The 1,153,433-nt window shown below is 42.3% G+C and overlaps 3 protein-coding genes, 1 long non-coding RNA gene and 2 pseudogenes across 9 annotated transcripts; 4 read left to right on the plus strand and 2 right to left on the minus strand.

Moving 5' to 3' along the window:
- Positions 1 to 340,762: 340,762 nt before the first annotated feature.
- Positions 340,763 to 616,274, minus strand: LOC118887538 (heparan sulfate glucosamine 3-O-sulfotransferase 3A1). 2 transcript variants are annotated; one of them, XM_036838419.1, is made up of 4 exons: positions 616,236 to 616,274; positions 463,463 to 463,568; positions 461,615 to 461,736; positions 340,763 to 342,694 (listed from the first exon to the last, which is right to left on the minus strand). In XM_036838419.1, the coding sequence occupies exon 4, from the start codon at positions 342,685 to 342,687 to the stop codon at positions 342,073 to 342,075; it is 615 nt and encodes a 204-aa protein (XP_036694314.1). In that variant the 5' UTR covers positions 342,688 to 342,694; positions 461,615 to 461,736; positions 463,463 to 463,568; positions 616,236 to 616,274; the 3' UTR covers positions 340,763 to 342,072. The 2 variants fall into 2 exon arrangements, with proteins under 2 accessions (XP_036694314.1, XP_036694315.1); XM_036838420.1 differs by lacking the exons at positions 461,615 to 461,736; positions 463,463 to 463,568; positions 616,236 to 616,274 and adding an exon at positions 430,821 to 430,900.
- On the plus strand, positions 438,375 to 447,155 carry LOC118887384 (annotated as a pseudogene).
- Positions 616,275 to 616,276: 2 nt separating the features above from the next.
- On the minus strand, positions 616,277 to 765,789 carry LOC118887540. 3 transcript variants are annotated; one of them, XR_005018023.1, is made up of 5 exons: positions 765,334 to 765,789; positions 750,534 to 750,772; positions 739,425 to 739,503; positions 739,242 to 739,313; positions 729,516 to 729,651 (listed from the first exon to the last, which is right to left on the minus strand). It is a non-coding gene; the product is annotated as an uncharacterized LOC118887540 (long non-coding RNA). The 3 variants fall into 3 exon arrangements; XR_005018024.1 differs by lacking the exons at positions 729,516 to 729,651; positions 739,242 to 739,313; positions 739,425 to 739,503 and adding exons at positions 616,277 to 616,394; positions 711,455 to 711,508 and having other exon boundaries at positions 765,334 to 765,782; XR_005018025.1 differs by lacking the exons at positions 739,242 to 739,313; positions 739,425 to 739,503 and having other exon boundaries at positions 729,527 to 729,651; positions 765,334 to 765,774.
- Positions 663,715 to 663,968, plus strand: LOC118887539 (annotated as a pseudogene).
- A 25-nt stretch (positions 765,790 to 765,814) lies between the features above and the next one.
- On the plus strand, positions 765,815 to 874,241 carry LOC118887536 (protoheme IX farnesyltransferase, mitochondrial). 2 transcript variants are annotated; one of them, XM_036838418.1, is made up of 8 exons: positions 765,871 to 765,951; positions 767,507 to 767,577; positions 768,839 to 768,972; positions 771,025 to 771,346; positions 785,671 to 785,795; positions 837,277 to 837,347; positions 859,849 to 860,081; positions 872,401 to 874,241. In XM_036838418.1, exons 2-8 carry the CDS (start codon positions 767,550 to 767,552, stop codon positions 872,802 to 872,804), a joined length of 1,317 nt encoding a protein of 438 aa, XP_036694313.1. In that variant the 5' UTR covers positions 765,871 to 765,951; positions 767,507 to 767,549; the 3' UTR covers positions 872,805 to 874,241. The 2 variants fall into 2 exon arrangements, with proteins under 2 accessions (XP_036694312.1, XP_036694313.1); XM_036838417.1 differs by lacking the exon at positions 767,507 to 767,577 and having other exon boundaries at positions 765,815 to 765,951.
- Positions 874,242 to 897,802: 23,561 nt separating this feature from the next.
- On the plus strand, positions 897,803 to 942,177 carry LOC118887268 (heparan sulfate glucosamine 3-O-sulfotransferase 3B1). 2 transcript variants are annotated; one of them, XM_036837996.1, is made up of 3 exons: positions 897,803 to 899,535; positions 916,103 to 916,259; positions 938,466 to 942,177. In XM_036837996.1, the coding sequence occupies exons 1-3, from the start codon at positions 898,982 to 898,984 to the stop codon at positions 939,129 to 939,131; spliced, it is 1,377 nt and encodes a 458-aa protein (XP_036693891.1). In that variant the 5' UTR covers positions 897,803 to 898,981; the 3' UTR covers positions 939,132 to 942,177. The 2 variants fall into 2 exon arrangements, with proteins under 2 accessions (XP_036693891.1, XP_036693892.1); XM_036837997.1 differs by lacking the exon at positions 916,103 to 916,259 and having other exon boundaries at positions 898,376 to 899,535.
- Positions 942,178 to 1,153,433: the final 211,256 nt, after the last annotated feature.

Consider the following 1,153,433-nt stretch of genomic DNA (forward strand, 5'->3'; position numbering starts at 1 on the left):
GGGAAGCCCCTGTGATGAGAACTTTTAAGGTCTACTCTCTTAGCAACTCTCAAGTATGCAGTACGGTTTTGTTAACTAGAGCCATCATGCTGTACAACATATTCCCAGGACTTACTTATTTTATAAGTAGACGTTTATATGTTTTGACTCCTGTCACCCATTTCTTCCACCCTCCCTTTTCTCTCTTTTTAATGCTCCTTGTCACTCTGCATAAATTCTCAAATACAACCAAGATTTCTGCCAGGGGAAAAAAAAGCACGCAATAGAAATTTATTTTACCATGAATCATGAAAAAAGCAAGATAAAAAGCAAAGGAAAATTTCATAACAATCCTACAAACTCCCCACTATCCATACATATTTCTTATAATTCAAAGACCTGATTGATATGTCGACTGATAAAAAAAATGCACAACCTAAAAATTGAGAATTATGTTTTATTCAGCACACTTACCGAGGACTTAAGCCCAGGAGGCAACTCAGATCGCTCTGAGGGACCGCTCTGAAGAGGTAAGGGAAGAGCCAGAATATATAGGAGTTTTTGCAACAAACACACACACAAACAAACAAGACAACAAAACAAAACAAAACACCCCAGGTAGTCAAACATCAAAAGATTAATGTTAATTAAAGAAAACCAGATACCTCAAGGTAATGAATTTAGTGCTTTTCTGTGTACGGGAAGATGCAAGAGTCTGGACTCCTTGAAATCATTCCTTTGATATGCACCTTAACTATCTAGGGCCTGTATCCTGCTTTTCTCCATCCTGAATCCCTCAGGGGGCACCGTTGGGGGGCGGCTGCCGTGGCTGATGACAGTGGCCACAACATCCTTTGTTACTGATAGGGCAGGTGACATTGTTCATCCACAAATACTTGCCAAACCAGTAGAATTTCTTTATTAAAGCTATTCATTACATCTTATTAAACTTGATTAGTTGAACTTAACTGACTTTGGCAACGTGGTGACCAGCGTTTCCACGGCTTTCCGTACCCTGAGCACCTCCATCTCTGCCGTCAGTGGCACAGAACTCAGGTAGCCGCGTGATCGCCCTGCTACCTGCCTTGGATTTCCTTGTGTTCGAATTTGGCTTTAGAGCTGATGATGCACTTCCAGACACATTAACCTTATTTGAGCTAACACCAGCCCTGCAAAGTAGTCAGGATACATTGCTCTATTCTACGGTTAAGGAAATGGAGGTTTAGAGATGACAAATAATTTGACCCGAGTCGCAAAACAAGGACGTGTCATCCACAATCCTAGAATCCATACATCCTTCTTCCCAGTGTGGAGTGCTTTCCATAACACTGCAGTCTCCCTGCAAGGAGCAACCTGGGCAAGTCCATTCATTTACTCATGCATCATCAGACGTTCAACAGTTATTTCAGCTCGGGTAACTGAAGCTCGCATTTCCCCACTAAAACAACCTTTCTTCAGCCTGTAGAAGGCTCTATCCCAAATTGCCTTCAAAACACATTTGTTGGGCTTCCCTGGTGGTGCAGTGGTTGAGAATCTGCCTGCCAATGCAGGGGACACGGGTTCGAGCCCTGGTCTGGGAAGATCCCACATGCCGCGGAGCGACTAGGCCCGTGAGCCACAACTACTGAGCCTGTGCTCTAGAGCCCGCGAGTCACAACTACTGAGCCCGCATGCCACAACTACTGAAGCCCGCGTGCCTAGAGCCTGTGCTCTGCAACAAGAGAAGCCACCGCAATGAGAAGCCCGTGCACCACAACGAAGAGTAGCCCCTGCTCACCGCAACTAGAGGAAGCCTGTGTGCAGCAATGAAGACCCAACGCAGCCAAAAATAAATAATAAATAAATAAATTTATTTAAAAAAACAAAACAACAAAAACACATTTGTTTGTTTTGTTTTCTGACTTCTGCTAAATGGCTGACACTTTTTTTTAAGCAAATTCACTCCACGAAGTCCTAGGTCTTTGCATTCCTATCTGCAAATTGGAGAGAAAGAAATCACCTGCCCCAGCTCTCTATGGTCTGCAGCAGAATTGCAGAGATGGTGACCTTGGTGAGGAGCAAGACCCCCTCCCCAGCCTTCTTCCTGCCCCAGCCAGGGGGGCCCCTGGTCTTGTGGGAGCCTTGCTCTCTGGCCCACTCCCCTGAAGAAACAGTCCTTCCTGGAAATCCACTCCTAGTCTCCCCCAGCCTTCCAACAACGAGTGTTTATGGCTGCAGTGTTGCAGCTGGGAACCATAAGGCATGAATGAATGTGTGTCCATACACTGGAGCCGATTTTCGTCAGGAATGTACTAAACACTTCATATATTAAGTCCTGGGCTGTCAAGCCCCTCTGATATTAGATTAGTCATTGCTAGCCATTCCCTGGACAAAACCCAGGGGACGGATATACCGCATGGTGCCAGAGTTTTTATTTTTTTTCTTTTTGTTAATGGAAAGTGTGCACGGAGGAATAAGTTACTCTGTCCCCCGCTACACAGTCACAGATGTGTGTGATGGACATTCCTGCTGGTTTCCCCAGTGCTCCAGCCTTACTGTCCTTCCCCCAGCACAGTACTTGTGCGGAGGGGCTTCTGGTGGAGCATTGTGAGCTGGCCAAGACCCTGAATGCCTAGGATTTCCCTCAGGTTTCGTGTGTGTGCCAGGCACTGATGTCAACATTTTATATGTTTAGAGGAATCAGTCCTCAAGGATGATCTCATGATGGGGGCACTCCTATTTTCTCCCACTTGATTGCTTAGGAAGCTGAAGTACATGAGTGAGTAACTAGTCCAAGGTCACATAACCAGTGCACAGCGGAGATGGGGTTCATGAAGCATGCCCTGCCCTTAACCACCTGCTGCCCCACGGGTGTCAGACCCGTGTCAGAGCTACTCTGCTGGCGGGATGGGGCAGAAGTGTTGAGCTGGGGGCCTGAACCTCAGCCCTCGAAGCCTACACATTCGTTTATTAAGGCAATAAAGATTTGCTCAGGGTCTACTGCCCTAGAGGGTCTTGGGCAATTTTCTTTTATCAGTTGTTCCTTTTAATACATTTTAGTATATTCCAGTATATGAAGTAATTATATATTCCAATATATAAAGTAATGCAAAGAAGAGCTTTCCTGGTTGAACAGGAGGTGGGGACACAGTATCCCAACATACCCTGTCTCTCGAGGTGGCCCCTGAAGTCCTCTCCAAGTAGGGCCGCTTTGAGACATGCGGGCATCTTCAAATCAGTATTTCCTCGTGTCTATTTAGAAGAGGTGCAGGTGTTGCCTAGGAAGAAGGACAAAGCAGGATTATAGTGGCACCAGCAGTTCGGTTTTCTTCCATTTTCTGGAACCACTTAACTCTGGCCACAAATTTGCATGAATCTCAATGCGTGGCATTCTGTTAAATGACAGTAGAGGTTAAAACCAAGTGTGTGGCACAGGACCATGGAATGTGTACATCATTTGAACCACATGTGGAGTGGGAATAGTTGGAAGGAAAAACGAGTTCGTAACTCAGGTACGTTGTGCCCCTCTGAAGGGATTTACCAGTAAATGGATCATTCTAGATATGCACAGTCTATTGACAGCTGTTCTCAAGTGTAATTACATTGAATTCCCCACTATTCTTTTGCCTGCAAGTGACAGGAACATAACTTAAGCTAGCTTAAGCAGAAAAGGGAATTTATTGACTTTCATAAGCAGGAAGCAGTGGTTGATGTGGCCTGGGCACAGTGAGGACCAGAGGCTCCAGTGTTGTGGTGATTTTCCTCTTTCTCTCTTTTTCTCTCTCCTGAGAAATGCTTCCCAGTGTGGGCTGGCCAGTTGCCCTCTTCATGTAGATGAAGGAACCGAGGACCTACATGCATCTGGGAGAGGCGGCTATCTCAGCTTCAACTGCCCATCTTCTCCATGCCAAGATTCCCAAGATAAGAAGTAGACTTTCTTATTAATCACCAACAAAGAAGTCTTGCTAGGGGCTTCCCTGGTGGCGCAGTGGTTAAGAATCCGCCTGCCAATGCAGGAGACACAGGTTCAAGCCCTGGTCTGGGAAGATCCCACAGGCCACAGAGCAACTAAGCCCGTGTGCCACAACTACTGAGCCTGCGCTTTAGAGCCCACGCGCCACAACTACTAAAGCCCGTGCATCGCAATGAAGAGTAGCCCCAGCGCACAGCAACTAGAGAATGCCCATGTGCAGCAACGAAGACCCAACGCAGCAAAAAACTAAATAAATAAATAATAATTAAAGGAACATCAGGGCAGCCTGCCCCAGTTTAAAAAAAAAAAAAAAAGTCTTGTTGGCTTGGATTGAATCACATGCTTAGCGCTGAACTAATCCTTTGAGTCAGTGACTCTTTGACCGACCAGTCTAGGTCACACACCTGCCCTGTGTGAGGGCAGTGGGTACCATGATTTCCAACTGTTGGAAACACAATAAGTAGGAGAGAGATTGTTCCTCAAAGGAAAAGACACATATAGTCACTACAGATTATTTATATACATTCTGTGACTTGAGTCACCAAGAGCCTCAGCTTTCCATTCATGGGTTCACTTATTTATTCATAAAATCTCTGTGGATATCTAGCAGGTGGCAGGCTGTCCTGGCTACTCTTAGATCCTACGTTCAGGCTCTGGTATCTCTATTCGTTTGGTAGGGGTGCTATAACAAAGGACCAGAAACTGGGTGGCGTGTAACAGAAATTTATTGTCTCACATTTCTGGAGGTCAAAAATCCAAGATCAAGGTGTCAGCAGAGTTGGTTCCTTCTGGGAGCCATGAGGGAGAATGTTTTCCATGCCTCTCTCCTAGCTTCTGGTGGTTTTCTAGCAATCTTTGGTGTTTCTTAGCTGTAGAAGTATCACCCCAATCTCTGCCATCACTCCCATGTGCATGTCTGTTTACAAATTTCCCCCTTTTATAAGGACACAAATTGTATTGGATTAGGGCCCATACTGATGACCTCACTGTAACTTGAGTACTTATATAAAGATCCGATTTCCAAATAAGGTCACATTCTGGGGAACTGAGGGATAGGATATCAACAGATGAATCTCCAGCAGATGCAATCCAGTCCCTAACAGTGTCCTAGTGAGAGGGTAGGTCAAAGCAGGTAAGAACAGTGCAGTGGGAAAGCATTTTAGATGAGATGCAGGATCAGATTCCCCAGCTCTGCTTCCCAGAAGATGCCCCTCTCAGTTATGAAAACTCACTAATTTTACTGAGGAAGAATTCTGGTTCACTTATAATTTTAGTCAGTGAGTTTTTGAGCAACAGGAAAGATGGATTTTTAAACCTGGATTTTAGTGGTCTGAACATATTGGCTCTGTACCTCAGGGTCCTTTTGTATCTTGAGATGGATGTTCTGAAATCAACTGTCCTTTTCTAAATATCTCAAGATGGAGAGAAGTTACCATCCCAGCTCACTCTCCATGGATTTTCTCAACCTCTAGAGCATGATCCGGAAGCCTCGCCCTCCTTGAATGCCTGCCAGCTGATGGCATCATTAACTTCTTCCGCTCAGATTGCTATCTCACCAGGACAGGTCAAGTTATCTTGCTTCCTGTTGCCACATCAACAACCAATAGCCCAATAACCTGTTCCAAATATGCTGAAGAAGGCTAGAGCCAGCTCATACCAGCTTTCACTGGCTCACCAGAGTTGATCACACACAACAGTTTGTTCCTCAAGACCTGCTGCAACAATCCCACTCCTGGGCACATGGCCAGAGAAAAATCTAATTTGAAAAGATGCAGGCACCCCAACGTTCATAGCAGCACTATTGACAATAGCCAAGGCATGGAAGCAACCGAAGTGTCCATTGGCAGATGAATTGATAAAGAATATGTGATATATATATATTATATATATTATATATATATATAATGGAATATTTATATATATATATTATATATATATAATGGAATATTTCTCAGCCATAAAGAAGAATGAAATAATGCCATTTGCAGCAACATGGATGGACATAGAGATTATCATACGTGAAGTAAGTCAGAGAAAAACGAATATCATATGATATCACTTATAGGTGGAATCTAAAAAAATGATACAAATGAACATATTTGCAAAACAGAAACAGACTCACAGACTTAGAAAACAAACTTATGGTTACCAAAGGGAAAAATGGGGGGGGAGGAATAAATTAGGAGGTTGGGATTAGCATATACACACTACTATATATAAACTAGATAATCAACAAGGACCTGCTGTATAGCACAGGGAACTCTACTCAATACTCTGTAATAAGCTATATGGGAAAAGAATCTGAAAAAGAATATATATATATATATATATATATATATATATATATATATATATAACTAAATCACTTTGATGTACACCTGAAACCAACACAACATTGTAAATCAACTATACCCCAATATAAAATAAAAATCTAAAAAAATCTCTTTATGGGAAAAATTTGCCACTCCAAAATGTCTCTTTGTCTTGTTAATTATTTCAAGTTGAAAACAAGTAAGGGCCAAAAGACTTAGGAAGAATCTTTGACCTTCCATCTAACCGCCTAAAAGAATATAGAACAAGGACATGGGGACTTCCCTGATGGCACAGTGGTTAAGAATCTGCCTGCCGGGGCTTCCCTGGTGGCGCAGTGGTTGAGAATCAGCCTGCCAATGCAGAGGACACGGGTTCGAGCCCTGGTCTGGGAAGATCCCACATGCCGCGGAGCAACTGGGCCCGTGAGCCACAACTACTGAGCCTGCGCGTCTGGAGCCTGTGCTCCGCAACAAGAGAGGCCGCGATAGTGAGAGGCCCGCCCACCGCGATGAAGAGTGGCCCCCGCTTGCCACAACTCGAGAAAGCCCTCGCACAGAAACGAAGACCCAACACAGCCATAAATAAATAAATAAATAAACAAATACATAAATAAAAACAAAAAAAACCCCACTATCCCGTATTGTATAGTGCTCTCAAAAGAAAAAAATTAAAATAATCATTCTCGTATTCCTTTAAAAAAAAAAAAAAAGAATCTGCCTGCCAATATTTTCACTTTCTATTTTTATATACTTCTATATCCCTTAGGTTTATTTTATTTTTTTAAATTTTTTATTTATTATTTATGTATTATTTTTATTTTTGGCTGTGTTGGGTCTTCGTTTCTGCGTGAGGGCTTTCTCCAGTTGCGGCGAGTGGGGGCCACTCTTCATCGCGGTGCGCGGGCCTCTCACTATCGCGGCCTCTCTTGTTGCGGAGCACAGGCTCCAGACGCGCAGGCTCAGTAGTTGTGGCTCACGGGCCCAGCCGCTCCGTAGCATGTGGGATCTTCCCAGACCAGGGCTCGAACCCGTGTCCCCTGCATCGGCAGGCAGACTCCCAACCACTGCGCCACCAGGGAAGCCCCCTTAGGTTTATTTTTAATTTTTTTTTTTTTACTGCCAATATAAGTATAAATGTCTTTTATACTATTTGCATATGGGCATATGTTTTCAATTCTTTTGTGCAAATACCTGAGAGTAGAATTGGGGGATTATTACATTCCCATCAGCAATATTCAAATGTGATGCTGTTTGATGCTATTGTTAGTGGTACATATTGTTTTTTCACTTCTATTTCCAACTGTGGCTGCTAGTATGTAAAAATACAATTGATTATTGTAAATTGGTCTGGCTAAACTCATTTATTGTAGTGGCTATTTGTATGTTCCTTAGAATTTTCTGCCTACGTGATCATGTTGTCTAGGAATAAATATAGTTTTACTATTTCCCTTCTAAAAAAAAAAAAAAAGAATCTGCCTGCCAATGCAGGGGACACGGGTTCGATCCCTGGTCCAGGAAGATCCCACATGCCACGGAGCAACTAAGCCTGTGCGCCACAACTACTGAAGCCTGCGCACCTAGAGCCTGCTCCACAACGAGAGAAGCCACCACAATGAGAAACCCGCTCGCCGCAACTAGAGAAAGTCCGCTCGCAGCAACGAAGACCCAACACAGCCAAAAATGAATAAATAAAATAAATAAATTTATTAAAAAAAAAAAAGAAACTGATGCTTTTAAGAAAATGGTTCTCTATTAAAAAAAAAAAAGAACAAGGACCTGTTCCAGTAAGTGAGCTATCCCCATAGATATCTACAGTATGAACTAGGTGTGGCAGACAGGGAGGAACATAGTAAAGTCTGTTAAAATTCCCCTCTGCGTCCCATTGTCTCTGCTGGCCCAGCAAACACTTGTTTACCAAACGTTTGCTTTTCCATCTTCATGTGAATTGCCTTCCTCCCCTTTGACATCCCAAACCACTACCCCCAACATCTGCTTTTGTCTTTAGCTGAAGATGGTATTTAAGGTGAGAGTTTTGGCCCTTTTGGTGAGTTACTCAGTTTTCCTGGGTCTCTCCCATGTGTTCATGTTATTAAACTTTTGTTTGATTTTCTCCTTTTAATCTGTCTTGTGTCAATTTAATTCTTAGACCAGCTGGAAGAACCTAGAAGGGCAGAGGAAAGTGTCTTCCTCCCCAGTACTGAGCTTGAGGTTGTGAGTGGGAGAGGTTTAATTTAAAAGGAGGGCTTTGTTGGAGATCCCTCAACTCCACAGTTTTCTATAGGACCTGCTTAGAACAGTGGATCATTTTTGGATGAATGAGGGAGTTTCCACTGAAGCCCTTGGGAACAGGTTTTCTATGCTCTTCTTTTTTACCCATATGGCACAGCTGAGAACTCCATTAAGAATTCTCAAGAGCTTGTCTCCTGAAGGGGAACAGAATATACCATCCCAAAATATGCTTCTTTGGGGTAAGGATTATTTTGAGATTATTTTGATTATTTTTAAGAAACAGCAGGCACAGGAAAAACTCTTAAAACCAAGCAGAAATTACCCCTTGTAAGAAAAATTTACATTTACAAGGGAAATCTCCATTTGTAAGGGTGTCTCCCTCTCTGTGCAGGATAAAGGGGGTGACTAAATCTCTAGAAACTGATCAATGGAGAAGGCAAAGACCTAAATCTGCGTAACAACCTTACCCTTGTTTACTGTGCTTTTCCTGATAACCTCCCTAACTGTCCCACCCTACCCACAACATCCTCCTTTGTCTTTAGCTGGAGCTTGTATTTAAGGTGGTGCCTTGGGCCATTTTGGAGAGTGACTCAGTTTTCCTGGATATCTCCCATGTACGGGAGGAACACAGGTTATCAAACTTGTGTTTTTTTCCTGTTAATCTGTCTTTTTTATTATGGTGGGGGCATGGGGGGGTGGTTAGCCATAGAACCTAGAAGGTTAGAGAGAAGATTATTTTTCATCGTCTACATGCTCATATCCTACATAAATTATCACCTCTTTTTTCTCCAGGAGATTTTGTGATGTCTAAAGGTAAACCATCAGGCCATCTAAGTTAGCTTAGCTCTTTCTGCCACCCTGCCCTGGTCCTTGCTGTACCAGGGTTCTTTTGAGCAGTCTATAGCTTTGGTGATAGTGTATGCAGGTACGAGGTCCCCAGGGAAAGAGAAACAGGCGTGGCTTTCTTGGCCTAAGTCATTTTGTGATCTAAGCCACAAAGCTTGCCCTTGAACAGGTCTCAGTAATTAACGATCTTAAGGAAACAGAAGAATGTAGGAACAAACAACTGTCATCAGGCAAGAGAAGTAACAATAGCACAGATAGCAAATCAGTTGTGAAGACTCCCAGTTCTGTTTCAATGGTGAAGATTAGTCTGAAGAACTTTCTTGAGCTGTCTTGCAGAATTTAAACCCTCCTTGAGCACTCAACCACCAAATCAACTGGAACTTAAGGGATGAGGATATTGACCTTTTCTGATCCTTGTAACTTCAATCAACTAAAGTTTGGACTCTGTCAACCTTTGCCCCAATTCTATGCTAAATTCTCCTCTGCTCAAGCCACTTCATGAATATGCATGTACCCTTAGCTTAAAACCTCTCCAGTTTTGCTGTTTGGGGATCCACGGTGTTCTCCTTACTTGCTGCAAGTAATAAATCCTTCTCCCGATCTTTGGCTTGGTTGTGTCTTTTGGCTTGACACCCACCAAGAGGAGAACCTAGTTTTTGGGTAACAACAGCACTGAGCCCTGCTCAGCGCCCACTATCTCCTTGATCTTGGCACTACTTAACCTCTCCGAGCCTTGGTTTCCTCAAAGTGGAGGCATTGCAATGGTTTTGCCTAGCTTACAGATTAAAAAAAAAAAAAAAAAAATTGCTTGTTTGTTGATTGATTGATTGGTTGGATACCTACTTTCTCCAGCACTTTGCAAACGTTAATTAGAATCTTCATAACAATCCTAGAGACAGGAGTCTATCATTGTCAAGAATGAAAAATATTCAATTTTTGGGGGGGAGACAATGTTTTTCCCTAAAACATTCAGAACTCAGATCTAGACCCCTCTGAAATTTTTAAAAATTGATTTTCATGAGAGCAAAAGTAAGAAGCTCCATCCAGGGAAAATGAACCCAAGCCAAACCAAACTTCTAAAATCACAGGTGTTGATTATCAACTATAGCCCTGTTGGGGCATCTCATCTACTGCCTCGTGTATAAGGGATGATTGTCAAATGCGTGACACATGCCCATGTTCAGAAATTGTTCTGCCATTTATTTACCAATCACACCTCAATAAATCTGGAAAAATAATAAATAAGAACTTGTTCTTCAGCTGAAAAAGACATATCAGAATGCAGATGAGTAGAAGCAATATTTATACTGGGATGACTTGGGATTTGTTCTAATTTTTGAAAAAAGTAAATTAGAAGCTTAATTATTCTGTAACAAATTACAAGGGTTTCATTAACTTCTGGTTGATGGGATTTGGTGCTGGTTTGGTACCTCAGTGTTTTAATCCAGGTAACAGCCTGATTTGTCAGAAGGGATCTTTCTCAGGTTCTGTGAAAGCTGGGAGGAATTACTTTGGTGGGGCAGGTCTTTGGGATGACCCAGACTGGGCTCTGCTTGTATGTAAATCCAGCCTTGTGGGGTTTTGTAACACTCAGAGACCATGTAAATCCCCTGGTCCTCTAGTTTCTGAGATAGCTCACCACAGTTCCATAGATCTGGTGAAGAAGTTTTGTTTGTCTCCTATTTCCTCAGAGAATAACATTTTACACCATGTTGTCAAGGAATTCTTTCAAGACAGTCTTTAAAGTACCTATAGAATAAACAACTCTTGCTTTCTGTTTTACATGTATACTTTGTGTCAAAGAGATTCTCAGTTAAGCATGAAAGGAAACTTGAAGTCCAGGCTCTGGCTCAGAACAGTTCTTAGAAATTTGGATTCCTCAGCTGGAAGATAAAAGGGCCGCAGGGACCCTAATGTACCTGCTAGTTCTGACTTTATATGATGCTAATGATTTTTTAAAAAATTAATTAATTTACTTTTTGGCTGCGCTGGGTCTTCGGTGCTGCGTGTGGGCTCTCTCTCGTTGCAGCGAGCGGGGGCTACTCTTTGTTGCGGTGCGCGGGCTTCTCATTGCGGTGGCTTCTCTTGTTGCGGAGCACGGGCTCTAGGCACGCGGGGCTTCAGTAGCTGTGGTGCGTGGACTCAGTAGTTGTGGCGCACGGGCTTAGTTGCTCTGCGGCATGTGGGATCTTCCCGGACCAGGGCTCGAACCCGTGTCCCCTGCATTGGCAGGGTAACCACTGCGCCACCAGGGAAGCCCCAATGCTAATGATTTTGATAATCTTTATTGACTGCTCATTAAGCACCAGGCTGTTAACTCATTTATGCTTCTTCGCAATCATTTGATAAAGGAAGTATTTTTATATACCTCTGTTTTACAAGGGAGACATGGAAGACAAAAAGAATCAGAACCTCCAAGTTCACTCTGCAGAAATAGGGTTCTCATTTTTGCAACATGGCTCTGGAGACTTGCTTTTTCCCATGACAATTGCCAATTTTAGGAGGATATAAGCGAGATGAGAAATAAGGCAATGAGTGAATGAAGATCATTTATCATTAATGAACAAGTAGCAAATAGTTATTTTGCAAAAGTGAATAAAGTTTCCTTTTACCTGAAACATATTCATCTAGTTTATAGACTTGAATTCTGCAAAATCATTATAACAGAGGAATTAATTTCTTCCATAACAAAGCTCTGTGGAGCTATTAAAATTCTTTTTGCATAAAAATTTGATTACAGATGGTTTTTCTTGAAATAAGCAGATGATCAGATTTGGCTTAGGCAGGCTTTTATATATATATATATATATATATATATATGCATATATATATAAAATATTGATTGTTGTTATTAATCTAATTCATAGCCTCCGTGTGCTGGGTTTGCCCCAGCCCTCGATTCCTGGGGTTTCCAGAGCATGATAATCAGCAAGGATACCCAGGCACAGTGAGGCATCCACTGGCCTTTTCCTTCCTTCTGCTCTCCTGGCACCTTCCAAGCACTGCTTCCTCAGCTGGCTGCTCCATCGTGGGTTCCCCTGGGTCTAGGCGCTACTGCCACACCTGGGCGCCTAAAGGGGCTGAGGCAACTGAAGTGGGGAGACTGCTCCTCTCCCTCTGTGATAACCTCCCTTCCTTACAGGTGTTGACCTAAAGCAAATATGTTGCAGGAAGGGGGACCCCTTCCAGGGCCCAAGAGTGAGCTCTTGTCTAACACTCGGAAATGAATTGTCGGGACTTCCCTGGTGGCTCAGTGGTTAAGAATCTGCCTGCCAATGCAGGGGACACAGGTTCAAGCCCTGGTCTGGGAAGATCCCACATGCCGCGGAGCAACTAAGCCCACGTGCCACAACTACTGAGCCTGCGCTCTAGAGCCCGCGAGCCACAACTACTGAGCCTGCGTGCCACAACTACTGAAGCCCGCACGCCTAGAGCCCGTGCTCCGCAACAAGAGAAGCCACCGCAATGAGAAGCCCGCGCATCGCAACGAAGAGTAGCCCCTGCTCACCACAACTAGAGAAAGCCCACGCGCAGCAATGAAGACCCAACGCAGCCAAAAAGAAATATAAATAAAAATAAAAAATAAAAAAAAGAAATGAATTGTCCAAGGAGACATGTGCTGACAAAGCAAGAGACTTTATTGGGAAGGGGCACCTGGGCAGAGAGCAGCAGGGTAAGGGAACCCAGGAGAACTGCTCTGCCACATGGCTCACAGTCTCGGGTTCTTTGGTGATGGGGTTAGTTTCCAGGTTGTCTCTGGCCAATCATTCTGACTCAGGGTCCTTCCTGGTGGCACATGCATCACTCAGCCAAGATGGATTCCAGTGAGAAGGATTCTGGGAGGTTGGTAGGACATATGGGCTGGCATCTCCTCTCTCCTTTTGACCTTTCCCGAATTCTTCTCGTTGGTGGTAGCTTGTTAGTTCCAGTTCTTTACCAGGACCTCCTGTCGTAAAGGAACTCATGCAAGTGGTTACTATCATGCCTGGCCAGGGCAGGAGGTTTCAGTCAGTGTTTCCCCTAACAAATAAAATGCCAGATATTTCTCCAGCAAAGATGGGTTTATTTGGGATCAGCAGAGAATTGCCATTTGGGGTCTGCAACCATGGTGAACCACATGTAAGTCCCCACAGAGCAAGGGATGGAGAACACTTTTATAGAGGGGAACGGAAGTTGGGAGGTGACAGTAAACAGAGTTGGTGGCTTGTCATTGGCTGAGTCCTGGCCAGGAAGGAAGAGGAGTCTTTCTTCTTCCTATTGGGCTTTGCCATCCTTACAGGGCATGAGAGCTCCCCCTGCTGGTCTCTCAGCTCTATTTAAATGAGGTTTCAGTTTATTAATTTTTTACAGAGGGTGGCAAAACTGTGCTTCCGGCACAGGAGTACTGGGAGCTTTCCATGAAAATAGAGCGTGGAGATTTACTTTGTCTCTGAAAACCAGGTATGAGTCTGAAGGACAGGGCTACCAATAGCACCTTGCCATACAATTTCTCTCCGCTGGTCAGGAAGTCCTGTTGCCAGGTCACACTGTCTCCCTGACACTTTTCCCTTTGATTTATTTCAACCTGGGACCCTCCTTGGGCTTGATGATAATCCACTCTGACCAGCAGCCCCTAGATTGTGTCAGAGGTGCTTGGACTTGCCTGAACTCCAAGTCGAAGAAACAGCTTAGGTACAGGCTGGGGATAAGGGACCAACCTACATAAAGCTCATTTCCTAAAATGTAGGTTGGTTTCTTTTAAAATCAATCCCCCTTTGAGGGAATCTGCAATTCTAGCATCCCCTGCGAGGGGAGTGAGGCAAATTTGGGGGGCTTAAAGAAATTTTAAAGAAATCGGTTTTTCTAAAGACACTTTTACTACATGTAATATTTTTAACAAGTATTTTTGGTTTTTTAGAAAAAGAGATGTTCAGGCTTTTTTTGTTGTTTGTTTGCTTGTTTTTTGTTTGTTTGTATCTGGGGGAATAACATCAGCTGCCTGAGCTCTGCCTACGGGGTGCGGGTACTGGTGCTAACAGCTCCGTCACACACAGATCTTCATGAGCCCCTCTGTTTTGGGCATCACATTTTACACCACCCTTCCCCACTCGGGGGTCTCCCATCTGCTCTGAACCCCTCACTTCGGGCTCCACGCCCCCGCTTTCAGCTGTGCGTTGTTTGTCTGCTTCACCTGTCAACACTCTGGCATCCCTTCTACATCGTCTGGAAATCGGATGACACTGATGGTTCTCCCCTCCTGTTATTTTAATTGCTCCAGTCTCAGTGCTTTCTGAACTTCTCTATTTTTATTTCAGAGGAGTCTCGGGGAGGCTCCGTAGATCTTGAGCTGAAAGACTGCATTCTTGGTTTTGGAGAGAGGAGAGGGCACTCTAAGGAAGACGAACTCACAGAATCCAACCTGACTCGGAGTGGTGAGAGGTCTTTGAGGAGGATGCCCGTGGCCCTCAGGTAGGTATCTCAGGCCCAGATCACGTCTAAGGGCTGTGATGAAGGCCAACCAAACGGGACAGCAAAGGCTCTTCTTCACGCTGACCGTGCCCTGGGAAGGGGGTAGCCTTGGCACTTGAGTCTGGAGAGACTCCAAGGCAGGCCGAGGAGGGGGAAGGATTCACAGGGGGAGGAAGAGAAGGTCTGTGCCCTGATGGAGGCCTTTGGCCTGGGGGGGCTGGGGGCGTCCTGTGTGATTGGTTAAGGGCTCAAAGAGAGCGTGGATATCTTTGAAAGGTCAAAGGTCAAATATCTCAAGAGGGGCAGGGTGAAGATTGAACCCAAGTCTGAGTCTTTCAAAGCTCACCCGTCCCTCCACCAGTGTGACACAACTTCTTAGCAGAGCTTAGCTGCTGCAGGAAACAGGTTGGTCTGGTTAGAAAATCAGGGAGCACAACCCCCTTCCCTGTGGCTCTGCTGTCTGCGTGCTCCCGAGGGCTTTCCCCCGAATCCACAGTGAGGTCTAGTTCTCCCCTTGCCTGCTTTACCTAGGTTTTTTTTTTTTTTAAAGAGATTTTAATTAATTAATTAATTAATTAATTTATTTATTTATGGCTGTGTTGGGTCTTCATTTCTGTGCGAGGGCTTTCTCCAGTTGTGGCGAGCGGGGGCCACTCTTCATCGCTGTGCGCGGGCCTCTCTCTGTCGCAGCCTCTCTTGCTGCAGAGCACAGGCTCCAGACGCGCAGGCTCAGTAATTGTGGCTCATGGGCCTAGTTGCTCCGCGGCATGTGGGATCCTCCCAGACCAGGGCTCGAACCCGTGTCCCCTGCACTGGCAGGCAGATTCTCAACCACTGCGCCACCAGGGAAGCCCCCTTGCCCACTTTAAAAACTATCTTTTGCATTTTAAAACCTGTGATAAAATACACATAATAGTTACCATTTTAACTATATTCAAGCGTGCCATTCACGATGGTGAGCAACTACCACCACTATCTGGTGCCAGACCTTTATCATTGTCCCAAATGGAAACCCTTAACCATTAGTAGTTACTCTATTTTCACCTCCCTTTACCCCCTGGCAGCCCCTAATCTGCTTTCTGCCTCTATGGTTTTGCCTATTCTGGGTCTATACATGGAATTATGTAACAAGAGGCCTTTTGTGTCTGGCTGTCTTCACTTAGCATAACGTTTTCAAGGTTCATCCATATTATAGCATGTATAAGCACTTCATTCCTTTTAAAGGCTGAGAAATATTCCATTGCATGGACAGATCACATTTTGTTTATCCACTCATCCACTGATGGACATTTGGGCTGTTTCCACCTTTTGCTCTTGTGGATACCGCTGCTGTGAACATTCGTGTACAAGGTTTTGTTCGGACTCTGAGACAACTTTGCTCCAGACAGCTGTCTGTGCAATCATCCCCTGGTTCCCGTCCTGAGCCTAGAATCCCACCCTAGTGCAGCTCGTCTTCTGGAACCAGCTGGGCAGGCAGACAGACAAAGGAGAGCTGTGCAAAGCACCTTGTGAGATCTCCACGACCGTACCCCTCCCAGGACCGAAAGTCATACTTTGCAAACCACTCAGGACAGAAACTTCTTTAGACCTCTGTGCACACGAATGTTTTCTTAGGCTGAATGTGCTACTCTTTTTCCTTCCTGTCCAACTGCTATTCCTCTTTCATATCTGGTTTAAATGTCACCTCTCTGACTTATGTTCTAAGCAGTGTTCTTTTGGGTACAAGCTACTGAAAGAAAAGGCAAAGTATATCCTAAATAAGTTCACGTGTCCCTTGGGACAGAGCGGCTGTGATAGCGGGATTCATGGTAACTATGAGCAAGGAGCTGACGGCTACCAGGACGAGATGGCCACTTTCTCCAAATTTCTTCTTCCCTCCCTCTCCCTCCTGAATTCTCTCCCTCTCTCACCGGGTGCATAATTATCTTTGCCTTTCTCTTGACCTCATCTCTGGGGCTCTGCCTGCACACGACCCGTCACAGCCATCACTAGCCTCACTGTGGTCCTTCCCTCCATCACAATCCTTCAGCTTCAGGTTTATACTGCTTTCTCTCCTTCTGTTAACAACCCATAATTTCTGGTTTCAACATGGGTGTGTCCTCTCATGTAATGTGTGCCCCTTCCTGGTCTGTGACCCTTGAAGCCAGGGTCACATGGTCCCTTGCTCCCTGTGGAGAGGGACCATTAGCCATGGGGTGGACCCTCAAGTCCATGGGGTGGACTTGAATCTTCCAAACACATGTAATTTCTCTTGCTTTTTTGTTCTGAGGGCACTTTGTAGTTTAGACAAATAAACAAGTAAATAACATAAAAATGCCTTTTTTCCCCTAAGATGATGAATTACTGCACAGTAGAGACTATTTTGGCTATGGATGGTATTTTCAGCACCCAGAGCAGTAACTGGCATATAGTTGTTTACTTAATTTGGTTTAAAAACGTAGCAGTGGAGGGGATGCCCTGGCAGTCCAGTGGTTAGGACTCCGCGCTTTCACTACCAGGCCCGTGTTCAATCCCTGGTAGAGGAATTAAGATCCCACAAGCCGTGCGGCAAAACAAACAAACAAACAAACAAACCCCACAGCATTGGATGAGATTAAACCACCAAAGTTCCTTCTAAAGATACGTCGGAGGACAGTATCTGAAAATTCCAAACTAGCATCGGACTTCAGACAAATGCTCTAGAGCACAGTGGGTTTACAGAACTTGCCTTCCATACTCTGAATAGGCTGTTCCCTAGCAGGGAGATGGGAGGTGGGAGAGCCCTGGGATACAGGGTGGGGCAAGGCAGCTGTAGCCGATGCAGAGCTCTGCAAGGACTTAACCTACCAAGTTCAAAGTCAGCAGCGGGCAGGATGGTGTCAGGAAGGGTGTGAGTGGGCATCGTCAGGGAGAAGCACTTGCTCACCCGACCAGCTCACTTTCTTCCAGAGCCCTTATACGACAGCTGCCACTGGAGCCTTCATTAGGCCCTTCTTGGATCAAGCAGACCAAGGAAACTGAAACATGGGCCTAGGATAGGGGTCGAAACTTTGCTTAATGTGGTGGAGATTTAATGTGTCAGTTAGGTTGAACGGGGAAGGATGAAAGTAGCCGGATAGGCATTTTATCCTAATGATGATCAAATACCTCTGTTCCCCCTTCTACACTGTTGATGGGAATGTAAGTTGGTATAGCCACTATGGAAAACAGTATGGAGGTTCCTTAAAAAGCTAAAAATAGAACTACCATATTATCCAGCAATCCCACCCCTGGATAATAATCCAGAAAAGACGAAAAATCTAATTCAAAAAGATACATGCACTCCAATGTTCATAGCAGCACTATTTATAATAGCCAAGACACAGAAGCAACACAAGTGCCCATCAACAGATTGGCTTAAGAAGATGTGGTATACACACACACACACACACACACACATTGGAATATTACTCAGCCATAAAAACAATGAAATAATGCCATTTGCAGCAACATGGATGGACCTAGAGAATATTATACTTAGTGAAGTAAGTTAGAGAAAGACAAATATTGTATATCACTTATATGTGGAATCTAAAAAATAATACAAATGAGTCTATATACAAAACAGGAACAGACTCACTGACATAGGAAACAAACTTATGGTTACCAAAGGGGAAAGGGAGTGGGGGAAGGATAAATTACGAGTATGGGATTAACAAACTACATAAAATAGATAAGCAACAAAGACTTAATGTATAGCACAGGGAACTATATTCAATATCTTATAACCACCTATAATGGAAAATAATCTAAAAAGAAATATATATATATATATATATATATATAAAACACTGAATCACTTTGCTGTATACCTGAAACTACCATAATGTTGTAAATCAACTATACGTCAAAAAAAAAAAAATACCCCTGTTCCCACTCCTTTTACTTTCAAATATATTTTTGTCTCTGAGGCCTTCAGGCTGCCTGCAGGGAGGAACACTGTCTACATTTCAGGCATTAAGACTAGGGCAGTGTTGACATGGCAAAGATGCTTCTTGAGGGCTATTGGATTCAAAGACAGATGCCGTATTGGATGCAGTTAGTCTGGGACCAAATGGCAAAGCAAGTCTCAGGCATCCCAAGAAGAAGAATTTGGACCACGTGGTGGGAAGGCCAGATGGGTTCTTTGGGGCAGGACCAGCTGGAGGATTCTCCTCTGGAACTTTGTTTCTAGTATTTGCCTAAAATGTGATCCACAAACCAATGATGATCTAGAATATTCTAGTATGAATTTCTATGCATTAATTTTAATGTGTTTTAGAAAAAGCAATATAGCTTGCACTTGAAGTGCATGATTCCATTGAAGTTTTTAAGCTCAGGTTTAGGTAGACAAAGCCTTGGATATCCACTTTATTCAGAACAGCATCAACATTTTAAACCTTCTGTAACTTAACTTGCTGTCACAGTATATTTGGAAGTAATGATAGGATGAATCGTCATTCTATACTTCCCCACATCCAATAGGTTTTCCCCAGCTTCCCTCTTTGGGCATCGCAGGTATCTGCTGGGGAGGATGGTTTGGGAAAGATTCCCCAAGAGTGACTGCATGAAAATGGGCAGGTGAGCAAAGGTGGGCTGTTTTCAGTGTGCCCTGGCCTCTGGAACAAAGCTGCTGTGAATTGAGGAAAGCCTACGTCTGTTCTGATACTAGTCACCCAGCCAAGCCTTCTGAAAACATAGGACAGGAATCTAACAGGGACTGCTTTTCAGGTTTAAAAAAATATATTGAGGTTTCTCAGTGCTAGTATTATTCTATTGTTATTTTACAATTTTTAAACTTGAGAGCATTATTTTGTTTTTATCCCATGTACTGTTGTGGGCTACTTCTTTACTTTCAGCTAAATGATTCTACTTTTCAAATTGCAGCATCGATATAAAGTTTCCTTTAAAATCTTTTAAATCTTTTGTTTAAAAAGTAATGTGTTTTAAGAAAAATATTGAGAAATAGTAGTAGATTATCCAGGCAGGAATTTGGTACCTGGGGTGTCCAGGTGGCAAAAATCCTCAAGGTGGCACAAAGAACCAAGTTAGGCAAACACTGACATATAAGAATTCTACAAGAATTCACTTTTCCCTTTTCTCCACCTGCCCCCACTCTACTTTTTTTAATTCAGAGTATCCTTAAAGGTCAAGATTGAATTCCCCTCTATCTTAAACCCCAGAGCAGGTGTTCCCTTCTCTGAACTTCTTCAGCAATACAATTAGCCCTCCATGTTCGTGAGTTCTGCATTTGCAGATTCAACCAATCGAAAATCAAAAATATTCAAAAAAAATTCCAGAAAGTTCCCAAAAGCAAAACTTAAATTTGTCACACACAGGCAACTATTTCCATAGCATTTACACTGTATTTACAGCTATGTACATATGTACAAAGTATGCATTACATTGTATGAGGTATTACAAGTAATCTAGAGGTGATTTAAAGTGCAGAGGGCCAACAGGCACATGAAAAGAGGCTCAACATCACTAATCATCATGGAAATGCAAATCAGAACCACAATGAGATATCACTTCACACCTGTCAGAATGGCCATCATCAGAAAGTCTACTAATGACAAATGTTGGTGAGGACATGGAGAAAAGGGAACACTTGTACACTGTTTGTGGGAATGTAAATTGGTGCAGCCACTGTGGAAAACAGCATGGAGGTTTCTCAAAAAACTAGAAATAGAACTATGATATGACCCAGCAATTTCACTCCTGGGTATATATCCAAAAAAAAAAAACAACCCCAAAACACTAATTCGAGAAGATATATGCACTCCAATGTTCATAGCAGCATTATTTACAATAGCCAAGACATGGAAACAACCTAACTGTACATCAACACTTGAATGGATAAAGATGTGGCATACATGCACGCGTACAAACACACTACGGAATACTACTCAGCCATAAAAAAGAATGACATTTTGCCATTTGAAGCAACATGGATGGACTTGGAGGGCATTATGCTAAATGAAATGTCAGAGAAAGATAAATACTGTATGATATCATTTATATGTAGAATCTAAAAAATTCAACAAACTAGTGAATATAACATAAAAGAAGCAGACTCGCAGATATAGAGAACAAACTAGTGGTTACCAGTGGTGGGGGAGGAGCAATATGAGGGTAGGAGAGTAAGAGGTACAAACTATTGGCTGTAAGATATGCTCAAGGATGTATTGTACAACCCGGGGAACATAGCCAATATTTTGTAATAACTGTAAATGGAAAGTAACCTTTACAAATAGTATAAAAATAAAAAATTTAAAAATAAAGTATACAGGAGGATATGCGTAGGCTATATGCAAGTACTACACCATTTTATATGAGACGTGAGCACTTTTGGATTTGGGGGTCTGCAGGGATCCTGGAACTAAGCCCCCATGGGTACCCAGGGGCGGCTGGGCTCTGTGTCCCTTTAGCTGCCATTGGGTTCCTACAGCTGCAGTCTGGCATGGCTGGTTCTGTTTCGATGTGCTCAAGTCCTACCTTTCCAACAAGACCTAAAACTCTTTGAGTGTAAGGACTGGGTCTCGTACATTGGTCCAGCCCCACCCCACCCATCCACAGCCCGTGGTGTGTAATGCTGCTTAGCGACCAAATTCCTCACCCTCTCCAAGCTTCAGTTTTCCCACCTGCAAATGGGGGTGATAAGCCTTTCACTGCCCTGTCACCAGGATCAAGTGAGATAATGCTGTTGAACTCTAATCACAGAGCCTTGCAGAACCTGGCACGTGGGAAGCAGCCAATCGATGCTGGTGGTACAATCGACACTTCCCTGCAGGACCATACACACAGACACAGCTCTGTTCTCTTCGATCGTGAAATTTTAATTTTTTTTTAACTTTTTATTTTATATTGAAGTACAGTTGATTAGCAACGTTGTGTTGGTTTCAGGTGTACAGCAAAGTGATTCAGTTTTACATATACATGTGTCTATTCTTTTTGAAATTCTTTTCCCATTTAGGTTGTTACATAATATTGAGAAGAGATCCCTGTGCTATAAGTAGGTCCTTGTTGGTTATCCATTTTAAATATAGCAGTGTGTACATGTCAATCCCAAACTCCCTAACTATCCCTCCCCGCCAGCCTTCTCCCCTGGTAGCCATAGGTTCATTCTCTAAGTCTGTGAGTCTGTTTCTGTTTTGTAATTAAGTTCATTGGTATCATTTTTTTTAAGTTTCCGCATATAAGTGATATCATACGATATTTCTCTTTCTCTGTTTGACCTACTTTACTCAGTATGACAATCTCTAGGTCCATCCATGTTGCTGCAAATGGCATTATTTCATTCTTTTTTATGGCTGAGTAATATTCCATTGTATATATGTACCGTATCTTCTTTATCCATTCCTCTGTTGATGGACATTTAGGTTGCTTCAATGTCTTGGCTATTGTAAACAGTGCTGCAATGAACATTGGGGTGCATGTATCTTTTTGGATCATGTTTCCTCCGGGTATATGACCGGGAGTGGGATTGCAGGATCATATGGTAGAAATATGAAATTTTAATCTTAAATTAAAGAGCTGGAGAAGAAAAAGCATTTAAGGGGCCAGTTTCAGAAAGAGAGAGTGACGATTTGTTTCTCAAAGGGCACAGCCTCCCCAGAGCACGCGCAGGAATGTCCCGGGTCACATTTAGAACCACCTAGACACATATTAAAACTCCGGGGGTGTCTGAGTTACTCAGAGCACTGAGTGAGCTATTGTGGGCACTTAAGAAACAGTAATAAACGTCTCTGTAGTGGAACAAAATGTGTCCTTTTTCTGGGTTGAAATTCCCAGACTCAAGGTTTAAAGGGATCTGACTTTATCGTTATTTTCTTTAGCAGAAGACCTTGAGGTGGGAATGGAAGCTGCTGTTCTCCCCCGAGTCCAATGCTGGATGTCCCAGCTGCCACCAGCACCCTGAAATGAATCGGCATATTATGCTTTCCATTAAAAGTTGTGGCTCTTAATTAAAAACGTGATCGTGGGTCTTTATGGAGACATTGTTTAGGTTTTCTTTAGCTGTTAACACGTAATAAATCATTTTAAAAGGACCTTTCCCCCGGTTGCTTAATGGTTAGTGTATTTTTAAAAAGCGATTCGAAAATAAAACTGGGATTAAATTTAGTGTTTGACAAGGTGCTAAGGGGCTCACCATCTCGCTGGGCTAAGACAAGAGGGCTTTGCTTCATCTGCTACTGACGTTCTTGTCTCACCAGCTCCAACCAGGCTTTCCTGGTTGAAACAGCAGGGTGACTTGGGTGTCAAAAGTTTAACTTGTGGGTACTGGGAAAAAGTGCAGCCAGCCCATTCACTCATGCAAGGTCCCCTTTACTATTTGTAATTGCAAAACATGCAACTCTGCTGAGAAGTAAAGCCTGCTTCTTTTATGAACTCTCCTGTGATGCCATAAAGCAGGGAAGGTGTGGGTCGCATGTGGGAGCATGTGAATAATCCATAAATCCCGAAGACCTTGGCCTCGTTTCTTCTTCCTAGTGAGACTCCCTGAGGGTGGAGTAAACGGGGTGAACCCTTGGGTTTCAGCCCATTGGGGAGGTTCTGTGTTTACACAGGCAGGAACCGCTGTGAATCTGAGGGGCGGTCACGAACATTTCCTGATTTATTGGGCTGTTCTTAGGGCCTTTGGGTTGGATGGTACAGAGGGGACAAAACTAAAGGTCATGCCTGGAGTTGATGCGGGACCTTAGTTGTGCAATGCTGTTATGCTTTCGGGATGCCTGTGTTTTCTGCAAAGGAGGAAAACAGTACTTCCTAAGGGTATGATGAGATGTCAAAGTGTTTGCAAACTGCCTGTCACCCGGCAAATAAAAGAGGTTACGATGATGATGATTCTAACCAAGTTTTACAATCATTTAAAAAAAAAATCATTTCTCTGCAAAATTTCTAGTTGGCTGTGAAGATGGTTTCAGCTTTTTGTTTCCCCTTTCCTAATGGAATTTCCTGGTAGAGAAAGGCGTTATCTTGTTTGCTACTAGCCGAAAAACTTGCTGTCCACAAGTTTTCCTGGCTTCAGGTGCCCATCTCCAAGCTGGGGGCTCAGCCTCTAAGCCTCCGAGTGGCAGTCCCCCCAGGAAGCCAGTAGAGGGCGTACTGCCCTCTGCTCTCAGCACCTGGGACGCCAGCAGCTGCTGGGCTTCCCTTTTCATGTCCTGGCTGTGACCTTGACTCCTGTGTGCCACGGAGACCACACACATGGCGGGCAGCGGTTTTCATCTTGTTTACTGAAGCGAAAGGGAATTTAACTGGAATTCTTCAGAAATTACAAAATGCTAGACCTCTCATTCCTGGTTACCGTCCATTCCAAAGTTTATCCGTGATTCAACTTGTGGTCCATTCGGCTGTGAGCCTCTCCCCATGAAGGGGCAGCTTTCGCCTGACTTGGTCTGTCCGCCTGCCTCCTGTGCTCTCATTTTCAATCCTGGCTCTGCCCACCCTTGCCCCCCACTCCCAGATTTTGAAGAAGAGTAGCTTTCACCCAAGTAGGAAGGATCCCAGCAAAACTCATGATGTCAGCATATTGTTTACGTTCTCTACTTTAATTTTTAAAAAGCGTTGTATTTTATGGTTGACCTTAATTTCTTCCTTTATTAACAGATATGTCCGTGTGTGTGTGTGTGTGCGTGCATGCATGCGTGTGTGTGTATCTGTTCTTTTGGGTGTTGTCTCTATACAGATAAAGAGTACATTTATGTTACCAATTCTGGAGTCCACTCCAATTGTTGACTGTTGTCTTTCTGCTTGATAGATAAGAATTTTTGTCACTTTTATCATCACCAATCCTATCCCCCAAGTGTAGTGTATTAATATCTTCACCCAGCTCCTTCTTTAGTCACATCTGCATATTCAAACATTATCCTCTTATTCCCAGTTCTTTTTCTAGCAACCATAAGACATCTCCATTCTGCACTGGTAATTTGCCTTCCCCATACTTTACCAGTGCTCCTGTCTACCTCCTAAACTTTATGCACAAAAGCTTTATGTTTCCATTATCAAGGTTTATAATGTTTGCATTTTGTTATGTAAGCAAGGTTGCCTCCCATGATTTGGCTAGAATTGATTCCAGAAGTTGAAAACTCATCCACAGCGTTTATCTTCTTCTGGATAATATAATTACTATTCTTTGCAGAACCAAGCAATGTGCTATGATTACATTTCCATTAATATGTGTAGAATATGATAACCTCAATACTCAAAGGAGAATCTTTCTGTAAGTTCAAGTTCAAATGGGGTCTCCTTTTTTTCTATCCCATTAATTGCCTTTATTATATTACCAAAATTTCTCCAGTTCTCAATCATAAGAATTATTCCATCAATTTCTCCTACTCTGCCCCCCTCCTCAGACTCACTCTCCCCCTGAACTGGTTGTGATTTCAGCTTAATGCTCTCATCTCGAGAATTCTCTTTACTCTTCTTCTGGATTGGATTCATTATAGATTCCACATCTTTTTCTCTCTTGGTTTATTCTCTTGCTTTGCGAGTAATTTTCTAAGAATAGGTTTGTTGGAGGTAAACTTTCTGACACCTTAGGATTCTGAAAAATCTTTTTTTACCCCTACATTTGATTGATGCATGAGCCAAAAGCACAAGGCAACATTAGTCAACTTTTTCATAAAGTCACTTACTTAGCAAGCATTTAATGACTCTCTACTATGTACCATGCACTAGAAATAGAAAGATGAATAAAACAAAATTTCGCCCTGGAGTTATTCATCGTGTGAAGGGAAAGAACAAATACACACACGTAATTATAATAAAATGAGGTAACTGCTCTCACAGCAATACGCAATAAAATACTGAAATACGTGCTACAGATAATAAGTGCAATAATGTCCAAGAATAAATAAATCATTTTGTGGGGGGGAATAGCTATGTTCTAAATATTTGACATTTCTCATTTAATTATCATATCCTATGAGATAGAGTCTATTGTTCTCCCAGTTTTTAAAGATGAGGAAACAGAGGCTCAGAGAGGTTAAGTTGTCCACCTTCCAGAGGGTATTGTTAGAAACAAGACAACAGGTCACAAATGGAGTCACTTATGCTAAGCCCCACATCACTAAACCGTGACTTAATTACAGTTTTGGTTCTCCCGGAAATGGAATCTTAAACCAGGGAGTCAGGAATCCCCTGATAAGCACTAGTGAGGCCATCTGCCTGGTGGACCCCTGCATCCCCTAAAGGAAAGTGACCTTGCGATAACCAACCCACTTTTTGCTGAGTACAACTTCCTTGTCCTGCTCCCTTCTGCCCATAAAAGTGTTTCATTTTGTACAGCTCCTCAGAGCTTCTTTCTATCTGCTCGGTAGGATGCTGTCTGATTCATGAATTATTGAATAAAGCCAACACGATGTTTAAAATTTACTCACTTGAATTTTGTTTTTTAACAGTACATGGAAGAAGAAGAATTGTAATACAGACCTGGGTAACTCTGGAGTTCCCCTTCTTAACCATCCTATTATTCTATACTTGATGAATGTTCAGCAAAAGAAGTTAGAACTGGGCTTCCCTGGTGGCGCAGTGGTTGAGAATCTGCCTGCCAATGCAGGAGACGGGTTCGAGCCCTGGTCTGGGAAGATCCCACATGCCGTGGAGCAACTGGGCCCGTTGGCCACAATTACTGAGCCTGCGCGTCTGGAGCCTGTGCTCCGCAACAAGAGAGGCCGTGATAGTGAGAGGCCCGCGCACCGCGATGAAGAGTGGCCCCCACTTGCCGCAACTAGAGAAAGCACTCGCACAGAAACGAAGACCCAACACAGCCATAAATAAATAAATAAATGATTTAAAAAAAAAAAAAAAAAAAAGTTAGAACTGTAGCCGGCATCCTTAAAGATGGCTTTCTGGGGAAGGTGAGGAAGGAACACAGCCTTGAAGGATTTTTTAACATTTGTATAAACAAAAGACACAGGGGAGAAGATTCCTAGTTAAATTCCCTTGCAGTGGGTGAAATTCGGGTGTGCAAATATGAGTTCTCTCTTTACCTTGAAAATAATTTTCCAAGGACATTTTAAAACTGGGCATTCTTCCTTCTCTCCTCCTCCAGGTTGTATAATAATCCTGGACGGTCAACTGTCCAGATCATCGGGGCTGGCGGGTGGCGTGTGGCCCTCTCTTCCTATCCCCTCCCCGGTGATGGCTGGGATGTTCAGCCTTATGTCCACAGGGTTTCTGAAGTCCGGCACCTCTGCCAGTGCTGTGCTTTCTGGAGGGTGGGAACCTTCTCGGGCAGCCTCCCAGCCACCCCTCTGTGGTCCTGCCCCCGAGGACTGAGAGGGTGCCCCCCACTCAAGGAGTGACCCACCACAGTCTGAGCAAAATCTCTCCTCTTCTCTTCTGGTGGACTTCAAAGCTCCCCCTGCCCGCACCAGCCCCCTACACACACCCCTCTTCTCTCTGAACCCCAAGCATTTGCAATCTTTTCAATGAATTCCAGCTCCTAAAACACATGAGGGTCTGTTGACCCAAGCAACATCTATTTGCAGCTCTGCAAACATCTCCAAGGCAAGAAACTATGAAGGGAAAACATACGGAAGCCGGACAGCGGGGAAGGCTAAGTGTGCACCGCTTTGGGGAGCTGTTTGGCCATCGGGGGCGATGCTGACGGTGCTCTCGCTGGGGACAGAGGTGGCAGTTTCCTTGGAGCACGAGGGCACTCACTCGCTTTGTCCACGGCTCCTTCGTGCCACAGGGGCCGAGCTGAGTAACTGTGACAGAGAGCTCAAAACCTAAAATATTTCCTATCTGGTGTGCTGACCTCCTCTCTGGATGAGCAATTCCACTTCTAGGTCTAGAGGTTTCACTCCCCCAGACGCCTCACTCCCCCAGACGGGTCCTGGAAGACGCACCCCTAACGGCACTGTTTGTAATCCGAAAGCCTGGAAACAGCACAAATGCCTGTCAATAGGGGGTGGTTGGATATACTGTGGTAACTCATGCTCCGGGTTCCACAAAGGAAGAGCAGTGAGTGAACCAGGGCGGGACGTATCCACGTTATCTACACATCCCGGAAACACAATGCTGAGAGAAAAAGAAGGTACGTGTTCCATAGGATACATTTATTCACGTTCCAGTAAAACCAGAAAGCATTACATGTATTGTTTACCTGTGTATGCATGCATGTATGTGTCTCCCTCCGTCTGCCCATCCATCCATCTCCCTATCTATCTATGTATCTATGTATCTATCTATAGTTTATCCATATATGTACATATATACACACACATATGTACACATACATATATATATATATGAGAGAAAGTGAGGGAGAGAGACAGGAATGTGTTATATGGTACATTTATATAGATTTAAAAAACCCACAAAGCATAATATTGTTCATACATACATATCTGTGCATGTATATATATGCTTATATGTATCTGTGTAATTTTCTCTGGAAAGGGTAAGGAAAAGCATTGGAAATGGGAACAAAGGATGCTCTCTCTATAATGTCTTATTCCTACTGTTTTAAAAAAGTTCTGAAGCAAACGTGGCAAAAAGTTAACATTTACTAATTCTGGATAGTGGGTACACAGATGTGTCACTTTATCTTTTTTTTCCCTTTACCTTAAAAAAACTTTTTAAAAGAGACCCCACTAAGGGCTTAGCAACTTGTTTGGAAGCAGGCAGGGGGAAGGAAGGAGGCAAGGGAAAAAAAAATCAAACTCATGATGCCGGTACCCACTTGTCATTTATTTTCTTTTAATATTTATTTATTTATTTTTAAATTATTTATTTGGTTGTGTGGGGTCTTAGTTGCGGCAGGCAGGCTCCTTAGTTGCAGCTCGTGGGCCCCTTAGTTGCAACATGCATGTGGGATCTAGTTCCCTGACCAGGGATCGAACCCAGGCCCCCTGCACTGGGAGGGCGGAGTCTTAACCACTGCGCCACCAGGGAAGTCCCCCACTTGTCATTTAGCTCAGAGGCTGCTGCAGCGGGAGAGTCACCCTCTTGGGCTCAGGGGTCTGGATGTCCTGCTCTCATTACTTTGGCAGCCGTCCTGCTGTTTTCCTGCAGCTTCTCTCCAGCAAGGATGGGATGCAATTTCACAACTTAGGCCTTTGACCTCCCGGGCTCTCTGTGACCCCAGAGACTGGTTGGTGCTTCGTCCGTTGTCTTCGTGTTTAAGACTTGTCACGGGGGTCTCCCATCCTCCACGATGACCCTGCTGCTCACTGGAGCCCCGGGTTTGGGGGGAGGAACTGTGTGCTCATGTGTCTCCCCATCACACATGTCTATGAGGCACTGAAACTGGCACATGGCAAACAGCCTTTTGAGCTTCGTTAGTTTTGTACGAGATCTTCCTGAGGACTAGTGAGTTCTCTAACTTAGAGTTGTCTTGTTTAACACTCTTAGTACTAGTGTAAGAGGAATGGATTCCAGCTGAGGCCTGCTTCATACACGAAAAATATGAAGTGGGAAGACTTTCTTTAAAAAAATCGAGATTTGGGAAACCCCTCTTCTTGAAAAGTTATAGTGAAAACTGCTATTTTTGATCAACTTGGGTGGAATTCTTGGTTAAGCAGAATTGAAAGCTTTGGAAGAAAGAAAGTATGTCATCTCACAGGCACCAAAGGGAAGCCTAGACCCAGTAAAACACGCATCCTAGCCCCATGGTCTTCATATTTCAAAAACTTTACAGAAAAAAGAGCCATTATTCCAAAACCTGAAATCATTATAAGGGACTCTACTGCCCCTTTAATCCACAAAGGATGAAATACTCTCAAAAATTAAATTCTGACGATATAATTATGAATGATTTTTTGATGAAGAAGAAAAGGGGAGACATCAATAAAAATCAATGTGGCTAGACTTTGGTTAAACCACATTTAAAAAAAAATCTCTTGACTTACATTTTTTTTTTTTAATATCCATGCCAAGGCACAGCATCATGAAATTTTTTTTTTTTAGAAATTTATTTATTTTTTATTTATTTATTTTTGGCTGCACTGGATCTTCGTTGCTGTGCGCGGGCTTTCTCTAGTTGCAGTGAGCAGGGACTACTCTTCATTGCGGTGCACAGGTTTCTCACTGCGGTGGCTTCTCTTGTTGCAGAGCACGGGCTCTAGGCGCGCGGGCTCAGTAGTTGTGGCATGCGGTCTCAGTAGTTGTGGCTCGCAGGCTCAGTAGTTGTGGCGCACGGGCTTAGTTGCTCCGCGGCATGTGGGATCTTCCTGGACCAGGGATCGAACCCATGTCCCCTGCATTGGCAGGTGGATTCTTAACCACTGCACCACCAGAGAAGTCCCTAATTCACATTTTTAAAAGAACACGTACAAGAGCTGTAAGGAGAGGCATAATACAAAGGACAGATGGAAAAGTGAGGCTGGCATGAATGTGTAAAAGTAGAAAAATACTGAGACAGAAAGAAACACCAAGAAGACTGGGGCTTCCTAAGATGCATCCAGAACAAGAATTATAAGGAATGTATAAGGCCTCTCCCCAGGACAAATGGTGTAATAGTTAAGACAGAATGTGGTAAAAACAGAATGACTCAAATACTTTTAAAATTTATTTTTATTCTGTTTTCTATATTTCTCAATCTCTAAATTTGAAAGGAATTGAACAAAATTCTACAAGAGGGAATCGAAACTCTCTGCGATAGTAATTATATATGTAAAATGAACATTTTATTTTTATACTTTACCAGGTTTATGTCATCAGACTCATTCTCATTTTAGAAAATGAGTTGATAAGTTTTCTATGTTTTTCTATGCTCTTAAACAGTTTAATTGACACGAGTTCACTATTTTTTGACCATTTGAAAGAACTCATTCATAAAATTAATGATTAATGCTTTTGTGCATATTTACTATTCATATATCTTCTTTGGTGAATGTCTTGTCAAACCCTTTGAGCTTCCATTTATTTATATATTTATTTTCCATTTCTTCTTATACTAATCTTTTGTAATGGAAAAATTATTATGAATCTTTAGATTGGGTACTTTCCTTTGCCCTATTAAATATTTTCATATATCTAGGTACTTTTTTTTTCTTCATCCTTGAAGGTTTAGTGGTAGCAGCAGCAATGGTGACATTGGTGGTCTTCATTTCTTTCAATATGGTTGAAGAAATTGACAATATTTTTTTCTGGAGAACTGAGGACTTGGGGTAATGATGCCTGACTTCCACTCAGTCATGCATTTTATATACAGAGAAATGCTGGACTTTTTCTATACAGCTCTGGAGTTTGAAAAATGGGGAGTAGAAATTAAAAGGAAGACTTATGTTAGCTTGATTCATGGAAGAATTTTCTAACAATTATAAATGGCCGGTAATGGAATGAGCTGTCTGTGAGGAAACAGGTTCAGTTTCAGATATAGGCAGGTAAGGAGGGTCACTTGGTATTGGTGTCATAGACGACAACTCATATGGGCTAGGGCAGTGGTCCCCAACCTTTTTGACACCAGGGGCCGGTTTCGTGGAAGACAATTTTTCTACAGACTGGGGGGGTGGTGGGCGGGGGGGGAAAGGTTCAGGCGGTAAGGTAATGTAAGCAATTGGGAGCGATGGGGAGCAGCAGATGAAACTTCACTCACTCTCCTGCCACTCACCTCCTGCTGTGTGGCCCAGTTCCTAACAGGCTGTGAACCGGTACCAGTCCGTGGCCTGGGGGTTTGGGACCCCTGGGCTAGGGGATCAGAGCAAGAGTGACCACAGTGCTCCTGTTGGACATGAAGATCCTGTGATTCTCATGGTCTTGAATAGATAGTTGTGACAAAGCTAAAAACATTTCTGGGCATCCGCTTTCTGAATCGTGTGCTCTCTCTAAGTTGCGTTAGAGTGACATCATGCTTCAGAGAGTAAGTTCTACAATCATGTTGTGGATCGTGTCCTGGCTTTGCCACCTGCTAGCGCCGCTGAACATGGAACAGGTTATTTACTCATAGCCTTGTTGTGTGAGTGACATGAGATCATGGACACAGAGTGGAGTGTCTGCTGGGTGCATAGTGAGTGCATGATGTATACGTTGTAGCTATTATGACCACTTCCTCTCCCAATTGCCTCAAGCTTTCCTCCTTCAGTTTAGCATTTTCTACAGCTTACTTCTTATTACCTGACTGTCTCTACTGCATTCAGGAATGGGTGACGTCTTGGGCTTTTGTTCAGAGGCTGACTGTGTACATTCTGACTCACTCTAAATAGTCTTGCTTTTCCAGGTTTGCCAGATGAAATATTATGCTCTCCAAAACTGTGCAGGGAGGAGAGCCTACATTCTTCTGTTCACCTTTCTAGGTAAATGAAGAACCAAAATTTACCCACCCTCATGACCAACCCCCGAGAGTTTTCCTATCAGGATTTACTTCGCATTGCTGTCTGATCTGGGCACCAGATAATCAAGGTTATCGCATTTCATCCTACATTGTCTAAGACATGCTGTTCTTCATCCTCTCCTGGGCCTAGCTTTGGTATTAGTGCTCTCTTAATAGGTAAAGAAGATATTCTATTTAAATTCCCACTCTCACAGGGTTTTAGAGCCACTGGAATTCTCTTTCTTCAAAGCAGATTTTCATGATCCGTCATCTCCTGCTCTTCGAAGCTCCGTCCAGCCTGCAACCGCTTCTTGCATTTACCATCAGTAAGAGCCTGGTCTCAGGGTGGGCCACAGAGTCTGTTTCCACTTTCAGCACTCTGCCTATCACCTAAAGGGGAAAGGTCCCTAAAACTACAAATCAGTGAGATATCCTAACAGCCTCTTCCAAGGGAGTGTTTCATAATATTTCCCAATCACCCAAGGTCTAGTCTAAGACAGGCAATATTGGGGATCTCTAAGTGTCTCCAAGTTTTTTCTCAGAGCCAATAACTCCATGAAATGGGAAAGAAAAGGTCAGTTTCTGCAAGTCCTTGCTTTCAAGTTTTACTGCAAGTCATTGCAGAGAAACTAAAAACACCTGTATTTGAATGGTTTGATCATTTTCTGAAAAATTCTGTCTTTTCATTAATCAAACTTACTATATTTTTCTCTATTTGGCAGGACTACAGTAATTTGGAAAACTGGACTTGTAGGATCTTAGAGTTAGATGGAATCTTAGGAATCATCCATTCCCATCCTTACTCAGTGTAGGAATTTCTTTAAGAGCATTTCAAGTGGCTCTAAATTCTTTCCTAGGTGGAGGGCTCAGTGCTTCGTAAGACAGACCATCTACTTGAAGGCTTATTTCTATTGTTAGAAAACTTTTTCTTCTTTGTTGTGGCAAAATGTCACCAATGATCTCCTAGTTTTTCTACCTAACCATCTGTAGGCAGAATTTTGGCCCCCATGACTTTCACCCCCTGGTGTTATTCTGATAAATATGCTGCACATGGCAAAACAGACTTTGCAGATGTGATTAAGGTTTCTAATCAGATGACTTTAAGATTGGGAGATTATCCTGGATTGTTGAACAGGCCTAATCTAATCACACAAGACCTTAAAAGCAGAAATCCTACTCCAGCTGGTAATGTAAGGGAAAATAAGGAATTTGAGGCAGGAAAAGGTAGAATGTAGCGTTTTTGCTTGAAGATAAAGAAAGCCATGTGCCAAGAAAATTGGAACCTCAGTCCTACAACCACAAGGAACATAATTCTGCCAACAACTTGAAAAAGTATGGACCCTTTGATTTCAGCCTTGTGAGACCCTCAGCAGAAGACTCAGCTGAGCCACTGTGTGCCCAGACTTCTGACTCACAGAACTGTGAGATAATAAGTGGGCATTCTTGTTACTTGAGACAGGACCCCCCAGAGTCACCAGTGACCCCTTGCTTTCCTTCTTGCTTCACATCTAAATGTTAATCATGACCCGTCCATTCTACTCAGAATAGCTCATGCAATAGCCCCTCTTTCCCCTCTCAAATGCCACCTGCAGTACCTGAGGTCCTTTCTGATGCTATAGGCATATCCCTACCACCTGTTCCTCTCCACCAACACCCTACAGGCATCCACCATGACAGATGGGTGACACCATCCAGTTTTCCCAGGACTGAGGGGTTTCCCAGGATGTGGAGCTTCCAGTTTTAAAACCAGGAAAGTTCTGACAAACCTGGAGGAATTGGCCACCCTCCTGTTGGTTGCCTGCTCATGATGGAGGTTCCCCTTAACATAAAAGCTGGTCATACCAGACATTTGTTTCTACAGTCTTATTTGCAACTTGGGTTTGGGCATATGATCTAATGTAGGTCAGTGGGATCAAAGGGAAATATGCAGGGAAGTTTCTGGGAAGCCAATTAACAGAGACGAACAAAGAGGAACAGGCTTTCTTATTGTCTTTGAATATCTTTGGGTGAAGATATGATGTCTGGAGCTGTAGCAGCCATCTTGGATCATGAGCAGGTAAGCCTAAGGACCAGGTCCATATGCTGATGGAGGAGAAAGATGGAAGGAGCCTGGGTCCTTAAAGACATGGTTGGCCCACTGCACTAACCCTGCAGCCACCTTCTTCTGGGCATCTTATTATGGGAGATAATATTATTGGAGCCACTTTTAGTCAAGTATTTTGTTTCTGGCAGTTCAAAACATCCTTATGGATAAGATACCATGTCTACTGCTCATTCTGCTTCCTGAACACCTGTTCGTAGAGCTATGGACACCATAAAACAGTCTCTAAAGCACTTTTATCACATTGCATTGTCACTATGAGTCCCAATGTCTGCTAATTTGAAATTCTAGCATATAAAGATTAGTTTTCCCTCACACACTAGTGCAGGAGGTAAAGTAGACAGCAGAGTGACACAGAGATTTTGGCAAGGAAGCTTAGGAGAGATAAAAGCAGTTGAGGGAAAGCAAGCCAGGAATTGAGAATTATTTTCTCACTTCTTTGAGACACAAAGCACTGGAAGATGCATGATGTCTGATGAGTTCACAGTGCATGACATTATCCAGGGCAGTGCCTGGGTGATATAACCCTGCACACTGGGAAAGGAGGGGTGGAGAAAGAGTATCTGACATTGAGTAACATATGTTTATATATCTGGATTTCTAACTTCTCTACTCTGGGTCCTAGAGACAGGTAGAGTCAAAGAAGGAGGGACCCTACCACTCCGAGCCATAAATTTGAAGTTATTGAACGTTTAGATGCAGAACTGGTGCTGAAGGGAAGGTGCAGCTCAGTGTATCAGAACGAAGCAAAGTGGATTTACACGCATCTCAACTGACGTGTTAGGAAGCACAAAATATGAATGAAAACTAAACGTTACCAATTTCAGAGAAATATCACCAGTACCCTTCGTATTGAGTGGGAAACCTTTATAATTGTGCACAAGAACATTTTTAGGAGCGATTTCACGAGCTAGTGTCTGTGATCCCCCTGCTCTATTTGCAGGTTTTAAGCTTCCATACCTCAAATTTTTCTAACCTGAGGATTTCAGGGAAAACCCTTCACGGTTGGGAGTGGGGTTGCAGAGCAGAAACTGTGTCTGCCTCTGCCTCTGAAGGCCCAGTATCTTCCTCACGTTTGTATCCTCAATGCTTATCAGGGGCGAGTGATAGGTGATAGATAATTTCTAAAACACAGATTTAATCTTTGCTCCATTGTCTAAAAACTTCCAGTAGCTTCCACTGCCCATAGAAGGAATGCTTAGCGTGATGTACAAAGCCTTTCACACGTGACCTCAGCTTATCTGGCAAGTCGTCCTCCAGCCATTGCCGAGCACCCCCTCCTCCGTGTTGCACCAAGGGCAGTCACTGTTCTCCACACGCAGCTCTCACTTTCTCACCCACGCACTTTCACCCACACCGTTCCCCTCTGTGGCACACTCCGTACCCTGTGTATTCCTGGGGAAGTCCTACACATCATTTACATCGAACTCAAAGCCAGCTCTCCTCACCACAATTTCCCTTCCTACATGGTCCTGGGAAGCAGGTGAGTACCTGGCAGGATGCCTGGCACACACGATGTTCTCAATAGGTGTCTATGGAATTGAGTTGTGATGAACTGAGTCCAAATCCACCTCCCTATAATTTGAATATTGTGTAGTTCTTCCCTGAGCACACACAAGACAAAGCTATTGTCTCTTCTACATAACCGATTACATTTTGAAGGTAGTAGCCATCAGGCATCTAGTTAACCTTTGCTTTTCTAGACTCTTCCGATAACTACAATGATTGTGTGAGTTACTGATGACCAGTTTTTATTAGTGTGCAGAGCTCTGTATGCGTTATCCCATTTGACCCACAGACAACTCCATAAGGAAGGCAAAGCAGACACAAATCTGTCATTGTCCCCATGTTAAAGATAAAGAAACTCAGTTGTGGAGAGAACAAGGGACTTGTGTCAGGTCACATCGGGGGATCTGAGTTCATCTGACTCACATTCTCATTTTTAAAATATGCTTTACCAAGGCCTGATCACCCTGGTCCCGCTACTCAAAAACACCTCTTTGAATAAACAATTGTACTTTTGGTCCTCGAGTTGGGAGAGAGTTTTTTTTTCCTGCTGTGGCTGACTTATCTTGTCCCTGGAAGGAGGCTGAGTGGAGCTATAGAGCTTGGTTTGGGTTGAGCATGACATACTCTAATGCAAAATGGTGACTGAAGGATCCGTGGATATCAGGGAATTTGCCGCGTGTTACTGCACATACCTTAATAATATAAAGTTTTGCATTTTCTCCCATTTTAATCCCTTGGCGTCCCCATCTGAAAGCTGCCAGGCTGTGGTTTAAGCTTGCCTCTGACAGAGTGTATAGGTATAAGCACCCTCATTGTTCACAGGTCCTGCAACAAAAGTGCATCATTTTAGCCAGGGGATCTCAATGGCCTCCTAAACTTTCAGAATTGCTCTGTTGGATCCAAGGAAATGCTTGTTTTGATGAAACAAGCAGCAGGATTAAATTCCTCTTTCTTCTCCTAAATTGTGTATGTGTGCAGCATCTGTATTTTGTGTGTTGTATAGTGTGTTGTACCTCGGTGTTGTGCTGTGTGTGTCAGGTGTTTGCATTGCTCTGGTTGGCGTGTGTGTACTGTTGGCAAAGAGAGAAAGAGTGCAGGAGGAAGGGATCTGCCTTCTCACTAGGGATGGCAGGGATGTTGAAAAATCTTCTCTAAATCCCTAATCTCTTCACCCCAGATTAAGCAAATAAAATCGTTGGCTCAAAAAAGTCAGATTCTTGATGACTCCGAAGAGACAGCAGCAAAGTGAGTCAAGAAGCTTAGCTTCATATCAGCAAAGAGATAAAGGGGTTTCGGTTCTGAATGACAGTTTGAGCAATATACCCTAATCCGATTACCAGGGAATTCAGTGTCACTCTATATTAATGGTGGATTTTAAAAAATGGCTGCTAAAGAGTTAGTGTTCATTAGCTGCAGGCTTCAGTTATTCCTGAGGATGAAACAACCCTGACCTGAAACTCAGGGCTACAGGACAGGAGACTGGGGTGAGGCTGGGGTGAGGGGCAGCTGAGACTCTTCTCTCATAAGGGTCCTTTGTTCACCCAGGGGCTTTGTGGAGGCGGTCACTTCTCCTCTGACCAGAAGAGAGAAGGGGGATGAAGCCGAGGGGCCTGGGGCAAAGTCTGGGGCCTGAATCCAACACCAAGTCACTTCTGCTTTGAGTTTTCTAGGTGGAGAACTTTCACATTGGGTACATTTCTCCTCTCCTTTAACCTCCAGGCTGAAACAACTCTTCATTTAAAACCTTCCTATAGGACTTAACATCTTTTAATTACTTATTTGGGGGAGAGGGAAGGCAATGTGGTGTGAAAGAATAGAAAAGGTAGATTTCCATTACAGATTAATTAATCTCTAGGGACTTTGGTGGAAATCCTGGAGCGAGACTGGGCGTAAGAATACAATTTATGTGGAATCTAAAATACGACACAAGTGAACCTATCTACAAAACAGAAGCAGACTCACAGACAGAACAGACTTGTGGTTGCCAAGGGGGAGGGGGATGGGGGAGGGATGAATTGGGAGTTTGGGATTAGCAGAGGCAAACTAGTATATGTAGGATGGACAAACAAGGTCCTACTGTAGAGCACAGGGAACTATATTCCATATCCTGTGATAAACCATAGAGGAAAAGAACATGAAAAAGAACGTATATATATGTATAACTGAATCACTTTGGTGTACAGCAGAAATTAACACAACATTGTAAATCAACTATACTTCAATACAATTTTTTAAAAATGGAAAATAATACAATTTACAAGTCACAAATACATTCTTGGGTGCTGTATTCTAATCTTTGGGCTCCTGTGTTTCAAATCCAAACAAGGTCCTTTAAGACTAATGCTCATCACTTCGCTGGAATGCTGATGTGTTATGTGTTTCTTCAATGAAAAGCTTATTTCTAGAGCAGATACCCCAAACTTGTTTGGGCTGGATTATGTTTTGAATCTAACTTCACCTGGAAAGTGTCTGGCAAATAATTTAGCCACATCTACCCTGTGCCTGGGTGGGAATGGAATACCTGGTGAATCCTTGGATAGCAAGCCTGGATGTGGTCTTTAAGGTAAGGGACACCCAACGTTCCTCTAAGAATTCAGAACGCCATCAGGCCTGGACTGAGAATTCAGCCAACCCACCTGAGTGACAGTGGTTCACTTTTAGCTCTGGTTAGAAGTCAAATTTCAGAGGACAAGGAGGGAGCCCTATACAGTTCTATGGCACTGTTGATCTCAGAGAACCCATAAATGGAGCCTGTTTTTCCTGACATATACACAAAAATGTGTGACAGTCGTGGAGGGTTTTCTTGTTTTAGCAGCTTGGGGGTTAAGGGAAAGATCTCGGGTAAATGCATTAATCACTCCCTGATCTTGAAGCGATCCCCAGATTGTCCTATAGGGAGGTCAGTAATTCCCACACCTAGTTGATCATCAACATCACCTTAGGGGTACTCATTGAAAATGTAGATTCCTGTCCCAATTCTAGCCCCAATCAGAATAATAAGGGGGTAGGGCTCAGGGACATATAATTATGAGTTCTCCTTTTAATGCTGGTCATCAGTCAGATTTGGGAACCACTGATGTAGAATATCAGTGGGGCAGAAGAGGACCCGTCAGGGACTGCAGTAGGGGGTCCCAAGATGGTTGGGCCTTTCTTATTATCAAATGGTTATTAGCCTTCTTTTCTTTTATGAAAACCTCCTTTTATGATATATTTATGATGGCTAGTAGACCTATAAAGGGTGTAGCTTAGGTAAGAAATGTAAATACTTGGATGGTTCAAATCCTTTGCCTTTATATTTTGCAGCTGATGAATGTAAGGCTCAGTTAAAATAAGTGACTTGATTAGGCTCATTCATATACTTAGTAGCAGAACCAGGTTTCAAACTCAGCTTTATCAGATCTTTGGGGTATATCGGACTTTGGGTCCATGATCTTTCTACTACATCATGCTTACAAGTAAGGAGGAAATGATGTGTTCCATGGTTCCTCTTGTTTAGGTGGACTTCAAACCAAGAGTGTGTCTTTTTACAACCTTCCAGTGTTTGTGATTTGTGATTTCGGATTGCCCCAGGATGGAAAGGTGTCTTCCCATTTGGTGTACACGTCCTTGACCATCACTAAGCACTGAATTAGAGGTCGTGGGCCACCGGAGTTCTTGGCTAAAGCCTAGCCCACTGGAACATGCTACTGTTCATATTTTTATTTGTGATTTGCTAATTTTCTCTTCACCTTGAACGAAAGATTTGGGACTACCCTCAGTGAAGAAGCAAAGCTGCTTGATTGAGAAAGAAAATCTCCTTCCTCATTGTGGAGTTAAATGTTGCCATGTGGTAAACCGCTCTAAAAAGGGATGGAGTGTTCTGCCTTCCCAGATAAATGTTGGAATCTCAAGTCAGAGAAGGGTGTGTCCGGACGGTGCAGCTGTCTATTCTAAAATAAGACCAGTGTGATTCTATAGACTGGAGTGGAAATGGAGGTTGGGACAGAGAATGACTGGATGGCCTGAGTTGATGACTGGAGTTGGTGGGGTTGATTGGGGACCTTGTTACAGATGCAGCAGGAGTTGGAGAGGAAGGGAACAAAGACGGTGGACATGGGATGGAAAGAGTGGAGAGAATAGGACCGCCATGTGTTTCAAAATGGAAAATTGAGAGAATTAGCCCTCACTGAAGTTTGGAAAGGCTCTCTAGATTTTACTTCAAGGGCTGTGCCAGGTCCCAAAAGAGAACCTGTCGGTTCTTGCAATAATGTTGATGATACAGTATTAGTCAACCTTGGATAGTAAGTAGATGAAGGACACTGATGATGATGTATTCCCAAACAACATGCTCTCTGTATGCCAAGAATTCTTTGTACATATAAACTCACCCTCTCTATAAGTGACTGAAGCAAAGCAGGATGGAGAAGGAGATACTCATGGAAAGGCCAATGCTGGGTACAGCTTTTGATATGAGAATTCTTTCCTCCTCACCTGTCTCTGGGGGACAGAAAGGCAGGGGCACCACGTTTGAACATACAGTAGGTTTACTCCATTGTCTTAAAAAAACTACATATAAAGAACCTTAAAAAAAAAATAGGAGCACTGTCACGATGGGTCTGTAAAGAAAAGGAAAGAGCATAGCTAAGTCACAGCCCATAGATGTCAGTAGACTCCAAAGGATCTGGTCTACAGGAAGCCGAATTCCAAGCTGCTGCCACAAACAAGAATAGGACTTTATTGATTCTGTGTCTGTCCTTTGTCTGTGCAGAGGCTGCAGGAGCCCATTCAACGGGAACCTCACCCTCTCTATTTCCATATCAAAGACAGTCTGGGGTTCTCTGCTGGCCTGGGTGGCAGTTTGACAGCCAATATCCTACCTCAGATCAATGCTCCCTGCCACTCATTACCACAACAGGGACTTCCTAACTTGTCTGCCCCAGAGAGATTTATTCTTTTCAAATTCTTTGTGAGGGAAATCTCAGGGGGAAAACCCCACAGCCTTTTGGCTCTGGAGGTGAGATGAGACCCTATTATCAGCAGAGCTCACCTCTCTCCACATTTTCTCTTGCCTCAGAATTAAGTGGGATCTAGAATGAAAAACACTGAAATAAGATATGTAGATATTTTCAGCTTCAATGATTGTTTCCAGCTTTTCAAGGGATTTTATGAAACTGACAAAGGCTTGAATGGGGATAAATTATTCTTTGGATGCAGGCCATAGTTAGAAAAAAATCTAGTCTCCCTCCATCTCTCCCTCCCTCCCTTCCTTCCTTCCTTCTTTCCTTTCTTCCTTCCTTCCTTCCTTCCTCCCTCCTTCCCTCCCTTCCTCCTTCCTTCTTTCCTTCCTTTCTCCCTCCCCAACTTTCCCTATCTTCTTCCTTTCATCTTTCTTCTTCCCTGCATGAGAAAAGGGCTTAGGAACACTAAAACATCACATAAACGCTACTACTATATTCCAGTAGATGCTACATGTCTTAGTCACAATGGGCAACAGCCACAATAGGAAGCAAAATGGAGAACTTCAGTTATTACATTGTGATCAGTGTGCCTCAAATACACCCTCAGGTAATATTTTAAAGGCTCAGATTCTCACTGTAGACATAACTCTTAGACACTGTAGTAAGAGAAGATCCTAGTCTTTCAAAGAACTCTGGCTGTGTTTGGACAGTAATGAGACTTCTAAATCATTGAGTAATTAAGCCATGCACTTCTATGTGCAATTATATGATGACCATTCACATCCTCTTAAAATTCTTTCGTCCTTTGTTTGCCATACATTTACACCAGTGTTTCCCAAACTGTATCTTAGGACATTCATTCCATGAGAAATAAATAGGTTTCACTCTCAATAAGGGTTCTCTGTCCTCTAAGTTTGGGAAACACTGCAACATACTCTAGAGCCCCAGAAAAATCTATGTGTCGAAGGCTCTATAAGGTTTTGGCGTCAATAAATTTTCTTGACTAGGTTTACCCCAGTGTTTCCCTCACATATTTGACCAGAGAACATTCTTTTGCATATCATTCATTAATCATTGTGGATCTAGAGCAATACTCCAGTCCGCTCTTGTCCTGTGTCTTTTCTCTGATCAGGCTTCATTTGGTGTCCCTGAATCTCCTTTCTCCTTTTGCTACCCAGTTATAGACTTTCCTCAGTGTTCAACTTCTGCTTCTGGGTCTTTGTTCCTAAGCATTGTTTTGAGGTTTTCATCCACTTTTATGGATTTATACAGCAAGTAAACTCAACTCTATGGAAGGTCTTGTTCTTTTTCCTTTGTTCCATTTTTATTCCCGTTTGTCTTTTTTTTTAAGTCCATTTGAAAGTACCCCCTACCTTACTCTCCTCAACTGAACTGATTCCATCTTTTTCTGCAATCCAGTTTTCACTTTCAATTTGTTTACATGTTAATGACACTGCCATTCTTCCTTGAGAGGGAAATCTTGAAGTCTTGTTTAACTCTTTTCCCCCCCACCCTTGGAAAAATGATTACTGACCTTTTTCATAAATAGCTTGAGGACTCTTGCTTCTATAGAGAAACATTTAACATGAAAAGGATGGTAAGAACCTACATACAAATATGAAGACTTCACTTTGTGGATTTAAATGGCTAGAATAAATGGTTGGTGTCATCAAATATAAGTCTTATTGGAATGGAATTCTTAGAGAACTCTGCTGGGTCTCTCCCCACCTCCTCAACTTAAAGACCAAATAAACAAATGGAAAAAAAAAAAATGAACAAGAGGGTGAAATTAAAGAGCAAGAAATACTCTTCCCAAACTGGAGGAAGATGGTAGGGTGGTGAGGGATACATGCTGAGCCATTCTGGGAACATGTGGAGATGAGAATGTGTCCAGTTGGTGTGTCTGATGCCTGCACATGAGATGCTCTGCCACCCTGTGGGGAGTCCTGGTGTCTGTGACTGTATATTTTATTGTGGAAACAATGCTTATTAATTAGGATTCATAATATTTGAACTCTCCTTGTGGTCTGGTGAATGGGGGAGGTCCCCACATTCCCCCCAGCTTGCTCTTTAAGATATCCCCAGACCACACTGATTATGCTGGTTATAGAAATTATTTCTTTGAATTCTGTTTCTTAGCTGCTAGCTTTTTTATTTCTTATTTTTTTGGCCTTATTGCAAAAGCAGTGCATATTCATAAAAAAAAAATACAAGTAGTGTAAGAGAATAAACAATACCTATCATTCCATGCAACCAGATGACTTGGTATATATGCTGCCAGTCACATTTTTGCTTTTGCGTAAATATGTGCATTTCTTTTTTTTTAATCCCCGCCCCAAGCACCTTTTTTTTTTTTAATTATTATTATTTTCTTTCTTTATTTATTTATGTATGTATTTATGTATTTATTTATTTATTTATTTATTCTTATTTTTGACTGTGTTGGGTCTTCGTTTCTGTGCGAGGGCTTTCGCTAGTTGCGGCAAGCGGGGGCCACTCTTCATCGCGGCGCGCGGGCCTCTCACTGTCGTGGCCTCTCTTGTTGCGGAGCACAGCCCAAGCACCTTTTTAATTTTATTTTATTTACTTATTTTTAAAGATTTTATCTTTTTTAAAATTTATTTATGTATTTATTTTTGGCTGCATTGGGTCTTCATTGCTGTGCACGGGCTTTCTCTAGTGGCGGCGAGCGGGGGCTACTCTTTGTTGAGGTGTGCAGGCTTCTCACTGCTGTGGCTTTTCCTGTTGCAGAGCATGGGCTCTAGGTGCATGGGCTTCAGTAGTTGTGGCACACAGGCTCAGTAGTTGTGGCTCATGGGCTCTAGAGCACAGGCTCAGTAGTTGTGGTGCACGGGCTTAGTTGCTCCGTGGCATGTGTGATCCTCCTGGACCAGGTCTCAAACCCGTGTCCCCTGCATTGGCAGGTGGATTCTTAACCACTGTGCCACCAGGGAAGTCTCCATACATTTCTTTACAAAGGTCATTCTGTGATACTTTCCTAATCTGGATTTTTAAATGTATAATCTGTCTTGAAAGTATTTTCACACAGTAAATGTACTTCCACAGCCTTATTTGTGAAGGTAGCATAGTATTTCATTTCTGGGTTTCCTTCAATGCTTTTTGAACAGTTAGATTAATAGCATTTCTTCTGTTATAAACAGTGCCGTTATAAACTCTTAGAGATAAAACTTTGTGCAGAATCTCAATTTTTTTCTTTTTTCTTTTTTTTGGCTGCGTTGGGTCTTCATTGCTGTGAGTGGGCTTTCTCTAGTTGCAGCAAGCGAGGGCTACTCTTTGTTGTGGTGTGCGGCTGCTCATTGCGGTGTCTCCTCTTGTGAAGCATGGGCTCTAGGCTTGTGGGCTTCAGTAGTTGCAGCACTTGGGCTCACTAGTTGTGGCACGTGGGCCCTAGAGCGCGCGGGCTTCAGTAGTTGTGTTGCATGGGCTCTAGAGCGCAGGCTCAGTAGTTGTGGCGCATGGACTTAGTTGCTCCACGGTATGTGGGATCTTCCTGGACCAGGGCTCGAACCCCCGTCCCCTGCATTGGCAGGCAGATTCTTAACCGCTGCACCACCATGGAAGTCCTCAATAGAATGTTTTGTTTTCTTTTTTTTTTTCTATTACTTCAGGACATCTGTTATTTGGGCTCAATAAGAATTAAATTCCTAAACCTTCTCCGTTCTCTTTTCTCCATTGTATTACCTTTGCTCTTTTATCAAAGATCAGCAGACCATATTTATGTGGGTCCTTTTCTAGGCTCTCTATTCTGCTCATTGATTTATTTATCTATTCTTTCACAGTACCACACTGTCTTGAGTACTGTAGCTTAATAGGAAGTCTTAAAGTCGAGTAGTGTCAATTACCCAATTTTGTTCTTCTCTTATAATACTGTGGTTTCTGTTCTGTTTGTTTTTTTTTTCTCCTCTCTGCATAAACTTTAGAATTAATCTGTTGATATCCATGAAATAACTTGCTGGAATTTTTACTGAAAATGCATTGAATCTGTAGATCAAGATGGGAAGAACTGTCATCTTGACAATATTTAGTCTTCCTACCCATGAACATAGAATATCTTTATGTTTACTTAGTCCTTTGATTTATTGTATTGGAGTTTTATAGCTTTCTTCCTATAGATCTTATACATATTTTGTTAGATTTATACCTAGGTATTTCATTTTATAGGATGTTAATGTAAATGGTAATGTGTATTTAATTTGAAATTCCACTTATTCATTTCTGTTATGTTAGGAAAGCCACTGACTTCTGAATATTAACCTTAAATCCTACAACCTTGCTATAATTGCTTATTAGTTCAGGAGATTTTTTTGTGTTTGTCAATTCTTTCATATCTTCTACATAGATGATTTTGTCATTTGTGAACAAAGATAGTTTTATTTTTTCTTCTCAATGAGTATGCATTTAATTTGGTTTTCTTGTTTTTTTGCATTAGTCAGAACTTCTAGTACAATATGACAAGGAGTGGTGAGAGAGGGCATATTTGCCTTGTTCCTGATCTTAGTGGGAAATCTTTGTTTCTCACCATCAAGTATGACATTAGCTGTAGGTTTTTTTTGTAGTTGTTCTTTATCCAGTTGAGGAAGTCTCCCTTTATTCTTACTGTGCTGAGAGTTTTTATCATGAATGTGTGTTGGATTTTGTAAACTGCTTTTCTGCATTGATTGATATGATCATGTGATTTTTAATTTTTAGCCTGTGGATGTGATGGATTACATTAATTGATTTTTGAATGTTGAACCAGCCTTGCATACCTAGGATAAATCCCACTTAGTTATGGTACATAATTGTTTTTATACATTGGTGGATTTGATTTACTAATATTTTGTGGAGGATTTTTGTATCTATTTTCATAACAGATATGGGTCTGTAGTTTTCTTGCAATGCCTTTGTCTGGTTTTGATATTAAGGTGATGCTGTATTCATATAATGAGTTAGAAAGTGTTTCCCGTGTTTCTATCTGCTGGAAGAGATTACAGAGAATTGGTGTAATCTCTTTCTTAAATATTTAGTTGAATTCACCAGGAACCCATCTCAGCTTTGTGCTTGATGGTTTGGAAGGTTGTTAACTGCTGATTAAATTTCTGTAATAGATATTGGTCTGCTAAGATGGTCTATTTCTTCTTCTGTGAGTTCTGGTAGATTGTGTTTTTCTAATAATTGGTCCATTTCATTTAGGCTAGCAAATTTGTAGGAATAGAGTTGTTTATAGTATTCCTTATTATCCTCTTAATGTGCAGGTGATCTGTTGTGCTGTCTCTTAATTTTGATATTAGTAATGTGTGTCTTCTCTATTTTCTTAGCTTGACTAGAAGCATATCAATTTTACTGATTTTTCTCAAAGAACCAGCTTTTGATTTTGTTGATTTTCTCTATTGATTTTCTGTTTCCAGTTGTATTGATTTCTGTTTTTTTTTTTTTTTTTTTTTACAATTTCTTTTCTTCTGCTTGCTTTGAAATTAATTTGCTCTTCTTTTATTGGTTTTCTAAGGTGTAAATTTAGATGATTGATTTTGGAGCTTTCTTCTTCTCTAATATATGCATTCAATGCTATAAATTTCCCTCTGGGCACTGCTTTCACTGTATCCCACAAATTTTGATAAGATGTACTCTCATTTTTATTTTGTTCAAAATATTTTTAAATTTCTCTTGAGATTTCTTCTTTGACCCATGTGTTATTTAGAAGTATGTTGTTTATCTCCAAGTATTTTGGGATTTTCTAGCTATCTTTCTGCTATTGATTTCTAGTTTAATTCCATTGTGGTCTGAGTGTATACAGTGAATGACTTCTATGCTTTTAAATTTGTGGAGGGGTGTTTTATGGCCCAGAATGGGGTCTATCTTGGTAAATGTTCCAGGTAAGCTTGAGAAGAATGTGTATTCTATTGTTGTTGGATGAAGTAGTTGATAGATATCCATTATATCCGGTTGATTGATGATACTGTTGAGTTCAACTATGTCTTTATTGATTTTCTGGCTACTGGACCTGTCTGCTCCTGATAGAGTCATGTTGAAGTTTTCAACTGTAAGAGTGGATACATCTATTTCTTCTTACAACAATATCAGTTTTTGCCTCATGTGTTTTGATGCTCTGTCAAATGAACAATTAAGGATTGTTATGTCTTCTTGGATAATTGGCCCTTTTATCATTATGAAATGCCCCTCTTTAATCCCGATAATTTTCCTTGCTCTGAAGTCTGCTCTATTTGAAATTAATATAGTTACTTCAACTTCCTTCTGGTTCGTGTTAGCATGGCATATCTTTCTCCATCCTTTTACTTTTAATCTTTATGTATCTTTATATTTAAAATGGGGTTCTTGTAGACAACATACAGTTGGGTCTTGTTTTTTCATCCACTGACTTTTAATTTGTCTTTTAATTGGTATATTGAAACAATTTACTTTTAAAGTGATTTTTGATATTACTGGATTAATATCTACCATGTTTATTACTGTTTTCTATCCATTGCCCTTGTCCTTTTCCCCTATTTTTGTCTTCCCCTCTTTTTCTGCCTTTTGTGGTTTTAATTGAACATGATTCAATTTTCTCTTCCTTCTTAGCATATCAATTATACTTTTTTTTTTTACTTTGTGTTCGCCCTAGAGTTTGCAATATACATTTACAACTAATCCAAGCCCATTTTCAAATAACACCATACCACTTCATGAATAGTTCAAGTGCCATATAATAATGGAATATTCCTAATTTCTTCATCTTGTCCCTTGTATCATTCTGTTGTTATTTCTACTTTTATGTAAGTTATAATAATTACTACATTGTTGCTATTATTTTGAACAAACAGCAAATTGTTACCTGTTAGATCAATAAGAATAAGAAAAATAAGTTTCCATTTTGCCTTCACTTATCCTTTCTCTCATGTTCTTTCTTTCTTTATGTAGATCCAAGTTTCTGACCTATATCATTTTCCTTCTCTCTAAAAAATTTCTTTTAACGTTTCTTGAAAGGCAGGTCTAGTGGCAACCTAATCGCTCAGTTTCTGTTTGTCCAAAAAAGTCTATGTCTCCTTCACTTTAGAAGGATAATTTCTCAGGATATAGAATCCTGGTTAGTTCGTTTTTCTTTTTTCTCTCAAAACTTTAAATATTTCACTCTGCTTCCTTCTTGCTTACATGGTTTCTGAGAATAAGTCAGAGGTTAATTCTTATCTTTCCTACTCTGTAGGTGAGGTTTTAAATTTTCCCCCTCTGACTTCTTTCAGGATTCTTTCTTTATTTTTGATTTTTCACAGTTTGAATAGGATATGCCTAGGTGTAGTTTTTTTTTTTTTCTCTCCTTGTATTTATCTTGCTTAATGTTCTCTGAGTTTCCTGTATCTGTGGTTTGGTGTCTGACATTAATTTGGGGAAAATGCTCAGTCATTACTGCTTCAAATGTTTCTTCTTTTTTTTTTTTTTCCCCCTGGTATTCCCATTATGCATATGTCATATCTTGCATACCTGTCCCACAGTTCTTTGATATTCTGGTTTTTTTTTTTCAGTCTTTTTCTCTTTGCATTTTAATTTTGGAAGTTTCTATTGACATATTCTCAAGCTCAGAAATCTTTCCTCAGCCATGCCCAAGTCTACTAATAAGCCCATGAAAGGCATTCTTGTTTCTGTTAGTGTTTTTGATCTTTAGTATTTCTTTTTGATTCCTCCTTAACATGTCCATCTCCCTGCTTACATTGTCCACCCTCCTCCTTTGTTCTTCCATGTTGTCTACTTTATCCATTAGAGCTCTTAGCATATTAATCACAGTTGTTTTAAATTCCTGGTCTGATAATTTCATCATCCTTGTCATATGAATCTGGCTCTGTCTCTTTAAACTGTTGTTTTTTTTTTTTTATCTTTTAGTGTACCCAATATTTTCCTGATAGCTGGACGCGATGTATTATAACAGCTAAAAGGAACTGTGGTAAGCAGCCTTCAGTAATGCGGTAGCAATGTGTGCAGGGGAGGGAAGCAGTCTTTAGTTCTGTAGTACTCATTGAAGCATTGTTTAGTGAGCCTATGCCTCAGGACTGTGAATTTCACATGTGCTTTTCAGATATTTTCTCCTCTTAGGTGGGACAAGATGGCTAGCATGGGCTGGAGTTGGGATTTTCTCTTTTCCCACAAGGAGGTTAGAGGGAGTTCTTTCCCTAAGCCAATAAGGCTCTGAAAAAGCCCCAATAGTTGAGGCTCTGGTAAAATAGTTTCTCTTGAAGGCAGGCCTTGTTAAGAAGCATAGAATACTTTGCAGTATTTCATACTCATGCGTGAGTCTCCCCCATCCCCCCATGACTGGATCACTTGGGAGGTTTTGCTCTAGACTTGCCCACACTAAGCCCTCCAGCTATTCACCACTTACAGGTTAGGTTTTCCTAGCCCAGCACTGGTTCTCATGCTTTCTGCTCTGGTTAGTTGTGACTCTGTATTTGCTTGTCTGTCTCTCCAATTTTGGGGCCAGTGGTTTGCCCCAAATGAAAATGATATAGGTCAGAAACTTGGATCTACATAAAGAAAGAAAGAACATGAGAGAAAGGATAAGTGAGTGACCTCACTTCTGTGACAAATTTAAGAAGAGGTCATGATTTTTTTCAGTTTGTTCAGCTTTTAAATTGTTGTGAAGACAGAGTGATGACTTCTAAGCTCCTTACATGTTGGACCTGAAACCAGAAATTCAGGCCAGTATGATATATTTTTATGTATGAAAGTTTTATCAATCACTCCAACATATCTCTTTGCAAAAAAATTTGTGAATATATATATATACACATATACACATTATACACATATGTAAATTGAATTATTTTTTCCTTCTTCTGACTGTAAGGCTTACATGTTAAATGTTTATTCTGGATTAAGTAATCATCACAGTTATTACAAGGTAATGGATCAAATAACATAAACATATTGCACATTTTGATAAATAATTATTAATCATATAAAGTAAAATTTTCTGACTTAAAATTTGTTAACCCAGTCATTTATCATTAATCTTCTTAGTTTCCAGGAGGTACACCAGAAAGTCTTTACTGAGTCTTATCAAATGGTATTAATTTTACTAGGTACTCTTGTACTGACAGTCACCTTTTATTAAAGCTAAAATTAAAGCTGAACTAAAACGTGAAATTTGAAATCTCACATTTTTGTATTTTCTTATAGTAGGCTGTGAACAATGAGTGGTCTATTCATCTCAAAGTTTAATTTTTCATGTTATCTCAAAATATCTTTTTAAATGACAGTCAGACACTTGAGAATTTATACACATAACACATACATATTATCAAGTTCATTTCATGGTTGAAAATGATTTGACAGAATTAGAGTAATATATAAAATTTGAGGAGGAGGAAGTAATTCAGATTAAACAAAGGTGTTTTCTAAACTGTAGGGCCCCAATGGATGCAACATTTAGATTGCATGTTGGAACGTTTTGCCTACACATCCATTCATTAGTAGTTGTTCTCACTTTGAAGGAGGAGTTTAATGTACTTGTGGAAATAAACTGCAAATAAAGAAGAGAAGATCTGAGGCCACTAGTTAGCTAGCAAGTGAGGAGCTTATAACAGGCACATTAATGGTTGTTGTGAAGCGTTATGTTATATTCCAATTATGCTAATACAGACCTGAGAAGTGTGTAGTCAAAAGGAAGAAATGAGCAGGTGTTGGAAAACACAGTTAGCAAAAGACACGTTGCCAAGTAAAAAATAAATATAGATTTACAGCAGCCAATTGGTAAAAGTTAATGAAATTATTTCTTCCGTGGGCTGAGTAAATAATCAAGAAGATATAAAATTCTATCTTACTTCTGATCTATTCTCAGTTTACTCAAAGCTACAACATGATCTGTTGGAAGAAACTGAAAGTTTTTCCTTCCTCCTACTTGAAATGGTACAAAATATGCACCTGACACTCACTCAGCTTTTGTGTTTCCTGAGAATGGTGAAAATGCAGAGAAGATGTGCCTGCAGCAGACGGTTTTTCCCCTGATGTACGTGTGTGTGTATGCACGTGTATAAATCCGACTGTCCTAATAGTATGATGGAGAGATAAAGAGATAAGGCATGGATCCTTGCCCTCAGTTTGTGGCCTTGTGAAGGTAAAATTTCCACTGCTACAGTATTTCACACTGACAGCTTCTTTGCTTTGCTCTCACCAAACTCTCCCTAAGGAGTGATAACTATAGGACTACAGTCAGGGAGTAGAAGACGGGTAACGTCATTAAGTACCATATCCATCCCTCCTGCTGCCTCAATCTACAATATGTCTGGATTTAGAATGTCTCAACATAGGCCAAAGCACCATGCTTTGACCTTAATAGAAGTGTTACAAATGTGGGAAACGACTCATCCCTCTGAGTGAGTTTATGGTGGCTTGATTAAAAGAAGTGTCTCAGACACTGACATTTAGAATGGTCTGTCCCCTGGGTATTTCACACTCTGGGGCACTGTAGTACAGTAAGATTCAGGATGGAGGAGAGGTACATCTTTCTTTTAAAAAGTGGGTGAAGGTGACACTGAAAGGGAAAGAGATAAAAGAGATCCACTTGACAGCTCTACCAGAGGACGTTTTTAGGCGGACCAATTTCAGGGAAGAGTCCTAGTGTAAAAGAGCTACTTTACTGTACCTATATTAGTTTCCTGTGGCTGCTTTAAACAAATTTCCCACACTTGGTGGCTTAAAATAACAGAATTATAGTCTTCCACGGTTTTGGAGGCCAGAAGTCGGAAATCTGTTTCACTTGTCTTCCATGGTTTTGGAGGCCAGAAGTCGGAAATCTGTTTCACTTGGCCAAAATCAAGGCGTCAACAGGGCTGTATTCCCTCCAGATGCTCTAGGAGAGAATCCATTTCTAGCCTCTTCCAGCTTCTGGAGGTTACTGGCATTCCATGGCATGGGGCAGTATCACTCCTGTCTGTCTCTGTGGTCACACTGCTTTTGCCTCTTCTGCTGTGTCAAATCTCCCTCTGCCTCTGTCTTATAAGGACACTTGTCACTGCATTTAGGGTCCATCCAGATAATCCAGGATAACCTCGCTAACTCATGATCCTTTACTTAATCACACCTGCAAAGACCCTTTTTTCGTATCAGGTAACATTTACAGGTTCCAGGGACTAGGACCTGGTATCTTTGAGAGGCATTATTCAGCCTACTCCGGTACTTAGTAAATATTTTCCATCTACTTTAAGGAATTTTCTGCTGTACGTTTAGCACATAAATGGTTAGCTTCTTAAATTCCAACAGTGGTGAATTCTCTTGTGTTCTATAAAAATGTTGCTTGTTGGTCTTCATTTTCACAGTAGTTACGAATTTTAGTGTATGTGTGTGTGCACAACATATTCTTAGGGTACACTGGCCAATGCAACATTAGGATATCAGGTGCTCTGTAAAATTTTGGAGAACAAAATTAAGTGGGACATTCCAGTAAGAGAGACAAAACCCATCAAATTGATCTCCCAGTTTCCAATTTCCACAGAAACTTGAACACTAAATTATATCTCCTGGTGCCCCGGCTCCTTTCATAGACTCTCTGACTCACTCCCTCCATAATCTAGCAAATCCCAATAAATATCAATGACCCCAGATGCCTTGGGATCAATGTCTAGTTTTTCCTTGGGTTATTGTAAACATAGACACTTGGCACCATCTGGCCCTAAATTTGGGGGGGTTCAGAGTCATTTACCACATAAAGATCACGTATTCCAAAGAAACCAAACTCTCTTATACATAGCAATGATAAAAACAAAATGAAAGCATTATTTGGGCAGGAGAGGCCTCTTATTAGCTAAGGAGGCCCATTGCATGGCAGATAAAGCACAGTAATGGTTATCTCCAGCCCACAGGCCCAAGACCAACTATAAATGATCCATTCAAGTCCCTCTGAGTGCATGTGTTAAAGGACTTCCAGATGTCCTCAAAGGCAGGCCCTCTGTTCTATGATCTGGGTCTCATCCACCATATGGTGCTAATTTGGTTGTCCTGATACAGCAATGTGGGATGAAACACTGGCTGCTCCACAAGCTACAAAAGAGTTGGTAAATTGTTTAAGGCCTCATCATTCATCAGGTTGGAGCTCCCTATGGCAAACACTTCCTGATTTCCGTGGGATAAGGAGGTGTGTAGGCATACTCTAAGGACAGACTGTTTGTGAAACATATAAATGATTATGTCAGTGCCCTGGAATGACCCCACATATTTTGGGATCTTATCAAAATGCTCAGTCCATGGTCAGAAGTTTGGGGCTAAACTGGAGTTGTGAAATGCAAAGCAGGGATCAGAATCTTCTTTTTTTTTTAAATAAATTTATTTGTTTTATTTATTTATTTTTGGCTGCGTTGGGTCTTCGTTGCTGCTAGTGGGCTCTCTCTAGTTGCGGCGAGCAGGGGCCACTCTCTGTTGTGGTGGCAGGCTTCTCATTGCGGTGGCCTCTCCTGCTGTGGAGCATGGGCTCTAGGCACACAGGCTCAGGAGTTGTGGCTCACAGGCTCCAGAGCGCAGGCTCAGCAGTTGTGGTGCACAGGCTCAGTTGCTCTGCGGCATGTGGGATCCTCCCAGACCAGGGCTCGAACCCGTGTCCCCTGCATTGGCAGGCAGATTCTTAACCACTGTGCCACCAGGGAAGCCCGGGGATCAGAATCTTCTGCATGCACTCATCCTTAGGGCTTTATTTCATTACTGAAAGTGCCTACTCCTCTTGGTTACAGCCGATGGCCACTCCCATGGCAGCCTTTCAGTGACACTTGGAGAACCAGAGAGAATTAGGATCAAACGAGGGTGTTTAGAGAACATCTATTTCGACACTCCTTTTTTTCCAAATAAGAAAAAGGCATAGAAGAGGGTATGCAGTTCATCCCCAATTCACATATTAGGGTCTCTGCCTCCCAATTTCTGATCCAGTGCCCTTTTTACTCCCATGGACGGCCTCTCTGTCATGGGCGTCATCTTAAACAAGGTCATCTTGACTTGAAAGCCAAAGGGAAGTCCACTGCGTTGAAATGCTCGGATCAGGAGCTGCAGGCAGGTTGAGTCGGATGTGAGTATTGGGAGGGAAAACCAGAGCCACCTGTAACCAAAATCTTGTCTGCTTTGCTAACTTTCCTGTAATAGTCGTTCTCATCAAATTTCACTGTCAGTTTCTCAGAGAAGAGTCAGAACAAAATTTCAAAAGGGATCAAAGATAGTAAACAAAAGCCTGAATAGAAGTTTAAAAGGGACAAAAAATACCCAGTAAGAGGCGGAATAAGAGTTCCTTGAATTCTTTTTTATAGGAGAATTGAGACTATTTGGAATTAAAATATGACACATGTGAAACTTATATCCATGCAGACAGATGCAAAACACAATCAAGCTTCATATGCATACTCAGAGATAAGACATACTCAGAGATGAGATACACAAAGATAAATTGGCACCCAGCATCATGAAATAGAGATGTTTTGGCAAATATGAGGATGCACTGTGGCTTACCCTTTACTTCACTTCCTCCTTTCCTGGTTACCAGCCATCGAAGACAGTCAATAATGTTCTGACCCATCTGCCTGCCTCCAGTCACTGACTCTTCCAGCCTTTTTTCCACATTTCTACCCAAAGGGATGTCCTCTGTACATCAGTCTTGCCCCTCAAAAGCCATCAGTGGTTTCCTGGTGCCTGCTGAGTAATGACCAAGCTTTGTCTTACGGCATTCTAAGTCCAGCACCAAAACTGGCGAGTAGGTTTCAATTAGGGCACCCACCCTGATGGATTTTGTCCTCCCTGCCTGGAGCCTTGTGTTGAAAGGGATCTAAAGCTACATCTGAATTCAATGAGAAGCCTGCGTCTTGATTGATAGGGGATGCCTGCCATGATGTGGTATCCGGGAGTGAAAGTCCAAGGCTACATATTTCCCAGCCCTGCCAGACAGCATCCGATCTCATCTGTCACTCCATCTCCATCCCAATTCTTTGCTTCAGCAACTCCAGATTGTCTTATGTTCAGTTAAGGGAGGATTTTAAAAAGTGCAGCAATATCTTCCTCATTAGATTGGCAGATGTTTAGAAATATCCAGTCTATTCCACCTCTTAAAACCTTTTGTATCCAACCCCTCTGTGCCATCCTCACTGCCTCTGCCTTAGTTCAGACCCCCCTCCCCAGCTCTCCCCTGGCCTATTTCATTACTCTCCTATCTGATCATTTTATTGTACATTAAACCCTTCAGTGGCTCCCATTTCAATCTCTTTAGCTCAGCTTAGAAGGCCCCCCAACCCATCCCCACCCCCACACACACAATGTTTTAGCTAATGCTAACCCTTCCAACAGTATCTCTGCCATACCTGTAAATGTGACCTGTGATTACGGTCAATTTTACCTGTAAGCTCCTTGAGGCCACGTCTTATTCATCTTTGTAACCCACATCACCTATTATATTGCTTACAATACCGTTGACATTAAATCAACATTTGTTTGAATGAACTGATTAATGAGTGAATAAAGACTTGAGGATTTGGATTCTAGTTGACGTGTTGTGAGTGTGAAAAAAGTGCTGAAAATATCCTAGAACCTCAGAGGCTTGGGAGTGGAGGGGATTTTGAGAACTGTGACCCACAGAGACCCGCTCATCAGGGTGGAGTGAAGTTCTTGGAAAACTACCTGGCTACGGAATCCAGCCCTAGACCTGGCAGCCTGAGGAGCTCTAACCCCTGGGAGGAAGGCTCAGCTTTCAGACTTTTGCAAGGCCAGCTTCTTCCCTTCATCCATCTCTTGGGTCAAATGTCACCTCCCTTCACCCACTGCATCACCTTATTTATTTTCTTCAAGGAACTTTTTATTTATCTTTCTTGTATTTTTTACTATTGATGCATTTTCCATCTTTCTCAATAGCATATGAGCTACATGAGAGCACAGTTGTTTTGTTTATTGGGGTGTCCTTGGCTCCTAAAACAGGGTCTGCTACTGTTCAATTTGTTGAATAATCAAATCGATGAATTCTCAGTACTGGTATCCACTCAGATAAGAGAGAGGGGCAAAAGAGGTGATGTAGGTGGAGGCCCAAAACTTGGGGTGGGTAGCAAGAAAATGATAGTCAAGGGAATGAGTCAATGTGCACTTGACTCTATCCTCAGAGAAGAGGGTTGGCAGTAATTAGGGCAACTACCTATCAACTTTAGAGTTTGGGGAAGGGCAAGGATTGGAATGCTATGAAGAGAAAGCAGTAACAACTCCAATGGGTAAGCAACCATGTTGGGCTAGGGAATGCTCCTGGGTCAAGTTGATGGTCTAGAAGAATTCCAGGGATGGATCCTGGCTCTGGTAGGGTGAGTTCATTCCAAAACAATGAGGCTGATGGGGGACTTTAAAGTGGGTGAGGCTATGATATATATCTATATCTATCCTGATGTTGATGGTCTTAAATCAGGAATTGAGGGAAGCCTTAGCCCACAAATGGAGCCATGTGTATTCAAGCTTAAAAACTTGGGGAAGGCTTGGAAGGAGAAAAAGAGAGAGGGGATGAGGTTTGGGGAAGAAAACAGGTTGTTTTTAAAGGGCTATTAATGTGCCAGTCACTGTACCTGGTTGCTTGCATGAACCATCCCATTAAATCCAATCCAACCCTACAAGGTGATTATGATCAACATCATTTTATAGATGAAGAAACTAGGTCCCAGTGAAAGTAAGGAACCTCCCAAAGTTTACACAAGCGATGGAGAAGCCAGGGTTAAAACCCAGACTAGATGACCCCCTAATTCTTGCATTTTCCCATTCTGCCACAGTAGTTTCCTATAAAGCACTGGTTCCCTCTTTCTTCCGGGATATGTAAGACAGATGATCACACAGTGACACACTTCTATATAAACACTGACAATTTTGAGGTGTCATGTATAACTCTCTCTCTTTTTTCCCACTTAGCATACCAGAATGTGAGTGTATTGCTATCATGGGGATAACATGAATTTTGGGTTAAAAAGCAAATGATTATTAGATTTCTAAACTTCAGTAAAAAATGGTTGTGAGACCCAGGGCAGGGATGGAACCAAGGCTGGAAGTGGGATATTTAATTTGTTCATATCTTCTTGGGTTCCCCTACATGGTATGGAGTTAAATTTTCAGAAGGAGGTCGGAAACTGTGCTTTACTATCATTAAACTCTGTTTAAAAAGGCTCAGTGAAAAGGAAAATTAATCTGAATTTGGAACTCAGCCTGATAAAGCTGTTGTCCTGGATCAATAATTGGGAAATTAGCTGGACTGAATCCACAGTTTGGAAGATTAGTGGAATATATTATGGACTTAGAAGAAAAGTCAGGATTCGTTTTGATGTAAAAATGTAAAGAGAGACTCATATTGACTCTCTCAGTCTAACTTAGAACAGCTCTAGCTGATAGGAATTGAACTTAGTTCTGAGTGCAAAAGTCTAGAGATTAGTTGATTTTGTAGACGGCAACAGCAGAAATGTCATTTAATCAGTTTCCTAGGACTGCCATAACAAATTCTCACAAACTTGGTGATTTCAAAGAACAGAAATTTATTCCCTCATAGTCCTGGAGGCCAAAAGTCCAAAGTCAAGCTGTCGGCAGGGCCATGTTCCCTCTGAAGGCTCAAGAGGGAGAATCTTTCCTTGTGTCTTCTAGATTCTGGTGGCCCCAGACATTCCTTGGCTTGTGGCTGCCTAACCCCAATCTTTGCCTACATCTTCATATGGCATTCACTTCTGTGTTTGTGTCTTCTCATTTTCTGTCTGTCTCTTATAAGGACCCATGTCATTGGACTTAGGGCTCACTTGGATAATCTAGGATGATTCCCATCTCAAGACCATTGACTTCATTACATCTGCAAAGTTGCTTTTTTAAAAAAAGGTCACATTCACAGATTCTGGGGCTCAGGAGGTGGACATATCTTTTGTTGTGGCCACCGTTCAACTCCTTGTGGCCATATTTCACCATGTAGAACAGGGGTCCCCAACACCCGGGCCGCGGACCCATACCAGTCTGCAGCCTGTTAGGAACCAGGCCGCACAGCAGGAGGTGAGCGGCGGGCGAGCCAGCGAAGCTTCCTCTGCCGTGCCCCATCGCTCGCATTAGTGCCTGAGCCATCCATCACCACCCCACCCCCCCCCATCCGTGGGAAAACTGTCTTCCGCGAAACCGGTCCCTGGTGCCAAAAAGGTTGGGGACCGCTGATGTAGAGGACATTAGAATGCAAGTAAAAGTGGGAAAGGACTTATAAGATAGAATTACAAGGCAAAATTGTACAGGAAGCATAGCTTTTCTTTTCCTTTTTTTGGGTAATGCTGAGTGTACTAAAGCAGAGAGTAAGTGCCACAGGTGGGCACCAAGACAAATCAGGTGGCTGTAGACACCTGCAAGTAGAGTTCTATGTTGAATGAGAGGATGAACTGCCATTTGTCTTTCAAAGCAACTGGACCACTTTACATTCCCACCAGACATGTATGAGGGCTCCAGTTTCTCTACATCTTATCTGACTTTTTGATTTGACTCACCCTAGTAGGTGTGAAATGGTATCTCACTGGGGTGTTGATTTACATTTCCCTGATCACTAATTACATTGAGCATCTTTTCATGTGCTTCTTGGCCATTTTTATATCTTCTCTGGAGAAATGTCTATCCACATCTTTTGCAAATTTTTACACATCCAAGAAATTTAAACCTAAGAATGCTCTCAAAAACAGGAGAGATTGTGGTGAAGGAAATTGGGAAGAGATTCATGAATCTAATGAAGGTATATCCTAGATTATGGGACAGCTAGTGTGCAGGAGAGAACCAAAAAATAAGACACCTGGGAGGAGCCCCCTAAGATCAGGACAACTATAGATTCTTTGAAAATTAAAATGAACATAAACAGAATAAGCATTTTGAAACATATTTATATGATCAGTTTTTTAGCCATCTCTTGCTTTAATATCTTGTCACTGGTATTTCCCTGGAGAATGTATTTTTCAATGTGACTTATTTTTAAAATTATCTTAAACATTGGTGAATTTTGACAAGCACAGCTTCTATTTCAATTAGTATAATGTCAATTTTGAATTCAATTTTGAAATTATGTGTATACCAAAGCTATTTTCAACTACATTTCTGTTCCTAGATTTCTTAATTTAGTAAAAACATCCTTTTTACCATGGTCCTGTGCTCCACCATAATTTGTTTTCCATATAATCACTGTAAGCTAAATTTTTTTACATTATATATTTAACTTTTAAATTTAAAATAGAATTTATAATAATGTCAGATAATTTCATTTTGACAGAAGGAACTTCTAAAAGCTTCACTTTTATGTTATTTTTATGTAAATCAATACATTACTTATAAGTAATTGGATTTGTACCCTTTCTTTTTCTTTCTTGTTTTTTTTTTTTTTTTGCATTGTCAGGGAATTTCTGAGCAGTAACACAGGACAGCTTTGCCTTGTTTCTGACTTCAGCGGGGATGCTTCTGATAATTCACTATTAAAACTGTACTTACTTTTGATTTCAAGCAAATCTCTTTTTTTAAGTAAAAGAAAGGCCCATTTATTCTGATTTAAGATTTATTTTAAGTCGGGAATGAATATGGAGTTTTACCAAATGTCAAACCTGTATTATAACATTGTGGACAATCTTTAAGTGAATCCCCTACAGCGATACATAAATACTCAGTTTTTATAAAAACATGGAGCAGAAAGCTAGAAAATCTTTGGTATATTGTTGCTAAAGTAGGAGCGGAAGGAACACCTATGATCTTGGATCTATTCTCAAGGCTCTAAGGAAACAAAAACTCTCATGCCTTCTGGTGGGAGTGTCATCTTGAACAATTTTAATAGATGGCAATCAGGAGATATCTGTCAAAATTATGAATACAAGCACCCATTGACTAAGCAAATTCTGTTCTATGAATTTATCCTGTCAACATATTCTCAGATGTCTAATGTGACACATATATGAGATTATTCATTTCGGCACACTGAGTGATAGCAAAAGGTCAGAAAACAATCTAAATATCCATCCGTATAAGACTGGTTCAATAAATTATAGTAACATTCATACAGTGGAATAAAGTACAATCCTAAGAAGAATGAGAAAACTCTTCATTTACTCAAGGGGAAAAATTTGCCAAGATACATTATGAAACCCAAAAGGCTGTTTTAGAACAATATACCTAGTATGCTACATAGGCGGATTAGAAAGGGACGGGGGAATAAGTACATAGCTGCTCTACATTCAAAATATATCTGGGATTCGACTTACTGTTACCAACCTCATTGCCACCACCTGGGTCCACATCACCCTCATCTCTTGTGGGGTGACCGAGATAGCTCTCCAGACGGGTCATTGCTTCTGTACTTGCTTCTGGGTTGTCTGTTGTCAACACAGTCAGGGTTGTTCTTCTTAAAAGGGGCCTCTTCTGCCCTTCAAAGATTTCCCATCCTCTTCAGAGTCCTTAGGGTGACCTGCAGGACCATGGCTCCCCTACTCTTACTCTCATCCACTCTGCTTCAGCCGTACTAGTCTTCATGGGCATCTTCTCTCTTCCAGGCTTTTCTGCCATTAGTCCCTTCCTGGATGGCTCCCCCCATTTCTTCAAGTCTTGACTCAAAAGCTTTTTTCTCAGTGAGGTCTATCCTTACCTCCATTTCTAATATTTCAAACCATCCCGTATCATTATTTCATATCCATTTCTTTGCTTTACTTTTTTTCTTTGTAACACTTATTATTATTTACATTTTTTACATCTTATTCCCCGTCTCCCCAACTAGAATGAAAATTCTATGATGGCAAAATTATTTTGAGGAAACCTCTCTCTGCTACTAAATCCTCAGTACCTTGCTCATAGTAGGTGCTCAACAAATGTTTTTTAAATGAGTAACAGAATGAATAAATGACTGAATGACTATAATTAAAATATTTCTGGACGATTACTTGGAAACTGATAACATAGTTATCTTTGGGGAAGGGAACTGAGTGGTCATGGTTAGGCGGAAGACTTTTCATGGTACGTCCTTTTATAATATATTAAAATTTTTGAATATTTTGCCTAATAAAAATATATAAATTAATTCAGGATTTAAAAAAATATATATATCCCTTTAATTGGTAATCACCATTACTCATGCAGCCAGCCTAACTGGCTTTTGTGTTGCCAGTCTAGTTATGAATAATGTTCTTTGATTCTAGTTCTAATTTACATTTCTATTGTGAGTGAGGTTAAGGGTATATGAAAACTTTTCAGAGTCATATGTATTTTGTGAAGTGTGTGCACATACTTTGCTCAGTTTTGTTAGGTTATTGTCTTTTCTTATTGACTTGGAGAAAATTTTAAACATTAGTGATAGGAGTTGGAAATGTGTCTTCCCATTTATTGTTTGTCTTTTGACTTTGCCTACAGTAGTTTTTTTAATTCATAAATTTATGATTGTATGTAGTTCAATGTATCTTTTTTATTTTTCTAAAAATGGTTCATATTTTTTCCTGGGAATAGTTTAAATAAAACAGCAGTTATCTGTCCTTCAAAGATTTGGAAGGTTTCCTCCTTGAAGCTAACCATGTTTAGGTGTTTTGTGGGCTATAGCTCGAGACAACTGTCTCTGACTCTTCTGCCATAATTGATGTGTTTAGACTTTTCATATCATCTGGTGTCAATTTGAATAAAGATTATTTTCCTAGGAAAGTATTTTATTCAAGTTTTCAAGTTTATTTTCACAAAGTAGAGGAAAGTGGTTACTTGTAATTCTTCTAATTTTTCTCTGCATTTGTGATTATTTCCTTTTATTTCTTGTTTTTTGAGCTTACTTTTAAATTATAAGTTAGATGAAAGTTAATTTATTTTTATTTTATTTTTCAAAGAACCAGGTCTTGAAATTATTTTTTAATTCTTTCATTTTCTGTTTTCTAATTTATTTTTTTATCTTAATTCATTCTTTTTTATTGTATTTGCTTTTTTGTGATTATTCTGATTTCTTGAGTTGAATGCTTAACTCATTATCATTCTTTCATTTAAAATGTTTATTGAAGACAAAATTTTTCTCTGAGTAATGCTTTAGCTCTATTTCGTAGGGTCTAATATATAATATTTTCATTGTTGTTAATTTTCAGAAGTTTTACAGATTGTTAGATTTCCTCTTTGATTTAAGAATTGATTAGGAAGGGTTTTTAAATTTCTGAATGGTAGGGCCTTTTGTTTTATGGTTTGATATTAATTTATACTTTTTGAAATGTATTGATATTTCTTATGGCTTGACAAATGGCAAAATTTTGAAAATATTACTTTTACATGAAAAGAAGATCTACTATATTCTTATTTACTACTTGTCTATTTTTTCTCTTTTTTAAAAAATTGAAGTATAGTTGATTTACAATGTTGTGTTAGTTTCTGGTGTACAGCAAAGTGATTCGAATATATCTATATACATATATGTATATATAGATATATTCTTTTTCAGATTCTTTTTCATTATAGGTTGTTACAAGGTGTTGAATACAGTTCCCTGTGCTATACAGTAGGACCTTGTTGTTCATCTATTTTTTCTCTTATGAACTGAAATACATGGATTAAAACCACTTTTCCTAATGTATTTCTATTTCTCATAATATCTCCCATACTTTTTACTTTATGAATATAAATATTATGTTGGTAAGAGTTATTGGTAAGTGTTTTGTTTCATTAGTAACTTCAAAATGCTACTTTTTTCTTCCTCTATTGCTTTTTGTACAAATTCAACTTTTTTTTAAGGTCATAACTCCTCCTTTTCTTTCACTGACATTCGTCACTCCATCATAGCCAATCTTTCCAAATTACATCTTAGTTGTGTCTCATGTATTCGGATATATATCCAGATGTCTTTTATCTATTTATGGATGAATTTAATCCATTTTTATTTAATGATATGTTACAGGTTGAGTCTTAATTATGCTCTATACTTTATGCTATATTTCCTGGTTTTGTAGCTTAAAAAAGTCTACCATTATGTGGTCTGTTTCTTTTGTTTTGTGGGTGTATGTTATCTGGCATTAGAAAAATGTGAATATTTGCTTTAGTGGTTATTTTAAAAAGTATAATTTTTGTAATCTCCTTATGCCTTCATTTTGAAAGACAATTTCTCTTAATTTCATACTATAAGGAATAAGGAACTTTCTCCCCATTCTTATACTACTTGATTTTAATTAATTATACTATTTTTCAAAGTATTTATTAATATGCCTTTAATATACCTACACATCTATGACTAGATTTGTAGATCTTAAATTCTATCTTTAACTCCTAGTTATTAAAGATTATGAGCTCATGCACCTGTACTGTACAGAAATAATCCTGAATTCTCATTCAGGGCTAAATAACTGAGGCAGAGTGTGTAGCTGTTACATCATCCACTGTCATAACCTGGGGACATAGATGAGAACCTCTGTCTGTTCTTGTACACTTACTGGCCTGACTGGGGGTATAAAAATCATACAGTTGTGCTGTAATTTGGGGCATGGTGGGTAAGCAGGGTGTCTTATAGCTTTTATGGAAGACCTGCTTTTTCAAGTCATGGGAACTTCAGCAGGATAGACCTTACATTCTAGCTATATGTTGCATTAATATAACAGATCACAAGGAGCAGGGAGAGGGTACAGGAAACCCCAAATTCATTTTCTGCTGCTGATGGAGGTCTGGCTATTCCCCCAGCATCACTCTAAAAGGTACACAGAGCTTATGTGCTGTGGAGGGGGCCCATTAAGGACCCCTCCCTAAGGACACCAAGCAACAGACTGTGTAGGACTCCATGTCTGTTTTTTCATTCTGAATCTCCATCCACTGTATGAAGAGCATTTTTACTGCTGACACTTCTCTTCTTGGCAACATCACTGCCAACAGCGACTTGCTGCGAATACATCCTTTTCTCTCACGTTTAAGTATAACAAGTGAATCTGAAGCCTTATTCTTTGACGACGCTCACAGCTACAGCAGCAATGACAACACCAATAACAACAATGGCTGAGCACTTACTAGGCATCCTGATTCCTTTTAACATATTTATTTTAGTGAAATATTATTTGTGATATATTTAATATCTAATCTAACCTTTCTATCTAACAGCAGAGTATTGGGATCCTATACCCAAGAATTGTTGTCCTGGAAGATAGCTGTGTTCAGGGGCATGGAAACAGAAGTGGTATCAGGCACAATACATAAACTCATTTAATCTTCAAAAATAGTGTTAGGCCCATTTTGTAGATGAGAATACAAAATTAAGGAATAGTAGAGTGATACACACACACATATTTAGCAAAGAACTCATTGCCAGAATAATAAATAAATCCTGTAAATCAAAACCAAAAGCAAACAACCTAGTTAAAAGTATGCAAAAAACTCAATCTAACCCTACACAAAGAAGGTACCCAAATTGTCAAACAGCATTTGAAAGGTTGGTGCCCAGCATCACTATTCATCAGTGAAATTAAAACCCAAATGAGATATCGCTGTACCTGCCCACCACACCTGAATGGCTTAAATTAAAAGATCTGACAAGGCCAAGTATCTTTAAGGATGTTAACCAACTGAAATTCTCACACATTGCTATCTGGAGTGTAAAGTGGTTCAGCCTCTTCAGAAAACTGTTCATTTTTCTTTTTTTTTTTTTAGGTTAAGCATTTTCCTACTGAATCTGACCTAGCAATTCTACCCAAGAGAAATCAGTGCATATGTTTCGAAAGATATTCGCACAAAAACAAGTTTAAAGCAACTCTATCATAGTAGCCTAAACTCAACAACCCAAATGTTCATCAACAGGAGACTAGATAAACTGTTTCATATTTGTACAAAATAATATTACTCGTTAATAAAAAAGAATGAACTACTGTTACACTCGACAACATGGATGAATCTTAGTCAGTTACACTGAGTAAAAGAAGCCCAAGCATGAAAGAATGTATGTTGTGTGATGTCAGCAGAGGCATAACTAACCCATGGTGATCAACCTCCGAATAGCGGTTGGTTTTGGGGGTGGATCGATGAAAAAGGACTCAAGGAACTTTCTGGGGAGATGGAAATGTTTTCTATCTTGCTCTGTGTTGTGGTAACATGTGCATGTTACTGTTTGTTAATTATCCCAATTAAAAACAGAAAGACCAAAGGAGAAAAGAAAAGCAAGTTATCAAGTTATGTGCCAAGCCTATAAGGCACCTGGTAGACCTTGCCTTCCCATCACAGCTTATAGAGATCACTGCAGACTCTGGGGCTTGTTTCCTGGCACTGCTGGTAGGTGTCACAGCACCATAAATCTACCCAGTATAGGTGCACATCACTGCTTCTTGGTCTGCGAGAGGCTGAGGCTCGTGATGGTTGCCATCCAACCGTGTCACTGCCTGAGGAGCTGACCTGCTTCCCCGGCAGGGGGACAGAGTGGTGCACCAAAACATCACTGCGATGCACTTTACCCAAAATTAAGTGCTAAGGGATGATAATGCGGCTTTTATGCTACGTGTATGTTTTCCTTTCCATTAAATCTCAGATATGCTGTTTGCTTTAGTGTCCTTAGTTCAGGCTGCTTTGAAATGCATAGGGGGAAAGAAACCCTTCATTAAGTTCAGCAGCCCAGCCCAGCAATGCAGCAGTGCTCCTGTTTGGTTTTCCTTCTGTAAATATTTGTGCTCTCTCAGGCTAAGGAGTGGCCTGTGCCAGAGACTAAAATATCCCCATTTATAAATCCTCCAGGTGCAGCAGGGAAAGCCGGACCCCTCACCCCGCCCCTGCAATGACCCCGACCTCACTCATGTGGACCACCCTCTAGGTTGCCCCCAATGCAGACCCATGATCACCTCTCCAGGTTGAATGTAGAAGAGCAGGAGAGGATGAACCTGAAATTGAATGGTTATTGCAACCCAGGTGAAGGTTACTTTGCTTTTTGTTGCTGCTGTTAAGCTTGTTAATGAAAAGATGGAAAAACAATTTTGATAACAGTGAAGTCCAATTTATCCAGAAATGAAGGCTGATTTATTATAGAAATGAAACAGAAGACAAATAGAAAAGTGAGATATGTAATAAGACCAGTAATAGAAAGAAAACTGTAGAAGTCTTAGAGAAATATTTCTTTTTCTACTGGGCCTATTCATCTGGGTTTTCAAATTTCTGCTTTTCACAAGAGGCTCATGATATGAATGCTAATCCCATATAAGAGGTCAGGCTGAGGCTTAATTATCTTCCACGGCTAACTCCACCCGACTTGCAGCTAAGGGAATTTTGTTCATCCATTCAATAAACATTTATTGAATAGCATAACATTCCAGATGTTGAGCTTATTCATTTACTTTTTAAAGTGTCAATTTTACATCTCTATAAATTCACTTCCTTTTTCATTTTCCTAAATTCTTATCATGCTAATTCATGTCAAAGCTGTGATATTCCATGTATTTCTAAGTTTTATCTTATATAAATTGCCCTGTCTGGCTTATAAGTCCATGATAAGGAGCAAATGAAGTAATCTTGATAAAAGCATATGAAAATATTTTCCATCTTAAATACATTTCAAAGTATAATCTAAGTCTTAGACTTTTGTTGGAAAAGAAAAACATCAAAGAAGTTAATTCATCTTTGTAATTTTAACAACCTTATAAAAAATGGAAACAGAACAAAACACAGGGAATGGAAACTGACATGAGATCAGAAATTTTTCTAGTAAAAACTATGATTGAATTTAAAAATGCAGTAGAGAAAAAATATTTATGGAAAAAAACCCAATGTCTACCCTCTTTAAAAAAGGGCTAACCACAAACTGTCTTACAGGTCAGTTCTTCATTTTTGTGAAACATTTATGTTATGAAATATGCCAAATCTTTAGAAAGAAATGAAAAAATTTCGTATCTCTGATCCTAGAGCCCAACATATATACTGTAGGATAAAAAATGGAACATAGGGACTGATTCATATGTAAAATAAAATATCCTGAATAAAATGCCAACAAATCAAATATACCAGTATATATACCTGCATATATACATATATATATGAAATAAACTTCATATTTTATGGCAAGACAAGAAAAATCTAAACATAAGACATTTTTCTCTTCCCTTTGGCCTCCTTTCTCCCCTTCACTGTGCACTGTGTATCTGCATTAGGCATCGACCAAACCTCCCCCATGGGCAGAAATACCTGCTCAACCACAGAGAACAATATTCTCATCGGACCAATAAGACAATTTAAAAGATAACACTGGGCTTCCCTGGTGGCGCAGTGGTTGAGAGTCTGCCTGCCGGTGCAGGGGACGCAGGTTCGAGCCCTGGTCTGGGAGGATCCCACATGCCGCGGAGCAACTGGGCCCATGAGCCACAGCTACTGAGCCTGCGCGTCTGGAGCCTGTGCTCCGCAACAAGAGAGGCCGCGATAGTGAGAGGCCTGCTCACCGCGATGAAGAGTGGCCCCCACTTGCTGCAACTAGAGAAAGCCCTCGCACAGAGACGAAGACCCAACACAGCCAAAAATAAAATAAATAAATAAATAAATAAAAAAGATAACACTCCTTCTTGACCTTGTAAGGGGTCACGATGACCAACCACTTTATACTTGCAGATCTGAATCATGTAAACTGTCAATAATACGTCATTTAACGTACAACCATCTATCTCAAAAACTTATATAACTGTGCCTAGACGTCTAATGGGCAGAACAGTTCTTGGAGCTTTCTGAGATGCTCTTCCCAGGTTACAGTACTCAATTTGGCTTGAATAAAATTTTCCACTTCTTCCTTAGACTGACTGATTAATTTTTCATCAACATATATATACCAGTATATACGTGTTTCTGTTGGTAGCAGGGTGGCAGGATTTAGCATGTGACAGGTTTTTATGGTGGCCACTGGGTTGTCTAAAAGCATAGCCTGAAGTTGAATCAACCTTCTGGGGGGACAGCCATTCTGTTCCCTTAGAACTTACTAAAGCCTGGACCTGGTGTGGAGCCCATACAGTGATCAGTGATTGGCTGAGCAAATGTTCACTTTCCAGCCTCCTAAGCAGGGCTGAAGTAGCTGTTACTGCCAATAGGTAAGGAGGCCATCCCTAAGCAGTTTGATCTGACTGTCAAGATAAATAAGCAACCACACGAGTTAGGGTCTCCAGTTTCTGAGCTAATACCCCAAGGGCTGTGCCCCTTCTCTCATGAATGTAAAGGTCAGAGGGTTTAGCTCAATCTGGGAGGGTCAGGGCAGGGCCTGACATAATTGCTTTTTCAATTCTCGAAAGGCCCCTTTGCATTCTGAGTTCCCTTCAAAAGGATCATCATCCTTTCCTTTCAACTTTTCATATAGAGGCCCAGCTATTAGACCATAGTTAGGGATCCAGATGCTCAAGACCTGGCCACTCCCAGGAAACCCCTAAGCTGTCTTCCAGTTTTAAGAGGGGTGAGGCTGCAAATGAATTTGTTCTTTTCCTGGGGTGGGCTTCCCTGACTTTCCGTGAGAATGAAGCCTAGGCGGGTCACCCTAGTTTGTGACCCATTGCCGGGCCCACCTTCCCTGTCTCCTAGCTGGTCTGGGGCCCAGGCTGTACCACACAGGATGATGAGATGCTTCTGCAGGACGCACCCTAACGGGCTACCCTTCAGCTCAGTGGACATTTGGTTCTCAATCCCTTAGACCAGGGGTCCCCAACCCCCGGGCTGTGGACTGGTACCGGTCTGAGGCCTGTTAGGAATCTGGCCGCCCAGCAGGAGGTGAGGGGCGGGCGAGCAAGCAAAGCTTCATCTGCCGCTCCCCATCGCCCCCTGTCGCTCGCATTACCACCTGAAGCTTCACCCCCCCACCACCCCAACCATCACCCCCCCACTGCCCTATCTGTGAAAAAATTGTCTTCCACAAAACCGGTCCCTGGTGCCAAAAAGGCTGGGGACCGCTGGCTTAGATGCTCTGTTTTGGATTTGTTTCCAACTACTTAGGGGGTGGTTGGAGTGATTTGTTGGCACACAAATGTCATAAGATTTGACCCAAAGAAGATTTCTGGTTTGGGAAATTCGGACCCAGCACCAAACTCTTAATAGATTCCTCAAAAGACCCAAATAGGAGGCGTCCAAATGGTGTTGACTCTGATATAACTGGGGTCCCCCTTGAATTTGTAATGGTCCAAGCTTGAGATAGTCAGTCCCTTCTTAGCCAGAACATCCTGGCCGGAGCAGGTTGGTCCCTCTAGTTCCTGACCACCTTGGTCCCTTGGGGGATGGCGCCTCTGTCTGAGGGAGCGGGGGAGGGGGTCTTCTCTTTCCTCCTTTAGGCCGAAAAGGAGGAGTTTTTCAGACTTCCCGCTGGGTGAGTTACAGGCATGAGGGGTTCCCCAGGGTACTCACCCGTTCACTGGGACAGCGAGGATCCTGTGCAGGTCCTGGGAGGAGAGCCTGGGAACTTTGGTCGATGGGTGTTTCCTGTTCTCTGATCTCACCAGCAGCTCACAGGGCTTCGCTCCCGAGAATGGGGTTCCTGGTCTTGCGAGGGGCTCCCAGAGCTCCCCAGCTCACCTCCGAGAAACCAGTGCTGCCCAGATGAGGCCACATCACAGGTCGTGTGGCAACCTTGGGACCCTTTTGCCCCTGGGCATCCCTGGAGTCCTTTCCTGAACTTGGATCGAGAGAGTCCTCGTTCTATTTTCTTAGGCATCCTCATTACCTGGGTCTTTCCCGAGTCTCACCCTTTGGCTCACGGGGCTGCCCCCTGACCGTCACCAAACCAGAAGTGACCGTGGAGGATGCTACGGTTGACCCCTGGAGGTGGACGAGGAGGGCCAGACGCCCTGGTGCGGCTGCTATGCCTTGTACTGGGGTCGAGGGGACCGCACGACCGGCGACATGCCGTGGCTCCCTCTCATCCACAGGTCCCCGCCACCCCCGGGGTCGGCAGCGCGGGAAGGCCAGCCGGAGGCAGCGGCAAACACGCGTCACTTTCAGTCTCCGACCCCTAACGATGCCACAGTGTGGTCCCCTCGAGGGGGCGTGGTCCCGATGACTCTGGGGGCTAAGCTGGGTGCGCTCCACACCCAGGTGTCGGGTTGCTGGGCAGAGTTGCTCTGAATTCGGCCCCAGGCTGCCGCGTTCTACTCGGTCAGAGAGTCCTAAGAGCTCAGAGCTCCTCACGCTCACGAACCTCCCAAAGCCTCTGCCGTCCTCCCGTTGCAGCCGGGGCGAGCCCGGAGCCTAGTGGAGGGTGCAGGTGAGAAAGGCCACAGTCTGTCCCATCCGGGGTGCCAAAATTTTGTTACCGAGCCTCCTGAGTTGGTCTCCAGCAAGGGTCCTCCTGCCGGTGTCATTGGAGCCAATAGAACGAGACCGAGTTCGGTTCAGAAGCAAAGGAAAATTTTGTTCTTGTATCTGAGAACGGAGAGGCCAAGCTCCTGCTCTAGAGGACACACTTCCCGACAGGCCGGGGCAGGGCTGCTTTATAGGGTCTCGTCAGAGGGGAGGGCGGTGAGGTTCTCGCGGGATCGCAGCGTGGGTCGCAGCGTCTCTGCGCACGGCCCGCCGCCGCCATCTTGGACCGTCGTGCACTGCGCGCCTACGCACAGCCGCGAGCTGAGGTGCAGGTGCCGCCGTTTTGCACCAGGAACTCCGGGCTGAAGGGTCCGTGTGAGGCGTCTGCGCGCAGCCCCCTGTGAGCAAGAGAGACTGGACTCAGCACAGAGGAAAAGAAAGGTTAGACTTTATTTTATTACCCAGGTTCTATGTTTATTTCCCGGGAATTGTTCATGGGCTTTGCCGGTGACAAGGTCGAAGGAAGAGCACCCCTGTGAGATCATGGAAGCCAAGAGATGGAACGTTTTCGAGGAGCGAGGGGTCGACTGCTGGGAGGCCCGAGAAGCTTCTGGCTTTCACAGCAGGGAGGTTTTTGATGTCCTTCCAGGAATCGTTGTGGAGGACCATCATGAGAAGGTTCTCGGAGTTTTTTTGTTTTTACTTTTTTTAAATTGAAGTATAGTTGATTTACAATGTTGTATTAGTTTCTGGTGTAAACAGAGTGATTCAGTTGAGAAGAATCTCCTTTTAAGTAGGTTAAATAGTGATGAAAGGTGAGTTAGTGTAATTAGTAATTGCAGACGGTTCTTCCCAAAGGTTTTCATGTGCAGGGAAAGAGAAATATGAGGATGTGGGGTTTGGGATAATTTTTGTTCCCCCGAGGAAGATACAAAGTAGATCATATTTATTTGCTGATTAAAATAATCCAGGAAGGAATCAACTACTTATGCTGGAGAGAGATCATTGTTGGAGGAAAATATTTGCTGATGGAGAAGAGATCCTTCATAAATGGTTAGAAAACTTATTCTTAGATAACAAGATCTGTAAATATGTGTATTGTCATCTCCAAATGAACCTCTGCAGTTAAAAAGTAGCTTTTGATTAAAATCTTAACATTTAAAATATTGAATTTGACCAAATTAAATGCCTGAGAAGAACTGGGATGGTTTTGAAAAATAACAGTCACGAGGAGAGAGTTGCTCGATCATATAAAGTTTCCGTAATTTTTTATGATGAGGAATAAGCACACTGGCCAGTGGAATAGAATATGATATCTGGGAGTAAGCCTAAAAAAATAAATCGGAAGTTAGTATATGTCAAACCAGTGGAGAAGACATCCTTCATCTCACAACTACTGAGCCATTTGAAAAAAAAAATAGCTCATATTGCCAAATCATATATTAAAATAAATTCCAGGTAGATTAATGCTCTAACAGACACCATAAAATACTAAAAGAAAACGTAATGCATTTCTAAGCATACTTTCAAAGGTAAATAGATATGTAAATGGACTGATAGATGGATTATCTAAAAATTAAAATCCTCATTGTAAGAGCCAAAGATGAAAAACTCTATGTGGTCATGAAAACATGCTTTAGATGAGTATTTAATGAGAAGGGAAAATAATCACAAAAATGTCACATTATTGAGCCCCAAATGAAAAGATTATAAAAGATCTTGTATCGTGCAATCCCTACTTTGCAATAAAAATATTTATATATGCACAGAGCAAAGAGTGGAGGAAAAAATTAACGTTGTATATTTCATGACAAGAAATCACCAACAGTTTCAATTTTTTTGGAGCTTTTCTGCAGTTCTCAGTACATCTTTTGTGATAGAAAAAAAAAATTGTACTTTTTTCATAATGTTTGAGCCAGTGGTGGCTATTTTAGATAATTTATATTAAAGTTACAATCTTAACTAGCAAATTGCCTTATAAGATTATGTTTGCTGTCTATTTGCAAAAATTGGGGGAAAAACCCCTTAATAATGTAAATTAAGTACCAGGTATTTAAATGTGTATTTCTTTTCATGGCTGGAATTGAATAACCCTACCCTTGGACAACACACAGGTACTGGATAATTTTGTATTTGTTCTGCTGGATGCATGGGTGGGGAGGGGATTTCTCTTGAAGGGGGTCCGTGTTATTTGTGTCAGTCACTGTATTAGCTTTCTGAGGCTGCTGTAACAAATCACCACAAGCTTACTGTCTGAAAACAACAGAAATTTATTGTCTCACTGATTTGGAAGCCAGAAGTCTGAAGTCAGTATCTCTGAGCTGAAATCAAGGTGTCAGCAGGGCCACCCTCCCTCCAGAGGCTCCAAGGAAGAATCTATTTCTTGCCTCTTCCAGCTTCTGGTGTTGGTGCTTGTTCCTTGGCTTGCGGGTGCATCTCTCCTATCTCTGCCTCTGTGGTCACATGGCCTCCTCTCTGCTGTGGTGTAATCTCTTTCTGGCCCCCTCTTTTTTTTTTTTTTTTTAATTAATTAATTAATTTATTTTTGGCTGTGTTGGGTCTTCGTTTCTGTGCGAGGGCTTTCTCTAGTTGCAGCAAGTGGGGGCCACTCTTCATCGCGGTGCGCGGGCCTCTCACTGTCGTGGCCTCTCTTGTTGCGGAGCACAGGCTCCAGACGTGCAGGCTCAGTAGCTGTGGCTCACGGGCCCAGCCGCTCCACGGCATGTGTGGCCCCCTCTTTTAAGGGTATATGTATTGTTTTTAGGGCCCACTCTCATAATCCAGGATAATCTCCCCATGTCAAGAGCTTTCATAACATTTGCAAATCTTTTTTCTTTTTGCCATATGAAGTAACATTCCCAGGTTCCAGGGATTAGGATGTGGTTATCTTTTGGGGGTAGAGGGCATTATTCAGTCAATCCACAGTCACCCTGAAATGTGCTCAGTCCTGGGGCAAGACCTTTCATCTGGGGTGAGGAGTGGTTTCATAGTCTAGGCGAGACCCTGTCTTTCACTCTCTGCTAGAAGCCGAGGGAGGTGTGTGTGTCAGTCAATAACATCTACTCCCAGAAGCAGTTTCTGGGCAGCTCTCTCCAGGAGCATGAACTCTGAGTTGCAGCTCCACTGGTGGGTGGCCTAGGCAACCAGAACTCAAGTTTGGACTGAAGGAAGCAGTTCTGTCCGTGAGGACAGAATGGGGCATCCTCCGTGGTCTCTGGCAGAAGGTGACCGGATCATCAGAGGGTCATTCTCCCATGGTGGTCATCAACATGGAGTAGGCAGTGAAGTTAGTGAGAAGAAAGCAAAAGTGAAGAAATCCAAAAGCTTTGTTTTGAAGTCCCTGACAGCAAAAGATCAGAAAATAGCTAGGGTTCAATTTGAATGAGGTTAATTTTACCTAATTGGCTGGCAGGAGCCCATGCCTTCTAATATAATCCTATTTTTATATCGAGGAAGTTGAGGGTATAGATTTACTGTTTATCTCTCTTTTCTGATGACTTTATGTTTTGTTGCTTTTCATATAAAATGTTTTATTACTTTTACTATAAAATTTTCGTGTCTTAGGCTTGGATCCTGGAAGACAAACACTGGATTTAAGTATCTTAGAAATGATCATCTGAAACACTTTCTGTGTCTACTCATCAGCTTCAGTAAGAATAAAAAATGACATGAAACCAGCATAGAGAAAGGAGATGTCTCAGGGAGCAGGAGTCTTCAGTTGCCTCCTTCTGTGCTTCCTGAGAATGTATGCACCCAGGGTAGTGGTGACAGTTGGCTGACCACTCAGAGCTGATAGATCTGGAGAAAGTTGAACAAAGGGACTCCCAGATTTTTATTATCTACCCTGTTGGAATAGCCACACCAGCACCCAGAAATAGTTTGTTACCATGGTGATTTTGCCGCTCAGAACATGATGTCACCCAAGCCTCATTTCTGCGTTCTGAGTTGTTAAATACTTGGTGATTCATATTAGTGGAACTACACTTCTCTGTGCCTGTACCACAAGTTATGATATTTCCCTTTTGTCTCTGCCTGTTTCAGGACCTAGAAATTTCTCATCTGTATCACTTGGGGGGTCTTTCCATGTGCAGGCATGGCCATGGGTTACCAGAGTCTGATCTCTAGCCTCAAGCTACCATTTAACTCCATTCGCGTAGTTCCTAACTGCTTCTTTGACATTTATGGATGGCTGTTTTACCACTACTCCAATCTTGACATGTTATTCCCCAACATGATTATTTACACATCTCGATATTTCTGTTTTCATCAGAGCTTTCTATTGTTCCTTTTGCAACAAGGCTCAATATCTTGGCATCACATTTGATTCTTTATTCTATTTGTTGTCCCTTATTTCCAAGCAGTTGCCGTTTGCAGTTGTTTATTTAAAGTATCTCTCCCCTTTGCCTCCCACTGCTCCCTGGAGTTTAGTCTAGAATCTCACTAAGCACCGGTAAATAATATTAAAATACTTTGTACTTCTATTTTCCTTATTCCCCTAACCAGGGTTGTGTGTACTCAGGTAGACACATTTTTAAGGGCACAGAGGAAGACTCCAGAATCTCTAGCTCAGTTGGCTAGAAAGGTTATCATTGAGGGTCCATTCCCTTGGCTGTAAAATCACCTGTGTGATCACCATTAACTAAAAAAGATACAAGGTGACTATGTACTCTGGAGAGCTCAGCATGAAGAAATACTCAAATAGAAAAATAGGATGAATTGAGGAACTGAGAACTTCACCTTACATGGTTTGGGAATATCATGGTCAGAAAATCACTGATTTCATGCTTTATTCCAACTTAAGCCTTAATACATTTAACTTTATCAGTCATTTACATTTTAGAGTAAATGGTTGCCTTAGCTTCTTTGAAGGAGCTAGTTATGATAAGGTGGAGGATAAAGGTAATTATAATTTACTGTTGGAGAGGAGGAGTCGCAGACAAAAAAAAAGAGTTTGAAGAAAGAGGAAGCATGAAAAAACAGGCTTTTCCTTCTTAAGAATTTTGAATGCCTTCAGTAAATCCTGAATGCCATTACGGTTAATTCAACAAGTATCTGATGAGGACACACAGATGTTATGTGTCCATCTCTGTGTTTGAAACTGGACACAGAGAAGTAAGCAAAATGGACCACATTTTACTTGCTTGACATTTATATCCTAGTAAGAGAGAAAGACAATAGACAGGTAAACAAACAAACAAAAAATACACAAACTAAGTCAAGAGAGTGATATTTGATATGAAGGAAATAAAACAGGCTGCTCTTATAGTGATTGAAAGTGGCTGCCACTCAGATTGGATGGTCAAGGAAGACCTCTTGGTGGAGCTTATTCTTGACCTGAGACCCAAATGATAAGAAGATACCCGCCAATGGAAGATCTGAGAGAAAAGTGTTCCAAAGAGAGAGAAAATAGCCTGCAGAGACCCAAAGATGAAAAGGAGCTCATTGTGTTCAAGGAACAGCCAGTGTGGCTGGAGAATACGAAAGAACCATGCAAGATGAAATCTGAGGTGGTCAAGCCATTCAGAGTTTTGAGGGTGATGATGGGGTTTGTATATTATTTTAAAGGAGCTGGGAAGCTCCATTGAAGGGCTTTAAGTACAGGTGTAACACAATATGGTTTATACTCTATAGAGTACTTGAGCTGCTGTGGGAGAATAAACGGATTGTGGAGGGAAAGAAGACACCTCCTGGGTAGACTATCAGTGAATTTAAATGAGAGATGATGGCTTGGACTAGGATTGTGGCAGTGGGGTTGACTGGATATGGTCAAATTTAAGACAGAATTTGGATTTGGGGTATTACTGCTGCTGGATAAGATAGATGTTGATTGAGAGAGGAAGATGGATAAAGATGGCTTGATGTTTTTGCCCGAGCAACTGGGTCACTCATGGTGCTATATTGAGATGAGAGGTGGATGGGACAAGGCTTTGGATACACCAAAGCCTTTAGTGTGTGCTGAGCTTTCTTTTTGATGCTGACAGGGCAGGGTGGGGACTGGGATGGTGAGTGAGTTCCCTATATCAAACCTTTTGGTGGGCACGAGACTGAGTGTTTGAGTTTAGGTTTATATTTTTATGAATGTCCAGATCTGTTTCCCCCTGCCCTCCTAGACCTGTGTGGCCAGTTGGAAATGTCTGGTTTGTGTTCCTCTCTCCCTCATTTCTGGAGCAGGGGCTGAGACCCCGCCACATCTGTGCTCTGCATCCACGCGTTCGGGCATCTTGAGATGCCCATTTGGCATCCCAGTGGAAGTTTCAGATCAGCTGTAGGTCATATGAGTCTAGAGCTCCAGATAGAATTCGAGGCTAGACATGTAAATTAGAGCACTGCCGACTTATCTGCCAACAAGAGACTGAGAGACTGGATCTGATTTCCTAGGAAGAGAGTGGGAAGAGATAGAGGGAAAAGCAGAGTTCATAATCACTTTAATCTTCTAAAAATACTCTTTTAATGTGCATTTTCCTGCTTTCTTACTCCATGATTCTAAAGCTTTTCCATGTCTCATTAGAATGTAATTCACTTTAATGTTTAAAGTGCTGAATGAAAATCCCATATCCTTTCTAATTACTCCAGCCCACCCTGATCTTTCCATATTCTGCGTTTCTGTACCCTTCTGGCTAATGAAGAATTAACCTTATCCAAAGGGCTGCCTGGCCTTTGTCTTCAGCTATTGGAAGGTGATCTCTGGGCATCTGGGATATCCTGCCTCATAGAAGTGTCTATGTTTGCCTGGGGGCTTTGGCCACTGGACGGTCTAACAGTGTGATTCATGTTGGGGCCTTTGGTCCATGTGGTGTCAGTTCTGGTCCTTGGAGGGACTGGAGACCAAAGGAAGTGACCCCACCTCAGGGAGAAGCTGGACAATAAAGGTCAGTCATGCAGGCGGTATGGGATTGAGTCCCGGTAAAAACTCTGGGCACCGAAGGCTGAGGTGAACTTCGGTGGTTGGTAATACACCCTGCATATTGTCACACATAGCAACTGGGAGGAGTTAACTCCTTCCACGAATCCACAGGGAGAGGATAACTGAAAGCTCTGCATTTGGAAATTTCCTGGACTCTGCCCTCTGTGTGTCCCTTTCCTTGGCTGATTTTAATCTGTGTTTTTTCCCTGTAATTAACCGTAACTGTGAGTATAACAGCTTTCAATGAGTCCAGTGAGTCCTTTCAGTGAATTATCAAACCTAAGAGAGATTTTAGAAACCCCCTGTTATGGACTGAATGTTTTTATCCACCCCCCCACCCCCTGCCAATCCATATGTTAAGATCCTAACCCCTGATGTGATGGCATTTGGAGGTAGGGCATTTGGAGATTAAGTCATGAAGGTGGAGTCGTCATGAATGGGATTAGTGCCCTTAAAAAAGAGACCCCAGGGACCTCCCTCACCCCTTCTACCATGTGAGGCCACAGAGAGAAGACAGCTGTCTGTGAACCAGGAACTGGGCTCTCACCAGACACTGAATCTGCTGGTGCCTTGATCTTGGACTTTTCAGCCTCCAGAACTGTGAGAAATAGATGTTTGTTGTTTAAGTCACCCAGTCTATGACATTCTTATTACAGCAGTCTGAACCGACTAAGACATCCCCGGAATTTGCAGTTGGTATCCTGTGTTGTCTGTTCCCTCTAACTTGGTCGTTGGCCCTCCTCTTCCCACCTTCATTTTGGTGGTTAATCACATTCGTATTTCCTTGTTATTCAGCTATTTCATGTGTTTCTGTGTCTTTTTTCTCCAAGAGTGGATCTCCTAGACAGCTTTCATTTCTTTTGTATCCTCCTTAACACTTAGCAGAATTTGAGGGCTCTTAATAGGTTCTAAATATATGTGTTAAATTTAATTGTCATGTTAAGTCATTTTCTTTTTTTTTTTTTTAATTTTATTTACTTATTTATTTATTTTATGGCTGTGTTGGGTCTTCGTTTCTGTGCGAGGGCTTTCTCTAGTTGCGGCAAGTGGGGGCCACTCTTCATCGTGGTGCGCGGGCCTCCCATTATCGCGGCCTCTGTTGGTGCGGAGCACAGGCTCCAGGCGCGCAGGCTCAGTAGTTGTGGTGCACGGGCCTAGTTGCTCCGTGGCATGTGGGATCTTCTCGGACCAGGGCTTGAACCCGTGTCCCCTGCATTGGCAGGTGGATTCTTAACCACTGTGCCACCAGGGAAGCCCGAAAAGGACTTTTCATTGCAAAGTTACCAGCTCTGAGAATTTACTTGTCATAAAGAATCTCCATAACCTTTCATGAAACATCAGGAAGGTGATAGTTTAGTAATGACCCTACATGTGTTCTAGGGCAGGGGTCCCGAACTCCAGGGATCTAACGCCTGATGATCTGAGGTGGAGCTAATGTAATAATCATAGAAATAATGTGCATAATAACTGTAATGCGCTTGAATCATCCTGAAACCATCCCCCACCCCCACCCTGGTCCTTGGAAAAATTGTCTTCCACGAACACGGTCCCTGGTGCCAAAACGGTTGGGGACTGCTGTTCTAGGGCACAACTAATGAGAATCTCTGTAACAGAGGAAAGAAAACAATTGAGAATTTACAGTTAAATCTCCTGGGATTAATGTATGAATTGTATTAATGACTTCTTCAAAGCAGAATCTAGCTCCTTGTTTTATCAGAAACTCTTTAAATGGTTGTCAGTTTTATAAAGGGAAGTAGCTATTCTGTTTTTCTGAAAGTATTAGAAAATGTAGACATAGTGCCATCTTTTTTTCATAACTGCAATGGCTATCTTTGTGCAATAAGTCTAAAATTCATTACCAGATAACCAGAAGATGGTATACTACACACAGGTAGCCTTGGATGCTCTGCACAGATCTCTCATGCTGTGCAAATCATTACTTCTTTTTGGGTGGTTATCAAGGGTGAGAGGTCCTGACCCTATCAAACACAGCTAGTTTAATTATATCCCCTTCGAAAAGCAGTTTAGTCATTCAAAATACATTTTTAAAGGCTTCCAGTGAAAGGCATAAAAAGAAAAAAATATCTTTTAACCATAATTTAGTGATTCTCCAACCTTGACTTTTGGCTTTCCTTGCTGCCGAAGTGGTCATATATTTTATAAGCCTTGCTAATTTGTTGTTGAATTTGCTATTTATATGATCCTAGATGATTTGTTGGACTTCACTGAACGGAAAAGATTTTTATTAGCAGCCAGTACTTTAAAAGAGGTGGTTTTTTTCACACCATCAAGGCCACTTTCTCAGGTTATTGACAGGTTTATGAGTGTAGCTGGATAAAGAACAGTTTCCTGTGTCCAAAGCCATTTTGCATTCCATGGGGCAAAAGCTCAGACTTTTAATTAGTATATAAGAGCCTTCCTTTCTCTCCCGGCATTCCCTGGGGGCACAGGGCCTGTTACACTTGCATTTAGATAGTTAATCACTTTTCCAGACTTCAGTCCACTAAAATTAGGGAGGTTTTAGGGCCCATGTTTACCTGGATCTGGGCCAGCCCAAGATGGTATTTATTTCTGCACATCTGCATTTTGTATATGTATACCCATGGTTTTGCCTTTCTAATTAATTGAAGGTATTTTGCCTACTGCAAAAACTGTCAAATGAGTTCTGTTTAGAATCTTGTTTGAGTCCCTATTGGATATTTTTCACAAGAGAATGAAATATGCCCTAGACTTTTCCCAGATGAGTTTGCTCTCTGCATCAAGTACCAGGCAGATTCTCATTCCTTTCTCTCTTGTCCTGTCCTCACTATCCAGCAGATTTATAGGAGTTTTCAGGTTTCGTGTTTCTGTTAAAATTTTCCTGATTGTTATAATCCTACCCAGCGAATTCTTTCTCTTTTCACGATGGTGTTAAGGCTTTGATTATGAAAATGAGATGCCGAAGAGTGAATGAATATTTGGGGGCTCAAAGCGGTAGCCTGGTTGATGCTAGTGTTTGGTGTCTTTTGACCCTTTAGGGGAAGCGTGTGCTTTCAGAATATTCCGGTTGGCTGGCTCTGGTCCCTTGCTCCATCTTCGCAGACACACACACACACACACACACACACACACACTCAGCAGTCAGAGTAAATGGGCTTCTGCCAAAGGGCGGAATTATTATTATCCAATAAGAGTGATACGAGGACCGCCTGAAGCCTATTCACTTATTTAAGTAAAGAGCAGGCTTTTGATATGAAGATGCTCCTTAGGAAATTTTTCTGCTTTGCCCATTTTTGTTTATTTTGTAACCATGTCAAGAAGACCTATTTCTTGACTCAAAAATGAACATACAACAAAACAAAACAAAAAACCCATGGATTTTTATCCATGACTCAGAAATCTGGCAGCTTAGAGATGCTGCTGGTAAACTTCAACCAAATCTCATTGTTTGGGACTGCAAAATAGAAGGCTGTCGTAGTGATCTCAGGTTCAAGATCTGCCTGCATCTGAGCATCGGCAAGTTTCCCCATTCTTTTTAATCTCCATCTTGTCCTCAAGGAACTCATACACATACAAGCGTTTGCAAACACCTACACAATTTACAATTAGCAGCCTAACCCAAACTAATTCTGAATGTGCTGCCCTGTGAGCCATTTGCTTAGAATGTGCTGACCACTCCCTTGAAGTAATGAACAAAGTCACAGAATGCATTAAGCACCCAGGACACATTCCAATTTGGGGCTTTGCTGTATCAGTCATTTGCAGGTTTCCAGAATATCAATATTGGTAGCCAATGGAAACTAGTGCTGAAATTTAATCTGTTTGTTTCTTTGACAGATTGCAGTGAAAATCAGTTCTCTTCTAATTTGTGCAAAATGAATATTTACTTTATGGGCTATTTTATACTAGTAACTACATAGCCTGAACTCCAGCATCTTTGGGGAAACCTATCTTGCTGCTATATTCTTGCTTGAATCCATAGGATAGCAAAATTGAGTTTAGTATCTTCTATTTCCACCCTCATGATTCTGGCAATTGTATTTCTTTTCTCTTCCTAGTCTAGACAGTCACTCTGCTTGCCCATTTTTAGGAAGTAGTCTCCTGATGTTCCCTTTGCTGCTCAAGATTTCTTTCCTCACAAATCAGTGATCCTGATCTAGTGATTCTGTGAAAATTAAGTCAGCCTGGGAGCTAGGGAGCCTCTACTCTAGCTCGTCCCCTCATTAGCCGTGAGAACTTGGGCATAGCGCTTCACCTCTCAAAATCTTTGCTCATCCAATGAGTAAGATGAGACGTTTCCCCAAGGCACTTCCCAGTTGCCTGATTTTGCTGTCCTCAAGAGGCAGCTTTATCCACTAGCATTCTTGGTGTAGAAATATGCCTCAAGGAACAAAACATTTAGTCTAGTTTCAATGCTTCCCTTTCCACCTTTTTGCTGACAGTGCCCTGGGAGATTGTGGTACCAACTGAATGCATGTGATGTATGGGATATTCTAGAAAATGTCTTGAAGTTCCATCTATGCATTTTACCTCAGCTCTTGAGTGTCCTGGTCTTCATCATCAAACAGGGTACAGTTTTCTTTCTTCCTTCCCTCCCTCCCTTTTTTCTCCCTCCCTTCTCCTGTGGCAGGACAAGCAATGCTCCTTCTCTGTTTATTCCACAGAAAGATGTTCCTGAGCTCACTGTCCATTGCCCACGCTCCTATACTCAGCCATGTTCTCCAGCTGACCTGCATGCCCTATGGATTATATGGACAGGCATGACCCTTGGATTTTCCTTAGACACCAGAGTGAATGATAGAATCAAAACTGTATTCAGTAGACAAGAGTATGCTTCTTATATGGGTCCATTTGCCCCATATTTTCTCCTCTTTGTGGTTTTATATCAATCACACCCATTTTTAGTTAAGAAATAAGTAATTTTCTTAACTAGAAGCTACGTAGGTTTTCTTAGTGTTGTTTTTTATGTTTATTTATTTATTTTTTTCTTATTAGTCATCCATTTTATACACATCAGTGTATACATGTCAATCCCAATCTCCCACTTCATCCCACCACCACCACCACCACCACGCCTTGCCGCTTTCCCCCCTTGGTGTCCATACGTTTGTTCCCTACATCTGTGTCTCAGTTTCTGCTCTGCAAACCGGTTCATCTGTACCATTTTCTAGGTTCCACATATATGCGTTAATATACGATATTTGTTTTTCTCTTTCTGACTTACTTCACTCTGTATGACAGTCTCTAGATGCATCCACGTCTCTACAAATGACCCAAGTTCGTTCCTTTTTATGGCTGAGTAATATTCCATTGTATATATGTACCACATCTTCTTTATCCATTCGTCTGTCAATGGGCATTTAGGTTGCTTCCATGACCTGGCTATTGTAAATAGTGCTGCAATGATCATTGGGGTGCATGTGTCTTTTTGAATTATGGTTTTCTCAGGGTATATGCCCAGTAGTGGGATTGCTGGGTCATATGGTAATCCTATTTTTAGTTCTTTAAGGAACCTCCATACTGTTCTCCATAGTGGCTGTATCAATTTACATTCCCCCCAACAGTGCAAGAGGGTTCCCTTTTCTCCACACCCTGTCCAGCAATTGTTGTTTGTAGATTTTCTGGTGATGCCCATTCTAACTGGTGTGAGGTGATACCTCATTGTAGTTTTGATTTGCATTTCTCTAATAATTAGTGATGTTGAGCAGCTTTTCATGTGCTTCTTGGCCATCTGTATGTCTTCTTTGGAGAAATGTCTATTTAGATCTTCTGCCCATTTTTGGATTGGGTTGTTTGTTTTTTTAATATTGGGCTGCATGAGCTGTTTACATATTTTGGAGATTAATCCTTTGTCCGATGATTCATTTGCAAATATTTTCTCCCATTCTGAGGGTTGTCTTTTCGTCTTGTTTACGGTTTCCTTTGCTGTGCAAAAGATTTTAAGTTTCATTAGGTCCCATTTGTTTATTTTTGTTTTTATTTCCATTACTCTAGGAGGTGGATCAAAGAATATCTTGCTGTGATTTATGTCAAAGAGTGTTCTTCCTATGTTTTCCTCTAAGAGTTTTAGAGTGCCCGGTTTATATTTAGGTCTCTAATCGATTTTGAGTTTCTTTTTCTGTATGGTGTTAGGGAGTGTTCTAATTTCATTCTTTTACGTGTAGCTGTCCAGTTTTCCTAGCACCACTTATTGAAGAGACTGTCTTTTCTCCATTGTATATCCTTGCCTCCTTTGTCATAGATTAGTTGACCATAGGTGCGTGGGTTTATCTCTGGACTTTCTATCCTGTTCCATTGATCTGTGTTTCTGTTTTTGTGTCAGTACCATATTGTCTGGATTACTGTAGCTTTGTAGTGTAGTCTGAAGTCAGGGAGTCTGATTCCTCGAGCTCCGTTTTTTTCCCTCAGGACTGCTTTGGCTATTCGGGGTCTTTTGTGTCTCCATACAAATTTTAAGATTTTTTGTTCTAGTTCTGTAAAAAATGCCATTGGTAATTTCATAGGGATTGCATTGAATCTGTAGATTGCTTTGGGTAGTATAGTCGTTTTCACAATATTGATTCTTCCAATCCAAGAACATGGTATATCTCTCCATCTGTTGGTATCATCTTTAATTTCTTTCATCAGTGTCTTATAGTTTTCTGCATACAGGTCTTTTGTCTCCCTAGGTAGGTTTATTCCTAGGTATTTTATTCTTTTTGTTGCAGTGGTAAGTGGGAGTGTTTCCTTAATTTCTCCTTCAGATTTTTAATCATTAGTGTATAGGAATGCAAGAGATTTCTGTGCATTAATTTTGTATCCTGCAACTTTATCAAATTCATTGATTAGCTCTAGTAGTTTTCTGGTGACATCTTTAGGATTCTCTATGTATAGTATCATGTCATCTGCAAACAGTAACAGTTTTACTTCTTCTTTTCTGATTTGTATTTCTTTTTCTTCTCTGATTGCCATGGCTAGGACTTCCAAAACTATGTTCCATAATAGTGGTGAGAGTGGACATCCTTGTCTTGTTCCTGATCTTAGAGGAAATGCTTTCAGTTTTTCACCATTGAGAATGATGTTTGCTGTGGGTTTGTCATATATGGCCTTTATTATGTTGAAGTAGGTTCCCTCTATGCCCACTTTCTGGAGAGTTCTCATCATCATAAATGGGTGTTGAATTTTGTTGAAAGCTTTTTCTGCATCTATTGAGATGATAATATGGTTTTTATTCTTCAATTTGTCAATATGGTGTATCACATTGATTGATTTGCGTATATTGAAGAATTCTTGCATCTCTGGGATAAATCTCACTTGGTCATGGTGTATGATCCTTTTAATGTGTTGTTGGATTCTGTTTGCTAGTATTTTGTTGAGGATTTTTGCATCTCTCTTCATCAGGGATATTGGTCTGTAATTTTCTTTTTTTGTAGTATCTTTGTCTGGTTTTGATATCAGGGTGATGGTGGCCTCATAGAATGAGTTTGGGAGTTTTCCTTCCTCTGCAATTTTTTGGAAGAGTTTGAGAAGGATGGGTGTTAGCTCTTCTCTAAATGTTTGATAGAATTCACGTGTGAAACCATCTGGTCCTGGACTTTTGTTTGATGGAAGATTTTTAATCACAGTTTCAATTTCATTACTTGTGATTGGTCTGTTCATATTTTCTCTTTCTTCCTGGTTCAGTCTTGGAAGGTTATACCTTTCTAAGAATTTGTCCATTTCTTCCAGGTTGTCCATTTTATTGGCATAGAGTTGCTTGTAGTAGTCTCTTAGGATGTTTTGTATTTCCACAGTGTCTGTTTTAACTTCTCCTTTTTCATTTCTAATTTTGATTTGAGTCCTCTCCCTCTTTTTCTTGATGAGTCTGGCTAATGGTTTATCAATTTTGTTTATCTTCTCAAAGAACCAGCTTTTACTTTTATTGATCTTTGTTTTTGTTTTCTTTGTTTCCATTTCATTTATTTCTGCTCTGATCTTTATGATTTCTTTCCTGCTGCTAACTTTGGGTTTTGTTTGTTCTTCTTTCTCTAGTTCCTTTAGGTGTAAGGTTAGATTGTTTATTTGAGATTTTTCTTGTTTCTTGAGGTAGCCTTGTATAGGTATAAACTTCCCACTTAGAATTGCTTTTGCTGCATCCCATAGGTTTTGGATCGTCGTGTTTTCATTGTCATTTGTCTCTAGGTATTTTTTGATTTCCTCTTTGATTTCTTCAGTGATCTCTTGGTTATTTAGTAACGTATTGTTTAACCTCCATGTGTTTGTGTTTTTTACATTTTTTTCCCTATAATTCATTTCTAATCTCATAGCATTGTGGTCAGAAAAGATGCTTGATATGATCTCAATTTTCTTAAATTTACTGAGGCTTGATTTGTGACCCAAGATGTGATCTATCCTGGAGAATGTTCCGTACACACTTGAGAAGAAAGTGTAATCTGCTGTTTTTGGATGGAATGTCCTATAAATATCAATTAAATCTATCTGGTCTGTTGTGTCATTTAAAGCTTGTGTTTCCTTATTAATTTTCATTTTGGATGATCTGTCCATTGGTGTAAGTGAGGTGTTAAAGTCCCCACTATTATTGTGTTACTGGCAATTTCCTCTTTTAGAGCTGTTAGCAGTTGCCTTATGTATTGAGGTGCTCCTATGTTGGGTGCATATATTTTTATAATTATTATATCTTCTTCTTGGATTGATCCGTTGATCATTACGTAGTGTCCTCCCTTGTCTCTTATAACATTCTTTATTTTAAAGTCTATTTTATCTGATATGAGTATTGCTACTCCAGCTTTATTTTGATTTCCATTTGCATGGAATATCTTTTTCCGTCCTCTCACTTTCAGTCTGTATGTGTCTGTAGGTCTGAAGTGAGTCTCTGGTAGACAGCATATATATGGGTCTTGTTTTTGTATCCATTCAGCAAGCCTGTGTCTTTTGGTTGGAGCATTTAATCCATTCACGTTTAAGGTAATTATCGATATGTATGTTCCTATTGCCATTTTCTTAATTTTGGGGGGTTTGTTTTTGTAGGTCCTTTTCTTCTCTTGTGTTTCCCACTTAGAGAAGTTCCTTTAGCATTTGTTGTAGAGCTGGTTTGGTGGTGCTGAATTCTCTTAGCTTTTGCTTGTCTGTAAAGCTTTTGATTTCTCCATCGAATCTGAATGAGATCCTTGCTGGGTAGAGTAATCTTGGTTGTAGGTTCTTCCCTTTCATCGCTTTAAGTATATCATGCCACTCCCTTCTGGCTTGTAGAGTTTCTGCTGAGAAATCAGCTGTTAATCTTATGGGAGTTCCTTTGTATGTTATTTGTTGTTTTTCTCTTGCTGCTTTCATTAATTTTTCTTTGTCTTTAATTTTTGCCAATTTGATTACTATGTGTCTTGGCGTGTTTCTCCTTGGGTTTATCCTGTATGGGACTCTCTGCGCTTCTGGGACTTGGGTGGCTCTTTCCTTTCTCATGTTAGGAAAGTTTTCAACTATGATCTCTTCAAATATTTTCTCAGGTCCTTTCTCTCTCTCTTCTCCTTCTGGGACCCCTATAATGCAAATGTTGTTGTGTTTGTTGTTGTCCCAGAGGTCTCTTAGGCTGTCTTCATTTCTTTTCATTCTTTTTTCTTTATTCTGTTCCATGGCAGTGAGTTCCACCATTCTGTCTTCCAAGTCACTTATCCATTCTTCTGTCTCAGTTATTCTGCTGTTGATTCTTTCTAGTGTATTTTTCATTCCAGTTGTTGTGTTGTTCATCTCTGTTTGTTTGTTCTTTAATTCTTCTAGATCTTTGTTAAACATTTCTTGCATCTTCTCAGTCTTTGCCTCCATTCTTTTTCCGAGGTCCTGTATTATCTTCACTATCATTATTCTGAATTCTTTTTCTGGGAGATTGCCTATCTCCATTTCTTTTAGTTGTTTTTCTGGGGTTTTATCTTGTTCCTTCATCTGGTACATAGCCCTCTGCCTTTTTATCTTGTCTGTCTTTCTGTGAATGTGGTTTTTGTTCCACAGGCTGCAGGGTTGTAGTTCTTCTTGCTTCTGCTGTCTGCCCTCTGTTGGATGAGGATCTTTCTTAGTGTTTATAATGATGTTTATTCCTCCCACCCTTCCTTCTTTTCTGTTTCTTTTTCTCTCTTTCCTTCTTTCTCTTTTCCTTTGTTCCTCCTTCCCTCCCTCTCTTTTTCTTTCTTTCTTTTCTTCTTTCTCCCTTCCTTTCTTCCTTCCTCCATCCCTCCTTTCCTTCCCTTTTTTCTTCCTTCCTTCCCTCCCTCCCTCCCCCCTCCCTTCCTTCCTTCCTTCCTTCCTTTCTCTCTCTCTGTCTCTGCCTAAGCTCTTTTCTCCTTCAGTATATCCCTTTAAGCATATGTATTTCTATTCAATAGTGTAAGTGTTATTTCCCCGGGCATTTCTTTAAGAATAGAATGTCATGGGGGTGGTATTGGGTGTAGTAAAATCACAATTACTTGGCCCACTAGTTATTCAGGCCCTTTATCTTCAAGTACTGCTCAGAAACTCCTCCTGAAATGCACCTGGTTTAGTTCTGTTTCGTTTTACACTGCCTTTCTCACAACCACAGCCTCGCTCTTCATTCATTCTACAAGTATTTATGGAGCACCTACTGTACGTAGGTACCGACACTAAGAGAGTTCTGAGCTCTGCTCTCAGGGAGTTTGGAGTCTACTGAGGAAAACATGAAAATAAAACTGAAAACAAATATAACATTGATGAATGTGATAAATGTTTGACACCTGAGGGAAACGCATTGTGGGGAAGAACACTGAGGAATATGCTGCTTATAGATGGGTTCATTGGGGAATGTCTGAATGAGGGCACGAGTGTGAGGGAAGGAAAGCCAAGCCGAGGGTGTCACGTGCACAACCAGATGCCGCGTCGGAAGAGGTGCTGCATTTGCTAACTCTAAGCAGGTTGGTGTCTGGAATATAGAAGCAAGCGGGGGGAGCAGTGAGAGTTAAAAGTCGAATGGATGACAGAGTATGATCATGAGGTCATTAGATATTATGCTGAGGAAACTGGATATTTGTCCTGGAGGTAAGAGGGATGACTTAACCAAATTTATATTTGGTTTTGCGGGGCCTGATGCATATACAGTTTGGCAGGGGTCTCTCTTTTTTTTTTTTTTTTAATTTTGGTATATTATTGTAGCATTGTATTCCAGAAGGTATGTGGAATCTGTTTAAGATGAAGACATCTGACTTAAGAAAACAGAAATATTGAACTCATATTTTTTTTTCTCTAACTTTTTATTTTAGGTTGGAGTATAGCAGATTAACAATGTTGTGTTTCAGGTGTGCAGCAAAGTGATTCAGTTATACATATACATGTGTCTATTCTTTTTCAAATTCTTTTCCCATTTAGGTAGTTATGTAATATTGGGCAGAGTTCCTGCTATACAGTAGGCCCTTGTTGGTTATCCCTTTTAAGTATAGCAGTGTGTACATGTCAATCCCAAACTCCCTAACTATCCCTCCCCCCCATCCCTTCCCCCCTGGTAACCATAAGTTTGTTCTCTAATGGGGGGGGGGTCTCTCTTTAAGAAATAAGTAATATGAATTTAAAAATCCGAAATTAGATACAAAAGTGAATATTTGTTTAGAATGAGAAAAGAAAGCACAACAAATTACAAATTTAAAAGTGCTGAGAAAAATCATGAAATCCGGAAAAATAACGTATTTTATTAATTTATTGCCAACATAGTTCTGTAAAAGATTTCCCCCTATGTTTGCAGAATTCAACCTTTGGTTCACCTCTTTACATGAATTTTGTTGTATCACTTTCTGTTGACAGAGTAGGAATATAGTTTAGTTTATCCTCTAGCATGGTTAATGGAAATTTTATTATTAAGAGTTTAAATGTTTCTTTCATCTTTACAGTTTATTGGTGGTTTATGTAAGTTTTTAGGTTTGTTTACCAAATTTGAGAAAACCTCTCAAGGTTATTTCATGTATTATGAGCCATACGATTTTGACACAGTATATCAAATTTTCTTGTATGGTTACTAATATAAATACTCTTTGAATGGATGACTAATTATTCAGCTTTTCTTTGATGGCCTTATGTCATGATGCTAAGACAGTGGGCACAGAGATAATTAGTAGTATTTCTGAAAGTCATTCTTATATGGGAACAATAAACAATAACTTACCTCTATGTGGAAATGACTATAAACCATGTATGTATAGCCTCCTAAACTCCAACTGTAATCCCAGCCTAATTTCTCCTTGGCTTAATGCCCCCAAAGTACCTGACACAAGAGGAAGAGGGGAAGCATCTTACCTTTGCAAATTTTACAAAACACATGGCCATATGGACATCCTACCAGGGCTCTTTCCAAGTCTTGGCAGGGGCCTGTGCAAGTGAGGGACCATGAAACAAACTTTATCAGCCTCAGAGAACATCTGCTACAAGGTAGCCAAGGTGAAGATGGGCCGAAGGGATCCTGCCTGGAAGCACAGAAACCTCAGTGGGGCTATGACCCAGGGTGGGTCCCTGAGAATGAAAACAAAGGCATATTTGATTTTTTATATCTCTTAGTTTTTTAATTAAAAAAATTTTTATTGAAGTATAGTTGATTTACAATGTTGTGTTAGTTTCAGGTGTACAGCAAAGTGATTCAGATATATATATATATGTATGTGTATATATATATATGTAAAATTCTTTTCAGATTCTTTTCCATTATAGGTTATTACAAGATATTGAGCATAGTTCCCTGTGCTATACAGTAGGTCCATTTTGGTTATCTATTTTATATATAGTAGTTAAGAGTTTGGGATTAACATGTCCATAGTACTTTATATCTCTTCTTTAAGGGGGAATATAATTGATAGGTTTTGGGTGATTTGTTTTTTGGGGAAGGGGGAAAGGCAAGAAACAAGGATGATTCAACTTTCTGGCTTGAGTAACTGGGGGAGGTTATGTCATTGAGACAGGAAGCATGATTAGGAGATAAGACTTGTGAACATGACTGAGTTGAGGGGTCTAATGATAACTGAGTTGGCAACATTGGTCTGAAGAGTGAGCTGGGAGGTGATGGTGGGAGCGATGGGGTTGGGAGGTTGGTGGTGCTGTCAATCAGTGCAGGGCTGGAGCTGGAACCAGGGAGTTGCCACTGCCTCAGCCAGAGCAGCCCTAGAACAGGGTGGTAAACCAGGTCGATGGCCCTAGCAGTTTGCTACAAGTTTGGCTTGAACCAAACCCTTCTCTTCCACATGTACTGGCTAAGGTGTCTCACTCACTGTTTCCACCAAGCCTCTCATTCAACTTAATTTGGCATGTTTCATGGCAAAAATTCCTGGGCCCAAACTTTATAGGTCTTTAGTTGAATAGCTCTCTCAGTTAACAATCAAGTAATGAATCAGGACTTTTTTTTTTTTTTTTCACTTATATAAGTTCTAGCTGATTCTTTTTATTATCCTTCGTCAGGTCATTATTGTTAATCTTTTGCTCCTTAACTCATACTTTTTAAAATTCTGTTTTATTTCTACAGTCATTTAAAATATTCTTATTTATAGCTTAATAAAAACAACCTCAGGAGTCTTTTCTTAAAAAAAAAAAAGTTTTATTTTGCATTTAAATAAAATTTATTTTAACCACACCTTGAATTTGAAAATATATTTTAATGCAATCATAATTTTAATTAATTTATTTATTTTCTTCCAGTTTTATTGAGGTATAATCAGCATATGACACTGTATAAGTTTAAGGTGTAGAGCTTGATAACTTGACATATATACGTATTGCAAAATGATCACCACAGTAAGTTTAGTTAATATCCATCATCTCATACAGTTACCGTTGTTTTTCTTGTGATGAGAACTTTTAGGATTTGCTCTCTTAGCAGCTTTCAAATACACCATGTAACAGTGTTAACCACCGTCGTCATGCTGTACATTACGTCCCCAGTACTTACTTATCTTACAAGTGGAAGTTTGTGCTTTTTGGCCACCTTCACCCAATTCCCCCATCTGAAGTCTTTTCAGTTCTGATTCTATTCTTTGTTATATTGGCTTATTCTCACTCATAATGTCTTTTTCCTTATATGCTCTGTCTTTATGTTTTAGTTTATTTTGTTTTTATCGTGAACTTGTATTCACTGAAAATTTATCAGCCGGATGGTAGGAATTCTTTGAGGTCTACATTAAGGGCAGTTTCTTTGAAAAAGATTGTGCTTGATCCTGCCTGGAGGCATTGTAAATTCCTGGAATCAATTTAAACCAACTTCTTAGTTTATTATTTAGTTTGCTGGTTTTTAGAATATTCCCACAACATGAATTCGGACCTCTAATCCATGTAAAAGCCAGCTCATAGTTGCAAATTATGAAGAAAGATTTTTGTTTTCTCTTCACCCAAAGACAAGGTAATGATAGGAAATTTTCTTTGGTGTCTGCTTTTGTGAGGCGTATTTCAGTATTTTCCCGCCCGCCAATTCTCTCTTTCACTGAAGATGTCCTATATTCACAGGAATTTTTGTATCTAATTCTTTACTTTGTCAGGCAAGGGGTGTTTTGTGGGAAGGAGACACTTTCCTAGACTTTGTCTCCTTTCCCTGGGCAATTGTTAAAAGCGAATATTTTAGTAACAGTAGTGCAGTTGCCCTTTGGGTAGTCAGGAGTGTCAAAGCTCAGGTTGCTGGATTCATGCGTTTGGTCTGTAATTGGCCTTTAAGGATTTTCCCTATTTTCTTACCAGTTCAGGCACACATGTTAAATGACCATTTTTAGATATTTTGTTGCTAGATGGTTATTCAGTTTATTGCTGGAGCTAGAAGCCAACCATGACTTTCTTATACAGTTCCCAGCCCTGCTACAGAGTTTCTACTTTGCCTTTCTTTCCTCTTGTTGACAAGAGAATGGTGTGTACTTACCATATTCTCAAATTTTCGAGCCTATCCATCATATCTATATGGACTCTACATCCTTCACAGCAATTCCCTGGAGATTCCTTGAACCTTCTGCTCCACCACAGACCACTGACTCATCAGCTGTCATCCTGAGATCTCCCACCTCTGCTTGCTAGGGTAAACCTACTATTTCCTAGATCCAATGACTTCCAGTATTTTGTTTATTTCTGTACTTTTGCTATCATCTCATTAAAGAACTCTTCAATTATTGGACATTTCTCAGTTGACTCATGTTGATTGATGGTTTGCTTAGGTATTGAATATAGCTTCAAAATAAATGACCTGGACTTCTGGTTTCAGTTCCAAAATTTAAAGAGCTCAGAAGTCATCACTCTTGTCCTTGCAACAGGAAAAGAGCTGAACACATTGAAAATCATGACTTTGCTTGGGCGCATTAGAGAATTGAGGTCTCAGGGCAAATTGCTACTCCCAGATCTGGAGAGAATGGTGAATCCAGAGAGCTAAAATCTGTTTCCATAGAACAGGAGCCACTAGAACCTTAAACTGGTAGAAACTATTACATGGTAATTTTGATGAGTTGCTGGAGACTGAATGTAGAATAGCATGGAAGTGGAAATCACCTAGAGGCTGCAGTTTTAGCATGTTCTCCACAATCATGGATTTTACTTCCAGCAACCGCACCAGGTGCTCATTGTGAAGACCTAAGAAAGATCCCTTGGTGACTGGCAGGGGGAGGGAAAAGTAATCTTTTGAAAATGCCCAAAGCACTCTCTATCACAAAGACTTACTATCCAAGGGGAAAGATGTCACCAGGAGCCTTATAAAGCCTAGGGGAAAGGCATTTACCCACTCCTGCCCCCACTAGTCTTCCGGTCTCATGTAAGGGGGTGGGGGGAAATACTAAGAAACATTTGTGAAAGTCACAACCCAGGGACATAGACCACTGGAAGACAGATTTAATCATAAGATTATAAAATTCTTCTGCTACCCCACACCTGACCACCGCCTCAGTAGGGCTCTAGTATAATACCAGTATATTAGAGCTGAAAGACCTGCAAGGTACAGAAGGTACCTTTATTTAAGGAGGAGTGCTTAGGGAAGCCCCAGGACAACAGGGGAGATGAAAACAAGGACACCAGATGAATTCAGAGCCTCTGGTGCCTACAGCTAAGGTAAGCAGTAAGCAGTCCAACTCCAAGTTAGAGTAACATAAAACCTCATACTAACAGATTTTATCTCAGTTCTGATCCATCATGCCTTGCTTTCATCAAAAAATTACAAGGCCTGCTAAAAAGCAAAAAAACGACACAGTCTGAATATAGAAAGTGCTATGGTCTGAATGCTGATGTCCTCCCAAATTTATATGTTGAAATCTTAACCCCCAAAGGTAATGGTATTAGTTGATGTGATGAGAATGGCACTTTACTTCTGTGATCTTCCTCCCCTGAACCCCTAACCCCAGTCTAGCAGAATAACAGAAAACAAGTTCCAATAAAGGAACATTCTACAAAATACTAATCAGTACTCATCAAAACTCTTCCTATCGGCAAAAACAAGAGAAGTCTGAGAAACTGTCAGAGTCAAAAGTTGCCTCAAGAGACAGGACAGCTATATGTAATGTCGTACCCTGGGTGGGATCCTGGAACAGAAGAGGGACATTAGGTAGAAACTAAGCAGATCTGAATAAGTATGTATCAAGCCTGGTTCATTAATTATAACAAATGTACCATATTAATGTAAAATGATTTATGGGAACTGCCTATACTACTTTCTCAGTTCTGTAAATCTACAAGAATTCTGAAATATACCATGTATTTTTAAAAAATTAAAAAAAAAATTAGCCCCAGAAGCTGGAAGGCAGTATCTTATAGCCAGCCAGTGGTCTTCATGACAAATCAGATTGTTGTTCCTTTGTGGGAGATAAGATTTTTTTTTCCGCTCCTCTGGAAGCTTTCAGACTTTATTTATTTTGTTAAATCCAGAATGTTCTTAAGTTTCATGGCAATCTTTTAGATGTGGTTTTCTGTCATTTATCTTGATCATCACACTATTGCCTTTTTATTCTGAAGAATGTTGTGTTTTTTCATGTCTGAGTTTCTTTCATTCTATATTTGTTAACTTTTCTCTGCATTCTCTGATCTCCTTTTTAGTGACTTCCATCAGTAAGATGCTGAACCACATGGAAACTGCTTGTATCTGTTTTCTTCATTCTGTCTACCTGTATCATTCTGATCTATGTTTAGGAGAGGTATCTTACTCTTTCTTCCAGTCCTTCTATTGACATTTTTTATTCTGGTAATCTTATTCTTAATTTCTAAGAACTCTTATATTTTCTGATTAACTTACTTTTCAACATCCTACTTCTTATTTATTTATTTATTTATTTAATTTTTGGCTGTGTTGGGTCTTCGTCTCTGCGTGAGGGCTTTCTCCAGTTGCGGCGAGTGGGGGCCACTCTTCATCACGGTGTGCGGGCCTCTCACTGTTGCGGCCTCTCCTGATGTGGAGCACAAGCTCCAGATGCACAGTCTCAGCAGCTGTGACTCACGGGCCTAGTTGCTCCACGGCATGTGGGATCCTCCCAGACCACGGCTCAAACCCGTGTCCCCTGCATTAGCAGGCAGATTCCCAACCACTGTGCCATCAGGGAAGCCCCAACATCCTACTTCTTAATGGATAAATTTCCTCTCAAATTTTGAGGTTAAAAAATATGTCTATCTTATTTCTTACTGTTTTACTCACCTGATTCATTGGTTGCTATTTCTTTTTTCCATGCTTCTGGTTTTTTATCATATCTCTTGTAATTCTTTTTTTTTTAAATAAATTTGTTTATTTTATTTATTTATTTTTGGCTGCATTGGGTCTTTGTTGCTGCGCACGGGCTTTCTCCAGTTGCGGCGAGCGGGGGCTACTCTGTTGCGATGTGCGGGCTTCTCATTGCGGTGGCTTCTCTTGTTGCAGAGCACGGGCTCTAGGTGTGTGGGCTTCAGTAGTTGTGACACACAGGCTCAGTAGTTGTGGCTCGTGGGCTCTAGAGCGCGGGCTCAGTAGTTGTGGCGCGTGGGCTTAGGTGCTCCGCGGCATGTGGGATCTTGCTGGGCCAGGGCTTGAACCCGTGTCCCCTGCATTGGCAGGCAGATTCTTAACCGCTGTGCCACCAGGGAAGTCCTGTCTCTTATAATTCTTGGTTGCCTATTTATATTTAAGAATGAAGGTCATGTTGATCATTGTATGGAGCTGATGTGAGATTCCTGTGTACTTTTGCAGGCTCTGAGAAGCAGTAGCCTGGTTTCCCTTCAAGGTGTCTTAGAAGAGGACTGATTACCTGTGAGATTAAGATCATCCAAATACAGAATCAGAAGGGCTTTATTCTGTACTAGGAGCACCCAGTAATGCAAACTCTTCCTAGGCAATTTGCTTTATTTATTTGGAGGAGAGCCTTTTATGCTTTTTACTATGGGAGGAAACTGGGCTTCCCAGGCTCAGGGCAAGGGTGGGGCAAGTGGCACTGCCCATCTTGCTTAAACCTCCCAGTCGTCCCCATCTGTCTCTTCTGTGTCTGACTCTAGCCTTCCAGACCTGCCTCCCCCACACTGGGAGCCTGTCATGCATCTATCTGTCGGATGGACTCTCACTTACCTTGAAGCTTTTTCCCTAGCACGCTCCCATCTGTTTCTGACATCTGAAACTATCCTGGATGTCCCTCGATGACTTCCATTCCCTTTTTCTATGTGGTTATGAATTTATTTCCTCGTAGTATAATTCTACCCACATTGTCCCAAGCTTTGAGAGAGAAGCGGGGGAAGAGGCACATGACAGATATGCTACTTTGAAATGAAAGCCTCAAGTTACTTTTTAAATAAGAAGACTTTATAAATTACAAACATATATTTTCTGATTCAGAAATAGTTGGAAAATCACTTGAGGATTGCATTTTATAATTCTTAGTCTCCTCATATTTTGTAGAAAGCATTTTGTGTAATTGTTCTTCTTCATACATGAGGGGACCAGGGCTCTGAGCAGAGAGCCCCTAAATGACTCAAGTATTTAGGTTTGGGAATGAGATGGGTCCAGTTTGGATTTCAGCTTTCCCACTGGCTAGGAGGTTCTTAGCAGGTACTGAATTTCTCTAAGACCCAATTCTCTCATCTATAAAATTAGAACAACAGGACATGCTTCGTGGAGTTGATGTGAGGATAGAATGAGATTTTATACGTAAAGTGCTCAGCGCAGTGCTATCAATGGCCTAACCTAATAAATATCGCTATTATCATTAATTATTAGCATCACCCAGGTTGACACTACTTGTACGCCCAGTAAACATTTGTTTTTGTGGTTAGTAATGATCATCTAATTTGATATCCTTTCACTTTGTGACATTTTAAGTGATGTTAAGGTATAAAAGGAAAGGGAGAAAGGAGTTTAACTTTGTTAGGAAGAAAGATTAAGAGGGAAAATTACTGCTGCAACGAGACAAATATAGAAAAAGAAGATATGAGAAGTAGAGGCCACGGGAGCAGCCCTCACGATCCATATACGTTTTATTTGTTTTGCCTCAGAAGTTGGTTTGTAAATGAGTTTTGTCAATGACAGTTACGAAGAATAACATTCAAATGTTTGACGACAGCAGAATCTGGAACTGGACTTAGAAGGGACCAGACCGAAGCAGATACGCTGGCCTTTGGAGCAGTTGGTTGGGAGGAAGAGAAATATTAGGAGGCATTTTACTTCTCATTTTGGGTTTCGATAATAGTGTAATTACACAAACAGCCTTCTGAGCACAGAAAACAAAACACACAAAACTTCTGCGTGGGAAACAAAAGAAGCTTTAGGGCAAACATAAATGAAGTAATCCAGTGAGATGGGAGAAGAAGCCATCAGAGCCAGGATGGAAAGTGGGGTCTTGGGAAAGGACACATTTAACCCCAGTATCCAAACCTAAAGGTTCATTCTGTGGTTATGATTCAGGGCTTGTGGGAGTGGTGTGGGAAGAAGACACCGGATTCCCTCTTCTCAGTGCTGTATTAATTTTAGAAGCTCTTTCTGCTGAGGGTGCGCTTTTCTCATTTGTTTGACCAACACAGGCAGGGAGTGAGGAAGCTCCTCCTGGCATATATTTCCCCACTTACCGGGGTCCGTGTTTACATTAATCACACCCGGCCCTATACGAGCTGCTCTGTGTGTTAACCCCACACGGCTGCTAATTAGCAGGTCACTTGCAGGTTAGAGGTGTGCCTGTGTTGTGCTTCTTGGCTGGCTGTTGTGTTATTATAAGAACTGTAAATGCCATATGCAGCTGCCATTCGGGTTGTGCTCAGAAGGCTGTTTGTATAATTACAGGCATTAGCCAGAGACGGAGCCTGCCAGCTGACATTCAAGAGGCAATAATGACTTAATTTCCCTCGCAACAAATTGGCTCTCTGATAGGGAATTTAGTTACACTTGGAACTCAGGGATGGCTTGAGAATTCCAGCAAGCACACTTCTGTCCAGTTATTATCATCAGGCGTGGGGTAAGCACGCCTAGACCCAAGTCCATCTCCTCGGCTGCCTAAGGAGATAAACCAAGGGGTGCTGTTACTCCATACCTTTTCATTTCCAAAGGAGAGATGTCTCGTCAGAGGAGCCAACTGGCCTCAGTGAAGGATTTGTCACAATATGTAGTCTTAAGTGCGTCGTGAAAGGTTTTTGCCCGCCTGCTGCCTCTTACTGAGCACAGTTCGGGAACCTCTTTGCTTTGTCATGGTGTTTGGAACTAAATCAACTAAAGATGTCATCTGGGAGCTAGTTCCCTGGGACTCTAACTTCACCGTGTCTTTGCTCATGCTCTCCTTCAGCCCAAATATTTTTCCTCTCATTCTCTACCCACCAAACATTTGTGCAAAGCCGTTTCCTCTGTGATAACTTTCTTGATCCTTCTCTCTACCTCCAGAGGATATGGTCGCTTTCTTCTTGTGGTTTTTCTAGCATTTGGTTTAATAATTATAACATTTTATCTCTCAGAAGTCTTTGTGCCCACACCTGTCTCAGAGTTGACTAGGAGACCCTAGCAGCATCTGTTTCTGATCCATCTTGGTAACACCTATAATGTCTTTTACCCAGCAGGTGCCAAAAGCAGTTGTTAAATGGATTTAAAATATATTCTAGAAGCCATAATCATTCTGTATTTTAAAATATGCATAGAACTTTGATCACAATGGCAAACAGACATTATAAAAGATTAATGGTTTGATTATTTAAAAATAAAGTCTATTTTTACACAGTATATATAAGAGATTTGTCTATATATGCATATGTTAGATAATATTTATATTTTGTACCTATATATTTATACGTATATGTCTTCATATACACATACACGATGATCTCTGCACCCATACCTCAATCTATTATTTTGGTATTCTGTGCCGTTTAAATGAGATTGCAAACTTTTAATGACCTGGAAAGACTTGATACCCTCTGAAATGATAAAAGAAAGTTACAGAATGTTATATACGTTAGGAATGTAGATTTGTATAAGATAATCTAATGATAAATATTTATTCACCTGAGGTCCAGAAAGATATGCATATACAATAATATTGAGTGTTTGTACATGACAGGATTTGGATTACTTTTGCTTTCTTTATTTTGCTAATCTGTATTTCCTAAAATGTTTACAATGTATATGGAAAGCTTTTGTATTCAGGAAGAAATGGTTATTAATAGATAATTTTATTAGTGTATTTTCAAAGTTTTTTAAGAGGAAGGATTTTAGCATCTCCAAATTCTCATTAAGTAATATGCATAAGTGATGTCTGGAAGTGCTGTTTTTTTATGCTTAGTGAGTAGGCATAATTTATTTTGTATGAATTAAATGTTTCAGGGTTAAGGTGGATAATGTGCTTCTGGGTTCACATGTGCAATGGGGGTGGGAAAGGAAATTAAGACATTTTGAAGTGAGAAACACCAGTGCTGGGGCTGAGACAATATTAAATTCAGCACACAATTTATTTAGTTATTTGTTTATCTTGTGTTTATTTTATAAGAAGTTTTAACTTAGTTGGATTAGGCAGCAGCAAAGGAACAATTAGCTAAATCTTGCTGAGCTTCTACCAAATTCAGCTAATATGCTGTTTATATTGATACACAGTCTCTTTTAATCCTTACAGCTATCCTATAAGCTAGGATTTTAAAAAATAATTATATCCGTTTTATAGAAGAGATAATTTAGCCTTAGGTTAGATCATTTTCCCACATCAGCGTGGCTGAGCTGGAATTCAAAACCAGTCTATTTGACTCGATAGCCCAGACTCTGACTGCCTTCCAAATAGCAAACATGTGTGACTAAAGTGCCTAAGTGTGTCTTAGATTTATAGTTCTTTAATTTTTGCTCTAAGGCTTTATTTTCTATATAATGTGATGAGCAAAGGCTGTACTTAGTGCAGTGGAAGCACGTGGTGCCCCATCCAGAACCCTTCTCAAGGGCAGCGGTACCCTGTCTTTATCCCCTGTGGGTGGAGGCTCCTAATGGCTCACATCAGTCGTTTCTCCAGGGACATCCTTCAGTGACGAGGAGCTCCCTTGATCAGGAGATTGCATCCTCCTTCCCTGGGGGGGTGGGGAGCAGAGAGGAGAGGCAGCCAGAAGTAAAAAACTGACACAGGGACATGAAGAAGGGGGACCACCTCCTTGCCTTGGGGTGGGATCAAACCATTGTGTGACTTGTGCTCCAGGGTTCTCAGATCAGGCAGAAGCCAGTCTAGGGCTGAGACCACATCCTTGCTCAGTTTGCTTTCTCTGCCCCATTCTCCTCCCCACACTCCTTCTCCTGAGAGCACTTCCTGTCCAAATCACTATCATGAGAATCTCCCCGTCTCAGGCTCTGCTTCTAGATGCCCTGCACGAAACATTTAGATATGTAAATAATTGAATGGAAATTGTTTATGATGTTTTAAATTCCACTTCTGTGAATAAGGTTGAACATCTTTTCATGTGTCCAAGAGTCATTTGTATTTCCTATTCTGTAAGCAGTCTGTTCATAAACTTTGCTAATATAAAATACTGAAGCTTATAATATGTGTTTGTGTCTAGTACGGCCACATCTCCCTTCCCTGCTGCCTACTGCCTGTCTGCTGCATCACTCTTCTTTTTCAGAATTTTGTCCTTACTATCTTTGCTTGTTTATTTGCATATATTAACTTTAGAATCAGATTGTCTCTTTCTCTCATAAAATCCTGTTGCTGTTTGTGTTGGGATTGTAGAAAATATATAGATAAACTAGGATGAATTAACAGTCATTCTGTTGGGTCTTCCTAGCTAAAACATGGAATGACTTCATTTGTTCAAGACTTCCTTTGCATTCCTCAGGATTGTATTAAGGTTTTTCTTCATAGAGAGATTGCATTTTCTTTTTTAAAAAATTTTTATTGGAGTATAGTTGATTTACAATGTTATGTTAGTTTCAGGTATACAGCAAAGTGAATCGGTTATACATATACGTATATCCACTCTTTTTTAGCTTCTTTTCCCATATAGGTCATTACAGAGTATTGAGTAGAGTTCCCTGTGCTATACTGTGGATCCTTATTAGTTATCTATTTTATATATATTAGTGTATAATGTTAATCCCAATCTCCCAATTTATCCCTCCCCCTGGAACCATGAGTTTGTTTTCTACATCTGTGACTCTATTTCTGTTTTGTAAATAAGTTCATTTGTACCATTTTTTTTAGATTCCACATATAAGCGATATCATATGAAATTTGTCTTTGAGAGACTGCATTTTCTTAAGTTTATTCCTATGTACTTTATTTATTTTTGTTTTTGTAAATGGAGTATTTTATTCCAGAGGGACGACTGTCATATCTGCCTCTGGGTGACAGGAAGGTGGAACATAGAAGGAATGCAGCCAAACTCCAGGCTCCAGCGTACCTGTGTCCTACCCTGTGCATTAAGCCAAACTATACTTTTTAGGGAAATCAAATTTTATGACTTAAATGACTTTTGAAAACTGATTTATGAAAGATGCAATATTAATATGGCCTCACCACTGGTCCCCATGCTTCTGGGGCACTGGAGCTCACACCGAGTAAGGTTTCTCTGGCACTGATCTGTCCACTGGAGACTGAGAATCTGGCTCTGCCTTAGGATCACTCAGGAGAATCAGTGGAAAACCCAGCTTCCTGGGCCTCACTCCAGAACCACCGGATGAGAAGATTTGGGAGCAAGGCCCACAAATGCATATTTTCAAAAAAAATCTCTCCAAGGGGTTCTTCTATAACCAGCCCACAAACTGGCGTTTTGGAGCACTAATTTACTTTATAGAAACACAGTTCTGGGGTAGAGAGCAAGGCAGTAGGGAGGAAGGACTGGAGTGAATAAGGATGGATAGTAGGAGCAGCTCCTTCCCAGTGACCAGAAACAAACCTCAGAAATGTTGCAAAGTGATTCAGCATCTTTTCAAGCATCCTCGGTACCTTTCCCAGGCTCAGCTCTGAGCGGCACCATCCAAGCTTCATGTTGGGTTCTTCTAACTGCGTACATTCTAACGTAAGAACGATATTTCCAAGATTGCTTTGTTGCACTCCTGGGTGCTGGCATTTTAACTGGGAATAAGAATGTTAAAGCAAAGACTTTATTTTTTCAATTATGGATCTTCAGATGTAGCATGTAGGTGGGGACGGGGGGAGCAGACAACTCAGGGACCTTCTCTGAGATGTTAAAATCATACTTTATAAATTGTCTTCTGTGAATAAAATGAGCCTTTCCTAATACTAAGGGAAATTAGGTAAAGACGGTGAATAACATAGTGAAGATGCTTTTTTCCTCTTATTTCCAGGAGACCAGAGTTTCCCCTCATTCTTATTTCATTGAATGAGATACAGTGTGTTGAATATCCAGGCCTGTTCCTTGCACTCAGGACAGGAGAATTCCCTTCCCATTCCCTGTGAATCCAGTGAAAACTCAGACAACATAAACAGTTTGCAGTAGCTTAAAGAACAAAATTAATCTGGGGATGTAAGCATGCAACCTAATTCACAGTTGAACAGTGTTTCCAATCCAGAGGTGGACTGTACAGTTGAGTTCCTAACTTTAAAAACAATGGAGGATCTCACTGAAGTACTCAGAGTAAGTGGGGGGGGGGGGTCTTTCCACATTTGGCTTCACTTTTAATATTCCTGGAAAATAATGTAGAGAATTGTGGTTAAGAGCACAAATTTCAGAATCAGAGAGCGCTGGGTTTGAGTCTTGAGGCATTGTGGTCTTAGTCAAGTTACTTAACCTCTCTGAGCCTTAGTTTCCTTGCTTTATAAGATTGGTGTGTGTGTGCGCACAGGCATGTGGGTGCATGTGTGCATGCGTGTGTATGCCTACATATATTGGCATATAGATGCATGTATATTGGTGTGTGTGTATATATATGTGTGTGTGTATATGACTTCACAGAGCTATTGTAAGCAATACGTAATCTAATTCAAGAAGAGTTCTTAGTACTGTTCGTCAATAAAATGAATTGCTGCTTAATGTTTTATTGCTTTCTGAGTATACACTTAGTAAACCTCTACCATCCATAGATTAGCAAGAAGACAGATAGATCCTTATGAACTTATTTTGAGCTCCAGATGACTGAAGGCTGTTAACCAAAAACTGATGGTTTTTTTCTTTCTCCGCGGTGTTATATTATTCGTTAGAAAATTATGTCCTCATATTATTTAATTGATGATTATATGCATGTGAGTGCATGTGTGTGTGTGTGTGTGTGTGTGTGTGTGTGTGTGTGCATGAGTGCACGTATGTATCACCTGAAAAACTCAGAGGCTTGAATTTCCTGTGTCTCTTCTCTGTAAGGGGAAACACTGCAGAGAAACTGTAATTTTAGCAGGCCTCCTTGGAGATATTTTACACGATGTTTCAGAATCACTCTGAACCCAATTCCTTTATGTATTCATTCATTTGACCACTATTTATTGAGTGCCGACTCTGTCCCAAAAGTCAAAAGGGTTAAATATTACAGAGAGGGTCCAAGTTCGTGGAGACTGTTCTCTAACCCTCACGCATCTTGCGTTTATTGCTCTGGAGGTAAATCCTAGGTCCACCACAGCATTCTCTGCGGCAGGCCTGTCTGCCAGGAACAGTGACCATCTCAGTGTACATAGTAAGGTGTGCTGGGCTGGGCCTTAGGGGAGGGACAGAGTCTTGAGAAAGGAGCCTGGAGAAGTTGGGTCGGGCAGGCTGTAAATAATGGTCTGATTTAGACAGTGCCCACTGTGTGTGTCTGGCACTTTGCTTTACAAATGTTATTTTATTTAATCAGCATAACAGATAGGTATTATTCTAACCTGACATTAGCACATCAAGCATCTACTTTTAATTCCAGCTGGGGCAGAGAAGCTTGGAAAACAGAAGCGTTCCCAGCAGGCAGCCACACCGGGCAGCAGAAAACTGTACAAAAGCAAAATGCAGATTCCAAGTCTGAAGTGTCAATTATATTTCTAACAATTGCATATGGACTTCATTAGCCAGCTAAATGGTACCTATTTTAGCATCCCGCCAGCTGGAGGGGTTTCCAGTAGGAAATGTGAGAAGGGAAAATGTCTAGGAATCTCAGATTCCCCAGGGCCTTCTGGAATTCGTACAGATTAAGCAAGATAAGGTCAGCTCTAACCCCTTTCTCTTCTTCCTGCACCCCTCTGCGCACTCACCTCACGGGTGAATAAGACCAGAGCACCTGTATCTGTCCAGAGGGGGCCGGGGCTGTTTTATTTGCATCCCTTCGGGCCTCTGAAGCTGCGTGCCCCTCAGGGATGGTAGGCAGAGCAGAAAGAATTCATTCAGCACCAGCTCTCTGTGGGAAATCTGTATCTCTTTGACACGAGGCCTCTTCATTATATGCTTTCTATTACATCTTTAGCACAGCTTTGTGTTGGCTTTTCCCATAGGTTAAATATAATGGCGGGTAACCTAATCCTGAAGGTAACAGAATAATCTTCGAAGACACAAGGCTCTATTTAATTCTTGCCAAATGACAGAATATACCCAGACTTTGAACAGACCTCTGCAGAACTCCAATAAGTTTTTGTGTCTTGCTGAGCTTGGAGCCAGATCGTCCCTTTCTATTCTTTTTCCTGCTCCCAGGCTGGATCTGATTTCACACCAATCGATCCATAAGAGGATAATGGTATCACAGTTCAAGACAGGCAACCATGGAGAATTGTTTTATATGCTTCTGATACTCAAGAAGTTTCGGTGGCCTGGGATACGTCTCAGTTTTCAAGGAGAGTCAATTCCAGGGCAGAAGACTGTGGCAAAGAAAAAAAAAGAAAAAACAAAAAAATACCAACATGGACTTTGGAATCAGGTTGACATGGGTGGAAAGCACAGCTCTGTTTCTTATTAACGATGATCTTAGTCAATGCCTGGGCCTCAGTTTCCTAATTAGTAAAATGATGATAAACCCATACCCATCTTGGAGAAATTTTGCAGGAGCAGAATTAAAGAAATAAGCGGAATGCCATTGAGAGGGATGTATGTGTGTGGCGGGAGGATATTTTCTCACTTGGCCTCATTTTGAAGGTCATTTGAAAACACTGTAGAGTGTTGTCCAATTAATTCTCCCCCTACCCAGGAGTGTGTGCCATGCTGTCCTCTGCACAGCCCACAATTATAGTGCTTGATGTTGGGTTGTAGCTGGCATTAATGTTGGTGGACATCTAGATTCTCTACCTGCACTCTGTTTATATATGTAAAAAGCACTACTAAGGGCCTCTTATATACTGAAATAGGTATTGTTTTAGGTGCTGAGGATTAAGTAAAGAAACACATGCTCCCTGTCTCCATGGGACTCTTGGACCAGTAGGAGAAGTAGGTACCACCGCAGGGCCTGACAGATGCTTGAGTGGCAGGGAGTTCACAAAGAAGGTTAAAGTCAATTCTGTCAGGGATAAGGAAGAATCAGGAGAGGCGTCTAAGAGGAAGTGACCTTTGAGCTTAGATTTGAGGCTGAGTAGGTGTTTTCTAAAGGAAAAATGGACTTGGGCATTATGCTCAGTGAAATAAGTGAGACAGAGACAAATACTGTATGATCTCACTTACGTGTAGAATCTAAAAGATACAACAGACTAGTGAATATTACAAAAAAGAAGCAGACTCACAGATATAGAGAACAAACGAGTGGTTACCAGTGGGGAGAAGGTGGGGGAGGGGGAATACAGGGGTAGGGGAGTAAGAGGTACAAACTGTTAGGTATAAAATAAGCTACGAGGATGTGTTGTACAACATGGGGAATATAGTTAATATTTTATAATAACTATTAATGGAGTATAACCTTTAAAAATTATGAATCACTATGTTGTACAGCTGTCACTTATGTAATATAGTATAGCAACTATACTTCAATTAAAAAAAAAAAAAAGAAAACCAGTGGCAGCAAATTCCAGACAGAGGGAGCTATTTGGGCAAATCAATGAAACTACCTGGGGCGGATTAAGAAATGATTAAAAGTTCAGTGGCTGGAGCGCAGAGCCGGGGAGAGTGGACAGAGGGGTATGGAGAGATGATTGGGTCCAGGTTCTGAAGGACAATATAAGGCACGTTAAGGAGTTTGGCTAAGCTTCTGAGTATTTTTATGGAACCAGTGAAGGCTTCTCCATAAGGGTTGCCATAATTAGATTTGCACTTTAGAAAATTACTCTGCTACAGTGAGGAGGATGGCTTAAGGTGAGTTGTCTTATTTGTATCTCCTGCTTGGGGTTTGTAGTATCTCTTTGAGTCTTTGGCTTGAAGTTTTCCGTCCATTTTGGAAAATTCTTAGCCATTACTCTTCAAATATTGCTTCTGCTTCATTCTCGCTCTGCTCTTTTTCTGTCACTTTTTATCATGGGCCGTAGGTCTCTTAGAATCCTTCTTAAAATTTCCATTCTTGTTTCTTTCTGTTCTTAGGTAATCTGTTTTATAAATAAAGCTTTATTAGAACATGGCTACGCCAACTCATTTGTGTATTGCCTATGGCAGCTTTTGTACTCCAGTGGTGGACCTGGGTAGTTTTAACAAGCCTATTGGCCTGCAAAGCCTAAAATATTTACTATCTGGACCTTTACAGAGAAAATTTGCTGATCCCTGGGCTAATTTATTGTTAAACATATCTACTGAGTTCTTTACCATTATTTCAGTTACACAATTTCTCACTGATTCTTTTTAATATAAGGCTTCAGATCTCTGCTTAAATTCTCCATAAATGGATTTTTGAATGTACCAGTCACAGTTATTTAAACTCCATGTCTGAGTAACAGCAGTATCTGGGTCTCTTGGTTTTTATTGTCTTTCTCCCCGCCACCCGCCTTAGTCTTTGGCCTTTTGTGTCTGGTCTTCTGGTACAATAATGTTTACTGAATGGTGGCTGGTTTATGATATATTGTAGAGACATTTAGAAGCTTTTGTCTGGATGGGGTTTCTTTACTCCAGATAGAATTAACTATTGTTTCCAGCAAGCAACTAGCTCAGGGGCAGATCAGCTTAAACCAGTCAGGGGTTGAGCAGATAGGAAGCTGTTTTTCAGTCTTTGTGAAGGTTGGTATATTTCTTATTTACCCATAATTTGGGGGAAGGTCTCTGTGTGAGTTGCAGTGAAATCCAGAGCGTTCCCCAGACCTCCTTTTCCTTGGTGGGCTCTGAAATCTATTTCCCGTTACCCATCCACAGTAGATGCAGTTCTGCTCAGCTTCTGAACCATTGCTTCCCACTTCTCAGCTCCACCTTTGAATCAGCAAGTACTCTGAAAGGAAAACTGATGCTTCATATTAGGCCCGTATATTTGCTTTTCCCTTCTTTCCAAGGTCAAGGTTCTTCAGGACCTCTTGACAGAGTAACTCTCTCAGGACTTCCAACAGGTTTCTTTGTGTTTTTGGGGGGAGCTTTTATGACTATTATTGGAAGGGGGATTTATCTACAACTAGCTATTTTGCCATTACTGGAAGTAGATTTATGGATTTTAGGTAATCTGGAACAAGACACAGAAAAGTGAGACTGGTTCAGGAGAAATTGTATCCAGTTAGGAAATAATGGTGATTTGAACTAAAGGCTGCAGGATACGCAGATGGCAAATGAATATGTGAAATATGTTCATAAGCCATCAGGGAAATGCACACTAAAGCCATATGGCTAAAATAGAATAGTGACAACACCAAATACTCGTTAGTGTGTAGAGAAACTATCATTCATACATCACTGGTGAGCACGTAAAATGGTATCGCCACTCTGGCAAACAGTTGGGCAGTTTCTTATAAAACTAAACATAGAATTATCATCCAACCCAGCAATTACACTCTTGAGCATTTATCCCAGAAAAATGAAAACTGATGTTTATGTACAAAACCATGTACATTGAATGATCGTAGCAGCTTTATTTGTAATATTCCCAAACTGGAAACAACCCAGATGTCCTTCAGCAGGTGAATGATTAAGTAAATTGTGGTCCACCTATACCATGAAATACTACTCAGCAGTAAAAAGGAGAGACTGTTGATTTGTGCAGATCAATGAGAATCTGGGGCATTAGGCTTAGTGAAAAAAGTCAATACCAAAGGTTACATGCTGTATGATTGTTAGTATCCTGGTTGTGGTATTGTACTGCAGTTTTGCAGATGCTATCTTTAGGGGAAATTGGGTGAAGAGTAGAAGAGATCTGTCTGTATTATTTCTTACAGCTCTATGTGAACCTATAATTATCCAAATAAAATTTTAATGAAAACCAACAAAACAAGAACAAAATCATATCACTCAGAATTCTACAAGCTTTTAAAAAATTTCATTTTTCATGTATTTTGTTGCACACACATTTTTTTTTTAATTAATTAATTAATTTTTGGCTGTGTTGGGTCTTCGTTTCTGTGTGAGGGCTTTCTCTAGTTGCGGCAAGCGGAGGCCACTCTTCATCGCGGTGCGCGGGCCTCTCACTATCGAGGCCTCTCTTGTTGCGGGGCACAGGCTCCAGACGCGCAGGCTCAGTAGTTGTGGCTCACGGGCCTAGTTGCTCCGCGGCATGTGGGATCTTCCCAGACCAGGGCTCAAACCGGTGTCCCCTGCATTAGCAGGCAGATTCTCAACCACTGCGCCCCCAGGGAAGCCCCCACATTTTTTAAAAAATAAAAAATCACAGTGTTAAGCAACTATTGTACATTCTGCTCATATAGTGCGTAACCAAGTATAATATATACAATTCAGGTGTTCTATTTGTAGATGAAATAATCCTCTATGTTTCGTTTAAGCAGACGTATATATTAAAGGATTTTAAGTAGCTTTTAGAATCTCCAGGAGAGCCAGAGTCCCTCTTAAGTGAAAATACATAACTCCAGGCTGAATGCCAGGAGCTCTGAGACTGCTGCCCTGAGGAACTAGACACCTCTGCCATCATGCCTGCTAGGAGAGGGCTGCATGGGCATGAGTTTTGACTTTTCTTGATATTTGCTTTGGGGTCCAAATGTCTTCTGGATGATTCTAATTGGTAAACCTAGACGCCCCCATCTCTGTCCTTGATACAAGAGAATGTGAAGATGCAAGTTGTCTGGGTTCTACCTTAGGAAGGTGCATCACTTAATGTGAAAAATGAGCAAAAGCTAGGATGCATGTTCAAAGATGCAGGATGGACATAAGTTACATATGCCCGCTACAGTCAACCCCTTGGCTTACATTTCCAAATAAGATGAACAATGCTCTTTTCTAAAATAATCCAACTGTTATTCTTCATATCAATAAAAATAGAATCAACTGTCTTTCCCAAAGGGGGAAAGGTCATAGACTTTCTGGGTGATGGTCATTCTTCCTCCGGCTCCATCACTATTTTCTTTATTAATCGTTTGTAACCAATGTACTAAGTTGTGAAATTCACCACCACCAGGATATGCTACAGAAAATGGCGAAGATTAGGGACAATGATCACGAAACCACAGTTTGTAGTTTTTGCTTCCTTCGTTATCCGTTTCATGCTTCTTTTCCCTTCTTCTGTTCACTGTAATTCAGCAAACCTCAGAATCAGACTCTGTATTTGTATTTTGGCTACATTCATCCTGTATTACCAGGGTTGAAATTCCTTTTGACTAGTTTATGAAAATCCCTGCTAAGGTTCTCATGGATGCATTTGTATGCTTATACCTTACATTTAGGTTGTCTGAGGTTGTAAATTCTTGCTTCTACTTTGGGAAATGTTCAAAGCAGAGGAAAAGAGGAATGTGCGTCTGATTTATTTTGACTCTATGTAGCACTTAGCCCATAGTGCTACAGCTTAACAAGCTAGAACTTCTGATGCATTTTGTACTTCAGTGCAAAGGGAAGGAAAACGAGGCATAAGAGGTGAATAGGGAATAAAGAAAGATTGGAGTCCAGGAGATTATTTTTAATAAAGAAGTTTCCCTTGGGTGGTACCTTCATAAAAACAATCTGAGGCTTCATAAACAGCGAAAATGGCATTTGCTTAGCAAGAATTCACTTAGTTTCATTGTAGGGGACTGTCCAAGACTTTGGTAGGGAGTTAATGCCTTTCACCCTAGCAGCAATACCCACTTGTTTTCTTATCAGTTATCTTCCAGACCCTGAGAGTTTCAAGGTTTTTTTGAGGCTTGTAGGGCTGGTTTTCTTCTAGTAATTAGACATCTGTGTTATTATCAAATTTTCAAAACTCAGATTTAGTGACTGAAAAAATTTGATGTGACTGAAAAAGTCTCCCCACTGCCTACAGAATAACATCACTCTCCATAATATGACGTCCACAACCTATGTTATCTCTCCTCCATCCTTCTACAGACTTATACTGCAGACAAATCAGATTTTCCTCCCTGAACAGTTTACTTTTAAAAATCTACATGTTTTCATCAATGCACTTTCCTTCTCCACCCCGCCATTATCCACTTTCTCCTCATTAACATTCTTTAAATCTATAAGATCTCAGAAAATAATGCCCTTTAGTAAATGTGTTAATGCCTATGAAAATATGTAGCATAGATTCTTGCACATACTCAGTAAAATTTAGTTACTTCAGCTCTTCCATTCCTTAGTTATTGCATGAAGCTTTTCTTGATTCTTCCAGTTGAAATTAATTAGTCTTTCTTCTCTTATACCATAGTAACAGCTATTGTGAATCTGAATGTGTCCAGTCCATTTTACTGGATATATCTGTACACTTAAGTGATATATTATTTTTTAATATTTTGCAAATGTACCTAAATCCTTTCCTCTAGTCATTTATTTCCAAATTCACTCAAATATATGTTTTTGAAATCTGATTTGATTTCTAGTTTTCTATGCTAGGTATATTTATTTTTTCTCTCTTCTAGGACATTTCTTCCTTTTTCTTCTCTTCTCTTCCTCCCTCCCTCCTTTCCTCCCTCCCACCCCCTCTTTCTTTTTCCTTTCTTTCTTCTTTCCTTCTTTCTTTCTTTCATTCTTTTTCTTTCTTTCTTTCTTTCATTCCTTCTTTAACTAGGCTGAAGTTAAAACTTATGTGTTGTATCTGTCAGGATTAAACCAGAAAAACAAAACCAATAGGGGATTTGTTGTAAAACATTGGCTTACATGATTGTGTGGCTGGTTAGGCAGGTCACCATGAAAGGCAGGCTAGAACTCTCAGCTATAGGGTGACACTGCCGCCCACGGGCGAGGGTGACGCTGCCGCCCACGGGCGAGGGTGACGCTGCCGCCCACGGGCGAGGGTGACGCTGCCGCCCACGGGCGAGGGTGACGCTGCCGCCCACGGGCGAGGGTGACGCTGCCGCCCACGGGCAAGTTTTCTTGCTTTTGAGGGAAGCCTCAACTTTGCAACTGATTGAGTCAATCCCACCCATATTACCTAGGATAATCTTTACTTAAAATCAACTGATTATGGATTTTAATCATATCTACAAAATATTGTCATAGCAACACTAGATTGCTCTCAAGAGCCTTCTTAGTGTCTCAAGACATTTAGAGCCACCTTCTCTGGTTATGCAGGGGCCAAGGAATCCAATACATCTCTCACATTTTCTGCATGGCATGCCCACTATCTACTCTAAAAACACACTTCTGTAGTAGGAGGAGTGCTCTTCAAATACAATGAGTAAAAGTCATTGCCAGATAAGGTAGGAGGAGGGGACAAACCAGCCCCCAAATAATTTCTCCATTAGTTCTTAGCCACCTGTCGAACTTCTAAGGATGATGAAAAAAGGCTGAAGCTTGCAAGAGGCAGCAGACAGAGGTCCTCCCCTCACACTCACTACCTGTAGCTCCATCACAAATGCGTCTAGGCTATCTCCCAAATTGGGGTGGAGGCCATCCATAGCCAGGTCCCATTTGCAGATAAGAGACCCAGAAGGACTGGCTCTTTTAGGAGCCCAATTACAAAGACAGTGGTCCCCGACGTGGTAGAGAGGTGGACATTGTTCCTAAAGCCATGGAGGGAAGTGACAAGAGGCCATCATGGAAACAGCAGAGGGTGATGAGCAGCTGGAGATGACCAGTGCCATATCTGAGCCCAAAGAGACAGTCACCTTTGAAGCCTATTAAATAGGAACCAGAACAGGAAGTTGCTATGGGGACATGGCTCAGGGAAATACCCCTTGAGAGCCATCATGACTAACGCAGTATAAAGAAAACCATACAGTCTCAGAATGAAATGCTATCTTCTTCTTGAATTTCCATGTCACAGGACCTAGTAGTAATCTCACTGTGTCTTCTGTGATGTCAGCTGCTGCAGCCTGAGACCCCTTCTCACATCGAGCTCAACACGAGTGCTCCTACTTGCCTGAATCCCTTGTTGCTTTGGTTCTCCAAGGCTATGGCTGAAAGTCATAAATTGCCATCTGTATTTCTGCTGGAAAGCACCAACACCATTATCTTCCTCTCTTCTTCCTCCTCTTTTCCTGAAGATCCCTGAACATAGTGAATGTTCAGTCCTGCCCACAGGGAAAGCAAGGACAGGACCTGTGTCCCATGGGAGTATTCAGGGGGGAAAGAAGAGGTGCAGTTGCTTTTGCATTGGAATAGGAAAGTCTGTATCATATTATACATTTAATGTATAGTTTATTTCCCCCCACATATTTGGATTCTCCTCCTTAAGAATTCTTAAGTGTATTTGTGTGTGTGTGTGTGTGTGTGTGTGTGTGTGTGTGTGTGTATGTTGTGTACACGGTAGGTTGGGGTGGGGAAAGGACAAGTGATTTCATCACCACCTAATGAGCCAGAAGGGGCGTGGTTGTCACATTCTTTCTCACCAACACATAAGTCCAGAGAGCCATCACTTACTACTATCAAGGGCTACTTGAACATCCAGCTTGAGCATGATAAAATTTTCCAAATAATGATTTAAGAAAATAATTGTTCACTTGGTAACTATAAAATTACATTAAGTTTTCCTGTGTTAAAGAAAAACATATAGCTCTCAGGAAACACAAAACTCAGAAGCCAAATAAAGATCCAACTGGAGGTCCAGAACTGATTTCCACTGGGGATGATTAAACTGTAAAATATCAAGAGTACCTATATATATAGGTATTCTTGACATATATATATTACCAACATTTGGTATGATCAGTCTATTTAATTTTAGTAATTCTAATAGGTTTGTAGTGGTTTTTCATTGTGTTTTTACTTTTTTATATCTCTTTAATTAATGATGTTGAGCATTTTTTCATTTGCTTATTTTCTACCTGTATTTCTTCTTTGGTGAAATCTTTAAATCTTTTGCTCAAATTTACTGGACTGTTTATTTTCTTATTACTGAGCTTTGAGAGTTCTTTATATAATCCAGATACAAATCTTTGATCAGATATGTGATATGTAAATGATTTCTCCCAGTCTGTGGCTTGACTTTTCATTCGTTTAACAACACCTTTCAAGGAGCAGAAGTTTTCAATTTTGATGAAGTCCAGTTAATCAGTTTGTTCTATTATGGATTGTGCTTTTGATGTCTTATCTAAGAAATCTTTGTCTAACTAAAAGTCTCAAATATTTTCTTCTAGAAGTTTTGTAGTTTTAGATCTATGACCTATTTGGAGTTAATTTTTGATTATAGTGTGACACATTTTCATAGAAGCATATATATTATGTATTTGTGTATATTTAAACGATTTTTCATTATATACATTACCAATGTCTAATTGTTTTGAAAAATGTATTTTTGTAGCTCCCACTTGATTACTCTACTTTCAGTTTTGAAGCTAAATATTTTATCAGAGTTACCAGGATGACACCTGGTATGTTTACCTCAGTCCCACCCAAAAAAGAATTCCCCAGTTGCCCCAGAGATCTCATCAAACTGTTGTGCTTTCTACAACAGAAATTATTCCCCTTATCTTCATGGCTCCTGAAGGCAATCATGGATTTTCTTTAAGCTGGAAAGCAAGCTAGTGTAATATTACAACTCAGTGTTCTTTTGATTTTGTCTAAGTTTTTTTTTTTTTTTAAATGATGTCCCCAACTTTTGGTCAGAATCAGCTTCTATAACCCTAACATGGCCCTTGTAGGTAGTTGCACAAAGTCCATTTTTCATTACAGCAATATCCAAGCGCAGAATTTAAAGTATTCGGTAACAGCGCCAAATTCTTGATGTATCTTCCATTTCCACAAAGGTACATTTGCAAATGGCATTTCAGAGATTGCCATAGGGAACTACTCACTGGTCTCCAATGTAAATGTAAAGATGTAGCTCTCCAAACAATGATTTGTGGCATGTGTTTGGAAAACGAAGCATTTAGGCACTCGCCCAAATATTAAGTGGGAATCAGTGCTGCGAGGCAGATGTTTACCATCTCTAAACAAATGGACCACAGGACTCCATGGGTCTCCCAGCTGTTAATTTGCTCTAGTTTCAGCAAGAAGAGAGTCATTTAGAATGAAATCCCTTTGCCTTTGTAAAAACACAGTTGTGGGTGAAAATGACATTTTACTTTAGAAACATAATCTGCTGATGACTTGTTTAGAAATACATGGAGTTCATACAGGATGGATGCAGGCAGTGGGACAGGATAAACATGGTGACCAATAGTGCAAAAATCTCAAAAAGTAAAACCCACTTGATAGAGGGATGGCCACCTGGTCTTGTGATTGGTATGGCCCTGGATTTACTGTCTGTTTGCAGGAGGTCTGCGCTTCATGTGGAAAAGCCAGGATTTGTCTTTCTCGACCCAGTTCTTCATAGTGAGGGAATAATCCTTCAAGTTCCAGGCATCGTGTTGCCTAGAGCTTTCAGGCGTCCTGTTGACTATCATTTCTGGTGTGGTTGCAAGTTTTTTTTACTTCTGAATTTTCAGTTATTTTGGGGGGCTGCCTTAGGGATATTATTTCAAATTGGAAATCTCCTCAAGAAATATTTATTGAATACTGATTCTAAAAGTGACACATTACTAACCTCTTTTCATTAAAAATGTAAATCAGGGGAGTTCTCTGGTGGTCCAGTAGTCAGGACTTGGCACTCTCACCGCCGCGGCCTCGGTTTAATCCTTGGTTGGGGAACCGAGATCAAGCAAGCTGCTCAGTGCAGCCAAAAAAAAAGAGTAAATCAGAAAAGAGGGGGAAAAAAAGAGAGGTACAAAGCTGATTTTATATTAGAATATTATTTTGAATAATATGGTAACTTTTTTCTTTGTCTTGGAGTTGTTACCAAAGGCGTGGGGGGAGGGGGGTGAATTAATTTCCTCTAAAATATCTCTTAACTTTGATTTTTCAAGTACCAGTGAACCGGCCTACAAATTCATTCCACCAGCATTCAGAGCTTTTTGCTCTCACAACTGTCCTGCTGGAATCAATAAGCTGTTGATTAAAAACCTTGTTACTTAATACATTTGGTAAGCTTAATCTGTTTTTTAGAAACCTAATCACTTTCATGTCACTAGCTGCAGGGGTAGAGACAAAAGCTGTGGCTAATTATTAACAACTTTACAAAGCTGATATTGAATTTCTAATGTATCCCAAATGCCCCTTTTTTCTGATTAGTTCCTGTGTCCCACTAGCTAGCACATTGTTAGCTTGGCGAATGGCTTTCAGTTTAAGATCCTAAGGTTTCAGAAAAACTTGAAACAGGAACAGATTCTCTGGTCATTTTGAAACAGTCCTGTGCTGCAGCAACATCTGGATACAAAGGGGAATAATTGCTGGCTGGGAGAGCACCAATAGCGTCCTTCCATTCCACCTGCTTCAGGATGGCTGACTCCCAGCTGCTGAGTGAAGAGAAGGAAGGTGGTCAGAATTGCCTTGTAAAACAGGCCAACCTGGTTTAGATGTGTTTTGACTCTCAGATCTCTGTCCCTTTCCCTGCAATCTCTCCTGAGCTTCAGAATTATATTTCCACCTGCCAAATATACAAATATTTCCTAAATTGCAGAAGACAATAACTATCTGTCTGAAAGACTGTACTGAAAGTTGGGGACCAGAGACGGAGATTTTGAACCAAAAACTAGTCCTCGATCTGTCCCTGGGGGTATGTCCTGGGAGGGAAGGTGACATAATTAAGGCATCCAATTAAGCTGGCATTTATCGGTGAAAGCTCTGACTTCTGAGTAGCTCACCCCATAGGCCATATAATGTTATACTCAGAAGGAACATGCTGGAATCATTATGCTTCAGACACGAGTCTCACTGGTAGAACAAGGTCTAAGGCCAGGACAAAAAGATCATTTTCCCCTGAAATCTGCCTATCTCATTAGCCTTTTCATGGGTGATATAACTTCTCCTTCCCTCCAAACTTGCAGGGGTCCCCTGGCTATCACTGCTAAGCATGCCATTTCCATTATTGTTATAAATTATGTGCCAAGCCCCCAGAGGCCCTTGTCCCAAATTACAGATACTTATTGAAGATGAACTATTATATGACAGCACAAGGAAAAATGAACTTTAGGAAGTAAAACTAACAGATTTTTTATAAACCATTAATCCATCCAGCATGTGTGATATAGGTAATTCCCATAAAGTGGAGTATATAGTTCACATGGATTGTTCCTGAACTTAGAACACACACACACACACACACACATACACTTTTCAAATAAACAAGACCATCAGTTTAATATTCTAATTTTTATTAATGATTTAATTCAATTTTTCTTACCTTTTCTAATTTTTCCAATTGAATTTCTGAGTTACATTTACTTTTATTATTATTAGGTTTTGGTTTTCTCTTGTTTAGGATCTGAAATGCAAACAGAGCTAAGAGGGGACCCTGTTGGTTATATAACGAAGATATTGTGAAATTATGTTCTTATATTATCTGTACATATTTCTAAATGTAGAATGTCTCTGAGGTACCTGGTTGAAATTTGATTAAGTTGCCACCAGATGAGATTGGTGCCTGAAAGTTTCTGAAAAATCACATGTTTTGGTCAAATAACTAAGTCAGCTTTGCGATTTTACACAAAATATTCATTTCAAAATACTTATGTAAATAACTAATCTCTATCACCATTTACTGTATTGGAAGTGTTTTGTATAAATATTGGTATAAATTAAACTAATACATAGATAAAGTTAATTTCTTTCCTAACTAAAAATTAGCCATTACAGAGACTAGTTTTCTTTCCTTCTATGTAATTTTAAAAAGAGAAGCAATATTCCTTGACAAACAATGAATGAAGGAATTTGTTGCTAGCAGACCTGCCTTAGAAGCAATACTAATCCTTCCAGCTGAAAGAAAACAATATCAGATGATAATTGAGATCTGTATGAAAAAAGGAATAGGACTAAAGGAGTAGGTTAACATAAAAGACTGTATAAATATACATTTTACTCTTTTTTTCTCTTAACTTCTTTAAAATTTATATTAACTTGTATAAAACAGTAATTATGACATTGTACCTTTGAGTTTATAACAAACATAGATGTAATATATATGATAACAATAACACAAAAGAGGGGGCAAGCTATATTGGGGCAAAATTTCTGTATTTTACCTGAAATAAAATATATTAATCTTAAGTAGATTATGATAAACTACGATGCATGTATAATTCCTAAAGAAACTACTGAGAAAATAATTAAAACTGTATATAGTTAAAAAAAGACAAAAGAATAAAATGATACACCAAAATATAGCTATTTAACAAAAAAAAAAAGGAAGGTAATTCTATTAAAATGTAAATTAACTAAACAATCCAACCAAAAGGCAGGGATTATCATACTTGAACAGGAAAAAATCCGAGATCCAAATATATGCTCTCTGTAAGAGACACATTTTAGATTTAAGTAAGATGAAAGTAAAATGATGGGAAAAAGATATACCATGCAAATACTAACAATAAGGGATCTGAAATGGCTTTAATAATAGCATACAAAATAGACTTAAAGATTAGAAATATGACTAGAGACAATCAGGGACATATTTGATGGATAAAAGGATCAGTTCATCAGAAAGATAAAGCAGTTTTAAGTTCATGCACACCTAAAACAGAGCCCCAAAATAATTTAAACAAAAATTAACAGAATTGAAAAGAACAATAGACAATTCAACAATAATAGACTTTAACATCCCAATCTCAATAGTTAATAGAACAGCTAAACAGAAAATTAGCAAGGGTATAGGAGATTTGAACAATGCTATCTATTACCTTGACCTCACAGACATCTATAGAAAATTCCACCCAAGGAAAGAAGAATACACATTCTTCTCAAGTGCAAATGGAACATTCTCTAGGATAGATCATATGCTAGGTCATAAAATCATTAATAAATCTGAAAGAATTCAAATAATAAAAAGTATGTTCTCTGACCACAATGTATTAACTAGCAATGGAAAACAATAATGGAAAGAAAACCGGGAAATTCTCAAACACTTTAAAGTAACACATGCATAAAGAAGAAATCACAATGAAAATTAGAAAATGTTTTGAACTGAATGGAAACTAAAGCACAGTATATCAAAACTTATAGTTTTGATTTGCACTGTCCTGGTGATTGAAAACATGTTGAGCATGTTTTTATGTGTCTGTTGGCCCTCTGTATGTCTCCTTTGGAAAAATGTCTATTTAGATCTTCTGCCCATTTTCTAATCAGATTGTTTATTGTTGTTTGTTTTGTTATTGTGGTTTTTTGTTTTTTTGTTTTTGTTTTGCTGAGTTGTATGAGTTCTTTATATATTTTGGATATTAACCCCTTATCAGGTATGCAATTTGCAGATATTTTCTCTTATTCATTAGGTTGTCTTTTTAGTTTGTTGGTTTACTTTGCTGCGCAGAAGCTTTTTAATTTGATGTAGTCTCACTTGTTTATTTTTGTCTTTGTTGCTTTTTCTTTTGGTGTCAGATTCAAAAAATCATCTCCAAGACCTATGTCAAGGAACTTACTGCCTTTTTTTCTTCTAGGAGTTTTATGGTTTCAGGTCTTATGTTCAAGTCTTTAATCCATTTTGTGTTAATTTTTGTGTATGGTATAAGGTAGGGGTCCAGTTTCATTCTTTTGCATGTGGCTGTTCAGTTTTCCCAACACAATTTACTGAAGAGATTGTTCTTTCCCAATTATATATTCTTGACACCTTTGTGGTAAATTAGTGGACCATATACGTGTTGGTTTATTTCTGGGCTCTTAATTTTGTTCCATTGATCTATGTGTCTGTTTTTATGCCAGTAACATAGTGTTTTAATTAATATAGCTTTGTAATAAAGTTTGAAATCAGGAAGCATGATGCTTCCAGCTTTGTTTTTCTTTCTCAAGATTGTTTTGACTATACAGGGTCTTTTGTGTTTCCATACAAATTTTAGGGTTGTTTTATTTCTGTGAAAAATGCCATTGGAATATTGATAGGGCTTGCATTGAATCTGTAAATTGCTTTGGGTAGTATGGACATTTTAATAATATTAATTCTTTCAGTCCATGAGCATGGAATATCTTTCCATTTATTTGTGTCTTCTTCAGTGTCTTTCTTTAATATCTTGTTATTTTCAGTATGCACGTCTTTCACTTTCTTGGTTAAATTTACTTGTAGATATTTTATTACTTTTGATGCAATTGTAAATAGGATTGTATTCTTAATTTCTCCTTCTCGGTTGCTGCTGGCAGCCATCTTTCCTCAACAGCAAAACTGAAGCCAGTTTGTCTGAGAGCAAACCTGATATATAGAGAGACATTCAGAGAAACAGCACCAGGGGTCCTGATCAACCTATACCTGAAGCCAAACCTATCTTTGGACATTTCCTTACCATGAGTAAATATATACCCTTTGTCATTTAAGAGCATTTTCTATTACTTGCAGTCATAAGTACTCTACCTGGTAAAATGGCTATGCCTTAATATCTAAGCCCTGGGTTATTAGAATCTTAGATCAAAAAGGGTGAGGAGGGGAACTTGTTTTTCCAAACCGTGTTATTGGGTTTGGCTCTCTTAAGTGTGACTGCAAAATGGTGGGCTGGGTGAACTTACTCAAAGCTAAAACCAAATATTTTGGACATATTTTTAGATGACAGACTCCAGAAGATGGTAGGGATTTTACACATATTTATTACCTTACAGATGATGAATAGTTTTTAAACCCTATTTGGTACCTGACTGGCTGGCACCTGGTTCACTGGAATATTAATAAATATTTGTTGAATCAATGAATGAATGGATGAAAGGAGACAGTGCAAGAGAATGGGGGAATGGAGGAGAGAGTATTTCAGTATGGTAGCCGTATCGATGTGGCAATTTTGTAATGTAAAAGTACGCTACACTAACCTGGACATTCTCCAGAAATCCACTGCCGCCTCCAGCATTTGTAAATCTGAGACTTCCATCTCCAAAAACAAGCTATAAACATTATGAAGAAGTGCTACCAGTGGAACAACCTGATTACAAAAATTAGGAGAGGGAAAATTTGGACTAGTTAGTCTTTCATCATGTATTATTCAGGTAATTCTGCAGTGAGCCCTCCACCCCGGCACACATTGCATTCCCGCGAGATTGTATCACACGACGGAGCGCCTTCATGCAGATGTCCACCTCGGTTTCCACTGCAACTCTTAGCATGATTCATTCAAGAGCTGGAGGTCTGTTTGCTGACTCTGATCCTCTCCTCTTATAAACAAAAGGCCCATTTGCTTCAGAAATTTCCCATTTGGTTCTCTAGCAATATGTACGCTGTGAGCTCACAAACGCGAAACGAAACTTTTAAACCGTATTTTAAAAAGAAGACCACATGGGTGCCACTGGATATGAAGATAACGTTACAGTTTTAAAGGACATGACAACGATTTGCCAAAACACCAGGCCCTCAATTTAAAATCTCAGGAGGAGGAGAGGGATATAAATGAATTATACACATTAACGGAAACTTTGGTATTGCTGAAATAAAAACTGAAGAACATTTTAGAGCATTTGATCCTATTTTTTCTTCACAGAAGCTATGTCCTGAGATATCTGGGACCTATAATTTTCATTTTGTCATTCAGGAAGAGAAACACAATGCTCCAGTATCCATTCTTGCCAAGGGTTCAAATGAAGTGTTTTTTGAAATGTTAAAAAAAAATGAGTCCAATATAAACTTGGTATTAATACAAATAATTTCTTTCCTTGGAATGACCCTTTAACCTACATGATCTCATCTTACTTTATAGCTTTGAATGATAGGATATCGTGTAATAAGGCTATAAAGCTCAGAAGAATCACATTTCAGCTAAAAATGGAAGTTGGTAATAAACAAAGCTGGCTGCTTTCACTGGGAATGGAGCAATATACTAAAATGTAAACACTATGTAAACTGAGCCTGGGGAGAAGGGTTGGAAATTTTCTGAACAGGAAGACAGTGAATCTCCCACCCTTCCACTGGAAAGAGAGTGCAGCCTCCGATTTGCTGATGATACTTGATATCCCAGAATTAGTATCACTATCACCATCATTGCCACTCACCTTGGAATGACAAGACTTGGCCAACTGGCTTCTATAGAATGAGCCAAACACCATTTTGGAGTTTTATTTTGCAGCTGCTATAAACCCAGGGGAAGATGCCAATCCCAACTGAAATCCAAGAAGAAGGAAGAGAAGAAACGAGATCTCGGCTATAAACGATTCATCATCCATTCCGGAGGGGAGATGCTGGCAGAGGTCACTTGGGTCAGCAGAGCGCGAATCCTTCATCCCTTAGGAGAAATCTGCTGGCTGGCATTGCGTTAACTCGCTGCAAATGCAAAGCTTTAAGCCTTCCATCAGTAGCACCTGGTCTGCTCCTGATGGATGAGCAGAAAAAATTAAAGGTGTCAGAAGTTTCTGGAAGAAATCCAGGTGACAAAATTCTCTGGGGTGAATACAAAGTGAAAAGAGCTTAGGAACTTGCTTTCACTTTACGTCTCTCTCCGCATCTCCCCAGGAATATGCAGTCCTTCGCAAATCACTTGCCATGGCAGGAATGGGACTGAGCTGAAAGCCTAGGGAACAGAACTGCGTGGATATGGCCTCCTACCCACAGCCCACGCTCTTTCCACATCTGAACGGCATGCATCCCCTCAAATAAGACAGTATATACAAGCTGTGAGAGGGGATGGGCGGGGCCAGGTAGGTCATCGCTAAACCAAGCCTACTTTGTGCCTGAAATTGAAAGCAACCAGCATTACCAGGGTTGATTTAGAGCTACCAGTTCTTAAACTCTACAAATATCTGGAGATGAGGAGAGATTGTACTCTTTTGACCCTTTAAGGAGACTACCCTCTGTGGACAGAGGGAATACTTAATAAGTGGTGAGGGGGCACATGCCTGAGGGCACGCTCTGTGAACTGCAGAATTGACTGAATCTACTAAGCAGCAGCAGGAGATGTTTCTCAGCAGGTAGATCCTACCAGCCCTTCCCCCACGCAGTGCCCAGCCTCTTCTCTATATAAGTGTTGAACAAATAGTAAATGCTATTGGCTTGAAGTGGTGCCACATTGGTGGTCCTGAGTACCCATCTCTCTCTCTCTGATTATACTTGATATCATCCTCAACCCAGAAGGAAGGGTGTGTGTCTCTTAGCACAGAAGGACACAGCATGAGAACAAACAAGCAAGCAAACAAACACATTTAACAACCAAAAATGGTGTGGGGCTTTAAAAAGGCCTTGAGAACATTCTGGCCCCGGAGAGTCTCTCTTCACAGGAAAGGACCAGAAGGTAGAGAAAGTCCTACTTCAGACAAACTTGAAAATCTAGACTCATCCAACAGTAGAGCAGGAAGAGACCAGAACGTCTTCAATCTGGTGTTTTGGAAACATTTTCTTAATAGAGCCCCTTTTGTTTTATTTTGTTTTTCAAACTAATCGTGGAGCAGAGGACTTGAAATGCCTCTAGTGGGAGTTAGCCAGGAGTCTGGGGTCTTGCCTGCAGAGCCCTCCTGGGTGACCCTCAATAGTGGAATTCTTTTGTAACCCATTGTTAATAACTTTAAGCTGTTAATTATTTTCACCTATGTTCTTAGAGTTCTCAAAGTCATCTAGAAAGTTTTTTTCTTTTTAACAAGAAACTGTATTTAGTAAAATTTTAAAGAGAAAATATTTTCAAATTTTATGAAAATGTTTTGTATATTGCAGATATCAAAGTAGCAAAACATAAAAAAAGCAAAAAAAATTTAAAAACCAATAAGGTAGAATTCCACAAGACTGGAGCTTTGGAGAAGCACAATTTGAGCACATTATTAGATGAGGAAAAAGTGCCTCAGGACATTATTCATAAAAAGTCATCAGTTTATTAAATAAAAATAAACAGAAAAAAACAAATCCTATTTAGTGTGTTGAGATTTTTCAAGAGACATCATATGTGGATCCTGGCCTCAAGAAGCTTTTCAGGGAGGGAAAGATGCATATGGAAACATAATACGAGCTACGTGGTGATATCAACCATGAGAGAAGCAGATAAAATGTTCTGGGGGCTTATACTAAAGACGTTTTTCATTCCACCATGGAGATTCTCAAGGTGACCCTTAAACAAGTTCTGATATCTTGGGACTGTTGGGGGTGTAGGGAAGTTTGGAAGCCAGATGGAGAAGGATCTAGCAGAAGAATCAAGAAACAAGTTCAAAGTGTGTACAGCCTCCAGGAAGCAGTTGGAACTTACATTTTGTATACAGGAATTCTCAGGAGGTGAGAAAGTTGGTTCTAGATAATACTAAATCTTAAGAGTCAGTTTAAAGATTTAGACTTTTTTAAAATTAATTTTTATTGGAGTATAGTTGCTTTACAGTGTTAGTTTCTGCTGTACAGCAAAGTGAATCAGTTGTACGTATACATATATCCCCTCTTTTTTCGATTTCCTTCCCACTTGGGTCACCACAGAGCACTGAGTAGAGTTCCCTGAGCTATACAGTAGGTTCTCATTTGTTATCTATTTTGTACTTAGTGGTGTATATATGTCATTAACTATTTTATACATAGTGGTGTATATATGTCAATCCCAATCTCCCAATTCATCCCACCCCCTCTTACCCCCTTGGCAACCATAAGTTTGTTCTCTACGTCAGTGTCTCTGTTTCTGCTTTGCAAATAAGTTCATCTGTATCATCTTTCTAGATTCCACATATAAGCAATATTATGCGATATTTGTTTTTCTCTTTCTAACTTAATTCACTCTGTATGACAGTCTCTAGGTCTATCCATGATAGCAAATGGTACTATTTTGTTCCTTTTTATGGCTGAGTAATATTTCATTGTATATATGTACCACATCTTCTTTATCCATTCCTCTGTTGATGGACATTTAGGTTGCTTCCTTGTCTTGGCTATTGTAAATAGTGCTGCAGTGAACATTGGGGTGCATGTATCTTTTTGAATTATGGTTTTCTCCGGGTAAGATTTAGACTTTTACTCTATAAGTGAATTATTGTTTCGAGGTGGGAAGGGACAAAAATCCGAGATGAGCATAAGGAAAATTAGTTTGGTAGATGTTTTCAGAACAGCTGATGGTAGGGACAGAACATTAAGTAGTGACAGAATGAAAAGGAAGGGGCACATGTGAGATCAATGACCATTGAGTACAGTCCATACAATGTGACCGTGATCCAGTGAGATGCCACATGAGAAAAAGCTCCATCAACTCTTAGTGTTAATCAAAGTGCAGGTTGCCATTAAGGGAAAGGGCACAATTTCAACTTTGAGGCCCTAAGTGGGTACAAGCAACAGTTTCCTCATATGGTTAAGAGGTAAGACAGTATCTATCCCTCAGGGTGCTTGGGAAGAATTCAGATAATAACACAGTATAACCTGAGTTTCCCAGAAACTTAGACTGGATACAAATGAAGTCTGAGTTGTACTGACACCAAAATAAAAACCTCTTCAAGGCCTCAAGGCTGAGTCCCCAAGTGCAAGACTATTGGGCCTCCACTCCTTCTGAAGTCTACTGCAATTATCCCTGGCACTTTTCAGGTAGAATTGCCAGATTTAGCACACACACTCAAAAAAAATTACAAGATGCCCAGGTAAATTTGAATTTCAGAGAGACAATGCACTATCTTTTTAGAATAAGTGTATTCCCAGTGGGACATCTGTTTTTTATTTATTTATTTATTTATTTATTTATTTATTTATTTATTTATTTATTTATTTTTGTCTGCATTGGGTCTTTGTTGTGGTGTGCAGGCTTCTCATTGCAGTGGCTTCTCTTGTTGCGGACCACAGTCTCTAGGCGTCCAGGATTCAGTGGTTGTGGTGCGGGCTTCAGTAGTTGTGGCTCGCGGGCTCTAGAGCGCAGGCTCAGTAGTTGCGGCGCACAGGCTTCGTTGCTCTGCGGCAAGTGGGATCTTCCCGGACCACGGCTCAGATCCATGTCCCCTGCATTGGCAGGTGGATTCTTAACCACTGCGCCACCAGGGAAGTCCTAGGACATCTGTTTTGATTGTCTCTTCTCCACTGTGTTGGGGAGGGAGAGATGCCCATTCTAGGGGTATGAGCATGGCCAGACACTTGGCATCTAACACTGAACAGTTGAGATTGGCAGTAGTTTATTAGTCATATATACTCATAGCCTGGGGCAGGAGGACATCACACACCATGCAGGGCCACATGGGGGTTGAACTCGGGAACAGAGTGGACAGAACAGGGGCTATAGGAGACAGGCTTTGTAGTATTAAGAGGAGGTGGTGGCCCCTGGTTCCTGAGGGAAGATGGATTGGCTTGTTGAAGCCCCTGAATGGTCAGCCCCATATGTGGTCAAGGAGCTGAAGCCCATTACTGGTCCCCATGATAAGTAGTGTTGTTTGACTAGAGAATGTTACCTGCAGGAGCATAATGGGGAGGGGGATTTTCAGGTAGGTCATTTGAGACCCTCTGAGTTTTAAATGTCCAGGCGGCACATAGTATTGATTTTGGGCCTTTGTACCACAATATCATTCATTGTTTATCTGAAATTGAAATTTAAGTGGGTGTCCTATATTTTATTTGGCAACCTTATTTCCAGAGGTTGCTTCACCTGAATATCCATCAGCCTCAGTCTCTTTGGGGACAGTTGGCCACTTGTAAGTCTCTGCTCCTTGTGCTGCCCGTGCAAATCTGCTCCGGCCCTGCTCTTCCCCACCATCAACCACAGCTTCTCTGCACGTGTGAGCCTTCTGCTGGCGTGAGTTTGTTGAAGAGGCGCACGGACTTTTCTGTACTGTTCCAGATGGTAGAACTAGGAACTGTGAGTAGCAATTACATAGTAGAAGCTTTCAGCTTAATGTAAAGAGCTTTTCAGTGAAAATTCCTCAGGGCTTCAGTGTGTTACATCACAAAGTAATTAGTTCCTTGTTATTCACAAATATCTAAGCAGAGACTGGGCCATCATTTGGTAAAGATATGGAAGAAGGGTTTCCTCAGATCCAGCAAAATCATTTTTCAGGGCCCAGTGAAAAGTGAAAATGTGGGGCTCCTGCCAGGTCAGGGAAGTCCATCTCCCACAGCCCTGACCCACTGCACTTGAGTGACCCCCAGGGGGTTGCAACCTCCAGGCCAGGACATGCCCCATGTCTGGACAGGGGGTGAATGAGAGGCTCCTAAGTGTCACCAGGGTTGGGACCCGCTGTCACCTTCCCCCTTCTCCAGGAACAGCAGGGCACAAGCATGACCCCGACTCTTTCCTGGGGGCAGAGGGTCATGGCAGATGCGGGCCTCCCTCTGCTGATGTGACCCAGCTGCCATTTGGGTGGCAGTGATCCATGGGTGGAGGGGTAGGCAAGGGGGCAGGGCAGGAACCCATCCTGGGGAGACTGGGAGGTGGGAAGAGGTGAGACCGGGTATGAATTGAAGCTCAAAGTCCCTGGAGCATGTCCCGAGGTCCCATCAGACTTCATTTACAAAATATCAATTTTACGATAGACTTATTAAGAATGTCAGTACGGCCACCACAGAGCTCGGAATGGCAGGCGAGCCTTCTGAGCATGGCAGGCTGCCTAATGAGCCCAATGGCTGTTGGCATGAAGTCCTTTCAGGAAAAGCAAAGGGGGTGGCTTCTTCTTGGGTCATTGGCCAGTCTGGCTTGGAACCGAACACAGAGCTAGGAGGATGAAGATGACAATGAGAGGACAGTGTCAGCTGCAGCAGAGAAAAGACTTCCTGCTCAGACAGGTGACCAGGCACTCCAGGGAAAGGGATGGAGGCCCTGCTGTGTGAATGATGAGAGCATGAGAGCAGCCCAGCCCAGCCCAGACACACGAGGCCGGGAAGAGGGGAACCATCTTCCACTGAGCTGCGAACCAGCAGGTGAGGTGTCACCTGATCCTGGACCTCGACGTCATCTCCAGTGCCATGGACTCCCGCTCACACTTGTGAGATCGGCTTCATCCCTAACAGCACCTGAGCACCCAGGATACTTTCCTTTGTGCCCAAATCAAGTCTCCTGTGCTCCTGCTCTGTCTTTTCCTCTGCCTTCTCCGTGGTCTCTCCAGTGTTTGCCCTTTGATTATTGAAGAATTACTTTATGTTCATTCTCCTGGGAACACGAAAAAAACAATCACACGGGAGTCTATTGTCTGAACTTAAGTTACAATCATTGAAAACGTAAATGTCTTAAAAGGCAACCAGCATCACCTCTATTTGGTCATTGTGATATAGAGCAAATAGCTCTCTCCAAACTTTGGCTCTGACATGCTTATACACTGTTATTTGTGTCTATTTATTATTAAAATATTTTTCTGCTATCTCATATGGAACAGCTTTTGAAGATTCCTGTGAGCCGCAGCTGGGAAGTTCCTTCTTTGAAGTGCGCCATGTATTCATCTTCTGTCAGTGGCAGGCTCTTCATGCTCAGACATTTTATACTTTTCACAGTTATTTCAAAATCTATTTCATTTGACGTAGAGTCAATTTATCATTCTGCACACAGTCCCATTTCTTTTTTCGCTCATTTCTCTCACTTTGGCATTCTGCTAAGTTCATCAGAGCACTTTTTTCCCCTTCTTCTTTCCCTTTCAAGCTGAATTGTGGAGCCTAGAAAGACACTGAAAGCCCACTGCCTTAGAAGGTTCATACCTCCAATTTTTCCCTGGACCCCCAGCTAGGCCCAGAGTTTACAAAAGTTGGAGACTGTAACTTATGAATCCGCCTAATAATAAGACCAACGGCTCTCAGACATAAATCTGAAAGTGGGTGGTTCATTGGAGAATATTGGCTTGACTCCATTTAGAATCAAAAAGAGCTTCCGTGGTTGGTCCATATGGTTGCTAAATGTTGTTCTCCCAAGGTTTTCTCAGGGGACCAGTTCTGCACATGGGCATGATTTGTATCAAGTTGTTTAGGTGTAGAAGAAAACAAGGTGATGATCCCATGGTTCTGAGACCATTTCCATTTCAGCAGAGTATTCCCTTGAAGCAGCTACACAAAAGGGCGTTTTCCCCCGCTAAACTCATTTTAGCTGAGTATTACCACTTTTATTTGACTTAATCAGGAAAAAAGGTAACTTGGCATGATGGAAATCCAGATAGTTGATATCTTGGGATCCTTCTCTTGGTACGATAGCAGACATAATGTAACTAGCAAAAATTGCTTACCTACTCACTGACTTATGGCTACTAGCAATGCAAATGACACCAAAGTTGCATGAATATTAGGAGGTAATCTCTTCATTGTGATTTGTGCACATCAGAACTCCTTTGGGCTTTTTCTTTTCATTTTGGAAATCTTGTAAGAGACTCATTGGCCAAAAAGAAAGAGAAAGAAAGAAAGAGAGAGAGAGAGAGGGAGAGAGAGAGAGAGAGAGAGAAAGAGGAAGGAAGGAAGGAAGGGGAAGGGGAAAGGGAAGGAAGGAAAGAAGGAAAGAGGGAAGAAAGAAAGCAAAGAAGGAAGAAAAGACCATTTTAATAAATTAGATAGCAAAATAATATCACATAGATTTTAATTTATTTCTAATGAGTCCTTTTCCCATTTTCTCCATTAAATTTTCTGGAGAATCTTAGGCTAATCAACCTTCTATGCCTTTTATCTTCTAATTTACAAGATTCAGTGTTTATCTTTAATTTTCTTTCTCTGTTAAGTTTAGAATTTTTTTCTGGTGTTTGAGTACTCAATCTGTCCATGCTGATTTTTCTTGTTTAACTGTGAAACCATCTAATATTTTGATCTGGCCTTTGAATACCTTTTTGACACCATGCTGTACATTTTGCTAAGTACTATTTCCATTCTCTGTAGGTTCTATATTAGTGTTTTCTTTTAATTTTTTTCTCTTATTCAATAATTATTTAGGATTTTAATTTTTCATTGGTTGCAGCAAATGTAATTAAACCTTTGTTATGAATTTATACTCTATTGTATTTAAAGGAATCTATTTACTTTTCACTTTTTGGAATTCATTAAGCTCCTATTACTGTTCTCATAGATTATCAATCTTTATAAATGTTCTACAGATGTCTAAGAACAAGTTATAATCTTTATGTGTAGTGCAGAAAATTAAATATATTAAAAAAAGTGATAACCCTTAAATTATTAAAAATCCTTTATTGTGTTCATTTTTTTGTCTTATTCATCTGTCAAGTCTAAAAAAATACAAAAAGCCTCGTTAGAATTGTGTTTCTGTTAATTTCTCAGTGTTTGCTTTATATTTATAGTGATTGTAACTTGCCATCTAAATACTCATAACTCATATCTTCATTGTGGGTTATGTTTTGATCGACTTTGTAAAATCAGCCTCTTTCTTTCACTTAATATTAACATTTTCTACTTTGTTGGGTCACATCAAAATGTAGCTCCTATGCTTGAGGTAAAAGAGTAGTTAACATTGATTCCTGGTTGTAGTCGATGTTGGGAAAAACAGTGGTGTAAGGTGTCACTACTAGCCTCTCTCGTGTCACCTCTGATTTATTATGAAGACACTTGGTGGCCCTTGAAATGAATCTTAGTATCTTTTGCTCAAGCCAGCTCCATTGATTTTTTTTTTTGAGCTTTACTTTTTCTAAAAATTGAAGTATGGTTGATTCACAATGTTGTGTTAGTTTCAGGTGTACAGCAAAGTGATTCAGTTTTATATATAATATATTATCTATATGTACTTTTTCAGATTCTTTTCCATTATAGGTTATTACAAGATATTGAATATGGTTCCCTGTGCTATACAATAGGTCCTTGTTATTTAACTATTTTATATATAGTAGTGTGTATCCGTTAATCCCAAACTCCTAATTTATCCCTCCCCCCATCCTTTTCCCCTTTGGTAACCATAATTTTGTTTTCTGTGTCTGTGAGTCTATTTCTGTTTTCTAAATAAGTTCATTTGTGCATTTTTTTAGATTCCACATATAAGTCATATCATGTGATATTTGTCTTTCTCTGTCTGACTCACTTAGTATGATAATCTCCAGGTCCCTCCATGGTGCTGCAAATGGCATTGTTTCATTCTTTTTTTTTTTGGCTGAGTAATATTCTATTGTATATATGTACCACATCTTTATCCATTTATCTGTCAATGGACATTAATTTGCTTCCATGTCTTGGCTATTGTAAATAGTGCTGCTATGAACCCTGGGGTGCATGTATCTTTTCAAATAAGAGTCTTTGTCTTTTCTGGTTATATGCCCAGGAGTGGAATTGCTGGATCATATGGTAGCTCTATTTTTAGGTTTTTAAGGAACCTCCATGTGTTCTCTATAATGGCTGCACCAATTTACATTCCCACCAACAGTGTGGGAGGGCTCCCTGTTCTCTACACCCTCTCCAACATGTGTTATTTGTAGACTTTTTGATGATGGCCATTCTGACCTGTGTGAGGTGGTACGTCATTGCAGTTTTGATTTGCATTGCTCCATTGATCTTAAACTTGGTAGAAACTTCTCTAGAAGCGCTTTTCAGACACTGTTTCCGGTGTTGTGATTTTTCTTGGTTCGCTATAAAAGAAAATAAATATATGTTCGATAGGATGAAGTATGCCTGCAGGATCCAGGAATGAGAATAATCGTATCAGGTGGCAGGATTTTATGGAAGCAGCAACTAGACCTAAATGTAGGAATTAAAATCCTCTTAGTGGGACTTCCCTGGCAGTCCAGTGGTTAAGACTCCACGCTTCCACTGCAGGGGGCACCGGTTCGATTCCTGGTGGGGGAACTAAGATCCCGCATGCCATGGGGTGCGGCCAAAAAAAACAAAACCGAAAGCAAACCCCTCTTAGAGTTCCATGGAAAATTACCTTTTTATCTTAAGAATGGGGAAAGTAATTCATTTAGTCTGTACATGGAACAAGTTGGAATTTAAAAGCTAGGTAGGCTGGCTAAGCTTCCCTCAGCAGTACTCTGTAATTATGAAAGTCCAAATTTCTAATTGGTATGAAGGTGAAACCCTGATGCCCCACAATAACTAAAAAGAGTTTTGCTTTTAAGATATGGGTCACAGTATTTGGGAAGAAAATAAAGTGGTCAGGCAGTGTCCCCGGGAGTGAGCATCAGAGTGGTAGATGGCACTTGAGTTACATGAGTGGCATTTTAATCACCTACAGCAACAAATGCATAATTCTGACTTCCACAAATTGCTTTTCCGTGGACAGAAACACCTTAAAAATTCCCTATCAATACCATAAGCCTCCTGCCATTACTCTCTAGAAATACACTAATTTCTTTTTTCTAACCCAGAACTTTTCCAAAGTAACAGATCTATCAAAAGAACACCTGAGAGTAGAAAGGCAATCATCTATCAAAGGAGAATCAATCAAAATTGAGAAGAAATGAAACATGAGTCCACCTCATTTCAGATGCAGTCAGATCTGGAGACCATCTTAACGTTGGTATTTGAGATATTTGGGCAATTCCTCATCCTTATCTTCATCCTTTGTACAGTCAGATTAGAGGTCTGCTTGGTGCATGCAGCATCTACCATCCACACTGAAGGAAACCCAGTTCTTTGCAGTCCTATGAGGAGAAAGCCATCATCTTGACACGCTATTTGTTACAATGAAAAGCCTTCATACAACCATCTGTTTCTTATAAATGTGTTTATTTGTTCACCCTGGAGGAGCAGGGTCTTGGCTAAGCGGTCCCCAGTCACATAAGGAGAGTTGTGATTAACATCAGTATCCTCAAGAGCTGATAATGAAAGTCATGCTGTTTAGTTTCTTCACTGTATAAATCAAGACAAGTACATCTCGCTAAATGTTTGTTCAGTGACTCATGTGCGTGTATTCAATGTCTTCGATTTTTTGTTCAGTCTCATAAAGGTCCAAAGATGAAAACACGAATATTTTTTAGTGTAGTATATATCTATGCATTATCAAAATAACTGATTTAAAAGTGAAAATTATAAACATCTACTAAAGGCCAGGGCACAAGAGAATGATATTTTCAAACATTGTCTTGGGGACAGTGAATTGTTTTGGCAGTGGAGGAAAGTAATCTATTAATATCAACAGCAGAAAAATACACATCCATTGACACAGCTTTCTACCTATGCACATTTATTCCACAGGAATAAGAGACTTAAGATTTAAAAATATTTAGCAGAGTGGTATGGGGGGCTGAATAATTTTTTCTAAAGATTAAAACTGAGTTGAGATAAAAGGGGCTAAGTACTCCCACTTTCTCAGTTCAATGTTGGCATTTCACTAGAGACACCAATACTCTCAGTATTGGGGCCTGGGGGTGGGGAGGGGAGGAAGCAGAGCTTCGACATTAACATAAAATTCAAATTTTGAAACAAATGAGATTGAATCTTCTGAACTCAAATGAGGCTATTTTTTCAAATAAAAGCTACCAAATTGTGATGGGGTTTTTATGGAAAGGGGGATTTGACAGAGCATCGTTGGAATCAGTTATTGGAAAAATAAAGTTCTTTCATGTTTATTTATTTATTTTTAAAAATTATTTATGTATTTATTTGTATTTATTTGGCAGCATCTGGTCTTAGTTGCAGCACTCGGGATCTTCCTCGTGGTGCGTGGGCTTCTCTCTAGTTGTGGCGCGTGGGCTCAGTAGTTGTGGCACGTGAGCTTAGTTGCCCCGCGGCATGTGGAATCTTAGTTCCCCAAGCAGGAATGGAACCCACGTCCCCTGCATTGGAAGGCAGATTCTTAACCACTAGACCACCAGGGAAGTCCCTTCTTTCATGTTTATATCTCAACAAGTTGATATACCACATTTATGATTATTATACCAAAATGCACATGCATATTTTTTGGGAAGAAAGTATTTTTCTTTATGTATTTTAATCATTTCCGTGGTTGCAGTACATTGGTAATTTTTTTTTTTTTTACTTTTGGAATAAAAATTAAGCAAAAAAAGATATACTAAATTTGGCAAAAAAAGATATACAAAATTAGTCAAAAGTACGGAGAACATAAATATAAAAATCAAAAGGAGAGCTGGAAAGAGGCTCAAAATACTGCTTCATTAATTTGGGGTGTTTATTTATAAAAGGTTTAAGTAAATGTTTATGGAACGTTTGTTATGTGCCACAAACATGAGTTGGCTACTTTCACATTTATCTCATTTAATATATCTGGTGCAGTCAGAGACGCGTTACTTGATTTCATGGCTCTTTGTAGACAGAGTTTTCAGTGATTGCAAACAAGAGAATTTGGAATATGTGATATCCTGAAATTTTAAAACTGGTTTCTGTGAATTTCACAGAACAGAGCTCAGAAAAATATGGACAGGAAGGAGGAAAAATAAGTCAAAGAAAATTGGGAGCTGAGAAACCAGAGTCGGTTCTGCCTAAAGACACATTTAAAAAAATTTTAACATATTTTTAATAAAATCTCTGAACAGGGCTGTTCGCGACATATTGCCAATAGTCAGTTATATCACTTGAAGATTATCCAAATTCTTTACCGCCTTTTCCTCTCCCTGTCCTTGCGTGCTCACCTCAAAGTGAGGTTCTTTCCCTTAAAAAAAAACTAAAAAATAGCTAATTAGTCACGATCATACAGTTTGGATTCACATGGGCCCATTAATAAATTATCTACTTTCGAACATAAATGTCCTTGTTTGTCCACAGTATTGAGTCTCTACAGAGGCCAAGTCTGGTTGTATTGCCAACTAGCTTTGTTTATTGAGGGGTCCAGTTTTAACATCCCTGGCAAGGATGGACCATGATCACAGGTCATGGAGTTCCCGAATCTAATGAGATGGACCCAGACTGGGGGCTGAGAATGCCACGTCTCTCATCTCACCCTGGCCGGGGACTCCCTGCAGTGTGAATCCTTTTTCTGCACCGTGATCATCAAGTCCACCCTTTGCCCGATAGCCTTGGGTAACCCAAATATTTGTTGTCTGGATATTCTCAAGCTTCAGCTTTCTCTTGTCATCCTTTAAATGCTGAAGCATTTGAATATAGATGGCTTGGTATATGTCAGCGTTTCCCCCAAATCTCTAGAGTTAGGCAGATGGGGGTGGAGGTTGTCATATTTTCAAATCTACTTCCTTAGTCCCCATCCCTCTGAATTCCCAATTGCCCTGCCTCAATCACAGCCCCTACACTGAGGCCCCACGTCTGCACTGCTCCGCCCCCCGCTCTCCTGCAGAGCCCCACTCACATGGGGCTACCGTGTGAGTGGACGTGGGAGAGTTTTAATGACGTTTAGAGTGTGAGACTTGAAATTCAATTGTATTACAGAGAAGAAAACAATTTCCAATCAAATGCCAGACATGCTAGTTCTATAAGTGCATTGGCTACTTCCTAAAACAGGGGCACTCTTATTGGCTGTGTGCCTCTGTAGAGCCTTCTGTTACCGTCTTTCTATACCAGTGGTTCTCAATCTTGACTATACATTAGAATCGCCTAAAGATCTTTTAAGAATCCCAATGCCCAGGCTTTACCCCAGACCAAATTAAATAAGCCTTTCTTGGGGTGAGATCACGTTTAAGGCTCCCCAGTTGATTCTAGCATTCAGCAAATTTTGAGAACCACTGCTCTAGATATTTTTTGTAATTCCCTCTTACATTTTGTCCGACTTCTAAAGTCTTCTCTCTCAGGGTCCCAAAGAAACCACAAATTTCTCTCATTTCATTAGGAGCAATTCAGATATTTTATGCATGTATGTATGCATGTATGTGAGCATGTATATATGTATGTATGTGTGTATGTATGTATGTGTGTATGTAAGTATGTATGTGAGTATGTATGTGTGTATGGACATCTATACTTTTTGTCTCCTACTAACTTATCTATGCTGTACCTATGGGTCTTCATTTTTTCCTCCATAGGGTGCCCCAAAATAGGCTGAAACAAAAGAACCATTTCCCCCAAAGACAAATTATGTCACTGGCTGAGAAAGTGGACACATCTGCAGTCAGTTTTTGTTTAAATGGCATTTTTTTTCCTTAACGGTATACATGGGAAATTTTCTTTGAGCCCCTTGAAAATAAAGGGCTTTGCACATCTAAAAACTCTTCCTCTTTGTACAGTGCCCACCTTTCCTTCCTTGGGAGATCAGAATTTCCTTCTGCCCAAGCAATGCAATCTCAGAGAAAGCTGTTCTCACCCCAAACTCACAAAACCAGACCCTCCAAAGTGAGACCCAGGGCATGCCTGCCTTGGTGTCTGGGGCTGGATCCAATGAGCTGTGAGGTCTTTTTGATCTTTAACTCCTAAGAGTCTGATTTCCCTGCACATGGAAGGAGAACCTGGAGTGAGCTGACCCACAGGTGTGAACTTGACTAACCTCTGCTCTCCACATCTGTTCTCTTTGCATTGGTGTTATTTGGTGTTTTAATAGAGACTTTTATTGAGGATTGGATGAGAAGAGATGCCAATGAGAAAGTATGCTTTTCTACAGCTTCATCTATCCAAACTTGTTCCATCACCCAAGATTTGGCCTTTCCAGAACAAGGAATATCTTCAGCTTCTACACCCAGGTGCTTTGGAGGTCTCGTAAAGATGCCAGAGAGCAGCTGCGGTCGTGGTTTTGGGAGGCTAATTACTAAAACAGCTAGGAGCTATCCAAGACGCAGGATTCCTCAGTCAGTGGGACAGCCTGTGCCTTCCATGTTGGCAGTATAGGTGGTCTTCTAAAATCTCAGAAGGAAAGCTAGTTTTCTTTTTTGTAAACCACCAGTTCTCAGCTCTGGAGTTGCAAAACACTGTTGCCTTCATCACCTGTTAAATGTGTCGCTAATAATAGCGTTTTAATGTTAATATGTGGGATTATTTACTTTTTAAAATATACTGGGTTGGCCAAAAAGTTCATTCAGTTTTCGCCATAAGATCTTACGGAAAAACCCAACGAAGTTTTGGCCAACCCAGTATTTGAGTAGATTGGAGGTTCTCTCTATATTAAAACAAAATCCATCTCTCACTTGGATTCCAATATGCTTCCCTGAGCCTGACAAAGTCATGGAGTTACAGCGCGTGCTTGGGGGTCCTGCATGACTCAGAGCCCTCCCGCGGTAATGGGTCACACATGACATCCATCATGTGTGTGGGGGAGAAAGGTTGGGAGCTGTTGAGATAATTAATGGGGTAATAGGCGGTTAAGTTCAAGAAGACTTCAGTGGAAATTACATGAGTGATCACCTTCTTTCCACCACAAGCTGTTTCCTTGCTTGGGTTAGAATTTCTGTACCTAGGAAATTGTACGCTTTATCTTCTCCATTTAATAGTCATTTACCCACCATCCTTTCAGATGTTTATTTACTTTGGGGCACAGTAAGTTTATTTACTTATTGTGGGGCTTGGACATGGCTCTAAAGCAAAACCACCGATGAGAATTTCACAGAGGTTAGTTGATGACCTGATGACAGGTTTCCCAGTCAGAACCGTACAGCCAATAGGAAAGGGTTTTGCACAATTTGGACTTAAATATTTGTTGATGGAATAGCTAAGTGAAATCACCTGTGACATATAACATAAAATGTGACATGAGTAGGTTACCATTTTCTGAAAGCAGTGTATTCTTTTTTCCTTTTCATCGTCCCACCTCCCACCTCAACCCCTTGGGTCAGTTTTCTTACATTTCTCCTACTCTCAGAGAAGAAAGAGAGATGCTTTGATAAACTGCTGGGCTCCATGGTAAGGGCAAGTCTCTGCAATCAACCTGAGGAAAGCCGCCTTGCCGTTGCAGGCGTGGAGTGAGAGCCCCCAGCCCAGCGCTGCATGGGCGCGGGTCAGTCAGGCTGCCTGTGTGTGCCAGTTCCTGCGTGCCAGGGCATCCCTGGCCTGCACAGTGGCTGCTCCTGCAAAGTCCAGTGTTGGTCCTTTCCCGTGCACTGCAGATTCTGTTCCTTGACCTCTCTGAGTCTTTGAGGCTACCAAGCCTTTCCTCCTTAATCTCACCTCCGCTGCTTTCGCGACACTTGCTCCCCTAGGCGGGCATCCCATCTCTGACTTGTCCTGTGTCCCACACTGATGTCTATCTTCCTGCTTCTTGCTATGGAAAGTCCCCAGGGTTGTGTTCTCAGCCTTCTGCTGTTCTGCCTTTTCTCTCAGAAGACCCACGGCTCTTTGCTCATCCTTATTCTTTATGTCAGTGCCTAAGAAGCCTAAATCAGTACCAAGAGCTCTTACATCCTGGAGTCTCAGCCTGCCATGTCCAAATGGACACCTCACCTGGAAGAATCACTGTGATTTTAAAATTAATATACCATGACCAGAGGTTACCACCTGCTACTGCAGCAATCAGTCTGAATGCATTATCCAGGCTCTGTCAGAGGGGCAGAGGCACTAGGCGGGGATAGAAGAAGGGGTTCATTACGGGGATTTGACTTCAACACACGGTGAAAGCTGGGTAAGCAGTCTGCGGACGTCTGTTGCATCTGTCTCTGGTGTTGTAGCTTGAACTCAGTAGAGCAAGCAGTTGGGAAGGAATGATGGACGTGAAGTATGAGAAAGAGGGGGCAACGATTGACATGCTGGAGCCCTGTGCCATGATCTAAACACACAGCTGGTCCAGCAGTTACAGAAGCTGCAGGAGGAGACGTGGCCATGTGCGTTCAGCTGCCACAAGCCCCTGAAGCAGCCAGTCATAAACACGGGTGCTGCATCATTTCTACCTTCCAAATCTCACCCAGGACTCTCTCATGGCATTGCACTGGGAAGAGAATTCTGAGAAACATAGTTCTAGCTTAGTCTTGTTGACACAGTGCAAACACTCCCCCCAGCCCCCCAAGGGCTATTACTGTCCCATCTACATCATGTGTCACCCTTCTACCAAGTTGACTTTTTGGAATGTTGAGTTTTTATTTAACCACCATGCTATTTAAGAACTTCCAATGGCTTGGCACTGCCCAGAGTGGTGGTGTTTTTCCCTTTTGAGGGATTTTAGGTGTTCTGGGGTAGGCGCACTCGGTCTCAGCAGAGTAAGCTCTGGGTTCTCATCCCGGCTTCAACCGGAGCAGTTTTGCCTTTATCTGCTGTAAGTATTGGACTTCGCAGTGAGATTTCATTTATAGAAAACCTACCTGTTGGTGTTAAAGAAAAAGAAAAAACAAAGGAGAGAAAGAGAAGGAAGGAAAGAAAGAAGGAATGAAGGAAAGAATGATCAAGTTTTGACCCTCCAACTGCAATTCTTATTTACCCAACTTTTACTACCGCCAATGGGAACCATCTTCTTTAGTGTGACTGGGTCCCTTAGCCATCTCTCAAAAGACTGTGTTCATTACCAATTTTGTGCATTGACTCATACTTTTTTTTTTTTTTGGCTAGATTGACCCAAATTCCTTGGTTTTTCCTTAAGCAACTGTAGACCAATGTTGTCTCTGAGTCAAGACAGAGATGTGCAGACTTGTCTCCTAGGAAGAAGGAGAGGATGATGGTGGTGGTGCCATTTCACTTAAACACACACATATATGCACTATGCATCAGTATAAATAATATAAATAATTTTATTTTAAGAATTTTGTGTGAATGACTGTATCTACAAATTTATATGTAAATGACTATGTTATCAAAGAAGATAAAGGTAAATATATGTGAAAAACCGTTTAGAAGAAAAGAGTAATGTTAGTAACATCTATTAAGTGCCTCCTATGTAATAGGTCTCATAATTTTTCCCTCATTTAACTTTCAGAGTGACCGTAAGATGTAGGAGTCGTGAGCCTCATATAACCAGTTTATTGAGGACTCTAAACTTTGTGGGACAAGCATGAGACGGTTTTCTTTTTTCTAATAACCTCCCCAACCACATTCTGTATTCTGGGCAGCGAGGATGTTTAATGACATCTCAGTTAGATTCCATGCTTTTCCGTCTCTTTTGGGTTTTTGAAGTGTCTCATTTGAGTTCTGAAGAATCAGTACTGTTTATTTAAAGCCTTCAATCTCATGCCTACTAACCTCTGTCTTTTGCCTCCTGCCTGGGTGGGCTAAACCTGTGGGCTGCAGGGGCTTAGGCAGGAGAAGGGATGGGCTCAGTGGTCTGCTCTCACGCAGCTCCCCTTCCCTCTCTTTCCCCTGCCCTCCTCCTTCCTCTCCAATTGTGGTTGGAAGGAAAGAGAGAGAAAAGACAGAAGTCTTTTTTACTGAATGCTCTTAATGAGGTCAGAGTCCCTGTCTTGGAGAATTATATATGCTGTTTTTTTTTTTATTTTAAATTTTAAATTTATTTATTTTTGGCTGCACTGGATCTTTGTTGCTGTGTGCGGCGAGGGGGGGCTGCTGTTTGTTGTGGTGCGCGGGCTGTAGGTGCGTGGGCTTCAGTAATTGTGGCACATGGACTTAGTAGTTGTGGCTTGCAGGCTGTAGAGTGCAGGCTCAGTAGTTGTGGCGCACGGGCTTAGTTGCTCCGCAGCATGTGGCATCTTCCCAGACCAGGGCTCGAACCCGTGTCCCCTGCGTTGACAGGTGGATTCTTAACCACTGCGCCACCAGGGAAGCCCATTATATATGCTGTTTTAACACTTTTCTTTAGACTCAACATTTATGAGGGATGGCTCCAACATGCCTATTTGACAAGGAACTCATCCCAGGCAATTCTCTTATGTATTTATGGTTGCTTCTAATGAGGAAAAGGGGGATGGGGTGAGGTGTTGGCATTTACTGTCCTCTATAACGGTATACCACTGGGTCAGTGATGAAGTTTGCTGAGTCATTTAACAAATATTTATTAAACATGTATATAGGATGTATATCGTTCTGATATTGGGTGTTAATAATGCCGAAAATAAAAACCTTACCGGTATGCAGAGAGGTAGAAAATTTGAAAACCCCACGACTCAGATTTCAGATATACAAAAAAGGGTAGCTGTTTTTGTTTTCTATAACTGATAGACTTTTCTAATAAGCCCCTACCTGCTATCTTCTGGCTGGAGCCAGAGGGTGGTATCTAAACTTACCAATTAATATTTCAGTATTTGGGGGCTTAACGTCTTTTTATACTTATCAGATCTTTTGGGGGTAAATGCTTAGTCTCTCAGTTTCATCTCCCCTCCCCCACTTCTGCCCATACATATGGGGACACTTATATGACCTCCTGGCAGTGACAGGAGGAGCCTGAGAGCTGTGTGCTGACCTCGCACCAGGCTGGTCTAATCTATTGACGAGGACTGACCGTTTGTGGTACGTCGTGGGGACCCATAGCTGCAGCACATGATCTTGGTTCTTAACCTCTGGTAACTAATTTCCGATATTCTGTGTCTCCATTTCATATCCAGTGGACCTCAGTCCCCTGATGCTTTTGGCATGTTGACATCATCGTTGGGGATGCAGAAACATCCGGATTCCCTGCCCACCATATCTAGAACATGGACTCTTTTTAATAGTGGTAGCTCAGGTCCATTTTTCTAATTGTTTCCATCCATCAATGCTGCACCTTTGATGATGGCTCCCCTAGAAGCTTATGGTCTTCTTCAGAGCACAGTGGGAAAAGCAGGGCCCTAATCTTGACCTTCCAGGGTTCCCCACACTTTTTTTTTTTTTTGGCCACACCACATGGCATGCAGGATCTTAGTTCCCTGACCAGGGATGGAACCCACACCCGCTGCAGTGGAAGCGTGGTGTCTTAACTGCTGGACCGCCAGGGAAGTCCCTCCCCACACTTATATGGACATTTCTACAACCTCCCCTCCTTATGAATCAGCCCCAGGGGAGTGGAGGACTGGCTTTATGTCTCATTTCCTCCCCCTACCTCATTGGTCTTTTACTTCCCATACTCCTACCTCACATCCTTCTTATTCCTGGGGACAGTGGGCTCCGTGGCTCAGCGGGATGACGTGGTACGGGAAAAGAGACCAGCTTACTGATAAAAAGGGACAGGTTAGCTGAGACTTTTTTAAATGTTGCTCTTCTTTCTCTTTATAAAGAACTTTTCATGTATGATCTCATTTGCAGGTCTTTAAGACTTCAAGAAAATATCAGTGGGTTTAATAAAAGGAATTTCGGAAAGGAAGACAGATTTAAGTTTTTGTAAATTCTGTTGTTCTAACGCTTCAGCCAACTCTGGAGAAGACCTAATATCTCAAACCAATGAAGCATTAAGTTAGATGTGTTGCTTCTTCCTGATACCCAAACACAGATGGTTACACACTCTTAGTGCAGAAATCTATCCCGAGATGCGTTTGAACCTTCCTTTTTGAAATTAAAATTTACAGGTGGTTCAATAAGAATTCCAATGAAGAACAAATTCTGGAGGTTGTATAAACAGGAATTCAAAGTATATCCTTAGGTAGTAAATGGTTAAATAAAGGCATAGTTTTCTTTCTGTGTGTGAGATAGAGACAGAAATCCATTATTAACAGTGTATGCTACTCCTGTTTATACAACAGCTAAGATTATGGATTAAAACGGAGGGATGGAAACTTCATATTTAAAGGTTTGCACTATTCACAGAACTAGGATTAAGAGATTGATAATGAGCCAGGTTTAACAAATCCCAGAAAATTGATGTTACAGTGAATTTACATGCTTGAAAGACTAAACTTACTCTTTGTAAATATCCGTTACTTACAAAGGTGTGGTTTGCTTATGGCTGGTAGGAATTTAGTTAAATTCTGAGACCAGCTTCCTTACCGACATTGGAAGTATAAGTACAAATGCTTCTGTGTAGCTTTATTATGTAATAGTATTTGCTATGTGTTGCCATAGTTCCTGTCCTAGAAGAATTTCCGAACTTAAGGAAGAGACAAGTCGTTCAACCAAGAAACTGTTAAATCACATATTTTGACTATTGCATGTCTTATGCTGGTTTCTGAGGGTTCTATGGGGCAGGGTCATCAAGGGCTTCCAAGAGTGTGGCATCTTAGATTCACTAAGAGCAAGGCTTGTTTGGGAGACATTATTCTAGATTGCTATTTTAATAATGGAGATAAAACTACCTGCTAAAAATGGGAAAGGGTGGAACTGAGTGCCAATATTTTGTGTCAGTGAATGAGAGGAGAGGAAGATGTGAAGACCCTGTCCTGTGATTAAGACCCTGGATAGGAATAGGGAGAAAGTTTCAAAGAACACACTGCAGTGCACAGTGTGATGGGCCAGTGTGGAGAAGCTCTGAAGTACAGGTCAGTATCTATTGTAGTGTCTGCTTGACATATCAAAGGCATTCCAAAATAAAAATAAAACTCTGGAAAGATGCCAGCATTTTTCATTTAGGGTTTGCCACAGATTCTACCAATTTTCATGCAAACATTTTTTGACCTAAATTTTATTCTATTCTGTTTACTACTAACTTCAGTAAAAAGCACACTAGTTCAAAGGTATAAAAATCTAACTAGAAATGTCATGCAGTTCTTAGCAGGACACTGGACTGGTATGGGGAGAGTTTGGTTGTAACTGAGGTGAGCAAAGGGGTAAATTGGGAGGCGTTTCAAAGGCAAAGTGTCGGGTCTTAGAGGACAGAGAGCGTACAGGGGATAAAGAAAGCATATTGAGTTTTCGAATAACACAACTCCAAAGCTGTGTGAAAGGCATAAGAGAAAGAAAATCTGGGTTGTGGGACAGATTTTAGGGGGAAGAGAAGATAAGCTGGTCTGGGACTTTTCATACAAAGTGATGTCAGCGTCAACTTGGGATGTATGGTTGATGACATGAACTGGGAAGTGAGGGGTCCAGGACTAAACAAACAGATTTGGGTCCTAAGGCTCTGCGGTAGGCTGAATAATGACCCTTAAGATGTTTACATCCTCATCCTTGGAACCTGAGAATATTACCTTATGTAGCAAAAGGGACTTTGCAGGTGGGATTAACTTATGGGTCTTGAGATGCTTTATCCTATTGCACTCAGTATAATCGTAGGGATCCTACAAGGGGGATAAAGGAGATCAGAGGGAAGTAAGAGATAAATGATGGAAGCAAAAGATTGAGTCACGTGAGGAAGGGGTCAGAAGACAATGAATGCAGGCAGCCTCCAGAAGCTGACAAAAGTGAGGGAGAAGATTCCCCCTTAAAGCCTACGGGGGGAACCAGCCTTGTTAATGTCTTGACTTTAGCTCAGTGAAACTGACTTCAGTCTTCTGACCTCTGGAACCGTAAAATAATAAATGTGTGTTGTTTTAAGCCACCAAGTTAGTGGTCATTTGTTACAGCAGTCACAGGAAACTCATATAAGATCCTAGTTGACCGTAGAGGGAGAAGACCCTAGAGCTGAAAAATGTCCTTTCCAAGACTTGGAGAATATTTTGGTTTCTGTTTCAAGAACCCACAATGGAGTGGGGAACCATGTAATCCCACTAAGGTGACCCAAATGCAAAACTACACACAGGCTTCATAAGGACACAGGAGACCTTCTGTGACCCTCTTTCTCTTTTTGGAGACCAGGACAGTCCTTAAAGAGCTTTGTAGGCCCAGGGCCTATTATGGTATCTGTTACGTAGAGAGCATTTAATACAACAGCAGTTTCTCAAACTAAAGAGACTTTTTAACATTTTGTGTTGTCCGTTTCATTAAAATATTAGAAAATATTTTTACCCATTTAAAAAATGAAAGTTATTTCTATTTTGCATTGATTATTCTGCATTATAAGATATTTTCATAGAATCACATTTTAAGTTCTTAAGTCAGTGTTTCCCAAACTTGTCCATGTATCCCTGGATGTGTCTGTGGACATATTCTTGGGAGTTTTATACACTATTCAGGTTTGAAGGACATTGAAATATGTACACATTAAATGAACAAAGGGATGAGGAATACTTGTTTCGGAAACAACAATCAGGTAGTGAATTCAGTGGGAAAAAATGTACAGCAGGTTGCCTGGTGATGTGGAAATCAAAGACTTAATGGGCACATTTAATTTTCTCCATCTCAAACTGTGGCAATTATGTGGCCATGGCCTTGTAACACTTTTTTTTCTTTTCTCTTCTGAGTCTCTTTGACTATACAAAGTGCAGGGCAGCCGCGAGGACTAATATCCCAGCACCAGACGACATCTTGCACCTATTATCTGTCCTGGCTGACAGCAAGGAGTGAATGGCGGCATCCCCCTTCAGGCCCCTAATAGATAGCACAGTGCTGTTTGAGAACACCTGAAAGAATGCCTGGGTGCCTCTCCCCGCACCTGACAAGGCAGGGGTGGAGGGCCCAAGAATAATTGCCTTGTCACTGGCATGTGATTTATTGAAATTCTTAATTATGTCTACAGGGCATCATCTGGAGACCCAATTTGGGTTCTTTATGAACAAAAATTAAAGTCAAAATGTACCTTCTTCTGAACTCAACTGAGTCCCACTTTGGACTTCTCACACCTGGAGAATATTACCCTATGCTTAGTCCCCAAACCACATCCTGACTGTTCGAGTCTAGAGGGTCCCAGCCACACAGAGCAACTCGCACTGTGGAGACCATGGGTTTCCCTTTCTTAGACCATGCTATCGAAGGGATAAACATGTGGAATGTTCTGTATTATACCAAAAACTCAACAGTAGAGTGAAATCACCTTCAGTGTGTTTCTGAATGGTTATTGGCCATCGGCCAAAAGCAGTATTGCATTTATTGGCATTTGATTGTTTTTTTTCTAATTACCAGTTGGCTGGTAATTGTCCCCAAGATATTTGTTTAAAAAGGATGCTACCGCATTACACAGGGAGATCAGCTCGGTGCTTTGTGACCACCTAGAGGGGTGGGATAGGGAGGGTGGGAGGGAGATGCAAGAGGGAGGAGATATGGGCATATATGTATACGTATAGCTGATTCACTTTGTTATAAAGCAGAAACTATACGTATAGCTGATTCACTTTGTTATAAAGCAGAAACTAACACACCATTGTAAAGCAATTATACTCCAATAAAGATGTTAAAATAAATAAATAAAAAGGATGCTAGCAAATCAGTACTCAGTGATGAAGATTGTTTTTTAATATTACTCAGTTTTCAAATAAATGTTTAATCTACTCTAGGAATATTTTTTTAAAAAAACATATTACTGTGAATAGTTGATTTAAGAAATGCTTATTCCTTTCAATTAAAACCCAGAGCATTAATCAAATGTTTGACACTGTAAATGTTTCCAATTAACATCTAGCTTAAAACCACATGTGTTCCAAGTGAAATTCAAAAGATCTATCTGTACAGGTGACCTCAGAGAAACCATTAACACATGGCTAGAGATAGCAAGAAATATTCTCCATTTGTGAGACTGAGATAAAAAATCAGTTTATGACTGATTATTACTTCAAACATCCCTTTCAGATGTGGGCTTCCTCAACTAGAAGTTGGGTATTTCTCACGGCGTTAAAAAGAAGAAGGAAGTAAAAAAAAAAATGTGTGTGTGTGTGTATACAGAGAGAGACAGAGACAGAGAGAAATGGGATTAGAAACAAACAGTCCCATCTGGATGAATAGCTAGTATCTGAGACAGTGGTTGGTCACAATACGAACCTCGTCGATAATCTTACAGCCAAGAGAAATTTTCCAAGCAGTTCTTTGTCGCTTTCTGCTGCAGAGATAGCAAACTCAGATATTTCCAGGGCCCAAGCAGACAGCAGAAATGGAAGAAATGGGGTGTCAGGTTGTAGTGGCCGTCCCAGTAACCTGGAGGGCATGCCTCCTGTCTACACTTGAGAGCTACCACCCAGCTCCAGCTAAGTACTGTCTGTGCAAATGGAAGCCAGGTTGGACCAAACATACTGATGTTTCAAGAGAAGCCAGAACTGAAGCTTTTAAATATGATTGCGTGAATTTTACATGATGGCTATTAATTCAGTTGAAAACAATAACATAGACCTCTTTGCAGCCAATTCGTGACCTTCGTGTCTGCTGCATACAGCATGGTCAGAGACAGTAAAGGGCACAATTGAGAGGAAAGCGAATCCCTTTCAGAAATATGTCAGCACATCACCAGCCTTGGAGAGTGGGCTCTGGCTTGCTCACTGTTGAATCCACCAGCTCCTGGCAGAAGAAGAGAGAGTGCATACTTTCCCAATAATTTCTCAACTGATCGGTCAAACTTAGTTAAATTATTCCAGGTGTACTATGCAGGGGGTTATTATGACCATAAGGAAAATGGTAACATTAAGACATGCCCATTTGCCCAGGGTCCTGATGAATTGCATTCTCTCTCTCTTGTCTTCCCTGCAGCCTATCAACAGCTGGGGTTGTCAATCGAACCGTGAGGGCTGCCAGCAAACACCTAGGGCTAGTCTGCGGTGGATGGAAAGGTACATATTTCTTTCTCTTTTTTGTTCTTCAAATATGTTTCCAAAAGAAAAAATCAGAAGGCAGAAGATGACCGTAATAAGATAAATGCCTGGCAGGTTACAGAGTGAAATATTTGACATTCAGAAACAATTGCAAGATCCAAAGAGCCGTTACATTCACGCTTGTGCAATGATTTTTTTTTTCCTATAAAACACAACAAGGTTTGTCTGTCTTTGAGGGAAAACTGTTCAATGGCTTTAGAAATAAGAAAAGATGATAATTTTAGCTTATCAAAGAGACAGTTCAGTTCGTAACTAGAGCCAGAAGGCGTGGATTCTAGTTCTTTGTTTTGCTTCCTAACTAGCTATGTGACTGTTGAGTAAATTGCATTGAAAGGATCCAGAATAAGCCACTGTGGCACGATTATTTTGAACTGAAGGCGTTTGAGTTCCTGAAATCCGTTATCTGCCTGAGAGCAGAGACCCCCAGAAGAACTCAGTTGTCATAAATCCCCTTTTTTGGGAGCAAGTCTAATTTTCTCTTCTCTGAGAGAAGTCAGTATCACACCCAAACAGACATTGTTACAAAACTAACATATCTCCCACCTATTCTCCTAAGGGCTCCTTTATTTTCCCAATAAGTCATTTGTTTTCTCAGAAGTGCCCTTCTCACCCTCTTCCTAACCTTTTGCGATGGTATACAAGCCCCCAGTTCTAACTGCCCTTTTGAGTCACATTTTTCTGTGAACTCCTGCGTTTATACGCATGTGAATAAAAGTGTCCTTTCCCTTGCCAATCTGTCTTTTGTCAGTTTAATTTGCAGGACACCAAGGACCAATCTAAGAAACAGCATCCTTTTTCTCATCCTGTTTTTTTTTTGTTTGTTTTTAACATCTTTATTGGAGTATAATTGCTTTACAATGTTGTGTTAGTTTCTGCTATATAACAAAGTGAATCAGCTATATGTATACATATATCCCCATATCCCCTCCCTCTTGCGTCTCCCTCCCACCTCTCCAGGTGGTCACAAAGCACGGAGCTGATCTCCCTGTGCTATGCACAGCTATCTATTTTACTACTTCACTAGCTATCTATTTTACTACTCTCAATGCTACTCTCTCACTTTGTCCCAGCATACCCTTCCCCCTCCCTGTGTCCTCAAGTCCATTCTCTATGTCTGCGTCTTTATTCCTGTCCTGCCCCTAGGTTCATCAGAACCATTTTTTTTTTAGATTGCATGCATATTTGTTAGCATACAGTATTTGTTTTTCTTTCTGACTTACTTCACTCTGTATGACAGACTCTAGGTCCATCCACCTCACTACAAATAACTCAGTTTCGTTTCTTTTTATGGCTGAGTAATACTCCATTCTCATTGTGGTTTTGATATGCATTTTCCTAACGATTAGTAATGTTAAGCACCTTTTCCCTTGGCTCATTGGCCATTGCCTATCTTCTTTGGAGAAATATTTATTTAAATACTTTGCTCATTTTTAATTGGGTTATTTGTCCTTTTATTGTAAGAGTTCTTTATACATTCTGGATATGAGACCCTTATTAGATACATGATTTGCAAATATTTTGTCCTATTATTTGGGTTGTTCTTTCACTTTCTTGATAGTGTCCTCTGAAGCATGAAAGTTTTTATTTTGGATGAGATTGTTGGGAGGAAAACCTTTCCTCTTACAACTTGGGCCCAGTAGTCTGGGGTATGCAAATTAGCTAACAACAGATTAGCAGGAGGAAAATCAAGGTTTTTTTTATGCTCTCAGTGGAGAGTAACTCCCTCAATAGCCAGAGGTAAAAGTGTTGTAGGCAGAAGTTAACAAAGGTTTGTTTGTTTGTTTGTTCTTGTATTTGCTTTTAGGACTTCAGTGGGAAGGTATGAAAGGTTCTATTGGACTTTTAGGTGCTAATGGAATGGGGTAGTCTGTCTGCATCTCAGCTGAACTCACAGGAAATGCCCTAAGAGTGGGGCAAATGGCAGCTGTATTTTCTGGAGGCTCTGCTTCAGTCGGATAAGGTAAGTTCAGATAAAATTTCTTTCTGCATCTTCTTAGCTCAAATGCTTTCACTTACAAATAATTTTTATACTCTGAGTGGGTCCCCATGAGGTTCAATTTATCTTTGTTCATTTTTTATGTTTTGGTTGTTTGTGCTTTTGATGTGATGCTTTTGATGTGATATTGTTACCGAACCAAACTTGGGTCTGCTCTCCCGTGCACAGTAAAGCCAATCTCCTAACACTGGGTTGTGGTGAAGGAAAGTGCAGTGTTTATTGCAGGCGCCAAGGAAGGAGGAGTGTAGGCAGCTAATGCTTGAAAAGCACCCACGGTGCTTTTGACTTCTGTGGTAAAGGAAACAATGCACTTGCATTGGCAAGTTGAGACCTCTCTGGTAAGTAACAGAGTTCATATGTGACACCAGGGTATTCTTTCCTATTGCGTTGGCTTTGCCTATGGCAGAGCATTGGTTGGGGTTCTCCCTTTTGGACTCAAGCTTGGTCATTTGGCTTTGTCTGTGATGGGGCATTGTTTGGAAATTTCCCTTTTGGGGGCTAAGGAACTGTGACCCTGGGAGATGATTTTGCATTGCATTGGTTTGTTTTCTAGGTATTTGACAACATGGGCTGTGAATAATTAAGTATGGGTGATCAGAGGTCTGTTCTATCTGGTAGTCCCCTACGGTATATTTTATAAAATTGGTAAATTTTCAGCTGTGTTCCTATGAAAAGAAAGATGGATTTGAGATGAGTATATGTCTCCCATCTTCCCGGTGGGCACCTCCTTGACTGATAAACCTTTCTCTGCTCCAAACTCTGATGTTTCAGTTTGTCTGGGCTCACTGTGTGTTGGGCACACGAACTTGGGTTTGACAACAATATCTACGAAAACGTTGCTTAATCCAAGACTTTGACCTGTTTTCTTACAAGAGTTTTACGATTTTAGCTCTTCCTGCTAGGTCTTTGGTCTATTTTCAGTTAATTTTTGCATATAGCATGAAGTAGGGGTTCAGCTTCATTCTTTTATTGTAAAGTCTATTCTCTCCTCGTTGAATTACCTTAAGGCCATTGTTAAAACCAAGTGACCATAAATGCATGAGTTTATTTCTGGACTCTCAGTTCTACTCCATTGATCTCTAGGTCAAGCTTTATGCCAGTACCACACAGTATTGATTACTCTCTTTTTCTATTTATGTTTTTCAAATACTGCTACAGTGAACATTTGCAATAAAAATTCTAAAAGTCGTTATAATAATACAGTGAGTCTCTTGAAATATGTTAGTTCAGAAAGAAGTAGCGTAACAGGGCTTTCCTTTCCAAAAGGCTACCAGCTGGGAAAATCATCATGTAAGTTATTTCACACAACATGCTTCAGTCTGAGAAGGAAGCAAATCTTGAGAAGCCCTTTATGTTCACGGACAGTGATGTTCACTCAGGGATCCTCTTCTTAGTCTTTCTTCACCTGAGCCAAGCACATCCACCTTCTGCTTGAGTAGAACGATTTCTCAGCTGGGAGCACACAGGTCTATTTAAAAGATGACAGCAGTACTTAGAATGAGACTTGGACAGATTTTCAGAGAACGTGTAATCATTATTCTATAGCTAGTGGCATTTGAATGGATCATAGCTTAGAAGGGATGAGAGACCCTTCAACGTTCTGACTACACAAATGACAATAATTCTGATGAGAAGGAAAACAGAAGGGTGTCTAAAGAAACCAGTGGTTGTCCAAGCATCGTTTTCAGTTTTGTAAAGATGGTCACCAAATTTGTCTTGCCTATCACTGTATTTACATGGCTAGCAGAGACCCTGGCATAGAAGGCATAGAATTAGTGCTGCTAAGTGTTTGTTAAACAATGAGCCTACATTTTAATATAGTACTATATATATATATAATCAAATGGAAAGAAATGAGTATAAAATAGAAGGGGAAAGAGGAGGCATTGAATAATTGGAAGAAAATAACTCAGAACAAGATACTAGAGAATATTGAATGAAAATTAAATAAATATTTGTTGGAAACAGAAGACTATCACAAGAGAAGTGGCCCCACTCACACTACCCGTTGGTCCTGGGTCGATAGGCGTTTTGCTCCACAGTCACTCAGGCACCCAGGCTGATGGAGGCTCGGCATGGTACACCTGCGTCGTTCGGGCCACGCAGCCTCATCAGTCACTGTGGCTGTAAGAGATGACTTGGGAAGCACATGCAGGCTGCTGAAGGCTTCTGCTCAGCAGTGACCGTGCCCCCACTGCACTGCCAGGAGCCGGGAAATAGGAGCAGCACCCACAGCCTAACCAGTGTTTTAGTTCATCTTCTGTACATTGTAAATTTTTCAGCCGTACATTGCTTTATCTTCAACCTAAAGGATGATATCTAGGAAATCGTGGGTTTGGTCTGCTATTACATTTTCTCTAATACATATTAAAATGAATGACTTTTAGAAATATGGAGGTTCATTCACCTCAAATTATTTCGCATATTACAAACTGTGTCACTTTTAGAGACAGCTGAGCTTGTTGCGTGCAATCGACGGCAGTAAAGGGAGGGAGGGGGCACAGCCTGTACGGGGTGGGGGACAGCGCTCAGAGGCTGTGAGATGCTACAGGGTTCCTGAGTGATCAAGCTGAAGAGCAACTCTAACAGCGGTGCCCCAGACTAGGACTGTTATTCTGACTTGGAAATATTGAACAAGATGGAAATGCGTAAGAATTAAGCCATAGGAGATTAATAATAATAGTAGTAAAGAAATGCAACATAAAAATGAGTTATAAAAATTGAGTTTTGACTTTCCACACTTGTTTTTTTTTTTGGTGACTTGTGTTAGTCATTTAATGACTTATTTGAAGGAAAAGTAAACTGGTTCCCTTAAAAATCACTTTGCTTTGATAATTGCAGTCACTGGTATTGTTACCACCTGCTGTGCTAAATGCTTTCCTCACCTTATCTCACTTAATCTTTTCAACAACTATACAAATTGGATTCTATTAATATTCCCGTTTTATACATAAGACATCTGAGGCTAATTTACATTAAGATACTTGCCCCAGATCACAGAGCTAAAACTGAAACCCAGGTCTTCATCTAAAATCCAAACCTTCGAAATTAATTCTTATTTCCCATCTTGTCTTAGGGTCCTTCTTTTTAATTCTTCTGTTATTTCTTTGTCTCTTACTGTTCTTTTTAGAGGTAGGCAAGGTGTAAAAAACAATAGTTCAAAGAGGACTGTTAGATAGATTTTCTGAGTGGTTATTCTGTCTCGTTTCATTTTCTTACTTTCATATTTCTTTTTTCATCCTTCTTCTTCTTTTTAACAACTTTCCCAGTCCAAAGGCCAGAATCAACAGGATCAAAAATCAAACAAAAATCTTGAGCTTCCCTAAGGACACATATGGGGGATTTGGGAATCTCAGCTGTGCAAATATGACGCCATCTTTAGACAAACTGTCTGGAAGGATAGGGGGGACCAGTCCCTGTGTGTTGCATGCAGATGTCATATAGCCATGCCTCTAGCCAGCTTTATTATCTGACAGATACGGAGCACAAATATTGACTTTTGCTATTTTTACTGTAACTGCGGCCATAAACGTTGATTACTGCAGGAGAGAGCAGACTGGGAAGAAAGCAGCAGTGTCTTCACAGCCCAAGAGAGCTTTTGTCTTTGCCTCAGGACAGAAAAAAGTAGATGAATAAGGTCCTCATGGAACGATTCAATACAGGAATAACAAAATGGTGATGATGTGAAAGATCCCACAGCTTTGACGGACTTGGGGAAAAAAAATCCCTATTGATTCTGCACTGTCATCTGTGTTCGTTTAGCCCAAGCAAATTCTGAAAATAGGAAGGACAGGAACTTAAGAGAACTCAGCCAGCCCCCCTCCCATGCTATACACTCTTCTTCTTCCCATGGCAATACACAATCACTGATAACTACATTTTCCAGTCTCTTCCCATCCATATCCCAATATGGCATGGCAAGGGAAATAACCAACACAAAGCATTTCCTTGGTCTTTTGTAGGAAATGAAGAGATTCCTCTTTTGGTGGCAATCTGTTCATTTGGCAAATGCACAAAAGCAAGGGGATTTTCTGATTTAGGGTTTGTTGTTGTTTTTTTAGATCCATATGTAAAACTTAGCTTGCCAGTGTAGAGTAACTCAGATTTCCTGTTTGATTAGATTTATGTGCTTTGCATGAGCTTCGGGAACCAGTAAGATCAGAGTACTCATTAAAGACATTGACACGATGGAGGCACAGGCTGCCCTAAACCTGGGAGTGGGTACAGATGACTGACTTCCAGTTGCAAGAAAACGGGACTCGGCAGCTCAGCCAGGCACTCAAAGGCTTGGCGTAGTTCAAGGCTGCAGAATCTCCACCTCGAGGTACATCTATCTCATGCCAACCTCTCACCCCAGGCACAGATCAGCCCCGAGCAAACAGATCTGTGCCTTCTTGAGAGTTTCAGGGATGTAGGAATAAAATCCACCGAGTCACCGTCAGGGGTCAAAAATCACTCAAACACATGCAGAGGAACAAAGTTATGAACGTGGTCTGGAGGTGGAGGGGTGCCTGTGTGTTGAAGGTGGGAGTCTATGTTTGTGCATGCTAAGGACAGACCAAATCCTATTTTCCCTTTAGAGTCACCGTCAGGAGACATAACGCATTAGTCCATCGCAGCAGCGCCTTCCATGGTCAAAGGCTGCTGGTATCTCCCTTGAAAAGAGTCATTCATTAATTGATCTAATGAGCTTGACTGAGGGGTTTCTACCCATGAGAGGTGGGGCAGAACATATGAACATGTCACATCAAGGAAAGAACGTGGTTTTCAGAGTCAAACACATACACTTTGTGTGATTTTGTGAAAGTTTCTTGGGTGTTTCTGAGCTTTCTTTTCATTTTCTATTAAACAGAAACATGGCCTGGTTATTGGGAGGCTGAAAATAAATGACATCTGTACAGTGTTTAGCATATAAGCTTACCCCTCTTTATTACCACCCCCCACCCCTGTAAGAAATACCAATCAGGAGACTATAGAGTGGTCTCTATCAAGCAGTTTATAGTATAATGCAGAACTGACCATCAATTCAAGGGAATTCTGTGGGACCAGTATCTTAGAAAACTGGCTGATATGTCCTATCTGGAGAGTAGGCTGCAGAAGTACATTTGTCTAAAATTCACATAAAATATTAATCTCCTGTCCACCTTTGTATGTACCTTATAGAACATCTTTTCTTTCAAGCTTTTGTAAAAAGAGTGAGGAGTGCCATTGATTTAGAGTCCTTCTCCACCACCCAGTTGTTTAACCCATTATAACGGGGAGGTCTTTGCAAATCCCCAGCCTTTAGAGGTCTTCTCTAAGTTCACACTTGGTGACACGAGCTTGTTCTCTGATCGTCAGTTAAGTTTTTTTTTTTTAACGAATTGTAGTCTTTAGGATTTTCAGGTGAGATTGCGTAACACCGTTAATCATCCTAGATCTACATTTTATGTCTCCACTTAGAATCATGAAGTTCTTGAAGACCAAAACACGTAAATCCCCATTCATTATTATAAATACAAAGCAAGCCCATCATTTTTCTTTACCGACATCCACCAAACTCTCTCATTTTAGATAATTATTATCCGATGACAATAAAACCATTTTTGTGTTCACATTGTTTTATTTTTATGTTCATTTTGATGATCAAACAACAAAAATGTTGGCTGTTTTTAGTGAGTTTGTGGAGTAACGTTGACATCAATCATTAGGTCAATCGGTTGTAGTGAAAATACTTTTTTTCTAGTCCTGCTCTTGCCAAAATCAAAGTAACATAACGTGGTATCCTTTGATTAGATGGGCAGATGGAGGGGCCAGGCCAGTGCCAGGATATATAATAAACTTACATAAGCTCAGCCAGTAAGGAACCAGGACAAGGGCTCACCCTAGCAGGGAACATGCTGGCATAGGACAGTCACGTAGGCTGCTTGGACATGCAATTCATAGGATTCTTGGGCCTAAGTTCATGTTCAGCTTTATAGAATAGGAAACGATTTATAGACACTTTCACTTCAGCGGGGAAAGAGGTATTGTTTGTATTATTTCAGGGTCTAACAGGCAAGTATAACCCTATTATGGTGGCTTGACTAGGATAGTTGTGTCCTAACACTAATACAGGGCTATTTAAATAATCAGGGAATAAACACTGCATTTGAAATCACAATATCTGCCTCTATGTCATGTTCAACTATTTGAGCGACCTCAGCCAAGTCATAGCTCACTCAGCTTTGGTTCATTTATCCATAAAGTGGGGAAGGACATTTCCGCTTCACAATGTTGATAGGATTAGGTTAAATTATGTATGGGAATAGACCTAAATTAATAGTACAATGAAACGTCCATTTCTCTGTTCTCACCCTTCTTACCTTAACCCACTTTTACTAAACATTCAAAAGTCTTTGATGACTTTCTGGTAAAGCCAAAGACATGAGCCTACCATTTAGGGTCTCAACCTGCCTGCTCTAATTCCCCACTATTTCCTTATACACATTTTTAGCCCACAACAGCAGATCTATTTTCCCCTACATGATGAGTCCATTGTAGTTGCAAGATCTCACTGGGACATCCAGTTGTCCAATTTAGCAGGACATCACATACGGTAGCATTACTGCCGTGAAAGAGAGGATTATTGGTTTTTAGGCATGGAAACTTCATGGTCAGAATCCTGGCCCAATCCCTGGGCTTGGGGTCGTGCTCAAAAGTTCACAAGAGCCAGAATGCCAGCTTATTAATTACCAGGTATTAATTGCCAACTGTTTATATTATGCTAGAACAACATCTTCATAGAATGTCACATTATAGTCACAGGTTTGCTGGATGACTGTGAAATCAGAGCAGGAGGAATTCATTTGATTAAATTAATAATGAGGGTGTCATTAATGCAAAGAGGTCCAGATCTCAGTGGGAAATAAGGTTGTGGGCACCCCGGAGAGGCTTGGGCTCTCCTGCAGACCTCATGGAGGTGCACGGTTGTAGCTGGGTGATGGGGCATGAATTCGTGGGACCTGGACCTGTTCTCAGAGGCAGGGTCTGGTGGACAAGGGAAACGCCTGAAATTTAGTGAGTGTGTCTGCAGAGGCTCTTACTAACCCATCCGGCGGCTGACTTGTATTGGAGAGAGATCAGCGTTATACTTAGTGGGTAATTATAGAAATGGAAGCTGGGAGAAATCCATGCAAACCTTTCCTCAGTTAGCTCATGAGTCATTTTCCCCCAATAAACAAGAACCACATCTAAAATAAATTAGATCACCTTGCTTTTCTTAGCAGCATGTCATATGTTTTCTTCCCCTCTTGCCCATGTTCTGTCAACGGTGAGAAATGGTCTTGCGAGTCCCTGACAAAGCAGAGCTCACAGTAGAACCAGCCTGACCCAATAAGCTGACCCGGAAACCTCGTGGGAGATTCTTCTTGAAACATCCCAGCCCCGTTTCAGGGCCTCTGTGGTTAATCTTCAGATAACAGTCTCAGCTCCTTACAGCCTGTCCATCACCTCTTCTATAGTGTTTGCCATTCTTAGTTTGTGTCAAACTCTATAAAGAGTTGGGGGAAAAGAAACATTTTCGGGCAAGCAGTTCAAAAGTCAAGGTGATTGGTGACTTCAACTCTTTCCCACATGACACACCAGAGAACTCAACTCAAAATAGCAACGTGTACAAAAAGAAAATGACACCATCCCAGCTCCCTTACTGTGCTGAGTAACCATGGGGAATCTTGTAGGATTTCCCCCTTAATTCTCAGGAATGGCCCACACTAGCCTTCCTGATGAGTTTATCAGTCTGTATTTTATTAGCAGGCCTGTTATGTGTGCTCCAGTACTCTAAAATGCAGCTGTGTGATTATCAGTGTATGTGGAATATAAATGTCTAGTCACCTCTGAGCCAGAGACTAGAATATTCCCCAGGCATGTCTCGCTGCTGGGTAAAAGGGGCGTCCCTACGTGGAGGGAGAGCTGTCTGCTATGTCCAACAAGCAGGGGCCGGGGAAGAGCAGTGTAGGGGGGTGGTGGGGAGTGTAGTCTGAACGGTGTATTTCATGCTGTAATTGCTTATTTGTTTTCATTTGTAGCAATTATTTTGAAATCTCAAATAACACTGAAAACTCAGTGTCTTATATTTCCAAAGGAAGGCAGAAATTAAAATGGCTGGGAAATACAAGTCTAAACTAGTCTCAGAGCAAATATAGAGACAAGTCTTATATAAGTGCTTTACCAATAAACAGCCCTATAACAGAGAGAGTATAATGATAATAAGATACAGAACGTGGAGTTTTAAACAGGAAAAGCTCACTGATATGCTCAAGGTCCTTTTTAATTTTTTTAACTTTATTGAGGAATAATTGACAAATCTAATTGTATATATTTAAAGTCTACAATGTGATGCTTTGATATACATATTCATTGTGGAATGATTACTAAGATTAGGATAATAAACACATTCGAGGTCCTTTTTACTTTGACCATTTTTGTATTAATGCCCCACAAAGGAGTGCTCTAGATTTTTAAATACGCCTATGAAAGAGTCTGAAACTTTCACTGTATTTTTAAAAATTCTTTATTTATTTTTTATTTTATTTTTGGCTGCATTGGGTCTTTGTTGTTGTGCGCAGGCTTTCTCTAGTTGCGGTGGCTTCTCTTGTTGCAGAGCACGGGCTCTAGGTGTGCGGGCTTCATTGTTGTGGCACATGGGCTCGGTAGTTGTGGCACACGGGCTCAGTAGTTCTGGCACCTGGGCTCAGTAGTTGTGGCACGTGGGCTCTAGAGCACAGGCTCAGTAGTTGTGGCACACGGGCTTCGTTGCTCTGCGGCATGTGGGATCTTCCCAGACCAGGGCTCGAACCCGTGTCCCCTGCATTGGCAGGCGGATTCTTCCCCACTGCGCCACACCAGGGAAGCCCCCTTCCACTGTATTAACAGTAGTTTCCTCCGTGGAGGAGGCAGAAGACTAAAGAGGAAGTTTATTTTTAGACTATTGGACTATTTGTTAAATATTATCCTGTTAGAATGTATTCATGTGTTACTTGCAGAAATTGAATATTAATAAAAGTTTTAAAAATTGTACAATAATCAGATGACCTCGCGGTAGTGCTCAGCCTGCCTTAGTTGAATACTTGAGGACATTTCCTCAAGGTTTCTGGAGGCAGTTTCTCATCAGAAGGAGATGGTGCCTGGTCAAGATTAAGGAATTCCTCTCAGGGTCTGTGGTTTCCCCGGGCTGTCAGCCGAGACTCAGTGTCTGGGAATAGAGGGGCAAGGAGGTACAGGAAGCCTAGAGAGAAAACTGAGTGTGTGTGTGTGTGTGTGTGTGTGTGTGTGTGTGTGTGTGTGTGTGTGTGTGTGTGTGTGTGTGTGTGTGTGTGTGTGTGTGTGTGTGTGTGTGTGTGTGTGTGTGTGTGTGTGTGTGTGTGGTGGTCCAAGACCCCAGCCCCGTTCAAATCCTTCCCAAGGGGAATTCCTGGATGTCCTTCTACATTAAGCCAAGTTTGAAAAATGCAGGGCTAAATAATTCTCTACTGATAATTCTAGTTCTGCAAAAAGCCCAAACCAAACCAGAATAGCCAGTAAGAGGATCCACAAGTCGTGTGCTCTGAGCTGGAAGGTGCGTGGAAGCACTCAGCTCGCATCGGGGCCACGTTCTGCCTGTTGAAGCAGGTGGCAGAGAAAGTGAAGGGAACCTCCATGTCCAGCCACCTTCTCCCTGGTTCTTCACACCACCAGGCTGTGGGGCCTGTGCAGGTCTCATCCCGACGTGTTGTGATTCTTTAGTTTTAAAATTCAAACTTAGCACTTTTTTTTATCAGTTGGAACTCTTCCTATGGCAAATGATAGAAAACCCAAGGAACTTTACAAACAATAAAAAGGATGGTATTTTTCCATGTACCTGAGAAGCTGAAGGTTTTAAGCTTAGGTGGGGCTGGCGCCTCAGGTGATATAACTGGTTTCTTCTCATCTCCGTGCTCCCTCTTGTCCTGTTCTCAGGCTCCAGGTGGTGACCAGGTGGTTGCCTCTCAGGTTCAGTGCAGCATAAGACAGATCATCCCTTTCTGGTCTTCTCTCTCTGGTCACACCCGTGGAAGTCCAGGATTTACTGACTGGGCAGCTTTAGTCGTTGGTCCTCTCGATCTCAGTCACTGGGGAGGGGAGATTTGGTGCTCTGACTTAGGGCCCTATTTCCTGACGTGTAGAGAAAACACTAGGTCCGCTAGTAACGTCCCTGCTGGCTCCTCTGACTACTTATACACAAAGTTCTGAAAACAGTAGGAAATACGGTGCCTTGGGTGACCTCTCCTGCAGCCTCAGTCCTTTGTGAGTCTAAAGAAAGAATCAGGGACAAATGTCACCTCTCTGCAGCTTAAGTTTTCTAACATAACTTAATTGTAACCAAGGTTTTTTTTTAAGCAATACATCTTTTTATTTAAATGTCAAATATTTTCAAATCGTGCAGAAATGTATCAATACTGTCTTTAGGAAACCCACATAAGCAAGCCCTGAAGACGGCAGAGGCTGCAGATTGAATCTCAAGTAGAATAAGAAGAGAATCAGAGACTCAGGCAGTTACTGCATGAAAAATCGTAACTATGCCAGTTCACACAAAGGAAACCTCTAAGCATGTTATCCTTAACAAAATGATTTTATTAAGCAAAGTCCATCTCTATTTAGCACAAGGAACGCATTATTTTAGTTCATTAATAATTCCAAAAGTGTCTTTTTAATATTTTGACAATAATTTCAAATGGAAACACTTTCATATGCATACATAGAAATGACTATTTCAAAAGGTATATATATGTATATACACACACACACAGACACACTCACTTGTACACACATAATGATTATTACTAGTTGAATCATAGCCTGAGGTAATGAGGAAAGAAAAGGTCAGTCTTCCAAACACAAAACACATGCATGTTGAGAGCACCATAAGCTGAAAGGAAAAAACAAATTGACTCTCATATTTTTCATCAAGTTTTTTAGAGTCACGAATAGCAGAAACCCTTCTGATTGATTAAATTTCATAATTCTGAATTTGATCAAATCATAAAACACCAGTCAGACTGTAGTTTTTATAACCATTATAGATAATGAGGGAAAGATGGAATTAATAAGAGTTCACTAAGAGTATTAAATTATCCCATCTTTATCTTGTTAAGAAAAATTAGAAATTGTGCATGCATGTGTGTGTTTTCAATCACAAAGAAGCCTTTCTTCTTCTAAACTCGCAGAAGCCGTTTCCCAGCAATCTGAGGCAGCATAGTTACAGGCGAGAAGGAAATACTCTCTTTTCCTTGTGTTATGGACACGTGCCCTCCTGGAGGACAGGGCTGTGTTTCCCTATTGACTCTTTGAAGAGTCCAGACCAAGCCAAGACCGTCATCACATCCTTGGGCTCAGACCTGAAGAGTTTCCCTGAAGTGGTACTCAAATTCCTGCTGGCAGTCTCCTAAGAAATGCTAAAATCTTCTTAGGAATTTAAATTAACCAGCTCTTAGAGAGGTGTCTAGCTCCAGCTGTGAACTTCTCAGCTTTACTCAAAGCCTCATCAGTGCAACAGGGGAGAGATTCAGCCAAGTTCCAGAGGGTCGTGCTCTTTGCAGAACCAGCAGGGGGAGCCAGAGCGTAAAGGTATCTTAGTCATTCAGACTTTTTTAAAGTTGATTGTGTCTTTGGATGGATGATACTCACAGCATAGGTTACATAACTTGCGGCACACCACAAATGAAACCAGTGCCATTAACACGAGATTCTGGGATGAACATTTGGGTAAAGGTGGCTGTCTTCACATTCCCATTTATGTGACTAAGAACGAATAGAGAAAAATCTTCAGCAATCTTAGAAAATGCTGATGGTTGCCATCGATATGTCAGAAATCTTAAGGTACTTTTTACAGCACAGATTGGAGAGGAGAATTTATTGGCTTGTGGACTTCACTGCTTGTAGCCTGGCTGAAGAATATGCTAGGACTCCCTGAAAGGACCCCATGTATCTGGGAGTCATGCGTGCTTATCCACCTGGACAGGTTAGCATCAGGGAAAGATGAGCTTTGTTTCTACCTTTGGTGAGCTCAAAGCACCCAGATTCATATGGGGCAGAGAAACCAGCCGTGACCGTTGTTCTTGACCTACAATAGCAGGGATGGTACTAGTCATGAAGGCAGGCGCCGATCCAGCTGATTTCTGGTTTTACAACAAACCCAGAAGTACAACCTGAGGCCCGAAGGCTGTGTTGCCACTGGCAGTTTCCTACTCCTTACAGAAAAGTGGACCTCAGTTTCAGCAAAGCAAACCTAGATTTTTCATTCTTCCTTTTCCTAAGTCTGAAAGAGTTAAACTATTGTAGTTAAAGTGGTTCAAACTAAACCCCTGTCAGGTAGACTCACTTCTATAAACGTGAGCAAACAGAGGGACACACACACACACACACACACACACACACACACACACACACACACGATTCTGCCAAAGAAGAGAAACAATCTGAAAAATCCAGCCTGTGAAATGAAATTCCTACATGAGATAGAATAAAGTGTATGAAAATCTCTAATTGGTATTCTGACCAATTTCGAGAGGCAGTGGCATATGTGGACCTAGAGGAGGTTAGTCATGAAAAGGTACAGATCTGAAGTCAGGCAGATTGTTTACAGACAAAAAGCCAGCTGGTTAAACGTTAAAACCTCATGAAAGAAGTGAAATGAAGACCGCTGCCATGGAACACTGAAGTGTTCCAGTTGAAGGAGGTTTAAGAAAGTCTCTCAGAATTCAGAGGAAAAGCGTACTGACACTAAATGGATGAAGAAAAGAAAAGAAACATGTTTTGTGCATCATGAGTTCCAAAAGTATACAACAGAACAGATTAGGGAGAAGAAATCACCAAAACAGTGATGGAAGAGAAAGTTGCTAAAATGAGTAAGGGCTACCATCTTATTTAAAAGGTTTAGCAAATCCCAGGAAAGATTTAATAAAAGCCGCTCATTGGATGATAATGATCAAGCACATTTATATATTAGCTCTTAGCAAGGAAAAAAAAAATTAAACAGAATGGGCATGGTCCCTCTTCCAATAGAGCTGAGTCTACTTAGGTAAATCACAATCAGTGGCGTAGAGCAGGGAAAGTGCTGGGACAGAGGTGACACACTTACAAGAGGTGAACTTTAACTGGCTTAAAGGGGTCAGGGTTGACTTTCCAGAAGAAGTGATATTTTAGCAGACTTGAGGAATATGTAGGCATTATCTGATTGAATAAAAAAGGTCTTAGTAGGGGAGCAAGAATGTAATCAGCCTGGGTAAGGTCTTGAAACTGAAAGAGAGCATGGCACATTCGAATAACCAAAAAATTCCTGTAAGCCTGGAAAATCAAAGAAAAGAAGAATTAGTGAGGCTGACGGAAAAACAGAGGCAATGTTACAAATGATCTTGTCTGTATGACTCACTTTAACCCTTTTGCTAGGACTAAGGATGTAACAAAAAGATAAGGACTTTCCGTAAGTAATGATTGCATGTGTATTTTCAGAAGGGTTCTCTAGGGACTTCCCTGGTGGTCCAGTAGTAAAGAATCCGCCTTGCAATGCAGGGGACATGGGCTTGATCCCTGGTCAGGGAACTAAGATCCCATATGCCACGGGGCAACTAAACACGTGTGCCACAACTACTGAGCTTGCACTCCTCAACTAGAGCCCATGTGCTGCAAACCACAGAGCCCACGTGCCCTGGAACCTGCATGCTGCAACTAGAGAGAGAAAACCTGCATGCTGCAACTAGAGAGAGAAAACCTGCATGCCACAACTAGAGAGAAACCCGAGTGCCACAACGAAGAACCCGTGCACCGCAATGAAAGATCCCGCATGCCTCAACTAAGACCCGACACAGCCAAAAATAAATAAAATAAATAAATAATAAATCTTTTTTCCTTTAAAAAAAAGGGTTCTTTAGTGATGAAGTGAAGAATGAGCAGCAGAAGAGCCAGATGGATAGCGGGAGACCAGTTAGGAGGCCGTCACGGAAATTTAAGGAGGGAAAGGGAATCTAAACTAGGGGAGTGGCCAGTGCGAATGGAGAGAAGTAGGTAGATGCAAGAAGTTTTTAAGAGGTAGAATCAACCTTAAAGTAATTGCATGTGGGTATCAGGAGAAAGGAGTCAAGGATGACAGCCAGGTGTCCTGAGATGGGAACTTTCGTAAAAGGTTGTATTATTTGTTCTACTTTGAACTTGCTGAGTTGATGTGTCAATGAGATATTAAAGAGGCAATTAGATCTAGAAATGGGAAGAGGGATCTAGGCTGGAGGTAGGTAGGGCCTTGGGAGCGCTTGGCGTATAAATGGTAAATGGTGCCATGGGAGAGGATGACATTGCTTATGAGAGTGGAGAGTAAAAGAGAATGATATTCAGAATGGAAGAGAAATTCATTCTCAATATCATTCTTTTCTTGCCCCCCCCCCACCCTCTTTACCAATGTCATCCTCTCCCACAGCATCATTTACCATTTATACACCGAGCACTCATAGGCCCTCCACTAAAAGGATGCACATGATCCCTGCAACTGGAGTCTTAGGGAAGGCTCTGCACCTATTTTTCAGCAATGAGGGGGTCACAACCAGGAGACTAGGCAGATGGTAGCTGCCAGGATGTGGTTGAAAAATTGAGGCTTTAAATGGCATGTAGTAAAGTTTGCCTCCCTGCCCCCAACCCAGGTATTTGGAAGAACAGCAGGGAAGGGTGTTCTAAGGGGAGAACTACGTTTCAAACATGGCATGAAGGTGAAGTGACAGAGGATTTAGAAGAGTCCATTTCTCATTGAAGAGGAGCTCCAACTGGCAAAGTAGAAATTCCTTGGAAGAAAGGGGAGAGATTTAAGAGAAAGTATAAAGAAGTATGTGGAAGGGAGGTGATTAATGAATGGCAAAGTGTTACATCTCATGCCTTGAAAAGAGATATAGGAGACATCATGGAGAAAAAGGAGAACCACATTGAGTTATAGATATATATATTAAAACATCATATTTTGTAGAAAGAATACAATAAGTATCTAAAATGAAGGAGATCAACAACTAAAATGGGAGCTAAAAGCAGTTTGTTACCAGATGGTGACTCCAAGTATCAGACAACTGTGGGGAAACACTGTTACAGATTTTGAGATGGAAAGATTGTGAGACCAGAATTTTATACCCAGCTGTTGTTTATGTGAGAGGGTGCTTAAAAATTCTCAGAAATGCAAGAATGCAGAAAATACAGCAACCAACATACACTTCTTGTGAATGTACTCTGAGAACTCTAATAAATTAAGAAATATTAGGAACATAGCTTCTGTACCAAGATGGGAGATTAAGCATGTATATATCTCTCCATTTTCTCTTCAAATCCCAGGAAAAGGACTAAAGAAGGATAAGAATGAGGTTAAATCTTCAGCAGTCCTGGAAAACAGAGACAGTTTTATCTGCAGAAATTTTAAGGAATTTTGGAAAATTATAAAGTAGACTGGTTTGACAGGGAAAATAGAGCCAAGAAAATCACAAACAAATAGAGACATCTGCAATGGATCACTGAAGAAGCGAGCACCAGTCTTCCCCACAGAGCCCTGGAAAAACTCCAAGATCATCAACAAGAGCTGGAAATATTTGTTGAATGATGTTGAATGAATGGGCAGCCTGTGTGGCAATTAGCAGCATAATTAATTGAAGGGTTGCCAGCCCAGCTGGACTGGTCCTCAGTTCTAGTACACAGAAGGCTGGCTGTGGTCTTTTCTCCTAGGAGGTAGCAGATGAGATGAATTCTGTAAATAAAGGGGAGGCTCTGTCTCCCAGAAAGGGAAAAATAATAGGAAAGCAGCTCTGTAGATGAGTGAAATGCCCTAAAGCTTTCTGCTCCCAGAGGAATATCTGCTTGGCTTGCTCTGATTTATTGAGATGAGTCCTTAACCTGCGCATGTGCTCTCTGCTTGCCCAACCTGAAAAGAAGTCCGTTTGTGGGAACATCACCTCCCATCCACCCAAGGAGGACCGAAGCACGCTCCCATTCAGGGCAGAGGCCTGGGATAGGAATGGTCCCTCCACAATTGCTGGGGAAAGTCAGTGGAGTGACCAACAGTGGTCACTCTCATCTTTCAATAATAATTATAGATGGACAAGCAGGCACTGAGGAAAAGCAAACCATTAAAGAGAAGCATTTCTAGGCAGAGTGGAGCAGGTGCAGCAGGTGGTCTCGGAGAGGTTAACAAAGGCACCAGAGGGTCACTTAGCTACTCAGCTGGGATCGTCAGAAATACATGATAGAATGCTGAGTAGATAGATGGATGATAGATGGATAGATAGATGGAAAGAAAAGCTTCTTCTGAAAATGAATCAAATGATGAATAAGAATCTGAGAAATTTTAAAAATTAATTTAAAAAATTGCTTAAATTGTTACAATCATGTGAATGCTACTAAGAGCTGAACCTAGTAAATGTGGATAATTTTCCCTTCCTGCACAACTTTTTACATTACCTGGAATCAATAATTATCTTTTTGTTCATTTGTTTGCTCAGTTTTCCATATATTTATCACCAATTTAATTCATATTCTCCAGCAATTATCTGGATCTCTTCTCAATAAATTAGTTCACACTAGGCATTCTAATACTTTCATCTTTTTGAAGAAGTTTCTCCATGACTTGTTGCAGTGTGGAAAGGTATTCGTCTGCAAGGGGTATCCTAGCTTCTCTGATCTTCTTCACACTTCTGGGGATTTTTATTCACTTCTCTCTTGAGCTGGATACCCTCTTTCTTCGATCTCATATCTTCTTTCTGGGTTTACTCCTTTGTTTTGGTGGAGCATGTCCTCCGGTGACTTTCCTTGGAAGGATGTATAAAAGGTAAATTTTTTGAGACCTTCAATTTCTGAGACTGTTTATATTTTTGCCTGACACTTGATTGACAGTTAAGCTAGGTATCTAGTTTTAAGAATAGAAATAGGAACAGGAAAATATTGTTTGCGTTTCTTCTAGTTTTCAATATTTGCTATTAAGAAATCTGAAGCCACTGGGATTCCTGATGTGTTGTATAAAACTTGTTTTTCATTTTTTTTTTCCTGTCTGGGAGACTGTAGGATTTCCTCTTTGTTCCCAGTCTTTTGAAACCGCACAGTGAAAAGCCTTGATGTGTGTCTCTTTTCATTCTCTTTCCTGGTCACTCAGATGATAGTTCCTTTGAATCTGGAAACTCATGTACTCTGTTTTGCCAATGTTCTTGAATTATTTTGTTGATAATTTCCTCCCCTCTATTTTATCTGTTCTTTCTTTCTAGAATTCTCATCATTTGATTATTGGACCTCTTGGACTGTTTTTCTCAATTCCTTATTATTTTTCAATTCTTATCACTTTGTCTTTTCCATCTTTTTTCTAGGAGACTATCTCAACTTTAGCTTCCTATCTTTCTATTGATTTTTTTAAATTCTATTTTTAATTTCCCAGAGCTTTTTTTTCTGAATATTTATTTTTATAGCCTTTTTAATGATTGCAATATGTTCTCTTATCTATGTGAGGTTATTATGATAGTTTTTGAAGATTTTTTTTTTTCTATGTGGTCTCCGTTTCTCCAATTACTTTTGTCCATCTGTCTGTTTTGGTGTTTAGTGTTCATCCTAGGCTCACATTTGAGTGGGAAACTTACAAGTTGATTGGAAGCTCTGAGCTAGATACCCTGTTTTATTGAAAATCTCCAATATCTTTCCTCTTGAACTAGCCAAGCTCTTTAACAAAGACTCTGCCAAGTTTTGAGGCCCAGGGTGATGGATGAGGAAGAGGCTGTGTCTCTCAGAATTTTCTGTGTAAGTGCTCACTTATCCATCTCTCCATAGTCCAAAAGTTTCATTTATATTCCATTGCCCTGAGACTCTCTGGTTTACTGTCTTCAGAACATAACCCTCTAGTCTTCCACCAGAGAAGAGAACAGCATTTGCCCAGTCACAATGAATAGAAACTAATTTCTAAAATGCTTTCAGGGAATTCCCTGAGGTCCAGTGGTTAAGACTCCGTGATTTCACTGCCGGGGGCCCAGGTTCAATCCCTGGTTGGGGAACTAAGATCCTACAAGCCACGTGGTGCAGCAAAAAAATAAATAAATAAAATAAAATGCTTTCAACCCAGCCTTTTTATTTTAGCCTCCTCCCCTCCCTTTACATCCACTTCCGGAGTAGCAGGTTTGCATGCTCACTTAGACTTTTGAGGATTCTGTGTTATAACCTCAGTTTTCTCTACCGCTGGCTTAGATTCAGCCTTCTTAAGTAATATGTCCCTCAATACTTATCCACCTGCTTTTTAGATTCCAAAATTTTGTTGCTGTTGTCCCCTCTGCTATATCCTTGTGAGTGTATGTCTTATAAAATCTCCCTTTATTTGCCTTTAAAAATTTTTTTGTATGTTTTCTTCTATTCACAGATACAAATGGTTTAAAGAATTATGGGTTTTGTTATTGTTACCAGAATTAGATGCCATCGTTTTAACTAATCAAAGTGTGTGTTTCCCCATTGTATTCTTGATTCTCTTTCTGTTTGGAGCATGTACTCTATTTGCCTTTTAATGGGGTTTCAGGAGGGAAGAAAAGTACATACTTATGTTAAATATGCCATCTTTACCTGGAAGTTGATTTTTTTGTGTATTTGCTAATTGCAATAATTATGCAATATTGTACCTGATTATATCTAACTCTCTAAATAGTTGAAGTCTTGAGCATCTATTTTATTTTTAAAAATTTTTTCATCTTTATTGGAGTATAATTGCTTTACAATGTTGTGTTGGTTTCTGCTGTACAACAAAGTGAATCAGCTATATGTATACATATATCCCCATATCCCCTCTCTCCTGAGCCTCCCTACCACCCTCCGTATCCCACCCCTCTAGGTCGTCACAAAGCATCGAGCTGATCTCCCTGTGCTATGCATCAACTTCTCACTAGCCATCCATTTTACATTTGGTAGTGTATATATGTCAATGCTACTCTCTCACTTCGTCCCAGCTTCCTCTTCCCGCCTGTGCCCTCAAGTCCATTCTCTACGTCTGCGTCTTTATTTCTTCCCTGCCAGTAGGTTCATCAGTACCGGTTTTTTAGATTCCATATATAGGCGTTAGCATACGGTATTTGTTTTTCTCTTTCTGACCTGCTTCACTCTGTAAGACAGACTCTAGGTCCATCCACCTCATTACAAATAACTCAATTTCGTTCCTTTTCATGGCTGAGTAATATTCCATTGTATATATGTGCCACATCTTCTTTATCCATTCATCTGTTGATGGACACTTAGGTTGCTTCCATGTCCTGGCTATTGTAAACAGAGCTGCAGTGAACATTGTGGTACATGACTCTTTTTGAGTTATGGTTTTCTCAGGGTATATGCCCAGTAGTGGGATTGCTGGGTCATATGGTAGTTCTATTTTTAGTTTTTTAAGGAACGTCCATACTGTTCTCCATAGTGGCTGTATCAATTCACATTCCCACCAACAGTGCAAGAGGGTTTGAGCATCTATTTTAATCAATAGAGGCTGATAATGTGCTACAACCATAGCAACCCCAAAACTTGAGTGGCTTAACAGAACAAAAGTTTGATTCTCACTTTGTTGAATGTCCATCATGAGTAGGGAGTGGTTCTGCCCCACAGTCCCTGGGGTTGACAGAGGCTCAACCATCTTGGGGTTGAACGATCTGAAGCATACAGCCTTCTTCATTCTCATAGTAGAGACAGAGAGAGAAGGAGAATCTCACATTTGCAAATGAATATTCCAGCTTAAAAGTGATATGCTCACATTTCGTTGGCCAGAAGGTTTCATGATCTTGATTTACTGAAATATCTAGGGAAATATAAGCCCCACTGGTGTTTGAAAGGAAGAAAGATTAAGGGAGCACAAGAAGTCTCCACCCTGGCACCAACTACGCATTTTAGATAAATGTTGATGTAAGAAGGCGTATTGGTTAGGATAATACCAGACTGTTATAAAAAGTAGCTCCAACCCCCAACCCAATTCAGTGGCTTAAAAGAAAACGTGGTTTGTCTGTCTCTCCTGTAACACATCAAGGTGAGCATCCAGTGTTGGTAGGTGGCTGTGCTCCATACCAGACGCTTTCCTGTGTTAGTACCTTTCTGCTCCTAGGACTCAGAGGCGTAATGTAACACGCCAAGAGTCCCCTCCATGTTGAGTAGGAAGTGTAGCGACAGAATTCTTACACTAATGGCTAAGTGTGAAAAATTCTAGCACTAAGTCCCAAACCTTTCCTCTGACACCTTCCCACCCTTCTTCCACGGGGAGATGTGCCATTATATTTGAAAACACCAGAAAAGGTGTTTATGGAAAAGAAATGAAAGCTGCTAGTGAGGGACAAGACAGAACATTGTAGAAGCCTAGTCATGGAAAAGATGAAAAAGATTTCTTGCAGGGATTTTATCATGAACTGTGATGCTTCTGTGATTACATTGGTGGGAACTTTGGCTCAATGTAGTGAAGGCTTGAGGGCTTTATGCTTAGTGCATGTTGCTTTCAAAGAATGTGATCAGTGGGTCCATTTCTGCAAGCAGAAATTGCTTAACCATGAAATAAACATCACGTGATTTCAAATAATGTACAATAAATGGGAATTTTTCGTATTGGTGTTGCTAAATTCATTTTCTTTCAAAAAGCATCACCTTAGAGGCAATAAGCAAGCTTCTAAATGTATGGAGGCTAAAAGATGAAATCTTAAAATCCTGAAATACAGAAATGTTAGGGAAAATAACAAGAGGCAAGATATTTCCACACTGTCATCTAACTTCCCCTGCTTCCACAGTGCTCCCTAGTATATCCTGATAATCTTTAATATTTACTCAATTCTAATTCCCCATCAATTATAAGAAGCACCATAGGGTGGGGAAACAAACCCTATTAAATATAATCTCAGGTTACAAGATGCTTGAAGTTTAAGGTCAGAAATCTTATAAGAAAATGTTAATTTTAAGATAGAATGAAGCATATTAAATGGATGATTATCACCAATATTGGGAGGTTATTATCAGTTGATTAATGATGAGCCAGCTGGAGATATTTTGGCACAACGTGGAATGGAAAACACTTCTGGGTCAGCAAGAGCTATAGATCAAAAGGGATTTATTGTCCTGGGAAGGCGGAGGATGTTGTAGGAGTGAAAGAAGAATCATTTCTGCAGAAGTTGGGGGTGAACTTGGAGACATAAGGAAATGGGTTCTCAAATGTAGCCCAGACTGAGAAGGAAATAGCGGCTGGATGAGAGTGATTGTTCCTTCAGTCAGGAGAACAGGATTTTGATTAGAGTTTAAAATATCATGATATGAAAAAGAAATCCCAGATTTCTCTGGGAGCTAAAATCTGGGTCCTTCAGAGGGTTCCCATTATGTTCATAATTACTATTTTTTGGTCTTTATAACAAACTGGAAAACACAGTTGCTTTCATTGTTGAAAACAAAAATATCTTCAGAAATAAATTCAGGAAAGCCAATCACTTGTTCAGAGTAATTACTGGGCTTAGGTGTCTGAGTCCACCCTGATCAAAACTGAAAAGATGACAAAATGGTACCCTCACTTCCTCTGCCATCGTCTCCATCCTCTTCTTCACCCAGGCACCCCACCTACCTCAAAGGTTATCACACCTCCCAAGCTAATCCTAGGCAAGGCATGAACTAATGTCCTTATTGATAGGACGGCTTCCAGACTATGAGTAAATTTCAAAAGAAAAGAGACTTCAGAAAAAGAAACGGCAAGACAAGCCTTTGGTCTAAGGTTGAACGGTGTGTTCATCAAAAGTGTGGAATGAATTAAGAAATCAGACGTTGGAGGGAATCATGGGCGAATACTAAGAGTGGCCTGCACCAAATCGTTGAAGGCCGACACCAAATCAAGCATCATTTTATTTCACACTTACAATAAAAACGTGAGGTAGGTGTATTGCATCCTCTATGTCACAGATGATCAAAGTCTATGGTGCAAGGACGCTGATGTTTTATTTAAGGCCATGTAGAAAGTGAAGTGGCCCAGTTCAGATTTGCTGTGAGTGTTGCCTGACAGCTGAGCTCATGTTCTTCCTTCTCCACAAGAGACCTGGGATTATAGCACACAGCAGAGGCCAGCGCCAGGCACCTTGTGACAAGCACCACCCCCTGATGTTCAAGGCTGGCCTGGGCTGATCCTCATTAGACTGAGGAATTCTGTGATATTCTGAAGCATCACATTCCAACCGGAATCCAACAACAACTAATACTTTCTGCTGATTAAACCTATTTATAAAAAAATTAAAAAGAAGTGGAGTTCCCTCCTGACTATAGTTGATATTTTGTAGGCAGGAGGTCAGCCTCATTCTACACATCCTCCCCATCCTCTTCCTGGCCCCACCAGAAACTGCCTGCGTCCATGGCCAAACAGAGATCTCAGAGCTGAGAACGGTCTGTAGAGGCTGGTCACGGAAGCCAAACTCTACAACTGTTCTCTGTGTTTGTACTTGTCTGTGTGATGGACGTTTCCCAACAATGTCCCCTCTCGTCTGGGAAATAATTTCTGTTCTTAGCAAGAACACTGATTCTGGAGTGGATTACAGGTCACTTACCATGAAAAGGGTAGGAGATGAGAGGAAAAGGACGTGCATGCTTCTTGGCTATGTAACCCCATGAAGATGTGCAAGGCTTTGTGCGGTAGTTCCAACAATATCTTAAGAGAACCTCCTTGACCTGTCCAAGTACTTCCTCCACTTGAAATCAACTTAGGGCAGGAAGGTCAGCTTTGGTCCCTCTCGCGTGATACTGAGTAGTGAATGAGAGACTTCCAAGGACTTGCTGATATAAATACATGTGAAAATATTTTTTGTTTTACCATGAAACCAATTAATATCTGTGACAGCATTTTGGATACTTTAAAGCACTGCTCAAGAGTGAGGTGGAGATGTGATTATTTTCTTTATCTCTCTTTCAAAGGCCTGCATCCATTGGTTGGCCTCAATCATATGTCCATCCTAAATTAATGTTCCTTTCTTATTCCAGTTTGGTAAGGTATTGACAAAGCCAGCACTGTAATTTTAGCAAGCCAGGGTAATTGCGTAAGGATCAGCCCTTTGGAAGATCCTGGCTTTGCTAACTGATGGGTAATATCTCAGAAAAGTGACTCTCCAGCTAAGGCTGAAAAATCTTTGGGGTTCATGCAACCTGAGGAGTGGGATGGAGAAATAGCCCCCAACATCGCCACTAACCTAGCTTTCACAGCTGGACCTCAATATTATTTTTTTTTAATACATTTATTTATTTATTTTTGGCCGTGTTGGGTCTTCGTTGCTGCGCGCAGGCTTTCTCTAGTTGCGGTGAGCGGGGGCTACTCTTCGTTGAGGTGTGCCGGCTTCTCATTGCGGTGGCTTCTCTTGTTGCGGAGCACGGACTTTAGGCGCATGGGCTTCAGTAGTTGTGTCACGTGGGCTCAATAGTTGTGGCTCGCGGGCTCTAGAGCACAGGCTCAGTAGTTGTAGTGCACTGGCTTAGTTGCTCCGCGGCATGTGGGATCCTCCCGGATCAGGGCTCGAACCTGTGTAGACCTCAATATTATTATAAGCTTGTCTGATGTTCACAGCAGGCCATTTTGTTTCCCTGCAGCACATAATTTCATGGAACACCAACCTCAGACAAGGTTACCTTAGACCATGGTAAAAAGAAACAAAACAAGGCCACTTCATAATTTTATCTTAGCATAGATAATAAAAAGGTCGCAGTGACACTTGCAAGATACCCAATCATAGAATCAATTGCCCCACTCTCTGACAACATCCAAACTAGAAGGAACCCCTGAATCTTTAGAACATTCCCTGAATCACTCAACCAAAGCTCAGTTCCTATAATGGGGTCTTTCTAACACCCTTCTACTGAGATACCTCCAGTTTTCTGTGGTGCGTGTTCTCCCTTGTGTAATGAGAGATAAACCCAATTCCTTCAACTCCAGGTGTTTTCTTATTGGACGTGGCTCAGGGCACTGACAAACCTTATAGTTAACCCGCAACTCCACCACTGCCGAACCAGAGTAATTAAGTCTCCCTCTCATCATCCTCCTTCATCCCCATCCAGTGCCTGTGCTGTTCACAGGTGGAAGGGTTGAGAGGTGGGACATACAATTTCCCCTGCACTCCTGAGGACAGCAGTTTTCTGCATCCTGTTGGTCATTTTAAACCTTTAAACCTTTCAAGCAGGCAGATGGTCAAGTGCCTTGCTTACCAACGTGGAGTGCAGGATCTCTCCCTTGCCCATCAGGGGGGCTCTCGTGTGGGCCTTGAGAATCATGTTCATTCCAGAAGGCATATATAGCCCCCTCTAGACTCCATGAGGAAGGGTTTGTACACGGCTGGCTAGTGGAATAACGGGGGTACAGGCTATCCAGGTGCTTCACACACGTATAAATGTGTGTAGTTGGGCTCAGGGTTAGAAATTCAGTCATTGCAGGGGCAAAGCTGCAAGTATGTGCGTGAGGGAGACTGGCCAGGTCTAAAGCAGTACAAAGTCATGGAGTGTTTGGCAAACTGGCAAGGGCATGTTCTTTCTAAAGGGGGGGCAATTTAATTGCTGTTCATTGTAGCCATAAGGCAATGGCGTCCCAGTGTGGCCAGACCTTTTGATTTTTCACGTGAAGTGAAAATGCAGATTTAAAATCATGAAGTCTCCTGGTTTTCTGATGCTGGCATTAAATTCAAATGTTTAAAAATACTGTGAAGTGTTTTAAAAACTATATAGCAAAGCAAATTCAGCTTATTTGTTTCTGGTTTGTGACGCTGCAGTATCACTTTCTCCTCTTCTACAGAGTGAGAATAAATCATAATAAGAACACTTGAATGGTTATTTTTACCAAATCTACTTTTTTTTTCTCTTTCTTTCTTTCTTTTTTTTTTTTTGCTACAGAAGTAAGTTACTCTTTGTGGGTTTTCCTAAGAAAATAAAATTTTAAATATTTGGCTTTCCTTATAAATATATGCAATTCTTAATGATAATTATTTCCATCAGGCTAATCTGCATAAGCAATTCTGTGATAACAAACCAGGAGCTCAGGGAACTGAGCAGAATCACTGCTTCTTAGATTGGAGACTGCAGTTTGAACTTATGGTGAATTATTGTAACCAAAGGGATATACTTTGTTTTAAAAATATTAAAAATATCAAAATCATATTCTTTCTTCAGTCAGGCCCTTTAATAAAGTTATTTGTTTCACAAGAATAAATCCTGTGAACTTATTTACAAAACATAAATTTATAAATTAAAGGAAACTATAAAACTATAAGATAATGATTTATGAGCATGTCTTATATAATAAAATGCAACAAAAAGAGTTTTTTTCTATTCCATCATGATGTTTATCTCTTAAGGTTATGGCGCTGTCTGATGATGAGTTGAGATTTTGCTGACTTGCTTGTCAAATCCTATAATCCTCCTCTCATATTTCTTTTAGGAGTTTCTCTTTTTTATTAGGAACTAATTGTTCAGAACTTGACAAAACTTCAATGCCCCAAGGATTCAAGGAAAAACAATCTAGCCATAAATATCAACCCACTGTTTTATATGCTAAAAGTGGGGAAGGGGCTCTAGAATATAAAAATACATTACATAGCACTTGCCCTATAAGGGCTTATAATTAAGACTCAAACAATCATAGAAAGAGAACAGCTGTAATGGCCATTAAGTTCAACTCCAATGTCTGAGCAACTATCACCCAGTCTATTCTTAGATCCTTCCAGTAACATACAAATCCCAACCCCTAGTTTATCTTGAATAACTATAATAGAAAGTCCTCTCTTACATGGACTGACATATCTCATTATTTTGACCTAGTTTTTCACTTCAGCCATAAAAATTAAGTACAATCCTCCTTCCACATGGCCACCCTTTTAAATTGTTGAAGACAGGTTTCATGTTCTCTCCCGGCTACACAAAACACACTGAGTACTACAGCATCTTGGCATTATGCTTCCTTCAAACATATGCTCTGGTATTTGGGAGTCATCACTGTATTGTAGTACTGAGCCATTAGACTGGATGAGTGAGCTTACACAAAGAACAGAGATCTGAGGACTGAACCTTAGGACCCTCTCTTCCTTAAGAGATACAGGAGACTAGAAGGAACCAGAAAGAGAGAGGCAGAAGAACTGTCTTTAAAGTAGTATGAGAACCAGGAGAGTATAGTGTTCTAAAACCCAAGTGAAGCAAGTGTTTCAAAGAAGGGAACATGATGGACTATGTCAGATGGTAGTGCTAAGACAAGTATAAGAGAGGGGAAAGACGATGCCTGAAAATTAGCATTGAATACAGCAACAAGGAGATTATTGATCTTGATGAATAATTCTGGTGGAATAGTGGGGGTGAAATTCTACTGGAGTAAGTTTTAGAGAGAATGAGAAGAGCGAGGTATTGGAGAAAGTCAGTTTAGACAGCTCCCTTGAAGAAATTTGCTGTTAAAGGGGGCCAGAAGATAGGATGGTGGTGATTAGTGTGATTAGAGAGAGTTTTTTTTTAAACGATGGGAGGAATAACAGCAAGTTTGTGTGCTGATTGTCATGCTCTCACAGAGAGAAAATCATCAGTGGAGAAAGAAAAATTACTGAAGCAATGAGTGTGAATAGGAAAAACAGAATAGGTTGCTGTTTGTCTGTTTGTTTATATGCAGCAGAGTTTGCCTTAGAAAAGGAGCTTGGTCAGCTTATCTGTAGTTAGAGTAGTAAAAAACAAACAAACAAAAAAACACATAAGCTCTGTTTTCACCCTTCGGGTCATCCTTCCTTATTTGTGCTCTAGCAATGATGAAACCAGTAAAGAGTGAGACTATGGCCTCAATTTTACTTCTATATATCCAGCATAAGGTTGTATTAACTGTTTTAATACCACTCACCAATAGTCGACTAAAACTCATAAGAATTTTCACTTATGTTATATTCTGTTTCCAAGACTCACCTAAATGATGCTGCATTTGTAAAGTAAGTCCCTTGGATCCAAAGAGAGGATATTAGCTCTAGCCCTGGTGAGTTTCATCTTGTTAGTCTTGAAACACTCAAAAGTGTTGCTTGGAGCTTAGAGCTTAGAGCTTTGTCTTCAGAAGGAATATAATGTCATGCTAGAAATTAATTCATTTATGAAACCCCCTCTTTTGAAACATCTAAATTTTTCATACTCTTGCTATTTTTCTCTTTTTACTCACCTTACACGTGGGAGGTTTTTGTTTGTCTTGCATTCAGAATTAAGGGAAATTCATTTAAAAACTTGCATGAGTCTCTCTTCAAATATTGAAGGTCCAGATAAAGACAGTACCCTTTTGCACTGTTGGTGGGAATGTAAATTGATACAGCCACTATGGAGAACAGTGTGGAGGTTCCTTAAAAAACTAAAAATAGAACTACCATATGACCCAGTAGTCCCACTAATGGGCATATACCCTGAGAAAATCATAATTTGCAAGGACAAATGCACCCCAGTGTTCATTGCAGCACTATTTACAATAGCCAGGACATGGAAACAACCTAAATATCCAATGACAGATGAATGGATAAAGAAGATGTGGTACATATATACAATGGAATATCACTCAGCCATAAAAAGGAACGAAACTGGGTCATTTGTAGAGATGTGAATGGACCTAGAGTCTGTCATACAGAGTGAAGTAAGCCAGAAAGAGAAAAACAAATATTGTATATTAACGCATATATGTGGAATCTAGAAAAATGGTACAGATGAACCTATTTGCAGGGCAAGAATAGAGACACAGACATAGAGAACATACATGTGGACACGGGGGAAGGGGAAGGTGGGATGAATTGGGAGATTAGGATTGACATATATACACTACCGTGCGTAAAATAGATAGCTAATGGGAACATGCTATAAAACACAGGAAGCTCAGCTCTGTGCTCTGTGACAACCTAGTTGGGTGGGATAGGGGGGTGGGAGGGAAGTCCAAGAGGGAGGGGATATAGGTATACATATAGCTGATTCACTTCATTGTACGCCAGAAACTAATACAACATTGTAAAGCAATTATACTCCAATTAAAAAAAAAAAAAAGACAGTAGGAAAGTTCGGATTTCTGCTAGCTTTACTTTGCCAGATGAGGGTATCATCTGTGTGTGAGGAGTCAGGATGGAGCTACAGCTGGAGCCGGCTGTAGGATATCACCGCAGTGACAAATAGCTGATTTCCTTTGTTTGTTGTAGCAACGTGGGCTGAGCTGGGACAGTGCCTGTGGTTGCTAACCGGCAGGACTTCCAGGGATTCTGAAACATCCCGTGGCCTTCGAGAGTGTTCAGGATCCCCAGTGCTACTGAATTGCTCTCTGCATCAGTGGCTACCTTCTCTTATTTCTAGAAAACCTCCCTTTGGTGGTGGTCCCAGTCTGCACCTCTCATCTCAACTTTGGTCTGGGAGAGTTTTCACTTGAGCCTCTGAAGTCTTTATATTCCTTGAGTTCTGAGAATCAGTTTCTATTGGTGTATCAAACTCTCATTAGGAAGCTTTGTTTATTATTACTTATCCTTGTTTATGATTGAGTACCAAATGTGCTATTTGAAAAGAGCAGGACAGGAGAAAATAACAACAGTGTCAAATGTACTGCGATAAGTAGACATAATCTAACCATGTAGAATAGTTAATTATTAAAATGATATGTTGCCAAGAGAGAGTCATTAACTAATCAGTGGGAGATAAACACTCTTTCTGACAACACTGTAGAAGAACAAATTTTGGTCATGGATCAGGACTGTACTAGAAAAACATCCTGCCGTTTCCAGCTCATCTGAGATCTGGTTCAACTCCTGGTTCCTTGGGGAAGACGGTCGGCCTGACACCCCAGCTCAGCAAGGCATGGTCCATGGACAGATTTACACTGTCTTGAGTCCTAGGCACACAGAACCTGTTGTCAAATACCTTTTCTTAGAACTGAAGGGATCTGACACACTGATCAATTGTGCTGGCGGACAGCTGGGCTCCTCTTCAAAGTGCTGTGCAACTATCAGCCTCCATGTGTTAGAGATTTTAAGATATAAGCTCTTCTATTTTTCTGGGGCAGTTAGGCCAGCTATGATATTCTTTTTTTTTTTTTAAACTATCTCATTTATTTATTTATTTATTTATTTATTTATGGCTGTGTTGGGTCTTCGTTTCTGTGCGAGGGCTTTCTCCAGCTGCGGCGAGCGGGGGCCACTCCTCATCGCGGCGCGTGGGCCTCTCACTGTTGCGGCCTCTTTTGTTGCGGAGCACAGGCTCCAGCCGCGCAGGCTCAGCAATCGTGGCTCACGGGCCCAGTCGCTCCGCGGCATGTGGGACCTTCCCGGACCAGGGCTCGAACCCATGTCCCCCGCATTGGCAGGCAGACTCCCAACCACTGCGCCACCAGGGAAGCCCCTGATACTCTTATCAGAAGGGAGACATAATCCATGGTGAGCCGTTCTCACACTCCACCCCGTAATACTCCCGCCTCAGGGACTAAGATGTTTGACTTTGAATCAAACCAGGTGTCCTGGAGCCCAGAGAAGGGCTGTTATCTGAGAATTCAGAAGCCAGAATAATATCTTGTAAATGAGAAGACGATTTTCTTCTGGTCAAACAGTACTAGTTTAACTTTAGGGAAAGTTGGATATTTAGTATTAATATCTTGAAGCCATGGCAAAGGCTTGGGTTTGTGTTTTTTTGGTTTGTTTTTTTTTTTGAAATACAGAAATATCTATTTTGGCTTCCTTCATTGTTTTTTGGAAATTCTGTTTGGGCTTATAAAACATAGAAATAGCCAACACTTAAAGCAAACATTCAGAACCCCAGAGTGACAAATTATTGACTTCTTGTGCAATTAAGAGTACACATATGAAGCTAAATACAAAAGGCTAACATGAAAAATGGAAAGGTGAAATTAGTGCAGTAAAGGGAGGAAAGGAAAAAGAAACACAAAATCTTACTTGAGAAAATAAAAGCAGTGAAATAAACTTCTATGATTGAAGACAAAAGTAGAAAAACAAAAAGATCTGTAAAGAGAAAGGAGCTATAATCACAAATAATAATAGTAATACTCAACACTCAAATAGCATTTTTTTTGTGTACCAAGCTCTGTTCTGGTTTTTTAAATATATTAAGTCTTTCAATCCTCAAAACAATTCTATGATATAAGTATTATTCTTCTTATTTTATAGGTGAAGAAATAAAATAACATATAGGAGAAGTATAAAATACTTCTTATTTTATAGGTAAACTCGCCAGGAGGTTGCATTAATATCTCATGGTTTTAATGCCGATACATTTCTAGTCTTAGATACAAATGCTTGTTTCAGGACTTATCACAATTCTGCTTCTTTGATTTGTATCTTTCCCTCAACAACCATATTTGAGATCTCAATAAGTCCTGCAAGTTCTACCTCCAAAATATATGCTAAATCTGTCCCTTCTTTCCATCTCTCCCACTGCTATCCTAGGCTAAAGCACCATTACTTCATCGAGATGATACAACCGAATCCTAACTGGTCTTCCCCTTGCTGCTCTTTCACTCACAATCTATTCAGCAATTAAAATACACTTGTGAAATAAATCAGATCCTATTTCTGTCTTGTTTCAAACTTTCCAGTGGTTCCTCATTGTACTTAGAGAACATTTTAAACTCTTTAGCATGGTTTATAATTCTTTATATGATTTGGCCTCAGCCTACCTCTCCAACATCATTTCATTCCATTCTCTTTCACTTTCTTAGTGGTAGGGAGTTCAAGTTCCAATAACTTGTCCTTTACCTTAGGAGAAGTATATCCATATGCCCACAGCATTGGATCTGTACAAGGGTTCTGGGTACTTGTTACTTGCTGCTCACCATGACTGATTAGCACGATATCAGCATGGTGGATCAACATGCTGTTCTATAAAATGTCAAGACAGTCAAGGTCCCTGAGATGATAATATGGCAGAGAGCAAGAGAATAAACATAGCTCTGGGCAAGAGAGCAAACATGTACTGCTCTCCTTCTCAGATAAAAGCAAATTGCTTTTTCAGCACTATTCACAATGGCCAAAACATGGAAACCACCTAAATGTCCATCAACAGATGAATGGATAAAGAAGATGTGGTGTGTGTGTGTATACACACACACACACACACACACACACACACACACACACACAATGGAATACTACTCAGCCGTAAAAAAGAACAAAATAATGCCATTTGCAGCAACATGGATGGACCTAGAGATGATCACACTAAGTGAAGAAGTCACAAAGAGAAAGACAAATATTATATGATATCACTTAAATGTGGAATCTAAAATATGACACAAATGAACTTATCTACGAAACAGAAACATACTCACAGACATAGAGAACAGACTTGTGGTTGCCAAGGGGAAGGGGTGGGGGGGAGGGATGGAGTGGGAGGTTGGGATTAGCAGATGCAAACTATTATGTATAGAATGGATACACAACAGGGTCCTACTGTTCAGCACAGAGAACTATATTCAATAACCTGTGATAAACCATAATGGAAAAGAATACTTTAAAATGTATATACATGTATAACTGATGCACTTTGCTGTACAGCAGAAATTAACACTGCATTTTAGATCAACTATACTTCAATTAAAAAAAACTGAAAAAAAGCAAATTGCTTTTTATTTTTTTTACTGAGGGATATTGAAAAGGACCCATTCACCAAGTTAATAACCCACATACCAAATGCTAGAAGCTGTGTGGCTCAGTCCCAGTAAAGCTCTCTCGTCTGGCATGGCAGCTGGAACTGGGGTGTTAGGTTTACAGCAGTCCACTTTCATCCACTATGCTTCATTTGGTGTTTGCTGGGGCCAGACAGGTTAGTTAAAAGGGAAGGGGATGAGACCACCGGCCCTGCCTCTTTCAGTGTCTTTGATGTTGGTAACAAGCGCTACAATTTTTCCTAGAATGCAGTATTCCTCTAATTTACAGTCTTTGCTGGGGTACTAGGGCTTGGGTAATTTCTGGGTCTTTTACTAGTTCTATTATCATAATGACTCTCATTGCATAACTCAGAGAACCAGTGTGAGAGTTTTGCTAGTTGCTAAATATATTTATCCCAGTTAAGCACTTGGGGATTAGAAAACCACTGAGGACTCATTGCAGGATTCCATTTATATCAGGCTTTCAATACGTGCTGGAAAATACTTTAATTGGAGGCCGATATTGGCACTTAAGGTTCCCTGATGTCAGCGTCAGTTAAGACTCCTTATTCAACTGTCCTTTTAAAATCTGGGTATTTTCCTTTCCCCAGCATACAGTTACTCTGTTGAATGGCTGCAGTTTATTTGGGGGAAGTATTAGGGAATGTTTACTGAGTATGCTTTTGGTGATGTTGTAAAATTCTTCCTCAAGGTTGGTATTCACTTTAACAAATGATTCTGGGTTTGTGATCTGACTTAGTCTGGAAGCTGGGTAAGGGATTGCAATTTTCCATTGCAGCTGATGTCGTACTTCTTTTCAACACTTCCTTATTTATTTTCATTTTCGTTTTCCAATTTAAGTAAATTTTCTGGTTGGCAGTCTATGTGTCTTGTCCCTCGAGTCATCATGGTCTGTTAGCAGTTGGCAGAGATGGGCACTCCTGTTGCCACTCTTCCCTTGCTGCCCACTGCAGTAATACCATTCACCTTGTCTCTGACAGCTCAGCGCCGTTATTACCTGGTGCTGCCATTATGGAAGCCTGTCATCCCCATTGACACAGAAGGCCAAACCTGTTGTCAGCTCTCATGACAAAGGACTGACTCCCCTCTCATGGCCTAGAGATGGAAGTGTCCTCTGAACCCCCTGGAGTATATTTTCAGTTGGTGAACTTTCTGACCTCATACAGTGACTTTGTTCTAACATTTCCACTTCCCTGCTCCTTCTGATATCTTCTTTAACAGCATTTTCAGGCAGTTCTAGAATCTCTGCTTCGTATGTTGTAGGTCATTTTTTTGACCAATTTTCATAGAGTCTTCTAGGATGTTAAAACTGACTCACAGGAGAGCACATCCATGTTAATAATTTCCCCTACCTGGTCTTACATTGTACTACCTGTTTCCCCAGGCAACCCTCTGAGGATCTGCTCTCACCAGTTTTCCCCCAGTTCTTGCTGGTGGGTATTAACCAGGTCCTCTAATTGCTTTAGTTACTTCCTACAGGAAGCAGGAACTGCAGCAATCTTCTTGAAGATGCTGAGCACTGACACTTGTTAAATATAAGCCTAGAGGCAATGAGATATTAAGTGCAGATCTTGAACTAGACAAGCATTATCCTGCGAGACACCTGCCTCAGGTGATGTCTTTGCAGAATTGCTGTCGGTGGGGTTCATTTTCTAGGAAGGGAGACTAAGAACTTCTTCTGTCAGCCTGTAGGTTTTAGAGGAATCTAGAAGTTTGATCAGTTTAGGCTCAAGCGTCCCGTGTCTTAGGGTCCTGTTCTTTTCCTATCAGGAAATCCATTCAGAGAGACTTCAGCTTTCTACAGATAGAATAAGAGAGACCAGATTTACCTGTTAGCCTCAAAACAACAACAACAACAAAAAAAAGACGAAGTGTATGAAACAGTGATATTCAAAGCACTGTAAATCAGGCAATAAAGGAGAGTGATTACAGAGAAAAGGGAACAAGGATCCAGCCCTATAATTTCCCGGCTTGCTGCTTTGAGAGGGTTTTCAGGTTATAGCACAGGGAGTAGGACCAAAGAGTAGCCTGGTAGACTCTGTGAGTTGAGAAAGTGAAAATAAGTTCATGAAAACCAAGGCAGCTAGAATTTGCCACACAAAGTACAAGAGCAATGGACAATATGATTTTGCATTTTAAAAATATCATTTTGAATAGCATCAAAAATATGAAATAGTTAGGGATAAATCTGAAAAAACATGTGAAAGACTTGTACACTGAAAATTGTAAAACTGTTGAAAGAAACTAAAGAAGATCTAAATAAATGATAGATACATCATGTTCATTGGCTGGAAAATTCAATATCACTATGATGTCAGTTCTTTTAAAATTAATTATAGATTTAATGCATTCCCAAACAAAATTCCATCAAGCTTTCTTGTAGAAATTGATAAGGTGATTCTAGAAGAGGCAAATCAACTTTAAAAAAGAACAAATTTGAAGGACTACATTGATTTTAAGACCTCTTATAAAGTTAAAGTAACTGATCCATGCAGTATTGGAGGCAAAATTAACAAATGGATCAATAGAACAAAAACAGAAAGTCTAGAATTAGACCCATATAAATATGGACACCTTGTTTTTGCCCCAAGTCAGTTTGGCAAAGAAAGGATCATCTTTTCAACAAACTGGAATAATTGGATAACCATATGCAAAAATTACACTTGGATCTATACCTCACACGATATAAAAAATTAACTCAAAATGGATCATAGATTTAAATGTAAAATGTGAAACTGTAAAACTTCTAGAAAAATATAGAAAAATAATCTTAGAAACCCTGGTATAGGCTGAGATTACTTAGAAATGACATCAAATGTACTATTCATAAAAATATAAATTGGTAAATTGAACTTCATCAAAATTAAGAACTTCTGCTCTCTAAAAGACAACATTAAAAGAATGAAAAGACAAGCCACAGACCAGAAGAAAATATTTGCATATCATATATCTAAAAGAGACGTTTTTCAAAATATATTAAAAACTCTCAAAAACCCAATAATAAGAAAACAATTCTATTAATAAATGAACAAAAGATTTGCATAGACACATCACCAAAGAACATATAAGAGGGAAATTAGTCACATAAAAACATAGTCAACATAATTTACCATCAGGAAAATGCAAATTAAAGCCACATTGGGATACCATTACACATCTGTTACAATAATTAAAACTTAAAAAAAGATTACTCACATCAAGTGTTGATGAGGGTGTGGTGCACCTGGAACTCATACTGTGCTGGTGGGAGTGGAAAATCATACCTTCACCTTGGAAAAGAGTTTGTCAATTTCTTAAAAAGGTAAACATATCCCTACCATAGGATGCAGCCATTCTATCTACATATATTTACCCAAGACAAATTACAGCATATATCCATACAAAAACTTTTAAAAGCTTGTATGCTTTTGCCTTTCACATATAAGTGTATAATCCATGTGATTTAAGTTTTGTACATGGTGTGAATTATGGGTCAAATCTATGTTTTTTTGACAGTGATACCCAGTTGTCCCCGCACGATTTATTGAAAAGGCTGTTGTTTTCTCATTGTTCTGCAGTGCCATTTTTGCCATTAATCAAGTGTTAGATATCCGTGGGCCCCTTTCTAGGCTCTTTGTTATGATTTTTGGGGGTCTATTTTTTCCATCTTTGCACTAATACCACACCATGTATATACCGCATTTCTGTAAACATTTTAGAATCATCTTACCAGGTTTCACAAAACAGAGTTGTAATTTTCATTGGGATTGCACTGAAGCTATAATTAATTAGGAAAGAATTAACTTTTTTGCAATATTGAATTTTCCAGTTAATAATCATGATATATTGTTTATACATTTAGGCACCATTTATTTTTTCTTAATAGGACTTTGTAATTTTCTGCATAGAAGTCTTGCACATCTTTTGTTAGATTTATTCCCAGTTATTTGATTACTTCTGATGATAAGGTAATTTTTTTAAAAATTCCGTTTCTAACTCTTGGTATATAGAAATTTAATCAATATCTTACTATTGACTTTGCATCTAACAACCTTGCTGAAACTATATTATTAATTTTAATGGTTTATTTGTAGGGTTTTTTTTAGATAATTGGTATTGTATTGAAAGGTGGACTCAACTAGATGTACACACTTGAAACCTAATTTCAAGATGTTTTTATCAAACAGAAAAGAATGCATAGAATAGAAATATATCTTTCATAACTCAGGGACACCTATGATATTTAGATCTAGTTTCTGAATTGTAGCCCTAGTGAAGTTCTTCACTAGCAAAATAAAACAAGAATAAACAATAATAAAAGACTAAGCATTCTTAGAGCAGAGATAATTTTCGTATTTTGAATATCTTGTTGCTAGGGAGCAAAGATTATTTCTTAAGTTCGGAGATGATGTTAAAAAGGCCCAAGACATCAAATTAAAAGGTGTTTCCACTGGTCAATTTGTGACAATTTGAGTGTCACTAGAAAATTAAAGCAAAAATTATAGTTAATTAGACAAGCTTAATTTGTAAAACATGAACTAGTCATAGTTCTCAAAAGAAAATTTAGTATTTTTTCAATTAGCTAGTACCATATTCAAGTTAATTTGTTTAGGAAAATATGTTTATGTAAAAAGCTGACTATCAATGGAATACTTCTAAAGGAGTTAATCCTCAAATTTAAAATGTCCTTATCTGAATAGCAATAGGGCACATACTTTATAGGACAAATTGCAATAAAAGTATGTGAAGCTTTACAGAATCAGCAACACTGTGGCTGCTCATGTCACCCAGAATTAGATGAATCATTAAAACCTGCAAGTGGAACTCTTTTTTTTTTTTTTTAAATGAGCATTTCTGAGGCCTTGAGACTTTCTGTTAAAACCAGTCATATTCTTACAAGGACAGTCATCTATTAAATAATATTTAACTAACTCTTTATAAATCCATAATGAGCTATGTTAAGACATTCTATTAAAAAATACTCCAAATGAATGGAGTCATGATCTGCATTGTGCCTTGGAGGATAACTCTATCTCAGATTTCACCCCTGCCCGAGGAAAATGCTTTCAGTCCCCAACTTGTCATCTTCATGAGCTGCTCAACTCTCTACCAGACTTCTACTGGACAAATCTCTCAAGGCGTTTCGTATCCCAGCATCTTCATGTCCATTTCTGACTGACCAGGATGACATTTACCACTTGATCTTAACTCTTAAACTGGAGCTACTGTGCTGATCACCCATTTTCTGCCAGGAGAAAAACAACTGAAATGCTTTTTATCATCTGAGGGATGGAATCTTCCTTAAAACCTACCCAGTAATGCTGTGAAAAAGTGACTGCACTAAGAAGTTTTCTTTTCTTAGTGAAAGGACCTATAAATTATAATCACTCAAAAGCTTAGTGGCCACCACATTGACAACCTCTAAAGACTGTACCCAATGTCCCAGATAGTAGGTAAAGAGTGAATCTAAATTCTAAGGGGGGAAATTTATCACACACACACAAGAAATGGACAAATTCTTAGAAAAGCACAAGCTTCCAAGATGGAACCAGGAAGAAATAGAAAATATAAACGACCAATCACAAGCACTGAAATTGAAACTGTGATTAAAAATCTTCCACCAAACAAAAACCCAGGACCAGATGGCTTCATAGACGAATTCTATCAAACATTTAGAGGAGAGCTAACACCTATCCTTCTCAAACTCTTCCAAAATACAGCAGTGGGAGGAACACTCCCAAACTCATTCTACGAGGCCAGCATCACCCTGATACCAAAACCAGATAAAGATGTCACAAAAAAAGAAAACTACAGACCAATATCACTGATGAACGTAGATGCAAAAATCCTCAACAAAATACTAGCAAACAGAATCCAACAGCACATTAAAAGTATCATATACCATGATCAAGTGGGGCTTATCTGAGGAATGCGAAGGTTCTTCAATATATGCAAATCAATCAATGTGATACACCATATTAACAAACTGAAGGATAGAAACCGTATGATAATCTCAATATATGCAGAAAAAGCTTTCAACAAAATTCAACACCCATTTGTGATAAAAACTCTCCAGAAAGTAGGCACAGAGGGAACCTACCTCAACATAATAGAGGCCATATATGACAAACCCACAGCCACCATCGTTCTCAATGGTGAAAAACTGAAACTATTTCTTCTAAGATCAGGAAGAAGACAAGGTTGCCCACTCTCACCACTGTTATTCAACATAGTTTTGGAAGTTTTAGCCACAGCAATCAGAGAAGAAAAAGAAATAAAAGGAATCCAAATCAGAAAAGAAAAAGTAAAACTGTCACTGTTTGCAGATGACGTGATATTATACGTAGAGAATCCTAAAGATGCTACCAGAAAACTACTAGAGCTAATCAATGAATTTGGTAAAGTAGCAGGATACAAAATTAATGCATAGAAATCTCTTGCATTCCTATACACTAATGATAAAAAATATGAAAGAGAAATTAAGGAAACACTCCCATTTACCACTGCAACAAAAAAGAATAAAATACCTAGGAATATACCTACCTAAGGAGACAAAAGATCTGTATGCAGAAAACTATAAGACACTGATGAAAGAAATTAAAGACGATACAGTCAGATGGAGAGATATACCATGTTCATGGATTGGAAGAATCAACATTGTGAAAATGACTATACTTCCCAAAGCAATCTACAGATTCAATGCAATCCCTATCAAACTACCACTGGCATTGTTCACAGAACTAGAACAAAAAATTTCACAATTTGTATGGAGACACAAAAGACCCTGAATAGCCAAAGCAATCTTGAGAAAGAAAAACGGAGCTGGAGGAATCAGGCTCCCTGACTTCAGACTATACTACAAACCTACAGTAATCAAGGCAATATGGTAGTGGCACAAAAACAGAAATATAGATCAATGGAACAGGATAGAAAGCACGGAGATAAACCCACGCACATGTGGTCCCTTTCTCTTTGACAAAGGAGGCAAGAATATACAATGGAGAAAAGACAGTCTCTTCAATAAGTGGTGCTGGGAAAACTGGACAGCTACATGTAAAAGAATGAAATTAGAACACTCCCTAACACCATACACAAAAATAAACTCAAAATGGATTAAAGACCTAAATGTAAGTCCAGGCACTATAAAGCTCTTAGAAGAAAACAGAGGCAGAACACTCTATGACAGAAATCACAGCAAGATCCTTTTTGACCCACCTCCTAGAGAAATGGAAATAAAAACAAAAATAAACAAATGGGACCTAATGAAACTTAAAATCTTTTGCACAGCAAAGGAAACCATGAACAAGATGAAAAGACAACCCTCAGAATGGGAGAAAATATTTGCAAATGAAGCAACCGACAAAGGATTAATCTCCAAAACTTACAAGCAGCTCATGCAGCTCAATATCAAAAAAACAAACAACCCAATCCAAAAATGGGCGGAAGTCCTAAAAAGACATTTCTCCATAGAAGATATACAGATTGCCAACAAACACATGAAAGGGTACTCAACATAGCTAATCATTAGAGAAATTCAAATCAAAACTACAATGAGGTATCACCTCACACTGGTCAGAATGGCTATCATCAAAAAATCTACAAACAATAAATACTGGAGAGGGTGTGGAGAAAAGGGAACCCTCTTGCACTCTTGGTGGCAGTGTAAATTGATAGAGCCACTATGGAGAACAGTATGGAGGTTCCTTAAAAAACTAAAAATAGAACTACCATACGACCCAGCAATCCCACTACTGGGCATATACCCTGAGAAAACCATAATTCAAAAAGAGACATGTACCACAATGTTCATTGCAGCACTATTTACAATAGCCAGGACATGGAAACAACCTAAGTGTCCATCGACAGATGAATGGATAAAGAAGATGTGGCACATATATACAATGGAATATTACTCAGCCATAAAAAGAAATGAAATTGAGTTACTTGTAGTAAGGTGGATGGACCTAGAGTCTGTCATACAGAGTGAAGTAAGTCAGAAAGAGAAAAACAAATACCGTATGCTAACACATATATATGGAATCTAAAAAAAAATGGTTCTGATGAACCTAGGGGCAGGACAGGAATAAAGACCTAGACGTAGAGAATGGACTTGAGGACATGGGGAAGGGGAAGGGGAAGCTGGGCCGAAGTGAGAGAGTAGCATTGACATATACACACTACCAAATGTAAAATAGATTGCTAGTGGGAAGCAGCTGCATAGCACAGGGAGATCAGCTAGGTGCTCTGTGATTACCTAGAGGGGTGGGACAGGGAGGGTGGGAGGGAGACACAAGAGGGAGGGGATATGAGGATATATGTATACATATAGCTGATTCACTTTGTTATGCAGCAGAAACTAACACAACATTGTAAAGCAATTATACTCCAATAGAGATGTTAAAAAAGTAAAATAAAAAAGCCAAGAGGCTCCACATGCCAATATGTAGAAAAAGTAATCATAACATGAGTAAAAATAGAATTGGAAATAAATTGAGAAGAAAATTATAAAACTTGTACAGATTCAGGTTTTTGAGGAGATGGTACATATGAGGGAAACACCAAAATCAGGAAATGGGAGGTCAAAATATATTTTCCTTTCTTTCAGAAAGAAAACATAGTATCAGAAATATAGGTTTCTACTTTAAGATGCCAGTTTTTAATTAGTAAATTTCTTTTTATTTGTTTGTTTATTTGTTTATTTACTTAATTATCTAATCTGTCTCTGTAGTTTACAGTTTTTTAACTTCCTGGTAACGAAGGAGAAAAAGATGAGAACTTTTTTCATCAAATTTAGGAATTTTTTGATTATTTATTTCTTCAACTATTCCTTATGCCCCTTTCTCTTTTTTTTCCTTCTGGGACTCCCATTATGAGTGTGTCAGTCCATATAATGGTGTCCCACAGTTCTCTGAGATATTGTTCATTTCTCTTCATTCTTTTTCCACAGACTGGATAATCTCAATTGACCTATCTTCAAGTTTTCTGATACATTCTTCTGATTACTCAAACCTGCTTTTGATCCTGTGGTAGGCAGAATAATGGTCCCCCAAAATGTCCATGTTCTACTCCAGAATTTGTGACTATATTGTTACATTGCAAGGAGGGATTAAGATTGCAGATGGAAATAAGAATGCTAATAAGCCGACTTTATGATAAGGGGATTATCCTGGGTTTTCTGGTGGGCCCATTGTAAGTACCAGAGTCCTTAAATGGGAAAGAAGCAGAACAGAACGAGAGATAACATCATGAGAGAGATTTGAACTGCATTGTTGTCTTTGAAGATGAAAAGGGGTGATGAGTGAATGAATGTGGGTAGCCTCTAGAAGCTGGAAAAGGCAAGAAAATAGATTCTTCCTTAGAGCCTCCAGAAAGGAAAACAACCCTGCTGGTACCTTTTATTATGATTTTAAATTAGTGAGAACCATTTCTGACTTCTACCTCAAAAACTATAAGTAACAAACTTTTATTGTTTTAAGCTACTAAGTTTGTGGCAGTTTGTTATAACAGCAACAGGAAACTAATACAAAGCCCTTCTGTTGGGTTTTTCATTTCAGTTACTAAACTTTTCAACTCCAGAATTTCTATTTGATTATTTTCAAAAAAGTAATTTCTGTATCCTTATTAATATGCTATAATTGCTGAGACATCATTCTCATTCTTTCCATTGGTTATTTAGGTATGGCCCTCTTTAGTTCTTTTAATGTATTTAAAATACCTGATTTAGAGTTTTTGTCTAGTAAGTGCAATATCTGTGCTTCCTCAGGACTGTGTTTCTATTGATTTATTTTTTCCTGGGTATGGGTCATACTGTCTTTTTTTTTTTTTATACCCCTATTTTTTGTTAAAAACTGAATATTTTAAGTAATAATAATGTAGTTACATGTAGCTATGTTGGATATTAGATTCTGCTCCCTCTCCTTCTTCAGCTTTGCTGCTGTGGCTGTTTTTGCTGTTGTTATTATTATTGATTATTTGTTTAATGAGTTTTCTAAAGTAATTCTTTATAATCTGCATCCTTTGTCATGTGTGGCCTCTAAAGTCTTGCTTGATAAGCTTAGTGGTTGGCTGATGTTTGAACAGAGATTTCCTGAAATGCCTGTGACCAATAAATCTCCCTGTGTTTGCTATTGTGTCTTGTGTGTGTGTTGCACGCACAGTTTACAGCTGTGTCTTAGTCTTCCCTGCCTGCTTGCACAGATCCTCAAGGTTGTCCAGAGGTGAGATCTTAGGGCCTTCTCAATTCTTTCCTAAGAATGTTCACCGTCTGCCCATGTACACAACCCAACACATGCAAGTGGCCTTTCTGACTCCCAGCAGTATGCAAGAGCTTTTCTAAACCCCCATCTGGACAGTTTATTCCGTAGCTTTTCCTTTTAAGCTTTTTGGTTGGTCTGTTGTGTGCCTCAACTGGTATTGACCTTAGTCAGTCACAATGTTAAACAATTGTTTATGATTGTTTTCAAGAAGTTCCTCTGGGCACAAAAGCCATTAATACTGGAAGAGCTCTGAGTTAGGTCAAATAAAAACAATCTTTCAAGTGGAGTCTTCCAGGGAACCACCAGGCAGGGAATGGGGTTTTGAACAAGTTCCTACCCTGATGAGCCATTTTTTGTGGCTGCCAGGCTGTTGGCTTTCACTGTGATTGTAGTCTGTTGATTTTCGGGGCTACTACAAAACTGGAGAGAAGCGATGGGAACATGAATAGCTGAAATTCTACAAAGCTTGCTGTTCTTAGCAAGAGTCAGCCATTTTTCTTGAATACTCCATTGACTGCTGAAAGCTTTGGTTAATTGTCAGTGTTGTAACAAAGTTAATTCTGACAACTTTGTAAGTGTTCTCATTGCTTTTATGGGGAGAAGTTTTGGAGGTCTTGACTCTGCCATTTTTACTGACATCACTTTAAATTAGTTTTGTGATTTGAAAATCATTAAGTGAAAAATCTCAAAATGATGTCTAACCTAAAAATTAGTCACGGTTCCAAAAGGTACTAGTAAACATAAATAGCACAGCAATAAAAGTTTTCTAAATTAAAGTTTATTTTCAAAGTAATAAATGAAAACTTTTCATGGTTAAGTTGAGCAACTCTAGTTTTTCTCTTCCTGTGACTTCTGCATTTTTTGATGCCTAAATATAACTAAGTGTTTTTGTTTTATTGATTATTGGTATACCTAGCAAATCTACATCTTGGTATTTACCCCAGAGAAGTACTCATCCTTGTCTTTAAGAACTGAATCCAAGGATTTACAAAGTAGAAAATTTTGGTGACAAGTTGAATTTCTATTGATATGAGGACTAGTTAAATAATTCGTGAATAGCTACAATGGAATATTATGCAGCTGTTAAAAGATTTGCTGAAACTTTGTGTGCCAATATGGAAAAATATTCATGACACAGTTTTAAGCAAAGAAAGGTGAATAATTGTACATATATATGTTTGATAATAATTATGTTTAAAAAACAGTAAGATAAAACATAACTATTTCTACATGTGCATATATATATTTGCAATTATTCATAAAAACATCTGGAAGTATACATATAAAGTAAACACCATTGGTTATTTCTAGCAGTAACTGTGAAATCAAGGTGGGGTCTGGGTTAGGGTGGGGTAGGGAGGGTGCAGGGAAGAGATGGATTGTACAAGAATATTAACTTTGGTATCTTTAAAATCTATCATAGGTGTCATTATGTTAATGTAAATTAAATCTAATATAGATACAACTAAAAAAAAACTTTGTGTATGAACATATATCAGACTTTTGAGGCAAAATCTAATAGTAGTTATCTTTGCGGTCCTGGGAGATTAAGTGTAGATTTAATTTTCTTATGTGGACTTTGCTATTTTTCCATATTTTTCTGTAATAAACACATATTACTTTGGAATAAGAAAACTTTTAAAGTTGATACAGGTAAATATAGATAATAAAGAGTAAATAAGGAATTTCTAAATATTCTTTTAATATCTTAATGACATTAATAGTTGGACAAAAATTGTAATTTTGATTCAAAATCAAACAGCAGTGCCTATTACATCTTGTGAAAAATGTATAACACTTGGAGAAGCCTATGTGTATGGTTCTAGAAACTAAAATCTATTATCATCAATTAAATAATAGGCCAAAAGTTTTTCCTCTTCCTTTGTCTTTGAATGGAACTGCTATATGTTGTGACAGAATTTCTTAGAGATTCCCAGAAGGTTCTCCTTGAAAATTATATCTCTAAATAACCCTAGCACATGTTAAAATTCAACCATGGGCCTGGAAAATAATATATACTTTTATTGAATATATGTGGTTAAATCCCATAAGATGAACAGAAGTTTATTCAACTTTCCATCATTAAGTCCCTAAGCCCTTTGAAGTTATAGATTTAAATGCATTTTATATCCACATGACAGATGTGACCCAAGAATGCCATTGAATTTTTATAAATTTCCGAATTCATAGCTCTGCTTCCCCAAAGCAGTCTCTTATAGGTTTGTATTTTGTTCTTGCTTTCGAAATGCTGTTATTCTGTATACAAAAATCACCGTAGTCACAAGAGTGGCTTCAAAGAGTTTCTAAAAATGTCTTGAAATGAAGCAATCTAATTATAGAGTCTGTTCTCTAATGCCTCTTGATGTGTCCTGGTCATTACACGCACCACAGCCCTGCTGAAAGAAGATGACAGCACCACCTCTTCCTGCCCCAGGAGAACCCCAAGTTGATCTAAATGTTTGGGTGTCCCAACTCTATCACCCTCTTCATCCCCTGACGAACTACTGTGAATTAATGACAACTCCCTTCCTGGGGTTGTAGAAAAGAAAATGTGATCCGAATGAATAAAGTATTGCAAATGTCAAAATAAATTTCAGCTAAAAATGATATTTTTCAAGGAGATCTAATGAGAAAACTGTTCAAAAGGCAGAGTTAGAGTTTCCTGGTTCCACATTTAATTAACTCAATCTGACTTTTGTTATGCTTTATATTATGTGTTTCCCTGTTCGGTAAACAAACAGCAGAAAATTAAACTAGGGCAACTGCCAACAAGCAGTAAATTTAATTGAAAAATAATGAATTGCCACAGGGTACCACAGAGTTTTGTGAAGATAAACTTATTTTTCCTGGAAAGTTTCCACTTGCATTTGTCACAACTTGATATATAAAAGGAACAAAAGAAGTGAAATATGGTACTTGATGCTAGATACATAAGAGAGGAATGGCCTTGGAGAATAATTTAAAGGCTGGTTTCTGGGACTTTCAACAGATGAGCCGTGTTTCCTCCTGAAGAACAGAGTGGGCTTCCAGAGGAGTTCTAACTCTGTCCTCTGGATCTGCAGAACCTGCCAAAACTCTACCCTATCAACTTTCAGTCAAAGAAAGCTCATTGTGGAAGAAGCAGAGTGACCCTGAAAATGAGAAGTGTACGTGGTTTAGGGAAAAGGGAGACTTCAGACAAAAAAGGATACTCCCAAATAATTCTATGCCATGTGACCAATAACTGCTTAAGTCGTTCAAGCTTGATATGAATCAAAGGTATTTCTAAACATTTGGCTATTTATTTTCTTTCCTTGATCTCTTTTCCTGATGTATTGGTATTCATCTAATGATTCTCTGAGATAACGTCTAGGCAGGAGAAGGTTTGAATTAAATCAGGAGAAAAATAAGGTCTTTCTGAGTGATATGAAAATGACCACATCTGGTTCTCAATCTCACAGTGTGAAGGGCAGGTGTCTGTTTATCTGCTTGTAGATGCAATCTTCCAGGTTCAAGTGCTGGGAGCTGAACAAAACTCCCACTCCATCCCCCAAACCCCACGAGCAGGAGTGGAATCGCAGGGTTCTCTACGCGTCTACTCTTTCTCTCTTGGTGCTCAAGAAGATATTACTCAGTTATTCTCCCAGATTTGCAGCAACAATTCCCATGATGAACTATGATCCTTTTGGGCTTCTCTCGGAGGTTATTTGGCACAAAATAATCCACTGTTTGATGTCAGATATTCGTTTGGACTCCCTACCCACTCCTTACTGGTTAGGTAGACTTTGAAGAGTCATTCATTTATTTAATAAATATTTTCTGAGCACCAACTATGTGACTGGCACTATTCTAGCTACCAGGGCTTTAAAAACAAAACAGAACAAACCAAAACAAAAAATCGCTAACTTCATAAAGCTTTACATCTTTGGGGGAGAAAGACAGACAAAATAAGTGACTGTGTCATAAAGTGATGCTTCCTAAGGAGAGATACATGGAATTCCAGAAGGCAGCAGCTAGTTACGGCGAACCTCCCAGGGAAGATAGCGGTCGAGAATAGACCTGAAAGAAAGGAGAGTGTGACTTGAGGATATCTGAGGGCAGAATGTTCAGGCAGAAATAAAAAACTAGTTGCACCTCGACAGGGTTCTGGGCAAGAGTGTGCCTAGGGTGTCCTTGGAAAAGCACAGAGGCCAGTGCAGCAGAAATGAAGGTGCCAGTAAACGGGTCAGGGAGGTAACAGGGGCCAAATGGTGCAGGGTCTTTGCAACCACTGTACGGATTCTTAACTCTAAGCAAGGTGACAGGCTGCAAAAGGGCCTTGGGTAGAAGTGACAAGACCTCACTCTGACTTCAGTGTGGGAAGAGACTAGAGGATGCAAGAGAGGACACAGGCAAACCCCTTAGACTCTCTGCAGCCGTGCCGGGGAGCCAGGGTGGCTTGGACCTGGGTGTTCAGCCTGGGAAGTGAAGAGCTTCTGGAACAACCTAACATCTTTAGCCAATTTAGCCAATGAGGAGACAAAACTTGTAGTTGGTTATCTTAAAACTTGAAATAATGGAGGTCAAGGTCTATTGCCATATAATAGGGGATCAATAAATGTTCATTCTTTTCTGTTTCGAAGCTTCTCACCTATAAAGTGGTGCATGAAACCATGAGAACCACAGGTTTTGCAAACTTTGTACTTGTAAATTCAACTCAAAGAAAGAGTTGGAGGCTGTAATTATAATTCATCTACGATTGTTAAAAAACATCTACAAGGAACAATACTGACAGCCATAGAGCATTAGTGGAAATGTTTATGTACATGAAGTTTTAAATAGTGCTGGAGTTTATAAACCAAACTTATGATAATTGTTGCTCTAGCAAGGCAGAGAAAGAAAATGGACTAGAGATAATGCTTAAAAGGAATTGTAACCTTTTCTTTATTTTGAAAGCAATTAAGAGAAAAATATCAATAGTTGCTAAGTCCTGATGGTATTAACAAGGATATTTTTATTAATTTTTGATTTGTTTGTAATATTTAAAACATTTAAAATTTTCATTGTAATTTAAAAATTAAAACAAAAAAATAGAAGAAGGTAAGGAAGAAAGAAGAGAGAAGGGAAAGAGGAAAGGAGAGAGGGACAGAACAGAGAATCAATCAGATTTACCATAGTCTACCTTAAGCAGATTTTATTTCAGTTTGAAATATGGCTTTTAAAACATTCATCAACAGCTAGATGTTAACTGAAAATTATCTGTATAAGTAGTAACAGCTCTGACTGATGCTGGAATAGCACTTTATAGATTGTAATACCCTTTCGTAGAACTTAGTGCATTTAGTTCTCAAAACAATGGTAAACGATAACGTGGTAGTTACGGAGTTTCCATTTTTTCCAGATGAGGAAATTAACATCCTGAGTTGCTAAATGATTTTCCCAAGGTCTCATGGAATAGATGCTGCAGAGCCAGGCCTGGGACCCCAAGTTCGGGGTCTTGGGATTCAAATAACTACTCTCTTCTTACGCCTCCATAAACATGTAATTGTGAATTTTCAATTTCATAGTAATTTTGTTCTTTTGATTTCATGAGAAACATATGGATTCTATTTTTGCTCTAAAAACCCAATCACTAAGGGAAAGCTAAGCACTCCCTTGATTTTCTGGCACCTCTTCCTAAGCTCTATGACCTATCTCAAGAGCATTGACCTCAGAGGCAACCATTGATCCTTGTGAACCCATTCCTGTACAAGTCCATACATATATTTGTACCTTTAGAGATATAATTTTATTTTGTTTTTGACATTAGTAGGATGAAATTACATCTCATTCTATAATAAATATTTCTGAATTTTCTTCCAAAATGACTAAACTAATGGTAACACTATATATGAATTGATTGCTTCAGACCCACCAATACTGGCTATTAATGGCCTCTTTTATTTTACCAATCTAAGAGGGAAAAATTCCATGCTATTTTAAGCTGTATTCCCTGAATACAAGAGAAATTGAGCATCTTTTTATGTGTTCATTGACTGTTTGCATTCCCTCTTCTTTTTCCTTTATTTGTTTGTCTTTTGGATGGTTTACCTTTTTCTTATTGATTGCAGATTTTCTATATTTATCTGGTTATTAATTCTTTATGTCTAAATGTATGTCAAGTATGTTTTCACAGTCTTTCTTTGCCTCTTCACATTCCCTATGGTATCTTTTCTCATATAAATAAATTTTACATGTTAATAGAGTCAGATTTTCCATATATGCATTCTCTTTGGGTCATGTTTTAGAAGACCACACCTATCCAGAAATTAATAAGCACGTTTACATTTGTATGTGATTTTGCTTTTATGTTTAGTTCCTTAACTGCACTTGGAATTTATTTCTGTGAGAACTCAAAGATCAATTTTATAAATAGAAATACAATAATTTGAGAACCATTTAAACAAAAGCCCATACTTTCCTCAGTGATCTAAATTGCTGGCTAGATTGTTCTATACCAAAATCCTTATGTAAACTGAATCTATTATGTGCTCTATCCATTTTAGAATTGATACACATAGACTGATGCATTTTAGAATTTATTTGTTGAGTTACATGAAAAATCATATGCATTTGAAAACTCAAGCAACTCAGACTGTAGAACTAATAAATACTTCAATTCTTCTTTCACCTATATCCTCCTGCCCTAGCTATAGGCTCTTCCTCAGAGAAAACCACTATTTTTGCTGTTTATTTTTCAGACCCTTCTCAGTCTTAAAGTACTAAACAATATATGATAGATTCTCTTTGTAAAAAAAATAAAATGCTAAGAAAGGACTCCAGGTGACTTTCATAATCCTTTCCAACACCAACACCCTACTTTGCAGTAACCACTATGAACAATTTAGGTATTTCCTTCTAGACCATTTTTTAACATGCACTTACATGGATGTAGGCACACAAAAGACACATAAGGCTGATGTTTAGCTGGCATACAATCATGTGGTTCTATCAGTTATTAAAATATTGATAAACTTCCGTGCTGTTTGACAGAGAGCTTCTGCCTCTAGTTCCCCAAGTACCCTCCAGTTGCTGGACCACCCCTCACCATCCTAAGCCCCCACCTCCAAGCCCCTGCAGATCCCTCATAATATAGCAACTTGTTATAAGGAAGGTTAATGCCCCCAAGTAACAGTGGGCCCCCTGTACTACAGGAGCATCTATTTTGGTCCATTGGTCTCCTGCATACTAGTTGTTAAATATCTTAAGTATCATCCCTGACTATATAGTATATATAGTAGATCTCTAAGACTTACAGTTTAGTTTAAAAAGTCAAGTTGGAGAATATGGTAGGCAGAATAACAGTCCCTCTCCCAGAATGTTCATGTCCTAATTCCTAGAGCCTAATCCCATACAACCATATGTTATATTATATGACAAGGTGGGGGAATTAAGACTGTAGATGAAATTAAAGTTGCTAATCAGCTGATTTTGAGATGGGAAAATAATCCTGGATTATCTGGGTGGGCCTGATGTAATCATAAAAGTCTATACACGTGAAAGTGTTAGGAGTGTCAGAATCTGAAAGAAATTAGAAGATGTTGTGCTTCTGGCTTTGAAGACGGAAAGGGCCACCAGCCAAGAAATGCAGGCAGCCTCTAGAAGACAGAAAGGCAAGGAAAGGGATTCTCCCTTAGAGCCTTCAGAAAGAATACAGTGCTGATGAGACCTTGATGTTAGGCCCATGAGACCCATTTCAGACTTCTAACTTCCCAAATTGGTTAAGAAGATAATTCATTTGTGCTATTTTAAGTTACTAAGCTTATGGTAATTTATTAGAGCAATAGGAAACTAATACAGAGAACTGAAAGTACAGTGTACAGTTTATACTACAATACAATTCATTTCAAACCCCTCTAAGCTGTTTCTGATCTCTAAATTCTTAGAAAACTGTCCCTTTAATGGCCTTCTAATTGTGGCACTTAATGGACTATCTTTGGTTCTCATCTTACTAGATCCTGTGGTACTTGCCACTGTAGAGACCTCTTTCCTAGAAAGTCCCTCCTTTCTTAGTTTGTATGGTGCTACCCTTTTTTAAGCTCTCCTCCTGCCTCTTTCACTACTAGCATACCTCATAGCTTATTTATTTATTTGCATTCTGTTGCATCTACAGTATCAGTGTTCTATACATTTTGTTTTCTCTCCTTTCTTTCCTATCTTTCTTTGATAACCTCACCCACACCTGTAGCTCTTCTACTGTCTGCTTATGACTCTCAGATGCTTGTCTCTAGTTCAGTTATGAAGATAATCATATCATTTTGATCTTCCTTCTCCTCTCTGATTTATGATTCTGTAACTTCTACAGGATCAAATAGTACTTACAGTTGGTTCACTGTTATCAAAAGGCTTCATTCTTTCTAAGAAGGTGTGCTGGCTTCACCTCCAGGCTGCTTCCTCAGGTCTCACACTCCACTCACATCTAGAGGAATAAGATACACTGAATCTCACACTTTCCAGCCTGTCATAGAAGCCAACTATGTGTTCATGTCAGGGTTAAGGTGAGACTGTAAGTATGAATAAAGCCTGGGAGAACTAATTTCCAAACAGAAGTATGGAAAAGAAGGAAGCCCATCCCCATTGTCATCATCACCATCACCATCAACATCATCATCATCATCATCATCATCATCATCATCATCATCATTCTCACCATCATCCTCATCATCATCATTCTCACCATCATCCTCATCATCATCACCATTATCATCATCATCATCATCATCTTCAATAGACCAGAAAATCATACTTAAAAGGTGTCACATTCTTTTGCTAGCCAGTGGGTAGAGTTTTTAAGAAAGATTGGATCTATTTGAGAGAACAAAGAAACTCCATTTTCTTTGCCCATTTGAACTGTATTGTAACTTGTGTCATTCTGTGATTCTGCTACATGAAGGGCCTGCCTAAGAGATAACAGAATCAGAGTATAACTTGTAATTGGCATCACACACTGATTACAAACTAAAAAGACTAAAATTAAAGAGACAGGTTTTATTGAGACCAGGGAAGGACCCAGAGAGGGGGAGGGGGGGAGGGAGAGAGAGAGAGGAAGATAATTTATAGAGGCAAATATAGAAAAGGCATCAGATGAAAGGGCAGGAGGAGATAAGGAAAGGTATCATTTAGACCTCTCACGGGCTCTGCAGTTTTGGAAGGACCAAAAGTAAAAAGCCTGGTTCTAACATCAGCTGCTCCAGGTCATAACTGCAGTGGCTAGATGTAACTGGGGAGACTGTGCTTCTGTGCTTTATAGAGAAAGTTTGGGTTTCATAACTAGCCCAGGAAGAGAACACTCGATTAGTAAGACCAGGTCGAAGGCCATCTTGAAAGATCCTGATAAGAGAGAGAGAAGATCCTTGCTGACCTCCCAAGTAGCTCAGCAGCTCCTGCTTCCCCATCAGGTTAGACAGTTGAAGCTGCAGAATAGACAGTGGCAGTGGGAGGAGAAATCATGGAGGGACCCTGGGGCTGGAGTGCACCCATATCTGCTGTAAGCTTTCACTGGAGACAGCTGCTCACTTCTGGTTTATTTCAGTGCAGGGGAAGTGTTGGCTGCACCTAGGGGCTCTGGAAGTTGAGCTTCCAAAGTGGGTTCTGAAGGTCAGTTCTAAGAAGGAGCCACATCTTAGAGGAATGAGAAACAACCCTTATTCTAGGGGGTCTCTGAGATTTCCCACCAATACCCACTTAACTCAAACACGTAGAGAGCCTGGGGGATAAACCAACCACAGATTCTAGTTGGAGACCTCAGTTCTTCCACTGTGCAGTGGAGTGTGCTCTTAGGCAGAAGCATGTGCCTTTGAGGGGTCGTGAAGCCTCACTAGGAAAGGGCGAAGTGTAATAGACAAAGTTGTTCTGAAAAATCATCTTGGATCTCTTCTGCACTTCTGGGTCCAAATCCTTCTCCTTAACCAATTCCAAAAATAACCATCTGCCTTTGAGTTAGGGGTGGGATGTAGGTGATTTTTTCTGTAAGGACACACAAGAGAATGAAAGAGTTCCAGTTTGGGTATCCAAGCTAGGATTTTGGAGTAAAATAATGATTTGGAAAGCCAGGTGATCAAGCCCACCCGAACATTTTTCCTCAGTGCAGGGATTATACCCCTTCAGCTTGGAGAACGGACTGCAGCTCCTACCTGCCTTGTTAAACCCCTTCTTATCAGGGAAAAAGCAGTGAATCAGTGGCCTCTCATATTCTGTCGTCATTGTGCTGCTGCTGCTGCTCAGTGCTTAGGCTGGAAACTGGTGCCTTCAGTGCCCGGTAATCTCTCCCTTCTCCTGGGAGTACACATCCTTCTCTTCTGCAGTGTTGACACCCCGCCCCATTCACCCTGCTCTAACATAGGAGCAGGATGGTGACTGAGCTTCTGCATGGACTTCCCTCTGGAGCCACAGTGATTGGAGGAAAGAGCAGAAAACTCAGCTAAGCCAATAAGAGTCCTTCCTTGAGATCTTCTGAACTGCACCAAGTAACTAAGTAGCATCTTTTCAAGGTGAAGCTCGTCTGAGTAACATCCCTCCCATCTTCCCACCATCACTCAGCCATCCCTGAGGACACCAGGATTCTGCCCTTCCTGCAGCTTAGCTATGTGAATCGATACATTTTCCTGTTTCACAAGCTTATTTAAGTTTGGTCTCATTTGCTTGCAATTAGAGAGTTCTGATCCTGCAGTGCTCTTGTGAGTATCTAAATTAGAACAGTATTGAATGAAACCACTCTCCCTGTCTCTTTCAATCCTACAATACCATATAAAAGTATTCCTAATAGATTCAGATACTTCCTAGAAAAGAGTTTGCCAATGTTTGTCCATGTGTTAAAATTTTTAAATAGCTTTTTCTTTCACATCCCTTTGCAAACAATACTAACTCCCTTTGGAATGAACAGACAAAAGGAAGAACAGTTCTTCAGAGACGTGAGATGCTACGATGTAATTTTTCTGGCCTTTATGTTGGAAATGATTTTGCTGCATTTCTATTAATTTTTCAGTGGTCAGATAAAAAAGAAACATTATTTTCCTTTTTTGTGTGTTATAAATGAATATAATTGCCAAAGATTCAACAAAGACTTCTGATGTAAAAGCGTATCAGTTTCAGCTAAGCCCCTTCAAATGCCATCACATACCTAAGGACCTGGGTATCGGGATCTATTTTCACAGTTCCTTCCAATTCTAATGAGCTCTGAAGAAGTTTATTTCAAAATAATCCTTCTGTATTAAGCTCTGGCTTATTGACAGGTCCCCTTTTGTCATAATTGTGTGAAGTTTATTTTCCAAATGAAGGTTTATTTTCTCATGGAATTCTGAGGTTTTTCACTGTGTATGTGAGACAATTAGTTTGGGATTTTTGGAATTTATTTTAGACCAGACAGATGTCTTCAATTTACACACTCTAGGAGGTGACAAACCCTATTAACATTCAAAAGCTATCAATTTACTTTATCTTGGTTCTTCAGCATTCTCAGCTATGATCCAAGCTAACTCTCTTTTTGTTTGCTTGATTTTATGGTCGTGTGTTTTTATGTAGACAGAAGCAGAAATTTAAGAAAAAGATGGAAGATAGCTTTAGTAATTTTATCACTGTCAAAATCTGGTGGGTTACTTTCAGAACCTTGAATTTTACCTTTATTAGGAATGCATTTTCGCTAACTAAAATTCTTCCCTCTTAGCAGTCATGGTTTATGCATATACACACACATGCTAGTTGCTTATCTTTACTTGTGTTATTCTTTACCTTGTTGGTGGCCCCTGAGTTAAATCTGGTACTATACTGCCTTTGCCTACATTTTCTTTTTTTAGTTATTGGCTGTTTTTACACAGGTAATATAAACATATCTCTAAATCGTACATGCTTAAGCATGAATTCGGTTATTCTTCAATTAATTGGTCAAATCCCTTGTAGATCAAAAGTAATGGCACTTCTGTTGTGTGCAAAGTTAAGTCCTGGACTGCTGATTTAGGACAGTCTGGGGATGGGGGAGTGGTCAGTGACGTTGTCCCATTCATTTTTATTCTGAAATTGAAGACCACACCACTGTTACATCTTTTTCGGGTGCACTCTGCAGCCACTAGATGGCTCAGTGGATATGCTCAGGTCTTTTCCAGAGTGATTATTTCAGAATGTAACAACCTAAATTGCTATTCATTTCTCACATTGAAGTCCAAAACTGCACCCGGATTGCGATGATTACAGGATTAAAAAAATGAGGGCACGACAGTCCCAGGACTCAATCTGAACAAACCCAGCCCACTGTTGGACAATCTTGTTTACATGTTTGCCTTTTATTATGGCCGCCATATTTTATTTTAGGTGAATGTGTATTCTCACTGGCAAGGAGAAGATTATGGACTAACAGATGTCATTGGTAGTGTCAGATCTAGATCAAATGTAGAATGATGATACATCCTGACACAGTTGTTTTTGAAATCAAAAATAATCCATGATGTACAGGATGTCTGACTGGTTTTGGTGACATTGTACTTGACTTTGAACTCATGCTGTTTCCTTTATCTTGGATTAAGTTATTTACCTATGAGTCCAGTAGAACTAAAACCACTTAGAACTAAGATTAAAAGGATACTTCCTTAACATAACTACTTCAAACCACTTCAAATATGTATACTGAAATATACTTAATGCTGATATATCATAGGTATTCTTATTAAAATAAAGATCAGTGTGCTTCCCATCATAATTTAAAAGTTCTTTTCCTGGACATTCTAGGTAATGCAGCAAGTCAAGAAAAATAGAAAAGATATTACTATTGGAAAAGGAGAGACAAAATCTTTGTTGTGTGTAAATCATATTATTTTCACCTAAAAATAGATGGTTTTGGTTGAGGAAGTTTTGATGTCGGTCAGTTACTGAAAAATTGTACAAAAATCATTAAATTAAAAAATTAATTGTACAAAAAAATCAATTTCCCTATATGCAGCAATTACCAATTAAAATAAAACAAAAATGTATTCCATTTACAACAATATGCAGGAATGCTTAAACAAAATGCATATGACCATATGGCAAATACTACAAAAATTTCTTTTTTTTAAATTAATTAATTAATTAATTTTATTTTTGGCTGTGTTGGGTCTTCATTGCTGCTTGCGGGCTTTCTCTAGTTGTGGTGAGCGGGGGCTACTCTTTGTTGTGGTGCACGGGCTTCTCTTTGCAGTGGCTTCTCTTGTTGCGGAGCATGGGCTCTAGGTATGCGGGCTTCAGTAGTTGTGGCACACGTGCTCAGTAGTTGTGGCTCTCAGGCTCCAGAGCGCAGGCTCAGTAGTTGTGGAGTACAGGCTTAGCTGCTCCGTGGCATGTGGAATCTTCCTGGACCAGGGCTCGAACCTGTGTCCCCTGCATTGGCAGGCTGGTTCTTAACCACTGCGCCACCAAGGAATTCCTAAAGAGCTTTCTTGAATGACATAAAAATACATTAAAGAAAGGAAAAGATTACTCTGTTTCTGGGTGGAGACAGAAATATAAATGTCCTTCCCCCTAATTAATTTAAAATTTTAATGATAGTTCAACAAATGTCACCCCAGGATTATTTTCTTTTCAAATTTGATGTGAAGACTCAATGGAAGAAAAGAGGCAATAAAATAAGAATGAGAGACTCTTTCATTGTTAAGTACTTTGCTTATAATTTATCATGAACCTACAGGAATCACAAAAGTTTAGCACTAACTACTCAAGGAGAGTAATAAGAATTCATATATAATATGATATATTATTAACTAAAGACTAATGCATATATTATATTATTTATATATTTATATACAATACTATACTATAAGATACTATTATAGGTATAAATTAGTATTTAATAAAGTAGCTCTTCAAGTTATTAGATGAAGAATGGATTTACTCAAAAAATTATGATTATTTCATATTTCTAAAATAATTAACATAGTTTCCTACCATGAACTCTACTGCAAAATATAATCCAGGTGGATTATAGAGAGAAGTGATGAAATATATATGAAAACCAAAAGTATTAACTTGAACATTTACATAATAAGGTAAAGAAAGCTTTTAAGCAATTAAAGGGGAAAGTATTCATATATATGATTACCTAAAAATAAATGTTTTTCCCCCAAACTATAAAAATGATAAATTATTAATAAGGAAAGATTTTGTTTGGTAGAGATTAATGAAAAAATGCTATTATTCTCAATATATTGAGTTCTTACAAATCAATAAGAAAAATAAAAACACAGTACAGTAGTTTTAAGGGCAAAGACATGAACTGGCAGGTCTCCAATGAAGAAATATAAATGACAAGTGAACAAGCTGAAAAAATTCTCAACTACACTAGTAGCCAAAGAAATGAAAATTACAACAACAGTGAAATACTGTTTTTGTCTCAAATTGGCAATGAGTAAAAGGAATAATTACGGTGCTGGGCAGGGTACAGAGAAATGGACACTCATATTTCAATGGTGGGTATGTAAATTGGAACAACATTTCTGGAGGGCAGTTTGGCAGTGCATTTCAAACACATTAAAATGTGCATATCTTTTCACCAAGGAATGCCACATTTAGGAATTGATTAGATGTATATAAAATAAAAATATCTGTGCAAGGATGATCACTACCCTGTGTCTCATTACCTTGAAGATTTGGGCCAAATTTAAATGTTCAGAAATACCAGAGATTAAATAAACTATAGTATGTACATAGAATTCTTTTATCTATTCATTCGGCAAATATTTATTTACAATAAGATGATACGTACTCGTTAGAAATCTAAAAGACAAAGGACTAGGAAATGTTCACAGGATACTGCTGGGTGATAAAAGCAAGCCATGAAGCAATACACATGGGAGATCCCATTTTTATGAAACCTGGATGCCCCGACCCTCAGGAGAGTGAGAACACAAAGGAGCGTATAGCAATGCTGACACCCATATCATGCACCCCATGAACATAACTGTGGGATTTTAGATCCCTTCTCAAAATTTCCCCCAGTTATTATTCTTCAATTCACATAACACTGACTCAAGCCTATTCTGTCATATCTGGTGTGTAATAGTGTTCTCCAGAGAAAGAGACAAATAAGAGATTATATATTTATATTTACATGTAATCTATATGTAATTTCTTTATTATAAGGAATTGGTTTGTGCGATATGTAGGCTGAGAAGTCCCAGTATTTGCCCTCTGGAAGATGAAGATGCAGGAAAGCCAGTGGTGTAGACCCATCTGAGTCTGAAGGCCTGAGAACCAAGGGGGCTAATAATGTGAGTCCCACTCCAGTCTGATGGCAGGAGGAGACTGATTTCCATGTCAAGCAGTCAAAGAAAGCACATTCTCCCCTCTCTGTGGTTTGGTTCTGTTCAGGCACTTAAAGGACTGGATGATACCTACCTACACTGAGGAGGGCTATCTGCTCCACTGAGTCCACTGATTCAGATGCTAATCTCTTCCAGAAATGCCCTCACAGACACACTCAGAGATAACGTCTAACCAGATCCCATGGCCAGGTCAAATAGACACATAAAATGAACCATCACACAATGGGAGGTTGCAAACCACCCTGCATTCCTGAGAATTTTAGAGATTTAACTTTTCATGCTATTCTCCCTACCCAAAGCCAGCCTAGATATAGAATTTTCCACTCTCCAATTCTTAAGTAAACATCTCATCTAAAATTACCTAAGGCCTCATCCACCAGAAGGCAGACAGCAGAAGCAAGAAGAACTACAATCCAGCAGCCTGTGGAACAAAAACCACATTCACAGAAAGATAGACAAAATGAAAAGGCAGAGGACTATGTACCAGATGAAGGAACAAGATAAAACCCCAGAAAAACAACTAAATGAAGTGGAGATAGGCAACCTTCCAGAAAAAGAATTCAGAATAATGATAGTGAAGATGATCCAGGACCTCGGAAAAAGAATGGAGGCAAAGATCAAGAAGATGCAAGAAATATTTAACAAAGACTAGAAGAATTAAAGAACAAACACCTAGAAGAATTAAAGAACAAGCAAACAGAGATGAACAAATACAATAACTGAAATGAAATATACACTAAAAGGAATCAGTAGCAGAATAACTGAGGCAGAAGAACGGATAAGTGACCTGGAAGACAGAATGGTGGAATTCACTGCCGCAGAACAGAATAAAGAAAAAAGAATGAAAAGAAATGAAGACAGCCTAAGAGACCTCTGGGAAAACATTAAATGCACCAACATTCACATTATAGGGGTCCTAGAAGGAGAAGAGAGAGAGAAAGGACCCAAGAAAATATTTGAAGAGATTACAGTCAAAAACTTCCCTAACATGGGAAAGGAAATAGCCACCTAAGTCCAGGATGTGCAGAGAGTCCCAGGCAGGATAAACCCAAGGAGAAACATGCCGAGACACATAGTAATCAAACTGACTAAAATTAAAGACAAAGAAAAATTATTAAAAGCAACAAGGGAAAAATGACACATAACATACAAGGGAACTCCCATAAGGTTAACAGCTGATTTCTCAGCAGAAACTCTGCAAGCCAGAAGGGAGTGGCATGACATATTTAAAGGGATGAAAGGGAAGAACCTACAATGAAGATTACCTGGTAAGGATCTCATGCAGATTCGATGGAGAAATCAAAAGCTTTACAGACAAGCAAAAGCTAAGAGAATTCACCACGAAACCAGCTCTACAACAAATGCTAAAGGAACTTCTCTAAGTGGGAAACACAAGAGAAGAAAAGGACCTACAAAAACAAACCCAAAACAATTAAGAAAATGGTAATAGGAACATACATATCAATAATTACCTTAAATGTGAATGGATTAAATGCTCCAACTAAAAAAACACAGGCTCTCTGAATGGATACAAAAACAACACCCATATATATGCTGTATAAGAGACCCACTTCAGACCTAGGGACACATACACACTGAAAGTGAGAGGATGGAAAAAGATATTCCATGAAAATGGAAATCAGAAGAAAGCTGGAGTAGCAATACTCATATCAGATAAAATAGACTTTAAAATAAAGACTGTTACAAGAGATAAGGAAGGACACTACATAATGATCAAGGGATCAATCCAAGAAGAAGATATAACAATTATAAATATATATGCACCTAACATAGGAGCACCTCAATACATAAGGCAAATGCTAACAGCTATAAAAGAGTAAATCGAGAGTAACACAATAATAATGGGGGACTTTAACACCTCACTTACACCAATGGACAGATCATCTAGACAGAAAATTAATAAGGAAAAACAGGCTTTAAATGACACAATAGACCAGATAGATTTAATTGATATTTATAGGACATTCCATCTGAAAACAGCAGATTACACTTTCTTCTCAAGTGCACACGGAACATTCTCCAGGATAGATCACATCTTGGGTCACAAATCAAGCCTCGGTAAATTTAAGAAAATTGAAATCATATCAAGCATCTTTTCTGACCACAATGCTATGAGATTAGAAATCAATTACAGGGAAAAAAACAAAAACACCAACACATGGATGTTAAACAATACATTATTAAATAACCAAGAGATCACTGAAGAAATCAAAGAGGAAATCAAAAAATACCTAGAGACAAATGACAATGAAAACACGATGATCCAAAACCTATGGGATACGGCAAAAGCAGTTCTAAGAGGGAAGTTTATAGCAATACAATCTCACCTCAAGAAACAAGAAAAATCTCAAATAAACAATCTATCCTTACACCTAAAGGAATTAGAGAAAGAAGAACAAACAAAACCCAAAGTTAGTAGATGGAAAGAAATCATAAAGATCAGAGCAGAAATAAATGAAAGAGAAACAAAGAAATCAATAGCAAAGATCAACAAAACTAAAAGATGGTTCTTTGAGAAGATAAACAAAATTGATAAACCTTTAGCCAGACTCATCAAGAAAAAGAGGGAGAGGACTCAAATCAATAAAATTAGAAATGAAAAAGGAAAAGTTACAACGGACAGCGCAGAAATACAAAGTATACTAAGAGACTACTACAAGCAACTCTATGCCAATAAAATGGACAACCTGGAAGAAATGGACAAATCCTTAGAAAGGTATAACCTTCCAAATCTGAACCAGGAAGAAATAGAAAATATGAACAGACCAATCACAAGTAATGAAATTGAAACTGTGATTAAAAATCTTCGAACAAACAAAAGTCCAGGACCAGATGGCTTCACAGGTGAATTCTATCAAACATTTAGAGAAGAGCTGACACCCATCCTTCTCAAACTCTTCCAAAAAAATTGCAGAGGAAGGAACACTCCCAAATTCATTCTACAAGGTCACCATCACCTGATACCAAAAGCAGACAAAGATACTACAAGAAAAGAAAATTACAGAACAATATCACTGATGAATGTAGATGCAAAAATCCTCAACAAAATACTAGCAAACAGAATCCAACAACACATTAAAAGGATCATACACCATGATCAAGTGGGAGTTATCCCAGGGATGCAAGGATTCTTCAGTATATGCAAATCAAACAATGTGATACACCATATTAACAAATTGAAGAAAAAAAACCCATATGATCATCTCAGTAGATGCAGAAAAAGCTTTCAACAAAAGTCAACACCCATTTATGATAAAAACTCTCCAGAAAGTGGGCATAGAGGGAACCTACCTCAACATTAATAAAGGCCATATGTGACAAACCCACAGCAAACATCATTCTCAATGGTGAAAAACTGAAAGCATTTCCTCTAAGATCAGGAACAAGACAAGGTTGCCCACTCTTGCCGCTGTTATTCAACATAGTTTTGGAAGTTTTAGCCACAGCAGTCAGAGAAGAAAAAGAAATAAAAGGAATCCAGATCGGAAAAGAAGAAGTAAAACTGTCACTGTTTGCAGATGACATGATACTATACATAAAGAATCCTAAAGATGCCACCAGAAAACTATTAGAGCTAATCAGTGAATTTGGTAAAGTTGCAGAATACAAAATTAATGCACAGAAATCTCTTGCATTCCTATACACTAACAATGAAAGATCAGAAAGAGAAATTAAGGAAACAATCCTATTCACCATTGCAACAAAAAGAATAAAATACCTAGGAATAAACCTACCTAAGGAGGTAAAAGACCTGTACTCAGAAAACTATAAGACACTGATGAAACAAAGATGATACCAACAGATGGAGAGATGGTATACCATGTTCTTGGATTGGAAGAATCAATATTGTGAAAACGACTATACTGCCCAAAGCAATCTTTCAATGCAATTCCTGTCAAATTACCAATGGCATTTTTTACAGAACTAGAACAAAAAATCTTAAAATTTGTATGGAGACACAAAAGACCCTGAATAGCCAAAGCAATCTTGAGGGAAAAAAATAGAGCTGGAGGAATCAGACTCCCTGACTTCAGACAATACTATAAAGCTACATTAATCAAGACAATATGGTACTGGCACAAAAACAGCAACATTGATCAATGGAACAGGATAGAAAGCCCAGAGACCAACCCACGCACCTATGGTCAACTAATCTATGACAAAGAGGCAAGGATATATAATGGAGAAAAGACAGTCTCTTCTGTAAGTGGTGCTGGGAAAACTGGACAGGTACATTTAAAAGAATGAAATTAGAACACTCCCTAACACCATACACAAAAATAAACTCAAAATGGATTAGAGACCCAAATGTAAGACCAGACACTATAAAACTCTTAGAGGAAAATATAGGAAGAACACTCTTTGACATAAACCACAGCAAGATCTTTTTTGACCCACCTCCTAGAGTAAGGGAAATAAAAACAAAAATAAACAAATGCGACCTAATGAAACTTAAAAGCTTTTGCACAGCAAAGGAAACTATAAACAAGATGAAAAGGCAGTCCTCAGAATGGGAGGAAATATTTGCAAATGAATCAACGGACCAAGGATTAATCTCCAAAATATATAAACAGCTCATGCAGCTCAATATTTAAAAAACAAACAACCCAATCCAAAAATGGGCAGAAGATCTAAATAGACATTTCTCCAAAGAAGACATACAGATGGCCAAGAGGCACATGAAAAGCTGCTCAGCATCACCAATTATTAGAGAAATGCAAATCAAGACTACAATGAGGTGTCACCTCACACTGGTTAGAATGGGCATCATCAGAAAATCTACAAACAACAAATTCAGGAGATGGTGTGGAGAAAAGGGAATCCTCTTGCACTGTTGGTGGGAATGTAAATTGATACAGCCACTATGGAGAACAGTATGGAGGTTCCTTAAAAAACTAAAAATAGAATTACCATATGACCCAGCAATCCCACTAATGGGCATATACCTTGAGAAAACCATAATTCAAAAAGACACATGCACCCCAATGTTCATTGCAGCACTATTTACAATAGCCAGGTCATGGAAGCAACCTAAATGCCCATCGACAGACTAATGGATAAAGAAGATGTGGTACATGTATACAATGGAATATTACTCAGCCATAAAAAGGAATGAAATTGGGTCATTTGTGGAGATGTGGATGGACCTAGAGACTGCGTACAGAGTGAAGTAAGTCAGAAAGAGAAAAACAAATATTGTATATTAACGCACATGTGGAGTCTAGAAAAATGGTACAGATGAACCAGTTTGCAAGGCAGAAATAGAGACACAGATGTAGAGAACAAACATATGGGCACCAAGGGGGAAAGTGGCGGGGGGCAGGTGGTGGTGCTGTGATGAATTGGGAGATTGAGATTGACATGTATACACTAATATGTATAAACTAGATAACTAATAAGAACCTGCTGTATACAAAAAAATAAGTAAAATAAAACTCAAAAAAAAAAAAAAAAACTTTTACAGCAACATCCAGACTGGTGTACGACCGAACAGCTGGGCACTGCAGCCTAGCTAAATTGACGCACAAATTAAATCATCATGCCTCTCTACCTCCCTCCTCTCTCTGTGCTTTCCATTCCATATTCCTGTTACATTCTTATGTAGAGTGGTTTAATTTTGTCAAACTGAATCTTTTCAAATAGGCCATAACCTGGAGCTCTTCATTTTTTATTGTCTTCAAAATCTCCTATGTACTAAATTCTAGAGTGATTTCTATAGGTGGAGAAGCACCTATATTCTCTTGTAGCCTCAAATAGTAAATAACAACAACAAATCTCCCAGTTTATATACATGTATATATATTATTCTGTATGAAGAATGACAGATGGCAGATTTTGTTTTTTGTTTTGTTCTTTACTTTCTTAGCACTATTGTATGTTTTCACTGCTTCCAGCAGTATATACTTTTGTAATGGGGAGAAGTTACAGAAATGTATTCAGTTAGCAGGTATCTATCTGTTGGTCCTTTATTTATTGCTTACTTAAAAAATGGACCTGCAGGGGACTTAGAATAACTTACATTTAAATAACATATTGCATCTTACATCTGTTGTTTTCTTTTGCATTATTTATTTTATTTCATTTCCTACAGCCCTATGAAGTAAGCAGGGAAATTATTATAGTTGTCCTTGTACGTATGTGAGCATAAGGCAATAAGAAATGTCCACGCTGAGAACAATTATAGGTCTTCTGACTCTGGGGTCGTGATTTTACCATTTACAACCATCCCTGCATTAATATGGGCAGAGCTGGTCCATATGACACTCACCTCTTTGCTGCCACACATACCATGCCGGGGAGACCACAGAGATGTGTTCTGTTTCACCGTGCCTTTTTCTTAGGGGTACTCCCAGTTTTCACTCGTGTATCGTATGCTATAGACCCTACTGATAAACCTGTTTGTTCTTCCCTTTCTTAGCTAGCTCTTTAGTGCTTTGCTATGTGCTTACCATACAAGCGCATTCAGCAGCATCCTCTGGTCTTACTAGACTTTCTCTTCACTAGCCACACTCCCGGCCTTAGTTTCTCATAGATGGACCCGTCGGGAGGGCCTAGGGAAAGTTTTCCTGTTCCTTCCAATCAAACGTGTGGCGAATTATAAAACTGTCTTCACTGCATTGACTTTTTCCTGGGCCAAAAATTTAATCAATAGGAAAATAGGCCCCAGAAAGCCATTTGTTTTCGCATTGGGTCTTAACGAGAAATGGCATCCCCAGTGGAAGAGAGCATCTAAAAGACTTCAATTGCAAGATGATCATTAAGCTAAAAACTTAAACTTTGAAATGTAAGCTAATTGAACCATTATTTAACTATAATAAAACTTTTAGCTATTTGTGATATATGTAGTATAGATACACGGTTTTAGAACTTGTATATAATGCCTATTTAATAATTTCTATGTGGAAGTCTCTGTTTTCAATACTTTAACAAAAAAAGTTTGTTTAATTTTCATAATAATCATCACATAGGATGATTCCCATTTTTCTAGATAGAGACACTGTAGCATGGAGAAGCTAAGGTACATGGCCAAGGTCACACAGCTGGTAGATGGCAGAGATGGGAGTCCAATACCGAGCTCATTTTCTTACCCTACACTGTGGGTTTCATACACATCACGGGGGTCATTGCTCTACATAGATTTATTGAACACCTACTGTGCGCCACGTACTGTTCTAGACATCTCGTGTTACTCGTTGCTTCCAAAAAACACATTTTTATACTGATGAAGAAAATAAGACCCAGGGAGGCAGGTGTTCAGTTACTTCCTTACTGGCAAAACTTGGATTCAAAGCTATATCCATTGGCTCTGGATTCTCATATCTGTCTGATTCCAAAACGTGTGCTGAATTGAGTATTCAATATTACCCTTTGATTACTGAGTGTGAAATTTTAAGTTAAGTTATGAAACCCCTGATTTTTTTTCTTTGCGAAGATGTTTAACAGTGTTCCATGGGAGTACCAATGGCAGAATTATCAAAGTGGCTAAAATAAAGGAACTGGGGAGAGACAGTACTGATTCTATCCTACCCATAATTGTCCCCCTACCTTTCTAGGTTCTTGACTGAGATCCCTCCTGTAATAAAAGATTAACAGGAGAAAAACAAACAGAAGTTGAATAACATGTATACCTCCTTATTCCTGACTGTGACTTCTCCAAACCTTTAGAATTTCCTAATTCATAAGAGCAATGGGATCATCTTTTGTTATAATATTTGGTCTTTTGTCTTCAGTTCCTGAAATGGCCATGACCTGGAGCCATTTAACAGGGAGTGAAGCCACAATAGTAATTTGGTCTAACCCTCCCTAACTACAGTGTCAGTTATTCTGATTTATTATTACCTAGAAAGTACCAATAGATACAAATTTAAAGTCATAATCCATATCCTGCCCCGAAGAGAGTTCACTATGGAGAGAAAGAGCTCAGGTTCTGGAGTCATAATGCTTTGGCTCAAATCTTGCCAAATCTCCGCCACTTCCTAGCTTTTTGGTTCAGGGCCAATTAATTCACTTCTCTGTTCTTCTATCTGCAAAATAATAGCTCCAGCTCCTTCAAACTGCCTTGAAGATTTAACTGAGTTGATTAGATGAGTTAATTCACATCAGGAACATTGAAGAGGACTTGTCGCATAGCAAGGACTCAATAGCTATTATTATTATTATAGGAAGAATAGATTGCTGTGGAAGTGTCATAGTTAGTATTAGTACATTAGTATTAGTACATAGTTAGTACATTCTATTAACTATGTTTATGTAACCTATATCAGAGACCATCTCTCACAATTCTTGGGACTGTAGTCTTTAGGAAAGTGTATTGTCACATTCAAAATATGTAATAACATGTAACATTCAGGCACTTATCAGTCATAGAGGACAGACACTGCTCTAAAGGGGCATCTAGTGTTAACTTTCTAGGTGCCAGATTGTGAAAGGCTTGGGAAGGGGCCCCTGACTGCTGGCATGGTGGGGCAGCGGAGGCTGGGGCTCGGGCGCTCTGGGAAGCATCTCTTTACCAGCCTGTAAAAAGGTCTTTCATTATTTTCCCCACTGGCAAACTGGATGTTAGCCTGGCTTCACAGCTACCATATGAATCATGTTCTTTCTTACTATCCTAATCCGTAATGAAGCAGGAAATAAATATAATTATAAAACAGCGAATATCTTTTACCCTCCACCCAGTTCCAGAGGAATTAAAGACTTTTTCCCTTTAGTGAAAAAAAATGTAATGCAGAACTGTGTTTAGATTTTGTGTATCTATTACATTCTCCCAAAAGGATAAATGGACCAGAACCTGGGTAAATGGCCCTGAACTAACCAGTCGCCTCGGCTTGCTCAGCTGTATAGCATGAGTATGTTAGACTAGGTGATAGTTTACATCCTTTCATGTCTTTAAACCCTGTTCCTTTTTCTTCTTTAATTACACAACTCCAGCCTGAGGTCTAGCCCAGGGCTCCTGAGTGTAGCCCGAATCCAAAAAAGTCAGGAATGCTACAATAAATCCACTGGGTAGAAAAATGCACCCAACCCACAGAGTGATTCATTGGCCCCTGAAAAGGGTTTTGCTGCTACAAATTTTTGTCCAAAACATTTGATCCAGCAGTAGTTCAGTCTAGACACAAAGTGGCCAACATGCTTTGAACAAATCTGCTTTTAATGTGCAGAGTGCTCTTGTTTCCAGTTATTATTCTGAGTGATTAAACAAACTGCCAAACTTTTCCTGCTGCAGTCACCATTTATTACTGAGATACTTATTGGGGATTTAATAGTACTCCATTTGAGACAATATCTTGAGCCTGACGAACTCAAAAGAAAAGAGATGTGTTTTTGGCACAAATTGATAGAGTTTCAAGATTTCTGTAATAGATACATACACAATCATATTGTTGAGTCGAAAGAAATGTGTTTCCAATAAGCAGTATTTACTGGGGTTTAACAACGATATAATAGTTACCTGTCTGTTACGTGGTAGTCAAAGCTAAAGAAATGTGTTTCTAATAATCAGTTGGCATTTCAAATAATATAACTGCCATGTGATATCAGAACCTAGATACGACCTGCATTTTAGACTTGTTCTTGGGAGCCTCATTCGCGAAATCAAGGTATCAGTGATTGGCCATTATAAAAAAGCATATTATCATCTAAGGGCTAGAATTTTTACTTTTTTCTCTTACATTTTCTCAGCTTTTCTTTTTTCATTATTCCTTTTCCTTTTCCTTCTACTTAGCATGCATTTCCTTACACCTCGTATTATAGCTAGTTGAGATTGAATTTTGCCTATATAAAGGGGAGGGATCCTTCCTTCCAAGTGGGAAAAAAAGAAAGTAACTGAAAAAGTGCTCATTTAATCCACGCCTGGAGAAGCAGACGGGACAAATCTGAAAGCGGCAGTGATGTCTATGTGGTGACAGACTCCCTTGGGAATAACTCTGCCTGTCACTTTGCAATCATAATTTCACGAGTTATTATGCTGTACACCTTAAGCTTATTCCGTGTTGCAGGTCGATTACATCTCAATAAAACGGGGGGGAAAAAATTTCAGCTACTCTCTCTCCCTGGGCCACTCTGAAAGCAGCCCGTTCTCCCACACGTACACAGACTTTGACTCGTTCATTCATTCATTTGGCAAATATTCGTAAGGCACCTATCTTATGCTAAATTGCTCTACTCGGTATGAGTGCCACCAAAACAAAAGGCAGAGCATCCGCTTTCAAAGAACTCTCTGTCAGAAGGAGAAGAGGGGAAAGACAACCCCTAGTGACACACTGCAAGGTAAACAAAGGACACCATCCATATGAGCACAGGGCTGGGGGTGGTGATCACCCATCATAGGCCCAGCCGGCTTTCTTGTCCGAAGGGTGCAGGATAAGGACCGCCCAAAAGATAATGGTGCTGATAAGACATTACTCTCCGATGCCTTATGGTTTATAAAACACCTCCCGACACAGTCCTTCCCTTACAGAAGCTTCTCCCTGGCACTGTGTACATCTCACCTCTCTGTCTGGAATGCTCCTTTTTAAACTCTCTCCATGGCTGCACCCTGCTCACCCAGCACATCTCAACTCACCTCTACAGGGTCTTCCTGACTACCTGCTCATAAGTGCTGTTCCTAACGCCCAGACCCCCTGTGTTTTCATATCACCTCTGTTTTCTTCAGATACTAAGCACACTCCATAAAGATGCTGTTGATGTAGTGGCTTGTTATCTGTCTCCTCCTGGTAGAATGCAGTCTCTGCAAGGTGCCAACCGCAGCCCTGTTGACACTGCAGCCCATACAGGTACAATAGACAGAAGAGTCTCTGACAATCATGGGCCCTTATCCTCATGGCTTGAATGGATGAAGTTACAAACTGATCGTGCCCTTAAACTTCAGAACTATAGCCACCCAGGCAGCCACTGGTTGAGACTTTTGGGATGAGGGAATGCTCCCTCCTTGAGGAAACAACACGATGTTCAGGGTGTGACACAGAAGGCTGGCTCTCACGTGTGACCTGGTGCCCATCAGAGGCTGGCTCTGTTGCCGCCCAGCCAGCACTTCCTCTGCAGAAGACACTTAGAGTGCCCAGTCCAGGAAGGGTCCCTGGACTTTGTTCTGAGCATGGTCTGTTCTCTGCCCCAACCAAGCCCTGGCAACGAGACGCCCAGGGTCTCCAGCCAGACATGGCATCTCTGCCTGTAGCTAACTGCAGCCTCCAGTGCCTGGAGAGCAGGGCAGATAGCAGGAGGAAGCACGTGGCGGGACAAAGGTTCCTGCGATGACACAGCCTCTTAGGAATGAGAGCTCGTTAAGAGCCTGTGCCTCTGCTCCCCACGTGTGCCAAGTGTGGACCTTCATTATAGGGCTCCGGGCGGAGGTCAGCCGCGGAACGAGGTGAGTCCGGGCGGAGGTGGGACTTCCCCGGGAAGCTGCAGAGGGCTGGGTTGCGCAACTGCGGGCGGACTTGTTAGACCAGGAGCTTTCGAGGGATTCGTCCACCCCAACACGTGCACGTTTTGAAAAGCAGGGATCTGCTGAGAGCTGATTCATTCCTCCGTGGGGTCTCCTAATCCCACCTCCCGCCATTCCTAGACTGCCCTCCCCCCTTTTCTTTGCTGCCCTTTTGGAATGCTGAGACCCCCATGTTAGGAAGTGTCCTTTGCTGCTTGAGGTTAGTGTGTTTTGGAAGAAATCTATTCCAATAATACTACTAATATAATGAATTTGTACTATCCTTTGACAAAGGAAGATTATTGTTTCTAAAGGTACGTTGAAAAATGTTGCTATACAAATATCTCACTTTCAGTTTTCAGCCTATTAAAAATTGTGAGAGTAACGTTCCGATTTTGCGTGAAAGTAACTTGAGACTCAGAGAGGTTGAACAGTTTACCCAAGGTCACACAGCTGAGGATGGACAGAGAGGGGAACAAAGCTTCTATTTTCTCTACCATTCCATCTCAATGCAGATCTCTTGGTAATTTCCCTCCAAAACATGGTTTAGAGGGACAGAAATTGAAAAATTGCTTCCTAGCTTGGGAGGTTTCCTTTTTGATCTAAAACAAAATAATAGCGTATTTACAGATAAACTGTGAGATTAAGTATATCAGCAAACATCCACGTATAAGCATGCGTAATGCGGCTTACACCATGAGTTGTATGTAGTTTTCAGAAACATTTTATAGCTACTTTATTTATTTATTTTTGGCTGAGTTGGGTCTTCGGTTCGTGCGAGGGCTTTCTCTAGTTGCGGCAAGCGGGGGCCACTCTTCATCGCGGTGCAGGGACCGCTCTTCATCGCGGTGCGCGGGCCTTTCACTATCGCGGCCCCTCCCGTTGCGGGGCACAGGCTCCAGACGCGCAGGCTCAGCAGTTGTGGCTCACGGGCCCAGCTGCTCCGTGGCATGTGGGATCCTCCCAGACCAGGGCTCGAACCCGTGCCCCCTGCATTAGCAGGCAGATTCTCAACTACTGCGCCACCAGGGAAGCCCCAGAAACATTTTAAATATTTTTAATATTTCAGAATATGTCCCTAAGGATGAACTTTTTGCAAATACACACTCAAACTTCTCTCTCTTTAAAAAGGGCCACAATTTTGTAATTTGATACTTGAAAGGAAGTGACATATAATTTTTACACAATTTACACTGTTTTACTTGGCATTAAAATTATTGCTTGATATTTTAAGCTTTTATGAATAGTGATCCCATTTCATTAGTTTTATGAATACACATAAAAACAATTTTTTATGAACCCTACTAATTTGAAATTCATGACCATTCAAACATAGACCTTTACCTTTGTTTGGCTAATGGGGAAAACGTGTAGGCAACCAGAAAATGTAAACTCTAAGTGTTTTATATACTTAAGAAAATATATTTTTCAATCTCTTTAGAACCAGATGCTTGTGTTGTATGCACATCTTACTCATTTATTCATTAAGACCAATCCCCAAGGGCTTCTATGAGCCAACAGTTATTGGTTTAAGTATTATGTCTGGTATAGTCTTGAAAGTAATAGTTATAATTCATTTTTCTTAAACCTTATTTGCAGAGCTTTACTGATTCAGCCTACTAGTCCATATTAGTAATATTTAATAGCAGTGGAAAGAACACAGAATTTGGAGCCAGACAGACCTGGTTTGAATTCCAGTGCTGCCACTTTTTAGCTGATTAACCTTGAACAAATGAATTAATCCTTCTGCGTTTCGTCGTCATCCAAACCAGGGCACTTTTGAGAATAAAAGAGAGTGTTGTTAGTAATTACTCTGGAAAAATAAACAGAATCAGGGACTCGCCTCAGCAAACCAGACAGTATGGTTACTCTATCAAAATGTGATTCGTCTTCCAAATTTCTGGTCTGTGGCTTATCTAAGTTGGTGTCTTGTTTCAATTTGTCTATCATTGCTTCAACTCTATGGACTCAACTCTCCTATCTAAGCCTCATGATGTCATCTTGAATCTGACACATTCACTTGTAAGAATAGTCTTGTTAAGGGTATTAAGTCACATGTTCATGTGTAGAAAAGTCCTAAAATCAAGTTTAAAACTTCTTATGTAATTCAAAACTTTTCCACTCCCTAATAATCAGGTCTGACTCTGGCCCTCGGGAACAGAAGAGGGAAGGGGTATATTCTACTCCATTTCTCTTTATTCTTTTAATCCTTCTTCCTCTCCTCAATCCAGTGCTCTGGCTCCCCAGGGTCAGGGCAGGGGAAAGCGGGATTATAGGAAAAGAGCCCGTTCCACCCGCGCTAGGCTTCCTTGGGCAGCATGCCCACTGTGCACCGTGCGCTTTATCAAAAATCTGTGCCACTTGTGGCTTGAATTTGCAGGCCTTTGTCTGACAGTGATGTTGAATATATTTTTACTTGTACTTCTCTTCTGTAGATTACCTATTCATATCCTTGGCCAATGTCTCTTTCTTGACTTTTTGTAATAATATTTTCTTTCACTTTCTTAAAATAAAAAGAATAAGAAAAACCATCTCCATGCCTAAAAATGATGATGATTAACATTTTATAGTATTTTCTCTATCTGCTTTTAATAGAAAAAATAAAACACTGCAGATAAAACTGAAGTACACTTTATAACTACAGTACCCATGAACTCTAAGTAGTATATTATTCATGTGTGTGTGTTTTAAGTTTATATAAGTGATAAAATACCATACCCATATTCTGTAATTTGCTTCTTTACTGAACAATATGCTTTTTAGTTCTTTCCATTATATATGTTAAATATATATATTTAAAATTTCTTTTAACTGCTGTATAACATTCCACATGTGTACTTGATTATTGAAAACCCCATAATTGCCAAATAATGTTCGATCGTGTTTCTAAGGTTTGACTATTACAAGCAATGCTTGTAAACATCCTTGTACCTGTCTCTCCATGTTTGTGTGCAAATATTTCTGGAAGATGTTTACTGAAAGTGGAATTTCTGAGTGGTAAGATATGTGCATTTTAATTTTTCAAGCTACTGACAAAATGCCATTTGGTTAGTCATACCACTTCATACTCCTGCCAGCAAGGTCTGGTACAACCCATTTCTCCACTTTCTTACCAGCAAGTGATATTGCAGAACATTAAAATTTTTATCAGTCTGATGAATGAGATATAAAGTTATGTTTTAATTTGTAATCATCTGATTTCCTTTCTGCGTCACGTCTTTCAGTTAATATGGAGTGTGAACATTTTTTATGCATAACAGCCAGTTCTGTTTCTTCATCTGTAAATTCCCCATTTGTATTCTCTGCCCATTTTTCTTTTGGGATAATAGTTTTTACTTGTGTCTTAATAGAAGTATATTTACTAACGATATTAGCCTTGATTTTGTTCCTGCTTATATTTTACTTTTAAGTTTCCTTGTGGGGTTTTGGACACTTAGAAACATTAACTTTCCGTGCAGTTATAAATTAGCCTTTTCCTTAATAATTTTCCTATTGATTGGATACTTAACTTTATTTGGATGTGTGGATATAGGTTAATATGACTACAAAGCTGTTTTCAGGTGAAGAGGGACTTTTATAAAGGAACACATAGTGAATAACTTTAATATTCTTAAATGGAATAGGAGGCAAAAATGTATGTGAAAGGTAATACTTAATGTGGGAAAAAATATTGCCTGAATTTTTAAGAACATACGTAATTTTGTTTTGATAGGGTGAGATAGTATTTTATAAGCACAGCTTTTTAACCTTCTACGGCTTTCTCAGGCACCAGGACAGTCCCTGTCGAATGAACTCCAAAACCATGCTTCTCGTGGTGATTATTTATTTCTGGACGTCATGTCAAAACCAATAAAATATTTCTTTGAGAACTGTTTGTGACATTGTGGAGTTGAGTAGCATAATCCTTTTAGTGTCTAGATAATCAGCAAAATAAGATTTCTCCAGGAGTAATCTGACCTGAACACAACATAAAGAGAAGGGAAATTATCACGTAGACAAACAACAAACATAAACATAATCAGCCTCTTCTAACAAGTGACACTTGAAGTTCCTGGGTCAGCAAAGTGAACCTTCCTGATCTTACACAGAGACATTCTCTGATGGACATTTCCTGTGTGTAAATTCTGTTCCGTCTGTAATTGTCAGAATTGATTATTTAAGAGTTGGCCGGATGCTGTGCTTTTCTGGACCTGGCATGTGTCCGAGTCACTGCCTCCCAGGATATTACCCTTCAGGCAGCATGTGCTGATATTCTATGTCCTTCCAGGACTGGATACCTGAAAAGAAACCTAAGATTCATGGCACAGATTTGTATGGGGTGGTACCTGGTATGGAGAAAACACCAATCGACTACTGGACCCTCTGTGGATAAAAGTTAGAAGTAAATTATATACTCTCCAGCAACTGGCCTGGAAAAATAGGGAGACAGAAATTCTAATCCACAGTTACAAATATTAAAGTGGCTCCAAACTCAAGTCATTAAAACTCCTCACATTAGGGGCACTCCGCCTCAGATGGAAACAAGCTCCAAACTCAACGGGAATCTTCATGGCCACGCTAGCTTACCTGCCACTAATCATCTTTAGAGCTTCACGTTCAAATACCTTCTGCTATATTGGGGGCAGCCTCATTATCTTATTTCCACTGGTCCCTGGAATAAAGATTATTTTCCCAGTTTTCCCTGTAGCTGTTGGAATAATGTAATCCCTTTTGCTTCATAGAGAATTCCCTTCTTTCTTTTTTAAAATATTTTATTTATTTATTTTTTATCTTTGGCTGGGTCAGGTCTTAGGTGCAGCATGCAGGATCTTTGATGTGGCATGTGGGATCTTTTGTTGCAGCTCGCGGGTTCTTCGTCGCGGTGCACGGGCTTCTCTCTAGCTGTGGCCTGGGGGCTCCAGGGTGTGTGGGCTCTGTAGTTTGCGGCTCGTGGGCTCTCTGGTTGCGGCGCGTGGGCTTAATCACCCCCGGGCATGTGAGATCTTAGTTCCCTGACCAGGGATCAAACCGGCGTCCCCGGCCTTGCAAGGCGGATTCTTGACCACTGGACCACTGGACCACCGGGGAAGTCGCGAGAATTCCCTTCTGTAGCTGTTGGCAGAGGCTTTCCTATCCCTGGATGTAGCTGGGCTGGAGCACTCCTGAAGCACAGATGGTGTCACGTGCTCAGCCGTGAGCTGAGTGTTTTTAATGCAATCTGTTATTTCATCCTCATCAAAGCCCTACAAGCTTGATGTGATGGCCCACAGGTTTTACAGAGCAGCCTACTGAGACGGAAAGAGGCCAGTTACCCAGTTTGTATGTGGGAGTCCAAGATTCAAACCCATGCTTTTTTGTTCGTTTGTTTTGTTTTTTTGTTTGTTTGTTTTTGACCGCGCTGCGCAGCCTGTGGGATCTTATCTCCCCGACCAGGGATTGAACCCACACCCTCAGCAGTAAAAACGCAGAGTCCTAACCGTTGGACTGCCAGGGAATTCCCTCAAACCCATGTTTATTGGACAGTAAAACACTTCTCTTTTTACTGTTCCACTCATTGTACCTGTTTGATGCCATCATTTAAAAAAAAAAATAACTGGGTGATCTTGGCCAAGCCATATCATCTTTCTTACTTCATGGGGCATAAAATGAGAGGGAAGAACTAAATAATCATAAACATTCTTTTTATCTCATAAGTCTTCCAATTTCATAAAAGAGGAATAGAAATGGCAGTGTCATTTTTTATAACAGTAATCGTTATAAAGAGGTGAACGACTACCAAAATGAGACAAAGCATTCAGAAAATACACTTGGGTATGATTTCCCTCCATATTAAATAAAACTTCCCTATTTTTTTTTATTTTGTAGTAGACAGAGTTACTGGAACATTTATGGTGGGATTTTCACCTCAGGTTTTTAAAAATTTGTAAGTTTATTATCCAGTCAATTTTGTTTTTCCTTCAAAGGTTTGTTTAGTTTTATGATGTATTAGGATCAAAATATCCAACAATAAATTGGCATTTCAAAAGCAACATAATCTATAAAAATATCCAGTAAGTAACTTAATGAGAAATATGTGGGCTTTATGACTGGACAGAAAAGAAAACTTGAATAAGTACATGGAAATATTTCCTTGGAAGGAAAGGTTTACTGTAGAAAAGTGATCAATTCTCTTGCAGTTAACATAAATTTAATGAAATGTCAATTAAAAATTCAACATGGTTTTTGGGGAAACTTAATATAAGGATTTTAATGTTTACTTGGTGGAATAAAGTCCTAAGAAAAGGTAATTTTAAAAAATTAAAGAAAATGGGGTTATGGAAGGACTCTTGCCAGATTTCCAGTTGCATTATGAATTTTGGTCATTAAAACTATAAAACTATAAAACATTAAAACTATAAGCAAATTTTTGATGAAAAAGGTAGAGAATCGATATTCTAGCTTAGCCAGCGTATCAACTTAGCCTTCTAAAAATTTAAATGCTTCATAGAGAATTCCCTTCTTTCTTTTTTTAAATATTTTATTTATTTATTTTTTATCTTTGGCTGGGTCGGGTTAAATGAGGTATCAAGGATTCTGGTCATGGCTTGTTTAGAGCGTAAAGGATGATGTTAGACCTCTTAAGACAAAGGGTGAAGGCAGGGTTGTGATTTATTGGCTGCCTTATCCTGACACAAACATTAGATGTAGTTATAATTAGGTAGGAGGTTACATTATTTAAGGTAGAATTCAGCTTTAAGCATACAGCTCAGAGAGGTAGGAAGAGCCCTCTGCTGCAAACTATTCTATCTTATCCCAGGTCACATCTTGTCATCCCGAGAATATGGTCCTCATCCTTTTGATCCAAGATGGTGGCCTCTACGTTCTAGGCAGTAAGATGTAAAAAGAGACTAAGAAGAAGAAGAGGGCAAAGCTCATAGGCCAACAGCCCTAAAGGAAGGTTCTGGAAATTTGCCTTCTGCTTACATCACATGGACCACAACTGTGTCGCGTATTAGTCGCATGGGTACACGAGTACCAGAAATTTTGTCTTCTTCTGAGGAGCCTGGTACCCAGCTAAAATTCTACTATCCTGGATGGAATGGATTCTAGGAGACAAGCAGCAGACTCCACCACAAAGGGATGGAGAATTAGAGGGAGGAGATCTGGGCGGGTATTATAATGTGGGATTTGGAAATATCTTTGTGAAGTCTTCTCTGACATAAACATAGAAGGGGATATTCCTTGGCTCCTTTGGTGTGAGTGTGATCATGATACAAACTAAAATCTCCTAACATCCTGCCAACCGGAGTCACAGCCCCCTATAGTGTTCATTTATGTTATGCCAGAACCTAAACAACACAACTTTAGGAAAAAGAGGTTCTTGTTTTAGAAAATGAAAAGAAAAAATAATAATTTATGGACCTAGGAAATCATGCTGTACAAAATATTTTAATCTGTATTAAGGCTTAAAAATTTGATAATAATGTTTGAAACAGTAACCAGTGTAAAGTGAGAAACTCTCAATCTTTCTAAATCATTATGTTTTTAATGCCTGATAGCATTTCACCATAGTTCATTTTACCAATTCAATTGGATTACCACGTACACATAGCTTTGTCATTGTAGGTAAAGCGTATCCTAGCTTACCCTGATTTAAGGACCACGAGAATGCCCCATAGCATCAAAATCAAACAACTGCTCAGCTTCTCCAGAGCCTGTTTAGTTTAAGCCTCTTGTCCGTCTTCCCAGTATCAACTGTCCTGGTAAACCGTTAATCCCAGTTGCTCACTTGGCTTTGAAGGATTTTTTTTTTTCCTTTTCCCTTTAATCAGTGCCACCAAAGGAAACCACAAGTAACTTTGACTCTCAGGTATCAAAAGCTGTCTCCCAGGTTTATGACAGGTTGAATTGAATGTGTACAACAGGGGATGCAGGTCTGCTGCCCAGATGGCTGACCTACTCTTGTTTTGTTTTTTGATTGAGCCAGTATACAACAATCAGGATATTTCACATAAACATCTAGTGTTCTGGCTTTTCTTTTTTTTTTTTTTTCCTAAAGATTTTTTGATGTGGACCATTTTTTTAAAAAGTCTTTATTGAATTTGTTACAATATTGCTTCTGTTTTATGTTTTGTTTTTTGGCCGTGAGGCATGTGGGATCTTAGCTCCCTGACCAGGGATCGAACCCGCACTCCCTTCATTGGAAGGTGAAATCTTAACCACTGGACCGCCAGGGAAGTCCCTGGCTTTTCTTAAAATATCGGGAGATGTGACAGTTCCTGACCACCCCCATCCCCCAACCCATGACAACAGTGAGTAGGAACTGAGCAGTAACTGTCCCCTTTACAGCATGCACCCTAGTTCCCCTCAGACTTCACCACTTTGTATTATCTCCTCCATCCTGAGAACAAGTGCAAGTTGCATTGTAAGCACCCATAGAGTGTTGGTTTTCTTACCCTTCTCTTTGACCCTGTCTATCAAAATGGAGAAAGTGAGACATAAACTAAGAGGGTCACCTACTTCAAGAAAAATGTGAGAGAGCACATTGCTTTGTGGAAATTCAAGATTCTTAAATAATAGCATGTCATGTTAGGTCTCTTCTGCTATTACCTTCCTGGCCCTGTTAGGTCTTCGGGTCTGAGATCTCTGGAATACATCTTACTCCTGAAATATTCACGCAATGAAAAATCTGATGTAAAGTTTCGTCTCCTAAGAGAAACCATCTCTGTAACTTTATCCATCCCATTCTCCATCTTAACACAGCCCTGCCTCTAGGTGACTGTCTTAACGCCTCTCACCGTGCTCACGCTCTTGTCCACGCTCCACACCTGGGAGCTTCACTTCCAACGCTAAGCCCGTCTGTTTTTCACACCTCTCCGCCATTTCTGCTCAGATCTCATTAGCTATAAAGAAAATTGTTACTTCCCTTAGCTACTGCTGTTTCTTCCTTTTATTGCCCAGATTCTGAAGCAGGTAGTGTGTGGTCCCTGACTCAGTCTTTGTATCACCCGAGCCGTCTGCTACACTTACCTCAAGCCAACCTTGACTCACGCATCGTGGGGTCCTTTCCAACAGCTTCCCCCATAATTCTCTCATCAAGATGACCAATGGTCTCCTTCTAACCACTTCCAGTTACTTTACTTTATATTTTTAAATTAAAAAAAATTTTTGGCCGTGCCGCACAGCATGTGGGATCTCGTGTTTCCCGACCAGGGATTGAACCTGGGCCCCCGGCACTGGAAGGCGAAGTCTTAACTACTGGACCACCAGGGAAGTCCCCAGCTATTTTACTTTAATTAAACTTTCTGGGCCTTTTGGCAACATTGATTCTTCCATGCTTTCTTGGGATTTGGCTGTCCTTGGATTCTATGACAATATAGGCTGCAGATTTTCCCATCCCCTAACTGCAACTGAATTTCTTGCTTCTTTATTTTTTCTCTATACTACACACACTAAATTTTCTCCTATGAAGAGTTCAGATATTTATGGCTTTGTTATTCCATATATTTCTCTCTTTTTTAAGGATTTGTTTATCTTATACCTGGAAGTTTGTACCCTTTGACCACCTTCACCCATTTTGTTCAACCCTCACCCCACCGCTGGCAGCCACCAGTCAGCTTTCTGTATCTGTGAGTTCATTTGTTTGTTTGTTGTTTACTTGTAGATTCCACATATCAGTAAGATAGCACAGTATTTGTCTTTCTCTGTCTGACTTATTTCACTTAGCATAATGCCCTCAAGGTCCATCCATGTTGTTGCACACAGCAGGATCTCCTTTTTATGGCTAAATAATATCCATTGCATATCCATTTGTTTCTTATGCCCCCAAGACACACATCTTCACAAAATCTTTTATCCAATTATGTGTATAGCCTTTTAGATTTTGAAAAGTACTCTTCACTTACAATTAACCCAGTGACTCATGCATCATCTTCTCAACAATGCTAATGTTGATATTGTTATTATTATTCCCACGTTTAGAATAAACGCCAGAGAAGTTAATAGGCACCTGCTCATGATTGATTGGGAATTAGTACAAGTTCTAGTTTACTGGCTGGAGAACCTTGGTGCTGGGGTAGGTGGCAGCTGGCAAAGGTGACTGGGCACGATGAATTAATAGTAGGAAGTCCATCTGGCGATGGAGACAGAGAATCTTAGCCTAAGTACCAGCTCTGTCACTTAACTAAGTTACATGACTTTATTAGCTATGTTAACTAATTGCTCTGACCTGTTTTCTTATCTTTAAAATGAAAAATACAGTAATACCTAAATTACTTGAAGCTGGTATCTGGAACACAATTCTTGCTTTAGGCATGAAGGCATGTTTGTTGTGCCCACACCACTGGGATTCTCTCCCTTCCTTTCTGTACCCCCAGCTCCCCCCACGCAGCCTTGTCCTGAGTGTGGTAGAGCCCTAGCACACTGCCTGACGCTTACAACTCCTGCCGGGAGCGTAGACTCTCCTCGCCTCCCCGGAAGGTGAGTGCTTCACTGCTCAGCTGGAACCATGATGAAGTTCCCTGCCTCCACCAGTGTCTCTCACTCTACACACTCCTGTAGCTACAGCCCATCATCACAGAGAGCTCCTCTGGGGACTGAAACTAGTTCCTCGTTATACCTGAGTTCACTGGCTGTGGTGGTCACTTCAGAATTTCTACACACCAGGGCCCTGAGGTCAGCTTTTCCTTGGAGGGAGCTTGTATATATAGGGGCCTTTCCTTAAAACTGCATGTGGGGACTTCCCTGGTGGTGCAGTGGTTAAGAGTCCACCTGCCAATGCAGGGGACGTGGGTTCAAGCCCTGGTCTGGGAAGATCCCACATGCCGCGGAGCAACTAAGCCTGTGTGCCACAACTACTGAGCCTGTGCTCTAGAGCCCACGAGCCACAACAACTGAGCCCATGTGCCACAACTACTGAAGCCCGCTCTCCTAGAGCCCACACTACATAACAAGAGAAGCCACCGCAATGAGAAGCCCGCGCACCGCAACCAAGAGTAGCCCCCGCTTGCCGCAACCAGAGAAAGCCCACGTGCAGCAACAAAGACCCAACACAGCCAAAAAAAACCCAAACAAACAAAAAACTGCATATAGATAGCAAGTATATTGTTTCTACATAAATTGCTTGTGTTTGCTTCTTCTTTGGAAGAAGACCTGCCCCCAAGCAACTGTGAAATATTAGCCACTTTCCTCTTTGTGGGGGGGTGACACAACCCTGCAGTTAGGCTGTTACCGCCAATCCTGGCCCTGGTTTACCCACCTTCTTCCCTTCCCATACATCCCCTTATTGATGGTTCCTGAGTACCTACTCACTCTCCTGAGATGTGAAATGTTCTCCTAGGAACAATCCTCCTCCCATCCAGAATCATTCATCTGTCAGCTACACAGGCTCTTTTCTCTTCTTCACTTAATAGGTCAAGCCATTCACGAAATCCAGTAGAGTCGTCCCTTGTAATTCTTTTTGTCCATGGGATCAGTAACGATGACACTTCTTTCTTTTCTGATATTTGTAACCTGTGTCTTTGATCTTTTATTTTATTTTATTTTTAAAACTTGTCTTAAAAAAATTTTTTTTTGATGTGGACCATTTTAAAAGTCTTTATTGAATTTGTTACAGTATTGCTTCTGTTTTATGTTTTGTTTTTTTTGGCCAGGAGGCATGTGGGATCTTAGCTCCCTGATCAGGGATCAAACCCACACCGCCTGCATTGGAAGGCAAAGTCTTAACCACTGGACCACCAGGGAAGTCCCTTGATCTTTTATCCTTAGTTGGCATGGCTAGAGATTTATCAATTTTATGGATTTTTTTTTTCAAAAATCAGTTTTTGGTTTCATTGATTTTCTTGATTGTTTTCTTGTTTTCAACTTTATTGATTATTGATCTAATTTTTAATACCTCTTTTCTTCTGCTTGTTTTAGGTCTAATTGATTTTCTGTATCTAATTTCCTGAGCTGGAAGCTTAAATGATTGATTTCTGATATAAGCATTTGATGTTATAAGTTGCCCTCTAAGCTCTACTTTTGCTGCATCACATAAGTTTTGATAAGTTGTATTTTCATTTGGTTCAAAATATTGTTAAAAATTTATATTGAGACTTTTTCTTTGATCCATATGTTATTTAGAAGTGTGTAGTTTAATCTCAAAAAATTTGAGGATTTTCCTAATATTTTTCTGTTAGCGATTTCTGATTTAATTTTCATCATGGTCTAAGAGCATTCTTTGCAGGATTTCTATTCTTTTAAATTTGTTAAGGTGTGTTTTATGGCCCAGAATTTGGTTTATTTTGGTGAATGTTCCATGCAAGCTAGAGAAGAATGTGTATTCTGCTTTTGCTGGGTAGGGTAGTATATAAATGTCACTCAGAATGATTTGATTGATAGTGCTTTCAGGTCAGCTGTATCCTTACTGATTTTCTGCCAGCTTCATTTATCAATTAATGATAGGAAGGTGTTGAAGTCTCCAACCATAGTAGTGCTTATCTGTTTTTCCTTGTAGTTTTTGCCTCACATATTTTGATGCTTTGTGTTAGGTGCATGTGGATTTAGGATTAATTGATCTGGAGAATTGACCCTTTCATCACTGTATAATGTCTCTCTTTATCCCTCATAATTCTCCTTGATCTGAAATTTGCTTGTCTGAAATTAATGTAGCTACTCCAGCTTTCTTTTGATTGGTGTTAACATAGTATATCTTTCTCCATCTTCTTACTTTTAATCTATATATGTGTCTTCATATTTAAAGTGGGTTTCTTGTAAATAACATCTGACTGGGCCTTGTTTTTTATCTACTCTGACAATCTCTGTCTTTTTAATAGTGAATTTAGATCATTCACATTTATGGTGATTATCGATATAGTTGGATTGATAATTAGCACATTTGTAAATGTTTTCTCTTCATTGTATTTGCTCTTCTTTTTTTTTCTATTTTACCCCTCTTTTTCTGCCTAGAGAAGGCATTTTATATGCTTCCATTTTTATCTCCTCTCCTGGCATATAAATTATACTTCTTTAAACTTTTTTTTTTTAGTGGTTGCCCTAGAATTTCCAAGATATATTTTAAATTAATCTAAATCTACCTTCAAATAACACCATACTGCTTCACATGTATTACAGATAACTTGTAACAGAGTACAGTTGACCGTTGAACAATATGGGGGTTAGGGATACCAGCCCACCATGCAGTCAAAAATCCATGTATAACTTTACAGTTGGCCCTCCTTTTCAACAGTTCCACAACCGTGATTCAATCAACCACAGATCGTGTATTACTATAGTATGTATTTAGTGAAAAAAATCCACATATAAGTGGATCCATGCAGTTCAGATTAGTCTTGTTCAAGGGTCAACTGTATTCCCAATTCCTCCCTCTGTTCCTCATGACTTCTTGTTATTCATTTCACTTATCCACATGCTATAATAACTGAATATATTATTTCATTAATACATTACTTAAACAGATAGATTTAAATTCAATTAAGAATAAGAAAAATATTTTCTTTTATTTCATACAGTCCTTCTCTGTTGCTCTTCCTTTCTTTCTTTTTTTTTTTTTTAAATAAATTATTTATTTATTTATTTATTTTTTCTGCGTTGGGTCTTTGTTGCTCCACATGGGCTTTCTTTAGTTGTGGCAAATGGGAGCTATTCTTTGTTTCAGTGCACAGGCTTCTCATTGCGGTGGCTTCTCTCGTTGCGGAGCACAGGCTCTAGGTGTGCAGGCTTCAGTAGTTGTGGCACGTGGGCTTCAGTAGTTGTCGCTTACAGGCTCTAGAGCTCAGGCTCAGTAGTTGCGGCACACGGGCCTAGTTGCTCCGTGGCACGTGGGATCTTCCTGGACCAGAGCTCAAACCTGTGTCCCCTGCACTGGCAGGAGGATTCTTAACCACCAGAGAAACCCCTCTTCCTTTCTTTCTGTATATCTTAGTTTCTGACCTGTGTCCTTCTGCCTTTACATACCATTCTTATATGCTTCTTATACCATTTCTTGCAAGACAGACCTTGTGGTGATGAATTTCCTCAGTTTTTGTTCATCAGAGAAGGACTTGATTTCCCCTTCACCTCTGAAAAATAATTTTGCTGGATTTAGAATTTTTAGGCTGTTGTTTTTGTTTATGTTTACTTTTAACACTTTAAATATTTCACTCCAGTCTCTTCTTGCTTACATGGTTTTTTATAAGCTCACCATAATTCTTATCCTTGTGCCGCTATAGAAAAAGTACCCACCCCCAAGTTGCTTCAAGGTTTTTAATTTGTCTTTGGTTTTCTGCAGTTTGAACACGATATGCCTGGGTGTTGATTTTTTGGTGTTTATCTTCCTTGGTATTTTCTGAACTTCCTGAATCTATGATTGTCAATATCTTTGGACAATATTTTGCCATTATTATTTAAAATATTTTTTTGCTTTGTTCTTTTCCTCCTTCGGTATTATAATTATGCATATTTACATGTTTTGAAATTGTCCCATAATTCTTGGATGTTCTGTTCTGTTTTTTCATTTTTTAAAACCTGCATTTCAGTGTAGGATGTTCGATTGACATGTCTTCATACTCACTGATTCTTTCCTATGCTGTGTCCAGTCTATTGAGGAGCCCATCAAAGACATTCTTCATTCTGGTACAGTGTTTTTGATTTTTAGCATTTCCTTTTGATTCTTAATGTTTCCATCTATGTATTAATCACAACTATCTTAAATTCTCAGTCTGATAATTCCAAATTCTGTTTCTATACCTTAGTCTGGTTCTGATGCTTGTGTAGTGTCTTCATGCTGTGTTTTTTCTTGATTTTCAGCATGTCAAGTAATTTTTATGTTGAAAGCCAGACTGATAATATGAATGGAGATAATAGGAACAGAAACAAGTAGGTTTGTAGTGTAAAGTGTTAAGTTAATCTGGCTACATACTGAGTTGTTAATGTTTGCTGTACCCTCAGATGCTAGAGGTTTCAATCTCCTCCTCTAGGTTCTTGTTTTTGTCTCCCCTGTTGACTTTGGGCTTTCCTAAGAACTCTTACTTAGATAGACTATGTGTCTTGCAGCTCTTTTAGCTGTGACCCACTGTTATTATACCAGAGCCCAATCGGCATGGTGTCACAATGTGGGTGAAGGAAAGTGTTCTATGATCCTATGATTAAATTCCATCCTTCTGGTGTGCTTCCATTCTTAGGCTGTGACCTTTAGTGTCATGGTTTCTTCTAGCTTCTTCCCTCCTCCCTGAGGCTAGAGTGGCAGAAATGCCCACGCCCAGGTGGGATTAGGCCTGGTAAAGTCTTTCCCTTTGAGATTGAGCCTTTGTTACAGAGACTGCTCGGGTTTATTGGACAATAGTTACTCTTTCCGTGTCCCTGCCTGGGACCCCAAAGGGGCTCTTTTATGACTCTTCATTCTGGACTGTGACTCTTAGAATGTGTCTCTCCAGATTTGGGGGTTTTCTCTGTGACCTCAGCTCTCTCAAAGAGTCCATAGAAGTCCATGAAAAGGCATCAATTTTCAGCTTATCCAGCTTTTTCTTGTAAGGATGGGAGTGACAGCATTCAAGTTCTTTCTGTCAGTGCTCAAATTGGAAGCTTTTAACGCTTTGAATCACTTCTGATTCTCATGTGTTCCATATTACTCCCATTTATGCCCTGATTATTCTTTATCCAGAGATTCCTAGGACTCTCCTAACTTCCCATTCTGCCACAAACCTCTTATTTTTCCTGACATCCCAAACATCACTTCCATTATGTCATTGTCCTGCTCATCAGCTGTCAGTGACGACGGATTACTTACTTACACAAATCAAAAGTTTTTATCTTGACATTCAAGGCTGTTTGCAGTATTTGTCCGTAACTTTCCTTTGGCTACTTTCCAACAAGAAAGCGATGGTTCAGGTTAGGAATACCATCTCATTATCCTTCTAACCTATGTACATTAATGTCTGGAATATTCGATAAACTTTGTCAAGTAAGTTCTCCGTTTAAAAAACAATTCAGATGCTTTATTAAGTTCCATATTCTCTGTGAAACATTTTCCTACTACTCTTTGTGCCATACATTTTTACATGGATGGAAAAAATAATGTGCCTAGAAGAGACTGCAGAAGACTTCTGATTCATTGGATAGATGAAGAAACTAATGGGCTGAGTTGAAGGGGCTTTTTCAAGGACACACAGCTAGTTAAGGTCCGAACTGAACTTAAAACCCACCTCCCATTTTCTTTCCTCAATTTCAGGTCTCCTGGAGTAGTGATTATCAAACGTCAGGGGGCATATAGTCTCCAGGGTATTAGTTTTTGGGGTTTTTTTTTTTTGTTTTTTTTTTAATGTTTCTGGGACACACCCCCTGAGATTCTGACTCAGTAGGCTAGAGCTGGGGCTCAGGAAACTGCATTTAGAGCAAAGGATTCTGAAGCTGGTGGTTCAATAATTCACTCTGAAAAACACCATCATAGAGGACATTTACAGAATATAGAACAGTGGTCAGCATTCAGAGAGTGCCTGGGTAACCAAACTGGTAAAAGCAGAGAGCTAGAGGAAGCAGTGTCCGCCTGGCTCTGTTAGGTTGTCCCAGAAATTAAAAAGTCCTGCTGTTGAACTTCTGGACCTCCAACTACAAAGAAAAATCTTGATAGCTTTCTTAAACATGCACAGCATTAGTCATCAGGGAAATGGGAAAGTGGCTCAGTGTAATTCAATATTGCCTCAAAATGTATTTATTCATTATTATAGATAAACAAACTTCTACTCTCACCCTCCACTTATGTAGAGGTGAAATATATACTTACTGAGAAATTCTGGGAAATACTGAAAAATATAACAATACCCAAGATACTGTTTATTGAACTTGCTCTGTGGCAGTGCACTGTGGCTCTTTATTATGAATTATCTCATTTGATTCTTATAATTACTCCTGACATAGATTTTTACATTTTAATTATGTTTTAAAATTTTCATTTTATAGCTGAAAAAGTGAAACTTAGAGAGGTTGAGTGACTTGCCCAAGGATACACAGCAAGTAAACAGCAAAGTCAGGATTTAAATACTGCAGGTGATATTCTGAAGCCTATGTAGGCTTTTAAACACTAGACTCTATTCTGTGAAAATCCCATCAGTCAATTGTGTTGACCACAGGCAAACCCTGTTAGTTCTCTGTGCAGTTCCTTTCAGCGTTTAGGAGGCATATGAGTAAAATATTGAAAACTCTGCTCTTTGGAGACAAAATGAGCTTGGTTCAATTTCTGGTTTTGACACTAACCTTATGAATTTGAGTAAGTTTTTTAAAAAATATTTCTCTAGTCTCAGTTCTCCCAGCTGTAAAATGGTGAGAATAGGGCTTCCCTGGTGGCGCAATGGTTGAGAATCTGCCTGCCAATGCAGGGGACACGGGTTCGAGCCCTGGTCTGGGAAGATCCCACATACCGCGGAGCAACTGGGCCCGTGAGCCACAACTACTGAGCCTGCGCGTCTGGAGCCTGTGCTCCGCAACAAGAGAGGCCGCGACAGTGAGAGGCCCGCGCACCGTGATGAAGAGTGGCCCCCGCTTGCCACAACTAGAGAAAGCCCTAGCACAGAAACGAAGACCCAACGCAGCCAAAAATAAATAAATAAATTAATTAATTTTAAAAAAAAATGGTGAGAATAATATTTAATACGACTGAGGACAGTTTAATAAGATAATGGTTGCGAAGCACTTAGCACTGTGCCTAGCTGATTCTAAGCACTCAGTAAATGTTATTATAAATATACATATGATTTAAATTGTATATATTTAAAATTTGCAGTCATACTGAAAATTATTATGTGCTATGTATTCTGCTTACATTTATGATCTAGTCCTGACAAGTGCCCAAATGTCTGTATTGCCCCCACCCGTCTTGAGAAAATCCATCCTACCTGTCGACCCTAATATTTAGATCACTCCTCCACCCCTCACCCCCGCTGATTAGAACTGGGGAAGGCATCTGATACAAAGAGAGACAATATGGACAAATAGAAAAGACAACTGAGAAATGCTAAAAAACCTGACCAGGATCTGCAATGAGAGAACAAAAATGTTGTGAGACCAGGACAGCTGTGGGAAGTAACTCCTAAAGCCAGAAGGGAAGAGGGGAGGCCAAAGAGGATGAAGAGAGAGAGATAGAGATAGAGAGAGAGAGATAGAGAGAGAGAGAGAGAGAAGGGAGGGAGGGAGGGAGGAAGGAAGGGAGGAAGGGAGGAAGGAAGGAAGGGAGAAAGAACATGAGCCTCAATACTTCCAGCTCAGATTCCATTCATTTCCAGAAAGATCTCAAGGGGATTTTACTTGGAATTTCCAACATAATTCTTAAGTTGGAACAATAAACACTCAGAAATAACTAAAAATGAGTAATGAAGAAGGTCTTTCCCTGTCAGTTAGAAGGTATGCATTAAAAGAGTGAGATAGCATATCTGCAGACAGACTGATGGATGGGGCAGCACGTGAAGTCCCGAAACAGATTATGAGCACAGGAAAATTATTACGTAATAAAGGTGGCATTTAATTCAATGGGGAAGGGATGGATTTGCCAATACCTGATACTGAAGTAAATTGGCTCACCAATTTGAAAAATACAAAGCCAGCTCTTTCTTCACTTCTTTGACCAGCATAAATTCCAGAGGGGTTAATGGTTTAGACTTAGAAAAGAAAACCATACAAGCTTAATATGAAAAGACGGGGGATTATTTACATAATCTAGGGTGGCTGAAGAGTTTTCTATGGACAATATTAATGGTATCGATCATAAAGGAAAATACAGTAGATATAACTACATACATATAAAACATTTGCATGTAAAAAAGGTTTAACCAATAAAAACTAATTAAAAATTGGAAAAGTGTTGCAACATACATAACTAACAAAGGATTCAACCTCTTAATATGTAAAGGACTCATAAATAGCTAAGAAAATATATTGGAAAAATGAGAAATGGATACCATATATGCAGTGTGGTCTACTTTTTGTTATCTACACATGTATATGTGTGTATTTATATGTATAAACATACTTTTTGTAAAAATATGTATTTCTGTTAAAAAAGAAAATTAACATATTAGACAGTTAAATAAAAATAACTGAAGAGATCTACCCCAAATCGTAAAAGAATCATGGGATCATGGGTGATTTTTATTTGTTTCTTTTTTATCTTTATCTGTATCTTCTGAATTTTTCAGCAATGCATGGATTTTGCTTCTGGAATGAGAAGAAAAATGTGTAGAAATTAGGAGGATTATGAACAGTGGGGTGAATCGCTACCTAGTTCTGTTCGCTTTCTCTGGCTTTCTCAAGACGCTTTAATTTGAGGGGGAGCAGAGCTTTCAGTACTCTGACTGAAGGCCCTCGGAGTGGTTCCTTGGCCTCCAGGTTTGGATGCTTCACACGGGGGATGCTATTGTGGGAACCGGGCTTGCTGGCCCAGGCTGCCTCCACAGGGTGTGTTCCTGGGCCCAAACAGAGCACAATGAAGAAAGATGAGAAAACAGCCATAGGCTTGTGTCCCAGTGAAGAGAGAGCATGACTCCAAGAACTTTCCAGGGCGTTCCCAATTTGACGTTTCCTTCTTGACCTTTTAGCTTCTCACTTTGCTTCACATACACTGGCCCAGAGCTACATTTAGCATTATCATTAGAAAAAGGCTGTTTCCCCAAGAACTCAAACTACAGATCTCTGAACCCAAGAAGGAAGATTCAGAGATAGCCTTGCATGGGGCTTGTCTAACACAGAGTGACATAACCGTGGAATAGTTTCTGTCTGGCTGAGGAGAGCGAGCAGGTGGCTTTCCACACTTGAACGAGGCTTGGGTATTCAGTGGTCTTTCACCTGTACGGATGTTATGATATAGCAGACTGTTCATGCAGCCTCATAAGCACATCATTTTGCAGTTTCACTTCATTGGTTTCCCTTGACCTGCCTCCAAACATAGAGAAAAAGATGCTGCTTTGGCTTCTGACACAGATGACAACCTTGACACTCGGGGTGATGTGGGTTGTTGTAGGGGTCAGCAAGGAGGGTCAGATCTTTATGGCTTTGAACCTGCCTATTGGTCCAGCATCGAGCCCCACCACTCCCTGCCCCTGTGTTTCCATCACACGCAGTTGCTTGGGTCCTCTGAGTGACTCATGTGCTTTGAAACTCTCCGGTCTCTGTCTTGGGACATTGGCCCCACCTCACCTTCTCCCCCTGGTTCATTCCCTAAGCAAACCATGGCTGACCCTTAGCCCTGTTCAGAGACTCTGCGAGCATCCCTTGAGCCAAGACTTCATGTTCCTCTGGCCTGCTTACTCCTCTGGCTCCCTTATTCCTCACCTGCCACATAAAACCCAGGTGGCAACACACAGACCAAGCATCTGCACTCGGGCATCAAAACTCCTGGGTTCAGACCTCCGTTCCCGACCTATGTGATTAACTCTGTGTTAGGCAGTCGACTCTACTCTCTCTTCTCTCTTTTGTTAAATGTGGGTGATGATAATGATGCCTAGCTTATAAGCTTGGAGTGAGGTAGTGCCTGTGGATGACTCAGCCTAGTGTGTGGTTACCTAGTAAACAGTCAGTATAACAGTTGGTCAATATAGTTAGCCAGTATTCTTGTCAGCATACAGCACAGTAAGAACCATTCATATACAAAGAGCTATTCATATTTCTGTCTTGCCAGTCTTCCCCCCCACTAGCTTTATTTGGCCATGTTAGCCTATGTATTCCCCAAATATGAACTCTTCCCTGCCTCAGGGCCTTTGCACTAGCTGTTCCCCATGCCTGGAGCATATTTCCCTGATTCTTTCCCTGTATGTCTGGTTTCTGCTCTTTCTTCCTATTTTCAGCTCAATTACCATCTCCTCCTGAAGGTTTTTGGCCTCATCCTAGGTGAGGTAGGTAACCTTAGCTCCTGTGCAATCTCCTGTCACAGTGCTAGTTTACCTCTCCCTAAGTTACTTTATTTACTTCCGGATTGCCTGTTCCTCTCACCAGCCTATAAACCCTCTGAGAGTAGAGGCTCATTTTCTTTTCTCTTGGTGCCTTCAGCGTCTATGCAGTATCTGACACAGTCCTCAGTAAGTATTTGTTGAATGAATAAGTGAATAGATCAGTAAATGGGCTGAAGGAACGTGCTTCTTTTACAAAATTTCTCAAATGGAACAGAGAACACGGAAAGGCTTATTAGCAGGAAATCCAAGTGCTCCTTGACAGTCAGTTGCTAGAAGAGAAGTCTGTCTCCATTTTCCCTTATCAAGACCCACAAAACTATGCCGAGTCCTTTGAGCTTCTTAGAGGGGAAAAGCAATGCATCAATACAAAAGATAATCTTGTTTCTTTCTATGAATTCAAAATAATTTTTGAAAAGGAACAGGCCCTCTCAAAGCATTATGCCCACACAATCTTTCCTTTAAGTAGCAAAAAACCCCAAATAGTTTTATGATCTCTAATGTAATGCAGATGTAGAGGGTAAGAATTTGATGGTCAATTAATTTAGAAAATATCCAGGGCCTTGCAGAGGTTCAACTTATGGACTTTGAAATTTAACTCACGATTACAACGCCCTTCCCCCTACTCCTCTCCCCAGCCCTAGATATAAAAAGAAAGGAATGCTTGTAATATTGCTTATGGAATGTTCTAGAGGGTTAGTTAAGCTGCTCTTCATAAAAACTCTTGGATCAAGTTTTCCTGGCCTTTTCCAGTTGGGACTGTTCCTGAGCATTGAAGTGAAGCAATATTAAACTGGCAGGCTGCTGAGAGCCGATTATTGTGGGGAGTTGAAAGGAAAGAGCTGGCATCTTTGTGCTTCATTAATCTTCGAAGGAAAGAAAGCTCTGGCCACTGGACCAAAGGCCCACATGTCAGAGCTTGATTTCCTGTTCTTCTGGGTTTCGGTTTGAATGTAAAGCAAATGTTTCAGGGAACTCCAGGCGGCTAGAAGGCATGCTCTTCTCTCATGTGACCAGGACTTGATTTCATGAATTAATATCCAGCTCCAAGAAAGCCAAGAGCTATTGAGGCTAGAGGCAGTATGGTGCTGAGAGCGAGATGTAGGCGCAGTGAGCCATCAGTCCATCCATCAATCAGTTAGCAAATGGTTATTGAGCTTCCCTGAAACTCTTTTTTTTCCCCGTAGCTTCAAGCTTTAGGGTTAGTTGTTTTTTTTTTTAATTAGTTTTTATTGGAGTATAGTTGATTTACAATGTTGTGTTAGTTTCAGGTGTACAGCAATGTGAATCAGTTACATATATATATCCACTCTTTTTTTTTTAATGTACATCTTTATTGGAGTATAATTGCTTCACAATGCTGTGTTAGTTTCTGTTGTACAACAAAGTGAATCAGCCGTATGCAGACATATATCCCCATATCTCTTCCCTCTTGCGTCTCCCTCCCACCCTCCCTGTCCCACCTCTCCAGGTGGTCACAAAGCACCGAGCTGATCTCCCTGTGCTATGCTGCTGCTTCCCACTAGCTATCTGTTTTACATTTGGTAGTGTATATATGTCAATGCTACTCTCACTTCACCCCAGCTTCCCCTTTTCCCCACCCCCGTGTCCTCAAGTCCATTCTCTATGTCTGCGTCTTTATTCCTGCCTTGCCACTAGGTTCATCAGTACCATTTTTTTTAGATTCTATATATATGCATTAGCATACAGTATTTGTTTTTCTCTTTCTGACTTACTTCACTCTGTATGACAGACTCTAGGTCCATCCACCTCACCACAAATAACTGAGTTTCGTTTCTTTTTATGGCTGAGTAATATTCCATTGTATATATGTGCCACATCTTCTTTATCCATTCACCCATCATTGGACATTTAGGTTGCTTCCATGTCCTGTCTATTGTAAATAGTGCTGCAATGACTCTTTTTCAGATTCTTTTCCCATATAGGTCATTACAGGGTATTGAGTAGATTTCCCTGTGCTACACAGTAGGTCCTTATTAGTTATCTATTTTATATATAGTAGTGTGTATATGTTAATCCCAATCTCCCAATTTATCACTTCCCCCCACGTTTCCCCTTTGGTAACTGTAAGTTTGATTTTGAGATCTGTGAGTCTGTTTCTGTTTTGTAAATAAGTTCTTTTGTATCATATCATTTTTTAAAATAGATTCCACGTATAAGTGATATTGTATGATTTCATCTTTCTCTGTCTGACCTACTTCACTCAGTATGACAATCTCTAGGTCCATCCACGTTGCTGCAAATGGCACTCTTGAGCAAAATAACATCCTCTCTTTCTTTGTATCCAAAGTTCTTCAAACACACCCCCAACATTACACTTTCCACCCTTTATTGCATCTGAATACAATATTTTCCTCAAGAGAGAATAAACTACATAACAGCATTTTTTGGTAACTGTTGTATTGAGACATAATTGATGAATCAAACAATTCATCCATTAAAGTATACAATTTGATGGTTTTGTATTATCCACAGAGTCATGCAACCATCAACATAATTTTTAAACATTTTTATCACCCCGAAAAGGACCCTCCCATATCCTTTATCTCTTCTCCAAACCCTAGGCAATCACTGGCCTACTCTCTGTCTCTAGATTTGCCAAGTCTGGATATTTCATATAAATAGAATTACACAATATGTGGTCTTTCGTGACTGGCTGTAATAGCATTTTATGTATGACATTTATCCTTGTGTCAAAGCACAAAAAAATGTTCTCAGTAAATAAAGGTATTTGAATGAATGATTGTCCTTCTACTATCAATTCACTGCTCTACAGTCACTGTGTGGAAGGAATAAGACGTGAATACTGACCACAAGTTATATTCAGTCCAGATGACAAGAGAGGATTGATCTAAAATAAGAAAACTAGCTAAAACACTCAATTAAGTGTTACATAGACTGGAAGAATAAGATGACATATCACAAGGTACTGTTTTAGAGTCAGTTTTAGGACAAAATTTCTTAAATAATACAGATGTAGTTTGGGATTGATCAAAAAGGGTTATTTATACCTTGTATTCTAGTTTAAATTATCAAAACATTTATCCTGGCCCCTCCACCTATATCTAAATGTCTGTGTATCTATATCATCTATTTCTGCTTCTACATCTCAGTTTCTTTCAGTATTATCTGTATCATGTTTTTGGAGAAGCATCATGAAACTTTAGATTCTTTCATGCGTTGCCATGGTTTCTTCTCCTGAAAAATGAATACGGAAACCTACAGTTTGATTGATGAGTACTAGGTAACCTCAAATGAAATAACCCTTCCACGCTCCCCATTACTCTTTCCTCCTCTTGTTCCCTGACCGGGCATTGTCCAAATCTCGTCTCCAGTTTGCTTGTTGACAGTGCAGCCCTGTAACTTTCTCTGAAGCAGGAGCTCCATTCTCTAGAAGCCTTTCCCACTTGGTTAGTCCATCCTACTTTAAACTCCATGATTTTTTTTATACCAGCCTTCTCTATTTCAGTGAAGCCACACATGATTGAAACCCGAGAGTCACAGTTCCTTCTTCCCAGTTCTTCATGCTCTCGGTCCAATTAATCATCAAAGTCTGTTAATGTTTGCCATGGACGGTGTTTCACGAGTTATTTATTTTTGCTTGTGCCAAGCTCCCTAGTTGCAAAATGGAGATAAAGATTTCCAACCCCACAGGAAAACTATGAGGAATAAAAAGCACAAGCATTCAGTTCTTCCCTTTAAAGTAGAGAATGCACATTCTTTTTTTTTTTAAGTTTATTTTATTTATTTATTTATTTTTTGGCTGTGTTGGGTCGTCGTTTCTGTGCGAGGGCTTTCCCTAGCTGTGGCAAGTGGGGGCCACTCTTCATCGCGGTGCGTGGGCCTCTCACTATCGCGGCCTCTCTTGTTGCGGAGCACAGGCTCCAGATGCGCAGGCTCAGTAGTTGTGGCACACGGGCCTAGTTGCTCCGCGGCATGTGGGATCTTCCCAGACCAGGGCTCGAACCTGTGTCCCCTGCATTGGCAGGCAGATTCTCAACCACTGCACCACCAGGGAAGCCCGAGAATGCATATTCTTAATCAAGATCCCGGACTCTGGGGTCTGCCTGAGTGTGTCTCTGTGGCCTTAGAGAAGTAACTTAGCTTCTCTGTGTCTTGTAAAATAGGAACATCTTATATGAGTAATAGCATGGGAGGTGGTCAAGATTAAATGAGGTGATCTATGTAAAGTGCTTAGAAAGATGCCTGGAGCAGAGTAATAACTCAGAAAAGGCTGCCTCTTGGTAGATATACATGTTGTGTTTGTTGTGCTTTGGCAGAAGTAGAGGACCCCAAAGTTCCTGTCATGGGCTGTCCTATACCCAGGTAGACTGGCATATAGTCCCACCTGCACTCACCTCATCATGAATTTACCCAAATGTGTGTCTGTGCCTTCGTTTTTGCTCTGGCCGGTAAGAGACAGGTGGGGCTTGGTGCTTAGAACTTTTCCAAGACTATCAGAGCTGTATGCTAATGAAAAGATAAATATTTATAAGGATTTAATGCTTTCCATGCTTTAGATTTTTTTTAAGGATACAATTTGAAGCTTGCTATGACATAGTGAGTCCTGACTGATGCTGAATGAGCTTCAACTGGCTACTTTAAACCAACAAACCTACTTCGCCTTGAGCCAATTTCTAACTAAAGGACCAACGTCAGACTTCCGCAGCCAAGTTAAGACACTACCATGCACTAAATCATCTCATGGCACTGTAGTTACATCTCACACGGCTCTCTCATTCTTTTTCCATTTTCCTTTTCATTCTTCAGTCTGTAAGAGAAGTATGCCTTTTAGTTCCCCACCCTATTCACCATTGTAGTTCTGAGCGATGTTTGATTCTTTTCGAAAGAAGGTGTCACAGACTCAGGAGCCATGCCCACAGAGGGCTCCAGAAGGGACATGAGCATGGTTCTTCTAAGTGCTCAACTTCCCAAGGACCCTACACTCAAGATTCGTGAACTCGGGCTTCCCTGGTGGCACAGTGGTTGAGAATCCGCCTGCCAATGCAGGGGACACGGGTTCAATCCCTGGTCCGGGAAGATCCCACATGCCGCGGAGCAACTAAGCTCGTGTGCCACAACTACTGAGCCTGTGCTCTAGAGCCCGTGAGCCACAACTACTGAGCCCTTGTGCCGCAACTACTGAAACCTGCGCGCCTAGAGCCCATGCTCCACAATGAGAGAAGCCACTGCAATGAGAAGCCCACGCACCGCAACGAAGAGTAGCCCCCGCTCGCCTCAACTAGAGAAAGTCCACGCGCAGCAACGAAGACCCAACACAGCCAAAAAATAAATAAATAAATAAATAAATAAAATAAATTAAAAAAAAAAAGATTCGTGAACTCACTTGGTATGTTTGATAAAAGAAATCAGAATCATTACCTACCTAAATTGGGGGGAAAAAAAACACCCAATCTCATTATCTTTGAATAAAATCAACCTGTATTTATGCTGGTGCACAGCCATCTCCAAAATGTATTTTCTTTGGCTGTTGATTTTATGCATGTTCACAAGGAAAATCTAAAAAGCCCATTCAGCAGGAATGCAAATGTGGCTTGGGAAGGAGTGAGAGTTCTTATAAAGTTCTCCAAAAAGGGCCAATTCGCTATTGGATTCTCAAATCCTTTCTCCACTGTGAATATCAGTTACAAATGCAGCGAGGAGCCTCATGGTTTTACCATCTTCTCCGAGCACAAACAGCCAACATCATCACACAGAGATTTGCACAGGCACATTGCAATTGACCAGCCTTTGGCTCTCTCGTGACAAAGAGGCGCCATTCTCTGAAGCAAGAGCACATTTTCTCCCCAGAGGTCTGGGCAGCAAAGAACGCATGCTAAGACCACGAGGCTGTAGATATCAGACTTGCCCATTCTGCGTTCCAAATGGCAAGGAGGTGGCCATCATTAAAAAGAGATCATCCCTAATAGCATATTTAGAAAATTCAGCCAACAGCCTGCTTTCCTTTTTTAGCCCTCATGAAAGAGTAACGTAAACCAGCCCAACGGCTTTGGAACTACTTTAAAATAATGCCACGTACTCCCCAACAACAGCCCAAGAAATAGGATAGGTGTTGATTTAAGACAACTATCCCCTTTGACACTTTTCTCTTTCTTTTAATATTTTGATAAGTATTTAGTGGTTGTCTGCTATGTATCAGAAACCGGTGAGCAAGATGGCCATCATCCCCACCCTCAAAGAGCTTACAGTCTGGTGGGGGAAACAGAAGGAAAGTGCTACCAAAGATGCATAAGGGCAAGGGCTGTAGGAGCACACAGAGAAGCATTTGATCCAACTGTGAGGGGGTCGAGGACAGCTGGCTAGAGTAAGTGCAGCCTAAATGGTGACTTGAAAGATGGAGAGGAGAGAGCCCAGTAAGAAAGAACAGCCCAGGTACAGGAAAGCTTGTGCATGAATATGAATGTGAGACAGGACATGGCACATTGGAAACACTGGACCATGGGAAAGGGAAAAGAGGGAGCAGGCTCATTAGGTTATATGAAGGCATGTTAAGGAATCAGGGGTCTGTGTGTGTGTGTTGTCAGGGGCTACATGGAAGAGTGAACTTACTAGATTTGTATTTCAGGCAGAGCACTATGACTGCAGCATGCAGAGTGGATGGGAGAGTACAGGACTGCAGGTGGGGACGTTTGGGAGGCTGGCACCCAAACCTAGACAGGAAGATGTTGTCTGAACGAAATTAGCAGCAGTTTGATGAACAGACATAGCAGGGTCCACGGTGTCCACCATCACTGCCAGATGTTAACAGCATCCTAGTTGCAAGAAGATTCCTCTGCAGAGGCTGGATCTATACTATTGACGGGGCTGCTGAAATCTAGAACACGTGTTACTAGAGACGTGTCACTGTGGATGGTAATGCCCAATTATCAGTTGAACAGGTCTGCCTTGTGATCCTCTAATGGAAAAAAGTGACAGGTTAGGGTGGCTGAGATTTAGGAGATACCACAGGCATTGAGCTACTTGTTTTTATGCCAATATCACACTTTCCTGAATACTGTAGCTTTAAGACAAATGTCGAAGTTGAGTAGCACTAGGTCTTTTATTTTTTCAGAATTGTTTTGGTTGCTTTTTGTGTTTCCTATGGGTTTTAGAGTGATCCTGTTAAGTAAAAAATAGTGCTAGGAGTTTCATTGTGATTGCATGGTGGCAAATAATAAGGATTCTAGGTATGCAGAGATTAAGAAAATTTGCCTTTCATGTACCATTTTGAGGAAATTATTTGAGGATTTACACCAGCAAAAATAGGGAGAGATCAAAGAGAGGATATTGTGGAATGCAGGAAACGCTGATAGACCCCAGTGGTATCCACAAAGCCTAGAAAGCATCTGGTCTGGATGGTGGCAAGAGGTCAGGGGGTGGTGAATGTCCTCAGGAAGAAAGTGGATTCCATGCAGTATTCGACCACATAATGGAAAGGCTGAAATGTTTTGAAGATATAATGGGGGCAGATTACATTTTTGAGAAAAAGAAAAGAAGAAAGGAAGGCATTTAGAGACTCTGGCAAGGTGAGGAGAAAACTATACAGGAAATCTGTGGTCAGAATGTGAAACGAAATTTGAAAATGGCATTTTAATAAAAGCTATTGTTAGAGCATAAGAAAAGGAAATTTATTTAACTTTGATGCAAGAAGAATTCTACTTTATATGGTCCTGAGATCATCGTACTGATGCAGTAAAGAAAGAAATGTAATACTTGCGCATGCCTGGGGTTAGCAGTGAAGAATAACTAACATATGAGTTTTTAACATGTACCATGGGTTAGTTACATAACCCTCACAACAACCTCAAAAGATGGATATCATTTTCCTCTTTTCCTCTTCTTAGAGGTAAACAACTAAGATGAGAAGAAGTTAAGTGACTTGTCCAAGATCACAAAGTTAGTAAGTGGCGAAGCAAGATTCTTAAACATTATTATATGCTGTCTGTGTTAAAATATATATATATGTAATATTATACATATATTTAAATACATACACATATATAGTATTTCTGGTTTATGATATTTAGAATCAATTTATGGATAAATCACCGAATAACGTTCTAGAACAGAATGCTAATGCTATCAGTCCCACATGTACAAACACATATATGACTAATGGAACTTGATAGGTGGGATGGGGAAGATGAATGACGAGGTAAGGAGGGTAATATTCTTATCTTGCATAGTGGGTAATAATGAGATAATGTGTAAATTTGATGAACCAGACATAGAGGTATAAGCTTTTGTTTTAAATTAGAAATGCAATCAATGGAAAAAAAACCATTAATAGTTATATCACTACCCAAAGTGGGGAGCATAGGGAAAGGAGAAGATCGGAGTTGTACAAGTATACTAAATCTTCATTTCTCATAATGAACCATCTAAAATGGGTAAGTCAAGCAATTACTGGGTAAATATATAACTCAGTGATTCTTAACTCTCAAGATGCATCAAAATTACCTATTGGGCATTAAACATAATACCACTGCCTGAGTTCCAACTCAGGGATCCAGATCAGTTAACACTGGAGAAAGACTAGTATATGGGGAACTTCAGAAAACTCCAGGCTAATTTTTAATGTGAAGTCAGAAATGAGAACCTCTGATTTAAAATAGGGAGATCCACCAGAAGTATCTAAAACAGAAACTGTTAAAAGTGGAGGATGTGGGTTGGGAAAGATTGGAGTGGGAGATTTTGTGCTTTTTAGCATAAACCATTTGTATAATTAGATTTTTTATTATATGCATAACTAAATTTCATTAAATACCAAAGAAATACATACCAGTAATTTTGTAAAATAATATTTAGATGTAGGTAATAGATTACGAAGGAACCAGTACAAACAATTATCATCCCAGACTTGTGAGAAATATATCCGTTTCACACAAACACATATGAAAATGTTAACAGTGGTCGTCTCAGAGTTTGTCTTCTCATTTATATTTTCTGAATTTCTCTTGAAAGCGTTCTTGCACAGCCTGTGGTAGAATACTATCTTCTTATACTTTCAAAGAAGAAACAAAACATTTATAACATATCTCAGAGAATATGCCAGTGGACCTGTAAGGGTACACATTTCTCAACTTGGGAAATAATTACTTAATGATACTAAAGTTTCATTCTCTGAAAATATCTTCCTGCTATAAATTATCAGTGTAAAACATTTGTTCACAGTAATTATATAATAGAATATCAACATGAGACACCTGACCTTGGATCCCAAAAGCTAATAAAAATATAATAAATCCCAAGTATCCTGACTCCTGAATCAAGACCCAGGGATCACCAAAAGTTTGCAAATTAAGTTCTGGCAGCATTAGCCCATCACTCAACCTGAGGGTGTAGAAGAGTTGACATGGAGGAAAACGGGCAAGAAAATTGCTTCGGAGACAATTGTGAAAATGGTGGCAATTATCCTTTTTCCCCAAGTTGGCGAGGAGGAGGGGGTGTCTCCCTTGCACCTTAAGGCAAGTAAAAATACTTAAAGACTTGGCTATGTGTTCTCAGACATTGGAGACACAGAGTCCAGTGTTGTCACAAGCCTGAGAAGATGCAGCTGACAGAAAAGAAGAGAGATGAATGCACTGGGCGGGGCACGCATTTCTACTGGTGGCAGAGGCAACAACACAGGTTTTCCTTGGGATTAGGTATGGATAAAATGGAAGGGAGACAGCCCTAGTGTTGTCTTTTAAAGGATTCGTATCCAAGAGGATGTCTGGGGTGGAGAATTCCAATAAAGAGTTGGGCTACATGAAGCCCAGGCTACCTAAATCTATGGGTAACCACAGCTGGAAGACCCCAGAGGAGGCTCTGTGGAAGACTCACAAATAATGCCACGCTGGGGAACCAGGCTGTGGAATCTGCCCCAGCTAGAGGGCACCAAGACACACCCTACCTGTGCCATCCAGGTCCTGGGAAAGAACCTCCCCCTTCTTCCCTCCTCCTGGGTCCAACACTGCAGGGGCCAAGAGCTGCTGCTCAGAAATGGGAGGAGGGGTGGAGCTGGACCCAGTGAAGAAACCCACTACCCATCCCCACCTCCCCACCCCACCCTCTGTTCTGGGCTCCAGGCCTGAAGCAACCCAAGCTGAGGGAGGAGAAAAGTTTTAAACATGAATGGAATTCGGGGTTTTAAAATTACTCTGAATGGGAATTATGTGTTTATTAAAAGAGATTGGGTTCTTTATTTTTATGAGAGTGACAGAAAAGAGCCATGTGAGATGAGAGCAAGGGGTAGATTAAGAACTTTTCCACAGAATAAGTTTAATGGGAAGTGGTGAAAAAGAATACGGTGGGTTTCAGCCTACACTCCGTTGAGCCCAGTCCGTTCAATTGACAGGATAATTTTCTTGAGTTATTGTTGTTCATTTAAGTTTTTTTTTAAATTAACTTGAGGGTAGTTTTTGTGCACAGAAGAGACCATACAGAAGTTTATTTAGTTTCTAAAATTAATATTAGATACATTACAGTTACAAAGTTAAAACCCTAGTTCTTCCCTATGCTTTTAAATTCTGCTTATAAATGGTATTATTCTCTTAGCAAATTTTAACAGTTGCTTTTAAAGTTCTTTTCATTAATGCTTGGTCTCGATTATAAACTTAACTAATTTAATTCCTTCAAATATTTTAGACCGCATATTTAAATTTGACATGTTTGATTTCCTTCCTAAGTGCTTTAATTGTCTAACCTAACAAACCATTCCTTATAAATCTAATAAGCAAACATAAATATAATGAACTTTGAATCCTCTTAAATGTCCCAATAGAGGATATATACTTGGAAAGATCTAAAACTAAACTCACAAGACTACATTACATATCTAATTCACATTTTAATTTTCAGTTACTGGGCTGTCACTCTAATTGGTCAAATTTTCCTAAACATGAAAAAAGTTCTAAAATACCAAATATTAAAACCCTGGTATTCCTTTTCTTGCACATTTAAAGGCTGAATTCTAACTCTCCTAGGGGTTATGAGATGCTTACCACTAAGGAAGATATTTACCACTTCAAGTACCTGATGTGAATTTTGACAGGTGATTTCTGATGAGTGTGAGATGCATTCAGGACAACTGTTTCTGCCAATTAAGGACACTATTATATTATGCCACATATAGCATGGGTTGCTTTCTCAGCATGTCTGGGGTTGCAAAAAGAAAAACTTAAGCCAGGATGCGGACTGCATTTTGTCAGCAGCTTTGATGTGATGCATTATCTTGTATTGGTAATTGTTTATGTCAATGACTCTATAACTCAAAGGAGGTTTTCACATGGCACAGGACCTCTCGATTCATATCTCACACATTACCTAATTCTTTTTTCTACTCACAGACATCTGCAACTTGAACCTAGGTTGATTACCTCATTCGATTTTCTATTTCCTTGGATCTTAAGTTATGTAGGTGTATTTTCTGTCTACCGCTAAACAACTTTGAACTTGATGGAAGCCTGCATTCTTTCATCATCCTGGACCACCCAACTCTTGGAGGTATTAAAATGATAACCAATTGCATTTTGAATACCTCGCATAGCTACAAGGTTATTCTACTGACAATTTGTACAATGAAACCTCAAAAAAAAAAAAAAAAGAAAAAAACATGAATGCAGACCTCCATTTGGGACTCTGCTGAAACCAGTTCTGTGTTTTTTCCACTTAACAGTCATAGGAAGTAGGCTGCACAAATATTTCTATTTTAATAGATGAATACATTCGAATATAAAGAGGCTAGACAACTTACCCCAAAACATGTAGATAATAAGGGGCAGAATTAAGACCCAAACCCAGTTCTGATTGCAAGTATGCTATGCATTCTACTGTAACTCCCTGCCTCTCCTTAAAAGTTCAGCAAAGGCAGACTAAAAGAATAAACATTGAGAGAAAGTTTTCCAATATTTTTTGAACTTCATTAAAAAAAATAGAAAAACCGCTTTTTAAAAAGGGTGTGTATTATCCTTGTGAAGTCTTTCGGACCAGTTTCCATTCTTCAGGATCATGTAATGATGATAAATGCTGTAGGAGAAAAATGCCTCTCTTACAAGTCTCATTGATTGTCTCTTTCAAGGGGACTCAGTTGGTAATATGTATAATCGGGAGCACTGGCATTTTTCTTTGCTATATTTCGAACCTTGTAGAAACTTCTCAAAGCAGAGTCACAGAGGCTTCTGCTAGAAATCCATCCCATGCCACAAGTTGGTGTTGAATGCCACTGCCCCCACTAGGATGGAACAAAAACCTGTAAGGCAAAGTGTCCTATCATAGATCTGATTTTCAGATCTCCCTCACCTTTTTTTTTTTTTTTTTAAAGCAGGGGGAACTGTTTCTTCATACTAGATCTTATGTAGGAAGCTGATATTTAAAGAGATAAAACCAGGGAGGCTCTAGTTTAAATACAAATTAGAGATCTGAATTCTTTGCCCCTCTACCCTTCCACAAGGGCCCTTAAACACCTCAGCACCCATAATGGTTCATGGAGAACAGTTTCAATACCATTCTCATGGAAAGCGCATGACAGTCTAAGCGTTAACATTCCTCTAAAAAAAAAGTCTACAGAGGACACTTCTTAGAAGATTTCTCTCTTGGCCCCAAGGAGGAAGGAACTTGAACACAGTATCTATAGAGGCAGATGTCATTCTGACCCCCTCATTACCAGCTAATATTAGAAACAATGACATTACTGTTCCAGCCATACAGAAACCTCAAGTGATGTTTGCCAGATGCATGCCATCTCCATCATTTTGTCTAAGGCAAATAGATACATATACATTTGTCAGAGAGTAATTAGTAAGTAAGGCTGCTAGAGCCAGTTCTCTGTGGGAGACTCCCCGCCCCCGCCCCCCCGTTTAGTCTCATCCCAAATATGGTCTTTGCAAGTTAGGGGAGTTTATCAAAATCAAGCTTTTCCAGGAAAGTGGGTGAGTCCAGTGATGCCCTACTTCTGCTTTTCCCACCAAATCTTCTTAATGGGCTCCTGGGCATCAGACAGAGAAATAATGAAACAGGAGGAAAATGTGTTCAGGCCAAACTAGTCAGCTCACATTGGCCTTCTGGATACCCAGACTCTGCAATGCTCGAATGCTCCATCCGCGTGTAATTTATATTACAGTTATTGATTGCTTCTGCTACCTCAGAATTATGGAAACAGACTTGGAAGTCATCAAGAAAAAAGGTAGAGGCTATTATTATAGTGCTTATACTCTCCAATAGTTTGTGGTTTTCCTTTCACATAAACTTGGGAGTTGAAATGCAAGGCCAAGTGGGAATCATAGCCATAAAAAACACGGGCATCTATTTTATTCCCTCAAACAATTTTGAAGAGTTTTGACTATATTATCCACCCCCAAACCCCTCCCTCCGCAAATTTCAACCCCAAATCCCCTTAAAGATTAACAAGCTGACAAACTTTACTAATGTCAGGGAGAGGAAAACAGCTCCCTGCTAGCTGCCGGAAATGGACTCCAGACTTCCTCTTTCTTCAGCTGAGGACACTATGTAACTGTTCAAAAATGCGAAGGTTTCTTAAAGCATGATGACTATTACAGGACTGAGAGGCAGGCTTCTCCTGGAGCCAGGTAGCAGCATTCAGCCAATGAATCAGACCCCAGTCTGGCCTGATGCTCAACAAGGAGATGATTTATAATGGGATACAGGGGCAGCCGGCAGATACAGCTCAGAGGTTGGATAATCCGGACCAGCTGGGCATAGACAGTGACACTTCTCCCTACCCCACCACCCCAATGTCATATGCTCCCTGCAGAACATGGGAGAGCAGGTCTTTGAGACGGCAGCTTGCAGATATTCAGTGCACAAAGATGCAGGCTTATCAAGAACTGGTTTCACTATGTCTTTCTGAAGCCAATGTCAGTCCAGAGGAAATATCCCAGCAGGGTTTAGGTTCAATGGAAATCTGGAAATTGTAAGAAAGTCATAGTAAATAGAAAGATTATTACCTCCTCTGTGTGTGTCTGTGTGTGTGTGTGTGTGTGTGTGTCTGTGTGTGTGTGTGTGTTAGGGAGAGAAGTGGCTGAGTTCACAGAAAGAGCATCATTTATATTTATCTCAAAAGGTTATTATTTCTATAGCATACAATATACTTTGGACCACAACAATTGTATTATTTTGGGTTCTGCAGATATACAATAATGTCTTATATTTACCTATCATAAATATACATGGTCTTCACTAGCATAGCAATATAACAAATGGTATGTAATATTATTACTCTAATAAACAAATACATTTAAATAATACGCAAAGGTTATTCTAAAACAGATGAGGCCTCTAGACATAAATTAGAATATGAAGGACAACGTTCACGAAATGGTAAAATACACATATTTTCAGAAATGTTTCTAGACTGATTTCCATAGGAAATAAATATTATGAAATTTTATTGGGATCTTCCTTTCAGCACTTCAACTGGAACTAAACTCATAAACTGATTAAAAATGGGTCCAGTAATTGTAGCCTGCCATCTCCACCATGTTTCCTTGTTCTCTACTCTCTGCTACCCTCCCCCTCTCTCCTTTCCTGTTTACTACAAGTTTATGGCAGAAAACTTCCTTTCCTAAACTATACTACAATTTCTATCACAATCCTACTCTATCCTTTGGGAAAATCTCTCTAAACTGGTTTTTCTTGATTTTTATGATATCAGTTAAAATCTAAATTAAACTCTTACAATTAAAATTATATCATAAAGTTCATAAGGAGGGTGGGCAGCTAATTATATAAAGGGACTTATCTAGTAAATTCTTTTGCAGAGAAAATGAGGACTAGGCAGGGCTGAGATCTCTCTTTTATTACATTAAATGCTTGAAGACATTGGAGAAATCTGTAAAGAATTTTGAGAAGAAAGTTTAGTAACCTCCAAATTCCTGGACAAAATGTTACTCATGTATGAAGATAATGGAAAGAGTTTCCAGATATGCAAAAACTCAAAGTATGCAACCCACATTATCTATTCAGAAAAATGTTACCCAAAGCCGAACCCAAATGTAATCAGAAACTGTAACAATTTTTAAAAACTCAGACTCCATAATGAGGAAGTAGAATAAAAGACTAAAGGTAAAATTTGAAATTGTTTAAATACATAATTAAGTCAATAAATTTAAAAGAAAGTTGCAAAGCACTATGAAAATTTCATAAGTAATTTTGAAAGACTAAAAGTCTTAAAAATGAGTAAAACAATAATAATCACCTTCTAAAATCTCATAAACAAAATAGAAAGTGGAAAAAGAGAAGGAATTTTCTTCTCTGAACTGAAGGGAATCAGTAGATATTATTTCTTACTTAAGGTTGATAATTAAAGAGCTAAAGGATGCAGTTTTTTTTTAAATCAAAATTAAACTGTAATTGAATTAAAAACAGAATTTATATCTTATATTTCCCTAGAGAAAATAAAGAAATTCACATAACCCATATAACAAAAGATAGGGAAAGAAAACCAATGTACAAGCATATAGAAGAAAGAATAAAGCAAGATGGCATGTGGACAATAAATGTAAATTGGAAACTAGTTAAACATAAAAAGACAAAACCCAGCAGCTTGTAGTATAAAATAGAAGTTAACTGTGTTCTGTTTACAAGAACTCACTGAAAGCAAAGGAAACTAGAAAAGTTCACATTCAAAGGATATAAAAACCTATCAGACAAATGCAAGCTAAAAGAAACCAGGTACCACAATATTAATATCACAAAACATAGTATTCAGAATATTAATAGTTAAAAGATAATAATTGGAAAGAATTCCAAACCAAAAAATATTATTTCAGTTGCGACTCTATACTGGGCTCAGTTCCCAATGAAAATGACCAAATCAGTGTATTAGAGAAAATTCTATATCATGGCCAGAGCTTATAGAAGGATGTCAGGCACCTAACATTTAGAGAAGCCCAGCAATAAATGGTGAGAGCAAGGGCAAACAGAGGGAGGTGTGGTGAGGACTCCCCAACAAGGGCGAATGATCAGACAAGGAGGTGTGGAATTCCTGCTACAACTGTGTGTAAATGGTCTATTAAAAATAACACACTGGGAAAAATGAAACCAATGGAGAATAACTGCTAATCAAAAAGAATTATTTTACACATTACTAAGGTCAGAAGGCAGCAGAACATCTTTAAAGTTCTGGAAAAAAAAAACCCCTCAGAATTCTATATTTTTAAAATATCCTTTAAAAATGAGGGTGAAATAAAGACAAATGAAAACTAAGGGAATTTGTTACAAGAGACCTGAACTACAAGATAGACTAAATTATGCTCTTTGGGTTGAAGGGAAATGATACCAGATGCTAAACTGCATGTACAGGAAGGTAAAAAGAGCACCAGTAATAGTAAGTATGTGGAAAAATAAAAGATGACTGACTATAATTATGTAGAGGTAAAATATATGTCAGTAGCACAGAAGAAAGGGGAAAAATGGAATTATACTGTTATAAGTTTCTTACACAGTTTATGGTGGTACAATATTAATTTTAAATAGGCTGTGATGAATTAAGGAAGGACTTTGTAATCCTTGGAGCAAGTACAAAATAACACTAACAACAACAATACAAAAGTATAGCTAAAGAATAAACAAAATGAAATATTAAAAATATTCAATTGACCCCAAATGACAGGATAAAATTAACATAGAAGAATAAAAAAATGACAGATGGAACAAACAGGAAAAAAAAAACATTTAATAAGATTCAGATTAAACCCAATCATACCAATACCTACATTAAACGTAAATGGACAAAGAAGTCCAATTAATAGGTAGAAATTATCAGTTTAGATAAAAAGCAAGACTCAATTCTGTACTGCCTGCAAGAGATGCATTTTAAGTGTTAAAGAACAGATAGGTTAAACCAAAGGATGGGGAAAAAAAAAGATTATAATATGCAAACTTTAAGCATATGAGAGCTGGAGTGACTATATTAATGTCAAAGTGGATTTCAGATAGGGAATATTACCAGAGATGTGTAGGGACAGTTCAAGATATGTAGGGACAGTTCATCATGATAAATAACATAAATCATCAGGTTGACTTTCTAATCCCAGATGCATATAAATCTAGTAACAGTTTTAATGTGGATTGTGTCTCAATAAAGATGCTAAAAATACATGAAAAAAAACTATATAATAAAATTTAAAGGAAGATACACAAATATACAATTACAGTTAGAAATTTTAATATCCTCTCCACAGGTATTAAATTTCTCAGCAATGGATAAGCTAACTAGACAAAAAATCAGCAAGGATGAAGAAAATTGGAAAAGCTTGTTCTAATTGACAATTTAAAAGTACTATATGCAACAACTGTTGATTGTACTCTTTTCAAATGCATATAAGATGCTTATGAAGATAAGCCATATGCTAGGACATGAAATAAATCTCAATAAATTTTAAAAGATTATAATCTTACAAATAACATTTTATGATCCAAGTGGAATTAAATTAGAATTGGTAACAATTAGGTACCCAAGGAAAGTTTCAAAATATTTAGAAATTAAACACACACACTTTTAAGTAATTCATGGGTCACAGAAGAAATCACAAGAGAAATTAGAAAGCATTTCAAAGTAAATTACATTACAAACATGACATATCAGTTTGTGGGATGCAGTTAAAGCAGTGTTTAAAGAGAAATTTATAGATTTAAATTTTTATATTAGAAGAGAATCAAGATCTAAAACCATGAATCTAGTTCTATCATAGAAAACTATGAAAAGGAGAACAAATTACACCCTAAATTAGTTGTAAGAATAAAATAATTAAGACAAAAATCAATAAAATAGAAAAAATACAGAAAATCAACAAATACTTGGTTCTTCGAAAAGATTAAGTAATGTTAATATAGCCTCTGAGAAAACTAATCAAGAAAAAGTAGAGAAGACACAAATAATATCAGAAATGACAGAGGTGATATTATTACGGAACCTATGGATATTAAAAAGGATATTATGCGGGAAATTATGAACAACTTTATGCCAATATAAATGATGACTTAAATGAAATAGACCCATTCTTTTAAAAACACAATTTACCAAAACTGACTCAGGAAGAAATAGAAAATCTGAATAGTTTTAACTCTATTAAAGATATTTAATTAATAATCAAAGACCTTCCCCCCAAAAGAAACTCCATTTGTATCAAACATTTAAGGAAAAAGTAATACCAATCTTACATGAACTCTTAAAAAATAGAGGAGGGAAGAATGCTTCCTAATTCATTTTATGAGGCCAGCATAATGCAAATACTAAAGCCAGACAAAAGTATTATTAGAAAATAAAAATGCTGAACAATATCACTTATGAACATGAAAGAAAAATCTTCAATTTAATTAGCTAATAAAATCAGCAATATATGAAAAGGATAATACCATATGGGTTCACTGTAGGAATGCATAGCCAGTTTAACACTTGAAAATCAACCAATGCAATTAATCACATTAACAGAATAAAGGGAAAAAGCTATCAGGTCATCTCAGTAGACATAAAATAAATTTGTCAAAACACCCATATGTGATCCTTTTTAAGTGCAGCAAACTAGAAATAGATGGAAACTTCTTCAATAAGATAAAGAATATTTTTGAAAAACCTACAGCTAATATCATACTCAATGGTGACACTTTGAACGCTTTCTGCCAGAGATCAGGGATAAGGCAAGGATATCCACACTCGTCACTTCTACTCAACATCATATTGGAGGTTTTAGCCAGTGCCGTAAGGCAAGAAAAATAAAAGGCGTACATATTGGATACAAAGAAGTAAAGTTGTCTTTATTCACAAATGAATTTATTGTCTACATAGAAAATCCTAAAAAGAAAAGCAACTGCTACAATTGATAAGTAGCAAGGTCACAGAAAACAAAGTCAATATACTAAAATAAATTATATTTCTACTTACCAGCAACAAAAAATTTGGAAAATGAAATTAAAACATACCATTTATAATTGCCCTAAAATAGCAAGTATTTAGAGGTATCTTTAACAAAATACATGCAAAACTTGTACACTTAAAATGAGAAACAATGTTAAAAAATTGAGAGACATTAAAGAAGACCTAAATAATGGACAGATATGACTTATTCATTGGTTTGGAAATATCAGTATTGTTAAGATGTTCATTTCCCTCAAAATTATCCATAGATTCATTACAGTGACAATCAGAATCACAACAGGCTTTTGTGTGTGTGTGTAGAAGTTGACAGGTGATTCTAAAATTTAATGGAATGGAAAAGGCCTTTAATAACCCAAACAAGTCTGAAACAGAAAAAGAGTTGACTTAAAGTACCTGATTTTGAAATGTATTATAAAGTCGTAATATTAAAACAGTGTGGTGTTGCTGTAAAAAAGGATAACTAGATCCATGGAACAGAATAGGGTCCAGAATAGACACTCACACAGTCAATTGTTTATGACAAGGTACCAAATCATTTCAGTGCGGATAAAAGATCTTTTTAGCAAAGAATGCTGGAATAACTGGCTATTCCTATGGGGAAAAAATGAACTTTCACATTTCCTTCATACTATACATACAAGTTAGTTTAAAATGGATCATAGACTTAAAACATTAAAGGCAAAACTCTAAAGGTTCTAGCAGAAAATGTAGACTGTCTTTATGACTTTTTGGGGTAAGCAAAGATTTCTTTAAGAAGATGTAGAAAACATTAGCCATAAATAATTTATAATATGAATTCATCGAAATTAAATCTGCTCATAAAAAGACACCATCAAGGAAAGCCAGAGACTAGGAGAAAATATTCACAATACTTTCATATCACAAAGACATATATAGAATTATTAATTGTTAATAATAAGACACTCAAATTTAAAAATGGGCAAAAGCCATGAAGAAAACTTCACAAAAGAAGACATATAAGATCATCAGGAAAATACAAATTAAACCTGCAGTGGGATACCACTTTATATCCGCTAGAATAGTTAATATTAAAATGAATGTCAACCACATATGTTGGTGAAGAGGTGAAGCAACTGAAACTCTGATGCTTACTGGTGGGGGTGTAAAATGGTAAAACTAATTCAGAAAATGTGTTTTAAGTCATACATCTAACCTGTGACCCAGCAATCTGACTCTGAGGTATTTACCCAAGAGATGTCAAAACATAACGTCCACAAGAAGACTCTACCAGGTCAAGGAACTCTTCCTGCATCTGCTGTTAGTGTTGGTGGCTGATGGCTCACAGCTGCTCCCTCTCAAGAGAACTGTCCTCAGCTGACAGGTGCCGCCTCATTCAAGAAGTTATAACCTCACCTTCAGAAGGGGTCAGCAGGACAGATGACTGATACAGCGTACAGGAGGCAGCCCCCCTCGCCTCAAGGGCAATCCAAGACTTGACCTAGGACCTCATCCTTACTCTGCCTCTTCCCTCCCTATAGGTTTCTCCTGAGAGCACTCCTGAAATAAATTATCTCCCCCAGGATCCAGGTATCAGGCTCTGCTTCCAGGACCTAAGCTGGAGTAAGGGGTCACAACTCTGAGAATTTCTTGTACAAGAATGTTTATAGAAGTTCTATTTGTATAAACCCAAAACTGGGAGGGGAAAAACCCACAAACGTCCATTTACTGCAGACTGGATAAACAAAACTGTGGTATATCTTAGAATTGAATTGAGTGCTACAGAGTAGAATAGGGTAGAATTGAATTGGATTGGATTGAATTGAATTCCACTTACAGAAATGAATACCACTCAGCCATCAAAATGAATAAACTACTGATAAACGCAACAGCATGGATGATTCTCAGAGACAAAAACACTGCAACAAATCAGTGTTTCATAGGACGTAAGGTTAGTCCACAGCTGGGAAATGTATCAATTTAATGCCCCCAGAAGAAAAGCTCTTGTGATCATCTCAATAGTTTCCATGTATATTCGTGATTAAAAATGCACTGGTAAAATAAGAATAGGTGATACTGAATTCTTCTCTCTTCTTCCTTCCTGATGAATATATATACATGTATATAATGTATATGTTCCATAATTGTATTTGTGGTCTGGCTAAGTTTTCAACTTTTTCTTTTTTTCTTTTTTATTGAAGTATAGTTGATTTACAATGTTGTGTTAGTTTCAGGTGTACAGCACAGTGATTCATTTATATATATGTATTCTTTTTCAGATTCTTTTCCCTTATAGGTTATTACAAAATATTTATAGTTCCCTGTGCTATGCAGTAGGTCCTTGTTGGTTATCTATTTTATATATAGTAGTGTATATATGTTAATCCCAACCTCCTAATTTATCCCTCTCCCATCCCTTTCCCCTTTGGTAACCATAAGTTTGTTATCTATGTTTCAACTTTTTCTTGAGTAAATTTTCATAATGTATGTTTTTTTTTCACACATCTGTTTCACTGAGCTTTAATTTTTTCTTCAGTATGAGTGTTCCACTCATACTCTTTCAGTATATTATCCATTTTATTGGATTTTAATATTTAAACTCTTTTCTATATTTATTCCTATGGTTACTTCCTCTTTCTTACTAGTAATTCTATTTCTCTTTTTTTGTTTTTTGATTAGAATAAGCAGAGCTTTACCAATTTTATTTTTTTTAAAGAACCAGCCTTAAATTACTGATTTTATTTCCTTTTTAAAAAAATTATTTTTCTGATTTTATATTTATTAATATCTTTCTCCTGCATTTTGTAGTTTCATTGCCCAATTTCCATCTTATTGACTTGATCATTTAATTGAGTTTTCCTTATTCTTTTCTGAAATGAAAGCATTTAATCTATAATTTGCCTCTGACTATGGTTTTGACTAAATTCTGAGGTTTTATGTGTAATGTTTTTGCTTAAATGTTTTGTCATTGAATTCTTATTATCCTCTTTGCACAATATTTGTAGGACAATGTTAGGTTCTTTTTCCCCCCATTTCTAAGTGTTTAAGATTTTGTTTCTGTTGTTGTTTTAAGTTTTGTCAATTTCTAGTTTTAGTGCATTGTAACCACATAAGATAGCCTGTACATTCTTTCCTTTTAGAAATCTTTGAAGGTTTTTTGTATCGTAGATTATGATCAATTTTTAAATTCCCCCTGGGGCTTTGTAAAGAATATGTATTCTCTGTTGGATAAAAAGTTTGACATATCTAGTAAATCAACCTTATTTCTTTTATTATCCAATTATGCATGTTATGTCTACTTGACCAAATGTGGTGTGTTAAAATCATCAACATTCATATTTCTGTTAATGCTGTCTACACTTACAAGAATTTTTACTTCGTATATTGTGAAGACAGTTCATTTGATGGATAAAGTTTCGTGCAATTATATCTTTATTGAGGTTAGTAATTATTATCAAACTGAAATGAATTATTTCCCCTTTAACACATTTTACCCGGTATTTAATGCTAATGGTAATGTTGTCACTTTGTTTTCTTTTTTGCTTAAACTTACCTAATATGTAATATATATAAACATATATATTATATTACCATTAGCATTAAATATTTTTATATATACACATATACATATACATATATGTGTGTGTGTGCATGTGTGTGTATAATTTTTTGTGTGACACTTTGTTTTGGGTATGTGTTTCTTACATTCATCCCATAGCTGAAATTCTTTAAAGTATGCTTGTGATTTAAAAAATGTTTTGAAATAATTTTAGATTAACAGAAGATTTCAAAGAGGTTACAGAGAGTTCCTGCGCATTCTTCACCCAGCTTCCCCTAATCTTACCATCTTATGTAACCATGGTTGATACAACACTATTAACTAAATTAATACTTCATCAGGGTTTCACCAGTTCTTCCACTAATGTTCTCTTCCTGTTTCTGGATCTTATCCAGGATACTTCATTACACTTAGTTGTCATGTTTCCTTGGTCTCCCCAAATCTGTGACCGTTTCTTCATCTTTCCTTGTTTTTCATGTCAGCACTTTTGAAGAGTACTCTTCAGGTATTTTGTAGAATATCCCTCAATTTAGGTTTGTCTCATGTTTTCTGATGATTCCACTGGGGTTACACATTTTGGGGAGATGGTATTACAGAGAAAGTGTCTACTCATTACATGCTATCAGGAAGTACATGGCATCAACCTGCCATAGTTGGTGATATTATACTTGGTAACTTGCTGAAGATGGTGTCTGCCAAGTTCTGCCCTATAAATCATTATTTTCCCTTTCTATTTGCTATTTATCAGAAGAAGTCACTAAATCCAGCTTAAATTCAAGGCAGAAGGAGATGAAGTTTCATTTCCTGGAGGGAGGAGTCCTAGATCATTTGCAGGCGTATGTTAAAGCCACCACAGTAATTAATAAATACAATGGGAAAACTTGGAAGTTATGCAAATATCTTGTTTAAAAAAATGTCCTTAAAGTTTCACCCACTAATTTCAGCATTCATCAGTGGATCTTGCCTCCAGCAATTATTACTGTGGTATTCTAATGGTAATATTTTAATTTCCTCATTCCTTCTACATTTATTAATTGGAATTCTTCTATAAGGAATATTTGTTCCTTCTCCTCTAATTGTTCATTTATTCAATTGGCCCTTTATATGAGTATGGACTTGTGGATATTTATTTTATTCTTGGGGTTGTAATCCAACACTTAATGCTATCATTTATTTTGTTGTTCCTCTTGTTCCACCTTGGCCATTGGGATCTCTTTTGGGTTAATTCTTACGTCTTTTTGACCTGCCTTTATCTATCTACCTATCTATTATCTATCTATCTATCCATTCATTTATCTATCTTCTATCTACCTATCTACCTATCTATCCGTTCATTTATCTTTCTATCTATCTATCTATCTATCTATCTATCTATCTATCTATCTATCTATCTATCTATCTATCTATCCATCCATCCATCCCTTTGTCTGTTTGCACGTCACTGCTTTCTGGCACTACATCACCCTTCAGGCTCATGTTGTATTTCCTCTGGTTCAGCCTTAGAATCAGCCCCCCACCCCCGACCTCTGTAATCTTAAGAAGATGCAAATCAAGACTGAAATCAGCTATTGTTCCAGCAGTTTTCAAGTGGTCCCTTAGGTACAGCCGTTCCTTCTGAAAACCCCAATAAATACCAGGGAGCTAAATCTGCCACTGTTGACATCATCCAGCTGAATTTACACAAACTGGAGGTGATAACCATGGCTAAAATTAGGGTAGCTGTAACCAACATTGCTGATGTCAGACGGAGGCAGTAAGTGCCCCTTAATCTGAGGACTTGGTGGAAAGCTGGCTGGTATTTTGGTCTCATTACAACAGCTGAGTCAACATCAGTGCAAAACACTGGTTGGAAAGTGGTGGTGAGGCAGGCACTACTATCCCCAGGTAGACACAGTGGAGACAGGGCACTTCTGAGAGTCGGCCAGGATGGCCGTGTTCGTACTGTGAGCCTGTGTGTCCCCCCCCCCCCCCCAGCACTGCCAAGCTCCACCAGCAGCTGAGCCACCCTTACACTCTCCTGTAGGTCATCTTTGCCCATCCGCCGGCTCCCAGCATGCTGGTCCTGACCCCAAAACTCAGGATGCACTATGAATTCCGGGTTTGAAAGGGAGAGTGATGCTGGTAGGAGATTTTGACGGAGGCTGCGGGTTATATGCCACAGGGTCTTTCTAGAGTGGGAGTGAGTGGGTAAATTTCATTGTGCACACAATGGAACTTTTGATCCACAGCCTCAAGACGGGCAGGTCCTGCTCAGCTCCTCCAGTTTGGGGAGCTCAGGGTACCCAAATCTCAGCTTCCTCAAAGCACACCTGGAAGCTTTTATTGCATTTGTTTACGACCCTGGTATGTGCCCCCGCAGGAGACTGCTTTGTTATCAGAAAGTCTGGATTTGGGTCCTGGAGCTTCCTCTATGAGGTGTGGGCACATTCTTCCATTTCTTCAACTATATAGCAGAGAGCATTACCCTGGTCCTGCCTCCATAAATTTTTCTATCTAAATTTAGATAGAGGCTCGGAGGCTCGCGTGGTAAACAGAACGTGCCCACGTGTGGAAAGTGGCATTGCCATCCACCCGTCCACCACTGTGTGACAGGGTGATGCACGAGTTTAGGAAACAGCTTCTGGACTCAGGTGACTAGGATGAGAATCCCAGCGTTGACCCTCAGCAGGTGTGAACTTGGAAGGCTGCTTAATCACTGTGCCTCAGTTCCCTGGGAAAGGGATGTCGCCAGTCCTTGCCCTAAAGCTGTGTTGCAAAGTTAATGCATGTAAAGCATATTTCTATGTGCCTGGCATAGAGCAAGCATAAACAGGCCCTATTGGGGCTGTTATCCAGCCCTATAGGGTTCCCGCATCTGTTGAACCACTTGAACTTTCAGAACGGTCTTATTCCTGGATCTTTCCAGACTAATTGGAAGAAAGCCACAAAACCGCCCTCTGACCCCCTATGAAATGTGTATCTTCATGGATTCCACCTTATTTTGTGTTCCATGCAGGCACCCCACAGCTTGTTTGTAATCACAGATAGTGTTTTAAAACTGAAAGGGGTATTTAAGCTCCTTCAGTCCAAATCCATCCTTTTGTAGAGAAGGAAATTGAGTTAGAAAGTTCAGACAACTTGACATAGAACAAAATTAATGCTGGAGCCAGGCCTTCTCACCCCGAGGCCAGTGCTCCTTCCTCTAAACCTTGACATGTCCTGTAAACTCACAGGATTGTAATGCCCCTTACTTTAGAAAAGACTGGCCTGAAGATTCTTCTCACAACTTGTGGGAAGTCCCTAAGAGGAGCTTTCCTGAGAATTCCCCGAGAGCTTGGCTTCTTATTTCCTCATGAGTTGGTTTCATCCACGAGTGGCCTTCCTATCTTGCAACACACTGACCTTCTTTCAGGCTGCGCTGACCGCTTCGGGTTCATTTCACTTTCAAATTCAGTTTTCTTTCTGACTCCAATTCAGTTTCCAAGTTCAAAAGTGAGGTCCCAGTTCCTGCATTTTCTCTTGCTGATTCCTTTCTTTTGTCTTTTAAAGGAGACATTAAGAAACACAAAAACAGATTCTTCCCATTTTCTCATGCAGAGCAATTCAGCTCTCAAACTCAGCTCTGGGCCACCTCCCTTTGCCACTAAATCTTAGAAATTACAAGTGGTAACTTGTAAGGACTTGGATTAAGCTTGTCGACCAGGAAATTTTCCTCACTGTGTTGTGCAAAGTGGCTGCTGTGGACCCCTCAATCACAAATATCTCCTTAGCAGTTCCAGCTGGAAGAGTTTCTTTTTTTAAAAAATTCTTATTGGAGTATAGTTGATTCAAAATGTTGTGTTCGTTTCTGCTGTACAACAAACTGAACCAGTTATACATATACATATATCCACTCTTTCAAATATTCTTTTCCCATATAGGTCATTACAGAGTATTGAGTAGAGTTCCCTGTGCTATACAGTAGGTCCTTATTAGTTATCTATTTTATATACAGTAGTGTGTATATGTCAATCCCAATCTCCCAATTTATCCCTTCCCCCCCTTCCCCCTTGCCCTTGTTAACCGTAAGTTTGTTTTCTACATCTGTGACTCTATTTCTGTTTTGTAAATAGGTTCATTTGTACCATATTTTTACATTCCACATATGATATTTGTCTTTCTCTGTCTGACTTACTTGACTCAGTATGACAATCTCTAGGTCCGTCCATGTCCCTGCAAATGGCACTATTTCATTCTTTTTGTGGCTGAGTAGTACTCCGTTGTATATATGCACCACATCTTCTTTATCCATTCATCTGTCGATGGACATTCAGGTTGCTTCCATGTGCTGACTGTTGTGAATAGTGCTGCAGTGAACATTGGGGTACACGTGTCTTTTCGAATTGTGGTTTTCTCCAGATATATGCCCAGGAGTGGGATTGCTGGGTTGTATGGTAGATCTATTTTTAGTTTTTTAAGGAACCTCCATACTGTTCTCCATAGTGGCTGCACCAATTTACATTCCCGCCAACAGTGTAGGAGGGTTCCCTTTTCTCCACACCCTTTCTAACATTTATTGTTTGTAGATTTTTTGATGATGGAAGAGTTTCTTAATAGTTCTGGCAGAAAAGCACCAGGGAAGACTCTTAATTGTCCTGACTTGAGACAAATGTTTACTCCTAGATGAGAATTTATGGCCAGAGGTGGGGTTAACGCTACCTAGATCTGTGATGGTGGTACTGTGGTGGAAGATAATTCATCCTAGCCATGAGAAAAGTGTTCCTGGTGGGGCAGAGGACTTCTGATACTGGAAGAGGTGGGGCTGGTGTGCTAAACAAACACTAACAATGTCCACCTCAGGCAACGTTAAGGCACGAAGTCCCTTGGCCTGAACCATTCTCCACACTGATGCTCAGTTAATCTTCCAGGCTCACTGCTATTCTGAATTTCTCCCATATTTAACATCTTTCAAAGACGTCCCATTGCTTGGTGAATAAAGCTGTATTAGAGATAGTTCAGGGAAAGCACTCAAGGTCATCTATGACCTATTATCCCTAGTGTACCTTTAATTTTGAATTCCATGCTGACGCCGTCCCTCTTTATAAAGACACCCTTTGGGACAGACAGTCTAGTTACTGTCCCACAAACACTCTTTTTATGGCCCTGCACCTGGGGTATTATGCACCCTTGAAGTGCCTGCCCCCTTCATCTATAAAATCCCGACCATCTGCAAGGCACTTTCTAACCCCCTCTCTTGTGAGACCTCTCGTGACCACCTACTTCCCACCCTCCAGGATAATAACAGACAGGAAATGGGCAGTGGGAGACCGTGGCTGTGGACAGAGCCTCCTCCTGTCGGCAGGGAAGATGCCTGCTTGGGGGTGCATCACTGTTACATTTAAAAACCATGAGTCACTTTCACTGTCTGCACCCCAGTTACTCTTTAGCAAAATAAGTGTTGGACTGGATGTAAGGTCCCACCTAACTCCAAAATTCGATAGAAGAGCCTATAAAATTATTTGAACCTGGCAGTTGTATGGCACCTGTGATTGTTATGATATATAATAAGGAATATATATTGGTCTTTGTCCTCATTCTTGGCATAGACTTTTGGAATTTCCTAAGTGATAAAAGAGTGATAAAGGTGAGAGGAGTGACTCTTGTTATTCATAGAATAAGCCCCTTTCAACCACACCTGAGTTTATATTAATGAGGTGACCTTTGGAAAGCCAGTAAGGATGGGGGCTGGTTGCCAGGGAAACCAACCACATGATTAGAGGGTTGGAACCTTCAGCCTCCACCCATCCCCCCACCCCCACATTTCAGGGAGCGAGCAGGGCTGGAGGTTGAGCTAATCACTGATGGCCAATGATTCCATCGGTCATACCTACCTAATGAAACCTCCATAAAACGCTAATGTAAGGGATTTGGGGAGCTTCCGGGTTTGGGAACAGGTGGAGGTGCTGGGCGGGTAGTGCACCTGGAGGGGGCGTGGAAGCTCCCGCCCCTCCCCACACACCTCTCCCTGTGCATCTCTCCCATCAGGCTGTTCCTGAGCTGTATTCTTTGATAAGAAACTGGTCATCTAGGACATGAAACTGCTTTCCTGAGTTCTATGAGCCATCCTCGCAAATGATCAAACCTGAGGAGGGGGTGGTGGGAACCCTTGGTTTATAGCTGGTTGGTCAGAAGTACAGGAGGCCCGGGACTTGTGACTGGTGTCTGAAGTGGAGCCGGTCTGGTGGGACTGAGCTGTAGGGGAGGAAAAATAACTTTCCTTCTACCCTTTGGGTTCTTGGCTGAGAAACCCCCTGTAATGGAAGACAGACTAAGAGGAGAAAAACAAGCAGAAGTTTAATAACATGTATGCCTCCTGTATATAGAGGAGATACCCAGGAAAACAAACTCCCCAAAATGGCCCAAGCCATCACCTTAAAGACAAGAGAAGATGTTGGGAGTGGGAAGTCAGTTATGGGAAGTGACCAGATAAAACACAGTAAACAAGGGTAAGGTTACAAATGGAGATTTCCCTTATACATGTAAATTTTCCTTATACATGCAAATTTCCCTTATACATGTAAATTTCCCTCACGAAAGGGCAACTTTTACTCTGTTTTCAGAGATTCTCCTGTGTTTGCAGCCTCTCAAAAATAATCATCTCAAAAGAATCCTTACCAAGAGGCATATTTTGGGTTGGCATATTCTGTTCCCCTTACCCTGTGGGGTCTGGTGCTATCTCCACACAGATAGTATCAGATCGAATTGAATTCTAGGACACCAGCAGAATTAGTGTGGGAAAAGCCCACAGGTTTGGTGACCGGTGTGGGGCTCCAAGGACAGTGGTGCTTCAAGGACAAAGGGCAACCCTGCCTGAAAAATTTCAGCGTTCCACCCCCTACCGGACTCTTACTCGCCCTCCGAGCCATGTTGCCATGGTTACGAAATTCCTGAGCACACCTGGGTGACGCCCACCTGGGCAATGGGACCTGTCCCAAATGAGGAAAGGCATCTGCCCTGTCCCACTCCCACCCTACAGAAGGAAGGTATATGTGCCTCGACCAATCAGTTAACGAAGTTTTCACCTCCGACCATTCCTTTTGTTTTCTGGCTATAAAAACTGATCAATAGCACATGTTTGGGCTCGACTCTCCCAGACTACTAGGAAGTCTGCCGGCCTGCTGTTCTGGCAGCGACCCGTCCCTCTAATAAATTCTGTCTTCTTTACATTCTGCCTTGTGTCTGGAAATTCTTTTCCAACCCGCGTTTGGACCACGACAACCGGAAGTGGTGTGGATAGTAAGAGGGAAAAAAAAGTTTTCCTGTAGTTGGTGTATAGAAGTTTTCCCTTTCAACGCCAATATATAAAATTACTTTGGAAATCACACCCACTCTGAGAAAGACATGGTGTGCCCCAGATGACAGCCATTCCTCTTTCAGGTGTGGTTTTGCACTTTGTTTTCAAGATATAAATATAAACCTACCTCTCTCAATGTTCACTGCCCCCTTAAAAAATGAATGGAAGAGGCAGATTGAATGCCAGCCTCTTTTTGAAGAAGGGAAATAAAATTCCTTTTGATACATGTCTGTTCTCTCCAGTGGAATCAGTCAACCTTTAGAACTACATGTGTTCATCCATTTACTTTCCTAGGGGTTGGGCTGGTGACACATTCTGCCTAGAAAACAAGAAACAAAGTATATTGGATAATAGTACCAGTTTAGAAATTTGCATACAAGGTGATTTTTAAGTTACGGTTTATTAAGTATTACATACAAATACATTTCCAAGAAATGAACATAATCATCTTCGCTTCCAACACTTCATTTTGCAGCCCCATTTACTTGGAATGATCTGAATGAATATACACAAGGAAGGAAGATGGGATCGTCTCAGTCTGATCATGGGGAAAAAAGTGAGGGAACACGCAGGGTAGATTTCGAGCTGAAGTCTGTGTTTTGTGTTTTGTTCTGTACTCAGATGAATGTCATATTATCTAGTCCCAAGGTATTCCTCCAACTGAAGATGTCATTATACTGTCATCTGCTCTGACAATCATATTAGTAAACATTGGCGCTACATGGGTTGCGCATCTCTCCGGCAAATGCTGATGAGTTTATGAATAGCTACAGTATCACCTCGCCAAGGCTGCTTGTTAATCTACATTTACATACAGATGCCCAGTGGTTGATGGAACTGAAATGCTGCCCTGGGTAGAGCACACAATGGCCCCCAATCAAACTATGTAGCAGAGACAGCAAGCCATCTCGAGGTTAGAGGTGGAAGGCATCTCCTTTATTTTACGAATTCACATCTCTGCAGGCTGCTGATAAGGTCTGTGCACTCATATTTTTCTAACAAATGATTCTCCTGAAAAAAGCTTAAGAACACCAAACAGATACAATTTTTCTTTCATTACGCCGTAGAACATGCTGTGATCTACAAATCAGTCCACCCAACGCATACTGCCTGTGGGGTCTTTGACTAGCAAGGTTATTTAAATTCTCAATCTCAGTTTCTGTTTCTGTAAAATGGGGATTCGTCTATCTACCCATCTATTCATTCCCGCCTCCCTAGACTGGAAGGTTCTAGAAAAGTAAGAAATCTATCATCTGTGTTCTTTCTCCATCCCCAGTTCATTCTCCCTGAAAACTTGACCACATTCCTGCAGATGTGCCACGTTCTCCTGTGCTGCAGAGTACCATTAAGGTAACCATCTCTGATTTTCTCATGGGTGTCACTAGTACCAGTCCGTTTGCATCCCTGCCACAAAGGGTCACAGTCAGCAGCATTAAGCTTTCTATTATCTTAAGAGTCTGTCCTCCTCAGCCTTGTGATTTGTCCAGGGTCACTAACTGGTGTCCCCTTGTTCATACAGAGTACCTCCTGCCTTCCTCATGCCAACCGTCATTAGAACCCACACGGAAACACACACAAGCCCTGTGTAAGGGGCCACAAGCATCAGCCACGGGGGGAGAGGTGCGGCCGTGGGGTTAGGAGCATCCAATCTGGGGCCGGACACGCTACTTAAGAAGCAAGACAGGGCCTCTTGTCACAGGCAATGGCTGTTGTAAGATATGTCAGGCCAGAGGGATAAGCAGAAATGGATGCCAGGACGTGGGGGTGACAGAGATGCTGATGACTGGAAATGAGTCAAAGCACTTAGGGCTGATGAAAATGATAATAACACTGGATTTACTGAAATCTCGCCATGTATCAGGCGCTGTGCTAAGTGCTTGTCATGCGTCATCTCGTGTAATCCTCAAAACAGCTCCAAAGGGTATTATTATCACCATTTTAGAGATGAGAAAACTATGGTTCCTAGCTAAGTAACTTGATCACAGATACACACACACAGGCAGTAAGTGGTAGAAGTGAGAGTCACACTCGAGCTCTTCGATGCCAGACCTCAGGCCCTTAAACACATCAGTACAGGCTCTCCCAACCGAGATCAAGAGGAGTGGCTGGAAGAAAGGAACAGAATGATGCTTCAACCCTACTTACCTTGGAAACTTTCACTCTGTGTTTTGCAGCTTAACCTTGTCTACCTGAAAAAATTCATTTCTGCTTAAACCTTTTTTCTTTCTAAGGAGTAAAGGAGGAGATATCAGGCTGCTTTGGACTATGAGTTATCAACACCAAACAAAAGTACCATAAGCAATAAGGGCTCTATTCTCTCGTATAACATGTCTAGAGACAGGGCGGTCTGGGGAATTTTAATTCCCTAGCACAGCTGTGTCCTGTTTCCACAATGCCAACTCAGCATATGGGGCAGTCGCCCCTCAGCTCACAAGATGGCTGCAGCACCTCCAGGCATCACACACAAACTAAAGATGTCCACTAAAGAAGTGGAGTATTTCTCCCATGCCTCTCTATCTAGCAGAGAGGAAAACTTTTACCAAAAGCTTCTTTGAAGACTTTTTCTTGGACTTTATGCCCATGGCCATGCCTAAACCAATTACTGTCAAGGAGGATGGAATTGCCATGGGTAGCTTAGACTGATGGTGATTCACTCTTGGATCTGGACTTACCTTGTCTACCTACACGGGAAAGCAAAGCCCGAAACAAAACTGGGAAGGAAGAGATGTGGTGCTTGGGAGGCTGCATAGGGAAGAGGGTGCCTGAGGAAGCAAAAAATAGTGAAGGCCATGCTGGGATGGGAGGAAATTGTTGGATTACCTTGATTCCTTCCTACTTTCCCCAGTAAGGTTAATTATGCAAATAGAGGATAGACATACACCAGCAATAAAAGAACCTCAAAGAATCACAATGGGAATTATACCCACGACACAAATGGTCTCCACTCTATTTGTTCAGTGGATTTATATGGTTGAGAATCCCTGTGGACCTTATAAAAACAGGTGGTGGTTTTAACCGCCCCCCAACCAAGGTGACTTTCTTACTCCCAAAGAAGAGGAGTTATGGAGTGTCTTCACTAAACTGCTGCTGGAGAATATAAAAATAATAATAAAATAATAATGCCACCACCCGGTCACATGCCGATCAAAATCACCCACACCTCTGACCACATTTTCATCTTGATGAGAATAGTAAGCAACTGGAGCCTGTGGTATTTCTCATTTGCAACACACCACAGGTTAGCTGTTACATGTCATGATGATTCCTTCTCAAACAGCACCTCTTTATGTAAGAGATGCTAGGAAAATTCGGATGAGGATGACTTTTAAACATCTCAGATGTACTCTGTCTCCCAGAATGGTTCCAAGGAGAGCTTTTCCATTTGCATGCGAACTGCATGAGACTATGTATGTGTCCCCCATTTACTGTCAGGCTAAAAACCAAAGCTAAATGACTCCATGGCCATTTGTTTTAGAAATAGAGGCATTTCTACCCCTGAGAGGAATCCTTCAAGTCAGCAGACTATGAAGCTGATGCTAATAAAAACAGAGATGTGAACTCCCTTACTGTCTTTCCCTGCACTTAGTTCTAACCACAGACTTCTCACTCAGGAAGACTGACCTCTGACATGAATCTCTCAACACCACACCCAACCTCCCACGCTCAAGTCCTTATTGACTCCTGCCCCCTAAAGGAGTCATGTAAGATTCCAGGGAGGCAAGGGCGGCCTCACCTGCAGGATACCTCATTCTTAGTGTTTCGCATCCCCCCCACCTCCACCCCGCCGTGAGATGGAAGGTTAGTACGGACATCCAACACGGCAGCATGGCATGGGGGGGAATAGAGCAGCTGGAAAACTGGCCCTTGGTAATATAGCCTGTAACCTGATTTGGACATAAATCCTTCTGCCTCTAAATTCTTAACTCTTCCTACTATATCAACCTCCTTCCCATATTTCAGGACAAAAAGTTTTGATGAGGGAAAGAGGCCAAAAGCAAAAGGATCTGCCAATGAATAAAAGTCTAAAATGCATCCCTCTTTCCTAGCTTCCTCTGACTCTTGCAGAAATACCGTAAAGGTCAGTGGAAACCAAGCTATTAACAACATGAATTGGTAAACTGTTTATAAAATGTCTAAGTTTATTATGTTCATTGCCATTTTGAGCCTCGCTTTCCCATAGTGCAGTGGTGTAGTGGTTACTTAACTTACAGAATCCCAGATTCCTCACCACTCTGGAAACACAGAGTCTTCTTTCTTGACCAGCCTTCGTCCTGGGACCCCAGCAGTTAATGGTAATAGTGAGTTATAAGCTGTTCTTCTTTGGCCAGACACTCAAATAGGCCTTTCCCTGGAAGCAGGATACACTGAAATTAGCAAAATCCTCTATACAGATTCTGTTCCTTTCCACTAATTGTGGAAAGACTAAGGTGAATGAACAATCACTCACTGTTGAGTATCTGTGATGTGTCAGGCATGTTTCGGGGGCAATTTTACCTGCCATGTTCTTTAATCTCATAATAAGCAATGTTCATCGATGCCCATGAGCCCAGAGAAATTAAATGATTTGGTCAAGTTCATTCAGAAAGTGGCAAAGCTGTGTGATGCAAAGCCAGGCTTCTTCCCTTCTTCCCTTAGGAAGAAGCTTCTTCCCTTCTTCCCTAAGGCTTCTTCCCTTCCTTTCCCGTTCACACTACATTTTTTTCATCTGCAGTGACATATAATAGGGGTTGATCCAATGAAATAAAAATGCATATGTGGAACTACTATGTGTGTGACGCCGTATGGTAGACCAGGAGGCAGGCCTTTTGAGCTGGGATTCAGACAAGAAGGAAAGCAGAGAGGTCATCAAGGCTGCAAGAGGAGCAGGAGGTTGGTCCCTGACACCAGAGAGGGTTAGAGACCAGCAAGAACATCGACCCAGACAAAGCTTCCATTCAGAAACTCTGCCTCTGTGAGCTTGAATCTGTGGATTCCAAGAGAATCCCTTGGGCTTTTGCTCCCTTTTTGCAGAGCTCTGAAGAGCACAGCCCAGGATTCCACCAATATCTGGATATTCCACCAATATCTGTATTCAACAGATATTGATTGACCGGCTTCCACAGGCCAGACCCTGGGTTCCGGCAGAGAGTAAGACACGCATGGTTCTTGCCCTACGCAAATTACATTCTAGAGAGACAGACAGCAAACACATAAGCAATGATTAAACAAGATCACTGACTGTACTGTGAAAGCAGGAAGTAGGAAATGAGTTAGAAACGGGGAGAGGGAAGGAGGCCTCTCTGACTTGATGACAGATGAATCCTGACGGACTAAAGGCCACCAGTCCCGCAAACAGAGAAGACGTTCAGCACAAGGAACAGCCCACAAGACCTTAACAGGTGGAGGCATGTGGAAGGGACAGGAAGAAACTGATGTCCTAGAGCCAGTGGGCAGGCGAGATGTGGTTTGAAACAAGAGGAAGGCTGGGACCAGAGCTGGAGTGCATTTTAGGTCACGTGAAGGAGTCTGGATTTTGTTCTAAGTCTAATTAGAAGCAGGAAAATGACATGATCTGATTCACACCTTTAGAAAGACCCCTCTGGCTGTTGGGAATCAAACTGGGAGGCAGAGTAAGACATAAAAATCATATTCAGGAGCAAATGTGATCACTTATAGAAAAAGGAAATCCCTTAGAATAACCTGAGAAGTGTAGCAATCACAATTCCAATCTCACACTATTTTGCCTTTTCGAGATAACCACTGGTTCTTAAATATCTTTCCTGTCTTGTAATAGTAATATAATTATTTTTACAAAATATAAATATTCTGCTTTTTAAAAACTTAATACAATCATGTCTTATTAAATATTTTACCACATAATTTTTGATGGTTGTATAATATTTTAACCTATTGGGTTTTTTTGCAATATAAACTTTCACTATTATAAATAGTCCTTCCAATATATAGTTTTTCCAACACCACCAGCCAACTCTCAAGTTCTCAGCAGACACTGACCAGGTGTGCCCCAAATTTAACTCAGTTCTGACACTGCCTACCTGGAGAGAGTGTCAGATCCCACAGGTTAAGGGCTCAGTCCCACAAGATCACCCCCCTCCACTTCAGATGACAATTACAAGTCCAGGTTGTCACCTGTGCTTCTGACTGACTGGCTCTAGATCAGAGGTTCCCACGACCCCCTCCTTAGGTTTGATGAATTTGCTATAGTGGCTCACAGAACTCAGAGAAACATTTTACTCACTAGATTACTGGTTTATTACAATAGGATATAACTCAGGAACGGCCAGATGGGAGACATGCACAGGGCAAGGTATGTGGGAAAGAGCATGGAGCTTCCATGCTTTCTGGGTCCATCCCTCTCCCAGCACTTCCAAGTGTTCACCAACCTGGAAGTTCTCTGAACCCTGTCCTTTTGGGGTTTTATGGAGGGTTCATTACACAGGCATGATTGATTAAGTCCTTGGCCATCTGTGACTGAATTCAACCTCCAGCCCCTTCTCCTCCCCGAGGTCAGGGGTTGGGACTGAAAGTTCCAACCCTCTAATCACCTGGTTGGTTCCCCTGGCAACCAGCCTTCATCCTTAGCTTACCCAGGCACTTCCCAAAAGTCACCGCAGTAACATAACAAAAGACACCTTGACCACTCTCCTCTCTTAGGAAATTCCAAGGGTTTTAGGACCAAATATGCATTTCTTACCATAAATTTCAATATCACAGTACTGCAGTGAGCAGTCTTAAAGACAAAACTTGGTGAATATATTTAATATTTTCCAAGGAAAAATTCTCAGAGATGGAATTTCTGGTTTACAGATAAAATTTTTAAAATGTTTGCTCTGCTTTGCTAAATTATACTCTGCGAGTTCTTATTTACTCACACTTTTGCTAACTCTTGCCGACACAGAAAATTATCAAATTTTAAAAAATAAAATCTTTCCCAACTTTCATAGGTATAATATCCTAATTTTTTCTGAAAACATAAATTTTAAAAGTCTATTAATTAAAAAAAATCCTTGTACTGCTTAATTTGTATTTTTTTAATTGAGGTTTTTTCTTTTGCCTTATTTTTTCAGGCATATTTTGCATTAAAAAAATAATGAGGTACAAAACTAAATTCAGGTCAAATCAGAACCTCTTTGAGTACCAGAACTTGCTGAAACTGGCACCAAGACCTGACCTTAACCTTAAACTGGATATGGTCCTTGAGACAGCATCCTTGTGAATGGATCTGTTTATGCTATAAAGCTTCCACAGGAATGTGTTTATTTTAGGGGAAAAATTTAGGGAAAAAAAAGGAAATAAAGAGCCAAAACCCCCCAAAACCCAGTTGTCCCAGATTTTACTTAATCTTCTCATTTTTTTCTGTCAAACTTGTGTTTCTATTCTCCTTACAAAGAAAGCCAGTCCAATGCAACATTGCCTGACCACTTAAAATATCCCAGGCCCATTGCTGTGCCTGGGGAATTCAAAGATAATTCAAAATCATCCACGCCCTCAAGAATTTCCGAATTTCACACAGGAGACAAATAAGTGAGCAAAGTTGCAATTTTTGTGGTAGAGCAAAATTAGAAAGTTGCACATAGTACAGAAGAGTCACAAAAAGATGATGGAAAGCAGCCCTCCCCACAGAGAACATGATGGGGAGGCAAGTGTTACAGAGTGAATACAGCTCTGAGCTGACATTAGGAGGAGGGGCATGAAACAGCCTGGAGTGAGGACAACTGGAGAGAAGAGCCAGAGATGAGGCCACAATGATGGGAGGAGCAGGACCACAAAGAGCCAGGGTCGCACATGGTGCCCAGGGCCAGTACCGGCCTCTGCCTCTTCTGGTCCAGCCTGCCAGCTGGGAAGGGTTTCCACATTTTTTTTTTCCACATCTTTATTGGAGTATAAATGCTTTACAATGTTGTGTTAGTTTCTGCTGTACAACAAAGTGAATCAGCTATATGCATACCTATATCCACATATCCCCTCCCTCTTGAGCCTCCCTCCCACCCTCCCTATCGCATCCCTCTAGGTGGTCACAAAGCACCGAGCTGATCTCCTTATGCTATGCGGCTGCTTCCCACTAGCTATCTATTTTACATTTGGTAGTGTATATATGTCCATGCCACTCTCTCACTTCGTCCCAGCTTCCCCTTCCTCCCCACGTCCTCAAGTCTGTTCTCTACGTCTGCGTCTTTATTCCTGCCCTGCCACTAGGTTCATCAGTACTGCTTTTTAAAATTCCATATATATGTGTTACCATACGGTATTTGTTTTTCTCTTTCTGACTTACTTCACGCTGTATGACAGACTCTGGGTCCATCCACCTCACTACAAATAACTCAATTCCGTTCCTTTTTATGGCTGAATAATATTCCATGGTATATATGTGCCACATCTTCTTTATCCATTCATCTGTTGATGGACATTTAGGTTGCTTCCCTGTCCTGGCTATTGTAAATAGTGCTGCAATGAACATTGTAGTACGTGTCTCTTTTTGAATTATGGTTTTCTCAGGGTATATGCCCAGTAGTGGGATTGCTGGGTCATATGGTAGTTCTATTTTTAGTTTTTTAAGGAATCTCCATACTGTTCTCCATAGTGGCTGTTATCAATTTACATTCCCACCAACAGTGCAGGAGGGTTCCCTTTTCTCCGCACCCTCTCCAGCATTTATTGTTTGTAGATTTTTTGATGATGGCCATTCTGACTGGTGTGAGGTGATACCTCATTGTGGTTTTGATTTGCATTTCTCTAATGATTAGTGATGGTGAGCATCTTTTCATGTATTTTTTGGCCATTTGTATGTCTTCTTTGGAGAAATGTCTGTTTAGATCTTCTACCCATTTTTGGATCGGGTTGTTTGTTTTTGTGATTGAGCTGTGTGAGCTGCTTGTATATTTTGGAGATTAATCCTTTGTCAGTTGCTTCATGTGCAAATATTTTCTCCCATTCTGATGGTTATTTTTTCATCTTGTTTATGGTTTCCTTTGCTGTGCAAAAGCTTTTAAGTTTCATTTGTTTTTATTTCCCTTACTCTAGGAGGTGGGTCAAAAAGGATCTTGCTGTGATTTATGTCATAGAGTGCTCTACCTATGTTTTCCTCTAAGAGTTTTATAGTGTCTGGCCTTACATTTATGTCTTTAATCCATTTTGAGTTTATTTTTGTGTATGGTGTTAGGGAGTGTTCTAATATCATTCTTTTACATGTAGCTGTCCAGTTTTCCCAGCACCACTTATTGAAGAGGCTGTGTTATCTCCATTGTATATTCTTGCCTCCTTTGTCAAAGATAAGGTGACCATATGTGCATGGGTTTATCTCTGTGCTTTCTATCCTGTTCCATTGATCTATATTTCTGTTTTTGTGCCAGTACCATACTGTCTGGATTACTGTAGCTTTGCAGTATAGTCTGAAGTCAGGGAGCCTGATTCCTCCAGCTCCGTTTTTCTTTCTCAAGATTGCTTTGGCTATTCGGGGTCTTTTGTGTCTCCGTACAAATTGCAAAATTTCTTGCTCTAGTTCTGTGAAAAATGCCATTGGTAATTTGATAGGGATTGCATTGAACCTGTAGATTGCTTTGGGTAGTATAGTCATTTTCACAATATTGATTCTTCCAATCTAGGAGTATGGTATATCTCTCTATCTGTTTCTGTTATCTTTGATTTCTTTCATCAGTGTTGAAAATCCTAAAGATGCCACCAGAAAACTACTAGAACTAATCAGTGAATTTGGTAAGATTGCAGGGTACAAAATTAATGCACAGAAATCTCTTGCATTCCTATACACTAACAACGAAAGATCAGAAAGAGAAATTAAGGAAACAATCCCATTTACCATCACAACAAAAAGAATAAAAAACCTAGGAATAAACCTACCTAAGGAGGCAAAAGACCTGCCCGAAGGGAGAAATTGGGGGATCATTGGGAGGGCAGAGGACCAAAAGGGAGCGTGGCCAGGTTTCCACATTTTTAAGTGTAAAATGCAAAGATGACTATTAGCCTTTCCATGAGAACAGTTACTCGATTTTGCTTCCTGATCCACAAAGCCTAAAATATTTATTGTCTGGCCCTTTTATGGACACATTTTGCTAACTCCTGGTGAATTTTGTGTCCTAAGCTCAGAATATTTAATTCTACCCTGTGGGTGACAAATGCCATTAAGCAAAGGATGAACATGTTTTACATTAAATATGTATATATGTATATATTTATATATATGGAAAAAGCACAGAGGTAAACTCAAGGAAAGAGGAGGGCTAAAAAAAAGAAAGAACAGTTAAAAGCCTACTTCTCTAGTCTAGAAAAGGGGCAGTATTCAAAGAGGATAATTATTTGCATTAGGTGTTTGAAAACACATGCATCATTTTCCCCATAAACAAATGAAATTTAGATTTGAAGATTAACTCTCCATAATCCACATGACCCTTGGGGAGAAGGTTCTGAATCACGGCTCTTGACTATATCCACGCATCTTAAGTGCCGTTGCCCCACACTCTGCAGTGACCGGGTATGATCACTCCAGAAAATGTGGGTGTCCAGAGCTGAGAACTCTAGATAGTTGTGTAAATGTCTACACAGATCTGACTGGGAAAACTCTAAAAGGAGATAATTAATGGAAAGGGAACACATGTTTGAGTTCCTATTTAGGCAATAATTGGACATGACCACCTCCTCATTGGATTCTCAGGGAGGAGATAAAACAGCACAGATAGAATAATCTATACCTCTAGTGTCTGGACTTGATTCTGTCCCTGATTTCCTGGTCAGTTCCAACTGAGAGGGTGAGGATGGTGGTTCTTACAAACCGAATGATAGGGCTGTGGAAATGAGGTTCAACCACAAGGACAACAGCTGCTTTCTCTCCAGCTTCACTGGAAAGCAAGGGAAGACTGTGATCTGAATCCTTCTGTAATGGCCCAGGCTCTCCCAAGCCCCTTCCCTGCCCTTGCATTAACTGCCTTGCTGTGAGATGGAAAGACTCCAACCCAGAGGGATGCAGGCTTCTAGATGCTTCTTTTCTCTCCTTTTGAGTCTTTCTGATCTGATCGGCAAAACTGATACTCCATCTCCAGAGCAGTAAAAGACCAGTATTGGTGATGATGCTGTCTTTGCACACAGCTTGTGAGGAGTCCAAGACCATGTTCAGGGTCATTGACACCAACTGGTTCAAGCCTTGCTTCATGGAGCTTCTGGAATTTGAACAGAACCAGCCAATGGCAAGAGGTGGTCCCCGTTGTTTATCTGTACAGGTGGACCAGCAGGGGCTAGATGCCACCTTGCCCTTAGGAAGGCTCACAGGAGGAGGAAGATTGAGGCCACGTTAATACAACCTCACATCCTCGGGGGCTACCCTGCTCTGGTCCTCATCTAGGCCATGAGTGGCTGCTGGCAGGTGTTAGCCAGCCTTCTGGTCACTGTTCCTTTGAATAACTCTCTTCCTGTGTCCCACTGTTGCCCGGTCACCGTCATTATCTCTAGCCACCATCCCGATTTCTCTCCGAACTTCACAGGGAAGTTTCTCACTGAGCCCTCTCTCACTGCACCATCTGTTTGCGTCTCTCTTCACAGGTCTTAGAGTGGCCTGATAAAGACAATATGGAGAAAAATGCAGGGGCAACTAGCAGCTCTGAGTTTCCTGTGGTATATGTGGTGGTCTTGTCCCTTCTGTGGCTTGGATTGTGTTCTCACAATCCCCAAGTCTGCTCTTCTACAAAAGAAGAGGTGGGCATCCCCAACCTGGCATATAACCTCCAGTCCTTCCTCTTGTGTTTCCTAATATGTAGGACAGAATTGCAAGTACTGCTTCACAGTACTCCTGGTGAAAGATGCTGTTGTCTTGAACTCAGGTATCTACATGAAGGATTAGAGAGGTAGACGAAACTGAGATGTGTTTGGAAGCTGGACCAAAAGTTCTTGGAGATTACAAGGAGAAAGAATCAAGAGTCAAAGATGTGGTTTAAGAATCAGGCTTGGGCAACTGTAAGGTTGGTGATACGATTCATTGAGACTGGTGACATGAGGGCAGGGGTCTGTTGGGTTCAGCTCAGACATGCTGATTTGGAAAAGTCTTCCAAATGGAGATGCCCATTGGGTATATGGATTCGAAGCTCTGCAAAGAGGTGAGCACGAGGAAAGCATCTTGAATCTCTCCATATTTCAGGGGCTAATTAAAGTCATGTGAGTCATTGAGGAAAACTAGAGGGAGTGTTTAGAAGGAGAAGAAAAGAGGACTTCCGACTTTTGGGGATGATCCCATAAAGTATGGACCATAAAGAAAACTGAGAAGGGGCAAGCAGAGAGAAGGCAGGATGGAATTGATCCAGGGTATATGGGTAGAGAGAGGACCACTCGTCAGGTACCACTGCCTGTGACAGCAGTGATGAAGGTTGGGCTTAAATGCAGCCCATCCCAGCAGAGGAAGGTTATTCTTTCAGATAACTTTAATGTCTCTGGGAAACAAGAGGAGATTTAGACGGCTAAGGGCAAGAGCAGAGGTGACACGGCGGGAGGAGAGTGAGAGTTTGAAATGTCTGTTACAGGAAATGAGAGCAAAAATCGAACCAGGCCTAGAGTTATAGATGTGACAGTCTTCATCATGGAGATGGTAGATAGAAATAGAATGATGACCACACCCAGGGAAAGTGTGCAGAATTTAGTAAAAACTGAGACTGACAACAAGATCCTCAAATAAATAAAGTGAAATACATGTATCTCAGGGTGGGATAAGCATCCTTGGCATCCTGTCTAAGCAAAAGCCATCTTAAATAAATGCGTCTTTCATTTCCTGAATTGACATTATGAGCTCATCGAATAAGTTTTCCCAAATGAGGTGTGCCTGGCAGAGGAGCACTCAGACTTTCATGAGTGGTGGATGTCGCAGGGGGTGTTGGAAGGAGGGAGCCAGACCCATTCGTCACCAAGAGAATAAAAGAGCTATGTATAGAATGAACAGAAAGTTCCGACACTCAGCTGATTTCGAAAGTCAGTGGGTCATATTCACAAATATTAACTGAGCACCTACCTAGTACAAAGGGTACACTTGAGATTCCTTCCCTTCCTCCATTCAAACCCAAGCAGCCCAAACCCAGGATCCTTGAGTAAGGATCTCATTCCATCTGATACAAGCAGAGCTGAGGTCACTTTTGGCTCCTTGCAGAAGCCCTGCAAAATACACAGGAGTCTATGAAGAAGGACAGTTGGTTGTAAACCTCCTCACTTGCCAAAAAACGTGGGTGGCAGGCCAGACTCCGTTACTCAGATCACACTCAGAAAATACAGAAATCCAAGCTGTTGCCTGACATTTGACTAAAGAGTGTTTAGATTGTGTTCTTGCGATGAGGTCTCTCCCTTTCTGAGCAGCCCTCCGTTCAGGAAGTCAACACGACATCACGCCCTACAGGAACCACAAGCAAATACATGCTCAAACCCCCCATATTCCTTTTGGAGGAGGCGAGTAGTACTTTTGTAAAAATTTTTATTGGAGTATAGTTGCTTTACAATATTGTGTTAGTTTATGCTGTACAGCAAAGTGAATCAGCTATACGTATACATATATCCCCTCTTTTTTGGATTTCCTTCATTTAGGTCACCACAGAGCATTGAGTAGAGTTCCCTGTGCTACTGCATTTGACAGATAAAATGTCTAAAGCACAAAGAAGTGAATCGAATGCCGAGTTCTTCTAAGTTAACCTCTGAAGGGAGAAGTCTCCACTGATTCTTCATAATGTTGTGAGTTTAGGAAAAACAAACCAAAACAAAACAGAAATTCTGTTTTTAAGAAACAATAAGGTAAAGACCAGTTAGACTTGGATCAGGTTTGCCTGACAAACAAGCAGGTGGTTAATGCTACTAAAAAATTAATCATTGTATGATTAAAAAAACAACAGATAGATGGATGGAGTGGATAGATGGATGGGTGAGTGGATGGACAGATGGAAGGATGGATGGATGGATGATGAGTGGATAGATGATAGATAATAGGTACATAGTTGGATGGATGCATAGATAGATGAATGAATGGATAATTGATAGATAGATGACAGATACATGGATTGGTGGATAGGTAGATAGGGAGATAGAGAGAGAGAGAGAGACAGACAGATAGATCATGGCCAGCATTACCTGGCCCTGAATACTGAAATGTGAGTCAATCATGACACAGTGAAAAGAGCTCTGAGTTTGGTTTCTTGGGATCAGTGCTTCATTGTGTGACCTAGAACCAGCCCCTTAACTTCCTGAGCCTACTTTGCCTTATCTATAAACTAGAGATCAGCATGTAACCCTTGTGGAGTTTTTAGTAATAGTACAATGATTATGAATAACTAACATTCTACTGAATATCAGTCATTGGGTTAAGAATTTTATGTAGAGTATCTCACTTGGCCTAAGACAATCCTATGAGGGAGATTATTTTACTAATACCTCTTTCAGACAAGGAAAATGAGGCATAAAGATTTCCTCAGTGGTCTGAGGTCACAGAGCTATCAAGTTGAGAAGCCAGACCCCAACTCAAGTCTATCTCTGCTAAAGACATTTTTACTACTGTGCCTAAGACACTGGGCGTGAAAGTGTTTGGGAAATTGCCAAGTGAAATACAAAGCAAACACATATTAGTAAAATACATATAAAATGTAATTCCCTAAAGCAAACAGAACACCTCAAAAGCACACCTTGCCTGTGACTTGGCTTAATTCCGGGAAATGCCAAATCCTGGCACACGTTTCCACGTAGCCATTTGTGCTGGAGCCCAGGAGGTGCTAGGAAAGGGGTGAGGTCTAGGTGGTGTCTTATCCTGAGGAGCCACAGTAAATTACCAGACATGGCCTCAATGCAGAAACGGGACTCCCCAGCCTGCATAATGTACAGAGCTCCCGTCTTTATCACAGGGACCCTCCTTACTCGACTCCCGCCCCGCTCTCTGTAGGAGGGCAGGCTCTTGGAGATGGTTCTCCCACCAGAGTGACCTGGGCTGCTCCCGGGAATCTGGGGCTCCTCCTCCAGCTCCCGTCTGCCCAGGTGCCATGGCCCATATGATTGGACGGAACCTAAAACAACCACACAGCAGCTCTTTCCTTTGGTGGGACCACACGTGCTCCGTGAGAAATGCCAGTGCAGCTTTTGCCATGACCAACTCCAGGAGTGCAAGCTGAGCCCGAGGCAGACATCTCTCCTCTGACCAGCCCATCAGCAGTTAGCCCTGTGGGTTTCTCAGAAGGAAGTGAGAACCGAGCACATTCCAGCCCTCCTACCACAGACTCTCAAAGCTTCACTGAAGCCACCCTCCTCTTGTTCATGGGGAGGGGGCTGGGGAGGCCTTCAAGCAACATTTTCTCCAGAGAAAGCTCTTTAACAACCATCTCGCCTTCTAGCCGACAACCGATCCTTTCATTTTATTCCCTCCATGTCGGTAAAGGGTTTAAAACCCCTAAACTGAGTCTAACTTGTAAGTGTTTGTGTCTGTCTGAGATGTTACACGCCCTCAGACTCCTCACTTTGGAATCTGGTATCTGTTGTCTAAAGGTCTTGACCTCTTAGCATTTAGCACGTGACATTATTCTCAGATCCTGGTTCTGCCACCCTAGGACGTTGGCATTGTGATGATTCCCCACTCACAGAGGGCAGAAAGGTAAACTGTCCTAGGTCACACAGGAAGGGACGAAGCTGGACTTTAAACTGTGTTCCTTGGACTTGAAGCCTAGGCTTTGATGATGCTGTTCTCTGTTGCTTCTCGAATGTGCTGACTCTCCAGGGCTCTTCTTCAATTACTGAAATTTTTGGTACAGACAGGGCTTGCTGACTTCTCCCCACCCCCAAGGCTGCCTGAGCAGCTTCAGCTTTCATGGAAAATCTACCCAATGGCCATGTCTCCTCACTTCTCACGACCCAACCTCAGCTCTTCAGGACCACTCATACCTGTGGCTACCGCGTCCTCTCCTTACTACTCCCTCCCTCAGCTGTCACAGATACTTCTCGGGGAATAGTATCCAGACCACCAGTCGCTTGATGCATCTAGTGACTTTGTATCTATCCGTTCCCTCCTAGGCTTTCTTTCTCCCACCTTATTTCTTTCCCATCCTGCGTGGCCAGTCTTCTGGCGAGAGTTAGCTAATGTGCTCTCTCTACTTCATTATCACTCAGTCTATAGAAACGTGACTCAGTTTTCTTTGTCTCTTTGCTCCCAGTAGGCACTACCATGGGATACCATGTGTAGCAATTGCTGTTTTTTCTTTTTTATCTCAGCTAGTATATCATCTCCTTAGGGAAGCCTTGCCTAAATCAATATAACCGAGTGGAGTTCCTCTCTACTAAATGCATCTGTAACACCTGTACTCACCCACCACAAACCTTAGTCCTTACCAGAATGTAAATTCCTTGAGGGCAGGAATGGTATTTTGTGTACCAAGTTTCCTTCACTTAGAGAATTTGACAAACCATAGGGGCTCCTCAAATACTTGGTTGGTTTCTTTTTTTTTTTTTTTTTCTTGAGTTACTTTTGACATAAAATATTGTGAGTTTAAGTTGTACAATGGATTAATTTGAGATATATAAATATATCTCAAATACATATATACGTATTTCTTTGTTCATTCATCTGTTGATGGACTCAAGTTGTTTCCATATCATATTGTGAATATTGTTGATATTGTGAATAATGCTGCAATGAAGAACAGTATGGAGGTTCCTCAAAAAATTAAACATAGAACTAGCTTACGATCCAGCAATCCCACTTCTGGGTAGATATCCAAAGGACATGAAAACAGGTCACCCAAGATACGTATGCACGCACATGTTTATTGCAGCATTATTTACAACAGTCAAATACAAATACTCATTGAGTGGATGAAAAAATTGGCAGTAAGAGGATCCAACTAGCTTGGTAGAAAAACTGATCGATAGACAGGTAGAGGTAAAGTTTTTGAGAAGGCAGCTTTGTAGAATAATCCAGATGGAAAGAAATAGGTGGAACTTGGCCCCAAGACAAGACTAGGAGCCTTGTAGGAAGGAATTGATGGTGAAACGTCAGTGAGCAGTTGTCAGGGCAATTTCTACTTTCCAGAGGGAGAAGGAAAACCAAAGAAATGCCTCATGTTATTATTCCTGAAAAGAGCTTAATGGCCAAGTGGGAACATTTGTTAGGGGAAAAATTGAAAGGAAGAGTCTAAAAGCTAAGACAGCCTGGTGACTATTTTCGAATAGCTTGCTAGAAGTCCAGGATAAAGGCATGCCAAGGAAGCAAAAGACCTGGCACTTTAAAGAAAACAACAAAAGCACACACACAACTCTTCATGGTCAACTGGCAAAATAAAATAGGTTTTTCTCCTGCCATTTTTCAAAACTGGAAAGGCAGACTAACTGAGGAAAACAGGAAGGCATACACTAGAAATTAGACATGCTTAAAAAAAAAGAATTTAAGAGAGTATTGGTAAGGGACTCCACGGATAAATATAATAGACTCTTTATATTCACAAAAAGGGCGAGGTCAGCTAGAATCTCTGGGAGCTGGTTAAATGGGTGTTGTGCAAAGTTAGAACTCATAGAAACAATATAAACAGTAACACAAGAAAACCATTTCAGTAACTGCTAGTCATATGCCAGGCACCGTTACAAGTATTTTATATACATGGCTTCATTTAATCCCCACGACTTCCCGCTATTCATCTCATTTTACAAATGAGGAAACTGAGGCACAGAGAGGTTGAGTATTTGCCCAAAATCACACAGGTGGTAAGTAACAGATTTGAGATATGAATGCAGGTTTGAGTCTAGAGTGTGCGTATTCTGTGCCTTAGAAGTTGCTAGGAAATTACCAAAGAGATCAGTTATTGGGTCAATTCCTGGAAAATACACAGGGTAAACTGTCAAGCCAGATATAAATACAGTAGGTAAAGACTAGATGACAACTATCTGAGGGGGTCATTGAAAAATTGTGGTGGTTTTGACACACAGCCTCCAAGCTAGAGTGATGGGTAATGTGATCTATGCCTCAGCCCCAACCCATCCCCCACCTCCAAAATATTGAATACGTAAACCCAGAGGAAACTACAGAGCAGTGAGTTTAGATTTCATACTAGATAGATAAGTTAGGGCCACCTATAACCAAAGTTAGTTACTGGGTACTTAACAAAATGTCATCCAGCCTAGAAAAAGCCACCCCATGGTTAGTAAAAAAGCAATACCTGCCTGTCTCATCAGCCAGCGCGCGAGCTGCATGTTTTTTTGGGTTTTTTTTTTTGGCTGTGCTGGGTCCTTGCTGCTGCCTGCGGGCTTTCTCTAGTTGTGGCGAGCGGGGGCCACTCCTCGCTGCAGTGCGCCAGCCTCCCATTGTGGTGGCTTCTCTTGCTGTGGAGCACGGGCTCTAGGCGCGCGGGCCTCAGCAGTTGTGGCATGCGGGCTTCAGTAGTTGTGGCACGTGGGCTCTGGACTGCAGGCTCAGTAGCTATGGCGCTCAGGCTTAGTTGCTCTGTGACGTGTGGGATCTTCCCAGACGAGGGCTCGAACCCGTGTCCCCTGCATTGGCAGGTGGACTCTCAACCACTGAGCCACCAAGGAGGTCCCGAGCTGCACGTTTTAATTCACCCCAAAGGGTTAAAAAAAAGCTGATGGCTCTGATAGGTTTTGACATTATTTATTTTGATGTTATTTGAGATCTTGCCTTGTTCCAAAAAGGCTTAGGAGAGATGAATAAAACACAAGTTAAATTAAAAGAGAAAGCAATAAAAAGGCAAAGATAGGAACAAAAACTATGGCCAGATATCGGTCTAAACCCTCATCACCTTGGTCTAGCACACACACACACACACACACACACACACACACACACACACACACAGACATATGAACAAAAACAACATTGTCAATTACACTGTTTACAGTTTCAAAGAGATTAAAGCAAATCAATTGCTCAGGAGAATTGATTTGTTTTTGATACTAGCAGGAAAGAATTTATTCTGGGAGTTCTTGTAAAGAGGACCTGTGTAATGTAACTAGCAAATTCTCATCATCTATTCTGGTGAACACAGGACCGAGTTTCAAAAACCTATTTCTTACATTTACTCTCAATATAGATGGAAAGCATCAGAACAAAGCACCGTATAAAAAAATCCCAGAGGGGGTAGACTCTGATATCTTTGAAACAGTTTTGTGCCAAAGATTTATTTATTCAGGTTATTAAAGGATTGTTAAGTGGTTTAATTGTCACTTGGCAGGCAAGATTAGGGATAAACTGTTAGTTCTTCAAATGAAAAACTATCTTTCCCAGGAATGAAAACCCTTATAAATGATCTGGAGGGAAATGTGTAGAGTGAACTCTTTGGGATTGGTGATGGTGCTAAATTATCTGAGGTTGTGTACGTATTCATTTATTCATCCACCAAAGTTTTATTAGATACTATTATTTTCCAGGTAAACGTGGTATTAGCTTCTGGGACTACATTAATCTTCATCCTCATGGAAATTCCTTTCTTGCTGATAAACCACAGGACTCTTTCATAAAACTGGACAAGATGGCAAAATACTGTCAGATGCTTTTAATGAAAAATGTGGGGTGGTTGCACTTTGTGTAAGAGCTGCATTCCTGAAAACCTAGCAGAATTCAAGACTAATTTTCCCTTAGGAACACATGTACCAGTGGACTGGGGGAGCAAAGTAAATTTGGGGGCCATATACTCTTTCAACCGTTATTGCAGATTTTTGCTTTAAGACTGCTTTTTATTTCCTCAGCAATCTCTAGTGCTTCTCTTCACACTCTCTCAAAACTAACAGCAGAGCACATGTTAATAGTCTGACCGACTTCATAGTGTTTCATCACAACTTACATGTTTCTAGAAGTTAGTGATTCCCAGGTACAATTTTCAGCAGCAGCTCTAGCACCACAGCATAGTAAATGTTTGGATAATATTGCTAAAGGAGATCTTTTTGGGGGGATTCCATTAATAATAATAATGCATATTAAATGATAAATTGTGATAGTAGTAATACATATTAAGAGCAATAGAATGGTTACCAAAATTGCTGAGGAATACTGTTGCATGTTAATTGTAACATACTTCATAAAATACTGACAAAAATGATTTTTTTTTAATCAGGCAAAGTTTTGTTGTCTTGTGGCAATGACAGAAAAAGTTATAATTGAGTCTGTCAGTCAGTTTTAAAATTTTGCAATTCTTAGCAGTTTTTTAAAAATTGAGATCTGTACATTTTGGGGGTATAAACCATGAATGTTAAATAATATTTTGTACTGTACTGTTTCAAATTTGCCTAATTCAAATTCACATAAAATGTGAATTTCATGTGAGCTTTTTGGAGCCAGGCAGCCTTGACTCCTAGCTTCACCACATAAACCTTTGGCCAAAGTTCATACATCTTTAAACTTTAGAATCAGGAATTGTGAGTTAGGAATCTAGAAAATAAATAAAGCAAAGGAGACAGATCCCAGGAATGAACTGCTGAACAGTTGCCCTTCATCCCAGTAATAGTCTGTCTTTTGTGTACTTGGCCTTAGTTTTACAGGGACTGCAATCAGTCAATGTATAATCAATCAATGTGATATCCCATATTAACAGAACAAAGGATAAAAATCACACAGTCATCTCGATAGTTGCAGAGAAAACACTTGACAAAATTCAAGACCATTTAATGATAAAAACACTCAACAAACTAGGACTAAAAGGAAATTATTTCATTATAATAAAGGTCATATTTGAAACGTCCACAGATAACATCACACTCAGTGGTGAAAAACTGAAAGCTTTTCCTCTAAGGTCAGGAACAAGACAAAAAATGCCCACTCTCACCACTTCTATTCAACATAGTACTAGGAGTTCTTGCTTGAGCAATTAGGTAAAAAAAGAAATAAACGGCTTTCAAACTGGAAAGGAAACTGTAAAATTATCTCCATTTGCAGATGACATAACCTTATAAGTATTGTAGAAAACCCTAAAAGATTTCACACACTGTTAGGACTAATAAATAAATTCAGTGAAGTTTCAGGATATGAAATCAATACACAAAAATCAGTTGCATTTCTATATATTAGCAACAAATAGTCCAAAAAGGAAGTTAAGAAAACAATCCTATTTACAGTGGCATAGAAAAGAATATAATACTTGGGAATAAACATTACCAAGGAGTCAAAAGACTTGTACACTAAAACTACAAAATATTGCTAAAAGAAATTTAAAATGACACAAGTAAATGGAAACATAACCTGTGTTTATGGATTAGAATAGTTAATACTGATTAAATGTCTGTAGTATGCAAAGCAATATACAGATTCAATGCAATCCCTATCAAAATTCCAATGGCATTTTTTATAGGAATAAAAAATTCCTAAAATTTATACAGAATCACAGAAGACAGAATAGCCAACACTATCTTGAAAAAGAACAACAAAGCTAGAGACCTCACATGTCCTGATTTCAAAACACATTACAAAGCTACAGGAATCAAAACAGTATGGTACTGGCATAAAGACAGGCATATAGATCAATGAAACAGAATAGAGAGCTCAGAAGTAAACGCATGATTATACAGTCAACTAGTCATTGACAAATATGCCAAGAATACAAAATGGGGAAAAAGTTTCTTAATAAATGATGTTGGGAAAACTGGATATCCACATGCAAAAGAATGAAGTTGGACCCTTATCTTACACCATATACAAAAATCAACTCAAAATGGATTAAAGGCTTAAATTTAAGACCTGAAACTGTAAAACTCCTAGAAGAAAACACAGAGGAAAGTCTTTATGGCATTGGTCTTGGCAATGATTTCCTGTATGACACCAAAAGCACAAGCAGCAGAAGAAAAAAAAGGGTGAGGGGGAGTACAGCAAACTAAAAAGATTCTGCACAGCAGTGGAACCATTAACAGAGTGAAAAGGAAACCTATGAAATGGAAGAAAATATATGAAATCATTTATCTGAAAAGGAATTAATATCTAAAATAGGAATTCCTATAATGCAGCAACAACAACCCAAATTCTTTGATTAAAAGAAATAGGCAAAGGACTTCTATAGGAATTTCTCCAAAGAAGACATACAGATGGTCAACAGGTATATGCCAAGACGTTAAACATCATTAATCATTAGGAAAATACAAATCAAAACCACAGTGACATTTTACCTCACATCTGTAAGAATGGTTATTATCAAAAAAATCAGCAAACAACAAGCATCGGTGGGGGTGGGGAGAAATTGAAGCTTATGTACTTTTGGTGGAAAACGTAAAATGGTGTATCTGATTAAAAAAATTAAAAACAAAACTACCACATGATCCAGCAATTCCACTTTTGTGTATTTATCCAAAAGCATTAAAATCAGGATCTTTAAGAGATATCTACACTCCCATGTTAATTGCAATATTATTCACAACGACCAAGAGCTGGAAACAGCCTAAAATGTATATTATCAAATGATTGGATAAAGAAAATGTGGTATATACATGCAATGGAATATTATGCAGCCATAAAAAAGGAAGGAAGTTCTGTCATGTTACAGCCTGGATGAACCTAGAGGACATATTGCTAAGTGAAATAACCCAGTCACAGAAGGACAAATACTGCATGATTTCAGTTATAAGAGGTATCTATAGCAGTCAAACTCATTGAAGAAAGTAGAACGGTGGTGGCCAGAGACTAGGGGAAGAGTGAAATGGGGAGTTACCCTTCAATAGGTATAAAGTTTCAGTTATGCAAGATGAAAAACATTCTAGAGATCCTCTGTACAACATTGTGGTAGAGCTAAAATACTGCACTGTACACTGAAGCGTTTATTAAGAGGCTAGGTCTCATGTTATGTATTTTTTACCATACACACGCATGCATACACAAAGCATGAGCAAAGGAAAAACTAAAATAGAACTAAGAGCCTTAAGCTCTCAGGTACATTTTCCTTCAGGAAGAGGGATTTGATATCTCTGACCACAGATTTCATAGATCTCCCCCAATTGAAGGACAACTTGGTCCGTGTTCTGCATTCCCCTCCTAACCATTGCCTGTTGGGCAGCATCTGGACACCACACTCACCCTGGGAGGGCCCTCAAGCCTGAACGGAGCATGGCTCTGACCACTTGTCCTACGGGCACTCAGCCAGTCCTGTCACTGTGTTTCTAGTTGGCAGAGGGCTGTGCGTTGTTTGCCCAGGAAAACATGGCAGATTGCAACTTCAGGCCTCTTTCCTGGTCAGCTCTTTGTAAAACGGCCACTCAGGTTTTCATTTTTAAATTGGGAAGACTTGGACCCAGTTATCCTTTCCTTGTGAAGGAACTGAAATCCACAAGGAACTTTCTTGAACCCTGAGGACTTTTGGATTAAATTGAAGCATACGTGTGAAAATGCTGCAGTAGGTAATTTCCTGATATAATATATTGAACTGTGACTATGCAGTTACTCTTAGGGAGAACTTTACAAATCATTGTGATCCCAATTTAGCTTTTGCATAGGAAAAAAACCCACATAACCATTAAGCTCTTGTCAATCTTGTCAATGCAAGAGGCCAGAGCATGGTTTTCCTGTCTTTTCACAGGATATGATGATGACCTACAGAGAATTACTGTGATGGCTTTGTCCCAGGGCAGTCAGTGACCAGTTGATTTTCCCATTGAAGTTAGACTTTCCTCAACTTAAGAGATTAATATGAGACACATTTCCAATATGCTTTCACTTTACTAAATTGAGGTGTGACTAAAAATACTTTTAAGGTAATAAATTCTGATTTTTAATGTAGCCTAAATCTCTATAATCTTATTTTCTAACAAAAATAGAAATTTTCAATAGGGTTTCATTAGTAATATTTAACTGGCACTAAAAAAGATGTCATATGCAGAATCTATACTATGGCTAAATGCCCATTAAATTCATGTTTGCCATTTGGTCATACACCTTTTTTTTTTTTTTTTGCAGAAAATATGCAGGGTTTTTTGCTAGGTATGGAGAAGATAAACACAGTTTCCTGGTTTCTTCCTTTCTGGTATTTAAAAGCAACTTACAAATGCAGAGCCCTATAGGTGGAGATGCCAGATTTAGCAACAACAGCAAAAAATACAGGATACCCAATTAAATTTAAATTTCAGATAAACAATGAATAACTAGTTTTGGTGTAAGTATGTCCCATGCAATACTTGAGACATACACTAAAAAAAATTATTTGTTGTTTTTCTGAAATTCAGGTTTAACTGGGTGTCCTACAATTTATCTGGCAAACTTAACCTGGCTGACAAAGATTTAAAATAGAAAAAAATTCCCTAATGGTCCTGAACGTTGTGAATTCAAATTAAGAGCAAGATGTGGCTCAATTAAACCATCTTCCGTGTGGAGTCTCATGAAGTAAGTCATGACCATAGCCTCATCTGGGCTATTAGCATTCGGCTCACCTTGTGTGAGGAATGGACAGGAAAGTAGGAGGCCTGGTCAGCAATGCATGAAAGAGTTCAGTGCAGGAATTATTTTAACAGACTTATGCTGCATGATAAAGCCAATGGGGAAAGGTTGTTTCCTGAATGTTCTCTTGAAGCCAGAATATTCCAAGCCTATAGAAGCGCTTTATTTGCTCCATACTCTCTGCCATCCTCACGCTGCAAACACACACACAAACACCCCAAGCCCATCTAGTACCCGCAAAAACATTTTTCCGTATTTTCAATTAGGGTAAGAAAATTCATGTTGTCTTGCTAGACACTGTGGATTTTTGCCTTTTCCATACTTCTGTCTCATGATTCACTCAATACCGTCAAAAGATAAATTGCACTATGTTTTTGCCTAGATCGTTCCAGCACCAAAGGATCTATTACAAACCCATACTTCCAAATGAAATCAGTGTGCTATTGCTAAAACAGCATTCTGAATTTCCAGTTCAAAATGGCAACTGGCTGTCACACCCATAACTTCTTGTTTAAAGACCCATGAAGACAGAGAAAAAGAATAAAACATTCACCACTACCAACAGCCTAAGACCAAGAGACAAACGAACTAACATCTGGGGAATGAGGCAAAAGAGCTGATTTTAAAAAACTTACTCAACTTTTCTATCATTTTGTCCCTCCGACATCTTCTTGCAAGAAAATCAGTCTGTGCTTCCCACTCTGTTTGCCACATTGACTAGGGTCTATATTAACAGGGACCAGGGGATTAGACAGCCATTCTTCTCCATCTCTTCTGTGCTATGCTGTGGAAAAGGTAGGACACTACTTTTTAAAATCTCAGTGTCCCATGGACATCTTTCTACATCCAGAGATCTAATTCTAGAAGGCAACTGGGAAGCGGGTACCACCAGTGCTTTCTGGGATTTGACCTTGACTGGGCTGTGCTTGGCGTGGCACAATAGGGATGGTTTTAAATAGATCTTAGAAAACAACCCAATCCAAAAATGGGTGGAAGGTCTAAATAGACATTTCTCCAAGGAAGACATACAGATGGCCAAGAGGCACATGAAGAGATGCTCAAATCACTAATTATTAGAGAAATGCAAATCAAAACTACAATGAGGTATCACCTCACACCGGTCAGAGTGGCCATCATCAAAAAATCTTCAAACAACAAATCCTGGAGAGGGTGTGGAGAAAAGGGAACCCTCCTACACTGTTGGTGGGGATGTAAGTTGGTGCAGCCACTATGGAGAACAGTATAGAGCAGGGGTCCCCACCCCCCGGGCTGCAGACCGGTACCGGTCTGAGGCCTGTTAGGACCTGGGCCGCACAGCAGGAGGTGAGCAACGGGCGAGAGAGCGAGCAAAGCTTCATCTGCCGCTCCCCATCGCTCGCATTACCACCTGAACCATCGACCCCGTCCGTGGAAAACTTGTCTTCCACAAAACTGGTCCCTGGTGCCAAAAAGGTAAAGAAGTTCCTTTAAAAACTAAAAATAGAGCTACCGTATGATCCAGCAATCCCACTCCTGGGCATGTATCCAGAGAAAACCACAATTCGGAAAGATACATGTACCCCAATGTTCATTGCAGCACTATTTACAATAGCCAGGGCATGGAGGCAACCTAAATGTCCATCGACAGAGGAATGGATAAAGAAGATGTGGTGCATATATACAACGGAGTACTACTCAGCCACAAAAAAGAACGAAATAGTGCCATTTGCAGCAACATGGATGCACCTAGAGATTGTCATACTGAGTGAAGTAAGTCAGACAGAGAAAGGCAAATATCATATGTGGAATGTAAAAATATGGTACAAATGAACCTATTTAAAAAACAGAAATAGAGTCACAGATGTAGAAAATAAACATATGGTTACCAAGGGGGAAGGGGGGAGGGATAAATTGGGAGATTGGGATTGATATATACACACTACTATATGTAAAATAGATAACTGTTAAGAACCTACCGCATAGCACAGGGAACTCAATACTCTGTAATGGCTTATATGAGAAAAGAATCTAAAAAAAGAGTGAATATATGTATATGTATAACTGACTCACTTTGCTGTACAGCAGAAACTAACACAACATTGTAAATCAACTATACTCCAATAAAAATTAATTTTAAAAAAAGAACTTAGAAAGATTTCCTAACAAATATACAAAAATACATAACATAAAAATCTGCAGCGCTGTCAAAATCTCAATTGTTGATCAAATTAACTCCAGATGCCCCTTTGCATCTTCTGAGTATGATTCTTAGGAAACTCTGTCCTTATCTTGGCTATTTCCTATTGATATTTTCATCTACAACCCTTTCTAGAATTGCTCGTGGATCCAAAGGTGATTCTTACTAATTTAGGGTTGATATTTCATTTCATTCATTTGGCCCCTAAGAGCTTCCATGGGACATGAGATTTTTCTCCTTCTAACAAAATGATGTATGTCAAAGCGGAATCACACTTTTGACCCCAGAGTCGGAACGTGAGGGCAGATGGTAACCAGCTCAGTCCCCGGTAGCTTATGAAAACCTGCTTCTTCTTAGGATTATTTTGGGGAGGTAAAGCATCAAAGAGGAAGTTAACTGGACTCCCGGACAAATGAGTGTGGTAGGGAGGAGACCTCTAGAGGCATTTGGTGTTCATTAGTGGGCATTCAGTAGCTGCTTTGTCATTTTTCTTGTTTGTCATTAAAAATAAATAGAGTTTAATAGATGATGTAACCTGGCAGGTTTTGGCAACAAAGTAGACCGTGTCCCATTATGAGCTTGATGTGTATAATTTAAAGTAAGATGGAACATAAAACCATTTCCAGCGCACATAGGGGAGTGAGTGACATAGATTTAGGCCCTGATTGTGCAGAAATGAAAACCAGTGCTGTCTTGGATGGGGTACTAAATCATGTATTCTCTTTTATGGAGTTTGTGCTGTAAACAGCATATTTCAGAATAATTAACCCTGTCATTTTTTACTTAAAAGTTTGTTTTTAAAAATTGGAGTGCTTTATGTGGAAGGCAGAAGCTTAAGTGCCTTAATAGATTGCATGAAGGCCAGAAGAAATTCGAAGGGCCGGTCCTGTTAACTCACAGGTCAGAATTACCATCAGTTAGCAGGAATTAAGACAGCCCAGCCAACCCAGGGGGAATTCTGCACTTGGTGGGAAAGATCTGGGATCCCAACCAGGGCCTCTCGCCTGGCCGGGGTGGTGAGGTGAGCATCCGGGTCTGCAGGAGTCATGCCTTTGGCAGGGCATGTTGGATAATCATCTCCTTTTCCATGGAATAGCATCAGGAATGGATTAACCTGTGCGGCGACTTGAGGGACTCTTATCAGTGAATTGCTCAGATTTTCCGCCTGGTGGGTGAAGCGACCCTATCATAGTCACCCCCAGGGGATTTCCCTTGAGATATATTTCTTGATTTGTTCTCAGATTTGTAGCCTACACTTGGTTTTCTTTGTTCTCAAAATACGAAAATTCTCTCCCGGCAAATTAAAGAAAGCGGTGCTTTGCTGCGTTCCGAAGGCCCCTGTGTTTTGGAAGAAATTCTCCCCAAGCTCAGGACTCAGAAGAGCCTTCTTCTGCTTCTCCTCTACCCCTTTTCCTCCCGTATCCCATGGAAAGCGTCCTTCTCCTCCTCTGGCTTAAGAAAACATCCAGGCGATAAACGCCTAGTGAAGAATACATCCTGATGATGTTTATAAATGCACTGTGTTACTGTGGATACAAATACCCCCAGTATCTTGCAAGAAGAGGTGTATCTAGCTAGTCCCATTCGTGCATCAGACCAGAAGATTGGGTGACATGCTGAATGGTCCCCAGGGAAAAGGCAGCCTTGAAAAATGGGTCGCCAACATCCCTCTCCTGGGGACTTTGTTGGGAAACTTCTAATGGCATCTCCCTTTCAGTTTCCGTGATCCTCTTCTGATTTCCTTTCCACGTCGTAACACCAGTTGTTCCATCACTCAAGCCCAAGCATGCATAAAATTTATTTCATCGGGTATTTATAAATATGACTACTATTTACTCTCTTACAAATGGTCTCCTATGACATGGAGAGTTTTTCTTGGGAGTTCAGTGATCCAGCAAGAAAAATCAATATTTGCCCAGAAAAAAAAAATGCATACACACAAACACTGACCAAACAGCTACATTCAACTCTTCCAAAAGACAACTCAGAGAACAAAAAATAGGACAGTTCGACCAGGGCCATCCTCCCAAGACACTACACTCAGGCAACCAGGAACATCTCTTATCTGACCCGTTGATTGAGTAAAAATAGGTTTCATCCTTTCTGTGCAATCTTCACACGCTCCTGTGACAGAGATTACTGCTCCCACTTTACAGGTGAGGCACCTGTGGTTTGGGAGGTATTGTCCAAGGTCTCATGGCCTTTGAGGGCAGGGCTGGGACTTGTGCTCAGACCAAAGGCCATCACCCTCTTCCCACTACAGCAGGGAAGTAGCCAAACAGTCATAACATCCCTAAAGAGACCATGTTACGGCTGTAGCCTCGAAATAATGATACATCAATCAAGTTTGGGAACCATTCTGCATATTATCCAGATATTTTCTTTTTATAATCTTAAATATCAAGAATGACAATTTTTAATTCAACTACCTGAAGTTTGGTATGAATTAACCTTAAGATTCAAGTATTCATTTTTCTAATTTTGTTATTAAATTATTATTACTATTATAGTAGTAATAGAACTTGGTTTAAAAAAATTGAAAAAAACTTGAAACTATACATAGAATTACAGAGTTAACCCTTGATCCAAAGTTAATCACTTTAAACTGCTTTTTTGTTGTTATTGTTCTTCTGTCATCCTTTGTGAAGATTCTTATGCACAGGGTCATACCGTGTATGTGTCTGTGAAAACTTTGTAATTTTTCACAAACTGAGTCATTTAGATAGATATACAATGTTCCACACCTCACTCGTTTCAATAATATACATCCCACACCTTGTCTCAGCCAGCATATTTACATTAGCATCTTTCTTTTGAAAACTATGTAGTGCTGTGTAACCTATACCGCCTTCTCGTTGCTGACAAACACACAGGCTGTTTTTATATTTGATGGTTGATGGTTTTCACATCTCAAATATCATTATACTCAACATGTATTTGCCAGTATACGCATAGAGAAAATTCCCACAAAATATTTGGGTTTACACTTGATGCACTTTTAATTTTAATACGTAAGGTCTTAATTGTCCTTCAAATAATGTTTTATCAATAGATTTCTTCTGACAGTGCATGAGAGGATGTTTTATCCCAGACCATGGGATATATCAAAATTTCAAACTTTTACCAGATTAGTAGGTAAACTGTGATATTTTATCTACTGTCCAATTTGCATTTCTTTAACTCTAAGTGAAGATAAGCATCTTTTCATCAGCTATTATTTTTGATGATTATTTAAAAACTGCCTGTTTATTTTTTTCAGACAATCTTTAAGTTTCTTAGAAATATGTTACCAGTGTGATTCCTATGACCTTTGTAAATGACAAAAAAATAGCCCATAGTCTATCACATATATTGCAGAATTTTTCTCTGGTTATATCTTTTGTATATGGCTCTGTTTACAATATTTTTAACAGCTTTAATTGACATGCAATAAACAGCAAATGCCTGAAGTATACAATGTGATAGCTTTTGACATCTGTTTATACTGTTAACCATCTCACAGTCAAGATAATGGACACGCCCACATTCTTTGTGCCCCTTGGTAATTGTCCCTCCCTCACCTCAGCACCTATCTACTATGATGGTTTCTATCATATATTACCATGCATTGTCTTGAATTTTATAAATATGAAAGTATAGAATGTAGTGTTTATTGTCTAGCTTCTTCACTCATCATACTTATGATACTTGTTTATCTATTCCTCTATTGCTGGACAGTTAGGTTGTTTCCATTTTTATGAACATTTGTGACAGACTGTTGTCTGGCCACATGCTTCCCTTTCTCTTAGGTGTAGGATCAACTTTCTAAGAAATTTCAAATTGATTCAAATTGATTTCCAAGGTGGTTATCCCATGTGACATTACCAGCAGCTGAGTATGAGAGCTCCAGTTTCCTCACATCCTTGTCAGCACTTAGTATGGTCAGTCTTTTTAATTCTAGTCATTTTAATAGGTATTTATCTCATTATGGTTTTTAGTTGCATTTAACTAATGACTAGTCACTTTGAGTATCTTTTCTTGTGTTTCTTTGCTATTCACACATCTTCATTGGTAGTGTTTACTAAGATCTTTTGCTCATTTACTTGTGGGATTGTTTGATTTCTGTTCTTTTCTCTTTCTTTTGGTTTGATTTCTTATTATTAAGTTTTGAGAGTCATTTATACATTCTGAATACAAGACTATATTAGATTTATACATTCTGAATACAAGACTATATTATAATATTGTATATTCTTTATATTTAGATGTATTAGACGTGTGCTTTGTAAATATTTTCTCCACATCTGTGGCTTGTCTTTTTATTCTTTTAACGATATCTTTCAAAAAGGAGTTTTTGATTTTGATGAAGTCTGATATAGTCTTTTTTCTTTCATGGATTATGATTTTGTTGTATCTAAGAAATCTTTGCATAATCCAAGGACACAAAGATTTTCTCATATGTTTTCCTCTTGACATTTTAAAATTTAGGTTTTCCACCTAGGAATATAATACATTTTTAGTTAACTTTCTATATGGTGCATGGTACAGATTAGAGTTCATGTTCATTTGTTTTTCATTTGGATATCCAATTGATCTACCACCAATTGATCTATCATTTTTGCAAGGACTATTCTTTCTCTGGTGAATTGCCTTTGTACTTTTGTCAAAAATCAGTTGTCCCTCTATGTGTGGAATTATTTCTAGATTCTCTGTTCCATTACAATAATCTGCCCATCTTTTTTTTTATTTTATTTATTTTTTTAATATTTATGTATTTATTTATTTATTTATGGCTGTGTTGGGTCTTCGTTTCTGTGCGAGGGCTCTCTCCATTTGCGGCAAGCGGGGGCCACTCTTCATCGCGGTGCGCGGGCCTCTTCACTATTGTGGCCTCTCTTGTTGTGGAGCACGGGCTCCAGACGCGCAGGCTCAGTAATTGTGGCTCACGGGCCTAGTTGCTCCGCGGCATGTGGGATCCTCCCAGGCCAGGGCTCGAACCCGTGTGCCCTGCATTGGCAGGCAGATTCTCAACCACTGCGCCACCAGGGAAGCCCTAATCTGCCCATCTTGATGACAATCCTCCACTGTATTGATTACTTAGCTTTTAATAAGTCTTGAAATCAGGTTGTGTTATTCTTCCAATTTTGTTCTTTTTACAAGGAGTTTTGATTATTCTGTGTCCTTTGCCTTTCTATATATATTTTAAAACAAATTTATCAATTCCTAAGGAAAATGTCTGTTGAGATTTTGCTTTAATTGCATTGAATCTATTTACATATCACTATATAGAAAATTGTGATATCTTAACAGTATTGTGTCTTCTGAACCATGAACAATGTACGTATTTCCATTTATTTAGGTCTTTAATTTCTCTCAGATTCATTTTGTAGCTTTCAGGATGCAGTTCTTTCATATCTTTTCTCAGATTTATCACTATGTATTTCATATTTTTATGTTATTATAAATACGTAGTACTTATTTTAATGTTCTGTTGTTTATTACTGGTATACGAAAATGCAATTGATTTTATGTATTGATCTTACATTCTGCAACCTTGCCAACCTCACTTACTAGATCTAGTAGACTTTTTGTAGATTTCACTGGATTTTCTACATAGATAATTATGTTTTCTGTAAATATAGTTTTACTTCTTCCTTTACAATCTTGATATCTTTTACTTCTTTTTCTTGCCTTACTGCATTGGTTAGAACCTTCAGTACAATGTGAAATAGAAATGATAAGAGCAGAAATCTTTCTTTCTCATCTTAGGGGAAAACATTCAGTTTTCACTTCTGTGTATGATGTTAGTTGTTGGTTTTTCATAGATGCCATGTTATTCCTAGTTTCTAGAAAATTTTTGCCAGAAATGGATGTTGAATTTTGTCAAATGCTTTTTCTGTGTCTATTGACATCTCATATATTTTTTCTTTTTTAGAGTGTTGATATGGTGAATTACATTAATTGATTTTTGAAAGTTAAACCAACTTTGCATTCTGGGGATAAACCCACTGATCACAACGTATTATACATTTTAAATATTGTTAAAGTAATGTTTAGGATTTTTGCATGGACTTTTGTGGGTGATGTTGATCTGTCCTTTTCTAGTGCTTTCTCCAAGAAGGTTTAGATCTCAGCTTAGTATGATTGTGTGTGTGTAAGGTGGAGACAGCAGTGATACTTCTTTCTTGGGCAATCTACTTGAGCTCTAGGGGTAGTGGGCGTTCCTTATATCTGCTATGCTTATATTCTTTACATTTATCTTTACTTCTTACTAGCCAATCCCTTGTTACACCACTGCCCAGTAATAGTTATTAATTCTTTTTTTTTTTCCTCCAAAGGTTTTTTCCTTGTCCTTTTATTTCTTTTAAGCTCCACCAGGCAACTGTAAAACATAAAAAATTCCTGAGCAACAAAGCACAACAGTATACAGCTGAGAAATAAATGAACCACTGAATCATCAGTCTGGTGTATGACTTTAAAGAATGGACTATCTTTTTATTAGTAAGGGTTTCAGACCAAGCAAGAATTTCAAAGATAGAGGCAAAAGGAAAACAAGCTCTTTAAATAACTGCAGACATGATTCTGAAGAAATGCCTTTGTATGTACACAGTGTGCAAAGGACTATTGGTCTGACATATAACAAACTTTTTCCATTCAAATAACTGGTTTCTCTTTCCTGATTGGACATTGCCTGATACAATTATAGCTGTGTAATATGTTTTATTATTTGGTGGAGGTAATTATCCTTCATTACTTTTTTTTTTTTTTAATTTTATTTATTTATTTTTATTTATTTATGGCTGCATTGGGTCCCCATTTCTATACAAGGGCTCTCTCCAGCTGCGGCAAGTGGGGGCCACTCTTCATCGCGGTGCGCAGGCCTCTCACCATCGCGGCCTCTCTCGTTGCAGAGCACAGGCTCTAGACGCGCAGGCTCAGCAACTGTGGCTCACGGGCCCAGCCGCTCCGCAGCACGTGGGATCCCCCCCGACCAGGGCCCGAACCCGTGTCCCCTGCATTGGCAGGCAGATTCTCAACCACTGCTCCACCAAGGAAGCCCCTTCATTACGTTTTATTTTCAAATTTTCTTGAATAGTCTTAGGTTTGTTTACAGTTGAAATTTTGTATAATTGTATCAAAATTAAAGAAATTCTTTAAATTTCAAAATTTATTTATGTGAAATAGACTTCTTTACAATCATATTGAGTCTCCTTATTGAAGAACAAAGAAGTGCTTCCATTTTTTCAAGCATTTTTTAGATCCTTCATAAGAATTTTGTCTGCATGTTTGTTACGTTTATTCCAAAATATTTTATCTTTAGCTTATCTTGGTCTACCGTTCCTTGGTAGCTTATCTTTATCTTACCTTCATTTATTTTATTTTATTATTTTATTTTTGGCTGCATTGGGTCTTCCTTGCTTCCCCCGGGCTTTCTCTAGTTGCGGTGAGTGGGCTTCTCATTGTGGTGGCTTTTCTTGTTGCAGAACACGGGCTCTAGGCACACGGGCTTCAGTAGTTGTGGCTCACAGGCTCTAGAGCACAGGCTCAGTAGTTGTGGCCTGCCTGCAGTTAGCTGCTCTGCCGCATGTGGGATATTCTCGGACAAGGGACTGAATCTGTGTCCCCTGCATTGGCAGGCAGATTCTTAACCACTGCGCCACCAGGGAAGTCCCTCTTCATTTATTTCAATGGGACATTTTCTTTCATCTGGTTACCATTTGTCTCAGGAAACTCTTGTTCACATAGTTTTATTTCTTCTTTGACTCAAGAGTGTTTAAAAGAAAAAGTAGTGATAGATTTATAGGTAGTTGGATGTGTGTTTGATGGATTTGGAGGGGGTTTTTTTGCTTTCATTTTAAATATTAATTTTCAGTTGTATTGGACAATGATGAGAGAATGTATCTGTAGTATATCAGCCTTTAAAAGTGTATTGACTTTTTTTTTTTTGGTAATCCAAGGGTACTTGTATTTTTTTAGAAATGGAAACCACCAGAGTCTCTGCATTAGAGGTGGAAAGACTCATCATTATGTTTAGATCTGTTTATGTAAAGGGAAAGATAGTGAATATTTTTCTGTAAAGGGAAAGTGGGTGTTACAGTCTGTGTTACAAATACTCAACTCTGCCATAGTAGCGTGAAAGCAACCACATGCAGTAGCACAAACATGGTTGTGTCTGTGTTCCAATAAAACTTTATTTACAAAAAAGAAGTCTGCGGATGCCTGGTTTAAAAGACAACTGGTGAATATGTTTTAGGACCTAAAGGAGGAAGAGCAACTGTCCTCTTTCCTTTTTCTATCAGGCTTGTTTAGCGTATAAGTTTTCTGTCTATGTTGAAAGAACAGAGAATCTGATGGGGGATAGAGAAAAAGCCAACAGCCCAGCCCTGGGTGGCCAGGACCCCTCCCATACAAACAGAGGCGCCCAAGCACAGAGGCAGGCTCCATTCTGCTCCTCTGTTCTCCCTTCCCTTGAGTGACTCTCAGGTGCCACTTGAGGGACTGAATTACGGGCCTTTGGACAATGCCTTTGATGTTGAGTTGGTACAGGAACATGAGCTCAATCCTAGCTTTGAATCCTGGCTCTTAAATACATGAGCTGTTACCTAACCTCTCTGAGCCTAAGTTTCCTATGTGTAAGCTGAGTATAATAAAGCCAGCTTTGCATGGTTATTCTGAGGATAAAATGAATGAATGAGGTAAAATCCTCTGCACATAATAGGAACTTGAACAAATATTGCTTCATCTACCTTTTAAACACACACACACATATACATAGAGATTGTCCTTCCCTTTGTTTTTGCCTGGCTTTTTTTGACATGATCTCATTCCTTTTTTTTTTTACCAGTTATTTTTGACTGGTTCACAATCTCCTACTATATAGCAAATCAGAACTGGTCCTAAGACTGCTTCCTGAGCTTCACTGCCTGAAACAGGTATCTAAAAATCCCATTACAATTTTATTTTTAAGGTGTTTACTACTGGCCCAAGAGTAGGATAATATGATTAAAAGCAACATGGAGAAAAATTTAAATTCTATAAATCTCACAAATAAGAGAATTGTCTTTTGTGTAGATTTGAACATAAGTGGAGTTGATTTTTTTCCTTTAATTTTAACAATACTAACTTCACTCACATGAGCCTTCCCCCAACATTTCATATATATTTTAATTCTGGAATGGAAGCTCTTGAGTTCTCCTGGGTTAGTTCTCGCTCTACATATGTATGACTGTATGTGTGTGTGTATTTATATCATATTATATTATATTACCTTATATTATATTTACATATGTAGGAATTTTTTTGCACTTAAATTGAGAGTAAGTTATAAACAACTTAAAACTTTACTCTAAGCACTTCAGTATGTACCTACTAAAAATGCTCATAATCTCCTACATAGTCACAATAGAAACCATTCTTAAGAAATTTTACATTGTTTTAATCCATGCAGTCAATATTCACATTTTCCCAATGGTCCCCCAAATGTCTTCTTGCACATTTTTTTTTTTTTTTTCAGCTTGTGAAGGGATGATGTCTGATGTCTAGCTTTCATTCTTTGAGGTGTCCGGCCCAGTGGCACCTGTTTATTTTGCCCGGGTAGGAACCGCTCTGCTCCTTGCCTGAACCTGGCTGGCTGTAACAGTGCGACCTGGCTCCTTAGAGAGACGCGAACTCCGTGTGGCGGGATGTAGGTCTGCCTCTGGCCCCACTGACTTCCCTTCGCCAGGCAGACTTTGTATTTTTTTTTTAATTAAGATTTATCTTTTTGCAAGTACTCAGCCCTTCCCTGGGCTTGTAGTTTATTAATGAGCCATCAGATTGTCTTGGTTAAAAAAAAAAGAAAAATCAAGGTTTGCATTTTAAAAGGTAGTAGACACGAAAGGGCATTGTTTGGGCAGGGGGTCAGCCCCGACCAGCTGAAGTGAAGCCTTGATTTGTTCCTTGTCTCCAACTATGAGAACACTTCTCAGAAAAACGTTGATGACAAAAATTTCTCTTCGTTTCTGTTTCATCTGTGATTTGTGGCATGTGAACAGGAGTAATCACTTAAATGGGGGAGGCTCAAAAAAGCAATTGAGCTGACCCGGGAGTCTGATTTCCTCTGGGATGTCTTCTGGAGCGCAGAGGTCAACGGCAGAAACAATAACTAAGGGCTCTCTCGGCCTCTCGGCCTGTGGCTGTTTTCCATCCTAGAGGGTAATTTGCCAAAGTAAACTCTTGTAGACGGATGGGGCTGCTCTCCAGTCACTCTCCCTGCAGCTTTAGCTGGTAATGTAATTGCTGTAGAGATCACGGAGGTCCAGCCCCGCAAAGGAAGAAGTACTTCATAATCTAAGTCCAGGAATTAGCCAGTATTGTAGAATCTTACAGGTAAATACAAGCCATCGTGGAGCTGTCTTCTCATTCCTATAACTCCACACGGCTTCCAGTTCCCATGAAGCATAGACTGTTTTCAGTCTTACTAAGGTTTGGGGGGTTGCAAAGGGATATTACAGAAAGGGGTCTCCACCTTTGCTGGCATCTCTCTGTTCTTCTCCATCTCTGAATTTCTCACCATCTCTCTTCCCAAAAGAGAAAACTGTAGTGTGTTAATATCCAAAACAACTCAGCTCAACTGGCTTCTGCATTTAAATTTGCACATGTCTCCCTGGCATGGTGCTTAGCAAACAAAACCCTTTAACTTCTACTGGAGAGTGCACTCTATGAGGGAAACAAAGACTACCCGCTTTCTGCCCTCCAGAAGCTTACACTCTAGTAAGGGAGAGTGATTTCCATTGATTAAGGATAACATGAAGGAGAAAGAAGTACAGGGACTTCCCTGGCGGTACAGTGGTTAAGGCTTCACGCTTCCACTACAAGGGGCACGAGTTCAATCCCTGGTCGGGGAACTAAGATCCTACATGCCACGTGGTGTGGCAAAAAAAAAAAAAAAAAGTACATACTATAATTTCTCTGTGTGTTTGTTTACGTTAACATTTCTATTAGTGACAAATTGAGAAAGACAACCCCACATCTTCCTTGACAGAGTTACAGCCCTTAGATTATGAGGGATGGAGACCCCACCCCAACCTAACTTTGCTTTAAGCTGGGAGGGGCCTGGCCTCCTCTGAGGCTGGGGAATTTGGGAGGTCGAGTGAGCTTTAGGTGTCGTTTATTTCAGGGTTGTTGTCACATGGCCAGAATCACAGTGCTTATCTTTGGGGCTGTATCCTGGGCTCAGCTGTAGGTGGCGGTCCCCACAGCTTCAGTCTCAGATGAAGTGGAGAAGAGTTGATTCTCCGATAGATCCAACGAAAGCCTCACAATTGGGAATCACCAGGTCTGTTTAACCTGACTTGTGTTATCCCCATCCTGGAACTGACCAACATGTGGGGAGAGAGGGAATTTTTGTGTATTAGGAAATATATTAGGCAAAGATGTGCTGACTGACCTAGCCTAGGGCATGGTCTTCCCCTGAGGGTAGAGTCAGCGCTACATGAGTAGAGAGTAGGACGAAGTGGTCTTCCAAAAGGAAATTGAAATGGAGTGGTGAACAAACGCCGATATCTACTACAGCAAGTAGTGTAAAGTAAACCATGGACAGAGGAATTATATCCTACCTGTGAAACACTGAGGTGACCCCAGGTCCCCCAAGGCAATGTGAACCCTTACCTGTCTTCCTCGGCTGCCAACACTGGTCCATCCTCCTGACTCTGGGACGTTATCAGCACAGGCTGGACAGCTGGTCATCAGGGTCCCAAGGTGTGCACCCTGTGTTCAGAGCAGGTCACCTGCCCTACAACCCAGTGCCCCCAGCCACGGGGCAGCACTCACAGGCTTGCTCCCTTGACGTGGGACAGATACGGTGCTCGTCCTTCAGTATTTAAAAGACCCGTCCCATTTCTCTACCCCAGAACCTCAGCCCCGCAAGCTGAGACACTGTGTGGGATCGGGTTCACTGAAGGACAGTGAAACTTGCCCGCTTCACCATCTTTGGTCCCTTGGTTTTTATTTTTACTTTTGTTAATGGTAGTCATATGTTGTATTGTTCAAGAGCCACAGTTGTTGCTGCTGTCTGCTACTACGGGTACCACTATTATTATTACTGTTACTGATCCTGCTATTCTTGTTAAAAATGACAATCTACCAGAAGTCCAGAAGTAGGAAATAGAGAATAAGAATTTGGCCATGATCTCCAATATTATCTAAGACAAAGACCTCTGGCAAACCAAGTCAGGAATCAGTTGTATGTTTGTGATGGGTCTGTGAATGGGAGGGGCTTGGAGCATGTCTCACGTGAGTATTCTGGTCAACTAAAGGCTTTTGCCCAATCAGTTGGTGTGATGCTCCCTAGAACTTTCTCTTCTAAATCTCTCTGGAGCAAATTGTTCCCCCAGATTCTGATGACACCCGGAAAACTGCCTGATTAGACCCAAATAGAAATAGCCTCCTGAGTGTTTGCCATTTGATTTTGCTTCCGAAAACCAATGATTTTACGCTTTGCAACTCCTGCCTCTGTTGTTATTATGGCTTCCAAGAAGTTCTTCAGTGTTGGATTATGAGTTCCTTGATGTTGTTTGTAATAACCTGCTGCTTGAATGTTTTGTCAACAAAACATTGTCTGGGTTTTGAATCTAGAGAATGGGGGTTTTATCAGGCTGAAATCTCCCCAGACCATCTAATGAAAAACCTTTCCCTCCAAATCAAATTTGCTAGATGATTGACTCTATTATTTAAATTTTGTGTGGCTTTTGATACATTAGGAAGGATGCTTGGAGAAATGTAAACTTATGATTATTGTATCAAATTTGAAAATCCTTGTGCTGAGCAGACACTGGCTGTTTTCCATCTATTTCCATAACTGCATTTAAAAGGCATTAAGTGTTGTGATTGTGGGTGATTTTTGTTTGGGTCTGGTCATCAATTTGACATATAATGGCGTAAATTTCAAAGATACATTTTTATGGTGCTGCATTTGGGAATGAGAACATTATTGTTCAGCATGAGACTCATGGAAAGGATGATGCCGTGTTAATGATAATGACCTTACGAAATGTTCCGCCTTCAAGAACATTCCCATCCATTCATCACTCTCTCAGCTTGCACTCTCGTTCTCGGAAAGCAGCGCATTAATCTCCATGACTGTTACGATCACTGGTCTCATTTTCTCTGAGACTGTTTCACACTCATTCAGAGCCAACGCAGCCCAGAAGGTGGAAAGACATGGAATGTTCGGCCTCATTTTCTTAGCCAGCTTACAGGGACTTCCATTCCCCGCTAGGCGAAAACTCCTTTAGTCTCCAGCTCTGAATGGAAATTCCTGGGTCAGGCTATGAGACCCTGTGGTGTCATCATACAGAAGCACCAAACAGAGCTTGAAGTCTTCAAGCCTTTCCATTGTGGTGCCAGTCAGTTTTGCGGAAGGGAAAAGGGACCTAGAACAGTTGTTTTCACTAAGGAAACAACAGACACAAGTGCAAGAAGCCCCGCCTCCCCTTCCGCCCAAACCTCAAAAGACCCACGGAATATTACTCAGCCATAAAAAGGAACGAAATAGTGCCATGGTGTGGTTGGACCTAGAGATTGTCACACAGAGTGAAGTAAGTGAGAAAAAGAAAAACAAATGTTGTATGATATCACTTATATGTGGAATCTAGAAAAATGGTACAGATGAACTTATTTGCAAAGAAGAAATAGAGTCACAGCTGTAGAGAACAAACTTATGGTTACCAAGAGGGAAGGGGGGGAGGTGGGACGAATTGGGAGATTGGGATTGACATATATACACTACTATATATAAAATAGATAACTAATGAGAACCTACTGTATAGCACAGGGAACTCTACTCAATGCTCTGTGGTGACCTAAATGGGAAGGAAATCTAGAAAAGAGTGGATACATGTATATGTATAACTGATTCACTTTGCTGTACAGCAGAGACTAACACAACAGTGTAAATCAACTATACTCCAATAAAAATTAATTTAAAAAAAAGATCCATAGAAATGGAAAGGTGACAACAGGATCCAAGAGGCGCATAGGTTAAGACAACCTGTGTGTAACTTACATTGGGAAGAAAGGAAGAAGAGGAAAACCTCCAATTAGTCATCCCAAATTAAATAATGCAGGGATACGGTTGGTGATGTAGCTGAGAGAGGCAGGCCCAGTGGAGAGGTGGGCCCAGTTAGGGGCTGGGGAGGGCACCCCAGTAAAAGGTAGGTGGCCTCTGTCTGCAACAGCAATGATGGGATCCTTCCCCGACTGATGCTGCAGCCTAAGAAAGCAGGTGAAAGGGTCGTTGTACTTTGAGTGGGTGAGTCCTCAGATTCATGACTCATGAATTGTTGGTAACCATATTGTAAGAGGAATAGTAACACATGGTAGGGTCTCCAGAGAAGAGAAACCAAGAAACTCAAAACTGAGTCTTCTGAGGACTGTCAAGGACTTTTCATCTGAGAGTCAGAAGGTTCAATAGCAAAGAGAAGAAAGGAGTAGCTTTCTTCACGTACTTAGAGTGGAATTCAACATCCACGTGATCGTAGAGTATGTATGAATGGTAGTTATAGAGAAACCTTTTATGTTTTTTGTTTTGTTTTTATTTGTCTTTTAATGAAGTATGAACTTCCTTCATGTATGAGCAGTGAGTTCCACATCTAAAATATGTTCAAATGAGTTAACTACTTTTCAGAGACATTTTAGAGCAATTTCTCAAAATGTGGTGGTCCCTGGACCAGCATCACCATCATCATCATCACCCTGGACCTTGTTAGAAATGCAGATTCTCAGGCCCCACCCCAGACCTACTGAGTCAGAAAGTCTGGGGATGGGGCCCCACTGGCTGCATTTTAACAAGCCCTCTCATTTACATCGATAGGTGCTAAATTTTGAGACCCATAATTGCAGTGGAATACTTGCACGTCTGTCCTGCCCTCCAGACACTAAACTTCTCACTTCATCCTCATGTCATCAATGTCTGTCACAGTGCTTGGAGCATGATAGGTACACCCTCCTTAACTGATGGATGAACAAACGCCTCACCCCTGAAGGAGAAAACTCCTGGGGATAGGATTCTCAAGTGTGGTCCTTAAAGTCTATGCAGCATACGAACATGGAATTCTTGTTACAAATGCAAATTTGTAAGCCCCTACCCTATCCCACTAATACATATACACCTATGGCAACCAAATCTCTATGGTAGGACCCAGACCCTATCCCACTAATACATACACACCTATGGCAACCAAACCTCTGTGGTAGGACCCAGACCCTATCCCACTAATACATACACACCTATGCCAACCAAATCTCTGTGGTAGGACCCAGGGATGTGTATTTTAATTACTTAAATAATTATATGTATTTATTCTTTTCTTTTCAAAAATTTACATATTTATAGAACAGGTAATAAATACATCCACATGGTTCAACATTCGAATCATACAAATGAGGATTAAAAAAGAGTAAATCTTCCTGCACCCTAAACTCCCCCACCTGCCCAGATCTCCTCCTACAGTGCAATCACATGAAGCAGGGCTTGATTCGTTTGTTTGTTTTTCATATATCCTTTCAGACCTTTTATACTTACACAAGCAATTACACACACACATACACACATACAACAAAAGGATCATATGGCAGAGTTTTGTCTGTCCTCTCAACTATATATCACACCAAGTGTGATTCTTTTAACTGTTGGTGGGAATGTGAAATGGTGCAGCCACTCTGGAAAACAATATGCAGGTTCCTAAAAAAATTAAAAATAGAATGACCAGATGATCTAGCAATCCCCCACCTCTGGGTATTTATCCGATGGAAACAAAAAACACTAACTCAAAAAGATACATGCTCACCCATGTTTATTGCAGCATTATTTACAATAGCCAAGAGATAGAAGCAATCTAAGTGCAAACAAACTTTTAAGAATTACTGTTTTGGATTTTGGGGACAGAATTCGAAACATGAGTTCCCATTAGTAAGTTATATATTCTTCAGATAGTCCTCAGTTAAATGTTAGTTTATCCTACATCTAGAACCTCAGAGTTTTGAATCAATAGAGTCTGAATTCATATTTAATTGATGCTTAATTTTAGACTCTTATTTTTCATATCTGTCGTGTGTCTCCCTTGAATGTGGTAAAACCACTTAGGACATGAGACCAGGTCTTTTCTTTCGGTTCCTACGTCCCCAGTACTCGGGGTATTGGTACCTGGCATGTGATTGACACGTGGTGAGTAACTGTTGAGTGAGTGAAGAAGCGTGTGGTTCCGTGGCTGGCTGTCAGCGGCTTAGCACAATCGTAAGTCCCGAAGTTCAGGGGCTTGTGAGGGAGACAGAAATTTCAAGCCTCGGTTCCTCGATTCACACCGGCTCTTTCTAGGCGTGTAGAGCCCAACGATTGGCAGCAGCATGGCCAGCAGTTGAGGTCAGGGAGTCAGCAAATGCACACTGGAAGGTCTGCTTTGTACAAAGGCAGCTGCTTGTAATAAAAGAGCTGCCAGCAACCAAACAGAGCAAATGAACAAAATCCATAAACCCAACAAACAAAACCGAGCTCCAGCCAGCCATCCCCTCAGGGCACATTCCGGCTTCAACTCTGGTAAGACTCCTTATATTCACACTTTGAATTCACAGCTCCCTGATCTCTCAAACTGATGATGAAAATTAGAAACATGTCTAATATTTCTTAATGTATGCAGGTTCTCTTGCTTGTTAATCGGATAAAGTGAAGCAAATGGAAGTTATGAATTTTTTTTCCCTGCTAATGTATCCTCCCTAAAATGCAGAGGTTGAACTGAAAAGACTCTCTGTGAAACCTGAGTCTATCAAGTAGGTTCTCCCAGGGCCTTTGAAAGACAAATAACAAGCTGGGGTTATTAAAGGGTAAAGCCTCAAGCTGTAGTCTAAAGACAGGGCGTGTTGGAAATAGGACTAAAAGCCCTGGAACGGTTGGAGTCTAGCAGATGAGGCGGTATAAATAGCTGAATCAAAGGATGCCTATTCTAAATTGTCCTTTTCGCTGGGCATTCTTGCGGGGAGCAGTGCCTGGGGCGGGTCTGCTTCATCCTGGGGAGGAAACCAGTATGGACCAAGCTGGACCACATACGCCCCATGCCCTCCCCAGCACTGTATGGTCCTCTGGCTTGCAGGCATCCCACATCTATCCAGTGCCTCAGCCTGAAGGACTGGCCGAGAGATAAAGTGCAGACAGAGCTTCTCCAGGAGGCCTCATGACAATGTGGATACAGAAGGACTCCGCATGAAACCAACTGAAACGTGGCAGAAGTCAAATTTGTGAGAGTAAGAGTTGAAATCATATTGTACTAAAACACTTTCTTTAAAAAACATCTCCAAAAACATTCAGTGGAGGACTTCTATGCCTCCACAATGTCTCTCTTACAGATGGAGTGGAAAAGTTTCTGCTGTCATCTGATGGATTCCCAGAATTCTGCTTCTGTGCCTCAAATTAACTCTCTGACTTTAGTTCAATTCAACAGATACTCAATCATCACCTAATACAGCCAAGACACTATGTTTAAGCACCTTGAGGATGTATACATGAACAAGATGAGAGACATAAATACTTGTGATGGAAAGGGCCTTAGAGATCATTCATTAATTCATTCACATAAATACTGGGTCACCACTATGTGCCGAGCTTTGCTTCCCTCTAGAGAACTAAAGAGATGGCAGTAAGCCAAGACAGGCAAGATCTCTGGTTCCTGGGATCCAGGGGCATGTTCTAAAATCACCTGAAAAGCTTATAAGATGCCCATGCCAGGACTTCACTCCACCTTGAAGATTCTGATTCGGTTGGTTTTCATAGAATCATGGCAACACAGGTAATTCTGATATACCTCCTGCCTTGGAACCAGTAATGTAGCACCATTTTACCAGCATTAAGTTGAGGGAACTAGGGCTCAGAGAGAAGTTGTGTTGTTCCCAGGGATATATACTGCTTAATGCTAAGTCATGCTAGGACCTTGAATTTCATACTAAACTACACCCTGGCCTGATAGATAAAAAGACATGTACACAAGTGATCATAAAAGTACGTAAAACTTGACAGAGGCTCTAGGAAAGGTTCAGAGTACCTGAGGATATATATAGGTGGGGAGACCACTTCTAGGATGGTAATCAAAGATGCCAGATGAAAAGCACCTTAGAGGCCTTGAAGAATGATGGGGATTGTGTAAAATTTTTTTTGTTTTTATAAATCTTTTTAGTTATAAATAGTTGAACTTTTTTATTTATCTATTTATTTATTTATTTATGGCTGTGTTGGGTCTTCGTTTCTGTGCAAGGGCTTTCTCTAATTGCGGCAAGTGGGGGCCACTCTTCATCGCGGTGCGCGGGCCTCTCACTATCACGGCCTCTCTTGTTGCGGAGCACAGGCTCCAGACGCGCAGGCTCAGTAATTGTGGCTCACGGGCCTAGTTGCTCCGCGGCATGTGGGATCTTCCCAGACCAGGGCTCGAACCCATGTCCCCTGCATTGGCAGGCAGACTCTCAACCACTGCGCCACCAGGGAAGCCCAGGATTGTGTAAATTTTTAAATAAGGAAGTGTGAGTCCTCCAATTTTATTATTTTTCAAGACTATTTTGGATATTTATGATCCCTTACAACTCCATATGAGTTTTAGGATTGGTTTTAAATTTCTGCAAAAAAAAAAAAAAAAGACCATGGGGATTTTGATAGGAATTGCATTGAATCTATAGACTGCCTTGGATCATATTACCATCTTAATAATATTAAGTCTTGCAATCCATAAACAGGGATGTTTTTCCAATTATTTAGGTTTTCTTTAACTTCTTTCAGCGTGTCCTGTCAATTTCAGTATATATGTCTTCCGTAAATTCATTTCCAAGTATTATTCTTTTGATGCTATTGTAAGTGAAATCATTTTCTTAACTTCTTTCTGGATTGTTCATTGCTAGGATATAGAAATCCAACTGATTTTTGCATGTTAATCTTATATCCTATGACTCTGCTCAATTAGTTTATTAGCTGTAATGGGTTTTTAAAAATAGGTTCTCTAGGATTTTCTGTCTGTAACATCATGGCATCTGTGAATAGCTGTACTTCTGCCTTCCAGTTTGGATGCTTTTATTTCTTTTGCTTGCCTGATTGTTCTGACTAGAACTCCTAGTACTATGTTGAAAAGAAGTGGACACAATGGACTTGCTTGTCTTACTCCTGATCTCGGAGGAAAAGCTTTCAGTCTTTCACCATTGAGTACGACGTTAAATGTGTTATTTTCATAAGTGCTCTTTACCAGGTGGAGGAATGTTTCTTCTATTCCTAATTCTTTGAGTGTTTTTATCATGAAAAAAATGTTGGATTTTGTCAAAGGTTTTTCTGCATCAATTGAGAAGATCGTTTGTTTTTTTCCCCTCCTTTCTATTAATATGCTTATTACTTTGGTTGATTTTCCTTTACTGAACTACTGTTGCTTTCCTGGGATAAGTCCCACTTGGTCATGGTGTATAACCCTTTTAATATAATGCTGGATGGATATGGGGGGATTCTTTCTTAAGTAATTAAATTAATCTAATACATAATATAGTTACCAGTTAGAATACTGGTGAAGGAGGGCACGTGATTGAAGGGGAAAGATTGCAATATCTACATCTTACATGGATACAGGAATAGCAGGCAGGGAAATTAGAAAGGAAAATGCAGACTTTCTTCTTATGGGCTTGAAGAAATCTCTGAAAAGACTCTGTGAAGGCCTTATGCTGCAAAGAAAAAAAAAAAAAAAAAAAAAGACTGCGGTAAGCCCCAACACATGGTGAAGCTTCAAAATCCCAGGCGATACATGGGAAAAGAATCTAAAAAAGAGTGGATAGATGTATATGTATAGCTGATGCACTTTGCTGTACACCTGAAACTAACACAACATATACAATGGTATATCAACTATACTCCAATAAAAAAATTTTTTTTTAAAAAAGGTACAAACTTCCAGTTATAAGATAAATAAGTACTAGGGATATAACGTACAACATGATAAATATAATTAACACTTCTATGCATTATATGTGAAATTTGTTAAGGGAGAGTAAATCCTAAGAGTTTATATCACAAGAAAAAAATTTTTTTCTACTTCTTTAATTTTGCACCTGTATGAGATGATGGATGATCACTAAATTTACTGTGATAGTCACTTCATGGTGTATGTAAAGCAAATTGTTATGCTGGACACCTTAAACTTATACAGTGCTCTCTGTCAATTATATGTCAATAAAACCGGAAGAAAACAAAACAAAACAAAATCCCAGCTGAGTGCTGTCATTCATGCACCATGGTGTGGATAATCGTGAACAAAGTCTGTGCAGTAGATGATAATTAAGTTAAAATAAGTTGATGAGTAATTTCTTTTTTTTTTTTTTTTAAAGGAATTCCTTTATTTTATTTATTTATTTATTTATTTATTTATTTATGGCTGTGTTGGATCTTAGTTTCTGTGCGAGGGCTTTCTCCAGTTGTGGGGAGCGGGGGCCACTCTTCATCGCGGTGCGCGGGCCTCTCACTATCGCGGCCTCTCTTGTTGCGGAGCACAGGCTCCAGATGCGCAGGCTCAGCAATTGTGGCTCACGGGCCCAGTTGCTCCGTGGCATGTGGAATCTTCCCAGACCAGGGCTCGAACCCGTGTCCCCTGCACTGGCAGGCAGACTCTCAACCACTGCGCCACCAGGGAAGCCCCGATGAGTAATTTCTATGTCTGTAATTCTCTATGCATTTATGATTCATTTGTATTCCTGTCCTCTATTGCTGCCTAACAAGCCACTCCAAAACTTAGTGGCTTAAAGTAAGAGTAAACATTTTATTATCTCTGGCAGTGTCTGTGGGTTAGGAATTTGGAGAAGGTTCAAATAGGCAGTCTTGGCTTGAGGTCTCTCATTTCAGTCAAACAGGAACTGGCCAGGCATCTCTCTCTTGGTTTAGTCTAAAGAGCTTCTCCATGTGTTTTTCCCACATGGGCTGCCTTGAGCTTCCTCATGACATGGTGTCCTCCCAGGGGAAGGACTTTGTGTCCGGCTGTTTAGAACTCCAGCTTGAGTGCCCCAGGGTACCAGGTGAAGCTGTACCTCTCATATGACAGCCTCCAGAGTCACGTGGCATCACTTCCACCATAGCCTGTGGACTGATCCATCTCGAAGGTTGGCCAGATTCAACAGAGGGGATGTGGACCCCATCTCTCCAGGACAAGAGAATCAAAAACTCACAGGAGTGTTTTCAAACTGCCACAATTTGCTTGACTGAATCCTTGAATGCTATTTTATTTAATTGATTGGAAAATTTAATTCCCCGATACTGAAGCATGAGCTTGGTTGTGTGGCCCATAGAGCTGCAGCAAAGCAAAACTATGCACCCAGTGGTGGCAAGCAGAATGCCCAGGAGGAAACGATGCACTTCTTGAGTCCTGCATTTGCAGCCCACACACAAAGTGAGAACTTCACAAAATATTGCTACTCCCAATACAGATACACAAAACCCATCTTCCAGGAAGCAACGTTCCATGTTTCTTTGTGCGAAGTTTAAGAAAATGCCATAAAACATCATCAGATCAAGGCCCTCGCAGTACCTGTGGCTGACACTTCTTTGCTATTTTCATTTGTAGGAACCATTTCCCCTGTCCCACAGAGCACAAACAGCTGGTTAGCCCTTAACTGAACACGATGATACAAGAATGATGTGCCGCATGCACTCAAGGAGGTCTCGCTGGATAAATAAAAGGTTGCTCATTTATTTATGATGCAAAAAAATCCGCTGTGCATTCTGTGGAAAGAATCATCAATTATTTATTCAGAACTCTCTGTCTCCAAGTATAGCTTTTTGTGTGCACAAGGCATGACTGCTGTTATTACTCTAAAACATGTAATTTTCTTTTTGATGGTGGTGGATGTACTCTCACAAAGCACGTGGCACTGTGGTAACCTGTGCATTTGATAAAGGATTTCTAGTTGACCATACCCTTTTCATCCGATCCCCATGTTGCCCTGTACTCAGAAACCCAGGAGTTGTGACAGATGCGTATCAGGAGTGCATTCATTCACCAGCAATCTCATTCCCTCTCTCTACCCCCAGGACAGAACTACTGCATCACTGCCTCATTAATTAAACCCTGGGAGCAAACATCTCAGGCATCACTACTTACCCTAACCCTAGTGAGGGCATGATTCTCAAAGGTATTTAAAGGTATTTTAAACTGACTTTCCTTCAGCTTAACTCTACATCCATCACATCCCATTGTCAGATCAGAGAACCTGGTTTCCAAGGTCTATGTGGAAAGCGTAAAGAGCTGAAATCGGGTTGTCCACAGCCTGCTGTGTGAGCTCTCCCAGGAGTTCATTCATCCCCCAGTGCATATACAGCGGCCGCCCCGCTGCTGTGCTCACTTAGTAGGAGACTAGGGGAAGGTACATCACATGGGCCAGGAATGACTCCTCTTCCAGCCACCTGTCAAGGGCTTTCTTTATTTTTATCTTTTATTTTTAAAAAAATTTTATTGGAATATAGTTGATTTGCAATGTTGCGTTCCTTTCTGCTGTATAGCAAAGTGAATCAGTTATATATACATATATATATATACATCTACATATATATATTATATATGTATATATACACGTATATATACATCTCCACTCTTTTTTAGATTCGTCCAGGGCTTTCTTGATGCAGAGGGTGGGAAGTTCCCCTCATGTGAGGTTTGGGTGGCTGCTTAGCAAAGCCTCTGATCCAACACAGCTTTGAAGCACTTGAGCAGTGCCCACAAGAAAGAGCAGCCCTTGAATTCCTCATCCAGGCACTCCGGGGGATAGTCTATGCTTGGGCCCCTCTCCTGGCTTGAGGACCAGCAGGTGTGGTCTCCATGGAGGTGCATGGCTCAGGTGATTTGGGGGAGCCTGCTAAGTGGAGAGGGGGGACTGACGGCCTTCAACTGCCACACCTTGGATCCACTGTGGCATGTGTGCCCAGGCCATCCTCTTCCCAGGCTGCTCCGGCCGAGGAAGGACTATAGTGGCCAGGGGCGGGAGGGGGGCTCAAAGAAAGCCATTTCTTACCAACGTGGAGCCCCTGTAATGAGCAGCCTCTGCTCTAGGACTCCCCATCAGAGGACCTTCTCAGGGCTGCACTGCAGTTTGAGGCTCTTCCTTCCCTTCCTAATTCCTTTCATAAATGTCACACTTGCATTCGGATCTGAAGGCTATTTTCCTCAATAAATTTTGCTTCACCTCCCCTTTGTAGAAAGAGAAGCAGCATTTGCCCCAGCAACTCTCTCCTACTTAAAATTCCATTGTAGGGTCTGCTCATAGAGACCTAACCCTAACACTAACACTCACCCTAACCCTCGCCCTCACCCTGGGTTTCTTCCTCACTTTCTCCCACTTTCCCCTCTCCTCTGGGTTCCTGCCCACACATCTGCATCTGCCCACACAATAGCCTTCTTTTCTTTTCTTTTTTTGGTGGCATATCAGAAATAGATAAATATTCCATCTATCTTATCCTACCTAAACCATTAACACACACACATAACACTGGTTTGCTTTCCAAGTCTCCACTCTCTGCAGGGCAGGACCTGATCCTCCTCCTTAACCCCCCTTCCCCCAATAAGACAGACGGAACCTTCTAGTAAAGCAAAGAGAACAGTACAAATCAAGTTGAACTTTGTAAAAGATGGGTGAAACATGCATATGCTGCTACATCTGAACTTCACTTGGGCTTTATTCATCTTTATATTCCCATCACAAATGCCTAGAGTATAACTAACATAGTTGAAATAATTGTTGAATAAAAAACCCACAAAAATTTCTCTCTGCTATTTCCCCACCCACACTCCTCTTTACATAACCCCTCTGGCACCTCCTGGTAGCCAGTGTCTTCAAGCTTCCTTCTGGCATTTTCTACAACCTTAACCTTTGCACCCAAATTAGAACTCTCACCACTGAAATTCATTCTTGGCTCTCATGTAAAAGGCATATTAAAATCCTTATTCTATTAGCGCCCATTATTCCGGCTACCAGAAATCTGATTAAACTCATAAAGTGGGAAAAGAATTTCCATGGAAGTCAGTCTGCTGCCTTTAACTAGCGGAAGATTTTGGATAAGTAATTCCGTTCCCTTGGCTTCAGCCTTCTCATCCATGCTACCTAGTGTATAATGTCTATTGTACATTAAGGGAATTTTCTGAAAAATGAATTCATACAATACAAATGGTTGAAATTTTACTTTATACTTTCTGATATATGTATGTATATATATATATATTTATTTATTGCATATTCTTGTTAGAGCAGGTAAATCAGTTGCATTCAGCCTTTCTGTTGATGAAGTGAAAAATGTCAAGTAGTGTTGAGGACATTCTGGGAGGATTGGAAAGAGTGATTTTCCTGCCATCAAGGTATAATCACCACATACACTCACACTCATTCACACCCACCCACCTACATGTGTCTTGAGAGCCATATCCCACCTGCTCTGGAATATCAGGGCAAAAAAGTCTCGTTGACACACTTGGGCAACTCCTTGGTGAGACTCTTTTTTTTTTTTTTTAATTTTTATTTATTTATTTATTTATTTTTGGCTGTGTTGGGTCTTCGTTTCTGTGCGAGGGCTTTCTCCAGTTGCGGCAAGTGGGGGCCACTCTTCATCGCGGCGCGCGGGCCTCTCACTATCGCGGCCTCTCTTGTTGCGGAGCACAGGCTCCAGACGCGCAGGCTCAGTAATTGTGGCTCATGGGCCTAGCTGCTCCGCGGCATGTGGGATATACCAGGGCTCGAACCCGTGTCCCCTGCATTGGCAGGCAGATTCTCAACCGCTGCGCCACCAGGGAAGCCCCTTGGTGAGACTCTTAAGTCCTTTGATTGGCCATCAGGGCACAGGATGGATGTCCTGACAGTGCAAGACAGCAACAGTAATAAATGACATGTAAGGGGTTTGAAATACAGGGCGAAACCTTGGTTATTTATGCTGAACCACTCCGAAGCTCTAAGAGAAAGGAAATCTGGCATAAACCTCTGCATTTCCTTTCCCCATCTCTGGGACAAGACCCTGAAATCCACACACCTTGGAAAAATGCAAAATATCTCTTGGATCTAGGCCCCCTCCCTATTGGTTTTAAGTACCATAATATACAAAGATGACGGACAGCCGGGAGACCCTGCTAATGTTCCTCAGTAAAATGTGCTGTTGTAAGACACTCGCATCAGAGAGACAGGAAATAAAGAGCCTATTTCCTTTTTGTCCAATCTTTTTGGCAGGATCCTAATTTTTCAGTCTCGTTTATTCTCACAATACAGCTAATATATGTCACTTACCCTAAATGTACCTGAGGGACCCTTGGGGTCACAGGAGTAGCAGCTTCAGGACAGACGATTAACTTTAGGAAGCTTGTTGCTTCCATCTGATCAAAAGCAGCAGATAATGCAGGATGAGATTTTGAAATATTAGACAAAGGTTTTCCTCTTTTACTGTGTGACTTCCTCTCACCAGGACAGATAGAACATTCCACTTCGGTGTATCAGGACAGGGATATGTCAGCAGCTGTGCCAAACGGAAGAAGAACTGAGCCAGCTTTGGATCCAAATTGATTCTGGAAACTCCTAACAGGAACAATGGTCTACCAGAAAAAGAATTTTAAGTCACAAGGACCTCAAAATTAGGAGTTTCAAGAGCATACGTGGTCCAGCAGGTGTTTTCATACATCTCTCTGAAATGAGAGCAGGTAGTTATCCTGCCTGTGTATTGGGCAGATTTCAAAGGCTGGGAGGAGAGAGGATCATTAGAAGCGAGAAAGGAGGTCAGAGGCTGGTTAGGAGTGGCGCTGCTCCACTCTCCACCCACCTGGTCCTCAGGCAGGTCAGCAGGATCATAGTTCCAGGCAGGCTGGAGAAGTAAGGCCGTGACATCTGCGTCTGTTCCCTGTGGAGCCTGGGGAGATAAAACCCCTGTTCTCTGATGCTCAGCAGAACACCAGAGCTGTAGAGTAGCAATGGCCGTGAGGTGTGTCTCAGGGACTCAGAGTCTTTAGTCTCCAGAGTGGCACCAGAGAATGGCTGAATGTCTGCCTTGCACCCCTCGCCCCTCTGCCAGAGAAACACAGAAAAGGCTGACTGGGAGCTAAACAGATGTGTATGAAGAAGCCTTTTGTCTGGGGCAAGAAGGATGAAGCAACAGGCTGAATGGTCAGGTAACTGGAGAAATGATGGGACCAAGGAAAGATAAGCCAATGAATGCCAGCTCTGACCAACAGCAACAGAGGAACAGACACTCCATCCTCCGAAACACACACACACACACACACACACACACCCCTGCCTTGGCACTTGGCAAGAAACTGAAATGCAAGACGCTGCAGGAATTGGGAGAATTCTAAAATTCACACATTCAATGACTTGTTTCTTGAGTTTCTATACATCGTTTTAGGTTCCTGGGGATAGAAAGGAATAGAAAAAATTGTCCCACCCAGTGGCATAGGATCTTAAAAGAGAAAATAGGATTAGCTAGAGATAATAAGGTAATGTCTTGAAAAGGCGAGTTTGTGGCCTGAGATTGGTATTCGTTCCCCAGGGATCTCGGGGTTGGGGCAGGAGTCAGGAAACACAAAGAGAGAAACATTGATGTTTTGCTCTGGTTTACTTAGCTTGAGGGCCTGATTTTGCCAGCATGATGCACGATATGCTTCATCTCTCTTTGCTGGGCCCCTGCAGCCAACTTTCTGGTAGTCGAACCTCAGAGCAAGAAAGAAGGAGAACCATCTTGATAGGTGACTCAGGATAGAGGCAGAAGTTATGGGACTAAATAAGATTTCTCTCAACCCTAGACTCTTGATCTTGATCTTGTCACTCTGCCCAGTGCTCACCCTCGTGGAGTTTGTGTATTTGCTCTTCCAGAAGGACTTACCTCCTGGCCCAGATGCCCAGATGCCTTCCAAGTGCCCAGCTTCTTGCTCCTAAGCTACTAGCTGCCGTAGTTTCTAAGTCCTGGCTCCCTGAGGCTGATGGAATATTGCCGACTCTGTTTTGATGGAAACCATATGTTTGTAACTTCATGTCAGTGTCAGATGGCAAGACATGGAGTAGAAGCTATGGCTTCTTGTTCCAAGGGGTCTTTGCTTGCCTTAGGCTTGTAAAGATCAGTCCTACAGTTTGCTGGGATAACCCAGCATCCCTGAACTCCATACAAAAAGCCCTTTTGCTAGACGTGCGTTTGCTCTTGGTTCTTCCAGACAAGAAGTCAGAATAGCCATCTCAGAATTGAAGCATCATGTTGCCCACCCCAGCATTGCTCCCTGCAGGGACACAGCTCACCTGGAAGGCAGTGAGGATAAATCCGGGCTTTGTTCCATATGGTGGTGAAAATACTAGTCACCAAACTTAAAGTCACCCCGAGTGCCTGCTGCTGATGATAAACAAAGAGGAGGGCCTGAGATGGGCAGAGTCTAGGGCCAGGGCCACTCTCTCGGGCCTGAGCATAGGGGGGCACAAAGACCCCTATTGTTTACACTGGGCCTGTCTGATGCCCAGTCAGGAAGCCCCCTTCACAAACAGAGTGGCCTCTGCCAGCCCTCGGGGACCTGGGGAATACATGCGCCCTGCCTTCGGTCTGCGTGTTTAGACTCACGCCACACCGAATTTCATCTGGGAGGAAAAGCTGTTTCAGATGACCATGAATAGCAGCTTTCATCAGCTGTCACTCCCCATTAGGGCCAGCGTGATGTGGAAATGTACTAGAGGCTGGAGTGGAAGCAGCTCTTTCTATTCTAAACATTTATTGACTTCATTTATCCTTTCAAAAAAGTTAATCAGTATATTTGACTTTCACCCACCCCCCATCTGGCTTAGGTTCATCTGACTCTTTGGGGCAGAAAAACTTGGTACCTTAAGGCCAGACCTGGGTGGAACTAAGGATGCCAATCTAGATGATTCTGGGGCTCCATTTAGTGCTCTTTCCCTTGGGGCAGTCAGCTGTGTGCCTCAGCTTCCTCATATGGACTTGGCCTCAAAGAGACAGGATATGTTTTCTGTGTTAGGAGAAATGGGAGCATGTCCCTGTGGGCAGGTATTCTGTCTTACATTTGTCATTAGGAGTAGTGATGGGCTTGCTTCAGTGGCATTTGGTAAACCAGCTCCCTTAGGAAAAAAAAAAAAGGAAGGAAAGAAAAGAAAGGAAGGAAGGAAGAAAGACCATATTTGTAGTGTTTGCCAATTTCCACAGTATAAATACTCTCACTATGGTTGAGTTCAAGGTACCAGCATGACATCACTGAATGTGGTGTCATTGCAGCTGGGAAGAGATGCAAGCTGTTGGCTCTAGTGAGCCAGTAGGGGTCAGTTCCAGCACACCACTGGTGCGTGGGCCTGTTGGTTGGTTATACAAATCTGCGTGATGGGTACAGGCCCAGGAACTTCTGATCGACCTGTATTCTTCAAGCAGCCCAGACGATAAAAGAGCTCTTGATCCAAGCTATGGAGGGGGCAGGAATGACTGGCTGTAGCCAAGGCTAGCAGACATAATGTACTTTAAGCTCCAGCCTAAGACTAAACAGGTCAGAAGAGTCGTTCATTAGCCATTGAAGATGTTGAACAGGCAGCGGGGACAGGCCAGACCCTCGCGTTTTGGTCCTCAACATCCCGCTTATGTTTGGCCACAATATAGAGAAATGCACAACTGGGAACCAGGACTTGTTCATGCAGCCTTGGTGGAAAGCAGATTCTGTGGTGCTGGGCACGAGAAGGAATCTAACACCTTGGAAGAAAAATGACCCTCGCTAGGAATTTTCTCTGTAAGCTGCTACGGCTAAAGTAAACTTTCACAGAGCCAACTGGACTTCCCTGATCACCACTGATTCATTTAAGGATTAGTGCTTGATTCAAAGCAACTGTGTGTGGGGTGTCTAGGGTGATCTCGGATGAACACCTCCTGTAGGGGCACTTGTACAGCATGGTGGCAAAATGGTCCGATCGGGTCCTCTTTGGAAAAACATAAATGTAAACACAGACGAGGTGAGTCCTTCGCCCTCAGTCTTTCTCTGTGGAGGGGGAGAAGCTGCTCTTCCGGTGAAATGAGGGGCCTATCTGGTGCCATAACAGCTGGACCCTGGCTCGCCTTCCCTTGTGTCCTCATCACAGTGCCCGGGTCTGCCTCGATTTCTATCCTGGAGTGAAACCAGTCCTGCGCTTAAGGAAACTGCAATCTAGGAATATAAGTTTTGTATATAAATAGCTAGTATACAAAGAACAACAAAGAAATTTTCAGGTGTCACGAAGGGCTTGGAGAAGGGTGGGGTAGCTTAGGTCGTAGAGTGATTGGAGAAGGGATTATTAAAGACACAGCGCTGCAACTGGGCCTTGAAAGGGTCACAATATGAAGACCTGCAGAGAAATTAGGAGGGAAGGACAACAAGAGAACATTCCAGAAAGCATGAGCCAATGTATCAGAGTCAGGCAGGCACGGACTGTAAACTGGGGAGCAGGAAATGAAGGAAGGAATCACAGAAGATAACATCAGGAAAAAAAAATCCAGACAGACTATGGCAAGACAAATAGTGAATTAATGAAATTTTTTGACCAGGAGGGAGTTTCTGGAAGATGACTGTGGTGATAGGGTGAAGCCAGGAACGTAAGAGAAATGGGATCCTTTTCGCTGATCCATCCAGAAACAATCTGACATTGAAACTTCTCCTGATCAGGATGCCATACTCATTAAAAGATGACAACGAATGTAACATCTGGCATCGATGAAAAGGATACGGGAGCCGTATGACACTAGCTCTGGAGGTAAGTTAGCTCTGCCCGGACAGCCTGCCAGAGCCTGGGTATCTGCCACGGGGAAAGATGGTCCCTACGACCATGTGAAGCCGGGATGAATCCCCAAAGAAGGAGGAGATAATAGGATTCGCTCATTAAATTTTTCTTGCTGTTTTTCCTTATGAAAATTTTTCTTATGAAAGAAATGGAATAGATTCATCACGGGGTGGCTGCCAAAAGTGATGTAAAACCATCCAGCACCGCGTCTACAGGAACGGCTTAGAAATGCTTTCCCAACATGACTCATTTCACTTTGAAACGCTCAAGTACAAAGTCCTCTGCGATGATGGACCTGTCAGAAGGCAGAGGTGGCGGAGCAGTGGGGTCAGAGGCTCTGGAGCCAGACTGTCTAGTGTGTCGTGCCCTCCATCGCTTGCCTCCTTCGAAAACTCCAACTAGCCCTTAGCTACCCCAGGCCTCGGTTTCCTCTTCCGTAAACGAACGTGGACGTTACTGACAACACTAAGGGAACCCGCACACGAACTTAGAATAATACCTAACCCGTGATAAGCAAGCAATGAATACTAGCCGGGGATCCCTGTCAGCTTCTCTTGACTGTTGACCTTCATCGCGATCAGATGGAAGTTTGCTCACCCCTCGAACATCCAGAACGGAGCCGGACATGTTTGTGCCTCTGGAATCGAGCTGTAGCGGTGCCTTCCCTGCTGCTTAGAAGAGAAATTGTCTTAATGCAGCCCCTCTTAGGCTGTGGACAATAAGGGTTTTTAGATGTTTTCTATCAAAGTCACCCCTGGAGGGCTTTCTGGAGCCTTTATGCTCCCACGAGGTCTCCTGAATTGCTCTAGACCTCCCTGCTCGCCCTTCCTTCCCTCCCCACGCCAGGCCGAGCCCCCGGGGGTCAGGGGGAGATAGAAGGGGAGCGCATCCGCCAGGTGTCCTATAACGGGAGCATAAAGAATTCCCCGTCTTTACCTCTTTCCTGGGAGAACACATTTCCTTTTAAAGCAGCCAGATCTTTTTTTTTTTTAACATTTCTAGGTCACCACCAACATCTATAACAGGTTTTGCAACAAAACTTTAAAGAATGCTTCATTTTGTGCTGGTGTCGAGTTAGGAGAGTGAGATCTGGGCCCCAGACTCCACTGCTGCTCACCAGCCCAACACATGTTCTCTTCTGAGGCTGATTTTATTCCAAGATAATCTATCTACCCTCCCCCACCCCTTTGTTAAACCAATGCACATACACAACTCATGAGAGGACTTCACTTGATCTACATTTTCCTTCTTCCTCATTCAAAATTTGCTCTCTCTCCTATAGACCTACCATCTCAGTCCAGCTTTCTTCAAAAATACCTGCCGTTCTCCCAGTTTTAACATAAATAAGTCCTGGGGATGTAATGTATGGCATGGTGACTCTGGCTAACAAAACTGTGTCGTCTATTTGAAAGTTGCTAAGAGTAGATCTTAAAAGTTCTCATCACAAGAAAAAAATGTGTAACAATTCGAGGTGATGCATGTTAACTAGACTTATTGTGGCGATCATTTCGCATTATATACATTTATCAAATCATTGTGTTATATACCTTAAACTAATAGAGTTATATGTCAGTTACATATCGATAAAACGGGAAAAATGTTTTGTTTCGTTTTTTTAAAAACATCGTTCTCCAGTAATAGGGAGAATGAGAATAGGAGTATCTTCTTCTTGAATTTCCCCTTGGTTCAAAGTTAGTATTTTGAAGGAAACAGTAACTAATCCCTATTCTTCACATAATCTCCTAAATATTTTTTTAAAAACCAAATCCATAGATGTGCATAGTTAATTTACAAGAGGGCAGGAGGCAGGTGTGCGTGTGTATGGATACCAAATGGGAAGGGAGCAATAACAATGAGCTTAGGGGTCCTCTTCTCGCTCCCACCCCTGCCCCACAGATAGAATTTCTGAAGAATTTACAATTGTGTAGACAGATTGAGAAAAAATGCAATTTCCTAATTGACTCATTTGGGCAGGATGTGCTCAGTTCTGCCCATGGATTGTGGATTAGTCATTCCACCCACCAGGAACTTCGGGGATTGTTTGAGCGATGTCCGGCTGGGGAGAACCTCCTTCTGAAATGAACCAGGAGTTAAGGAGTAGAGCCTTACTGACCAAATCAGCTCATGTCTCACAACCTTGATGCCCTCGTCTCTTCCCAAGCCCCTTTGGGTGATGCTCTTTTCACGGGGTCTTATCTCCTTTGGTTCTTTGCTTTCTCTCACCTGACCCTCGTCATTCCCCCATCACAGTGAGTTTGGCATGCATTAAATCCCTGCACACTTTCACCCTTCCACTTGCCATAGCTAGGGCTTTCTTTGTTCTACATTCTGGCTCTATGAGTTGGATTAAACCCGTCTGCCCTCACATCACAGGTGGTTTGCAGTAACATCGGGAGGAGTGTCTCATTCCAACCCTTGAGCTGAGCCCGGTTATGCTACACACACAATGGTATTCATTCCTCCCCCCACATCTGAAGCCCCAGTTCTTGAATGTGAATGCCTCGTGCTCTCTGTACTGGGTTCCCAGGTAAGTCACAAGGAACGAGAGCAGAACAGGCAGCTTCAGTAGCCGGTGGGCTGAAGAGATTGTGGCTGGGGGCATAGTGTGCTAGGAAACGGGGAAGGTGGGGAAGGTGAGATGAGTTTGAAAGTCATTCCAGTGGCGTTAGGCAAATTACAGAGTCCCCAAAGCCAGGTCTGAATTGACATCTGGAAGTCAAAGCCAGGACTGAATCAAGTATGGAATTGTTACTGGCATCCAACAACTTCTAGAAGTACTAGGCTCTCTTCTTTCCACTCCTTACAAAGAAAATAAAATTTCATTAATGTGCCAATGGATAGAGTTTGAAGTCACAAGAATGAAGTCAAGAACTCTTGTTTTCTCCTGGAGAGTCCATCTAGGATTTCTCTTTACCTCCAAAAAGTTAATAGAATAAGAGGGGTCGAAGGGGTCTTCTCCTCTGTTCCCTTAGAAGGTCAAGGAAATCAGGATGTGACCACTAGAGAGAAGGACGAGGTTGACCACTTGGTGGCTTTGTCTAGGTCTTCAGGAAGCTAGCATGGTTAACTCCAAAGGTCTTGTTGAATTCCACGATTAAATGAAATTGAAAATTAACTGAGATTTTCTGCATGGCATTTAACATTTAATTGAGAGTCCTGTGCATTTGTTTATGCCTCTGGCCAATCATATTGAATTCCTGGATTTGGGTCCAGGGGGTTGGGAAAGGATCAAATTGCATGGCTGTCTTTCAAATCCTAAGTTGTTAGAAAGCTTTAAAATTTAATGTATCTTCTATTTTTCATGAAAAAGGTCGTGTGGGTTGTGGATATAATTAGGATTGAAGCAGAACATTTTTTCAGTGGCAATCATTGGAATCACTGATTTCATTGAGGTATTTCTTTTTTCATTCCTTTCAAATATTTTTTGCTTGGAGCACAGGCAAAAAAAGACCCTGTGATTTGCCGAATTCTTTAATGTCATCCCACCTTCCCTATTACAGCCCTTCAGAATGCTACAATGCATCACCCAGAGGCACAGGGAGAAGGAATTTATGTACCCACCAGGCCTGGCATGGAAGTTGAAATCTCAGAACACTTCATAAATCTGGGAGGGCTCTCATGCCTGTTGGCAAACTCCTGGCCCCTGAGCCATACGTCAGGTTGAAGAGCAACTTTCCTTTAAGAATCTCAACTATAAAGCATGATCCATTGTGCAAGAAGAAGGTCCCTGAGGGCCAGCTGGGTCCGACTTCCATTGCTCTATTGAAAGGAGGTCAGTGTGTCCATCCATTCTTTTTTATTTTTAGACAGTAAAAGAGAGACACAGATAGGCAAAAAAGCCTGTGACACTGACCTTCATTAGCTTCATCCTGAAAATGTGATAGTACGTCTGACCCTTTTTTTGCTTCAAGGCTACAGCTTCACCCACTGACACGGCGCTTACTGCCAAGCGTGTGATGACAACATAGCTTTTCTTAATTGCTCCTGAATGTAATGAAGCAGGAAAGAGAAGACAGGTCTTTGGATTCCTAGCCCCATCAGTGGCTAATGAATCAAGCATTCCATCCCAGGATGCCGCTGGTTTTAACTAGCAGTAGGTGTGGGATTTATTGGGGCAGATGGCAGTTATGCGGGATGCGGGTGTGCGGAGTTCCCCGGAGTTGGAGAGGCGCGTACCCACCGGGGCAGCCCGGTGCTGTGGAACAGATGTACTTCCTGCCCTGGTTACTTCACCTGAGTTCTGTAACTAAAGAGCTCCCTGCTGACAAATTCCTCCAACACTTTAAAACCACATTTCCTGTGAAGGTCTTTCGGAGGTGAAGTAAAAGTTAACGGGAAGCACCGTGAGGCGCCGGGATCGGGTTGCCTTGGGGAAGTTTATTACGATTCACACAATGCTGTAGACCCTGCAGACGTATCCACTCTGACGTGACATGGTGAACTTAGAGGGACGCAAGTTTGCCACTTCCTTCGCGTGGCTTGTCCCTAGAGCAGGGGTGGAGCTCCCCCCAGCCCACACAAGAGAGGCCGTGTTGGTGGTCAGAGGCGCCTCCCAGACCTCACCAGGAGGGGACCTGCTTGGTCCTGAGTGATGTTAATATCGGTGACAGCTCACATTTATCAAGTACCTGTCACTGGCCAAGCCCTGCTCTCAGAACCTGATGCACGCAACTTTATTGAATCTTTAAAACAGTTCTACAGATCTGATGTCATCAATACCCCTATTAACAAAGGAAAGTGAAGCAAATTGAAAACACTATCATCTGACTCTGAGATCTCTGGGAACCCAGATATCTTCTGGGCACCTGTATTTCAGCTGTAGGTCTGGGAAGCTGAAATGTGATTAAGTTGAACATACTATAAAAGAGTAAGTTATCATTTGAGACCCTGGGGATCTTGTCCATCTTCCCTTCCAAGCCTCACTTTTCCATTTTATTCCTAGAGTTCATGCCCTGAACTCTAGAGCAGGGATGGCAAATAGGGTTATCACATGCAGGGGCTTCAGTCACTTGGTAGGAGGTTCACAAAGCATGTGGCTGGGGAGGATTCTCAAGGGAATCGGGGTTCAATATGTCAGAGCACTAAGATGAAAGAATGGCGTCTTCCGTGGGTACAGGCGGGAGTGGATGAGGCAGGGGAGGCGGATTAAGACCGTCCCCACAGTGGTGCCATTGTATCTCCGTTGACCCTTCCATAGGGACCTGAAACAGTAAATCAATTCATTAACTTATGTATCCTGAGATGCTTCTCTGTGGTGGCACCGTGTTTTCTCATGCCTTCACACCACCAGCAACAATCCCATCCATCCTGGGAGGTTTGGGTCAAATACCATTATAGCCTGAGGGACGGTCCACGGTGGCGAGGCTGGAGATTCAAAGGAGAGTTTCACCAGCTACTGGCCCCCAATCAGAATTACTTTACTTGAATCTCCGTGTAAAATAATAAGGAATGTCCTATAAAGAAGCACCAGTGAATGACAGCAACAGACCCTGTATCGTATGAAATGGGTGCCATTTATTACATACAATATAAAACACAAACAAAAAAAATTTTTTTAAAACAGAAATAACACAGAACAGAAAGTGTCCAACAAAATATGTGAAGACAGATGTTTGAAACTCTTTAAACCTTTATCACAGAAAACATACATATTTTATGTTACATAGAAAGAGATAGAAAACCTGGTGCAGTGATGCAATTTAATAAATACATTTAAAATGGGATTTTCCAATTTTAAGCTTAAAATTTTTTTTTTTTGGCCTCACCCCATGGCCTGCGGGATCTTAGTTCCCTGACCAGGGATCGAACCCGTGCCCCCTGCAGTGGAAGCAGGGGACCACCAGGGAATTCCCTTAAGCTTAAATTTTACATTTGTTACTATTGCCTCTAACTTTCCTTTTTGTAATTTTGTCACAGTGAGTCTTGATACATTAAATGTAATTAGTACATTAAACAGTGTCTAGTTTAAATTACTAGAGTAGAAAAGTTAAAGAATTAAGAAAATTCTCAGAGAACCATTTTGAATAAAAGACTGTAGCAGCTTTTGTAAGAACTGATCAAGAATGATGGACTGAAAACAGAAGAAGAAATTATATTTCCTCAGAGACAGAAAATGGTCAGTTGTCTCAGATGGGGTAGAATTTGCAGTACTAAAAAAGAAATTTCAAAGACTTAAAGCACATAAAAGCTACCTTTTTGATAATTGTCAGAGAAAAATACTTTAAAGGAGCTTTGAAAGGCTTTTTTTTGAAAGTTAATTGTCATCAAATACGACCAAACAACTTGGAACTTCAAATAGAGTGCCCCCTTAATACAGCATATATGTAAATATAATTTCTACTTCAACAAACATGAGAAAATAAATTGCATCAAATCAACATCCACGACCACCAATGGTCTCCTTTCAGCTGCCTTTGCTCTCCAGGGGGAAGAAAATAAACAAACATGTACAATTGGCTTAACGGAACCAAACCATGAAGGGAAACTATGAATTTGCTCGTTTTTTATGAACCTTAATATGTTTGCAGAAATCTGTAGGAAGCCCAGATGTACCCTTGAAAAATTCCAACTTTTAATTTCAGAAAGTCAGGGAAGCTAAAACTGTTTAACCAATTTGATAGATATATAAAAGGCTATTTATTAGTCCTGGTCTGTAAGGCCGGGAGACTTGTAAAGTTTTATTTCATAGCATATAAGTCCTATTTCATGGTAAATATCTTCATTTTATAGAAGTGCTGCTAAAGAGCATTTCTGTCATATTGAGGTTTTGCAACTGTAATCGTGAATTAATTCCGTGACCTCAAAAGTCTGGTAAACACAGCATCCCAGTTTCATTAACCTAGTTTATAGTCGAAGAGGTTGAACAACACCCTTGCCAGTATATGAGTCATCTCTCATTAGGCTTTTTTCCCTAAAGTTATCACTTGAAAAATCAATATATTTTAAACTTCTGAACCATCATCTTTCTTCCTCTTCTAATAAAAACAGATAATGTGAATTTACGTTGTCTCCATACCAGATGATTGCAGAAGTGGGGTGTGGCGTAGACTAGTTACAAAATCTGCTGGCTCACTGGGCCGGTGATAATAATTCTTAAAATAAAGAAAATACTCTGCCATGTAGTTGCAAAGGTATTACTGAAGAAGAACCATTGAACTTAGGGGCTATGAGGGATACTCGGTGATGAACATGAAAATATCCACCTTCAGGGGCTCTGACTCCCCCCAAAAAAAGTTAGCCTTTGGTGTCAAAAGTCTTGGGCAAACTTTAAAGTGACCACAATTAAAATGTGTCATCATCAGGGTTAGCCAAGCGATCATGTTTTCAAGTTTGACAAAACGTGCATTTTTCCTTGTTTAGAGCTGGTGGGAACCTTCAAAACCATCTATTCTGCTTCCCAAGGAGCAAAGTGAGACTCCAAGAGCCCTAAGGATTTCTGTAAAGTCACAAGAGAGTGGGACACGAGGCTGTGGGGGCTGTGCCAGCCCTGCCCTGGGGAGACCCACAGGTCACTCCACCAGGTAACCCCACGGGTTTGCTCTCTGTAGGATGACTTAAAGTGGGCAAGCCTATGAGGTCTCCCTCCTGCCCATGACTTGTTTCTGAAAAATAGAGGCGGGGGAGGTGACTGAGGAGTCAGAAACACAGACTCCATCAGTGGGTTTACGCTACTCGCCTCTCCTTCCATCTCTGGGATTCGGAAACTTCCAGTGTGTTTGAGCAGTCTTCTAATTTCAGGGTAAAATAACCTTAAAATGGAGTGCAATTATCCCAAATTGCATAATCTCTGTGCAAAGAGACCTGGAAATGCATAGGAAGATAGGGATGCACCTGTATGTAAACGTATTCATGCAAACAGTCATTTCCTAAAAGCAAGAGAGGGGGTCTGTAATGCTCCTAAACAGTAGCAAAGAGAAAGGCTGAAACTTGCATCCTGTTTGCTGAGCACCAGGCATTGATACAAGCGCTTCACGTAACAACTCAACCCTCACGCCAACCCAGTGCTTTAAGTGCTATTATTATCATCCTTTCTTTACAGGTTAGAAAACTGGGGTGCAGAGAGCTTAAGTATGTGTCCCAGGGTCTTCATAAATTAATACATTTAGAAAGTAATATATCTAGAATTCAAATCAAATATCCATGCTCTTAACTAATAATTTACACAGACTCTCAGGATTAAAGACTTCGTTAGAAAATAAGGTCAGACGGGCTTAAGAAGGATGTGAGGTGGTTTGTGAGTTATATGAACATATCTAGTGCTCCTGGTCACCATGGGATCAGTTTGATCTGGCACTACCAGTTAAAATTAAAATACAGCGTCATCATTCCTTTCAAATGGAGCTGAGAGGATGGTCTCCATTGCACTGGGTTGTCCTTGTCTCTTACACGGCTCCATCAGCCTCTCCTGTAAGCTACAGCTACCAGGCGGGAGCAAATGACAAGAATGAGGAAGAGGAACTGGGGAATAAATCAAGAGCCTTGCAACACTTCAAATCAAGGTGAATTTGGAAGTGGTTTTGGGGAAGGCCGTGTGCACGTGGCTGAGTGTGTGCCCTGGCCACATGCTACTGTGATGAGAAGAAGTAGGTACAGGCTGGTCGCCTTCCAGAGCCCAGAATGGAAAAGCCAGACAAGCTGGGGGCATCAGGATCCATCCAGATGAAGCCGCCATGTGCTTTCAGGATAGATGATCAGGAGGGTCTCTGGGATGTGGAATGTTGGGAAGAAGGCAGAGGAAGCCGTGGAAGAAAACAGAGGATGAGTTGGTCCTTGTTGTGGAAAGAAAAGGGGGAAAAGCTGATTTCATCTGAGGGACGGAGAGGGGGGAAAAGGTCAGGGAAGGGCAAGGAAAACGAGAAACAAGTCTATGTACTTAAAAAATAAAAAAATTGAAAAGCCCCAAGAAGAATGACAAGAAGAAGGAAAGGACCAGAAACAAAGATTTTGAGCCAAGGAATAAGAATAGAAAAAAAGCATCCTTTTCCCCCCACATCTATTAGGATCGCTATTATCAAAAAATTCAAATAAAATAAAAATCAAACAAAATAACACGTGTTGGAGAGGATGTGGACAAATTCGAAATTTCATGCTTTGCTGGTGGGAATGTAAGATGGTGCAGCGGCTATGGAGATGTCTGGCAGGTCCTCAAAGAGTTAAGCGCAGAACTACCCTATGATTCAGGAATCCACTCTGAGGTATATGCTCAACAGAATTGAAAGCAGAGACTTTAGCAGATATTTGTACACCCATGTTCATAGCAGCATCATTCACAAAAGGTGGAAACAGCCCAAGGGTCCATCAAAAGATGGATGAATAAATGAAATTATATATATATATATATATATATATATATATATATATATATATGCAATGGAATATTATTTATCCTTAAAAATAAAGGATCATCACAATGTAGGTGATCCTTAGAGACATTATAAGTGAAACAGCCCAGACACAAAAGGACAAATATTATATGATTCTACCATGAGGTACATATAGGGGAGTCAAATTCACGGAGACAGAAAATAGGATAGAGACTACCTGGGCTGGGGGAAGGGGATGGGGAGTTACTGTTTAATGGGTACAGAGTTTCTGTGTGGGAGGATGAAGTTTTGGAGATGGTTGGTGGTGATTGTTACAGGACAACATTGTGAATGTATTTAATGCCACTGGATTATACACTTCATGGTTAAGACGGTAGATTTTATGTGTATTTTACCAAAAAAAAATTTTTTAAGGACCCTTTTTAAAAAAGAGAGTTCAAAAGATCCCTTGGAAACTAAGTAAATTCCCACAAATCCATGCCAACTAGATTTAATTATGAGGACCTTAGACACAAAGCAATGGATAGTGCCTTTTCTGGTCCCTTGAGGATAATCTTTGGGCAAACCCTAGACTCAGAAGGCATTTGTAATGGTTGATCAAGAGGCAAGAAGTATGGTCCTCATTTCCAAATGGTTATCAGTGGTGCATTTTCTCAGTAGTAAAGGATTCACAGAGTGAGGTTCTGTCTTCTTCCTTTGCAAGCAGGGAATGAATGGTGCAGGAGGTGGGAAAAGCCAGAATATTAAAAATCCATGGAAAATAGCATATGTCAAAGGAAAAACATGGTCTGTCTGGACCAGATCAAAGTGATGGTGAAGGATATGGTTAACACAAGCATGAATGAGTTTCTTTATAGCTATATTTTACTGTTCAAGGTGGGAGGTAGTCTGTAAATTAAAGACCCAAAATGGATGGATGAAGATAGTCCCAAAGTAGAAACTGTTATTAAGGACCTTTTTTTTTTTTTAAATTTTTAAATTTAATTTAATTTATTATTTTTTTTACAGCAGATTCTTATTAGTCATCAATTTTATACACATCAGTGTATACATGTCAATCCCAATCGCCCAATTCATCACACCACCATCCCCACCCCCCCACCGCTTTCCCCCCTTGGTGTCCATACATTTGATCTCTACACCTGTGTCTCAATTTCTGCCCTGCAAACCGGTTCATCTGCACCATTTTTCTCGGTTCCACATACATGTGTTAATACACGATATTTGTTTTTCTCTTTCTGACTTACTTCACTCTGTATGACAGTCTCTAGATGCATCCATGTCTCTACAAATGACCCAAGTTTGTTCCTTTTTATGGCTGAGTAATATTCCATTGTATATATGTACCACATCTTCTTTATCATTAGTCTATTGTTGGGCACTTAGGTTGCTTCCATGACCTGGCTATTGTAAATAGTGCAGCAATGAACATTGGGGTGCATGTGTCTTTTTGAATTTTGGTTTTCTCTAGGTATATGCCCAGTAGTGGGATTGCTGGATCATATGGTAATTTTATTTTTAGTTTTTTAAGGAACCTCCATACTGTTCTCCACAGTGGCTGTATCAATTTACATTCCCCCCAACAGTGCAAGAGGGTTCCCTTTTCTCCACACCCTCTCCAGCAATTGTTGCTTGTAGATTTTCTGATGATGCCCATTCTAACTGGTGTGAGGTGATACCTCATTGTAGTTTTGATTTGCATTTCTCTAATAATTAGTGATGTTGAGCAGCTTTTCATGTGCTTCTTGGCCATCTGTATGTCTTCTTTGGAGAAATGTCCATTTAGGTCATCTGCCCATTTTTGGATTGGGTTGTTTGTTTTTTTAATATTGAGCTGCATGAGCTGTTTATATATTTTGGAGATTAATCCTTTGTCCGTTGATTTGTTTGCAAATATTTTCTCCCGTTCTGAGGGTTGTCTTTTCGTCTTGTTTATGGTTGCCCTTGTGGTGCAAAAGCTTTTAAGTTTCATTAGGTCCCATTTGTTCATTTTTGTTTTTATTTCCATTACTCTAGGAGGTGGATCAAAAAAGATCTTGCTGTGATTTATGTCAAAGAGTGTTCTTCCTATGTTTTCCTCTAAGAGTTTTATAGTGTCCGGTCTTACATTTAGGTCTCTAATCCATTTTGAGTTTATTTTTGTGTATGGTGTTAGGGAGTGTTCTAATTTCATTTACATGTAGCTGTCCAGTTTTCCCAGCACCACTTATTGAAGAGACTGTCTTTTCTCCATTGTATATCCTTGCCTCCTTTGTCATAGATTAGCTGACCATAGGTGCGTGGGTTTATCTCTGGGCTTTCTATCTTGTTCCACTGATCTATGTTTCTGTTTTTGTGACAGTACCATATTGTCTTGATTACTGTAGCTTTGTAGTATAGACTGAAGTCAGGGAGTCTGATTCCTCCAGCTCTGTTTTTTTCCCTCAAGACTGCTTTGGCTATTCAGGGTCTTTTGTGTCTTCGTACAAATTTTAAGATTTTTTGTTCTAGTTCCGTAAAAAATGCCATTGGTAATTTAGGACCTTTTTTTTAAACAGAGTTTTTTTTGTCAGAATCCAGAAAAGATAACGGCCTTATAGTCAAGGAGTGAGAATGCCAGGATTGCAGAGAAAATAGGAAGAAACACACAATTCAAGGGCAGTCATCACTCCTCTGACATTGACAAATGTGGCTAAGTGATAAAGGAAGGAAAGGTTTGGTGGCCAGCTAGCACTGATTCTTATTAATAAAAGCAAATTTTGGTTACAGTTTTTAGTGGCCTATGGAAATAGGTAAAGTGATTGATTTAATGATAAGCATTTTAAGAGACAGAAGAAAAATAATTGTGACAGCTCCAGCCATAAAATGTTTCCAGACATTTCAGTTGGACTGAGCTTGACGGTACAGTTTATCCTGTGCATTTTTTAAAATAAATGAGAAAATTGAGGTTTAGTGGTACTGAATGATTCATGCAAGACTTCATCATTTCTGGTCAAATCAGGACTGTTCACAAAATAATCCACAGGACATGGGGTTTCATCATTAAGGCACAGAAAAAGCTGATGAAATGAAACATCTTTTTTTTTTTTTTTTTTTGCTTTTTTAAAGGAAGCTAGGGTTAAGAAAATGGATGGATTGGACAGGTCATGGATTCTTTTCAAGGCATATTTAACTTTGAAGTGTGAGATAAATCTAGTGACTATATAATCATATTATTTATCAGTACGGCTCTATCCCTGGCCTCAAACAGTGAGTGGAGAAAAAAATTTTAAGTAATGTAGGAAATGAGAAGGGCTGCTTAGGAAGGGTCAGGCAAAGGCAGGCTCAGCAGAGTTCTAGACACATAGCAGACATCACAGTGGCCAGAGTAGAAATAAAGGAGAGGACAGTAAAAAGGATGACAATCAGGCTAGAGAAACTGGAGCTAGAGTCAATTAAATAATGAAAGTGCCGTAGGAATAAATGGGCCTGAACAAGCAGGGAACAGACTGGCGAGAGAGCTAGAGACACACATCGAAGGACTGATGAGGGAAACAGACTCCGGGCATTGTTATCACACGGGAGATTTGCAGCTTAACTTAGGACATGCTGGTGAAAAGAGATCTGCTTCCCATTTTTCCGTGTATTCATTATATATGGCTCAGGCTAGCGGAGTCTATCACTCCGTTCATACAGAACTTTTTACTCATGGCCTCATCAAATAGCAGAGGCCAAAAAGTCTGAACAAGAGCTCATTATTTACAGCTAGATGGGAGAAGAGCTAAACGTGTTCAGTACAGAATCATTTCACAGTTGGGAGCCAATGCCGTTTGGTGCTTTTGCATCTTAGTGGGTAAGAAGGGATCAGAAAGCTACATCCCCAAGAAAGTTTTCAATTCCAGATGCTCAGACGCTAGTGGGAAGGGGATTTTTCTCTAAAGAGAACTTTTCCTAAAGTGAAAAGGCACACTCTAAGAAAAGGTAAAGAAGATCAAAGAAGGTAGAATCAAGGCCAAGTTTGGAAATAAAAATAAGGTATCCTTCTGGGGCCAGATGGTTACAAAAAGGGAAAAGTAACAATTAAGAGTCTCATTGAAAAGAAAGGCAGGAATCCAAAAAAATAAAGATGCAAGATGACTTTTGGCATAAGGATTTTGATACAAAAAAGTATTGCAGGGTAAAATGTCACCTAGAAGAAAGATGATATGGAAGTAAGAAGGGTGGGGAAAAAAGGGGTGAAAAGATATTTGTAAGTTATTCAGTTGAGGGGAAATGTGGAGTTCGCTGGAAATGCCGAAGAGCTATAATAGCCTAAACTTTTTTTTTTTTAATTTAGAAAGAAAGAAAGGGAAAAAAAAAAACTATTCAGGCCTAAATATGGTATAAAAGTGCTTTATGACTCATTCTATATATAGGTAAGTTATTATTATTCTAGAATATTTATTTGGACTTTTCATGACAAAGAACAACTGATCTGGGGTTTAAGGGGTAAGATCAAGTGGTCTGAAACAAGAACTATGTTTTGCTCTAAAGGTATCAGTTGATAGTAACTCATCAGGAACTCTTGTTCCCTCTGAAAAACTGCAGTGAAATGACTGCAAAGTTTTCTTGCTTCCTACTGTTCCCTAGTTGACCAGCTGTTGCAGGCTTGAAATAAAGAAATCTGAGCTTAGATAAGGCTTTGTGGGAAAACAGGTGGGAGAAAAATGCCATTGCCCAGACCAGAGGCAGACAACCTTTCAGGAGTGGAATGCCAAGTTGCTGACCCTGGTTCTTCAGGTCAGGGATGAAGGGCAGGGCCCTGGGAACCTGGGAAGTGTCCTTCTAAGAACACCTCCAGCTCCAGTCAAAAACGTGCCCACAACTTTCACCTCTGTTTCATCCATCTTCCTTTGGGCCCTGTTTTCCTAATGTAAATATTCTCGGGGAAAATGAAACTCATCTGACCTGCATCTGTCTGGGTGTCTACATCAGATAAACAGACTACTTTCTGTAGAGCTAAAGCTCAGAGCAGTTGCCCCAGGTGGACCACAAGGTTTTCCCCAGGAATCTGAAGTGTGAAGTGGACACCATCGAGTACGGTGCTTCTGATGAGAGGGTAGAACTTAGACCAGCAGGGTTAGGCCCACAGGGACACAAGGGAGCAGCGGACACAGGCAGGATGAGGGGGGAGAAGTTACTTGAAAAGTGAAGCAAGCAGGGATCTAGGAGGTAGGAGGGGAAAAGGCACATCACTTCCCTTTGTGATGAAAACAAGCCCCCAAGGATGGTAAACACTTTATGATTACTATAAAGTGACTTTGGGTACGTGGACCACAGTTGGACAATGTCTAGACCAGACAGTGGCCTGAATGCCCCTGAGGAACTACTACCAGTTAGCGCCAAGCTAGGGATCTGCCCTCATCACACACCAGCCAGGCAGAGCTAACAAAGGACGCCGTTTCTCATCATATGTGATCCTCCGAATACACCTAAAACATCAGACCCGGGGATTTGGGGATGAAGAGGACTCAAAACAGTATGTATGATCCCTCTTTATTGTTACTTTTTATTTTGACAGTAAAATTAGAGGAGAATTAAGATGTTGAGCTTATAGCTATTAAAAGAACACAACCAACTGTTGGAAATTTACCTAGATAATTAGGGTTATAGCCTGAAACATACTAAGTATCCTAAATGTCCCACAATGGATTCATATATTAGAAGCAATTTCTATTTTCAGTTTTATTTCCTCCTGACTTAACAAAAATCCATTATTTTATTACTCTGTATTTGAGGTTGCACTGCCTTGTAATTTTCCAAAATTCATTTTTTTAAGCTTTAAACGAAAGACCTGCCATTCCAAAATTTCATGATGTGACAAACAGGTCTATACTTTCCCTATCCATGTTTTTCACCCATATAATTGAGACTCTGAATGCAGATCTGTTTTCACATTGATGAAGATATTTCAGAGACCATAAATTCTACAGTAGCACTGATGTTTCTTGATGTTTGGGTTTTTAAAGTCCCGTTCTTCCTCAGTGGTTACAGGATGGAATAGGAGAATAGGTGGGTATTTTATTTCTACACTAAGACTTTCAATGGCTCTGAGCCATATTTTCTTAATTTGGGGAACCATACGATTCTCTCTTCCCTGGTTCTATGGTGGGCCCATACAAAGACCTGGGGTTTCTAGAAAATGTGGCAGTAAGAGTTCATCTTCCTTTGCTATTATTCAGCCACTCAGGGCCAATTGTAAACCATAGCACATCCATCTGGATTTAGCTGGTTTACAGAAGCCCAGCCATTTACTTCTATTTCTCGACCCTTGGTTGTGTCAGGTGACAAGAAATAACTGTCATGGCACTCTCATGGAGGCAAACTGAAGCTGCAAAACTTGAACTTGAAAAAGACTTCAGAAATGTTTTATCGGAATGATATTATTTTTCCACCTGAAGCTGACTGATTCCACTTCCCAGAAATGCAGTGATCCGTTTGTTACAAGCTGCTCCTGTATCTCAGTTGTAAAAATCCCAGCTCAGCTATGCTTCTCTTTAGTACTTCTCTTGACAAAGCACACCCTTAAACACTGATCTAGTAACTCTAGTGGAGTCACTTACAGAGTTAGAGAAGGAAAGGTTTTCAAGAGAAAACCTAGAGTGGTGAGTGAAAGAATTACTAGTCAAACCTTAATTAGAGTCTGGTTTTTAGACCTGGTTTGGACACAGACTAGCTGTAACTGGTGTACTTCTTCTTTAACTGGAAACCTCAGCACCACTGAGGTGCTGATATCTATGTGTGATAACAAAGAATTATCACACATTTTGGGTGTGATAATACTTTGTTATGAAGGCTCTCATGTACATTATTAGATGGCATCTATAATCCACCATACCCCAAAATATCTCCAGACATCACTTGGAGTGAAAAATTGTTTTTCGTTGAGAGCCACTGTCTTAAGTGTTAGTTTTTTCATCTGTACGGTGGAATGTAAGTGGAGAGTAGGTGTTGGTTTAAGGGGAAAAGATGTACTTAGGGTAATCTGCTACATTAATATAAGCTATTATCGCTGTATAGACATATTTATTTATTCACATATTAAATGCTGGTTATCTTCATGGGTAACAGATTTGGCAGGTCTCTGCTGACAGAACAGGATGAAGGTGTTCAGAAGAAACGTATCCTCTTTACAACTGTAAAATCAAGAGTTAATTTAGAGACACATCAATGTTTTGAACCCCTGCATAACCAGCTAAAGAAAGGATTCAAGTGCCAAATGGGGATTTAATCCACGTCACCATTCAGGTTTATTCTAACTTTGAGGATCTTTGAAAATAAGAAAATTAGAGTGGGATTAATACTTCTGGAATAATAAATATCCGTTCTCTAGAAGCTTATTAATCTATAGTTAATAGGACAAAATTAATTTCCCTTAAAATTTCTTAGTTACCAGAAGAATTTATACACTATAAGCGTGGCCACAAAAGCAAACGATTCAGAATGAAGCTGTAGACCTCTGGTTGTTCTCTAAGAGGGGTGAGCTTGGAGGAAGGATGATTACAATGTTCAAATCAACAGCAGAGCCTATTATCTGATGTAGCTAAATGGATGAAAGAAATCCGAGGCCAAGTCCATGTACAACAAGAGGAAGTACCACATAAAGGCAGAAATGGAAAATTCATGTTCTGGGGTACACTGATCCAAGATCTTTATACACTTGGCTGGGATCTAAAACCTCTACCACTCTTATGAAATCTTAGAAGTTAGACGGTTTTCCTGGAATGCTTTGTAGTCATTCATTTTAAAAATCATATGACCAAACAAAAAATCTACATGCAAGAAGAGGTTCTTTGCACTCAATTCTGTTCTTTTATTATTTCTTAACACAAAAAGATGAAGGTTGCTGAATACAGTTGTTAGATGCACTTGTGTCCTTGTGCAAGCCACCTTCGCAGAAGGTCCAGCACATGCTTATTAGAGAATCAGAAGCACAAACATGAGTTAAGAGAAAAAACGAAAAGAGTTTAAAATGCGTTTCTTGTTGCTGGTAGTGATGATTCAAGTAAGTAGAACAAAAAAACAGGCTGTAGCATCGGGAAATTGAGGGCGTAGAAGGGAAGGATATCGGCTGGGAAAGGGGACCTGGATTGGGGGTTTACTTAACCCCCGTAAAAGAGAATTAATAAATCAATCCAGAGATTCAGAGCAACGATAGAATGAATATCTAGAAACTTAAATTTTTTTCCTTCATTTTAATCCCGTGTTAGACTTCTCAAGAAATATTTACTTCACCCGATGCAGCATCTATGTCAAATGCACAATGAAACTGCATATTTTAAAACAACCTTAGTTTCTTTTGATTGACAACACTGGAGAAGAATATTGTTTTAGAATACTGGAGTGTCTGGTCCTTTACATTTTAGCAGATATGGAAAATTTCCATGAGATTGGAGACATTTTCCTCTTGGGGTTAAACCTGTAATAAAAATGTTGCTGACAGACCAATTATGAATGTTTTATATAGTTTGTGCATATGTGCTCTTCTCTAAACCAATTTAATTCCCATTAATGCTAATCTCGTTAATGCCCACTCAGAGAGGAAAGGAATACTCTTAATAAGCTATTGATTTATTTGAGCTATTTAAATGGGGAACAGGCAGAAACAGATGGGAGAAGAGGAAAAAGCACCACTTTACCCATATCTGCATTTCTTAGAGTATTTTCCAAATATTAACGAATATTAGGTTATAACTGGTACAAAGAGGAAATGGGGAAAAATAAAGTGACAAAGTGACAGCCCTCCCTCCACCCATGAAAAATTGGGGCCTTATAAATGAGACGTTGATTGACCTTTTTTTAGTACTAGCTGCAAGTTTAGAAATAAGATATTGCAAAGAGAGGCAGATTTCCTTTGTTAAAAAAGAGGTTTATAAAATGAGATTCATATTTGTAAGCTCTTACTGAAGTGGGTTTTTCTTTAAGAAAAAAAGGAAAACACAGTCAAAACAAGAATAGGTAAATTCTTCTCCTGCCACACCTTGTCCTGCTCCTAGTGTGACTGGCCATCTTGTTCTCCATACAAGAATCCAATAACTTCTCTCAACTTCAGTTGAGTCGAGATTTCCATGTCTCAGGGTGCTTTAACAACCCAAGATTGGCTCTTGAAAGATGTTGTGTCCAAGACAGAGTGGTTTCCTTGAGTACAACTGTGTAAGGTGTCTGAGTGCCATAGAGGCTAGCCTAGAACTTAGAAAGCAACAGGAAACCCTCTCTGTTGGTCCCCAGACTAGCTAACCATTTCTAAATGATGTCTGTGCCTTTCCCATTCTCACTGGAAAAAGTGGCACAAAATAGGGAACAAGTGGAAGATGAGGTTTTGTCCAGAGTCCACCATCTGGCCTTAGGACACATCACTTAACCTCCCTGAGACTCAGTTTCCTTGTCTGTAAAACGGGGGTAATAATCTCCATGCCTTATGTTATTACATCACATCTGAGTGAGTATCAGGATCAAGAAAGATACTGTATTTGAAAGCACTGTGGTAACTGGGAAGTGATGTGCAAACACACAGCATCACTAACTGGGAAAGGCGTTAAGAAAAAGTGGCACAGGAGAAAAACTAAAGGGAGAAAAACATAAGGGTAGACATCAGTCTTATCCGGGCTTTGTTAAAAAGAGAGAGAGAGCACGAGCTGTACCCTCAGGATTTTCTTTAAGTTTTAATGGCAACCGATGCTCATACTTCATAACTGTGCATATAAAACGTGAACTGAAAATGGAAAATGGAGAGAATTTAGATGCGTGCAGGTTTCCTTTTTTGTTTATCCAAATGTTTGCACGTGCAGTTGTACATGACGGTGAGGGCGGAGGCGAGAACAATCTCTTTAACATTCATGGAAAAAAAATACTGAAACATATCAGCAGCGCAAATATTAAACTGCCTCTTCTCTACCGATTGGTAAAAAAATATATTATCTTCTGATATTTTTTTTTTCTTTTTAAATTATAAGGTTATCCGTCCCAGCCGAAGTCGTGGCCCGTCATCTGGTAGAACTTGCGGTTGAAGGGCCGGTAGAAGTCGCGCAGCCGCCGCAGGACCTGGCCGTCGATCTCGGGGTGGGGTCTGCCCTTGGTCTTGCCCAGGCAGTGAGGGCGGCCGCTGCCCTCGGCCTTCTTGAGGCAGGGGAAGCCCTTGGTCTGGTTGAAGTAGAAGTGCTTGTCGGAGATGATGCGCTTGAGGCCCAGGAAGTCCTGCACGCGGCCCAGCTCGCCGGCCGGGTCGCGCACCAGCCGCTCGCCGCTCACGAAGAGCAGCTGCCGGGCGGGGAAGTGGCGCAGCCAGCGCTCCAGGTGCTCGGCGTACAGGCCGATCTGGATGGCGCTCCACGCCCGGTCCACGAGGCCCGCCGTCCGGTTCCTGAAGGCCAGGCTCTCGAAGCTGGGGATGTCGGGCCGCTTGGACAGCGTCTGCGTGTAGTCCGAGACAGCCCTGGTCACCGGGTCCCGCACCACCACCAGGAGCTTGGTGTCCTTGGACATGGCCGAGATGCGCGCGGGCGCCTCGCGCGTCACGAAGTAGCTGGGCGTCTTCTCCATGGTGATCTGCCCCTCCAGGGTCCTCGGCATCAGGTCCCTGGGCGGAGCAGAAAGGCACGTTAGAGCCTGAAGACTGAGCGCCTTCCCCTGATTGCCACCGCGAGCTCCTTCCCGGGAGAGGGGGGGGTCTTACAGACCCGGAGCCTGAGTTGAGGTACCGACCGCTCCACTTAATAGACGTGTGACCGTGATCGCGGAGAAGTTGCACAGACGCAAGGCTGTGCACCCTTGGTTCCTCGTGGATGCACTTAATGGGAAATAATAATACTACCGATCTCCTACGGCTGTTGTGATGATTAAACGTATTAATATACCTCAACAGCTTAGAAAAGTGCCTGGTATAGAATAAGCGCTGTGTAATTTTTATTTTTTATAATTATCAACCCACAAGGCTGTAAGAAAATAACCTTGATCAAATTCTTTAGGTGAATTAGGATAGTGTAATAAACACAATTATATGACTATGGGATGGTGTTAAAATACCCTGAGCCCTTTCTGTAGTTTTCTAACAAACAAAGCAATTACAGTCAACATAATACCATTGCACAGTACACAAAATACTTCTCTTTGTAATTCCTGAATTTTCCTGTAACAAACAAGACATGAAATAATCCATCTTTTATCTAATAATTTGAAATGCCATCCTTCCAGTAATCTAAATATCTTGGTTCTGCTTTCCATTGGCCCAATTATCACATTATGGTATATTTTCATGTACATCAAAGTAAATTCTGACTCTGTTGTTCAAAACGTTTCTAATGATTCTTGTCTGTTTATTCTTCCAGATGAATGTTAGAATCACTTTGTCGTGTGGAAAAAAAAATCCTGTTGGAGTCTTGATGGAGCAGAGATTGCTACCTAGTTCAAGCATGCGTTCCTGCTGCGAAGTGATGGGTCTCGAAGCCAGTCCAAAAGTGTAAGCAGGAGAGATAAAATCTATTTATTCTTCCAAAAGTGTACTGCCATTAAAGCCACTATTTATTATATATGTGAAATACATATATATATATATATATATATGTATATATATTCTAATTTTAAGGCACCGTCTTTCTAATTCCAAGTTTTATAAGAAATAGACATTGTTCAAATCAATATTAGATAAATGTATTTGGGAGATTTATTGCAATGACAAAATGTATTTTGTCCTTTGATCCACTGATCCAAACTGATAAATAACCTAATATTAGATCCACTTTTATTCCTGGAATAAACCCTATTTGATCATGGTATATTATTCTTTCAATATAGTCCTAGACTTGATTCATCATTATTTTGCTTTGGATTTCTCATCCATATTCATTAATGAGATGTTCCTTAGTTTTTCTTTTGATCAACAGCTTAATCAATTGTGAGAACATGAATTATTCCACAGATAAAATGAGTTGAGAAATGTTTCATATTTTTCTATATCCTAGAGAAGTTTCAATAGCAAAATAATTTTCTATCCCTTCAAAATTTGATGGGTCACCTACAAAGCCACCTACTACTGGTACTTTTGGGATAGAGGTTAAGAAAGGGATTAGAATCTTCAAGTATCTTTTCAGTTTCTTCTGTGGTTATTGTGTTTTGTAATACTCTGCCTCATCTTGTGTCAATTTTGGCAATTAATATTTTCTAAATGAATTACTTTGAAGTTTATCTCAGACATCATATCAACTGGTTCATAAACAATCTGGTGCCCATCTGCATTAACCCGGCACAGATTCCTCAACAGTTGTGGCCATAAGCCACTGATGCTGTGTTAGTTGAATGACACAGGTTTTCTCACACTTTTGCCTTCTTTGATATTTCAGTCAGGTTATCTTTACTTTTTTTTTGGAGGGGGAAATGTTAATTAGACATCTCATTTCTGTTGCTTTTTTCTTTGTTGTTTTAAAAATCTGCAATTCCTTTTTCAAAAGAACTTTTAATGTGTGCCCATTCCCCATTTCTTAAAAATACCTGAAGGTCTGGGTAGGATAAAGCGAAGACCAGGGAGGTCAGTGTTGACACAAGGGAGACACAGACTGTCTTTACTGCCGACGCAATGCTGGAGCCACTGCGTGACATGAATTCACAGATTTCACCACTGTATATACATATACATACACACTATATATATATATATATTCCCTTCATGGAACTGAGAAATGGGCTAGACCAACCTACTTTGGAAGCTTAGTTACACTTTTATAAGATGAGCCCGGAGATCTATCCAGAAACTGTTGGACTATCTCCGTGAAGAAAATTGGCTGAAAGGTGTGACAAAGTTTTGGACTGTAAAAGCAAATGTCAAGCATCACTGAAACTATAAGAAGGAGTATTTGGTGATTTTTTTAAAAAGTCAGCATTCTTGCCTCTTTCCCTATCATCTCTGACTTTTAACCACTCGACCTCATATTTCGGCCAGTACGACAGAGATAACATGCTTCACGTGGGAGCTACTGGCTGGTAATCTCAGCTTTCCTGCCCTCCGGCCCTGGGGCAAAGCACAGACTCCGCAGTAGCCTTTCAGCAGAGATTAAAGCTGCAGAATGTGCCGTCCCAGAGGAAATGTTACCAATATCTCTGAAAAAAAGAAACCATATTTTAAATTATCTCAATAGGGTAGGAAAAAGAGCTCTCCAAAATAGGAGGAGTTTGAAGAGGAAACAGCTAAAATAGGATTTCAGAGGAAAAACACATTAATTACTGTCATCTACAGGATGAGGAAAGCTGACGGGTTTAGCATCCCCATTGGGATGGGGAGTCGGGGTTAACTATGAACTCTCTGCAATCTACTTTCTTCAAAAACAAAGACGTGCAAGTGTAAATAAATCCTCAATGAGGCTTACATTGTAGAGCACAGACAGTTGTTTGGTAAAAGGATTCACAACAGAATTCTTTAAATAGCAATCTCCCTTTTAAATTCTACATTCATTTTCTTATTGCAGTTTGAATTTTAATGTTCAGAAAAGAGCTCCTCTATCACATAAAACGAAATGCACATGTACTTTGGAATATCGTATTTCGAGGTGTTTAGGCAAACTTAGAAATCTTCCTTCCTTACCAGATTGAGGCATGTACTGTGACTCTACTCTGTGCAGGGCTCGGCCTGGGATGGGCAATCAAAGAGCCGTCCCAGTACGATGAGAGCTTTGCAGAAACACCAGGCACGCGAGGGGAGCGGAGAGGTGTACGCAATGAGAAGACATTTGAGGTTTGTCTAAAGACAGGACAAGCTGGGGCGGAGGGTGAGAAATTCCACTGAACGATGGGAAGGGGAGGTCCTAGGATGCCTTAATTTCCAGGCAGACAGTATTGGCTATTCCATTCACTTCTCCATAGTGAAAAGAATTTGGAGACATTTATAGTAAGTATGGGGGAGGAGAAATGGGTAGAAACTAGAATAATAAAGAAAAATTAGAGACGCTTATTTGTTTTCTCCTGAAGATGACAAGGAGAAGAAGGGGTTTTACAAGCAAATGAACGATTATTACCAGGTGTGTCCCACACATTTGTTCTTTGTCCCCAAAGAACAAAAGGAGAATTCACCATAGCCAAAAAGTAGAAGCAACACAAATATCCATAGAGGGCTGAATGGGCAGGCAAAATGTGATCTATCCATGCAGTGGAATATTATTCAGCCTTAAAAGAGGAACAGAATTCTGACACTTGCTGCAACGTGGATGAACCTTGAGGACTTCATGCTGAGTGCAATAAGCCAGTCACAGAAGGACACAGACTGTGTGATTCCACTCGTATGAGGTCCCTAGAGGAGTCGAATCCACAGAGACAGAAGGTAAGATAGTGATCGCCAGGGCCTGGGGGTGGGGGGATGAGGAGTTCGTATTTGATGGGGACAGAGTTTTAGTTTTTCGAGATGAAAAGAGTTCTGGAGAGTGATTACTCAGCACCGTAAATGTACTTACCGCTGTTGACCTGGACACATAAGAATGGTTAAGATGGTAAATATTATGTTATGTCTGTTTTACCCTGATTTATTAAAAAGAGAACTCACCCAGAGGGCAAAGATTTCAAATTGCATCGATAGACTTGAATTAGATAAATGAGTCTTTTTGGCTTTGCAGGTAATTAAACACTAGCATGAGGTACCTGAAGAAGATGGTGGCCTTGCTTTCCTCTTGCAGGACCAAAGGGGAATATAATCATGATGAGATTTTATGGAGCTGAGATCAGAAATGTTCGTGGCCTGTGTCATTTCTCATTTCCTTTTTGTTTACCTTTTTGTTTATAGTGCTTCCGATTTTTTAACTGCCAGAGGGGTGACCACACGCTACTCATAACCTTTCCAATCTCGCCAGAAAAATCAAGCCAAGAGCTTGGGAAATCTGGACTGTAACAAAGTGTCAGCACGACAATTTCTACAAGGAACACCCCCAAGCACTGCTCTTAAGAAAGTGACGCCTGGTGTACAGAATTCCCAGCAGTCGGGAGAACCCCATTCTGTCCGGATGACTCGGGTCCAGAGGAGATCAGAGACCCCCGGGCGTGTTCCTGGGCCGTCCACACACCTGCTCGCTTGAGGCCTCCTGCTGAGGGCGTTCAGATGGTGAGGAGGCTGACGTGCGAGTTGTGAGCTGGCGAGGTGAATTCTCTGCAAGGACAGCGGCAGGCTGCTTCTGGTGGGAGAGGTGAGCTTGGCGTCTCAGGGGCACCCGTCTCCTCGTATGTGTGTGTGTGTGTGTGTGTGAGTGTGAGTGTGTATGTGTGTGTATATGTGTGTGTGTGTGCGCGCGCATGTGTGTCTGTGGGGGTGTGTGTGTGGTGCACTTGTGCCAAGAGGGACGCTGTTTGGTACCACTGCCATCTGATTCATGACACTGTGTCACCTCAGTGTCCCGGGGAATTCATTTGGGGTCTGATCAGTCCCACGGGGCTGGGTCTCCGTGGGCCTCGAGTTATTTGAGCAGTTGTCTGTCCACTGCTGGGGAAAGGTTAAGGCCGAGTAGGAACATGATAGACCAGCCAAATAGCTTCTTTTCTACTCAAACCCTAAATCAAGTGAGTAGTTGATGGTGGGGTAGCAAGATGACCCACAGGATCCCCCCACCGCAGTGCTGATAGGCCACTGACAGTCCCAGAGGCAAGGCCTCCCTTGGGACAAAATGCCACTGCCCTTGAAACGGAGCAGGAACCTGTGGTCCTTCCCCCCCATGTCCTCAGCCTGCCTTTTGCCCATGGAAAAACTTTAGCCAAAGAATAAGTTTAATCAGGAAAGTGAGAAAATGCAGAAGCAGAGAAAAGTGGTCAAACAGAACAAAATAGTAACAGTTTAGTCAGTAAGCAAAGTCAAGGACCTTCCCAAGGCCTATAGGTAATATTCTGAGCCGTATCCTGGGAGCTGTGGACACTGAAACCCCAGCAGGTAGAAGACGTTAACTACATTACGACCAGGCTGTAGCCATGACATGAGCTGCCACGATTCTGAGAACCGGCCTCAAGGCAATGGGGACAAGCCGACCCTGGAACTGCAGATTAACTGTACCTGCAGCAATCAAGAAGACGCTGGTCAGACCACCGTCCCTCCGCCTATAAAAGCTCTTGCCCCCAGTTGTGGGTTGGGGGAATCAGCCTCTGCCCTGCCCGCCGGTTGCCGGCCTCCGAAGTAACGCAACCTTTCCTTCCCACGACTTGCTCCTGGACTGGGTTTTGAGCAGCCAGCAGCCGGGCCCCATTTCGGGAACACCCCGGCCCCGCGCGCACCTGCCCCACCTCCGCGGCCAGGGGCGCCACCCAGAGGCAGCCCCCGATGGCACGCCACAGCCCAGTCTCCGTGCATACAGCACACTGGAGAACGTATAAACAAGGAAGCCACCGCATACGTCTCGCCCTTCGTATCCACTGGGGCCGTTTCCCCTGCCCTCCTGTTGTCATCCTATCCCACCCTCCCACCGGAACTGCCACTGGCCCCCTCTCTATAGGTGCATCCACCTAAAAAATTACCCTTCCCCCTTGTATTTTTAATAAATGGTGTTTGGTCAATTAGGTGTTCATATAGAAAAATAAATCTGGACGTCTCCTCTTACCATATACAAAAATCAACTCCAGATGGCTTGCAGATATACAGGTGAATATGGTCAAATAGTAAAACTTTTGGAAGGAAACCTAGAAGAGCATCTTCTCATCAACACAATGTTCACATACACAGCCAGTCACAAAAATGTATATACCAGATGGTTTCTCCTATAAAAAGTTCAAAAACGGGCAAAACCCACCTGTAGCGTTAGATGTCAGGACAGCCGTTGCCTTTGTGGAGGGGGGTGCTTAGTGACCAAAAGGGGCCACAGGGGGCTTCTGGAAAGTCAGGAATATCCCAGTGCAGGACCTGGGTGCTGGTTTCACAAGTGTATCCACCTTGTGAAAAGTCACTGAGTTGTATGCCAGGATCTGTGTCCTTTTCTGAGTGGTGCTATACTTCAATAAAAAGTTTATGGCACTTATAAAAAAATAAATGGACCAATTTTCCATAATTCTCCAAGGAACACATGGATTTCAAACAAGGGCATTTGCTGAAGCAGCTACATCTCCAGTTTGTGGAGGTTTAGGTCATAAAGGGAAAGGAATTGAGCTCCCATTTCTAGGAACCAGTGGTCCTCTTAGTGACCTCTTGCCCCGCACCCCAGGTAAGTGTCAGAACAGGAGCTGCCTGGCCTCTGCCCCAAATGAGACTCTCCCGGCGCTGAAAGCTCTGCCGGCTTCACGGTATCACGGAAGATGCGTCTCTGAGGTGTGGACACAAGCAGAGGTACCTGAAGAGTATGTTACGCTTGCAAAACATTTCATCAGTGGTTTTCTCCCTTAAGATAGGCATTATGCTCCCCAATTTTTCTGATGAAGAAGCTGAAATTCAGGGAGGGAAAGCTGCAGGTGCAAGTTCCCCCAGTCAGTATATGGAAGGTGACGGAGGTCCTCCCAGTGCCTACGGCCAGGTTATTTCTGTTGCATCGGATGAGAGGAAGTCAGCAGACAAGAGGGATGGGAAAAGGGTATGCCAGAGGTGACTTGGATGGAGCCAGTTGGACGGATGGAGAACCCAAGGACGTGTGAAACTCACCCAGAGGGTAGCTGTGAAGAGCCTAAAAGGCCCAGACTCTGAATTGAACACAGATGAAGAAATTTGTTTGAAACAGTGGAACTGTATGAAATTAGACTGAACAGGTGAGTGTGTGACTAGTGTCAGTGATAGATTAAATCTGACTCGGAGCACAAGTCAGGACAGATCAGGAAACTCGTGCAGGTAGTTAGATATTCTGCAAGGCTCCTCCGGTGTAATCCAGGCTTGAGGAGCTGAAGACCTGGGTTAGGGGCTGATAGTGAGAGAGGAAAAGGTGGTGAGAACGAGAGGAACGTTGATGGGAGAACGGAGGAGGCTGCACAGCTGACTTATGGACGGAACACATTTTCAAAGAAGATCCCAAAGTTTTACAGGTTGAAAATTATAGAAATTTTACTTTAAGAAACCCCCAAAACAGTTCTTTTCAAGAAAGAAGTAGGGCCCCCTTCCTCTTAAAAAAGGGGGAAAAAGTGTAAGTTTCTCCTTCAGTAGAGTTGAGGCTAATTTTTTTAATACATTTATTTATTTATTTTAATTTTTGGCTGCGTTGGGTCTTCGTTGCTGCGCGCAGGCTTTCTCTAGTTGTGGCAAGCGGGGGCTACTCTTCATTGCGGTGTGCAGACTTCTCATTGAGGTGGCTTCTCTTGTTGTGGAGCACAGGCTCTAGGCACGTGGACTTCAGTAGTTGTGGCACGCAGGCTCAGTAGTTGTGGCTCGCGGGCTCTAGAGCACAGGCTCAGTAGTTGTGGCTCGCGGGCTCTAGAGTGCAGGCTCGGGCTCTAGAGCACAAGCTCAGTAGTTGTGGTTCGCGGGCTCTAGAGCGCAGGCTCAGTAGTTGTGGCTCACGGGCTTAGTTGCTCCACGGCATGTGGCATCTTCCTGGACCAGGGCTCGAACCTGTGTCCCCTGCACTGGCAGGTAGATTCTTAACCACTGTGCCACCAGGGAAGCCCAAGGCTAATTTTTTAAGTTAAGATTTCTGCCTAAGAATTCTAATGGAGACAAAAGACAACACATGATTGGCTTTATCCCAAAATATGGCTCAGATGGATCACATATTTCCATGAAGAAACCACAGTTTTATGGGAAACTCAAAACTGGGAAGAGAAATGTGGATTCAGTCTTGATTCTGATGTTAAAAGCTGTGTGATCTTGAGCAGGTCACTTAACTTCTCTGGGCCTTGGTTTCTTCATAAGCAAAATAAGACCACCGTCCTCCACGTCTCGAAGGCCGTCCCACCTCTCAGGTCCCATGCAGATTCAGGGCTTTCACTCCTTAGTAACTTGTCAAATTCAAAGTTCTGCACAGCCTCACACTTGCTGTTCTGTTCTGAAGTGTGACTCCACCAATCAAATAAAAAAGATGTGTGTAAATCATTAAGCAGGGCAGTTCTGCATCAACAGAATTGATTTCAAAATCAATGAGGTCGGAAAGAATGCGGCTCCCGTAACAGATGCCTAGGGAAAGTGCTCAGGCTGGTTCAGACAAAGGCTGTAGTGGCATGTGCCTCATGCCTGGAGCTACCTGAAAGACCAGGAAGTCCACCAGCTGAGTGCTCTCACTGCCTTTAAGAGGGCAGGGATGAAGGAGACCCATCTCTGTCCCATGCATCCTCTGTGCCCAAAACATCAAAACAAGATGTCACTGCTAGAAGGTGAGGTTCCCAGATACGGCACTGTTACCAATAACACATACAGGCCAGACAAGATTTCAATCCAAGTGTCTTAGGAAGAACACGATGAAGACAGAAGCAAATGAGCACTTACTAAGCGTTTACCATAGGCCAAGATCTGATGTATTCCTTCCTGTGTCTCACAACAGCAAAAAGCTAGAATTTTTGGCATACTTTCTCAGATGAGATAATAGACTCAGAGAGGTAACGTGAGTTGCCCAAAGACACACAGCAATGAGTGAAAGGGACAGAATGAAAAGCCAGGTCTATTCTGCTCTAAAGCGCACGCTCCTTCCACCGTCCCAGACACCCAGGCAACATCAGCAAGAGCCTCTGGGTGGATGGTGTGGCCATCTTTGACGTTCTGTCGAAACGTAGGAGTGTTAAATGCACTACTTCCCTGTTCATCCCAGAGTGTAAGTCACTGGAATCTTGCAAACAGCTAATAGACACAACATGTTTTTCAAAGGCCTTCTTCTGTAAGAGAAGGACCCGAGTGGTAAGGCAAAGGTAATTTACCTGGAGAAATAAATAAATCTGGCCGTGTACACATACAGTTTTTGTTGTTTTTTTTTAAGTCTCTGCAACCAAAGAGAACCATGTGTCTGCTTTTGGAAGCCTCCAGCAAAAGCAGAAAATTCGAGGGGAAACATGCTCTTTTCACGGCCACGGCATGAAGGTGGTTCCCGGGGACCCTGGTGGCGTGAGCCTGGAGCAGAGGAAGCAAAGCAAACTCCGGCGCTGTCGGGCCTGCGTCCCTGGGGCCAAGGCCCAGCCACATCGATATTTCTTTTCCTGCTGTTGTTATGTGGGACTCCCCCCACCCCCCCCAGCCGCCAAACGTGCCTTGTGAGGCTGGAAAGAAAACTCTCTTTCATTGTTTTTTGAGTTGGCTTCTGTGGGAGAGGAAGACGTATTGTTTTTGAACCAGCTCCCACACTGACCGAATCTGGATGCGCAGATCTAACAAGCAAACTGTCGTCAAGATAGTCAAGCATCAGACTTAAAGGTGGTACGTTTCCCAGTGCCCTTAATGGCAGGTTCCTTCTAAACCTCTGAACAGTCAAGTAAAGAGACAGAAAGGCATGGTTCTCACCCTTCCCAGGCTTAATTACAAAGGAAACAAGCTTATTTCAAGAAAGCGACACAATGTTCCTTGGCACTGAGAGGAGAAGAGAAAAGTCAAGAATTCTTGGTTGATAATTTGGGGTAACCCATGAACGGGCAGGAAACACATCTCTCAGGTCAGAAAGAAGGGCAGCCCTGAAAGGGAAGGGGCAAGGGTTATCTGGGATCATAAATTCAAGCAAGAATCCTTGATGTTTGTGTGGGACCTCAGAGTTTCCCAAGCAATTTCACAATTTTTCTCATTTGTGGGCTCTTAGGAAGTATAAAAATAGACCAGTAACTTACAAGACTCATCGCTTCACCCTCTGATTTTCTCCTTCTAAGTTTACTTCATTGGGAAACTCATGTATTCGTAAGATTTAAAATATCATTTCTAACCTTGTTTACAGCGTCCCAAACTCTGTTTTAAAATAGTGTCTGGCTCTTGGGAACAGATGAGCTTCTCCCAAAGTCCTAACAAAATATCAAAGAATATCCAGAAGGAAAGCCCTAACACCCTTAAAAACTAAAATTCACAGACCCGCTAATAATAATGGCAGAATCTATAAGAAAATCAGAGCCTAAGAAAGCACCTAGAAAAAGATAGGAACTTGCCACTTGTCCACAGTGGGTCTGCCTCTGGATGTCAGATGTTCTTTATGCATCAAGCTAGAAAGGGACAATTATTATTCTACCCAGATGCGAAGAATTCAACACTGCACTACCCAGAGAGGAAGCATCTACCTCCTCAACTTCTGCACCCTGTGTGCTACCGATGCCTCACGCTAGCTCTGGCCCTGGTAGAGACCTACACTCTGAAATGTATTAGCAAGATGTTTTAGAATTTGAGGATAAAGAAAGTATCTCATAGGCGTTCACACAGAAAGGCAAACCAAAGAGCAAAATAACTAGGCTGTGACGAATGAAGGTGAGGGAGGGGGAGCTTGGCCCTGACTTCAGTAATAAGGGCCCAGAGCTTATAAAGATGAAAGAGAACGAGACCTTTCGACTGAGCTCAGTTTTACTTCATTGAAAGTAGTATCCAAATACCATCTTCAGATATGCAGTGATTCCAAACACTTGGCATCTAGGCAAGCTTGAGAAAAGTGCAACCTTGAGATTTCATTTCAACTGAACAACAGATAGAGCAAAATGAAAAGCTTGCGTGTTCAAGGAACGGAGGGGACATCTAAATTCAGTTTGAATAGAAATGTCTTGGGCTTCCCTGGTGGCGCAGTGGTTGAGAGTCTGCCTGCCAATGCAGGGGACACGGGTTCGAGCCCTGGTCTGGGAGGATCCCACATGCCGCGGAGCAGCTAGGCCCGTGAGCCACAATTACTGAGCCTGCGCGTCTGGAGCCTGTGCTCCGCAACAAGAGAGGCCGCGATAATGAGAGGCCCGCGCAGCGCGATGAAGAGTGGCCCCCACTTGCCACAACTAGAGAAAAGCCCTCGCACAGAAACGAAGACCCAAAACAGCCATAAATAAATAAATAAATAAATAAATAAAAATTAAAAAAAAAAATGACCATAGAAAACAGAGATAAACTGAGATTAAATTGGTCAGGATCTAGAGCCTGAAAAATATTTAGAAACCCTTAGAAGTGTGTGTGTGTGTGTGTGTGTGTATGAGAGACAGAAGAGATCAAGAATGAATGAGCTGGAGAAAGTAAGTCAGACAGACAAAGACAAATACCATATGATATCACTTACATGTGGAATCTAAAAAAATAATGATACAAATGAACTTATTCCCAAAGCAGAAACAGACTCACAGACACAGAAAACAAACGTATGGTTACCAAAGGGGAAACATGGTGGGTGGATAAATTAGGAATTTGGGAGGAACATATATGCACTACTATATATAAAATAGATAATCGACGAGGACCTACTGTAGAGCACAGGGAACTCAATACTCTGTAATAACCTATGTGGGGAAGGAATTTGAAAAAAGAATAGATACATGAATCACTTTGCTGTACACCTGAAACTAACCCAACATTGTAAATCAGCTCTACTCCAATAGAAAATAAAAGCTAAAAAAAAAAAGAATGAGCTGGAGAAAAGGAAGCCGGTGTACTGGGCTGTCATGTGGGGCAGCATCGCTGAGAACTGGGAGGGTCTCAGAAGCCCCCGACCCAACCCCGTGGTTTCACAGAGGCAGGAAGTTCTGAAAAGACATGCAGCCAGATGGACCCGAGGCTTGGCTTAACTCTGGTCTCCTGAGCCCTGGTTCACTGTTCTTTCCACGATACAGAATCCTTCTCCAGTTCTAGAAATACGGCATGCTCAGGGTTTGACCACCTTGAAGTTTCAACTCCCTAAAAAATAAAGTTCATCCCTGCAGGGGAAATTCCCTCATGGTACTTTTGAGGCAGGAAAGGTGCATTAAATAAGAGCCCTAATTAAAGGGAGGATTGACTGTCCTTCATCCTAGCTGGTACTTTTTTTTTTTTTTTAAACATCTTTATTGGAGTATAATTGCTTTACAATGGTGTGTTAGTTTCTGCTTTATAATAAAGTGAATCAGTTATACATATACATATGTTCCCATATCTCTTCCCTCTTGCATCTCCCTCCCTCCCTCCCTCCCTATCCCACCCCTCTAGGTGGTCACAGAGCACCGAGCTGATCTCCCCGTGCTATGCGGCTGCTACCACCCTGAACGCGCCCGATCTCGTCTAGCTGGCACTTTGAACCGCGTTCTAAGACCGACAGTCCAGAGGGGATGTGGAATTCCTCATGAGCGTGGGCGGGGCCCGGGGCGGGGCCGGCGGGCAGCTCTCCCGGCTCTGCAGCCACGACGCGCACACGCCCGGCTCGGCGCTCTTGCCTCCTGACGGGTTTTTACAAACGACTGGTTTGAGAGCTGCGCTATCAGCTTCTGTGCCACTGTGGGTGGGGCCCTCTCATCAGCCTGGAATCATCAGGTTTTTGAATACACGGCACTGCAGATAAAGGAAGAACCGTGCTTTCCTGGCCTGAGATCGACAATCTAAGGACGGTGAGGCAGCTGAGAGACAGGCCGAGGGCGTGATGAGGAGAACCCTGCCATTTTAGAAGGTTCTTTGTTACGTTTTGACAATGGTGCATTTTTTGTTTTGGTTTCCTTTTTTTTGTTTGTTTTTTGGTTGATTTTTTTGTTTGTTGGTTGGTTGTTAGGTTCTGGACACAGAGTGGGTGCTTATCAATATGTCTTTAAAGTTTAAAACAGGAAAAGTGACGTGAAGCTATTATTTTGCAGGGTCTGGGGCCCCGGCCTGCCAGGATGTTCTTTCTAAAGTTCGCCATCAGGACTCTGCCATCAGCATCCCTGGGTTTGAACAACAGAAAACGACCCACATCCTGCCTCACTAACAGAACTTCCAAAATTATCTCACTCTGGTGACACAAAACAAACCTCCAAATTTATGGCGTCATCGTGAAGTGAGGCAAACGGACAAAACAAACTTCAGGAGAGCAACTGGTGAGGGTCCATTAGACCCACACCATCGGCGTAGCTGCCAGATGTGCCACCAAGAAGGGGAAAACCCTCCAACAGGGACACAGGTGGCCCATGGGTCAAATCCAACTATTTTTATCAGTAACGTTTTATGGGCACACAGCCATGCCTGTTTGCTTACTTATTGTCTATGGCTGTTTCTGAACTTGGACAGCAGGTCAAGCAGTTGTGACAGAGACCAGATGGCCTGCAAACTCTAAAATATTTATGACCTTGACCTTTTCAGAAAATGTTTGCCAACCCCTGCTTTAGATCATTATTGCCACCAGAACAAAACTATTATAAAAATCTTGATGGTAACATACTTAGTATTTTGCTGAAATTAAGCAGGAGAAATGAATTGTACTGCAGAAGATATAATTGCTCATGATGTGTGTGTGTTTCCATTTTATTACTCACCCACACGTCACTGGTCCATCCACAGAACACCGAGCAGAGCAATAACAATCAAATCGAGTTCCCTCTGGTATTTTGCCAAAACTTTCAGACAAAAACAATAGATTTAAGCACATTTTTTCTGTTTTGTTGTTACGAAGGAATATTTGTCAAAATAGGAGAATAGAATATATCATGTTTAACAGTTTATTAGCTTGATTTATCACTTTTGAAATGTTTAGATGCATGGGATGTGGGGTTTCCATGAGTAGTTTTGTCCAGGGACCTGTTAAGGGCGGATCAGAAGAGGACGTACCAGGGCTTGGAGAAGAAATCACAGAGAAGTGGAAGGCAGACAGACAAGGCTTTGGCTCCAAACACGCCTGAGGGCCTCCGGGAACTGGGCTTTCAAAAGGAAGCAATTCACAGGGACCAGGTGGTTCTCCTATGGCAGAGATGTCACAGACGTGCTGTCACTACATCTCTGTGATGGAACAGGAAGGAATCTCTCTCCTATCGGCTCAAGGAAACAAAACACCATAGGCTGCAGGGTGAGATCATGGAGAAAAATAGCTGCTTTCCAAAAGGACTTTTTTTTTTTTTGATTAAAATTTTTAAAAATTTACCAATTGCACAAGTTAAAAAGAATTGCACAAAATTGCACAAATTGCACATTGTAGAAAAATGAGAAAATTCAGAGAAGCCCAAAATTCTTCTACACACGGATGTAGTATCTTGAAGTATATCCATCCAGACTATTCTATGCAATTTATAACATTTGTGAAATGAGATCGTTTTGTATGTAAACCATTCTGAACTGCTTTTCTGCACTGAGGAACAGGAAATTCCTGACCTTAAATGCTCATCGACTTCATTTTAAACGACTGTGCAGTAATGCATTATATGAATTGCCATAAAGTGTTTAGTGAATCCCTTATTATTGGATACTTAGGCTGTTTCCAAAGTTAAACATTTTCATTCATGTTTAATTATTCCCTTGACATATAAAGGAAGGTGTGTATATTTTAAAGGTTTTTGAATCATATTGCAAACTGGTCTTCTGTAAAGATTTTTAAACTTTATCTTTGAATTTGAATATGTTATTTTAGATATCTCAGTTCTATTTCAGTATATTAAAATATATGTCTTCTAATGCATTCATTTATACTGTGTATTATGATATTGCATAATTAATTCCAACAAACATATGGAAATGATTTTTAAATATTTTAATACTTATGTTTTAAGCTAGTGAGCATTTTCTCATTTATTAGAAATGCTATTTTTAAAGACATTACCTGGTTATGCATTTTTGTTTATTATTTTCTACTGAGATGCCTCTTTTCTTAGGTTTTAAGTATTTCCTTTATATTAATTTATTTATACCTTTTCTTTTATGTAGCAAATATTCTGGTTTATCCTTTCTCATTTCCTTTTTGTTTATAGTGTTTTTGATTTTTTAGGTGTTTTTAAATCTCAATCTTTTACTTTGTGACTTTTCCTTTATGATGTTTTCTAAGTAAGGTCGTCCTTACTTTAATAAATATTAAATAAATAAGTATCCATCTTTGATTTTATTCATTTTGGAATTCATTTTAAATTACTGTTGAGGTTGACTTCTAAATATTCTTCTTTTTAAAAAATTACAGATTTTTATCCATTACTGATATGCCACCTACTTCATATACCAAATTCCTGTGTAACTTTCATTTTGTGTATTAAGTTTTTATATTCTTTTCTACGTTTATTTTGGCACTAGTAAAGCAGTCTTTTAATTATTGTAATGTTATGATACGTCTTAAATCTAACACGAAATTGCCTGTCCTATTCTTGAATATTTTTTATTAAATGTGTTTTCTTCCAAATGGACTAAAGGATTATCAAATATTTTCATCAAGTCCTCTTCTTCTCCTCACTTCCATTGGAATTGGGATTTCACAAAATGTAAGGACTAATTTAGGAAGAAATGACATTTTTCTATTTTGAGTCTGTCAATCTAAGAAGATGATATGGATTTCATTAATACAGATTTTTTATACTCCTCAGTAAAGCTTTTATTTTATATTTAAATTAACATATAGTAAAATTGACATTTTCGAAGTATGATTCAATGAAATTCAGTTATATCTAGATTTGTGTAACCATGGTGACAATCAGAATGTAAAACAGTTCGATCACTTCAATACTGTGCTGTCACTTTGTAGGGTAAGGTATCCTTTCTTCACCCCTAACTCCTGGCAAACACTGAATGGTTTTCTTTCATGACAATTTTGTCTTTTTGAGAATATCTTATCCACGGAATCCTACAGCACATCACGTTCCGAGACTGGCTTCTTTCACGCAGCATAAGGCCTTTGAGAGCCACTCAAGTGTTGCATGTAGCAACAGTTTGCACCTTCTCACTGAGTAGTTTTCCATTGCATGGATGGACCACAGCTTCTTTATCCAACCACGTGTTGGAAGACAAGTTGGGTTGGTTCCACTTTTCAACAATTATGAACAGAACTGCTGTGGATCTTTGGCACAGGTTTTTGTGTGAATATGTTTTTCTCTTGGTTAAATGACAAGGCGTGGGATTGCTAGGTCATCTGATAAGTAGACATTTCACTTTATAAGAAACTACCAAACTGTTTTAAAGATTAGCTATACCAATTTGCGTTCCCAAAGCAACGTATGAGGGTTCCATTTGCTCCAATGTATTTCAGCACTTAGTATTGTCAGTTTTTTAATTTTTTGGTTTAGTCTTTCTGACAGTTACGTAGTGGTATCTCAAAGTGGTTTTAATTTACATCTCCCTAAAGGCTAATGATATTGACCATCTTTTTGAACATCTCTTCATTTGCTTAATTGCCTCTTTCTTGAAATGTGTGTTAAAGCCTTTTGCCCATTTTTAAATTCGGTTGTTTATTTTCTTACCATTAAATTTTATAAGTCCTTTATATATTCTAACTAGAAGTCCTTTGTTGGATATAGTATTTGGAAATATTTTCCAAGTCTGTAGTTTGTCTTTTTTTTTTTTCATGATTACTGCACTAAATAGTAATGATTAAATTTGAATACTTATTTTTTTCCAATTTTTTTCTTTTTCTTTTTTCTTGGTGAACACATTTAAGTTCTGCTCTCTTAGCAAATTTCAATTATACAATACGCTGTTATCAACTATAGTCACACCATATGACTATAGTCATACGTTAGATCCTCAGACTTTATTCATCTTAAAAATGAGAGTTTGTGGGGTCTGGGCAAGATGGTGGAAGAGTAAGACGCGGAGATCACCTTCCTTCCCACAGATACAGCAGAAATACATCTACACGTGGAACTGCTCCTACAGAACACCCACTGAATGGTGGCAGAAGACGTCAGACCTCCCAAAAGGCTAGAAACTCCCCACGTACCTGGGTAGGGCAAAAGAAAAAAGAAATAACAGAGACAAAAGAATAGGGACGGGACCTGCACCAGTGGGAGGGAGCCGTGAAGGAGGAAGGGTGTCCACACACTAGGAAGCCCCTTCGCGGGCGGAGACTGTGGGTGGCGGAGGGGGGAAGCTTCGGAGCCACGGAGGAGAGCGCAGCCACAGGGGTGCGGAGGGCAAAGCGGAGAGGTTCCCGCACAGAGGAGCGGTGCCGAGCAGCACTCACCAGCCCGAGAGGCTTGTCTGCTCACCCGCCGGGGCGGGCGGGGCTGGGAGCGGAGGCTCGGGCTTCGGTCGGAGCGCAGGGAGAGGACTGGGGTTGGCGGCGTGAACACAGCCTGAAGGGGGCTAGTGCGCCACAGCTGGCCGGGAGGGGGTCCGGGAAAAGGTCTGGAGCTGCCGAACAGGCAAGAGACTTTTTCTTGCCTCTTTGTTTCACGGTGCGCGAGGAGAGGGGATTCAGAGCGTGGCCTAAACGAGCTCCAGAGACGGGCGCGAGCCGCGGCGATCAGCGCGGACCCCAGAGACGGGCATGAGACGCCAAGGCTGCTGCTGCCGCCACGAAGAAGCCTGTGTGCGAGCCCAGGTCACTCTCCACACCGCCCCTCCCGGGAGCCTGTGCAGCCCGCCACGGCCAGGCTCCCGTGATCCGGGGACAACGTCCCCGGGAGAACGCACGGCGCGCCTCAGGCTGCTGCAACGTCACGACGCCTCTGCCGCCGCAGGCTCGCCCCGCCTCCTCCGTACTGCTCCCTCCCCCCGCCTGAGTGAGCCAGAGCCCCCGAAGCAGCTGCTCCTTTAACCCCGTCCTGTCTGGGCGGGGAACAGACGCCCTCAGGCGACCTACACGCAGAGGCGGGTCCAAATCCAAAGCTGAACCCGGGAGCTGTGCGAACAAAGAAGAGAAAGGGAAGTCTCTCCCAGCAGCCTCAGAAGCAGCGGATTAAATCTCCACAAACAACTTGATGTGCCTGCATCTGTGGAATACCTGAATAGACAACGAATCCTCCCAAATTCAGGAGGTGGACTTTGGGAGCAGGATATATTAATTTTTCCCCTTTTCCTCTTTTTGTGAGTGTGTATGTGTATGCTTCTGGGTGAGATTTTGTCTGTATAGCTTTGCTTTCACCATTTGTCCTAGGGTTCAGTCCATCCATTTTTTTTTACTTAAAAATTTTTTTTTCTTAATAAATTTTCTCTTAATAATTTTATCCTTATTTTTATTTAAAAAATTAAAAAAATTTTTTTCTTAATAATTTATTTTTTATTTTAAAAAATTAAAAAAAATTTTTTTAATAAATTTTTTCTTATTTTTTATTTTAAAAAATTAAAAAATTTATTTTAAAAAATTTAAAAAAATTTTTTTCTTAATTTTTTCTTACTTTTTATTATAATAGCTTTATTTCATTTTATTTTATTTTATCCTCTTTCTTTCTTTTTTTTCTATTTTTTCTCCCTTTTATTCTGAGCCGTGTGGATGAAAGCCTCTTGGTGCTCCAGCCAGGCATCACGGCTGTGCCTCTGAGGTGGGAGAGCCAACTTCAGGACACTGGTCCACAAGAGACCTCCCAGCTCCACGTAATACCAAATGGCGAAAATCTCTCAGAGATCTCCATCTCAACATCAAGACCCAGCGTCACTCAACGACCAGCAAGCTACAGTGCTAGACACCCTATGCCAAACAACTAACAAGACAGGGACACAGCCCCATCCATTAGCAGACAGGCTGCCTAAAATCATAATAAGGCCACAGACACCCCAAAACACACCACCAGACGTGGACGTGCCCACCAGAAAGACAAGATCCAGCCTCATCCACCAGAACACAGGCACTAGTCCCCTCCACCAGGAAGCCTACACAACCCACTGAACCAACCTTAGCCGCTGGGGACAGATACCAAAAACAACGGGAACTACGAACCTGCAGCCTGTGAAAAGGAGACCCCAAACACAGTAAGATAAGCAAAATGAGAAGACAGAGAAACACACAGCAGATGAAGAAGCAGGGTCAAAACACACCAGACCTAACAAATGAAGAGGAAATAGGCAGTCTACCTGAAAAAGAATTCAGAATAATGATAGTAAAGATGATCCAAAATCTTGGAAATAGAATAGACAAAATGCAAGAAACATTTAACAAGGACGTAGAAGAACTAAAGAGGAACCAAGCAATGATGAAAAACACAATAAATGAAATTAAAAATACCCTAGAAGGGATCAATAGCAGAATAACTGAGGCAGAAGAACGGATAAGTGACCTGGAAGATAAAATGGTGGAAATAACTACTGCAGAGCAGAATAAAGAAAAAAGAATGAAAAGAACTGAGGACAGTCTCAGAGACCTCTGGGACAACATTAAACGCACCAACATTCGAATTATAGGGGGTCCCAGACGAAGAAGAGAAAAAGAAAGGGACTGAGAAAATATTTGAAGAGATTATAGTTGAAAACTTCCCTAATATGGGAAAGGAAATAGTCAATCAAGTCCAGGAAGCGCAGAGAGTCCCATACAGGATAAATCCAAGGAGAAACATGCCAAGACACATATTAATCAAACTATCAAAAATTAAATATAAAGAAAACATATTAAAAGCAGCAAGGGAAAAACAAAAAATAACACACAAGGGAATCCCCATAAGGTTAACATCTGATCTTTCAGCAGAAATTCTGCAAGCCAGAAGGGAGTGGCAGGATATACTTAAAGTGATGAAGGAGAAAAACCTACAACCAAGATTACTCTATCCAGCAAGGAACTCATTCAGATTTGATGGAGAAATTAAAATCTTTACAGACAAGCAAAAGCTGAGAGAGTTCAGCACCACCAAACCAGCTTTACAACAAATGCTAAAGGAACTTCTCTAGGCAAGAAACACAAGAGAAGGAAAACACCTGCAATAACAAACCCAAAACATTTAAGAAAATGGGAATAGGAACATACATATCGATAATTACCTTAAATGTAAATGGATTAAATGCTCCCACCGAAAGACACAGGCTGGCTGAATGGATACAAAAACAAGACCTGTATATATGCTGTCTACAAGAGACCCACTTCACACCTAGGGACACATACAGACTGAAAGTGAGGGGCTGGAAAAAGATATTCCCTGCAAATGGAAATCAAAAGAAAGCTGGAGTAGCAATTCTCATATCAGACAAAATAGACTTTAAAATAAAGACTATTACAAGAGACAAAGAAGGACACTATATAATGATCAAGGGATCGATCCAGGAAGAAGGTATAACAATTGTAAATATTTATGCATCCAACATAGGAGCACCTCAATACATAAGGCAAATACTAACAGCCATAAAAGGGGAAATCGACAGTAACACAATCATAGTAGGGGACTTTAACACCCCACTTTCACCAATGGACAGATCATCCAAAATGAAAATAAATAAGGAAACACAAGCTTTAAATGATACATTAAACAAGATGGACTTAATTGATATTTATAGGACATTCCACCCAAAAACAACAGAATACACATTTTTCTCAAGTGCTCATGGAACATTCTCCAGGATAGACTATATCTTGGGTCACAAATCAAGCCTTGGTAAATTTAAGAAAATTGAAATCATATCAAGTATCTTTTCCGACCACAACGCTATGAGACTAGATATCAATTACAGGAAAAGATCTGTAAAAAATACAAACACATGGAGGCTACACAATACACTACTTAATAACGAAGTGATCACTGAAGAAATCAAAGGGGAAATCAAAAAATACCTAGAAACAAATGACAATGGAGACACGACGACCCAAAACCTATGGAATGCAGCAAAAGCAGTTCTAAGAGGGAAGTTAATAGCAATACAAGCCTACCTCAAGAAACAGGAAACATCTCGAATAAATAACCTAACCTTGCACCTAAAGCAATTAGAGAAAGAAGAACAAAAAAACCCCAAAGATAGCAGAAGGAAAGAAATCATAAAGATCAGATCAGAAATAAATGAAAAAGAAATGAAGCAGACAATAGCAAAAATCAACAAAACTAAAAGCTGGTTCTTTGAGAAGATAAACAAAATTGATAAACCATTAGGCAGACTCATCAAGAGAAAAAGGGAGAAGACTCAAATCAATAGAATTAGAAATGAAAAAGGAGAAGTAACAACTGACACTGCAGAAATAGAAACGATCATGAGAGATTACTACAAGCAACTCTATGCCAATAAAATGGACAACCTGGAAGAAATGGACAAATTCTTAGAAATGCACAACCTGCCGAGACTGAACCAGGAAGAAATAGAAAATATGAACAGACCAATCACAAGCACTGAAATTGAAACTGTGATTAAAAATCTTCCAACAAACAAAAGCCCAGGACCAGATGGCTTCACAGGCGAATTCTATCAAACATTTAGAGAAGAGCTAACACCTATCCTTCTCAAACTCTTCCAAAATATTGCAGAGGAAGGAACACTCCCCAACTCATTCTACGAGGCCACCATCACCCTGATACCAAAACCAGACAAAGATGTCACAAAGAAAGAAAACTACAGGCCAATATCACTGATGAACATAGATGCAAAAATCCTCAACAAAATACTAGCAAACAGAATCCAACAGCACATTAAAAGGATCATACACCCTGATCAAGTGGGGTTTATTCCAGGAATGCAAGGATTCTTCAATATACACAAATCAATCCATGTGATACACCATATTAACAAATTGAAGGAGAAAAACCATATGATCATCTCAATAGATGCAGAGAAAGCTTTCGACAAAATTCAACACCCATTTATGATAAAAGCCCTGCAGAAAGTAGGCATAGAGGGAACTTTCCTCAACATAATAAAGGCCATATATGACAAACCCACAGCCAACATTGTCCTCAATGGTGAAAAACTGAAACCATTTCCACTAAGATCAGGAACAAGACAAGGTTGCCCACTCTCACCACTATTATTCAACATAGTTTTGGAAGTGTTAGCCACAGCAATCAGAGAAGAAAAAGAAATAAAAGGAATCCAAATCGGAAAAGAAGAAGTAAAGCTGTCACTGTTTGCAGATGACATGATACTATACATAGAGAATCCTAAAGATGCTACCAGAAAACTACTAGAGCTAATCAATGAATTTGGTAAAGTAGCAGGATACAAAATTAATGCACAGAAATCTCTTGCATTCCTATACACTAATGATGAAAAATCTGAAAGTGAAATTAAGAAAACACTCCCATTTACCACTGCAACAAAAAAATAAAATATCTAGGAATAAACCTACCTAAGGAGACAAAAGACCTGTATGCAGAAAATTATAAGACACTGATGAAAGAAATTAAAGATGATACAAATAGATGGAGAGATATACCATGTTCCTAGATTGGAAGAATCAACATTGTGAAAATGACTCTACTACCCAAAGCAATCTACAGATTCAATGCAATCCCTATCAAACTACCACTGGCATTTTTCACAGAACTAGAACAAAAAATTTCACAATTTGTATGGAAACACAAAAGACCCCGAATAGCCAAAGCAATCTTGAGAACGAAAAATGGAGCTGGAGGAATCAGGCTCCCTGACTTCAGACAATATTACAAAGCTACAGTAATCAAGACAGTTTGGTACTGGCACAAAAACAGAAACGTAGATCAATGGAACAGGATAGAAAGCCCAGAGATAAACCCACGCACATATCGTCACCTTATCTTTGATAAAGGAGGCAAGCATATACAGTGGAGAAAAGACAGCCTCTTCAATAAGTGGTGCTGGGAAAACTGGACAGGTACATGTAAAACTATGAAATTAGAACACTCCCTAACACCATACACAAAAATAAACTCAAAATGGATTAAAGACCTAAATGTAAGGCCAGACACTATCAAACTCTTAGAGGAAAACATAGGCAGAACACTCTATGACGTAAATCACAGCAAGATCCTTTTGGACCCAGCTCCTAGAGAAATGGAAATAAAAACAAAAATAAACAAATGGGACCTAATGAAACTTAAAAGCTTCTGCACAGTAAAGGAAACCATAAACAAGACCAAAAGACAACCCTCAGAATGGGAGAAAATATTTGCAAATGAAGCAACCGACAAAGGATTAATCTCCACGATTTACAAGCAGCTCATGAAGCTCAATAACAAAAAAACAAACAACCCAATCCAAAAATGGGCAGAAGACCTAAATAGACATTTCTCCAAAGAAGATATACAGATGGCCAACAGACACATGAAAGAATGCTCAACATCATTAATCATTAGAGAAATGCAAATCAAAACTACAATGAGATATCATCTCACACCGGTCAGAATGGCCATCATCAAAAAATCTAGAAACAATAAATGCTGGAGAGGGTGTGGAGAAAAGGGAACACTCTTGCACTGTTGGTGAGAATGTAAATTGATACAGCCACTATGGAGAACAGTATGGAGGTTCCTTAAAAAACTAAAAATAGAACTACCATACAACCCAGCAATCCCACTACTGGGCATATACCCTGAGAAAACCATAATTCAAAAAGAGTCATGTACCACAATGTTCATTGCAGCTCTATTTACAATAGCCAGGACATGGAAGCAACCTAAGTGTCCATCATCAGGTGAATGGATAAAGAAGATGTGGCACATATATACAATGGAATATTACTCAGCCATAAAAAGAAACGAAATGGAGTTATTTGTAGTGAGGTGGATGGAGTTAGAGTCTGTCATACAGAGTGAAGTAAGTCAGAAAGAGAAAAACAAATACAGTATGCTAACACATATATATGGAATCTAAGAAAAAAAAAAAAAGGTCATGAAGAACCTAGTGGCAAGATGGGAATAAAGACAAAGACCTACTAGAGAATGGACTTGAGGATATGGGGAGGGGGAGGGGTGAGATGTGACAGGGTGAGAGAGTGGCATGGACATATATACACTACCAAATGTAAAATAGATAGCTAGTGGGAAGCAGCCGCATAGCACAGGGAGATCAGCTCGGTGCTTTGTGACCACCTAGAGGGGTGGGGTAGGGAGGGTGGGAGGGAGGGAGACGCAAGAGGGAAGAGATATGGGAACATATGTATATGTATAACTGATTCACTTTGTTATAAAGCAGAAACTAACACACCATTGTAAAGCAATTATACTCCAATAAAGACGTTAAAAAAAAAAAATGAGAGTTTGTACCAACCTCTCCCTATTTTCCCACCCCCCAGCCCCTGGTAACCACTTTTCTACTCTCTGTTTTATGATTTTGGCTTTTTTTTTTTAGATTGCACATATAAGTGATACCATGAAGTATTTGCCTTTCTTTTAGCAGTGTCTTTGGCTAAGTAAGTCAAAGTTTTTAATTTTGATGGAGTTCAATTTATCCATTTATTTCATGAATTATGCTTTTAGCATCATGTCTAAGAACTCTGCCTTGCCACAGATCATGAATCCTCAGTAAAGTTTTTTACTGGCAAGTTGTGCACACTTCTTATTGATATTATTCCTGAAAGTTTGTATTTTGGCTACTATTTTGAATGGGATATTGCTGTTTCAATTAATCTAAAAATACTACTTTTAAGTGTTTTTTAAGATGCAGAAGTCATATTTCTTATCCAGTGAATTTGTGAAAACTCTTTCTTCCGAGAAATAGAACATACCTATGTATTTACACAGAATTACGGTTAAGTAATGTCAAATGAGTCTTGAGACCTATTTGTGGTAGATGTTTCCCTTTTATCTATCCATGAATCTCCAAAAATATTTTAGGGGTAGGTAAGATCTCTAAAATATAGAGATAGTGATATGAAAAATTCATATTCTGGCCACTTGCACACTTGTCATGAAGTGAGAATTAAGGCCTATGACGGGGGAAGGGTCATGACGGATGGTCTAACCCCAAGTCCCCCACATCTGTCCTTCATGGAGCTAAGTCTGACATGGGGTCATGTTCCTATTAACTGGAGGTAGAGGTTCTCAACCGAGGTCCCAAGACTGAATACAGGAAGTAGAGAGCTCACTGCAAGTGTATGTAAAAATGGGAACAAGAACATATACCTATTTTTCTGAGGGAAAAGTCTGAAATTTCATCAGACTCTCTGAGAACACCGTCTGACGTCAAGAAGCCACACTGACATTCTTGCCATCTTCCCATTTCAAGTATATCCAACTCACTGCACATATTCAATAAATATTTACTGAATCACTGAACAAATAAGTATCTCTTAAATTATTTTGATAAGGCTACCATTAGTTTTGACCCCCAGGTGTAAGGTTTTTACTTAGCAAAGCTTTGTCAAGCGCCTACTGTGGTCAAGCGCCCCATTAGGAAGTGCCACTATGCGGATCAGAAGACAACATTCCCATCACAGCGAGCTTAGCCTCCCGACAGAAAGACGCAGCAGCAAATGTGTTTGGGAGAATGACTGTAACGGGGGTGTTCAGATGTTCAGAGGAGCAGTACCAGTGTGCCCAGGGAACTCAGAGAAGCCTTCACAAACACAGCGGCGCCTGAGTGAAGCCTGGAATGACATTCAACTGCAAACGCTGGGAATCTGAGACACTGGAGGGTGAGTCCGATGCGGAGGCTGGCAGCCAATCACCGGCGATGCTATCCGCAGGCGCACTTTCTCCCGGGTTTCACTGTAGCTTATCGGTCAAATGGAAGAGAGAGGAGGATTTTAGAAGAAACAGTGTTTGAAAACATGGGGGCGCAGAAGACGGTGGCACATTCAGGGAATTACGAGTTGCTCAGTCTCACTGGAAGATAAAGTAAGAAGGATCCCACAGGTTCAGTTTACTGAAATATCAGTGTCAGTACACAAACCGTTATGCCAACATGTGTCCACTGCAGCACTATCCCAAAGTTCCCCAAACGGAAAACAACTTACATGCTCAATATTAGGGAACTGGATAAAAACTTCTGGTCTATTCATATAAAGGAACATTTTGCAAGGTTAACAAGATTGAATTATATCTGTTTCAAATTAAGAAAGGTCTTCAATATTGTATACGCCATAAAATGATAGGATAGGATACTATCTCATATTTGTAAAAACAGGCAATTAAAAAACTGCTCGTGTGTTAATTACGTTTCAGTGATTGTTAGGCTGGGTGTGTTGATGGCCCCAATTCTTCATTCCTCTCTCTCTCCTGGCCCTTTGCCATGAACTTAGCAGCTTTTTCATCATGAAAGTGGAATCTATTTTCCCATGCCTGGATACTGAGTTGCCATGTGGCTTGCTTAGGTCAATGAGCATTAGCAAGTGTATAGTTATTTCAAGAAGAGGCTTGAAAAACCTCCTGTATATTCCACTCATGTGCCTGGCCACCTCTGTGAGGACATGTCTGGATGAGCCTTCTGGAGGATGCAAGACAAATGGAATAACACTGAGTCACCAAGTTATCTCAGCAAAGACCACCTGAGATCAGCCTTCGGCCAGCTGATTCCCCAGACGTGTGAGCAGACCCAGGAGAGATCGGGACAGCCATCTGGTTGACTCACAGCTGACCACACACACATGAGTAAGGCCAGCTGCGACCTCAGGCCAGCCCGGATCAGAGGAACCCCGCAGCCTTGTCAAATAAACAACTGCATGTCTCTGAGGTTTCATGGTAATGTTATGAAACACGATTTTAGCCATAATAACTAATGTGATGTATCTGTGTATAATATTGGCTTACCAAAAATCTGGACGGATGCACACCAAACTATTAACAGTGGTGACCTCTAGGGGATGGAATTGTTGGTCAACTTATACTTCCCAACGCCGGAAGTATTGCTGTACCTTCTAAGAAACAGAGTCGCACCTTCTGATTTGATTCATTTTCCTTTCTTTAACTTACTCTTAAAATGCCAAAAGCAGAGTAGATAAGAAAATAGGCCCTAATCCTGGCAGCCTTAAGATGAAGTCTAAATGGTTACAGCACTGGCTTTGTTTGCAAAAGGTTTCGAATGGTCGTCTTTGGTTCTTGCCTGCAACATTGATGGTCCGAACATCAGTGAAGGAGCCACTTAACCTCTATTTTAGCCCATTTTTCTTTTGTAAACATGCAAGTAGCTCCTGTTTGGGGTGAGGTCATCGAGATAATGATTGTGTCTCCTAGGAATGGGAAAAGCCGGGATGAGAAACTGTTAGAGCTACCCAAGATGCTCTACACACAGGCAAATTAGCTGAAGGTGCTTGGTATGGTGAAGTTGATGATGTGATGAGTTTACTTTTAGCCACAGGAATGGCCACCTGCTACATGATCTCTTAAACTCCTTGAGGTTGATCTAGTTTGGACTTTCAGATGATGAAAATAAACGAGATATTTTTAAATACCGGACACTGATGTGTACAGTTATTTCATTCCTTCATGCCACGTGTCTGGGAGAAGATACGGTTATTGTCTAAACTTGACCAAGTCTAGAAAAAGACAAAGTCATTACAAACTCTTATGATGTGGCTGGATTTTTCTTCCCCACATTAAGCTTCAACAAATACTGTTAACTGCCTGTAAGGCATTTACAATAACTGTAAAATCCAAAATATCAGAGGACCATCCCCTGGTGTGAAGTACAGAATGCAGAGGTAGTAAGATGGGGAAATGGTGTAAAAACAGGTCAAGTTTGGGGACGAGAAGCATCTGGTTCCATTTCCCGATAATTATGTGACCCGTAAGTGTCTTACTTTCTGCCTCAGTCTCCTCCTCCACTTAATGGAAGTAGAGTACCCCACCTTAAAAGTCAAGCTCAGCCATCTGCCACCATCTCCCCACTTCTGCCTTCCAAACAGTAAGCAGCCTGCAAAGGATCAGTGAAGGAAGAGCTGATTTACATACCACTGCTATTCACACTCTCCGTAATTCTTACAATCGGAAAGTTTTAATTCGTTACTAACTCCCCTTTCCCCAGTATGCTTTTATTTTCTAATTCTGCTTGGGTGGAGATATGTAGAATCTGCTGTAATAGGCCAGTTCTATTATTATCCAATTCTCTTAAATCCATAGTAAGTTCAAGGGGAAACAAAGCTTTATAGATGACACCAGTCCAACCACACATTTAAATATTACAAAAGCCTGGCTCGGAGATGCAAAATAATTTGCCCGACATTCTACTAACCAAATAGGAACAAAAATCTAAGACTGCAGGCCAGAGCAACCTCTAGAATATTTCCTAACCAGTGCATGTCTGTGGAACCAATCCCTAGTGATCACAGCTAAGAATGCTGAAGAATAGGCAACATATTTCCATTTAGATAAATAAAAGGCATCGCTTATTCATAGAAAAACTAGAACCACATCCCTATATGCTGAGTTTGATGAGGGCTTGGTGAGACCACCCTAAACCTTCCACCCAAAGCAACTTCATCAGCTTCCTTCCAAATTCTCCATCTTTCACACGCATTCTGCTGAACTTTTCTGGCCCCACTGGCATCTTTTCTTCCCACTCAGGAGCAGCTGTCTGCAGAGGCACCCTTCCCAAATCCAGGCTTCCGAGTTTCAGTCACAACCTGCTTCTTGGCCGGGTTGGTCTACAGACTACATTCCAAGTCTCTCCACTTTGTGTTCTGCTTTCAGATTCTTTACTAAGCGCCCGTTCCTTTTGAGGGGCACAAAAAGGGCCTTTGCTTCCTTGCCCCAGTGGGCAGGATGTCCTCTGCTTTCAGATGTCTTAGCCCTTCCAAATATACTCTTGATCTTGGGAAAAGAAGTAATTAGCCTGATGGGGAAGAAACTGCCATTTCAGCAGTTTTCTCCCTCTTGGGTTTTGAAGTAATAGAGGCCCAAGCAGGTCAGAAAGAAGTTGAGGGCTGTTGGGTCTTAATGCCCCACTAAGCTCAAATACCAACTACGGGCACCCGAAGCTCATTAGTTCTAACCTGACCCTGCTAATCACCCTGAGTGCTGAATCAGCTTCCATGGACACTTAGAGAAGCATTCATTAGTGTTTTAACCTCAAAGTGCCCTGTGTGGCCTTGAAGACCTAAGTCTCACTAGTTGACCTACACTTGAAGAAAGAGTACGCCACGCACTAAAGTAAGGAAAAATGGGTCTTAACTCTGTGGGGTCCCCTTAAAGACAAAAATTGTACTTATTATTCCCCTTGGAAGAACCTTGGCATATTATTAGGGGCAGTGTTCCCCCTTCTTGGTAACCCTAGCAGAGACGTGTTTTTAGATCTGTGGGCACAAAGCTTCAGATCAGCATTTCTGAGCCTCAACACTACTGACGTTTCAGGGTGGATAATTCTTTGTGGTGGGCTAGCCGTGTTTTGTAGGACGTGAGCGGCATCCCTGACCTCTACCCACCAGACGCCAGTAGCACCCTCCCCCCAGCCCCGGCGGCATGACAACAAACAAAAATGTCTCCAGCCATTGCCAAATGTCCCCTGGGGGAGCAAAATCACCCCCTGCTGAGAACCATTGCTTTAGAAGATTGCCACCTGCATTAAAAAGAATACACCTCAATAAAATAGGACAGGATAGAAATTATCAGACAGCATCACATAAGATAAGAGAAAGTATTCTTTCTTTTTTTTTTTTTTGAAAAGCACTTGTTTTTGTTTTTTTTTTTAATTATTTATTTTTTATTTTTTGGCTGTGCCGCGCGGCATGTGGGATCTTAGTTCCCTCACCAGGCATTGAACCTGCACCCCCTGCATTGGAAGTGCAGAGTCTTAATCACTGGACCGCCAGGGAAGTCCAAAAGTATTCTTTCTTGAACATGTATTTCACATTTTGTTTGTATGTATATGTGCGTAAATAATGTGGATCATGGTAAAAAAAAAAAAAAAGTGAAAAATACTAATAGAGTATCTTGACCCTCACAAAAAAATTACTTATCTGTGCTTCTGCTAGGAGATGGGTATTAGTCTCCCACTTAAAAATCTCTAATTTTTCTTCAAAAATTTATTGCATGCTTTTTACTGGGTTCTTTTTAATTTAACATGGCTTTATTTCAACAACAAATGGGCACTTTGTCTTCTACCTTATTAAGACAATTGTGGTGATTTGTCTCTACTCTAGATTTACAAAATTATCAAAACAAAACATTGTGGGTCATCCAGCAGATTAGTGAGTCTTGACTATGGGCTGAAAGAAAATATGTGAATCCAAACACTGCCATTTCAGGGTTTATCATCTATTTTAGGAGACCATGTATTAAACGGTGTTTCTTTAAGTCTAACTTTGCAGGCAGATCACACAGAGTTAGTTGGTGAATATCAAGTCATACAAGAAATGATATCTGCTCTTTAGGGATGTCTGACATAAACACATTAAAAACTGAAACAAGTATACAATGGTAAAATAATCTTTCACAAACCAAAGCTGTTATGAGTCAAGCTTCATAGATCACCAAAAAAAAAAAGTGAGCACAGAAGAACATATTGCTCTTAGTTTTGGCCACATCACCATAGAACACACAAGTGAAGTTTTGTAGGCGGTGGTAGAGCACTTTCTCAAGCTGAAATAGACATCTGGAATGAGGTAGAAATGCTGAGTGTTTGGAAATGAATCAGAAGTGGGTCAAGATAGGAACCAGAGGCAAGAGGTAAGGTCAAAGTGAGGCATTATACAAGCCAACAGGTTCATAAAGGAGAGAGGAGAAACTGGATCTCAAGGGTTCAGCATCGAAGACTGTAGAATCATCTGAGACTCTAGAATCAAGCAGAAGATCAAGAGAAGTTTTGTCCACTTTCCTCTGACATTAGTTCCTTTCTAGAAAAAACTGATGTCAAGATCTGGCCGTGTAGTTGTGCAGAAAGTGGGTAAAAGAAGGAAAAGACATAGAATCTGGTTAGTTTCTTGAGAAGGAAACAGGATCTGGTGATTGAAACAAAGAATATAACGATTGATGGGACAAAGCAGGGGAGGAAGAGGGTGGTGTCGATGAAAAACTAAACAAGGGATGGAGGAAAACCTTTTAAAAAGCGGTCCTGACCAACAATGTCAAAAATCAAATGCTGCAAAGATGTGGGTAAGGACGGTGAGGGCTGGTGGATTTGACAACATGGTGTACCTTTGTTGCCCAAGGAAAGTACGCCCTCCACAACTCCCCATGGTGAGGCTGTTTTTTTCCATGCCTCGGATAATGATAACAGAGGAGCGTACTTTTCCATGGAGAAATCTCTTAACAGTTTTCTCTCAGTAAGATTTTGTCTGCTTTTCTTTGGTTGTTTTTAATTTACTTTGGATTGCCTTTCAATAACTGATGTCCTTTGTGTTTCCTGCTGACAGTTTTGGTGACTTGTGTCTTTCAGTAGATTATATATTTCAGGGATATAGATGGTCTGTGATTTATGATGCTTCAGCCTATGATTTTTCAACTTTAGATCCTGCAAAGGCAATATACATTCAGTGGAAACTGTACTTGGAATTTTTTTTTTTTTTTGGCCACGCCATGTGGCATGCAGGATCTTAGTTCCCCGACCAGGGATCAAACTCGTGCTCCCCTGCAGTGGAAGTGCAGAGTCCTAACCACTGGACTGCCGGGTAAGTCCCCGTACTTGGAATTTTGAATTTGGATCTTTCCCCAGGGGAGTGGAGTGACAGGAGGTATGATGCCCTCTCGTGATGTTGGGCAGGGCAGCCATAGTTCCCAGCCAGCCCCGAGATCACAAGGGTGAACAACCCATACACTTAGCAGCCACCGTGGGCCCAGACAACCATTCTGCTTTTCACCTCAATCCGTTGTATGAGATGTTCAGCACTTTGTTATCTTTAAATAGGCTTTGTGTTAGATGGTTTTGCCCAACTGCAGGCTAATGTAAGTGTCCTGAGCACATTTAAGGTAGGCTAGGCTAAGCCATGATGTTCCGTGGGTTAGATGTATTCAATGCATTTTCAACTTATGATATTTTCAACTTATGATGGGTTTATCGGGATGTAACCTCATCTAAGTTCAGGAAGGTCTGTATTTTAAATTCACTAGAATAGTTACATAGGATAGGTTTTCCAGTTTCTTTGATATTTTTGGCCATCAATTCTCATTGTTTTATTTACATTTTGCTACTTTTCTAGTTTTTGAATTTGAATGTTGACTTTGATTTCATTCTTTTCTAATTTGATATTAAAATATATAAGGACTTGAATTCACTCTTCCTACATCATTGACTGTAGTACAAGTACGACAGGTATTTAGTTTATCATTTGGCCCTTATCTAAATGATCTTTTACTGCAGATTTGATTTCCTCTTTTTTCAAGGATTTTAAAGAAAATGGTTTTTAATCTTGTAGTGGTTTTATTAATTTTATTTTTCCTTTTAATATTACTTTTTACTTGTGGTCAAAATGTGAATTTAACATTAAATTTTCAGGAAATTTATTATCCTTTTTATGGTCAAGCATATAAACATTTTTATAAATGTTCCACAGACTTTTGAAAAGACTGTCTATTTTTTGTTTGTAGGATAGGTAGCCTTCTAATACCTATTATTAAATCAAAATTAATTATGTTTTTGAGAATTCCATACACTTACTCATATTGTTCCAATTGCTCTGGCAAAGATTCAAATGAATGTATTAGAAAATTCTACTGGTATTGTGATATTTTAAACAATTTATGGTTGTTCTGTGAATTATATAAATGTCATTTTCCTGGTTTTGATATTGTACTATCATTACACAAGTTGTCATCATTGAGGGAAGCTGGGTGAAGGGTACACAGCAGCTTTCTGTCCATTTACTTGCAATCCTGTAAACCTGTAATGATTTCAAAATAGAAAGTAAAGAAGAAAAAAATAAGAACATCAAAAAAATCTGTGTGCATTTCTAACAGCTTACATTTTATATATTTTGATGTTAAATGATTACATCATCCAGCACATAAAGGTTCATGAAAATTAAGCTACGGGTTGTACTCTTGATTATTAAAAACAGATCTTTTTGTTTCACTTAAAATCTATTATCTTGAATTTTACATTGTCTGGTGTGGATCTGGTTTTCCCAGTGTGCTCACTTTTATTTCCTTTCTTTTTTCTCTTTGAGTGTGTTTTGTCTGTGCATGCCCACACACCTGATAAGTCAGCTTTGACTATTCTTATATTTGTAAACATTATTTCATATTGTTTTAGTGTGCCTCTTATAAATAATGAATAATCAGTATATTTTTACGATATAATTTCAGTTCATTCATTTTTTTTTCTTGGTATTTCTCTTTTTATTGCATTCGTTGTCTAACAACAATAATACTCATTGGCAAGAAATTTATTTACACGAATAAATTAAATGTAATCAAGGAATTTTTAGATTGGTTAGAAAACAAAGGACCACTGTGATATTTTGTTTGAATGCCTCTGAGAGTTCATTCATTTTTATTGTGATGCCTTAACTTTCTTTATCTTAACTATCTGAGATCGTTTGGTTGGTTAAGAATTATTAAGTCACGAACTTTTTAAAAAACTCCCTCAAAATTCTGTAATATTAGGCTGGTGCTTTCTGAAATGTATTTTGGGGATGACATCTAATGCTAACTTCATTTTTCTTCTTTTGAGGGAACCTGTTTTTGTCATCTAGATGATGGTAGGATTTTGTTCTGTTTTTCCCACTTCATCCTTTGATTAAACTTTTCTCTTTGGAATCACGATTCATTGGGGCCATTTTCATTACTTTTGCATAGTATTCAGTTAACCTTTTCCATTGAAGACTAAAATCTTGTTGAGAAAACAAATGAGAGACTTTTCTCAAGTTTTCTCCTGTTTCACACTGAAACTCGACACCATGGAGGGACAGGAAGGGAGGATATTTGCTCTGATTCCTCCACTTGGTTCTGTTCTCTTTAAGGACGGAGGCTTCTGTTTGAGCACCTTTCTGCGTGCTGACCTTCAGGGCGCCAGAAGTCAATCTATATTTGTCCATGTTTAAGCCTGAAACGGATTCTGCTTTTCCGATTTCCTGTTGAAATCTGTCCAGGCCAGAGGAAGGGAGAAGAGAAATGTTATTTGTTTTCTGGGATTCAGTTTGTCAAATGAAAAGTCAAATGAATAGTCCAGCAGGAGGAGGTGGAGAATGAACGCAGGAGTGGCTGAGACCTGAGATAGCGGTGTGAGCCCCCATCTGCCGCTGGAGGGCCGGGGTCAGCGCTCCAGGCCCCAACCTTGACCTTGCCATGTGCAGGTGCGAAGGCTGCTTGTCCGGTCCTGGCCCCTGGTGTCTCCAGGTGTGGACTCGGGATGTGCCCTTGGTCACTGCACTGCACACACCCTCCCCCTCAGGTCCTGGCATCTTAGCTGAGGGGTTTCCAGATGCTTCCTCTGCATCTTTCCCAGGCCACACTTTCCTCCACTGGCTCCATGTAGATTTCCCTGCATTATATCTTAGAGAAGTTGTGAATTTTTTTGGTACGTGGAAGGTGACTTGCTCTTGTTCCGATACTGATATTGCTTTTTCCCTGTTGCTATTGTTTCTTTGATCTTTTTACTGGGGATTTGGGAGAAAGGGAGCCTTGTATTCATATGACCATGTTGAAGCAAGACTCATCTTTAATTTTCATGTTTTTCATAGTATCTGGTTGGCCTAGGATTGGTTTTCATTTCCTTCACCAGAGGACACGTGATGGACAAGAGGGGAGTGGAGTAAAGGTCACGGCCAGAGGCGGTTTCCTACGGGGGCCCCTTTGGGAACGTCCACCACACTGTGCTTCTGGCTGGATGCTTCACTGTTCTGGGGACCAGGGCCCCATCCCCAGGGACTTCCTGCCCCTCCGCGTGTGCACACCCCAAACAGCCTGCCCGTTTCCACTCCTCAAGCCCCAGGAGCTGTAAAGAGAGAGCTGAGACCGGCAGTCTGGGTCTGCCCTCACCTACCACTGCTCACGTCCATCCTTTCTAACTGCTTGGTTTTTTTCCCTTTTCTGCCTGGGCTTTAAAAAAAATACGAAACAAAGGCTTTCTATGTCCACAAAGTGACACTTTAGGGGAAAGGGAGGGAGGGAATGGGGCACCAAAAAGAGATAGGATGCTCGAGAGACACAGAGTGGATTCTGCCTAATTATACTTTTTAAACTCCCCTAATTGCTCTGTTTAATTATTGATGTGGAAAGTGTTTCCTTTGAGGAAGTTCAGTCATCAAGAGCCCTCAGGACCAAGGAGACAGACATCACCTGCTTTGGGCTTGGTAATTAAGGCGCAATTGTCACCCGAGAGTGGGGCAGACCCCTTGGGAGGGGAAGGTGGGGCCGCGCCCACGGCCAGTGCACAGACCCCAACCCCCAAGCACAAGTGCATCTAAGGCCTCAGAACCCAGCAGCTTCTAGGAAGAGCAACTGATAAAGAGGAAGGCACTCTGCTACCACCGACTCCCATTCTGTCACTCATCTTCCTCCTTCTACAAACACAAACTTGCCCACAGACTCCCAGCTCTTGCTGCGGCTGATGTGTCTTTGTGGGTTCAGCTCCCCTTATAACCTCTAATTGTTTGGGGACTTCAAGTCACAAAAGTCTAATATTTGAAGTGTCAATACAGTTTTTTTTTTGTGTGTGTAATTGAATCACTGGGCCTAGTGCCGATATCACAAATAATCTCATTTTCTTCCCTGACATCCATCAGCATTCATTTCCTTGGCCCCCAGGAAAAGGCGGTGCCTGCCGGGGCGGCCGGATAAATGGATACTTGAATGTCATTGGAATGAAGGAAGATGAATGGGAATGGTTGGATTGATCTAGAAGATTCTGATTTGAGATTCAATTCAGAATGGATCCTAGAATGAAGGAAATCATAAGACAGTGTCTCCACTTCCTCGTCTGTAAAATGTAGAGGCTCCAGTGCATGACCGTTAAAGGTCCTTTCCGGTTCTAATATTCTGGGTATGTAGGTCAAAGAGTGAAAACTCTGATTAGCAGCAAAAACGATGGAAGACACAGAGATGAGCTCTACTCCGACCCCCTTTCGTGAAAGGACTTGCAGCCTGGCTGTGCTCCCAGCTGACAGGCCCCAGCAGTTGGAGCCCTTAGGGTCCATCTCACTGCGAAGCACAGGCTTTGCTCCCGGGGTCTCTCCATCAAAGACGGGACAAGGAGGTGGCCCGGGGGCTCAGCCCCGTCTGCCCAAGTTGGGACGTCTCTGATGACTGATCTTTGCTCCGGGTCTCCCGCTGCGGCTGGAAGAGACTGGCAGGTCTACACTGGGTCTGCCCAACCCAGATTCCTTCCCTTTTCCTCCGCAGGTGGCCTCTGTCCAAGACATCTTTTATACACCTAACTCCTTCTCCGGATCTGCTTCCTGGAGAAGGAGAACCCAAAGGGTGATGGGGAATGAGCTGTAAACAAAATGGCACAAAACTCAGGAAAGGATGCCGTGAATCCAACCATGGGGGGAAAGCACAGTCACGAAGGAAGTGGCATTCAAGATCGCCTGTGAAGAATGAGTGGGTAGAAAAAGAAGAAAATCGGCATTCCAAGCAGAGGGATGGATGCATGCACAAAGGCACAATGATATAAAGATACAGGATGTGGGACCACGGGCAGTGCCTGGACATGGAGTATTCCGTGTGTGCAGCGGTGGCGGCAGGAGGGTGGGCCGGAAAGGTAAAGCTGGAAACACGGGATCCAAGATGTACAGCTGTCACAAAAGCCCTGTATATATAGTCCTATTGGTTTGTAGACTCTAATATAGGGAAACGGGAACGCTGAGAGAAGAATGAGCTACCCAAAGCAATAAAATATGGGAAATTCCATAGCATAGTACTTTTGACAGCCCTAAGAAAATGATATTTTACTTCTATGTAGGTGGTTTCCTTGAACGAAGACCACCAGCTATTTGTCAGGGAGAAAATGAATTGCTTGCCCCACGTTATGGCAAAATCAATCATATCATAACACCAATCTATCAGGGAAAATTCAGTCTCTAGGCCCACGTTTTCAGGAAAGAAATTGGCAGTTAATACTCCTATCCCTTTTTACTTATTCAGGAGAAAAAAGGACCTGCCCACTGGGTCCCAAAATAACTTCCTTACGACCGTTATCAAATTCTGACACTGAAGTTCATCCATCCTAACAAAGTTTTCATTTTATAAATCACAATTTGCTGTAATAAAAACAAAAACAAAAACCAAACAGCATTTCCCAAACTTTGTTCCAAGGAACACATAGTCCTTTGGGTTTTCATTGTCACGAGGGAAACACCGTGCATGACAAATCCCATTTACTTGTCACATTGAACCTTAGAAACACAACTCTTAGAAGTCCACCATGAGAAAACTCTTAAAAGACCACCATTTAAGTTTGCTGAATCCATTTCCCATTCATAGTTGACCACAAAATCTTCCTGCCCTCATAGCACCCACAAACACTACAGAAGTAACATTATAGGGAATACATTTTGCAGGCTGACTTTGAGGATTTCAAAAGCATTTCCTATCGAAATGTGATAGTAGTAAACAAAATCATTGCTTTCACAAAATTCCATCTTTTATTCTTGAACTTGGTGCCTCAGGACTCAAAGGTAAAGTTAAAGGGGTTTCATTCCCAACCAGGTATGTGGATGGTCCTTCCAACTGGTCATGGTGTGGAAGGTCCAGTGAAAAGTGGGATGGGGAATATTAAATTTACTGTTTCTGTGGTCGAAAGAAAAGCTCTAAGCTGGAAGCACACATAGAAGGTATAAATGAGAAGTTCCAGGCCTATGGTTTGCTGAGCTGCCAAACAATCATCTATTGAACGAACTTCCTATTCTGCAAAATTAAGGAACGTTTGTATAGAGTTGACTTAGTGTTTGTGACCTCAGAGCAATATTCCTGTGTTCACCTGAAGTTTCAGTGATGTGATCAAAATTGCACATTATTAAAAAATGATGCAAATCTGTCGCACACAGCTAGAGAAAATGCCAGCCAATGAACTGTGCATTCAAACTAGGCTGAACACAAACCTCCAGGCTTCTTGGAAATGTGTTAGGGACACCCTACTAGGTGAGAGGGTGGGTCAAGCAGGTGGGTTCTGGACACCCACCCTCCCTCATTCAGTCAGCACAGATTCTTTTATAGAGTAAGAGGTGGCAGGAGGTTTGTACAAACATTTGAAACCAGAACTGTAATCTATCTATCAACACGCACACACTGGAAGGTAAATCTGTCATTAGGAAAAGGGACATGACCAGGGGCTTGATCGCAGGGAAAGAAATGCCCTCCTCTTCATTGCTCTGAATAAATGCAACATGAAGTTCCCAAGGGATTCTCCTGGTTAGATATCCACAATCCCACCTAAAATACAGTTTTTATTTTCAGCTTTGAAAATAAGAGGAAATTGCCAGGTCCAATGTCTCCAGTCACTTTAAGTGCAAAGGATGTTTACAAATGATGGGTCCAGAAATGATGGCTTCATGAGGTCATGGGTCAAATGACAAAAATCACAACAATAATAACAAGATAGTTCACATACACTATCTCTATGGTCTCCACCTTTCCGGATGGCAAAACTGAAGTGTGCAGAGATTCAACAACTTGTCCCAGGTTACCTGGGTGTAAGAAGGAGTGTTGTGACTTGAACCCAAGATCGGCAGTGCTGTTACAAAGGCAGTGGGTCACATTAAGCAACTTTAAAAAACCCTAAGTAACACATCTGTTCAGATATAGGACAAAACAGATTATTCTCAATGATCCTCAAGGTGAGCTTGCTTTGTGGAACTTGGAGGAAATTGCTACCAACCAAAATTTAAATGGTGCTCAAAAAGCTTATAACCCTGAATCATGGCTTCCTCTGCTTAAACGTCCCAGTGGCTACACTCGGTACAATGTGCAGTCATTGCACGTGGACACATATTTAAAGTTTTGTAAATGTGACTTTTCATTTTGTTAGTGTCACGTGCAAGGATGAGGCGGGCATTTCCTCTCTTCCACCCGGTGGTTTTACAGCATTGAGTCAAGGCCTTCTCTCCCCCTGCCCAGACCTCTTCGAGGAGGGCCAGTGAGGGTGTGCTCACTCTAGCCTGCCCAGGAACGAACCCACTGGCTACCTATTCTGATAAACAGAATCAAGACCCATTTCCACTTGAGCCAGTCAGGCAGCTATCCCCGAGGTCACCTTAGTGTCATCCAGAATTCGAGAGAATCCATCTACTGCCCAAGCCTGGATGTCTTGACTCATTCAATCAAACACTTAGGGAAGAAAGCACAAAAAGACGGCTGTGTAATTTTATCATGGCTTCTCTCCCAAGTGCATTCAAAACAAAGCATGGATTGAGTTTGTTCAAAGAAGGGCCAACTCCTTAGACACGCTCACTAGTAAACAGCTCGCCTTCAAAGTCTAGAACCCACGGTTGCATTTTCAGTTTTCAACCAGTTTTAGTCATCAGTGCAATTCCTGGGTGATCACCTACCCCCATGCGTGACATCCCCTCTCATCAGAACAGGAGTTTGCAAGTGGCAGCTCTTGTGAGGGTGGCATGAGGGTGTTGGTCCTACCCACATCCCAATATCGGAGCGAAAAAATAAATAGGTTTTGTTCCCTTAAAATGTTTCAGGCAGGAGAGACCGCCTTGAATGTTATAAACTTCAAGAGAGAAAATGAAATGTCCATTCTTTTTCCCCACACCCCACTCTGTTCGAGTCTCAAAAAACATGTAAATCTTGGCCCAGACTAAGCAAATCACCTTAAAAAGGAAGGTTGGAGAACTGTTTATTATTTGAAATGTCTCTCCCTAGGCCTTGTTTTTGATAAATTGGCTTCAGCTCCATTACTTCATGATATATCTCCCTTGACATTTAATTATACTTACTTCAAACACATTAAGCGAATCAGTCTGAACAGCTTCTTATTAATATGCAAATTTCTCCTTTGAAAACCCATGAATCTGTGAAAAATCTCTTTAGGCTTCCATTAGACCCACTCAGGAAGTTGTATACCTCACACAGACACTCGCTTCATTCACTGACTCAGTGATTCAGCATTTACTAATTGTCTGAGTTAACTATTCTGACCACATCAAGGGGAGTTGGGAGGAAAGCGGGGAGTGGGGGGGGGAGAAGGGGGGTGACAGGGAACCAAATGGGATTCAGAAGCTGAACACTTAAAAGATGAATGATCAGAAGGCCAGGCCTGAATTAGCGGCTGTAATCAGCGTTGAAAATCAAGCCTCTCTGCAAACACAGTCAGCCAGATGAGTTGACACAGCCCACTCTGTGGCAGAGAAGCCCCAGCTCACCAGTGAGTGACTTCTCCGGCCATTGCTCTCCAGGACAGAGTAGGGGCAGCCGAAGGTGGGCTCCTGTGTGCGACAGATCTCCTTGCAAGCTCAAGTGTTCCCTGCCCATGGGTTCACTTACAATCATATTTGCAAAAGACCTGGTTGTCCTGTAACAGGGGGGACCAACATGGACTCTTGTAGTTCTCAGAGGAACAAGACAAAGACCAACGGGACCACTCAGAAGTTCAGACTTCAAATTGGCAAATGCATGGTCCTGAGGCTGTCAGGGGTCAGAAGCAAGTTCCAGAAGAAGAAGCCATAGTTCCCAAAATCAGGACAAGAAGGCTACACTTCAGGAGCAAGCAGAAGTCCTGGCACCGAGGAGACAGAGGCAAGACGGTGGGAAAGTGAGATTTCTAGGAGAATCCAAAGCCTGAGGGGTCAGAACAGAAGTGGAACAAAGTAGAGATCAAGGGAGAAAAGGAATCTGGAGATCCAGACTTTATGAGAGAATTAAGGAATTCTTGGCTCTCTGTTGATGGGATACTCAAGATGGGGAAAGACCACCATTCTCCATGGTCCTCGGACAAAAGTGTGGGATTTGGGACATCTGGGCAGCAGAGGATAAGAACATCGAAAAGCAGCATATGCCGGAGGCAGATTCAGTGGCTTTATAATCGTGATGGCTTTGAATATTCCCGAGAAATACTTGCAACTAGTAAGCAATACGGTGGCATATTTGCTTTGACTCATGAGGAAAATGGAGGAAACGTAACAGGTTATTTTCAGTGACATCTGTGAGTGCCACTTCATAGCTGTGCCAACCTGAGTCTTTGTTCCTATAAATGGTTTAGTGCCCTATCTGCAGTGTTGCTGAGAGAATCTAAAGATGATGTATTTAAGGTACTTGGAATGAGGAGGAGTCACGAATGATCAGTACTGTCATTAAACACTCCTTGAGGATGGGATGTGTTCTACTGCCCTTCGCATCCTTCACCTGAACAGGTGGGCTCTCAGCCACACAGTCAGTCTATTCTCGTTATTCCAGGCACTTTACAACGTCCCGCAAACACTGAATGAGAGAATACTGAATCATGCTCCTAGGGGAAAAGCAGGGTTAAGCTTCCATGAGCCTCTGGGTCACAACATTTTCGTCAATCAATCAGTACATCACCTTGTCTTACGTGTGTTTCTGTTTAAAGACACCTCATTTAATATATCCTGTTGATTCATTAATGTTGCACTTGCAGCCAACCATGCTCTAACTCAGACCTGAACAAAGCTCATCTAACACACGGATTTTCTCCATAGAGCACCTCGCAGCCTTAGGAACACTAGACAGCACTTCAGTTCTACACTTCGGGGCCACTTTAAAAAGTGAAATCACCAACAAAAAGCATGAAAATGAGAAAAGTGTGGCACTAAGTAGATCCCCAGAAGGACATCTGTTCACAGTCTGAGCTGAAACAGGAGGGCAAGGCGTTGCTTTTTGTGATCTCAGGTGGGAACACACACACAGGGTGACTTAAGTTTTCTGTGCTCTGCCCGTGTCCAAAAATGACCCTGAAAGCGCTGCAAGTGAAAATTGGGGGATTGCAAATAAATTTTAGCAAGTAGGCGAATTCACAAACACAAATCTGTGAATAACAAAGGTCCACTGTATTTATTAAGTGGATGAATAGAAAGTGAAATGAAAAACCTGTAAAAAGCAGGCCAAGTGCATTGCAGGGCTTCTTCCAAATTAGGTTTTCTGCTCTTACAAAAAAAAAAAAAAAGCAAAACATCTTTAGGTCAGAAACACACTCATTCATACGAAATGGCACGTTGATGTCAAATTAGGTTTTCTGCTCTTACAAAAAAAAAAAAGCAAAACATCTTTAGGTCAGAAACACACTCATTCATACGAAATGGCACGTTGATGTCAAATTGCCTTCCTTATGCTAAAAAATGAATGTACTGACCCACTGTCTATTCTCTGGGGCATGAAAAGGGAGAAAAGAACAGATCTACAGAATTATTTTAGATTCTCTCATCAAGACCAGAAATGGAAATATCAGCATGTTTTTCTGACGACTCCAGAACCTTCTCTAAAGAACCCAGAGGACCACAGAGTCGCTCATTGTGCGGCTGCTGCGTGCAGAGTGCGCTCTCTCAGAACTCACACACCAAACCTGTACACTCAGGTTCAGCGACCCGTTCACGGTTCAAGCAAGAAAAGTTATCCTTCATCCCATTCGCATTTGTCAATAACCCAGAAGTTCAACTGCAGAGCGCAAGCTTTAAAGAAGGCACTTGGGTTTCAAGGTCTCTTTTCAAATACATAAACCTGCCAAAGTCGGTTGCAAAGTCTATTCCAAGATAAATCAGCTTATGCTAGTTTTTAAAACTTCTGCTTGGGGACCAAAAAAGAGGTTTAAGTTGTTTCTTAAAAAAAAGGCAAAGGCTAATTTTTAATGCAACTGAATGGACTTGGTTTCATTTTGTAGATATGAGAAAATACATTCTTCTTTAACTTAAGTTCTCCTTTGCTCTACAAGACAATGGCCACAAGCTTTCTGCTCCCCACCTTCTGGGTACCCACGAGGGTCCACAGACCTCTCTGCACAGATGCATGGTTTGCAGAACAGAATAGGGAGAGGTCCTTCGGACTTAAGGTTTGAATTTCATAATAGAGAGAAGATCCTACTTAATAATGTTGCTAATTGATCCCACCAGTGCTCCCCCCGGCTAAGGTGAAAGCTGACGATCACGTCCAATCCATTTAAGGCATGAAAACCGAAACCTCAAGATGAGAAAAAGCTTCTCGTCTCAGACTCCTCACGGAGTCGGGGTGGGCTCTGTGGGCATCAGACCCACCATCCCACAGGGCGCATGCTCAGAAGGGCTCCACTCTGTGTTCAGTGCTCTGCTGCTGCACCTAAAAATTCGCCATAATTTTTTAACAAGGACCCCTCCATTTTCAGTCTGCATTGCGCCCCATAAGGTACGCACCTGGTCCTGCATGGAGCTAATTACTGACTGAGGGAGGACTCCCCAGATCCCTGGACCAGTGCTTCTCCCATCTGGACGCAGTCACCCCACCTGAGGTCCACGGCACAGCTCACCTACACAGACATGTGGCATCAACTTTGTGCCCCAAGAACCCATCCACCCATCCGTTCATTCATCTGTCCATCCATCCATCTGCCCATCCATCTGTCCATCCATCCATCCATCCAACCGTCCATCTGCCCAGGGCGGGCTGTGAACCAATCTCTCTGCGCTGCCCGACTCGAATGCACTGGAATCACAGCCTCCACTCTGCTCGGCACGGACCCAGTTTAACTTTATTAAAAGAATGAGCTAACAGACAGGCAGGTTAGGGATACAATTGTTTCCTGGATAAACAGCACGGCCTTTGCTCATATGGCTGCATCGGTGGCATATTTTATGCGTATGTATTTTTATAAAGCAGCTAGAGAAATAAAGCAACCGTATATCATCTAAGAACAACAATATGACTTTCTGTTTGGCCGGCTGCCCTGCAATCCTTCCCTCCACAGCTCCTGGAGTGGTCCCCCGCCTGTCCCCATTACTTTGCACAAGGGTGAATAAATCAACGTGAAACTCTTACTATCTTATTTTCTCTCTGCTCCCCCGCCCCCGCTTCTGTCCTCCGCATCTTGAACGGTTTGAGAAAAATTAATGCCCGTGTCTCTGGCAAACGTATTGCACCTATAATTCAGCTTTAAAACAAGCACACCAGCAGTGGCCAAACCTTGGGTAGAAGGTTCATTTTTCACATGAGTAATTGAATCCTTCCCTTCAATTCCCTTTCAAGTATTAGAGATGACTTATGCCTCGCTGAAAAATCTTATAAAACTTCCACCAGACACTTGTCAACTGAGGGTAGAGATGCCTCTTGTACCAGACAGGGATGGGGGGAGGGGAGAGGAGACAGCGGGAAAGCATTCTCCTGTGGTTCACAGGTAGAAGGTTATCCCGAGGTACTGAAAGTAATAAGAATCCTTTATTTCTTCAGCCTCCACTTTATGCCATCAATATTTCAGTAACATGAAAATCTGGACTTTAGTGTTTTCTTAGGTGACATCGCCAAATCTAACTGAGTTTTCAACAAATGCAATAAACATTCTTTAGCAGATTGCTTTGCCCTGCCAAGGTTTTAAAGAGTGTTTTCTATCAAGAAATATCTGTTTGGCCTGTAAGTGCTACATTTGTGTATTTTAAGTGACACATAAATTTTATAGTGTTTTTCTATCCAACAGAAGTGACAGGTCTGACCACTTAATCGTCAGACATCCAGCAACAGTTTCATGCAATGAAGCTCACTGTGGTACTGCATAGCTAAGTCACCCTTTGTGTTTACAGATGGTGATTCCACCTGTTTGTTGTTTTTCAAATTTTTTTTAGCGTTCCCTGAAATGGCTCAGTGATTCACCTCCAACCGTCTGGATCGGCCATTGAGTTGTCCAGGAGAGGCGGGATCACCATTTTCCAAGTCCACTGAAGTTGTCTCTTGATATTTTGATGGTAGCACTTTCTTTTCCTTGAAATTCATCCCCCCCCCCCACCTTACCTTATAAGTGTCTAATTTCCCATTTCTGGTCCTTATCACTACCCGCTTCTCCCTGAGGGTTTGTATTCTTAAGAAAGTGTGTGTCACCTGTCACTGTCTTCCTTTGCCGTGAGAATTGAACACCAAGCACCAGTAAAATAACATGGAATGTGAAATTCATAAAACCATGACCTGCACTGGTGACCCCTCCTATAAAGCTGAGAGTCACATCAGGACACTGGGGCCAGGTCCTCCAGCCCCATCATCCAGCCCCATTTGGGTGGAAGGGAAGTTCTGCAGGGTCTAACACTGAGAAGTCCCTGATGTTTTGTTTTTGTTTTGCTTTTCTTCACCTAGAGTCTGAGCAGCCTCAGAAGACACAAAAGCAGCAGAGTCTATCAGGAGGAAGGAAAAGTATCAGGGAAAAGTCTATCAAACAAAATCCATCAGAAATCTCCTGGCCAACTGTCTCAGTTGGCTACTGCTGTTTAACAAAGCACTCGACGCTTAGAGTGATACAAAGCATTTTGTGTTTTAGGAAGAGCTTGGCTAAGTGGTTCTTCTGTGCCACATGATGTCATTTGGACTCATTTAGCTTTATTCATCTTGGAACTCAGCTGGGGATAGAATGACCAACATAGCTTCCATCACACATCTGGGTCCTCTGCTGCAGGGACTGAAGAGCTGGGGACTGGCTAGCCTCTTTCTCCAGCAGGGTTGGACTCCTTGTACGGTGGCTCAGGGCGCCAACACAGCAAAAGCAGAAGCTGTCAGCGCCTCACATGGCTAAGCCTGGAACTGGCATGGCATCACTTCTGCTTCCCTCTACTGGCCCCTGCAAGTCACATGGCCAGCTCAGATGCAAGGGGAGAAGAAATCATTAGATTCCACCTCTTGATGGGAGAAATGGATGAACAAATATGGATGGGAGGAACTGCCTGTGGCCATTGTTGGAAACAACTCCAGACCAAAGCCCAGTGTTCTTCTAATCCGAGGTCCTAGCTTAGGGGAGGGTACTAAAGGTCAGTTGGGGGAATCTGTGGTCATTCTCTATGATTTCACTTCACAGGCTAGACGCACTGCCAAAGAACACCTTTTCCCTTAAACAACACCGCATATTTGCTATTATATCCTCATTTCAAGTTTATTTGATGTGAGTTACACATCAGTCCTATCACTAGAAGTCAATTTGTGGATAAAGTAGGAAACTTGTACAGTGGAATCAGATCCCATGCAATTCCTCAACGTACTCAACTAATCACTCTCAAAGAGAATGAAACACCCTAAAAAAGAATGGAAAATTGGGAGATTGGGATTGACATATATACAAGAATATGTATAAAATGGATAACTAGTAAGAACCTGCTGTATAAAAAACTAAATAAAATAAAATTCAAAAAAGCATAAATAAAACGACAAGTTTGTAAGAGTGCTATGAATAAACACACTGATGAGCTTTAAAAAAAAAAAAAAAAAAAAAAAGAATGGATACGTGTGTATGTATAACTGAGTCACTGCGCTGTACACCTGAAGCTAACACAACACTGTACATCAACTACACTCCAATAAAGTTTAAAAAAGAAAGAGAACGAAACGTATAATATATTTATGCTGCCCTGCTTAGTTCAAAAGAGACCTTGGCTTCCAACAACACAGGAAAAAGAATATCTCAGCCAAATTTCCAGGAAGAAAAATAATATATGATTTGTCTTTGGGCTTCTATGGGTCTAAAGGATTCTCAGAGACCATTTTGATTTTGTAGCTCACTGATATCAAAAGCTCAACACGAATCATATAAGATGAGATTCCACTCTACATGTTCCAAACGTACCACAGAAGAGCTATAAAGAAAGGGTACCCCCCTGCTCCCGAGTTTGGGCTCAGGTAAATAAACCCAAATTCCCTCCACGAAAACATCCGAGCCTTGCAGGTGAGACTGATAGACTGATCTTTAGAGTTCCAGCAGAAATTAGTTCCTTGCAATACATCTCCGGTACAGATGAACTGCATTTTTGTACAAAGAAAGTAAATGGTTTCTTTTTAATTTCTGATTGACTGATTACCGAGCTTTTCTGATAGATCAAAACGTCCTCAAGCAACACTCCATAATGTTCTAGTGTTATCTGTGTCACTGACTAGCTTCTCAACATTGGGCAAGATACTTTTCCATTCTCTGAGCTCCAGTTAAGGGGTTCAGTGGCTGGTCATCAAAGGAATGTTAAAGAAAAGAAGTAAACATCATTCTCAACACTTATTCTTGCAAAGTGTTTTACAGGTTACAAAGCACTTTTATGTCATTATCTCATTTGATTTCAATTTCTGGGGTCCCTGCCATCTTCAACACTGTAGATTTGATGGATTAAAAAATGCACGGTCAATTGATAAAATATACCTTGTTTCAGCAGTTTGCTTTAAACAGTCAAAGAGTTTTAAAAGCTCCTGCTGTGGGGAAAATCTGATTCTTTTAATCTCTACATTTATGTTGGAAGACCACATATCATTTTCAAAATAGTTTTCAAAACTTAAGGAGAGGTGTGATTTACTACTTAATGATCAGCTTCCACTCACACATTCTCTGCGGTTCGGGAGAAATTCACTGTAGAATAAGAACCTCCTAGAGAAAATGCATTCAATCTATCTTCTTGGAAGATCTTGGCGTTCGTTTCCGTTGGGGCGACCCAAAAGAGGGAAATCGAAAGGCGGGGGTCTCTGAGACTTCACATCCTTTCTTCAAGCACAGCAACTTTCTCTTACCAGTATTGTTCTATTTTACTTCAGTGTAAAATTTCATTTGAACCAAGAGTTCTAAGGTCACCAAGTATTTGAAAACTACTGCTTAAAGAAACACATGTGGATTTGTAAATCTTGCTAAATCTACTTAAATATTGTGATATAATTCTCCCTACCGATGCTGTAAAAGAACTTTTTTCTACTGAAATCTATGATATGAACTATTCAGACTGATCCTGCCTATCCCCAAAGGCCTCCTTTATAGTCCTACCCTGTAGTTTGAATGAGTGTTGAACGGATGCCAAACATTTCCTATCTCCGGGCTAAAGAGCCTAAGACTACAAAAGAAGTCAAGCCAGGAAAAAAAAAAAATTAAAAAAAGATCCAGCCATAAAGTTTTAAAGAATTCTCAGATGTTAATTCTGACCCAAGTGCCAGAGTGATTCATTGTTGGGGGATGCTGAGTGATCTTTACTTTGGACTTCTTAATCCATGTTCTATTAATGGATTTTAGCCACAGCTCAAAAGGTTAGGAATTAAAGACCACATTTCCACCTCTTTTTATTAAATTATTCTAACCTCATCCTGGGTAATTCATCACTGTCTCACTCACTCTTGGTATACATGTTGGGAATGGAAGGGCCAGTTTGTATAATTACCCTCTCCACCTTCCCAAACATATGATAAGAAATCAAGGCCTGAGTCCGGTTTCTTTGAGATGTGAGAGGCTGATTCTTCCGATTTGACATCCTGTGCTACGATACAACAGCCAGTTCCAAGAGACTCCTGCTCCATGAGAACTCTCCTCTCTCAGTGGAATCATAAGCTTGATTATTTTCAATGTTGATTTAGGTTGAGTCTTCGAGCATCGTGGCCAGATGGCTATCTGTTGGCTGTTGACACAACACTCCTTCGGTGGACACAAATTCCGAAGGCTATTCAAATAAGGGAGATGCAGGTCAGCTCTTTTCCCATCTGTGAATGGTGCTGGTTTTCTCTGTTTTCTGTACATGTAATAAAGTATGCTGAAGAAATGAAAACCTTGAACTAACTGTACCTGTTATGCGCTCAATGTATCTCCTTAAAATTTGTGTGTTGAAGCTTTAACCCCTAAGTGACTATATTCAGAAACAGGGCCTTTAAGGAGGTAATTAAGGTTAAATGTAGTCATAAGGGTGAGCCTTAATCTAAAAGGACTGGTGTCCTTATAAGGCGAGACAGAGACAACAGGGATGCACATGCAGAGGAGAGGCCCCTTGAGGACACAGAGAAAAGGTGGCCATCTGCAGCCAGGAAAGAGGTCTTACAAGAAACCAGCCCTGCTGATAACCTTGATCTTGGCCTTGCAGCCTCCCAAACTGTGAGAAAATAAATTCCTGTTGTTTAAGCCACCTAGCCTGTGGTATTTTATTACGGTAGTCCTAGCAGACTAATACAGTACCATATAACCTCAAGACTTGGAATCAGCATAAAGATTAGTTTCCAGGAGACATTAGGACTGTCTTTATGTGAGGGGCTGCTACACAGAGAATCTAGTTTTTTTTCTCTGTGTACCTAGGAGGAAATCCAGAATCTGCTAGAATTATAAAGCTAAAGATTTGGGCTCAATTATAAAAAAGAAGTTTTAATGGCTAAAGCTATTCAAAAGAAGAATGAGCTATATACAAAGGGAAATGAGATCCCTTCACAAAATAACCATTTGTCAGGATTTTGAAGCATCATGTAGAATGTCAGACTACTATGAGTCTATGATGACTTTCAGTGGTATAAGTAGGATTAAGGAGACCTCTCATCAAAGTTGACCACTAACCAGATCATGATCTTGGCAGGTTGCATAACATCTCCATCTCAGTTTCCAAAATCTTTTTTTAAAGCAAGTACAATTGTTGTGAAAATCAAAAAAGACTATTAGTGAAGCATGATATGAATGGGAAAAAATAATCATCATCACCATCATCATCATGTTTTTTGTGCCATCAAATGAAATGCCTATATATATATACATATATATATATACATATAGGCATACCGCATTTTATTATATCTACGAAGCTTTATTGTGCTTCACAGATTTGCATTTTTTACAAATTGAAGGTTTGTGGCAACTCTTCCTCAAGCAAGCCTAATGGCGCCATTTTTCCAAGAGCATTTGCTCACTTCATGTCTCTGTGTTACATTTTTGTAATCCCCACAATATTTCAAACTTTTTCATTATTATTACATTTTTAGGGTGTTCTGTGATCAGTGATCTTTGATGTTACTATTGCAAAAAGATTATCATTTGCTGAAGGCTCAGATGCTGGTTAGCATTTTTAGCAATAAAGTATTTTTTAAGTAAGGTATGTACATTGTTTTTTAGACATAAGGCTACTGCACACTTAATAGACCACAGTACAATGTAAACATAACTTTTATGTGCCAAAAAATCCACGGGACTTGCTTTATTGCAATACTCGCTTTATTGTAGTGGGCTGGAACCAAAGCCACAATATTTCCAAGGTCTGCTCATGTCGGCATCACCCAGAGCATCCAGCACAAAAACTTTAAAAAAATCAGGTCAATCTTTATCTCCAGCCTCTTGCCTGCGTCTATATACAGTTGGCCCTTGAACAACACAGGTTTGAACTGTGGGGTTCTTGAAGATTTTTTTCAATAAATATTACATGATCCTCGGCTGGTTGAATCCATGGACATGGAAACGAGGATAAGCAGGGCTGGGTATGGGACTTCAGCATCTGTGGATTTCGTATCCATGGCGATTTTTTTGTTTGTTTGTTTGCTCTGGGCTTGCTTTAAAAATATAAACATGTGTTTATTGAAAAGGCAATCATCTAGACTCCTTTGCAAACCAAACCCTGAACTTTTGTATTACATCAGAAGAAGAAGAAAAATCAGAGGTGAACTTGGACAGAGGGTTCTGTTTTCCAAAATAGGTGTAATGGGATCTGTATAAGCTGTAGATGGAGAGAAAGAAATGTCAGTCCTTCATGATAAGGTCTGGGGCGACCTTTGTAACTCGGACAAAACTGCCTTTCCTGTGAGTCACCCTTTGGAGGAAAGGGCCGTCTGCCCGGGAGCAGATCTGCTGTCTCCCATGCTTTCATCCATCACTCCTCGGGCCCTGGACGTCTGGCACAGCCCCAGCCTCTTTCCTGGCTCCCTTTGGCTCACGTTGCCGTGGAGAAGAGATGTCAGGAGACTCTGACTCAGGTGAGCGATAAGGAGCAGACGGTGCCTCCGCTACCCCGGCCCCTCCGTGCACCCGGCTCCTCGGAACGCGGGTAATTATTATAAATGGGCGGGTGATGGGAGGAGCAAAGACGGGGGTTTTCCAAGGGGACCTGAAAGCCTCATCCTCTAACGAAGAAATGCAGCCTCGGAGTTGGGCAACACAAAGGGACCCCTGATTGGACACTGTTTTCTAACACGATGCTCCCTCCGCGGGTTGTCCTAATCTGATTAATGAAATGACGGTGTTACCGGGGTGGGGGGTGGTGGGGGCGGCTTGCTGCATCTCGTGGCGGACCAAGTTGGGCAATTCCCTCTAGAACATCAATTCTCGGCGCCCTTGTCAGATAACTGTTCACGACGAGATGAATGCATGTGGCCATCTCGGGTAAACGAGGCTGATGGATGGGTTCGTAACGATGGAAATAATCAGCTGGGTAACAGCCGGCTCGCGTTCGTCAAGAGCCCGCTGGGAGGGTGAGCGGCCCTCAGGGCCCGCGTCTTTACCTCCAGGCTGGAGTCTGACAACTGCCCAAGATCACCCATGAATAAACACTGCGTCTTCCCCAGACATCATCAACCTGCCAATGCTGACATGCCTAAGTAACGTTGATATCGTAATGACACCAGAGAGTGCCCAGGCAATGAGAGCGGCGTGAGGGGGGCGGGGACGAGGCATGGAGACATCGACCCTCTGCTCGCTCCAGGGGGCACTTCCCCCAGTAACCCATCCCAGGGTTTGCTTATCATCAGGCTTTCATTTCTGGATTTTTCTCTCCCCTTGGTTTGCCATCATCACCCCAGAAAGTTTTTCTTTCCTCTCTAGACTTGGGGGGCTAAGCATCTCTCCTCACGAAAGAAGTTTTCATGTTTTCTGTCCCACTCCAATGGGCCCTATTTCCGTGGTCACGTGGCCTCCAAAATAAGCCAACTGTGCTCAGGACACGGATGAATGTGGATCCTGGACCTGGAGCTGCATCACCTTGTCCGTGAGGCCATGGAAGAGACCCCGGTCCTGGACGTGACCGTCTCCTGGTCGGTCTGCATCACCCAGAGCATCCAGCCCACTAACTTAAAAAGTACCAGATGAATCATTATCCAACCATCTTACGGCCTCAGGGGATCCCCCTAACACTGATTCCTCGCAGTGAACCACATCCATTGGTCCTTTTCTGACGGTAGCTGGTCCTTACTCTCAACTTTTGTTTACGGAGAAGCTCAGATCGGGGGATTTATTCAAAGACAGGACTAGGGTGACATGAGTGAGAGATTTTCCTCTGGTGTGCAATTTAAGGGGGCACAAAAAATTCAGTCATCAAGATAAATAAGATGTTAATGCAATATTTTAAGAAATCAGAATTGATGCAAAAAATATCGATCACAAGCAAATGAGCAACCTTTTAAATAAAGGCAGGATCACCGTTTATTTGCTCCAGCAGCGTCCTCCCCTAATTTGATAGGTTTCCACCCTCTACCATGCACACAGCACCAACGAACTGTCCTAAAGAACAGCTTGGATCTCACCCTGCCCTGTTCAGAGGACCACAGATAACTCTAAACTCCTGAGCCAGCGCCCTTCACTCTCAGGCTCCAACTATTTTCCATGCTTTGATGAATTTCTGTCTCTGAAAAAAAAAAAGCAATTTAAAAAAACTTTCTTTTGAATAAACTGTATTCGCTTCTATCTTGATGCTGTGCTTAAACTGTCTCCCATTCTTAAATTTTCACTCTTTACCAAACCCTCTCCGTTAAGATCCAACCATCTCCTTCATGCAACTTTCTCATAATGACCTATTTGCCTCCTGCATTTCCTTTCTGTTTTTCATATATGATTTAACCCAAGAATTACTATTCAACTTTGTAGGTCTGAATCTACTTTATTCAACTAAGCTGTGCGCTTTGTGAAAGTGAAGAAAGTTCTGTCTTATCCGACTGACAGGCACTTAACTGATTTGATTTAGGCCTGAGTTTATGGCTGTCTGACTGGCAATTGCTGTTTTTGGTTTTGAACACTTTAATTTTCCCTTGGCTGGCCACGGTACTTACAATCCAAGTGCCGAGGTATGTCAGGGCAAAATACGATCGCGATCCTGATCGATAACAGCCTCCCCGTGAAAGCATCCTCAAGGGTGTATGGAAAGTGGATGTGGGGACGGTGGGAGGGGGGTTCTTTCTGCCTCTTCTTAGGTGGATGGCTTTGGCTCTGTCACCTCATTTGTAATTTTATTTGTACAAAAGAGTTCCCATCTGTACTGAAATGTGTTTGTCTCCAAAACTCTGCCTACTGGCTGGAGAGGCAGTGTCCCAATCTACCTTCAGGATCGTGATCATTCAGTACTGCATTTGTTATTAACTTTTCTGGCAGGTCTGGGGGACTTTTTCAAGTGCAAATTAAGGCAAAGAAAGGTGCAGCTAAAACGTTCCCTCTTCCAGCCTCTTCTGCAGCCCTTGAACTTGAGAAGGGGGAATGGAGGCTGCAGAGTAGGGTAAAGAGCTTCCCACACCTAATCTTTCTGCAGCAAAGGCAAATAATCAGAACCTTCAGTAACCCAGTCAAGGTTCAGATTATTTGGTTACTGACTAATACTGCTTCCCCTTTAGCAGGGAGGGGATTGCAATCAATTGCTTAGAGAAGTGGCCTTTTGGTGTCATTTGGACATTTGGTTCCCCTGGGACTAAGGCTTCCTGGCTTTTTCCATCATCAAGTAGCTTTTTTTTTTTTTTAAATGCTTTACTCTTTCTTAAATTATTATTTATTTATTTATTCATTCTTGGCTGTGTTGGGTCTTCGTTTCTATGCGAGGGCTTTCTCCAGTTGTGGCAAGTGGGGGCCAGTCTTCATCGCGGTGTGCGGCCCTCTCACTATCGTGGCCTCTCTTGTTGCGGAGCACAGGCTCCAGACGCGCAGGCTCAGTAGCTGTGGCTCACGGGCCTAGTTGCTCCGTGGCATGTGGGATCCTCCCAGACCAGGGCTCGAACCCGCATCCCCTGCATCGGCAGGCAGATTCTCAACCACTGCGCCACCAGGGAAGCCCTAGTAGCTTTTTTTTTTAAACTTTGTATTTTATATGGGAGTATTGTTGATTAACAATGTTGTGATAGCTTCAGGTGTACAGCAAAGTGATTCATTTATACATATACGTGTATCTGTTCTTTTTCAAATTCTTTTCCCATTTAGGTTGTTACATAATATTGAGCAGAGTTCTCTGTGCTATACAGTAGGTCCTTGTTGGTTATCCTTTTTTTTTTTTTTAATAAATTTATTTATTTATTTATATTTGGCTGCATTGGTTCTTCATTGCTGCGCGCTGACCTTCTCTAGTTGCACCGAGCAGGGGCTACTCTTTGTTGCGGTGCGCGGGCTTCTCATTGAGGTGGTTTCTCTTGTTGCAGAGCAGGGGCTCTGGGCACGCGGGCTTCAGCAGTTGTGGCATGAGGGCTCTAGAGCACAGGCTCAGTAGTTGCGGCGCACGGGCTTAGCTGCTCCACGGCATGTGGGATCTTCCCAGACCAGGGCTTGAACCCATGACCCCTGCATTGGCAGGCGGATTCTTAACCACTGCGTCACCAGGGAAGTCCCCTGGTTATCCATTTTAAATATAGCAGTGTGTACATGTCAATCTCAATCTCCCTATCTATGATCAAGTAAATTTAAATTCCTTTTTTCTCCTTCCCATGGGGCAGAGTCAACTCAATAAGTATCACTGTGGCCCAAAGGCACACACAAAATCCAGAGCCCTATGAACAAGAGATTGGCTTGTGTCTTCAAGGCTGAGTAGAGACTGGAGCCAGTGCCCCCCTTCAGCTCCTCGTGGCCACTGAGCATGCAGGGGCGGGGAGACAGGAGAGAGTTGGGGTGCTGTGAGTTCACAGGACAGCAAACTTGATGCTGCCTGAGCAGGTGTAGCGGGTGGGTGGAAACGCAGGAGAGCACCTCCTGGACCCCGTGCAAGAGAAGCTGCCTGTGGGAAGGAGCAGCTCTCACGGCTGCCCTGCTAATGCAGGAGCCGTCCTAAGGCATCACTGCAGGTTCTCAGTGCGTTGATTCGGATTTCTCTGCTGATGATACTATGCTTTCTCTCTTCATTGAAAAAAACAAAGATCTTTTCTACCTGTGGTTCCTTCAGGGTCCTCAAGACTTGTCCAGATCAGATGACGTTCTAAAGAGACTATCCAGGTACTGAAATTCTAAACAGCAGTTCAGATCTCCCTAAACATCTCTGAGATGATGCCTCACCAATCAAGTTGCCATCCACAGCGCTCCTTGCTTTAAAAAAGGGGTACTTGGCGTGAAGTGCCCCTGGCCGGCTGATATACTACTTTCTGAATGCTCTGGCATTTTTCCCAGGCACATGAAATAGTGCTGATTTCCCAAAATATATATATTTTTTAAGTTCATCATCCCTAATCTCCTTCCCTTACCCTTTCAGGTACTTCCTTTTAAAACTGTAACCATCTTGGCCTAACCCCTCACATCTTTATCAAATTTCCCTTAAAATGATATCCAGGAGGAATCTTACTTTTTTGGAAGCCCTTACAGATAGAGACTTCAGAGCAAGGGATGATCTAATAATTTTCCTAAGAAAACTCCAGGCAGGAATCTACAACGGAAAGTAGACACTGAGATAAGGAAACGGAGCCTCTGATATGATCGCCAGCAAGTAAGGGGGCTGGGGACCCCAAGGAAAATCAGAGATTCAAACAAAAAGGAACCTTCTCGGTAAATTAACCAGAGTTGGGGACTTCCTGCCACATAAACAAGACATCTTATCCATTCGACAGATCGTAGGTTTATTCCTTGGGGTTTTCTTGCTTGTTTGTTTTCTTTTGCTTTATTTCTGAGAGTTTCCATCGAGTTGCCAGCCTGTGCTCCAGGCAGGACTGAGGCTCAGAGCTTCGCAGGTCCAGCTGCAAAGCCCACAGCCCAAGTCCAGCAGTTCAAGCGGCTTGGAGCCCTCCACTGACTGCAGCAAAGTAGCAGGGAAATTCGAAGCGCTCAAAGCGGTAATTGCCAGTTATTGCTCTACTGGTTCCAATTTTAATAGTAAATTAGCAGTGTATCAGACTTATTAAAAAATAAAAATGAGAAATAAAAGTGCTCCAAGGGGAATGGCAAATCCACGAAGTTTTTCCAGACACAGCCGTGACCAGAGCCTCCATCTGACTGCTCAAGGCCCCACGTGGCACTCTGATGTCCCTGGGATGCGGTCACCCGCCAGGCGCTCAGGGGTCACTGCACAGCCCTGACCGGGGCATAGCCTTCCTCGCTGAGCGCCAGTGATTCAGGAACTGTCATGTCCCAGCCCTATGAGGGTAGCAGCACACTCAGCCTTCTTCCAAAAGAGAGATAAGGCAAAGGTTTTGTTTTTCAAGCAGGAAGAGGAAAAGTTCATCGAGGTCTTCCAGACCTGCTGAGGTGGGGAAAGACGCTGTCCCCGCAACAGATGTCACCTCCCTCCAGCATCTGTCCGCCCTCTGTGCCTTCTTATCTGTAAACTAAACTATGTGATGTCCTCATAAGTGATCTCCTTGTAGGCAAACCGTGTGAGCGTGCTTCTGTTGAAAACAAACAAAAACAGCCAACTCCCAAGAAGCCAAAGCCCACGTCAAAAGCAGCCACGTAGCCCAGCAGGTTCACAAAATGAACAGGGGGCGGGGGACAGGCTGGAACTGTTTCCCTGGTAGGTCCTCTGAGATGCCACCTCTTCCCTCCGGCTCACAGTTGCTGAATCACTTAATTAGACTGGATTTTTCATTAACTGAACCTCCTGTTTATCTGGGGTGATTCACACACCCTATTTTTCGTGCAAATTAAAGGCCTGAATAAAACCTTGAACATTCAAGTATGAGTCAATAGATAACAACAGACACCAGTTCTAGAAAGAGAAGCCACGAAGTTAAAGGAACAAAGCCCTAAATAGAAAGGGACTACAAAGGTACATTTTGGAGAGAAAAAAAAATTTACAACAAATAAACAAAACCCAAAGTAAGTTTTAAGTGGTATCTGCCCAATATGCCCACAAAACTTAAATATGGACTTTACGGAAACAGAGATAAATTGTGAAATAGTAAGGATAAAGACAGGCTAAGAAAGAGCGAGTTGATGAAAAAGAGTTGCCATACAATCTAGCAATCCCACTCCCGGGCATAGATCTGGACAAAACTCTAATTCAAAAAGATGCATGCGCCCCTATGTTCACAGCAGCACCATTCACAACAGCCAAGCAACCTAAAAGTCCATCGACAGAGGAATGGATAAAGAAGATGTGGTACATATATACAATGGAATACTATTCAGCCATAAAAAAGAATGAAATAATGCCACTTGCAGCAACATGGATGGACCTAGAGATTGTCATACTGAGTGAAGTAAGTCAGAGAGAAAGACAAATACCACATGGTATCACTTATATGTGGAATCTAAAATATGACACAGATGAACTTATCTACAAAACAGAAACAGACTCCCATACATAGAGAACAGACTTGTGGTTGCCAAGGGAAGTGGGGGGGTGATGGACCAGGAGGTTGGGATTAGCAGAGGCAAACTATTATGTATAGAATGGATAAACAACAAGGTCCTACTGTAGAGCACAGGGAACTAGATCCAATATCCTATAATAAACCATAATGGAACTTTGCTGTACAGCAGAAACTAACACAACATTGTAAATCAACAATATTTCGATAAAAAAAAAAAAACTTTACAAAAAGGAGTGGGTTGAGAGGTAACAGAAATGGGAAGGGAAACAGGACAATCATTAAAAGACACGAAAAATACAAAGGTAGAAAAGTTCATCATCATTGTGGAGGCCAAAGGTGACGTTGTCTCCTCTTAGGCTGCAGAGATAAGTTGTAGAGAGAAAAGGACAGAAAAGGGGGAAGGGCAAACAGAGACCAGGGCTACACAATGTGGGGATGGACTGCTCCAGATAAAGCTCTCATGATCTTAAATCTTGAGACAGAAAGGGTTTACCACGGACAAGGACGACTACTGAAAAGGGACAAACATGTGATGTATCCTGGTAAATATTTTGAATTTTAAGAATAAAGACAAAATCATACAAGTTACCTAAAAGCAAGACAACAGTTGTCTAAGGCATCTCTTTCACAGCATGAAATACCATAAAACCAGAAATCAGCTTCTGCGGAATTTGCGGGGGGAAATATCTATGACTCAGGAAAGCTAACATTTACCAAGATTTCATTTAAGAGAAGTTTTTTTTTTTTATATTGGACATGCAAAGAATTATTATGAAATGCTGAAATATTAAAGTACTACAATGAATACATGGATAAATGGAAATAAAATGTTCAAATATCTTACATAAATTTTAAAAACAAAAGAGAGCAGTTATTTATGGTATGGGTCAGTAATAAAAATAAAAATATACAACTGAATGATTTTTTAAAAAGATTACCACAAGGGACGGAGTATAGGGGCTGGAATCAAACAGGGACACAAGGAAACTGACATGAAACGACACCAGTTTATGTCTTTGAAAAACATCTATATCCATCTCTACCTATGTCTGAAGCAAATATGGAAAAAGGTCCGGTCTGGTACATGAGAGATCATCTGTATTATTTCTATGCTTGACATATTGTATATGTCCTTTAAAAAATAACTGAATAAAGGAGAGATCAGAGAATAAAAGGCCTCATCATCAAATAAGCTAAATACAGAAGTCTAAATAATTGTCAAAAAAGTTTACAAAATGCCAAGGTCAAAAATATCTCTTGAAAAAATGACAAAGTTAATGAAAAGTAATCATAAGATGCCAGGGGATATAATATTAGTAGTTTAAGGTCTGAGTTCGGGGTTAATGCTGATCTGTGTTCCGAGCCTGACTCCAGCACCTAATGGCTGTGTGACTTTAGGAAAATTGCAGCGCCTCTCTGAATCAGTTTCTCCCTTTGTCTTACAAGGTTCACAATGATACCTGCCTCCAAGGATAACCGTAACAATTATGTGAAACAACAATTACAAATCTCTCATCCTAGAGCCTAGAACACATGGATTCTGAATTAATATTAGTTATTACCAGTATTATTAAAACAAAAAATGGGACAGGGTGGAAAAAGTGCTGCAGGAAATAAAAGCAAGAATATCAGTTCATCTTTCAGAAAGTAAATCGGTACTTTTTCTCTCCATATCCTCATTATAAGAGAAATATAGTTTCAATTTTTAAAAAATTAATGATAAAATTAGCAGAATTAAGAATACGATAAACATCAGCCAAATTAGTTTTAGAGAGTTAATAAAAAACATAGTCTGTGTAGAAAAATAAAAGAAAAGAAGTTTAAAAATAAGTAACAATGACAACAAAACCCATGAAATGGGATGATCATTTGTCCAAACATACGATAATGCTTATATGAACAAATGCATGAATGAATGTTCATTCATGCATTTGTTCATCAATGAACAAAAGTGGGGTCAGCCTATCAGACTGTTACACGTATTGTAAAAAATCCAGCAACGATTTGCTCTGAAGAGATATACCTAAAACAAGGTGGCATCAAATGGTTTTAAAAAGTAAAATTAAGGCAAAGAACTTGAACAAGCAACAATGAATAAACAAATTAAGTAGGAGAGCAACACCAAATAAATCAGAGTCTAAGGGCAAATGCACTGAATAATGGTAACAGTCAAAACCTCTTTGTTGCCCATATGGCACCTTGATGCAGGTGTGAAAAAGCACCCCATCCTTGGGTGCTGCAGCCCCGGGGCAGGATGCTCAGTGTGGCATCATCAGCCGTGGGCATCTTTGTTTCAGCACCCCAGGCCCTCAGCTGGGTACCAGCACCGGGCAAAGCTGGGGAAGGTCATTTCATATGAATGGACGGTCCCTCCCCCAAATATCTAGGAACTCAAACACCTGTATATCCAAACTTTAGTTCTAGACTACACTTACAGCTAAAGAGAGATTAACATATATATTATCCATGTCTCTATATAGCTATAGTATATGCAAAAAGGTTTTAAGCAATTTATTATGTTTATGGCATCCTTCCCCTTATAAAATTCTGGAAATGAACACACTGTTATAGCAGATAGCTTCAGCGAATAGCTGACAGGGACCAGCATTTTCTTAGTCACATTCTAGGCACAGAATGTCAGCACACACTAGCCTTAAAATAACTGAGGAAACTGATGAACAACAGGCAAATGTAGATTTTGATTTTTTTTTGTTTAGGTTGTGCAATTAACAATATTCATTTTTCAAAGAGTTCATTTATAGTTGGACCACCGACTTTTTTTTTTAGTCAATTCTTTGATTCCATAAGCTTTTATTTTGGAAAATGTCAAAGTTCTAGGAGAGTTACAACAATAGTAGGAGTGAATTGCCCATTAAATTCTTCACCTAGAATCACCAATTGTTTTTGCTTTTTGCCACATGTGCTCCTGTGTGTGCAAATGTATACATTCTTTTGATGAACTATAGCAGAGTTAGGTGCAGGCATAGTGATACCTCATCCCTAGATGCTTCCGCATACATCTCCTAAGAACGAAAGTCATTCTCCTAAATAATCAGAATACAATTGCCACGCTCAGGACGTTTAACATTAAGGCTTTTTTTTTTTTTTCTTTTTTGGTAATAACATGTGTCTGGATTTTTGGTTTAGAACATAAGGTCTCCATTAGTCTGGATACCTTTGCTGATTATGCTTATGCTAAAGTGAGCTGACCTCTTCCAGGGCAAAACAATATAGCTCCATTACTTACAGGATAAATCTCTCTAAATGATTCAATTTTTTCAATGTTTTCTTCTTTTAAATGATAAATAAACCAAAGTTTCGGAAATTAAAGTGGCGTTCCTCAAGTTTACGGGCTGAGAAAAGGTTGGTGAAATTCAAATTCCAGCAGTGTCACCCAGCAAAGCATGAAACCTTAAATGCTTAGCCTGTGGGGGATGTGGCTGTAAAAGAGTCACAAAAGACCAGAAACAAACGTTTCCATCTCCCTCATTTCTGTAACTAACACATCCAAACAGAAGCCCCACCCATCATGCACATTAGAATCATCCTGGGACCATTTACAGGACGCCCAGATGCTTTGGCGTCCAGCTCAGACCAATTAGATAGGAGACCCGGGGCACCAGTATTACCAGCTCCCCAGGGGGCTCTAGAAAGTGGCCAGCCCCAGGACCCGGTGCCCTGGAGGAACGGCAGCCCAGACATCAGCTGCAGCCAAGTACTTTTGTCCACTTCCCACAAGTGGGAAGTTTCTTGTCCTAGGAGGCAATGCTAGTCTGCGTTTTTTCTCTCCCCGGTGCTGACTCTCTCCCAAGCATTCCCCCTGAGATGCTGCCAGGCCAGAAGCATCCCTAAACGCACTGGCCACAGACCTCCCAGCGAGCTAGAGGCACTGAGGAATTCCGCCAGTAGGTGGGCCCAGCAGCAAGCAGCAGCCCTTTCGCTCACAGAAGCACCCAAAATGCTGTGCATTTTGCAAGAGCGAAGGTCCCCATCACAGGGGTGACAAGAGGAGGCTCCCAAAGCAAAGCGACAACGTTGTGTGCTGGTCTGTGCTGAAGGCAGCTTCCTCGGATAAGCTCTTGGCCGTGATGGGGTTCTCACTGCGCTGGGGAGCTGGGCGGCAGGAGAACCCCACACTTGCCAAAGCAGGCCGCAAGTTCCGCCCTTACGGACAGCTGGCTCCTCAAGCCGAGACCGACCAGTCTGTTCAACCTGTCTCCAAAAACCTAAAACTGGGAACCAATGATGGATCGGACTCCGCCCCCTTTCCCTCCACCCAAGGCCTTCCAGCCCTGCGCTGCGTGGCTGAGACCAGCAGTATCTTTGGCTGTGTCTCCAGCTCTGCTCTCCGCACGACAGGCCAATGAATCGGAGGTGAGGTGACTTTGGCCGGCAGACCGAGAAAATGGCAGACTAGTGTCTCCGAAAAACCACCTTCTGGGGGTTTGGATGCCAGTTTCTTTTATAGCACAGAGAGGGGGAGGAGATGAGGAAGTAAAGTAAAAAGGCGTACGTTTTGCAAATATCCCCTGGAATGGCCAGCCTCCGGGAGGGGATACATTAATTTCTTCTTCCTTGCAGCCATCCACAGGTGGGCAGGGTCCAGATGTTTCCCTGAACAAAGGCACTTTAGTTTAACATTCAGGCAGAAGGACAGGGTGCCCCGAGGCAGGCCGTTATGTATATATAGACAGTATCCTTTCAGTGAACAAAAGCAACGGGAAGCAAATGTTAAAGTGAAAGAAAGATCCAACGTGTAGTCAGGTTTGGCTCTCCGCTGTTACGGGGGCGCCCAGCAGCCTGCAGGCGTACTGCGTGCCAGGAGATGAGTCAGACACAGACCTGGCCCGGAGGAGTCCAGGGTAACCCCCTCTGCAGAAGGCAGGGACGGACCCGGCTGCCTCTGACAGACACCCCAGGCCCCTCGGTGAGCACTGCACATCCTGTCACCAGTGTGGTGGCCGGGGACTCGCGGACAGGAACCCTATCCGACTCCTGACATTGCCGCCCCCTGCCACCCCCTCTGATCTCTCTTACATCCTGGGATCAAATGGCCCTATAAAAATGTCCAGTGTGAAAGACAGATTCAAAAACTGGAGAAACATTACCCCGAAGGAAGTCCTTTACCATCCTCCCCCCAGGCCCCTCCATACCCACCCCCACCCCCAACCCCAGCCCCGGCCAGGCAGAGAATTTATGGGCTGTAAGTCCTGTTTTTCTACAGTGATGGAAACTGCTGGCAAACATTTCCACTGGGCCAAACTCCATCCAGAGAGTCAAATATCAAGGCACCCAGCTGAGCTCCAGGACTCAGGGTTTATGAAGCCAGCCGATGTGCCCTGCGACCGTAAACCATCTTATATTTACTATGACAGGACCGTATTTGAGCTCATAGAAAAGATGATTTTTGCCTAACTTCGGTTGCCTGGAAGGCCCGAGCTTCTCTTACAAGGGGATGGTGTACGCAGAGCGGGTACACAGCCTGCAGAGCTCAGCGGGCCCACTGTCGCTGCTCACTTTGTAGGGGAAAAGGAGTCAAATCAACCCCACGCGGTCTGCGACAAGACCCCCAAGATTCGCAGGGCTGCACTGGAAGTGGGAAAGAGACAACCTGTGATGTACAGTGCAGACAGAAGGCAGGAGAAGGGGAACCCATTTTCCCCAAACGAGTACCAGACCCTCCTCCCTCCAGGGATGCATGGATCCCATTCGGAAAGTAAGTGACGAACCTTTCGGACGGGCCACCAGAACCCTGGGGAAAGTTAGATCACAGGTCATCTGTTCAGGGAGGCAAAGGTACTGAAAGACACTAAAGGTGGAGCCCAGGGAAGTGGAGGGGTTAGAAGGGCACCCACGCTACTGAAACAGGATGGCGAATTCTCTGCTCTTTGAGGCACCTGAAGGGTCTGTGTGCTGGTACCAGTGTCACGTTCGGATCGCGATGCAGGAGGACGTTACGTCAGCTGGAACCAGGGCAACCGGAGGAGGATCTGTGTAGGTAATCTAGAAGTCAGAATCTGGGCAAACTGTAAATGTCACAGATGTCCAGCCAGCCTGCTGACCCCAGTGCAGGGTGGCATGGGGGGTGGGGTGCAGGGGGCATTTAGCTTGTTCATGTCTATAGCTGCTTGGCCGGTTGGAAATTCAGAAGGTTCTTTCAAGCTCTACCTCTAGGAATCACTAATACAAAGGCGTTTAGCTCAGCAAAGCATCACAAAATGACCTTCCTCCAAGACACGGGTTCCCCATGCCGGACTCGAGGCTCTGTCCTCTCTCTTTCTGGCTATGGAAACATGTCCCCAAAGAACATGGCTGGAGCTCCTTCCTGTCTTGAGTAGATGTTTCTGAACTCTTAAAATGCTTTTCATCAACTGAGAGAGGGCAAGTGAAAAATCACAAAATTTCAACTATTAGCACTGGTGCTGGGCGTAGAGTTTTTCTTAATTACTGTTGAAGGCATGGCCCAATGTACTAGTACACAATGAAACATGTGGGCGGGTCCCCGTGACCAAAAAGCTGCATTACCACTGCTCTGTAGGAAACTATAGAGTTTAGGTTTGATTTTAGGAAACTTTTAATGTTAATCCAAGAAAAGCCATTCTTCCATCAGCAGCACCTCAGGACATGTGTTAATGATATTTTTTCTACACATTGATCTTTATTCAGCCTGTGCACAGCAACATGTATTTTAATGCCTTGGTGTAGAAGATACTAGAAGTGCAGTGTATTGCAGAAGTTTGAAAGGAGTAGAAATTTTCTCCAAAGATCCAGGTTCTTTTTTGATGGAGACTTATGCTTCTGAGAAAATTATCCAATCCAAGAATCTTTCAATGTCTGAGTTTAATCCATTTACATTTATTTTGATTACTTATAAATTTGGACTTCTTTTCTACCATCTTATTTGATGCTTTCTAGATTCTATGTCTATTCCTATGTTTTTTGTTCCTATTCTATGTTGCTTTTTCTTTTTTGCTACTTTGTTGACTTCTATTGGGTTGATTGAGTTTATATATATTGTTTTACCATCTCTCCAGTTTGAAGTTATTTTTATTCTTTTAGTGGTTACATGCAAATGGTTTGCATGATGATTAACTTAAGAAAATCTAAAGTGAATATCACTCTCCTTCTCACTATCAACACTACCCTTCACCTCATTGTCATTAATAATCCAACCAATTTATTACTTTTATTAATTTTATAGTCCTTGCTCATTTAGATGTACTAGCATGTTTACCCAATTCTTGGCTCTACACGGCTTTTATTACATCATGCTTTCCTTACGGGTTCAGTCTTTCTTGCTAAAGTATATCATTTAGTAGTTGTTTCCATGAAAGTCTGTGTGTAGTTTACTCTTTATTTATCTGAAAGTTCTCCACGTTCTGGTCTCTGGACGTCTTACTGAATGTACCTTGGACCTACTTAGTCTATTCTCTGTGCCTATAAACCACCCTCTTCTACTCCTCCGTCTCTTTATCTCTTTGGTAATTTCATCAAACCTTTTAGTTATTAATATTTTCCAGCTGCTTGGTTCTGCTGTTTGGTAAACCTATCAGATTGATCTCTTAGTTATTACTAAGTTTGTTTCTGCTACTTTAATCTGCAGCTTAGCCTATCCACTCAGTTTTTAATTTCAACTCTACTGTTCCTTTCACATTCTCTTTGGTTCTTTTCCAAATCTTTTTTATGATGTCGTAATTTTTCATTGTGATTTTTATATACTTTACAATTTCTCTAATAACTCAAAACGAGTTGTAAACACCTTTCAGAGTGCTGTATCTTTGAGGCCTTTCTGGGGTTTGCTGAGTCCCCCGTTTCTCACTCATGGTTGATTTCTTTTCTCACGTGATTGAAATTGCTAATGGTGCCCTCATCCTCCATCCTGGTTGTTCATTCTGGGGAATTCTCCTGGGAACCAAGTTATAAAAAATCCAAAGCAGTTTTTTTTTTTTTTGTCTGCCAAAGATACCACGGGTTTCAATGGCCCTGAGACCAGTTTTTATGTTGATTTCTCAGTGTGTGAAATCACAGCTTATACTTCTCAGTTTATACTTTACAGGAAGTATAAACTCAGACCACAAGCCAACATACAGAACTGCAGTTTTAATTTTTTGTGGGTGATTTTTTCTTTTGTCCAAAAACCTATAGAGAAGGCAAGCCTCCTGGCCACATTTTTCTGAGCTTGATAGGTGAGCCACGAGGACAGAGAGCAGGGGGTTCGTCATGGCATTTGGCAGATGTAGGGGCCACCATTTTGTCTCTCCTGGCAAACACAGGCCGCATCCCGGGACCCCGGCCTTCCGCCTGCGGGCCCTCCCTCCTGGGCATCCTCTACGGGTACCACAGCCTCGGCCTCCGCTGCTCTGGCAGGCAGAATTCCCTGCCTTTGGACTCTGGCTGGGGGCACTTGTTTTTGTTGTGGTGGTTGTTATATTTTCTGCAACATTCCTGTGTGTTTATTGTTAGTGGCCGAGGGAGGTGGGAAGGGGATCACGTCTTTCCCCAGCTCAGTCCTTCTCATCACTGGAAGTGTTTCTGAGATAAATAAAGGTTTTCATTGTGAGGCTATATTGGTCCCACATCTCATGAGCGGAGAGGCTAAGCGTACAGTGTCTCCGTGCATTGCAGGAACACACGGCAGATGCATACAGCACAGGAGCCCTCCGAAAGAGACGACCCTGAAATGCATCACGTGCCCAAAGCCTGAGGCTCACAGAGGACCCGAGAATGAATCCGACGAGTCATCACTCCTGTTCCCAGGCCGCGTCCTGCCAGCTCTTCCCGTTCCTCTTTCTCTGTACAACGAGCCATGATTTTTAAGATGTCCGTTTCTCACAACTAGCAACTTCTGAAATTTTGATGCAGGAAACTAGACTGGAAGTAAAATTCTGATGTAAATCCCTTTCCCTTGGGAAAGACAGTGGGAGGAAGAAAAGGGCAAAAGAGAACTTGTGAAGCGCACACCCAAGAACTTCAAGGACGCCTGCCCTTGCCACCTCGCTGGTTTTCGCAGTCTCTGCTTCAAAGCCTAAAATGGGTCTTGAGCCATCCCTCACTCCTCCCACCTTCCTGCTCACGGAAGCTGGGCCCTGGGAATTCTATTCTGGGTGCCGCTAATCCCGCTTGGAAAGTGGCACAGTGCGGAAGACAGAAGTTAGCAGGTTATCCAACGGTTAATCTAACCTCTCAAAGTCTTCTCACAGCTCCAAGTGATAAAATCTTCTAGAATTATTGACAGTCAAATACTCTCCACACATTTGTGAGACTCCAGCTGTTACCCAGGGATGCAAAGTAAACAAATGTTCTTAGGCTACAGAAGGTATAAATCAGCAGTCAGTACTACTAGTAGGCAAAGAAGGTTCATTTCTGTGATATTTCAGTTTCTCCCCCAAATGACTGATGGCTTCCTTCTTCCACTACCTACTACAAAAATCATTTCTTGCTTTTTGTCCTAATATGATGAGAACAACAGATGCTTAGTGCTAACACACTTTTCCACGACAAAGGGAGTATCACCGTATAAACAATTTTGGAAACAGGAAGAGGAAATCATCACTGGTCCCTAATTCTAGCATGCTAGCATTTTACTGTATCTCCTTTCAGTCTTTTTTTTTTCCTTATGACTTTTATTTCAGTATCATAAAATGATATTTAAAATCATTTTACCCCATGTATTTTTCATGTATTTACAGGAGTTTGGGGTTCCTAAGTATCTCATTTTTTTTTTTTTTTTTTTCATCACAACAACCCTCTAACTTGAGCCCGGTAAAAATTCTTAGCCATATTTTACAGAGAAAGAAACAAGCACAGGCATTTATTTGGTGGCTGAGTTGCTCAGCATCACAGAGAGACAAGAGAAGCTTGTCGTCATGAAAGCTCTCTCCTTAGATGTCTGCAAACACAGGGAACTCAGGTTTGCGACTTCAGCCTGCACAAGCTCATGGGTGCTGAGAACAGCAGCCACAGCTGGGATTAAAGGGAGAAAGTGGGGTGAAGGGTGGCTTGGAGGAGTAGCGTCACTAGTCTAACCAGCGTGTGTCTGTTCCGAGCAAGAAAGCCAGTTTTCTTATGAGCTGTATAGTCCTGAGGGGAATTCCAAAAGAAAAAATCCCCCCAAATACTCTGGGTGATGGCAACACTGGAGGAGGTATATAGCCTCCACTGGAGACTGCTTTGATGAACTTTGCTCATTTGGATTTACAGATCCTGTGCTTTTTTCATATTCAGTCTCCTTATTCTTATATTTTATATTGTGCAGTTGATGCATCATTTTAGCAAAAGCTCTTCTCTGTGAAACTACAGGAAGAAACTCTCCCTCAGAGGACATCCAGGATGGCTCTGGGTATGAATCTGCCAACTCCAGTGGTCTCAGTGACTAACTGGCAACTTACCCCAACTTTCCCAGGGCCCTGCGGTGTCTGAGGAGAGTCACCATGCCCTAAGGGACCATGCAAACAAAAGAGAATCCACAGTGCACAGAGGACACATCGATGGGAAAATATGTGATAAAACAAGCACAATAAAATTCTAAGAGTAGACTCTAGGTAGTGAGTAGATGGATGGGTGTTTCCTGCAGAAGTCTTTTAACTTTACTATATACTGAGATATTTCATAACAAAAGGCTGTGTTGAAAATTAGTGTTCTCCTAAGTAACAGAATGCTGCTGGATAGGTTTTTTTTCACCTGCCTTCATCTCTCTTCACCTCACCCCCTCACCGTGTCTTCCTTACCTCTACGATTCCTTGAGAACACATCTCTAAAGATGACCAAATATGTTCAGAACACACTGAGTCAAACCCAGTTTTTAAGAAAACAAAACTGAGGTCCTACCAAGGGGAACAGACTTGTCCCAAATCAAGTCATCACCTGGAGGGTTCAGGAGTAGGTCTCCAGTTTCCAGATCACACTGTGACACTTTCCTTCCTAGGAGATGGACAGTTGGACCTTTGTATTGTGGACATTCCTTGAAACGATTAGAAAACCAACACATTTGGACATTTTAGAAGGAGGTTTAGAAGAAGCCAGGATGCTAAGGACAAGGCAAGAGCCAGCAGAGGTGACACGTGAGCAGCTGAGCATCTGATTCTGCGGATACAGGGCTCGTGTTTTCCCATTCAAATGAAATTCTCTGTTGTTTTAGAATCCCAGAAACAGAGAAACTTGGTCACATTTCTACCTGTACAATACTGCTGGGAGTATAAATTCACACAACCCTTTTGGAAATCAATTCAGCAAGAGGTATCAAATATTCACAGCCTTTGACCCTACGAGTCTATTTCTGGCAGATCATTCTAAACAACTTGTATTCAGTATAACAAAAAGCGTTACAAAGATATCCATCAAAGTACTGTGTATAAGAGCCCCAAATTAAAAAGTGCCTAAAGGCCAAATGATAAGTAAATTATGATACATTCTTAAAAGGGGATTTAGAAGTCATTACAATATTTATAAAAGGTCTAACAATATGGTTAGAAAATGTTTATATGACACTCCTAAATGATAAAATTTCTAACAAATTGTACATATGCCCTGAACCTAATTAGATTAACAAATTTAAAAAATATGTGACACATAGTAAAATGCCTGAGAGGAAATACATCACACTGGTTACAAGGCTTGTCTGTACTGCATTTGCTACATTTTCTGTAATGGTATCCAGTCAGCTGTGCTGTAACTCCAACATATGCATTCCTAAAATCCCTCCACTACATAAAATCACAAAATAAAAACCATAGAGCTTATGGGGAAAATGGAGTTAAGGTACAATACTCTCAAAATTTATCAGTGGCAAATTTTTTGAAAGGTAGGAACCTAATAATAACGGTACCCCAGTTTTCACACTTTAACTGGTTAAGTGATTCATAAACAGTACAATAAATATGACACTTGACCTTGAAAAAGCCCTAAAGTTTTCTAGTGGAATTGCGCATTGGGAGGGTTGCAGCTTGGGAGTTATTGAGAAGTGGTGGAAAGCAGGTTATCAAAAATGGGACGGAAAGCTGTTCTCCAGATGTAGATGAATGTAACTCAGAACTGGCTCTGAGCTGAGGTGGCTGGTGGACAGTTGAGGCACATGTGTGCAAATGTGTGCACGTGTGTGTGTTCTTACACGACTCACTTCAGCTGAGTGCAGTTTTCTGCATTCATCTAGTGTTTCTTGCTGATGAAAATGTACACGAGCTACAAATGTACAAATCTAAAATTGGCAGTATACGCAAACGGTTTCCTAAACTATGAATTCCACTGGAACAAACTCAACATGTTCGAAACAATCACTCTAGCAGAACTGCTGTATTATCTTTCTAATAAATAAATAAACGTGAATATGAGCTACAAAAATCCTCTTTCTAAAGTGGTCTACACCCTCTGCACTCCCTCAAAACAACTAGTCACATGAATAAAGAATAAATAGATGAGATTCTGCTTGGCAACCAGTAGGCAAAAGAAGCCAAGAACTGACTAAATAGTTTATCCTTCAAATAAGTCAGGTTATATCAGTGTTTGAAGACATATCAGAAGATTATCTGTTGACTAGAGCAGCTATGGAACTCATTTAGTATACTTTGGTCTATCAGATAAGTATTGGGCTAGATGACCTGGAGGTCATTTCTAATGCTAATAATGAGATTTTATGATAGTGTACTTATTTCTTAATAATTAGATAATTTATTTGGGTGTGAGAACAAACAATTTCAGTTCCGAGAGAATTGAGATTTAGTACAAAGTCCGTGAAACTCAAACAGGAATTGAAAATCATAAAAGTAAATTCGGTCACACTGTTCTGAGCCTAAATATTTCAAGTTTTCAAAAACTGTTTATGATTCATTTCATATTTTGTTGTGGCGTGTCTAAAAAAAACTGCAAATCTGTCTTATTTCCATCATTTTTATATGAACATATGCTATTAAACAGTCTACATTACTTTCCTCTGATTACGGATTCCTCTTTCCTTTAACTACCGTCTTAGCATTTCTGTGCCGACAGAATACAACCCACAGACTCAAACTTGTAAATATCACCTGAGAACAATATGAAATTTTCCTCTGATTTTAAACTTACCTTGACTTAAGCAAACAAACACACGCACAAAAAAGGCCTTTCCTGGGACACAGTTTGTCCAACAGAACACTTCCTTTTTCTGATGGATGTGAAAAAAGGGGAAACAACTCATTTGGCAAAGTATAGTATATCATTACTCAAAGCTGGGTTCAACAGTTCAGATTTTTAAGGCCTTGGGAGTAAGGAAAAGAATTTTCTTTATTTAAGGAAAATTATTTTGCCCACGCTTTCAAAACGGAGCCAGCATTCTACAAAATTCTGGTAGGAGGCGCTCAGAAGTCAGACGCCCAAATCAATACATGGAAATTGTTTATATATTTAGTTATTATGCAATTTCAAGAACTTACTGTTTTGAAGGGCAACGATTTCACCCAAACCTTTAAAACTGTGCTGCAGATTATGACAATAGGTACATACACGTCCCATGTTCAAGCCAATGTACTAATGGAGCTGTTTAAATAAACTATTATTTATTTGTTTTCTTTTATGAAGGAAGGGGAAACAATACCTGAAAGAAGAGAGTCAAAATATAATCTATCTGAACGGATACACAACGAGGTCCTGCTGTAGAGCACAGGGAACTAGAGTCAATGTCCTGGGATAAACCATAACGGAAAAGAATACAAAAAAGAGCGTATACATATGTATAACTGAGTCACTGTGCTGTGCAGCAGAAACTAACACAACACTGTAAATCAACTATATGTCAATAAAAAAATCAAAAACATATACATATATATATAATCTATCCCTTGACGTAGTTCGACGAACAATCAGGGGATTGGCCATGGAATGAGACATTTCATGTCCAACAGATTTCCAAGTATTTCATAATAATCACCTTTTACATCTGCATACCCCTGTTCACACATTGTATCATGTGACTCATGATTTTCCTGTTTCCTCTCCCCCAAGAAATCGATAATCTATTAAAAAAACCATATTTGAAATATTGCCATATTTTTCTGAAACCCTCTGTTTGTCGTAGATAGTAACCCCCAGCAGACACACTGATGATATGTAGGCAGACTGCACAGTTCACGAGGTTCAGACATGTGTTGATTTTGTAGACGCAGATGATGTGAATTCCTGCGAAGGCACACAGCCGTTCAGTCTCCATGAATGTGGGGAGATGCTTCTTTTCGAGAAAGATCAAGTGGACAGAATAATGAGGACCTTTACTGGAAATGATGGCCACAGGAAGGCTTGCGGACGGGGAGACACACAACGAGGGGCAGGTGCGAACATTTCCACATCTGAGAATTTCAGGACTCACGAAAGTCCCCAGAGGTATCTACCAAAAACATCAAGGGTGCCAGATTCGAGCCAGATCTGAACCCGCTTTCCCACTCCACGCCCCTCCACGTGGGTCTCTGGCCCCCTTTATTGGTGGCCTCGGAAGCATTAGCTCAGCAGTGTTTCTCTTTCTTCTCCCCTTCTAGTTTTCTACTTTCTCCACTGCTGCAATTGTGCAGCCCTCTGGCCATGCAATGAAAAGTTCTCCAGTTCTGTCACACAAATGCAAAGGGCGACACGGTGGCCTGCTTCATTTTAATCAGGATATTAGATGAGTGAAGATTTCATGCAGTCATTTGTTTACACTTAAGCCCTCGAGCTTTTGAGTTCCTTGGTTCTCCGGACGTCTCACCCCCCTTCCCTCCTCCCTCATCCTTTCCAAATCTCACTACCACGCTGACCTCTCACCACACTGTTTAAAGGTCCACCCTCAATTTCTGCGTGGACTAGAAAGGACCGTCATGGTGAAATAGATGAATTATTTGCAATACTCTAAGACTAAACCTAGAGAGATGCCATGAAAATAGTTTCTGAACTTTAGATACGCGAGTCCCCTTATTTTAAGCAATTTTCAACTTGAAATGTCCTTCACGTCCTTTCCCTAAGAGCCTCTATGAATCAGAGAGAAATGACTGCCATTGACTTAAATGAGAAACAAACACTACAAAAACAATTTTTTTTCCCATAAGCAATAGATCTGTGAGTCAGACAGTAGGAATAAGTTGGTTTGGTTTTCTCAGGTTTTTCTTTTTTCCTTTTTTTTTTTTTTTAATGCTTTCTCATCAGCAGCAAAATTTCCGGGGAAAAGAAAGGAAAATATTAAAAGCGTTACAAAGAATGTCTTCTATTTGGTATTCCTAGAGAAGAAATAAGATGTCACCAATGGAGACTTCCCTGGTGGTCCAGTGGGTAGGACTCCGTACTCCCAATGCAGGGGCCCAGGTTTGATACCTGGTCGGGGAACTAACTAGATCCCGCACACATGCCGCAACTAAGAGCTCTCGTGCCGCAAATAAGACCTGGTGCAGCCTCAATAAATAAACAAATAGATAAAAATAAATCTTTAAAAAAAAAAAGGACGTCACCAGTGAAAGAATATCCGTGGTTGAAACTTTAAACTTCAGTGTTGGTGAGAGAAAACACAAAGCATTCAGAAGTCTTCATTCTTTCAGGGAATTTTCAAGTGAGTCTTCAAAAAGACGGAGATTCTTTTTTTTTTTTTTTTTTTTTAACATCTTTATTGAAGTATAATTGCCTTACAATGGTGTGTTAGCTTCTGCTTTATAACAAAGTTAATCAGTTATACAATATGTTCCCATATCTCTTCCCTCTTGCATCTCCCTCCCTCCCACCCTCCCCATCCCACCCCTCTAGGTGGTCACAAAGCACGGAGCTGATCTCCCTGTGCTATGCGGCTGCTTCCCACTAGCTATCTATTTTACATTTGGTAGTGTATATATGTCCATGACACTCTCTCACCCTGTCACATCTCACCCCACCCCCTCCCCATATCCTCAAGTCCATTCTCTAGTAGGTCTGTGTCTCAAAAAGACGGAGATTCTTAAAGCAAGTTTCTTTTGCTCCCCAGCCTTGCAATGGAGTTTAGAATAGGCTGGTACAGCATCGCCTTGAAAATTAGCCACTACACTTTTACCAGAATGTTCAAGAAACTTAAACAGGCCTATCAGATGCTACTTGTGTTCAGTAACTAACGCAGGAAGTCTTAAGCATCCATCCAAAGAGCACAGTCTGCAATTTAAAATAAAAGACTTCCTAAAACCCTGTGATACAGAAACTGCTGATCAAGCCACCAGGCCTAAGTAACAACATGCATGCAGAAAACAGGACACACAAATGCAGTAGCCAGGACAGAAACATACTAAACACATTGTAGAAACCTCCTTTCATATAGGGAAGTTTTATTTACATGGAAGACCAGCCATAATGGTCATAAAGCGAGTAGGAGGACCCCACTGGCCAACTCAATCCAGGAAAAAGGGGGAGACAGCAAAGGCCAGGCAGACACGTGGGTGAAGTTCATCACACTCTCTGCCTCTTCTGAGTAATTTTCTTTTACCCATCAACACACTGCCCGCTGGCTTTTGTCACACGCAATAGCCCACCTGGTCGCAGGGTCACCAATAGCTTCGTAGTTGACGAGACAAACATTCTTTGGTCCCAGACCTCTGTTCACACCTTCTGTAGCATTTCATGCCACTGACCTTGAAACTCTCTCCTCCCTGCTACGGCCAACATTTTCTTAGGAAAATTTTAAACGTAGCAAAAATTGGTAAGAATTGTACAACCAAACACCCATCTACCCACCAACTAGATTCTAAATAGGGGTTTTTCTGCACTTTTATTATCACATATCTACATATCCCTCTACCCATCCATCAATTCATTTCATCCTTTTGAATGTGTTTCAAAGCAAATTCTAGACATCAGTACACTTCCCTCTAAACACTTGCGTGTGCACGGCATAAATGGTAGAAACGGTCCTTCTCTGGGGCAAGAACATAACCACGTTCCCCTGTTCCTGCTCTTCCCTCCCTGCCCTTGTGTCCTTGCTCCACACTTTCATATCTCGGCTACAGTGACGGCTGGCACGGCCTCAGCCATCAGGCCTACGCTGGCCCCAAGCCTGACCTGATTTGTGGGCTCCAGCCCACCTCGAGGCTCCATCCACTTGATGGGCCTAAAACAAAGCTGTCTGCTCCCCTTGGTACCTGTAAACTCCTTCTGTGTCCCTCCCTATGACAGTCGCACTTAATCATAAATATCCCCGAGCTAGAAATCGTCCAGTGTTCTCCAGTTTCTCCCCCTTTCCTCCTTGTCAGCATCCCACACAAAGCATCCCACACAAAGATTCCTTCCACCAAAACGTCCAGCAAATCTCCTTGCCACCACTTCCCATGGCCACGGCCCTGTTCTACTTCAAGCCTCCACCTCTGTCCTTGAGACTCAACAGCCAGGGCCTTGGTGTGCATCTTCCGCCCTTCCCACGCCACCTCGGATTGGGCTTCCTGGGCAGAACCAGGACGTCTGCGGAATCAGCTCTCTATGGAAAGCCTTCAAAACCCCTCCCCTGGCCCTGCCTCAAGAGCCGCAACTACCCAATATGGTAGCCACTGGCCTCAGGGAGCTACTGAATACTCGAAATGTGGGTAGACGGAATTGAGAAATGCCACAAGTATAAAATGCATATGAGGGACTTCCCTGGCGGTCCAGTGATTAAGACTCCATGCTTCCAAGGCAGGGGACACAGGTTCGAACCCTGGTCAGGGAACTAAGATCCCACATGCTGTGTGGCACGGCCAAAAAATAAAAATAAAATAAAATAAAGTGTTAAAAAATAAAATAAAATAAAATGCATATGAGATTTGGAAGATTTTGTACGAAAAATGCAAAATGTCTCGTTGATAATGTTTTATTGTTGATTACATGTTGAAATTATAATATTTCAGACAACTTGGCTTCAATCAAAATATTATTAGAATGAACATTGCCTCTTCATTCCTACTTTTTTAAAGAAGCTACCAGAACATTTAAAAGGACATAAGCGGTTCCCGTTACATTTCTGTTGGACAACGCTGATCTAGAATAAAGTCCAAACTCCCTAAACATGTTATTGAATGGTCTCAAAAATCTTTTCTGACACTTTGATCCCAACGTGATGCCTCACTCTTCACCTGCAAACTCGGACTGTTGACTGAAACTGCTGGGTGGGATTGCTTCTCAGGACAGAGGTCAGGTGACCCCATCACAGGATGCCCAGGCACCCAAAAGGCAGACGGAAGAATGGAGAAGCAGGGGAAGATCTATGTAAATTAAACAGGTACTCAAGTACAAAGTCAAGGAAACAGCAAAACGCATTATTAAGCTTTTGTAAAAAAATGACCAAAGACTGTCGATTTGTCTCTTCCAAAGTAGAACATTTGTCATTGAGCACATGAATCACCGTTACATGCAATGCCACCATGCTGAACAAGTCTGCATATTTCAAAAAGTTCCCACTGGTCACTGCCTGGGATGGACACTTCTAGCCTCATCCAGCCTCGAGGAGCTATTTCTGAGCGGCACCTCGCACAGGAGGTCCCTCAGCTACACCCTCAGCACCTCCCATGAATGTTCGTGGTGGATACTCACATGAGCATCACATGCTAAGTAAAGTAAGGGAAGGTCCAGGGACATATCTGAAGCTTTTAGCCTATCCTAGAAGTCTGCAAACCAGGCCAGTGAGCCAAAGGCCTGTTTTGGTCAATAAAGTTTTACTGGAACATAGCCACACCCATTCATTTACATATTGTCTAAGGCTGCTTTCCTGCTAAAAAGCAGAGTTGAATAGCTGTGACAGAGACCATATGACCCACGAAACCTAAAACATTTACTATTGGCCCTTTCCAGGAAAACATCACTGAGCCATGGCCTAAGGCATCATTGTTTTTATTAAACAAAGAGTGAATTCCTTCTGTGACAGGTACAGTTCCAGGGCCCAGAGATATAAAGTTGAAAAAGACCAAGGTTAGTTTCTTGAGGGACCCTGAAGCACGTTCACTTTAGTCTCTTCACACAGGACTTCTGCTCACACTGGCCAGTGTTTTTCAAACTTTTTTGTATTGAAATCCACTAATAACAAGTACATTTACATCCAATCTTTCAGCACACACTGATCTGTTTATGTATGTACACACCTGAACCAAGCCTGTCAAGATAATATTTGCCCGGCTTACTACCTGGGATTCACTCTCTTATTTTATCCTGTTATAGCCCCTTCCATTAAAAAAATAATAATTGGTTTTATTATACACTAATGTCTTGGGATTCACAGTTTGAAAAACTCTTAATACACACCAGCTTTTTGTTGCTAACTCTGATCTTCACTATAAGCCAAAGCTTATAAACTAGCAGCCCCTCTCCTCCAGATGAAATTGATTTACTCCCTCTATGCAGAATTTTGGTTTGTGTTAGGTTTGGCTTTTAATATGTTAATTATTTCTCAATATGTTTTTAAAAAAATCAGTATCCCAAGATTCTTTAGAAAATTCAGAGGGCAGGGCAATCATGAGTCTACTTTCTTTCTTGGCAACTGTCAGCTGGAGCTGAGAAGTGGTTTCTCCAATGTCTGCTTCCAACTTGCCACCCTCTGCCACAGGGCAAATGCACCTGAAAATCCCAAGAATTTTCATCACAAGCATTAGCTCCCCATGAACTCCCCCCCATATAAATATAAAACAGATCCAGTGTGTTTTCCTTCCATCATTAAACCCTAGCAGGGCATTCCAGTAGACCCTCTGGCTTTGGGGAAAGCCTTTTTAACAGATACTGTTGTAATCTCAAGTCCTCCTACACCAAGAAGAAAGAGAAAGGCCTCATTAGAAAGAAAAACAAGCGGCCTTTATTTCTTTAAGAAAAACCCACAACATTTGATGAAAGAAACTACAATAATTAAAGTCCACCAGAAAATTAAGAAAAAACCCAGATGCCAGTTTTTGTTTACTCTAAAGCTTTGTCTGTAAAATGAAATCACTTCATCACTGCAGCCTTTTCTTACCGCCAGAACTTTTCAAAACATCGATTGCAAGCAAACATGGCTTCAGTTAAGAAAGGTGACCAGGGGCGCAGTTAGCTCTGGGAATGTAACTTTCGTTGCAGCTTAATCCAGTTCCCTTTTTAAATACCTGAGTTTAAGGAGAATCTGCAAAGATTTACGACCGTAACAAACACACCACTTTTGAATTTGTCATTCAAACCAGCCTGGCAACTCTGATACTTCCTATTGAAAGGAGAGCTCTAATCCAAGTAAGAACTCTGAAAAAGGGAAAAGGAATTTTATTCCCATAATTTGATTGATTACTTCCTACTCTGAACACTCGAGAGAGAAAACGCAAACTTTTTTTCTGTCTGTAGTTGGATTTCTCCCACTAATCTTTTACAAGCAGGTAACAACCATAAAACACAAATTACTTACAAGGATCCACAGGCCAGTCGTGCTAGCTGGGTTCCAAAATCTATAAGCATCAAAATACTGGGGAAAACATCTGAGATGAAAACCACAAATGTAAAGATGAATTGATCACTGACTATATTCAATTCAATACTTTAATTCACCAGTTCTGGGAGGAGAAAGAATAATGCTATCAATTGTTCCATTCTCTGGAATAATTTTGCCATCGATACAAATCCTCCAAAATGATATTTATGTAATTCAGAGCATGCAATGGTTTCCCAATTGTAGTCTCCAGAATTTTACCCTGAAAAATGATAGCTCTAAGCTCTTGTCTTTTAGCTTAACCTTGGGCAAGGCACCCTGTTTTCTCATAGGCAGAAGACAATCTCTGAGATACTTTCTAATTCCAACTTCCTTTATGGTTTATGATTCTGTCTGGTTAGAGCCAGAAAAGTTCAAATCAACAGCCATGCCTTATTTGGCAATGAGCCGACCACTACAGTAAAGAGCTTGGCACTATTAATGACCAGCTGGCAGGATAATTAGATAAAAATTATTAATAACAATAATAATGAAGATAGAAGAGTACTTGGGGGTAAAAATTGGGCTATGGCCTGATTGGGAATATTAACATTTCTAAAGAATAAAAAGTGTCAATCAAAAAGTGCAAATACATGTATATGGAAGGCTGAGTCACTTGGCTGTGCACCTGAAACTATCACAACATTGTTAATTGGCTATACTCCAATATAAAATAAAAAGCTAAAAAATAAAGTGCAAATACAGAAAAGAGTGAGAAAGATGGACTTTGGCATGACTCGGCCATAGCTGGTTGGGGGTTTCCTACAAAGTTGAAGACACCAGGGAATGGGTACAACCACCGACTCACCTTGCCCCACTTCCAGGAGCGGCCAGCCACCTTCTCATATGTCTCTGACAATATTTCGGCTTCCCCATGCAGCCATTCAGAAGGAGGAAACTTGATCATTTGGACCACTAAACAAAGAGGTTTTTTTCACAGTGATTATTTTTCAGCGGGTGGGTGAAAAATCAATTGAATGGCTCAGGATTTCTGATATGATCAATAAGATGAGCTCTGTGAGCAGATTATATTATTTCTTAAAAAAAAAAAAGAATTACACAAGAAGTAGAGGTGGTTTTAGTTATTCCAGATAGGGCAATAGACTCACAAGGATATTTAAAGACTTAAAAATTCGCTTTGTCAACTCTGTGTTGATATGTTGCCTAGTTTTTAACTAAAGGTCTAAGGCCCAGGATCAAACATGTCCAAGTCCTTCTATCACATGGGACAGGCTTTCAGTCCCTACCATCTTTGAGCCCCTGATGGCTGGATATCTAGGCAGGAACCACACTTGGGCAATTCCATCTGAGAACATGATGCTTCCCAGCAGTGAAGCATTGGCATAAGGTAGGTAGACTTGGGTTCAGCACTAGTTCTACTATTTCCTTGACTGTATGACCCTGGGCAAGTTACTTCATCTTTTTGAGCCTCAGTTTCTTGAGCTATAAAAGGTAGTAAATAGTAGGACCTACCTAATGATATTAGTCATATTAATAAAATATCCAGACTACATGCAGCAGGTCATGCAGTAAAATCTAGCAACATCCAGTGTGGGCTCAACAAACGCAGCTATTATTACCTTACATCTAAAATGATAGATAGGGCTTCCCTGGTGGCACAGTGGTTGAGAATCTGCCTGCCAATGCAGGGGACATGGGTTCAAGCCCTGGTCTGGGAAGATCCCATATGCCGCGGAGCAACTAGGCCCGTGAGCCACAACTGCTGAGCCTGCACGTCTGGAGCCTGTGCTCCGCAACAAGAGAGGCCGTGATAGTGAGAGGCCCGCGCACCGCGATGAAGAGTGGCCCCTGCTCGCCGCAACTGGAGAAAGCCCTCGCACAGAAACGAAGACCCAACACAGCCAAAAATTAATTAATTAATTAATTAATTAATTTTTAAAAATAAAATAAAATCATAGATAGATCATTCAGACAGAAAATCAGTAAGGAAACATTGGATTTGAACTATATGTTAGACCGGATAGATCTAACAGACATATACAGAACATTCCATACAACAGCAGCAGGATGCACACAGAACGTTCTCCAGGGTGGATCGTATGCTTGGCCACAAATCTAGTCTTAACACATTTAAGAAGATTGAGATCATATCAAGTATCTTTTCTGAACACAATGGTATGAAGCTAGAAATCAGTAACAAGCAGGAAACTGGAAAATGCACAAATATGTGGATGTTGAACAACATCCTACTTAAAACCAATGAGCCAAAGAAGAAATCAAAAAGTAAATCAAAAAATATCTTGAGACAAATGAAAATGGAATCTGAACACACCAAAACTTATGGGATGCAGCAAAAGCAGTTCTAAGAGGGAGGTTCATAGTGACAAATGTCTACATTAAGGAAAAAGAAAATCTCAAATAAGCAACCTAACTTTCCCCTTAAGGAACCAGAAAAAGAAGAGCAATCTAAGCCCACAGTTAGAAGAAGGAAAGCAATAACAAAAATCAGAGTGAAAATAAATGAAATAGAAACTAAAATGACAGATTTCGTCAAATGTACTTTGCAGGGTTCAAATAGTTTGCTATTTTTAAAAAGTTTCAACATGCATGAAGAAAAGCATTATACCAACTAAGATGGAAAAATGTCAAACAACAAGCCCAGAATGGCATTAAATCACAGAAATTATTTTTATCTACATAAGCATTTAGTAGCCTGTCCTTTGCACGATATAGGTTCATAAGACAGATGCAACCAAGGTAAGTGAGCCAACGATTAAGAGGAAATACTGTTATCTTCTCTGAGTCTCAAGATGTACCAGGTATTGTTTTGTTTTGCTTAAGTAAAAATGTGATTTTAATTTTGACAGTTGTTAAAAATATCAAAGGAAATGTTTTGAGGCAGATTGTCATTACTCTATTAAACCTGAGCCTCTGAGGCACAACAGAAGCAAAAAATGCCAGCGTGCTACCTGTACAGGAACTTAGAGTCTGATAACACTGGCATCCCAGGCTTAGCTGTTCCAGCAGGAAGGACCACCAGGATGCCCAGGTCCTGTCCTCCAGGGCTCTGGAGGTTGGATTCTCTCCCTTCCACCCTCTCCTTCAACCCCGTGATTGCTCCAGGTCTGCTTTGCTCCCGTGGCAGATCCCATAAGCCAGGGTCTAAACCAAAGGTTAAAGCACAAGGGCAAGGAAGCAGACAGAACATTTAAGCTGACCCAGAAAATCCAGACTGTGTTGTCATCTGAGCTGTAAGGAGTGTCCCCAGGCACGGCCCCATCTCGTCACCGCATCACCAGCTTCCCCACCCCTGACAACTGCCCCTCCTACACCGGAGGCAAAAAAGCCAGATGCCCACATCGGATTTTCCTCTGACCCCTACTTCAGTTCTTCGTGTTCTCAAAAACTTGCCACCGACATCAGAGTTTTTGCTCTCCAGGCAGAGAGGGATTCAGTCAGGGCTGCGTGACTTTTTATACCTTCTTGACTTGACACTTGCCAACCATAAAGAAGAGACAGAAAGACAAAACAGTCTCTGTCCGTGTTTCAGAGACAAGAGAGTAGGAGGGGAGCCCTGAGCCAATTTTCTTATGAAATAAGCTGAGGGAAAGATCAGCATGTCTGGAGCAACAGGTGCTGGCGTGGAGGGAGCTGGCAGGCTGTGCTGGGGGCCCTGGGGAGGAGAGGACTAAAGGGCTGCTTGGTGGAGTGTTTCGGGATGACCCCTCACACCCTCTGCCTTCTTTGTTAATGGTGTTCTTTTCCCTTTGGTTTTGGAATCATTCTAGACAACAAAACTGTAAAAAAAAAAAAAAAAAAAAAAAAAGCAGTACAGAAAAATCTCAGAGACCCCTTCAGCCAGACAGTTTCCCCTGAGGTTGTCATCTTCCATAACCCTGGTAAAGGATCAAAACCAAGAAATCAACCTTGGTATGACACCGTGAACTAAACCACACACATCAGTCACATTTCCTCAGTATTCCACCAATGCCCTTTTCCTACTCCAGGATCCAGTCAACGGTACCAGACTGTATTTATGCATTAGCAATTAGTCTCTTTTTTCCCCTCCCAGGGTGACAGTTTATCGTTCTTATTTTGTTATTCATGATCTCGCCATTTGTGAGGAATGCTGGTCAGGTATTCTGTGGCTGTACCATCCATTCATGTTGGTCTAACGTTTTCTCATGATTAGATGGGGGTCAAGGATTTAGGGGAAGAAAACCCCACAGGTGAAGCCCTCCTCCCTGTCTTACACCAGGGGATACAAGATCTCAACACGACAACTAGGGAATGTCACCCTCAGCACTTGGTTCAGTGGGGTCCACCGGGTTCCTCCACCATAGCGTTCCCATGTTCCCCTTTCCCCCTTCCTTTTTTTTTTTAAATTGAATTATAGTTGATTTACATGTTATATTAGTTTCAGGTGTACAGCAAAGTGATTCAGATGTACATACATATCTATCTAATCTTTTCAGATTCTTCTCCCTTATAGGTTATTACAAAATATTGAGTATAGTTCCCTGTGCTCTACAGTAGGTCCTTGTTGGTTACCTACTCTATATATAGTAGTGCATACCTGCTCACCTCCCTCGCCAGGCCCTGGACCAAAGTCACAGGAAACAGTCTCCCGCTGGAACTCTGAAAACACCTTCCTATAAAACTGTCCCACATGGTGGATCTTCCCAAAGTGTATCTCAGGTGTGTTAAGGGTTAAACAGGGTGCTGCCTGTTAAGAACCCTGGGACCCTCCTCCAGAGCCTGTACAACACGGGGATAGAAATAAGACTGCATTACTGATGTTGAAACAAAATCATCTGGGAGTATTTTCATGTGAAGCTGGCTTTCAGAAACAGGCAAAACACACTAACAAAACTGATCTGGGCATATGGCATTCCTTTCAGGTACACACATTTCTAATATAAATCTCCTAATCACTTCTCTCTTCTTTTTCAGGTTTATTGTCAAGGCAGGTCTTTTTTATTTCTCTCCAAAGGGTAACCTCCCTGTCTGAAAGAGCCAGCTCAGGCACAGTGGCTGTTAAGTGCTACCCAGGATGACTTTCCCTCCTTTTTTAAAAAAAGTGAGACCAAACATACTCTGATCATGATGAGGTTTTCCAAGTCCACCCTTCGAGTTCCTTGCTGACTCTCCCTCCCACTAGGTGGCGCTAAAGGTCACATTCTAAGTGGGCTGCTCTCAAAAGAGTCCAGGAAGAGGATTTTTTTTAACCTTTGTGAGAATATCACAAGTACGAAACTAACGGCAAGTACTAAACTTCCTTCTTACTAAGCAGTTCCCCTTTCCTTTTTCACATTTACTGCCACCTGACAGCTTCTGAAACTGAGCAAATCTGAACTTCTGGAATCCAGCTTTCAAGGAATCACGGAATAAATGTAAATGTTAGAGGCATAACGGTCATGACATGAGTGATATATAAAATCAGCAGTTGCATCATTGGAGGCAAGCAGCTGGGAAGATGTTTCAATTCTCTGAACTCAGCATTTCCTTGGTTTCTACGTTCTGTTTTCACATAAGTTTAGTTCACGTAAGTTTACTATATTAATATTCCCCCTCCAAAGAGATTTTTTAAACTGTATCAAAAGAGCAAAGATTTTAAAGTGCTTCTGAACATTTTTAAGACATTCTTGAAAATGCAAAGACTAGGGAGCTAAAATATTACTTAGGTGCAATTTCCTCTGGTTACACATCAAAGGCATATGTTTTAATAGGAAACCTCATTTCCACAATTACGATTCATCACTTAAGGAAAAACAAACTTTCTACAAGCTTCGAGTCTAATATCATTGGGAAGCACAGGGAGAAAGGACGCTCTTTATCAGCCCAGTTCCTGTTCCTTGGGGGAGGAAGACGAGCCCCTAAGGGAAATTGCTACGTCTGTCAAGTTCCCAACCCAGCCCAGCAATGTGACTGATGGTAATCGTGATGTGCAATCATTCAAATGCATCCCGTAGAGATAGCAGGCCTTTGTTGTTTATACCAAGTCAGTTTGTTTGCTCTGTGACACTCTCCTACTATGATGTGAGCATCTGGTCTGTGTAAGGTCAGCCCCTGTTGCCATTAATTGCACAGGCTTATTTTGTTCTCATGACCCCTCCAGAATACAGATTTGGCACGTACTCTTTCTGGGCCAATCAACAGACATTTCTATGAGACAAATATTTTGGCCAGAGCGTTTCTGGATTTTTTTTTAAGAGGAAAGCAGAAGATTACAATATTGTGGAGGATTTTCACTCCTATTTGGCTACGCATTTCACATACACTACATCAGCGCATGATAAATCTCATCACTACAAGGGAATAATCACTCACATAAGGTATTCCAATTCCAGGCTATACCAAACATGGTTTTGCTATTGTTGTTTTTAATGCCTGGACTCAATAATCCTAGACCTTGTTCCACCTGGGTGTCTGATGCTGCTCAGAAGTTCCCCAACCACTAAATAACTTTTCTGTTATCAATTCTACCACATTCCCCACCTACTGGGTACCTGCTCTTGCATACATGTGTGTATGGGTTCATGTGTGAACCTCGTGCGCCACACACACACACACACACACACAGAAATGAGACTGTTGGACTTGTCTTGCTGGGCTGGTCTACTGGGGAGATGAACGCAGGGCAAACAAAATGGCAGCATGTAGCTTCTCAAAGGGGCTCTTTGCAACCTCTCAGTTGATGGAGAGTGTCCAGTCAGTGAGGGCTCCAGGGAGCAAATGCATGAAAGAAATTGGGCTCTCCCCTCCCCCCCCACAGACATGTACCCTAGACTCAGGGCCCAAAGCTGCTTCTCCCCAATTTCCCCCCTACCTCTTATTCCTTCCAAGGTCCTTCGCTTCCCTCTGAGGACACAGAGCCCCTTTGGATGTCAGTCCCCAGGACCTTGCATGGGTGGCCAGACTCCCTTGGCTCGAATTTCACTTCCAACCCTTCATGTAGAAGGGCTGGTGGCTCAGGAGGGTGGGAAAGTACACACGGAGGTACTCTGCAGCTGCTCCCAGCTGCTCCGAGATGCCGATCGCCCCCGATAGGAACCGAAAGTGCCTCTGCTCAGCCTGCCTCTCCCGTGGACGTGATAAACAAGGCAGTGATCAGGAAGGGCCAGAAAACTTCACGTTCTGATGAAGCCATGGAAAGAACCAACTCTTAAACTCCAAGCTGAGTCATCTTTGATCTTTCTAGATGCTACAGAGTAAAATAAGTTTAGCGACATTCTTCTCTGCAGAAATCATCCAGTCTCACTAAAGAAAATGAGTCAAAATATAGGAAAGAGACATGCTAGCACAAGAGATTAGATGATGAACACTTACTATCTTGTCCCCAAATAAAAGACTGAAGTGTTACAGAATCCAAACATTTGTATTCATATACCTATATAAATATATATATATATGTACATAGTATATATAAGCACACACATATCTTTAAATACTTTATAAACAGGTATCTTTTGTCTTAGGAGAAAAATAACCATACCCTCTAGTTGGTGCAGATATACAGGCAGAGAAGGGGAGGGGCTTCTTTTAGAATGCCAAGTTCACCTGCTCTTGAACCACAGCAGAGGCGTTTGGTCTTAACTTCCAGAAAAGATCTCAAAGTTCTGAAGGTAATGAAACAATTCCCCCCTTTTCTTGAGGAACCCACCACACATCCGATGGAAATGGAGACCGCTCACGGTGAAGGACTGCTTTCCTGTGACACACAAGCCACAGACATTTGTTGTCCTGATATCATGTCAGCTAAATTAAGTAATGTGGAATGTTTTTTAAACCCCACCAGAGTGGAGTTTCATATCCAGAAAAGTCCACTGAAGCGACCTAAATTATCATCAACAAATTTCCTGGCATATTAAAATGTTCCTTTATTTCATTTATTTTAGAGTAATATTAGGACATTTTTAAATCAATAAGAATAATTTCCTTTTTAGAGATTTTAAATAAATTCGTTTTCTTGGCCTTTACTACACGTTTGTCCAAACGAAGAAACCACTGATTACACTATTCTTGGGATGTAGTTTATAAAGTACTTTTAATTTTTTTCCCAGAGAGAGAAATTTATTGACACATCCTAACAACAGGCGTTTTTAACTCTCAAACTCAATTTCCAAGAGACTTTCTTCCAACTTCGCAGCAACAACAGATTTGTCCCGTTGTCAGGACGGTAGGGGGCGCTGCCACAACAAACTATTACGGCAAATTGAGAGAATTTTCACTGGGCGAAAAAACAAGGCTAGACATTATGATTCTCCCATGTCAATGAGCATGTAAAAAATACTGTACAAATTTTTTTCTCTTCCATAATTCACTTCAGCGTTCAAATACTAGGGTTTTCTTTCTGTTCGTTTGCGTGTGTGTGTGTGTGTCTGTGTGTGTGTCTGGTCATAAATGTGTGTTAGAAACCCTATATTACAATTTTTGGGCTGACTGAAGAAGGTCTTACCGAATACCTTTACCTAAAATACTGGCTAAACACAAGCAGCTAAAACGTGCCTAATAGTTAAATGGCATTCTGTGTGATTTTTTGTCATAGGTAAGTCTTCAGTCTATTTCACAAACATCTAACTCCAAGTTCAGAGCCGAGATGAAAGAGAACTGTAGCAAAGTTTCATTAAATAATCGCATAATCCAGGCCCCATAGGTTGGACTTTTTAAATAGTTTTCCATGTAATTGAGTTAAACTTAAATTTATGCGTTCAATAAAAGACCATTGCAAATGGTAAAACAAGACAACTGCTCCAACACTTAGAAAATTAAATTCACCAAACCATGAAGTCTACTGTGCAGTTATTTTTGTAACCACCATAAATTGCTTTATAAAACTCCTCTACCGAAGTAAACAATCCAAGGCGATATTTACTTTATAGCATGCCTCCAGTTTCCAAACGAGACAGCAGCCTAAAAGTTCATGACTTTTTCTTCTTCTTTTCCTTTCCTTTTTTTTTTTTTTAAATACTTGTGTTTCTAGTTACTTTGAAACCTTCCTTCTCTTACACAAGCTCAGAAAGGTCAACGGAAAATAAGATCCAGCTCTGTGGATATACTGTGCCCCCAAATACTCATTTCTGGAATAGGAAGAAACAGTCCTACTTTGTGGAAATAAAGGCTATATAGCAAAATGAAAATAAAGGGTTTTAGTACTAAATATTTCCCCATATTTAATAGCACCTCACAGTCCAACACTGTCTTAGATGTTTTTGGGCAGTCGGCTTGAAATGTGTTCACTTATAGCCCTGTACCAGGCCACATTCAATGCAAACTGCTATAGATAAGAGTTTTAGGGGTCTTTAATCACTTCTTTCTTGTGTCCTTGATGGAAAAAACAGAGCTGCCTTTGTGCTAAGAAGAAGGACCTGTTGTTTCCAGATTCAACAGGTCATTTTTATAAGAACTTCCCAGAGGATACAACATAAATGACAGAGACACAAGGGGATTTTTTAAGTGGCTGATGATTTTAAATGATATATATTCTATAGTAAGGGAAGGTTGTTTGTTTTCCTCTCCAACAAATGGAAAGTTACTGTTTTAAACATGTTTAATGTTCTAGTTCGACTTTTAGGACCAAACGTTTTCTCATGAGTTGGGTTACTGTAAATTTGCTTCCTGTGCTTGACCCTCAAGTAAATAAACTTGTCAAATCACATCCATTTCTCTTTTGGGGATGAATGGTTAATTGAGAGGACTTTTGAAATATATTTAATTTAAGTGGTATTGTAACTTCTGTCCTATCATTTCAGTTAAGATAACAAGGAGACTGCAAATTTAATGAACAAGATAAAACTTTATAAAATGGAAAATTCTGGCCTATTTTTCCATATACTCAGAGGAAAGAAAAAAAGGCCAATATTTTATGGCAAACAAAATCCAGGTGACACTAAGATTTATTAGAGTTTGGCTTATTCTATTATTAAAGGTGGCCTGAATTTGAGAAGACTGGCAAGTTTAAGATTAAGACCTAAATCAGACTTGTTTCCTACACTGTATTCGGAGGGTTTTTCACAATGTAACCAGGATCCCTATTTTTCCCCACTTTTCTTCCTTTCAAAAAATTTTGTCTACCTCATTTTTAAAGGGAATTGTTTGGAGATCTTTAGAAAAGTTTCTGCCAGTCCAGAGACAAAAGGTACTCTTCCCTACAAATACAGAAAGCATTTTATACAAAGTCATTCCTAGCCCCAAACAAAAGTTATCGCCAACGAAGCCTTCTTTAAAACACGCTGCTCTCACATATATCTCCCCAAAACCTAGAGTCTAGTTCTTGACACTTTAACTGTGTCTATATTACTTACTATCTAGTACCTAGGACAATTAGACAAAGAGTTAAGGTAAATAAATAAACAGGCGATTGCAAAGACTGCGTTAACGCAGGGAATCGCCCAGAAGATAAAGAAGAAATAAAAACAGGCTTCCTTGGGAAAGGGATCCACTAGGTCACATATCTAGTAATTGGTGAACAGGTTTCTAACTTGGAAGAGACATGTTTCTTTTTTTTTTTTCTCTTTAGCTACGCACAGGGAAACTTTCACAAAGCAGGAGAAAATGATGAGATTGGCTATTTGGGGAAAAGGGAATTCCAAGAACTAAAGAAAAATCTGCAAGGGCCAAAATTTCCTTCCCACCCGCTCCCTCTTCCCCGGAAGAAGGCAGGGTGGGGAAGGAGACCCCTCACCTTAAGGACAACTACCGATGACCCTCTGCCCTCTGCATGAAACCGGGGAGGGCAATGAACTGGGTGGGCGTCACCACGGGCTCCTCGAGCCCCTTCCCCGGGCTCTGCCCGCCCCGCCTGCCCGCCTTGTCCGGCCCCCAGCTCACCGTACCAGGCGAGGCCCTTGTCGTAGCTGCGGTCGAAGAAGTGGGGGCTCGGCGCCCACGGCGCGCACGTCGGGGTGCACACGCAGGAACTCGAGCAGCGCCCGTCGGCCGCCCTTCTTCACGCCGATGATGATGGCCTGCGGCAGCTGCTTGCTGCCTTCGTCCAGCAGCAGGGCCAAGGTCCCCGGCGGCGTCTCGGCCACGCTGCTCCCGGCCCCGGAGCCGCCGGGACTCCCCGCCAGGCCAGGGGGCTCCTCTTCCCAGGCCGCCACCTCGCCGTCTTCCCGCGGCGCGAGCGGTCGGCGCCTCGGCCACGGCTGCACTTGCAGGAGGCGCTTCCCTCGCGCGGCCGCGGGCCACGCCGCCGGCTCCCCCGGGCCTCCCGCCGGGACACCGCGACCCGAGGCCCCCGCCTCCTTGCCACCGCCCAACCGCCCCACGACGGGGCCCGACAGGGTCTGGCAGCGCTCGGCCAGGCAGTAGAAGACGTAGAGGGACGTGAGCAGGGAGCAGAGCATCAGCAAGAACTTCCGGAAGATGCTGCGGGACAGCGGCTCGGCCGAGGTGGGGTGGGCGCCGGCCGGGGCCGGAGGGGCCATCCTAGCCGGAGGCGACGTCGGGCAGCGCGCGGGCCATGCTAGGCCGGGACTCCGCCAGGTGCCGTGGCATTCTCCGGGGGGGCCTGCGCGCTGGACGGAGGCCACATCGCCTTGCGCCCCTGCGGCCGTGCGAGCTGCCCGGGCGGCGGCAGCCGAGGCTCCTCGGGGAGACGGAGCCCCCGGAGCCCCGCGCGGAATCCCAACCTCCGGTCGAGGGGGTGGGAAGGGGGACGTGGTGCCGTGCTTAAGAAACCATCGTCTGAGACTCGCCCAAGTCCTGAGCCCGGGGCCGCGCTCGGCGCCCCCGGTCCCCGAGAGTCGCCGGAATGGGGGTGTCGGCGGCGGTGGCGAAGGCGTGCGTCTCAGCCCCGGGCCGGAACGGCCTCTCGGCGCGAGTCCCAGCTCAGCGATCGTGCATCCCTCGCTCGGTCCCGGTGAGGGGACGTGCGGCTCCGGGGCCGCTGAGCTCCGTGCGCTGCAGACCGCGGCGGACACAGTGCCTCCCAGCCGCCGCTTCCTCGGTCCCCGGCCCGCCTGGGCGCGCGCTCTCGGCCCCGGGGCGAGGTCCCCCGAGTCCCTCTACCCGAGCGGGAGCCAGAGGGTCCGCGCCGAGCCGTCCGACCCTCTTGGTGCGCTCCCGGCCGCTCCGGCGGCTCTCGGGCCCCACCTGGGAGCGGCGTGGCCGAGCCGGACTGCGCGGGACCTGTCAGCAGCCGTGGCCACTGCGTTCGCCGCCTCCCGGGCCGTCGCTGCCGCCACACGTGGGGCTCCGAGGGCAGCAAACTTGGCGGTGACGTCAACGGCCAAGGCCGGACCAGCCCCCGGACGAGCGCAGCGAGGCGGGAGGGGTGCGACGGAGAAAAGGTGGCGCGGACCCCGAGGCGGCCGCCCAATGACATCGGAGAGGGCGGGGGCGACATGGGCGACGCCCCTTCCCCACTCCGCCCACCCCAGCCGGCGGCCTCGCCCCCCTCGGAGCGCTGCCGGGTCTGCGGCGACTCCCGGGGCGTCTGACTGACAGCCAGGGCGGCCGGATCCCCAGGGGCCTGACTTCCACCCAGCCAGCCGCTCGCTGGATCAGGGGTTCCCAAACCTCTGCGACGCCGCTCAGCCCTTCGTAGCCCTGACCCCTCCGAGGGCCCTGGTTCCCTCCCTCCGGAGTCGCGACATCCTTCCCCCGCTCCGCCCCGCCCCCCGCCACCTCCGCGAACCTTTAGAAGTTTTGTTGGCGGAGGTTCCCGGGACCGAGCCGCGCGCCACGCCCCCATTTGTCCTGGGCGAACTGAATTCCTCCGCTGCGGCTTCACCTTCCACCTACCCTGCTGTCCACTGCCGGCTCCGGAGCAAAGCCTTTTCTCCCCGCAGCAGTTTTTGGTGTTTTTTGTTTTTTCATTTGATTTTTTCCTTTGTATTCGTTTAGGATGATCAGAGTTCCCCAGGAACTGGAAAGGAGCAACCTCTTAGGAAATGAGCCAATAAATAAGGGGAGAAATTAAGATTTAAAAAATTATATCAGCTACAATTCCAAATCCATATGCCCAGTTTTTAAGGGATTTTTTTAGTGTTGCTTGCACTAGTGTGTGTGTGTGTGTGCGCGCGCGCTCGCCTCGCTAAAGGAGTTATATGTCCTTTCCTAAGCGGTTTCCTCTTTCTCTTGCCTCCCCTGACCCTATATCCTCTCCCTGCGCTCCTCGGAGAGCAGGTCAGGAAGGGATACAAATCGCCTTGCTGTTTAATGGAGGGAGGTGGCCCGTGGAACCTGCATGGGGTGGTTTTTAATTCCAGTCCGATTTGTTCCTGATTTCTTGGCTTCCTCGTCTCGGCAGGACGCCCCGCAATGTGGGCGGTAGCCTGACCTCCTCATACCCACCCTTGCAAGCTGTGCAGGCTGCTTTCGGGGCGCGCTGCGGGTGCTGACCCGGGCTGGCAGCGGCAGCAGAGCTAGGGTTGCAGGAAACTCACAGGGGAAACTTCTGCTTCCTGTGCTCTATCTGACGTGGAATTTAAGTCCTTTTTAACCTTCCAAAGGGGACCTGATGGTTCCGACTCGGTGCCTGGGTGGAATCGCTGTGTTTGTGCCGGTTGGATAAATACTCAGGACTGGACGTGGTTTTCTGTTTATGAAGTGCCAGTCCCAACCTATTCTGTAAACTAGTGACGAGCTTGTTAGGTTCCACTGCCGTAAAGCAATGGGCTTTTTTACAAGGATGAACAGTAAGTCCTGCCAAGCTTTAATGCCTCTTTGTGTCCTAAAATTGGACATCAACAATCTAGCTGAGGTTTAATACTAACTTGAGCTTTAATATGTTCTAGTTTGTCTCTTGGGATTTCAGTCTGACTTGCAAAAGTAAGACCAAAAAAAAAGAAAGGCAGTTTTAAAGTTATTCTGAAAGTATATGCAATCCCATAAATGTTTACAAACAAAACATGCTTGGGTTTTCCCATCTGGAAAATGGTGGTCGCCAAGTTCCCTTCTAGCTCTAACATGGTAGGATACCATGCGTTTTGCTTTTACATTCCCAGCACAGGTACTTCCTTTATGTGGGTATTAAACACCCACACTATGTAGGAGACAGGGTTCTAAGGACCACTCACACCACATCTAGCTCTAGGGCAGCTCTGTACATTAGAAATAAAATATAAGCCATGAACACAAGCCTCATAGGTCATTTAAAATGTCTAGCAGCCACCTTAAAAATGGTAAAAAGAAGCAGGTGAAATTAATTTTACTAAGGTAGCCAACATACCTAAAAATGTGATTTTACCATGTAGTCAATGTAAAAATTACCGAGGTCATTTATGTTCTTTCTTTTCATACCAAGTCTTCAAAATCCAGTATGTGTTTTACACTTTCAGCACTGCTTTATAGGGACGAGCCACATGCCAAATGTTCAGTCACCACGAGAGCTAGTGGCTCCCATGCTGGACGGCACAAATGAGGATGTTGTTCTTGGTGAGAGGAGTGTCTGGTGTCGATGTGCATGGATTCATGAATGGTTCTCCTCAAAGAATTTTGGGTGCTTCACGGGACCTTTCATACCGCCACCCTTCCCCCAGAACACTGACCCATCTCGGGAACAACGCTATGGCGCTCCACTGCCCCACTCCTTGTTTTAGGAGCTTATGATCTTAATGAGACAAAACGTACACACACTCTTTAGAATGCAAAATCGCGTCGTGTTCAGCTGAACACAGGTGTGCTGCCCACTCACCAGATTCACATCCAGCTCCTGGATGTGCCCTGTCGCTTTCTGTCCCAAAGCACATGGTGTTTCGACCTAGAATGTACACCCTCTTCATCCCTCAGATGTCAGCTGTACACATCTTTAAGGATGCCTTCCCTCTGCATCCCCTGTCCCTGGTTTGATCATGTCTCCTGGTACAGATTCTCAAAGTTCCCGGCAGTTTCCTTACAGACTTCATGAGGGTTTGCAACGTTACGGGTGTGTGGTGATGTCTGTGTTTCCCCGTTAGAGTCTGAGTACTCCAAGGAGCTGGGAACCACGCCTCAGTGGCACACCTGGAACATCTAGCATATTACTTGGTGCAAGGAGATGCCTGGTGAAGATCTGTCGATGAACTAATGAACCTAGAGGACTGGGGGCTGGGCATCCCAGTCTGAGAGAGCACCACATAGAAGCCAAGAGACGGGAGGGAGCATAGTGCAGTGTAAACCGCTTGTGTTTCAGTGTGAACCAAGTGTGGGCTGGCCTGGGGAAGGCACCGGGGGAACTAGAATTAGCACAAAAACAAGACTAGAGAAGAACGCAGGAGTCTTGATAATTAGCTAGAAATAAGGAGGGAGATTTGGTGGAGGTGCTGGATTTCAACATGTGTCTTAAGGAATTGACTGGGGTGGGGGACATGATATTTTAGGTCACAAGGAATAAGCACTAAGGTGTCTGCTGCAAGACACAGACAATAAATGTTGAGTAATGCCCTGTGACCGAATCTTCATTTATACTTATTTCAGCCCTAAGGAAGTGTTTCAGTGCTCTCTCTTTTAACTTAAGAGACAAAAATGTTAGGGTCTGCGATCTTCAGACTTCAAATTCAAGTGGCTGATTTCTTGTGCTCAGTCCAGGAATAGTGAAGGTAACATTTTAGAAAATTACTCTGCGAGCTGAATGCTGGATTGGTTAGAAAAGCTTGGATGCAGACAACCCAGTGGAGAGTCCAGAGTTAGATGTAAGCCATGAAATCATAAAATCCCAAACTGTAACGTTAGCAGAGGGTACAAGTAGAGAAAATCTAAAATATCTTACAAAGGAACATAAAATCTGTGATAGGGCAGATGTCGCAGTGAAAGAAAGCTCAGAAGCCATTCCAAGTATCGCCACTGAATGGGTCCTTCTCCAGTTGGCCTGATGTGTGTTTGCTAGTCGGTTTTTTCATCTGTCTCTGCAGTTGGGCATGCTGGTGAATGCTCTAAATTGACTTGGGGACCTGCGAGTAGGATTGGAGAAATGGAGCTGAGTAGGTAGCAGTCAAATGGCCAAGTGGGAGTTGAAGGTAGATCAAGTCACTATCAGAACTGAAGACACAGCGTTGGACACAAGACCGTTCTCACCAAAGGATGAAGCAGACGTGACAAGAGGTCCCAGTGACTATTTTGATCACTATGATCCTTACTCATCTCATGTGGGGGGCAAAATGGTTTTCCCAATCTCAGGTGACATGTTGATTAATATGTATTAATGGCTATGCTGTGAGTCATAAGAGTTCCATTAAAATAGAAAGATCACCAAGAATTCCCAAAGTAAGTGGAATTTAAGAAGGACCTTGTAGAAGAAGGAGTAAGAGTTTTGCAGATGGAGATGAGCATGGTGGTAGTTCGACCGAGAAACAAAATAAACAAAATTATTACAAGACAATATTAAGAAGTGTTCTTACCACCGTTAGTGACCAATATTAGTCTTTGTAGTTTGGACAAGAAAGGATGATGAGGGAGAGAGACTAGTGATATCCCCTGAAGGCCAGACATTGTGCTGGGTGCTGGAGCTGCTCCTACTAGGTCTTACTCTGAGTGGATGCTCAAGGCTTTTCTTGCCATTTCTAATGTTGGAAGAGGCCAGAGTTTCCCCAGATATAGCCCTCATCCTGGGAAATGTTCCATAGCAAAGTATTCTGTGATCGATTTGAAAGACTACCCTCTCTTGAGCATTCCTGATAAACATTAGCATGTTACAGTCTCTGAAGTGACTTTTCAGTAAAGATACCAGTTAAATTTTGCTTAATCCAATGTTTTCCAAGGCTTTTGGACCATGGACTCCCATTACCCATGCCCTATCCAATAATATTCCTTGTTCTCAGGAACACGTATCAAGAAATGTAATCCTAAACTTTACAAAGGCTTGCTGTTGTCAGGAACTTCGAAGGACAAATGTTTTCTGAACGTACAGGAGCCTCAGCTACAAATAGTGAGGGTTTGGTTTACTTTGAGACCAGGTGGGGGACATTTCACCAAGTATCTGGATTTTTCTTTGTTCTATTATTTCTCCAGGGACCCACCTCCCCCGAGGGATAGGGCTTTAACTAAGGTCTTGACAAAAGGTAATTTTCATGAATTATTGATTTAGCCAAAAATAATTGGAAAGCTTGATAATTACACAGAGATTTTCTCATGCATCTTGCTTCTGTCCTGAGTCAATTCTTTCCGATTCTGTGACATATGAAAGAAATGGGTGCAGGTTTTGAAATACACCTTATTAAGAAGTGAATTAGCATGCAAAAGGATCAAGGGACATTTTCAGTAGACTGACCACTCAGGTTCTCAAAATCTCCAGGCTACAATATAAGTTAAGCAAGAAGAAATAAGAACTGTTAGTTGAAAAGCAGGACCTATTTAAATAAATAATAGAGAGCTAAAAGTTGATTCAAGGAGGGCTATATGGTTATTTTTTATTTATTCTCAGTTTCTCTTCTGAGAGTAGAGGATGCTGAGTCCATAATTTTTTCTTTGGTTTATTATAATATTGGTATTTCTTTTATTTAAAAGATATCACATACTTTTTATGGTAGTAGATCAAAATTGAGTTAATCTTTTAGGTGAACTTTAGAAGGATGTGGGGCATAAATAATAGACCTGAAGGATAAGGGCCATCAGAGTGAGTTTCCTTGGTCCTCCACCTCTAGAGGAGATCTTTAAACTCTCCTTATGCTATAGGAGAAGCAGGTATGAGTCAGAGGGAAAGGAGGAGAGCGACAGCCTGGTGCTTCCTATCTGCCCCCCTCCCAAGGCAGGAGCTGGAGGAGAGACATCGACCCCCTGGATGAGCCGAGGGAATCTGAGAGCAAAGGGGCTTTGTGCCTCGGTCCCCAGGCAGGACCCAGGGAAGCGGCGAGCCTCAAAGAGTTACCCCACCTCAGAGCGGCTTGACAGCAGAAGAGGAGAAGGGCTGTGGATTCCTCAGAAAGCACCAGCAACAACTCCCGAGGGGCCCCTCACAACTCCAGAGGCACGGAAGAAGAATCAATCAGCTGAGAGGGAGCAGGGTCTGGGGAAGGATGCAGGGTCTGGAGAAGCCTGGGGGTCTGGAACAAGGCATGACGCGACTGTGATAGGCGTGGGCTGGTGACCAAGGACAGGAAGGACAAAGTACAGCCCATCAGACGCCCAGTGGATGGGTGACAATGGCCAAAACCCAGCTTCCCTATGATATCTTGGCATCTCTAAGACCAAGCAAGAGATATGGAGTGGGAGCAGAGACTGGGGGCAGGGGGAGGGAAGGGGAGGGAGGGGGAGACCTGAGGGTCCCCAGAAGGGACTGAGATTACATTTCTGTCATTGTGAAAAACAGGCGCTAAAAATGGAAATCCAGCTCCGTTTTCAGAAGCATGAGAAAGTTACTCTGTGCACACCTGATTTCCAGCTTGAGACGTTCGTGCTCATTACACTCTCTGAAGTAGGTGTAGACCCCTAGGCTTAGTTAACTCATCAGAACATATAAGGCATGCCTTGACACACCCATGCATAGCACCTCTTTCAACAAATGTTTTTATTTTCCTTTTTAGTTCTGATTATTGTCTCTACACAATCATATAGCTTTTCCAGACATATTATTAAGCAACTGAGTGCAAGACTGCAAGATTCATTACTGCTGATATTTTTCTGCACATTGACTTGGTCATTTTATCCATCTGATCGCCCCTTCTCTTTAGCATTCTGCCCTTCAACTGCTGGCATAATATGAGCTGGGGCTGCAAAGATAATGCTTATCTTTACTAATTAAACACTAAAAGCCCAAGCTCACCTCTGAGCTTTTTACAGCTTAGCCTCTGACACGGCTCTCACTCTTTTAAAGGATTTGGAATAATTCAAATCCCAGACTATATAGGAATGTGATTTTTATAGACCATTTGCCCAGGAAAAAAATAACATTTTTAGACATGGATATATATTGATTTTAAAAAATAGTTCCTTCTTTGTATATGATTAGGTCTCTTTTTTCCTTTATAAACAGGGGAATTCAATCCAGTGTACTAAATATCTCAAGAGATTATGAATGAGACCAGGGAAAGTTACCAAGAAAGGGATATTCTGAGTATGTTTCTTACCTAAAGAATTTCTCTGTGTTGTAAGGTAACCATTCAATGTTTTCCCCTCACAAATGATGAACTAGTTTTCCTAATACCTATTCTTTCCTTGCTGACTTGAAATGACATGTTTCTCTTATATTTAGCTTGATACGTACTTGAATCTGTCCTGGGACATTTTATTTTGTTCTGTTCATCTGTTACTATCTATCATTATAGTACTATCATTATAGTACTTACCACACTATCATTATAGTACTTACTATGTACTATCACTGTGAGACTCCAAACCCTAAACTACCATTCCAAAATGTCTTGACTATTCTCACACCTTTATTTTCCTAGAAATTTAAGTTTATTAGATCAATTATCCCCCAAAATATGCTGTTTATATTTTTGCTGGACTTTAATTTCATTTACTGATTTCTTGAGGGGAAATTCAGGTATATATAATATAATATAATATAATACAATATAGTCCCTTCCAAGAACATGGTATGCCTTATTCTATATCATCACCATTATTCTGTTCTATTGAATTATATTGCATGACCACAGGAAGAATTTTTCATTGTCTTCATAAAATTCCTGCGTCTTTTGTTATGGTTATTCCTGTATGAGTTAAATGTATGATTGTTTTGTAAGTGAATCTTTCCGCAAGATATTTTTCATGATTTTTCCTTGATATATAAGCAAGTTATTACCTTTTCCACATATATTCAATAACTGGCACCCATAATGGATACTCTTACTAGTTTCAATGTTTTTCAGTTAGACAATTATTTAATCTCTAGTTGACAAAAATTTTAAATCCTCTTTCCAAAAAGTCTAACTCATTCATTTTTCTTGCCACATTGCATTGGCTAGAACTATAAAAATAATGCAAAAATGATGATAAAGGGCTTCCCTGGTGGCGCAGTGGTTGAGAATCTGCCTGCCAATGCAGGGGACACGGGTTCGAGCCCTGGTCTGGGAGGATCCCACATGCCGCGGAGCAACTGGGCCCGTGAGCCACAGTTGCTGAGCCTGCGCATCTGGAGCCTGTGCTCCGCAACAAGAGAGGCCACGATAGTGAGAGGCCCACGCACCACGATGAAGAGCGGCCCCCGCTCGCCGCAACTAGAGAAAGCCCTCGCACAGAAACGAAGACCCAGCACAGCCAAAAATAAATAAATAAATTTTTTTAAAAAATGATGATAAAATATGATGTCTTTCTTCTGTTTATGCTATTTATGGAATAATTCTGTATTTGACCTTTAAGTATGATGTTTGTTCTTTTTTCCACTAAGGAGTCTTCATCTTATTAAAGAATTAGCTAACTTCATTTCTAATATAAAAATACACTTTAATTATAAATGAGATTTTGTTTAAGGCCTTTTACAGATACTGAGATACCTGTTCTTTTTGGTTTGTTTTCTGTGATGTAATATTTTATGTTACATCAATTTGTGTTAATGTTGAAGTGTACTCATATTCACCTCCTTGGTAATGCTATATTATTATTATTATTATTTTATTTTGCCATTGTATGTGTTTTGCTAAGATTTTATTTGGGATGCTTGTATCTATATTCATTCAAAAGGCTAAACTTTTATTGTATTCAATTTTGGTCAGGTGTTTTTATTATGATTAAGCTGGCTTTCTAAAAGGACACGAGAAATTCTACATTTTTTCCGTGCTCTGCAAGAGTATAATTATTTATATGAGAGTAATATAAAAATTATCCATAAAGCAATTCAGATCTGGAGCCCTAATGGGGAAGGATATTCATCAACAATTTTAAAAAATCATGGTTGTTATATTCAGATTTTCTAACATTTCTTGAGTCAGTAATTATACCTTAAAATCATTCATGAGGGCTTCCCTGGTGGCGCAGTGGTTGGGAGTCTGCCTGCCAGTGCAGGGGACATGGGTTCGAGCCCTGGCCTGGGAGGATCCCACATGCCGCGGAGCGACTGGGCCCGTGAGCCACAACTACTGAGCCTGTGCGTCTGGAGCGTGTGCTCCGCAGCAGGAGAGGCCGCGATAGTGGGAGGCCCGCGCACCGCGATGAAGAGCGGTCCCCGCTCGCAGCAACTGGAGAAAGCCCTCGCACAGGGGCGAAGACCCAACACAGCCAAAAATAAATAAATAAATAAAATTTAAAAAAAAAAAAAGTTAAATAATTCCTGATCTTTATAAAAAAAAAATCATTCATGAGAATTTAGATCAATATAGTCAAGTGAGCATGCTCATTACCTTATGGGGAGGAAAATAAAGGAAAAAGTGTAACAAGTGTAACAAGTAGACCAGAAATGTTGCAGAATGCATGAAAGCAAGACAGAAGAATAGAGTAGATACAGGGAACCAAGTGCTATCCAACATGCTGTAGGGCAGCGGTCCCCAACCTTTTTGGCACCAGGCACCGGGGGGGAGGGGAGCGGCTGGCGGGGGGCGGTGGTTGGGAGGAGATGGTCAGGCGGCAATGTGAGCGATGGGGAGCGGCAGATGAAGCTTCACTTGCACGGCCCAGGGGTTGGGGACCCCTGCTGTCGGAGACGCTGTCACAGAGATGAGCGTGGTCCCGTGTAGTCTCAATGCCATAGTCAACAGGTGGGTATGAAAAGTGGAGGAGTAATTCCTCAGGGTGATGAAATGGGAAGCAGTGCTCAACCTCCTCCCTCTGCCCCTCCCGCCCACACTGCTTGCAGTGTGGCCCCGCAGTGGGAAGCCCTCAGAGGTTCTGGTTCACAAGGGGCCAGCCCACCCAACCCAGTAACCCTATCGGTGACCAAACTACATAGAAAAGCATAGGCAGAGAAACAGAGGGTCTTACGAGACTTGCAGAATATGAATTCACTGTTTTTGTAGGCTACAAAATAGTCAAACATCAGTAATAACATTTGGTTAACCTGCTTTGAACCACCAGGAAAGATTGATACTTAATTGCATTAAAAGAAGGAACAATATCCACAGGTAAAATTGCAAAAAGAAGAAGCAAAAGCACTTTTCAATAAGTAAAATTAATATTGTCAGTGATGATCAAGAGACCATTGCATTCATAGAAAAGAATCAACTCGACTTCTGCCTTAAGATTGAAATTTCTTCACAGAAAATCTCTTTGCCAATACCTAAAGAAATGAGTAAAAATTAAGAAACAAGCTACCTCTCTCCCATTACAAAATGTATCAGGAAAGAAGGAAGGAAGGGAGGGAGGGAGGGAGGGAGGGAGGAAAGAAAAAGAGAGGAGACCTAATTCAATTTGAGCAGAGCTGGGGATAAACTTGATTCTGCTCCTATGTCTGTTTCAATACCTAGAAACCATTCTGGTGAAGAGACATAAACCTGAGAAATTTTACTAATATTCCCAAGTCTGGAGAGATGAAACTGAGGAGGGAGCTTTATCTTTTGACTCTTCTGATCAATAAGTAATAGAAATTACTGCTGGGGAGCAGTGAAAGCATGAGATATATTGCCGGGTGGCCTCATCCAATTGCCAGAGTAAAAACACTGATGATAGAAAAGATTTTCAAGAATGAGCAAAAAAAAAAAAAAAAAAAAAAAAAATCTAAAAGAGTAATGTGAAAAGTATATTGGTGTTGACTTTTAGGAAGGTGAGTTGCCACCCTCTATCAAACTAGAAATGATAAATCCTTCCAGGAATTTATGCTAAAGAAATACTTGCACTTGTGCCCAAAGAGGCAGAGATGCTCAATTTCCATGTTGTTGATAACAGCAAAGTTGCTAACATCCTAAATGTCCATCAACAGAGACGTGGTTAAGTAATTTAAAAGGCTACCTTCCCAAGGAACACGCTGAAGCTGTAAAATTGGATAAGGTAGATCCACATGTCAACACTAGATTTACCATCAACTCATTTGCTTAAGTGAAAAAGGAAGTTCCAGAGCAGCATGGATAATATTATCTCACATGTGGATTTTCCCATATGACACCGAAGACATAAATACACACATATGTAAATGCCTCAGTGGGGGAAAACAATGAACATTCAACTCTTGACGGTGGTTATCTTTAAGAAGAGGAGTTCAAGAGATATGGAAAAGGGGATTTCTTGGTTTTGCTGTACTTAATTGTTTGATTTCTTTCTATGACAATATGCTTGTGTTTCACTTGTATAATATTTGCTTAATAGACATAAAACATGCTAAAATCATTCTATTCAGCAGTGTTCAAATTGTATATAGTATTCAATTATAATTTTTAAAACACTGTATCTGTTTATCTCATGATTCTAATTCTTATTTAGTACACTTGTGTTTTAGCCTCCCCTCTATTTTTTTAATTAAGCTTCCCAGAGTTATGTACGCTTATTTATTTTGTTCAAAAACAAAAAACTGAGAAGTAAAACTACCATTTTCTATTTTCTGATTCATTGATTTTTGCTTGTAAGTTTATTATTTCCTTTCTTCTTCTTTCCTTAGATGCATTTTGTTGTTCTGTTCTAGAATCTTGAGCAAGAATAGAGATCATATTTTATTTATTTTCATTTTTTGGTTGTTCAGTGATGGAAGTTTTTAGGGTTATAGATTTTATCTAAGTAGAACTTTGTCTACATCCCAAAGCTATTCTATGTGCTGTTTGTATCGAGCTAATGCTTGCTTGCTATGGGCTGGGCACTGTGTTATGAACCTCATATACAAGGTAGGAACGAACACTCTGTCTCATTTTACATGGGGGGGAGCCAAAACATCTCTTTGGGGAGTGAGCACTCCCTCATTCTTAGCCCACGTGGCCTGGGAAGCATGGGTCCAGCCTGCTTTACGGGGGTGGGCACAAAAGCCAGAACTTGGCCATAGTGATTTGTTCACAACCAGGCCAATGACCCAAACCCAGTTAATTAAAACCTTTCATGAGACTTCTACTAAGTCTTAGGAAAAAAATACACTCTTTATCACGGAATCTTTAGTTACATAACAAAATGGAAACAGGTGTCTTTGCCTCCTTGTGGATAGAGTTTGCCTGAGATTGAAAACAAACACAAGGGTGTGAAACTGTACTGTCTAAGAGCAGGGGAGTGAATTTATCCAGAAATGTAGCACAGTAGCCCACTTGGCACTTGCGGCCACGAACTTAAAGTACAACAAATCAGCACAGTTGTATTTTCTTGAGTCATGTGCAGTTTGTTGCCTGGGTCCAGGCTGAAATACATCAAGATTAGGGACAAACCAAGGTGGAGTTTGTCAAACAAATACTCTGAAGTCAAAGAAGAAAAAGGAAGTTAAGGGAGAGATTGTATGAAAACCACAGAACCTAAGCTGAGTGGGAGAAAAGGGAAGGTGTGAGTGTGTATCAAACAGTGAGAAATAGTAACACCAGTGGATCTGAGGTGAGTGACTAGAGAAATAAGATGTGATGTTACAAGGCTTTTGGAGATAGTGCAATTATTGGTCATGACAAGACCTAAGGCAGTACTTTTAAAACTGTTTTTGACCTTGACCTAGAGTAAAAAATACATTTTTCATCACAACCCAATACACATATACATACATGCATCTCTACATGCATCTCTCTCCATATATTTTATTTATTTATTTATTTATTGGAATTGGCTCATATGATCATAGAGGCTGGCAAGTCCAAAATACTAGCTTTATGCTAGATGCTTTATCTGTATCAAGTCTAAACCTTACAGCTCTCCTACAGGATCTTAGATGCTGGGCCAGGCTCAGAAAGCGGAACAGGTGTCAGCAGGGATGCGTGGCAGATCTGCCTGGCTGTGATCTTTCCACTCTACTGCACTTGCAGTGATCTGAGGGCCAACGGTGTGCCCCAGAAGGCTTCTTAGCAAATGTTCCCTATCAATTTGGCCAACACACATGACTTCACAGGATAGCAAGCATTTGCCACCAGCCCTGCTGGTCCTTTTGTAGAACTAACCTTGCCAGGTGTACCTCTAGCATCCTTGGATCAAGTACCAATTATAACTGAAGTGCAATGTCATTAGTCACACAATTTTGAGCAGCTGCAGTTTAACTTCATTAAATTTACATCACCAAACTGACATAATGAAGGACTGCTGACAGAAGGAAAATAGGTATAAATCATACCTTCATGTACATTTGAATCATGGTGGAGTCATATCTAATACTCAACCACTAAGTGTAGACACTCTTAATTCAGTAAAATTTATCATTAAAAAATCCTTGGAATTTATACACAGATGAATTTCTGATCATATACCCGTTATAGAAATAAACTGGGATACATCAGATCAAACCTAACATCCCCATTTTACAGACGAGGGACTGAGGGGTTATATGAAAGAGTAACTAACATTTATATTGTGCTGAGTTCTGGAGTTGAAATATCTGGGTTTAACCCTGACTCCACCATCTGTCAGCTGCCTGATCTTGGACAAGTTACCTAATCTCTCCTGGCTTCAGTTTCCTTTTCTGTGCCATGAAGATAACAGTAATGTGATTGTCTATCATAATTGAGTTGATGTGAGCAATAAATGAGTTAATACATATAAAAGGCTTTATAGAGTGCCTGACTCATAGAAAGTGTTCAAAAATGGTAAGTATGTAATTGCTATTATTCCCTTTTACTTACTTTTAGACATGACAATGGGAACATCTTGCAGCCAAACTTGTGGGATGGGTGCTTTATATCTTGTTTTCGAGGGTATCTCCACAGCAGGAATAAAGGACTTTAAAACATGTAATTCTCTTTGAGGAAACAGTGGTTTCTTACTGGAGAAAACTGGAAGATTGTGAGCTCCATGACAGTGAAAATAAATCTGCCTTCAACACATTTCCCCAGCACATGGTGGGTGTTCAGTACGTCTTTTCCAACGGATACACTAACTGACCATCTAGTTAGAACAGAAGGCAGGCACTCGAAAAGCTCATTAACAGTAAAAGGAAGAAAATAAGTGCCCATCAAAGAAATAGAATTCGGCCAAAGGAATGCCAAAATGGAATTTATAATGTTCATGGATCTAATGAAAATGTATAATTGAAATGATATTTAATGATACAAACGATAAGCAGTCAAATGCAAATTGTGCAATAAAGATCACGCAGGATTAGGGTATCTGTTGCCAAGGTGCCAGCCTGGTGGGCCTAAAGGGGCGACGTTATTGGCATCCTCTCCCCCCCTTTTCTGGGGGTCGAGAAGTCGGGGCTCAGCTACCCAGAGGTGGAGGGCTGTCGTAACGTGCTCGGCCTACTGGGCAACGACGAGATCGTGGCGCTGTGCGACACCATCACCAACCTCCTGGTGCAGCCTGAGGGCCACCACGATGCCATTCGCGCAATGTCAGTGTACTAAGTGCAGAAGAACTTCGGAGGCGTAAGAAAGTCCACCGAGAAATCATATTTAAGTACTTGGCAGCACAGGGGGTTATTATACCTCCAGCTACTGAAAAACACAATCTTATTCAGCATGTGAAGGATTACTGGAAAAAGCAGTCACAACTGAAACTGAAGGAAATGCTAGAGCCAGTTAAGACAGAGGACATTAGACTCTTTGAACAGCAGGAGAAAGAAGATAAAAAAGCTGAAAAGTTTGATTTTCGTCAATTAGGTGAAGAATTCTGTCACTGGTTCTTTGAACTTCTTAATTCTCAGAATGCTATTCTGGGACCACCTCAAGAAGAATGGGGGCCACAGCACTTCTGGCATGATGTCAAGCTTAGGTTCTATTACAACACATCTGAAACAAAATGTGATAGACTACCATGGAGCAGAAATTGTGAGCCTTCGTCTGCTGTCACTAGTGAATGAAGAATATCTTTTTCTCAGTCCCACACTAAATTCCCCTGGACTGAAACGCGCTTCTTCTCCCCATGGTCTCATTATGGTTGGAGTTTGCTGGGACCGTCCACCGAGGGAACACCTGTTTGGGCATTTTTGAACAGATTTTTGGACTCATCCACTGCCCTTTTGGGGAGAATACTTGGAAAATCAAATTTATCAACCTGAGAATTATTGGAGAGTTCCCTTGCTCCTGGGACATTAATGAAACCAGCTATTACACTTGAACCAAGTGATCTAGAAGCCTTTTATAATGTAAACACTTTATGTGGTCCAGTGAAGTACGACTCAATGTAAGGCAAGCACTGGATAGTGGGACTGGAGACCAAACTTTATCTAGTGGAAAGGAGGCATTGTTGAACAAAAGAGAATTAATTTTACCTAGCCCTTGAAGCATTGAGTACTATATGTCGGTCTGAAAAATCTTGTATACAGAAATTCTTCCAAATACTACATCAGTAATGTTTAAATGATTTCAGATTCGGGGATTGACGTATTTTAGCTGAAATGTCTTTCTTGACTACAGGCTAACATATTATGTGAACACTTGCCTCCTTCTACTTGAGTTGCAGCAAATGTTCTGAAAGCTTCATGCAATTCATCAAATAAATCCCACTTTAAATGTTGTAAAAAAAAAAAAAAAAAAAAAAGACCACGCAGGATTAGAAATTCAGAAAAGAAGTTGCTCACTGAAGGCTGGAAGAATCAGAAGCCTGAGGAGAAGATTCCTTTTTTTAGCGCTTAGAGTTTGGGTAGGTGGAAGGAAAGGAGAGGACTTCCAGGCAAGGGGAACGGCATGAATAACAGCATCGAGGTGGCGATAAACGTGGGCAGAGACGATGAAATGAACCGGGAAGAAATGACGACTCTTTTTAAAGATTCGGCGCGTGGTATCTTGGCCGAGCTGCCCACAGTGGCCGGTGCAGTTTGCGACACCGTTTTTTGAGCGCTTCCTTGCGTTCAGGAAAGAGGAGGCCTCGTTATCTATATATGGATGCTTGGGGTCACCTCAGGTGCCTCATCACAGCCTCTAATTTGGAAGAGCCCAGTAGCCCTCCGAGAAATGACTGGACCTCACCCATAGGTAGGGCTATTTACAAATATGTTTGAGAATTTTGGAAAGGGTGTGCGTGTGCATGTGTGTGTGTTATCTAGTTTACAGGTATGGAAAAGAGGGCAGTTAGTGACAGAAGGAACGACAAATCGGGGACAGGGCAGTCACGAGGTGGTGGCCCTGACATCAGTGGCACGTTGTGATCAAATTAGCCCCTTCTCAGGGTCTCTCTGGGTGGCAAAACTAAAAAGAGCTGTTTCACCAGGACCCCAAGCTGCTCTCCTGGAGCTGAGCAGAATCTGAAGGGACTTAATCACCCAGTGTCCCTGTGTCCGTCCTCCTACACAGGGAGCCACCGACAGGAGAGAGAACCGAGTACCAGCTACCAGGAGACAAGTAGCCAAGGACTCCAGGTAATGGCAGTAAAGTGAAACAAGCATGCCAAGGTGTTAAAGGTCAAAGGTGGTCTCCGAAACACCTGAACAGCAAAGGTGGAGCGCAGCACCAGAGAAGGGGCAGAAGGCATGCAGCTCAGGTTATACGTTGAGACCCCTGCTCTCACCAAAACTGTCACAAACACACTCTTTTGGGCGATGTGACCCAGAGTTTTCTGCTGGCCAGACTCACCTGGGACCCTGGTTAGGTGTGCTAGAACCCCTGCCTGCCCTCACTACTGAATAAGGATCTCTAGTGGAGGGCCCAGAAAGTTCTTTGAATAACAAGCATTTACCCCGAGGGAAGGGTTATTCTCACCACTGAGGAAGTCTGGACAACCCTAACTTCAGAGACTTCTTGAAAGGTGCAAACGTGGAAGGCGGCAGTCTGGTCACTTAGCACATAGAGGCTATTGACACGGCAGAACTGTTAAAGTGAGTGATGCTAGCTGGTGGCACGGAGAGGACATTTCGGTGACAGTTGTAAACAATTTCGAGTTGGCATGCTTCGCCGATGTCAGCCTGTGTCTGTGGCATGCATTAAATAGGCCACAAATCCTGGGCAAGAGGGACAGTCCGCCATCAGCAAATGTATCATAAGTCTTCCTCCGTAAGAATTTTCCTGATGACAGTGTAGGAAACAAATCTAGATATTCCCCTGAATTAATGCTGTCATTAACAGATTTACAATGTAATCAATAATATAGGCACTTTAGTCAAATGAACCACATAGGAATAACAGTATTAAATGCCTGACAGCTTTAGAAGTTATTTATCTGTCCCTCGCTCTAAAAATCCATATGTATTTTTCTATCAATAGAGAAAAAAGGAAATGCATATAGAAATACAGATATATTCCTTTGAACAACTACCAGCTTCCCCTTAAACTTATCTCAATTTTCAAACGGCATGCTAACTATAAAATAAAGTGTGCCATTAAGTTTGTCAAGTACATCTTTAGGAGCCGGAATAAAGTTTCCATGTCCCAGAAGATAAAGCTTTTGCACAAGACAGAGAGAAAAAGACTCATGGGAGCTTAGTGGGGAGAGCCTTCTATGCCTTTCTGCCTTTGCATCCTATAAATATTGTCTACTTTGCAAGTTGGAGGTATCCCACCACTTTAATATTAATTTGCATTTCCTGTCTTATATTGATTTGGCTGGAGTTTGCATAAGCTGTGGCGCTTTGCCCACCAAGACAGAAAGTCATTCAAGTAAACTTTCCTTTCTTTCTGGAATTCACCCCAGTCCCCTCCTTTCCTCTCTCCCCCTTCACCTTCACCCCTCTCTCAGCCCAGCTCTGCCCTTCCCTTTTAAAAAAGTTGCATTAGTTCTTTACAAGTGAGCAAGAACAGAACCAAATGTTTCACATCTGCTCTCCGAGTTCACGGATTAGCATGAGAATGAGTGGCCAGTGTTTCAATGATGCACAGTCCAGTGGATGAGAATGGGGGCTCAAGCCCGCTATCAGAGGGCTCTCTGGCTCCTGCCAGATGTCCTAGGCCCAGGACACAAAAGCAGTGAACCCAGGGCTTTAACAAATCACCTTTCTCTGGGGCTAATCACTCAAGAAAAGGTTTTGTTGTGGGTTTGGAGAGGGTCAGGTTGGGCTTTCTCCAGTGATCTGTAGCTTCGCCCAGCCCCTCCAAGCCTTCACCCGGGGGCTTTCTAAAGAGACCTCTTATTTCTCTCCCCCAAATGCAGGGCTCTGAGGGCAAAAGCTGCATGCCAGGGTCTCCCGAAGGCTCAAGGGCTGCAGGGGGCTCATTAATCAACGGTGGCAACGTCGCTGGTCTGGCACTCACTCTCTCTGTCTGCACAATAAAGACTTTAGCAAGAATAAAATGGCTCAATGGGCACGTACAAGGTCAGGCCTAGTGGCAAGATGGTTCCGGTGTGATCACAGTCGGAGAAATCCTGCACTTCCTGGAGGGAAGCCCATAAACTGGAAAGCGGTGGTTCTCAAAGTGTGGTCCCTGGGATAGCATCATCAACATCACCCGGGAACTTGCCGGGAGTGCAGATTCTCCGCTCTACCCTGACGTCCTGAGCAGGAACTCTGGGGTGGGCTCAGTAATGTGTTTCTAACACACATGCCAGGGGACTGTCATCTCTAGAAAGTCTCCTTAGTTCCAAAGAAAAGAAACTCTAGGAAAATTTTTAGTTTTTTACAGTAGTTTTACACCCGTACCCCTTTTTATTCTCATCTTAGAAAGACAGGGTGACCAACCATCCTGATTTGTCTGGGTTTCCCAGGAAGCGGGACTTTCCATTCTAAAACTGAGAAAGTCCCCAGGAAAACTGGGACAAGTTGGTCACCCTATCTGAAGAGCAGGGCCAGTCTGGTTATTCCTAGACTGACCTGCATTCCTTTCCACCTGTCTGTTGCTGCCCTGCTGTTCCATCGCCTTCTGGGTTGCAGGGGACAAAGAAAAAGAGATTAGCGAGAGAGCCATCAGCCAAAGGAGAGAGTTCTCACAACGCAAGAACAACAGAGGGCTCAAAAAACAACGAAAGGAAAGCAGCAACTATGCAGAGGCCATGGATTTTGTATGAAAAATGTCTCCTTTGACAAATATGTGCTGCCTTTAAGAGAAAAGGCTCGGAAGCTTCTTCCTGCACTCAGGATGACAGGGTATATATTCTTGGTCACCTTTCCATAATCTTAGCAGAAAAATCATTAAACCAGTTAATTCTTTATACTCCCCATTATACATTCTATATATTTCAGTGAGGATGCTGTCCTATTTCATCCTGATTTATCTCCTCTGCTGCCCTTTAGGAAGTCATGTATCTGGGCCCCGAGATTAAAGGTGAGATTTAAACCAGAGATGGAGTTCGAGGGAGTTCCCTGCACTTGAGAGCGTATATGGAAAGGGAAGAGCTGCCTTTGAAAGTCAGGGATCTGTTAACTGATGGGATGCCAGACACAGGTGGAAGGAAGGATTACAGGTGGTCACTCTGGATTGGAGGGGGTACTTATGGGATAGGTATGCAAAGGTCACAGCACCGCCATGCTACTTGACCTAGAAGTCTTACACCACAGGAAGTGATGTGATCCGGCAGCTGTGCAGGGCCAGAGAGGTAGTATTTGGTCCCTAAGATAAGAAGAAAAGGTCTGGTAGTGACGGTGATGAATATGCTCATTGGCAAAGATGGCAACGCATTATCAAACTCCTGATCAAATTTGGGACTGTTTCGTTTAAAAATTATAGAAAAAATGAGAAAGGGAAAAATTAAAGTGCAGTAAAAGGGGCATAGGTTTTGGAGCTCAACAACGTCGAGTTCAAATCTTGCCCTTTTACTTACTTATTATGGGACCTTGGGCATGTTACTTAAGCCTCCTTTTACTAGAAATCTGGACAAATAACATCTGTCTCCAAAGGGTTCTTTGAGGATTAAATAAGGTAATAACGTCCTTTGCAGTGTACCTGGTACACAGCAGGTGCTCCATAAATGCCGAGGAGCAATGTGCTATAGTAGCAAGGGTTTGGATTTTTGCTTCAATAGAGACGTAGGTTCCAACTTCTAACTCTGACCCTTTTGAGTATGTGTCTTTAGTCATTTAAGCTCCAGCTGTGAAATTAACTGTGTTTATCTCTGAGAATGCTTCAAGGATGAAATGCGCTTTCATACACAAAGCGCTCAGCACTTCGCTGGGTGTCACCCCCTCTTCCCCAAACCGTGTTAACCAAACCCTTCTCGGAATTCCCACATAGCTGTCTTAAACTCCTCCCACCCCCCATGCATGGTCATTGGGTACTTTCCAGGCTTCTCCTCTCTAAGTTCTCCGTGTGCATCTGTGTGTCTCTAGCACCTGGCAATGAACAGAGATGAACTGAGCCTTAGAAAACGGACATCTGGCAAATATGAGGATCAGTTTAACCTGACCCCTGGATCTGGGAAAAGCAGGCCTCCTACAGGCAGGCCCTCTTTTTTTTTTTAATTGAAGTACAGTTGATTTACTATGTTGTGTTAATTTCTGCTGTACAGCAAAGTGATTCAGTTATACACATATATACATTCTTTTTCATATTCTTTTCCATTATGGTTTATCACAGGGTATTGAATATAGTTCAGTACTGTATATTGAATACAGTAGGACCTTGTTGTTTATCCATTCTATATATAACAGTTTGCATCTCCTAACCCCAAACTCCCAATCCATCCCTCCCCCCGCCCCCTCCCCCTCCCCCTTGGCAACCACAAGTCTGTTCTCTCTGCCTGTGAGTCCACTTCTGTTTCATAGATCAGTTTATTTGTGTCATATTTTAGATTCCACATATAAGTGGAATATCATATGGTATTTGTCTTTCTCTTTCTGACTTACTTTTTTTTTTAAATTTATTTATTTACTTTATTTATTTTTGGCTGCGTTGGGTCTTCATTGCTGCACGCTGCCTTCCTCTAGTTGCGGCGAGCGGGGGCTACTCTTCATTGCAGTGCGCGGGCTTCTCATTGCGGTGGCTTCCCTTGTTGCAGAGCACAGTCTCCAGGCGCGCAGGCTTCAGTAGTTGTGGCACACGGGCTCAGTAGTTGTGGCTCTGGGGCTCTAGAGCACAGGCTCAGCAGTTGTGGCGCACGGGCTTAGTTGCTCCACGGCATGTGGGATCTTCCCGGACCAGGACTCGAACCCGTGTCCCTTGCACTGGCAGGTGGATTCTTAACCACTGCGCCACCAGGGAAGCCCCTGACTTACTTCACTTAGTATGATCATCTCTAGTTCCATCCACATTGCTGCAAATGGCATGATTTCATTCTTCTATGGCTGAGTAATACTCCATTGTGCCTATGCACCACATCTTCTTCACCCTTTCACCTGTGGATGGACATCTGGGTTGTTTCCATGTCTGGGCTGCTGTGAATAGTGCTGCTCTGGACACAGGGGCGCATATGGATCTTTCTGAATTACAGTTTTGTCTGGATCCATGCCCAGGGGTGGGATTGCTGGATCACATGGTCGCTCTATGTTTAGCTTCTTGAGGCACCTCCATGCCATTTCCCACAGTGGCTGCACCGACCTACGTAGGCAGGCCTGCTTCTTGCTGCCCCGACTGCTGTGACCCTCCCGGGCTCTGAGGGTCTGGGAACCACGTCAGGTGGAGTCAAGGTTGGACCTCACCAGACCTCTGGCTGGGTTTTGTTTCTGCTCTCCAGGCAGTGAGCAGCAGGCAAGAGAATCCTGGAGTTGGAGTCGGCCTTTGGGTCAGGCCTCCAGGCTCCACCGCTTCAGGCTGCATAAACCTGGGCAAGAACTGCGGCCCCATCACCATCCAGGGGGCACTCACCAGGCCCAGTCCTCCCGGGTGGTCTTCCCTGCACCTTGTGAGGCAGGCAGGAGGCAAGACCCAGGTGTGGGATCATACCCAGATGTGACTTGGAGGTCACTGAGCTGCCTGATGTCACGGGCTGGTCTGCAGCACAGTTAGGACTCTGGGCAGCCTCTCTGATTCAGACTGCCCTGCTACACGGCCTCCTCCAAAACCATCTCTTCACCCCAGCTCCCTCCTCTGCAAAATGAAGGAGTTCGATGCAAGGAGCTCTAGAGGGGTGAGCCCAGGACAGCCCATCTAGTCCTAGGACTCTCCATCTCCTGCGCTCTGACTGGTGGAGGCTGGTGTGGGTAAGACGACACGCTGCGAGCTAGTTGGGCAGCCTTAGGATCCCATGTGGCCTTGGGCAGGCACGTCCACAGACCTCAGCCTCCTCAGAGAAATGGAGATAATGATACAAACAGTTACAACGTCCTAGGTTTGTGGTGACATCTGCAAGGAGTCAATATATGTGAGCCGCGTGGAGCCACACCAAGCACTGAGGGCCACCACGTGTTAGCCGAGGTCCCCTTGTCATGGAGTGGATCCACCTCGCAGTGATTTCGGTGGGGGCCTGGAAAACAAGGACTGGCTTTAAGCCCAACTCTGGGGCTCTGTCCCCTGTATCTGCTTGATCCCCTGCTTCCAGCCTGACTCACCCATTGTGGTCAGAGTGGACCCCCCGATGATAGCTAATGACAATAACTAACGTTTCCTGCTTTTGCTATGTGCGCACCCTTTAATGCATCCTTCATAGTGCACACAACAGATGCAGGGCGAGGACGAGGAAGCAGAGGCACAAGGATGCTGAGCAAGTTGCCGGTGGTGGTGAGTAAGCGGCCAAGTCTGAGGTGAGACCCTGGAGGGAGGGCAAGCAGGGGTTCTGCCGAGCAAACTTTCTAGAAGGCATTGATGGAAGGGGAGGCCACTTGACCTTGAGCTGGTTTCCTAGCAGAGTCCCTGCTCCCCAGGGCTGCTTGCAGCGCCTTTGTCCTGGAAGAAGAGAAAGGCACAGGGTGGGCTGAAGGCTGACCTCTCAGCAGCTGTTGTTTCATAACAATTTCCACTTGTTTATAAATCATAGGCGGAAGTTGATGTGTTTGTAATCCCAGCAGGGTTATCTGCGGGCTGGTCCCTGGCTCTGCCTCAGGTTTGGGATGACGCTGGCGAGCTCATGTGAAGCCTCTTTGGCTCGCTGGGCCCATTTCCAGTGCAGAGTGGACCACGCAGCATCGCTGAGGGAGACAAAACCAGACTCCTTGTTGTGTTTTTGTTGCAGTGTTGCAAGCAGATGGCAGCATGAGTCCTGCTGTGGCCCAGTTCAGTGGAGCAAGTACCACCACCAGATCACCAGGGGCTCCCTCTGCACCGGAAATCAGGGCAAAAAGCAGCCCAGGGTCCCAGTCAGTTGAACAAGGGAGGCCCCATCACCCATCTAACTGCCCCCAAGCACAGGACCAAGAGGAGGTGGAACAAAAGGCAGGCTCCTTGCAGAATGAGCCCCGACGAAGAGCAGCCCAGGCTGACTTCCACTGGCCTCTAAATCTTGAACCGGGATTCAAGTGCTATTTAGCATGGGTGAATTGGGACTTGAAGCAGAATTAATTGCCTCCAAATTGTATCTTTCCTCCCAGCCATCCATTAGTTGTTCTGGCAGAATGATAATGACACTTCAGGAAATACAGCCACAGAATCGAGCCTTGTTCATCGCATCCCTGGAACGAGTTCAAAAAAGTAAAAACTTTCCAATAATATATTTTCCCCCAGGGTGAGAGTGAATAGGTCACCATTCCTTTCTCTTAAAAGAAAAACATATTTGTTTGTTTTCAAATAATGAAATTTTGGAACCTTTCGGATTTTACGGTAGAGGACTGTTTTTGTTTTAAATTGTAGTAAAAGTGCCTGATCTTTATTTCTGTGGTGGTTTGTTTTACCCAAGGTGCATCTCCTTCCTGGTGAATCTCACTGCCCAGAGAGAGGGAACTGGACATGACTGAGGTCAAGATGGTGCTGCTACATGGTTCCCCTTCAAGAGTCTTTTCAGTCATTTTGGGAAATTGGTGTTGATGTCAAAGCTGAAAGCCAGATCCAGGAGAGACGTAGAGTTACACTCATGCAGCCACTGGCTCCGTTACAGAAAGGGTGATGCCCACATAATTTTAAATCCTTTTGAAGGCATTCAGTGTTCAGAAGGAGTAGCAGGAAGATGTCAATGAGGAATTTAATGCCTATATTCCAACTAGCAACCGACCAGAGGCTGAAATACCCCAGGATCAGTGATGCCCCAACTGCAGATCAGGAGGGGCTGAAAGGATCTGACCAGCAGTGCGTGTGTGTGTGTGTGTGTGTGTGTGTGTTACATATGTATGAGTTCCGCTGTGGCCAGGTCCAGTGGAACAAGTACCAGCATCAGCTGATAGTGAAGAAATATAATTTAAAAGTTGTTTTTTATTTCAGGGCATGTTGTATTTGTAAACAGAAAATAATACTATCTAATTCATGTCATTGTTTAAATCAGGGCCCCCAAATCAACTGTCCACGGAGGAGACAAGTGATGTGAACAAGTGAAGCAGTGGAGGAGAGGAAGCAAGTTAATCCAACTCAAGCCTGTCCTTGCCAAGTCACAATGCACACCCAGTATTGCCATATATATTCATTTTTCAGGAGACCCTGGAAGCTCTGGTTTTTTCAATGTGAAACTGTTTTTTAAAAATTGGCTTAATTGTTAAACACATGTATCTATGATCCCATCTATGGGCCTCATCCAACCCACAGGCTTCCAGTTTGAAACCTCTGGTCTAAATCAATGCTTTTGCCTGAAGAAAAGATGAAGCAAGTGCTTCGCTGATATTCACAGTCTCATTACTGGTGCCTGGAGCCAGTGGAAACAGGGGGAGGGAGCAAGGGGGAGCTAACACGGGCTGCTTGGAAGGAATTAAATCCCTTTTCAAAATTGGTCCTAAACCCGCAAGCCCTGAAGTGTCGCCTAATGTCAATATTTTTTCTCTTCCCCTCTGTTCTCCACACCTGCCCTGCCCCTCCTGCCACCAAGCTTATGTTGTTTTAATGTCTGGCTGGTTGGCTGTTCATAATTCAATAGAGGAAACGAATAAGAAACACATAAGTCTTCTGCTTACTTGTCGAGTCAACAGTAAAGCAGTCTCATGGCTGAAACCCCTGTGGGTTCTTTAGATTAGGATTGACATATATACACTACCATGTGTAAAACAGATAGCTAGTGGGAACCTGCTGTATAGCACAGGGAGCTCAGCTTGGCGCTCCGTGATGACCTAGATGGGTGGGATTGGAGGTTGAGGTGGGAGGGAGGTCCAAGAGGGAGGGGATATAGGTATACACATGGCTGATTCACTTCATTGTACAGCAGAAACTAACACACCATTGTAAAGCAACTATACTCCAATAAAACAAGAAAACAAAGAAAAAAAAATAGCCCTTGGGTTTTCCAGGAAGCTGTGAGATGTGGGAAAGGTCTGTGAACAGGAGGGCAGGAGTCCTGGGATCAAATCCTGGCCCTGCCACTAACTAGGTGTATGACCCAGGTGAGTCTCATCTGCTTCCTCAGCAGTGATGGGGAGACTTTGGTTGGGCTATGATGTCCAAGGCTTCGCCCAGTTCTGACCGATCATCTGTGATATTTGCTCTTCTTGTCTTTTCTTTCTTTGGATGGAGGGCAGAGGCTGAACTTGAGCACAAATTGAATTCAGCTGAGCTTGGTATCGGACTGGGTGCAAAGAGGAGAACACGCAGTTGCGTAAAAGCCTAAAATCCCATAACTAAAATTACAGTGAGATACTATCTTGAGGTATTATTCCATGTTTGCACACTTTCTCCTTTATTTTCTTTTTTCCCCTTCCTCCAAGTTAAGTAAGTAGCTGGTTCTGCCTTTATTGCTACTAGCAAAGGATTCAGTAGAACATTCTAGAAGAAAAAAATGATAATATCTTCATATTCTTGGAGAAGGCAGAGGTTTCTTAAACAGGATATAAAAAATAATGGTAAAAGAAGATTTTCTAAAAATAAATTAAAATTATTTATAAATGGATAAATTGGACTTCATTAAATTTAAGTACTTTCATTCATTAAAATATTCTGTTAAGAGAGTAAAAGACAAGCCACAGACTGGGACAAAATATTTGCAATGCACATAACCAGTTAAGGACCTGTATCCAAAGCATGTGAGCAACTCCTACAAATAGATAGTTTTAAAAAGAAAGAAAATCCAGTTGAAAAGTGAGCGGGATACTTAAATGTGCACTGCACAAAAGGGACGACCCAAATGGCAACAAATATATTAATATGTGCTCTACATCACGTTCATCAGGGGAATGCAAACTGAAACCACAGTGGGATCTTACTATATGCCCACCTGAATGAATAAAATTGAGAAGACTGAAAATACCAAGTGCTGATGAGGATGCATAACAATGAGAACTCTAACGCATTGTGGGTGGGTGTGTAAATCGGTACTACCACCGTGGAAAGACGTTTGGCAAGATCTTCTCAGGCTGAGCACACACCTAAACTATGTTCCAGAAATTCTACTCCTGCAACGGTGGTCCAAAAGCAGTTCTACTCCATTACAGACGGGTACCTGTGTCCCCAAAGACATACACAGAACTTATCATAGTGACTTTACTGTTAGCCCCAAATTGGAAACAGTCTGATGGATAAATAAAGTATAGCTGATTCAAACAATGGGCTAGTACATAGCATTAAGAAAGAACTGCTGATGCCAGCAGCAACATGGATGAATCTCACAGACTTTTGAGTGTAAAAAAAGAGAAAACACACAAAAGAGTTCATACAATATCATTCCATTTAACTAACAGCAAAGGAAACCATTGACAAAACGAAAAGACAACCTACTGAATGGGAGAAGATTTTTGCATATGATATGGTTAATAAGGGCTTAATATCCAACATATATAAACAGCTCACACAACTGAATGTCAAACAAACAAACAACCTGATTAAAAAATGGACAAGAGAACTGAATAGCCATTTTTCCAACGAAGAAATACAGATGGCCAACAGGCACATGAAAAGATGCTTATCATCACTAATCACCAGGGAAATGCAAATCAAAACCACAATGAGATATCACCTCACACCTGTGAGGTAGCTATCATCAAAAAGAACACAAATAACAAATGTTGGAGAGGGTGTGGAGAAAAGGGCATCCTAGTGCACTGTTGGTGGGGATATAAATTGGTGCAGCTACTGTGGAAAACAGTATGGAGGTTCCTCAAAAAACTAAAAATAGAACTACCTACCATATGACCCAGCAGTTCCACTCCTGGGTATATATCCGAAAAAAAACCACACAAAACACTAATTCGAAAAGTTACATGCATCCCAATGTCCATAGCAACCTAAGTGTCCATTAAACAGATGAATGGATAAAGAAGATGTGGTGTATATATACAATGTAATACCACTCAGTCATAAAAAAAGAAGGAAATTTTGCCATTTGCAGCAACATGGATGGACTTGGAGGACATTATGCTAAGTGAAATAAGTCAGACAGAGGAAGACACATACTGTACGATATCACATATATGTGGAATCTAAAGAATACAATAAACTAGTGAATATAGCGAAAAAGAAGCAGACTCACAGATATAGAAAACAAACTAGTGGTTACCAGTGGGGAGAGGGAAAGGGGAAGGGGAAACATAGAGGTAGGGAAAAAATAGTACATGTCAATTATATCTCAATAAAACTGGAAAAAAAGAACAAGCAAAACTGACCTCTGGTGATAGAAGTCAGAGTAGGGACCGCCTTAGAGAGGGGTCATTGACTGGGAGGGGCACGCAGGAGCCTTCTGTGTTGTAAATGCACTGCTCTGATCTGGACAGTGAATACACAGGTGTAGAAGTTTATTGAGCTATACAGTTAAGATTTATGCACTGTACCTAGAAGTCTCTCTGGCTTTTGTGTTTGAAAAACATAAGAAGTGGCTTTAAAGCCCCACATTCAAGGACACTTTGAAAAATTACTGTTGGCTGGATCTTCTCCAGATCAAATCAGAGCCTATGGGAAGGGGATGGGGGCGGAGCGTCAATTCTGATGGAGTAGGAATGGCTGTTGGACTATTACACACACGCACGCGCACACACACTCCTCAGGAAATTATAATTCACAGCCAGCATCGAAAACCAGTGCCTAAGGGGGATTTCGGGTAATTGTGAGTAAGTAAGAGAAAGAATTCTGGCACAATAGACAATCTTGTTGGTTAGAAGCAGCAGGAAACGTGAGCCTTTCCTGCAAGTCCTGCAGTAGCCTGAAAAGAGATGCGTCTGGTCAGGAGGAGGAGAGAATAGCAGGGCAGCTCGTGCAGGACCCCAGAAAGGAAGTGGCGTGCGGTTGTGCCCTGAGCAGGAGCCAGGCTCCAAGGTGGCCCCTAATGACACGTGCTTCCGGGCATCCTTACTGTTGTGTGATTCAGAGATGCCTCACGTGACCAACAGAACAGGTGGCGGTGACAGGGAGTGATTTCCGACACTAGTCATCACAGACATTACAACTTCCGCCTTCGCTCTTTTGTAACTAGTCGCCATGCCGTGAAGATGCTCAAGCCGCCCTGCGGAGGGGCCCACGTGGATAGGAGCTGAGGCTCTTTCATCCATAGCACCCCATCCACCTACTTCTCTGTCCTGTGCTTCTGAAACCAAGCAAGACCCTGTGGGGCTCCTGGGCACAGAAGCCTTTCTGTGTCCCCGCTTTCTTGTTTATAGGAAATAGGCTTCATTCAGCCTCCATAACCCTCCTTGAGTTCCAAAGGGCAGGTTCAAACAGTTGCTAATCAGGGAAGGGAGGGGATGCAGAGACAAGGGAGGAGCGGTCAGGACACAGTGATGCAGCCTCAGGGCAGCGTCCTGGTTCCCCCTCAAGGGATACACATGACGGTATATTTGAGCTGTTTTGCAGATACTGAAATCCCCACCAGGTGGGAGAAGTTAACTGCGTGCTGCCCACAAGCAGTAGACCCCAGACTGGTTGGAACCAGAAGGTAGATGACGCTCACTCCCACTTACCTCCCCACCAACCAATCAGAAGACTGTCCACGAGCTGACCACGCCCTCCTCTTTGAACAATTACTATAAAACTCCTCACTACCCCCTCCAGGTAGGGATACACAGTTTTGAGGGCATTAGCGCACCGTGACCCCCCTTGCCTGGCAAAGCAATAAAGCTATTCTTTTCTACTTCACTCAAAACTCTGTCTCCAAGATTCAGTTCGGTACCCGTGTACAGAGGCCGAATTTCAGCTGCAGTTCTGCTGCTTTGTGGGTCTTGATGTGCCCATGAGCACATCCAGAGGTATATGCAGAGAGCTTTGATGAGCAGACCAGAGCTCTGTGACTTATAACCATCACAGAGCAGGTTATCACAGTGAACTGTCAGAAAGAAGAATGGTTCAAATCAGCCTATTACCTTCTACCATTTTTTACTACCCATTTGGCGTGATTTATGTTATGGAGAGCTCTTAAGATGACACTCAAGAGATCTTGTCTAGACAAGTGACGCAGAAATCACAAAATGAAAGAATTTTCCCCCAAAGAACCATGATTCCAAAATCAACCAACGGAACTCGATCACTTAGTTACACAAATGATTACTTCTTTTTTAAAAATGTTTCATGTATTCTGCATGTGAAAAGGCTATTTTCTTATGCTCAGTTCATTTAAAAATGTAAACAGAAATATATATTAGTTTTATGTGTTAAAAATAAATATGTTAGCAGTACTGCATGGTATATTTGAACTCATAGCCCTTATGAAGCAGGCATAGGTTTTTGAATCACTATTATCAGTTATTGACTATCCTTAAACTGGAAATTCTTATTTATTGAAATGCTTTCTGTCTTAGCTTGTGCTACCATAAAAAAAATACCTTCGACCGAGTGGCTTAAGTAACAGAAGTTAATTTCTTACAGTTCTGGAGGCTGGAAGTCCGGGATCAAGGTGCCACCATGATTCAGTTTCTGATGAAACTTCTCTTCTTGGCTTGAAGACGGTTGCCTTCGTGCTGTGTCCTCAGATGGCCTTCCCTTCACCTGTGCAAGTGTGTGGAGAAAGAAAGAGAGCTCCAATCTTGCTTCCTCTTCTTATAAAGACAATAACCCTAACAGATCAGGGTCCTACACTTATGATCTTCTTTAACCTTAATTAATTTCAAAAAGGCCCTAGCTCGAAACACCATAACCCTGGGGGGTTAAGACTTTAACATATGAATTTGGTGGGAGGACACAATTCAGTCCATAGCACCTTCTACTAACAAATGATCTGGGTAGGAAAAGCTTTTAAAATACGAACATGCAGGCTTTCTATGGAAACCTCTTCTCCATGGTGGTTGTTTGCATGATTCTCTTGTCAAAAATATAAACAATGAGGTTTTTTTTTCCTTAAACCTATATCGCATGAATGAAGTAATTCCCACACTACTCCCATCAAATTAATGATGTCATTTTAAGGCCAAACTGAACATGATGTAAAAATAATACACTGAGATATATGGAAAGGAATGCATTTCGAGTTATTTAAAATGTGTTTTCATGTGTAAACTCTCACATATTGAGGAACTGACTATTCAGGGTGTTGTTCCAAGCTGATGGTGAATAAACTTTTAAGAATTCGTAAGCTATACTTTGTTCAAAACACAGCACAAGATAGAAATTTGTGTAATCAATGCTTCTGCTGGTCCATAGAGAAATATAATAAAACTGAAATTTTTTTTAAACAAAGGGAATTTCTAAAAGCCTCAGAAAAGAGAAGACAAAGTTTCCTTCAGTCAATTGGAAGAGAAAGCAGAGAAGTGAGGACAGATAACAGGGCCTGCGTTGTAGGCTTTGGAGGCTTTCTGTGCAATGAGGATCACTCTGTCTCTTTAGTACATTCGGATTTTACCTTATGACCGGAGGAAGGCAAAGGGATGAAATGTCTAGGAACCACGTGCTGAATTCAAGCAATTAATTTTTGTGTGTATGCATTAAAATACATACAACATAAAATTTACCATTTTAACCATTTTTAAGTGTATAATTAATTCAGTGGCATGAATTGTTTTACCATCACCACCCTCCATCTCCGGAACTTTTTCATCATCCCAAACAGAAACAGCCCAAACAATAGCCGTGAAACCATAATCCCCACTCTCCCATCCCCCAGCCCCTGGTGATCTCTATTCTGCTATTTCTATTAATTTGGCTATTTTGGTATCTCATATAAATGCAATTATACAGTATTTACCTTTTTGTGACTAGCTGATTTCACTTAGCATAATGTTTTTGAGGTTCATCCATGCCGTAGCATGTATCAGAATTTTCTTCCTTTTGAAGGCTGAATTATATTCCATGGTATGTGTGGACCACATTTTGTTTATCCATCCATTGCTGATGGACACTTGGGTTGCTTCCACCCTTTGGCTGTTGTGAACAGTGCTGCTGTGAACATGGGTGCACCTGTGTCTCTGCCTTCACTACTTTTGAGTACACCCTCAAGTGGAATTGCTGCATCACATGGTCGTTTAAAGTTTAATTTTTTGAGGAATCACTGTACTGTTTTCCACAGCAGCTGCACCATTTTGCATTCCTCCTAATGATGCATAAGAGTAAAACCTTATAATACACTTTTATTATTCTTATTATTTTTTCTTTAAACGGTCATTGGTCCTTTAAACACATATATCTCTTTATATATAACTTTAAGTAAAGTATATACATATACTATTTATATGGACTATATGACTATTAAATGCCGTTTCATATTTGCACACATACTTACCCTCTCTGGTCCTTTTCAAGTCTCTTTTCCAGCAACTCAGGCTTCCATCTCGTGGTGTTTTCTTTCTCCCTTTCTTTCTTCCTTTAGCATTTCTTGTGGTACAGATCTGCTGGGGATAAATTTTCTCAGGTTCAGATTTTCTGCAAGAGTATTTCATCTCCATGTTTGATGAATATTTCTTCTGGGCAAAAAATTCTAAGATACTTCCTTTTTTTTCTGACCTCCATTGCTTCTTCAGATGAAATGTTAGCTATTACATTTTATTGTTTTCCCCTGTTTCTAATGTGTCATTTTTCTCTGGATGCTTTTAAGATTCCCCCACCTTCTCTCTCTCTCTCTCTCTCTCTCTCTCTCTGTGTGTGTGTGTGTGTGTGTGTGTGTGTGTGTGTGTGTGAGCCTGTCTGTCTCTGTTTCTTAGCAGTTTGGCCATGATGTGCCTACATGTGTATTTATCCTGCACATGGTTTGCTGGACTTTTTGAATCTGCAGGTTAATGTGTTTGGGGAAGGCTTTCATTTATGTTCAGATGCTTAAAAAGCTCTTAGCATTCACTGCTTACAGAGGACCAACCCAATTTGCCATCCCAAATGAACCATCAGAAATAGTGGGGATAAAAGGGTTTGCTCTGCAGAGCATCTGAGCTGTAGAGCCTCACTGTGACTCCATCCGACCCTTCCCTCTCTTGAGCCCTCCTGGCCCACTACTGGAATATTCCAATCTTAATTAGCAGTGGGGTGTCCTGGAAAGGAGCTACATTTGTATTTGAGGTCTGAAAGCTGCTAATTATGTGACCCTTTGCAAGTGACTTAAATTTTCTGAGCCTCAGGTCTATCACATGGGCCCCTATCTTGCGATACTGTAGCCAAAATTGAGATCGTATATAGAAAAGACCAGCACGGTGTTTGAGGCATGGTTAGACCGTGCAGTCTCCTTCTGTTCAAAGCAAATATACTCAGGGTTTCTTCACCCCGTGACCAAAACTGGTCTCCGCTGATTCTCACTGACTTCTCTGCTCAAAATTTTCTTACCACTAGCTCATTCCCACCTAGAATCTCACTTGATTCCCAAGGCCATCCCACACTGCTTCCTTGACCCTGCAGTTCCCAAGGGGCACGTCTCTGAATCTGGCCTTCACATGCACGGCCTCTTTCCCGTCTGGGTCCACTGAGCCATGTCTTCTTATATCCTAGGATGGTTTCCCTTGATCCAGGTACTCAGCAAACCTTCATTTGACAGGTTTCACAAGACCTTCCAAGATTGTGAAAGCCTTTTTATTTACAACTAAAATTTTAGACTCCTCAGCAAATATGTCAGCATGCCTAATGGGTGAATGAGTTGCACTTTGGAATTCCACATGTTTTTTGATGAGGAATCACTTTATTTTTTCTAAAGCTCTGTGGCCTGCCTCAACTGCTCTTGTAGACTCTCCTGAGTGTCATTATGGGGCGATTCCAGATTATCTGATCCCATGTTGCATTTTCAAGTCCTTGCACACATGCTATGAGCTCAACACATATTTGTTGAATAAACAAATGAGAGGGGATGGGAAGAAAAGGCACCACCTAGCCTCCCCTCCACACTCAGTAACCTCAAAATCCTTGGCAACTTAAAGCAGCAATAAAATCTGCCAAGTCGGGAATTTCTTCCCAGCACCAGATCTCATACCAAAGTTAGATGTCAATCAGAGGATAACACGGATGGCTGTTATAGTCGTAAAAATGCCTGAGGATGCCACACACATGCCTCCCCAGGTCATATAATTTTTTAGAGCCTGGATTCTCTTATAAAAGTGACATTCTTCCATGTATTAATGCAGTGATATAGCCATTTTTGCATTTTCATGCTTGCTTATTTGTATTCTCATGTCCTTTTTACATCGATTTTATATTCATTTGTACTATAAGATATACCAGATACACACCAAATAATTATGCATTATATTTTGATTACTGAGATCTAGAGTGTGGGTAAAACTGAGCGCTATACCAGTAGATCAATAATCTGCCCTCAAGTCCTGTGTCCGCTAGTAGCTTACTTTATGTCCCCGGGGAGGGGTTCTTAGCTCCTACTCCTCTGTAAGCTGAGGGGACGTGAGCTAAAAACAGAGGCCCCACTGCAGCTCCAGGACTCTCTGTCCACAGCTCTGCTGGTTAGCTCATGAATATACACACATCTCAGGACACACTATGCTCTATAATGTGTCACTTTCACTTTGCACTGAGGCTGTTGTTAATACTGCCAATGCCTGTGGCATTTCAGGCACCATGAGAATGAGCAGTTACTTCCTTCTGAAGGTCAGAGACCATGTGGGTCACCGTCACCCCGTCTCTGGACCATCTGGCTGCCGACGACACAATACTAATATCCACACTCAATTCCCCCCCTGGGGAAAAAAAGGATCCAAAAGAGGCAATGTCAAAATAACTCATATAATCCAAATTTGATCCTGCAGAGAGCAGCTGGCTGGGGGAGGCTGAGGGAGGAGAAGACCTTCGGCCTATACGCATGATGGGATTGTCCCTTTGATAGTGGAGCGAGCAGTTTCTTGAAGTGTGATTTAAGAAGATAAAGGGACACAGGCAAAGTGTGGGGGGATTTCTCTGAATTCTGGACAATCCTGGGTGTGAAGGAGGCAGTGGCCACCTAAGAAGGAAGCAAGCACAGCCTTTCCTTAGTCTCACAGCGATAATGACATGGCAGGGAGAAAACCCTGGAGACTTTTGTCTGGATAACACATAAGGATGTAGGGCCCAGGCACAATGCAGTTACCGATCTCCGGAAAAGTGGTACAGTTCTCAGAGGGCCTTACTCTTTCTGCCTCACAAATCAGAACAGGTCATGGTGAGCCCTCCTATAGGAATTGCAGGACATGTAAACTTCTTTTCTTTTCTTTTTTTTTTTTTGGCTGCACCATGAGGCATGTGGGCTCTTAGTTCCCTGACTGGGGATCGAACCCATACCCCCTGCACTGGCAGTGTGGAGTCTTAACCACTGGACCGCCAGGTAAATCCCAGGACATGTAAACTTCTGAATTAGGGCTTTGACTTTGAAAGCAATTTGAGCTGTATTTTAAATTTTTTACGTATTCTGAAGTTGTTTAGAGTTAAATTATTCTCTGTTAGGTAAAAAAAAAAAAATTCTCTCCAGTTCTTCTTTTCTCTAGTCCTCACTTGCCATCTCGACCTGAACACTCATGCCATTTCAGACTTAGTTTCTGTTGTTAGCTCCTTCACCTACTGCTGGAATTTGGGCTGTTCATATCCTGAAGATAAAACCTTTGGCATCCAAGGGGGGAGGGGAGCGGGAGAGGGAAGGATCAGGAGTTTGGGATTAGCAGATGCACACTAGTGAATAGAGGATGGATAGACAACAAGGTCCTACTGTAGAGCAAGGGGAGCTGTATTCAATGTCCTGTGATAAGAATAGTGGAAAACAGTGGAAAAGAATATGAAAAAGAATATATGTATCTGAATCACTTTTCTGTACAGCAGAAATTAACACAACCTTGTAAATCAACTAGACTTCAATAAAATTAAAAAAAAAAAAAAGGCCAGGCATTCCAAGCGTTGACCCCACATTCATGTTGTAGAAGGAAAGTTTCCTTAAAAAACGAAACAAAACAAAGCAAAACCACCACCACCAACAACAAAAAACCTTTGGCATGAATTGGTAGTTTCCAGGCAGCACTTAAAGCAAGGATCCCTGTCAAGGGGCCCGGACCTGGCAAGACAGTCGATAGAAAGAAAACCCAGGAGATCATGGGAGACAAGGCTTGCATACGGAGGCTCTAGGGGAGGCTGCATGAGCTCAGACCTACACCATTTCTAAGGGTACTGTGTAGATCAGGATAATTAGCTCTAGGAGGTGGACTAGTTTGGGTCACTCCTTCCTTAGGAGGTTGACCACGATTTGGAATAATGAGAGAACATGTTAAACCAGCTCTGCTGCTATACAAAGAGTTGACTTAGTGAACCAGACCTAAAGGCAAATATCCCGATGGACCACAGACATAACAACTACCTTGGGCATCACACATCTTCATGAACTTGGAATTGACAACGATGATATAACATCTTGATCTTCCAGGAAGGTATAGGAATAAAAAATTATTAGATTCTAGTCCTGGTTCTGAAACTTGAGGTCAATCACTTCCCCACAGTGACGGCATTTCTTTATTTGTAAAGTTGTTTCCCAGGATGAACGTTTACTGACAAAAGATAGTCCCAGCTGAAAGGTTCCAACTGGAGACAGAGGATTTTGACGAACACACAAGTCCAGCTTCTCTGCATGGAGCTGATCTCAGGGACTGCTGTGCTGGAGCTCCCTCCTTATCCCACGGCCACAAGCCTCATGACACTGGCTTCTGTCCTTTTTCCTTGCTCCTACTTCCAAAGGGCTCCACCTCTGCAGGGTGGAGAAGGTTTAGAGACCCTTGTTACCATCTCAGTAAGATTTCCTGAGTGTATGAACATGGAAAACAGAAAACCAGGTTTTCAGGACACCCACAAAACTGGGCATCCTTTACAGTATTTTCTGGGGAAGAATTTTCGTTCCCTGAAGAATTAATGTCTATCGCTGAAACCCTAACACACTTTCCTTCCCACTGAATGGTTCCACTTTTCTGGGAAGATGTCTGCCAGTAATTTCCCCACTAAGCTAAATCTCGTATAGCCAATATTTGGAATTTTCTTGAATTTATTTATGGATATTAGATTTGGAGGATTTCTTGGAAAATGTTTTTTTAAAAAGCCCAGTCAATTGGAAGTCAGTGTGTCCAGCTCTGTTGCTACAGATGTGGGGGGATTTTGAGCCAGTGACTTGACTTCTTTGGGGACTCAGTTTATACATTTGTAAAATGAGAGTGTTGACCTAAAATAACGCTTGAGGTTTCCCAGCTCTAGTGTTCAATGCTTCTATGTTTTCAGTATTTATTGATGTTTTAAATAATGTTACTTCATTCCCAGAGGCCCCTGGATCTGCCATACCTCTGTCCAGATTCCTCCACAGATAAATAGTTCCAGGTGGAATTCGTTTAGATTTATTATTATTATTTTAATAGCTACCATATATCCAGTGCTTACTATGTGCAGAATATATATTATCTGACATAATCCATGTGTAACCCAAATACTAGGCTTACCTTCCTCCATATTTTGGGAAAGGGGAATTTGCCTTAAAACTGTTTCTTGCTCCTACTGGCAGCTGCTTCTCGGGCTGCATACTCCCTGCCACTGCTCTAGGTTACCTCTTGGACAACACTCCCTGTGCTGCGGGCCGCTACCTGAAACCCTGACACTGTGATCCTCCTTCAGGTGGTCCTGCTGCTGCTGTGCTGGCATCAGGGGATTGGGAAACGTGGAGTGGTACTTCCCTTCCCTCTTGTAACTCTTAATTCCTCCATCCCAACCATGCATGTCTTTGTGGGGTTTGTGTTTTTGTTTTGTTTTGTTTTTTGGCCACGAGGCTTGCAGGATCTTAGTTCCCTGACCAGGGATTGAACCCAGGCCCCGGTAGTGAAAGCACCGAGTCCTAACCACTGGACCACCAGGGAATTCCCGATTCTTTGTGTTTATAACAGATGTTATTATATTATAGAGTTGAAGATAACTATCCCTATCCAACAGAGGAAACAATAACGCAGAGCGGGATGTGAAATATGATTGTGTCCAGAGCCCCAGGTAAGACAATGAATGAAGACAGATGGATGGATGGATGGATGGATGGATGGATGGATGGATGGATGGATGGACGGATGGACGGATGGATGGGTGGCTGATGACAGGAAGCTCTTCGCCATATCCTTTAGGAAGTAGCTCTCAGTTCATATTCTTGTTCTCTGTCTCCAGAGCCTGCCTTCCTTCCCTCTGAGAGAGGTACATTCTTTTATTCTTATTTCAAACCTCTACTTGTCTTTCAGAGCCCACACCTGCAGTCCACAAGGGTTGATCTTAGCTTAGATTTCATCACCTTCCTCCTCCAGGGCAAACCATAGGTCATACCAACCACAGCAATGTACTTCCCAAAAGTCTGAGTTACTAAGCAGAGAATCACATCACAGGTTGTTTCATCCGAGCAGTTCAGTTATGAGTTTCCAAAACACATTAGACAAGTTCAGGGTGAGTTTTGACCCTTTAAGTCCCTTCTTATTCAAACCTCTCCTCTCATGTGAGGTCTAGGTAAGCTTCCCCATTGTTTTTTTTTTGTTTTAGCCGTGCCGTGCAGCATGCGGGATCTTAGTTCCCCGACCAGGGATTGAGCCCATATCCCCTGCAGTGGAGGCGTGGAGTCTTAACCACTGGACCTCCAGGGAAGCCCCAAGCCTTCCCCGTTCTTCCTACAGTTTTCTTAACTGTAAGACCGAAGATTTACACACAGCTTCCAACATAAACAAACACTAATTTTTTTTATAGAACATATAGTGTATAGAAAATATGAAACCCTTTTTTTCCTAAATGCAGCATAATCTGCACAGATTCCTTGGCCCACCATAGAGGTGGTGCTGGACATTATTCCAATAGCAATTCTTCATTGTCTTTCTGGCAATCATGCCAAGAGATGGATGTGAACAAAATAGTGCTTATTTTCTGTTTCTTCAAACCACAAAACCATCTATATCAAGTAGTTGCTTGCAAGTACACAAATAACTCTAAATAATGAAAATACAGGGAGTAGCAGCCTGTAGATATCATTGAGCCCATGTTGGTTAATTGTACTGTTCAACTCTTCTATATCCTTTACTGCTACTCTTCTATTACTGAGAGAAAAATGTTCAGCTAAGCATGAGTTAAAACTGATGTCCCGGGCTTCCCTGGTGGCGCAGTGGTTGAGAATCTGCCTGCCAATGCAGGGGACACGGGTTCGAGCCCTGGTCTGGGAAGATCCCACATGCCGCGGAGCAGCTGGGCCCGTGAGCCACAACTACTGAGCCTGCACATCTGGAGCCTGTGCTCCACAGCAAGAGAGGCCGCGACAGTGAGAGGCCCGCGCACCACGATGAGGAGTGGCCCCCGCTCGCCGCAACTAGAGAGAGCCCTCGCACAGAAATGAAGACCCAACACAGCCATAAATAAATAAGTAAAAGACTTTCAAAAAAAAAAAAAAAAAAAAACTGATGTCCCCAACTCTAATCCATTACCGTATTAATCATCCCAATCTCCTCTCCTTGTTAACATGTAACCTCCCACTTCGACAGTGAGAACTTGGCTCCCACCGTCAGCCATCAATCTACTTAACTGTCCAATTCCAGGATTCACGCACGAGTTCTTTCAGAATCATTAACTCATACTGCTGTACTGTAGGAATAACTTTATCAACTAGAGTACAGTTCTAACATACAATTCATTTTGCCTTTAGTCTTACAGATTTCACTCATATCAAAAGTCATTAATCTTGGGATACGATCCTTATTTCTTTTTTTTTTTGAATTTTTGAATTTTATTCATTTTTTTATACAGCAAGTTCTTATTAGTTATCCATTTTATACATATTAGCGTATACACGTCAATCCCAATCTCCCAATTCATGATCCTTATTTCTAACGTGTGGCCCTTTTCAAGTTTCACTAAAAAGCTCATGGTATTTACCAGTTCCTTCTACTTGGCAGGAGTTCAACTCCAAACTCTCCTTCCAACACCAGACAGTTGCTAAAATCTCTATCAGGTTATTTATTTAGCTTTCTAACTGCTACTCTCTGATGGGTTCCTTGGGGCTATTGCCCTCAATAGGAATAGTTTAGAAGTTGGTGAGGGGAATTTTTTTTTTTTAATTGGGGTATAGTTGCTTTACAGTGTTGTGTTAGTTTCTACTGTACAGTGAAGTGGAGCTCCCTGTGCTATACAGCAGGTTCTCATTAGTTATCTATTTTATACATACTAGTGTGTATATGTCAATCCCAGTCTCCCAGTTCATCCCACCACCTCCCCTCCCTTTGGTGTCCATACGTTTGTTCTCTACATCTGTGTCTCTATTTCTGCCTTGCAAGCTGGTTCATCTGTACCATTTTTCTAGATTCCACACATATGCGTTAATATATGATATTTGTTTTTCTCTTTCTGACTTACTTCACTCTGTATGACAATCTCTAGGTCCATCCACATCTCTACAAATGACCCCACTTCATTGCTTTTTATGGCTGAGTAATATTCCATTGCATATATGTTCGGTGAGGGGAATTTTTATGCAAATGTTAGGGCTCCTGGCTCTGTATCTCTCATCTTTAGAGACTTTCCTTTCCATTTACAAGAGCTGTGTCAGCCCTGAACTCTGGATTCTGTTTTTTGTTGTTGATGTTTGTTTGTTTTCCAGTTCAGTTACATTACCATTTTCTCCTTGTATTCTATTTCTGTGTGCAGATGAAAAGTGGGAAGTGCCCTCAGGAGAAAGAGCATTTTGATATAAGCTCACTTAGTTTTCTTCTCCACTTTCACATTTCATGTCCCTTCCAGTTTCTGCCATCTTTGGAACCCTTTCACACAGTTTATGCTTATATTTTGTACAACATTTATCATTGTTATTGGCAGGAGATCAGTCTCATAAAATAGTTCTTAAACAGAGCAGGTAGGGTATTTATTCCAGTGAGATCATATAAGTTGGCATGAACTACCTGATAAATACACTCCCATCTAAGTTGTGGGTCTCTTCTTGGTAGATTCAGAAACCTGATTATGTCAGGAGGATCTGTTTATATTAACCAATCACAAGACTAACATATAAAACCAGAAAGCCATTTTATTAATTTCCGAAGATAAATAAGACTTGGACCAGAATCCTCATAGCTGCTTGACCAGCAACTTCCTTTTCCTGTAGGCAAACCCACATGGAAGTCAAATTACAACTAGGGGTTTGTTTGTTGAGCATGAAATCAGAAAAAGAGAAGCAGGTTGGGTGTTTGATGGAATCAAGCTAATATAGCCTCAGGTGTACATCCCCACAAAATGGAAAACCTGGCGATGGACCAAGCCTCCTCCAAATTCATTGACTGAGCTTCTTCTTTTTCTCTGACAGCTCTTGTTTATCTCTGTGTCACTCTTTTTTCTGGATTTCCATGGCTGATCTGTACCTTTATCCAAGGACATTGTTCTTTAGTAAGAACGTCAATAACATTAACATGACCCATATTGTACTGGTCTAAACACTAGTCTACCTTTTTCTTGTGACTTTTCATAATTCTACTTGAGTCCTGTATTTATTCATTAAAAGTTTAATTCTAAGAGAAAATCTTATTTCGTCAAAGTTAAAATCGTAGAGAAGATGTCCCAAACAGGGGCTACAGTATCTACCTCTTTGAGTTTAAAGATACAATGGGATAACATAGGTAATGCTTCTGCACTTACTTGATAAGCATTAAAGAATTCTTTCGTTTCCTTCCCCTTATTTAATGAAAACAGGCGTTGAAGAAAACACATCGATTTTTTTCTTGTATGTTCCCCACATGAAAATCATTTTCTTAAATTTTTGCTGGCCAGAAAAACAAGGGTCCTGAAAGCATTTTTCAATCACAAGCCTGGATGGAGATTAAAAGGCAAAACAAAACAAAAACATTAAGGCTTTCAATGACCAATTCTCCTTCACAAGACACTGGTAAATCAGAACCTGACTCTCCCAAATAAATATCAGCATTGGAACATTGTGTGTCCTGACTTCCATCAGTCACGAAGAGATCTAAGCCAAGGGTCTCGGGCTTTATCTTGGTGGTGAATTCAGAGACAGCGTTGCCATCCCCATCAGCAGCAGAGTTAAACTGTATGTATGATAATTAGATACACTGTAACACATCTCTGTTTACATCCCTTGATATTTATCATTAGAGTTAACTGTCTGCTATGTGGAAAACACTAAGGTGGTATCTCTAAATGTTATTTCATGTAATCCTCACAGCTCCAACAGCTAGGGTTTGTTCTCATTTCCAAATAAGGAAACTGGTACAGAGTGGACTCTACATAAGTGTTTGAATGAACGTGGGTGAGCGGGCTTACTGACTTGCTCAAAATCATGCGTCCAGCAGGCATCAAGGTTGGAATGTAAACCACCCACGTCTAGTTCTAAGGCCTGCGTTCTTTCTAACACCTCACGATTCCTGTTAATAACATAGTTCATCCTAGCCAAGGCTTGTGGAGATCACAATTAAAGAAACGATTCTGATAGTGAAGGTGTGGAGACCCGGAACAGAGTCAGAAAGATGTATTTGGAAAGACAGAAGTTTCGGGGGCTGCCCATCGAAGACAAAAGCCAAATCTCATTGATCCTATTCCTGTACCAGCAGAGATACATTGCCATGAACCTGTGTCATTTCCAAATGAATGCAATTACTATTTATACCAAGAAAAGTTCTCCTTTTTTTAGAAAAGCATTTTGTTAAATGGAAAGAGCATGGCAGAGGGAGTCGGGAATCCTTGAGAGAGTCAGAGAGCCCTCTTGGCCTCGGTTTCCTCATCAATCAAAGAAGGGCATCAGCCCAGATGATCTTTAGAGTCTAAGAGTTCAAGGTGCCTTGCCTCAGTCACATCCATTCTTTTCTCCTGACCCACTTTCCCAGCTGCATGCTCGTGGAACAGATTGACAACAGCAATCACAGAGTCAAATTCCCATTTAAAATACAAGTCTTGTTATTTTGGTACCAATTACAAGGTTATGGATCATACTTAAAGGTGTTTAATATGCTGTAATGTTTAGACACACTTGGCTCCAACATTTATGGGCGCTGTTTGTAGCAACAAGAAGCATGCTCTCACTCTCTAAGTATGCAAGACTGCTGTAAAAACAGTACAGATGGGCCGGAAAGAAAGAGTCTCCAACCAGCTACAAAGAAGGGCAGCAAGTGTTTTTGGCTGCACTGTGGGTTTACCTACTGACTAATCTCTCATCACCCACAGCCTGCTTTTATAGGTGTGTATTTTGTTGTTGTTTCTTACTTTGATTCAATGCTTGATGTAGAGTATTTGTAAAAATGGTATGAGGGATTTTTACGGCCTTGTATGGCCATATTGTGCTAGGAGTCATACATTGTTTTAATGAGACCACAGTTCTGTGACTGTGTTCCTCTTTATCCCTTCTCACCACATCAAGGTGACAGGTGGCTACTTCTCAGGTGATGTGAAAGTGTCCAAAAATGTGAGGTGATGCAATGATAATAGGAGATAGCATAGTTGTCTTTAAGCCCAAAAACTGTAGTTGTGTTTGAGTCCTAGAGGGATTGTATGTCTGAGGTAAATCCAGTATATCTCCACTTTAAAAACTCTATTCAAATATGCTCTTAAACCTGAGAAGGAAGTGAAATGTACAATCCATTTAAGAACCAGATTCCTGGCTGAAACCAAGTTTTACAACTTGGGGTTGGGGGAGCCTTCACAAAGAAATCCCTCTCAGCACTCATTAGCTCACGAGCACGGGCCATGCCAAAATAACCTTTTCCATGTTGAAAACAGGCAGCCATGTGCATGCTTCTATAATCTTTATTGAAAAAAAAAAAAAGAAAAGAGAAAAACCTCACTGACTTTGCTGCAGAGCCTTGAACTGAAGGTACCATGTTGACGGAGGAGTAGCTGAACTTGAAGGAATTAGTTTAACAAAGTGAAACATATAAAGTGGCAAAAAGTTATAGGAGGTGAGAAAGATTCAAGGAAGCAGAATAATTTAGGAAAAGTCAGCCTTAACAAACAGCATTCTACATTTTGAGCATCCTTGCAGGGAAGGTGCCTATACTGGGATGCAAAGCAAAACAAGATATGACCTCCATCCTTAAGAAGTTTCCCTCTAGAACAAGTGTCAGCAGACTACAGCCAGCAGGGCCAAATGGCCTGTTTTTGTACTGCCAGTGAACTAAAAATGGGTTTTCCTATTTTAAAAGGTTAAAAACAACTAAGAAAAATAAAATACAAGAGTTAAAATGAAAAAGAGCATGCCAAACCACCAGTGGCCCACAAACTCTACAATATTTACTATCTGGTCTTTTACAGAGAAAGTTTCCATGGGGAAAGTCAGGTCATTGAATTACAATCAACATGACAAGGGCTAGGGTGGGGTAAATGTGTGGTTTGCCAGGTCCAACAGAGAGGTGTGCAACACAGGTTTGAGAAATCAGTGGAGACTTCTCGGAGAAAGTGGCAACTCCCCTGGGATCTACAGAATGGGTAGAAATTAGATAAACAAAGATACTGGAGTGATGATTGAACATTCAAAGCAGAAGAACACCATGGTGTAGGAATGGAAAGAAGTTGTGTTGCAGAAACTTAGATGGAAAGTGAGTCGGAAGAGATAAGGCTGGTTACCCAGGTGTAAACGGGGGTTGTCCCCCTTCCCAGGTCCAGGTTGTTTCTATCGGTAAGTCCAGCCTGTTCTTTGAGGGCTTAACCCCTACTCACAGACTGGTAGCAATCAATGAGGGAGCACCAAAGGCAGCAGAACAGCTGACCTCGAGGAGGGGTCTGTGCATTTGGGCGGAGGGTGCCCTCCAGGCCGGGACAGCCCTCCTGCAGCAGGTGCTCTCCGTGTGCTAGTCCCCCACCCCGGCTGCAAGCCTGCCAAAGTCCTGCGTCATCGTGGGCTTCATTTCCCACCACCTCCCAAACTCAAAACCTCAACTGTCCTCCTGGGGACCCAAGAACCTCTCCTTTTAACCTCCCAAAACACAGGTTTCTGATAAAACCCTGCTTTGTGGACAAAGGAGCTCCCCACTGCATTGTTTATCATCAGCCAGATGAGACTTGGACTTCTGAGATGCCGTTGGAAATACTTAAAAGGTGAACACACTTAGAAGATTTATAGCAAATTCACGTTCCATCGTGGCTGACTTCAGTGTTCAAGAAAATGTGGCTTGTTTTCTATAATTCGACTGGACATGTGATTCCCGGCCCAGTCTGCCAATTTATGGTAGCCATTTACAAGGAAACTAAGGCATTTCTGGAACTACATGAGGTCACTTTTTTTTTTTTTTTGGCTTTGTTGGGTCTTTGTTGCTGCACGTGGGCTTTCTCTGGTTGCGGCGAGTGGGGGCTACTCTTAGTTGCGATGCGCGGGCTTCTCATTGCGGTGGCTTCTCTTGTTGTGGAGCACGGGCTCTAGGAGTGCGGGCTTCAGTAGTTGTGGCTCGTGGGCTCAGTAGTTGTGGCTCGCGGGCTACAGAGCGCAGGTTCAGTAGTTGCGGCACACGGGCTCAGTTGCTCTGCAGCATGTGGGATCTTCCCGGACCAGGGCTCGAATCCGTGTGACCTGCATTGGCAGGTGGATTCTTAACCACTGCGCCACCAGGGAAGCCCCACATGAGGTCACTCTATGAATTAACCGTGGTCCATTCTGTATTTAACATGCTTGATTGAGATCCCTTCTGCCTCCACTCTTCCCGGGGGCGATGATCTAAGTTCTGAGGGTTTCCAGAGCGTGAGAAAGGAGACAAGCTCGCGGTCATCAGCATTCATCAGCCGGCCTCTGCTGAGATGTACAACCCTCGTTCCTCTTTTTTTTTTTTTTTAAAAAGGCTCTTCACTTTTTTTTTTTAATTATTTATTTATTTATTTATTTATTTATCCACGGCTGTGCTGGGTCCTCGCCTCTGTGCGAGGGCCCCCCCCCAGCCGCGGCAAGTGGGGGCCACCCCCCACCACGGTGCACGGGCCCCCCACCATCGCGGCCCCTCCTGCCGCGGAGCACAGGCTCCAGACGCGCAGGCTCAGCAACCGTGGGTCACGGGCCCAGCTGGTCCACAGCATGCGGGATCCTCCCAGACCAGGGCTCGAACCCACGTCCCCCGCACCGGCAGGCAGACTCCCAACCACTGCACCACCAGGGAAGCCCTCGTTCCTCTTTGATTATTGCTACTTATTCCTGCACACCCATGGCTGAACTAGCACATTCCCCGCTTCGTCCTGAAATCCAGTCCAGGAAGGTCTCTCTCTTCCTGACCACAAAGGCCTGCCCGCAGCCAGCTCTGAGCCACATTTAGGACACAAAAATGTTTACTGTCCTCCTTGGGCTCACAGGAATGTCTCAGGCCCACTCTGCCTATAGACGTCTGACTACCATTTTTTGTTTCTTTTTATAACTGAGGTACAATTTCCATAACATAAATTTAACCACTGACCATTTTAAAGAGTACAGATGCAGTGGCATTTAATACATGTTTGAGGTTGTGCAACCATCACCTCTGTCTAGTTCCAAGACATTTTTCTCTCCCCAAAAGGAAACCCGACACCTCAGAGGCAGTCACTTCCCATTCCCCCTCCCCTAGTCCCTTGCAAGCCCCAATCTTCATTCTGTCTCTACAAATTAACCTTCTCCTGATGTTTCCTATAAATGGAATCACACTTGTGATACTTTGTGTCTGGCTTTGTTCACTCAGCACAGGGTGTTATAGAGGTTCATCTACATTGTAGCAGGTTATCAATAATTTATTCCTTTTTGATGGATGAATACTGCGTAATTGTATGGATATACTCTATTTCGTTTGACTGACATTTGTGTTGTTTCCATCTTTGGGCTATTGTGAATTGTGTTGCTATGAACACTCATGCACATGCATTTGTTTGAGCACCAGTTTTCAATTCTTTGGGGTGTACACCGAGGAGGGGAATTGCTGGGTCGTATGTTAACCCTATGTTTAACTTTTTGAAGAACTGCTCAACTGTTTTCCACTTCAGCATTCAAGAAAATGTGACTTGTTTTCTATAATTCAACTGGACATGTGACTCCCAGCCCAGTCTGCCAATTTAGGGTAGCCATTTCCAAGGCAACTAAGGCATTTCTGGTAATGACTAGAAATCAGAAAAAAAAAAAAAAAAAAAAGGACTGGTTGGTGGAAAGACTTGGAGTTCAGTTTTATATATTTGGTTTAATGTTCAAGCGAGACAAGAATTTGAAGATATTTGTAGAGAGTGTTTGAAGTGATATATTGTAGAACCTAAAATGAAAGAAAGTGAAAATGCAAAGGGTAAATATTTAGGGAAAAACTAGAAAATTCAAAGAACTAAATGAGACTGAAAAACGTTGTAGAGTTTTACTGCCAGGATTAGATTGGAACCAGTCCTCTTCTGCGGACAACCAGAAAAGCTGGATAAAATTAAAGAAAAAATTCTGCTTGAAATCAATGGAGAGATGACAAGAGAGTGAATTGTCAGGCCAGGGTTACAGTAGGATGAACTCAGATGTTGGAGCCACTTTTCACCTGAGGATGTTTGTTGACTCCCAAGAAGGCAGCTCAGAGGCTCAGTCGCTAGGCAATGGTTTTGACAGCCTTGTGGGACTAAGGAGACAGAAACTGGCATTCCAGGCCTGCCAAGATGGTCTTACTACTGAAGCCCTTCATTTTGGTTTAGATCCAAATTGGTTTTATCCACAGAGGAGGCATGAGCCAGAAATAGACAAGCCCTCTCAAGAACTTCTCTACAACTTCATGTCAGTCCTTGAAACTAGACCAGGGTAATCCAGGATTGATAGCACTCCCCGTCAGCTGGCAAACACAATTCTTCAGAAGAAGATAACGTCATCCAAGGCCTCATATTACTTCTACAAACTATTTTGCAAATGCAACATCCAGTGCACACACATGTATACATGCACAAACAAGCACAAAAGGAAACAAGACTACTTGTTAAAGGTATTTTATTTTCCATTGATTAAGAAAATATCGTAGAGCTGGTTCAAGACGGCGAAGTAGAAGGACGTGTGCTCACTCCCTCTTGCGAGAGCACCAGAATCACAACTAACTGCTGAACAATCACCGACAGGAAGACACTGGAACTCACCAAAAAAGATACCCCACATCCAAAGACAAAGGAGAAGCTGCAGTGAGACGGTAGGAGGGGCACAATCACGATAAAATCAAATCCCATAACTGCTGGGTGGGTGACTCACAAACTGGAGAACACTTATACCACAGAAGTCCACCCACTGGAGTGAAGGTTCTGAGCCACACGTCAGGCTTCCCAACCTGGGGGTCCGGCAACGGGAGGAGGAATTCCTAGAGAATCGGACTTTGAAGGCTAGCGGGATTTGATTGCAGGACTTCAACAGGACTGGGGGAAACAGAGACTCCACTCTTGGAGGGCACACACGAAGTAGTGTGTGCATCAGGACCCAGGGGAAGGAGCAGTGACCCCGGGGGAGACTGAGCCAGACCTACCTGCTAGTGTTGGAGGGTTTCCTGCAGAGGCGGGGGGTGGCTGTGGCTCACCGTGGGGACAAGGACACTGGCAGCAGAAGTTCTGGGAAGTACTCCTTGGCGTGAGCCCTCCCAGAGTCCACCATTAGCCCCACCAAAGAGCCTATAGGCTCCAGTGCTGGGTCGCCTCAGGCCAAACAACCAAAAGGGAGGGAACCCAGCTCCACCCATCAGCAGACAAACGGATTAAAGTTTTACTGAGCTCTGCCCACCAGAGCAACACCCAACTCTACCCACCACCAGTCCCTCCCATCAGGAAATTTGCACAAGCCACTTAGATAGCCTCATCCACCAGAGGGCAGACAGCAGAAGTAAGAAGAACTACAATCCTGCAGCCTGTGGAACAAAAACCACATTCACAGAAAGACAGACAAGATGAAAAGGCAGAGGGCTATGTACCAGATGAAGCAACAAGATAAAACCCCAGAAAAACAACTAAATGAAGTGGAGATAGGAACCCTCCAGAAAAAGAATTCAGAATAATGATAGTGAAGATGGTCCAGGACCTCGGAAAAAGAATGGAGTCAAAGATCAAGAAAATGCAAGAAATGTTTAACAAAGACCTAGAAGAATTAAAGAACAAACACCTAGAAGAATTAAAGAACAAACGAACAGAGATGAACAATACAATAACTGAAATGAAAAATACACTAGAAGGAATCAATAGCAGAATAACTGAGGCAGAAGAACGGATAAGTGACCTGGAAGACAGAATGGTGGAATTCACTGCTGCAGAACAGAATAAAGAAAAAAGAATGAAAAGAAATGAAGACAGCTTAAGAGACCTCTGGGACAATATTAAACACAACAACATTCACATTAGAGGGGTCCCAGAAGGAGAAGAGAGAGAGAAAGTTCCCGAGAAAATATTTGAAGAGATTATAGTCAAAAACTTCCCTAACATGGGAAAGGAAATAGCCACCCATGTCCAGGAAGTGCAGAGAGTCCCAGGCAGGATAAACCCAAGGAGAAACATGCCGAGACACATAGTAATCAAACTGACAAAAATTAAAGACAAAGAAAAATTACTGAAAGCAACGAGGGAAAAATAACAATTAACACACAAGGGAACTCCCATAAGGTTAACAGCTGATTTCTCAGCAGAAACTCTACAAGCCAGAAGGGAGTGGCATGATATATTAAAGGTGATGAAAGGGAAGACCCTACAACTAATATTACTCTACCCGGCAAGAATCTCATTCAGATTCAAGGGAGAAATCAAAAGCTTTACAGACAAGCAAAAGCTAAGAGAATTCAGCACCACCAAACCAGCTCTACAACAAATGCTAAAGGAACTTCTCTAAGTGGGAAACACAAGAGAAGAAAAGGACCTACAAAAACAAACCCATAACAATTAAGAAAATGGTAATAGGAACATATATATCGATAATTACCTTAAACGTGAATGGATTAAATGCTCCAACCAGAAGACACAGGCTCACTGAATGGATACAAAAACAACACCCATATGTATGCTGTCTACAAGAGACCCACTTCAGACTGAAAGTGAGGAGATGGAAAAAGATATTCCATGCAAATGGAAAACAAAAGAAAGCTGGAGTAGCAATACTCATATCAGATAAAATAGACTTTAAAATAAAGAATGTTGCAAGAGACAAGGAAGGACACTACATAATGATCAAGAGATCAATCCAAGAAGATATAACAATTCTAAATATATGCACCCAACATAGGAGCACCTCAATACATAAGGCATCTGCTAACAGCTGTAAAAGAGGAAATCGACAGTAACACAATAATAGTGGGGGACCTTAACACCTCACTTACACCAATGGACAGATCATCCAAACAGAAAATTAATAAGGAAACACAAGCTTTAAATGACACAATAGACCAGATAGATTTAATTTATATTTATAGGACATTCCATCCAAAAACAGCAGATTACACTTTCTTCTCAAGTGCACAAGGAACATTCTCCAGGACAGATCACATCCTGGGTCACAAATCAAGCCTCGGTAAATTTAAGAAAATTGAAATCATATCAAGCATCTTTTCTGACCACAGCACTATGAGATTAGAAATCAATTACAGGGGGAAATGTAAAAAACACAAACACATGGAGGCTAAACAACACATTACTAAATAACCAAGAGATCACTGAAGAAACCAAGAGGAAATCAAAAAATACCTAGAGACAAATGACAATGAAAACACGATGATCCAAAACCTATGGGATGCAGCAAAAGCAGTTCTAAGAGGGAAGTTTATAGCAATACAAGCCTACCTCAAGAAACAAGAAAAATCTCAAATAAACAATCTAACCTTACACCTAAAGGAACTACAGAAAGAAGAACAAACAAAACCCAAAGTTAGTAGAAGGAAAGAAATCATAAAGATCAGAGCAGAAATAAATGAAATAGCAACAAAGAAAACAATAGCAAAGATCAATAAAACTAAAAGCTGGTTCTTTGAGAAGATAAACAAAATTGATAAATCATTAGCCAGACTCATCAGGAAAAAGAGGGAGAGGACTCAAATCAGTAAAATTAGAAATGAAAAACGAGAAGTTACAATGGACACTGCAGAAATACAAAGCATCCTAAGAGTCTACTACAAGCAACTCTATGCCAATAAAATGGACAACCTGGAAGAAATGGACAAATTCTTAGAAAGGTATAACCTTCCAAAACTTAACCAGGAAGAAAGAGAAAATATGAACAGACCAATCAGAAGTAATGAAATTGAAACTGTGATTAAAAATCTTCCATCAAACAAAAGTCCAGGACCAGATGGCTTCACAGGTGAATTCTATCAAACATTTAGAGAAGAGCTAACACCCATCCTTCTCAAACTCTTCCAAAAACTGCAGAGGAAAAGAACACTCGAAACTCATTCTATGAGGCCACCATCACTCTAATACCAAAACCAGACAAAGATACTACAAAAAAAAGAAAATTACAGACCAATATCCCGGATGAATATAGATGCAAAATTCCTCAACAAAATAATAGCCAACAGAATCCAACAACACATTAAAAGGATCATACATCATGATCAAGTGGGATTTATCCCAGGGATGCAAGGATTCTTCAATATACGCAAATCAATCAATGTGATACACCATATTAACAAATTGAAGAAGAAAAACCATATGATGATCTCAGTAGATGCAGAAAAAGCTTTTGACGAAATTCAACACCATTTATGATAAAAACTCTACAGAAAGTGGGCATAGAGGGAACCTACCTCAACATAATAAAGGCCATATACGACAAACCCACAGCAAATATCATTCTCAATGGTGAAAAATTGAAATCATTTCCTCTAAGATAAAAAACAAGACAAGGATGTCCACTCTCGCCACTTTTATTAAATATAGTTTCCTAAGTCCTAGCCATTGCAATCAGAGAAGAAAAAGAAGGAATCCAAATTGGAAAAGAAGTAAAACTGTCACTGTTTGCAGATGACATGATAATACTATACATAGAAAACCCTAAAGATGCTACCAGAAAACTACTAGAGCTCATCAATGAATTTGGTAGAGTTGCATGATACAAAATTAATACACAGAAATCACTTGCATTCCTATATACTAACAACGAAAGTTCAGAAAGAGAAATTAAGGAAACAATCTCGTTCACCATTGCAATAAAAAGAATAAAATACCTAGGAATAAACCTACCTAGGGAGACAAAAGACCTGTATGCAGAAAACTATAAGACACTGATGAAAGAAATTAAAGATAATACAAACAGATGGAGAGATATACCATGTTCTTGGACTGGAAGATATCAATATTGTGAAAATGACTATACTACCCAAAGCAATCTACAGATGCAATGCAGTCCCTATCAAATTACCAATGGCATTTTTACAGAGCTAGAACAAAAATCTTTAAAATTTGTATGGAGACACAAAAGACCCCGAATAGCCAAAGCAGTCTTGAGGGGAAAAAATGGAGCTGGAGGAATCAGACTCCCTGACCTCAGACTATACTACAAAGCTACAGTAATCCAGACAGTATGGTACTGGCACAAAAACAGAAATATAGATCAATGGAACGGGATAGAAACCCCCGAGATAAACCCACACACCTATGGTCAACTAATCTATGACAAAGGAGGTAAGGATATTCAATGGAGAAAAGACAGTCTCTTCAATAAGTGGTGCTGGGAAAACTGGACAGCTACATGTAAAAGAATGAAATTAGAACACTCCCTAACACCATACACAAAAATAAACTCAAAATCGATTAGAGACCTAAATGTAAGACTGGACACTATAAAAGTCTTAGAGGAAAACATAGGAAGAACACTCTTTGACATAAATCACAGCAAGATCTTTTTTGATCCACCTCCTAGAGTAATGGAAATAAAAACAAAAATAAACAAATGGGACCTAGTGAAACTTCAAAGCTTTTGCAAAGCAAAGGAAACCATAAACAAGACGAAAAGACAACCCTCAGAATGGGAGAAAATATTTGCAAATGAATCAACGGACAAAGGATTAATCTCCAAAATATATAAACAGCTCATGAAACTCAATATTGAAAAAACAAACAACCCAGTCAAAATATGGGCAGAAGACCTAAAAAGACATTTCTCCAAAGAAGACCTGCAGATGGCCAAGAAGCACATGAAAAGCTGCTCAACATCACTAATTATTAGAGAAATGCAAATCAAAACTACAATGAGGTATCACCTCACACCAGTTAGAATGGGCATCATCAGAAAATCTACAAACAACAAATGCTGGAGAGGGTGTGGAGAAAAGGGAACCCTCTTCAATACTGGTGGGAATGTAAATTGATACAGCCACTATGGAGAACAGTATGGACGTTCCTTAAAAAACTAAAAATAGAATTACCATATGACCCAGCAATCCCACTCCTGGGCATATACCCAGAGAAAACCATAATTCAAAAAGACACATGCACCCCAATGTTCATTGCAGCACTCTTTACAATAGCCAGGTCATGGAAGCAACCTAAATGCCCATCGACAGACGAATGGATAAAGAAGTTGTGGTACATATATACAATGGAATATTACGCAGCCATAAAAAAGGAACGAAATTGGGTCATTTGTAGAGATGTGGATGGATCTAGAGACTGTCAAACAGAGTGAAGTAAGTCAGAAAGAGAAAAACACATATTGTATATTAACGCATATATGTGGAACCTGGAAAAATGGTACAGATGAACCGGTTTGCAGAGTAAAAATAAAGACACAGATGTAGAGAACAAACGTATGGACACCAAGAGGGGGAAAGTGGCGGGGGGGCTGGTGGTGGTGTGATGAATTGGGAGATCGGGATTGACATATATACACTAATATGTATGAAATGGACATCTAATAAGAACCTGCTGTATTAAAAAAATAAATAAAATTCAAAGATTCAAAAAAAGAAAATATTGTAAATATTGTGTGTGTTTTTGTGTGTATACACACACAATGCTAGGATACTATTCTGGGATACTTGTAATGTATATACTATGCTAAGATACTATTCTGGAAGAGTGGTAATTTCTGTTTCTTGATCAGCATTGTGGTTACATATGTGTGTTCACTTAGTGAAAATTCAAGAAAAAATAACATTACTTGTTGACAATAAAAATTCAAAGAGTGCATAACGGGCATATGGTAAAAAGTATATCTCTTCAGTCCTTTTTTCCACAAGAGGCAAATACCGTTACCAGTTTTTAGATATTTTTACAGATATTATTTATATAGACATTATATATGCATGTATAAATGCAGATGTATGAATGTAGTTGTATAATGAAAGGGTCAAATGCTATGTACATTTTTATTGTAATATAAAATACATACAGAAAAGTTTAAAAATCATAAGTGTATAATAAGTGTATAATTCTGATGAACACATCCATGAGAATATAAACAAGATCCTTTCATGTTTAAACCTCCCAATATACACCCAAAAAAACAACAACAAAATCCTGGGATTCTAATTGGGATTGCACCTAATTCTTAAATCAATTTGGGGAGAATTGATGAATTTGATATATTCACAATAGTGTGCCTTCTAAACCATGAACGTAGTACACCCTCCCTTTAGTTTCAACTTAATTTACTTCAGCAATGTTATATATAGCATTGTCCAGTAGAAACACAATGCAAACCACAAATGCAACTGACTGAACTAGCCACATTTCAAGGGTTCAATAGATATATGTGACAAGTGACTACTGTATTGGACAGTGTGGTTCTATAGTTCTCAGCATAGAGAAAATTACACATATATGGTGGATTGACTCCAAGATGGTTTATGTCTTTTTGACACTCTTGTAAATTATATCAGAATTTTTCTTCTGTTTTTTACTTGTTTGTTGATGACATATAGAAATATACTAGATTTTTGTATATTGCCCTTGTATCTAGTAATTTGATAAATCTGCTTATTAACGTCAATAGTTTATAGATTACTTCTTTTATTATAAGCACTTTATCATGGCAGTTCATCTCTCTTTTTATTTAAACATGTTTCCAATTTATGATGCTAGACTAACCATACCCTTTTTCAGTGGGATGAGGAGTTATGTTCTCAGGGATTCTGGTGCAAAATGGCCCCCAAATTGTTTCTTAACAAGAATGACATTTCTCTGGATTGGGTTGTGCCCTTAAAAATGTGGAATATGTTAACTCAGCATTTTCCAATTGTATGATCATGGATTTTGTTTTCTCCTCTATATGAAATATTTTTTCCTATAATCTTGCCCTTATTTTATAATTTAAAAGCAAATTTCCAATAAACATTTTTGGGAAAGCTGTGGGAAATACAATAGTATTACCCATGAGAAATTAAGACCATGAGCTCACAGTCATATATCAAGGCACATGCTTTTTTGTTTTTGTTTTTGTTTTTGGACACGCCACATGGCTCGCAGGGATCTTAGTTCCCTGACCACGGATGGATCCCTGGGCCTGGCAGTGAAAGCGCCAAAATCTAACCACTGGACCACCAGGGAATTCCCAAGGCACATGCTTTTGAACAGCTTTTTCCACCAACGTGTTGAAGTGAAATAAGCAAGTCCAAGTCTTATGTTCATAAGTCATATCCTTTGTAATTAATGGTAAAAATTGTTGTCTTATTTATTCGATATCATTGGGCAGGAAGGCACTATGCATAAGTCAGCTTTCCAGACAATTAAAGTGTACTGCTTTGTACAAAAGATTTTTTTTTTAATTACACTCTTATAAAATATTTTTAATGCATTACATAATTTTAGAATGCCCTTGACAGACCATATTAAACTTCATTTGACCTTTTATTGATGATTCATGTCACTCTTATGAATTACAATAATTGTTCTGTGCTGTAAATCAGGTTTGCTCTCAGGGGAAATTGGAATGTATAAACCTGTTTATTCTTTTGTTAAATTAATGCAGGCTGCTGTTATTTTTTAATTCTTGTTTCCAGATTGTTTTTTAAAATCATAATGTCTTCCTTGTTTTAAACTGGTCAAAACCACATCTTCTTACTTCTATCCCATGTCCATCCCAGTACCTTCAAAAATACTCTATGAGTCAAGAAAGAACAGGAAGGTGGAAAGTTAATGGTGGGGATAATCTAGAGATCTAGGAATGGTGCTTTTCTAATTTCTAGCTTCCATTTCAGGCCTGGAAATTGATATGGTTAAAGTAAAAAGGTGACTCAGTGATATGCAAAGGGGCATAAAAGGGGTCTAAGATCAGGCTTCATAAGTGCTCTAAGAAAAGACCAAGAGCTTTCCCTCCAGAGTGCTGTGACGGCTATTTTGGATACACTGAAGCTTTGCTAACCCATCATATGCCAGCTAGTTGAGGCTGCTGGACATTTGTCATCTAAATAGTGAGTCGTCACTCTATTTCCAAGATGAATGGACACATTACGGAATAAAAACTATAGCTAAAATGCAATTTATTAATTGGCCCATGTCAAACTGGATTTCCTTAGCACAAGACCTATAAGCAGAATCTATAATTGCAATTTCAGTTCCACCAATTACTTTGGACACGTCATTTCACTTCTGTCATACAGACTATACACTTTAACAGGGTAACATTTTGAAAGGTTTGCAGATATTTGCGCTATTATTTCCATCCTTTACTCTCTCCCATTTCAAGTAAATCTGCCATTATGTATTTATTCTCAGAGAAGGAATATAAGAGAAGCAAGCGAACAAGTAAGAATTTCCTGCAGTAATAGTGTTTCAAAACACACATGTTCTTAAAGGAATAGAAAGGATTTGTGATAAGGACACGATATTTAGGAGAAAATCTCATAGTCTTTCCTATTTTTTCCCCCCCTTTCAAATTAGAAAATGATGCCCTGGATTGTGAGGTGAGGCGTGAGGGAAGGACACTGGGAGCTCCCAACCACAGGGACATACGGAAGTCCCAGTTAAAGTTGACCAAACTCAAGGAAGGAGGCGAAATATCAAATAGGTGTGTGGGGTACAAGGGCAGAGCAGGGGAGCCACAGCAGGGCATCAGGTCACAGGGGAGAGTGAAGGTAGACTGTGCCTAAGGAGCCTCACAGTGACCTTCTGCCCCAGCAGGGGGCCTGGGATCAGAGTGAATCTTGCTCACCCCCCGACTTGCATGGAGATGCCAGAGAGGAGATGAAGGACCAGGGACAATCTCCAGCCATCTGGTGATGGACACCAGACAGGGAGCTGGTCATCTGAGAGGAAGCCATAGTGCCAAGCCTGCAAACTTTAACTCATTTAATCCTCATTTAAAAAACCCAGAAAATAGATGTTGTTATTGTTATCTCTATTTTATAGAGAAGGAAACTGCAGCTTAGAGAAATTAAATAATTTATCAAAAGCCATGCAGTGATGGAGGACAGGGTTGAGTCCAAATCTGCCTGCATTCAGAAACAATACTCTTGAAGCAAGCTGCAATGCCTTAGACACTTGACTTTTGATCCTGAACCCTTGTATAGCATGGATTATTGCACACTTTAGCTTCTTCATTATATATAGCAAAAATACTAATCATCTGTACAATCTAAGAAACCTGTATTAAGTAACCTTCTTGAAAGAGAATAAAATTCATCTAATGCCTTTAGAGTACTATTATGTAAACCATGTGATAGACTTGGTTTTATGGTTTCTTAATTATTACTGTCTCTGCTAATAAATGCCTACTTTATAAAATCGTAAGTGGAATCTGCTAGCCCATACAGCTGTAAACATTTCACTAAAGCCTTTCACATACATCACACCATACCCCAGACCATCTCCTCACCAACAGCAGAATCACACACGAGTTAATTAGGATGAGAGATGACTGTAACGTATAAACTTAATACAACAGTGGCTTAAACAAGATAAAAATTTTGTTCTTTTTCACATAAAAGCCCAGAGGTATGTAATTCAGGGATGGGAGGGCAGCCCTGTTTCACAAAGTCCTCAGGGACCCAGGCTGCTTTCCAGGCAACAGATGGATGGAGGAAAAAAGACAAAGGTACCAACTGATTGTTTCCTAAAGAGGCTCTCAGAAACTGAGAGTGTCACATGACACTTCAAGTTTTGTACTGTTAGCTAGAATTTGGCCACATGAACACAACTAGCTTCAAGCTAAGCTGGGAAATATACTCTATTCTGGGGAGTCATTGGCTTAGCTAGAAATTTTATTGTTATGGAAAAAAAGAGGAAAACAAATATTGGAGGAAAGCTCACAGTCTTTGGTATCACACACTACTGTGTGTGCACCCATCCCACCTCAAACCCTGGTCCCCATCCCCATGAGTCTGCTTCCCTAAGGAATTAGCGATCTGTGGCCTGAATCTTTAAAACTGATTCTATAAGAACTGCTCAGTCCTCAGCTGATCTCAGTGTCTGTCTCTGTCTTAGATATTGCTTAATTAATCATGTATTAGGAAACAAGATGTAAGGATTAGACTGTGCAGCTAAAGAATGAACATTATGTGTGTATATATACACACACACATATATACACACACATAATGTTTATGTCCATCTATATCATATGTTCATGTAATATCTATATATTATATGACCTTGTATATAATATATAGATAAATGCCTATACGTTATATATCTATATAGATATCTATATATGATTTAAATTTTTGAGATTGTTAAGTATATAACATAATACATGGAATTATTCCAGGTAGGTATGTATGTAGTTTAATGAATTATCATAAAATGAACCCCCAAGTACCCATCACCCAGATCAAGAAATAGAGCAGTGCCAGCCCCTAGGAGCTCCCACTTGCCCCCTTACCCATAAGACCCCTGTCCTCCATAGAGATAACCCTAAAGGTAACCACAAATCTGACTTTTATGATAACCACTAAAATGTGATATTTTGCGATAGAAGACTTGGATCCTAATCCCATTTTTGTGTGATCTTGAGCAAACTACTTCCAGGGAATCTTCCAGGTATGTACGTATGTAGTTGGAATTTTTCATTTTACATAGTATATACTGAATATGTTTGTGTGTGTGATGCAAATCTCCAACTTGGTGGTATTTAAGATCATTTTTAGCTTTTAAAATCTGCCTTCTGCATGTGGATAGACAATTGCATGGTTTTTTGTTTGTTTTTGTTTGTTTTTTAATCCTTAAGTGCTCTTCCCGGTAACTTTTAGCATCTTAAAAAAATCATCTAAATAGTTAAAATGATAACTAAAATTGCTTCATTCCCATCAGAAATAAGGTTTAGTCCATTTATAAATAAAGTAATACACCTCATTAAATAATGTTACTCTTACGTGATGAATTTTTTCTTTTTTTTAATGCTCAATGCTCCAGAAAGAGATCATCTGACTTCTAAGGGTCTTTTGGGACCTGCTAACTTAACTAAATTCCTGGTGTCAAAGCTCCATTAAAGTGGTCAGGCAGAAAAGATACCTGCTTTGTTGCACTAGGTAATTAAATTGTGTCAAGAGCATACTTGGCTCAATGAAGTAGTGTCAATGCTTTTTATCTCTTACCCTGAAGAAACTACTTTAATTGCTGTCTTCTCAGAATAATTTGGAATTTTCAACGAAGAACTTTCTGCAGAGAAGGCTTTATGATTTTAAGAACCAGAGTCAGAATGCTACCAATAATAATGAATATGGGCTGATATTTTGTGTGAGCACAGTAAAGGGGGAGAGACAGGGAGAAAAGAAGGTTTCAGGAAGAGGTAAGTATGGAAATCAGTAGAAAGGGAGGCACAGAAAAGGAGACGGAGGATGAAAGAAGTAACTTGATGGGAAATAGAGAGATGGAAAGGGGGTTTCCTACACCTAGAAACGAATTCGTTAATGGTAACAATGCTAGTACACAGGGCTCACCTCTGGACAACGGCAGGCGGAGTAAACAGCCTCTGTCATGATTGTCCCATTCACCGTCATCAGCAGTTGTTCCCTGAGAAGGCTCTTAACACCTCCTTATTTACGATGGAACCATCGCACAGTTGACTTTACCCGGTACAAATCCAATTCTCTCTGCCCACTGACACATACACACTACTATATATAAAACAGATAACTAATAAGGACCTACCATATAGCACAGGGAACTCTACTCAATACTCTGTAATGGCCTCTATGGGAAAAGAATCTAAAAAAGAATGGATATATGTATATGTATATCTGATTCACTTTGCTGTACCCCTGAAACTAACACAACATTGTAAATCAACTATACTCCAATAAAAATTTTAAAAAGAGGAAGAGAAGAAGAAACTATGGTTTCGAGAGGGGGGTTGCTGATTGCACCCACATTCCACCCAGAAAGCGATGTCCGGAGGCCAGGGTGAGGCGGGAACTGTCCTCTCTGGGTGAGCGTCTCACCACCAGGAGTGGGAACCCGGTGCTTAAAGGTGCAGATTTGTATGCATCAAAAGCTTCTTTTGCAGAGGGTGCTCTCCTGAAGAACTAACAGTCCATTCCAGAACAGGTGGAGGAAACTGGCTGTGCTGGGCTTACCATATCGCCACGTGGGTCTCCATCATGCACCTTCCTATAGAATTTTCAAGGACAATTTGCATACGTACTTACTTTAGACTTAACTTTTGTTTAAGGTAGGACATCACTGTTTTATTGAAATGAACACCTATTGTGTCTGGAATTTTGAAACTTTCTGCAAAATAAAACAACCTAGAGTTATAGAATTTAACGTTTGGAATGGCTTTTTGGGGTCCATAAATGCTATCTATGTCATCTGCCTTACCCAAGGGTAGCCAAACCTTTGCTCTAAGCTTGAATATGAAAGACATTAGGAAGTGTTTACATTTCTTTTTGTCTCTGAGCCTTTGGTTTTTAAAACAAAAATTTCTTTTTGTCTCTGAGCCTTTGGTTTTTAAAACAAAAATTTCAGTAAATATTTATATGTTAAATTACGATTTGAGGCACATTTTCATGTTTTTCACTTCATTGTACCCTTGAATAGAAGTAGAACTGACAGTGGTCAAGGCTAAGGGTCCTATGGGACCATGGTGCTGGAGAATGTGGCTTTTAATTTGATGAGCAGAGATCCTAAAGGAGCTGTCATCCTACTGGGGGTATCTTTTTTTAACTTTGTTACTGAAGTTTTGTCTTTGTTATTCTTTACCCACACTGTCTGTCACTGCTTAGTTACTTGTTTGGGATGCTTCTATATTGGGATCTTGCTCTTTGGAAACTCTGTTATACTGTTGTTGTAAGATGAAACTAGGGTATCTCCCCCTGGGTAGGTGTTCTTTCCCTTAGAATAATAAAAATAGCAATAATAATAACAACAAAACAACAATGAATATAATTATTACAGTGTTTGTCATGTATCAGGCCTCATGCTAAATGCCTTATATACATTTATTTAATACTCACAATAATCCCTTAAAGCAAGTCTTTTCTCCACATTTTACAGAAAGACAAACTGAGAATTAGAGAAAGGAAGTAGTTAACATTGCCAAAGCCACAGGCCTCTAGAGTGGCAGAATTAGAATCCATGCCTACATCTTTCTGATAGCAATCTATAGTTGGTCAGTCGGAAGCACAGGTGATAAGCTGGGTTTGAGGCTGGCATCTGAAGTGGGAGGTGGGAGCAATCTTGTAGGACTGAGCCCTTAACCTGTGGGATCTGGCGCTACCTCCGGTTAGATAGGGTCAGAATTGAGTTGAAGTGTAGGACACACAGCTGGTGTCCAGAGAATTGCTTGTTGGGGTGGGAGCCCCACCATCACACACACACACACACACACACACACACACACACACACACACACACACACACACACACACACTGGAACTGGGTCCAGGATCCCCAAAGAGAAGCCTTCCCTGACTCACAGGAAGAGTTAGTCACTGCCTCCTGTGAGTTCTCGTGGCATCTTGTACAACATGTTGCTCTGTAATAACTTTGCATGTCATTGGACTTATAGATTATGAACTCCAAAAATCAGAAGCCAAGAGTTTTCATCATTATTACCTCATGACTTATTGCAGCCTCTGGCATACAGTAAGTACTCAATAAATACGCATCCAATGTTTACGTGAATGATTCAAGGAGCACTTCACTAAGAGTACGGAATTGACTGTGTAGGAAAGGTGCTTTCTGACCCCCATCCTTTTTTCTTTTATTTCCTCCCATTTGCTCAGCTCTGTTAGGACAGCTGAACCTGCCCAGACTCATCCTTTCTAGAAACAATCTACTTGGCACGGTCGTGAATACTCTCTCTGTGGTATTTTGCAACAGCAGACATGGAACTGAAGCTGGTGTAAGCAAGGACTCTGCGAAGCTGACACAATGCCACCTGACTCCTTCTTGAGAGAGACACCCGGTATCAGGGGCAGAAGCCACACTGCATCTACTTCAGGGTCTTCGAGACTAGACACCGTAAGACAGCTGGGGTCCATGGCTTCTTCACAGAATCCCTGGACTGGCAATAACCCAAAACAACCCAAATCCCAGGGGCTTCGGCTGAAACAATCTGCAAGGGGAAGGTAATACTCCAAATAGTTTTCAGTTAGTTCTGGTTTCCATTTATCTTTCTTTCTTGGCAGGTAGGGCAAGGGTGAGAGGAACACGGGGCAGGTGGAGAGTGGAGTTTGATTGAATTACCTGCCAGGACTTCAGAAACCCACACAAAAGAAACTCACAACTCAACTTGGCATCTCTTTAGGAACCGTTCCTGAAAGGCTGCTGATGGAGATGCTGCTTCTCCGGAAAGCGTTCGGCTGCTCTCAGATAACTCACATCAGGAGAAGAACGGTTTTTTCCTGCTGAAGGTGTAAAGAGGCTGCAGGATCGAGAGGCAGAAGGAGACTTTCCCCAGCCTACCCGCAGCCTGCTGGCATTAGTTACACCCTTGCTTCCCATGTCACTGAACAACTATGCCACGGTGCACTGTCCTCGGAAGGTCTGGATTCACAGTTCCCATGCAATATTTATTCCTCTCCTTTCTTTAACATTGAACTTTCTTATCTCTGCCACTGATGATTTGTTACCATTCCCCCGTTCCATTTGATATTTATGAGCACACTTTCTACACCATTTAGTGGCGGAGGCCATTCTCTACTGCATAAAATATACAGATATCACTTACAAAAGAATTTCACAGTTATTTCAATAAGGTTAGAGCTTCAAAACAGGTCAGTTTATTTCTTCCATCTTCTGGAATCTTGGAGCATTTATTACTTCTAACACACACCTGACATTTATTCATTCAATTGTCCATCCACCACCCGTTAATTTGCAGATCTTTATGGAGCAACTGCACCAGGATTGGCAGAGAAAGCAAAGTCCAGGTCTCAATCATAACATTGTCATTTGTGGTACCAGCCAGCACCTGCACATCTCTGACATCCTGCTACAATGGAATTTTTTGAGTCAAGGACTGGGCCTCTTTGTATCACTATATGTATCTCAGTACTGGCAACACAGTAGACACACAACAAATTTTTCTAAAAAATCGATCCTGACTTCCCCCAATCTTTTCACATCCTGGATAAAGATGGGTCGTAGTATCAGTGACTAATCCAAATAACTGCACTGTTTCTTGGACCCAGCTTCAGAATCAAGACCTCCAGCCTTCTATCCTCCATGTTTTTCTGAGAGTCTCCAGGAAATGTCTCACGGGATCTCAAAAAAAAAGAAGTTCTGTTTCCACTGCTCTGCTGGACCCTGTAGCTCCCACCAGAATACTGCTCATAGTCTACCGTCCGTCACCTGATGTCTCCTTGCTCTCTTCCTATGTTCTTACCAGGCTCCAGAGACCCTCCCTGCCTCCCCCGTGCCCACCAAGTGACAATGCTACCCTACAGCCCTCACGATCCCAACGCTGTGTGTGGGCTCTGCGGGCCGTTTGAGGGATCACAGAGTCTTGTCTCCTTCCTACTGCATCTAGTAAAGCAGCTCTTTTTCAGTTAAACACAGGTGGCGTGAGTGGAGTCCAGAACAAGTTCGAGATAACATCCACTACATTGTTCTCACAACTATCATTTCTCTCTGACGATTATAGTTTGATATTTTTTTCCATCGGTTTTCTTAAACGTTCCTAGATATGTCAGAATCCCTGAATGAGCACAAGTTGTGGCTCAAACTTTAATCCATGTTATATTTTGCAATTTCTTATTATAAAAGTAATACATATTCACTGTAGAAGAAAATAAAAGAAGAACATAAAAATCACTTGTAATCTCACCACCCAGACAACATTTTGGCCTATGTTCTTTTAGTCTTTCTTCCTGTTCATTTCATATCAACTAGAGGAAAATGATATTGATCAAAATTCCTCTTATGTTTGTTTAGAGATATACTTTGAGGATAAGACCCCATTAGGAGGCTTAGTAGGAAAAGGTCTCTGTTACTGCTCAGAGAAAAATAATAAGGTATACAGTTAGAGCTTCCCTGGGGAAAAACTAGGAAGAAGAATAAAACATGGTGTGGCTGGGAACCATTCTGGAATGGCAGAATAGTAGCAGGAGCAAACCGAGAGTTTAGATGGAGGCTGTTGACTCATGGCCTATGTGCAGGAGACCGTGATCTTCATTAGCATGAATGATCTTAGACAAAAACAAAAGAGAGGCAGAATCCAATAGAATGCCATTGAAATATATATAAGAATTTTAACCAAGCCAGACAGAAAGGCTATGAAACAAAACTCAAAATAAACATCAAGCAGGAGACAAATGACTTGAATCATCCCATCAGGTGCTAAAGCAACCTAGGTTTGTGAAGGATGGTGGAGAAGAAGGTGGTAGCAAGGGCAGGAGACACTCTAAAATCAAACAGAAGAATTAGATAACACTGTATCTTGAACCCAAGGACATGGGTTGTGAGATCCCCCAGCACTTGGAGGGAATGAACTTGCAAAAAGGCTAACTAGTGATGAGTGTTTTGGAAACCCCTGGATTTCACATCCTGGCTTGAACTCTCTGACCTGCATGCAGTCTCAGGCCATTGATATGGCAACCCTGACTACTGTTGTACAGTTTCCTTAGTGGGTGTGTCTTAATAGTCTGGAAAGTTAGAGAGAAGGGATAAATCAGTTCCGTGATATGCACTGGATTAATTTAGGAATAATCTGTATGTATGTGATACTTCAAGTATTTCTAAGAGAGACTGGCATATTTATTAATCTGACAAAAATCTTGTGATCCCAATTTAAATCCCACAACTGAGTAATTTATTTTAGACATGTAATATTTGGTTGAAAGATATAAAAGGATTTCACTACATTTGTGTACAAAATTGGAAGATTTCAGAAAAGATTTTCTGTAGTTATGTTTAATTCATTGGATTTGCTGTATTGGGGAAGTTTTGCTTGTTAGAGGCATTGATTAAATTAGAAAGTTGATGTTGAATGATCATTTATTGTGAGTGATAATGAATATGAGCCACACCCACCCTAATGTGTGTTATTTTCTCTAGCAATGTTCAGCTGCTCAACTGAAGACGTGTAATTGGTTAGATTTTCTAAGGTTATGGTTTTGCCAAGGAATTAAAATGAGAAGAAGAAAAGAGCTAGAGAATTGAGGATATTCGTGAGGTAATAATTGTAATAATGTCTCTTAGCTTGATAAGGTGTATAAGCAATGGCCAGATCAATAGAAGAAAGGTGCTGTTAAAGGGAAAAAACTGTTACAAGGGGGACTGAACAAGTTGCAAGGTATTTCTATAATTAAGGGTTTAACATTTACATTTCATTATAAATATTTCAGATATTTTTACAAGTTTGAAAAAAACTAGAAAGTTGAATATATTTAATTTATAAGTGCAGTTTAAAATACTTAATGGAATTTAACAAACTACTTCATTGCGTGTTAATCAAAGGCATATTTCAAGATGCTTGTTAAAATTTACTAGGTTTTTATGAAAAGGATAATAAGATTTGTAAGTTGCATTTAAATGTTCAAGGAAAAAAACTGATATTTAAATCTGTCATTATAATTTATTTGTTTATTCAAAAATTTTATTGGGTGTCCTCAATAAATATTCTAAGTGCTGGGGAGAGGGCAGTGACTTGAACTTAAAGAACTTACATCCTATTAGGGTGACAAACATGAACAAACAAATGGTGAAATACATAGCATGGCCGAATATGAAAAGTTCAGTGGAGAAAAAGAAACCAGGGCAGTGGGATAGGACCTGCTGGGTGGTTAACTTGGGGTGAGGGTGGGCTTGCTCTTTTTCTGTACAGGGTTTTGAGATGACCTCATTGATTGGATGACATTTGAGGAGAGAACTCTAGGAACTGAGGAAAGGAATTGTGCCCATATCCAAGAGAAGAGCTTTTCCAGGCAAAACACCCCTTGGGACTGCAGGCGCTGCAGGCTGGGAGTCCCTCAGAAGGGGCCTGTTCGTCGGACAGCCACGCTGATTACAATTAGTCCTCCATATCCGCGAATTCCACATCCGCGGATTCAAGGAACCGCATCTGAATACTGTTTAGAATCCGCGGTTGGGTGAATCTGCGAATTCAGAACCCGCGGATACAAATGAGGCACTTGAGCATTGGTGGACTTTGGTATCCAAGGAGGTCCTGCAACCAGTACCGCGCGGATACCAAGGGACGACTATACATCCTTAGGTCATGTGCTCATTCAGCACCACCAGAAGGGGACAGAACCAGACTAGGACCCCTATCTACTGCCTTCCAGTTACTCGTCTTGTTCTGGGCCCCCATACACGCAATTCTCCAGATACCTAAGACCTTGGCTCCTTCCAACCTCTTCCAGTAGCTTTTCCTGAAAAACCTGACTCCTATTTCTATCCTTTGCCCTTCTAAAGCAGGTTCTACATTATCCTTACTTTATTATTCTTACATGTGTAAACTCAGCCTCCCAAATGGGTCATAAGCAACCTGCAAAAGGATTAGCTCTTAAGTCGCTAAACATAGAGGACTGGCTAGAACCAGCCACTCAGTAACACTTGCAAGAGGAGGGGCTGGTACCACTGAAGGTGAGGCTGGGCCTGACACTCGCTCTTTGCTGTACTCTAAGACAACCAGGAAAATCCATTCATCGTTTATTCAGCGAATACTAATACTGATACTGGCTATGCATCACTCCAGGCTTTAAAACTGGTTTATCAACAGCTGCGTTAAAGGCCAGGTCACTTTGTTACGTAAATTAACTCCACACAGAGGCTTCCTTCAAGAATGTTACGGCAAAGCATTCCCGAAAACCTGCGCAGTCTCAACTCTCGCTGTTGCTTCTTTCTGACCACTGCCAACAGCGCCTGCACTGCCCGGAGGGTTCCATAAGCTCACCTCGCTCTTGCACTCAGCCACGTGAGGGCACGTCTAAATACTATTTGTTGCTAGAGAATACTGTTTCCTGGGCCCGACAGCAACAATTTTTTCGTTTACTGCCCATGATAATTTAATGACCTGAACAATACCTTAGAACTTGTGATCTTGGCAGGCTCAGCGCCCACCTTCGTATCTCAGACTCCCCCAAATCCTCATCAGTTATGGAGCTTGCTCAAATAGCCCTGACTCCATTTCTTTTCCCCCTTTAGTTAGAGCTTTTGCACAATGAAACAAATTGCTTTCTAAAGAGGATACTCGGAGATACAGGAAAGTAAGCAAGATGTGTCACCACATTAGAAATTGAAACGAACGTCAGAGCCCTGGCTGGCATCTCAGTGTGCTGCAGGGACATAAAATCCCTTAACAGCAGTGGGGAGTTAGTTCAGAATGACTGACCTTTGCCATGTATCACTAATGAGGAAGGTCACAGCTGATTCCATCCCCATTAAGTTATATCATAGCGCCATTCCATGATCATTAACTATATATGTTAAAGGTTGTTTCCCTGTAACTGAGTTTGAAGTTACAGGAGAAAAGGTGGCTTCTCTGGGGGGTAATTAAGTGGAATCTAATGATATAAAGTTGCCTGGTACTTGCTCAGTGGATGTTTGTTGAGTAAACTGAAATCAGGAAATGTCCTCTAGATGGAAAAGATGGCAAAAAGGAGCCACTTTCTAATACCCCTTGTTTTGGTTTTGTCCAGCTTTTTCTGGGTGTATACTTGAATTACAATAGCAAGTATTGCCCATTAAGTTACCTGTATACCTTTTTTTTTTTAATTGAAGTATAGCTGATTGACAACGTTGTGTTATTTCAGGTGTACAGCAAAGTGATTCAGTTATATATATTCTTTTTCAGACTCTTTTCCCTTATAGGTTATTACAAAATATTGAGTATAGTTCCCTGTGCTCTACAGTAGTAGGTCCTTTGTTTCTCTATTTAACATACAGTAGTGTGTATATGTTGATCCCAAACTCCTAATTTATCCCCACCCCTGTCCTCTTTGGTAACCATGAGTTTGTTTTCTATGTCTGTGGGTCTATTTCTGTTTTATAAATAAGTTCATTTGTGTCTTTTTTTTTTTTTAAGATTTCACATATAAGTGATATCAAATGGTATTTGTCTTTCTTTGCTTGGCTTACTTCACTTAGTATGATAATCTCTAAGTCCATCCCTGTTGCTGCAAATGGCATTATTTCATTCTTTTTTATGACTGAGTAGTATTCCATTGTATATATAATCTGTACACCTTTTTGGTTGAACAGGTCAGAGTAACAAATAATTAGTAACTCAATATATCTAAACATGTATTTTATGCTAGAATGTTTTGGGGGAATTAGTGTCCCTTTCTATAGACTAAGCATTTTAAAGTGATTCTTTATAACATTAACTTAATACCACTTTTTTTTAATGGGAAAAGTTGAGATCCCAGGGAGTAGGATATCTGATTAATGATTACATGTCTTTTCTGCCCTTTCCCAATGTCAATCCAACTATAAGTGACATTCCCGAGTTTGCAGTTGTTGGACCAGAGGCAGGGTGCTCCTGGAGGGTGTGTGCAGAGTGGGGGCCTCTGCCCCACTGCCCATGTAGGGACAGGGTTTGCTGTATGTGGATATAGGGAGTTGGCACAAGACAGCACTCCCTGGACTTGATAAGTATTGGGGGATTGACAGGGGGAAAAGATTTAAATATCAAGGTGTTTGCTAGAAAGAGCATCACCTGAGAAGACCCATATATCCTGTAGTGGGTTGAATGGTGGTCCCCCCAAAATGTCCACATCCGGTTCCTGGAATCTGTGAATGTTGTCTCATTTGAAAAAAGGGTCTTTGTAGATGTGATCAAATTAAGGATCTTGAGATAAGATCATGCTGGATGACTCAGGTGGCCCTTAAATCCAAAGACAAGAAGAGACAGAAGAAGAGAGTCACAGACACCCCGAGGAGATGGGGCTGTGAAGACAGAGCAGAAACTGGAGTGATGCAGCCACAAGCCAAGAAAACCAAGGAGTGCCCACAGCCACCAAAAGCTGGGAGGATTCTCCCCTAGAACCTCCAGTGGATATGAGACCTGGTCAACTCCTTGACTTTGGACTTCTGGCCTCCAGAACTATGAAGAATAAATTTCAGATTTATTAAGCCACCCAGTTTGTGGGAATTTGTGATGGTGGCCCTAGGAAGCTAATATATATACTCAAGGAGGGCAACCCAAGAGACCTGTGGCCACAGAGGAACTGCAAAGAACTGGCAGCTCTAGCAGGTAAGTCCCTCCCTAAATCCAGACCTCTGCAGCGGAGGAGACTAGGGAATACAGAGGGTTCTCCTCGGGCCCCAGAGGGAACCAGCAGCTTACCAGCTGGTTCACCAGCTGTCCAATGGGGGAGAAACTGATGTTCCTTCTACCGCTGTCCGGTCCCCCCAACTCCACTTTAAGTTCCTTGATGAACTGTGTCCCAAGGGAAATACAGTGATGAATAAGTGTCTTCAGTTGAATCCTCTGGAAACAGATGAAGATGGGGAGTTGCATGCAGAAGGTTTATTGGGAAGAGCTCTTGGGAAACACACCTAGGAGGAAGGAAGGAGGACCTCAAATGGCAGAGAGAAAATCTGATCCTCAGTGTGCTTTCAGCAAATCCTACAGAAGCCTGAAGCTGAAATGGCCCCTCAGAGTGGTCCCAGATGAAGGCAAGGGGCCTGGACCTTCCTTACAACCGTGAGCTATCAGCCATGATTCCCCCTGGTAAGAGGCTGTGATTTTGGTGAAAGCAGTTCCTTGCTGTTGCATGTAACTCCATGAAGGATGTAACTGGGAGCTGAAAGAGACATGCCACAAAGGGAAGCCTAAATGTAGTCTGGTCCTGGAAATACTGAGCTGTCTTCTAAACCTGGAAGTTGGTGAGGAGAGGTGGGGTGTGGCATGGAGAAAGAAGTAAAACTAGTCTAAAGTTTCCTGTTTGGGACTAAATAGATACAGACACCACAGGGGAAGTGAGAACCCAGAAGGAGTAAATAGTTGGCAGTTTGTTTTCATATAGTGGTAAGTGTGTTAGCTATGGGAAGGTAATAATCAATGGGAAGGAAATGTATAACAGATTTCCAATTGAACAAGGAGAAAAAATTGGAGTGAATATTAATTTGATCAAACAGAGAAAAATGAGAAAAAAGAAAAAAAAAAAAGCCCACAATGGATGAAAATAACCAGACGATGTATCAATAAAATAAGATGGAAAGAATAATATTAAGTAAATCAGTTGTTAAACTAAAGGTGAAAGGCTAACTTCTGCTATAAAAAAGGCAGAGATTGTTGAAAGGAGTTAAACACATACACAAGGCAGTTACATGAAGTTTATGAGAAACACACCAGGTGGGGTATCTTTTATTTGCCCTCACAGATTCACCCTACCCCTTTCTTCACCTTGCAGTCTTCTCTGAGGGGCTGACCTATAGAGACTACATCCCTTATCTCCTTGTTTCCAGTTATTTTTCAGCCAATGGGGAGCACTGAAGGAGAGATCAGAGTGAGATGAGGAGGGCCTGGACCAGCTGTGCCCCTTGAGGAAAATCTCTGCTTCTTCCAAGATAACTAACTACTCAATTTTCTCTCCTTCCAAATTCCAGTAACCTCTCTCCCCCTCATCCCTTTAGGCCTCGGGGTGTAATAGCTCAGCTTCTACTAGTTCCAGGTAACCACACTATCCTTGTGATACCCTTATACTCACATCTAATAAAGAGTGTGCTATCTGTTTTCCTATTTGGAATTGTCCAATTTTAAGTGTGCCATCTGTTTTCTGTTGGGGCTTGGCAAATAACTGGTTCCAAAAATGGCCCTAAGAAAGAGGCTCTCAAAATGAGATACTGGAATTGGGTTGGTCATATATGCAAGAAGTGCAGGAATAACTTCCTTGCTGAATGAAAACAGAAGATGAGTACCTTATGGTCTTCAATAATTCAAATTATCACTGGTGGATAGAACAGGGTAAAATGCAAAAAGGAGAGGGAGAGGCATTGGGGGAACTCGAGGCTCTGGCAATGGTTTCCCGAGGCAAATAAGAGTAATAAAGGTTATGGAGACCCCAAGCTTCTTCTTAGGCCTTAGAGAGTGTACACAGAGAAAAGGAGGAATTGAAAACCATGGATGCACAATTGTGGACAAGCATGGAAAACTAGAAGGTCTCCAGCAGTCTGAAAGAATTGCTTTGTGTCCTGTGGTCCTAGGAGAGAAGTGGCTGAGTGCAGGGGGTTAGAGGTGCAGCACTTACTAAATGCTCAAGCTCACCAAGCTTCTTTGGTTCTGGAAACGACACTAATGGGGGAAACGTAGACCCTGAGACCTAGGATGAGAACATTTGGGCAAACATGGACAAAACTGAAAACAGAACATCCGAATTCCTTTGAACCTCCATGGGGAGAGGCAGCTTCACTCCCGCCCCAGGCTAAGGTAACTAGCCCTTGCCTGCATAAAAGCCTCTCAGTGACTGCACCTGGGGCAGGTACCGCCCAAGATGATGCCTACTCACTCAGGACCCACACCAGGGTGACCAACTTGTCCCAGTTTGCCTGGGACTTTCTGGATTTTAGCACTGGAAGTCCCATGTGTGAGGAACTCCCTCGATTCCAGGAAAACTGGGACAACTGGTCACCTTACCATATCCAACACCTGTCATTGCTTCAAGGTCCATAAGGTGAGTTAGGGCTCAACACAGCCCACATGCAGAGGCACAAGCTTTGCTCCAGGAGAAGACAGTTTATATTCGAAGTCAGTAACTATACCTTGCTAAGGTGTTATCAGCTGAAGCCTAGGGAATGTGCTGGGGGTGGATTCCAAGGGTGTTAGGACAATGGGGAAGAAAACTGGATTGGGATCTGATGGAATTCCCCAATATAGATGCTCTCATGCAGATTTTGGGACTTAGTGTGTTAGCTCAAACACCTTGCAAATGCATTAATAGTCTGTTAGGTTGCCTAATCAATCCCTGAACTTAACGAAGATTTTAAAACATCATTGCATTCCTGACATACAGTAGGAAGGTGTCTGGAGGCTTAGCAAAGTGGGTTTGTACATACAACTTGCTCAGCCACCCACCCACAGCCATACCCCTAGGAGGGCCTATAGAAATGTTAGCTATCTCGGGACTTCCCTGGTGGTCCAGTGGTTAAGACTCCACGCTGCCAATGCAGGGGGGCGTGGGTTCCATCCCTGGTCAGGGAACTAAGATCCTGCATGCTGAGTGGTGCAGCCAAAAGATAAAACAACAACAACACACACACACACACACACACACACATACACACACATATGGAACAAACTGGGAAGAAATATTTTTAACATATATAATAAAAAAATTTTTTTAAAGTTATTTATTTCAAGTTTCCTTGAAGCCTAATTTGTACTGTTTGACTATTTATAGAGAGCATGCATTTTATAACCAGAACAAAATGTGTCGCTAAGTTAATTTTTTAAACAGAATAGATACATGAGTGCAGAAGATCCGAAGAGCCATGTAAAGTATCTCCAACATTGTTGGTGAGTTTTAAGATGACGGGGTTTTTATAAGTGGGGATTCAAGGATTCCCTGTGAAGAAATGTGGGAGGAATTCATGGAGGTACTGGAAGAGGTAGAGGAAAGGTAGAAGGAGGACAAGATGGCAATGGATGGGATCCAGGTCTGGGGAGATGCTGGGCTGATAGAAGGACACCCCCATGGGAATTACGCAGTCCTAGGAGAAGGGGGATGGTTTGCACAGTGGATAGTTTTGACAACCTAAGAATTCACTGACACCATATCTTTCAATATTTAGTGGAAGGGTGGGAAGAAAAACACATGAAAGAAAAATCTAGAATCCTGTGTTAGAAACACAAAAATCTGGACCAAAGAGAAAGGAGAAAAGCAAGAAAAGGAGGTCCTCAGAGTGAGTCAACTGTTTAGCCCTGTGTGTGGTCCAGAAGGAAAGGGACAAATTTAGAAGCAGGTAAAACCGTCAAAAACTTGGTTGAAGCCCTGAAAATGAAACGCCTATCATATCTCTCGGTTGAAGAATTTTCCTGGTGTTTCTCAGCCTGGAGGATTTAGAGGCTGAGGGAGGACAAGTTCGGTGGAACGTGTAGCAGAAACCACGTTGGTCCACACTGAGGCACCGACAACACAGATGTTTAAAACATCAACAGTTTCCGTTCAAAATTTATTGAGAGGGATGGTCCTGTCAGAAACAAACCTAAGGTTCAGGGCAAAGCGCTCCTAGGAAATTGTTTTCACAAGGCTTGAAAAATTCCAAAGCAAAGACTAACACTGGGAGACACAGAGTGCAGAGCTCATGGCCTTGCGACCTGGCTGGGGAGACAGAGAGAAAGAAGAGATCGGAATAGTAAAGAAGCAACTCTAGGAAGGCTTCCATGTGCCCACCACAAGCTGTGAGCAATGCTCTTCTCAAGAAGGAGTGAGAGTGTTGTCACCATCTAGAGCTAAATTCAGTTGAAGATTGAGGCACTGGGAAAAATACTCAAAGGGAAATAGAAATCACAAGGTTTGCATTGTACATGATGGAGCTTTTGGGGGAAAAGGACAGCCCAAGTAAGATACTGTGACTTGAGACTTAGAGAACAAACTTATGGTTACCAGGGAGAAAGGTCTGGTGGGGAGGGATAGTTAGGCAGTTTGGGATTGACATGTACACACTGCTATATTTAAAATAGATAACCAACAAGGACCTACTGTATAGCACAGGGAACTCTGCTCAATATTATGTAACAACCTAAATGGGAAAAGAATTTGAAAAAGAATAGATACATGTATCTGTATAACTGAAAATACACCGGAAACTAACACAACACTGTTAATCAATGATACTCCAATGTGAAATAAAAAGTTAAAAAAAAAAAAGATACTGTCACTCGAACACTGACACCATTGCAAATTTTGGAAGAAAGAAATATCTCTAATATTACCCCCTCAAAAATATAGTATAATACAAACGGCTCAAGGATTACTTGATGGGAGATTTCTCAGAAACTACTCTAAGTTCCCAGGTTTTTTGGACCATGACCATTGGCCCAAGAATCTGCCTGGCATCCTGGAGCCCGAGGTCTTAACAATTTTTTTCTTTTCTCTCACATGTTCTCTGTCTATACTCTTTTACCAATTTATCATTAAGTCTCTGCTGGAACCATGCACTGAGTTTTGGAAACATATTTTTATTATGAGTAGTTGCTGGAGGGCAAGGGGAATTCTTGTTTATTTCCCAGCATATTACAGGTGGGCCAGATTCTGGGATACCTTACAAATCCTATCAACCCTCAAACACTATAAAAGTGTAGAACACATCAAAGTGTTTGGGTTATTTTCCTTTAGATTACTTACTTTTTAACTCAAGTAGGTGGAAGACAGGCAGTGCTACAACTTGAAAAGTAATCTTGACTTAAACCAGACATTTTTAAAAGGCAGCAGCATGAGAATGGGCAGAATACTAAATTTCAGAGGACAAACACCTCCATTTATTTCTGCGATATTTAATTTGAAATTTCAATTTCTCTTCAGAGAATGAATAATTGGAAGGTGGTCATATTCAAAGTGGGTTTTTTTTCCTGCCATTAAATTGTTTGGATATATTTGGTGTCCTTCGGTACCCATTTCATAAACTTCTCAGGCGATGCAGGTACACTATATTGACAACGTGCCTAAAAGAATGGGTTCCTGAGCATGAATAATCAGCTTTGTGGTCTGTACTGCTTGTTCTCATTTGGTATCATTCAGTTCCACCTTCGGGGTTCACTCACTTTTTATCTGTACGCTGTGTTTTCCCTACTATACTCTTTAGGGCAGGAACGTAGTTTTTCTGTAACGCTAACAATGAACACAGTGCCGTCCACTAAACAGCAAACGAGCTCACCCAGCAGGGTGAGAGGGAGCTGCTGGAAGCTCAGCGCGAGGCTTCGCACAGAGGGACCCTCCCCACGGCGGGTCGGACGTGTGTGCTGTTGATGACCAAGCGGACGGGCAAGCAGTGACAGTGGTGACAGACACAGCTGGAAAACAGCCAAGGGACCAGTCAGCTAGAGACACAGACACACTGTTGCTTGTTGTGGTGGAACGGTATTCGCAGCCCCTGATGGGGAAAGTTACCTCACTCTTTACACGGCTTCTCTTTTCCATCATTTATTACACAGGAGTCATGGACTTTGGATTTCCCTGCCCTTCCCTGCCATGCTTCACTCACTTGAATGCCAGGGTGAGGCCCTAGCGTTGTGTTCTATCCCTAGACAAATAGAGACCTGGGGGAGGAGGGAGGGGATTTTGGCAGAATTTTACTTAAATATGTGCAGAGTGCTTTATAATATTTTTCTTGGCCCTGCCACTCAGTAGTTACTTTTAAATTTACTTTGTGTGAAACCAGAGAAAGCTCACCCTGAATAACCATTTCAGGTGGAGTTTAGGCTCACAAACTTTGGATTACCTGGCCGGCCTGCCCACTGACCCTCGCCAAAACTACTGGTCACCCTGCCACCTGTACTTCTGACCCCTTGAATTCTCTCTTATTTCCTCCCTGCTAAGCATATGCCTAATAAATACGCTACACACACACACACACACACACACACACAGAGTGTATATCTCTGAATACAAGGTGATTCTTCATTTTCCCAATGAAATCATGGAAGAAAATAAAATGTTGGTCAATTAAAATGTTAGTGATGTAGATGAAGAAATAAAGCCTCTATGCCCGATAATTTAATTAATGAGGGACATATGATATTGAAAGGTACGTGCTATATAAAATAATCTTTAACTTAGAAATAGTGCTTTCACATTCACATATAATGAATGCTACTCAAACTTTTCCCATGCAGCTTTGAAATCAGGATCTTTCTCGTCATTAAACCACTTTCCTTGAGTCATCAAACACAGTTTCCTCCAAACCAGCATCCCTGCTTCCTTTCTGAGATAAAATACTCTTTGAACCTCCGTATAATTATGACCCTGAAATTTCTGTCCCAGGCCACAAGTTCCATTTTCATAACCTAAGCAGAGTTTTTTTGTTTTTTTGTTTGTTTTCCCGTTCATCTTTGAGGGGTTTATGTGTGATTTCTGCCACATATACACTTACTCTCTGACTTTTTAAGATAATATTTAAATAGGTTGATTTTTTAAAAATCTGATAGCCCCACAAAATCTGGATCTCCTTACATTTCTTTGCCTTCTTTTTTTTTTTTTTAAATAGATCATGTCAGGTGCCCACTATAAAGATCCAAAATCAGCATTGACTGAAGCTGTTTCAGGCGAATGCGTCTTTCCCAAATACTATGTGGCTGTTCAAATTAAAGTAATTGAGAAAGCAGACACAATGTTAGAGAATTTATAAGCATTCAAAAATATCACGACACTATCTTTTCTAACTGATCATTGTTGGGGGGGAAGGAAGAATATGTGCTTTATATACATATATACGTATGTAGATTTTGTTTCTTACCTAAAGCCTGAGTTTTAGCTACCACAAGGGAATTAGCTCCTATTTAGTCAGGTCTCCTGGCTTCAAAGACAGAAACTTAACTCAGACCAACAAAACAGAGAGAGAGACCTAGTGGGTCATAATACGAGGGGACAGAGATAAAATGAGTTTGGGACTGACGGAATCTGAGAGCTAGAAGAATGTGGTATTCGCTCCGCGTCTTCCTCACTCTCAGGCAATCTTTTCGTCAACCCGTCTTTCTCATCTCTACTTGTCTATGTGTTGGGATCACTCTCCTCTTCCTCCGTGAAGTTCTTCTCACGTGGAAAACACAGGGACCAGGCCGCTGCAGCCTGACACCATCCTGAGTGAGCAACTGCAGGCAAAGGAGAAACAAAACTGCTTCTCCTCGTTCCGCACATAAAAAGTCCAAAAGAGAAGGATCGGAGGTTCCTTGTGCATTTGTTTGATTCTTGACAATGTCTGAGCCAGTGAGTTGTTTTAATTTACCTGCCCTAGACCATGCATCTGCCCTGAGACCACTGCTGCCGTGTGCCCACCAACTCCTCTCGAAGGAGGGGGTAGGGGGCCCCTAAAGGAAGAGGTAGGATGCTTGCTCAAAAAGAGTGCAAAGGGGATGCAGGGCATACCAAAACCACAGAAGTTCACTGCAGACCTTTTAGAATTAGTTAACTAATTCTAAGAAAATTTCCTTAAAGTCACTTAATAGTTACTTAATAGTTAACTAATTCTAAGAAAATTTCCTTAAAATAGAGTATTCAGAAATTGCTTTATTTTTAACATAATCGATAAACCACTTGATGCATATTTCTTGCTGTGAGTCTGCATTATAATTGTGTTGACTGAATGTCCAAACTATCGCCGGGAACCAATCTAGAAATATGATTAAATTAATCATATTGTACGTCTGTGTCTAAGCTTGCATAGTAGGAAAGATCAAGCAATAAATTCATTCACTTTGCTCCTGTTTAACTATTTTTAACTATTTTTGCTATCACTATGTGGGATTTCTATTTAATTTTTCTACCGTCCTATTATTCTTTAGCGCCTGTAAGAGAAGTAAAACCTACATGGTCTTAGAATTCAGAGCAGGAACTAAGTCCTCATCAATGTTTTATCAAACCTGTAATCAAAGCTTTGGGTCTTCCTTAAGCTACGAACAGCTATGCTTCACAGTGAAATATAATTCTGTCCCCCCTGCCCTTTGAGAAAGGCTTCTAATGGTCTCCTCCATCCACCTTAAACTGCTTTTCCCAGCTGCAGGGGATTAAATAAGTTATGAGATTTTCCTAGCAGTAAACTTTCTGAACAAATAGAACAGCTTTTCATTGTGGTGTTTGGGAATTTTTCAGTGCTTTCATTTTTTTAGTTCTTTTCCATTAGGTTTTAATTTGCAAAATTTTATAAGCAGAATTAATCAGGAGAGTCAGATTTTGATTTACAAAAAGTTTCCAATTAGGAAGACTTAATTAAACAACACGGCTTTGGCCTTCCCACCTTTTCTTTCCATGGTTTGCAAGTGGGGATTGGGAAGGGCTCAAAAATCGGAATGAGATTTCACACTTCAACATACGTGACAGTGCTAATGGTGTGAAATGGGTGTAGTGTGAACTTTTATGAGTTCCAAATTCCATTATGATCTGGTCGAATGGGACTTAGGTGAGTGACACTGGTGTATTTGAAAGTTACAAAAGAAAACAATCTTTGCTACAAGTAGGAAGATCTGAAGGAAAACACTGTCTACTGCGAAGCCTTCAGAGAAAAGAGCTTTAGGAGCTTGGAGCTACTTCGAAAATCTTGGGGCGGGGGAAGGGATAAACTAGGAGTTTTGGATTAACATATACACACTACTGTATATAAAAGAGATAAACAACAAGGACCTACTGTATAGCACAGGGAACTATATTCAATATCTTGTAATAGCATTCAGTGAAAAAGAATCTGAAAAAGAATAGGTTTATATATATATATATATATATAACCGAATCACTTTGCTGTACACCTGAAACTAACACAACATTGCAAATCAACTATACTTCAATTAAGAAAAAAATAAATAAATATAGTCAAAAATATATAGATAGTTCCTGGAGAAAAAAAATTGCCCAACTGCTGACTCTCTCAGGAAGAGTAAAAGTCCACGTCTCACAATGACTCCAAGATCACATAGGACCTGTTCCCACCTAGAATTGCCAGATTTGTCAAATAACTGTGCAGGGCACCCAGTTAAATGTGAATTTCAGATAAACAGCGGATAACATGTTAGTGTAATAAACTGCACAAGTGCATCCTGGGTTTTCTCTGGCCACCCCGCTTTCATCTCACCTCCTCCCATTCTCTCCTTCGCTCACTTCAGTTCAGGTGTATCTCTGCTTTCCCCAAACACACCGGGCACTACTGTTCCTCACTCTGCCTAGAGTCCTACTCTCCAGGTACCCACATGGCCAGGCCTGCCAGCAAAGAAAAATAGCAGAGAAAAATATGAGATGCCCAGTTACATTTGAATTTCAGATAAACAACAAATGCATGCATAGTAAAAACTTATTTGTTGTATACCTGATATTCAAATGTAATTGGACATCTGTATTAGTTTCCTGGGGTTACCATAACAGAAGCGCCACAGTGGGATCTAGAGAGGGCAGGTTGGCCCTCCCCTGTGGGGTGAGCTACCGGGGGCCAGTGCCTGCAGTAGGGGCCACAAGAGGTCATCCGATGGGGAGCGTCCCTGACGGCAGACCCTGACCACAGGCTGCTAGGGGCCTCTGCCCGAGCGCGCTTGGGGCTTGAAGGCCAGGCAGGGAGCTGTGGACAGACAGGAGGGAGTTGTGTGGGATGCAGACGTTTCCCAGACGTCGATGCTCTGGTCTGCCTCACTCCGCACCAGGAGGTCCACACCTTGGGCTTCAGTTTATTCTCATGAAACAGTGTCTTGCCTGCTGAGTGGCCAGATGCCGTGTTATCCCATCTCACCTGGAGTAAGACCTGAGCCCTCCTCCTCACGCACACCAACATGGCTTTGCTAATTTCTCTGGGTTTCACATAACGTCTCTGCTTCACCCCATCCGTTAGCTTTTCTTCCTGTCTCGGGTCTGTCTGCCCCCCATACATCTGGCATCTTGACGTGGACTATCTTCTGGAGAGTTCTTTTGTTTCCAATCAGATGACTGAGCTCAGGAGTGACAAAGAGAGATTCAGTTCTGACTGAGACTAACCTGGTGGGAACAGATTTCATAAAACTGCAGGCGAGAGTTGTATTTCCCCAGCAAATGCAAACACTGTCCATTGCCTCCTGCCCACGTTCAAGCCTGGACCATCTGTTTCTTTTAAAGTTTCAAATCATGCTTTTATTTTAATAGATGTTTTGCCGCTTATCAAAAATAATTTATACCAGCTCTGTAATCACTTCTGCGGTACCTGTCATTTTTCGTAAAAAAAAATTATTTTTAAAGTCAGAAAATACTAGTGTCTCTTTAATCTCATTCTAGATTTTTCTGCTGTCAGCTGGATCCACTGTAAACAGTGAGGGGTGCATTTCTGAAACCCATTCCAGATATTTGAAAGTAGAAGACATGATTCCATATGTAATAATAAAAGCACAATCTAAAGGGTATTGTATCACCCTGAACACACAGCTGTTTCCTCCTGACCGAGGGCAAATATTAGGAGAAGGTCAACATATTTACAAACAAGATTTAATAATGCTCCCAAGAAAAGAGTTTGCCCCCAAACAGGAAAACTACACATTGTTTTGTTTCAAAAGGTTACAAATTCAGTGCCTGAAAAATCCAGCAGGTCTAATACGGTCTGGCTGTGGAAATACTATATTTTTCTCTCATGATGTATTCTACATAGCTAAAATCAGCACTCATATTTTAAACTTAATGTTTAAAATTGTTTCCTGTGATATTTATTGTCACTTTGTTAGGCTGGTACTAGATTAAGCATATAACTTCCTGAAACAAGTTTTCCTTTTAAATTAGCAATTCAGATTTCATATATGTTATACAGTGACCAATTAAAAGAAAATTCCAGAAAAATATTCCAAATTATGTGAACAGACAGTCCCACTTTATACATGGTACACAGTAGATGATCAAGAAATATCTGTTAAACTAATACAATGGAGGAAATTAAAGCATGGGGTAGTTAGCCACCCAGCCGGCAGAATGCTTTACGATTCGGAGTTCGTCATCTGACTTCTTTGAACGTGGGTTATTTCTCTCACAACTGTAAAAATCAAGTGTTGTAAATAAGCAGAAAACGCTGTGAAAACATTATACTGCAAATACAATTAGTGGTTTGTTTTGTTTGCTTGTTTGTTTTGCCGAAACAGATAATTCTTCACCTGGGCTAAGGCTGGCCTTGACAACTGCACCCTCATCCCGGGCCCTACCGCTCAGTGGGAAATGACCATTTGAGACAGAGATGCAATTCTGTCCACCAAAGTATCCCTCCTCTGATGCCAAAACTCCCATTTCAAAAAAACAACAACAACCAACAAAAACAACTCCCATTTCTGTTACCCTCCTCGTGATGCTTATTCATCCGGATTCAAGGCGGGAGACATGCCCTAACTGCAATCTGTGTGCACCAGAAAAGACAGGCAGCTTTCCTCCTCTTTTCTGCCTCTGAACAGCAAGCTGGAAAGTCCCCGACCTGAGGTCTCTGCGATCACATGAGGCTGCACACACCGTTCCTGTGTTTCCTATTATGAGCATGCTGTGATGGAATGCTGAAACACTTCTCCAGGGCATGGTCAGCCATTCAACCATGCACACACAATTAGCCCCTGCATGACATGCTTCTCACTTTTTCTAAAAAAAATATGCCTTTTCATATGTATTCAGATTCCATTTTCAATTCTCAGTGGTGATCTATAAATCCGCATGTAATGTGACTGCAGGCTTTAAAGGATGAATAATAGAAAGAGAAAGGCTGTTGGAAGGTTGGCTGGGAAGAGAGGCACCAAAGGGAACAGCAGGGGAGAAAAAGCAGAGATGAGGAATCACTTTCCCTTGCTGTATCAGTTAGCTACTGCTGAGTAACAAACCACCCCAAGACCCAGTGACTTAAAACAGTAAGCATTTAATACTGCTCACTACTCAGTCATCTGGGTGGACCTGCTGATTTGTGATTGCACCAGGCTGATCAGCTGATCATCAAGGGGCAGATTTAGGTCATCAAGGGGCCGATTTAGGTCATCAAGGGGCAGGTTTAGGATGGCCTCACTCAATTGCTGTGGTTGGTTTTTGGTTCCTAGGACATGGGTTTGACGAGCTATGTATCTCCCATGCAGGGTAGCCTGGCTTTATACATATGATGCTGCAGATCTCTAAGTAAAGTAGAAGCACACGAGGCCTATAGAGGCTTAGGCTGGGGCCTGGCCACACCACCACTTCTGCTGTATGCTACTGGCCAAGTCACAAGGCCAAGCCAAATTCAAGGGGTGAGCAATAAATTCCACCTCTTCATTGGAGGAGCTCTGAAGTCAAGTTGTATTGGATATGGATTCAGGATGGGTGAAGGATGTTTTCATATCTGCAGTCAAGTGCTGTTCTTGCCTTTCATAAACTTGCAAAGCTTCCACATAGGGATAGACATGATTTTTTGTAAAATGCATGAAGCTGGAGGTATGGGTTCCCCTTGTCACTCTTGGATTCCCAAAAGGCACGTGAAGCCGATGGTGGCAGATGACTCTGGGTGATCCTCAAAATATTTTTTTAATAACCAATCTGGTAAACCTTCTCTCCTTCATGATTAGGCTTAGTGTCCAAATGTCAGGCAGCAGGTATGTTTTGAGTATTCACCTATGTGTCTGACCCTGGGGGTACAGCAGTGAACCACACAGACAGAGTTCCTGACTTCGGGCTGACAGGGAGGACAGAACGGAAATGATTACATGTGCTAAGTAAGGCAAAGGGGCCTGCTTTTTCTCCAGTGCCAACCCTTGGCATTTCCCTCGCAAATCATAGATGTACTTTGTTAAAGAATAAAAAATTCAGCAACACTTGCTGAAGATGCTAATGCAGGACCATCACAGTAGGCATAGGGACCGCTGCAAAGCGATTCACGGTGGGGGCGAGGTTAGGCTCAACTCCAGAAAGAGCCCAGGCAAGTGGGGGTTTATCGCCAAGGAGCAGGGTGGGGGTCAGGGGATGGAAAATTACTAAGAGGACACACCGGGGGTCAGGGGCACTCTGGCTAAATTAACAACAGGACTCTCGCTGAAGGTGGCCAGGGTGATCGGACGTCACCTCGGGGATGTGGAGGATGAGGGACCCGGTCAGTTAGCCACGCTGGGGGTGCTGGTCAAACTGACTTTGCAGGGGTTCTTGCAAAACTGGATTTTACAAAGAAGGCACAGATAGGCCTAGGAGAAGGTTCAGGAGCCTGACTACAGTTTGGTCAAGCAAAGAATCTCTGTCAACTTGCATTTCCCCAAGTTCTCCCTGTCTTGCATGTCCCCCCTCTGCACTCTAGTACCACCAGGCTCTCTCCCATCACAGCATGGCTCGCACTATCTTGTTAATCCCTGCCACCCTCACCACTCTCTCTCCAGGAAGTTCTTGAAGGGGCTCTGAATAGGTTACAGTGGCATAAGGATTATTTTGAGCTGAAGACATTTGAGAATCAACAGCTGAAGAAGAGAATTTTTCTGAACTGCCTTTATCTGCCTGACAGGAAACCATCCCCAAAGAATTCAACTGCCATTGATGGGGTTCAGGTCATACTACCCCAAATATAGCACCTTGGCATATTGAATAGTTTAAGCTGAAGAAGTATGAGATGGGAAAAACAAGACAATAGGCCCCAAATGGAGTCACTTATGCTAAACCCCACGTCATCAAACTGAGGCTTGCCTCTCCCAGAAATGGAACCTTAAACCAGGGAATCAGGAATCCCCTGATCAGCACCAGTGAGGTCACCTGCCTGGTGGACCCCTGCATCCCCCAAAGGTGTGACCTCGCAGTAACCAACCTGCTTTTCTGCCGAGTACAACTTCCTGTTCCCGCTCCTTCTGCCTGTAAAAGTCTCTCATTTTGTACAGCTCCACAGAGCTCCTTCCTATTCGCTAGGTGGGATGGACTGCTGAATAAAGCCAATAAGATCTTTAATCTTACTCAGTTGAATTTTGTTTTTTAACCGAGAAAACTACAGAAGGAAGACCACTTTGACCGTCTCTCCCATCCCCACCCTTCTCCCCTGAAACAGGTCATACAAAACCCTCATGTGAGAGGTGCCCTCCCTACACCCGCAGAAAAGGAACATCCTTATCTCTGAAGACAAATGGGTGATGAGAAGAGCTTCTCAAACAAGCCTTTCTGAGTTTCCCCCAGTCTACTACACGTAACTCATATTTCCATACAAATGCCCACTTTTCATCAAACCTGGCATAAAAATACTCAGGCTTAACTGTTTCTTTGGGTCTTCATTGTCTTATGAAGGCTTCTGTGTCATGTAAAACTTATATTAAATAAATGTGTATGCCTTTCTCCTGTTAAGCTGTCTTTGTTGGTTTAATTTTCAGACCAAACCAGGGTCCCTACCATGGCTGAGGAAAATGTTTTCCTCCCTTACAAGTTCTTGAGGCAGGGTTAAAAACTCCAGTGTCTGTTTACAACAGCCAAGACATGGAGGCAACCCAAATGTCCATCGGCAGAGGAATGGATAAAGAGGATGTGGTACATATATACAATGGAATATTACTCAGCCATAAAAAGAATGACATAAAGCCTTTTGCAGCAACAGGATGGACCTAGAGGTTATCATACTAAATGAAGGAAGTCAGAAAGAGAAAGACAAATACAGTGTGATATCACTTACATGTGGAATCTAAAATAATGACACAAATGAACCCACTTACAAAACAGAAACAGACTCACAGACAGAGATAACAAACCTATTGTTACCAAAGGGGTAATGAGGGGGTAAGGGATAAATTAGATGTTTAGGATTAGCAGATAAAAGCTAATATACATAAAACACATAAACAACAAGGTCCTACTGTATAGCACAGGGAACTATATTCAATATCCTATAATAAACTATAATGGAAAAGAATATGAAAAAGAATATATACATGTATAAGTGAATCATCTTGCTGTACACCAGAAACTAGCACGACATTGTCAATCAACTATACTTTGATAGAAAAATAAATAAATAAGAACTTCCAGTGCCTACGGGAGGGTTGGGTTGGGGTGGGGTGGGCGGGCTGGGAACTTGAATGAACAAGGCAGGTAGGGTGTAGGAAAAGTCAGCTGTTCCCCTTAGTTGTCTTGATGTGCCCCTCTTTCTATGGAGACAGGGATCCAGGAAAATATTTCTCTACTAGAAGAAAAAAAAAGCAGTTCAAGGGCAATGATAGTGGTGAGTCACACCGAGGCAGGAGACAGATGGGCCCCCAGGGCAAACGGTTTGAGTTTGTTCCTTGTGGACCGATACTCCGAGACAGAAATAACAGGACAGTTGAGAGAGGAGGCTGGGCCCTGCCCAGATAGAAGATAAGAGACCATATATTCCTCATTCTTGAAGTCAGGAGACCTCCCCGACTAAACATGCTCAGAAAGGCTCCTTGGAGGTCAAGAGGGGAGTGATGCTAAGTGGCTAAGTCTACCCATAGGCCTCTTTGGTAGAATCCATCTTGGCTAAGAGATGCACGCGCATGCACGGGAAAATTCTGATATACCAAATACAGACTTTGAACCAGGCAAATCAAAATGACTGGTCAAAGGAAACATGGAAGAAATGCCCCATATAAGTGATTTAAACTGCCACGAAGGCGCGACTCCCTCTCTGAGCCTGCCCGTGTGTCTATCCACACGTACTATACTCTTTTTTTCTCTTAATAAATACTTTACTTGTTTCACTACTTTCCGTCTTTGTGAGAATTCTTCTTCTGCAAAGCCGTAGGGCCAGGGCCTTGCCACTGGCCACGGGTCTAGCAGCTGGGATTCGGTGGTCTCACCGCCACGACCTGCCCTCAATCACTGGCCGGGAACTGAAACCCGGCTTCAAGCCGCTGCAGGCTGAGGCCACCCGAGATGAACACAGCCTCAGGGGTGGGAGGCGCTGAGAGCCTGGGAGGAATGGGGAACACTGCCCTTTCCAAAGACAGTGACTGCTCCTAGGACCCCCATCACTACCATGTGGGAAAGTAGGGCCAGTCTTATCACATCTTCCCAGTTTCCAAGATAAGCTGGAAATGCGTACCTTTCTGTGAAATATCTTTTTTTATTTTAAACGTTGGTTTGAGCTTTTTAAGAATCATAATGTTGGGTAAAGAGACCACAACTGTGGCCACATGGAGGCCACGAGCACCAGTTTAAGAAATTCGTTGTTGAGGCTCCATCAGAAAGGAGATTATTATCTGCAAAGCAGTGTAGTTAGAACATTATTTACAATGATTTCAACAACACAAAAGTTTCTATCAGAAATACTAGCCACTTGGGCTTGGCGATCTCTGGCATGTATGCCCATGGGGAAAGGGGTCAGCTCTGAAGTGACTTCACTGGCTGGCTCCATCTGATGCTGTAGACACTGAAAAAGTTGTGCTTGATGTCTTTACTCTGCAAAATCTTCTCCTGGCTGGGCCTTCATTTCGACAGAAGCCTGGCCTGAATCTTCTTTTTGGTCCCAGCTGGATGTCTGCTAATCATGTCCAAAGACATTAGCAGATAGTGGCTTCACGTCTTACATGTCCAAGAGGTATTTCAATTTTAAATGATGATGCAAAGATGTAAATTTCACCTTCTTTCTTTACCATCCTCAGCATTATTAAATGACAGAGCATGCAAGGGAATGAAGGCCCTCGATAGATCATGGGTGACACCATACGGTCTTTGATTTCAAGCAGATCGATTAATTTAATAATAATCTAGCTTTGTTCTAGTTTGTGAGGTTATCAGGAAACCCTCCTAGTACTCTTTATGACATCCTAGCATTCTTAAGGAAATAAAGCTAATTAATGGGGGTAAAATGTAAAATTTCAAAAGAAAGAGAAGGATTTCTTTTTTTCTTTCTTTCTTTCCTTTTTTTTTTTTTTTACTAGGAGCACTGAATCCATTTACTGGAAAGATTCTATTTTAATGTTGGCCACTCACACAGATGAAGTTGATTAGGAAAAGAAGAAATTGTTTGCTTCATTAGGCTTTAATTATAGAGATGAATTATTATGGTTGAAAGGAGGGAGCCACAAAATTATGGAGATTGAATTCCACTTCAATAAACAACTTCAAATATCTTTCCTGGAGACATAAGCTAGTCATATTCTTTTTTTTCCCAATTTAATTTGATGTCCGTTGACAAATGATGTTAGAATGTCCCTGGAAAAATCTTAATATCTACTGTGTGTTGCTGGCTATCATTTAAATGATACTTTTTTCCCCTAATTATATTTTCTGATGGTGGTGTGGAGACAGATAGGGCTTACTTCCGCTTCAATTTATTTTATGTAATAATGACAAAATGTTACATTCCTGTTTTGCTGTTATCCATGAAGCTAAATTGCATTTATAATAGCTCAAAGGCCTTCAAGGGCTCCCCAGTGCATGCAAAGCGGTAAACCCTGAGTTTGATATTGAAGCACTTGCTGAATCAGATCCAACCTAAATATCTAATATTATTATTCAGTATTTTGTTGTAAAGGTATAAAACTTCTGCTGTGGCAAAGTTTCTCTTCACCATCGCGTCAACAGGCCTGGTATATTTTGCTTCTGAGATTTTAGTCACATTCCAACTCCGTATTTGCCCTTTTAAATTTTACCTGTCTGAATCCTAACTGTCAAGGCCCTGTTCAAATTATACCCCCTTCCTCTTCTTTTCTGGGCATAGTATTCTGTGTTGATCCTGCTGTCTGATGTATTACATATATGTGATGTATTACATATATGTAATGTATGTAAAACAGTATCTATAACATTCTTCTTTACACCCCTTACGTTATTGGTACCTTTCATTCTGGTCCTTCAACTAGATTTTAAATCCCAGACATACTATATCTCACATTTCTTAATACTTTAAAATAATGGTTCTATCAAAATATTGTGAACAATAATAACACGTATGTGACAACTGAAAATTTGAAAATTGCGTGTGTCGACTACAAATTGGCACTTGCCACTGGCACTTGCCATCTACCTCTACAAGGGTTAAATCATATGCTCTGCAGCTGCTGACTTTCAACACCCCCTGCAAGGAGCTCAGGGTGGAGATCAGGAACGAGGCGCTCTGCGCTCTGGGGAAAACTGGCAGAAGAGATCTTTCAGATAGTTAGATATTTTCAGGAGCCGACTTTATGAGCCCAATTCTTGTATCTCCTCGTATCTAGAAAAGCACTAAAATCCTTCATGGTGACGTCTGCTCCTCGTGACTAGCAGTAACCTTCAAGAGACTAGCAGAAACCTTTTTGGAGCAGTTTCTCAGAGCTATCTAAGAGCCTGTCTCCTGGGCTATAGTCCTCATTTTGCCCCAAATAAAACTTAACTCACAACTCTCACATTGTGCATTTTTTTAAGTCGACACGTATTTGAGACTATCAGAGAAGTATTGTGTGTTTTTTATGTGTTACACTATTATGGTGGTTATGGGGTTATGGTTTTTAAAAAGAGTATTTTATTTTTTACAGGAACTTTATAAATGGTTATGCATGAAATAATGTAATGTCTAGGATTTGCGTCAGATTAATATGGGAGAGAGAAAAGTGAGTTAGGGTATAGATGAAATGTTTGAAGATAATGTCAAAATTGACCAACCATCACTGATAGTTGTTAAATTTGGGTACCTGGGATTCACATACTAATCTATCTATTTTTATCTGTGCTTAAAATTTTCCACTGCGAAAAAGCTTTGCATTTTTAACAAATAAAATTAAACAATAAAAGTAAAGACCTTAGGGGCAGCATCAGAACACTCGAAGTGGGTGCTGTTCTCACCATGGAATAGCCCCTGGGCCTCTGGTAAGTCACCTGGCCTGGCTGACACTTCTATCCATTCTCTCAAGACAGAGAGAACGGTATACGCCCCGGCCTCAACCTCTTCCTGCTCTGCAGCTTGGTGAATGTAGGTGCTTAGGAATCAAAGATGGATTTTTGGAAAGTGGAAGATGATATACACTCTCTAGAGCGATCACTTTAACACCAATGAAGTAGAACCCGTCTTGGGAGTGAAAGGAAACACACACAAACTCTACAGGCAGAAGCAGAAGGAGGTTCAGCCGCCAGGAGAGCATCACAGCTGGGGGTGGACGGAGAGTCCTCAGGCAAAGGGCTTCCAGCCCAGAGTCTGTTTTGAGAGCAGTGATTTGGCGAGAAAATGTTCTCTCTCCCACAAGGAGGAAGCTTTAAAGACCCAGAGGGACTTGGAGTTTCAGCCTAAGTTCAGCCCAGCTTACGTGGGACAAAATCACTCTGGACACAGGGTCCTTTGGAATTGGGGAATCAAGAGAAATATTAAATCAGAGTCGGAAGAGACCAAGCGAAGTAAGTCAGGCAGGTAAAGGCCACTCCAGCCTTGGCGTGCACCCAGCACACTGAAGACTGAACACTTTCCTTTCCATGCCAGGCCACGTCTCTTTGGTGAGCCCTCTGTGGATCCGGAGAATGAAAAAATGTGTCAGCTTCACAACTGTCAAAAGCCCTTCATATCACAGAAGGCAGAGAACACGTTATCTTAAGCTTTGCCGTGCTTAACTAGCCTCTTTAAGAAAGGCCAATTCACACAGATAAACTTTAGGGGGAAAAAAAAAAAAACCACCACCAAACCAAAAAAGCACGTAAGCTTCTCTGTGTGGTCAGAGTGGAGGTACTTGGGTTTAACTAAGCACAAATGTAAGACATCTGCAGGGCAATGATGTTCACTCTCCTTGTTAATGTGGTTGAATTTTATAGATCACCACAGGCTGTGCCTTTAATAAGTTAGTTTTACTCCAGAGTGCTACTGAAGCTCAGAATGCTGGATATCATATACTAAGGTTATTGGAAAACGAAGTAAAATAAAATCTATTATTCTAACTTGGGATATGTCAACAGCTAATAGTAGGAAGAATAACTGTAATTTGTAGAACGCCTGCAATGTGGCAGAAGCCTTCGAAAGATTATCTGTACTATAATCACCTAAATGAAAAGATATTCCCTGGAGAACAGGTGAGGAGATGCCAATGGCAGAGCTGAGATTTCAAAGCACATGACAGATGACACCCCAGGCCCCTTCCGCTATCAGGAGTTTCTCAATCTTGTCTGCGCATTAGAATCATCTGGAGAGCTTCAAAGCACGCCCAGGCCCTATTCCTTTGAGATCTGCATTTAATTTGTCTCGGGTGGGGCATCAGTATTTTTATTTTATTTTATGGGTTGCCCAGTACAAGCTGAGAGACATATCTGTCAGCAGGAAGCTGCTTCCTCCCCCTTCTCCTTGATCTGTAAAATGAGGGGATTGGCCTGGAATCTCTCCAAGGTGAAGAGGCATTTCTGCTGTGGAAAAGCACACAGGCTCCAGAAGCTGCCTGCCAGGATTCAAATCCCCACCCTACCCCGTACTAGCCCTCCGGGTCTCAGTAACCCGCCTACACGAAGGGATACAATCAGTGCCTCGTGTACAGTTGCGCTGGGGGTAGAAGTGAGTGAGGGGTTCAGAAGAGTGGTCAGTGCTCTTCCCATGTCCGTGCTATTATCAGGGCCTGACCCCCACCGGAACGTGAGTCAGGCCGAGGCCAAGGGCAGAGCACAACCTCACAAACGTTCTCCCCGTCCTCGACAAGGAGGGCATTCAGGCCCTGGCACTCGCTGTCCTCCCGTTCTCCTCAGTTTACTCTCTCACCTCCTGATTCTCCAGCCCTCACTGATTTGCACGGTTCCTGACGACAGTCTTTGTCCTAAACATTGGTTCAGTATTCTATTGTATTTACTTTTCATCTGTTTTACATTTTCCATAAAAAGACCTAAAAAAATTTTTTTAAATAAAACAAAGTAATAAAATGAGCCTGAAGCTATCTGTCCTATCGAATGCATATACCATCTGGTTTCCAAAATCTTTTCCAGTGGTTTGAGTCTCATGTTTATTATTACGTGTTATTACTGAACAAATCTATTATGAACCCTCATTATAATACTTATTCACTGGACTTAACCGTTTAATCGTTCAATAGTGAGTTGAGGATAATCCATGAGGGGAACTTGTCACCTTTAGCAGCGTTAATACGCTATTTGGAGTGTGTGCCTCAAGAATGCAGATGGATAAGCTTGGATGTGTATTTGTTGTGATGCATCACTTTCCCTGTCCTCAGACAGTGATGTCACAGGCATTTTGGGCTAAGGGTCTTGTTATCTACAAGGCTTCCATGGTTCATTGTGCTGCTATCTTCAGGACTATTATCAGACCCCCTTATCCTTTGAATGCCTCAAAATAACATGCCTCATGAGAGCAGTGGTCCATATTTAGGGTTTAGAGTAACAGCACTGACAGTTCATAGTCCTGTAATATTAGCTCTAAAGGGATGCTGGCGATCTCCTAGGTCAACATCTCATTTCGCAGATACAGAAACGGAGGCACAGAAAGTGGCTGTGTTTGCCCAAAGTCCCACAGCTATTAAGCAGTGCAAAGCATCTCTTTCCTACTTGCAGGGGCCTTTCATGGCTTCAACCGTGATCAAGAAGGGTGTGACCAGGGCAGGAGGAACGAGGTGGGGATAATGGGACCGTCGAAGAACTGCTTTCACGAAGTGTGAGTATTGACTAGCTGAGCTTCCGGAGATTTCCTAGACCAGTGGTTCTCAAACTTGAGCGTGAGTCAGAATTACCAGGAGGGCTTGTTAATACTTGGACCCCTGGGCCCTGTCCCCAAAGTTTCTGATTCTGATACCGATGGAGGCTGAGGATTTGCATTTCTAACAACGGGGCCACACACGAGAACCAGAGTCTTAGGTGAGCACACTGAACTCATTTCCCTGACTCCCAACTATTACTGATGTCAATAAGAATAATTTGGGTGGTTTTTTGTTTTTATTTATTTATTTTTTAATGACGTGTAGTTGATTTACAATGTTGTGTTAGTTTCAGGTGTACAGCAAAGTGATTCAGTCATACATATATGACTGAATATATATATATATATTTTTTTTTTCTTTCAGATTCTTTTCCATATAGGTTATTACAAAATACTGAGTATCATTCCATGTGCTGTACAGTAGGTCTTTGTTGGTTACCTATTTTATATATTGTAATATATATCTGTTAATCCCAAACTCCTAATTTATCCCTCTCCCCCACCTTTCCCCTTTGGTAACTGTAAGTTTTCATGTCTGTAAGTCTGTTTCTGTTTTATAAATAAGTTCCTTTGTATCATATTTTAGATTCCACATATGTGATAACATACAGTATTTGTCTTTCTCTGTCTGAGTTATTTCACTTAGCATAATGCCCTCCAAGTCCACCCATGTTGCTGCAAATGGCATTATTTCATTCTTTTTTATGGCTGAGTAGTACTCCATTGTATATATGTACCACATCTTCTTTATCCATTTCTGTCGATGGACATTTAGGTTGCTTCCATGTCTTGGCTATTGTAAATAGTGCTGCAATGAAAGTTGGGGTGCATGGATCTTTTCTAATTATGGTTTTCTCCAGATATATGCCCAGGAGTGGGATTGCAGGATCATTATTAATTATGATTAATAGATTCTCAAGTTCAGTGCTCTTCCCAACACACCGCTGGGTTGCCATGCAAGGTGGTTTTAGGGCATTCTCTAACCAGGTTTTCTCCCTCCCTCTTCATTCTGTTTTTCACTACTATCCTTTTCTCCGCATCACCATGGAGGCGTCTATCACGTGTCTAGTTATAAATGGTGCTCTGCTCGGGACTCACCACGTCAGTGTGGTCACCCTACATCATGCACGAGGGGTGGCAGTAATCTCAACGGGGCCATTTCAGCTCTGCGATGTCGTGGGAGAGGTTAGCTATTGTTTGTGCTTACAATCCCTGAGCAAGAGGGGCCATAAGAATGGTTTCACACTCTTTTGATAAGTTATGTATTCTGTTTAACTCATAAATCCTCAGTTGTGGCTCAAGATTAAAAGCTAGCCGAGGCGAAATGTTACCTAGAAGCATGGCTTACCCACAGTTGTTAGGACATTAAGAAGACTGTTTTCCCTTGGGGACAGCATCCTGACCTCTTTCTCCTATAGGGCAATGACCCAGCTGGAGATGTCACCCTACCTGATATGCCTGTTGATTTTATGTAGCGTAAGAAAATCCAGGTTGAAAATCAGAGGCACCTTGCCTTCAACATTATATATGGTAATGCACGTGTGATTGTGTTTCCATTAACAGTGAATCATGTATTTTAACCCTAGCAAGTATTTTATGATGTGTGTCCATAGGAAATATGATGGACACATTCCAGAAGTCGTGAAAAGACCTTTTCTTATTTTTTTCCCCAGTGCTACAGAAATCATTGCAAAAACACATTCAGAGTAGATGAGAAAGGCACAAATTCAATCTCCTGGGGAAAAAACATGCTGTATTGATAAGAAAAGTGTCAGCTGCTAAGTCATAAATACTTAAGCATCATAATCCTGGATAATCTGATTTTTCTATAGCACCTTGACTTCTAAATTTTCCTTATTGATGAATTTTTTTTTCATTGATTCTCTTGTTCTTCAACAAAATTGCACTTTACCAAGACTTTGCACTTGTGTCATCACACTTGAACAAACACATGAGAGACCACAGGTAAAATATACTCAGCTGTGGGGTCTGAAATGACAGGCTCCCCGTGACAGCAAGAGGGTTCATTCTCAGAACAGAGGTGCCTCCCAAGCCAGCACTTTCAGTATGTGTCACATCGTACCGTTCTGTCATTTTTCAGTCAAATTTTTTCCAGCTGTGAGCCAATCAGATCACTGACACCCCATCCATGTGTACTGTGGTGTTATCTGGGGATTCATTATTTAAGAAGCCATTTTACCCCTGTGTGCACGTGTGTGTGTGCGCATGCACCCAGAGAATAAGTTTCCTCTTGTGCTGTGAGTATGATGTCAGGGGCAGTCTCACTCTCGTCTACAAAGATTTCCTTCTTCTGATGCAGCAATTAGTCAACTATTAATAAAAAGACATTAGGTTATGCTTATTTATTTTTAAGGAATGACATCATTCCCTGCCTTAATGTCTAGCAATGGAGCAATTCACAGGTCTTTCCATTTACGACATCATGGAAGTCGACTGAACTTGGCAATCACCTTGCTGTTTTCACAACAGTGTTGAAAGGGGTGCTGAAAAGAGGGGTTGGTTGCAAGGGTCAGAATAAATACCTATAGGACTGTGTGTCCTCTTATTTCGTTAAGTGAATTTGTACTTGCAGAGCCCAGTTCAAAGTGCAGACATCCCTACTTTACTCCAGAGCAAAGCAGCAACTCTCAGTCTGAGAGGTCAGAGTAGACTTGGTAATATCCACAATTAGTTGGCCAGCCATCAGGGACCAACCAATAATGAAGGTCCGCTAACCGAAAGCCACAAACCTCTAGTTTGTAAGTTACGCCATTATAGGAGCACATTTGCTAAAACACACTCTCAGCTTCACAGAATTTTGGAAACGGAAAGGACTCAATTTTAGACATGGGGGAATTGAACCCTAAATTACTGGAAAGATTGGTTTTATTTCCACTCTGTGATAATACCTTGGTCTTAAACATGCCACCTCTCTAGACTAAAAGAGATTCTCTTCCCAGTGGTGGAACTTATGACGTTACTTGAATTTATCTGTCTCTTTGTACTGATTGAAAAAACAAACAAACAAACAGTTTCTCGTTGCTGAAGTACTCAAGTCATGAGGGCGCTTCTCACACTGAATAACTTTGTACCTGTTATTCAAACTCCAGTAACAGGACTGTTCAAGGCTTTGGTGTCAGTGGACTATTGAAATGGAATCATGTCACCTCCCAGCTTCCCCAAAGACTCCATATTTTACAGGCACAGATTAGTCTCCACCAAAAGGATCAATCTTTTTTTTTCTTCTACTCTTAGTATGGTCGAGCACAAAGCAGTGACTTTATCAGTAAAAGGTCTGATTATGTCAGTCATTAAGAAGATAGTCAGATCTATTGCTCGGTGATGAAACTGCCAAAGGTCTAACTAACTGACTATAAAGTCATGGCCTTTGACCAGAGCCAGTCAAGGGAAACTTCTTTTTCACAATCACAGCTTCTGGTTATAACCCAGACACTGACCATCAACTTTACCAAAGTGTACATGTCTCTAGAATCAAGCCTCAGATTTAAAACTTAGATGGAACTATTTACACAAGATTGCAAATGGATGGGGAGGAAAAAGTTTTTCTCGACACTCTAGGGTCCCTGGTTGGGTCTGAAAATTAAACTGACAAAGACAGATAAACAGAAGAAAAGCATAAACAGTTTACTGAATTTTCACATGTCCATGGTAGCCTCCACAAGAGAATGAAGACCCAAAGAAGTGTCCAGAGCACTTTTATACCTTTTAGACAAAGAAACAATGCATCTGTGAAGAATGGACAAGACAAAGGGGGTGGACTAGGGGTAGTAAATGGTGAAGAAGTAACTAGAAGGATACGGCTGAGTTTAACAAGGTTTGTTTACACAGCCTTCTCAGCCCCACATTCCTCATCTCTGGTTATAAGAATGTCTTCTTTCCTCCCAGTACAGGGAAGGGACCTTCCACATGGGAGTTTTATGACCTGTTTCAGGGCAGAAGGGTTGGGGAGAAGGTCACAGTGAGCTTCCTGCTTTTCTCAAACTCCTTCGGCTTAAGATTTTCAATGTACCAAGGTGCAGTGTGTCCTGAACTCCTTCACAAACAATGATGTACCAAGAATATTCCTAGAAGATTGTCCTCTAGCTCAGAAACCTATCCATTTAAAAGGTTTGAACAGTTTTGAGTACTTTGGTTTGTTTTAGGAGATAGAGGAGATGACAATCTACACCAAAATACACTTTTTTTCACACAATAATTCTATTCTTGCTTTAGAGTGATTTTCCAATCCACAGAAGAGTAAACATCACCTCACACGAAGTAGACCCTTCTGTATTTGTGAATGAACATGTCAAGAAAATTCAACTGGATTGTATTACTCAGCCCCAAACCCCAGGCAGAAATTGTGTCTATAACAACATATAATTAGTTGGAACAAGATAGTGGAGACAAGGACACAAACTCTTGACAACCCACCAGCACCACCATATACCTCATTATCGAATCCTAAAGGTTTCTACACTGTATACACGGCCAATGACACACTGTGCTATGGACTGAATGTTTCCGTCCCTCCATAATTTATATGTTGAAACCCAACCCCCAAGGTGATGGTATTAGGAGATGGAGCCTTTGGGAGGTGATGAGGTCATGAGGGCAGAGCCCCCCATGAATGGGATTTGTGCTCTTATAAAAGAGACCCCACAGAGCTCCCTAGCTCCTTCTGCCAAGCGAAGATACAATAAGTCTGTGACCTGGAAAAGGGCTCCCACCTGACCATGCTGGCAGTCTGATCTTGGACTTCCAGGTTCCAGAACTGTGAGAAATAAGTTTCTGATGTTCATAAGCTACCCAGTTGCATTGTGTTATTGCAGCCCGAATGGACCGAGAAACCGGGCATGGTACCATCTGTGGATCCACTAGAACTTTGTTGCTCAAAGAGAGGTCCGAGGAGACCCTGCACCAACATCGCTGAGAGCTTATTAAAGAAACAGAATCTTGAGCTCCAACCAAGATCAACAGAATCAGCATCTGCATTTTAACAACCTCTTCAGGTGATTCATAGGCAAGTTGAAGTTTGAGAAGTAGTGTTTTAGAGGAGTGATTCTGCAACTTGGACAGCTGTTGGAATCATGGAGAGTTTTAGAAAAGACTGGTGCCTGATTCCCATCCCCAAATATTTCAATTTAATTGTTATGCGGGTGCAGCCTGGGCTTTGGAATTCTAACCTGTAGCTGTGTCTTCATTCTCTGCTCTAGGGCAGTGTTTCTCAAGCATCCTTGATAAAAAAAGCATATGCAGGTACTTGTTAAAAATTAAAATTCTCAAACTTCATCCTGGATTCACTATTTCATTATCTCCGATAACCAAGTCTTGTAGGCTGTATGTTTACAGGTGGCCCAGGAGATTCTGATCCTCAGAAACCTTTGGCAAACGCTTTAGAGCAGCTTGGGTACGTACAGCACAAGAAGGAAGTAATCTCTCTCAAAACAATGTGCTTCTGGGCTCTTCTCAGCCAAAGCATTAGTTTATTTGTCCTCATTAGACAGCCACTTGTGAGGCACAATTATGAATTTATTGTGTTTGGTTCACTAATGGATAGTTTTGACTATTAGCTTCTATATTTTAGAGCAGGATCTTTAAATCCATCATTTATTCATTCAATGAATATTTACGAAAGGCTATATTTACCAGATAATGTTATAAACACTGAGGATATAATTGCAGAACAAAACAAAGTCCCTACTCCCATGACATTTTTGTTCTAAGGCGGAAACAGATCATGAAAAACTAGTAAACAGAAAATCTTTAGTGATAAGGGCTGTGAAGAAATAAAATGCGTGAATGTAATAGAAAGTGGCTGAGGATGAAGAGCATCTGCTCTAGATAGGTTAGCGGTGAGGGTGAGGTGAGATTCAAACTGAGATTTGAAAGATGAGAACCTCAAAAAATAGCCAAGAAAGCCAAGCCATTCACTATGGTACAGGCACATTGACCTGTTCTTGGAACACGCTGGGCCTGGTCCTGAGCTGGACCAGGCCCAGCGTGTTCCAAGAACAGGTCAATGTGCCTGTACCATAGTGAATAAACCGATGGTTCAAGGTGAGATTGCAGAAACAGTCATGGAACCAGATCCAAAAGGGGTTAGGTTTTACTCTGAGAACAACGGAAAGTCATTAGAAGATTTTCACAGGGAGGTGATATGATTTGGAGGCTCTCTGGAAAAAGGATTGTGGTGGCAAAAGTGGGAACTGGAAGTCTAATGCGGCAGCTGCTGTAGTTGTCGAGGTAAGAGATGATGGTGGCTTGAACTGCAGGAGCAGCTATGGAAGAAAGTGCACCGGCCCCCCTGTGTATGCTCCCCTGACAGAGTTCTATGATTTGATGTACTTCCCATTTTTTTAAAAAAAACCTGATTTGTTCCTGCAGTGTTTACGTTTTATTCGTTTTGTAGAAGCCTGTTTTTGTCTTTGCATATCCAGCCCAAAGAAATGAATTCAAGTGTGAGACCAAGGAAGGACTGTCCACTCATTCCTGATAAGCCTTTCACTCTGGTTTAGTTAAAGATTTTCATTCATAAATCTCTGGAGTATTTGCTTTTCCCAGTATTTTTTTTTTCTAGCTTTGGTTCTGAAGCCCTTCTAACTCTCTTTGTCAATTGTGCAATGCTTTCCATGTGAGTGGAAGGAGAACTCATACCATTTTGAGAGGTTAAGTGCCTTTAAATGATTTAAAATGCTGGGAAGATATTTAACTCTTTGGCAAGGGGATTTGGAGAGCATGTTATTTCCAGCTGTGGGTTAGATCCATATTTGGAAGGAGGAATTCTTAGCATCAAGAATATCATAGAATACATCCAGGTGTTTTTAAAAACTGCAAAAATATTGCCACTAAGAAGAACCTTTCATTGTTCCTTCCAGATGCCATGCTTCTTCCTTAGTGAAAATGGGTACCATGCACCGTACTTCTGAAAGGACTCTTGGAATCGGTCCAGTCAGCTAGGATGGAAAGCGGGCTTTTGAGAACATTAAAAGCAGGAAACTGGAGTGAGAGAATGTGGGCATTTGCGAAGGTGCTAAAGATGAACAGGACTTAACTTTGTAAAGAAAGAAGTCTGGGGTAGGTGGTAGAAAATTCCATTCTGGAAGATGGAGAGTTATAAAGAATGGGTATTGGGAGGAGGGCTCAAGAAGAAACAAACCATTACATTGATGGTGCTGGGTTAAGAAGAGGGAAAAAAAAAAGCAAGACTATGTCATTATGACTCAAGCAAAATAGTTGCTCTGGGGACCTGCACAAGTTATCGACTCACAAGTGGTTATACTCAGCATTCCTCTAACTGGGTCATTAAAGCACACGCCTGGATTTTAAGGTTAGCCTCCAGGAGGACGATCCAACAACGCATGCCTTTGTGTAGCTTTCAGAGAAAGGACATAGGGGTGATGGGCTCATGCACCATTTCAGACCAAAGAACGAATTACGTCTGCTGGGCTGTGATCCAATTAATAGCAAAGCAATTCAACATAATTGACCCCAAAAGAGTTGATTCGGTGACATGTGGATAGAGCTTTGACAGCGTAGCAGTGAGATCAGGGAAGGAAATTAATATGTGATTTAAGTAAATTCAGGCACCTGGTAGTTTAATAGATTTAGACACTTTCATCTTTTGTTATTGGATTGACTCCGGCCCAGCTGGCAGTTACTGAGAAACTGATCGCAATAAACTGGGCTCTGCGACATGCCACTTTGGGGCTCAAAGTTCCTTCCTGGATCACCTAGGGGAAATGATGCCACAAGGGCACTGGCATACACTTGAGTATTTAACTTGCACAGACCAACCTTGTGTTTCTTCCTAGGAGGGTGGCTGAAAAGCATGATAAATGGCAGAAAGTTTTGGAACCAAAGGTAAGACTTAAAACTGCCAGAAAGAGCTGGGCTGGAAACAGTGCAAGCAATACACTTTTAATTAAACCAAGAAGTTGGTCACAAGCTGGTTCCTTCTAGATTCTGGTCTTACATTTGATGCAGTATTTTCATGGCTGCTTTATGGACTTGGGCTACTGGCTTAGTTCTACCTTAAAATACCTATTCATCCTTTGGTTTTAGAGCCTGTGCTGTTTTTTGTGCTTCGCCTTCCATTGCTCTGTAGGCATGTAGGTGGTGTATGCGTCCTGATGCGATATGTGTGAAAAGAGAGGGTCTAAATTTTTCATTAGCTTTTTAAAATGTAGAAGTAATCCGCGAGTATGAAATTTCAAGCCCTATGGAAGTAAATGAAGTAAAAAGGAAAAGAATATTTCAAGTTTAAACAGGCATTACCCAATTGCCTTCCAAAAATTCTGTACCAATTTATACTCACACAAATGGTCTATGAGAGGAGTCCTTTCTTTTTCTTATCTTTGCCAAGAATTGGTATAACTGTTTATTGTGTCTGACGCTAAACTTCGGGGTACTGACTATGGATTTGGGGGTTTTTTTGTTTGTTTCTTTTACAAAAGGGTATCACTCGCTGTTCTCCAGACCCACTTGTCTCCTTTCTGTTCCTTCCAAACAGCAAGTTCTCAGGTGGTGCTCAGACTTTCTTGGCCTGGAACACTTCTCCACTGTTTTTTGTTTTTTGTTTTTGTTTTTTTGGCTGTGTTGGGTCTTCGTTTCTGTGCGAGGGCTTTCTCCAGTTGTGGCAAGCGGGGGCCACTCTTCATCGCGGTGCGCGGGCCTCTCACTATCACGACCTCTCTTGTTGCGGAGCACAGGCTCCAGACGCGCAGGCTCAGTAGTTGTGGCTCACGGGCCCAGTCACTCCGCGGCATGTGGGATCTTCCCAGACCAGGGCTCGAACCCATGTCCCCTGCATTAGCAGGCAGACTCTCAACGACTGCGCCACCACGGAAGCCCACCTCTCCACTGTTTTAAAGGAGAAACCAAATTCACTCTGGCACAACTGTCTATCGTATCTCTCTACTTATTTCCCTCAAAGAATGTATCCTAACCTACAATATCCTTTTTCATGCATTTGTTTGTTTTCTATCTTTCTCCGTCAGCGCCTTGATAGCACAGACTGACCTGTGTGTCTTTCACTGCCCTCTTTCTCCAGCCTGGCCCAGTGATCGGCAAATAATAATGATGCCTTTGTTGAATTTATGGATGAATAGTTTCTCCATCTTTTTCTTGGAGGCCACGGATGGAGGGGAGGGAGGGAGGTAGATGCGGTATCTAGGATGACTCCTGCTTCATACCCACTGGTCCTCTTGAAATGAACATAACATCCCCCATAAAATCAGTGCACTTCAAAGAAATGAGAGAGAGCTTCTCTCTTCATGGTCTCCTTTTATGATGAAATTGGGAAAACTCTATCACATTTTGAAACTCTTATTTTTCCTATTTGGTTCAATGCATCTTCCAAATTATAATTTGCACCATAGACACAAAGATAATTTACTTGTGTTTAGTGGGAAAGAAGTATATTAATTTATCTGACTTGTGCATTTTTTCTAACGCCTAGGAAAAACATGGGAAGTTCATGGCAACTTGATATGAGAGGGATTTTTCATGTTGGTGGTGGTTGTTTTATTTTGTTTTTCCTGATCTCATGCTCACCGTACATTTAGACAATTCTAAAGAGTATAAAGAAGGAAACGTAATCCGTACATCACCTTTTATTACTAAAATATACGTTTTGTCTTAAGCCGAATTCCTCTAAAGGCAGATGCTGAGGTAGGATTAGAATGTAAATCCTTTATATTGGAAGTAACCTAAGGAAGCAGCTATAGGAGACAGGAGAAGTAAGGGGGGGGGAGGGAAGGAAGCCCATACAAGCTGTGATGCAGAGCAGGTCACCACCATGAGCAGCTGGGGCTCCGTCCTGCTGGAGACACCTGTCAGACCAGGTAACAACCCTTTCAGTTGTCCCACCTGAGGGACATTTCCAGTCCGTGATTAGACGAGCGCTGCTTCTAGAGGTGTTGGCTCCCCGGCCCCCCACTCCCATCCGCTGAGTCCTGCTCCAAGCACAGGCTGGGCAAGTGACCATGGCCAGAGAAAGCCCTCAGGCAGACGCTTACAACATGAAGCCAGCATGTGCCAGACAGTGTGTGCCAAGGAGACATGGGCAGGGTACTGACAGCATCTGCTATACAATCATTAGAGACAAGCTCAGGTGGAGCCATTCTGGCACCAAGTCCTACCCTCCTCCCAAACAGCCAGTGCTGAACCAACAGACCACTCCTGGAAACACGAGTTAGAAAAATCAAATTCAAGGCTGAGCATACCAACAAAAATCTCTGTTAGTAGATGTGGCAGGGAGTCAAGGCTTCAAACATGCTTGCCCTGATTGGCTTGGTCTCTTGTCTTCCCACAAGCTACCATGAGGAGAACACGCACCCAGGTAGCAGTTGGTCCAAGAGGACTGTGAAGTGGGTCAGACCTGAATCCAAACTGAATTCAGGAGCCCAGCCCAGCTCAAAGTCATTTAAAGTAGAGCCACCCTAGTCTGAAGACCTCTGAACAAGAAAAATAAATGCTCATTATTGTAACCACTGCTTTTCAGAGTTACATGTTACACAGCATTATCACAACTGTAGCTGACAGATGCAGTACTTAAGGGGATAGATTTAATGAAGCAATGAGGACAATAGTTTAAAGAACATTATTACAATCCTCAAGGATGTGGAGTGGATATTACAGACCATTTAAAAAGGGAGAGAGAATCAACTAGAGAGCTTGTGAATTATAAATGTTATTGCTAAAATTAAAAGCTTTCTTATACGGACTAAACAGCAGCAGGGAAAGAGATAAAGAACAAATTCATTAGTTAATAAATTGTGCCAAAAACTTGATCTGATATTCAACACAAAGAAAAAAAAATTATGAAATAAAAATCAAAACATGATGGATAGATCCAGGAATGGAAGGAAGGGCATATGGAAAGTAGTGATAGAAAAACAAATCCCATAACAAAGAACCCATCAAATGTTGAGCAGGACTGAATGAAAAATGGTCATCATCTAGATACACATGGCAAAATTTCATTAGAATAAGAATTTTAGAGAGAAAGGGGGTGGGGGGAGACAGAGAGAGAGAGAGAGAGAGAGAGAGAGAGGGAGATCTACAAGGAACAAAAAATGGATTAATACAAATGCTGTCATCAGCAACATTGGATTTAAAAATTAAACTAAAAAAAGAAAAAGCTTTGATAAACTAGGAATAGAGGACAATGTTGTTAACTCACTAAAAGTTATTCCTAGAAACCTTTAGCAACCCGCCTACTGAATGGTGACACACTTCAGTTATTCCTCCTGCAGTTTTTGTCAACCTTAATTTTCAATTTCAAATATATGTTTTCGTACTAAACTGATATATATCTATATGAACATTTTGAATGGTTGCATAGTATTTCACTGTATGATGAACATCTTCTAACTTATTTAATCAGCCTCTCTTTAATGGGGATTGTTTGTTTCTATTTTATAATCTATAAAGTGCACTTCAATGAACATTCTACTTGAAATTTCCCACATCTTCTGGAACGCCGATTGGATATTATCAACATTTTTAATGTTGACTAAATTAATGATTGAAAAGTAAATCTTGTGGGTTTTAAAAAAATTTTCTTTTAAAAACACTGGTGAAGCAAAAGACCATCCTGTGTTCATTCATTCAACAGAGAGCGCCTACAATCCACCAGAGCTGTTCTATGCGCTCAGCACATACACATCACTGAACCAAACAGACACAATGCACTGCCCTCATATGTTCCAGGTATTTCTTCTTTTGTGAGCTACTCATTAATCTACTGAGCTGCTCATCTTTTCCCCATTGCATTTTAGAAACTATCTGTGCATTCAGATTTTTAATTATTTAGATAAATTATTATTTAATTATTGCCATAATTACAAAACCTTATTATTTCTGTTTATATTTTAGCTTTCATGGTTCTTTTCTGGCAGCTCAGGCAAGTTTTGATTTTATGGAGGCACATCTTTCAATGTTACCCTATATTTTTCTACCTACTTATCCTAAGATTATAGAAATAGTTATCCACATTTTCCTCTAATATTTTTCATAGTGATTAAGCTTTTAACTTAAAAACGTACCAAATCATATACAAAACAGATCTATTCACTGGCTGGGCCTGACCTGAGAATCACCACGTGTACCATGAATAATGTTGGGTAAACTGTTTGGTTATGAAAGAGTGCTTTTCCCTATTAAGGTGTATATTTTACTCCTGTGTCACACTCTCCCTGTGTTAAAACATGGAGATGTCAACAGAACGACATCAAACCACCTAAGTCAAAATGCTCTTGGAAGCAGAGTTACTGCCTTTAAAAGAAGGTCTAAAGTCCCTAGCAGACTCACTGGCCCTGCCCCACTTGAGCTGCAGCTCCCTGAAAATGACACATCCTCCCCTGTCGCCGGTGATGTCACGCCACCCGCGGGAGCTGGGTCTCCACCCCACACTCAATTGGTTGACTTCTACTCATCCGCCAGACCTCAGCTTCAGTGTCGACTCCTCCAGGGGAAGCAGGCAGTCAGGTCATGAATATTTACTGGACCACCCTTCTTTGTCCACACTGTTCTCCCCACTTCCCAGCCAAAGCTGGTGAGGCGTCACTCCTACGTGTGGCCATATCACCCATCGCACAAAATCACAACAGCCTCGTTCCTTGACTGTAACAACTATAGGTAGTAAGCCCCTTGTCTCCTTCACTAGGGTATCCCCAGCCACTGACATATAAATCAATGTGATTACAGACAAAACAGTAAACCAGAAGGAACCAGGAGGAAAGTGTGTGACATTTCATTTCCTGGAAAGTGAACAGGGCAGGAGAAATGGTGCCCATCTTTCAGAGACCTGTGCTGTAGGTGCATTTGAAAGAACTCTGACTTTGACGTCAGAGGAACTTGTTTCAGCTCGTGGCCCTGTCGGGTTCTACCTCTGTGACCTTGGACGAATAAACTTCCTCAAATCTGGTTTCCCGTCTATACTCAGCATAAGGCCTATACTCCCCAAATCTCAGGGTAACATTTCTTGAGCTCTTATTCTACGTGCCATACATTGAGATGATTTCATTAATGATATTACCTAGTTTAATCTTCACGCCCTATGGTGGAGATACTATTAATATTATCTTCATCAATAAATTGGAGAATCTAAGGACTTCAAGCCCAGATGAGGAAATTGGAGGGGATCACTTAGGGTAGTAGGAGTACTGGGGGTTATGTACTCAGTCTAAAACGTAGAGAGGTTATATAATTTGCCTACATTCACACAGAGTGAAAATAGCAGAGCCGTGATTCTGACCCAGGACCATCACTTAGTAGTCATTGAGAACATCACCTAATCAGTGTTCCAAGGCTTATTCAAGTTGGGACAAGGGAGTTATAAGTGGATGGGCTTTGTAAACTGTCAAGCCGGGGCAAAAACTGGAGATGGGGGGCAAGCCACACGCAGGACAAAGAAAGCAGCTGCAGTATCCGGATGCTTGTTTGCCTTCAGGGAGGAATGTATGCCTGGGATTTCAGATCTGATCCAAGTTCAATGTGTCTGGCCCAAGGTTATTTTCGATTCAAGGCCTCTGTGCCCTGGTTTCTGTGAACGCTGAAATGAACACCACTCTGCAAGCTGCACCTTTTATTAGCGGTGTGACTCGCTGAACGAGGGCTCCGCTGCCTCGCGTCAGTCCCCCTCTGAGAAGAGGCCCATCGAGGAGCCGCCAGCCTGGGTCCTCTGTGCGTCAGCAGCTGGCAGGTCCGCCACCCCGCAAGCCCCTGTCCCGCCAGAGGAGGGGAAAGCAAAACCTCAAGCCTCAAGGGCAGCCCAGCAACAGACACAAGATTTAAAGGCTGCTTTATTGGCCTTCTCTGGACATTGTTCTTTATTTCTTTATCTTATTTTCGTTTCAGGCAAACAGCCATGGATGGATTCCTCTTCAAACCTAATCATAAAATATTCTCCAAATGGGCAAAGGCACTAATCAAAACCGTGAGAAGAAAGGCTGGAATAAGGAAAGAATTAAATGAGACGTGGGGGATTTTTCATTGCAAAGTTTCTCTAATTCAGCATCCCAGGCTGACTCATAAAGCGAGAAAATACTCTGCCATGATGACAACGCGTGATTTAGCGTCGTCTGCGTTACAAAAGGGTGGCGGTGTGACGGGGATGGCTTGGCGCCCCCAGAGTCTGGAATGGAATCTGCAGTTCTGTCTACATACAGTCACACACTGTTCGTTTCTAATTCCTTCTCCATCCACTGGTTCTGAGGTCTAGTTATTGCCACCGTCCGCACTGAGCTCTTGGAAAGCAGCTGAGGCCAAACCCAAGTTAGCTGTGGATTCCTTTTAGAATAACCCAGGCTCCTTGTTTTACACAGAAGAGGGCCCACCATGTGGTTCCCTCCCTGCCTTCCCTAGAGTAACAGGTTTAGAGTGGGAGCATCCAGATAAGGATGTACCGTCTTGAGGACCGGCTTCCTTCCCCTTTTCACCACTGCAGTCCTGACTGTTTTAAGGAAGCCTAAAAACAGGGACGAAGTCTTTCGAAGCAACACCATCCCGGGACGGTGCTGTCTCTTGTGAGAATCTAAACTAGATACGACGTGAAGGCAGAGGTAAAGACAGCCTGGGTGGCATCGCAGCACATCTTCCTCAGCAGGCAGTTTGGTCCTCCTGAGAAACATGTAGGGGAAAGCCTTGTTGCCCGCTTATCATTTCTGTTGTTTCTGGGTTGGGGGAGTCTGGAAGTGGAGGAAGGCTGAGAGGCTCAAAGGGGATGCTTCCTTTAGAGGATTCTCCTTGGCTACTCTCAGTGGGTGAAATGGCAGGGCTTCCGTGCAGTTCAGAGTGGAGGGGGTGTCCACAAAGCAGCCGTGTCCAACCCCCGCGTGATGGGTGGCGGAATCTGGGAACAGGTCATGTGGAATTCCCCACTAAATTGCAGTGATTAGCTCTGTGTGTATGGTGAAATTATGGGCAGTTGGCTTTCCTTTATGCTTTTCTGTATATTTTAATTGTTCTGTGCTTATTATTTTCATAATAGGAATATATGTTGCTTTAAGTATTAAACTAATAAGGATTTAAAATGTTCTTTAAGATTTTATCCAGCTCTTGAAATCAAGATAAAGGTTTTCTACATGTTCCAAAATGAATTATCTTAATCACCTAAACCTGTCCCTTCTTCAATATTTCTTATCTTGGCACCAACAAGCCAAAAAGCTTGGAATTGCCCTAAACCGCACTCTTGCCCTTGTACCTCCAAATCTCCTCAAGCACACATTTAGTCTGTTTACCTTCTCTTAAATCTGATATCCTTCTCTCCATCCCTCATTATATAATGAACTGATTTTGGGTTGGAAGTAACTCTTATATAATGCTTTCTCTTCCTATCACTCCTTAGAAGATGCCTTCTGACTTACATGCTGAAGTTGCTACTGCTGGATATTTTATATCTGGCCTCTCACTCCAGTTGTGTCACAGTAGTTGGTCAAATCACAGAGCCACAGAATTTTAGAACTGAAAGGAACGCGAAAATTATCTTGCCCTGTCCTTAAATTTTACCAAAAGAAGAAACTGAAGGTCAGAGCTGTAAAGGGACTGCCCAGTATCACAGAGCTACATCATGGGGAAGCGGTGACCTGACCCTGGGTCTCCCAGGTCCTGAGCCCGTGTGTCTCCGCACAGTTCTCTCCACCTCCAGCTTCAAAACATCCATTCAAAATGGTTATTCTTAGTCCATGCTGGGCCTCCTCTTCTGCCCTTCTGCAGCTCTAACGATAAAGGGGTCTGCAGAATAAAAACCCTGGCAGGGGTTTGGGGTACAAACGCTGGCTTTTAGCTGAACTTGCTACAGGGCTGCAGCTGAGCCATAAATAGCTGCCCCTTCTTTTAATTCAAATTTGCGAAGTTAAAGTAATAAAGCATAACAGAAGCTTCCTTTGATTTAAGGCTGCTGGGGGAGAGCCTTGAGTTAGATCTGAGCTGTTTATTAAAATCAATGAATGGAACTTCAGCAGAACAGCTAATAAACAACCCTCCACAAAGTCAGGCCAGGCTCCCTGGGACCCGAGGTGTTGGGTCTGAAATCCAGCCAGAGAGACCAAGGCTCACATTGGCCTCATAGAAGTCTCCAGTGGTCTAGGGTCCCCCCTGGGGCCTCAGGTTTGGAATGCCTTCTGAGAAGGCAGGGCAGGGACCGTGGCAGGAAGACAAGCTTTATTTTATCTACCTTAGAAGGAGGGATGGCCAAGGGACACTGCCCCTGGGGAAGCCAGCACCCTCCCCCACCCCAGCACCGAGGCACCCGAGCCGCTTTGCTGAGACCACAGATCTCTCCTCCATGGAATCCAACTGAAAAATAAGAAGACTTCAGACACAGTCCAGCTGACATTTACATCTGAGTTTTTGAAGCCTTTACACTTGATTTGTAATTACGTTCACATATTGATGTACTAGTAGCAAGCTGCCCTTAGAATGACTCCCAGCCCCATCAGAGAGTTTCCTCCCTGCGGCCTCTGTTTCTGCTGCGCCTTCTAGGCAGAACCGCCTTCCTTCTCCTCTCTTCCCCTCCCCTCCCCCTCCCGTATTTCCAGATTCAGTCCTGAAGCTGTAGCTTTCATGTTTTCTTCTCTTAACAACTCGGGCGAGAGTGAACTTCCTCTCTTCTGCACTCCCGGGGAACTTGGGTGGACCATTGCAATGTGTCTTCTAATCTTAGGCAGCTCTGGGTACCATTTTCCTTTCCCTGCACACTCTGCCCATAACAAATGTCCAACAGAAGGATATGAGATGCGGAGAATGAGAGCGGGTCTCGTGCCCGAGAACACGAGGGAGGGCCAGGGCGGGCTCACTGCGGTGCCATCAGCGTCCATCACCACTCACAGAGCAGCTGAGGATGTTATTTTGCTTCGTGTTTGGCAGGACAGGTGCACCTGAGGGCTTCATTCCGCTGTCCTTGCCTTTTAAAACGAGGTGGGAAGCCCTGGCTGAGGTGACAATTGCTCATGACTTTCCCTCGAGGTCTTTTCACTGAAGCAGTTTTACTAATAGGCTGTTTACACTCATTTCCTTTTCACAGCTGGCCACAGAGTGAAGTGAAAACAAAAAATGATACCCAGGGGTTTATCCATTTTTCTCCCTTATAAACTGTTAGCGCCTCTCAGCAGGAAGGGTTCACAATCCCCAATTTATAACCCCTTTCAGCAGGATTCGTCTGCCCAGATTGACTCACCACATGGAAAGAACTCAGATCCCTCCGGCAGAGGCGGGTGCCCTGTGCTGAGCCTGGCAACATCACAGCCGGGTCGGTGACATGGTTGGGGGCGGCAGCTCAGGGACCACTGGAGCCATGTAGGGAGGAACCAGGACACCGTCCCAAAGCAGCTTTAGGGGGATTCCAAAGAGCCGGGGATTGTTCACCTTGCACGTATTTCTCAAGTTTCTTTTTTTTTATTTTTCCAAGCAAAGACCTCTAGCATGATATTTAGTATATAGGAAGTAGAAAACAGACTGTCAGTTGCACCTAAAATTCCAAGCCGGAGGAAAGACAGTGAAAGGGCAGAGGCACAAACAGGAAAGGAAAACATGAGGCAGAAAGCAAAGATAGCAAGTCAGATTTGACCCTGATCAAAACGGGAAGGTCAGAGCCAAACCTCGTCAGGGGGGCATGTGGAATGAACTACCCAGATAAGCCATGACCTCAGCTATGATGAGCGACAGGAGGGAGTTTGTGCAAAGGGGGTTTTTCAGCCTTCACAGGTGTGCTTTGCTAAATAATACAACACTACACTTGTGATTTACTTTAATGATACATTTTTTCATTCATTTAATATTTCATTCACTTATTCATTCATTCAAAATAAGCATCAACTACAAGCTGGGAAAACAAGAAAACAACCCCAGAGCTTTCTGCCTAGTGATAGACATGTGTTTAAATGAATTACTCCACTAGTTAGCTATTACGGGAATCAAATCTAGACTCGGTTTACACAGCACTGGTAAGAAGGACAGCCAGAAAAAGAGGTAAGTGAAAAAACAACTGCTAAGTGGAAAAAGGAATAAAAGCAGCTTACTGAGTCTGAGACACAGAAAAAAGGCCGATACAATTAAGCAAACATATAAGAACATATATAAGAACATATAAGCAAAGGGGAAAGTGGCTTAGGATGAGTCTGCAGGACCTGACAGGGGATGGACCATTCAGTGTCCCGCAGCTTGTGCTGAGATAATGACTGCCATCCTCAGGGTGGGGGGAAGCTGTTGGAAAGTTTCAAGGGATGGCAAGACATGACCAGACAAGTATATTCTGAATACTGCTCCATCTGATGGAAAATGGACCAAAAGGAGAAAAGGCCAGTAGGAGGTTAGCATGCTGGTCTAAGTGAGGATACTGGTGGTTTATTCTAGGATGCTGGTTTGGGCTAAGGTGATAGTGGGAGAGTTGGAGAGAGTGGACCTTCAAGATCTATTTTGGGAGTAGAGTGGACAAGACTTGCCAATGGATGGGACACGCAACAGGCTTCTGGCAGGAGCAACTGCGTAGATGAGGCTTTTGCTTCTCCGACTGAGCACTTCCTACTTCCCCCCAGTCAGAGAGAACTGAAGGAAGACATCAGCCTTGTCTCTCTCCCGTTTCACCTTCAACTGCCATCCATCTCTCTACCCCTGATTTTCAATCCCTGCCTCTCCACCTGCCAGCTGTGGGTCTTTGTCAAGATATTTAGCTCCCTTAAGCTTCAGAGCCCTTAGCTAAAACGGGAGAGTTGAGAGAAGTAAATGAAATCCTACTTAAAGAGCTCCTGGACCACAGAAGGAACTCAATAAATGGATGTTTATCTCCTCCCTCCTTTTCCTTCTTAGCTCCGCCCTCTGAGATCGTGAATCCGGGGCTTCCTTTTCTCAGACGTACTCTTCCGCTCCTGCTCTCGCTCTCATCCCGCCTCCCATACAAATGTGCTCCTCTGCTCCACCCAGATACACGTTCACCTCTTGCCTCCAGCATTCCAGCGAAGGCTACTATGCTTCCAAGTCCGTGCTCCCCAGCTCTCAATGCCCATTTTTGACCTTGTGATTATTTATGACCTGCATTTACAAGGACCTCTTGTTCCCTGGTGGGAGAAGCAGTAAAGTGGCTGAACTTGAGGACAGAGGTGCAGTGCTTGAGAAATAAAGAGATGTTGCAGGTCAAAGGCAGGGCAGACAGGGGCACCGTCTGGGGTTGGAGCCGATTCAGAAGCGAAAAGCCGGAGCCAAGCAAGCTGTGAGGTGGCAGAGCGGGCAGACCCACCCTGTCAGAGATAAGGGCTTTTGAAACAAAAGCAAAACCTGCCTCGGACAGGAAACCTCTCATCCCCTCCTCTGTCACTACTGTGACTGGAACCAGGGGTTACCTTCCCCCCCAGATCTGCAAACCCGCCGCCCGCAGCCGCTGCCACGTTCACAGACCAGACAGCAGATTTTATGCAGCCTCGCAGTCTGCCTTCTCATAGAGATATCAGACCTGCACTTGGGTGCCTCTCAACATTTAAAATACCTTTAAATTAAGGAGGAAGTTTAAACCAGTTCATCTCTGAGATGCCTTCCAGCTCTAGGAGATTTTGTGTTCAATGGAATGACCCTAATTTTACTTTGTTTTAAACTTGCTTATTAGGTGGATAATAAACGCATACACTAAAATGAAATTAAACAACATAAAGGGGTACATGCCAAATGCCTTTACTTGCCTTTCTCAGAGGCAATCACTATACCAAGTTTTGTGGGTGTGTGTATATAAAATTTTCCATAAACTTTCCACTGTGAATAACTATGAGTATGAATAGCTGGGCACCTTTTCCCACTACTCACTTACCTTTCAGTCACGAAGCTCCATCTTTACCCTACCCTCACGTATAGAATCAGTCCCTTTATTTTGTGTCCTCATCGTGCTAAGTACAGACTCCCACCCCTGCGTCTGTAAGGTTTTCTTGCATGTCTCACTCCCCACAGTAAAAAATGATGAACAGAATAATAAAATAAACCCAAAGAAAGTAAAGGAAGAGAGGGTAGCAGCAGGAATTAATAATATAGAAAACAGTCACCAAAAAATAAGCTATAGCTGATTTGTAAAACCAAAGTCCATTCTTTGTAAAGACTAATGAACTAGAGAAATCTTTGGCAAGTCTGGGAAAAGGGGGAAAAAATGAAGACAAAGGTAAGCAATATTGAAAGCAAGAAAAGTGACAGGATGATAGCTGTAGAGGAGGCTTTTAAGTTATGAGAATATTTTGTAACAATGTCAACAAATTTGAAAATCCCGATGAAATGGATGATTTCTTAGAAAAATGGAAATTACTCAAGAATGAGTACAAAATCTAAATGTATTAATAACCATACAAGAAACTGAAAAAGTAGTCAGAGATTACTGTTAAAACTCTTGGGCCAAGGGTTTTATAGGCAAATTCTACCAAGCCTTCAAGAAGCAGATAATCTTTGTGTCATTAGACTTATTCAATAGCATAATAAAAGATAAGAAATCTATTAACTCAATCTGCAAAAATAGCGCATGAAGAAAAATGTCTGCCAGTCTCATATACATAGATGTAGAAGTTCTAAGTAATAAATTAACCTATCAAATCCAACAGTTTAATAATTAAATGCCAAAGTTTTTTATCTCACTTAACATTGGAAAAGCCACTAATTCAATTCACCATAGAGACTGATTTAAAAAAGAAAACAATTTATGATCATCTCAAAAGATGCCAGAGAGAATATTTTATAATATTTAACATCTTTCCTCATTTAAAAAATACTTTAATAATATTCTTTAATTAGAATGAAATGTCCTCACTCTCTAAAAGGTTCTTCACCAAATCCCATATAATTGTGAAATATGAGAGGTAGTCTTACTAATCAGGAACAAAACAAGGATCTCTGTTATCATTGTCACTGGAAACATTAGCAAATGCAACAAGACAAGAAAAAGAGAGCTTTAACTATTGCAAAGGAAGGCACCCAAATGATTACTTTTCACAATTATCAATGAAGAATATCTAAGAGAAGCCATTTAAAATTATTATAAATAATAAGTTAATTCAATAAAGTGTCCAAATAGAAAACAACCTAGCAAAACCATTTGTTTTCTTACATGCAAGAAAATAAAATATGATAATAGTATAATAAGGCAAATATTATATATCCTTACAACATGCAAGTACTGATCTAAGTGTTTTACACAGACTAACTCATTTCATCCTCATAACAACTCTATGGGTTGGGTATCACTATTGTTACATTTCACAGGGAGTGGAAATAAAACACAGAAAGATGAAGCAACTTGCCCAAGATCGTGCTACCAATAAGTGGCAGATCCACGGTATAAACTCAGGGAGTCTGGCTGCATATTCCATGCTCTAGAAATTAAACTCAGAGTGAATATTCTCCTTGAAAGTTTTCTGAAGAATACAAAAATAATTTCTGTCAGATTGGCAAACATTTTTAATTTGATAAAATCAAATAAGGGTGATCATTGAAGGATTCAGATCCTCCCCTACCTTGTTACTTGAACTACGAATTGATGAAGCTCTTTTGAAGGCAATTTGTTAGTCCATCAAAACTAAAAATAAGCTAGGAGTTTATACTAAATAAACCTTGAGTACAAGAATACTTATTGCAGAATTGTTGGAAATAGCATGAAACAGTCAACAACTAAATGTCCATCAATAGGGGAGTCTAGAAATAGAGTATGCTATATCTTTACTATAAAGTATTACGCAGCTGTCAAAAAAGAAGCTATTGATGTGGAAAAATCACAAAGACAAATTTTCAGATAAACAAAGCACACTAGGGAAAAATGTGCATAGTATGATCCCAATCGTGTTTTTCCAAGGCATAATACACATACACATATGGATATGGAAACACAGAAAAGAGAATGAAAAAACATGGTCTAACCTCTTGGCAGAAATGAATTCTAAGAAGAGGACTGGAGGAAGGACAGGATTTTCAAGGTTTTCTTTATATAATTCTTTATTGTTTGAATCTCTTTTATAAAGAGTATATTTATAACTTTAAATGTGTTCTTTAAAAGGAGAAAATTTTTGAAGTAGAATATGAAATATTACTTTAAAAATCAGAGTAGAGGAAAGGGAAAAGTCTTTAGGCTAAAGAATGCATTTAAGCACGATGAAATAGTTATATCTGTTTGTAAAAGGAATGAGTATCTCGGGGAGAAAAGAGTTTGGAAATGTCCACTCCTCTGACCACTTCCATTCGTACTTAATAAGATGAGGGAGAAACAAATTCTGCCCTATTTCACCCTCACACAGAAGAATGTGAGGTACCCTGAAAAGGCAAAGAATTTGCCGTGTCATAAAAAAAGCTGGATAGTGTATGTTTCATCCTGGGAAACAAGATTAATAAGAACTGTTTAATAAGAGTTGCTTTTGAGAATGGTATTAGATTTGTTAATAGCCCTCCTCTAGAGAAGTGATTCAATGTGCTTTCTCAGAAGGCAATGGGAAGTATAAGTCTCTGTGTTGTGTTGAGGGGAGAGCCTGCTGTGCTGGAAGACTCATCAGTTTAAACACCATCCCACCCATGGCTGGTAAAAAGAGCTGGGAGGATGATCCTTCCACCCCCCCACCCCCCCCACTTCAGTAATAGCAGCTGCAGGGCAGGGCAGGAGGCAGAGTTAGTGCTCAGGAGGGGGCAATGACAGCAGTAAAAGAAAAAAAAAACAAAAAAAGGCAGTCCAAGAAACAAGCAATATTGCTTATTTTTAATTAATCAGACTCTGGAAACATCTGCCTGAGAAGGGATGCTGCCTCCACCACTCAAAAGCTCTGTGACATCAGGCAAACTGTGCGATTCCTCTCATCCTCAGTTTACTGACCTTTAAAATGGCGAGACAACAGTTTTCTCACAGGTTGGTTGTGAGAAATCAATGAAATAATCTTGCAAAGCTCTTAGCACAGTGTCCAGAATATACTAAGTATTCAACATAGATTAGGCATTATTAATAATAATGTTATGGCCACTTTAGGGACATGGGAAACAGAAACCACAGCCCTTTAGGAATTTGATGTCTACCTGTGGTTGTTCTTGCTCTTTGGCAGAGCACATTCCAGGGCTCACGGAGAAGTAAGTGGTTATTGGTGGGGGTGGGGGGCTGCTGGAGACGCTGTCAGCCAGGACACAGGCTAGAGCCGTGCTGGCCACTGTGACAGCCTGGTTTGCTCAAAGTAAGGTGCACCATAATCACAAAATAATACTCTGGATTTGAAGATATGATATGGGAAAAAAGTAAAATATCTCATTAATAATTTTATATTGACTACATGTTAGATATATTGGGTTAAATAAAATAATTTATTAAAATTACTTTCATCTGTTTCATTTTACTTTCTTTAGGTGGCTACAAAAAAATGAACTTATTTACAAAACAGAAACAGACTCACAGACTTAGAAAACAAACTCATGGTTACCAGGGGGGAAGGGTGGGGAAAGGAATAGATTGGGAGTTTGGGATTGACACGTACACACTGCTATATTTAAAAGAGATAACCAACAAGGACCTACTGTATAGCACAGGGAACTCTGCTCAATATTCTGTACTAGCCTAAATGGGAAAAGAATTTGAAAAAGAATAGATACATGTATATGTATAACTGAATCACTTTGCTGTACACCTGACACTAACACAACATTGTTAATCAATGACACTCCAATATAAAATAAAATTAAAAAAAAAAGAAAGTTTTAAATTACATTTCTATTGGACAGTCCTGGGCTACAATCTACTTGTCCTATTAAGTGTATCTTTCGCATTTACACATACATTTCTTTAAGTTTCTGGGAAGGTAGGTGAGAAGGAATTCTTTTCTCCATTACTTAGAGAAACTGAGAATTGAAGTGATTTGCCCAAGGACTTTCTCAACGTAACATGTACCCATGTAGAAGGAAAGAAATTCAAATAGAACAGAAGACCTCATAACAAAAGACAGCAGTCTTCTACCTCCTTACAGTTCTCAGAGGCAAACACCACGTTTCCTGGGGCATCACCCTGCCTTCACCAGAACGATGCACAGTCCATAAAAGAGGTAGCAATCCTCAGACTCACTCAATTACCTAAGCACAATCTGTGGCTCGTAACAAGAACTTAGGGTTTTTCCAAAGAGAGGGAAGAATAAGTCTTGAGGAAGCAAGGGGTGTTTGACTTCAATCATCTTTTTCCATAATTGGATCTGGGCACAGTGGCTGCCCTGGTTTGGGCACAGTGGCTGCCCTGGTTTGCAGCACAGGATAATGGAAATATGAGTATCGCTCCGTGTATCAGGATTCTCTCAACTTTTTGAACCAGGGATTCTTCTCAGAAGAGAACATGGTCTTCCCATAGTCTGGCATCAATTTATCAAAAATAAGGAGATCTGGGCTTCCCTGGCGGCGCAGTGGTTGAGAGTCTGCCTGCCAATGCAGGGGACATGGGTTCGAACCCTGGTCTGGGAAGATCCCACATGCCGCGGAGCAACTGGGCCCGTGAGCCACAATTACTGAGACTGCGCGTCTGGAGCCTGTGCTCCGCAGCAAGAGAGGCCGCGACAGTGAGAGGCCCGCGCACCGCGATGAAGAGTGGCCCCCACTTGCCACAACTAGAGAAAGCCCTCGCACAGAAATGAAGACCCAACACAGCCATAAATAAATAAATTAATTAATAAATAAATAATTTTTAAAAAATAAATTAAATAAGGAGATCTGAAGATCAAACTGAGCCTAGAATATCATGAGAAAGATTAACTCCTACCTTGGCAAGCTTTTTTCTGTAAAGGACCAGATACTAAATATTTTAGGCTTTGGGGACTATGTGGTCTCTGTTGCGACTAATCACCTCTGCCTGTGGTTGCACAAAGGCAGTGGTAAACAATATCTAAATGAATGGGGATGGCTGTGTTCCAATAAAACTTTATTTACAAAAACAGGCAGAGGGCAGCCAGTTTTGCCAAATGGCTGCAGTTTGCCAACCCTTGGATTAAGGTTTCTAGTTGAAACCACATCCAAGTCACAGAGAGCCAACAAAATTTGCACAAGAAGAGGAAACAGAGATTAACGCTGAGTGGCATTCTCCATAAACAACAGCAATTTGAGGACTATCTGAGGAAAAGGACTGCAGGCTAAACCAAGATGGTGAGAAGACGCCTAGATTTTTATGAAGCAATGTTGAGAGTGGGATGGCAGCCCTGGCAAGGGGTATCCTGAGGGCTCACCTTGAGATGCTGGGTGGAGAAAGGAAAGGAAAAGTAGCCAGAGGAGGCTGTTAAGGCTGGCGGAGGTTGCCTCCACAGTGGGAAAGATGTGCACATCTTTGTGAAAAGAGGCTAGTCAAGAGGAATGATTAAGTCATTTGGGAAAACAGGAGGACTTGGTATCATGAAGGGCTGAAAGGTTTGCCTGGAGGAGATGGAGCAGCACTTCTTATTTTACTAAAGGAAAGAGAACTGAGCCGGCCTCGGTCTCCTGATGACAATCTGTTTCTCTGTTTTCCGTGCTTTCATGACCCACTGATCTGCACCCCTTCCTCCCACATCACCTCCCTTTCATCAACACAGCTTAGTGCAATATTGGCCTTTCTTCCTAGAGAAAGAGGAATCCACGTCAATCATCTTCCCATCTTCGTATTTACTCACTTGATGCACTCCTAAGAGAAAGTGACCAATACTCATCTCACTAGAACACGAGACCAGAGACAAGGAAGCATATGTGTCCCAGAATATATAACAGGGCCACAGGGCTGCTTTATCCCCAAGCCTCGGTTTTAGATTGAATTAAAAACCATCCCAGTTGAAGAGATCACCTGGCCAAAGGCTGGTCTCCCACGTGAGTGGATGAGCATGAAACATGGCTGGTGGCAGTTATCCTCTCTGAGCGTCTGCAGTCACAGGATAAATGGAGATGATTGATTTCCCTGGATAAAGCTGGGTTTGCATTCAAGATAAATGGCCAGGCAAGGTGAGGTTGGATGATGAATGAATTGGGATTAGCATTGCAAGCGTGATGGAGAAAGGCTTTCTATTCCTGACACTTAAAATCATTACTCTTGGTAAACATCTGCCACAATTAATCACTCCACCCCTATGTTTGCTCTTAGTACTTTGTTTGGATCTCAATTTGAGTGCTGATTTTAGACTACCTTCTATTATCCATAGTGTATAAAAGCCTGTCTTTCCACTGGACCGTGATTCCTTTGAGAGCAGGGACTATTTTAACTAAGTTTCTGTCACAGTGGAATTTCTGTATAATGGTGGTTTGGGGGACAGCAATCTAAGACAGCATAAGGAAAGACTCTGTGGGCTGGGTTTGCATTGCAGACTCATTTTCTTTTAGATTTTACAGTTCCCTAGGTAGCTTTCGGTGGTGGGTGATGGAGGAATAGTAAGTCTCTGGTAAGCCAGAGATCCTTGGCACCCAAAGTGTCCCCAGAATGTCTTGTACATACGTGGTTGAATTGAATATGTTGACATTTTACCTGAATTTCTTTAAATGTTAAGGGAATGAAGGAAATGTTTTCCACCCAACACATCCTTCTCGTGTGAAGAGTTGCTTCATATGATAGGAAGATGTATTTTGATGAGGTCTGATAACCACGTCCTTCTAACGCCAATGGATTCTGTCTGCAGGGGCTGGCCTTTAGAGTTGCCGAGTGTAGGTATGTGATTTAGGGCTGGGAACTCAGACAAGGCTGAGTCACTCAGTACAGTAGAGATAAGGGGCATGAAGGGATAGGAGTGACAACTTGAGGAAAGCCAAGCTGAACCAGCCAGCATGGGCAATACATCGAAAAGCAGAGAAAGAGTTCCCACACCCCTCTAAACACACACGCGCACACACACACACACACACACACCCTCCTCTAATGACACAATTGAAAATGGATTTTGAAGAGTAGAAATATCTGAAGAGCATTTGTATCTACTTCCTGAGATGTCTACAAGGTAATCCCTCTGCTGCAGACACAGTGACCTAAACTACAAAGATTTGTGCTCCCCAGTGTGAAAGGACCGAGCTGATGCAGAAAAGTAGCGACCCGGACAGGGGCTCCATATGGCTAGTTCTTGCCAAGAGGACGTGACCTTCCGGGATGAGATGGTTAAATCTTGGGTGCTCAGTCCTCTAGGTCAGAAGTTGGCAAATTTTTGGTAAAGGGCAGTAGTTTTTTCAGTCTACACAGTCTCTACTACAACTACTCAACTCTGCCATCTTAGCAAAAAAGCAGCTGTAGAAACATATGGGCACAGCTGTGTGCCAACAAAACTTATGGACATTGAAATCTGAATTTCATATAATTTTCACATCATGAACTATCATGCTTCTTTTAATATTTTTTTTCAACCACTGAGGAAATGTGAAAACCATCCTTAGTTTGCAGGCCATACAAAAACTGGTGGTGGGCTGGATTTGGCCTGTGAGCCTTAGGTTGCCACCCTGCTCTAGGTGTTCTCTCTCAGCCCACATGACTCACGTTCCTGGGATACAGGACTCTGAGGTCCCAGGAACAGCGGAATGACAGGATAGAGGTGGATCACCCAGCTAGCTGCTCAAGACACCTCCCCAAGTAGGAATGCCTTCGGGTGAGCAAGAAGCAAACCTTTATTTTGACAAGCCATTGAGATTTGGGGGCTGTTTGTTACAGGCGCTAGCGTTGCTTCTTTTAACAACCTCCCTCACCCATCTCTTGCCTCAATGAAAGGCAATAATTTCTACATTGTTCAAAGCATTGTTTATAAAGGCTTTCTCTTCTATTTTATTATTTGTTTTTTCTTTTTTTCTCTTCTATTTTAAATAATCTCCAAGGAATATACACTAACACCACATTTATCTGCACAGTTGCCCCATCTCCCTGACTACCTGCTGCATTTCTTAACAGTAGTTGTTTGGAACTTACTCCACGTTCTCTCAAACCATCAGAGCCAACTTTCTCTCTCTCCCTCTATTTTCTACAAATCCAGGTCCATCTTCCCTAATAAATTCCTCTCTTCATCTGTCACCAGTGTCCTCATTTCCTTAAAATGCCCTTGAATCCGTATTAATTCTTCCTCTTTCAAAGAAGGAGGCCCCTTACCCTTGGACAAGGGGGTCTCTCTCTCTTCCTCTCCCCCTCTCTCAACAGCATCTTTATCCTCTCTGCTTCTAGTCGATTCTTTCCTTCTGCCTTCAGATGCTATAATCTTTCTTATCCTTTAAAGTAAAAACAGAGAAAAACTGTTTCTTCGAACCCTACTAACTTCTCAAGCTTATGACTTCTCTCTCTCTTTTAAAAACAGGCTACGTTTTGGAGTAGTTTTAGGTGCACAGCAAAATTAAGCAGAAGGCACAGACGCCTGTATGCCTCCTGTGCCAACATGTGTGCAGCTTCCCCCATTATCAATACCCCCCCCAAGAGTGATGCATTTGTTACAACTGATGAACCTGCGCTGACACATCATAACCACCCAGAGTCCATGGTTTACATTCAGGTTCACTCTTGGTCTTGTACATTCTATGGGTTTGGACAAATGGATACTGACATGTATGTACCATTAGAGTATCATACTGAATAACTTCACTGCCCTAAAATCCTGTGTGCTCCACCTATTCATCCCTCCCTTCCCTCTGATTCTTGGAAACTACTGATATTTTCACTGTCTCCATAGTTCTACCTTTTCCAGAATGTCCTATATTTGGAGTCATACCATATGTAGTCTTGTCAGACTGGCTTCTTTCACTTAGGGATTTGCATTTAAGTTCCTCCATATATTTTCATGGTTTGATAGCTCATGTCTTTTTGGAGCTGAATAATATTCCATTATCAGGGTTCGGGTTAGGGTTAAGGTACCACAGTTTATTTATCCATTCACTGAAGAACATCTTGTGGCTATGACTTCTCTTGACAAACAGTAAGATTTCTGAGCCAATGCTTGTTACACACCCTCTTGTTCTCTTTTGCACTCAAGAAGGGGCGATTGGGATTGACATATATACACTATTGATACTATGTATAAAATAGATAACTAATAAGAACATACTGTATAGCACAGGGAACTCTACTCAGTGCTCTGTGGTGACCTAAAGGGGAAGGAAATCCAAAAAAGAGGGGATATATGTATATGTATAGCTGATTCACTTTGCTGCACAGCAGAAACTAACACAACATTGTAAAGCAACTATACTCCAATAAAAATTAGAAAAAAAGAAGAATCAGTCTTGTTCCACTGTAACAGCTCTTGAAGTCACTGATGATTTCTAGGCTGACGTATCAGTGGTCTTTCCTGTCTTTATCCATCACAATTTCTGCAGCCCTCAATGCCTTAGAACACTAAGTAGCCTAGGTCAGGGGTGGCCCAGCTTGTTATACATCATCTTGAGCCTGTACGAAGTTGTTATTTGTTAGCCATTGGTTCTGTGTATTTACAGGTTCAGTAGAGGAAAGCTAGATTAGACATGAACTTGAGTGTTGATTCAGGCGGAGAGAAGTCTATGCCAATTGCTAGAGATGTCATCCATGCACAAGTGTGCTCTTGTGAATTAAAGTGACTGTGATATTTAATCAACTCTGACAAAGCCAACTGCTTCAGGAAACAGAGGAAAAAAATGGATGAAAGCAGAAGAAATGCCAGAAGTATAAGGAAAAAGAAAAAAGTACTTATCAATATACCTCTATCATAGTACTAATATATCATTAGATTGAATCAAATGAAATCACCAATATTCAACATTTTGACCTACAAAAACAACAATGTCATATGGTTTGATCTATTGTGAAGTATCTGTTTTTTCCAACAGCCTGCATTTAAAGGTCTGAAACTTATTTATATTATATCTCTAAAGCTTGTTATGTCGTGGGGTCTATGTGTGTTGAACTGAATCAGAATTCAGTTGAAGGCAGTGACTGTATGTCAGGAAATCTGTAGTCACGTCTTAGCTCTGCCACAACTATCCACGTCAACTTAGATAAGATGTCCTTGGTCTGAGTCAGTGTTCTTTTTCGGTAAAATGGGATGGTTCCTGTAATATCTCCCTCAAACTGTTCTTGTGAGGATCAAATAACATTGCAATACAGCAGCATTTTGTCAACTATAAAAAAGTTGGTACATTGGTACAACCACTATGGAGAACAGTATGGAGGTTCCTTAAAAAACTAAAAGTAGAACTACCATATGATCCACCAATCCCACTCCTAGGCATATATCTAGAGAAAACCATAATTTGAAAAGATACATGCACACCAATGTTCATAGCAGCACTATTCACAATAGCCAAGACATGGAAGCAACCTAAATGTCCATCGGCAGAGGAACAGATAAAGAAGATGTGGAATATATATACAATGGAATATTACTCAGCCATAAAAAAGAATGAAATAATGCCATTTGCAGCAACATGTATGGACCTAGAGATCATCATACTAAGTGAAATAAGACAGAGAAAGACAAATATAATATGGTATTCCTTATATGTGGAATCTAAAAAAAAATGATACAAATGAACTTATTTACAAAACAGAAACAGACTCACAGACATAGAGAACAAACTTATGGTTACCAATGGGGAAAGGTCGGGGGGGAGGGATAAATTAGGAGTTTGGGTTCAACATATACACACTACTATATAAAAAATAGATAAACAACAAGAACCTATTCTATAGCACAGGGAACTCTATTCAATATTCTGTAATAACCTATATGGGAAAAGAATCTGAAAAAGAATGAAGATATAGATAGATAGATAAAACTGTGTCACTTTGCTGTACACCTGAAACTAACAAAATATTGTAAATCAACTATACTCATATAATATAAACATTAAATTAAAAAAATAAAATGATAATCTTGGAGCTTCTGGGCTGGTGAACTCTTTTTTTTTTTTTTGAATTTGTGAATTTTATTTTATTTATTTTTTTATGCAGCAGGATCTTATTAGTTATCCATTTTATACATATTAGTGTATATATGTCAATCCCAACCTCCCAATTCATCAAAATGAATCATCCAAAATGAAAATAAATAAGGAAACACAGCTTTAAATGACACATTAAACAAGATGGACTTAATTGATATTTATAGGACATTCCATCCAAAAACAACAGAATACACTTTCTTCTCAGGTGCTCATGGAACATTCTCCAGGATGAATCATATCTTGGGTCACAAATCAAGTCTTGGTAAATTTAAGAAAATTGAAATTGTATAAAGTATCTTTTCCGACCCCAACACTATAAGACTAGATATCAATTACAGGAAAAAACTGTAAAAAATACAAACACACGGAGGCTAAACAATACACTACTAAATAACCAAGAGATCACTGAAGAAATCAAAGAGGAAATCAAAAAATACCTAGAAACAAATGACAATGAAAACACGATGACCCAAAACCTATGGGATGCAGCAAAAGCAGTTCTAAGAGGGAAGTTTATAGCAATATAATCCTACTTCAAGAAACAAGAAAAATCTCAAATAAACAGCCTAACCTTACACCTAAAGCAATTAGAGAAAGAAGAACAAAAAACCCAAAGTTAGCAGAAGGAAAGAAATCATAAAGATCAGATCAGAAATAAATGAAAAAGAAATGATGGAAATGATAGCAAAGATCAATAAAACTAAAAGCTGGTTCTTTGAGAAGATAAACAAAATTGATAAACCATCAGCCAGACTCATCAAGAGAAAAAGGGAGAAGACTCAAATCAACAGAATTAGAAATGAAAAAGAAGAAGTAACAACTGACTCTGCAGAAGTACAAAGGATCATGAGAGATTACTACAAACAACTATATGCCAATATAATGAAGAACCTGGAAGAAATGGACAAATTCTAAGAAAAGCACAACCTTCCCAGATGGAACCAGGAAGAAACAGAAAATATAAACAGACCAATCACAGGCACTGAAATTGAAACTGTGATTAAAAATCTTCCAACAAACAAAAGCCCAGGACCAGATGGCTTCACAGGTGAATTCGATCAAACATTTAGAGAAGAGCTAACACCTATCCTTCTCAAACTCTTCCAAAATATAGCAGAGGGAGGAACACTCCCAAACCCATTCTATGAGGCCACCATCACCCTGATACCAAAACCAGACAAAGATGTCACAAAAAAAGAAAACTACAGGCCAGTATCACTGATGAACACAGATGCAAAAATCCTCAACAAAATACTAGCAAACAGAATCCAACAGCACATTAAAAGGATCATACACCATGATAAAGTGGGGTTTATCCCAGGAATGCAAGGATTCTTCAATACGCATATATCAATCAATGTGATACACCATATTAACAAACTGAAAAAGAAAAACCATCTGATAATCTCAATAGATGCAGAAAAAGCTTTCGACAAAATTCACCACCCATTTATGATAAAAACCCTCCAGAAAGTAGGCATAGAGGGAACCTACCTTAACATAATAAAGGCCATATATGACAAACCCACAGCCAACATCGTTCTCAATGGTGAAAAACTGAAACCATTGCCACTAAGATCAGGAACAAGACAAGGTTGCCCACTCTCACCATTATTATTCAACATAGTTTTGGAAGTTTTAGCCACAGCAATCAGAGAAGAAAAAGAAATAAAAGGAATCCAAATCAGAAAAGAAGAAGTTAAACTGTCACTGTTTGCAGATGACAGGATACTATACACAGAGAATCCTAAAGATGCTACCAGAAAACTATTAGAGCTAATCAATGAATTTGGTAAAGTAGAAGGATACAAAATTGATGCACAGAAATCTCTTGCATTTCTGTACACTAATGATGAAAAATCTGAAAGAGAAATTAAGGAAACACTCCCATTTACCACTGCAACAAAAAGAATAAAATACCTAGGAATAAACCTACCTAAGGAGACAAAAGACCTGTATGCAGAAAACTATAAGACACTGATGAAAGAAATTAAAGATGATACAAACAGATGGAGAGATATATACCATGTTCTTGGATTGGAAGAATCAGCATTGTGAAAATGACTATACTACCCAAAGCAATCTACAGTTTCAATGCAATCCCTATCAAACTACCAATGGCATTTTTCACAGAACTAGAACAAAAAATTTCACAACTTGTATGGAAACACAAAAGACCCCGAATAGCCAAAGCAATCTTGAGAAAGAAAAATGCAGCTTGAGGAATCAGTCTCCCTGACTTCAGACTATACTACAAAGCTACAGTAATCAAGACAGTATGGTACTGGCACAAAAACAGAAATATAGATCAATGGAACAGGATAGAAAGCCCAGAGATAAACCCACACACATATGGTCACTTTCTCTTTGACAAAGGAAGCAAGAATATACAGTGGGGAAGAGACAGCCTCTTCAATAAGTGGTGCTGGGAAAACTGGACAGCTACATGTAAAAGAATGAAATTAGAACACTCCCTAACACCATACACAAAAATAAACTCAAAATGGATTAAAGACCTAAATGTAAGGCCAGACACTATAAAGCTCTTAGAGGAAAACATAGGCAGAACAGTCTATGACATAAATCACAGCAAGATCCTTTTTGACCCACCTCCTAGAGTAATGGAAATAAAAACAAAAATAAACAAATGGGACCTAATGAAACTTAAAAGCTTTTGCACAGCAAAAGAAACCACAAACAAGATGAAAAGACAATCCTCAGAATGGGAGAAAATATTTGCAAACGAAGCAACTGACAAAGGATTAATCTCCAAAACTTACAAGCAGCTCACACAGCTCAATATCCAAAAGACAAACAACCCTATCCAAAAATGCGCAGAAGACCTAAAAAGACATTTCTCCAGAGAAGATATACAGATTGCCAACAAACACAGGAAAGGATACTCAACATCACTAATCATTAGGGAAATGCAAATCAAAACTACAATGAGGTATCACCTCACACTGGTCAAAATGGCCATCATCAAAAAATCTACAAACAATAAATGCTGGAGAGGGTGTGGAGAAAAGGGAACCCTCTTGCACTGTTGGTTAGAATGTAAAGTGATACAGCCACTATGGAGAACAATATGGAGGTTCCTTAAAAAACTAAAATTAGAACTACCATACGACCCAGCAATCTCACTACTGGGTATATACCCTGAGAAAACCATAAATCAAAAAGAGTCATGCACCACAAAGTTCATTGCAGCATTATTTACAACAGCCGGGACATGGAAGCAACCCAAGTGTCCACTGACAGATGAATGGACAAAGAAGATGTGGCACATATATACAATGGAATATTACTCAGCCATAAAAAGAAATGAAACTGAGTTATTTGTAGTGAGGTGGATGGACCCAGAGTCTGTCATACAGAGTGAAGTAAATCAGAAAGAGAAAAATAAATACCATATGCTAACACATATATATGGAATTTTTAAAAAACTGGTTCTGTAGAACCTAGGGGCATGAGAGGAATAAAGATGCAGATGTAGAGAATGGACTTGAGGTCATGGGGCGGGGGAAGGGTAAGCTGGGACAATGTGAGAGAGTGGCATTGACATATATACATTACCAAATGTAAAATAGATAGCTACTGGGAAGCAGCTGCATAGCACAGGGAGATTAGCTTGGTGCTTTGTGACCATCTAGAGGGGTGGGATAGGGAGGGTAGGAGGGAGATGCAAGAGGGAGGGGATATGGGGATATATGTGTATGTACAGCTGATTCATTTTGTTATACAGCAGAAACTAATGCAACATTGTAAAGCAATTATACTCCAATAAAGTTGTTAAAAAAGAAATAAAAAATGATAATCTTAAAAAAGCTATCGATCTTTATGGATTTTTATATAATTTATAGCCAGGATTCATTCATTATAGATACTGATGAACTAACATGGAAATGAGAAAATACTCCCATTGTGACCAAGCCACATTTTCCTATTTCACAGATAAGTAAAATGAGACTGAGAAGGGGCATAATGCAGGTCACATACTTGGATCTAAAACCTGGATCTTCTTCTTATACACTTTCCCTTCCTGAATCACCTAGACCCACCGAGCTACAAATTCCACCCTACTTTTTTAGGTAGGGCTTTTTAACACAACTACACTATTTCTATACCTAACTGAAAACTGTTTGACCCTGAGAAGCTTACAAGTAAGATTTTCAACACAGAAATATCCCATCATCAGCTCCTTTAGGCTAAGGATTCTTCCAGATGTCACTTGGAGATTTGCTCACACCTTCCAGCCAAGCCCATCCAAGCACAGATTGACCCCAGCCTCCAGTTTGCAAAAGATCTCCTGGATCCTCTCTGCTACCTAATTGAAAGCTTCTTGGCTCATTTCCAAGGAATCCTTTTCACCTCCATTTTATTAAAATCATTTTATCATATTACAACCTTTCAAGAAGACGTGGACTGCAACAGAGAAATAGAGCCAATCTATTTTGTATCATCAAAGTCCTTAAATGATGAAGATGTGAAATACCAATTTCTCTTTTTTCCCCGTTCATCATTGTGCAGGATTATTGAGGCTAATTGAAGCCTGTTACATTTTTCTGCTATTGATGTGGGTTCTAGCTGAAGTGGAATGAAACATATCATGTATGAAGGGAGATTACTTTTACAAATTAAACCAATGTATCTTACTGAGTTCTATTTCCAGAAATGTGACCTTATTACATTTCATAATTAAAAATGAGAGCAATAAAGGCATGCTAGCCAACATGACTTCTAATAACGCCTGCTGGATTTGAATTAAGTTTGGTCTTGACCATTAAAACATCACAAGGTACCCTGTGGGGACCATGATGAAAAGCTCCCATTGTATCCATCATTCCTGGCTGTTCCAGACAAGACAGCAGCCTGCCTGGTCCTTAGTAAATAAAATGCTCTCGAGTATTTTATAAAATTTTTATTTTATAGTTATGAAAGGAGGAAAATGGGGTTCTCAGTATGGTTGCCTCTCAGATGAGAGAGAAGGAAAGGAAGAGATAAGGGGAGAAGGAGAGAAAGGCAGGCAGGCTTGGAATCCAGTTCATTTTGAAGAGAGGGAACCACTGGGAAAGCAGGAAAAGAGAACCTGAAGGCAAGAATGTAGGAGGGCAGGAGCTGGGAGAGGCTGCCTGACAGAAGGTGGAGGGTTGAGAGGATCACGGATGATCGAGGTTGAGGAACGAGGGGCTGTGCGTGAAGTTCTAGGAAGATAAATCGGAAATGTTTAGAGCATCATGAAAGAGGCTGCATCTAGGAAGGGAAGGACTTGGGGGGATAAGCCAAATGACTCACTAAAAAAAAAGGTATAAAGTTGTTCACACCCCTGTGTTCATAGCAGCACTATCCACAGTTGCCAAGACATGGAAACAACGTAAATGTCCATCGACAGATGAATGGATAAAGAAGATGTGGTACATATACATACAATGGAATGTTACTCAGCCATAAAAAAGAATGAAATAATGCCATTTGCAGCAACATGGATGGAACTAGAGATTATCATACTAAGTGAAGTAAGTCAGAAAGAGAAAGACAAATACCATACGACATCACTTATATGTGGGATCTAAAATAGGACACAAATTAACTTGTCTATGAAACAGAAACAGACTCATGGACATAGAGAACAGACTGGTGGTTGCCAAGGGGGGTGGGGGTGAGGGAGGGATGGATTGGGAGTTTGGGGTTAGCAGATAGCACAGGGAACTATACTTAGAACTATATATCCTATGATAAACCATAATGGAAAAGAATATTTTAAAAACAATGTGTATATATACATATGTAAAACTGAACCACTTTGCTGTACAGCAGAAATTAACATAATATTGTAAATCAACTATACTTCAATTTTAAAAAAAAGTATAAGGTTGTTCACATTTGCCAGGTAAGCAGAATAATGCAAAACTCTTAAGCCCGTGGTTTCTCCTGGAATGGCTTCCCCTTCCTACTGTAATATTTAATAGCTGGTGCATTCAGGACAGCAGGTCTCAGACTGTTGTTAACAGACTTAAAGCTACGGAAGGCCATAGGTAGGGGAACTAAAGGAGAAAACAGTGAGATTGCAAATCAAGTCTCCATGCAGAGACCCACTGGAGCACTCTCTCCAGTCCGCAGTTGCTCTCCATTTATGGTTCCCCACGGTACGGGTAGTTAAAATGCTTTTAATGCTCCGTGTCCAGCTGAACTCAATCTTAGACAAAGTAAATTTCAAACACTTCTAGAGCCTCAGAAACAAACCTGCACTTGAGAATCCCACATCTCCACACCTTCCTTGTATTGCTCTGCAGTGCAGGATGCACAGGCCATATCTTTAAACAGCAAATGGCTGCAGACGACCTGTGATCTGGGAGATGGATGAGATTTCAAGTTTCACCTTGTCCAGTCTCAAACAACCCGACTCACTAAGGTGTGTTGCCCTCAACAGCAGACAAGTTGTCAAGTTAGAACACAGCAGAGGCTAAGCCTCAGGTTGCCGACATTCTTATCCTGCTTACAGGCTTTGTCAGCTCAAGAAGTTTCTTTAAACAGTTCCTCATCTGTAAGATATGAATATTGACAGTATCTACTTTATAGAGGTGTGGTGAGAATTAGATGAAATAATCCATGGAAAATATGCTGAGCTCTAGGTCTGACAAATAGTAAATATTTAATGATTGGTAGATGTTACCACCGTTGTTGTACTTGTTATTACTACTGCTACAACTTCTTCTTCTTTTTTTTTTTTTACAACTTCTATTCTCATCATTAGACTGCTTTCCCAGCATCTCTTCCCTGGGCATGGCCCCTTTCTTGACCATTTATCTGATTGTGATTGGAGTAACCGTGTTTATACAATGGTACTTGCCTTCTATAACCACCTACACCCTCCACTATAGTTTATGTCCCAGGAGTTGTGTGTTCATCCAAGCTCCATCAGTGGGTCCCTTCTGAGTAAATTTTAATTTCAAAACAGTCAATTCAGACTTCTCTTTGTGGCATGTAAGAGACGGGCAATGTCACTGGCTATTTTCTATCATGCAGGAAACAGAGAAATGTGGTCCACGGCAGGGTTCTCAACCTTTATCCAACACCAGAATCACCAGGAGGGCTTGTTAAAACACATGTTGCTGGCCCCTACCCTTGTTTCTGATTCTGGGACAGAGTCTGAGAATATGCATTTGTAACAAGTTTCCTGACAATGTGGACACTTTGGAAACCACTGACCCATAGCAAGAGAGAAGAATAAAACCAATATGTTGAACAAATCAAAGATAGATAGATAGATAGATAGATAGATAGATAGATAGATAGATAGATAGATAGATAGATAGATAGATAGATAGAGATAGACAATAGATGGATAGATAGATGATAGATGGAAAGAAAGAAGAAAGGAAGGAAGGAAGGGAGGGAGGGAGGAAGGGAGGGAGGGGGGGAGGGATGGAGGGAGGGAGACAGGGAGGGAGGAAGGGAGGGAGGGAGAGAGGGAAAGAAGAAAGAAAATATTCTGGTTTATTCAGAGAGATTCAATCTGTTCCTGAGGCTCAGATGCTTCTGTCTTTTGACTTCATGAAATACCCCAGGAGCATTCCAATAAATTTCTGGCCTAAGTTAGCTTGGTGTTTTTGCAACCTGAAACATCGTGAAAGAGGTTTTGGTGGGCAATGCAGTCTCCTGTACTTGAAAAGCAATTCCTCATGTTTCACTTCAAACTTCCAGATCGTATCTACATCCACACCCTGGGCGGACCAGAAGGAGCCTAACCTTCAGAACAAGATGAAAGCTTCAGAATGAAGCTAAGGAGGTCTCCCTTTAGGAAGACGTCATCACCAAGCTATGTGATGCCCGTGTGATTCCCTATGAATCCAGGGTAAGGACCGTTGCGCTGGCCCATCAGGAAGTGAGGCTCCTAAGGTGATTCCCATCCAAGGCCCAGGTCTGCGGGGCCTCATGGCAGCCTGGCACATGGGATGGGGCCTGGGCATTGGCCCTGAGACAGACTTAGACTTGACCTCCAGCTTTGCCATTACTAGCTGTGTGACCTTGGGGAAGTTACTCAACATTTCTGAGCTTCAGTTACTTCAATTGTTACGTGAATTAAATAACAGTGGCACTTCACAGATTTGTAATCCTGCTGATTGCTAAGCTATGGAAAGCACCCCTGTTACTTCTGGAGCATTTGTGGAAGGTACAGAAGCATCCTGATCATCATTATTAGGGAGGATGGAGGAAGAGGGCAGCAAGAGTACAAGAAGTTACACAGAAAACAGAACGGGGGGCCTCCCTGGCGGTCCAGTGGTAAAGACTCTGCGCTTCCACTCCAGGGGGCACGGGTCAGACCCCTGGTCGGGGAACTAAGATCCCACAGGCCGCACGGCATGGCCAAAAGAAAAAAAACAAATAAACAAAAAAAATAACAAACAAACAAAAAACCCCAGAATGTTTACAGTTGTGTTGGGTCATCAATGAGGCCAGAGGGTTCATCTGGGCTTTTTCTATGCCCCCTCCCCTCCCCCAACCACATCAAACTCTACTGCTTGGAGAGGCAACTGCAGGACCCCAGCTCTTACTTATAATTATTATTATATTTCCGAACCCGGCCTTTGTTTATTTCATTGCACTCAGTGACTCTAATTCTTGGTCAGAGCACAGGGTAACCAAAGCCTTCTCTGCCTGGGCACAAACAGATCACCTCCAGAGAAGCCCTGGATGCTTCGGTTTCCTCGTCAGGTCCCTGACACAGACACCCCTGGAACGTGGCTGATTCACCAGCTCTGCCCTTCAGCATGGTGAGCAGACAGCAGAGGGTCCCCAGTCAGGAGTATCCCCTGCTGCCGTCCCTGTTTTCTCACCCTCGTGGGAAGTTTCCTGAGCCTCATCGGCTGTGTCACACCAGCTGAGACCTACCAGGTATAACGCAAAAGTAATCAGGCTGGTTTTTAAAGAATAAACATTCCAGAACCTTGACATCCTGATGTGTGCTGCCCTCAAAGTGTTGTCCTGGATAGAATCCCTTCACGCCCCCAAAGCCACAGCATGTCCCCTACAATATTGTTATTGGTGGCAAATCCTCATTTGCTCAGAGTGGATTTTATTTTGGAAACTAGGTGAAAGGAGGGTGATCAAGCAGGATGATCGCACTTTGGGTAATAAACAAGCGTGACTTTGAGACTGATTTTTCTGGGCACGTATCATAAACCGATTCTGAGAGAAATCAGAAACACAGGCATATGAGCTTTCCCAAATATGCTTCCTTCCTGAGTGAATGAGGAGTGACTAATAATAAGATGCATATAATCTTTCAGTACATATGCTCACAACTAGACTGTATGGCCAACATCTGGGGAAGAGAAAACAGACTCCCAAAGCACAAAGCTATCCAGCCTCGTAGAGCTCGTGTATGGCAGAGTCAGGGTCAGACTTCCCTGGCCGCAGATGCTCCAGCGCTGGGATGAACCCAGCAGGCCTTGCGCTCGGCCAGGATGCGTGATGACCCCTTTCTCAGCTGCCCTTCCCTCTCCTCATCCCCTGCATCTCTCTCTTCTCTGAAGCTCAGCTTCCTACCTATCACCTTCCACCTCCTAAAAACACGGAGTCAGGGTAACTTTGCCTAACAAAATAAAACCTTCAGACAAACCCTCATGAAAAGAGAGTTTTCACAGTGTTAAATGCAAGACGCAGAAATCGCCCCAGTTTTTCTCAGAAATCACCCAAAGCAACAAGCAAACAACTGAAAATCAAGCAAGCCTGTCTGAAGCTCCGTCTTTGACGTCAGCGTGAGACATCAGTAACTTAAAATTACAATACAGTCGGTTCTTGTTATTTACGGATGTCATGTTCTATAAGGTCACTGAGAACACTGGATTAGCAAATACTGAACCACTGCTCCTAAGAGAAGCACAGGGTGAGGGTCCTGCAAGCTTCTGGGCACAACATTTTCATCCACTGGTCAATACGTAACCTTGTTTATGCATATGTCTCTGTTGAAAATCTCCTTATTTCATCAATATCGCTGATCCACCGACACTAAACTCACAGCCAACTGCCATGTGACTCCTGCCAGGCTGAGGCTCACCTCACACACACGGCTCCTCCGTGAGGGCCCGTCACAGCCTTCCTGCCCTCAGAGACACTCAGCGACACTTCAGCTCTGGGCTTCGGGGCCGTTCCATTTGATTTGATTTGATTATGTTTGGCCACACTGCGTGGCTTGCAGGATCTTAGTTCCCCAACCAGAGATTGAACCCGGGCCCTCGGGGGTGAAAGCGCAACGTCCTAACCACTGGACCGCCAGGGAAGTTCCCCCTTTTTAAAAAAAAATTTTTTTTCGGGGCATTTTAAACAGCAAAGTCACCAAAAAGAAGCTCAAAAATGCAAAAAACACGGTACTCAAGAGACCATTTAAACAGACACTTTACAGTATGAGCTGAAACAGGAGGGCTGAATGTTCTTCAACCTCAGCTGGGAGCGCGTGTGTCGGGTGATTTAAAATTTTTACCAGTCTGAGCATGTCCGTGGCTGACCACGAAAGTGCCACAAGTATTGATTTGGGGGTTATAAATAAATTTTAGTGAGAAGGCAAATTCACAACTATAGAGTCTGTGAATAGTGAGGGTCAACTGGACGTAAGGAAGTGAGATGAAGGTGAGACTTGGGAGAAGGGTCAGAGGGGATCCAAAGCAACACGCCTCGGATAAAGCTGCGAGCGCACAACTCTCCAGCAGAAGCAGGGCGGTGGGGACGAAACCAAGAGCGCTTTGTTTGGAAGAAAGGGGATAAGTGAGCAGGCTGGTCAGGGAAGCTTCTCTCAACTTGGTCAGGCAGTAGGTGGAACCAGTTAGATGGGGCGGGATGACGAATGGCATGGACAAGTCGTGTGCAGGCAGTGGCCGGCGGTGGCGCAGGGAAGAGGAGCTAGACCTGCGCGTGGGCAGCAGCCTTTCGCTGCCAGCCCTGGCTGGTTGGAGAGAAGCACGTGCTCACCCTGAAAACCCATCATCGTGAGGAAAACTCCTGAAGCCTGGGGGGGTTACCCCTCCTCCCCCACCTAACCCCGGGAACTCTTGCAGGGAGTTCTGCCCAGGGGCTGAAGACGTAAACTTAGTAGTTATTTGGTCTCTTGATAATATGTAAAACCATGGAGCTGAGCGCACAGAAAGGGCACCTGCAGAGTCTAATTCCCCTTGTCTGGGGCCCCAGCATCACGGCATGTAGAAACCTTCCCGGACGGTGCTGATGGGCAGGCAGAGTTGAGAACAACCAGTCCAGGGAAGAAAAAAGGAATCTCAACCAAACTCGGAGGTAGTCCACACTAGACATCGGTTTGAGAAGTAGAGGCCACTGAAGAAAAGGCAAGGCAGGGATGAAAGGGTCTCGAGAGGAGGTGAGGTTGATGGGACCGCCTGCCGCCGAGCGGATAGGGTGAGGCTAGAGCAGCACCAAAGTCTTTGGCAATAGAGGCAGCTTGCAACCTTGACGAGAGCGACAGGGAAAGAAGCCAGACTGGAGTGAGCTGAAGTGGAAACAGCACCACAGTGACAGTTTTGAGTTCTGCTCTGAATAGATGAGCGTAAACGATGTAGCAGCTGCTGAAGGAGGTGGAGGGAAGGGAGAGCTTTTGACTACACTGATGCGAATGGCTTGATAGAAAAGAAAAATTCCACGATGAAGGATAAAAGTGCGATAGCTGTAGCAGTGATGTCCCTGAGAAAGCAAGAGGAGATGCAGCCCAGATGTGGAGTGACCGTCCTTTGATGGGGGCCTTGGAACCATCATGGAAGATGCAGGGTAGCCCAACTAATCAAGGCAGGTCTGTAAATCTGGTGATGGGAACGTGAGGGAGTCCCCATCTGATGTCTTCTATAAATATTTACTTATATCAATAAGATTGTACAGTAAGGAGATAATATTTTGAAGTCTGTTTTGGTCACCCCACTGGCTACACCATGGACATATTTTCATGTCAATAAGTGGGCATCTCAGACTATCCTTTTAAAATTACTGCACAGTATTCCTTTGTGTAATTGACCATAATTTATTTAATCAATACTCTTGCAGGAGTGAGTTGATTTTTTTCTCCACCTTCTGATAAATATTCTTTTTGGTTTTTGTTGTTTGTTTGTTTTTAACCTTCTGTCTCTCTGATAATAAACTTTTTACACATTTTTAAAAATTATTTTCCTCAGGATAAATTTCTAAGGATGGGATTTCTATAAAAATCATCCTTTGTTATTAATCAACTTTCCTGTCTCCAATATTTTCATTGCTACTTTGGGCAACAAGGATTCTACTTTATACAACACAAAGGATATAATCACCACTTTCTTTAAACTTTCTATGCTAGGTAAAAATGTATGCAGTTGACGGGACTTTACAGGCCTCTTTTAATATATTGTGGTCTCACAGATTGGTTGGACTTCACGTGAAATTTCTTACTAATTGTTGACTTGAAAAAGCAGCTTCTCATTCTTCTGCTAACACAACTGTCAACAAGGAGCTGATTGGCCCACCTTGAAAAATACTAGTTCTGGAAGTTGAAAGGCATTACGGATTAAATTTGCAAGGACAATTTCTCCTCTCCTTTGCGTGTGCCCCAACACACACACACTTCTTGTTGTCTTCATTCCTCTGTTCCTTTGTGTTAAGTCTCACATGTGAAATTCTTGACTCTCCAAAACTGACCCTAAGTCCTCTGAATATAAGACTTGTGCCAAACTTGACTCAAATGCTCCTGACCCCCTCCACCCAAAAGCATTTTTCAGTTCTTGAAGTAACACTGAATCCGTGAATTCTCCCCTCACCCTCATTACGCTTGAAAGCTACTCTGCAGAAGGACTCTGCACTATTTTTTTTTAACATCTTTATTGGAGTATAATTGCTTTACAATGGTGTTAGTTTCTGCTTTATAACAAAGTGAATCAGTTATACATATACATATGTTCCCGTATCTCTTCCCTCTTGCATCTTCCTCCCTCCCACCCTCTCTATCATATACACTATTTCTTTTGAATCCTTTACACTGTCTGCGGTAGAAGCACAAGCTGATTGCCTCTTGGTCTAAAACTCTTAGCAGCCAAGGATGCTACATGAGCCAGTATCTGTTCCTAAAGCCAAAGATGAACGAGCTTTGCAAAATGCACATCTGATCAGCTCCCAATATTGCCTAAAGCCCTGCAGAGATTGTCCATTGCTCCTGGAATAAAGACAATCCTCCCTACGAGGACCTACAATGACCCTCCTGCTCTCTGGTCCTGGATCTCTCCACATCATCCCTTGCCCTCTGAAAACCATTTGCATAGGTCTTATCAGTTTCTTGAGCAAGTCTTGTACTCTTCTCCTCAAAGGTGGTTCCCTTTGCAGTGAATTCTGTTGACGTCTGTCTTGCCTGGTTAGCTATGCCTCATTCTTCAGATCTCCGCATAAGTGTCACTTCTACAAGGAAGCCTCTGCTATCCCAGATAAGGCTGAATCTCCCTATTATAGGTCCCCATAATACCATGTGATTCCCTTGTAGTCCTTACTGACGACTGAAATTTTATATATATTTCTGTGCTTGTTTGATCAATGTCTGTGCCCCTTACCAGAGTGTAATGTTCATGAAAACCCGGAGGGCATCTGTTTTCTTCACCATTACATATCTATTATCAAGTACAGCATCCAAGAGATGTTTGTTGAATGAACAAATGAATGAATGGCTAAAACGGAGAGTCACAGCCTATGAGAGCTAGAGATGGGTAGTTGAAGAACTGACCTTGCAGTGGTGGTGTAGGGAAAACAGGGACCAAAGATCATCTAGTCAAAACCTTCTTAACAAGCGTGCATCAAAAGGCTGCAGAGAATCAATGTGCTTTCACTGTATAAAATTTTGTTCATACACTTTTTTTGTGGCAACAGAGTCCAATGCATTCACTAAATATTCAAGTGGGTCCTGACTCTCCAAAAAGATGAAAGACCATTAGTCTAATCCAGTTTTTTTTTTAAATATATGTATTTATTTATTTATTTATGGCTGTGCTGTGTTTTTGTTGCTGCGCGCAGGCTTTCTCTAGTTGAGGCAAGCGGGGGCTACTCTTCATTGTGGTGCACGGGCTTCTCATTGCGGTGGCTTCTCTTGTTGCAGAGCACAGGCTCTAGGCACGCGGGCTTCAGTAGTTGTGGTGCGTGGGCTCAGTAGTTGTGGTTCACGGGCTCTAGAGCACAGGCTCAGTAGTTGTGGCGCATGGGCTTAGTTGCTCCACGGCATGTGGGATCTTCCTGGACCAGGGCTCGAACCCGTGTCCCCTGCACTGGCAGGTGGATTCTTAACCACTGCGTCACCAGGAAAGTCCCTCTAATCCAGTTTTTAAACAAGAACTAGATATACGTCCGGAACTGGAATTGGGTCCCCTGAAGTCCCAGCTAGTGCCCTATCTCATTGCCTTCTGACCAAACAGTAGTCAACATCATCATCATCTAAAACATCTGTTTCTGTGGGCTCCTGATGCTTTGAAGATCCACTGAGCAAAGTTAACTCTTTGAAGCTCTGGGCTGCCCTAGCGTCTGGTAAGGTGAGAGCTGGCTGGCTGTCCTCGGCTGTCCAGCCTCTCTCCTCTCCGTGAATCCTCACCAGCAGAGAGTGTGCAGCCCGGGGCTTTTCACCCTCCATTGGCCTCTTGTTCCTAACTAATGAAGCCTCGTGCCCTTGTTGGTCCTTGTTTCTACAAGGCTGGACACCTTCTTTTAACAGAACGTACTTGAAAAACAAGATATTTTTCTTTGTACCAGAAACAAATGGTGATTAATGTGCTCGCTGTAATTAATCTGCTGTGACAGATTAGTGGTGTCGCAGCAGTTTCTTTGCTGCTGTGGGAGCCTCCCTGGATAGGACAGCTGGTGAGAGGGGACAGCAAATTCAATTTGTTCCTCATTTGCATACATATGACAACCATCTGTGCTAATAGCCCTGCAATGTCTCCATTAGGCCCTATGGTAGCATCAGCCTCTCCGGCGCGCTCCCGTTAGACCTGGAAGAGGGGGAGCTCAGAGTGTAAATATTTGCAGAGGAAAAGGGTGGGCTTGATGGAGCACAGTCAACCGTGCCCCGTTTCATCAGAGGTTCAGCATTAAACACGGGCTGAGATTCCTCTCACCCATAGCAGGGGATCTTCTGAGAACTTCTGTTTTCATCCAAAGCTTCTGGACTCTATCCTCAAAGATCCCATTGAATTGCTGACAGTCTATTCCCTAACATCCAGTCACTCGAACCAGCTTCATTTTGGTAGAGACCTTTTTTTTTTTTTTTTTAAACTGGTCCATTTACTCAAAAACTATTCATGGTAGTGTGTATATACACATTACTATATATAAAATAGATAGCTAATAAGGATCTACTGTAGAGTACAGGGAACTCTACTCAATACTCTGTAATGGCCTATATGGGAAAAGGATCTAAAAAAGAGTAGATATATGTATAACTGATTCACTTTGCTGTACAGCAGAAACTAACGTAACATTGTAAATCAACTATACTCCGATAAAAATTAATTTAAAAAAACACAAAACCAAAACATATTCATGGAGTATCTACAAAGTTTGGGCACTCTTCTAGGTGGAAGAGAAACAGAGCTCACAGGAGAGAAAAGGTTTTTGGTTTATGGCGTTTACATGCAGGAGTGAACCCTGACAACAGACAGACAAACAAGAAAAGTCACATGCAGTGTTTTGTTCTAAGCAGAGAATCGAAACAGGGTGCAAGGTGGCGTGGAAAAGATAGTAGGTGTTGACAGTGTTAGATTTGGTGGTCCAAGGAGTTCTGGCAAGGAGGTGAGATACAAGCTGCTGTCGGCATGGCGAGAAGGAGTCAGCCTGTGACATCAACGGAAAACACGCTTCTCCAAAGCCAGGGAACTGTGAGCTTGGCACGTCAAGGAAGAGAAAGATGACCAGCGTGGCTGAGGCAAGTCAGAGAGGAGGTGAGAACGGTGAGTCTTAGTTTCCTAGAGCTGGAGTAACAAAGTGGCGCAGACAGGGGGTGGGGGGGCGCTTTAAACGACAGGAATTTATTGTCTACAACTCTGGAGGCTAGCAGTCAAGACATCAAGGTTCCACGGTGGCCCTGAAAACTGTAGGGGAGAATGTTTCCTTCCCTCTTCCAGCTTCTGGTGTTGCATGAATCCTTGGCTTTTCCTTGCTTGTCAGTTGCATCATTCCAATCTCTGCCTCTGTCTTCACATGGCCATGTTCTCCCTGTCTGTTTTTGTGCCTCTTCTCTTCTTATAAGGATACCAGTTATATTAGATTAACCAGCTGGAGCACATGGGAATTTGAAAGCCAGATAAGGTGCACTGGTCATAGTGTAAGAGCAATGGATGACTTTCAAAGGCTTATTACAATGAGATGATGTGATCCAGCTTCCATATGGGTGTCATAGGTAGACTGGAGGCAAGAGAGAAGGATGAACTTGGGAAGTTGTCCCATTCATCTTTGGAACCTACATGTCATGATGGCCTGAACTAGGAAAGTGACAGAGGAAATGGAGTATGGAAGGAGGTTCTGAGATATATTTAGAAGCTAGAATCCATACACCTTATACCAGACTGGATATAGGTATTTGGAAAAGGAAAGGAAACACATTTTTGTCCTGAACAGTTGGCAGGATGGTATAATATTTGCTGGAAGAGGGGCTATTTGGGGGACAGGGAACAAGTTTGGGAGAGAAGAATCAAGTGTTCCATTTTGGACATGTTGCATTGCAGACATTTATGAGACATCTATGTGGAAATATAAAATCACCCATTTGGGTGTGTACATCAGAATGTCAGAGAAGACTGATTTTGAGGTAGAAATTTGGGAGTCATCTACTTCAAGAGATTATTTAAAGTCTGTGGTGCTGGATAAGCTCTCTCTCTACAGAGAGAGGAATATAGGGGGAAAAAGTTGAAAGAGAAAGGAAGGAAGGAAGGAAGGAAGGAAGGAAGGAAGGAAGGAAGGAAGGAAGGAAGGAAGGAAGGGGCGGAGGGAGGGAAGGACCCAGCCCCAAACCCAGAGAAACCCCATGGCTGTCCTTTCCTCTTCTGTCTGTGCCTTTGCTAGGGGTCCTCATGTGCCATGGGTAAGTGCCCTTCCCTATGATGGATGACTTCATGAAACACGGTGTGTGGTGATGCACCAAGGCTTGGCTGATGCCCCTCTGCTTCAGCCTCATTCTATCCGTATTTCATTCCTATTCCCCTTTGTCCTTGTTCCCCTCCATGAAGATATGGTCCATGTTCAGCATGTCTTTATATCCACACCCCAGGGTTTCTCAACCTCAGAACTCCTGACGCTTGGGGCTGGATAGCTCTTCACTATGGAACACTGTCTTATGTGTTGTAAAATGTTTAGCAGCATCCCTGGCCTCCAGCCACTAGGTGCCAGCAGCACCCCCCCCCCCCAATTTGTGACAATTAAAAATGTCTCCAGATATCGTCAAATGTTGTCTGGGAAGGGGTGGAAGCAAAATGACCTCCAGTTAAGAACCACTGCCACAGACATATCACACGGCTCTCTATACAGGGGGCCACTCATTAAATATTTGCCATTGATGGTGACAGCACTTATATCTTGACACATAGCTTCTATCTGCCTTCCTCTACCCACTAAAGGAAAGAGATTACTTAAAAACCTTGCACGAAGCATCAGAATCTCTCACTCGTTTCTGGCCAGGCCTCCAGACTCCAGACTCCTTCTTCAGCGTTGAAGGCAAATGTGTGAGAAATCAGAATGAGGTGTGAGAGGGAGTTATTCATTCAGCCAGTCAACAAATGGCAAAGTTAAACAACAATTGAATTAACAGCGCCTTTCTGTGACCAAAGCCTGGTTTGATAAGATAGGGGAGGTTATTACCTAAGAAAAATTGCTGCCACACATTCCAATGACTCTGCATCCTAAGTAAAAAGTCATCTTTAGCACAACAGACGTCCTTTTAAATTTTATCAACCAGAAAAATAGATGGGGGGGAGCATGTAAACCAGACCATGAAAATGTAATGTAGAGTCTACAAATTAATAAGCTGGCGGCATGATCAGATCGAAATGGGATGAAATCAAATGATAGGTAGCTGTCCTTATGCTGCATCGTTGCTTCTGGAGTCTTAGAGATTGAGTACGAATGTGGGGCATGCTTACAGCACGGGGAACATAGCAATCTGTCTTGGTGGCTCCCAATTCAGCCTCAGAAGCTTTGCTAACACTGCATCCTGGAAGCCAGTAACAGTCACTCTGCCGAGTGTTATAGATAAAATGGATTTGCTCAAGCAGCCCCCTTGGAGGCTTTCCGACGGGTTCACACCTAATCATGATCCCCAAACTAAACCACTTTTGTTGTCAAATAGAACACAGAAAATTGAAACCAAGGTAAAAGAAAGCCCTTGTCTCTAGAAAAGAAAACCTGGGCCATTGGCTCCCTACCCCCTTTCCCCTTAACTCCATCTGGGTCCCGACGGATCCTCCAAGGTGGAGGTGAAAAGGGTGGTGGTCTGCTTCCCCTTCAGGAAGGAGCCTTGGATTAGCCCTGATACTTCTGTGACATGAATTCAAAGGAGAGAAGTATCAGCAAGGAAAAGAAAGACATTCTCAACAAAGAAAGGCCTTGCAGAAAATAACCTTGTATGAGGAAACAGAAGGGTTCTGGTTATCAGTGACAACATAACGAACCACCCCCAAAACGTAATGCCTTTTAAAAAACCATGTATTATTCTCCATTCTGTGGGTTAGATGGGTGGTTCTACTTCTTTGGTGTTGGCAGGTGTATTTCAATAACTGGAAAGTCCAAAATGGCCACACCGTGTAGCTCGCAATTGATGTTCTCTGTCACTTGGGTGCTCAGCAGGGGCTGTTGGTGGAGGTTCTTGCTTCTCCTCTACTGGGTCCTTTCCACACAGCTGCTTGGTCTTCCTCATAACACGGCAGCTTCTTTCCAAGAAGGAAGCTACGGAAGCTGTCAATCTTCAAGGTCTTGGTTTGAAAGCACTAGAATGTTACTGTTAACTATATTCTCTTGGCCAAAAACAGTTATAGGGGCAGCCTAGATTCAAAGGGAAGGAAAATAAGCTCTACCTCTTGATTTGAGGATCCCCACACCCATTCAATCTACTTGTGACACACACATGGAAATTGGATCTTGTCATTTCATTTTCATAAGCCTTTAAAGGTCATCCATTGCTCTGTCACTGTGATTCGCATGCCTTACCTGGCTTTCAAATTCCATAATCCAATATGACTGGTATCATGTGAAGAAGAGAAGAGACACAGAGACACACAGGGAGAAGATGGCCATGTGCTGACAGAGGATCCTGGAAGAGACCATCTTTGAACACTAGTAGCCATAATGAACTTGTTATTTGACTCCACACCTCGCCATGCTGGTGTATTCCTACGCTCCAGTCCATACTTATGCCCTTCTTCCTCTACAGTATTGTCATATGGTGAAGGCAATACATGAGAAAGAGAGGGCTTGCCCTCCTGCAATTACATATAGTGATGTGCTGACTATGTACACCTACATGAATTTAAGGAGTGATCAGAAGGTCAGAAAGAATGACTCTCTCTATACCAGCTTTTGGTTCTGAACACGAATTATTCCCCATGCTGCAGTGACAAGGGCATATATACTGTAGAAAACCATCAAGAGCCATTTTCATCTAATCAAGTTTTTAATAAACCCAATTTCCACTCCATCTTCTGACATTTACTTAAAGCGTGAGTAAATAGTTGACTTTATTTTTTAAAATACCTGCTTCGTACAGCTAGTACAAAAATTAAAGGACAGAATAAAATTACCTTTCCAATAGTCAATGCTCAAAAATGTTAGAAAACGATGATGAAGATTAAAATAGCCAAACACAATCAGTGATGTATTAGGTGCTTAATAAATGACAGCTAATATCATTGATAAAAGAAGCTCTTTTAGAGGAAGGAATGTAAAGGGGTAGGATGCAATCCATTTGAATGGGGAGAGGAATGTAAGGGCTGGGGGGGTTGGGGTCAGGGGAAGAGTGATGTTCTCTGTGCCTCAAGAAGCAACGGACAGAGCTCTCTTTAATACCAAATTATCAGAGACAGTTTTGGGATTTTCACTGGCAAAGATGTGTTTCTCCCCTGAGCCCCAGAATAAATACTTAGAAGGTTAAAGTTTAGTTCATTAATCTCCTCATTTGTCTGTTTGTTTGGACACACAGATGCTCCATTGCGAAGGCAATTCGAGGAAGGGTGAACGACACTGAGACCAGGAAAGAAAAATACGGACACTTCAATACAATCACATGGTGGGAAGGGGGGTGTGCAAGAGAAAAAATACGTTTTACATTTAATTCTCTGCTTTAAAAAACTGTAATCAAAATTGGAAGCTCATGATTTGGTTCTTTCCAGGGTTTGTTTATGCAGCTGGCCTTCTAGGTGACATCTGATCAACTTATCTTTTCCAAGTAAATTTTTAGTTGGCTCAATTAGGCAAAACCTGACAAGCAAGAGCCATGTAAGTTCTTACCCGCTTTCTTTGTACCAACGCTACCCTCCTGCTTGGCACTAATTCAACACATCTTCAAGTTTCTGTGAGGGGCCTTGGAAAAGCCTCATTCTGAGATGTTGAGACAAAAGCAAAGAAAAGATTTACACCTTCGGGCTTCCCTGGTGGCGCAGCGGTTGAGAATCTGCCTGCCGATGCAGGCGACACGGGTTCAAGCCCTGGTCTGGGAAGATCCTACATGCTGCGGAGCAACTAGGCCCGTGAGCCACAACTACTGAGCCTGCGCGTCTGGAGCTTGTGCTCCGCAACAAGAGAGGCCACGGCAGTGAGAGGCCCATGCACCGCGATGAAGAGTGGTCCCCGCTCGTCACAACTAGAGAAAGCCCTTGCACAGAAACGAAGACCCAACACAGCCAAAAAGAAAGAAAGAAGGAAAGAAAGAAGCTTTCATTTAAAAAAATAATAAAAAAAAAGATTTACACCTTCTAATGAAGCGGAATGAGGGAAATTTTGACTAAAGTTATCCTCATTAAACTCAGTATCATTTTTAGTAATAGCCAAGTTATCTCTCCATTTGGCTCCAAATAACCTGAAAGCAGTCAGCTGTCCTAGAGCCTTTCCAGAGAAAAGCTTTAAGGAAGAGAAACGCCTTGCTAAATGTCACTCCTATACACAGTAAGGGTGCAAAGGAGGCAGATCCTGTGTGTTTGTCCTCTGTCTCTTTGGATGCTATGGCAGGCAGACTTCAAGGCAACCGCCCCAATGATCCCTGACTCTTGGTATTCACATTTTTGTATAATCCCTTCTCCTTGACTTAGAAGTAGGTCCTATGACCTGCTTCTAATCAATAGAACATAGCAGAAGTCATGGGATGTCCCTCCCATGATTATGAAATATTATATAACATCCATCTTACTAGCAGGTTTACTCTGGAGGCTATCCTTGCTGGCTTGATGAAGGAAGTGGCCATGCTGTGAGACAGAGCGTAGAACGGTGGGTGGTCCCTGAGAGCCCCAGCAGGCCTCTAGGAACTACAGGTAGCACTAGGAGCTGAGGGCAGTCTCCAGCCAAGCAAGAAGCTAGAGCCCTCAGTCCTCCAACCACAAGGCAATGAATTCCACCAACAGTATGAGAGAGCTCAGAAATGGACTCTTCCACAGTCGAGCCTTCAGGTGAGATTACAGGTTGACCGACACCTTCATTACACCTTTGTGAGACACTAGGCAGAGGAACCAGCTAAGCTGTGCCTGGACTCCTCCCCACAGCGACTGTGAGATAATAAATGTGTGTTAAGTCACCTAGTGTGTAGTAACATGTTACACAGAAATAGAAAATGAACACAGAGGTCCTCTGCTAGGTAACAACAAATCTCAAGCATCCTACTTTGGTTTTCCATGAAGGCATCCCTGATTATGTAGAGGAAAACTCTACGTACCCTCTACATAAGGGTTTTTCCTGGTACTTTCTCATCTAACCTTAAAATTCCTGAATATTGGGGCTATTTTTTTATGTTTATAAGGCTTAAAAGAAACACTGCCCATCCCCCAGGAGAAGACTGGATAAGGAATGTAGGACAGTGGTTCTGTGTCCACGACATGGTACACACTGATTCAATCGTGAACCAGCTTGTCGTTTGTGTTGACTCTCTATTACTGTATAACCAACCAGCCCAGAATGTATGGCTTAAAACAATCACCATTTATATAGCTCGTGATTTCATGGGTCAGCTGAGTGGTTCTCACGGTCTGGTCCAGCTCAGCTACCTCCTGCTGGCCTCACTCAGCATCCGTGGTAAACTGGCAGGTGGGCTGGAGACTGCATGATCTAGGATGGTGTGGTGGGCAGAACAGGGGCTCCAAAGACATCCACACCCTAATCCTCAGAACCTATGAAGATGTTACCTTACATGGTAAAAGCAACTTTGCAGGTGTGATTAAGGGTACAGACACTGAAAGAAAAGATTATTCTGAATTATCCCAGTGGGCCCAATTTAATCACATGAGTCCTTAAATGCAGACAACCTTTCCCAGCTGGCTGTGAGAGATCAGAAAGAAGAAGAAGGAGGAGAGATTTGAAGCATGAGAGGGATCTGACCCACTAGTGCTGGCTTTGAAGATGGAAGAAAGTGGCCTCATGTCAAGGAATGTGAGTGGATTCTTAAAGCTGGGAATGGCCCTCAGCTGACAGCCAGCAACAAAACAAGGATCTCAGTCCTACAACCCCAAGGAACTAATTTCTCCCCAAAATCCAATAAGCGAGGAATACCCGTCCTCACCTAGACTGGGGACAGATGTATTGGGATGAGTTCTTTCCAAGATTGAGTCCTTACTCAGATCTTTCTCCCTCAGATGTAGGGAAAAGGGGATTTCAATAACGCAGGGGTTTACAACATGGGCTTTGTGGTAGGCGGAATGATGGCCCCTCCAAAATGTTCAAGTCCTAATCCCTGGAACCTGTAACTTAAATGCCATTTAAGTTAAATGGCAAAGGAGAAGTAAGGTTGGAGATGGAATTTAGGTTTCTAATCAGCTGACCTTAACACAGAGAGATTATCCTGGGTTGTCCAATATAATCAGCAGTGTCTTTAAGTGTGGAAGTGAGAGGCAGAAGCTTCAGTGTCAGAGTGATGCAGCATGAGAAAGATGTGACCAGCCACTGATGGCTTTGAGGATGGAGGAAGGGGCTATGGACCATCCCCATGGGCCAGCTACCAGCCCCTCAATCCCTCACGGTGTCCATGGAGACCACGCAGGGACCTGGAAATTCTACCCCACCCAGCAGTAAAGAGGAGTCCACCCCATCCTTCACCTGGACCTGATCGAGACCGGGGGGAACTTGGGCTTTCAGCTCCATCTGGGAGAAACAAGGTGATGACCCCCTTCCCCTGCAGGAACAGTGCCAGAATAACCCGGTTAAAACAGGTTTAAATAAGATCCAGAGTCTCATAGTGTAGTACCAAAATGTCCTGGTTTCAGTACAAAATCATTCACTGGACCAAGAACCAGAAAGATCTCACACTGAGTGAAAAAGACAACACTGAGGTAAGAGAGATGTTAGAATAATTGAAGATTTTAAAGCAGCCATGACAAAAACGCTTCCGTGAACAGTTACAAGCATGCCTAAAACGGGTGCGAAAACAGAAATCCTTGGCAAAGACACAGACCAAATGGATGTTTTAAAACTGGAAAATACAATTAATATAAAAAGTAAAGAGAGAAACTACAGAAAAATAAAGAAATAAAAACCTCAGTGGATGGGCTCAACAGCAGAATAGAAGGGAGAGAGGAATGACTCAGTGAACTGGAAGATAGAATGATAGACATTAATCTGAGCAACTGAGAGAGAACAGACATTAATCTGAGCAACTGAGAGAGAACAGAATGAAAAAAAAAAATGATCAGAGCCTCAGGGACCTGTGGGACTATAACAAAATATCCCCCATCCATTGGCATTCCAGGAGGAGAGTAGACAATGTACTTGAAAAAACAATGATGCGAAGCTTCCCAAACTTGACAAGAGATGTAAACATACAATTCAAGATGCTGAACAAACTCCTTCCTAAAGATGGGCAGGTGACCTTTCCAGACGGATAAGAGCCTAGAGATTACTGATGGATCTTACAATTGCATTTAATAAGCATCTGTAGTTGAACTCACTCAGGAATCAAGCTGAGAGCTGTTGGAAGGGGGCACCTCTAATCTCCCTCAGTCACCCCCAAGACATTCCTCATAAACACACAGTCTATGTTACGGTTGGTGTCCGCATGCAAACCCAACTCTACAACAGGTCCTGTAACTCAGTCCTCAAAGTGAGATTGGAGGATCTGCATATCAGCATCACCTGGGAGCTTCCTAGAGCCCCATCACAGACTTGATATCCCTGCACCCACAAGAGCCTCAGATCCATATTCAAGTTTGAGAAGCACACCTCTGGTGCTTACTCCTTTCCTGCACTCCTCTTACATGAAAGTTCTAGAATTCCTTATGAACCGCAGGCTAGAAGCCAACCAAAAGAGCATCAAAGTTACAAACTAGGAAAAGTACTGGGCAAAGACACTGGAGTTTTGTCCTCCATCTTAAACCTTTGTATCTGCAAATCACCTAAACTGCCGGCAGTCTGTGTCTGCAAGATTGTTGTTTTTTATGTTTATTTGTTTTCCTTATGAATTTAGTGTTGAAGACAAACTAGAAAATCAGAGGCTTCTTCCTATTCGAATATCCTATGATTCCATTACATGAGAATCAGATTACCCATTACCACGTAGGCAAAGCCTGTGTATAAAGTAGTTAATTATAAGATCCTAAACCACGCCTGGTATATAATTATAGCAGGAATATTTTTTAATCTAACTGTAATTCTATTTAGAAATTTTGATGACTTGAGCTTTGCGCCTGTAGCTTATAATATCACCAGAAACCCTTCACAGAATCGTAACCTCCTAAGTCAGTTACCTGTTGATGCTCAAATATATGCGTATGTAATTTTAACAGTGCCCATTACACACAGACTTCCATTATAACACTGTTTCCACTCGGTCATGATTTATGAAAAATTCCCCTATTGGCTAAAATTTTCCAGGCTTAATCACACTCTCAAGGTGAATTTTTTCAACTAAACTCCACTTAAGCCAATTTTGAGCTCTCTGAATGAAGGAAAAACATAGATGCCAGATTCTTTAAAATAACTGTCAAGCAGGTTCCTTTTTTAAATGTTTATTTAACACACTAACATTCACACTTCACAAGAGGACTGAACTTGCGTGGCTCACAATTTCCAGATAATGGAGGGAGAGGTGCTTTTTTGCTTAGCAATCCCCAGTAAATCTCTCAGTTGTCTCCTCTGCCGTGGAGAATTATAGAGATTCTGTAAAGCAGGTACTTTGTTTTAAACTTGTGAGGCTCCTTAGCATCTACGAAGCGGAATTCAGTTCATACACATCAACTCTCCTCCTCATGAGTCTGGCAAAGTTTTCCATGTCGGGACCGAGGAGTAGAAAGTCATTTGGATTACTGATCCAGTGTGAGTCACGCAGAACGGGGGAAGGATGCGCCGTTACCACTATTTTGAATCGCCTCCATTTACTGTTTCTAAACTTTACTCTGGGACTTGCAGCCTTTGACTGTATTATTTCTATGGGGAAAACAACCTCTGATTTCTCTCTCAGAACAAGTGGCAGGCAATGTCTCCTGGGTTTGGGTCATGTCTCTGATCCATTGGTTTTCTTCCCTTGGCAAATGTTTTGGATCCACTCTGTACATCTTCATTTGGTTGACTGGGAGCGGGAAGCCTGCCAGGACACACACAGCCATCCTCTGTGGCACGACCAGCCAAGGGCAGGACACGAAAGAATTCCTTGCTGGATTCCTCATGTCCAGGCCTTGGTGCCAACTGACAACTGATGGAGACAGTCTTCACAATTCCAAAGAGGTCTCTTGGCACAGCTATATAGACAGAATTTTTTTTAACAAAAACCCTAATGGATGTAGTTGCCCCATCTCCAAGCTAAAGCTTTCACATGTTGCTTAAGGAGGAACCATGTCGAGGAGCTCCTCCTGGGTGGGAACAGTCTTCTGCAATCGGCTGAGGTGCTTTGGCCCGCCGACTTCTTTTATGCAACTGATCTCAGCGGCACCTCCCTCACTTTTCAGAGAAGTCATCCCTGCCTTCTTCGAGTAGGTCCCTATGCTCTCTGTACAACACTGCTCTTTGAGTTCTGGAATATGCAATCCTATCTCCTACCACAGGACCTTTGCACATGCCATTCTCTGCCTAGAACACTCTCACACTCCTCTTCTCCTAGTGAACTTCTGTTCATCATTTAGATCCTAGCTTGTGACTTCTTCAGGGAAGCACCCACTAACTTTGCTAATGAGGTCAACCCCACACCTATGTCTGTCCTCACACCACCAGTACTTCCCCTTGGTGGTACCTGTCACTGCTACCTTCTTAGATTCACTTCTGTGATTTTTCTCTTATTAGTAACTTGACCCCACCAGCTCCATGAGAGTCCAGACCATGTGTACCCTCAACTCCTGGCCTAGGCCTTCACACAAAGTAGGTGCTCAGTAATTATTTGTGAGATAGATGGATGAATGAATGAATTCACTTTAGAAATTTCCAGGAGGGAGTCACAGAGCCTAAGCCAGCACTGCTAAATGCCTTGGCATCAGAAGAATTTGTCTGGTTTGTTTTATGGTATTGTTCTAACCTTGATGTGTAAGACCTATGAAATGAGAGGTGGACAGAGAGGAAGTAGCACAGAAGAGGACCTGGGAAAAGACCCTCAACTGAGGCCTACATAAAACAGTTCCTGAGCCGTAATATTATAAACCTACAGATGGACCTTGGAGATCGTTTCTGGGATTTTACAGATGAAGAAAAACTTCCACTGTAGTTACTGGCAGCCCCCACCCCTTCTAACTCTTCATCTGTTCCTGGTCCTCTGCTCCCACAAGGAGACAGCCCTTAACAGATATTTAAAAAAAAAAAATCAATGGAGGACAGAACTTAACAGGAGCTGAAGCCCTGAGCTGGGAAAACCACAGCAGAGGAACAAAGTGATGAAATCATATGTAAACCATAGGGTCCCCGAGGACTATGGTTAGAACAAGAATTGAATTTCTTTCCTCTCCTCTTAGACCCAACATAGGGAGTTTCACTAGGAAGTCCCCAAAGGAACAATTCCCTCTTTTCTGTAATCCCTAATTAATTCTTATTCTCTAATCTGTAAAGACAAAGGGGGCCAGGCAGAAGAAGCTACCCAAATATCATCACTCATCTAAGTGGCTTAGGATGTGGGTTCTGCACCAGATTCCTGAGTATAAGCCCCACGAATTGTGTGACTTCGGTCGAGATGCTTAACTACTCTGTCTCAGTTTTCTCCTCCATGGGAACAACTGAACCCAACTTTTAGGGTTGTTGTGAGGATGAAGTATATTATGATTTGTATAGTACCTGTGCATGACACACAGGAAACTCTTGGTACAACCTAGTATCATTTCAACATTCAACAGATGGGTGTTGAGTGCTTACCATGTGCCCACATGGAACAAGGTCGTGGCAGGGGGTGGAAGGGACTTATAATGGGGGAAGAAAGACACATTTAAGAAAGAGGAAATTTACAGATTAGGCTCAGCTCTGAGAATTTTTTAAAAGAAGAACTAGAACAGGAACGGGGAGTTGGCTGCCTTTAGACAGACTCCATCAGCAGGACGTCTGTGAGGACATGACATTCGAGCTGTGGGAAGAGCTGAGCAGAGAGGGTTCTGGCCCAGGAAGCATCAGGAACAGAAAGCGCAAGGCCTTGAGCGGGGAACGTCCCTACTCCCAGTGCAGTGAGAAGCCTGCGGAAGTTTCTCAGCAAAGTGAGACAGGATCTGAGTTGTGTTTTCAAAAATTCCCCAAGTCCAAACCCGTAGGATGTACAACACAGAGAGTGAACCAAGAAATGTAAACTGTGGGCTCTGGGTGGTAATGATGTGTCCATGTAGGTTCATCAGTTGTAACAAATGTACCAGCTGGTGGGGGATATGCTGATAACCTGGGAGGCAGTGCACGGTCTTTGGGAAATCGCTGTACCTTCCGCTCAGTTTTGCTGTGAACCTAAAACGGCTCTAAAAACGTAAAACCTTCACTAAAAAATTAAACTACTGAATTGAAGAAAAAAAAGTTCCCTCTGGTTCCCGTATAGAGAATGGGTTTCAGTGGGACAAGAGTGAAGGCAGCGAGACCAGTTAGGGAGCTAGTGGAGAAGTGAAGGTGAGCGATGGAGGGATGGTGGCTTGGAGCGGAAATGGATGGGAGAGGAGCCGACACAGCCGAGATGAATTTTACAGACGGAAGCAACAGGTGAGTGACGGGGAAGGGGAGGAATCGGGGATGAGTCCTAGGGTTTTTGTCTTGAACAACTGGGTATTGCGATGCCTTTTATCGAGATGGAGAGAAAAACAAAAGAGGAGACCATGGAGCTTATGGCGTTTGCTTTGGTTTTACAATGAGACAGGCAGATCTGGGATTCTAGGCAAATCACAGATTCTCTGTGTTGTTGAATATCCGCCCCCCCGCCCCCCCCCCACCCGCCGCAAAGAGTTGTAAGAACAAAGAAAGTACTAGTTTACTCGGAATGGTGACAAGTAAAGCTCTTTGGGAGAAAGGAAATGGATTAGTTCCCTTCTAGCAACGCTGTCCACTCTTCAGGAAGTAGGGTTACTTCCTTCTGGTGACAGAGTCTTCTTAAATGGTACGATACCTTTTTCTCCCATTTTTCTTAAGGTAGAGAAATAAACAATGAGTGACATAGTTCTCTGTTTCCCAGGAATGCCATTTAACTATTACATTTTCTTTTCCTTTCTTTTTTTGTATTTTTTGATGTTTAAAGGCAGAAAAAAATTCTCAAAACCTGCACAGAGCACCCTAGTACACGCCTTCTTTCAGATAATTTAGCAATTTAAGGGTCACCCTCTGTTCAGGAAAAATCTGAGAGTTTAAAGGAGTAATTTCCAAGGTTTTTAAGAGTATTATTTTCTTGCAACAGGTGATAAAATCTGAACAAGTTGATGCCACTTTTATGTAAGCTTTTTCTTTTAATACAAACACAATGAAAAGGTCACTAGACCAGGAGTCTTAAAAAAGATGTCACCCCCACTCAGTCACTGGAAGTCACCTGCCCTGTCCGGGCTGTCGCTGGTTTACCTGGAAAGAAGGAGGTGCTGGGTATCACATCCTTTCCAGATTCCATGGTCCATCAAATATTGGCCAGAGTGAGATAAACTTTTTCACACTAATCAAGGCGATGAACATCATTCATTTGCATTTTTTGGTTTGTTATTTCCCAGATGCTCTGAATGCAGCTCGTCTCTTTGATAGTCTGTCAGCTTGACCGCTCTTTTTGTAAACTCATCAAAATCAACAATGAATTTTGGATAAAAGAAACATTCTTCGTGTTTCAGAATCAACCCTCAGCATAAACATCGTCTGGGGGCCACATGTCCTGCAGTGAAGTTGTTTTTGACCGAGTCCCTCAAGTGACAAGTCTTTCCAGCTTTGATTCACTTTGGGTTGCTCCCTGGAGCGTCTGACTCCATGGAACCCCACTACAAGAGATTGTACTAAGTGTAACACGATGTAATCAGCCTTGTAAACTTACTTCATACCAAATGCGTGGCTTTGATTTGAAACAAATGCAAAAACCACAGCTACAAAGTGATGCCCAAAGGATGGCGACGTGCAAGAACAGCTGACGAGAAGCCGAGTCTTTGCTCTCTTCCCACCTCTGTCACCATCTAGCGTGTGTCCTTGGGCAACTCATCCTGTGGGACTCAGTCTCCTCATCTGGATGACGCTGGCTGGACCATTATGGTTGCACCACAATCTCTCAGGTCTCAGCTTGGAGATTCCATGAGTAGTTGTGGAACCTCACTGACGACTGTGGGCACCGGACAAGAGAGCAGTATCATTTGGCCCAATTACTGGACTTGATATAATACCCCTCTCATTCATGCTGATAAAGAAATCTCAGGAAAGCAGTAAAGGAGCAGGGATTCAGGCTCACAGAGGTACTAATGAAGGATTTCACCTTCCCTAAAGGTTCACTAGTGTCTTTGAGTGGGAGCCAGGGCAGGTGGCAGCTGGAGGGGAGTGGTGATTAGTAAGGTGTGATCAGGTGGCACCTGCAGGGGAAGGTGTTCACTTCGTCCTTCTCTGTAGCAGGAGAATGAACAGATGGAGCCCTACACCTCCACAAACACTATTAACTTAACCTTGAATGTGCAGGGAGGCAGAAGCCTAACCCCTGTAACCAAAAACATCATTTATTATTGACTCTCTGAATTTAAAAAAGGTAAATTCCACATTATTTCCCTGCATTGATAATCCCCATAGTCTCTTAAAACATACAACTAGAGCTGGAGAATGGGATTCAGAGAGGGAGCTTTTCCTCTTGGGCTTTTTAAAACGGAGATTAATGACCAGGATTTGCTCAATGAAACATTTCTCACCATGAAGTTCATAATTATTTGATCATTATGATTTTAATTATTCTTAACAGTGTCAGCAACTACCAGTGTCCTGAAAGTGTTTCAGGTAGAAGATGGTAGTTTTATTGGGAGTTTTACGTCCTAAACCAGGGCATGGACTAGCTGTTCCCTCTTGAATTCTCCTATTTTTTTCCATTCATTTATTCAACAAATATCTACTGAGTATAAATTCTGTGCCATGCATTCAGCCATGCACTGGATTAAGACAGATAAGTCTCATCTCTCTTCTGCCTTTACGTAAATTTGGATTTTTTCCCTATTTTTTAAGTTCCCCTATATAATTTTTTTAACATCTTTATTGGGGTATAATTGCTTTACAATGGTGTGTTAATTTCTGCTTTATAACAACATGAATCAGCTATACATATACATATATCCCCATATCTCCTCCCTCTTGTGTCTCCCTCCCACCCTCCCTATCCCACCCCTCTAGGTGGTCACAAAGCACCAAGCTGATCTCCCTGTGCTATGCGGCTGCTTCCCATGAGCTATCTATTTTACATTTGGTAGTGTATATATGTACATGCCACTCTCTCACTTCGTCCCAGCTTACCCTTCCCCCTCCCCGTGTCCTCAAGTCCATTCTCTACGTCTGCCTCTTTATTCCTGTCCTGGCCCTAGGTTCTTCAGAACCTTTTTTTTTTTTTTTTAGATTCCACATACGTGTGTTAGCATAGGGTATTGATTTTCCTCTTTCCGACTTACTTCACTCTGTTCAGTTCCCCTACATTGTGGCTCTAGTGTATCAACCCGAACTCTTTCCCGCTGTTCATCAATGTGAATGTTCCATCCTGCTCTGCTGTTTGTCCACATGCACATACATACACCCCCACCAGCATGTAGACAAATACAACGTTCACCTCCCCGTCTCTTCATTTTCTCATGTCTGTCTACGCTAGCAATAACTCTACCCTCCTCCCATTCACTTCTCTAAATCCTACCCAGCTTTCAAGGTTCAGCACAAATCCCCCTTCTCTGGGAGGTGCTGGGCTAACACAGGCGTCCAACCCAACACCTCTGTCCTTCAGTGTTCTAGACCACATACGAAATCAGTCTTTTTCTGGCACCCAAGTTTTTCCTTCTCTTTTTGTGTGCACTGATTTGATCATCATGTGTAAATTATAAAATCCCTAGAAAGGTGAACCATATTTTATATCTTCAGTAGCCCCCCCCCAATATTTGAACAGTATGAGTCTCAAAGTAAGTTTTCAAGCATTTGCTTGGCTGGACTTATACATTTTGTCTGCAATCAAGATAAGCTCTCCTAGAGATAGTAGAACCTCAACCTTACAACAGGTATTTAGAAAAACATGCTTTAATCAACTACATTTATTTGAACCTTGAAATCTCAGACCTTTCCCTTGACTGTATCACTATTAAAATCACAAAGCATCAAAGGATATCATACTTTAAAATGACACATATCTAAATATCTAAGGACAACTTACTACCTTTCTAATTTCAATTACTACACTTAAACAAAATTAAGGTATTTTTAAGGACTGTCCCTTCTCTACTGCTCTGCAATTCACACTCATAAATTGTATGACCGTGTATATGTGTGTATTTCTGAACTTTCTTTCATTCCACTGGTCTATTTGTCTGTCCTTGTGTCTATACTGCCTGGTCTTCATTACCGTACCTTTATAATGAATCTTGGCATCCAGTAGAATACATCTTCCTAGATTATTTTTCTTTAAGGATGACTTGATGATTTTTGGTCTTATGCATTTCCAAATAAATCTAGAGATCAGGTTGCCTATTTCCACAAAGAAACCTGCTGGCGTTTTGATTGGGATTGCACTAAATATATAGATTAATTTGGAGATAGTCAATATTTTTACAATATTGAGTCATCTTGCATGAACACAATACATCATGCTATTTAGAAATATAATAGTCATATGGAAAAAAATAAAATATGATTCCCTACCTCACACCATACACACAAATCAGTTCCAGATATACTGAAGTTCTAAATCTGAAAGATAATATAGTTTCTAGAAAATAATATAAAAGAATACTTTCATGCTCAGGGAGTAGTGAAGGAAAGAAAAAGTTAAGCATCAGAGAAATAAACAATAAACTGGACAGCACTGAAATTAAAAACAATAAAAAGACACCATGAAGGACTGAAAATGCAAGCTACAGACTGGAAGAAATATTTGTGAAAATCCAAAAAGAGACTGTACCTGGACTATATAATATACTCTTACAACTCAGTAAGAAAAGACAGAAAACCCAAAAGAAAACAGGGCAGAACCTTGAAGAGGAATTTGACAAAAGGGCATTCAAATGGCCAATAAACATAAATAAAGAATGGCTCAATGACATTCTTCATCAGGAAAATTAAAATTAAAACTAAAATGAGACACAATGTCACACCCACCATAAAGACTAGTATTCCAAAGTTTGGGTAGTAATGTGAAAAAATAGAAACTTTCACACACAGCTGGTGGAAAAGTTAAATTAGTACAAATACTTTAGGGTATAATTTGATATTAACTACAAAAGTTGAATATCTGTACGATCCATGACTTAAAATTCTACTCCTAGTTATATGCCCAACATATACCAAAGACTTGTGCACAAAAATATATGCACCAAGAAGAGCAGCGTTATTTTTAATAGTAGATAAGTAGAAATAACCTTAATCCATCAAACTCCATCAACAATAATCTAGATAAATAAATTAGTTTGTTCATTCCTTAGAAAACAATGACACCATGAAAATAAGTGATCTACTTCTTCATAGAACAACATAGATGAATCTCACAAAAAATGCTGAGCAACCAAAATAACTGATGTTCTCAAAAACGGCCTGGATATTCTTTCCTTATTGGGATTTTGGTTGGGATTGTATTAAATCTGAAGATTCATTTTGGAAGAATTGACATCTTTACAATATTGAATCTTTGTACCCAAGAATGTGATAAGACTCTTCACTTACTCATGTCTTTATTATTCTGAATAAAGTTTATGGATTTCATGAAAAAATATAAACTAAGAGGTGTGTGTTGCTATTTCCTAATTATTTATATTTGTTATTATAATGTAAGGATTTTTAATTATAACTGGCCACCCTGGTAAATTTTCATAATAGTTCAAGTAGCTTTGAATTGAGCCTTTAATTTTCCCATGTAGAAATTTTTTTTTTTAATTGGGGTATAGCTGTTTTACAATGTTGTGTTAGTTTCTACTGTACAGCGAAGTGAAGTAGCATTCCCTGTGCTATACAGCAGGTTCTCATTACTTACACATTTTATACATATTAGTGTATATATGTCAATCCCAATCTCCCGATTCATCCCACCCTGCCCCCTGCTTTCCCGCCTTGGTGTCCATACGTTTGTTTGTCTCATGTAGAAAATTAATAGTGCCAAATATGGTAATTTCCTCTATTTCTTCCTACTAATCAAATCTCTTATTTACATTTCATATCTTATTGTGTTGGATGGAAATTCCAGAATAAGGTTGATAATATCTATGAATGTGGATTTTCTTTTCTCTTGTTATTTGTCAGAGGTCAGCAAGCTTTTTCTCTAAAGAGTCAGATATTAAATATTTTTAGTTTTGGGAGCCATACCATCTCTGTCAGAACTATTCAACTCTAACACTGTGGCGTGAAAACAGCCATGGACAATAAACAAAAAATGAGCATAGATGGATTTGGCCCATACACCATGGTTTACTGAACTCTGTTCTACTTTAATGACAAGGCTTTTAATGTTTTGCCATTACTATGATTTTGGTTTTTGGTTTCTTTGTCACTTTAGGGAATAAATCCTTCAATTATAGATTGCCAAAGTTTGGGGGGTTTGTTGTTCTTTTAGTTTTGCGGAGTTTTTTGCAATTCCTTTCCTTTTTGACATCTACCAAGATCATCACATTTTAAAAATCTTTTACATATGAATTCCATCTAAAATGTTCTACATATTCTCTGATGTTGAACCATTCTTATATCCCTATAATAAGCTTAGTCATAATAAATTATTTTTATTTACTCCTGGATTTTATTAATTACGTATTAATTGGATACCCATAATGTATCAGGCACTCTTCCTGAACTAGTGGGTAGTGGATGCTTCAGTCAACAAAATAGACGAAGGCCCAGCTTTCACGGAGCTTACATTCTAGTGGAAGGACACAGATAATAATAAAGACACACAACTACGTCAGGCAAAGGTTAATAAAGCAGAGCTGGAGAGTGAGAGTGTAGGATGCTCTTTCAGAAATGGATTGACATGTAACACTACTATATATAAAACAGATAACCAACAGCACAGGGAACTCTACTCAATACTCTGTAATGGCCTATACAGGAAACAAATCTAAAAAAGGTGGATACATGTACATGTGTAACTGATTCACTTTGCTGTACACCTGAAACTAACACAACAGAGTAAATCAACTCTACTCCAATAAAAATTTTTTTTAAAATGGTGTTCAGGGAAAGCTTCTCTGATCAGGTGTCATTTAAGCAGAGCCTTTAAGGAAGCGAGGGCACAGCCTAGACAACTAACTAAGCAAACGGAAGTAGTGGACCGAAGCGCGAGGACAGGGAGTGGCCAGGAGCTGTGGGAGCACACGGCAGGAGCCCCTAACACAATCTCGGGATGCGGCCCGCAAGGCCTCCTGGGAGGAAGCGACATGCCATCTGAGACCGTGCAGAAAAGCTGCAGGACTGCGATGCTGAATTTTTGTTGTCACCTTGCTTGGGCCACAGGGTGCCAAGACACTTGGTCTAACACTGTTCTGGAGGTGTCTGTGCGGGTGTTTCTGTGTGAGATAAACCTCTGATTGAGTCAGGAGACTGAGTAAAGCAGATGGCCCTCCCCAGTGAGGGTGGGCCTCATCCAATCAGTTGGAAGACCTGAATGGAACAAAAAGACTGAGTGAGAGGGAACTCCTCTTGCTCCTCCTGCCTGCCTTGAACTGGGACACCGGCCTTTTCCTGCCTTTGGACTCGAAATGAAACATGGGTTTTCTTGGGTCTCGAGCCTGCTGGCCGTCTAACTGGACTTTATGCCATCAGCTGTCCTGGTTCTCAGGCCTTCAAACTCACACTGGAACGACATGTTGGTTTTCCTGGGTCCCCATCTTGCCGATTACAGATCCTGGGACATCTCAGGCTCTGTAATCCCATGAGCCTAATCTTTATCATTAACTCTCTGTATATATACACACATGCACACATGTTCTGTTGGTTCTATTCTTCTGAAGGACGCTACTGAGTAGAATGAATACAAAAGAGTCTTCCATAACAATATGACTTATAGTCCCAAAATTAGAAGAAAAGGGCAGTTTCAAGCAAATTAATGACGTTCAGTAGGGCTGAAGCACGTAAAAATACATGAACCGGAGCCAGTGAAGTTGGGCAATGCAGAGTCACTGAACTGGATTTCATCAGTACTGGACCACAAAAAAAAAAAACTTACACAGATTTTAAGAAGGAGAAATTGTTTGGGCTACATTATCTAGCTTAAAGCAAAAAGAAATTAAAACATAATAAAAGGGTGGTCCAAAAAATATATAACCACATAGGGAAATTTTAAAATGCTTTTTTAAAATTAGTGTTGGGCCACAAGGTACGTGAAAACTGCAATTTAAAACTATTTAGAGGGCTTCCCTGGTGGCACAGTGGTTGAGAATCTGCAGGCCAATGCAGGGGACACAGGTTTGATCCCTGGTCCGGGAAGATCCCACATGCCGCGGAGCAACGAAGCCCGTGCGCCACAACTACTGAAGCCCACGTGCCTAAAGCCCGTGCTCCGCAACAGGAGAAGCCACCGCAATGAGAAGCCCACTCACCGCAAGGAAGAGTAGCCCCGCTCACCGCAACTAGAGAAAGCCCACACGCAGCAACGAAGACCCAACGTGGCCAAAAAATAAATAAATAAAATAAATAAATTTATTTTAAAAAAACTATTTAGAAATCAAAATCATATAAAGGACAAGATCAAGACAATACACAGACCAAAAAACATGGCCTTAAGTTCATTAAAAAACAAGAAATACTGACAATAAACTATTAATTCAAGAAATTTAAGAGAAGATGAGGAAAAAATGGACACAAATAGGGAGCCTCTATTCTGTCTATATTCTCTGCCTAGAGCTCTTTTTCTCTCCTATCTTCACGCCTCAGGCCCTCACTTCCTTCAGGGGACTTCTGCTCAAATGTCACCTGATCAGAGAGGTTTCCCCTGAAGCTCATTTCTTTTTTTTTTTTTTTTAATTGAAGTATAGTTGATTTACAATGTTGTGTTAGTTTCTGGTGTACAGCAAAGTGATTCAGATAGATAGACAGATAACTTTTTCAGATTATTTTCCATTATAGGTTATTATAAGATATTGAATATAGTTCCCTGTGCTACACAGTAGGTCCTTGTTGGTTATCTATTTTATATATAGTAGTGTGTATATTTTTATCCCAAACTCCTAATTTATCCCTCCCCACCCCTTTTCCCCTTTGGTAACCATAAGCTTGTTTTCTCTGTGAGTCTGTTTCTGTTTTGTAAATAAATTCATTTGTATCATTTTTTAGATTCCACATATAAGTGATATCATATGGTATTTGTCTTTCTCTGCCTGACTTACTGAAGCTCATTTCTAAAATGGCATCCTATCCTGTCTCCAACTCTGCTTATTACCCTTCCCCTGATAGATTCCGTGTGTCTTTGCTGATATCTGTGTTCTCTCACCGGAATATAAGCTCCCTGAGAGCAGGGACCCTTGCCTATTTTGTTCCTTGTTGCATCCCCTACTTCAGGAAGAGTACCGAGCACCTGGGCTGAGACTGGCCTGTTTCCGCTTCATCCTCTACTCAGCGTAAGGTCTGGCATTTGGCAGACACGTAATAAATATTTATTGAATTAATGTGACAATGTTTCACTGGACATTTGAAAAAAATCAATATTCTTTTTGGAGTACAAACATCTACATACACAGTTATTAAATAAAATGCAATAAATAAACTATTCTGCTCACCTATATCATATTTTTCTGTCTGACCATCAAATTCTGAAAGTCACATTTTGTTAAAGTACGAAGCCCAGATTTTATCAACGGCCCCTCATCTTTCAGTTACACTCTTCATATCTCAGTATTATATATTTTTTTGGTACATAAAGCTTCATGACTCTTAATTTTCTTGTTTTGAAAATTTTACTAATACCAAATAACCCTTTTATCTCACTTAATGCTCTTAGTATTAAATTCCATTTGTGTGATATTAATATTAAGCTCTGAGTTTATTTTTGTTTCATTTTCCCGAGATACTGTTTCCCATCCCATTATTTTTAACTTTTCTGTGTAATTTTGTCTCTCCTATAGAAAGGATACAGATGAAATCTGCCTTGTCACCAATCTGAGAATTCTATCTTTTGCTCCCAAGTTCAACCCATTTGCATTCTTAATGTGACAACCACAACCACAGGACAACTGGTCCTATCTTCATGATTGCATTTACCTGGTTTATCTACGTTCCCCCTTTCCGGAAGCCAAGGTGTCTGCTTTGCAAAGAGAGAGCAGCTGAGAGTCTGTGACAGAGAGAAAACCAGGTCTGTCCTGGCTTTTCCTCTGGCTGACTTGCTCCTGCATCCCCACCACAGATGCTCCCGGGAGCTGTGGATCCCGGCAGTGAAAGGGGCCTGAGGAGCGACGTCCACCTCCTCACAGCGCTCTGTTCACGCTGCACGCCCGCACAGCCTCACAGCCTCACGCCTCCAGATCCAGCTAGAGGCTGTTTCTAGCCGCACTTACACCCATTTCCCACAGGACTCAGTGGGGTGATGCAGCTGACTTGGGCAGGCTTGGCAAGAGCCAAATCTGCGCACTGCTCCCCGTCTCTGCTTTGGCTGGCTGAACTTGGCCACAGCCGGAGTAGCTACACCGCACTGCAAAGCAGGGCTTGATATTTCCGGAGGGCTGGTAAACCACTCTCCACTCACCACTGCCAACCCTCACGTTTTCTAAACGAGGGGAATTGTGACTTCATATCCTTTGTCACTTTCTCTGTACTGTCTCAGAAATACTTTACACTTGGAATGTTGATGGAACTCTTTCTTCATTTCTGGTGCTGATGAGGTATTTTCCTGATTTTTATGTCCCTTCGGTAGTTTCACTTGGTCCCCGAGTGTAGGGTGGGGATGTGTGACTGAGCTCAAGTTACTGTCTATTGCACAAGTCCTTGTGACATGTCTTCATCCCATTATCCATGCAGAACATGGACCGAGTTACGCAGGTCTCTGTTTGCTGCTTTAATTATCACTGCCCAGCCAAATACCACTCGCTCTGCTGCTAATGATTCTAATCTAAACTGGGAATTGATGTTGACAAAACACAAGCTGTTTAGTTTTTGCAAAGGCTGATCAAATCTGCTATGGAAAAAGAAAAAAGAGGTTTTGGTAGATATCCAGAATCAAAGCTCCATTGACTGGGGAAAATTCCAGCTAATAGGCAGGGAGGCAGATAATCAAAATCCCCGAGAACGTAGGAGGGGGTTTTCAAGATCATGAAAATATAGTTGTGGTGATGCCACTGAAGGAGAATCTAGGCAAGTTATCAGGTTGCTCCTTGTGAAAATATGACAAAATGATAGCCAACTGTCCATGCCCTGGGGATGGCTCGTTGTTAAAATAACACCACATTTAGGGCAGCTTGTCAAGTGAACTGAGTGTGTTTTAGAGCTTAGAAAGGAACACAGTTGGCATGTGAGGTAAAACCAACGAGATTATGGCAATTTTGTAAATCAACAAGACTTTATAGTAGGAAATAGGGAGCCACTGAAGGTTTTTATGCAGGAAAACAATGCAATAAAAGTTGTAATTAAGGAAGATTAGTCTGGCAGTGTTAGGGCAAGATCTATCTTAAGACACTAATATGGAAACAGAGATAGAATCAGTAATGTGTTAAAATTTTAAAAAAAGAGAAAAAAAAATCATTAAATCTCTTCTACTTTTAGTAGGCAGTTAAGGGAACTCCCAGGCTGGGAAGAGCTCAAGGAGTCTTGCAAGGCGTTCTCAGTTCATTAAGATAAATTACTCAGTGTTCATGGATGCCCAAACTGGTCCTGCGGCACAGGGCAGCTCCGAGCAGCCCAGGGGCCTCTGGAAGACTCCTTTTCTCACCGCTTCCTTGTTTTGGGAAATGAGCACTGCTAGTCGATAGCCTCCATACAGCGTGAGCCTCCACTGTCCTCTTGCCTGCAACCACTGAAACCTCATCCATTCTTACGGGAATAAAGGAATAGGAACCCAAGCCCCTTAACTCTCACTCGAGTGATTAGATTAAAATCTAGTGATTAGCGGTAAGAATTCAGCCAAGGATCCCAAGATGACGCGGGGCTCTTGCAGGCTCGCCACGTGAAAGAGATGGACTGTGCCACGTGTAATGGTCAGCGCTCATCCTTGGGTCAGACAGGACCTACAACGCTCCAGCCAAACTGATGACTGTCTAAAGCCGATGCTCCTGCCTGGCACTTAGGTCCCACTTTCCCGCATTATACGATTCCTCGTCAAGATCCCACGGAAGGCTGCCCTCCTTGATGAACCCTTCTCAGCTCCTCTAGCTCACAGCAGTCCTTGACTTGAATTGTAATAGATTCTGCCCGGACCACAGAATGGCATTTAGCTTGCTTCCTGGGTGGCTATTTATCCTTTCACGTCCGAATTTTCTCTCCAAGTAGATTATAAACTCCTTGAAGATGAGAACCACAATTTATAACTCACCCGCACTGGGCGCATAGGAAGAAGACGAAGATGCTGAGGTTAAGCTCACCCACAACAATCCTTGATTCCACATCGGGCTCACTTTGCTGAGCTGTCTTTCTTGTCTCCCAAGCCCCAGACCCAACCATGCATCCGTCCCTCTCAACAGCTGTCCATGACTCCTCTTCTAAAAAGACAGAGGTCACGTAAATTAAGTTCCCACGACTTCCTTCCCCTCCACTCCATGAGTTTTATTGATACTTTCTTCCCCTGCATTTTCAGAAGAAGGACTGTCCTCATTGGCAAAGCTGATAACTTCCTTTTGGAATTTGCTCTAAGAGTTAGCCTGTCTCTTACCCCAACATTTTTAATCCACCCTCCTTTTGCTACAAACATCACAAATCTCCCCTGGCTTTATGATTTCTTAGTGTTAATGTTCTCACTATTTCTCCTAAAAATACTTTTTCCCCAAACCACTTCTAAAAAAATAGTATGTACCTACTGCTTCCTCTGTCCAATCATTTATGATTCCTTGACTTTTTTCCAATCTTGGTTTCTCTTATTGACAGTTAATTGAAGTTGTTCTCTGAGGACTTCCAGCTCAAGCTCAGGACTGGAGTTCTGTGGACACAGAAATGTCCAAGGACGAGCAATACCCAGACCCTCGTCAAGGAGGGTTTCCTCCAGATACGAGATGTGTGATCTGCAGGTTCCTTCAGGGCTGGCTTAACTGAGCCGCCTCCCCTAAGACCACACGTTCCTCAGGCGCCCACATCTAGGGCTGCAGATAAAATACATGACACCCAGTTAAATTTGACTTCCAGGTAATCAATGGATAGCTTTTTTTTAAATGTAAGTACGTCCCAAGCAATACTGGGGAAATACTCGTATTTTTAAAGTATTCATTTTTTATCTGCAATTTAATTGGGCATCTTGGATTTTTATTTGCTAAACCTGGAGACAACACCCACCTTATGAGGTGAGAGTACGAGGGCCAGGACTTTCTGGCCCAGGGCGACAGGCCAATCAATGAGGCAGCATTCCCTCCAGAGCTCCGTGAAGGGTTGCCAGGCGTGTGTCGGACCCGACTCTCAGTTTGCCTTTTCCCCGAGCAACGCTGCTGCCTGCTCCTTCTCCCTCTGCAGGGGCTGAGCCACTGAAGCGTCCTTCACACCATTCGCTCTCTCAGCACCTTTCAGAGAACCCTCCCTGAAACATCTCTCCACTCCAAGTTTCTTTTTAAATGTGCTAAGAAATAGAAAACGAGGGCGAACATAATTTCAACCCTGGAAAACAGGGAAGGTAGACTGAAATGAGGAAATGACCAAGAGCTTCTCTGCTCCGCATGCATGAAGGACAGTGTCCTGGGCAACAAGTGGACAGTATCCCTCAAAGACCAAGCCACACTAAGTAGGAGGACTGCAGATGAAACGAAATAAGTGTACAAAGAGGAAATACAATGTCCTATATACATACGAAAAAACTTAGCGTAATTAGGAATCAAAGAAAAGCAAATACAAGCACCACTGGACTACCATTTTTTTCCCTGACAAATTGATAAAGATACCGAAGGAATATTTCCAGTATTGTTGAGCATGTGAAGAAGTAACCAATTGTATATTTTGCTAGTAAAAATTCTATGCCTAGAAATTTAACCTAAGGAAATAAACACATGCTTGTACAAGCACGTATGAACAAAAATGTTTAAAATGTCAAAAAATTAGAAGCTGCTAATGAGGAAGTGATTAAATAAATTATAGTAGCTCTATTACAACCAGAATATCTTGCAGCCATTTAAAATTAGTATTTGTGTATATTCACTGACAGGGAAAGATATTCATGCCATATTGTTTTATGAAAAAAAACAGATTTCATACTACTAGGTAAATAATGTCCTATTTTTGTTTACCAAAAAATACATATACTTGGGAAAAAATGATAAATATTAAGTGTTTATCTTTGAGCTGTGCGATTGTGGGTGATTGGATTTCGTTTTGATCTTTATCATTTAAAATTTTGTCTACAATGAACAATACTCTTTGTGTCATTTTAGAAACAATACTTTTCTCTACCCCATATGCACGAATGCCTTTAGGTTTTCTTCTCCTTAGACCTCATCTATTTTTTTAAAACCTTTCTGCAAAATTTCATATAGTTGACTCCATGGACTTCTTTTCTATCTTGTTGTCTTTGCATTATTTTGTTCTTCTCCAACTGTAACGCTCTTCCCTAGTTCTTTTTCCTTTTCTTTTTCCCTCCTTATTGACATCCCCCAGTATTGTATCATCTGCCCTTTTTCCTCTTCTCTCTACCTAAATGACTTACATTATTGCCTATATACAGATAACATCTGAATCTTAAAAATACCGACCTACCTCAGAAGCATGTAAAACCCTAGTTCCAAATGCCTGGTGGATGGACCTCCAGATTCCAATGTTTATTCTGCACCTGTTAGTTTCAGAAAGCAGTAGCTGGAGATGACACCACATGACAAAGAGAGCTCACCTTCAAGAAGCATCCAATCTCCACTTGGATTTGCTAATTTCCATATATTTAGTGACAAACATGTCTCCTCACCTTTTCCCACATCAGCTCTTCTTCCTGACCTTTCATTTTGTTACGAGCACAGCTATCATTACCCAGCCCTGCCGGCTGCAGTAGTTAATTGATACGTTTGCTTAACACATGAGGGACCTGCTAAGGTAGTAACATTCAGCCTCAACTACATGTTGCACTCATCTAGGAAGCTTTAAAAAATACTGATGCTTAAGACCAGAATTCAAGATAAGTCAATTATGAGTGTATGGAGGAAGAGAAGTTTTGGAAAGACGGAATACATCAGGAAGCAGCTAGAAGTGCAAGAAAAACCATTTCATAAATGAAGTCTAGACTTTGAGGAAAGTAAGACTGAGAAAACATGATAGACAAGGCCGTAACAGAAAGAGCAGACCCAAAAAGAGGGAAAAAACTAGAGAAAAAGACAAAAATAATTCTGGAGAATACATTTTCTAGAATTGTATTTTTGGTCACAAATTTTGTAATCAGGCAAATACTAATGCATGCTATGAGAAGCCATAAGTATTGTTTTTGCTGGCGAAGAGGGAGTGACTAATAAGGTGTTTGTAATGTAGTATTTTTGACCCATTCATGTTCACTTTGTGATAATTTATTGATATGTCAATCATGATTTGTACACTCTTCTGTCAGTGTGTTTTGTTTCCATAGAAAAGTGAACTGTTTTCTCATGGATGTGAAAAAAATACGGATGCTTGTTTTCCACCCCCAGAGATTTTGCCACCAAAATTTAGGAATTTAATATCTCTCCAGCTGATTCTGATATCCAGCTGGGGTTGAAAGTCCCTGTACCAGAGAAAGAGCAGGACTTCATTACTGACTTCATGATGAAGGAAGAAAGGTCAAACCTATTACTATTATCACTACTATTATTTACTAACAATGTCCTCTGAGTTGGATCTCTTTCCCCTGGATGGCAGAAGCTGAACTGGCTTTCCCAGTCCAGCCACCTCTTTATCCAACTCAACTCCAGTTTTTACACCATTTCCAGGATGTATGGGGAGAAGTCATCCCACCATTCAGATACCTCCACGCTCTGACCCACACGGTCTTCTCAGTGCTATTACAAACACACATCAGTTAAACAGGACTGCCCACTGCTCCCCAGACATGGCCTCTGTCCTGACCTTGCTTTTGCCCCTACTAGCCCTTCCACCGTGAGCACCCTTCACGCCCAGCTGTCCCTCACAATTCCACCTGTCCCTTAGCTCCGAGGACTGATAATACACCAGTCTCGACAGCATGCCCCTCCACACCCCAGGAGCAATTCCTCATTTTCCTAAACTCCCAAGCACCTCTTATTGTACTTAATAAACCCTGTCTTGTGGAAAAGTTACATGTGCACGTATCATATACTTCTAATCAGATTTAAAGCTCCCCAAGGGCAGAGGCTTAAAATCCTTTCATCTCTTTGTAGAGAAAAGAAGAGGTTAAATATGAGGACCGCAGTCACCCTGCCTGGGTTTATGTCCAAACTCCGCCACCTACTCACGGTGGGTGCTACATTTAGGGAAGCAACTTACCTTTCTGAATGTCAGTTTCCTTCTCCACTGAATGAAAACAACAATGTGACCTCTCAAGACTGTTACAAAGGTAAGATGGGGAAATGTATATAAACACTGAGCACAATAATTGCTCCAAATGGCGTCAATGATGATGGTGATCGGCATTTGGGAGACTAAAGCACATCAAGAAAGATATTTAGTTGTGAGGTCAACAGCATCTCTGTGCAGCAAATAGATGGAAAAGAGAAGCTCTTGGATTTGGAAAATGTTTATTACATTCCTAACATTACTCCCTGGGACCACTCATGTTATTACCACGGTTTTCAATTATTCCAGACAGCTAGTCCTGCTTCCTGATAGTATGTAAATTTCTCAGCTTGGTGCCATCGCTAAGATTCTAAATTTCATTTTGCGATGACAGCTTTTCTGAAAACTCTGCCACTCAGAGACCCTTGTGTCCTAAATGCTGTTTCTTTGTGGAATACAATTTTAATCGAGTAAAAAACAGTGATGGAGAGCATGTCAGATACCCATGCAGGATATAATCATTTGTGAAACATGAAATCCTGCTGTTAAGACGCCAGTGAACCAAGAGAGCAACAAGCTATTTCTATCTAGCAGGCTGAGAGCATTACGGCCTCTGGATCTAAAATGAGATCTATTTCAAACGTAATTCATTTTCTGAAGGATAAATAACAAAAGCCTCTTTCGTATGCAGCTGAGTCAGAACACCAAATGCCGAGCAGACAGTCGGGTAGGCAAGGGCGGAGACTCGGACTGCAGCTTTCTTAGGGTCTCTGGCTGCTGTCTCTCCAGGCAAGACGGCCGCGCCGCCCACTTGAAGAAGCAGAGGCTTAATCAAGAGTGATTCACCGTGAGCGCAGGATGTCGTGTGATTTCTTTTCTCTCCTTCATCACCAGCCTTTCTTTCCTGGCGGGAACCTTCCACCAGCATTTACACCTGTTCAAGCCCCTCTTACCCTTAAAAGTAAAAATACCTCCCTTGGTCCCACTTCCTCCTCCAGCTACTAGTCTATTTCCTCCTTCCCTTCAACAGCCTTGAACTTCCCGTCCACACATCTCAGGCCTCATGCATTCCTCATACCATCCCAAGAAGGCTTCCCAATCCTGCCCCTCCAACTTCATGGAAATGAACTTGAGGTCACTATTGACTTCCAGGGACCTAAATCCGTTCCTCAGCTTGTGCGACACAATTCACCAAAACCTCCCTCTAAGGCCACTCTTCTCTTAGCTTTTCCGAGTCCTCCTTCTCTAAGCCTTCCTCCACCTCCTCGACCTCTCCTTCTCCACATCCTTTCCAGCAGGCCTGCCCTCCCCGACCCGGCCACTAAAAGGGGCTGTGCCCCGAGGCTGGGCCTCAGGCCGTTTGCTCTCCCTCAGCCCGCTTCCCAGGAGACCTCCAGCACATCCGTGAGCTCAGTCACCGAGGGCTGCCAGCTGTGGTCTTCAGCCCACCCTGACCTCCCCTCTGCGTGTCCAAACGTTTACTGATATCCTCTATGTGGATTTTCAAAAGCTCTGCAAAAACAACATATTCCAAACCTGCTGTCACCTCCGCCACCTAAGTGATCCCATCAGAAACCCAAGAGACATCCCCTTGCCCTGGTCCACCCTAATATTTGCAAGGCCCTTGTCGAGACTCAGCTAAGCTACTATGGAATCATGGTATCGCTGCCTTGGCATCCACTATGTCTCCAAGCAGCCTGCAGGGACCTTAAACTGACACAAGCCGCTCAGGCAAGTGCACGCCCTAGACAGCAGCCCACAGAGTCACAGGTAAAGGTGAGCTCCTGATATGAATCCCCAACAGCCCTTGTGATCAACAGGCCTCCCAGTTATGTGGCCCTTAGATAAGACTCCGTGAGGCTTACCAGAACTCCACTCTTTGTGGTTTGCATCGACCCATCCAGCTTTATCCGGGGAACCCCAAAACATGCTACCCACAGACCCTAATAAAGGCATGTGCCCAGGTCCTGCCTCTGTCTTCCTGCACCCTGCCTTGATTTCCTTGTGCAGCCCCTCAAGGCACATGTGCACTTCCTCCAGGACCTGTGAGTAATCAACTTCTCTAGTTCAATTTCTCTTTGGTCTTGTTGGACCCCAGCTCACCATCTGGCACCCTGTGCACTACTTAACAAATGTTAACTTAACAAAGTCACAACAGCCCAGAATAAGGGTAAAAATGGAGCTCATGTGCATATGTATAATTTTTATGTTTATGTAAAGAATCAGTACTGTACCTAGTCCATGTTTGGTCCATACCAGAATAATAAGAGTTGTTTATTATAGCCAAAAACTCCTCAGACACCATGTGCAACTACCACAAAGACCACACAAATTTATGAATCTTCCAGAACAAAGCAAAAGAAGATGGATGCTGAGTATTATTGAGAAATGTATTTATTATGATGAACTCACTTCATTCATGCTATAGATTAGACAAAGATGTTGACAAGTTAATTATCTTGTCTTTTACTTCAGCATTCCCTTTGCTCAAATCCTCCCTGCACTGGGAAGCAGTGTTGGCAACAGCAAAAGCCAAGAGCCTCCACAGCATTTAGACACTTCCATTTACAGGTCTCAAAGGGATGGAGAGAAGCATCTCCCTAGGGCCTGAAATTAGATGCTTAGAGGTATGGTCAAAAGATTTGCCTGGGTTGAGGGGGACCCACCCTTAGGCTTGGGCAAAGGGTCACCTACCCTGGACCTTACACTTTAGACCAAGGGTTGGCAAACTCCAGCCCATGGGCCAGGACCAGACCCTGTCCTGTTTTTTTGTGTTTTTTTTTTAATAAAGTTTTATTGAAACACTGCTACACTCATTCATTTATGTATCATCTGTGCCTACTTTGGTGCTACAATGGCAGAGTTGAGCAGATGTGACAGAGGCTGTCTGGACCAGAAACCCTAAAATATTTACTACCTAGCCTCTCACAGAAAGAGAAGAGCCAACCCATGCTTTCGAAGACCCCACATACCACAAACGTCTGCTCCAGGGCTCCCTGCTCACAGGGGCCAGTGCCCCAGCAGGAGCTCGAATCCACCTGATGCCAGAGTCCATGCTCTTGGGTCTGGGTCACACCATCTCCTAAACTAAATGCCTAGTTAGGTCCTGACCTAGGCTCTCAACATAAAAAGATGAATAAGATGGTGTTCATGTTAAGAACTCATTCTAGTGAGTTTAGGGAGCTGGTTTCTATCTCTGTTTCCAGATGAGGGACTGCTTGCCCAGTGACAGCCCCATTCCTCCTCCTGGCACCCCACACCACCCCTAATTCCTGTAACTCCTTCTCATGACTTGGGGTGCTCTTGGCAATGACTGAGATCAGCATCGTCTGTCTCTGTAGAGCTTGCATTTTTACCAAGTCATGATGCAACCACTTACTTAACTCAACTGCTATAAAGGGCTAAGAAGAAAGCAGTTGGGCAGACTCAGTGAGAGCAGGGACGCAGCCACGGAGTGAAAGCCCAGGCAGTTCCCTCTTCAGCAGAGCCCCGAGCAAGGGGGAAGCATTTACTGGCTGAAGAGGAGCACCCTGCAGGAAGAGGAGCAAGAACCCTGAAGGGAGAAGCGGGGGCATTTGAGGATGGGACGGAGAGCCACCGAGGTGTGATATGAGGTCTTTGCTGAGGCTGGTTAGGGGTCTCCAGTTCCTCTTGAAAACTGCAGCTTTTATCTGAAGGGAAATGGGAAGTTCTATGATCAGGTTCGCACGTTAGAAGGATCACCTTAGCTGCAGAGGCAGGTGGGAGATTGTGAGTAAGAGTGAAGTGAGAGGTCTGTTAAGAGACGTCCAAAATGCAGCCCAGGTGGAAAATAAAAGCAACTCTGAGCAGGGTGGTGATGGTGACATGTTCGGAAGTGGATGGATTTGGACTCATTCCAATTACAGGGCCTCGAAAGAGTCCTGTGTAGAGCTACCATATGATCCAGCAATCCCACTCCTGGGCATATGCCTGGAGAAGAACTTGGTCCGAAAGGATACATGCACCCCAGTGTTCACTGCAGCACTGTTTACAACAGCCAAGACATGGAAGCAACCTAAGTGTCCATCGACAGACGAATGGATAAAGAAGATGGGCTATATATATACATAATGGAATATTACTCAGCCATAAAATAATGAAATCATGTCATTTGCAGCAACATGGATGGACCTAGAGATTATCATACTGAGTGAAGTGAGTCAGACGGAGAAAGACAAACCTCATATGATATCCCTTATACGCGGGATCTAAAAAAAATGATGCACATGAACTCATCTACAAAACAGAAACAGACTCACAGACTTAGAGAATGAACTTATGGTTACCTGGGGGAAGGATGAGGGGAGGGACAGACTGGGGATTTGGGATTGACAGGTGCACACTGCTATACTTAGCTTGTTGAACAGATATTCAACAAGGACCTACTGTATAGCACAGGGAACTCTGCTCCATATTATGTAACAACCTAAATAGGAAAAGAATTTGAAAAAGAACAGAAAAAATAAAATAAAAATTAAAAAGTTAAAAAAAGAAGTGAATGGATTTGAAATGTATTGTAGGGTGTAAAACAGAACATGCTAATTTATTAGAAATAGAGGGCGACGGCAGACAGCACCCTACCCTCCGGGCGCCTCGCCCCTCCTCACACGTAAACCCGGCCACCAAGCACGCAAGGCTGGTGAGGAGTGCTGCTCGCGCCTCAAAGGCCCTTCCTGAGGAGCCCTAATAGGGAGGAGCTCTCATCCCTGACGCTGGGCCATATTTCTCAAAGTGGGCTCTTCTAAGCACCCCCTCAGATTCACCAGTTTTTGGTATTTTAAGTTTAAAATGCAGGTGCAGAGCTCCACGCAAACCCACGGAATCAAATCATCTGCAGATGAGCCTCTCCGGTCTGCATTTTTAGCAAGCTTCCCAGGGATGTGGGCAGACGCTGAAGTTTGAGTACAGGGTCTGATTTAGGGTCTATGTGAAGGGTGACTGTGCGCCCACTCAACCACCCCACCCGGCTTTTGCTGAAGAGGGAAGTTGGGGTGAGAAGCTTCTGCTCAGAAGAGCCGACAGTGGCTTGAAACTCAGTAAACACCGTTAGAAAGACAGGCACCCGTGCCCGCGAAGCCCTCTGGAGACCTGCCAGAGCCCCTGTTGGCTGGGGAGGAGCTCTGCCCGCCCCGTGGACCGCAGACAGACTGTGAGCTTCTCTCGAACGAGGCCGTGCAGGCTACACGCACTGGTAACGGTCTTGTTGTTTCCGTAAAGCTCACGCAGCCAAGGTTACTGTGCAAAACACAGAGACACCCCTGCCTTTCTGGATCTTCATGGGGCCGTGGTTTTTACGGAGAGGCAGTGATGCAAAAGAGCAATGCCAGGAAGGGCTCAAAAGCATAAAAACAACATTTTTAGCAGAGGTTTCCTGAAATGATACAATTCCTTTGCCATTTTTTTAAATTCACGATAGACTTGGTAATGGGAAAATCTACCTTTATCGGGAGGCTGAGCTTTTAAAGCTGCCCTTGTGAAAAATGTCCACTTTCAAAGGTGAGACTGCACAGCAGCGAGGTTAATACCATTGTTATTTCTCCTCCGTCTTGGAATAGATAACTGACAGCCTCTTAAGCTTCCAAGAAGGCTGTTGGAGGAGAAGAAATGAATGCTGTTGAATTTTCCAACTCCGCTGAACAAAAGGCGAGCTAGTCTCGAAGCAAGTAGAAGGTCGGGCTATAAATCTCTCGAGATGTGGACACACCTAAGCGTTAGTATCTACGCAGGGTCAGTTGATTCACTCAGAGCTCAGAGGAAATGGGTCATCCTCCTAGCGGCCCCTAAATCTGGTTTTTCAAAGCCCGGGCGTTTTCCTATTCATCGGGAAGAGTTGGGCACAGAGGCATTTGACGGTTTAATGGTTTGGGGGGTGTTTGCTGATGGCAGTGAGAAGCAGAGTAGGCAACAAGGTGGGTCTCTTAAAGAGGTTCATTTTCAACAACTTTGAGGTGACAAGTCGACATGACAGTTGTAAGAGTATGGCAATAAAACATCACGGAGCAGCAATGTGAGAGGGAGGTTTGCATGTTTGAATCATATGGGTCAGACAAGGAGACAGAGAGAGAGGTGAGTATAGCTGAGGCTTTGAGAATGACTCATTCCCAGCCAACCCCCGCACAAGCCCAGGGGTCATCCCCACCCTCAGGAGCTAAGAGTGACACCTTTCTACAAGGTCTTGCAACTCCTGGTATAAAAGCCTCCTTCAACTGCTGGCTGGGGATGTGCGTAAAGACAAGTAAGAGGAAGGAGAGGTCAAATATTCTCCAGATAATTAAGCTCCCTGTCATAAAATTTAAGCAGAAGATGAAAAAATATTTTAGATGGCTGCAATAGAAAAGAACTCCTGCCCGCAGTGGAAAATTCAAAGGTGTTTACGCTGGACACTTCACCAGCTCCCTTCATATTTAGAACTCTGTCTACACTGGTAAGTGCCCCTAGACCCATGCCTCCTTCTTGTACACTCCACTCTGATTGCATGCTGGTCTCCATCCTTCCCCACATGACATGGCATAATGCCTGAATGGACTGTCACACAAGCACGGCAACCTTATTCCCTTTTCCAACAGGGTTAGCTTAGAAAGGGGCGTGTGATTCAGTTCTGGCCAGTGAGAGAGAAAAGCAAGTCTTCTGGGGTCTTCTGGGAATGATTCCCTCCAGCTGAAATACAAAAATGCAGGGAAGGGGTCTCTTCCTCTTCTAGACATTGTGGATGTGACATTTGGAACTGCTGAAGAGATCATGAGATCATGAAGGAGCTATAACACCAACACAAGGAAAATGGAAAGTAGGAGAGATGGAAAACCTGTCCAGCCACTGAATTAACCAACTTTAGAGAGACCTTATCTCAAGCCTTCATGTTAAGTGACATAATAAGTTTTCCCTGTTGCTTAAAACAAATTGAATTGGGGGCAGGTAGGGTGGCTATTCCCTGCAGCTTAAGGTATAGTAACTGCTGCAAACACTAACATTCTCAAGTTGATGGTCTGACTTTCCACTCTGTATGTGCCCATTTCAATATGCAGTTCCATTATTCAGAGAACACACACACAGTACACCAAGTGGGAGCTATGTAAGAAGGATGGAGTGACAATTCTTAAGACTCACTTGGAAAGCACAGCTTTATCCTCACCCAGTCTTACCAAATAGAACAAAAATAACACAAGCTAACATTTACTACTATGTGAGTTCCAGGCACAGTAATAGGCATTTTATGTTAATTCTCTTTTTTTCAGTCCTAACTTTCTAGCTACTTACTTATGCTGCTGTTTTGAAGACAATAAATTACCTGGGAAATGCTGATAGTCCTTCTTAGTCACAGAGAATGGTACCTTTCATCTGGATGCACCGTATGTGCAATCCATTCTGACATTTGATTTTCCCAACTTTCCAGTACGTGAAAGTGAAATCTGAGAGCACACCCCGGATGAACAGCAGAAACACTAACAGACCTCACCCTAGCCCACTATCTTTTCACTCTCTCTTATGTTCCCACACACTGCCATTAACAGTCTATCATTATTATTATTATTTTTTAAGTTGGAGTAAAACTTCTCTCATTGTGGTCTAAAGCCTTGCTATTTAAAGTGGGGTCTGTAGACCAAAATCACCCGAGAGCTTGTGAGAAACGCAAGATCTCAGGTCCCACCCTAGACCTGGTGAATCAGAAACTGCATTTGAACAAGATTTCCAGGTGATTCAAAGGAACATTAAAGCGTGGGATGCCCTGGACGAGAAGATGCACCCCTCAGAGGAGAGGAGGGCAATGGTGATTACTTAACGGCAGTCAGAGAACGTGGAAAAGACCACGGAAGTGACAGCAAGGGGCTGATGGAGGTCTACAAAGGATGTCTGGGCAGTGTTTACGTGAGTTTAGTGGTGAGGCTGCAGCACAGGTAAACTGGATGCTTTGGGTTCCAAATAACAGAAGACTCGTGCTGGCTTAAATGTTAGTCATTACACTGAAAAGCTGAGAGGCACACTTCTGAATATAAACACAAAGTAAACCAGGAGTAAATAAAATTCAGCGCCTGGATTCAACCTGCAGCCTGGAGCCATGCCAGGCCAGCCCGGCTTAGGGCAACCCGCCCCTGGCTCGTCTGCAAAGCAGCTTGGAGTATGAGCCTTGCTGGGTGATGGTGAGTTTGGGATGACAAGCTGACTAATGGACCAACTTAACATTGTTCTCAAAGAGCTGACCAATGCAACCAGAAGAAAAAACAGAGTAAGAATTGTACATATTGGAAAGGAAGAGAAAGAACTATTAGAAACAATAAGATTATCACTCTGGAAAACTCAAAAGAGAAGCATATGAATAATTATTAGAAAAATGAGAGAGAATATTAATTTAAAATATATACTAATGTTTCTATATAACAGCAATAAAACAATTAGAACAGAATAGAAGAAAGGTTAATATATAAATATAAAATACTTAGGAATTTCAAGATAACTGAATAATATAGATGAGGTTAACTGAATAAATGAAGAGGTATACTGTGGCCTTGATTGGAATACTCAGCATGGAAAATATGTTGATTCTCAAATTATGCTCTGAGCTAATGCAATTCCAATAAAAATGGCAGAGGATTTTTTACAAATTAATAATTCAAGAATTTATTCTAAAAATATAAAAACAGACCAAAAAAAATCTCACACGGGAAGGCGAAGATTGCCATAGTGTGTATTAATTTGTATATTTACCACACATTAGTGTATATTACATAATGTTATATATAATCTTACAATGCATTGAATGTTACATTGCATTTTATATAAAATATATCAACATATTTACATAAGCTACAACATTTTAAATAGTGGTGTAGGTTATGGATCAATGGACAAGAGTTGAGTAAATCTCATTTGAACTTCAGCTTCCTTATTTTAAAAATGGGATGGTAATAGTACCTCCTTGAATGTGCTGTCATGAGGATTTAATGAAAAAAGAAAGTAAAGTGCTGTCCCAGTGCCTGGGATACTGTAAATTTATATGTAACAAACCTCACTGGAAACAAGAAGGGCCACTAGAGCCTGTCATCTTCCAAGACACTGCCTGAGATGCAATGGAAAGTCTAGACCCAGGAGGTGGAGAGTGCCCTGTACAGATCATTTAATAAGATCTCAGGAAGCAGAGTTAGGTCCAAGTACCCTACTAAGGTTGAAATTCTCCCCATCTGAGTCTTTCCTTTCTCTCACACCCAAAAAAAGCAGGCCACAGAAAGATGGATGAAAACAAATACAGCCTTCAAAATGTAGTTCAAAGGAGGAAGAAGGGGTAAAATTTGAAAATCCCAGATCAGACATGAACAAGATAAATGGAAATGTCATGCTCATTCTGTATATAATTTAAAGAGGAGATGAAACAGATGGAATGAACAAATGATCAACAACAACAACAACAAAAATACCACAAAAAAGCAGGCAAAGGAACTCGTCTGGAGAAAAACACAACCCAAGGAACCCAAGTGCATTGACTTATAGAATACAAATTCAATAAAACTGTAATTGAGTGACAAGATGATAAAAGAGATGGTTGTGATGAAAAGAAAGAAAAAAGAAAACAAGCTTTGGACCATAACAACATTTAGAAAGAGCAAGAAATATGATAGATAAGGTTAAATATTATACTAATGGCACAGAGGAAGAACTTGGGCTATGTTCAATGAATAAAAATGACAAAGGAGTTAAAGCAGTTATAGAGGGATGATTAGAATAAGAGACAAAGAAGATCCAACTTAACTCCAAGTGGTGTCCCAACAATTAAGAACCCAGAAAGGGGAAAGAAAAAATATTCAGAAATATCATACAGGAAGATTTCTTTCCAGAACCAAAACTGAATGTACAGATTGAATGCATACAACATATATGGAGAAAAACTGAGAAAATTATTGATATCAAGACATAGCCTCATTGGTGCAGCCACTATGGAGAACAGTATGGAGGTTCCTTAAAAAACTAAAAATAGAGTTACCATATGATCCAGGAATCCCACTCCTGGGCATATATCTGGAGATAACTCTAATTTGAAAAGATGCATGCACCCCAATGTTCATTGCAGCTCTATTTACAATAGCCAAGACACAGAAGCAACCTAAATGTCCATCAACAAATGAATAGATAAAGAAGATGGGGTATATACATGCAATGGAATATTACTCAGCCATAAAAAAGAATGAAATAATGTCCTTTGCAGCAACATGGATGGGCCCAGAGATTATTATACTAAGTGAAGTAAGTCAGAAAGAGAAAGACAAATACCATATGATATCACTTATATGTGGAGTCTAAAAAAAAATGATACAAATAAACTTATTTACAAAACAGAAATAGACTCACAGACATAGAGGACAAACTTATGGGTACCAAAGGAGAAAGGGAGGGGAGGGATAAATTAGGGGTTTGGCATTAGCAGATACAAACTACTGTATATAAAATAGATAAACAACAAAGTACTACTGTATAGAAGGGAACTATATTTAATATCTTGTAATAAACCATAATGAAAGAGAATCTGAAAAAGAATATATATATATTATATATATAAAACTGAATCACTTTGCAGTACACCAGAAACTAACACCACATTGTAAATCAACTATACTTCAGTTAAAAAAAAAAAATTTTTTTTTAAAGACATAGCCTCATTAAATTATTTAATTTCAAGGATAACAACAGAATCTTCAGCCCTACTGACAAGAAATAATCATTTACCGTTAGATAAAAAGTCAGGCTGGCCTCAGATTTAACCACAATAAAATCCAATGCCAGAAGACCATGGAACAGTATCTAAAAAGTTCTGAGGGGAATAAAGCATGACTATATCTAGCCAAGTTAATTTTCAAGGACAAAAGCAACTGAAGAACTCCTGTAACATATGCCACTCTTGAGCCACTGGGTGGGGGTGGGAGGGAGCTACTCTATTCTTCTGACAGACTCTAAAATCTTTTTTTTTTTAACCTTGAAAGAATGTATTAAAATTTAAAGTTTTGTGTGGTGAAAATTTCTACAGACTTGTTGCATATTCTCTTTCTTCAGTTAAATGAAAGTTAATACCTGTTATTACAAAATAAAAACAGTAAGAGAATTTTATGCCACCTAAAAGTTGGCAGGACTACCACTAGACAGGACCTTCTACTCAGCAAATGCAAAGCAAATCCAGCACGTCTGCTACATACACACATACGCATTGTCGTATATGATGTCGCGGACCAGAGTCCACGAACCCCCCAGACAGCACATGCTTCAGCCTATGATCAGGTATCCTGTTTGGTAAGGTGAGCAGAGTCTGGCTTGCAGCAGGTCTGTGTCTTTGCTACACGTTTCCTTGGGACAGCGGACTGCAACAGGACTGCATGTTAGAATCACCTGAAAAGATTTAGATTTTTCATAATATAGATGCCTTGGCTGGTGCTCTCTGTAGCAGTGTTCTTGTTCCTGGATTTAGAGAAGAGTTCCTTTCTTACCTAGGAATTTACACTCCCCTCTCCGCCCACGCGCCTGCTGGCTCCTGCCGAGTGGAGTGTGTTCTCGTCTGCTTAGAGGTTGAAAGGCAGCCAGGGGAAGGCCGCGGAGCAAGGTGAGCCCAGAGCCCTTTTTCCCTTTGAAAAAGCAGGAAGGAAATGGAAGTGGCTGAGATGGTCCTGACTGAATATCCCAGGTCTTGGGAAACGCACTTACACTCTCCCACCACATCCCTGGGGAGTGATATATTTGGGAGGATGGAAGGGCAAGGCCACCCTCTGTATGCAGAAGTGGAGTTTCTTCCAAAGGATATGCGCTGTCAGTCATCTTTTAAAGGAGATCAATCCTGGCTTAACAGGGAACTTCCTTGTCCACTTGGCGGCCTTTCAGCAGTTACCTGAACTGAAAGCATTGCATTGCCTGCAGCTTCTCAGGGAGGAGGAAAGAGTACAGGGTACGTGACTCAGGGGCTCTGGAGTCTGGAAGCTTCGATTCAGACTCTACTCTGTATTTGCTGTGTGCCCTTGGGCAGGTTACTGAATCCCTCTGTGTCTCAGTTTCCTCATCTGTAAAATGGGGATAATAGCACACATCTCATAGAGTTGTTGTGGAGATTAATGGGGTAATACACACAAAGTGCTTAGAACAGCACCTGGCACCTAAGAAGCACCAAATAACTGTTGGCTGTTGCTTTTATAGCATGGGGCAAACTGGGAGCCAACCAGAAGAGAATTTTGTAAAGAAAGACCACTCTGAATTGGCATGGATGAATCATGAATCAATCTAAGTCCCATCTTTGTATAATTAGGAGGAAAGACCTTTCTCCATCACCGGACACCCATCCCTCAACCCCACCCCAAGGCCAGGTGGTGGCAGCGTGGTTACCAGCAGCAGGTAGCTATGACCTTGAGGTTGCCCAGCAGCAGACCTGTCGATGCCGCAGCACGATGCAGTACCTGGCATCTTGTCAAAACGTCTAGGGCGGGCTTCCCTGGTGGCGCAGTGGTTGAGAATCTGCCTGCCAATGCAGGGGACACGGGTTCAAGCCCTGGTCTGGGAGGATCCCACATGCCGCGGAGCAACTGGGCCCGTGAGCCACAACTACTGAGCCTGCGCGTCTGGAGCCTGTGCTCCGCAACAAGAGAGGCCGCGATAATGAGAGGCCCGCGCACCGCGATGAGGAGTGGCCCCCGCTCGCCGCAACTGGAGAAAGTCCTCGCACAGAAACGAAGACCCAATGCAGCCAAAAATAAATTAATTAATTAATTAATTAATTAAAAATGCAACTGCGGAAAAAAAAAATGTCTAGGGCACACTTTCAAGGGCCTGATTTCCTATAATCAAAGTGGGGAGACTTCACCATTTGGATCATTGTAGTGCAGTTATCCCGACAGCACAGGTACTCCAGACAGGGTAGCAGTGGCTAACAGCAGGGATCTAACACCTGGGCATCCCGGTTCTGCGGTCCTGTGGCTGCAGGGATGCAGGGATCGGCTCTGCCCACCCTCCTGCTTGCCTCCCATCTGTGGAGGTGTGAAACACCTACAGACCAGATGCCAGCAGCAGTTAGATGCCTTCGATTGGTCTCTGAGGACAATCACGGTCTCAGGACAAATGATGATGTGAGCGGAAAGGGTGATCATTCATCACTGAAACTTTGGAATACTCTCCAGCCAGTGCTAAAATGATGAAACAACAGCAGAAAGAATCTCCTTTCTGTTGGACAAGCCCCCGGTAACCTTTGCCACTGAACTAAAAGCTTTCAAAGGGTGAACAGAAGTGCCATAAATCTCAGAGGCGACATTAAATATTTGTCACTGAAACACTTACGACTTGTTTCAAACCCATTCCTTTCCGAAAGTTTATAACAAATAACTGAGTGGCTTAACCTCTACGAGAGCATCTCCTTTTTCACTACAAATGGAAACAAATGGGCCACAAAGAGCAGGGCCCTCGTGATGGGCAATTCGCAGCCACTGTGTGGTCGCCCAGCCCTGCCCAAGTGGGTGAGCCGCCCTTTTTGTTTAGACTAAACGGGCTCTTGCTTCCATGACATTAGGGCGGCAGAGGTTTTAACTGGACTTTCTTTTAATCTGCCCATTAATCTTCCCTCCCCTCTCCCTGCTCAATGAATGAGTAAATTATTTACATTCTGATGTTGCAAGAACTCTCCCTACATTAAGCCTTGACTTGAGCCTCAAATATATCTTTAGATGGTGTTTACCTTACACACCTTTATCAGCACAGCCTAGCTTCTCCAGAGAGATCACCTGTTGGACTAAAACATGACACAGATACAGATCTCTTCCCACTACCTGTGTGAGCCCGAAGCCACACATCAGAAACTCAACTGCTTTCAAACCAAGTTCCAATTTTACCAAACTCCAAATGCATACAAGCATCTTGGTGCCCAGCATTCTAGTGTTAGTTTGCTCTTCAGTATTCTAAATTCAATGTTCCGCTTTCCTGGAGGAAAATGAAAGCAGGTCAGGCACTTTTCAAAAGCTATCCATTATGCTTCTTGTCAGAGTGAGAGGTAAAGGCCTTTGTTGGAAGGAATGATGTTATTCTCTGTATCAGCTCTCCCTCGGCCCAGACGGACAGGCGGCCACCTACAGGGTGGGCTTTCAAGCACAGGGCTGGGAGACGGCTGGGTACAAGGGCAAACACCTGCACTGATCCAACCCTGAAATCTCACTTCTTTTGTGTGAGGGAGAGAAATAGTGAAATACATTTTTCAAGGTATCAGAGGAGAAGGACCCAGGAAAGGCTACAGAAGAAGAACCAATATAGCACAATGAAAGCAAGAGAAAAGATTCAGAAGAACAACACTAGGGTCAGGAAAACCCTAATGCCTGCCGTCTGAATAAAGATTTCCTATTAAGTTAAAATTAATAAAGTAACTTTTAATTGGGGAAGATAAATCAAGCAATATCTATTAGGACAAACATGAGTTTACGAAGCATCTGTTCTTTCCCTCTTTAGTATGCTGCCTCATTAATTTCTCCAGGCTTTTATTTCTTTCTGACTTCTTTACAAGTTCTTAGCTTTACCCAACAAGCAAATGGCATTTAAACTCAACACCTATATGAGTCATATTTGCTGATACTTGCCCAAACTTTGCCACTAATGGAAGGCATTCATTCCCTGAAAATCACCCCCAACCATCAATTATTTCAGGATGCTCCAGGAGAATAATGTTAATTCTGGCCTTGCAACTGAATGGTGACTGCCATTTTCCTCCCCTGATACTTAGGCTCCAATGATGTTCTAAGGCATCATGGCCCCCTCTGAGGATTGACATTGACCTCCCTTGGGAATTTCCATCTCCTATCCTGTACCACAAATAATGCACAATGCCTGTTCTCCTTATAAAATTCTCCCCTCTTTTGTATTTCACACTGTCATGTGAACAACAAAGAGAGCTGCTTGTGTTTCAATGTCTCATGGTTATTAGCCGAATCTTTCAGTTTTTGCTCAAAGACCCCTTCCTTGCTGGTTCCCAGACTAGCAGACAGGGTGAGAATACATGTCTGAGAGCAAAACACTGTCTGGAATTCAGTCCCACCCCTGCCGTCTGCTGCACATGGATTTGGTACTGGACCAAGCTTGTCCACATGGCCCTTTATGCCAATCACCTTCTGGTGGCCTGTCCTACCAGTTAAATTCCAGCAGTAGACACAGCTGAGAATCAAGATGGGGACCCTCACACACTCATATTACTTAGCTCATACTAAAAGCTATCACACTTCAGCTAGATCTTTGGTACCCCCCATACTTCTCTAATCCTGGAGAAAGTCCGATACGCTGGCTATAGACCCGTAGCACCCCGAGTACCCACGTCACTGGCTGAAAGCACAGATTCTGGCCCTCATTCAGCACCTCTAAGTCAAAAGCTCTTTGTTAAGAGCCAAGGTTGGTTTTTTTTTTTGTTTTTTTTTTTTTTTTTTTGGTTATTTCAGGCAAGTAGGTTTGGGAAGAGTTGTTTCAGAGCCCCAGTCTAATCTCAGCCCTGTCTGACTATACCTTCCTCTCACTGAATTTCATTTCTAGAATATCGTTCTCTCTGACTCTCTCTTCCTCAGACTCTCATAATCCAGGCATGTCACGGCCCTTCCCCACATCTGCTGTTTCTAATCGACTCTCTGAAGCTGTGTCTGAGCGAATGCCTCAGCTGCTCATTCAAACACTTTTGGAGCTAAGGAGGAGGGGGTGTGGGTAATTCAGATACTAGACTCACCCCAGATCCAGAGGTGGGGTCCAGGAGTCCTGAGTTTGTTTGTTTCTTTGGAGAACTCCCCAGGTTCGGGAAACTTAGCAGGATTTAGCAGGATGTTTTGTTTTGTTTTGTTTTGTTTTTGATGGATGAATATGTGTTAGAAATCAGTATGTGTTAGTAATCTCATCATACAACCAGAAGTTTTCTCTGTGATAAATACTCAAATTTTAAAAATCCTCTAGCTTTAAAAATGCACGAGAAAATAAGGTGGATTGGTAGATGGTAGCAGGATGGATATATGAATAAATATATAATAAAAGAAATCTAGTAAAATGTTAATTATAGAATCTATGCAGTAGGTATAGGGATCTTTGCTGTAAAATTCTTGCAACTTTTTTGTACATTTAAAACTTTTCATAATAAAATGGAGAAAAAGATGCTAGAATTGAATTTTTCTCAAAACATACTTTATATCCCAACTTAATAAAATGATTAATTTAATTGACCTATCATTATAACTCCAGTGCCCCCTAAATATTTTGTGTGCTATTTCTTAAGTAATGTACTATCTACGTCTATCAATAACATATCTTGTTCAAGTGGAATTTTTAAAAAACAAGTTAAGTGCTGATGTTTTCCCTTTATAAAGTGTAAAATCTCTTCCCTTTCGCATTCTCTTCCCCTCTTTATTTGCTTATGCATTTCTAGTCCTCAAGTTATTTAAATCACAGAAATAAAAAAATACATGAAGATCACTCGTAACAAAAGGTACTCATGTTACTATGAAAGTGAAAAAACAGAACAAGACAAAACTATAACTTCCGAGGAAAGTTATTAATGCAGAACGTTATTGCATTCTGAGCTGGTAACTTTGAAAAGCTTACATTCAAAGTTGAACATTTTCTGCTGAGGAAGTTGAGTCTGGAGAAATTAATGACATTTGAGATCACAGAACTAGTAGCCAAATGAGAAAGAGAATATAAATGCCCTGATGTTGTTACTGTAATAAATTTTCTGTCAAAATTTACTCAGTAACACAGAGATAAAATGACATTAAATTTCTGGGGGTAAAAATTACCATTCTTAAAATGTTTTTTTATTAGTCAATAAATGGTTTGGGGATATTAATAAAGTTACACTTCTAACTCAGTCTTCTAAACAACTTGGCTCCCTCTAAAAGGGAAGATTTTAAAATGAAACATAAGACAAGACACAGACTGGGAGAAAATATTTGCAAGTAACATCTGATAAAGGATTTGTATCCATAATACATAAAGAACACTCAAAACTCAAGAATATGAAAACAGAAACCCAATTTTTCTAAAATGGGTGAAAGTTCTGAACAGACATTTCACCAAAAAAGACATACAGATGATAAGTAAGCATACAGAAAGATGTTCAACATCATTAGCCATTAGGAAAGTGCTAATTAAAACCACAATGAGATACCACCATCCATGCATTAGAATGACTAAAAATAAATCCATAACCAAATAACTTACAATACCAAGTGCTGGCAAGAATGTAGAACAATTGGAACCCTCACAGATTTCTGGTGGGAACGTCAAATGGTACAACCACTCTGAGAAATAATTCGGCAGTTTCTTATAAAATTAAATATACCCTTACCAAATGACCAAGTAATATCACTTCTTGGTATTTATCCAAGTGAATTGAGAATTCTTGTTCCCACAAAAAGCCATGCATCAATGCCTATAGAAGCTTTGTTTGTAATTGCCCAAAACTGGAAACAACTTAGACTGTCAATACATAAATGGATAAACAAACTATAGTACAGCCGTACAATGGAATACTGTCAGCAATAAAAAGGAATAAACTGATTTCTGCTTCTGACCAAGGTGTAGTAACAGAAATGGAATTTGCCCTCCCACCTGAAACAAACTAAAAGACCAATAAAATATATGAAACAACAGTTTGCAAGACACAATCTTAAGCGATGAAGAACCATGGTCCCTGAAAGGCAGGATATGAAGGAGGTGAGCCCTAAGGTTTTCTTAACGTGACGCTTGAGTTTCCAGGACACAGCACAGGGAACCTGGGGGAGCCCAGTGGACTCCCTGAGTTGAACAGACAGAGCTGAGGATTCAGGGACGCCAACACGGCTAGTGTTCCCAAGACAGAGTGGAGTGGGAAAGAGGGCTACAGAGAGACAGACCTGCAGAGACCTGCAGAGGAGTCTCACCTAGGATTCAGGTGAGCACTGAGCAGAGAACAGCTGTGAAGAAACTACCTGCAAGAACGACCTGAGGAAAGAACCACCAGAAGGGATTACAAGGAGCAGTGCTGTGCTCATACAGGACCGTTCACACTTAATGTGTCTTTGATAACTTTAGGTTTGAATCTGTCATCCTGCTATTAGTTTTCTCTTTGTCCATATTTTCTTTTCCTCTTTTTCCTCATTTTCTACCTTGTTTTAGATGAGTTGACTATATTTATCAATATCAATATGGATATCCATATCAATAAATGTTGATATTAATCAATAGCAATATTGATATCCATATCAATATTTTAACAACTTTGGTGGCTTATTAGGTATAACTCTTTGTGGTTTTATTTTAGTGGTTGCCTTAAGGTTTACGTTACATTTTTTTAACCTATCGCAGTCTAGCTTCAAGTGGTATTGCACTACTTTAGGTACAGATAAGAACTTTCCATTTCTTCCCTCCAACTTTCTGCTATTAGCTGTATTCATTTTATGTTCATATTATGTTATAAACCTCAACCACACAGGTTTTTTTGGTTACTTAAATAATTACCTTTTAAAAGGATTTAAACAGTAAGAAATTACCTTATATATTTAGCGTAGTTATCATTTCCTGTGTTCTTCATTCCTTTGTGTCGATCCATATTTCCATCTGGTAGCATTTTTCTTCTGCCTGAAGGACTTCCTTTAATTTTTCTTACGGCGTGGGTTGGCTGGCAATGAATTATTCCAGCTTTTGAATGCCTGAAAACATTTTTATTTCATCATTATTTTTCAAACGCATTTTTGCTGGGTGTAGAATTCTGAATGGACAGTTTTCTGTTCCATTGTCTTTTTGCTTGCATACTAATAAACTAAAAAACAATCTCAATAGACACAGAAAAAGCATTTGACAAAATTCACTCATGATTTAAAAAAAAGAAAAAAGAAAAACTCTCAGCAAACTAGGAATAGAAGGGAAATTTCTCTAACTAATAAACGATATTAACAAAAGAACCCTACAGCTAACATATTTAAGGGTGAAAAACTAAAAGGTTACTTCCTTTGAAATGAGGAGCAATACAAGGATATCTATTCTCACCATTTCTATTCAACATCGTACCGGAGATTCTAACCAGTACAATATGGCAAGTACAAGAAATTAAAGGCACCCAGTTTTGAAAAGAATGCATAAAGCTGTCTTTATTTATATATAACATGATCTTCTATGTAGATAATTTAATATAATCACAAAAAAATCTACCAGGAATAAGTGAGTTTAGCAAGATTACAGGATATAAGACCAATGTAAAAATCAATTGTATTTCTATATACTAGCAACAATCAGAAATAGAAATTTAACCAAAATTTTAATTTATAATAACATCAAAAATATGAAATAGGTATAAATCTGATAAAGATGTGAAAAACTTGTGAAAACCACAAATTTTTTTCAGAGAACATAAAGAACACATAATAAATGGAGATACTTAATGTTTATTGGTTGAAGAATCAATGTTGTTAAGATGCAAATTCTCCCACAAAGGATCTAAAGATTCATGAAATCCCAATAAAAAACTCTATGTTTTTATAAAAACTGACAAACTGACTCTAAAATTCATATGGAAATATGAAAGACTCAGAACAGGCAAAACAATTTTGCAAAAGAAAAACAAAGTTGGAGGACTAACACTATCTGATTTCAGTAGTTATTATAAAATTACAATAAGAGAGCACGGTGTTTGGTGTAAGGATAATAAGTGGGCCAATTAAACAAATAGAGAATCCAGAATAGACCCACCCATATACTGACAACTGATTTTTGACAAAAGTACAAAAGCAGTTCAGTGAAGAAAGATAGTGCTTTTCAACAAATGATGCTGAAACAATTGAATATAAGCAAAAATAATATTTGTGTCTTGTATCATAAAGAAAAATTGACTTTAAATTAATTGAAAAGTGTTCTCATAAACCTAAATATAAAACCTAAAACTATAAAACATCCAGAAGAAAACATAGGAAAACCTTTGTGATCTTGAGTTAGGCAAAGAGTTCTTCCATACCATATCAAAAACATTATTCAAAAAAGAAGAAATTGATAAATTGGAATTCAACAGAATTTTAAAAGTTCTGCTTTTCAAAAGATCTGTTAAGAAAATGAAAAGACAAGAGCCACAGACTAGGAGAAAATATCTGCAAGTCATATATCTGATAACAGACTTTAACACATAACAGACAGTTAAATATATTCAATACACACTTTAAAATCTCAAAATTCAACAGACAAAAACAAATTTTTAAGAAATAAACATAAAATTCAAAAAGACATTTTACTAGAGAAGATGGCAAATAAACTCATGAAAAGATACTCAACATCATTAGTCATTAGGGAAATGCAAATTGCATGCAATAAATACCACTGCACACACGTTCGAATGGCTAGAATTGAAAAAAATTGACATACCAAGTGTTGGCCACAATATGAAGAAACCAGAACCCTCATGCATTGCTGATAGGAATGTAAAATGGGGCAAACACTTTGCAAGAGTTTGGCTGTTTCTTTTAAAGGCCATCATACACCTGCTATCTGATCCAGCCATTCAAATTCTAGGTGTCTGTCCAAGAGAAATGAAAGCAGATATCCACGCAAAAAGACTAGTGCATGAATAATCATAGTCACTTTATTTGTAATAGCCCAAAACTGGAAATAATCCAAATGTCCATCAAGTGCATGGATAAATAAACTGAGTTATATCCATACAACAGAATACTTCTCTGCAACAAAAAGGAATGAACTAGCGAAATATACTACTACACCATGGTTGAATCTCAAAATAATTTTGCTGAGTGAAAGATGAAAAGGAGTAGATATTGTATAATTCCATTCATGTAAAATTTTAGAAAATGCAAACTTATTTATAGTGACAGAAAGCAGACCAGTGGCTGCTTACAGATGGAAGACGTGTAGGTGGACGTGACAGGTGATTACAAAGGGGGACAAGGAAACTTTTGGTAGCGATGGATCCATTTATTATCTTGATTTTAGTGAAGATTTTATGGGGACGTACCTATGTCAAGACCTCTCCAATTGAACATTTTAAATGTGTGCAGATTATTGCATGTCAATTATAATTCCATAAATGTTATTTTTAAAAAGAATGCTCTATTACTCCACTCCACACATGGATTAATCTTAAATGTGTTTTGCTAAGTGAAAGAAGCCAGAATCAAAAAGCTATATACTGATTGATTCCATCTGTATGACATTCTTGAAAAGACAAAACTATAGGGATGAAAAACCAAGCAGTGATTGTCCGAGTCTGGGACTGGGTGAGGAGTTAACTACAAAGGGGTCAGCACAAGGAAATGTTGGGTTTTCTATAGTTCTCTATAGTCCTATAGTGATCACACACAACTCTATGTATTTGTGAAAACCCTTAAGACCGCACACCACAAAGGATGAATTTTATTATAGGCAAATTTTTAAAAACCAAGGTTGCTAGGGCAACCCAAGATGCATCACAGATTGTGACAAATGCATATAACTGTATTAAAACTGAATAACACAATCACACTGAAAGGAGTGGGTAAAAAAGGAGCTGATACGCATGAACAAGAGTGTTTTGACTGAGTCCAGAATAACGACAACGTGAGCTGCACAGAGATGCTGAACTCCAGTCGGTATATTTGTTTCTCGTAGGGTTATGGTTAGCAATTCTGAAAGTACATGAATATTAGGGTTGAACACAGGAGTAAATATTTACAGATAATCACAAGTTTCTCACTGTTGGAGAAAGAAGTTACAAATAAGCAAAGGGGAAATTCTAGAATTTGGTGCTGGATTGAAGTCTGAGTTATCTGTACAAACTTATGTGTTTCTTTCATATATATATATATATATATATATATATATATATATTTGAATATGTATATTGAAGTACATAAATAGAAACAGTGTACATGCATACTAATACATACACATATTTCTTCAAAGTATTTCTCTCCAAATAGTTATTAATAATACAGGGGAAAATAGTAACTCTACAGTGGAGAAACCTGGCAGACACCACTTTAACCAAGTGATCAAATTTAACATTACCAGTTATAAGGCATATCAATATATGTATCCCTGATATAATGTGCTGAGAAGGGCACACCAGCTTTGTGATATTCTTCTCAAAAATTCACAACCTTAATAAGGAAACATCAGACAAAGCTAAATAGATGGACATTCTACCAAATATTTGACCAGTATGCTTCAAAAATGTCAAGGTCACAAAAGACAAAAATGAAGGAACTGTCAAGAGTGGAGAATATTAAGGACACATGGCAACTAAACAAAATGTGGAATCCTGGACTGGTACCTGAACAGAAAAAGGACATTAGTGGGAACACTGTGGAAATCCTATTAAAGCCTGCAGTTTCATTAACAGTATCGTACCAATGTTAATACTAGAGTTTTGCTAATGGTACCACGGTTCTATAGAATGTTAACACTGGGCAAAGCTGGATGAAGCCTACATGGAAAGTCTCTTTACTATGTTTACAATTCTTCTGTAAGTCTAAAATGATTTCAAAATAAACATTTTTTAAATGACACTAACAGTACTAAAATAGATTATGGAAACTTTTTAAATCATCTCACAGTTGGAAAATCGTAAATATGATCCAAGACTGAAAAGGATCAAAGAAGTTCTACTACATCACAAGTTTAAAATTTGTTATTTCAAAAATAAATAAATAAACTCTAAACTCAAACAAATTGGGGAAAGTGCGTATTATGCACAAAGGGATACTTTTTTTTTTTTAACATCTTTATTGGAGTATAATTGCTCTACAATGTTGTGTTAGTTTCTGCTGTATAACAAACTGATATATGTATACATATATCCCCATATCCCCTCCCTCTTGCATCTCCCTCCCACCCTCCTATCTCACCCCTCTAGGTGGTCACACAGCACTTTCCTTAATACGCAATGAGCTCTTACAAATCATAAGAAAAAGATAAATAATAAAGATAAATAATGGTCAACATACATGATCAGAGAGTTCAACTTTTTAAAAGAATTACAAATGACTTAAAACCATGTGAAGATGCTCAGCCTCACTGATAATAAAATAAATGAAAAGTAAAATTCCAATTAACATTTTCAGTATAAAATTGACAAAGGTCAAATTTTTCACTAGGAGTGAAAATTGGAACAACTACAGCGGAGGATAATTTAAAACATCTCAAAATTATAAATATTCATTCCTGGAGGCCCAGCAGTTCTAGTTCTAGGAATTTATCCTAGAAATATGTCTAAATGAGAAATAAGCATATTCATTGAAGCATTGTTTCTAATAGCGAGCAGTGAGGAACTATTTAGATGTCTATTAATAGTAGCGTGACTAAATTTTAAAAAAGCATATTCACAGTAGAATACCATGCAGCCTTAAAAAAGCAGAGGCGTGATAGAGAACTATATCCAAGATATATATAAGGTGGAGAACAAGGTGTATTATGTGCTAACATTTATGATATTTTAAAAAAGAAAAGAAAAACTGGCATATGTTTGTAATTGCATAGAACGTCTTTGAAATGATGCATGAGGAATTGGTTAATAGTGTTTGCCACTGGCAAGAGAAACTGGGTGTTTGGGGTCAGGGGTGAGAGAGAAATTTATTTCTCACCACTACCCTTGCTGTACCTTTTAAAATGCTGTACCAACAGCATCTATTAAGTATTCAAAAAATTGACTGAATGCTTAAACATTCCTTTCCCAGATTAAAAGCACAGATAAAGAATATTTTGTAGGAAGAAACTCAAACAATAGGAAGAGTATGTGATACATGTATCTGAGTTACCCCAACAGGAGCCATAGCAGAAATGATGGAGAAGCAAAGTTAGAAGACGAGGATTTGAGGGTATCTTTGAAGTCTGCAGCCGAGCCCCAGACTGAAGCAGCGAGTTGCATCTGTTAACAGAATTCCTGTCTCAAAGGTGCCGTGCTGCCATCCAACTGGCACTTGGAGTCTGGCTTTATTGATAGATGAATAAGACTGAACGTGACACCTGTGTCTAGTGAATCCCCTGGCACCATTTAACTAACACTTAGAGCAGCTGCTTTTGAAAAATTACCTTCAGACTGGGCCCACCCTAGCAGAACAAAATCATCACCTTAAGTACTTTTCCAGTTCCCAATAAATGAGGACTCTTGCCCTGCAAGAGGAGAACGGAGCTGTATTTTATCTGAAGTCACATCTGTCGCTTTCTTTTTGTGTCCTCCGCTGTCTACCTTAGATCACAACGCCTGTGTTGTCACAATACCCTTCCGGGGGTCCAAGGGAACCCCCTCTTTGGAGGCCTTCAAAGGCTGCTCCTTGCCCATGGTACAAAGTCCGTGCTCAGCTGTGTTGATATTCCCAAGGCCCTTCACAGTCTGCTTGCAAAATACCATTTCTGTCTGCTCTCACCTATTCCCAAGCATCTACACAAAACTACTGGACTTTCTCCAACCCCATCAGCATAGTCTTCTGAATCTCCAAACCTTCACTCATGCTTCTCTCTTCATTACCTTCTTAATGACCCACCACTAATTTATCAAGACTGGGATCCAATGTCACCTCCTAGTGAAGGATTCCCCAGCCCTACCAGACCAAACTGACAGATACCTTCTTCTTGCTTCCAGAGCAAAGACGCAGCTTGTACAAGACTCTACTGTAGCATTTATCACAATGCCTTATGATATAACTTACTCACCTCTCCTCAATATCTGTGGTCTCTGGAGGAGGAGGAACGATGACTACTCACTGTGCCCAGGTAACACGGTTTCCAGCACATACTGAAAGCTCAATAATTATATTTTTAATGAACACACAGTTCCTAAATGTCTAATTCAACCCTCACATTCTTCCTAACTCTCCGACGTTTAGCCTCTTGCTCCCAACGTTGCCTGTACCCTGCCCACACCTGGAGGATAAGGTGTGTGGCTTGTCGCAGGCTAACCCCTCCCGAAATGCGCAGGTCCGTTTCTCACCTACAGAGACTTTCACCCCCGGTAAGCTGCCCTAAATACGGCTGCTTCTTCCCCACCTCCAGACTCAAGTTCGCTCTATTTTCCTAGACAACATTTTTCCACCCGGACACGTTAAAATCATGATGCAATACCGCTACACACTCACCAGAATGGTTAAAATGAAAAAGAGAGCTTGATTCTGTATGTTGACAAGGACATGGAGCTGGTTCTCATGTAAACTGGCATAACCACTTTGGACATCTGTTGGGCTAAATACAAATGTTCATGACCTACAGATTCTATCCTAGGTATAAACCCGACAGTACGTACAGGACACGTGCAGTATAAGAATGCTCACAATAGTGCCCGAATTGGAAACCACCCTATGTGCATCCCAAGGAGGCTGGGTAACGTGTGGCTTATTCACACAATGAAATACTACACAGCGATGAGAACAAACCGCTGCTCTACCACACAAAGCAGATGGATCTCACAACGTGGGATGAAAGAAATCAGACACAAAAGACATGAGAAGAGTGCACGCTCTATGATGTATTTTATGTAAAGTTCGAAACCAGGCAAAACTAACCTGTGGTGAAAGAAAGTGGGATTGTTGGGGGCTCAGTAACTGGGAGGGGGGATTAAGGAGCCATCTGTGTCACTGGTAAATGTTTTATTTCTTGATCTGAGTTGTGGTTACATGCCTCACTTTTTAGAGATCCGTCAAACTATATACTCATGGTTTGTGTTATGCTCGAACAAAATTAAATGTAAACTCTCCATAGTACTTTGTCTGTTGCTCTACATAGGGGCAGTTCTCTTAGATGGTAGACGATCAATTAACTGGTGGAAGCCTACTGTCCTTTAGGTGCCCAAATGCCTTTGGGGGGGCGGGCTCAACGGTTCTGGAATACACTGAGGCCATCGACACGGTTCCTTTGTCCTTAAATTCGCTAAGAGCTGAAACTACGATCCGAGGAGACCAGACTATTCAACCTGGACTCTGCGGGCAGCCGGAGGGCCCGCTTCACTCTGCTGTCCTCCGTTCTGATGGGGGCTGTCCGCGAGCAGACCTCTGCTCAACGTGTTTTCTGGAACGCTATCCTCCACTCCTGGCCTTCTTAAGAGAATAACTACTGAAGGATGACCCACACACCTGCAGCAACTAGTGCCACCTGTGAGCTGATTAGAGATGCAAATAAGTGAGGCTCACCCCAGACTAAAGGGGTCAGAATCTCAGTGGCGGGTCCAGGAGTCTGCAGTTCAATAAGATCCCCAGGTGTATCAACCGTGTCTTTTATTTTCTGTATTCTGATGCTTTGACATCTGGGGCCTTGCTGGCGCTGGAGGTACTGCCCCTCCCAGGGTTAGTCAATCCCCAGTGACAGTAAGCAACTCATCCCCAAGCCTGCTTTTCAGTGACATACCAACCAATCCAGAGCCACATCCCAAGCCCCTTCTTTACAGGCTCTCATACTCCAGATTACTAGCCACCTGCCCTAATAACCCTATGGGGTTGGGGGTAGGCAGCAGACAACTAGGACAGCCCCTATGCCCCGGAGTCCACTGAAATTACTCAGACTAGCCGGTCCTACGCCTTTGTACCCCGCCTTGTCCATTCCTTTCTCTGGAAACCACAATGAAGGCCCTTGGCCACAGCTTCCCCTTCTCCGCCAGCTCTGGGATTGACCCTTGTGCTTCCCTGTATGGCCCCCAATAGCATGGCGTGCCCCCTCCTCTTGGAAACTGTGAATAATAAACTATCTTTTCAATGGCACTCATTTCCTGATCTACTGGCCTTACTATACCTCAAATTTTCTACTAATGCCCGGTATTTTAAATACCAGGAGATATGTATGCACACTGATTTTGAGGGGCAGTGCTTTAGAAATGCTCTCCTACCTTTTGCAAAAGAGCTACCCAGAACACAGCTGAGTCCTGAATTCGCGTTCCTTCCAGAACAGGAGATGAATCCTACCAGAGAAGGAATTATCTTTGACTCAAGACCAGGCTCTGAACTTCAACGAGGTGACACCACCACCACGCCTCTGCCACCCCACCCACCGTCCCACCTCTGGCCCCGCCAGTGACGGGTCAGGGCTGAGCAGCTTTCTGGATTCACAGAGAGATGAGCACAGATGAGGTGTCCTCTCCAAGAAATCCCAAAGTGGAAATGGCCCCTGAGGCTGCTCCATCTTGGAACGGCTTGCTCCAGGTCTTCCCCACTCAATGGGTTAGTGATGATGTAGGAAATTATCGCTAGACACCTGAATTCTCTTTCCTGACTACTGGACTTCTTGATCAATTTGGGGACTCCATTCTCCCCATCTTTCCATGGAGCCTCCTTACCCATTTTTTCTCTTTTCGGAAGTTCTACCTCAGTGGTTCTAAAATAGTTTTATAGAACAGTTTTTCCTCTGGCCACTCTCCTAGGTCCAATTTATGTCTCACCTGTTTATCTCATATTCTCTGCCAAAGGAGAACTCATGAGATTATATATAATATGTCACATACAATTTACACAAACTGACCAGTTAATGAGAATTCTCATTTCATTACCTTTCTCCACAACCATCTACATTCATCAACAAGATTGCCCCTTCCCTCCTGAGCGTGAAGTACAGTCATCTGTCATTTTAAAATGTTACAGGTAGAGAAGCAGAGATGAAGGGGGACTCTTAAAAGGAGGGACTTTCCCCAAACTCCTGTCTCACTGTTGGCAGAGCCCATGTGACCATACTCATGATCCCAATCCCAGCACCACAAAAATAATCAAGAGTTACCATTTGTTGAATGCATTCTAAGTGCCAGGTAATGAGCTAAGTGATTTATAGAAATGTATTATCCAATTAACCCCATGATATAACCCTAAGGAGGTAGGTATCTCCATTTCCAGAGGAGGTACCTGAAACTCAAAACTATTGAGTAACTTTTGTTTATATACCTTGGAAGAAGTACAGTCATTATTCAAACTAGGTCATCCTGATTCAAAACACACAGCTCTTAATGACTACAAGATGGATGTAAAATCTGAAGGTGCTTTCAGCAGAATAGCTTGGAAATTAGATTATGGGATTCTAATATACCATTGCAGATTCTGAAATATGATAGCCTTGAATTTTCCCACAATACTTGAAGTGAAAACATGTAGTTATTTCTTAATTTTCATAAATCATATTAAATCTGGCTTATGGCCCTGACACACCAAAGTCAACGTGGAGTTCAACGTCAGTAATAATTGAGGCTTTCTCCTCTCTTCCACGGGACTTACCCGGGTCTGTAAAAATGTGGGAGGAGTCTGGTCTCTAGAGTATTCTGGTATCTGATACCCCTGAGGGTCGATGTTCCTTCTCTATCTGTGGTCTTTGTGTCTCCTAGCCGGCTTCCCTGACTTTTACCTTCACCCAAGCATCCACTGCACCACCAAACCATCTTCACGTGAGGTCTTGCTATCTCCGGGTTGTTGAATCCAAGTGGATCCCAGTTTCTGCTGTAGGCATGGGTCCGCCATCATGTTTTCCAGGCTAGATAACTCTTCCTCTTCAACTGCACCAGCCTCTAGCCTCTCCTCCCATCAGGCTTAATTATGTCAATCCCCATCAGCATTTGTAAACAAAGTCTCCTTAGAGGTGACACTTGGGCTTTACACTCTTCCCCAACATTATAAACAAAAACAAAAGAAAATACCTGTTACTGCCCTTGGCCAAGGAAGCTCAAAACTAAGAAAAAAATGAGAGAACTACTTTCTCATTTTCTTTCCTAATGAGAACATGGGGGGATGGGGTCAGGAGGAGAGACAAACCAGCAATCCATTTCTCAGCATCTCAAATATTAGAGCTGAAAGCACGAAACCCCCTTTTCAAACTCTCTGCGGTTCTCCCACTATGTGTCCCCCGAGCGAAACCCTCTGGAGGCCAGCAAGCTAATCAGCAACACACTCTTCTTCTCTTCACCTGTCGAGGCCTATCTCAGATGTCAAGTCGTCCGTGAAGACTTCCTCGGTTATCATTCTGATCAGAATCGCTCTTTCCTTTCTATGTTCTCCGTTTGCTGGCGTCTCCCTTATATTAGCTGCATTCTGCTATGTGTCCTAGATTTTTGTTAAGTGTATTGAACATAGATTTTTTTTAAAAAATAGCTGTCCCATCACTTAACTGGATATCTTTAAAGTCCAAGGGTATGAAACAGCTTTATCTAGTCCCAGCAGGGACTGAGGGAAAATTTCTTGGCTTAACAGACTTAAGCATGAATTGAGACAAAATTGTAAATATGCCTAGAGTCTGGCAAACACCTTCCCCAAAACTTTATCAAGCAGAGTAACTTTCTCTGGTTTCAGCCTACGGACAGTTATTCAGGATAATTTTATGGCAAGTTCTCTTACTTAAAAACTTAACTTGGACACCAACCAAGTCTAGATAGCTGCATTCTTAGACTGCCGGGGTACCTCAACTGCTCTGGGAGGGGAGTCCGTCCCTAGGAATGGTACAGAACAACCCAAAGAGGAGGATGATTACCCCTCCTGGGTGTCAGAGTCTGCAAATCCAGCCCCGGGGCTGCAAAGTGCATCCTGCGATGCCAGCCAACTTCGAGATGCAATCTGCGCAGCGCAGACAGCACTCGGCTGGGGGTCAGAAGCCTGGGACATAACGAGGAGTAACTAAGGAGGTTTAGCCACCTGCTTTTCGACCTGTCTCACGGATGGGTGAGCTTTCCATTCTATAATGCCTGCCTTGGTTCCTGGCCCCTGCACCTCTTTTTCTCACAGTCATGGCCCCTTTGCTCTCACCTGTAGGCTCAGCTCAGGTGCTGTGGCCATGAAGTCTAAGTCATAAAGGACCTCAGGAGTCACGCTGGGCCTTCTTCGCTGCACAGCAGAGCGAGACGGTTGCTTTGCTCCTTGACACCGTGCCGCTGGTGCCTTCTACCGCACTTCTCACAACCTGGTTTGGTCGATTTTGCCTTTCTGAATTCCTGAATAGTATTCCAGGCCCCCGGAGATGAACGCGTGGCTTGCTTTCATGGTTCCATCCCTGAACCCCAAGCTCAAAGCCGAGGTCCTCTTACCAGCTACCCTGTGGGACTCTCACTCCATCCTCGAGCCTCAGCATGAGGCCTCCTGCCACATTTCCCAGGTGCTGAGCTCTGCAGGGTGTTTGGAAACTCACGGGCTACCTCTCGCCACCCCTTGATGCTGTCTGCTGTGTGCTGCTGCCTGCCTGGGCCTCCACCTACTCACCGCCAGGATGTCCTAGACACTCAGGACTGAATATCCCCCTGGCCCCCCGCTGGTGGGCTGGCTTCCAATTGGCTGCCCCAACCGTGTGGAACTTTCCATCCTCCGGGTGTCAGCTCCCACTGATCTGACCAACCCCACCAGCAGCCAATGCCTGGTTCAGACAGATTTCGTTATACTGGTGTTTTCCCAAATATGTTCCTCAGAACCTTTGTCCTACAGAGTGTTAATAGACATAATGTACACCACCAGTTCTACAGTTAAATAGGTTTTGAGGAGAATATGTGAGACAGTAAAACAGGACTCTTCATGGGAGGATTTCACAGAACCTCTAATACAGGAACATGCACTGACAATCTCTAAGTAGAGATGCAGTGCTTAGTGTTCCCCAAACCTGACCATGTTTTCCTTGGAGTGTGTTATTGGACTAGTGTTCCATGGAACAGACTTTGGGAAATGTTAAATGAAATTCTTCAGTTTCCAGCCCCATGTGAACCTTGACCTCTTGCAATAATGCCATCAGCACAAGCCCCAGATGCAGCCCCCTTCTTAGTGCGCTGAGACCACATGAGCTGGTTTTAAGTCCAGGACCTTCTCCCCTGCCCCCAATCACTCACTGTTTGATTCTTGAATGACTGCTCATTTACCTGTGTCTTCATTTCTACTTCTGCTTCACAAGGTGATTGGTATGTGATTATATACAGTATTATTACTCAATAACATCAACCACTAATATTTACATACAGAGCATGTGCTCTCCACTGATCATTGTTCTAAACACTTTGCCTGTATCACTTCTTTTAAAACTCACTTATATGTGAAATCTAAAAAGAAAAATGATAGAAACGAACTTATATACAAAACAGAAATAGACCAGAAGACAAACTTATGGTTACCAAAGGGGAAGGGGTGGGGGAAGTAGGATAAATTAGAAGTTTGGGATTAACAGATACACACTACTATCTATAAAATAGATAACCAACAAGGTCCTACTGTATAGCACTGTGAACTATACTCAATATGTTGTAATAACCTATATGGGAAAAGAATCTGAAAAAGAATATATATATACCTATTCAGTTATATATGTATATATATAACTGAATCACTTTGCTGTACACCTGAAACTAACACAACTTTGTAAATCAACTATACTTCAATTACAAAAATAAAAACTAAAAATAAAACCCACAACCATCATGTAATGTAGGCACAGCTGCGGACCCGATTTTACAGAGGGGGCTATTAAGACACAAAACAGCGAAGTAACATACCAAAGTGCACCACTAATAATGCTACACTGCGGTTCAAGCCAAGGTAGCTGGGCTGCAGAGACATTATGCTCATTCCCAACACTGTAATTATTCATTCATTCAACAAATATTGAGCACCTACTGTACGCCAGCTCATGTTCTAAGCCCTAGAGATGCGGCAATAAACATTCTTGCCCTGGTGGAGCTTATATTTTAGTGGGAGAAGACAGGCAATAAGTAAATAAGCATATACCTTGTGCCAATAAGTGACAGGGAGAAAAATAAAGCAGCATTAGGATATGGGAGTCTGGGGGGGAGGGGGAGCTATTTTTTACATGGGTGGTCAGGGATGGCCTCTCTGATTTAAGGTGACAGTTGACCAGACGGAAGTGATAAATAGAAGGAAGAGTATTTCGGGCAGAGAGAACAGCAAAGGCAAAGGTCCCAAGGTGGGAGCACTTCTGAACTGTTCAGAAGCTAGCAAGGGGGCCAGAGTGGATGGAGCAGAGCCAGCAGGGGAAGAGGTGTCGATAAGATTCCGCAGAGCAGGTCCCGGGCTGTGGGTGGAGGTGTTACCTCTATTACGTAATCTGATTTTACTCTGAGACGGGAAGCTGTTGGAGAGTTTGGGGCAGAGGAGAAATGTCCTGACTTACACGGTAAAGGCCCCCCCGGCTGCTCCTATGGAGGTAAAAAGAAGCCCGAAGACCAGCTGCCGAGATCCAGGTGAGAAATGACATCAGCTAGGCGTTAGCAGTCGGGGCGAGGCGATGAGGAAAAGAAACCCAGCAGGGTTTCCTAATGCACTGGACATGGGACGCGAGGGAGACAAGGAGTCAAGGATAACTCCAAGATTTTCACCTGAGCGACTGGGAGGATGGAGTCACCTTTAACTAAAATGGGGCAGAGCAGCAGGAGAGAGGATCCTGGAGGAGAATCTCCTGTTCAAGACCCTGCATTGTAGTCACTCCTGGTATAATTTCAGACTCGTGCTTGTCTCTGTACGTAAACCTCTAAATCACCTCTTGTCGGGAAATAAGAAGACAATCCAGTATTATCCCCCTTTTTCTGAGCTGCCACAGAACTTCGAACCCAATTCAGGACACTGTTGAACAATTTTGATATTTCAGGGGAACAAAAAGAATCGAAGACACATGTTTTCAATCTTGTGGGGAGAAGATGTTAGATACTAAATATACCTTTGTCATGTGCTTTAGTTCTTGAGAAATATGGGCCCAAATGTGATGCTGCTATCAAAGGTGGGGAGAAAGGAGAGGTACCGGAGGGCTACTGGAAAGCAAGATGCTTTAACTGCTAAAAAGTGGCTGGTTTAGAAATCCCATGACGTCACAGGGCCCTCGCTTAGGAAATGAACGATGAGCAGCTGCCAGGGCTCTTGATGATGGGCTGGGCATTTGTGGGGAGGGAGGAGTTTCAGGGGCAACACTCTCTCTGCACAGTTGGGCTGGTCCAGCTCCCGCCTGTGACTCAGGGTGTCCATAGGCTAGAACTGCTTTACATGTTGCCTGGGGACTCTCTACTCCAGACTGCCCCAGGCAACTCACCCTCGTGCTTCTGTGAGGAAGACAGTTATACCTGCAACAATAGAACTTTAACAGTAGTAACTAGCTACACACTTTCATAAATGTGTTGTAGTTATCATTATCATTTTTAAAAGTTTACTTTGATTCCAGTGGTGATTTTTCCCCCAAAGTTTTCTTTGGAACTAAATTTCTTTGCTCTTAGATTTAACCAAAAAAAATACAAACAGCAAAAGAAAAAATATATAAATTGGACTACATCAAAATTAGAAACTTTTGTGCTGCAAAGGATACCATTTTAAGAAAAGAAAAAGACAGCCCACAGAATAAGAAATAATATCTGCTAACATTTGCAAATCATACATCTGATAAGGGACTTGTACCCAGAATATATAAAGAATGCTTACAACTCAACTATGAGAAGACAACCCAATTAAAAATGGGCAAAGAATTTGAATAGACATTTCTCAATGATATTCAAATATTCAGATGGCCAATAAGCATGTGAAAAGATGCTCAAAATCTTTGGTCACTAGGGAAATGCACATCAAAGCCACAATGAGATACCTCTTCACACCCACCAGGATGGATAAAATAAAAGACAGACAATAACAAGTGTTAACGAGGATATAGGTATATTGGAACCCTCATACACTGCTGGTAAAGTTGTAAAATGGTGTCAGTGCTTTGGAAAATAATTCGGCAGCTCCTCAAAAAGTTAAATATAGAATTATTATATGTCCCAGCAATTCCACTCCACCCAAGAAAAACGAAAACATACCCACACAAAAACTTGTAAACAAATATCTATAGCAACATTATTCATCATAGCCAATAAGTAGAAACAATCCAAATGTCCGTCCCCTAACAAATGTGGTATATCTGGACAATGGAATATTTTTATTTGTCAATAAAAAGGAATAAAGTACCAATACTCAGTACAACATGGAGGAAGCTTAAAGCATGCTAAGTGAAAGAAGCCAGTCACCAAAAATTTCATATTACATGATTTTACTTACATGAAATACCCAGAACAGGAAAATCTATAAGGACAGAAAATAGATTAGTGGTTGCCTAGGGCCAGGGGGATTGGTGGACAATGGGTAGTGACTGCTAATGGGTACCAGAGTGATGGACATGTTCAAAAGTTAACTGTGGAAATTAGAACACTCCCTGACACCATGCACAAAAATAAACTCAAAATGGATTAAAGACCTAAGTGTAAGGCCAGACACTATCAGAGTCTTAGAGGAAAACATAGGCAGAACACTCTATGACATACATCACAGCAAGATTCTTTTTGACCCAGCTCCTAGAGAAATGGAAATAAGAACACAAATAAACAAATGGGACCTAATGAAACTTAAAAGCTTTTGCACAGCAAAGGAAACCATAAACAAGACCAAAAGACAACCATCAGAATGGGAGAAAGTATTTGCAAATGAAGCAACTGACAAAGGATTAATCTCCAAGATTTACAAGCAGCTCATGCAGCTCAATAACAAAAAAACGAACAACCCAATCCAAAAATGGGCAGAAGACCTAAATAGACATTTCTCCAAAGAAGATATACAGATTGCCAACAGACACATGAAAGAATGCTCAACATCATTAATCATTAGAGAAATGCAAATCAAAACTACAATGAGATATCATCTCACACCAATCAGAATGGCCATCATCAAAAAATCTAGAAACAATAAATGCTGGAGAGGGTGTGGAGGAAAGGGAACACTCTTGCACTGTTGGTGGGAATGTAAATTGATACAGCCACTATGGAGAACAGTATGGAGGTTCCTTAAAAAACTACAAATAGAACTACCATACGACCCAGCAATCCCACTACTGGGCATATACCCTGAGAAAACCATAATTCAAAAAGAGTCATGTACCACAATGTTCATTGCAGCTCTATTTACAATAGCCAGGACATGGAAGCAACCTAAGCGTCCATCGACAGATGAATGGATAAAGAAGATGTGGCACATATATACAATGGAATATTACTCAGCCATAAAAAGAAATGAAAGGGAGGTATTTGTAATGAGGTGGATGGAGTTAGAGTCTGTCATACAGAGTGAAGTAAGTCAGAAAGAGAAAAACAAATACAGTATGCTAACACATATATATGGAATCTAAGGGAAAAAAAAAAAAAGGCCATGAAGAACCTAGTGGCAAGACGGGAATAAAGACGCAGACCTACTAGAGAATGGACTTGAGGATATGGGGAGGGGGAGGGGTGAGATGTGACAGGGTGAGAGAGTGTCATGGACATATATACACTACCAGATGTAAAATAGATAGCTAGTGGGAAGCAGCCGCATAGCACAGGGAGATCAGCTCGGTGCTTTGTGACCACCTAGAGGGGTGGGATGGGGAGGGTGGGAGGGAGGGAGACGCAAGAGGGAAGAGATATGGGAACATATGTATATGTATAACTGATTCACTTTGTTATAAAGCAGAAACTAACACCATTGTAAAGCAATTATACTTCAATAAAGATGTTTAAAAAAAAAAAAGAACATTATTGTAACGAACATCTAGTATGTTCTTACTGTAAGTGTAAAATAATAGAAAGCTAGAGCTGAAAGAGTCCTTAGAGACTAGCTAGTTCAATGCCATCATTTTGCGGAAGAAAAACAAAGGCATAGAGAGGATAAAGGGGAGTAGAAGCCAGGTCTTTTGACTTTACATCTATTAATCTTTTCAGTCTGCCCTACTACCATCTTTCTAAAATATTGCTTGGCTATTAAAATGTCACTAAGTGGCACTGCCTTTTGTTTACTCCAGTAGCCAAAAGCCTGTGCCTTAAAACTTAACTCTTCCCAGGGTTATTTGCATTTTAATATTGGTTGTTATATATATATATATATATATATATATATATATATATATATATATATGCATATATATATATAATATATAAAATCTTTAGAATGAGGTCAGGGAATACCTCAAGTACTTGAAATCGTATGTGGCAAGCTCCTACTTCAATTTCTGGCCATATTTGGTAGAGGTGAGGAGTGGGAGTTGAGAAATAGGTTTAGGCAGTAGTTGGGGTCTGTAACAGAATACTGATGCTCACTCACAGCTTTGAAACACTTCCAAAAGAAGGGTCTAAAGCTTTGGCTTATTTCAGTTTCTGCTATGGAAGGTCCAGAGCTAGATGCTTAATTAAGTGTATTTTGATGATTAAGATGATGATGGAGTAGAACTAGCAGCACTGAGTTGTTACTTGTACACACTCAGCGTAATTGGGGGCTTAATTCTTGATCTAATTATTGACTTAAAAAATTAGTCTATAATGTAGATCATCTACATTAAATATCATGGGATCTGTTAATTTAAAAACCCATGAGAGGGACTTCCCTGGTAGCATAGTGGTTAAGAATCCGCCTGCCAATGCAGAGGACACGGGTTCGAGCCCTGGTCTGGGAAGATCCCACATGCCATGTAGCAACTAAGCCCTCCTGCCCCAACAACAGAGCCTGCGCTCTAGAGCCCGCGAGCCACAACTACTGAGCCTGCGCACCACAACTACTGAAGCCCGTGCCCCTAGAGCCCGTGTACGGCAACAAAGACAAGCCACCGCAATGAGAAGCCCACGCACCACAATGAAGAGTAGCCCCCGTTGCCGCAACTAGAGAAAGCCCGCACGCAGCAATGAAGACCCAACGCAGCCAAAAATAAATAAATAAATTAAAAAAAAAAAAAAACCCACGAGATACTGCTTCCTAGATAAATAACTCTTTCATAAGGAAGGGATTTGGAGTTCTATGTGATTTTTGGACAATTTCTTGAACTCTGAGTTTCTTGGTTTCTTTATCTGGCAATAAGGATAATGATAGCAATTTACTTCATGAAACTGAATAAAAATGATTATATGGCATTTGGCAAAAAGAAAATGATAAATCTTTTAAAAATAAAATTTGCCATACACAAAGGAAAAAAAAAAAAAGTTAACTGTGATGATGGCTGCACAACTCCAAATACACTAAAAACCACTGAATAGTGTGCTTTGAATGGGCGAATTATATGGTATATGAATTATATCTTAACAAAGCTATTAAAGTTTCTGTAATTAAAAAAGTAGATCTACTTAAAAATACTGAGTAGATAATATTACAGGGAATCTGCAGACATTGCAGAAAAATTATGAAGTTGTTACCCAAATGACTGAAATGGGAATAAAACCCAATCTTTAACCTGGCCTTCAAAGTCCTGCACATCTTAGTTCTACCTTCTTAGTCTTGTCTCTCCTCCCGCACTGTTCCCAGATCATGCAAATTACTTGCCTTTATTTTACTGCAAGAGTGATAACTGGAATTTATGGAAAGTAAATTCTACTCTTAATATGGGGAACCATTCAGGACCTTGACATCTATTATCTTATGTGATCTTTACAATAACCCTATATAATAGGTGCTTTTATCCACATGACCCTAGAGAAAATAGAATACTGAGAAAAAGTTCCATAGTTAATCTCAAGATTGCAAGGCTCTGGCTTTTGAATCCTATGAAGAAAGAAAGCTTGGGTTTTAGGGTGGGTTCTCTGTACTCCCTCTCAACACTGAATGCATCAAACTTTAGAAGAAGCTATTTTGCTTGGTCTCTTTTCAGTGATAAGCACAGTTTGACTGATGTTTGGCAGGTCATACAAAATGTCTCCACAGCCTGCTAATGTCCCAAATTAGTTCCCAATGAATTTCTTTAATAAGATAGAGGAGACCATTAAGTACAAGGCACTGTGTTCCTGCTTTGTTGTTTAATCCGTCTAACAATTTTATGAAGCAGATATGATTATTGTCTTTCCTAGAGAAAGAAACTGTCAGGAGAATGAAAAGACAAGCTATAGTCTGGGAGAAAAAAGATAGCAAAGGACATATCTGATATAGGATTGTTCACCAAAATAAACAAAGAATTCTTAAAACTCAATGATAAAAAAAAAACCCAATCAAAAAATGGGCCAAAGACTTTAACCTCATCAAAGAAGATATACAGATGGCAAATAAGCATTTTAAAAGATGCTCAACATCATATGTAATTAGGGAAATGCAAATATTAAAACAACAATGAGACACCACTACACACCTATTAGAATGGCTAAAACACTGATGACATCAAATGCTGGTGAGGATGCGGAGTGACAGGAACTCTCACACGTTGCTGGTGGAAGTGCAAAATGGTACAATCACTTTGGAAGACAGTTTGGTGGTTTCTTACAAAGCTAAAAATACTCTTACTATATGATCCAGCAACTGTGTGCCTTGGTATGTACCCAACGGAGTTGAAAACTTAAGTCCACATAAAAACGTGAACACAGATATTTATGGCAGCTTTATTTATAATTACCAGAACTTGAAAGCAACCAAGATATCCTTCAGCAGATGAAAGGATAAGCTGTGGTCCATCCAGACGATGGAATATTATTCAGCACTGAAAAGAAATGAGCTTTCAACCCATGAAAAGACACAGGGGAATTTTAAATGCATATCACTAAGTGAAAGTAGCCAATCTGAATAGATTACATACTGTATAATTCCAACTATATGACATTCTTGAAAAGGCAAAATTATAGAGAAAATAAAAAGATCAGTGGTTGCCAGGGGTTGGTGGGGGGAGGGAGGGATGGATAGATGGAGCACAGAGGATTTTTGGGGCAGTGAAATTACTCATAAAGGTGGATACATGTCATTATACATTCATCCAAACCCCAGAATGCACAGCACCAAGAGTGAACCATAATGCAAATGATGAACTCTAGGGGGTAACGATGTGTCAGTGTAGGTCATCAGCTGTAACAAACGGACCATCTGGTGTCAGATCCTGATAAAGGGGGAAGGCTGTGCACGTGTGGGCGCAGGGTGTACATGGGATATCTCCACGCTTCCTGCTCAATTTTGCTGTGAACCTAAAACTTCTCTAAAAACTAAAGTCTATTTTAAAAAGAAAGAATAAAAGGAGGAAGGGGTGGGGGAGGGAGGGAAGGAGGAAAAAAGAAACAGAGGATCCCAGAAATTAAACAGCGACTAGGATGGCAGTGGAGTGTTATAACTGGCTTGCACCAGCTGGTGAGAGTTAAGTGTGCACATTTCTTCCCAAATCCACATTTAGTGATATCCAGTTACTGGCTCAGAATCAGCCATCATGAGAATATTTACACTATGGAAATTAGCCAGTGTTACAAACTAGGGCATGTGTTTGTTTGTTCTGGTTTGGTTTTTTTGAGAGCCAGCTGTTGAACTTTTTATACCACTGAGAATAGTATTAAAAACTAGTCTTTCAGACATAGAATTAAGTGCCTCCTTTGAGGCTGACCCAGAGCCTCTAACAGACTGAGACTCTACCTCACCGTTTTGTCATCCAGCTGGTATTTTACCATCCTTCCAAAACGACTTCTCTGAATACTTATTTTATATTATGGCTCTGTTCCCAAGTTTGTTCAGCTTCATTCCCTTCACAAATGATGCCAAGACACATACCACCTGTACTACTAGGTATTTAATAGTTTTCTTTAAATCGCCTATTTTTTTTTTACATACGTAAAGATGTTTTCAAAAGGAAACTAATGGATAAGGCAAGGAAAAAGTGCAAAAAGCAGGAAGGGTTATGACCCCAGAGAGAATACATTCACTCTGAGTTAGAGGACGAAGCCTAGAATGGCAAGGATATGGGGAGAGAGGTGGTCTGATGTTCATCATCTTAAGGGTTTTAGAAGATCAGTTAAGGGAGGAGAGTGGGGTGTCCTGAAGGACAACCAGCCTGGAAAGAAAGGAGGAAAATACTGATCTTGGGATAAGAAATATGAGAATATTATGCAGATCAGTGAAGCTACTTTGAGGATGAAGCAGTAGGGACCGAGAGAAGGATGAAGCCTGGGGGATGGAGGGTTGTTGAGCAATTGTAGGGACTAAAGGAGAAACTGATGTAGGAGCTGAGGTCGTGAGGGGCGGTCATTTAAGAGAGATGGGGCTGAAGATAAGGACATGGCAGGGAAAAGGCTCAGGAGGGGGTACTTGGAAAGTTAAGAGTAGGAAGGCAAAGGGCAGAGATGAGCTGACAGATGGAAGAGAGGCTGCACAGGAGCCCCGGTTCTAGTTCTCAACACACACACACACACACACACACACACACACACACACACACACACACACACACACACACACACACACACACACACACACACACACACACACACACACACACACACACACACACACACACACACACACACACCCCTGAGAAAGGAATACACAAGAAGGAATTAATCCCAAGATGGGACTTCAAAACATTAAAGAAGAGAGAGGCAAAGTAAAGAGAAAGGGACTGGAGAAAAAGAATCACCAACAAAGATCAGATCATAGTTCAATTGATTCAGTTACTATAACAAATGGTGACAGTTATGATGGATCAACCCCTGCTTTACGCCAGCTCCTCTGCACCCACTTTTTCCAGTCCTGACAACAGTGAAGACTACGTATTATCCTCATTTTGAAGATCAGACAACTGAAGCTCCAGAAGGTGAATGATGAAGGGTTCACATTCAGTAAATGGCAGATTTGGGTTTCAAATCCAGGCACACCACACTGCCTCCTTGTTCCCACTGTCCTATGAGCTCTGCTAAATCTTACGCTGGAAAAGCCTCATGTCTCAGAAAAATACGATTCCTTTTCCAATGACGTTCTGTAATAGTTTTCTGAACCATCTACTCTCAGAACAGCTTGGAAAGTGTAGTGGATACCGCTGGTTGCTACCTAGCACCCATTCTCTTTTCTTTCTTCTCAAGAAAACGTCACTTCCATTTAGGTCTACGTGACGCATACCATGGGGCTCCGGAGAATCCGGTGCCACCTTCAGCTCCAGGTGGTGTGACTTGACTGGAGCCGTCCTCCTTGCCGGTGACAGGTTCAGGAATGAGCATGTGACCTAATTCTGGACAAGGAGACTCCTGCCAGAGACTTCTGGAAAACTTCTTTTTGTTCTGAAGAGAACTCCAGGAGGTCACTTTCTCTCCCAAAGGATGTGAGCAAGCAACTTGTAAGCCTGATTGCTGCTGGCAGCCATCCTAAAGCCACAAAGGGAGCCAGTCGTAGGATGAAGCCCAAACTGTGGCTGGCAGAGCAGAGACACAGAAGTGAAGCAGCACGTGAGTCCTTGAAAACATCATCAGGCCACTGGTCAAGCAAAACTGAAGGCCACCCAACACCTGAACCTCACCTTTGTGGGCAAGGAAACTGTGTTTATTAAATACAAATCTATTGAAGAACTTCTTTAGCCAATCCGAGTTTGCTTTTCTGTTGTTTACAGCCCCAAACACCCTAATTGGATACTGACAATAACAGAGCCAATATGGTAGGTCCACGGTGGGAAAAGGAGGCACAAGTTGGGCCAGAAATAAAGCTGGGAGTCCACCTGCGGGGAGGCGGGGACAGGAGGCCCTCCAGATGAAGGATGGAATCTCCCTGGGGCAGAAAACAATCAGCAGACCTTCAGCACCACCTGTGCTCATTAACCGCAATCAGTGGCCCTGGAGCTGTTGTTCTGGGACCAGCAGCATCGGCAACACCTGGGAACTTATTAGAAATGCAAATTCCTGGGCCTCATCCCAGCCCTAGCGAATCAGAAACTCTGGGGATGGCAGCCCAGCCATGTGTGTTTTAATAAGCCCTCCAGGGGATTCTGATGCTCAAGTGTGAGAACCACATCCCTACACGTATTCAATACCTCAAGGTGAATTTGCTGGAGCACTTCTCAGTATCCATGATTAGCAACTGATCTGAAGTGGAGCGTGGAACCGGCCATCTTCAGCTCAGAATCTACATGTGCGTGGGGCAGGGGGCAGTCACAGATCCTCATGTGTTCAGGGTCTTGAGTCACTGAGTCGCACTTCTGGCAAACCGAATCCTGTATATGTTGACCTGAAGCCAATTTGGGGTTGATGAGGACTCCCTTTGCTACTGTGAAGAAACCAAACTTTAAAAAGCGCTGGTCCACCCTGCAGAGTAAATATAAACAGTTCTATTTGGTACGAAAGGCATCTAGAGAAGTGTGGTAGTTTTGAACTCTTTAAGTTGCCACTTGTGGAGCATTTCAAGTGTAGTTCTGGGCCGGCTAAGAACAGATTTTTTTTTTTTGCATTATTTTTTAAAATTTATTTATTTATTTATGGCTGTGTTGGGTCTTTGTTTCTGTGCGAGGGCTTTCTCTAGTTGTGGCAAGCGGGGGCCACTCTTCATCGCGGTGCGCGGGCCTCTATCGCGGCCTCTCTTGTTGCAAAGCACAGGCTCCAGATGCGCAGGCTCAGCAGTTGTGGCTCACGGGCCCAGCTGCTCCGCGGCATGTGGGATCCTCCCAGACCAGGGCTCGAACCCGTGTCTCCCGCATTGGCAGGCAGAGTCTCAACCACTGCGCCACCAGGGAAGCCCAGAATAGATTTTTAATTATTGTATTTTTTTCTTGCTAAGTAATTTTACAGTTTGGAAAAAAAAAAATGCCTTACTATGCAACTGGGGGGTTTTAATGCTCTGTGCTCCATGAATATATCTGTAGAGCAGCCTGCTCGGAGACAGTTATCTTAGCACTGCTGTGGGAGTGATGAGTGTCATTAACACAGTGTGATTGTGTTAAAGGGGAAGTGTCTTTCACCCAGGGAATCTAGCATGCGGTTATTTAGTGTCTCGATAATTAACCCACTGCCCTTGAAAAAGAAGGAAATTAGAAGCAAAGGCAATTAACTCCTTCCAGGTGATTTCCCTTGAATCCCACTTCCAGCCTAGAAAGGAGACTCCAGAAGGATCTGAAGGAAACAAGAAGAAGAAGCAGACAGACTGTATCAAGAGTGCTAAGGGGCTGCAGTGCCAGAGAGGTTAGATGGCTCAGCACAGCGCGGGGAGGCGCCCTCTCCCATGACTGCGTCCTGTCCCTTTGACACCTCAGAAACATCAAGAGCCACAGCTCTCAGGTCAGGGTCTACGGCTAGACAGGAAACTCTATCAGGCATTTATCCTGAGGGACTCCCCATTTCATCATCTGTAGAATGGTGATAATCGTGCCCTCCTCAGAGGCTGCTGTCAGGATTGAATTCAGTAACCGTAAGAGGGAAAGATTTATAAACTTATATTACGAGACTCACATAAGGGATTCTGATTCTTCTTGGTCATCACCCCTCTGATGGTTTCTTTTGGTTGTTTCTCTTTCTTCCACCCAGAGCATCAAAAACATGTATGGCATGTCTCTCTGTACAGAAATGATAACTATAAAGATAGATAACAATAAAGGTAATGAAAGAGACTGAAAGCTTGTTACATAGTTTCAGGTCTCAATGGAGTCACATTAAGTTCCTAAAAATTGCAATTCCAATTGATACAATTGATACAATTCCAAGTGAAGAGAGAAGTATGGTCTGAGTGCATGGAGACAGTCTCAGGAAAACAAGTGTAAAGGTGTCAGGGAATGATTTCCAGAGGGTATGAAATGAGCAAAGAACTGGGCAATGTTGACAGTTAGCCAAGTAAAGGAGGAGAGGGGGAACATTCATTCTCTCAGAGCCAACAGCATATGCAAAGAACTGGAAAGCATAGCCCACTTGGGGAAATTCAAATAGTGTGGATTAGCTGGAGTACAGAATGCATTGGTTGAGGAGATGAAGTAGAGAATATCAAAAAGGAAAACTTAGAGGGACTTCCCTGGTGGTGCAGTGGTTAAGAGTCCGCCTGCCAATGCAGGGGACATGGGTTCGAGCCCTGGTCCGGGAAGATCCCACATGCCGCGGAGCAGCTAAGCCCGTGTGCCACTACTGAGCCTGCGCTCTAGAGCCCACGAGCCACAACTACTGAGCCCGCGTGCCACAACTACTGAAGCCCGTGCACCTAGAGCCTGTGCTCCGCAACAAGAGAAGCCACCGCAATGAGAATCCCGCACACCACCACGAAGAGTAGCCCCAGCTCGCAGCAACTGGAGAAAGCCCGCATGCAGCAGTGAAGACCCAACACAGCCAAAAATAAATAAATAAATAAAAAAATTTAAAAAAAAAAAAAAGGAAAACTTAGAGATGGAGACGGAGCCTGCTTTGACTAGCCTTGTTTGCACCTAATTTTAAGGGTCTACGATACACTCACACAATCACGCACACACACTCACATACACATACAGACATATACACACGAAACCATATGGACTGAATATAAACCAGAGGCAATGCCAGAAATAGCTAGATTAGATTCTTGCTTCATTATCTATTTTGACTTGGCTCTTCATTAAATTAAATCTCTCTTGGATGGAAATCCTTGGCTCTCGGGTTCATTGAGTCTGTTCTGCACCAGTCTTTGCCAAGTATGATACCCACTTCACCACCTCCTATCCTACCCGTCCCCACTTTCAATCTGCAAGGTCAGAATGAACTTGAGATTATATCTTGGTGGAAATAAGGAGACACCGAACAATTTTGCCTCAGATTTGCATGTCTTATTCCTCTGGAAGTTTTATGTAAAAAGACTGAAGGAGTCTGAGACAAGAGGCAATTATACAGATTAGGAGGTGATTTCAATCCTGCAGAGAAAAACTCCCATCTTTTCCACTTAGGTAATTGGGTAGGTGGTCGTACTAGTTACTGAAACAGGTAATACTGCAGGGGAACAGGGCATGGGGAGGGAGGTACCTGGTAAAAATTAATTGTTTTAAAGGTATTATATCTGAAAAGCCTAGAAAATATACAAGTGGAGAGGTCGATTAAAAGATTGAGATGGAGACAGAGATTTGGATGTCATCAGTATACTGGTGATATTCAATAACGTCAGGGTGAATGAGGTTTTTCACAAGTCCACATACCAAAGGAATGAAAGAAACTGGAAGAGAATTTGGCTGATGGGGAACACCAATACTGAAGGGTTTAGTGGAGGAAGAGGGTTATGGAAACACTGAAAAGGAATCGCCAAAAAGTAGAAATAAATCCAAGATTCTGTACTATCTCAAAAGTCCAGGGAAGAGAGAATTTTCAAGAAGTGAACAATAGTGTTAAATACCAAAAAGAGGTCAGTTAAAATAAAAACTAGGAAATGTCTGTGGGATGTGGTCAGAACGGATCACGAGTGGCCCTGACCAGAAGGATTTCAGCAGAGTAAGAAGGGCAGGCAAGATTGAGGGACAAACAACAATGGAGACACAGAAGTGTCTAGAAACTTCTTTCGATACATCTCAAGAGGAAGTGATCCCTACATCTTCACCTCTGCACAATAACCATTCCCGTGTTTGGAGGGCCCGTCTTCGGTTAATTTTTTCTCATACTGCATGCGCTTACCAACATTTTCAGCATCTGCCCCTTCTCCTCTCCAGTTAATATGATAAAATAATGAGACAGAAGCTGTCTTTGTGAATAATTTTCTGTGAGAACCCGGTACACCTTTGGCCTTTATTTTCCTGTCCGTAAAATAAGGAAGGGGATGAATGCACTGGTATGTGAAAAAGTGATATTGGAAAACAGAGAAGGAAAGCATAGGTACAATTAGAACAAGGGTGGGAATTCCCCTGGTGGTCCAGTAGTTAGGACTCGGCATTTTCACTGCAGGTGAAATCCCTGGTCAGGGAACTTAAGATACTGCCAGCTGCGCAGCACAGCCAAAAAAATAAAAACAAACAAACAAACAAATATTTTTAAAAAAACAAAAAACAAACCAAAAAACAACAACAAAAAACAACGGTTATGCCTCAAAGGACTGAGTCTTGAATGGAGTTAGAATGCAGTCCTCCCCAGCCTCTCCCAGTGAAGGTATCAAACACCTAACAATTTTATGCAGATAAATAATGGTTAAAATGAATATTAAAACTGTTCTCAACCATGCACCTTGACTACAAACATCAGAGGAAAATGAGTTAATCCCTAAAGAAGTTATTTTATATGTGGGGAATAATTGCTTCCTGCAGAGGGAAGATAAAAGGAATCCTTTTGAAATATGCCAGAGCATTTTGTTCTTTTTAACAAGGCCTGACCGACCTCAGGAGAAACTATTTTACCAGAGCCTAACCTGCTAGGGTTTATTAGAGCCTAACTGACTTAGGGGAAGGGAAGCACACAACTGCAGCCCCTCCAGCCATTCTTTCCCACCTAAAGGGGGCAAAAACCTGAGAAGCACGAGTGAAGTTCACAGTTCAGGGGCACTCGTTCACCAAAACACTGACAGCTCATGCATCCGCTTCTCACACACCTTAGCACTATATCACTAAAGAACTATTCACCACAGTTCCTTTTACCCAGTATATCATGTCTGCCTTTCAGGAGAAAATTACAAGGCACACTAAAAGGCAAAATATAGTTTGAACAGACTAAACAAGCACCAGAACCAGAGTCAGATATGGCAGGAATGTTGGACCAGGAATTTAAAAACACTATGATTAATATGCTAAGAACTTTAATGGAAAAAGTAGACAAGTGGATACATAAACAAAAATATGAAAATTCTAAGAAGGAAATGAAAAGAAATGCTAGAGATCAAAAACAATGTAACCAAAATAAAGAATGCTTTTGATGGGCTCATTATCAGACTGGACACTGCTGAGGAAAGACTCTCTTAGCTTGAGGATATGACAATGGAAACTTCCAAAACTGAACAGACTGAATAAAAAAAAAAAAACAGAACAGAATATCCAAGAAATTTGGGACAACTTCAAAAGGTGTAACGTAAGCATAATGGGAATAATAGGAGGAGAAGAAAGAAAGGAACAGAGCAATATCGGAGGCAATAATGACTGAGAATGTCCCCAAATTAATGTCCGACTCCTTCCTGATCCAGGAATCTCAGAGAACACCAAGCAGATAAATGCTAACAAACAAAAACACAAACAAGAAAACTACACCCAGGCATATCATAGAAAATCAAAGGTTAAACAAACAAACAAACAAACAAACTCCTGAAAGAAGCAAGAGGAAATAATGCCTTACCAACAGAGCAGGAAAGACAAGAATTATATCTGACAGCTCCTGGTAAAGCATTTAAACAAGAAGAGAGTGGTGTAAAATATTTAGCATTGATAGAAAGAAACCCACCAACCTAGAATTCTATACTCTGAATTTATCCTTCAAAAATGAAGGAGAAATAAAGATGTTCTCAGCCAAATAAATATTGAGAGAATCTGTTGCCAGTAGCCTTGGACAAATAAATATTGAGAGACTCTGTTGCCAGTAGCCTTGGAAGAAATGTTAAAAGAAGTTCTTCAGAGAGAAGGAAAACGATACAGGTCAGAACCGTGGATCTACATAAAGAAAAGAAGAGGATCAGAGAATGAATAAGTGAAGGTAAAATAAAATATTTTATTTTCTTATTCTTAACTGATCTAACAGATAACAGTTTGTTTAAAGTAATAACAATTTATTGATTATCTATATATCTATATCTGTATCTATAGATCTATGCTTATGGATAATTGAAATAATGACAGTAATAGTACAAGGGGCAGGAGGAAGGAGTCAGGGATATTTTGTTATTACAAGGTAATTGTACTACCTGTGAAGTGGTATGGTGTTATTTGAAAAAAAAGTAAAGGGAGAGCAACAGAAATGGTAAACATTTGCATAAACATAACAGACTATCCTTCCCTTAAATCTTTATACTTGGCTGAAAGAGAAAACCATACCATCATCTGATGTATGTAGACATAATACATAAGACGAGACAAAGGGAAGAGAGTGAAGAGACCTGCACAGTGATAAGGTGGCTACATTCCATGTGAAACAGTAAAATACGTATTCTAAGTAGACCGTGAAAATATACATATGAATGTTATAATCACTATAGCTTCAACTAAAAAAAAATATATACCAAGAGACACAGTGAAAAAAACAATAAATGAATTAAAATAGAATACAAAAAAGCAATTCAAATAACCCAAAATAAAGCAGGAAAGGGGAACAAAGGAATGAAAAAGTGGGCACAAACAGAAAATGTAATTAAATGGCAGACTAAAATTCAAGCATACCAGTATTTTCTTTAAATATAAATCCATTAAACACACCAGTTAAAAGGCAGAGATTATCAGAATAGACACATGATCTAGCTTTATGTTGTCCCAAAACACCCAATATAAATATAAAGATATAGTTAAAAGCAAACATCTAGAAAAAGGTATACCATGTAAACAGTAAATGGAAGAAATCAGTAGTGGATATATCAGGCTATGTAAACTTCAAAACAAAGAAAATGACCAAGGATAAAGAATGAGATTACATAATGACAAAAGGGTCAATTCATCAAAAGACATAACAATCCTAAATATATATGCACCTAACTACCGAGATTAAAAATACGCAAAGCAAAAACTGACAGAACTAAAAAAAAAAAAACAAAGATAAATCCACAATGTAGCTGGAGACACTTCTAAGTAACTGACAGACCTGATAGATTAAAAGATCAGCAAGGACATAGAAGGAATGAGTAACAGCATCAGTTAACTGTGTCTAATTGACATTCAGCTCCACCCAACAGCTGAATATACATTCTTTTCAAGTGCACATGAAACATGTCTCCAGGATAGACCATATCTGTATTCATAAAACAAACCTGAACAAATTTAAAGGAATTAAAATCACACAAAGTATGTTCTCTGCTAATAATAGAATTAACCTAGAAATCAATAACAGAAATATAAAAGGGAAATCTCTAAATACTTGGAAAAAAGCAATACACCTCTAAATAATCAATGTGTCAAAGAGGAAGTTTCAAAGGAAATTAGAAAATATTTTGAAACAATATCAACACACGAAAGTAGACAGTTACAGGTTGTAGCTCAACAGTGCTTAGAGAAAACTTTCATAGAGTTAAATGTGCATGCTGAAAAAGAAGAAAAGTCTCAAATCTATCAGCAAATCTTCCTCCTCAAGAAACTAGAAAAAAAAAAAAAAGCAAAATTGGTATAAGAAACTGAAGGAAGGAATTGAAAACAGAAAAAACAATAGAGAAAATGAATAGAATCAAATGCTGGTTCTTTGAAGAGATTGATAAAAATCAATATAGTAAGACTGACAAGGAAGAAAAGAGAGAACATATACACTACCATAACGTCAGGAATGAAAGAAGGGATCTTCCAATGGCCACAGAGTTCACAAGTTTGGTAACTTTGGACAAAGCATTTAAACTCCCAGCTGCAGCACAGGGTCAAAACAATCCGAACTGACACGTTTTCAGAGTACAAACTATATGAAGTAAAGTTAATCCAGCTGTGAGAAATATTAAAAACTCAGTGGAGCATTGTTTGAGAAAGGGGGCTGCCCACAGTGGGTGATGCTCTGTTGTGTTAGTCACTGGCTCCTTACTTTTTGCTGCTCTACCGTTCACAGAGTCCGTTCTTGAGACCACCTCACGGTTCAAGACGACTGCTGGAGTGAATCACTAAACATCCATTCCAGCCCACAGGAAGAAAGACACTAGAACGAGCGGCAGGAATCGTACCTTGAAGGGTCCTCCCCAGAAGCTGGGCCCTCTCCATCCCATTGGCCAAAGCTCAGTCACACAGTCACACCTATTTGCAAAGGACCCTGGAAACATGACCTTCATCCCAGATGCCCATGATTCCAGGTAAAATAATCAAGGAAGAAGCAGATGAGGAATAATGGTACAATTAGCAGTATTTGCCACATGTGCTATAAAAGTTCCTCCAGATGTTATCAGAACAGTTTGTACCTCTTTCAAAAACTGCAGTTCCAAAAAAAAAAGGGGGGGGGACTTCCCTGGTGGTCCAGTGATTAAGACTCTGTGTTTCCACTGCAGGGGGCATGAGTTCGATCCCTGGTCAGGGAACTAAGATCCTGCATGCCATGCTGTGTGGCCAAACCCCCACCCAAAAACAACTGCAGTTCCTCTGCTCCCCCCAAAAAAACTGTTGCCCTGTGGGACCAAATGGTAACCTCTACTTTCAAATCAAAATCCCATCCTGGACTAAGCTGCTGTGGACAGCTGATGTCTGTTAAACTACTAATCTAAAGTCTTGCATTTTTTTCCCCATAAAATGAGGTCTCCACATTTACTCAGAAACATGCCCACCCACGGACTGTAATCTCTCCTTCTCAGGGTCACATCAGCTCTGATGTAATTCTAATTTAAAAGCAAGACACTATCCACCTGGATGAAGCTCAAAATGGGCAATTCAGGGGCTCAAGATTCCAAGAGGCTGAGGGGTCCTGCCCTGCTCCAAGGCCCCTCCCTTACTTCTCCTGCCTCTTTTCCCTCATAACCTTCACTTAATCCACCAACAATCCTTCCGAGTAAACCTTCAAGATAAACCCTGAATTCTACCACTTCTCGCTGCCTTGACTCTAGACCTTGGTCCACACTATCCTCTTTTGACACATCTTTATTTTTTATCTCTAAAACAGGACGTAACCCTCTCTAGACCAAAGGTTGGCAGTGTTTTCTCTAAAGAGCCAGACAGTAAAAATTTTAGACTTTGCGAACCATACAGGCTCTATTGCAATTACTCAGCTCTGCTGTAGCACAAAAGTAGTCACAGACAATACATAAACAAATGGTCATGGCTGTGTGCCAATAAAACTTTATTTACAAAAACCTGCTGTGGGCCAGATTTGTCCCCCAGGCTGTAGTTTGCCAACCCCAGCCTAGAATCCTACTGTGGGGAGTCCCTGCAGCATGTTTCATGTTCCCTAAAAAATAATTTTCAATCTTCATCTTTACTCATTATAAGCCAAGCCACTTTTTTAGGTCATTATTTTACATTATATACCATTTTATTCTTTTTCTGTCTTGTATTTTATTTATACCATTTAAAAAATATGGTCATGTATGTTCTTTCACTTGGCCATAGACCTGGAAACATGCATCACTGAGGCTTTTTCTACCCAGGGCTGAAGTGGAATTATCCTAAACACCTGAAATCAGTATTTCTTCATGTCTGACCTTTCTAGATAATGATCTATGTGACAGAATTGCTCCACAGACACTCATTTTATCCCTGTAGGAAAACAACACTCTAATGAATGAATCCACTAATTAAACGTTTTCCTTCACCCTGAACTTTAGCTAAAAATACAAAGATACAGAAGTTGAAGATGAATCAAGCTTGCATTTTTCTTTCTGCTGGAGCGCATGTAAGGACTCACAATGCAGTTTCTTCCCAGAAGTTCTCCAGGATAGCAAGGAGCCATCCACACTTTCACATAGCAGGTGTGGGATACACACTCATGGGAAAAAGAAGGAATGAACTGGAGATAAGACAGATGGTACAACCCAATGGTCCATAGGCTAAATCCAGCCCAGAGACATGTTGCTTGGAATTCATGGTGGTTTTAAACAATTTGAGCCACCACTAAAACGATCAGAACATTTTACATTAAAAAATTCAGATTTCCACCTGTCTTGTAAATAAATAGTTATTTCTGGCAAGGTGGTGACCAAACTATTCCAGGGCAGTAACAAACTAGAGCTGAATAGAGGTCAATTACTTTTATATAGAGAGTATTCCCTAGTTTTCCACAATCTCCACAACTCCCTCTTGTATGCCTAATATTGAAGCAAAATGTCAGTTGCCAATTGTTATTGTCTTCACATTATTATTGTATAGTAAAGAAATATTTCTCTGTGACCCATTTCCAATCAACCCAGGGAAATAAAGGATTGGGAAGGCCACGTAATTTAAGAAAAATGGGATCAAGAACTCATTTGTGCTGCCTGTCCGTTTACTGTAGGCATTTGAGCAGGAGAAAGAGCTTAGTCAGAAAGCTGGATTCAGGTGCTAGTCTTAATTCTAATTTAGTGCCAGGGGACTTCTAAATGAGGTATAGACAGACCTGGTCTTGGCCTCATTTTTTTTTCTCTATCAAATAAAAGTTTTTGTATAAGTGAGGGTATTTTGATTATTTTTTTAAAAAGTAATCAATTAGGACATCAGATGTCATGGAATTGATTTGAAAGCTGGAGATCCAAGTTCAAGAAACGATAAGGAATCAAAGCACTGCAAGGGGCTTGGCAGCAGCAACCGAAGAAGCAGACATATCACAGAGCAAACTAGGGCGATGCTGCCGGCGTAGATGCAGCCCAGCCGTTGCACTGGCCTTGGCATTCCTGTTCATTATGCACAGTTCTAGCAGGTGATTGGCCACACTTAGGGTAGGTGGCCTTTTCACTGGTGGCACAGGCCAGAAAGCAGGCAGATCTGGGAGAAGGAGACCCTGAGACCCCTTTTATCTCCCACTGCAGAATAGACATCTGGATGTATAGTCCCACCAAGACTAGAAATAGTGTGGGAGAGGTAATTCCTCAAAAGGAAACTGGCTGCTATTGGGAAAGGATAATATATGCTATCCAAGCCAAGAAACCAAAATAAATATTCCCTATTGGATTGCACAAAACTTTACACAGAACCTAAATAGAAAAGACAGGAAAGGGCAGCAGTTCTGTTTGAAGCATAGCAAGAAGCCAGGAGTCCTCCCTCCTCTCTGACCCCTCACTTTGCATTGAAGGACTTCTGCCGACCCAAGATCTCCCTGAAGCCCAGAGTAAGAACCACAGGGCAAGATAATCTGTAAGATCCCTTGAAGCTGCAGGTTTGTGATGTGAATGACAGAAAAATTAGTTGAGTTTCCACTGACTCACTCAGCTCAGAGACTAACTAGACGACGTCTGCAAGATAAATCTTGACAGCCCACCAAGCCAAGAGAACAGCCCCCCTGGGAAGTGCAAGGGCACCAGTAAATCATTCTCACTGCCCGCTGATGAGAGGGACTGGCTTCCGGGTTACCACCATCCGAGGCGGAATCGGAAAGAGCGGCCTCAGTGTTAAGAGCTCAAGGGCTGATGATGGACCCCTGCACCACTGCATCCTCAACACGTATGGCTGCCTCTGCTACTGAGTTCCCGAGAACGTCTCTGTGACCCACCTCTCTCCTGCGCATTCACATGTCTTCACCCCTTATTTAGCTCGAGAATGTGAGAGTAGAGGAGAGCAGGCCCTCATGGCCTCTTAGCATGAGCAATCAGCAGGAAGAAACGGGGAATGTGAGAAAAAAATATATTTACCAAAGATTTGTTTTAAATAACCAGCCGCTTGGGGTAGCAAGCAGCTGGAAGCACATTATAAAACTATTACAGTATTGAAACAGAGCTGTGCTAATAGCATACACAACAGTGCAGAAAGCCCCAGCTGCAAAAATCATGAACTCTTTGGAGATTTCAGCATAATTTTTTTTTCCACTCTGGAAATATCCCAACCTCACACCATTCTGTTTACTAAGCCTCTCGAGGCTTAATGGGTGTTTATACGGAAGGACATGGGAAGCTCAGTTGACAGATCAAAGTTTTCTCCTTGCAAAAGGGTCTCGTTTATTGTCTCATCTTAACTTGTTCTTCATATGTGACTGTGCCTCACTCTTCTGATGAATTATCAGTAAGGTACTTCATCATTTCAGAGGGAACTGAGCCAGTGCCAGAGCTCAGAGGTGATGTTACAAGAAGTGCTGTCTCAAATTACAAGTAGAAATATTTATGTATCTGGAAGCTTTTACATACCTCCATTGGTTCTTCATAGATCAAAAAGGAAAAAAAATTCTACAGATATAGCAAACTTTGACCACGAAGTCAACAAGCTTGAACCAAAGGACAAATATGGAATCCTGCACAGAAGTTAATTAGCTATTGTAACACTCTAAACAATCTGAAATTGTTCCTTGGAATCATACATCAGGTGGAGAGTCTGGTCAAATGACCTCTAAGATCCTAACTAAGTGGGGGATTGTTTAGTCTAGTTTCAATAAATATTTTGCTCAAAGGTTTAAAAAAAAAAAGGAGCACTGTCTTTTACCCAAAGAGGCGAAGTCCCTAGGGAGACACACTCCAATCCTCTCAATCTCCTCATATGTCAGGGACCCCCGGCCTCACAGTCAGTAAGGAGTACTGAAGAACCACCTCTAGAGGACAGGTCATTGGGATTGGTTCTAGGAATCATAGCAAGACATCAAACCTTTCTTCACATGGCTTCCAGTCTGCTCTGCCCAGTAAGATGTGTGATCAAATAGGAGAGCCTAAGAGCAAAAGTAGCTGGACAGCCCATCCAGGAATAGAGCCTTCAGACACCTGACTTGCTGCCGTCAGGCCCTACATGCCAGCCCCATAGCCATAAGGACACTAAAATGCCAAGCATGATGGCCCAGGCACTGGAGACACATCAAGATCTGGATGCAAACCCCAGCTCTGCCATGCACAAGGTGATCCTGACATTTACTCCATTTTTCCGTTTGTAAAGTGGGAATAAAAACTCGTTGGGCACACGGAGGACGAAAGGAGATGATGTATGCTGTTGGGGTCCTCTCACAGTGCTTCAGGCATCGTACACACTCAATAAATGGTCACTTTCATTATCATCGACCTCACCCCATGTAGGTTGAGGACATTAAAAATTAGCCTAGTCGTTCTCAAAGCTGAATGTGCAGTAGAATCACTTGGGGCAATATTTTCGATCACCTATAGAAAATGTTCTGTACTCTACCCTAAACCAACTGTGTCAAGTGACTGGGGATGGGATGAAAGGGTGTGTGTGTGTGTGTGTGTGTGTGTGTTCATTAAGCTTTCCAAGTGACTCTGATACAATTCATCTCTAAACTACAATTTGGGATGCACCGTGTATAACTGGAGAAATATATATACATATGTACGTATGAATGTAGTTAAGGCCAATGCCACAGTCACATAACCCAACATGCTACAAGAGATGTAGGGAGCAGAGAAGCAGAAAGGGGGATACACAGAGTGAACACAGGGTAACCACCCCAAAACTGTCCATCCTTTAATGTCTACCCTTAGTGTCCAGTGAAGATTGCTTCTATTGTAAAGGCCCAACTTGCGAATCTCCCATGACTAAAAAGGCTTAGCAGAAAGTGTTGAAACTGCATAGCCAACACTTGCAGAAAATAAAAGATTCCTTTACTAAGTGTCAGCTAAATGACCATGTCACCATCTTTCCCACATTCTTTGTCCTTTCAGGAAGGAGTCTCCATCAGCACTCATTTGTAAAAATTACACTCTCGCTGCATTTGCCACCTGACGTTGGAGAAATCATTCCGAGGGTGACTTTTTATCAAATTTGTCAGTGTGCTCTGTGAACCAGAAATCATCTTGTAGTAGGCAGAGTGGATGATTGCCTACGAGTGTAGAAAAACTGGGAACAGCACCCAGACCCCTTTTTCTCTGTTTTCTAATGCAGAAATTATCTTCAAAGAATTAATGCTGAGACTGACATATACACACTACTATACGTAAAATAGGTAACTAGCAAGGACCTACTGTATAGCACAGGGAACTCTACTCAATACTCTGTTAATGACCCATATGCGGAAAGAATCTAAAAAAAGAGTTGATATATGTATAACTGATTCCCTTTGCTGTACAGCAGAAACTAACACAACATTGTAAATCAACTATAGTCCCAATACAAATTTAAAAATAAATTAATAAATTAAAAAAAAAAAAAAAGAATTAACGCTTTTGCTCCATGCTTTTCAATCCTGGCCATACACGGAAGTCTCCTAGGGAGGCTTGAAACATTCTAAGCCCCCAGCTCAGATATTCTGATTCAGTACATATAAGGTGGGACCCAGTATTTTTTGTTTTAAGTATTTTTAAAACTCCTTGGAAGATTCCGGTGTGCAGGCAAAGTTGATAACCACTGAACCAAGGCCAGTTCAAATCCTGTCTAACAAAAACAACAGCAACAAAAACTCACGTTAAGTAGTATTTTAAGCTATTAAGAACTTCTTATACTTCAGTGTTTCAATGGTTTTTTCTAAGAAGTGCTAAGGCATGATTCCAGATGAAATATAAGATGCCCACCCAGTTATATTTAAGTTTCAGATAAACAACCACCTTGGGACATATACCGAAAAATTATTTGTTACTTATTAGAAATTCAAATTTACCTAGATGGCCTGTATTTTGCTAAATATGTCAATCCTATCCTGAGGTCCTCAGGGAAAGTGGAGGGAAACTTCGAGTAGAATCAGGACTGAAAAGGAACCGTGGGCATCTGCTGGGTCTGCCTGCCATCCATCCACCATCTTCTTGCAAGCACACTTTAGTTTGCCTTAAGGAACACCCCTCCCCACTCTCTGCCCATGTGGTTTGGGTGGACTCGGGAGCAAGACCGTCAGAGGTGTCCGTCTCCCTGGCCACAGTGATTAGCACAGGTGCGGTGGGCATTTAAACCAAGCCAACCAAACACCATTCCAGAACTTCCGTGTGACTGTGGGGGAAGAGGTACCCTTTCACTAAGGTTCCTGAGAAGGTAGACCATAGCCCTGAGTCACCGGTGCGGTGGTCCCCTCATCACCATATGTGAAGGATCTCCGTGAAAAAGCCAGCAGGAAGAGGGACCAAGCCCTAACGAGACCTCAGACCCAGTCACGCTTGAAATCTGCATCTTGCACTTTTTGTGATGCCAATGCATGGATTCCTTTTTTTAGCTTACACGAAACTGAGTTCGTTTTCTGCCATTAGCCCCCAAAAGAGTCCTGAATGTAAGGGTACAGATTGAAAAGCTGGAGTCCAAAGATAAGCTTTCACCTGCCTCACCGTATTTTTTTAGTCCTAAGAAACAGTTCTTCCAAATGCACCCGTGTTTAATCTCTCAACAGCTGTTAGTGATTCTCACTGTTCCTAATTCAACACCCCCTTCTCTATACCCTGATAGCTTGTACTTTCTATCACAGCACTTCCTTGTACATAAAGGTTATCTATATATGTAGCTCTCCTAGAAGTTTTATTTGTCTTTGTATTCCTAGGCAGAGTCCAGCACAGAATAGGTGCTGAAGTACTGTTTGTCAAATTATCCTTTTTTTTGGCCGCAATGTGTGGCATACGGGATCTTAGTTCCCTGACCAGGGATCGAACCCAGTCCGTGGTAGTGAAAGCACCAAATCTTAACCACTGGGCCTCTAGGGAATTCCCTGTTTGTCAAAGTAAATCAACATGGAGACAGGCTGTGGTGATGATGATGATGATATATTCAAAAGCTACGTCGGCCTTTGCCAGAAGGAAGGGGAGGCTGTGGAGGAGAGAGCTGACCTGACTGCAGGGACCACTGCTTCCACCCACCATCCCTGCACGTGAAGAGTAGGGATTAAGCTTCAGGCTTTGTGTTTAAACCCAAAGCATCAGATTTTGTTGGAACAAATTAATGTGTGCCACATACACTATTCAATTTATACTTACATTCTAGAGTTGAGAAACAACTAGCCATTTCCAGGTTATTTCCTTGCTTTGGTGTGATTCTCAGAAATGGAAGAAAGCATGTAATTGGTGCTTTTCTTCCCCCATACAGATGATCCTCAATTACTGAGCTCCACCACAGGAAGAAACAAAGAGATTTATATACAGATGCCACGGGATAGGGTGGAATCTGGTATTGAATGGGTTGAAAACCATGGCAACCCTAAAGGGACCCAGTGTTGTTCAGAGTATGAAGAATCAAGCAGCCCTGGATCGCCCATCCCCTAACTGAAGGGTCCTGAGTCTGTTTTACGGCTGTGTCTGCAATGGCAAGGATAAAAGGCAAAAATCAGTCATGCAGAAGAGTTCTGAACACTATGATTCTTATCTTCCCATTCAGATTCGATGCCATGAGGACACTGTCTCCTGAAAGCGTGACATCCGACTCTGTCTCAGTGAGCATCTTTGTAGACTGGCACAGAAATTTCCTTTGAACTCCCCCGTGCTTCATTTAACTATGATGAAAACTGCCCCCCCTCTCAAATTAAGCAGACTACGAGCACCGCACACTCTGCAGGGTGTCTCACCCCTGGCCGTCAAGGACGCCGCACTGTCCGCTCCTGTGAAAGTGGCTTCCAATAATCAACCTGGCTGTTGATCCAGCAAAACAGGCTGGTGGCTCTCAGAGTCATCAATTAACAATGATGGAAACCTTAATCTGGCAGGGACCTCTGCCCATCACACAAACCAGCGCTTTGAAGTGGCACAGGGGTGCCTAGGAGCTCACGTTCAGAGGTTTCCCTTTGAGCTGGTAACCTCTCATCTTGGTAAGACGTTACAGGCGGCGTCAGGGCTGTCGGAGGATCATGACTAGAGCTGCCGTCACTGCAGCTCCGAGATAAAGAGCCTCCTCAGTCCTCTTTAGAAATGCCCATCATGCATTTTCCCTGCAAGCTTTGCTCGCCAGTTAGTAAAACCGTCCCGAGCAGCAGTGACAGGGGGTAATTACAGCGGGAGAGCGCTCCTGACACAATGTTTTTAAATAAAGAAGGGGGAAAACTGGGAGAAGAAAGATTGCTTCAAAGGTTTGACTTCAAATAGCATTCAAGGAGGATGCCTTTAATTCCTTGTGTGAGTTTATTTAGTGTCCATCTCCTGGTCTAAAGGAGTTATCAGGATTAGATAAATCCCTGGGAGACAGCCACGTCTGATTGCTGCAATTCCATGAACCCTGGACAGATTCCAGGGAATCCGAAGGCCTAGTGGAGGAGGAGAGCATGGGCTTTGGGCCTCCCTTTTCTTTCTTAAGTGCCAGGAACTCATTCAAGGCCAATGAGTGCGATCTTCTCCCAAGCCCGATACCCCTTGTCACTTGCTCTTGCTTTAACTCTAATATTTTCAGTGATGGGGAGCTCTGTGTGCTCTACGCGAGCATGATCTTTTTTGAACAGCTCAATCTGCTGAAAAGCTGGTCCTGGAATAATGTAAAGTCATCCTTCAACTAGAGACGGCTGCTGTGTTATCGGTTCCCTAGGAAGAACAGCCTCAATACCTCCAATTTTTCCTTACATTGGTTGCTTTCCAAACTGTTCTTCATCATGATGACTCTCCCCTGAACAGACTACAGCAAGCATCTGCGGCAAGTCCCTTTCTTAACCTCAAGAGGAGAGCTATTTGGAGTCCTGCGCCCCCATGGGCTTTGTGGACACTGTACAAGTATTATTCATTGTGCACAGGTACTGTTATTATAAAGGACGGTGACCAACTTGGTTCCTTATCCAATAAACTTCAAGAAATAAGGCAGGGGCAAAAGAGTTAAAAGAGAGAGCAAGAAACATCTCCTAGAATATTTGGTCATTCCTTTATTCGCGCCAACAGAAATTACTCATTTAGTTAGAAAGTTCACATTGGTTGGAGAAATTAGAAGCTATCTGGCACCATGCTGGGTGTTGCTGGCTGTTCTTGGGAATTCTACCATTTCCCTCGAATGATGCAAAAGCATCCTAGGGAGTCCCAAGGCACAGGGACTTCCAAGCAGGATGGCTCATCTGCAGCTTTCTCGTTTCATATTGTGTAGCAGCACAAATGATGCTCTCCCACAGGGCTCTGGGTGGGCCTTAAAGGTCCACCTGTGTTTCCACGCCCAAGACCTGCCTCAAGAGGCACCCACTGCCTACATCTCCAGGCCCACTGGGTTCAACTCTCTGAAACTGAGTTGACTTGTCCAGGAGGTTAAAAATCAGTCAAATCGGTGTTGACGTGGTCCTTGAGTCTCTTCCCTCCAAAGACTAATTTGACCAGCTAGATTTCTATTATCCATCCCCCTACCTTTGCCAATATTGACACTGGGGGACAAACAGTGTCTTGGGAATAGATCTGCCCGTTTGTCTGGAGCCTGGAGCCCCAGGTCAGTCATGTTAAAGCCAGAGACACCAGCAGAGGTTAAAAGATAAGCCCCCGATGTATCAAGCTGTGTTTGTTGTTCTGACAAAGTAGAGAGTACAGGATGCCGAGGATAGTTCATTTCTCCTGCCCGTGTCCCTGCGGAAGACATGTTTTCAGGAACAAGAGCCAGAGAAACAAGAACCTTGACACAAGGCCAAACCTTCTTGCCCACCTCAGCAAGTAAGAGACTCGACCCCCAGCACTCATGCTGCTGAGGCTGACAGATGAGGGGCTGCCATCGGAAATGCAGAGCATCAGGACTGCTGGCCCCCAGCCTGGTCTCCACGAAGCACCAAAGTCAGCCATCCTGTGATTCATCCAAACGCAAGGCTGGGCAGTCAGCAAGTCTGTGACCCAGCAGAACGCGTGGCTTGGGGGTTACAGTGGGAGAATTAACCAGGACCGTCTCACTGGTGTTTTGATCTCACTTGATCACAGGAGGACTGTTTCACAGCATCCTTTTGAGAAATGGGCCCGGACATAGTACTGCCCTGTGGATTCAGCCTAGGTGAGTTATGCCAACTGTTTCTTGAGGACATCACCGATTTCCTTGCATTGTGTCTCTTTTCTGTGCCGTGCACTAGCTTGGAACAATTTCAGTTTCCAGAGAAGGAGGAAAACAAGTGTCAAGTTCCCATGTGGATATTTAACACTTTAAAATTTATATATATGCGCATATATATATTTAAAATCATATACATACGTGTCTTATTTTTATAGTATATAGATAACATATTTTATATATTTATATTAGTATGTACCAGAGTTTGTTTTGTATTAAAATGATTCATGAATGTCATTCTCTTCCCAATTTATCATCAGCATCTCAGGGGCAGGGACTGTGTCTTGCCCACCTTGGGATCCCCTGAGCATTCCAGGATGCCTTCTCACACACTGTAGATGTTCCATCAGTGTTAGCTGAGTTGTCACTTCAGTTCAATGGGTCCATCTGCACCACTGCTCTGTGCAGTGTCCTTACAGCACCGTTTACTACAGCTAATTTCCTGCCTGTTGTCTGGGTTAGCCTGTTTGTCTTCCTTACCCCATCTCTTTCATCCCCTTATCCCAGGAGAGAAGGGCAATTCTCTTCTTCCCCACAGCATGCCCTTCCCACAAAGAGGGACCTGCAGCTACCTCTACGTCAGCACTGGCTCCACAGCACTCCAGGAAATTACTTTAAACGTCATCTGCCAAATACTCCCCTTTTGGGGGTTGAAAGTGGTCATTCGGTTTTATGAACAAGGGATGCAATTTGCTTCCTTCCCTCCCTAAAACTTTAAACAGTAGAGATTAACTGATAGCAAACTGCAGATTTCCTATGAGCTTGGCAGGCTCAGAATTTCATATCCAAATGCAAATCTTCTTCTCTGAACTATTCATCCCTGCACTGAGTCTGTACTTTTTGCCAATTCGGTTTATTTCTCTCATTTGTCATGACTAATAGAGAAGAAATGTCTCTGCTACCTCTGCCCACTCCTTCTCTAGTTACTGCTGATGCCCAGCTGGAGGAGTGCTGTGATACGTAGCCAGTAAATATTTTCTTTAGAGTAATTCACCAAAGACGCATTCCTCCATGAAATGGATGCTCTTATAAATACTGACATCTAGATCCTTCTGCCTATTAAAATTTTAAAATGCTTAACTGACATGCACAGTGTCCTGCACTAGTAGATACTAAATATTTGTTGGTTTAATAAATGAAAAACCTATTTTAAGTGTCCTTCATCATGCAATCCAGCCCCTGACGCCCACCAGTTTGTCAATGTTTCTTCTTGCTACCAGAGTACAGTGTCCCTGGGGGTGTCTTTAAAACAACTGTAATCAGGTTTTTGCTTGTTTATTAATTTGGCAAATATTTAATTCCTATTCTGTACGACTCTTAGTAGATACTCGATAAACAAATGGTTTGCTGAATGAATAAATGGCAGACTGTGGAGACAGCTAAACACCATGTCCTATAAGAGACACTTGAAGGGACAGCAAGATTTTAATCCAGAAATAGAGGCTCTCAGCAGGTAAGGACACCTGTCTAAAAGCAACTGAAGGATTGTCATGGATCCTGTCTGAATTCAAAAATTTGATATTGTGTTTGTCATAGTTTTTTTCTGCACTATTTTGATTTTTTAAACACTGCATTAAAATATTATCTTGATAATTGAGTGTTTCGGCACCCTCTTGGATTCTGCACGAGGCAAATGCCCCAGGTTCTTCCCCTTAGTCTCAGCCGTGAAGGTAACATTGACTCCGCGGGCTCAGCTGCTTTCCACCATCTCCATGTACTAGAATCATAGCACCTTTCAAAGGCGACATCAGTGTCTGGGGAGGGGGGAGGTGCAAAGACAGGTGGTACTTGGACAGTGGAACCAGCTACACATAAGTCACTTGTGCATCACAGAGGGCCCCACAGAGAGATGCACAAAGGGACCATGACACGTAGGAGCTCAAAGTACCACTTTGTTCTGAGCTTCTGGGAAACCAGACTGGGACACCAGCTTAGATTCAAGCCCCTGAAAACTTCATGTGCTGAAGTCCTAACTCATCAGAATGTGACTGTATTTGGAGACAGAGTCTTCAAAGAGGTAATGGAGTTAAAATAAGGTTGCCAGAGTGGGCCCTAACCCAATATAAGTGCTATCCTTATTTAAGAAGAGGAAATTTGGCCACAGACATGGACAGAGGGAAGATGATATGAAGACACAAGGAGAAGACAACCATCTACAAGCCAAAGATGAAACCAACCCTTCAGGCACCTTGAGCTCAGACTTCCAGCCTCCAGGACTGTAAGAAAGCAGGTTTCTGTTGTTTAAGCCACCCAGTCTGCAGTACTTCGTTATGGTGGCCCTAGAGAACTGATACAGACTTTTACTTTGCTTTAGGACCACGGTTGGATCTTACCATAGGTCAGTCAATCTGAAATGAAGATGTGGTGAGCAGGAAGCAGAGATTCTTGAGAGGAAGAGACTATCAAGAAATATGGCAGCCTGGTGGAGGAATAAATTGAGAGTTTGGGATTAGAATAAGCACACTACTATATATGGAGTGGATAGTCAACAGGGACCTGCTGTGCAGCACAGGGAACCTTACTCACTATCTTGTAATAACCTATAATGGAAGAGAAGGTAAAAAAATAATATATATATTTATTTATTTATATATGTATGTATAACTGATTCAATTTGCTGTGCACCTGAAACTAACACAACATGGTAAATCAACTACATTTCAATAAAAATTTTAAAAATACATGGCATCCTCTGAGGAACATTATCCATTCAGCCTATGCATCTTTTGGAGGCAGGATAAGATAGAGGTGAAGGAGAATAAGATGTCCAGATCCACAGAATCTCAGATAGATGAAAGCAGGAAAGGATGGAGAATACCGCTTCATGCACTTGACCTACTTTAGTGTTCTGGGACCAGACCCACCAGGAAATGTGAGACAATCCATGACCCATGGTCAGCGTCTGATCGAATCTGCATCCCTTCCCCTCAGAAGAAAGAAAAAGATCGTGGAAAAAGTGAGCACAGACTTCCTCTTCCCTAGACCTCGGTTCAAATGTTGCTTCTTGAAAAAAAATCTTCAGATTTACACTTGCACTCTCTCCCAAAGCTGGAAGTGAGTGCTTCATTCTCTAAGCTCCCACACAAATTACTGTTTCTTTTCCTATGAAACAGCACTTTTTTACAACTACCATTTATTTTTTGTTTCAGTAGTTTATCGATTAAATGTAATAAACTGAGGATTGAGGAACAGACACTCTGATGTACACACCAGTAGAATTACTACTTAGTAGTAAAAGAACAAATGAACAAACAAAAAACTAAAAAATAATTGCAACACAGGTAGCTTAAAAATTGAGCAATTGCGCTTCCCTGGTGGCTCAGTGGTTAAGAATCCGCCTGCCAATGCAGGGGACACGGGTTCGATCCCTGGTCCGGGAAGATCCCACATGCCGCGGAGTAACTAAGCCCGTGCGCCACAACTGCTGAGCCTGCGCTCTAGAGCCCACAAGCCACAACTACTGAGCCCGTGTGCCACAACTACTGAACCCACGTGCCACAATTACTGAAGCCCGTGCGCCTAGAGCCCGTGCTCCGCAACAAGAGAAGCCACTGCAATGAGAAGCCCGCGCACCGCAACGAAGAGTAGCCCCTGCTCACCACAACTAAAAGAAAGCCGGCGCACAGCAACGAAGACCCAAGGCAGCCAAAAATAAATAAATAAATAAATTTATTTTTAAAAATCAAGCAATTGCTTACTAGACCGTGCTAGTGATTTTTTTCCCTGTTATATTATTTACAACTACCATTTATTGAGCCAGATGATGGCAGTTTATACATAGTGTGCCACTGAATCTTAAAAACAACCCTATGGGTTAGTATCCCCAATACCATTTTAATAGGCATTAAAGCAATTTATTTCAACAAACATGTACGGAGAACCTAATACGCTGTCTAGCTATATCAAGAATGCAAAGGTTGCTGTCTTCAAGAAGGTCTTTGTTTAGTGAGGGAAACATATACAAATAAAGTATTAGATTCCGATTAAGTCAAATTATTTACATTATTTACAATATCCAAGATATGAAGCAACCTAAGTGTCCATCAACAGATGAATGGATAAAGAAGGTGTGGTATATGTAGAGGTATTATAATATACATATAATGGAATATTGTTCAGCCATAAAAAAAGAATGAAATTCTGCCATTTATAACAATGTGGATGGACCTAGAGAGTATTATGCTTAGTGAAGTCAGTCAGACAAAGACAAATACTCTATACTACCACTTATATGTAGAATCTAAAAAATAAAACAAATGAATGAATATAACAAAACAGAAACAGACTCACAGATACAGAGAACAAACTAGCAGTTACCAGTGGGGAGAGGGAAGGGTGAAGGGGCAAGATAGGGGTAGGGGATTAAGAGGTACAAAACAGTACGTACAAAATAAATAAGCAACAAGGATATATTATACAGCACAGGGAAATATAGCCTATGTTGTAATAACTTTAAATGGGGTATAATCTATAAATATACTGGGTCACTATTTTTTACACCTGAAACTAATATAATATTGTAAATCAACTATACTTCAATAAAAAATTTTTTAATTGAAATAAATAAATGGAAAAAAAGAAGGTCTTAGTATAATGAGGGAAACATACAAATAAGGAATTAGAGTCTAAGTCAGTTTCTTCATTTAACAAATATTTATTGCTTATCTACTCTGTGCTGGCACTGTTCTAGGTACTTGAAATGTATCAGAGAACAAAACAGACATAATGTAATAGAACAGAATAGAGTGAAAGTGATCAATGCACTGAAGAAGAGTACAAGGCAACAACACTGAGGTGCTGGGGAAATGGGAGCCGGGTGGCAGTTTTGAAGTGGGTTATCAGCATGGGTCTCATTAAGGAGGTGATATTTAACCCAAGACTTCAGGTAAGTTCACCAAATGAATATCCAGGGGAACAGAATTCCAGGGGGAGGGAATAGATGTTAAAATGATCAAGGCAAGAAGGAGCCTGGTGTGTTTAAGAAATAGCAACACAACCAGTGCAGTTAGAACAAAGTGAACAGGTGTGGAGTTGCAGGAGCTGAGATCAGCAAGAAAGGCATCAGCAGGTCACGGGGCCTTGTGACCTGCCACAAGGACTGTGGGATTCGTTCTGAGTGAGGAAGAAAGCCATTAGAAAGTCCTGAGCGGGGGAGTTTTTGGATTGTCTGAGAAGCAGAGGCCAGGATGGAATTAGACATTCAGGGAGGTTTATTAGAGAAAACACCTGGGGAGGATAAAGGGGGAGAAGTCTTGCTAGGGAGACAGAGCAGGTTAGGACAGACCTAGAAACACGATGTAAGTCTGGCACCTGTGAAAGGAGGAAGGGGAGGAAGGAAGACTGGTCAAACTGGAATACAGCTCTGAGAAATTGCAAAGCATCACACGTGTGAGTCGGCGACAGCCCAGCTCTGATGCCCTGGCCGTGCTCCATCATCAGCCCGGAGCAGCCTGGGAACAGTGTAGCTGAGAAGAGCTTGGACGCAGGCAGATCCCAGGGTGTGGCAGCCAATGCTGTCCCCCAGACACCCTTCTCTCATCCTGCTCCCTGAGGGCACATCACCATGGCCGCCAACAAGAGTGAAATAATCTGAATGGTTTTTTTAAAAGATCATTCTTGGGACTTCCCTGGCGGTCCAGTGGTTAAGACTTTGCCTTCCAGTGCGGGGGGGTGTGGGTTTGATCCCTGGTCCGGGAGCTAAGATCCCACATGGCTTGCAGCCAAAAAACCAAAACATAAAACAGAAGCAATATTGTAACAAATTCAATAAAGACTTTAAAAATGGTCCACATCAAAAAAAAATTGTATAAAAAAAAAGATGATTCTCCTTTTCGGGGGTGACGACCTCCCCATGAGAACATGCCTCTCACAAAGGATCTCCTTCATCCCTCTCCAGAAGAGAAGAGGAAACACCAGAAGAAGCGTCTGGTGTAGAGCCCCAATTTCTATTTCGTGGATGTGAAATGCCCAGGATGCTATAAAATCACCACTGTCTTTAGCCATGCACAAACAGTAGTTTTACGTGTTGGCTGTTCTATTGTCCTCTGCCAGCCTCTACAGGAGGAAAAGCAAGGCTTACAGAAGGATGCTCCTTCAGACACAAGCAGCACTAAAAGCCCCTGAATCAAGATGAATGGGAAGCCATCCCAATAAACACATTTTGGATTAATAAAAAAAAAAAAAATCACTCTGGCTACTGGGTAGAATATATGAGACCAAGAGAGACAGTAAGGAAGCCAGCTGTAAGGCCACTGTGATCACCCAGGTGAAAGGTGGGGTTGCTGGGGCTGGAGCAGCGGCTCTCGCCTGGAAGTGATTCTGCCCTAGGGGACCTGTTGGCAGTGTCTGGAGGTACTCTTGATCGTCACAACTGGAGGGGAAGGAATGTGTCATCCAGTGGGCGGAGGCCAGAGACGCTGCTGAACGTCCTACAGTGCACAGAACCGGCCTCCGCGACAAAGAATTATCCAACCCCAAATGGCAGCGATGCCGAGGCGGAGAAAACCTAGAATAGGGTAAAAGCGTGTAAGCAAATGTCTTCCCCCTGATGTTTTTTGAAGGTAGAACGGACAGAATTCGGTGATGGGTTAAACACGAGCTGTGTCAGAAAGGGAAGGGTGTGCCAAATTCCTTGATGGCCAGCACCTAGGAAGATGGTTGCAGGCTTGTTTGTGTTACTTTGTTTTTGTTTTCTCTTTAAATGGAGATGATGAAGGCTCAGAAAGAAGTGGTTTTAGGGATGAGTACAAAAAAAAAAGAATTTTATTTCAGATATGCTCAGTTTGTATGACTATGAGATATTCACTGATGTCAGATAGGCAATATGGAGATTTTCGAGTTTAGGAGAGACTGGAAATATAAACTAGGGAGTCATGGATAGAGTTGGTATTTAAAGCCATGGGACAGAGTGAGGTCACCTAATGTATGAGACCATAAGAGATCTAAGTGTGAGTTCTGAAGCAGTTCCGCACGTGCGGTGGAAAGATGATAGGGATCTAGTCAGCGGAGAAAGAAACATCCAGGGGGTCTGGAGGAAAATGAAGAGAGGGTGGTGTTTGTTTGCAAAGCAAGAGGGGGAATGCTGCTGATGGTTCAGGTAAGATGAGGGATGAGAAAGGGCTGGTGAACTCGTAAGTGTGGAGGACACTGATGGCCCTGACGAAGAGGATGACAAGGGACGGTGGAGCTGTGCCTTACTGCCATCTTGGGCTCACAGAAGTGGCACGGGGAAGGCAGCAGGCTGAGGCTGGGAGGGCTCACGGAGGAGACAGCCCAGAAGAGGCTGGGTCCTCACGTTTGGGTCCAGCCCTTATTCATCAAGCCCTTTACAGATGCTGTCAGGAAGGGCTTTCACAGGATCAGAGTCTGACAATAAGAATGCCTTCAACAAGAGTCAAGTACCATTTACAGAGGATGCTGGGAAGGCCACGTTTACCATGAAAGTGGCTGGATCTTTGACTTTTACAAAATTATAACAAAATATTGGACTCTGTGGTCAGTGCCCAGAGGGTGAAGCCCCTTCTACACATTTTGTATTTCCAGGAAGAGACAGACCAGAGGCTGCTGTCATTTTGATTGAAAAGTCCTACTGACTTGATGAAGGCTTTCTGTTGGCTGCACTTGGGAAACTCTTTCATTTCTTCAGTTAAAAAAAATGCTGCAGCAAACTATTATATATAGGATGGATAAACAACAAGGTCTTATTGTAGAGCACTGGGAACTACATTCAATATCCTGTGATAAACCATCATGGAAAAGAACATGAAAAAGAATATATGTATATATGTATAACTGAATCACTTTGCTGTACAGCAGAAATGAACACAACACTGTAAATCAATTATCCTTCAATACAGTTTTTTTATAATGCTGTATAATACTGATGCACCTGGCTGTCCCAAATGAAGACTTAGGGAAATCAACAGAGCAGGCTCTGCCCACCGGCCCTTCTCATCCCCCAAACCCCCAGCACACAAACATACACTAACCAGCCACCAGCCATCCTATTTTCTCTTTTAAAACTGTTTGTTTGATTTTTTTCTTTTCATTTATTGAAAGTTTTGCTTGGAAGTCTGAGATATAAATCTATACTTCTACCTAGAAGGGTTCTTCTGGACTGTCAAAATACTATTTCCAGTGCTAAATCTCCTACAGATGAAACATCACAGCACTTTTCACATAACTCAAAAACACTCAGAAAATAGTAAAGGAAGTACATTGAAAACTCTTTCTCTGTTTTGGCCACTTACAGAATACACCAAGAGCAGACAATGTTTTTAAAACCCCAATTGGCTGGATTGAGGCTTTACTAATGTAATTCCGGGGCTAAATTGGCTAAAAATACTTTCTTTAAAATATAATATGCTTGATGATGAACAATAGCCAGAACTTTCAGCTAGTTGTTTTTTTTAATTCCTCAGCATTTACAATTAAAATTTTTAAAATCTTCTAGGAAGAAACTCAGTTTTAAGATATGTATCAGTCATGGAAGTAAAACTAAATAGGTTTCCCATCTCCTCTCTGGGCCAGTTGCCAGAATTAGTCACTTGATTAAGGAACTGTTTTCACAGTGCTTCCAGGTTGACTTCTTTTTTCAGGGTATAGGAATGTGATGTTGTTATGACAGGGGTTAAGGACCAAGGCTCTGGATTCAGACTGCCCAAGTTCAAATCCTGGCTTTGCCTCTGACTAGCTGTGTGATTTTAAGCAAGTTGTTTAACTTCTCTGTGCTTCAGCACTTCTCCTGTTTAAAAAGAACTAATTACAGCAACAACCTCACAGAAGTCTAGAAAGAATTACACGAGATCATGCTATATACAAGAAATCTCTCCCTCCCTCTCTATCTCCCCCTAGCCCTTTTTGATTTTCCATGTGTGTGCATGAGTGTTTGTCACCTTCTACATGTCTGTTATTTCTAGGGAAATAACCCCAGAGCCCGAGAAGTGAAAAAGTAAGAAACAGAAAATGTGGGTTCTGGCAGCCTCTTTCTCTCAGTAATCAGGACCTTGTGAGTCTTTCTGTTGCCCATTTGGAAAATAGAGAATGTCTGCTAAGTCAGATGAGATCCTCCCTATGGTTTCTTCTCTTACAGAAATATCACATCAAGTTGTTGCTGAAGTTCATATCTATAAGGGGGGTTAAAATACAACTTTAAGTAGTGTGGCTGAGCCTGGATATTAAATGCAACTATCAGAATAATCCTAGAGCCAGGGAAAACAATCCGATTCCAGGTTTGAAAGGCTCTTCTAAAACCCTTTTATTAATTTAGTAAAAAATCAACCTTCCCAATATGTATATATTTATCAAAACCCATTCTAACAACCAATTCTTTACAATGTATCAACTGAAAATTGTATATTCTATTAAAAGCAAAAAAAAAAAAAAAAAAAAAGCCAAGGCAATTAAAATAAGGCTTTGTCAGCCCGTGCAGTATTGTTAAGGGTAAACGCGTAATTTTCCTGCCACTTTTATGTACAGAAAGTATAGTTCAGAGAGCTTACCACCATTGTGCACCTCTTGAGGTTAGGGAACCCCAAGTTGAGAACCATTTACCTATAAAAACCCTGAGTCAGTGCTGATAAAGCAATACTAAGCTGGCCCACAAATGTATAAGCAATAATGATGTTACTAATCGTTTATAGCAGCCCACGAGGGACTTGGGAAAAAACCTCCAAGCCATTAACTAATGACCTGCCTGTGATAACATCTCCCGCTCTGAAAGCTGCAGGTTAGCGTTCATACGGCAAACTGATGCTGGGACAGTGGCACGGCTCGGCGGCCAGCTCTCTTCCTGAACAGGGCACAGCGCTCCTACCTGCTCACCTCCCTGCCTCCCTCTGAGTGCACTGCAGAAGATGGTAATCTTTATAGCCTCTTAACATGTTTGTAACATCTTTTCGTCTTTTTAATTAAAATTACTGCTCAAAGCAGAACACTTGGAAACTACACAGAAAGGCACCAAGACAAGATGTTATCCACAATCCCATCATCCATTACTTTTTAACATTTCTCTGTTTGTCTCTTCCATTTTTCTACATATCAATGTATAATATTTGACTTGAAAATCAGCAAAACTTTAACACCATTGTTTCACCTGTCTTCTTTAATCACAACCTGCCATAAGCGTGTTTCTATAACAACAGATATTTTTATATGGTTGTATGTTCTTTATTTAACTAATTCCTTTCTGTTGGATGTTTAGGCAGTTCTAAATGTTTCATTACTATACATAAAACTGGGATTCTGTTACTTCATTCATTTAGTAACATCTTTTGATAGGCATCCTTTCACAGACAAAAAGTCTCTTCCCTCTTACATGCTTAACATTGACAGGATGAAATTTTAGAAGGGAAATCAACATCAATGCCATAAGACATGTTTTGAAGCATATTACAGATATTTCCCTCCAAACTTTGTTTTAATTTTTATTCTCTCTGGAAGTATACTTGAGAATGCCATCCTCAATCCAAGGTTTACCAGTTTTAATAATACTTCAAACCCGGACATGTGACAAAAACATCTCATAGGATTTTCACTTACATTTCTTTGACTACTGATCAAGTTGCACATTTTTCACATGGTAATTGGTGATTTGTACTTATCTTTTATTGAATTGCTATATATGTCCTTTGAACAATTTTCTACCAAGATATTAACTCTTTCCTTATTGATTTCCTGATCGATTTCCTTATTGACTTATTTTATTGTCATTTTATCATGGTCATTTCTACAAGGTAGTACTTACAAAGCTAACTCATCTTTTGTAAAGATTGTGTTAAAAAATGTTTTATGTGTATACACCAAACGGACACTTTTACATAAACTGAACCTTCCCATGCATGATGGGATTTATAATACAGTCTTTGCTTTCTCTGGCCTCCCCTCTGACTCTTGCCTGCATCTCCACATCTTCACCAGCACCTCCTACAATAACCCATATTAACAACCTAGTTTATGTATTTTTAAATTTTTCTCCATTTTTTCATAAGTATATTTCAACATATATACAGATGTAAAAACACATACAGCATTTTTTCCATTGATGGTTTCATTAAAATGAGATCATATTAAACATTTTCTGCATCTTATTTTTCTCACTCAAGGATATCTCACAAAAATCCTGCCAAGGTAATTGGTATAATTCTCATTCATCCTTCTTAATAGCTACATAAGATTCCCAGGGGTGGATGGGCTATAATTTCTTCAACCATTCCTCTATTACTGATATGCCCTTTGTTTCTAGGTTTTTGCCGCTACAAATGAGGCTGCAATAAACATCTTTGAACAGATATGCTTACTTATACAGGTGCTTTTATTTTGATGGGATAGGTTTCCCAGGAAGAATACTGCTGAGTCAAGAATTACGTTCAATTTATTTTTATTTTTATGGGTGCTGGCAAGTTTGTTTCCTGAAAAGGTGGTAACAATTCACAGTTCCACTAGCAATGTGTAAGAATTTCCCCATACCTGCATTAGCAATAGGCATTATGGCTCTTTCCAATTTTTATAAGTCTGAAGACTAAAACATAGCCCTGACCACTCACGAATTCAAATGACATATGATTTTACATCTGGATTTCACTTCTCTGAATTACAGCTAATCCCTTGGTCCACTCTTTCATCTTTTCATGTCAATTGTGTAATTCATATATACTACAGATTTTAATATTTTGTCAGCTGCATTGCAAATAACTTTTTTCCAGAGCTCATACACGTATATGCACTTTGTTTATGGCAGTGCATCTCAAAGTCTCTGTGGCAAAGCACCAGTATTTTACAATTTCGAATCCGTAGCAGATCAATGTTTCATACAATACAAAATCACACATTTGGATGTCATGGCAGTGCTAAACTGCTGCATAAGTTTATAAATGCTTATTCTCAGCCTGTGCACTTACCAAGATGTTGGTTGGTAGCACACTATAGATTGGCTCTGGTCCGCCCCCCACACTAGGAATAACAATGGCTTGTGCCATCTTTTTTTGCAATCAACATTTCACTTTTATGTAGTCAGAATATTTCCTTCTACAGTTTCTGGACTTTCTCTCTTGCTTAAGGAGGTAGTTTAAGATGTACTTATAAGAATTCCATTGCTAAGTTTATTCCATTTAAGTCTCTGGTCCTCGTGGATTTTTTTCAAATTTTATTATATCCTCCTTTTTTTGTCTGGATCTTTTAGTGTCGTGGGATAGGGGTCCAAGGCTATTTTCTCTCTGATGTGCTGTCACACTGCCTTTGTCACTGTGGAAGGTCACTGTGGTGTGGCTTTACCTTCTCATAGTCATAGAGTCTGGAAGGCTAAAATCCTACATTCTCAGATCAGGTGCCCTAAGGCTCCATAAGTGATGTGCATTCCACCGGGCAGACACACCCAAGCCAGTCTTGGAGCTGACAGGGTAGCACGATATTGAGCTGCACACAGGGGACCTCATTTCCCTGGTAAGCAAAGAAGAGCAGGTCTTTTGTTATCCTGGAGTGACTGTGAAAGGCTTCTCAAGTTCTTATATTGTAAACACCAAGCAGTAAGAGTAGCAGCAATGACACTTCTGCTTGAAAAGTCTGGGGTATGCTTGGACCTTCTTCCTGGCTGCATAGCATCCAACCATTGTTCTTTCATCTTCCCAGATAGTTTCTAGAAGCTTCCTTTCACTTAAACTACCTAGAGTGAATTCTGTTGTCTGCAACAAAAAGCCCTGACAAAACACTCATGCATTAAATTATCTTACATACTGAGATCCTTTACTATATTCACTCTTTGGATTCACTGATCCATTTTAAATGCATCACTATCAATACACTCATGCCAATTTCATGCTGCTCTTATCACAGTGGATTTATAGTGAGTTCTGAGATCTGTTTGTTTGTTTTTGCTCTTATCAGAAATTTATACTTCTATTTGAACTTTAAGATACTTCTATCACCTTAAGTCAACAAATAGAATAAGAAACATAAACACATTTAAGTAAAACTATGAGACGTCCCTGAACCCTAAACCGAAATATATGAAGACAGAGACTGAATGAAGACATGGAAAATGACTTTTAAAAGATGAGACACTCAAACTAAGAGGCTCCCAGAGTATTTGCCAATCATTACCCTGAAGAACCTTTTAGGAAATAATAAAGTGGTGGTACCAGAGCCTGTAAGAGATTGTGGGGGAGTGCTGAAACCATGAGGCTTGCATAAAAGCGCAGACAAGAAGAAATCAAACTCCTAGATATCCATTCTCACTCCTTTCTCACAGTTAAGCAACCATCTTTTCTCTTCCCCTTTAGGCAGTAGGAGGTATAGTCTCCAGAGAATATGAATTACAGAAGCTTTGGACATGGGGCCACCAGACATAGAGAGATGGAGAATGAAGGTTGAAGACAGGAGTCAGCAAATTTTTTCCTGTAAATATCCAGATAGTAAATATTTTAGGCTTCACAAGCCATATGGTCTTTGTTACAACTACTCAACTCTGACATCGTAGCACAAAAGCAGCCATAGATAATATTTACACCAATGGGTGGGGCTGTGTGCCAATAAAACTTTATTTATAAAAACAGGCGGTGGGCTGGATTTGACCAATTGTTTATAATTTAAAGCCCTTCTTGTCTAGGGTGATACCATGGGGATTAAGTAAAAAGTCTACATACTGAACAGGGAGCCTCCTCTCCCTCTTCCTCTGACCAACAGTTATTCACCACCCCATACTTTCTCCAAGTAGGTTAGTAAATGAAGATATTGTCCTTTCAAGAAACTCAAACCCCTAATAGCAAATATCTACAGCTACTAGTATTTAGTGTCACTGATTAAAAAATCCACTGGTCCAGCAGTGAAGCTCACCACTTGTCAAGCCCTGTGAGCCGGACCCAGTGAAGCTGGGTGGGGAGGAAACCCCAGTAGTCCTCATTCTAGGGTCAAGGAACCAACCGCACTTTCAAATACAAACAGACAGGCAAAAGATCCTCTGACATCTGAAGAAAACTTCCAGCATAAGAGAGACTAAAACAATCAAACACAAAATAGACAGTAACTGGGAGCAAAAGACAACTTCAGAGGACTCTAGTTAATATCTGCAGGGAGGCCAATTTATGTATTAAACACATGTTTTTTGAGTGTGAATAGTGTGTCAAACGTTTTTCTACATGCAGGCAATATAGTAGCGACCAAAATTAATAAAAATCACCGACTTCACAAAGCTTTCTTCTAAGGAGAAGACAAAAGAAAATAAAACAAGAACACTATTTTTTAAAACAATAATTGTAAAACAATAAAGATTTATTGATGATTAAAAATTTAGCAGGTACATTTTTTTATAGTTAGTAAAAGGGTTGGAAGATAAAATGGAAATCTCCCTGAGAAATGGGAGAAAGAAAGTAGAAGGAAAATAGGATAGAACAGAAAATTAGACGGTAGACGCAATAGGTCCAACAACCAACAGATAGAAATTCTAAGAAGAGAAAACAGAGAATAGGAAAAGGACAAAATTATCACATCAATAATACACAAAATTCCCCAGAGCTGAAAGTCACGAGTCACCAAATGAAGAAGGCCCCCAAAGTACCAACATGATAAGTGCAAATTATCCACATCAAAGCAAATTTCTATGGAATTTCAGCATTCCAGAGAAGATCCTGTTCCCAAAGAGGGAGAAAAGGTCTCAATTGAAGATTAGGGGATAAAAATCACATCAGATACCTCAAAAGCAATAATGAAACAATATTTTCAATTTTTTTTAATTGAAAATTATTTTCAACTTAGAATTCCATACTCGGCTAACGTATCAGCCAAGTATAAGGGTAGAACACAGGCATTTTCAGACACTCAAAATCTAAAAAAATACACATTTTCTCTTGTGCCATGTCTAAGGAAACTCCTGGAAGATATGCCACACCAAAAGTGAAGAAGGTGGGAAAGAGAGGGTCCAATACTCAAAAGAGAGATGAAGGCAAATCCCAAGACATTGATGGAAAAAAGCTGCAGATCAGTATGTGGGCAAATTAGTAAGCAATCTCCATCCATGATGGAGCATGGATGACTCCAGGAGAAATGTCCTCAGGAAATGTCCTCAGGAAAATGATATACTATTGGACAGATTTTTCATGTGAAAATTTATGTTAAGAAACATTTTGCAGAACTTCAGAAAATGGTGGAAGACATTCATTATGCTGAGGGAAAACGTCACAAATTTAAAAAAGCAATTATTAACTACATGCAGAACAAAAATGTATATAAAAAAGGAAATACGGTAATAGCAAAATACCCAGCTTAAAAGTAAACAATATTAACATAGTTATAACTAATAACTAATTTAGTTTGTAATAACTAAAACACTGAATATGTGTTTTATCATCTTTACTGAGGTAGAATTTATGTGCAATAAATTGTACCCATTTAAATTGTATGATTTGATGAATTTTTAACAGATAATTGCACCCATGAAACTATTTCCACAATAAAAATACAGAATTTTACCACTACCACCAAAAGTCTCCTTATAACCCTTTGTAATCCACCCCTCTATCTGCTCCCAAACCTAGGCAATTGCTTATCTGTGTCGATATACTTTAGTTTGCATTTTCTAGAATTTTACACAAATGGAATTATACAGTATGTACTCTCTCAACTCAGCCATTCCACTCCTAGATACATAAGAAAAATGAAAACATATGTCCACACAAAGACTTGTATACAATATTCATAGCAGCTTTATTCACAATAACAACAAAAATAAAATGGAAACAATCTAAGTATCCACCAACAGAAGCATGAATGAATAAAATTTGTTGTGTCCATATAATGAAATACTGTTCATCAATAATAGCAACAACGAAATATGATGGCTCAACTTTAACCACTTTTCCAATCTCATTTATTGGTCTTATTTATTTCTTGCAAAAGTCTCTTGTGGTTTCTACGTGTGTAATCATTTTATCAGCAAAAGTATGTATTTATGTATTCTCTTTTCTAATTTTATACCATTTATTTTATTCCTTCTTTTACTGAATTCACCTGAACATTCTGAACAATGTTGAATAATAATGCGGATAACAAGCATCCCTGCCTAGTTCCTGATTTTAACTGAAATACTATTATTTCTCTATTTAATTAAAATGGTTTAATATTTGCTGTTGGCTTGGGGAATGTGGTCTGTATTATATTTATTATATTCAAGTCCCTTTCTTCTACCTATATTTTAGAGTTTTATTATAAATGGATCCTAAATGTCTTTTCAGAATCTACTATGCCCAATGCTACTTTCTCTTTAATTTGTTCATTTAGTATAGTATATTGATGAATTTCCAAATATGTCCTAGAATAAACTTTACTTGATCATTCTTTTGATTGCAAGGTCCTATTTCTCATACATATTTTAACATTTTTGCATCTATATTCACTAGTGAGGTAAAGCTTAAGCTTCTTTCCAGTGCTATTTTTTCAGGTCTTTATACTACATTTATTCTGGCTGCATGCAATGAGTTGGGGTGGTTTCTACCACTTTCAAGGATCTGGAATTGTTTAACTACTGGTGTAACTTACCTCTTCTTCAGAGGTGAGGCAGAATTCAACTATGTTACATTCTCTTCTCAATGCCTTTTCCAATGGTGCCTCTTTAACCACTTTTCCAATCTCATTTATTGGAAGTTTTCTCCTATTCAAATTTTCTACTTCTTGAGTCAAATGTGATGAATTATATTATTATTGGGTTGGCCAACAGATGTGCCAGAAAAACCCAAACGAACTTTTTGGCCAACCCAGTATAACAGGAAATCATCCCTCATCCTAGGGTTTTAAATGTATTACCACAGGAGTTGGATGTAGAAATTTTTATGAACCTTTTCATTTCTTCTGTATCCATGATATCACCTTTCTTATTTCTAATCTTAGGTGTCTTTATTCTTTCTCTTTTTTTTATATTCAGGCTCAAAAGGAGTTGATTATTTTGTTGGTCTTTTCAAAGATCCAGCTTTTGAATGGGTTTATCTTTCATGCTATTTGTTTCTAATTCAATATTTATTTGTTGAACACATGAATGGCAGTTATCAGCACATAGGTGGGTTGAAGACCATTGGGGAGAAAATGTGTTGAGTGAGAAAGGTGAAGGCCTCTTAAGAACACCAACATCTTAAGGGCTGAACAGAAAAAAAAACCACAAAGATTTCAAAGACGCAATCTGATAAGTAGGAGAAAAACCAGGGAAGTACAATGTCATAGAAGCCAAGATAATAGTGTTTCACGGTGGAGAACCTTGTCAACAGTTCCGAATGTTGCCCAGGGGGCTCTCTTGCCAAAGGCCTTAAAAGTGTCCACTGACACTGCCTACACGTAGGCGGTGGATGGCCCTAGCAGTTTTATGGTTTTATGGGCCGACAAGAGAAAAAGTCAGATTTCAGTGGACAAACGAGTAAGAGAAAAGTGAGAAAATGAAGGCAACAGTCACAGATAACTTTTAAAAGACCTCTAGCTGAGTGCCTGAGGAGACAGGGGACAGGAAATGGAAGAAGGTAAGGGGTAGAGAGACATTTTTATACAGAGGCTCAGGCACATTTAAAAGGCTCAGACACATTTAAATGTTGACAGGAAGCAGCCAGTAAAGGGTTGGGTGGGAGGTACAGGGAAGAAATGCAATGCAGAGCACAGACACAGTATTAAACTCATATAGGAGAGGGTCACATTTTCCTATATTCCAAGGCAGGAGGATAGGACGTCTGTGGGTGAATGTGGGTAAACCCGCCTTTGTAGACTTGATGGAAGGAAACTGGATGGACTCTATTTCCTCTATGAAGTACCTGGCAGGGTCTTTTGCTGAGAGTAGGAAGGAAAGTGGTAGGGTTGGAGGCATCCAGAAGTAGAGAAACACTGACACAGCAGCAGGAAGTCTTGGGAGAAAGACCTAGCTTGGGAGCCGTAGAAGAATCTTCGGTCAAGAGCCTAGATAGGTCGGAAGCCACACAGTGTGGAGGCACCATGCATAGGAATGAAGGCAAGCAGACGGATGGGCCCAGGGATACCTGTTGGTGGGGCAGTACTAGGTGATAACTAGCGTTTGCAGGAGTCACCCAGCTCTTCCAGCTCCTCCCCCACGTCACTCAGGCAGCCCCACCTCCAAAGCCTCCTCTTCTACCCTTGCTATGGGAGGAAAGGAAATAAGCCTGTGTTGGACTTATTGGAACAAACTCTCTTTCCATCTCTCAGAGCCTACTTCCACAGTGGAGACTATAAGAGTGAATAAGCCTGGGGTCTGTTTCCTCTTACTCAGGAGCAAGTCCTCCCTCCCAGACAGCACGGAGATAAGCAGCTGCTATCAGAGCTACCTAGACGGGGCAAATTACAGATAAGAGAGACAATGGAAAGATGTGGGTCTTATGACATGAGAACCATGTTCTACTTTTTGATTCCAACTAAGAGAATCAAAGCAGAATAAACTCAGACATTCTAGTTGTTTAAAGAGTATCTCAAATACATGCACCCCTGTCCATAGCAGCACTATTTACAGTAGTCAAGACATGGAAACAACCTAAATGTCCATCAACAGAGGAATGGATAAAGAAGATGTGGTATATAACACAATGGACTATTATTCAACCATAAAAAAGAATGAAATAACGCCATTTGCAGCAACATGGATGGACCTAGAGATTATCATACTAAATGAAGTTAAGTCAGAAAGAGAAAGACAAATACTATATGATATCACTTATATGTGGAATCTAAAATATGACACAAATGAAATTATCTACGAAACAGAAACAGACTCAGAGACACAGAGAACAGACTTGTGGTTGCCAAGGGGGAGAGGGGTGGGAGAGGGATGGATCGGGAGTTTGGGATTAGCAGATGTAAACTATTACATATAGAATGGATAAACAACAAGGTCCTACTGTATAGCACAGGGAACTTTATTCAATATCCTATAATAAACCGTAATGGAGAACATTTTTTATCTCAATAAGAAAGGGGTTATATCTTCCTATCTATCTATTTACCCACCTATCTAGCTCACAACGTCTTTTATTAGCTTCTAAGTTCCCTCAAAACGTGGATCATATGATCCTCACCCGGCCATCCACTTAAGCAGTATTTTTAAAAACTGTAACAGTTTAAGACCATATGAGAATATCTCTCAAAACACGGTCTTGGACTGACTGAATTAGATCATTGGAATTTTTAAATTCATTTAAAATCCTATATCAGAATCTCCAGAGATGCTTGAAATGCAGATTCCTGGACTGAACCCCAAACCTTCTAATTCTGAATCTGGGTTGTACACAGGATACTCTAAGGAGGATCCTGGGAGCATTTTCAACATGTTATTAAAATACTAATTCACCAGTGATCCTGAAGCCCGTCGGGGTCAAGCAGGCTTCTATACCTGCACTGGTTTACCTAGTGAGCATCTGCAGGAATTTTATTCTGAAGAAGGACTGCTCAAAGGCACAGTGATGGTAACTGCTCTGAAGCACCCAGCACAAGAATGCAGTGTGGGATGAGGTAAGAAACGAGGGGAAGTCGCCAAACCTCTAGAAGAGGAACGTCAGACAGACACTGAGGTAAACCGAAATCGGCACAAGGTACGTCCGGCCGAGTCTAAGTGGGGAACCAAGGGTTAGTTTGTGTGGCCCTCGGGGTCAGTGCCTAAAGGCTCTAGCCAAGTAGCAAGTTCAGAGAATTTTGGAAGCCTTTAACCAGTGGTCCAGACAGAACTGAAAAGACTACATTAGGGTCCCTTTGAGGGCCTGTACTCGTGCCCATAACATGTCTATGCTGCCCTTAGGAATTTCTGCCTGGTCCTCGCCAAGATCCCGCTGGGCTGAGGACAGGACCACAGAGGGGAACCTGTAAGCTGGCGTCGTTCCTGCTCTAAGTCTCATAGCCTCATCTGTAAAGCAAGGCGATGGGCCAAGTGTTGCCCTGTACCCCTGCCAGGAGCAGCTTTCTGAGCCTATGGAAAAGCTGCCAGCCCATCCTAGATCCTGAGTATCCATGGACCCAATGTGGATTTAAGTGCAAAGACTCTTCTGAGTTCATGTAAATTACAATAATAAATAATGACTAGGCAGCCGCCTTTTAGAAGTAGAGTATCAAGGATGAAGCAATGTTTGTAGTCTTGCCTCCATGCATGATTCTTTGAGGAAACAAATGACTGCCTTCAAAGAAAAGAGGAGGATTCCTTGCACCTCATAAAAGGCTGCGGGTCCACAGGGGAGGGATGGAGAAGACGGCTGTGATCCCTGCCAACGCCAGGCCAGCTCTGTGAGCCGGAGACACCGCCGTGCAGGAGGTGGCTCCCGTACAGACACACACAAGCAAGAGCCCTCGGTCTGTTCAGCAGCCAGAGCTCACTTGGAGAAACCATTTTCACCGACTTCTCAGGGACCAGATCTGGATTCCAGGGCAACTTTATGAGGTGCTACTATATAAGGTAAGGAACAGATTTCTACCAAATGTTCCAGAACTTACAGAAGTGAGTGTTGCAAATCCCCCTCTGGCAGAATCCCGCAGAGCCCGCAGCAGAAATGTATCCCCTGAGTGGGATTCGAGGTTTGGAAACAGGCAGCAGACATTTGGAGCCAAGGAAGGTGAATCAGGTCAGCACCAAGGCCCAGTGCTTGGGGTCACAGAAAGGTGAAGCGTCTCTATAATGAAGATGTATCACCTTCATGATAAAGCAAAGAAAATTCAAAAGCATCAGCCTGACTTTGTATGGGACTCAAACTGAAAGTAATATGCCAAGAGGAAAGAGATGGCTGGTAGCCATGGCAGCAGTGTTAGAATTCTTATACAGCTGCCCATGGTGATGGACCCTCCTGCGGGAAATAACCCTCGCTGCAAATGCTGGCATTTTCTTGTAAAAGGCCTTATCAGAGTCCTGAAACAAGCACCCTGTTCGGAAACTTGCACCACCACCCAGAACACCCATGGCCCCGGGGCTTCTAACTCCTCAGTGGAGCTTCCCTTCCTCAACCAGCTCTATGTGTAACTCGGCCTCCTGCCAGGGCCCCAGCTTGGTCCTGATGCTGGGGAGAGCTCTAGGGACTAAAGGAACAAGGGCATCGGACTGGCTTCCTGGGGTGTGAGGGTTTCTTCCAGTAGCCTTAGAGCAGGAAAAGAGATATTTATGAGCAGAAAAAGGGACAGGACCTCCTTCCTGGTCCCTCCAGCCCTAGTCTGGACGGGTCTTACCTCTCCTCCACACCATCGCAGGTTGCTGGCAGAACTGGCTCGCTAACTGTCAAGGTGCACCCTGACTCACAGGTGCAAAGTTTGTGATGGCCACATCACCTCTCCAGGATAACACGTGAATCCACTTGCCCAACTGCTTCCCTGTCTAACCTGGTTACCTGCCACCCCTGCACATCTTACACGGCAGCCATCCCGAACTACCCACAGTTTTCCGGTAAACGTGCTACTCTTTTCCTGTCAATACCTTTGCATGTGGTCCTCCCACCCTCTATCCCAGGAACATTCTGAGGCAAACTGTCTTCTCATTACTGGCCCTGTGGCTGTGAGAGGAGGGAAATGAGATGATTTCTATGTCAGGATCAGTTTGGGGTCAGCACCAGTACCTAGATGCCATTGGGTAGACTTTGTCCTGGTCTTATTTCTGCCTAAGCTCACTGCAAAAAACCAGCATAGAATGGCTGTTCTGCCAGCTGTGTTCACATGAAGCCTGAGAGCTCAGAAACCAAGTTCTGGCCAAAGTTCTAAAGCCAAGAAGATCCCCATGGACAATTCACCTGGGAAATATACCAAGATAGCAAATTGGGTCGAACCCACTGTGCTTGTGGATCTTAAGACTGTCTGTGTATTAAAATCATTTGGAGAAATTTTTTTTAATGTAAAGCCAATGAAATCACAATTTTTGAAGCTTAGCCTGAACATCTATTACATTTTCAAGGTTCCCAGGGGAATTCTAATGTGCGGGCCACACTGAGGACCACTGTACCATTCCCTCAACTTCCTCCTGTCTTAACTCCTTTTCTCACTTCTTCGTTGCCCCAACACTCCCCACCTGCCTCTCTCATCTATGGCAGAGACTAGCTCGCCCATCACAACTAACCCGTGGAAGTGGAACACGGGGTGGAACCAAGGTCAGACTACATTTAGGACTCTAGACTCTAGAAACGCATTTTCTCATATTCAGTAAGGCAGACTATCTGGTGTCCCACTACCTGGCTGGTTTGTCCCCCTTTGGAAGGAACTGGGCCTCACTCAGTAGATATCCTGATTAGACAGACAGATACCAGGCAGAGCTCCAGGAAGACAGGCTGCTGAGCTAATGGAGCAGTTATTTAGAGTGGCTGAGAAAAGCGCAGATCCAAATGGAGAGGAAAATTGCAAGAGATTTCTGGATAAATAGGATGACTGTATTAGATCCTAGTGATAGGAGGAAAGGAGAAGGAGAGAGAGAGAGGAATTAAGAAAGAGAGAGAGAGATCAGAGGTCAAAAGACCAGGATGACAAAGCACCCTGGTGGCTGCACCATCTGGATACTGAGAGGTAGTGACTGACTCGGAAAAAGACTCAAGAGAACTTTTTAGGATGATGGAAATAATCTCTGTCTTGATTGTGGTGAAAGCCATACAGGTGTATTCACTTGTCAGCACTCACATTAGATTATGTCAATTATTTATGTCAATCAATAAATTTGAAAAACACATGTTTTAAAAATTAAGGAAGAAGAAATAGGTGAGGAAATTTTGAATACGCGAGAAGGCCAGAAGTCTGCCAAGTACTGCGCTGAGGTGCCCTGAGGGCCACCTCTCCAGGAACTGGCCTTGAGGGCCCCTGACCAATATCAAAGGCAAAGGAGAAATCCAGAACACTGCTCCTTCACTCCTCACAGTATCATAAAATCACATGTCGGAGCTGGATCACTTTCCTCGAGTATATTCCATGGAACACTGATCTCATGAGTTGCTCCCTGAATAAAAAATAATCTGAAGTCAAATAAATTTTGGAAATGCTCATACTGTATTCACCTCTCACATGAACACAAGATACATTAGACCAGCACCGTCCAACAGGATTACAATGTGAGTTACATCTGTAATTTAAGATTTTTTAAAGGAGCCACATTTTGAAAAATAAATTTAAGTTTAATAATATTTTTATGTAACCCAATATATTAAAATTATTACTATTTCAACATGCAATATATATAAAAATTATTAATAAGATTTTTTTACATTATTTTTGTAATACTAACCCTTTGAAATCCACTGTGTATTTTAATTTGCAGCACATCTCAATACAGACAAGCCACATTTCAAGTCCTCAATAGCCACATGTGTCTAAAGGCTGCATATCGGACAGAGAAGTCTTAGAATACTAAGGGCTCTGAGAAGCCCCACAGTAAAGCAACGTCTTTAACTGTTTAATCCAGTGTTTCCAAAAGTTATTTGACCACTGGACCCTTTTTTTGGGTCAGTTCCATCTATTAGCATCTGCTCTTCAGGAAGGCACTTCAAAAATGTGGACTCAGTTCAGAGATTGTAAAGTGATGGTCCAAAAATTAGCTATAACCTAAAGACAGATCTTGACTGGTCAATACAATGCTTTTGGATAATTTAAGCTGGCTTTTAAAAATTGGGAGATCTCACATTAAAATCTGGATTTCTAATTTCTCTGTGAAAATGGAAACTCCTGCTTTCACTGAGTCTGTGAAAGCAGACTCAGAACCATCCCTACCACATCCACAATGTACTCGTGTGCACCTACACCTGGGCACCTCATCCACATCAGTTACCTACTTACCCTATGGGCATTTGAGTATCTAATCCTGGTCAAGCTCTCACCTCACTTTTCAGATAAATAAATGTAGGCTCCCCTGCAAATCTTAAGATCATGCATCTAAAGACATTTCACTTGTCTGTGACCGAGCAAAAACTACCCCCATTTCTCCTGACCAGTCCAATATGCTCTCTGATGCTTCTATTACTATTTTGTCATCCATTTCTGCATCTTCTCCTGCTACACACTGAGAGAATCATGGAATCTGTGAGCCACAGACTTGCTAACTCTTCGCTATTAAATTATGCTAGTTCAGCAAAAGTGATGCTCTCTGCCCGACACTGCTTGGATCAGCACTCATCCCTCATGAGACGCTGACTTGAAACAAATCAAGGGATGGTAGAGCCTTTGGGGAGGTCAAAATATCCCACTGTAGCATGGGACATAGTCCCAAATTCCTTAGATAATCATTCAGTCTTCTTGTTTGGACTTAATCAAAACTTCATGTCCACTGCAGAGAATGGACACCAAGAATCTCTGAACAGAATCCCAGCGCAAGGCATCAGGAGGCTGTGCCTCTGGGCAAGAGGCCAGAGCTGCCAGGGTTTTACTGCCCCCACAGGGAAGCGCATTCCTCTGAGCCTGATTCAAATCTCCTGCGGCTGATGCTTATCTTGAGGCTAAAGCCAACAGCCTCTTTGTTCTTTATAACAACAGTTAATTTCCCCAGGGAGTTTCAGCTACTTTTAATAAGAGAAAATTAACCCAAGAATGTGGATAGATGTGTGTCTGCGTGTTTGAGAGTGTGTGGACGCTCCTATACCTGTTTTAGTGTGGCATCAAGTAACCTTGAACGTGGCAGAATTCTTCCCTATATCCTTTGGGACTCCTGCTTAGTGGAAAGCTAGGAAGTGTCTGTAGAACAGAATGGAGAAAAGAGCCAGGAGTTTTTTTTAAAAAAAAAAAAAAAAAAGGTATACTTGTAGCACCCCTCATTCGCCCCGCAAGACAAAGAGCAGGACTCAGAGAAGAGTTCACGTGCAGTGGCCTCGCCTAGTTTCTCACGGACTTGGGTCTGTTCGCTCACTGCGTATGGGGAGGGGAGGGGAGGGGGAGGGGCAGGGGCAGGGGGTGGGCTAACAGAGATAAAGAAAAAAGGGGACGCCGTCCCTCTGATCATGACACTTAGCAACACAGACTTTCGACTCTTCCCAAGAACAGCCCTTGTTTCCTCAACTCCTTGTTATAACCCAAATCATGAGCAAATTTTAAAAAAAAGGGATCAGTGACCCCGAAGAGGAAACAATGGCGGGAAGTACATTAGATGTCCTTAAGACTGGAGGCCTAGGGAAATATTTTCCAACCACGATTTCCAACCACTGTGCCTTCCCTCAGCTGTACTTTAACCTCGTTAGTATTTCCAAAGGCTCAACACACTGGAGAAAAACCATGTTTCCTTTTCCACTTCGTAATCTCCCAGCCATCTACTGGAGTTTCCCAAGTACTAGTTAGATTTGCCTGGCTTCCCCAGAAAGCAGAGCCCAAAGCAAAGGTGAGGTCCTCTACATAGGAAAGCAGTAAAGCACCAGGGAAGAGCAGTGAGGGAAACAGGATGAAGCAGGGACAGAAAAAGAGCCCAAGGCATCTTGCCAAGGGTCTACTACTCAGTGGGCCATCACTTGGTATCGAGTGAGACTTGGAATCAAGTGTTCCTTCCTGTAGGAAGGCTTGCAAGAGGCTGTGAAAGCTTCTTAGGACAGTCTAACAGGGGAGAAAGACTTATCTCAACTCCTGTTACCTCCGTTTTAGCAGAAACTTCCAAGGGCAAGAAGAATAGATGCCAGGCACGACCCCCTCCCCTTTTACAGTGAAGCACTAGACCATCTATCTACAAAAGACTTGTAAAAGGGGTGGCCCCAAAATTATCATGCCTGCATTATCTCATTACCCGCCCCAAGGGTATTGATGGGAAGCTCTGAGATGGGTTAAGAAAGGTCAGAGAAGAAAGATTTCTTTAGAGGGGGCGATGTTTCTTTTCTCTAACCCAAGGGGGAGAGAAGTAGAATGCTCCTCCCTCCCCTTAAGCTGTGATGCAAACTTCAGGAGAAAAACTCAGAGACTTGACTTTTTCCCATGGAACTTGGGGACACAGGGACAAGTACCTGACTCACACCTGAAGAATTAATGGGAAAGGCCCTGGCGAGGGCAAGAAAACTACATTAGCAGTGGTCTGAAATTTCAGAGTTTGGAATAAGGATGCTTAAGTATTACTTTGGGTCACATGAGCTCTTTCTGGAAGGGAGCGAGCCATGAGTCTTTTTCAAACAGATCCCACCAAAAAAAAACCTGGAGGAACCAGGTGACCCCAACAGAAAGGTGGACCGATGAAACCAGGAGATGAGGGAGTCGTGGTATCCAGGAAAATGAGGCATCACCTGGTCAAGGGGACTGCAGGTAGCAGACCTCAGCAGCAGAAGGGGGGTCTCTAAAGAAACTCCTCCCAAAACTACACAAGAGAAAGAGGCTGAAATGTTCACTGTGACACAGCCAGAGCGTACCAACGCCAGGGAAAACAGCACCACCTACCTAAGGCCCCGATATTCCCCTCTAAGCTTGCCACTACCCACCCCAGACAGTGATTGCAAGATGAGGCATGGAGAGGAAGTGGGGAAGGAGCTGGATGTGTCTACTCTCCCATCGCAGACCTCCAAGCCTGCGAGCAGGGGGAGGGAAGAACTTTTCATGTGAGTTAAGAGCCCGGAGTTCTGATGTTGACTGGCCTGGGTTGTATCATCATTATTACCCAAAGAAAAGTAGCCAGAAAAGCTCTGGGAAATCCCTGGGATTTCATCTGGAGGCAGAGAAAAACACATGAGCAAAACAGGTTGGAAGAGGCAGTGGTAGGAAAGACGGAAATTGGTCTTTGAGGGGGGGCGGGGGGGTACCTTGCAGAGCAGCTGAATAGCTGCAGTGCTCCACCAAAGGGCCGCCTTGGGGGGGGCCCTTCCGAAACAGTACGCATCTTGTCTTGTTACGTCAGCGTCAAGACTGAAACTAGATACCATGGAAGCCCATCAATTTATTCTTTTGTAGAAAAGGTTCTACAAAAATTAGTTTACTAAACTATCACAGGAAAATCCCTGGACATGTGAGGTGTTCCTTGAATGAAGCCTGTCCTGGTCCTTCAGCCTCTCTGCCAGCATTGCCCCACCCCACCTGGCAAATAAACGTTGTCAACAGCAAAGAGGTCAAAAGCAAATGTGGAGGTCAAAAAAACCTATTCTTGACCGTGAGACAAAAATCATTAGAGATTGCATGAGAAGCAGTAATGGCAAGTAAAAATAAAAAAAGGAACTTCAATTTGAGAGCATGGAAAAGCAAGAAAAAAACAGAGCCATAAGCAAGACAGAGCTTGAGCGAAATCAGGAGAGAAGAGAGGAGAGACCCACAAAGTTTGGGGTGTACGAAGGAAGGGAAGGCTGGCTTGCTGGCTCCCGGCTGTTATTTGAAGAGGTGTATATATGCCAATCCCAACCTCCCAATTCATCCCAGCCCTCAGTCCCCCCTTAGGAACCATAAGTTTGTTCTCTACATCTGTGACTCTATTTTTGCTTTGCAAATAAGTTCATCTGTACCATTTTTCTAGATTTCACGTATAAGTGATATTATATTTGTTTTTTTCTTTCTGACTTACTTCACTCTGTATGAGAACCTACTGTATAGCACAGGGAACTCCAGTCAATGCTCTGTGGTGACCTAAATGGGACGGAAATATAAAAAAGAGGGGATATATGTATACACATAACTGATTCACTCTGCTGTACAGCAGAAACTAACACAACATTGTAAAGCAACTACACTCCAATAAAAATTGATTTTAAAAAAGTGGCAGCCCTGGGGACAAAAAAATATAAAAGAAGATGAATGGTATATTTAAATAACAGAGATTCTAACCCAACCCAAGAGTTTTCTATGGGCCTGGGAATGCTGTGAGAGAGAATTTAAAGTTTTCCTCAGGCCCAGAGTGCGGGGCAGAAGATACCTGAAAGGGCGCCCTGAGCAGCCCCAAGAGGTAGAATGATGCAATGAAAGGAAAGGCACCAACGGGAGTCCTGGGCTATTCGCCAGCTGTGGGGCTGCGTCTGCAAGGAGGCACCCAGGCCAAATTCCGGCACTGCAATCGAGTGCACCACCCCCCAGGGCCACCAGTGGGTCCCTCCTGTGACAAATGAAGGAGAAACAAAACCCATAAGGACAACAGCTGCTGATGACAGCAGGAGACTTAACAGAGGCCTTGGAGAAGGACATGTCTCCTCCAAGATCCAACACCTGGCTGAGGTTGTTGCTTTACAATCAGCAACAGCAGGGAGAGGGGAGGGAAACTCAGACTGACTCAGTTAGGAATCGCTCGATCAGAGGCACAGAATGCACTGAAATAAGTTATATGTAGGCAGTAAGTGTCGGATCAGAGCAGAGATGAGAACGAGTTAGAGAAACAAAGTTCCATTTCTAAGATGCAGGCTTCGGCTTGTGGACTCTGGAATTGGCAAGGCATCCAGAGAATACAGGGTCTCGCTTTATCCTTTTCCCTCGCGGCAGAGGGAGGGAGGCAGAATGGTGTGGAATGGACGTCTCCTGGCTTCTTCAGTATGATTTTCTTCTACTTTTTCCTTCCCCGATTACAACAGTTAAAGAGGCAAAAGACAGACTAAACTACTTAAAATGTATTTCTTTGTGGTCTCTCTATTTCTGTCTCTTTTTTCTCCGTTCGAATAAAAATGTCTCCACCCCATTCCCTGCTTTCACGTAACTTCCTAAATATTAAGAGTTTGCTTAACATTGTACAGCAAAGACATCTCTGGCAGAATCCATATTCCACCAGGAGCCATGCTTTCCTTTTTCTGCATACTGAAGCAGAATAAAACCATTTAGAAATTAAAATACACAATGGCCTTAATATTCCTGCCTTATGAAATTGAGGCTGTCAGCTCCAGCTCCCTCTTAATTAAAGGAATATTCAGGCTGCACCAACATGGAAATGAACATCTTGACAGTTCCTCGAGGGTAATGGTGTAGAACCACCTGTATTTAACATTCCCACTTCGATTCCATTAACACACAGAACTCAGTTTTCTCGATCTGCCAGGGAGAAATGGAACAAAAATCAATATCCCACCGAAAAGCATTGATGAGATTTTATCTTCTCTCAAATCACAGAGGAATGTCAGGCCCCTTGACAGAGAGACTTCCCGAATAAACCGCATGTTGTCGCCATGTAAAGCGACATTATATGAAGTCAAGAGTTGAGACAGGTGCCACCTCATTCTATTTCTTCCTTCCTGCAACATATATTTCATGTTTGCCTCAGTGTGTTCAGATGCCAGAAAGATAAGTACTTTAACAATCCTGAGACAGAAGTCTGTGGAGGCATCTGTTAATAATAGCTTCAATACACTTCGTGTTGTAAATTCCAGCTTTCATATCTTTCCAAGAAGTGCCTCCCTCGATCCTGGCAGTGAATGAACTTGCCAGGAGGCCCGCCCCACCCCCAGCCCCGACTCCGGCCCCGCTTTCCTCAAGTGCAGCTTCTGCCGTAGGAGTGAGGTGGTGGCTCCTTGGCTACCTTGGTGAGGCCGACCTTCTGCTGCTCACAGGGGAAGATGTGCTCACCTGGACGCTTCCAAGTCTCCGGGGCCAGTCCTGCTTCAGCTCCCTCGTGTGACTTGACCTTGTACTTGCCTGGGCGGCATCAGCTTCCTCACTCTCCTACTCCTGCCCCATCGCCTGTCTGACTCAAAGTATCTGCAGACCCCCAGCCTCACCTGGAGACACTCCTGGCCCCAGCCAGTCCTCCCCTGCCTTTATACCCTCACCATTCAGAGCCAGGACAGCCAGGGCATGTGCCCAGTGTTTTTGTTTTTTTAATGGCTCAACAAATAATGTTTTTAATGATTGTTTTAATCCAGAAAATGATTTTGATAGCCAGCTGGTACATTTTTTTTCAACTTTTTATTTTATGTTGGAGTATAGTGGATTAACAATGTTGTGTTGGTTTCAGGGGTACAGCAAAGTGATTCAGTTATAGATATACGTGTATCTATTCTTGTATTGAGCAGAGTCCCCTGTGCTATCCAGCAGGTCCCTGTTGGTTGTCCACTTCAGATACAGCAGTGAGTACATGTCAATCCCACCTTTCCTGAAGGGCAGGAGTCAGCCAGCACTTCCTACAAAGGGCTGGAGAGTAAATACCTTAGGCGTTCCTCTACTGGCAGATAGATGGTTAGAGAGATGAAGAGATTTACTACGGGAACTGGCTCACATGGTTATGGAGGCCGAGAAGTCCCACCATCTGCCGCCTGCAAACTGGAGAACCCGAAAGCCAGTTGGTGTCGTTCTGTCCAAGTCAGAAGGCCTGAGAACCAGGAGCTCCAACGTCCAAAGGCAAGAAGAGCTGGACATCCCAGCTCAAGAAGAGATAGAGAGAATCTGCCCTTCCCTTACCTTTTTGGCCCTTTTGGGCCCCATTAGATTGGATGATGTTCACCCCCACTGGTGAAGGTGATCTTCTTTACTCAGTCTGCCGAACCAAATGCTAACCTCCTTCAGGACACCCTCACAGACTCATCCAGAAATGGTGTTTTACCAGCTCTGTGGGCATCCATTCGCCCAGTCAAGTCGACACATAAAATTAACCATCACATCCTATGAAAGCAGCCCTAGACAATGTATGCAAACAAATGAGCCAGGCAGTGTTCCAATAAAACTGGATGGACAACTGAAATGTGAATTTCACCTAAATTTCATGAGTCACAACACGTCACTCTCCTTTTGATTTTTTAAAAATCCTTTTAAGGGCTTCCCTGGTGGCGCAGTGGCTGAGAGTCTGCCTGCCAATGCAGGGGACACGGGTTCAAGCCCTGGTCTGGGAAGATCCCACATGCCGCGGAGCAACTGGGCCCGTGAGCCACAATTACTGAGCCTGCGCGTCTGGAGCCTGTGCTCCGCAACAAGAGAGGCCGCGATGGTGAGAGGCCCGCGCACCGCGATGAAGAGTGGTCCCCACTTGCCGCAACTAGAGAAGACTCAACACAGTCATAAATAAATAAATAAATAAAACTAGAGAAGACTCAACACAGTCATAAATAAATAAATAAATAAAAGAACGTGAATTTCTTTAAAAAAAAAATCCTTTTAAAATGTAAACGCCATTCTTAGCTCGGGGGCCATACGAAAACAGGCAGTGAGCTGATCTGGCCTGTAAGACTGTGTTTTCTGAGCCCTGTGTTAGAGATTTCAAGTAAGCATCCCGGGTACTAGCTGGTGTAGAGTGGGTACCCAAAACAAACAAAAAAAGTTACTTTGTGAGTGAATTTAAAGAGAATGAGGAAATGAGTGATGGAATGAAGGGAGAAATGAAGCAATAAAGGAATGAAATAACTATGAAAAATGTCTGACTGATCCCAAGGGACCCTGAAAATGTCTTCGATCATTTTTCTTTTTAATTCCAGTCTCGAGTTTCATCTCAGGACTCCCCTGCATCCAATCTTCAACCTCATGAATGCCCTCATCATTCACTCCTTCCACAAATGCCTTCTGAACACCTACTATAGTACAGCCAGGCCTGGCGCCAGCCACTGAGACAGACCAGTAGATAAGACAGGCCCCATGGGGCTCAAGCCCTAGAAGGGACTTTAGGATGTGGACAAGGAGTTATATTTCATGTGAATGCCTATGGACAGAACAGGGTTCTGGGATCACAGGAGATGTTACCAGTCAAGAAGGAATGAGGCTTCAATAAAAAGTAAGGAAGGTGGAATGAGATGGCGCTGGGGGACACTTGGGCCTCCACCAAGACAGGACCCCTTGCCTTCTGATCAGACCCAGCCCTTGTAAGTCAGAAGCAGATTCTGGGCTCCTCGATAGGACTGAGCCCAAAGAGCTTTTTATGGACTGAATGTTTGTGTCTGCCCAAACTCCTAGGTTGAAATACTAACCACTAATGTGATGGTATTTGGAGGTGGGGCCTTTGGGAGGTGAGTAAGTCATGAGGGTAGAGCCCGCATGAATGCCCTTTATTAAAAGAGACAGGAGAAGATTATTTTTCTCTCACCCACGTGAGGATACAAGAAGATAGCCTCCTATGAACCAGGAAGCAGGCTCTCACCAGACACCAAATCTGCCAGCACCTTGATCTTGGACTTCCCAACCTCCAGTTAAATGTTTGTTGTTGAAGCCACCCAACCTGTGGTATTCTGTTCAAGCAGCCCAAACTGACTAAGACAGAACTCGTTGAATGTTCAAAACACCTCTCTGAAGCTCTCCGAGAAGCCTTCTAATCATTAATTTGCATGTTCCTTGGTTATAAATTCCAAGAAGAATTTGGGATAAATTTTAATCTGAAAATACATGTAAAATATTTTCTTCAAACAAAGAAAACCCAGCTGCTATGTGTTTTTCTGAAAGATACAGAAAGGTTCTCAAAATGGATGTTTCTCGCAGGGCCCTTAGATAAAAGCTGGGAAATAGCATTAAATCTTAACAGAGTGGAAGCATTTCTGAAGGGGACCGGGATAATACGGACCAGACACATGGCTTTCTGAAGAGCTAACTCAACAGTGGGCTTGAACTCAAAGAATGTGGATGAATGGATGTTTAACATGAGCCCTCAATGCTCCCTTACACACATCAAATGTCTCTAGCCAGCTTCTGGCAAGTGCTGAATTGCAGCAAATTAATGATGGGTTTCTGTGATGCGTCCCTGAAGTGTCAGTGGATCCTGCTTTAATCACTGAAAAGCAAAGCCAGCCTTGCTGGAAGGTGGAGAAAGCCATCTGCAGTGTGATGGGAGAGGCAGGAAGGCCCACTACCCCAAAACATCTGTGTGCATCCAGGTGCCACAGGGCGGCCAGCCCTTCCTGAGAGTGGACCTGATCACATCACCGCCCCGGCTCAGCTTTCTTCAGGGACTCCCCATCAACTTCCAAATAGAATCCACATCCCCTTGAAGTGATATAGAGGGATCTTCAAAAAAAAAATTAAGTTAGATCTCTACCTCACGCTTTAAACCAAAATAATTTCCAGATGGGTTGAAGAGTAAAATGTAAGAAATAAAACCTAAAAAGAACCAGAAAAAAAAATACGGAGAGTAATAAGCATTCTTGATCGCGGGATTGTAAAGATTTACTAAACATGCAAGCAGAGAAGAAAAGACGGGTAGTTCGGATCATATAAAAATGAGAATGGTCTGTATATCACAAAAATGAAACCAGTGGAATCAAAAGGCAAGTGGCAAATAGGAGAAACTATGTTGCTATTTGATGAAGACTTCATGTTTTTAAAGTGTAAGCAGGACTTGGCAAAGTAATGAGAAAACACGATAAATGCAGCAACAGAAAAAATAAATTGGGTACAGGGCATGAACAAAAGAAGAAAGAGAAATTCAGTGATTTATTCAACCACGATTCATGCCTACTCCACTGAAGGCCCTGAGTCCATCAATACGTAAACGCTGGCAGGCTGAGGTTGAAGGCGCTGTGCTCAGTCCCAGCAGCAGAGCCCAGCCGCTGGGGTGTTGGCCTGAGTCCCTCACTGGACTTTCCTCTGGCAGAGGTAGCTGTTTCTCCCAAGACGGTTTGGGACACCGTCCCCTGGGACAGCCCGCACCCAGTAACGGGCCAAAGGACAGGTTGCAAATCATAGGCCCCCTTGCCTTGAGTCAGGACAACTCTGAAGATGACCAAGCTCGCAGTTCTGCCTCTCCTCCGCCCGGTCCTGTTCTGCTCTCCATCTTTCAGGAGGTGCCCCCAAGATGCCTCCCCAACAGACGCACGGCAGCCCACCTATCTCAGGTCTGTTTTCAGGGCACCTGCCTTGAGACAGGTGTTCAGCTTCAACAGTAATCAAAGAAATGCCAGTGGAAGCCGTCTTCTGATTTCCCTTCCTGGGGAGTGGAAGGAAGGTCCATAAGGGAGAGGACAACCAGGAAAGTGTCGCAAAGTGTCAGAGACACGAATAAAAGAGAAAGTTTCAAACTGGAGGTAATGATCAACTATAACAAATAACGCAGAAAAGGAGAGGGAGTTAAGGATTTTCAAAAGTGTCCCTTGAATTTACCAATAATAAGGTTTTTCATGACCTGGCAAAAGAGTAGCTTTGGGGGAATGAAAAATGTCAGAGCTTTGAGGGGAGAGTGGGAGGGGAGAAAGAGGCGATGACAGGTAAAGACGACCCCTCCAAGATGTGATAATAGCTTATAAATATACAGGGGAGTCTTCATGCTCATGTATATTCGTGTGTGTGTGTGTGCGTGTGCGTGCGTGCGTGCGTGCGTGCGCGCGCACGCACATAATAGCCAAAAGCAGGGTTGGGAAACTTTTTCTGTAAAGGGCCAAATAATAAATATTTTCGGCTGTGCGAGCCATATGATCTGTGTCACAACTATTTGACTCTGCCCTTGTAGAATTTTTACAATACATCATTTTATGGTATCTCATGCATCTCTTTAGAACAGGGATTCTAAAGACGTTAGCTTGCATCAGAATCACTTGCAGGGCTTGTGGAAACAGATTGCTGAGCCTCACCCTGGAGTTTCTGACTTCGTAGGTCTAAGGTGGGGCCTGAGAATTGGCATTTCTAGCAAATTCTCAAGGACGCTGATGATGTTGGCCCAGGGACCACACCTGGGCAAGCACTGCTCCAGGTGTCACTGTTCGTATTAGATCTCCCCAATAAACTGAACTGGTCCACAGAAAAGATCACGCTTGCTATTTCTTTGCAGGATAAACTCACTCTCTCAGGCAACTTCATACAGTTCAAGACACACAAAACATACGGCTACTGCCTTCCCCATGTGTAACAACCTGCCAGCAAGAGGTGAAACTGATACATAAGCATTTACCCTGGGCTTTTTTTCTTCCCAGGAGTACATGAGGAGGTCCCAGCTGCCAGGGTAGAAAGGGAGCATCTAAATTCTTCAATTCAGAGATGTGACAACAAATGTTTAATGACCAGCTTACGGGGAAAAGTGATGATTTGTAGCATTTGCCCATTTCTGTTGTGTGAACACACCCGGACGTGGCCAAGTTCAAGCTACCAATATGATGTTACTACCCAGAGCACTGGGTGAAGATGTGCACCGTCAACTCCTGTGTCCAGGGTGACTGGCCTCCATCCATCACTGTATCACTTTCCTCGAATTGCCAGGAAGATGGTGGTGGATGGAGAATCACTGCTGCTGAACGCTCAGCGGCCGGACCCAGCTCAGCACCTGGCCTGTCTGGTTTTCTCTGTGGGTCTCAAGCCTCTGAAATGCAGACTGCTGAGACCGCTCTTCCAAAGGTTCCAGGGAAAACCAGTTTAAATTGTGCGGCCACCAAAAACCTGTCCTAGGAGCCCCATTCCAACAGCTTGTCTTTTGCAGTGTTCCAAGTGGAAAGAAGTCCAAGAATAGGCAGCAGTGGGTCCTGGGTCCTGCTCCCATTAGGATGGCAGAAGTTGATGTGGTTCTTAGGACCCCTGAGGAAGGACCAGGGCAATGTGCTCTTGTGGCACGGTCTGCCCTGGTTCTGGCCATCAGGTTTCCAGACATTTCAAAGAGATAAAACAGAGCTCTCAACCACCGCTGCCCATTAGACCACCCGAGTGGTGTCATTTATTTTTCAATATATAAATACCGATCCCTGATCTTCTGATGTAATTAATCAGGACTGGGGCTTGGGCTTCAGGATTTGTAATAGGTGTTTGTGATGGGCAGCAAGGGTTGAGAACCCCTGAGCTGGGACGGAAACACTGACCTCTTGTCCAAAGGGACCTAGACCCCATAGAGTCCAACCCTCATTTGAAAGATGAGAAAAAGAAAATCCAGAAAGACTTAGCGATTTGGCAAAGATCATGAAGCTGGTTAACTGCACAACTGGGTATAGAATCTGTGCCCCGTGACTTCAGTCCAAGTCTCCTTCGGATCCATCACACTGGTTTTTGTGGTCTGAAAGGCAATGACACTACAGCTATTTGGCCTCTTGAACTTATCCTGAGACAAGGGCTTGGGGACTCAGGTACTCAGCCCAGTGCCTTTTATTTCCATAAGGAAGTCCCTAATGTTTATATCCGGGGAAGACAGACAAGGCACGATATTTTTCCCCACCCCCATCGACACCATCAATAGTAAGCTGTCTTTGAAACATCTTTCTCCTCAGTCCAAAAGAAAATGTTTTCCTGACTTGGCATGCTCACAAATACGAGAAAAAAAAAAAAAAAAAAAGGATTAAATTTGCTTTTAAGTTACCAAATGCACCATGCAGGTCTGTAATTGACCATGAGAGTGTTGGGAAAATATGATCTATCCTCTATAAATCAGGAAACCTTAAACAGGCTCTCTAATCGTAAATGCCGATCCTGGCAGTGTCCACAAAGGCTCATGTTTATAAATTGTTCCCTGCTGTTTTAAGTAAGTGCACAAACACAAATCATACTAAGGACTTCAGAAAAGACTTAGCTGTGTGGCAATTTATTAGAAGCAGTGTAATTTTCATCAGTCAGGCTGCCCTAGACTGTAATTACCTCTCCACCAAAAGAGTTACAATTGCTTTCATTACATTTTCCTAGTCATATGCTCCTCTGGATTGCCACAGAGACACTGAATGGAAAATGCATTTATTTATTGTTAGTCCTCCTAATGGCTCATTACTTGGTTTCTAAAGATGTTATCAAGTCACTTGCTTTTCCTACTCCTCCCACCCCCACTAGTGGCATTTGTAGAAGACAAAAGAGGCCCAACTTGAAAACTCTCAGCTCACGTAGAACATCTGCAAACTGCCCAGCATCTGCAGATACGCAGCTCTGGCTGAGGGTCCCCATCAGCCTGGCTAAAGTTCAAATGCTGAAGATTAATTAAAACCACACGCCACTGAGCACAAGGACCAGCCTCCCGGTCACAACTGAAAAGAAACCACATTTTATTCCCTATAGTTAGAGCTTTACAGGAACACTTAAAGGACTCAGAAGGTGACCCAACAGCCCTGTCTCCCACGTGGGTGGGTGTATGAATTAGAGGGCATGGTTGCACCTTGGCCCTTGAAACAAGCAAGAAGCAGGGGGCATTTTCATCTCCCCAGAGCCCTTTTTAGTCCCTGATGCCATGAACAGAAAATCTGGAAACAGAGATCCCAAATTCAGAGGGTGGGTGTGGATGGGAGATGAGGAGACCCTGTCTACATAGTGATGGACGAGCTTTATCAAGACCAAGCATTTTGTCAGTAGATGAAGGGTTTGCTTATTGCTTAGAATCAGGCTCAACTCTGGGCTGCGTCCCCAGAAATCTTCCCACAGATCTGCTGTGTGCAGGCAGCTCTGCCACTCAGCTGTTGTGACCTTGAGTAAGACCCTTGACTTTCAAAAACCTCTGCTCCCTGAAGGTCCACTAAAGAGCCAATGACAGGAATTCAAAACAGCTGACTCTTTCAACTGTCACATCAAACTCAGGACACATAAGAAAGGGAAAGGTCCGTGTATCAGGACCAGGAGAATTCCCTTCCCGTGATGTTGGTTTTCTTCTTGTCTTTTCTTGTTTAAATCCACGTCACCACATACAGAAGGAGCAGCCCTGCCTAGGAGCTCCTCACCAGCAGCCTTGAGAAAGGACCCAGGAAATCGCCCAGAACCATAGAATGCTACATTTTCAATCTCAGAAAGATGTGAGCAGGATGACCTACTCTGTCTTCCTGTTTTATAGAAAAGAAAACTGAGGCCCAGAGATGCTCAATAATGTATCAGAGTCACAGAAATACTTCAGAGCCTGCCTCCCAGTGACCAGCCCAGATTTTGCCCCCACTGAAGTCCACCCGTCCCTGGTATACTTGACGGGTGGCTTGCTGGCCATCATTAGGGAATGTCATTCGCCCGACTTTGCCCTGCACAACCCAGGGCATGCACCTGCTTGAGCATGGATATGAAGTGGCTTAGGACAGGGGACCCAGTAAATGCTGCTAAATCTGAATGCCCTGACTTCTGCAGTCTTCCCTTATAATTACTCCTAGGTCTGGGCGCAGGAATAAAATCACACTCTTTCCACTGTGGACAAGCTCGGGGGATGCCAGCCAGGGAGCATGAGCCTGTATGTGCGGTGACCAGGCATGTGTGTCCACTTGGTGGCCAGCTGCTGGGAGCTTGAAGGCAGCCTTACTCCCATGCTGAACGGCTTCCTGTGAGAGTGGGGGACACGCACAATTTCATCCCACCCCAAATGAGCCCAGGTTGGTTGTGCCACCACTGGTTAAAACTAATGCACAATGCTTCCTAGTGACAGTTGGGCATAAACTCATACTGTAGAAGGCTGGTTCAATCAGGGTAGAAATTTCTGCTTTGTATGGTTTGTCAAATGGAAGAGTGCTTGCTTCTGGATGAATCTGTCACTTCTGCAGAAATCCTATACCCTCCATTTCCCCTCATTTGCTTGCAGTTCACAAATGGCCACATCATTTTGTCAAATTGTGGAGCCACTTGGAAATTGGGCGTAAAGTTTTGCATAATCATTCATGTCATGCCTGTGACAGTGCGTGATTATATATAATGGTCTCTGAGGAGTCCCCATGCAGGGGAATGCTACCTGGCTGGCCTCGGAGCCAAGTTCCATCACAACCATTTCATAGAGAAGGACACTGAGGGAAAAGGCTGCCACATCTACACCAGGCCCCTGTAGAGACAAGGAGGAAAAGCAGGAAGCTCAGCTTGAGTCGGGGAGTTAGTGCCGGGAAAATGAAACAGTAGACTTGTCTAGAGTTAACCTTCTTGAAAACCATCTCAGTTCAACTGATTTCTGAGCCTAGACACAGAGGCCAAATTTAACTAAAATTTCACTAGGAGGAAAAAAAAAACAGCTTTTGCTTCAAGAAAATTTATCTCTATCTCTGAAGATAAAGAGGTAACTGTTTCTCAAGAATGGAAAGATGTTTGGGTTTTTTTTTTTTTTTGCTTTTAAATTTTATATATTTTTTTAAATTGAAGTACAGTTGATTTACAATATTGTGCTAAGAATGGAAAGATGTCAATAATAGTAGAAATTGGGTGACATAGGTACAAAGAGGTTCATTACTATTCTCTCTACCTCTCTATTTGAAATGTTTCATATTAAAACAACTTTTTAAAATAAAACATGTAAAATTTCAGTTTGGATGTATTATTAAAATGTCTGACCATACTGTTGAATTCCAGATTATGTAGGAGGAACAAATGCACCCCAAGGAAATCCCAAGAGAAGTAAACACCTCTAGAAAGGTGAGGCAGGATGAAAGGGCAGAGGCATCGCTTTTGGGAAGAGCCCAGTGGAGGCTGTAAGTCCCCAGGGAAGAGGCTGTGTGGTATGTCAGGGTAGATGGGTTTTATACAGTCTCACAGAGTTTCCCAGAACCTGCCTTAGTAACAGAGATGCAAAATGGGTCACATACACCCCGGAGTGGCAAAGAAGTTATGGAAATGCCTGCTGGACCAGATGGAGCTGTGCAAGAAAAATAAGGAACATCTCAGCAAATGCTGTGTAACAGATAACAGTAAGAGCGTGATTCCCCAAAACCTCAATGCAACTCCTATTTCCTAAAGTGACAGGCATCATATTTCCAATACCCAGGCAGTAGGAATTGAAATAAATTGAGCTATAAAAAAATCAAGTTGCATTCATCACACAACTGAAATATGTAAACTAAGATTTGTACCTGCCACACGAGTCTGCCGGAGAGCCATTTCTTCCCGTCTTGATGCTGCTGGATTCTCAAGCCTCTGTCTAAAAATCACCTCTTCCATGGACCTTTCCCTAAAGATTCTAACCCTGAATTAATCCTTAATTCTCTCCTCTCTTCATTTCTGTAATACTTCTTCTATGCCCTCTGGTTTTAGGGCTTATTTATGAGTTGCCTTACTCACTCGTGTCTCCTGTGTGTTAGACTTACCTCACCATAGACTGTAAATCCTTCCAGAGCTGGGATTACGTTGTACACTTTTAAAGGCTTCCCCCAGCTCAGCTCAAGACCCATCTTTACTGGGCAATCGTCTCTAATGATTACAGAGTTTACCATCCTTGTGTCTAATATTTTTAAGTATTACAGTTAACATATTGGGATATTCTTGGCACTCACTTTCTGTACCTATTTGATCTTTCATTATGACAGTCTATTTCTATGTTAATGAAATGACACAGCAATAACAATCCCTGTGAGATGGCGTGAAGGAAAGGAGCAGATGCTTTCATTTCTCTAAGGCTATTCCTGGTCTCAGACCCCTTCAGCCTTGCTCACCCTCATTCTAGAGGTGAGAAAAGCTCTTTAGCGGCTTTTCCGTGCCCTTCCTGGCAGCTAGGAGTGGCCAGGAGATACCTGCTTGGTCAATGAGATGGAAGAAGAAGCTTGCTGGGGACTTCTGGAAGTCCTCTTCCTTTCCCTTCTTCCTGCCCATCTTGTGGATTCTGAATGTGATTCCTGAAGTTGGGGTAAATTTCCTAAACGAACTCCAGGCTTTCTCTAATCCCGCTCTCAATTACTTTTCTAATTTTGTCTCTTATAATTTTCTTCCATTTGAATTAAACTGATTTTCAAAACTTGTTTTTCTCAGTCTATAACTTTGGTTATATTGTCTCCTCTCTATAGAAAGACCCCTTTCCATTTTAATTCAAACTTTTAGACCCCGCCAAATCTGTCTGATTGGAAAAGCTGCCCTTAAGCAAAATCCTCTCTTCTATCTTAAATCTCACAGGCCTTTTGACCCGACCACTTAAATAGGCATTCGCAGATTCCCTACAGTATTTCTTATATTATTGCCTTTCTTTGATATTAATTCATATTAGTCTTGTCTCTCCAATTGGATTATTAGTTCATTCAGATTGCATGTTCTCTTCCTTTGTATCTCTCATAGCACCCGATACAACAATAAAATCAATGTTCAGGCACTCAATATGTACTTATGGAATGAGTGAACGTTGTTATGTTTAGAATACTCTTGCCTTATAATGAGACGTTCAAAGGTATAAACCTGTCCATCCTTGGCTGATAGAGAATGGAGATCCAGCAAACTAGCAGAGAAATACGAGGGTAGTTTGCATGATGAGTTATTAATATGGGCTGTGACTTGTCCAAGTAGGGTGCTTTACAAGCCAAGATGGGATAGGCTACGCTATGGTAACACGCATTTCCAAAATCCCAGGGCCTCATAAAAACAAAGGTTATTGTCTCACTCACTGTACGCCCAACGCAGGTAAAAGGAGGAGAAGCAGAAGGCTGTGCTCATCAGACTCACTTGGGAACTGAGGCTTATCAGAGGCGCTGTCTTGCTACGTTCACCCATAATCACCATGGCAGGAGGAAAAGAATGGGGTCTATCTTACACTGGCTCTTAAAACCTCTACCTGTATATGACATTTGCACTCAGTTTTTACAACCAGAGAAAAACATATGGCCACACCTAACTTGAAAGAAGGCAGGACAGTGCCATTCGACCCTATGTCCAGGTAGAGAGGAAAACCAGATTACTTGTGACCACCACAGATGCTAACCTTGACTAAGAAAAGTATATCAATCAGCGTTCTTTAGCTGCAGCCAACAAAAGCTGGCTCTGGTTAACTTGAGCAGAAAATTAATCTACTGGGAGGATATGGGTAGCTCACAATTGAAGCAAATCTACCTCGAAGAGACCAGGACCAGGGTCAGCCCTGAGCATACAGATGAATGACAGGCTCTACAGAGAACGTTCAGTAGTATGAATCAGCCACAATCATATCATTGGGTCATTTGCTTAACTTTCAGATTCTTAGATGAGAGCATCTCATGGGCTGAGCTTGGACCATGTGCCAACCTTGACCAGGGGTGAGTAGGCACCTGGAACACTAAGACTGTGGTGCAGTGGAAGGAAGGATAGTGGGACCCTGTTAGAAGAAGGAGGAAGAAAGGAAGATGAGAAAAAGCTACTCATGTCCATTTTGCACAGACTACCGTACAGTAACTTAAAGACTGATGGTAGTATGGCATGCCTATGCAGCAAGACATTACACAAGGACTGAATATCTGTATCCCTTGTCCGGAGACCCCTAAGACTGTACCTTCCTCTTGGTTCACTTCTTCCAAAAAGAAGTCTACCTCCCACTTTCCTCCTCAAGTGTAAATCCTATCTTAGGGCATTAGCAACAGCATAATATGATTGTAGGAATAATCCACGGCTGCAATCAAAAGACAAAAGTTTAGCTGAGCAAAGTCACATGGCTGATCTTCTAAATAGCTTTCAGCAAATCCACGGCTGATTCACTCCCGTCTTCCCCGGTAGGAACTGATCCTAAACGAAGATGACTAGGTGCGCAGCCCTTTGAATGACAAGGGAACGACTTAACTGGGGGACAGATCAGCCATCCCCAGAAACTCTCCCCAGATTTCCAAATGACAAAACCAGAAGTAGTAGCTCCAGGGCTGCTAGCTCAAGGCTCATTCACCAGCAACAGGAATATTCTGGGATGCTGCAGACTAAACCAAAGGCTCTCCACCTTCTGCCACTAGCCCCAAAATACTTTACTCCATCAAGAGCTTAAATGAAAGAGTAAACAAATCAGAGCTACTCTGCATGAAACCAAACTTGGGAACCCTGAATACTGATTGCCCCTCAGCCTCCCTAGTTCTGCCTGTAGTTAGTTTTTGATGCACAACACACCACCCAAAACTAATGACTTATGACAGTAGCCATTTACTTCGCTGGCGATTCTGGGAGTCAGCAATATGGGCTGGGCTCAGTTAGCCAGTTCTTCTGCAGACTGCAGCTCGGGTCATTCTGGCATCTGCACTCTGCTGCCCATCAGCTAGGCGGCTCTGCTTACAGGGTTTGGCCAGCTGAGATGAGAGAACCACTGGGTCTCTCATCATCCTACAGACATGCTTGGCCCTCTCATGGTTTCTAAGAGCCTCAGGAGGGCAAGCCTTAATGCACAAATGCTTTTCAAGCCTTTGCTTGTATCACAACTGATAGCGTTCCACTGGCCAAGACAAGCCACACATTCAACGGATTCAAAGAGCAGAGACGCAGTCTCCACTTCTTGATGGGAGGAACTGTGGTGGTGCATTGCAAAGGTATGAACACAGGAATAGATAAAATCTGTGGCTATTTTTCAGTCTTCCACAGAAGGCAACCTCTGTTGGAACTCCATGGACCCATATCTGGAAGTCACTAGGCTAAGCTAGCCTGATTTGTCCATCCTCTGTCTGGCTGGATAACTTCAGGTCCACCTAAGTAATATGAGAGGAACCAGCTATGTCTAAATCTCTTATTTTCTGCAGACTGCTAGGTGAACAGGTTAGCAAAAGGGACCCTGTGGCCTAGCAAAATAGACATTTATCTTGCCTCCCCAGCCTTGGTCATCTGCCCTAACGCTTCTTGTTCCTTTAAAATGCAGCGTTAGCAGACAGAGACCCCTGTACCATCCACAGACCTTGGAAAGACAGGCTGGCTTTCCGGGTAGCACATTCTGCTGATGGTGAAGCAGTTCAAAGTGGGATAAATTAAAGCCCTTATTTAACTCAAAGAATTCATTTGCCTTTTGATCCACCTTCCACTCTGACAAATGCTCCCTTCCTATCACATTCAAACACACACCCCCTTCAGAAGCTAGTAAACTCATCCCCTGCCAAGGAATGGATTTTCCCCGTATTACTCTATCTGAGTGATAAAAGGGTTTAATGTCCCAAGTTCGTTTTTCAGGAGCTAACTCAGATACACCCGACACAGCAAAGCGCCTAAGCTCTTTCCACAGTTATTAAACTGTTATCCCTAATTCCTCCGGAGACCCAACATGGCAGCAATGATTCCGAGGGCGCTTTCCTATTAAATCTGCATTTTGCACAGAGAGATAAAGCAGGCCAGTTCAACCCTGTTTACAGGGATGGTGGAAGAGCCCCTGCAGGCTGCTGGGGCTGCCAGCACTTTTCCTCTCTCTCGGAAAGCCTGGGCAGGATGGACCCTCACGGTTCATGGCCCAGACACATCTGCAAACTTTGTAGACTTTTCTAAAACACTTCCAGGGTGAGAGCTCAGAGTCACCTGGCAGTTTTGCTATGGGTATGATGAGAGCATCAAAAAGCTCAACCAACCATCGAGGGATAGAAGTTTCTAGACACATCTGTATAAAGCCAAAAATCACTCTGGAGGCAGACAGATTTGTGTGGTGTGAGATATAAGTGGGGTCTCCAAATTGTGTGTACATCTCCCAAGGGAGTATAAGATGATGCATTTGTGTATAGAAACAATACAGTACAATTATTTATTTTTGCCTTAAAAAGAAAAAAAATTAAGGTTTTCTAGTTTCTAACATACAGATTTCCTCTGGCACCATCATGAGCCCACTATGTAAGATGGGACATGTGTCATTTGACACATGGGTCCACAACAGGACGAGGTGTCCTCTCTCATCTACATTTTAAGCAGACTTTCATGTATCACAGTTTATATGAGGTCAGTAAAATTAACTTAATGACTACATGATTTATTTCAGCCCAAACCAACGCTTACAAAATAGACCAGTGGCCTAAAGGATTCTTGCAAAGACACTGGGACTGAAGATACTACCAATAATACTGATAATGTAGACTCATAGCAACAGTGGCCAAGCAGCTCTCATTGCTATTTGATCTCTCTGTCAGCCACACTATGAGGAAAAAACCCAAAAGAATAGGGCTAATGAGATCTGACAAAAGTTTGAAATATGAATGTACATCCACTGTTGTTGATGACAGCCCTCATGCAAAGTACCATGAAGTAAGAGCTCATGATGGTTGGAAACCTTCAGGATTAGAAGGACAGTTTATTGCTTAGCTCTAATTTATCTCAAGCTCTTGCAATTTCTATTTTGTGCATATCTTACAATATAAATAAAGATGCATATATTGGAATGCATGATAAGACATTTTTAACCAATGGGGTTAATCAATCAAAAATAATTTGGACTGAGACCACATAGATGGACCCTGAGGACACTGTACTAAGTGAAATAAGTCAGACAAAGAAAGACAAATACCATATGATCTCATTTAGATGTGGAATCTAAAAACAAAACAAAACCAAGTTCATAGGTACAAACAACAGATTGGTGGTTGCCAGAGGTGGGAGAGGGGTGGTGAAATGGGTGAAGGGGGTCAAAAGTTACAAAATTCCAGTTATAAAATAAATAAGTCTTGGAGATGTAAAGCACAGCATGATGACTACTGCTAATAATATTTTATTGTATATTTGAAAGTTGATAAGAGAGTCAATCTTAAAAGTTCTCATCACAATGGAAGTATTTTGTAACTATGTATAGTGATGGATGTTAACTAGATTTATTGTGGTGATCATTTTGCAGTACATACAAATATTGAATCATTATGTTGTACACCTGAAACTAATATGTTATATGTCAATTATACCTCTTCAATAAAAAAATTAAATTAAATTAAATCAAACAAAACAGTGGCAATTTTACTACCTTACATACTTCTTTAATATATAAACCCCGTAATTACAAAAAAAACAATAATTTGGAAAGTCTAGTTTAAGAAGAAAGTGAAGATGACAGCCAACATTTGTGTAGTCCAGAGAAAGCTGCCTATGAATTCACTGCTTTTTGAACTCCAAACCTTGCATATTTCCCACTCGCCATGCAATCTCCAACTAAGAAAATGAAATTAAACGAGAGTGGTTACTGGAATTTTTTCATTTATGAACTACGTAGGTGTTTGTTTCAATTGAATCCTGTCGTCCCAGATTCCCTAAAGACTGTTCAGACTTTCCAAGAGCAAGTACACGTTAGAGGCATCTTCTTCTGATGGTGGTAAGAACACCGCCTCCACCACAACCAGCTCACTGTGCTTCCTGAGAAAGGGTCCTCTTCTAAGAGGCTGATGTGTATTAACCCACTGCCTCCTCACGATAACCCTATGAGGCACTGTGGTGGACAGACTGTAAAGGTGACCCCACGATCCCCATCTTCTGTGTTCATACCTTTGTGTAATCACCCCACCCATACCTTTGAGTGAGTGGTGGGTGGGACCTGGGACTTGCTTTTACTCACTAGAATACAGCAGAGGGGACATGATAACATGTGTGTGATTATAGTGCCTGGCTTGCTGGAGCCTCTCCCCCACTGGCTGGTTTTGAGAAAGCAAATGGTCTTGGTCACCAGCCAACAAGAAAATGAGTCCCTTGGTCCTACGACCACAAGGTCGTACATTTTGCTAACACCTTCAGTGAGCTTGAGAGTGGATCCTCCCCCAGTCAAGTCTCAGATGAGACCTGAGCCCTGCCAGACCCTTTGACTTCAGTCTTGCTGAGGACCTGGCTGAGCTGTGCCTGGATTCCTGACCCAGGGAAACTGCAGACAATAAGTATGTGTTGTTTCAAGCCACTGTGCGTGTAGTAGCATTGCTCTTCAGCAATAGATAACTAACACAGTGCTGTGGATATCTGCATCCTTGCTCTACAGGGGGAAGGTTAAATAAACAGTCCGCATTCACGCAGCAAGTAAGAGGCAAGATGAAAAACCAGAAAGTCTGGGGTCTGGACAATCAGCCTGAAGCACCGCGCGTTACTGCCTCTGCTGACACTTTATAGCCCACCGGTCTCACTCCCTCTTCTGAGGGTGGGGACCCCTGTCCTGAAGCCACGGGCCCCGCTAGGGCACCAAACCCAATCCCTTGCAGCCCCGGTGCCAAGGCCGTGGCATGGCATTTGTGCCGGCACAAAGGAGAGAGCAGGGGCAATGGGCCATGACGTCCCTTCCACGGCCCTGGCATGTGGAAAGGAGCAAAGCTTGGTTGCACACCAAAGGCTCCGACTGTCTGCACTCTGAATAAACTCTGCCAGTGACTCAAGTTTCGCCACAAATAAAGGAGAAAAATAAGTCTGTGGGTGTCACAGAAAGAGTCTTGGCATGAAAGTCCACAGACTTAGGCTCTGACTGAGGCTCTGCCGACCGGGAGGCCACGGGAACTTGAGGAAGTCACTTGGGTCCTCTGGGCCTCTGCTAGTTCGTCTCTAAAAGGAGGGGTTTGGACTGGAGGAGGCTTAAAGTCTCCAAAAAATTACATAATTTTTAAGGTACTGTCTTGGTTTGAACTGATTCAGTGCCATCCTCTTCCCCTCCCCCGCCACAGAACTGAAAGGGCCTTCTTCGTGTCACTTACCTAATTTTCAAACCCAGGGAACACATTTTTAATGGAGAAAAAACTGAGGAAAACAAAAACAAAAAGGAAAAGAAATATCGTGGGGTCAGAGACACAAGGAAGGATGGACTTAATAGCCAGAAAGAAGAAGTTCTCACCCAAAGCTATGGAAACCCTGAGCCTCCAGCCTGGGCGTTTTCCACCCACCGTCTGCTCAGCGGCCAGGGCTCCCGCGCCCACCATTTCCTGGTAGATTGAGCCCCAGCCTGCGCGGCAGTCTCATTTTTCACTGAATGCTGCAGTGAATGCTAACCTGTAATCTCCTTTTGCATGCTTCGGTTCCAAATTCATAACCGGAGGAGAGAGCCCGCTGTCTGGGGCAGGCGAGCTCTGTTAGCTGCTCTGCGGGCCCAGCCAGGCAGTCCTGCAATCCCGTGGCTTTTTCCCTGCTTCACACTTTGTCAAAATGCATCACGAGTGACACAAAGAAATGGCCACTGGAAACTCCCCGTTTTCCAATCCTTTTACTTTCTAATTGTTCTTCTTCTTCGAGGCTTGGCCATCCTCAGAATAGGCCAGGGTCCCCGCCTGGGCTGCTTTCATTTGAGAGCGGGATGCACTGCATCACAGAGGCCCTTCCCACAGCTCTGAGCGCGGCGGTGCTGTCCTCATTGTCTCAGGCTCTGCTTTCCATGCCCTGGGCTGCCTGCGATGCTCTTTTCCCATTACTCCAAGCGGCCAGTCCGTTCCCACACTATGAAAACTTGATCGAACAAGGAAGATGTGGTAACAAAACGTAAAGCAGGCGTGCCAGTGAGACCCCTCCGCTGGCTTCCACGGCGCTTAGACTGCCGTGCGGGGACCAGGAGCCCAGCCTGCCTCTCCCTCGTCACCTCCAGCCATACTGGCCATCACATCCTTTCTCAAGAAAAGGGCCTTTGTGCACACTGTTCCCTCTGCCCTGAATGCTCTCTCCCTAGATCTCTCCATGGCTACCTCCTGTTTGTTGTTATCTGCAGAACAAGCCCAGCGGTGTCATCCCTGAAAGAGCGAACGCTGCCCTGGTCTTCACTGGCCGTGCACAAGGCCAGACTCCCGGCGCTGGCATCAGTGACTCCCCCTGAGCCACTCTGACCACTGGATCCCACTCTGCCCAGATGCAGGCCCGGCTGGACCTACCAGTGAACTGACGGCCCCAGGAGCAGCCTCAGTCCGTATGCCTCACCCTGGTACCGCAGCTCCGACATCACTGGTTCCCCAGCGCCTGCGTGGCCACCCGTTTGGCATCACACCTTTGCCAGCTGTATTCTCTCCCGGCCCACCTCCCCACTCCTCTGCTGGCACTTCCTGGCACGGCCTCCCCACTAGACTGAGTGCCCGCACATCCTCGTCTCACAGCCTGCTTCTCAAACCTACCCAGGTGAGTCTACACTCCTGGTCCTTCTCTTCCTGGTGGCATTTTCTAGTTTCCTCGCGGCTCTCGAGCTCTGAATACTTTTTCTGTATATTAATTGCTTACTGTTTAATATTCACTGGCTTCTATACAGAGAGAGAGAGAGAGAGATCCGTGAAGGGAGAGAGCTCTGCATCTGTCCACACTGAGCATAGTGGGTGCTCCATACACGTTTGCTGAGAAGTGAATCAATTCATTTACAGCTTACTGTGATTCTGAGCTGCTCCTTGTCTTTTAGTGGAGTTTTCCACTTAAGGCTCAAGGTATCCTACAAAGCCTTCCTACGTATCTGACACCCCCACTAAAGGAATTTCAAGCCACTGGAAAGTTCTTCCCAGTGCCTCACAGATCACACTCCAATCACCAAGGCACCCAGAGTCCACCAGCTCTGCAGGGAAGACCTGAACTTAAAGGGCAGTTAGACAGACACTGTGATAAAAACTGAATGGGTCCTTGAATTCTTGGGACAGTGTAAGTATTGGAACTCTGGACTCTTGCCTCAAACTTAGCTTGCTTATTTCTGGCAGATGAAAAAGCATGTTTGTCCCAAGTGGCCATCCTTTGCCCTGCAGGGTTTTCTCTGTGGTTAAGTGGGTCTTGCCTGGCCCATCCATCTAAGTTCCCTGGATCCAGGGCACCAGACGTTATCTCTTGTTTGTTCATCACTGTATCTCCAGTGTTTACTGTAGTTACTATACACAGTGGACACTCAATAAATACACAATGGCTGAATGAATGAGTGAATAGATGCACGAATTTCACTCTTCCCAGAGGGAGAACCACTAAAACCCACTGAAAGAACACACTAACAGAGTAGAATCTCAGGAGCCCCCGATGAAGCAACAGTGACAATGACTAGCCCACCAAGAGAAATCACAGTGTCAAAGGATAGAGGACACATGGCATTTAAGGAGGAACATGGGATCTCCCATGACTTCTGCACAGGCAACCATGGGTTAGCCTTAAACAGATGGGCCTTGTTTCCAGAGCTGGATTTTCTGCCAAAGAGGTCTAAAGCACTTTTCTGATCACGTGGGGCACATCCAGGCTCCTGTCTTAAAATGCGAAGTGACGAAGGGGTGGTGAGCACTGGGAGGTGTCTTGGAAGAGGTGCTTGGCCCAGAGAGAGGAGGCTGCAGAAACTGCCCCAAGAGCTGAATGAGATAATGTACGAGAAGGAGTTTTGTAGAGCATGAATCTCTTTACCCACACTGTGTGTTTGGGTGATGATGATAAAGATGGCTACTAAGTGTCTTCAGTGGATAATTAGCCCCAGACTTTGTCCCATTGGAAAGAAAGAGGAAAATCTGTGTGGTCCTGCTGGACCTTGATCACGGGTCCCTCTTAGAATATCCCTCAGGTAAAATCTGCATAGGTCGCACATGAAAAGATGCTCAACATCCCTAGTCATTAAAGAAATGCAAATGAAAACCACCATGAGATGCCACGTCACCCCCATCAAGATGGCTATGATCAAAGAAAACAGAAAACAGCAAGTGTTGGAGAGGGTGTGGAGACACCGGAACGCTGTGCACTGCTGGTGGGCGTGTAAAGTGGTGCAGCCGCTGTGGAAAACAGTACGGAGGCTCCTCAAAAAATTAAAACTAGAATTTCATGTGATCCAACAATTCTACTTCTGGATAGATACTCAAAAGAAATGAAAACAAGGACTCAAACAGGCATTTGCACTCCCATGTTCATTGCAGCATTACTCACAATAAGCAAGATGTGGAAACAACCTAAATGTCCACCAACAAACTAATGGATAAAGAAGATGTGGTCTATACACTCGGTGGACTATTACTCAGCCTTAAAAAGGAAGGAAATTCTGACATGTGCTACAACGTGAACCGTGAAGACACTGTGCTAAGTGAAATCACCAGTCACAAAAGGACAAATACTATATGACTGCACTTATATGAGGTCCCTAGATTTGTCAAATTCACAGAGACAGAAAGTAGGATGGGGGTTGCCAGGGGCTGGGGGAGGGGGATGGGGAGTTATTGTTTTCTTTTTTAATTGGAGTATAGTTGCTTTACAACTGTAAGTATAGTTTCTGCTGTACAGTAAAGTGAATCAGCTACACGTATACATATATCCCCTCTTTCTTGGATTTCCTTCCCGTTTAGGTCTCCACAGAGCATTGAGTAGAGCTCCCTGTGCTATACGGTAGGTTCTCATTAGTTATCTATTTTATACATAGTATCAATAGTGTATATGTGTCAATCCCAATCTCCCAATTCATCCCAACCCCCACTTTCCCCCTTGGTATCCATACGTTTGTTCTCTATGTGTCACTATTTCTTCTGGGGAGTTACTGTTTAATGGGTATAAAGTCTCAGTTTGGGATGATGAAAAGGTTCTGGAGACGGATGGTGGTGATGGTAGAACAACAGTGTGAACATACTTAATGTCACTGAACTGTACGCTTAAAAACGGCTAAAAGAGTAAATTTTAGGTTACATATGTTTTACCACAATTAAAAAAACAAAGAACTCAGGAGAGCTGAGGATTCATCCCAACCTTCTGGCTTTTGGGGAAGAGAAGAGAGCAGTGCTCCTGAAGGGCCCCAAGCCCCCTGACTGGCTCTGCCCAGAGCGGGTGTGACTGCTGTGCCACGCCGGCCAGCCCGGCCGGCCCGCTCAGACGCCAGGCACGATGACACTCTCAGCAAGCCGTCAGCCGGTTTGCCTGAATGAACCCTCCTGACAGACTGTTTGCTGCTGTTCAGACAAAGCTAATTCTGCCAGAAATAATGAGAGTGGCCTGATGTGGAAGTGCTGGATCATGAACCACCAAAGTCAGAGTTCCCTTCAGTCCACAGCCAAAAACACCACCCCCTGGATTAAAAGGAAGGAACCGCTGATGAAAGCAACAGAACGGATGAGTCCCAGAAGCAATCTGCTGCATGAAAGAAGTCAGGGCACGGATGTGGTGATCCCATTCAAACGAAGCTCTGGAATGGGTAAAACGAATCCCTGGTGAAAAGACTGCAACAGTATTCACCAGGAGTGAGGGGATGGAGCACGGGGGCGTGGCTAGCTGACAAGGGCTACCAGGAAACCTTCAGAGATAATGGAAATGTCTTACATCTTGACAAGGGTTTGAGCGGCACGACTGTATTTTTAAAACGCATAAACTATGCGCTAGATCTATTCATTTCATTGTACGTAAATCTGATCTCACACAGAGATAGGACTCTAGTTAATGCTTGATACGCATTTGGAAGTACTGATGTCTGCAACTTACTTTGACATGAATTTAAAAGTAAGATGAACTAATATATATGGAGAGACAGTGATGAAACAAAAGGAGAAAAACACTGGCAATTGTAGAATCTAGGTGTCACGTGTATGGGTATTTATAATTCTTTCCATTTTTATCTAGAGTTTAAAACTTTTATATAAAATGCTAAGGGGAATAAAATTATGCTTTAAAAAATTATTTTAAACCACTTGATTCTTAGCACATTGTAGGACCAAAGGAAACATCAGAACTGCATGCCCATCTGATAGCACCTAAAATAGTGATTCTTAAACCGCTCCCCCCCAAAATTTTCAGGGACCTCCTCTCCTTCAGGAAAAAATACCTCTTCTTTAATATGGTTTATATTTGGGGATTCTACATAAGATTTTTATTTGAAAAAAGTGTTTCCACTATTTTAAAATGTGGATGCCTCTCAAAACTGTGTTATCAGCATTTGGGACTGGCCAGTCATGGCTGGGCAAGGCTGTCCCTCACGTTGATGTACTCGGGCATCCTTGGTCTTCAGACACTAAAAGTCAGTGGCACCCCTGCCCCATCACTGTAGCAATTTTTAATGCCCCCATTCATCTTTTCCCCTGCTCCCACTGACTTGCTCGTATCCCTTTAGAGTTAGCACTACATCTAAGAAACCCAGGTCAACAGGTCTGCCCTTAAGTGGAGAAAGCTGTCCTACAATAGCATCTTGCCTGCAATTCTTCTTGAGTGTTAAAAATGCTAAAGGAACCCTGAGAGGCTGGTTTCTACCATCCAAGTACAGTTCTCCTTAAGAAAAACCATCATTCTCCCACCTTTCCACACTGAGACCTTCTGGCCTCCTGGTAAACAAATGGCTTTCAGATACTTTCACATCTTGACTCCAGGAGAAAAATGACTGCCTCTATCACGCCAACATTTGTACATCTGGTCTACCCACAATTCTACTGGCGGTTGACAATGAATAAACTGGCATTCTGGTACCCAAAAATAAAATCAAAAAAAGACCACCATGCTTAAAATCCATGATGAAACGCAAGCAGGGGGGCAAATATTAGGGCACATCATCGGTTTATACTTCTGTCTCACCCTCTATGGGGGCAGTGGCCTCAGAAGAGGACAGTGGTCAAGTGGCACCCCCTTTTCCCCAGACAAACCGCTTTCCTGTTGGTTTCGTGTAAGAACGTGCAAATGGAAAATGAGTGGAAAGCAAGCTGGAACAGATGTCTAATATCATTAAAGCTGGCTCCGAAAGAATCCAGATCTCAGTTTGGTATATTAATGCTCTATTTATCTTTAAGCACAGATGGATATTTTTATTAGTATTACTTTGTTTATCTGGTTTCGAGAAAGGTTAGTCCAGGGGGCAGATGCCTGTGTTATGAGAGCACATTCCTGCCGAGAGTCAGAAGAGAGGGGTAGCCTTTTCAGGGGAACTTTAATTAGAAAAGCCAAAGTTATAAATGTTGGCAGCTCTCGCCTGATCTAATGAGGCCAGTTGCAACAACAAACAGAAAGACAAATAGGACACTGGCAAGCCTGTGTCTCCCCACCTCTCCTCCTCACCAACCCAAGAGAAAAACAACATACCACCACCTCATTCCCAGATGTAAAACAGACAGAGTCCAAGTTCTCACAAAACAGATGCTTCACAAGCAGCTGGTTATCATTGAGGATGACCAAGAGCAATAGGCCTGTTACTGACATCCCAGTTATGAATGCATGGACCTTCTAGAAGCTTCTGGGTGAAGCAATTTCTATTATGGATTTTATGGCTTTTCTTATACGACAGCCTGGGACCCTGGGGGAGGAATGCCCCGTGTCCCGCCACAATTATTACCTCTAAGTTTGTTTTTCACTGGAGCTGATTTCTCATTAGTCTCTCTTTTTAGAGGACTTACATGGGATCATGGATCCACTTGCCCAGGAAATTTCTCACTAGGTTGGATTAGGAGAGTTTATTTGCCTGATGGTTCTCCCAGGAATCATGACAATGCATTTGTTTTCCTCACTCATCGCATAATTTTTTACTACTCACCTTTTTGTTGACTCCTTTTTGCTACTGTTCTCTCTGTACATCTACTTAGCACGTCTGTAAGGAAAAGAGAAAAGCTTTTAGAATCCAAAGGTCTGGGTTTGAGGGTCACCTCTGCCTTGTACCCTGTGAGCAAGGACACTCCACTTACCAATGTGTGTCATAATTTCCCTGCCTCGAAAATGGGAATCATTGTCTTTATCCCACCCAACTTACAAACGCTGAAGGTGTGAATTCATCATGTTCCATCCAAAAAAACGCTCCGTCTCTTGGACAGCATGCTGTTCTCTCTTCCTAAATGCTCATGTACGGCTCTCCTTGGACTCCTCTCCTCCCTCACCTCAACACCCGCCTGCTCTATCTCCCAACCCCATCATCTTCTCGATTGAAAAGAGAGAAGATGCTTCAATCTCTGTACCCGTACCTGATGCTATTGCAGAAGACTCCCCACTGGTCTACCCACCCCAGTCTCTCCTATTCATCTGACGCGCACTGACCCGGGTGAACCTGCCTGACCCAGAGTCACACCCTGCTGCTCCTCGACGGCTTTTGATGGCTCCATCTGGTGTATTATCTCAGTTGGGTACATTTTGCCACATACGAAATAAGATACAGACGACTCAGCCGCTGGCCAGGGCTCTCCTGTACGTAGTCTCACTCCCCCTGCCCACCATAACTTCCCCAAACATTCCCTCCAGCAGTGTAGGTGTTGGCCCATCTGAAGCCTTGCCATCCCCTTGTGTTGCTGGGAATATCCACCCTGCGCTCCTTCTTCCTGGGATTCCTTTCTAGTCACCTCCTCCAGGTGTTCGCGTCTCAAGGCAAACCTCCATGAAGGCGTTCCTGCTTCGACTCTGCAGGAAGTAGCTGTCCTCTCTGCTCCGTTATCTGTGCCTCTCTCACCCACTTAGCTTTCCCTCCCCTACCGCTTGCTTATTTACTGCATGTCTATTCACGTAATAAAGTCCTCGAGGGCGAGTCCTGTGTCTGAATTGCTTCCCAGCCCCACCGCGCCCCTTTGAATCAAGATGTGCCACCAGGAGCCTGAGCCTGTGCCCGCGCTGGGAAGCCAGGCAGGTCTGGGCACGTCCAGCCTGCCGGTGCCAAGGTGCACAAAGACCCGAGGAGCCCTCCGGGAAGGAGCCCGTCCTGAGAGGGAAGGCGAGCAGAGCAGCGCTGCCCCTCACAAAGCCTCAGTCATGACGCTGGGGCTTGGGTGTCGAGACGAGCATAATGTTGGCCTTTCAGCTCTGCCTCCCCGCCCCAGAGCTGTTTACTAAAAGAATCTAGAAGGTGCTGGAACACAAACAGCACAATTTTAAAATCCCTGGGAAAACACTGGTTGTGGAGATGAAGCATTCCCCAGACTCTGAAAGGCTCCAGAGGAAAGACACGGGGCTGATGCTCTGGTGCCTTACGGATGCAGCTCAGCAAAATCCCACGGGAGCAGAGAGAATAAAGAAAAAAACCAATGCAGATGTTACACGAGACCTAACCGTTTATTAGTGAACACATGTGAGATACCTCTAGAGACCGCCCCCCCCCCATGCCCCGGGAAGTAATTTGTGGGGAGCAGGGAACTGCAGAGGCTGGAGATCCTGCAACAGCAGGTGGGGATGGGAGCACAGATAACACTGCAGGAATGAGGAGATAAGAGAACCAGCCGTGTATACAAAAGAACTTTTCCAAGTACATACAACTCCCAGGTTTGGGTCTCTGTGATTAATTGGTTCTGCGGGTTTCTCTTGGTTATATAAACACAGTCTCACAATCTTGAGTCTTGTCACTCTAGGATTAACCTGTCTCCTGGGACCTCCATCCTTTCTTACGTTAAATTTTCTATTTTTTAAAAAATCCCTCCCCCCAACCCCCATGTATTACATCTATTTGCATCATCCCTCTAAGGCTGCTACAAATAAATCTATTGAGCCGTGGGCACCTGCATCACAACTCCTAAGAACCTTTTGTCTGTCACTGCACACATACTGCAAACACCAGGTATGAGCAAAGGAAAAACCTGTGATGCACGTCCCTGGTGTTTGGGAACTGGTGGAAGTGGTGGCGGGGGGAGGGAGGGGAACTGGGATAAGACAGACTACCCTGCTTAACGGCTCCTCATTCCTCATGCCTGATGATTATTCATTACATCTGCGCACTGATACAATTTGCTAGTTTTCTGAGTAGGCGAATTGCGCTTAATCATCTTGGCATTTTTAAATGTAAATGAAAAATCGCCCAGTGCTCCGAGCCAGAAGCGAGAAAGATAAATAACACGGGGAAGCTGGTGGTTGCCCGTCTGTCATAAACTTTCATTAGTTCTGACAGCCTGTACAACATAAGCAATGAATGATGCTAACGACACTTCCTCCACTCGTCGGCTCCCATGTCACCGGCGCCGCGCCGGCCAGAGGACGTGCCACCTGCCGGGGCGTCGGGATGGAGGGCACGCAAGCCTTAGCTGGCCTCAGGACGGCCACGACAAGCACCCTCGGGGGTGGACTCGGAGACTCCCGGCCCACGTGGGACGGCGCTCTCCTGGGGCTCACTCATCAAGCAAATATTCCCTGATGCCTCCACGTGCCAGGCGCAGCCCTGAGCACTGGAGGGGTAAGGCTCCATCCAACCAACACAGGGGAGAGCAACCAGCGCCAGGAGGAAAACGCACCAGGGAGGGGGGAGGATCCCCGACCGCGGCTGGGGGAAGGGCGGCTGCAAGCTGCCTCACTGACCACGCAGCCTCGTGGGCATTCACGTCCTGGAAATCGGGGACAGCCTGGGGGTCCTGAGTCTCTTGGGGTAACTGGCATAAATTAAGATAAAGACGCCCTGTTTCCTCTTCCCTTCTCTCCTCTTCCCATCCTGAACAATTCAGCCTTAAAGCTGTGGAGTGGGTCAGAACAAGGGCCAGCACCTGTGCAGGAACGGGAGGGAAACACAGTGGTCGAGGTACAAGAATCTGAGCAGGTGAGGAGGGCATCCCATGAGGGGAGACTCGGCCGTGGAGGGTGAGGGGGAATCGGTCACATACAGGAGCATTGATCAAATCAGTAAATCAGTTAAGGAAATGGGGGCCTGGCTTCACTATCAGAGAAATGAAAGGGAGAAAGCTAAAATAAACCCTGTGCTGTTGGGTTGGAACTGGAGGGATGAGAGTGAACAGGTAGTTTTCAAGGATAGAGCCAGACACAGAAATAAATACAGATGTATACACACATTCCCTTGCTGTGCCACTGAGAGAGTTTGGGAGCAAGTGCACCCAATAGGGATAAATACACCTTTCTTTTCATGCGGTGGCTGGTAACAAAAGCTTAGAGATGCCTGTGGCATCATTATCACCATAAAGGGAAAGGCTGCCTGGGAATGAAGTAGACGGAGGAGGAGGAAAGTAAAGCTACAGGATCCCAATGACATCACTTGAACTGCTGGATCCAGCCATGCCTGAAGCTTATTTTATAAGTCAACAAATTTCTTCTTTCCTTTCTTTGTTTAAGCTTTTACTTGAGTTGTTGTTGCTTACAGAGGAAAGAGTTCTGATAATCAATTTGCTCAACAAATTCCTGATGATTGGTCTTAGTTAAATCACAACTTCAAATATTCCAAGCATCCTAGTTCTTTAGAGACATTTGTGTATAATGCGGTCATTTGTTTAGCAAATGCTGATTCGGTGTCTACTACATGCCAAGCACCATGCTAGGTTCCTGGGATACATCAGTGAAAGAAAGCTGCCCGAAATCCCTGACGTGTGGAACTGACGTGCTAGCAGAGCGAGACAAACGATAAACAACACACAATTACCAAATAAAGAGTGTAAATGCTGTGGCGGGAAACGGAAAAGAAAATGTAGAGCACAGGAAGGGAGGGACAGGCATCCCAGTGTAGGAAAAGCTGCCGTTTTAAATAGTGTGGGCAGGGTGGGACACAGTGGGACGGGGACATCTCAGCAAAGCCTGGAAAAGCAGGGAGTGAGACGATGACGAGGGAGAAGAGGGAACCGCCAGGGCAGGGGCCCTGCGGCAGAAGCAGGTCTGGGGTGTTCCAGGAACAGAGGGGAGTCGCTGTGGTGGGGAGAGAGCTGGGAGCCGGGGGGGTCATAGAGGGAAAGGCTGGGGCAGACCAGGGAAGCCCTTAAGGGCATTTTAAGCCGTCAGCTTTGAGTGAAAGCAGTCGACAGCACATCATTTTCCGCAGAAAACTGCATGGTGTCGGGGACTAAAAGGATAGCTCTGGCGGTTCTGTGGAGAACGGACCTGGGGGGCGGGAAGGGGGCAGCAGAGGGGACAGGTGAGAGATGCTCGGGGCTCAGCCAGAGCCCTTCCGGGGGGGGTGTCGGAAAGAAGTCGAGGATTTGGCGCCTGCGCAACTCTCCTCCCGAGAGAATGAGGAAAGGTGCAAGAGGTCTTCCTACTGTTACGAAAATGACTTTCATCTCACAGATGCCCTCCAAGGGTCTCAGGGTCCCCCGGGGTGACCAGAGCACACGCTCAGAAGCACTGGTGTGGAGAAAGGTTCCCGTTTGTGAACTCGCCGGGAAACGCCCCGGAAGGAGAGGCCTGGGGGTGGAGGGGCAGATGGGTCCCAGAGAAGCTGAGCAGCAGTTTCGTCACCGTGAACAATTCCCGGCGATAAACAGAATCTGGGTAATAAAACAAAGTCTAACCTTTCTTCTCCTCTGTGCTGAGTCCAGTCTCTCTCGCTCACCGCGGGCCGCGGGCACGGAGCTCGCACGCGGCCCTGCAGCCCGGAGTTCCCGGCGGGAAACGGCTGCACCTGCACCTCAGCTCGGGGCCGTGCGCAGAAGCGCTGCGCACGACACTCAGTCCAAAATGGCGGCGGCGGGCCGTGCGCAGAGACGCTGCGCCCGACACTGAGCTCTCGGGCCGCCCGCCCAGAACCCCGCCCCCTCCCCGCCCCCCGAGACCCTATAAAGCAGCCCTGCGCCTGCGTGGTGGGGAAGCACATACTCTAGAGCAAAGTCGCGTCTCTTCGTTCTATGATCCGAGAACGACGCTTTCCTTTGCTTCTGAACCGAACTCGGTCTCGTTCTGTTGGCTCCAAGGACACCGGGCAAGAGGACCCTCATTGGGGTCCCACTCGAAAGGTAATCGTTATATATACGAGTTTGCAGTTCCTAAGGTAAATTAGGATTTCATTCAACTTTTGCAAACTTTTACAAAGTTAGCCGATATTAACAGTTTGTTGGAGGGTCCATTTCTAAGGACAATACCGTAAAGATCAAGACAAAGGATCTCAAAGCCTTAGCCTGTAATTCTCAGTGCTGATGCCTCTGCTGCACCATTCTCAGTGGCGTGTGGTCTGGTCAGCCCTGGGGGACCCTGAGACCCTTGGAGGGCATCTGTGAGATGAAAATTATTTTCGTAATAACAGGAACACATTATTCACCTTATATCATTCTCATTCTCTCCTGAGTATGCACGCAGTAGAGTCCTCCAGAGACGACGTGACATGTGATGTCACAATAAATTGAGTGTCATACAGAGCGAAGTAAGTCAGAAAGAGAAAACAATTATCATATATTAACACATATATGTGGAATCTGAAAAAACTGGTATAGACGATCTTGTTTACAAAGCAGAAATAAAGACAGATATAGAGAACAAACATGGATACCAAGGAGGAAGGGGGGGTGGGATTGACGTATATACACTATTGATACTATGTATAAAATAGATAACTAAGGAGAACCTCACTATGTAGCACAGGGAACTCTACTCAGTGCTCTATGGTGACCTAATTGGGAAGGAAATCCAAAAAAGAGGGTATATATGTATATGTATAGCTGATTCACTTTGTTGTACAGTAGAAACTAACACAACATTGTAAAGCAATTATACTCAAATAAATTGGGTGTAGGAACAGATAGGAGAATACTGTTGTCTTCTATTAAGCTGCGATATTGTAATAAGAAATATATATTTAGTCTTTGTCCCCGGCTCCTGGCACGAGACTTTTATTTTAAATCTTCAGGGGTTTCCTGAGTGATAGGGGTGAGAGGAACATCTTTTGTTTTACAGAATGAGCTCCTTCCAGCTGTACCTGGGTTTATGCTAATGAGGTGACTCTTAGAGGTCCCCACCCAGCCTCTGGGTGGGAGCTGGTTGCCAGAGGGACCAACCACGTGATTAAAGGGTTGCGACTCTCAGCCCCAACTCCCCAACCTCCAGGCAAGGGAGAGGGGCTGGAAATTGAGTTACTCACCAGTGGCCAATGATTTACTCAATCATGACTTTTTTTTTTTTTTTAACATCTTTATTGGCGTACAATTGCTTTACAATGGTGTGTTAGTTTCTGCTGTATAACAAAGTGAATCAGCTATACATATACATATATCCCCATATCCCCTCCCTCTTGCGTCTCCCTCCCTCCCACCCTCCCTATCCCACCCCTCTAGGTGGACACAAAGCATCGAGCTGATCTCCCTGTGCTATGCAGCTGCTTCCCACTAGCTATCTATTTTACATTTGGTAGAGTATATATGTCAATGCTACTCTTCTTAATGAAACCTCTTTTCCAGCTTTGGGATTGGTGAACACACAGATGTGGGAGGGCAGTGTGCCCAGAGGAGGCGTGGAAGCTCTGCACGCCCTCCTCCCCACTTGTCCCTGTTTGGCTGTTCATTTGAACCCTTTATAATAAACCAATAAACACAAGTTTCCATGACTTCTGTGAACCATTCTAGAAAATTATCGAATACAAGGAGGGGGTTGTTGAAACCCTCATTTATAGCCAGATGGTTAGAAGTACAGGTAGCAACCTGGGACTTAATTGGTGTCAAAAGTGGGGGCAGTCTTGTGGGACTGAACCCTTAACTTGTGGGATCTGATGCTAATTCCACGTTAAGTAGAGTCAAAATTGCAGTGAATTATAGGACACCCGGCTGGTGTCATAAAAATTGCCTGATGTGTGGAAAACCCACACATCTGGTATCAGAAGCTTTGTGAGTGCATGAACAAAGGAGAAACACAGGGGTGTGTTTTTATCCCCAACAAGCCCATAATATGTTATGTGTGTGTATTTCCCAGTTCTGTCCTCTGAGAGAATCTAGAAACACAGGCACCCCAAAAGCAAAGCGCATAGACCGTCCAGATCTTGATTTCTAAAAACTATCACGTGTTCACTACAGAAACCAGGGATCCTTAGAGAAATGGTCAGGGCAGGGGGCCTACAAGGTGGGCCTGAAAAATCTTGCTGTGTCAGAGGAAAAGAAGGGTTCAAGCTGATGGGCTTGTGTGGGAAGGTCACAGGAGCTGCTTGAAAAAGCCCCCACTGGCCACATTTAGGATGATTGGAGCCTGAAAAACAATATACTTGAATAAGTAAAAATCCACGATTCTACACTGATAATAATAGAGAAGAAAAGAAAAATTACTTTTGGCTTAGATGATACAAATATGATGAAAAACTTTAAAAAAATCAATTTTCCAAAATCAGGGTAGTGGTTGTCTACAGGGAAAGGGGGAAGGGAGCTGACTAGTGCGTAACACAATTTGCTCTATTTACATGTTTTATGGATGTTTCTGTATGTATCTTATTTTTTTAAAAAACAAACAAACAAAAAAGACATCTGCCACAAAATATGTGATCCATCGAATAAAGGCTAGAAAGATGAAAGATCAAAATTAGTTACCCATGGAACTATAGATGATTTGTAAATTCTCTTCCTTTTGCTTTCCTTCTTTCCTAATTTTCTGGGGTAAACATGCATTACTCTAGTAACATGAAGAACACAAAGCCAGAAGGTTGCCCGCGGCACATACGACGCACATGGCTAGCACAACCTGTACGCAACAGCACGGAGTGAGGTGTTTCACTCTTTCATGATTTCATTACAGGCACCTCTGTTTTTCTTCTTACGTGTATCTTTCCACTTTTCCTTCTTCTATTCTCCAACAGATGTTGTAGAAACAGAAATTTAGTTATAGATGCCTAGATGGAGCACAGCTCTTTGATTAATGCACTTGGAATACTTCATTCAGATCAGAGTTTCATTTCTGACACAATGGAAGAGAAGAGAATAGGAAAATGTATGTGGTTGGACTGCGAAATAATGAGACTTGGATTTTTTTTTTTCAGTACCAAAATGTATCTGGAACTCCTCTTGAGTTCTTCGGAGTTCAAGTCACATTTCTTCAGGAGCTTTGGTAACATAAATCTTTCAGCTTCGAGGGTGAATTTCATTTTTGGAAACAACCAAAAATCACTCAGAGCCAAGTCTGATGAATAAGGTGGTTGATCGAGCAGGAAACTTTTTTTTTTTTTTTTTTTGGTTAAAAATGAGGTGCAATTGTAGAGTGATGAGATATAAAACATAAACTAGCTCAGAAGTCATTCCAAAGTGGAATTCTTTAAGCGTTTTGAGGCAGTTTTGTGAGGAAAAAAATGCAGAGCCCCCTCAAGAGAGTATTGTGAAAGAATAGTCATTTATCATCATCTCCTATCCATTTCTCTCACCAAATGAGGACATAACAGTCTCAGCCCTCATATATCCTGGGACCACCACTAATCTCCCCGAAGGGGACCCCCTCATGTGGCACACCCATGTGCCTTCCCCCATTCTAGAAAGTGGTTTGAAATGCTGTCCTCGCCTCACGGAATTGAGTACAATCATCCATAATGGTCAACTCTTCCACACTTCCTTAAAATGAAAATGTTGGGGTTGGGCATCCTGAGCTCTCTGGACATAATCTCTAGCCATTTATTCCAACATCTTCCATTCTCTGAATCCCTGTCTCGGCAACTAAGGAGTAATTACCTCTTGTTCACTAAAACCAACCCGAAGGACCTGTAGCAGTCTCTGGGTTGGGTTCCTCCCTTCCTAGGATGACTGTTTGTTCCTGGGGTCATTTTCTACCTGGAGTCTTCTCTCTGTGCAGCTGGAACCTGGGGGCCAGCGCAATTCATGTCAGAAGGTGCCTCTTTCCAGCTTTAGACTCTGAGCAGTTTCTTCTGTATCACAAACCCAGGCCACCCCCATCTCAGTGTAACCTTTCCAACAGGACACTCTGAGGCTGCAGGGGGACCAATAGCCCTGGTCCCACAATCTTCTGGACACCCTCTTTTTAAAATTTTTATTGGAGTACAGTTGATTTACAATGTTGTGTTAGTTTCAGGTATACAGCAAAGTCAGTCAGTTATACATATACATATATCCCCTCTTTTTCTAGATCCTTTTCCCATATAAGCCATTACAGAGTATTGAGTAGAGTTCCCTGGGCTATACAGTAGGTCCTTATTACTTATCCGTTTTATATATAGTAGCGTATATATGTCAATCCCAATCTCCCAATTTATCCCTCCCCCACCTCACCCCCTGGTAGCCATAAGTTTGTTTTCTACATCTGTGACCTTACTTGTGTTTTGTAGATAAGTTCATTTGTACCCTTTTTCTAGATTCCACATATAAGTGATATCCCATGATATTTGTCTTTCTGTGTCTGACTCTCTTGATGAGAAAGTAAACCAGCGCCTGGGACTGTGGCTGATCTGAACAGGGTGAGATCAAGCCAGGTCCCAAGGCTCCTTCTCCCCCCACTCAGAGCAGAATATCATGACAACGGCAGGTTGACGCAAAATAGATAAACCCCCAAAAGTTCCTAATGCCTAAAAATTCCATCGAGCTTTTAAATAATTACGTTTCAAAACATGAAAGGAGTGGGTGAGGAGTTAGGGCTGTGAAGGCCACGTTGGCGGCACATTTCCACAACCAGAGTCAGCGTGCACCGTTGGTGGAACTTGGTTCTGGTTCCAGCAAACAGTATCCATTTCAAAGCCTCCCTTATTTGTCAAACTAAGTTTATAAACACAGCTATTTGCTCATAAATGTGACCTTTAAATCACATTGCTCTAAACACAGACTCGCTCTTTGAGCAAGCTGAGGGTGGGTGGACGGCAGGGGACGCCTAGAGAAAAGCCTTGAAGGAGCCGCACGCAGCCTCTCCCCAGCCGCTCAGACCTTAAACAAACCTCCTACGGCCCACCTCTGCCCGCAACTTCGCCAGTCCTTCCAGTGAGTCCGTAGATTTCCTTTTAATCTGAGTATTCACTACGTGCAAGGTGCTAGGTGGACGTAGTAAAGGTACACAACCTGAGAGAACAGTCATTGTCTTTAAGGACTGCATGTGCAGCCATAAGACACCCACACAAATAGTATGACCTGTGGCAGCGTTTGAGAACTACGGTCTGAAAGGTGTCTGGATAAAGTCACACTCTGAAGGGGAAGAGATCCATCTCGCCAGTGATGAGATGGACCGGGAGGCTTTGAAGAAACTGACTTCTGAGTGGGTCCTGGAAGAATGCTTATTATTTTAAATCATTCATCAAGACACAAATAACAGATGGATTGGATCATAAAAAGGTGATTGAGAGGAAACTGGTTAGAATTGCAGTTCCTATGTGTTCAACATACAACAAAGCACACACACACACACACACACACACACACACAACTAATCTCTATCTGCAATTACTCTGCCATTGCCTTTATGATAAGCAATCTGTTCCCTTACCCCTGGCTGTATGCTTAGCACTCTGAGTCCTTAAGTATAGGATTGATTACACTATTGCATAAGTTTTTTTTTAAGTTTCTAGGGGTTTTCATGAGTTCTAGGTATTTGGTATTTATTCTTCCCCAATAGATGTTACAATCCTTGAAGATGAGAAGCAGGTTTCTTTCGTATAACAATTTCTCTTCCATTTTCTCTCAGCGTGTGCTGGAGTGTATAGAGGATGCTAAATAAATTCTCCGTGCACACACACACAAGCACACATATACACACACACATCACATGCACACACATGCACACACGTGGTAGCAACCTGCTCTCTTTCAAACACCAGTTATCTAAGTTGTATTTTGGACCTGGCTTTTCCTCCTTTGTTGACTGACTCTCCTGTAAAAGTTTCATCAAGAAGAAAGTAAGTGCCTCAAATGAACTCAAATGAACAGATAACTCTGTTATCTACGAAACAGAAACAGACTCACAGAGAGAACAGAGTTGTGGTTACCAAGGGGGAAGGGGATGGGGGAGGGATGGACTGGGAGTTTGGGGTTAGCAGGTGCAAACTATTACGTATAGAATGGATAAACAACAAGGTCCTACTGTGTAGCACAGGGAACTATATTCAATACCCGGGGATAAGCCATAATGGAAAAGAATATAAAAAAGAATGTATATATATATATATATAAAACTGAGTCACTTTGCTGTACAGCAGAAATTAACACAACATTGTAAATCAACTATACTTCAATTTAAAAATATATTAAAAAAAGAAGAAAGTAAGTGACAGCTTCCTGTATAAGCTCACATTCTTCAATAAACAGCTTTACTTCTAGCATATTTGAACCAAGGACTATGTATGCCATGGCTCTTTCCTAGGATTTTGATGACTGCATTAGACAAAGTCCTATGGCAAGCAAGAAAGATTATAACTTCATACATTAATTGTAAACATAGCTATTGAGCATCAGGGTATGCCAACTAATGTAGGCACTACATATAAATATTAGATGCAAGACTCTTAACCCTAAGAAACTCTTAGATTTATCTGAGAAAGAAAATATGATAAACCTAAGATAAATTGATTATGTAAGATTGTGAATTCTAAGTGACCAGTAGTTCAGACAATGAGGATTGTATGAAATCAAAAGAGAGTTTTATATGGGCTAAAATGGTCCAAAAAAGCTTCACAGAACTGGGACTTTACCTTCAAGAATGGTTATATTTCAAATCAGCAGGAGGTAGAGCTTTGCCTTGCTGTTTCCTCTTCCTGGGACGTTGCTCTATCGATGGCTGGCTCCCTGGTGTCATTCTGAGGTCCTAGACTCAGTGTCACCTCCTCAGGGACATCTTCCTTAACTGCTGCATCTAATGGAGCCCCCCTTTTATCCCCAAGTATAGCACCTAGTTTTAAACCTGTCTCTAACACTTACTATCTGATATTTTTAATTGGTTTTGCTTATTTGTTTCCTACCTGTCTTCCTTCTAAAAGGTATGTTCCATAAGAGCCAGGACATTGTTTTGTTCAACTGCGTTCAGAGTTCCTTAAAGATTGCAATAATGCTCAATAAACATTAGAGAGATGCACGAGTGGGTGGGTGGTTAAATGAATCATGAAGGGCTTTCCTGGTGGCGCAGTGGTTGAGAATCTGCCTGCCAATGCAGGGGACACGGGTTCGAGCCCTGGTCTGGGAAGATCCCACATGCCGCGGAGCAACTGGGCCCGTGAGCCACAATTACTGAGCCTGCGCGTCTGGAGCCTGTGCTCCGCAACAAGAGAGGCCGCGAGAATGAGAGGCCCGCGCACCGCGATGAAGAGTGGCCCCCGCTTGCCACAACTAGAGAAAGCCCTCGCACAGAAACGAAGACCCAACACGCCATAAATAAATAAATAAATAATTCTTTAAAAAAAAAAAAAAATGAATCATGAAAACAGTGTGAGGAAAGACCTGGAAGAGGTAGAATGCAAAGAATAAGTCTGATAGGCGACAATTCCAAACTCAAATGGAGAGGTTACATAAAGGAGTGGCGGGGATGAGATTGCCTAGTAGTGAAACAAACAATGAATATAAACAGGCAATTCACAAAATATAAGATCAAAATACCAAATAAGCATACAAGACACACACAGCCTCACTGGCTATTAAAGAAATGATGCAGAAAATAATTAGCATTAAAACAGACAACACTTAAAACTGACCAAAATGTTTAAGACTATAAAGCCCAGAGTTGGCAACATTTCTCAAATTCAGCACTATTTCTAGAAGAAACCATATGTCCAATATGTCAATGGACCAAGCGGTTCTACTCTTAGAATTTATCTCAGGAAATAATAGCCAAAATTGAGCTTCAAGAATGTGAATCTCAGGATTGTATATAAAAGTGAAAAATTGAAAACTGCATAAACATGTCACAGTGGTCAATTCGTTTAATGGATTAGGGTGTGTTCGTGATGTAGAATATTATGCATTCATTAAACAGGATGCTTCAGTCATCAAAGATGTTCATGAGGTTTCACTTAGTAAAAAAGTCACTTATAAACAGTGTATATATGGCATGATCCCAAATTCATAAAGACAAAACAAAAATAAAATTTACGTACTGAAAATAAACTGAACCTTCAGGACCAAGCTGGTCAATAAAGAATTACCTGCCATATCCGCCAAATGAAATGAAGTTTACATAGTTCAATGAGAAAGTTTAGTGCAATTAGTGATAGGTCTAAAGAAAACTAAGCAAACAACAATATGAGATGGTTATTAATTCTAGGGGAAACAAATTGTATGATAAAGGAACAATTGCTTTAATGTGCAACACGCCTCAGCTGTGACTAATATCTGCATGCCTTTTTTTAAACCATCTTAAAATTTTATTTTATTAAAAATTTTTATTTTTTATACAATTTTAAAGGTTACTTTACATTTACAGTTACTACAAAATATTGGCTATATTCCCTGTGCTGCACAATTCATCCCTGTAGTCTGTCTTACACCCAACAGTTTGTACCTCCTACTTACCCACCCCTATATTGCCCCTCCCCCATCTCCCCACTGGTAACCACTAGTTTGTTCTCTATATCTGTGAGTCTGCTTCTTTTTGGTTATATTCACTAGTCTGCTGTATTTTTTAGATTCCACATATAAGTGATGTCATACAGTATTATACTACTCAGCCATAAAAAAAGTGAAATTTTGCCATTTGCAGCAAATTGGATGGACTTGGAGGGCGTTATGCTAAGTGACATAAGCCAGACAGAGAAAGACAAATACTGTATGATATCTGCGTGCCTTAATAATGCAAACGCTAAACACAACAAAGAGTGTGATCAAACCTTGTTGCTCTATCTGCAGAAAATGGGAGGGGCAGTGTATATGTGGGGTGACGTAAGACAGCTGAACTCCCTTCCCTGCAGAAGAAAACCAATAGATGACATCCCAAATAAGAATCAATGAGTCGGGCTTCCCTGGTGGCGCAGTGGTTGAGAATCTGCCTGCCAATGCCGGGGACACGGGTTCGAGCCCTGGTCTGGGAAGATCCCACATGCCGCGGAGCAACTAGGCCCGTGAGCCACAACTACTGAGCCTGCGCGTCTGGAGCCCGTGCTCCGCAACAAGAGAGGCCGCGATAGTGAGAGGCCCGCACACCGCAATGAGGAGTGGCCCCCGCTCGCGGCAACTAGAGAAAGCCCTCGCACAGAAACGAAGACCCAACACAGCTAAAAATAAATAAATAAATTTAAAAAAAAAGAAGAATCAATGAGTAGCAGTATAATGATATATTTAGAGACATATACCAGAATAAATAATAATAGGATTGAAAGCAAGTAGTGTGGCTTAGAGGTGGGACGTGGCAGTTGTCAGTATAACTATTAAAGTTTTCCATAAACATGTGCCTAGATTGACTTGATAAAAAGTTTCAGATGGAAATGAGAGTTGAGATTTTGAAAGAAATTATTTTTTCTACTTAACCTGAATTCAGTCACATACCAGGTTTTACTTTACATTTAAAACAAACAACAACAAAAAATCAGCTTCCAAATTTATTGCATCAAATCAAACAAAAATTAAGTTCTTTCTTATTTACTGTCTTAGTCCATTCAGGCTGCTGTAACAAAATGCCACAGATTGCATAGCTTATGAACAACAGAAATTTATTTCTCACAGTTCTGGAGGGTGGGAAGTCCAAGATCAAGCTGCCCGCGTGGTCTCATGCTGGTGATGGCCCTCGTGCTGGTTCACAGCCCACATCTTCTCCCTGTGTCTTCACATGGTGGAATGGGCAAGGGTACTCTATGGGGTCTCCTTATAAGGGCCCTAATTCCACTCATGAGGGCTCCACCCTCATGACCTAAGCATCTCCCAAAGGCCCCACATACTAATGCCATCACATTGGGCATTGGGATTTCAACACATGAATTTGGGGAGGGGACACACAAAACATTCAGTCCACAGCATTTACCTATCAGTCTGTGAACTGGTGTTCTATGGTATGTTTACAAAGATAAAAATGCAGTAAGAAGCACGTGCTTCCCCACCCTTGTGGACCCAAATGACTCCTAATGAATCAGACCAGAATCAATAAGGCTCTTCCCTCATGTTGGGCTGCACCCCGCAGGCCTGCCCAGCCTCAAGACGGAAGGAGGAGCCCAGAGTCAGCGACAGAGACATCGATGGTTTAATGGATGGAGGAGCTTACACGCCCGAAGCAAGGTCCTGGAAGTACATCCCACTGTGTGCGGTAGACTGTGGGCAGGACGTGGCAGCAGTCTTTGTTCCTGGGGGAGCAGGAGGTTACCAGTTACAGGAGTTGGCTCATTGGTTACCAGGGAAACCAGCAGAAGGGCACACCCCTCATCGAACCTTTGATAAGAACCATCGGGGCCGGGGGCACTCACTGAAATATGATTGCTTTGAAGGAGCAGAAGCCCAGGGGAGACTGAGCCCTTGAGAAAACATGAGACCTAAGCTACCTACTCCTCCTTCAAGACCCAGTTCATCATCTAAATTAACTAATATTTTTCCTTAACATGTCGAAGATATGATTTGACTGACTTCTGGCTTCTGCTGCTGGTGAGAAGTTAGGCATCCGTCTGAACAGCAGCTTCTTTCTAGGTGATCTGTCTTTTCTCTACGGCTTCATTTAAGATCTTGACTTTGACTTTAAGTGTTCTACATTTTCATGATGTGTCCTGGTAGGTATTCCTTCTTACACATCCTTTTAGGAACTCTGACTTCCTGAATCTCAGCACTGGTATCTTTCATCAATTCTGGTCATTTTCTTATCCACCATCCATCCCTTCAAACATCGACTCTCCCGTCTCCCTCTTCATTCTCTCTTCTCCTTCTGGGTCTCTGATTAAAGATTGTCCATCTCTTTTAAGCCTCTGTAATGTAGTCCAGCATTTATTTATATCTATTTTCTAGCTCACTAATTCTCTCTTCTGCTGGGTCTTATTTGCTGTTAACTTCAGACAGTGAGTTTTTAAATTTCATTTATGATATTTTTTATTTCTATAGGAAGTTTTATTTGACTTTTTCAGATCTGCTTGATCATTTTCACAGTTTCTTTTCCCTTGCTCATAAGTTTAACCTCTTATTTATTTCTTTAGATATGACTCTTTTACAGTCTGTCTTTGACAATTCCAGTATCTGAAATCTTTTCATGTTTCATACTGATGTCCTTAGTTTCTGCTGCCTCTCAGTCATGGTCACTTGCTTCATTATTATTTTGGTATTTCTTATATAAATTAGGATCTTCTGGAAGTTTTTCCAAAGGAATTTTTTGAGATTTAGTTTGAAGGTGGGTTCCTTCAGAGAAATCCTCCAAAGAAGGTTTGGGTTTCTGTTTGCCAGATGCCAGCAGGTACGACCAACCCAAGATCACTTTAAATCAAATTATAGGCTTGAGAATTTTTCAGAGATTTCAGTTAGACTAAATTTTGCCTGCAAAACAGTGTGAGGAAGAGATGGGTATAGACATGGTTTCAAAGGGGACACTTTCTTTCCTTTACTCAGCATTCAGTTTCAATCAGGTAATTTTCTTTGGTGTCCACTGGGTGTCAAGATAAATTCTAACTCAATTTTACATGGGTAGCCTCTGGGGGAAGGGGTAGTCCCAGCTTTAATGATGGGGTCTCCTATTAAACACCGCACCCTGGGCAGCTCCTAAGCCATGTCTTCTGCCCCTTGAAGCTGTGAAAACAAAAGCTTTAGGTCACCAACGTCCAGCAAATATTCTTTAGTACTCTGCTCATCCCTGCACATTTCTACTTTCACTTGATTTTGGCCTCTAATGAATCCTTATTTTTATAACAGCTTATCAGTACAGGCTTTTAAATTTTTCATTGCAGTTTAGCCTGACTTTTATTGTTTTCAGAGGAACAATGGATAAGAGCTGCAAGTCTGCCACCCTGTTGGAAATAACTGTCTGAAATTATTTGTTTTTCCAATTGCTTCCCCTGATATTGAACTATTTGTGAAGAAGGGACCACGTCCTGTTTATGCATCACCTGTCCCTGTGTGAGGAGCTCAGTAAGGGTTCGCTGATTAAAATTATGAGTGAATACAATTTTGATTAAAGCACCCCTTCAAAGGGATACACTTTTATTTTCTTTGATAACTAGAAATTTAATGAGTCATGTTCTTGAAGTTTTTTCATTAGCAGAAAATGACTTGTGCTACAACTTGCTCACTCTTGGGAAGAGAAAAAAATTTTAAGGTAAGGTGGCAGTACATTCAAGATGAAATCTGGAGGAAAGAGGATAGTATAAAAGAATTTAGCATGCTCAGAGAAACTTCATGATGTTATAAACCTCCAGAAAAAAGAACTGGAATTTCATTTTGCCTCAGTCATTAGATAGCACCCTATATTAAACCCTGGTTATTTTTTTAATAAAGGAGGCTTAGCAAACTCATGGTTAGGAAATACACTTGGAATGGACACATAATTTAAGTGGAAAAAACAACCCAGAGTCTAGTGATCAAATATTTTCTTACATGGTAAGAACCCCAAAATCTTTATGTGAACACAAATCCACTCAAAGCAGACATTCCCCTGGACAGACATTGTACTTCCAAATTAGGAAGAGGAGTATCCCCTGCTTCATTCAGCTGCAGGTGCCACAAATAAATCAATATATATGGTATACATACATATATACCATAAATATATACCATATATATATATATATATATATACACCATACATATGTACCATATATATGGTATATGTATACTTTATATACGCCTGCACAGACTTGTTTTAGCTTAGCTACTCTGAAATGAGTATCTGGGACCTGGAATAGTCACAGAAAGACCCAGAACTTGGGTAAGAAAAGTAATATGGGGAAAAATAATTATATCAGCTAAAGGAGGCAGGATTTTTGGTTCTGGGAAGATAGGAGCCTTGGATCCCATGTATAACCTCCCACTAATAACATATAGAAATGCAGGATAAAATAGTACAGCTTTTAAGAAAATCTGTGGCTGTTGCAGTAGAAAATGGTATGGTAGTTCCCCAAAAAATTAAACATAAAATTACCATATGATCCAGGAACTCCACTTTTAGGTATATATCTGTGCCCAGAAGAACTGAAAACAGGGACTTGGAGAGAGGTTTGTACACCCATGTTCGTAGCAGTATTATTCACAATACCCAAAAGGTGGTAGAAGCCCAAGTGTCCATCTGTGGATGAATGGAAAAACAAAACATGGTCTATACATACAACGGAATATTATTCAACCTTAAAAAGGAAGGAAATTCTGACACCTGCTACAGCACGGATGAAGCTTGTGGACAGTATGCTAAATGAAATAACTGAGACAGAAGAGGACAAATACTGTATGATTCTCCTTATGTGAGTTACCTAAGGTCATCAAATTCATTGAGACAGAAAGTAGGATGGTTGGGACTTCCCTGGTGGCGCAGTGGTTGAGAATCTGCCTGCCAATGCAGGGGACACGGGTTCGAGCCCTGGTCTGGGAAGATCCCACATGCCGTGGAGCAACTAGGCCCGTGAGCCACACCTACTGAGCCTGCGCATCTGGAGCCTGCGCATCTGGAGCCTGTGCTCCGCAACAAGAGAGGCCGCGATAGTGAGAGGCCCGCGCACTGCGGTGAAGAGTGGCCCCCACTTGCCGCAACTAGAGAAAGCCCTCGCACAGAAACAAAGACCCAACACAGCCATAAATAAATAAATAAAAATTAAAACAGCCTTACTGGGGTTTACGTACCATAAAAAAATTCACTCTTTAAAAAAAAAAAGAAAAGAAAGTAGGATGGTGGTTCTGGGGGTGGGGGGAGGGGGACAGTGGCGAGTTAGTGTTAAGTAGCTATGGAGTTCAAGTTTGGGAAGATGAAAAAATGTTCTGGAGATGGAAGGTAGTAATGGTTGCACAACAGTATGAAAGTAGGAAGTGCCACTGAATTGTACGCTTAAAATGGTTTAAATGGTAAATTATATGTTATGAATATTTTATCGTAACACAAAAAAATCTATGGCTGTGCTCAAGAGCAAAACGGGAAAGCATACAAGTCAGAAGCTGGGAGGGGGCTGTGGGCCGCTGAGGTAGGTGTATGACCTCATGCCCCAGCCAGGGTGGTGTGGAGTGGTGTCAGGGGGAAGTTATCTAATCTGGTTAGCTAGGAATTCGACCACTGATGGACTGCTAACTCAATGAAAACTGGGACTAATAAACTCTGCCCGCCGGTCCAGAGACACAAGATGGAAGTTGTCTCAGCCATGACTCTCGCTGGGAAATCAGGAGACTAAATCAATAAATAATTCTCCCATGAAAACTCAGCATCTCGGGCCTGTGTGTTCAGAGTTTGCTCCGCGCTGCGTTTGTGGTGTGGGAAATCCCTGCGCTGAAGGGTAATGTAATAAAATCGCTCTTGGGCTCTGCTGGCTCTGGGATGTTCAGAAGAAGCAAACGGAACACACTGGAGGGACCCTTGACAACTCAGGCTGCCAGGAGTCCCAAAGGAAAATAAAGTCCCTCTTGTAATCCCATATTACAAAATGCACAGGGAAATGATTCATGGTGAATGAAAGTCAACAGAAAAAGGAAACATGAAAACTACAGCCCAAAAATGTAATTGAAAAATAATCTGAAGGAGAACCCAGTGTGACACGAAGAAGAAAGAAAGGTATTAAAGAGTATGAAAAAAAAAAAAAAGGTGGAAAGAGAATTGATGAACTGGAAGCCTGTCTAGGTATACTGCCCAGAGCACAGATGGGAAGATACTAGAAGACAGGAAATTTAGAAGACATGGAATATAGATGGAAAAAATTCAACATACAGTTGGCCCTTGAACAACACAGGTTTGAACTGAGCAGTCCACTTTTACATGGGTATTTTTCAATAAATATATACTGCAGCACTGTACAATCTAAAATTCCTTGAATCGAATTCCTTGAGTCCTTGGATGCAGAGCCGTGGGTCTGGAGGGCTGACTGTATGCAGGTTTTCAGCAGCATGGAGGGTCGGCATCCCTAAACCCCACTTGTTCAAGGGTCAACTGTATATCTAACAAGAGTTCCAAAAAGAGGGAATAAATATAGTGGGGTAGAAACGATGTTCATATGATAATAGTTGACAATTATCCAGACTTGATAAAAAAAATCTTCAGATTAAAGAAACACAGGAAACCTAAGCATAATAAATACAAATAAATTCACACTTAGACTCATTGCAGTGAAATGAGGAAACCAAAATATTCAGGAAGAAAAAATAAATGATCAATAATAGAACAACAACTTAAATGGCGGCAGAATTTCTAACAGTATTATTAGAGGCTGGAAGACATGGAGTAATAGCTTCAAAGTAGTGAGGGAAAATAACAGCAACTTAGAATTCTGTTATCAGAAGAGTAAAGATGATGGGAAAAAATTAGCTATATGCTGTTTATAAGAAACATACCGAAAATACAATGAAAAGGTGAGTGATAAAGGATTGAAAGCTATTATATACCAGGCAGATATTAACTGGAAAAAGCCACTATGTTGACATAAGTAACAGATAAAAAAATAATTAAGGCAAAATATGCTGTTAAGGGTAAAAAGGACACTACACATTAATAAAAGGGAAACTTTATCAGAAAGCTGTAGTAATCATATACTGTACCTAACAATTTAGCTTCAAATTATATAAAGCAAAAATTGGTGGAAAACAAAAAGAAATTTACAAACCAGTATAGTGGAAGATTTTAATATTCCTTTCCCAGAACTGACAGATTAAGCAGACAAAAAGTAACGATAGAGACTATTTGGACGGCTACAATTAACAAGCTGATCAAAGGGAGGTGTGTAGAACCCTGAGAATTAAAGAATACTCACGTTTTCAGGTATACATGGAATATTTTAAATAAGTTGACCATATAGTATGCTACCAACCAAGTCCGAACCAATGCCAAAGAATTGATATCCTACAGCCTACATCACAATAAAATTAAAAATCAACAACAACAAAATGATTTAATATGATTGGAAATTTTTTTTTAAATGTATTTTTAAGCAACCAATGAGTAAAGAAGAAATAAGGGAATTTTAGAACCAAATCATAATACAAACGTTAAATACGAAGTCTGGAAAACAACAAGTGTCGTGTGGGTAAATGTTTTCTAAGAGGCTCTCAGTGTTGGGCAGGGTGTGTGTGTGTGTGTGTGTGTGTGTGTGTGTGTATGTGTGTGTGTGTGTGTGTGTGGGTGCGGAGGGCAAGGAAGGTACGATTTATAGCATTTGCCCATCCATACTGTAAGTATCCCACCAGATCTGTTTCAAGCTACCAACCAAGGGTGGAGGTGGAATTGGGAAGAAATACACAAAATGAACTCTCACAGCCCAAAATGAGCCGGCTACCCTTGGTTCCAGTACACCACTGTAAACAATTGAAATACATCTTTAAATGCACATAAGAAACAAAGAAGAAGGGTTGGAAAAGACTGTACTTAGCATGTAAATCAAAGGTTAGAAAAAGAACAGGGCAGCAGAGTAAACCCAAAGGAATTAGAAGGAAGGAAATAATAAAGATAAGAGAGGAAGTTGATAACATTACAAACAAAGACACAGTCAAGAGGAGTAACAAAAGGAAAAAAATGGCTCTTTTGGAAGGCAAATTAAATAGGCAAACATCTGGCTAACATGATCAGAAGAAGAGAAATTAAAGTAAAAATAAACAATACTCTGAACGGAAAGAACATAATAGAGATGCAGTAGAAAAATAAAAGATAAATACTATGAACAATGCCAATAAACGTGAAAACGCAGATGAAAAGGGCAATTTTCTGGAAAAATATTACAACAAAATTGACTCAAGAAGAGATATGAAATGTGAGCATACACGTTGCTATCAGAGAAACTGAATCAGCCCACCTGCCCCCTGCTGTTCTCCCCAGACATACACAGGCACGATCGCCAAGCCTGGTTGGTTTTACAGGTAACTTCTGTCTTCAAGACATGGATAATTTTAATATCGTAAAATTGCTTCAGAAAAATAGAAAAAAAATCCACTCAGCTCATTTTATGGGGCCATTAAGCCTTGAGACAAAACTGAAAACATTAGGCTCCTTTCATACATGCACAAAGAGACAAATGTAAGAAATCACCCATTATTTTTTAAATCTGGCAAAGTAATCTCTTAACTCGTTGCTAATTAAGATTTATCCAAGAATGTAAAGACGCCTTAGAAGGTAGATTAATATCATCATCACATTAACAGATGAAAGGAGAAAGATCATTTCAATAGATGCAGAAAAGACATTTAATACAATCCAGTAATCATTCTTGATTAAACAAAGATACCTCCCTCAAATAAATAAATAAATCCTCTCAAGTAAACTAGGAATAAGTGGGAACTCTCTCAACTTGATGAAGTATGTCTTCAAAAGCCCGTTGCAAATATTGACATTAAATGTCAGACTACAGGTCCTAGCTAACATAATGAGAAAATAAAAGAAAAAGTTAAAAGATTGAAATGTTTATAGCAGCCTTATTCATAATGGCCCCAAATTCAAAACAACCCAATTCTATTGACGTGGAGATGGGATAACAAACTGTGGGAGATCCAAACAATGGAATATTATTCAGTCATACAAGGATGGATTACTGATGCAGGCAGCAATATAAATGAAATTTAAGACAACACTGTGCCGTGCAAAAGCAGCCAGTACCCAAATAAAGTATCCTGTGTGATTCCATTTCTATAACGTTCAAGAACAGGAAACACTGATTGATAGCCGCAGAAAAGCAGACTGTTGGTTGCCTAGGGCTGGGAGGTGGGAACTGACTGCAAAGGAATGTCTTGGAGTGATGAAAATGCTCTATATCTTGATTGGGGTGTTCATTACACAAGTGTGTATAGTTGTCAGAACTAATTGAACTAAATAATTAGGACCTATGCATTTTATTGGTTGATAATTATATCTCAGTTTTAAAAAGCACAATAGACACGAAAAGCTAAAGATTGCAGAAAAGGTATAACGTAATTAGTACAAAGAATACATGTTTACATAGACTACCCAGGAGAATCTGCAAATAAATATTAATACTAATAAGAAAGTTCAGTAAGTTTGCTAGAAATCAATATACAAAAATCAATAGTTATTGTTAAAGGACATTATTAACCATGGCAATAAAACTTTTAAGGTGTCCAGAAGTAAATCTAACAAATGGTGTGTCAGATTTTTATGGAGAAAGCAACAAAACCTTATGGGAGGGGGAAAGAAATAAAGGATTTACTATATTCATGGATGGAAGGGTTCGGTATTTTAAAGACTGCAAATTTCCCCAAACACTAAGTATTTCCTATACGTGAGGCATTTTTCTGAGCCCCACAGTGAGGCTGCGATGGAGACAGTGAGTTAGGGACACAAAAGATATAAAATGCATAATCCTTAAATTCAAGGAGCTTATAATACAACTAAGGAGAAAATCAGTTGACGGTAAAAATTCTAAATTGTACATCCCTTTTAAAGAAGTGGTCCCATTAGTCCAAGGATGGTATCTATTATCAACCAAGTAATGAATTGTACCATCACGCCATAATATATCAATATCGGGATCCCTTACCACAGAAAAATCTCTAGATCCTGAAGTATATTAGAAAAAACTTTAATTTCATAGGATCAATCCTTCTTTTGAAATAGCAACTGACATCTGAATAGATCTACTTTATCCCTGAGCAAACTGAAAATTCATAGAGAAAGACATAATGTCCAATTTTTTTACTTAAAGCGTCATTACCACTTATGAATAATCATGACAGACTTGGAGTTAGTGGAGTCTAGATTAGTGAGTCTTCGCCGTGTTTGCATTTGAGCATGATTTCTGATTTGATAGTTTATCTTTAAATTTATTGATGAAAACAAAGCTACCGCAGAGATGGTGAGGGCGAGTTGACCTGTTCACACTTGATGTAATACATTTTGGGATTTGGGAGCGCCCAAGGCAAGTAGGATTCTAAGTAGTGGTAAGTGTGCATTTTGCCTTCCTAGAGACCCCGAGGGAGATGAAGAATGCTAAGCCCTGGCAGGAAGGAGCAACCCAGATATAAAATACGTCAGCTCTGAATGTGTCCACCAGAGCAGAAATTTATTAAAACCCCATTTTAGACCATAAAGCAAATGCATCAATAAAGCAGCAGCTCTCACTAAGCTAAGCCAGGTTTGTTTTGTGTTTTGTTGCAGTAATTTTTTTATGAAAATGTGAGTGGTTGAGCAAACCTGGCTTTAAAAGGAGTATCTCAAGGGCCAGCGCCATGACTGGTTGTAGTATAGTGGGCTCCGCTCGATGCAGAATGGCCAAGTCATCACCTTCCCTGTAAAAACATTTGAGAGGTTTTCACTATGGCTGTGTTGCATTTTCCTCTTCAGAAACCAGCAAGTACCAACTTGGCCTGTAAATAGAATCTCTTTCTTCATAGAGGATGGTCATTTTGGCTGATTCCCAACTGGAAGAGTTTCACTAGATTGGAAAGGAGAGAAAGGCAAGTAGAGGATGAAAGAAGTTTTAAGGAACAAGAGAGTGTTTCAGCTTCTAAAACTTCTTCACCAGCCCAATTACCAGTTGCTGTCTGTAAGGCTAGCTGCCCCCTGCTTTTCATGGAATCCTGCAGTCCTGAAGGATGGTATGACTGTACATTAATTTTCAAATAAGCACACTTCACTGTCAAGGTCATGAAAGACAGGAAGGATGGAGAACCGTCACATGTTGGAGGAGACGGAGGAGATGTGATAACTAAAGACAATGTGGATATTGGATTGAATCCTAGAGCAGAAAAAGCATTTCTGCTTTTTCCAGGATTTCCTGTCTATCTATTTCCAGTAGATAGGAAATCCAAGTGAAGTCTGTAGTTCAGTGAATAGCACTGTACACTGTTACATTCTTAGTTTTGATGAATGAATCATGGTTATTTAAGATGTAACTGGTAGTGTGCAGTCTATAGGAAAACACTCTGTATCGCTTTACAGCACATTTTTATTTTTCCTGGACTTTAAAATTCACTAAATAAGGCTAAAATTAAAAGTAAAACATATTCAAGAAATTGTTTGCTGTGTGACAGAAACGCAGTGTGTTTTTCTCCAGTGAAAATGATGGTTGCAGAATGATTATTGCCTGTGGAACCTGATACCAGCTATTATGAAGAAATCCAGGGAACTCGCTTGACTCCTTGAAGGTAAATATGATGTCCTGTACTGGGCTATCTGCTCCCTGTCTCTTCAGGGCATGAGGGGGAAGCTGAAGTATGTCACTGGTGATGCTATTACTCATGACCCACTTCCTACATGGCAATCTATTTATCAGCAGTGTTTTCAGCAAGAACTAGAGTTTGGGGAAGCCAAGAGGCAGGGCACGGAGGTTACACGGAAACCAGAGCTATGGGTCCTGGGTTCCTAGCCTCATGCATATAAGGACAGCTGTCCTTCAGCCTATACTTTGTGGATTGATTTCACTTGGGAAAACAGTTCTATTGCATGAATTTGGCCATGGGGGTGGGAGAAACGCTTTTTTTTTTTTTTTCATAGCGAGGTATTTTATTTTAAATATAGCAGTGTGTACATGTCAATCCCAAACTCCCAATCTATCCCTCCCCCCCACCCTGGTAACCATAAATTCAGGGAACACTCTTTTTAATCTTTAGCTTTCCTTATGGAAAATCTCAAATGTACACAAAAATAGAATAGTTCAGTGAATCCCCACGTACCCATCATCCAGCCTCAACAGTTAGCAACTCCTGGCCATTCTTGTTTTCTTGTTTCATCTACACCATAATCTCTCCCCCACCATCTGCTCTGCAAGATTATTTTGCATTAGATGTCAAATATCACATCGTTTTATCTGTCAACAATACTATATGTATCTCTAAAAGTTTTTTTGTAAAATCAAACATAACCACAACATTATGCTAAGTGAAATATGCCAGTCACAAAAATACAAATACTGTATGATTCCTAGAGATGCTTAGATAAGTCAAAATAGAGACAGAAAGTAGAATGGTGGTCGCCAGGGGCTGGGGGGAAGGGCAATGGGGAGTTAGTGTTTAATAGGGACAGAGTTTCCGTTTTACAAGAGGAAAAGGGCTATGCAGATGGATGGTGATGGTTGCACAACATTATGAATGCATTTAATGCCGCTAAACCGTACACTTAGAAATGACGGAGATGGTAAATTTTATGTGTATTTTACTGCAATAAAAAAGAATAGAACAAAAAAAAGAATAGAACAAAAAAAAACTATAAAAAAACTATAAGTCTTATCATACTGAAAAAAATTAATAATAATGCCTCATCAAATATCCAGGAAGTGTTTAAATTTTCCCAATAACTCATAAGTTTTTTTTACAGTTAGTTTGTTTAAACAAGATCCGTGCTTTGCATTTGGTTTTTATGTCTCTTAGTTGTCACAGAATCTAAAGATCTGCAGAATGTTTCATTGTCTGGGTTTTGCTGATTGCGCCATTTCCGGTGTCATGTGACACACGCTTTGCGCTAGAGGCTTTCCTCTGCTCACCCTGCTTTACACACCCTCTTCCACACCAGCTTCTGTTCTGGACCCTGTGACGGGGAACACTCCCCAGCAGGGCTCACATTCATCGCTATGGCTTTATTCCGGCCCACTTGAGACCCACACACCCAGCTGCCTAGTGGAAACCTCGACCTCCGATCTCAGTGAGTCTGTCCAAAACAGAGTCCACTGTCTTCTCTCCCTCCTTCTACCAAACTTCCAGCCCTCCAGTGTCCCTTCTCCTCGGTGAATGGAGCCACAATCTGCACAGAGGTCAAAGTCCCAAATGGGGGCGCCATATTGGACTCCTCCCTCTCCTCCACCTCCTCTACCCCATCCTCTCAATTCTACCTGAACCACCTAATGCGTCCACTTCTGCCCAGCGCCAGTGTCACCACCTCAGTTCATGCCACAGGTGTCCCTCATCTGGATGTTATCTGGTATCTCCTCTCCATTGCTGAATATCCCCTAACTGGTTTTCCTGTCATATTTCAAATTACGTTTTCATTCGGCATTTAAAATCATCTTTCTAAAACAGATCTGATCACGTTGCTTTGCTAGTTAGAACCCTTCAGTGGCTCTCCATTGCCCTAAGGATAAAATCCAAACTGTAAAACAGGGAAGGCTCTTCAGGATCTGGACCCTCCTTACCTTGGGAGGCTCACTTCCCCCTACTTCCTGCAGAGCCTCACGCTGCAGCACCCCTGTCATCAAGGGCTCCTTCTGAATCTCTAGATGTGCCTCTAGGCTCTGGTGTGTCTCCCTGTTGCCCTCACACTCTTTCCCCTCACCTGCTCAGCCCGACTTGTGCTGGGATTCCTGCAGGTACGTTCCTCCAGTCCCCCTCGCTGTGACCCCCATAGGTAGTGTTGGTTGTTCTTCCTAGGCCCTCACAGTCCCCAGATTTAGCCCTAAGAGCACTGTCTGTATCTCTCACCACACATAATCTCCTTAAGATCATGTCTTTTACATGCTTTTTATATGCTCAGGACCTGACAGATGCTTAGCACATAGTAGGCACTTAACTAACTGAACTGATGAAGGAATGAAGGAATAAATGAATGAATCAATTAACCAGTGAGTGAAAATGCTCATGTAAATGGTCCAAGCATACCAAAGGCAAGCTAGATAATTATGATTTTCAGAAATTTCTAGCAACAGAAGTCTTTTAGTCTTCTACTATGACTTAGATAATTCAGCACAATCTGTCATTCCCTTTATCTTGCTTGATAAGGTTTTTTTTTTCTTTTTTAATGTAGCAAAGGAAAATTACCTTCAGAACATTTTCCAGATAAATGATGAAGTTAAAACACTGGGCATAGCAGGCTTCTGAGAGTTGATAACGCTTTCGAGATTAAAGAGATTAAACAGGAGATTAGAGAGCTCGAGGACATTCTAGAAACAATCTTAGCTTAAAAAATCAGATGAGATATTAGATTCTTTTCTTTCAACATACCAAAAATGTGTAATGTTCTCCTCTTTGCAGGATAGTCCTACTAATGTGGTGTTTCCATGGCTACTTATAATGCATTTCTCTGTATGAAAGAAAACATGATGTGACTCTTTTTAAAGCTTGCAGTGCACATGAAAAAAGCTATTTTAGTACCTAACAAGAATGTCCATACTTGTAATGTTTGCACTCTTTTAACAGGCAGGCTCCAATCCTCTTTTGACTTGTCATGGACATGACTATGAAATTCTGGTTCTTTGATGACTGACCTAAAGTGAGAGTCCTCCCACCACCCCCACTGTGGCCTCTCTGTGGGTCAGCGTAATTTAAGAGAAACCACTCTTGTTTGTAGAGATCAGAAAAACGATAGTGACCTTATGATGACCTCTGCCATCCTGGGAGATGATGATGTGATTTTTCAAACCCAGTTCCATGGAATAAACATTGAAAGTTTATGTAGGTTATTAAGTGCCATCAAGAAGAAACATCCTTCACCGGCCTCTTTGCTCGTCCCTCTCCCCCTCCTGTTACAATGCATACACCTTAAGAATGCTACCAGGAGAACCAGGAGAAACAAACCTAAAATCCCCCATGAAGCCCCAGTTTCAAATAACACATCTGTAAGGAACCCCATCTAGTGATGACAAACGCCTTCAGTGTGCACTGGCCAATCAGCACTTGAAAACCATCATCTAGGCAAGGTTCTTTCCATTCTTAGCTGGAGCAATAACAAGAACAGCCATAAATGTCCTAGCATCGTGGGAAAAGGCTAGTGGCAAATAAGAAAACGTAAAGCAGGCTTGCTGTCAGTAATTCGTCATAGCCACATAAACAGCAGAGCCTGACTGCATCCTAAATTATGAGTTGAGTTGAAATCTTAGTTCAGTTATTCCAATTGTACTTAAGGTGATAAATTCATCTCTGAATACAACTTGATCCATGGCCTATTAATTGTGATACGTAATTTTGAAATTGCCATTATTTTCCTTTTTTTTATGTATGAAACTTTTATACTTTATTTTTATTTTTTGAATTTTATTTTATTTTATTTTTTATACAGCAGGTTCTTATTAGTCATCAGTTTTATAAACATCAGTGTATACATGTCAATCCCAATCGCCCAATTCAGCACACCACCACCCCCACCCCCCTGCGGCTTTCCCCCCTTGGTGTCCATACGTTTGTTCTCTACATCTGTGTCTCAATTCCTGCCCTGCAAACCGGTTCATCTGTACCATTTTTCTAGGTTCCACATATATGCGTTAATATATGATATTTGTTTTTCTCTTTCTAACTTACTTCACTTTGTATGACAGTCTCTAGATCCATCCACGTCTCTACAAATGACCCAATTTCATTCCGTTTGGTGGCTGAGTAATATTCCATTGTATACATACACCACATCTTCTTTATCCATTCATCTGTTGATGGGCATTTAGGTTGTTTCCATGACCTGGCTATTGTAAATAGTGTTGCAATGAACATTGGAGTGCATGTGTCTTTCTGAATTATGGTTTTCTCTGGGTATATGCCCAGTAGAGGGATTGCAGGGTCATATGGTAATTCTAGTTTTAGTTTCTTAAGGAACCTCCATACTGTTCTCCATAGTGGCTGTATCAATTTACATTCCCCCCAACAGTGCAAGAGGGTTCCCTTTTCTCCACACCCTCTCCAGCATTTGTTGTTTGTAGATTTTCTGATGATGCCCATTCTAACTCATATGAGGTGATACCTCATTGTAGTTTTGATTTGCATTTCTCTAATAATTAGTGATGTTGAGCAGCTTTTCATGTGCTTCTTGGCCATCTGTAGGTCTTCTTTGGAGAAATGTTTATTTAGGTCTTCTGCCCATTTTTGGATCAGGTTGTTTGTTTAATATTGAGCTGCATGAGCTGTTTATATATTTTGGAGATTAATCCTTTGTCTGTTGATTCATTTGCAAATATTTTCTCCCATTCTGAGGGTTGTCTTTTCGTCTTGTTTATGGTTTCCTTTGCTGTGCAAAAGCTTTGAAGTTTCATTAGGTCCCATTTGTTTATTTCTGTTTTTATTTCCATTACTCTAGGAGGTGGATCAAAAAAGATCTTGCTGTGATTCATGTCAAAGAGTGTTCTTCCTATGTTTTCCTCTAAGAGTTTTACAGTGTCCGGTCTTACATTTAGGTCTCTAATCCATTTTGAGTTTATTTTTGTGTATGGTGTTAGGGAGTGTTCTAATTTCATTCTTTTACATGTAGCTGTCCAGTTTTCCCAGCACCACTTATTGAAGAGACTGTCTTTTCTTCATTGTATATCCTTGCCTCCTTTGTCATAGATTAGTTGACCATAGGTACGTGAATTTATCTCTGGGCTTTCTATCTTGTTCCATTGATCTATATTTCTGTTTTTGTGCCAGTACCATATTGTCTTGATTACTGTAGCTTTGTAGGATAGTCTGAAGTCAGGAAGTCTGTTTCCTCCAGCTCCGTTTTTTTCCCGCAAGACTGCTTTGGCTATTCAGGGTCTTTTGTGTCTCCATACAAATTTAAGATTTTTTGTTCTAGTTCTGTAAAAAATGCCATTGGTAATTTGCTAGGGATTGCATTGAATCTGTACATTGCTTTGGGTAGTATAGTCATTTTCACAATATTGATTCTTCCAATCCAAGAACATGGTATATCTCTCCATCTGTTGGAATCATCTTTAATTTCTTTCATCAGTGTCTTATAGTTTTCTGCATACAGGTCTTTTGTCTCCCTAGGTAGGTTTATTCCTAGGTATTTTATTCTTTTTGTTGCAGTGGTAAATGGGAGTGTTTCCTTAATTTCTCTTTCAGATTTTTCATCATTAGTATATAGGAATGCGAGAGATTTCTGTGTGTTAATTTTGTATCCTGCAACTTTACCAAATTCATTGATTAGCTCTAGTAGTTTTCTGGTGGCATCTTTAGGACTCTCTATGTATAGTATCATGTCATCTGCAAACAGTGACAGTTTTCTTTCTTGTTTTCCAATTTGTATTCCTTTTATTTCTTTTTCTTCTCTGATTGCCGTGGCTAGGACTTCCAAAACTATGTTGAATAATAGTGGCGAGAGTGGACATCCTTGTCTTGTTCCTGATCTTAGAGGAAATGCTTTCAGTTTTTCACCATTGAGAATGATGTTTGCTGTGGGTTTGTCGTATATGGCCTTCATTATATTGAGGTAAGTTCCCTCTATGCCCACTTTCTGGAGAGTTTTTATGATAAATGGGTGTTGAATTTTGTTGAAAGTTTTTTCTGCATCTATTGAGATGATCATATGGGTTTTTTTCTTCAACTTGTTAATATGGTGTATCACATTGATTGATTTGCATATATTGAAGAATCCTTGCATCCTTGGGATAAATCCCACTTGATCATGGTGTATGATTCTTTTAATGTGTTGTTGGATTCTGTTTGCTAGTATTTTGTTGAGGATTTTTGCATCTATATTCATCAGTGATATTGGTCTGTAATTTTCTTTTTTTGTGACATCTTTGTCTGGTTTTGGTATCAGGGTGATGGTGGCCTCATACAATGAGTTTGGGAGTGTTCCTTCCTCTGCAATTTTTTGGAAGAGTTTTAGAAGGATGGGGGTTAGCTCTTCTCTAAATGTTTGATAGAATTCACCTGTGAAGCCATCTGTTCCTGGACTTCTGTTTGTTGGAAGATTTTTAATCACAGTTTCAATTTCATTACTTGTGACTGGTCTGTTCATACTTTCTATTTCTTCCTGGTTCAGTCTTGGAAGGTTATACCTTTCTAAGAATTTGTCCATTTCTTCCAGGTTGTCCATTTTATTGGCATATAGTTGCTTGTAGTAGTCTCTTAGGATGCTTTGTATTTCTGCGGTGTCTGTTTTAACTTCTCCTTTTTCATTTCTAATTTTATTGATTTGAGTCCTCTCCCTCTTTTTCTTGGTGAGTCTGGCTAATGGTTTATCAATTTTGTTTATCTTCTCAAAGAACCAGCTTTTAGTTTTATTGATCTTTGCTATTGTTTTCTTTTTTCTATTTCATTTATTTCTGCTCTGATCCTTATGATTTCTTTCCTTCTGCTAACTTTGGGTTTTGTTTGTTCTTCTTTCTGTAGTTCCTTTAGGTGTAAGGTTAGATTGTTTATTTGATATTTTTCTTGTTTCTTGAGGTAGGCTTGTATAGCTATAAACTTCCCACTTAGAACTGCTTTTGCTGCATCCTGTAGGTTTTGGATCATCGTGTTTTCATTGTCATTTGTCTCTAGGTATTTTTTGATTTCCTCTTTGATTTCTTCAGTGATCTCTTGGTTATTTAGTAATGTGTTGTTTAGCCTCCATGTGTTTGTGTTTTTTACGTTTTTTTCCCTGTAATTTATTTCTAATCTCGTAGCATTGTGGTCAGAAAAGATGCTTGATATGATTTCAATTTTCTTAAATTTACTGAGGCTTGATTTGTGACCCAAGATGTGATCTATCCTGGAGAATGTTCCATGTGCACTTGAGAAGAAAGTGTAATCTGCTGTTTTTGGATGGAATGTCCTATAAATATCAATTAAATCTATCTGGTCTATTGTGTCATTTAAAGCTTATGATTCCTTATTTATTTTCACTTTGGATGATCTGTCCATTGGTGTAAGTGAGGTGTTAAAGTCCCCGACTATTATTGTGTTACTGTCGATTTCCTCTTTCATAGCTGTTAGCAGTTGCCTTATGTATTGAGGTGGTCCTATGTTGGGTGCATATATATTTATAATTGTTATATCTTCTTCTTGGATTGATCCCTTGATCATTATGTTGTGTCCTTCCTTGTCTCTTGTAACATTCTTTATTTTAAAGTCTATTTTATCTGGTATGAGTATTGCTACTCCAGCTTTCTTTTGATTTCCATTTGCATGGAATATCTTTTTCCATCCCCTCACTTTTAGTCTGAATGTGTCCCTAGGTCTGAAGTGGGTCTCTTGTAGACAGCATATATATGGGTGTTGTTTTTGTATACATTCAGTGAGCCTGTGTCTTTTGGTTGGAGCATTTAATCCATTCACGTTTAAGGTAATTATCAATATGTATGTTCCTATTGCCATTTTATTAATTGTTTTGGGTTTGTTTTTGTAGGTCCTTTTCTTCTCTTGTGTTTCCCACTTAGAGAAGTTCCTTTAGCATTTGTGGTAGAGCTGGTTTGGTGGTGCTGAATTCTCTTAGCTTTTGCTTGTCTGTAAAGCTTTTGATTTCTCCATCAAATCTGAATGAGATCCTTGCTGGGTAGAGTAATCTTGGTTGTAGGTTCTTCGCTTTCATCACTTTAAGTGTATCATGCCACTCCCTTCTGGCTTGTAGAGTTTCTGCTGAGAAATCAGCTGTTAACCTTATTGGAGTTCCCTTGTATGTTATTTGTTGTTTTTCCCTTGCTGCTTTCAATAATTTTTCTTTGCCTTTAATTTTTGCCAATTTGATTACTATGTGTCTTGGCGTGTTTCTCCTTGGGTTTATACTGTATGGGACTCTCTGTGCTTCCTGAACTGGGTGGCTATTTCCTTTCCCATGTTAGGGAAGTTTTCGACTATAATCTCTTCAAATATTTTCTCGGGTCCTTTCTCTCTCTCTTCTCCTTCTGGAACCCCTATAATGCGATTTTTGTTGCGTTTAATGTTGTCCCAGAGGTCTCTTAGGCTGTCTTCATTTCTTTTCATTCTTTTTTCTTTATTCTGTTCTGCAGCAGTGAATTCCACCATTCTGTCTTCCAGGTCACTTATCCGTTCTTCTGCCTCAGTTATTCTGCTATTGATTCCTTCTAGTGTAGTTTTCAGTTCAGTTATTATATTGTTCATCTCTGTTTGTTTGTTCTTTAATTCTTCTAGGTCTTTGTAAAACATTCCTTGCATCTTCTTGATCTTTGCCTCCATTCTTTTTCCAAGGTCCTGGATCATGTTCACCATCATTATTCTGAATTATTTTTCTGGAAGGTTGCCTATCTCCACTTCATTTAGTTGTTTTTCTGGGGTTTTATCTTGTTCCTTCATCTGCTACATAGCCCTCTGCCTTTTCACCTTGTCTATCCTTCTGTGAATGTGGTTTTTGTTCCACAGGCTGCAGGATTGTAGTTCTTCTGGCTTCTGCTGTCTGCCCTTTGGTGGATGAGGCTATCTAAGAGGCTTGTGCAAGTTTCCTGATGGGAGGGACTGGTGGTGGGTAGAGCTGGGTGTTGCTCTGGTGGGCAGAGCTCAGTAAAACTTTAATCCGCTTGACTGCTGATGGGTGGGGCTGGGTTCCCTCTCTGTTGGTTGTTTGGCCTGAAGCAACCCAACACTGGAGCCTACCTGGGCTCTTTGGTGGGGCTAATGGTGGATTCTGAGAGGGCTCACGCCAAGGAGTACTTCCCAGAACTTCTGCTGCCAGTGTCCTTGTCATCACAGTGAGCCATAGCCGCCCCCCCACCTCTGTAGGAGACCCTCCAACACTAGCAGGTAGGTCTGGTTCAGTCTTCCTGGGGTCACTGCTCCTTCCCCTGGGTCCTGATGCGCACACTACTTTGTGTGTGACCTCCAAGAGTGGGGTCTCTGTTTCCCCCAGTCCTGTCGAAGTCCTGCAGTCAAATCCCACTAGCCTTCAGATTCTGATTCTCTAGGAATTCCTCCTCCCGTTGCCAGACCCCCAGGTTCAGAAGCCTGACGTGGGGCTCAGAACCTTCACTCCAGTGGGTGGACTTCTGTGGTATAAGTGTTCTCCAGTTTGTGAGTCACCCACCCAGCAGTTATGGGATTTGATTTTATTGTGATTGCGCCCCTCCTACCGTCTCATTGTGGCTTCTTCTTTGTCTTTGGATGTGGGGTATTTTTTTGGTGAGTTCCAGTGTCTTCCTGTTGATGACTGTTCAGCAGCTAGTTGTGATTCTGGTGTTCTCACAAGAGGGAGTGAGAGCACATCCTTCTACTCTGCCATCTTGGTTCAGGAACCATTATTTTCTAAATAGTCTAAAATTGCTCTTTTGATTTCTTCCTTGCCCTGGGTTATTTAGGAAAGTTGTAAAGGGCCACAAAGTTGTGTGTGTGTGTGTGTTTATACTAGTGTTAACACGTTTTAAAGTGTTATTCCTGCATTTTGTGCCTGTATAATTCCTATAATTTGGAATTTATTAAAATGTTTGTGTCCTCTAATCTGATTGGTACTTGTAAATACTTCATGACATATGATGTAGATTCTTTCAAGAATTAGGTTTTTTTTAAAATTTACATTGCTTTTTGAACTTAGTAACAATGATCGTTTAAATGTTGCCATTTTTATGCTTTCATTATGCATCACCGTTCTTTTATGCATTAGTCTCTTATTCTTCAATTCTCTGCTATGGCTCATTTCTAGTGAGCAGGACATTTTTGGTCATTTTTTTTTTAGGACTGGCATATATGAGGCATATTTTCTGCATCCCCAAATATATCTAAGAAAGTCTCTGTCACATTTGCACATACAAAATACTGGCTTGATGTAAAACACTTGAGCTACATATTTTTCCAGCAGAATTATGTTTTAATTGCTTTTTATTATTTTGGTGTTTATGTTTGTGGGGGGAAAATGTGCCTAATTTTTTCCCGTTATATTTAAATTCCTTGAAATTAGAATTTTAATTCAGATAATCTATGCTTACTTTTATTAAATTCGCCTAACATTAATTTTGTCCTTTGATTTAAATATGTAAATCTTTCTCCCATAAAAAATTCGTGCATAATTTTTTTCATTATTGCTCCTCTTTACTGCTCCTTCTTTCCTGTTGGAAATATTTTTGTGTGTATATGAGATCTCTCGATTTTCTCTTCAGAATCTCTCTTCTATAACTCTTAGGTATATTTTTAATTAATAGGTATATTAGGTATATTTTTAATTAATAGGCTTTTTTTTAGCAGCTTTATGTTTTCAGAAAAAACTGAGAGGAAACTAGAGTTCACAGGTGCTCCTCATACTTCTCCTAATTACCCCAGTTACCATTATTAACATCCTGAGTTACTGTGGTCATTTGTGACAATCAACGAGCCAATATTGGGACTTCCCTGGTGGCGCAGTGGTTAAGAATCCGCCTGCCAATGCAGGGGACACGGGTTCGATCCCTGGTCGAGGAAGGTCCCACATGCCGCGGAGCAACTAAGCCCACGTGCCACAACCACTGAAGCCCTCGCACTCCAGGGCCCATGCTCCACAACAAGAGAAGCCACTGTAATGAGAAGCTCGTGCACCACAACGAGGAGTAGTCCCTGCTCGCCGCAACTAGAGAAAGAAAGCACGCGCGCAGCAACGAAAACCCGATGCAGCCAGAAAAAAAAAAAGAGCCAATATCAATACATTATCGTTAACTAAAGTCTACAGTTTACATTAGGGCCATCTCTCAGTGGTACACATTCTACAGATTTTGATAATATAATGTATAATGACATGTAGTTCACCATTATGGTAACCTGCAGAATAATAGATTCATTTCCCTAAAAACCCTCTGTTCTCTACTTATTACTTTTTCCTTGTACTCCCCAAACCTTTGGCAACTTTGATCTTTTTATTGTCTCCATAGTTTTACCTTTTTGAGAATGTCATATAGTTGGGATCATACAGTATGTCGCCTCTTCAGACTGGTTTCTTCACTTAGTAATACACATTTAAGGCTCCTCCATGTCTTGCATGGGTGATAGTTCACTTCTTTTTAGTACTGAATAACATTCCATTGTCTGGATGGACCACAGTTCACCTACTAAAGGACATCCTGGTTGCTTCCAGTTTTGGCAATTATGAATAAGGCTTCTGTAAACACCTGTGAACAGGTTTTTATGTGGACATGAATTTTCAACTCATTTGTATAAATACCAACGGGTACAATCACTGGACCATCTGGTAAGAATATATTTAGTTTTGTAAGAAACCGTCAGTTCCACTTTGGAAGTGTCTTCCAAAGTGGCTCTATCATTTTGCATTCCCAGTAGCAAAGAATAAGGGTTCCTGTCGCTCCTCATCCTCACCAGCACTTGGTATCGTCAGTGTTCTGGATTTGGGGCCATTCTAATAGGTGTGTAGTGGCATCTCATTGTTTTAATTTACATTTCCCCTGTGACATATGAAGTTGAACATCTTTTCTCATGCTTATTTGCTATCCATATATCGTCTCTGGCAAGGTATCTGTTCAGATCTCTTACCCATTTTTAATGGGTGGTTTTCTGATTTTTCAATTTTGAGAGTTCTTTATACATGTTGGATACTGGTCCTTTATCTGATTTGTGTTTTGCAAAGATTTTCTCCTAGATTGTGGTTTGTCTTTTTATTCTCTTCATAGTGTCTTTTTTGCAGAGCAGAAGCTTTTAAATGATGTTGTATCTAAGAAGTTATCATCAAACCCGAAGTCACCTAGATTTTCTCCTATGTTATCTTCCAGGAGTTGTGTAGCTGTACATTTTACATTTATTTCTACGATCCATTCTGTGTTAATTTTCTGAAAGGTGTAAAGTCTGTGTCTAGATTCATTTTTTTCACATGTGGATGTCCAGTTGTGTCAGCAATATTTCTTATATATTTTTTCAAGTAATTTTTTTCAATTTATCCTGTTAGTTCTCAAACTTGTTGAACTTTTCCTTTAAGTCACAGTGAAAAGGGCCATGAACCCACAATTGGCTAAGTTACCTCCATCATTGTAGAATAGAAGTTTGGATTAGAAGATAAGTTGTTATGAAAAAAAATGGAATAAAGTACACCAAAGAAGATAACATTTCTTGCTTCCCTGTATCTGTGGCCTGAGAATCATACCTGCTACACTTTCTGACCAGTTGTGTACCATTACTTATTTCTGAGACAGAGATTTCTAATGCCATGTAACATCATGCTTTAAATCAGCACTAAGTGCATATTTCTCTATTTCTTAACTTGGCAAATGAGGTGGTTCATTTGAAAAAGGTGGGGTTTTTGGTTTGATTATTTTTTTTTTCATGGCACGATTCTCAACAGCAATCTTTAAGTAGTTCTTAAGCAAATTCAAACTCTCCTGACACTAAATAATGGATATATACTGAAGTCGTACATTCTGGACAAAGTTTTCTAATAGTACAAATATTTCATAATTTCTTGATAAAATAATAATCTGTATTAAGTACTGATTTTTCTGTCAATTCTTAAAATACCTTAAGGTACCTAAGCTCAGTGTGTTCATCTTCTCATTTTTAAGGAACAAATTAGTTTGAGTTCAAATGAAAATAGGACATTTGACCCATTTTAAAAGCAGCAGCCTAGTAAATAAAGGCAGGCATGGTAAATAAAGGTCTCCAGCTACCTTCTCTATAAAACAATGGATGGAAGTGATGAATGAAAAAAAATTTTCCTGTTTGGCTTTTTCTAAACTCTCTTCAGCTTTCCAGCATTTGTACCAAATTCACCCTAGTTATAATTTGAAGGGGACAGTCATGGAAAAGTCCTGAGAAGTGTCATCAAGTTCGTTTCCTAACTGAGACACATTTTTTTCTAATATAGATTTTTTTTCTTATGTTTTCTGTACTTAAAAGCCTCTACTATACAAAGAAAACTTTCTGGTTTACGAGGAAAAAACAAGGAAAATACACATTATTTGAGTTTCTCTTTCACAAAAATGCACATCTCATATGTGCACAGATTCAGACATATACCCTGAAATCTAAAGTACCTGAGTCAAATCATAGTCATTAACACCAAATGCATAATCTGTTTCAAATCAGAAATGTTTTATTTTTACTTTCTTCTCCCACCTCTCACTCCACCGTATTTGTATAATTCCCTCTATCCTTTCCACTATGCCACATCCTTTACCTTCTTGAAATCAGGGTGTAAAGTGACCTCTTCCAGAAAACTTTCCCCATATAAGCGTACCCTCCCCTTTACCAGAAGCTCAGCGTAAGTTATTTGTCATCCTCCGCATCACTGTTAGACACTGAATTTCAGCTGCAATTTACATGGAATCCATGCTACACTCAATGTTCTACTCTATTCAGTCACATATTCCTTGAAGGCACAGAGGTAGTTTAGATGTCAGGACTTCACGTTCCCAAGGTTAGGGCTACACATGGAGCTTCCAGGAAAACCCCCTTTGGGCTTTCTCTTCTTCCCCTCTTTGCCAGGAACAGGAAATAGTGACCAGAGTATGGTGGCTATACCTTGTGATCCTGAGGATGGAAGCGCTTGTGGCAAGGATGGCTGAACTGAAAGACAAGGTGCGTCCTCCATTCCAACACTGGGCTGTCCACTTCTGCGTATCAGCTAAGGTTCCATCAGAGAAGCAGAATCCCTAGATGGGTGTGTTCTGTTACAGAGTCTGGACCTTAGGCAATCGCAGGAGCAGGTTAAGCAGAATCTGTAAGGCTGTTGTCCTTGCACCCGATGCTGATGCTGGAGGCTGCGGGCAGTGGAGAGAGGAAGATGGAAATGAGGAGGAAGAGAACAAGCGGGACCCACAAGCACAACCCGGAGTCCCTGGGGACAGACTGAACCAGCATCAGATCTCACTGCCTCTGACCTTAGGGGTGTGAATAGCCTTTAGAAACTGGGCACCTTTGTCACTGAGCTAAATGGGTACACCTGGCCCAGGTGCAGGTGTCAGAGAAGCTGAAGGCGGATCCAAGAAAAGATGGAGCAGCTGTGGGCCCAGGTGCTGGCTCACCTCGTGTGTGATAAGGTGAGTCAGCAGGTAATGACAACATGTGTGAGCTACACAATGGCTGCAATGGCCCTTCTGTCTCCAAATCTCCCAGAGAACCTCTCTGCGACCCATTCCACCTGGAGATACACAGGAAAGGTCATTCTGGGATTTGTAGTTTAACACAGCCTGGTTGATAGAAAGCCATCACGTTTTGGATTTCTTTACACTTTCTCTTGTCTACACCACCTTATTCGGGACACCATTATCAGCAACCAAAATGTAATTCCTAGCCAATACTGGACCCCTGTAAGTAAATGTTGACCAGTAGTTGAACTGGATAATGAATAAGATGTGTGGATCCAGATGACTTCAACAGAGACTTTTCTTGTCTTGATAATATGTAAGACATCACTTAAAAAAAAAAAAAACACAGAAAACTTTTTTCTGAAAATCTTAAAGAAAACCATACTTTACTTTGCTGTACACCTGAAACACTGTAAATCAATTATACCTCAATTTAAAAAAAGAAAAGCACACTTCAAAAAGGGAAAATTAAAAGGTCATGGACCTGACAGAAAAGAACAGAAGGAAGGCTCGGAAGGGATGTGGTTATTGTCTAACTGGTCACGAAACTCCTGGCTAAGGGAAATACAGGCTTGTAACCAAAACTCTGAAATGTTAGTTCCAGGATGAAAGAATACTATCACAGTGCCAAGTCTTTTTAAAAAATATGGCTGTTTTGTGTACGGCATAAACTTTTGCAACTTGAGCATCTGTGATTTAAGTCTGCTATCATCCTGCTATAGTTGTTCCTTGTCATTTCTGAATTATTTCCATACCACATATGTCAGGTGGATCTTCGGGGACTGAGTTAGGCTTCAGGGCAGATTATTGGAGGGGGCAGGATGCTCTCCCAGGGAGAGCCTCAGATTATCATGTGGATTTGACGAGGTTTAGGCTAATCCAATGGGGAGCCCTGGAAGAGCCCCACATTGGGCAGAGATGGCCAAGCCCTAGATTCATCTCATGCTCAGTCATTGGTTGGGGCCCTTCTAGAAAGAATGTGGTCTCGGCTCAAAAGCTGAGTTGGATCTGGAAGGTGCTGGAGTCAGGGGCTGTGAGCTCCCTTGAAGTGGGACCTGAGCTGCCCACTTCTGTGTCCACTGCAAAAGCACAGTTACTAATAGACACACCCTTCCGACATGATAGACAAACCCACTTCTCAAAGCCCAGCTGATAAGGAGAATCCTTATTAGGGCAGAGTGACTCGTCTCAGGTCAGAAATTAATTGGAAAGAGCAGTTAAGAAATTAATTGACTTTCCGAAACTCACTGCTCTTGATTTGAGCTGGAAGGCCTTGCTGAGTTCACACAGACCTGAACCAGGTTGGAGAGCCTATTGACGTCTGTCCACAGTGCTCCCCAGTTCCAAGTTCAGTGACGTTTCTTCCTGTTCCGCACACACCATCCAGATGATTCATGCGCTCACGTTTTCCCAGCTACTCCAGGTCCTGTCCTCCCAGCACCCCGCCTCCCCTGACTCACCCCAACTTGTTTCACTTTGTAGGTCCAACCACCTGAGAAGTAGCTCCTCAGACGTCACATTTCCCTAACACCCTAGCTTCCCATCACAATGGACCTGCTCTGTTTTCGTTTCCTCGGTAGAAGGATGACTTAGGCTGAAAAGCTAATCGACACCGACTCATGAAAGCACGCCAATCACCTTGTTTGCATCTCTAGCATTGAACCCAAACAAGGGGCCAGCTAATGGGGGAATTTAAAAACATTTGTTCATGCCCATGTTGGTGAAATTTTGGACAAAATTGGTACGTATTTATCCTTTACAGTGAGAAGGCAGCAGCTCACACTAATGACAATGGCCAGTTACAGATTTTACTCTCAAAAGGTACTCATTCCTAAGTAGTGACCTCAGCAAGTGGACAACGGTTATTTATCAGCCTGTTTGGAAATTTTGATATTGTGAAGGACTTTCTCTTTCTATACTTTAGGTTTTCTACTCTAGATAGAGGAGTAGAAATAGTAATAAAATAACAATTAAGGACCTGCTAGATACAGAGAATGGTGCTTGGTACTTTAACTGCACCATGGGTTTAATGCAGTTGTCCTACAAGCTATGTACTATGTTCCCATTTCACAGATGAGGATCAGAAAGTTTAAGTGGCCTAAGATCAACCAAGCAGCAAATTGTAATGGTCAAGCCTGCTTCAGGTCAGGTCTATCTGGCTCCCTAATCTTTTGCTTTATTCTCTCTCACCCCACAATTCACAAATTACATAGAAGACTTTCTAAGACTTCCAACTTGAACTCCATAGCTGCTGGCATTTGCAGTGTCTAATAGTTGGGGTAGGACAGTGGTGGGATTATAAAGAAAGTAAGATTGGCCATGTGTTGATGATTGCTGATGCAATTATATGCACCCCTATTTGGGGAGGGTCAACTCTCTGCTTTTTATATATTTGAGATTTTCCATAATAAACAGAGGCTTATAGGAGTGTTCATGTTCCATAAAGACAGTCAATGGATACAAACGGCTCACCCCTAACTGGGACATTATGAGGGCTCCCCTCACCCCAACTGGCTACACACACACACAGAGTCACACAGTTTAAAACATCTTCTAGCATGAGCAGTGCAGATGTGAATTAGTCCTCAAGGTGCAAAGCAGAAGTCTGGAAACCTTAGCATCTCCAACACTTATGGTGTAAGCAACCAAGCCTCTAGCACGCGTGAATCACAGCACTCAGCCCCATTCACCGTCTCAGTTCCTCTTCATTTGCTCAAGCCCAGCCAAACCCAGCCAGGGATCACCAGTGGAGAGAACTGCAAATGCAAACTGCGAGCAAATTCGGAGAAAGCCCTCGATTTAGCCGTGAATGATGATGAGGAGATATAAATAAACATTGCTCTCAGCGCAGGTTCTGTCAACACCTCGGCGCCCCGCACGGATTCCTCCAAAGGTAAATGAGCGAGCGTTACTCATCCCTGGTGAGCTCCAAAACCACCTGATGGGGTACACGCTGTACTTGGCTTAGCTTGTTTGCAAACCTCAGCCCTTGGAATACAAAGCTACCAGAAAGTATGCAGCCAACTCTGAAATATGTGTTTTCAGGCAGCCATGAGGGCACAACAGTCATTCTCTTTTTTTGATCCACACGTCAGATCCTGGCAGTGGCCACTCTGGGAGTCTCACAATTTTTTTTTTTTCCCTCCACCTTCTCCATTTTTTAATTTAGTGAGACATACTTATTGTAGAATACATATATTTTTAAATACAGAGAATGAAAAAGAATATTTTAAATTGCTTTAATTCTATCAACCAGAGGTGACTGCTGTTAATTTTGAACGAATGTTTCTAGAATTTTTTAAGGCATATATAAACTGCGAAATTAAAATAGGAACATACTGTAGGTAGTTTGCTTTGTTCATTCAAATATAGCCTATGAACATTTTAATGCCTATAAACAAACTTTACAACATTTACAATGTCTGTGCATGTGGACATAAAACAATTTATTCAGTCAAGACATACTGGATATTTACCAAGAATTATTACTGAACATTTAGGTTGTTTTCAAACTTTTGCTCCTAAAACTGAGATTGGATGACGATTTTAATAAATAATTAATTCTACAAATGTATCATTATTTCCTTAGAATAAATTCCTAGAAGTAGAATGCCCAGATAGAAACTTCTGGAGACTTTTAACAAACTGCCCTCCAGAGAGAGTGCAGTTGTCAGTATCCACCGCGGCCTTATTCCAGAATCTCCCGTTTACCTATGCACATCTTACCATATACTTTAAATCATCTCTAGATTACTTCTAATACAAGGTAAATGCTATGTAAATAGTTGCTGGTGTGTAGCAAATTCAAGTTTTGCTTTTAGGAACTTTCTGGAATTTAAAAAAATATATTTTCAATTCGAAGTTGGTTGGATCCACGGATGTGGAACCCATGGATATGGAGGGCCGACTGGATATAAATGTATACTCCCCGTCACCCTGCACCCTAACAGCACCAATTATCACTTTTTTTAATCTTTGCCAATTCAGTAGGTAGAAGACTACACCAGTTTTTCTGAATTTGTACTTTGACCCTAATGATATTGAAATTTTTATGTTTATCAAAAAAACCCCATGTCTTTTCATTCATATAATTTTGTGCATTTATCATTTATCTCTAGAGCTGTTCACATGTTAATAGTGGTACTCCCTTGTCTGTCATATGTGATGCAGTTGATTTCCTCATTTTTGATTGCCTTTTAACTTGATCTGTTGTTTGGGACAGAGAAAAGTTTAAAATTTTTAGGTTAAAAGAAAAACGCATGCATCTTTATGGATCCTTTGACCTAAGTCATGCTGAGACGGTCCTTCCCAAGCCTTTATTTCCCTCTGTTAACTCATTTAAACTTTTCAATCCGTCTGAAATAGATTTTGGAGTTCAGTGTGAGGTACAGACTTAACATTCCTCCCAAGTGTTGATTCGGTGGCCCCTATGCTAAATGCTTCAGCTAAATATTCTTTTCCATACTTATTTAGCATGCTGCTCTTATCTAAATATGCTAAATGTGTATATACCCTTTGGTCTGTTCTTAGACTTGTCATTTTGTTCCAATGATCTTGTTATCTATTCTTGGGCAAGTACCACCAAATTATTTTAACAACTGGAGCTTCACAATACATTTATCCCCTTGGTGGAGAGCCCTGCCTTATTCTACTTTACTTTCTAACTTTTCTTGGCTATTCTTGCTCATTTATTCTTCCTGAGGAACTCTGGGGTTATTTTATTAAGTACTGTGTCAGGATTATGTTACAGCCCTATATTATACTGGAGAGAATTAACATCACTACAATATTCTCTCTCCTGATACAGAAGCATGGTATGCCTTTCATTTTATCGAAGTCTTCTTTTATGTCCCTGTGGCAGAGTAATACCCATATGTTTCATTGCTTACCTACATTTCTCAGATGCCCTTGCATTGCAGTTATGTTGGGGACATTTGATTAGTTCTGAGCAATGGGCTGGGAGTATAAAAGACATTTGCCATTTTTGATGCGTACACGCGAGTCTCTTTCTTTGATAAGGTGGTGACCATACAGGACATATTGAGAATGGTGGAGCCACAACACAGAAGCAGCCTGGATCTTTGTGTTACTGCTTGGAGGATGGCAGCCTTGACGAGTCACCCAGCTTGCATCAGGCTTTAAGTGAGCAAGAAGTAAACCCTTTTGTTGGTGTCAAGTCATTTAGATTTGAGGACTTGTTACCATCATATAGTCCCTTAGGAAAGGTTGCAAATTTCTTAGTGTCTTCAGATTGATATCTCTGTAGTTATTGTGATAGGGAAATTGTGATTTGATTTACCATAGTATTACTTCATACCATACAGAAGGTCCATGTGACTAGCAGGTGAGGAAGGGAACAGATACGGGGGAAGAACTTCACCATGGTGCCTCAAAAGTCTCAGTACCTGATTGTCATTCTAGCTTACCCTTAGCGAGGGCTCTAGGGCAAAGGCTCCAGGGCAGCATTTCCCAACTCACACCCACTTCCTCAGTTTTAAGCCAGCTTCACGGCTGCCCTTCTTTACTTAGTCCAGGAACTCATTCCAAGTATAAGTGTGATTGAACGCTTCAAGCAGCCTCTGTGTCTGTACCTGATACACTGGCTTCCAGATTCTGTTTGTCCTGGCTCCCAGCCCCTCTGGCTCTGAGTTTGGGGAGGGACGTACTGGTTGAATTTTGCTAGGCGGCCCCTCCTCTTTCTCCATACATGAGTCTCACCCTTTACATGTCATGAATCGTAGACTGATGGGTTCTTTTCTCACTCTGGCCTCACCTGTACTCTAATTTGCAGAAATTCTCAGAAATTATAGCCAAATGGGCAAACCCTCAGTTTGAAATGCAGACATGTTCTTTTTATAGAGAATTGGGGAGGGAGAAGTAATTAAATGTGCGAATGCAAACCATTATTTTAAACTAGTGGTCCTTTCATGGATATTTTCATGAGAACTTGGAAAGACTAAGTGGAAACCCAGATGTCAGCTGAGGGAATAAGTTATCTCCTTCCCTCTACCCTCTGTATGTGGAAGGGAGTAGCAACTGCAAAGACTGATTTTCCCACTGAAACTTTCCTGAGAAGATGGAAATGATTATGGTCAGTTTCAAATCATATTTTCCCCCCAGTGGCATAAATCCTGAATGCTAGCCAGAACACATTTTCACTTGTCCTTCTTTAGGTTCCTGTGAGCTCCTGATTCTCAAACACCCATTCATGGGTGAGATTTTATCTACAGAAAAAGTTCTTCGCTCCTCTGGGGTAAAATATATTAAATACAAATATTTTTTCCATAAAGCTAAACTATTCCATTTAAGTAGCTATCAGATTATATTCTTTTAATATTTTTGGCATTAAATGATCAATCTTTTATGAAGCCATTATATGAACACTAGATGGTAGTTTGATTTGTTATAAATGCCTTTACACAGTTAAAAGCTGGCAATCCCTATGTTGGTTTCTAAATTATTTTTGAGATTTTTTTTCTGGTCTGTATAATCTCAAACCCTCTGAACCACTGGAATGTATCTTCAAATAGTTTTTCAACACGTGGAATATTTTCTGAGCCCTTGCATTCCTGAGAACGCCCGCCTGTCCCACTGAAAGAGAAATTGCTGGGTATAAGGTTCTTAGCTCATAACTTTTTCCCCCTCAGAACAGTGTGGAGTCATTTGGCATCTAACTGTTGCAGAGGAAATGTCAGAGACTCGCCCAGAGTTTCGTTCTCTTGTAAATAGTTACTGAACAGTTGCAAGATTTTTCTCCCCACTTATTACACCTCCCCCTGTTTGAGGCACTGCAGCACAATGTCCCCGAGTGCCTTCCCGAGACAGGATATGTGGTGGCTGATGGCCACGGGGCCAGATTCTAGCATCACCCAAGTTCAAATCCAGTCCTGCAGTTTACTAGCCATTGTATCCTTGGATAGTGTTATGGGTTGAATTGTGTCCCCTAGAAAGACATATTGAAGTCCTGTACCCCAGGATCTGGGAATGTCACCTTCTTTGGAAATAGGATCTCTGCAGATGTAATCAAATTAAGATGAAGTCCTTAGGGTGGGCCCTCATCCAATTAGACTCATGTCCTTAAAAGTGAGAAATTTGGACAGAGACACACACAGAGCAGAGAATGCCTTGTGAAGACAGACACAGCAGGAAGACTGCCATGTGAAGACTGAGGCAGAGATTGGAGTTCGGCTGACACAGCCTGGGAACTGAATGCCTGGGTCTCTCAGAAGCTGGAAAAAGGCAGGAAGGATGCTCCACAGAGGCTTCCGAGGGACCATGGCCCTGCTGATACCTTGATTTCAGACTTCCAGGCTCCAAAACTGGGGGATGCTACACACCTGTTGTCTTAAGCCACCCAGTTTGTGGTACTTTGTTATTGCAGCCCTAGGAACCTAATACAGATTTCTCAGACTATGAGCTTCGATTACTTTATCTATAAATGTGGATAATTGTCTGTTAGCTGTAAGGTTGTTGCGAAGGTGAAATGTGATTAGATGAGACAAGGTACGTAAATTCTGGGACACAGGAAGAATCTAAGAATACAGGGGGTGTCTGTGCTGTTATCATCATCATGGCCACCATCACCACCATCACCATCTTCCTTGGGGACCCTTTCTCCTGGGAATGCTTGCTTTCTTTTTCTGTACTCTTGACATTTTACACAAAGCTTATGTGATTTTTTAAAAATAATAAAGTCATTTTGCTTAACTCTGGATTCCCAGGCCCACCCCCAAAGATTTTTGATTGGGTAGGTCTCTGGAATGAGTATTATTTGAAGGTGTCCAGACATGAACTCTCATTAAGTATTGAAAGTGCAATGTAATTGAAGTGGTGGACCTGGTATTAGTATTCCTGTTCTATATACCCAGAAACTGAGGTCAAAGGAAATTGAACCCAACTCAGAAAACGCAAAATCAAGTAATTTTTTGAGGCCGGACTACAATAACTTCACTTGTTTGATGAAATGTGAAACTCTAGACTAGTATGAAAAAATGCCAGATAAAGAGGACTCTATAATACATAAAATATGGGAGACGGCCCAGTATTAGGATTAAGAACACATCCCTTGTAAATCAGGCAGGTTTAAATTCTAGTTGTGGTACTTACTTTCTAGCTATGTGAACTTGGAAAAATTATTTAATCTTTTAAAATCTTTTAAGGTCTCAAGCTCTTCCTCTGAAAATGGGAATGACACACATCTGGGTTCTGGAGAAAAGTAAATGATGTCATGATAAAGCACTTAATGCACCGTAAATGCTAAAGAAATGGCATATTTTTGCAAATATGCATTGATACTTATTTCAAAAAAGAAATCAACATCTTCATTTCCTGCTATCAATTGTCTTAAAGGTACAAATGCAGGGAGAAAGAAGATCCATAGATGAGAACTAATAACTGATTTTAGAAAAGATCTGATGTTTATGCTTTCCTAGTAGCTTGCTAATTATTTTTGTTCTGAGAATAACCTTGCTGGGATTCTTCTTATTAATTTGCATTTAGCAAATCTCCTTGTACCTTGGAATTCTCTAGTTTTATAACACTGACAGGTCATTTACCAGAATATATAAGAACCATTTTTAAGAGTTCCTGGTAGCTAATAGAAAAATGTGTGTTTAGGTGTTTAGGGATGCTCTTTATGGGTTATGATTTTCTCAACCAGTAGTGGCCAACAGGATTTGTTTCCTGCTACACTTGGAGCATTCCACTATATTCTTCACGAGGCTTCAAGATTCCAAGGAGGAGGAAACCAGAAAAGGGATGCTTTCCTGATGTGGGGAAGCAGGACATTTTGACATCAGCAAAGGAACTGGGTGCACAGTAAACAGCCAAGAAACAAGACAAGAAGCTCGTCTGCACAAAACTGCGTCTTTTATTTGTTTTATTTAAACCGTTGTGGACTTATATCCTATTGGAAACAGCCACCATGTTGAGTTTGTGTTATTTTTTTTAGACACGGCATGCGTTTCAGCTGTCTGACATGATCTGGGTTGCTTCTCCATGCGGTCTTCCTCGGCAAGCTCTGGTGCAGGTCACTCGGCTCCCCGGCCCCACTCCTGAATGTCCCATCAGGGATGCAACGAACCGGAAACCCGGAAAGGAGCTTAAGCAGAACAGTACGCTTATAGCAGTAAGTCTGCAGATAGATGTTCCAGGCTTGGAGCAGTGGCCCAACAAGTTCATCTAGAACCTAGGCTCTCTTTTTCCTACTCCGCCTTCCCTGGCATGTTTTTTCATCACTTCACAATTGCGAGACGGCTGCCTCAGTGCCAGGGATTCCACTTTCAGCCCTGCTTCCTGAGAATGAAAGGAAGGGAAAGGCCCAGAGCACCGCCCTTTGCACACCTTCGGTAGTGAACGAGGTTTTTCCTAGCAACCTTGTCTGCAGGTTTCTCCTTCTCTCTCTCTAGCCGGAACTGGGTCATATGGCCTCCCCGGCTGTCAGGAACTCTGGGCAAGTGTGGCTGAGATCCCTCTGTTTGACTGGAGGCCATCGCGACTCACCTCCTGGGCTGAAGGTACTGCTTCCCTTCAAATCGCGGCCTGTTGATTAACGAAGGTGGAAGGCCGCGGCAGTGAACAGTATTTGCTCAAGTGCATTTCCCTGTGGCTGTTTCATTTTCCTGCATTCCTGAACTTCGCTTTCCACTTATGATGTCCCCAAGCTCCTGGATGGAATCAGCTCTGGGGTGTAGAGCTGGAAAAGGTTACAGCTGAGGGGTAATGTCTGACTGGAGTGACCTTGGACCAGGATCCTTACTGGTCACCTTGGAGGAACTATTAAGAGATCTGAGGAACTGATTTAGGTTATTCAAGCTCATAGGAGGCTGATTTGTAAACCCTAATCTGTACACGTACAGTGGAACGTCTGTTCACCTGAGAACTCACAGCAGTTATCTGTCCTGGCTCCAAACTTACCCTGTATCCGGCGCCTGGTGGTGCTGGAGCTGGGAGTCTGCAAACCACGCTCCTGCAGGCTCTCTCACCGCTCGGCTCTGCCAAGATGGGCCAGCGACGCTGCAGGACGGAGAGGGCAGGGCTCCCTCCTCCCACCTGCTTCCCGTCTGCCTGCGGCCCCTGGGCACCTCACTCCAGTGCTCCTTCACCCCAGCAGCAGCGGCTGAGGCCACGTACAGCTTTTCTAACACCTTAAGATCCAGCCTGGTCAGGTCCCCCGCAGAGATCAGCGCATCAGTAGAGCAGTGCCTGTTCCTCTCGGTTTCCACACTGTAGTAAGCCTGGCCTCATTCCCATCATCCAGTTACAGAGGTGGTAGCTGCCCTCTGAAGTTGCTACCTCTGTGACACTCAGAGTTCTTTTTAACCCTTTCGATTGCCTAATTAACATCAGTCTCCTGACCTGACTTGACCCAGCATCACCACCATGAAGCCACGGCCAAAGGCAGGGTCCTGAAATACTCCACGCTTCCCCACACCTGAGTTGCCTACTGTAGCAGTGGTCACCTTTGCTAAGCCTCCGGAGGAGGATAAGCGTGGGTAAAAGCCAGTTTATTATCACACTGAGGCTCTGGACACACACACTTGTGTGGGAGCCCTGACGCTGGCGAGCAGAGCTACATCCGGTGGGAGCCCAGCTCACTGGAAGGGGCCTGAGCATCGGCCTTTCCCAGCAGGAGGGAGGCCTCCCTCAAGCAAGAAGCAAACCAGGCCTGTCTTGTCACCACCTACCCCCAACATCATGGGACCAGGGGAAGAACCCTGTCTTTCTATTGTTGAGTATGTCTTCATTTCTCCATCTAGGAGTGGAACTGCTGGGTCATATGACAGCCCCTTATTTAACTTTTTGAAAAACTGCCAGACTGTTTTCAAAGGCAGCTGCACCATTTTACATTCCCACCAGTAGCACATCAGGGTTCCAATTTGATTTTTTTTTAAAATTAATTAATTAATTTATTTATTTTTGGCTGTGTTGGGTCTTCGTTTTTGTGCGAGGGCTCCCTCCAACTGTGGCGAGCGGGGGCCACTCTTCATCGCGGTGCGCGGGCCTCTCACCATCGCGGCCTCTCTTGTTGCGGAGCACAGGCTACAGACGCGCAGGCTCAGTAATTGTGGCTCACGGGCCTAGTTGCTCCGCGGGTATGTGGGATCCTCCCAGACCAGGGCTCGAACCCGTGTCCCCTGCATTGGCAGGCAGACTCCCAACCGCTGCACCACCAGGGAAGCCCCCAATTTGATTTTAAGTCTTATTTCTCTGACTGCTAATGCTGTTGACCACCTTTTCATGTACTTATGGCCATTTGCATATCTTCTTTGGAAAAACTCTATTCAGATCCTTTGCCTATCCTTGGGCTTTGAAATCTATTTTGCTTTTAGATGGATAATTCTGTGCTAACTGATTACATCCTGCATACTAGGTTGGGATTTTGCCTAGAGGAAGCTACGTCTGTATCTATTGCAGTAAATTCATCAAGGCTTTGAGAGAGTTAGCATGCACTCAGAAGTCACATCAGACGGAATAAAATGCAGATTGGATTCCATACAGACTCTCCAAGGAGAAACTCTGAGATTCTGCTTTCAAATTCTGACGCAAATCCACTACAGGACAAAGTGGGACTTGAGGGCAGCTTGGTTTTTAACTGGGTGCTAAGCCATTATCTAGGTAAATCGTGATAACATTAGTTTTAAGAGACAAAGTACAAAGCTTTACATTGATTATTCAGAATCACGTTTAAAAATACATATGCAAGTGATAACTGTAGTTAATGACCACATTAACATAAAATTGAATACAACTCAACTTTCAGTAACTGTGGGCTAATTAAAACTATGCTTTTAGCTAAAAATAATGCTTTTAGTTCTTTATGTCTCTTGTCATAAGCAATATTAAACAAAATAAGCAGGTAATTAAAAACATATTCTACAAAAATCTGTGAAACATATTTATTTTACTTGAAATGTAAAAATTAAAAAATCCAAAGTCAAATAAATATATATAGTTGTGAAGTCCTACATAATTTCACGAGTGAAGATGCCACAGATAGAGTGAGGGACAAGAAAGACAATATAATGAGATGGAAAAATGCTGGCCTGGGTGTCTGGAGACAAAGTTCTATCACTCAGAGTAAATTACTTAACCTCTCTGGACCTCAGTTTCCAAATCTATAAAATGAAAAGGTGCAGTTATATGGCTGTTGAGGCCCATCTCTACATGTCCTATTCATCTACAGTGACTGAAGGGCAGAGCTTGTAAATGGCATTTTCTAAGGAAACCTGTCCAGGAAAAGTAAGTCTAATGACGCAAGATTATTCCAAATCAGGAAGTCTGATTCACCTTAGAATAAGTGAGAACTGTCAACACAAACATAGTCCAAGCCCCAAATTGTTCGTATGTTTGGCTGTGTGTGTGTGTGAGAGAGGCTGGCACTTCCCAAGTTTTCAGGGTATTTCACACAAGGGTTTGTTTCCAAAATGTTTGGAAAACAACAGGTTCAACAAAACCGTGGCACACCCTTTTAGCTGCTTAACCAAAATCCCTTCTCTACTTGTTTCTTAGTTTAACATCACTGTGGTTTGATTCCAGACAGCACGATGTCTGGGGGATGGACTGTGATTGGCCGAAGCTCATCACTGCAGTCCTGCTCTCTGCTTTGTCAGCCTCCCTTGCAGCTACAGGCAGCCAAATCACCGCACAGGGCAGTGGAATTCTCTTCCTCCCAGAAGTATCTCCAGGGATTACTTTTCCCGGGCCTATGCTTTGGGATTATTGACATAGGCTAACTTAATTACAAATGAATGCACTTCCTGACCAATCTCATCAGAAGGTATTCATCGTTTAGGCCTTTTTTCCCATATGACACTGACTGGTTTCTCTCAATAAATAAAAACTTATGCATTCATTCATGGACTTGACTTTGCCCCCATTTCTGGAAAGAACTGAAAATGAAGAGAAAAATCTGTTGGCCAAGGAGGAACATGTCTATTAAACTTCTTGTCTATCACAAGCCTAGAGAACTCAGGAATTCATATTTTCGGAGTGCATGAAACATTAACACTCATGTGAATCAACCTTTTAGACATAGCTGTGTTGTCAAAAAAAGAAAAAAAAGTTGGAATCTAGTAATTCTCAGTTCCGTGTACCAAAATCACCTGTGATGCTTTAAAAAGAAAATTATAGGTCCATTCCACCCATTCCCCACCCTTTCTAATTTAATAGGTCTGGAGGTGGCTCAGGCATCTGTAATTTTTAAAGCCCTACAGGTGATGCTGACAGGCAGCCAAGGTTGAAATTCTCTGTGTTTTACAAATCACAGAGGCTGTGACTCTTCAAGATGCTTGGGTGAATAAGGCCGTAAGGCACGGTGGAAATCACGTGGTAACAGGTATCAGGGGTTCTGGTCTTGGTCTGGAACTCAGCAGCTAGGTGACTTTGGGCGGATAAAACTCTTTGAGCCTTAACTTGTTATTCAAAAGAGGTTACCTTTTCCTGTGGATGTCAACACCAAACGTTTCTAAAAAGCACATGGAAAATTACAAGGCCTTTTGAAAACTTTTAACATAGTATTTAATGCTGTTTACCTCTTCAGGGAATATCCTTTCCTTTCCTTGTATGCAGGAAAAATCCACTGCTCCTCCAACCGAGTACCAAGTTTAAATCGCCGACGCCTTCCCTGACCAACCACACAGAACTGCTACCTCACCTGGGTTTCTGCAGCACTTTCTACATCACCACCATCACACTGACCTTGCTAACTGATAACCCCTCTCGCCCCACTGGTACCGTTGTCAGCTCCCACACAGTCAGGGGGTCTCATTCTTCTCGGTACCCCCGTGCCCGGCAATGCTAGCCGAGATGACCCACGTGACCACCTACCACCTTATCACTGAAGACAGAGAAGTTACCCTCCTAGAACCCAGTTACCTATTTCTTCTCTTTCAAAAGCTGAATCTTTTCCCTTCAGTGCACCGTTAGCTGCGGAACTCCAACACCAAAACCAGACGAAAGGAGGAGCGCTGAAACCTGCCCTCCTAATCAGACACGAATGATAACTTATCAGTTCTTGGCCGTGACAGGAGTCTGGCTGGGTACCCACTGCAGAGACATCCTTTAATTCTCTCAACCATCTTATGGGACATATGCTATTATGATCCCCGTCGCACAGCGACATAACCGAGGTTCAGGGGACTTAGCTCGTTTGCTCAACAGGTCAGGAGGCCAGGAGGTGGAGCCAGGAATACAGAGGTCACTCCAGAGCCCGGAACCTTAAACTCTGCACGCACCTTCCTCGTCCCGAGATGCTCCTGACGACTCCTCGGCGTGGCTCAGGGGCCAGGAGCCCGAGTGCATCGCTCCCCGCATCTGACAGCGAATATGGTAAAGCTGTAACTGATGGGGCTGGAAGCTGAGGGCACCGTCCCCAGAACCCTTTCCTCCCGGCGCCTCGGTGGCCCAAAAGGATCCCGGAGGTAACTGCAAGCGGCCCGCGAGCAGCCCGCGGACGGCCCTACCCAAGCGCCAGGCCCCTCGGGTCCGGCCAGGGATGCCGGCCTCGGGGCGGGAGGCGCGGGTCCGCCGTCGCGCGTGGCCTTTCCTCGGAAGCCTCCGCCGCCCCGCGCTCCTCGCGCTCCGCGAAGGTACCTCAGGTCCCGGGCCCTAGGCCCAGCGCGCTCCGGCCCGGCGGCCGGTCAACGCCCCTCAGGCCACAGGCCTCCACTTCCGCGTCCCGCCCGCCGGAAGTGACGAACCGGAAGCTCCCGCTCCTCTCACGGGGGGCGGGGAAAGAAGATGGCGGCGCCCAGCAGCCGGTGAGGAGAGAGGACGCGGGGACTCCGGGGGGCCGCCGGACTCGTGCGTGATGGCCGCATCCCCGCATGCTCTCTCTTCGCGCGTCCTGACAGGTACTGCTCCCGTTCTCGGGCACCACTTTGGGGGAATTTTCTTCTCTTTGCCACGTGTGACGCCGTGGTTCCGCCTGCCTGCAACCTTGGGAGCCCTTGGCGAGGTCGGCGGGGCACCAGTGCGGGAAGTGACTTTTGGAGTAGCCTGACGTGAAGAGGCCACGGAGCTAGGGTCTAGTCTTGCACTTGGGCCCCGGTGGTCCGCACCGTCTGCATCTCCTCCTCCCCCCGGGGCGGTGGGCGCGGTGTCCGGTGCTTCTTTCAGTTTTCAGAGACTGGAGGCTGCGGGAGAGAGGACGGGGTAGAACCTGGGGGCTCCACGAGCCTCTTGGCTTATTAGAGTCCTAGGTCCTAGCCATTTGTAAGTTACTCGTACGTCCCACTTGTAAGGACCGGGCAAGTGCTTTTCTCCCCCACCCCCCAACCCGGAAGCCTTGTCCCAGGATAAAGGGTCATGATGGCGATGATAAAGATAATGACCACCTCAGACAGCGGGCCATAACCACCCCCTGACCCCCAGACTTTTGTCTTTCTCCATTAGTGTGGTCCCTGATATAATCCCTCCACGCCAAGGACATAGCTATATGTTGAAAGTGGGATGCACTTTCCTGCCCCTTGGCTCGGTCTCAGCTCAAATGTTACCTGTTCAGAGAGGCCTGACCACCCTATCTAAGGAGAGCCCCCCGCCCCTCTTTTCTTGCATCACCCTGTTTCTTTCATGATGGTTAGCATAGTCTGTAGTTGTTTATTTATAACCGGTTTATTACGTGTTTCTCTAAACTAGGAGATTGAACCTTGTGCAGGCAGGGACGGTATCTCTCTGGTTCACCTCTGTGTCCCCAGTGCCCGACACAGTACCGGGGGTGCATTGTTGGTGCTGAATAATTACGTGTGAATGAATGAAATTTCTCCTGATGGAGTTATTAAACTGGAGGTTGGGAACTGTTTTGCCCCCCTCCACCCCTGTAGTTTAGGATGGTAACTGATGGGTGACGAATGTGGTGCTGGTGGCCCATGTTGGAGGTGGACTCCCTTTGGGCCTATAAAATGAGGCAATTCAACTAGATGATCTCAAAGGTCTCTTCTGGTTCAAAAGGAGGGCAGGAGGGTGAGAAGTGGGAGTGTGTATACATGAAACAAGATTGGCCGAGGTTTGGTAGTTGTTGAAGCTGGGGGATCAGTGATGGGGGCTCATTGTGTTCTTCTGCTATTGCATATGACTGGGATTTTCCATAATGATACATTTTATTTAAAGGGTCTGTAGTTCTTTTTGAATTTCTTTGTTGCCTTCTCCCATCCCTGACTGTGAGTGTTTGATCCTGACCCTAGACACTCATTCTCAGAGAGCTCATCCTTTCTTAGCACTTGAATTATCACCTCTGTAGGGAGGTTTTTCCAATGTGCATTCCTCAAGATTGGCTGCTTTTCTGCCTTTCAGTTCTGTATTTTCAGCTTCCTATAGGACAAGTCCGCCTGACTACTTAGAATTCCCCAGTTCAGTAAGTGGGCTGCATATTCCACATGGTTTGTTGCTGGACCCGTCTTTTTGATGCAGGTATGGGGGGAATTAACAGACAGCTTATTAGCTTCCTGAAGCTATGAACATAATCGCCAAAAGATCTGCTAGTAAGTGGTCTGTGCAACCTGCTATGATCCACTTGGAAGATCCACTGTAAGAGCTTGATATGGAAGCAGCATGGGGGGAAGGTGGCAGAAGGGTAAATAGGGACTGTATCAGGTACCTAGTGGTCATGCCTGACTGTTCTTCTAAAGCTTCAAAGAATTTTATAGCCATTAAAAACTTTTCAGGACCTTTCAGCTTCTTATCTGTGCACTTCATTTTTTTTTTTTAATAAATTTATTTATTTATTTATTTATTTTTGGCTGCATTGGGTCTTCGTTGCTGCGCGCAGGCTTTCTCTAGTTGTAGTGAGCGGGGGCTACTCTTCGTTGCGGTGCGCGGGCTTCTCATTGCGGTGGCTTCTCTTGTTGCAGAGCATGGGCTCTAGGCGCACGGGCTTCAGTAGCTGTGGCACGCGGGCTCAGTAGTTGTGGCTCGCGGGCTCTAGAGCTCAGGCTCGGTAGTTGTGGCACATGGGCTTAGTTGCTCCGTGGCATGTGGGATCTTCCCAGACCAGGGCTCGAACCCGTGTGCCCTGCATTGGCAGGTGGATTCTTAGCCACTGCACCACCAGGGAAGTCCTGTGCACTTCATTTTAAAAGCCCTACAATCATGACCCAGTGTTGATGGTGAATAGTGGATATGGCCATATGTTTCCAGATTTTTTTTTTTATTAATTTATTTTTTTATATTTTATTTTTGGCTGTGTTGGGTCTTCGTTTCTGTGCGAGGGCTTTCTCTAGTTGCGGCAAGTGGGGGCCACTCTTCATCGCGGTGTGCGGGCCTCTCCCTGTCGCAGCCTCTCTTGTTGCGGAGCACAGGCTCCAGACGCGCAGGCTCAGTAGTTGTGGCTCACGGGCCTAGTTGCTCCGCGGCATGTGGGATCTTCCCAGACCAGGGCTCGAACCCGTGTCCCCTGCATCGGCAGGCAGATTCTCAACCACTGCGCCACCAGGGAAGCCTTATATTTTATTCTTAAAAAGATCTACGGTTTGGTCATTTCAGCATTTGATATAATAAAAGCCTAATGATCCTGAGATGAAAAAGTTCCCTAGCCCTGCTGGAGAATTACGCTCACTTAAACAGTGAGCAGGGCTGATCAATACCGTTCATTCACAGGTCTGGATCAAGTCATTTCAAAGTTCTGACCCATCACTCATGTGTTGCTTACCGTGGTGCGGGCTCTGCTTCTGGGTAGGTCCAGTCATCACTTGGTGAGAAGTATTAACGATTTTAACATTTTTTCCCCCTTCCTCTCTATTACAGGCTGGGTAAGAGGATGTGTCTGGTATCTAGAAAGGAGAGCCTTGCAGGAGTCACCTCGTAGGTTCCTGCATCTTCTCAGGAACGTCAATCAACAGTGGGTTACATTTCAGCACTTTAACTTCCTCAGGCACATGGTACGTTCAGAAGACCATCCTCACTTTGTGCTCCCTGCCTTTACTTTCCCTGTGTGAGGGGACTGTAAGAAGAGTTTTAAGAAGTACTCTTTGAAAAGGACTTTTATTTCATGTGGTCTGAAGTTTATCCACAACTTTAATCCCTTGTTCTGTTTATGCTTAACTGAAACCAGAATAATTCTGGTGTCTGAGTTTTAAAGTATGATCTTGAACTTATTGATTAAGTTTGGGAAAAGATTGAAAACTGCTGGCATGTTTCGACTAGGCCACAATTAGGAAAAGCTGAACTGTTATGATGCATCTTTTAAAATTCTTTAAAGTTCTGTGAATACATCAGTAATACAGAAATAATTGCTTTAACTGTGTGACCTTCCTGTCTTCTAACATCAGCAGTGTATTCAAAAGTCTTTTAAACACATGCCCTTCTGAGCAGATTCAAACAAATTGAGTTTGTGATTTGCTGGGCATTTTACAGTGGGCGTTGGTAATACAGCTCAGTCCTCTTGTAGGATTTTGTCCAGGTCGACTTCATGGTATTGGCAGTGTGGTAACTTACATTTGCCACTTTCTCAAATGGCAAAGGATCATAGGATGAAGAAACGACAGCTAAAAACTCATGATTTCAGTGCAAGCAGGACAGAATAGCAAATTCATACTCTGAAGTCCTATTTGACATTTCTCTCACCTTTTTTTTTTAACTTAAAATGCCCACTTTAACTTTTAAAATCTTAATGAAACTCATTGTTTTGATGAGAGATTTTAATTTCCAGAAATGTTCAGACTTTTAAAGTTGGTGATCGAGGATAATGGATATTTAGAAGAGAAACTCAAATATGTTTAATGCCTTTTTTTTTTTTAAAGGAATTCCTTTATTTTATTTATTTATTTATTTTTGGCTGTGTTGGGTCTTCGTTTCTGCGCAAGGGCTTTCTCTAGTTGTGGCGAGCGGGGGCCACTCTTCATCGCGGTGCGCCGGCCTCTCACTATCACGGCCTCTCCCATTGCGGAGCACAGGCTCCAGACGCGCAGGCTCAGTAGCTGTGGCTCACGGGCCTAGTTGCTCCGTGGCATGTGGGATCTTCCCAGACCAGGGCTCGAACCCGTGTCCCCTGCATTGGCAGGCAGATTCTCAACCACTGCGCCACCAGGGAAGCCCTTAATGCCTTTTTTATGTAAATAGAACTCTGAATTCATTCATGAGTTTGTAACTCCTTTCTAAGACGAGTATATGTAATTTCAAGTCTTTGTGATGTAATGAAAAATTGCTTAACTAGTTATCAGGATAGGTTGCTCCAAGTCCCAGGGGCATCTATAAGTAACTAGTTGTTGATTCTCGTCTCTGTCAGTTTATTTCCGAGCCTTGGTTTCCTCATCTGAAAATTAAAGTGAGAGATAATTAATAATGATCCATCTTTTTTAACAACTTTTGGGAACATTGAATGAGATATGTATTCGATAAACTCTAAAGATATATGTTATATAAAACTGTAAAGTGCCTCAAGGATATTAGTCATAGTTACTCCTTTTTGCTAGTAAGTAATAAGAGATTATGTGACTCTAAAATCCAATTCTTTCCCCACACCCACTGCCCTGAGGTCACTGAGCCCTGGGTTGTGCCCCCCACAGAGTACGTCTGCATGCACTGTTCACCTGGGAACATGGAAAGTCAACAGGTTGCCTTGGCTCTTGATTATAGAAAACTTTTTCATTGTATTTGGAATATGAAACCTCCAGTTTCTGGTACTACATGGAGGGAAATTCTGGGGGAGATAAATATGAAATAAATTTATCTTTCTTTCAAGGAACTTAAATTCCTAGGATTTTCTAAGCCGTAGAATTTGAAAAACCAGTTAATTGTATTCTCCATATTTCTTAGTAGAGTGATTCCCATGTAATACACTCTAACACGGGTTACTTCAGTGAGTATTTATAAAGGTATAGGAAAATCTTATAGGTATTGTACAAGTTGGACTGATGGAAGGTGCTACTGAACAACCATTTAAGAGCATTTTGGGCCTTGGTTTCCTAGTAACGTGTACCTTTTTTATTCAGTATGTCACACGACTGAACAGAAGCTTCAACCAGCAAATAAAACCAAAGCCGGAACCAGTGCCATCTCCTTTCCTTGAAAAAGCATCTTTGGATGAGGCCAAAACCGAAATATACAAGATGAGACCTCTTTCACCCCCAAGCCTATCTCTGTCCAGAAAGCCAAATGAAAAAGAATCGCTAGAACTAGAACCCACCCCAGTAATTGAAGGCTCTATAGCTGTGGGAACAGAGACAAAAGAAGAAAAGCAGTGGAAAGAGATGAAGCTGCGTGTGGATGATTTGCCAGGAATTTTGGCTCGGCTGTCCAAAATTAAACTCACAGGTACTTTGTTTTTCCGGTCTAGTCAGATTCTTACTTGAGACTGTTGTTTTTTTTTTTTTTTTGGTTAAACAAAATGCTAATTTTGTTACTGCCCCAAAAGGAATGATTTTGAAACTACAGGTCCCCTCTTAGTATTTTTCCTCTCTTCAACTTAATCGGGATTTGAAATCAAATTTTTGGAATTCTGTTTACACAGAATAGTAAATAGTATTACCCTAAACATATTGTACTAAAAATAGTCTCACTTTTATTTGCAGTTAACACAGAATATTTATCCTCCTTATTTCCTTGTCTTTTGTGTGTTCACGCCTACTGCCCTGTAACGATGCAGTAAGATAATGTGTTCCGTTTCAGTTCTGGAAACAAGAAGGACTGCACTGCTGGGCTTGATGGGCAGTGAACCCACGGGCACTGGGACTCCCAGCTCACTGCTGTGCTTTGCTTCTTGTAGGGCCTCTGGGATTGTCCCACATGTGCGGGAATGTAGAGTGTTTCTCTCGAAGAAAGCTGGTGACTACACTGTTGAGCAAAGCTTGTCTGATTTTGTAAATAAAGTTTTATTGGAACACGGCCACAGCCGTTGGTTCTGTGCTGATGTCATGCTACCTCGGGAGAATTGAGTCATTGCCACAGAAAACTTATGTCCTGGAAAGCCTGGAATATTTCCTGTCTGGCCCTTTAGAGAAAAAGTTTGCTGACCCCAGCTATAGAGCATGGACTAGTGAGAGGCAAGGATGATGGCAAACAAATCAGTGGTGGTCAACTGAGAAATGACTTGGGGCTGAGTTAAGGAGAAAAGGGGGGAGAGAGAGAGAGAAATATTAAGGAAGTGGAATGCACAGAACCTCAGGTAGACGTGGTGGAGTACTGGGGGCCATAAGATAGAAGGTTTAGGACACGGACTTGCAAGGAGTCTTGACTGCTGTTAGGTGGAACAAGCCTTCCCCGGTCCTGGGCCCTTTGCTCCTTACTATCCTCCACCCAGCCCAGTTCTGAGAGAGAACATAGAGTAGTGACCTCTGGGCTGGAGTCCCTGCCGTCAAATCCTCGCTCTCACTAGTTGAGTGACCTTGAGCAAGTTCCATACATCTCTGTGCCTCAGTTTACCCATCTGTAAAGTAGGGATAATAATGATACCTACTTCCTAGGTCAATACTGAGTTTTAAATGGGGTGACATCTGCAAACTGTGTAGAAGAGACCATGTTAAGACCTATACACTTGTTTCTTAAATAAAAAAATAACTTCGTCACCTGGGTGCCCCTGCAGGCACTTGAGTTTGCTGCCCCTGCTCTAGGACAACTTGGGGCCTTCTGCTGTGGAAGACTGGATGAATGGTTGTGTTGAGACTTGAGAATGTGAACAATGAAGGGAGAACCAGGTTTGGGGGGAGAACAGTTTTGGACACACAGAATTCGAGTTGCTGCTCGCATATCTGGGTGGAGAGGTCCAGCGAGCGCTGGCTGTGAAGGACAGGAGGTGAGCTAGACCACTGGGCCGGAAGAGCACGCGGTCTTCAGCGCAGGGCTGACTGTGAAGCTGTGGTGGTGAGCGGGGTTGCCAGGGGTCAAGCATAGAGTGACCAGAGCGGAAGGCCAAGGACAGGACTTTGGGGCATGTCCCCTTTTCAGGATTGGGCAGAGTGTATAATGGAGTCTGCAAGGAAATAAATGGTCAGAGGAAGTGGCTTGGTCACGGAAGCCAAAAGAAAGCCAGTCCATAAAGGAAGTGACCAACACTTAAATGGTAGAGGTCTCCTAAGATGCCTGGCTATGAAGTTATTTTATTTGGCGGTTAGGAAGTCAGCGTTGATGGACTGCTAAGTCAGGAACTAATTATCAGTGTTTCTTCTTAGAGTCTCAAATGAGGTACTTTAAATACTTAATTTAAAATAATGTCTTAAAGTTTGTTTTCATAATGCTTATTTCTTTAGGGACAGATAGGAAAGGATGACAACTGGTTTAGGATCAATTTGGGGGGCTGGGGGCACATTTTCCTTCCCTTCATGCCAGAGGTTGTATTGTTTTTCCTTTTCTGTACCTTATAGTGTTGCATATCTGAATAGGCATTCCAGATGCAGGGTTTGATATTTAAAACATGGTGTCTGAAATCTAAAGCAATGACTAAATCCCTTCTTTAATGGTACATGTTGTGCTCTATGTATGTTGCATGTTGACTTACCGGTCCCCAGGTGTCAATTTGCTAAGGAGCATACGTGGCACGTGTGTTCAAACGGGGCTTCTGCTGTCCCCAGAGATCAACTCCCAGAGGCCTGGGACCGGACCCAGAGCTCTGCATTTCGGCACGCGTGCAGATGCTGTGATGCAGGTGGTCCTGGACCACCCTTCGAGAAAGTGAAGGAAGGGTTGCACAGGCAGAGGGCCGGGCCCAGCCCCAGTGGCCTGGAGGATGTGGGAGAGCTCGCCCCTCCCTTCCCGTGAGCCAGAGCAGCCCTTGCCACCACTGGCACGGGAGCAGCCAGCTGGGGGGCTGTGGACCACACAGGAGAGATGTGCACAGGCGAGGTACACGGAGGGAGCGGCGGGCAGCAGCCCCCCCTGCAGCCACACATGGAAAAGCCCTGGGCAGTAAACTTCTCCTCTAGCGTTTTATATATTCCATGCCCCAGGCTTCTGGAGGAGCTAATTGAATTAAAGTCATTTCCTTCTGCTTATTCCATTTAAAGAGGCAGCACCCTTTGGGTGACCCCGACCCTCTTGTTTGACCTCTTACCTCCCTGTTTATTTTATTACTTGAATTCACACGTCTTGGAGTCAGCAGGATTTTTTTTTTTTTTAAAAGAAAATCCCTGGTATCTATAAATTGATTTCTTTTGGACTCTTAACATCTTGGGCAATTCGTTTATAGCTAATGATGGCGGAGACAGAAATACCTGGGAGTCAGTGATCACTTTTAGAGAACTAGTCTTCCTTTCTTTGCCTCCTTCTGTTTATAGCTGTGATATGCCGAGGATAACCAAGTGTAGACGAAGTGAAGAGCCACGCAGTGACGTCCTCACATTTCCTTTGCAGGATAGGAGGGTGGCAGTGGGATGATGCTTTGGCATTTATGCCAGGATCTGGGCCAAAGTTTGCAGGAGATAATGCCATTTAAAGATTTTTTTTTCTGTGAAAGGAAGTAAGACTGAGTTTATAAAGAAGTAATAATATGTCTCCCTTGAGTTTCTCTTGCCAGCTGAGCTATTTACAATACGTTTTTGGAGTTTGTTGCAAGGACCACACTGGGGTGAAGAAATTTTATTTGGATTAGGATCATAAGAAGCTTTGGTGACTCAGCTGAGTTTATACTTAATATGTGTCAATAAAAAGCAGAAATTTTTTCCTGAATAATGTCTGTGCTGAAAAGCTACAACACATTTTCTGAGACCAGAACGCTGAAATAGATCGTTTATTGGAACCAATAGATTAGGCTGTCCATGGAACTGATATAAACTACAGTCTGTCAGTGTATAGATTTTTTTCCCCTAGAACCTAGAATGATGCTTTTTATTAAAAGGAAAAAAAAAAAGAACCCAAGAATAGAGGATACAATTTTATTTTAGATTGTTTGTAGTTTCTAAAAGTCAACATACTGTAATCATCAGCTCTCGAATACTGCATAAAGGATTTTTCTCATTTTCATAAAAATATTAGTTGAGTAGAATTTTAATTTTTTAAATTTTAACGTATATTTTGAAATAAATACCTTAATATTTATATGCTTGTTAAATGTTAAAGCAGTATTTTTATTAGTAAGTGTTTACTTTTAGAACAAATAGAAAATATAGATAAGCAAAAATGAGACGAATGGAATCTCCTTGTAAGTCTACCCTCTCAAAGTAATAACCATTTTGATGATTTTGGTGTATTCTAGAATGTTTTTCTATACATGCCATTCAGATATTTTTGCTTTTTTTTTTTTTTAATTTATTTATTATTTATTTATTTTTGGCTGTGTTGGGTCTTCGTTTCTGTGCGAGGGGGGCCACTCTTCATCACGATGCACGGGCCTCTCACTATCGTGGCCTCTCTTGTAGCGGAGCCCACGCTCCAGACGCGCAGGCTCAGTAGTTGTGGCTCACGGGCCTAGTTGCTCCGCAGCATGTGGGATCTTCCCAGACCAGGGCTTGAACCCTTGTCCCCTGCATTGGCAGGCAGATTCTCAACCACTGCGCCACCAGGGAAGCCCCTATTTTTGCTTTTTAAACAAAAGTAAGATCATAATGTGAATGCTTTCTGTACTTTTTAAAAAATTCTGATTCTGTGCATATCTTTTTGTGTCCCTATGCTTATCCTGTTTTTGATGACCTTCTTTTTTAATAAGTAGTGTTGTCTTAAGGTACAAAAGCACATGATAACATACCACCCAGTTTGACATGGTGTTGTTGGACTTCTCTTGCGTTTTAAGCTTGAGGATAGAGGCTCTCAGTTTCCATTACTGGTGAAACATTCCTGTGGCCCAAAGGAGACACAGAGGCAACCAGCAAGGGAACTTTTTCTCTGAAAAGGTTTTTCCAACGTGTTTTTGAAACCACAGAGCCAGCATCCTGCTTTTTCCCAAGTCTGGTTTCTCGTGCCGTCCGCTTCCACGCTCAGCACACAGTGAGTCTGTGCCCAGCTTTGGCCCCAGTGCCCCCGCCTGCCGGGCATACCCGCCGTGCAGGGGCAGTGTTGGTGCGGGGCTTGCTCTTCGGGTTAAGGTCCTCAGATTCATCTCTGCCTCGGCTCGGAGAGGAGTACGTCAGGGCCAGGCCCTGCTTCTCTGCGGTGCGACTGCTCTTCTCTCGCTCCAGCTGTGATGCAGCTGCCTGCAGACAGCCCTGCCGTTGCGTAACGCGGGTCCGTGTCGCCGCGGCCCGCCCTGGCCTCTGCTTCCGGCCCCTCACCCTCCACACCAGCCGGGGGGCAGGGTCCCGCCAGATAGCCTTTAGTTCCCGTATTTACCCATTTTCGTCCCACTTGGTGTTAAGGTGGTCTAATTTTCTGCTATTCAGATAGTGGAAGTAACAGGTCAGCTCTCGGCAACTGTCTTAAATCTCATCTCATCTGCACTGTATTTAACAAACATTTCTTGAGGGTTTTAGTATCCTCTCTTTACCTAATTTATTGCTGATGTAGGTTTTTCTCCAATTTTCATTTTTATTCCATCATTTCATTTGGTTTCTGGTAGGAGTGGGCCACGTAGATGCCTCAGCCAGTGTTCTAAGTTAGATGAAAAATGCATTTATCTCGGCTATTCTGTTTTCTATTGATATAATTGTTTTAAATTCAGTTTGATGTTATTTGGATTGATTTTAAGTGGAAGAGGTGTGGTAGATGCTCGAAGAATGTAGAGATAAATTTCATGTGGATGATAATCATTCTCAAAAAAACATTGATGACTTTAAAGAAGAGAAGGAGAAAAAGCTATGAGTTGAGAATGGGCTCAGCTCCATGTAACTGAAAACTTGGAGAACGGTGACTTAAGCAAATAAAGCGTTTATTACTCTCTTGTAATAAACCTCAAGAGAGGTTTATTACTCTCTTGAGTCTGAAATTAGGAGCCCAGAGCTAGTGCTCGAGGATGTTGTCTACATAGCTGGCCCTTGTTTTTTGCTCTGTCATCATTAGCTTGTGGCTTTTATCCTCAAGACCACAAGATAGTTGCCACTCCCCCATCATCATATTATATTCCAGGCAGAAAGAATGAAGAAAGGGGATGGTGTAGAAAAGCAGAAGCCTCCTTATGAGACTTGGCCTCTTTAGGGAATTCCCTGGTGGTCCAGTGGTTAGGATTCTGCCCTTTCACTGCCAAGGGTGCGGGTTCGATTCCTGGTTAGGGAACTAAGATCCCTCAAATCGTGCTGCCTTTTTACTTGGGAAGGGAAGCTTTTGATAGGAATGTCTCCTTATATCTCATTGGCCAGGACTGTACAGCATGGCTTCTCCAGCTAAAAGGGAGGTTGTAAAGAATTCTTACCTCTATCATTTAAGAAGCCAAAGCATCTGAAGTCCAGCCTAGTCAGCTCTGTCGGTATCCAGCTTCTCTGTATTCTCACAGCGCCCCCCAGGCTGTCTCATTATGCAGTGTCCCCTCCCAGGAAGAGGATGCAGGGCTGCCCACCTCTCCACCCCCGGTTTTCCAAAGAAAATAGAACAGCACCCCTAGGTCTGCTCTGGGACTACACCACACGTGCACTTCACATGTAACGTGTTTAAATGAAGACTGCTTTGCCACCCCAACATGCACTTCCCCAGTGGTGGTTGTGGACGTGTAGCCATCTGTCGGCAGTCTTTCCCTGTCGTCTTGATAATCAGATACACATTTGAGACTCCTAGTTTGTGCTGGGGAGTTGTCAGCCCTGGACTGTGCAGTGAGGAAGGCCACCTAGCCCAAGACTACCTTGAAAAGTGTAGGTTGACAGTGAAACTTGAGCTAAACAAGGGAACGAGCCAGGTGGTCCCATGGAATTTCCTCTTTCCTTTCTTTGTTGCATTTACCAGTCACTGAAGGCTTTTGCATCCTGCTAAGTTTTCTTCCTCACCCCAAATTCCATCATCGACTTAGGGGACTTCACTATTTTCAGTGGTTCTGAAACTCGAATCGCTTGTTATAATGCAGATTTCTGGGCCTCATCTCCATAAACCCCTTCCCTCAAGGTCTGGGATGGGGCCTAGGAATCTGTATTTTAACAGAGGGCCCTGGTAGGCATGGTCCCCAGAACATATTTGAGGAACTCTTCTTACCTGGAGAACTCATTCAGCACCCTCTCTACCACCTCATCTTCATTCTCAGCAAACTACCTTGCTTTACATTTCAAAAAAAAATAGAGCTTTAGTTCTCATCAAGTGGGAACTCAGCAACTTCCTGCTAACCGAATTCATCTGAATTCTCACCTGTCATTGCCTCTTCTCCCCTCTGCCTGTTCCCCTGCCCCCCCCCCCCCCAGCCCCATCAGTGGACGGCTCCATCACCGTGGCACCTGGGAGTCCTCTTAGACTCTGCAAACGCAAGCAGGCCTCCCTCGTCTGTGGAGGGTGGGTTACTGCATCTCTGGAGGGGACGAGACGATTGCTTCCCAGCCCTGCAGGTCAGAAATGCCCAGGTGCCTAATTAGCATTTTGGGGTATTATCAAGGGCTTGGTTTCCAGTTCAAAGCAAAACATGGTAGCATCTCATTTATTGACATTAAGGAATGAAAAACTTACAGAAGTGAATTTAAAAGAATGTTACAAGGTTATCTCTAAGTACTAAAAATAGTTTTTGCTAAAAAAATAGCATTATTTTTTTATATCTTAAGCGGGTGGATAGTGAATTGGGAAGTTAAGAATGAAAAGAGGAGTGCTAACATATCAGTGATTTGCTAAAAAAAATACAGGGGCCCGCTTTTTATCTGTATTCACACGGGTGCAGGGGAGGAGGGTCGGTCTGTCTGGCGCTCCCTCACCCTGCGGCCTTGTCCTTGCTGTCGCTCTGCCTCTCGCAGTCACGTCTCCCCGCTTCCCCGTTCGCAGGCCCGCTCCTCCTCAGCCTTCGGTCACACCTCTGACCTCAGTGTGAGCGGGCACTTGGTCGGGAGCCCTTCACGTCCCTCACGGCGTTCGTCCGTGACTGCACCCTCTGACATGCTCCCACGCTCTGTGGTCATGCCTGTTGGCTTGTCTGAATCTTCACCAGCCTGTGGGCACCAAGAGACCTGGGACCACATCCATCTTCCTGGCTTGTTGCATTGCCAGGGCCTCGCTCCTGCCCTGCCCATAACAGGTGCTCAAAAAACAGAAGCTCGATGGGAAAAAAAGAAAACTGTAATGAACTCTGTTGCCACCATTTGTAGAATTTGGAACAGCTTAGCCTTTTAATTATAAATAATTATTTTACTGTGATATAATAGTTGAAATGTTTAGTGGTGACTGAAAAGTATTGTACCTTAACTAGATGACCTGGGGCCACTGGATTTCCTCTGTCTGCTTTGTATAGTGTCACCTTCACCTGTTGTCATTGATACGAAACTGAGAAAAATCTTCATTATTTTAATGAAAAGTGCTCAACTAACAGTTTCTTCTTGCCAAGCTCAGTTTTCAAAAGAAGTGTTTTTACTTCTTAAAAGCTTGATAAGCATCAGTTTTATGGAAACGTTTTTTAGTTAGTTACAAAGGTTGTAAAGTGTTGGTTATTAAGTATATTGAAAAGAAAAATTTCTTTTTTGAAAAGGAAAACTAAAAATAGGATGACAAAGTAGAAAATCTTTGATGGTTCAAGGAAAAACTGTGATTGAAAGAACACTCTTAGGGTCTCACTCGGTGTTGCATAGTTAACTTGGATATAGACAGCTTTTATTTATGTTTATTTACACCGACCTGATAGCAATTTCATCTCCCTTTTCTGAATGCTGTGAGTGCAAAGCCAACGCATCCTGGGGACTGTACTTAAATGTTTCATTTTGGTAGCAGTGTTGCTCAGGAAATTTGAAGTTAGGAGTTTTAATTTGGTTTTAGGATTTTTAAGACCAGCTCTGGTCACTGAGTATGAAAAAAAGAAAGGGGAAAACTGGAAGGCCCGGCAAGTTCTTAGTTTTGCAGCTGTGTTACTAAAAATCTCCACTAAAAAGTCTTTATCTTTTAACCAGAAGTGGTTATGGTTTGTAATCAGTTACCCCCTGATTGGCAGGCTTTAATGTGACTGAGAAAAAAATACCCTGTCTCTCATCAGTTGACTTTTCATCTGAACATAACAATAAGCATAAAAATTGCCACCTTCCTCCGTACGTGTGTGGGTAACATAACCGTCAGGAGGTTCACGGAACAGGGCCAAGCTGTGAAGGCTAAAAAACTCACTTAAATTAGAAATTGAACCATTTGAAGCTTATGGTGTTAACAGAAATGAAGAGAGAGGAAGAAATCATGAAGTACAGCTATCAAGTAAAAATACATGCTCATTTGAAAATCAGAAAAAACTTAATTCTTAATTCTCCTCTTAATTAAGTTGTATAATTTTGAGCTTTGAGATCTGCTAACAAAAACATTCCATTGCTTGGAGCCACCGGTGAACAAAACCACGTACAAATTCATTAACTGCCTGTTCTTGGGCAGCTTTGTACATAAAAGAGCTTTCAAGAGATTCATCACAGGCTTGTAGGATTTGGGTTATAATATTGCATAGCATCTGCTATCAAGGATAATGAGATGTAATAGATCACAAGGATAATTTGAAATCTATAGAGAATCTCAAACTCTCATTTAGCCAGTGGTTTCAATCTTTTGAGCAGATCTTTTATCAGAGTTGATAATTATCCAAATTGACTTATTGGAGTTTTGTTTTTCACTTAATTCTTTTGGGGCCAGGGCTGAAAAATAGCGAGGCCTTGAAAGACAGAGATAAAGCAGGATGTAGATGACCAGTGTTTTAATATAATCGTTAGAGTTACTTCTAACTGACGATCTCAGAAAAGAAAGCGCCTCCACTATGCAGTTCTCAGAGTGTTGAGCCTTCACCAAAAAAAAAAAAAAATCATTCCTGGTAAAGCTGGTGCTCCAAGAAAACCTATTGCTTATTGGAAAAGGCGAAACCCTTCAGTGGTTCCTGGCTGCTCTGGAAAGCACACTGTGAGCTGGAGTGGGGAGCCTGGCTACGCTCGCACCCAGCACGTGCAGGGGGGCGCCCTCAGCGTGGGGCTCCCTCCTCTGGGACCTGTGGCCATTCCCCTTGAGACCCGTGCTGCAGGAGCATCGTGGGTTACGCACAGGGATGCGGTGTCCTGCGAGCCCTGCTGGCCTGGTGGTGGTTTTGTAATCAGCTGGGTGGTGCGTGTGTATATCTTCCCTTCCTTTAGTGGAATTTTCTTCTGAAAATGAGTCTTTGGAGTACTTGCTACAGTACATCCCATAAAGCAGAGAGCCAAATATTATGCATAAAGCGTATGACTCTGGGTTAGACGGTAGATTGAGTTCACTGCCGCTGGTTGACGCCTGGATCTCTGTGTATAAAATCAGACGTAATACCCACCAATGCTTGCCTTGCTGTTTATTTTAGAGCAAGCTTCTGCAAAGTTTGTTAGTCGTGTACTTTATCAGTAAAAAAGTTTTAAGTGCACGTGTGTATATTTATAAAATATTTATGCTATTGTATATAAATATGTCATATATAACAAAAATGTATAGTTAAGTTACTTGTAAGTAAAATTCATGTACTCTTACACCTATGTATTATATTCATTTTAAGATACACAAAGTGTGTGTTTTAAAAGAGAGAGTTAAGAAGTCAAATATAAGTGAAAGTTCTCAAGTTTTCTTCCATAACCCTGAGGTAGGTATCCACACCCTGCTTTGAAGTGCAGTGTTTCCGGGACTTAAATAAATGTAAAGGCACTTTGGCATTGCAAAGTGCTTCACAAATGTAAGCCTTGTTTTTATCACTATCATGGTTAGTCCACATTTCTTAAGGACTGCACTCCGGGCACTCCCCTGGACGTTCTAAGACAGAGGCGCGTGGAGCTTGTGTGAAGTGTTTTGCTGTTTCTCAGAGTTCCTTAAGACACCGCTTTGAAATATTAAGTCTAAGCATAGTGGCTGGAAAAACACATCATCTTGAAGCACATTTTAATAATTACCAAGAGCACTGCTTATTAAGCCCTTATTACTTGCCAGGCACTGTGCTGAGTGCTTTTGTTATACTAGAAAGTAGTGTTTCTCTAAAAGGTGTCACTCAGTGTGGACAGGAGCCTGGAGGCCCCACGTGGCTGGTCCCGTGGACAGTACGCCTGGAGAGACAGAGGCTGTGGGTAGTGGCATTTGCATGATTGAAGGTTGTACTAAGAGAGGGTAACTCGGTGTTGCTCCAGAGACAAGAGTTATATCCAGAGGGAGCTGTTTCGAGGGAGTCGTCCTGACTTGGTCTAGGGGAGAGAGAGAGAGAGACCTGTCCCACAGCTGGAGCCCTTCTGTGCAGGGCTGCCCGGGGAGAAACCGCTTCCTGTCGCCAGATCCAGGGATAGTGTCCATTCCTCCATCAGGACAGAGATGAGACTAGCTGACCCTAAGTTCCCTCTGACCTTTTAGGGCTTTATTATTCTTGGAGTCACTGAATTGCGTTTCGCTCCTCTGCTGTACCCATTCGGCTTATTCCATATTGAAGGCCCGTGTCACTGCCTTAAGATCCCTCACTCCACCTGTGTTTGCACCGTTGCCACCCTTGCCAGGTCCTGTCCCTGCCCAGCCGGTTCCCTGCAGTGACCTTTCCATGGTTCCTGAGCGAGCTTTCCTCCACTCCGGTCAGTCCTCTGTGTCCTGAAGTCTAGTCTTCCTTAAATGCCACCCTCGTTACAGTATCACACGTTTTCTCTTACTGCAAACCATGTTACCACAGACTTTGCAGGTTAAAACAGCACAAGGTTCTTATTTCGTAGTTCCTAAAGGTCAGAAGTCCAAGTGTGGTCTGGCCGGATCCTCCACTCAGGGTTCCCCTGGGCTGAAATCACTGTGGGCCGGGGCCATGCTTCCCCCCTGGGGCTTGGGGGCCGCTGGCAGAACTCATACCTTCGCATCTCTGCATCTGAGGTCCCCGGACCACTCTGCTCCTACCGGCCGCCTGGGCTTCTTTGCCATGTGGTCCTCGGGTAGCTCACACAGGGAGGCTTGCTTGCTTCTGGGCCAGCCAGGGTGTGCCTGCTTGCGACCGTTTGAAAATCTAACAACTTGTTTTTAATTATAGAGAGCTTCTCCCTGGAGGAGGCAGGCAGACCAGAGACTGCATCTGGTCATTCCTTGTCAACGACGGCATCTGGGAGGACGTGGCCCTGACCACTCTTAGGTCCAGCCTGAGGGTTCCGAAAAGAGTCATGGGTAGAGCTGCAGCTGTGCTGGGTGTCAGGGCTGCCTTTGTCGCCACGCACCTCCCTAGGTGGCCGCTGAGTCTCCGCATGGCGGTGATTGCGACTGGGCTGGACCTCCACCCGCGAGCGGGGGGCAGGTGGGAGTGGGTGCGTCGGCGTAGGAGTATCCCTCTTCCTTGGACCTCCAGAGTCACCCCTGGGCCTGCAGGACAGCGCTTCTGGGCCTCTGTTGGATGGGTCACACTTCATTGGCAACATTGATTTTATGTTTATTTGTGAAGGGACAATATGAGATTACCAAATAAAATATAATTTCAAGTGCTGTGAATGAAAGAATATATTACATTCACTGTTAATGAGATCCTGGTGTTGCAAAATGATTCCATGTAATGAATCCCAGGAAATCAATGAACAGTTTAATTACCGTTGTGGCAGTGCTGTGTTGAGAGTATTGCTTTCGTCAGTTTTACAAGTTATCAATTTTCTTTTCCTTTCTCTTTCTTTAATTGCTTTGATGAAGTAAGTATAAATACATTCTTTGTTAGCTTTTGATCTTTTTTTAAGAAATGTGTTACAAAATTCAGATTTCTTCCTCTGTAGTAATAATGGCCCCTGTATTATAAAAAAAATATACATTTTTTTATGTGTATTACCATTTACAATTTGTATATTTTTAAATGAGGCAATATTTCCATTTTGTAAATTTAATCATTGCTAAGTCTTACTAAAACATTGTCCCTTTCTCTCTGTCATTTTTTTGTAAACTGCTTTCTGTCTCTTCTCAACTTACCACTTGACCCATCAGTCAAAAATTTGATTTGCTTTCTGTGTTTATTGTCCATTACCCAGTCATGCTCTGGGGGCAAATAAAAAGAAACACACTGCTTTTGTGTGTCTCCATACCCTTTTCAATTTTAAACAAAGTGAATTTTCTTTTTACAGTATTTTTAGCTTGACAGTTCAGTGACTGTGTTGCTTTCTTTTCCACTATGGTGGTAATTGATTTTTAAAACTTATTTATAAATCATAATACAAAATATTGACCTGGATATTTAGAGACATCTAAAGTTGTTTTTTATTTTGGTGACTCTAGATTTTACTAATTATATATTGAGAAAGTTATCATGGATTTTCTACACTCTTTTAACTACCATAGATGTTTATAAGTAGTCTACTTTTTAAAAAAATAAATTTATTTATTTATTTACTTACTTCTGGCTGTGTTGGGTCTTCGTTGCTGCGTGCAGGCTTTCTCTTGTTGTGGCGAGCGGGGGCTACTCTTCGTTGCGGTGCGCGGGCTTCTCACTGCGGTGGCTTCTCTTGTTGTGGAGCACGGGCTCTAGGCACACGGGCTCAGTAGTTGTGGCTCACGGGCTCTAGAGCACAGTCTCAGTAGCTGTGGCACACGGGCTTAGCCGCTCCCGTGGCATGTGGGATCTTCCCAGACCAGGGCTCGAACCCGTGTCCCCTGCATTGGCAGGCGGATCCTTAACCACTGAGCCACCAGGGAAGCCCAGTAGTCTACTTTTGGTCTAAGATTCAAGGTCTCAAAATTGAGTCAAGAATTATTTCAACTGATTTACTCTGTGGAGAGAAGCAATTTACTGAGTTCCACTTTGAGAGGGCGAACCCTGCTGTCTGTTTTCCTTCGAATTCCCGCATTGACACCATGGACCCTTTGTTCTTTGGGTACCTCTAGGAAGGAGCCTGGGTGTTGAGGACTTCTCCCAGTCCTGACTTGTCGCCACACATGGGGCGACACGTGAGGAGCCACTGAACCCATGTGCAGGGCTGCTGAGTTGTGCAAAACAAGATGACTGATCCTAGAACACGGCCTGTTGTGAGGCTTAGTGGTTGATGTTGTGATGTCTGGAAAGAGGGACAAGCCTCCGCAAAGGAGGGTGCTGCTTGAGTTTTGCGCATCTCTTGCTAGGTAGGTATGGCTAGGGCTCCAGCCTCCTCGGGCTTATATTCCAGGGAGGAGCTGGAGTGTGACAAGTACCGGGAAGGAAATTGAAGGGTGATGTACCTGGGGAGGGCCTCCCGCACGTGAGACGGTCAGGGACGTTCTCCCTAAGACGTGATATTTAAGACAAGATCTGAAGGACGAGAAGGATCCAGTCATGGGAAGAGGCAGGGGGAACAAAAAGTACAAGGACCTTGAGGCAAAAAAGAGCCTGACCTGCTCAGAACAATGCCTGATGTCCAGCACGGTACTGGTCATGGGTTAGGCGTGCAGTAAATGTTTGTTGAATGAATAAGTGAGTGACTGGATCTGAAATACCTATCTTATTTTTCACTCTTGAGTGTAATGGAGTTGAAGGAAAAATTGGCATTTTTCTATAGTGAACACATATAGTTTTTATAATCAGAAAAATGTTTTGTAAAACTTTTTTTTAATGAAAGATCAGCCTACAGGTCGTGTTGCTGTAGTGGATTGTTTCATATGGAGGGGGCTTGCTTGGCCGTTACCGTCTGGCCCTGTGTGATGACAAGCTCTGCTCTGTTTCTGTGTTGCAGCCCTCGTGGTCAGCACCACCTCAGCCGGATTTGCCTTGGCCCCAGCACCTTTTGACTGGCCCTGCTTCCTGCTGACTTTTGTCGGAACTGGCCTGGCTTCCTGCGCTGCCAACTCCATCAATCAGGTCAGTGTGTCACCTTTCAGCTGGATCACGATTTTGTTACTTCTTAGGTGATGCTATTGTCACATTAAAAAAAAAAAAACCTTCCAAAATTGCACCTGTAGCTGGGAAGGTCCTGTGAACCTGTGTCCTACAAGGTCTGGGGCACAGAATCAATTTGTCTTTTCTTTTGAGGTGAAAAGTTTTCAAATATTTCAGGGGAGAGAGCGTTAGAGTATCTTCCTCAAATGACTAGGATTTGGGGTTAGGAAGTGTTTTAGGGCCGTCAGACTTTCTCCTCTTACTCACTTCAGGTACATTCCCCTGAGCTTACATTATTATGTGCTGTTCTTTCTTTGGTTTGACTTGTTTGCGTTTTAAACCACCACTATGCAAAACAGTGTATTTTAAACAAGCATATCCAGCTTAAAAAAATAAAATAAAATAAAATTTCAGTATTCAGTAAACTTGGTATGTGGAATCAGAATATATCAAAAAATTAATTAGCACATTATTTTTAATGCATCTTCCCCTCCCTATTATGTATTATTTTAAACATCAAAGTGATTCTCTAAAATAGTTTTTTTCCCCCCGCCTGGTCATTGTGGGGTGCCCCAGCCTTGTGGCTTTCTCATAAGATACTGTGGTGGAAAAGTCTTGGCTAAAACGTAAAGAAAGTCATTTTCATCACCAGAACACCCAAGAGGAGTTGGCACGGTTTTAAAACTGGAATTCAAGTTACCAGCAGGAAAACAGCTTGGCTGAGTGGATGCGTGAGTTGGTAGTCTGTAAAAACATGAGCGTTTTCATTCGGTAATGCCTAAAATCATTGTGTTTTTTACAATGTGTTATCAGCTTTTTGGAGAAGGATCAATCTATTTCAAATAAAGTTAATTTTCTGTTACAGTTTTAAACATCAAAACAGTCTTACAGTGAGGTTCAAACAGCCCTGCTCCTCTGTCCCTCCTGTAAACCATGATTCCATCTCTTCCAAGTGGCGCCTACCCTTTGCTGCCCTCCCATATTCCCTGGCTAAGAGGATGATCATGGTTTCACAATGAACATGGTTTTAATGAAAATTGGAGTAAAAAGCAGTACAAGGAAAATGGATTTATGTGGCTATTTTGGGGTCTAGGTTTCAAAATATTTTTTAAATTATTACTTTTATGTAATTATAAATCTGGGTCATAAGATTAAGCCAGGAAAACATTCTAGTTTTCAGGCTCCTTTTTTTTTTTTTTTTTAATTTATTTATTTATTTATTTTATTTATTTATGGCTGTGTTGGGTCTTCGTTTCTGTGCGAGGGCTTTCTCTAGTTGCGGCGAGCGGGGGCCACTCTTCATCGCGGTGCGCGGGCCTCTCACTATCGCAGCCTCTCTTGCTGCGGAGCACAGGCTCCAGACGCGCAGGCTCAGTAGTTGTGGCTCACGGGCCTAGTTGCTCCGCGGCATGTGGGATCCTCCCAGACCAGGGCTCGAACCCGTGTCCCTTGCATTGGCAGGCAGATTCTCAACCACTGCGCCACCAGGGAAGCCCCAGGCTCCTTTTAAAAATTGAAGAACTGCACTTATCCTTGGGATATTAACTGCTGTCTTCTGTTTCAATTACACGAGTTTTAAATAGAGGCTCCAGACAAAAGTGTGGAGACTCAGAAAACAACAAGAAACTAATAAGTGTCAAACGGTTCAGAAATCCCCAAATATTCTAAAAGATAATACAGAATGGCCTTGAGTTGGAGCTGCCTGCCTCCCGCTCCCAGCACCACCAGAAAGAAAAAGGTGGTTCAAGAATTCATCACGGGGAAAAACCCTTCAGTTGTAGCAAAGAAATATCTGGAGGAAATAAATGATTTACATTTAGGCAGAAATTTGTGGAAGCTGAACATAAACCAAGGTTTTAGAAATTTTAGAAGTTTAAATGAGCTTAGATGGCTGTGTTAGTTCGCAGTCTGTAGGAAGTACGTTTGCTGCAGGGGGTGAGTTGGGTTCTGTCAGTTTTTTTTTAAAATTTACTTATTTATTTATTTATTTTTGGCTGTGTTGGGTCTTCATTTCTGTGCGAGGGCTTTCTCTAGTTGTGGTGAGCGGGGGCCACTCTTCATCGCGGTGCACGGGCCTCTCACTATCATGTCCTCTCTTGTTGGGAGCACAGGCTCCAGCTGCGCAGGCTCAGCAGTTGTGGCTCACGGGCCCAGTTGCTCCGCGGCATGTGGGATCTTCCCAGACCAGGGCTCGAACCCGTGTCTCCTGCATTGGCAGGCAGATTCTCAACCACTGCACCACCAGGGAAGCCCGGGTTCTGTCGGTTTTAAACTGGTGGGGTTCTTTCTGTGCTGACAAGTGGCAGTGCCTGTAGCTTCCGTTCATTGCCTCCGTAGGCTGGTTTCCTCGCCTGGCCCACCTCTCACGAACACAGCCGTCCTGCTCATCTTCTGGAACGCTCGCACACCCCCTGCAGCAGCGTTGGGCGTGGCGTCCGCCCTTCGTCAGTGCTGTTGGACGCATGAATAACTTCCTCATCTTACTGTATTCATCACATTGCTTCCTCCCACTTGCCTTGGACTGTGATTTCACTGGGAAGCTTTGTAATACTTAAAAAATCTCAATGATTTCCACCGCTGTCGAATTTCATGGTTATTATGGTATCAATTAGCTTCTTAAATTACAGTATTTTCTAAATAACGTTGGAAATATTTTAGTTCTAGTGTTGTTAAGCAGTCTCATAAAATTAAAACGGGAACGTGAGGCGGTTTTCATTAGCGCTTTTCTTTAGTGTAAGCAGACGAAGAGCACGAGGCCACAAGAATTTGCCTGAGTTTTTGAACAGCAGATAAAGAAAGAAATAGTCCTTGGCAAAAAGGAAGCGCTTCCTGCTTTTTTTTATCTGCGCCCCGCAGCATGTAGGATCTTAGTTCCCCGACCAGGCATCGAACCTATGCCCCCTGCATTGGAAGCACAGAGTCTTAACCACTGGGCCGCCAAGGAAGGAAGTCCCTTCCTGCCTTTTTAAGGGAGCTGGTGTTCAACTGAAAGAATGCAGATGTGTGGTTGGTGTGCACGAACGTTCTCCAGCTTCTGATAGAGTTCTATAGGGAGAAAATGTCCTTCCGTCACGTTTATAAAAGGATTCAAATAACAGTTCACATTTTTTTAATATTTCTCTTAGGTGTTATTCATTTAGTTCTGAGTATTTCTTCTTCGTCCCCTGCTTCTGTGATCTCTCTGTGTGAAAGTAGGAAAAATAAAGCGTTGGAAAACAGTTCTTACATTTCTTTTAAGGAGGGAAAATGAGGTTTAGCTTCTGATTTATGAAGTCCTGACTAATGCATAAAGAGATTCATGTATATGTAAGAAACCACTAACATGACAGTATAAAAAGGAATTACACCCATGTTTTGTAAACCATATGCATGCTTCATTTAAAGCCATAGGGCAGCTTGAAAGCGGGAATGCCTCCCAAGGATGAACGCAACCCATAAAATTCAGCGACTGGAAGATAAAATGTTATAGGTGGCCTTGACTGATCACATCTTGTAAAACGGGAGACCAAAAGGAAGAAGCTGGATAAATTCAAGTAGAATGAGTTAACAAGTTGAAAGATAAGAATTATCAGAAAATTATCATCACAACTCTTGGCTATTTGACATAACAGATATTGTTGTAATAAGCTGTATTGGGGATTATTTTACTTACGTTACACATACATGAATTTTTTTAATAAAGGTCAAGAGTGTATGTCAGTAAGTGCATTTCTACAGGATGAATTTTAACAGTGATTCCATTTTATGGATGTGCCACAACTTTCTCAGCCAATCCTCTATGGTTGCAACTTTTTGCTTCTACAAGTAATGCCACACGCACCTCTGTTTTTAAAGGACAAAATACTGGAAGTGAAATTGCTGAGAGAAAGGCTACCAGCCAAAGCATATATGAAAATGATTTAATGCTGGAATGTATGATCTTAGCAGAATAATTAATTTCTAATATTCATACAGTGCTTTAGAGTTTACAGAACATATTTACATAAATTATTATTTAAGCCGTACAACCCTGTGGGGTAAGTGGCATTATTTCCATTTCTATTTGTAAAACGTTTTGTTTTGCCATTGAATTATTCTTTTTAAAAGCAACATTTAAAAATTATGATGAAAATAAAGTGCTTATTGCACATCAGTGAGAAACTATAAGTAAGTAAAAATAACAGTAACATTTTTAATTTTATGTCCCCTTGTGCCAGGCACTGTTTTGTGTGTGAGAGTCACAGCAGAGAAAAAGCAGAAATCCCTGCCCTCGTATCTTGTATCCCAGCACCCAAATAGATCCACCGCTTACCATTGTGATTTATGTTATTACTGTACAGACTTTTTTCACGCACATACCTTCATATTAATTTCTCACAGAAATGATATATATATAATATGTATATTTTCTATATATTTTTTCTTTTAAGTAGTATGTTATGAATGTCTTTCCATGTCGATATTCGCTATATAGCATGATTTTAAGAGTCGTATATAGATATACCATGATTTGTTTAATCGGTTTCTCCTTATTTGACATTTTAGGGGTTTTCAATTTTTGCCCAAATAAATAATGCTGAGCCGAAATTCTTGTAGCTGAATCTTTGAACATGTCCAAAACTATTTCTTTAGGTAGATTCCTGAAATTGTGCCACTGTATTAAAAGGTATATAGTTTTCAAAATAAAAAGTTAAAATTAAAAAAGATATGTATTTTAAGTACAGCTTAGTTTCTTCCCTGAAGGTCTTTTTTTGTTTGTTTGTTCCAAATCAGCTTATGCTTCCACTTGGCAGCGTGTGAGAGCTCATCACCAACGCTGCGCATTAGAAAATCTATGCTGGCTTTATAGGTGACCTTAGACGTGTCCTTTTAATTTCATTTATTTATTTATTTATTTATTTGGCTGTGTTGGGTCTTCGTTTCTGTGCGAGGGCTTTCTCTAGTTGTGGCGAGCGGGGGCCACTCTTCATCGCGGTGCGCGGGCCTCTCACTATCGTGGCCTCTCTTGTTGCGGAGCGCAGGCTCAGTAGTTGTGGCTCACAGGCCCAGTTGCTCCGCGGCATGTGGGATCTTCCCAGACCAGGGCTCGAACCCGTGTCCCCTGCATTAGCAGGCAGACTCTCAACCACTGAGCCACCAGGGAAGCCCCAGACGTGTCCTTTCAATTCAAAGTGGTTTGATTCCTCAGGAGGTAGAGTGGTTTTTTATTTGCGGAGACTGTTTAAATGCTTATTTGCCATTTCTGTTTGCCCATTTTGCTGTCCGATGCTTGCCTTTGCTTAAGAAGTCTCGAAGTATGTAGATTGGATTAACTTTTTCTCATGTAAGGTCGGAATATTTTCTGCAGTTTTTGGGGGTTTTTTTTGAAGTGCAGATGTTTCATATGTTTATGCAGTCAGATCTTTTAATTTTTAATACAGGGTTTCTTAGTCTTGGCACTTTTGACTGTTTGGGCTGGAAAACTTTGTCCTATGCATCCTGGGGTGTTTCCCATGGTCCCTGGTCTTTGCCCACTGGATGCTGTTAGCACCAACCCCCTAGTTGTGACACCTGAAAATGTCTTCAGACGTTGCCCAGTGTTGCTTGGGGACTACAGTCCCTTGGTTGAGAACCACGGCTTTGATGATTTCTACTTTTGGTTTCACTCTAGATCCTGGCTATAGCTCCTGCCTCGGGCAGTCTCTGGCTCACCTTTCTTCTTACGTAACTGCCCACTGATGGCTGCGGTGACCACGTGGCCTGGTTTATGCTGGTGTTCCTCGTGTAATTATTAAAAACGCCCCTTTTAACTCAGTTTAGACAAGAAATCCTATGTTTCTCTCTTCATAGCCCACCTACGCCTTCCATCTTTCACTATAAATGTGGTGTGGTAAAAGCAGCTTTGTATCAAATGATTTGGGCTTGGGTTCTGGCTTTTCTACTTCCAAGTGCACTGATTGGACCCAGGTCACCTGGCTTGCCTCACCGTCACCCTCTCTGTAGTTACGTGTTGGATCTACTATCAGGCTAATTGTGGTGCTGTGTGTGCGCCTGCAAATAAGACCAAGAATGTTTTCCTCCGTTATTACTCTTCTGTCGGTAGATTGTTCAAGAAGTTTGGTGACTTGTTTTGTGTTGGATCTCTTTAGTTTTTATAATATCCCTGGCATACTGAATACTGCGGTTGCCGTTTACTCTCAGGGTAACTGGCTGTATTGATGGGCAGCCTGATGATTCAAAATGTCTTCCTCCTATTGAGCCAAAGTCGGTCTCCTTATCCCTCCAAACTACGGGTCATTGTTCTCCTGTCTGTGACAGTTCAGTGTCCCTTCTTCCTTTTGACCGTGCTCCCAGTCTGTCACTTCCTAACTGTGGTCAATAGGCTCTTGTGGTGTTGCAGTAAAATTATTCTTCTGTAGCTCATCCCTAGGGAACGCTTTACTCCTTGAGACCAGTGATTATGATTTACTGATCTTGTCTAACCATCACCTCTTCCCACAGCATATAGCTGGCCAGGAGGGTGAAATTCCAAAGGAAGTCATATTGGGAAAAAAAGGAATATTTATGGGGGAAGCGAGGGAGAGTAGCAAGAAATCCATAATAACAGTAGTCGCAGCTGACACTTATTTCACACTTAACCAGATGCCAAGTAAGGTTCTAAGCATTTTACAAGTATTAGCTTGTTTGTTTAAATCTAGGTTCATGGGATTTCAAAAAATGGCTCTTTTGAAAGATGAAATAAATGATGAATGAATTCATACCCTAGACTTAGCTCGAAGAAGAACTATTGATGTTCTCAGAGACTTTATTTTGGAGAAGATTACGAGAAAGGCACAAAACCTAAGTAGAGTTTCAGATCTGAGAGGTAGGTTATAATTAGAGAGGTAAAGGAGATAAGGTCATGTTATCTTTGGGATCTAGTGTATCAGAATGTTGAAGAATTTTTATGAAAGGAAATGAAAGAGATCAAGAGGTGTGAATAAAATAGGGTCAAGAAGAGACCTGTTTTTTGTTTGATACTGACAATACTTGAGAGACTTTTCATGGCTGAAGTAAGGTAAAAAGGAAGGGCTTTGGATGAAGAGCTCTGAATTATAGGGTGGGTAGGGCAAAAGAAAATTTACATCCTCTTAAACTCTGAGAGGAGAGACAGATAAAGATTTTCCTGTTTTCCCAGTGAATATGAGATTAATATCTAAAGCATCTTTCTCTGTTTTCCCTTTCTCTGATGTTTTTTTTTGTTTTGGCTCTGCAGTCTGCCTTGAGCAATAGGAGTTGACTTTCATCTTCCATGTTGAACAGAAGTGGTTAGGAAACTCGGTGTTGTATTCTGGGAGAGGAAGGCTGATGTCAGCGAACACTGGCAATGTGATGTATAGAACATATCGTGTGTGTAAGAAAAATCAATATGAGAAACGTATTTTTCTTCTGAATGTTGTGATTTGTTTGACTTTGATGTTTTAACTGGTGGGCAACTTGCGTTCACTCCGAGGCTTCTGAAATCCGCAACTTGTGGCTTATTCAGATGACTCAGATTAGCTACTGCGCTAGATCAGTTTTGCAGAGTCTTTGAATAGCATGTGGGAAAAAGTCTCCAACTAAATATGTTTTTTATATAAGGCAAATGATGAGCATTACTGAGCAACGTCAGAAAGAAAATGCGTTTTCAATGCAGAGTCTCTTTTCCTGCATTGATACAACCCCAAATAGTTCCTAAATTACATTTGATTCTCTACTCCAGCATGATCCATCTAAGTAGAGTGAGTTTGGCATGGGAATTCATAACTGCATAACTCTAGGTGAAGTTTGGCCAGCAAATGTAGAGATGACGATAATTTGAACATATATTCATAGACAGTATTTTATAATTTACGTGCCACCTTAACTGGCCATTATTTTATTTGCTTCTTACAAGAACTCTGAAGTGGCATCATCCCAGTGCTGTAGAAGAAAAAACTTGATCACACATCTGAACCTGGTCAAATTGAGAGCAGAATTTGTGGGCCGTGGGCCCCCAGTTCACTGCTTCTTCCCCTCACTTGAAATGTGTTAGTTCGGGCACCACTCGGAATAGGGCTGTTCCCACTGAATGAGTCACCTTCCCCCAGGTGACCGGCATCTTTGCTGCAGAGCCCTGGAGGTGAAGGAACCGTCGTGGGCCGGCAATGTCTCTGTCTCTAGTGAGACAGGGAGGATTTGAAGCACTACGCCCTGTAGAAGCCAAGTGCTCCATTAATGTTAGCTGTTATTATTGTTACTGATATAAAAGTGTGGTCTGTTTCTGGCCCACTTTCAGAATCTGGTTACCATCCAGTTATGTCCAGTTAGGGTCATAATATAGAGAATGGGATATTTTCCTCAGTGTACTGAGAGCCTTGGGTTAGCCTTGCAAACTAATATATGCGTGTGTGTGAATATGCGTATATATTTATTTCAAGCATGTAATACCTGCACGTGGTATTGGAATATGTGGTGACTTGGGCTCAGCAGGCATTATTCGTCCTCTGCCACTACATAGCCATGTGGAGTTGTGTAGTCAGTGCTGGTAAATCTAAGAAATACTGGTGGAAAAGGTTGATAAATCACAAAAGCAGATATTTAATTGAGACATAATGGAAATAATGGAAGTGATACTAATGTAGGTTTTTGGAGTTGTGGTTCTTGGCTTGTGTCTCTGGGTAGCGGGTTGTGATTCACTGTGATGTGGGAGGTTTAGAAACTTGCGTCCTGCCTGGATGGCTCCCTGTCTTCTCAACCCAGCAGGAGTCAGGCTGAGTTTTTCCCAAATTATCTTTCTTTTTTTTTTTTTTCCCAAGTCTTCAGTTATGTTTTGCCTTTCCTGATAGCTTGTTCATCTGAATCCCTTCAGCTTGTTTGTTCTCTGCTCTGAACCAGCCTCCCTGCCCCGCTGTTTTCTAGGTTAGGTTGACTCTTGGTTGACTGATGACACTGATGTCAAACTTGACCCTGTGGACCGACCCTGGGAAGCCATCTCATACTCACTCTCTTTGCCTTAGTCGCTGCTTTTAGGGTTTAACACATGAAAAATTTCAATGTTTTAGTATTTTTACTTTAAAATCGGAGTCATTTGATGACTCTGAATTCCATACTGAACTTCCAGACACTTGAAAGGAATAGGAATAGGAATCAGGGTGTCGACGATGGACAATGGAACAGATCTGTTAGACCTATGCTCTTGAATCCAGACCGACTTTTGAGGATCCTTTGTTTGTTGCTATTTCTAACCAGTAAAGGAGCTCCATGCTGCTTTAGGCAAGGCATTAGACCTTTAACATGTGTACGTAAGTGATTAAGTAAATCCTAAACTTGACATTTTCACGGCCACCCAGTCCTGTCGTATCGATTTTCCAAGAAGTTTTAGAAAATATTGTTTGGCAAGAAGGGGAAATTACTTACCTGTGTGATTAATCTTAAGGAAAATTTCACTCTGGCATTTCCTTCAGATCCTATGCCAGATTTCTCTTGGAAGCAATGATCACAGGGGGAACAAAGAAATTCTAAAGGATTTGAATGATGGAATGTAAAGATAGGATGAAACAAAAGAGAAAATTTGGTAGTTAATAAGATTTATGTATACTTGTAATAGAGAGTGTCCTTATACCTGAAAATCTACTGTGTAACCTTACAATACTAAGAAAATACGCAGTTTTAGCTTTTATTCCAACGGAGATTTCTTTAATCCTAGAAGATATTTACCTGCTAGCTTATAAAAAAGAAAACTACGGCTGAAATAAAAGTCTAGTGTATTATCCTAACATTTTCATTAATATATCTGAGTAAAATTACGTTATTCTGATACCGCTTTTAGCAAAAATATGGTTGATGATCTAGAAAATTGCTACTGTTCATATTGCTGTTATTAGGTGAACTAATACGAAGGATTAAACGGTGCTGTGTATAATTTCCTTAAACAGCTTGCTGAAGATACGAGACTAAAGATTTCTCTCCTAAAGTTAATGCTGTCAACTCCTAATTTAAAATAATGGGGATTAAACAAGACGTGGGATGTTAAGAATTTTAAAATATCTTAAGACCAGAGTCTCAGTTCTTATCAGAATATTCAGGGATTTTGTAAATTAGGGTATTAGTAAAGGACACTTTTGACTGAGCCTGGATTCCCTCCTTGATTTTCACTTGCTCTTGAGTAAATGACAGAATGGCAAAATAGCTTATTTAAATAAGCATGCGGTTAACCTGGAACAATTAGACAGTCCCCTGATCCAAAGTCTAACATGTTTTCGCATAAGAAGAAAAGTCGTTCTTAAGTTTTTCAGCAGAGAGATATTTAGCCATCCCAAATACCTCTGGCTTAAGTAAAGTCAGGTCGCATTAAAAAATGACGCTTTCCGTAAGTACTTGGTGAACAATCAGGCTTCAGGACTTTGCTTTAATGCCTTTGAAAGTCAGGAAAATGTGACTGAGCTGGTTTTCACTCGCGCAGAATTTTGTTTGTTCTGCTGAGTTCAAGTCAAAATCGCCGAGGCTGGGGGGTGGGGGGGAGGCTGTCGGAGTCTCCCCGGTGTCCCCCGCCTGTTGGAGAGAGGCTCCGATTTGCCCGTGACCAAAAAGCAGGGTGCTGTTAGGTAGTAGGAAATGCTAGTACCCGGTGGTCGTCTCTTCCTGAAAGTCATTTTCGGGAAGGACCCTCGCATGTTCATCAGCTCCTTTTGCCAGTGATCAAAAGGTCAGTCCCTGCTCTGAAGTAGCTCCTAGTCTGGTAGGGAAGACAGTTGTGTAAATAAGTACAGTGGAATAATAAAGCGCACTAGTATAGGGGAAGAATACAGGCAGTGCCGTAGGTGTACAGGGAAGGGGCCGGGAGTGGTCATTGCCCCGTCTGGAGGGCAGGAGAGCTTCCCCAAGAAGGGACCAGAGCCTCCCAAGGTCAGGTGGGCGTTTACCAGCTATATGCGTGTGACAGGGGAACTTTCCAGGCAGAGAGAAGGTCATGAGTAAAGACCCGGAGACTGAGGCCCTGGGTGGGGCTGTGCTGTGAGATTCAGCCGAAGAACCCAGCAGGGGTGGGGCATCGCGGCCAGCCTGCCATGCTCAAGCATCCGGACTACCCTGTAGGTGCTGGGCAGCCATGGTGGGTGGTCATAAAGCCATCACACCTGTAACGGCTCTCGAGCGCTTTAAGGGTGGAGAAGGCGCTGACTTTGACCCACGGACGCCGCGTGGTCCGTTTCCTCTCCAGCCCCACCTCCTTCCACATCCCCGTCTTAGATTGTGGCGTCTGCCGGCATCACAGCTGAAGTGTCATTCATTCAGCAGACGCTTCCTACAGGCCTGTGTCGTGCCAGGCACTGTGCTCGGTGCTGGCAGCAGGAAGGTTGCTCCTCTGTTGGAGTTTAAGTGGAAAAGCAAAAGGTGGGCGATAAATATTTTAACAAGAAAACACCAGGCAGGGACGAGGACATGATGAACATAGAAGCAGGCAGTGCAGCAGCGTCAGGTCCCCACCTGCATCACCTGGGCAGCGTGCCTTCATGGTGCTTTTCACGATTGTAAGGATGCATTTGGGTGATTGATTGATTGTAAGCTCAGCGCGGGCAGTGACCTTGTCTGTTTCTCTGGCACAAGGGAGCTGCTCAGCGAGGCCAGGAAGGCTGAGGGTCGAGCCCCGGCTCGCTGGCCAGGCTGCTGGTGGAGGTTCGGTATCTGCCACCCATGAGCCCTGTGACTCAGGCGGTTGACCTAACCTGTCTCAGCAGAGGAGGTCGTTGAGAAAGTAAATGACGCAGTTAGTTCTTAGAGAAGGGCCTGGTACTTAGAAGGCAGGCAGGCAATGTTAATTATTATGACTTCTTATTAACAGGAATTTATTGAATGAGGAAAGGCGATGGGGAGATTTTCTTTCTATAAAAATTGATTCAGCTCTTCTGTGACGCCAGGCTTGAGGACAGACCGGTTCAGGTAACAAGTAGAGCTCACGAGAGCTTGAAGGGGCGTCGCTAGGAGAGATGCCAAGTTAGAGGACTTGATCGTTCATTTGATGTCCTAGTGCGGAAGAGAAAGGTGTGTACACACCTGGTAGATTTCTGACATGGGGGAGTGGGTGGACAGAGTGCCGTCCACCCACCGTGCCCGAGTGGGGAACACAGAAGGAGGAGCAGGTCTGGGCAAAGAAATAATAATGCAGTCTGGATTTGGTGGCTGTGGGGGGTGGGGGGTGAGGGCGGGTAATGTTTGCCGCGCTTTTGGCGTCTCCAGGTGGAGATGGGTAGGGCCAGCATCCGAGCAGGAGACAGAGAGGACGAGAATGTGGAGAGCTGGTACCAGAAAACTGGCGGTGGGCATCCAGGTGAGAGTGAATGGGGGCTGGGGGCAGAGAGCAGCCTGGACTTGAGGACAGTAGAGAGGCTGCACCCTGTGGGCTGGGACTGGTGTGTACATTTTGGGTGTTTTCTGTGATGGGAAAATAGAGAGCTTGGACAAACAGTGGGAAGTTATGTCGGAGGCGTGTGGATGGATCGACTCAGAATAAAACCCCAAGTCCCCCCTCTGGGTGCTGCTCTCCTCCCTCTGGCAGCCTTGCTCATCCAGCTCCAGCCATGCGGCTTCCTTGCCCTCACCCCAGCCCGTCAGTAACGCTCCTGGCCAGAGTCCGGGGGTCCTCGTGCCCACTGCCTCCTCACAGGTGTCCACGTGGCTTCGCTCCAACTTCCGCTCAGGTGGCTCCCGCCCTGAGCCAAGGGCAGGCCCGCACTCTGCACTCCTGTCCCTCTCCTCTGACGTGTTTTTTGGTTCGTTGTCTGCTTCCCTCACTAGAATGTCGGCACCATGAGAAAAGAGCCTTGGTTTTATCTATTGCTCTTCCCCCAGGGCCTAGAAAACAGTCCGACACATAGTAGGAGCTCAGCATGTGAAGGAGTCAGTGATGAATGTTGCTTATCGTTTGGTGGGAGAAATGGGCGTCAGTCAAAAAATGACACAGATAAATGTAAAATCACAACTGTGGTGAGTGGTTAAGGCGTTCAGGGCACACAGAGGGGATGCCTAACCCGTCCGTGAGGAGGACAGTCAGTGGGTTGATGCCGGAGAAGCAAACTCGAAACCTGCGCTTGGCCTCGTCGCTCACCCCGGTCTTCCTGTGGATTGCGTCTTGGGGTGAGGAGGGACTTACCTGGGGGCACATCCAGCTGTGCACCCCCCAGCCCCTTAGGCTGCCTAGTTCCTGGGACTATAATTGTGTTTGTAGGAAACAGTCTTGCTGGAAAGTGATTATAGACAAGCCTCAGAAGTGAGATTTTTTTTTTTTTTAAACCTTTTCCGTGATCACAGGGAATTCATCTCAGTTACCCACAGTGATTTTTTCCACTTTCAGAGACAAATGCTTTGGAGTCTCTTCCTTCCATGTTTTACTTGCCATTTGAGGGCTGTGTGGTGGCCTTGATGAACTCGAGGGTGAGTGCCCTGACGAGGGGGCAGCTGCTGTGCTCAGCCCAGATCAATGCAGAACCCGTGCAGCTGGAACCTCCGGTTTTTCAATACAAGCTAGGCACTTGGGTTTTCCTGTGAAATTTCCTGAGTTTTCAGTGTGAAATGTTGGCTCAATTTTTTGAAACCCTGTGTATTCCAAACAAAACCTGTCAGTGGATTGAATTTTCCTTGAGGACTCCACCCCCAAGTCTAGCCTTTGAAATAGGACACACAATTTATATATTATCATTTACCAAAGTTTTTTTAAGAAGAAGAAGAAAGGATAGAAAAATCTTCCTTCTGAAACGGAATTCTTCACAACTAAATGGTGGAATGCACTTTTCTCCCCTTATTTTCATCATGCCAAGAAAAGTGAAGCACAAAATATCTCAGTAAGTTAGATAGAATCAAGCCGGTGAATCTCAGGTTGGAGATTAAGCGGCTGCCTTTCTTGGACACGTGTGTCTTCGCAAGCTGTACCACAGAAGAGCTCATTATTTCCAAATTTAAAAAAGGGGGTATGGTACTGTTGTAGCATCCAAAAGGGAAAGTCAAGGAGGGTCAACTGAAAATTGCTTCAAGAAACACCTGGAAATTTCAAATGTGTTTACAATTATTCTTCCACTCATGGCGATGGCGTTACATTTCAGAAAGTGACATTAATTGTAATGGAGTAACACAGCTCTCTGTGAAATTTAAGTCCGTTGAGTATCAGCACCTTCAAAGACAATAAAAATTCCAGCCTGCATTTATCTATCCCCCTGTGAGGAATTACTACAATGGATATTGTATCATTCCATGTGAAATTCTTTGCCTTAATCATCTCTCATTTATTTGCAGTTGTCTGAGGTCAGTTTTCCACTTTGCAGTTGTCAAACAGCTGTCAAATTAAAAGACCAGATCCTGTGTTAATTTACATTTCATGCCATTCCATAGTAGTACATTTCTTGGCTTAAGTATTTAAATAGTTATCATGTCTTAATCATCCTTTCCCTCATTAGCCCATTTTCTCCCCCACAAATGTCCACATACAAATTAAGTATGATACTCTAAATATCTCTATTATTTTCTAAGCATAGCTTTAAACGATTTTCGTGAACTTTTAACAAAATCACTTGAATTAACCAATTAATCCACGGTTGCTTTTGCAAGAAGAGAAAGTCAAATCAATGTAAACATGTCATTCTCACTTTCACTGTCATGCTTGTTTGCATCCTTACTTTTATCATTTCTGTCAAATTGAAGCCTAAATAGTAACTGGATGTAGAATTCTTAATTTGCTTTCTAAATGTCTGCATAGGAGAGTGTAACAGTAAAAAATTCAGCGTTCATTTTTAAAGTTCATTGATCAAAGACATGTTTCTGGATATGCCACTGATGTTTTACTACAAAGTGTCTCAAGCTGCCAGCAAGTGACATTAACACTGTAATCCTCTGTAAAGAGGTGTTAAAAGGTAAACTGAGGCATCTTAAATTTTTCAAGAGTTTCTTCGAGCAAAAATCGATCCAGCCTGGGCAGCTCCAAACCAGAAGCGGTTAGGGGTGCTCCCGCGACAGGAGCCAAGGAAAAGGCTTTTCCTAGAGAGGAGGCTGGCGAAGCCAGGAGATGATTTGATTGGCTGTAGCTTGAGCCTTATTTGGGAACTTGGTTGGCTGTTTGTGTTTGGCTCTCCTTAGGTTTTGACTTCTTCACCTCGAGATATTTACAGGCTTAGGTTTTGTTTTGCATACGCAGGCTGCTGAGACATTGGGGACATCTCAGTCTAAAGGGCTCCTTGTTTATTGAATTTAACAGAGGTTCACTCCAGGTGTTTGAGGCATATGTCAGAGTTAAGTAATTCAATCAAAGAATTACAGTCATAAGCATATATAATTCTTAGTTATTCGATAGAAAACACTTTAAGTGGATATTCTTAAGTATGGCCATTAGAGATTAGTATGTGGTAGCACAAAAACATTCCCCTATGAAGTTATATTTAACCTTTTGCACTCAGGTCATTTTAATCAATATTTGTTTAGTATGTGTTTTCCATAAACTTGTATGTTAGGGCTTAATTTAACCTTTTCTGGATTTTGATGCATTCTGCCCTGATCTCATAATTCCCTGTAGCTTTCTGTGACACCGTTTATTAGATTGCATTTTATGTTTTGCATGTCTGAATGTGCACTAGCCTCTGAGCCCCTTTCTAGCTGCAAGGGCATATTTTGTTTATCTTAATTCCCGGCACCCGGCACTCATTGAATGGCTGTTGAATGAGAAAATGAGCCTGCAAGTGATAAGGTAGCTCAGTGGTCAAAGGGGCCTAAATCAGCATTGTTGCTCTGGGCCTTTGTTATTCTAACCTCATCACAGCTGTTATTTTAAAAAATCACATTTTACAAGGTAAAGAGGAGGATAATCCTGTTGTTTGTACAAATTCTCTTGGAAACTTATTAGCCATCTTTGAAAGGATTAACATTAAGATTGTAATAAAACAAGTTGAATTAAAATTCAATAATACGAAGGGAGCAGATAGAATCAAGCTTAAGTTAATGACAATGTAAAAGTTATTTATAACAGCACAGTAGGTTTTTTCATACAGTACTAAATGAGAGTGTTTATTAATTTCATCTTTGTCATTTGAAGACTTTAAAAAATTATTCTTCATTAATTGGAATTGCAAAATGTGTGGACGTAATGAGCTATGTGTTCTCTGTGCTCACAACTAATATTAGCTGTTAGTGAGAACATATTCCAGTGATGCATTTCCTCACAGAAACTTCATTACCAGAGGAAAAAATTAGATAGGAGATACAGAAGCCCAGGCTCTTCACATACCCTGCTGTCTACTCACCAGCTCTGCTTGGATTTCTGTAAGATGCCGGAAAGGTAATGTCTAAAACTGAACTTCTCATCTTTCCCCGTAAACCTGCTCTGGCGGCCCATCTCAGTTGCTGTCAGTCAATCCAGTGTGATGGTTGTTCAGACCAGAGACTTTGGAGTCATCCACGACCCCTGGTTTTCTCTTAAACCCCAGATTCAGTCCATCAGGAAATTATGCTGATTGGACACACACACACACACACACACACACACTCTTAGCTGTAGAGGTTATGAGGAGTGGCAGGAGGATGGTTGGACCGTCACATCACCACCACTGGTGTGTCTTCCCTGGGTTATGAATAGCCTCTCACTGGGGTTGCTGCTTCTTCAGCCTATTCTCAACATGACATCCAGAGTGACGTTCTAAAACGTAAGTGAGATCACATCCCTCCTCTGCTCAGAACCCGCCAGGGACTCCCCAGACCCCTGGGAACATCCTGCCTCGCTCCCCACAAGTTCAGTTTCTTCACATTGGCCAACACGTTTTCTCATCTCACTCATCTTAGGTCTTGAGAAAAGGAAATCAGTCTTATGTTCATAATGTGTTAATTATAAGTATTTATTAGTCATTGTACTTTCTTGTTGGTTAATTGCCATGATTGTTCTGTCATGTCTTTTGTCTATTTTAGTCTGAAGACATTTTCTTTTCAAATGATATCTAAGAGCTTTATGTGTGTTTAATAATTTGTTGCAAATATTTTTCCGAACTTTTCCTTGACATTGCCCTTTATTTATGTTTATTTATGTTATTTTGGAGTATAGGGAAGGAAGCCTTACATTTTTTAAATACTCAAATCTGTTGTTTTATGAGGTTTCTCCCTTGGGAAGGGTAATTAGAAAGACCTTCTACCTTCTACCTATATTTGGATTCTTTACAAAAAAAAATAGGTTATGAGGTGGTAATTTAACTTAATGTGGTCCTGAATTGTTAGCTTGTCATCCCAGGATTATTTTGAACTGCCACTCTTAAAATAGCTACCATTCTGTTATATTTGGATTATTTCTGTTTCACTAATCTGTTCATTCTGTTGTTTCTAGAACCACACCCTTTTAAGAAGTTGATCTCTGTAATGTACTTTGATGTCTGAGGTTGCATGTCTCCTGCAGTGCACTTCTTCTTCAAGACTTTTTTTGGTGCTTCTTATCAGTTTATTATTTCAGGTGAAGTTGAGAATCTTTGTTTTGAAGTTCTTAAAAGAAAAAAACCCATTGGGTTGTCATTAGAACTACATTGTACCTGTGAATTTACTTGTGGAAAACAGACATCTTTGCACTATTCAGTCTTCTTATCCAAAAGCATTTCCTAGCTCCTAAAGACTATTTGCTAACTCTTGAGGGCAGGAAGGTGCAAATATAACAGGAGACAGCACTAGATAGACCAGCCAATCTGCAGATGAATCCCAGCTTCAGAAAGGTTAAAATATAGGGGAGAAAAGCACGTAGAAGAATCAAAGAAATACACTGATTTTTTTCTGGTTTGCTCACACTTTATATTCTTAGTAAATGTAATTTCTAAAATTTAGACCTTCTCCCTTTTTTGAATGTTCATTCCTAGGTTTTCTTAGCTCTTAGATTTTTAGTTTCTTTAATGTCAGGTCCCATTTCTCACCTATTTTTCTGTTGTATCTGCCTGTACTCAGGCAGCTTTTTCTTTTTTCCCATACAAGTATGTTGTCATGTCTTCCTTAATTCTTCTTTTATGGTGTTGAGAGTAAAAAGCAAATGCTTTCCAAACTTTACTTTTATTTTTACTAGTAGGATTTTTTCGAACATACGTTCTACTGCCTCTCGGTACTGTTGCCACTGTTTCTGTGGGAAGGTTTTGATGGTCCCACTGTTACTCCCCGTTTATTCACCACTCAACTCACAGAGGTCTCTCCAGCCATGGTATCTGCACTGGTGCAGGGTGTGCGGTATTTGCTTGAAACACAGGCGTGGGTGCCAGTCCTCCTCTCTGCCCTTGTGCTTTGCCGCAATGGGTATGGGTCTCCCTTCCTCCGAACTCTGGTATTTTTGGGCTCTTCATCTGCCGCGAGGTGATATCTCCTGGTCCCACTTCCTATATTTTGTGTAAGTGTGTAATTTATGCCTTTATTGAAGCAACTGGTTCAGGTATTCAACTTGTTTTCAACTATTTTGTCTTCCTCTGAGCGTCTATTGTATATACCAGTCACTAGGCAACGGAGTTCACAGGAAACTCCCCGATACCTGGGGAGTGAGGAGGCAGACAGTAATTCAGTGATCACAGATTGTATTTGAAAAGTACAGGATTGCTTTCGTGAGCTCTGCAGATGAGAGGTGCCTGGTACTGTGTGAGTTTGTGAGAGGGATGGAAACGATGCCCAAGCTGAGGAAGATGAGTGAGAGTTTCCCAGGGAAGTGGGGGCGGGAAGAGCGTTCTAGGCAGAGTGGATAATTCGCGCACAGGCCCCGCGCGCGGCAGAAGGGAGCGTGGCGGCAGAAGGGAGCGTGGCTGAGGACAGCTGGGAGCGCTGTCACTGGAGGGAGGTGGGAAGGGGCCTGCTGAGTGCCCGGAGGCCGCGTGGCGGAGGGCGGAGGGCGGAGGGCGGAGGGCGGTGTACGTGCCACGGCAAGGTCTTTAAGAGCATTTGGAAGCCATTGTCACGCTCTAGAATCTCTAGAGGGATCACCTGATCAGATTTGGTATTTAAGCCAGAATGGACACGGCGAGAACCGTCAAGAGGCTTTGCCATTCTCTAGGGAAAAGCTGGTGGTGGCTTAGACCAGAGTGATGCCGGAGAGGGTGAGGTCGGAGAGATATTTAAGAGAGAAAATGAACAGCACCTACAGATTGATTCACACTTGAGGAAAGAGGGAGAGAAGCTGTCAAGGATGACTCCTCGGGTGTAACTTGTGAGATTAGGTGAATGGTGATACCATTCACTCACAGAGGACCTAGGTTTCATGGAAGAATCATGAGTTCAGTTTTGGACATGTTGAGTTTGAGGTACCTTCATTATAGCCAAGGGGAAATGACAAGTGGACAGATGGATATATGGGTCTGGAAGTCAGGATAGAGGAACGTGTTGCAGATGGAAATTTGAGAGTCATCCCGGAGATGGTGGTTGTAGCTGTGGACATGAACGAGCCCGGCCCTGAGGATCTGCGCTGTTTCCTGGCACGAGGAGAGGGACGCCCTTGCCGAGGACACTGGGGAGACAGAGGGGGAGAAAAGCAGGGTACCAGGGGAGCAGAGGGCATAATGAAGAGGGAGGGAGTGGTCAGCGGTGTAGAAAGCTGCCGGAGGCCATGCAGGCCGAATCCTCCACCCCTAAGTGCTTGTGTCTCCTGGTTCCTAGTGAAATGGGTTATACTTTGAATAAATACGTATTCAAATATATATATTAAATATATATTTTTCTCTGCTTGCGGCCTGCAGGGCCTCCCGGTGAGTCACTGCAAATAACCGTAATCATAATGATGCTAATAATAGCATCACTTTACATACATCATCTGATTTTATCTTTGTAGCAACACTCTAAGCTAGGTCTTGCTTTCCCCGTGGAACAGATGAGAAAATGGTTGCTCAGAGAAGTTAAGTGAGTTGCCTCCGGTTATTTGGCCAAATGGCAGAGCTGGAAGTCCTTCCAGTTTTATCTGACTCTGGAGCCCTTTCTCTCTTGACCCTGACTTACCCACCAGATTCCTAACCTTGCTTTGACCAAACATCAACACACAAGGCACCTGTTCGCAGATTCTTGTTGCCCTTTCACCAGCAGAGGATTTCTGGGTCTGACCTCCTCTGACGTTTTCTGCGTGTTGACCTTAAGCCTTGCCGTACCTCTCTCTGCTCTAGCTTCCCACTCCTCACCCCACAGTCGGAGATTTTCTAGGCGCAGGGCTGACTGCAGTCCTGGTCGGTGGCAGTGGCTGTGGGGCTGCTCTGAGGAAGAAAAATGCCCTTGACCAGCTGAGGGAAGCCGTGCCAAGCGGCAGGCGGTGCTGGGATGGCTGAGACCAGCCTCTCAGTCTTCACGAAAGCCAAGCGCTGGACAGTCCACTGGCCAGGAGACCACTGCTTCAGTAAACTGCGTTGAATTAAGATCTTTCCTAAGTATGCGTCTGCCAGAAACCAGCTAAATCCTCCCTGAATCCTAAGAAACCGAGGTAAGGCTTCCAGTGCTTGCCTTTGGGGGAGTCGCCTCTACACGGGGTCTGCCTGCTTCCACAAGGGCTTGAGAGCAGAAGCCAAGCCCATTCAGCCCCCGGAGAGGATGTGCAGTGGGACGGATGTGGAGAGAAGGCTGGGAGTGAGGGCGATACTGCGGTGCCTTGCGTTTCGAGGGTACCTCACAGTTTACAGAGCTGTTTCCTGAGCCAGGTCTTTGATCTTCCCCGCAGCTCCCTGACGTGCATGGAACAGGGGTCACCATGTGAGTACCACTCTACTGCTTGGGAAACTGAGGCTCAGAGGTAAAAAATCACCCTGCCTTGGGTGCCGGAGCTCAAACTCAGAATTCTAGTTTTTCTTCTGTCACGGAACCTATTGGTTCTTCTCCCGCTCATGCAGTAAACACCTTTGATCTGGGGAAGCGACGGCTTCTGAACTTTTCTTTACACTGCAGGCTCACAACTCATCATAATGAATATGGATCCCCAAATCATAAATCTCTTCTCAGCAGCCTTAAGTCAGTAATTTTCTTAAGACTATTTGAGTATAGAATGGATTCACATAGGTAATATTATTGATGCACGAGCTGTGAAAATTAAAACTTGTTGTAGAACTCAGGCTTTTTTCCTAGTGTGGATAAAGTAGCCCAGAGCATGATGGAAGCATACGAAACTAATTTGTCTGATTAAAAAGAAAAATTTTTACAAATCATAAAATTAGGAAGGCAGTTTATAATGAAAGGCATTCGATAGAGAATGTAAATGTTATTTCTGTGGTCTGTTTGGTGTTACGTTTTAATGTAAATCATGTATCCCAAAGAAACTGTGAAATTGCGAAATAAATCCGCTCTCCTCCGAGTCAGGCAACGTGAGATGGTGTGAGCAGGGCTTTCTGTGCGGGCAAAGCGTTCGCATGCTCACGGGGGTGAGGCGGGGCAGCCAGCCTGAGAACAACAGGTGCCTGCAGTGTATGTTCAGAGCCGTTTAAGTATCTTTAATCTGTCTGTTTTAAGTCAAACCATGTGATGTGTAGGCTTGGACCATTTTCCCTTCAGTATCAAGTGCTTTTCCCTTTTCTTCTCTTTTGGTGCCCGTGTATCAGTGGTACCGAGCTGTGAAATTAGGCTTGCTTAGTGTTACTGAAAAGCAGATACAGTATTTACAACAGTTACAGTCGATTGCCTGCGGTTGGTTTCACGTCTCTCTCTCCTGTCACTGTGACAGTGGATCTCTAAAGAATAAATCAGGTACCAGATTCTTTGTCTTCTGCTCAGTTCAGCTGTGAATAGGTTCGTTGTTGCATCAAATATTGCAGGGTGACCACTCTGTTAGACTCGGACAGCTATGTAGCCATAGAAAGAATCGCTTCATCTCTTGAACTTGGCACAAAATTTGTGAATTGGGTGGACAACCCCTTTAGAGAGACTAGTGTTTAGCGTTTATTATACGCCATTGGCATTCCTTCGAGGATTGAGAAGTGAGGGATAGTTTTAGTGAAGTGAGCCACATCCTAAGAATATTCCGCAAGCGGTTTCCCGTGGTGGTTTTCCCTAATTTCCATGAACATAGAATTAAGAAGTTAAGACTTCCGTAGGACAATCCAGAGTTGATTATTTTTTCTCATTCTGTTCAGAACGTGAGCTTGGGTGCTGCCGCCAGTCCCGCTGTCCTTTGTTGGTGGACGTTTGCCCTCACGGTCTGTGTTGCACATGTAATTTGTTAATGGGCCTCTTGATAATTAAGATGGTGTATTCATTTCATAGCACCCGCTTGTTAGATGATTACTTGTGGGAATACGTACGGCGGTGGCTGGGGGGGAAGGCCTGTGGCGGTCTTGCCGTCAGTGGTCCGGTGCCGAGCGCCCTCTGTGCCCTGGGTGCCGCTCGGCTCCCCGGCTCCCCTCTCTCTGCTTTGGTTTCTTTATCTGTCAAAACGTGGAGTCTCCTTTCCCACTCTTAGGAGGCTCCGGAGGGTTGGGTGTTTTCATTATGTGACTGTGGCCAGTGCTGGAGATTATTTGTTTAATGTTGAATCAGAACCAGTTTATAAGTTATACTTGAAACAAGTGTTCCTAATTTTAGAAATGTTCCTTTTCGTGTAGAATTATTTAAATCTCATTTTTTCTTCCTATTGCGTTATCAGTTTTCACTCTGGTTTGAAATCCAATAGGAAATGGCCAGTAAAAGCAGGTGACAAATTGATTTAGGAGATGCTGGTTGGGTTTCTTCCCCCTGAAATGTGAACAGTGAAACGCGAGCTTCATCTTTAGATGTATTTACCCAGGTTGTCACTGATGAATGCACATCAGTAAAATAACTACAGGGATGTCTTTATCCTGTCACCTCCAGTTGAGACATTTCATGGAGGCCGTAGTTTTCAACACGCGCTGAAAATAGAAGGCGCCACTCCTACAGCTGATAGGAGGTGACAGCATGCCCTTCTTGTACCACATTGTCATCTTATTAATAAAAATGTAATAAAGTCCTGAAACCGTCGAGAATGGGATTTCAGGTGCTACTGGTAATTTTCGCAGTGTTCAAGTCATTCTTTGATGAATTAGCCTTGGACCAAAGAGGTTCGCTGAAAGAAAAACATTTATTTGGGCTATTGAAAAATAAAGTTTTATTTCCATACCGAAAACCACACTGTAAAATTTTAAACATATTCAGAGGCCAGCGTTCAGAGCCGGAAGACAAAATGCAGCTCTCTGGGGAGGTAAACAAATTGGATCACGGATTACAAACGGGATGCCTGTGAGTTTAAAGAACTGCACCAGGGCTCCTGCTGGTGTTAGGAGTTGAGGCCTGTGTGTCTCCATCTTTGTTGCACGGCCTCTGAGAAGACTTCACAGCGAATGTTCTGGGTAGTTGAAGGCATCCAGTTCACTTTCAGTCTTTAAAATACATGTCGGTACTTAAGTCGGGTAGACAGCAGCACTAATCATATTAAGCACAGTGTCTGAACTTGCAGCGAATGCATAATTAATGCATTGTTTTAAAGGACCTGATGTATTAGTCAAGGGCAAGAGCTCCACGCCCAGCGTGTCCTGTGGGCGAGGGGGAAAGCCGTTCCCGGGCCGCCTGCACCACCATAGCGAACTCGGCGCACGAAATCTATTTGGTTACACCTCTAATACGAGCGGAAGCCACCAGACAACCCCCGTTAAAGTGCTTGCCACGGAGGACTCTCTCTGGGGTAGTGAATGCCACGTCAGCGTCAATTAGAGACGCGCTTCTAACAGAAAACGCCGCGATTAATAAGGGGGCGCTTGTGTTGATTCGTTGCTGGGATTTGTTTTCCCCTCTGACTCCTTGTAAGGATGCATCTTTCATTACTTTCTATTTATTATCTTAAATATGTTTAGTTTGAAGGCACTTTACCATTTCATCTTTATTTTAAAATGTACCCAAATGTTTACTTCTCCATCAATATCCATTTAAACTTGAGCCATTTGGGTCTCACTAACTTAAATTCCTTTAGTCAACCCATTGAATAAAAGGTTCAGTATAAACTCTTGAATTACGGCATTCAAACACACTTTTAAAAGTTCTTAATTTCTATAATCCTCTTCCTCGTTTTAAAGATGTATAATGTATATTTTAAAAATAAATCAGCTTTAATAAACATCCTGTTACCACAGCTAATTAGCAGGAAGTAACTCTTTTTCTCTTTGCAACTTTCAGACTTTATATAGATGTGTTTATATGTTAATAGGGTACTCTATGCTTTTATTACTATCCGTTTTTCAAGCCATTGAATTGAACCAAGTGTGTTTAATGGTGGAAGTGGTTACAGTTCTGTCTGTCTCAACTGTTTTGATGAAAATCGACTTTGTTAAGCTCACTGAGAGAGAGTGTTTGTGGGGAGGGGAGTGTCCTTGGGTGGAGACATGCGACGGGGTGCAATTCGATGGGGTGAACTTGGTAGTGTTCTTTGGTGACTCGCTGTTCAATTCTCTCAAGCTCTTGCAGTATTAACATCTATATATTTTTTGTTCTCTGCAATGTTTTATTAATGTTTAAAATTACAAGGAAATATTTATTAATCAGTATGAGCATTACTGAAATATGCTGAATCATATTGATTTGGTTTCTGACTTGTTTTTAACTTTAGAAGAGATAGATTGTTATAACTATAATTCGTCTCTCCTTGAATAATAGAATCATATGTTTGGTGCAAAGGACTGAAAGTGCGAGGCTTCATATTTAAATCTTTGAAATATAATCTTGAAAGAAAATAGTTTAATTTGACCAAGACTATGGTATAACTTTTGAGTTAACTTCAGCTCTTTTAAAGAGAGTTGGTTTTAAAGTAGATTATGGAGCAATGTGTAAATTTAAGCTATTTGCTTTCTTTACTAAACCAACTTTTCTACGGTAGGTGTATGTTTTTATAAATTTAATGTTTTGAATAGATTATTTTCTGAAGACTGTACTTTCTTCCTGTATCTACTTTCCTGGTGCTACCACTAAGTAAAGTTATACCATTGAGACATTATAGTGGGGGTCAGCGACAGCTCTGCCATAATAAGCGTTATTTCAGCCATTTATTATTCTTACCTCAGTTTTCTCATGTATTTACATACTGGTGGTGAGGAGGGAGAGGTAAGATATATTCTGATGTAAAGCATTAACATTTATAAATAAAAATAAGCCGTACTCACTTTAAATTTTCTCTCCCTAGAGGAAGTTTTAAGATTATTGAACAAAAATTCCAATGCAGTAAATGCATTCTACTTACTATATTCAAGTAGGTCAAAACTAAGAACTAGTCATTTGAGCTAGTGACTTCTATTAAATAAAAACTGTATGTGTGTGAGTGTGCTGCATTGAGAATTTATGCATTTGCCCTATGTTTAGACTGTTAATATTGTTACTGTCATTCTGTACTTAAAAATAAAAAGTAATTTTTTTTTTTGCACACTTAGCTGTTGTTCTTTTAATTACACGCTATTGAGAAGTTACTATTTCGCCCTCAGGTACCAAAACAGGCTAGTAACACAGCCACATCAAAGTTAGCACCACCTTCAGAAGTGTTTTTAATTTTTTCAAAAGTTGCATTTTTAATAGTAATTTGAATCTTGTGTGTGTGTGGTTTTTAAATTATAGCATGGAATCTTGAAGCCCCAGCCAGTACCTCAAATTTGTTGCAGATGCTGTGTATAAATCTAATTTATCTTTTTTCGTTCTTTTTTTTTTTTAACAGTGTAGACATTTTCTGTTTAATTTTGCTTTTTTGGTACCTCTAATAGTTTAATAAGCAATTTCACTGAACTGAATTTTTAGTTAAAAAAAAAAGATATGAAAAACAAACTACTCATATGCTTATGAGTAGATTAAAACATGAAAGGATTATAAATTGTGTTGTTTCATCTACATTTTAATGCTGCAATTTTGAGCATTTGCATTTTCAGCTGTAATCTTTTTTTTTTTAGTTTGTCCTATACTTAATGTGATAACCTGTTAGCTGTGAACATGCTTATTTGACAAAAAACTGTTCCTGCAGTCATAAATTAAAAAAAATACTAAGTATCAGATATCTTTTTTTTCAGTTATGACTTGATTATAATACTTGTGTTCTTTTTATGCTATTTTATATTTCTGGATAGAAAGTAACTCTTTGCAAATATTCTTTTGGTCAGAATAAACCATTAAAATTGAATGACTTATGATACAAATTATGAATTCTCCTAATAGGGTGTGCATATAGTAGGGATTCTCTATTTTTTTTTTTGCATGCATGCGTGAATTCTTGTAAAAATGCTTTCACCTCAGATATTTAGATAATTAAATAAAAAGGTTTGTGGAGGAGGGGAGAGGGTGCTTTGAGAGGGGGCAGTTAAGTACATTATGGATGGATTTATGATTGTACAGCTGGGCCGAGTTACAGCAGGAGTACAGAACCCAAACAAAAGTGTTCAAGAAGAGTATATCTCAAGGTACATTTCTAAAATCTGTATTTCTACATTTATTTTTTTTAAAATACCCGTTTTGCATTAGTAAAAATAAATCTTTTTCTTTAGATTTAAGAGATTGCCAGGTCCATTATGCTTCAGTTGTAGTTTGCAGAAATGAAATTTCTTCCCTTTGATGAAATAGTACTTTATATTTCTACATTGGTGTATAAATAATGTAACCTTTCCTCAGCTGATGAGCCCTTTGCCATGAAGAACTATTAACTCAAGTTCTCAGTTTCTCCTACCTGAATTCCATTGTTTGATTTCCAGTTATAAACATACTGTCTGAATCAGCTTAAAACTTCCTGTGGTATCTGCATCTTTTGTAATCTTTACCAGGATCTTACTCTCAGTGGTTATGTAGGAGAGCTATTTTTATTTAGGCTTATGTGGGTAGACCAGCTCTTTCAGCCTCCTATATTTTTGTTTGCCTTTACTCTGTTTCTTTAAGGCCCCTTGAGAAAACTACTCATAATCACCTCAGTCATTTTCTTCATCGCGCTGTAAGCCATGCGTCCCTTTAGCAGAAGATGTGAAGATGCAGTTTCTTTGTGCTCCACAAAAGCAGACCTCCTTACTTGGGAAGCACACCTGCAGAAAAGCCCACTTTTGCAGAGCCGTGAAAGCAAAAGGTCGGGAAGAGTATGCGTGAAATACAGCCAGATATGCTTGGCGTTTTTTTTCTTTACTTATTGAAGAATAAATGTTGTAAGCCTCCTTCTCCTTTTTCAGCCTGAGGATCAACTTGTCCAGGAAACACTATAGTCGCATATTAAGAAGTGCGCATAAGTTAGCTTGTGATACTCCTTAACCCCAGGTGTGTACACCTGTGAGCCCAGCATCTTCTCACATCTCTTCCTCTGGGGGGCTGGAGTGGGCGTGCTGAAGTCAGCCTCTGCCAGTCTGTGGCTTCAACAAAAGTCAGGGAAGTAAAAGCCTTTGGACGTAAATGGAGAGATTTTAGTCCCCAATTAAATTACACGGAAGAAGTAAGAGTCCTGTGGGTGAATGTGTTGTGCCCCCCTCAGGATTATTCCTCCCTTCCTAGGAAGACATTGCTCCCATAATTGTAAAATATTTCTGCAAGTAAAGACACTAGATATATTACTGTTATTGAGTAGATTTGCCTCTTTAAGGTAAAATCTGAGTCACGTCCATCAGTGATTGGAAGATTTGAAGCCCAGTCTCTGCCTCTGTAATGATCAACTGATCTGTAATAGACAAAGTCCATCAAATAATGTCCTGGTGAAGGTCAGAAGTTTGGGAGCAGAACAGGCCCAGAGTCAAATTCCCGCTCCACTTACTAGGTGTATTATTTTTGTCACCAGGCAATCTCACTGAACCCCAGCTTTCTCACGTAGGAACTGAGGCCTGTAACATCTACCCTGTAGAATTTTCCCTAAGGGTTAAGTTAGGTCAATTGGTTTTAGCACTTCCTCCTTTGCTGTCTTCCTCACCATCATGTTTGTCTTCCTGGCCGTCGTCTCTGTGGTCCTCCGCGTCTCGCCATCTCGCATCCTCCGGGCCATCGTCCTGACTGTCGTCTTCATCTTCGCTCTCCTCTCTCTCCTGTGCAGCTTTCTTTCCTCCTCTTCTTCCTGTCCCCCATCTTTCCCTCCTCCTTTGCTCCTCTTCTCCCCCAGCATTCCCTATAACAGAAGACTTTTCAGGGACCTTCACAGAACTTTGGGGTTCTTCAAACAGTGTGTGAAAACCCCTGAATTAGGCTGTGTTTGAAAAGCCCTCACACAGTGGCTGGTCTCTGGTTGTGCCCTCATTAACTAGTGGTTCCCCTAGATCAGGAACCTAGTTCCCTACCGTATCCCCAGCAGCACATAATAGATGCTTAATAAAATTCTTCTCAAGTAAATGAACGATTGGATTTTCATTGTGATGTGTAGCTTGGATATATTCAAGTCATTTAAATGAAGGGCCAAATGGCCATTGATTTATAGACATCTTAAAAGGGCAGTTTATTGAAGAGAAAGTCAAAAGGCATTTCTAAGTAGTTACTGTAATTTAGAAGAATAACCAAAAAGCTGCTCAAGAAAAACTTAAAAGGAGATTGTATAAATACATCTTGATTTGTCCAGTGAAAGAAATACTCTGCAGTCATTATAGGTGATGAGGTAGATCTACTGTGTATGTATGTGTGTGTGTGTGGTGTGTGTGTGTGTGTATATATATATATAGATAGATATATAGATATATAATTTTTTTAACACAAATGATGTTCACTCTATAATGTTAAGTGAAAGAGCATATTCAGAGCAATATATAGGGAGATAGAGATAAAAATATATTAACTTTATATGTGAGTATCAATACTATGGTTTATCTTTTATTTTTCTATTTTTTTCTGATTTTATAATTAGAAAACAAAGCATGAAACTGTTTTTTAAAGCCTAAGAAAGCTGCTTTATATATTAAATATAAAGGTGTAAACAGATCAATTTCCTTGTTGTTAGGGGTTCTGAATACTCCCGTCCAGCTTAAGATTGTCATTGAAGTCTTAGTTCCAGTTCCTAATTAAACACGATCTTCGGTACTCTATTAATTAAACACGATCTTCAGTACTCTATGTCCAAAATTTTCTCAGTGCTTTAAAATTTTGAACATCTTCTTCACCGTGAAATACACCATCTCCCGGCTTAATCCAGTAAATAAAAGCCAGAGGGCACAAGCTTTAGGCGCAGGTTTTCCTCTTCAGTTTCTCTGATCACTGGTTCCTATGCTTTCCATTTTCTGTTTTCTACTCATTTTGTAAATATGAGAGAAGACTCAATAAAATATTTAAATAATTTCGCTAATACTGTGGTTGAGACAAAAATAGCAGCGCAACTAAACTCAGATGTGAGGAGGTAGAAAACCACACTTTGTAAGAGCTCAGATATTTTATTTGTCAGCTGAGGTACAGATGTCTGTATCACAGAAGACCGTTTTTAGGGGCATCGAACGTGTATAATGTACAAGAAGGGACATCCAGGGAGTTGAAGACTGTATATGAGATTAGAAGAATGAGTTCTCGGGGCCCATTCTAGCATCCCCCCCCATATAGCCCAACGGTCCACTTTATTTATTTATTTATTAAAAAAATTTTTCGGCCGCACCACGCAGCCTGTGGGATCTTAGTTCCCTGACCAGGGATTGAACCCACGCCCCATGCAGTGAAAGCGTGGAGTCTATACCACTGGACCCAAATGGTCCACTTTAAACACGGGGATAAAAACCTACGTGCAGGGCTGCTAGTCAGGAGATGCCGGCTGTTAACCTGTGGGCCGGTAAGTCAGGCAGCCACCCACCCCGCGCCCAGGACTCCATAGACATCAGAGCAGGAGTGAGAGCAGGGGGGCCACCGTCCCTTTGGGTGAGCCCCAGGCCCATGCTGTATTGGTGATTAAATATCTTGAATGGCCCCTGCTATGTATCACTTACATGTTGTGGTTAGAAGTTTGCATCAACAGTCTTTGTAGCCAAAAGACCTCAGTTTCATGCAGTTCAATCTTAGCCCAAGAGAAAATCTAGAAGCGACCAAACAGGATATGGTACACAGAGGCAAAAAGCGGCACAGACCTACCCATCTCATTTTACCTAAGGTTGTGTCTATGAAAAAACACTTTCAAGTGAAATAACATACGTGAAAACATTATGTAAGCTGTGAAACGCTGTTTAAAGGTAATTTATTCATAAGTCTGTGAGGCGGAGAGATTTCAAACGTTCCGTGGGAATAGGTTCATTCAAACTAAGAAACTGTTGAATGCCGGTTGCAGGGTGGGAATAAAGAAGCACGTAGCACATGCCAGACAAAGATGCTGCACCCGCGCGGTTCCGTAACCCTTACAGCAGCTCTGGGAGGCAGGTATGGGTAGCCTGTCATAGAGCCTGGGGATCAGTTAGAAGAGACGCAGAAAGCCCTGCCTTAGCTTGTGTGTCCTTTCTGTTCCCCGGCCTGATTTCCTCCATCCACGGGAGGTCCTCTGCCTCTGCCTTTCCTCCCCTCTTGGGGCGCTAGGGAGACGTTAAAACTGCCACCATGTCTGGCAGGACCCCTTAGCAAAAATCAAGGGAGTAGGAGGGGGAAGCTCCAATTCTCAGCTCATTTTCACTGAGGGAAGGGCTCTGTCCTGGCCCCGGCTTTGCTCAGTGGGATAGTTTTAGGTCACTGAATGTGACCGGGTGATCACATTATACCATAAAATACGCTGGATGCAGCAAATAAAACAGATAACATTCCATTTCAAATACTCTAATGGCAGTAATTTAGAAAGCAGTAATATTAAAAAATTATGAAACAGATTTTTCCCTTAAAATTACTATGCGACAGCCTATATTGTTACCATGTGATAGTAGCAAATGCACAGGAGTGTTAGACGGACAGACTCAGTATAATAAAGAACGCTGATTTGTGTGTTGCAATCTTGACATTCATCAGGTGGGCAGAGTAATTAGGAAGGAGATTCTGAAACCAAAGCCAGTAGCTTTTTGACAAAGTCCCTTTCATTCAGAGGATTTTCCAACTAAAAAAATTGGGGGATAAAATGATGAACAAATGAATTGTTTATGACTTCCTTCTGAATAGACATTTCCTTAGTGATCTATACATTTTCATCATTTATAGTTATGTTAAAAATACTTGAACTTGCTTTTGTTTGGGTTTCCTTTTCCATAATATTTCTACATTCTACGTTAGAATTTTATCATGAACAAAATGCCACATCATTCTTTATCCAAACATCGTGAAATCATTGCAGATGAGATGAGGAGATAAAGTAATTGGATTAGAAATGGATGGTTTAAGTTTACACCATTTTATTATATCAGGAATTTTTGATATTTGAGATGTAGATTTCCACAGCTGTTCAATCACTTGTGCCTAAGATGCATATATGAAACCAGGTTCTGTAATTTTGTTATTTTAAATTCCGAAGGAGGATAAGTGTAGATGGTCAAATCCATTCACCTGAAAAACTTTTATATGAAGTAAAACAACTGATGTATCAGTTTTAAACAACATGGAGGTATGATCCTTGTATTACTAAATATGCATTAGCTTGATTCTCTGCTTTCTCTCACTTTGGGTTTATAAGCACTTTAATGAATGGTGGTCATAGTATCTGAGCATAAAAGTTTGTTTTTTAAAAATTTTCTAACCATAATGTTCTCCTAATCTTAAAAAATAAAATTTTATGTATTTTTTCCCATCTGACAATTACATTGGCCGATTGTAGAACAGTTTTTGATAAAGTGTTAAATTTTCTGTGGGATATATATGTATTTTAACCTCTAACCTATTAAATTATTTGAGAAGAAGAAAAAGAAATTTGTTGTGCTAAGGAACTATATCAAAGAATAATCCTGGTTATTTTTACTTATTCTATGCCTATGCTGGTGCTAAATCATAGCATACAAAACCTTCGGGTGGTATTAGAGAAAAATTATGCACTGTATATAGACATTTGATAATCTAATGTTGAAAGAATTGTGTCTTTAGAACTTTTTAACCGTTCTGATTTTGAGTTTAGATCCTTTTAGATTTATTTAATTCCTGAAGAAAACAGTACAGTCCAGTCAGTTGGAGATTTTGTTGAACGTTTTAAGTTAAAAATTTGTAATGTGGTAACTCTTGTAGCTTCTTTACTGAGGGGATGTGTGATGCTTGTGAAGTTCTTTACAGAGGGACCAGATGAAGCCTGGGTTAATGTGAACTTGAAAAACTTTCCTAGAATTTCCCTGCAATTTATTAAAAATAAGCCATTTATTTGCAGTTTTCTTTATTAGAAACGATGGAGTAAAACTTTAAAACTTAGTATTTCAGTAATTAGACTGTATTCATTTAGTTGGATTGGGCTGCAGTTTACTTTTGTACTTTCCGTGAAAACAAAAAATCAAAAATGTAATAACTGTAGTTTGTTGAATGTATTTTTAAAAATAATTGGAAGTATTTTACAAACGCATATTTAGGACTAAATAAAGGAATTGTTAATAAATTACTTTTGTGACTCATACATTAAAGGAAGCTTTAAGGGGACCTCTGGTTATCCATTAATCTGTATTACTGTAGCTGCAGTTAAATTACACTAATTTGTACTAACTGGATTTGTGAAAGGTTCAAATTATGGAATATTTCTGAAGAAATCCAGTATTATTTTTCAAATTAAATCAGAATAATAAAGTTCTTGAAGAGTTTCTTCTTATTAAGAGTAATCTTTTGAGTGCGGGCACAGTGTCTATGTTTATATGCCCCCACTGTAGCTAATGGTGTAATTCATTGAATTAACAAACATGATTTGTAGTTATACTCATTGTGTAATACAGAGTACTTGACAAAATATATTTGAAGATACTTAAACAGTTGGTTATCAAGCATTTTAAATGCCTGCTGTCACTACCAACACCAAATATTGTTAAAACTACGAAATGGTATTCTGTAGAATGAAAGAGTTTTCTACATGGAAATCAGTTTCATCCTGATTCTAGTATGGGTGATGAAAAAAATGACTAATTAAAGTTTTAAATTCATGAAACCTTTATCATAATTGAAATCAAGGAAGGAAACATCCTTTTTAAGAAAAATTAGTCTTTAATTCAGATTTTTCATTAATTCTAGTACAGTCTTAATTAGTGAAGTTTTAGTCTGCATTGACTTTATGGGGCGTAAGTGAGACTCTGTGTTACCATATAGAAATCTTTTCTTTTTGTGAACATGTTAATAACCTAGATGCTGAATGGCATGACTTTTACAGAGAGGAACCCTGGTCTTCACGGCGGTTCTCTGAGCCAGTGTCTCTGAGCTCTCTTTGGTTCTTTGCTTTGGTGTTAAAGAATTCCTTTCTACACCATAAATATTAATAACAGTTTTTCAGTTACTTGTAACTAAAAGGCTTCGTGAAGTAGACCGCATAATGTCTTCAAATTCAACGAATGTTAGTGTCTGAAGGAAAAAAGCAATGATTCTTCACAATCCATTCCATCTAGATCTTTAAAGAGTATAGTTTTTCACATTTCATCGAGTTGTCTCTGACACTTGTGACCTTTGGGAATATTATTGATGATATGCTTACATGCTTGTTAACGTGCTCTTAAAGAAAATCGAGATAAAAATACAAAGTTACAGTATCTGTTGGCTTTAGTAAACAGCTTACGTGTTAGAAAATGTCTGTTTTCTGGAAAATATTAACTGGGTCTTAGAATTACCTTAATGGTTGCTCATATTGGAAGATGAAAAGCATCGCCTCTGTCAGATAGGGTTTCAGAGGCACAGAATGACTGTAAGATGCCTAATTTTGCTTTGTATGTGGGACACAGATGGTTTCACCTCTAAAAAGGGATCACAAGCACATAAAAAAGGAAATTAAACCTGTTCCCAGGGAATATGTGTGGTGTAGTACACTTTCGGAGAGAATTTTGAAATCAGCTAGCTTAATAAGCTAAAAAAGCCAGCAATGCCACTTAACTTCAGTAGCAGAAAGTGTGCCTTCCAAAGCGGTAGTTCTTTGACCAGACCTGGGTAAAATAAGTGCCCTTGGAGGGTGTTTTTTTTTTTAAATTAAACTCTTTATTTTGAGATCATCATAGACTCACATGCAGTTGTGAGAAATGATACAGAGGGATCTCATATACCCTCCACCCGGTTCCCCTCTGTGGTAGCGTCTTGCAGAAACATCACATGACATCATAGCCAGGATACCAACTCGCCTTCGTGTTTTCAAAATGCTTTTTGAGTCTGTCCACAAGGCCAAAGCATAGCACTATTTTTTTCTTTCATTCTGAATAAAGAGCAACTGCGCATAACTATACACACATATAAAAATTATCTTTAAAGTTAACCTAATATATATATGATGAGATCTCTGTTATTACCTTGTGGGCACAAAGATCCATACTGTAAAGCTGTTCATTTGCAAATAGTTGACTCTTACAGATTTTACGTGGAGTGGGCTTTGTTTTCCTGCACAGTTTAGTTTATTGGTTCTGTTGACACATTTTACTTCGATTTTTTTTAAAAATCAGAAGTTGAAATCTTTGAATAATTTTGGTAATTAACCATTATCGTAATGATAACATTTCTTTGGAGCTCATGCAGCTGTTTTGTTGGGAACAAAAATGTGTTAGCATGTCGCAAGCACACCACCGGCTTTAGATTCTAGATTAGTAGTTCTGAAATTTTATGGATATAAAGACTCACCTGCAGAGCTGATGGAAAAGGCAGGCTCCAGTCCCCACTCCTAGATGTTCTTCTGTTTTAGAAGGTCAGGGGCGGGGCCCAGGGATCTGCATTTGTAATTAAGTACCGCAGAGGATTCTGATGCACTCGGCCCCTGAACTGCACTTTGAAAAACACTGTACTAGACGTGGAGCCTTTCTAGCATTATATTGTAGAAGCAATAGAATGTTTATATTTTTCTCTAAATGTATATAGAGAACATCATCTTCATTTTCTAGAATTTTGTTCAAATATGGAATTACTGTTTTTCATAGTCTTATTACTGAATCTATTAGAATTTTTAGATTTTTTTTAACTGAGTTATAATTGACATGTAACATTATATTAGTTTCAGGTGTACAACATAACGATTTGCTATTTATATATATTATGGAATGATCACCATACAGTTACAAATTTGTTTTTCTTGTGATGAGAATTTTTAAGATCTACTCTCTTAGCAACTGTTAAATATACATACAGTGTTATTAACTATAGTCACCATGCTGTACACCACATCACCAGATTTATTTTTTTTATAACTGGACATTTGTACCGTTTGACCACCTTCACCCATTTCAACCATACTGAAACAGTTAGCAAGTCAGTCACACCTCTGTCTTCCAGTTGAAATCTTTTTCAAACCTAGAGAAGCAAAGGCATTTGCACAGTAGAGGGCTTGGAATAGAGATTGAGGAACAAACACCCTAAAAGCGCTGCCTTTGATGATTGCATTTAATCAAGTAGTTTGGTTGGTTGTCCTCTCCTACCACCCCCCCCAACCCCCGCCCCCGTCTAGCCTTTTTTTTTTTCTTTTTTTTTAAAATAATGACAGAAAATTAAAAGTAATAAGGATTAGAGATGAAGGTAAAGAGGAAGAAAACGCTGGCGTAAGACAAAACAAAGAAAAATAAAGGTGATTTCTTTTGAAACGCTTAGGAGTTCGAGCAGTCTCCTGAGAAGGCAAGCATCCTGAGTCACTGCAAACAAGGTCAGACGAGGCTCAGAAAATTGTTCTGCAAGCTCAGAGACAGGAGGAGTTGTAGAAACATTTCCAGCAAAAACTGACTGTAATTTTATAAATATTTGGCTATTCAGAATAGAAAATTACTTCATTAATCGAGAAAATTACTTCATTAATCGAGAAAATTAATTTGTGTGCATCATTTTCTTTCTCAGAGATGACAGAAAAATGAGGTGTGACTTATTCACTTGATCTCTGAGTAATAAGCATCCTTTTAAGGAAAAGCTGGGTAATTATATACACCTTTTTTCAGATGTTTTTCCTGCTACTAACCCAAAAGTCTAGATTTGCTTTCATTCATTACCAGTTTGCTTATTAACCCCCTTTTTTGCTGTTGGCTTGGCTGCACCATACTGATGTTATAGGAAATTTCTCACCGTAAAGCCCAGTTGAGACTTTGGTTGTTTGAATGCTGTACTTATTTGTTTTCTTGATATGTGCATGTCAAAACTTAGAGTGAATCTCCTCCTCCAAAATACATTTTTTGCTGGGGTGTTCTTTTTTGTGATTATCTTATTTATGAGGTTAGCAGAACAAGAACTCTACCTTGACTCACAGTGTTAGGAATTAATTACAGTGAAAGGAGACAGAGAAAAACATGCATGACTGTAGTCTGTTCATACAGATATTTGCATGTGCTGATGACTTCATTTTAACAATCGATGCTTTATTAACTTAAGACTTTTTGTAAAGTTGTAAGGTTTAGTTTACATCCTATGTTGAAATCTTTTTTTAAGTCAGTGAGAAATCTTTTTTTAAATCAATGAGAAATTAAATGAGTAAAGATGTTTTAGGTTTGTTTTTTTTTTTTCTTTTCTTTTTTTAAATTGTTTTACCTAATGCTGGCAAGGATGCTGGAAGGCAGGCTCTCTCAGGCTGTTGAGAATGTAAATTGGGACAATCATTCTGGAGGGAAATTTTGGAAGTATAGTTTAAAATTGTTAAAAATGTACATTCCCTTCAACCCAGCAATTCCATTTCTAGAAATTTTTTAAATTATCAAAATATGTGCATGTATTTTATGTATTAAAATTCGTTAGACATAATTTCAACATACAAAAATGGGCTCCGTTAAATTATGTTTTATCCATATAATGGCATACTGTGAATATCATAAAAGTCACATTTCCAAATAGCATTTAATGACACGGTAAGTTTGTGAGTGTTATGCAACAAATATTAGATTATTATAGTGAATACAGTATGTATATGTATATGAGTGGTAGATCCAAAAGTATTTATAGCTTTTAACCTAGTAATTTTCCTTTTGGAAATGAATGTATATAAAGTGAAAGTAAACAAATATTTACACTTCTTTTAAAACACTGAACAAAGATAAGGAGAATAAAAATAATTCTCCCTATGAGTTATTATATATTTAATGTTTTAATACAGAAAATCTTAAGGGTAGTGTTAAAAGACTGTGGTTAGGATTCTGACGCATGCTTATCTACAGACTGTAAGAACTTTCTAAAACAAATCCCTTTAAAATAAATGGGTGAATGGAGAAAAAATAAAGAGCATTAAGATAGCCTGGAAAGCACACTATCTGGGGTGTCAGAAGGACAGAGGGATTTGAGTCCTGACATTCCGGGGGCTGGGGTGGAGTGGGGCTCTCTTCAATTCGGTATCCGGAAATCACTGCTATTTTCAGTTGTCAAATGCAGTTTATATCGAGATTCATCCGCATGCCCTTAGACAAATTGCTTATATTTCTATGTTTCTTTTCTCCATGCAGATTTACAGTTACAGTTTTGTGATTGTTATCAGAGCTCTTTAATACCAAAATGTTCTTGAAGTATTCTTTCAAATATTTCATAGTGATGATCATTAAAGGGACACACATGAATAAAATTTCCTTAGAGAGGGAATAGCGTCCCTCAGTTATAATATATTGGTTTATAGCTCTTGTCCAATCTTTTTCAGTACACATACACGGATAGGCACTATACTGTATATGGCATATCCTAATTTTATTTTCTTCTCTTAATACCGAATCATGAACTTCCCAAGTCACTCAATATCATTTGCTTTTAAAAGGCTTTAAACATTTTGTATATTATGCCATTATACAAATAAAGCAAAATTTACATTAACTAAGCCCATATTGTTGGATATTGGAATTGTGTCCAATACTTTGTGTTTCCATTGCAGTTAAGCATGTCAGTGGTTCTTTTGGAAAAGAATAAAATCATTTGAAACATATTCTTTATATTATTATACCCCTAATGGTAACTGCTGTATGTTGGTGGCAGGAAGTGGTTTTTAAGTTTGTATTTCTTACTTGTGAAGGGTTAGCCCTACCAATTCTTAAGCGCTAGCTGCACAAGTAAACACAGACTTTTGCTAGAAGTTCTCAGGAGTCTTGTACCCCAGTGCCTGGTGGGCCAGATTTCAAATGTACCAGTTCTGAGACTCATCGTCTTTCCTTCCTCGGAACCTTATTTTTGGCAGTTATCGTCTGCATCTCTGTGAATCGTATCGTGCTGCCTCTTATTATCTTATAAGTTAAGTGTCGTATCTCCCGAGCTGGACTCTGATCCGGGGCCGGGGTCTCCGTCTCACGGCCCCTCAGAGCATCCGCATCCCAGCCGTGTCTCCTGCTCAAGCCGCCTGTGCCGGCTGGCATGTGGGGCCATGATTGAGCACAGGCACTCGGGCAGCCCGGGTTCAAGTCCAAGCCTTACGACCCTGGTGAATTACTTGTCTGGGTCTCAGTTATCTCGACTTTCAAGTGAAGATAATGGTAATACCCACCTACAGGAGATAAGGCTTAATACACAAAACACTGAGCTCAGGCGTGGGTATAGTAAACCCTCGGTGAGTCATAGCTAATAGCGGTAAGTTATTCCTGATTTGTTCAGAATAAGTCAGTGCATTGCTGTAGCCTCATCAGTATTAAGAAGGCATTTTCCCATTGCTCTTCTGTGTTTGCTTGTCTGTTACATTCATTCAGTCATGAAACTAACTATAGATTTTCACCTGCTTCAAGTTGTGACTGGTTATCGTGAGAAGCTAACATTTGAATGAACCCTCAAGATATTAGCCAGGATCCATCAATTATTTTATGCATAGCAGATTTGCTGGTCACCTCAAAGGAAATATATTTCCTTCATTACTAAATCCATAGCTGAGAATGTGCACTGTTTTTCAAGTAAAAAGCTGATCAAAATAAAAGGTTTTACAATTTTATTATTTAAGCTTTCATAAGACAGTTTCAAATGAAATAACCTAGCTATATATTTTTTTAATGTCTAATTAAGTCAGCGGATTTTTTGGCAGTAAAATAAAATAAAATTGCATAGTGATTGCAAACTTAGATATTCTGTTCATCAGCATCGCAGCTCAAAGTGGAAAAACTACAGATGTGCACACTTGAGGCCTTCTACCTGGAAGAATCCGTCTGTCGCCTCCAATATTTAGTATCAGAAATGGTTTCGGCTGGTAGTCCTAAGCTTGCTGGACTAAATGTCTGTAAATTCTTGAGCAAATCAGAGTATGCTCTGATAGTAAAAATAAAACAAAACTTCTGAGAAATATGGCCTTAGCGAGCTACAGCCATGAATAAACAAATAAAGCTATGGAAAATATAGGTTTGAGGACTTCTTAAAAGTGAAGAAACCTTTTCTAAAAGAAGCCTCTTCCCTTAAGTCCGCCTGACCTGCCATGTTTATAAGGGCCTTTCTCCCTCAAAGTAACCTTCAAAAGCGTTTGTGATGAAACTTTTACATTTCTAATGTGTTTTGGAAAACCTAAAAGATTTATTGTGGTTTGGAAAATGTAATGTAACATTTAATTTTTTAAAATATTCCCAAACCATCTGCAAATCTTTCTTTAAATGTAGCCACATCTATCTGTATAATTTACTCTTTGTGCTTATTATTTTTCTCATTATTATAATAAAACAAAATTTGGAAAAGAAAGCAAAAATCCATAGACCCACCACTCTGAACAAATTATAAACTATAAACTATATTATTAGCGTTTGAAGCATTTTCCCAGATTATTAGTCTTAATTACCATCTTTAATGACTGCCTGGTGTTCCATCAAGGTGTCTTATTACCACATTGTAACCGTTCCTTTAGTGCTCTTCCAGTGTTTATCTGTTAAAAGCAACCCTGCAGCAGACGTTTTAAATTTTTATCGTGTAGTCTTCTCCTATACTTCTAGATCATTTCCTTAATATGTAGTTCCAGAAGTGGAATTTATTAGAAACGAACTAAACTCATTAAATTTAGAGTTCCTTACTGCCCTTCATAAGAACGTTTTCTTTTTCTTTTGTAAATGATATTGAAATAATATATTCTTATTTTCATATTCCTGTGTTTGTTTTTAATTTCAGGCATTTTATATTCTTAATAGTAATCTCATTGACTTGTTATGAAGCAATACAAAATTTAGATTGTTAAATATCGTGTAATATATATGGTCAGTAAATCTTCAGCGAGCCTAGCCTGTTCATTTAATTGCAATGTTACGTCTGATTTCTTGGTTGCATAGCTTTGAAAATCTTGATTTGTGGTGGTAATTTTCTTTTTAAAAAAACTTTTAATAGAATTAATTTTTAAGTCATCACATTATGATAAATGATAAATAAAATGAGGTATATATTCTCATTTATATATTTTTAAGGTACATATTCTCTCAAATATATTTAATTATAAGAGCTATCATTTTGAAAAATTATACTAGTATAAACTAGACTCTGCTTTATTGCTGTTCCTCATATATTCTTTCAAGAATTCATATGTGGATATTGCCTCGGATTTTTAAGCCTAATTATAAGTTATAGTGCTAATTTATCTGTTAAAGATCAGTTGACAAAGTCCCACCCCCCTCTTCCCAGTGTGACTTGTCTTATTAATTTGTATTATACCTGTAAAGACTGCCTTTTAAAGAATGAGAAGTATTTTAGTCACCTCTCGTTATGGAATAAAAGTCACTGTCAACGGATAAACTGAAACAAATGTCTTAATGGTTAGGTACTTCGGCAGACTGTGTTTTTATAAAGACATTCATTACCCAACATTGTTTTTCATCATTACAGATTTAATTATAAAAGTCTATTTGCCTTTCTGTTTGCTGTGGCGCTTGTGGGAGTGGTAGTTACTGTTTTCCTGGCACATAAATTCAGGGTTTCTCTGCTTCACAGAAGAGAAACTAGTACATGATCTGGAAGGTTTTTTTAAAATATAGGAGAACGGTGGTCCACTTGGTATTGCTAAAGTAAGATCTCTGATTAGACGTGCACTCAAATAAGCTTTTACACGTTTTATCCGTAAACTCTGACTCTGGGTACCGCTTAGAGCTTAGCCTGGTGCCAGCTCCTCCCCATTTGCTTTTTTACCCATCCTCAGTGTGGAGGCTTCCTTCTGCTGCTTTCACTGTCTCCTGTCACCAACAGTGAGAAAGGGAGCGCTTGCATCTCTTAGAAAGCCTGCCCTCCCATTAGCGTGTATTTAAAAGGAAACTGGAGGGGAATTCCCTGGCGGTCCAGTGGTCAGGACTCCGGGCTTCCACTGCTGGGGGCTCGGGTTTGATCCCTGGTCGGGGAACTGAGATCCTGCAAGCCGTGAGGTGCAGCCAAAAAAATTAAAATTAAAAAAAAAAAAAAAAAAATTAAAACTGGTAAAGGTGGTCGTTAAAATTAAAACCTTTTCTGTTTGGAAGTATTTCATTAAGACATTAATGCTCTCCGTTTAACTCATATTTATTAGAAAACTAGATTGCTACTTTACACGGATAGTTGTGCAAACACAGAAAATCATATGTATTCTAAGAATTGCCTCTGAGGCAAAAAACTGTGATGCTGACAAACTACATGGACATGTAATCGGTTGCAATTCTTTAAGTATTGGGATTTGATGACCAAATAAATAGCTTAGCCATTCACCTAAGCTGCATAATCATACTAATAAGTTCACAGTCACATATCAGTTACTGTAATTCATAGGCATTTTTAAATGTTTGCCTGCCTTCTGGGATTATATTGATATTTGACAGAAAAGTTAGAAATATTTAAGTTCTCTTTATGCCATTTTTAATTAATTAAATTTAAAACTTTAAAAAAGTTCCCACTGAAAAGCTCAAAGTGAACGTCAGAACCCTCTTATATCTTTTCTTTCCTAGAAACTCCAAGTAATTTGGAATTTTTAGCCACATATCTTAGAAAAGGAAACATTTCTCCCCGGTTTGCTTTTAACAGGAAGACTGAAAATATTTTGTGTGTGGATGGAAAGCTTTTCTTCCGTGGATCAACCACTGTGTTATTTCGGCATCATTCTGTAAGGTGGTCAATGCACGTGTTACACTCTCAGAACACGGTAACCATGCTTATAACACGTCACAGGTTTTTGTTTGGCTTCTCAGGAAAGAAGTTATATACTTAAACTTTTCTCGGTTCTGGGAAATTTCTCAGTATCCTTCCCTTGCCCATGACAAATGTCTTGCCCTACCAGAAGAATTTTCCGCCGTTTCCTGTGTTTCAGTGAAGGGACTGTAGGCCCTTCTCTGTAGGCCCAACTCTATGCTCAGATATATATTTTGAATATATCAGACACAGAATCAAGGCATGTCCAGTAATCAGGTTGAAAGGAAAGCAGTGGGAATATAGGAACAGAAACAATTATGAAAGGCTGTCAGAAGTATTCCACTTAATGACTACTTATAAAACACCTGTGTTCCCTTCTTAAGCCTTTGAAAATGCCCCAATATATTTTATGTGCTATTTTATTTTTTGATTCAAGTATTATTTCCATTATTATTTATTTATTATTATTTTGATGTAATAGTCATTGTTTTTATTCACCATTCCAGTTTCTTTTCTTTTTCACTTAAGTTCCTAAAGAAGCTCATTTTGTAATATACCTGCTTTCAGCACGAAGACTTTCAAAAGGTTATTTAAAAATAATTTTAGGTAATCGGCAAGAGACTGAGGATTGTAGGGGAAAATAGGCAGCAGAAAAATTTTACTAAAGTTGAAATGCACTATAATTGTACCCCCATCACAGAATCTCAGAGACAGAGGGGAATGGGGTCATTAAAGAGCGGTTTCGAGTCACTTTGCTGACGATAACATAGTAAGTAGGTGGTTGGTGTCTCCTCAGAAGCCGAATCATTTCCCTTTGCAGCCGTATAGGATCTGAAGTTCAAAAAATAAACCGTAATCTTAGAAGAAATGTGTTAATCTTCCAACAGGTTATTGAACATTTACAGAAGGCCTGCGAAACTATATTTTTAAGGTATATATTCTCTGATCGGCAGAACGAGTGAGACACATTTTTCCCCGATTCCCCCAGCCTCCTCCTCTCTGCCGCCCCCTCCTGGGTGTGTAGAGTAACGCGACGATTAAACCAACAAGGGCCGGGGTGCCAGCTCAGGCTGGCTCCGGGCCACATGCGGACGGGGGAGGTTTTGTGTCACTCCAGGTTTTGGTGTATTGCCGTGTCCTCACGAGGGAGGGAATCACCCAGTTGAAATACATACTGCAACCCCTGAGGGATTAAGTGTGCTTCCTTTGCTTTATAGTTCAGAATTTTACAGTTTCTTTGTTTGGAATGTCTCCGATGGCTTAATGATTTCTATAGCTCCCACCCCCGCCCCGATGGGACCAGATGTGTATCAGAGCAGCAGCTGAATCTCTGTAGATTTGCCAGTTTTATTGCTCACCTTGTGGTATAACCTTTTCTTTTTGAGTATCGTATCGTTCTTCTGCCATGGATCCTAGATAAAGGTGATTTTACTTATTTCTTGCCTTTTAAAATGTACATGTTCTATTTTTTTTTTTAATGGTGGCATTTAAACTCTTTGTAGTATTTTAGGGAACTGTTTCAGAGGTCAGACTTGTCATATTATTGATAGTTTATCACCATTAATGGTTTCAGTAAGCATGCCTGTTTTTTTATAGTTGTAGAGGGATCCGCAAGACTTTATTAATTTGCTAGTCTTTTGTCCCCATTAGATTAGGATGAAGTAGCACTAGTTGAGGAAAGGTTCCTTTAATCTGTGAGACCCAAGTTTTAAAAAGTTGGGTTTAAAAAAAAAAATTTCTCCATCTAAATAGTCTGTTCATATTAGTCGCCTTTAGTGGACTTTAATGCATTTATTTATTGTTCTTCAAAACTGGCCTTCAGAATTAACTATTTTAAAAATGATTTTTGCAAAGATGGAATTATGGTCCTTGGCAGCTGTTAGAATAGAAATCCCTTGGAGCTTACTGCGAGATTTCTGGAGGGTCCTTAGCCTCGCGCCGGACACCTCCTGCCGTGGACCGTGCTGGCTGAGATGAGGGCCCCGACCTTCATGTGCGGTAGCGGCAGAGACCACGGCCTCTCTTTTCCACATGCTAACCTTGTGCTCAAGTCCGCTGGCGACACCGGCAGACGTGTGGGCTTGGGGGAGAACTAAGCATGTCGAGGTAGGGGTGGGAAAGATCCAGCTGCAAGACACCATGCTGTGGGGAAGAGGGGTGCTTGATGGGCTAGTTTTCATAGGAGGTGGCAGGGAACAGGGTCGCCAGCCCAGGTGGAGGGAAGGAGGAGGTGGCACCCATCGGTTGAGAGCGGACCGGATTGAACTCGCCCCCCACCCTCCCGTGAAGAGGAGCAGAGCCCGTGGGCTAGAGAGGTCGAGGGGGCTCGCCAGGGAGTGGTACGAGCCGCCTTTGAAACTGGTGACTCTGCACTTGAAGTGAATCCTCTTGTCCTGTCGGTGGTCGTTCGGGCAGAGCTCCACTGCCGAGGCACACACAGAGGAGCAGAATGTAGGGCAGACCAGTAAGTCAGCTCTGCGCTGATGATGGATGCGGCACAGCTACCGCGAAGGGTCCCTGCGGGCAAGGGAGGCTGTAGGAAGGACTGACGGCAGACTGCCCCCGAGGACCTGTCAGGAGGTTCAGACCCTTAGAGGGGAGCAGTCAGGGGCGAGAGAAGATGAGGCCCCGGGACGTAAAGGGGCCAGAGCTTCTGTGAAGGGCTTTCTGTGCCACGTGAGTGCCTGGACTTTACTCCCTGGGCAGCGGGTAGCCATGGAGAGTTTTAGGCTGGGAACTAACATGACCAGGTCTGTACCTGAAAAGCTCGCGTTGGCTGCTGTGTGAGAAATTGACAGGGGTAATCAATACTGCAGATAGGAAGTGTTGGGAGGCTGCTGTAATCTAGGCAAAATAAAATGGTCGACTGAGTTAAAGGAGTGGCACCAAGGATGGAGGGAAACGGGTGTCCTTGTGAAATATTTAGGATCAACATTTTATCCTGTGGTTCTTTCTGGGGGAAAAAAGGGTTCTAATTGACTAAGGCTCCATTGATATTGGCCTTCTACTAGATAAGTTTAGGTATTCTTTATTAGTTAACCTAATGAAGGTCTGTCCAGATTTTATATTTGTATCATTTAGGTAAAAATTTTTATTACTTTTTTTTTTTCCTAAGTAGAACATACATGGTCTTTATAGACAATTGTAAAATACAAAAAGAATATTCACCCCACATCTCTCTACCCAGATCTTGTAAATATTTTGCTGTGTTTTCCTTCCATCTCTTTTCAGAAAGCAGTGTTAACAAATTGAGTTCCCTCTGGCAGGAGAAAGGGTGACTTATAACACCATTTCTGAAGCCCGTCAAAACCAATGCAACTTTCTGAGTTTTCTTTTACTTACAGGATGTGGTACTTCAGGCCTCTGATAAGTGCTGGGTGACCTTTTAGGGCGAAGCCTTAAAATACAGCTTAATGAGCGATGGCCTGAGTAGCATGTTTGGAGGAGAACATTACCCCAGCACCACGTGAGCACACACACACCTTATTTCAAATACCTCGTGGGGAAAAATCAATGGGAACAGCAAGTCTCACTTAATTTGTTTATTCTTGGTATGGCAGTGGAGCGCTGGTAACAACCAAAGAGCCATGGCTGACCGCGTATCTTAACTGATTTGTAAGCTGAAAGTAATGGTATGTGGAACCCTGCTGGATAAGGTGCCTCTCCTGGTGCTTTATTTATTTATTTTTGTTAACATCCCTTTTAACTTGGTCTGAGACCGATTGAGACATTATCTTGGACCCGGGAGGCTGTGAGCCATACTGGAATGACAAACACTTGTTGACAGCTTTGAGAAGATGGATGGAAAAACAAACTCCCACAGGGTTCACACGTTTGTTTTTCCTTTGAGTCTTTAGAAGAACGTTGCCCCCATTATTTAGCCTAGGGGAAGGAAAAGTTGCACCTCGTTATCAAAGTCAATATTTCCTGAGCCTGACTTGCAGACATCTCTAGAACACATCTACTTTTTGCATAGCGTATAATTAATCAAAATAGGAATAGGAAGTTCACCACTTGGGCCAAGTTATATTTCGACCTGCTTTTGGTGTCTGTGTCATTTTAGCTCACAAAATTCAATAGTGTCGTAAGTATGTTGTTATCTGTTAGAAGGGTTAGTAAGTATACTTTATATCTGAGCAGCATCTCTCTGGAGTAATAATAATTATCTACTAATATAAAAGCATGGTATAATAGAAAAGCACAAATCTGATATTAGGAATCTAATAAATATTTACCCATGGGTGTAATCGTGACCCATATCTTAATGTGATTATGAGGAGGAAAAAGTAATCCATTTACTTTAAAAAAGTAATCCATTTACTCCTCTATTAAATAGATAGAACTATTGATCCCCCAAACTGATTATGAGACAAAGCTTAATATAAATTATTTACTATGTTTATAATGATTAATGCCTTTCAGATACTTAAACTAGGAGTAATGTAGGCAAGTTATTTTATAGGTATGACGTGAGATGAAATGATTTGGGGCCGTTAGCTTTACAGTGAGTTAGAAATAATTTCACTGCATCCGTCTGCCTAACATCTTCCCATTTTCTTCTGGTAATAGAATTGTTCTTTCCTATCGAGAAAAGAACACTCACGATTCGAGGGCGATACAGTGTCACTGTGTCTCTCCACCTGCACCCTCCCCGTGGTCACAGGCTAGTCGCATCATCACCTAGCTGTGAGGATTCATGGCCATGGTGGTTCTGGACTTTTCTTCTGGAGGTATCAGGAAGTAAACGTTCCGCTAGGCTCACCAGGAGGATGAGAGTCTAGGGCTGCCCGTGCCATTTTGCCTGCTTCCTGGAAGGCGCCGGCATGCAGGGGTAGTCGGAGCAGATGCAAGAGACGGAGAGAGCCAGCATCATGACAGCACATTTGGCACCGGACCCAGTACTTCCTAAAAGCAGGCACAGCCCTGTAGTAAGAAAGAAAGCCCCATTTTTTCTTTGAGTTGTTTGGGTTGTGTTTCTACCATTTGCAGCCCCAAGAGCCTGACTCATATAGCAGCTCATAGGATAGCTGGGGGGCAAGAAACTAGGAGGAGTGTCGACCGATGGAGGCTGGTGGGGTGGGGAATTGGGATTAAAGGGGAAATTTTAAGTGAAAAGAATTCCAGAAGAACAATGGATTTTTATGAGGGAAAGAGGCTGAGAGAAAAATTTCTTTTGGAAATGAACATAGACAGAAAATAAGTTGTTTGCTGAAGGAAAAAGCAAGTATTATTCACTCCTGGGCAATGCACTGCTCTGATGTTTGAAGTTCTTACAGCCTTTCCTGTATTGGGACGTTGGAACTAAGAGGGACTGACCCGTAAGGTGTTGGCTTTGACTGGAAAGGGCGGGCGGAGGTGGAGCCTTGGAGGTAACTTGACCCAAGCAATCAGTGTTGGGCCTCTCCTCCACCTCCCTTTATCCTGTTCCATGGCCACAGGCAACCCAAGAGAAGAGAGGACATACCTTCGTGGGCTTTTGGTTTGTAAAATCCCAAGGAAAGACTCTGTTTGAATCAGATACCCACTCAGTAAACCAGTCACTGTGTCCAGGCGTGGGGTAAAGTACTGGGTGACATGGCCATTTGAGACCTAATGACCAGAGCCTTCTAAAGGAAGGGCCCGAGAGGACAGGCCTGGCTGAGCGGCTGCCCAAGTGTGTTCACCGAAGCATGTCACTGGGGGTGTTATTCGAAGCAGCAAGTGTATATGAAAAGGCGGGCCGGACAGTGTGTTCTAAGGGTTGGTAAGACAACATTTGTATTTTATTTTCAACACAAGTTGTAGGAGTTTTACTTGTCTGCTTCGGACGTAGTTGGAGCCAACTGAAATGATAATAACATTATGAAAAAATTGCAAAGCACAGGGGAAAAATGTGAGTAGATTATCAAGCCAGCTATATGTTCTAAAATGTTTAAATTTCTCATCTGTATTACCTCCGCTTTACGTTTTGGGAATGTGGTTTCAATAGCTAAACCAAAGCAGTGAACCTAGCTGAAAGGCATTATAGGAAACGCATGAAAAACAGCGTAAAGCAGCATAACGAGCTCGGAGGAATTGTCTAGCCCTCGCTGGAATGAACCAGAAGTCTTGGTCAGCGTGGTATTTCTACCCAGGTGTCGCTTGTCCTGATAAATTCGAGCGTTCGTGGGAGTCAGAAGCTACTGCCAAGTTCTGGCACCCTGCAGTTCAGTTGCTGTGTTCTAGACCTCAGTTCCCATCTTTGGATGGCTGACTTGCCAGAAACAGAGAAAATATAACATCATTTTTCATCCAGATGAAACCATTCATTAGAATTCCTGAACTAAGTGTGTGTGTGTGTGCGCGCGCGCACAGACTTGAGAACTGCCAAGATAGTTATTTATACAAGAGTTTCTGTGTTATACTGGATAACACCTTACCAGCGTTTAAATAACATGATCTGTAATTGGAATCCTCATTAGTCCTGTGAAATTAAATTAATAGGTCATGAAGGAAAGATTATTTCAAATACTTATAGAATGTGTTTGAATATTGGGGAAGGGAGGGAATGTGACAGACAGAACATTTTAATTATGTGTAACTTGAACACATTCAAAGAATTTTTTAACACTTATAAATTGTAAATCGTTTCAACATGTAATTCAGTCTACAAATATACTTACTTGCAGTGATGGTTTATTTAATTATTTATCGAGTGCCTATTTGCGTAGTTCTCTTTAACATTAAGGATGGGAAATTCACATATCTCAGGAAGCCTGTCATTGAGATCATAAGATGGACATACTGAACAGTTAACTACTTTTAAACAGCGGCCCTGTTGAAAGTATTAGAGAAGAGGCCTGCATCAGTTAAGGTTTGATCAGGATGTCGGAACCACTTGCGAGATATAAGGGATTAGGCCTGGTGGGACCATGGATGTGATGCAGTCCCGTAAGCCTCTTGCCCCTGTACCTCGTGCCAGGCCTGAGGAAAGCAGAGGAGAGCAGGAGTGACCCGGAATCCGCAAGGAGGAGCAGAAGTGAATGAGAACAAACTGGACCACGTGTCTGTTTCCTGCCGCTTCCAAGCCTGCACCTTTGATGATGCAGGTTGACCTGCAGGAGAGGATGCACTTGACCATGGAACAGCACACAGACTTGGCCCAGGATCACGAGACGTGGACGAGCTCGGGGGTCAGCTGCGGGCCCCGTGCCGCTCCGGGCCAGCAAGGCGAGCCAACGGATCCCAGCCGCCCTGTGTGAGCCGCAGTTGACCCTGACCTCACACCAGTTTTGCAAGTGTAAACGTGGCCGCTCCTGCATCCCCACCTTCCAGACCTCACGCGTGCTTCCATGGCTGCCCCTAAGCTACAGCTGCGGGGAGAGGGCGTTCCGGGCAGCCTGGTTCCCGGTGAGCTAAATCAACACGGCGCAGACCCATCGCAGCTCGCCCTTGTCGGCCTGGCGCTCGGATACACCCTTCATCGTACTTCCAGATAAGGCGATAGCAAAAAGTTGTGTGTATGCTGAACATGATGAAATTCTCCCCCTCACAACCAGCAATTCACTGATCCACTCCCTGAAAGAGGACGCAAAGTCCCTTTATTCGTCTCTGGGGGAATGTTCTCTCTTCCAGCTGATCCTGTGTAACTTCAATACTGAGGCATGAGAGTAAATACTATTAGCATATATTCAATGGTAGGAGAATGGGAGACAAATAAAAAATGTGGTTTATATATACAAACATATTTATAGTAAAACAAGGAGAAAATACTCAGAACTATTACATTCCTTGTTTCTGCAACTGGTCGCAGGGTTGTAGCTGGTGTTTATAACCACCTTCTTCTGCTGGCCAGTCTGCGTGCCCTTTGTCCTTGGATGGCTGTAGTTCCTTGCCACAAGAGATGACCCAAATCTTAGTTCTTGGAGGCTCTGGGACTGGACCTCTTATACTCTGGTGGCAGGAAGGTAACGTGGCAATCCACTTCGTGGAACAGTTTCCTGAGTAGTTTCAACATGCATCTCCTTGATGACTCACTCCATTGTGTTTACCTATGAGAAATAAAAAGCACGTGTTCACACAGCGACTTACACACAGACGTTCATCGCAGCTTTTTCGTAATAGGCAAAACCCGGAAACAACCCAAATATGCAACAAGTGAATGGATGTACAGATTGTGGTATTACCATGTCATGGAATATTAACAGTGAAAAGGAATGACCTATTGATACACTCAGCGATAGGATGAATCTCAAAATAATTATGCCACGTGAAAAAAAATGCAGACAGAGGGCATATTATTTGATTCCATTTACGTAAAAGTCTAGAAAATGCAGATAGTCTGTAGGGGCACAGAGTAGTTCCGTGTCTGCCTAAGGATGAGGTGTGGATGGGAGGGTGGGGGAGGGGCCTGCAAGGAGGCATGACCAAGCTTCTGGGCAGATGGATGTGTGCGGTGTCTTCATGTGGTGGTGGCTTCATGGGTGTGTACATATGTCAGAACTTAACCAAATCATATATTTTAAATACATGCAGTTTATTGTATATCAAGTGGACCTCAGTAAAGTTAAAAAAAAAAGATTGAACCAAAAAATGGACAATCTGTATTTTCATTTACCAACTAGAGTGACACTGCTATCATGTGAAATCAGAAACAGACTTATCACCTTTTAAATGCTGTCATTCTTGACAAGTGACTGTTGTATTTGCAGCATTTCGATTTCACCTCAGGTGCAGCCACATTTCCAAGTGGTTCAGGCAGGCGCCATGGGGATTGAAAGGAGGAGGGGATCACATCAGGTCAGAGGTTCAGGCTTCAGTTAAACCGGACCTTAGTCTTGCAGGAAGGGTCGGGTTTGTGAGGGGCTGGGAGTCTTGTGGGCGGGTGCAGGCGTGGGGGAGAAGCGGCAGCTCTCGGCCTGCCTGGCAGCAGGGTCGTGCCACGCTGCCCGACGTCGGTAGGTGAGAGCACCTGTTCTCATTTGCTGCTGAGGAAACTAAGGCTCCTGACACTAAATATTTCCTGCAGCCTCAGACCTAGAAGCCACCTAAGTCTCCATCCCCATGGGCACTTTGCTGTGTTCATAAGACAGTGACCCGTGTGACACCCTGGTCTCAGGTGTACGGGAGAGCTGTCCCAGGCAGAGGGGCATGTGGCCCTAGTCTCGGTGTATCCCCGTCACTTGTGTATGGTTTCATCTGGCATCTTACTCCCTTCAGACCTGGCTTTGGCTCTGGTGGCCCATTTCCCGTGGTCACCTGGTTCTTGGTTGATTCACAGGCTTTGGGATGTGTGAAAAGTTCTGAAATCGTGGACGGCACTAACGCTCTAAACCTGAAACACTGGCTTTGAGGAATGCAACTGTGTGTTTAACACGTGGTTTTCAAAGCGGGTAAAAGTAGAACTGTGCATGTTCCTGACAATTAGTGCATATATTTTTTTTAAATGTGTCTCTCCCAGAGAATTTTCCTCTAAAGAGTACCAAGAGTGTGAGTTTGTAGTATCAAAATTAAAACGAAATTTACTGTGGAAAAAAACCTGTAGAGCTAAAGCAGAAGAGAATAATTGTTTCACACTGTATTTAATGTTTTCTTTTGTTTTGTTTTCTTTTTGCAGTTTTTTGAGGTTCCATTTGATTCAAACATGAACAGGACAAAGAGCAGACCTCTGGTTCGTGGACAGATCAGGTAAAATCATGAATGTCAGTCTCCTCCATGTTACAGAACATTCATTTGCTTGTCTGTCCTGAATCATTTCCCAGTATTTTGCCTTGAGTTGTAAAGTGAAAAGAACACCCCACCCCCAAAGGGACATACGGGGAGGGGGACATGTAGTGCTCTCCAACTCTGACCAAAGTGCAGGACTCGCAGCTCAGAATGGATCTGAGATGGGCGGTTTTGCTGTGGGAATAACTGACGCGATGGATTTCCTTACTAGACTCGGTTTTGAGACGTGGGCTTGTTTTGCTCATAGTGGCTAAAGGTAAAAACGTTCCATTGACACAGGTGATTTCAGACAGACCCATACAGGGTCTCAGCAGAAAGCTCTGTCTGCAGCCTTATGTTTTCAGATGAACTGAGAGCGCTGTTAGACCCCGAGCAAAGCACTGCGTCCCTTACTCTCCTCTCCACCAAATTCAACTAAGTGGAACCAAAAGGCATATAAATATTTTAATACCACTAATGGTTAATAATTAAACATTTTACTTCCTGGAGACCTCAAAACCGGCATTTTAAAATATTTTTTAACGTCTAATAGGCAGCACAAGCCGAGAAGAATAGAAAGAGCCAGTGGTTCATACTGCACGACTGCTCTAAGTCAGAGAACCCTCTGTCCACCTGTCCCGGTGGAGCCCTCATGGAGCTTCAGGTTTATTGGCGTAACGCTTGTGGATCAAATAATCATACATCCCAAGCAAAACAATAAAGGAAACAAATTCAGATGCAGTCAGATGTCTGTGTAAAAATAATTTTTAGTATTTGCTGCTTTCAGCCATTCAGTTCTTAAATGAATCTAAATATTGAAAAGGGCAGTAGATCCAAATGAAAATACCTAAGAACAGAAGTCTCATATCTGACTGATATTTTATTTCCCTTTTTGAGATCTGATGCAGCTCTCTGCTGTCTTTATGTTTAGAAAGTGTCAGAAGCACTTTGATTTGAGTAAAGTCGTTTTAGAGGGCACATGTAAGCCCTGTAAGCCATCTTAAAAGCTAAAAGGTGCTTCTGCCACTGCTGAAATCACAGGTAAGCTCCTACTTGTTTGGAATTTCTGTCCAGGCTTTTTTCCTCAGTGAAATCGTACTCCTTTAGGACCAAGGGAAACGGGATAAGCCCAGCAAACAGCCATTAGGCATGGAATGGTCATCAGATAGAGGCCGTCATTCTTCTAGTAGCTCGTCTTACTTGGCCCAGTGTGCTCATTTCCTTGCACCCAGGAAAGCACAGTCTCTCAGTACATCCAGGAGGGAGGAACATCACGGCCTTGGTGGCTGGTGTTGGCAGTGCCCTTCCGATAAAGGAAGAGGCTACAGTATGATTATTAGTCTTGATAGACTTGTAACTTATCTTTTGTTTGCAAGATGACCGAGGCGGAATCTCATTTATGATAATGAACCTTAATTGCTCTTCTAGAGGGCAAATTATAGGCCTGAAAAAGCTAGACTCAGACTTATTTTTCTAGCTAGGATGTATTTTATTAAATAGGTACAAGGAGCTATTATGAGTCTGGGGCAAAATCTTGCATTGAGAATCATAGTTTTAAAACTGAAGACTTTATATCGTGCCATTTAGTGTTTACTGTAATTCAGTAAATTATTTCCTTCTACACAGATGTTTTATAAATGAGTGGCCGTAGGTGTATAGTAGAAAGTCTTGTAGACGACCTTTAACATTTACCTCTCAGCTTTGGTGGCTCTCCCATTCATAACGGCTATTGGGCCTTAAGTCCAAAGCCTGGCCAGTTCACTCTGAAATTCTCTTTTGGTGTTTACTGTCCCGTTTGCTTTGGGCCAGTATGAATCTGTACAGCCTCGCAGACTTAGTCCACAGTTTGGCAGGTGAAGTGTGATCCCTGCCACTGTGGATGGGCAGCGGTGAAGTGAATCTGGGGAAGAAATTCTTAAAGGTCTTTTGCTGATGACAGCCTGTGTCCGTAGCTTGGTTGCATCCATTTGGCAGACATACTGTAGACATTTATTTTCATTAACTTTTTCAAGTAATGGCAGTTTTTTTGAAAATTTTTGTTTAAGTGAACTAAATTCTATTCTAGGGAGTTAAAGTAGTATAGCGATCCTGAAGGAAAGAAGCACATGCCTGGACTGGTCGTTCTGAGAGCTCTCGAGGAGCCGGGGGAGTCCCCTGAAGGAGCTCTTTGCTTGTGTGGACCGTCGGTGCAGTCTGCACGCGCCTGGCTGCCTTCTCTGCGCTCCTAGGCTTCCCTCCTCGAAAAACACGACAGGGAGCGTCCAGAGGTGGCGGAGCAGATAGTGCCTTCTTGCTTACTTATTTTATTCTTTATTCCAGAAGGGATTAGAGGCTTCATAAGACTATTAGTAAAGTAGAGAAATATGTAAAGAAAGTCGGGGTTACAGAAAATAGAATGGGGATAAATGGTAAGATCACAAGAAAAGCTTATCAAATTCTCATAGTTAATAAGGTTGAACTGTAAATGTCATTCTACATTTCCTGGTGAAACCACACTTACATCATAATGAAAAGCATTATACGCGTTATTTGTATTTAATTCTCACTATAGCACGGTGAGGTAGAGGCTTTTAAATCCCTCCCAGTACTCACGTGAGAAAACTGGGGATCCAAGTACGATGAATAAGTTTGGCCTCATCCACTTGACTCCACACCCTGAGTTCCTAACAGCTGCACATAACTCTCTGTAAAAGTCTCTCTATCCATGAGAAGAAAACACCACTCCAGGGAGACCAAACTTCTGCCTCTTAGTTCTTAAAAAGTAAGAAAGAAGGGGCACTTGGATGATATTAGAGGAGCGTCCTCAGTGACTTCTGTAGAGGCGGCAAATCATGGATTTCAAAGGCGTCGCTGGGTACAAGCCAGAGACAGGACACTGAGCACCAGCTCCCAGTGGGACCCACGGCGAGTGCGTGTGTGGCCTCGACACGAGTGGGGAGGGGGATCAACTCACTGGCCCTTCAGCCTGACCCAGGGTTGAACCGACATGGTGGAAAGAAAGAGGAGAGCAGCTGCCTGCGCGAGTGCGTCCCAGGTGAGGGCCATGACCAGAGATGCTCAGGGACGGCACTCTGCCACAAGTGGGACCGGCATGTGGGCTGAAGTCGAGGGGCCCTTCCTCCCGGCTTACCCAGGACGGGCCTGCTTTATACCCGTTGTCCCAGCAGAACTGTGGAAGGTGTCCCCTCTCCCTGTCAACAGTGTCCAGTTTGAGTGGTGACCAAATGCCACCTACATGAAGGGAGTGACGGCGGCAATTGTGATGTTCACAGAATTCCCTTACTTTTAAGGGTGTTTCATACAAATGCCAATTGTTTATTTTGCCTCGAAGAGAAGAAAGAGTGTAAATGGAAGGCGCGATGTACCTAAGTCAGTTTGCGGGTAGACACTGTCATACCGACCCCTTTAAATAGCTCTTTATTCAGTGACTCTCAATATCTTTATGTCTTCTAAATTGGAAAAGATAAATAAGGTCAGCTGACTTGTTTGGACATTCCTGGCCAGACTGTCGTGGCTTTGGTCATCGTTGTGCGGGGGGAACCTGGGCTTAGAGCTCCCTTTCATTCTCAGAGAACACACCCGAGAACTCACCTGCCGCACAGCAGAACTCACCTTGCCGGTGAGCAAACCCACTGAGGAGGTTGAATCTGCAGACTCAAAGTCAAGTAGTGAAGGTAAATGTCAGAGGAGTTGACCTTCTTATCAAGCAAGTCATATAATCCCATCATATTAGGAAATAATGAAAACATCTGTGTGAGACTTTTGAAAATTGTAAAGCACTATAGAATTTAAAGACTCATTCAGTTTTTCAGAAAAAAGTCAGATTTGGTATAATCCAATTTTAACTTGATGATCGGAAAAAGTGAATTAGCGATTTTTAAAAACTACGTAATAGAAAACATCTCAGTCTTCAGATCTTCTTCGTGTGGTCACTGCAGTCTAGGAAAAACGTTCTCTCACTCACTGAGCCTGGGCAAGTCAGTGAATGGCTCTTCCCACACCACCAGTTCCTCACGTGCAGGGTGAGATCGTATCTCCTACCTTGTTCATCTCGTAGCATTGTTGGGGGGACAACGTAAGATCGATAAAACCATGTAAACTGAAGTGCATTGTTGGGGAGCGGGTTTGACACTCCAGAGGAACGTAGAGTTGTTTGCAGAACTTTCATCTTTTTCCAAACCTGCTTTGAAATACAAATATTTTCATACTTATCAGGCAATAACAAAAAAGAAATTCAGATTCGTTTCAAGGGATGGGGAAAAGGAAGCAAAACACTTGGCAGATAAGGGAACTCAGAAAATGAAAGTGCATGTTTCCATTTTCACGGTTAAGTTGGTCCAGCCCGTGGCAGGTTAGTGAATGCTTCGCTCATCCTGTCATTATCAGGACGCGTTTACGGAGGATGTCGTCCCTTAGAGGATGTGCTGGTTGCTAGAGTGACGAAGAGGCAAATGACATGGGCTCCATTCGTGGAATCCCGTTGGAGAGAGGGGGGCACACAAGCATGAGGACCCTAAGTGCTGTCCAAGGTACAGCTCACTCAACAAATGTAATTTTTGAATACACCTGCCAGGCAGACAGGCCCCACGCCAGACACTGGAGGGGTAGTGGTAGAACGTGTGCTGGGGGTGCCAGGGGAGGTGGGAGCACAGAGAACCTGACCCAGACCGAGGAGGTCAGGGTGACCATCAGGGAGTGGGGTCTTGAAGCTGAGGACGGAAGGGTGAGTAGGCACGGGGCCTCCGGCTCTCCTTTCTGCTCCTGCCTCCCCTGTCTGCTCCCTGTCACTGGTCCTCTTCCCATCTCACTCCTCCCCTGAGGTGCTGCCCTCCACACTGCTGTGCCCACAGCCCAGTCTCCTCTTCCGAGCCTGGACCCCTTGAAATTCTCTTCTGGGCGCCCTGAGACATCTCACATTCCGTAAGCTCATCATGTTCTCGCCCAAATCTGTCTTTTTCCTTCTGTGCTTGTTAATTTACGTTCTAAAGTCAGGCACCTGGAACTCATTCTAGACTTTCTCTTTCTCTTATCCCCTTCATCTGACTATTCAACACATTGTGTCTTTTCCGCCACCTGGATCGCCCTGGCGCCTGCCCTTTGACCATCCTCCGTTTTGTGCGGGTGATTACAGCAGTGTCCCAGCCGCCTTCTCTGCCTTCTCACTCACCCCCTCTCCATCCATCTTCCACTCAGCTGGCAGATAAGCATCACACTGGTGTCTGGCTTAAAACTTTTTGGGGTCTTCCAAACATATTTGGGGGAAAAATGTGTTTTAAATTCTTTACTATGTCACACAAGGCCTTTCAGAGTCTGATCCTTCCTAGTCCTTCCGGCCTCATCCCTCTGTTCTCCTTTTTCTTCACGCTTTCATGTTGTATTGTCACTAAGTGGAATTGCTGCGTTTTCCACCAAAGTGCCCTGCTTTCTCTGCCCCCTGCCAGCTGTGCTAGCCTTACCCTTCCATGCCCGGTCGGTCACTAAGTGGAATTGCTGCGTTTTCCACCAAAGTGCCCTGCTTTCTCTGCCCCCTGCCAGCTGTGCTAGCCTTGCCCTTCCATGCCTGGGTCGGTCTTCAGCCAAGTGGGGCTGCCTCGGACAGATCGCTCTGTCCACACTCCAGTAAGCGGGTGCTGGGGTTTGGTCTTGGTGGCTTTCTTGTTCTTTGTGCTTGTGTCTGCCACTGCACCACTCAGCACACGACACACCTGTCCTTGGGCGTCTCCCACTACCATGTGGTGAGCTCTTCCAAGACAAAGACTGAGTCTTCCATCTGTTTATGTCCAGTGCATAGGATTATGTATATAACACGAACATCCTGAGGGCCTCATGTGCACCAGGCACGATTTTTAATGCTGCGACACAGCAGACAACAGAACAGACAAAAACCCCGGACGTCATGGAGCGTTCTTGCTCGCCATCACACGTGGCAGTGGCAGATCTCTTGGTGCTGAATGAGGGATGGGCAGGTGGGTGGACGGACAGATAGACATTAGAGAAGTGGAAATGACCTCCAGGCGAGGGAAGTACAGACACCGAGGAGTGAATGACCTGTGACATCAGGTGACGAGAAGGACGGGAGTGGAGAATTAATGAGAGAAAGTGAGGCCGAAGGTTCGAGGGAGCTTGCGGACCTTGGAGGACAACTTGACTTTGGTAGGTGGAGAGGCAAGCCAGGACCTGCCAGGCAGGGTGGGCGTGGCGAGCAGAGGAGCAGAGCAGGAGTGCAAATACGTGTTTCAGGATGGAAACAGATGAGCGGGCTGGACTTGGTGTGAAGGGCTCCTGGAGGAGAATAGTGAGGAAGGAAAGCTGGGAAGCAGGGTGAGGCCAATGTGCCTGCCAGCTGAGCTGCGAGGGCCGCCTGGAGGAAGTGGAGTGCTGTCCGCGTTGTCCTGGAGCTCCTGACTTGCTGGTCCGCAAGGCAGGAAGAGACAAAGGTCATCCCTATTAGGAAGGAAGAAATGAAACAGACAAATACTATTGTTTACCTGGAAAATTCAAAGGAATTGACAAAAAAACTGGGACAACTAGTAAGTGAATTTAGCAAGTGCACCAGATACAAGGTAAGTAGGCAAAAACCAACTCTAGGAGTTGCACTTCTGGGGTGACAGCTTGAGCTGCCCCGGAGACCCACCCCCAGTGAGACCAGGCCAGGCAAAGAAGTGTGAGATCGTAACACCCCTTCCCTGAGCTGTAACCCGTCTGCTCTCGACCTCTCACTTTTCTTAAATTCTGCAGCCCTCTGTGCCAGTACCACAGATTCATTATAAGGTAGAGAAGCAAAGCAGGCATTAGGACACAACCCCCAGGGAAGGTGTGGCCTCACAGCCTCACGACCACAGCAGAAGTCCATGCCTGTTCAGTCGACGTTAAGACAGAAGGGCACACGCCCTGCAGGGAAGCAGAACCCTGTAGAATTCTCCACCTCCCCTCTGCCGAGTCGTCTCAAAGGCAGATGCTCTGAGCACCCAGCCACCTAAATATAGACTTTTCTTTTCTTTTCTCTTTTAATTTAACTCAGCGCTTCTCAAACTTTAGTGGACTTAGTCATTATTTTCCAGATTTGTACATATATAAGCTTGCATGTACTTTATGGTTGACTCCGGTGGGTCATGAAGGATGATTTTGAGTAGAATATATTTCCACCTTAGGGCTGACCGACATAGGCTGAATGAACTGCAGCTCAATTGTGTCTCAAGGAAGGGAAACGCACCCAATCCTCCCAAGGTGTCGCTCGCCAGGCTTCATGCTGTTGCCTTTCTTTTTTTTTTTTTTTTTTTAATTAATTAATTAATTTATTTTTTGGCTGTGTTGGGTCTTCGTTTCTGTGCGAGGGCTTTCTCTAGTTGTGGCAAGCGGGGGCCACTCTTCATCGCGGTGCGCGGGCCTCTCACTATCGCAGCCTCTCGTTGCGGAGCACAGACTCCAGACGCACAGGCTCAGTAGTTGTGGCTCACGGGCCTAGTTGCTCCGTGGCATGTGGGATCTTCCCAGACCAGGGCTCGAGCCTGTGTCCCCTGCATTGGCAGGCGGATTCTGAACCACTGCACCACCAGGGAAGCCCCTGTTGCCTTTCTTTTTGCTGAGCTGCTGTTTGTCTCTGTTGCTTCAGATATTAGAGAAGGTGACACTGAATACATATTTAATAAACAAGGCAGGACTTCCCTGGTGGTGCAGTGTAAGAATCCGCCTGCCAATGCAGGGGACACGGGTTCGAGCCCTGGTCCAGGAAATCCCCACATGCCGCAGAGCAACTAAGCCCGTGTGCCACAACTACTGAGCCCACGTGCCACAACTACTGAGCCCACGTGCCACAACCACTGAAGCCCGCATGCTTAGAGCCCGTGCTCCGCAGCAAGATAAGCCACTGCAATGAGAAGCCCGTGCACCGCAATGAAGAGTAGCCCTCGCTCGCGGCAACTAAAGAAAGTCCACGCGCAGCAACAAAGACCCAAAGCAGCCAAAAATAAATATTTTAAAAAAATGAATTGAAAAAATAAAATAAAATAAACAAGGCATAGTAAGATAATTGGCTATTTTTGAAATAGTCAATTACAGTAAAAACACACCCCTTACATCTTAGGCCATAGAAATTTTCTCTAATATTTTTGAGGATCAAAGGAAAAAATCTTTACAGCTAAAATGCCATTTGATGACCATAAAAATCTATGAAATTGAATTATTATTTGCTTCATTTTCTCAAGGAGGATACAGAGGACAGCACTTTTAATTATCTGTTCGTTACCTACATAAAATACCAATTCTGTGTGTCTAAAATTTTTACAGTTGAAAAAAAGAAGTGTCAACCATTTGGGACTGCTTCTTATGTCTTTCTCACTAGGGGAAAGAAAAGGCATTTTTATATTTAGATGGCATGTTTGAATTCATCTTAACTCTTTCAGGGACCCAGTTATGAGTTATTCCGGTGGTCTCGTCTAGCGGGCGCTGTGGCTCACAGTAATTGCAGGTGGTTGCTAGAGACATCCTTTGCAGCTTCTGTTTCCTGTGGAAACACTTGACCCCATGGCTTTCTGCTTTCTACTCCGGCTCCGGGGCCTTTATGGTGGAATTATTTATCAGAGTCTTTAATGGCTCGGGGGCCACTTGGTGAACTTGAGTACGTTGTCCCCACGTCACTTAGGTGCATCCCTTACACACACCGCTGGTCGCGGAGTCTCGGTGCATTTGGTAAAGAGCTCAGCGTCTGCGTCTGAGGACGTCTGGAGAGGGGCTGCAGGGGTCAGACGGCGCTGTCTTACCTCCAGGACCGGCTCCTCTCTGCAGACTTGACCTCTGTTAACTGGGGGCCACACCCCTGCATCTGTGCCCCTGAGGCTGAGTGTCGGCACAGCCGCGGCACCGCCCAGGGGACCACGGCTCTGGGAGCCTGGATGACTTGGGGTTGAGCGAGGCAAAATCAAGAAGGAATTTGACACCTCTGGGCCCCCCGTTTTTCTGCTGTTTTGTATTCTCACAAGTAACTTCCTTCCTTCCTGCTGCTTACATGTCACACGCGTATCCAGTGTCCTTGAACGCCCTCCGTGTGATGAAACTCTGTATTGACTTGCAACCTTGGTCCTAATTGGATAAAACGGATTTCGTAGCTTTTGGGTGGCCGAGGGGAGGGCAGATGATGATTGGTTCAAAGTGAATGTCCTCAGTAGTTCCTCCTGAGACAGCCCTCGTTTCTTCCGGGGAGGATGAGACCAGGTGCTTCTCCACAGGTTTTTGCTGTCAGCATCTAACACTTACTTTTGGCGGCTGGGGCCCCGTTTCTCCTTCTGGTCCCCAAGCTCCAGCCCTAGAGGACAGCTTGCAGAGCACAGGTGCCTGGCTTAGAGGCTCCCTGGGCCTCCCAGGCCCTCTGCCCCGTCGGCTCCTTTCCTTCTGACTTAATATTTGGACAAGTGGTCCTTCTGTCATAGAGAAGAGTGTTCAGTCAGCCCCTCCGTCTGGTTTTTCTTCTCTTTTTACAGCCAGACTTCCGGAAAGCATGGCACCCCTCACCCCTCCCACCCCCGTGTCGAGGCTGCTGCCCTCTGCGCTTCCACCTCATTCCTCTCTGCCTGTTGGGTCTTCAGGTCCCAATTCCACTTAAACTGACTCATCATAGACATGGAACCCTCAGCCTTGGCCCCCAGGTCTTCCGGCCGAGTCCTCTGTCCCAGTTCCCAGGCCCAGCGTGAGAAGACTTGCCGGCCCGAGTTCCGGTCCAGTGCCCTGGGCCAAGGGCACGGCTGGTGGGGGCAGTTAAGCGGGGCGGGGGCGGGGATACGGGGCACAGAGAGCACCCGAGGCCACTCCTCCGGGGCAGCTTTCCAACAGCTTGAGCCCCCCGGCCCTCATTCTCCTTGGCCACCTTCTAGCTGGGGTCCGCCTCCGCCAGCCCCAGAGCGCCCACCTGACGTCGGATCCCTTCTGTGACCTGTAGTCAGAGCCTCCGGAAGACCTGGGTTAGGCGCTCACCGTTTGCCTCAGTGCGCAGACCTGTGTGTCCTCTCACTGCCCTCCTGTGTCTGGCAGCTCTTCTGTAGGAGGGTTTCCTGGTTCTGTCACAGCTGCAGTTCTCTGTTTTCTGTTCACTCTCCCGTGTGTTTTCAAAGAAGACAGAGGGATACATCTTTCTCTGAGTTGAAGTCCTTCAGACTTAAATTTCTTATACAGCTTATATATTTTTTTTAAGTAATAACCTTTTTTCCTGGTCTACCCTAATTAAAATTAATCTTTTTTAAGAATGTCAAGGCCAAATGTATCTTCTCTATATTTTAGAGTTACATAATTCCCTTGTCTAATTCATCAAAAATTTATTGATTACCTAGAATGGAACCAGCACTGTCAGTTTTATTGTTATCGTGCTCAAAAGGCTTATAATCTGGGTGGAAAAATTAGCCAAATGCATAAAATGCTTAGCAGACAAGACGGGGCAGCCTATAAACATGTGTTGACGGAAATAAATGAATTGGTACAAACAAGAAGGTCTCCGGGAGGTCAGAGAGGGAAGATTCGGATAAGGACCAGCTGGGCAGTGAAAGCTTCCTGAAGAAGTCAGGCGTGGGCTGGGCCTTATTTGTTATTTTGATTCCGTCTCCCTTGAATTATCCATTTTCCAGCTCGGTCATGTTGACAGGGAAAGACTACATGTCAGCGTTAGTTTCCCCAACTTAATGGCTCCGACGAGAGTGGTCCATAACTTGTAAGTGTGAGGTGTGTGGGCTGTGAGCCGGAGAGACACAGCGATAAGAGCAGAGTGGAAGGTTACTCAGAGCGGATGAATCAAAGCACTTGGAATTGGGGGCCGCCCATACCTGGTTTTGAAATGAGTGATGAAGATTGAGTTTTCGGAGTGAAATGAATGGATTGTTTAGTTGGCATTATTAACTTAAAGAACGGGGTTTAGCTGAAGTATTATAGGGATTTACAGGAGACACTTTTCACATTTACTGAAGGTTTTACCAGTAAGCACTTAAGCAAATGTAAACATCTTGCGGGCTGCAGGGGACCTGGGAGTGTTATTCATTCCCCCCGTCACGCTGGTCTAGTAGACACGTAGCCGGCCCGGGTGAAGCTCTGCAGAGCTTCTGGGTAGTTACGATTAGTCTCTCGTTGTGTATATAATGAGAATGTAATAAGAACATAAACATTTTATAGGTGTAGAAATTTCTTTTTTTTAGTGTTAACCAGTCATTTGGAGTGGCAGGAAGAACAGATTTGGTCTCAATAATAGTGGTACTAACAGACAGAACTTTATCCTTAAAATAAAATCATTCAACGTATGAACCATGCTAGGAAGAACCAGCAAAAGGCCTGTGTGCACGTCGTTGTGACAGGTCATCACAGTGGCTGTATGAGAGGAACACGGGAGTTTTCTGATAGTTAACATGCTTTTCTCTCATTGTCATAAGAAAAAAGAAAGAAAGCATTTATGAAAGCATCGTGAGTTGTGAGCATTTGTTGACAGCAGTCCTGGGGATGGGGGAATCCTTCAGCCCCCAGGCCCCTTTTTATAACCAGACAATACTTAGATATTCTAAGAAACATGAATATACAGAGTAACTATCGTATCGTAGCGACATAGCCAGTACCTTGCAGTCACGTGGGAAATAAGTCATAGGAGCAAACACTCCTTCTACTAATAACCTGGAGTCATCTGGTCTAATGTCCTATCACTTTATTTCCTCCCTTTTCAAATAAGATGATGATGTGAAAAGATTCGACACCATCAAATGCTACTCCCATTGACTGCTGTTACGGGAGCAGTAGTCTTAAGATCATGTTCTCTCTTTTGCCTGGTTTGTAAAGGTTTGTTTCAGCCAACATTTTGGGCCCCAGCCTTAGGTACAGGGCATGTAAAGATGAATGGTACAGAGTCGCACTGAAAAAGTGTACGTCGGGGATGGGTAGACAAGGCAGCAGAGGAGGTCAGTGTGAGACCAAGAAGTGCTGTGACAGCAGAGGGCACGTGGACCACCCATGGGGGGCGGACAGGGAGGAGAGAGGGGTGAGGGAAGATGTCCTTGGAGGACGTGTTTTGATGTCAAGGCTGAACTTGGGGGATGAGTAAGAAACGGCCACACCAAAGATAAGAGAAGTGTCGCCGGGGGCAGGGTGTGGGGTCGTCCTGGGGCAGAGGAGCTGCATGCACTCGACAGCAGAGACCTTCCACCTAGACCACAGACTGCAAAACAGCAGCCCCCAGACCAGATGCCGAGGAGGCACTTTTTTGTTTGGTACACTGCTTTTCTGCAGTTGCCAATGTTTAAAAATAGAAAATTTGAACATAAAACCACAGATTTCTAGGCTTCTCTGGCTCGCTCCCACATGGAATCTGCCCGAGCAACCTGACGAGCAGTTCCCACGGTCCTCACGCCTCCTGTGTTTTCTTAAGTCCGCCCACTTTACGCCTTCACATTGCCAGCCTGGTCCCTACGGATGTCCGTGTTTGCAAACACTGTCCTGGACCAAAGGCTCCGGTGCCAGGCGGTGCAGGAGATGCAGTCTCCCACATCTGCACCCTCATGTCCAAGTAGCTGCAGTGCATGCAGCTTCCAGCAGTCTCCAGCGCTGTAGGGATGGATACTTTATTTCCTAGCTTCATTTTTTATACATTGTGTTTTATTAAAGCTTCTCAAAGACTCCTAACAATTCACTGACCCTAAGTTTATGTAGGTGAACAAAGCTGCTTTTTTTTTTTATAGATTCCTATAAATTAAAAAGGGAGGGGGGTCAGAGAATTAAACCATCTGGGTCAACCAGGAAAAAGGAAAAGTATGTGTCTCCCACCTAGGCAAGCCTAGGTGTTCCTCCCGGGGGCCTGGGGGTAATGGAGGAATTCCGTAGGTGGTCCCGCCCTCAAGGATGTGAGAAAACACTGAGATTGGACCACTACACTAGGAACTTGGTTTTCATGGAGGAGATCGAACAATAGGAATCTTCTCTTTGAAAATTCCAGAGTCTTCGTACAAATAACATATTCTTAATTTGCGCTGAATCGATGTAGCGTCATTCAAGAGGTAACCATTCGCTTCCTCCCTGAGTTAGAAGGCTGAATCTGAGAGGTCAACAGCGGGCCAGTGTTCCTTTGAGTGGTTTTTTTTTTTTTCCCCTAACCTATCTTTCTTATCTTCCCCCTAGATTAATAAGATTCTTCAGTCAGTTTTCAAAAACTCATTCAGCTCAGACCTGCTTTGCTTTCCTCCTTAAAGTTTTACTTAATGTAGTACCACAGTCCCCATATTTTAAATATAATCATGCCAGAAATACATACTTATTCTTGCATTTCTCTTAAACATGTTGTAAAATTTAATTTTTTCTTGAAGCAGGTTACCATCATTTTATATATAACTGATAGTCTTTCAAAAATTGCTGTAACTAATTTCCTTTTAAAATATATTTTGTGTCCTCATTGTCTTCACATATTCCTTAAATTCTAAATTTACATCAGTCCCCTGCTACCTCCCAGTATCTATAACTTGAGACTTGTTCAGAAATAGAAAATTCCTAAGTAAGATTCTGGGGGGATATTTTCAAAACAGTTATTTGTTAAGACTCTTCCCAAAAACTCAGGTCAAAGCTCAAATGTGGGATTTATGTAGGAAATTAAAGTTAAATTGGCTTGGTTTGATTAAGGTTTTGAGTTTTCTTTTGTATTTGAAGAAAGGGAATTTCGTTTTACAATTTAAAAATCATTTATTCCGGAAAAATAACCAAGAAGTATGAGATTAATTTTTGTCTAAACCAATTACCTGCAGAGCTGCTTAAAATATAAAGCCTTCTTGATTTAATGTAACATTTCATAGACCTCTCTGACATATTACTTAAACAGAAAGGCCACATTTCTCCAGTAAATTATTTAAAAGTCAGGTAATTTAAATTACATTTAAGTGTAATGAGTAGGTATCATATTAAAGCTTGTATTTTCTCATTTGTTCCTAATTTCTATAGATTCCACTTTGATAGAGCTACTAAGGATTGGTCTTTAGCAAACAAAGAAATACTAGATTTTATGGGAGGAATAAATAATTCATAGAAATGTGTTGACAAATTCCCCTCCCACTCGTATCTCTTAGTTTCTTTTCCACGGTAGCCTTGGCCAGGAAAGGCACAAGCAGAAAGACCTCACGCTGATGCTCAGTAGAAAGATCTCTCAATTTAAAATGTAACTCAGTTTTGGATGTGAGTTTGGAAATAAATCATCATTCCACCCTCAGCGTGAGCTGTGAACCTATTTGCATGAGTGAGTGAACGGATACAAAAGAATTTTTTTTAGCTCAAGAAAACTGCTAGATCTTTTTCTGCCACCATTCCCCGCCCCCATCAAGTTGTGCTGTTTTCCTTATTCACACATTTTTTTTTCTGTTTTATTGACAATTAGGAATGTTTTGCAGCATTGTCACACCCCGTTCTCACACCCCATTCCCCTGCTTTTCTGATCTTTCCTTTATAAATTCACTCCAGCAACATCCACTCACAGAGATATTAACTCCTCGGTTCTTAATAAAAGCCATCACAGCTACTGTGGTAGACGTGTAAGCGCACATTAAAAAAAAAATGTTCGGGGGCTTCCCTGGTGGCACAGTGGTTAGGAATCTGCCTGCCAATGCAGGGGACACAGGTTCGAGCCCTGGTCCGGGAAGATCCCACATGCCACGGAGCAGCTAAGCCCGTGAGCCACAACTCCTGAAGCCTGCGCACCTAGAGTCCGTGTTCTGCAACAAGAGAAGCCGCCACAGTGAGAAGCCTGCGCACCACAACGAAGAGTAGCCCGAAGAGTAGCCCCCGCTCGCTGCACTAGAGAAAGCCCGTGCACAGCAACGAAGACCCACTGCAGCCAAAAATAAATAAATAAATAAATAAATTTTTAAAAATGTTTTGCAGATGATCAACCTAGTTTCTCCTGGTTCTGGTTTATTTTTTTGTAATTTGCTGTAATAAAATTAAATTCTTAATTTAAAGTTATAATTGGAGATAGAAATATTCTGCCATTTTAATTGTTATTAGAAACATGCTTCACAGCCATCATACATTTATAATTTATGATTAAGAACTGACATTCTTGAGTATATATACATGAGTTTTCATATTCTAGTATATATCCGTTACGTCTTTATAATTTTGAAAAAATAAATCAGGGGAAACAATTTATTGCAAGTTTATCAGCCTCTACCTCCAGCTCTATTTAAATAAGTCCTCTATTTAATAACTCTGTCTCGTATCACCTGTTCTTTTTCTTATAGCTGATGTTGCAACTTCAGAGTTCATAGTACTTGTGTTTGTTTAACGTCTGTCTTCCTTTCTAGACTAAACTCTGCTCTCTGTCTTGTTCACGGCTGCTGTACCCACACCTAGTGTAGCGGCTGGCTGTGTAGGCAGTGAGAGATTTGAATGAATAATGAATGAACACCTTGAGTGAGCACTCTTAAGTGCTTTATTTACATTATTGCATGTAATTCGTAAGCAATTCTGTGGCGTAAGTGTCTCCCATTTCACAGATGAAGGAACTGAGGCCAGCAGGTTAAGTAATTTGCTCCAGGTCACATAGCTCCATGGGGTAAAACCCCTGCCTTCCCCGTGGTCTTGTTACCGAACCTTATGTGTAAGCCAGTTTGACTCGGGTTGCAATCTTGCCATCAAAAGAGTCCTAATACAACCTGTACTTTACAGTTCAGGAATAAGGACCAGAGAGGTTAAATAATTCGCCCGCTTTTATATAGATAGTTAACATCAGAGTTATCATGCGAGAACTCGGAACCACCTGATTGCTGTACACCGTGCTTAGTTATGCCATATACAGAAACCAGAATGATAATATGAATAAAGAGTATCAAAGCATTTTCAGAAACATTTTTGTTGTGAAAATGTTCCATGGGACACAACGGTAGAGAGAGCACCCTGAACCCCAGGACACCCATCACCCAGAATCAACAGTTATCAAGACTGTGCCACACTTGCTTCATCCCGCCCTTTCAGTGGCCAAAACACATCAAGCCACATGACTAGGTTAGATCAAGGTCTTTGGAACAGAGGGGTTGAGGGGTACAGCCGAGTTCCTGCGTTAGCTGATGGCAGGTCTAGTTCACAGCGCTGAGTGCTTTCCACTGCAGTGACATTCATGTAAGGACAAGTGAAAGTGGGCGACTTACCAGGCCAGCACGGTCAGCACCGGAAGGGTCCTGTGGGCTCAGCCTGCGTCAGCTTGGCCAGACGCAGGCCAGGCAGGACCGGCGTCACGGTGGTGATAGTGTAGCGGTGGGTCTCCAGATCACCTGGGTTCCTAACGAGTTCCCAGGTGATGCTGCTGCTGTGACTGGTCCAAGGACCATGCTCGCGACAGAACCACAGGTGCAGAGGGTCTGCCAGCAGGTCCCAGCGAGACCCTCTCCCTCGGGTCACCGCAGCCCAGGGAAACCCAAGGAAGCTTCCTGTTCGCCTTCCTTCTGGTCTTACCTCTAGAAATCAGGCCTCCGAGTACCACCTGAAGTGTGGATGAACTGCTGAGGAATTTAAGTGAGGAAAAAAAATGTCAACAAAAATTTTAAATAAAGAACAAATAATAAAAGGAGAAATAATGGGGGGCGGGGGGTGGGGTGGGGTGTCTCTCCCCAGCTTTGGGATACTTTCCAAAACCCATGAACAGGGAGACTAGGTGGGTTTTTTGATCAAGGGCTGAGCAGTGTGATTAGCAGGAAGAGTGCTCTGAGTAATTGACCTAAAATAACAGGAAATCAGTCTTTGACAATGTTGCCTTTCAGGTCTCTGAGATTTAGCTCTGAGCACATTTTATGAGACTAAGGCAGAAAATCATAGTTGTATTTAACAGAGATGAGAAAGGAGTGCGCTTTCCTAATCTTTTTCTGTATCAAAAATAGATCTCTTTATTAAAACAGCTAAACTTAAGCAACTTTAATATCGCCATGATATTTAAGGCTTTCACGGTAAATCCAACTTGAAAAAATAACCCAGATACCACTTGATGTATTTCCTCTTTATTCTTGCTCGTCCTCTTCCTACTTCCGGCTTCAAAAAGAACCCTTCGCTTCTTTTACTGATGTATTTTCACTGTGTGCAAAGATTCTAACCAAAACCCTGTGGGTCACCCTTCGTTTACTTAACTCTTTTATTCTGCCTTATTTGAAACAATGCTTCTCTTAACTTCCAAAGTTACATAAAATGTAACAAAAGTGATCAAAAAAGTCAACAAAAAGGAGACATGGGAGAGACAAGGAGAGGGAAAACCAGGAGCTAATAAACACGGCGGCGCGATCGCCCTGGGGTCAGCCGCCGAAGGCCGCCTGGAGGAGGGGGCCCGGCCCTGCTGGCCGGCTTTACCCACCGTGGGTTTGGGGGTCTGGAAGGTAGATTACGGCTACTGGCTACCTGAGTGCTGTTTCTCTCAACTGAGCATTTGATAAAACTGGTGCGGCGGGGTGATCGCGATTCATTTTCCTCAAAAACACGCCTAATGGGGACCTCTCTCGTGAGGGGAGTGAATGCTGGCCCTGCTGGCACGCAGAGGGCTCCTTCTCAAAAGCAGGTCTGATCGTTTCCGTCCCTGATTTAAGAAGCAGAGGGAGCTTCGTGGACTCTGCATCTGCCCAGAGACCTCCCCGTGGCCCTCCCGACCTCTGCTCTCTGACCCCTCTGGCCCCCAAAGCACGCTGCCCCACCCTTTGCCCGCCTCCCATCCGTCCGTCAGGGTTCGGCTTCAACATCCCCCGAACTTCCCGTGTCCGCTCCGCACCCGCGCTCACACTGGGCTCCTGCTCCCGGAAGGCTCGCCCCTCACTGGACTGTTCCCACCTGTTTCACTGTCTCCCACTCTGGGTTAAGCACCCCCAGGATGAGGACCATGTCTGTCTTGCTCACCGCGTTACATCCCAGGTCTGTCCATTTTTTCAAAGAAATGGAGTGCTTCCCAGTCGTCTCCACGTCAGGGAATGCAGCAGGACGTTAGGCCACGTGGGCAGTGGGGTGAACTGAAGGAGCTGTGAGCCCACAGGAGGTTGCTGCCGGCTGAAGACCCCAACCGCCCAGCGCCCTGCAGCCCCCCGAAGTGAGAGCGCCAGTAAGTGGTATTAGACCAGTGCCCCCCGCGTACCAGCTAGAGGGTGAACCCCGGGTTACCTGAGTGAGCCCGCAAGGAAGCCCGAGTACAGGTCCTGGTTCCAAGTCTCAGTTTCTCATCTGTAAAATGGGGATAATACTATCTACCTCAGTAAACTTGTTTGACTTTGTTCATTTTTGTTTTGTGTTCAATGCCGCCGTGCCCAGTGTTGATACAGGTTCTGGGAATTGGCTTTCTCATATACTGCTGGTGGGAGTGTAAACTAGTGTAAACTCTTGGGTACAGGCTGGGGTACAAGTCAAAACCCCTAAAAATGTTCATATCATCTGACTCAGTGATCTGGGAACTTATCCTCAGAATGTATCATAGTCAGAGCTGTGAACAACGACCTGTCTATGAGATATTCATCCCAACATTATTTCTAATTAAAAACTGGAAAAATGCTGTGTCCAAAAAGACATACTGATTGAATTAACTGCGGTATATCCACGGAATAGGCCACTATGTAACTATTAATGATAATGGTGTAAAATAATTCTTAACTGCATAGGGAAATTATTAAGATATATTGAAAATAGAATAAGCAACAAAACCACAATTCATTGTGTTCTCAGTTGTTTTTTTTTTTTTTTAAAGAGCCAAGCAAAGCAATTCTTTCTTTCTTTCTTTCTTCATTTTTGGCTGCATTGGGTCTTTGTTGCTGCACGTGGGCTTTCTCTAGTTGCGGTGAGCGGGGGCTGCTCTTCGTTGCGGTGCGCAGGCTTCTCATTGCGGTGGCTTCTCGTTGCGGAGCACGGGCTGTAGGCACGCAGGCTTCAGTAGTTGTGGCATGCGGGCTTCAGTAGTTGTGGCACGCGGGCTCTAGAGCACAGGCTCAGTAGTTGTGGCGCGTGGGCTTAGTTGCTCCGCAGCATGTGGGATCTTCCTGGACCAGGGCTCGAACCTGTGTCCCCTGTATTGGCAGGCGGATTCTTAACCACTGCACCACCAGGGAAGTCCCTGTTCTCAGTTATTTTTAAAGTAGATGTATCATTGGAAAAAGGCTAGAAAGCTATAAACCAATGTTTCTTTGAAAAGCTAATTTAGAATCTTTTGTGTGATTTTCTGTCCTTCCAAATTTTTGGAAATGAACATATGTTACTTTTATGGGTTTTCTTCCGCCCTCTCTCCCTCTCTCCCTCCTTTCCTCAAATATAGGGGGGAGAGTAAGTACTTCTTTTTTAATTTTTTTAAATTTAATTTTATTTTTAAAAAATTTTTATCGGAGTATAGTTGATTTACAATGTTGTGTTAGTTTCAGGTATACAGCAAAGTGAATCAGTTATACATATACAACTATCCACTCTTTTTTTAGGTTCTTTTCCCATATAGGCCATTACAGAGTATTGAGTAGAGGTCCCTGTGCTGTACAGTAGGTTCTTATTAGTTATCCATTTTATATATAGTAGTGTGTATATGTCAATCCCGTCTCCTGATTTATCCTTCCCCCCCCCCTTATCCCCTGGTAACTATAAGTTTGTTTTCTACATCTGTGACCTTACTTGTGTTTTGTAGATAAGTTCATTTGTACCCTTTTTCTAGATTCCACATATAAGTGATATCATATGATATTTGTCTTTCTCTGTCGGACTTACTTCACTCAGTATGACAATCTCTAGTTCCATCCATGTTGCTGCAAAGCACATTATTTTGTTCTTTTTTATGGCTGAGTAACATTCCATTGTATATAAGTACCACATCTTTACCATTCCTCTGTTGCTAAACATATATGTTTATGAAAAATAGAGCACAGGAGTATACACTTCACAGAATTAGTCATTGGGGCGCTTTTACCCACAACATGAGCCGACCCCAGGCTCCTTGGACCAGGAAGGAAATGGGTTCCCTGAGTACCCGGGCGCTGAGAATGGTCATCCCTACCTGGGTGGATATCCTCATTTTTGTTTACATGGTTTGTCAACCTACCCAATTTTCATTCGTGCCCCTGAGCACGGATTTAAACACCAAACTTGAGTCTCATGATTTTCTGTGATTCCGACAAGGGTCAGAAACTAAACTTCCACGTAAAATCGCCTATCTCAATAAATTAAATTCACGCTCACTTTTGTAAAAGGGCTTTTTACAACACTAATACCTTTGAATCCAACTGGCTTCCACAGTCCTTGGAGAAGGAGTGAACAGCCTTTTTTTTTTTCCACAAGGTCCAATTCAGGAAAAATAAAAATGTTTATGAGCCACATTTTTCTTCCACCCAAATAAAACTAGCTTTTCAGAGTCCCATAGGGGAAAAAAAAATCTGTTCTTATAAGCTATAAAGTACCTGATTGAAAGAAGAACAGCGGTTACAATTTTTGCACTGCTTCTTAGCCATTTCAGTTCTACTTTCTGGACCAATGTGAGAGGTGACCCCAGGTGTCTTCCTCCCCGTGCCCCTGGAAAACTGTGTGTTCTGCTCTACAGGGAAGCTAGGTGGTCTAGGTCACATGGTGTGTATCACATGGTGTTATCCACGTCGCAGCAGAGAGAAATCTGCTTCAGTAGGTGTGAGGGAGAGAGTTGGGGCCGATAGCAGAGGGAGGGATGGGGAAGTCAAGGCTAGTTTGGGTTTGGAGGGGATGGTCAGACCTTGGAGAAACGTGAACAAGGCCGTTGACATGAGGATGTGGCTCAGTGGAGGGAGAAGGTGAAAGACAGACCAGGGAGGGGATTACACAAGAGCAAAACTGGAGCGTTTACCTTTAAAAATGAGAGAGAAAATGGGAGGAAGAAGTCAAGATGAAGTATCCATCACTCTTAGTAAGAGGGAAGGATGTCTGTTGAGGGGTTGGGGGCTGGAGGGGGTCTGGGGCCCTGAGAAGTAGGAGAGAAGTTGCCACCATCACGCTGAGGACCGGGAAGGGAGAAGAGCCCTGGCTGAGCCCCAGCGCGGTGGGCCGTCGGGTGGGAGTGTTGGAGGGGGGCCAGAGCAGCTCGAGGGCCTATGGGAGGCGTCATGCATGCACAATGCAGAAGAGGTGGCGGAACGGGATGGAGATTCACCCCCCGGGGTTGAACACGTGCCGAGTCTCAGGTGTGGTTCCTGGTTCTTCATCAGCGGCGCCTTGACAACAGCATACCCCTTGTACAGTTTCTCTTTCCATCAAGACTCCCATTTGGCTGGATTCCACCTGCGGGCCCAAGTGGTCACAGCCTGGGAGGAGGGGGTCAGTGCCGGTCCCCACATCAGAGTGGGAGCCAGGATTCTGCAAGGGCCCTTCCCCCTTCACGGGCTCCCGCCCCGAGGGCCCCTGGTCTCCAGCCCGTGGGCTCTCCTGCTCCCCGGACCCCCCCCCCCCCGCAGCTCGTGTTTTTCCTCGAAGGACAGGCAGGCAGTGTCACGGACGCGGCCGCACCCACACGCGTGCCTGCAGGACGCGAGCCGGCCTCCCTAAAACCAGAGCCCCCTCGGAGCTGCACCCGTGACGCCTTCGTCCCCGCGGGCACGTGCTGAGGCCTGCGAGTGAGCCATGGCTTCTCCAAGGAGGAGACAGGCTCAAGCTCCCTCCTTAGGTTTCTTCAGGGGAGTAAAGAAGCATGCAGATGGGCAGGGACTAGTAGATGCAATTTATCCACACTTCGGAAAAGCCTTTCACAAGAGGCCCTGGAAGTCCACTTTCAAAAGCAGGTTCTGCTGAGAAGCAGGCTTGCGGTCATCTTTAGCGCTGTAGACTTTTATCTGACAATTTACGTGTAGGGCGTTGTGCCACCTCTTTTGAAAGCTGTGTGTCCATAAACCACGGTCTGGCCGGGCAGCGCGATCACCACGGGCGGCCCGTGGTGTCTCATTGCCGGCACAGAGCTGGTGCCGTGCTGAGCCTGTAATTTATTACATGTAGTGGTACTCAGACACACTGTCCTTACGCATTAGTACTAACTGGGTGATGTTTTTAAATAAAGAATAAGTAAATGGACAGAACGGCTTCCAGAAGTAAGATACTGGTTTTTGCCCAAATCCTAAATCCTGGGTTCCGAAGGGTTCGTCTGTCACGTTCACTTAACTTCCCACCAGCTGTGCAACAGAACCGCGTGCAAAGCGGGTGCCGTGTCGGGCAGCCCTCGCGTCAGCCCTGGGAGGAGGCGGCGGTCACTGCTGCTCGGATGAGGCCGGGGAGGCCGGGAGGTCCGCGGCCTGGGAGGTGGGGCAGGGCCTCGGCGGCCTCCACCCCCTTCACTTCGTTAGTCCCGGCTGGCAAAGCCAGGAGGAGCAGCCCGAGCTCCTGCAAGCCAGTCCCTCCTCGTTCTAAACGTCCTCCGGAGGATGTCCTGGTTCAGGGCAGAGGCCAGGCCAGCCCCGCCCCCCAGCTCGCTTCCCTGTACCTGTGCCCCACGTCGCGATCGCCTGGAGCTGAAGGTGACGGCCCTGTGTCCTCTGCTCTCTTCCAGCCCGTTGCTAGCTGTGTCCTTTGCCGCTTGCTGTGCAGTTCCGGGAGTCGCCCTTCTGACCTGGGGCGTAAACCCACTCACCGGAGCTCTGGGGCTCTTCAACATCTTCCTGTACACCTGCTGCTACACCCCGCTCAAGAGGATCAGCATTGCCAACACGTGGGTGGGAGCCGTCGTGGGGGCCATCCCTCCCCTCATGGGCTGGACCGCGGCCACGGGCAGCCTGGATGCTGGTGAGTGTCTCTGCGCCTCTCCACAGACCCGGGGCCTGGGTGCTGGCCCCGCGAGCTCAGGGGCTCTTCCATGCGCTAACACCGCTGGTCAGAGGCCACTGCCTTCCCTGAGCTGCGGTACTTGGTGGTAGGTGCCGTTCCGTTCGGTACCAGTCCTTTGGCAAGTGTGCGGTTGTGGCCGTCGGAAGTATCGAGCGCAGAGCTGCAGGGAGACCGTGTCAGCCTGGCTTCCGGGTGAACAGATGCTCTCACCGGTAGGGAAGGGCCGAGAGAAAACAAAGGGCAACAGGTAGAATGAGAAGAAAGCACCTGAAAGTCAGGAGCCAAGGCAGGCCTGGTGCTGCGTGGGGTCGGTCCCGGTCCTGGAGGAGGTGTCAGGGCCGGCCCGCGCACAGCGGATGCTGCCCCGTCAGCAGGCCTCCTGCACCAGCTCTTCGCTCCCCCAGAACCAGACTATTTTCCCTTCTTAGGAGAGGACAGACTATTTTCATTAGTTTCTAATTTATTTTTATATGATTTGCTTACATTTTTCATGCTGTCTACAATAAAACCATTGAAACATTCCTCCAGTTTTTTGGCTGGGATGTCACAAGTAAATTTGTGGGGTGAAAATAGCTCCTTTTTACCATCTGTAAGGGAAGTTTCACAGTCTAATTAGTCAAGTAATTAGTGTTTTTGACTGACGCTTAGGAAGGAAGTGGTGAGGTTTCCTGCAATATATGTAAGTACATATTTTTCACATGAGCGATCAAAAAGCTGTTGACCATAAACCGTTGCCCTAGAAGCCACGTTTCTGAAACGTTTTTGTAAAAGCTCTTACACTCCCATTTGGAAGCTTACAAAGGCAATTGCACCTTTACCGGATTGTCTCTTACAATGGCTTTAATATCCTGTAAATATTGGCGTTTCATGAATCTGCGAATATAATATTCGAAACGTACGTGCTCGTTTGTTCTGTGATGAGCCTGAAGCCAGTCTCCTGTGAGCGGGAGACGGCATCAGCCCCTCGGTGAAGGGCTCGGCCCTGGGGGATGGGGCTTGGGTTCAGAGCGCGCCCGCCCTTAGCTGGCTGCCCTTCAGAGCCAAACTTGACCTCCTTACGCGGTGTCTCCTCGCCTCCCACCTGGGGCTAGAAAGACCCTTCTCATGGAGCTGTTGTGAGGATTTGCTGACTTGTTATTAAATCTCCCTCAATCATAAAGCTGGTGTTAATTAGTACAGATGAAGGAAGGTTGTGAGATGTGATTCATTGGCAGACTCTGAGCGGTTCCCGATTGTTCCCTGGCCGTTGTTTTGGGACAGGCAGATGCCTCCCGGCTTAGCGGGGAAGAGCACTGGGTCCATCAGCGATCTGTGTCTTGGGTGAGGGAAGTGGGGGGGAAAACATGGACGGCTCTGGTATCCCTGGACCAGATGATGCATGAGCTCCCCCCACCCCTGGTGTCAGCTGTAAATTTAAAGAGCCCACCTGGGTATTGCCGAACCTCCTGGTCAGATTCCTGCTGCTCAGTTCCGCCTGGATCCCCACCCTTGACCCAGCTAGCCGCCCCCTGCTGTGCCCTCCAAGCCTTTCCAGTAATCGCCCGGACACTGGAAAGCAGGCGAGTCGCTCCCAGGCTCTGCCTCCCCGCCCGCCCCGCACTGTGTGCTCTGTTCCATCCACGTCCTCCTGCCTAAGCCCTCGGATGCCTGCTCCAAGCCAGCTGCCTGCCTGATGGACACAGCCCAGACCCTGTTCAGTTTCCTCAAACCTGTCACAAGGAACAAGGCACCAAAAACTACCTTTTCTGTCCAGGGAATCCCAGCCAGGGCCAGGGTCAGGGTCAGGGCCAAGTGTGACAGCCCCAGGGACAGGTATCGCTTGGAGGTATGTGAGGGCTGTCCAGTCCAGGGCCGTGGAGAACTCAGTCACCTTTGTCACGCAGGGTCCTCGGACCCAGGTTCTTGCTGAAGGCTGGAGGCCCCTGGCAGTTTCCTGCAAAGAGCTTGGGCTTCAGCATGTGTTCGAGCTGCCTCCCCGGAGGCCAGAGAGAGAAGGAGCTTTTCAGTTCCTCCCACTTAGGACGCACATCCAGTTGGAGCCCTTATTTGTTCAGCCACAGTCCGGATCTGGCCAAACTGCTAATGGGCATATTTAATTTTTTTTTTTTTTTTTAATTTGAGGTATAGTGTTTCTGCAATCCAAAGTTAATCGTTTGTATACAAACTCATTCATGAGGAGCAGCTCAGGGGCAGGCTGTACCTTGTTTAGGTAGCGGCCTGAAAATGCACGTTTGTCTTGAGAAACGAGACCCTTCATCTACCTGAACTGACCCTGGCGTAAAGCAGAGCAGCCTGAAAGGTTTGTATAGCCACAAAAGAAGGTCCTTTTGCAGTTTTTGCGATTGACTTCTATTATATCCCTTTTGTATAAATCTTGAAGGTGCATTGTGGGGCACACAATGACAACATGGTTTACTGCCCCCAGAATCCTTAATCACCACAGATCAAACCACATACCCAAAGCCTTGTGAGGTTTATACAGAAAGAGGAATGCTACTTTAAATAATGCTTGCAATTGCTTCAAAAGTTTCAAAACATTAATTCGATAGGTAGAGCCAACTTGAGCTAAGCAGTAGATCTTTGAATGAATTGAGTAAATGAAATAATGGATGAATGAAACAGTGAATAAGTAGCTTCCGTTTTAAAGATGAAAGAACTAAGGTATTCCAAGGTCAATCGCCAGATATATATTGAGCATCACCTATGAGTACAGAAGGAAATGACACAAAGAAATAAGGCAGAATCTGAGAGAATGTAGTTGAAAGATTTTTATTCCTGGATTTTAGGGACTAAGTCGGCTATGACTTGATATACTTTTACCGTCTTCTCGAACTGCACTTTGTACTGTGGCAGCCACTAGCCAAAGTCCAACACGATGGTGCTCAAGCTTTAGTGCACATCAGTCACCTGGATGGAGGGCTTGTTAAAACTCAGGATCCTGGGCCCTTCCCCCAAAGTTTCTGACTCAGTGGGTCTGGGGAGGTGCCTGAGAGTCTGCAATTCTAACAAGTTCCCACGTGATGCTGATACCCCTGGTCCAGGGACCACACTTGAGAACCGCCAATCTGAAAAGGCAGAACCAGCGAGCGCTCTTGCTGTTAGAATGCCCGGGAAATACCGAGGGATTTGGGCCAAGGGCGTGGCAGATGGTATCATCAGAGATGCGCCAACAGTGTCATCTGTATTATTCACCGAGGTTGTTGCATCCCTTCTGGGTTCTTATCTCAGGGGACGTGTTTGTTTGAAGGAGCCCTTCTGAGAAAAAACAGCCAGCAATGTTTCCTTTCTTCTGTGGTATCTCCGAACCATCTTGTCTTTAAACCTCCAAAAACCGGTCACTGTGGAGCAGCCACGAGGAGAGAAGTGTTTGGAAAACTCTGCCGAGCTTGCTGCTGGGGAGGGAGGGGAAGGTGGGTGACAGAGGTGACAGAGGCCCGCTCGGCTCGCGCCTTCCCGAACTGTCCCCCCAGCCGCCACTGCGTGCGGGGCCCTGAGAGATGCAGGGTCACTGAAACCCAGTCCCGGTTCTCACTTGTCTCACGTCTCAAGAGTCTTCAGGGAGAGGCAGGCCGGTGATCAAGTATTTCCCTGAGCAGAGAGCTTTAGCGGGGGCTCCGGGCTCTCTTAAATTGGCCCCCAAGTCGGCCCAGGAAGACTTCGGAGCCGACTGACTTCTGAGTTAAGTCACGGCCCGTTAGTTGAGGAGGGAAAGTGCTTTCCAAGCAGCAGAAAGTGTGTGCACAGGGGTTGGTAGGCATGCGAGTCTACACCGACCGAATCCATGCCTCCGCCCCAGGACGCCGCATACCAGCCCCGGCATTCATTTCAGTTGCCGTCCCCCTGACCAGGTGGACTTGGGCTGAAGCCCTTTCCTGGGGCTTGGCAGACATTGGTTACGATTGGAGGGGCAGCAGCTCGGGGCCGTGTGCAATGGGGATCCTGAAGCCTCACCTTCAGGGTCCTGCCTCGAAGGAACTGACTCTGGTTGGGAGGAAAGATACCAGGTTTGTAGCTACAGAAAACCACGTGCTTCCCAGACGGCCGACAGAGTGAAGAAATAGTGTTCGGAAGCACCCTTTCTCCCTTCTTAGCATCTAGATCTTTCTGTGGTTTTTGTGGTGGCCACGGGGCCAATCAAGACCTCCAGGGGCCCGAGCACGGAAGAGATGGTGCTGCCTTCCCGCCTCCAGTAAAGACTTGAAACATAAGACAGCCATGGGGTTCTGATTTCTTTTCCCCACAACAGCATTGTTGTTGTTGGTTTTGTTTGTTTTTACCACTAGTGGAAAAGAATTTCTCGCTGTTCTAGATGCCCCAGTGGTGTGGGTCCAAAGCCTGTGCTTGATATGACCCTTCAGAATCCAGCTCAGTGTGGGTGGGCGAGTGAGGCGAGATTGATGGGCAGGGGGAGCGGGTGAGGTGAAGACAAACAGACTAACAGATGGAAATTGTAAAAGCTAAACAAACGTTAGGTGTTCTTGGTGTTTGCTGCTTTGTAGCTGCACAAAGAACTGTGAACAGCTAGCTCTTCTCTCCCAGTGGAATTTGTGTTTCAGAGTGTGCCAGCCCCAAAAGCGCTCTTTGTGTCAATAGAGGTGATCATTACAGTGGAATTTTCTCCTGTGTCCATTCTCTGAGACCCAGGCTTAGACCTTTCCTCCCACCTGCCTAATTACTTTGCTTTTTTTTTTTTTTTTTTTTGGGGGGGGCTTAACTGCTGTTAACAGAAAACATTAAAAATGCTTAGCAACTAAAACTCAGGAAGGCCCAGTAAAGAGGGCTGGCCCACGGCGCAGCCAGCTTGCTGCCGTAGGAACGGAGATGCTTGCTCTGACTCTGCAGGCAGTGGCCAGCAGGGAGACAAGTGACCTGCACGCCCTGGGGAGGGGTCTGGGGGTGGGGGGCACACCGCGGATAAGTGCCCGGCCACAGACGCTCCTGCTCGGCCCGGCCTGGAGCCGCACACGGTAGCCTCTCAACAGCGTTCACCTCCAGAGACGGTCTAGTTTATCCCGAAGCCTTCAGGTTAAAGTCCCTTCCCCCTCCCCCGTGCCAAAGCCACCTCTCTTCCCATCGCCCCCATTTCTTAAAAAGGCTCAGATTCTGTTTTGTCATTTTCCTATACTTGGATAAATCCCCGGTCTTGGGTGTTTATGGCATGCTTCTGGTGACTGCCTTGAAGAGATTTGTAAATGGCCTTTGGTTTGTAATTCAGATGTTGTTGTGTGGTCAACATTAATTATGTCAGCCAACATTCAGTTACAAATGAGGACTCTGGAGACGGACTCTTATCAGGAAGTGACATTTGACAGATGGATGGTTCTAGTAACAAAAAGAGAATGAGTTTTTTTAGCCTCAGCTGGTAAACTACAAAATGTTAAATACTGTTTCACTTTATTTACCTCCTTTATTCTGGGATGAGAAGGTAGAATAGAATTTACTCACTCATTCATTCCACAAATATTTATTGAGGGCTTACAAGTACCAGGCGCTGTTTAACCCAAGCCCTTTTGAAGATTTCCTTTAAAACACTGCCTCACTTTGAAATCAAACTCGAAAACGAGTAAATTCCTTTTGTGTGAGATTTTTCCATAACTAGTCTTAGAGCTTGAGATTGATTAAGATAAATGACATTTCTAAAGACAGAGTGACCAAGAGACATTACAGGAATATTAGCAAACCAAACGATATTTAGAGCCCTCTTCTCTTCAAAGACGAAGGAACAAAAGTCTGAGAAGGACAGTATGAGAAACACGCAGCGAGCCGGAGGTCGGCGGTGTAATTGGCGACCGTTTGGCACAAAATGCGCCCGGCCTTGTCACCCCCGGGTCGCGTAGTTGGGCAGGATCACAGGAGCTGGACCACAGTAGATGAGGCCTGGCCCGCAGTGCACATTTAATCAGTTCTGTTCAACAAACAGATGAATGCTCGGGTGATAAAGGGACAGGCCTTCAAGTGTGAGCTGAGGAGTGGGGAGCAGGTGACTTTCCTGGAGCACCCACAGAGGCTCGGAGCCCCCAGGGAAGCGGGGGGAAGCGGAGGAGAGGGGTCACCTTCCTCAGAGTCGGGGCTTCGTGCTGCCTCTGCTTCCGAGTGTGCTTCACATGAAACCCCGGGTGGCTCCGCATGGACGGCGGGGCGTGGACGGCGGGGCAGGGACCGCGGGGCGGGGACCACGGAGAGTGGCCCGTGGAGGGAGGGCAGGAAGAGCATCCCTTCTCCTCGCCGTGCCTCTTCACCATTCCCCAGTCACTGCCAGAGCATTCTTCAAGGGCAGGCGGCCATTGCCGACTCTATTTCCTATTTCCAGGGGACTTTTCATCTCCCCTTTGTCGCCATGCAGTTGATGAACTGGCCCCCATCCTCTTCCCTTTCTCTGCGGCGCTGTGGAAGTTCATCACGTGGGGGAGGCTGACCTGTCCCACAGGCGCCTTGTGTTCACCCTCAAAAGAAGGGCTTTGAAATCGCTGACCATGAAGCTTTGGACTTGGCTGTGCTCCCCCAGCCAGCCCCAGTTTACATGAGCACGACACCCCAAAGCTGCTGAGGGCCGCGTGGAGAGGGAACCCACTGTCCGCAGAGGGAGGACTGCCCGAGCGCAGCACGGGCTTCACTGGACCTGCGTCTCTCCTCCTTTTCAAGTCCCTGCGTGGGCAGCGAAGGGCAGTGAATGGTTGGGGTCGGGGTGGGAAGGGTTGGACGTAAGCCCGCCAGGCAGCAGAGAAAGCGAGGTGAAACCACTGAGCTCCATTCCAGAGGACTGTGTTTTGGAAGAGCCCATACAGTGTCAGAGCTCCAGCTTGGAGACTTTTGTCTCCACTCTGTCGGGAAGCCATTTGGCTGGGATTGCCTTGGCTTTGTTTGCCAACAAAATGATGGAAGTACGCTACGGACCTGAGCAGAGGGTCTCCGCCTGCCGGTGTGGCGTAGAGATGGTTGGGAGATGTTCCGAGAGTATTTTCCAAGAGTCACTGGGAAGACACTGGCTGGCCTTGCCTCACCTAAGGAGCCCCCCTGATCGGAGAGGGTGCCAGGAGATAAGGGTTCCCCTCAGCTGGTCACACACAGCACAGTCGATGAGCTCACCTCTGTTTTCTGTGTGTGGAGGGAAGGAAGGAAGGCCGCAGACACCTGGCCCTTCTCTGGAGTTGCCTCCAAGCTGGGATCGTGGCGTCACGATCTCAGGAAGTTGCTGTCCTCTGGAGAGTCCGTTTGCATAGATAGGCCAACTATCTCACAGGTTCCCGTATCCTGTCTATTCATAGACCAACAGATATTTGATTAAAAGAAAGGAAGCAGACATTTCTTCTGGATACGATTAAACCAAGTATGTATGAAGATTCTGCAGACCGGTAGGAAAATGAGAACACACATTGAAAAGAAGGAGAAAACGCATGGCTTGTGTGAATGGATTGAACCTCAGAGACCATCTTTGAATCTCAGTTTACATACCACTTCTTCCAGGAAGCCTTCCCTGACCTCTCCAGGGCCGACTGAGGTCTTGCTCCTGTGTGCTCCCCTGAAGCCCTGCACCGAAGGTGGCATTCCTGGGCTGTGATCCCTTGTGTGTTGTGTCTGTCCCTGGCCAGACTCCAGCAGAGGCCTTGAGAGTAGACCGTGCCTGCCCTATAGTGGGCGAACAGTAAATATTTGTTGTCACAGACCATGGGCCCAGTAAAAACAGATTGCTTTGTGGGGGTGAGGCTGAGGTGAAGCCTTTGAGTCAGGAAACCGAGGGCTTTATGTTCCCCCCCGAGGAAGGTGGGTTCCCCCAAGGCCCCTGGACTAATTCCAGCCTTCCTGTTCTAGCTCGCCTTATCTTGATGGAGACAGTCATTTGTTTTACATCTTTTACAGGAGCCGAGGCCTTGCAGCCCATCCAGGAGAGCTGTGTGGGGTGGGGTTTTCTGATTACACTCCTTGAAGGCTAAGCTGTGATTTCTAAAGCTCTTTCATCTGTGACATGACCCAAACCCCTACCCAATTTCCTCTCCCAGAGAAAGCAGCATGCCACTCTTACGAAAGTGATTTTTTTTTAATTATGTTATTTGAAGGAGAAGCATAACTAAAAACGTGTATTGAGCAAAACAGAATACTCCAATTGGCACAGGAAAAAAGACGGCTTTTGAGAAAGACAAGCAAGATTCCACGTGGGAGCCTGATGTCTTAACCGTTTCAAGCCTGGTTTCCTGGCTGAATTGGCTCTTTCTCGGCTATTGCAAGAGCAAAACAGCCCCTGAGCCCTGACTTACCTGTCCCCTCCCCCGTCTCTACGTGATCCCTGATGCCATTCCTGTGGGGACACAGCTTGGTCTTGTCGGCCCCCCTGGGCTAGGGCTGCGCTCAAAGCCTCCGAGTGGCCCGGTGCCCCGAGAACCAGTCACGCTGCCTTCTCGGTGCTGGCCCCTCTGACATCCAGAGACGGCTCTATTTTGCCATCGGAATACGAAGGAGAAGTCGCCTTCTGTCGCTCTGTTTTCCACTTCACTTGTACCTGGGTGGTGCCCCCTTCCCTTCTGTCTTGGCTAATTCCCCAAGGGTGCTCACTGTCAAGAAAAATATTACCTGTGTGTTTGTAATTGAACAACCTTGGTTGTTTTTTGTTTTTTTTTTAAGTCACCAGCACTCTTATCTTAGTAAACGGGATTTCTCCTTCCAGCGAGCCTTCCTCTACTCTGCTCCACTGGCATTCTGATGACCACCTGGCAGTCCCTTGTTACCATTTTCAATTGCTGTTTGGCAACAGCTTTCTAGGAGAAGGTGCTGGTACGTGGTGCCAGGGGTGCTGAATAGCCTTGGGCAAGTTACTTAATCTCTCTCATCTATGAGATGAGAGCAGCTGTGCCTGTAGGAAGGTGCCGGGAGCAGGAGAGCATGCACGTGATTCCCCTCCGTGGGCCTGCGTACAAGCCTCCAGGCCTTCGTGGGGACGGATGTCTGATGGGCAAACCTAAAACGGCCACAGATAGAACCTTCACGTCTCCACTGTGAACCGTGCGGGTCCCCCCCGGAGGAAAAGGCATCAGCGTGTGCCACTCCAGTGCCCCCCGACCACCTGTCCTCTCGGTGGTCTCTACCACCTGTCCCCCCTCCCTGCTCTCACTGCTCTGCGGGAGATGCCCCTCCCCATCGGGTGTGCAGGCACCCTGAGACCCGGCCCCGCCCTTGTTGGCGGTCTCCTCACTCCCCGTGCCTCCCCGCAGCCTGCACGTCTCCCAGAGACACGAGTGACTCTTCCCAGGATCAGTGCAGTTGGGACGTGGCTCACACGCCACCTTTGGGGACGCCTTCCCTGAGCAGCCACTCCCAGGTCGCCCGTCCTGCCGCCCTCTTTTGATTCTCTGAGTAGCAGCCGTCAGTGTCGCCTCATCGTGTGCGCCTCCCACTGGACCCCGTGCAGGGCTCTGTCGCTTTGGCCGCTGCCTCTCTGGCCTCCAGGGTCGTACCTGGTGGGTGGCTGACGCCGTCTTCTGTTTGCCACCAGATTCAACAAATAGTAGCTGCTGCTTTTTTTTTTTTTTTCCTGGCCCCGTGGCATGCGAGATCTTAGGTCCCCAACCAGGGATCGACCCTGCGTCCCCTGCAGTGGAAGCGCAGAGTCTTAACCACTGGACCGCCAGGGAAGTCCCAGTAGCTGCTTCTTTTGCTGTTCAAACTGGAGTGTGTCTACATGAACGAAGATGTATATATGTGCTACTTATAGACACGGTTAAAATGGTCTGGGGGGGATGTGACAGCCACCCTACCGAAATAGGGACCCTAAGGGCAAGCCTTTGTTATTTTCCTCCTGGATTGGAAGGCTGACCAGGCGTTGGTTGACTCATAAATAAAGATCCAAAATGAAGAGCGGGTTCCCTCCTCTGATCCTCGCCGGCAGGTGCGTGGCAGGACTTGGGAGCCCACACTTACTTTCTGGAGGACTCTCAATGATTTGACTGTGTTCTCTCCTGGTGAGGGTCCTGTGTTAGCAGTCGCCCCCGCCCCCCGGACCTCGCCCTCTTTTTCTGCACATTCCCACAGACGAGGGGCTCAGAAGATCTGCATCACCACCTAAGATAGGACAGTGGGTGCACATGCTCAAGCCCCCTGCAGGACAGTGCTTCCCAGGGTGGGTTCCAGTGGGTCCTCAAGCTCCCAGTTCTCGGATCAGGGGCCCCAGAGGCAGGTGGGGGTCTGAGACACAGGGAACCCCGAGTGAGTCAGCGTGTCCGGGACCCTCCGAGGAGGACGGAAGCGGGGGCAGTATACGGTCCTAAGGTTCACACGTCAGTGCTGGAAACGGGGGTCTTGGGAATGGCTTTTGTGGAGCAGTTCTCTATGCACATGGGCTCCGGGGCTGGGCTGGAGGACCCTTTGCCCGATGGTATGCAGTGCTTCTCTCTGGAGATGAAAGAAAGAGGAACAGACCCTCACGGAGTTCACATCCCGGAGGGAAAAGGAAATAGGTAATGACGGGACAGGTGGCTCACTCCGTGGGGGACGCATCGCAGCCCATACCCTCCTCACGACTTGCCCTGTGGATGTCCCAAGGGCGTGTCAGACCGAACACACCGGAGTTACCCTCAGGAGCTGCCCTGCACGGCTTCCGGGTGTGTCCTCCAGGGCGCGGGGTCTCCGGGCACCCCTGGGCCCAGGAATCGCTCCCGACGTGTCCCTCCCTTCTCTGCACTCACGTCCTGTCACCTTTGCCTCCTTGGTCCCTCTCAGGCCCATCTCTCCTGCTCCACTGTCACCGCCCTGGTCCTCACTCCCCTCTCTTCTCTCCTCTCCTGAGTGATCCATCCAGAGCTGCCTGGGCCCCTCCTGTGTCTCCTTTCACCAGGGCCCCTTTCCTCAGCCCCTCTTGCCACACGCACACGTGCACTCACGCGTTAAGACCCCTTCATGGCTTTCTGCTGCTTCTAGGATGGAACAGTCCTTGGCACCGCCTGCAGAGCGGGGGCGGGTGGCCCTGCCTGTCCCTCTGGCTGATCCTGGAGCCTGGCCCCGCTGCTCTCTGCACTCCAGACACACGCCTGCCTTCTTTATTTTAATTTACTTTTTAAATTATCATACAGTAAAATCGACCTTGTTGTTTTGTTGTACAGCTCTGTGGATCCTAACACACGCCCTAGTCTTCCTGTCATGCCTTGACTGCCGCGCCTCCTGCCCGGGGGCCTTGATTACCGCACTGGCCTGGTCACTACTCCCTGGGCGCAGACGTCCTCCTCTAGACGTCTGCTTCGCTCCACGCGCTGCGCCCCGTGCCCTGTGCCCCCCTTGCACATGCTTCCGCACAGCCGCCGCGGGCCTCTGGATGCGCGGCTCTGGGGGAACTCGGCCCACGTGGCTTGGCGCCCACGCTGCATCCGCGGTGCCTAGGCTGCGCTCGCCTCTCAGTAGGCACTGGGGGAACGCGCCCTGTGTCAGGAGAGGAGGAATGAACCGTCCGCTCAGGAATGGCTGTAGCCCCTTCCAGAGACCCGGCTCAGTGCCGCGGGGGAGCCGGGGTTGAAAGCAGACGGGCTCCCGCTGAGTTCCTCCTTCACCTCTTGTTGGAGAACGTAGCATCATCTGATTCGGTTGCTTAATGAGGATTATAAAACCTACCTCAAGTCCTGCAGTCGGATTAAGTGAGGTGACTGTAGAAGTCTTTGTTAGAAGGAGGCACTCAGTAACTGGCAGCCTTCACCCCACCGTGTTGGGGGCAAGATCCAGTTCCGGAGAAAGGGTGCCCAGGTGTTCACCTGTCCTGAGAAACCGCACAGCCTCTGCCCCTGCGCCGCTCTGCGTATTCAGGTTGCGCTGGGGAGCCCCCCGCCCTCCCTGCGGTGAGGGCCGTGCGCCCCGCCTGCTGCCGCCGCGTCCCCGGTGCCGCCCATAAGGACTGCGGTTCTGTCGGTGCCGAGCGGGGGGTGCCACCTGCCCGGAGCGGCCTTCCACCTCGCTGCCCAAGCCCCTCACTCGCGAGCCGGCTGGTGGAAACAGAGCTAAAAGCCCGGCCCTGAAGGCCCTCTGGGACTGGGCCACCCCTGAACGTGACCTCCCTTGTTGTCCCGGTGTTGGCACCGCAGGGGGCGGGGGGCGGTCAGGTGCCACAGGTGCTCACCCTTGTGGGAAGCCTCCCGCCCCCGCCCGCCTCCATCTCCAAGCAGGGAGGGGAGCGCAGACGCGCGAGGACCCGAGGGAGTCCGGCTTGCGGGGTGGGAGCGCACCGCCAGGGCCGGCAGCTGTCGGAAAGGGGGCCTCTGTAGATCTCTGATGACAACGTGTCTTGCTTCCCCAAACCTCTGTGCAGGAGCCTTTCTTTTGGGAGGAATCCTCTACTCCTGGCAGTTTCCTCATTTCAACGCTCTGAGCTGGGGCCTCCGCGAAGACTACTCCCGGGGCGGCTACTGCATGATGTCGGTCACCCACCCGGACCTGTGCCGGCGCGTCGCCCTGCGCCACTGCCTGGCCTTGGTCGCAATGTCTGCCGCGGCCCCCGCCCTGGACGTCACCACGTGGACCTTCCCCGTCATCGCCCTCCCCATCAACCTGTACATTTCCTACCTCGGCTTTCGGTTCTACAGGGACGCAGACCGGAAGAGCTCCCGGAAGCTGTTCTTCTGCAGCCTCTGGCACCTGCCCCTGTTCCTGCTGCTGATGTTGACCTGCAAGCGGCCGGCTGCGCAGGGCGACGCGGGGGGGCCGCAGAGCTGACAGCAGACCGGCGCGTGGGGAGAAGCGAAACACATCCAGGGAGACGCACAGGTTTTTTTTTTTTTCCCCTTTGCTGTTAGGCAAGGATATTTTGGTAATTCCAATGCACCAGGAGAGAAGTCGCTGCGTTGAGAACGAGATTGTAAACTAATTTGGTGCTCGGTGATCACTCGACAACTCTTTCCACGGTGATATCCAAAATGCTCCCCAAATAAGAACTGGGTTGGTTCCGCAGGTTTACGTAAGGAGAGCATTCCTCTTTGAGGGTCTTTACGGAGCTCTTCCTCTAACCCCACCCACTTGTCCTCTCCCTCAGGTAGAAGTGGGAGCGCACCTTCCCTTCGTAGCCCCTCCACGCACGCTCCCCAGCTGCCGACCGGGCTGGCCGGCCGAGGTGCACACTCGCACGCTGGTATCTGTGGTTCCGTGGCCTCTGGTCCCTCGCCGGCTGTCAGAAGCAATGCAGGCTGCCAGTCGCAGCCCCCCTTCCTGTGAATGAGCCAGGGCCCCCGGGTCCAGCTTCCTCCGTCCCACACACACCCTCAGCCTCATCTTCCCTCAGACGATAACAGAACACCAAGGACAAGCTGCTGCCCAGCGTCTGCGGGAAGAATTCCAAACGGTTGTCTGGGGAATCTCAGGCTGGACCACCCACCGCCCACCCTATCACGCATCGGCATTTCAGAAACGCCAGGGAATCAAAGGCATCTTTAAAGTTCACTTTAAAATATGCAAGGTGTCAGAGCGTTTCTTTCTGGAAGGGTCATGCTAGACTTAAAGCTAGAAATCCCTCCGGCTCTGACCCATCTCGTCCTCTCTAGTCACTGCTGCGGTCATCGGCTCAGCTCAAGGCTGAGTGAGAGGGGAAATCAGAAAGGGGCCAGCCGGCCCACATAGCTCACATTCTTGTCCCTTTAGTGAGGAACACATTTCCATCCTGCTATCTTCTAAATTCAGAAATTAGCCTCCACACGTCCGGTGGCTTGGAGAGCCGGAAGCAGGAGCCGGACTCCGGATGGGGATGCTGAATGGTCCCGGGAGGCCCATGGGTCCCCGCAGACAGGGGTGGCCTCCGCCACCAGCAGTCTCCTCAGCCCTCACGTCCACCTGCTTGTCCACTGTCTGTCCCGTTTGCCCGAAGGTCTTGAAGCTTAACAGGATACTTCAGTTACTCAGTGCCCCTGAAGGAATCCATTTGGGAATTTATGCAACCCTTAAACAGTGCCTGCAATATGCCTGTTCTCTCAAAACTTTCCAAAGCGATTGCAGATAGCATCTGATCTCTGTCTCCGCTTACCTGAAACATCACCTCTTGGCTGCGTCCAGGTCGCACTGTGGGAAATGGCACGAGTGTGTCTGGTGGGGACATCCACAGCCCTCAGATTTGTAAAGCGAGTCGGTTCTCTTCCTGCTGCAATAAACCAGCACCTCAAACCGTAGTGTGTGTGGCGTCATTCGACTCCATCTCCGGTTCCTGGTGGAACCGATAACGCTTGCCTCACTTTCATGAGCTGGGAGGAGAGCAGAACGCCCGGGGGTGTTTCTTATTGAGGGGGTGGAAGCAAGCAGCCTGCGCTCCCGAAAGAATCCGCCTGACACCCACCCTCTGCTCTGGATCACCCAGTCTCTCCCTTCCCCTCCCTTCAAAACCATTGCCCTAGAAATGGTCCTTGGGGCCTCTCTGACCTCCTGACTTGTCGTTCCCCAGCTCAGAAAATACAGTGCCCAATGCGCAGTCTGCACAACAAATGATGTCTCAGCTCCTTGGCGCTCAGACCCCAGGATGAGAACCTTCCACGGGAACCCCTCACTGCCACCCCCCCCACCCTGCCGCCATGCTGCTTCTCACACCTCCCTGGGGCTACCCTGTGCTCAGACGACCACCTTCCCAGACCCCTGCCCCTTCATCCCTGCGGGAACGTGGAATTCACGCTCCCAAGACCCCCTCAGCCCTGGAGCCCAGACAGCTGCTTGGTCACCTGGGCTCCTGACGTCCCAGGGCTTCACCTCCACGGCCCGGTGTTCCGACCCTGACCGACGACCAGCAGCACTTCCCGGACGGTGAAGCCCCTGTGTTCCAAGCATCCCTCGGCAGGTCTCTGGGGAGTCCTGTCACCCCACTGGGGAGGCACGAGCACATGCAGAGGACCTCCCAGGGACCCGAGGTTAAAGACAGGAGGGTCTGAGTTTGCTCATCCTGGCGATGCCCTGGCCATGTCGGGAGCCCAGCCTGGGACACACTGTCTGGACCTGATGTGCAGAGTTTCACTCAGCCTGTCGGGCCAGTGGCTGCAGGGACAGGACTCAGCCCGGGGGCCCTGACTCAGGAGGGGGGCCACACGGGTAGGAGCAGGAGCCTGTGCTTCGAAACGGGATTGCACTTGGGCTTTATTTCATAATATGGCAAACTAATGACAAGGAAAGGGGTCATGTCCAGTTTCCTTATTTAGCTTTTTAAGAAACACGATTCTTAACATGGTATTCCTTCTGACTCTGGGAAAATTGTACCAACTTCCTTTTAGTAAAACCACTGTATCCGTTGTGGATAAAACCAAATTTCACCAAAGGGTCCGTCTCTGTAGGCCGACAGTGAGGGGGATGCCGGTCGTTGCCTCTTCCCAGGATTGGTTTGTGTTTCCAGACATAAAAATAGGGTCTGCCTTGCCCAATCAAAACACCTTCATTGCACTTCAAATACACTTTGAGTGCCCCACGCCCTGATGCTAGAGGGAAAAAACAAGACTGTCGGAAACTGTGCTTTGCTCTGCGGATGTACAGAGTTGAATTTCCCTCTGACCGTTTATTTTTTCTCAGTCCATCCTCACTCCTTTTGCTTTGTTAAGAAAATAGCTGGGACTCAGCACTCCTCTGCCCCATGGCAATGCTGGGACCACAGCAAAGCTTTTTCTGCTTGCTGACTCAGGTGTGATGGGAGACACTTCTCTGAGTTCAGCTGGAGTCAGGGTCTCTGTCCTCTGACCTCCACCCACCCCACCCCCTTCCCAGCACGCTCCTCTTACAGCAGGACACTTGTAACTGACGGCAGGAGGGACTCAGGGGAGAAAGGTTTTCGGGAAATGCCCTCTTGACCTTTCTAATGACATGCTCACAGCCCAAGAGATTTTGACTTAAAGAAGAACTGGGTTGGGATGTTGCCTTGCTTCTTCTCTGGAATCATCGGCCAGCTAGCGATCGTCCACAAAGCGCTTCGTGGCAGGGGCACGTTTTCTCCATCTGTCCTGTAGGATCAGTGGCGTCAACTGACAGGCAACTAAATAAAAAGCAAGTGGAAAACAAACAGGGTCGAGCAATCGACTTGACTGCTGCCCCACGGCACTTTTTCCCCAGTGTCGAGAGCAGTGCTTGGCCCAGAGCAGGTGCTCAGTAAGTGCTTTTTAAAAAATTATTATTATTATTTTTATTTTTGGCTGCATTGGGTCTTCATTGCTGCACGCAGGCTTTCTGTAGTTGGGGCGAGAGGGGGCTACTCTTCGTTGTGGTGCACAGGCTTCTCATTGCGGTGGCTTCTCTTGTTGCGGAGCACGGGCTCTAGGTGTGCGGGTTTCAGTAGTTGTGGCACGTGGGCTCAGTAGTTGTGGCTCGCGGGCTCTAGAGCGCAGGCTCAGTAGTTGTGGCGCACGGGCTTAGTTGCTCCGTGGCATGTGGGATCTACCCGGACCAGGGCTCGAACCCGTGTCTCCTGCATTGGCAGGCAGATGCTTAACCACACTGCGCCACCAGGGAAGTCCCTCAGTAAGTGCTTTTTGAGTGAATAACCCCATCTGGTCTACGAGAGGCCCCTGTGGTCAGAAGGACAGGGTCTGTTAGCCCAGGATCAAGAAGGAACTGATTGGGAAAGCTGTTTATAACAAGCAGTTTCGTGAGAGAAAATGGCTTGTAAACCGTCCTTATCCCACTGCTGGGACAGTCCCCGGTCCCACCCCCCCACCCCCGCAGGACAGTCTGGGGCTGCACTGACCAGAGGGCCCTTCCCCGCTTCCAGACCAGCACCCACAGCTTCTCTTGTTTCTGGAATCTCCCTTCTCTGACTTCAGACCAACCCCCCACCGCCCCACCGTTCCTGCTGTGTCTCCTGGGGCACCTGTCAGTGTGCAGGCTGCAGGTGTTACTCACCTGTCCATGCACCGTCTCCCTGCCCCACCATCAGATCCTAAGCCCAGTAAGGCAAAAGCGTCTGCTTCTCATTGCTGGATCCACGGGCACCCAGAATAGAAGGGACTTGGGAGTGACCACGAGGCGGGTGCTCCGTCAGTGGGCAAAGGAATGGATGGGTGGCTTTAGGGCAGGTGCTGGGGCCGGAGGAACACTTGTCTCGGCTCCACTGGGACCAGCGCGGGGTGGAGGGGTGAGTAGGGCACACGCCCCATGTGACTGAATCCAGGGCAGACGCAGCTCTCAACCTGTCTTGTGAAGAAAACAGCCAGGGTCGAGCCAAGATGATTACTATCATTCCTTCCTGATGTTACTCAGTCTTTGTTTTCCAAAGTGTGGTACATTTTCGCTCTTTCCTGTGTCTTCAGGGCTGTCTTGGCTCAATGACTTAGCAGCAAGGAGTTCTTAGTCCATTCGGCTTCTTGGCCTCGATTTTTCTTGCTCTCTCTTTTTGCTTTTTCAAATGCATTAGCAGAGAATCTAGTGTCTGGCTCCATCTTCTTCCCTAATCGTCACCCACCTCCGGCGGGTGAGAGCCAGCCCATGCATCCAGGTCAGCTTAAAGGAATAGGACCCCGACCTGGCTCATAAGCTGGGGGGCTGCCTAGGAAGTGGAAGCCAAGAGAGGGAGGATCCCAAGTGCAAGACGGCAGGTCGGCCAGGCTGGGGGTGAAGATGGAGTGCCAGGGTCTTGGTAAAAGCCAGTGTGTCCTCAGCAGACAGCTCCTACCCGACAGCTGCTCTCTCTAAAGCAAAGCCCAGAACAGAGCTGGGGATGGGCAGGAGTGGGGAGGGGAGGGGAGCAGAGGAAACTTTGGAGGAGACGGAGCAGGGTGCTTGGCTGAGTAACCCTACCCCAAACACCTAAAGAGGGGCCAGGTGACAAGATGAACAATCCCGGGAGCGTTAGCTGGGCTAACACAAACACGCCCTCCACCCTTCCCACCCTCAACAAACAGACAAACACAAACCAAACAAAGCGTCCGTGAGGGAAGAGGCACCTGCCCCTCTGTCATCCACTGAGCAAGTGACCGTCCACGTGCCGTGAGCCGGGCCTGGTGTGGGACAAAGGGACGAACCCAGCTTTGGCCGCGACCCCCAGGAGCTCACTCTCTGGAGAGTTCTCAGGGAGGGAGTGGAAGGCGCATTCCAGCTTCTTCCCCAAAGTCCTCCTGTTCTAGGTACTTTGGCCACACGACTAATTGGCCGGGAGGCAACTTTGCTGAAAGATAAAACAACAAAAAATAAAAGAGGGATGTTAAAAAGGACATGATGGTACATGAGAAATGAATAACAAAATTAGAAAGACTATTGCAAAATCAAAATATCTGAATACATTTAAAAGGTGTGTAGGGCATTTTCTGGCACCAGTGGTTGGGACTCCGGGCTCTCACTGCCCAGGGGCCTGGGTTCAATCCCTGGTGGAGGAGCTAAGATCCCGCAAGCTGTGCAGCGTGGCCAAACATTTTAAAAATAAATAAAAAAAATTTTAAGAGATTTAAAAAAAATAAAAGGTGTATAGATTCATGGCAGTACTGTGCAAATAACTTCTTTTATTTTGTGGGTTGGACCTCAGCGCTTGTCTTCCAAGTCCTTCATTCATAGTATTAGCCTTTTTTTTTTTTTGCTTGGTGGTTCATCTCCTCGTTTGGCATCACGCTTTTTATGTTTTGCTAAAATCTCTTCCTTCATTAAGAGAGGTATCCGTCTCCAGACGGTGGGGTCCCAGCTTGCACCCGAGCTGTCTCGTGCCGTGAAAGCCTCTCCCCACTTGGTGCCCTGGACACACTGTCACGTGTCCTCTGAGCGACGTTCCGACGTCCTACAGGAAACGGGGGTCCAGCTCTGCACCTTCGAGGCCCTCGGCCTCTTTCCCCTCCAATGCAGTGTGTTTCAAAAATAAGAAACCAACTCTGGGGGCAAAGCATCGTCACCCGTCGGCTCCAGAAAGCCATCTGTAACGTCACTGGCTGGAGAAAGGCTAGCGCATTTCAGCCAGGGGAGACCAGGCACGGCTTGATCCAGGCGGCAGAAGCTCTCTCCACTTGCTGTCACCACTCTTGGCAGGCTCTCTCCCCTTAAGAAGCAGACACCCCTTAAACAATTATTCATTCCTTTATTCACAAATACTTGTTTACTACTTACCTCGGGTGAGGTGCTGGGGTGCAGAAGTGAAGAAAACAAACCTCCCTGTCTTCCCGCCTGGGATATCTCGAGAAGAAAACAGAAACCCCCAGTAACTGTGGTCGCCTCCTCGGTGGGCCACTGGGTGACTGGAGACAGCTGCTTGTTCAAACCTAAAGAAAAGGAAAGTGGACACTGAGATGCTGGCCCTGTCTGGCCTGATTTAGGGTTTGTGCTGATTCCTGACCCCCCCCCCCTCCGGCCTGGTTCATGTCGATCAGCCCACGTGCGGGACGCAGCCGTCCCCTCCCACCACGAAGGTTTGAGGAACTCGGTGAGACGAGGGTGGACAAAGGAGAATTACACTGTACCGGGTTGGCCAAAAAGTTCGTTCGGGGTTTTCATCACATCTTCTGGCAAGCCCCGAATGAGTTTTTTGGCCACCTCATAGTTTGGTCCTCGGAGAGGCCTTGGGGTCAGGGCCATGAGGAAGTGGGCCCCAGGAGAGGCCCCGGGAAAGGCGTCCCAGCGAAGGCAGTGCCCAGCGGCTATGCGGCCCCTCAGATGCCGCCGCCCATCACCACGATGCAAGCCTGTCCTGACCTCCTGACACCTGTGGTCCCCGACTCATTGTAAGGAAGGACCTCCTTTATATACAGGCCCGGGTAAAGGTCCACTTATTACAAGACCATTAACAAGGTGAAAACCCAGGGCGTTTTACTACCTGCTGTTTACACCAAGTCAGCCGCACCCCCAGGACTTCCCAGGCCGGCACCCTCTTCAGGGCGGCAGGGCCACCCTCAGAGCTAAGTCAGTTCCTGTCGAGAGCATTTGCCTCAGCACCTTTAAAGTCAGCTGCTTTCTTCTCCAAGTAAAGTGCTTCTTGAAAGACACTTCCATTTTCTCAGGAATCGTTTAGGGAAAACTTTGGATCAAAGAGCCAGGAAAGAGCCAGGCGGGTCCGTTTTCCAGTAGCCCCAACCCTAAGCTTCTGTGGGCATTGGGGTCCCCGTGCTCCCTGGCTCCCGCCAACCACCCGGCTCCTGCCCAGACACGCGGGACAGGAAAGCATCAGCCGCAAGCCGGGCTCCCTCGGAATTGTCCCTGCCCCCTCATCTAGAAACGGACACTTGGCATTCTCCGCGAGGCATTTTAATGCTAATTTGTTTAGTCGAAAAAGAGGAACCCAAACAGATGTGGTCCGTTTGGCGGGGACGTAGTGCATTTGTTAGTCAGTGCAAAAGCCTCCTTGGCAGGATATTAAATATTACCCTGGCTATTCACGAACACTTCATATTTCAAGAAAGGAAGGGAGGCTAAGGCTGCGTCCTATAAATCAGCCTTTCGAAGAGGCAGAAAGAGGCAAACATTTGATAAGTCTATGTCGTCGTGCTCGGAGATCAAAGGCGCTAACGTCTGTACTCATGCATCCGGCGTTCCGGCAGCAGCTCTGACACACCGAGGCTGGGCCGGCTGGGGAGGAAAGGATTAGCCAGTTCTGATCTGTGATCGGCCGGGTCTCGGGAGAAGTAGGAGGGTGTTGCGGCTGAGTTCTGGGCTGGCTGTGGCAGGAGAGGTGGAGGGCCTCCCCCTTCAGGCTCTCGCTTGGGACCGTGGTGCATCTGCTCCCTGAGCCCACTTCACTTGGAGACAAACGTGACCAGGGATAGACCCGCAGCCCCCAGCATCGAAAAGCTGAAAATACCTTGGCTGTTGGGCACAGCAGGAGGCCAGGTGGCCAGCCCTCTCTGCGGAGGGTCCCAAGCCAGCCCGGGGCTCCCTGGGTCTCAGGCTGCTCTCACCACCCCGGGCCTGTCCCACAGCCCCGTCCCTTTACTTACTCTGGCATCCACTTTGCCTTCCCGCAGCTTCTCTTTTACACAGGGGTACCATTGGGAGCCCCAAGGAATGTGCTCCAGAAGTCCTGACCCTGGTGCCCCACATGGACAAAAGGACAGTGAACACAGAAGGACGGACATCTTCCTGCCAACACCACGGGCTAGAATTGAGCCACTTGACTCATCTTCCCCAAGAGCACACAGCAGTACCCACCATCTGGTGTATTCAGCTATCGCCTGTGATCTGGATTTATAGGGTGGCCACTAGGATTTTCCCACCTAATTGCTTGAGATCCGATATGGTCCCTTCAGTGATTATAATTCCTGATTCCCAGATGGATGCGGCTGGAAGGTCGGCTCCTTTTCCAGGAGAGTTAAGGAAGCAGGCTGGACCCAGGGCCTCTTGCCCACCTTGAGGTGCCAACAGGTGTTCTTAAGCTGCAGGAACGTGAGCAGCCTCAGCAGACACGGACGGAAATCTTTTTCTCTTTTTGGACGACACCGGTCACAGCTCCCAGACTCGGACTGGACCGTATCATCGGCTCTCCTGGGTCAACAGCTTGCCGACTGCGGGTCTTGGGACTTTGTCTCCATAACTGCAGGAGCCAATTCCTGTCAACCAGCCAAGCCCTCAGTCCTCTTGGTTCTGTTCCTCTGGAGAACCCAGGCTCATCCAGATGGGTTTTGGCAGAACAAATGTGTAAGGATGACATCTCTGCCCACGCTGACTCAAGCTTTCTCTCCCTTACTTGCCTATGCTTCTCTGATGTAGAGGGGCCGCCCTGTTAATTAACCTTTGTCGCCTCACTGAGAAGGGCTCCTAGCAGTTTAGAAAGTCTCAGGGAGACGAGTAGGGCATGTAGACACAAGGCTTTAAAGAATTTTGATAGAGTCTTTATGTAGTTGTGAATGACTTGGTAACTTCTGGGTTTCCTTTTGGGGGGCACCTTTTATATCTTTATATCATACCTACGTGTGACCAGAACTGCCCAGACAGATGTGCCTGGGCTGAGAAGTAAAACAAACATATTTATATGTCAGTTTTATAGCCTCTTCCCAAAGCACTGTCTTTGTCTGTGGATTATGGGCACCCAACTAGCATTAGATTTAGAAAGACTGATGGTTACTCATAGAGCCCGGCATGGTGTCCTATGTCTAGAGCAGCAAGATTCACGTATTTTAAGGCGTAGGAGGTGAGGCCCTTGCCACCTAGAAAATGGACACACGCCTGTACAAATTTGCAAACTATTTCAGAGGGTCCATGGATCCCCCTGGTCTCTAATATGGGGAGGTGGCTCTCAACAGATTTTCCCTCGCTCTTTTCAAGTGTCTTAGTCATGCTGACACATGTCTTATCTCAGGCCGACTGCTTCAGAAATTTCAAAGAGCACATATGTCCGTTCCCTCCACACACTGATGGAGAAATCATGCATTTAGGAGGCAGACAGATCCAAGTTTGAATTCGGGTCTGCCCCCGGGCAGGGGTCTGTTCCCACCTCTACGAGTTCCCGTCTGTAATGCGGTACGATTCCTGCCGTTTCCGAAGTTGGTGAGGGAGGCCGGGGACGGGACTGGAGCAAGTAATTCGCACGCTTTGCTCCGTCCTGCACTGCCCCACTGAACTGTCCGATGAATGATTTTCCTGAATTGCCCAGCTGTTCTGGCCCCGAGCAGACACAGCCCGCGGCTCTGAAGTAGAGCAAGACTGGAAACAGAACGGCGATGCTTCCGCACGTGGGGTGCGGGCGGGCGGGTGTGCGGGTTTGCCCTGCAGGGTGTCCGGCTCTGTTTCCGCCCCCCCCGCCCCCTCCTCGCAGGTCCTTTTCTGTTTCTGTTTAGACGCCTGAGTTCACCTTCACTCAACAGCACCTCCTATAGGGGACCCCGGTTTTCTGCTCACCCTGCTTCCTCCTGAAATCTGTACTGGGCGTTCAATACCTTGTACTTCTGTCCTTGTTTTTCAAGGGTGAGCATGTACGGCGTCAAACAGCATCTGCTACAGAACTTGTTTATGGAGTTGACTCGTCGTCCGTTCCACTTTCCTTTCCTCTACACGTGGCCCTAAGTTCTCCTGGTCCCTCCTTCCTGCAGGAGCTATGACTTAGGGCCAAATCAGCCCTGACTTCCTCCCCATTTGTATTAGCTTCCTAGGGCTGCTGTAACGAATTGCCACACACTAGGGGGCTTAAAAACAACAGAGATGTGTTCTCTCACGGTTCTAAAGGTCTGAAGTCTGAAGTCGGTCGGTATCAAGGGCTGCAATCAGGGTGTCAACAGGAGTAACCTCCCTCCGAAGCTTCTAGGGGAGAATCCTTCCTTGCTTCCTCCAGCTTCTTGTGGCTGCTGGTGTTTGTTGGTTTGTGGCTTCATGACCGTCACACTCCAGTCTCGGCCCCCTTTCTCACACAGCCCTCTCCCGTGTGTGTGTGTGTGTGTGTGTGTGTGTGTGTGTGTGTGTGTGTGTGTGTGTGAAATCTCCCCCACCCCCGACCTCTCTCCTAGAAGGACATGTACATCCTTAGCCAGATCCCACCCAGGTAATCCAGGTTAGCCCGCCCATCTCCACATCCTTAACTTAATCACATCTTTTGCTATGTAGTAGTCACAGTTTCTGGGGAGTAGGGCCTGATATCTTTGGGGGACGTTTTTCAATGTCATTATCAGCACCTAAAACTCCAGCCGTTCATCTGTTCAATAGTAGCCAGATAATCCCTGCCCACAGCCCCTTCCCACGAGAGCTCAGCTCCCCCCCGCCCCCGAGACCATCTCAACCCTGTGTTTATCCCGCTTTGTCTCTCCACATCCCCTGCCGCCATCCTCATGGACAACAGCATCCATTTTTAATGAACCGGTGACTCCCTTTGATCTGACAGCCCTCAGCCTCCCCACCGACTGGAGGTCCAGCCTCACACCCCACCCCCACCTGCCAGCAGACCTGTGTCCCTAGGTCCCCTGTTCCCTCCACACGGGTCTGCAGGAGGAGCTGGATGGGACACACCTTTGCTCACCTCGAATCTCCGCAGCTGCCCTCTTCCTTTCCCGGTCTTTCTGTGGACGGTCCCATCGGTGTATTCGTCAGGACGTGTTTCCTAGAGCTGCTGTAACAAATGACTACACAGACTTGGTGGCTTAAAGCAGCGAAGTTTATTCTCTCACAGTCCTGGAGGTCCCAGCGTAGGCGGGCCTGGCTGGCTGCCGAGCCTCCGGTGGAGGATGGGCCCCTGGCCTCCTTCAACTTCTGGAGATCCCTCGGCTCATGGCAGCAAAACTCCAGCCTCTGCCTCTGTCTTCGCTGGCCTCTCTTCCATGTCATCCTCTTCTAAGGACACTTGTCATCGGATTTAGGGCCCGCCCTGATCCAAGATGATCTCAACTCAGAATCCTTACCTTAATTACATCTGTAGAGACCCTTTATTCAAATAGAGTTGCATTCACAAGTTCCAGGTGGACATACCTTTTGGGAGACCGCCATTCAGACCCCTGCACCTCTCCAACTTCCAAATCTGAAAAACACAGCATGCTGCAGGGCGTGGGGGCTGCTTGCTGCAGCCAACAAAGGGCCAGGTGATGCAATCTGGGAAGCCTGAGGAAATAACTCCCAACTGATGGACCTTGACCAATGGGGGACAAGAGAAGGAGGAAACCCCTACCAGTGGTAGATAAACCCCCGTCCCATCCTGTGGACCTCCTTCCACTCTTCTGAAGAAGGCTAGTGAAAAAAAAAAAAAGATAAAATAAAATAAAAATAAAGAAGGCTAATGAGCCAGGCTGCCTACCTCTTCCAAGCTCTTCTCCAAGTCGCCCACAAGTACAGCCTCTCCTCTCTCCTTCCCTGGCCTCACTTCCCGTGGCTGCTGGTCCGCACCCTGTGGGCTTGTGCCTCTCCAGTAGATTGTTAGCATGTTGCTGCTCGCCTCAAGCCTTGTTTTCCAGAGGAATCAAGCTGCGACTCCGTACAGCTGTGCCCTGAGTTGCCTTCAAAGGGGCTAGGGTTAGGATGTTAGCTGTGGGCTTTATGTATATAGCCTCTATCATGTTGAAGAAGCGCCTTTCTATTCTTAGTTTATTGTGTGCTTTTTATCATGAAAGTGTGTGGAATTCTGTCAAATGTTCTTTCTGCATCAACTGATATGATCATGAGTGTTTTTAAAAATTTTTCCTTCATTATATATATATATTTTTAACATCTTTATTGGAGTAGAATTACTTTACAATGGTGTGTTAGTCTCTGCTTTATAACAAAGTGAATCAGCTGTACATATACATATATCCGCATATCTCTTCCCTCTTGCGTCTCCCTCCCTCCACCCTCCCTATCCCACCCCTCTAGGTGGTCACAAAGCACCGAGCTGATCTCCCTGTGCTATGCGGCTGCTTCCCACTAGCTATCTATTTTACATTTGGTAGTGTATATATGTCCATGCCACTCTCTCACTTTGTCCCAGCTTACCCTTTGCCCTCCCTGTGTCCTCAAGTCCATTCTCTAGTAGGTCTGTGTCTTTATTCCCGTCCTGCCCCTAGGTTCTTCATGACCATTTTTTTTTTTTTTTTTAGATTCCATATATTTGTGTTAGCATACAGTATTTGTTTTTCTCTTTCTGATTTACTTCGCTCTGTATGACAGACTCTAGGTCCATCCACCTCACTACAAATAACTCAATTTCGTTTCTCTTTATGGCTGAGTAATATTCCATTGTATATATGTGCTACATCTTCTTTATCCATTCATCTGTTGATGGACACTTAGGTTGCTTCCATGTCCTGGCTATTATAAATAGAGCTGCAGCGAACATTGTGGTACATGACTCTTTTTGAATTATGGTTTTCTCAGAGTATATGCCCAGCAGTGGGATTGCTGGGTCGTATGGTAGTTCTACTTTTAGTTTTCCTTCATTATATTAATGGAATGTGTTACACTGATTAATTTTCATATTTTGAACCACCCTTGCATTTCAGGAATAAATGCTGCTTGGTCATGGTGTATAATCCTTTTAATATACTGCTAAATTCACTTGCTATTATTTTATTGAGGATTTTTGCATCAGTATTAATAAGGGATAATTTTACTGCATCCTGTACATTTTGGTTTCTTTTTTTCATTTGTTTCAAGGTATTTTTAACTTTCCCTTATGATTTAATCTTTGACCCATTGGTTGTTTGAGAATGTGCTGTTTAATTTCTACATATTCGTGAAATTTCCTATTTTACTTCTACCGTTGATTTCTAGTTTCATTCCATTGTGTCCAGAAAAGATACTTTGCATGATTTCAGTCTTTTAAAATTTACTAAGATTTGTTTTGTGACCTAACATACAGTCTATCCTAAGAATGTTCCACATGCTCTTGAGAAAAATGTGTATTCTGCTGCTGTTGGCTAGGGTATTCTGTATGTCTATTAACTCCAGTTGGTTTATATTGTTGTTCAAATCCTCTATTTCCATATTTATTGGTCATCTGTCTGATGATTCTATCCATTATTGAAAGTGGGGTATTGAAGTCTCCAACTATCACTATATAACTCCCTTTACTTCTGTCGATATTTGCTTTATAAATTTTGGGGGGAGGGTGTCTGTTGTTCGATGCACATATGATTCTAATTGTTATATCATCTTGATGAATTGACCCTTTTATCAACATATAATGTCCTCCTTTGTCTCTTATAACAATTTTTAAATTTAAAGTCTATTTTGTCTGATGATAGTATATCACTATCTCTTTTGGTTTAACTATTTGCATGGAATATCTTCATTCTTTCACTTTCAAACCATTTGTGTCTTTAGATCTAAAGTGAGGCTCTTCTGGACAGCACATAGTTGGATAATGTTTTCTTTATCCACTCTGCCAATATCTGCTTTTTGAAGGTCTAATCCATTTACATTTAATGTAATTACTTATAAGGAAGGACATCTGCCATTTTGCTATTTGTGTTCTGTATGTCTTATAGATTTTTTGGTCCCTCATTTCCTCCATTACTACCTTCTTTTATGTTCAGTTGATTTTTTTGTAGTGATCCACTTTGATTTCCTTCTCACTTCCTTTTGTGTATATTTATAGATCTTTTCTTCATGGTTACTATGACACATTTAAAATCTTAAAGTTATAACAATCTAATTTTAATTGCTATCAACTTAACTTCAGTAGCACATACTCTGCTCTTATACAACTCCTTACCCACCTCTTTAATGTTATTGTTGTTACGAATTACATCTTTATACACTGTGTGTCCAACATCATATTACGTTGATTTTTATGCATTTGTCTTTTAAAACATGTAGAAAATAACAATAATACTGGCTTTTATATTTGCCCATGTATTTACTTTTATCAAAGATCTTTATTTGTTTATCCAGCTTTAAGTGGCTCTCCAGCATCCTCTCATTTCAACCTGAAAGAGTCCCTTTATTATTTCTTGCAGGGCAAGGCTGAATTCACCAAAACAAACTCTCTCTGGAATTACCCAATGGGATCTAATTGCTTGAATCATTACTTAGGTAGTACCTGTGTTTATACTCAGGAGTCCTTGAGGCCAAAGACAGATGGAAGGTCATGAAATGCTACCTTCAAAGGTCAATAATTCCTTCCTGGATGGGGCAAAGGCTCAGCAAGGTCTCTTCTGGATCTTTGCTCCTCTGGTGCCAACTCTGTGCAGGAATCATTCAGGCTTCCTCAGTTGCTTTAGGAAATAACTATTTGTTTCTGAGCCACCAGATAGGAGGCCTGGGGAGGGGGAAGAGATTCCTTGTGCACAGCTGTCTCAGTTTCCAACTGAATTCCCCCTGCGTATCCATGTATTAAATTAATTTGTCCTTTTCACTTTTATAATAAATAGATACCTTTATAATATCTACACTTAAAGCTATCAAGATGGTTCTGGAGACTGTGAGCTGTATGAAGGCATGGACTGCATTTCTGTTACTAGCACAGGGCCTAGCCACAGGGGTAGCTCAAGAAAGGACAAATAAATGAATGAACAGATGAATCAGCAAAGGCTTTGAGCTAGTGAAAAATCCAGAAACTCACTTACTTTATAATCTAGGGGCTCCACAGCAGACCACAGACTGACATTACAGAGTATTTAAGTGGCCATTAAGTAAGCTATTACTCTAATGCAATAACCCAACGTGCTTAATTACTTTAATTACTTTGAGCAGCAACAATTCGTTGGCCACCGACTATCAGTCTGGGACGGTGCCCAGCGCCAGGGCCGGGTTGGAGGAGGGTTTACACGAAGTGGGAGAGTTGGTGTGTGGATGGCGATGTGTGCAAATAGGGGGATGTGAGCTGTGCACAAGCGGTCTGGGCGTCTCCCAAAGGGGGCTGGATTGGGAGGCTCTTGCGTGGTGGGGAGGAGGCAGTGGGGGATCAATGGCCCCTTTTGCTGCGGTTTAGATGACCTTCGCTTTGCTGAAAATCAGTGTTCGCGTCTGTAAACAAGAGTCAGAAGTTCTCTTGCTCTCAGGAGCTCTCTGGAAGGAACAGGGGTTTGTAAAGGTCAGAGGTTGGCAGTTGGATTTCCTCCGTCTGATCTACCTGTGTTTGGCTCAGATATTAATGACCCCCAAGGCTGTTCTTAAATTTTATTTCAAACATGTAACTTTTAAAATCTCCTCACGTATAAAGTGCAGGCAATTTCACATAAAGGTCCAGTTTTCTAGCTTTGCTGGGAAAAATCGGGAGATCTGGCAACAGCGACCCACTAGCCCGGAGTGGCGTCTGCTGCTTTCCTGTTCACTCAGCCTCTCAGTCCTTTCTAACCTGGCCAGGCTTGGTCTAAACTGTCGGCCAAGTTTCAGGACAGGTATCTGAACAGGAGGCGTTCACGTGATTCTCATGAGGGAATGTCCGTGGGGGTGGAGGGCGGGAGAGTGCCCCCTAGTGAGTTAGATCAGAACATCTGAGTGTGTTTTCAGCCCCAGAGGTTCCGAAGGTGCCCCCTCTCCACTTCCTCATCTGAGAATCACGGGCCATCATGAGCTACGGAGCAGAGGCGAGCACTGGGGCAAGGGAGGGGGGTGTGACAGTCATTTATTTACGTGTGATGAGGAGAGCCAGCATCCCTTGAATGCCAGCACGGGTCTGGCATTGCTCTAAGCCCTGACAGCATTACCAACCCATTTTACAGACGGAAACTGAGGCACAGAGACATTAGTAACTTTTCAAAGAGCCCTAGGATGGCAGGTGACAGAAGCAGACAGCCTTGTCCAGATGAAATCAGAGTTGAGAACCACAGGTGCACACAACCAAGAACCACGGAAAGTCTTCGAGTGGAAGAGTGACAGGTAGAAATCAGTGTTGGTGAGTGCAGTTAATCAAGGTGGGCAGAGCAGAGCCAGCAGGTTAAACACTCATTGGTTTAAACACTGATGGTCAAACAATTTCCACAAAGAGCTTTTACTCCAGAACAGTGTGTTACTTTCAACATACTGGTAACCTCCTCGGGACACAGTCTTAGGGAAACCAAGTAAGAGGCAGCTCTGGGTTTTACAAACCAACCTCATTTTTTAGGTAGATTCACCTTTGTGCTGTTGCGCCTTTCAGATGGAGACGGGATTGAAAGTCTGATACTGGCCCCTGGAATTTTGAGAGGTGGGCAGACCCCTATGGAGACAAAGCCCACCTTCTATATCATAACTAATTGTCACAGGTGGCCGATGGAAGTCAGCATCACTATCTTCTACTCATATTCTTACTTCACAAAAAGTACCAGGCGTTCCTATTTCAAACGGGTTTCCCAAAGGCTCGAAGTTAAGAAATTCATCAAGCGCTAATGGAAGTCAACAGGAAACCCATCTTCCTCCTAAGGCCAGTTTTTCCAGTAATGCAGTTAGCAAAGCCAGGGAAATGGCCGGCGGCGTTTATGACAACGGGAAACTCACTTATCTGTTACTTCAGCCTCTTTGTGGACTGTTGGGAATCGGAGATGAAGAATAGGTTACAAAGGTGATCTCCAGAGGGAGAAAGTGAAAAGTGGGAAAGAAGGGTTGGAAACGAAAGAGGAGAAAGCGTCCACAGTGAAGTGGATGTGACATTGGAGTCCACACGACACTGTACCCCGTTGCTTCCCGCCGCTTGAAGAGGGACCGGTTTGAAATACCTGAGAGCTGTACACAGACCTTTGGGAGATAAGTTATAAGAAGCACTGGTGCTCCCAGATACCTCCAAAGATTTTCTCTTTGATTAAAACAGGATTCCTCTCTAGCCAGTAAGTAAGGCGGATCTGGTTCAAAGGCTCTCAGGCTGCCACCTGCTACTTCAAAAGCGCTTTCAGTCCCCTGAGCGATTGACTGTAGGACATTTGCACTCCTGGGTGCGGTTTCTACCATTTTCTAGACATGCTGTCTCTCTCTGCCTGAAGGAAGGAGCAGTCTGTGAAGGTGGGCTTCAGTACAGACCTGATTTGTCAGCCTTTACGGCTGTGATGGTGGAAGTGGGACAAAAAAAAAAGGTCCCATTTTGATGGCTGAAAAATACAGATAGGTCAGGATTTTAAGGGCATTGATAAAGAATCTGGGTTGTTCTACATTTAATATTAAACGTTGAAGTGACTGAAAATTCCCCACCTGTGTTGCTGCAGGTACTCTGCCATCCTATAAACAGGGCCTATAAACTACAAAAAGGTTATCATATCAACGTGTAAAAGTACTCTAAAGCACACTAATTATTAGAGAAATGCAAATTAAAAAGAAACACGGTGAACTCACCCATTAGGATGGCAGCTATCAGAAAAAATAAAATAGCAAGTGTTGGCAAGGGTGTGGAAAAAGTGGAACTCTCGTGCCCTGCTGGTAGGAATGTAAAATGGAGTAGCTGCCATGGAAAACGTTATGGCGGTTCCTCAAAAAGTGAAACAGAGAATTACCGTAGGATCCAGCAATTCCTCCTCTGGGTAGATATCCAGAACAATTGAAAGGAGGGTCTTGAAGAAATATGGGTACACCCTTGCTCGTAGCAGCATCATTCATAATAGCCCAAAGGTGTAAGCAACCCCACTGTCCATTGATGGATAAATAGATAAACAAAATGTGGTTTATACAATGGAATATTATCCATCCTTAAAAAGGAAAGAAATTCTGACACATGGTACAACATGGATGACCCTTGAAGACATAATCTGAGTTAAATAAGCCAGACACAAAAGGTCAAATACTGTATAATTCTGCTTAAATAGGTACCTACAGTAGTCAAATTCATAGAAAGAGAAAGTAGAATGGTGGTTGCCAGGGGCCAGGGGGAGGGGGAAGAGGGACTTATTATTTAATGGGAGCAGAGTTTTGGTTTTGCAAGATGAAAAGATTTCAGGAGATTGGCTGCAGAGCAGTGTCAATGTAGCTAACGCTACTGAACTGTACATTAAGAAATGGTTAAGATGTTAAGCTTATGTTATGTATTTTTACCACAATTCAAAATAAAAAGAGAACAAAACAAAAAAATACCCTAAGGCAATGGTTCTCAAACTCAGGCACACATCAGAAGCTACCCGGGCAGTGTTGTTACTACACAGACTACTGGGCCCCGCCCCCAGAGTTTCAGGTTTCTTTTCTAACAAATTCCCAGGTGATGCTTCTGCTGCTGGTCCAAGGACCACACTTTGAGAACCACTGCTCCAAGGGTTCCATAAAGTGTATCTATTTTTTCTTCCAAAAACAATGGGAATTTGCTGAAATTTTCACCAATAACACCTAGCACCTTTGTAGAAATAACCGCACTCTCAATGAGGTGGAATCTCATCATTGCTAAACTTGTACAATGTGTCAGGCACGTTATTAGACACCTTATATGCATTTTAATTCAGTCCTTACGGACTAATTCATTTATTCAACAAATACGCATTGAAAGCCTACCCAGGGCCCTATGCCAGGTGTTCAGTGATAAACAAAGCAAGTATGTTCCTAGCCAAGGGCGGTGGGGTGTACAGTGATACAGTGAATGAACAAACAAAATAACGACAACAGTTATAAATTACTGAAAGCGCTGGGAAGAAACGAAGTGGAGCTGAGCTCAAAGAAGACCTACTTTTGATAAAATGATCAGACAAGGGCTCTGAAGGTGTGATATTTAAACTGAAAACTAAGGATTAGAAAGAGCCTGTCATGCAAAATGGAGGGAAAGAGCAATTATAAGGAGAGGAATCAGCATGTGCAAAGGGCATGTGATGGGCGTGGGAGGGGGGACTTGGGATATTTAAGAAGTTGATAAAGGCCAGTGTGGCTGGGCTGTCATGGTCATTGGAGTGTAGAACAAGATGAGCTGGGAAGGTCAGTAGAGCTGCAGCAGGCAGGGTTTGTAAGCTGGGGTAAAGGGTGAGGATTTTATATGCTTGTTGGGGAAACACTGGTGGCTCGTGAGCAGTGTCAAGGAAGACCCAATGGTCAGCCGAATCTAATGCTGCTTAGACCTCATGGAAAATTCAGACAGAAGCACGTCCACTGGATTTGACTTCCAGGGGAAGCAGGGTGTCTTCGTCAGCTCGAGCTGCTGTAACAAAATCCTATACACTGGTTGGCTTCAATGACAGACATTGTTTTCTCACCATCCTGGAACTGTGAGAGTTCTGGAACAGGCCGGGAAGTCCAAGGTCAAGGTGACGGTCGATTCAGTGGCTGGTGAAGATTCTCTTCCTGCCTTGCCGACGGCCACCTGCTGCCATGTCCTCACTTGGGGGGAGTGGGGGTGGGAAGGAGGAAAGGGGGAGTGTGTGTCAGCTCTCTGGTGTCTGTTCTTCTTGACAACATGAAATATACACTAGTTAATTTTTTTTAAACTTAGAAAGGGTGAAAGCAAATATAAGTGTGTTAATTATTTCTCAAAGCAAGGAGTCAATAAATACTGTCTAGAAGTAAGATATGTAGTTTAGAAAGTTATTTTCTTCTTAACTTTAGCAGAATCTTTTAGGAAACCATACTCCCAGGGATAAAGAGACATTTATTACTTCAATAATTCCTTCATTTTCAAATGGAAGTTATCTATAGTTAGCATTATTGAAAACTCACACACACACACACACACACACACACACACACACACACACACACTGACATGGAATGATCACCCATATCATGGCATTACTATTTACTTAATGCTCCCATTTGGAAAAAAAAAAAAAGACACAGTAATGTATACTTGTTTACTTGTATTTGCATAAAATGTTTAGCAACAGTGGTTGCCTTTGGAGAGAGAAACTTGAGGATCGGGGTTAGAGAGTCATACTCTACTCTGTATTTCTTACAGATTTTTCAGTGTATGCATAAGCTGCTCATTGTTTAAAAAAAAAAAGATGGGACTTCCCTGGTGGGTAAGACTCCGTGCTCCCAATGCAGGGGGCCCAGGTTCCATCCCTGGTCAGGGAACTAGATCCCACATGCATGCCACAACTAAGAGTTCACATGCTGCAACTAAGACCTGACGCAACCAAATAAATGAATAAATGAATAAATAAATATTTTTAGAAAAGAATAACTGGCATTATAAAGAGGAAATAAGAGGTGAGAAAGTAGAACCTGCACGTGTTTGGCTCTGAAAAGGAGCAAAAAACAAACAAACAAATATATATATACACTATATACATAAACATAGGAGTATGTTTGGATACTGATTTGAACCATACCATAGAGAGGGGGGGACACAGGTCAGGTCGGGTTCCTGGGCGATGCCCTTGGGACCAACATCTGTAGAAGGAAGAGGAGGGGGAAGGCTTGGGCAGGGGGCGATCCCAGCTGTGACACCGGCCCCACGTCCTCTGCCAACTGGGCAGGAAGCCCTCAGAGATGCCGGGAGCCTGCTGGGACGACCAGGCCTTTTCTCCCTGCTCCGTCATTGGATGGGGCCCTCCTGGGAAGGGGCGTGACTTCCGGCCCTCAGTCTGGAGGTGCTGACAGCCGAAGGCCGTGTGCTGACAGCGCTCCCGCAGCTGGGGCAACGCGTCCTTCGCTAACGGGGTCTGGCTGGCACATCCGTGTCCACACAGCAGAGACTGGTGTCAGGGACAAGGAGATGGGAGGGGAGAAGGGCTGAGGTCCAGAGCAGTACTGGGGGTCACTGTGTGTCAGGCTGGCCCGCAGCTTCTTCCACTGCAACGAGAGGGAAGAAGGAGGGGTAGGAAGGAGTTGGGTGAGTGCTAATGTGCGTGGATGTCTGGTGGTAGGAAGGTGTAGACAATCCCCGTCAGCATCTACGTTCTCAAAGAGGCTTTGAGAAACGCTGGAGGGATCAAAGGTAAGAAACTATGTCTCAGGAGCTGGGGAAGTGGGCCTCCTGGGGACATTTAGGAGAGTTGCGCCCTTATGTGCCCGTGGAAGGCTGTGGTGGGGAAGCTGAAACAGGACCAATGATCCCTAAGGCACGATCTCTTCCCGCAACTCAGTAGCTCAGGCCCAGAAGGGTGAAGGCAGGATTGGCCTTGTATTTCCACAGCCAGGAGAGCTTAAGGGAGGAAGATGGGGCTGAAGGCTTCTGTAGGAGAGGAGCTCAGGCTCAGAAGAGGTGTGGAACTTATTCAAAGTCACACAGCCGGTAACTGGTTGGGAACCAGATGAGAGAAAGTAATGCAGCCCTGGCGTACCAAAGTCAGGGTCCTGGCAGGAAAGACGTGGCACACTCCCGCTGGGTAATGTGGCAACTACTTAAAAGATGCTGGAGGGGAGAACACAGGGAGGGCACGTGCCTTGGCGCTGGAAAGGGGAGGTGTCGTCACCACCCTAGGCCCGCAGAGGCCAGGCGGACAGCCATTCCAGAACCTGGTGACAGCAAGGCTGTGTGGGAGGACTTCCCAACAGGAGCTGTGTCTTGCAGGACATGGAAGCCACCAGCCTTTGATGACCCAGCGGAGAGGGAGCCTGGGGCATAAATATCTGTTCTGCAGTCTCCCCACCACGCCCTGCCCCTTGGCCGAGGGCAAGGGAAGCTGTGGCCCAGAGCAGGGGGCCACGAGGGCCAGGGAGCCGGAATCAGCACACGACCTTGACTCCTCTGGACACCAGCCACCAAAGCAATCGGGGCACCAAACGTCTTTTATCCATAAGACAAGAGCCACCATCCCTCTTCTGTGGTGTGCCGAGGGCTCCTCTTAGACGGCCGCGCTCCTGCGACGTCGCGGGACGATGGGTCCAACTAAGCCCGGTGGGCACACGGTCCCCGAGGTGCAGCTGGAGCGCAGCCTGGGAAAGGGTTTCCTCTCGGCGGCGCCCTCAGGCCACGCGGTGTCAGATCCCGCGTCTGCCTGGCCAGCCGCAGCGCCGGGCCCGGGCAAAGGCTCGCCTCTGGCCGGCAGCTCCCCGCAAGGAGAGGGCGGGTCCGGGGCGCGCCGGGGACAGGTTCCCTCCTCTGGGTGCTGGGGCGCCGCGACCGTCTCCCCACCGCCGCAGCCGTCGGAGCGACCCCTGCGGGCGGGCATCTGGGCGCAGTGGGGCACAGGGCGGAGCGAGCCTGCAGTCGCCAACCCGGGGCCCGCCTCGCTGCGGGGTCGGGGGGGACACGGGTTTCGGTGACGGGAACCGGGCTCCGGGCCATCAGCTCAGGCAGCCCAGAAAGTGCGACCCTTGCGGCGAGAAGCTGGGGGGCCCGGCCCCCGGGGGAGCTGGAGGGTCGGTGGGCGGAGTGGCGGGGGCTCGAGCCCAGAACCAGAGAACCTTCAGGCGGAAGAGATCGCGGGCGTCTTTTGGCTCAAGTATCCTACTCTACAGGCGGGGAATTTTAGGGCCAGAGAGTGACCCGACGGAGGTCGTGGGCAGCAGGACCTGGGGGAAGAGGGACAGGCGGTGGCCCCTGGGGCGGCCTGTGCGTTTCTGAGGGAGAGGGGCTGCCTGCCACGCTAGCCCGACCGAGGCCCGAGGCGAGCACCCCATAGGTAAGCGCAACAAGCCATCCGAAAGAAACCGTAAACCCTACAGCTGTGCTCAAACTCAATTCGCTCCTTTGCGGGTTTCCCGAGGGCAAAACTTCTGAATAAGTTTATCCAAGGGAACCCTTTCTCCGGGTCTGGGTGGCCGCGTTTTGCTGACGGCCAGGCTCGGGCGTGGGGCGCCCCTGACTGCTGAGCCATGATTGCGGGCAGAGGCTCCAACTGGGTTCACGGTCAGCCTCGCCACCACCTCCGCACAGGCTGACCTCGGGTTGCGCCTCCGCAGAACCTGCAGCGGCCCCCACGCCTGGAGATTTCGGGGCGCGTCTCTGGAGAGCGCAGCGAGCGGTCCAGCCGAGTGGGCGGAAGGGTCAGAGCGCGGGGTCACGGTGCAGGTCCGCCCCGCCCCGCCCCGCCCTGCCCCACGTAACGGTCCGCCGGGCGCTGCTCAGGTCCGCATCACCGTGCGCATCAGGCCGCGGAGCCCAGCTCTGCGCGCTGCCGATTGCTCGGCGGTCGGGGCCGAACGCGCTCGGGTGGCGAAAGCGCTCGGGCGGCGACTTGGCCCGGGGGGCGCTGGGCTCCGCGGAACTCTCCGGGCAATTTCCGATGCCCATGTCTTTGCTTCCTCTCTCTCCTTCCTTTCACCCCCGGAAAAAAAAAAGTCCTAAATATAGCCGGTGGACTCTTTTTTCTTTTACACTGGATTTTGCTAACCCGCAGGACAGGGACCATTTTTGTTAGGATTATCAAAAAAACAAAAAAAATTTTTTAAACCATTGCTTTCACACCCAACCAGGCCTGAAGTTAGCCATGTGGGAGCTACATTCGCCTGAACACGCACAAATCATAAACCGCTATTCCCTTCCCCCCAAACCCACAGAAGTCCACAAACTCTAAGCCGCCTCCGGATAGGAGGGACTTCATTTCTCCCCGAAATAATGTGAATTTGAAGAAACCCTTCGGAGACACTAACATTTTCCCTGTCGCTTTAAAAAAAAAAAAAAGTCGGGCTAAGCTAACGCTCAGAAATATATTCTCATGTTTTAGAAGTTTAAAATAAACTTATAATAACTTAATGTAATTAAAAAACTAAAGGTATATAAATCACTTCCGAAGAAAGAGAGGGGAAAAGAGGACGGGAAAGAAAATTTCCCTGCGAGTATAAAAGGAGGAGGAAATCCTCTTCCTAAATTATTTTCCCCTCAGCCATTCTATAAGAAGATGTCTTGGGCTTGAGAGTTACCAGGAGGTCGCGCGGAGCACAGCTGGGCGCGGGGGCCCGGTGGGGGGCCGCAGGGTCATCGGAACCCTCCCGGGTCGCCGTCCCCCTCTCTCGATCAGAGATCCTCACGGCCTACGGGCTTCCTCGGTGTGCTCCCGACGGAGGGGAACCGGGCCCGGGGCGGGACTGCGGGACTCGGGACACTACCTCGAGAGGGGACAGCCAGGGGACAGCGCAGCAGGGGGCCCGGGGCTTGGTGGTTCCGCCGCCCGCGCGGACCAGGAAGGTAGCGGGGGCAGCGCTCAGCCGGGTGCCGCGCGGGGGTCGGGATCGGAAGGAACGTTCTGTCCCGGAACCGCCCGGGGCCAGGCGTGGGAGGCCCGCTGGCCCCTCCGGGTCGCCGGCATCCAGAACTTCCTGAGTGCCACCGGGGTGACTGGAGCACCCGAGCTTCCAACCGGAACGCGGGGCAAGAATGCAGCAGAGCGCGGTCCCGCCCCGCCCGGGAGGGTCACTTTGCGGAGGAAAACCCGGGAGAGAGGCTTGGAGTGGACTTGAAGTGCAACTCAGGGATCGATTTGCTCCGAGTTGACGTTTGACTTAGAAAAAAACATCGGTGGTAAAAAAAACAACACCTAATAATTCGTGTAACAGGTCAGCAAACCGAACCGTCTCCTAAATGAGGGCGAATGTTGGCTTTGATATTTATTCATGGGAAGGGAGAACACTTTCTTCACCTAACGTCCTCAACAGCCTCATATCCGGACAAAACTTTCTACACGTGACTTTCACACTCACTTTTCGACCAGGAAAATTTCCCCCAGCCTTTAACTCTCTGTTAATTTCTCCCTTTTTTCTCCCGACTTTTCTTTCCTCGGCACTTTGGGAAGCGAGGGAAGAATTTTTCCTGAGGATGGTTTACACCGACCCCAGTTAACCGGCAGCTGGAGAGAGATCAACTCCTGGCAAAGAATAAGAAGCAAAGACTTAAAAAAAATTAAAAAAAAAAGTTTGACAGCGATTTCCACTTAAACTTCCTAAACCGGTGCCAGTCCCGAAGGGTCCCCCCTCCGAATCCCGGCGTGGGGTGGGCGGGCATCTCCGGCCTGACTCTCGCTCCTCCACTCCCCTCCCTATTTCTAACACACGCACACACCACGATTCCGCCCGCGAAACATCTGGATGGGGACTTGCGTCCCCGCACATGGACAACTGCAGCCAAGGCTGGCTCCTGGGGAGCAAGTGCGGAAGTGCGCGCGGAAGCCGGGGCGCAGCGCTAGGTCTCTCCAGCGTCCTTCCTTCCAGCTGCTCCTGTCACCAGCGCCTGGCTCCGCCCCTCGGAGCCCGCCTCTTGTCTCTCAGCCAATAGCAACCCCCGACTGCTCTCCACCGCCCCAAACCCTTTCCACACCCCCACGTTCCGTGAGCCGGTTGGCTGTCGAACCCTCAGCGGAGCGGCTGGATTTGCATGGTGCTCCGTGTTTCTGGTAGGTGGAGCGACCCGTCACTCCCGGTGGCCGGGCCCGCCCACTCTGCCTGGGTCCCCGGCTCTCTTCCTGCGCAGTTCTACTTTGCAGCCTCCGCGGGGAAGTGCCGGGGCTGCAGTCAAGGCTCGGTTCGCAGGACCGCGGGGAGGCAGCCCCGGCGAGCGGCCGTGCAGCGCGCACCGTTTGGAGGGGCCCGGGCGCGGGAGTGCGGCGCTCTGCTGGCCCCGAGCGCGGCGTCGCAGCACCCGACCAGCAGTTGCCGCCACCCGACTTTCGCTCCAGTTGCGGCTCCTCCGGGCAGCATGTCAAAAGCCGCCGCCGCTACAGCTGCCGCCGCCACCTGGGGAAGAGCAGCAGCAGCAGCGGCGGCCGCGGGCGCGCGGGGGCAATAAGCCGAACTACTCGGCGTCCAGGGAACTCTCTCCGCGCTCACGGCTCCGGCGGGACCCGCGCCATGTGCTGAGCCATGCCCCTCGCCGCGCCCGCGGGCAGCGCATGGGGCAGCGCCTGAGCGGCAGCCGATCCTGCCTCGATGTCCCCGGCCGGCTTCTGCCGCAGCCGCCGCCGCCCCCGCCACCGGTGAGAAGGAAGCTCGCGCTGCTCTTCGCCATGCTCTGCATCTGGCTCTACATGTTCCTGTACTCGTGCGCCGGCTCGTGCGCCGCCGCGCCCGGGCTGCTGCTGCTGGGCTCGGGGTCCCGCGCCGCCCACGCCCCGCCGGCCCTGGCCTCAGGTCGCGACGGACCTCCCTCGAGGCTGCCGTTCCCGGCGGCGCCAGCCACCCAGTTGGCTCCTGGCGGGGAGACGGCCGAGGGCGCCGTGAGCCAGGAAGAGCAGAGTCCCGAGGCGCCGGACTCCCCCAGCCCCATCTCTAGCTTTTTCAGCGGGTCCGGCAGCAAGCAGCTGCCGCAGGCCATCATCATCGGCGTGAAGAAGGGCGGCACGCGGGCGCTGCTCGAGTTCCTGCGCGTGCACCCCGACGTGCGCGCCGTGGGCGCCGAGCCCCACTTCTTCGACCGCAGCTACGACAAGGGCCTCGCCTGGTACCGGTGAGTTTCCCCGGCAGGGCCAGGGCTGGGGCCTGGGGCGCCAGCCGTGATCCCGACGGGGAGAGGAGGGAGACGTGGCATGTGTTGGTGGAAGTGACAAGGGTACAGCTTCGGACCACCGGGGTCCGGGAGGGGCCGAGCAACGACCGCGCGGTGCTGGCCCGCAGCGCGGTACGTACGGGGTGCGCTGGGCTCCGCTCTCGCCACAGTCCGGAGAAACTTCTCGAGGAGCTCTGGGGGCTCAGCGGCCCACGGTGCCCTAAGATTAATCGGGCGATCTCTCCTAAAAGAAGGAGGGCAGTGACTGCGACGGTGCTCAGGGGAGCGCGCGACCCTCTAACTGTGGCCGCGGCCCAGACGAATCCAGCCAGCGTCGCTCGCATTTTATTTTTCCTCTCGGATCCGGGACGGTCTGCGCCCCGCCGGTCGCCGTCTCCGCCCCAGACCAACTTCTTTTTTTTTTTTTTTTTAAGAAATTCACGTTCTTTTATTTACTTATTTATTTTATTTATGACTGTGTTGGGTCTTCGTTTCTCTGCGAGGGCTTTCTCTAGTTGAGGCAAGCGGGGACCACTCCTCATCGCGGTGCGCGGGCCTCTCACCATCGCGGCCTCTCTTGTTGCGGAGCACAGGCTCCAGACGCGCAGGCAGTAATTGTGGCTCACGGGCCCAGTTGCTCCGCGGCACGTGGGATCCTCCCAGACCAGGGCTCGAACCCGCGTCCCCTGCACTGGCAGGCAGACTCTCAACCACTGCGCCACCAGGGAAGCCCCAGACCAACTTCTAGAGCAGCTTCTGCTGCCCAGATGGGGATGGGGTGAGAGCAACGCCGGCCTGCGGGGGCCGCGGGGAGTCTGTTCACTTTCCGAAGGGGGTCAGACCGGCTCGCGGCCGGGCAGCCTGGGCTCCGGAGGGTGAGCCAGCGGGCGCGCGGCGCGTGGAGCGGTGCTGGTCCCTGTCGGGCAAAGGCGCGCACTGCAGCCGGCGGGAGGCGCGCGGCTTTGAAGGCTTAGCGGCGCCCGGGACTCGCCCTCCCGTTTTCCGCCTCCCGGGCCGGGGTGCTGAGAGAGCCAGGGCAGGGAGGCGTGTCTCCGCGGGCCCTTGACACTTTGGGGTGCAAAGAATATTCGGGGCCCGTTGATTGAGAAATGCGGGTTGCCCAGAGGTCGGGGCTTCTGTAAAGTCGGTTCTCCGGTCGGCTTGTGGTTCGGTTCAAAGGGACAGGGGCCCCTCGGGGTCATAATCACGACCCCTGCTCAAGGCTTCCCGCAGTCTTTGGGGTGAGCCGTTGGGTCGCTCGAGTTTCCGGTGAGGCGCGGGTGGGCCCGCGGTCCAGACTCGGGCCTTGGGAAATCTCGTCGCCAACCAGGGGCCCGGCCACCGGTCCCCACCCCTTCTCCGCGGTCACCATCTCCGAGCCCCGCAAACATGACTTCCTCGAGCCCCCGGCACCCCTCCAGGCCCAGCTAGCCTCCAAGAGGGTGGAGACTTCGGAAAACAAAAGGGGAGAGTCGAACCAAACCCCATTCCCTGCCCGCAGCCCCTCTTCGGGGACCGGGAGAGCTTGGAGGATAAAAGGGGGCTGACCGAGCGGATTAAAACCGCTCTCTTCCTAGCCTCGCCCTCCCCCTCCCTTTTGTCCTAATGTTTTTATTATTGTCAGGAGTTGCCCAAGTCTCGAGGTTTAGCCAGCCGTGACAGTCACCCTTCCCACTGTCCCCGGGCCCTCGACACCGGTTGTTGCGAATGGGGGCTCTGGAGCCCGAGCCTGGGTCCACGTCCCGGCCCTGGCAGCTGGCTTGTCGCGCGGGCCTCACTGCTCTCACCTGTGCAATGGGCGGCCCGGTTCTCCGACGCGCGGGTCAGGTGCCTGGCTGGCAGATGGGGGCCTCTCTAATTGCCAGCTATTGTCATCGATCGTATTGTTGTCATTATTTCTGCCACCACCGCTCCTCCTCCTCGGAGGGCGATGCCGGGGGCCGGGACGTCAGGCTGTAACTAGCGCCCGTCCAGGTAGAACCCACCGGAGGCCTGAGGCAGCCGGGGATTTTCTGAGATCAGACGTAGTGGGGGCCGGGCTGGGAGGAACTGGCAGGAAAAGAACTGAACCCTTAATGTCGGGCGGTTCTAGAAGCACCTGGGTTGGGCAGTGGAAGTCACCACAGGCAGATTCGCGCAGTCTCTTAGGTGGCCGCCCTCCACCTGCCACGTTCCTTTTGATTGACTCAACAACGCAGAAGAAAGAACGAAGTCGCCCTGGAAAGGCTGGCCGCGCGCCTGCAGCGGGGCGCGCAGCCCGGGAGCTTCGGGCGGGCGGGACCGGCGCCCGGGGCCGCTCGCATCGCGGCCCGCGGGGCGGCTGGGCTTGGGGGGCGCTGGGGCTTGGCCGGGCTGCGGGGAGCGGGAAGTGCATCCTCCTCCGGAGCCACCTCCCTACCCTGATGATCCGGACTGTCTGGGCCCGGAGGCCCAGGGCCCGCGGCGGTGACCCCGTGGAGCGCGCGGCTGGAGGAGCGAACTGCAAACGCAGCGGCTCGCCCCCGAAGCTGCGATCCCGGGCTGCTCCAGCCGCGCCGGGCGTGGCCGCAGGGTTAGTGGGTTTCTGTTTTTGTTTTTGTTTTTGTTTTAAGGAAAAAAGAATAAAAGAATCTTTTCAATGCCATCTGCTTAATTACAACTTTTAAATTAATTTAGAATATCCTGGATGTCTGGGCAAATGTGTGGACTTAATTATTTTGAAGGCGGCCGTTTTAACTTGAAAAACAGACACACCGGAAGAAGAGCCTGACCCAGAAGGCTTTTCTAAAATCCGGTGTCCAGGGAACACCCTTCGCCCTCCTCCCCCCTCTCCCCAGAGTTCTGTCCGCTGGGCCCAGCCCAGCTGCTCGCCAGAGGTGCACTGCTCGGCTTCATCTGTGCAATCAGGCAGCAGATTGGAGAAGAGTATAAATAGTAATTAGCCAGAGTTGCAGTTCAGAAACAAGTAGTTAAAGCAAATCCTCAAAGCTAGAAAATAGGAGACAGGAGAGACATCTTGAAGGCGTTAAACAACTTCGGGCACGGATGGTTGAATCCGAGGGTCAGCGTCGTCGTCGGTTGGAGAATGAGATCTTGCCTATGTCTGAACGAGTGGTTAGTAAGTTTCATCGACTGATACACAGCCCGGCTCCGGGCCTAACCAGTAACCCAGGGCCTGGGCGGATTTGCTTGAAGTCTCCCAAGTTGATTGTAGTTCCTTCCACGTGGCAGAACTAGACCCCATCAGCCCCAACGGGAGGGATCGCGGTGGGATGGAACCCATCGTGGTGGCCACGCGGAGCTGACCCGCCACTGGCCAGAGGGTGGGCGGTTTGCCGCTGCCTTCCCCCGCTGCAAAAATCAGACGGTCTATCTGCCCTGAAACCCGAGTTTGTTTTAGCCTGGGATGAAAACTCTTCGGGGTTTACTTTTCCAGTTCATCACCCAGCTCACTCTTGAATCAGGCCTCCCAAACTGAGCAGGTACTTATGAGGACCCCACGGAGTGGCTTATGAGGACTTCCGTTTAAACGGGCCCTTACCTTCTGTTGCAGGGGGTGATGGTGTCTGAGAAACAGACGCCAGTGGTTCAGGAGAACCTCACACATAGCAAGATGGAGAAACATCCACCCGGTACATTTAGGCTTTCAACATTGATTTAAACTCTGAATGGTCTAAAATTAAGTATATACATTCTTTAATAAGTTTCTCTTTTTGATTTGGCTTAAGTTTGGTAGATTTTCACAAATTTAATGAGCTCAGTTTGAGATTTAAGTTAGCCAAATATTGTGTAATTACTATTTTTTTATATAGAAATATTCCTTAGACTTTACAGTGGCAGAAACTCCTTCCCCACCTTGACTGTCCTTTCCATTTTTGGTTGTACAAACTAAGCTGACACTTTAATGCTGTGGCCACGTGAAAAAAAAAAGTGCTGTGTGTGTGTGAGTGTGGTTTAATAATCTTGGTAGCTAACACTTACTGAATGTTTTCCCTATGTGCCAGGCACTGTTTCAAGTTTTACAGGATTAGCAGATTTAATCCTCATTACCATCCTGTGAAGTAGGTACTTTTACAGATGAAGAAGCACAGGCCCAGAGAGGTTAAGCAACTGGCCCAGGATCTCACAGCTAGAAAGTGGCAAAGCTGATACACCAACCCAGGCAGTCCTGCTCCAGAGGTCACTCTGGGCCATTCTCCCTTGCTTAAATGACGGAACATGATGTTGGTCATATATGATGAATTCAAAACTGAGCTGTTGGGGGTTTTTTTGTGTTTTTGTTTTTTGGTTTTTTTTTTGAGTTTTCTATTACACCTCCAGTGACCTCAGTGAAGGTTGCTCACTTTGTCATTTACTTTAAAAGAAGACCAGCTCCAGAACAGGATAGTGAGGGCATCCAAAGTTAGTTTATAATCAGAGTGAGGATAATTACATCACCATGGCAGTTTCCTTTCTCTGCCTGCACAGGACAGTGAGAATCAATGGAGTCATTAAAATGACAAAAATATCCTCAAGTATAAAGGCTGAGAAAACATGGCAAGGGTCCCCACGGAGAGTAAATTTATTCTCTTCTATTTGTCCTTTTTAAGGCTGGGAGACATGGGAGAATACAGGGTTAAATGAGATGTTCCAAAAGCTCTTGGAATGAATTTATTCATTTAAAAAAGTACAGTGCTTCAAATCAAGACTGAAAACTTGTTTTTATTAACCAGAAGACAATTACAAAAATTACAACTAACACTTGGATAGAGCTCTTTAGAATTAGAATCTAAAACCCAGTAACTTCTGAAATCTCTGTCTCAAAAGAGAACTTTCCCTACATTTTAAATTTAACAAATGCTGAGAAAACTAATTTCTCCCCTCTTTTCCTACTCTATTTCTAAAAACTTGGTGGCAAAGACTGTTTCAGTCTTCCCTAAGGGAAATTTAAGATAAGATCTGATTGGGGATAATCCTTTTTGAAGTAATTGCATTTTTTCAGTCCAGGAGTTTAAATCAAGTATGCAGCTCACTTCAGGCTGCTGGGTGAAGATCAAAAATCTACATTTATATGCAACAATTTGAAATACAAACCATCATGTTACAAAGCTGTCAAGATTTATTAGCAAGACAGTGTAGCATGTGTTGGACTCTGTTTTCAATTAGGCACTTAAATTAGACCATAAAATGGTTGATTAATCTTTTACAAGTTGAGGGGAAAATATAACATAAATTAACCTAATCATAAGTGTTTTCCCAGATGCTCTGAGTTAATAAAATAGTCAATATTAAATAGCAACCTATTTGTTTTAGGTGAATAAAATGCTGAAGTGCATGAATTAAATTACACTTATCTTCCAGATGATATGCTATTATTGAACAGGTCTCTAAAAATCAGGTTGCAGCCCATGTCTTAAAAAATATATATCAAAATAGAATACTGCAATTTGACTAAGCTACTAAACTAGATTTTGCTTTTTTAATGGAGCCTGATTATTGAAAATTTATAATTTAATATAGACTAATATTTATAAAGGATATTTTTCCCAGCTAAAGTTGTATTACTTGCCATTTTAAAGTGAGCTGTCACAGCTTCTGTTTTTTTCTGGTTTGGTGTGTTTATTTTTTGTCTGAAGAAAAGCTTTTAGATAGTTTGAAAAATCAATATGTCACAAAAAACCTCATTTCAAATATCTATGCTGATGTACCTTTTTGTTGAAAACATTGTAGAACATAAGGTTTTCTGATTATATAAGATAAGCCTTTGAATCACTAAAATTATTTAGAATTAAAAGCACACCAGGAATTAAAAAAAAAAAAAAAAGATTCATCAGTCGGTTAGTGTTATGAATCAGGGAAGTGGCATTTATTTAAAGCTTCAGGACTGAAATACGTGACCAAGGCTTCCTGCTCACTGCTTTCTATGTCAGTAGTTTTTCAATACTTTATGCTCTCAATTCTGTGAACATGGAAATTAAGTTGATTGACAGAAACACAAAAAGTCCACTCTAAAAGGCACAGCATAATGAGCACTTCCTTTGCTGTGAATAGACTTAGTTTCCAGATAGGGTGCTACCTCTCTCTTTTAACAGTCAGTGATTTCAGACAGTAAGGGAAATTTCAGTGCTAGGCTGTCGAGATAGTCAGGAATCCCAGCAAAATGAATTCCCCAAGTATGTGCCGTATTTTCAAGGGTAATGAGTACAATATGCTACCTACCTCAAATGAAAACATTTACCATGACCGAAAAGAAATAAGATACTGATATCTTTGAAAACTATTCGGGAGTAGAGCATGAAACATTAAAAAAATATATATTTAAAAGATTACCTTGTTAGAGCTCTCCTATTCCTCTCAAACTATACCAAAATAAAACTAACATCAAATAAAACTGGTATTAGCATATGTTCCTTTCTCTTTCTGATTTTAGATTTGGGGAAAAGTTTAGGATGTGAGGAGCAATTACTAGCCTACTAATGTGATAATAAATAATTTTCATTCCAGCCAAGAGACTGTGTGAAAATACTGCTAGTGCTAATAATATCCCCCATTAATTTTCTCTGTACATAGATAAGAGTGACATTGGTTTCCTTTATATTATATCTGAAATTATTCCTTTAAATACACATTTCTGTGACTTGAAAAATATTAAAAATAGCCTAAGTTACTGGGGCATTAAGAAAATGTGCTTCATTTTGTCCTGGATGAAGCATTTTAAAATAGCAAAGTTGGAATGCAGTTTGTTGCCTCTCAAAGAGAGCTGCTTTTAAAAATTAGGAGTCCAGATCTGGGGAGAGGGAGCTGGTATAAAGAGTACTGCCAGCAAGGCATTTATATTTTCTACCTGCATTTTAAAAGTATGTATGTGTGTATACACATACGTATTCACTGTGACTTTAAGTTGATACATTTGTTACAGAACAGATAAACTCTTGGCATAAAATATTTTTGTCCCTAAGTACCTATAGCAAATGTGTTAAAATAAGACTCTGGTTTTGTAAATTGTGTTTCAGCCCAAGCTAGACTGTTTTGTGCCAAGGGGTCACTTTTAAACCCCTCTGACTAGATTGTGAATGATTCCATGTGCGTTCAGCAAGCAACTTGGGGGCACATGATTCAGAATCCCTGTTTTTTCCCCAGATCTTTGCCGCACAATACTTACAAGGGTTACACTTACTTAGAAACCCACAAAATGCTGAAAGATGGTTCTGGGCAATACGAAGCTTGGGGCAACAAATGGAGAGTGAAAAAAACCCCGCACATACACAGTGGCTTAAGAGAAGTAGAAGAAGCAGATTTTTCACGCACACTCGACTTAATGAATGGGGGCAGGAGGGAGGCACTGGTGACAGAAGTGTCCAACATGGCCCAGCAGGCGCGACGGGCCACGTGTCTGCTCTCTGGCAGCCAGAGGGGCGTCCGCACGGACCCCCGGCTCTGGAAGGGTGGGCGACGCGCACCCGAGGGCGCGGGACATGCTCCGCGGCGGGCATGCCTCGGGGACCAGTCAGCACGGCCCCTGGGTCGCGTGGAACCCCCGCATCTGGTCCGAGGAGGCAGATGGCGGTGCCGCCTCGTGTCGGGGGCGGGGCCAGCGGCCTGGCTGCCCCTCCGCTCCGCGGGTCGCCAGCCGCGACCACGTGACCAGCCGAGCCCTGCTCTCCCGCCTCACCTGTTGGGCGCAGCTGGGCCGAGCATCCCGCGCTCGCAGAGGGTGATGCCGGCGGGCCCGGCCCCGCGCTGATTGGCCCTAGCAGCTGTCAGGAGACCAATGGCAGCCCGTCTGCACGATGGCCCCGCCCAGAGGGGCGGGCAGAGGGGCGCGCCCCGCCCGGGCCAGGCCAGGCTTCCCAGCTGCTGCGCATCCTTTCCGGGAGGCGAGCGGATGCTGAGCCGCTCTCCAAGGCCGGCTTATCTGCTGATCTCTGTGTCTCTTCTCTGAACGTTTGCCTCTGTTGGGTGGAGCAGTGAGGACGGAGTCAGACTCTCCCGTCCCTGCAACCGTGGCGTCGGATGTGGGTCTGAATGAATGAATTCTTCAGAGCCGGAAGTGGAAGCTTTGTCTTTTTAGGGCCTTATTTTGTGCGCGGAAGAGGGTGGGGTCAGTTTTCAACCAGCACGTTTCTTTTCTTTCTCCCCCTCCGCCCCTTAGCCCCCCTCCTCACCTTCTTCTCTTTTGGGGAAAGAAATATATAATCCTCAATTCACCCACTTCTATAAAGGGTACTTAAAATGCGATTCAGCAAATTCAATAGATAACCCAAAATAGGTTAGTTCCCATAATGTGACCCGTTAAGTGACGGGATGAAGAGAAAAAGTGGGAAAGAGTCCGACGGATCGGAGAGGAGGGAAAGGAAAAGCAAATAATTCTCAGCCCCCTTCCGATTCCTGAATCTCCGCTCGACTGAGACCGGGGGCCCGTCCCTCCGCAGCCCGTCCCCGCTGCTCCCCTAGGGTCCTCGAAGACACGCACTCCCGGGGCGCCCGCCCTCCTTCCCTCTGCCCCTACCCAGAGTGGTAACGCATGGCTCCCGGGGCAACCTGGAAGCCGCCTTTCTGCTCCCCCAGCTTGGGGGAGGGGGCACTGACCAGCTGACCCTCCCCTAGTGCTGTCCAGGCAGAATCCCAGCCCGAAAATGCCTCTTCTCGGGGTGGGCTTTACAGGGTGGCGTTGAGAGTTCTGCTGTGGAGTTGGATGAGGCAGCCTTGTCCAACGGAAGTTTTTTCGGAGGTGCAGGAGATGACCTGTCTTAAAAGGGCAGGAAGCTCACTTAAGATATTGCTTGTTGCTGCAGGAGATGTTGAAGAAATGCAGGATTTGGTCCCCATGTTCATTAAAGTAGTCTCCCTGGGGGAGACGACAATTAGAGAACAGTAACCTCCAGATCACTCCTGGTGCCTGCCCCACCCCCCAGCGGAAAGGCGTTTCCCTCCCCATCCTCACACCTCTGGCTGGAAACCCGTCCTGGCTCAGCCCAACCGTTCCTCTCACGTGTGCTGGTCCTTGGGTCCCTGGTGCCCTCCATCTGACTGTTCCAGCCTCCAGACACTTAGTATATGTTGGCGCTGCCAGTTAACACAGATACACAAAGAAATAAACATCGTGTCCCACCGAAGAGCTTTTACAGATAGATGCCCAAATGTGTGTGGTAGGGGTGGGAGAGCAAGGTAGGGAGGTCTCATCACTTTGTCATTGATTTGAAATACTTAATGGAGGAAGGGAAAGGTGACCAAAGTCTTTTTCTGTAGTCAGTCATTCTTATAAATCGCGTTGACCTTTTTTTTTTTTTTAACCTATTCCAGCAAGTATTTGTTGAGCACTTAGCTTTTAAAAATATATAAAGTTGGGCTTCCCTGGTGGCTCAGTGGTTAAGAATCCACCTGCCAATGCAGGGAACACGGGTTTGAGCCCTGGTCTGGGAAGATCCCACGTGCCGCGGAGCAACTAGGCCTGTGAGCCACAGCTACTGAGCCTGCGTGTCTGGAGCCTGTGCTCCGCAACAAGAGAGGCCGCGATAGTGAGAGGCCCGCGCACCGCGATGAAGAGTGGCCCCCGCTTGCCATAACTAGAGAAAGCCCTCGCATAGAAACGAAGACCCAACACAGCCAAAATAAATAAATAAATAAATAAATAATAAATTTATTAAAAAAAATATATATATATAAAGTTAATTTGTTTAGAGCACTTTTAGATTCACAGCAAAATTGAAAAGACAGAGTTCCCATATATGTCCTGCTTCTCACAGACACAGCTTCCCTGCTCTCAACCTAAAGCCCCAGAGCCGCACATTTGTTACCATTGATGAACCTACACTGCTCACCACTGTCGTCCAAAATCCATAGTTTACATCAGGGTTCACGCCTGATGTTACACATCTTATGGCTTTTGACAAATAAATAATGACACGTATCCATCATTATAGTGTCATACGGAAAGTATCATTGCCCTAAAAATGCCCTGTTTGAGCACTTACTTTTAGCAAGGGCTCTCCCAGGCAGCACTTGAGGTCCCAAGGAGGTTCAAGAGATGTGAACTTGTCCTTGAGGTGCCCCATTAGTCGGTGAACTAAACTCTACAGGCTCAAAGAGGTCTCAAAGCAAGTTCGGCACTGGCTAAAAATAACCATTAGTCCTGCTGAACCACTAATACATCTAGAAACCATTTTAAGGAGATGAGAGTGCGTGTGATAAAATATTCAATAGTCAAAATTAAGAAATGTGATTTTGTATTTTATTTTCCGGGAACCTTCCAGAGAGAGAGCTAAGGAGAAGAAGGAAGGAGAGGGAATGTCAGTTACTAGGTGATGTAATAGGAAAAAAGATAGCTCCGCCTTAGCAAGTGAGGCCTGTGGTGTGCAGGCCAGTGGCCAGCGTGCATTTCGTCTTAGCAGTGATACTTCCTGTGTGATTTTCCGCATTCTACAGAGGAGGAAAGGGGAGCTCACAGAGATGGCCAGGGTCATACAGCTGTATCTGTAGGTGGCTTAGCCTCCTGAACCCAGTGCCTCCCTGAGGGCCCTTCAAACTCTACAACATGGAGCTTCTCTCCGTGGCTGAAATGTGACCTGATGTTCCTTCTGGACCAGTTTAAGCCATGTCTTTTGTTGTTTCTTTCCTCCCCCAAACACAGACTTTTCCATATAAAATATCCCCAAGATTATATTTTTTTCTCTCTTTTTCTGTCCCAACTTACACTCACTCTCTGCCCCGTCTCTGTTGCAAGGATGTCTGCATAGAGGCTGGTAGTTTTCATGCCCGTCACCCCTGCACCGACCCGGGGCTCTGGCATCATCCCTGGAGCCTTTCCTCCCGTGATGGGATCTGTATATTTGATGCCCCTTTTCTGACCTCAGCTCCCTCCATCTCCTTGTCTGCCAGCCCATCTCTCCTCTCATCTGTCCCTGGAAGCCGCCCTGCCATGAGCAGGACACTCAGATTCTTAGTTCTCAAGATGATACTGAAACCCTCTCCACTCACTTCATATGGTCTCTTCATCTGCTGTGTCATCTGACACCCTAAACACCCTCTCCCCCCGCTGTGCAGACACCCACTTTGGTAGTGTCCCCAGCAGCTGGCAGCAGAAGGTCTTATCCCAGAGCAGCCCTGGCCCGCTGAGTTCCTACCCTCGCCCAGAACTCGGACCTTACAGCTTGCCAGCCCTGCTGGTCACCAGCCCCGACCCATGCCAGGAGCCCCGTGTGCGCTGGTCCTTATGATGATGTCCTCTAACTTCAGGCATCGGTTAACATGTCTCTCCACACACAGGGAGAAACTCCAGAGAAATCACAGCATCTGTAGGAATTCCACTGGTTCAATCACCTCTCGGTGTGGCCTTAATTTCTACTTTGCCCAAGACTTCCCTCCATCATTTCCAGGAAGTGCTGTATTCTCTCTTTTCTATATTATTTGAAGAAAATACAGACATCATATTATTTTACCTATATATCTGGCCTATATATATATATTTTAGTAAAATTTTATTCACATGCCTATAAAAAAGTGTACCAATCAGAAGTGTGCGCCCTGATGAAGTTTCACAGCCTGCATCCCCATGTTACAGGCGTTCCAGGGTCCCCAGAGCCGCGCCTAAGATCCCTTCCAAATACGGTCCCTGTCCCAAGGATAACCACTCTCCTACCTTTTACCACCACAGATTGGTTTGCCTGTTGTTGGACTTAATAAAAATGAAATCCTTGACTGAATATTTGTAGGGTGTTAAAAACATGCAAATTCATTGCCAATATTGACAGATTTGGAGATTTCACATACAAGTGCAGATTTTCTGTTTTTTTTTTTTTTTTTTTAATAATGAAGCTGCTTTTTTTTTTTTTTAATTTAGGGAAGGCTCTTTTATTTATTTATTTTTATATTTATTTTTGGCTGTGTTGGGTCTTCGTTTCTGTGCGAGGGCTTCCTCTAGTTGCGGCAAGCGGGGGCCACTCTTCATCGCGGTGCGCGGGCCTCTTCACTATCGCGGCCTCTCTTGTTGTGGAGCACAGGCTCCAGACGCGCAGGCTCAGTAGTTGTGGCTCACGGGCCTAGTTGCTCCTCGGCATGTGGGATCTTCCCAGACCAGGGCTCGAACCCGTGTCCCCTGCATTAGCAGGCAGATTCTCAACCACTGCGCCACCAGGGAAGCCCTGTTTTTTTTTTTAATTTGTATTTTATATTGGAGTATAGTTGATTAACAATGTTGTGTTAGTTTCAGGCATACAGCAAAGTGATTCAGTTATATACATGTATCTATTCTTTTTAAAATTCTTTTCCCATTTAAGTTATTACAGAGTATTGAGCGGAGTTCCCTGTGCTCTATAGTAGGTCCTTGGATTTTTAATATAGCAGGGTGTACATGTCAATCCCAAACTCCCTAACTATCCCTCCTCCCTGCCACCCACCCGCCACCCCGATTTTCTTTTTTTGATAAGGGATCTGACAGTTCTAGGCCTGCCTTTCTCATGGCAGCAGCTGGCTGGGGCTGGAGAACAGCTGTGTCTGACCAGGGGCATCTTCTCTTCCTTGGACACAGTTTCCACTGTTCCTTATTGTCTCACACTTGGCCTGCTTCACTCATTTGTCACCTGCCTGGTCCAGCTCAATGCCAGACAGTGGGGGGCTACAACCTGTCCCCCCTTCCTTCAGGTGTGTGCTGTTTCAGGATTGAATTTCCTCATGGACATTCTCGTCCGATGTTGGCCTTAGCCTCTTTTCGACTTGACTTAGTTTTCATTTTACACCTCTGTAGGGGTCCTGGGAGAGGAAGCACGGAGCTCTGTTGGCTGGGTGCCATTTCAAATCAGAATCACCATCATCAATGATTTTTAATGGATGCTTCTCCTATTTACAATTTTTTTTTAGTTCTTTAACAGACTCTACTTCCTTGTGGCCTCCTCTTGTCGGCAACCCTTAGGGTCAGCTCCTTGCTACGGACACTCTGTGACCTCGAGCAAGTCACTTTATCTCTTTGGTGTCAACACCCACGCTGATCTATCCCCTGCCCAGTGAGTTCATTGATCAGGGCCTTGGATTTTGTAGCCACGTCAAAGGACTTATAATAGCTTTAAACGCCTACTCTCAGGCCTTATCTTTATCTCCTCGAGGACCCTTGGCAGGTGGTCCACAGATCACACTTTGAGACGCACTGTCTCAAGTTTCTTCAGTGGAAGAAAGTTCTGAAAGATTAATAGGTGATGTAGAAAAAATGGTTCCATGTTAGCACATTAAAGGCCCTGATAAGTACTGTAACCAAAGAAAAACCTCCAAATCTGTTTAATTGTGTTGAACCTAGCGTTTCCCCCGAGTACAGAATCCTCTTTTCTTTCAATGCCGACTGATAACCCGAGGAGGGGTGTTTGTCGAATGCCGGTGTGGGGCACGTTATCAGAACAGGTCTCCAAGGTCACTTGCAGTTCAAGAGTTTGACCCCTGACCCTGGGCTCTGTCTCTCCACCTTTACCCCTTGGAACAGGCCGCCCCTTCTTTTTTTTTTTTTTTTTTTGGCCGCTCGGCATGTGGGATCTTAGTTCCCGGACCAGGGATTGAATCCTCACCCCCTGCAGTGGAAGCGCAGAGTCTTAACCACTGGACCGCCAGGGAAGTCCCAGCCGCCCCTCCTTATTGGGAGTTAGATCCCATACTTGTGCCACTGGGACATCACCTCAAATGTATTGTGTCTGCACCCCCTTTGCTCCTGGGATGATGGGTGAGAATTTCAAGCTGGGTCTTGCTACGAGCTTCTTTAGCTGGGCTTCCACCGTTGCTCCCTCAGCAGGCTAATTGCCGGTTCAGCTTTCCAAGAAGATTATTATGTCTCTTTTCAAAGGTAAGCACTCGCCTCTGTGCTGTTTGTATGGAGCAGGATGTCTGATGATGCTGGATAAAGGGGCCAAGCTGTTTTGCACCCTGCCTGGTCCAGGGTCACCTCCGTGGTCTGTACACGTGTTATTATCACACCAGGCTGACTGCTCGCCCTGCACGGAATCCTGAGAAATTACAGCAGGGCCGCGAAGAAACATTGGTAGCCTTGAGCTGCAAACAAAGCCAATTGCTTTTTTTTTTTTTTTTAAACATGCATTTCCCCCTCTTTGTGTCGGGGCCAAGGGGGGACACTTGAAAAGTGTTCTTTAGTTTTACAGCACCGGAAACGAAGGAAACTTTCAGATTAGGTGTCGCTGGGAAAGGAGATGAGTGGAACCTTTTACAGAGAGAGGTGGGGGATTAGTTTACCTATTTGTACAAAACTTAAGTTACAGGAGAATCTGGATTTCCCCTCCACGCACTCTGCTTGCTTGAACGATCTTGTTATCTCCTGACACACTTAGCAAGGACCCTTCCTCGTATTTGGCGAAATCCGAACTCCTGTTTGTGTGGCCCCCTCACCTCGCTTCTGGGTCTGGGGGTGTGTCTGGCTAAGGTGTTTCCCACGGTCTGGAGGCGAACAGTTTCACACCAGAGTGGGGTCCTGGATGGTGTACTCTCGACTAGTTTTTCATTCTTATCACACTTCCTCTCCTATAAAGTTACGTATCTTTTACCGGGACACTTAATACCCACCTTCTCTTCCTACGGGGCCTGTGAACGTCAGGCAGTAACGACGCGGCCTTCTCGCCAAGTCGTGACCAGAGCGTCTAGATGGCGGTCCTAATGGGATACCGTGGAGTCTACCATTCCTTCCTCCGTGATTTAATTTCATCCACCAGACAGTCTGGAACAACTGGGATGGGCCAAGCAGTATGAAAGCACTTGGGAGAATCAGATATTAACCCGTTATCAGATGCCTCAAGGAGCTCACGATCTTGCTCAAGGGGCCATAGTGAGAGATAATATAGAACAAAGTGAGAAATGCCATGGGAGCAGAGAGAAGGGGGCCCAAAGGAGAGGTCACTGTTGAGCTGGGCTTTGACGTATGGATAGGAGTTGGCTGGCTGATTGTCCCAGAAAGCTGATAAAAGGATTCAGGGCAGAGCAGCTCTGTGGGAAAGGCCCAGAGCAAGCTCTGGCCAAGTGATGGGGACATGCGGGGGCATGGGGAGAGGGCCCAGGAGGCCAGCTCGGAGGTGGAATGTTATGTTGAGGATGGGTCTTCAGCTCACTGGAAGATTTTTGGGGCAGCAGAGCCTCCCATACTGAAGAAATTCAGACGTGACATGAATTATGCATTTGAATCATATGAATATATTTTTGAGGAAAAGGAAATGATTCGGTCTTTCCAAGGCAGAGAAAGCAAGAAAATGTATAGATGGTTTTCTGGGGTGATCAACACCCAGCCCCACTGGATGGTTTCTATGAGGCTCTTGGAATTCCAGGACAAGCATGTGTCCCCATGGTGCTCAGGAGAAGGGACAGGCCACGCCTCCTCACTCGTGACAGAACCCACACACCCCTCTTCCCTGTTGCCTCTCTGGGTGACTTGAATGACTGTCCCGCAGGGCTTTGGGGGAAAGAGAGCCCTTCTTCCCAGGTCCCAACTGGGCTCCGGAGGCCGGTAAGAAGCAGATGGCCACAGCCTGCAAGCAGGGCCGCCTGCCTCCTCCTCTGGTCCCTAGTTCTGCTGGGGGTCGGGGAGAGCCCCGTCATTCCACTGGGGGGGACTTCTGAGCGAGCAGAGGAAACCAGGGGAGAAAGATGCCCGTGGCCCCCACTCCCTGGGGCTGACCCTGGCCGCTGTCTCAGAATCCGGGGCAAGTTGAGAGAAGCACGCTGGGCTCCCGGTCGCCAGCATCCCCAGAGCGGTTTAATTCTAGTCCCATCACTCACCGTGGAGGAACTCAGTTAAGCTTGGGAGCCTCCCATGTTACCTTATAGAAGTGGTGGCATTTACTGATCAATCCCGGCTTAGAACTGCATTTCCCTTAGATCCAGGGGATACTTCTGTTTAGAAGAAACAGATCCGAGAGGCCGAGGGGTGAGCTCAGGAGAGCCCGGCTAAGGGCTCCCGGTTAGGGGGCTGCCAGTGTGAGCGGGGGTGGGCCCTGTGCACTGGCCCTGTCTCTCCCCATCTGTCCCCTCTGGTGGAATGTTCTGTCACTCACATTTTTAGGGTTGTTTTCTTCCAGTCCCAGCTGGAAACAGAAGTACGGAACAGGCTCTTGGCTTTTTTTGTGTTCTGTTAAAGGAGCATTTGCCAGGGAGAAACGTGTGCCAGCTTCTTCGAGACTTAAGCTTGCATTCATTTTGAGGCCTCTGATCAAAGCCACCTCATCTTACCCCAGATGGTGTCTTTGGGAGATGTTGGTTGGGGGGGATGGGAAGTGCAAGGGCATGGCACCTATGGGTGTGCGTCCTCTGTGGTTGCTCAGCCCCCAGCTGTGTTGGGGGACGGGCCCCAGGAGCTGGAGCTGTGGACCCAGCACTAGTGGACCCAGCGGTCTGGGCTGCAGGTAAAGATGCTCCCCACCTGACTGCACCATTCAGGTTCAGCGGTGTGCTTGGGTTAGTCAGTCCCACTTATTTTTATTGCACGTGACCTCCGTAGAGAATTTTCCAGCTGCTGGTTGCTTGTCAGTTACATTCTAATTTAGATTTGATGCTGTTTTGTCTTCATAGTAAAATCCTTTGTCTTTTCTCTACTCAGTGGAGTCTATCAAGAGGACAACCTGGGGGAAACAGACATTATGGACACCCCTGGGGATTGTGTCCATTGGAAGCCAGCAGCGAGGACAGAGAATTGGGGACGAATCCAGTTGATTTCACTCAGCTCGTGGTGTCCCTGGACTACAATGGCCACTGATGTCAGTTTTGCTTCTTATAGTTACATATTGATTTTGTCAATTAATTGAGCAGCTACTCTGTGCCAGGCTCTGGGGATGCAGAGATTTATTCATTTCATGATTATTATTGAGTGCCTATTTTATGAACACTGATCTTGCCCTCCTGACACTTACATTCTACTAGGGAGATGGGCAGGAGACTGATACACAAACAAACTAATAAAAAGAGAAGGTCTCCTGCAGTGATAAGAACCACGAAGAGAAATAAAACAGAGAGAGGGGATGGAGAGCTGTGGGAGAGAGGATGATGGGAGAAAAGGGCTATTTTAGGCCTTTTTAAAGAGGTGATGTTGGGTAGAGACCGGAAGGAAGAGAAAGGGCATCTGGGGGCCCTGGGGATGGGATCACGTCCCTGTGAGAAGTCACTGTGATCAGAGATCGAAGAAAGAGGGCCGGTTAGGGGCAGAGAAGAAGCTCTCTGTGTTCTTAGTGTGTTCTCAGTGTAAAGGGGTGCCAGTTGAGGGTTCCATAAATGAGGGCGGAGACAGGGCCTGGACTACACCATGGATATTGACTACAGAGCTCGTGAGTGAAGTCGGGGGTTGAGATGGCTAAATACAGTCGTGCGGTGCGTGATATAGGCAGAAAGAGAAGGATGCTCAAGGCAAAGAAATATTGCAGAGGAAGGGGTGATTAAATCTGTCGAAGTGGGGAAGGATCTTTCCTGGAAAGGCTTCAGAGAAGAGGTAACGCAGAGCAAGGTTTTGACGGATGAATAGGAGTTTGTGTACAGACCAAGTGAGGAAGGGGGAGTCTTCTTGGCAGAAGGAACACATGTGAAAAGCCAAGGAGGTTTATGTGAAAAAGTGTCATGGACGCAGGGAAGGACCAGCAGGGGAGAAAGGAAGGCGAGTGGGACAGCGTCAGGGGGACTGAGGGCTTTGGTGAGTGGGCCTTAACATCATGACTTCAAAGGGTAACTAGTACGGTTCATTATGCATCTTTCCTCTCTCTCTCAAGCATCTCAACTTGGAAGCGGGATTTACAAAGTGCCACTGAATAGTGTGAAATAGGAATTGCTTTTGCTGGTGATCAGAGAATATGCCCCACCCCCCAGAAAAATAGGCAAAGGCTGGGATCCTCTTGGGATGTGCTCGGGGACCCACATCCTCTAAGCTGGGTGCTTTTTGCTTGCCTGGATGGAGCCCGTCATTAGGGTAGAGCCCAATGCCGTGTAATTAGAAATTCCACTTCTCAGCTCGAGGACCTGCCCAGCAACAGCCCCTCGGATGCTGGGTTCCAACGATCTTAGAAGCTGCTCGGGGCCTGGCTGCCACAGCCAAATGCCAAACCTGGTAATTACAAGGTAGCTTTGCAAGCACACACCTGTTCTGAAGGTGCAGGTAGGGCCTGCTGCCCCCTCACTGGAGCGTATGCCTCTGCACAGACCATCCCCAGGGATGCTGGGTGCACATGTGTGTTTATCCCCTGCCCCCATTCTCTCTCTTCACCCTCCCCCTTCCTTTCTTTCTAATCTGAACATTTCTTACTCCGTCTCTTTCTGAATGCCACATTTCTGACCATTTTGTCCCATGAGGCCACCTCTTCGGCTGTTTTACTAGGAGTGACCCCAGTGAACTGTGCTTTTCTCTGAAAGCCAGAACCAGGAAAGTCTCACCCCTTTGGCTGTGTTGTGCTTCTTATCGTTCAGAAGAGACACTGCCCAGAAGGGCCCAGCTTGGAGGATGGAAGGCTGCTTCTTGGCGGGGTGGGGTTTGGGGGTGGAGTTTTTCCCCAGGATCGCTCATCAGATATTTTCCACTTGACATTCCTGGTTTATAGCCAGGCTAATTTAATTTCCAGCTGACAGGTGACTCCCCGCATGATGGTAATCTCAAATAGTTAATGGGCTAGAACAGGAGGCAGCCTATTGAGTTGATTCTTGGGGGCTCTGCTCGGTGACTCCCCAAGACTACTTTATCAGCCTGTTTTTCTTGGTTGGAGTGGATTGTTCAGCCTGGCACAGCTTTTGTGTCTCACTGCTTCTAAAGATGGATTGAGTCGTGACTTCTGCCCTCGGGCCATTTAGAACCAGCTCGCTTTGCCTTCTACACACCTGGTTTGTTTAAAGGGAAGAAGGAGGGCAGAGCGGGTATAGACTCAGGTCAGCTCCTCTGTCCGAGATACCTGAAAACACCTTGTGAGAAATTCTGATTCTTTCCCTGGCCCCAGCAGGGTGGGTAGCAAAGCCTTTTGGGCGAGCCGTATAGAGCCGCCCTGGTCTGTGATGTTGGTCCTAGGATTGGAGGGCGAGTGCTTTTCCTCCTGCAGGACACTGGACTTTGGAGAGATTTCTTTACGAGACAAATACTGTTGAAAAAAACCAGGGCTAAAGCATGCGATACAGAATAGGAAGAGTGACAGAGGAATTAGGGCTGTGCCTGGGGAAGGCTCGTCTGATGATTTTCAGTTTTGTGATCATTTGTTTCGGTTGGGTTGGGTGAAAAATGAACTCCTAAAATAAAGGCAAAAGGGCAGAAGTGCAGGGAACCAGTGAGACATTTAGCTTTCACTTTCTAAATTATTCTCTCTCTCCATATATATATGTTTATATATATATATTTATGTTTATTCCATTATAATTTTTACCCTTATAATTCCCCATTTATTTATTTTTTTATTGCCTGAAAAAGAGGGGAGATGGACGCCTCTTTAGAAAGGGGGTAGGTGATAATAGATGGGTCAGATGGGTCTGGGGAGACGGTTGCTGTATTTGAGCGTGTTAATCCTGGAGGTCCTTAGAACTGCTGAGAACCGGGATGAACGTGACATTCGGAGTTGAACCTGCTGAAGCCCGAGTCCCTGCTTTGCCATGGCTGGATCCTTGGAGCAACTCCATCTAACCTCCCTCAGCCTCACTCTCCTGGCTCTAAAGTGGAGCAAACACCCCTCGGAGAGCCTGGGTCCCCAGTCTTTTCTGGTGGATAAAGTGCCGCGCGGGTCTTAGAGTTGACCTCGTAACGGCCAAGGAAGAGAGAGACGCATCTTCTGATCACAAGGAGGCCTAGTCATTCTTGCCTGGAGGCAGACTGGCTTTCCTGTTGAGCATCCCAGTGGGCAGTGTGTCTTTGTGGCTTTACAGGACCACGTGCAGACCACTGTCATGCCAGCTCATCATATCGATGTCACTAAAACACAGAGGCGTATCCCATTTGGAGGTAGTTCAGGCAAAGCACTGGGGGGGTGAGCGAAGCTTGGGGGTCCTAACTGTGATGCTGACCTCACAGGTGGATGGAGAACACGTGTCCACCGTGCTGAGTACACTGACCACCTAACCACACCACCTCGTCCGGGCTTCTGATGGTCGAGCAGCTGGCTGGCGGCTGGCGCATTGCTGGTGAGCCATCTCGGGGCTCTCTACCTGGGCCCGTGGGCGGCCCCCGCGGGTCTGTAATCCCCCTGAACCTGGGTCCTGAGGCTCATATGCACGTTGCACACGTGCACTCTAGCACCCAGCCCTTTTCCCAAACTCTCTGTAACCCCTAAAAGTGGGAGCGCCCCGCTCTGAGGGCACAGCTCTGGGACTTGCAGCCTGTCAGTGAGGGTAACATTCTGTCATGATCATTAACAAGCCCCATTTCTGTTCTGAGTAAGAGGAAAACCCTCTCTCTTCCGAGGAAGCGGGGCCCCAGGAAAGGGGGTCCTTCCTTGGACAGACCCTGTCTTGTAAAGAAATCTCTTAGAATTCCAGATTCATGGAGACAGCTTAAGGAGATGCAGTATATATACAGTGGAATATTACTCAGCCATAAAGAAGAATGAAATTCTGCCATTTGCAGCAACATGGATGGACCTAGAGGACGCTATGCTGAGTGAAATAAGTCAGAGAGAGAAAGACAAATACTTAACGGTATCATTTATATGTGGAATCTAAAAAATAAACTAGTGAATATAACAAAACAGAAGCAGACTCACAGACACAGAGAACACACTAGTGGTTCCCAGGGGGGAAGGGCAAGATAGGAGAAGGGGATGAAGGGGTACAAGCTACTATGTATAAAATAATCTACAAGGGTAACACTGTACAACACAGGGAATCTAGCCAATTTTTTTTTAAAATTTTATTTATTTATTTATTTAGTTATTTTTGGCTGTGTTGGGTCTTCGTTTTTGTGCATGGGCTTTCTCTAGTTGCGGCGAGCGGGGGCCACTCTTCATCGCGGTGCGCGGGCCTCTCACTGTCGCGGCCTCTCTTGTTGCAGAGCACAAGCTCCAGACGCGCAGGCTCAGTAGTTGTGGCTCACGGGCCTAGTTGCTCCGCAGCATGTGGGATCTTCCCAGACCAGGGCTCGAACCCGCGTCCCCTGCATTGGCAGGCAGATTCTCAACCACTGCGCCACCAGGGAAGCCCTAGCCAATATTTTATAATAACTTTAAGTGGAGTATAATCTATGAAAATACTAAATCACTATGTTGTACACCTATAACTTATATAATATTATAAATCAACTATACTTCCATTTAAAAAAAAAGAAAAAGAATAAAAGAAGATGGTTGGGGCATCAGCTCTGGGCACCTTTATACAGTGGGTTGATTCCACGCCTCTTTTTGTTACCTGGTCGTCCTACCTGCTTCCATGTGAGAAGTTAATCGATGTGCACTCAGCCAGCCCAGGGAAACCACGTCCTTGGAGGGGTTGGGGGGTTGATAAATTTCCCAAACGTGCTAATGGGGCAGCCGAGAGGGTGTCTCTTGTTCTCTCCTTTAGCGGGTGTTTGCTCACGGGCTTAGTGCTGCGTGTTCCCAGCCCCGGATTTGGAAGTGGATCCATTTGGGAAAGTAGCAGCTTAAAGGTCTTTATTTGGTTTTGTGCGTGAATGGAGAACAGCGCTGAGCATCTCAGGGAGAGGCAGCCATTGTTCGCGGCCCCCGGCCTCCGGCTGGCCTCCTAGGAAGGCTCCTACCCCACCCCAGGCTGGCCTGCCTGGACCCAGAAACCCTGTTCTAGCTCAGAAACTGGGGTGATGCTCACCTTCTCTCCATTTCCGCTTCTTACATACGGACACAAAAACCTAAGCCCTCGTTTGTTTATAACATTTCTGGGATGAACACCGACCTTATATTCTGATTCTCACCCTGAACACTGTGTGGGAAGCTACAGTTTCTGTGGGTGAACTCAGAACGCAGAAGGGCCGCGCCCTCAGTACATCTTGCTTAAAAACTGAAGGTCTTTCCTCGTCTCTAGCCTGTTACCAGCTTTTCTTTTTTCCTTCCATCTGCGTGTCTTCGAATCAGCCGTTCTGTCGTTTTCACCCCAACACCGCTTTCCCACTCAGATCTGCGGAACTGCATTTATTGTGTATCTGCCCTTCTTGAAGACATACTCCAGGTGGCTTTTGAATGATACCGAAAGGGCCACAAACACATAAAATGTGAGAGTAAGACAGGAGAATCGATAGTTGGGCCATAAAATGGAGCCAGGAACTGGCCTAAGAAATGTCTCTCAAATGACAGTGGACATGACCCTCAGCTCCATGGCAGCCTTCACAGACAGACAAACCTCAGGTACACAAATCACTCAAACAAGCTGTTTGCTCAAAAGAAAGCATGACTGTTCTTGGTACTAAGTTGGGGAGGGGGTTATATAAAGAGGGTGCTGGGGGGTAACAGCCACTGGCGTGGATAGCACTTTTATTTTATTTTTTAAATTTATTTTACTGAAGTATAGTTGATGTACAGTGTTGTGTTAATTTCTGCGGTATAGCAAAGTGACTCAGTTATACATATCTATATGTTCTTTTTCATATTCTTTTCCATTATGGTTTATCACAGGATATTGAATATAGTTCCCTGTTCTCTACAGTAGGACCTTGTTGTTTATCCATCCTATATATAATAGTTTGCATCTGCTAACCCCAAACTACCACTCCATCCCTCCCCACCCCCTCCCCCTTGGCAACCACAAGTCTGTTCTCTATGTCTGTGAGTCTGTTTCTGTTTCGTAGATAAGTTCATTTGTGTCATATTTCCGACTCCACAGATTAGTGATGTCATATGGTATTTGTCTTTCTTTCTGTCTTACTTCACTTAGTATGATCATCTCTAGGTCCATCCATGTTGCTGCAAATGACTTTTTTTTTATGGCTGAGTCCATTGTCTATTATGTACCACATCTTCTTTTGGATAACACTCTTATAAAAAGCACATGGCTAATCCAGCCTTTTTGGTAAAGGGTAATTTTCTAAAAGCAAAAGGTAAAATCAGGACTCTCATCCAGTTACAATGTTAAGGATTATATTTCTTTAATGATCACGTGAAGGATTTTATTTTACTTATTATTGGGTTGGCCAAAAAGTTGGTTCGGGTTTTTCCATACGATGTTACAGAAAAAACGGAATGAACTTTTTGGCCAACCCAATATTAATGAGAACCAGACAGATATTACCGTTGGTCCAAAGGAGAAGTCAAAAGAACTTAAGTTTCCTTGACATAAAGGAGCATTGAGATGAATTACAAATAAGTGGAAACTGGCTTTTTCCATGTAGTGGGAGGTGGAGAAGGAAACCCACAGAAGTTCCACCGGAAAACACTTACATGCATGCCTATGGTCAAGACTTACATTGCCTTGCTATGTTGTTGCCTATAATTTACAGAGTTGCAAAATATCTCAAAGGCAATAAAAAGGCTAGCTCCAGAAAACACACGGCACAGTTTTCCGCTGGAGATATCCAGTAATCTTTTCTGCCTATTCCAAATTTCTTTACATCTTCTTGTGTCAGTCCTCAGTAACCTCACGGAATTTATCATCATCTAAAAGCCCAGATCTGTTTAAAATATGCTGCTGGGAAGCACAGTCTCCCCCACTCCTGATATGTCTTGTAGCCACTCACCTCCCACGTTTGATGTGGCTTCTCATGGCCTCTGAGATCAAATCCAAATTCTGTCTGGCATTTGTTCGTTTATTCGTTTACCCTTCATTCATCTAAGAGACATGTATTTTGGCCACAGTGCAAATAAGGCAGAGCCCAATCCTCAGCCCCCTCGAAGTCTATAAGAGCAGCTAGAGAAAGGTTATGCTAATGTTCGTGTGTGTGCACACACGCATATGTGTATTTGCAGGGAGGGTGGTGGTCCTAAGAGGGGAGCAGAATTGCTAGCCCAGCCTGGGGAAGGAATGAGTGCCATAGGAATGTACTAGAAGGAGGAGGGCTCTGCTTGCCCATGGCTGGGGTGAAGGGTGAAAAAACAAGGTAGGGGACATAGCATGTCCTTGGGGAAAAGCGGGGAGACACCTGGGCAGGGAGCTTGAACGTCATGTTCAACATCATGAGAAGCTGTGAAGGTTTCTAGATTTGGCTTTTGGGAAGATGTCAGGGAAGCAGGGGTGGAGGGCCAAGCAGAGTGGAAAGGGGACCACTCCAGCCTGCTTTCCAATCTTTCTTGCCTTATTTCTCACCATTCCACAAACAAACAAACAAACTTCAGTCCAAGCCCAATGTTTCAATCACTGTCTTATGTTCCTACACTCGGGTATCTTTTGTTCTTGATGTCTTCACTTCCACCTGCCCTTGGGACCAGCTCAAGGAAGCTTTAGATGTCCCAAAGGACATGACTTCTGGGTGCTTCTTTTCCACATTTCAATGCAATATGTACTGGCAAAATTCCTGGCTGTGGAATTTCTCTCCAAATACACAGTAAGCCCCTGGAGGGCAAGAATCATCCCCGTGAATGATAGCTACGTGCCATTTCACTGATTCCTTAACCATCCATGAGAGAGACTACGTCCACATTCCTGGTCTGTTTTCTTTTTGAGACCCAGGGGAGAGACATTTGGGGTATCTCACCCCACCATCATTTGATGAATGCAAATGAATTTTAATAATTTAAGCAAAATAATAAGTAGAATGGTAATGAATAGACATCAGCTTATTAGAGTCATTTTTTTTTTTTTTTTTACTGTTGTTAACAGCGACCACTTATCGTTTTGAGAGAAGGTGGTTTATTACCGGCCCCCAGAGGTGGTGCATCCAAAGTTCGAAAGTGAGAGGCGCTCATGGCTGGCTTCTGTCCCACAGGTGAAATAAGGAACTTGTTCTTTGCTGTAGCTTAGCACTCACGGTCAAGTCCTTCTTTATGTGTACGGCCTCGTAATGTAATTGTGTCACGTAATATAATGGGTAGGATGATATATAAATGTTGCTCTAGAATTAACTACTTTGAGCATTGGGATCCTGAGATGGTCACCACTTTCAAACCTGGCCCGCATGGTAACTTATTATCCCAGGTTGCCCCCAATTCTCTTTACATATTTGCATTGTGACCTCTAGTCATTAGCTTTAAGCACTGCTAGTTCATTTCCTTTCATTCATTCATTTATGTGTTCATTCTTTCATTTATGTGTTCATTCATTCATTTATGTGTTCATTCTTCATTCATTTATGTGTTCATTCAGCAGATTATTTTCCAGTGCTTTCTATGCTGGGTGTTTTGCGGGGTTTTGTTCTTGTATTTCTTTTGAAGATAAAAATCTTTACAATTCACCGTCCATATAAATACAAAACAAAACATGGCGGGCCATAAGATTCAACCAAACATGTTGATCTTAGAAATCGTCATTAGGGCTTAAAAATAGTTACAGGGTTAGTTTTTCACGGGGGCTAATGCAGGGTAAAAGGCTAATCTTGCTTGTAATTCTCAGCAGCCCTCTCACTAACCATTTGGTTATTTGATCTCCCTGGCGCTTACAGTTTTGTTGCCTTGTGCGAGTTGTGGAGTGGGGGGAGGGAACGCTTTGTCTCAAGCACAGAAGAATCGCTGGAAATTTTAAGACTCACCGTCTATCAGGAAGTTCTCATAAAATTTGAACAATCTTGATGAGACGCGCTCAAGTAATACAGAACACTTGAGCAGAGCTTCAGCCTCCAAGACTTTCCATCTGTCCTATCTTTGGACGTGAAACACACAAGCAAGTTGGACTTTATAATCTGTTACAGATGCACTGAGTTTTTATAAAAAATGGTGACCGTGATAATGAAAACTGGTTCTGGAAAGCTTCCGTACTTCACAAGCTGAGAATCCCCAAAAGGGTAGGAGAGAGGGCACTTTGACGGGTGTCTTTATTTTATTTTTTTAATAAATTTATTTATTTATTATTTATTTATTTTGGCTGCATTGGGTCTTCGTTGCTGCACACGGGCTTTCTCTAGTTGCGGCGGGCGTGGGCTACTCTTCCTTGCGGTGCGCGGGCTTCTCATTGCGGTGGCTTCTCTTGTTGCGGCTCGTGGGCTCTAGGCGCATGGGTTTCAGTAGTTGTGGCACATGGGCTTAGTTGCTACGCGGCATGTGGGATCTTCCCGGACCAGGGCTTGAACCTGTGTCCCCTGCATTGGGAGGCGGATTCTTTTTTTTTTTTTTTAAATTATTTATTTATGGCTGTGTTGGGTCTTCGTTTCTGTGCGAGGGCTTTCTCCAGTCGTGGCAAGCGGGGGCCACTCCTCATCGCGGTGCGTGGGCCTCTCATTATCGCGGCCTCTCTTGTTGCGGAGCACAGGCTCCAGACGCGCAGGCTCAGTAATTGTGGTTCACGGGCCTAGTTGCTCCGCAGCATGTGGGATCCTCCCAGACCAGGGCTCGAACCTGTCACCCCTGCACTGGCAGGCAGATTCTCAACCACTGCGCCGCCAGGGAAGCCGGGAGGCGGATTCTTAACCACTGTGCCACCGGGGAAGTCCTGATGGGTGTCTTCAGAGTTTCCATCGGCCTTGCCATGTCACTTCCTTTCTCTAGACACCTTCCGATCAGCTTCAAGCACTAGGTCAGACCAACTGGGAAGAAATAATTGCTGCTGATTATTGGCGTGAAAATAAGAAACTGCAGGGTTTTCTTTGTCAGCAGTGTCTCCAGGTGTATACACTCCCAAGGATGTTCTCTAGAAAGTACCTCTTTTCTTCTCTAAAATGTTCTCGAGCTATTTAAAGCCTGTGATAAGGGAAGTTTATTTGCTCTCATTTCCCTTCAGTTTAGCTTAACTCAAACTTACGTCTGGGGTTTTTATTGACCTAATTTACTTTATACTTTATATCAACTTTTCAACTGATAACCATAAAGTGGAGTTCTGTTTGTAAAGTAGAAGGGGAGCAGGGAGAGGGATGGAGCCATTGTCTTGGACTTAAGTCGAGGATTGACTGGGATTTCTCTCTCATCTCAAACTCCTACTGTCCCTGCAGTCAGGAGGCAGGAAGGTAATGAATTCTATCAACTCTTCATTCTGTGGACCTGGTTTCAGCAGTTGGGTTGTTTCTTTTCATCAGCCAGAGATGGACCCCTGCCCCTAAGTGGGCTGTTTTACTTCATGTAAACCTCATTCTGTGCCATGGAAAGAAAGTAAGAAAGAAAGAGAGAGAGAGAAGGAGGAAGGAAGGAAGGAGAGAAGGAAAGAAGGAAAGAGAGAAGGATAGAAGGAACGAAAGAGAGAAAGAAGGAAGGAAGCAAAGAAAGAGAGAGAGAGAAAGAAAGAACCCTCCAAAGTAGGATGTGTTCACGTGAAAGACTGCCTCCTTTCCTGCTCCTCTTTGGCTTGGATCATTACATCCGTTCAGTGATGTCAACCCAAGAAGGGGAATTTGGTTTTTCTTGGTCTCCAAGGTCCTACCGGGGATCTAAGAAGGAAGGTCCAAACATGGGATCTTTCCTAGCACAAGTGAAGAATTTCAGGAAACGGAGACTTTTTCAAATATTTGTTTTACAGGAGACTTTGAATTTAAGAACCAATGAGGAATTTCTTTTTCCTTAACAATATTTCCCTAGAAATATCCCTACTATCTAGAGCCATAAGTCAAAGGAGATAATAAAGAGGGGACATAAGTGGGGTTCATTCCACCTTACCCATAGGAAGGGTTTTGCTGCTTTAAGAGCTTATTCACATATGAACTACATTTGAGTCTAATTTTTTCTTTTTTTTTTTTTTAAAGCAAGCTTTTTTATTTATTTATTTATTTATTTATTTATTTACTTACTTATGGCTGTGTTGGGTCTTCGTTTCTGTGCGAGGGCTTTCTCTAGTTGCGGCAAGTGGGGGCCACTCTTCATCGCGGTGCACGGGCCTCTCACTATCGCGGTCTCTCTTGTTGCGGAGCACAGGCTCCAGACGCGCAGGCTCAGCAATTGTGGCTCACGGGGCCAGTTGCTCCGCGGCATGTGGGATCTTCCCAGACCAGGGCTGGAACCCGTGTCCCCTGCATTGGCAGGCAGATTCTCAACCACTGCGCCACCAGGGAAGCCCTAATTTTTTCTTTTTTAAAGCAGGACAAATATCTCCATTTTACAAACGCAGAGAGACAGCTCAGAGATGTTAGGCAACTTGCCTGAAGACACATAGCCTGACCTTGAACCCTACTTCCCTTTCTATTCCACCGGGCACCAGGTTGCCTAACGAGTGAGTGCCTAGTTTTAAGATACCCTTGACATTGACTTCCACCGGAATTGCACTCTTGGGGTTGATCTGTACCCCCAAGGTACACTTTGAAGTACACTTTGTACCAGTTCAGTCATCGAATATTTATATAGGTTCTCCTTTACCAACTTGTGCCAACCTATGGCTGGCTGGAGGAGGAGGAGGTGGCATGAGGGTGGGGAGGGAGAGATGGAGATTGTAAGGGTCCCCGTATAGAATTTTAGAGCCTAAGAACACCCTTTTAAACCAATCCATTATTTTTTTTTAATATTTATTTTGTTTATTATTTTTTATTTTTTGGCTGCGTTGGGTCTTAGTTGTGATATGCAGGCTCTTTTGTTGAGGCGCGCGGGCGTCTCTCTAGTTGCGGGCCGCAGAGCGCGTGGGCTATGTAATTTGCGGCACTCGGGCTCTCTAGTTGAGGCGTGAGAGCTCAGTAGTTGTGGCAGGTGGGCTCAGTTGCCCCGCGGCATGTGGGATCTTAGTTCCCCGATCAGGGATTGAACCCGTGTCCCCTGCATTGGAAGGCGGATTCTTTACCACTGCACCACCAGGGAAGTCCCCCAGTCCGTTAATTTTTATACACAGGAAACTGAGCCCAAAGCTCTGAGTGCCTCGTCCAAGGTCTTAGGCTCTTGTCAGTGGCAGGGCAGGAACCAGAGCCCAGGGCTTCATGTGCCCAGTGCCCACTGGGCTTTCGCTGGGCCAGGAAGTCCCCTCCCCTTGCCCTGGGAGAAGGGGGGGGGCAGGGGGCGGTGCTTCCCTGGTGGGGAAGTGATTTTTGTCCACGCTGTGTTGACGGGCGGTGTGGAATGGCTCAGAAGCTCTGGAGTAAGGGCCTGTTTACAAACATTTGCACCTCGTTGCCAAGGGCACAGGGTAGGCAGCCTTTCTTGGGATGAAGCAGGGAGCTGGGAGAGGATTTACCGGAGCCTGTGACACACACCAGCCCGTGTAACAGCCTGAGGGCTGGCCCTTTGTTGCCTGGCAGGTAACCCAGACAGAGCTGGGGCTCCCAGCGCCCCAGGGAAAAGGAGCCGGTTCCAGACGGGAAGCCCGCACTGGTCAGAGTTCATCCCTGATGAGCAGGTCAGGTCTACACAGGGAAGAATCTGCCAAAGCAGGAAAGAGCAGAACTGCTTCGGCGGCAGCCGTTCCGCCTCTGCCTCTGGTGCCCTACTCTCCCCTTTCTGGGTCCTCTGCTCTGCCCTGCCTCTGCCCAATGGCACGGCTGATTTTACTTTCTAGGGAGTGTGCTTCCCAGAGAACCTTTTTTCTTTCTTTCTATTGATGAAAAAAGTTTTTTTTCTTTTTCTTTTTTTTTTTTTTTTTTTCAGGAAACGGGACACAGATTACTCTGATTTCACATGATTTGTGCCCGCACACAGTGAGGTCCAATAAACACGAGCAACGCCCCACAGAGGGCAGACACAAAAGGCTATTAGCTTTTAATTGAAACCCTCCCTCCACACCCCCCCCAGCCCCCCAGCCCCTTCCAGGAACAGGAACTCAGGCCTTTGTGAAGCAGGGTCTATAACAGAGGATTCTGCCAAAATGAAAGGAATCTTGCGTTGACCCAGAGGAGTGAGATGCTCTTTTGAGCCCCGCCCCCTTATGGCATTCAAAGGCTTTTCATTTTCTGGGCAGTATTGAAATTCTAGGACAATGGAGGCCAAATCCTTGCAGTGGGGTTGGGGGCTGGGAGGGGAGAAAGGAGAGAGGGTTGGCCAAGGAGGGGACCCGGGGGGAGTCCATCCTTTGTTATTTTTCTTCTTTCCTACCCATTACCTTAAAAAAAGAAAAAAAGAAAGAAAGTAAAAAGACCCAGTAAACTTTATAATGAATAATGACATCACTTCCGGAGCCCAACTGCTCCGGGGACCAGAGAGACGTGGAGAGCAACAGACTATTTACAATTTCATTTTAAATTATTTGAAACCCTCCCAGAGGAGTTCTTTGATATGCAAACATCTCGCCCAAATGGAGATAATTATTTATGGAGATGTGGCCCTTTGAAGGGGAGCTCCGATCTGGTGGGCTCAGAGACTTCCTACAAAGGAAGAAGGTTCCAGATAAGAAGGGGCTGAACTGATTCCCATCTTCCTCCCTCCCCCACCCCCACTCCTCCCCTGGGAAGAAAACTGCTTTAAAGAAGAAACTTCCCAGGGTTACAACTTACAGCTTGAGTTACAAGTCTCAGGAGCCGCCGGTGTCTCCTTGTCCACAGTCAAGTTTACAGGAAGAGTTCCTTTCTCATCCCTGGGTGTCTCATCTTTCTGTCGGGATGGAAGCTACAAGGCTGGACCTTTGTCTTTGCACCCCCTCCCCCCGAAGTCCACTGTAATTTATAAGGTCACAAGGTAGAAAGGCACCTCCCCGGGGAAGAGTTTGGGGTGCATGTTCAGGGCTGGTAGATGGGCCTTCAGAAAAGGTGACAGCCGTGTGGCATCGGTGGTATCGTGGTGAGCAAGGCCGCCTTCAGAGAAGGTGACAGCAGCTTCCCGCACACTTGTCACTACAGAAACCCCTCTGATTAGGACTCTAATGACCCTGGGGACTCCAGAGCACCCGCTAGCCTCTGGGGACGTGTGCCCTCTCCTCGCCCCCGAACCTGCCAGTGTCTGCCACCTTCAGGACTGTCCACAGCTTTGCAGTTTGCTCCTTGGCAATGTCCCCTCCCTGCGACCCCCCAGCTGCCCTTCTGCCCTTTTCAAGTTAGCCGGCTGAGTGCTTCCCCGGCCTCTGTGATGGGGAGATTGAGGCACTCAGCTAACCTCAGCCTAACTGCCTTCCCTGGGGACCAGGCAGGGTGGGCCAGGCCTCTGGAGGAGGAAAGGATGAGGGAGGGGCTTGGGCAGCTGAGCAGTCAGATCCCAGTAACCCAAGGGTGTCCTTTCATAAAAGAAGACTTGTTATTTTTTGTTCGTTTTCTGAGTTTTTCTGGCATGTACTTTCAAGGCAGGAAGTTGGCTGTTTAGTCCCTGATCTTGCCTGTCACAGGTTAAGATGTGCTACCTTTGACAGCCCTCAGTGTTCCCCAGGAGGAAAGGGTTTTCTTTTTTCCTGAGTGGTCACAGGTGACAAAGGCACAGGTGCCGCGATCCCAGCATCCCAGGGAGAGCCTTCAACTGGAGCCGCAGAGGAAGGTGAGGGTTAGGAAAGGGTCCCCATGAACATGCTGCACCTGCGTTGAGGCCGGGGCTGAGGGTGCGAGGGTGTGCGACCCCGTTCTTCCCAAGGAGGAAACCAGCCTTCACAGACAGGAAGCCAAGGAGAGAGGGGATCTCAGGGTTGTTCGGGGTTGCTGCCTTTTTTTTTTTTTTAAAGCAGATTTTATTTATTTATTTTTTTAGAGCAGTTTTAGGGTCACAGCAAAATCAAGCAGAAAGCGCAGAGTTCCAGAAACCGAGCACCGGTGCATGAATTTGGGGTTCAACCCCATTCCCATAGGCCTCCTGCTCCCCCCGAAGCACAGCCTTCCCCCATCAGAGTGGTCCACTGGTTACGATGAGCTTACACTGACACATCAGTCAGCATCGCCCCAAGTCCATAGTTTACAGCAGGGCCCACCCTTGGAGATGTCGGTTCTGTGGGCTTGACAAACGCATAATGACACGTATCCGTCATGACGGTATCACTCGGTATCTTCACCGCCCTAAAAATCTTCTGTGCTCTACCTGTTCAGCCCCACCTCTCCCTGCATCTCTGGGGGTCCCAGTGTTTTTGAGTTTTGCTGCTGATACTTGCGGGTTTATCAGCTGCTCAAAAAAAAGGCGGGGGGCATCATTATTCCCCACGTGGATTTCAGACTGTGAAGATTTATTTATTTAGTTGTTTGCAGGGTGGGGAGGAGAGGTGTAACCTTCCTAGAAATCCTGATTCTTCTGGGTGTAAAGGTTTCTCCTGGCTACTCTGTTGCTTTTTGAATTCTCAGGGGCTGGACGTGGGCTTTGGGAACAGCTAAAAGTGATGCGGCATTTCGGCTTCCTGGCCGGTTACCAACCTGACACCACAGTGGGATTGCCCTCAGAGCAGTTTATCAGAATGCGACCTCCTCTTCGGTGCTAATTCACAGACCAGGAGGCTGAGGCCTGGAAAGGCAGGAATGTGGCCAGGGTTGTTCATCTTCGTGAAAACTTGTAGCTTCTTTTTTTTTTTTTTTTTTTTAAGCAACAGTAAATAGATCTGTGATGTCAAAATGTCTAAGTCTCTATTGACCATTTTCTCTTTTCAATCAAGATTTTCCTTCCAACGGTATCCAAACAAGGATTTGGGCAGCCTCGGGCTATTTGTAAGGGGATTTGCCTTGTGGAAGGAGTTTGCTTTAAGCTCTTCGTTGGAAAGGGGCAGCACAAGGGAAAGATTTGGGAGTGATAGAACTGGTCTGGATCTTGATCGTGGTGCTGGTTGTTAAAGATTTCTATGTATGTGTCCGAAGTCATGGAACTGGACACCAAGAATGATTATTTACTGTATGTAGGTTAAAAAGTAGATTTTTAGAATTAAGAAAAAAGATTGCTGTTGGAGGTCAGGAAACGTGCGAGTATTTTTTTTTATTGGGGTAGAGTTGATTCACGACGTTGTGTTAGTTTCAGGTTACAGCACAGTGACTCGCTTATACATATATCTATATCTATCTATCTATATTCTTTTTCAGATTCTTTTCCCTTATAGGTTATTACAAAATATTGAGTAGAGTTCCCTGTGCTCTGCACTAGGTCCTTGTTGGTTATCTATTTTATTTATAATAGTGTGCATATGTGGGGTATTTCTGTAACCAAGCAAGAGGTCATTCTCCCCCCAGGAGAGGGAAACAGGGGGCCGGATGTTTCCCTAACTCTTCCTAGTTTTCCTCAGTCCAAGGGGGAGATGGGCCCACCCCAACCCAATGTGGCTTGCAGCTTGTCCCCTCTCTGAAGTTCAAGTTCATTCACTTTCATCATCTGCTTTGTGTCAACATCTTGGCATCTGTTCGGCTGTAGTGCGTTGGGTTACACCCATTTCAATAACCTTCCTCTTTATTGTGGTGTAATTGGCCAGTTCAAACAATAAGTTCACTTGCTGGACCCTGGGAGGAGGTGTGCCATCTGAAGAAAGAAAATAAGCAGAAAAAGAAAATTAGGGCAACCTTTGCTACTGGAGAACATCAGAATTATAAGGCTTTTAGAACTTCTCTGGTTCATTCAAAGTTCCTACGCGTTTAGGCCCGAAGGTTTGTTTTATTTAAGAGTCTGCTCCCTGCAGTAACACATCAGAGCCCCATCGAGACTTGGGATGATCAGCTGTAAAGTCTGGGCTTCTGCAAAGCCCGTGACAGTCAGTCCCCTGTGGGAGGCTGACTCCACAGGTCACCTCTCAGCCGCTCCTGAGTCTGGCGAAGCCCCGGTACAGGTCAGCGCGGACCTGGGGCTGAGATTCTAAATCCTCACACTTGACTCTGGACACCCTCCGTGTCAACCTGCCACAAGATTAGGAAAGAGGAAAATGGCCCAGTGGTCGTTTTGACATCAAGTTTCATTGGAGTTTTTAAAAATAAAGAGAACTTAGTTTTGTTTTAAGCCCTGAGTTTGACAAAGGCATAAATCAGATAATTTGGGACTTGTACTATTCTTCACCTATTTGTTTTTTATCTTTCTTCTGTTTATATTGATATTATCTAACTTTGGACGATGAAAGAGTTAGATGCATCTTTTAGTCTCTTATGTACACGGGTAGAGTCAACCTTACGTTTCTTCTACTTCCTTCAGTTTGCCTCATTTTGTTTTACTGGGAGCCCAATTTGTGTTCGATAATTAACTCTGTAGTGTGTATGTGTGGTGTGTGTGTGTGTGTGTGTGTGTGTGTGTGTGTGTATCTCTATGTGTATGCACACATGCATGTATTTAGGGGCAACAAACATCCTTTCCTTTATTTACATTGAACCTGACTGTATTTTGTTTGTTCTGTTTGTTACATTCCTCCTCTGTGGTTTGTAGATCCCGGGGCGTCACCGTCACTCACTCTGGGGCGTGGTCTGCTTTCAGCGGTGAGGGTATGACTCCGAGTTCTCTAGACTTCACTCCAGGCCTTTGACTCAAATCATGCCTTGGATTAGCAGAACAACTTTTGTTCTGTTCACCGGATTGTTTTCTCGATTTTTTTTCACCATGGGGGTCTCTGTCCCCACCCAGCACCCCCAGTAGGTGCACATGGCATCAGCAGAATAAGTGGCTGAAGTGCACGGCAGCTGCCAGGTCCACAGGTGCCCCAGGGGACGATTTCTGGTCTGGCTGCAGGTTGGCATCATTGGAGAGACTCCCGCGACGGGACCCCACCCACACAGGCCTGATTCGGTGGGTCTGGGGCTGGGCCCAGGCGTCCAATTCCTGGCACCCTTGGCATCCAGCGTGAATCTGGCCGCCACTGAGAGGCACATCACTCTCCTGTGAATTTCATGAAACACGTTGAAAGCCTGAAACGCCCCCTGCAAACCCACCAGTTTCCCAAGTTCCTGCTCCGTGGCCCAGCTCTTTGAGGGCCCTGGTGCTCCCGGAAGGTCACCGGGCTGGTCATCCCCAGGCCTGAATGTCGTGAGGGTCACCCGACACCTCTGCTCAGTATCTCCTCGGCTTGTCCCGAGGGAAGCTTCTGGTGGGTGTGAGCATGCGTCTTCTTGAGACTTGCACCCCACTGTCTTCACAAGCACCCATGGGGGACGTGCCAGGTGTTGAAGAGGTGTCCCTTCCCGCCTGCGTGGTGGAAGAGGGGAGGAGGGGGCTGGGGGACGGTGCTGGCAGAAGGAGCTGCTGCCACCGTCCTGACCTCCCAGCCCCTTCCCATGCAGTTATCCGCGGGCGTGTGTTACCCTGAGATATCCATTGTTTCGAAATCTGACTGATCTTTGAACAATCATGATGGTAGGCGTGTGATTCTGGCTCTGGAATACCTATTATTAAGATGCTAGTCTCTGAATGAGAAGAAGAAATACAGGTTATCTCTTTAGAGAGAGGACAGGTGTGTGGCTCTTTGTAAATTTCATCACAGTAAGAAAAACAAAGAAGGCTGGGGCGGCGGTTGTGATGAGGGGCGTCAGAGGACCTGACTCTGGGTCTCAGCTCTCGGCCTGGAGGCCGGGGACCCTCCCCGCCAGCCCCAGCTCCTTCCTCAGTAAGTTGGGGCCTGGCAATGCCTCCTCAAAGGCTTGTGCGAGGGATTAGATCAGATGGTGTGTGTGAGAGTTTCTCTGGGAGCCCCAGAGCGCCGCATGATTATTAGCTGTGACTGTCAGTTTGGGAAACTGGCTTTCCTGGTGAGCTGCTCAGTTAAGCTGCAGCCTCCCTGCTGGCTCAGGAGACCAGCCTGGGGCTGGAGCCGCCTCTGGAGGGATGGGCGCGCAGGGTCCACGTGCGGGGGTCACCCTCGGCCACGTCCTTTCTTCTCCGAGCCACTGCTCTGCTCCGAGAGGTCCTGAGTGTTGGGACAGGAGAGCCCGGCCAGTGAAGGGCAGGGAGGCGGAAGCTGGGCCCAGGAAGTGAATGGTAAGGGCTTTGCTCTGGGACTAGGTGGCGGGCGTGGGAGAAGAGCTGATAAGGCGAGAAAGGGGACTTGCCTGTAACTGCCCGGAAGGTTCTGCCAGGAGCTCTCCGCACACTTCTCGGGCCGTGCTGTGTTCCCCGCTGGATGGGCCCACAGGGCTGTGCTGGGGAGATGCCCAGCTCTGTCTGAGCCCAGGACCTGGGTAGGGGAGGAAAAATAATTTTCCCTCCACCCTTCTAGAGCTGAGACCCCTCACTCCCTGTAATAAAAGACAGTCAACACAGGAAGAACAAACAAGTTTAAGACAGGCAACACAAGAAGAACAAACAAGTTTAAGAACATGTGTATCTCCTGTGTATGTGGGAGATACCCAGGAAACCTGAGCAGCTCTTAGAAATGGCCCAAGCCGCCATCTTAAACGCCATCTCCAGCTGAAGACAAAACAAGATTTTGGAGGGGGGAGGCCAGTTCTGGGAGGTGGTGGGGAAAAGCCCAGTAGATAAGGGTACAGTTGTTAGGCAGATTTAACTCCGGATACGAGTTTCTAGAGACGTACCTGTTCTTCTCTTCCTGGTACACAGAGGAAGACACTCTTACATTTCCCTTATACATGTACACTTCTCTTACTAAAGGGTAACTTTTACTGGTTTTCAGAGCTTTTCTACGTCTGCTGTTTCTTAAAAATAATCAGCCTAAAATAACCCTTATGCCAAAGAGACATATTTCGGGTGGCGTATTCGGCTCCCTTCCCCCCCGCCACGGAAGTGCCCCCGGAAACCGGCAGAAGGGGTTCGGAAGGCACCTGCCGAAATGATGGAGAACCCCGTGGTGCACTCACCCACCAGCTCCTCGGCGACTGCACCAAGTACGCCCCGAGGAGAGTGACCGTGGAGCCTGCGGTGGTCGGGGGCTGAGGCTTGGTGTCAGCAATTTCCCCGGCTGTTATTTGATAATCAGAGAAAGTTTGAGTGCTTTCTGACATATGTGTGCAAACTCTGGACCATCCTGGGGAGGCGGGGTCCCTTGGAGCTGGTACCCCAGGATGGCGAGGGTGACCGGTGGGTGGTCCAACCCAAGAATCTGCCCACGGCTCAGGGATCCTTTGTTTATGGCCGAGGGGGCTGTGCCTTTGGACCGGAGGACGGTGAGAATTTCCCTTCCTTTTCTGCTGGTCCTGGTACGTGCTTTCTTATTTGGCCATTTTGTCCCATGACCACCAGGCCCTTGTTTTAGGACACTGAGGGGACGCAGGCTGCAAAAGTTCAGAGACGGTTCTGGAGCCCAGGCAGGCTGAGAGCCACGCCCGCTGTTCCTGCAGCTTTGCTGCTCCCGGGGGCCGTCCCCGTGGCCCCTCTGTGGGGTAGATCCGAGGGAGTGACCAGTCTCCATGTGCAGACCTTGCTTCCTTACACCCTTTCCCGGACGCTGTCAACAGAAGGGAATTGACAGCATTTCCTTGGCACCCAGGTTTGGTCACAAGGAGTGTCACAGGCCTCCCAGGAACCCTGGGGGGTGGGCATCATCCTTTATCTCACGGATCAAATGAGAAAACTGAGGCATGGACAGGTGAGGGGCACATCCCTCAATCAAGGGGGTGCTGAGACTCAGACCGGAGGCTGGACTTCGGCGCCCACGCCAGGTCAGACGGACCCTCTGAAGACAGACCCCAAACCCACTCCATCTGCCCTGGCCCTGGAGAACTTGGCGGGCTGGGTTTCCTTCAGTCATAGCGGTATAGCACTTGGATGCTGAATATTAAACCCTTTCTTGTAGACTCAGTCTAGGTGCAAATGGCTGAACACTGGAAACAACTCGGACTTGAGCAAACTCGACCTGCTTTTGAGTGAAATGCAAAATAAGTTGAGAGCCGGGCCCCTCTTTAATCCTTCATCACATTAGCCTGATGACATGGCTATGTTCGTCTAAGTGGTTAATGGGCAAAGTGGGTCAATCCAGCTTTAGCTTAAGCCGGGGGCAGCTGCAGGGCTGCAAGGCAGTCCTTCGGGGAGAAGCCTGCTTCCTCTAACTTGCTATGAAGGAGGAACCCGTTGCCCTTTCTGCCGCTTGCAATAGAGTTTATATCGTCATATATCGTCATTTCTATAAATGTCTCCCTAGAGGGATTTTGGTCTCAGTAGATTAGGGATGGCTTGAAGCTGGAAGTTCAGAATGTCCTACTGAGAGGTAAATATTTGGTCAGAAATGATGTGGAAATTGTCTTTTTTCCAATTCCTGGGCCCAGGTTGGAATCAATCAGAAATCTCTATCCCATAGCAAATGGAAGATTGTACATCTGTGACCACTACTTAGTGTCCGATTAGGTAACACATCTCCTTCTGATGTACACACACCAACGTGTACACACGCATGCTCAGCGTGGTCCTACTGTGTGCTGTAAACTGTGTACTGAACACGGTCATAATGATCATAATAATGGAGTAGTAGCCGCAGCTAGTGAATATCGAATATATAACGTATGCCAGGCACGTTCAAAGCATATTGTGATCATTAATTGTCTTAATCCTCATTAAACTCCCATAAGGTTGGTATTATCATCTTTATTCTTACAGCTGAGGAGAGAGGGCCAGAAAGTAAGTTGCTGAAAATGAGACAGCTTATAAGTGACCGAGCTGGGATTTGAACCCAAGCGGTCTGATGTCCAAGCCCACGGTGCTTAAATGTTAAGCTAAATGCTTCCATTTTACAAACCCCGCAACAACCGAATGCAGTGGGTGGAAATCATTCCCATTTCACATATTCGGATGCTGAAACTCAGGGAGCAAATCAGGTGCAGTCTTACATCGTTGATTCCTGTGATTTTTAGTGCTAATCACCACATAGAACTGCTTTTTGGTCCACATATCATGTCCTATCTTTCCTGTAGGTTATAGCAGTTTTGCCTACATAGTTATGTTTAAATTATGCTAAGATAGATATCATACAAGTCTCCCTGCCTATACCAGGCACTTTTCTAAGCTGTTGAGGTATATTAATACGTTTAATCATCACAACAACCGTAGGAGATCGGTAGTATTATTATTTCCCATTAAGTGCATCCACGAGGAACCAGGGGTGCACAGCCTTGCGTCTGTGCGACTTCTCCGCGATCACGGTCACACGTCTATTAAGTGGAGCGGTCGGTACCTCAACTCAGGCTCCGGGTCTGTAAGAGCCTCCCTCTCCCGGGAAGGAGCTCTCGGTGGCAATCAGGGGAAGGCGCTCAGTCTTCAGGCTCTAACGTGCCTTTCTGCTCCGCCCAGGGACCTGATGCCGAGGACCCTGGAGGGGCAGATCACCATGGAGAAGACGCCCAGCTACTTCGTGACGCGCGAGGCGCCCGCGCGCATCTCGGCCATGTCCAAGGACACCAAGCTCCTGGTGGTGGTGCGGGACCCGGTGACCAGGGCCGTCTCGGACTACACGCAGACGCTGTCCAAGCGGCCCGACATCCCCAGCTTCGAGAGCCTGGCCTTCAGGAACCGGACGGCGGGCCTCGTGGACCGGGCGTGGAGCGCCATCCAGATCGGCCTGTACGCCGAGCACCTGGAGCGCTGGCTGCGCCACTTCCCCGCCCGGCAGCTGCTCTTCGTGAGCGGCGAGCGGCTGGTGCGCGACCCGGCCGGCGAGCTGGGCCGCGTGCAGGACTTCCTGGGCCTCAAGCGCATCATCTCCGACAAGCACTTCTACTTCAACCAGACCAAGGGCTTCCCCTGCCTCAAGAAGGCCGAGGGCAGCGGCCGCCCTCACTGCCTGGGCAAGACCAAGGGCAGACCCCACCCCGAGATCGACGGCCAGGTCCTGCGGCGGCTGCGCGACTTCTACCGGCCCTTCAACCGCAAGTTCTACCAGATGACGGGCCACGACTTCGGCTGGGACTGATCAGACCCTCCCGCCCCCACCCCCCGCCTCCCCTACCCGGGGCTTAGGAAATATTGAGAGAGATTATATGTATGTAAAATGTACAGAAATCTATTTTATAATAATTTATTTTTAATTCATAAGCAATTAATTCACTAAGCTGCCTAGCCACGCTCTTTAGAGAGTCACCTAATCTGTTAACATTCCAAAGTGTTTCTAATATTTTCTTCTTGTCTTCACAATGGATGGTGCTTCCTTTTTTTTTTTTTTTTCTTTCTTTCTACCCATTGTATTTAAAAAGAAGAAAAGCACAACTTGAGATTTTTGTTGTTACGGGTATGCAGCCTTCGATCGCTGTCTGGATGCACTTGCCCACCTCCTCATATGGAAGCTTCCATCTCCCTTCCTGCCTGGGCACCTCTGGGAGCTCTGGGCCGCCAGACCTTCACATAGCAGCTTTCTCGCTGACGTGCTGACACATCCAAGGGCGTAGACTCCAAACCACAGCGCTCGGTTTTCCCCCCAAGTCCGCTCAGCACACAGGGGAATCACTACCTTGGCAGGAACCTCCACATCCTTTGAGAGTCTGCCTGTCAGGGCCCTTGACTTTACCTTTTGATTCTGAAGGATTCCCCTGCCTCATCTTCTGCCCCATCCCTGGTTCAATAACCGGCTTGAAGTGTATGCAAATTATCAGTCCCCACTTCTGCAGGTCCCGTGTGTGAGATGCTTGGCTGCTGCTTTAGAAATAAAGACGATCCCTTATAATTTGCATGCGAGTGCATCGTGTTCCGTTCTCCAGGCAGACGGTTCTGCTTTGACACACCAAAGAATCCCCTAGGCCAGCAGAGCCACCGGATCGAACCAAGGGTGCCGGGTGTCGAGACCTGCAGGGGTCAGGTTCATCCCACGCCATCTGAGTCTACCAAGGTGCCACTAGGTGCGGAGCCAGCCCCTGTTTGGTGTCTGGAACTCCCCTCCCTGGAATTCCTAGCTCATCTCAGACAACACGCTCTGTAGCCAACAGCCAAACAGCGAGAACCAGGAGAGGCTCTTGTAAAAAGAGACTGGGAACGCTGGCCCATGTTGCCTGCAAGCGCTCGAGCCTGTGCCGCTGTCCCTTGTTTTAGGCAGGCCCTGGCAGAAGGGGTGCCAGCACTGTGGCTGCTGGCGCAGAATGTCCTCCCCTACCTCTCTGTGGAGGGGGCAGAGGAGGGGTCATTTGTGATGACCAGCTAGTGGCAGTTGGGTAACCGTATAGCAATATCAAAGAACTGTCATTTGTGTTCTACTTTCACTAAGGAACATATGGGAAGATACTGTCAAAATGGTTGGGTTGTGATATTTCCAAAGGACACTTTGGTATGTTCTTTTGGATAACTCGCTCGCCAGTGAAACAAAACACTCGTCTTTAAGGGATGTCTTATCGATAATCTGGTCTGTCTTTGCCCACAAGTTTTAGCCCCGACGTAGCTAGTTAGCGCTTAGCTGCAAAGCTAAGGTGTAGAAGGATGGGCACGGGGACGTGGAGGCGGGAGCTCTGTGCATTCCTGAGATGCTGTGTGCATTTCATAGCTTTGTTACTGCCTCTACCAAGCCGTGTAGAACCTGCACTTAGGGGAACGCCCATAATCATGGCATGGCTCTTCCCTCTTGCTGCTTGGGTGTCAAAGACATCTTCATGAGGGTGCTAATTGATCGTGCATTTCTCCAATCAGAAGGCTCATTAGAAGTAAAACTGGGAACACCTCTTTTCCGTTACAGCATAACATCGCTCAAAGTCAAAGCCAGCCCACATCTGCCACCCGATTCGGCCCTGTCCGCTTTCTGTCTACTCTCGTGCTCTGACATTGTGTGTGATGTCAACTTGCAAAAAAAGTTCAGAGAAGGGTTTGCCACAAAGCAGCGGGGAAATGCACATGAACTTTTCCTTCCCCTCCAGGTCCCTGCTTGTCTTTCTAAGCTGGACCATTTTCGATTAAGTTGTTTATTCCCTGCCTTAAAACTGAAACAGGAAATCCTCAGAGAGAAGGAGGGTCATTTAGTCATGAACACTGAAGTGAGTCAAGATTCTATTCTGGGTCAAATCCTTGAATCCAAACAGATGTCGATAATTAGCACTGAAGGACTAGAGCGAGTTTTTCTGTGGAAGACAAATAAATCAGACTTCCTGTGCATCTCTTCCGAGGAGTCTGACGGCTTACGGTTCCTGACGGCTCCTGACTCAGCGTCGGCCCCAAGGTTACACCCCCATCGCGTGATACTTATTACAGGGCACATGTGTCTTCCTCCTGGAGAAGTTGGGCGATACATAAAATTAGGCTTTGACTTTCTTCCTGTTCTAGCCATCTGCACGACCACCGACTTAACCTTTTAGCTGCTAGAAGACAAACACCATTTCTGGTTTGGCAATTTGTCCTAACACGTTTTGGGTTTCTTCCGGATTACAGGAAAAGCTCTGATATTCATGGGGTACTTGATTCCGCTTAGTTTGTTTAAAAACAAACAAAAAGGTTAACAAAAAATTTGGAGGTTGTTATTGTTCCTGTCGAGCCCATGCTGTCTTTGAGGTGTTCGTACTTGGTAAGTGGTACCTGGAAGGGTGTTTAGGTGTAGTGACCGCATCATAAACGTTTAATTGGAAGATGAAGGAAGAGAAGTTGTCTTCTTCATGGGATCCTCCTATGAAGTCATTTTGAGTGACAGGTACATTATAGGCCTTTGGAGAAACACAGTTTCAGATCCTACCAGGATATTTTCATGAGAAAGGAAAATGGAAGGTTCCGCTAAACTAGAAACACATAGTGTCTAAAATGCTGACATGGAAGTCAATGTCCTTTTTCTTTTTAGTTGATCAAGAAAGATGGTCAGTAGAACTTCAAGGTGTGGTTAGATTTTTTTTTTCACTTTTGTAACATTAATTTATGACTGAGTTTCATTCAGCCCAGTAACCTGGAATACTGCAAATTCTAGCAGTGTGTCCTCTATAACCTGGATGTTAGAATAACCAATATGTACAAAAAGAAAAAAAAATTAAATCAAATATTTTGTCCTATGTATAACACAAATTAATTTTACACAGAGAAAGATGTTTCTAGGAAAATGAAATTCTGGTAATTCATACTATTTCTTTTTATGAACAAATAAAATATATTTTACCAACTTGTGGGTAATTCTGTGTTTTATTATATGTTGTGGATGGGCAAGGGAATGGTGTTTGATTGAATAACTAATCACATGCATGCACACACACACAAAGGTATTCCAAAGGCACGCTGATCTTTCGTATTTTAAAAGATTTGATCCAAAATCCAAGTAGCCTGCAAGTATTTGGGGTAGATTTTTTGTAAATGACTCTGAAGGCTGCAAGATCAGTGAGCGAGCTCCTGCCCCCTGGAGACTGTCCATGGGACCCCAAGAACGCCATGTGCTACAACTTCAGTGCCTCAGGGTCTGGCCAGGGTGGGTGTGAGGGGCTGTCATGCGTGGGCGTGTGTCACACCATGGGTGCCATGTAGCAGGGCACTGTTGCCTGGTGATTTGGGGAAAGGTAGCATTCCCTTCTCACATTTTCAGAGTATTCTCACGTCAGTCATTTGGAGTTCCTTGTCTTTGGGATGGAGTGGAAAAGGGTTTGGACAAGAGGGCATTTCCGTATCTCTTTTCTCTTGACATAGCACACCACCTGCACCGTTATGGATTATTATTTACTACTTTAAACATATGATTCATTCTTTTTTTTTTTTTCTTTTAAGATTTATTGATTGATTGATTGATTGATTGCTATGTTGGGTCTTCGTTTCTGTGCTAGGGCTTTCTCTAGTTGTGGCAAGCGGGGGCCACTCTTCATCGTGGTGCGCGGGGCCTCTCACTATCGCGGCCTCTCTTGTTGCGGAGCACAGGCTCCAGACGCGCAGGCTCAGTAGTTGTGGCTCACGGGCCCAGCTGCTCCGTGGCATGTGGGATCCTCCCAGACCAGGGCGCGAACCCATGTCCCCTGCACTAGCAGGCAGATTCCCAACCACTGCGCCACCAGGGAAGCCCTGATTCATTCTTTTACTTAATTTTTTTTCAACTTTCAATTGAGATTTATTTTCATTTGGTACACCTCTGGTTGCGTTTTAAAATAGCTGACACTAAGTTGATACATTAAGGCTCAAACCCAAGAGTTCTGACTTCTTTTTTTTCTTTTTTATAAACCACTTTATTGAGGTGAGATTGGCATACAAAAAGTGTACATATTTAGTGTATACCACTGGATGAGTTTGGTAATAATTATACACCCATGAAACCAATGCCACCATCCATGCCATAAACATATGCATCACCTTCAAAAGTTTCCTCCCACCATTCTTATTTACTTTTTCTGTGGTAAGAACATTTTACACAAGATCCACCCACTCAGCAAGTTTTTAAGTATTCAACATAGTATTGTTAACTATAGACACTGTGGTGTATAGTAGGTGTCTAGGACTTAATTCATTTTATATAACTGAAACTTTTATTCAACTTAAAAAGGAAACATATTACAGTTTTAGGCGAATAGCCATTACCTCTTGCCATAAAGAGGAGGTAATAATAAAAAACGTAGATACAGTGAAAACAAAGAGACGCTAGTAATCTCTAGTTATATATAACTCAAGCCACGTTGGCCATAAGCTCTCCACTGCTCCCGGCAAAGGTCACTCCTGTTGAAGACTAGCACTCACCTGAGATGTGCATCTTGCCATGAAGGCTGGAAGAGACTTGAAGAGGAAATGATTGCTCATGCTTTTTGGTGTTGAGTCCAGCCTAGCATTTTGGAAAGGTAGTGAAAAGAATGCCCCTCCAAATAGGAAGATCCCTGCTCGTCAGTCTAGAGACAAGTCTCTTGTTAACACCTGGTTTTCAGAAGTCTGCAGTTTATAGAACTTGTTCCTTCAAACCTAGGAGTATGCCACTAGGTGATATATGTGTGGGCCTTGAGTGCTGACCTGACTCTGCACCTCACCCCATCAGTTTTTTGCTTTTTCTACAGAAAGGTAATAAAGTGGACCTAAAATCTACTCATTAACCTGATGGCACAGTTTAGAGCAGTATTTCTCAAGCTTGGGCAAATATTCGAATGACTGAGAGAGGTCTTAAAAATTACTGAAGCTCTAACACACCTTAGACCAATTACATTAGAATCTCTAGGGGATGAGGCCCCAACACTGGTGTATTTAAAAAGCTCCCCAAGCATGGACCTTGAGGGCATTACGCTTAGTGAAATAAGTCAGACAGAGAAAGACAAATATTGTGTCATCTCACATATATGTGGAATCTAAAAATGGCAAACGCAGAGGAACAGAGCAGAATGCTGGTTGCCAGGGGCTGGGGGATGGTGGAAATGGGGAGATATTGGTCAAAGGGTACAAACTTCCAGTTATAAGTTAAAAGTTTGGGTATCGGGGACTTCCCTGGTGGTCCAGTGGCTAAGACACAGCGTTTCCACTGCAGGGGGCACGGGTTCAATCCCTGGTCAGGGGAACTAAGGTCCCGCATGCCACGCAGCGTGGCCAAAAAATAGAAAAAAAAAAGTTTGGGTATCTAACATATAGCACAGTGATTATAGCTTATAATACTGTACTGTGTATTTGAATGTTGCTAAGAAAGCAGATCTTAAACGTTCTTACCGCAGAAAAAGAAATGGTAAATACGGCACAGGATAGAGGTGGTAGCTAATACAACGGTGGTCATCAATTTGCAATTTATTTTATTTTATTAATTTTTATTTATTTATTTTTTGGCCGTGCCACACTGCATGACATTCAGGATCTTAGTTCCCCGACCAGGGATTGAACCTGTGCCCCCTGCAGTGGAAACGCAGAGTCCTAACCACTGGACTGCCAGGGAAGTCCCTAATTTGCAGTTTATAAACATATCCAATCAAGATGTTGTACACCTTAAACTTACACAATGTTAAGTGTCAATTATATTTCAGTAAAGCTGAAAAAACTAAAAAATAAAATGAAATTAAATAGAAAGCTCCCCAAGTGATTTTTTAAAAAAATTATTTATTTATTTATTATTTTTTATTTTTGGCTGTGTTGGGTCTTCGTTTCTGTGCAAGGGCTTTCTCTAGTTGCGGCAAGTGGGGGCCACTCTTCATCACGGTGCGCGGGCCTCTCACTGTCGCGGCCTCTCCCGTTGCGGAGCACAGGCTCCGGACGCGCAGGCTCAGTAGTTGTGGCTCACGGGCCCAGTTGCTCCGCGGCATGTGGGATCTTCCCAGACCAGGGCTCGAACCCGTGTTCCCTGCATTGGCAGGCAGGTTCTCAACCACTGCGCCACCAGGGAAGCCCTCCCCAAGTGATTTTAACATGTAGCCAAGATTGAGAGCCTTGGTTCTCCAAGTGTGTGTCCTGGACCATGTCAGCATTCCCTGGGAAGCCGATAGACATGTAAATCCTCAGGCCCCATCTCAGACCTACTGAGTCAGAAACTCCGCATTTCAGAGGCTTTCCAGATGATTCTGATTCCTACTAAAGGTTGAGAACCACCGTGTTAGGGCATAGACTTCATTTCCTTTTAAAACTGGAGAGCTTGGATTCCCATTCAGGTACCTTTTCCCCTGTCCCATGATCTTTACCAAGTCCATTACTAAGCAGTCACCCCTTATAACTCTGGGTCTCCTTTAAGGGAATGTCGATCTCACAGCATTGCAAACAGTGGCCATGGCTGTCTGGCTTCCCTCACTCTGCCGCGTCCTATTTTGTTGGGCAGCCCCCAAGCTGTCATCGCTAACATGTTCCTGAAACTGCCTAAAAGTGGGTTGATAGACTTATATATCATAAGGGATTTTAAAAAGAGAGCTAGAATCCTTTAAAGCCCTAATGCAACTTCCCTTCTCGATTCAATGTTCAATAATGTATTTCCAGCACTCTGTATAGGATCCATAATTATTTCTCCTATCCTTCACAACTGAATACACAACTGACTCCCTCAAGGGCACTGATGGGCCATTCAAGGCGGAAGATTCCCCTGGGGGTCACGTTCTCAGTTATGAAAAGCTCATCTAAACCGACAGTGCCCATCACTATCATCTAGTTTTACTTTTTCATTCCCACTCTTGTTTATTATTACTGGGGGTGAAAGATGATAAAGTACTCACGAGATAGCACAAGATCTGCTGTAGTAACATATCTGTGGGCTCAAGCCTGCATTCCTCCTTTGAGAGCTTGGGATAATCTGTTCCCATCCAACAGTCTGTTTTCTGGGAACTGAAAGGGGTTTGAGGTCCCCAGGGCGTAGTGTCCTGAGAAAGGTGCGTAGAACGCACTGATGAGCCTTCCTTCAGCCTTCATACTTGTGCAGGTGCTAGAGGCTCTTTTATATCTTTATAAAGATAAAGATGAAGCTGTTATCATTCTTCCATGGAATCCTGGCCTCAAAACATCTAGACCTTGTGTGCTTTCTCTTTTGATATATTTAGCAGAAGGAGGAGCAATGGAGGACACCACATCTCCATGGGAAGCAGTCAACAACAGAAGACTCTGGAAATTCTTGGGAAGGGGAGTCGTCTGACGGGAGGGAAGTTCAGAGACTTGTTTGGGATACGCTATTCCGTGTGACTTGAAGCAAGAAGAAGCTGGGGGCAGAGATGAGTTCATTCATTCAGTAAATATTTACCGAGTGCCTACCACTGCTCGGGACACAACCTAAATAAGACACATGTCCTGCCTCAAGTAATTCCTGGGGGAGGCGAAGATGCAACGCAGTGTGACAAGGGGGCCATGAGGAGGAGCTGTGGGAAAGCAGGACATCGGGGACCAGCCTGATTGGGGGTGGGGGAAGGGAAGGGTCAAACCCATCCATCCGGTAGGATGCAGCCAGGTGATTGGCTGGAGGGTGGTCGGGAGGCAGAGGGAGAGAATCATGGCAAAGATCTAGATGGGTAGGAGTCCGGCCAGTTGGGAACTGCAGGCTGATCAGTGGGGCCGTGCATGGAGTGTGTGGGAGAGGGGCGAGAGGGTTCCGGAGGGGCCAGCAGAAAATGGTACTGCAGGCAAGTTCACCGCAGTCCAGCTGCCTCTGAGCCGCAGAGCTACAGGTTCCTCCAGCCGGCTGCCTACCTGACACCTATTTGGACGTCTCCCTGAGCATCTCAGATAAAAACATGCCCCCAGCTAAACTCTAGGTTCTCTTTCCTCAATCTCCTCCCCTCATCTCGCCTGCTCAAAAGCAAAAATAGTGCATCCCTGGGGCCAAGAGCTGCTCCCTCCTTCGTGGCCAGCTCACCGGATAGACCCCGTTCCTGGCTCTGCTCTCGCCCATGGCCTTGTGGGTTGGCCTACTTTGAAGCTCTCCTACAGGTTAGGAAATCCTTTCAAACTTCTCATGGGCCATTAACATCTTTCCGTCTTTCAGGGTGTTCTCTGAATGGACTGCCCTGTTTTGGAGGCAAGAAACATAAATACGTCCCTGAAAAAATAAATTTTGACTTCAAGAGTTTGTAAAATCCAATTCTTTATCATCTTGATCATCTCCAGTCCCTAAGTTGGTGAAATAACATTTCAAAACTGTCATAAAGAAAAAAAAAAAAAAGGTCCTGATACACAGTGATTGATTTGAAGGGCCTGACAGCTCTAGTACTTAGCTTGGAATTTATGAATCAAAAGCTTTAAAACTTAACCCAAGAAAGTTTTTTTAAGTACTACTATTTCCACCTAATTAAGGACTGTCATACAAATATGATTTATTTACAGTTATCATTCATGTATAGTGTAGAATTATCCAAGTTTTAAAAAAAATTTCTAATGACTTTTGTGCATTAACTCAATCAAGAGACGTTATTAAAATATTATCTTTCCCCACCTGGATAAAGAAATTAATGCCTACTTATTGCATGAAATTTAGAAACGATAGAAAAATATAATGAGAACATAAAAATCACTTGATTCCTACCACCTGGAGTTAAGCGTGGTGAACACCTAAAGGATCATATATTCAACTTTTTCTGTGCATAGTTGTATATAAATTTATGTGTGTATAACATAAAGATGATAAAAATATATAATTTTGTATCCTGCTTTATTTATTCAACAGAAAATTTGTACTCATTAAACATGCTCCTAACAATATGCATTATTAGAAAACATAATTTTTAGTGACCTCAAAGTAGTCCATCTTATGGATGTATCATAATTTGCCTTTTTCCTGTTATTGGAATTTGTGCCTGTTTCTAATTTTTTACTATTATAAATAACGCTTCAATGAAAATTTTGTACATAAATACTTATCCATTTTGGATTATTTCCTTAGTCTAGATATGAACAGGATTAGTAAGTGAATACAGAATCAAAGGTTATGACCTTTATAAAGACTTCAAAGAATTGCTTTCTCTCTTTTATAGCCATAGTTATATGGGAAAAATGGTTCTTCTGCAGTATCAGGTGGAAAAGAGTAAGATGTGAAATTGTATCTTCATCGTTACCTCAGTTATTTAAAACACATTAAAATATGTGTCATACAAGAAGAATATATTGTAGTGATTGCCTCTGAGTAGTGAATTATTTCACTCACTTCTTTAGACGCTTAAACTTTTTTGTGGACCGTCTTTCTGCCCCCCGCCCCCCATGACATATTTTTACGGGCCACCAATAGTACCCTGTGTTCACCTCTATCCGTGCACTGCTTTCTCTTATTTTAAATTCTTGATTTACTTTTTTTCTTTCTTTTTTCAAGATGGTTATTTTTATAAATGAAAGGTATGCACGCCAATGAATTCTTCAAGGCTTCTAACCTAAATGAAGCCCCCCTGAGTCACCTGCCTCTTTCCACGCCTCAGAAAGCATTCCGTTTCAACTCGTTTGGTGGATTTTTTTACATTGTATTCTCCTTCAAATTCTTCTGATGACAGATTACTCCACGATCGAAGTTTATTAGTAGACACACAATTAGTGCTGAAGCCTTAAAGTTTTCTTCACAATATTCATGTCAAAATAAAGGTTCAAGTTAAGTTAAAATGAGCTTTCCTCAAGCTGGGTGCACAGACAGGATTAGATCAATCCATGATTCAGAACCATTTAATTTTAAAGAGAAAAGTACTAAATTATAAGTACAATTACAATTACTTAAGTTATATGTAATTACTAAAGAGTTTTAAAGCATACTGCCTTTTAAAAGGTTTTAATTAATAAGTTTATTCAGAATATATTTATTGATGACCAACGATATTCTGACAGTGGGGGATTGAGATGTGGTCCTTGACCTCATGCAGGTGACACTCTGTTGAGAGGTAAAATGATTCTGGTACCCATTCTGGTGTGTGGTGTGGGTTTTCCAGCACCACCAAGGAGATGGCATCATGTCCACAGGTGAGGACTCAGTCCTATTAGACTGTCCTACCTCTCGTTCCAGATGCCAATCACAAGTCCAGGTTGTCCCCTGGGCTTCTGACCAACGGGCTAGAAATGGGAGGTTCCCACAAACCCCCTCCTTGGATTCACTTAAATGGCTGGAGCAGCTCACAGAACTCAGAGAAGGATTTTACTTACTAAATTTCCTGTTTATTATAAAAAGATATCGTTTCCCATAGGAACTGCCGGATGGAAGAGAGGCACAGGGCACGACATGGGGAAAGGATGCATGTGTGGGATTAGTGCCCTTATAAAGGAGACGCCACAGAGCTGCTCAGCCCTTCCACCAGGTGAGGACACAGCAAGAAGTCCATGACTTGGAAGAGGGCCCTCTCCTGATCACGCTGGCACCCTGATCTCAAACTTCCAGCTCCAGAACTTTGAGATATAAATTTCTGTTGTTTAAAAGCTACCCAGGCTGTGGTATTTTGTTATAGCTGCCCGAATGGCCCCAGACAGCCTGTCAGTTGCACCACTGGAGACACTCACCTGGTCCCTGGAAGCACTGAGTTTCTAAGCCCTAGTGTGGAGGTGTGTGCTTAAATATTCTTTTTAAAAAAATTAGTGGTAAAATATACATAAAATTTACCATTTTAATCATTTTAAAGTGTATGTTCAGGGGTATTAAATTCATTCACGTTGTTGTGCAACCATCACCACCATCCATCTCCAGAACTTTTCTCATCTTCCTAAACTGAAACTCTGTCCCCATTAAACACTAATTCCCCATCCCCTTCTCCCCTGGCCCTTGGCAACCTCCGTCCAACGTTCTCTCTCTATGGATTGGACTCCTCTAGGGACCTTGTAAAGTGGAATCATACAGTATGTGTCCTTTTGTGACTAGCTTACCTCGCTTAGCACCCATCCTCCAAGTTTATCCATGTTGAAGCAAGTTAAAATCTTCTTCTTTCATTGGCAGAATAGTATTCCATTGTGTGTATGGACCACATTTTGTTGATCCATTCATCTGTCGATGGACACTGGGGTAGCTTCCACATTTTGCCCACTATGAACATGGGAGTGAAATATCTGAGTCCCTGCTTTCAATTCTTTGGGGTATCTACCCTTAAATATTCTCCTGCATAAGTTCACATAGGGAAATTTACCCCCCCGGGGTTTGTATGCATGTTTGGCTCCCAGCTTGTAGGTACAGGCTAACACAAGGATCTTTTCTCCTAATGAATCTCAAGGGTGCACCCTGTTACAAGCTACAGGGCAGTAACGGGAACAGAATTTCACGGTTGATCTCCACCGCCTCCCCGCTAAATGGTTGTAAAAATGGGGGAGTGTGTGGGTGAGAGATTATTGTTATTTTAATTATTTTTGAGTCTTGAGAAATTAATCAGTGTCCCAGTGATTGTTTACATTTGGCCATATAAGAACTGATCCCAGCTCAGCTGGCTTGTCCAGCTGTTCACAGATGTTGAAATCTAGGAGGCTCATGAAAAGGGGTGCTGAAGGTATTTTCCTAATGATGTGTAACTAGTCAAAAATGACCTATGTGATTCCTACCCCAAATTTAGTTTAATCCATGACCTTTCTTTGCTCAGAAAGGAGGGAGATCAAAAATATACTGTGACTACTGTAGTCCTTTGAAAATGGTGGCTTTCTTCCTGGATGAAATGGTTATTTCCGTTACCAGGAAAAATATGGCTACAATACTATGGCCTGGATTTGGGGGGGACCTGCTTTATTTAGTAATACAAATAACTTATACATAGCATCAAATCATTCTATGAAAACGAGAGGCAATTTTGTCCTTAAATTTCTTTGTATTGATTCTGTTTACCACAGGCTTGTTTATATTAATAATTTCACACTGTTTGTGAGAAAAGGATTTGCCAGACACTGTTAATCCTAAACCAGGCACAGTGAGAATTTATTTGCTCGTCCATCTAATCAACAAATATTTACTGAAAACCAACTGTGAGCCAAGTGTCTCCATTGGGCTCACTTCAGAGCAGAGCCTGAGGCAAGGACGCAGTGCAGGTGGTTTATCTGTGAGGTCACCCCCGGAAGTGGGAGTGGGGGAGAGGCATGCAGTGAAAGGCGGGGCTCAGTCATGCTGTGGGCACCAGAGAAAGAATTGTCTATGTACAGGCCAGGAGGGCGGGGCATTTATTCCCACCCCTCATTGGTTGAGAGTTACCCCTGGGGGCATTAATTTGTTTGCATACCTCCAGCAAACTCCTCAATAAAAAGAAGCAGTTTCTTGAGATGGGGAGCTGTCAGCTTGCAGGAACCTGGGCCCTGGTGATGTGGGGTCGGCCACTGGCAGTGTCTGCTGTGCCACCTCGACTTCCTGCTAGAGATACAGCAGTGCACAAAACAGGTACTCTCTCTGCTCTCATTTTTGGGGGAGGGGAGGACAGACACTAGACAAACACAAATTCTGGTTATAATTGTAATAAATGCCTATAAGAGTTTAGGATAACTGCTTCATGGGGTGACTGACCCCATCTGGGGATGAAGATTATTTCAAATTCCAAATAAATGGAGTCTGAGTATACGATTTCTTGAGTATTTATTTATATACTATAAGAAAAGTTTGAAATTTGGTGTTGTAATTCCTATCAATTTTTATCATCATCCTGAGAGTTATTGAAGTATGCAGGATACCAGGTGAGAAACTCATGCTGGAACTTTTGGTGGTTCTGGCAGCCTGATTGTGGCTAGATTGCTCTCATTGGACTGGCTGAGCAGTTATGATGGAATGGTTTACACGTGGATACATTTAAAAACATATTATTTATTTTCTAATTATAGGAATGATATAAGTTTACTAGAGACAATAAGGAAACATATTATATAGTATGTATTATGCATAGTGATTATTATATATAGTATATATATTTATTATAAGTAAGCATAGTGATTTTATATATTTTATTTATCATAAATAATAGCAATTAAATATGTTATATATATTATAAATAATAACACTCTCAAGAAAAATGCCTTGTTTAAGGGTAATTTCCCTCCAATCCTTTTTATTCACATGTATATGCTAAGTCCTTGAGTCATCAATTTAATATTTAGTTTCCCTTATCCTTGGATATTCCTGAAAATGCATTGCATGTAGTGAGTTGTAAAACTACAGAAGTGCAGGATTGAATCACATACTAATTGAATGAATGAGTCTCGCCAACCAACCCATGAGTACGCTCATTTTACTAGAAATATTCTGTTCTCTGTAAAGTTGGGGAAACACAAAATTTCCAGACCTCCCATCCCTGTGAACATCATGGATGTGTCATCTGTGAATATCAAGGTCACATGTGTGTGTATTTCTCATATATTTAGTTGAAATTATACCAACTGTGCAGTAACATCCTATTTTATTTAACACTATTTTTGGAGCATTATTACAATTTTTTCATCGTGATAATTCTGATGGCCAAATGATATTCTATAGCATGAATATATCATAATTTGCTTTTCTGTCCAATTCTACTATTGGAATGTAAGTTGCTTCTAGGTCTGTGTTACTTTAATCAATACTGCAGTGAATATCTTGAGGATTAGCCTGTGTCTGAATTTTTGAAAATTTCTTGGTATAGATATCTAAAATTGCAATTTCTCGGTCAAAGAGAATGAATATTTTTAAGGTTTCTAATAAATGTTGTCAAATTACCTTCCAGAAAAATTGAAATGTGGGTGTAAATTTTTTAAAAATTTCCTCAACTCTTCAATTACTTTGATGAATCTCTTTTGTCAAAATAATCAATCTGGTTGTATTCAGAGCTTTTAGATGCCTTTACTTTCATTGTAAAAGGAATTTTACAATGAAAGTAAAATCTATTTTTCCTTTTTGGGGATTAAGTCCCAATTTTTTTAGATCACTGATGCGTAAGCCTTGTTTGTGAGTGTATATGATAAAGTGTGTACATATGTGCACATAAGCACGAGGCCAGTGGAATTCTGGACTTTTCCTCCACTTTTTGCCCTCCACTGTTATTATATTTTTCTTTGATGGTTTTTTAAAACCACGACTTTAAAGGTGGTTTCAGGATGACCTATTTATTTCCTCACTGAGATAATTTTTAAAGACCTAACAAACCACCCAAAGCATGGAAGCCTTCAGGAGAAATTTGCTTTTGTTTTCTAGAAGAGGTTCACAGAGTGTTTTTAAAACCCCAGAGAAGATGAAGTTGTGTTTCCCCGAACACGACTCTCTTTCATGAAATAAAAACGGCCTGGTGACAACACGAGCTTGGAAACTCCGTTTCTTTGGTAGCAATTTTTCTCACTCTCAGATCAGAAGGAGGGGAGGACGGAGGCCTTGAACCGCTCTGCTCTTTCCCATTTATTTGCCCAATTCTATCAGCTTGACCATTGGAACCAATGAGTCGATTAGGTCAAATGGTTGACCAATGCAAGTTAAACAAGTTACTCGCTTTAAAAAAAATAATAATAAAAGCAACCTCTTTTCTTGTTAACCACTCAATTGACCACATGAAATGTCCTGTCCTTCTGCGTTTGTGTGGTGTTGACAGCCAGTTGAGGCGATCAGGACAGAGCGGAGATGAGGACAAAAGAGCCTGATAACACTTGAAGTTTGGGCTGATGGAAGGGTCAGGGGCCAGAAAAGCAAACTGAGATCAAGGATACACAGAGAGCTGGGGGCAAGGCCCATGCAAGCCCGCGGTCACCGGGAGAGCGGCTGGGCCGCAGAGCCCGGTGGGCCGGCTGGGTACACGGTCACCCCACGGGGAAGACTGCTGGCTGAGGCCACTGCCTGCCCATCCCAGCTGTACTTCGTCCCCCTCCACCCTGGTGAGAACCAGCCCTCCCTGAGTTCTGCCTGGGGACCCTGTAGGTGCAGAAAACTGAAAGCAGCTGGCAGGGAGGACTGCGGGGCAGAGGCAGGGCGCTGAGGTTGATCTGGGAAAGAATGAGCTTTACTGCTTCTTGCCCAGGCCACGCCATGTTTTAGGACCCGTTTGATTCTTCCTGAGAAAAGATGCCGGGCGCCGGGAGCTGGGGTCTCAGGGTGTGAGAGGTGCTCATCCATGTTCAGCCAAATCTAAGGGGAACCAGGGAAAGAAAAAAAAAGTTAACTGAAGACTCAACTTTTGACACGTGCTTCTTTTTTTTTTTTTTTTTAATTTCTATTATTGAAGTATAGTTGATTTACAATGTTGTGTTAATTTCTGCTGCATGGAAAAGTGATTCAGTTATACATATATATACATTCTTTTTTTTCTTTTTTTTTAAACCTTATGGCCCATTGATTTTAGTTTTACTTATTTATTTATTTATTTTTAAAATTTTTGGTTGCGTTGAGTCTTCGTTTCTGTGCGAGGGCTTTCTCTAGTTGCGGCGAGCGGGGGCCACTCTTCATCGCGGTGCGCGGGCCTCTCACTATCGCGGCCTCTCTTGTTGTGGAGCACAGGCTCCAGACGCGCAGGCTCAGTAGTTGTGGCTCTCTGGCCCAGTTGCTCCGCGGCATGTGGGATCATCCCAAACCAGGGCTTGAACCCGTGCCCCCTGCATTGGCAGGCAGATTCTCAACCACTGCGCCACCAGGGAAGCCCTATATACATTCTTTTTCATATTCTTTTCCATTATGGTTTATCACAGGATATTGAGTATAGTTCCCTGTGCTATACAGTAGGACCTTGCTGTTTATCCATCTATATATAATAGTTTGCATCTGCTAATCCCAGACTCCCACTCCATCCCTCCCACACCCCTCTCCCACTTGGCAACCACAGGTCTGTTCTCTATGACATTCACTTTAAATCGCGTCCTAGCTTGGGTTTCTCAGAAGCAGTTCCCCAGGCGAAAGTTTTGTGCAAGTAATTTATTTGGGAGGTGATCCTAGGAAACACCAGATGGGAGGAGGGTAATTGAGATGTGGAAGGAAAACAATAGTCAAGATGCACAATTGAGCAGATTCCCACGGTGGGCACCGGTGCTCAGTGTCTCTGGGAACCCCCAGGAGACAGTACAGAGCAAACTCCAGAGTTGCCCCACCCAAGAGGAAGGAGAGCAGAGCTATTTACCTGGCGAGTCTTGCCAGCCAGGGGTTGAGGATTTCCTGGGAGCCGTTACCTCCCTGGCTCACCCTCACTCTGGCTAAGGGGGCTCCCAGTGGCCAGGCAGAGGCCAAAGGTAGGGAGTCAGGGTGCAAGCAGTGGGAGATGTTCCAGGCAGCACTCATGGCCACGGTGGGTACTAAGGGACACAGGAGGAGCTCGCAGGGTGGGTGTTACAAAACCCAAGTGTGTGTGCTCAGCCATGGAGCAAACTCAGCGGTCCACTCACAGGGGCAGGCAAGCCAGCCAGGAAACTCCTCATCACTATAACTCCCCTAAGGATCGTGCCATCAATTTCATTGATCAAAAGAGGCAGGAATGCCCTTCCTCTGGCAGCCCCGTTTCCAGTCCTTCTGTCTGGGTGGTTTTTGTTGTAAAACTCAGGAATGCGTCTCAAGTAATGAGGGATTTTTTTTTTTGGTATTCATCACCCCTTTGTGCAAATTCAGGATTATAATGCAATGCGATACGAATTACAACAACAACTAAGGCAGCAAAAAATCTGGATAAAGCAATCCAGGAGAGGACTCAGTGGACCGCCATGGAACCACACGTATCTCTTTGCCGAGTTTGTAATTTGTGGGCTAGCAACCTTCGGACGATGTTGATTCGTGTTTTACAGAATCATCTGTTATCTTAACTTGTAACGTTTCTTTTAAACACACCCCGGGGCACGTTCTTTCGGCAGCTCAGTTATGTGCAGCATTGTTGGATAACATTTTGGCAAATGGTTGGTATGAGCGTAGGATCTGTGTGTTTGATGGGCAGCAGGACGCAGCAGGCTTCTAACAGGTGCCTGGGGAGGGGATTCCGGGTGTGAGAGCAGGTCCACAGGTTTCCCCCCAGATGTACTGTATCCATTAGCGTGGAGATCTAGACACCCTGACTTCTTACTCAATTCCCAACAAGGAGTAGACAAGGGAGTGTCGATCGACAAAGGTTTAATGAGCATTTACTATGTGCCAAACCCATGATTCTTTGGGGTTCAGAACCACTCTTGAAAATTATCGAAGCCCACAAAGTGCTTTTATTTATGTGGGTTATATGTATGGATATTTATCATATTAGAAGTTAAAACAGAAACATATTAAACATGTATTATTAACTCATTCAAATAATAGCCACAATACAAGCATTACATGTTAACATAAATAACACATTTCTGTGGACAATCACTACAGTTTCCAAAACAAAAAATATGTAGTGAGAAGAGTGGTATTACTTTACATTTTTGCAATTCACGTTTATGTCTGGCTTGTTAAAGAGGACGGCTACGTTTCGTATCTGCTTCTGCATTCAGTTTGTTGCAATATGTTGTTTTGGTTGAAGTGTATAAAGAAAATCTGACCTCATACAGGTATATGGTTGAAAAGGGAGGAGTATTTTAATAGCCTTTCAGATAATTGTGGATAGTGTTCTTTGATGCAATACTCAAACCTGACAAATTGTAGTTTATTTTTTCTTCTCTTTTTTCTCCCTCCCTCCCTCCCTCCTTCCCTCCCTCCCCTCCTTCCATCTTTCTTTCCCCCCTTTCTCCCTCCCTCCCTTCCTTCCTTCCTCCCCTCTTAAGGTTTTAACCATTTTTAAGGGTACAGTTCAGAGGCATTAAGTACATTCACATGGCTGTGCAACCATCAACCATCCCTCTATATAACTCTTTTCATCTTGGAAAACTGAAATTTTGGCGCCATTAAACAATAACTCCCCATTCCGCCCCCCGCCCCATCCGCCACCAGCCCGTAGAAACCACCATTCTATTTTCTATCTCTATGAATTTGGCCGCTCCAGGTAATTCACGTAAGTGGACTCATACAGTCTGTGTCCTTCTGTGTCTGGCTTATTTCACTGAGCACTGTGTCCTCAAGGTTCATCCATGTTGGAGCAGGTGTCAGAATCTCCTTCTTTTTCAAGGCTGAATAATATTCCATTGTATGTTTAGACCACATTTTCTTTATGTATTCATCTGTTAATAGACACTTGGGTTGCTTCCACCTTTTGACTATTGCGGATCATGCTGCTGTGAACATGGGTGCACAGATATCTCTTTGAGTCTCTGCTTTTGATTCTCTTGGATATATACCCAGAAGTAGAATTGCTGGATTGTACAGTGATTCTATTTTTAATATCCTGAGGAACTGCCATACTGTTTAGTAGTTTCTTATGGTTAGTTACAATGTGGAATCTGAAATCATATCAGTGAACTTTTTGTGACCCGTTGCATTAAAATTTATTAGCCTGGCTTGCACTTTGAATGGATCTTTAACCAATGCACGATTCTTAAAATAGTATGCATGGGTCATTCGGAAAATATTGGTTCAGTGAGTTATGCAGATCTTCCAAATAATAATTCATTTTTAATACAGTATAAAACAGTCACATTAACTAATATCACAGCTGACATCATCAGAAAAATCTTTAAAATATTGCAACACTGTCAAGTTCACTGTGACAGATACACATCTTCTAAAATTCTAATTTTCAATCGAAACCTTTGTGTTTTATCATCAGCAACTGACACTGTCAATTGTTTTCCTTGAAGTGACAGACTCACTTTATTCATTTTAAAGAACATGTCTGCTAAATACCCAAGTCTGAACCACTATAGCTTATCATTTCTCAAGTAATAACGAATTCCACAGAGGTGCAGGGGGAGGGGAGAGAATTAGTTCAGTGTGCAACTCAAGCAACTGCCCAGGTACTTTCCTTGGAGACGGCTGTTGTCCTTTAAGACCCAGCAGAAGTGTTTTTGTGTACTTTCCATTTTGTTACACAGAATATTAAAAACCCAGGCTTTCAAAGATCAGTCAGGACTTAATAAAATTAATCACTGTTACTGTTTTATCACAGACACTTTTCTTTTTTTTACAAATTTTGATTTTTAATTTATTTAATTTATTTATTTTTGTCTGTGCTGGGTCTTTGTTGTTGTGCGCGGGCTTTCTCTAGTTGCAGTGAGCAGGGGCTACTCTTCTTTGCAGTGCGTGGGCGTCTCATTTCGGTGGCTTCTTTTGTTGCAGAGCATGGGCTCTAGGCACGCAGGCTTCAGTAGTTGTGGCACATGGGCTCAGTAGTTGTGGCTCACGGGCTCCAGAGCTCAGGCTCAGTAGTTGTGGTGCACGGGCTTAGTTGCTCCACGGCATGTGGGATCTTCCCGGACCAGGGCTCAAACCCGTGTCCCCTGCATTGGCAGGTGGATTCTTAACCACTGTGCCGCCAGGGAAGCCCCTATCAAGGACACTCTCAAGCAACACTGCCTTGTTTCACTGTGTTGGCAGTGAACAATACAATGTTTACTAAGTCAAATTTGACCACTGCCCCTGTTTGTGCTGGGGCTCCAGCAGGTTTACCCCCCCTTGCTTTTGCACCATCAGTGCAATGGTCATCACAGTGAAAAAAGTAAATAACAGCTTAGTGTTTGGGGATTTGGAGAATAGTTTGGATTTCACAGACTTCCTGAAAGTTGTCTCTGGGATATCCGGGTGTGCGGGCGGTCCGTTGAGAACCACTGTGTTAAATAAAACACTGCTTGGCCGAAAATTTAAATGCATACTAAACACATATATGTAGTATGCACCTCCTTTATTTGTTTAAAAAATTATTTTTGCTCTTCAAAAGTCTCACAGACCTATAATAGAAAATTAACTAAAGCAACTATATGACAATTAAAATCACCAGTAGCCTCATCATCTACAAAACAACTCGTTAATAGTTTGCTATTTGTGCTTTCAGATAAATACCTGTATCTCTCTCTATGTATTTATCTACTTATATACCTTTTTAAAAATGGAATTATATTAAACAAGCTATTATGTAATCTGCCTCGTTTGTGTAACAATATGGCATAAGTATTTTTCTATACCATTAAACATTCTTATATAAATATAAACACAAATACAAAACGGATGGTTGGTGTCACATCCTATGGCTACATCAAAATTTATTTTAACCAAACCCAACTGTTGCAAACGTACCTGGTTTCCTATTGCTTTGCTATTATAAAAATTCTCCAGCCACCATTCTTGTGCCTGAAGCGTTAGATATATTATATATTTATATTTTCTTCCTGACTATTAATTCTTAGAAGTGGAGTTGGTAGATATGGAATCTTCATGTTTTAAAAATAATAATGGATTTTGTCTAATTGTCTTCCAGAAGCTTGTCTCCACCAGCTCTGGTTACCCAATGCTGTTCTATCACCTCTGACCTGCAGTGTAGTCTCCTTGGCCCTGTGTTGAAGTGTTTATCTCTGCTCTGTTCAGTTGTGTAACACTCATCCAGCCCCTTAACACACACACACACACACACACACACGCACACGCCATGTGCCAGGGCCCCAGTCTTCCACTCACTGTGAAACCTGGGATCTGGCTGAGGAATAAGGTACTGGGTCAGGAGAACTGAGCTCAACCACCTGGAAGAAAATTAAACCCACACCAACCTCCTCTACCATTTTCAGGCTTGAACCTTGGAATGCATTCGATGTTGGCAGAGACAGAATGGAGTTCACTAAGGTCCACTGTTTTCACATAACGTAGAATGGACCATTTTAACCATTTTTTTTTTTTAAAGGTTAGACTTTATTTTATTGCCTAGATTCTATTTTTTTTTAAATTTATTTATTTATTATTTATTTATTTTTGGCTGTGTTGGGTCTTCGTTTCTATGCAAGGGCTTTCTCCAGTTGCGGCAAGCGGGGGCCACTCTTCATCGCGGTGCGCGGGCCTCTCACTATTGCAGTGTCTCTTGTTGCAGAGCACAGGCTCCAGACGCGCAGGCTCAGTAGTTGTGGCTCACGGGCCTAGTTGCTCCGCGGCACGTGGGATCTTCCCAGACCAGGGCTCGAACCCGTGTCCCATGCATTGGCAGGCAGATTCTCAACCACTGTGCCACCAGGGAAGCCCTTAACCATTTTTAAGTGTACAGTTCAGTGGCATTAAGGGCGTCTCCATTGTTGTACAACCATCACCCTCCATCTCCAGAACGTTCCATCTTCCTCAACTGAAACTCTACCATTAAACAATAATTCTCCATTCCCCTCCCCCAGCCCCTGGCAGCCACCATTCTACCTTCTGTCTCCATGAATTTGACTCTTCCAGGTCCCTCATATAAGTGGAATCATCTGTATTTGTCTTTTTGTCACTGAGTTCTTTCACTCACCTTAATTGACCCACCGATTTTGACAACCTGCTTTTATGAACCCCTATCTGACAGCACCAGGATGGTTTGATTTGAGTGTGTTTGCAAGAGGATAACATCAGGATTTCCACGTTCCTGAGCAAATTTGATCAGGAGAGGGGAAATATAAAAGGAGTTCTTGCCCTTGAGAGGGATCATTTGTCTAAATGCATTTTCAGAATAAACAGCCCAGCATTATTATCGACGAGGCTTTGTTGAATGTCTATTGATTTAAACAACAAAACCAGTATTTGAGGCATGTATTCTCTTGACATTTCTGTGTTGAGAAGCACACCATCCTGGACCAGGAGGATTTCAGAATTACTGGGACCTCATTGTCTTTACCCCTCCTCTAAAGCGGAAGGACTCCTCATTGTGAAGACTAGTCTGGACCTACTGTTCTTTTTCTGATGGAACAAGATGGAATGTTGCAGAGTTGGGTTTATCTTTGTGGAAGTTCAGGCATAGTACAAGCATTCACACCCCAAAGCCCCGTGTCAATGGCGTTCCAATTCTTTATTCAAGTTAATTTAAGCTATCAACAAAGTCCTCAGCAACATGGATGGACCTAGAGGTTGTCATACAGAGTGAAGTAAGTCAGACAGAGAAGGACAAATATCATATGATATCGCATATGTGTGGAATCTAAAAAAATGGTACAAATGCAAACTTATCTACAAAACAGAAACAGAGTCACAGATGTAGAAAACTATCTTATGGTTCCCTAGGGGGAAGGGGGGAGGCATAAATTGGGAGATTGGGATTGACATATACACACTACTATCCATAAAATAGATAACTAATAAGGACCTACTGTATAGCACGAGGACCTCTACTCAATACTATGTAATGACCTATAAGGGGAAAGAATCTAAAAAAGAGTGGATAGATGTATATGTATAACTGATTCACTTTGCTGTACACCTGAAACTAACACAACATTGTACATCAACTATGCTCCAATAAAAATTAAAACAAAACAAAACAAAGTCTAAAGAATGCAAACACAGGGCTGCAGAGTATACTGTGTGGAGGTTGAAGGCTGTCTATTTCAAAGAGGGCTTACTCTAATAGTAGATTATGATTTCTTCCGAGGGCTTGCTTTGCGGCAGGCACCTGCTTATTGAGTGTATTAGCTAATTTCATTTTACAAAAATGTTATCTTGCAAATAAAGAAACAGAGGATAGAGGGGTTAAAAACTTCCTAAAATTGCAGTTAGTTGTAGAGCAGGATTGGAATTCAGGCAATCAAGTTCCAGACTTTAGGGGTTTAATAAACTCATCCTAAGATCCCTGACCTTAGTATTTATTAGACTGCTGAGTATTTATTAGACTGATCTATTGAAGAAAAAACTTTTTAAGAGTGACATAACCATTGTATTTACAAATGTTCATAAAATATAAAGAGCTGGAAGTGATATTCTTTGTGATTATGTAAACATACAATGAAAGTTCTTCTTAATAAATGGTTTTTGAAAATGTTTTGGCAGGGGCCCTGCCAGCAAAAACATTTGAAAACTCTGTTTAGTTTACAAATGATTTTGGAAAAGTATGATAAGAATAATCTAATTTGATTAGAAATGAGAAAAGACAAAAAGTTATTTAAATCTAATTGATGAAAAACAAGACTTTAAATATTACTTTAATTACCTGGGGTACACCAACACAATATCAGTCGAAGACAAAATAAGGGACTGTTTTCAATATAGTATATGAAAATGACTTACTTTGTGAAAAATAGAATCGGGAATCACTCAGTTCTCAGAACAATGTTATTAAACAAAGTAAGTGCGTAAGAGAGGCAAGGTGCATTGCACCCAAATGACCACAAACCCAACAAGTATAAGTAAAATTTTTAATGGCCTTTCTTCCTTGTTAATAATGATATATGAAGCTATGCACTACTTTTTCAACCACACACGCAAACCCAGTGGGAAAAGCCTATGCATTTCATCCAGGATTCTGACAGCAGATTAGGCAAGACCCCCAGGGAGGGGACAGCTGGCGATATGACTCCCAACCTCCTATTGGAAATTTAAAGGCATTTTCCGCTTTCAGATCTCTATCGCGCCCTCTACTTCACTCAAGAAGCAGATGATTACAACCCCCCAGGAGCCAATCAGAGGGACCTCAGGGCAAAGAGGTTATTTGATTCGATTACAAGAATATCTGATGGCTATCTACAAGGATCTCAGAGCTGTGTGGTTGAGGACAGATTTGGGGGCTACAGAAACGATGGATAAGGTGGTGGGCGAGGTCTTAAGGAGTTTATGGTCCTTTTAGGGAAGAGGAGACAAAAATCCTGAAGTAGAGGGAGAGCAGGGAGGGAGGGAGGAAACTGGAAAGTGAGAGCTGCAGTCAATAAGAGCCCGGAAGACAGAGAGAGACAGACAGAGAGAGAGAGTAGGGGCTGTGTTTGGAGGCGTGAAACTCAAGGTTTGCAGCCAGGGCATCTGACATCAGCATAACACGGCTGGCTCTCCAAAGAGAAAAGCAATATGGTGGCACAGAGCCGGGAACTATAATGCAAGAGAACTTTCCTGAAATACGACAAGGTTGGAAGCTACATATTGAAATAGACCGTGTCCCTGAGAGTATCAACCCGGGATGAGCCACATCAACACGTATTCGAGTAAATGTTTTGGATTAAAAAAAAAGAAAAGAGATCCTTTGGACAAGAGATAAAAGCAGCCAACGACTCAGAAAGGGAACTCGATTATCATCAGATCTTTGACCGCAAGCCTTTATGCTAGGGGCCAAGGGGTAGCGTCTTTAAGACAATCCCTTATTGAGGAATGTTCTGGAAGATGAGCACAGAGAACTGAAATGGTTGGAGGTGGCGACATCAGGGCTGGTGTAGAGCTTTCAACCTCAATTTACCATAGAACTAAGATGAAATGAGAGCTAAAGAGGCAGCCGGGCGGTGCTTACGATGGTTCTGTGATCTGACACTGCAGGTACAGACTGACCCTAAAAATAAGGGGGAAAGAGGGAACACGTGTGCAGAACAACTTTTCACCACTCTCAGAGGTTGGATGTGGTGGTGGAGTGATAAAGCTGCTCTGAGGCTGTTGATGTGTGCAACGTGACCCAGACAATCTCCCTGTACCTGCCCGCAGGGTAGGTCACCCAGATAGGACAGTGATATTTCGTGTCTCTCTTTTACCAGGTTTCTGTTTTGTTTGTTACATTTCCCAGTAGCCACACTTTTGAGGGCTATTCCTTCTGGATATCCCGGGTTTCGGGTCTGGGCAGAAGGCCTCTTCTCGCCTACTGTCATTCTCACCAGATCCCTGACGGTCAGGCTTCGTACGTGTTTAAATCTCAAAGACTATATTCAGACTGATAAGGACTTCCTGTGGATTTTATTCATCTCTAAATGTCTGTCCTGGAGCACAGAGAACCATTGTCCATTTCCAGCCAGGTGATGAACAGAATTCACCCAACATTCCACTGGGAAGAGCGTTGTGTTGAAAACCCAGACTCCTCCCCAGCCCCTCAAGAATTTGTCATGACCAATGCTCAGTGTGGTTTATTTTAGTGCCATTGAATGGCCAGTGACTCAGTTTCCTTCTCTCCCTTTTGTACTTTCTAAGGTAGAAAGGAGAAAACGTTGGATGCCCATGACTCAGAAGCATGCATTTTATTTTTCTTCATAGCACTTACCACTGTGTGACTGTTATAGCCGCCCCTTGCTATCTGAGGGTGATTGGTCCCAGGACCACCACCCCCCCCAACGGAGACCTAAACTCAAGGATGCTCAAGTCCCTTATAAAAAATGGCTTAATATTTGCATATAACCTACTCACATCCTACCGTATACTTTAAATCATCTCTAGATTACTTATAATACCTAATATAATGTAAATGATGTGTAAATAGTTGTAAATACGATGCTATGTAAATAGTTGCCGGTACAAGGCAAATTCAAGCTTTGCTTTTTGGAACTTTCTGGAACATTTTTTTCCTGAATATTTTCCATCCGAGGTTGGTTGAATCTGCAGATGTGGAATCCACGGACCCGGAGGACTGACTGTATGTTGTGTTCATGGGCTCTGACCTCATGGCATCCAGGACCTTGTTTGCTTCCTGCTGCTTTCTCAGCATCTGGCATCAGTGGTATCTTAATAAATACTTGTTGAATGAATGAACGATGATATGCTTTCAGATATTAAGTACTCATGATAAAGCAAATATGTGTGTTCTGAAAAGAGGGCTCCACTAAGTGTACTCAGCTTTATCACAGACATTTAGAGTAGAAGAGGGAGAAAAATACAGGGAATTTTGTCCAGTTCCAGAGAAACATTCCCAAAGTCACCTCTGGTACCTATTAGTCTTAAGATTATCCACACATCTTCCAGAATTGATGAGGCTAGTTTAAAATTTTTTCCACTAAATAACTAGCTGTTGCATATTTCACCTAAATTAATACATGAATGAATAAAACAAATATTAATATTTTAGTAGATTGAGATAGGGCTATCATTCAACAATATTGTATACCATCACAAAATGCTGTATTTTTAGTAAGAAAGAAAATTAATTTTTTCAGCTAAAAGTGAGCTATGTTATTTGCAAAAAAGTGTAAAAAAAAGCAAATGCATAAATTTTTCCTTTAAAAAATAAATGAATGGGTAAAAAAAATAAATTAAAAAATTGAAAAAATAAATGAGTGGAAGCATGCAACATATATTGTTTTCACCCTGATTTTTAAAAAAATTAAAATAAAAACAAAAAATTTGAAAAAGTAAATGAATGGAAGCAAGCTATATATATTGTTTTCATCTTGACTTTTAAAAAATTCATATAATATCTGGGAGACTGTTCCTTATCAATCCATACGAAGTTTCCTCGTTTGTTGTGGCTGCATATTGTATAGATTTACAAAAATGTATTTTACCAGTCACCTATGGATGGACATTTAGGTAGTTTCCAAACTTCTGCTGGTTGAACAAAGCTGTAATGACTAATCACATATCTAGGTGATGCCATAAATCTGAGAGTGGGTGTATCTGTGGGACAAATTCTGGGAAGTGAACTTTCTGGACAAAGGGTATATGTGTTTGTGATTTTGAAAGATTTCACTCAATTGCCAGCTGTAGAAGTTATATCAATTTATACACTCCAGCCGTTCATGAGAGCCCTATAACCCCCTTTAATGGGCACTTGGGACCTCATATGTGCCCAGGAGGGGACTACTAAAGGCACCAAAGACTTGGATCCTTTCTGTACTGAGGTGACCATAGTTTGGGAATAAAAAATGAGGACTCAGGCAAGTATACTTATGGGAAAAACAGGCTGGCGTATTTCTACTTGAGGGTGTTGTGAATTTTCTGGAATGTATCGTCACATTGCCAAGCTCGGATATGCATGTAAGTGCTTGTAGGAGCTATAATTTACTGAGTAGGTAGGTGTCTATCCTCTAAAGTACATCTTGGCAGAACCTGTACAAAGACATTTCAGAAGCTGGGAGCCTTAGGCCAAGGCACTCTTTGGCCACTGGACCGATGGATTCTGAGCTGATGCTATTTTGTTTGAAAGGAGGTGGGGGGACCACATATCAGGGAGCGATTGCTGTATAGTCGATGAACTCAGCAGTGGCACGAGTCCAACTCCGTCATTAAGGCCATGTGTACATGACGTGAAAACAACCTGTGAATTCCTTGTGTTCAGATATTTGGTCTGTTCCATGGGGGCGGGGCGGGGGGTTCAGTTAAGCTGATGGTTAGATTTAATTGAGCGGCTGCTTGGATGGATGAGACAGCTCCATTAAAATGGTTGATCCAATTAGTCATGTGAGATGATTGAAATACTGGATCAATCGCCCCTGGTGTAGTGCTTTCTTTCAAGGCAGGCTTAGCAGTGGGAACCATGGCCCCTCATTTTAGCACCTGGGTGGCCTTAGCTGTGATGTGGGCTTCCAAAGTGTGCCATTTAATCCCGGGAAAGCCCAGGCAATGCAAACAATCTGCCTCAATAATAATAGCAGTAAGTGCAGTTTACTATTGTTTTTATTGTATTTTGAATCACAAAGGGATGGAGGCTGGGTAACCTTTTTAAGAGTCTAGGCTCTCTAAAGGTCTTAAGTCAGCCCTGTAAAAACAGCGATGGATGTGTTTGCTGTCCTTATTTTATGGGTGCCCTCTCCTAAGCTCATTGCCCGAGAAACTCTTGGTTCATTTCCTTAAAATTTAGGCACAAACTACTACCAGGAATAAGATGGAACCATGCCATTTGTCAGTGGTTAAATAATCAGCATTGCATGATGATCTGACAAACAGATCTGAGCTGGCTTTTTCACTGCGAGTCTACAGTTGGAAATAGAACCTTTTATTAAATACAGCTCGTCTTAGCAACATTCAATAACATAGTATACATCATAGGAATGCTTTTGAATCGTGGAAGAAAATAGCCACGCCAAATTGGGAAAAGAAAGAAAAGAAAAAATCTGCAGAGTCTATCCCTCCATCCAAATTATGTTATGATCTGCTTTGAATTTTGGGGGTGGGGAAGAGGCAGGTAAAAATAACTCCATTCAAACCTGTATTTTAGGATTATTTCCTCCCTGTAAGAAAATTGAGAGTAAACTATCAAAAAAGCATCTAGGTACAATTTGGTGCCTTTCTAATCCTAATTGTACGCACAAATTGTATTATAATCTTGAATCTAGGGGGAAAACTTCACAGCTCTCAATGTGCAAATCAAAATTCTTCGTTTCTGGGATTTAACTCTCTCTCTTAGGTGTGAGAGTTTATCTGATGCTGCTTTTTGCAAATGTGCGGGGAAAACCCTAGTTTTCGTTGCTAACGTTTTACAACTCCTCAAGCTTAAGAGCTACAGAAACTTGTATCTCTGTGACAGGTGTCTGCATGAGGCAGGTGGAGGCCCCGTTTCAGTCTCGGGACCCCTGTGGTGATAATTGCCAATCAGACAATTGATCTGTCTTTGGGGCTGGGGATGAAATGAGTCACTTTTCTCTTGGCTTTCTGCTGCTGTTTCTTGTGAACTGAATTCTAAATATAATAAAATTATCCTCTTGACAAGTGGCTATTTTAAAAACCTGCTCCCAACACTGACTGTGTCGTGAGTACATCTCAGTGTAGGCCAAGAATGGGTTCTGGAAGAACCAGGCTCCCCGTCAGTAAAAGTAATTTTAAACACCTTTATTTGAGTGAAAAAAATAAAATCAACAAGATAGAAGAAGGAACAGATAGCAAACCTGTGTCACCCAACTCTCACCCCCCCCCACAGAGTCATGGATGGGAAGAAAGACTATTTATTGAGCATATACTATGAGCAGGCATTTCCCTTCCCCTCCCCTTATTTAAGGACAGTATGGGACGGTGAGAGACACATTGGAGAGGAGGGGAGAAACAGGGTAGGGTAGAAAGGAGAGAGGGAAAAGTAGAAGAAAGATTCCTGAAGTCCAGTTTCCCTTATTTTGGGGGGTATTTTTTTATTGTCATAAAATATATAACATAATACATAACATAAAATTGACTATTTTTTAAAAAGATTTTTTGTGATGTGGACCACTTTTAAAGTCGTTATTGAATTTGTTACAATATTGCCTCTGTTTTATGTGCTGGCTCTTTGGCCACGAGGCACGTGGGATCGTAGCTCCCCGACCAGGGATCGAACCCACACCCCCTGCATTGGAAGGCAGAGTCTCAACCACTGGGCCACCAGGAAAGCCCCCAAACTGACCATTTTAACCATTTTTAGGAGTCTAATTCAGGGGTGTTAATTATATTCACAATGTTGTGCAACTGTCACCACTATCTAGTTCCAAAAAATTTTCACCCCCTCCAACAGAAACTCTGTGACCATTAAGGGCTAACTCCCCATTGTGTCTCCCTCCCAATGCCTGATAACTTCCGTTCTACTCTTTGTCTGATGAACTTGCCTATTCTGGGGACCTCATATGAGTGGAATCATCTAATGCCTGTCCCTGTGTGTCTGGTTTATTTCACCGGGCACAATGTCTTCAAGGTTCATCCATGTGGGAGCAGGTGTCAGAGCTTCATTCCTTTTTATGGCTGAGTAATAGTCCACGGCACGAATCCACCCCGTTTTGTTTATCCATTCATCCGTCGATGGATACTTGAGATGCTTCCCCTTTTTTCTATTGTAAATGCTGTTATGAACATTGGCACACGAGAATATCTGGTCCATTCCCTGTTTTCAGTTCCTCGGGTGCATATGTATACCTAGGAGAAGCATTTTCCTTTCAAGCCCTACCTTCTTGGGTTCTCTCTAGGTAGACGGCTACCCATGGCAGAGGTGGGAGCAACAGAGTCAAAATGGGGAAAGCAAACCAAGAATTAGCAACAAAGCGTTTTTATTTTGTTTTAAACTGGAGACTGACTTTAAGGGAAAAAAAATCCAAATAAAAACAAGGGCTCCCATCCCCCCTTCTTGTCTCTGCTCCCCTCCCCCAGAACGTTACAGGTACCTCCCCATAAGTATGTGAAGAGTGACTGGCCTCCCATGTTTATAAGGCCGCTCTGCCATGCGACTGCTCCTCTAGGACTTTATTAATGACACTTACGATTCCTGGAATAATTACACCATGCTGTTCTCCCAGCACCGGGCCCTGGAGAAGTCATCACCCTAGTGATCACAACAAAACTGAATTCTAACAGGCTGCCTGCTGGTGCGATACGCTATGAGTCACTCCCCATGTTCTGGCAGTAAAAACAAATTAAATTAAAGATCCCAGCTCACCAAAGGCCTAATTCTCATTTCTGCAAAGTTTCCATTAAACAATGTCATTTACAGGAAGTACATACTAGCATTCTTCCCCCGGGGAACTAAATGCAAAGGAAATTCCAATAGGAGAATTATTAAATTTCCCCATTAATTTTGTGTTACACCCTCTCAGCATTTATTAATCCTATTAGGAAGATTCAACGATCTGCCCTCTTTGAATTCTGTAAAGCATTTATGGAAATTAGATTTCGTTGGGGAGATGTGAATTGCTGAAAATCAGAAATGAACAAAGGAATAGATTAAAGGGAGTTTGCTTTGGTAATAAAGATGGTGAGGGAGTTTCTTCCTTTTATTAATAGCATGGAAACATTTCAGGGAATATTTTAATATTGTTCTCCCCTGAAAGAACCTCAGTCCAAGTATTTTTTCTTCCCTCATTTAATGACAGTGATTTTCACCTTGCCTTTGATTTAGCGGTCCTTGGAAAGGAGGCCTGGTGTCTGGGAAAAGCAGGTGAGGTTTCCACCTGCTTGGGGGTGTGGATGAAAGGGTAGCCCTGGGAGGAGGTGTGTGGGTGGGCTTCCCAAACCCATCAGTTGGTTGGTTGGTTGGTTGATTGTTACTGCAAGACTTCAGTGAATTGTTCATTTTCTGACATTCCACTTCATTCAAGATGGATTCCAGGGTTCTCAGTATTTCCCAGGTACATGTGAGCAGGGCTGTGTGTAAACATCAGAGTAGAAAAGCTGGCAGAGCGACAGAACACAATTTATTGAGTGCCTATCAAGTACTGGGGACTATATACTTGATGCTTTTATAGATCCTTTTTAAATTTTGGTTCTCAAAGCAGGGCTCTAAGGTAGGTATTTTTATTTTATGTGATGGATGAGAAAACTTGCCCCAGGTCACATAGCTTGTCAGTGGCAGAGCTGGAATTCATTCATTCATCCATTCAACACGCTGGTACCGATTTTGCACTAGACGTGGTGCTAAGCTCTGAGGTTCAACAACTCTTTGTGTCATTTATTGAGATGTTTTATTACCTTTTCTTTCTTTAAAAAAAAAGCTGGTGGGTTGAATGTCTTGTATATTTTTTAAAATACAAAATTTATGGATGTGTAATCGTGCTTTATCTTCAACATTCAGTTAGTACTTTTTTCTTTTTGCAGTGTTCCTTTACAGCAGTGTTTTTCCACGTGTGGTCCCGGGACCTACAGAGACAGTATCCTGGGGGAGCACTTGTTAGAAAGGCAGATTCTCAGGGTTCACCCCAGACCTGTCCGCTTGGAAATTCTGGGGAGTGGGACATGGAAATCCAGATCTTAACAAGATCTCCAGGTGGTTCTGACATTTCTTAAAGTTTTCATGGCTTCATGCACTGGGCAAGTAACAGAGACAGGAAAGGAAGGAGTGAAACTGTCATTTATTCAACACCTACTTGATGCTAAATGGTGTCCTGAGAACCTTATATTCACGACCTCATCTGTTCCTCACGACTCCTACCTCCTGTGGAGTAAATATTATAAACCACATTTTTACTAATGAAGAACCCGAAAGTCAGGATGGTAAATCGACTTGCCTGAGGTCATATAGCCAGAGTCAAGGCCAAGGTTTGAACCCTGGCCTGACTTTAAAGACCATGCTTTTTCTAGTGCCTCATGCTGCATTAGGAAACTGGATGCCTGAGAGTGGCATTCATGGTGAAAGGTAGAGATAAGCTCAGACCCATAAGCAGAGCCTTGGGGAGGACACGGTGTTGCCTGGGGGCCCCTAGTGTGACCCCCCCCCCACATGTGCATGTTGAGTGCAGCAGAGAGCAACAAGGATCTGCAGGACAATGGATGTAAGACAAGAATCTCTTTCTCTCAAATATCCTGCAGAAAGTTGAGCCCGGAAGGGAGTAGAGGGGAAGCGAACTGCTGTTATGAGAATAAGGGCTGTCCACATGGCAGATATTAGGCTTTGTGGTAATAACAAAATAATGATTGTGTAATCACGTGCTAGTGATGTTGGTGGTGATGGTGGTGGAGATGGAGGTGGTGGTGATGATGGTGATGATAGTGATGGTGGTGATGGTGGAGATGGTGATAGTAGTTGTAACGGTTATTTACAGTTACCACGTATCAAGCTCTTGTTAAATGCCAGGTATTGTATTATAATGGAGGTTACTTGTATTGTCTCTTTTAATCCTTTAACAACCCAATGGGAGTTGGAGGATGGAAGATTCCATTACCACCATTTTACCATGAAGAAATGGAGGCTTCCAAAAGCTGCACAGTTGCCCAAATTCAAAGTGCCAAAGCTAAAATGGGAGTGATCTATGCACTGATAATAAGGGTCAGCCCTAACGGAGTGCTTACTCTGTTGTAGGTCCTCTGCTTGGCATTTTAGCTAATCCTCATCAGATCTTTATTAGGCAGACATCACTGCAGATAAAGACACAGAAGCACAGGAGGTAAGTAGTGTATTGCTCACAGATCTATAAGCAGCAGAGCCAGAAATTAACCTGGTGGCCACTAAACTGTACTCTCTCAGCATATACTGGGAGCGGGGGAGTTGAATCTTCAGAATTAGCCTGATTCTTTACAAGATTTCATGATGACTTAACTGGATTTTTCTGGTGCTTCCCTAGGGAAATTGTTGCAGTTTCTACCTTTATAAGACCCTGGGAACTTCAGGTCCCAATTTTCAGTTGCATCAAAGTGTTGCATGTGTTTGCAGTTCTTTACATTTCCACATTGGGCACATGAAATTGCACTTATCCAGTCCAAATTCCATACTAATTGACCGATTGAAACAGGATTCTATTTCAAGTGTGCTTTGTAATTGAGCACTCTTCTCCGGCTATAGCTGCAGGTCATCCATATGAAAGAAAAGACAAATCTTGAAGTCTTATCTCTTTCTGAGATAGTAACCATAATTTGGCTTATTTTGCATCCTACAAGAGTGGGTTCAAAGCTAAGCTAACTTACAAAGGGCTCCAGCTGTCACTCTGGAAGATGCCTTTTTGTACATCCGTCTGGAAAGGATTTGCTCCTATGGGGGCATCTATATCTTACAGATATCAAATGCTGCTTGGGTGGGTGAGATGGGACTTGGAAGTCCTTTCATGCTTTTAAGATTTTCTTTGTAATCGGGGTACCCTTTGATAGTGTTTGACCTGTACTGAGTTCTCCTAACATCTCTGGCTAACAATCCTGGTCTTACAGAAGAAATGTGGATGCTGGTTCTTATAGGAGAGGTAGCTTGGAAGGCAGCATAGCATAGTGGTTCAGCAGTGCTACTTGCTTGTGACCTGCCAACAAGTGTTGGTCTAGAACTGTTAGTTATTAGTTCCCAAGGAGATCCAGAGCCTGCACCAGAATGTAAATCAGCTAGAAAATGAAGCACACTGTTTAGCTCAGCTGATACGGTTTCATAGCAAGACTTTCTCAATGAAGGAAGCACTGAATAGACTTACAATCTGATATCAACACCTTATCTTCTCACAGACCAGAATAAAAATGTTTGAAGTCTAGCTACTTTGTGTCACTGTGGTTTAGAGCACAAATTCTACAACCAAACTACCTGGGTTCAAATCCTAGCTCTGCCACTTATTAGGCTGTGTGATTTGAGGTAGTTTCCTTAACTTCTTTGTGACTTGGTTTCCTCACCTATTCATTGAGAATAAATACTTTTTTAATCAAGAATAATAAAATTAGAATAATAATATGTTCAACACAGCTTTGCCACGATTCCCTCTGGCTTTTGTCCTTTTGTCTAAAAGTCCAGGTGAGGGACTTCTCTGGTGGCGCAGTGGATAAGACTCCACGCTCCCAATGCAGGGGGCACAGGTTTGATCCCTGGTCGGGGAACTAGATCCCACATGCATGCAGCAACTAAGAGTTTGCACGCCACAACTAAGGAGCCCGCCTGCTGCAACTAAGACCCAGTGCAACCAGACAAATAAATAAATATTTTAAAATAAATAAATAAAACAAAAGTCCAGGTGAAAACTGAGTTCCAAGTAACTCATCTTGCCTGTATCACAGTTACATTCTAATTACCTTGTGGACAGAATTGGAAGTCTATTTTACAAGTTTTGCTTGGGGTCTCAGAATTAAACTTCAGACCTTTCTTCACACTACCAAATACATTTAGCTATGATGTTGGAAAGTCCTGGCCTTCAGAACCCATGGGAGATAAATTCTGAAGACGCCTAAAACCAAGAATTCCGGGAATATTTAATAAAGAAGGATAGGGGGCGAAGTAGGCATATTGTTTTTATTTTCTCTCCTTTCCCAGTGGTAAAAAGGAAGATGGGCAGGAAATATTGAACTAACCTCTAGACTGGATCCAGATAGCCCAGGTTAAGGAATCAGGCTAATTTTTGAAAAGCTGATTTTTTAAAAAATGTATTTTATTGAAGTATAGTTGATGTTGTGTTAATTTCTACTGTACAGCAAAGTGATTCAATTATACATATATATATATACATTCTTTTTCATATTCTTTTCCATTATGGTTTATCACAGGGTATTGAATATAGTTCCCTGGGGAAAAAAGCTAATTTTGATTTTACTAATTTTTAAAAAATATTTTTAATTGTGGGAAAATACACATAACACAGAATTTACCATACTAACCATTTAAAAATATGTAATTCAGTAGCATCACACACATTCACATTGTTGTGCAACCATCATTCCTTTTTATTGTCAAATAATATTCCATGGGCTGGTATGAGTAAAGATGTTATGCACATTTATGTGCAAGGACCTGTGTGGCCATAAGTTTTCATTTTTTCTGGGGATATAACTAGGAGCAGAATTTCTGGTTCATATGATAACTCTGTGCTTAACCTTTTGAGGAACTATTAAGCTGTTTCCCAAAGCAACTACACCATTCTACATTCCCAGCAGAAATGTGAGAGGATGCCAATTTCTTTACATCCTTGATAACACATCTTATTATCTAACTTTTTGATTATACGGAGCATGAGGTGGTATCTCATTGTGATTTTAATTTGCATTTCCCTAGTGACAAATAATGGCAAGGTTGTGTGCGTGTGTGAACGTATTGGCCATTTGTATATCTTCTTTGGAGAAACGTCTATTCAGATCTTTCAGGCAGAAGTTCTTAACCTTTTTGCGTCATGTACCCCTTAGGTGGCCTGGTGAAACTGATGATCCCTCCTCAGAATAATCCTAATTACAAAGAAAACCTATTGTACTGAAATAAAATTATTAAAAATATTTTAGAAACCATATTTGTCATATCTTCATTGTAAACCTCGTTACTACCGCGTTAAATAAAATTAAGAGGCATATTAATAACACCATAATCTGAAGGTTGTGAAGACAATTAGCAATATTTGGAGATATATGCAACCACTGTAATAAACTACAAAAATATATTTAATTTAGATGGGTGGCAGAATCACAGCACTAAGATTACTAAACAATATTACTCGCTAATATGACTAAGGTCAGTTACCTAAACTCAGAACTGAAGGAAATGCTAAATTTCAGTTCGAAGTTAATGAAAAAAATGATGTAATTTTTTTCCCTTCCAAGATCACAGGCCTTGAGAATTCTATTCATGTTTCTCTTGGTGGGGGTCCATAGATCCTAGGCTAAGAAACTGACCTAGAAGGAAGGATACAGGCTCTTCTAGAACCATGACACCCATACAGGGAAGGATGGGGAAAAAATATCCGAAGATCTCTCATCTTTTACCTTTCAGTCTCTGGCAGTGTTTTCCATTGATAGGACCAGCGGGAAACCCAAGGACCCCGGGGTCTGAAGTTGTAGCCATAGGAGCCAGACCCCTGTGGCACAGAGCGGACAGGGGAGGTGGGGAAGGGATGGGGGTGGAGGCAGTGAGGTACAAGAGTGACTGATGATGGGGAGTGGGGAGAAGAGTGGGTATTCTGGAAAAAGGACCAGAATGCGCAGATGTAGAGACGTAAACCTTCTGAGGAATTAAAAGTAATTGGCTTGAGACTAGATGGGACAGGATTGGTGGAAGGTTTTGTTTTCAGCTCCCTCCCTCTGATTTACATATTATTTTACTGAATTTTACAAACAGGCATTACACACACATACAACATCTCAAAGGTACAAAAGAGCATAGAATGAAAAGCATGTCTTTCTTCTTCTCTGCCCCCTACATACCATCCATTTCCGCTTCTGAGAGACAGCCAAAGGCACCCATTTCTTGTTAATACTTTCAAGAATATTTTATGAATTTACAAGCCTATCAATGTGTGTTTCCCTATAAGTGGCAATATTTTATATTCCATTATTACTTTTATTACTTAACTATATATCTTTTTTTTTATTACTTAATCAAATGTCTTTAAATTTGTTTCCAATGGCCAATCTGAGAGGTATAAAAATGGCATCTCATAATTTTAGTTCTCTTATCATAAGTGACATTAAGCTTCTTCTGTATATTTCAGAGCATCTTTATTTTGTATTCTGTGAAGAGTCTGTTTACATGTTCGCAAATTTTTTTTTTATTGATTTGCCAGAACTTTTTATATATCCTGTGACTTAGCCCCCTGTGCTCTGACCTGCAAATATGTTTTTCCTAGTTTGACATTTTTCTTTAGGCTTTCTATGTTTCTGTTTTGTTTTGATATTTTGTCATTCAGGCTTTTCTTGGGGTAGTCAAGTTTACTAATAATTTTTTAATGGCCTCTGGGTTTTATGTGATATTTCTAGGAAGAGCTTATTCATTCTATGATAAAAAAGAGTCTCCTTTTTATTTTAGTACTTTTATGAATTCATTTCACATATTTCAAATGTTTGTTCATCTGTAATTTACTTTTATGATAAGGTATGAGTTAGACACCTGCATTTATTTCTTTTTCCAGATGGCGACTCATTTTTTCCCAGCATGACTTATTTTATAACCTTTTTGTCCTCAGTGATCTAAAGTGCCACCTTTATCAGATACTAACTTCCCAAATGTCTTTGGATATATTTCTAGACTTCCCACTTAATTTCATTTATCTGCCTGTCTATTGCTGTCCAGAGACCACATCATTTTTTTTTTCCACACACACTGTATTTTATTTTTACAAGAGATAAATAAACACATCATTTAAATTTCCATTTCTGTAACATGTGTGTAATGAATATCTGGAAAACCTAGCATCTTCTCTTTGAGAACTTTCTTGTCTATTCTTCCCCGAGGGAAACTTTAAAGGGGACCAGTGACTAGACAGTGGGTTCGTCTTCCTCCACCCATAGGTCCTGAAATCGAACTTTTCCCTTTGGTTCTGCTTACTTCTGGCTGCTTCCAGATATTGCTGGATTGCTAGTAATGAGCACCTTACCCTGCTTTTGATCTGCTTTTCTGTGTCTTTATTGAGCCTTCCTGGACGCTGGGGAGAGGAATTGGACAGATTATTCGTGGTAGAGCTATGGCTCTACGTTTTCCTGACTCCAGTTCAGGACGTTACTATTAGGACTGCCATGAGGATGACTTCTATTATTACTACAAATGTCAGCATCGCCCCAACCCCTCTCCCCACTCCTACTAAAATACAATGTGCCAGGCTCTGTGCTAAACAGTTTAAATATACTATCCATTTCATCCCGACACAGTACCCAGGGGAGGAAGAATGCGTTTCTCCACCCACACCTAGCTGTTGGTGGTCACTGCTACGTGTGTTCTATCCGCAAATGTATCCCCTTTATTGGCCACTTTCCAGCTTCTGACCAGGAGCCCAGGCATCCAGACTTCCTAGTGCCACAGCAGACAATTTGCCCCACGAGTGTGTTTTTATTTCCAACGTTGTAAGTTGTACCAAAACAGTTTTTATGCAATTTACAATGTGTCTGACAAGAAAACAGGTGGTTGTTGCCAGACCCTGAGTTTTAACTGAACCTCTATTTGAGTGTGGGGTGCAATAAATAGCCCTACCCCTGGGGGCATAAGGCACCAGTAGAGGCACTTGAGAATGTCTCCTGGGAAGGCCAGAGGGCAAAGAGACCACAGTTTTCTGGATTCCTTGCTTACTCTGGTTATTTTTGGAAATGTCTCTTAAAGGACCACTGCCAGAGAGTCGATGATTTCACAACTGCCTTTTGTTTTGTTTTGTTTGTTTTTTGAAATTTGTAGTATTTTTATTCTCTTTATTCCAAATGTTTTGTAATGTTATATTACTTTAGTAATTGACAATAAAATACTGCTGTTCTGATAGCGGTCAAGTAACAAAGCAGTTGTGTTGAGTTTGGACTTGATGTGACATTAATGGACGTGGTGATCTCTAGGTCACATAGGTTTATTCTCTCCATGCCTGAAAAGTCATTCTGCACATCCAGAGAGGACTTCCCCATCTTGTTGGGTCCTCTGCTCAGAGATGGCTTGTTGGAGAACAGGGATGCTTGTATTTTCACAGGTTGGGTGAGAGAAGTGGGCACGAACAGGGTGGTCTGAGTCTTGGGGTCACTCTGCCAGTGACAGAGCATTGCAAACAGATGGCCATGGCGCCAATGCATCCCTGGGTCAGCAGGGGCTGAGGCTACCAGGGGTCCCCAGCAGGGACGGGTGTGCCGGAGTGTCTGCGAGAAAGAGCTTCATGGTTGGTATGTCAGGTCTGTCGTGAGAAGAGAGAGGAACCAGCAGAGCCCAGGAGACGATGCCCTGAGTCCCGAGCCATGGACGATGCGGATGGAGACGGTGGTCCTAGAGGCTGGTGTCCCCAGAGCTGCTGGGCCAGTGCTGGGGGCGCCCAGACACGTGCACCATTTCTTACACTTATCCACAATCCCATTAGAAATTCCAACATTCTTTCATCCAGGTATTGTTATTCCTCACTTAGAGATAAAGAAATAAAGATCCAGGGATGTTAACTTGCTCTGAGCTGTGTGGACGGCAGTGGAGGCGTGTCTCCTGAGCTGTTTCCTGACCTTAAAACCCCTCAAACTCATTCCCTTTTTTCCCTGAATTCTCAACTTCAGAATTGAATACAAGGATACTCTTCTCAATAAGAAATAGGGGAATGGTGGGTTCTAGTGCCACCTGGGGTACCAAAAAAAAAAAAAAAAAAGGAATAGGGGAATGGATATTTTAATTTCAATAAACCTCAATGTTTTGCCTTTTAAAAATTTTGTTCCTCCAACTCAATGTCTCCTACAAATTCCATCAACTCCTTCTAAAAATGCAGAACTGTCTAGGATACGAGGAGGGACTATTCCTCCTCTTTAATTTTTCCACAGTTAATACGATAACTCTGTTTAACACATGTGTATTGATCATTTCCCAGGCGCTGGGCACTGTGTAAGTTGTGCAAAGGGATGACCCAAAGTGTGACATATTTTTAAGATGTTTCTACATAGAGACTTTAAAAGCCAATATATTAAAGTATCAATAGAATGATACAAATGAACTTATTTACAAAGCAGAAACAGACTCACAGGCATAGAAAACAAACATATGGTTACCAAAAGGGAAAGGACCGCAGGAGGGATGAACTGGGAATTTGGGATTAACAGATACACACTACTGTATATTAAACAGATAAACAGCAAGGACCTACTGTAGAGCACAGGGAACTATATTCAATATATTAGATATATAATAATATAATAATATTATGTATGTATATAATAACTGAACCACTGAACGTTCTTAGATGTGCAGCTCACCCTTAGAACCTGAACAAAGTTACTCGAAGACTTGGTTTAGCTGAAGGTGAAATAAATCAAAATACAGAACTCTAGAATGTGATGGTCATGGCAGTGACCCCTGAAACAGTCACAGAGAAAATTCAGTTCCAATGATTGCTTTATATGTTTGATTACAAAGCAGAATGGAAGTGTGACAAGCAGCTCTTGGAAAAGGACCATGTTCTAATCATAATAATAATTCGGGTCTAATGTGTTGTCATACAAAAACAAAAGCCAAGAGATAGAATGATAGAAGAAAATAGAATTTCCTCATTGTTCCCCAGGGGGATATTATTTTATTCTTAATAAAGATAACTGGTGAAATATATGTTCCGGGATGTAGTTTTTAAACCTCAAAATAAGAACTAGTTGAGATAAAAACAGGATGCATACTTTCCAAATGACTAAAGAAAAGGGCAGCGAAAACAAATTTCACGTATCAAACATACTTATCTAACACATTGACGTTTTTGGTCTTTAATCTTCTCTCCAGGGACTTCCGTGACTTGTCGTCGCCCTGGATCTTACCATCACCTCCAATATCGTTAATGCAAGGGTCCCTTTTCTGACCACAACTTTCACCTTTTCCAGCTCAGCTTTTTAATGAAAACCACTAAAATCATGCTTGATCTCATTGTGACCTCCAGCTCCTTTATCTTCCATCTTCCCTCTCCTTCTGTCCTCTCCTTCTTTCACGTTGCTATCTATCCCGCTTAGATGTCAGGGCCATTATTTCAGCGACCCTACTGCCAATGCCCTAAGCTCCCTGCCCCTTTGGGCTTTTGTCATACCCCATCTGGCTGACCTCCAGTCCCAGAGAAATCCACTCTACACTTTCTCTCTTCCTGTGTTTGAGCAGCTGGAGAAAAACACAACAGGGCGGATTGTACCATCGTATATTCATGATCATTAACCTTAAATGCCGGACAATCTTTCAGATGTCTCTGGTCAGCTCGTAGTCTGACTCTCTGTAGGGGCTAATCCAAACCTTCTCCAGCCTCCTCGACTGCCCAGCTTCCCCACCTCCCCAGAATCTCTCAGCAGACCCCCTTATTTTGTATCTCACAGAGAATAGACACTATTAAATAAGAATCCCTCAGCAATCCTGCTATCAAACCCTCGAAAATCCTGCTATATACCAGACCAACCTAACTGCGTTTGTACCTGTCTGGTCTTCCTTCTTGCCTGTTACATCAAGGAGCTGTTTCTTTTCCTGATGAAAACCAACTCAAGTGTGTCTTAGACCCCATCCTCTTCCTCTTTCTTGGGAACATTATACTATAGATTGTCTTTTATTTCTCCTGAATAGCCAGTGTCTTCTTCTCAAGCTCATCAGTTGCCTCCCCTTGTAAACATTTTTTTTTAAAAGTTCCCTTCTATTAAAAAGATGCTCTCACCCCTAGATTCTATTAGTTTTCTGATCTTACTGTCTGGATTGGCTAACCTCCCACGCAATCCTCAACTCATTTCAACCTGGCTCCCGTCCCCATCCCCCCACGAGGACAAGTTTTATAAAACCCATATTAGCCCGCGTGAGATTAGATCCCATGGACAATTTTTTATGCCTGTTCTTCTTAACTTCTCAGTGACATTAAGACTCTGCACCTGATACTAATGCATGGGCTTTCCCCCACCAACACCACCAAGCAATTCTTGGACACCGGCTGGGTGTCCTTCGTTTTAACTCGATTCTGACCTACTTACCTGGAAATAGCATCAGATTCCACAGTTAAGGGCTCAGCCCCACAGGACTGCTCCTCAACTCCCTTCAGACACCAATTACAAACCCAGGTTATCACCTGGGCTTCGACCAACAGGCCGCAGATAGGAAGTTCCAGTGACTCCCTCCTTGGGTGTAACTAATTTGTGCAGCGGCTCAGAGAACTCAAAGAAACATTTTCCTTCCTAGGTTACTGGTTTGTTTTAAAAGGATATAACTCAGGAGCAGCCAGATGGAAGAGATGCACAGGGCCAGGTGCGGGGAAAGGATGCGGAGCTTCTATGCTCTCTCTGAGCGCCCTGCTCTCCCCGCATCCAACCCAGGATCTCTCTGAACTCTGCACTTTTGGGTTTTTATGGAGGCTATATTACACAGGCAAGGCATAACTGATTACATCACCGGCCATTGATGACTGAACTCAATCTTTAGCCGCTCCCCTCTCCCTGGAGGTTGTGGGTGGGACTGAAGGTTCCGATCCTCTAAAATCACTTGGTTGATTCCCTTGGCAACCAGCCCCCAGCCTTAGGTGCTTTCCAAAAGTCACCTCATTAACATAATGAAAGACACCTTTGCAGCTCTCATCTCTTAGGCAATTCCAAGTGTTTCAAGTGCTCTGTGCCAGAAACTGGGACTGAGACCAAATGTGTATTTCTTATTATAAATCACAATGTCACGGATATTTGGTGCTCCTGACTATTCTTGTCTATTCTTGTCCTTGGTCTTCTCTGACACGTTGCTCTCTCTTTTTCCATCATTTCTCTGTGTGTGTATCATCTCTGTCTCCTCTCCAGGGTCTCCTTTTCCTTCTCTGCCTCTTCTGCACACTGGACTTAAGTCCTTTGTGTTCAATTTTGGCTGTGGAACAAAATCACCTGCGAGTTTTTAATAACTACTGATGATTTGGCCTCACCCCAAACTGTTTGAAAATAAGTTTCTGAGGGTGAAGCCCAGCCATCTGCATTAACAGAAAAATCCAAGTGAGTTATTCGGATACATTGCTGGTGGGAATGCAAAACGGTACGACATCCACGGTGGGGAATTTAGCAAAATATCTAACAAAACTACATAGGTGGTTATCCTTCAATCCAGCAATACTACTTCTAGGAATTGACCCTTGAGACACACACCCAACAATACAAAATACTATGTACAAAGTTATTCACTGTAGGATTATTAACCCATGTTTGCAAAAATTTTCTCTTACGCTGTTTTTTGGAGATTTTATAGTTTTGGATATTACAATTAGGTCTGTGATCCATTTTGAGTAAAATTTTACACATGGCATAAGGAATGGATTGAAGTTGTTTTGCATATGGATGTCCAATTGTTCCAGAACCATTTGTTGTAAGGACTATTCTTTTCCCACTGAATTGCCTTTGCACCTTTGTTGAAAATCAATTTTCTGTATACAGATGGGCTTACTTCTGGACTCCATTCTGTTCCTTTGATCTATTTGTCTATCTGGTTGTCAATACCATACTGTTTTGACAAGTGCGGTTTTATAATAAATCTTGATATCAGGTAGTTCTCTGACTTTGTTCTTCTTCCTCAAAGTTGTTTTGGCTACTCTAGGTCCTCAGTATTTCTGTAGAATTTTAGAATCTGTCAATTTCTATAAAAACATCTGCTGGGATTTTTCTTGGGATTGTGTTAAATCTATAGCTCAATTTGGGGAAAGTTGACCTCTTAACAATATACCTCTCCATTTACTTAGGTCTTCTTTAATTTCTCTCGGCAAGCAGTTTTCAGTATAAACTTCTCGCACTTATTTTGTCAGATTTATCCTGATGTATTTCATATTTTTTGATGATGTTTTAAAGGATGCGTTTTTTTTAAAATTAATTAATTAATTAATTTTATTTTTTTTGGCTGTGTTGGGTCTTCGTTTCTGTGCGAGGGCTTTCTCTAGTTGTGGCAAGTGGAGGCAGCTCTTCATCGCGGTGCGCGGGTCTCTCACTATCGTGGCCTCTCTTGTTGCGGAGCACAGGCTCCAGACGCGCAGGCTCAGTAGTTGTGGCTCACGGGCCTAGTTGCTCCTCGGCATGTGGGATCTTCCCAGACCAGGGCTCGAACCCGTGTCCCCTGCATTAGCAGGCAGATTCTCAACCACTGCGCCACCAGGGAAGCCCCTAAAGGATGCGTTTTTAATTTCACTTTTGATTGCTCATGGCTAATATATAGAAACACAATTGATTTTTATATATTGAGCTTGTATCCTGCATGTATTAGTTTAGTAGCTTTTTGTCCGTTTCATTGAATTTTATGTATAGATGATCATGTTGTCTGTGAACAAAGACAGATTGGCTGCTTACATTACAATACAAAAAGCTTTTTGTTTGTTGGTTTGGTTTTTGTTTGCTCTGCGTCTTTGTTCCATGCTGTGGATCCCTACTTCTCCATCCCAGGTAATGCATCACTTCCAATGGAGTTTGGACCTGGATTCTCCTTACCATGCATGCAGCTATCACTCTGCAGTATCCAATCCTGCTTCATGACAGTGAACATGAATCACTGGTAATGGCCACAACCCAGCTATGGAACACCCCCTTTTCCGTCTCCAAGTAGCCAGTTGGGATCAATCAAAGTGACAAGCCAAGTCCATGTGGGTGGCCACTAGATCATTCCTTGGGGCACAGATGTTTGCCAGGGGCTGGTACGTGATTTTGGGGTAGAGATGCAGAGCTGCAGAAAGCTTTTCAAGTGACCAAATTCTAGTCAGCCCTCCTGAAAGACCACAGGCTTCAGTGAATTGCAGAACAAGTTCCTTTTCCCCCAAGAATATTAATGAAACTTGCAGCACCGCCAAGTTGCTTTCGCGCTGTAACTTTTTCTCAGGATCACTTGTTACGTGCAGGTAACGTTAGCCAGAGGGCTGCGCAGGTGGACTCCACAGGAGAAGAACATGAATACAGCATCTTGGGCATCCAGGTAAGTGAGAGAAAGGTACCCAGTGTGTGAAACTTAAAAGTCCAGTGGAAATAGGTATGTGGCCTCTGTCCTCCCTCTGTGCCCTCAAGGCGTCATCTGGATGGGAATCAGCCCTGTCTGATTCTTCTCCTATTGTCTTCATTTAGGTTTTCCCTAGAATAGGGAGCAGGAAGGAAGTCTGACGGTAGTATATTTCAGAGACACTTGAGCCTCAGGGTGAGAACTGTTATTTTCAGCGCATATTAAGGGAAGAGAATCTGATCCCTGGCAGAATAGGGGTTTCATATCTTTTATGATGATTTGTTTCTCCAATCATAAAAATGATAGAGACTCTTTGCAGAAAATTTAGAAGATTAGGAAACATATAAATAATAAATAAATATGTCCACAATCCCACCACAGAGACAAAAATACAGTTAACATTTTAAGAGTATTTCCTTATAGACACATATAAGAGCATACATGTGTGTATAAAGGCACACACACACGCATATATATAAACACATTTTTCCCTTTTTTTTTGCCAAATTGGAATTGTATTGTGTATATTTTTATACTGCTTTTTCCATTGAATATGATTCTATGAACAGTTTCCCATGCCATTAAACATTCCTCAGGATCAATAATTCTAAACGGCTATAATGTATCGTACAAATATACTATAAGTTATTTAACTGTTTCCGTATCGCCAAAAGTTTAGGACGCCTCCGGTTTTCTTCCTTCTAAGTAATGAGGCGATGAATATCCTTGTTCATTCATCTTCACACACATGTTTGGTTTCCTGAATTATTCTCGGTCCCAAGAATCCTGTATATAGTGGGGACTATTTTCATCACCGCTTAAACACAGCTTGGGGTCTGGTTTTAATTAGGGGGGCCACACGCATACAGAGATGAGAGTGACACTTCATGAGTGAAAATGTAAACCTTTGCGATGTTGGGGGTAAAGTCTAGTTTGGACGAGGTAGTTCTCGAGGTGAAGATCCAGGCCGCCCTGCAGTTGTGTTTTCTCTCTCCAGTAGGGAAAAGGGGGGTCGCCCTTCCTCCTGTCCCCCGCCTTGCTGTCTCTTGGGTACTCAGAAGGCAGGAGAATGCCCCCCTTGCCACTGGTTTCCTCCCCCCAGGCCCCTGCAGCATCACCGTCAGGTAAAAAATGTTACTCATCCTTAGGTTTTTGTCCAAGGACGGAGGCTTAGCTCCCGAAGGAAAATAAGCAGGTTTGTTTTTCCTCTTTGCCGACCGCTGTGCGGCCAACCAGCGGTGCTGTGATTTGCTCTGCTGAATGGAAACCCTCTCAGATCAGAAGATGGGGACGCAGTGGTGAAATCCCCTGATCTTGAATGCACACGCAGTGCACAGAGACCATCCCCACACCCCCAGGACAGGGCCTTGTGAGGAGCAGCCCAGCCCAGACCTCTGCAAACCCCGCCTGTCCGGAGACTTGGGGTACTCTTTTCAGATCCGCACGATTTTCTTCTAATATTTCTCTGCTAATTTCCTCATTTCATTTTTTAAATCCTTTTTCTTCTGGATGTGAGGCCTCCTGAATTCATCTTCTTTCTCTTTTCTCCTTCTTCCTTTTTTTCTCTTTCTTCCTTTTCTTCCTCCTTGTTTTTGGAGGATTCCTCAAACATGTGCACAAACTCCCTACTGAATGTTAAATTCCCCCTTTCGTATTTGCACTTGGCAAGAGCTCTTTCTAATTCTCACCTGTTCTTGTTTTAATAACGCAAAGCTGTCTGAACTTCTTTTCTCCGGCTCCTCTTCCTCATCCTCCTCTTTCTTCTTTAAAGTTTTAGGCACTACAATTGACTCTGGAAGATAAGGTTTGTCGCCCTCTTTTTCCTTCTACCACCATCATCAGACACACCCTTCTCCAGACCCATTTTCCACGTGTTACTTATCTCTGGCCACAAAATACTACATAACACACCACACATATACACCTACAACCACAAAACCTCAGTGGCGTAAAGCAAAAATCATCTATTCCTCTCTCAACTGCAAGGTTTAGATGATTAGGTCAGGGAGGCTCTGGCCAACCTAGACTAAGCTTTCTCGTGTGTCTGGATGTTGACTGGCATTGGCTCATCTGGGCTGGATTCAGCTGGGTGACCTGAGCCAATGGGACAGTTAGACTCTCATCCCATATGGGCTACCCTGGGCATCTTCTCATGGAGATGGCAGAGGTACAAGAGAGAAAGCCCATCTGAAGCTTCTGCTAACATCTTGCTGGCCAAAGCAAGCCATGTGGTTGATTGATCCCAAGATCGAGAGGCAGGTCAGGTCATTTGGCCCACGGTGGGGTTACAGGACAACTATAAAGTTACAGGGCAAAGGGCACGGGTACCAGGAGGGATGAAGAACTGAAGCCCTTATTACAATGTGCCCCCTCTCTGTACATACGTATCTAAAACCTACATCCTAATTTTGACCAATATTCTCTTTCTCTCTACAATGTTTCCTTTCTCTGGAGTTAATCAGTGTATATCTTTATAATATTTTATTTCTTTGTACTTATTTCCATTTCAAACTTTTCTAATATTCTAACTTTCCTCCTAAGATACTGGAGGCTGCTTCAAGGATTCCAGCAATTTCATCTTCCTGAACACACTCTCCAGGAAGCATCTGATCTGCTCCAGTCTGGACTGCTTGCCTTTCATACGGAGGCACAGCTGTCATCCTGGGGGTTCCTCTTCTATGAGTTTAATCCCCTGATTCCTGTGTCCGTGTCTTCCTGTTTCCAGGGTTACTCCCTTGCTTAGTGGCTCGTACCCTCCAATGGCTTCCTGAGAAAGGGTACCTGGGAGATAGGTCTTTTGGGAACGTGAATCTACGAGAGAGCTTTATTCTACCCTCAAACTTGATTGATGGTTTGCAAAGATAGAAGTCCATGGGCTTGGTAAAACTCCCCCAGGCCAGTATTTCCCGATATGTATTATTTTGTTCTGAAGATGTTAATATTTGTCATTTATAAAGAGTATCTTGAGGACAGGGTAATTTGATACACATTGCATCAAAAGAGTTCAACTGGTTCCTCTTTGACGAACTTCCCAGAGTTTTGGGGAGTCTCCAAGACGGCGGATATAACGTGTTATTTTTCAAACCTTATTTGATCATGGAAACTTTCCTCCTTGTCACGTCATAAGAGAATACTGTTTTGCAGAACAAATATTTGGGAATGGTATAAGAGAAGTTTGAGTTTGGGTGCCTTAGTTTAGGACCTGTAAAGAGGCTAATTCTTCTTGCCCCGCTGCCTCGCTCCCAGCCCCTCCCCGGAGCCAGCGTTTAAAATCCTCTGCTTGCGGCTGGTAGTGATTTTCAGAACGCAGACGTGTGCAGGTACCCAGGGGAATGGGAAGCCAAGAGGGTGTGTGTCCAACAGAGGCTCCAGATGGAAGAATTGAGGGTTTTAAAAAATGTGTATAGTGAAACGTCTTAAAATATTAGCTGCAGTCCTTTCTGTGGTCCCTGGTATGGGAATCATTCCCCAGTCAATCTTCCTCTTTGCCTTGAGGAAGATGATAAGTATATTTAAAAATAAATCTATCAGCATCCCTTTGGGGAAAGCACGCTTCCCCATTTTCAGGTCGTGTGGTCCTGGGGAGGTTGACCCTGTCCTTTCTCCAGAATAGTCATGAGACCCAGTCCTGCCTGATGAGAATCAGCTATAAGAATTTTGCAGGAACTTTTAAGAAAAGAGGCATTATTATTATTATTATTTGTTTGGATTGCCAGCTGTTTGGCCAGTGCAAACTTAGGGCTGCGGTGGCCTTTTCTGCTACTTTTTTGGAGATAGTCCTATCCATGCAGCCAACACAAAGGAAAACAATAGAAATTCACAAATTCCTGGAGACCTCCTTTGAAACCCCAGATGAGCCTTGCCTGATCTATCAGGTTCCATCTTTGGACTTTTCAGCGTGGAGGCAACATATTTTCAAGTTTCCACTAATTTAAGTTGGGTTTCTATCATTTCCAAGGAAAACGATTCCGACAATTGGGGTTATTTTGCTCCCTTGGCTTCAGAGGCTGTTGGGATTAATTGAGAATGCAAGCGGAAGTGCCGATTCTATCGTTAGAACTCATCAACTGTTCATTTCCATTTCCACACAGTTTTTTTTTTTTTTTTTCCTCAGAAGACAGCATTCTGGAACATGACCATCTCTGGAGACCAACTAAAGAGAAAGCAAGAAGTCAGAAATCTAGGGAAACTGTATTCCAGGACACCCAGCATTAGGCATTGGGATGAAAATGATGCTGAGATACCAGGCAGCGGAGTGAGTGTCAGGGTGTGGAAGGCGGGGTCCTCGCTCCAAACAGCAAACACACATCCTCTCTACACGCTGTTTCAGAGGAACTTGGGGCCATATATGGATCCTGGCCACATCACTGAGCTGTCGCCCCAGAAGAGAGCAGCGGGAGTCCTTCAGAGAAAGGAAGCCCATCGTGGGGACATGCCCAGCAGCTACTCCTCCGTGCTTGCTGGTCCTGACACTAACATCTCTCCTTCTCCCCTGTGGGCCAACTTGAGGGTTTCAAGTGGAAACCCCTTGGCTCCCTTAAGCACAAAGTCAGTACCTTCCAGTGTAGGCAGGGGCTGGCTTGCCAGACATCTCGTAGTGGACCCTGCATTCCCTGTGTGATGCTTGAGTAATAATTCCCTTCTGGATCAACAAGCATGGTCCTGTTTTATTTATTGCTGAGGATTAAAGATGAGAACAAAAACGGATTAGGGTGTAGGTTAGAACAGCCCAGCTATGGACCAGAGGGGCTGCAGGTCCTCTCGCTGCTGGTTTCTCCAGCCCAGCACACATGCACACATGCACAGGCTCACCCACACTTGCACCTGCTTGTGCATTGTGATCACACACGCATGCTCACATACACGTATTCACACACTTTCACACATGCACACAAGCTCACACACACATCGGGACAGTGTTTTAGACTGGAGGCGTGTCTGCAGACAGTCTGGTGATACAACCTCTGGAGTGCAGGGGGCACAGGGAGGTGGGGGGGGTGGTGAAGTTTTTTTGTTTTTTGTTTAATTTTTATTTTATGTTGGAGTATAGTTGATTTACAATGTTGTGTTAGTTTCAGACCTACAGAAAAGTGACTCAGTTATACATATGTATCTGTTCTTTTTCAGATTCTTTTCAGGCAGGTGGCTTATCAAGGTCTCTTCTGCCGTCTCCCTCATTCTGTGAAAAGGATGAGCTTGGTAACTGGGGAGAAACTGGTAGAGTTTTGGCTTTGCCCCCGAGCACCTCTCCCTGGGTGGTGTCTGCTGTGTGTGCACTTTGGGGTTATTTCCCGGGAAGGGATTGTTTCCGTTGAGAAGCACATATGGGGATAAGCAGAGAGAGTGTCTCTCTGTGCATGTGGGAGGAAGTTCCAGTTTCCCTGAAGCTCTGGAAGCGTTTGCAGTATCAGCAGGTGGCCCTGGGAAGATGTCGCGAGCTGGCAGGAGTGACATGAGCTATTTTGACCTCTTGGATGTCGTGATACACCTGCCTCAGGAGCAAAGTGGCCAGTCTGTCCCTGTGCCTCGTGGGGCTCTGTGTCCCAGTGCTGTGTTGCTTCTCTGCATTCAGGCTCAAGTCAAGGGACATCCTCAGGGAGAACCTCCTTGGTCACTTAGTAAAGTGATCAGCTCTTGAACAGTCTCCCAACTTGATCACGTTAACTGTTTTATGTCTGTCATTGCACTTTTCAGAACCTGCAAGTGTCTCATTTGCTGGTTTGCTTGTGTGCTATCTGCCTTCATCCCCTGGGATGGAAGCTCCTTGAGGTCAAGGACACTGCCTGCCTCAGCTCTCTGTCCCCATCATGTAGAGCAGTTGGCAGTACTCTGTAGGTGCTCAGTAAATGCAGTGTTTGTTGACTGACTCACCTCCTGAATAGCTTGTCTGAGGACTGGGAAGAAGCAAATTAATGGACTTGGGTCTCTGATCTAAGGGTCTGAGGTGCAAGAATAACAAACACTCATTAACATCTTGGAGAAGCACAGAGTGTGCTCTATCATGGGCGTGATGGTTAATTTAGCAAGGCTACGGTGCCAAGGTGTTTGGTCAAACACCAATCTAAATGATGTTCTGAAGGGTTTTTTTTTTTTTTTTAGATGTGACTAATACTTAAATTGGTGGACTTTGAGTAAAGCAGATTACCCTCTATAATGTGGGTGGGTCTCATCTAATCAGTTGAAGGCCTTAAAAGCAAAGACTGAGGTTTCCTGAAGAAGAAATTCTCCTCAAGACTGTCATGTCAACTCTTACTTGAATTTCCAGCCAGCCAGCCTGCCCTACAGATTTCACACATGGCAATCTCCACAATTGTATGAGCTGATTCCTTAACATAAATCTTTCACCCTCTCTCTTTCTCTCTCTTTTATATATAAATATATAAATAAAATTTATATATAAAATTATATATATTTTATATGCAAATATGTAAACAAAATTTATATATAAATTATATATAAACATATATTTATATATATTTTATATATAAATTATATATTTATATATTATATATAAACAAAATTTATATATAAATTATGTATAAACATATATTTATATATATTTTATATATAAATTATATATATTATATATAAACATATATATATTATACATAAATTATATATAAATACATATTTTATACATAAATTATATATTTTATATAAATACATATTTTATACATAAATTATATATATTTATATATAAATACATATTTTATATATGAATTATATATATACACATATTTTATATAAATATATAAATAAAATTTGTATATATATATAAATTAATATAAGTAAATATTTATATTTATATATACATATGCACAGATATGCATCCTATTGATTCTATGATTATATTTCTCTGGAGAACCCTAATACAAGGGGTAAGGTCCTAATAATAACTACTGCCATTTCCTTTAAAGTTGTTTTGGGCCAGGCACCAGGCTAAATGCTCTATCTATATTATTTCATTTAATCCTCACCACACTACAACCATGTAAAACAGGGATTGTTAGTATTCTCACGTTTTAATGTGCAGACAAGGTCCAGAGAGGTTAAGTAACATAGCCAACATCACACAGCCGGTGAATCACAGAGTCAGTATCAAACCTGAGTTTGTCTGATGCAGAAACATGTGCTCTTAATCTCCAAGCCACACTGAAACTGGGATGTGAATCAGAAATGGCTCTGGCGTTTGGGGGGCTTGTGGTATATTACAGGGAATTATAGACAGAAATAATTGTAACTTACAAGGCAGAGATTGATAAAATAACAGATAAGTCTTTTGGAATTTCAGAGGAGAAAAAGATCAATTCTAGCTTCTGTGGGTCATGCAAGGCTTAATGGATAAGAGGTTCAATCTGGGCTTTGAAGAATGCGTGGGACGCACACATGCAGCCAGGGAGGATGGTCCTTCCAGATCAGCACCGTCAAGTACAAATACAGTGCGAGCCACGCGAGAGAGCCACGTAAGGAATTTAAACATTTCTAGTAGCTGAGTTAAAAAGTCAAGGAAACTAGGTAAAATTAAATGTAATAATTTGTGTTATTTAGCCCAATATATCGAAAATATTATTATTCCAACATGTAATTCATATAAAAACGATTCGTGGGGTATTTCACATGCTTATTTTGTGTGTTAAGCCTTTGAAATCTTATAGCACATCTCAATTCAATTATAAAGGAGAGATTTTGTTTTCTTTCTTTCCTGAGACGTCTCCAGGACCTGGTGTGTATTTTCCCTTCCAGCGCACCTCAATTCAGACTACATTTCAGGGGCACGATAACCCCATGTGACCTGGGGCTACCAGACTGGACAGACAGCTCCAGATGGAGAGCAAAGCAGGGCAGAGACACAGGGGCAGGGAAGCCTGGTGTAAGTGCAGGGAACGGAGGCCGATTATCCGCCTGCGGTGACGTTTATCTGAAGGAGAGCTACGGGCAGCATTGTGGAAATATATGCGAGGCCAGATTATGGAGAGCCTTCGATGCCAGAATAAAGTGTTTAGATTTTAGAAACAGGTGAAGAGAAGCCACTGCTCTCAAGGTTAACTGGGAAGGGAAGAAAGCTTTGCCTTAGGAAGAGGTTAGCATGAAGGATGGTGGTGGTGGGTAGTGGAAGGGAGACCAGTCAGAAAGCAGTGGCACCAGTTCCAATCAGAGGTGATGACGTGGGACGCTGGGGTTGGGAGAGTGGCTGATGTCAGCAGGTAAGAGTTTATAGGCATTGGCACGGGAGAAAGAGCCACGGGAGAAGTTGAGAGAGGGCTCCAAGATTTGCATCCTGGGTGACTGGGAAATAGAGCAGTGAAACAAGCAGCTGTGTCTTCTATCAACAGATCACAAGAGATTCCCTCTTCTCCCACTTTGGGGATTCAGAATGAATTTCTGGGCCTCTAAAGATGTCTTGCGTCTTGGTCCCTTTCCATCAGGAAGGAGGGCGGACCATTGAACTCCTAAGAATGTCTCTGTCTTTTGCAGAGTTCCACCCATCGTTCATCTTGCCTGAGCTACATGACCCAGAGCACCCCTTGACCGTCTCTGGGTCTTGGAGTCCCAGGAAGGGAAGCACCACCCCTCCCCTGCCAGGGGGTGGTTAGGTGGTGCCTGGACCGCACTGTTGGACATGTGGCTGATAATCCGTGATCACAAGCTCCGTGCATCTCTAACTGCTCTAATGAGCTGGAAGTCTGGAGGGGGACCAGCAGAGATTTACAGCTTTTACTTGGGAAACCTTCCTCCTGTCAAGGGAGGGATTAACTGGGCCCAACGGGGCTCAGCTCAGTGGCTGCTGATAGCAAGTAACAAGGACCAGGAAAACCTGTGGTGATTAGCACCGAGCGGTATCGTGGGAGCCTTCCTCACCATTGTTTATTTTAGAGATGTGACCATCCAGGGATCCTGCGTGGTGTGTGTCAGACATACTTAATAGGGAGATAATTTGGGGAAAAGAATGTACAAGATGGTGATGGGGGAGACGGTGGGCGGGTGAGTCTGGGCTCATCCACATGCTGGATCACTGTGTACTTGGTTATCTGGGGGAGAGTGCCTGGCAGCCCCAGTCTCTAGGACCCCCCCCATTCCTTAATCTGCTGGTAGTTTCTCCCTTAATTATACCCAGAGTCCTTCTCTGTGGGTTTCGGTGTTGCCCATTGGAATGATTCAAATTTTGATCCTACCCCAAGGTGCTTTTTATTTCCCCCTTTTGTCCTGTTCTCCTAGATCTCTGTTCGGCTTCCTTCTTTCCATTCACTTTTCTTTTTTTAGAATATACATTTAAAAAAATAAACTTATTTATTTTACTTATTTACTTTTGCTGCGTTGGGCCTTCCTTTCTGTGCCCGGGCTTTCTGTAGTTGTGGTGAGCAGGGGCTACTCTTTGTTATGGTGTGCAGGCTTCTCATTGCTGTGGCTTCTCTTGTTGCAGAGCACGAGCTCTAGGCGCACGGGCTTCAGTAGTTGTGGCACGTGGGCTCAGCAGTTGTGGTGCACGGGCTTAGTTGCTCCGCGGCATGTGGGATCTTCCCGGACCAGGGGTCGAACCCGTGTCCCCTGCATTGGCAGGCGGATTCTTAACCACTGTGCCACCAGGGAAACCCTTTCCATTCGCTTTTAATTTTCCATCGAGTTAACTGAAATTTTCCATTCACTTTTATCACTGAGGCACATAATAGGGGGGACGACCTGTTTTCTCAGGACCGTCCCTATTTTGTTCGCCTTGCGTGGATAACTGCTTGCTCGGCTCCTGCAACTTTATCTCATCCCCTCTCCACCTTTTGCTTCCCAATTGTCCTTTAAAAAAAAAAAAAAAAAAAAAATCGATGCAGAAGAATCTCCCTGTTGCAAAGGAATTTATACTAGATTATCTCAAAAAAAATGAAACTGTCTTTATCGGAGGTGAAGACCTTGAGAAGGATTCAAACCATAAATGCTTTGGGGTTAGCTCAGCTCATTGGAAATGTGACTCGCGGAAGCTATACTTTTCTGTTTGTCTTTTTCTTTTTAATCAGTCAGAAATGAATCAGTTCCAAAAGCTGTAAGACTCAAAAGTAGGAATGGAAGAAAAGAAGAGTTGGGGTTCTCTCATTGACGTCAGCCTGTCCCAACACCAAAGCGTCTTCTGTCATTCCCAGGGGATTATTTATCAAAACCACAAAAATGGTCTCCTCTCGGCCTCATCCCCAAATACAAGGGGGAAAAGCCCTCCTAGTCCTGGCTCCCTTCTTAATATTCCAGTTTGGATCAATTGACCATATCATCATTCAAAGCCTTCCTTAACCTCTTAATTCTCGACTCAAATGGGCTCCTAGGATAACGAGTTCCATATGGCCTGAGGTGCTTGAGTCCATCCTCATATTTAAAGGAGTTCCAACGTGAGCCACTCCAGCCAGGCAAGTGCCTTTCAACCTCCACACGCCTCCAGGGACCACTGCCTGGGTACCCTCTTCAGAGTGTTCATCGCCCCAGGGCCCTTGTCACGAGGGGAGGCTGTCCCAGCCAGGTGGGAAGGAGCAATCCTTTCTCAATCCACTGCAAAGCTGATCAAAATCCCCGAGTTGAGTTTCCCATCGTCTGCATCCGGTCTTTCCCACCATCATCATCCTTCATGGGAACAGCAGGAAAGGGCACTGGGATTTGCATCAGAGCCTCTACTTTTCAGTCTCTGCTCTGCTGTTTACTGGCTGTAGGATCTTACACAAGTCATCTGATCTTTCTCAGCCTCAGTTTCTCATCGGTAAAATGGGCATAGCACCTGCCCAAATGACTTCTCAGAGCCTGTGGGAGGAGCCAATGAGATGAGAAAGTGCATCGAAACCTGGGATGCGCCGCCTGAAAGCACGGTTGGTCTTGTTTTCCGCATCCTTTGTGAAGGTGGCTGTTGGACCGCCCTCCTGCAGGGGCACGGTATGGTGAGAGGTCAAGGCTCTCCATCTGCGTGCCGGCTTCCACACAGTGTCTTGGGCACGTGACCGCTCTTGCTTTTCCCTTTTCAGATGCTCATTGGCCTTGGATGCTCAAGGTCCTCTCCCTTGGGAAATTCTTTTTAAGTCTGGGCTGGAGTAGTAGACCAAGGCTGATATTTCAGTCAGAGTGGGGCATTTCCTAATCCTATCAGAGACACCTTTTTTGACCGGTGAAGCTTGGACCAGTGCTGTGCAGGTGAATCCTGCAGGCTGAGAAGGACGTAAACCAGTGACAAAGGGGTGTAAACCATTTCAACAGGGACATTTTCAGAGAAATTTAGAAATAAAGGTCGGTAGAGACGTCTGCCCAAACAGAGGTGGGGTAACTGTGCATGAGAGAAAACTGGGCACGTTGTAGAGTTCCTGGCCCCAGAAGGTGTGAAATCTTTTTTTTTTTAATTGGAGTATAGTTGATTTACACTGTTGTGTTAATTTCTGCTGTACAGCAAAGTGATGCAGTTTTATATATATATATATATATATATATATATACACACATATGTATATATATATATATTCATACATTGTTTTTTATATTCTTTTCCATTATGGTTTATCACAGGTTATTGAATATAGTTCCCTGTGCTCTGCAGTAGGACCTTGTTGTTTATCCATCCTATATGTTATCGTTTGCATCTGCTAATCCCAACCTCCCACTCCATCCCTCCCCCACCCGCCTTGGCAACCACAAGTCTGTTCTCTATGTACGTGAGTCTGTTTCTGTTTCATAGATGGGTTCATTTGTGTCCTATTTTAGATTCCACATTTAAGTGATATCGTATGGTATTTGTCTTTCTCTGTCTGACTTACTTCACTTGGTATGAAAATCTCTAGGTCCATCCTTGTTGCTGCAAATGGCATGATTTTATTCTTTTTTATGGCTGAGTAGTATTCCATTGTATATATGTACCCCATCTTCTTTATCCACTCATTGGTGTGAATCCTTGACAAATGCTTCTCTTTTTAATGAAATGTCACTTGTTTTAGTTATAATACTTTTTGGGGAGTTGCATTTCTTGTGCTTTATGCATCCTAGCTCTCTTGGTCCTGACAACCTGGGAGGTTGATATTACCATGTCTCCCATTTTACAGAAGAAGAAACTGATGTGTAGAGAGCTGAGGTGACTTCCTAAGGGTAGCAAGTGGGGAAGCTGGGATTCTGACACATCTTTGTTGAACTCTAAAGCCCAGGTAATTGACCAAAGTTGGTGGGTGGGAAGTTACCTACAAGACTTGCAGCTTTGGGTAGTGATGTTAACACACTCCTGTGACCTCTACCACGCCTTCTAAATTGTAAGAGAAATGACCAAACGGGGGACCTTCCAAATCCATGCTGGAAACTGGGGGACACAGTTGTCCCTGTGTTGAAAACATTGAGAAACTTCTCCAACATAGGATTTTTAAAAAAAATTTTTATTGGAGTATAGTTGATTTACAGTGTTGTGTTAGTTTCAGGTGTACAGCAAAGTGATTCAGTTATACGTATACGTATATTCATTCCTTTTCAGATTCTTTTCCCATATAGGTTATTACAGAATACTGAGTAGAGCTCCCTGTGTGAGACAGTAGGTCCTTTCCAACATAGGATTTGACAGGACTGGGGAATCCCTCGGGCAGTGGAGGAAAGCTTGACCGCACCCCCAGTATGGGGGTTTAGCCAACACCGCCAACAGAAAGCCATCATGGTGGGCGTGAATGGGTGGGTGAGGCTCGCCCTTCTCTTTCTTCTCAAGCATTGCCCTTTAAATGTCAAGGACCCAGAAGCCAGCTATAGAAGGTAGCACACCTTTTATCCTATTCTGTTTGTACTTTGTTCATCAGAGTTCCTTGCAGTATCACATATGGACAGAGTCTTCTTTCCCATGGCTGGTCCTGGGAAGCCACAGTGTTTTCCCTGTGTCTTTATGTTCTGTGGAGCATTTCCATGAGTGTCTGGAGGGCACAGATGGAAGTTCCAGATCATTTTTCTGTCTGGCCCGGACCTAGAATTCATCCCTTAGGACAGAGAATATTTCTACAGATTCTTCTTCTCTCCCCGCTCCTTTCTCTCCTCCTCTTCCTCAAGTTAATCTTCTGTTTATCAAAGGTATCCCCATTTTCATATATTAAAAAATTCTACACTTAGCCAAACTGGGGTACATCAGCCTTTATTGAGTTGGTGTCCCCTCCAAAGCCAACAGAATGACGTTTAAATCAGTTACCCTTTCTCTGCTTTCTGCCTTCCAAAAACTTATGGAATTTTTTTCTTTTCATGCTAAAGTGTCCTCTCGTGCTTATTTTGTCCTTGTAGGTTTGTGCCTTTTTTTTTTTTTAATTCTTCTGTTCCATGAAATGAGGTTTCCAGGGACAGAGAAGATAAACATGTGAGTTCAACCTGCCGTGTTTAACAGGCAGCCATGGCAGGCCTAGGAAGAGAACCTAGGGATGATGAGAGTCAGAGACATGTAGGGAAGACTGAGTTGAAGGTGGCTTGTTAGAGACATTAGCGAGGGAGGAGGCTGCAGGGGGGAGGCCAGGTACCTGGACCAGGGATGGTAAGTGAGAGTTGAGTGGTGATTGATGGTGTGTGTTGTAGTTGTAAATCGGGGAAAAAACCAATTAAGCAGCAGATTTGAAAAGGCAACCGGTGTCCCACCAGGTGGGTGAATTCTATATTTGGATCTCTCTTCTCTCCCTAAATATTCTTTAATACACACTCTATTGGCGTATTTTGCCCATCACCTCTTCCTTTCTATACGTTTTTTTCCCCCTAGAGGCACAGGGCTAGCGTTTTGTTTATTCAGCTACGTTCTAGACCCGTGTTTCTTCAACTTTAATGTGTACAAGGATCATATTCTCAGAATGCAGATTCTGGTTTATAGGTCTGAGGTAGGGCCCAAGAGTCTGCACTTCCAACAAACTCCCAGGCGGTACGAATACTGCTGGTTCATGAGGTTCTAGAAAGGAGGTTTGAAGACTTGGAAAAGCCAAGCATGGAGGGTATTTCACCCCAGAGTCCCATGCCAGCCCTAACTCTCTCCCCCTGCTTTGCTCTCACCCCTCCGCCCTCCCGCAGGCTTGGGTTGACATAGGCCTGGCTTCTCTGCAATGCGTCATTTCCTGGAATCATCCGTGTTAAAGTCTGGTCCACAGGAGAGGGGCTCCACAAGGCTCCACTGCAGTGACCTGTTACCCTGGTACATCTCTCACCTGCCCCATTGCTTTCTCATTTTTCTAGTTGGTCCCCATGGCCAGTAGGGACTCAGCTGGGCAAATGGAAAGAAGGAAATAGTTGACTTGCTATGGCAAAGTAGCTTAAATCCCAAATCCAAAATTTACGTGGAAGATCACCAGGTTCCTTTTGACACAGCAAACCAGCAGTATATAATCACAGAATAGAGCAAACAAAAGAAGGAGTTTGTTTGCTTTACATAAAGAGTCAGAGAATGAAGCCAAAGTGACCTAATGTGAGTTTTCAGAATTAGCGTTTGCTGTTTTCATTTGCCTGATGTAATCCCACTTCTGTTTATTCAGTGGGGATTTCATTTGTCTGATGTGGTTTCATAAGAAGCAACAGAAGTGGTTGAAGGAACAAAAGGAAAACCTAGCTGGTTCTTGATATCTAACTTTGATTTGTTGGCAATGAGTATAATTAGGTTTTCTTTTTAAATGTATCTTTTTTCCCCAAAGGCTGAAATGAATTCAAGAATTTGGACGTTATCTGGCCTGGATCACTTCAGAGAGGATTCTTTCTGGATGTCGTAGTAGTTAGGGTGTCTCTAGCTTCTGCTTCCTGGGGGGATGTCTGTGACATCCTGCATCTTTGCCTTGATATTATCTCTGGGGTCACCACATGTAGTGTCAAGGATGATGTCTTATTCGTACAAGTGGATCACAATAATGAGATCTCATCTTGGTTTTAGATCACGGCCCACCCTCCTGCCAAAACTCAAACAGATACAACTCAAAAGGGGTATTTAATCGCATCAACAAAAACAGCGTGTGTACTTTTTGAAGAGTTCACCTCTGGGAAATCCAAAAGCATCCCTAACGTTGGCTATGGGTCACGTGATTCCTCCTCTAATTACTTATTCCACGGAGGGTCGGGGAAAGAGACCAGAGTCAGGAAACGGATGTGGAATCATTGTCTTGAAGGTTTGCTCACTGTTATTGGGTACAATATTAACATCTCTTTATGTTTCTTGAGCATTTGCCTGACTGTGTTTTCTCAGCAGGGTGGGTGGGAAGGCTGATGGGATCTCGAAGTGCCTGGCTGGACGTGGAGGTTGGAAGCAACGATAAATGAGGACATTTGCTTGGCTCGCTGGCTAATGAGTGAAAGATCGCCAAGAATAATAAGGTTTCAGCGGCATTTCCTTAATGACTGGCACAGTTCATTAAGAGAAGAAACCAAACGCGACGTACCCTTGGGAGACGCTGGGGGGATGGGACTGTCTGATCCTGGAGATGGGGGCGGTGGCTCAAAGGAATGTGGCTTTCACACAATTAGGTGTTTTGAAGGAAGACAGAGCCTGGACACAGTTGAATAATCTTGGCTAATTGAGATTTGCATGGGTCAAAGACCAGGGGACCCGCTGCCGTTGAGGCGGGATGATACCCGCTCTGGATCCCTGGACGAATAGCGGCCCGTGTGTGTCTCCGCACGGTGCAAAGGGGTGCCTCCAGGACAAAGAGCAGCTTTCATGGGAGATGGCCTTCCACCCTTATCCCAGCTGCTGGCGTTCAGTGGTGGGTCTGACGGGCTCTAATTTATCCAGGTGGAGTCACATTTAATAAGTCTCCATTGCCCTCCTTCCCTAGGAGTTAGAACTAATGAGGCATCTCCATCCCCTCCTGTTGTGTGTCTACCAGTGACACGGCCTCCGGACGACGTGCTTCTGAGATGCAGAAAGCCTCCCCGTTCCGTGACTGGGATGTGAGACAGGCTGACCACTGCATCAAGCGTGGAGGGTGTGAATTTCTGTCTACAATCGATATTCCACTTCTTTATTTCTTTAAACCACCTGCAACTGGCTGCAAGCCCCACCCATCCCACTCTACTGATGGGAAATTGGTTCGCAGTCATTCGAGATGCTCTGTCTCCCAGGCAGGGCTAAGGTACCAGCAGGGGCACTGCCAGAACATATGGCACCTTTGTGTATGTTGGGAAAGGGCACCCCTTCCTGGAGGAGGTACACCTATACCGTGGGGCATAGCTTGGCGAGCTGAGCGCAGGCTGGATTTAGCTACTTCTTGCCGCTGTGGCCCGACATCCCTGTGCAGGACCTGGATCACACAGGTGTGCACGGTAGCCCGGGATACCCGGTCTGAAGTGACATCGACGTCTAGGCAGGCTCCCAGTCTCAGAGGCCACCAGTCCCCCTGAGATGCCCGTTGTCCCTGCCTCAAGTTCCCTGCAGGTGCTATGGCCAGAGTCCCTCGGTGCCCCACAGGTGTCCCTCTGAGCTCTGGCGTCCTTGGGGGAAGGCCGCAGAGCCCCAGATCCAGGTCCGGACAGAAGCCACACACCTCTTCCTCTCCAGGGAGGACCCTACACCTCTTTCTCCTATCTTGCTGTCCTCAAAGGCACTCCCTCTTTTCGGACACTTAGCTTAATGTCATCAACTAATTTAGGCTTTATCAAAGGCAGGAAGAACCATGGCTCTAGATTTTCCACTTTCTAAAACCCCCCAAGGCAAAATACAACACTGGCCACCAATTAGAAATGGAAGGGAAGAAAACTATAGAGAAAGCAAACACAAATGAATGTTTCCGTGTTATCCTGCTACATGGACCCCAAACACTTGTTTTCCCTGAAGGAATGATGGAGGGACACTATGTCCTCGAGACATATGGCCTTCTTCTGAGATGCTCTGGCCTCACGCAGACTTTGAAGAACATTTGTCGGTGATTCACACCTACTCTAGCAGGTCCTTGGTGAAATTTCATCGGTCTTCAACAAACTTACTAATACTGTGTTTTCCTAATTTCTTAAGATGGATCAGGACCATTGTGGTATTGTCTGAAGCATTTGGGGCTCCTTCAATAATTCAACAAGAGCTGAGTCCCCGTTAGGTTGAGTGGACAGAGGGAGGGGTCACACAACACGGCTCGGTTGTTGACCTTGTGTGACCTTGGGTAGGCTCCTCTATGAAGATCAGGTTGGGCTGGAATTGGGTGATTTTTTGAGGTACATGTCACCATTGCTATCCGTAAAAATACTGTCATGGGAAACTCATCATATGTTAAGAAGAAGAGGTAAGGCAAGTGAAATATTCCCTTCTCTTTTTTTTTTTTTCTTGTTCTTCCTCCATCACTTGAGTCCATTACTTCCGTTTCTTTTACTCTCTTGTTCTCACTGCCTCCTTCTTGCATTCATCTTTGTTGTTGTTTCCTCCCTCTTTTCTCCTTCTTTTGCATCCCCTTAACGTTTACTATGATCAACGTTTACTGAATTAAGTCTTATAAGCGCTGCCCTTCAAGGTAGCCAAGTTGAATGTTTCACACTTCTGTCTCAACGCAGAAAGAATGGTCACACCAAAATCTGAAATTGTTTTTAAAGCATTATATAATCCACAAAGAAGGTTTTCTCCAAGGACCTCGGGAGAGAAAAGTTCCCCTCGCCCTGCACTAAAACTAGCCACCAGAGAAAATGACCTTGTAACCTTGTCAACCTCCATAAGGAATGTTAAACGGGAGATGGTTGGCTGATGCAGGGCAAGGCTAGTGTGCGGGAAATATCTCGTTGCCTTGGTCTTCGACGTGAGATGCAGTGAGATGGACATATTATGAAAATGATTCTAGGCTAAAATGTTGCTGTGATTACACATATGTTTGGAGGTAGATTAGAGACAATTCGAGGTCATTAATACATTAGGCGACCCTGGAAGTTGAGCTCAGCTTCTTCAGAATTTCAGGTCCAGTAGCTTAGCTTTCTGTAGGTCAAAGAAAATGCTCAGCTTGGCACCCCGCTGCCTTGACTGCCCTGCAGAAACTCTGTGACTTTGATACTCAGTGAAAAATGCACATCTGGAATGAAATCAGACCTCAGCCCTTTCAAGCTTCTGCTCCTTGGTATTTAATTATTATGACTTGGCTGTGACTCAGGGTAAAGGCTTTATTTTTAGCAATGATTAGAATGGCTCTGATGAATAGATCAGGAATGCTGTTTATTTTTTTAATTGGAGCATGTGACTAAATATATTTTTCAACTCTTGAATGAACAAATCTGACACTTAAGAAAACACATTAAAAATCTTTGGAGCTTTGCATAAGGAGCAGTTTTGCAGACTGTTTTGTGTGAGTTGTCGTGTCTGTCCTCTGATGTTCTGATGAATCGTAGTTATTTATGTCTTGGGTCTGACCTGGGATAAAGATGATAAGAACTAGCAGGGACCTCAGGTATCATCTGGTTCAACCTTCCTTTGACAGAGGAGGAGATTGGGGTCCATGGGCTGAAGTCACACACCAGCGTCACTCACTAGGGATTGTCCAAAGTGAGCCAGAAACTCTGTAGTTTATGACTTTCTTCCCGTCCTTTCCACCCTCCTCCTCTTCCCAAGTATGGAACACATATCATTGCTGGTTCCTGAAACCATTTTAGATGGTGCAAGAGATCAGATTAAACAACAGAAGCACGGAGGGAGACAGGCTTTCCAGTTCTCTCTTTCTCGTCTTGATTGTGCCAACTTTATTCCAAACACCGTTTCAGACTCCGAGAATGTGAGGATGAATCAGTGACAGTTCCTCTGTTCAATGAACTCCTAGCTAAAGAACTTACTCCTACAGATCAGACTGTGGTTGATGGTGTGATTGTGCGTGTGTGTGTGCGTGTGTATTGTGTATGTGTGCACACCTGCATGTATTTTGTCTTTCTTGTTCAATTATGAGAATTCTCGTAGCATTCTCTCAATGCAAATATAACCTAGGGAAAAAATTTCTGAGAAGCCCAAACCCCCGGTATCTACTTTGAGTCACCATGGGAAGGAGTCCTTTTTGGTTTTTTGATTCAATATTTGTATATTTTGAGACATATACTCACCACCAGTCTAGTTAACATCCATCACGATACAGAGTTACAATTTTTTTTTCTTGTGATGAGAACTTTTAAGATCTACTCTCTTAGCAAAGGTGATCTTAAGGAGAAAAAGCCTGTGTTGAGGCTAATCTTTAACCTGAATAGTTGCTCATCTCCCCCTTTAACTCACAGAGAACAAGTCTTAGGGTCAGAGCCTTCATCAAGGAGAGCCTACAAGTAGAATTTGATAGCATTGGTTTGCCTCAGCCTCTGTTTATAGGAAGTGCATTGGTTATTTATGTCTATGCAATAAAATATTTCAAAACTTAGTGGGCTAGAACAAGAATAAACATGTATTGTCTCACACAGTGCCTGTTGGAATTCAGGAATTCAGCAGTGTGTTAGCTGGATATTTCTGGCCCAGCAAATTTCATGAAGTTGTCGGTACAGTGTCAGCCAGGGATGCATTTATCTGAAGGTTTGACTGGGACTGGGGGTCTGCTTCCACAGTGGCTCAATCCCATGGCTGTTGGCAGGTGGCCTCAGTTCCTTGCCACGTGGACCTCAGCACAGGGCTGCTTGAATGGCCTCCCAGCACATCAGCTGGCTTCTCACAGAGCAAACGATCCAGGAGAGAACAAGGCAGCCTTGTAATGGACGGGCAGGGAGGCGTGGCTTCATGACCGGGCATAAGACTCAGACAGTCAAAGAGCATTCCAGGCCCAAGGAACAGCAATCACTTATTCTCGTTCATTACACATCTTTATATGTCAGGCCTTGCACTAGGGGTACAATGATGAAAAAAAGAGAGACATGGTTCCTACTTTCTCTCCTTTGAGAGTGGAAGACAGACAAGTAATCAAGCAATTAAAACACAGTGTGAGACAATTATTAGGAAGTCCCGTGTCACACGCTTTGAATTAGAAGTTTGAACGAAATCTCCCTTAAAAGACAGTGTCAGAGAGGTAAATGGTGTTTTAGGTATCTTGTGGGTGATATCGGATTTTATGGACTCGCCTGGAAAAGATCCCCGCATCGTTATAATTTTCAAAGAGATGCATTAATTTTCAAACGCCCAATCTGTACTGAATGTTCTGGAGGCATTTTTTGTACTTGAAGAAACTGACTTAAAAACTGCACTTTTGGAGCACATTGCTTTTAAGGTTTTGGCACCGCCTATAATTTTGTGAATGGCCAAACGTGGGGTTAAATTAGTACCAGATTTTTGCTTGTTGGGGATGGTTTCTCCCTTGAAAGTCTTTTATCCTTTGGACATTGATGCTGAGTTCACTATGTTTTTAACACGATGGCTTTGGCTTTGGGGAAGTCACTTAATTGCTTTGTGTGTATGTATACTTGTGTGTGTGTGTGTGTGTGTCTCTCTCTCTTTTTTTTTAAGATGTAAAATGAGTGGAATGTTTCTTTCCTGCTCATCTGGACTAGCCAAGTACCTGCCCCGCCTGGAATACAATCAAAAACGTCTTCGTTCTACTCACTCCAGTAGAACCCAAAGGGGCGACGAATTATTGTAGGGAAATTAATGAAGTAAGAGTTGAGACATGGCTTTCACTCTGCTTTTGTCAGCAGTTAGGCGAGCGTCCTGTTCTTTTTCTCTCCTCGTGGTTTTCTCATCTGTAAAGGGGGTCACTAGTGTCAGACCTGCTGGCTTTGCCCACTCACGGGGACAATCAAAGGAGGCAAGAAGTAAAGAGTCAGAAGTTGACTCAAATTTGAGACATCTTTCCGGTGACGACACCAGGCGTGTGGAGATTCTGCGGGGGCAGGGGGGGTGCCCTGTACCCCTGAGTTAGGACAGCAGAACTAGGCTGCGGAAGCAGCTCGGTATAACCAGAGGTGATCAGAGGATTCTGCTGAGCTGTGTTCTTACCCTCACTGCTCCCCCCAGGGGCCAGGCTCCCGCACAGTGGGTCATCTTTCCTACCTCGGAGAGACCCCAGGCTGCCTGTTTGCCAGGCCAGTCTCCCTCCCTGGTGGAGCCGAGGGCCCACAGCAGGTGGCGGGAAACCCAGAGGTTCTCGACTTGTGGTCCTCAGAGGAGCAGCTCCAGTAACACCTGGTCTTGGTGAAAAGGCAGAATCTCAGACCCCATCCCACGCAGTGAATCAGAAACTCGGGAGGGGTCCGTTAGGAGTATGGGATTGACAGATACACACCACTGTATATAAAATAGATAAATAGCAAGGATTTGCTGTGTAGCACAGGGAGCTATAGTCAATATCTTGTAATAACCTAGAACGGAAAAGAATCTGAGAAAGAAGCTCTATCTCTCTCTATCTATCTGAATCACTTTGCTGTACACCTGAAACTAACACAATATTGTAAATCAACTATACTTCAATAAATAAATAGAAAAGAAGCTCTGAGGGTGAGACCCAGCATTCTGTGTTTTAACAGCCGTTCCAGGGGGTTTCTAATGCTCCCCAAAGTTTAAGAACCACTGCCTCAGAGAAGCACTTTTCAAACTTTAGTGTGACTAAGAATTTTATGAAAATTCAGATTCTGATTCGGAGAGTATATGGTGAGGCTGAGAAACGATTCTGTAACTCTAACCAACCCCCAGGCGATCCTGATGCATCTGGGCGGCAAACTGCCCAGTGGGTAGCAAGGCTGTGGAGGGAATAGCAGGGAACTAGGAGATGTAGGTTTTAGAACCAGGTCAACCACTAATTCAGTGGGGACCCACAGGCAGCTGCCATGTCCCCCAGGTCAGATCTTCCCAGCTCTGATATGGTACGGCTCTGATTTCATGACTGATTCTCAGGACATGTGATATCCAGGATTCTCAGAGATTCTTGGGAACCCCCCTCAGCAACAGAACAACGGAGCGGGACAGCAAAAAGGAAACAGCTGGGTCCAAAAGTAGCAGCGCCCTGGGCTGGTCTATACCAGCCACCAGAGGGTACAGCTGAGGGGCTGGGGTGTGCGGGTGTGAGGGCTGGGAAACACATGTCACAGCACCTGTTTCCTCCAGGTTCTCAGCACCAGGTGGGGAAACGCTTTCTCCGCACATCTGTCCCTTTGTGACCTAAGACCGCGAGTTCCTTCATGTCAGAGGCACCCAGGCTTGTGCAGAGATGCTTTGGGCGGAGCATCTTGCAAGTGGTCCACATTTAAGATGAAGGGACCCTTTCCCATCCCTCCGCGGCCACTTTACACGTCCTCTCCTGTTTCATAAGATGTGCGCCGCTCCTGACACACCTGGCACTTTGGGGGTTTCCTCTTCCACCTCCCACGGGCTGCCTCTACGTCAGAGCTTTCCAAAAATCCTGGGGTAACACATCCCCAGGTGCGCGAACTACTTGGGCTGTTGCTATAAACCTTCCCAACCCACAAAGCTCAACTCCGCGTTTTCCCTTTTAACTCCTCTGGCTCCTGTGAAGTCCGTCCCAGATCCTGCAGACACACAGATGCTGGGGCTGCCGGCTGACCCGCAGCCGTCCTCACAAGCACACGACTCATCAGTACCGACCTTGGCCCTCTGTGAGTGTCAATATTTATTTAGAGGAGAGTCGGCAGTGGGAGAGGCAGGGAGGGAGAGTGAACAGTGGGCCAGAGAAATTCTGTCTGGAAAAGAGATGAAATGGACACATCCCAGCCTGGGAACGCTGCTTGCACTGGGCTTTGCACACTCACCATCTGAGACCAGACCCAACCTGCTGGGTCCAAAACGGTGGTCCTAGACATCGCTGAACCAGAATCCAGGCTCCATCTAGCCTTTTTGGTTTGCTTTCATTGTTATTTTTATTACACATCTCTATTTATTGAAGAAAAATTAGAAAAAAAGAATTCAAAATAATTACTACAGAAAACTACTACTGATATTTTAGCAGACAGTCTTGCAGGCATTTTTTTCTTCCCATAAGGATGTATATATAGCCATACATATTTATATTTTTAGTGTCAATGGGACTATAATGCAGTTAGTTTTCTATAATTTCTGTTACAAAATTATTACTATATTACATGCATCTTTGCATGTCAGTATATAAGCTCCAATAATACAGTGTTTAAAGACTAACATTCTATCCTGTGGATGTACAGTAGTTTTTAGAACAGTCCTTTGTTTTTGTTTTTTTCTGTTTTTAACCACTAGGCTGTTTGCAGTTTTCTGTTGATGTCAGCTGTGTTTGATGAACATACATGATATTTTCCTTCGGCATAATTTCTCAGAGCACATTGGCATAAAGGGGGTGTGCATTTTTCAAGGCGTTTGGAACATCTTGCCAAAGTGAATCCAGAAAAGCTGTAACAATTTGCACTTCCGTTGGCAGTATATAGATACGTCTACTTATCTGTACGCTTGCCAACTAGGGATCCTTATTCTTTAAAAAAATTTTTTTTTAAATCTTGCCAAGTTAACAGACAAAAATGGTGTTTTATTTAAACTCCTTTGGTTACAAATAAGTTAAATGCTTTTCCATACCCATGGGCCATTTGTGTTTTTCCTTCTTTGCACTGCCTGTTCATATCTTTTGTTCATTTCTTTTTCAAGTCTGGTACCTGCCTTTTCTAGTGAGTTATAGGGATCCTGTAAACTTTTTGCCCATTATATGTGTTGCAAATATTCTTCCCACTTTGGTGCCTGTTTTCTCATATGAGGAATGGTGTGATGCAATGTGGAGATATTCAAAGTCTGATGTCGGCTAATCTATCCACCTGCTATAAGGTCTCTGTCTTCCATAGGCTTGGTTCTGAGGTGTTTTAGGCACAGAGGCTGGCCCAGACTTCCATTTTTTATTTTATTTTATTTTTATTTTTCTTTAACGTCTTTATTGGAGTATAATTGCTTTACAATGGTGTGTTAGTTTCTGCTTTATAACAAAGTGAACCAGCTATACGTATACATATATCCTCATATCCCCTCCCTCTTGCATGTCCCTCCCACCCTCCCTATCCCACCCCTCTAGGTGGTCACAAAGCACCGAGCTGATCTCCCTGTGCTATGCAGCTGCTTCCCACTAGCTATCTATTTTACATTTGGTAGTGTATATATGTCCATGCCACTCTCTCACTTCATCCCAGCTTACCCTTCCCCCTCCCCGTGTCCTCAAGTCCATTCTCTACGTCTGCATCTTTATTCCTGTCTTGCCCCTAGGATTAATCTCCAAAATTTACAAGCAGCTCATGCAGCTCAATATCAGACTTCCATTTTTCAGACCATCCATGGGACTGTTGAAAGTCAGAATTTAGAGCAAGAATCTTAACCGGATCTGTTTTGCTCTGAATGGAAACATGTGTTCCTCTGCCCTGGATCCTTAGCAGGTGTGTAGGCATTTTTGTTTGTTTTTAGTTAGAATTGCTGGTGTCGGGTATTTCTAAGGTCAAAGTTCCCGAAGTTGTTTTTCCTAGAGTTTTCTCAGCTTCGGAAGAGATGGGATACGTTTGTGGGTGTCCACATTCATGGACTTTAATGCCAGTAGTCTCACAAGACACAGGGCAAGAAACCACTGTCCTCATTCAGAAGGTCCATACTAAAGGTCTTATAAAAGGAATGAAGTTCTGATTCATGTGACAACCATGATGGACTTCGAGAACATTTTGCTAAAGGAAAGAAGCCAAACACAAAGATCACATGTTGTATGATTCCACTGATAGGAAATATCTAAAGTAGGATCTCTGTAGATGCAGAAAGACCCTGATGGTTGCCAGGGGCGGGGGGTTGGGGAAGGGGGGATGGGGTATGGGATTTTCTTTTGGGGTGATGAAAATGTTTTGAAACAAGACAGAGGTGATAGTTGGCCAGCATTGTGAGTGCCCTAAATACCACTAAATTGTTCGCTTTAAAATGGTTAATTTTACGTTATATGAATTTCACCTCAATAACAACAAAACTCAGGGGAAGGGGGAGAACCTTGCCGGTTGTCACATGAAGTTAGAGGGACAGATGTCAGTCGCCCAGCACTGGAGATATTTGGGACCTGCTCTCGTCTTGGTGACCAGTGATTCTTCCCAACGTCTCACGTGAAAGTGAAGTGTCAGGGAGGGGGCCTTGGGATACTATTTCTCCACTGTTTGTTAAATATTAGGATTAACTGCATCAGTCTGCCTCATTTTCCCCCAAACAGAAGGTGTTGTGAATTTGGCAATCCACCTTGGATGCTAAATTATGAAAAAACGATCTCCCAATTGCTGTTCATGGGGAAGAAGAGCAGGTCAAGCGTGGCTTTGTGGGCTGGGTTTCGTGCCAGCTGCCCAGGGCCACACTCGGGCCCCTCCGGAAAGCAGCAAGCCCTGCGGGACTCCCATCCCCAGCCTGAGTGCGGCCCTTTCTGCCCTGGCCTTCTTCGAAGTGCTGCTGTGTCCTTGTTTAGCTGTGTTTCCCCCTCATTCCCACACCTCAACCCTCCTCCCCCATCCGCCCAGTACAAGCTAGTATTTTAAAAGACGTTAAACTTGAAATAATTAATCAAGCTACGGGGAGAGGGAACTCCTGAAAGTCTGGGGAAATGGTGCTGTCTGCTCTACTGAAATGCAGGCATGCAAGCCAGAGCCGCCTTTGTTTTAAAACTTGGTATGAGGTGTTTCTAGAAAGCCCTGTTTCCATCCACTTTTCTGCTACCTTCTGTGGCTGACCGCTGGCTTTGGGTTGAGGGCAGTTTTGCTGAGTCCATTTGAACAGGTCATAGCTAAAGATGTTGTAAATTAAGTGAGTGTAACACGTGTGTTCCCTTTGTGGGACGTTGGGAGGGAGAGGAAGAGGGCTCTGCATGGGCCTCTACCCGTTAAAGCCTTTACTTCCCATGTTCTTCTTGAGGGTACCCAAGAAACATGTATTGGGCACCTACAGTGTACCCGCCACTGTGATACCTGATAGGTGTTTCATGATGCATCTGTAAGGTGCAGTTTCAGCTCTCAAGGAGTTTAATTTTTCTTTATTCTGAAAAGATGAGATCGTTTTTAAGCTCTGACAATGGTGAAAGCCATGGGTTAAAGTGATTTCAGTTTCCTCTTCGATAATAAAGAACCTCAGCCTCCTGGTTCCCTATTTCTATGCCCACATGTGTTTCCCTTCGTGGATTCTCAAGGCTTGTAGCCTCTGAACTGGTTCTGGGGATGAGACCTGGAAAGAAAGGGGGTGTAGCTCCATTTGATTGGCCTTTCCAGCTCCAAAATCCTGCAAGGAGCACATACGTGGGCAGGAGGCGGTGGCTCTGGGTGGGATGTGCCCCTCACCTTATGTTAGGCAGTTCCGTAATGTCTTGGACTCGTCCAGGGCTCACCATGTGTGGGCATGCCCAACTAACACAGTCAGCTATATTGTACTGTACTGTAATAGGTTTATAATACTTTTCACACAAATAACACATACAAAACAAACAAACACAAAAAATAAAGAAAACATTTTTAATCTTACAGGACAGTACCTTGAAAAGTACAGTAGTCCAGTACAACAGCTGGCACACAGGGGCTGGCATCGAGTGAACAGGCAAGAAGAGTTACTGACTGGAGGAGGGAGAGGAGGTGGGAGATGGTAGAGCTGAAGGGTCGTCAGCAATAGGAGATGGAGGGCAAGCTACAATTTCACTCAAGCTTGAGGTCGATGGAGCGCACGTTCGCATCTTTGAAAGCTCGCAACTTGAAGGTTCGTATGTAGGGGACTTACTGTATTAGCAATGTTGGCTTAGGGGTAGGGGTCCTGTGTGCTGTCGTTGGCTAGGAGTTTGTTGGATTTTACTTCTGGAGGAGCTGGCATGGTTTAAACTCCTTGGGCAGATTTGCTTTCTGGATCATGAGAAAGATATTACTGGGCCGGCTAATTGGATGCCGTTTTGAATTTTAAGCCCTGATTTGGGGGAAGTGTATTGGTGACCTAAAGTGGGTCTAAGAGTAGATGACCATGGAGATGGTCTGGAAGACAGGTCAAGAAGTAAACATGCTGGGTACTGTGTAGGTGATCATCTGTATTGTCAAACTATTGGTTGATCATCTGTATTGTCAAACTATTATTGATCTAGAGGACATTCCTTAGTGGCCTGACAATGTAAGGCCTGGTCCTCTTCAATATTTTAAGTGTTTTGGTTGAAAAAAAGAAAATGCGTGCCTATGAAACCCACGGACATAACAAATATATTGGATGGTGACATGAAATTTTATGTTTCCTGGTCAGCAGAAATAATAGGTTGAAAAGAATAAGTGGAGATTTATCAGGAATAAACATGAAATTCCCTGTTAGGTAAAACAAACAAACACCAACATAAAACATTTGTGCCATATACGCAGGATGGCAGAGACCTGGTTTAATGTGGTCCATATGAAAAGCACCTGTACTGTTTGGTTGACCACAAATTCAACATGAGTCAGCAGAATGAAAATTAAAAAATAATGGTGAGGAAAAGGTGGTCTTTCAAAATATGGTGCTGGGTCAATTGGGTAACCATACGGAAAAAGAAAACTATCTTGACCCCTAACTCACACCATACACAAAATCAGTTCCAGATGGATTGCTGATATAGTGAAAGGTAAAACAATAAAGCTTTTAAGAAAAAGCAACTCAAGAGAACACCTTCATGACCCTGGTGTAGAAAAATATGTTTATTTTACCAGAATACAAGTACAAGCCCTAAAGAAAAAAATAGATGGAACTATTTTAAAAATTAAAAACTTTTTAAAACTAAAATTTTAAAAAAATTAAAATTTTTTCTTTAAAAACTTAAAGAAACCATAAAAATGATGAAAAAGCAACTAAGAGAATGAGAAGAAATTCTATGTCTCTCTTTGCCACCTCCACCCCCTTTCTGTCCACCCAACTAATGATGTTTGGCCAGAAAAAAGAATAAGTTCTACAGATCATTAAGAAAAGGCCAGAATACCCTAGAAAAATGGGCAAAAGACTTGGCCAGACAATTCACAAGAGGGAATATCCAAATGGCCACTAATTATAAAAAAGGTACTTAACATCATTAGTCAAAAGGGAAATGCAAATGAAAGCCATTATGTACTAAGTTCATATCACCCCCTCCAGTATTGCTAAAATCAAAAGAACTGCCAATGTTGGTGAAAATGGAGAGCAAAACTGCTATTTGAAGTGTGATTTGATATGACTTCATAAAGTGTTTCATAGTATCAACTGAAGTGAATCTTAGGAAGAGTCTATGACTCAGCAATTGGATGCAAAGGAATATACCCAACAAGAATGCAGACACAAGGGTCACCAAAACATACACACTAGAAAGTTTGTAGCAGCATTATTTGTAATAGTCAAAATATAGGAACAGCAAAGTCGACCTACAATAGAACGAATCCAGAAGTTGTGCAATATTCACACGTGACACCGCAGACCAATGAAATTGGACCATCTACAAATGTGGCCAGATCTCACAAACATCATGTTAGTGAAATAAGCCAGACACAAAAGCATACATGCTGTGTGATTCCATCTCTGTAAAGCACAAAAACGGCAAAACGAATCCAGGTGCAAGAAGTCACGATGGAGGTTGTCCTCTGGGAGGGGGCACTGGTTGGAAGGGGGTTTCAAGGGAGGATACTGGGATTCTGGTGATTTCTCCTTCTTAATCTGGTGCTTTAACATGGGGGTGTTCAGTTTGTGAAAATAAATTGAGCCGCACATTTACAACAGGTGCACAGACTGTACGTATACCATACACTCGTCACTCTGTACGGTAGGGGGTGGGGACTGGTTCCAGGACCCGCCTCCGATACTAAAATCTGCGCATGCTCAAGTCCCACAGTCAGCCTTCTGTATCCGCGGGGGTCTGTGTACGTGGATTCAACCAATCGCGGATCTTAAACATAGGACATGATCCGTGGTTGGTTAAATCCGCGGATGTAGAATCCGCGGATACAGAGTGCCTACTGTACTTCAATAGGAAGTGAGGATTGTTGAGTAAATGTATTTCAACTATGTCTGAATTCAACGATGTCGCTGTGCTGGGGGCTAGGCCTTCTCATGGAAGCCTTACGACAGCCCCATGAGGCAGGCGTTCTTCCACTTCAGTAACTGGGCACCCTGACTTGAACAAAGTCCTAAACCCACTTCAAGTGATACCCAAACCTGAATGACCCATCTCCAGGCCTGCCTATGTCTAATTTATTCTTGAAGAGCAGAAACTGTAAACTGGTGGCCCAAGGACCTGATTCTTTAGAAGGGTTGCCCTGGCTCAGTGCTTTATTTTTAAAAATCAGTTGCAATGTTATTTCATACAAAAATCAGGTCTCCACTTTCTCTTGAGATATTGGAAGACCTGGCAATGCTGGTCACTTCTGATGTGTCAGTACAGGCCTGTTGCTGAGTAGTAGCTGCTTGCTTCCCTTCTGTGTGCTGTTCAGTCCCCCACAGCACCTGCCCCCCAACCCCCTTCATCTCAGGCTGCTTCACTCATTTCCGTTCCATACCCAACCCCTGTGGGCTTGATGCTTCTGGCTTGGAGCTTCCCACTTGGCTTTCAGAATCTCTTTTTCCCCTCCACCTTTGTGAGCTGAATTCCTGACTGATGTTGTGCTGTTTTCTCTTCCCATCTCTTCCCACATGGTGAGTTCAGCTGTTTCTCACACCTAAGGTATTGTTCATGGGATGCTGTTGGTTCCTTTTACACCAGCTGATTGTCCACATGTAGCAATTTGATATCTACAAAATACGTTGTTCACTAGCATAGGTCGGACTAGAGTAAAAGCTGTATTGGCAAGGGGCTGTCAATTTCCTGGGACCCTCATCTGGATAGGTTGGTGCTTAAAGCAATCGTGAGATCCTTTCTCTTCTTCCCACTGCTGATTATTCATTAATTTAGCAAATATTTGTTGGATGGCAGACACTGTTCCGGGCAAAGGGATGTGGCAATGAACAATCCAATGTCCTCACCTGCTTGGACCTGTGGTCCAGGGAGAGCAGACAGAAAATGCAGACATCCATACGTACATCCTTGCATACATAGAGGCATGTGGTGAGAAGTTACTATGCAGAAAAATTAAGGAGGGTAAGGAGTAGGGTGTGGGAGAGTAGGGAGGGTGGGGCTGATAAAGTGATAAGAAGTCATTTGTCCATCCACAGACGAATGGATAAAGAAGATGCGGTACATATATGCAATGGAATATTACTCAGCATACAAAGAATGAAATTATGCCATTTGCAGCAACATGGATGGACCTAGAGATTATCCTACTAAGTGAAGTGAATCAGACAGAGAAAGACAAATATCATATGATATCGCTTATATGTGGAATCTAAAAAAAAGGGTGCAAACGAACTTATTTATGAAACAGAAGTAGAGTCACAGATGTAGAAAACAAATTTATGGTTACCAGGGGATAAGGGGGGCAGGGGGAGGGATTAAACTGGGAGATTGGGAGTGGCATATACACACTACTATATATAAAATAGATATGTAATAAGGACCTCCTGTATAGCACAGGGAACTCTACTGAACACTCTGTAATGGCCTATATGGGGAAAGAATCTAAAAAGAGTGGATATATGTATATGTATAACTGATTTACTTTGCTGTACACCTGAAACTAACACAACACTGTAAATCAACTATACTCCAATAAAAATTTAATTAAAAAAAAAAGTACTTTGGCAGAGTTAGTGGCAAGTGCAAAGGCCCTGGGGCAGGAGCAATGGTGGCCTGTCGTAGGAACAGTGAGGAGGGAGGTCAGTATGGCTGGGGCGGGAGTGATAGGGAAACAGTAGGAAAAGAGGCCCCAGAGTGGAGGGGGATTAGGGAGACGCAGTGTCTAATCGTGTGCAGACCTTCTTACACCAGGCAGGGGCTTTGGAATTTCTAAGTGTGTTGAGGTCCATTGGTGGGATTTGAGTAGGGAAATGATGTCCAGTTTTCTATTCCTTACACTTTGCTGTTTCCTCTTTTCCTCCTTCCCCGTCTGTGCCTTAGGCCTGCCAGGAATTCTTTTGTTTCATGGAGGGCTCTTAAGGTCTAAGAGGTCGCTGTCATCTGGAAGTACTTTCACATTTGAAAATGACAATTCAGATGTCCGTCCTTCTGAATGGAAATAAGTAGCTGAGAGTAAGTCATTTGTGAAATAATCATATAATAATAATAATAATATTTGTGAGCACTTTGCTAAACAAATCAGTTTATTTTGCCATCTGTGCTATTTATTAAATAAAGAACCAGTTATGCCTTCTTTGAAGGTATGTGGTGGCTTAGAAGGTACTATTTTCTGGCGAGACGATGAGAAGCTGGAGAGGAGAGAGATTATGAAAAGCATCCCGTGAACAGAATTTTCCAGACGCAGCCCCACTTGCCTCATTAGTTAGCAGAGATGCCTCCTAGGGCCTTGTATTCTGTCGCTTGTCCATTTTGGTTTATAATGCCGCGAGCTTCCTGCTTCCTCTGCTTTAAAAGGCATTTTAATGGGAAACTGGAAACAATTTTAAACTGGAAGGCAGGGGCTCACTTCTAAAGAAATGTGTCTGTGGCATGTTAGCCGAAGAAGCCCGGTTGGCATCCGTGAGGGCCAGCGTGGTTCTCGAGGGTGGGGGTGAAGCAGCGACGGGGGGGGAGCCCCTGTAAACAAGCCTGGGAGAAAAAGAGCCCAGTTTCCCAGTGAGGACCACCCCGGACCAGAGGTTAATTGTAACAGTAATGGGATATCTGGGGCCTAGTTAAGGAAATGAAACTGTAACTAGGTTAACGAGAAATTAGACCGTTACCGCGCATATGTTAACTGAAGCTCCTGAAAGAGGGCTTTGAGCCTTGCCCCGGAGTAGAGGATGCTTTGTCCCCTAAGTGAAGAAACCTCTGTGTGGCTTGAAGGAAACGGAGGTTCAGAGATAACGGACCCTCTGGATTTTGTCAAATCTCAGAATGGTGACCTGGGCAGGACACTCAAGCGTCAGAGTTTGAGGGGTCCTGACTGACCCCAGATGATTTTGAACAGAACCCCATCTTCCAGTAATAGACTGAAAATCAGTGCAATTGTAACGATTAGATAATATTTCCGTTGTCTTGTAATGGTGGGAATTTCTTCCTCATTTTTTCTTCATCTCTTCAACAAATATTTATGAAGTGTCTACAATTTGATAAGCACGAGGCTGGTCCATGTAAACAAATAATTAAAATAATTGCAGACAAGCGTGACAGTAGAGGTCTGAACAGAATGCCTGGGGAACACGGACTTAGATTTATCACTTCTTTACACTTCGTTTCTTACAACTGTGTATACAAAAGGTAATCTTTTCATACACCAAGAAATCTATTTTTCTCTCAGCTTCTTTTTGTGCATCTGTTTGCAATAAATCAGGAGGGTTTAGCCTTCTTAGCGAAAGTCACCTGCGTGGTTGTCACCTGCTGGCATCTGGGGGATCGAGGCAATTTGATAAGACTTTTGGCCAGAAGTATCCAGTTTTATAAAGGTATGACCTCAGCTGTTTTATGGAACACAAATGGCATTGAGCATCACGTGTGGTGGTGATGAGAGAAACCATTCCAAACCAGACCAGGGTGACTTCTTTGGATTTCAGTGGAGGTAACAGAAAAAGTCACACATTGGCTTTCTTTCTTTCTTTCTTTCTTTTTTGTGGCCAAGTGGCATGCAGGATCTTAGTTCCCCTACCAGGGATCGAACCCGTGCCCCCTGCAGTGGAAGTGCAGACTCCTAACCACTGGACCACCAGGGAATTCCCCACACACTGGCTTTCTGAGGGATCCTCAGTTTCATCTTGACTTTTACTCACATTTCTTGTTCCATAAAGGTGATCTGGTGCTTTTCCTTTTCTTTTCTCCCCAACCCAAATCATTAGTAACGCATTGTCTATAAAACGCAACTCACAAGTTAATATGTCACAATATCAATATCAAATAGCTCAAGATAAATATTTTGGGAAAGAGAAGTGCCAATATCTATTACAATTAATACACGAATACATTCTCTTTCTGAAAGATCCAAACATTCAAGCAAAGCAATGCATCAGGATTCTCTGACGCTAACACAGCACAGGGCACACCTCTCCCACTGTTCTGTTTTTCTTGGCTGTTCTTGCCCATTTTCTCTTCCTAGTGAACTTTAGAATTTGCTTGTTACATTCCATAAAGTTCCACAGTGGTTTACATAAGAATGATTTGAATTTGTATATTAACTTGGGCAGCACTTAAATCTTCACAATACAAAATTCTCTTGTCCAATAAATGACCTATCTCTCCATTTATTTAATTAATCTTTTATGCGCTTTGGTGCTATTTTATAGTTTTATGCATCTGGGTCTTAGGCATTATTTTTAGGCGTTTGATGTTTCCTGTAGTCATGGTAAATAAAATGTTTCTTCCCTAAGGCGTTTTCTAGCAAGTTGATGCTGGTGTATAGAATTATTTTCTGTTGATACTGGATCCATCTGCACTGCTGAGCCCTTTTATTGCTCTGATGGTTTTGGGCAGATTCTCCTAAACATGCTAAATAGGTAATATTATCATCTGAAAATATGGAGAGTTATTTCTCCTCTCTTCCCCAATATTTAGATCTCTGTTTTTCCTTCTGTTAATGCATTGATGTGGCAGTACACTAAGTACAGTCTTGGGTGATAGTGGGAGCTGATAGTGTAATATTAATCTGATTTTAATGGGAACTTAATTTGATATTTGTTATAGTTTTCTGATGGTTGCCCTTTATTAGATTAGGAAGTTTTCTTCTATTACTAGTTTACTCAGGATTTCCTCCCTCCCCCTTCCTCCCTTCCTTCCTTCCTTGCTTCCTTCCTTCCTCTCTTCCTTTCTTTGTCTCTCTCTCTTTCTCTTTCTTTCTTTTTCTCTTTTCTCTCTTCTCTCTCTCTCTTTTTTTTCTTTCTTTCTTTCTCTTTCTCTCTTCTTCTTTCTTTTCTTACTTCTGGTAACAGCTTTAATGGGATCGAATTCACATACAATACAATACACTGATTCAAACTGATCACTTCAATGACTTCTAGTACATTCACAGACTTTTGCAGCCACACCACAATGAATTTCAGAACATTTTCATCACCCCCCAAAAGAAACTCCACATCCCTTAGCCGCCACCCCCAACATTTCCAGGAGGGGTGCTGATGGCTGTGTCTCCTGGGGCTACTGCACTTGGCGCTTTGTGTTGTATTTCTGTCCCTGACATCCTTATCGCGGCTACCTTCTGATGAGCACAGAAGAGGAAGGAGAAAGAGAAACTGCCCGGAACGTAGCTGTGGAAGCAAAAGCCCCTTGTCAGACGGGCTCTGGCTCTTCTCCTGCTTCTCGTGGTCCTCGGCTCTGGTCTCAGAGACCTTCAGAACTGCCTCTTCCCCTGAACAAGCCTCCTTCTGCATATACTCCGAGCTGTGGTTTCCTGCTTTGGTTGTTATTTGTTCCCATGTGTTAGATCTGATTCTATCTGCTCTGTGCCGTTTCAGAATTCCTAAATCTCTCTTGTCCTCGGATTCACTGGTAGCTCCCTATCTTCTCCAACGCTGTTAAAATGGTCTTTTTGTTCTTTTCTCCTCCTCTTTTGAAATTTCTCCTTCACCAGGGCTTGGGGAATCATGGTTGGTGTTGACGCCCTGCCACCATTTCACTACTAGTTGGTTTTCTGCAAAATTGAGTTTTAAATCACAGCCTTCTAGAAAACCCTCCTATCAGTCGACTTTTCAGCAGTATTTGCAGGAGAGTGGATTTTCCGTATTTCTTCACCAACTTTGACTGATTCATCTCCGGCGCGTCTGCTATGTTTGCTAAAGAGTGTAACCAAGGAATCTCTCATGATTTCAATTTTGTCGTTTCAGGGTCTTCTTGTAAGGATGCTCTAAAGCATAGACAATATTGATTATCAACAAGTATGCACTGAGGACAATTTTCAGGCTTCTGGGTACGTTTGAACTTGGAGAACCTTAGCAATGTGGAGGATATTCTCATAAGCCTTAAAGTATTGATGCCAGAGGAGAAAAATCTTGCCTTACAGCCAAGTGGTATTTCCTGAGTCGAGACATCAATCCACAGACGTGGTGATGGGGCCAGATGCCGTGGAGTTTCTTGATCTTACATTTATTAAATGCTCTTTTCATTTTGTGGGGTAATTAGAGGGCCAGCCCCAAAGCACTTGCCAAGTAAGTCCTACAGGGAGTTTAATGATTCATTCCAATGTATTTCCTAGTGATCCCACATGCTCTTAAATTTTAGTCTCTCCCTAACCATGATCCCTTTCTGGTCTGTTACCATTTGTTAAAAAACAAACATGTCAGAATGGGCTTCTGCTCCGACGAATGAAAGCTTGGTTTTTCAGAACTGCGAATATTCTGGTGTAACAGGGGGACAAGCTTAAGCCTCGATGTCCCTGTGTTCTCTAGTTCTCTGGGATTGTTTTTCCTTCAGCATCTAAACACCAGTAGACTGTGCCCATGCTGACAGACAGCGTGAAGTTCAGTCTAACTAGTTGTGGGATTTCCTGAGGAAAGTAGCCGTTTCACAGATCCATTCTGACCGTCCGGTCCCTCTCTCACCTCACCTCAGCCAGAGGCCCCGCATGCTTTGTTCTGGTCAGATCATGACTAGTCTTTTGGCTGCTTTCTTTCTTTTTTTTTTTTTTAACATCTTTATTGGAGTATAATTGCTTTACAATGGTGTGTTAGTTTCTGCTTTATAACAAAGTGAATCAGCTATACATATACATATATCCCCATATCTCCTCCCTCTTGCGTCTCCCTCCCTCCCTCCCTATCTCACCCCTCTAGGTGGTCACAAAGCACCGAGCTGATCTCCCTGTGCTATGCGGCTGCTTCCCACTAGCTATCTATTTTACATTTGGTAGTGTGTATATGTCCATGCCACTCTCTCACTTTGTCCCAGTTTACCCTTCCCCCTGCCCATATCCTCAAGTCCATTCTCTAGTAGGTCTGCATCTTTATTCCTGTCTCGCTCCTAGGTTCTTCATGACCATTTTTTTTTTTAGATTTGGCTGCTTTCTTATCCTCATCTCCTGTCTCCTAAGTCCTCAAGGCATAGCTAAAACCATCGATCACATTAAATAAAACATTGCCAAATACTGCTTGTTTTCCCCAATATTTGTTCTTTCTTTCTCACTTAAATTATGAAATCACAAGTGTTGGCTGGATACATGGTTGAGGGTTAAACTCTATTTCCCAGCCTTCCTTTTGGTTTCATTCTGGCCAGGAGAATTTAAACAGGAGTGATAGAGTAGTGTATATAACTTCCAAGCTGTGTCCTTGAAAGAAAAGTAACAATTTCTCTTCTTTCTTTATCCGTTCCTGGCATGTGGATGAGTTGACTGCTGTTGGAGCTACCATCTTGGAGGACAAGATGGAAGCTGTATGTGAAGGACAGAAGGACAGAAGGATCTGAGGTCTCCAAAATTCTGGAGTCACTCTATAAGGCTTGGATACTTAAACTGGAAAGGAATGAGAGAGAAATAATTCTCAGTTGGGTTTCAGCTACGGGTCTTTTGGCCTTTGTTGCAAAAGGTGAACCATAAATGTTGGGATAATGAAAGGGAATAACAGAAGGAAATTTAAAGCTGATGAGTAGATCTTTTAAAAGACAGAAAAGTAAGGAAAATGTGGGACCTTTACTAATAATCTTGAAAAGTGAAGAGTGTCAGAGTTAGGCATCAGGAATTCTGAGTTGCTTAGATCTTTGTGATTAACCCTAAAGGGAAGGGTTTCTGATGTCCTTCTATATGTTTGCTCTTATTAGGGTCACGTACAGACTGTAATAGTAGGTAATGAAGCATTATTTTTAAGCCAACATTCCAGAATTTAAACTTCCAAATTGCTACAATATAGGCATTATTAAAAAGAAAGGTTTCGGAATCGCCTTAAGACCATATGTATAGGCCATACAATAAAATCCACCTTACTAATTAAAAGTCACACCTCATTTTGACATATATTGATATCACCCAACTTGATCCCCTTCCTAAATCATCAGGTTTAGTTCTGAATGACCCTTGGCTCTTTCTAAAAATCAAATCTACCCTCCAAGGATACAGCTGTTAAGTCTATTTGAATGATCGAGCCACAGTTCTGAAAATAATGTCAAAGAGAATTTCAGAAGTTGTAAAATTACAACCTCCCTAAAGGAAGTATCCCTCTTTCCAAGACAAGATAAAGGGGTCTTTGGGCAGTCTTAACTGATCATAAACTTGGTAAATTTTAGTCTGTTTGCCAATAACCTATTAATTGGCATAGCAGCTAGATCTCGTTGTAAATTCTACTTTGCTTACCATCCTGATATCAGTGCTAAAACTCACGGTGATACAAACGAGCTTAGGTCTGGTTGCACTTGGAACTGAGGATTCAGCAGGTGGCCAACGGGCAGAGACATTTCACACTGAACCTGAATTAGTCTGTAACTCTGCCTTAGAAAGCAGCTTGCCTATAAATATTTCACTCTGCGTCAGACAAAAGCTGGATGGATGTGAGGCCACTTCAGACAAAAAGCAGATAAATTCCTGCTTAACGTGTACCTGATGCTTTATGATTTCTGCCCAGGTTCAGATTTCCTGGATCAAATGTTCCCAAGGCCCGTGAGGTCATGTGGTTTCAGAGACATAAGCTAAGCTTGGTGTATATTACAGAGAAGCCATCTCATCCGGGTGTGACCACTCTGAAGGTAAGTGTTAATCCCAATCTGATTTCATGTGTGTGCAGCAGCTGTTGGGAACATTAGGTCTGCCATCTGTGTCCAATGGAACGGTCCCCTACCACTCAGCCTCATCTGGCTCCAAAGTTAATTTAGCGCATATTGGGAAATTCCTGAAACAACATGAGACTTAACACTATTTTCCCATCAAATCCTTGGAGTTTTTGTTGATGTTGAGAGAGTCTTAGGAGGTGTGAAACCGTAGGACTGGGGAATGGAATGGTTTACTCATAAAATCTGGGACCCTTATTGGAGGGGTTCTTTCTTCAAGTTAAATGCATGTGTTTTTCCAAGAATAAACCCAGTGCCCTACTTGGAATAAAATGGTCCTTGAACGTTATGAGCCAAATCCTGTGTTCTTTTTTTAAAGTTCTTTTTTATTACTTATCTATTTTATACATATTAGTGTATATATGTCAATCCCAATCTCCCAGTTCATCCCACCCTCCCCCCCCCTTCCCCCTTGGTGTCCATACGTTTGTTTTCTACATCTGTGTCTCCATTTCTGTCTTGCAAACCGGTTGATCAGTACCATTTTTTTAGATTCCTCACATATGCATTCATATATGGTATTTGTTTTTCTCTGTCTGACTTACTTCACTCTGTATGACAGTCTCTATGTCCATCCACATCTCTACAATGACCCAATTTCGTTCCTTTTTATGGCTGAGTAATATTCCATTGTATACATGTACCACATCTTCCTTATCCATTCATCTGTGGATGGGCATTTAGGTTGATTCCATGACCTGGCTATTGTAAATAGTGCTGCAGTGAACATTGGGGTGCATGTGTCTTTTTGAATTATGGTTTTCTCTGGGTATATGCCCAGGAGTGGCATTGCTAGGTCATATGGTAATTCTATTTTTAGTTTTTTAAGGAACCTCCATACTGTTCTCCATAGTGGCTGTATCAATTTACATTCCCACCAACAGTGCAAGAGGGTTCCCTTTTCTCCACACCCTCTCCAGCATTTGTTGTTTGTACAAATCCTGTGTTCTTGATGATTAGTCTCTGTACCAACTTGGTAATGCAGGGTACCTCTCAGACTCAGCTCTCCATCTGCGGATGAAAATTTCATGACTTGGATTTATGGTCAACGATTTTACTCATGGAAGGTAAAACTAAACATTCATGGAAATCTTGAATTAGAGTTAGCATTTTCTCACCTCTCCTAGGGCGTGGCCCATCCCTCCAAAACTGTTTTCTTTATTTTCCTCACTTCTTCATCCCGTTCGTTCCTTTAGCATAAGGAAAATATCTGCTTAAGCTGATTTATATCCACGTGTGAGTAAAGGAGAGTTGATCTTAGCTGTAAGCCACACTGAACATATGAATTTGCATTTTTTTAAAGTGATGTTTGGTACTCAATCTGAATTTAGCTAACTGACTTGACCCTGTCTTTCAAGCAGCTGCTGAAATACCCATTCTCTGAGTTTTTTCAGGATTAAGACAGGTTAGGGCTGGTGACGTCCTACATTTCAGCTTTCCTCTTTGATTGATCCAGTTGTCAGCTATCATATCTGTTTGAATTATAACCACTCTTTGAGGCATAATAACTTTTTGAAGGTACAACTGCTAATAGAGCCCATTCGTGGGTGATTCAGCACATTTGCAGCGTTTAAAGGAATTTAATAATCCAAACGTTTAATTGATCACCTACTATGCGCCAGTCAGGTGTGTGCCTGTATGTGTCTGGTTCTTTGGGCAGCTTTTTCACAGGACTGCATGATATTAAATATCCATTACAGGATTTTGGGTGATGGAGAACCCCTGGCCTTTGCCTAGCACCTGTCACTTTGCCTTCAGTTCTCATGTCTGTGGGTCCCACTCTGCCAGACCCTCCCCCTCTCATGGGTGTACACTCACTGTAGCTCCCTGATTCATTTTCTGACTTCCAGATCAGGTCGTTCTGAATCAAGTTCACTTCGCTGGCACATATTCCCCCAAAGGTATGGTTTATACATGGACCAACTTGAACCTTTGGAAACAGAAGCAACAGCAGCAAGTCCAAGATGTAAGGGTCCCCTCACCTCATGTCCTTGTCTCCAAAGTCCAGTGTGGAGCCTGATGAAGATACCAGTGAGCATTCCTTGTCAGTAAATTCATTTCTCCCCTTGACTCTCTCCTAGACTTTTTCTTAAATTTTTATTAGAGTATAGTTGATTTACAATGTTGTGTTAGTTTCAGGTTACAGCAAAATGTATCAGTTATACATCTACGTATATCCATTCTTTTTCAGATTCTTTCCCCATATAGGTTATTACAGAATATTGAGCAGAGATCATATACACACTACTGTGTGTAAAATAGATAACTAATAAGGACATACAGTGTAGCACCGGGAACTCTACTCTGGTAGATTTTTATTTAATTCAGCCCTCTTATAATTCAAGGCACCATCTGGGGTCTCATGGCCAATTTAACATACTAAAAAGAATTAAAATGTGACTGCTTAAAAAAATGAGTTTGTTCCTCACTTCAGTCTTCCTAAGCCAAGGGCACCCACAGATGGGGAAACTCATCAGTATGAGTTTCCAAAGTCGGCATGCCAGTGTATCCATTGGGCTCAGATGAAGAATGTGCTCCTGGATTATTTTCCAGATCAGAAGACTTTTTCATACTTGACAAAAATAGAGAACCTGGAGCGAGACCAGGTGCAGGATATCAGAGGACAGAGATATCTTTAGTTTCTTTCTTAAGCTTCTTGTGCCTCTGGAATCAGCATCATGCAGGAAAATGATGGGAAGGAACTGTCTCTTTTGTGCCCAGAGCACGGGCATCACGTCAAAAGTCAAATGTACCAACGATCATTATAATGAAACCTCCTTCCCACGTCCTGGCACCAGCAGTGTTACTTGGAAGACAAAGCTTCTTGCTGCAAAGAGTCTGTGCTGCAAAGACCTTCATTCATTCATTCATTTGTTCATTCATTCATTCAACTTATCTTTACTGAATGGCCACTAGGAACAGGTACTGTGCATCTTGGGAATCTTTGAATGTGAGCCACAGAAGCATGTATTTTTCTGGAATTTTGGCTGAACACAAATATTGTTGATGCCACCTCTGTCCATTGACATTTATTTAATAACACTTGAGAGGCATTCTAGCATAGCGTTCAGGGCACAAACTCAGGTATAGAAGCCTGGCTCCCCCACTTTGTAAATATGTCACTTTGGGCAAGTTACATGGACCTACCTCAGTCTCCAACTACTAACTAGAATATTAACCTATACCTCCGGGTTGTTGTGAGAATTAACGCTGTGAGCCCATATCATGTGCATAACCGTGCTGAATACATAGCAGGTGTTCGTAAATGCTGGCCATCATTATAACAGAATTTAATATCCAAACAGTCCTGGCATTAGGAATTTGAATAAATTGCCTAAACTTTCCAAACCCCCGTTTGTGCATCTACAGAATAAGGATAATAACACCTACCTACTTACGTTATAGAAGTGCTGTGGTTCCCATGAGATAAGATATATAGAAGTGTTTTATCAACAGTCATGTCTTACGTACTTCAAAGTTATTTTCATTATGTTGAGCTCTTAAAAGACCACCATAATGAAACTTCTTTGTTTGTTCAATTCCTCAGGTTATACCTTCTGAGTCGAAACATGGAAAAGAAAAGCAGGCTCAACTCCTTGGCAAAGGAGAGAGAAATTCTTGATCACAATCCCATCAACTCTATATAGAGGAAAAAACAGAGACTGGTGGTGGTATCAGAAAGAGACAGTATATGCTGGACCACAAAACACAGTAAATCTTTACTAGGAGGGATGAGGGCAGGCATGTGACCCAGGCTAGGCCAATCGGATGCTCCCTTGCTAGAATTTAATTCTCGTGTGGAGAAACAAAGAAATTGAAAACAGTCGTGTTCCGTCCCACTGCAGCCTCCTGGGCACCGAGTCCTTGCGATGTGCAGAACTCGTGGTCTCTGGTCCCTGGTCTCCAGGGCTGCTGTCTTTTCCTTCATCTCCCAGACTGCTCTTCTGGCCTCTTGTCAATCTGGGGAGCTCTTGATCCTTTCCAATAAATTACCTTCAGCCTAAGTCAGGTTAATTTCTGTTGCTTGCAACACAGGAGCCCGAACTGATGTCTGCCCTAACCTGTCTTCTAAGGTTGGCACCAAAATCACACAGCTCTCTCCAGCCTCCTCCATGCACTGTGTGTTCTGCCGCATGTGTGCACCTTCATGCACCTACAACGGCTCCTTTATCATATCACGCTCTTGGAAGCCACTTATTCATTCCTCCATCAGACAAATACTGAGTATCTAGGCGTCGTTTTGGTTGCTGGGGATGCATCAGTGAACAAAATAGACAAAATCCTGTGCCCTCGTGAGCTTATACCCTCATGGGGGAAGAGAGACAGTGTATTGATAATAGGGAAGAACACATCTGACTCCGTATTAGATCTGTTCCTTTTCCTGCGCTTGGTCATGCTGCCTCTGCACCTTTTGTAAAAAGCATGTTGCCTAGAGCCTGAAATATACAGGCTAGTCTACTCCCAGGGCTCTGACCCTTAAGAGTCCATTCACATAGAGGTAAAAAGTTGCAGAACAGAGAATGACATTTGTCTTGTTGGAGGTTTACAGAAACATCACCACCTGACCTATATGGACACCTGCAAGAACAAAGGATTCCGACACCAAGAAGTTTGCAACAAGTAACCTCGCCCCTCCCTCATTTGGCCTTTAAAAGTGCTTTGCTGAAACCCTTTGAGGAGTTCAGGGTGTTTGGGCACTACCTACCCCAGTTCTCCTTCATGGCCCTGAAATAAACCTTTTTCTGCTCCAAACGCCGACGTTTGGGTTTGTTCAGCCTCACTGTGTGCCGGGCACACGAACTTGCGTTCAGTAACAACAATAAAGTATGTATATATATATATATATATATATATATATAAGGTTATTTATATATACATACACATATATAAGGTTAGATAATGAAATGCCTCGGGAAATAATGAACCTGAGAAAGAGGGCAGGAAGAACCCAAGGCAAGGGGCTGATGCAATTTTAAGTTTTTATCAGGGAAGGCTGACTGACAGAGGACACTTATGTGAAAGACATAGCGGAGAGATAGACAGCCATGTGGATATCAGCAGGAAGAGCATTTCTGGTGGAGGCAACAGACAATGCAAAATTGCCCTGGCGGAAAGTTGCTTCCAGTGTTGTAGGGATAAGAATGCTAGTGTAGGTAGAGCAGACTGAGCAAAGGAGAAAGCAGTAGGTGTTGAGATCAGGGAAGTAATAGGGAGTTGGGAGCAGACAAGGTAGGGACATTGTTAGGACTTTGTTTTTTTACTGGAAGTGAGTTGGGAAAACATTGGAGGGTACTGCCCAGCAACGACACACACACGGTTACCTGTGCGTTTCTCTTCTGCACTAGCATCTCTTGGCTTTCAAGGACCTTCACCATCTGGGCATGACCCATGCGTTCCACCCCTGGCTTCAATGCCCTGCTCTGTTTCAGCCAGACCGCTCTATTCCCTCTAACCTGGACACTACACATGTCCATGTCTTGATCCACTGTCTACCCAAAACTCAGCATCGATCAACTGCTGTTTCCAATCCCATCTCCTTCCAGATGTTTTCTCCCACTTAACCAGGCCACAGCGGTCTCACCCACTTCTGGACCTTTCATGAACTAACCTCTACACCCTCCAACTGAGATTTAGCGCATAGGCCCTTGTATTTTATAGAATGTTTCGTGTATGCCTGCCATGTCTATCCAAAAACTATAGACTGTAAACTTTTGGAACAAAGGTACCATGTCTTGCCCCTCTTTGTCGCCCCTCTTTGTCGCCCCTCGAGAGCACGACGAAAAGGAGTTTCGTGTTACTGGAAACAATCTCCAAGGCTCTCAGCATGTCTGGGTTCTGTTTCAAAGGTTTACAATGGCCCCTTCTTTCCTAGGGGGTCTTGAAAAGTTACAAACGAATGTGTCACTACATGGTTTGCTCAAGTAACAGAACAGAGTTACGATGTAAGACCAATCATCATAGTTCATTAAATCTGGGTTGTTCAGGGAAAGGGATGCCACGGGCCTTGGTCGAGCAATCAAGGGACTCAAAGCCATGCAAGCCAGGTCCAGGGGCTTTGTCCAGCCTGAGAACAAGCCGCGATTGTCCACCCAGCACATGACGGCAGGGACTAGTATTCTTTAATTCTGCAGCTGAATAGCACACACAGCCTTGTGATCCCAGATCCCATGCAAGGTTAACTAGCCTTCTATAAACATTAACACCCATGGGAATGGCGCGCCATAATTACCCTGGCCCCTAAGTACTTGGCAGTTTACAGAACTCACTCTACAGGCTGGAGTGCAAATGTAATTTGCGTGGCAATGTTTATAGCAGTCACAGCTCTGTAAACAGGCTGCCTGGGCCGAGGACACTGGGTTTGTGTCTTAATGGGGATGTACCTGCAAAACCAGGGTGTAGAAGCTTCCCCGGACAGACGCCTGGGCTCAGAACCCCTCCAAATCCTTCATATTAACTTTCCTCTATTCTCACATGAATGCCAGGGATGCAAATGAAAATGTCCTTATTCGGGTAAAAAAAAACAAAACAAAAAAACCCTAACAAAATCACATTGCCCAGCTCTTACTCCCTGGGGATTTCTTCTGAAGTCAGAGGCAGATTATATGCCTATTTCTCAAACTCTTGTATTAGTATTTACTAGAGTCAGATGACCTGGGTTGAGTCACATTTATGCCATTAAATATTTGTGCAACGTTGGTTAACGCTTGGTGTCTGAATTTGTGCGGGAGCTGGGTGAGATCTCCAATGTCCATTTTTGTTTTCACATTCCGTGACTATGTGTTTCTTTGAGCCTCAGGGAGGTGTCTGTCTTATAATAAAGAAACGGAGATTCTAGTCTTGGTCTACAGAGCAGAAAAAGAACTTTAATGATAATCTAGTCATTTTTCCTTATTGTAACAGTAAGACACTGATGCCTAGAGCCTGTGAATCACTTCTCAAAGTCACACAGCCACTTATAGGGCTGAGACTTACACCCTCATCCTCTGGTCCTCAATTCAGAATCTTCCCATTATATCCAGGGCTTTTTAAAAGTGACTTGTCTAAAATAACCAGAATGATCATTCATCTGAATGATCGGTAAGAACATATAAGAAATGCTCAACATCATTAGGCATCAGGGAAATACAACTTTAAAACCACAAAGACATCAGCTAAAAGGAAGAAAATATGGATAATACCAAGAGTTTGGGTTGTTTTTGAATTTTATTTTATTTATTTTTTTATATAGCAGATTCTTATTCGTTATCTGTTTTATACTGATAATACCAAGTGTTGATGAACGTAAGGAGAAACTGGAATGCTCCTCCAGGGCTGGTGTGGGTGCAGTCACCTTGGAGAAGAGACATCCATTTTTATAAAATCAAACATGCCCTTAGCATATGACCCAGTAATTCCACTTATACATGTTTACCCAAGAAACATGAAAATGTGCACACTATGACTTGCACGCGAATGTTCAGAGCAGCTGTATTCAATACCAGCTCCAGACTGGAAACAACCCAAATGGACATCAACAGGCAAAAGTTCTGGTACATCCATGCCATGAAAAACTACTTAGGATTAAAAAAGGAAGCATGTACTGTTACAAGCAAGAACACAGATGAATATAATAATATATTAATAACATAATATAGTAGTATAATAATAACAAAATAATGAATATAATAAGCGAAAGAAGTTAGACGTTAAGGAGTACGTACTGAAGGATGTCTTTGCATGAATTTCTAGAAAAGGCAGATACGGTGCTTGCACGGAGCTGGAGCTGAGCTGAGGGGACAGCAAGGGCATAAGGAACGACCCGGGCCCTGGAAATGTTCTCTGCCTGGATTATGGGGCTGCTAACACAGGCATACATTTGTCAAAACTCACCCCAGTGTATACTTAACATGGGTATATTCTATTGTATGTAAATTGTCCCTCAAAAAAGTTGGCAAAATAAAATAGTGATTTCCTATTGGCACTGGGGAGGCGACAGGGCAACGGGGCAGCAAGGCCTGCTCTCCTGGTGCCCTCTCAGGCCCGCACGCCCTCCAGACCCGGCCCGCCGACCACTTTTGCACACCCCTCAGAGCAGAGCTGGCTGCAAGCTCTGCAAGGAAGAGTGGGAAAAGGCAAGGTGGAAAAACCACTTTGCCACATTTATCTCTGATGGAAAGCCTTGTTCAGCTCGCCCGAGATGTGTTTATGAATCCACGCTCTGGTCTGATTTAGATTTGCCACCAGGAAGGGGATGTGGCTCTTTTTAAAGAAAGCAGGCTCTTCAGAGCGCAGATGCCCCCAGAGGAGGCTGAATGGACCCACAGCAGGCAGATTCGGGGTGTATCTCTGGTGGGGGAGAGACCCCGGTAAGGACTGAAAATCCCTGAGGCTGGGGTCTGAGGCAAGCATGAGGTGAAGGGAGAAAGCAGTTACAGATGCTCGGGGATGCAAAGGTTTCTTTGAAGAAGTGTTCGGTCTGGTCCAAAGAGAGGTATGTAAGGAAATCATGACTCAGCCCTGCCCCAGGACCTTTATATGGAGGTGGAGCCCTCAGGGGCTTCACAAACCCCAGGCGCTAGCCTCCGACGTGCCTCAGCCCTCCTGGCTCGGATGCCCCATTTCTCCCAGGCATGGACCTGACCCTGCCCCAGCCCAGCGGGTCCCCTGCAAGACAGGCCAGCTCACAAGCTCCCCGTTCCCCTGGCAGGGACAGGAATGGATGGATGCTAAGTGTGGACTAGATACCTCTAGTTTCCAAATTGAAGTTCTAGAACACTGTGTATAGTGAATAGGACCCATTTTCAAATGTGGTCCCAGATCTATAAATAATTTGTGCTCAAAAATATGACCAAGGGATGGAAATTGGGTAAAGCAAACCCAAGTCATTCCTGACATCGACATTAGCGTCATACTGGCCATGTCTTTATGACAAATGAAAGGTACATAATGGAATATCAGGTGAGTCATATTTCTAAAGTACTATCTTGATCATTTACTCTCCTTCTCAAAAATCTTCAGTAGCTCCCTATTGCCTCCTAGAGATAAAGGACGTCTCTGCTCTGTCCCTGCACAGAGCATAAGGGATCCAGGGCAGCGTGGGCCTAAGACAGCCCGAGCCTTACAGGATTCACCCTGCGCGTTGTGAGAGCCGCACCTGTGACCTGGATACCCTGGTGACGTTGCCCTGTAAGAACCATCAGCCCCAAGGGAGACTTTTCAGTTCCCTCTGGCACCAAAGAGGACGTTTCAGAATCCTCTTTACATCTGAAAAGGAATAGATAATGTATATGTATAACTGAATCACTTTGCTGTATGCCTGAAACTAACACAACATTGTAAATCAACTATACTCCAATATAAAATACAAATTAAAAGAAGAATCCACTTTACCTATATCATCCCTCCCCACCTCCTCCCCACACATTCAAGGAGAGTTACTGAATTTGCCCCAAATGATGCAGCTCCCCTTGCCTGGCAAGTGAATGGATTCAGCCTCAATATGCATTATATTTTGGTCTTCGGTTACGCAGCTACACTGATTTTCCAAAATTCCCTAACTTTACCCGATAAACCTGATAACCCAGTGTTGTCCTACACGTGTCTTTTTTTTTTTTTTTTTTTTAAGCTGACAATTACCAACACTCATAAATCCTTGTTGGTTGATCATGGACGTGCTATTCATTTACAGGACATTATTGGAATATTACTATTTCCTTGAGATCCTCCGACATTCTGCTCGTCAATTTTAATCACTGCTCGATGTGTCAAAAACACCCCGAGTGACGGGATTCGGTTACAGTTAATTCAGTTCTGCTTGTGCATCAGTGTCTCCTCTGACACGTGGCGGGAACTGCCCGTTGCTGGCTGGCTGGTGTACAAGCATGGGGACCACATTTTGGGGTGTGTTTTATGGTGAAGCCATTGTTGGTTGGCACTGCTTCCTGCTTCCATCGTCTGCCTTGTTTTCAGGCAATGGGATTGCTGTAAAAATTCACTGGGGTGAAAAAATGTCTGTATTTTTTTCAAGTCCTGCTTTGGTGTTCGCATTTCCTGGAACTAGCTCATTAGCAAAATACCGAATCTTTGAGCCATGGTGCCCTTGACCCCTTATGCTCTGTACAGATGAATTAGACTCAGGAAGTCAGAGATTAGGGCTAGATCGCCATTTGAGAAACTGTACTAATCCCAGAGACATTTAAATGGAAAGGAAGCTTCTATCGCTTCTCGGCCTTTTGGCTAAGATCAAGTGTGGAAAGGAAGCTTCTAGAGAATGTAAATATATGTTAAGAATGCTAGATATACTTCTGCTATTTGGAATTCCATATTGTATTAATTTATTGATTTGTCAGTTTGGTTTGGCCTCTCCCTTACAACAATCGTCACATGCTTACGCGTTGTCTTTTGAGAAGGGCACAGGCTCCAGGAAGACAGGGTTTCTGCCCTTCCATGTCTGTATCTGCAGAGATCTTGACTTCACAGCTGGACCAAAGCAACCACCCACCCAGTTGTTGGGAGAAAGAGCCAAGGTGATGCCTCTTGTTCCTCCTGGGTTTCACCATCAATTAAGGGGAACATTTGTTAAATCAATTTGTCCCCGTTTTTAAACACGTCAAACTCTCTCATGCCATTCTTCACACTTGTTAACCTGAAGATGGCAAAGAATAAATAATTTTCCTCCCTCATATTTAGCTCCTTATACTCTGATACACACAAGTGTAAAACCATGCAGGAAACAATTTATAGATGTAGGCAAGAGAGTGTTCATTGCAGTGTTATTTATACCAGCAAAAAAATTAGAAAGGCCCTTAGTGTCTGACAATAAAAAATAATGAATAAATTATAGACCATCCATGAGATGGAAAATAGACATTATGATATTGAAGAATTTCCAGGAATGATGAAATGCTAATATACCAATATATGACTAAGGCAAATAATAAAAACATACTTAATAGAATTCCAATTTTGGAAAAATATATCAAATCATATTAGTGATTATTACCAGTATTTGGCATTATACAGACTTACATTTTCCTTTCTATAATTCTTAGTGTTCAGTTTGCTTTCTAGTTTGTTAGATGTTGCTACTGCTGTAACAACTTCCTTTTCTTTGGCATCTTTCTGTCTGTTTTATTGTTGTTGTGGATGGTGGAGTTTTGCTGTTGTTTGCTTTTTTAAATTTCTCTTTGTGTGGTATATTCTTTCATTCTTTTATTTGAGAACTTCAGGTATAGTTTTTTAATATGGGTGAGATATCTCTTTTTAAATTTTTATTTTATATTGCAGTATAGTTGATTTACAGTGTTGTGTTAGTTTCAGGTGTACAGCAAATTGATTTAGTTATACATATACACGTATCTATTCTTTTTCAGATACTTTTCCCATATAGGTTATTACAGAGTATCGAGTAGAGTTCCCTGTGCTATACAGTAGGTCCTTGTTGATTATCTGTTTTATATATAGTAGTGGAGCTGTCTCATAAATAGCATAATACCCATTTTTTCCTTTATCAGATCTGAGAATCTCTGACTAATGTGTGAATTAAATCTACTCACATTTATTTTGATGACTTATATTTTTATTTTGTATTTTTTATTAACATGCTTTTTCTTCGGTTTGTTTTTGATACTCTTTGCCTTCTATTGAATTAATAAAGTCTTTTATGATTCCCTTTTTTTCTTTCTTCTCATTTGGAAATCAGAGATGATATTTGTATGCCTTTAGCTTTCACCCTAACATTTCTAACACTTATACTGAACTTTATGTTTGGCTAACAAAGTCTAAACTTGGTATTGTAGAGACCACTCCCCCCCCACCCAGCACATTGAGAAATAAACATGCTTTGTTTCCAACTTTTATCCTCCCATCTTTCATATAATTTTTATCTAGTACTTTACTTCTGCTTTGTCTTACAACAAATAATTAACAGTAATAATCCATATAGTAATAATACATCTCTCTATATATTTTACTGTCCATGGTTATTTAAATTTTCTAACATGATTTGTAATGTTTTTTGTTCACTGTTACTTCATATTTTGCTCCTTTCTTCCTTCCTTTTTTTTTTAACTAGAAGACATAAATCCACTTAAAGTATGTCAACATACTAAATTGTAAATTCTCAATATTTGTAGACCTGAAAATGTCTTTTTATTTTGCTCTTATTCTTTTAAAAGTTATTTTGTATTATGAAATATATTAAAGACCCCAAATCACAAACAATAATATAACTGAGTTAAAGAGTTCACATTTGGCCATTTTTGCTTCATATATTTTAAAAGTCTGTAAAAATAGAGTGAAAATCTCACTTCCCAGTTCCTCCCTAAGGATAACCACTCTCTTGAAGTGGATGTGTATCATTCTCATGCATGTTTTCATACATTTACTGCATATGCCTGTTTCCTTAAACAAGGTATAGTATTGTTTTGTGTCATAATATGTCTAACCTAGTTGCATTTTTTCGCTCATGTGTCTTTGAAATTTTCCCTGCTGGTACACACAGGCCTCGTTCATTTATTTTACTTGCTGTATAATAAAATCATGGTATAAATAAACCACCATTTAATTGTAGATTTCTTCATCAAAGGGCAGTTGGCCTGTTTGCACTTTTCATTATTACAAATAAGGTGGCAACCAATGTTGTTGTGCTTCCTTGGACACGTATGTGAGAATTTGTCTAGGGTAGAAACTACAAGCAATTTTTCTGTGTGTTGCAGGGTACACATCTGTAGTCAGACTAGTTAATGTCAGAATTAATTGTTCCAAATTATACTCCTACCTGCAATGTATAAAAGTTGCCATTTTCCCACACTTGATATTGTCATTTGATATAATTATTCCCAATCTGATGAGTAAAATATAATCTCTAATTACTGTTTTCAACTGTGTTTTCTTGATTACTAATGGGCCTGAGCATTTTTCTATATGTTAATTAATCCTTTGGGTCTTTTTCAGCGAGTTGCTTCTTAGTAGTCTTTGCCTATTTTTTTCTCTTTGCTTCTTTATCTTCTATTAATTTTTTAGGAGTTCTCTATATATTTTAAATACATGAAACTTACTGGAGAGCGTCTCTCTGAATATTGCCTCTGTCTCATTATTTCTCATTTGTCCTTCTGGAGTAAATGTACGCTGGATTATTTCTTTCTCTTGTCCAGTTCTCCTAACTCTTCTTTCTTTTTTAGTGTCTTCTCTCTTTGTATGTTTTCTGTGTGATTTTTTTTTTTAGTTCTATCTTTCAATTCACTTATTTCCCTCTGCCATTTCTACTTTTCAGCCCACTCATTCCTTTATTCACTCATTTATGTACAAATATTTATGGATTGCCTATGTGTATGAGGTACTATTCTAAGTGCTAGGGCTGAAACAGTAAACAAAAAAAAACCACACAAACTCTTCCTTCATGTACATTATATTCTATTAGGTAAAATTCTACTGAGCTTTAAATGATATTGGTTATCTTTTATTTGCAGGATTCCTACTTTGTTCATTACAACTCTTTCTCAAATAGTCATTTCTTATTATTGCATAGAACATTCACTTCTTTATCTCTATTTCTTTCATCAATTTTAACATATTGTTTCAATGTTCTGTTTAGATTGTTTCTAGTTCCTGGAGTGTATGGTTTGCTTTCTCCTGTGCTGTCTCTCTTTTAGGATTGAGTGTTTCCTTGTGTGTTTTGTAGTTTTTGATCATGAGCTCATCTTCAGCAGAAATCTAGCCTGTGAACTAAATTACCAAGACCTTCTCAGTTAGGGGATTTTAGGATGTGTTGCAAAGTTGTCTCTGTCTCAGCCTTGGGGAGGTCACTAGGGCAACATTTAAGATGCTTTACAGTGCATAACGGGAGTTCAGATCCCAGCCTAAACACGGCATAGCTCAGGGGTCCAACTTCTCACAGGTAACTATTTCCACCCGTGCTGTGGGGTATGGCTCATTTCCAGGTCCAGACCCTGGGCCAGTGGGTAGAGATTTACAGGTCTGCTTCTAGGATTGAGGAAGTTCTAACCTTTGCTCCACAGGAAAGTAAAACTCCTTCCCCTAAGGCATAGATCCAATCCAGGTCCCTCGGGGAACTAAGTAGCTGAGTGTGCTCTCTCTGATTCTGGACTCTGAAAATTTCCTATTTTTAAATGTAAATATGTATTTCTAATTAACCCCCCCCTTTTTTTTTTTAAAGCAAATGCACGTGTTTTGAATGATGGCTGAAGGAGGAGAATGTCCAGCTTGCTCAGTATTGTATCTTGACTGGAAGCCCCCAAATTTTCTATAATTAACATGCGGTATTTTTATAGTTAAGAAAAAACCATCACGTAAAGTCCAATCATGCAGTAAATTTTAAAAATGTGAGTTTGGGGAAAGGTAATTTAATAATGAGTCAGAGATTGGTTGACTGGAATGACAAGCATAGGGGCCAGAGAAAGAATGAGGGGTCCAGGCTATCAAATGGTAAGCTACACCCCAAGTTCAACTCTAAAGGGGTTCTATATACTTCCATTCCTATAATTCTGCACCTATGTTCCCAACCCATGCTTCTTCTCTGAGTTCTGGGCGTAGGTTTACAAAATGCCTCTAATATTTCTACCAGATAACTTCAAGCTCATCAAGAAAAAAAAAAATGATTTAAGACTCCCTCTTCTCTCCTCACCACTTCCTCCTAAACTCCCTAATTTGGTGCCTCTGCCAGCCCATTGATCATATCCCAAGTTTGAAAGTCAACCCACCCTTTTCTGTGCTCCTCATGCTGAATATGACTCTGAGTTTGGGTACCAAGTCCCGGTAATGCATCGCCTACGTGTTTCTTGACCCCCTTTCCTCTCTTCCATCCTGACCACTACAGAGCTGTGGTTGTAGTAGGTGACCCCCATCGTTTGTCACCTGGATGGGAGCTACAGCCTCTCCACTCGTCTCCCTCTCTCTCCTCTTCCTTGTCTTCAGTTCATCCTCCAACCTGCAACCAGAATGGGCTTATTAGCCTATGAAATTACCCACACTTATAAAAACTGACAACCCCATTCCCTGGTGCCTTTCTCACCTTCTGAGATGGCCAACACTCTGTGGAATGGGTTTCTCTCTAAATAAATCCACTTCTTACCTAAAAAAAGAAAGAAAAAAAAAAAGAAAATGCTAACCTAGTCATGGTACTTCCCTGCTCCTTTCAGAGAACTGACCATCAAAGATCAGTGTTTCCTTCTCACAGTACTGAGATCACAGTACTGAGCTGCCCATAGGGCCAGGGGCTACATATTCCAGGACTGCGTTTAAATTGAGCCCTATGATAAGTTCTTGCCAATGGAGTATGAGAGAAGTGATGTGTGTGTGTCTTTCTGGGCTGAAGTGGGTAAATGCTGGGAAGTCTTCCCAGATAGCACGTTTCTCATCTACAGCAACTCAAGGAGCTCCTTGTGAGCAAGGCTTCTGGAGTCTGAGTTCCAGAATCGCTCTGGGAGGAAAGTCACCCAACCAGGAACACCCTCATTGGACTGGACCAGAAATAAGAAAGACAGTTTTGTTGTGTTAATCCACTGAAAATTCAGTGATTATTTGGTTCATCAGCTAGTGTAACCTTGACTAATATTTTGATTAAATCATAACAGTTCCCTTAAAATAACTTCAAAACTGTTCAGAATCATGCCCAAGGCTTAGAATCATGACCTGGCCTCTTTGTACTTGTATCACAGAATCTCTACTCCCTACTCCTTACCCCTTCTCATCCAGGTCCTTCTGCCTGGAATGCCCTTTCTTTCTTATGCTTGTTAACGCTTCTTTTTCCCAAGACTTAGCTCAGATGTTTTCTCTCCTGAGAAGCTTTTCCTTACTATTCCTTCCCTGCAACTTCTTTCCATTTTTTCTTACCTTGTATCAAACTTCATAAGACGCCTGGCAGCTCATACACATACATTCGTCACACTTAAACCTTTGTGTGTGTGTCCTTGTAACTGACGTATAACCTCCGTGAAGGAAGAGACATATGTTTCTCTCAAATATCCCAGCATCGAGCTCAGTGCCAGGCTGGCTGGTGCTCAAGACCTATTTGCTGAGTCAAATTGAGTATGAGGTCACGTGGATGAAGATTCGGGGATGAAGAGGGAACATGTGAAAGCTGGCTGAGGGAAGATGCCAAGGAGGATGGTCTGCTCCTCCGTTTGGGGATTGGCAGGGTCAGAGCCATAAACTGTAAGTGGCCTCTGAGGAAAGCATTTGCAAGTGGTACCGGCTTGTGTTCCGCGTTCAGCTGAAGGATGGGGATCCAGGCAGACTAGCTGGACTTAAGCAGGGTGGGAGTGAAAAGCCAGAGGGAGGGTAGGTTAAGCCCTGTGGCTTGGCTGTTTACCTGTAAATCTATCCTAGTAAAACACATTTAAACTCTAAGTTGCTGCTGACTTAGCAGGACGCACATGCCTATAGGAGAGCATGAACCCCTGCTGTGCTTTCACACTCACCCTCTAAGAGGAGAGGCTTAACCCTAGGGAGGCGGTGCTTGTGGTAGAACTGATGAGCAGTGAGTGAGCCGTTTCCTTCCACATGAAGGCATCCTTGCTCATGTCATCGGAAGACTTGCACAGGGTCTAATCTCCATCTTTCATTGTTGGTAAAAGTAAGGAAATCCCAGATACACAGCCAAAGCACCATGGTCAGTGAGTGACAGACTCCAGCCTACAGCTCAATGGCTGGACCCCCCACTGGTGGTCCCAGCAGGTCACAGAACCTAGAGTCGGCCAGTGGTCAGAGAAGCAGACATACTAATTTAACCCGTGTACAAAATGACATTTTCTAGATTCAGTTCCTAAATACTCAAAACACATCCCCAAGTTTCTGTCTACAATGCTGTCAAACTATTTAAGCAACTGACACTAGACCGTTTTGGTTCAATGGACAGGTTTTTTCCTCCACTGAATAATCAGCAGTAACCATTTGTGTTGGCTTCGTGTAGTCAGGGGACTTTCAGTAGTAACAGAAAATGCCACTTGAATTGGCCTAAATAATACATTTATAGCTCACATGACTGGAAGTTTCACAATGGGGCATGGAATTTAGGGTTAGTAAATCCAGAAGTTCAACATCATCATCAAGAGCACAAGTTCTGAGGGTCCCTTTCCTTCCTTGTCCATAATTCTGGCTTCTGCCTCGGGCTGGCTCCCCTCACAATTGTAGGATCTAGGGGTAGAAGAAAAAAAGAGCCTATCCCTCAGTCATGAAATAAAATTCCTCCCTTCCAGCTGACGGTCACGTGTGGGCTCTGGACCAACAGCTGTTGCTAGGAGAATGTCATACAGTGGTTGATTTCAGGGCAGGGTCCTCAAACTATCTGATGGGATTAACATGTTTGGCTTTGATTAATCAGTACTCATCTCATTCCAGGAGTTGAAGTTACTTCCTAAAGCACCATGGATGTCGGTGGAAAGAGTGGAAAACATGTTGGAGAATTGAACATGACGTCCACTATACTGTCTAAAATCATTCAGTCGAAGGGGCGGGAGGGGGAAGAGAGAGAGAAAGGAAAACCAAGTTTGACTGAGTAATATCTGTGGATATTACCAGGAACCACAGACTCAGGGATGCAATAGACAATATCTAGCCTGATGTTAATTGATAAGGAGACAACACCTTTTGTTTGATTCTTGGTTGAACACCAGCCAGAATGAGAAAACTGAGTAGATTAATTTCAGCTCTGTTTTCTTTTCTTCTTCTTCTTCCCTTCCCCCCACCCCTCCCCTCTACCTTCCTTCTTTTCTTCCCCTCCCTTTCCTCCGCCTCTTTTCCCTTCTCTCCCTCCTCCTTTTTGGCTCTTTCTTTACTTACTTCTTAAAGAGATCATGACTCCTCCCTTCCCCCTTTGACTCCAAAGACCACCATTTTGGCCCTCAACGAGCAAAAAATTAAAATAAGAAAAAAAGCAAACAGTTTCTCAGGCAGGTCACGTGTTTGGAACCACATCAAACTGCTGCTTACTCGCTACCATGAGCCTCTCATCCCACTTTGAAAAATACATTTCTGCTAGAACCTAAGAGCTTAGGAAAGTGAGCGAGTTAAGTCCAAACACACACCAGAATAAATTAAATAACAGAGTTAACGAATTCAACTGTGGCATGGTTTTGCAGAAGTGGTAAATTGCGTTTTAAGGTAGAAGTGTTTGGTTCAAGGCTATTTGTTTGGAAGTAATCTTGGCAAGTGGACTGGAGTGAAGGAAGGCTTTTAAAGGTAGGGGAAAGGATGAATTTGGCACTTTTGGATTAGGTAGTACAGGAGGGCTATTAGCAAATGGATCATTTTTTAACCTGGAATGTTATACAGCGTGTGCTGCATAATTTACTTTACAATGATGTTCAGATAAGGGTTATTTAAATTACTCTATGGGGGACTTTCCTGGTGGCGTAGTGGTTAAGAATCCGCCTCCCAATGCAGGGACACAGGTTCGATCCCTGGACTGGGAAGATCCCACGTGCCGCGGAGCAACTAGGCCCGTGTGCCACAATTACTGAGCCTGCGCGTCTGGAGCCTGTGCTCCGCAACAAGAGAGGCCGCGACAGTGAGAGGCCCGCGCACCGCGATGAAGAGTGGCCCCCGCTCGCCGCAACTAGAGAAAGCCCTTGCACAGAAACGAAGACCCAACACAGCCAAAAATAAATAAGTAAATAAATAAATTAAAATGTATCTCAATAATGCCATGGCATTTAAAAAAATTAATTTTTAGGAATTCATATTTTTTAGTTCTCACCAGATATTTTAAGCTATATGCAACTATATTTTCTACTTAGTCATTGTTGATATGCAGTAAAATCATTACATTTTGTATACTGCTTTTTACCATTGTCCATCTTACTGAATTCTCTTCTAGTTTTCATGAATTTTAGTGTATTCTCTTAGATTTTCTGGGTGCTTACCGTTCAGAAATCAGATTAGATTTCTTATAACTCGTTTTTTGTTTATTGCATTGACTGGTGCTTTAGAATTCTGTCAAGTGATGTTCCTATAACCATATTTCACCACAAAAGAATATTCCAACTGGTGATTTATGATGGGTATTCCTTTAGTAAGAAATGGACATTCAATCTGATCATATTTCTTGGGGGCACTTTCCGTGATGAACATTTTGGCTTCTTGGACCTATAGACATTATGAACTTTTATAGAGTTTCTAACAAAGGAGATCTATTGCATTCCTGAAGTCAATTTTACTTGGACAAGGAGCATCTTTTAAAATCTTTGGGAATGGGTTAAACTTCTCTATAAAATATGAAAATACTGCAACAAATTATTGTCCATTTTCTTCACAAGTATTTCTTGAGCTTCAAGAGTATATGATCTATTTCCTGCCACCTCGGTGTTTAAAGATTTGGTGATCACAATTTAAGATTGTAACCAGGTGATTAAACCTTGGGAGAGGAGGACAGAAGTGTTGGAAAGGGGTCTGCAGGGGAGGTCTGTGGTTTTGGTAACATTCTATTCTTCAGTTGGGTGCTGAGTCCAGGTGGGTTTATTTTGTGTGTGTGTTTAAAAAAATTTTTTACCGGAGGTTCCTTAAAAAACTAAAAATAGAGCTACCATATGATCCAGCAATCCCACTCCTGGGCATATATCTGGAGAAAAACATGGTTTGAAAGGATACATTCACCCCAGTGTTCACTGCAGCACTATTTACAATAGCCAGGACATGGAAGCAAGCTAAATGTTCATCGACAGAGGAATGGATAAGGAAGATGTGGTACATACATACAATGGAATATTACTCAGCCATAAAAAAGAATGAAATAATGCCATTTGCAGCAACATGGATGGACCTGGAGATTATCATACTAAGTGAAGTAAATCAGAGAAGGATAAATATCATATGATATCACTTATATGTGGAATCTAAAAAAAAAGTTACAAATGAACTTATTTACAAAGCAAAAACAGACTCACAGACTTAGAGAATGAACTTACGGTTACGAGGGGAGAAGGCCTGGGGTGGGAGGGTTAGATTGGGAGTTTGCGGTTGACATGCACACACTGATATATTTAAAATAGATAATCAACAAGGACCTACTGTGAAAAAATAAATAAATAAATAAAAAATTTTAATCTCTTTTAGGTCTTTAAATTTATGACAAAATGTTAGAAAGTTGTTTTTCATATCACAGCTCCTCCTTTTTTTGATAACCAGATTATTCTCATTGCAAAGATGCAATATTCTCTCAAATTTTATAGAGAATACAATTAAAAAAAAAATTCTGCTTGATGGCCTAAATTGATTTCAGAGAAGAAGGGGTATTTACACTGGATCCCTGGATTGTTTTCCTTATTTTGAATTAGTGAATGTGTGTTTTTTTTTAAAAACTGAAGTATTGTTGATTTACAATTTTACGTTAGTTTCAGATGTACAGTAAAGGGATTCAGTTATACGTATATCTATTCTTAAGTGCAGGGATGTTTCTGCCTGCTCATCTTTACCTGGGAAGGTGTGTTGGCAGCGTGGACTACTGACAACCCAGCTCTGATGTCCACAAATTCAAATGGCAAAAGAAGAGTCTGTATTCCACCAGATTTTTGCCTTATGAAAAATTAATATCATTACAGGTATCCTTTTCTTTATAAACTTGAAAATTATCCTGTTTAATTTTCAAAATAAATTTCTACTATATTTCTTTTGCACTAATTTAAAAAATTAATTTAGTGATAGCTGATATCTTTGATTACTGATTTTCTAATCACGCTCAAAGTATATTTTCCACTTATTCATTTATTTTAAGTTCCTCAGTAGCCTTTCTTTCCCTCCTTCCTTCCTTCCTTCTTCCTTCCTTCCTTCTCTCTCTCTCTCTCTCTCTCTCTCTTTCTTTCTTTCTTTCTTTCCTTCACTGCACTGCACAGCTTGCAGGATCTTAGACCAGGGCCCTGGCAATGAAAGCGCCAAGTCCTAACTGCTGGACCGCTAGGGTCCAGGGAGTGCCAGGGAATTCCCTAGCATTTATTTTTTTGATGTATTTTTCCACATTTCCTATTAGCTTTTTTCCCTAGATATTTACTCTTTTTACTCCTATTTTCTAATTAATTGTTTGTATATAGGCAAACTCCTAATATTGTATATTAATTTTGTACCCCCCCCCCCCCCGCTTCACAATATAACAGTGTTGGGGATATTCTCTAGAGTTTAGCTAGTACCATTTCATCAACAAATAATGACAGTTTTACCTTCTCCTTTCCAAGTGTTTAACTCATTTATTTTTTCTTTCTCAGGACTATTTATGTGCTATCATTCACAAGGACTCACAAGCTAAAATGTCATAATAACTTTGTGAGGTCATTTTTGCAATTTTTCATGAAAGAGTCATATTTTAGAATGTTTTGAAGTGCTGATGAACAGAATAAATGAAAGCGTAACTATGAAAAAAAAAAAAAAAGGAGAGTCTGTGTTCTGCCAGATGAGGTCTCCAGCCACTGGTGACGTGCTGGCAGAAAGTTTCCCCCAGTTGTACAGCCGGGAAGGTCACCGTCGTGGTGAGTGGTTCCTCTTGTGTGTTTGTTGTGGTCCCCAGAGAAAACTCTCCGGTAGCAGCCCTGGCTGCCCTCATCAGCGGGCCCTGGAGACGCAGCTCCTCTGATTAACGCCCCGTCTGTTCCAAATGAGGGTGGGCGGGCGGGCCAGGGAGCCCAGGGTAGCCTTGCTGTGGGCCAGCGCTGGATCCATTCCCCGCGTCTCCCGTAAGGTCGGGCTGGGACCCTCACCTGCAGCTGTGCGGCTCACGCCCGCAGGTGTTTGAGTTCCCTGGGCTGCAGGAAGTGGGGAGGACCGCGCTGGGACAGACGCTTCCCTTCTGCGTGTGGTGTGGGCCCCTGAGCTGCTGGGTCACTAACCCCTTCCTCTGATGCGCAGGGCCCACCCTCCTTAGAAGTCTGTTTCGGCCACACCTCTGCACAGTGTCCTGACCACTCACCAAGGGCAGACTGGGAGGAGGCACCTGGTCTGGAGTTCTGTGTCCTTCCCGACATATGTATCTGTATATATAGCATAACATTTACTATTTAAGCCATTTTGAGTGTAGAGTTTGGTAGTATTAAGTACCTTCACATTGCTGTGCTATCTTCACCAGCATCCGTCTCCAGAACATTTTAATCCACCCAAACTGAAACTTCGTACCCATTCAAAAGTATCTCCCCATTCCCCTCTACCCTGGAAACCTACTCTATTCTCTGCCTCTGTGAACTTGACTCCTCTAGGGACCTCATGTAAGTGGAATCCTACAGCAGAGGTCCCCAGCCTTTTTGGACCAGGGACCGGTTTCGCGGAAGACAATTTTCCCACAGACGGGAGGGGGGGATGGCGGGGCGGGGGGATGGTTCAGGCGGTAATGGGAGCAATGGGGAGCGATGGGGAGCAATGGGGAGCGATGGGGAGCGATGGGGAGCAGTCCCGGGGGTTGGGGACCCCTGTCCTACAGGATTTATCTTTTTGTGACTAGCTTATTTCACTTTGCATAATGTCTTCAAGGTTCATCCATGTTGTAGCTCACATCACACTTTCCTTCCTTTTAAAGGCTGAATCATATCCCACTGTATGTATACATCACATTTAATTTACCCATTCGCCCAGCAAAATACATTAATCCATAGTCTTTTTTTTTTTGTCTGTTTGCTTATATCTTTCTGATTCTATGCTTTTACTTTCTCTTTTCTTTTTTTTAAATTGAAGTATAGTTGTGTTGGTTTCAGGTGGACAGAGAAGTGATTCAGTTATACATATATATACAATATATATATATACATATATTTTTCAGATTCTTTTCCCATATAGGTTATTACAAAATATTGAGTATAGTTCCCTGTGCTATACCGTAGGTCTTTGTTGGGGATCTATTTTATATATAGTAGTGTGTATATGTTAATCCCATTCTCCTAATTTATCTGCCCCCCCCTTCTACTTTGGTAACCATAAGTTTTTTTCTGTCTGTGGGCCCATTCCTGTTTTGCAAATAAGTTCATTTGTAATTTTTTTCAGATTCCACATATAAGCGACATCATATTTGTCTTTGTCTGACATACTTCACTTAGTATGATCATCTCTAGGTCCATCCATACTGCTGCAAATGGCATTATTTCATTCTTCTACAGTCTTTTTAAGGGAATAAGACTTGCCTTCCCCTTCAGTCTCTACAGCATGGAGCTTGAAGACATTTTGAGATTATTCTAGACAAGTGGTTCTCAAACTTCAATGTGCATCCCCAGGAGGGCTGGTTAAAACACAGATTACTGGGTCCCACTCCCTAAGTTTCTGATTCAGTAAGTCTGGGGGGGGGGCCTGGGGATTTGCATTCCTACCAATTTCCCAGTTGGTACAGATACTGCTGGTCCGGGGACCACACTTTGAACAACGACTGTTGTAGAGATTCAGTTACTTTCTTTTCCAACTGCTACTGACTACGCATTGTAGGGTAGCTACCCACCCACATACACTTCTGGGGGAACCTAATCATGCACAATCCTTGTTGTCCCAAAGGACCAGGTGTTGACCTAAAAGGTCATCCATCAGTAAGCTAGCCTCTGACCTTTGACTTGTGTGACCTCACTCAAAATGGTGAGCTGGACCAATCCGTCAGGAATTTGAATGAGGTGACCTAGAGGGCGGTTGACCAGCAGAGATGGGGCTGGTGTGACCATCACGGGCCTTGGTTGGCTGAAGCCCAGAAAGTTACCGGTTGAGGAAAAAGTAGACACTCACCCAGAAGCAGAGACCCGACTGCCTACCTTTTGTTAAGCTTTCCCCCCTTCTTGCTGCTTGCTCCCTGCCCCCTGAGCCCATCCCCTCTGCCAGAAAGAATTGGCCCCTGGGCTTGAATTTCAGTGAAGCCATGAACAGAAAATGCACCATGAAATTACATGGCTCCTGCAAAAGAGGCGGCCATCTGCTTTTTCTTTAGGCCTTTCCCTACAGTCTGGTGTTATCTCCCCTTCCTGGTGATATTGTACATATTTAAGAAAAAGGAAGGCTTTATTTAAAAAAAAAAAAACAGAATGCAGGATATTCGGCACTAGTAAATTCCCCAAGGCATTTGTGGACACTCTACCATTTTCTAGATATTCGTACTAGTAATTTGTTAACTTAATTGTTTCTAGTTTCTCCCATCCCAGTTTTGGAATGGGAATATTGTCCTTTGCTGCGTTTCTATAAGTTGCTCTATATGTGTAAAGATTTATACACAATGATTTGCTTCAAATTCTACACAATTCTACGGTAGCTTTTTCTCATCTTAATCTTCTTTCCCACATTTCTGAGCCTTGGGGAAAATGTGATTTCCTCTTTTCTGGTGAATAATACAAAAAAAACCCAATTAATAGCAGGTGAGATAATAGGCAAAAACCAAACAAATTTTTAAAAAACCCTTCACTCTAAAATAAAGTCTATTTGAAACCGCACAGGTTTTACTTTAGACTCTAAGGGAGCCCAGCTGTGGTTAAGCACAGCGAAAACAAGAAGACATTTTGGTTCCATTTCTGAAGATGAACTTTGAAGATGTACTTTGAAAACGCCATGTTATGTCTAAACAAAAGGAAGCTGATGTTACAAGGCGCATTTTCATCTTGTCTTTTTTATTGTTTCCAGACACTAGCGCTGTCCCTTTGTACAGTGTGTCCTGTTTTCCCAAGAGAGGCCGGGACGCTCTCTCTAAACTTTCCTGGATAAGCTGAAATGTGAGACAGTCCAGGAGTGGACACCTGATATTTCGCAAATTATCAGCTTGGTGTTTTGACCTGGCAGGGTTTTCTCTGTGTGTTCCACACATGCATTCCCTTATTCCCTCATTCTTTTTTAAAAAATTTTTATTGAAGTATAGTTGATTTACAATGTTGTGTTAGTTTCTGCTGTACAGCAAAGTGAATCAGTTTTATATATATATATATATATCTCCACTCTTTTTTAGATTCTTTCCCCATATAGGTCATTACAGAGTATTGAGAAGAGTTCCCTGTGCTGTACAGTAGGTCCTTATTAGTTATCTATTTTATATACAGTAGTGTGTATATGTCACTCCCAATCTCCCAATTTATCCCTCTCCCCCCCTCCCCCTTGGTAACCATGTTTGATTTCCCCAGTGAGATGTAAAACTCTCTCTTTTACTGACACACACAGCACATTTTGATGGAAACACAGCGGTGGGCAGAAGTGGTCAGGGAGGGGCCGTCAGGGGCGGGAAGCTGCAGTCCACTGCCAGGGTGGGCCAGGCTTGCATGGGGAGGGCAGAACCTTCTGCAGAGACCGGTCTGGAAAGACCTAGACTGTGCATCACGCAAGCAGCCCAAACGAAGAGGAAAAGAATACTTGACCTCCACACTTTTACAGGTTTGGAACAGAAAGAGGGTCAGCCTGCAATCAGGACCCACGTTTGCTGAAAATTTAGGTTCATGAAGCAAAGAACAGGCATCCTTGCATAGCTGGTACAAAAAGGGACACAGAAAAAATATAGAACCAGATTTTAGTTTCTTAGACACACTGGCAAAGGGTTATCACTCATTCGGTATTCAGAAGGAAAAAAGGATGCCTGTAAAAAGTCTGGGGATATCTATTTATCATTTATCTATCTATCTATAAACTTTATTTCTTAGAACGGATTTATAGAAAAATTACAAATGTAATATGGAGCATTCCCATTTACCCGATATCTAGTTTGCCCTATTTTTTGGAATTAATGATACATGATTATTGATACATTATTATTAATTAAAGACCATTATTATTATTAACTATCATTAGTACCTAAAGACCATACCTTACTCAGATTTCCTAGGTTTTTACCTGATGTCCTTATTTTCTAGCCCAGGATCCACATTACGTCCGTTACACGTTACATTACATTTCATCATCATGTCTCCTTGGGCCCCTATTTTATACAAATTCATTAAACAATTAACACGTGGTAGGGAGGTCTCATGGAAGAATACCGGCACAAACATTGCCCCAGATCCCTGCATCACCCTCATCAAGCCCTGAAGTTACAAAAAGTCCCTTTGGGAGGGTTATGATTTTTGGACTGGGTGACCCTCTGCTGCTCACTTGACTTCTCTGAAATTTTGCAAGAGTCGAGTTTTATGGGGGCGGCTCTACATCGGTGCCTGAGCCCAGAGTGTGTGATGCGAATGGCAGGGAGAGTTGTCCCCGTGTCTGTTCCCAAGGACAGCAGAGAGTCACACGGCATGTTCACCACATCAAACTCCCGCGCCCAAATAACAAGCAGCCTAAGTGCGCGTTTGGCAAGGGCTGGGCCAGGGCGGAGAAGGATTCCTTAATAGCTGCGCCAGATTCTTGCTAAAGGGGAGGATGGCCTGCTTTAGCCGCCAGCCCCAGGGGGGCAAGGTCTTCTCTCTGCTTCGACGTTTATGGCAGGTCTTTAGTGTAAGCTGGGGACCAGGGTAGGAACCAGGGCCACCAGCTATATCACCCACATGACCTCCAACAATTTATTAAATATCTCTGAGCCAGACTGATCATTTCCATCCCTCCCAGAAGTGGGAGAGAGAACTGAGAAACTAAGTCCTGGGGCAAGTTCTTTCCACGTGCGTGCAGCAGGTGTGCATTAAGCACTTACTGTATACTGGGCACGATGCTAGGTGCTGAGAACACGGGGGCGAAGAGGATGCATTTCTTGCCCTCATGGGATCCCCCAAGTTCTGATGCCACGTGAGGATTTCAGTCTGAGCATCTTGGACAGTAGTATTGCCACATCATTACTCCATATATTTAAGGAAAATTGTAAATCTGGTTTGCATAGGATATTGAGCATTGAGTTGCTTTCTTCTAAAAATGCTGCCAGAATGATTAACTGAAAAATCCCCTAAAAACCTGAATGGACAGTAAATGTGGCTGGGGTAAATGTTTACCAGATTCCTCAGAACTGAATTTTTATTGACTTGTTTCTCCTGGCAGAAACCTGCTAACAAAAAATCAAAATATTCCTAATGGTCATACTGTCTTTGACTTAAAGCGTCTTTTGTCTTTAGGAAGGTGGAGGTCACGAGCCTCCCTTTCTGCCCAACCAGGAAATCAGGAAGCCTGGGGCAGGAGCCTCTGGAATCAGAGCCTTTGGTTGACCCCAGGGCAAGTGACTTAAAAGAGTCTCGAAGATTCCATTTCTTCATTTTTAAAATCTGTGTAATGCTTGCTTTGGCTTCATGTGTCAGCTGCTGTGTAAAATCAATGAACCCATGCCTATAAATATCTTGGCCCAGGCTTGGCACACAGTAGGTGCTCAAAAAAACCGGGCACTCCACTGCTTAGCCCTGGCTTCCCCCTTTGTGAAAATGGAAATACTGCCACCTACCTTGTAGGTGTTGTGAGCAAGCAAATGACTTGAAATAAGGTCTCTGCTGGGCTGAGTCCCGGGCTCTGCCCGAGAGGGACATTTGTGGATAACGGCGGGTCTCAGAAGGAGGCTGGACACGTCATCAAACACCCCTCCAGTGACCAGCTGAAGAACGTGCGTTCACCTGCCCCGGAGAGGCGGTAGGTTCTCTGCGGATGTATCCAATGAGCCGACAAAACTCAGTAGAAGGCAAAGCGTCTGTGTCAAGCCCTGCAGTGGCCGGAGGAAAGGGACAGGGGGTTAACCGGTGCCCATCAAGAAAGAGCTTCTCTTCTCTTCCTCCCCTGCTCCAAGCTCGGAGGAGAGGATAGCTTCGCAGAGGAAGGAATTAAGAGAATAGAGAAAAACCCAGCATGCCCTCCTTCTGCCGTTAGAGCCTGTAACTCGGCTGTAAAGCCCCCTCCCCCCCGACCCATCTGCAGACCGACAAGCCAGGGGAATAGCGGACCCCAGTGATAACATACATAATCTGCTCAGTCCAGAGCCTGGCTCTTAGTAAGGACTGAGCAAAACAGTTTTCTTTTCACCTTGACCTTTCTCATCATTCTTCTAAGAGCTATAGCAGTTTCCAAGGGAAACATTCAAAAGAGGAAAGAGATGCTATTGCCCTGTTTGACCCCATTGACCGGGTGGATGCCATCAGTTTAGCAATAGCTCTCTAATCATCATCTCGTGTGTCCCTCCTTCCTTGCCATGCTGTCTGGTCCATAGTAAATAAATATTTGCTGAATGTTATTTATTTATTTTTATTTTGGCTGCGCCGGGTCTTAGTCGCAGGATCTTTGTTGCGGCATGTGGACTCTTAGTTGCAACATGCATGCGGAATCTAGTTCCCCGACCAGGGATCGAACCCTGGTCCCCTACATTGGGAGCACGGAGTCTTGACCGCTGGACCACCAGGGAAGTCCCTTTGCTGAATGTTACTGATGCAGGTTCTGGAGGAGGTTCACAAGCTAAAATCTACATGAAGTTTTTTTTTCTGTTCACCAGTGTTATATTACTGGGGATTGAACTCTTGATAGGTATTGCCGAATTGTCTCCCAGAGACTGTATCAATTTACATCCTTTGTGGCGTTGAATGATACTGTTAAAAAGAGTAGTCTCTCTAGCAGGTGAAACATGGTCTATCACTTGTCTTATTTTGCAGTTCTTTGTTACTAGGAAGGATGAATACTTTCATTTCCATCAAGAATAAGTAAACAGGGCTTCCCTGGTGGTGCAGTGGTTGAGAATCTGCCTGCCAATGCAGGGGACACGGGTTCGAGCCCTGGTCTGGGAAGATCTCACATGCCGCGGAGCAACTGGGCCCGTGAGCCACAACTACTGAGCCTGCGCATCTGGAGCCTGTGCTCCGCAACAAGAGAGGCCACGACAGTGAGAGGCCCGCGCACCGCGATGAAGAGTGGCCCCCACTTGCCGCAACTAGAGAAAGCCCTCGCACAGAAACGAAGACCCAACGCAGCCATAAATAAATAAATTAAAAAAAAAAAAGAATAAGTAAACAAATTTGGGTCAGGCTATATAGCTCAGATCTTAGCAGGATGTAGGCTTAAGGCCGTCAGTTACAGGAATTGACAGCAGATTCTTTCTGGGTGAAACACCACCTCCTCTACAGTGACAGAAGTACTTGGAATGACATTGCAAATAGGATGCCGATTTTTCTAAGCAGAGCGCACTTTCCCATCCTTCCTTGACCTTGGCGAATGCCCAGTGATCGAGCTGGAACCTTACAGAACTCAGCTTCCTCCCATCTTTGCCCACCTCCCACTTCCTGGCCACGCCACCCCCGTTTTAGATGTTAATCGATTCAATCTTACAGATGCTAAGGCCGCTCGCCTTCCACGCACACATCTGGTGAGATGGGTGTTTCCCCGGCTGGCTTGCATGTTACCAGCATCTGTCAACCCTATTTAGTCTTTAATTGCTCTTGGGGCATTTGCAGGAAAAGCCTGCCTTGGGATCCACACACTCATATGAAAACAGTGCAAAGCACTCCCAGGCTGGATCGTGTTTGGAAAGAGTGGTGAAAGTTGATTTTTTATTATTTATTGCTGAGCCGCTGAGTCATCATAAAATCAGTGTCCAGCTGAGGCTCCCTTTGGTCCTGTTCAGCCAGCTGTCACCCGGGTGGAGCGGTGGTGCCGAGGCATCTGAAGAAATCAGAAAAAAAAAAAAAGGGAGGCCACCAAGTCCCCTGACGCCATTGATTCATTTTATGATGCAAACACCTGTCTTGTTTTATATTAGCTGCCTTGTGACGGTTGCACCTAAAAACAAAAGCAGCATTTGCAGCACCTCCAGGTGCAAAGGCACTGGAAGGGTCTGAATACAACACCAGAGACAGAACAGCTATGAGTCACTGAAGATTGACTTTGATGCCCTGCAGGTGGAAAATAGGGATTCTTCCCAGAGACGGATGGGGTGTGGGCACCGTCTTTAACTCCCTCCACCCACCCAATAAATGAGCCAGACAAACAGGCACCAGGAAATCTCTACATTGGCAGATGGCACAAAGTTCCCCAGCAAGTGCCTGGCCAGGCCGATGGGGATACACTGCAGGAAAAGCTTTGGAGTCTGCGTTAATGGGCAGGAATGTGGTGGATGAGTTTCAGTGAGGTGAAGTATCTGGTAATGAATCCACTCGGGGCAGGCACGATGGGCTCTGCGTATTGGTTAGAGCCTTAGAAAGAGGTCTGGCCGTGTCGGGCTGGGGTTTTAGGGATGATCTGCTCTATGCTGTTAGGACTATCACGAAAATATTGGCCAGCACCAAAATGAGCGTTGGTGACAAGGTGGAGAATCTTATTCTCCCCTGGTCCTAAGATCTGCAACGCCATGGGCAGCTTTATTTGCCCCATTTCCACGAAGACCTCGTTTTTCAGTGATGTTAATAACCCTTCCTTTGAATCAGCAAGCAGTGACTCCACATCTGTGCCTCTGACCGTTTCTGGATTCCATTGTATCCAAACCTCCTCAACCAGCAGGGAGTAGAAGACAGGGCCTCTGCTTGGGCACAGAGCTGGCCTTCTCCCCTCTTTGCTTCCAAGGATTGCCTGGGTCTTGGCTAGAGGGTCTCCAGGTACCAGCTCCTTCCTGCCCCGTGCCTTTGGGAGCAATACTGTAGGAGGAGAAAACAAACATAACAGCAAAATGATGTCTCAGTGGACATTTGTTGGTTGCCTTCCTTCATCCACTGCCTTTTCTCCCCTTCCTAGTGGGACCTCAAATTTTAAAGCCATGTGACTTCGGGTGAGATTGATCCCACCCTCAGCACTAAGGTGGATCCTAATTGGCTTAATACAATGCCCTCATCCTGTTTCCCTGGCCACTGTATTTGGTTCATTGATGAGCATTTAATTTTAGGCCAAGGAACTGAGAGGAGACATTTGCTAGGGGCATCTGGGAAAGAAATTTCTTTTATTTTCCCAAAGGAGTTGCAAGCCACTCTTCTCCTAATGACAGGGGAGCCAGCCTCTGAGGGAAGCTGACATGGTAAAAGGCAAAGAGGAGAGAGAGAAATAGAAACTGGGATCTAGGTGACATCATCAAGCTGCTGGATCAAGCCATACCTGAAGTCCACATACCTCTAGACTTTTAGTTTTTATGTTGAAGCATATGAAATTGCCAGTACTTACAATTATCCTAAGGCACACAGCAGCAAACACATCCCAAGGGATTCTTTGAGACGAGACTACCAAATTTTGTGTGCGTATCAGCTGTTCACTTTGCACTTTGACCTTTCCACCAGCTACAAGCTAGGTTTCCCAACCTTAGCTTAGTCACCCTTTAGTTCATCCTACATACTCCCTTCATATTAATTTTGCTTCAACACTGCAGTTTCCACACTTGTGCTTCAAAGCCAACAATGGTGCTTTAGGGCTTTCTGCATGAAGGATAAACACAGTTGCCTGGCCTTACTCCAATAAGCTTTTCTAACCTTATTTTCCATGACTCCCAAATAGAAGAACCCTCCATTTCACTCAAACTAGGCTTCATTCTGACCATAGGCTGTGCCACCTCCACATGAGCCTATAATTAATTTTCTTTCTGCTTACACCTCTGTCTGTCTGTCTGTCTCTCTCTTTCATTGCCCCTCCTGGTATACTTAAGGCTATGTTGGGGCAACTTATATTTAACGAGTTCTTTAACCAGATCTTTCTCTCCAATGAATTCCTATCACTCTTGAAATCTATGCCACACAATCTTTAATTAATTACATATTAATGGCTTCACACCTACAAACCCAACCTCTTAAAGTTACATGGACCATATATTATATCTGTTTCATAAACTTCCTAACTAGCACAGTTTGGTGCACACAGCAGAAACAAAGGTATAAATGTTAAATAACTGACATTGTCCAGACTTAAACATTTAGGCCACTCAACTTAGCATTGGGTACAAATGAGCCCAGAAGCCAAACGATGAGGGTTTATCCAAGCTGATGTTCTGAACTTGAGACCTTCTGCATGTTTCCTAGGAAAGTTTCATCCAGCAAGATCATTTTTCCAACATCAATTCTAAAGATTTTTTTTTGATGTGGACCATTTACAAAGTCTTTATTGAATTTGTTATAATATTGCTTCTGTTTTTTTTCATATTTTGGTTTTTTGGCTGTGAGTCCTGTGAGATCTTAGCTCCCCAACCAGGGATCGAACCTGCATTCCCTGCATTGGAAGGCGAAGTCCTAACCACTGGACTGCCAGGGAAGTCCCTGACAACAATTCTAACACACTTTCCCGTGTTCAGGCAAACCTGTGGGTTTCAGCCCAGACAATGAGAGGGAAACATTGATACTTTAACCCAAACGCAGCTTAAGAACCCTTGGAGGGTTCAGACAGACAGAACTGAACCAAGGCTTTTTGCAGTCTGGCTTCTGTTTCTCAAGCTCTCGGTGGAGAAACAACTTCCTTCGAATCCCATAAGACACTGTGGATACTGAACAGACTTACAAACCCAATCGAATGAGCTAAGCGTCCACAGACCCAGAAACACCAAACCTATGTTTTTCTTAAAATAAACAAGCATAAAGCATTTAAACAAGAAGGTTCTCAGGGGCAAACCCTAGTTGGATTTTAGCAGATCTGAAAACACTTGAAACATAGTCAAAAGACTTTTTGCTAATCCCAAGACATTTGCAAAAAGGTTCTACCTTTTTGTGGCCTCCTGGCTCTTCCAGACCCCCATGGACACACCTGTCTACCCGCGGACAAACCCTCCAGCTGCTCAAGACAAGTAAACTCATCAAGGAACCATAGGAGTGGGCAGTGGACAGCACAGATGGGTACTGGGGGCGCTATTCATCATAAATGTCCTTGTTTATCCTTTTCCGCCATCAGGGATGACTGTGAGCAGATACTTTTCTGTCTTACACTTTGAATTCTCAAAAGAAAGAAGAGTAATACATGCATCGGTAGGCTACTTTAGTGTTCCATAAATCTTAAGCTGCCAGGACGTTTGCTTCTATCATGAAATCTCTTCAAATTCCATTGGCTCTTATTCTTTATCATAATTCTTTGAATATCTGAAACCCGTGATGTTTAAGCGAGTCTTCTCTGTTAGGGGTTAAGTCATCATATTTGTTTTTCTCCCAGTTCTAATTTTCTAACACTGTCATTTTCTTTCGAGTTTCCTCTATTTTTGTTTCCATAGGGGCATCCTTTGGGACAGAAAGTGAGTTTAACCCTTAGACATTGACACCTATTTTCCTCTGAGTTTCAGCTTCAGGGGGATTTCAGAGCAATACTTACCAAGGTAACTCTGTGAACTCACCCATTCTCTGCAGCTTGGGGAGAATTCCTAAATCTATTTCATTTATTCAGCCATACTTGGTAGGACTCAACTAAAAAAATCTTATTAATTGAAACATCTGACAGTAGGTTGGATTTTAGTTTAACTGGAAGATCCTGTATAACCCAGGGAAATAAGACAACTGGAAAGTTTGCATTTTATTTGGCAGTTTTTTATAGTTCCCAGATCTTGTAAAAAACATGGGGGAGGCGGGGTGGCAGGATAAAGCAATGCAGTTTTTAAATCAAATGAAAGCTGAATGTGGATGAGGCCAAGGTTTCTTGCCTATCGCTAACCTCCATGAATAAGAGAGAAGAAAATTTCCTTCACTCTGTTGAACAGAATATTACACTGGAAAACTATTAATTTTAGGTGCTGAAAATCAGCTATTTCCTGTAACATACACTGGTCCATACTTTTTTTTTTTTTCACAAAACTGTTATTGTTTCTATTACAAAAGTCATACAAGTTCATTCTGGAAAATTTTTTGAAATAAAACCAGAAGCAAAATGAAGAAAATTTAAAATTGCTCAAAGCTCACTGCATGGAGAAATTCAATTAATAAAAAATTAGTGGTTTAATAATTAATAAAGTGTATAAATGTCTAGTACTTTAATCTCTATTTTCTCTCTTATATTCTATCTTTCTCTCTTGCAAAAACTAAAATTGAAATTATACTGGACATTCTGCTTCATAACTTACTTTTTTCATGATAGAAGTTATTCCTAAATAGGATTTTTTTTTTTTCTGGCTGAGATATAAGGTTATATTCTAGTCCCCGTAATGCTTTTCTACCATAACAAACATCCTTGGATCTAAATCTTTATGCCCAGAAAAGGTCTCTCCTTATGAGGCATTTCTGGACGAGAAATTGCTGGGTCAAAGGAGATGCAGAATTCTAGGGCTTCGGGGTAAGGGTTGCCTAGCTGCCTTCCAGAAAGATTAAATAATTTCGCACATCCACCAGCACGGTATAAATATTTCCTCATACAAATTCTGGATATTTTAATTGAAAATTCAAATTGATAGATACAAAATAATAGCTCATTATTTTATTTGATTATTAATGAGCTTGAATATTTTCATATAAAATACTGCCATTATATCCATACTGTTGTACATCCAAGTAAGACGTAATTTAAAATTAGTTATTCATTTAATTTTTATATAGTAAGTATAGCAACTCTATGCTTTCTCTCATATATTGAAAATATTCCACATATAACAAGGTCCTACTGCATAGCACAGAGAACTATATTCAATATCCTATGATAAACCATAATGGAAAAGAATACAAAAAAAAGAATGTATATATATGTACAATTGAATCACTTTGCTGTATAGCAGAAATTAACACAACATTGTAAATCAACTATACTTTAATTTAAAAAAATTTTTAATTAAAAAAAGAAGATATTCCTTCCAATCTAACAGCAGCTGGGCTAGTAAACAGTGCACAGGTTACCAGGTAAGAACAGAGCATCTTATTCTGTTCAATCAGAGGCTGTTTACCCTTTAACAGTCTCCTGCACAGAGGTTCATGCCCAAGATGGGTTTAGACTAGGTTGCTTCTGAGTTCTTTCTTATACCTGACATTCTTCCTCCTTTCCTACACCTAGAAATAAAGCATCCTTGGTCCATTAGGAGAAGGAGCAGAGTGGAGAAGCATAGGGACCAGTGGCCTTGCAGGCTGGGCTGTGACAAAGTGGCTCTGAGTCTGCTCATTTCTCCTCTGTGGGGTCCCACGTGCCTGCCACACCCCTGCCACACTGGCCATGACCGCCACCCTCCTTCCTACAACACTTGTACGACTTCTCTTTAATGCTTCTGTGGCGCGTTGGAACTTACAGCCAGAAACTGGATTCTTGCACCTACGTGTGCGAGTTTCCTCTGGCTGCTGTAACAAAGTGACACCAACTGGCTTCAAACAAGGGACCTTTATTCTCTCACAGTTCTGGAGGCCAGGAGTCCTAAATCAAGGTGTCAGCAGGGCCATGCCCCCTCTGAGACTCCGAGTAAGCTCCTTCCTTGCCTCTTCCCAGCTCCTGGTGGCGGCTGCCTGTCCTTGAAGCTCCTCATTTGCAGCTGCATCACACGAGCCTCTGTCCTCGGCATCTCTTCCTGCATCTTCTCCTCCCCTGTTAGAGCTCTCGTGTCTCTTGTCCTGGACCATGAGCTCCCGATGTCAGGGCCCATCTCATACCCACTCCTCTACCTCAAGAAGCACCTGGTACCCGATATGCAGAGGGAGCTCTTTGGATGCATAGTGAACGAAGATGAATTAATTCTATGGCTTCTCTTTATAGCCCACGTCTTGAATTCTCCTGGATATTTTATCATCAGCTCTTCCTCTGAATACCCCTCATATACCAAATACACTCCCCAAAGTGGACCTTCTCCAGGGTTTTCTTCTCAACTTTCCTTCATTCTCGCTGTATTCCCTCCCCCGAGTTGTCCTGTTACCACCACTGTTGCGTGGGTCGACTCATAAACCTACCTGCCTTGTTTCAACCCTTCCCTTGAGCTCAGAGCTATATTTCTACCAGCCCGCAGTGAAAATCCATGAGTGAATAGAAGCTCTGCTCAAATTCTAAAGCCAACATGTCTAAAACGACACCGCCACCTCACCTGGTCCCCTGGTTCTTGGTTTCTGACGTCCCAGGCACGAATTAGAATCAACACCTATTGGCCAGTAGTTCTAGAGACGTGGGCCCCGGCACGAGGGCCATCCCCAACTTTTGTGGGTTCCGCGCTGGAGTGGCGTTTGTCACCCATTGTTTTCCCTTCAATTTTGCCACTGCTTCGCTCAAGATTTTGGTGTCTCTCACCCACTCTTGTGGTAGCATCCTGACAGGTCTCCCTCGCTTCCTGTCTCTTGCTCTGCTATCCATCCTTCAGCAGAATGATGTTGAGAGAAGGATCGGATAGCATGATTCTCGTGCTCGAAAGCCCCCGGGCTTGCATTCAGGGGGTCCTCCTTTTGGGATGGGAACGGATGTTGGCTGTGAGCCTGGGAAGTGGAGTGACACTGCAGTTTGTTCAGCTTGATTTGCTGTGTTCGATGGACCCTGCTCGGCTTTGCTGGAGTTACCCTGTTTCACCCCGGTCCTCAGGCTCTGGGCCCCCAGGTTTTTCAGGAGGTGCCAGAGCTCCGCCAGTAACACCTACGAAAGGTCATCGCTTTGACCTCATGATTATTGTGTAAGCTCGTTAAGGGCAAAGATCAAATCTTTTGTCGAGCTACACTTACTTCTCAGCTGCATTTAATGTAAAACTGGGCAGCAGAGGCCTCTGAGGAAATCCTTCTGGAAGAGCCGGTGTGAGAAAGATAAATAAATAGCAGAGGCCCCTGGGCTGAAGCAGCAGGGCAGGGCAGCGCTCCGAGGCTGCAGACGCCGAGGTGAGCTTGCCTGCAGAAGTGCCGGGCCCGTGATTGATGGAGGTAGTTTGCATCCGGGCTTCTAACCAGACCCCCTCACCTTGCGGAATATAGAACTGAAGGCATCCACTGCTCCCTGAAGCCAGTGCTTTCCCGGGACGAGGCAGCATTGTGTTCTACTTACTGAATGGGAGGCTTTCTCTTCCCTTCCTCGTCACCAGGGCATCCGATCACCAGCCTGTGCCAGCTACACCGGGCTCCCTCCTCCCTGTTCATCGTTCACGATTTTCATGTGTTTCGGGGCTGTTTTCAAGTGCCCCAACCCCCAGCCTCTGCTCAGTGGAGCTATAAAAGCAGAAGGCCTTTCATCTCTTCGCCAGCAACAGCCCTCCCTGCTCCCTTGATCGTTTGGCGAACTTGCCTCTGAACTCGGTCCAAACTGTCTGTCTCCTTGGGATTCCACGTCTCCTCGACCGAGATCAGCCTCCCAGGTGTGCTGGATGATTAGCACGGAGGAAGGAGTTATGTACACCGTGATTAGCGCAGTAATAACAGCGATATTAATAAGAGCAAGAGTCTGACGATGACAGAGCACCTGGGCTACGGTGATCTCGAGGAAGATGCACTTTTAGCCCCGGGGAGCCCATGTTGTCCTCTTTTTATTGTAACACTTCCGGTTCTTTCTCTCATTCCAACGGTAATCTGTGTCCATTGTGCGAAGCGTGAAAAATTCAGAAAGATAGAAATAATTCAGGATACGTTACCCATACTCCTGCCATGCAGAGGTAACCGCTATTAATACGTTGGTGGTTTTTTGGTCCAGATTTAGTTGATGCACAAGCTCTCAGATTCACACATGTAAATACACTGGCAGAGGTGGGTTTCATGCTGTATATAAAACTGTGTGGCACCAAAGGGGAAACATGAGGGGAAGTGATAAATGAGGAGATTGGGATGAACATAAACACACTACTGTATATAAAATAGATAACTAACAAGGACCAACTGTATAGCACAGGGAACTCTACTCAATATTCTGTAATTACCTATAAGGGAAAAGAATCTGAAAAAGAATGAATATATATATACATATAACTGAATCACTTTGCTGTACACCTGAAACTAACACAACATTGTAAATCAACTATATTCCAATAAACATTAATTGAACAGCTAAAAAAAAATTTTTTTTTTTTTTGGGGCTTCCCTGATGGCACAGTGGTTGAGAATCTGCCTGCTAACGCAGGGGAAACGGGTTCGAGCCCTGGTCTGGGAGGATCCCACATGCCGCAGAGCAACTAGGCCCGTGAGCCACAACTACTGAGCCTGCGCGTCTGGAGCCTGTGCTCCGCAACAAGAGAGGCCACGATAGTGAGAGGCCCGCGCACCGCGATGAAGAGTGGCCCCCGCTCGCCGCAACTAGAGAAAGCCCTCGCACAGAAACGAAGACCCAACACAGCCAAAAATAAATAAATTAATTAATTAAAAAAAAAATTTTTTTTTGAATAAATAAAATTGTGTGTCCTCTTTTTCCTTCAATGTGATATCCCACAGACGTTTCTAGGTCATGAGATAGTCTTCTACAGCATAATTTTAATGGTTCTATAGAAATATATATTTGATGATGTATTTGGCCATTTCCTTATGGTTGAGTCCATGGGTGGTTTCTGAGCTGTGTCGTTATGAAAATACTATAGGAAAGGAGCAGGGGACAGAGCACATAAAGTGACCTGTAGAAATAGCTTGCCATCCGGAGAATTGCTGGGGGAAACTCAATTCCCACTTTCTGCATTCCTACTCACCGGAAAATGGAGTAGTTTGGCATTGAGCCAGTCAGATGGGGCAAGGGGAGCAGCTCTTTGAGTGGGAAGGGGTTTGGACCAATCTTCCATGTCTTTATACCTCACAGTGTCCTAGAGATGGGAAGACGGAAGGGACACAACCAGGAGAGTTAGCAATCTTGCCCACGTAGCCCCAGGAAGGCGGGAAAGAGAAACTCACTCACATCTCAGAGTTCAAGTGGGAGTTACTATCCCAGTGAATATGAACCCATGACCCACCCTCTGGGAGATAAACCAACATGGTGAGCAGATTATCTTCATGGGCGCAAAATGTTCTTTGGAGGAAGAGAATGTAGCAGGTCAAAACTCTTGCAGTATAAAAAAAAAATTACCTGCTTCTGTTTTACTTTCTTTTTTTAACTGGATAAGAAAAATCCAATCCCTCCTAAGTTGGGATGGGGATTAACTTGAAAGTGGGCGTGAGGGATCTAATGGAAGGATGAAAATGCCCTAAAACTGATTATAGTGATGGTTGCACCTCTCAGTAATGGTCCTAAAAAAATCATTAAATTGTACACTTGAAATGGGTAAATTTTATGATAGGTAAGATATGTTTCCAATAAAACTACTTAAAAAAGTAAAATTTAAACCCCTACCTAAAAAAAAAAAAAAGTAAAGTCTCGTGTAAAGCCAAGACAAGAGACTTTTTAAAGGGTTGACTAGGACTAGGTTGGGAAACCAGGGAGGCCTTGTGGGAAGCAAGATGCCGAGATGCAAGGTGGACATGGTCCCACGTGGCACCAGAGGCAGGAAGCTGTACCACAGCCAACTGAATGCAGCAGAGAGGCTCTCAGCCTTGCTTTCATCTGCTCTGTTGTCCCTGGCAACCTCTGCTAACTCTGCCCAGTGAGTCATTGTACCTTCAGGTACAAAGAACGGCTGTCTGGAACGAGAACAGGCTTTGACCTTTGCTGGCTGTGTGACTTCGGGTAAATCATTTCACCTTCCTGAGACTTGGATGCCACGTGCGGAGAATGAAGGATAATGTCTGGCTCTCGAAGGCCTGTTGAGTTGTAACACTTCTCTAATGCCATGATTCATGCTTTATAAATGGTTATAAACAAATCCTAGAGCCAATTTTCTAGTTTTCTCCTGTGCCCAAGGACAAACATAAATTATATTTAACTGGTGAGAACTCTAGCTAACTCACAGGTATATCATGAGATTAAATGAAATAATAGACCTGAAAGGAATGTGATGGAGAAAAAAATACCTAAAACCCTATGGGGATTTGTACCCTATTTTTAGGTAAAAATACCTAAAACCCTATTAAAAAAATTCCTAAAAAAACTCTAAAACCCTAAAAAAATACCCTAAACCCTAAAATATTAGCACAGGTATCATCCTGCTTTCCTCCTCAAATCAACCTTCTGTACTAGTCCAACAACTTTGGAGAAACGGTTGTCATTTGCTGGACTTGGGCTGAGTTTCTAATCTGTTGGTTTCACCTAATCTTTAAAAGGAAAATTCTATCCAAGTACAGTGGCATTTATAATATCCTCATTGCAAAATAGGAGGAAACAACAACAAATGGAGGCATCTTAGTAGGGTACCTAAAAAAAGGCAAGGGATTCTGGAAAGCGAATGGGTGGTGAAGACAAGTGCTCTTGCCGTGGTCAGTTTCTTGCCATGGTCAGTTTCTGCTCTTCCGTGAGCCTGCAAAACAGGTGGCAAGGGAACAGACCCCAGACATCTCAAGTGTTGTTCTGGACAGAGCCTGAGAAGTCCTCTCCCCACGCCCCGCCTCTCCCCGTCCCCCTTGGTGAGCACTGGCTCGTATTTGCACAATAAGCTCAACATCTCGCTGTCACAGCCTTTCTGGCTGCTTCCCCACAGGCCTTCCTTGGAGGAGAGCTGGCTGGGCAGCCCAGAACACACGTGAAAGGTTAAGCTCGCGATATGGAACTTTAGTTCCAGGTGGGGTGGGTTACTTTGGAGGACAGGTGAGTCTGAAAGGTGAAAATGAAATCAATGCATCCTCTCTCCCCACTCCTCTGCCACTTCCCCTAGGGGTTTGTGAGTGGAGATGTTTTTCAGATTCAAAATGATTCCATGCCAGAGTCAGCTGCTGCAACACATTGGTTCACTGTGGCTCATTCCTTTATTCACACTCTTACCCACACCTTCCTTCCTTTCTTCCTTCCTTCCTTCCTCCTTTCCCTCCTTCCTTCCTCCTTTCCCTCCTTCCTTCCTCCTTTCCCTTCCTTCCCTCCTTCCTTCTTTCCCTCCTTCCCTCCTTCCTTTCCTCCTTCCTTCCTTCCCTCCTTCCTTCCTCCCTTCCTTCCTTCTTTCCTTCCTTCCTTCCTTCCTCCCTTCCCTCCTTCCTTTCCCCCTTCCTCCCTTCTTTCCCTCCTTCCTTCCTCCCTTCCCTCCTTCCTTTCCCCCTTCTTTCCTTCTTTCTTTCCCTCCTTCCTTCCTCCCTTCCCTCCTTCCTTTCCCCCTTCCTTCCTTCTTTCCTTCCTTCCTTCCTTCCTTCCTTCCTCCCTTCCCTCCTTCCTTTCCCCCTTCCTTCCTTCTTTCCTACCTTCCTTCCTTCTTTCCTTCCTTCCTTCCTTCCTTCCTCCATTTCCCTCCATATTCTCTGACACTTAGTGTCACAAACACTTGTTGATTGCCTTCTACATGTCCAGATCTATTTTTGGTTTCAATTATGCAAAGATGAATGAGACACAGTCTCTTCTTCCAAGATACTCACTAAGGGGAGACAGAAATAAAACCCAGAACTGCAGCCTAGTGGGACAAGGGGTATCGCGGAGGCCTGTAGTGAGTGGATCAAAGTCTGGAGTGATTAGTCCTGCTCTGAGACCCTCGTAAGTGTCCATATCAGGCGAAAACTTGAATTTTCTTGACCAGTGAATGACGTGATTGCTTTAGTATGCTTACACACATAGCTTATCTTTCTCATAGATAAAACATTTGACTTTATTATTTTTCTTTTTTAAATTTATTTATTTTACAGTAGGTCCTTGTTGGTTATCTGTCTTAAATATAGCAGTGTGTACATGTCAATCCCAAACTCTCAATCTATCACTCCCCCCAACCCTTCCCCCTTGGCAACCGTAAGTTCATTCTCTAAGTCTGTGGGTTTGTTTCTGTTTTGTAAATAAGTTCATTTGTATCATTTTTTTTAGATTCTTCATATAAATGAAGTCATATGGTATTTGTCTTTCTCTGTCTGACTTACTTCACTTAGTGTGATAATATCCAGGTCCATCCATGTTGCTGCAAATGGCATTATTTCATTCTTTTTTATGGCTGAGTAATAGTCCATTGTATATATGTACCACATCTTCTTTATCCATTCATCTGCTGATGGACATTTAGGTTGCTTCCATGTCTTGGCTATTGTGAATAGTGTTGCAATGAACACTGGGGTGTATGGATCCTTTTGAACCAAAAGCATTTGACTTTAGAAGGAGAATGCACTTTTGATGAGTTCTAATCACACACTCACACACAGAGTTTATAAAGGGAGTTGATTTTCCAGGGCGCCTCTCAAGGTGTTCTACCTCTCTTCCTCAGAAGTTCAGAAGTCTGTCCAGGTAATTTTGATCACCTGGTGTGAAGGGCTGAGGGCCAGTGCATTCTGCAGGTAGAATCTGTGTTCTTAAGAGACTGGGACCAAAAGTGCATCTTGCCGGCAACACTGGAGTTTCATGCCGCACTCAGCCTGGCTTTCCACTCTGAAGGCAGCGATCTCACAGCCCTGGTGGAAAAGATCCAAATTCTATGTCTTTGTGACTTTCATGTTTGTCAATCATTTAGGAGATATCTTCTGAAAAGCTCAGCAAAGGGATCCAGCTATGAGAGTTTTCTTTTCGTCAAGAAACCATTAGCATTGTCCATAAAAAAATGACAATGGATTCATTCTTAGGATCAGTTCCATTTATCCCATTCAGTCCATTAATAAACATTCTTTGGGTACTTGATACGTGCTGGTGCTGAGCTAAGCTGTGGGACACACACGAGCACCTCCTGGCTGATGCAGAAAGAGGGACGCTGCTCCCTTGCCTTCAACTAGGGCTTTGCTTCCTCTATCCCATCCCCTTTCTCCCTGCCTTTCCTATTGCCATCTTTTTCATCAGCACTCCAGGCATACTAGGGGCTCCCCAAAGGCTTCTTCATCGATTGAGTCTCTGCTCTAATCGGATCAATCACTAATCACTCGCCTTCAGGAGGTTCCATGCAGGGGCCCTAAATAATGTAGGGACTTAGGTTGCTCTAAAAGCAGATTAGGAAACGAAAATCGGGCACCCAACTGTGCAGCCGCAGCATGTCCTGAAAATTTACAAAATACTTATGCTTTCAAGCCTGATTCTTCCCTGTCTCCAAGCGATGTGAAGAAGATGTCAGTCCAGGGCCAGAGAGAAACAGAGGAAAGTGGAAGTTTTCCATCTCCTCTGACCGTCAGGTATGAGCTGGCCCCCGACAGAATGTGATATTCAACTCACTCCTTGGTTCTTTTCCTGAATCACTGAATGCTAGAAGTGGAAGCAGCCTCAGGGTTGTCCCAGACGAGGCCCCTGAAGACAGTTGGTTGGAGGGGACAAGGTGAATTATAATACATTATAATTCCAGATAGGCACAGAGTTAAACCAACATGATAGGATGGTGACAATGCCAAGGTATGTTATTTCAAGGACTTTCTCTTCAAGAAGGTGTGGTCAGTAGGGCGAGGAGTCCTGAACTCCAAGGGCAGACATCGACCTCCTGTCCCCGGCTTTCTGTGAACGTGAATAGCTGGGCCTCTCTCTCCTCTGCAGCAGGAAGGCTGCCGGCCTCACTGGGAGTCACGTTGAAATGTTGCTCCTGAGGCTGGACTAGGACTTTTGGAAGGTTTAAACACTGAAATGATTACGGAGCCTCCGTTTCCCTGCCCTTCTGCACCCTGGACCCATTCAAAATGCAAACTGTTCTCAACTATAAAACGATTGCAAGAAATTCCAACAATGTTATACTTTTTTTGATGAGGAATATTTGGAGCATATTATGAAATATTAAATTACTTCCACTATTGTTATTTTTTGTTGTTGTTATTTGTGATCTCTCTCTTTCCTGGGGCCCTAAGCACGCACTCAAGCTGCTCAATGGATACAATAGAATTGAGTTGCCATTCCTGCCCCAGAGGGGGGCTGCGGGAAGCCATCCCTAAACCAAGTAAACAAAGCCCCAAACCAAGGCCTGTTCCTCTGGGTGATCGGAGGTGATGGGCTCTGAAGGATTGACTCATTGGAACCAAAAAGCACACAAGACTCAGAAAGACACCAGAATGCAAATCTAGTAATTTACCGTGACGGACCATTGTCACAACGACTGGAAAACTCAAAGTCTGTGTGATCAGCACATTCTCTCCCTGTAGGAAAATCCAAATACAATCAGACCAAGTTATAATCAGAAGGCTGCTTGGCCAATGTGGAGCCCAAACCGGAGAAGCTGATGAATCAGATGGTTAAAGGCATCTGATTTCCCCGCGCTGGCACGGGCAAGGCCAGTATACCCTTCCAGGCCTTTTGCTATGTTTTTAAGACTGACCAACTACACTGCAGACCGGGAGTTGTTTACACTGTAAATATATTCAAACAAATTATGAATTGCTGGAAGTTATTCTCTCTGCCCAGTTGATTTTATATCTGGGATTCAATCCATTGTGTGTTAATCTTAAAATGTGATCCCCATAGGCAACTTATTTCCTTCACTTCCTGATTGGTTTTTCTTTGTGGGGTGGCGGGCGGGGAGAGGCGGCAAAGTGGTGAAGAAGAGGGAATGATAATTCATTGTTGTTCCCTTATTTTCCAGATAAGAAAACAGGTATGATTACAGTTAGATAGTTTGAGACAAAGCTGAGAATAGAATCTAAATATTATTGTATTCATTCAGTCATCACATATTACTTGAACACCTATTGTGTGATGGTATTGGTCTAGGCTCGGGAGAACAGGGCAGCAAGATTCCTGCCTTCATGGAGCTTATGTTCTAGTGCAGGGGACAATGTAGAAAGAAATACATTATAATTCCAGATAGGCACAGTGTTAAACCAACATGATATGATGGTGACAATGCCAAGGTGTGTTATTTCAAGGACTTTCTCTTCAAGAAGACGTTTGAGTGATGAGAAGGAACGAGTTGTTCTGATAGCCCAGGTAGAGCATCCCAAGGAAATGGAACCAGCTGGTGCAAAGACTTCGGGTGTTCAAATAACAGAAAGAGAGGCTAAGAGGAAGAGACTGGATTATAAGAGCAACCAGAAGTCCGTCAAGCATATGGGTGGTATCCTCAGACTTGTGATTGAAAGGGATCACGCTCATTGCTCTGCAGAATATGGACTGAAGGCAATTAACAGTGGAAGCTGGTTCAGGTCTTGATTTCCAACCGTGTGCCCTTTTCTCTATAACATCTCATGCATCCACCTTATCAGATCAGCTTTAGTCTAGCATGCATCAGAACCTGCTCTGAATGACCCCTATTTATTGGAAAAAATGGTCTGCCTTAAGATGGCTTAGCTGAGCCTGTTTGAGATTGAGTTTTCAATTTTAGGGATGAAGGAACACTGGACAAAGATTCCCTCCCATTTACTCCCTGAAGGTTTCTATATATGTTGTAACTTGTCTTCCTACATCTAGTTGATGTGTCTTCAAAAATTGTGATTGGTAACATTCTTCTTCTATATCCACTCTAGGACTTCTGGGCCAAAGGATTTTAGACAAAGCTTGAAGCAGAATGGGTGCCCTAAGCAGTCCCCAGCTGAGAGTTCTCTGCCTATTTTAGGAAGCATCAGAGTAAGAAGTCACAGACTGAATTTGATTATCTAGGTAGATTCCTATAGGTGTCCACAGATCTCAGGTGGAGAGTAAAACATCTATTGACATCAGCCTCGACTGCTCAGAAGAATCTGTTTCCTCATGCCCCTTCAATATGGCCCTAAAACTGTATGTAGAAGGTTCATGATTTATACCCCCACCCCGCCACCCCGCTTGGGAATATCAAAGGTTCAGAGTGAATTTTGTTAATAATTTTTCCCCAGAAACTTTATTTACAGTGATTTTGGCTCTTCAATTTCTCATCCAATTGAACCAAGATTGATAAGAAGGTTCTCCTGGATTCAGACATTGCTGTTTATTCCTTGTGATGGTCTCCTTGGCTTGGGATTGTCTCACCACCTTTTCTACCTTAGGCCCCTGGAAGACCAATCGTTGTACAAACTAGAAGGACAGCATTTGAACTAGGTCATAGTTCATGGGAACATTGTTTCAGATGCACTCCTTTAGGGTTGGCAGGAAGATGTGTGGGACCAGAGCTGCAGTAATCTAATCTGGCCATTGGGGAAGAATAAATCACTGCTCTCCGTAGTGTACATGACCTTCACCCCAGTTATATATTTGAAATAATTACAAGAGAGTCTGTCAGTGGTGTCTATGGGAGAGTTAAAACAGAATTTACAATTGAGTGGTCTGTTCACCCTTGGATGTAGTTCACTGTTTTGAGATAAATTTGCATTTCAAATAATAAAGAGTCTGAGATTCCTCCAAAGCAGCCAGCTCATTCAGAAAAGTCATCAAATGGTGTCTAAAATTGTATAGAACAACCGTCTAGCTGGGCTGCTGACTGAATTTTCATACAATGGCTAAATATTTTGATTTGATACATCTAGCCTGAATTGAATATTGTTTAATTTTATTCACGAAATGATATATCATTTCAGTTGAACAGTAGATTCTATAGTTTATTTCAATTCATGCTAGACATAGATGAATACAATTGATTATTATTTTGCTCAGATGTGGACCCAATCTTATATTACCTCTTTGTGCTGATGAAGTTTGTTGGCAGCTATTGACTGAGAGATACTAAGGTAGGAAAAAAAGGCCAACTTTCTTTGTTGGATTTTTAAAATGAAAATTTATGTTTGTTAATGTTCTTAGGGCCAATGAGATAAAATTGCCTCAAAATTGGATAACTACAGACCCAACTCTCTATAGTACTTACAAGAGACACACATTAAATATAACCCATGCAACCAATAATCATAAGAAAGCATGAGTCACTATATTAGCATCAGAAAAACTAAGCTTCAAGAAATTATCAGAAATAATTTCATAATGATATAAATAAAATATGACAGAATTAAAGTAAGAAACAGACAAGGGCACAATTACAGCTGGCAATTTTAACAATTCACTTTCAATAATTGATAGAACAAGTAGATGGTACAAGAAATGAATACAGAAGACTTGAACAGCACTGTCATTCAACTTAACCTAATTGACATTTATAGAACTACACACCCAACAAAGTAGAATACACATCCTTTTCTGGTGGACATGGAACTTTCACCGAGATAGACCATATGCTGGACCATAAAGTGAGTCTTAATAAATATTGAAGTATTTGATCATGCAGACTATCTTCTCCGACTACAATGGAATTAAATTAGAAATTAAAAATAGAAAGATATCTGGAAAATCCCCAGCTATTTAGAAAAATAACCATATACTCCTGAATAACCCTTGGTATAAAGAGAAATCATAAGAGAAATATTTCCAACTGAATGATAAAGGCTAACACAACATATTAAAATTTGAGGGATGTAGCAAAAGCAGAGTTTGCAGTGAAATTTATAGCTCTAAATGTTTATATGATGAAAGAAGAATGGTTTTAAATCAATCACCTAAGCTTCCATCTTAAGGTATTAGGAAAAAAAGAGAGCAAATTAAAACTGAAAAAAAAGGAATGAAGGAAATAATAAAGATAAGATCAGAAACCAGTGAAATACAAAATGAACAAACAATAGAGGAAGATCAGTAACACCAAAGGCTGGTTCTTTGAAAGATCAATAAAATTGAAAAACCTCCGGTTAAACAACTGATAAATTGATACTGATAAAGGTGAGAGAAAATACAAATGACTAACTCAGGAATTAACAAGGACATTAGTATTGATTCTACAGATATTAAAAAGATAATAAGGGAATATTGTGAGCAAGTTTATATCCTTAAGTTTAACAACTTAGATGCCATGGAAAAATTTCTAGAAAGACGCAAGTTGCCAAAACAGACACACAAAGAAACAGAAAACGTGAATAGCTCAAAATATGCTAAATTTAATTCATAATAAAATCTTTGCTCAAAGAAAACTCCATGAAAGATGGCTTGCCTAGGAAATTCTGTGAAACAGTTAAAGAAGAAATAAAGCCAATTTTACACAAACTCTGTCCAAAAACGTGAGGCCTGATTCCCAGACCAGACAAGAACATTACACAGACCACAGACAAATATCTCTCATGAACAAAGACGCCAATATCCTTAGCAAAATATTAGCAAATTGAATTCTGAAAAATATATAATATACTCCTTAAGAGTACATGACTGGGACTTCACTGGTGGTGCAGTGGTTAAGAATCCGCCTGCCAATGCAGGGGACATGGGTTCAAGCCCTGTTCCGGGAAGATCCCACATGCCGTGGAGCAACCAAGTCTGTGCGCCACAACTACTGAGCCTGCGCTCTAGAGCCTGTGAGCCACACTACTGAGCCCACATGCCACAACTACTGAAGCCTACATGCCTAGAGCCCATGCTCTGCAACAAGAGAAGCCACCACAATGAGAAGCCCGTGCACCGCAAGGAAGAGTAGCCCCCGCTCGCCGCAACTAGAGAAAGCCCATGCGCAGCAACAAAGACCCAACGCAGCCAAAAATAAATAAATAAATAAAATTTTTTAAAAAGTGCATGACTGGTATAGCATTCAAAAATCAGTGTATTTCACTATGGTAAAGAAATAAAGGAAAACATTTCATGATCAACTCAATCTATGTGGAAAAAGTTTGCATAAAATGTAAAACACGTGCATGATAGAAACTCTCAGCAAACTAAGAATAGAAAGAAACTTACCCTGATAATGTGTAACCATGAACAATCTACAGCTAACATCATAGTAAATGGCGATTATAAAAAACTCGACACTTTGCCCTAAGATTTGGCAAAAAAAAAGAAGTGCCCACTCTCCTAGATTTTGAACTTATTCCTATCCTTCTTCTTTATGTGTATGTGTGTTTTTAATTTTTGCTTATTGTCAAGCTTTATATCTCAGAGACCATGGGCAGTTCTGGGATTTGCTTCTTTTCACTCACTGGTATCCTTCTCAGATCACTTAGCCTTATTCATTCATTTTCTCTGTGTTTGATTCCACTGTGTGAACATATCACAATATATTCAGTAACCTCTAGATGTTTAATTTGTTTCTGGGGTCTTTTCTGGTTTTGTTTTGTTTTCCTCTCACTGCTCTTTGGAATAAAATAGGGAATATCTTGGTATAAGCAGGCAATTTAAACAATATATTAAAACAGAAAATCACAGAAGGTTAGCAATGCTGAACTTTCCAGGGTTTTACAACTTTCTCCCTGACAGCCCCCCCTCGGTCTCAGGGGCTATAGAACCAAAATGGGCATGTTTTATTCTCTCCCAAACTTCTCGCCAGTCTAGGTGGGTGTCTGCTGATAGCGTGTTAGGTGTAAACGCTCCACGTTGGGCCTGATGCTTGGGGGCCTTCATGTGGCCCCCGGTAGCCTAGAGTGACCAAAACCTTTCTGTGAAGTCCCGACGTCCCTTTCGGGAAGGGGGTGCCAGAAATGGCTTAATCTGCTCAGGGTGGACAACAGAATTCTCCAATTTTAGACGTGCATGGAATCTTACACATCATGTAGCTTCTTTCTAACAAATGAAGCAACCGAGTCCCAGAGAGAGAAAATAATAACATCACGAGGGTTATTAGAGGCATAGCAAAGACCCCAGTGTCTTTGGGGTGAGTGATGGTCTCTGGATACCCAATTAGCATGCAAATAAGTGACATTAGAGAGAAGATGCCTGAACCTACCAGAATCATCAATGGATTAGCAGAATTACCTTTATTAGATTGACTCACTGTTACCTAGCAGACAGCAGGCCTGAGGGAAAGGGTTACTGGAAGGGTCAGTTTTGACTATTTCTCTAGCAAGTTCTATTGTCTGGGGATGGTAGGTGGGGGGCAAGGGTGGGGGGGGGGCGGGTAGAGTTCCTAGATTGTGCCTTAAGGGTGGGTCCCCAGGAGGTAAATAGAATTGCTGGCTCCTTTGGACACTGGGGCTGAAGAGGGAGCTTAGGGTAGGGAACAGAATCAACAAAGCAGAGATGATATTGAAAGGTGTGTGTGTGTTTCTGTGCGAAGGGAGAGAAATAGCTGTGTCATGCTTTTGTTTAGGACTAGCTGTGATTATCACCAAGCTGAATACCTAAAAACCCTTTGCGTTCTCTATTTCCTCATTCCCTGTCTCCCTTCTTCACTGTTGTTTGGCCTCACGTCTGTTCCTCCTCACTCCCAACGTCTCTGTCCTCTTCAAAGCCTCCACCCCGTCCACGCTGGATTTTGAGAATTTTCGTAACTAGTCTACTCGCCGTATCCTTCTCACCTATAGAAGCTGCCCGTTGCTGCAAATTCACTCCACCTGCTGGTCCAAATCCTTCCACGGCTCCTCATCATTACAGAACAATTCAAAATGCCCCTGCTTCTCAAGCAAAATATACGTCCATCTACTTCCAGCGAGAGCACTCAGCTTACCCACGCACGGCTTTATGGCTTTTGAAAGTGAGTTCCCATCAGACTCCCTCTAACCTACTAACCCTCTCCTCCCCTAATCAGCTCAAAACCACTGCTGCGGCCAGCTGGTGTCCTGAGGTCTTATCTCGTAACCCCGCCCTGCCCCGCTGACCACATCACCTCTCGGAGATGCTCTCCAGTTACGTTCCTAGCGCAGCAGAGAGCAACGGGGACACTCCCTGCCCCAGCTGGCCCCGCTCAAGTCCTGTTTTGTCAGCTGGATCTTTGTTGACCTTTCCGATGATGATACACTTTCAGTTTTGCCTTCTAAAGGTCAATAATAACTAATTAAATAAAACAATACTACTATTTCTTGAGTGCCATGAAATGCAGGCACTATGCTAAGTGCTTTACAGACCGCCTTGTCTCATGTAAGCTCCCTAACAACCTGCTGAGTAAGTCCTATTATCATCCCATTTTACAGAGAAGAAAACTATAAATGCAGAGGGGCATAAGAGCCAATGTTATGATGGGCTGTCTCCCCTTTTATGAACTATGTTAATTTCAGCCCACCCCACTCATTTTCTGCACGATGTTTTGTTCCCTTCGTGGGATCTAAAAACCAACCTTAGCAGCTGTGTTCTTCCCTGTAGCCCTTCATAGATGATGTCAAAGCAATGAGAAAAAATATATATATATAACTAACTTTGTACATCACTGGTTTATATGCTCCTTTACTACCCCTGAAATAACCAAAGTATGAATCAACAAAAGATGCTTTATGAGGGCAAGAGATCCTGCTGTAATCTTGTCTTGAACACCCAGTGGAGTCTTCCAGGGCTCCACTTGTAGCGGAAAACTCATTCACACCGGGATGAGTGGGCGGCGCTGTAGCCACATGGCACACAGAATTCCCGTTGCTCACCTCGCACGCCCAGGTCAGTGTATGAAGAAGCTGCATTTGCCTGTGTGGATGCTCTAAGTGTAGGGCTGTTCCCCTAAGCCAGGGACTTGAAAGGACTGGAAAATAATAATGCACATCGAATGATGAGGCGATAATTCACAGTATCTTCATTTTTCATCCAATTTCCCTTCCAAAAGCCATTAGCATTCAGTGCTCATAATTGATTGGCTTTAAAAATACAAAACAAAGCCATAGTATTGTTTTGTTTTCCTGCTGTTGTTCATTGTGACACTTCTTAGTTGGATCAGGAAATGCCTTCGTCCCCTGCCTCCCCCCACTGGGATGGGAGCTCCTTATCTATATATTCCCTGCCGGACCCCCTGTTGCTAGAACACATCTGATTTTGTAGTAGGTGCTCAATAAACAGCTGCCAAAAGAATAAATGCATCACATTCGGACAGCACGAGAGAATGGGAAAGCCACTGAGTTTAAGAATAAACAATGGGAATTCTATTACTGTCTCTGGCATTTACTTAGCTGTGTGGCCTTGAGAAAGTTTCTCAAATTCTTGAATCTTATGCAAAATGGCAAGAAGAATATGTCTTGCCCTCCTTACCTTAAGGGTTTCTGTGAGGTTTAGGCTGGCTAAAAGATGTGAAAATGCCCTACCAAGCAAAGTGGCGATGTATGTTATCAGTCCTAGAATAGCTGAATAATGTGGATTGCCCGCACCACAATCTCTCTGAAATCAAATAAAGCAGAAGTCTCTGGTCTCTAAGTGAAGTTGCAGCCACGGAGCTGTTCAAAGATCCGCACGACCGTCAGCGCTACATTGAAGGTTGCAACTGTGAGTGGACCAGCTCTCCAAGGAAGAGGGTGCACAAGACAGGATGAAACACAAAAAGAAGACTCTGCTAATTTATCAGCATTAAGTACATGAGAACAATTCCCATTGAGGAAGGATGGCATCTTCTGGGAGCTCCTTCTCAGGATGGCACCATTTTGAAACACTGAATTACCCCAGAGGCTCAAACCGAGGCAGCATGAATTTCTTGTGTCTGACTTTGGATGGAAATGCCCTTCCAGGGAGACAGAATGGTGTGATCACCCCCAGCTGAGGGCTCTGGATCTGAACTAAGGAAAGATGCAGCGTACTCTCATTATTTGTTCATCAGTTTTTTTAGTGGCGTCAGACTGGCTGAAACTGGTTATACTTTCTTCTATTTATATTTTGCAAACCACCAACCATTCTTAACCAGTGAGTCCAGCAAACATTTGTGGCTGTTTGGGTCTTGGGATCCCTCTGGAAAATAAGTACATTGAGATGTTGCAGAAAATGGAAAAGAAGAAGAAAAGAAGCCAACTCTGTTGGATGGAGGGGATTGTTCATATAAAATAATAAACAGATGCCTGACTTATCCTAACTTCCAAGCAACCCTTTAAAGTCCTAACCCAGAAACTCTTTGTTTTTTCCTTCCCGTGTCCTCTGCAGTGTCTTGGACATGCTAGCCATTTAATAGTATTTTAATGAATGAATCAAAATACACATTCTGTATTCTTCATACTCCTTTGCCAGCTATGGAGTCATTGGACGTAGGTAAAGACTGCTTGGATGTAGCTTCCTGAGTAACTGATTATTTTCTACTCAACTTATATTTCCTCTAATAAGTAACTTCCAATGAGGGAAGAGCATATTTGTCAATATTTTTAGACCGTTTTTACAATTTCATAAAAATTTTATGAAATTTATAAAAATTTTCAATTTTTATAGCTTGATGAACACTGTTTTCATTGTTTTGGAAAAATCTGAAAAATGTTTTGGCACTTAGCTGTATGTTTTAATATTCATCTGCTATCTCTCTACCTAGATATCTATCTAGATTTTAAACAGAACGCTGGTTGTTTTCTGATTTTGAAATTAACGTGCATTCAGTGGATATACGTTGGGGAAACATTTAATGTATTTTCTTTAAGTTTTTGGTTTTTTAAGTTAGAACAGAATTATACTTAATATTTTATTTGAAACACTTTTCCATTTAACACTTCCTTGTGAACATTTCCTTTTTCTTTCATATCTCCCAAGATACACTCTGGAATGGCTGGGTAGTATTGCTTTGGGTGTATGTATTGTAATTCTTTAACCATGCCTCAAATTTCATACATTTAGATCATTCCTAATTTAAGCTGTTATTAAATCCATCATATTAAACATCTCTGTACATACATTTTAGTACCAGTTTCTCACAATTTCCTTACAATTGTGAGTACCAATTTTTCTTCTAGAACAGAAAATAATAGTGGTGAAGTATGTAAAAATTTAAAAACCCTTTTTACACATCTGTGAATTTTTCTTGGTGATTCTTCTTTTTAAATTATGCTTATAAAGGTCCAGCATAATTAATAATTATAAAGTTTTCACCTACATTTTCTTCTAGTTATTTTATTATGTACATACTTTTTCATGTATGGCACGATATAGAGGTTGATTTTTTCCCCCAGTTATTCAGTTTTCATAGAAAGGAGTATTGCATAATTTGGCCATTGTAAATTATTTTCATCAAGTAATAAATCATTTTATGTATCTGGATCTATTTCTTGGGTTTCTATTCTGTTCAGTGTGTAGTCTCTTACTGTTCCAGAGCCTCACTGCTGTAAGTATGGCAGCGTTAATACTTCAGTGAGTCAAACTGTCTTTCAAGCACGTGGCCCGTGCCCCTGCATTGCGCTGAAGGTTGGTACATAATGATGAACCTGACAGACATGGTCCCCGACCTCATGGCACTTACAGCTGAGGGAGATAGGCATTAACCAAGGAAACCAAGCAATAACTATATCATTACAAATAGTGATAACCGCAATGAACCAAAAGCATAGGATTCCATGGTTAAGGATACCATTGAAGAACTTTAGTTAGGAGAGCTCCATGGTCAGATTTCTTTTCCTTTTCTTTTAAAAACATTTTTTAATTGAAATATATTTGACAGACAACACTGGATAAATTTAAGGTGTACAACATGTTGGTTTAATCCATTTATATATTGTACTGTGATCGCCAGTGTCATGAGAATTAGCCCCTCTATCAGGAGGTTTCCTTTCTTTTCTGTTTTCTGTTTGTTTGCTTAAGGTCACCATGGCTGCTGAGTGGAGAGGAGATCAGAGGTGGCCAAGAGTGACAGGAGAAAGACCTACCTGCAGAGCAGCGATGATAGTATGATATGGGGTAAACGTTAACCGAAAGGAAAATAGGTTCATAAATTCATGAACTCTTTAGACGGTAGAACCCAGAAGACTTGGTGACTGATTAGACATGGAAATGAAGAGAAGGGAGGAGTGAAGAATGATTCCAGGTTTTCTAGCCTGAGGGTCAAGGATACTGCAGAGCCATGTATGGAGAAAAAGTACACAAATGATGGAACCAAAGTGGGAGTAGGGTGGAAAGGAATTCTTTTTAGACAAGAGTAAACCAAGGTGGCTGTGAAACATTCTTGAGCTACCATGGTCGATGGTGCTGGTCAAGTTCAGAAGAGAATTGTGGGCTGGGAGACACTGGTATACGGTCAGACTGGAACACAGCACAGTGATAAGATCACATAGAAAGAAAGTCTAGTGAGAAGAGATGCCAAAGCAGGACCAAGCCCTGAATAAGTAACTCTAGACTTTAGATATTAGAACGAGGAGCCTCAGAGGGGAATGGAAAAAATGGGACCAAGAAGTGAGAGGAAACCAGCAAAGCATGCGGTCCCTAGACGAAGGCGTGGGAGGTTTCCTCCAGGAAAGCAGGGGGTAGATTGTTGCTGAGACCTCGGCAAAGATGAAGATGAAAGTGAATCCACTGAACCTGGAGTGAATGTGTCCCTGGTAACGTCAAGTGACAGCAATGTTGGTAGCATATTAGAAGTGGAAATCAGATTGGGGTAAAAGTCAAATCTGAATTCAAGAACAAACAACATTCTCTTCTCTTTTGGAGAATTTTGGCCATGCAGAGAAGAAATAAGGTGACGTCTTAGGGGTGAGACATTATAGAATGTTTCTAAGCTGATGGCAATTAACCAGGGGGGAGAGGAGATCGGGTAGGGTGGGGGGAGAGAGAGAGAGAGAGAGAGAGAGAGAGAGAGAGGAGCTGCTGTACAATTCTGAATAAAGAATCATGGGTTTTTATATCTTCATAGGGAATAAATTTTCCATTGAATGCTTTTTGCCTTCAGTTCTATTTTGTGTGATACTAGCTTTGGGCCATCTGGATTATTTCATTTGCATTTACCCGATAAATGTCTATCTTTTGTACCACCCGTGTTTGATTGTATCCTGTCTTCTTATTTCTTTCCTCACTCTATGTTGTGTTTTTTTATAAGTATTTTTGCTGAACTGTTTATGTCCATCCTGTTTCTATTTCTACTAGACAGTACTTTATGTTTAAAAAACACTTCTTCAACTTATATTCCTCTAATGATCTGTATTAAGAATCCAATATTTCTTGTTTCCCTCTATGAAAAATGGACTTGTCGAATGCTTTCACCTCACCTTATCTTGCCTGCAATTCTTTCCTGACTTTTGTGGTCAGATTTTGTGACTTTCAGCACAGAGAATTAGTATTAAATCATTGTGTACTCTTACGTAAGCCTTCTGCATTCATTTGTAAAATTTTTTTGTATTTGTAGTCTAGTGGAGTTTTTTTTGGCTTTTTTGGTCGCACCGGCATGTGGGAGCTCAGTTCCCCAACCAGGGATGGAGCCTGAACCCCCTGCCCTGGAAGATCGGAGTCTTAACCACTGGACCACCAGGGAAGTCTCTGTAGTCTAGTTTTAATTCTCAGTTTTATTGGTGTCAATATTCTCCCACCAGGGCTGTAATACTACAGTGTTCCCATTCTTGAATTCTATATTTTGATGCATCAATGGATTATTAATTTATAATAATCTTGGTGTTTTTTTTTTTTTTTTAAATGGCCTGAACCACCACCTTAATTAATTAATTTATTTTTGGCTGTGTTGGGTCTTCGTTTCTGTGCGAGGGCTTTCTCTAGTTGCGGCAAGCGGGGGCCACTCTTCATCGCGGTGCGCGGGCCTCTCACTATCGTGGCCTCTCTCGTTGCGGAGCACAGGCTCCAGACGCACAGGCTCAGTAGTTGTGGCTCACAGGCCTAGTTGCTCCGCGGCATGTGGGATCTTCCCAGACCAGGGCTCGAACCCATGTCCCCTGCATTAGCAGGCAGATTCTCAACCACTGCGCCACCAGGGAAGCCTCTTGGTGGGTTTTTAAAGCAATAGTACATGGATGATACTTTTTCTCTATCCTTCGATAACTTACATTAACTTCTAGTCCAGATGATTAATTCTTGCTTCACAAGCTTTCCTCCAGATAAAGCTGAGAATGTTACCCTCATTTTCTTTTAGTGTTCAATATTATGGAGAAGAAATTTCAGATCATACATTTAAAAATTGAAGACTCTCAGTCGTGAACGTCTATTCTGATTTCAACTGAAACTGGAAGTTCCAAATTCACATTTCAAATGAATGTTATTAATAGCTGAGGCTTAGAATTCCTCCCACATCACTCAACCATCTTGAGGAACAGGTTCAGTGCCAGACTCTGTTGGTTTCCAACCCAACAGCCCCCAATCTTCTCCACAACCCTCAATTTGCGGGGGAGGGGAGCATTTATTTTCCCAGACTCCCCTGAAGCTAGAATTGACCCAAATCTGGGCCATGAAATATTAGGGAAAACTTGTTAGGCATTCTGGCAAAATTTTTTCTCTGTAATAAAAGGAGAGAAATATGGAGGGGAATTTCTGACCTCCTTCCCTCCATTTCTGTATTGGATGTTCTTTTTTAAAAAAAATAGTTAGTAGACTTTATATTTTTAGTATAGTTTTAGATTTACAGAAAAATCGAGCTCAGTACAAAGAATTCCATATACCCACCCAATCTCCAATTTTGGCATACACTTTCCCTTATTATTAATATTTTGCATTTGTGTGGGACCTATATTATGATTAATGAGCCAATATTGATAGATTTTTATTAACTAAAGTCCACAGTTTACATTAGAGTTCACTCTTGGTGTTGTACATTTTATGGGTTTTGACAAAGGCATAATGTCTTGTATCCACCACTGTAGAACCATGCAGAATAGTTTCACTGACCTAGGAGTCCTCTGTTTCCACCTTTTCATAACCCTTGACCACCACCAATCTTTTAACTGTCTCCGTAGTCTTGCCTTTTTCAGAATGTCATATAGTTAGAATTATACAGTATGTAGTCTTTACAAACTGACTCTTTTCACTTAACAATATGCATTCAAGTTCCTCGTCTTTTCTTAACTTGATAGCTCATTTTATCACTGAATGATATTCCATTGTATGGATACACCACAGTTCCTTTATCCATTTGCCTGTTGAAGGATACCTTGATTGCTTCCAGCTTTAGGTAACAATGAACAAAGCTACTATAAATATTCACTTGCAGGACTTGATGTTCTTTTGTGAGAAGATGATGCTTGGTGCAGTGGCAGCCATCTTTCCACCATGAAGTGACATGTAAGGAAGAAAGCAAAGATGCTGAAACAAAAGTGGAAGGAAAGGGAGAATTGGTACCCTGATGTTATGTTTGAGCCAGTGGGCCAATCCTAGGACTCCTTGGTAAGTCAGCACTAAGTGTCTCCATGAATTAAGCCACTATGAGTTGAATTTTCTGTGAGTTGTGTGTTGCCTAAGCACTAAAAGGGCTAACCCATGCCATGCTTTATTCAGTTGGGGTATTTTAGTTTCCATAGCACATTTTAATTTCTCTTTTTAGGTAGAAAGAAGACTTTAACATTGTGTATTTTTTTTTTAAGTAAAAATTTCCTGGTGTTTCTGAGACAAGCTGGGACCTGGGACCTTTTGCTGGGACCTGGGACCCTTTGCTGCAGTGCTGCAATGCTTGCACCTGGACACACCTCTCCTAGAGCAACAAAATACAAAGAAACTGTATGGGACTAAAAATAACTACTTATTTTTATGTAGTTAAAATACATAAATTGGACATGCTAGGGGCAAATTCATGCTTGGGGCAAATTCTAGACCCCAAAGATACAAAGAGACCAAAAAACCCAACTGCCACTTTCGAAGAGCCTGGAGCAAAAACAGGGTGTTGGGAGCAAAAGCAGGGTACTGCGCATACCCCCTGCACACAACACCACCTAAGGGGTGGGCAAAACAGCTAAGCCACCCCTCTGGCCCGAGCCCTGGACACACGCCTACCCTCACCCCATATAAGGAACAAGCTCGCCCCGCCTCAGGGAGCAAGCAAGCAAGGAAACCTGTTGTTTGTTCTTGCTTCCCCCCGGCTGCAGCAGGGGCCCCAATAAAGCCTGGCCTGAATTTCTCGTCTGGCCTCTGGTCAATTTCTATTGATTGGGGAAGGCCAGGAACCCCGGTCGGTAACATTTCTACAGAACGTGAGTCACATGTAATGTTTCACTCTAAATTTTCATAGGTAGTAACTCACGCGCAGTACACATTAAATGGCAGAGACTAATAAGAGATTCGCGTTCCAACGCTCGCAGTAGTTCTCGAGACGGCTGATCTTTAATGTGTCCGCATGCCTTTGTCTTTTCTTCCCTTTAAGCGCAGCCTTTTTATTCCATGCCTCTTGAAAGTGGGGTGATTATCTCACTCATCCCCACAAGTGGGAAGCTGCCAAACAGCCAGTACGTCCCCTGGGAAATGTTGGGACACAGAATTCATTAAAAGTTGCCATCCAGAAGGCTAAGGGACAGAACCCTCCGTGACTAAGGAAGAAAATCAGACTTGTGACTGCCGCCTGATTAGCAATCTGATCTTAAAAACATCAACATTTTAAAAACCTTTATCTCAACACTAATCTCCGCTCTGAATAGTCTAAATCTGTTAAAGGCCTTGGCTTTGTTAGCCTTTTTTTTTTTTTTTTTTTTTTCCCGTCTCCAAGCTGCATCCATTTCCTAGGGCTGAGGCACCCGGTTTGCCCCTATATAGATGCCAAATCCCCACTGTCAATGGTCACCCTCTGGATCAACACACATCAAGCCATCCTCTCTTCCGCCTAACAGGATCTCAGACACTTCAAGATATTTGCATTCCTTAAGTCTCTTCCTAAGGTTAAACGCCCCTTGTCTCTTTAATTGTTGCTCTTAAGACATCATTTCCAGACCCTTTATTCTCCGGGTCTCTCCCATTGGTTGCAACCTCTCTCATCCATATCCTCCACTCACTGTGGTGCCTGCAGTTCCACATGGTGATGTCTTAAGGCTGGGCTCTCCCAGGAGCAGACCCTTGGATGAGGGCTGAAATGCAGGTGGAGTAGAGCCCAGGGAACTCTACTCGGTATCTTGCAATAACCTATAATGGAAAAGAACCTGAAAATATATGTATATATTCAGTTCTATATATGTGTGTATATAACTGAATCACTTTGCTGTACACTTGAAACTAACAGATTGTAAATGAACTATACTTCAATTTAAAAGAAGAATGTTAAAAAAAAAAGAGAAAGAAATGCAGGTGGGAATGAGCGTGTTACTGGGTGGGTAACTGGGGGTCCTTTCTGCTTTTTTCCTCTGGGACACTGTCTAGAACTTACTCTCAGAGCTAACCCCACCTATGGGTGAAGAAGGTGGGGTGTCTGTCCAGACCCCCCATCCATGATTAGTATTCTTGTTATGATCTGATAAGCATAAATGATCATAAACACTCACTGCCTTTGTTAAGAGTCTAGGGTTCCTTTTCTTTTTTAAGCAGCTGCATATATCCTTGAATCCTGTAAAATCTGTTACCCATCGAAACCCACGTCTTTACTTGCTGATAGCCAGGTCTCTGCCAACTTGTATATGAGTGGTCTCTTTCTTTGTATTTGATGAGCTGGGGTGTCTACGTGCGGTGGTACGCTGCATGCATTGCCTTTCTCTTATTTGGTTGGTTTGGATGCAGGATGCCAACCTGTGAAGACCAGTCTTCTGCCTGGAGGTGCCGTGCTTCCAGACTGCTTCTTTGCTTTCCTCTGGCATGAGGCAGGTCTGCCCTGTCCGAACATCTTTTCCTGCCCAGTGACCCCTTGTCAGCTCTCAGATCCCACTCCTGCCACAAGACAAATAGTAGCTCACGTTACTCCCCAGTGAAGACCTGCCCATTAAAAAAAACATGAAGTTATGCAGCCATCACAGATGAAACCAGGAAAACAGTGCAGCTATTTTGCCTTCTAGTTAAAGAACACAAGGGAACTGGGTTTTCTCTGTGAATGAGTATGACTAAATCTAAATTTTCCATGGGAAGTAATTCAATTAGAATGTGTGGCAAGGTCGCAAATTTATTTACACTGTACTTAGCTCTGCACAGAAATTTTAACTTTTCTATTTTCTATCATGCATCTGCTTTTTCTCAGAATCACCTCAGCAAACCGGGAAGGAGAGGAAAATTTTAACTTTCAATTTGCCAGTGTTTGGTGTCATAGTGGCTTCCAATCTAAGGAGGCTTTCAGATGACTCAGTCTCTTTTGAGAAAACGCTTGGTCTTTCCTGTTTTCCTCCTTCTCGCTGACCCTCTTTTCCCTGACTGATGTCTCTGAGCGCGAAGAGAGCCATGCAGAGGTGAGGGTGGGGAGGTGGGCAGTGCAGCCCTCCCTCAGGACGAGAGATGATGGACGTTGTGTCTGCAGCTGCCTCTAGAATCGATGCATGGGACCACTGGCTGCAAACACCCTGTACCCTGCAGCCTCTTTATCTTGATTCTGCATCTTGGTTGGTCCACCTGCCTTTCCACCATCTCTGCATCCCCTCAGTGGGGCATCTGAGCATCCAGACTGGCCACTTTCACAGCAGCAGCCCCAGGCTACGGCCAGGCTCTCCTGACATTCTTGGGTTTGCCCACACCTGTCTAGGTGTTTCTATTGTTTCCTTTTTCGAGGCTCCATTATAAGAAGGGGAAACTGGAGTTCACACATCCGTCTCTCTTCCCTTTTGCAGATTAAATATTCCATCCCACTCTCTCACACTTCTTTTGGACCGTGTGACTATTTGGGGCCGCTCACACCTTGGGGCTGATACAGCTGAGAGCAGATGTGCCTCCACCATCCCTCTCTTTTCATGTCCTGACAACCCACCAGAAGCCACAGAATTAAGGATGGCGGAGCTCCAAGTTGGAGGCATGATGCTCGCCCCCTGGTAGCACAGTGGTTAAGAATCCGCCTGCCAATGCAGGGGACACAGGTTCGAGCCCTGGTCAGGGAAGATCCCACATGCCATGGAGCAACTAAGCCCGTGGGCCACAGCTATTGAGCCTGCGTTCTAGAGCCGGCGAGCCACAACTACTGAGCCTGCGTGCCACAACTACTGAAGCCCGTGCGCCTAGAGCCTGTGCTCCACAACAACAGAAGCCACCACAATGAGAAGCCCGCGCACTGCAACGAAGAGAAGCCCGCGCACTGCAATGAAGAGTAGCCCCCGCTCGCTGCAACTAGAGAAAGCCCGTGCGCAACAACGAACACTCAACACAGCCAAAAATCAATAAATAAAGTAAATTTGTATATATATAAAAAACAAACCAAGAAACAAACCTTTGTTGTGATAAGCCCCTGAGATGCGGTGGTTTGTTACTGCTGTACAGAGGTAATCACCCTGCAGAGCACACCCTTTCCCAGGCTGCCGGAGCAGGGCAGGGTAGGGTCTTTTGCCACCTTGAATGTACGTTCTTCTTTTGTGAAACTGAGCTGCAACAGGTCTGCGCTATAGATGGGAATTTTAAAAATCATCACCATCCCCTTTTTTTGTTGTTGGTTGTTAAAGAGAAAACTAAGTTCAGAAAGCTTACGTTTCTTGCTTTTGTTAAGTAACGCATTTGACCCCAGCCTGAGGATCTGCCCACATTCAGAATCCCTTCCTTGCCTTCTTAATTCTGAATAAATCTTACCCATAAGTTCCATCCCTTCCTCCCAGAATGAGTGTGATTCTGACTCGCCTTCACAAGAGCCATAAGCTGTCACTACCACGAGGCCAACTTTCACAGATCCCTAAGTCTTTAAGAAATGTCCAGATGTTCAGAGAAAAAAGAAGAAAAGCCCACTTCAACAGGCCTCGCTGAAGGCCACATAAATAGTGGTGAAGTTGCTAAATCTATTTGCATTTCACACCCAATAATTCCAGGCTCCACCTCTGAAACCTCTGCCTTAAATTAGGACGTGTGACTGTTTAGCCCAGCATTTTCCTAACCGCCATGCGTGCGAACACTGGAAAAATACAGATAACAGACCATCTCTGGGCGGAGAGGAACAGCCATCTGTGTGTTTTGCTTCTGTTCTTCTCTTCAGATTAACTAAACACTCAAGGCCTCTTGGCATCACTCCGTTCTGGGCCCACCGACGCTGGCCTGATGGGCAAGGGATGGGGGGCTGAGCTTGCCAATTCTCGATGTCACATGGCACGTTCCAGAACGTAACTTGTAAAGTTTCTCCAAGGAATGATGTTCAGGGTGCCCTCCGGTTGTAGGCAGGAGCTGACTGTCTTGCAGGAGCAGCAAATTATTTTGTGTTGCACAGCGATCATATGGTAGTTTTGAACAGCAGGCTCATAAAGTCATGACTTATAATTAAATTAGACCTCAGAAAAATGTCCCGAGTTATATCTATTTGGCTTTCTCTGGCTTTTTTGAGGGTCCCACAGACAGACTGAATGGAAATTTCACTTAAGAAATTGTTGTCATAAAATTTTATGGGACCATCTCAGTGGCTAAGGGGACTGTTAAACATCCCTGCAGGGGGAAAAACAAGCACAATTAGACACAGACTAGTGGCTCTGTTTGGAGGGTGAAAACCAAAGTCACGGTGGAAATGCCACGTCAGTAGAAGCAGAACATTCAGCCTCGACTGGATTTTCGGATGCAAGATTATCGTAAAAATTCTGTCGGTTTCTAACTTTCTAGTTTGTTTTTCTTGCCTCCTCTTTCCCCCCACCAGAGTGGTCCATCTGCTACCACTGATGAGTCTACATTGACACGTATGGCATCATCACCCAGAGTCCACGGTTTGCCTAAGGGTTCACTCCCCGTGTTGCACACTCTATGGATTTTGACAAATAAATGATGGCATGTGTCCACCCTTCTAGTGCCACGCAGAGTAGTTTCACTGCCCTAAAAATCATCTGAGCTCTGCCTGTTCATCCCTCTTTCCCCATTAACCCCTGGCAACCATTGATCTTCTCAATGTCTGCATAGTTTTGCTTTTCCAGAACGCCATATAGTTGGAATTATACAATATGTAGCCTTTTCATGAAACAATGTTATACTCATAAGATTGCTCCAGATCTTTTCGTGACTTGATCACTCCTTTCTTTTCAGTGTGGAATAATCTTCCATTGTCCGGATGGACCACAGTTTATTTATTCACTCACCCACTGAAGGACATCTTGGTTGTTTCCAAGTTTTGACAATTATACTATAAACAACCCTGTGCAGGGTTTTGTGTGGACATAAATTTTCAATTCCTATGGGTAAATACCCAAAAAGGGTGATTTCTACATGCTTTACATATATTACATTGTTTAAGCATAACAATGCCTTACTCTAGCTATTATTGTTATTTCTGTTATAGACAAAAGCCCTGAAACTCAGTAATATTCTGTGACTTGTCCACGGTCCCAGAGCCTGGCAGGAGAGGAACTGGGATTCAGTTCCAGGCTGTATGATTCCAAGTCCTGTAGTTTTTTGAGTCACTACCGTAGAACACACTCTGACACATCCGAAAGGGATCTTGGCTCAAAACGTCCTTCACGTTTGTAGCGGTAACAAAATGTACACACAATTTAATGTAGTTATTTTGGGGTGTTAGTTTCTATATCTATTTGGCTTTTATTTTCATATTTAATTTACTTTTTTAATTCTGACTTTGCTTCCCATTCACCATCTTTCTTTTCTTTTACTGTGGCAAGAACACTTAACATAAAATCTACCCTCTTAACAAATTTTAAGTGCAAATTTTAACTATGGGTACAATGTTGTACAGCCAATGTCTAGAATTCATTCATCTTGTTTAACTGCAACTTCATGCCTGTTGATTAGTAACTGCCCATTTCCCCCTCCTCCTAGCCCCTGGCAACCACTATTCCACTCATGATACTATGAATTTGACAATTTTAGATATCTCATATGAGTGGAATCATGCACTATTTATTATTCTGTGACTGGTTTATTTCACTTAGCGTACTATTTTCAAGGTTCATTCATGTTCTCGCCCATTGAAGAATTTCCTTCTTTTTTAACGCTGAACAGGATTCCATTGAATGTATAGACCACATTTTCTTTATCTATTAATTTGTTAATGGACACTTAAGTTGCGTCCATACCTTGGCTGTTGTGAATGCTGCAGCAATGAACGTGGAGTGCTAACATCTCTTGGAGATCCGTGCTTTGTGCGTGGCCCCCGGTCCCGCCACACGCCTGGCTGAGTATCTACACCTCTCCTGTACCAACTCCGCTCTGTAGGACCTCATCCCAACAGTGAGGTCTCTCCAGAGCTCCCGACCTGCCCTCCTCCCCCGCCACACCCCTCCTGGAGGGGCAGGAAACTCTCACGTCCCCCGAGGCCACGGGAGACTCAGAGGAGGGTATTTACCTGGGATGCTCTCTTCTTAAAGAAGCCACCGCTGCATCATTCCTGTTTCATGAGATTCAGCCTCATAAGCTCGGAGAAGAACCATTGGAAGGCTCCTGGCTTCTTGGACTCTGCCTGAAACGTAAGGAGTTGGCTGCTTTTGCTCTGTGGTTCCAGAACATTCTCTCAGGATTCCCAGTTCTCCTCTGGGGCTTGATTCAGCAGAGAGGTTTGTACACAGTTCTTTTCCAGGAGCTGAATAGCACTTAATTGCCCATCACACCCTTTCTAGTCTCCTCCTGCCTCTACCCTGTGTCTGCTTTAGGTTTGGAAAAGTTCTCTTACATCATCGTGCACTGCGGTTTATGGAAGAAACTCTATCCTCCAAGTTTACCAGATCCTGAGTCTTTGGGAGCTCAAGAAGCACTCTCTTAAAAAGCCCAGCTCTTGCCACAGAAAGCCCCAGCTTCCACGACTGTGTCTCTACTACTGATTTTTATAAATATTCCGAAACTAAACAGACTTCTTTATTCTGGGATGTGTCTGCCTTTACCCAAGGGAAGGAGGCCTCTGACTCAAAAGCAGAGGGGCCCTGAGACAATGTGACAATTGCAGGAGGGAAGGGCCTCAGTTATCGTGTAGGGATTTTACATCCCGACACGTGTATCACTGAGAGTTGATTGATTGATTCAGGAACATGGGTTTCATATTCAGTTACCCATCTTGCAACAAAATGTCACAGTTTGTGAGTGAGTGAGGGACTCGTTTAGGAGTCCTGGTGGGAAACATTCACCCTACATGGTTCAGAGGAAGAGAGTCTAATGAGTCTAATCCCATCCCACGTCAGCATGGGATTCCCGGATGGATTGAGCCGGGTGGTGGCGGTGGGGAGACACCCCCTCCCATCAACACCTGACACCATTCACTCTGGCCAGACTATTTTCCAGAAGAGATTATACACGATCTAGAAGCAACGGAGTTTACCTTGGAATGGAATGGTTCCATTTTTCTACCATCGTCAGAATGGGGGGTCTGATAGCATTGTCAAGTTCCATTGTAGAAAAATTAAGAGAGTTATTTTGTTTTTTTGCCTGAATTTATGACTGTGACATTGATACCTGCTACAACGGTTATCCATCTTTACCTGTGAAAGTGGCACAATGAATGATCCTCCCTCCTTTTCCTCTGGGCCTCTACCTCTCCGGGTAGATCAAGAAGGGGTACCACCGGAGCGTGTGCTCCACTCGGATGTCTTCAGTTTCATCTCAAACCAGCATCTCACCTATGGCTAAATTTTATATCATTTTTGCCTCACTTACTTTCGCTAGAGGCAAATCATCAAAATTTGATTGGCGATTTAAAGTCATGAATTCAAAAGTGCTGACAAAATAAGATTGCTCTCCTAATTAAATTTTTTTGGGCTACTTTAAGCAAAATAACGCATTTTGCAAATGGTGCTAATAGTTAAGCTTTTACTCCATGTTGTCAGATTATACTCAAATTATTTCATGTACTTCTCAGGCCACAGTGCAAGAGAGGTGTGGCCCAGCTGGACACATTTCAGGGGATGGAAGGATCAAAGTTGGTGACGATTATGTGGGGCTTAAGATTGTGCAAAATGAGGAAATGTTGAAAAAGCCATATTATATAAAGAATAGCCTAAAGAAAGGAAGATTAGGAAGGACCATAAAGGCAGCTTTCAAGTTTCCAAAGGCTAGTGGAAGGCGAGATTAGACTTTGATATTCTCAAATCATAAAAGTAAACCCAAAATTCAGAGATAAGTGAGTCAGTTTCTAGTGAGTTGCATTCTTTATGAGACAGGAGTGGATAGAACTCTGTCCGGGAATGCTATTGAGGGTTGTCTAACCTTGACCGGAGGTCCTGTGGTTCCTTTCGTCATTGCCATCCTGTGGTTTGATGAAGGTTCCGTGCTGTGTAAACTTAAACGGGACCATGACCACTTTTTTCCTCCTTTTACCTTTTCTCCTGGCCTCTTAACAAAGGTTTAATGACCTACTAATGCTCGATGCACCCTTGAAAAACCACAGTCAGATTAGCGCTTGGTTTTTTAAAAAATTAATCTTTCCCCAAGTTGGGGGCATGGCAGTGCTTCTCTCCCCTCCTCTGTTTCGGGAACGGGGCCTAGGGTGGAGTCCCACCTGAAACGTGAACTCAGGTGAGGGTGGTGTACTTTGCACTTAGCATCAAGCTTACTCTCCTGACACCCCAGCGTCTCCCCGCCACCCCTCACTGCTCTTTGTTCCTGGTGAGGCTGCAGTGAGCTGTGGCTGCCAAGGTTTCCCTTCCTGTCTGCTTGGATGTCGAGGGAGGCCTCAATCATAACAACCAGGAGGGGAAAACTTAGAGGGAGTCTGTGGTTCTAATTTGCTACAACAAATTATTCCTAAATCCAGTCATCAACATGGGCACATTTCAGTGGTTCCTAAATGGAAAAAAAAAAAAAAAGTGAAATTCTTGTCTGGGTTTATGCAGTGATATTTGCCACATGATTTTGTAACTTCTGCAAAGACAGAAGATGCTCTAGCCTGGAACGTCCTCCCCATCTTTTCCAAACATCTAAATCCTGTTCATCCTAAACATTACAGCGGAGCTTTCCTCAACCTTCCAATCAGAGGAAACCTCATCCTTTTCAGAGTTTCCACAGCCTGTTTGCTTCCATGACTGTTTAGCATAAATTTCATTCTGGCTGTGCTGTTTCCATCCTTGTCTTCCCCACGAGATGACAAATTTCTCAACAGCATTTTCATCTTTATATCCCTCCCAGGGTCCTGGTGCAATGCCTGTTGCTTGGCAGGTGGTGGATTATTTGAGGAGGAAACCGATGAACGAATCCACGCCATTCTTCTCCCTGTCAGACTGAAGCCAACTGTGGACCAGCCCCCAGAGCAGGAGGAAACTCTACAGAGAAGAAGTGAATTAGATACTTGACGCTTCAGAATCATTTTCACGTGAGTTTCAACACGATGAACTTGTTAGATAGTCTTCGTCCTAGGAAGTTTTTTTTTCCCCCACTAAAAGTGCCAATATCTGCTTTAAAATCAAAATTTAAGGTTTGAAAATGTTCAGAATGGAATCTCTAGATTTATACTACAAGCTCTTAGAGAACCAAAACTGTCTCTTTTTTTCCCCCTGATGCATTTGGCCTCATCCCAGGCAACTGTGGGTCTTTTGTAAATATTTGATGAATTTCCAAAAAAATAAAGGAAGGTAAGAATTCATCTTAATGAATATTTTACTCCATATGAGGCCAATATGTCAATGACTAAAAGTTTTATTTCTTAACCATTAATATAGGTTCAACCTAAAGGATAAAAGACATGGGGCTGAAAAATGGTCAAACATTTTGGCCACTTTTAACTAGTAGGTTAGAATTATAACAGCAGCAGTAACGAAAAAATAAACAGGCTAACAAAATGTGGTTGATTCTGTGGCCTTATATAGACACAGACAAGTAGAATTGTTCTAGTGAATAATGGATGTGGGACGATGACCATCTACTGTTTAATGGTTTCCAAACTAATGTTTAAAAGGAAAAGAGTGGTTTATACCAGAATCCAAATCATACAGTTCTCGGCCAACAGTATATATGAGTGTTGATCTTGGATTAGTGATGCTAGTGTATTAACAAGAAGGCTGAAAGATTATATTATCTCTGTGGGTTACACAAATAGATTTACACAGCTAATCTTTTTTTTTTTTAGAAGAATAAGAGTAATATTATATATGGACAGTGAAGAAGGTATTGTATTTGGAGGCTAGAGACCACGATCGTTTTCTTGGCCCTGTCACCAACTAGCTCACCCTTTGGGGATCTGCAGTTTTGTCCATCCTTCTATTGCTGTGTTTGCAACTATATTATAGTTAATCGTATAAATATTTTTATTCCACTATCTCTTCTAGGTCTGAGGCTGTCTTGTTTATCTTTGAATTCCCAGTGCTTAACAGAGTGCCTGGCAGTGTGGATGCCCAGTACATATTCAGGGAATGCATTGAAATGAAGGGGGTGGATAAGATCATTAATTTCTGCTTCTAAGGTTCTGAGACCCTCAAGATCAGAGCAATTCAACTCCCACACAGTTTAAATTATGGGTTCCAATATTTTTCAGTGGGAAACCAGAGAGGGCATTTAGTCTAAGTTTTCTCCACGTAGCAATTCAGTCTATAAGCTTTACCACCAGGTAGGAACTCTTGTAGATTTCTAGTATGAAAAGTATCAGTCTCAGTACCATCAGTACTGTACCCATCTCATCCTCTTTTCCCTTAGTACCGTGGTTTCTGGTACCTCTTCCTGTGGGTTCCCTTTCCCCTCTCCCTGAGTCTCCTATTTCTCTGGTATATTAAGATTCTCCTTCTCAACTTGGGCTATCCCACCATCTTTGTTTTTGTTTTAAACAGTCTTAATATCGCTCTCACTTGAAAAAAAAAACAGACAACTTTTTGGGTCCCATATCTCAGCCAAACTTCTTGAAAGCATGGTCCGTACTCATCATCTCCATTTCCTCTCCTTCCCATCTTTACCCTCCTCCATCCACCACTTGACTCGATCACATCAGAGTAGCACCTTCTGAACTGATGGGGGACTTGATGCTGAAACTAACAGAATTCTGGTTGCTCTTTTCCAGTTTCCTTCCCAGGCTCACCCTCCTCAATAAAGTCTTTAAACTTGGGAATTCCTTAAAGCCCCAATTCTAAGCCCAATTTTCTTCCCACTCCATACTCTCATTTTACAATATCAAGCTCACATTTTCAATTGTTTCTTAAATATGACTCTTAAATGTGTAGCTCTAGCCCAGATCCCTCATCCTTCATGCCCTTTTGGTTTTCTCAAAGCCAGCAAGCCAGCCAGGCATGTCCCCAAACAACTCATTATGTTTCTCCTTTCTGTCAAAAATGTCAATCCTCTTTCAATATTTTCTATTTTTGTGATGGATCCTGACCATACGCCCATTTATAGTATTTATATCAACTCACTCCCATATGATCCTCAGTTCTGTTGATTTTTATCTCCCTAATATCTTTAATCTGTTATGTCTCTTCGTCCCCACAGTCTAGTCCAAGCTTTTATTTCCTGGACTACGGTACTGCCTTCTAATTGGTCATCCACATCTTCTCTTGCCTTCTCCCAATCCAATCTCCAAATTGCAGCCAGATGGAGCCTATCAAAACTACTATCTGCTTAAATTATTCATCCTGTTTATAAATACTTCAGTGGCTTCCCATTATTCTTAAAACGAAGGCTGAAATGCTTAACAAGGCTTCAGAACTGTGCATGGTCCAGCCCCTGCTTAACTGTCTGCTTCATTTCCCATAATCTTCCTCTTGTTCTTTGCTCTCTTGACACTGGACTTTCTTTTTGTCCACTATACCTGCTCACCTCTCGCCAACCACAGCATTTAACGATGGTGCGCTAGCAATTGTTTAAAGACTGGGTCTCATAAAAATAAAACCAAAAAATCTACGCCCTCCAAAAAGCCCCCCTGATCTTGCAACATTTGCCAATGTCCATGGTATAAATATTCCCAACATGACATCAACTGGCTTGCAAAATTCCTGAAAATTCAACAGTCTGCTCTTGTGAACCAGTATGAGCTGGGTTCTGCACACAGCTGCTGCTGTTTCCTCTGCCTGCCTGGATTCTCTATCCTGCTTGCTTTAAAAATGTCTCCTTAATTTTGAGAGATCAACTAAATCATCACTTCCTCGGGGAAGCATTCCTTGATCTCCCTGACTAAGTTCAAGCCTCCTACCAGATGTTCTCAGAGCCCGCGTAATGCCTCTTTATAGCACATATCACATTCTACTGCTACATTTATTTCATCAGATTTATTAATGACTATCTCCATGAGTAGTCTTTTAAGCTTCATGAGTAAGAAGAACATTTCTGCTTTTGGTCGACACTGAATCCTCATGGCTCAACTTAGTATCAGGAATATAGCAAACATGCAATAAATATTTCTGAATGAGTGGTCAAAAGGGACTTTTGGCAAAGAGAGCATCTAGGTTTACTGATATCTATATCTGCCTACCTCTGGGTTGGAAATGTCTGGAGCAGGGTCACTAATTTATTCATAGTGCATCTTCAGACATGGTATTTTACAAATCTACATCTAAAATTTACCGGTTCTTCCTCAAGAACCCAATTACATTTGATGGAAGGGGAAAAAGCGTAACTGGGTTGAATCCGGTTCCTTGAGTGTGACTGATAAATTATCCTTAGTTTACTGCTTACTCTTTAGATAAATTACAATTCCTCAGATGTCTGTGCCCTCCCTTTTTCCCTAGATAGAAAATCTGGGTGCAAGGAGGAAGGGGCATGGCTGATGGGACCTCTTGACCCTGGAGATAAGCACTGCATCAGCCTGCCCTTTGGAAAGTCCATTTTTACCTTCCATTATGCCATTAGGCTCTAGGAAGCTTCCACGGTTCCCATGGAGGGTGGTATAAAATAGAAAACTTTCGTGGCTCCCCGGGCTCTCATTAGGCCATCTCAAGAGTTTTCCCATCTCAAACTGGAATGTCCTTAGTGTCCATGGAACACGTTTTGAACTTTCTCTATGCTTTTCCCATGATGTTCCCCTCACTTGTGGTGTTTCTGTCTGAATCCCATTCCAAGCTCACCTCCTCCTGAATCTTTCCTTCAGCCGAAGGGGGCAGAACTCACAGCGAAGTGGCAGCTGTGCCATTTATTCCACATCAAAGTCTGTGTAGACTGAATTCTCAGCTGTGCCTCTAACTAGTTGGGTGACCTTGGACAAGTGGCTTCCCCTCGCTGGGTTGGATTCCCTTGTCAAGATTGAGTAGAAGACTAAGATGGGGAGCAGATGTTTAAGTGGCCTCTAGGGTCTTCTTAAGACTATGCATTTAGGACATATTTTATAGCTCATAACCCAAAGATCATGCACTTTTTAAAAGCACTGAATTAGTAGCCAATGTGTAAAAATTTGGGAGATTTCACATAAACATCTAAATTTCTGGGTTCTTTAAAAAGAGTTTTGACAATATCAGGCTGGCATCTCCACGTGGCAACAATAGGTTAGAGCTGTATGGCTGTGCCATGGGATGGGATCTGTGTCTTCAGGTGCACCACGCCCTCCTGCACTTTTGTTAAGCTGCTTGGCACCTGTAGACGCTGAGTATCTGGCCTTGGCTTTACGCAGTTCCTTGTGCCATTTCTTACACTGAACTATGATTTTTGTATTGTTGTTTAATGGTTTATGAATTAATGGTTTGTTTCCCCAGGCACCCTATAATTGCCCTGAGGCCAAGGTTCGTATCTTATAATAATGCAAGTTAACACTTTTGAGCTCTTACCATATGCCAGGCACTATAATAAGCACTTTATGTGTATTAACTCATTTAGGTGAACTTCTTTATTCCCCACAGCAGCTAAGAAAGTGTATGGCATGTAGCTGCTGCCAAATGTACCTGTGGGTTATTTCATGAGCTATTCAGCCAGGAGTCAGATTGGAGTCCGGCTCCCCGTGTTCAAATTGTGCTCAAATTTCACTGCTATTATAACCTTATAACCTTGAGCAAATGGCTAAACTCTTTTACTAATACGAAGCCCTACTCATCTATCTATCCATCTATTGTCTATCATCTATCTATATATATATGCATTTATCTATTATCTATCTGTCTATGATCTATGTATCTGTCTATTATCTAGCTATACATCTATCCATTTATCTATTATCTATCCATCTCTCTATTATCTATCATCTATCTGTCTATCCATCCATTATCTATCTATCCATCTTTCCATTTATCTATTATCTATCTATTATCTATTTATCTATCATCTATCCATCCATCTATCCATTTATCAATTATCTATCCATCTTTCTATTATCTTTCATCTATCTATCTATTATCTGTCCTTCTATCCATCATCTATCCATCTGTCTATTATCTATTTGTCTATCTATCATTCATCTATCTATCCACCTATCTTCATCATCTATTAATGACCTTTTTTAGAGATGTAATTTTCATAAAGTAAAATGCACAGTTCAGTGAGTTTTGACAAACATCTGATACACACACACACCCATGACACCAGCACCTTGATCAAGATGGTGGTGTCCCTCTTGACCAAAATTTCCATCACTCCAGAACTTTCCCTCTTGTCCTTTTCCAATAAATATCTACCCTTTTTTGATTTCTATCACTATAGGTTAGTTTTACTTGTTCTAGAACTTTATATAAATAGATCATACACTATGATTTTTATATTTCATATTTATATATTTTTGGCTGGGTTCTTTACTCAGCATAATGTTTTTGAGATTCACCTATGTTGTAACACATATTAGTGGCTCATTCTTTCTTTTTATCATTGAGTAGTATTCCCTTTTATGAATATACCACAATTTGTCCATCTGTTGGTGGACATCTGGGTTATTTCGGTTTGGGGCTGCTATAAATAAAGCTCCTATGAACTATGAATATTCTTGTATAAATCCCTTTTTTTTTTTTTGGTGAACATATAATTTTGCCCTTAATAATATCTATCTCTTATCATCTTCTGAGGATTAAATGAAAACATGCATATGTAGCCATAACATAAGCCTCAGCACATAATCAATTCTGACAATTAATTTTATCTATTATTGTTTTACAAGGTAACTAAATCATGACTTTACTACGTACATAGAAAGAGTTAAGGTATTAACTCTTTGCTTTGTCTGCAAACAAAAAATAAAGTGCATGATTTCAGACTGTTCTTCACTTGAGACGATTTGAACTACACAGATACTTACATTTGAATTATCTGGATAACGTCTGCAGCTCATATTCAAAGGTATTCAAGTCTGACTTAAACTCAAGTCACGCAAACACATGCAGAGTTGAAGGGCATGCAAAACCAGTCGTTGAAAGAACTTGTTTATAAGAGGAGCTAATACCAGCCTCATACCAGAAGCTCAGATAATTTTCTGGACTTAAAATGAATCTCACAGGATAATGTTTTGATAAGTTGAGTAGAAGTGAATTAGGACCATGTGGGAGTATATTTTCCGTAAAAGGGATTTGAATGTTTAAATATAATGGAAAAAAGATGCTTGGGGCAAATGCATTGAAAGCTTTGAGATACTCACAACTTGTCACAGTTGCATAAACATAAAGGCCATTACTGCTCAATTTCTCCCCAGTGACTAGAATGACCTGTCCCACCTGCCACTTCACTCATGGAGACATGACAGAAACACACTTGCTGTGTTGGCAGAAGAACGAAGTGTGGCATATTTCACCCCGTAGGTAACTCATCAGCCACTTGCCTCTGTCATTGGATCCATTTACTTTCTTGCTGAACGTCTAATATTTCCCACATGCCATTTATTCCAGCAGGTTCTCTGAGGTGGGCCAGTAGGTAACACAGGCCACCAGTCCTTTACCTACTTTTGGGATGACCCTGTTGAAAAGAATTACAGAACCTTACATCGTTCAGTTTGCTATACATCCATTACCTTGTTCTTGACTATTATAATTACCTGAAATACCTGTTCTAAGTATATGTGGCTGGATGGGTTAAGTGGGGTCTAATACGAGTAAAATTCTTTTTTTAATAAGTAAACAAATCTGTTGTATACTTAATACAGAAATGCTGCTGTTTAAGATAGTTCTTTGCCCTCTCAGAACTTACTATTTGAAAGGGGAGCTAAGTCACGTATACATAAACACTATTTAACTTAAGACATGATAGATGCAATTATGTCTAAGATTGTCCTCTTTTCTACATTCTCATCACTATAAAAGTCATCCATAATCTCACCTTTCAGAAAGTTCATATTAATGTTTTTGTAGCTTTCCTCAAATTCCTATTTTTCTGTGAAATTTTCACATATTTTAGATCAACCATACTATGCCTACTTTCACTGAATATACACTTTCTGGTGCAATTAAAACTCTTTCAAAATATGATTTTTAATGGCTATTTGCTATTTAATTGTATATATCCACTATTTCTTCTTTAAATATTTCATTATTATTGAGTATTTAGGTTTGTTTTCTATATTTCATTATTATCAGTAAGTATCTTCACCATAAAGAGTTTTTCTGTGTTCTGTATTACATCCTTAGTCTCATATCTCAGACATAGAATTAGGGGAGTCAATTGTCTGAGCATGCCAAGGCTCTTGGTATATATTACCAACTTGCTGTAAAACGCTTACACTAATTTACACTCCCATAACCAGTGCACGATGGATACCACGCCCTCACAGGCAACAACTATTAGAGTAGAAAAGTCTTGGCTAATCTGATAACTGGAAAATGGTTTTACATTGTTTAGTGTTTCCAGTTCTCTGATAACTAATGAGGTTTAATAATTTATATATGTTCATTGGCCATCCCACATATGATATTAACATTTAGAAGTTCACCAAATAGTAGTAAAATCCTACTATGATAGCCAAAAACTGTAACAATGCAAATGTCCATGAATGGATAAACAAAATGTGGTATATCCATACAGTAGAATATTATTATTCATTCACAAACAGGAAGGAAGTACTGATATACACTACAACATGGGTGAATATTGTAAACATTGTGCTGAGTGAAAGAAGCCAGTTACAAAATGTCACATGCATGATTCTATTTAACGGAGATATGCAGAATAGTAACATAGAAACAGACCGTGAACTAGTAGCTTAGATGGGCTAGGGAAACAAGGGAATGGGGAGTTACAGGCTATGGGTATGGGGTTTCTTTATGGGGTGATAAAAATGTTCTGGAATTGGATAGTGGTGATTGTTGCATAATTTGTGAATATATGAACACCACTGACTTGTACACGTTCAAAACATGAATTTCATAATGTGTGAATTATATATCAATTAAAAAAATTATTATGCACCAGGCATTAAGCTAGTTGTTGGGGATAACAGATAGATAAGATAGAGCCTATTGTTCAGTGGAAAAAGATACCTGATTGTCTAATTGCACAGAGGACATGCGTGCAACTGGGTCTTGCACTATTTTAAAAGCCAAACGACCTCCCCAGACTAGCATGTGGTAGAACCATTAGTGTAGAAATGTCCTCTGTGGATTTTTCATGGACTCTGTGATTTGGGTTATAATTTTGTCTCCTTTGTGAAATTGACTTTTCGATTTGTCTCCCTAGATTCATGTAACTGGAAGATGATCAAATCTCCACTTCATTGTAGGCTATGTACTACATATAGGGAATCTTCATGTCTGTGCCCCATTTTCTTAGCATTTACAGTGTGATATTTACTAGGGAGCATCTCCTTGAAAGCATCTTTGTACCCCAACACCTGACTCGGTGACAGATAGTAATTGTTCCATCAATGTTATTTAAACTTTACTCAAGAAATCAATAATTCATCGATCACTTAACTTGTATTCTCAATGAGTGTAAAATAATTTTGGCTAAGTTGGTCGTTTTTTTGTTTGTTTGTTTGGGTTTTTTTGCTTCATTTTGTGCAGGTCTATTGTTTGCAAATCCTGCCTTAATGCTAATTATGTTCAATTTGTTCCACGATCTGTAATATGGGAAGGGATTAAGTCAAGTTGTATTTCTCAGGTAGCCAAAAACCTGGCTGCACTGGGAGACTTCTAGATGGATGATCAGACCTGGACATACTCCCCCACCCCCTCCACTCTCCCAAATCTTCAAGAAGTACAATGCTAAGTAAGTCATATTTTGGGGGATTCAGGTATTCATCTGAAAAAATGTATAATTGACCTGTGTTATCTATTGCACAGAATTTCTCATTAAGATTAAATGAAAAATACATGTGATACCCTTTTGCAGAGCAGAATGCTTTCTATAAGCTGGGACATCACCATCCTTACCCGTGATCACCATCAATGATCATCATTCTCAATAGGTGTCTGTTTTTTTTTTTCAGATCCAAATCCCTTTCAGTTGTTCAAGCAGGACGGTAGAGAATGAGGTTAGGATAGAAAATTATTTTCTCTTGTTTCTCAAACCAATATGGGTCACCTTCTTGGTTATGGCTAAAGAGGATTATTGCACTGACCTCATTTGCTTAAATTATACAGTAAAATATGTAGGAAAACAGAGTGATTTTTACTTCTGGAGGGACTGATCATGTGTTGGGCTGATTTATCTGAGCGTACCACAGACAGGCTGTGCTGTAACCTCTAGGCAGTGCACATCTCATTATTTCGTAGTGCCCCATGAAGGTTTTCTGGAAAATGAGGCTGAGTTATGGCTGGTCTTGGAAGGCAGTGTCATTTTCATTTGCTGTCAGTTGAGTGCTGGAGAGTGAAGAGTCACAAGGGCGCTATATTTTGTGTCGTACGAGATTGCCCTGTGATAGATGATCACCACACAGCCATGGGAGACTGAACTAATCAGTCACTGGAGGGTGGTATTGACAAGCGCCCATCACCCTGGCGGCAGTGAAGCAGGGGGAGGGCTAAAAGAACCTCGACTTTACAGCGCCTTCTAAGAGCAAACCGTTACCTTGTGATGGAGGTAGAGTAGGCAGCAGTCGTCAGCCACCACTTTGGAACCTTTGCTGGGTGACCTGACATCAAGGAATATCTCCTAAGCTGTTTGCGGAAAGCACATCTTTTGATGCTAGCACCGCCATACGGAGATGGTTAAATAAATTAGGAATAGGACTGAGAACATCTGGGTTCTTTGCCTGCCTGTGAGGAGGCGGGTTTATCAGAGAGAGCAAGGGTTCTGGGCTGCATGTTTAGAAAACATCTTCTCTACTTAGTTTCTCAAAATCATTAGGCAATACTCCTTGGAGGTAAGAGTTTTCTTAAAGGATGACGTCCCAATGGCAGCTAGCTCCATGGGTATTGTGTTTCCCACTTTTTTCTGCTGGGACTGTGGGTCCAGAATTGCAGATGTTTTAGGCTTTTCTGATCCACAACATCACCACCCTTTCTATAAGTTGTTGCTTGAGATTCTTCCATTAAAAAGTCATTTATTTGTTGAAAACAAACTTATGGCTACCAAAGGGGAAACGGGGGGGGGGGGCAGAATAAATCAGGAGCTTGGGATGAACATACGCACACTACTATATATAAGATAGATAAGCAACAAGGACCTGCTGTATAGCACAGGGAACTCTACTCAATATTCTGTGATAACCTATCTGAGAAAAGAATCTAAAAAACAGTGAATATATGTATATGTACAACTGAATCACTTTGCTGTATACCTGAAACTAACACGACATTGTAAATCAACTATACCCCAATAAAATTAAAATATTAAAAAAGTCATTTATTTGTGAACATTATTCCTCTGATCTTTCCTCAAAATGCAAATATTGACGATTTAATAAGAATGAGGTTTTTAGACCACTTTTCTTACAGCAGATGAGAGAATCTGAGGTCTGCAAAGCAATGAACAGGAAGGAAGAGGGAGGGATGATGTGGGAGGAAGGAGGGGTGGAGTGCCCCAAAGGTTCTAGGCATTGTTTCCATTTCTTTGAATGAACCTGCCTAGATTCCTTCCTTTTGGAAGAAGATGGATTGACAGGTGTGACCTTCTTGGGGTGGAAGGATAATTGGGTGGAGGCCTAGGCAGCTCCCACTTTCCCAGCCACACCTTGGAAAGGACAGCAGGCAGGTACCAGCTGGCCTCATTCTCTCTACAGGTTGGGTCCAGATCCACCCAGAGAAAGCTGAAAGGAATGGGCACCCGTGGATCAAAGGGACCCACCCTTGTTTGTTTTCACCTAAGGTAATGGAGTGGTTCCCACATCCTTTCCCAGAGCTGTTCTAAATTCTTCTTAATTCCTTAACCGGCATGGATAATAATCCATTTGACCCCCTTTCAAGGATTAGAGCTGACAAGATGAAAGGCTGTCCCCATTTCAGAGTGGGTACCATCATCAGAGAGAGTGGGGTTTTTTCTCACTTCTGTTGTATTACCCAAAAAATGTGTATTCATTTTACACACATTAGAAACAAAAAGAACATCAGTTAAATGGATGAAAATACCATCACCTTGAGAGAAATATGATAGACATTTTGAAGCACAACCTTTAAGACTTTTTCTCTGTCTGGGTACACATATTGTCTCAAGAGTAGAATATTTTATAGACCATTTTGCCCTCATTCTCTCAGCTTGTTATGGACATATTTGATGTGAAATTCATATCAACATCATCTTATTAAGAGATGTCTATTGTACCTTGATTTAAATGTATTTAACCAATTCCATACTGCTGAATAATTAGGTTTCCTTTCTGTCTCCCTCCCTCCCTTCCTTCCCTTTCTCCAATTATCTACTTATGTATCTGTGTATCTGTGTATCTATCTATCTATCTATCTATCATCTATCACCTACCTATCACCTACCTATCTATCCATCTATCTATCATCTATCTATATCTATTGCTATTATAAATTGAGCTGCAAAAAGCATTCTTGAATATAAATGATATGGGCACATCATTATTATTTCCCTAGAACTGAGATTTCTACATAAATGATGCATTGAAGGTCCTTAATGTATTATACATATTTTACATTCTCTTCATCAGAGTACTTAGTGGCCGCTTTCTCACAGTTTAGGACAGTGGTTTTTAATCCTCATTACTCATTGAAATCATCTGGGGAGATTTCAGAAGAATGGCAATGCCTGGGCTGTAGCAGAGATGAATTATACCGAAGTCTCCAGGTGAGGGGCCCAGGCATCAGTATTTTTAAAAGGCTCCCCATTTTCTGATTCTAATGCACAGCCAGGGTTAAGGAGGTTACTGGTCCAAGGGCAGCCTTCTTTCTCCTACTCCATGTCCATGGCGGAAATCACGCATGGAAGCACTCTTTCTTCTGAGCTCATGATTTCCATCCTTCTCAGCACGATGCCACCCATAGCAACTAACAAATGACAGGCTTTAAGCTGAGAGGGAGTTGTTCAGATTTTCTCTGACTTTACTGATTTTTGTCGAGTTATCCCAACAATTGCTGAGAGAGGATGTTAAAACTTCCTAGGCATTATCATGGAATTATGTATTTCTCCTTTAATTCTGTCACTGTTTGCTTTACGTGGTTTCAAGCTCAGTCTTGAGGGACATACCCATTAATGAGTCTTATGTCTTCCTGATGAATTTATTCTTTTATTATTATGAAATATTTCTCTCAATCGCTGGTAATACTCTGTTTAGAAGGCGTATTTCCAATTTAACAAGCCAATCCAGTCTTCTTATGCTTACTGTTTGCACTGAAAATCAATTATCATCCATTTATTTTCAACCTAACCAGGTCTTGGTGTGACTCCTATAAATGCTATTTTGTCAGGTCTTGCTGTGTTAGCCCTTCTGACAAGCTCTGACTTTTAATTGGAGTTGATTTCCATCTACCATTTTATTATTTGTTTTCTATTCATCCTCTCTGCTTTATGGTTCCTCTGTCCTTCATTCATGACTACTTTTGGATTATTTGAATACATTTTTATTATTCCATTTTGATTTATGTATCAGCTGTTTAGCTACACTCTTTGGCATTATAATTTTTAGTGGTTGTTTGAGGGATTATGATATACATCCTTAAATTTTCACAGTTTGTTTAGAGTGAGCATTGCACCATGTCATGTAAAATGTAGGAACTGTATAAATATCATTGATGGAAGGTTTGTTTTTTAATTCAACCTCAGAATATTTAAGGAAATTAAGCCCTTGTGTCTTCCCTCTCTTCTTCCTCTGCTTCTCCTCCTCCTCTTTCTTTTTTGTAATCATTGATATATCTTGGGCATTAAAAATGCCTCTTTGCGGTCTCCTTTTATTTCCTTTTCCCCTTTTCTTTCCGCTCTTCTTCCCCCCCCCCCCCCCCCCCCCCCAGTTTTTTTCCTGTGCTACTTAAGCATCTGTAATGCACTGATTAAGGGCATCTGTGTTGAAGCTAGCCTGCTTGGTTTGAATTTCAACGTCTCCACTTGCTGGTGGCAGGATCTTGAGAACTCAACCTCCTTCGGTTTTCTTATCTGTAAAATAAGGATGATTGCAGAAGCTCCTACCTCATAGGATTGTGATGAGGAACGAGTTAACACACACGTTAACAGAGCACTTAGAACAGCAACTGTCACATCAAAGTATCAACACCTATGTGTATCCCCTAGTGATCTGGAAGTTACAGACCTTGTTTCATGTCTAGTGGTGACTACCTTAATTAAGAAAATAAAGGACTCTACTTCTGAAATAGTCTCAAGAATAAAATCATGCCTGCTAAATCAACCAGTACAAGAAAAGAGGTTTGGCACACTCTTTTTTCACAAATCATCCATTGTTGGTTTGAATAATTCTAAATCCAGATGATGATGATAATAAATATTCTTTTCGATAATTCTTTTGACATTTATATTGTTTCAGCATCATGTTAGCAAAAAATTATTTCATCACTTGCTGTTTTCCCAATTTGATTTCTCTCTGTGATTTATTTTATGCCGTGTTTTCCCCAAATTGATTTGTTTTTATTCATTATTAATTTAGTTGGATATTTTTTCTCCAAAAATTTGGAGGATGGGTGGGTAGGGTAGGGAAGAGGGTAGAGCACCTTGGGTGCTTCCATTGCTGGAAATTTCTCTTTATTTCCTTCCAAATGGATGATAGTTAGATGAAACATAGAATTCTTTAGTTGTCATCCACTACTACCCCCTTAACCTCACTACTTTCTGGAATTTAGTACAGTGGAGGAGAAGTCTTATAACAATCTTTTTTTCCTCTGTAGATTTTTTTCCTCTCTAGATGCTGGAGACATTATCCTATCATTCTTGGAACAAGGAAGTTTACCATCGGGTCTCTGTGGCTGTCTTCTTATACATTTTGTTTGCTGCATTCTGAGACCTTATTCTCTGAAGCTGCAAGTCTACTTCAGATGGGAACATTTGCTTCTATAATTTCTTTGATGACGTTTAAAAGGTAGTTTTAATTGAATGGACTATATATTTTTTGTTGACTCTTCCCATCTATATGTTGAAAATCCCAGTTGACACTAGATTGGGTTTTTATGGTGTTTACTGAAAAACCAATGATGATGATGATGATGACGAGTCCCCATGGAGACCATCTCTCCATGACGGTCTTTGTCCAGTGTTGCACATTGTTTCTGGGGCATTAAGGGTTTGCTGGATTCAACAGCACCCTAATCAAAGAGAGTGACACTAAATCAGGTGAGCTCAAGTTCTTCATCCGAGGACCTGCCGACAACTGGTACCAAGGAACCCTGTGTAAATGAGACACTCAATATGTTCTGGCTTCTTCTCTGAGTCATTGCTAATGACTCCATGCTAATCCTTTTACTTCCCTGTGGTTAGTTTCACGTCAGTTGGGGAGATGGGACCATATCGAAACTCTCCATTGAGTTTTGACAAACGTTTACGCTTATTAACCACTAACTCAACCAAGACAGAGATCGTCTCCATTATTCTAGAAAGTTTCCTTCATGGTCATTCCAAGTCAACATCCCGCCTACCCCTCACCCCTATCCAGACAAGCCATGATCTGCTTTATGTCATTGTAGTTGTGTTTTCCCTCTACTAGAGCTTCGTTTAAGTGGACTGACACAGTATGTTTTCCCTTGAGCTTGTGTGGGTGTCTGATCCCTGGTTCTGTGTATTTTTTGTTTTTGGTAATCATGCTGTTTTATTTATTGTTCCCCCCTTTTGTTTCTGCCAGGTAATGTTCCATTGTGTGAATATGCCATTCATTGGTTTACATTATTTATTTACTTATCTGAATCTCTTCTGTGTCTGTGAGCTCCTCAAAGGCAGCCACTGCATCTCGCATTGTGTTTGGCACAAAGTAGTTGCTCAGTAAGTGTGTTTTGGATAAATGAATGAATGGAAGTGGGCACACGTTGGGGACAAACGTCTGGATCTCCAGTGTTCAGACCTATGGAGATGCACGTGCGAGATGGATCTAGAAAACAGCAGTACATGAAGACAACGCCAGAGGCATATAATTGTTGATGCTATTTCTCCTCCTCTTGGGCAGGGTCCTCATATGGACCCAGCCTTCTCATGGTCTGGAGTCTGGGGTGCAGGAAGGAAATATGGGAACAGATGAGACAAACTGGTAGAAATAAGGGAACGAGATAGAATCTAGAGGGAGCATCTGATGAAGGAAAGCATTCTAGACGTAGTCCCAAGTCTCAGATCCATTTCTTTGTACTCATGTCACCTTGAATGAGTGATTTAATCACCATGGAACTCCACTTACTCACATATAAAAGGAGAAAATTGGACAAGATGAGCTCTAGGGTCCTTCCAGCTCTAAGATGCTATAACATGTATTTTATATGGATGAACAAGAGAAAGAAACTGACCATGCACTCTCAAAGCTCTACCGATGAGACCGAGGATGACTGATCATTGTGAAAGGGTTTGGTTTTAGCAGGCTTGTCCCAGAGGGTGCCTGATCTTAGGTTCTCTGTCTGAGGTTCTGATCCTGGGCTGTTCATCTGGCATCAGATCAGGCTGGGGAGATGTCAGCACTTAGCGATGCTGGGTCAGAAGCCAGAGGTCAGAGTCCATAGGTCAGGGCACAGGCGGGTGGGCCGGGTAGGCAGGCTCCTATCTCGGATGAGGGGAAAGTTTGTTTCCACAGAGGTGCAGAGAGAGTGCAGTTGCAAGACACAGAACTGAGGCCCAAGGGCAATTACTTGACAAGCTCAGGTCCTTTTTAGTTCTCAAGGGGCTGAGCGTTCTACTTGATGAGACTTAGGTTTTTCCCTTAACAAACAAGCTGTGTCTGATCCCTAGTTCTCATTTCTTAGTTTCACAGAGCATTCATTATTGGAAGTGGATGCTAATAAAAGCCTCTGGGCAAATTTGGGTGTTTATTATGGGAATTGTATTTAAATATGATTTAAATTGAGACAATGGGACACATTTTCCTCTGTGCCTTGTTTTCTCTTGGGTGTGGGCACAAGGGCAGGATCTTAGTACAGGGGTCAGTCCTGCCATTTCAATTGGCACTTAGCTAATTGCAGCCCTGGTTTCCTTCCCAGAAAAAAAAAACTTGCTCTCAAAGAGTCTGTGGACTCCAAGCCTCACCGTTTGTTGCATCCCCGTGGACAGCAGAGTCTGCATTTCATGGGGCTTTGCTCCTTCTGGGGGTCCAAAGCACTCACTGTGGCTGCTGGAATTTCACCCAGTGTGTGGGCTATTCTTCAGTCTGTTTTTATGCCTCAGGAAATTTCATAGAAAGCTGTGTCTGTGGTATCTGCAGTTTTTCTAGCATTATTTTTTTTTTTGGACCATGGATAATACCCTTGAAAGCCAGGAAATATTAAAAAAAGAAACATGCATCTGCAGAATGGACTAAGTGAATTGCAGTCAAGCTTACTAATGTTTTCGCAATATTGAACTTGCTGTAATAATGGATTGAACACTAAGTGAATTCTAAGCATCACTGTTAATGTAGCTATTTGGTCTTCAGTGGGCTCCTGGGGCAGGAGGTGGCACTGACATCCACCACTAACAGACTGTGTGCCCGTCACTTAGCTTCTCTGTGCTTTTGGGTCCTTGTCTGTAAAATGAAGGGGCTGGAGGTAAGCATTCTGAGGTTTCAGTGCTGTGTCTAGCCAAGAGGCCGGGCTCAAACAACTGCAGCATCTTTGTGCGAAGAGTAATCTTGGAGAGAACAAAGAAGGAGAAGACAAAGAACAAGAGGAAGCTATAACAGGAGGAGCTGAGGGGTGTGAGGGGTGTGTGCATGCGTGTGTGTGTGTGTGTGTGTGTGTGAGTGTGTGTAGCAAATTGGCTGGGGAAGACTAAAACAGGAAATAATTACTAAATTCCTCCGCTTCTTCTTTGCTATTGCCTTGGGACAGACAAGTACCTTCTTCTCACATGCTGTATCTTGATCTCTGGTCCAGGAGTCCTCAGGAGTCAAATTAGAGCAACATTTAAGCCCAGTACTTGTGAAAGACCAAGAAGGACAGATGCACTCTAGTTAACGACAGCAGTAATTCAGCCAACCACCCCCATCAAAAAAAGCGTTAGGCAACCCCTCCTAGCTACGTGTTAGCAATAGAAAAAAGGAACAAGAGAACATAGAAAGGAGCTAAGAAGAAATATTTGATGTGAAAACGAAAATAGTTGAAATAAGGCAAACAACATATTAAACAAATTGCACAAAGGGCACAGAGGAGGAGAGATTCATGAATATGAAGACAGATTGAGGAAACCTCTCAAGGGGAAGAAGAAAAATAGAAAGAAGTATAAAAGATCAAGAAAAACCAAGGAGGAGGGAGGTGAAGTGCTAAAATCCAGATAATGAAAGTCCCAGAAATAGAGAGAAATTTTAAAAAAATGAGAGGAGAAAAGAATGATAGAGATACATTTTCCCTGAATGAAAAAGAGAAAGGAATCAATGAAGAGATGCAAGAAAAACCTCATGCCCAGATTTATTAGGGGGTGATTTAAGAATATCAATTAAAAATATCCCAAATCCTACAGTAAGAGTTGATTACTGTAAAAGGAATAAGACTGACATGAGACTTTTCAACAGCAACACTAGATACAAGAACACAGCAGAGGGGTGTTTAGAAAAAGTTAAAGAAAAAGAACATAGAACCTCTATTTTTATAGCCAGCCATGAGAGCATGATATAAAATATTGTCAGGCATAAAAGCCCTCAGAGATTTTGCCACACAAAGACCCACATCATAGACACTTTGGGATGAATTTCTTTCCCAAAGGAATGGACAGCAAGAAATATTGCAAGAAACGTAAGAAGACAGGCAAACACTTTGGTGAGTTTTCTTAATTTAAGAAAACTAGTACCAAGAAAAAAATATATATATAATAACTCAGTTATTAACTACTAATAAAAATTTAGATATTTGCATGATACCAGGAGATTCAGGAGAGAGACCAAAGAATATAAGAAAGTGTTGACGCCTTTGGATTATTAGGCTAGAGATATAAGTATCATTTGATTTTTCAAGTAAAAACAATTAAAAAGTAACAGGACAAAATGGGACACATTAATAGAATAAATTAAGTTGGTATAAATAGTTCCAAATATAACAGTAATTACTATTTAACAACTAAACTCATCAGTTAAAAACAACCCAAAACACAAAGATCTGCCTATTAGAAAAGCAAAAGCAAAAACAATACTCAGATTCAGGCCATTTAAAGGAGACATATCTAAAACCAGGGCACATTAAAGTAAAAGGATGGAAAAAATACATATATATAATAAAAATAGAAAACACTCCACTAGTTATTTCTTTTTTTTAAACATCTTTATTGAAGTATAATTGTTTTACAATGTGGTGTTAGTTTCTGCTGTATAACAAAGTGAATCAGCTATATGCATACGTATATCCCCATATCCCCTCCCTCTTGCGTCTCCCTCCCACCCTCCCTATCCCACCCCTCTAGGTGGTCGCAAAGCACCGAGCTGATCTCCTTGTACTATGCTGCTGCTTCCCACTAGCTATCTATTTTACACTTGGTAGTGTATATATGTCAATGTTACTCTCTCACTTCGTCCTAGCTTACCCTTCCCCCTCCCCGTAGAGAATCAAGTCCATTCTCTACGTCAGAGTCTTTATTCCTGTCCTGCCCCTAGGTTCATCAGAACCTTTTTATTTTTTTAGATTCCATATATATGTGTTAGCATACGGTATTTGTTTTTCTCTTTCTGACTTACTTCACTCTGTGTGACCCACTCTAGGTCCATCCACCTTACTACAAATAACTCAATTATGTTTCTTTTTATGGGTGTGTAATATTCCATTGTATAAATGTGCCACATCTTCTTTATCCATTCATCTGTCAATGGACACTTAGGTTGCTTCCATGTCCTGGCTATTGTAAATAGAGCTGCAATGAACATTGTGGTACATGACTCTTTTTGAATTATGGTTTTCTCAGGGTATATGCCCAGTAGTGGGATTGCTGGGTCATATGGTAGTTCTATTTTTAGCTTTTTAAGGAACCTCACTCAATACTGTTCTCCATAGTGGCTGTATCAATTTACATTCCCACCAACAGTGCAAGAGGCTTCTCTTTTCTCCACACCTTCTCCAGCATTTATTGTTTGTAGATTTTCTTTTAAATTTATTTATTTTATTTTATTTTTAAAAATTTTTGGCTGAGTTGAGTCTTCATTGCTGTGCATGGGCTTTCTCTGGTTGGGGCGAGCGGGGGCTACTCTTCGTTGCAGTACATGGGCTTCTCATTGCAGTGGTATCTCTTGTTGCGGAGCATGGGCTCTAGGCGCACAGGCTTCAGTAGTCGTGGCACGTGGGCTCAGTAGTTGTGGCACGCAGGCTCTAGAGCACAGGCTCAGTAGTTGTGGTGCACTGGCTTAGTTGCTCCACGGCACGTGGGATCTTCCCGGTCCAGGGCTCGAACCCGTGTCCCTGGCATTGGCAGGTGGATTCTTAACCACTGCGCCACCAGGGAAACCCTGTTTGCAGATTTTTGATGATGGCCATTCTGACCGGTGTGAGGTGATACCTCGTTGTAGTTTTGATTTGCATTTCTGTATTGATTAGTGACGTTGAGCATCCTTTCATGTGTTTGTTGGCAATCTGTATACCTTCTTTGGAGAAATGTCTATTTAGGTCTTCTGCCCATTTTTGGATTGGGTTGTTTGTTTTTTGATATTGAGCTGCATGAGCTGCTTGTGCATTTTGGAGATTAATCCTTTGTCAGTTGCTTCATTTGCAAATATTTTCTCCCATTCTGAGTGTTTTCTTTTTGTCTTGTTTATGGTTTCCTTTGCTGTGCAAAAGCTTTTAAGTTTCATTAGGTCCCGTTTGTTTATTTTTGTTTTTATTTCCATTTCTCTAGGAGGTGGGTCAAAAAGGATCTTGATGTGATTTACGTCATAGACTGTTCTGCCTGTGTTTTCCTCTAAGAGTTTGATAGTGTCTAGCCTTACATTTAGGTCTTTAAGCCATTTTCAGTTTATTTTTGTGCATGGTGTTAGGAAGTGTTCTAATTTCATTCTTTTACATGTAGCTGTCCAGTTTTCCCAGCACCACTTATTGAAGAGGCTGTCTTTTCTCCATTGTATACTCTTGCCTCCTTTGTCAAAGATAAGGTGACCATATGTACGTGGATTTATCTCTGGGCTTTCGATCCTGTTCCATGGATCTATATTTCTGTTCTTGTGCTAGTGTCATACTGTCTTGATTACTGTAGCTTTGTAGTATAGTCTAAAGTCAGGGAGCCTGATTCCTCCAGCTCCGTTTTTCTTTCTCAAGATTGCTTTGGCTCTTTGGGGTCTTTTGTGTTTCCATACAAATTGTGAAATTTTTGGTTCTAATTCTGTGAAAACTGTCATTGGTAGTTTGATAGGGATTGCATTGAATCTGTAGATTGCTTTGGGTGTGTAGTTATTTTCACAATGTTGATTCTTCCAATCCAAGAACATGGTATATCTCTCCATCTGTTTGGATGATATTTCATTACTTTCATCAGTGTCATAGTTTTCTGCATACAGGTGTTTTGTCTCCTTAGGTCGGTTTATTCCTAGGAATAAATGGAATATCTTTTTCCATCCCCTCACTTTCAGTCTGTATGTGTCCCTAGGTCTGAAGTGGGTCTTTTGTAGACAGCATATGTACGGGTCTTGTTTTCGTATCCATTCAACCAGTGTATGTCTTTTGATTGGAACATTTAATCTATTTACATTTAAGATAATTATCAAGATGTATGTTCCTATTACCATTTTCTTAATTGTTTTGGGTTTGTTTTTGTAGGTCTTTTCCTTCTCCTGTGTTTCCTGCCTAGAGAAATTCCTTTAGCATTTGTTGTAAAGCTGTTTTGGTGGTGCTGAATTCTCCTAACTTTTGATTATCTGTAAAAGTTTTAATTTCTCCATCAAATCTGAATGAGATCCTTGCTGGGTACAGTAATCTTGGTTGTACGTTTTTCCCTTTCATCACTTTAAATATGTCCTGCCACTCCCTTCTGGCTTGCAAAGTTTCTTCTGAAAGATCAGCTGTTAACCTTATGGGGATTCCCTTGTATGTTATTTGTTGCTTTCCCCTTGCTGCTTTTAATATTTTTTCTTTGTATTTAATTTTTGATAGTTTGATTAATATGTGTCTCAGCATGTTTCTCTTTGGGTTTATCCTGTATGGTACTCTCTGTGCTTCCTGGACTTGATTGACTACTTCCTTTCCCATGTTAGGGAAGTTTTCAACTATAATCTCTTCAAATATTTTCTCAGACCCTTACTTTTTCTCTTCTTCTTCTGGGACCCCTATAATTCGAATGTTGGTGCATTTAATGTTGTCCCAGAGGTCTCTGAGACTGTCCTCAGTTTTTTTCATTCCTTTTTCTTTATTCTGCTCCCTGGCAGTTATTTCCATCATTTTATCTTCCAGCTCACTTATCCGTTCTTTTGCCTCAGTTATTCTGCTGTTGATTCCTTCTAGAGTATTTTTAATTTCAGTAATTGTGCTGTACATCACTATTTGTTTGCTCTTTAGTTCTTCTAGATCCTTGTTAAATGTTTCTTGTATTTTCTCCTTTCTGTTTCCGAGATTTTGGATCATCTTTACTATCATTACTCTGAATTCTTTTTCAGGTAGGTTGCCTATTTCGTTTTCATTTATTTGGTCTTGTAGGTTTTTACCTTGCTCCTTTGTCTGTAACATATTTTTTTGTCATTTCATTGTTTTGTGGTTTTTTTTTTGATGTGTGGTGCTGTATTCCTGTCTTACTGGTTGTTTGGCCTGAGACGTCCAGCAATGGAGTTTGCAGGCAGTTGGATAGAGCCGAGTCTTGGTGCTGAGATGAGGACCTCCAGGAGGCCTCACTCCAATTGATATTCCCTGGGGTCTGATGTTCTCCATTAGTCCAGTGGTTTGGACTCAGAGCTCCCATCACAGGAGCTCAGGCCTGACCTCCGGCTTGGGAACCAAGATCCCAGAAGCTTCGTGTCACAGTAAAAAAAAAGAAAGAAAAAAAAAGAAAGAAAGAAAGAAAAAAAGGAGCAGTACAATATCAAAGAATAAAAAAATAAATAAAATTAGAAAAATAAAAAATATATTAGGGGGCTTCCCTGGTGGCGCAGTGGTTGAGAATCTGCCTGCTAATGCAGGGGACACGGGTTCGAGCCCTGGTCTGGGAAGATCCCACGTGCCGCGGAGCAACTAGGCCCGTGAGCCACAACTACTGAGCCTGCGCGTCTGGAGCCTGTGCTCCGCAACAAGAGAGGCCGCGACAGTGAGAGGCCCGCGCACCGCGATGAAGAATGGCCCCCGCTCGCTGCAACTGGAGAAAGCCCTCGCACAGAAACGAAGACCCAACACAGCCAAAAATAAATAAATAAACAAATAAATAAATAGATAAATAAATAAATATATATATATTAGGAAAAATAAAACTATAATTGAAACAACTGCAACAAGGTAAAATAAAACCACAACAGAAAAAAAGGGGAGGGGGAGGGGAGAACAAGCCAAAAGGAGAGAACAATAACAAATTATAAAGAATAAAATAAAATTAGAAAAATAAAAGATTTATTAGGAAAGATAAAAATATAAAAGAATCAACAAGGTAAAACAGAACTGCAATCTAAAAGAGGAAAAAAGAAAAAAAAAAAAAGCCTTGGCTATGGGGGCGGAGTTTAGGCAGGGGGTGGAACTTAGGCAGGGGCGAGGTTTAGGGTGGGGCGGGACCTAGGCTGGTGGGGGGTGACGTTTGAGCATGGGGCGGGGCCTAGGCGGGGCGACGTTCAAGCGTGGGGCAGGGCCGCTGCTTAGGACCTGCATGGAAGGGGAGAGGCAGTACATGGAAAGGAGGGCCTCTGGAGTGTGGAGTTCTGGAGTTTGGAGGTAGGGCCCTGAGTTAGGGTGTGTGGGGGGGGGTTTAGGCCCAGCGCGATGGAGGGGGTCTCAGAGTGTAGAGGTAGGGCCCTGGGTGGGGGTGTAGGGGCGGGGCTTGAGCTCTGTACTGCAGGAGGGAGGCTCTGAGGGCACAGCATTAGGCCCCGGAGCCCAACAGGCTCCCTGGTGCCTGAGTGGACTGACCCCATTCCCTTCCGATCCTTCGCACCCCTCCCCCACCATCTCCCCCAGGGTCTCCCCCGTCGCTGCTGGACCCCTAACTGTGGGTGGGTCCCGCTGGGTGTAGGAACTCCTCCCCCACTCCAGCCGCCCCTCAGGTGCGGCAGTCCCATCCCACCTCCACTTCTCCTCCACCATCACGTCCCCCACGCCCCACATCCTACCCGGTCACTGGGGGTTCCTCCCGTCCCCTTAGGTGTCTGTGGTCTCCCACCGGTGCCTGGTAGGTGCCCTAGTTGTGAGGAGATGCGAATTCCATGTCCTCCTAGTACGCCATCTTGACTCTGCCCCCCTTCATCAGTTATTTTTTGAAGCTAGCATAATCGTGATACAAAAAGCAGACAAAAGCATTACAAGAAATGAAACAAAGTACAGGGCCATTTTACTGATGAATTAGAGGACATTAAGCATCTAGGAATAAAGCTAACAAAGATTTACAAGATGTCTAAAAAAAATTATTAAAAATGTGTTGGGGGCTTCCCTGGTGGCGCAGTGGTTGAGAATCTGCCTGCCAATGCGGGGGACACGGGTTCGAGCCCTGGTCTGGGAAGATCCCACATGCCATGGAGCAACTAGGCCCGTGAGCCACAACTGCTGAGCGTGCGTGTCTGGAGCCTGTGCTCCGCAACAAGAGAGGCCACGATAGTGAGAGGCCCACGCACCGCGATGAGGAGTGGCCCCCGCTCGCCGCAACTAGAGAAAGCCCTCGCACAGACGCGAAGACCCAATACAGCCAGAAATAAATTAAAAAAAAAAAAAAAGTGTTGAAATAGTAAAAGGCCTAAATAAAAAAATAGACCATGCTTATTGATAAAAAAACCCTCCATACTGTGAATGTCCATATAGTCTCCCAAAAACCTATGGATTCATTGCATTTACAAACAAAATTATCATCTTGGCAAGATAATTCTAAAATTTATTTTGAAGTGTAAAGGGGCAGGAATTATGAGGGTGTTTTGAAAAGACTTTTCTTAGTGAGAAGGGACTTGCCCTATGGTACAGTAGGACTTCTTATAAAGTTATAGTTATTGAGACAGTGTGATATTGGCCCTGGTGTAGAGAAATTGATCAGTGGAGTAGAAGAGTGAACCCAGAAACAGGCCCACATGTGCGTGGTGTTTTGGTATTGAGAGAGGTGACAGATTACTGGGAAAAAGGAGAGACTTTAATAGGTAGAGCTGGAAAACACTGATTATCTATGTGGAGAAAAAAATTGTATCCCTACCTCACATCATATACAGAAATCAACCCGAAATGGATTAAGGGTTCAAATGTCCAAATCAAACTTTGAAATACTGAGTAGAAATTATAAATATCACTTACACCCTGGGATAAGGATAATATTCTTCCAGAAGGCCCAAAAAACATTCACTGTGATAGACAAATTTCACTAATTAAAAATTTAAAAATTTTGTTCATTAAAAGACACTTTTAAAAGGGAAAATCATTTACAAACTGGGAGAAAATATTTGCAAAACACAGAAATAAAGCATTAGTGTTAAGAACAAATAAGTAATAAGAGGACAAATAGAAAAATGAGCAAAAGTCATAAACAGGCAATTCACATATAGCCAAACAACATGTCGGAGATGTCTGATAGCATTAGTGATGATGGGAAGGCAATACGAGGTTACAATAAGATATCATTTTATATTCATCTGATTGGCAAAAATTTATAAGGCTGACAATACTTAGTGTTGGAGAAGATATGATCTGTAGGTTCTCTGAGGTGTCAATTTTGAGACATTTGTTCCCAAAGTTGAACATTCATGTAACCAATTACTCAGCAATTCCACTCCTAGATGTACACCCAAGAGAAATAAGCATACAGGAGAAATGTGCAAGACTGCTGTAAGCAGCACTGTTCACAGCAAAAACCAGGGAACAGCTCAAATTCCCATTAACAGAGAGTAGATGAATACACAGCTGTGTTGATACAATGGGATATTGTATAGCTACCCAAATCAATACCTATAGTAACATGCAAAAACCTGGATACATCTTAACAATATACCATTAAGTGAAAACAGAGTCCATGAAGATTACATATCGCTGGATATCCTTTTTATAAACCTAAAGATAATATGTATTTGAAATTTTCTTAGAAATACATATGGATATAGTAAACGAATACAGGATTCAGGAGGACGGTTACCTCAGGTGGGGGAAAGCAAGGAACAGGAAGGGGAAATCACGTGGCCAGATGTAGGTTACTGCCAACATCCTACTGTTCGGGATGGTGGGGTCACGGATGCTTGTTACCTTATTATAATGGAAGAAAGAAAGGAAGGAAGGAAAAGTAAGAAAGAAAGAGACAGGAAGAGAGGGAGAAAAGAAGAAAATGAAGAAAAGGGAGAAATGGAACAAAGGAAAGAAAAAAAGAAGTGAGCTCATGAAATGCTGCTCTATAGCCACTATGGAGAACAATATGGAGGTTCCTTAAGAAACTAAAAATAGAGCTACCATATGATCCAGTATTCCCACTCCTGGGCATATATCCGGAAAAGACCAAAACTCTAATTCTAAAAGATACATGCACCCCTATGTTCATTGCAGCACTATTTGCAAGAGCCAAGACATGGAAACAACCTAAAAGTCCATCAACTGATAAATGGATAAAGAAGATGTGGTACATATATACAATGGACTATTACTCAGCCATAAAAAAGAATGAAATAATGCCATTTGCAGCAACATGGACGGACCTAGAGATTATCATACTGAGTGAAGTAAGTCAGACAGAGAAGACAAATATCATACGAGTTCACTTATATGTGGAATTTTAAAAAATGATGCAAATGAACTTATTTACAAAACAGAAACAGACTCACAGACATAGAAAACAAACTTATAGTTACCAAAGGGAAAAGGGCGGGGGAGGGATAAACTGGGAATTTGGGATTAACAGATACACACTACCATATATAAAATAGGTAAACAACCAGGACCTACTATATAGCACAGGGAACTGTATTCAATATCTTGTAATAACCTATAAAGGAAAAGAATCTGAAAAAGAACCTATATATATACTCACATATGTATAACTGAATCACTTTGCTGTATACCTGAAACATTGTAAATCAACTATACTTCCATTTAAAAAAAGAACTCATTTCCCCCCAACACACATAATTTAAATAACTGCTGCTCTGTGTCTTGGCGTCTCGACAAGACGAGGTCCTCAAAGCAGACGCTCAAAAATCCCTCTGCAGAACGTCACTGATGAACCTGTGGGCTCATGTTAAGTTTGTCCTCATCAGGCATATTCAAGAAAGCACTGATGTCTCTGGGGCATCACGTACGTGAACAATCGCCAAGACAATGGCGCATCCCTGGCGTATATTTGGGAAACACACACACAAGAACAGATACTTCTTGTGTGCAGAAAAGACAAACCCTCTACAATCAGCATTCTTTCCTGCCTTTATCTTTTCCCTCTCTTCTTTTTCTTCTTTCCCTCTTTTCCTCCTCCCAAACCTCCAGACTTTGCTCACACTCTGCGGGTGCCATCGTGTAGAATTCCCTTAGGGAGAAGGAAAGTATTAAGTCTTTGTTCCAGGGGCATCAGAATACATTTTGTTTGGGTAATTTATACTTTAGGGCACACATGTGAGTTTTCTATGTGGAATTTAAGAACCCAATCGAGCACCTTCCCTTGGAGCCAAATTGGCATTTATTTCCTGATTTCTGAAGGAGGTTTCTGGGCTCGAGGATGGGGAGCTTCTCACAGATGGGGGAACTTCTCACAGATGGCGGCACTTGGATTGAAAAGAATTTTCTGCCGAGAGATCAGTTCCAGACTTGCCCGACTATTAGAGCTCACAGGGAGAGAGGAACAGAAGGTGGTAATTTGCTAAGAAAGGAAGGAAAAACAATAATATTTATTTGATTACATTTTCTCATGTTCTAGTGGGGGGTAAATTACAGGCCTAATGACTTCAGTGTTGAGGGTTTGCCGTGAACAACGCTTCCTGAGGTGGTAAGGGCTTTGGAGTTAAAGGGGACTCAGCAGAGAGGAAATACTGTCACCACTAGGCTTTTATACACAAGATAAGCATTTCCAATAGTACTGTTTGGCTCCAAGCACCCTTTTCCTGCTCTCCTAACATCGACTACAAATGAACAATGAAAGACAGGGGAAATTTTGTGGGTTATGAATGAGGGGAATAATAACGCGTGTTTCAAAGGCCTTTCATTCTTGGTAAATTTTCATCCTTACTTCAGCTCTGTGCAGTATACTCTTACTCCCATTTTATAAGTGGGGAAACTGAGACTTCTGTTCCTTGAATATGATTTACTAGTTCTTTTTGATTTGACCTTGGTACAAGTGTCTCCTATTATTTTCCAAACACTGAATTCCCTAGCCTTTGCCAAAATAGTTACAGACCTCTCTTTAAAAAGGCTCTCCGGGCCCACAAAGGCAGGATGTGCCCCAAGGCCCAAGCTGGTCTGGGAATCTGGGAAGACTACTGGCCAAGAAGGCTGATGGGGTCCCAGGTGCTTGGTCCACCGCCACCAGCCCGTTTCTGCCCTGCCCTGCCTGCGCGGGGGTCTGTACATTGAATCAGCAGACTTTTCAGAAGTGGCCAATTTGGGTTTGAATCCAGATCTTCTCCCAGTGCGGTGATCTCGGGGGAATTATTTACCACTTCAAGTGTTACATTCCTCACCCTTCATTTAGGGCAAATTATCTCTACCTGGCTGTGTTTGTGGGGCTACCCGAGCCCGCAGCCCACGGGGGAGCACGTGAATTTTTCTTAATGAACAACTAGGTTTCTCACTCTTTTTTTTTTCTGGAGAATAAAGGTGAGAGAGAGAAGAAAACAAACTCATCCAGATCCTTGCTCAGGATAGACTTGCTTGGAATTTCCTCTGAGGCGGAAGGGAGGTCTCTTCTCTTTCTGCCAAGTCAGATCCTTCCCTGTGTTACTGATTCTGGGAGGTAAATGCAATGGCAGAAAGAACGCTGGATTAAAAAAAAAAAAAAAAATCCTTGTGGCTCAAAAGCCCAATTCTGCCACTTAATATCTGTGTGACCCTGAGCTGTTCACTTGGCCTCCCTGAGTCATATAAATAATACCTTTTCTGTCTCCTTCCTGGTGTTGCAGGAATTCAAAAGAGACCAGACACAAAAAGAAGAGTTTTAAATTAGACAGCAGCCTCCAACTTCAAGCTGTATAATCTCTGCTGTTGTCAGTATTCAAATTCTATTCTGCAACATACATTTCTCTGTAAATCTCCTCAAGGAGACTAATACTTGAAAATCTTTCGAAAATCGACCAGAACCTTCTTTGTCAGTAGACGCTCCCACCTCCACGGCCCCCTGAAAGCCTCTGTGCTCAGGAATATCAGAGGGATCTTTATCACTGGGAGATTTGGGGGAATGTCTCATCTGGGGGACTAACCGAGCACAGGATCAGATACCTTCTCCAGCTCAGCAGGAGCGACACGCTCTCCAAACCCAGCTAACAACCTCCAGAGAAATCGGTCCCAGTGACCAGGTATTTGTGAAAGGTTAATTGAAGGTACATTCCACATTTTCATGGAATCTCAACCCGGGGATACGATTGCACTTGGCTCAGGCCTCCAAGTTTTCATCTCCTTTCTGCTTGTGCGCATCTGATGATAAAATGCCATCTCTCTATTACTGGCATTTGACCTTTAAATGGCAAAGAGCTGCTTTGTCATCAGACAGAGTCGTGAAGAGCCATAAAGGAGGAGACGGAGTTAGAATACTAACACGTCCAACGCCAGTGCAGTGCAAAGCCTCGTGGACCCAGGCATGGTTTCCTGATGGGAAATGGGGAAAATGGGCCTTCCAAACTTCCCCTGTGGAGCCCTTTGCTGCAGCGCTGTATCACATATTGACAGCCGGCCGTGTGGCCACCCGTTCGCAGCCTTCCCTCTTTCAAATTTAGGCTTAAAACTTCCTTATCCTCATGATTCCATCCCCTTTCTCTGTTCGAGATTTAAACAATGATAATTTGTAGCTGATTGCCGGTTGCATGCTAATGCATGGTGCTGTCTCCTTGGGTTATTCTAAGTGTCCCCAGTCGTGGACACTGAAAATTCTCTGGCACGTGAATGTTCTCTGTAAGATCCTGTCAGCCAGGAGTTAAAAATGCGTCTCAGTCATCAAAGTGCTGGGCAACACTGCCAAGCCACTTAACCTTTCTGTGCCTCTGCTCCCAGAGCCATAAAGTAGAAGGAGTTTAATAGCATCACCTCACCGTGTAATCGGAGTGTTCTCAAGGAATAACTAATGCTACACCTTGTAAAACACACAGGAAACTTTGAAGCATGATGTGAAACGTTGATCTTAACTTTTCCTTCAGGGCTGCGGGAAGGACGCAGGAGGGGCGGGAGAAGAAGAATGAAGTGGGGCTGTCGGGCCGGCTGGAGGGACTCAGCATTTCTGTGTTTGACTCCAAACAACCAAATCCCTTCTTACATTTGCACAACAGAAATCAATAGATAACATCTCCGGCATGAAAGACAGCAGAAAAGGACGCAGAATCGCTTCACCTGGCAATTCCATCCTTCCTAACTCAAGCCGGGTTCCCTGAGATCTCAGGATTCAAGGTGACTGTGCCCCTCATTATTTGTCAGTCTGTCTTCTTATTCCTGGCCCATCACCACTCTCCTGCCACGCTTGCCACTAATCCTTCCACGACGAGGTGTACTTACTAAATGCACACAAGTTAGGAATGCAGGAGATAAAAAATTGTAAGAAGTGGTACCTATATAGAGGGATAAACAACAAGGTCCTACTGGGTAGCACAGGGAACTATAATATTCAATATCCTGTGATAAACCAGAATGAAAAAGAATGAAAAGAAATATATATATATGTATAACTGAGTCACTTTGCTGTACAGCAGAAGTTTGCACAACATTATAAATCAACTATACTTCAATATTTTTTTTTTTAAAGAAAAAGGAAGAAGGCTACCAGGCAGGGAACAATTCAGACATTAGATGAAACTCTATGTAAGCCAAGGCTGACTTTTATGGCACAGACTGTCAATCTGTAGACTTTTGGAGAAGATGTGGAGAGAGCTGTCAGGACAGCCTTTGCAAGTAACTGAGAATTGAACCCAGACCTCTAGATGGAAAAAATTGGGATGGGGGTAGGTGGGGGAGGGAACGAAGAGGCTGTTACAGGGAGGACAGAATGGACACAGGCGCAGAGAAGACAAGGGGCTGGCGTAAGTGGGGACACTGATGATGGGGGGAAAAAGGTGACACTCGGTGGGCTGGACCCAAGATTACGGGAAACGTGAAAGCAATGCTGGCTGCCTTGTTTTGCATAAAATGTTTAGTCAAAGAGGTCAAAGGCAAGTGCCACCTCCTTTTCGGTAGACTCAAAATGTATGGACATAGCGACAGCTATTTACAACTCAAGATACTTTTTTTTCTAACTTCTTAACACAGTTTGGTGTTTCGGAAGGCTGAAAGTAACCAAAGTCGAACTTTTAGACCAGCAGGATTTTATTCCCATCCCTGCAGGATCTACTTCCATAGCACTGTCATTGCAGGCAAATCATTGCGTCTGGAAGCACTGCTGAAAGGGCACAAAGATGTAAAATAGCAAGAGTGGAGGATGGGAGAACCCCCAAATTCTGCAGTTTTACGGGGTGAGCTTCACGTTTAGGCAGAACAGGCAAATGACTCTTCATGGTGTGATGTCTGGGATTTTGGAAAATGCCCCAAGTGTCGAAGAAGAAAATGTTCCCCCCACCCTCTGGCTGCCTGAAATTCCACCCACAGCACTTAATCCCTTTAGTTTAAGGCCTTGATCCCTGTTAAAAGGTCTATATCCAGGGAAGCGGTAAGAATTTAAGCTGCCCCCTCAAGCTACTGCCCCATTCTTTGCTTCCTTTCACTGTAAACTTCTTAACTAAGTGGTCTGCTCCCCAGAGCCCCTATTTCCTCACCACCCACTTTCTCCTTAATCTCATAAAATCTAGCCTCTATCTCCATCTCTCGACGGAAACCATTCTCCCCAAGGTCACCAAAGATCTACTGGTCACCAACATTTTCGCATCACTTTTAACCCGTGAGTGCCCTCTCTCTTGAAACTCTCCATCCTCAGCATCCAAGACACAATGTGCTGTGGTCCTAGTGTTCTGTCCCTGTAACCTTCAATGGTTCCTCGTCCTGTGCTCAAATTCCCCATAACAGCTGATATTTGTAAATTGCTTTACTGGTCACGAAACAGGTTCATCTCTATTATTTCTGAGTTTCAAAGCTTTATGAGGGAACGACGTTATCAGCCTATTGAGGAGGAGAAAATTAAAGTGCAGCGAGTTGCTAATAAGTGGAGCTAAGTTAACCCAGGCTTCCTGACTCCAAGTCCATGCGCGATATGTGGACACATTCTATCGGCCAGTTTTCAATCCCCTCCTCTTTCCTCTACATTCCCCTTACAACAAACCCATCGCCTTTACGGCTTCAACCTGCTCACTCAATTCTACATGAATTAAGCTGTGTTCCAGGATCTTAGAAATCTGGGCATAGAATGTGGTCAACACAGCACTAACTGCAACCCAGCAGTTCAGGAAGGCAGGATGGGGAAGAGTTGAGTTCTGGGTTAGAATCCTGGCTGTCTACTTAGGGGTCTTATAATATTGGGCAAGTTACTCCATCCTTGTTATCCTTACTTTCCTTATTGTAAACTGGGAATAATAAGAGTAATTCTCAATGACTAGTTTTGTGAGGGTGGTAATCTGGGGAAAACATTGAACATGGGGTCGGAGGCATAGAGGGAGCTCAGATGTAAAGACTGTTATTAGCTCTAATAAAGAGACCCGAGCAGGTGCTCTTGGAGAGCTTTTGTTCACATCCCTTTTTTTCCTATCCACACGAATGCCCTTTTGGACCGCCATCTTTCTGTCCATGGGACCAACATAATCATTCCCTTCGTCACCTGGATTTGAAATCTTGCTCCTACTCTTTTCCTTATGCAATCAGCTACCAGGCTCAGTTGAATCTTCCTTCCCTCTGTCCTTCCCACCTGGATCCCCGATGAGCCATCCCCATAGTCTCCCAGTGCTTGACGGCTCTTATTCCAATCCAACCTACCTATGTTTATGAGTGATTTTTCCAAAATACAACTTTTATCATTTTTTTTTTTTCCTGGACTGAAAATCACCCAGTGGCTGGCCATCGCCTCTAGGAGAAAGAACAAACTATTGCATTTGGGATTCAAAGTCATCCTGACCCCCACCTACTTCTTCCCCTCTATTCTGCTCCCTTCATACACAACCCTTATTTCCTGTTCAAAGCTCTTGTTCCAGCCAGAAGTTCATCTCACAACCCCAGGCATTTGACTTGTATTTCTGCCTCTCCCACTGCTATGTCCTCCTCCTCTTCCAGGGAGTCTTCCGGGATGCCCTCTGTTTGCTTCTCTGTCTGAATCAACTCAGCCCTTGCTCAGCCTCCACACCCTTCCTCTCCAAATGCATCTGCCCCACCGTCATCTCAACTGTATTTCAGCAACTACAGTAACGACAGCCACCATTTATTGATCACCTGCTGTATACTTTACCCACATTGTATGCCATCAAATACCCCTACCCTGCAAAGTGGGTACTGTTGCCCACCACATTTCACAGATGAGGAAGCAAAGGCATCGCTTGTTAAGAAAGTTGACCAAAACTGCAAGGTTTCTAAGTGATAGAGGTAAGAGTTAAACCAACTCTGAAAATACACGTCATTTATAACACCATTGCTGCCCCGGCACTTACTCCCATTGTAAAATTAGCATCTGCTACGTTGAATAAATATTTTTAAAATATTTCATTGAGAATCTTCCTTTCTTAAATTCAACTGTAAGCTTCTACAGGCCATCTTCCCACAACTTGACCCTGTAGGCATCCCTGGCTGTGGGCAATGATGTCTAGAAGTTCCACAGACAATCAAAAGGACTGGAATGGTATACGTGATTGTAAGTGTACATTCCTATTGGCTTAAAGGAGCATCAGGGCTCATCAGCCAAGTTATCGTGCTTATCCAAAGAGAGAGGGAAGGTACTGATTTTGATGTAAGGGGCAGCCTATGAGTACATGCCTACCGTAGTATTTAATGGTACTCTGGGAGGTGTATTAGATATTAGAGCAGCTGGGTGCACCTCAGAGATTTGGGATCGTAGTGTATCGCCTTTTCTGACATTCTGGAAAGGATCCACGTACCTCCTTTAGTATTTCTACCTCTAGAATCAATATTTTGGACCACAAGGGTTTTCTGAGGTTTTTATCTTTGTTTTTGTTTTTGCCACAATGCATCTCCCCTGTTAGTAAGGGCCTCGCCGTGTTTTCATATCGGGATACCCAATACGTGTTTGTATATTACAGGCAGCTCTAATTCCACTTCTATTAAACCCTTGATACATTAATTATAGGGGGAAGGTGAATCTAGGTCTTTAAAAATATTATCACAGATGGCTCTTCTTTTTCTCTTGTCATTCTTATGCTCATACAAATTTTGGAAACAGCCCAGTCATTTAAACTTATGTTCTTGGGCTGGGAATTTTTGGAGAGCTTTTCCAATAGGTAGGAATAAAGAACATTTTTAAAAAGGCTAGTGATAAACACGAAAAGACACTGTCTTGAAAAAGACACATTCCTAGGCCAATCTTTGAGAAATGAGAACATCTACGTACAAATAGGGAGCTTTCTCCTTGATCATTAAATTCTCTCAGGTTTCACACCTCTTGTGGCCGCTCTGGGTCCCTCTGGCTCTTTTCAATAAGAATCACTTATTGTTGTCTCTTTCTGGTTATCTTTTCCTCTCTGATTCCTCAGAAGCTTTTATCTGCTGCGCCTTTTAGACTCAACTTTTCTCTTTCATGCAAGTTGGCAGAGCCTCAAGACTGAAGATTATGGTCTTTTTCTGCATTGCTATGTGAATCTTCATAATTATATTCTCAATCAGAAAGGAGTAATTTTCTTTACACCTAAGCCCTGAAGTTCCCCTCTAAAATTTACAACTTGCTTCTGACTCAACTTGCTTTAAGTTACTAACTTACTAAACTCTAAGCCTACAAGAACATAATTACCTTTAAAGCATATTTAGCTCAAATATATATACAGGTACTAAAAAAAGAATTTGAAGTGTTTGTCCTCACAGTTTTATTTCATTCTATCAGTCAAAAGAATGAAAGTGAACTCCATGTATTTTCAACATCCCCAAGTTACAAGTCTACCAAGAGAGTTTCTTGGATCAAAATTAAATTTCGAACTCAAAAAACGCAAACAGTGGTTTAAAAAGTAGTCATTGGGACCTACTCTGTCCTAGGCACCAGGAGGAATAGAAATGTGAATAAGATACAGCTCTTATTTTCAATAAGCTTATAGTCTACTAGGAGAGGGCAAAGTATACCCAAATCATGGCGCTACAAAGCAGAATTTTAAGGGAATAAATAAGAGAAAAGACTGCTGGGGACTCAGTAAAGAAAGCAGTACTTAGTCTGTACTTTAAACCACAAAGATGATGCCGATGAACAGAAATGAAGAATGGGCATTCTGGCTGCAGCAGGAGTGCGAGTGAAGATGATCAAGACCGAAAAAGCCCAGCCACGGTCTAAAAAAGTTAAAACATTATATTTTGCTAAAGCAAGACCAGAATGAAGTCCAGGAGAGAATAAGTCTAACAATCTAGCTTGGAGGCATTTAAAGGGGGGCTTGAATGATGTAAAGTAGTTTGAACTTTCTTCTTTGCCAATAAGAAGCCACTGAAATTTTCACAAATAATTTGATATCAATCCCTTGGCAATAAAACAAATTCCATATCACCTTTGGTATAGAATCTTGTCAGACTATGAATATTTCCTTCCCCTTGGGGAAGTATGAGGCCTTTTTATTTTTTAATTTAATTTAATTTTAGTATTTTATTTATTTATTTTTGGCTTCATCAGGTCTTAGTTGCAGCACGCAGGATCTTTGTTGAGACAGGCAGGATATTTCGCTGCGATGCGCGGGCTTTTCTCTAGATGTGGGGTGTGGGCTCTAGAGCACAGGCTCAGTAGTTGTGGCGCACGGGCTTAGTTGCCCCGCGGCATGTGGGACCTCAGTTCCCCGGCCAGGGATCTAACCCGCGTCCCCTGCATTGGTAGGTGGATTCTTTACCCCTGGACCACCAGGGAAGTCCCTGGGAGGGCTTTTTAAAGCTTACAAACAAAGAAAGCAAGCATGAAGGGAAAGAGATGAATAGAACAGTGATGGTCACTTATATGTGGAATCTAAAATACGACACAAAAGGACTTATCTACTAAACGGAAACAGAATCACGGACCTAGAGGACAGACTGGTGGTTGCCAAGGGGGACGGGGTTGGGGGAGGGGATGGAGTGAGAGGTTGGGGTCAGCAGACGGAAGCTTTTATATATAGGATGGATACACGGCAAGGTCCTACTGTAGAGCACAGGGAACTATATTCAATATCCTATGATAAACCATAACGGAAAAGAACATTTTAAAAAAAGAATGTATGTATATGTATAACTGAATCATTTTGCTGTGCAGCAGTAATTAACACAACATTGTAAATCAAGTATACTTCAATAAAAAAAATAATGAATAAAAAAACAGAACAGTGATGGGGGAGAGAATGGAGCCAGGAATCCCTGGTGGATACGGATGTTCTGTCTCACGGTGCAGAACGCCAGCCGCCGCTAGCGTTGGCACGATGGATACTTAGAGCCCGATTTTGGATTGGGTGTTAGGTGACATATTCCAGAGACTTTTTGTTCTCTAAATGGCTTTGCCATCCATGGGGGGAATATGTGGGCTCTCCTAGAAATCTGAGCGTCGTCTTTACAGGCATTTTGTCGGCGTAACAGCAGACGGTTACTGTACAAACAGTCGTTCACCACAGGCTGCGGGCAAAGCTAATCCTGAGTGTGTTGCAACCACTGGAACGAGGAAATCTGAGCTGCTGCTAATAGGGTTCCAGCAGCTGAGTCCTCTTTTGGCCCAGCTTCCCATCCATGATCACAGGGCTCGATTCTTGCTTGTGCCCTGTTGTTTGGTTTCTGTTAAAGGATTTTTCACTGGGTGAAAGACAAATCATGGACTGACATTTTCTTCCTTTTGAAGGTGCGGTGTCAGAGCTGGATAGGGATCTTAAAGAAAGATCTGAATGTTCAGCCATCATTCCTAGGTGGACCCTGCGGTCCAGAAGAGGGAAGGCTGCTGGGGCAAAGTTATGCAGTGGTTTCTGACCATCTCCCCTTGGATGAATACCCCTCCTCTCGGCTTCTCGTGTTCAGTAGATCTCGAAGCAGCAGTTCTTTCGGTCTTTAATTCACATCCCCCCTTCTTACAGCCTCACTCACAGACATTCTAACCTTATAAAAGATTTCAATTGGTTCTTATCCTTCTCCGTAATATCTCCCAAACAAAGCCCTTCATGGATTGCTTGACAAAATGAGTATCGGAGGAAAGAAAAGAGCTGGTAGACCTGAGGGATGGGAATAGTTGGAACTTTTGGGGGATTGTGGGCACATGGCAGCACAGCCCACTTAGCCCAACGGATGTCAAGGACCAACTGCGGAATGTCTATCATTTCAAGGCCATAAGGAAAACACTGGACATCTGATTTCAACACACATTCTTCCACTGACTAAACAAAATATGAAGGCTCCCAACATGAGGTGCTGGGCTGGCTGCAGACATAGGTTGTCCTTTCTTTCATCTAAGAAGGTCAGATTTCTATGCTATAGAACCTGGGTCCTAGACCCGAATCCGAGTTGCAAGCTACCTCTAACCAAGACTCATCTGGAGCAGAATTTTACAGATACAGGAATGAGGGTTCAGATGCTGGGTGGTCAAAGAGAATGATAACCATCCCATGCAGATGGGAGAATTTATTTTCATGAAAACGCCAAGGCTGGTGTTGGATATGGACAGTGGCAGAGACCCCAGCACCCAGGAGACACATGAGAATCCTGCAGGTCAGAGGAGAGCAAGAGGAAACCTTCTGAGAACCACTCGTGTCCTCCCCGCCAAATTCACGGAAAAGAGAGGGACCTGGAACATCCAGATTGCACATCATGATCAGGTGAAACTATCATGACAGGACTAGCCCCTTGTAATGAGAAAAATGCACCATATGAAACATGTTGGAAGCTGTGGAACAGACCCAGGGACACACTTTTATGTGGAATTGTAGCTCATGTAATGGATCTTGGCATGAAGATAACGCAACTGATCCTCATTACTTTGTGTGTTGGTGTGTGTGTTTGGTGGTGGAGCAGAGCTGGATGCAGGGCCTTAAAAATTAGGGATAATTCTCCTCTCTGGGATTAAGTCTCTTTTTTCAAAATTCTTTTCATTGTTAAAAGATGGGGAAATTCAGAATTCTAAGAGAAAACTTAGACTAGTCTCTCCCTGGTCAAAAGGTTCCCTTTATTACTTATTAAAATTCCCTTTGTCAAATCCAGTGGAATGCTACTCAACATTCAGTTCAGATATTAACTCTGTATGTTCAACAGGAGGAATAGACTGGGCTTTGGCATTCTCAGTGATGGAGCTGGGGACACAAATTTCTCCTGCGACCACACAGCTGATCTTTTGTGGGGGCAACTGGGCAACTGTTCTGATAGTTGGGAGATGTTCTGACTCATTTGATTTTCTTCCTTGGGGCGGAAATTATGGTTATAAACAATGATATCTCTTAACTTATTTGGGAGCAGGGAAGGGCAGCTTGCTCCATAAACATTATCATGATATCATGCAAGCACAATTTCTGAACAAAGACTTTAAACAGGTAAATTACAGGTCTGACCTATTCTCCTCCTTGGTGCGACTATGAAGCCCATTTTCTGTAAAGGGGACGTGCAGTTTGCCTACATTGCTTAATAACAATATAAAAATTCATGTTCCACTTGTTTTCCAGAAGAAAGATAATTATATGGTGATGTTAAAGAGTCTGGATCTCCAAAAGAGCATTTTTTTCTTTGGCTTGTCTTCTTTGTTTGGATATGAGAGTAGTGGGGAATAAGACAGACATTCAAACATCAAATGTGTGATTTCTAGCCCTCCTGTAACTCTTTCATTTTTGGAAATACGATCAACAGACTAGCAATCCTGAAGCTCTCTCAATACCAAACGCAAATGCTAGAGGAAATATTTATTAGAAACCTTTTAAATTCAAAGATGAAATTGTAAGAAAGCAAGGATATTCTTCTAAAAGCAGCAAAAATGTGGGCACGTGGAACCAGGACACTAAGAAGGTCCTAGAGTCACCAGCATCTCTGGGGCATCTATTGATTGGAGAAGCCCAGGGCTTCAGCATTAACGGCTGTGTGTACATTGGGACAGAAGGCAGAGCCTTTGGCCTTTGCATGATGAGGATCAGATCAGAGAACCCAACATACATCAGAGGCACACGATGGTGTATACCCTCAAGAAGAGGATGAATGGTATCATCTCAGGTAAATACCACTCAGTTTGGTAATAAATTTCCTGGAACCCCCTCGTCCCCCACCTTCATAGCCCCCTGGATAAGTCTCTCTTCCCTGTTAAGGCCATCTACCCCCCCCCCCATTCTAGACAAATACAAAAGAGACCACCCAAATGGAAAACAATACATATTTCCCTTCTTTCCCTTTTGTCCAAGATTATGTAAATTTCCCACCTTTTTTTCATATATACATTTTCTAATATTTCACAAGGAACACAGATTTCTTTTTAAGAGAGAAAGAGTTCAGTTCTGTCACAAGAATCACTTTGTTTTCCTTCTTCCATGAGCCTCTCCCCCCTCTGGACATGACAAAGGATGGTTTATGCTTGTTAAAATATAAGACTTGGCACCATTGAAGTTTCAAAAGGACAGAATTTCATTTGTCCTTTGTAGTTCCTCTTTTCTATCCCTTTTGGTACCATTTCATTAACTCCATGCTTTTTCCAAAAGTCACAGAGTATTATTCTTTGTTTTTGAAAAAACAAAACAAAACAAAGTGAAACCCAAAGCTAACAGCCCTTTGACAAAGAACAATAGGAAATGAATAGCCAAGGCTCCCAGAGATGATTATTATTATGAATCTTTGTAAGAAAATGTCATTGGGACTCAGCCATGGACTTGAATTCCTCTTCCCAATTTTATTGGCACTTATTGGGTCTGACAGTTTGATGAGAGAATTGCAGATTATTTAGAAGCTCTTCCGTCTCTGATAGGATCCAGTTTGATAAAAAGCGTTTATTGAGTGTTAGTTACAACCTCAGTTACTGTGAGGAGGAAGGAGAAAAATTAATTCGCTGCTTTTCCTCCAGGACGGGAGGAAAAGGGGAGATTCATGAAAGACATTTATCTTTTTATTCATTTTAACCAAGATTTAGTCCTCATTTATTTCTTACACAGCCAAAGAAAGAGAGGCACCAATGATTGCTAGACAGAATTATTTAAACAGAGTTTCTCAGGCAGATGTGGGAAAACTGGGTGAAGATAATTGGGAAATTCTTCCTTGAGGATTAAACTGTGCCAGATCGTAAAGGAAGAAAGTGAAACTGTAGGTTAAAAGGGTCATCTCTATGGCTATGACATCAAAACCAAAAGTCAGAAGATGTACATTTATTTCCTTTCTTAAATGTCTCAATTTTTTAAAAAAACATTTTAATTCCCAGCTTAAAAAATAAAAGTACCTGTGGAAAAGTACATGTGATCCATTGTCATTGCTTGTGTTTGAATTCCAGCTCCATCCCTTCCAAGCTATGTGGCTTTGGACATGTTAGTTAATCTTTCCAAGCACTTTTCGAAAAGGAGCCATGAAAGAGTATGTTTTATTCTAGGAGAGACAAGAAATTTAATGGATTAATGTAGATTTCCTTGGGTGGAGATGCGTCTGATGAAGCAGGTGGGGTTTAGGCCTTAAATGGTGCTTTTTGACCATGGGAAGCAGCAGAGGGATTCTAGGTTAGGGAATCACTTGATCACATACATGATTTCGGAAAGATCATTTCTGCAAAACTGAGGAGAATTGACCAAAAGAGAGGTGATGCTAGAGAATGCTGTAGTTGGGAAGGTCTCATAGCAATTCAGCCAGAGGATGAGAGGATGATGGGAAATTCGGTACTTTCTCAATTGAATTCCATCCTCACTATCTTTCCCATCAAAGTCAATAAACAATGGGGTTGGGGAATGAGGGCTTATGTGGGGGGGTGAGAGGAACATTCAGACACATTATTGAAACGGTCCGATGATACTGGATTCGTTGTGCAAAAACACCCTTCTCTAGCTGGGATTCAAATTCATATTAAATTGGACAACAATCTAGATAATTTAGAGACCAGTCCTAGGCAAACGTATGCTAGCTGCTTTCATGCATTTCTTTTTCTTCCCCTGAAACACTTAGCAAACAAGCATTCATTGTGAATACGTTTCCAACTCTGATCAGTAATCAGTGAGAAGTTCTGAATCTTTCACTGCCAAGGGAATGTCAATGCATTATTAACAAACCAGAGCCAGAGCTTCAAGTCTGGGAGACAGTGGCGGGGGCGATGGTTGTTAGGGGTTAGGGAAGAGGAAGGAAGGAGTTTGCAATTAAAAAAGAGAGAGAGAAGGAGTCCCAGAAGGAGAACTGAGTGTAAGACCAACTTCAGAAGTCAACAGAGCACTTCCTGTGGCTCTCCATCCCACTGTAGTTTTCACACACAGAGAACAATATTCAGTAGTCGTTTTGATCAGTTGCTGAGGCTTCAAAATGTGCCTTTGAAACACGAGGCAGCATCTGGAGAAAATAACTTCCAGCCCACCCAAAGACCCCCCAGGCTGAAGGAACTCGGTTCTGGAGTCGGATGTCCTAACCTGCCACGTCACTGCCTTACTTGCTTCTCCGGGGTGAGTCTCCGTGAAGCATCTGACCTCGGATTCCCCAGAACACTGAGCCTATTTCAGCAGACTTGGTTGCACAGAGGAGAATTTGGTTTGTGTGTTTCTGCATCGGGCTTTCTGGATTTAATTAAGGGAAAATGAGGTGTCAGGTACAAATTAAATTACTCTTTAGCACAACTCCAGTCTCCCTGTGTCCTCTCTTCCCCCCCCACCTCACACTCACCTCCCGAATAACGCAGGGCTCCTTAGGGATCCCTTATGTAAATGAGGTAGGCAGCCCCAGGGCACTGAGGGACAGCCATGGAGTCAATAGTAGCCCGTGTTCTTGGTCCATGATTTCTATGATGACATTACCACGCAGGGTCCTTGGTCTTCCTTAATCAATAGCAATTGATAAGAGGCCAGACAAGAAATTCAGACGAGGCTTTATTGGGGCCCCTGCTACAGCAGGAGGGAGTGAAAACAAGTAACAAGTTCCCTTGCTCACTTCCCGAGGAGGGGGTCCTTATATGGGGTGAGGGTAGGGGTGGTCCAGGGGTCGGGCCGAGAGGTGGCTGAGGTGGTCTGCCCACCCCTTAGGTGGTGTTGTGTGCAGGGGGCATGCGTAGGACCCTGCTTTTGCTCCCGGCACCCTGTTTTTGCTCCCAGTTCTTCAGAAGTGGCAGTTGAGTTTTTGGTCTTTTTGTGTCTTGTCCATAATTTGCCCCAACTGTGCATGCATGCAGTTATTTTTAGGCCCTTATAGTCTCTTTGTATTTTGTTGCTCAAGGAGACGTTTGCCCAGGTGCAAGCTCTGCAGTAAAGAGTCCCAGGTCCCAGGTCCCAGCCTGTCCCAATGAGACTGTGTTCTCATGATCAAAGATAAAGGCCCAAACTCCAACCATCGCATCTGAGCTCTAGGTATCAAGATGGAAGAAGAGAAAATCAACTATACTTCAATTTAAAAAAATAAATAATTTTTTTAAAAAGTAGACTAAGTCAAAAAAAAAAAAAAGAAATAAAAGAAAAAGAAAAATCTGCCGTACAAAGAAAGAAAAGACTATTAAAGCATAATTTAATAGGGGGAAAAGAAGATGGAAGAATAGACAAAAAAGAAAACGGGCAAAGGTCACATGCCAGCAATTGCTTAGAGACATTTCTTGGAAGTTGTTTCACTCACACATCATCGACCAGAATTTAAACATGTTATACAGAAATGTAAGGAAAAGTGGGAAGTGAAAGCCCAGCCAGAATCTGAGGTTTTCTTACTAAGGAAGAAAGAGAGAATAGAAACTGAGTTCTCTGCCATGGTTGAGCCTTTTGGCTGATCAACCAAAGTTATTTATTTGACCAAAATAATTGTGGAAACAGATATGATGCACAACACATTCACATCCGTCCCCAAGGGCGTAAAAGCAAAGTTTCAACTATTTGCTGCCTCCTAGCGAAGTCCAGAGTCTATAGCCCTCTACATCCATCTCCAGGTGCTGCTTCTGATAGTCTGGCAGTTAGGGGGAAAAGAAAAGGCAAGAAGAGCTAGACTTACCAGATATTAAGACCTATTATAATTCCAGCGCAAGGATAGACGAACAGTTCAATAGGTCCAAAGAGAGCATGTAAAATAGACCTAAACATTTATGAGACTTTGTTATATGATTGAGGAGACGTTATAATTACATGGGGGGGAAAGGTGGACTAATCAATAAATGTTTTGTAGATATATATCCCTGCCTCAAAAGTAAACCCAAGTTGTATGAAAACTCTAAAGGTGAAAATGTAAAACAATTTGACGAGAGAATGACATTGGTGGGGGGGGGGGGTGAGGTGGTCAGAAAGGGTTTCTTCTTTTTATTATTAAAATTCATTGCTCAAGACTTGTGATTGCCAAGGGGGTGGGTGGGGGAGGGACAGAGTGGGAGGTTGGGATTAGCAGTTGCAAACTATTATCTATAGAATGGATAAACAACAAGGTCCTACTGTGTAGCCCAGGGAACTATAGTCAATATCCTGTGATAAACCATAATGGAAAACAATAGGAAAGAGAATATGTATATATATATATATATATATATGCATAATTGAATCGCTTTGCTGTACAGCAGAAATTAACACAACACTGTAAATCAACTATATTTCAATAACATAAAATTTTAAAATTTCATTGTTCATTTATTGCAAGAATTATTATTCTTTGTGGCAAGTTGAGATATTTAAAAAATATTAACTATGGGTATTTTCAAGCATACACAAAATTAGAGAGAATTGTATCATGAACTCCACTTACCATCACCTAATTTCAGTCTTTTAAAAACTTTGTTCTAGTTTTGTGTCCTCTATTCCTCCCTCCCCGCTTATTTTTTTTCCTTTTTGCTGGAGAATTTAAAACTAATTCTCAGACAATATATCATTTCACCTATAATGTGTTCAATGTGTTCCTAACAGAAAAGGGCTTTTTAAAAATAATTAACTATAGTACCACTTAGCACACCCAACAAAACTAATAACAATTCCTTAATGTCATCTAAAGCTCCATATATGTTGATTTTTCCCAAGTGTCTTTTTACAGTTTGTTCAGATCAGAATATAAAAAAAGCTCTAAATAATTACTGGGTATGTTTCTTTTCTTTTTTTTTAAAAAATTATTTATTTATTTATTTATGGCTGTGTTGGGTCTTCGTTTCTGTGTGAGGGCTTTCTCTAGTTGCGGCAAGTGGGGGCCACTCTTCATCGCGATGCGCGGGCCTCTCACTGTCGCGGCCTCTCTTGTTGCGGAGCACAGGCTCCAGACGCGCAGGCTCAGCAATTGTGGCTCACGGGCCTAGTCGCTCCGCGGCATGTGGGATCTTCCCAGACCAGGGCTCGAACCCGTGTCCCCTGCATTGGCAGGCAGATTCTCAACCACTGCGCCACCAGGGAAGCCCCCTGGGTATGTTTCTTAAGTCCCTTTTAATTTGTAACAGTTGCCTTTTCACACACCCTCTTTCTTTTTTTCCCCCTGCATGTTATTTGTTTTGAAGATGAAAACTAGGTCATTTGTCTTGCAGAATATTGCATCTTCTGGATTTGGCTGACTGCTTCCTGTCTCCCCCTTAGGTCTTGTAAACAGGTGGTTTGAGCTGGAATTTTGATGAGCTTCAGTTTTGGTTTTTGTTTGTTTTGTGTGTGTGTGCGTGTGTGTTTTGCAGAGGGCAAGAACAGTTCACAGGCTGTGCAGTGTGCTACACAATGCACCTTGGTCAATGCCCATTAGACATTTTGTGATGTTAAAATGGATTGTCCACCTTAATCCATCCATTAAGTTTTCACCGAATTTTGCCTAAAGGTCGTCATGGCCATTGATGATAGTCTCCTTAGACCCATTATTTTTCAGGTTCTGCAAAGTGACTATTTTCTAGTTCTATCATCCTTCTGCATTTATTAGCTTAATTCTTCTGTAAAGAAGAATTTCTTTATTGTAGTTACTTTGAAGTTGGTTCTCACTGGAGAGGCAGAATGCGTGCATTGGTGCCTTATCAACCTCCAGAAGTGATCAATGAAATTTACTTGTTTGTATTATTAGGGACTCATGGATTTTTATGTATTTAACTGCTTTTTATTTTCTATAATCATTATTCATCTTGGTCCTCAAATTGTCCCCACTTTGACCAGAGAGCCCCCTTCAAGTTGGTTCCTGTGTCCATTTCCCACTCTCTTTACACTTTGATAATTTCCTTGCTTTCAGGTCCAAGATGTTCCAAGATCATCTTTTACATTTTCAGCCCTGGATATGGAATCAGCAGTTTCTCAAGGGGGATATTTCCTGTTATTGAAAAATGATACTTGGAGAGAAGAATGAGTGTGCTAGGAAAGAAGGGATTTCTTAAACAGGAAATAAAAACTGACACAGGAAACTGTTGATACATTTGATTTTGTCAAATTTCATTATTTAAAATTTTTTCTTTTCTTTTTAAATAAAATAAATAAATTAACTTTAAGTTTAACAACTTTCTGTGCTTCAGAAGATGCCAAAAGCAAAGGTAAAAATCAAGTCTCAGATTGGGAAAAGAATCTTTAACAAAGGAATAGTATTCAGGATGGACAAAGAACTCCTACAAATAAAAAGGGAGAAGGTAAACTCTCTATAAGAAAAAAGTCAAAGGACATTAACAAGGAATTAACAAAGATAAGGAGAACAAATTATCAGTAAACCTGTGAAAAAGTACTTTTCCTCACTGGTGATCAGGTAAATAAGTATTAAAACATCAATGATTTCATGCCCATCAGATTGGCAAAAATAATTTTAAGACTGACAAGGTCAAGTGTTTGGTAACATGTAAGGGGAAAATAAATCCAGGAATACAATTTTTAAAATTCTAGAACAAATTCTTTGCAGTAGATCAGAAAACCAGGCAATCCAAACTTGGCTGAAAGTTCAAGGGCTCTGAGAATAATGTCAAAAAGAAACCGAATTCCCCCAAAAAATTAAAATAAAGAAGCTGGGTAAGATGCAGACATAGAGAATGGACTTGAGGACACAGGGAGGGGGAAGGGTAAGCTGGGACAAAGTGAGAGAGTGGCATGGACATATATACACTACCAAATGTAAAATAGATAGCTAGTGGGAAGTAGCTGCATAGCACAGGGAGATCAGCTGGGTGCTTTGTGACCACCTAGAGGGATGGGATAGGGAGGGTGGGAGGGAGATGCAAGAGGGAGGGGATATGGGGATATATGTATATGTATAGCTGATTCACTTTGTTATACAGCAGAAACTAACACCACATTGTGAAGCAACTATACTCCAATAAAGATGTGAAAAAAAAAGAAAAGAAGAAGCTGGGTGATTTCACTTAAAAGGTGAAAAGATTATATTAGTAACTGTGAAAACATGCAATCACAGTCAGTTTCTTCGCTCAGTTTCTATATTCTTTAGGTGACACCTTGAATGACACTAGACTACCGTTTACTTCTTCATGAATTAAACCCACTACTTGATTCCACAGCAAATGATATTTAGACAGTCTTAATATGTTAAATGTGAATTACGGGTACTCAATTTTTAAAACCCATTTATAGGTAAAATAGTGATGACTTTTCAGTTACAGCATGAAATATGGATGCTTTAAACCATGACAATATAAAAGCAGTGACTAGGTGGTTGGAGGGTGGAAGTAAAGACAGGAGAGATGGCCAGCTGTAACATGGCGAAAGATTTATTTTACGTAATGATAAGAGGTCAAGAGATTGTGATTTGTTGTAAAGCTCAGATGATAATGAAGAGATGAATGAAAAACTAAAAATTTGTGGCTGGTAAGAATCAGAAGAGTAGGCAGCTGTTGCAAGGGGACTAAAATTTCATTTTCATAATAGGGAATTTGTAGGCCCTTTCTAAAAACAATCAATCAAGAGAGAGAGGTTAAGACATTAGTTAGAGTTCAACAGAAATGGCAAAATTTGGTGATCTCTGGGCTTTGGCACTACAGGGGGAAAGGAGATTACTCATTTTCACTGTATACTCTCCAGTCCTAATTGAGTTTGTATAATCATGTCTGACTTGGGGGTAAGAAAATCTAGGTATATTTACTAAAAGAACTCAGAAGAAAAAGCATCAGAAACCTTTGTTCCTCAAAGGGCAGAGGAGGGCAAGAAGGTAGAGACTGTCAATGAAACTATGGGTAGAGGGGAGAGAGGGTTGTGACCTCATGTCAGTCAGTTAACCTCTATGTGCCATTTCTTCATCTCTACAATGAGATAATAATAGCAAATTTACAGCATTATTACAAAGATGAATAAATATACAAGGAGGCTGATTATGCCTAGCACGTAGCAGATCGTCAGTAAATATTGGTTCTTTCACTGAAGAATTATGGCCCACGATTCCTATCATTCTGTCTTTTGTATTTACTCATTCTCCTGCAGTTTGATTCTGTTCTCCCCAGCCCTGGACACTCACTAAGCAGGTAGCTTGAATGGAAGGTGGAGGGTTAATGACGTGTGTCCCACGCTAACTTGTGCTGACTTTTCTCTGATCCTAACTCCTTGTGGTGTATCCACCTCTCCTATTCTGCTGGACTCCGGGATCCAGTTCTCCTCTCTTGCCCTGCTCGCCAAATAAAACCTGCTGTTTCTACCCACAGAAAATTTCAGTTGTCCAGCACAAACAAGGACACATCATTTTCTTGATGCCTTTGTACTATCTTAACATTAAAGCATTTCATATTAAATTTTATATTTTATGACACCCTTTCTTGATCATTTACTTCTGCCTTATTCACACGTGGGATTGCTTTTGTTGGTCCTCAGCTGGTCCCTTACCTCTTCTATCTGCCACGTTGGACTTTACAGTCCCTTTTTTTGCTCTTTGTCTATCTGAGAACCCCCCACCTGGCAGGTACCAGGAGAACCGAGCTCTTAGAGTGGCTGAATTAAAGACACCTAAGAAAGGCACGATGTGCACTTGAGGTGCTAGCTAGCTTTGCATTCCATTCCCCATATCAGAGTAGAGCGAGACCTATCTGGGTGATTTCACACACCGTCTTTTTTCTCTTTTGTATCCTCAAGGGCAACTGAAGACTGGCTCTACCAGCCTGTAAATCAGCAGCAGCTATAAAACACCTCTGTCCTCAGCAACGACATTCCCCCTTGTGGGATACTTTACAACCATGGAACATGCCCAAAATATTAATGACACAAATTCATTACTCTAAATGCACATTCTGATGGACACATCGCAGAAGACGTGTGTGTGGACCAGGGTCTCTTTCCAGCTAACTTGGGGGAACAGACAGAGGAACAGATACGCCTCCGCCATTAGATCTTTAATGCATGAGTTTGGTGAAGCCACCTCCCAGCATCCCAGCATCCCAAGAGGGCTTGAGTTACAGGGAGATTTGAAATCACAGAGACAGACTGGACCTCCCAGGTCAAGCCACTTGAATCACTTCACAAAAGAACACTGGCCAATTCATGCAAACCCTGTGCTGCTTCCATGTTTTATAAGTTTTCTGCTTCAACTGCTAAAACGTTTTAATTTTAACAATAATAGAGGATTTTAAAATTAAGGAATGGGCCATTCACGATCTCATTTTTGCATGCTTCTCTTCCCAGTTCTTGCTGAGTTATGGAAATCAGCTCACGTCGTAATAACAGTGTCACAGATTGCACTTTGTTCTCCAGACGTTTCAATGGCTTAAGATCCCTAGGGCTGTTATTTTCAACTGTGACTGTAAATACTCAGAGACTAGCCACGCATTTCTTGGAGTGTGAGCCGCCAGCAGAGGAAAGAGCGGCCACTCCAAAATGCAACCCATACCCCCTGCTGTTGACGTGCTCTCTAATGTTGACTTAATGTAGAACACTGCAATCTATAAATATCCTTCTCCAGCACCTTGGGACTCAATGTGTTGACCTTGATGCCTGGACGATAAGAAAATTCTCGCCCTGCTCCTCACCTCAGGTCTCAGCTGGAACCAGTCGGTTGGTCCTGCTTGTATGGGTGTAGGGATATGATAACTCGCTGGGGGAGACAGCTGGTGTGCAAGGATGCAGAATAAAGCAGGTTGGTTTTGCCAAGAGTCAATGTCACTAGAAGCGAACCAGACTGTCAGATTGCACCGTAAGATGCAAATGAGCCAAAAATGAGCATAGTTTTTTCATTAAAAGAAACAAGCTCTTGAAACCAGGCTGTGTATGTAGGTCTTTGGCATGTGCAAACCACAAGGTCATCCATCCTGGACACTCTGAGTTGCTCTAGCCTTTTATTAAAATGATTACTTTTTAGAACTCTCCTATCCACACACAGGAATTATGAATCCCGCACGACTAGGGCTGAAAGATACCTGTTACCTATTGATTTGCCTAAGAGCAGGGATGAAAAATAAAAGTTATTCTCTCTCGGGCTACATGTCCAGTATGAGTTGGCTGGGGACCCTACTCTATGTCATCACCCACAGTGGGCCCCCGGTCGATGGAGAGACATCAGGGGGACATCAGTGGTGGCCACAGGGGCAGAGGAGAGGGCACCGTGCTCCAGTGTGCACTGGCTCCTCACACTTCCCAATGGAGGTATCCTGCATCACATCCCCTGGTACATCACTGCTTAAACTGAGTGCCATGGCCATACCTGAGGTTGAGGGTCTGGACGAAAGAGAGAATCTACATTTTCAATAGACTTAGTGACTTCCACAGGGACTCTCCACCTTCAAGACCACCTAAGAAAGAAGTCTCGTGGAAGTATGGGAAGTGTTGTTTATATAGCTTGGAGAAAATGGAGGGGTGATACTCCTAACTTCTCAGATTGACTTATCCCATCACCTCCATGCCATTGCTTTGTTATCAGCCCTGCCACGGCCAAAGGAGTATTTGATATGACTGACCTCATCTTCTGGTTGCTGGGTCCTCCTCGGTCACAGCCTACGAAGTGGGCAGCATTCCTGGCAGCAGATCTGCCTGTCACGCCAGCACCCACAGACTTGCCCCACCGTCCACTCCGTGCAGATCCTTGAGCCAAAATCAGAGAATAAACAAAAGGAGACAAAGGGTTACCTTTCGCTCACCAGTCCCAGAGCTCACCAAGGGATCCCTTTATCCTTTTAAAAGAGTTAAAAATTAGAAAACTGCGTACCTCCTAATCAGTTAATTAACTCGTTGATTCTTGTGGCTAGAGCTAGGTGTAGGCTTTAATCTCCGCTTAAAGAGGCTCTGAAACTATCGGGGAATTAAGTCCTGGGCGCGTGCAGGGAGATGACGGCTCTGCATTTGCTTCATAGGTTTATGAGGATTTAAGACTCACAGTTCAACTCTCAACCCAACTGGTTTTGCCTGACTTCCACTCCACTCTTCTTGCCCACCCCTCCTCAAACATACAGCCTTCCCTGGTTGACTTTTTAAATAAAAAGGTATTTTCACGTGGACCCTGGATGGACTGCACTTGAATTAATTGGCTAAGTCAGGCTGTAGAGGTCAAGCCCAGCATCCAGGACGCTTGCCGTCTGTAATCAGCAGGAACACAAATGCCAATTCTTTCATGAACTGTCTGACTCTCCCACTTGTTTTGGCCTTACTGATGACAGTTTTGCATGGAAGAGGGACCTTGTGTAAATCTCACAGCATGCCTGCATAGTCTATGAACTCAGTCATGTTGACCAATGGAAGAATAACTGATCAAAGCAGTTCAACAATGTTACTTTGATCAATTGACTCATCTGAACGGTAACTCCAAGCTCAAGATCCAACTGGTTGGCTGTACAGATACAGTTTTGCTCTTCACAGCTAAAGTGAAGTGGGAGGTGAGGATAATAATACGGGTCATTTGTTCCCAATTATTCAGAAAACAGATTCCACTCCCTGCTTGGCCTTAGCTGAGGAGATGGTGTCAAACGTCTTCCAGGAAGACCCAAAGAATTCCACCAATGTCACTGGCTTGTGACCCCGGGAGATATTATTCAACTCTGAGCGGAGTCGTGCAAAACCTGGGCTGACGGAATGAACAGAATGTGTGTGATTAGTTTAAGAGAATGATTTCTTGCACAGAATATCATTATCCACAATTTTCAGACCTTTGCAAATAGCACTTATGGTCATTGTGAGCCCATTAAAATGCTTTTTAGGCATGAGGCTGAGCTAAAAATTAGTCATTGCTGCAAATCCCAGTGAAGAGCTGAAGGCATTACTACGCAAATTACAGGCTTTGGCAAACTATTTGCTCAGAATTCTTCTAACACTGGTGGTGGAACAGAACTTCAGGAGCTTTTGCTTAATTATGATTAAAGCAAATTCCTTCGTGAAATGAGGTTGTGATGGTGGAGAATGTGTTGTTTTTGTTTGAACAAGGAAAAAGAGCTCGAAAGCTTTATTGATTCAGTAAATAAAGGAAAGTAAATACAGAAGTCAGTGATACGACACTTCTAGTTAGAGAGCCGAAAGGATTCATTATGCTGCTGACTTATCTTTTCAAGTTCTCTCTTTAAGGATTACTGAGGAAGGAAGGGAAAGACCAAAAATTCCTCTTATTTAATGAATTAGGCAAAAGGTGACTATAAATTGAATTTTTATTAAGAGCAATTAATTTCATCCTGCTAAAAAGTCAATTGAGTCCAAATGTGTGAAATCATTTATAAGCACATATTCTCAAACAATTGGGGGAAAATGTTACTTTTGGCATCATTTTAGACTTGGACATATTGAATTGTGCTATTAGTCACCATTCTAGAAGTCCAGCGACCACTTGAGAACACTGACTTAGAAATGGAAAAAATAAAACACAGCACACCATGAACGGAAAGCGCTCAGCCCCAGGCAGGACAGCACATGGGGTTTGGTATTTGAAAATCTCTGGTGTGTTTCCTAACTAGTTCTCACTAACTTGTCCAAGGACATGGCAGTGACTTCCCACATTTGAAGTGTAAAGACCACATTAGCCTCTGGTCACGCTCATTTTGTGGAAAGCATAATAAATGCTTCTGATTCATCAAACGAGAGAGTAAGAATGAGATACACATTTTCCCCACATTTCCCATAGTCACACAACCAAGGTGGCATCTGAGCCACAAAGAAGCACAAGTGAGTGCCCATCACCATTTGGTTTAAACTCAGTCTTTCCCCTTGGCACTGTTTTGGTGCCACCTGGCCCAGCCCAGATCGTCTGTGATGGCTCCCGGTGCAGAAGAATGTCGAACAGGGTGAGTGGGGTCTTCCTGAGATCAGGTCTTATCCAGGATGTAGGGATTCCTGGTCCCGGCACATCTGGTCCACCATGGAGCCTCAGGACCATCGTCCTGAGCAAAGCTCACCTCATGTCCACTTTCCATTTCCTGGTCATGCCTCATGTGATGGGGCCCACAGAAGAAAAGGTGGTGCTTGCCATGGTTGAGGCTTCATTTGGGCTTCAAAACCAGTCTACACCTTGGCTGATGGTCTCTGTGGCTCCAGACTCCTCATACTCCATACTCAAACATCTTTACTTCTGATTTATTGGGATGCTCATGCATTCCCATCAGCTGGATATGTGGTTGGCTCCATCCTTCCATAATGTCTCTTCGTTGTTCCAAGTGCCCGAGATCTTGTGGAAGAAGAAAGCCATCTTCTCTTGGACCCTCTCTCCATCACATTAGCTACTCTCAAGGGCCAGAGGCTCTCCCAATTCTTTTGAAAATCAACCCTCCTTTTAGCCTTGCCACCAAGCCCTGTTACCTGTTGGGGAAAAGTTCTGAGCTGAGGGTATTTGCAGAAGAAAGGTAACCAACACAAGAGCAAAAACACAAGTTCATCAGCTACTAAATTTCCACACGAACGTGAGTCTATTTCTGGACTTTCTACTCTCGTCTACTACTTGTCTGTCTATTCATGCACCAGTGTCACATTATTTTAGAGGATTTGTAGTGTATTTTATTGCCTGGCAGAGATAATTCCCCTTCAAGTGCTTTTCTTAGTTGTTGTTTTTTCTGGCTTTCGTTGCAAGATTGCTTTGCATAGGACCCTTAGAATCAGCTGTCCAGCTGCATTAAAAACAGCCTGTTGGCATTTTTATTTAGAGGATCTGACTCTTTATTGCATTCTATCCCAACATTTCCAGCCTTATTTCTCTCTCTGCTGTCAAATGTAAGACATGTATTCGTTTCTTAAGGCTGCAGTAACAAATTGTTATAGAAAGTGGGGTCCAGCAGCTCACTGCTCTAAAGCCAATAAAGAGGCACAGTTGGTGGAAAGTTTGCTTTATTTTGGAGGCTGGCAACTGGGGGTGGGTAGACTCATGTCCAAAGGCCGACTCTCCCAATGACAATCAGTGGGCAAGAGCTTTTAAAGGGGAGTTTCAGGGGTGTATAGCTGGAGGGAGGGGACTACATGTAGAACAGCACAGTCAGTTCCGACTGTCGTCTTGAAATCGGTCACACGGTGGTCTGATCAGCGTCATCTTGATTGTTTTAAGTACAGTTAGTCTGCAATTCCAGGGTCGATTCTTTCCCGTTTCCTTGAGGAAAATTCTCGGAATTGTGGCAGCTCATGTCATGGCTACAGCCTGGTCACCATATAGTTAACTTCTTCCACCTGGTGGGGTTTCAGTGTCTCTAAGTCAGCTCCCAGGAGATGGCTCAGAATATTACCTATAGCCCTTGAGGAGGAACTAAAGGTCCTTGACTTTGCTTAATGACTAACCTATAATTATTTTGTCCTGTTGGACTGCTTTCCTTTGCTTCTGCATTTTCTCACTTCTCTGATTCAATTTACTCTTTTGCTAAAGTTTTTCTACAGAGAAAAGGCAGGCGGAGGGCATGGAGGTGTGGGGAGGACCACAGGCTCCGGCTCCCTTTTAAAAGGACCACAAATTATGTGGCTAAAGACAACAGAAATTTCTTCTCTCCCAGTTCTGGAGTCTAGAAGTCTGGAATCAAGGGGTCAACAGGGCCGTGCTCCCTCTGAAGGTTCCAGAAAAGAATCATTTTTTGCTTCCTCCTAGATTCTGGGGGTGGTTGGCCATCCTTGGCATTCCTTGGCTTGTGGCTACATCACTGCCATTTCCGCCCCCCCCCACTCCCCGGCCCTATGGCACTCTCCTTGTGAGTATGGCTGTCTGTGTCCTTACCTGGCCTTCTTATAAGGACACTGGTCACGGTGTTTAGGGCCCACCTTAATCTGGTATGGCTTCATGTTAACTAATTACATCTGCAAGGTTCTGGGTGGGCATGATTCTGGGGGGTACACTATACAACTCAGTAAAGGAATGTTTTTAGACACAGGAAGATGTGTGTGGAGACCTAAATACTCCAGGCCAACAGGACCCACAAATGATAACTATTATCTTGGGAAAGCCTTCCCCATGGTTTTGTTCCTACCTGCAGCCATCCTTCTATGGCACTGGCTCTGTGCATAGTCAACTTCTATGGCAAACAACGCTCTCTCAACCTCTCTTTCCCTCAGTCACGCTCTTGTAACTCTCTTCCTTCTATATAATAGCTGTCTCCACAGTTCCCTGCATCTGTCCTCTTGAAAGTCACCTAAAAGCTCCTTTGACTCCGTTGAAGTCTTCTTGAGGGTAAAATGTGTAGTGCATGCTTTTACGTTTTGCACATTTAAGCAATCTGCCCTGGGACACCATTGGTATCTTTTGTTTCCTTCTTATTACTCATCCAGAAAATGTGTCATTCTCTGCCCAAAGTACATTTTCCAGAGCTGCTTGGGCCATTTTATTTTTAGCATCAACACACAAGTCACAACCTCATGGCCCACGGGCCAAATTAGAGAGGTACAACTTTAGAAAAGAACATTGATTTGGCTGTTCTTTGATAAGACTTTAACGTTCTAGTTCACCCAGCCCTCATCACTTCCCATTTCTTGGTACCCATGGTGTATCCTGCTTCACACATCTATATGCCCACTCTCGGAGACACTTGAGTTTGCAGACCCATTTTAGAGGCTCGGGCTGTGTGTTAGGCCCATCTTTGCCTAGGAGCTGTCTGTGGTGCACCAGGAGCCCAATACTTTCTTGGCTATGTTTTTGTAATTCTTAGATATGTATGTTAAAATCATTTGCCTTTATGGTGGGGTAGGGGTATTATTTTCTCTCACTGATTTATAAAAATTTGTTTTGTATGTTAATTTGCTCTTTGTATGGTAAAACTTTGCCCCTTGTTCAACATTTGCCATTCGATTACTTCTATACAGAAAAGTTACATAGTTTCCTTTAATTGTCAATTTTCTTTTATGGCTATTGATTTTAGTACCATAATAATAAACTAAAGATTTTTTTTAATGCCTCATTGAAATTGGGACTGAACATGCATAACATGTATAGATTAATTTTAAGAAAATTATGAGAACTCACTATATTCAAACTAGTCTATGTATTTTTTAAACTTTTGCCACACTTGTAAATGGAGTACTTTACATATACTGTAGTTTACAATCATCTTTCATTGTTACAAAAGCACATGTATACATTTAAGAAAATTATAAAATACAGAGAACAAAACAAAGAGTATGAAAACACTGTATCCCACTACTCACAGAATGCCCTTTTAACAATGTAGTAGTTCAGATCCTTTTATAATTTTTTTATAATTTTTATACCAAAGTGAGTTCACATGGTATATACTGCTTTGTAACTTTTTTTTGTTAATATTATTTATCTTTCCATTTCAATAATTTTTTTGTCTTATCTAATGGCTAGGCTACAATAAACTTCCCCTGATTGTTCACAAAAGCCTTTTTTTTTTTAAAATAAATTTATTTATTTATTTATTTATTTTTGGCTGTGTTGGGGCTTCGTTTCTGTGCAAGGGCTTTCTCTAGTTGCGGCAAGCAGGGTCCACTCTTCATCGCGGTGCACGGGCCTCTCACTATCGTGGCCTCTCTTGTTGCAGAACACGGGCTCCAGACGCGCAGGCTCAGTAGTTGTGGCTCACGGGCCCAGTTGCTCCGCGGCATGTGGGATCTTCCCAGACCAGGGCTCGAACCCGTGTCCCCTGCATTGGCGGGCGGATTCTCAACCACTGCACCACCAGGGAAGCCCACAAAAGTCTTTTTAGCTGTTTTTTTTTTCCAAATCATATCCAATCCAGGACTACACTTCACATTTGCCTCATTTCTTTTTTTGTTTTGTTTTGTTTAATTCTGTTGATTGGTTGGTTGGCTGATTGATTGCCTGTTATTTCTTTTAAGTCTCTTTCAAATAGCACTGGCTTGGTTTGAAATATCAGGCCAATCATCCTCCAGAATGTCCTTCTTTCTGGAATCAGTTACTTATTCATTGTGTTTTTTAGCTTGTTCCTCTAGCCCATATATATCCTGTAAAATGGAGTAAAATCTAGTCTTGATGTATTCAAGTCAAATATTTTGTCATAGAATGTAATCATTCACATCGGGGATGTGTGACTCATGTTGAATTACATCAGAAGATACATGTGTTATCTGGTTGTCCCCTCTTTTGTGATGCTAAGACAGGACAAGTTCATTCTTTGTCAGGCTATGCACCAAGGTGAAGCTGGCCTCATGAACTGAATTGGCAAACTTTCTGTCTTTTCCTAGGACAGTTTAAATGGTATGAGAATCCTCTCTTTCTTGAAGGCTCAAAAAACTCACCCCAAAACCACCTGGGCCTGGGGTTTTAATCACTGATTATCTAGAAGCTTTCCTAAATTATTTCACTATTAGTGGTCAACTCCAGTTTTCAATGTCTTTTTTAGTTCATTTTTGTCATTTATATATTTCAGATATATTCTTTCTACTGCTTGACACTATGCTGTATTCATAGATTTTTGCCTGTTTAATGTCTATATTTTAGAATTTATTAAATTTTTCTTTGCAGCCTAGTATATTAATTACTTTTATAAGTGTTTGATGGATTTTTGGAAAGAATTGTATTCTATTGGGTGTAAATTTGATATATAAACATGTTTGATAAAATAACCTTATTAATTACATTATTCAAATCTTCTATGTCATTATGTATTTTTAATCCAATTGTTTAGTCTAATGATCACAGCTCTGCTTTTGATCATACATATTTATTTGTATATCTAATAATAATTTCTATTTTTATATTTCAATTTTAGGTCACTTGAACTATATAGGCTCATAACTATGATTGCCTTATTGTGGATTATTTCTTCCTTCCTTTTTTAAAAATATAATTTTGTTATAAATTCTGTTGTTCCTGATGTTAGTTTTGCCAACCTATTTTTCTCTGTTTCTTTTCTCCTTTCTTCTTTCCTTCCTTCCTTCCTTCCCTTCTCTCTTTTTTCAAATTTTTAATTTAAAATTTCTTTATAAAATATAAAGTTTAGTTTATACTATGAAGGCAATTCTTCTCATTTTTGTTCTTCTGACTTACTATTTTTCCCTTGTGCTTTTTGAAATTAAAATTTAATTTTTGCATCTAATATGAGAAATTTTTATGTTAATATGGATGTTTAATTCATCTATATTTAATGTTACAAATACCATAATTTCTTCTATTATTTTATTTTATGCTTTCCGCTTTTTACGTTCCTTTTTTCTATGTTGCTCATTTTCTTTCTTATGTACTTTTTCCCCCCCTAGTATAATGTTTTTCAAAGAAACTTGAGCAAAATAATAGTTTGAGGGGAGGTTAATGGATGCTCTGGGGAAGAAAGTACATAACACATTCCATGATTAAACAAGGCAGGGAAACATTTAGGGATTGTTTGGGGGGAACCACAATAAACATTTAAAATGTAGAGTTTCTAAGAATCTCAGCTATTAAAACAATCTGTTTAACTATGTTTAATCGAATTTCACAACCTTATTTGAACTGAGAACATATTTATCATAATATATCTAGTGACATGCTATGGAGCTGTAGTTTGTGGGTCATCAGTTTGGGAAATGCACTCCTAATGATGTGGAACCCATATCTCCTACTTTAGGAAATCATTGTTCACCTTTGAGTGTTTTAACACTACATATTGAACCTATTTTTCCAACCCTCCTTTTGAGCTGATCTTCTGCTTTGTGTGTCTTTTCATCTGGACCCTTCAACTGATTCTTTGAATTTACTGCTGCTCATGACCTGGTTTCATGGTGAAATTCTATCACCATTAGAGTTCGCCAACTGAGACATTTTATTATCCAATGATTAAATTGAGCTATTGCAAGAGAAATCTATAGTGACAACTATAGCTTGGCCTCCGGTAGATGTTCAGATCACTATGGGTAGGAAAGAACATCTAACGGATGGTAAGAGAAACACAGAGGATCTGAAACCCTCAGAAGATGGATGGGAAATTATCACCTAAGATGTGGAGCTCGGCTTTAAAGGGACCAACATCACCATATTAAGCTGGCACTTTTATTCCAAGGAGTTCAAAGAACTTTAAAGGCTCCATGACAAAAGTATTTTATTACAGCCAAAAATGAACATATTTGGCTTTGAAACAAACATCGATGTTTTGATGGTTTCCTAGTTTTCAAAGAAGAGAACAGATGGTTTGTGAACGGAAACTGGTTGCAAGTAAGGAGAACAGGGTTCTTCCTGGTAACCCTCTTACACATCTCCTCATGCGTGTTTGAGAGCTTCTCTTGGCGAGTATTGGTTGCAGCCCATTAGAGGACTGTGAAATAAATCTAGCAAGTCACTACCAAAATTTTTTAAGAAACATGATAAAGTAATATAAAAAATGTAAAGGTGCCTCACATGTAATTAAGGGCAATGAATGTTGTATGAAATGATGTCTTACTTTATTTACAAATGTATATGTATATATGTACTGGGTTGTCCTGTATGAGGTCCTTTCTACCGTGGGTTCTTTAAAAAGCAGTTTGCAATACACTCCACTGACGGTAGTTACCTAGCGATGGATTTGATGAGTCATATATTGCGTTTGAATTTAACTTCACAAAGTGTAGCAAGCTTTTCTCTGCAGTGAGGGGATCAACTTACACTCTCATCAGCCCCATCTGAGAATCTGAATATTCATCAACACTTTTTTTTTTCAGAAGTGCTATTTTTTCCAAGCTAAGAGGCATAAAGCAGTTTGCCATGTTCACTTTTTGATTGCTTGAAAAGTTGAACTTTTCATGGAACTAGTGGCCATTTGAGCTTCCTATTCATTGATTTATTTGTTCACATCTTTTGTCTACTTTTGCATGTTTTTGTCCTTTCCTTCTTGGCTGATAGGAGTTTAAAAATATATTCTGGATGCTTCATGAGTTAGATACACTGCTAATATTTTTTTTTTCATTAGGAAATGCAATACTTGATGGTGTATGGAAATTCAGAGACCTTAATATTTAATATGGTCAAATTTATCAACCCTTTCCTTATGATCTGTGCTTTTTGGGTCTTGTTTAGGAAATTCTTCCCTCTTCCAAGTTCATAAAAGCATACGTCTATGTATTCTTCTCACAGTTTTCAGGTTTTGCTTTACAGATTTATGTCTTTATTCCATCTGGAGAGGGTTTCTGTGCTTTTGTGTGAGGCAGGGGTCTATTTTTTTTCAGTATGGATATAGCCAATTTCCTCAACAACATTTAGCAAGTCATTCATTCTTTTTAAAAAAATTTTTAATTTATTTATCTTTGGCCGCACTGGGTCTTTGTTGCTGTGCGTGGGCTTTCTCTAGTTGCGACGAGCGGGGGCTACTCTTCGTTGTGGTGCGCAGGCTTCTAATTGCTGTGGCTTCTCTTGCTGTGGAGCAAGGGCTCTAGGCGCATGGGCTTCAGTAGTTGTGGCACATGGGCTCAGTAGTTGTGGCTAGCGGGTTCTAGAGCGCAGGGTCAGTAGCTATGGTGCACGGGCTTAGTTGCTCCACGGTATGTGGGATCTTCCCGGACCAGGGTTCGAACACGTGTCCCCTGCATTGGCAAGCGGATTCTTAACCACTGTGCCACCAGGGAAGCCCAAGTCATTCATTCTTTACTCAGTCGTAAAGAGACCTTTCTCATACACCATGCTCCCAGATATACGTAGCTCTGTTTTTGTTATAAAAATGATTGATGCCTTACAAAGCTGATCTTATTTGCTGTTAGACACTCCCCGATAACTCCTTGAAACAGCTGAGAGGAAATGATTTTGTAGCCTTGTGTCAATGTTGGAAGGGTTTCCCATTAGCGAGAAACAGGAAATGCAGGTTACACACATGAAATAACATTAAACTATATTGGTGTCTTGTAGTGGGAAGCATTCTGTTATGAACCAGTGATAAAGATACAAATATGATTGTTCCCCTTGAATGACAGGAAGGTCTTCAAGGAAGTTATGGGCTGGTATAGTAGTTCTTACCTCTGTCAGACCCAGCACTTCCTTCTTTATAACATTTTATAATCACCCCTATTATTATCCTGAATTTTCTTTTATTTATACAGCTAATGGAATCTATCTGCTCACATATCAACAAATCAACAGAACACCTGTTTGTAATATAAATGAAAAATAAAAGTGCTGCATGAGAGACATGTATCTCAATATGCAAATACTCAGGCATGACCCACCGTAATAAAGTCACCAAATGCCTACCCTATGTGTAGAATCACCTTGACTGTGACAGTTGCAGGGGTAGGCTCATATTTTTTGTTGTTATTTTTTGTTGACTCAATTACCACGAGAACTATTGTCGCTGAAATAGTGAACAATTAACTAGGTCTTTTAAAGAAAACAAAGTACAGTCTTTCCTTGACTTACATAGTAGCTGCCTTCCTAGAGAATTCAGGATACATGAGGGTAGAAATCTACTTTGTATATAATGTGGAGTTAGATTCTAGGCTCAGAGGAGTATAAACTGGGTTTTCATTGTACATAAATGTCCAGCTGAACATTCAAAACTCAAGAGAGATGAGGTTGATTCTTTCTGTTGGTTCATTCCTTGCATGGCAAGAAGGTACAATCTCCTTGGTTCTTGCCTGTGAAATGCTGGCAGTGCCCTCCAGGTCACTGTGACAACCAAAAAATACCTCCCCCCCACCCACAAATCCCCAAAGGCACCCCGCATCCTGGGAAAGTAACACCCCAATGGAACCACTCTAGTCTAGAAGTTAAGAGCAAGAAATACCAAAACTGCTGCAGTAAATGCTTAGGCAGGGGGCATGGGGTCCAACCGGGAAGGGGCTGGTGCCACTGCAGTGGGGTGAGGAGGGGTTAGCAGCTCCAGTGCTGACAGAGGACAGGAACTGAGACCTCAGTGATAAGTAGACCTTCCTAGTCTGGCCAAGTCTGAAGAGTAGGGTTGAAAGCATTTCTCATAAAGAAAGCCTCCCCTTCGGTGCTGTTAGGAAGTGATTATGATGTAAGTCGCAAACAATGAAGTTATATCCACAAAAATGTCACCAAAGCCAGACCCGACACCCCTCTACCCCCAAAGGATTCAAAACATTCTTCATCTTAACGAGGTCACAGAGGCAGACAGAAAAGATTCATCATTTTCTGAAGTGAGGAAGCAGGTTGCTTTGGTTTTGGTTTTGGTTTTTTCCTGGTAAGACCCGTCCACCAAGATATCCCTAAATTTCTTTCATCTGAAACCCACACCTTGCTCCACTGCCTGCAGAATGGGCAGCTTCACCTCAACCTTATCTCTTACGAGTTTGTTTTGTTAACCTATCTCTCCTTTGAACTGAAAGAGGAAAAAAAATGGAGAGATCTTTAATCTTTGAAGGAGTTTACTCCTTATATGACCCTTTAAAGGTCATTTCTCCCCCAGTACGTTTACTCTAGCATCAGTAGGCAGGTGATAGAAGAGAAGTAGAAGACTAGTTGAATTATCACGCAGAATGTTCTCTGTATACATTTATTGGTGTAGCCAGGAAATTCACAGCTGGCATAGGCTGTATAAGATAATACATACCTCCTCCTCTAGAGAGGAATAGTTAAACCAAAACCTAATGTAAATGATTCCAGGTGAGATAAGTTCTACAGGGAGAAATTTTATCACTGAACAAGGCATTTCTTGCTGGTCGCATAATGTGGTTGATTATCACTCCATTTTCTTTTTTAAAAAAAATTTGCTGCTATTGCTGGATATGAATTATGGATTCTATTCAACCTGGGGCATGATTAAGAGCATCATGTCCTCAAAACTTTAATTAGAAAAGACACATGCACCCCTGTGTTCATAGCAGCACTATTCACAATAGCCAAGATACGGAAACAATCTAAATGTCCATTGACAGGTGAATGGATAAAGAAGATGTGATACATATATACAATGGAATATTAGCCATAAAAAAGAACAAAATAATGCCGTTTTCAGCAACATGGATGGACCTAAAGATGATCATACTAAGTAAGTCAGAAAGAGAAAGACAAATACCATATGATATCACTTATACGTGGAATCTAAAATATGACACAAATGGACTTATCTACAAAACAGAAATGGACTCATAGACATAGAGAACAGACTTGTGGTTGCCAAGCGGGAAGGGGGCTGAGGGAAGGATGGATTGGGAGTTTGGGATTAGCAGACGCAAACTATTATATATAGAATCGGTAAAAAAGTCCTACTGTGTAGCACAGGGAACTATATTCAATATCCTACGATAAACCATAATGGAAAAGAATATAAAAAAGAATGCATATATACGTATAACTGAAACATGCTGTACAGTAGAAATTAACATAACATTGTAAATCAACTATACTTCAATAAAAAAAGAATAATAAAAAAAGAACATCACGTCCTCAACGCCAGCCCCGTGCTTGCTCTAATGAATAGTTTCTGAAATAAAGGCTGAAAAAATGAATGAAAGATTAACTCCAAGAAATCACATGAGCACATATACTCAGTTCATTCATTCTGCTATTGTCATTTCAGCACTCCATGTTATCTAGGCCCCTATATTTCACCATCTAAATCCATAACAAAGACCCAAAGGGACCTTCAAGCAAGGAGCTCTCAAGCTAAGAGGCACTGGGAAAGTCTGCCTAAAAGACAACAGATGATCAGTTGACCACAAGCCTCAGCACTCAGTATTTCCATTCATTTTTCTCCAGCCTGCCCATGCCCATCCTGGGCTACAAGGCAAACTGGGAGAGAGAGGTAAAATACGGAGGCAGGTCAGTACCATTTAATACCCTTACCTACACAAAAGGACTCCTGTGATGATTACATCAACAAATGATGTTCAAAGTATTTCTTAAACTGTTAAGTTCAGCTATTTACTGAGCATCCAGTATGTGCCAGACACAAGCTTATATGTTTAGAACATGAATATGATAGGACTTAGCGTCTGTCCTAAAAGAGCCGACTACCTAGTGAAAATACTACCATTTAAAAATTTACTGTACCTTCAGGACAAAAATAAGACTCATTAAGAGATTCCTGTAAAGGGACTGTAGTCTACTCAGCTCCAGTATCCATGCGTCTAATAAGTGGAAGATGCAGTGTCTCAGGGATTTATGAGACAAATCCAAGGATTTGGTAATGACCACTGGAAATAAATTCTGGAAATAACTGTTCATAGTTTACTATATATGATCTCTGAAGGATATACCGTGGGTGCAGAAATCAAGCTCTGTTCTCACAAAGGAGTTGCTGGTAACCCACAGCCAGGTATGGAAGCCAATGGCTTGTGCGAGTCTGGTTTGGTCCCATTCTCTTTGTTCTTTTTCTTCTTGTCAGGGATACCCACTTCTTGCTAGAGGCTGTTACTGAAAAGCTTTAATCTTTCTTCAAGACTTACTAAAAACACGCAATCTTTCTTAATCAAATTCTCTCAAAGTCTTTGCTTCCCTCTAACACCTTCAGCAAATGTCAACTACAGATTTTCAATTCTTTCTAATCTGAATGTTGCCTGTTTGTATCTATGACCTTTTTGGGTAACAATGTTCTGATAAATGTATCTTTTAATAATTCCTTTGCTGATGGCGGGGGTGGGGGATGTTTAATTGATTTCAAATAGAGAAAATGCTAGCTCCGAGGCTGTGATTTCCACTTTAAGAGAAGGAAAATACCATACAGATGCTGAGAATTCCCTCTGAAAATGGTTTCTTTCTTACCCTCAGCGTCCTCTGGGAATAACCATTCATCTGGAGTTAGTCCAGCCATAACTCCATGGACCAAGCAACCTTCTTTCCTGGTAGAGGCAGGCACTGAGGTCAGCATTGGGCTGTGGAGCTGGAGGGCTGGATAAACTTGAGGTCAAGGCTGCTGTTTGGGGCGTGGCCACCACGTACAGTCAGATGAGGGAGCAGGGGACCCCCGTCTGCAAAGGGACAAGAAAAAGCAGGTGAGATGTAAATGAAAGAAGGAGTAGCTGCTCTGCGTCCATGAGGAAAAGTTCTGTGTCCACGTGGCACGTATTAGAGGCAAGGGGTGGTGGCTTTGACTACAAAGGAGATGGATTTCAGATTTACCTGCTCAGTCGTGGCACTGACTTGTCCCCATGGCCTCTGTAGCACTGCTGCCCCTGGTCTGCCTGTGACTTTCAATGTCTGCAGCTGGTGAAATTGTGACCTCTTCTCTCCCTGCTTGGTCAAGGCCACCTCCCAAACCAGGGGTCTGCCCCACACCTCTCAACAACAGGCTTACCTCACTTATTCATCTCCCTCTGGGGACTAGGAAGACCCTCTGCATGGCTTGCAGACCACACATCCAGAAGAAAGTCTCCCAGATGCTGGACTGTCTGTTGTCAGTCCCGTCTAAGGGAATCACTGCCACTCCCTTCTAAGCTTTAATCTGAAGATGGCTAAACTAGAAACGACACTTCCTAAAATCCCTTTTCCCATATGGTCCAGGGGAGAGTCTGCTAGTGAGACATAGTCACGGGATGTTTGGAAGGTGGATGAGAAGGAAAGGTATTTCTCTCCAGATGGAGTTGCAGTGAGATATCTGGACAGACAAGATACACGGTGCCCTCCTGGTCCGTTCTTGAGAAACCCCCTCGTTGGTGTTCCGGGACGAAATCACTGGGGGTATCTTGCATTTCATCCACACTTCCAGCTCTTCAAATGGTTGTCTAAGACCCTAAATCCCTATACAAAAATCCTTCATACCCCAAATACAGAGAGTAGCTGCTTTCTTGTCCTAATCCTGACGAATTGATATGTGTAGGCTCTTCCTTTTGTTGAGGTCAGGTTATCAAACTTCCGACAGGTAGAGCAAGAACAAATGCTTTTTAAAGGATGCAATCTTTTGGATTAAAAAAAAATGAGGCAGCAATGGAATGAGTTTTATCTTGATATCTGACATTTATTTTAATTCTTACCTGACATTTTGGAATATAGGCTTTTGAGGGTCTCCTCTGCATTTCAATTTTTCAATAAGTCAGTTTTTTGCTTCCTCCCCTGGACAAAGTTGTATCTTATCTTGAAGGACCCTTCAGGAAGCTAAATCCATCTTGAGGGTCTTTGGTTTCAAACAATAGAAAAATATATCCAATCTTCCTTAAAAAGGGGAGCTATTATAAAGAAATGGGAATTTTACCTCTCCCAAGTGTGCAAAATGTTAGCCCAACCTCACTGGCCTGGGAAAAGTGTTGAGATCAAACTAGAAAGACACCC

Source organism: Balaenoptera musculus, chromosome 20, assembly GCF_009873245.2.
Source record: "Balaenoptera musculus isolate JJ_BM4_2016_0621 chromosome 20, mBalMus1.pri.v3, whole genome shotgun sequence".
NCBI lineage: Eukaryota > Metazoa > Chordata > Mammalia > Artiodactyla > Balaenopteridae > Balaenoptera > Balaenoptera musculus.

Coding starts and splice junctions, on each gene's coding strand:
- LOC118887538 (XM_036838419.1), bottom strand. CDS start 342,687: ATGCCGAGGACCCTGGAGGGGCAGATCACCATGGAGAAGACGCCCAGC.
- LOC118887536 (XM_036838417.1), top strand. CDS start 765,909: ATGGCCGCATCCCCGCATGCTCTCTCTTCGCGCGTCCTGACAG. Junction 768,973..771,024: donor TTAACTTCCTCAGGCACATG/GTACGTTCAGAA, acceptor TTTTTTATTCAG/TATGTCACACGACTGAACAG. Junction 837,348..859,848: donor CTGGTTCGTGGACAGATCAG/GTAAAATCATGA, acceptor GCTCTCTTCCAG/CCCGTTGCTAGCTGTGTCCT.
- LOC118887268 (XM_036837996.1), top strand. CDS start 898,982: ATGGGGCAGCGCCTGAGCGGCAGCCGATCCTGCCTCGATGTCCCCGGC. Junction 899,536..916,102: donor AAGGGCCTCGCCTGGTACCG/GTGAGTTTCCCC, acceptor TTCTCTACTCAG/TGGAGTCTATCAAGAGGACA. Junction 916,260..938,465: donor GGACTACAATGGCCACTGAT/GTCAGTTTTGCT, acceptor TGCTCCGCCCAG/GGACCTGATGCCGAGGACCC.